We start from the raw sequence: 1,153,433 nt of genomic DNA, 5'->3' as shown, positions 1-1,153,433 counted from the left end.
ACAAAGGCATTTAGTGAAATGGGAAATCAAGGTTAGTAGCAATAAAAAATTTTCCTTATTTACCTGGGGCATAGTTTCCTACAAATACACCTGGTAATAATGAGGAGGATGGAACCATATAGAGAGGCACAAAAAACAGGGAACACAAGTGGCCAGGATGCTCCTGGAGAGGGCTGTTCTTGAAGGAAATATATATGGACAGGTATTTATTACAAGGAAGGGCAACTTGTGCCTTTGATGCTGCTGAGATGTAAATGCCTTCATCCATTTCCCAGTGAGTGGTCTTGGTTTCAGGCTCCACCAGATGCTTTTCTCATCTTCCATTCCTCCAGAGCCATTTCTACTTCATCTCTAACTTTATCTGGGACTACAGTTTTAGAGTCTGAATGTAATGGCTCCACTCTCCTAGAAGGGGAAGGAGTTTGTAGTGAAATATTTACAGGTCTTCTTCATTTTTTATCTGTTTGTGGTCATCCTATTTTCATCCTTAAACATCATTGGAAAACACTTTAACTTGCTAGGTCTCTAAACAGGCTTTCTTTGGACTTTTTCCCCTCCATCTCTCTCTCTCTCTCTCTCTCTCTCTCTCTCTCTCTAATGAGGTGATTATGATCACAATCTTCTACCATACTTCTCCAAAAGCTTTTACAAATGAGTTTCTATGCTAAGCCAGTGTTTCCCTTGGCATCCATGTCTCTCCATCCTTCATGAAACAATGCCAAACCATCACCCTGCCTAGTAGTTAAAAAGAGATCAGTCTTTCTGTACCTATCTGTGAGTGTTCACTCTCTCTCTCCTATACCACCACAGAAAATGTTAGATTTTAATCTCAAAGAAAGGAGGCAGGTGGAATAAACAGGCAGAAATCCGTACCTGTCCACCTGTAGAATCAAATCATCCCCAAACAATAATAACTGACATTTATAGAAGCACTTTGCATATATTATCTCACATGTACGTCATAATAAATAATTTTGTGAGTTGGGTATTATTATTATTAAATTGTCTCTTTCCTGTGTTGGCAGTTCTCTCACTTGCCTGGCCACTGAGGGCAGCTTAGGTTTGGTGCACAGGATCAAGAGCCAACCTATGCCCAGGTGTAGGTACTGAGAGAAATAAGAGAAAGGTAGAGTGATGAACACCCTGACCTAACCTAGGGGGCCATGCTTTCTCTGAATTAGGGCATTCCTAAACATAGGAACTGTAAGTAAGACCTTGACTAGCTAAAGAAAAAGGTTACCAGAGCAGCACAAACCTGGCCAGCAACCTTAAGCAAATTAGTATTGGTGGTCTTATACTTAACTCAATTATCTACACCAATGAGGAGTGTTGATGGAGGACAAGCACAGATTGATTAGATCTGTAACTATATTCATCTGGTCAACCTTTTGTCAGAGGCCTGATAGCACCTCTTGTGGTCAACAGATGATTTGGGCATAATTGGAAGTTGACTTATTTATTTATATAATTCATTATATATTCATTATAAAAATACTTGTTATGGTGAATAGCTTCTTTTTAAAAATGTAAATTTAACATTTGGAACAAATTTTGGCTGAAGCGGTGTTTGTTAAAATGTGATCTTGGGACCACAGATTATGCACAGGTTTCCAGATGCTATAATAAATCATATGATTCTTTCTTACAGATGAGAAGATGGAGGCTTAGAGAGATGTTAAGTGCTTTGTCCATGGTCACAGAGCCGGTCAGTGATAGAGGTGGTATTTGCACACATCAGCCTACCTGAATCTTCGTTCGATGTCACTTCTGGTTATCAGCTTCCCTTTCAAGATTCAAGTGCTACCCCCTAAACGGAGCCTTTGTCAATTTCCCCAGTTAGTCTCCCTTCACCCCAAATATTTGTATGAACAGCAACAACAATCTAGCTTTTATTCTTGTATACCCAGCATCTCATAGAGTGCCTGGTATACAGTAAGCACCTAACAAGTGCTTGTTGATTGGGATTTAAATGAATTGAACCCAGAGTGTGGGCTTCTTGGTTTTTCAAACACCAGAGCCCAAATCTTTTGTCACCTCGGTTGAGCTTTCCTATAGAAAATGACATTATCTGTGGGACCTTCTTGTTTATTTCCAAGCCCTGAACTTATGGCTCATCATGCACAGACTGACTCTATCTTCCCTGCAGCGATTACAGATAAAATGAAAAGCAGAACTGAAAAACCAGGGACTCCCATAAAGGTCTGAATGTGATCTGGATGCAGTACGTAAGAAAATAAGGGGGAGGGGAATGGTGGTAGGCTGGATGCGCTTTCCAACTCCTTGGCAGCAACCCATCCATTCTGTATCAGGTTTAATTAATAATGACGCTGTTCAATTGAATTTGGATGCCTTACCTATATTAAAAAAAAAAAAACAGAAACAAAAACAAAAACCAACCCAATCTTGTATAAAGAATACAGGATGGTTCCCTGTTCTGGGGATGTTTTTTTTTTTTTTAAGACTCCAGTTACTGTATTTGTTGTGCAGCTTCTCTCTGGGATTGGATATGACTTTGGCCTGAATGACATTAGTAAACTATTTCCTGGAATGTCAAGGGCCTCAATTGCCCTGTCAAGAGAGGCTCTTCTTTCAGGGGCTGTGGAGAGAGAACGAGAGCGAACATTGCATTCCTTCTCTGTCATTATAAGTTGTGCATTGGCAGAAGCTCAGTGCATCTGAGATAATTTGCATATGTCCAATGAGAGTGATCTACAACTCTAGGGAGGTTTTCAAGATTGCATGATGGCACTGTGTAAGAATCTCCTTTGGGCTGGGGGGAGAGGAAAGAGGTTTTGTTTCTTCTTTTATTTTCCTCCTTCCCCAGCTTCATTTCAAAGCAGTTCACCCCCTAGGCTAACGTCTCTGCATGCTGAGAGCACAGAGCTGACCATCTTGCCTCCGTGGCTGCTGATCTCATTAGTCAAGAGTGTCAGCAGTCTGCTTGGGTGGAAACAGGTTATTTCAAAGCAAGGTAGGCCTCAAACCTTTCTGTCAGAAAAAAGAACACTCCTTTTCTTCTCTCTTGGCTTTACTGAAGGAACAGCCGGAGGGAGTCAGCTATTTGGCTTTTGCTTGTGGTCAGAGAGAGGGCTAAATTTCTGCTTTCTAGTTTGTGAATGCCAGGGGTGAGAGCCTTCATTTCCATCTATCTCTCTGGATGCCTGACTACAGATTTAGCTGTCCGCATCAGACACTCAGTGTTAACCCAATCTGTGCACTAATGGTTTGTGCCCACTGTAGTGTGTCATACTGGGAAAAATAGCAGGCTTAAGGCCAAGACTGGAGCTTGAGTGCAAATCCTTACTCTTCTCTTTAGTAGCTACATGATCTTGATCAAGCCATCTTATTTTTGGAGAATGAGAATAATGGTATTTATTCTCATTTTCTCGTAGTGTTATCAGGAGGAAGGTACAGCCTAAATCTCAGTGCACTATAGAAGTGTGAGCTATTAATGATAATAATAATTTTACTATAAAAATTTACTTACAAAAGTAATTTTACTATAAAATTTACTACTAGGAGTAATTTTACTAACAATAGTAATTTTACTATAAAAATTTACTACTATCAATAGTAATTTTACCATTAAAATTTACTACTAACAGTAGTAAACTTACTATAAAAATTTACTACTAATGGTAATTTTACTATTAAATTTTATTACTAATAATAGTAATTTTACTATTTAATTTTACTGTAAACATTTACTATGACTAATAGTAATATTACTATTACTAACATTAATATAGCACTTATTGTGTGCTGGCACTGTATTAGGAACTTTACTTATAATAATTTATTGTTGTTTTCATATATTTACTATTATTTTATACTTACTATTATAATTACTACTTATAATAAATGATTCTTATCTCATTTGATCTTTGTAACAATCCTGGGAAGTAGGTGCCATTATTATTCCCCTTTTACAGATAAGGTAAGTTAAGTGACTCACCCCAGGGTCGCACAGCTAGGAAGTATCTAAGTTTAGATTTGGACTCAGGTCCTCCTGACTTCAGGTCCAGCACTCTATGTACTGTGCCTTATTGTCCTACATGTCACTGATTTGAAAAAAAGAAAAGAAAAGAAAAGTTTAGAACTAGTTGAGATCTAGTAATATCTCCTTATTTTACACATTAGGAAATCATAGAGATGATGACCAGTTATAACGTCTGTAGGCTGACAGTGGACTGGGGACTGACAGCTTAAGAGAATCCCGGAAGATCCCATAGACGTGAAGTAGCAAAGCTTAGCTTTGGTCCCAGAGCTTTCCATTACTGAGTAAAGATTTACATGGACATTTCCAATGCCCTGCTTGGGTTAAGGACTCCCATATCGACCCTTCTTCTCTTGGCTGCTTGGGTTACCTCTCTTCTTTTTCTTATCCTCTTTCTCCAGGTGCAAATGTAGGAGTTTTAGGCTCATCAATCCAGTGCTGGTAGGGACCTTGGAGGCCCAATGCCCTCTTCTTTCCCTATAGCCTTCCTTAGCAATCCTACCCATCACTAGATTGGGAAACAGCCAGTCATCCTGACAGGTTAGAACCTGGAGTCCATGATAAGGTTGGGTGGAAGCAGGTTGGGGAAGGCCAAGGGAACTGAAATTTTTGTACTGTAGGCAAAGAGGAGTTGGTAAAGGCTTTTCAGCAGAGGAAGAGAAGGGAAGAGAAATTGAGTAAGTGTTATATAGAGTCTACCATGTCCTGGGCAGCTAGGTGGCTCAGTGGATAGAGTGCGGGCCTGGAATCATGAAGATCCATCTTCCTGAGTTCAGCCTCAGACACTTACTAGCTATGTGACCCTGGGCAAGTCACTTAACTCTGTTTCCTCATCTGTAAAATGAGCTGGAGAAGGATATGGAAAACCCCTCCAGTATCCTTGCCAAGATAACTCCAAATGGGGTCACAAAGAGTTGGACCCGACTGAACAATATGTGCTGGGCATTTTGCTAAACACTTTCAAATAATTGTCCCATTTAAGTGGAGAGTGACAAGGTCAGATGTGTACATTAGGAAGGTTATTCTGGTAGCTAAGCAAAGGATGCAGGAGAGAGGTACAGAGAGAAGTAGGCAGAGGGAATTTACAGAATGACTCCAATAAGGAAAAGAAAACAAGGAAGAAAGACATCAGATCTCTGATAAATGTGATGACCAGTTATAATGTCCATAGGCCCTCCTTCTCCTTGGCAGAGAGGTCAGTCAGTCAGTCAATAAGCAATGATTAAGTACCTACTACATGCAGTGATGGGAGATGGGGAATCATAGCCTCAGACTCAAGTCTAAGTTGTCAGATGTGGCCAATGTTTGTTTATTTCATCATATCCCACCTTTAGACCTGGAAAAGACCTCCAAGGCTTCTAGTCCAAGACTACCATTTTATAAATAAGAAAATGAGCCTCAGGAAGGCGCAAAGGTATGTTCAAGGTCACACAGGTGGAAAACATCAGAGATGGGTTTTGAACCCAACACCTCTGACTCTGGTGTTAACACCCTGTTTACTGCCCCACAAGAGTCTGCTTGGATTCTGGGCATATTATGGTTGCAAGATTCCTCCCCTGTGTCCAGGCTACATATTCTAGCCTTAGATTCTAAGGTCCACTTCCTTGGGAAGTGACAATAATGTCCCACAAAGCATTCTTAAAACCATTTCAACATTTACATTTTAACATTGATTCTAACATAAATGATTTCATACTTTTTTAAAATATGAAAAGAATACATCAGGAGAAGGGAGAAGATACAGATGTGAAAATCAGGTAGGAGATTATTGCAATAGTCTAGGCAAGGAGTAAGAGTCCTTGAACCAGGGGTAGTGGCTAAAGCAGTGGAGAGGAGACAGATGCCAGAGATGTAGAGAAGAGAAAATGATCCTGTCTTGGTAACTGATTGGATGTAAGCAAGAGGAAAGAGTCAAAGATGAAATGTATCAAACTTGTAAATACACCTAGTGGGTTTCTTCTGGCTCTTTGTGGTCTATGGTTCTGTGATGAAACCATGCTTGAACCCTTTAATATCATTCTAAAAGCAGAAGCCACAAGATGGGTGGGAGTAGTGATAGTGGGCCAGCTGCAGAGTGGAATTCGCCCCTGGGGATGTACTCTCCAAGTCAATAGGGCAGAATTAACAAAATCCCAGGTCACTACTCTTGTTTGCCTTTTGAGACATAGTAATGAAAGGAGATTGAGGAAACGTTGCTTTAATTCTATTGCAAGAGGGGCATAGGGAAGCTGGACTGGTGGTGTGGTCATAGGGATAGCTCCCCAGCCAATACAATTTGCAGTCAGAGAGGGAGAGAAAATCATTTCATCTGGGGCAGTTTAGATCTACAAATTCCTGCCGGCAAACAAACTATGACAGAATTTCAGCTGTGACATCACGCTGACGTAGGCCACCAAGGAAGATTTTTCCAGGCTTGGGAAAAAAAAATAGCTGGGTTCAAAATACACAAATCACAAATGTTTTCAGATGTCAGAGAATAAGCGGGATTTTCACCTAGTGCCATCCCCAGTTCGCCATCCATTCCTTTGACCCTAGAAATAAAAGGGAAAAAAAGCTGTTTACATCGAAGCTTTCCACAATCTGTTAAAGGAAACCCCTGTGTCACTCCTGATGTGAAATTCAGCCTTTGTTTATGTCAGTGGGGAATCAGTGAAGGAGGGAGGATGACTCAGTGCAATGGTATTTTGGTGCCCCTGAAGAATTTAGAAAGCTGGAGAAAAAGGAAAAATGGAAAGAGAATTCACATTTGAAATGAAGCCAGCTACTGCCCTGGCAGCCCCTGTTCTTGTGGGGGCAGGATGGGGTTGGGTGGAAGGAGGGGGTTGAGTCCAGGAGAGAGGGGAGTGCACTCCTCTCTGCCAGAGAATCTTTTGTAATGAACAAGAAGGAACTGCCCCCTTCCCCTCTGAAATCCTTCCTTGGGGAAATCAGAGCTTTAGTTTGTGGGGGTAACATCTGCCTTGTTGCCTGAACTAACAGCGCTTTAAAAAGTTATCTCCTGGCAGGAAAAAACGCTCCCTTCGCACACCGGTTTTTCTGAGTATTTTATTTCCCCAATTTTTTAAAATTTTTTTTTCTGAGCATTTTAGGGTCTTACTTTAAGGAGGCAAGAGGTCTGCTTGTGTTCCTGGGACTTTGTGGCTGCAGGTCTCTGGTCCTACTCCCCACCCTCACAAACCCTTTATCCCCAGGGCACTTGTTACAGGGCTGGGTTCAAAGCATCAGTCAGATGGGCTTTCTGGCCATTCCTCACACATCCTCTGTCTCCCATTCTTACTACAGACTCTTCATCTCTACGTTTTAGAATTCTTAGTCTCCTTCAAATATTTCCTTCTACATAAGGCCTTTCCCTATCTTCCCAGCTGCTGGTGCTGTCTCCTAATTGGGTATTTATTTGCTATTTATTTACTCTATATATGAACACATAGTCACCCACCTTTCCCACTGTGTAGAACATAAGCTGTTTGAGGTCAGGAATTGGTTTTTGTCTTTTTAGCCCTATAAAGCCTAGCACAGTGCTTGACTTGTAGTAGGTGCTTAATAAATGCTTGTTGGTTGATCAACTGAGGGAAAGGGAAGAAAATAAGCATTTATTAAGTGCCTGCTATGTGCAAGACACTGTGCCAAGTGCTTTACAGTAATTATCTCATTTGGTCCTCACTACAACCCTGGGAGGTGGGTATTATTATTATCCCCATTTTACAGATGAGGGAACTGAGGCAGACAGAAATTAAATGACTTGCCCAGTGTCATAATAAGTGTTTGAGGTTGGATTTGAACCCAGGTCTTCCTAACTCCAGGGGTAGCTAGGTGGTGCAGTAGATAGAGTCCCTGGTGCTGGAGTCAGGAAGACTCATCCTCCTGAGTTCAAATCCGGCCTCAGATACTTAGTAACTGTGTGATCCTGGGCAAGTCACTTAACCTCTGTTTGCCTGTGACACTGGTTAAGTGACTTGCCCAGGTTCATATAGCTAGTAAGGGTCTTGAGACAGGATTTGAACACAGGTCTTGATTCCCAGCCCAGTGCTCTATCCACTGTGCCAAGTAAGCAAGGACTAGAAACCAGGTCCCTTGTGACCCTGTCCAGAACTTTTCCCAACTCGCTATACCAGGATGTCCCTTATGCTTTTTCACAGGGAAGGCTTTCCCTTCCTAACTCAGCTTTCCTACAGTGACTCCCGTTTTCTTCCCTAGATTCTCTTATCATCTCTTAGAGGTGAAGCTGATTATTAACCTGAAATGACAAGATGATTAAACTCGACCTAATCACTACCTTCTCTGCTCTCTGATTTGGTGTACAGCACGAGATCGCTTCATTATTCCTGACAGGTGACTTTGGGAAAGCCTCTGGTTAAAGACAAATGTATTTGACAGGGGGCTCATGCTTTGTTACTCTGGATTATGTTAACTAATGGCTTCTCCCCACCTCTTGTTCTTGGATTCTACGACAATTTTTATGTCACATAAAGCAGGAAAAAAATTTCATTAAATCAACCCTTTAAAAACTAGGTAATTTGAAGAATCATTTACCTAACTGAGACTCAAGTAAAGGAGGTTAGTTTTTTTTAAAGGAAGATAATTTGTTTTTTAAGAAGACATTCCTAAAATTCAATAATCCCCAGAGGAAATTGAAGTCTGGACCTGCAATGGGATTGCTTTATGTGTGGAAGGGAACCCTAGAGACATTTAAGAGCAGCAACGATATTCCTAAAACACAGATCTGACTATGTCTTCAGTGGTTCTCTATTAAGTCTAGGATAAAATGTGAAATCATCAGCCTAGCATCTAAAGTCCTTCACAATCTGACTCCCACCTACCTTTCCAGTCTTATTTTGACATGGCTCCCCCTCAGGCCACCTCCATTCTAGTCAAGTTGGTGAGCTAGCTTTTCTTGACGCCTGAATGTTCATCTCTCATTTCTGTACCTTTATAACAGTGATTTCACTATGTTTGGAATCCGTTCTTTCTTCACTCTCACCTCCACAGACTCCCTAGGGTCTTCAAAGCATTGTTCAGGGACCATTTCTTACTTGAAGCTTTTATTAATACCATCCAATTATTAATGATCTCTCCCTTTTGAAATTACTTTGAGCTTACTTATCCGTCTACATGCTACATTCTTCCACACCCCCTTCCCTAATTGAAGGTAAGCTTCTTGAGGGGAGACACACAATGCTTTGAAAATATTAGATGCTTTATAAATATTTGTCCAATGGGATTGAATTGACAGGATAATTATAGTTGGCCGATATAGCTGGTTAACTATTTTATTATCCTCGTAAACAGTGTAAGTAGAAATCCTCCCAAAGTCACCTCTCTTCTAAGTAATACAGCTGACATATTTTTATTTTGTTTTGTTGTACAAGTTCTGATATGGACCCCATTAAGTGAGGCTCCAATGAGACCGTGTATGTGTGGTAGCAGGTGGCCCTGGGCTGAGCTGTCTCACACACACTGAGCCAGAGGATCTATCTAAGCATACCCTAATAATTCTCCTCTCCCATCTGTCCCACACCTTTCATATGGACAGAACTTCTGTAGCAACCAAATCCTATTCAGGGCCTTAGCTTTCCCTTTCCAAACAACTTACTCCCCCCTTCATTCATGGGGGCTTCGCTTTCATGTAAGCAATATGTGATGGCTGCCTTTATTTTGTTCCCTTCAGAGCCTAGGGTACTCATTAGATCACAATTTTTTCCTAGGGGTGTATGATTCTCAATTATTTTGCAAGTTTTAAAAGTTCAATATGATCTCACCACTTTGCCCTAGCACCTTTCAAGAGTGAAAAGCCTATAATATAACTGAGTTAGCAAGGTATCTTTGATGTCACCAACGGAGAAATCACTCTCTCTCTCCCCTACTCTGTAGCATAAACATTAACTGGGATACAATACACAACTTTGGATTTCTGTTTATTGCTTTCCAAACTGGGAGAAAAGCAGTGGATTTGAAGTGACTAATATTGGCATATGAAAGCCACCTTTAGGAGATTCAGAAAAGCATACAGAAATGGAGCAAGAGGAGGTAGAAGCTGTCTGCACATGGATGGCCTTTTTTCCTAGTATTATTATCTCTTCTACATCATGATTTTTCCCATTGTGGTTTCAATATATCTTGAATCAGCATAAGAAATTAAATAGGAATTTGGGGGGAGTTTTGTGGAAGCCACAGATGACACAGAAAAAAGTTTAAAAACTCAGCAATTCACAAAATATATGTATAGTGTTGTATAATGTAAACATATTTTATCTTTTAATACTGTAGTAATTTAGACTTCTTTGGTACAAAGGAAGGGCCGAAACATTTTACGTGGATTTTTCAGATCTTGGGGCTTAACTGTATACTCTCTAAGCTCTGGAAGGGATTTTAAACTTTATCTGAAGGCTGACTGCCCAGAATGTCACAGACTCTGACCTTAGGGAAACTTTCAGGTTCCCCAGGGAACCTTTAAGGGTTTCCTTAAGTTAAGGTATCCCGTATCTTACCCTCTCCATAGAGAGAGAAGGGGAAAGGGGAAAGAAAGACCACTGATCCTTCTCCAGACTCAGTCGAGGTAGCAATATGGGATTCATTCACCTAGGACATAGTTTGTGCTCGAAGCATCCTCAACTCCCTGTTTCAGGACTCCTCTCAGCTATTCGTGACCTCTGAGCAATCTCCATGGGGCCATCCCTCCGTCTCCTGCTGGTAATGCTGCCCCTTTCTCTGTCCTCTTCTTTGCTTTGCATTCTGATTTGTTGAATTTCTTCTCTCTTGCTCATAAGCCCCATTCCCTAAAGTTAAAGTCTGTGGCACTCTGGGCAGCCAGCCTTCAGACAAAGTCCTAAATCCCCACAGAGCTTAGGGAATACTAGGAAAAAAACAGGTCCACATTCAGACAGCCCTCACCTCCCCTTGCTCCAGAGATATATGTGTTGTGCCGAAGTTCCTAAAAGTGGGTTCCATATGTAAATGGATTTGAAAACCTTAACATGCTGTATTATGATGATGATGATGATGATGATCATTGAGCTATCAAGTATGGCCCAAAGGAAGACGCAATAGATCTGAAGTCCCATGACCTCAGTTCAAATCCTGTCTCTCCTGTATGACCATATGTAAATCCATTCCCATCTTTAGGCTTCACTTTCCTCATGAGTAAAATGGGAGGGTCGGACCAGATGATCTCCAATGTTCCTTCCAGTTCTGATTCTGTGATCTTAAATCCCTTGACAAATGTGCAGTTATCAATGTAATTTTAAAAGCCAACCAATAATTTAATAGGACAGTAACATATACTTCTTAACCCATCGTGTACTTGGACCTTCCAATGTTTCTTGAGTTAATCAATGTGGGTAATTCCTCTGATGATACTTATCACCATCCCCCCACATATATGCTCAGTTACTCAAATTGCTGTCTTCCTATGTGTCCTCCAATGGAGGTCCTCTCAATCTGTGGTGGTGGGGGGGTTCCTGGAGTCCTTGTGACATTGCTAAGATACCAGTGCAGCTCACAAGCTCTGCCTCAGTTATTCCTCATCCTTATCCCACTAGCTGTCGGCCTTCTTTCCATTCCCTTGCATAATTCTTGGTGGCTAATATGTTGAAATCTACTCACACCACCATGTCCTTTTCTAGTGCCCCTGGAGTGGGCTGATGCTTTAATTCTCTTCTTTATTCAGCAACTGATGACACCTAGAGCTAAGCCAAGAAACCAACTTTGTCCTTTGGACAATAACTTGAATGAATAATCTAAATATACATTATTTAATTTTGATTACATTAGGAAAAAATAATTCTTTCTCTCCTCCTCTTTCTAATTCTACCTCTTGAATGCTCCTGATTAGACATTTTTTCTTAAATATGAATTTTAAATTCATCTCTTCTCACATGACTATCGTGGGAAGTCTCAGGAGGAAGTGACTCCCATTTTTCTACTTAGTTCCCTTACTTCTCTGTTCATTCTCACTGTGTTTCTAAGGAGATAACTTTGAGAGGCAATATGGGCAGAACCCTGGAAATAGTCAAGAACGGGATTCCAATCCTGCCTCCAGACTAGCTGTGGGAACATCGGGAAGTTGCTTTATCTTCTTAGGCTTCAGTTCTCTTATCTGTTAAACGGAAGTGGTACGAAGACTGATTTTACCTAGGTGACAAGTTTTTGTGCTTCTGGGGAAAGGGCAATGGATTTGAAATCAGAATAGCTGAATATGAAAGGGGGAGCATTTATGGAATTCCTACTAGGTGCCAGGCACTATGCTAAGAGCTTTATAGATATTATCTCAACAACTCGGGGTGGCAAGTGCTATTATGATCCTCCTTTAAAGTTGAGGAGGCTGATGCAGATGGAGGTTGAGTGACTTGCTCAGGTTCATGCAGCTAGTGTCTGAGATGCTGGATTTGAACTCAGGTCTTCCTGACTCCAGGCCCAGCCCTCTATCCACTGTGCCGCCTGGCTGGCTCTAAGAATCTTGGATTTGACATTTTACAATCTCCACCTATAAAAGAAGAAGGTTGGATCAGTTTATCTCTAAAGTGAGATCATAGAGCTCAAACGCTATGATTTTATAACTATAGCACTTTATAAACTCCATAGAGATCAGTTGTTATTTCAGAAATGCCTACATATTTCCAATGGTGCTATTTCAATCATTTTTCCATTTTTCAAAATAGCTATAGCAAAAATTATTTAACCGACATTGTGTCATTAAAGGACATTTGGAATATCATTTACTAAGACAAATTCAGTTCCTTGCATAGGTTAATGATGATAACAGAGGAACCCGGCTTCTGGATTTTATCCAAGTCTCTACCCTCTGAAATAACTACATTTTAGCTGTAGGATAAAAGTTTTGCTTTCTTTTCAAAACCATTTTAATGTTAACATTTTAGACCAAGATGGGAGTTTTGCCTAATTTGTTGCCAGTGGGGATGGGTGTGACTGGAGAGTGAGAAGAATAAACCTCTTTCAAAAGAAAACTAGGCTTTCTTGGATAGAAAATTCGTTGTTTTTTTTTTAAAAATATTTTCTACCACTAATGATGTTTAGAAAAAAGTTCAATTTTTGTGAAAATGTACAAAGTGAACATTGAGAAACAGAGCAGCTGGGGAGCTGTAAATATTGTCCGTTCAGCAAAACACCCAACTTGCTTCAACACACTGAAACCAATACTTCAATCTCATTTCCTCCCTCGGCAAGTGGCTGCCATCCTTAGTATGTTTCCACTGGATACATGAAATGCAAATATCCTTGGAAAATAGCTGTCCCATTCTAACCTAGAAATGTAATTTCATTTGGGGAAAGAAGAGAGAAGATTGTCAGTAAGATTCTAAGGTCACCTCAAGGTGGGCATGACTCATTCTTCAGGGGGCACCTGAACACCGAACACTCCCTTTGAATTTCAGAGAGTAAACTCACCCAACAGGAATGGGGAAAGCCCTGAACTCTGATACTTGTGGTTTCTAGCTCTAGCAAGCTTAAAAAAGACATGGTAGAATGGATAAAAGTATGGGCTGTGTAGTCGGAGGAAGTGGGTTCAAATCCTGCTTCTAATGGTTATTGCTTTTGTGAGCCTAGTCATTTAACCTCCATGGGTCTCAGTTTCCCCATCTGTAAAATTCGGAAGTTAGACTACATGGCTCCTGAGTTCTTTTCCATCTGTGTTGCTAAATCAAACCAGATACAGTGTCTGAGGAGGAAGGGATTTCAGTGACTGACAAAAATTCCTAGCCTGTGCTTATAGATTCTCTCTGGAGGTAGACCACCTTACTTTTGGACCACACTAATTATTTGGAGGTTTCTCCTACATCAAGTATATCTTTGCCTTTGTGCACTTTCCTTCCACTGCTCCACATTCTGCTGAATGGGACCAACTAGGCAGCTGGATGGTCCAGGGGACAGGGAGCTGGATTTAGAGTTAGAAAGATCTGAGTTCTAATCCTGTACCAGACACTGACTAGCTATGTGACCCCAGGCAAGTCACTTAAATCTCTGCCTCAGTTTCCTTATCAATAAAACATAGATAAAAATTGTACTTATCTCCCAGGGTTTTTGTGAGGATAAAATGAGATAGTGTTGGCTTACTTTTTTTCATTCTGAGAAATCCTAAAATGCTAAAAATGATTGTGATTATTATTAAGGGGGAAGGGAATTAGCATTTATAGAGAGCCTCCCATTGTCAGGCACTCCACTAACCATGGGAGGCAGATGCTATTATTACCTCCATTTTACGGTTGAGGAAATTGGGGCAAATAGAGATTAAGTGAACTGGCCAGGGACATAGAGAAAGACTGAGGCCAAATTTGAACTCAGATCTCCTTCAAGCACTCTTAATAAGCACCTACTTATTATTAAGTAGGATAAATCTCTTCCCTTTTTCACATGGCAGTCCTTCAAATACTTTAAAACAATCTTCTTCTTTCCTCCTAAGCCTTCTCTTCACCAGACTAAAAATCCCTACTTCCTTCAAGTGATCCTCATACTTCATTAACAAGACCTTCCACCATCTTGGTCCATGATCCCTACTGGAAAATCAAGTCCTAACGGAAGATTAGATGATTACTTGTGTAATATGATGAGCACTTTTTACCCATAATCATCCTCCTAGTCATCCCTCCTCCTCCTCCTCCTCCTCTTCCACCTCCTCCTCTTCCTCCTCCTCCTCCTCTTCCTTCTCTCTCTGTCTCTCTTTCCCTCTGTCTCCTTCCCTCTCTCTGTCTCTGTCTCTGTCTCTTCCCCTCCCCTACTCATATGTAATCAACTGACAAGTTTTCTATCCCCTTCTTTGAACCCAAATGGCCATGACCATTGTTGAGCCTTCATCATCTCTAACCTGGACTATTACAATATTCTCCTAACTAGTTTTCTTGCTTCACATCTCGCCCTGCTCCAAGTCATCTTCCCCATGGCTGTCAAATTAATATTCCTAAAGCCTGGCTCTGACCATGTCACCTCCCTGCTCAACCATCCCCAGTGCCTCTAAAATAAAACAGGATCATAGATTTAGAGATGGAAAACATCTTGAAGAACATTGAGTCCAGCTGCCTTATTTTACAGGTGGATCAATAGACTCTCAAAGAGGTTAAGTGGTAGCCCAGGACCTTACAGCTAGTGAGTTTCTTGAGATAGAATTTGGGCTCAGGTGTTCATGACTCCAAATTTGATGCCCTGTCCACCATGCCATACTGACTCTCTAGTGTGGCATTTTTATAGCTCTCCACAGCCTGTCTCCTGTCTACCTTCCCAGTGGTCTTTTTCATTATTCCCTTTCCAATACTCTTTATTCAATCTCCCACCTCTAAGCCTTTGCACAGTGAGTCCTCCCATCTAAAATGTATTTCCTCTTCTCTTTAGAATCAATGCCTGACTTCCTTTGAAGACCAGTTTGGATGCCTTGTCCTATATAGAAATGTTCTCTGCAGCACCTCCTCCTAAGTGTTAGCACTCTCTCCTCTTTGGGATAACTTTTTGCATATTTTATATTTATTAAATATGTTACTGGTTTCTACCCAGTAGAAATTCAGCTCCTTGAGGGTAGGAACTCCTATTGTAGTTGTTATGTCTTTGTATTCCTGTCTAGGTGGCACCATAGGGCACAAAGCACCAGGCCTAGAATGAGGAAGACTCATCTTCCTGAGTTCAAATCTGTCAGCAGACACTTATTGGCTGTGTGACCTTGGGCAAATCATTGAACCCTGTTTGCCTCAGTTTCCTCAACTGTAAAACAAGTTGGAGAAAGAAACGGCAAACCCTCAGGAATCTTTGCCAAGAAAACCCCAAATGGGGTCACCAAGAGTTGGACACAACTGAACAATCACAATTCCAGTACCTAGCACTATAGTGTCATTCATACAGTAAGTGCTCATTGAATGTTTTGAATTGACTTCTTTGCATCCCTCAGCTAACAGGGATGGCATCATGCTTTTCTGGAAGGTTTTTGTAGGAAGAAACATCAGAGTCTATTATGTTTGTTCTCCTTTTTGTCTCAATCTATGGTTTCATTGTGTAGGGAACTCCTAGTAAGGAATCTCCTTCCATCAAAGCAGATCAGAATTTATTCTGAAAATTATAGGCTCAGAAAGTGGCTTGAGGCACTGAAAGGTTAGTCAATTTGCTGAGGGTTGCACAGCCAGGATGAGTCAGAGGTAGGTCTGGAACCCAGGTCCTTCAGACTCTGAAATTAGTTCTTTCTGCCTGCTACCATGCTGACTCTCTTTCTACAATATAGCCTTGATGTGGTTTGAGCAGGTTAGGACCCCTCAAGGATTGGAGAGCAGGAAAGGGTTGTCTGGAATGAATTCACGGACTCAAACATTAAGTCAAGTTGGCAAAGGTTTATTGTAATGCCAATATGGTGGGCAGAGCTCCTTAAGGAGCTTGCCACTTAACAGGAATGATTCTAAAGCTTATATAGGAAAAGTAGTGGATTATCTGGCAGATATGCTAATCAGGTGATAACATATGACCTTAGTCACAGGTGTCATTCACTACTGGAAACCAGGGAAGGAGTTTCTCAGGGGTGTATTTTTGGTCTGTTATGTCTGTAGCAAGATGGCTTTGAGAGTTGGCGTCTATAGCTTGACCTCTGTTTTCACAAGGGAATTTCTACAGAGGTCAGCTTGTTCTTGTAATGGGGAAAGATAGCCTCTCTTATTGGGGCCCACTTATGAGTTATTGCTAGGCATAGTGTCTTTGGACTAAAGAGAAAACTGTCTAGGAGTAGTGTTTTGAGGCTAGGGAGAAATGTGATCTTGGAATTGGGGTCCAAGCACAAGGACCCAAGCACTCCATTAGCCCTATAGACTATACACAGTGTCTGGCATGCAATAGGCACTTAGTAAATGTTTATCGATTGAGTACAACAACACAGATCCATCATGAAATCCAACTCAGAACTTGCTTTCTGAAGCACCAGAAAGATCTCACTGTACTATGAGAAGCAGCCTGGGTGACAGAAAAAGCAATAATTTAGTAGCCTGAAGATTTGGGTTCGAATCTTGGCTCTGCCATTTATTTAGGTGATTTTAGGAAGACAGTTAATCTCTCAGGACCTAAGCCTCTTCATCGGCAAAAAAGGTGGTTGGATGAGATAACCTTCTAGGTCCTTTCTAATGACCCCTTATCTACTTATAAAGAAGCCTTATATGCCTTAGGCTAATAGAATGACACTTTAAAATAATACTTGTTATGCAGCCATGTCTGACTCTTCATGACTCCATTTGGAGTTTTCTTGGCAAAGATACTGGAGTGGTTTGCCATTTCCTTCTCCAGATCATTTTACAGAAGAGGAAACTGAGTGAAACAGGGTGAAGTGACTTTCCCAGCGTCACACAGCCAGTAAATGTTTGAGGCCAGATTTGAACTCAGACAGACGAATCTTCCTGATTCAGAGCCTTGCACTATAACTAACCACTACACCACCTAGCTGTCCATAATGATAGCAGTTTTAAAGGTATTAATAATAATGCCAATGATAACTTTTATGTGTCCCCAGGCAACTCTAGAAAGATTTAAGTTATGGAGAAGTCGCACCACGTCAGTAGAAGGAGTTTTCACACTGTCTTTCCTTCTACCAATAAAATCACAAGACAGGAAAAAATCATTTCTGGATGGAATTCAAAGGTACTACCAGTATCTTTTATAGAAAGGAAACAGATTTCTCAGCTCATTTAAAAAAAACAAACCCATATGACATACTAAGAAAAAAATATTTTCTTTCTCCCCTTTCATTAAAAAAAATAACAGTTGATAATGAAATGAAAATAAATGAAACCATTCCACCTCATGGAGGAGGAGGAGGAGGTGTCAGGGAGCTGTCCAGGACAGCTGTAATTTCTCTAGCACCCTGATCCTTTCCCCTCTGGGCCAGTTGTTACTGACTGGTCCAACAATGAGGACATCCTGGCTTTTTTATTGCATTGCATTCCTCTACTTAAGTTTTGTGCTTGTTGAATGATGGTCCCTCGATATAATATCCTTGTTCTTCTTGTGATAGATAGAATGCTGGACCTGAATTCAGGAAGACCTGAGTTCAAATCTAGCTTCAGACCCTTACTAGCTATGTAACCCCTGGGAAATTTCCTTCATTTCCTGAAATGGACATGAAAATATTTGCCATATCTATCTTTAAAGTAGGCATCATGACACTTTGTAAGCCCAGTCACTGTGTCAACAAGCAAATTTGAACACTCTTCTTATGCCAAACTGCCTCTCTAAGGCAGGAGGTAGTCAACCTGAGCTTCCAACTCTGTTGCTCTGGCCCTAAATCCTTGCCTTCTGAACCTTGCATGCTGAGAAGTCATTTGTTACTTTTTCATTTTCCATGAAATTTTTACAAGCAGGTGACCCTCTTGTTTCTTTTGACAGCATTTCCTATCTTCCCAAGTCCCAAACAGGGTGGCCCATTCCCTAACATTTTCCATGACTTTCACTCATACCCCTCCACAGCCCTACCCTGAAACCTCATCAACCCCAAAGCACCCTCTCCCTGAATAAAAACTTTCAAGTCTTTGGATCCTCATTGGAGATTTTCTCAACCTTTTGAACTTTTCAAAATCCAATTTTGTTTTGGTCCAAACATGTCTTCATCTTTTGGCTTTTGAAGGGAAACTTCCATTATGGTGCACCATGAGGACATGAGTGCCCAGAGGACAGGACCATTAGGAGATAGGGGAGTGTGAACTGCTCCAGAGGAAACCCGTTGGCAATAACTCCATCCTTAGCATCTGGAGGAGTTCACATTTTCTTCAGAACAACACTGCTGTCTTAGGACTTGGGAGAGAGAAATGCACCAATAGCCCTCTCCCTCCCTCCCACTTTTCCAAAACCTTGCCTGTCATCTCCTTTTCAATCTGCCTACCTGTGTGTGTGTGTGTGTGTGTGTGTGTGTGTGTGTGTGTGTGCTCGTGTTGTGTATGCGCAGGCAGTCAGCTTTCCAGAAATGTGCAGTAAATTAGAGAGGGGAACTTGATGTTCCAGACGTGGAGGGGAAGGGATGTGGTCGAGCTTGATCAGCATTTTGCTTATGCATAGAAGGAGGAAGTGTGAAGCAACAGAATGTGGATTACTTTCAAACATTACTATTTTTAATGCTGTACTCATTTAAGCTATCCCTGTCAGTGGGCTGGGAATAGAACATAACTGGTTTGTGTGTGTGTGTGTGTGTGTATGTGTGTGTGTGTGTGTGTGTGTGTGTGTGTGTGTGTGTTTGGGGGAGTGTTGTTGAATGCATTCAGATTTAGGACAGGTTCTGAACTTTTAAAAGTAACCCAGCCTGCCTTTTGAGGAAATGCCATATTTTCCAAAGTTTGAGCAAGATAGAAAAAGCAAAATGAACACATGCGCCTTTATTTTCCTCTGCCAAGAGAAAAAGCTATGGGAATAATGGTGATCAAGAATGTAAGTTCAGAGCTTTACATGCAGTAGGTACCAAATAAATGCTCTGTGAGTGAATGAAAGAGCTCAAGTTGAATTATTTCTAGGATCAAGAATCACAGAATCTCAGAACTGCAAAGGCTCTCAAAGGATGTCTAGTTCAACCTGGGGCTAATTAAGACGCCCTTCCCCACCATGTGTATCATAACCTAATGTGTCCACTCAGTTTTTGCTTGCTTTACAAAGCAGCGGGTTGGAATGGATGACCTCTGTGGTCACATTTAGCTCTCTATACAGGTCTTAGAATCCTAAAACTTCCATCTTTTTCCCCTAGTTCTACCCTCTGGGGTCCAGCAGAGTAAGTCCAATCCTCCAAGACGGTTACAGTGTCTCTGGGCTAAAAGTCTCCATTTCCTTCAACTAAATCTCCCAATCTCATGAAGTCAAGCTGTTTCACCATACTGTCAGCCATTTTGGGATGCTTTTCAGCTAATCAATCAAAGTTGGGCCCCATCATTTCACATATAGTTGGACGACTACCTCCATATCACTGGACATTATTCCTTTTTTTTAATGTTTTCATTCTTTTTCTTGTCTGACAGATGACATTTTTCGTTCATTTTGAACTCGCAGCCCATGACAGATCCCCATCCTTTGGCAGGTGTATTGCTGTCCAGTCATACTCCTCCTCCCGACTCTCCATTGCCCCCATCCCCACTTCTGTCTCGTACTTATTTACTCTGGAGGCAGCTGGTGGCTCGGTGGATAGAACACTAAGCCTGGGGTCAGGAAGATCTGAGTTCAAATATAGCCTCAGACACTTACTAGCTGTGTGACCTTTGGGCAAATCACTTAACTTCTGTTTGCTTCAGTTTTTTCAATTGTGAAATAGAGATATAAACAATACCTATGTCCCAGGGTTGTTGTGAAGATCAAATAAGATATTTAAAAAACAATTAGCATAGTGCCTGGCATAGAGTAGGAGTGTAACGAATTCTTATTCTCTCCCTTCCTGGCCGACTTGTAAAGCTGATTTTTTGAACCCAAGTGTAAGACTTTGCATTCATCCCTTTAAAATCTCATCTTCTTCAGTCTAGTCCAGTGTTCTAGCCTGTCAAAATCTTTTGGGATCCTGGCTCTGAACACACTCAGATTCTTCACACTTCCCCTGGGCTCCAGACTTTGCCATCTTTATTAGCACAGAATGTCATAATTCATTTCCATCAGCAGCCCATCCTTGCTAATGTAACATGATGCGCTGCCATTATGGATTATTCTGGGCTGTCTCACCCTAAAAATGCATGTGCACTGAGGGCATGCTACTTGCTAAGAGACACTGGGATTTGTCACCCAAACCAGGGCTGTTCGTCCTTCAGTTGTTTTTAGTGGAACCTGGGCTAGGAGAAAGCATAATTCCTTTCAAAGCAGGGGCACTATCCCAGCATTTCCCCTGGCAGGATCAGCATAGACACCTGCCTGAGAATCATGCTGAACCCGGTTCTCACTCTCTCCTACAGTGACAGGAAACCTTCAAGTTGTCCCTGGGGAAAAACTGTGAATTTGCTCAATTTTGGCTTTATTCTTCTCTTTCCTCTTCCCTTTTATTTTTTTAAAAATATTTTTTGTTGGTATATTTTTTTGCCATCATCTCAATTTCCCCCTGTATCCCTTCCCCTCCCACATCCTGGAGGTAGGTAGGAGCTCCCAGAGCCATTATAACACAGGACTTTTTTTTTCCTAATGAAGAAAAAGATATGAAAACAAATTCGGCAAAACCAATCAACCCATTGAAAGTACCTGGCATTATGTGCAATACTCCTTGCTGGTAGACCCCTGGATCCATGAAGAATTGTCCTCCCTTTTCAACCTATCTCTTTTTTTCTAGTTCTCCTCATCTCTCACCCCAGGTACCTGACTGCCCAAGGACAGACTGTGAAAAGAGCATCAGCTCTGGGTTTCATCTATAAAATTATTTGGACCTAATGACCCTCCTCACGGGTTCCTCCCAGCTTTAGATCGAAGATCCAGCTCTAACATCAGCATTATGAGCAGCCTTTGGCTGCAATAGCCACAACTAGGACTGGCCAATTGGAGCCTTGCCAAGGGTGCAATGCAGCAGTTTAAGAAACAACAGATGTCAGCACCTGGTTAGCCAAAATAATTCATTAAAATAGGAAGTTACCAGCAAGTTCACTTCTTTATTCTGGCCCCTGCACCCCAGGTGGACTTTCCTCTCCCTAGGAGTGTCTCCTGGTGGGTTTTTGCCCACTGGGCCCATTGAGCCTAGTTTGAAGGACCTGGAGATACTCAACTTGGAGGAGAGAGAGAAAGCTTTGGTAGGTGGGTGGATGGGGTGTGAATGGTTGTCAAGTCTCAGATCCATTAGCCTTGCTCTGCTTGGGTAGAATCCAGAACAATGAATTGAATTTACAGACTGCAGGATTAGGCTCAAAGTTACATGACAAAAAACTTCCTAATTAAGAACTCTATGGGCTAGGTAAGGAGGCCATGGGTTCTTTCTCTTCAAGGACAAGCTGGACTTGTCTCAGATGTTATAGAGGGGAGCCTTTGTTAAGAATGGGTTGGCTGCCAAGGCCCCTTCTCAGTATTGGATTCTGGGATTCCATGAGCAAGCAATCCCTACAGATTTGAGCAAGAAAATTTCTCTAGCAGAGCCTCACCTCTCCTCCAAATCCTCTTCCTCCCACACCCCCAATTTCATGGTATTCCCATAAATGAAATGCCAGAGTGAGTCTATGCTCTCCAATCTGTTCCCAACTTTGCTCTGTGCAATTGCCCATGTGCTCGAAAAGGCTATTGGGAGAATTAAAGGAGTTCATGTATTACCTAGGGGTATGGGGGTGGGCAGGGAGGGCTGAGCAGAAAGATAGAGAAGAGAGCTGCAACTTCCCAAAAGGAATAATTTAGCATGGGGAAGGAAGGGACAAGCCAAGATGGATTAGTTCCATCAATCTTCTTAAGGAGCATAACTTTGGATTTCCTTAAAGTCAGGACTCAAAGAAGGGTGGAACAATCACCCAGTGATATTAAGCACCTACTATGTGTCATGCTGTGTGATCAGTGCTGGGCATACAAGTATAAAAGTGAGATAGTTCCTATCTTCAGGGAGCTTATAGTTTAAAGCAAAGGGGAAATAAGATTCTAGTTCTTCTTGGGGGAGCTTAAATTTTCTTATACTTAAATTTCATCATCACATCTGAAACTTCCTTTTTAGTACACAAATTTCACCATCACTTCTGAAATTCTTTTCTTTTAGCCTACTGTTACCCCTTCTTTCCATTAGCCAGGGGAGTGAGAAGCCATCAGGGAAGGGATATGAGTCACAGGATGAGGAAGGAGGTAGTGGGAAAGAAAAGGGGGCAGGGAGTCACTCTTCCTGTTTCTTTCATACCTCCTTCCATCTCAAAACTTTTTTGAAGTGGGAATACACAAACTCCCCTACTGTGACCACCTCCCCTCCACCCCAAAATGTGTCACATATTGTAGGAGGTCATGGAAGGTTGGGTGAATTAACTTGATGGTTTGTGGGGTATGTTGGTGGCTGAGCGCTTTTCGTCATCTTCATCATCTACAGAGAGAAAAGTCTGGGAGGGTTTCTTTTACTCTCCAGCCAAAAAGCATATGCTGTTTACACTCTCCTGAGCTCCAAGGGGGAGGATCTGAATGAAGATGTCTGCATTTGACTAATGTTAGCGATATTTCCATTAGGAAAGCCAAACTTCTGGAGTAATCCAGTGGCAGCCAGCCCACCCACCCTTCTAGCTTTGACAGAGCTTTGGATTTCCCTTCATTGGTTGGTTTCTGAGACCAAAGAGTTTGGACATAATCAGGAATTGAGTCATGATAGTTATGACTGAACCTTTAACCATCATGTCAACATATGCCACTGGATGTGTGGCCTCCTCATAGTGGGCCATTAATTAATTTCATTCATTAAGAATGAAACAGGAGAGAAACACAGGATTGTAGAACTGGAAGGAACCTCAGGGTCTAAGTTATCCAAATCATTCTCCCCAAAGCATCCCCACTACAATATGGCTTACCAGAGGTTATCCTGACTTTGGGGGACCAGTGAAGGGTTTTGGACAGGGGAGTCGTGTGATCAGATCAATGCGTTAGGGACATTAATTTATTAGACAGTAGTGTGCTATAGGGAGGACCTTGAATGAGGGGGTACTCATTCCCAAAGTAGCTCATTTTACTTTTAGATACCTCTAATTTTGAGGAAATTTCCTTTTTCTACATCAAATCTATATTTGTCTCTTTGTGATTTCCATCCTTTCCATTTAGTTCTGCCTCTAGGACCAAGCAGAATAAATCTAATCTCTCTTTCTCTCTAATCCTTAAAGAGGGGCTTTAGTGTCCCCCCGAGTCTTCTCTTCTCCAGGCAGAACATTTCCAGTTCCTCCAACATATCTTAATGCCTTCCCCTCTCTGTAAATTACTGATATTTATTTATTTTGTATATTTATATATACTTGTATATGTCCATTCTGTCTTCCCCAAAACAGCAGAAGCTCCTTAAAGGCAGGATTTGTTTGCTTGTTTTTGTCTCTGTATTCCTAACACCTGGCACAGAATAGGTACTTAATAAATTCTTGATTCATTGGTTGATATAGTATAAACTTGAGGTCCTTCACCATTGTGGATGCCCTCCTCCGGGCATTGTCTAACTCATCAATGTCCTCCCTAAACCGTGGTGCCTGGAAATGAATATGGTTATCCAACTGGGATCTGACTAGGCAGAGGATAGTATGTTTATCTTCTCCTTATTCCTGAATAGGGTCATTGTTTCTGAGAACTTACATTTAAGTCTCCAAACCGTAAGAGCCTCAAGGAAAGCTTGACCAGCACAGTAAGAGATGTGCAGAGCATGGCCAAACCGGAAGCCAGGTCGAGGGTTTGTAGAATCAGGTGGTACTCTTCATAGTGGGGCGGATCCACACATATTGATGGGTATCTCATATACGGAAAAGGAAACATCACTGCATAACCGAGATAATTGGTTCCAGCAATTCCTGAGAATGAGTAGTAGCAATATGGCCCCAGAAGAGCAGATTGTATGGCAATTACCATTTGAAGTGGGCATCCAATGACACTCAAGATGGCAAAGGTGAAACCAGCTTCCCACTGAAAAGGAGACAAAGGAATTGTTATTTCTCATGGGATTGTTTCCACATCTTCCTAGTAGCATAAAATAAATGTCCTGGCCTCGCCTCCTTCTTCTGAGTCAGGAGAAGGCAAAAGGTTTATTCTCTCCTTCCCAGACCTTTATATTCTTCTCTCCAGTTAGGCCTCCACAATCACTTGGCAGCCAGCAAAGACAAGAGAGAAAGGCTACCTTCAGCCAAAGATCAGGATAGATAGTTTTTTCATTCTGTGGGTCTTTCACCCTAACATCTGGATGATGGCATCTCTGTTCTTTAGGGGCAAGGAGACAATGGAGGGGGTCATTCCACTGAACAACAGAGCCTTGAAGACCTAATAAAATTAATATGGGCATGACAGGGGCAGGGACTAGACCTTCATTAATAATGGAATAGGGATCTCCCAGATGAGGAAAGTCCCTCTACTAGTATCGTTCAGCATCTCCTCTTCAATTTACAGTGTTAAAGAGTTTCCTAGCACACCTAGAGGTGAGCTGACTTACTCACCCAGGGTCACATAGACAGTATGGGTCAGAGGCAGTTCATGAATTCAGGTCTTCCTGGTTCCAAGACCAGCTATCTCTAATAGACATGGAATCAAAAAAAAGTGTCCTACACTTCCCACCTTGTGCCCTTACAGAGAAGAAGTAGTGTGACTTGGTGGGAAAAGCACTGGCCTTGGAGTCAGGAAGACCTGGGTCCCAATCCTACTTCTTTAAGCTTCCATTAACTCCCTAAGACTAATCTAGTAAGTTATAAATGGGTAGCAACCTTGAATTGGCATTGGTGGAGAAAGTTCCTGTATCTATGAAGTCAACAGCTCCCTGACATATTGACTCGATGACAGTGAATAAAGTCCCTTGACCTCTGTGGACCTCAGTTTCCTCATCTGTAAAAATAAGGGATTAGACTAGATGATTTCTAATGTTCTTTCCAGTTGAAAATCTATAATCATATGATAGGAAATGGTGAGCAATAGATAAGAATTTTGAAACAAAAACACTCATTTGAAAGAGTGAGATTCTTGTATCCATCCTACACACCATTACATAATTAATTAATCTTCTGTACATGTGGATGTAATCATCCGACTCCCCTCTTCAACATCCTCCAGTGGCTCCTTGGTGCCTACTGAATGAAGGGCAATCTTCTTAACCTTTAGCATTTGACTTCTCCCTCTCAAGCTGCACTTAAAGCTACTTACTTTTCATGTGGCATACCCTCTCCTCCAGCTCAGATGGACTGTTCACTGTTCCCAGGGCAAACCTTGTATTTTACCACTTCCAGGTCTTTGCATACCTGGTCCTTAAAATGCCCTCCACCTATGGACATCCTGCTCATCCTTAGAGCTCAACTCAGATACAATTTATACCATGAAACCTTACTTGCAACACCCAGGTAGGAGTATCTGTACTTTCTTTGAACTCCTCTAGGTTTTTGAATATACCCCTTAGAACTTTTCATTTAGAACATTCTCTGATATTTGTCTCTAGTTATTTACAGGATCATAGTTGGAAGGGACTTGATGATCACCTAATGTGGTCTCTTCACTCCACCATACTGTATCTAATTTCTTATCTCCCTTACTACATTAAGACTCTTTAAAGACAAGGAGTGTGTCTTATTTACATTGGATTTTCTTTAGTGCTTAAAACAGTAGGCATTTAATGTGTTTTTAACTGAATTTAATTAAGTTCTGACTATCACTTTTACTCTGTGGCCTTGGGGGAAGGAAAAAGGAAAAGAAATACGCTTTTATATAGTGCCTATTATGTGCCAGGCACTCTTGTAAACAAATATTATTAGATTCTCACAATAACTCTAGCAAGTAGGTACTGTTATTCCAAATTTACAGTTGAGGAAACTGAGGCAAACAGAGGTTTAGTGACTTGCCCAGAGTCACCCAGTTAGCAAGTGTCTGGAGCTGGGTTTTGAAGGAATTGAGGGGATTAGAACAGCAAGTGGTAGTGGGAATTGGGTGAACCACGTGACTCCATGTTGTGGAGCTAGCTTGGGGCCCTTTCTACTCAGTTGTGAGTCTAGTCTAATTTCTGTCTTGTGAGAAAACTATTCAATTGGGGGAATTGTGAGAAAACCTTATTGCATTGTTTGAACCTGGCCCTGTGTGGCTGAGACCCTTGACTAAGGACCTGTGTTATGATGACCAGAAACCCAGTTTGATCTGAAGATTGTTGCAAAGAGTTTTCTTACCACTGTACATCTGAAGCAGACCCATATGTTTTATCTGAAAACCAGCCCAATATTGGTTAATCCATTATTGTTTCTGTGTTCCTTTGATTGAATACTGACACTTGGGGGAGTGGGACACCTCTTTTTTTGATTTCAGGGAATTGCATCTGTTCACTTTCTCCCTCCCAACTTGGAAAGTCCTAATCTTCCCTCCAATTAGAAATCAGATTACCTAATTTTGTGTGCTGGTGGATTTTTCTTTTAATTTAATTGGTTTTATTCGATTAATTGCTTTTGATGCATAAGTCTGTCTCCCCCTGTATTTGAGGTCCATTCTTAAGTTGCTTAATAAATCGATATGCTCAGAAGCTTGAACCTTTGTTTGCCCAGTCATTTCATCTTTCACCTGCCACAATTTGAACTTGGCTCTTCTTGACTTGAGGTCCAGTGTTCTAGCTGCTGTGCCACCTAGCTCACCTTGGGCAAGTTGTTTCATTTCTCTGATTTTCTCATCTGTAAAATGAGGGGGTTACAATAGATGAACTCTGAGGTTCCTTCTAGTTCTAAATCTATGATTCCATGAACCTACATTCATTGAGCTTAAAATGTCAATCTCGGGAATAGTCATTCCCCTCTGGGACATAAATCAAGTACAAAGGAGAAATTCATCATGGGCTTTTTATCCACATTTCCAATTTGGAGGTTTCTATACCCAATCTTTGTAATGCCAACTCATATGGTCCTATGATTTTTTCTTTAACATTCTGCTTTTATTTGAAAGAGGCAGCAAACTAGATTGACTTGTTCAAGATTTTCAGAATCAATGGTTGAAATAAAGTTTTCTTGTTTAACTCTCAGTTTAGCAAAAGATTCAATGAATAGAATTCTTCTTCCCTTGAAGATTGGAGATTTGTCTTTAGGAGGATGATTAAAAAAATGAACCACCTTAGGACATTAGAGGGAATCCCAAAGGTGTAGTGCCTTTCCTACTTACTCCCTGGGTGGTCATGGGAAAGTCATTCATTTTGCTGGACCTTGGTTTCCACATCTTTAAAAGGGATGGAGGTGGGGGAGTGGGAGGTTGTTTGGACCAGATGAGTTCCAAGGTATCTTATAGCTCTATAGTTTTGATATCCCCAACCACTCCACCTCCATAGTAAATGCCTGTAAATTTACCAGAGATCTTTGTGTCTGCTTTTTGTGAGCCCAGAGGACAAGAATACCAACAGTAACTACCTATAAGAAGAAAAATAGAGAAAAATACCAATGAATGAGTTCATGACTAGAAAGGGCTACAAATGGCAAAGTTAGTTATTGAACCCACATCCCTCAGCCAAACAAGAGATTAGGATTTAAGAACCCAGCGGTGGGAAGGAGTGAAATAAACCATCATTGGGGTAAAGACATAGTTCCCACAGGGACAGAGGGCCCTTTCCGGGTTCACCAGGATCCTAGGGTCATAAACACAGAGGCAGTTGGGGACACCATAAATAGGGTGCCAGACTTGGAGTCAGGAAGACCTGAGTTCACATCCTGCCTCAGACATATACTAGGCTGTGTGACCATGGATAAGTCTCCTAACCTTGCTCAGCTTCAATTTTCTCATCTATGAAATGGAGACAGCAATATTTCCTACCTCCCAGAGTCATCTGTGAGGCTCAAATATAATGAGATTATATTCATATATATGTATATACATATACACGTGGAACCTTGCATATCTTAAAGCACCATGTAAATGTTAACTGTTATTATTAGATATGAAAGTGAACTCAGAGGCCATTGAGTATAACCCTCTCATTTGTACAGAATATGGAACTGAGAATAAGTGGCCCATGTAGATTGGTTACCACCTCTATGCCAATGTGAAGTGCGATATCATATTTTTTACTTTATAACCTTTAAATTAATAGGTTAATATTATTTTATTAACCTATTAATTTAATTTTATTATATTAATCTAATATAATAATCATGGATATTCATAGGATCCTTTTTTTTGGAGGAGGTCCTTATATATTCCTTTACCATTATAGGGAACTCCCAGTGTGAACAAATCTTCCATTGGTGCATAGCAGACACTCATCTGTAACAGAATTCTTTGTATCTCCAGGACCTAGCCCAGTGCCTGGCACATGGTAGGAATTTAATAAATGTTTATGGATTGAATGATTGAGTTGCCTGAGGCCCCCAGGTGTTCAATGATTTGCCTAGGGTCACACAGTCAGTCTGGGTCAGAGGTAGGACTTAAAGGCTCCTATCCATTATATCAAATTGCCTTTCTTTTTAGCTTTGCAAAATACTTTGTACACATAATTTCATCTGATCTGCAGACTCTAGGCCCCAGTTTCTCATCTGTAAAATAAAGGGATTAGAAGTCCCCTAAAATCTCCTCCTACCTTGAAGTCTATGATCCTGTAGCCCTCACAACAACCCAGTGAGGTAGGTATTTGCTGTTGTTGTTAATGCTAATGATGATGATTTATTTTTCAGTGGTGTCCAACTCTTTGTGACCCCTTTGGGGGTTTTCTTGGCAAAAACACCGGAGGGATTTGCCATCTCCTTCTCCAGATCATTTTACAGTTGAGGAAACTGAGGCAAACAGGGTTAAGTAACTTGCCCAGGGTCACACAACTAGTAAGTGTCTGAGGCCAGATTTGAACTCATGAAGATGAACCTCTATCTACTGTGCCATCTAGCTGCCCAAGGTAGGTGTTATGGGTACTATTAGCCCTATTTTACAAATTAAAAAAACCCCAACTTCATAGAGACCAATTGATGACAGGACAAGGGACTTGTTCTCAGAAACCCAGGTCTTCCCTAACTTTAAAGTCCCACATTCTTTCCCCTGTATTCCATTATTGTTTTATACCAATCAGTATCATTCTGAGGGAAGAGAAGGTAAGTTTGTCAGAGAACACAGAACCAAGATCCAACGGTAGGATGGTTTTTTCTGTTTTTGTTCTCTAAGAAACTTGGCAGCCTCTGTAGGTTAGAGTAATATAACAGACTCATGTAATCAAGATCTGCCATGAGAATCAATTCAAGATGGAGGCTTTGTTGTTTTAGCTTTGGTAATGCCATTGCTTTAGAAAGGGAATCCACGTATTCTGTGTCAGTGGGAAGAAGAACTGGTGTGCAGGATAGAGATCTTTGAACAAGAAAGTGAAAGGTTGCATCAGAACTCAGCAAGGGAGAGTCATTCAGAAATCCTGCCAGGTCCTTGCTTAGGTTGAGTACCAGGTATGAAAAGTGGGAACTCTGTGGTCAGTCAGGCTTGAGACCATTTCTTCCCAACTTACAAATCATGTGTCGTGGAATGTTCTGTGGTTGAAAGAGGACCCCAGGAAGAGTTGTGCCTGGAATAAGATTTAGAATGTGAGCAGGTCTAAAAATGGCACCACTTAGGCCTCCATTGGACAGATCTGACGTGGCGCTATGCATTGTATCAACAATTTTAAGGAAAAAGGAAATCCAGGACGTTGACCAAGCTGGTTTTGTGGCTTGCTGCTTTTGTAGACTGACTCTTTCCAGGTCTGGCAGATTTATTGTTTTGAGGCCTAGATTTTAATTTTCCTGGCACGTTTCATTTTGAATTTTGGATTTGAAGAATTTGCAGAATTTTTTTTAAGCCTCTTCATGTAGCTGAGCCTGAAAATTCAATCTTGGCATGACCATCCTATAAAGATCCCATGGATAAAAGCTGAACCATCTGTAGTCATGAGTGGTTACTGGCCTCTCTCATTCTGCAATGGAAAAGGTTCCAAGGGTCCCTATAAGATCTGGCCAGCATAAACAAAACAACCCCCAAACCCAAGTGTGATCAAGAGCCATTGTTATACTGCTCTTGGGCTGATTAAACTCTTTTACAAGCAATATTTTCAAAGGAGGAAGACCTTAATTCACACTTGATGCACATGTGGTTAAGTGAATAAAGAAAATCTGAAGCAGGATAGCAGCTAAGGAGGTTTGGTCCCCCCCTCTGCTGGCTTCCTTCAGAGGAGAGAGCTGAAACTCTTGGACGATCAGTTTCCAGTTTCCTTTAACTATTTTGGCATGAGTACTGCCTTCTCAAGCTGGAGAACGCTGTCTGCTCACTGTGGCCTGGTATTTTTGTGAGGGTTGCCTCCAGCCTGAATTTTACTTTGTTTATACAGAACTCTGAAAAAGACCTTTCAGGAAGGAGGGTGCAACAGGAATGCAGCTATGAGAGTGTAAAGTCTGCCTTGTGGATGGGGCGGGAGGACTTCGCGCAGCATGCCCACTGTCTTTAGTATAGGAGACTGGGAGGTGAGAGCGTGGACTGGTCCCCCCACTTCACCTTGCACTTGAAATTTCCCCATTTTCCACCTATGTTTCTTTCTTAGGGGTGGAGGGAGAAGGAATATTAGGCTGCAGAGAGATGGAAAAAATCAGAGGAACTATATGTCAGAAAGGTATCAGTAAGGAGAAATGAAAACATAAGCTATTGAGTGCAGGGGGGACCTCAGATACCATCCAGTCCAGCCTTCTCATTTTGTAGCTGAGGAAACTGAGGCACAGAGAAGTTACATAATTTGCTCATGCTTTGGGGAGTAAGCATCTCCGGCAGGATTTGAACCTTGCTCTATTGATTTCAGAGCCAGTGATCTTCCCATTGTTCCTCCCCCACCCCCACTGCCTCCTAAGGAATAAACATGAATGAGAAATAGACTGTCTCTCTCTCTCTCTCTCTCTCTCTCTCTCTCTCTCTCTCTCTCTCCCCCTCCTCTCTCCTCTCTGTCTCTCTCTCTCATCTCTACTTCTCATTCATGTATGTATATATATATATATATATATATAAATATGTAACAATAAATACCACTATAATCAATTTTTGATTACTGGAGATTGTAGTTTCCCATGATTCAAAGTAACAAGCTTTTATTTTCTCACCCTCCACTCTCTCCTCCCCAATCAGAAGAAGAAAAAGAAAAAGCTAAAGCTTTGTAACAAGTATGCACAGTTGAACAAAATAAATTCCCTCATGGCTATGGCCGTGTCCCAAAATGTGCTGCATGTGTCCTTGTGCACCTTGCATCTGTCACCTCTCTGTCAGGCAGTGAGCAGCATCACTGGTCCTCTGGAATGGTGGCTGGTGGGGCAGTGATCTGACATCTTAAGTCTTTCAAAGTTGTTTTTCATTACAGTGTTGGCTATTGTCCTGGTTCTGTTCACTTCACTCAAATCGGTTTATACAAGTCTTCCCAGGTTTCTCTTTCATCATTTCTTATGGCACAAAAGTATTCTATTACTTTCACAGACCATAACTTGTTTAGCCAGTGTATCTTTCTAGACATATCTCCTTACTCCCCTTCACTCACTCGACATTCCAAACAAATGATCTGCCTACTGTTCACCCATAGATCACATTTTAACTCCTGCCTTATTCACCTGGATAAAAGGCAAGCTGGTCCTAGGATCAGACAAAGCAGGTGAATACTTATGCACGGTGACTTGAGAGGCTATCAAAGATTCTCTCTCCTCCATTGGCCTGCCAGAAATTTTTTTGCCACTTTTGGGATTTCAACATTATTTTTCAGCATTAGGCAGCTCCCACTAAATGGTTAAAAGACAAATGTGTTGTGTGCAAGAAGTAATGTATTAATCCATTGGCAACCATTAACCTGTTTTTGGATCAGTTGTCAGCTCGCTAGAGGATAACTTGGGACATGGGATAGTTCTGAGACAGGTGCTTGGGCTGGCCTCTACTTTCAAGTGTTACTTGGAAAGCATTATCGCTTTGTGCAGCCCTCACCTACTGGCCTTTTGTCTCTCACCCATTTCATGCTTACATTGTCTCCTTTCTGCCTCCACAGTGTTGTGAGCACAGGTTCTGTTGCTTTAATATACCCCCAAGCCTGGGGAGGGAAAGGCAGCAGTGAGCTAGGTTTAGAGCAGCTGCCTAAATCCTATTTCCTTGGGTCAAAGGCGGTTAAGCTTCGAGCTTGAAACTTGGAAGGAATGGAAAGCCAAAAAAAAATGTAAAACAAACACCAACTTGTAATCAGCTGTAAATCATCCCCATTCCCTTCTTTCTTTCTGTCTCTCCCAGACACGAAAAGGCTCACTGAAGGCAATTTTCACATGGAACTAAGAGGAATTGCTGAAATGAAGGAAGGAATGTTAGGCATTGTTGAGTCCGATTCAGTTCAACACTCATTGCTGTGGAATTCTGAGGGAATCATTGTAGTGAAAAAGGGATAAGAATCCCAAAGATTCACTTAATGAAGGTCACTGAGGGTGGCCAGAGAACAAGACCCAAATGTTGGTTTAATCCCTTTCTCCCACCCTCTACTCCATCATGGTGTTAGCTAGTAGGGCAAAGAGTACTGCTGGTGATGGGGAATTATCAGAGTAAATATGGTAACTTGGGGTTTGCATGGCCGCGATACCCCCCCAAAACTCAAAGCCTTTTCCCAGAGCAGTGTAATCAGTTTCCCAGGGTCTAAACTACAATTTGTAGAGGAGGAGCTTTTTATAAAGCAGATTAACTCTTTCTAAAAGCAGCATGGCATCTAGGATGGAGGGCCAACTTTGGAGTTAGGAAGACTCTGGGTTCAAACTCATTGACACATAAGGGCTGTGTGACCCTGGGCAAGTCACTTAATCTTTTCAATGCCCCCCAAAGACTCTCTAAGACTACAAATTGCACAAAAAGTTTCTGATCTGCATTGATACAAGGAATTCCCACAATAAAGATTCCTTATGCTAATGAAATCAGTGGTCTAGACTCCTCATCTCTATCTATTTCTCTTTTCCCATCCCCTCAAATAAGTAACTCATTCAGACCACTTGGTTACTAAGTTACAGCTTAAGCATCCTCAATAGCAATGCAATAAAAATTAATGTAGCTTCCAAGTACAATTTGACACTGGCAGAACCTGACCCACTGCCTCATTAATTCTTACAATATCTTGGTTCAATTGGGTAGCTAGCATATTCAACATTTGGCACCTCAGTTTCTCTGTGAAGAAAAAAAAGAGAGAGAGAGAAGTCCCACAGTGAGCTTGGAGTCACTTAGGTTTCCTCTGTTCAGCCTAAAGCTCAGGTTTCAGGATTTTATTCTCTCCCTGCTGCCTGTTCCTTAGTCACTGATATTTCCTATAACCTAGCTCAAGGAGTCTGGGAAAGGACCCTGATTGTGTAAGGGGGCAGAATGAAGATATGAGAATCCAGTATGTGTGAAGCTTTCAGAGAACTTTGACCCTAACTAGCTGTTTGATGAAGAGTAAGGCATCTAACCTCTCTGAACCTCACTTTCCTCCACTGTAAAATGGGTGTAATGATATCTGTAGTGGAGATAAGAAAATCTACTTCATACGGTTGCTCTGAGATAATATATGGCATAGGAAAAAGACCACCAGGTTCCAAGTCAACAGACATGAGTTCAGACTCAGTGCTGCCATTACTTCCTGTGTGACCTTGACCAAGGTCACTTAGCCCCAGCAGACCTCAGTTTCCTCATCTGTAAAATAAAGGATGGGACTAGATCTCAAAGACCCCTTCCAGCTCTAAATCTGATTCTATGACCTTAGAGTCCTATATAAATATCAGTTACTCTTCCCTGTCTGATGGGGCTGGGGAAACATAAGGACCAATATTTGTGACATGGGCCTGGAGACTCTTGAGTAAGAGATTACAAAGTATTGAAATACTAAGTCTGCCTATTCTGGTCCCTGAAAAAGCTGGTGATCCATTGGCAAAAATCAACATAATTGAAATGTATATTTAATGTCAATAAGCATGTTTTTGAAAGCAAGATCAGTAGGTGCCAATGGGAAAGGAAAGCTGTCAAAATGGTGGGGTGTCTTTTAAAAGGGAATTCCATAGAGAATCCATTAGGGAAAAGGTCAGATTGTTAAAAATGAGACATCATTGAAGGAGGGAGCCTCTAACTGCTTTTTTTAGGGGGTTGAGACCCACTCTCTACCCCCTCCCCAACCTTGTCTTGTTAGAAACCTAGGCTGGGCGGTAGCTTTTAGGCTTTATTTGTACTAAGGATAGGGGAATCCTATCTGCTTGAGTGAAGAGGAGAAAGTTTGTGTTGTGTTTGTGTGGGGGGAGGGGTAGTGTTGGGGGATTGACATAGATGCCCAGAAACAAAAGGGGGTAAAGTTCCATAAGCAATAAGGGATTTGGGCAAAGGTTTCTAAATGGAGGCAGGTTAGAGCAGGAGAGATAAAGATGGAGATCATACTGTATATAGAAGTAATATGGCACTGTGTAAAGAGTGAAGAATAGAGAATCTAGTCCATGCTCTGGATCCAAGCTAGCTGTATGACCTTGGGCAAGTCATTATTGCTTTTCCTCAATAGTAAAAGGAGGGGACTAGATGTGATGACCTAGAAGGTCATGATTATGATTTTGTGAATCAATACGTATTTATGTCTACTGTATACAGGGCACTATGATAGACATCATGAGGGATATGTAAAGCCTATATATAATATGTGTTTATATATGGTTTTATATGTTTATATGTATATATTTATATGTGTATATGTGTGTGTATGCATATATGTGTATATCTATATCTTTATTTATATCTATATGTATGTGCATGTGTGCATGTGTGTGTGTGTGTGTGTGTGTGTATGTGTGTGTATGATTAGGCAGATGGTGAAGGACGGAACCCAAGTGGTCAGAAGGGACTGCCATGTTTTCTTATTGGCAGGGCTAGTCCTAGAGAAAATTGCTAGGTAGAGATTGTTTTTCTATCTCCTATTTCAGGGACATTCCTGTCACCCCAAGTGCTGGTCTGGGGTATTGAGGTGGTGAAGGGGAAAGAGTGCTGGGCCTGGAGTAAGAAAGATCAACCCCAGCCTTGGACATGAACATTCCCTTAGCTATATGACCCTGGGCAAGTCATTTACCCACTCGATGCCTCAGTTTCCTTAACTATAAAATGGGGATAATAATAGCAACTACCTCCCAGGACTGTTGTGAGATACTTATATTAAATGAGATAATATTTGTGAAGCACTTGACACAGTACCTGGCATACAGTAAGCACTTAATAAATGTTTGTTCCCTTCCCTTTCCCCCCCACCCCTGCCCACTCATAAACCTATCCTCTGAATAGCAGCTAAAGGGAGACTTCTTCAGGGTCTTCAGTGACATCTGCTCAATTGCACAGTTATTTGTTAAGTGCCTACCTGTGCTGACTGGCATTGGGCTCAAGGTACCGAGTATAATAAGGACTGGACTGTGGATGGTGTTTTGACGTTTGCAAAGTCCTTTGCATTTCTTACCTCATTTGATCCTCACAACAACCCTAAGAGGTGGGGGCTATTATTTCCTCCATTTTACAGATGAATTGAGAAAACAGAGACAAAAAGTAACTTGTCTGGGGGTCACACGCAGCTAGTAAGTATCTGAGGCTGGATTTGAACTCAGGGCTTCTTGACTCCAAGCCAAGTGCTCTATCCACTGTACCACCTGTTCTTGGTTATTTTTCCTTCACTCTCAAAGAGGACCAGTGACATCAGGAAGGTGATGTCATGATTTCAACCGAATTGGATTTAAGTGAGGCAAGGCTGTGCAAAGTCATCAGCCTCACTCTCTCCTCCGGAGCCATCTGGGTCCAGTGGCAAGACATAGATCAGGAAGACCAGAGATGGCTCTGGATGCAGTGGGAGACCTTGGACTTTTTAAGCTAAGGTCTTTCCCAGGTCTCAGTTTGTCTGAGGCAGTGCCCATTCAGTGATCAAGGCTAAGTGAGAAATGAGGCAAAGAATGGCCTCTTTCACTTAGTCAAAAAAAAAAAAAATTAAAATCAATCTGAGAGGGGAAGACCCTCAGGATTTCTGGCCAAAACAGAAACAATTGCTATTTATTGTCACTCTGAGCCATCAGAACCCACACAGTGATGAAGAGAGGCTTGGGATGAGACCTATTGTTGACCAATCAATGAGAGCCAGAGTGAGTTGGGTCCTTTTAAGGCATGGTCCTTAAAAAAGAAATCTAGGCCGTAAATCCCAAGATATCTTGGGAGCTTTCAGCAACCAAAATATATATATTTCTTTGGGCAAAGCACCCACAGGTAATGATTCCCTATGTGGATGGAAGGAGAGGAGGGAGGAAGAGAAGGAAGGAAGGAGGGAAGGAAGGAAGGAGGAGACAGGAAGGAAGGAAGGAAGGGGGGAAGGAAGGAGGGAAGAATGGAAGGAAGGAAGGAAAGAAAGAAAGAAGGAGGGAAGAAAGGAGGGAAGGAGGGAAGGAAGGAGGGAAGGAGGGAAGGAAGGAGGGAAGGAGGGAAGGAAGGAAGCAGGGAATGAAGGAGGGAAGGAAGGAAGGAGCGAGCAGAATTGCTTAGCTAGAAGTGGCCAGTTGGGTCCCTAGTAGGGCAACTACTATGACTCACAGATTATTGTTTGTCCTTTGTTTTTGAAGAGGACCAATGACATCAGGAAGGTGATGTCATGACTTATAAGTGAATTGGATCTAAGTGAACTGATTAGAGACCATGCAATCCAACCCCTTCATTTTAAAGATGAGGAAACTGAGGCAAACAGGGCAAAGCCACACAGCTAGTGAGTATTTGAGGCTGCATTTGAATTCAGGGCTTCCCAACTCCAGGCCAAGTGCTCTTTCCACTGCACCTGCTATGTGCCAGAAAGGCTGTTAGAGACCATGAAATCAGAGACCATTTTACAGATGAAGGAACTAAAGCCCAGAGAAGGAAAGGGGCTAGCTCAAAATGACAAAGCTAGTTAGTAGCAGAGCAGGGACTGTGACCCAGGCTTCCTTCCTCCTGGCTGAGTTTTTATGCCACTATGACTCAGAAGTACAATGAAACATCTGTCATACAAGAATAATGGCATTTCGGAGCTGGGAACCAAACCAGCTTGGAAAGCAATCCCCTCTTCAACATTCCACAAATGGGATACCAAACCAAAATTTGCCTCTTTTTAACTTTTCCTCATTGTTCTCCATTCTCCTCTCTGAGGTACGGTTAAACCATCTTCCATACGAAAGCTATCCAGATACTAGAGGACAGTAGTTATGATCCTCCTAAATCTTCTCTCCTCCAGGTTAACCATCCCCAATACTTTCAACTGTCCTTCACCCCTCAGAGCATGGCAAAATCCGGAAATGCCTACAAAGTCAAGTCAAGTCATCCAGTCAAGATGAAGTTATGCTCAGTGAGACAGTAGCACTGTGCATTCTTTTCTCTTATTTTTGTTACCTTTTCACATGGTTCATGCTTACATTTTCAAAATTAAAATATCAGGAAATAAATTCCAAGAATATCTCAGAGCACCTGTTAAGGGGGAAAAAAGAGATGGAATAAATCAAAGAGCTTTTCAGACTTACTGGAATAATCAGTCATTGTTTGCTGCGTAAAATAAAATGGAAGTATCCAATTAGACCAGTAATTACAAGAATGATGTATTTCTATTTTAGCCAGTTTCAGTCAATGATCTCCAGTTGTGGCACTCACTACAATTTTACCCTATGAACATTATAGAGAATTTCAGGAGGTGGGTGTCTTTCTGTCTTATTACATTTAATAAAACATGAGTCCTACCAAAGCTCCATTCCAGATGGGACAAGCGATCCAGGCACTCCATCCAGTGAACCAAATCTTGTAGGAAAATACTGGAAAGAAAGCAAAGATCCCAGAGAATATGCTTAGTATTCCAAAGATGATAAGAACCAAGCCAGCATATTGGAATGGGCTCCTCATTTTCCCCTGGGTCTAGGAGCTCAAAAATGTTGTGTCACAAAAGCTTGGCTTGAGGTGTGTCTTAAACAAATGTCTCTTAGATTCTGTAGCCATGGCACTCAGGCTGTAAACTTCTTGGGAAAGGAGAGATTCTCTTTGTACCATCTAAAAGGTCATGTTGGGCAATAAACAGCCCATTCTTTATAAAGGTAACAGGGCTTGGACTGATTCTAGTGTGTTTGCAGCTAGAGAGAGGGAGAGGAAGGCTGAGAGATGGGAGGAAGACAGGTAGAGGGACAAGGGGGGGAGAGAGATGGGAGGGAGGAAGAGAAATAGAAGACCTGGGAGAAGAAGGGGCTAGGCAGAGGAAGACAAGAGAAGGAGGCAAGAAAGGTGGAAAGATGACAAGAGAAATAGAAGGGGAGAGAGAGAAGCAAAGAAGTGATGAAGAAGAGGGGAGAATAGAGGGAGAGAAAAAGAGGTGAGGAAGAGGAGGAGAAACTAGAAGGAGAGAGAGAAGGAAAATGAGAAGGAAGAGGAGAAGAAAGGGGAGAGAGGAAGGCAGAAGAAAGTGAGAGAAAAGGGAGAGGTGGAAAGAGGAGAGAAGAAGGAGAGAAAGGAGGAGAAGGTGAGAAGAGGTTCCAGGGAAAGAGAAAGAGAAAACAGAGGGGAGAAACAAAGAGAGCAAAGGAGGGAGGGGGAGAAAGAAAGAGAAGAAAGTGGAAGAGAGGAAGGTAGTAAAGATGAAAAGCAAAAGAGAAAAGATGAAAGGAGAAGAGAGAAGGAGCAAAGAAGAGAGGGCAGAGAGAAAAAGAAGGAGAGAGGAGAAAAGGGAAAGAGGAGGAGAAAAAAAAAGAAAGGAAATAAGAGAGGAGAGAAAGAAGGAAAAGAGATAGAAGGATTACTGGGTATTTTTAGAGATTCTCCCATTATTTTGTCCTGTCCTGGTCTGGGCAGTGACCGCTTCCTGGCTCAATCAGATGAGAAGATTTGCTGACTCCACTCACTGTTTTTTTCCTTCACAAAGCCCTATGTCCTTTGTGCTCCATAAATCAACATTTACAGTCCAGTTTCCCACAAAACTGAATAAAACAAGCAGCTTAGACCATTTTTCTGCTCATTCATGTTTTGTGAACTCCAATCACTTGGAGCCAGGGTGGTCTTCCTCCACCTTATTGGCTGTCACCATATTTGCATCTCTGGAATCCTTTTAAAGGTGATTTATTAGAAGTGGATTCGGCCTAAAAATGAATTTATCCTATGGAAAAAAAACCCCTACATGAAAGCCTCATTATTGAGCTCTCCCCACTAAATGTTATCAATTCCCTTAGTTTAACCAACTATGGTGATTTCATTTAATGGACCTCTCTTTAAGCTAATTTTATTCCATGCCCATTTATCAAATGAAGGGTTTACAGACATAGGAGAAATGACAACTCTAAGCCAAGATTTCATTAGTGAAGAAAACACTTCTGTTTTCACCTATTATTGGATCAAAACTCAAGTTTGAATATTTAAACCATTATATGTTAGCTTTTCAGGTAAAGTTATGCCTGTGTGGAGACGAAGACACAGATTTGGTCCGAAATCATTCACTAGGGCTGGGTGGCTGGGGCTTTGTCCCAGAGTGGTGGACTTAAAGGCACTCACAGGACATGAAGTCAAACAATGGAGCCTAACACCTGGTTTGGAAGAAGACTTAGTTAAAATAGGAAGCTTGTTTTTGTTTAATCATTTTGGTTGTATCCATCTCTTTGTGACCTCATTTGCGGTTTTCTTGGCAAAGATACTGAAATGGTTTGCCATTTCCTTCTCCAGCTCATTTTAAAAATGAGGAAACAGAGGCAAACGAGGTTAAGCGACTCACCAAGGGTCATGCAGCTAGTAAGTATCTCAAGCCAGACTGGAACTCAGGAAGATGAGTCTCTCCCCTTCTATGGCACTCTGTGCATTGTACCACTTAGCTGCCCCCAAAATAAGAAGCTGCCATAGGGCAAACTGGGCTAAGGGAAGAGGGAGATCTTTCATCACCTGCTTCCTCCCAGCCTTCCTGAAAACCTAACACTCCCTCTTCTTCTCATTCCCCTTATGAAAATAAAGATGTGCTTCATGCTTACTATTTCAGGTACAATTTGTGGTCATGCATTGCTTCATGCATATTCAGGTGTGCCTTTATGCAAGGCCTTTCCTAAGTAACTGGTGCCCTTTCTTGAAATGATTTTGTATTAATATGCGTACATACACACATACATATATATCCACACAGGCATATATACACACACATACATATATACACAAGCGTGTGTACATATGCATGCATGTGCACATATCTCTCTCTCTCTATAGTGCATGTTTGTATTGACTTCTTTGTGTTCTCAATGAATCCCTTTGCTTCTGTTAGAATGTAAGCTGCTTGAGGGCAAGAACTGAACAATTATTGTTATTGTTTTTCCTGATACCCCCAGAGCCCAGAACAGTACCATATGTTTTTCTTAACTAGACCTATGATTTCCCAAGTTCAGCAAAATCCAAGTTAAGAGTTTAATGTTCACAGAATCACAGAAGGTCAGAAAAACCTTTCAAAGGCTATTGAGTCTGATCTGTTTCCATAAGGAATCCTCAATCCAACATAACTAATGTGTAGTCACGTAGCCTCAGCTTGAAGACCTCTAAGGAGGGGAACCCCACCAAATTCCCTAAACATCCCACACCAATTTTTGGAAGCTCCAACTGTGACGAAGTTTGCCTCGGTGCCTTTTTGCCACCGTTTCTGCCCTCTAGGGCTAACAAGGACAAACCTGATTCCTCTTCCAGATAATAACCCTTCAAATTCTTGACCACAGGTATCATGTCTACCCAAGTCTTCTTTTATTTAAGCTGAACATCCTTAGTGTCTTGCTCCTTGAATGAGTGAAAACCTTCCCTGTTATTGATAGTGTGCAATATCCCTGCTGATAGTGTAAAACATTCTTGTTATTGATAGTGTACAATATTCCTGTTATTGATAGTGTACAACATCTCTGTTATTGATAGTGTACGATATTCCTGTTATTGGTAGTGTACAACATTCCTGTTATTGGTAGTGTACAATATTCCTGTTATTGATAGTGTACGATATCCCTGTTATTGATAGCATACAATATCTCTGTTATTGGTAGTGTACAACATCCATCTTGAGAATGAATTCCACTTTCTAAAGAGATTCTGGATGGAATATTCTTCCTCTACTATGTTAATGTTCTTTTCACAAATAACTGCCATGATGAGCATCCCATCTTTGGCATTCTCTGGGGGAAAGAGAAGGTGACAAACATTTATTAAGTGCCTTCTATGTGCCAGGCACTGTGCTAAGTTATTTACAAATATTTATCTTGTTTGATCTGTTGGTTCTCCGTACGTGAAAAGATTATGTATTTATCAACGTACTTAGTTATTCAAGATGAGGAGGAGGACTTTCACCTGATCTTGGAAAAATAATTTAAGAAGCCAAAAAGAAAATTCCAAGGGAATTTTTTTAAACCTAGGATCAAACTGATATTATCAAATATGAAAAAGAACAATCAGTTTTAATATTCCATAAACTGTTTGCAAAAAATATGAAAATTAGGGAGATGAAGAAGACTAACAAACTTCTTCTATGAGGCAAGCATGGAAACTGAATTCCCTGAACCAGGGAGGGATAAAGTATAAAAAGAAAACTGTGGGCCAATATTTCTGATAAGAATTAATTCCAAAACAATGAATAATATATTAGCAAAGAGGTTACAACAGCATACTGAAAAGCTTTAATGATATGATGTAATAGTAATTAAGGTGGGACTTTTTGTTCTTGACCTTTAATGATTCTGGCCTTTGTTTGAATGGGGCAGATAAAGTGGGATTCACATTTCTCAGCACTGAGACAATTGGGAGCCATTGATTTGTATATGATGTGATATTGGGGGTGGGGAACTTTTCCAGGCCCAACCTATGTGAGGTCAGGGCCCTTAGGGCCCTGAATAGGGTATATAAATGCAGAGGTTAACATTCTCTCTTGGAGTTCTTAGCCACAGCAACAGTGGCGTGTGACTCTGGGCCAGCTGTTGTAATGAGCTCTCTGGCTGAAGACTCAGATGTTGATAACTACAAATTGTATTTGGTCTGTAATTCAGGGTGCTGGCTTGTTCCCTTGAACTAGGTGGATGTTATTCGTATGCTGGATTAAAATAAGACTGTTAACCCTTAACATTGCTTTCCTTAGTAAAGCAGATGAAAAGGACCTGGGCTTGTAGCATTCTGTGAGCTGGTTGTTGTTGACTTTACACCCTCACAGCAGCTGCTAGCCAGATTGTTGAAACATATGACCAGGTTAGATAATACAAGGGTTGTTTCTGATAGCAAAAAAGTTTAAATACAACAGACCATAAATAATAACAAAACTAATAGTATGACATGATTATATCCATAGATGTAGAAAAACTTTTTGACAAAATACAATATACATTTATCTTTTTAAAAATTAAAAAAAAGTTTAGGAATCAATGGACTGTTCCTTATGAGGCTGAATAACAGCTATGTAAAGCCAGGAGTTAGGATTATCTGTAATGAAGAAATGCTAGGGGGCCTTTCTAATAAAATGAGAGAACAAAGCAAAGATATCATCTCTTGCCACTATTATTTCATACAGTTCTAGAAATGAAAAATTATAGAAATAAGGCAAAAAAAGAAGGGAATAGACATAGGCAATGAAGAAGCAAAACTGGTACTTTTTGCAGATGACATATTTACCTAACCTTAGAGATTATATTTAAAATTAGCAACTTCAGTAAAATAACAGGATATACAATAAGCTCACCCAAACCATCACCTTTTCTGTATATTAGCCAAAAAATCCCTAAAAGAAATCTAAACAACAAGAAGAATAGACACATCCCATTCAAAATAACTGTAGGATTGTCTGAAATATCTTGGAATCTACTTACTCAGACCATCAATCAATCATTAAGTGCCAGAAGCTGTGCTAAGTGTTGGGAATACTAAAGAGAGTCCCTGCCCTCAAGGAGCTTGTTTACAAGCTAAAGGGGGAGACAACATACAAATAAATAAATACAAAGCAAGCTGGTGTTTGTCCTTGTTCTTGAAGAGGGCCATGATATCAGGGAAATGACATGACTTGCAGTTGACTTTGATTTGAGTGAGGGAGGGCTGTGCAAGGTAACTAGCCTCACTTTCTCCTCCAGAGCCATCTGGGTCCAGTGGTCTGATATTCACCAGGATGACTGGAGATGGCCCTGGATGCAGTGGGAGACCCTGGCCCTTTCAGGCTAAGGTAGCTACTTACAAGATCAATAAGAGACAATTGACAGTGGGAAGTAACTAGAATTAAGAAGGGTTAGGGAAGGCTTCCTGTAGAAGGTGGGATTTTAGTTGAGACTTAAAGGATGCTAGAGAGATCAGTAATTTAAGTGGAGGAGAGAGAACATTCCAGGCATGGGAGGGCAGAGAAAAAAACCCAGAGCTGAGAACTGAAGTATGATGTTTTTGGAACAGCCAGGAGGCCAGTGTCCCTGGATCAAAGAGTAGGTGCTGGAAAGTGAGGTGTAAAAAGACTATAATTGTAGGAGGGGGAGAGGTTATGAAGACCTTTGAATGCCAAGCAGAGCATTTTCTATTTGCTCCTGGAGACAAGAGGGAGCCACTAGAGTTTATTGAGTAGGGGGATGACATGGTCAGGCTGCATCTAGTGACTCAATGGGGATTGAACGGAGTGGGGAGAGACTGGAAGCAGGTAGACCCACCCAGGTATTACAATAGTCCAGGTGTGAGGTGATAAGGGCTAGCACCAAGATGGCACCAGTGTCAGAGATGAGATGGTGGTGTATTCAAAAGAATTACAAAGGTGAAATCGACAAGCCTTGGCAATAGCTTGGATATGAGGGTGAGAGATAGCGAGGAGTCCAGGATGACTCCTGGGCTGTGAGCCTGGGGGACCGGGAGGATGGTAGTGCCCTTTACAGTAATAGAGAAGGCAGGAACAGGGGGACACACACAACCATCAGGAGACTACAACTACAAACTATTCTTACAAAAATGAAGGAAAAATTAAATAAATGGAGAGATATTAATTGTTCTTATAGGACCATGCCAGTATTAAGCTATTAGAGTTTAAAATTGCATTGAGACTCTTGGGACAATCTGTATAATAAAACTTATGATCTAATCTAAATTAATTTAAAGATTCATTCTCATACCAATCAAACCACAAATAAGTTACTTTACAGAATTTGATGAAATAAAAACAAAATTCAACTGAAAGAACAAAGTATCAAGAATCTCAAGGGAAAATAATGAAAAAGGGTGGGTAGTGGGAAGGAAGGGGACTTAGCAGTACCAGATCTTAAAATATGTTACAAAGCAATAATTCTTGACACCTTTTGGTTTAGATTATGAAAGAGGAAGGTGAATCGGTTGGATAGATTAGGTTCACAGGATCCAGAAACAATTGAACATGAAAGTATAGTGTTTCGTAAACCCAAGGACATCTAATATATCTACTACCAGGAGTAAGGGTGATAGATATAAAAGGTTATTATACACACACACACACACACACACACACACACACGCGCGCGTGTGCGCACATGTTTATGAAAAGAGTACCTTTCATAATTATGGAGTTTGGGGAGAGTACTTGACCAAACAACAGAGGAAGATGTTCATAGAAGATAAAATGGACAATTTCAATTACATAAAATTGAAAATTTTTTGCATAATCAAAATCAATGGAGTTTAAAATGAGAAAGAAAACAGGTAACTGGAAAAATCTTAGTGGCAAATTTTTCTAATAAAGGTCTTATATCCAACATATATAGAAAATTTATGCAAATGCAAAAGAAAAAAGCCAATTTCCAATTAATAGTTAAATGATATAAACAGAAAAAGACAGATCAGCTATCAAAAACCATATGAAAATTGCAAATCATTAATAAGAGAAATGCAAACTATAACAACCCTGAGTCTACACCTCACACTTGTCAGATTGGCAAATATGAAAAAAAAGGAAAAGAATTGTTGGAAGATAAGCGTAATAATGCCCTGTTAGAGGTGTAAATTGGTGCAGTTACTGTGGAAAGCAATTTGGAACCGTACCCCCAAAAGCCACTTAACATAGTCTTTGACCCAACAATACCACTACCAGACACATACTCCAAAAAAGCCAAAGAGGGAAAGGAACCATATGGAAGAAAATATTTGTAGCAGCACTTTTTTGTTATATCAAACAACTGGAAACTAATTGGATGCCCATCAACTAGACAATGGCAAAAAAATTATATGAGTGATATTGTATGGCATAAGATATTTCTGCATGATAAAAACAGCAAAAGAGATGGATCCAGAGAAGCTTGGGAAGACTTGAATTTATTGATAAAGAGTGAAGTAAGCAGAACCAGAAGTGTTTATGCAATGACTACAGTAATGCAAATAAAAGCAACTTTGAAAGATGTTAGAACTATGATCAATCAAGGACTAATAGATTCCTTCAAAAGACAGATGATGAATTGCTTCTCATCCTTTGGGAGAGGGGTGATGGATTAGAGATGCAGCTTGAGAGACACATCTTCAGACCATACCCCACGTGGAAATTAGCTTTGCCTGAATATTCTTATTTGTTAAGAAGGAGGACTTTTGTTTTTGGAGGAGGTAGGGGGTGTAAGGAAGATAAGCGATTGGGTAGTGATAGTAATATCTTCGCAAACAAAGAGGAAAGAATGAAATAAGCATCAATGCTTATTTTTTTTAAAAGAAAAGATAGAAGAAAGAAGTTCAGAAGACTACTGGGGAAGTATTGATACTCTCATTCTAAATTTATTTTAGAATATTTTATCAATATTTTATTTTATTATTTTAGAATAAATGAGTTTATACATAAGAAAGATTTATGGTTTCATATAAAAGCTCCCTTTATATTTTTGTTTATGGAAACTTGTGTTTTTGATGTTAGTTAATTTAATACTTTTTTTAAAAAAGAAAATATCATAAAATATCCTTCTTTGTCAGTGCAGCATCAGAGGAATGCTCTTGATATAAGTTATATAGATATAAACAAAACATTTAACAAATTCTCTCATGCTATTTTTTGTGGTTCTAATGGAGATATGTGGACAACAGTACAATTACCAAGATGTATCCAAGATTGGTTCAATGGCCAAATGCAAAGATCAGACATTAGTAGTTCAAGTCAACTTAGCTGGGTTCACTAGTGAAGTGCCCTATGGATCTGTGCTTGTCCCTGTATGGGTTGTTATTTTTTGTCAATGATTAATATAAGAGTATAGATAATAAGGTCAGATTTATAGACTACACCAATCTAGGAGGGAGCACTGATACTTTATATGACAGGCAAGTCTCCTCAAAATCCGAAAAAGCTGGAATATTGGACTGAGTCTAATATGAAATTTAATAGGGTCAAATTCAGTCTCATACTTGTGGTTTTTTTAAATCAACTTAGCAAATACAAGATGGAGTAGATGGGATCAGCCAGCAATTTGTCTAAAAATGATCTGGAGGTTTGGGGTAGACTATAGCTCAACATGTGACATGGAAGCCAGAAAAGCCCATTAGGTATAAGAGCAAGGTTATAGAGGTAGCAAGGCTTAGTTGATAGAATTCTAGGCTTCAAGTCAGGAAGACCTAGGTTCAAATCCTGCCTCTGACACTTGCTAGCTTTGGGACCTTGGACACGTCACTTGACTTTGGTGGGTCTTGGACACCTGTATAGGTGGAAGGAGTTCCCATGGGGGGATTTTCACACACTGAGGAAATTACAGACCCTTTGCAGGTCTGCTTTGCATAATGTCCAGGACAAGGAAGGTGATTCTTCTTGTTGGGGGAAACACATCTACACACAGCTAGTGTTGGGACAACCTTCAGAAGTCATGTAGTCTAACCTTCATTGGAACAGGAGCTTTTGCCGCAACAAACACTCCTTACAAATGATCACTTCAGTCTTTGCTTGAAGCCGTATAGTCAGTAAATATGCTGATAAATGTTTAACAACCGGCTCTCAAAAAAAAAAGTTTGCAGGACGATTTTTAAGTTTAATCTGCATTATTAACATTTTCTCCATCACTTTCCTAAGTCTAGATAATCAACAAAACAATAAACCAAGCCCTGATTTATAGCATTCACCAATTTCCAGGGTATAAAATGCTCCCACTGAACGTTTAATAGTTGGAGATTAAGCTGGCTCCAGCATCCCCCTGCCTCTCTAGGATGCTGTCTCTCCAGGATGACCATTTTACTTTGGATGACTTTCTTTGTTAGGAAGTTTTTCTTTACATTGACCCTAAGTCTGCCTCGTTGCAATGTCCAACCGTTATTCTTTGGATTAAGCCAAGCCGAATAAGCCTAATTCTTCTGTCACATGACACACACTTCCTAAATTTGAACTCAGCTGTTATGGTCCGCTGACTTATCTCTTCTCCAAGCCACACACCTCCAGCTCCTTCAACTGATCCTCATCTAGCATGATCTTAAGGCCTTTAACCATCCTGGCTGCGTTCCTCTGGACATTCGTGAACTTGTCAATGTCCTTCCTAAGATGTGGCACCCTAAGCTGAAGATGATATTCTAGATATTATCTGACCAGGGCAGAGGACATAGGGGTGATCATTTCCCTTGTGTACACTGTGATTTTATTAATGGGGCATAATCGTATTAGCCTTTTGGGTTTCCATAAGCTTCCACCAATAGGAATAACTATAAAATACTGGTTATTGGGGGACAATATTGTTATGTCTTTTTTACTATAATTTTCTTTTCAAATTGTATTGATTCAATTTTATTTATATATCAATCAGTACAGTGACAACGCATAGTAGAGTGACAAGATCTTAGGCCTTGCATTTTCTAAAAGACAGCAGGGTAACTTTGAAATTTTATATGTCAAATCTAAAAGATCTAGAGAGATATAGACCAACCCTTTCATTTTACAGACCAGAAAACCAAGGCCCGGAGAAGTGACTTGTCTAAGGTCACAGAGCTAGTGGCACAGATATGATGAGAAGCTACAAGTCTTTCCTCCCCACCAACAGAATGGAAGCTCCTTGAGGTCAGGAACTACTTTGCTTTGTCACTAATCAAGATGCCTGACACATAATGGGCATTCAATAAATTTTTGTGGAATTGAATTGGGTACTTTCTTTCCTGTACTCCTTATACCACTCTTCTCCATTGTGTTTGGTTTTTTTTTTTTGCTTTCTCACCTTGATTGTGCTCCAGAGAATTGTGGTCCCAAGATTTGCAGCATGACTATTTTCACAGATGACAGTGCTGGGGAAAAGCTAGGGATTTGCCCAGGACTTGGAGAATTAAATCTATGAGCCAACAGACCAGTGAAAGTGACTAAGTCCAGAGTAGGCATGGTGGATCCCATCTATGACCACGCCTAACATTCAGTCCTGGACACGGGTAGGGAATATAAGCAGTCACAGTAAAAAAGACAGAAATTTTGGAGAATTAGCCAGAATCAGACAAATGGTCAGTTTCTTGCATTTTGGCTTCCTGATCCTTCCCAGTCCTGATAAACAGAGCCAGTCACAGAGCATACATTTCTTTGAGTCTCTTGGATATAATAATGATAATAATAATAACAAATATAGCACCTACTATGTGCCAGGCACTGTGCTAAACATTTTACACACAATATCTCATTTGATCCTTACAGCACCCAGGGGTGGGTAGATTCTATTTTTAGAATTTTAGAATTGAAGCAGACTACGTTAAGTAACTTGCCCAAGACCACAGCTAATCAGTGCCAGGGGCAGGACTGATCTCAGGTCCTCCTAATTCCAGGCTCAGCACCCTAACCATTGAGCCACCTAGCTGCTGCAATTTAATCTAGTAGATATTTATTAAACACTCCCTATGTGCAAAGCCCTTTGCTTGGTAAAGTGAAATATCCCCTGATGTAGGATACGTAGAATCCTCCTGGGCATAGAAATTGTGTGGACTGGATAAATATGATATAACAAATATAATCTGGCTCAATCTCTTTTTCTCATCATGTTCATTTCATAATAAAGAAAGATTTGCTTCTAGATTGATTCTTTGGCTTTTAATTCAAAGTCTGCTCTGGTGGAGTTGTCCAGCTTAATCTCTCCGCGGAACATTGAGTGTATTGATGCCTTGGAAAAAGTTGGATATGTGCTGATTATGTTTCAAGCTGATGAATACAGTCTTTCTAAGTGGCTCTCGATGTTAGCTCTCTGGAGGGCCATAGGCACAGTCCTATGGGAGGCAGGGGATAGATGAAAATATGCCTCTCAGTCTTGTCTTAACAGAACTCCACTGTTTCTCCTGATAAAACTGTTACTAACACGTGCTGTGTGCTGGACAAACTGTGGCCCATCAATATTGTTGAAAATCAACTTCAAATTGGGGGAGTGTTCAGTTTGGATGAAAAGGAGCTGATCTTTACACAATTGCTTTACACACGTTTCATTTGATCCTTGTGACAGCATTTTGAGGTAGGTATTACTAGGGTTATTATTTTCATTTTACATATAAGGAAACAGGCTCAAGGAGATAAAACATCTCGTCCATGATCACGTAGCTGCCAAGTGTCTGAGATGGGATTAGAACTCAGGTCTTCTTCATTGCATTGTCTCTTCCAGTGTGACCTTTGATCTCATTGACATAGGCAATCCATCTCAAGGGGTACACTGCAAACCATCCATGCCTTCTCATCCTGTGTAGTTCTTCCACAAATCTTCCACAGAGAATGTACTTAAATGAGCTGGAAGCCAATCTCTAGGTCTGTGGCTATTCTATGGATACCAGTGCAGTCCTGGGGCAACCCATTTGTTCTATGTGCTCTCCACAAGACCAATCCACCTCCTTTTCTAGTCCACAATGTCCTTACTCATATCTTTTATACCACTTCTCAAAGTAGGCAAATGCTCACTGGCCAAGCTGCAGCCTGCTCAGACCTACCACCTGTTTTTTTTTTTTTAATTTGTGCCTTAGGTTCCTTGCAATTCTGATTCTTCCTTAAGGATGTTGGAAGAGGTAATGAAGATAAAATTCTTTGCAAATCTTCAAGTACTATATAGTTATGAGCTATTATTATCATAATTATGACTGCAGTGTTCCGTGACTTCCAACTGAATAACATCAGCAGGAGCATTTTGGTATTTAAGAAGGTGGGCTTTTGCCATAGGGAGCAGTTTGACGTCAGTGAAAATACTAGATGCTCTCAAATGTGATTCAGCCTCTTAAGAAAGGAAAAAGATAGAAAGATGTTAAGTACAACTGCCCCCACCTGACTTATTTAAATAAGCAAGTGACTGAAAAATGGGTAGTTGGTCTATCACTGAAGCTCTAGGCTGACACAGACCACGTGCAATATTGGAAATTTCTTGACAGTGATAAACTGTGGCTCATGCCCCCATGTTAGGTGTCTTCTGGCAATAGCAGCATTTGGTTCATGTTCCTCCAAGGACCCCCTTCACTCCCACACAAGGATTCGAGCTAATGAAATATATATTGGATACATTCTTTTAACCTGACAAAAACCACAAGTGACTCAGACCTGAGCCCGTAAGTGAGCAAGACATTTCCTCTTCTGCCTCTGCTGAACTTCTGACTTCCTCAGTGAACTATGTGGGCTTCCAGACTTATAATGTCCACCCTGAGTGGGGCCCTGGAGAATTTAGGTAGTTACAGAATCAAATATCCCTCCCCTCTGGTCAATACCACCTTCCCCAGTGACACATATATTCCTACTGACTACTATCCAGAGTTGACTCCCTGACCAGGGGAAAGATCTCAAGTGACCTTCTGGTCCCCATGACTCACAGTATCATTAAAGGAATAGGTCTAGGCTGCCCTTCCGAGTCATGGTTCCTTGCTGGGCCAAGCCTAGCTCTCTCTTGTGTTTCTGTCTGCTAACATCTCCTTTTCTCCTTTCACATTTGTCTGTTGCTTCATCTGATTCCAGTTTCTCTTCTTCTGGGAAGCTCAATGTTTCTCCCATTTACAGTATGGATTTCTGTATAATTTTACCATGCAGTTGTCTATCCAATATCTTCACTTCAGTTCCTCTGGGGCAGCTAGGTGGCACAGTGGACAGAGCACTGAGTCTGGAGTCAGGAAGATCTGAATTCAAATTCAGCCTAAGACATCTACTAGCTGTTAACTTCTGTTTGTCTCAGTTTCCTCAACTGTAAAGTGGGAATAAGTATAGCACCTGCTCCCCAGGGTTATTGTGAGAATCAAATGAGATAATATTTATAAAGCACCTCGAACATAGTAGGTGCTTAATACATGCTTATTTCCTTTTTTGCTTCCTTCTAATGTAAAGGGTCAATGTGGGCAACTCACTTAAACTTGAGTAATTATCAAACAAAGGTATTATCAGTGACGTTGATACATCTTGCTGCTACATCAATAAAAGTAAAGGCATTGCCTCACAATTTGGATCATAGTGATCACAACTGCTTTTTGCTTTTAGTTACATATGAACATTTATTTTTAGGTATATATGTGAGTAATTATTCACTCCTTGCACATAGTAAATGCCTAATACATAATTGTGGTTTTACTGTATTATGTTCCCTATTATTACATTCATGTTATCTATAGATGTAGATAGATTATTAGGTGGAACATCTGACCAATTGGAGGAGAGGACCAAAGGGGCAGAGGCATCTTCCAGGGTGAGGAGGCTCCTGGGACATGGTAAAAAAATGTCCTGAGAATCAGGAGTGGAGCTAGGAGAAGAGGAAAAGAGGGATTTGAGCTTTTGACTCACTTTCATCTTTCTATTTTTTCTTGTCCCACAAACAGTGAAAATTATGACCCTCTCATCATACCATAGGAGGATGTTATCCAATGTAGCCTTACCAATCATAGATCTAGAGATGGAAGGGACCTAAGAGGCAACATAGTCCAACCCACTGGTTTTATAGATGAAGAATCTGGGGCTCAGGGAAGTTAAGTGACTTATCCAAGGCCACACAGGTAGCAAGTCAAAACTTGGATTTGAACTTGTTTCCTCTGATTCCAGAAATGATATCTTTTTTCTTAGACTGCTTTAAATAAGCCTGTTTTTTATGATCCCTAGGTGGGTTTTCAAGGGCTAAATTAAATTGTCCACAGCCTACCCAGAAGGGCTCAGATTTCCAGCCCTCTGATAGGTGAAATATTTGGCCCATGAGAGAACATCATGAATGACCTAGTTCTTCCTCAATTCAGAGTTTATCTGTTTTTGTATCTCCCACCCTGAGATGCGTCTAGGAGTCATCTGGAATATATCACTGCTCTTCTAAGTTTTCGCAAAGGAAAACAACTTAAGGGTGACATCAGCAAACTCCGGCGGCACTGAATCCCAGACCTTGCAGCTGCAAGCTGATGTTCTCCCTGCCAGGAGGGCCTGAGCCAGATGCCCCTCCCCCGTGGGCTACTGTTCAGAGCATCTTGTCTTTCTCCTCTGGTCATTCCAATCTGGTTTGATCACAGACATGGAGGTGCCCCAACGAGAACTGTGCATGTGGGTGTGTCAGGAGTTGTGATTAACTGATGCCTTGGCTGGAGATGAGGGAGAAGAACCTTCAGAAAGCAAGAAGGGATTTGGGGCATGTGGGTGAGGGGAGCAAAGAGGTCAGAGAATGGTGGGGGAGAAAGGAAAAGCAGAGATGGATCAGAACAGAGAGGGAAACATTGATGAAGCCAGGAAGGGCTTCTTGGGTAGGTCACAGAGCTTGAGCAATGCTCTGGCCAGGAACAGAAGGGTAAGAGAAGCCACAGGACAGACATATGCTTCTCACAGAAGATGCAGAGCTTGGGAAAAGTTGCTAGAGAGAAACAAAGTAAAAGCAAAATCAAAACAAAAAGGAGAAGGGAAGAAAAGCTATCGGAATCCTGCCATGACATAGATGTTGAGCTGGAAAGAGGACTAGGAGTGAGGAAGTAGGACCCCTTCATTTTACAGAGGCAGAAGCTGAGTCTCAGGGAGGTTCAGTAACTTGGCCAAGGTTTCATGGATGGTAGAATCACACCTACGGGTTGGAATGGTTCTCAGAAGCCATCTAACCTCCCCCAGCCTCTCCATTTTTAACAGATAAGGCAACTGGGGATCATGGAAATGAAATATCTTGTCCAAGGTTACATAAGCAGTAAGTGGAATTCAAAGCTGTCTCCTATGACTAGGTTTCCTAGTGTATCAAGTTGTTCCAGGAACAAACCGTTGAAAACTGCACTTCTATATCTTAGATTCTTGGGACTGAGAGCTATAAGTGCTTTTTATAGATCATCTATTCCAGTACGTAATAGCTTACTCTATTAATATATTATTTTTGTTATCTTTTTTTGATGCAGTTCAGTTAGGAATGGGTCCTGTAATGATTCCTTAATCTTCAGTGTTCTATGGACAGTTGCAGAGGTGCTGAATATAATTGCATTTTGTAGTTGGGGAACAATATTAGCATGGAAACTCATAGCCTGTCTAAGCTCACTAAAAGATGTTCAGTGCAACTCCTGAAACAGGGAGAGGGATGAGGATGTCCAGAATTACTTCATGTTCCCTCATGACTTTGATCTCATCCAGGTCCCTGCATTTGGAAAACTTTTGGTTCCATGTAGCTGGAGATAATGAGCATTGGAGGTGATGACACTGATTGCAAAGGTTGTTCCTCGGTTTTTATACCTCCATGTAGTGTCCAAGAGATTATGGGCTGTGGTTCAGTCTGTGGTAATGGTGTGCTTCCAGAAGACTCTAGCAGATGAGTTCTCCTGGATATTAGTAGGTCAGTATTTTGAGTACAGAGACTTGTCATCTGTTGGTTGGTGAAAGATAGCAAGCTCCTAAAGTTTAATTCTGATCACCAGATTATGTCCTGCTGAGTGAGTATTCAGCAGGTGCTAAATATTTACTACCTGCAATGAAGCTTAGTGCTGTCTCCATCATTTCCTTGTGTAATCTGAACTAAGTCAAGGGTCCTTATGGATAAGCTTTGTGTAGTTTCTAGTGGCAGGAACCTAGTTTTTAATTGCCATCATAAAACCCCCTGTTTCCACAAAAAATTGAATAAATCAGTCCTTGGATTGATTTTTTTTTGTTGTTGTTGGCAAATTATTGGCTGAATTCATGTGGATGTCTCTCAGGGATGGTCTTTAAATGCCATTCTTGGGTCTTACACATTTTAGAGGCTCCATGTAGAGGTAAGCCACTTGGGGTTACATTAGACAAATCCAAAGATGAGTATCCTTTATCAGTCTTAATTACTCCTTAGTGAAATGGTGTCTACTTGTCTCAAAAGTATTTCTATAGGTTTTTTAGCTGCTCAAATATGCCCTTAGAATGTCTATCAATTCCATTCTTCTTTTCAGGAGTGTAAACATTCATTTTTCTATAGCTGCCTAAGGATAATGGACTCTATGTTTTTGCTAATATTGGATATGTTTTTGTTAGGGCACTTTCAGAATTTGTTATGGTTCATTCTATACTTCTGAAAGTATACATTAAGACTGGTCACAGCCTTTTCTTTGATATCTTTATGCTCAATTTATCTGCTTTAAATTGATGGCAATTCATTCCAGATCCCTGACACCAGAAACAACGTAAAGGTTACCCTTCAGGAGCCTGGAATTAGTGATCAAAGGCAGAACTATCCTTCCAGTTTCCCAGGTTCATAACCTTAGAATTATCCTGGACTTTTCTCTTCCTTGCTCTCCCTCTCCCTTAACTGATTGCCATTTCTCCTTTCACAATATTTCTCCCATCAGAAGACAAAAGCAGGAACAATCATAAATTTTACTCAGTTGAGGCAGAAGCAGAAATAATCATTCATGGTCCATCAATAAACCTGGCTCACACTCTACCACCAACACAAGGACTTCCAGGAGGAGAATGAGCATGCACTTGAAAAAAAAACCCTAACAGTGGGGAGACTTGTGTGCCTTGGGAAACTTGAACTCTGTGGGGCAGGCTGCTGTGTCCTGGGTACTTTCAGGAACTGTCTTCACATGAAGCCACGCTTCTGCTGTGTGCTTCGTTTCTGGTCTTCAGCAGATGGGTGAAGGGAAAAGCTGCTTTCGAGCCAATGAAACAGTAACAAACTCTTTTAGCTCAGCCAATGACAAGAAAGCGTCATGTCCTTTAGGCTGAGCTATCTATCTATCTATCTATCTATCTATCTATCTATACATCTGTCTGTCTAAAAGTATTATATACATTTATGTATATGTATATACATGTATGCATGTGTATATATACATCACAAACATATGTATATACGTGCATGTAAACGATGTGCATGATCTTTGATTATTGCCAAATAAACTAGACAGCAGATGGATAACTTAAATATTGTACTGAGAAGCTTCTGGGACACAAGAGTGGGCAGATCACTTTTGAAGTTTGTATAGAAGGATATGGGCAAGAATTGCTGAAGATGTGAAAACACAGACAAGTTGTGATAGGCACTGGTGGATGAAATGCCCACATAGATTAGGTCATAGATCTATCCGTCCAAATGGCCAAATCCAACAGTCTTTTCTGTCTTCATGCCCTAGACCTTACCGCAGCATTTGACACTGTTAACCTCCTTCCACTCATAGGTACTCTTTCTACCTTGGGTTTTAGTGATGCTCCTCTTTTAATTCTCCTCTTACTTATCTGACCACTCCTTCGCAGTCTCTTTTGCTGAGTCATCATCCTATCCTCCACCCTGACTGTGAGTGTGCTCCACACCTCTACATTGGGCCCTCTTCTCATTATACATCATAGCATGTGGCCTCATAATCTCCCAAAGATTCAATCATTATTTCTATGTAGATGACTCCAAGATTTATAGATCTAGTCCTAGTTTCTCTTCTGGGTTGCATTCACAAATCTCCAACTGCATATTGGGCATTTACATCTTAAGGTCCTATTGATATCTTACTCTTAATGTGCTCCAGATGGGACTTAACTATGTTTCCACGAAAATCATCCCTTTTCCTTCTCTTTTCTATTTTTGTCAGGACATCCCTCCTTCCTTTCAGTCTAGATTTGCACTCTCAGGTTCACTCCTCTCTCATATTGTTTTAGTTGCTTCATCTTATATATTCCACCTCTATTTTCTCTCTTACATTCATTTCCTTCTTTCGCTCATATGGCTAACAATCAAGTTCAGGTCCTCATTACCTGTTGAAATAGCATCCTAATCTGTCTTCCTGCCTCCAGTCTTTCCCATCTCCCAATTCTTCCTCCATACCACACTCAGAATGATTTATCACTCTCTTGCTTAAAAAGCCCAAATTGGCATCTTGTTGTTCATCCTTCATTTCTGAAGAGGACCAGTATCATCACAGGTGAAGTCTTGACTTGTGAGTGAATTGGATTTAAGTGAGGCAGAGTTGCACAAAATCATCAGTCTCACTCTCTCTTCCTGAGTCACTGAAGTCCAGTGGTCGGACAAAAGTCAAGACAACTGGTGATGGCCCAGGGTGCAGTGGATGACCTTCAAGGTCTGACTAAGCTCTAAGCGTTCCGCAGTGCCTACTTCAGGTACCCTCATAGGCACTGGAACAAATTGTTTTCATCTGCCCATTGCATCAGGGAGAGTTTTCACATGCTTGGGGTTGACATAGCCCTAACTCACCAATAGTTACCCTCACTTTGGTTTAGCCCATCTGTCAAGAAGGTTTGCCAGGGTGTGGCCACTGCACCTGCTACAGCTTCTTGATGACATGGGTGAGAGGTGAGAGATGAGTAAATCAAGTAGGCACCAAAGTGGATGAGCAGACCTCAAAAGGGCTCAGCGAGCCCTCGCACAGTTTTCCTGAACACCAAACCCTACTGTTTGGTTTTTAAAACTTTTCATACCTGGCTTTAGCCTACTTCTCTATTTTATTGTACCCCATTTCCCAACATGCATACTTGGACCAGCCAAATGGGTCTACTTGCTGTTAGCTGCATCCCACCTCATTTCCCTAGACCCAGAATATACTCCCTTCTTATTGATTTTTCTTAGGATCCCTAGTGTTCTTCAAAGCTGAGATCAAGCACAGTCTTCTACAAGAAACTTATTCTATTGCTGGTGTCCCCATATCTTCTCCCCTCCCCTACAAATTATGTTCATATATTTTGTATGCATTTCATGCTACTTGCCTTTGGGGAGAGATTGACCTTGACCCCCAAGCTCACCTCACTTTTTGTTTAAGAAAAGATCTTATGGATAGAAGACCCTAGGACCATGTAAGCAAGAAAAAGAGACTCATGACCATTCATTTATAATTTTTTAGAAAAGGAAATATTACAGAACCATGGACAGAACAGTGACTATGGAATCAGGGGTCTTGGGTTCAAACTCCACCTCCAGGGCTTACCTGTGTGACCCTGGTTGAGTCATTTCACTTGTCTCCATTTCTTCATCTGAAAATGAGGTGCAATTGGATTTGATGGCCTCCAGGGCCCTCTCGTAAGATCTGTGATCTTATTGTTCTAACTTCCCCATAAAATGTTACAATTGATGTCATGTTTCTCAGAATCCACTAAAGTTGTTAGGTTGGGGGAAGTCAGAAACAGTAAAATAAGGTTTAGTTTGGGAATAGAGATAGAGAAGAGATCTAGCCTATCCAACACTCTGCATATCTTAAGATAAATGGAGCAAAACAAAAGCATGAACTAGGAAACAAGATAAGGAAAAAATCTCAAGAAGAGGGAGGGGGCAATTGATAGAGCTGCCAAATTTCTGGTTCCTGAGAAATTTCCAATGTACATTAGATTAACTCCTTGAAGGCTGGGTCCTTATCTATCATTTCTTATGTATCTACTCACAGGGAAACCATATGGTGTTGGGGCTAATGACCTGGCCTTGGACCAAGAAGAGCTGTGTTTAAGTCCAACCCTTAATCTATACTGGACATGTAGTCCTGGGCAAGTCTCTTTCCCTTTTAAAGCCCCAGAAAACTCTAGGGCTATGAGTAACAAAGCAAGTGCTGAACTGAATTATAGAGGGGCTTATTTCCTGTTTTGGTCTTTACTTTAAAAATTTTTTTTAGAAAGATGGCTTACATAATTTACATAGTCATTTTGATACTTTGATGGGCCTTGTAACTCAGCACTGTGGCTATTCCCAGAGGTAGCTATGCAGTGCAGTGGTTAGAGCAGTGGGCTTGGAGATATGAAGACTTGAATTCCAGTCCTGCCTCTGGCACTTACTAGCCCTGCGACCCTAGGCAAGTCACTTAACCTCCGTTTGCCTCAGTTTTCTCAACTGTAAAATGGGGATAAATTCCTGTTTCACTCTTCTATCAGTACAAAGTGTAACCTGCCCATGCTTTCTTATCCTTTGTTTTTTTTTTTAAAATCTTAATTAATTAATTAATTAACTTTTAGTTTTCGACATTCACTTTTATAAGATTTTGAGTTTTAAATTTCCCTCTCCCCCCTCCCCAGGATGGCATGCAATCTGATATAGACTATACATGTACAATCATATTAAATGTATTCCCACATTAGTCAGGTTGTGAAAGAAGAAGCGGAACAAAAGAGAAAAACCACAAGAAAGAAAAAAGAGAGATAGAAAATATTATGCTTAGATCTGCATTCAGACCCCATAGTTCTTTCTCTGGATGTGGATAGCATTTTCCATTGTGAGTCTTTTGGAACTGTCTTAGATCATTACATTACTGAAAAGAGCTAAGTTTATCACAGTTTATCATCGCACAATGTTTCTGTTACTGTGTACAGTGTTCTCCTGGTTCTGCTCACTTCACTCAGCATCAGTTTGTGTAAGTCTTTCCAGGTTTTTCTGAAATCCACCTGCTCATCGTTTCTCATGGAACAATGGTATTCCATTACATTCATGTACCACAACTTGTTCAGCCATTCCCAGTTTGATGGGCATCTCCTCAATTTCCAATTCTTTGCCACTGCAAAAAGAGCTGCTCTAAATATTTTTGTACATGTAGGTGCTTTTCCCATTATTATAATCCTTGCTTATCCTTTGTGCCTGTTGCTCATATCCTCCCACAAATCCTCTAGAGGATCCCCTCAAAATGCTAGACACCTTCCTCAAGAGCTCTTGACCATTGGGTGGATACCAATGGAGCCTAGGCATCGTCTGTAAGTTATTTCTCACTCCCATGATGCAACTGATCCCTTTTGGATCACACATTTCTCTGATGGCATCCTGAATGCTACTTCTCCCATGCAGTTCCTCATTGGTATTCTGGTGAAGCCCGCTTCTGCTCACCAGGTGCTGTTACATTAGAAGGAAGGAAAGGAGGAAATAAGCATTTATTAAGCGCCTACCATATGCCAGGAACTGTGCTGAGCACTTTACAAATACTATTTCATTTTATCCTCACAACAAGCTTAAAAGGTAGGTGCTGTTAGTATCCCCATTTCACGACTGGGGAAACTGAGGCAGACAGTGCTAAAGTGATTTATCCAGGATCACACAGCTAATGTCAGAGGCAGGATTTAATCTCAGGACTTCCTGACTTCAGACCCAGCACTCTATCCACTAAACCACCCAACTGCCTCTAGGTAGTTGACCCTCTGACTCATTTTTAAAATTCTGAACTTAGCAAACACCAAATAAATATTTCCATATTTATAAAAGGACAGGAAAAAGATTGTCCATGAAACAGTGGATTAGTAGAGGGAGTTTTTTCATCGAGTTTTCCCCTAGACCAGTGAAATTAAAGGTCCAAGGTTTAAAAACTTTTTTTTAAAGGATAACTTCTTCTGTCACTAAAGCATACGGTTACCCCATGGTGGATGATGCTGACTGATTAACTGTTGCCTAACCAATTGGCTCTTGAGAAAGTTTGACCCAATTTTTCCTGTGAGAATGCATTTTGGTCCTAGGTTTGCCCTATTGTTTGTTGTTCACTAATGTTCTACTGAGGCAAACAGGGTTAAAGGACTTTCCCAGAATCACAAAGCTAGTAAATATCAGAGGCCAGATTTGAACTCATAAAGATGAGTCAGCCTGACTCCAGGCAGAGCATTCTATGCACTATAGTGCCACCTAGCTGCTCCTTAATGTATTGGCAGTAGCTAAATATGATCTATGGTCAAGTGACTCAAACTCTGAAGCCTCATTTTCCTCATCTATAAAATAAGGAGGGAGAACAATTTATGTGATAACAAGAGCATTGTGAAGATAAACAACTTTGAAAGACTTAAGAACTCTGATCAGCACAGTGATCAACCATCTTCCCCTCCCACCCCCCATTAAAAATAACTGATGAGGAAGCATGATACTTACTTCCTGACAGAGACATGGTGGATAAGGGTTGAATAATTCAGACATTCTTTGAAATGATGGAGTAAGAACTTGCTTTATGTGACTATGCATATTTGTTACAAACATTTTCTTTTCTTTTTTTCCCCAATGGGAAGAGGTAAGAAAAAGAGAAACCCAATCTGATAGCTGAAAAAAGAATTAAAAATAATTAAAAATGAAGAGTTGGAGCTTGGTAGCCTTCAAAGTCCCTCCTACCATGAAATCTATGATCCAAGGTTTAAGTTGTAGTCACCACCTGAGTAAGAGTTATCTCTGACAAACAGGTGATTTTGGAGCATTAAAGAAGAAAGGAATACTGTTGAGGAAGCTAAGAATCAGTCCAACAATTTTGAAAATTTATTTGGAATCATGAGAAAAATGTTGCTAATCTGCCCATACCTACTGACCTGGATAGCTCTGAACATATTATTCCCTTGCTCAGGAGTCTCAACTGGCTTATTGTTGGAATGAGAAGTTGGAAAGGAACCAAAAATATTACTAGCATAGTAATGGACTTGATGGCATAGTTGGAAGGAAAAGATAATTGGAGTCCATAGACATAGAAACTGTCATGATTGATTAAAAAATCCTGGACATATATCCCAGGGAAAATAAAGGCAAGAACCAAGAAAACAATATACACAATGTATACAGTAATGAAAGGTAACCCTGAGTATCTCTCAAACATTACTACTCAGAGAATATTCCATCAAAGTTCTACTAGTAAATGGAATTCTTTGGTGCATCAGGACTCATGGATTGAAGAGTTGTGTCTAAAAGGGACATAAGTTATTCCCCAACATGGAAGAGACATAAATGCTCTGTTTCAAGAAGGATAAATGTCTAGGGACATTAGCAGAAGGTTGATGTTTAGTGCAGGATTCATTTGAGAATTAGAAGAGCTCCAGCAGATAAAATCATGGTGGCTAGATTGACCTGGATGGAAAGAATTGTAAAAGATTGGATTGGATTGAATGCTGATAGAATCCTGGAGCTCCCTTTACTCTCTGCAGTAAGATAGATCATGCATAGGGCTGAGGTGAGAGGCAGGTCTGATTGCTACTGAACTTTTCTTTGTAAGAAAGTTGGCTTGCTAGAAAATGCATTCAGACGTATTTAGAGTATACGTCTCTTCTTCCATTTTCACACACCAGAAAATTATTATCTATTCATTTCAAAGCCTTCTTGTGTTTTAAAATTCCACTTAAATTTCTTTCTAATTAGTTTTGAATTTGCTGGCTATATAAAATGACCAATCATAACTTCTGATGATCTGTATGTTTCCTTATTTGTGAATGGAGAGTTGAAAAAAGAGGGAGAAACAGAAACCGGCACATGATAAAGAGTGAAAGGGACAAACGTCAGCCTCTCTGTTTAAGTAGGTTTTTTTTTGTTTGGTTTTGTTCTATTCCCTCTCCTCATTCCTGATGGGGGGCTCAGGAGATATAAGAAAGAGAGTCTCATTCATACATTTAAAAATATTTTGAATAAACATTCCAAAGTAGGATATAAGTTGCATCTCCCCTTCCCTCTGTTTTAGGTTGATTCAGTTGTCGTTGCTGTCTGGTGGGGGGCTTTGTACTTTTGAGTCATGCTACATTCAACATTACTTTCCTCCCCCCTATCATGCTCAGTGAAATCTCTCTGGAGATTGAGCGCAAGTGACTACAGAGTAGGTCCTGCCTGGTCGAAAAAAAGAGGATGGTTCAAAATAACTTCAATGCCCACATTCCAAGGGTAGGGGCCACCTAGGGGACAGTAGCTAGCATTTCTCTTCACCTTATACAGCCAACCCTCATAATAACATAATACATCAAAAAAAGGAAAAAAAATAAAACCAAAGTCAAACAATGTGTAGCATTGAAGACAAGAGAAAATGCAACTTTCCTTAGAGAGGTAAGGGACTATAGGTGTAGAATTTTACAAGTACTGTCAGATATGATTTCTGTGTTTTTCTTGTTACGTGGGAAAACATGCTAAGTAGAGTAAGGATGGGGGAAGGGGGTGGACAGTGTATATCAGGAGGTGGTATATTTGGAAATGACTGATGTAAAAACAAATCAACATTTTTATTTTAAAAAAGAAAAGAAATAGGTGATTTCCGTACACTTTCTGGTAGATGTGTCATGAAATAATTTAAGGTTGTCAACAGTTATAGCAGAGGCCAGTGACTGAACAGCCATGACAAGTAAATCACTCCCTTTCTCTGCTCTCCCCCCGACATCCTGTTATTGGAAGGGGGATAAGAAGCTGGAAGAGAACCAAAGATATTACTAGTATAGTAATGGATTTGATGACATAGTTGGAAGGGAAAGATAATTGGAGTCCATTGTTAAGTAATAGACATAGAAAATGTCATGGCCAATTAAAAATCTTAGGATGACCTTTTCTGTAACTCTTCTTTGTTGCCCCAAACCTGCCAATGTACACACCTGAGACAAAGGTATGAAATGATGAGTTATGAGCAGGGATGGACCTGAGAGGATTCAGCGGTGGGGAGGTCTATCCAGCCCTCCCAGCCCAGTTATCAACTCAGCTGGACACAAAGTCTGTTGGAAAGCAGACTATTTAATTTTAATGGTCTGTATTCTCCAGCCAAGATTAAAAGACTCTGGAGACCAAATCAGCCACATTTCAACCTGAATATAGCAAGTTATGAATGACAAACGTAGAGGCATCTGTGAGAAAGATAGGAGTAGCAAAAACATTTTTGCTATTCCTACAAAAATGAGCATTTTATATTTACAAATGGAAGTATAGATAAAGCCAGAACATCAAAGACCTGGGATTATGTCAGAATGGAAACTTCCTTGCCCTGAGCAGGTCATAACTTGCTTAAAATTTAGAATCTCAAAGAGCTGTGTAAGAATCAAAAAAAGAAACTGAGGCAGATAGAGGTTAAGTGATTTGCCCATGGTCATGTGACTAATAAAGTTCAGAGATGAGATTTCAATGAGCCCTTTCTTGCCTCAAATGTGAGCCCTATGGACTATATTATGTTGCCTCTCAAACATCTATGTGGCAAGTCATCAATCAGTCACTGTGTGCTTGGCACTGCGCTATGAGATAAAAATCCAAGGGAAAAACAAAAGGCAGCTCCTGCCCTTAAGGAGATTACCATCTAATGGAGGAAGAAAACACATAAAAGGAAGCTGAAAAGCCCAAGGGGGTGGGAGAGGTACCCAGCAAGGGGGCAAGATGTAGAAATTCAAAGAGGCCCCAAATCAGTGTTATTAAGGGGAAATGGGAAGAAGACTGTGTTAAGCCCCCTCCCAAAACGGAGGCCTTGGAGCCCACAGTCTTGCTCGCCAGTCAAAGGGGCAGAGGGGACTGATAAGACTGGATTACCAGGCAGATTCGGTCTTGTAGCACAATGAGGTTTTCCAAAGATGGATTTCCTGGGGAAGAAGGGCATGATTAGGAGACCTAAAGAAGGTCCAAGCAGGGTCAATGTTGGGGATTGCTAACAATCATTAAGTCGCATTTCAGTTATTTCAGACTCTCCACGACCCCATTGGGGGTTTTCTTGGCAGAGATACTGGAGGGGTTTGCCATTTCCTTCTCCAGCTCATTTTACAGATGAGGAAACTGAGGCAAACAGGGCCAAGTGACTTGCCCAGAGTCCTACTATAGCTGGTAAGTGTCTGAAGCCATATTTGAACTCAAGAAGATGAGTCTCTGACTCCAGGCCCATCACTGTGTGTCATGGCGCCACCTCATTGCCCCATGGCGCCACCTAGCTGCGAAGTGCTTTAGGTATGATAACTTACTTGATTCTCACAAGCACCCTTTGAGGCAGAAGTTATTATTATTGCCATTATCTCCATTTTGCAGATGAGGAAACTGAGGCACACAGAGGCTCCTCATCACCCCTCCTAATCTCCGCCCGCTGATTTCCCCGAAGTCTTGGCTAAAATCCCATCTTCTACAAGAAGTCTTTCTTAACACCTTTTAATTCTAGTGCCTTCCCTATTTTAATTATTTCCTATTTATCCTGTATATAGCTTGATTATATGGATCCATTTGTTTGTCTCCCATCGGATTGTGAGCTCCTTGAGGGCAGTAACTGTTTTTTGTCTCTTTTTTTTTAATCCCTAGGATTTAGCACAATTGTGGGCCCATAGGAGGAGCTTAATAAATGTTTACTGTTTATTGTATGATGTAAGTGGGGTCACATAGCTAGGACTTGTCTGATGTAGGATTCCAACTCAGATCTTCCGGACTCCAAATCCTGTGCTCCATGCATTGTGTTTCCCAGCTGCCTCTTATTAATTGATATCATCTATACCAATATAGATAGCCTATCTGGATCAATATCTATGCACACATATCAGAAACTCATGTTTGGACCCCTGATTATGGGCCTCTAGTTTACCAGAGGGGTAGCTAGGTGGCACAGTGGATAGAATGTCAGGCCTGGAGTTAGGAAGACTCATCTTTCTGAGTTCAAATCTGGCCTCAGACACTAACTGTGTAACTCTGGGCAAGTCACATAACCCTGTTTGCCTCAGTTTCTTCATCTGTAAAATGAGCTGGGTAAGGAAATGGAAAACTACTCCAGAGTCTCTGCCAAGAAAACCCTAAATGGAATCACTAAGAGTTGGACACAACTGAAAAACTACTGAACAACAAAAATAATTAAAATATGCCAGATAAAAACATTTTTTGTGTAAATAAATCATACAAACTTGGCCTGGAAACTCTCATGCTTCCTTTTGTGTATGATTTGAACTAAATGGTTTCTGGGGTCCCTTCAGACTCTCAAATTCTATGATTTGAATGAAATGTATAATTATTAATGATGATAGCAATTGTGACATATATTGCTGTATTATCCCAGGAAGATAATTTTTTAAAATGTATTTTATTCTGAACTTAAGAAATTAAACAAGCATTTCTATAACATATTAGAATAGAAAAAAAGATGATTGCACATTAAATGGCAAATCTATTATGTACAACTTGCTACTACTCCTTTTAAATATGTAATAAAGTACCACATAATTTTTTTCCTTTTTTTCTTTCCTTCCTCACTCTTACTCTAGAGATGGCTACCATTAGACATGAATATGTATTTATGTAAAATCATTCTATACATACTTCTCTTTCTCAGTTCTTTCTCTGGATGGGATGCAGATGGTGTCTTCCTTCATAGGTTCTTTGTAGTTAATTTGGGAGTGACCTAGTCACTCAAAATTGTTCTTAAAACGATATTGCTGTTACTGTATACAGTGTTCTCTTGGTTCTGCTCATTTTGCTCTTCATTATTTCATGCAAGTCTTTCTACTTTTTCTAAAATCATTGAGTTCACCATTTTTTATAGCAGAGTAGTATTCCATCAGTCACCAGACTTACTATGTTGCAAGAATTGTATTAGGTGCTGGGAATACAAAGACAAAAACAAAACAAAACAGTTCTTGCCTTCCAAGAGCCTATATTACATGTCAATTAATTAATAAGCATTTATCTTCCCTGTCACCAAGGCATTTCCCTATGGTCATTGGTTTTTCTTTTGTTCTTCTTGCTTATGTTGTTTGCCTTTTTTTCTGACTTTTCCAGACTTTTTGTGCTGGAGGCTAGGGGCCTGGTTACTGGTTTTCTGTGCTGGGGCATCAGGTGTTGGCCACTGGATGTTGTAGTGATCTGGTAGTTTACCTAGCACTGAGCTGGAGCTGCTGGTGGCTGATGTGTGTCTGGCGTTGGCACTTTCCTGCTCCACCACCCTTGGGCTCAGGATCTCCACCTGGTTTGCTGAGGTGGGGCTTGCCCTTGGCTTGCTAGGATGCCTCTTGTCCTGTGCTGGTCCCCTTCAGCCACAGCAAGAGAGACCTTTCTTGTTAATCCTCCTAGCCTCCTGAGCTAAAAGACTGCTACACCCCATCTTTCTGCTGGGTCCACTCTTCCAGGACTTTTCTTGGGGCAATATTCTCTGGGTTTTTCAAAGTGTAAAAGGGAGGGTGAGAGCAACTTACTGCTTACTCTGCCATCTTGCCTCTTAGAATCAATAAGCATTTATTACGCATCACTATGTTCCAGACACTGTACCCATTAGGGATGCAACAATAAAAATGAAGTTGTCCCTTCCCTCAAGGATTTGTCTGCTCACCATCCAGGCAGTATAGTTAAGAAGGGGAGAAGTGATATAGGACCATAGCTATCAGAGATGATAGGATCTAAGGACAGTTAGGTCTTTAATTGAGAGGGCTTGGGTGTGTTTGTAGTTAACAGGGAAGGAACCGGTAGTTGAGGAAAGACTGAAGATAAGAGACTGAGACCTAAAGAGACACAGAGAGAAATTCTAATGAGAGAGGCAACAGACAGATAAATAGATATTGACAAGATACATAGATAAAACATTTATTAAGGACCTACTGGGTACCAGACACTGCCCTAAGACTGAGGATACAACTACAAATCAGACAGTCCCTGCCCTCCAGGAGTTTATGTTTTAAGGAGGGTAGACCATACATAAAGGAAAAGGGTACCTGGGAGGAGCCTGTGGGGCAATTATATGGAGACCTTGGGCCCCCAGCAAAGATGAGACAAAAAGGTAATTTATCAGATACAGGGAATCCAGGGGTAGAAGCTAAGTTTCTGGTGAGTAGAAGAATGATGACATGCCAAATATGGAGGGAAGGCTAGCCTCTGGGGAAGACTGAGAAAAATTTCCATTTGAGTTGAGTTTGGAAGGAAGCTCAGGCTTCTCGGAGGTGAAGGGGAGGGAGCAGGGCATTGTAGTCATGGGGGTCAGCCAAGGCAAAGTTCCCGAGCCAGGAAATGGAAAGTCACATGTGAGAAATGGCAGAGAAGCTAATCTTGTGGGATCCTAGAGTATAGGGAGGGGGACACTTTCTTTAAGACTAGAAGGGCTTTAAATGCAAAATAGAGCAGTTCATATTTGATCCTTGAGTTAATAAGGAGCTATTGAGTTATTGAATAGGGGAGTAACATAGCCACACCTGTGGTCTAGGAAGATCCCTTTGGCAACTGGTTGAAGGATGGACTGGAGTGGAAATACACTTGGGCACTGTTGTTGTAACGGTCTAGTGGAAGGTGGTGAGAGTCTGAGCTAGTGTGGTGACTGTGTAAATGGGGAGAAGCCGACATATATGAAAAATCTTGTAGAGATAGAAACGACAGGATTTGGATCTGCAGGAGTATGTGAGAGTGAGAAGTCAAGGGTGACACCCAGGTTAGAAGGTTCAGTAACTGGAAGAAAGGGAGATTCAGAAGAATGGGGGGAAGAGAATGAATCCTGTTTAGAACATAGATGAATCAATAGAGCATTTATTAGGCACTTATTGTGTGCCAGACACTGCGTGCATGTTGAGTTTGAGACTCTAATGGGACACTCAATTTTTGAAATACAATAAGCAGTTCATGATGGAACTTAGGAGAGAGACAAGGACATGAGAGGACATGTATATGCCTATATCTATATCCATATGTGTGTATCCACCCATAGACACATTGTATACATATATATGTATACGGATGAATATTTATATGACATGTGTATATATTTACATAAGATCATATGTACATATATTTATAAAATATATGTGTACATAAATAATATTATAGGTTTTGTGTTTATATATACATATATATATATAATCCGGGAGTCATCTACATAGTGATCATAATTGTAATTGAACCCATGGGAACTGATGAACTCCCTTACCAAGAATATAGAGAGAAATGAAAAGAGGACCCAGAAGAGTCCTTTTGTTTTTTGGCTAGGCAATCAGGGTTAAGTGACTTGCCCAAGGTCACACAGCTAGTAAATATCAAGTGTCTGAGGGTGGATTTGAACTCAGGCCCTCTTGACTCCAGGGCCAGTGCTTTATCCACTCTACCACCTAGCTGCCCCAGAACAGAATCTTGAGGGATATACACATTTGGTGGATGTGGCACAGATGAGCATCCAGCCAAGCAGACTGAGCAAGATGTGGGAGAGCTGAAAGAGAGCTGAGTCATGAAAGTCCAGAGAACAGAGAGTGCTCCAGAGGAGCAGGTAGCCAAGAGGCTACTATAGAGAGGTCAGGAGGGATAAGGATTGAGAAGAGCCCATTAGATCTGGGAAAGAAGAGATCATTGGTCATTTTGGAGAGAGCAATTTCAGTTGGGAAGGGAAGACAGTTGGGAAGTTCAGAAGGGAAGACAGACTGGGGAAGAGATGAAAAGAGAGTAAGAGGAAAGGATGTGGAGGCAGAGTGCTTATATTCTCTCATGCCCCTTCCCCCCACCCTCCAGGGAGTTTAGTTAAGAAGGAGGGAAGGAATATAGGACTATAACTATCAGGGATGATAGGATCAAAGGAGGGCTAGGTTTCTGTGTGTTTATAGTTAACAGGGAAGGAACCAGTAGTTGAGAAAGACTGAAGATGAGAGACAGAGATGAGAGAGAGAGAGGGAGAGAGGGAGAGAGAGAGGGAGAGAGGGAGAGAGAGAGAGAGAGAGAGAGAGGAAGAAGGAGGAGGAGGAGGAAGAAGAGGAAGAAGAAGAGAGACAGAGAGACAGCAAGTGAGACAGAGACAGAGAGGAGAGAAACAGAGAGGGGACAGAGAAAGAGATTGAGGGAGAAACAGAGTCGGAAACAGACAAAGAGGAAGACAGAGACAGACACACAGAGAAAAAAAAGAGACAGAGAGAAAGAGAGAAAACATTAAATAGGCTAAACCTTCCCAATTTGCACATATGACCTGAACTCAAGGCCCTTCACTATCCTCATTGCCTTCCTCTGGACAGTCCCCAGCTTATCAATATCCTTCCTAAACCCTGGTGCTCAGAACTGCACACAATACTCCAGATGTTTTCTGACCAGGGCAGAGGACAGAAGGATCACCACCTCCTTGTTCGGGGAAACCGGGTCTTTCTATTATTATCCCCATGTTGTGGATGATGAGGAATCTGAAGCTCAGAGAGTTTAAGCCGCTTGCTCAGGGTCACACAGCTAGGAAGCCTCAGAGATGGGATTCAAACCTGGGTCTTCTTGATTTCAAGTCCAGTCCTACTTCCACTTTACCCACGGGCCCAGAGAGTAAATCCTCACAGCAAACAAAGCCACAGACTCAGAACGTAAGAGTCCGAAGAGATCCCCACCCCTGGCCCCCCTCACCTTACAGTTAACACCCTCCAAGAACTAGCTTGGGAGAGGTCTCAGGTCAAGTCTCATGGACCAGCTGGGGCATCGCATTTCTCTGCTATCTCATGATCTGGCGCTAGGTGTTGCTATGCAGCTGTTGCTAGGAGCTCTTTCTGCATCGCTTCCCTCTGACAGGCAGCGAGTGTTCACCCAGATCTGGGCGTCGGTCCTCAATTCTTCTTACTACAATTTCATGACATCGTCCTACTAGGATGCGGATGGCACATTAGCCTCTAGTCTACTGTGTTTGTTTGGGTGCTGCATTTCTCTTGAATCCTAGGAGAAAGGGGCTCCCCAGTGAAAGTGGCCCAATTGTCCTAATTCAAATATTTACTTGAACTCTGCTTTTCGATTATTTGTAATAGAAGGGGAATGACATTGTCTACGGGCTGTTTCCGGGAACCGAGTCTCTGCTACAAGGTCAGAGATAAAAATTGTTTATAGAAAAACAAAATAGGAAGGAAAGTTTAGCCCCACGCTATTTGGGGTTTTTTCCTCCCACACATGGCAATCAGGAACAAGGACGAGGCTCCCAGACCTCGCTATCCCCATGGCAACAGGAGACGGCAACGCTTTAACCCCGTTGAATGATATGAGTCATTGCTCAGCTTCCTTAAATTTTCCAAATTCTAACTGGTATTTTGAAGGGTAGGGATAGTTGGGGAGAAACAAGCAGCATTTCTGGCAGCTGGTATTTGGGGAGCAAGGCAAATCTGTGGTTGAACTCTGTTTTGGGGAGGTCAAGTTGAAAGGTTGTCTCAAATAAATATCAAGTAAGATAACATGTAAAATGCTTGGAAAACTTTCAAGTACTTTACAGGGCATTCCTAAAGTCTGGACGCATAGGCAAAAATGCATATTTTCAAGAAATGAAATGAATGAAATTTTCAACAACATTTTATTTAATTGGAATATTAACAAATAACGTCTTCAATATGATTTCCATCATCTGTGATGCAAAGATTGATGTACTTTGCAAGATTCACCTGAACTCAATGCAATAACTCCACATTGCCGTCAATTTTCCTGTGTCCAGACTTTAGGGACACCCTGTATAAGTAGTTATTATTATCATAAAAGTGCTTCAGTTATTTTATTCTCTAAATTCCGATGCATTTTGTATATCACCTCATTAGAAAGTGCCAAGATCATGTGCCAAATACACTTCATAATCCATTTGCTGGGACGGCCCGATCCTGGAAATACACTACGTACTTAAGTATCAGTGCTAGGTGTGATGGATTTCAATTCATTAAGACATTCGATTAGTCAGCTCTGATGTTGTAACCTTGGGCAGATCGTTTAGCCTATGGGAGGTTAACCCATCAGAATCTTAATCCGCAAAATGGAAGGGCAACACAAGTTAGCCTCAGAGTCAGGGAGGACTGGGTACAAGTCTACCACTGATATATACTGGTTGTATTACCCAGGACAAGTCTCTTAATCTAGAGTAGGCAAGATGGTGCTGTGGATAGAATGCTGGGCATAAACTCAGGAAGAACTGACATGTTGAATTTAGGATGTCTGCAGGACATCTAGTTTGAAATGTCCAACAGGAAGCTGGAGATGCTAAAATGGAAATCATGAGAGAGGTTGGAGCTAGATAAATAGATATGAGAATTATCTGCATAGAGATGATAATTGGGACAGGTAAATAGTTCAGTGTGGACACAACACTGGCCCAAAGTCAAGAAGAGCCAAGTCCAAACCCAGCCTCACACAATTTGGGCAAGCCACTTAACCTCGGGTCTTTCCTCATCTGTGAAATGGAGATAAATGGAGATAATAAAAGCCCCTGAGTTGTTGTGAGGATCAAACAAGATACCAATTGCAAAGTGCTTAGCACAGTGCCTGGCACACAGTGAATGCTATGTACATGTTAGCTTTTATCATAATTGTTAGTTATTATTGATTGAATCCATGTGAGCAAATGCGATCACCAAGTGAAATAATATAGAGGCAGAAGAGAAAAGGACCAAGGTCCTGGGTCTTGTGAAAGGAGCAATTTATTGAGACAATGGCAATAGTTGGTTGGCAACAGGGGAGAGGATGGTCTTCTACAACAGGATTCCCCCATCCCAGCTGTTTTTACCATCAGCTGTTCCAAGAGTTGTCTGGACAGCGCTAAACTGAGGTGAAATGTAAAATGCCCAAATGAGGAGCTCTGAACATTTCTTTCTATTCTGATGTGATTAAGTATCATTTCCCCCAGAAGATTACAATAATAGTTATAAGTTAAGTTATAGAATCTTGTTTTTCAGTTGTTCTGTTAATGTCTACTTGTTCTGAATTTACCATTCTGTTTTGTGTATAGGAATAAATTATCTGTTCTACACCTGATTCATATTTGTACATGGAGTACATTTTTAAAACTTTTTTTCTTTCTGGACAACCCCTAGATGTGAGCCATAATCTAAGTTATAAGTAATACTGCTCCTAGGGTGCCATACCTGGGGACTTTGAGAGTCCTTCAAAGAATGTGTGAAAAAGGAGCTTAACCCTTTCTTGTTGGAGGATAGGCTCTTCAGGATTAAATCCAGTCCCAGCAACGTGCCTGGATATAGAATAGAAACAGTACAGTATGCCAGCCCCCGTACGTCCAGAAGTGGTTCCTCAAAGTTGGAAATGTAGACCAGGGAGTCCCATCATCATCATCATCTTCATCTTCACCACCATCACTGTCACTATCATCATCATCACCATCACCATCACCATCACCATCACCATCACCATCACCATCATCATCTTCATCGTTATCACCACCACCACCATAACTGATATTTCATTTATTCATTAGGCAGGTGTTTATTAAATGCATGATAGATACCAGGTGCTGTACTAGGCACTTAAAAATTTGTATAGCATTTAACATATGTTATTTACTTTGAGTCTCAAAATTATCCTGTGTGGTAGGTATTAAGGTATTATTATCTGCATTTTATAGATGACAAAACTGAGGGTCAGAAACATTAAATAGACTGCCCACGGCTGCATAACAATAAATGTCAGAGGTGAGATTTGAACTCAGGTTTTCTTGACTTCAACTCCAACCTGCAGATACTAACACCAATGCATTTGGACAAATAATAAGGATGAGATGCTCTCTCAGTGCTAGTGGAAAAAAGTAAAAATTGCTAAACATAAATCCACACTTATGGAAATATTTGCTACAGACCAAATGAAACTAAACAATGGACCATATTGTACCCATGGGTCAGAGGTTCCTCATCCAAGATTCAAATCCACCCTATATGCAATTATATTGCCATTTATTTATCAGGTATAATCTGGAAATACCAATGATTAACAGTATGTATTTGCTTTTTGTTTGTTCATGCCAGGAAATAGGCTACAGTAGTCAAATGGCCCTATTCAAATCACACACACACGCACGCACGCACACATATTTTTGTCTAGCAAAAGCTTCCTTGAAAAAATAGAGAGAGCAGAACACCCTTCTGCAATTGCATTTGAGCAAAACTGAACTCCCAAAGTCTGGGAGGATGTGAAGGCACAACATACTTTAGTTCATTAAACGAATGATCAGCATCTTTTGTGTTTTACATCACCCACTCAGAGAGTCATAGCTTAAAGAAAAAATCAAACAGAGTTCAGTAAAGGGAACTAACACATCAACCAAGTCCCAGCCATTAGGAATTAGAGAGTGGTCTCCTGTCATGTTAATTCAACACATTATTAACTTATAAGACTTCTTGTTGTCTTGACCTACTGAGACAACTGGAATTATTTTTCGTCTTGCATGTAGTTCTTCACTTGAGAGGTTTTGAGAGTTCATAAAGACTGGAGAAAATATCTAGTCCTCCATCTTATTGGCCCTCCTCACCTTCTGCTTTGTCTATTGCAATAACTTCTTGATTGGTCTCCCTACCTTTATTCTCTTCTTTTTCCAATCCATCTATCCCCACAGCTACCAAAATGATGATCTTAAATTATAGGTCTGACCATGCCCTGCCCCACTTCTTCCCTTCGTCCCCCCCAACCACTTTCTGTGATTATTTCCTGCTTTTAAGATAAAGTATAAACCCCTCTCTTTGCCATTAAAAGCCCTTCAAGATATGGCTCCAACTTTCCCTTTTAACCTCATTTCACAAAATTCCCCATCACGAACTCTCTGTCCTAGCTGAACTAGCCAAGTTACTATTCCCTGAACTCCACATTCTCACTCCAAATTCTGTGTGAGCACACACTCCATCCATGATTATCTGGATTAATTTCCCCACTAACCCTGGACTTTCTGAATCTTTTTTCTTCCTTCAAGGCTCAGCTCAAGCCCCATTTTCTCTAGGAGACATGCCTGGATTCATCTAAACATTACTTCTCTTTTCCTCTTCAACCTTTCTTGGAATTCTTTGCTTGATTTCTCCACTGTCCTCACCACATGCTGTCCTGGCATATGCTGTCTCTGAATTTGTTATATCTCCTTCAGTGGAATAGAATCTTTTTGAGGGCAGGAGCTTTCTCACTTTTGTGTGTGGATTCTCAGCACTCAACATAATGTCTGGCATATAATAGTCCTTAATAAAGACTTTTTCACTAATTAACTCATCCATCCATCCATCGATCCATTCATTCATCGAAGGATTTGTTTTTCTCTTTGGATCCCAGGGCCCAGCACAGTGTCTTGTAAATAGTAAGTATTTAATAAGCGTGTGGTAAATTCAATGAATTATTCATCAGTGCCTGAACAGCTCTAGCAACTGAACTCTTTTTTTTTCCTGAACCTGGTCTTCATGTCACCAGAAACTCATCTGGTAAAAATATAGCACTGCCTCCCTCATGGGAGCAATCAGAGAATTGCTACAGCAATTTCCTATTTAGAATTTTCACTGATTTCGGTTCTTCAGTAGTTACACGATCTCATTGCTGTGGGTGCTTCCTCCAAGAATACAGATTGTAATTCCTTATTGCTGTCATTATGCATGAATCTAGACCATGTCTTCCTATAAATCCTTTACAGAGAATCCATTTAATACATGTGATGTCATTTTCTGTTGATTTATAAGTTGTGGGTACCAGTGAAATACTGGAGCTAGGCATCTATTTCCCCTCATTCTCACTCCCAGAGTCTATGCCTGGAGTATATTTGCTTCTTACCTCTGCCCCTTAGTTTCCTTCCAAATTCAATTCAAGCCCCACTTTTTACATGGTGGCTTTCCTATTTCCAAGTGCATGATGCCCTACTCCCCCTAAAATACCTGATATTTATGTTGTGTCATCTTAATTGAATACACAAATGAACAAAAAAGCATTTATTAAGTGCTTATTGTGTAAGAAGCATTGTGCTATGTGATGGGAATACCAACAAAAAAGTTTGTGGATGGTCCCTGCTCGCAGGGAGTTCACAATCTAATGGCGGAAAATAGAAGGATTTAGCTTCAAGTCAGGTGGATAGGTCCCATGGTCCTTAAGGTGCATCAGCAAAGCAAATGGTAATGTGTCTTTTTTGGTGTCATTTCCATGCATAACATCATCAATCCCTCTCCTCGCCCCCCCCCCCCACCAATCTTTCTAATGTTAAGCCATTTTCCCCTAATGTTTCTGTTGCTGAACCATTCAACTGCACCAAAGACTGGTGATGAGAATGTTGTTTTGGGGTCTTCGGTTAGCTGTAGCTATTGAGAAGGTGGGCGCTGACCCCACTTGCAAAGACAGATTTCAATGCATCAATCCACAACGTATACAATTGCCTCCCTATAGATCATCTCCACTGACAGAATGTGAGGCTCTAGAAGACAAGGGATAAATTAATGAATGAATGAATGAACAGCATTTATCAAGCACTTACTATATGCTAAGCACTAGGAATACAAAAATAACACTGAGACAGTCCCTACCGTTGAAGAGTTCACATGGGGAAGATAGCACATAAAGAGGAGTGGGGACCAAGTCTGGTAAATCACAAGGTTGGCAAGTGGAGACATGGGGCAGTCAATTGACATGGCCTTACCAGGGACAACAGTAGTGTTGATTTAGCTGATTACAGTTCGCAGAGCAAGAGGTTAAAAGAAGAGGGGAAATGGTCAGGGTGGAGTAGAGGAAGCATGGTCCTAGGGAGTGCAGAGTCAAATGGCTTAGGAAGCATGGTCTCTGGTTGTCTGTTTGAAAAATGTAGTATCCCCAGCAGATGTTTCCCTCTGAGTCCTGAGCACCTACCATAGTGCCTGGCACAAGTTGGCATTTAATAAATGCTGGTTGATTGGTTAGCTCACCCATTTCTTTTTTTTTGGCCATAGATGTTCTTGGTTATGGTGTTTGCCTACTTATCTCACCTAAGTCATCATTGCCAACCTGTGGTAGCTTACTGATACCCACCATGCATCTCTCCACCGTTTTTTGAGTCACTTGTGAAAGCATCCTGCTGTCATGAAAAGCCTGCTGGCTTTAGAGGCTCAAATCCTGTATCTGTTATTTAGTATTTAATATTAAGCAAAACCTTCTGTAGTAATCAGTTTATCCATCTATAAAGGAGAGGGTTGGAGTTGATGATCTCTGAGATCTCTTTCAGCTCTAAATATAATTCTAAATCATTTCATCGTTCTTTGCCTCAGTTTCTTCATCTTCGTGTGGAAGGGATTGGACTAGATGATTTCTGATGTTTCCACCAGCTCTAAATCTATGATCTTGTTTATGAACCTATGATTCTTTGGAGGTTATGGTGTTCCATGATTCAGAGCCACATGGCATCAGTGAGAGAACATTCATGTTTAAAGATGGGTGTTGGTGTCAAGGAGTGGCCTTGGCTCCCTCAAAGAAAAATACAGTTTCTGAAATGTGATCCAGTACAGTCTCTTCTTCCTATCCACTTCTGGGTCCTGCTAATTGTCCATCTGCAGTAAATGTCTGAGGTAGATGCATTGATGGGCTAACTCACTGGTCTGCCCATCCAACAACATGTCATAAACTGGGCAAGATGCCTTCTGCCTAATTTCACTAAGTGGATTTTCATGAAGTGGTCCAAAAGAATTGAGTGACTGCCATGGACATGCCACTGGGCTAGGTATTGTGTAGGATCTTTTAGGAAGAATGAGATATTCTCTACCTCTGAGGAGCAAGTATGCTATTTAGCTGCCATTGAAAGCTATCTGGAGGTCACATTTCTCATGTGTGAACCCATCTCGTAGGCTATGCAGGGTGGAATTGCTGCCAGAAATGAACGTCTTCTCAGAGATCAAATCCAAATGCTCATTTAGCACCAGAATACAAAAGAAATTTTAAAATGTTCTTTCCATGAGGAAAAATGTAGAGTCTTCTGGATTTTAGTCATATGCTTAACATTGACTTCTTTAAGAAATGTTACAGATTTTGCAGGTGTGGATATTTCTTCCCACCTATGCAAATCATAACTATCAGAGCTATAACAAGGGTGGAGTGACAGGGGCTTTTGTTCAGGGTCCTGTAAATGTTTTTCATCCTTTAGCAGGTGAAGCAGCAGAATTTACCAGCTAGTAAGAGGCATGAGATCAAAGAGGACACTATTGTAGGTTCCCCACAGCTGCCCTCTGCCACCTCTTCCATTGGTAACCAAATGAGCACTTCCGTAGCCTGGCCCTCCCAGTGACTTCACAGTGCCACGAGCCCCTAGTCATGGTGGTCAGTGACCATGCTTGAGAATATGTTTTTGTCACTCACTTTGGGTCAGGTTTGTGCAAATATTTCTCAGTATAGCTGTACCTTTCACGTCTCACTAGATCATGAGCTCATAGACTGATTGCCGGGAGGGCTTCAGAGGCGAACTCATCCAACTCCCTCATTTTACAGATGTGGAAACAGAAGTTTGGAGAGGTGACCTTGCCCAAGGTCACAAAGCTACATAGGATCATAGGCTGAGAGCTGGAAGGAACCTCCGAGGCTGTCTTGTCCAGACTCATCATTTTACAAATGAGAAACTAAGGCCTAGGGAGGAAAGGTGATTTGTCCAACATCACAAAGTGGCAGAACCAGGATAGTGCTCTTCAGTTGTTGTGGCCAGAAAAAATGGATTATTTGGTGGCAGAACTCCAAACTTAGCTCAGCTGATCATCTGATAAGACACCACACACATACACACACACACACACACACACTCACACACCAACACACATGCAGAGTGCATCATCGGGCTCATATTTGAAGGTATCTGAGCAAGGTGGCACCTACCATAGCTTGTGCGCAGCTGACAGAGTTGCCAAGTTCTTAGCATTCCATCTGTACCCAGATGAGGCAGAGGACAGCTTCCGTGAAGGTCTGTACCAACTCTGTTAGGAAATGCAGCTGCTTTGTGGAAACTCTCTCGGAGAAGGAAGTTGCAAAGAGAGTAGAGAATATGACAAAAGGTAACTGATTTTATGCTGCTGTGATCTCCTGGGTCACTAGGCCCTCTCCATCAGCTCTGGCGTTGTCTCAGTTGTCTCATCCACTTTTAACAAACTGTAAGAAAAAGGGAAATGGACAGACTTTGGAGATGTGATGATTGCACATGTGTCTGCACAATCAAGAAAGAACATGGCATTTCTTTGGAAGATTCCAAACCAAACATAACGAAAGGTGGGTGACTAGCACTTTGCCCTAAGGTACTGAAATTTCAAGGCTGTTGACTGTACTTATAATTCTTCAGAGCTAGAAATAATTATGCTTTATATCAGAATACTTAGATGAAAAAGGTCATCAGTTCCATGGTATGGTTCCTTCCTCTGGATTCTGCCACCCCTAGACCTGTTCTGCTTCCTCTCTTGTGTCTTCCTCAGCAGGGGAGTCACAGTGCCTGAAGGAGTTCAATCTTCTCCTCATAGTACATTACCCCAGGGTCTCTACCATTCTGTGCCCCAACACTTCCCTCCCATGCCAGATTGGTTTTAAAAACATCGATTTGGGGGCATGATTTTGGACTGTTTCTTCCTCAAGCCAGTATTGCTATTTCTAACTGATATAAAATGTCCCTCTGACTATAGCGTTAAGATGGTGTAGTAGACTTGGGTCAGGAAGACGTAGATTCAAATCCTGCCTCAGGATTTTAGTAGCTGTGAGATCCTGCTTAAGTTCAAGCTTCAGCTTCCTTTGTCAACTGAGAGGGAAGAACTCAGTGGCCTCACTCCCAGCCCTTATCCAATAGCAACTTTGGTGGCTACATTCACAGAATCACATATCAATAGGATCTTGCTCAAAAATCATGGCAGAAATATTACATGTAACTCATGATACTTATCGTCTTTTACTATATGAGCTATAACTACCTTCTGACCACTTTATGCTTAAAAGAAATTTACCTTGTTGGCCAGAGTCTCATTTTAAACACAAGGTAACTGTGCTGTCTACCAGCCTTGATTTTCATGTGAATTGTTAGAAGGCAGCAAGGTATTCATGGCAACCAATGACATATGGAAAATAAAAACATTTTTCCTTTAATTTAATTAAATAAGCATTTACTAAGTGCAACCCTTTGGGCAGCTGAGTGAGTGGTACAGTGGATAGTTCACCAGGCCTGAAGTCAGGAAGACTCATCTTCTTGAGTTCAAATCTGGCCTCAGATACTTACTAGCTGTGTGACCTTGGGCAAGTCACTTAACTGTTTGCCTCAGTTTCCTCATCTGTAAAATGAGCTGCAGAAGGAAATGGCAAACCACTTCAGTGGTTTCTTTGTCAAGAAACCCCAAATGGGGTCGCAAATAAAGCTGAAATAATTAAACAACAAGAACGAATGTCCTAGGCTTTGTGCTAAGTAATGGTCATATAAAGAAAACAATGGAAGAGTCCCCTGTCCACAATAAGCTTGCATTCTATTGGGAGGAGATATGTACGCAGCCTAATATATATAAAAGAATCAATTGATGGGTATTTATTTAGCACGTATCATCAAGAAGTTTCTATTCCATTTGGGTGGGGGATGGGGAATAACATGTAAGCAGAAAAGGAATACAAAAATGTATACTAAGTAAATGCAATTCAGTGAGGAGAATTATCCCCTGGAAGATAGAGAAAAGGCCTCATGCAGAAGGTAGTACTTCAGCTTAGCTCTGAAGGAAGCTACTGATTTCTCAGGGGTGGAGGTGAGGAGGGAGGGCATTCCATTTGGGGAAGATCTTTCTGCAGAAGTAGGAAGGTGGGAGATGCGTTCTAGAGGGTAAGGATCAGCAAATAGTCTGGTTGGGTTGTAGAGTATGTAAAGGGGAGTGATGTGAAATAAGGCTGGAAAAATTGTCAGGAACTCAGATTGTGAAGGGCTTTCAATGCCTAAGAGGAGTTTGCATTTGATCCTAGGGGTCTAGGGAGCCACTGAAAGTTCTTAAGTAGTGCTTTAAGAATACCACTTTGTCAGCTGTGTGGAGGATCAGTTGGAGAGCAGAGAGATGGATAATCAGGGGGGTTGCAATTAGGAAATGGCCACTGCAAAAGCCAAAGCAAGAAGAATGAGCTAGAATTAGGAGGTGGTCATGTGGGTGAAGGGAAGGTGGGCATGGCTTGGTGATTCGATGAATATGGAAAGCAGGTGGGGATATAAAGTAAGGAGTGAGAGTGGTTCTGAGTTTGTGAATCTGAATTATTGGAAGGTTGGACCAATTAAGAGGCTATTAAAGCAACCCAAGTATGAGGCTGCATGGGCCTGAACTATGGTGGGAGCTGTGGGAATGTCAAGAGATCTTTAGAAAAATATTACTCCAATAAAAGTAGGTTACCAAATAGTAATCAATAACTAAAAATGAAAATCAGAGATTTGATTAAATGTTTGGTTCACTTACCATTTGGGGAATATTTAAATGGTCTAGCTCACCATTTTTATAAAACATAAGGCTTGAGTTCCTGTACAAATTGGCTCAGTGAGTGATTTTTAAAAAAATGTACAAGTCCCCAAGAACAGAAAAACAAACCAACGAATCCACAAAAACAATATGAACTTTGGTTGAGTTCATGGCTGTTCAAAAAAATCATACACACATACACAAAAGTAACACTTTGGTTCATTATTAACATTGAATTCAATTCATTGAGAATGTATTAAGCACCAACTGTATGCCAGTTGCTATGCTAGGCTCGGAGCCTACAATGACAAATCAAACAATCCTGCCCTTGGAGAACTACCATTTTATTGGTATACAAATGTGGGTATGTATAAGAGCATGTAATCCAAAACTGAAGTCATCTTGAAGAGTAATGTCAATGACAGCTTATGGGATGGATGAACCATTGAGGATGAAATGGGTGTTGTCAAGATATTAGGAGACAGATTTTTTTTCCCTAGTTCGGGCCCAGCAATCAGGCTGTACACTCACCCTCTGGCAAAATCAAATAATACTGTATTGCTTTGACCAGCACCATGTATTCTCTGAGCTTGGACAAGCACCAGACAAACTCGGACAAGGACCCATGTTCTAGTCATGAAGTCCTGTTATGAATCAAACAAATGAAGCCCTTAATTGTCACGGCCACAGCTCACTGCACAACTATTGGTATAAGTATTGAGATCTCCCCACATTACCTTGGGTCCCCCAACTAGGGGCAAGGCCCTGATGTAAGTGTCTAGATCCCTCCTTGCTTGCAACCTGTTTTCCCTCACTTTGAAATTAAACTTCTGTTTGATTCTTGCCTCTCCTGTCTCTAGCCTTCTGTTTGTGTTGGGCCACCAATAAGTTAAAGGCTGGTTTGATCTAGTTGACATTAATTGGTGTCAGAAGTGGGTTTGGACATGGAACTGGTCCATTGGACTCTTCGGTACTAGTGGGTACAGACTACGTGCCACCAAGGATTTATTTCTCTGGTGTTCAACTGCCCCCTCCCTGCTTGTCCGGTGAGTCCTCTGCCCTTGTTCTCACTTCAGTATACAAGTTCCTGCTTTGGTCAAGTTCACCATTATTTGTAAGGAAAACACCAGGGCCTTCTGGTGACCTAATTCTTCTTGGGTCTCTCTGGTAAGGATATCTTTTCTGCATGCTCTTTTTCCCTAATCAACTTTTCTTGTCTGCTCTGTTTGGCTCCAGCCTCCTCAGACCAGGAGGTTCTTACCTGCTCTGTTCCAGCTTCAGCCCTGCCCTGCCCCCCTCCCCACCACAATCCAACTTCCACAGGCTAAGAGAGTGTTTGGTTCGCTCCATGCCTCTGGTAAACTGGTACTGCACATTTTGTTCCATTTCTGTCTTTCTTGTCATTTTGTCTGTATTTGTGTCTTTGTAAAATGTAAAATGTCTGTTTCCCATTTGCGTTGTGAGCTAGATTCTATTACCTTGAAAAATTTAAAATGCAACACGCCAGAAAACTTCTATGAGCAGTAGCCAGAAACTTTAGAACACTGGGAAAGATTAATCAACTTTCATAGTTGAAACAATTGTCCCCGTAAGCAGGGCTAACTCCCACTTTAGGCTTTCTCCAGGAGATTAGGTTATAATAAAGAGAAAAAGAAAAAATCTGTAAGACACTCTTTCTGTCATTTCAGCTTTTGCTGTGTTGGAATTACAGAAATACAGTCAGATAATCAAAGTTTGTAGAACTGCTAAAAACATCTTGGTAGATTAAGGAGTTTGGAGAGTAATCATTTTAGAATTGCAGGGGAGAACTACTGAGACTTTGGGGCTAATTCCAAGAACTCACTCCCTTCTGAAATAACTTAGTAAGTTATTTCACTCTATAGAATTTGTTTTAAGGAAAAATGAGGATTAGATTTTATGAAGGTTTTAAAAATAAATGGCAAGATTTGTTCTAGGGCAATGAAGGAAGGCAACTAGTTTGGAAGTAGTTGCTGAGTGTAGAAAGAAAAAAAAGGTAAATGGTTTGTACTTTAAAGCAACCTCTTGTCAATCCTTCCTTGAATGATTGTTTAAACCAGAGATTTCTTGTGACTCACCCAGGTCAGTGACCCTCTCCCTGTTAACTACTCTCATCCCAAATCAGATTCCCAAATACAGGTGTTGAAAAAAAATGCTGGAAAAAAGTAAGGAAACTTGAATTATGTTCTGGTTGCAGAAATTAGCTGTGTAATCTTAGACAAGTTATCTTATTTCTGTTTGCCCCAGTTTCCTGATCTGTAAAGAGAAAAATAATAGTAGTACCTACCTCCCAGGGCTGTTGTGAGGATCAAAATGGTATAATGATTGTAAAATGCTTAACACAGTGACTGGCATATGCTAAGCATGATATTATTATTATTTCTTTATTTGAATGTAATTTTTCCATACCTGATAACTCTAAAGTGGTTTTAAAATGCCACAGATAAGAGCAGTGATTTTTATATGTGATAATTTGGAAATGCAATTGATGTCACCTGAAGTTTTGTTTCAGGTTTTAAATACATAATTTTTTTACGTTATTGTTGTATTTCTAAATTATCTTATACTGTGAAATTTGAGAAATAACAGAAATGCTGTTAAACAAAACAACTTTTTAATCTGGATGGTGTTACACGTGAATTGGGCTTTTAAAAGGATGTAATTTTAAAAATGGTATTTGAAAATTGCTAAATATTTAGTGAGATATTTTTGGTTATAAAGCAGATAATGAAAAATTTATCATAATAGCAAGTTTTCATTTGAAAATTCTTGGCTATTATAAAAGTGTATAGGGTGGTTTACAGATGTAGCCTCAATATATTAATGATAAGTTTACTATCAAGTATTTGCTGAATGTCTGAAATCCCAGAATATGGGTAGTTTTAATATATAAATAAAGGATAAATGAGATGTTAATGGTTAGGGAAACATCAGGAAGGATATTCAAGCCCTAAGTTGTGGTTAGTGAAATTTTGCTATTTAAGGTTGTTTCAACAATCTGGCTAGCAGCTTCTGTGGGGGTGTAAGATCTACCCACAGCCAGTACCCAGAAAGCTGCCAAAAGCACAGGTTCTTTTGATCTGCTTAACTAAGGAAAGCAAGGTGAAGGGATTGGCAAACTTACTTTAATTCAGCACACAAATATCATTCACTTAGTTCAGGGGAAGAAGCCAGTACACTGAACTTCAGAGCAAAACACAAATTACAAACATCAACAGACAGACCTTGTCTGATTCAAATCCCAATACATAGTTACCAGAGTTTAACAAAGTCCCAGCATCCCTAAACAAATTACAAACACACAGACCCAATACAATTCATAGTTACCAACATCTAGGTTCAGCTCGGGAACTCTGAAGAAGGGCTGGCCCAAAGTCATGCTCACCACCACTGCTGTGGCAAAGAGCTCCAAGGAAGAGGAGGCCAACCCCTAGTTTTATATCTTTTTCAGCGTCAGGGGTGAGTCACACATGCGACTCATCCATGTGACCTAGAATCATCACAAAGAGGAGGACTTAAACCCACGTGGTCTAAAAGCCTCTGCTGTCCCAGACAGTAAACTAGGCCCTCCCTGGAGTTAGCCCCACCTTGGGCCCCACCTTAGTGGCCAATCCACACCCACTAAGGTTTTACACCTAATAGGGGTTTGGGCCTGGAGCTTAGCACTTAGTAAGACTCAACGAAATACACTGAATTACTCAAAGCAAACAAAAGCCAAACTCTTCAAGGGCACTTGTTGAACTAAGTGTTAAGGAGCCCATTTTGCTTACCAACACAAAGGTAAACATTCTTGGGACTACAATTTATTATTGTTTTGAGCTTTGATTATAGGGATAGTTGTCTGAACTGTCATGATGTCAATAGTAGAGAATGGCATATGTTGCAGTCTGGGAACTGCTAAAGATGGATGTCTACCAGGGAAAAGTTTTGAGGGCGACCTTAGAATGGCTTAGGCAGGATCCTACTGGCTCCACTTCCTCATTGTGCTATTTCCTTACTGTAAAGGAAAATTACCACCTGGTTAATCCTGAGCCCTCCTTTTAATACCCTGTGACTACATGACTGGTTGTCAGATATCACGCATGCCTGGAATCAAACAGAGCTAAAGAAGTTTTTCCCTCTGTTACGATAGATGACATTGTTATAATTATGTCCCTCTTTTTACTTTTTATTGCAAATTTCTTTAACCAAAAAGTTTTGTAAGTACAATACTAAATCTATTAAATGATAGATTGATGCTGAAACATCTCTGAGTTATTATAACAGGATGCAAGTACGAATGTCTTATAATTTTATTTGTAGTCATGTTGTAATATAGGGATGATATTCTTCTAAAGGAGAAATGATTAGATAAAACAATAAAACAAAGATGTGTTGTGAAAATTTTCTAAATAAATGGAATAGTAAAATTTGAGAAATCAGCAGGATTATACTTTTCTCTCAGAACTATATATGGATGTATATGATTGGCTTCCAAAATTTCTTTATCATGGAAATTCAGGTTTTGAGCATATTTTGATAATAAGTTCTCAAAATTGGATTTTACACATAAATTGTATTGATAATAGTAAAGAAAGCAAAATCATTTTTTCTTCATTTTTAAGATATGTGTCCGATCATCTTAAAGAGAAGAAGAGTTCATTTTGTATTTGGACCCTCATCAATTTTTAAGATTCTTATATCAGGTATAGGATTCAGGTAAGGATAGAAATAGCAAATGATATATAAGCTGAAATTCTCTGAAGTTTCAAAATTGGAGAACCAAATTTAAGTGACTGTTCTAAATGATTTTACTAGCAGAATTATCTAGGAACTTCTAGATTTGGAACCAGAGAAGCAGAGCCTCTTTTAGAGCTGTTCTGAGAATAAAGCCTATTGTCCAATAGGGATCAGATAACTCCATGAAACATCTTGGACTCAAAATATGCTGGTTAAATGGACATTGAGAATAGGTTACTAGGATTCAAAGAAACTTCATGTTAGTTAATATTGCTGATACTTACTGTATTGCTTTGGTCTGTTGTTTCAAGATGTTTATTTTAAGTTTTCTTGGTCACCTTGGTGACATGTAAATCTCCATTCTCAGAACTAGTCCCTTTGTGAGACCTCTAAGTAGCTTGATCTGTACCTGACTTAATGTAATTATGCAATTATGGGAATTATGAGGAAACTTTATTCTATTTTTTGAACTTAGTCTTGTGTGGCTGAGAAACTTGATTACCTCTTTGTGTTGTTTAGAGATTGTTAACTAAAGATCTATGTTATGCTGAACAGAAACTCAGATTCAGAGATTGATGTAAGGAGTTTGCTCTAAGGGCTCCTACAAGGTCCTTCTGACTACTCCAACAATTGCCAGACTTGTGGGTGTGGACTCCTGGATCATCTGAACAAAGCCCCTGTTCCTGAACCCTCCAGGGACCTCAAGGTTGGTCTAGTATGGATCCAGAAGCAGCCAGCATCCAGAGGAGACAGCTGTCCCAAGATTCTGCATGAGGGCTGAGGATAGTGTCCTCTTCCCTTTTGTTATGAGCCCAACCACCAAAGCCCTGATATAAGTGTGTGTTGGCATTTTCTCCCTCTACATTCTTGGCCCTTCTCTCTTTTCTGCTTGCAAGCAAACAATGGCTAGCAACGATACCTGGGATATACTTCCCCAATAGGTCCCCTCAAAGAACTAGCCCCGTGGGCAACATCTCATCCTGGACTGACTGGCCTCTCATGGCATCTTGGCTTACACTTGCTTCTCTTTTACTGGCCAGAAGGGTAGAGGTTCTTTCAGACCCCCTCCCTTTGGCCAAAAGGAAGAAATGTCAGGATATTAGGAGAACCTGGGAGAGCAGTATCAAAGAAACCAAGGAAGAAGATGTACTTTCCAAGGCCTAGCAGAGTGTGCCTACTACACATTTGTTGAATGAATGCACAGGTTCCTTCAACACAGAGCCTTCTGTTCCAACTCCCTCACCAAGTGGACAATTACAGCATTTTTTGACAGAGGTTCACAAGGTACTTTGTCCAATGTCTTGTTGGAATAAGATATAATTATGACAGCCACACAATCAAAGAATCGGAGATTCAGAACTGGAAAGGACTTCTGAGGGCATTTGGTCCAACCTCATTTTACAGATAGGGAAACTGAGACCCAGGGAGGTGAAATGATTTCCTTAAGTTTATGCAGTTAGCAAGCTTTGAACACAAGAGCCAGGGTTCTTTCCTTTGTACCAAGCTACCTTCTGCTGGCATAATTCCCCCGATCTCTCAGCCTAGTAAGTCATCCAAAAAGGAGGAAAAAGGGACAGTTGTTTTTTACATATTTGTACGTATTTTTACTTGTATTTGTTTTTTTTTAAATAATTATTGTTTAGTGTTTTTTAAAAGAAGGAAGTGAGGTTCATTTGATATAAATTTCTTCTTGGTGAGCCTGCTCTCAGTCTCAGTGACCACTTCATTTTTCCAAGGCAAATGAACCATGTATTTGATAATCCAATCTAGAAATTTATCAGGGCTCCTCTTCAAGCTTATAAATATCTGGACCCCACCTTCTTTTTATTTGCTGAAAATTACCTAAAACGTGATTGTTTTCTTCAGTCTGCTGGTGTGTCTTCCATTCTCCATGACTCCTCCAAGATGACCAATGGTGGTTCTGAAAGCAGACATCCATCTAAGTGCTTTGAATATGCTAGGAGACCTGGGCTTACTTAAAGTGGGAAGGTGATGACCCCATTTATTATGGCTCCAATCCCATTGGATTTCGTATGTCTTTCCACCATGTCAGTGCTGCCCTTTGTCTTCTGGAAATTATTGCTCTTGATAGAGAAGAATGGAACCAATGTGAATGACTAGCTTTGCTTTGTCTGTGTCCTATATTAACCTCATACTGTGGTAGGCTAATCAGCGGGGTAGCACAGGGGACAGAGCTCAGGATTTGAAGTCACACTGACTTGGGTTCAAATCCCATCTTGGATGCTTACTCTCTGTGTGACCCAGTAAAATGGAAATAAGAACAGCAGCCACCTGTAGGGTTATTGTGAGGACCAAATGAGATAATGTTTGTGAAGGGCTTAGCATAGTGTCTGGCACATAGTAGGTATTATATAAATGCTTATTCTTTTCCCTTTGCTGCCTTCCCTGCCCCAAAGTGCATGGTAAACACTAAGTGCTATATAAATGCTAGCTCCTTCTCTTCTTCCTCTTCCTCCTTCTGCTCTTCTTCCTCCACCTCCCTATCCCTAAACTTTGTTGCTGTTGGTGTTCAGTTGTTTCAGTCCTGTCCATGATTCTTGACCCCATTTAGGGTTTTCTTGGCAAGGAAACTGCAGTGGTTTGCCATTTCTGCCTCCAGCTCATTTTACAGATGAGGAAACTGAGGCAAACTGCATTAAGTGACTTGCCCAGGAGTCACACAGATAGTAAGTATCTGAGGCTGGATTTGAACTCAGATCATCCTGAATCCAGGCCCAGCACTCTATTCAATGTGCCACCTAGCTGCCAACCCCTAAGGTAAAAGGACTCTATTCTTTGTTCATCTTGGTGAGTTCTTGCTCTGCATTCATCCTAAAAGCTCCTTTTTTATTGTCCTTTTAAAAAAAATTTTGAACAAGCCTTTGCTCATTTTAGGTTTTAGACTTTCAAATGCTCTGCCTACAAATATATGCAATTCTTTGGTAGTCTTCCTTGGACCTTTCTTCCAACTTTTCTACAAGTCCTCACAAATTGATAACTCCTTAGCAAGCTCCTTATGCTTACATAAGACCCCTCCCCTCCTTTCTTGCCTCCTTTTGTGTGATGTCTTCCCCCATTAGATTGAAAACTCCTTGAGGACTTTTTTTCTTTTTAGTAATTGTATTGTCAGTGCTTAGCACAGTGCTTGCCACATAGTAGGCACTTAATAAATGTTTCTTGGATTGGATTCTTAGTTGAAAGATCACTTGTAACTGTATCATCAGAATTTTGTTTTTTAGACATTCTTATGGCTCTTGAATTTTCTTCTTTCTCAAACTATGGGATCACACCTACCTTTTCTCTCTTTACTGTTTTTGAAATCAGTTTTCAAGCCTAATATCTAATTATGCCTATAATTCCATTCCTTTGTTGTGAAAATCTCCAAGATGACGATGGTCAAAAACATTGGGATTTTTTGTTTGTTTTTAAATCATAGATCCCATCACTTCATCTTCATCAATCAGTTTTCTTTCTTAGACATATCAGCATTTTTCTTTGTGATTTCCTTACCTTTTCGAGATATAGAACTGTCAGAAAGGCAAGTCAAGAGTTATCAAATGCTATGCCTTAGCAGAATGAAATTTCTGAGGAATGTCCATTTAGTTGATGCAGTCTCTCATCACAAGTATATATTATTTCTCTGCTTACAATATAAACTGTATTCCTTGATGGTTAATCACTCAAGGGAAGGACCAAAGGTAACACTCAAGATGGTGGGGGAGAGGGGCACTAGCATACTGACCCATGGTGTGTGCATGCCTAATCTTCTTGACTTACTTTAGAATTTGTATCAAGAAATCTATATCCTCCATCTGGCAGGAAAGCCTGATGGTATACTGTAGTATACTCCCACAGGAATGTCAATTCTGTTTTTTTCTTTTATCTTTGTCCAAAATGGTCTCTGTAGTCTTCTACTTCTATCTTTAGTTCGTTAGCATTCATATAGATCTAAACATTTTTTAATATAGAATTTTACTCGCATATTTTTTCTATTAATTTTTTTTCTTTTTAACAATGCTATATTGAAGCCATGAATATCCTGTCTCACTAAAGCTCCAAGTAATGAAAAATCTATGAATCAAAAGTAGAAGTATGTTGAAGGACAGATGGATGAGAATCAGAGTCAGAAAACTTTTTCGAGCATTGTCTTCTATAGGACTTTGTATTAGGTCTTCTGGGGATTCGTGGGAGAAGTAGAAAATATATTCTTCCCATAAGATTTCCTGCCCCACCCCCTCACAAGAAGAAGACAGTGTTAAGTAAATGCTCAGTAGTTCCCAGTCCCTATAGAAAAAAAAATTGGTTCCATTTTGGTAAATTATAAATTAAATGCACCTTGGTGACCTCCATATCTACAATTTTAAATTGATATTGCATTGGAACAGGATGTAAGAATTAACATGATAATTGTGCACAATTATCCTACAAAATCAGGCGAAGCTTTTCGCCACTAGAGTTGTCACTATACAGCACTAGTAGGACTTCCTATGTTTAAATGACATCAGTGAGTAAAATAACGTTCCTGCCCTCAAGAAACTTGCAATCCTTTCTTAAAAATAGTATTTTATTTTTCCCAATTACATGTAAAGACCATTTTTAATATTCATTTTTATAAGATTTTGAGTTCCAAATTTTTCTCCCTCTCTCTTCCCCCTCCCTCCTCTCTAAGGTGGTAAACCATTTGATATGGTTAGTTGTGTTGTGAAAGAAGAAACAGAACAAAAGGAAAAAAAAACGGTGACAAAAAATAAAGAAAGTGCCAATAGTATGGTCTATCTGCATTCAGACTCATTCAGTTCTTTCTCTTGATGTGGACAGCATTTTCCATCATGAGTCTTTTGGAATTGTCTTAGGTCATTGTATTGCTGGGAAGACCTAAGTCAATCATAGGTGATCATTGAACAATGTTGCTGTTACTGTGTACAATGTTCTCCTGGTTCTGCTCACTTCACTCAGCATCAGTTCATGTAGGTCTTTCCAGGTTTTTCTGAAATCTGCCTGCTCATCATTTTTTATTGCACAATAATATTGCATTACATTCATATACCACAACTTGTTCAGCCATTCCCCACCTGATGGATATCCCTTCAATTTCAATTCTTTGCTACCATAAAAAGAGCAGCTATAAGTATTTTTGCTCATGTGGGTCCTTTCTCCTTTTTTATGATCTCTTTGGGGATACAGACCTAGTAGTGCTATTGCTGGGTCAAAGGGTATGCACAGTTTTATAGCCCTTTAGGCTTGGAAACTTGCAATCTAATAGAATTGGATGACATTGAATATTGAGATAATTCTAGCAACAGTTTAGTGTGGGTGAAGCTACAAAACAGTGCAGGAAAACAAAAATGCTTCCAAAAACCATTAGCAAAAGTCCACCAAGCATGGGGGGGCGGAGCCAAGATGGCGGCTGGTAAGCACGGACTAGAGTGAGCTCCGTACCCGAGTCCCTCCAAAAACCTATAAAAATGGCTCTGAACCAATTCTAGAACAGCAGAACCCACAGAACAGCAGAGGGAAGCAGGGCTCCAGCCCAGGACAGCCCGGATGGTCTCTGGGTGAGCTCTATTCCACACGGAGCTGGGAGCTGGGAGCTGGGAACGGAGTGGAGCAGAGCCCAGCCTGAGCGGCGTGGACGATCCGGGCCAGAGGCCGGGCGGAGGGGGCCCTAGTGCCCTGAATACGTGAGCAGTTACCAGACCCCTCGACCCACAAACACCAAAGACTGCGGAGAAGGTTAGTGGGAAAAGCTGCGGGAGTGGAAGGAGTTCGCGGTTCGGCTTCCAGCCCCGGGGGCAGCGGAGGTGGGGCAGCTACAGCTGTTGTTACTTCCGGCTCCAGGCCCACCTGGTGGGGGGAATTAAGTGGCGGATCACAGCAGGGGTGCACAGCCTGCTGAAGATCTGAGCCCAGTCTGGACTGGGGGTCCTTGGGGAAGGAGGAGTGCGGCTCTGACAGAGCTGGCACCTCCCCCCCAAACGTAGAACATAGAACTCTGTAATCTACAAGCAGTCATACCCCACTGAAAAACTCAAGGGTCAGTTAGTTGGTTGGGAATATGGCCAGGACGCGAAAACGCGCCCAGATTCAGTCTCAGACTTTGGATTCTTTCTTTGGTGACAAAGAAGACCAAAACATACAGCCTAAAGAAGACAGCAAAGTCATAGAGCCTACAACCAAAGCCTCCAAGAAAAACATGAACTGGCCCCAGACCATAGAAGAACTCAAAAAGGATTTGGAAAAGCAAGTTAGAGAAGTAGAGGAAAAATTGGGAAGAGAAATAAGAAGGATGCGAGAAAACCATGAAAAACAAGTCAATGACTTGCTAAAGGAGACCCAAAAAAATACTGAAAAATACACTGAAGAAAACAACACCTTACAAAATAGACTAACTCAAATGGCAAAAGAGCTCCAAAAAGCCAATGAGGAGAAGAATTCCTTGAAAGGCAGAATTAGCCAAATGGAAAAGGAGGTCCAAAAGACCACTGAAGAAAATACTACTTTAAAAATTAGATTGGAGCAAGTGGAAGCTAGTGACTTTATGAGAAATCAGGATATTATAAAACAGAACCAGAGGAATGAAAAAATGGAAGACAATGTGAAATATCTCCTTGGAAAAACCACTGACCTGGAAAATAGATCCAGGAGAGATAATTTAAAAATTATTGGACTACCTGAAAGCCATGATCAAAAAAAGAGCCTAGATACCATCTTTCAGGAAATTATCAAGGAGAACTGCCCTGATATTCTAGAGCCACAGGGCAAAATAGAAATTGAAAGAATCCATCGATCGCCTCCGCAAATAGATCCCAAAAAGAAATCTCCTAGGAATATTGTTGCCAAATTCCAGAGCTCCCAGATCAAGGAGAAAATACTGCAAGCAGCCAGAAAGAAACAATTTGAATATTGTGGAAACCCAATCAGAATAACCCAAGACCTGGCAGCTTCTACATTAAGAGATCGAAGGGCTTGGAATGCGATATTCCGGAGGTCAATGGAGCTAGGATTAAAACCTAGAATCACCTACCCAGCAAAACTGAGTATCATGCTCCAAGGCAAAATATGGACTTTCAATAAAATGGAGGACTTTCAAGCTTTCTCAGTGAAAAGACCAGAACTGAATAGAAAATTTGACTTTCAAACACAAGAATCAAGAGAAGCATGAAAAGGTAATCAAGAAACGGAAATTGCAAGGGACTTACTAAAGTTGAACTGTTTTGTTTACATTCCTACATGGAAAGATGATGAGTATGATTCATGAGACCTCAGTATTAGGGTAGTTGAAGGGAATATGCATATATATATGCATATATATATGTTTATGAATATATATAAGTGAATGTGTATGTATGCATGTATCTATGTGTATATGTATGTATGTGTATGTATGTGTATATATATATATATGTAAAAGAAAGAGAGCAGACACAGGGTGAGTTGAGGATGAAGGGAAGATAGCTAAAAGAAATAAAATGAAATTAAGGGATGAGAGAGTAACTTACTGAGAGAGGGAGATAGGGAGAGATAGAATGGGGTGGATTATCTCCCATAAAGGTGGCAAGAGGAAGCAGTTCTAGGAGAGGAGGGGAGTGGGCAGGTGAGGGGGGAATGAGTGAACCTTGCTCTCATCAGATTTGGCCTGAGGGGGAATACCATACATACTCAGTTGGGTATCTTACCCCACAGGAAAGAAGAGGGAGGAAGATAAAAAAAAATAAAAGGCAGGGGGATGATGGAGTGGAGGGCAGATGGGGGTGGAGGTAATCAAAACAAACACTTTGGAAAGGGGACAGGGTCAAGGAAGAAAATTCAATAAAGCGGGATGGGTTGGGAAGGAGCAAAATGTAGTTAGCCTTTCACAACATGAATATTGTGGAAGGGTTATACATAATAATACATGTGTGGCCTAGGTTGAATTGCTCAACTTCTTAGGGAGGGTGGGTGGGAAGGGAAGAGGGAAGGGAATTTGGAACTCAAAGTTTTAAAATCAGATGTTCAAAAACAAAAAAACTTTTTGTATGCAACTAAAAAATAAGATACACAGGCAATGGGGCGTAGAAATTTATCTTGCCCTACAAGAAAGGAAGGGAAAAGGGGATGAGAGGGGAGGGGGGTGATAGAGGGGAGGGCTGACTGGGGAACAGGGCAACCAGAATATACGCCATCTTGGAGTGGGGGGGGAGGGCAGAAATGGGGAGAAAATTTGTAATTCAAACTGTTGTGGAAATCAATGCTGAAAACCAAATATGTTAAATAAATAAATTGCATTTAAAAAAAAAAAAGTCCACCAAGCAAATATTTTCATAAATACTTAAACCACTATTATAGGAGCAGAGATATGAGGAGCAGTTATTCCAAGAAAATTATTCAAAAAAAATCTGACTGTCCTGTATTGAAGTAAACACTTACAACAAGTGCAACTATTCTAAAACATTTTCGGACAAAACAAACATGGCCTTATGAAATCTAAACTTTAGCCAAAAGCATGTAATACTAAATGAATGCTTGTATAAACACCTTGTGGCTGGGGATGGGGGGCAGAATTGCCTGGATAGATATCAATGAGCATGTGCTGTGGATAATGTTTGAAACTGGATAATGTCAATGTTAACAAGCAAATACCCAGCATGCAGATTGGAAGCAAAATGATATAGTGGAGATGATGGTGTGTGTGTGTGTGTGTGTGTGTGTGTGTGTATGAAAAACTAGGTAAAGACTAAGATATAACTAGGAGGACTGCATAACACAAATCTGACTCTGAAGTATTAAATACCCATAGTAAGTGGACTAGAACTTAGGAAACCTGCTACTAGCCCAGGCTTCTCACTAAGTAGATGTAAGTATGACCTTGGGCAAGATGACTCTCTGGGGTTCAGTTGCCACATCTCACCCAAGGCAAGGCTGATGTGCCAGGGATTCCCAGGGTCCGGGTGGTTGATTTCCATCTGGGAGTGAGACATATCACAGAATTTACTTATGTAAGAAAACTTGGAAATCATACCATCCAATCTCCTTATTTTATAGAAGAGGAAACTTCCAAGAGAGATGAGCGAAGACACGAAGTGACTTGCCCAGAATGATGTAGGTAGTAGGTGGCCAAGCCCAGGTCCATGCTGAACAGAATAAACCAAAGAAACAAGCAAAAACCCCCAAATCCGGACTGGGTTGTTGCGAAAGAACATCTACAGAGTAATGAGATTCCAGGGCTGAGCTAGAAATCTGCATGAGATTAGCAAGCCATACTTCAGAGAGGACTAGGGAGTTGATCTAATCATCCCCTCTAAATTGGTGATCCTATTATTCTCAGATCTTTGATATTTTAATTTTTTTTATTTTTTATTTTTTGAGGCAATCAGGATTAAGTGACTTGTCCAGGGTCATACAGCTATTGGTCTTTTTAAGTGTGTCATCTTGTACTACCCTCCCCAGCATGGTTGTGGGTCTGGCTTCCTGTCCCCACTGGGTTTTGGGCATGCACATCAGTCATTTAGTTATCAAACAGTAATTGGCTCACATTGTCTCCAAGGTTCCCTTCCTCCTCTAAAATTCTATGGCCTCAAATAGAATGATGAAATGAAGCATATATGTATATGTATATATATAATATGTATGTATGTATGTATGTGTATCTATATCTATATCTATATGGAGAGACGAGAAAGAGAGAGAGAGAGAAAGGGAGAGGGAGGGAGAGAGAGAGAGAGAGAGAGAGAGAGAGAGAGAGAGAGAGGAGAGGGAGAGGGAGAGGGAGAGGGAGAGGGAGAGGGAGAGAGAGAGAGAGAGAGAGAGAGAGAGAGAGAGAGAGAGAGAGAGAGAGAGAGAGAGAAAGGGACTACTATTTTTGTTATGTTCTAATTGATCAGACTTAGGTTTCAAGAGGAATTGTATCTTTTTTCCGCTCTCTGTAGCCAACACTTTAGAATGTACCATTGGAGGACCCAATGGCTAATGTTTTTGACTCATTAATGCACCAGGGAATGACTAATTCTCTTGGCAGGATTTATTTGGCTCATCTTGGGTATTTGTTACACTTAACATTGCTACATTTATAACATCTTCATTAAAGACTAAAGGTCATTATGTATAAACGAGCTTGGAAAATGTGCTTTTGGTTGCAAAGATTATTTTTAAAAATGGCTGGATTTAGAGCCAGCAGTCAAATCCCAGAGATCTTTGTTGCTTTATATGTAATTTATGAGCAACATTTTATATAGGCATCTAGGTGGCATAGTAGATAGAACAGCAGATCTGGAGTCAGGAACACCTGAGTTCAAATGCTACCTCAGGTACTAGTTGTGAGGCCCTGGGCAAGTCACGGTTTCTTCATCTATAACATGATCATTGGGAAGATTCAGTGAGATCACATGTATATAGTGTTAAAAACCTCTAAGTTATTATTGTTATTTGCTATACGATGGTGATATAGTCACACCTACTTTAATTAAGCTATGATGTAATGAATAACAATTAAAATGGAAATGATTTTGTGTGTGCTAGCGTTAATACCACCCACCCCTTCAAGATGCTTTTTAAACATAATTATTTGTCTAATATAGCTGGATTTTCTTTGGGGGTGTGGTGCTCTGGACCTGTGACATCACTAATGGAGGGAACTTCAGAAATAGAAATTCTCACTGATACAGATTGGTAACTGTCACTTACAACTTTAGAGAATTTCCTGAGGCATTGAGATGTAAAATGCCTTGACCGTGGTCATATAGCTATTATGTGTGAAAATAGATCTAGAACTCAGTCTTTCTCACTCCAAGGCTGCCCCTCTATTCACTACCCCACACTGTTTCTTCTGCTCTATGGACTTTATCCATAACATGCAGCTCTAATGTCTGTCATTTATATGGACTTTTTAGGTTTGCAAAGCTTTTTATACGCACGATCTCATTTGAATCCCAAAATCCCCAGTGAGGTAGAGTTTATTAATAGATGAAGAAATTGAAGTCCAGAAAAGTTAAGTGAGTTTCCCAGGATTACACAGCTAATATATTGCATATATTTACATGTGTGTGTGTGTGTGTATCACTTTCCCCAATATAAGAGCCCATTTCATTTTGGTCTCTGTATCTCTAGCATCTAGAATAATACAAGACACACATTTAATAATAATAATTTAATACAAGGTAGACATTTAATAAATGAATGTGATTCATTGATTGGGGCAGAATTCAAAACCAAGCTCTTGATTCAGTTTGATATTCTTTCTACTTCTTATTTCTGCTGTGTAAATGAATGTAAATTTTATAAACACACCGAGAAAACAAAAGCATATTGAAACATTAAAAATATTTGGGAAAAAGATCACTAGAGTAGTGGGGGAGGGATTGGGCTTACTGGAACCTATTGCACTGTATTTATGAACCTACTTAGGGTAAGGTCTTAATTGAAGAAATGGGGGAATTGAGCAGAATTGTAGCTAGGAAGGAGTGAGAACCAGACCGTGTGAACCAGACCGGACACAGATCATAGAAGCTCTGAAGTGAATGCAGGGGCCACTGAGTCCATGCTGTTCATTTTATAGACGAGGAAGCCACAGCCCAGAGCAGTAAAATGATTTGCCCAATGTGACAAAGAACAAGGAGCAGAGCTGAGATTTGAAACCAAGATTTCTGTCTCCAAATCCAGTGTTTCTTCCACTCTGTCATATTGCATGATTGGAGAGCGTTCCTGGGATGTATCTTACCCAAGGGAGGATAAAGAAAGAAAATATCTGCATAGTGCTTTGCATACCTCGAAGTACTATGTAATAATTATTTTTAATATTATTTCATTATTTAAAACAATAAAATAAGTGCTACATAATGCTATTTATAATTAATGTAATTAATTAATATAATTAATTAAATATTATTAATAGTGTATTATCAATATTAATTGATGTTAATATTTAATCATATTAATTGCTACAATTAATTTAATTTCTTTGTTAACAGAAATAATTAATAGAATATTATTGAATATCATTGAATTAACTAATATCCGTAATATTAATTTTCTAATAATTAATACAAATGATGAATATTAATAGCAAATAAATTATATTTATATCCTTGAATAATTATTACTATTATTGAATAGTAATAATAAAATACTGCGCTTCCTGCCTCTACTCACAATGCCACTCCCCTGCAATCTGACATAAGAGGTTTTTTAACTGAGTGCTATGTTTGGAGTCAGGAAGACCAGGGATTGAATCCTGCCGGTGACACTTGCTAGCTTGATAACCACGGGCAAGTTATTTAACTCTCTCATCTCTTTATCTGGAAAATGAACCTAATAATGCCCTTGACACTATATCTACTTCACAGGGATGCTGTGAGTTTCAAATGAAATCAGGCAGGTAAAGTACCTTGCAAATGTTGATGCAATATACAAATGCCAGTGATAGCCATCCTCCTCCTCCTCCTCCTTCTCCTCCTCCTCCTCCTCCTCCTCCTCAATGTTATTATTATGTTGCTGTATGCACTGTGTGTTTGGATAGTACAAAGGAAGGAATATGCGTTTGTTAAATGTCCACTGTGTTCCAAGCACTCTTACAAATATTATCTCACTTGGTCTTCACAACAACTCTGGGAGGTAGGTGCTATCATAATCCCCATTTTGTTGTTGTTGTTGGGTTGTGTTGAGTTGTGTGTGACTCTTTGTGTCCCCATTAGGGGTTTTCTTGGCAAAGATACTGGAGTGGGTTGCCATTTTCTTCTCCAGCTCATTTTACAGATGAGGACATTGAGGCAAACGACCTTCCCAGGGGCAGACAGCTAGTAAGTGTCTGAAGCTGGATTTGAATTGTCCTTCTGACTTCAGGCTCAGAGCTCTATCCACTGCACCACCTAGCTGCCATGATAGAAAATACATATGTGATGATTGCTGCTCTGGGGAATGGGTTAGAGATGGGGTAGGCAGAGTTGTACTGTATAGTGGTTAGAGACCATGCCACAGTCAGAAAGATACAGGTTCAAGTCCATCTCTGACATATACCAGCTTTGTGTACTTAACTTCTCAGTAATCCACATATCTCTCTAAGTCTATAAATTGTAAAGAATGAATGAATATACAAATAAGGGAATGAATTTTTTAAAAAGCCATTTATTAAGCTCTTACTGAAAAATAACATGGCGTAATGGATATGGCCCTAGACTTGGAGTCAAAAAGTCCTGGATTTGAATTCTGCCTCTCACCTTGGGCTGTCATTTAATCTCTCTTTGCTTCACTTTCCTCTTCTATTAAAATCATGGGATTGGATTTGGTAGCCTCTGAGATGCCTTCCAACTCTAAATATATGATCCTAATGTGTCCCAAGCCCTGCTGGTCTGCATCAGAAAGGGGAGTTCCTCAATGGAAATTCTCTATATAAATGGAATCACACTTCCAGTCAAAAGAAACAACAGAACAGAATCCTAAACTAAAACCTAATCCCTTTATACTGTGGGTTTTGCCTTTGTTGTTGTTATTCATTGGATCTGGATTCTTTGTGACCCCATTTAGGGTTTTCTTGGCAAAGATACTGGAGTGGTTTGTCATTACCTTCTCCAGCTCAGGAAACTGAAACAAGCAGGGTCAAGTGACTTGCCCAGGGTCACACAGCTAATAAGTGTCTGAGGCCAAATTGAACTCAGGGAAAGGGGTCTTTGTGACTCTAGGCCCAGTGCTCTATCCACTGTACCACTTTGATGCCCCATACCCATGGGTTACCCAGGGGCCACAATCAGAATATGGGATGCTTCATCCAATATCTAGCACTAGAGGATAATGGCTAAGTCTGTAGGTCTTAGAGATCATCCAAGCCTTTCCTTTTACAGATGAGCAAACTAAAGCTTTTCAAGGGACGTGCCTTGCCTTGAGACATAAATAGTAAGGGCAAAGGTGCCCTATCGGTGCCATTCTTGCCTCTTCAGGCTATTTGTCCACCTTTTCTCCACATCTTGAGAAATACGGAAGAATCACCTACCCAACCCTCCCCAGAAAAGCTAAATGTTCACTATGGAATGCTGATGCTTTACATTCCATGGATTATCAGGTTGGCCTCTCAGCCTGCTAGCACAAGGCAGGGGCCCCTCTGCTCCATCCAGCCCAGGAAAGCAGAAGCTAAATTACCTCTGGGAACAACTCACTGATTGGTATTGCTAATTACTGCTAGTAATGAAGATGTATGGTTGCAGGTATTGGAGCCAACTGTTTAACCGACAATGCTTTGGTCACGTTGAGTAATTTTATATCCTGCTGCATTTACTGAAGCCTGTAATCTCCCCAGACAGCTGTAAGATTCCAGTTATTAGCACACACAACACTTATCAAGTCATCTGTGACTAATAAAAACTTGAGAAAGAGGGGAAGAAAGAACGGGCAGTCGGTTGTTCGGCAACGTTTTCTCCAACTTGCCAAACTTTTCTTAGGCAATGCTTAGTCCCCAGAGAGCACCCCACATGTCTAATTGTAAAAATCTGTCAGCATCGAAGGATTCCAGAGAGCTCACTGATTTCCACCGAGGATAGAGATGGGAGGATGAGTCTTCCATTGTAAGGAAAAGAGGGGCTCCAGGGGCAGTAGTGAAGACAAGGGGTGGGGTGGGGGAGGGTGTAGACTGGGTAAATGTAAGTTGCTGGGGTCTGGTCTGAAGGGTTGGAAGTTCCCACTTCCCTTCACTTTGGCCATGACTTCTATCTCTTCCAATCCCCAGACTCTTTGTGTGCAGAACTCCTGCTTGCTCTAGGCTGTTGTTGGGTAAGTCTTGGCCGGGCTAGCAACTGGGGTCTGCTTTCAAGTGGTCATCATTACTTGGTGTGCATATGGCCAGTTACTGCCTTTACTCTGAACAGGATGTACTATTGTAATAAGGATGGATTTGGACTGTATTCAAAACAGAGTCCCAGAGAGCTAGCTCCCAGCAGGGCCCCGTCCAGATACTCAGGGCCTCCTGGTCACCTTTTCCCAAGCCCTTTTTCTAAGGGAATCTATTGAGATAGCCAAGGTTGTTGTGGACTCTGGCCTTTAAAAGTCCCTCCTTCAATTTAATTCAACACATATTTACTGAATTTATCAAGCAGTGAAAATAGTGATGTATTTGGAGGCAGAGGACTCAAGTGAGAATCCTGTCTATCACATCCTACATAACTTTGGGTCTCCTTTCAGGAGCTCAGTCTCCCCACATTTGAAAAAGGAGGGAGCTGGTCTATTTCAGCTCTGTTATAGTAGATAGAATGCTGCAGATAAAATGCTAACCTTGGGGTCAGGGAGATGTGGGTCCAGAACTCGCCTCTCTGACACTTAATAGACACCTGTCCTGGGCAAGTGCAATAACGGTTCTGTCTCCTTTTGTCATATTTTAAATGGAAATAATACCTAAAGAATTTAGTTTATAGCAGGGGTTTTTAACCTGACAAACTTGAAAATCATTGAACTTAAAAATATTTTGATAGCTGCACTTCGATATAATGGGTTTCCTTCTTAATTCCATGTTTTGTTTTCTATAAAATTTATATATATTTTATTGCAAATATCGCGTCCATAGGCTTCATTTCACAGCCAAAGGTGTCCCCGACACAAAAGTTAAGTGCCCTGATCTAGACCCTTGCTTATGCCACGCTAAGTCCAGGCAGCTTGCCCATTTTCCAGGGCGGGTGCAGGAAGGGAAGCTTGAGAACAGAAGAGGAGGTAGATACCCAGGAGTGCCTCTGTTGGCAGAGGAGAGTGTGAGGCAACAGGGCACCAGCGCCCCGGACAGCCGTCGGTCCTGGAGCTCTCTGCTGCGCTCCTCAGGGATCGACCGGTCTGGCCCCCTCAGCCCTGCGCGTGGACCCAGCCGGGCACAGGCACTTCCTCGCCTCGCCCCACCCCTGCCCGCTGAGCTCCTCGCCAGCTCGGCCGCCAGTTCCGGTCTGCCTAGCGCCTCTGTGCTTCCCGGCTCCTCCTCCTCCTTCTCCATCCCCTCCTGCCCTGGGCTCCGGCGGCACTTGATGCCCGGCTGTCCCAAGAAGTTGGCAGCCCCAGGCGCTGGCCAGTGTGCCCGCCGCGCACTGACAGGTAAGGACTGCGGGGACCCAGCGGGGCTGAACGCTGCGCAGGACTGACGGACTGGACCGACCCGCTGCTAGGGGTGGGGGGAGGGCGGGGAGTCGCCTTGGCTTTCCTCCTCCCCCTTCCCTTCCTAAACCGCCCCCCCCGCCCCAGCCAGCTGGCCTCTCCCCGCCCCCCTTGGCTGGGACAGCTAAGCGGGGACTGCCCCCCAGGCTGCCCTCCCGGCCCCGCACAGCTCCTCCAACTTCGCTACGAAGTTGGCGCCGGCGTCTGCGCAGCGCTGCTGGGGCCAACTGGTGGCAGGCTGAGCGCTGGGCTGGGCGGGGGACCTAGGCGGGGCGAGTCAGGGGCTGCCAGGGGAGGCAGCGCACCTCCCCAGCCTCTCTTTTTACTCCTCTCCTTCCTGCCTACTTCCCTTCCTTTTCCCCTCCTTTCCTCCCTGTTTCCTTCTCTCCTTCCTTTCCCTCTTTCCTTCCCCCATGGACTCGGGCAAGATAAGAGACCCTGTTGCCAGAGCTAGGAGCCTCCCCTTCGGAGTTTTCTCGGAGGCAGGCAGACTTCATGATTTGGTTTAGTGAGGGATGGGAGGCCGAGCATCTCCGATAAACTAGGAAGTGCTGAGTCTCAATTTGGAAAGCAGAATCTGCAGGGAAAGCAGAATCTGCAGGTGCGTGTGTGTGTGTGTGTGTAATAATAATGCATAATGAGAAGCAGAATAATGTAGTTATTCTCAAATCTCAACTCTGGCTAGATGCTTAACCCTGGTCAGGGTCCCAGAGAATTCTCTAATAAACTTCTAAGCAGCCAACAAACTCAGCCTCAGTTTTTTCATCCATGAAGTGGGGATAATGATAGCACCTACTTCACAAGGTTGTGAGAATCAAGTGCCATAATATGTAAAGTGCTATATAAATGCTATTATTTATTATTGTTATTATTCGATCAGCATATACCAATGAAATCTCAGGTACAGACCCCTCCCCCCCAAACCCCATAGTTAACATTTATATGTATGTGTATGTGTGTGTGTGTGTATAATATCTATCTATCTATCTATCTATCTATCTATCTATCTATCTATATCTATATATATATATATATATATATCTATATATTTCCGAAGAGTTTTATATACATTTTGCTAAATGAGAGGTGACTTGATTTTGGATGTCCTGCCAAAGTGAAAAACCAATTAGCCCAGGATCTTTGCCCTAGACATGTAAGTATATACAAAAAACATGCCAAGTAAATAGCAGGCAGTCAGGAGAATTGGGAAGAGGGGATTGGAGCAAACTTAGGGATCAGCAAAGGGTGCTTGAGCTGAGCTTTGAAGTAAAGATCTAATTCGAGAGAGAGTCCTCAGCCAACCAGGACACAAGGGAGAGGCTGGTTCAGTCCATAAGTCAACAAGCAAAGAGGTCAAAGAAGATTAGGAAGGGAAGCAGTTCATTGGGCTCTGTAGGAATGAGTTCTTTAGTGACCTTGGGAAGAAAGAGTGACCTTGAGTAATCTGGGATGGGCAGAAACCAGACTGCCCAGGCTTGGGGGAGGGTGTGGCAGGGAATTGCTGGAGCCAGTTTGTGTAGGCTCAGGAGACCTGATTGTTAAATTTACATCCAGAAATCCACAAACTACCAATCGAGGCTGGATTTGTTCTTTTACTTTTTTAGATCTAAGAAATGGATGGAAGAAATATCAGTAATGGAAATTAAACTAAAAAGGGTCTCTTGGGTACAATTTTTTTTGGAGAGCCAGTTGTTAAACATGTACCAGAGGACTGCTGGATAAATTGCTGCTGTGGAAATTGAAGCAGAAGGGATCCATGACTCCATCTGGAAATTTGGCTGTGCAGGGGAGGAGAGGGGACAAAAACTTGAAGGGGGGGTAATATTCAAGGGGGCAGCTAGGTGGCAAAGTGAATAGAATGCCAGGCCTGGAGTCAGGAAGACTCTTCTTCCCAAGTTCAAATCTTGCCTCAGACACTATCTGTGTGACCCTGGGTAAGTCACTTAAACCCTGTTTGCCTCAGTTTCCTCATCTGTAAAATGAGCTGGAGAAGGAAATGGCAAACCGCTCCAGTATCTTTGCCAAGAAAACCCCAAACGGGGTCACAAGGAGCCCAACACAACTGAACAACAAAAAATATGAACTGGTTAGTTCACAGAATGATAAGATCATAGGTTTAGAACTGGAAAATACCTTGCAGATGTCAGCTGGATGGAAATGGCCTCTAACTTATGGATGGCTGGAGCCAAACGGAGCAGGCTAGAGACAGCTGAGTCAGGAATCAAACAGAAGTTTAATTTCAAAATAAGAGAAATAGTTTGCAAGAAAGGATGGATGTGCCAGAGCCCTGCCCCAGTGTGTGGGGAGAACCCGCTTTAGTGTAGACAGATCTCAATACTTATTCCTGTGGCTAGATAGTGAGCTGTAGCCCTGACGATGAGGGATAACAGCAACAATGTGACAAATTTGATTCGTGGAAGGACTTCCTGACCAGAGCAAGGATACAGAAGGTGCTTATCCGAGCTCAGAGAACACCTGGTGCTGGGCAAAGCAATATAATAATTACATGAACGAATTCTGGGACTTTGCTGTGTCTGAGACCATGCAGAGGGTGAGAGCAAAAGATGCTGTTATGCCAAGCTCAGAGCACAGCTGCTTACTGGGAAACGGAATGTCTCCTAATATCTAGACACAGATTATCTAGTCTAACCCCTTTCATTTTACAGATGATAAAAGGCTAACTTATCCAGGGTTATGCTAGTAGAAAATAGGAAAGCCAGAATTTTAAAACAGATCTCTGACTTCAAATCCAGAACCGTTCCCATTAAATTATACTGTCTCCCCTAGGATAGGCATCACACGAAGGCACATTTTCAATAATATACTTGCCTTGGTTTCCCTGGCCTAGGTCTTCCCTCCATTACTGGAGATGACTGTGATTCTTCTACAACTTACTATTGGCAATCTGTAAGGGCTCCTAGCATTGGCCAAGTGATGCACTGTATGTCTGTCATGTGAGCTCCAAGCTGGCTAAGTTGGGAGAGGCCCCAATAACTCTTTTTTTTTTGAAGCAATCAGGATTAAGTGACTTGCCCAGGATCACACAGCTAGTAAGGACCTGAGGTCACATTTGAACTCATATTCTCCTGACTTGAGGGCTGGTGCTCTATCCACTGTGCCACCTAGCTTTCCCTACGACTCTTGAAGACCATCTGTGAAGGTTTAGTGGGTTTGTGAGCCAACTCACCTCAGTGGAGCCAGAAGTCGCATTAGGAAATCACAGATCTTTGGCAGAGAGATATTGTCTGTTTTACAGGATTATACTGTAGAGCTAGGGGACAATAAATATCACTCCCCACCACATTGCCACCTCCTCCGCCTCCAGTTTTAAAAATGAAAGAACTAAAGCCCAGAGAGGGTGACTTGCTCTTGATTATACAGATGCTAAGTATCTGAAAACTGCTTTCTTAACATCTCACAGAATACGTGGCTGGCAGGTGGGAAGGGCGGAAGACCCTCCTTTCCTCAGAATCTCTTCTCTCTAGACAAGACCCATAACTATACCCCCCCCCCCCCCGGGAAGAACAGGAAGATTAGGAGATGCCTGAGTCACTTCCCTAGAAAAGAATTCCTGCTCTCCTCCTCTCCAGGCACTGCCTCACCCATTTGGGGCTAGGTATGGTGTCAAGTCCAAGTGTACTCCTTTTCTGCTTTGGGCAAGCTATGAAAATATAAAATAATAATATCTCTTTTGTACAGTTCAAGTCCATAACTGGGAAGGTAGTAGCAGTTAGATGATCTAGCTCTACTTCTCTGTCTCTGTCTCTGTCTCTGTCTCCCTTCCTCTCTCTTTGTCTCTGTCTCTGTCTCCCTTCCTCTCTCTCTGTCTCTCTCTCTCTTTCTCTCTGTCACACACGCGCGCGCGCACACACACACACACACACACACACACACACACACACACACTCACTCACTGCAGTTTAAAATCTACATCTTTCCCCACTGCACTTTATTATCTCTGGTCTCTCTTGTGGCCACATTCACTCCAGATCACACATCAATCAGTAATGCAATGGAGGACCATGCTATCTTAGCGAAACACATTCTTTTAAAACAAATGATGAAACAAAAGGCAAAACAATTCTTGAGAAGCAGAGGTTGCAGATAGGGCTCAGCACTCCCCTGAAAGAGCTCCATAGTGAGCCTGAACAAAAGCACAGGAAAGTGAGGCTCCCTGGACTCTGTTCTCAGCAGTGCACAAGGCCCGGACCTCTGTGCATCTGTGCCATGTGGCTTTTCCCTGGTGATCTGCAATTTTTACCCTGGGCTCTTGGCATTCTCTACATGCCAGGTCACTTGGAGCTGCTTCGGCAGTGGTGGCCTGGTCCCTGCTTCCTTATGGCCTGTTTCCCATTTTTTCTCTCACTGTTACCTTTCTAGGGACTTTTCCTCCTTCTTCCTTCCCCCTCCTTTGGAATGAGAGGGGTTTGGTTCTATCGGACCTTGAGTCCAAAGCAGACATAGTGTCGATTTCAATCAATGTCAGGTTACACCCAAAAGATGAGTGAGTAATTATATCTTACAGTAAAATACTCCTTTTGCCTTGGTGATCATTTGTAAAACACTTCACAAGCCTTAAAGCACTAGATAAATGCTCCCTCTAATCCCTAGCATCACCTGTATTGCTCCTCCCTAGATGAACTTCTACTAGGATTTACTTCTAAGTGACTTTGGGAAGTTAAGATCTTCATTGACTTAGGAGGAGCTGTTGACAGTTATGTGATGCTTTACATTTGTTGTCTTACTGGATTTTCACAAAAGATTTGGCAGGTCAGTGCTACTGTTATCCCAGCTTTATAGCTGAGGAAACGGACACCCAGACCTTAAATGACTTGCTTGGATCCCATAGCAGGTAAATGCCTGAAGGAATTGTCTTGCTCACATCTTCCAGATTCCGCACAGAGGTTCTTAGTCTTTGGGGTGGGGGGGAGGTGTGTGTGAACTTGTTTGATTTTTTAAGAATATATTTTGATAATTGTATTTCAATAGAGTTTGTTTCCTGGGTAATCCTGTGTATTTTATTTTCTACATTTGAAGCGTTATTCTAAGCAGACATCTGTAGGCTTTACTAGACTGACAAAGGGGACTTTGACACAAAAGGTTAAGAATTCTTTCACTATTCTATGATTATTTTTATTTTTAGAGACCAGGTTCTCTTGCTAATCCACATGGAAGCTTTGACTTGCTCCATTTCTGACCTAGACTGTTTTGCCCCTCCTTAGGCAACCTGGTGGCCCTCTGCTCCCAGAGGCTCATTATATTAGTCTTGACATCATCAGTCAGTCAGTTAGTGAATAAACATTTGCTAAGTATTTACTAAGTGTGCCAGACACTATGCTAAGTGCTGGGCATATGAATACAAAAAAGAAAGTCTGTGGCCTCGAGGAGCTTACTATCTAATGGGAGAAGACAAAACACAGAAGAAAGGTGAAAAGGGAGGGCAGAGAAGGTACCTGCTTCCAAGGGCGTGATGAAGATGGACAACCATTTGGCTTTAGCTGTACTGCAGATCATCACTCCTGAGTTCGAGAAATCCTCCAGCCTCGGCCTTCCCAACAGCAGGGGCTATGGGTATGTGCCATTATGCCTGGCAATTTATTTTTAAATAACAGGAACCCTGGCAAATCTGGCCTTCATTTCAACCCAAGAAGCATTTATTAAGCACCTACCATGTACTGCATACTGTAATAGGCAATGCAGATAGAAAGGAAAAGACTTTGGGACTTTGGTAACAATTCTGTGTATATATTGATGATCATGTTCAATTCTGTATGTACTTCAAAAGATCGTTGGATTTTGATCTGGAAGAAATTTTAGCAGTCACTTAGTCCAGATTTTGAATTTTACAGATAAGGAGACTGAGGCCAAGAGAAATTAAGTGTTTTGCTCAAGGTAGTAACTAAGAGAGACAAGATTTGAACACAGGTATTTAAAGCACCAGGGATACAAAGAGAAATGAAAATTGTCCCTGTCCTCAAGAAACTTAGGTTCTATTGTGGTAGAGAGGTTTACAACATTTAAGTGGATAAATAATTACCGCCTAATTTGAAGAGGAAGAGAGTCCTAATGACCAAGGAGAGGAGGGAAGGCTTCTCCTAGGAGATGACACCTGAACTGAGTGTTGAGAGAAGGGGATACATTCCTGGAACGGGAGCCAACTTACTCAAAGACATGGGAGAAGGAGATGGAATGCCAAGGTTAGGAAAGCAGCTAGGACAGTTTGGTCACAAGATGGAGTGGTTGAAGGAAAAATGTGTGAAATCATTGTGGACCTGTGGGCTGGAACCAGATCGTGGAGGGCTTTAAGTGTCAGATAGACACGGGTCAAATAGAAATGGGTTTGCTGCTAGAGTCAAGGGCACTCAGCTTGGTCAGGGGGAATGATGTAATCAACCCTGTGCTTTAAGAGGATCACTTTGGCAGCTATAGTTGGGTAGACTGGAAAGTGAAGACACCAGAAGTGGGGAGTTCTGTTAGGAGGCCTGGATGATGAGGATCTGAACCAGGGTGGGGGCTATGTGAGTAGCAAGAAGCTCCTTTTGAGAAGTAAAATACAAACTTAAAAAGACACAAAGGTTAAGGATCTTAGAAAAAGAGCCAACATTTTCTTGATGGATTTTCACCTTTGTCAGAAAGGTCCATTAAACCCTGCCCATTCTTATTATCCCCACTTTACAGATAGGGAAACTGAGGTTGAGAGGTTAGTGACTTGCCCAGGGACACACAGCTTGAAGTGTTTGAGGAATGAATTGAAGCTAGATCTTTCTGACTCAAAGTGCAGGGCCCTATTTAGTCTCCCTTGCTGCTTCTATTATCCTGGAAGAGAGCTTAGAGAGGGTAACTGAAAAATTGGTATGAGAGCATGCATTGAAAATAGTCAATTGATTACTTAGCAAATGGTTACTTAGCAATTTGGTTGTACTAATGTTCTGACTTCTGTCTCCTCCCTCTAATACCTAATAGTTATGTGGCCCTGGGCAAGTCACTTAACCACTCTCTGCCTCAGTTTCTTCATCTGCCAAATGACGTGTGCACATATACTTGGGTAGATATTTTCTTCTCTCTTAAAAGCAGTGTGCATAAATACTTGGATATGTAGACTTGGGAGGCAGCTAGGTGGCTCAGTGGATAGAGCATTGAACCTGGAGTCAGGAAGACCTGAGTTCAAATCTAGCTTCAGACATTCATTAGCCATGTTATATTGGGTAAACCACTTAACCTCTGTTTGTCTTAATCCACTGGAGAAAAAAATGGCAAACCACTCCAGTATCTTTGCTAAGAAAACCCCAAATGGGGTCATGAAGAGTCAGACACAACTGAGCAAAAACAACAAATGCAGACTTGGGTATTTTAGTTATCTAAAAGAAGAAACAGGTTATATCATGGTCAGTGAAGAGATAGTAAAGGAAATAGGGAAGAAGGGAAGAGACACAGACGTCTAAGGGAGAGAGATTGCCCATCCCCTGGGCTGTCCCATAGAATGACAGGTTTCTTTGCAGCAAAAGCTTCAAACAAAAGGCTTATCTTTGTTCTGTCTCTTCTTCTTTTCTGGAATGCAGACACCTGTCTCATTTAAGTCTTTGGACCGTGAAAGCAAATTTTGCCCCACCTGTTTTATCAACTTTTCTAAAAAGCTATCCAGTCATTGTTCCAATGACTTTTCTATGTGTGGCGGCTGGCTCCCCTCCCCTGTGGCCCTATGTTCTAGGGTGGCCCATTGAGCCTGCTGTTCCAGACAGATGTGAAGTGATGGGAGCTGGAAATTAAGTTAGCTGTAATTATTATGTTTTTGTGATAGCATTTTCTTTGTGGTGCCGGAAGGTTAACAGGCCTGTGAATATATAGCCCTTTATCTTTCAGCTTTCCTGAAATGGCTTACTAGAAATCCTACTGAACATCAATATAAGCAACTCACTTAGTAATAGTTACAAGCCAGTTTATTAATTTTGAAGCCACAGTCAAGTTAGCAAGTTTTTATTAAGTCCTTATCAGTGTTAGAGAGGGCAATGGCAGGGTAGATAGAGCATAAGACTGGGAGTCAGGACATGGATTCAAATTTTACCTCAGATCCTTAATAATTACTTCCACAGACACTGTACTAGCTGTATGTCCCTGGGAGAGCATCTTAACCTCTTTGAGCCTTGGTTCCCTCATCTGTAAAATGTGGATGTTAATAACATCTACCTTACAGGGCCAGTGAGAATCAGATGAGATAGCCTTTGGCAAGCTCTTTGCAAACTTTAAAGGCCTATATAATCACTATCAGGTATTCTTCTCATCCATTCCTTCTCTTTTTCTCTTATATAATTATAATTAGTGTGTATTTTATTCTTTTGGTTTCGCTTTGGGTTTTTTTGGGGGGACTTTACATGATTTCATAAAAATTTTTCCAGATTTCTCTGCTTCTCTTATGAATGTCTCCATTGTTGGATGTCTTGGTCACTGTGGTTTTCTTCAATTACTTGTAATGTGACTATGAAAATATTTGTACAGATCACTCTTTTTTTTTTTTAGCACATTTAGAATATATGCACACTAATGGGGTACTAAGTCTTTCAACATCTTGCAGGACTATAAGGAATGATCCTGATGGCAAATCAAAGGAATCATTGCTCATAACCTAAAAGATAAAATATATCTTCAAACACAGTGCATCTAGGATGGATGTGCTCTGATACCGTCACAGGTAAAATGAGAAACTTATGGATGAAACTCCCTGTGAGCCTGTGAAATAAACCTTTCTGTTTGGACGGGTTCTTGGAATTCCTCATCGCTAGTGCAGCCACAAACCACAGATCTTCCTCTTTGATGGCCTTCAGAGTAGAGAAGCGATGAGTATCTGGGGTTGGGACGCCCTCACAATGCTTTCTTCCTCTTTGACCATGGCAAAATTACCTAACCTCTCTAAGCTTCAGTTCCCTTATATGTTATGTAATAATATATATAATTATATAAGCATAATAATTATTATTATATAATAATTCTCATGGTGTTTTCCTCACAGGGTTTCTGCAAGGCTCTTTGTAGATGTAACTCTTTAAGGCTATGAACGCTTCAGCTGATACTGCCTTTGCACAAGCTCTGTCGCAAGCCTGGACTGCAAGCCTCCTCGCCCCCACCTCTAATCTCTAATCACCTTCAAAGTCCAGCCCACTTGCAATATCCTAATCCTCTACTTTCCTCAGTCTCCCAATGACTAATGTCCTGCTCCCCCACTACTACTTTGTATTTATTTTCTCAATGTTAATTTGTGTACATTGTATCTCCTCCCAAAATGTAAACTCTCTGAGGGCAAAGTAGGTTTCATTTTTTGTCTCTATATCCCCTGCATATAGTAAATGCTTAATAAGCAGTTGTAGATTGAGTGCATTTGGGGGAAGCTAGCACCCTCAAAGACAATAGCTCTTTAAGGAAAATTAACATCATTGCAATATTGTTGTTGTTAAGCCATTTTTTAGTCATGTCCAGCTCTTTCCTATTTGGGATTTTCTTTGCAAAGATGCTGGAGTGCTTTGCCATTTCTTTCTCCAGCTCATTTTACAGGTGAGGAAACTGAGGCAAACAGGCTTAAGTGACTTGCCCAGGGTCACACAGCTAATAAGTGTCTGAGGCGAGATTTGAACTTAAGAAGGTGAGTTCTCTTGACTCCAGGCCTGGCATTCTATCCACTGCACCACCCAGCTGCCCCCATTGCAATGGTTTCGGCTGATTACTACAACCTATAAGAGTTTCACAGAATTGTACAATGTTAGGACTAGCAAGGGCTTCAGGGAACATCCATGCTTCCCCATCCTACTCATTTTCTCAGAGCCCAGACTGAGTCCCAGAGAAGTGGCTTGTCACACAGTGAGCTCATAACAAAGCCCAGGCAAGAGGTTGGGTCTCCTGACTCCGACATCACTTCTCTTTCCACTGTTCTCTATAGCCCCCATGTCCACCCACTTCCTTCTGGACAGCAAGAATGTTGCATACATCTCTGTGTAACCCCTGAGCAATTTAGTGTGGGGATGGGGAACTTTGTTTTACTCAGAGAAAAAGAAAAGCAATCAAGGTCCAGACAGGGGTAAAAAGTAAATTAATTTAGACTGATTTTATTTTGTTTTATTGTGGAAGGGTATGAATAGAAAAGGACTTCAGAGAGAGACACATATCCAAGAGGTTCATCTGGCCAGATGATAAAACTATAAATAGGGTGCATGCATGTTTAAATTATTGACATATGTTGTTTATTGCCTTCATTTTCCAACACGTCCCTGCCCCCATCCATTCTAACAAAGAATAATAAAGAGAAAACCTAAATGACATATCAATCCATCAAGTCAAACAGTGTATGCTGTGTTCTGCCTCCAGAGCTGGAGAAGGAAATGGCCAACCACTCCAGCATCTCTGCCAAGAAAAACCCCCAATGGGGTCACGAAGAGTTGGACAAAACTGAACAACCACAAAAACCTCCACAGTCTCCCACCTCTGCAAAGAAGGAAGTTCATTTTCCTAGCTCTACTTAGAATAATGACCCAGCATTCAGTTTTCATTCTGAACACGAAATTTTAACATGTAACAGCAAACAATTTAATTACACCTAGATTCGATCTTGTGACTAAATAAATGATGGAGAAGAAGGGATAAAAGAGAGAGAGAAGAGAGGGGCAAGGAGGGAAAGAGACAGGCAGGGAGGAAGGGGGAGGGGCAGATGGAGGAGCAATGATTGGGAAAGATGGACATGCTGGAGAGAGGCGCTGGGGAAACTGCTCAGTGGGTTTTGCAGTGTTGGTAACTGGTTCTTGTCACATCTATCTTTTTAGGTTATGAGTTTCAGAGTGTCCATTCATCATTACCAGCTGAAACATGAATTAACTGATGAATATTATTCACAGCTCTTACAATGGTTGGTTATCTCTATGCCTTGAGGAGAGATTACTACAGATCAGAGTCAATGGCTCATTGCCCGTCCCGCCCCCCGCCCCCCCCAACTCCTTAGCCAGGTAGTTTGACAGTTTAATGGCTGAATCTGGCTCCTTATTATAATAAATAATATCCTATAGCACATTATCATTTATTTTTTAGTTAGTGTTTTGTAAAACCTGTTGCTCACAACAGCCCCGGTAGGTGAGTATTAGAGCTATCATAACTCAAGGACATTAACTTCTTGGGAAGGACTTCCTATAGTAGAGGTACTTGGAAGTGTGGGAAGCCATGTGTCCCAAACCAGATTAGTAAAAGTCAGATGTGTCATTGAGACACTGAAAATGTATACAGAGGTAGCAGAAGGAAACTCAGGAGGGAAGAGAATCAAGCAGAACAGTGGGAGTATCAGCATAGTAAATCTATATGTGCTTTAGAGAGACAATCTTCATGGAAGAGAGATTAAGGCTTTCATTATAAAATCTTTTTGTGTTATTTGGATGTGGAAATGTTCATGTTTCTTGATGCTTGTCAAGTTCAGAGAGACGGAGAAAGACAGACACAGATACAGACACAGACACAGACATAGACAGAGAGAGATAGGTTGCCTTGGTGAAGGCCACCACTTAGTGTCAGAGGTGGGTTTTGAACTATGTCTCCAGACAAGTCTGTTGCTCTTCCTATAAGTCCATTGGGAGGCAGACTACATAGTGAATTGAGTTCTGGACTTTGAATCAGGAGAGTCTGAGTTCAGATCTTGTCCTTGGCACTTTCTGGCCATGTGACCCTGGCCTAGGTGCTTAATCTCTCTGAACTTGAGCCACCTCTCTAAGACTTAAAGTTAGCTTAGGGAATTCCAATTCAAATGAAATTATTGCTCTTAAATATATACATGACATGTGACAAAGTGCTTTCTTGATATAACTTGTAAGCTAGGTACTGTGGGAAATATAGCCTCCATTTTATAGATGAAGAAACTGAGACTCAAGTCATGTGTCTTGCCCAAGGATGCACAGCTATAATCTCTTGAGGGTGGGATTTGAACGCAGGCCTTCAAGACTCCAAGTCCAAGTATATTCTATGCCTTACTATCTCTATCCATCCATAAACTCCCCTTAAACAACAGGAGGCAGAAAATGGTAGCAATGATTTGGGTGATTCTGTTGAAAGCAGAGTTTTTACCTGGATTTTTTTTTTTTGAGATTTGAACAACATCTCCACCTCCTATTGCCCTTGTATGCAAAGGTCTCAATCTTCTTTGAGTGTGTGCTGTGAAAACTTCTGGTTGTGGGTGTGCCAAGGCACAGACATGGCAAAGCAACAATTTGTTTATGCCTGCTAGCTGAAGGAGAGACACAAACTACTTGACAAAGTATTTGTGCTTGCAAACAGCTGGTTGGGGGATATAGGGCTGTGAGCAACCGGCGACGATGAAGAACCAGGAGAGCTCCCTGTAGGGAAGCTGAGACTTTGTGCCTCAGCCCTCATGTTACCCAATTACACAATGGCCAGTGGGTTATTCAGCTAAAGAAGCTCCCAGTTGGCTGTTTATTTCAAAGCCCCATTTGGGGTTTTCTTGGCAAAGATACTGGAGTGGTTTGCCATTTCCTTCTCCAGCTCATTTTACGGGTGAGGAAAACTGAGGCAAACAGAGTTAAGTGACTTGCCCAGGGTCACACAGCTAAGTAAGTGTCTGAGGCCAGATTTGAACTCATGAAGATGAGCCTTGCATTCTATCCACTGAACCACCTAGCTACCCCTCAATAGTGTCATAGTTTCATAGATTTAGAGCTGGAAGAGACCCCAGAGGTCATTTAGTTCATCCCTCTCCTTTTTATAGATTGGGAAGCTGAGGCCACTGAGGTTAATGACTTGCCCGAGGGCACATAGGTACTAAGTGTCAGAGCAGTGACTTGAATCTAGGCCTTTGATAATTGAAGGTGCTATGATTTTGTAGGTGTGGGTGCTCTGTCCTTCGATGCAGATCAGCGCCTCTAGAACTAGTAGATGCTTTTTGCCAGTTGGTCGAAAATAAAAATAACAATGATGTTTAATAACTGACATTTGTGTTGTGCTTCAAAATTTGTTAAAATCCTTTCTAGTTATTGTCTTCTTTGAGCCTCACAATAGCCCCATAAAGTTATTTCTACAGATATCTCCATTTGACAGACAAGGAAATTGGATCTTAGAAGTGAAGTGGTTTGTTCAAGAACGTAGGTATCAAAGGCAATGTTTGAACATGAGTCTTCCTGACTTTTCCTACTATATCCTGCAGCCAACCCTTTGGTGAGCATCTTCTGAAATTAGCTAGGGTGGTCTTTGGGCAACAAGACATTCAGTCCTTTATGAGATCTCTCTGTCCATCATAGTAGAGCCAGGCAGACCTTGTCCTTGATGTAACTTTTGAGAGCTGAGGGTTGTCTCTGGTTACAGTGATGCATCAGAGTATGACTTCAGAGGAGACTTAGAGCTTATCATTTGTTTTCTTTCATATTTGCTCATTGCAACCTTATTTGCAATGTTTCAGGTGCTCTTTGTAATAGACATACAACACACTATGGGCTTGCATTTGAAGTCTGTATTCAATTCAGTGCAATCTGTTAAGGAATGTTAAGGGGTCCCCTGAACTTGGATTGTGAATGCTTTGCATTACACATGCATATTCATTTCTCTTGTACTAAACCCAGTTTTCATGTAAGTTTCACGAAGTTGTGATTCCCTGTTGACAAACCCAACAAGCTCTTATTCATTAAACATGTGCCAAGTATGGATTGTTTCATTTTGTCTTTGAGTTCTTGGTATCTAGCAGTGCTGGACACATAGTATGTGCCCAATACTGAATCAAACTGAATTAACCATGTCACCCTCTCTCCCCAACTCAAGAGTCTCCTATGGTACATGGTTCATTATGGGAAGAGTATTCCAAGGGTTGGATAGGTGATCAAGGCTCTTTTCCCAATGTTTAGTATCAAGTGCTCTCTGAACGGTTTTGTGATAATCACTACCTCAGTGCCACTAAATGGTGAATGACAAATGTATAACTCATGTTTGTTCCAGTTGGTTTTGTTGAAGGATATGCCTTACTTTAAGGAATGAATCATAGTTGGCAGGATCTCAGATGACTATCACGTGTAGGGGCTGAAAAAAACTGGCCAAGACCTCTTGAGTGTGCATCCAGATTGAAGGACATGGCCTCAGACCTGCTGAGTTCCTTTACTCTCCCAGCTATGTCTGTACTAATAGCATATCTCTAGCTGCATGAAGGTCAAAAGATGAATCTTTGGCAACTGTGCAATTTGAGTCTGGATTACTCTGGCTTATATGGAGAAAAAGTTCTATTTCTGACATCGGTTGTTATCACTTAAACCTCTGCTCTCCACGTGTTCTTGAAGATTTACAAGCATTGATTGGCCAGGGCCACACTAGCACTCATGCCTGAGCACATGGACAGTTTCTGAGGCAACCTGACCTTGGTATATATTAGAGATCTTCAGCATCCTCAGAGGCAGGGACTGTTGTCTGGGGACAGAACTATGATAGACTTGTTCCCATAACTAACTAACTGATGGTAGATAGTTGATGACATTGGGAGGTGGTGGTTTTCATAGGATGATCAGTCTGTTCAGCTTGGACACTAATACAAATTCTGAGAATGACCTTGACAGAAGCTACTGTTATCTTAAAGTGTTGGGGCAAAGGTAGTGGAGTGGGAAGGGAGAGGAAGCCTTTTACTGAAGTAGAAAAGAGTGAAAAGCTATAGGACTTTTGACAAGTAGATTCGTGAGTATACATATGCTTCAAAGAAAACTATTAACTCAATACACAAGCAAAAAGGGATCACATGAAAACATATGAGACGTACAAATGTAGTTTCCTCTTAAGAAAAGAGTCCCCTGAAGTCAGTACGACTGCCTGGTGCCCAAGACAATTTAAGAAGTTTTTAGTTGCTTCTGGAAATTCTTCGTTTGCATCTAATAATACTTTTTTGCCTTAGTTCAGCAACTACTTGGATGACTTTTGAACTCCACCACTACTGAGATAATTCATTTAGTTCATTCATAGGGATAAATATATAAAGGAGATGCCAGTGTGCGCTTCCTTTCCTCCAATAGATATCATTGGAAAAAAGTCCATAATATAAGTGGAGCAGACAGTAACCACTTCAGAAAAGGACCTTGTCTCCCAGAGTGTCTCTCTTTTGGAAGAAATTCCAGAGTTGATGAACAGGGAAAGGAGATAAATATTAGATCTGTCGATGAGGAAATTCCTTCTTCCAACACAGGTCAGCACCTTGTTGTTTTTGTTGTTGTGTTTGTCCTTCCTTCTTGAAGAGGATCGTGACATCAGGGAAATGATGACATGACTTGCAGTTGACTTTGATTTGAGTGAGGGAGGGCTGTGCAAGGTCACCAGCCTCACTTTCTCCTCCAGAGCCATCTGGATCCAGTGACTAGATATTCATCCGGATGACTGGAGATGGCCCAGGATGCAATGGGAGACCCTGGCCCTTTTAGGCTAAGGTCTTTTCAGGCAGCACCTTCTAAATTAGAGTCAAAGAATTGACTAGAGTACTGATCATTAAGCTATTCGCTTCAGGCGTCATGGATAGTATATTCATTTGGGAGGACTTGAACCCAAGTCTTTTTTTCGTGGTTCTGAAGCCAGTTTTCTATATACAGGGGCCATGCAAGACAAAATAAATAAATAAATAAATAATATTTTTTAAAAGGGGAAAAAAAGAAAAAAGAGTCCCAAATTGGGGGTCACACTTGTGGTGTCAATATATAATAAGTACTGCCAATAACTGGGCATTTGGATGGTACAGTGGATAGAGTGCTGAGCCTGGACTCAGGAAGACTCATCTTCATGAGTCCAAATCTGGCTTCAGGCACTTATGAGCTGTGAGTGTGACCCTGGACAAGTAAGTTAACCTTGTTTGCCTCAGTTTAATGTGAAATAAGCCTAAAAATATAGGTTGTAGGCAGGTTATGAGAAACTTTAAACACTAAGGTGAGAAGTTTATATTTTATCTTAAAGGCAAGAGGGCATCACTGAGGACTTGTTCTGGGTGGTTCCTTTTCTTCAGCCAATGTCTTACTTTGACTCCTGTGAGCTGTCTCACAGCTTAAGACACTATTGATGTATGGGTTTCTGCCTGTAGGAGTGAGACCAAGAAATCATTCAAGCCAGTATTAGTATCCTGGTTATTCTTGGTGAGTTGTTGTTCAGTCATTTCAGTCATGTCCGTCTCTTCATGACCATCTTGGCAAAGTTACTGTTTCCTTCTCCAGTTCATTTTACAGATAAGGAAACTGAAGCAAAAGGTTAAATGACTAGACCAGGGTCACACACACAGCTAGTAAGTATCTGAGGCATTTACACCTTGGAAATTGGCAAAGGCTACAGATTGGGGCTTAATTTATTAAGAAATGTTCACGGAACTAAAGTTAAGGGTGTGTCATGCAAACATTCCCCCTCCAGAGGGCCAGTTGTTGCACATTAACCAGCACACTCACTGTTTACATGACATAATTCCCAGTAGAAGGTAGTCTTCTTGCAGGCTTGAGGGTACTGTCAGGGAATGTTTTTGTTTGTTTTGTCCTTATATCCCTAGCATCAAGCATAGTGCTTTGCAAATGGTAGACACAGGAATAAATGCACGCATTGTATTTGATTATTTAAATACTTTTTAAAATAAAAAAGTTAAAGATTAATTTGTGCTTCTATTTCTCTGTCTTTCTTTCCCATTTAAAACTCTCCATAAAACTCTAGACTTGGTGGGATGTCCTGGGCTAAGTGCGTGGAAAGATTTGCATGAAATAATGAAGAGCAGAGTGAGCAGAGCCATCTAATTAGCTTTTTCTGCTTCCCTTCCAATGCTGAACTTATGATCCTTGCTTTCCTTCTGCTCTGTATGGATCTCGTATGTGCCTAGTTATTTATGCATGTTGTGCCTTTCTTCCCACTAGACTCTGAGCTCCTTGAAGGCAGGGAATATCTTTTGCCTTTCCTCATATCCCTAGCACAGTCTGGCATGTAGTAAGCGTTTAATGAATGCTTATTGATTGACTAACCAATTTTATGATCCCTATGTTGGCTTATTTATGTATTCTATATTTTCATAATAAATTGGGAAGTACATATTCTTTTCCTGGGAAGATCCTCAGTGGGAACCATGGCAGAATTCCGACAATCAGTATAGGCTATTCTGGCCTGTAATTTCACAGCAATAGATCTATAACCAAATCTCACCCTTGGAAATGTGTCAACATTGGGCACTAATGGTGTTGGACAGGCTGCCCCTTTAGTCCAAGGCTCCAGTTGGATGAATGGCCCCTCCCACCTCCCAGTGCACTTACATCTAGGATCATGCAGATACTAAATGGCAGAGCTGGGATTTGAAAACCTCCTCCAGTGTCCTTTCCACAGTATCACCCTCCCTCTATCATGTCGGCCATTTCCCCCACTTTGGTCCCAACCCGTGGTTCCATCATTGTACAGATGTCACCAAGGTAGGTCAGTGATGCATCTGTAGCTTAGAGTCTTAGAGACTTGTCTCCTGGGAAGCTCTGAGAAGTAAGAGACTTGCTTGGAAGTCACCCAGCCAGGATGTGTCAGAGGCCAGGCTTGAACCTAGGTCCTTCCAGCTTTGAGGTTCCACTATTCCACACTTTCTCTTCATGTTAGAGATATTAGAGTAAGGAAAAAGCCAGAACTATGCCCCTCTTATTGGAAGGAAAAGGGTTTGGATTTTATTTAGTAAATAATAGGGAACCATTGAAAGTTTTTGAGTGAGGCAGGAATGGTGGTAGTGATGCTGGTGGTGGGAGTAGCAGTAGCTAGTGGTGGTAGTAGTATGTATGTCTGTGATGTGATAATAATAACTATAACTGACATTTTAGTGCTTGAAAAGTATTTTGCGTACATTAATTTGTTTGAGCCTTCCAACCAACCTGTGAGGCAAGGAATACAGTTATCCATTTTAGAGGAGGAAATAAATGGCAGTTGAGAGAAAGAAATGACTTGTCCAAGGTCATGCACTAAAAGTTTCAGAATCCAAATTCTTGCTCAGGTCTCCCTGACCCCAAGTCCAGCACTCTGTCTCCTATGCCACATTCCCTCTCCCAGGTCAGTGAGAGCCAGCTTTAGTGTTGTGTTGGTTCAGGCAATACCTCCACTTACAAGAATGATTTTCATTGTTCCTGTCTTGTTCTGAGAGCACCAATAAGCTAGGGCCATGATATTAAGGGAGTTAACTAACACCTTTATTTTAATTCATCTTCACCAAGATAGTAAGAGATTTCTAGACCATGCCTTGCTCCAAGAGCATTGGAGGAAAAAGGGCAGAGGGTGAGGAGGCTCAGAATGTCTGAAGAGCTGTGATGTATGGCAGAGGGACTGGACTCACTCTGCTCTGCTCTAGGGGGAAGGACCAGGGGTAATGGCGGAAGTTGTGGAGAGGCAGATTGGAGTTTGATGTTAGGAAGACCTTGTTAACAATAGGAACTGTCCCAAAGGGGCAGGAACCAGCTCTGGAGAGAGTGGGCTCCTTCTCACTAGAGGACTTCAGACTGGGTGATCCCAGTAGGGGAGGTAGAAGAGGGAATTCTTGGTCAGAAATGGAGTGGACAAATTTAGGTGCTGGGATCCCTTCTAATTCTCAGATTGTGTGATTCTAGACACTCATAAGATCCTAAATTTAAGAGTTTGTAAAGGTCTTGGAATTCACTTAATCCAGTTCCTTCATTTTCCAAATAAAGAAACCAAGGCCAAAAGAGACAGAATGTCTTACTCAAGGTAACACGGGTAGCTCGACAGGATTTGTGCCAAATATTGGGCACCAGAAGGAACAAACCAAACATGAAAGCCTGGTGAAAACTCAGAGGCAACATACTTAGAGTTTATATTTACACTTGTTGTCAGTCTCTTAACAGAAAGTTCGTTTACTCATTCATTTGTTATTTTTTCAAACTTGCTATTGATGCCAATTATTTAGACCAAAATCATTTCCCCAAACACCCCTACCCCACCATAAAGCCATTTTCTGTAACAAATAGTTAAGCTAAAGTCGCATCAATTCATGGGAACCGATGTGATGGCTTATTCTACCTTCCACAATGTCAGCCACCAACTTTCTTTCCTTGGGGAAGGAAGTTTGTTGCATCATCAGATCTCTGGGGTCCATGTTGGTCACTGTCTTTAACTTGAGTTCAGCTCAGTTTTAGTGAATGGGTGGATGTGGGATTTCATGGATGTTACTGTAGCTAATGTGCATATCATTCTCCAGGTCTGTTTTCCTTGACCATACTTCAGCGAGTCTTCCCATGATTCTCTGAGTTCATCATCTTCACCATTTGTCAAATCGCAATAGAATTCTCTTGCTTGTATGTAGCACAATTGGGTGATGAATTCCCTAGTTAACAAGGGGTAAAATGAAGTCTGTTCCATGCCTAACTGGCATTTGAGGCTTGAGCATATGGGAACTGAGGCCCTGCTTGTCTACATTAGCAGAGATTTTCCTGAGGCAGTTTCAGGTAGGGACAATGAACAAAAAAAATATTGACCTTCTTGGTGTCAGCCCCCAGGATGGAAACCATCCGTGTCGGTTCCTTAGGTAACAAGCATTTATTAAGCACTTCGTCTGTGGAATCTAGGGCCATCAATTCCAATTGCAATGCCTGCATCACAAGGCTTTTTGAGGAAAGTATTTTGTAAACCTGAAGCCTCTATATAAATATGAGTTATTGTTTTGTGGGTGGTCTTTTATTTCTAATATGACTATGAGGCAACAGGGATGATGCCATTTTACGGGACCTTTTTGTTGTTTGGTCTTTTCAGTTGTGTCCAATTCATGGTGACCCCATTTGGGGTTTTCTTGACAGAGATACTGGAGAGGTTTGCCATTTCCTTTTCTAGCTCATTGTACAGATGAGCAACTGAGGCAAGCAGGGTTAAGTGACTTGTTCAGGGTCACACATCTAGCAAGTGTCCGAAGCCAGATTTGAACTCAGGAGGAGGAGTCTTCTTGACCCCAGGCCAGGTGCTCTGGCCTAATTCAGTATGTACTGAATTAATAAATGCCTATTGAATTGAATTTTTATCATTTTAGTTTTTAACTGAGTAAAAGACTGTAGCTGTTCCTGGATAAATATGTCGCAGTACTGTTTTTGTTAGGTTAGAATTCTCCCCATGGTGATATACTTTGGCAGCAGCCAAGGCTCCTCCACCCCATACTTCTCTTTCCATGTAGGTGTGCTTGTAGAGCCCCACCTGTGTGTACAGGCCCTCCCATGCCCTAGGCAGGGAAGCTCAGCATTGTTAGTCTTCCCTTTATCTGCTGTCCCCTTCTGGAAAGTGAGACAGCCCTCAAGACAGGAGGCCCCCAGGTCAGACAGCACCTCCAGGTGGCCCCCAGATTAGACAGTACCCCTGGATGGCCCCTAAGTAAGATGGCCTCCAGGTCAAACAGCCTCTGGGTCAGAGAGCCCCCCTCAGATGGCCCCCACCTCCTCTAAACTCTTTGACTTTGAACTTGGCCTTTCCCACTGGAGCCCTTTTCCCTTCAGAATTTTTCTTCCTACTACAGAGCTTGAAGGAAGTCTGTTTACCTATAAACAGAAACCTAGTTACACCCCTCTGGCCTGTCCACTACTTACTTGCTCTCTTTCCTATAGCATTAACCCCTTTCTGACCTTCCCTCTCTATCCATCTAGAACCCTGGGCTTTACTGACCCCTACTGGCCTACCCTGTCTTGTCGACTAAGTCTTCTTGTAAGACCTGACCCTCATGACATGTGTCTAGAATAATACTTTTGAGAGGTCATGTTAATACAGTGCTTGTTGACGCAGTTAGTACAGTTTGCAAAGTACTTCACATACATCTTCTCATTTAATCAATCAACAAACAAGCACGTATTAAGTGCCCTGGGATCTTTCCCTCTTATTAAAGAGCAGAGGGCTCCTGCCAGAACCTCCACTTAAGAAACCTCCCCCCCCCCGCACCCCAGCTCCTCTCCCCAATCCAATCCAGTTCTTCATTTCCTATCAGGTCTTTCCCATCAAGCGTTCCTGTTGAGCACCCCTCCAGCCCTCCCCCCCTTTCTAGTTTCTTTTTGTGCTTCATCTTCCCCTGTTAGATTTTAAGCAGCTTGAGGGCAAAGACTACATTTTTCTTTTGTATTTGGCTTCTCAGTGCTTAGCACAGTACCTTGGCATAGTAGGCAATTAATAAATAGTTATTGACTGATTGACTGCCTACTATGTGCCAGGCATTGTACTAGGCTCTGATGATACAAAGACAAAAATGAAACTGTTCATGCTCTCATGGAGGTTACATTTTATCATGAAAGGCCACATGTAGACATACAAATATTTATATAGTATATAATAAATAAATATAAGTTAATTTGTTGAGCCTTACCATAAGCCTGTGAGGTAGGCACAATTATTATCCACATTAGATTCTCTACAAGAGTTTCCAGGGTCACTAAGCTAGTAAATTTCTAAGGCAGGACTTGAACCCAGGTCTTTGGGCAGCTAGGTGGAACACTGGTCCCGAAGTTAGGAAGTCTCATCTTTGTGAGTTCAAATCTGGCCTCAGACATTTTAGAGCTATATGACTCTGGTCAAGTCACTTAACTCACTTCCCTCATCTGTAAAATGGGCTGGAGAAGAAATGGCAAACCACTCCAGTATCTCTGACAAGAAAACCCCAAATGGAGTCACGAAGAGTCAGATACAACTGAAAACACGACTGAACAACAACTGATAATATACAAAGAGACAAAATGGTTGCATTCAAGGAATTTACATTCTCCTGATTAAGCCATACTTCTGAAAGATGGCCAGCCTTGCCAACAAGTGACAGTGCCTGTCACTTTTAAACAATTTATTTCATTTCATTGTGGTGACATGTGATACCTCAAAGTTGATTTGGTTTTCATTTCTCTGATTAGAAAGCAAAAGGCTTTTAAAAATATTCATTTATAGTTTTGTTTCCTTTTGCATTTTTTTTTATTCATTTCCTTTGGTCATTTATCCAGGGGGTATTGTGCTTTACTCATCAATTTTGATTCTGGGAATTAGAATTTATCTTATTAATTTTATTAATTAATTAGATTAATTAATATAATTAATTTTACCTATTAGTTACTTTAAAAAATTTGATATTCACTCATATTAATTTTGAATATTCACTATGTGTTACCATAGGCTTCCTTATCACTGATACCACTCATCATCAGCCCTGTGCTGCTATTGCTTGGAGCATAGGGCACAACCTTCTTGTTAAAACACTGATTAGTGGATGTTAAAGACATTTGAATTTTTCCCCATAGTAAATAAGTGGCCAGTTCGAACAAATATCACCCACTATAAATTCACAGGGAGGCAGTGTGCTGCCAGAGGGCCTGGGTTTAAGACCCAATGGTCACCTTGTCTCTCGTATCTGAGATATGCACTATGTCTTTTCTTCCATTCCTTAATAAACATTCTGAAAAAGCTTCCTCATTACTCACTTTCTCCTTGACCGTTTGCAATCTTGCTTCAGTCCCCACCAATACTGAATCCAGTCTCTCAAAAGTCCCCACTGATGTTGTCATCAAACCTAACGTCCTTTTTTCAGTTCTTATTTCCTTTGACTTTTTTGTAGCTTTTCTGGGGGGAAGCAGAGGAGACAGCTAGGTGACCCAGTGGATAGAGCGTTGTACTTGAACTCAAGAAATCCTGAGTTCAAATCTGGATTCGGACACTTAATATCTGTGTGACCCTAGTCAATTCATGACTTCTCTGTATATCAGTTTCTTCATCTCTAAAATGGGTATTATCCTAATAGCACCTATCTCCTAGAGTTGTTGTAAGGATCAACAAATGCAATACTAACTGCCAAGTGCTTTGCAGACTTAAAAGCATAATGTAAATGCTGGTTATTATTAGCTTTTGAAACTGTCATTCCTCACCTCCCAGTAGAAACACTTCCCGCCTTGGTTTCAGAGTCCCCATGCTCCTCCAATGCCTTCTACCTTTAATTGCTTCCTCATTTCCTTAGTGGGCTCCACATCCTCTTCCTGATTCCTTAATGTTGGTGTTCTGCAAGAATCTCCCCCTAGCCCTCTTCTCTCTCTCTCTCATTGTATCTCATCTTTCTATTTGATTGAAAGGTGCACGAAAACAAGGATTATATCTCACCTAAATTTAGCATTTCCTCTAGTCCTAGCACCATCCTCTGTGTACAGTAGGTGCTTAATAGGTGCTTTTTGTTGTTCCAGTTCTAGTCTTATACGGTGTGTCCCAAAAGTCTTAGTGTGGTTTAAATCAAAACTGCATTAAGACTTTTGGGACATGCTGCATACTATTCTTGGCTCTAGTTGGACTGAGTTACTCTCTTCCCCTAAATACAACCTGTGTTCTTCTGCCTCTGGGTCTTCCCTTGCACTGTTTCCTATGCTCCAGCTGTCTCCCCTTCTTGTTTTACTTCTTAAATTCCTAACTGTTATTTAAAACCCACCTCAGGTGCTCCTTTCCCCTATGAAGTCTTCTCTGTTCACCCCCAATCAGTAACAATGCCCTTTCTTCCACCTCACATAATACTTTTCTTGGGAGAAGCATCTCTATGTATTTACCAGGTAACATAGGGTATTACAGTTGCCTTAGCCTCCTACTATATTATAACCTCCACAAAGATAGGGATAATGTTTTATCTAAGATCGGTATCTCCTCCAGTGTATGTAGAAGACACCAAGGACATATTTGTTTAATGAATGAATATCTAATATATCTAATCCTATTCTATCTAAAATATCTATTGAAGTTATTTACTAATATAATTGAAATAATTGAAAAAGTGGCACTTTGGAAAGGAAGTGGGTAGTAAAATAGAATAGAAAAGATTAATTGGATAGGATAGGACTGGACAGGACTGGACAGGACAGGAAAGGACTGGAAGGGACCGGATGGGACCGGATAGGACGGGACAGGATGGGACAGGACAGGACAGGACAGGATAGGATAGGATAGGATAGGATAGGATAGGATAGGATAGGATAGGATAGGATAGGATAGGAGAGGCCAACTTTGGATTTAAGAAGACCTAGGTTCAACTCATACATTTGACACTTCAGAGCTCTATGGCCATTCCCAAGTCATGTAAGTTCTTTCAGGTCCAGTTTCTTCTATAAAATGAATCTATTAAGTCCTGTAAACCAGATGTATTTCATAGGGTTGTTGAAAAGATCAAATGAGATACTGTCTGAAAAGTACTCTGCAAAACTTAAAATGCCATAGATATGTCCGTTATAAGGTTTATTATCTAAAATATTTTGTTTCATTACTAGATCCTCTTACATTTCCCTGTTTCTGGGTGTAGGCGCATGTAGGGAAGTAACCCATTGATTGGCCAGACCTCTGATGTCGTTATCACCACTAGAACTTGTCATGTAGCCTATTATCTCCACAGATAAGACAGACTGATAGTATGTTCTCCTTATGAACTTGATCTTTCTTTTTTTTTCACTTTTTGTTATTCTGAATTTTATAAGCACCAACAAACTGAACTTTTCAATATACAAAGGACAGAAAAAAGTTGTATGTGTAGCTACAGATCTCATTACATATGGCTTTATGTACATATTTTTATTCATTTAATTAAATTTCCAAGTTATGTGTAAAAATATTTTAGCATACACTTTTTAAAATTTTGGGTTCCAAATTCTCTCCCTTCCTCTCATCCCTCCTCCATCCGTTGAGAAGGCAAGCAATATGATATTAATTATATGTGTGAAGTAATACAAAACACATGTCCATATTAGACCCATTGCAAAAGAAAACACACACGCTCATGCACAAAGAAAAAAAAGAAAGTTAAAAAAGTAGGCTTTGATTTGCATTCAGAGTTCTTCAGTTCTCTCTCTGGAGGTGGAGAGCATTTTTCATCATGAGTCCTTTGGAACTGTCTTGGATCATTGTCTTCATCAGAGTAACTAAATATTCACACTTGATCATCCTTACAATACTGCTATTACTGTATACAATGTTCTTCTGGTTCTGTTTTCACTTCACTCTGTATCAGTTCATGTAAGTCTTACCAAGTTTTTTCTGAAACTATCCTGATCATCCCTTCTATTCTATCTACATCCCCTCAATTTCCAATTCTTTGTCACCACAAAAAGAGCTGCTATAAATAATTTTCTACAAATGGGTCCTTTTTTATCTCTTTGTGACATTTGTTGTTGTTTAGTTGATTAGTCAGCTTGGACTCTTTGTGACATCATTTGGTGTTTTCTTGGCAAAAAATACTGAAGTAATTTGTCATTTAATTCTCCAGTTCATTTTACAGATGAGGAAACTGAGGCGAAAGGGTTAAGTGACTTGCCTAAGGTCACACAGCTACTAAGAGTCTGAGGCTTTATTTGAATTCAAGTTCTCCTGACTCCAGGCCAGACACTCTATCCAGTGTGTTACCTAGCTGCCACTTGAAACATATACCTTTTATACACACACACGCACACTTCTATGTATACACACACTATATATACACATAAATGTACATACATACATACATATATGTGTGTGTCATTCAGAAGTCCACCAACAGTGCATCAGTGTTTCTGTTTTCCTACAGCCCTTCCAACATTTGTCATTTTCCTTTTTTTATCATCTTTTCTGTATTATTACTTTTTCCTTAATTGTGTTACCTTGTTGTGAGAGATCTCTCATGAAGTGGGAATGATCTATAAAAGTATGTAACATAAAGCACATCAGTAAAATTAAAATATTTCTATGTCTTCAATTCAGCATATTAGTTCCAATGCTGTCTGGCTTATCTGTGCTGCCCTCTGAAGCACCTTCCCATCTCTTCTATCCCTTTAAATGTTTCACTGATGCTCTAGTGTTTCTTCCTTTTTTGAGGGAACCATTATCACAAATTCCCCCCCTCCACCCCCTCCTTTTTCACAAATTAGCATAGTCAAGAAAAACAAACCCATGTATGACTGCATTAAAAAATATGAGTCTCATTTTGCTTCTTGAGTCCATCATCTCTCTGTCAAGAGGTGGTAGCATGCTTCATCAAAGGTCCTCAGGAGTTGTGATCATTGCATCAAGCAGAATTCTTAAATCTGCTTCAAAGTTGTTTTTCTTGAAAATATTGTAGCGATTGTACAAATTATTGCTCAGGCTTTGCCCATCTCATTCTGTGTAAATCTTCCTAAAGTTCTCAGAATCCTTCCCTTCTTCCCTTTCATCATTACTTGTTCAGTCATGTCTAACTCTGTGATTCAGTGGACCATAGCATGTCAGTGCTGTCCATGTTTTTTTTTTTTTTTGGCAAAAAAATATCAGAGTAATTTGCCATTTCTTTCTCCTCTGTATCTTTTTGTCAGGCAGTCAGAGGTTAAGTCATTTGCCCAGGGTTCGCACAGCAAGAAAAAATGTCTGAGGCTGGACTTGAATTCAGGTCTTCCTGACTGGCCATGGCCAGTGCTCTAGCCACTGAACTACTAGATGCCTCACATCATTACTTACAAAACAATAATAGTCCTTTATATCTCTATGTTATAATTTGTCCACCCATTTCCCAATTGATAGTGATTCTTTAATTTTAGCTCTTCATCTACAAAAAAGTATTGCAATGAGGATTCAAAGACATTTGCTGCGAAGATATTTTCCCAATTAACCATTTCCCTTCTAATTTTAGCTGCATTGATTTTGCTTATGGAAAAACTTCAAATTTTACATAATCAAATTGTCCATTTTATCTCTTTCGGTCCTCTCTATCCCTCGTTTGATCACAGTTGTGAAAGTCATCTCCTTTCCTCTTAGTCTAAGTGATATCTTTTGTGATATGACCTTTTATATTTAGGTCACATGTGGATTTGGAGCTTGTTATAGGGTGTGACATTTGTCTAAATATAACTTCTAACAGACGGCTTTCTATTTTTTTCTACAATTTTTGTTGAATTGCGATCCCTTGCCCTGATAGCTGAGGTCTTTGTGGTATTAAACACGATGCCTTTTTGTTTTTAATCTTATGTTCTGAGCAATTTTTCTTTCTTTTTTTTTTTTGCCAATATCAAATACTATTGATTATTGCTTTGTCATATGGTTTGAGATGTAGTACTGGTAGTCTTCCCACATTTTCCCCTATTATCTCCCTTAAGACCTTGATCTTATACCTCCAGATGAATTTTGTTATTATTTTTTCTTGCTCTATGTAAAGCACTCTTTTTTGGTAGTTTGGCATGGCACTAAGTAAAGTAATTTAGGTATTATTATTTTTTAATATATTGGCATGATCCATTCATAAGCAAATCATATCCCTCCAGTTATTTAGGGCTGTCTTCATTTCTATAAAAAGTATTTTGTAATTTCATTCATACAATTCCTGTGTCTCTCCTAGGCAGACTCCCAAATATTTTACACATTCTCTAGTTATTTTTCTATCTCTTCCTGCTTGATTTTGTTGGAAATAGAAAGGCTAATGATTTGTGAGTCGATTTTTTTATTTTGCTTTTTTTGCTGAAGTTGCTGTTTTAGTTAATTTTTAGTTAAACCTCTAGGGTTCTCTAAGGAGACCATCAAATCAGGGATGAAAGAGATTGTTTATTTCCTCTTTGGCTTCAGTTTATTACCTCAATTTCTTTGTCTTGTGTAATTATTATGGCTAGTATTTCTAGAATTTTGTGAAATAATAGTGGTGATAGTGGAATTTTTTGCTTTATTCTGACTTTATTAGAAAGCCTCTAGCATTTATCCCTTAAGGATAATGCTAGCTCTTCAGTTTTAGAGAGATAACAATTTAACATATAAGAAAAGTTCTATTTGTTCCTATGCTTTTTAGTGTTTTTTTTTTAACAGAAATGGATGGTGATTTTTTTCTCCATCCACTGATATAATAATGCTTTTTATTGTTTGTATTATTAATATGGTCTATTGTGTTTATGCTTTTATTAATATTGGACCATCTTTGCATGCCCAGTATAAATCTAACATGATCATCATATGTAATCTTTTTTTTTTGAGATTTTTTATTTTTAGTTTACAACACTCGGTTCTATGTAATTTTGAGTTCCAGATTTTCTTTCCCCTGCCCCTCCCCAAGATGGCATGGAATCCAATATATCTTCTACATATAACTTCTCATTGAACTTATTTACACAATAGTCAAGTTGTAAAGAATTATAACCAATGGAATGAATCATGAGAAAGAAGAAACAAAACAAAAAAAACCCCCAAAAACAAAAACAAAAGAGAAAAAAAAAGGGAAAAAAAGGCGAGCTTAAGGCGTGCCTCAATCTGCATTCAGACTCCATAGTTCTTTCTCTGGATGTAGATAGCATTCTCCATCGTGAGTCCTTTGGAGTTGTGCTTGCACTTATATTGCATATATAATCTTTTTAATATAGTTTGATAGCCTCTTTGCTAATATTTTATTCTATATCAGCATGAATATTCATTAGAAATATTGGACCATAGTTTTCCTTTTTTTGCTTTGTCTGTTTTAGGTATAAAGATCATATTTGCATCATAGAAGGAATTTGTTAAGTTCTATTCTTTAACTATTTTTGTAAAACTTTTATGTAGTGTCAGAATTAATTATTATTCAAATACTTGGTACAATTCATTTGTAAATCCAACTGGTCCTACAGTTTTCTTTTTTCCTTTGGAAGTTCATTTATGACTTATTCAAATTCTTTTTTAAAGAGATTAAATATTTAGATTCTTTATTTCTTATTCTAGTAATCTGGATACTTAACACTTTAATAAATATTTATCCACTTAATGTGAATGATCAATTTTGTTGCCATATAATTGGGCAACATAGTTTCTAATAATTTCCTTTTTTCTCTTTATTCATTATGAATCCTCCTTTTCATTTTTTATGTCGTTAACTTGATTTTCTGCTTTCTTTTAGTTGGATTAGTTAATAATTTATCTATTTTATTAGCTTAAAAATAATTTATAATTTTATCAGTTCAGTGGTGGCTTAGTTTGAATTTTGAATCTTTTTCTTATTTCCAAGATATCTACTTGGGTGTTTAATTGAGATTTTTGATTTGTTACTTTTCTAGTTGTTTTTAGTTGCATTCCTAGTTCATCGATCTGTTGTTTCTTTTGTCAATAAAAGTATTTAGTAATTTAAATGTTCTCCTAAAAACTACTTTGGCTACATCCCAAAAGTTTTGTTATGTTATTTTATTGTTGTCACTTTCTTTGATGAAATTATCTATTTTTCTGATTTATTCTTTTACCCTACCAATTGTTTAGAATAAAGTTATTTAGGCTCTACTTAAACAGTAATCCTTTGATCAAAGGGCCTTTATTAATAGTAAATTTATTGTATTGTAGTCAGTAAAGAATATATTTAAAATTTCTGCTTTTCTGCATTTTTATTAGGTTCTTCTACCCTGGGGCACTTAAAGACCTAGAAAGCCATGTGTGGCCTTAAGGCCACAGGTTCCCCACCCTTGTTCTACCCTAACCCATGGTCAACTTTTGTAAAGTTACCATGCACAACTGAGAAAATGTATTTTTCTACTTCCATTAAATAATCTTCACAGAACTATTATATCTAATCTTCCAAGTTCCATTTGGGTCATAAACTTCTTTCTCAATTACTTTTTTGTCATATTTGTCTGTGTCTTGGATAGGTACACTGAGCTCCCTATTATAGTTTTGCTATCTATTTGTTCTTATCAGTGACTGACTTTTCCTTTAAGTACTCAGTTGCTATGGCATTCAGTGTCTGTGTGGGTATATGTATACACACACATATATACATCTACATTATATATTCACACACACAGAGTATTGATATTGTTCTGTTGTCTGTAATACCTTTGAGCATAATGTAATTTACTTGTTTATCCTTTTTAACTTTGCCTATTTTTATTCTTAACTTGTCTGAGGTCAAGATTGCTATCCTAGATATTTTGGTTTTACCAGAAACATATTAGATTTTACTTCCTGCCCTTATTTAAACTCTATGTGAATCTTTATGTTTTTCTTGAGAGAGAGGGAGAGAGAGAGAGAGAGAGAGAGAGAGAGAGGAGAGAGAGAGAGAGTTAGATTCTACTTCCTAATCCATCCAGCTGTTCTCTTCCATTTAATGGGTAAGTTTTTCTTATTAACATTCATGATTATGATTGTGATTGGATATTTCCCTCTAGCTTGTCCTCTTGTACTCTTTACTTCCTTTGTACCCTGCCACCCTTTTTACAAAGAAGAAGATGAATAAGAAGGAATGTAATTAATACTAGTGCCCTATAATTGAAGTCATTTGTCTCCTCTTCACTGGCTCTCCTCTCTTCCACTTACCCAGATTCTAATCATTGGTTCTTATACCATTTTTCTCTTTTAATCTCTCTTTTATGTAAGTCACCTCTACCCCAAAGTTGAATTTTGTTTCTCTCATAATATTCCTTCCCTGACTATCTTTCCTCTTAAACTCCTGTCTCCTTTTCTCTAAATCCCTGCCTATTTCCCTGTTAATGTTAGTACACCAAACTCTTGTATGTGAGTGGATGTATGTTCAGCCCTCCTTTGTCCACTTTAGATAAGAGTGAAGTTCACATGATGCTGACTTCCTTTATGTTTGTATCCTCTTTTTTCTTTTACACAATTGAATTATGAGACATAGTCATTTCTTCCCCTTTCTTCCCTAGCATGCTCCTTTTTTCCTCCTTTCTCTTTCCTCTCTTAAGACCATCAAAACAGAACAAAGCCATTCCCAATCCTTCTAATTGTCTCATGTAATTGCCTCTGTGACCTTGAAGACTTTTCTTCTGTAATATAAGTACCACATCATTGTAGAATGTAATTACTACATCACTGTTTAGCCTCTTCTAATTATTCAAATGTATTCACCTTTCTAGGTTTCACTTGACTCCTGTGTTTGCAGTTAGAAGTTTCTACTCAGCTATGGTCTTTTTATCAGGAAGGCTTTAAAAGTCTTTTATTTCATTAAAGATCCATTTCCCCCCAACACTCTCAGCCTTGCAAGGTAAGTACTTTTTGATCAGAAGCCTTTATCTTTTGCATTTTGAAATATCACATTCCAAGACTTTCTGTTCTTCATAATAATTGATGAAAAGTATTGTATTATTCTGACTGTTTCTCTGATAATTCATTTCTTTCTGGCTGCTTGTGTATTTTTTTTCTTTGACTTGGAAGCTCTGAGTTTTGGTTATGACATGCCTGTGAGTTTTTATTTGGAGATTTCTTTCAGGAGGTGACTCATGAGTTCTCTCTATTTTCATTTTGTGTTATAGTTCTAGAAAATCTGGGCAGTTTTGATTTATGATTCCTTGTAATCTAGTGTATAGGTTATTTCTTTTTGGACATAGTTACTAAGTAGTCTGATGATTCTTAAATGATATCTTGTTTTCTAGGTTGGTTTGTTTTTTTGACAGCAGATGTTTTACATTTTCTTAACTTTTACAAAATCTTTTAATTTTGTATTAATATATCTTGTTGACTTATGATATCATTGTGTTCTGTTTGGTTTATTCTGATTATCAGAAAGTCTGTTACTTGGGTAGTGTTTTCTACTTTCTGCTATAGGCTATTTTTTCCTTCTTCCAGTTCTTTCCCTCAGAGCTCTTATTTTACTTATAATCTTATTTTTAATATCTTGATTAATTTCTTCCAGGTGTTCTTATTGTAGTCTTTAGGCTAAATCATTTTTTTCCCCTCTGAGACTGTTTATGGTTGTTGTGGAACTGCTCTCTTTTTCTTGGTTTATCCTCTTGGGCATTGAAATATAATATTTCATTATATTCTCTGGGTTTTTTTGGTAGTTATTGTTACTCAGATATCCAACCTCAGTTCCTGATTTGGGTTTTTGTGCCAGGGTGAGACTCTACCCATTCTCACACTCTTGAATGAAATGGATGGTTAGGCCGTGCTTGTTCCTTGCCTCAGTTTCTTGAGCTCTGCCACTGGGTTTCTCTTCCCCTGATGTGTCTGCACTTAGAGTACTGGAAGGTTCTGTGTACGATTAGAGCTTTGTGATAGACTGTTCCCCAGTCAGGACAATTCTGAAGGTGCTATCCGCCAGTGGCCTCCCCAGTTGGTGTGCTGATCTAAGTTTGGAGCCTATTCTGAGCTTGTTCGAGCTTCCCCAGGAAGATAGCTCTTCTAGTGGTCATGGCTGCCATCTTGGTTTTTGCATTTTTATAGGCTGAATGGTGAAATCTATTGATATTTCATTTTGGATTTCTTAGTCATTATTTGAAGTGGTACCTTTTTTTTTGATCATTGTTGGAGCACATGTGGGGAGCTAAGCTATTTTAAGACCTATCATGATACCAACTTAATCACTAACTTAATTTTCAGGGATCATTTTAGAGTTTGGTTCAGAGAGAAGTTAAATAATACCCCTAGATTTATACATATGCACAAACACATAAAATATTTTTATTGATAATTTTTGTTTTTATCCTTTTCAAGTATGTCACACGCACCTTCCTATCCTGCACATCATTCTTTGTAACAAAGATTACAAAAGAAAGAGAGAAAAGCAGTTCAACAAAACCCCCAAGACCTGAAAGTATAAGCAACATTCCATAGCTGGAGTTTTTCATCTCTGCAAACTTGGTTATTATAATTATTCAGCATTTGGGTTCATTTTATTCTGTTCTTTCTATTTACATTGTTCAGTCATTGTGAATGCCATCTTCTTGGTTCTGTTGTTGTTGTCCCACTCTCTGTGACCCCACTTGGGGTTTTCTTGGCAAAGATGCTGGAGTGTTTTGTCATTTCCTTCTCCAGCTCATTTTACAGATTAGGAAACTGAGGCAAACAGGGTGAAGTGACTTGCCCAGGGTCATACAGCTAGTTCTACTTACTTCATTCTGCAACCACTATTTCTGGGCTTCTCTGTATTGTTCAGATTCATTATTCTATATTTCACAGTAATTCTCCTTTACATTCATGCACCCCAATTTGTTTAGCCATTCCACATTTGGTTGGCATCTACTTTGTTTCTAATTCTTTGCTTCCACAAAAAAGCATTTCAACAATAATAAAATCTAGCATTTATATAGCACTTTAAAGTTTGCAAAGTACTTCACATATATAATCTTATTTGGTTCACAACTCTGGAAGATAGTTGCTATTATTATCCCTGTTTTACAAATGGGGAAACTGAGGCTGAAAAAAAGATTAAGTGATTTTCCCAGAATCACACAGCTGGTAGGTTTCTGAGACAGGATTTTAACTCAGATTTTACTTATTCCAAGTCCAATATTCTATCCACTCTTGTAGGGGAACTTTCTGTCTTTGATCTCCTTGGAATATATGACTAAGGGTAGGTTCTCTGGGCCAAAGGTTATGGGCATTTTCAGTTACTTGGGGGGACATTATTCCAAATTATTTTCCAGAATAGTTGGGCCAATTCATAGCTCCACCAAGAAGTAGTCTATTAGTGATAAACAAATACCATTGACAGGTTCTTTCATCTAAAAAAGTTTAAAAACAACATACAGTAAGCATTATAAATGACAGGGGGACAGTGTTGTGGGAAATTTCTACTTTTTTCCTTTTTTTGTGCTTTCTGTGAGAATCAAGATGTAGCAACACCTCTTTTGCTATCTCTGTAAGCCTCTGTAATCCTTGAAACCGATATTGGAGGGAATCCAGCTGAAGGTGTGTCCTTCCCATATGGTTTCACCCAAGAATGTGGGGCATGGTTGATTAAGGGTGAAATCATTTTTCCAGAACATGTCCTAAAGAGGGTGATAAGGTTAAGAATTCGAGCCCAGACTTAGAGATTGCCATGGTTTGTTCCCATGAATGAATCTTCAATGATTAATCTAATAGGCAAAAGTGTTAACTCAGTGTCTACCCTGTGCCTATGGGGAAATGCAAAATCCAACTGAATTCAACAAACTTTTATTATGTTCAGAGAGCAATGCTACAACCTGCTCATACAAATACATAAAACAAAATAATGCTGCCCTCAAAGAACTTATTTTCTTACAATGACTATGTACAGAGTGATTGTGGGGGGAGGGTAGAGAGTCAGAGAATGCTAACAACCACTATTAAAAGGGATTAAGAAATGTCTCAGAGAGGAGGAAGCATCTGATCCATGCTTGAAAAGAAGTGGGGATGCTAGGAGACAAGAAGGGAGGAAGGGAGTTCATTTCAGACATGGAAGACCACGCACTTGCCTACAAGATTTGCACTATCTACTTAAGTCAACTGCAGGCAGGAGAAAACTCATCATTCTAATGATAACTGACTTTTGTAGCATTTTACACACATTATCTCATTTGAACCTGCCAAAGCCCTATGAGATAGGAGTCATGAGGGTTCTTACACCATATTGTAGATGAAGAAACTGAAGCCCAGAAAGGTCAAACTACTCACAATGGTCATCAAATATGGAATGGTGAATCCAATCGTGATGCATAAACGTCAAATGGGCATTACTGCAAAGCAAGAAATAATGAAAACGTTTATGCTTCTAAATCTGGCCTCAGGCACTGGCCATATGACCCTGGAAAGGTCATTTAATCTGCCTTAGTTTCCTCATTTTTAAAATTAGGATAAAAATATCACTCACCTTCCAGGACTATTGTGAGGATAAAAGTGAATTAATATTTATAAGGCATTTTGCAAATCTTACAGCTCTCTACACATTATTGTCATCATGATTGTTGTCCTAATACCTTACACAGTTTAATAACAAACAGGAGTGTAGCATGTGAAGTCAGAAGACCCAGATCTGAATTTAACCTGCTCAGATAACTCTCTTGATTCATGCTCTCTCTATTGTTCTTGGTTTTCTTCTCTTGAAAATGGGGGGTTGCACTAGACACTGTCTCTGGTTTCTCCCTGGACTACTTATTATGACAAGAAGTCCTATGATTAGGAATTATCTTGCTGCTTCTCTTCCTTTTGAAGAGAACATAATCTTTGACAGCTCCCCTTCCCGCCATTCAACCCTCCTTGGCAGAATCATGGCACCAGGTGGGTGAGAATGTGGAAGGATGGAAGGGCTTGGTCTATGCCTGCTTCAGTTCAGCCCGTGTATGATTGATTTTAAAAGAGGGAAATCCACGAAACTAAGTTTCCTGTGAGCTCTTGCTTTGTTTCTTCCTGTTCCTAAGATAACATCACACAGTTATTCTGACATACATCTTGACCAAAGTTAAGAAAGAGAAGTAGATTGAAAAAAATATCCCATTCCTTTGGCATTTCTTAGTGTTCCTTGGCATTTGGCCCTCAAGGCCAGTGGCATTGGAGCTTTTGTTTCGCTATTTATATACTAAATGGACTTAAAGAGAAGGCTTGGACCTGTCATTTCATTGCTATAGGAAACTCCCAGTTAGGAAATGTCTTCAACCTTCTCTGCAACATCTTAGTCTTAGACAATTGACAGAAGTGCACGCAACCCCCATGGTGGCCCACAGCACTCCAGAGTGCCTGGACCAGACTGAAACATAATCTGAAAATAGTTAACCAAATAAATAAATAAAATAATATAATATTACATTTAAAAACTAAGTCAATATGTAGGCAGGGATCCTTATGTATGGATTAGTGACCTTGTCTTTATGAGTTTGATACCACTGGCCTACAGTACTGAGAAGTTAAGTGACTTTCCCAGAGTCACACAGCTAGTGTATGTTATCAAAGGCAAGACTTGAACCCAGGTTTCTAAGCTTTGAACTAGTTCTCTAGCCACTACACCATACCTAAACATTGCATAGGAAACTTTAGTCTCTCTCTCTCTCTCTCCTTCCTTCTAGATACATACATATGTATGTATGTATTTATTCCTATATATGTATGTACATACACATATATGTACATACAGGGGTATATATGCATACATGTATATATAATACATACACACATGTGTGTATGTGTGTATATTTGAAACTCCTGAGTAAGAAAATTCCCTCTCTCTTTTTCTCTCTTCCCCAATACATTTGCATGTGTATATGTACACACACACACACACACACACACACACACACACACAACTCCCAGGTAAGTAAATGCCATCTCTCTCTCTCTCCATATATACATACACATATACATTTTGTATATATGAAGACTATTTCTCTCTATATATGTTATTTGTCTATCTATCTATCTATCTATCTATCTATCTATCTATCTATCTATCTGTCTGTCTGTCTGTTGCTTATGAGCAGCAGAAAGCCATGTCATGTGAATAACAAATGGAGAAGGCTGTACATATAGACAACAGACTTTGGGAGCTGTAATCATACTCATGACATGTTAAACACAGTATATTTGTTTTGGTTCTTCTTGGTAACTAGGCACAAATGTGAGCTGTTCATGTAAATGATAAGAGTATTATTTTTAAGAAAGCAAACCAAAATTTTGTGGTTTCCCCTCCTATTTTGAGTACTTCTCCAATATCTATAAATATTTACTTCCTGATACCATATGCCATTTAATCATCATCATCTTCCCCCACCTCTTCCCTCCCACCCAACATAATACACATACATGGCTCAGATCTTATGCCAGACAGCTTGGGATACCTTGCACTCAATAGTCCCCTACTAATGCCAGCATTGAGGTCCCCCTTGTTCTGCCTCATGCTTTGATGGAATCCATTTTCTCCATTTTCTCAATGTGTCCCTAAACACCACATCACACTATTCTCTGGTCCTTTGGTGGACAAGAGTTTGAGGTAGCAGAAATTGAGTGACAAAGCTGCAAGGGGAGCTATCATCCCCTGGGTGTCCCTTCAAAGTCTCCCACACAAAACATCCAAGACAAAACTCACCATCTTTCTCCTTAACCTGCCTCTCCTCCAAATTCTCTACTTTTGTTGAGGGCACTGACATCTTTCTGGTTATTCAGGTCACCTTGGAGCCAGCCTTGACTCTTCCCTTTCCAACCTCTCCATACACTTAGTTGCTAAGCCTCTGATTCTGACCTTGTAACATTAATCTCTACCCCATTCACTGTAATTCAAGCCCTTACCTCTCTCTAGACTGTATATAGAATTGCTCTCTCTGGTTGCAGTTTTTCCTCTCTCCAAGCCATTCTCCACACAGCTGCCAAGTCTGACCATGGCGCTTCTCCACTTGAGAAGCTTCAATAGCTCACTATTGTTTCGAAGATTAAAATACAAACACTCTGATTCTTGATGGACCTTTCTAGACTTACTTCATTTTACCCCCTTTCACACCCTCTACTTTCCAGCCAAATTGTGAAGCTAACCGTACCCTGAACTTGGAATTCCTGGGACTCTTGCCTTGGTGATGTTGTAGAAGTTGTCTCTCAGGCTAGGTCTTATCTCTGTTAGTCTCTGCCTCTCACTGCCTGTGTTAGATGATTTTGCATATGCTGATCTTGTGTACATGCTATATCATACCCCTCCCCCCATTCCCAGAGGAATGCAAGCTCTTTTAGGTTAGAAACTTTCTATTTTGTCTTTGTATCTGGAAGAAATCATGCATGCCAAGATTTTTGTGTTCCATGAGCGGTGTACCGAGACCTACTGAGACCCAGAGACCTCTGGACACTTAAGCTAGTGAAGATTTTTCTTAGATTTTGTAGCATTTAAAACAGCCACAAAAATTTATAGTGTCATGTAGAAAAATAAATTTTAAAATGGTACCACACTTCGAGAGGCAGTGGGTTCTCCTTCTACCTCCACATCAGCTTCCTGGAGGCAATTCTGCTATGAGGTTGACCCAGTGATTAGTGAACACTTGTCTGGTACCTCTATATCATGAGGAGGCCCAGCCATGTTCTCCTTTATATTTTGGCTTCCCCTATTTGAATATAAGCTACTGAAGAGTGGACACTGTCTTATTTTTTCTTTTTGTGTTCCCGGTGTTTGGTGCAGTGCCTGGCACATAGTAAGGGCTTAATAAATTATCTATCTATAATCTAGATGTCCGTCATCCATCCATCCATCCATCCATCCATCTTTCTATCTATCCATCTATTTAAAATTTATCTGTCCATCCATCATTTATCTGTCAATACATTACCTCTCTCTCTCTCTCTCTCTCTCTCTCTCTCTCTCTCTCTCTCTCTCTCTCTCTCTCTCTATCCATTTGTCTCTCTGTCTGTCTATCCATCCTTGGAGATAGTTCTTCAAGAAGAGGCCAGATGTCTTGTTGGTTATCTAATAGTGAAAATTCCTTTCAGATACGTGTTGCACTTGGGGGCCTCTGAGGTCTCATTCACTTCTTAAAATTCTGCAGTTCTGTGATACCTCAGTATTATATTGCAACCCAAAAGGCTAATGTGGCCTTGGGCTACCCTCAAAGAGGCATAATAACTTCCAGAATAGTGAGGTTCTAGTCCTGCTGCACTCTCTCCTCGTTAGACCATAGCATGAATATTGAGGTTACTTCTGGACACCATAGTTTAAGAACAATATTGACAGGCTGTAGTAAATCCCAAGGAGGGCCACCATGATTGTGAGCAGCCTCAAGCTCATGCCCTACTAAGACTGAATGAAGAAGCCAGTGATAACTAGCCTGGAGGAGAGAAGGTTTTGGGAGGACGTTATCACTGGCTTGAAGTACTTGTGGAAGAGAGATTAAGCTTTTTCTGTTTGACCCCATAGGACAGAACCAGGAGCAATGAGTGGAGGTTGGGAAAAGGCAAATTTAAGCTTAATGTTAGAAAAAAAACTTCTTAATGATGAGAGTTGTCTTAAAGGAGAATGGGCTGCTACAGGGTGATGGCAGTGTCGTTCTCCCCCCGCCCTGCCACTGCAGGCCTTTTGGGCAGAATGACCACTTGCAGAGGATATTGGGGGGGGGGATGCCTTTCAGGTAAGATTGAACAAGATGGAGCCTGAGCTCCCTTCCAACTTTCAGAGTCTGTGATTCTCTGAAATTCTTTGATATTAAAAAAGGTTCTCCATTCCTGAAAGGGTTGAGAACCACTGATTTAGGGCTGGAGATAGCCTTTGAGATCATCTGAACCAACTCCTTCATTTGACATATGAGGAAATCAATATTAAAAAAATTATAATAGCTAGCATTAATAAAATATTTCAGGGTTTGCGAAGTGCTTTATAAATAATATTTTATTTTATTTTCCCAATAATACTGTGAAATAAGTGCTATTATTACCCCCTTTTTATGGACAAGGAAACTGAGGTTAAGGGACTTGCCCAGAGTCACACAACTACTAAGTGTCTGAGTCCAAATTTGAACTCAAGTCTTCCCAATTCCAAGTCCTGTGCTGTATGCCCTAGATTAGAGCCCAGAAAGGTTAAATTATTTGCCCAAAGTTACACATCTGAGTGTCAGTAAGAACCCACATCAGAACCCAGGACTCCTGATTCTCAGTACAGTGCCTTTTTTATTTTTATCATGCTGTTAAATTTATTTGTCAACAAGATAATTTTAAGTATATGTCCAGTCTACTTTGTGCAAGGGATTGTGCTCAGCTTGGGACAGTACCGAAAAGCTGAGGATTTTGTCCCTGCCCTTGAAGAGTTTATAAGTGAATAATTTATCATGATTTATATTCTATATTTTCTTCACAAAAGACCATTAATTTAATAATAAAAATTCATAGTTAATTATAGTTGCAGTAACTCCTTAGAGTCACAAAGTATTTCGCATACATTTGTTTTATCTTTTTTCCCACCTTATCAGGTAGCACGAATATTTTTTCCTTTATTTTACAGGCTAGGACATTGAAATTCAGAGGTTCAAGTTCATTCCCAGGGATATATAGCTAGTAAATTATAGCAAATCAAACCCAGATCCTCTGGCTCCAAGTGCAATGCTTTGTACCTGGGGTTTTTTCCCTCCATAATACCATATTGCTTCCCAATATAGCTTACACATAGTATTTTACAAAGAAACTCAAAGGGTTTCAATTTGTCTATAGTTCCGTGGTTCTCTCCTGGGAAATCTCTCTACACAGTGCAGATTGCTAACAATCATGATATCTTACCTTAGGGTGAGTGAGTGGTAGGTTCTTGAGATCACAGGTTATTTAGTCAACAAGCATTTATTAAATGCCTTCTATGTGCCAGGCTTTCCTTTTTTCAGGGGCAGGGTGGGGACCAGAGTTAGGATGCCTGATGAGGAAGCTCGCTCTGTTAACATAGAGCAGCACCTGTTTGGTGTTACACAGCCTTAGAGAATTTCCTGAGGCATTGAAAGGGTTCAGTGACACTCCCAGGGTCACATAGCCATTATGTGTCTGAGGTAGGTTTTGAACCTGGATTTCCCAACTCTGTGGCCATTGCTTTACTCACCAACCCGTGATGACTTGCCATATAACAGATATCAAATGAACTAAATAGAAAAGACAAGACTGGGCTAATGGAAGAAAAAATATTTTCTGCACTCATAAAAAAAGAACTCCCAAGAATTTCTCAGACTTTAGTTGAAGTTTTCTGTTTTTGTTTTTATTTTTAAATGAGAGGCCCACAATAAATGAGAAATTTAAAAAATCTTATCAGACACACCAGTGAGCGCTAGCTCTTTCACACTTCAAAGACATTTGAAATTGTTGTGCTTTATAGCAGATATCTTTTCAAAAATATATTTTACAAGAGAGTAACCTGCAAGTGCAGATGGAGAATAGATTAGTTTTGTTTTTAAACAGCCCTTGGAGTTTGCATATTGCACCACATTGCTGATTATATTGAGCTCAATGAAATCAGGAATCTGGGTTCCCAAGAGCTCTATGGTCTCATCCATTCCCTGTAGGGCCAGGTGGTGCCAAGGAATCATGGAATGCTCCTTGTCTTGCCTAGTTCTGGAGAGCTAATCTCTTCTCAAGTGATCTTTGCTGGAATAAACTTTGGAAACTGACCTAATTTGTTCAATGACCAACCTGTTATTAATTAATATATATTTACATATACGTATGTACACACATCTATTTCTCTTCCACATCAGTCATAGAATAATGAATTGAGAGAGCCGGAAGGAATCTCAGAATTCATATGATCCAACACCTTCATTTTACAGATGTGTAAACTAAGGCACCGAGGTTTGCTCTCTACCCAGAAATCCAGCAAGCTCATTCTGAGTAGATTGTTTCATCTCTTGTACTTGTATCTCTAGCTCCTAGAACTGTGACAAGTTAATTGAACCTACAGAGCTATTTTCACAGGCACCATTTTTTTGTGAGGGGGGATGGTAATAAAGTCTATCATTTTCTCAAGGATTTAGCATCCTGCCCTTTTCAGAACCAGTCCCTAAATGGACTCAGAATTGTGTTGCCTCCAGCAAGGCAACTCTGGGCAGCCATTTGGTCTAAACAGCCGTTCTTTCCAATTTTTATCACCATTTCTCCATTTTCATGTAGCAGCACCTCTGAGGCTTTGCTTAGAGTACAAATGTGGCAAATCCATTTTCATTTATAGAGTAGAGAATTTGCCTTAGAATCTTTACAGATCGTCTCTATTTTTCATCAGTTCTTTGTCCTTCAAGTTTCATCTTTAAGTGCCCTAGGGATGATTATGTTTATTTGGGTCATTTGCCAAATGTTCAATAAACTTATTTTTTTTCTGTGCTGCTTCTTGCTTGTTTATAAGGTTTTTATTCAGTGCTTAGCACCGTGCCTGACACAATAAATCCTTCTTCACTTGACTTGATTATACTCAACTTTCCTTTCTTTCTTGGTCATAAACTCTCAGAGGGCAGTAGTCACTTCCCCTCCAAGGTTCTTATCGCTTCTATTTTAGCAACCAATCTCTCTTTGTCATTTAATATTTGCTTCAGACTAAATAGTTCCTTTTGTTACTTCCTCCACTTTAAAAAAATGAAATTATTATTAAAGTCAGTCAAGAATTTATCCACTAGAAGATGGGGGAAAATTGGAACACTAATGCATTGTTGGTGGAGTTGTGACCTGATCCAACCATTCTGGAGAGCAATTTGGATATATGCTCAAAGGGCTATAAAATGGTGCATGCCCTTTGACCCAGCAATACCACTTCTAGGACTGTATCCCAAAGAGATCACAAAAATGGGAAAAAGACCCACATGTACAAAAATATTTATAGCAGCTCTTTTTGTGGTGGCAAAGAATTGGAAATTGAAGGGATGTCCATCAATTGGGGAATGGCTGAATAAGTTGTGGTATGTGAATGTAATGGAATACTATTGTGCTATAAGAAATGATGAGCAGGCAGACTTCAGAAAAACCTGGAAAGATTTATATGAACCGATGCTGAGTGAGGGGAGCAGAACCAGGAGAACATTGTACACACTTAGTAACAGCCACATTGTGTGAGGACTGACTTTGATAGACTTAGATCTTCTTAGCAACTCCAAAAGACTCATGATGGAAAATGCCAACTACATCTAGAGAAAGAAATTTGGAATCTGAATGCAGATAGAAGCATACTATTTGCTCTCCTTTTCCTTTGTTGTTTTGTTTTGTTTCTTCTTTCTTGTGGTTCCTCCCATTAGTTCTAATTCTTCTTTACATCATGAATAATGTGAAAATATGTTTAATATGAATGTATAAATAGAGCCTACATCAGATTGCGTACCATTGTAGGGAAGGGGTGGGAGAAAATTTAAAACTTAAAATCTTATGGAAGTGAATGTTGAAAACAAAAAATAAATAATTAAAACAAACAAACAATTTATCCACTGCTCTGCAGTGGAAAAGAAAGAGCTTCAACAGATATGTAAATCATGGAGGTTCCATATCACTACTGTTTCTCTTGTCCATGTCAGTTTTGTGATTTTTTTCTTGAGCTCCTTGTTTATAGCTTGCTTCTCTTCAGGTAGTCTGTCTATTGACAATTTCTCTTCAATTTCTTTTACTGTTGATCTATACCCAAATATGGAATTTGCCTACTTTCATAAGAATTTTATTCCTCATATTTTCAGATTTTAAAAAAAATTGATGAAGCCATCCTAGCTCTTAGTCATCACTGCTTCCCTTTCTAAATCCCCACAAACCTACCTTTTAATAATATGTTCTTCAGCAACATTGTGCGACAACCAACTTTGATGGACTTAACTCTTCTCAGCAATACTAGGGTCTAAGATAATTACAAAAGACTCATGATGGAAAATGCTATCCACATCCAGAGAAAGAAATATGGAGTCTGAATGTACAGTGAAGCATACTATTCTCTCTCTCTCTCTCTCTCTCTCTCTTCTCTCTCTCTGTCTCTCTCTCTGTCTCTGTCTCTCTCTCTCTCTCTCTCGTTTCTTCTTTCTCATGGTTTTTCCCTTTGGTTCTCATTCTTTTTTACAACATGATTAATGTAGAAATATGTTTAATATGATTGTACATACATAGCCTATATCAGATTACATGCTATTTTGGGGAATGGAGGGAGGGGAGAAAATTTAGAACTCAAAATCTTATGGAAGCGAATGTTGAAAACTAAATGCAAATAAATAAATAAATTTTTTAAAAATAATAATAATATGTTCTAAAACTTTGACAGAAACTGAAAGCAAGATCATTGGTATATCGTTTGTGTACTTCTTTTTACCTCTCCTTTTTTGAAAGTTGGAACACTTGGTCTTTTCTGGTCTTGTGATACTTTTCCTGTATTTTTTTTCAAATATTACCCACTGACAGAGGTTTAATAATCACATACAACAATATGTTGTACAACTTCTTGATGTTACATATATGAAAGTGGCGGCACAGTGGTGTTAAATTACTTACCTGACATCACACTTGGACCAAGAACAGAATTTGAACCTGGCTTTTCTCACTCTAGTCCTAAAATCTTTACACTCCATCACATTTCTGGAGGATTTAGCTGGACTTGGACCAGGACCAAGTAGAAGCCAATTGCAATTAGAAGGAGAATACCTGTTGGGAAACCTGGTAGAGGTAGAGTGTGTAGAACAAAGCCATCTCCTAACTTGGCAGAAAGCTAAACTTTGATTCTATTCTGTGTTCCTGTAATTTTGTATATGGGTAAAGAAATGAGTACGTTAATATATACATATATGTACTAGTGTAGAGAAGGGAAGTGAGAGAGCAGAGGGGAGTCACTCATCCTATCAAATCCTCACCAATGGGTAAGCTGTTGGGGGAAGAGGCAAGAAGTACACACAGGAGGCCTCAGTGCTTACAGTGGTAAAGTTTCCCCAAAAGGACCCATAAAGAGTCAATGGAATGCTGGCTTACTCTGGTCCACAGGGTTTTATTTTCAACTGTTCTAGGGAAGTTTTATTCACTTCAGGTTGTTAGCTTCCCAGTCAGTCAATAAACACTTGTGAGGCACCTACTATGTGCCAGGCACTGTGCTAAGTACTGGAAATACAAAAGCAGCAAAAAGTCAGTCTCTGCCTTCAGAGAGCTCACAATTTAATGGGGGAGATAATAACCAAACAATTATGAGCAAATAAGCTACATAAAGGATAAAAAGAAATAATTAAAAGGAGGGTACTAGAATCAAGAGGGGTTGGGCAAGGCTTCCTTGCTGAGATGTAAATATTTTAGCTGAGACTTAAAGGAAGCCAGAAAACAGAGGAGAGGAAGAAAAGCATTCCAAGCATGCAGGAAAGCCAGAGAATGTCCTGAACTGAAAGATGGAACAGCCAGGAGGCCAGTGTCACTGGATCCAAGATCCAGTGCTGGGGAGTAAGGTTTTGGAAGACTGGAAGGTAGGATGGGGCTAGGTTATGAAAGGTCCTGAATGCCAAACAGAGGATGGAGATGCCAGAGTTATTTGAGTAGGAAAGTGACATGGTTCAACCTGAACTTTAGGAAAAATCACTTTAGTGGCTGAATGAAGGATGGATTAGAGAGGGGAGAAAGTTGAGGCAAGCAGACCCACCAGCAGCTATTGAGGATCTTCACTGGAGTGGTAGCAGTGTCAAAGGAGAGAAGGGAACATGTTTGAGAGACATGCCAGAGGTGAAATCTACGTGGGAGAGGGGGGTGTGGTTAAGAGTCAAAGATGACGCCTAGGTTGTGAGTCTGAGGGACTGGGTGGATGATGTTGCCCTCTATAGTAATAGGGATGTTAGAAGGGGGAAGGCTTTAGGTAGAAAGATGATGAGTTCCATCTTGGCCATGGTAAGTTGCAGATGTCTACTCAATATCCAGTTTGAAATGTCTGAAAAGTAGTTGAAGATGGGAGGTTGGAGGTCAGCAGAGAGATTGGGGATGGATAGGTAAAACTGAGAATCATTAACACGGAGATGGCAATTAAATCTATGAGAGCTGGTGAGATCACCAGGTGAAATAGTTGATTACTCTATTTACACTTGGTCTTCAACTTCGATCTGCTATTTCCTTGTGCCTTGCCCTAGAAGCATAATGTGTCTCCTGTATTTCCCACACTGCCCATCCCCCCAAAGCTCAATAGGAACAGCTAATATTAAGCCCAAGACAAAGTTTAGATGCTACTATTTTTCTTTATTAAAAAGAGGACTAGACTATACAACAAAGAGGTGGACAATAACAAGCCAGAAGCGGTTCAGCTGCCTGGATGTAATATGGGCTACTTTAAGGTTTGTAAAGAGCTTTGTGTGTATCATCTCATGTGATACAATAACCTTGTAAGGTAGATGGTATTTTTATTCCCATTTTATGGATAAGAAAAATCAAGAATGCTTGCCCAAGGTCACACAGTTAGTAAGCATTTAAGGCAGAATTGGAATTCAGGTCTTCCTGACTCCAAGACTAGTGCCAGCCACTTCCTACCATAGGAACAGGAAATGTTTTTTTGTGTTTAGTCTCCTTCCTTTCTGAGGGAAGGAGAGAGAGGTAGTCCTCCTAGGAGTCAGTTGCCTGTTTAGGGGGTGGTTTCTTTGTTTGAATCGGAGGAATGGGAGAAGGATGATCTCTGAGGTGGTCTTGAGCTAGCTCTCCATTTTCCCCATCAATGCACTAAAACAGCCTCATCAACCTTAGCAGCAGAATATTACAATACATTTGGGAAGAGCTGGGGGTTGTGAAATGCCCAAGGTCCCAAGAAGAAAGATGTACCACCATCTCCAGACCCTCCAATTCTCTACCAGGCCAGCCTCATAATGTGGGTGCTGCTGGATCATATGAAACCATCTCTCATCTTTGTATCGATATGGATGAAGGCTCCTATAAGATTTCCCTCCTAAAAGCTGTTGACAACTCAATTTTTTTCAGTGCAACAAAACAACTATACTAGAGGAAATTGCCCTGAGAGAAATTGAAATTCAATTCAAGGACTAAACTAAATAAGCCATTTATTGCCTGAGCAAGAAGAGTGGAAAAAAAAAACAAACCAAAAAAAAAAACCAAAAAACCTATAGAGTTGTTAGTTTCCGTAACTGGTAAAAATGATAGTTGGATGGGTTTAGAGATGGATTCGTTTCTTGTTTGTTTTTTTTTTGTTTCATTTTGTTTTTAAGTTTTTTTTAACTTACTGGTCTCCAAGCCCCCCTGTTCTAAGTTAGGATTGTTAATTTCCAAAAGGAGTAAGCCTGTGGCTACACCATCAGCATCCTAAGTGATGCTGAACCTGGGACGTGGGAGACTTCTGTGCAGGGCTGTGACTTTGAGCACGCCCCTCTTGGCTTTCCTAGGCAAAATGAGAAGAAAACACATTTACTTGAAACTGAAGGTGTGGACAAGTGTCAGCGTTTCTTGTTTGATGCCTGTTGCTGTCTGTTCTACGTTAATCATTCCATTTTCCCCTTGGTCTGGTGCCATTACTCATCCTGCCTGACAGTTTTTCCTCTTGGCAGCTGTCATCTGACTTACATATCAACTCTTAGCTTTGTAATAGTGTGGCCCAGAGCACAAATTCAATGCAATGCTACCAACACTGGGTTTACTATGTGCAAGGCATGATGCTGCATGATAAGGATGCAAATATGAAATGAAAAAACAACCCTGCCTTCAAGGAACTTACATTCTACTGATAGATGGACTCAGGTATTCAAAGGAATCTGTGATCTCATTGCTTTGGAAGTTCCCTTCAGTGACCCAGATCACAGCCCCATCTTGTCTATGTCTTCCCATAAGGTTGCCATGGAGGGTTTACCCAACATGTTGGAGGCCATCTTCACTTTCTCCCAACACCAAGAGGGCACCAGTTGGGTCCACCTCTCATACATTTCCCCATCTTCTCTTCCTATCATCAAATTCCTTAATAATATTGTGATATGTAAAAAGTTTGAGAGACATAGTTTTTGGGTAATCAATTATTTTATTAATTATGCTAGCAGGTAATTAATAAAAGGATAGTAATTTCCCTGGCTCTCCTAAACCAAAGACAGATGATCCTAGCTTCTTGACACTTACATGCTCTTGGAAGAGTGGGTGTTTCCAACAGGCAGTAATCAACTCTGGTTAATGATTAATGAGAAGAATGAATATTATAATGAGAGGTGGGCCTATTCTAATGAGGGGGGAAGGGGAGGAAAATGACATGATTTTGATTATATCTCATGGACAAAGAAAGACTATCTCAAGCCAGATCTCTGGATAATCTAGACAAAGGATCTATATCCACTCCACCCCACCCCATCCCCACCCAAGCCTGAGTTGAAAACAATTGGCCAGAATTCACCTTAGATTACATTTTTTGTAAGGTTCTCTAGTTGGGTGGGTTCTCTGGATCAAAAAGCATGTACCAGGGGATTTGGGCAATCTCAATCCTGAAGTAAGAGGTAATGAAATAAGAAGACTTCAGTTGGACATGATACTTTTGAAGGACAGACATGAGGATGAGGGGTTAGACTTTCCCTGCGTGGGCCCAAAGGACCCAGAACCTGGAGCAGTGGGTAGAATTTGAAAGAGGATAAATTTAAGCTTGATGTAAAGAAAACATTCCTATCAGTGACAGCTGCCTGGAAGTGACCTTGGCTGCCTTGGCAGGTGCTAGATTCCCCTTCTCTCCAGGTCTTCAAACAAAGGATGGGTGGCCACTTGTCACATATGTTGTAATGGGGTACTCTTGTTCAAGTATGAACTGGACTCCATGGTGTCTCAGGTCTCTTACTTCCCTGAAAATCTCATCCATCTTTTGGCTGTAGCCCATCTTGAAGATCATCAGTCAAGTGCAGAGATATTATCATAATCAGCTGTGGCTGGTGAGGACATATATGTGCATGTGTGCATATGTGCGTGTGCATGTGCGGGTGCGGGTGCAGGTGTGGGTGTGTGGGTGTACGGGGGCCGCATCACCAACAGAAAGAGCTGCCAGGTTACTTCTGTGGACAATTGCTGGGGTGGGGGAGTAGACTAGAAAAAGGGCCAGTGGTCGGGAGGATGCTGTTATTCCTGGGGCTCAGCCTGACCTAGATGTGAAAGCCACACCATTGTCTCGCTTACAACATTTTCACCACATCGCCTTTTAAGGGACATAGCTGCCTGTTTTTATATATTTGTGGAAAGATTTCCAAACTTGTCGTTAAAGCTAAGTGCTTTCTTATTTCTTTATCAGCTGGAGGTCAGCAGTGGACTATACGTAAGAGCAAAACTAGGATAGGGTGGCAGTTTTAATCAGTGGTCTGAGTGAGTGAAGATTTGGAAGTGTTAAGGAAGCATTCTCTCTACTATATGGTGAAGTTTGTGTTTGGGGTGGAGAGTGGGGGGCACCAGGAAAGTCATCTTGCCAGCCTAGCTGGGATCTTAGAAATTTTGTAAACTAAAAACAAACTGATAACTGTGTTTGTCATTCATTCAGCCACATTAGTAGGTTCCTGCGCCCACAGGTCTCATTCTCCCTCAGCAGTTGCACAAAGGTTTGCTTTATTCTCAAAACTGAGCATTACAGTACTTAGGTGTTCTGTTTTGTTTTAAACTAGGTCAATTCTAACTTTATCCCATTTTTTGCAAATTACCATGAAAAATAACCCCTTCGCCCCCAAAACAGGTCAATTCTAATTTTAGCTCAATTTTATTAGATTATTACCAAAGATGCCTTTTCTCCCAAAGTGGGTAGATTCTAATTTAACCTAATTTTACAAATTGTCAATTTAATACAGAGGCATTTTAAAAAATACTGAAGCATGGATTCACTCAAGTAATCTTGGGTTTCCAGAGGGATGGCCCATTGTGTTGTATTATATTGTAGCAATTGGGGAGTGGGGGATAATAGAAAGAACTCTGGCTCTGGAATGAGAGAGAAAAACCCACATCCTCCCCTTGCTGTTTACTACCAGTTTGTCCTTGGGGAATTTACCCAATCTCCTTGGATCTCAGTTTCCTCAGCTATAAAATGAGGGGTTTGTATTACATGGCCTCTGAGTGCCTTTCTACCTCTAGATAGACAATCCTATGATTTTAATTTAGACATTCAAGATTTAATTAAAGCTAATTTAGCATAACAAACTGCAGATGTTCCCTAATTTATTTATTCCCATTTGCCTATCCATTTCAGAGGTATGGCCAATAACTGTAGCAGCAGGCATTGCGGGGAGGATTCTCCTTTTCCACCTCCTCAACATCTCATACTTCCTGTCTGTCCCCCAAGACCCAGAAAATAAAGTAAAATAAAAACCTTAATCAGTTCATCAAATCCAGTTCTACTTGTAAGTGGGTCTGCAATAGCCACAAATGTATTATCATATGGATGCATATTACCCATATCAGACATTTCTTATATTTCCTCAAAAGTTCAGAGTTTTTTACAAGGTCAAAATATCATTGGTGAGATCTGCTTATTCCCAAGAATTTGGGGTTCTTAGGTTCTCACCATATTTCCTTCTGAGAGCATGTTCTTGGCATGTGAAGAAAGAAACAGCCACTTGGGGGCATCCAGGTATTTATTTAGTGAATAATCTAGAGTCAAAGACAAGCATCCAAACAAACAATCTATTCCCCTTTCCTCTGAAGTAGAAAATTTATCCTATAGTGTTGATGGCAGATGACCAGGCTTTTCATCAGCAAGCTTATGTTGCTAGATGGCTTTAAGATCTATAAAGCTTTCTATCGTTATTATTTCATTTGCCATTGGAGCAGCAAAACTGCAGTTTTTATTTGGAACATTTTAGCTGTAGGGGGCATTCCACTATAGATACATATCTCGTTTGTAGACATGGTCAAAGATCGAAGGTAGTATTGGAGTAGCCAGCCTGTGATCCTGCTATCTGGTGGGCAGGATGAGATTTTATTCATTTATTCAGTCCTTGGTTGACTCATCAAACATTTATGAGTTCAGTAGTCTTTTTTCCTACCTTTAAAAAAACAATTCTGCTCCAGTTAACAGTATTAGCACTAAAAATCAATCAACAAGCATTTATTAACTACCTACTGTATGGCACAAGCTGTGCTAGGTCCTAGGGATACAAATTTTTTTTTAAAAAAAAAGTCCCTATTGAGGAAGAACTTAAATTCTTCTATTTCTAAAACATTAGTTGATATCATGTGTTTTTGCATGATTTTTATTTTCACATATATCTCTTTCCCATCACTTGTGACACTACCTGTCTTACTCTGGGCAATTACTTTTACTTCATTTGCCTCAGTGCCCTCATACATAAAATGCGAGGGTTGGACTCCACACCCTCGGAACACATCCTTCAGCTGATGGCATGAATAGAATAAATTGTCTTAAATTCTTTAAATAGAATCACAGAATCTTAGAATTGAAGATATATCAGCAACCATCTAGTCCAGCTCATTCCTTAAAAGGAATTACCATTATATCACACCCAAGACACGTCATCAGCAAAGGGAGGCTCACCTCCCGAGGCTTCTCATTCCACTTCAGAACAGTTCTAAGAGCTAGTACTCAGAGAGCCCTTTAAGGTTTGCAAGGTGCTTTATAGATATTGTCTTACAATCCTCAAAACAAGCCGGAGAGGTAAGTACTGTTATTTCCCCAGTTATAGATGGAGAAACTGAGGAAAACAGAGGAGATGTGGCTTGTAAGTGTCTGAGGCTTGATATGACCTTAGCGCTTCCTGAATTTAGGTCGAGTGTTCCATCCACTGCGCTGTTCTAGCAGCACTGCTAGAACTTAAAGCACGTAAGTCCTAAGCCACATGCAGTAAAATGTAGTAGGAGAGCTTTGGCTCCGCTAAACAATTGTTCAGTTGCATTGATAGTCAGTGGTTCAGGTGAAAAAGAGCTCAAGACTGTGAAGGGGTCTAAGATCAATAAACAAAGTGACCAGGAGCCCAAGAGACCGAATGTGATTTTCCACACCACAGTGAGAGCTGCGCAGTGTCCTTGCCATGGCACTGATAGGCTCACCATATCTGCTGGTACGGAGAGTCCTGTTCCTGGGAGTTTACCACATCGATGCCAGATGTTGTGCAGATATCTAATCAACCCAGAGCACGATGGCTCAGAATTGCTGTGTGCAAGCGATCTACCAGCCTCAGCCTCTCTCTTAGCCGGGATTCCTGGCAGCATTCCCAAGTCAAATAGATTTTTCTAAATAATCTGAAAGCACAGTAGGAATTAGAAAGCCTCTGAGATCGTGGTCTAATAAATAGCATACCTGACTGTCAGAAAGCCTTGAGGTCAAATCCTGCCTCAGATACTTACTAGCTATGTGACCTCACACAAGTCACTTACTCTACTCTGCCTCAGTTTCTTCATCTGTAAAATAAGAGGGTTGAACTTGATAACCTCTAAGGTTGCTTCCAGCTCTAAATCTATTATTTTGTCCCTGTGTTGTTCTAGGTCTATGAAGCTGGGCCTGCTATATTTCTTTCAACTCTGAAAATTTCTTTTCTGCCTCCCACTCTAGTCTGTCAATGAGCATAGTGTAATAGATAAATGGTTTGAAGAGATGGTCTGGTATGGAGAGAGAGTATAATGTAACGGAAAGTGGTAGACTCAGAGGCAAGAGGGATCTGGGTTAGAAACTCACCTCAGACACTTGCTAACTGTGGGACCTTGGACAAGTCATATTTCTCTAGATCTCAATTTCCTCATCTGTTGGATGGGATGAATTCTAAAGTCCCTACGATCCTTTGATCTTTTGAATTTCATCTCTGACACTATCTCTGTGACCACGGGAAAGTCTTTTAGCCTCTCTGTGCCTCAGTCTCCTTGACTGTAAATTGAGAACAATGATGCCTGGCACACTTATCTGGGAGGGTGGCTGTCTGATCTGATTTCTCTAGTGAACCCAGGATCAGTTTCAGTCCAGTAGGGAGTGTAAGAGTAGAGGAGGACTGAAGTGGGTAACAATAACCAATTTGAATAGCAACTCAAGACATGAATAACATAGCTAATCACCCAGTGAATTGTACTTTGCTGGATTGTGTGTGTACTCAGTCTTGACCTTGCAGACCACAGTCCTGCCCCACCTTTCATCTTGGGTGATTCACATCCATGTTTTCCCAGAGATTCTCTAAGGAAGATCTGCAATTCCTGACATGAATAGCACAGACTAGCATTCCTGGGGAAGCTAATAGGTGAAAGAAGCCAGGTCACCGAATCATAAATTTAGAGCTCGAAATGACCTTAGAGGTAATCAAATCCAACCCCCTCCTTTTATAGATGAGGAAGCTGAAACTCAGAGGCTCAGTTAAGGGTCTGGGAAGTCTTCGGGTAAGAGAGGCAGCTTCTGAGATGGATTTTGAAGAATGGATAACATCCAGATGAGAAGAAAGTAGTAAGGATTTGTAGGGAAGGGTGGGGGGAGAGAACAAAGAGTATTTTTAGGAGACAGTGAGTAAGCTGATTTCTCTGGAGCAGAAAATTCACATAGGGTGGAGTAAGAAACAAGGGAAGGATGAAGCTTAGGGGAACTCTGAAAGTTTAAATTGTAAAGATGGAATATATTAAAGACAAAGAGACAAAATTAGCCACAATTTTTTCAAAGAATAAAAAAGATAAAAAAGTGATAGCAAAAATTCTTTCCTTCTGTTAGGTCAATATGGAGAGAGACAGTTAGAAAGCTGGCCTTGGAGCCAGGATTCTGGTCCCATCTGACGCATACTGGTTATGTGACACTTGGCAAATCACTTAATTTCTCAGTGCTCCAAACAGCTCTCTTCTGAAGACTAAAAGCTACATAGAGCTGCCTGTTGTATCTGCATTGGTGGAGGGTGCTTCCTTACTGGGAGTTCCCTCTATCAAAAAAGCCTAGGTGTGTCCAAAAAAATCAAGGAAATGTGTCTGGTTGATTAAAGAGATGGTGTGGCTGAACTGCAAAAGTTATGGATTTGATTCCTTTCTTTCCTACTTACTAGCTGTGTGACCTCAAGCCAATCCCTTTGCTTCTCAGGGACTCAGTTTCCTCATCTGTAAGATGAAGGGATCAGACTAAGGTCCCCTCCACCTCAAAAATCTATGATACTATGTCAATATTCATGCTGCACTTAAGAAAACAATCAGTGATTTCCATCCCTGGGCAGAATGATGGTAATCTATGGTTCACAAATAGTTGACAGGTAAGCTATGTAGCAACTGAAAGACAGCAGGAAGGACCTGTTTTTCTTTCTTTGGTCCTGCCAGAGCCAGTCCTGACCTTTCTCATAATCTGTGACTTCCTCCTCTGCTTCTTACCCTTGGACAACTGTCCCTCCCTCCCAGCCCCCATTTGAGCACACTTTTTAGGATTTTGTGGCTGGGGGTAAAGTAGATATTGTCACGATGGGTCCATCATAGGGGGTGAAGAGGAAAAGAAACCACATATATGAACTTGTCATCATACATAATAGTCCACATGAGTGTCTGAAGTGCCTGGGTTACTTTGTGAGGGCTTCTTTTCCTCCTATGAAACTCTGAAGAGCTTTTATATAAAGGAAACAATATAGATGATCCCCTGTACAGCTTCATTTATGGTCCAAGAGATAATGGCAAGGCATATTGGGACAGTAAGTAGACTGGGGCATAATGCCAATGCTGAATTCTGGAGAAGCCCTGTAAGCAAGCCCCTCATACAGCAAGAGGGAGGGATGACAAATGAACAGCCTGGGTATCACTACACAATGCAGGCAGGGTGGAGGAGTGTGTATAATGCTGCTGGACTTGGAGTCAGGAAAAGGGGACTTGTATTAAAATTTCCTCTTTTTTGCTTACTACCTTTGTGACCATAGTCAAATCGTTTAACCTTGATTGGCCTCTTTCCTCATCTGTAAAATAGGATGATAATAACCCTTACTTCCAGACTTTAAAGTGCTGTACAAATAGGACCATACATGGTGGGTGCTTAATAAATGTTTATTGAATGATTGATTTAGAGACCCTCTAAGGGATTTCAGAGGGGACCTAGATGGCACAATGGAAAGAGCACTAGGCCTGGACTCAGGAAGACCTGAATTCAAATCTGGCCTCAGACAGATAATGGCTCTGTGATCTTGGGCAAGTCACTTACCCTGTCTGCCTCAGTTTCTTCATCTGTCAAATGAACTGGAGAAGGAAATGGCAAACCACTCCAGTATCTTTGCCAGGAAAGCCCCAGATGGGGTCATGAAGAATTGGCCATGACTAAACAAGAACAACAAGGGGTCTTAGAATTCATCTATTCCAACCCCTCATTTTATTCATGATGAAACCAAAATTGAGAGTCTTAACTTGCCCAAGGGTTGAAACCCAGGTTCTCTGATGCCAAATTCAATCTGCTTTCCAGTGTCTCCTGGGTCAGCAATTATTCGTGTTGTTATGTCCAATGGCATCCAGACAATGTTCCTGGAAGAGAGTTCCTTGAATTTTGGGTGGGCTCCCCTCCCCCAGGAGGCTTTACAGAAAGACATAAATGAGAGAAGTGCGTGATGGGAGGACTTATTTGGTTTGTAATCTGCAGTATTGGAGGGTGTGCCCATATTGAAGAACTCATAGACCTGCTAAAGCAGTTAAGAGACTTTGCACTATTCTGAATGAATTATTGTGTTTACTTAACAAGGTCTAAGGAGACTCTTTATTTACCTTTATTGTGGACAGCATGATTTGAAAAGTTGCTAACCACTTGGAAGGTAAGAATAGAATTCAAAACAAATTTTAACAATTAAGGAAATTGTCCAGGAAAAAAGGAAACCACATAGGAAATCTCTTAAAATTTGTGCATTTAAGAAGAGAAAAATAAGGCATAGGAGTGCCTGATCATGTAGCAAAACTCATCATAACAGATATGGAGAAAAAATTGAATATACATTTCTGAAAAGCTCTAATTAACTAGTTCTAGGAGTACATAAGTCACAGATTAAATACTGACTAACCACTGTAAGAGAAGACTAATTACAAAATTAACCAATTATACTTCTGTTCATTCATCTAATGTCAAAGCTAATTGTGTAAGTAAAGGTTTTGACTTGATTATAGCCCTTAGTAAATTAAGCTATTTGAATTTAACAAGTCCGTCATTTCAGGCTAGGAAGCAAAATGAAGCAAATATTTCTGTGTGCTGGTTGTTCTGATCAAAGCTGAGGGAGTGCAAGAGGATTTTTTAATTATATATACAATTAGCTTTGCCAATATAAAGCTGAATGGACCCACAATTGAATAACTTGTTACTTGTTATTACAACTCTGTGGGTCTTTAGCAATCATATACAGATCAATTAATAAGTACCTCCTATGTGCCAGACACTGTACTAGGCACTGGAGATATAAATATGAACAACAACAGTAATAGCTAGATGGCACAGTGGATATCGCTTTCTGCTGGAAATGTACCTGCAGTCCAGAAGACCTGAGTTCAACTCCAAACTCAGAGACTACCCTAGGCAAGTCACTTCACCTGTGCATCAGTTTCCTCAATTGTAAATTGGGAATAAAAATAGCACATACTCACAGAATAAGACAACATATGCACAATGCATCAAAAATCTTAAAGTGCTATATAAATGCACACTATTACAGCATTTTACTATTTGCAAAGTACTTTATATGTAATATTTCATTTGATCCTCATAAACTCCTCACAAAATAGGTGATATTTTTATCTTCATTTTACAGATGAGGAGGCTGAGGCAGAGGCTGTGACTTCCCTAAGATCACTCAGGGTGTCTTTGATAAGCTGTGAACTCAGGTCTTCCTGATTCCAAGGCCAGCACTTTATCCAGTATCTCAAATGAGATAGTATTTGTAAGATGCTTAGCACAGTGCCTGGCACATAGCAGGACCTTCCCCTTCCCCATTATGCCATTGAGCTGCCTACAGATATACAGACAAAAATAAAGCAGTCCTTACCCTCAAGGAACTTATCTTCTATCATTCTGTTTATTAGGTACCTAATTTTCTTCCAAGACTCAAGGCAAATAATCTTAATTTTCTACTTTTTTCTATATCTTTCCTTCATACATCTTTTTCTACCCATTTACTAGTAGCACAGGGAAATAAAAAGTAGAAGACATCTGCATCATCCCTCTGCTTTTCACCTCCCAGAGATGGACATTCACAAGAAGTGCTGCTAGGAATGTAGTAGGGTACATATGGGACTTTCCCTTCTGACTTGGTTCTCTTTGGGGTGTGTGCCCAGCAGTGAGATCCCTTAGTCAAAGAGTGTGAACAGTGTAGAGATTTTTATCACGTAATTCCAAATTGCTTTCCAAAATAGATGAACTGATTTCACAACAGTGATCAATGTGCCCAGCTTTCCACAGACTCTCCAGCATTGGCTCATTGATCATTTTTGCCATTTTAAAAAAACATACAGAATTCACTTTCTCTCTGTTTCCACAGCCACCACCCTACTCTGGGCCTTCATGGAATGGGGAAATATCAAGGAGTTTGTAATCAGAGGACCTGGATTTAAATCCTACATTACCACTTACTTATGAGACTTTAAGCAAGTCATGAGTTCTTTGCATTTCCCTTTCCTCATTTGTAGATGAGAATATTCAACTAAATGGACACCAAGATCTTATCTAGCTCTAAATCTATGATCCTAGGGTCCCCTTGTATAATTCCAATTGCCTCTTCACAGGTACACCTGGCTCTACACTCTCCCTTCTCCAGTTGATTTTTTTTTTTACTGTTGTCAGAATATTTGTAGATGTGGTCATGTTGCTCAACTGCTCAAAAATCTTTAGTTGCTCCTAATACCCGCTAAGGAAAGTTCAAACCATTCTGCATGGCATTCAAGGCCCTTTCCAACTTGATGCCACTCAATCTTTTCAGCCTCAGCTCATACTAGGTCCTCCCACACACTGTGTTCTAGACATACCAGACTACTCTCCATCCATCAATGTAGACATGTCCTTCACTCTCTCCCCTTCAAGTCTTTATTCACACTCTTCTTTATGCTTGGAATAGCTCTCCTTTTACTTGTTGAATTTCTCTTCTTCTTTATAATCCCAATTTAATTAATACCTTTTCCAGGAAACCTTCCCTGTTCCTCTATTATTAATGATATTTCCCTCTTTGAGTTCACAAAGCCCTTGGTTTTCACTTCGTTCATGCACATATGATTTTATTTTGTCATGTGATTGTGTGTGTGCATGCATCTGCATCATAAGATTATGAATTTAAAGCTACATGGGGACCTTAGAAGTCATTGAGTTCAGCCCCCTCATTTTACAGATGAAGAAGTTGAGGATGGAAGAGGTAAAATGATTTGCCCAAGGTCACACAGCCAGTTCTTCTATGAGGCAGGATTTGAACTCAGGTATCCTTGATTCCAAGCACAATTGTCTATCCATTGGGCTACCTAGCTCAATGTCGCTTTGTTAGTTTATAAGGCCTTATTTAAACTTACATATTTCTCCTAACACCAACATAGCGCTCTGCACACAATAGATGCTTAATAAAAATTGGTTGAATGAATCAGTGAATGAATATATTCCTATTCCATAAAGGTATAATTGCATATGAGCATAATATAGGCAATGATTAAAACTAGAATTATTTTCAAATTAATAACTATCAGACTTAAAACAGGGGATAGGGAGAGGCATTGCAACTGTAATTTCACCTCAGAGGTTCCTCATCTGCAAAATGAGGGGGTTGTTCATGATGGCCTCTAAGGTCCTTTCTAGTTCAGATCTATAACCTTGTGATGACCATACACATAACCACATTACAAAATAAAATGTGATTAAGAGCATAAGAGATATGCAAGGTTGGAGAGCTCTCAGATGAGAAAAATCAATCAGCAATGCAAATCTGTTCCTTCTCTACACCTTCTAGTATTTGAGACTTGTCTAGAGCATTTAGAGGTCAAGTGACCTGTCTAGAGTCACACAGCTAGGACTTTTCAGAGACAGGACTTGAACCGAGGTCTTAATGTTGTATCAAACCAACATGGCATGGATCAGTAGTAGGACATGGTTGGATTTACCATTTTTCACTATACTTTCTATTAGAGGTTTTTATTACACTCATTCAGTCTTTATGTTTTATGAGAGGATTAAGGAGAAAAGGTCTGTTTGCCTGTTGAACTTAGTTTCAGAGGAAATAAAATTTCATTTCAATACTATTTAATTCAATACACATTTACTAAGCATCCACTCTAGTCTGGGTACTATGCTAGGGCTTGAGACTACAGAGATAAAAAATGACACACTTCTTGTCCCCACATTGGAGGAAAAGGATCAGTATTTTGCACTAATAACTACTGTGAGGGTACTTAAGCAGAGGCTAGATGACCATCTGTGACTGGATGCGGAGGAGGGATTATTTGGTTCCATCTATCTATCTATCCATCTATCTATCTATCTATCTGTCTGTCTGTCTGTCTGCCTACCTATCATCTATCTATTTCTATCTCTCTACCCATCTCTGTCCATCTCTATCTACCCCCCCACCCCTCTCCCTCTCCCTCTCTCTCCCTCTCTCTCTCTCTCTGTCTCTCTCTTTCCCCTCCCCCATCCCTTTTGTTTTTACATCACTATTGTTTCTAGATACACCCTCCTGACCAGAAACTGAACTCTTCCTGCTAAAAAGTTAACAAGATAAGCAAAAACCACTGATACTTTTATCTGGCTTGACTGCGGTCTGCAACAGTCTTTCCTTGTAAATCCCCACTTCTTCAAAGACCAGAGAGAAGGAGGCTTCTTATCTCTTGTCTGAAACAATTACTCAAAATGCAATTTCTTTTTCACGTTCTCTTCATGTATAACATTTTAGTACTTGTGTATTATGTTCTGGTGCTGCTCACTTCACCATGCATCAGTTCATATCAATCTCGTGTTTTTTTCTGAATTTCTCATCTTTGTCACTTCATATTACTTATTAATATTTCAGCACATTCATATACCACAGTCTGTTTAGCCATTCCCCCATCTTTGCTTCCGGGAGTTTGCTACTACAAAAAGTGGTGCTGTGAGTATTTTGGCATTTTAGGGGCCTCTCCCTCTGTCTTTGACCTCCTTGGAATGTGTCCAAGGACTGAAATTGCTAGGTCAAAGAGTATGGAAAATATCATCACTTTTCTCACACAATTCCAATCCCAACCCCACCCCACTCCACCTCCCCACTCTCACCTCCAGTAGAGTTGGACCACTTCTCAGCTTTATCAACAACGTAATAGTGTGTTTGTCTTCTCACAGCTTCTCCACCACTGACTATTTCAAGATTGGTTAGTTTGTTTTTGGTCATCTTTGCCAATTTGCAGATTGGCTTGTAAAGTTCCTTTAAAGTCTGAAATTCGGTGATTCCACAAAATGTATAAGAGAGATCGGAAGAGAAAAGGAAAAAGCTTAATTGAAGGTGCCGGTCATGAACAGATTTGCCTTTGTTTATTGTTTGAGTACACTGCAAGAGTTTTGTAGACTCGTGGATAGAGAGCTAGCCTCAAAGTCAGAAAGACCAAGATTTGAGTCTTGCCCCTGATGCACATTGGCTGGGTGACCCTGGACAAGCTGATCAAACTCTCAGTGAATGAAATCACAGATCTGAAGATCTGATTTTTAAACTGTGGTGGAAAGAGCTCTTAAAGTAGACATCAGGAGACCTGGGTCAAGATCTGGCCTTATCATTTTTTAATAAGCTCTCTGACCAAAGTCTTTCTGGGACCCAGTTTTTTCATATATGCAAAATGTGAAGGTTGGGCCTCTCAGGTTCTTTCATGTTGGCGATGTGGTCCTGCAACTGAGGCATGCACATACTGTCGGGAGTTCAACAAAGGACAGCCCTGGGCTTTGGGCAGCCGAGTTCTTTAATGAAGGGAGATCTAGGAGGTGGGAGAGTATATACTTTACAGTCAAAAGCCTGGTGACAGCATTGACTGCCTTCCATTCAGACCCCAAGGAGGCTGAATCCAGGGAAAGTCTTAGATGAATTGCTTAGAGCAGAACATAGAAGCAAGGTAATGTAGGGGAAAGAGAACAGACCTTGGAGTTAGGAGAGACCTGAGTTCAGATTCTGCCACTGATGGTTACTAAGAAGTAATGTGGGCAAGTCCCAGAATAATGGAATCTTCCAGGTGGGGAGGACCTCAGCACGTAGTGTGGCACCTTAGAAAGAGCCCTGGTTCTGGATTCAGAGTTAAAATTCCAGCTCTGCTCCTTTTTACTTGTATGCCCTTGGACAAGACCCCTAAGCAATTTGGACTGGTTTCCTCATCTGTAAAACAACAGAGATGGAGCCTCTGGGGTCCCTTTCTCCTCTCAGCTATGATCCTGTGTGATTGTGACGGGTCACTCAACTGCTCTGTGCCTCAGTTTCTCCATATGTAAAATGAGTGAGTTGGACTAAATCATCTCTGAGTTCCCTCCTGGCACTAAATCTATGGTCCTATCATCCACATCACATAAACTATCCCCCAATAAATTCCTGAAGTTAGACAGAACCAAATACTTCTTCAGGGAGCCCATTAACTTTTGAATAGCTCTGCTAGCAAGTTTTCCCCTTATATCAAGCCTAAATTTGTCTCTTTGCAACCGCATCCATTGTTCTTGGTCCTTTATAGCCAAAGATATCATGTCTGATCCTGCCTTTTCTGATTCTCCCCTTTTCCACACTAACCTCTCTTTGCCTCAGTTAAGCTCACTGAGCTTCCTTTTCCTCACCTGCAAAATAATATTTGAAGTACCTGGGTTTTGTCCAAAGAATATAAATTCATCGAGAGCGAGGACTATTCTTTTTTTTCTTCCTTTGTATCTCCTGGACCTAGCACAGTGCTTGGCACAGGGTAGGTGCTTAATAAGTACTTATCAATTGATTGTGAAGGTCAGATGAGAAGATACATGTCAAAATACTCTGCAGACCTTAAAGTGATGTGGAAAAACCACCTGCTATTTTTACAAGCCTTGGCAAGGCAGCCAGGGGAGCTGGCTGGGCCGGTGTCCTCATCTCCATCTTGAATACTGTGGTTATGCTTAGTATTCCCCCCTTCTCCCCAAAAAGGCAGGGGGTGGGGCAGTTTTATGGTACTGGGGCAGTTTCTCATCATATGGCCTTGTCTGTATGCATGAACAGTCTGAAATTCTACCCCATCGACCTGGAGGGGGTGGGGTACAGTTAGAGCGCCCCAGACATAACAACACCCCCAGTGCTAAGAGCCTAGAGTTCTTTGTTTCCCTTCCCTGCTCTTGGCAGAGGGAGGGGAAATATCTGGCTAGCCAGTGATTTCCTGGGGATGTGGGTGGAGCCCCGAATGCCAGCCAGAAATGCAGGGGCCTCACACTTGTCTCAGAGAGTGCTGAGGATTGTGGGAGAAAGGTTGATCCAGAGTATTCTGGTGGTCGAATCCCTAAGAAACGATAAATCTACAGATCAGAGGATGCCATTCCTAGGAAGGTGCCTTAGGGAGTCCTATGTAGCTGGTAGAAAGAATTACAAAAGCTGTGCTTGGCTAAAAATCAGGAAAGGCACATCAGCATTACTCAGTTTGGCATCAAATCATTTTCTAAGCATCTCTAGCATGGAAAGAAAGCTCAGTTTGGAGTCAGAGGACCTGGGTTCAAATGCAGGCCCTGTCACTCACTACTCATGACCTCCCTCAGTTTTGAATCTGTCAAATGAAATGGGTGACCTAGTTGGCCCCTGAAGTCAGTACCAGATGTAAATCTATGATCCCATAAACAAAAAGGATGAAAAACTTCTGCAATAGACAGTTTTGGCATGAGCAAAGAAGGGAGGAGATGGAATTTGCTTCTCTGGAGAGCTGAGATAACCATCTCCCTTTGAAGACTCGGGCAGGAGGACCAGACCACCTCCTCACATCTCTTCCATTTCAAGGACTCTCTTGACCCTAAAGGAATTTTTCTGGGAACTTCCTGGGGAAACAGAAGAGAGCATTATAATTTGGCAGTGGGTCAATTTGAGTTTGCAAATCCCCCATATTTGTCTAAGCAGGCGGATCAGAGTCCACATGAAAGAGGTGGCTGTGGATATAATTAACTTCTTTGCCAAGGCCTTTTCATATCCTAGAGGAATGTTCCACCCTCAGGCAGCATGTTGTAAAGTGCCCCAAATTCACATACTGAGCCACACATAATTGTTCTCTTTTACCTTATTCTTTACTCTTCCCCCAACAAAAACACATTTTCTTCTGTTTCTTTCCACCCCTCCCCCCATCCAGCCACAGCACTCAGTCTTTCCAAACCTCAGGTCTCACATCTGTAAAGTGAGAGGGAGTGGGGTTGAATTACATGGGCTTCTTCCACTATGCCATTCTGATCAAGACAAATGAAAGGAGATATTGCTTTTTCTCCCTAAAAGATCCAGGCACGATGGTGAGAAAATGCCTTCCAGTTGCCTTCCTGAGGGAGGAAAGTATTTGCCTTCTAGCTCTAAATCTCAGATCCTCTGTGTAACCTTGAGCAAGTGTACCTTAGGCTCTCTGAACCTCAATTTCCTCATCAATAAAAAGAAGGTGCTGGACTAGCTGCCTTCTGAGGTCCCTATGATCCTTGGACAAGCATCGCTTAGGCTAAGCCTCAGTTTCCTAGTCTATAAAATGGGAGAAAGGGGTGACTTAATTAGATGGCCCCTGAGGTTTCTTCCCTCTCAGCTCTAATACTATGATCCTGTGGGTGACCTTGGACAAGCATCTGCAAAATGCGAGGAGGGAGTGGATTAGATGGCTCCCAGCTCTTAATCTGAGTCTGTACTTCCTTGCCAAGGTCCCCGTCTTCCCTGGCTTTGGCCACCAGGTGGCAGTGCTGGCTCCTTTTCAAGCCAGCATCTGAAATTCTGGAACTTGTTTCCTTTTCCCACCTTCTTGAAGACAATTTCCTCCTTCCTTGAAGGAGAGAACCATTTCGCCTTTGCTTCCTGGGGCCAGGTAAAGGCAGGTTCTGATCCCAGACTCTCCTCCCTGATAGACACAGGTAGAAAGCATTTGCGTAACTTCCATTTGACAAGAAATACAAGAAAATCCACTTGCAACTTACTCATGCATTCCTTGTGACAATTCGGCCCGGGGAGAATGATCTCAAGATAATTAACATTAGTAAGTAAGAACTAAATTGGGGATGAAATGGGGCTGCCAAAAATAAGAGAGCCCGGGAGCCTGCGCTGGGCTGAGTAGGAGCCCAATAAATACTTGGTGGATGAATGAAGTTCGCCTGCCTTAGATCATCTGCGTGTAGAAAGGAGGAGAAAGCATGTCTTCCATGGAACCTTCATTTCTATTCAGTTCTAGAGAAGCCGTCTGGTAGGGTGGAAAGAATTCTTGATTTTTAGTCCAAGGACTTGGGCTCAAATCAGCCTCCATACTTAAGTGATATGAGGGAATTACTTAACCACTCTGGACTGAAGTTTCCTGATATGTAAAATGAAGGAGTTGGACTAGATAACTTCCAGGGGCCTTTCCAGCTTTAAATATATTTTAAATATCATCTGTTAATCCAATAAGACAGCTAAATAGTGCAAGGTTGAAATACTGGACTGGAAGTCAGACAGATCCAAGTTCCTACCTCAGACAGTCACTAGCTATGTGACCTTGGGCAAGTGTCAGCCTCAATTTCCTCATCTGTAAAATGGGGACAAGCAAAGCACCTACCTCCCAGGGCTGCAATAAGGATGAAATGAAATAGCATAGATAAAGCTCTTTGCAAACCTTCAACCGATATAAATGCAAAGCTATTATTATTATAGGCATATTATATTATAAATATGACACACCTTCTATGACACAGTGTGTTAGGAATTGGTCTTGGCACGGGAAATAGAAAGACAAATATCAGAATGATCCCTGGTCTCAAGAAGTTCACATTCCACTTGGTGAGGGGAGGGTAGATTGTGAGAGAGGAATATAACACGCATAGATAGAGATCATTTGTATATAATTATTATTATACTATGCTATGGAAATGCTTGTTTTATTCCATAAATCAAAAATAAAATAATTTTTTAAGATCATAAGCTCATGGCACGACACCTGGAAGGCACCTCAGAGACCATCTAGTCCACCTCCTCCCTCATTTTACAGATGAGGAAACTGAGGCCTAGAGAGGCTAAAATGACTTGCTCAGGGTCAGACAGGCTGTAAATATCACAGGTACCCAGATTCTATAACTGCAGAGCTTTTGAATTGAGCTGCTCTTCCTCCTTTGGGCAGTTAAGTAAAAAGCCTATCCAAGGTCGTTAGAGCAGGTGGGAGGGGGTGGGACAGGAAGCCCTATAAACTAGAGGTCTCAAGAAGGGCCTCAGGTAGAGCTGTGGTACCTGAGCAGAGCCTCTTGTGGAGCTGTGGATTCCAAAAGGCTGAGATGAGGAAGGGAGTGCTTTCTGGACACTGGGGACATATTGAAATAAGGCAAATACTTTCCTCTCTCAGGGAGGGAGCTGGAAGGCATCATCGTGCCTGGATCTTTTAGGGAGAAAAAAACAATTTATCCTATCATTTGTCTCCATCAAAATGCCCAGTGGAAGGAGTATTGTACTTCGGAGTCAAGCAACTAGGGTTCAAATCCTCTCTCTGCCATTACTGGTGACCCAGGGGTAAATGAATTCTCTTTTCTGGGCCAGTTTCCTTATCTCCAAAATAAAGGGATTGGACTAGGTAATCTTTTAGTAGCCTTCCATCTCTCAACCTATGATTTTCTGTTCTGACAAACTCACTTAGCCAACGAAGATTTTTAAATCAAATTGTAAAAGCCCAGGCAGGCATTGCCTTGACCTTGGACCTCATCCTTGGGAGAAAATGGAATTAACTTTCGTTTTAAAAAGCATCTTATCCTCCAAGGGTTTTGGACATAAGAACATGTGCCATGGGGTTCCATTTAGTAGATGAGGAAACTGATGTACAAAGACTGTCGAAATCTCCTTCCCCAGTTGATCTGATCTCTAGCAAGTTCTGAGGAGAGTTCATAGGATTTCAGGCTGAAGGGACCAGAGAATCCATCTGATGCTAGTCCAGCCCCATCATTTTACAAATGAGGAAACTGAAACCCAGGAACTAGGGACCAGAGCTGAGTCTAATCCAGGGCCTTTGAGTCCAAATTTAATTCAACTGAATAAATATATTCCTTAAGCAAATTGCACAGTGGAAGGCAATTTGCTGGAGATACAAAGACAAAACCCAAATGATCCCTGTCCTCAAGGAGTGTCCATTCTATTGGGAGAATACAACCTGGAAGTGATTAAATAAATACAAAGCATAAGCAAAGTGATTTTTGAGGGGTAGAGAGTGCCACTCATGGAGGGGGGGAGGGGCAGAGAATAGAAAATGCTCTAGTGGGAGGTGGTACCTTTGAAGGAAGCCAGGAAGCAGAGATGAGAAGGAAGTGACTTCCTAGATCATAAGATATTAGAGCTTGAGGCAACCGTAGCTTCATCTAATCCAATTCCCTAAGATTATAAAAGAGGAAACAGTGCCACAGAGGTGAAAAGACATATAGGATCATGGAAGCGACATCGTCACCTAGTCTAACCGCCTCATTTTACAGTGAAAGACTCTGAAGCCCAGAGAGCTTGTGACCTTCCTAAGGTCACACAGGTAAAACGTGATAGCGCCGGGATTTAAATTAAGGGTCTTCCAAATCCAGTACCCTTTCCGCGACACCTGCTGACTCAGTCCAGAAGCTGGGAACAATGTATGCAAAGCAGGAGTGTGCTGGAGCCGGCTAGTACAGGCTTGCGGGAGGTGATTGTTAAATTTTCAGTGTGAGCATTTACTGGCAAATACTACGAGTCAGGGCTTGATTTTTTTGTTTCGGTGATTTCTAGACTTTCTTAAAAGTGATGAAGAAAATGTTAATAATTCAGATTAAATTTTAAAATGTGATCTGCTAACACCGCCGCCCCCCATTCCAATCGATGGTTAAACACGTACAGCCATTGCAAAGGGAATTAAGTCCACATTGTTAATAAATTGCTTTCCTCCTCCATTTTAGAGATTAGCAAAATCACAAGTTGGAGACAAGCATTTGGACCTTGTCCAAGTAAAGAAAAGGGGAAGCTCCCAACGATTCTAACATTCGTTTGCGGCCCTCTTTCACTGGGCAGCCCTTAGATCAGGCTAGAATTAGGCATCTTCCCTGGCCCCAGAACCCGGCTTCTCTAACTTCAGGAATTTCTTGGCAACAATGGAGGGGAGACTGTGCGGCCCTTGTTAAAATGAATTGGTGGTTCTCATACAGGGCTGGAGGACAGGCTCTGGGCCCATAAGAGCCCCCTTTGTTCCACGGTTTGCTTCGGACTTCTTCCTGGCACCAGCCAGAGCTCTGTGGGCCACAGAAAAACAAAGCCCCAGGAATCCTGCGCTCGCTCGTTCTGCATGGGGCTTTTTAAATCCCTTACCGCTCTGCTGCCCCCTCCCCCCGCCCCCCCACTCAACTCACACGTGGGGGAGGAGTTTCAAGTTCAAGGCTGCCGCCGATAGGCGAGAGTGTTCCTATGGGCGTGCCCATGGCTCCCCGGGGCCGAGGGAGTCAGCCCGAGTGCTGGAACCCGGGCTCCGCACAGGAGAGACAGAGCTTTCCCGGTCTCCGGCAGGCTGTCAGGGGCAGCTTCTTAGGAGGGCAAAGCTTGGGGGAAAAGATTTTCTTAAAAAGCCAATATGACGCGACTACTTCCCCAGGGGCACCAGGTTAGTGAAAACCAAGTTTGGGACTTTGGGAGAGTTTCTGGCTGGAGTTTTCTTTCTGGGCTAACGGACGCGGCCAGCATGAGAGCTAGCAGACAGGGGAAGAAAACTGTTGCTCCATTTCTTTCTGCTAGCTGCTAGCCAAAGTGAATTGGGTCAGTTAGTAGTAGTGAGTTAGGCCCGACTGTCGAGAGATTCTGTTCCCATTTCTTTGCCCCCAAGATGGGCGCACTCGCTAAACTTTCCAGGCAGGTTGGAAGCAGAGACCACGGGTGTGTGGCCGCGGGTTGTGGCGCTTGACAGCAAGTGCCCTGGGGGCCTTCTTCTTGGTTACTTTTCTTTGGTACCTCCCAGGAGGGCTTACAGGTCTTTCTGCGTCTCAGACACAGGCTGTATGGTCTGAGAATTAAGTAATGGTCAGTACTGGGCATGCCAGCTGCTTGTGTTCTCACCCGCCCAGACTCAGGGCGGGCTTGACAGATGTGTGTCAGTGTATGAGTGTGAGACTCGCTTGGGCCTAGTGTATGGCCCTGGGAACCACGGGCATTGGCTTTGGGGCTCTGGCAGTTCAGGTGTCTTGGGACATGAGCAACTTGGAAAAAGAGGTGAGGAAATGTAACTCCTCCTTTAGTCGGAGGAGGTGGGGGACTATCTGCATGTGGAATGTCGAATATGCCATCAGATACAGTTGCTGATTGTTTTTGTTTTGCTTAATTGCTTTAAGCAAAGGTGGAAGAGACCTTGTTGGTTGGTTATCTAGTTTATTTTACAAATGAGAAATTGAGGCTCAGAAAGGTTGTTACTTGTCCAGTGTCATACAAATTGCCAGAAAAAAATAAAAAAAAATGTCGGAGTGGCAACAAGTTTGATGTGAGTCTTAGGTTGATTCTGTTGACCCAAAAGTTCTCTTCCCTTGTGTCTCAGATTATCAGATTGAACGTTCAGTCATTTCAGTTGTATCTGACCCTTTGTGATCCCATTTGGGGTTTTCTTAGCAAAGATACTGGTGTGGTTTGCCATTTCCTTCTCCATCTCATTTTACAGGTGAGGAAACTGAGGCAACCAGGGTGAAGTGACTTGCCCAGGGTCACATAGCTAGTAAGTGTATGAGGCCAGATTTGAACTCAGGCAGATGAGTCTCTCTATTCATTATGCCACCTAACTACCCTTATAAAATTTAGATACTATTAAAAATATAAATCATAGCATCCAAAGTGCAGAAAGAAATGTACCAGTCTCTGGGACTTCTTAATATATGTTTTTAGAAATAAATGTTTCCTCTGTAAACCGATCTTAGACGAACCAGTGTGGTACAATGCACTGCACTAAAAGATTCAACGGACCTGGGTTCAAACTCTACTCCTGCCCCTTCCCCCTTGCTTACTGTCTGTGTGATCTTGGCCATGTTCCTTTTCCTCATTTACAAAATTCAAGCGTTAGACCAGATCGTTTAAAAAAGATTTGCCAGTGGGGAAGAGTGGAGGGGGGGGGGGGAGAGGGAGGGAAGAAAATCTGGAACTCGAAATCATGTGGAACTGAGTGTTGTAAACTAAAAATAAAAAATCTTAATTAAAGAAAAAAAAATATTTGCCAGGCATTACAAAGAAGTAGCAGGTCAATTAGATGACGGCTTAAACTCTGCCATACTTTTAAAAAAATGTAATTTCTTTTGCTCTTGCACTGTGAGGTTACCTTCCATCTACTCTATTCATCTTTTACATGCCTGATAAATGACTTGTTATTTCTCCCGTGGAAATGAAAGCTTCTTGGGCACAGAGACTCTTTTTGCCTTTCTTTGTATGCCCAGCTCCCAGCCCAGAGCCTGCCAGGGCTTCATAAATGCTTGTTGATTGATTAAATGATGTTATGTCAGGTAGGCTTTAAATGTAGCCATAACCCACTGGGACGTAAGCAAAAGCTGATGACTGAGGTTTTATTTTTTCTAATTGCTTCTTCCAGTGTTATTGGAAAGAATTCCCCATTATTTATTTAGGTTCTCCTTTCCTCTAAATGCCTTTGCTGGGTTGGTATCTGCTTCTTCCAAAGAAACCTTGGGAATGAATCTGCTAAACTTCATGAAACCAGTTCTCATCCAGGCCTGAGGCTTCAGAACTGTCCATTTTATCAGGCACCTGACAATTAAGGACTCAGGAACAGAATGAATCACACTTCCCCTCCCTCAAATATAATTTTGCAGCGGTTAAGGCAGCTCCCATCTCAGGAGGTATTTTCCAAAGACAGACTCTGTTAGGCTTTCAGGAAGCATCAAGGTATGTGCCATCACTTATGGTACCTCTAGTGTTATTAATAGTGGAGTCAGTGACCCATAAATCAGATAAAAGACTTCCAGGAAGTCTTTTAGAGGAAGAAATTAGAGGAAGACTTTCCTGGACATAGCTACCAGATACTATTAAGGAAGAGGCCCATCAACTTGGAGCTGGAACAGACACACTTCAGGCAGGCTAGTCCAACCACCCCATTTTACGGATGAGGAAACTGAGATTCAGAAAGAGCAGGTGACTTGGTTTAGGTCACACAAGTAAGTGGCAGGGGTAGAATTTGAACAGGTTCTCTGACTCCAAAATTTTCCCCTTTTATGTTGTACCAAGATGTTTCCTGTTTTCTTCATCAGTGAACTGGTTATTATCTTCTGGAGACTGACACAACCTTGCAAAGCTCATGGTTTTTACTCACATTAGAACTCCTTTTCATGAAGATAGCTCCATAATGCTTGATGGATGTTAACAGTTTTCTTGTGGATGGTAGTAAATCCAATTCAAACGGTTAGTGATGGTGGCAATGGGGAAGTGATATGGGGAAAATACCAAATGACCACATTTTGGGGTTTTTCCTTAGGTACTTTTTCTTTCAAATCATATTTCCTTTAAAAATGAAATGATAGTACAGCGATCAATATAACATAGCCAACAGAGTGCCAAATGTGGAATCAGGAAGATCTGGATTTGAATCCCTCATACAAGATACTTATCTGCTATGTTCTCACAGGCAATTTAACCTTTCTGAGCCTCACTGTCGTAATCTATAAAACAGAGATGATAATAACAATAGCTCATGTTTACATTGCACCTTATGGATTTCAAAGTGCTTTATACAGTGTATATCACTTGATCCTCATAACAACCTTGTGATAGAGGTGCTATTATTATTCTCCCCCCCCCCATTTTTTTACAGATGTGGAAAATTAAGCTCATTGAGAGTAAGTGGTTTGCCCAGGGATTTGAACCCAGGACTTCCTGACTCCAAATGCTCTAAATGCATGAACTTCATTGGCTGCTGTGTGGATCAAATAGATAATGTGTTTAAAGTGTTATATAAAACTTAATGTGCTATCATACATGCCAGCCATTATTATTACCATTCTTACTATTATTAGGGCAAAATATTAAAAATCCAAACTCTTGTCATCGGGAGCTTGGTAAGTTTAGAATTCTAGAGATTGGAGTAACATAAACATAAGATCTTTACTGTCTGACTTGGCTTTTTCCTGGCTTTGTCCCTTATGCATCCACCTTTCTTTGTCTTCTCTAAACCCTGAAATATCTCTTCTTCCTGAGGGCATCTCTGTTACTACTTGCCTAGATTTATTCTTACACAGTCTCAACTTGTTACAACTAGAGGGTCAAGTTCATTCATTCTTGCCCAATGTGACTTCCTGTTGGCATTCAGACAGTCCTACATAGCCCATAAATCTCAGAGAGGTTTTACAGCCACTCAGTAATCAAGCATGTGATTGTCATTTCATTTAAAAATAAAGCTGAATCTCAAAGTGAGAAGATAGTTGTTTAAGCAAAACATCCATAATAGGTCTGAATCAGAGTGATTCAGTGGAAATAGTTTGGGCTTGTAGTTAGAGAACCTGAATTCAAATCCTGCCCCATCCTTGTGTGACCTTGGGCAAATCACTTAACTTCTCTGGGCCTCAGTTTCTTCATCTGTAAAATTAGACTAGATTCCAGTTCACAACTTAGGATCTCTGATCTTACTAAGATTGGCAGAACTTGAAACATGAGGAGAATGAATTTTCCTTTTCTAATAAAAGCTAGAAATGGCGAAGTTCTTTAAGGGTGAGAAGATGTTTTACTCTAATCTTCACTATAACCCTGTGAGATGCATACTAACAGGTATTATCTGAATTTATCAGTTGTAGAACTGGAAAGGCAGGGGAGGAGAAATAACTTACCTGCATTTACTAAGTATCCAACGTGGGAACGATGTAACAGAATTTGGGACATGAACTTTTGATATATTGCACTCTGGTCTCTCCTTAGATTTCCACCCCTGCTAGTGGCAGCGAAAAGCTGGGAAAAGCTAATGCCTTAAGTGAGAGTAGCAATACTGTTTTCACTGAGCAATAGATGAGTCTGAGGAAAGAATTCGAGAAGCAGGACTTTTGTTCCCTGTAACTCCTCGCTGATTTGCTGTCCTTCCTTTATGAGGCTAATACTTGACATTTATTTCGTGCTTGAAAGTATATAAAGTGCTCTTCTCAACACACAAAGTTGTGGAAGAAATGGAAGAAAAATGTTGTCCCCATTTTTCAAATGAGAGAACTAAGGGTCAGAGAGGCTAAAAAAACTTTCCCAGGGTCACACAGCTAATAAGCATCAAACCCAATACTTTTGGTTCCAAGGTCAGAGCCTCTTCCACAATACCATCTTGCTAAGTGCTATCGGTGCTTCTGAGTATATGATTTGAGTGGTCTTTCCATAGATGTGTACCTGTTGTTACCCTCAGTAGAACATAAACTTTTTTTTTACTAGCTAGAATTATGTAGCTCACTGCCAGTGGTATTAGTACAAGGTGGGTTTGTTGGCATGCTCTGAAGATAACTGAGTCATTTTAGGATGATGACCATATGCCATATGTATAATTTTCCTCCATTTTTCCCTAGAACCCATGTGAACGGGAATAAACAAGGTGATAGAGAGGAAGGGGGAAGAAAATACATGTTTATCAGATGCCTACTATATGCCAGGCACTGTGCTAAGCACTTTACAAATATTGTTTCTTTTGATGCTTAGAGCCATCCTGAGAGGTAGGTACTATTATGATTCCCTTTTACAGTTGAAACAGACAGAAGTTAAGTGACTCACCCAGGGTCGTGCAGATAGTAAGTATCCGAGGTCAGATTTGAACTCTAAATTTGAGGGTTTTTTTTGGGGGGGAAACTGGTGGTTTGTTAATCTGTCCTTCATCCATTCCATTCCTTAAACACAAGAGCCTACTAAAGATGTCTTTTGTTATATGTGATGAAAAGTAGAAGTTATAGGAGATGACACCTTCAGATACCACCCACTGTGTGTCTGCAGATATTAACTATACTCCGTGGTGGTTGAGGAGATGCTGCAAAGAGAATGCCTGTAAGTTATCCAAATTTTAATATATGCAAAGAGCACTGGATTCAGAGTAAGGGTTCCAATCTTGCCTCTGATATTTAAATAGATTGATAGATAAAGCATTTATCAAGTACTTTTTATTATATATTTATTAATATATTGCATATTTATATATGTTTTTGTATTTATTAAATACACTTGTTAAGCACTGCATATATTATATGCCAGGAACTGTGCTAAGGTCTGGGAACACAAATACAAGCAAAATGAAAGACAAGGGGAAGACAATAGACTATAAGCTCTTTGAGGGCAGGCAACCCATAAAAGGGAGCTGTAAAGTGGGGATAGAGGTCTCCATGCAAGGGAAAGGTGGAAAAGTGAGAAATACAGGAGTGTGCTAGAGCCAGCTGGAATTGGATTACTGGAATTGATTATTAAATTTTCAGTGTGAGCATTTACACCTTGGAAATTGGGAACCACTACAAATCAGGGCTTGATTTATGTTTTGTTGATTGTCTGAATTTAAGAAAGTGGTGGAGAAATATGTGAATAATGCAGTTAAATTTAAATGTGTATGCTGCATACATTTCTTTCCGGAGGAGAGCTCGTGAAAGATCTGTTTGTGAAACATTCAACTAGGCTACCAGCAGACCCCTAGGTAGAGTTGAGAGAGGTGTGAACATGTCTGGCTTAGACATTTCCTCAAATAGAGGGTTTGAGGGGGAATTCACCAATGGGAGGAGGTGATAGAGGTCTCTTCCAGGGTGAGATGGCTGTTGGGATATAGGTAGAATGTATGGAAAATCAAGAGCAGAGCCAAGAGTGGGCTGAGCATAGCTGGCTTGGACACTTCCTCAAATGAAGGTTCTGAGGAGGAACCAAACAATTGGAGGAGAAAGTAGATGGAGGCTTTACTCCTTACTAACTACATAACCGTGGGCAGACACTTCATCTCTAGGATGAGGGAATGCAGATGATCTCTAAGATCCCATCCAGCTAAAAGTCTAGGATCCTGGGCTCTTTGTACTTATCACTGGGATTCATCTTAGAGTAACTAAAACTGAAGCTGTTAGAGATTAATTCAGACACCTAAGAGCTTGACCTTTTGTACTGTTGAATTTAATTAGAAAAACATTTGTGTTCAGTTCACTCCTCCTTGTAAAATGGGACCTCCTGTTGAGAATGAGCCCAGCATGGCATAGTGGAAAGCATTTTAGTTTTGGAGTTACGAAGATGCAGATGCAAATCCTGGGTCAGACATTTACTGATCATGCACTTGTGGAGAAATCACCTAATCTTTGCGAGCATCAAGTGCCTCATCTGGAAAATGGAGGCAATAGTTCCTGTAATACCTACCTCATAAGGTTAAAATGAGGTGATGAATGGAGGACACTTTCAGAGTATTGAAATGCCATGTAAACATTAGGAAGTGACAAAAAGAAGGAAGTGTGGTATGGTGGGTAGAGAGCTGTCCTTGGTGTTAGGAAAACACTTGCTAGCTCTGTTAGACTAGGCAAGTAGCTTAACCTCTCAGTGCTCATGGCAATTCTCTTAGAGAAGGAGCAGATCTGAATTGATAGAGAGACTTCCTTCACCTGGGATTTCTCTACACCAGTGAAATTACAGAGCCAATCCGTATCTCTAAATGGCCATTATTATTATTATTTGAATTCTATTATCACCCAATTTATTCATTCGTGATCATTGAAAACTTAACGGTATTTGGAAATCTCAGAGGACTCTTTGAGCCTTGGCGATAAGTCAGAGACACCAGTTTCTCTTTTATAATTGTGGGGGAAACATGGGTTTGAAAATCAGTAATACATATTGGTGGGACAGCTGGGTGGTGCAGTGGATAGAGTGCCAAGCCTGGAGTCAGGAAGACTCATCTTCCTGACACTTACCAGCTGCATAACCCAGGGCAAGTCACTTAACCCTGTTTGCCTCAGTTTCCTTATCTGTAAAATGATCTGGAGAAGGAAGTGGCAAACCACTCTACTGTCTTTACCAAGAAAACCGTAAATGAAACCCTCTATTCGAGGAAATGTCATGAAGAATCAGGACATGACCAAACAACATCGACAACAACAACCACAACCCATACTTTTACTGGTCAAACCTTATGAAGGCATTACTTTGCCCCCACCCTTTCCCTCAAGCATCAGTCTTGCCTCAGTCTCTAACAAATCACATTTTCTCATTTTAAGCATGTTTATTGATTCCTTCTGTTTTTATATCACTTTCATTCCAAATATACCCTTCGTCCACACACATATAATGAGCCATCCCTTGAAACAAACTAGGTTGTGAGTTCCTTGAGAGCAGGGTCTTTTTCTTGGCTATCTTTGTATCCCCAGTGCTTAGCACAATCCCTGGTATAGTAAATAGTTGGTGCTTAATAAATGCTTGTTCACTTGACGTGACAAGGAATTAAAAATAGAGGGGAAACACTTTGGCAAAATTAACCTTTGGGTTGATAGTAGTGGGTTGATTCTGTAGCATCTACCAGTATTTGAAGAAGGTGACCCTTTGTGGTGTGTCTTCACTTTAATTTTTTAATTATAGAATCATAAATTTAGAGCTGAAAGGACCCAGCAAGTCCAAATTCCTCATTTTACAGATTAGAAACTGAAGCCCAGAGAATTAAATCATTTGCCCAAGGTCACACAGCCAGTGAGTGTCTGAGGCAGGATTTGAAATCAGATTGGCCAGCCACCTTACACTATGCCACCTAGTTGCCTCTCCACACCTAGCTGCCCTATACATAATTACTAGTAGTAATGACATAGAAGGGGTAGTTTTTATAACCATGGAACACTATACTGGGGCCTCATTGCCTTCTTGTTTTTAAAACTCACCCTAGGAGATTCATGTTCCATTTTCCTTCTCTTGGTCTGATTTCTTGATAATATTTTCTTGCTCTATGGGAATGTTGGTTTGTTCATGCATTCATAAATACTTATGGAGCACCTACCCAAACCAAATTTAGGGGTATGCCATGTGTTCATTTGCCTAGGGTACAGCATACAATGGGGCAGAATGAAGAACAGTATTTAATGTTCCTTTTCGTAAATGCACAAAATTTTGTTTATAGAAGTCAGATTTTGGTTTTATTGGTATAGGGAAACCCCAAGTGAGGAAACACCTTCACCAATGCACGTCTGCACCTCTTCTGTAATTTAGAATCTTAGAGAGCTGCCCAGATCACTGAGAGGCTTTGGTGTCTTGTCCAGGGTCACAGAGCCAGTGTGTGTCAGAGACCCAACCAGCTCTCTGTGGGCTTTGTCACACATACTAACCCAGGACGAAATATAAATTTCCCTGTTTGATACTTAAAGCCCTTCCCTCACCAGCTTCAAACTACCTTTTTTGCTTTATCAGACATTGCATTTCTCTCCTTGAATTCCACGGTCCAGTCAAACTGGCTTTCTAGTTGTTGTTCACCTCTGACTTACATCTCCACCTTCTGAACCTTTGCACAGTCTAGAGGACTCTCCCTGTTCACCTCCACCTCTTGGGATCGCTGGCGTCTCAAGACTCAGCTCAAGCATTGTCTTGTTCAGGAGGCCCTTTCTGGTCCCTGGTTGCTAGTGCCTTGCTCTCTAAAGCTGTTTTTTATTTGTCTTAGCTATAGTTGCATTATCTGAATATTGTCTCCCCAGTAGAACTGATCAATGGATGGATTGGTGATTTTCCCCACTTCTGTACAATCTCTCTACCAGCAGAGAGCAAAATCTCTTTGTCGCAATTCAGTATCTTTCTTGGCAAAACCACCCCTCTTCCCAAGTTGCTTATTTTTTTCAAGGTACCACCATCCTTCCAGTCACCTTGTTTGTGACCTCAGTCATCCCCAACCCTTCATTCTCCCTCAGCCCACATCTTCAGTCAATTGCCAAATCTTTTTGAGTTAACCTTCACAACATCTCTCCCATCCGTCCTCTTTTCTCCATTTACATGACCACCAGCACAACTCATACTCTCATCCTTTCTCTCCTGGGCTATAGTTACAGCCTCTTAATTGGTCTTCCTGTGTCCTGTCTTCCCCCAGTCTAGTGTATCTTGCACTCAGCTAACAAACTGACCTTCCTAAAGCACAGGTCTAACCACGTCATTTTCCTACTCAATAAACTCCAATGACTCCCTGTTGCTTCCATGATCAAATACAGACTCCTGTACATGAGCAACCTGGCCTCAACCTAGCCTTTCAGCTTTACTATGCATTACTCTCCTACACACATTTTATGGTACAGTCAAACCATGCTTGCTTTTATTTACCCAAAAGCCTCCCTCTACAGGCTCAGAACCATTGTCCTGGCCCATCCTCTACACCTATAATGCTATGCCTCCTCAGCTCTGCTTCTCAGGATCTTTCATTTCCTTCAGTGCTCAGTTCAATCATTACTTCTTCCATCGAACCCTTCCTCATCCTCCTAGGTACTGGTGCCTCCCCAGTAAATTACTTTGTATTTATCTTGCATATATTTTATGCATTTGTATCATAATAGCTAGCTAGCATGTACATGGCTCTTTAAGGTTTGCAAAACACTATGTGAATATTATCACATTCTATTCTCACAACAGCTCTGGGAGGTAGGTGCTGCTATAATCCCATTTTACAGATGGGGGAACTGAGGCAGACAGAGGTTAAGCAACTTGCCTGGGGTCACACAGCTAGGAAGCGTCTAAGTTCAGATTTGAACTCAAGTCTTCTTGTGTCCAGGCTCAGCATTCTGTCTCCTATATCACAAAGCTGCCATGTATTTCTATGTGTACACATATTACATGTTACCTCCCTCTATAGAATGTAAGCACCTTGAGGGTAGGGATTTTTTCATATTTGTCTACATAGCCCCAGTGGCTTGCTGAGTGCCTAGCACATAACAGGCACATAAATTCTCAATGATTGATTCTTCCAAGAAAGGCAGTGCGGCCAAGTGGATAGAAAGCTGATTCCAAATCCGAGAAGACTGGATTCAAGTCCTGCTTTTGATACACATTGACACTGTGACTCTGAGCAAGTCACTTGACTCCTTTGTGCTCCAGGTGACTCTTTAAGAATAGAAATTGTAGAGAAAGTGCTAACCTGCACTGGAGAAGGGGTTAACTCATCCAGGAAGTTCCGATATAAATGAAATCGTAATACTTATCCATACATACTATGTGCCAGGCACCATGTTAGGTTCTAGAAATTCGAAGACAAAACCCAAAACTTCCTGCCCTGAGATAGCTTACCTTCTATTGGGGAGAAACAGCATGTATGCAAAAGTAAAAACAACTGAATTACAATGTAATCTGTGGGTAGAGGGAAACAGTTACAACTAAATGAATCAGGAAAGCTAAGGTCTACAAGTCAATTCCATTTTTGGTGACATTGTCTATTGTCTCCAACTCTTTTCTTATAAGCACTCAGAATATATCACAAGGATACAACTACAACAATAAGGGTGAGACTTTTTTAAGCCTATGGTCTCTCTCTGCCTCAAACACAATTTCCCACAGTTATCCCCCATTCCCAACTTTGTATTAATTGAGTGTCAAAGTGTGTGTTTGGAGGATCTTGTTAGGTTCACCATTGAATGTGTCCATTATGTCATCTGTTGACACATAAGCTTTGATTATCTTCATAGAGTTCTGTTTCCTTATGCTAATACTGAGCATAGGAAAGCAAAATTACTCATAAATCAGGTGTCTTATTGCCTAAGGATACACAATGAAACCTTCTTACTTTTCCTCCCCAAGAAGATCCCATAAGCCATACCTTCATTTACCTACAATGTATGTCTTCTGATGTGATTTATGGTGAAAGTCATGAACCACAGTTTGTTCAGCCATTTCCCTGTTGATGGACTTCCATCTTGTCTCCAATTTTTTGCTTCTATAAAAGTGCTATGGTGTATAATTCAATATATGTATGTATGTAAATATATCCACATATATGTATGTATGTGTATACATACATATATAGATAATATGTTTGTTGTTGTTTAGTTGTTTTCAGTAGTATCTGATTCTTTATGACCTCATTTGGGATTTTCTTGGCAAAGATACTGGAATGATTTACCATTTTCTTCTCCAGCTCATTTTACAAATGAGGAAATGGAAAGAAACAGGGTTAAGTGACTTGACTAGGGTCATATAGTTAGTAAGTATCTGAGGTCAGATTTGAACTCAGGTCATCCCAACTCCAGGCCTGGCACTGTATCCACTGAGTCACCTAGTTGCCCAGGTAGAAGAAAGAAAGAAAGAAAGAAAGAAGGAAAGAGGAGGAAGGAAGGAAGGTAGATATACACACATACATGTATATATTGTATATATATGTATACATACACACATGCACACGCTTTTCCGTCTTTGATGTTCTTAAAGTAGATGCCGGGTTGTGGTAATGATAAACCAAAGTGTATGCCATCTTAATCACTTTTCTTGCATGATACCAAATTGTTTTTCAGAAGGACTGGGCCAGTGTACAGCCAGTATTGAGTTTGTGTGCCTGTCTTCCCACATTCCCTTCAGGATTGACCATTTCTATATTTTAGAATATTTACCAAATTTGATGGACATGATATGAAACCTCAGTCGTGTTTTCATTTGTAATTTTTTATATCATTCATGATTCGGAATATTTTTATATGGTTGTTGATATTTTTAATCTCTTTTGAAAATTGTTCATTTCCTTTGACTGCTTCAAGGGCAAGTCTGTGTTTTGAGGTAAAGTTCTTGGTAGTTCAGAGAGTTATCAATAATGAATTACAATGAAGCTGTGCATTATCAACTAATCAACAAGTATTTATTAAGCTCTTATTATGTCCCAGGATTTTTTTTTTTTTTGCTAAACACTGTGGCTAAAAAGTAAAAGGGGCAACATTCCTATCCTCAAGAATTTTACATTTTAATTGTGGTGATAAAACATATGAATACAGACCAGGAAAACTGAATTTTTAATCAGAAGTCATAGGTTCAGTCTCTTTATATCTATGTAGCCTTGGGAAAGTCCCTTAATCTCTCTCTGCCTCAGTTTCCTTGTCTATAAAAAGGGGGAGGGGGGAGGTTGGAATAGATGACCACTGACATCTCTTCCTGCTCTAAATCTGTGATTCCATCAATGGAATGGAATCGCAGTTTCCTGGTCAGAATCTAGCAGTGCCTTTTCATCTTGTGATCAAATGACCTTTGGGAGACATGCTGAAGATGTAGTCTTGTTTCCAACGTGAACGGATCACCCCTTCCCTAGAATGATCATTGTTATGGGAACATTCTGATCCTGTGTGCAGCCTCCTTTCAGTAACATCTGTTTTTGATGAGTGCCCTTGGAGGCAGCTGTCCCTGTGCTGTGAAAGTGAATGCTACACAGACCCCTCTGGCTAGCATGAAGCCATTGCTATATAGATTGTCTGAATTTTTTTCCCCAGCAACTTCCTGAACATGAGATTAGGGCCAACTGTATGTAGTCAGAGGTATCACCTGTTTCATCAGGCACGTGGTCTTTCTTCTAGTTCCTTAGAGATATACTGTCAACAATAAGATGTCATGGATGCAACATGCATTTAAAATATGTTCCAAATATGTGGAGAGACTTGTACTAGTCACCAGGACTGATAAACTGGCTTTTAAAAATTTTGCATTCTAACAAGAGGCAGGAAAATCATGTGCATTAATAACCACGCTATACAAATGGTGCGGTTAGTACAAGGGACGGTTCCAAAGTGCCATGAAATATTTGAGCAGGGAGAGATGGCATTTCAGATGGAAGGCTTCCATTTAAGGAAGGCTTGAGGGAAAAGTTAGCACCAGAGTTGAGCTCAAAGGATGGGAGGGATTTAAACAGACAGAAATGGGTTTAGGGAATAAAGATAGTCCATTTGATGCATTGAATATCCTATGTACAAAGGTACATGATGAATGAATGAAAAAAGCTAAAGAGATTACTTCTTGCTAGGCACTATACTAAGTACGGCAGATATAAATACCCAAGGAATTTATACTCTAATAGCAGGGATGCGTAATCTGAGATTCTCTATGTATTCCTTCATTTTCTTCTCTTCCTATGGACAAATCTATGAATTTTTAAAATATATTTTAAAATATTTTATTTATATATATATTCTATTTAAATATATTTTAAATATATTCAATATAATTGCTTTCCTTTGCAATCCAATGCATTTTATTTTGTCCATTGAAAAATATTATTCTGGGAAGGGATCTGTAAACTTCACCAGACTTCCAGAGGGGTCCATTGCACAAAACACATTAAGAACCCCTATGATGGGGTGATGATAGCCAAGGAGGGGTATTTTGGTTTGAAAAATTATGGGGATATTGAGTAGAGCTAGAGTGGATGAAATTGACATAACCTTTCAAGGAGAAATGGCACAGTTGATTTGAGTATGATTCCAGGCCTGGGAAGGGTGCAGAGCTGGAGGGTAATCCTGCTTGATCAGGTCATGGTAAAATGTGACAGAGAAGTATTGTCCGATAAAGTTAGAAAGGAAGGTTGGATCCAGATTATGAGGGACCTTAAATGCCAGGATCAGAAATTTCTACTTTATTTAGCAGGTAATGTCAACTAGCATTTTAAAAATATTTACTATGTGCTATGCACAATGGTAAGGATCGTGAATACAAATGCAAGCTGAAGGAAAGTCACTGCCCTCTAGGAGCTTACCTCAAGAAGGCAATACACAAAAGGAAGCTTTTGGTAGGCGTGGTAGAGAGAGCCTGGGCTACTGCCTGGGGAGGAAAGAGACCTAGCTGGCCTGGGGGGCCTTCCTCACTTAGAGGTTTTGGGAGAAGCCATTCAATCAGAGGGAGCGGCTGCTGGGGGAAAGGATTCTCTCTCTCTCTCTCTCTCTCTCTCTCTCTCTCTCTCTCTCTCTCTCTCTCTCTCTCTCTCTTTCTCTCTCTCTCTCTCTCCCTCTCTCTCTCTCTCTCTCGATGTGTGTGTATATGTATATATATGCATATATATGTATATATATATATCTTGAGTACTCTCCCTCTCTCGATATATATATATCGAGTACTCTCTCTCAATATGTAGATATATATCGAGTACTCTCTTGAAATATATATATCGAGATATATATATCAATATATGTATGTGTATGTGTGTATATATATATATATATATATATATATATATATATATATATATGGAGAGAGAGAGAGAGAGAGAGAGAGAGAGAGAGAGAAAAGCATTTGCTTGTCTTTCTGCATGCTGTTGTTGGGTGCAGAGACTTTCATTTTTATCTTTCTATCCCTTGTACTTAACACTGTGCCTGGCACATAGTAGTCATTTAATAGAAGCTTAATGAATTGAACAAACTGGGGCTGGGTCTGCCCCAGTGCTTCTTCCCACTTTCCCTTTGAGATTGGTAGGGAATGTCTCTCTGCCCACAACTGATTGTTTAGCTAACTGAGAGTTGGGTCAGCCTTAGTATTACCTGCAAGTCACCCTCAATAAAAACAAAGAGACCACATGGTAGAGCACAGAGAGTCTCAGGGTTTGGAATCAGAGCATCTGGGCCCAAATCTTACCCATTCTCTGTACTTCCTCTCTGACCTTGGATGAATCAGTTGGATCTCAGTTTACTAATTTGTGTAGCGAGAGGGTGGGCATAGGTGACCTCTAAGGTTCCTTCAAACTGGTCTCTTTCAGCTTTCAATTCCAGGATCACTAGGATTTAAACACTGAAATAGCAGAAGAAACAAAGAAGACATTATCGTGATAGGCGATTACCTGCTGGCTACCTTTGCTCGGGGAGATAGAGGGTTCCTGGTGAAGTCAGATTACAAAGTTCACAGTAAATCCAACAATGCTGATAAAGACATACAGCCCACGGATTTTTTTCTCTCTTTTTCTGAAGACACATTGCAGTTTTTCACTCTGAATAAGAATGACAGTTTCATTTCATAACAGTGGTTGCCTAAGGAAACAAAATGATGGAAAGGAATGGAAAGGAACCTAGGTGTTCCTAGGGGGTTGACAGACTGTGAATGAGATTTACAGGGTACACTTTGTCAGAATTCATGCTGATGGACTTAGTTGGGCATCTAGCCAGGGCAGATCCTATGGCATAAGGGGATCCTGGTGCCCCCATACTAAGAAGTTGGATGCAACATCTGGATGCTCTGATGTAGGACTTCTAGAATTGCCTTGAGGTCAAACTCATGAGGCTGCACCATTGTAGCTGTGCTCTTCATCAAAAGCACCTTCTTGTTATCTGAATGTCCTTGGTTTCTGTCAAAGCTCAGCTCAATGTTCCCTTCTACATGTGACTTTTCCTGTTCCCATCTAATAGTGCTCCTATTACCCCCAAATAATATTTTTTTCCTTGTATTTATTTTGCATATACTTATATGTGTGTGTTATTTCCTCAATGGAATGGAAGGGACTGAGGGCAGGGATTGTTTCATTTTTTTTCCTGGACCCTCAGTGCTTAGTCTAGAGTCTGGCACATAGTAAGTAATTAATAAATGGATTCTATTTCCCAGATTTTGCTCTCTCCACATAGGGGAATTGTAGAGTTTTAAGTTAGTGCTTGATTTCTTCTTCCCCCTTATGCCTAAATGGGAATTGGCAAAATTATCATATATACCCATTGATTCCACTTCAGTCTGGTGCATTTGTAGCCTAGCCTTAATGAGATTTCTCCATCAGATTGGGATGGGCCAATTACTTTCATCCAAACATTCAACAAGCATTTATTTTTAAAATTCAGTTTTACTTTATTTTAATTTCTGAATTCTCCCCCTCTTGGAACAACAAAAGCCATTGCAAATAATATAGTGAAATAAACCAAATTCTCACATTAGCCATGTCCCAATATGCTTGAGTGCGCCCTCTAGGTCCGTCAGCTCTCTATCTGGAAGCAGAGAGGATATTTCATGATGATTCCTATAGGACTGCGCTTGATCCCAGTGTTCCACAAGGGTCTATGATATCCTTGACATTGAGCATACAAGATAAAAACATGACAATTCTTACCCTCATTGAAATTACATTTTCCCAGAGGGGGAGAGTAGGAATATAGCATGTACACTGAGAAGCAGGCAAAAGATCAATACCAAATAAATATACAGCAATGGGGGAGTAGGGTTAAAAACTAGAGGGATTCAGACAATCATGTGAAAATTGGAACCTGAGCTGAGCCTTGAAGTGACTTTAGGGGAAGTGGAGGTGGGGTGAGAAGGTTGAATAGTTCATGAATGGGGATTGGGAGCAGAGGGTTGTTGGGGCCTGAGATGGAGATGGAAGGGTGGGGACAAGGGGGCAAGAAGTCCAGTTTGTCTGGAACCCTAAGCATGAGACAGAGACAGAGAGAGCAAGAGTGAGAGCAAGACTGAGAGTGAGAGAGAGACAGAGAGAGAGAGAGAGAGAGAGAGAGAGAGACAGAGAGACAGAGAGAGAGAGAGACAGAGAGAGAGAGAGAGAGACAGAGAGACAGAGAGAGAGAGACAGAGAGAGAGAGACAGAGAGAGAGAGAGAGAGAGAGAGAGAGAGAGGAGAGAGAGAGAGAGAGAGAGACAGAGAGAGAGAGAGACAGAGAGAGAGAGACAGAGAGAGAGAGAGAGAGAGAGAGAGACAGAGAGAGAGAGACAGAGAGAGAGAGAGAGACAGAGAGAGAGAGACAGAGAGAGAGAACAACGTGTTGACTGAAGCCAGATTGTGAAACATTTTGGATGCCAAAGTTTCTATTCAGTACTATAGGCAATAGGGAACTATACAAGTTTCTTGATGAGGGGAATGATATGGACAGATCTAAACTTTAGGAATATCATTATGGCAGCTGTATGCAGGTTGAATTCAAGAGGAGGAGAGACGGGATACAACAAAACAAGTTCAGGCTTAAAATTTTCCCAGGAAGTCTTTTTTTGGATACAGAGTTTTCCTGGCCTTGAGGACCCCCAGTAAGCTATAGAATAATAGAATTTTATAGTTGGAAGGTACTCTGTGAGATCATCTAATTCAACTTCCTTTTCAGAGAAGGGATGTATTCCATAGAATTCCTGGAAGATGGTCATCTAGTCCTTGCTTGAATGCTTCCTGGGGCAGGAAGCTTACTGACAAACTTTTTGGAGTGTTGGAAAGCAATAGATAGAAAGCTTTTCCTTCTCCTGAGCTAACACTTGCCACACTAGAATTTAGAATCTATAGGGTCATATTATGTCATAGTAATAGCTAGAGGGGCACCATGTCATAGTGGCTAGAGAGCTGGTATCAAAACTAAAAAACTTGAGTGCAAGTTCCACCGATGACTCATCCTGGCTGTATGATGCTGGGTGAGTTCCCTAATGTCTTAGTGCTCTGAGCGAGTCTCTAGACCATAAGGGGAAAAGAGTATGCCCACTTGCATGGGGAGAGCAATGTTCGTCACCCTAGAATTCTCTGGAATAATATCATCATAGATCTGGTCCCTTTCCTTGTACTAGGGATAGCTAACATGTAACACTTGGAGATTTTTAAAGTGTTAGACATATATGTATAAATGCATGTATATATACACACATATATGCATGTATACATACCTGTGTGTATGCATACACATGTATATATTAGGATTTGAGTTAGGGTTAGCAATTTAGGTGCTTCATTATTGGATTCCCAAAGGAAGGATGGCACCGGGAGACCTGTACTTTGGGAAGACCCCTTTGGCAGCTAGTTGGAGGATGAATTGAAGGGAGGAGGGACTTGAGGCAGAGAGCCATTTAGGAATGGGTCCCACAAGGACAGATTGGAGTTGATAAGGGACTGAACTATGGAGACATCTCTGTGGGAGGAGAAAAAAAATAAATGTGAGAGACATTGGGGAGGTAGGATTGATGAGACTGCAACTGATCCATTATGGAGGTGAGTGAGGGAGAAGAAGGAATTCGAGAATGATTCTAAGGTTGTCAACTTCAGTGACTGGAATGATAGTGGTGCCCTGGAAGAAAGAGGGAAGTTTCAAAGAAGGCTAAGTGGGAAGGTGGGGCAGACCAAGGGCTGAACGATGGACAATAAGTTCTGTTTTGGACCTATTCAATTTGTGATGCCCACAGGACATCCAATTCAAAAGTTGGTGCTGTGGGATTGGAGTCCAGGAGAGAGCCCTACCTCAAACAATTGTATGCCCTGCCCGATGAGTGGGCATCTTAGGCTGGGCTTGAAGAACCCTTGGTCCATTCTGCCTTTTGGACAGCTCTGAGAAGTAGCAATTGACTTCAAGCCTAAATCTGCCTCTCTGCCATTTGTAGGCACTAATCCCAGCTCTTCCCTCTGGGGCCAAGGAGAATTAGTCTCAAACCTCTTCCACAGACTTGCCCAGACTTCCCCAGACTTCCCCAACTTCCTGAGCTATAAAACCCAATTGGATGTAACTTATGGTAAATCTCACAGATCAAGTGATTATTTTTCTGCTCTAGACAGGGTGTGAGTCAATGGTACACAAGTAAGTGTTTTCTTTGTGGCTTCTGTTTTGCTTAAATGAATGGCCAGGTGCCCTACCTGGGAGCATTTAGACAATCTATGAGAAACAAATTTCTTCCACTTTTAATTACTCTTTGGAAAAGGCAAAGAATGGAAGGAGGAAGTATGGATGAAATACACAAAAGCAGGGGACTTTTGGGCCTTAGGGAGAAGAACCCCACCTGGTGGATTTTGAAAGAAAAATAGACAGACCTTGAGCTAACCCAGAAAAGGAATTTCTGCCTTATGTGCTTATAGCATCCACAATAGACCCAAGACATGACTGGATGACTGGAAACAAAGATGTGAAATCTTTTTGATTCAACACCGATGATTAAGAGCAAACAGGATGTTTCTACTGCCTGATATTAAAGCGCTTTTTGGCGACCCATTGCCAGTTTGTGTAACAACAGGGTTCCACTACTGTTTAGAGACCATGAATGTAAAAAATGGAATCTTCGTGAAGTAATATTTAGATTTTGATTCTTATATCCGGCATATATTCTGCAAAGGAAAGGTTCTTTTCACATCCTCACCTCTAAACTTAGACCATTGTTTTCCAGTTAAGCAGTTATACTTTAAATGTATTTTCTTAATGAAGTAGCTCAGGCTACTTCAGTCGATACTCCATTGATTTTTAACATTGCCCATGTTCTCTAAAATGGGTTAATATTCCACTAAGACCCAATGACTTTTGATAAGGGGTTGACTCCTGCATAGTAAAAAAGATTGCATTAATCCAGCCCTGTGAATCCTAAATTTATGAAGGCTGATTGATTCCTAAGTCAACACTAAAGACATTGTACCAGAAGAATGACCTAGTGTACCTGCCCGCCATGCTACTGTGGATCTCCTACAGTGGTAATGTTCTTAAACTAATATAGTTTATTTGTGTAAGAGACACACTGGAAGATACAGCATGGTACGATAGAAATGACGCTGGCTTTGGAGCCAGTGGTTTTACCCATCTCTGTCACTTTCTGTGTGACCTTACAGAAATCCCTCCACTTCTCTGGGCCTCAATTTCATCATCTATGAAATAAAGGAATTGAACTAGATGTGTCTCCAAAGTCCCTCCTGACGTGTAATCAATGATCCCAAGACATATTTGACCATTCCCAATGGAAGGAAGATTACAGATCCCAAGTCATATTTGGCCACTCCCAACGGAAGGAGGATTATAGGAGACATTTCCTATACGATTCCATCAAAGTCTAGGAAGTAAGATTTATTTGACAGCATCTCTTATCAAGTTTGTGATTTTTAAACAACTCCTATCTTTTGAATCAACTTCCCTTAATGTCATGTAGTTATGGTGCTCAAGCTTGAGCCCTAAGAAGAGAAAACAACTTTCACTTCCCTCCCCTTCTTTGCAAAAGTCATCCTGAGATCAGAGGAGCCAAGCTCTGGAGCTGGGAGGGATTCCCCAAGGCACTTAGCCCAACTTGCTCATTTTACAGGTGAAGAACTGAGGTTCAGAGGCATGAAGTGATTGCTAAAGATCACTAAGTCAATCTATAAACATTTATTAAACACCTGCTGTGTGCCAGCATTATGTGAAGTGCTGGAGATACAAAGAAAGGTAAAAATAGTCCCTGCTTTCAAGGAGCTCCCTGAACTCAGAACCTCTAATTCTAGAGCCCGTGTTCATGATTCTGTACTGCTTCCTCATAGGAGTGGAGTGCTGCTATACTGTCAGACTGGGTTAGTTTTGTAGAACAGAATTTTTTTTCTTCCTTCTTTGTTCCAAGGGTTGGCTTTCTGCATACAAGGGGGAGGGCTATGTTTAGAACTAAAGGTGATATAAACACCAAAGTCAGCAATCAAAATTAAAAATTTGAAAGGAAAAAGAATCCACTTCACTTCTACCAAGTAGCATCCTAAATTTAGAAAATTTCTCACTCGTGTTTACACAGTGCAACAGATGGTTCGACTACAAAAAGAACAACTATGGTCTTTTCAAAGTAACATTTATTACAGTAGAGACTGAATCCATAATTTCATTGGCAGAAGGAACTCCCAGGTGGGAAAATTCCTTCTGCCAATATAGCCTGGTACTTTTGCAATTTATATCCCTAGAAAGTTGCTTAGATCACTGTGAGGTTAAATCATTTGCCTGGGGTCATATGCCTGAGGTGGCACTTCAACCCAGGTCTTTGAGTCTTCAAAACTAGCTCTCTATCTACTACATCAATAATTCTCTAACTTTGTGGATCCCTTTATACTTTCAAAAATTATTGAGGACCTCCCCAAATGTGCTTTTGCTTATGTGGGTTATAGCTATTAATAATGACTACATTTGAAATTAAAATATGTTAGTATTATTTTAAAAATAGTTTTGACTTCACAGATCCCCTGAAAGGGTCTCAGGAAAGACTATAGGGCTCATGAGATTGGACTTTGAGAGACACTGCCCTGTGCCATGTTGCTTCTCATAGACTCAGGGTGAGGAGAATATTTCTAACAATTAGGGCTTTTGAAAAGGAGAGCAGACCAAGGCAGGGGGTTTTCAAGCAAAGTCTGAGTGACTTGTTGGGGATGATAAAGAGGGGTTCTTGTTCATGTATGGGTTGGACTTGGAAGCCATATCTAACTCTGATTCTGCGAGTAACATGAGGAGATCTGTGTATAAAGATGGATAGGGTAGCCAAATGAAGGGTAGTTACAAGAGAGGGGAGAGGCTTGATAGGAGACTATTACAAAAGACCAGAAGGGAGGGAATGGCCGCCCATGCTGGGTTGTGAGTAGTGGGAACAGAGAAGAGGGTTGGGTGGCAGTGATATTGGGTTGGGGATAGAGGTCGAATTCACAGCACTTGGCAACTGGCTGAATGTGGAAGATAAGGGACATATAAGTGAGCTTTTAAGCACATACTCCATACCTTGATATTAGGAAATCTACCTTGGGACTTATTTTTTGCAAATATTTACATATACACACATGTATGAAAATTTGCATGTGTGTGAATATACACACGTTTAAACGATGCCCTAAAGGTAGGATTTATGATGCATGAACCTAGAATTGATTGTAGATCCCCTGCTTTTATGTATCTGACTCTCTAGAGTGGCACAGTAATTAAATCAAAATGCCATGGATGTTCAGACCTCCATGCCCACCTGGCATTGTAGCTCAATTGTATCCCATTAAAACATGCCTGACATCTGGCCTTTTCTTGGAGACTTCCAAGGAGGGCAAACCCACCTCCCCCTGAAGTTTTTCCTGATAACAAACCTAGATTTACCTCTGCAACTTCCATCCACTGCTCTCGGGTCTACCCTTTGGGGCCAAGTGGAATTAGTCTAGTAAGCACTTAGCTTTGTGCTAGGATATGATGGGTGCTATGATGCTTACTTCCTCCCCACCCCCCAATTGGGAAAACTGTTTTCTTTTTGAGAGACTGGGCAAATGAGAAACTCTTTAAGATCTAGACCGTAACTAAACAAAAGCAAGATTTGTCTTTCATTTGCCATTGTCTCCATCTTGTTTGTGCCATGGGCTGATTGTCTGGCCTCCGCAGCCAGGCTCATTGAATGGGAGCAGTATTCAAATGTTATTCATTCTATCCACATGCGGATTCTGAGACGTCACTATTTGTTTGGCTTGGCGACAACCCCGGCATTATGAGGCAGCCATTTTCCCCTTTGGATGACAAGAAATTTCAACATATTTTCTGCTGACACATTTCCCACAGCTTTAAGATACAGTCAGGGGCTACATTGGGTCTTTAAGGGGCCTTGGGGAGATGGCAAGATAGACCAGTCAGTGCAGGGAGCAATTGGCTCTTTTATTGGGTGTTTAAAGGGAAAAAAGGCTTGTAGTTAAACTGGAGAAACCCAAGGGAAGTAAAGGCCCCACAGGCCTTGTGCTAGACTTCCCACTGACTCTATAATACTGGGGGTAAGATGAGAGTCCTCTGTAGAGGCAGCTAGAACTCATAGTGGATAGAGCCCTGGGCTTGGAGTCAGGGAGGCCCAAGTTCAGACACTCACCTACCATGTGACATTGGGCAAGTTTCTGTTTGCCTCAGTTTCCTCATCCGTAAGATGGGGATAATAAAAGCACCAGCTCCCAGGGTTGTTGTGAGTTAAATGAGAATTTAATTAAATGAAATTAAATTCATAAAGTGCTTGGCACACCTTTGATGCACTGCCTCATTATTTGTATCATATATGAATATGTCATGTCATTGTATAGTATTATTAATCCTACTTAGTGAGATACCTGTTTCGTTACCTTGAACACTTTTAATAATGTAGACCTCACTACTTAATTCCTTCTATGGCGTCATCATTGTTATTAGTCATCAGTGTGGAAGCTCTATTGGTACCAATTAACAACTTGTGAGTCAGTAACCTAGAGCCTGAGGTGCCTGGGTGACTTTCTTATGGTCACAATTCATCTATGTCAGAGGCAGGATTTGAATGCATGTCTTCCTGGTCACAAATTGTATGTTTCCGAGGCAGCCGATGGCACAGTGGATACAGGGCTGGACCTGGATTCAGGAAGACTTCAATTCAGATCCAGCCTCAGACACTGACTAGCTGTGTGGTCCTGGGCAAGTCACTTCACCTCTGCTTGCCTGTTCCTCAAATGAGGATAATACTAGCACCTACCTCGCTGGGTTGTAGTGAGGATCAAGTGGGATAGTATTTGTAGAGCACATGGCGCAGTGCCTGGCACATAGTAGGTGCCACATAAATGTTTATTCTCTCTTTCCTCTCTCAGTTTCCTCATCTATGGAATGAAGAGATTGGACTCAGTGTCCATCAAATTCTCTCCTAGCTTTCAGTCCATTATCAGTGATCCCAAAGGCAAAGCCCCGAACTCATCCTCTCCCAGGCAATCTCCACCACTCTAGACGTGAGGGAGGAGGAAGAGTCCCAAACACACTGTTATGATTTTAAATTGTTTGAGATGTAAGTAGCAGGGTTATCCCCTGGGGGGTCCAGGTGCTAGGCAAATCACAGGGTGTTGGCTCTACCACCCAACAGATGAGTCGGGATGACGCCAAGAACAGACTTTGGAAGGGAAAAGGAAAATCGTTATCACCAAAGGGCACTAAGGGTTTCCTGTTACCAGGTAGAGATCTCTGAGCAGCCACACCAGGTGGAGTTTTGTGTGTGTTTCTATAGGATCATAGATTCCGAGCTGAAGGGCATTTAGAAGTCATCAATTTCAAACTCTGCATCCTACAGACGAGGAAAGGTTAGGCTAAGGTTACACAGGCAGTAAGTACCAGAGCCAGGATTCAAACCCAGATTTCTCCTGAACACGCTTTCCATATGTACCATGTGTCTTTATTTTTAGCACATCAGGAAAGGGGGCTCCATCTCCTTTTCTGCTTCTGACTTTAGCCAGTCCTTAAAACATTGAGGCTACAGCACCACCCCCATCCTGTAAGTTCAGACCTCAGAGCAATATTAACAGTGTGACTTTGGACAAGTTATATAACCCCTCCAAGACTCAGTTTCTCCATCTGTAAAATGGGAATAAGATCCATACTATATACATTATATGGTTATGAAAGTCAAATGAAAAAACCATGAGTAGTAACCTTGAATTTTCAATGGCTATGCCAAGCAGAAGAAAAGCTCACTAACTGTCCTTTTCAACATGGCAAGGCCAGTAATGGACTGTGTTTTTCATTCAAGGATCAACCTAGCTATGTTTGGATAATCTAGCCCGGGGGTGGGGAACCTGTGGCCTCGAGGCCACATGTGGCCCTCTAGGTCCTCCCGTGCGGCCCCTTTGTTCTGTGAAGTTTGGATTCAGTCAAAGGACTAAATTGAAGGACCTAGAGGGCCATATGTAGCCTCAAGGCCAAAGAGTCCGCATCCCTGGCTTAGCCATAGAGTGATGAATTTTTTAGCCACCACAACTCTTGAAGACCACTGACTAATTCAAAGGGTTGAATTTGGTTTTCTTGGGATCCCTTGGCAATATTTATCCATGACTTCTTTGGGAGTAAAAGAAGGAAAGAACAACTTGCCACAATGGCCAAAATAAGTCCACACTTTAGCCTATACCACAAGGTGGGTGTCAACCATCACCACAGATGCACTACAGCTGTGGGTCAGCATTGTTATACCTAGCATTCCATTGTCTCACTCCAGCTGCTAGTGCCTTTCCCCAAATTATCTTGTATCTCTTTTGTACGTGCCTCCATCTGTCTATCTATCTATCTATCTATCTATCTATCTATCTATCTATCTATCTATCTATCTATCTATCTGTCTGTCTGTCTGTCTACCTTTCTACCTGTCCGTCTGTCCATCTGTCCATCCATCCATCCATCCGTCCATCTGTCTGTCTGTCTATCTATAGAATCTATACATATACATACATACATGAGTATATATACATACACATGTGTGTGTGTGTATGTTGTAGCATATATGACCCTGAGCAAATTACTTAATCTCTCCTAATTGCAGTTTCCTCATTGGTAAAAATTGGGGATAAAAATAGTGCCTATCTAGGGTTGTTGTGAGGCTCAATGAGACAGTAGAGAAAGCATTTTGCAAACCTCAAAGCATGATAAAATTCTGGTTGATATGAGTATTATTAGTCTATTTTCCCTTCTTAGCCTTAGTTCCTCATTTGTAAAATGCAGAGTTTGGACAAAGGCCCCGTAGCTTCAAATTAATGCTTCCATATACATACCTAGAAAACTCAACCTGGCCAGGCTGGCATGGAGGAGCTGGTGAGATGGTGAGCTTCTCTAGGGCAGGGACAGTGTCCTTTTCCTCTCTGTTTCTTCAAGACCTAACCCAGTGCTTGGCACCTACAAGGCACTTAAAAGTATAAAAGATAGGATTGTGCCCAGATTGCTCCCCATTCTAAGGCCAGTGATCTTTCCATCCAAGTGTAATGTTCTCAGTCCTTATCTTATCTGCAAGATGAGACATAGGAGAATGCTTTATAACTGTGGTTAAGTCTGTCTACCTATCTTGTGGCTGCTGTGCCACAGGGATGACCTGCCCTGCCTGGGATGGCAATGCAAACATTCCCCACCCACTGGCTATAATCTAATAAACCTACCTTATACTCTTCAGACATACAGATAAAATTCTAGTATTGAAAAGGATGGCAAAATTCAGGTATTACTTTTTATTTCATAGAAATCAGTCCCAGGCTTGAACCCTGGAGCCTGGCTCCCTGCCTTTCCCAACTTGGTGTTTTGAATTCTACCCCCTCCCTGAAATAAACTTCTGTGTAAGATACTTTTCCCATACTCTAGCTCAGGGCCAGCTGAAAGGTGGGATGTGGTAGAGAGAGCTTGCAGACTGGAAAATCTGGGTTCCAACATGGCCTCTGACTCATCCTGGTTGTGTGATCTTGGATGGTTTCTTCATTTGTAAAATTGGGGTAGTAACAGCTGGGGTACCAGAAACACATGTGGCCCAATGGAAAATATTAAATTTGGAATGACAGGATCTTGGTTAGGACCCCAACTCTACCACTTACCAACTGTAGGACGTTAGACAAGTTACTTTATTTCCCTGGGCTTCAAGTTATCTCAGTGTAAAATGAGAGAATTGGACCACATGGCCTCTAGCTCCCTTCAAGCTCTAGCTTTAGGATTTACTTCATAGGGTTGTTGTGAGCATGAATCAATCAGTCACCAGGTATTTGTTAAGCTACGTGTCAGGAACTGGGGGTACAAGTACAAAAACTGATATGATTCCTGCCCAAAGGGAGCTCAAATGAGACAGGGTTTGTAAAGCAATTTACAAATTCTAAGGTGATAGATTGATGTCAGCTAGTATTATGGAGAGGTCCCCTGAGACCATCATTTGTCCTAAGTGTACCTGGCTTCTGGGAATCATGGTTGATGCTTGGATCCTTGGGTTGCTTGTACAACCAGCCAGCTTATTCCAAACAGTCCATCAACAGATACTATGAGCCAGGCTTTGTACTAAGTGCTGGGGATGCAAATAGCAAGAATGGAACAATCTCAGCTTGCAATGAGTTATTCCTGATGAAGGAGACAACAAGTCATATGCAGCATAAGTGCTAAGGGAAGACATACACCTTCTTACAGAGTAGTTTGGGAGAGAGGACATTCATAGCTGGGGGCATCAAAAAAGACTTGAATCAGAAGGTGGTGCCCAAGCTGGCTCATCAAGGAAGAGCAAGACTGTGAGAGGGTGTAATGAAGGAGTGGAATCATGGCATGATGAATGGCCTCTGCAGAGACACAGAGGTGGGAGGCTTTGGATGGATCCCTGAGTGTGGGAAAGGAGGCTGAAAAGAGAGGTTGGGTTCAGGTTGGACAGGGTTTTAAAAGCTAAGCAGAGCTGTTCATATTTTATTCTAGAGACAATAGGAAGCCAGTAGAGTTTATGTGAACAGGGGAGTCACGTGGGCAGATTTGCATTTAAGGGAAATTAACGAGACAGTAGCATAGAGGATGGACTGGAGTGAGGAGACATTTGAGGCAGGGAGACAATTTGGAGGCTGTTTCAGTCATTTGGGCTGGAGAGAAGGAGTTGGATGGGAGCAGAAGCAGTAAGAGATGACACCTGATTGGACTGGTGGGGTGAGGGAGAGTGAGGAATCCAGGATGACGCCACCTATCCTGCAGCTGTTCCATACCTAGCTGGGAGGGATGACCAGTGCCATCCTCCCAAAAGAGAATGCGAGCTACTGTCAAGCTGGATTCTTACCATTGTTTCTAAATGGGCCAACAGATGATGGCCCGAGCAATAGATGGTAGGAGTATTATTCTTATCGGAATACCTCATATGTGATTCTTCATCTTCCCTCTGGGTGCCTTTGCACTGGCTTTCCCCATGCCTCTAACTTCTACTTTGTAGTTTCCCTGGCTCAAATTCCACCTTCTATAATAGGACTTTCCCAGGATCCCTCAATGGCAAGGCCTTTTTTCTGAGATCACCTTCCATCTACTCTTTGTCTCCATCTGTCTCTGTTTCTCTCTCTCTCTCTCTCTCTCTCTCTCTCTCTCTCTCTCTCTTTCTACACACACACACACACACACACACACACACATCTGGTATGTACATTATTTGCATGCTGTGTCTCTCTCATTAGAATGAGAACTCCTCGGGAGCAGGAACCATGTTTTAACCTGAGACATAGTAAGTGCTTATGAAATGCTTGTTGATTGGCTGAAAATTATGAGATGAATGATGCATTTATTAAATATTTGCTGTGTGCAAGGTACTATGCTGAGCACATGAGATACAAAAAAAAGTGCAGAGGAGCAAGGTTGCTCCTGGCAAGAAGCCAAGATTCCAATATAAAGACAAAACGTAAAGGGGAACTGGAAAGAGGGACATACTGGAAAATGTTAAGAAAGGAGAGGTGAGAAGACAAGGCAGCCGATGTGGTAGAAAAATAGACCAGAGTGAGCTGGAAGTCGACAGAATGACTGGAACCTTTCGAAATATGATGGCCCTAGACAGAGATCCACAAATCAGAGGTGGTTTTGGGGTAGAGTCATGCTTGGGTGGGCGGGGCATTGCTTGACTCCTCCCCAGGCACCCACATTTTCTCTTTGGTGCTCTCTTCTCTCTAGGTTTTCCCTCCAGTCCTCCTCCTCTCTGTCTGACAGCTCCTTCTCAGTCTCCTTTGCTGCATCTTCATGCCTATTAACCATGGGTATCTCCCAAGGCTCTGTCCTGGGACCTCTTCTCACCTCTATACTATTTCACTTGATGATCTCATCAACTCTCATGAATATAGTTATTCTTTATCTGGAAATGATTCTCAGATCTATTTGTCCAGCCCTACTTTCTCTCCCAATCTTCTCACAACTCTAACGGCTTGTTAGACATGCAGAACTGGATGTCCTTAGACATCTTTAACTCACAGTGTACCAAACTGAACTCATTATCTTTCTCCAAACACTCCTGTCTTCCTAACTTCTGTATTAAAGTCAAGGCCACCCCCTTCCTCCCAGTTGCCCAGGCTCACAACCTAGGTGTCATCCTCAGCTTTTCCTCTCTTTCACGCCATCTTCTATATCCAATCACATGTCAAGTCCGTTAGTTTCTACTTTCATAACATCTCTATTATGTGCTCCTTCTCTCCTCTGACACTGCCACCATCCTAGGACAGACCCTTATCGCCTCACACCTGGACTATTACCATAGCATACTGGGGGTCTGCCTACCACTAGTCTCTTCCTCCACTCCAGTCCACCCTTCACTCAACTGCTAAAGTGATCTTCCAAAAGATAAAGACCAGGTTCTGACCATGCCACTGATCTATTCAGTCAACTCTAGTGGCTCTGCATTACCTCCAGAATCAAATATAATGTCATCTCTTTGGCTCCTAAAGCTCTTAATAACCTGTCCCTGTCCTCCCTTTCCAGTCTTATTATACTTTAATGTCTTCCATATTCTCTGCATATGGCCATATTCTCTGGCCATCTTGCTGTTCCTCACACATGCCATTCCATCTTGTGAATGGCTATTTTCATTGACCCATTGCTAGAACTCTGTCCCTCATCACTTCCACTTCCTGACTTCCCCTGACTTTTTTCAAGTGTCCGCTAAAGTCTCAGCTTTTGCAAGAAGCCTTCTGAAGTCTTTCATCAATCTAGCACCTTCTCCTTGAGATTGTCTCTAACTTATCCTGTATGCATCTTGTTTGCACATAATTGTTTGCACATTGTTTCTACCATTAGGCTGTGATCTCCTTGAGGACAGGGACTGACCTACGCCTTTCTTTGTATCACTGGATTGAGAGAGAGCCACGGAGGATGAAGATGCTATCCCTACTTCATTATGTTTCCCTGATTTTAGCAGTCCCTCTGTCTTATTCAGGTCATAGCCAGTTTACTTTCAACTAAGTAATTATCCTTATCATACATGAGGAAAGAAGGCAGCTGGTAGAATTTGGGTCTGATGTGAAGATGTCTTAGGGAGTCATTCTCTTCCTATAGAAACAACTGTGACCCTAGGATGCTTTCCAATTTTCCTTCCAAAGAACCAGAAGGATAGAGCTGACATAGTGATTTTTAGAGTTAGTGTACTTAGGAAAATCCTGAGTACTGATGGCTAATCTCCTGATATTCTTCCCATGTCTTTGACCTTCTTGTAACGTCTTGACTCTTTGGACCCATTGGAACCTCACCCTCTGTGACAGGAAGATGAGTCACCTGCCAGTGGCCGACATGACCTTTCACCAGCCTCATAAAATTTGGCACACCAGACCTTCATTTTCCATTACTCAGTAATATCAATACGATCCCTTCATCTCTAATTATCTAAAGCAGCAGAGGAATGAGATGGAAGTCAGGTCCGCCTGGCACAGCTCCACGTTTTTGACTCACACTCATTGGAGGGCATGGTTGCTTGCTTAACAGGGGCCAGGCCACTGCTTTCTTGGATCTTGCCTTCTCTGAGGGAAGGAGGATAACTTGTTTTCCCAGGTGCTTCCCTGCCTATCTTCGCCCACCACACCTAAGGCATTGACGCTCTCCAGAGAAAATGTATGTGTTATCTTGCTCTTCCCTTACATACCTTCTTCGTCTCCCCCAATTGGAATGTGAGCCCTATGAGAACAGGGGCTGGCGTATGCAGCCTTGCTCAATCTGGCCTCTTCCTGTCTTTCCGCTCTCCATGTTCTGTCCTAGTTGACCTGCTTATGGTCCCACCTCCCATCTCCATTCTTTGCACTAATCTCCAAGTTTCCCTGGCTTCCTTAAGCCTCAGCTGAAATCCCATCTTTTGCAGGAAGATTTTCCCCGTCCTGGTCGGCTTGTGATGCCTCCCCTTTGAGATGATCTTCATCCCTTCTGTGTACATCTTACATATTCCTACTTATCTCTATGTTGTCTCCACCATTAGAATGTAGGTTTCCTGAGGGCAGGGGCTGATTTTGCCTTTCTTTGTATCCCTAGTACCTGGCAAATAGCAAGCATTTAGAAATGCTTATTGATTGAATGGCTGTATGCCTAGCATTTAGCACAGTGCTTGGCCACAGCAAGGGCTTAATAAATGCTTTTCCATTCTACTCACAAAACAGTCAATGCTTCCTTGAACAGAATTTTACAGTTGCATCACACAAGAAATGTAACCCAAGACAGACTTGAAGCCAGTTCAGGGAGGATGGGGAAAGGAAGCATTTATACGGTGCCTACTTTGTGCCAAGCATGTTACAAATGTTGGCTCATTTGAGACTCATAACAACCTGAAAGGGAAGTGTTATTATTATCCTAATTTTACAGTTGATCTCCGTAGGGCCCAGTACTGCACAGTCATTAAGTATTGAGGAGGGCAGATTTGAACCCGTTGTCTGACTTTAGGCCCAGTGATCCTTCCTCAAATTTTGTGCTTCCTAAAATTCTTCTAATTAGTTTCTTCTGGCAGGAGATTGGTTCAGCCTTCATTAAAGAAATTATTGATGATGGAACTTAATTTCATGATAATATAATGCTTGTTGGTCAATTGCTAAGTGCTGGGGATGCAAAGAGAAGCAGCGACAGATAGTTGTCATTCCCAGGAGCTCCAAGTCTGACCAGGGAGACAATATGCAAACATAACCACGTATAAACAAAATGTATATGGTAAAATTGGCGATAGAAACAGCTAACATTTGTATAGTGTTTTAAGGTTTACAAAATATTTTACAAATGTTATCTCATTTTACCCTTACAACAACCCTGGAAGTTAGGTGTTATTATCATCCTGTTTTACAGATGATGAACATGAGGCAGGCACAGGGTAAGTGACTCGCCCAGGGTCACAAGGCAGGATTTGAACACCAGACTTCTTGATGCCAGGTACAGTGCCATATCCACAGAGTACATAAGGGGACTAAGAAAAGCCTTTTAGAAGGCAGGATTTTAGCGGAGACTTATAGGAAGCCAATGGAAATGGGAGTTGGAAATGAGGAGGGGGAGAATTCCAAGGGTGGGGGACAGCCAGGGAAGATGCCTAGTGTCCAGATGGAGTGTCTTGAGAGAGGAACAGCGAGGAAGCCAGTGTCTCAGGATTGTATCATGTTTACGGACAGGTGACTCAGGTGTAAGAAGGCCAGAAATGTAGGAGGGAGCCAGGGTCACAAATGGGTTTTTTAAATCAGACAAAGGATTTCATATTGGATCTTGGAGACATTAATAGGGAGCCACTGGAGTTTATTGAAAGAGGAGGAAGGAAGTTATATTGATCATTTTGAAAGCCAAACAGGAAATCCAAATAGCACAAAGAAAACAAATATTGCTGTTAACAAATACAGATGCGATATCAGAGAGAGGATGGTGGGATTGGATTTATAGGCCAAAATATTACCTTGTTTTATGTTCTTCAGCATGCGTCCTTCTGTCCTCCCATTGAACAAATATTTAATGATATTTTAAAATCTGTTCCTAGGCTCTCATTGGGGCACGAACCTCTGGCCCCAGGACAATTCCACAACCATTTTGTCTTAGAGAATTATCTGGAGCTTAGAGAGGCTCAGGCACTTACCCAGTGTCACACAGCTATCATGTAACTGAGGCAGGTCTCGAACCAAGGTCATCTTGACTCCTAGATGAGCACACTAACCACTAAGCCTGGCTGCCTCCTTTGCTAGCCATTGTACAGGAGAATGGAATCAGCTTCTGCCCTCAAGGAGCTTATAGCCTAGGTTTGGGGGGGGAGACTATACAAAAATATATACAAAGATCTATAATATATTAGTCATATATACCTATTGCAATATCTTACAATTAATTACTTTAGGAGACTTATGTGCAGATTCAGAAGAGGGAGAAATCGCTTCCATCTGGGAAGAATGTTGACATATTGTTGGGTCTTTAAAATTTTTAAATTCAGTTCCACTAATATTATTGTTAATAATAATAGCTAACATATGCATAACCTATGTCAAATTGCTTGCCATCTCAGGGAGGGGAAAGGGCAGGAAGGAGAGAGAGAATTTGGAACTTAAAATTTTAAAAAGTGAATGTTAAAAATTGTTTTTACATGTAATTGAGACTTCTGTTCTAAATGAACCTTCAGATCCATCCGCATTATTCTCCTTCCCAAACTTCCTAGGGCTAAAATTGTCCTCTCCCTACATTAAGAAGTTAGTAAGGGGGCAGCTAGGTGGTGCAGTGAGTAGAGCGCTGGTCCTGGAGTCGGGAGGACCTGAGTTCAAATCCGACCTCAGACACTTGATGCACTTACTAGCTGTGTGACCTTGGGCAAGTCATTTAACCCCAATTGCCCTGCCAAAAAACAAAACAAAACAAATCCTTTCCCCTACACTTACTTGCTCACTTGCTCTGTGACTCTGGGAAGGTCATTTAATCCCTTTCATCTTCAGTATCTTTATCTGTGGAACAATGGGATATACTTCACTGGCATGTTGTGTGTGAGGCTCCCAAGAGATGGCCAATGTAGAGCATTTTTACAAATTTTAAATCACTATGTAAATGTCTTATTATTACTTTCTGGAGAAGGCATTGAAGGGTAGGTGAGATTCGGACCAGAAGGCGAAAGGTGTAGGAAGGTCTGCACAGCATAAGCGAAGGCCTGGTAGCAGTCAAACACAGGGTAGTTTGGTAGTAATTTAGCTGTTGTTCAGTTGTGGCCAACTTTGTGATGTCATTTGGGGTTTTCTTGGCAAAGATACTGGATGGTTTGCCATTTCCTTCTCCAGCTAATTTTACAGATGAGGAAACTGAGGTAAGCAGGGTTAAGTGACTTCCCCAGAGTCACACATAGCTCTGTTCTAGTATTTGAAAAAAGGTATTTAGATATGTTGGGTTTGATTTCATCAGGTAAAACCAGGAAGTTGCAGGAAGGTGAATTTAGGCAGATTTAGCCCCCATCTCTGCTACCTGTGTGTGCTTGGGCACATCCCATAACTTCTCTGAGGCTCCTCATTTGTAAGATGGTGACTTCTGAGGACCTTTTTGTTCTAAATCTGTGATCTTATGACCTTAAGGAAAAGCTTCTTGACCATTTGAGATATCTAGAAGAATGGGTCTCCTGGGGAGGTAGCAGGTTCCCTGCAATTGCCCATCTTCAAGCAAAAGTTATTGGCCACTTGTTAGGTATGTTTAGATGGGCTTCTCATTCAAGAATGGGTTGGGCAGAATGGCCACTAAGGCTCTTTCCAACTCTGAGGTTCTGGGAATGAAAAAATCCAATGTGTTTTGCACAGAGCTAGTGTAGTGATGGAAGACTTTATGTCTGAAGGTTGTATGTTGATGATACCACATGATATGGCATGGAAATTTACAACATAAATAATTTTGTTTTGGGAATCAGTCAGTCAGCAAACATTTATTTAAACACCTACAATGTTCCAGGCACTGTGCTTAAGCTCTGGGGATTCAAAAGGAAGCAAAAGGCAATCCTACACTCAAGGACCTGCTCAGAATATAACGGTGCGAACAACAAACAAACAGCATATAGAATAAGAGTAGTAGTATATGAATTTTTATGGATGTTATAGGGACGTGGAATGGACCTGGGATTTCATTGGGTTACAGAGCTCCCAAGTGAGCAAACTCTTAGAGAATACGAATCAGTATCTTCTCTCCCATTTTTGGTGCTACGCCTCTAGGGTCCTAGCATCTAGCTGTGAGATGCTATGATTCTGTGAAAGAGTCTGTGAAAACCTCAATCACCTGATTTTAAAACTGTTTTCTGGAGAGCAATGATTGAACAAAGATTTAAAATACCAATTTGCCAAACACTATAGGATTTAAGAGTGTGAGAAGACATTTTGAAAATGGAACGTTCAATCAACCATCCTTTTAACATTGGACACTTTATTAAGTATCTGCTGTGAGCCACTCTGACAATCCTATTTCTGAAGACGCCTGTTTAGGAATCTAAAGGAGAATTTCATGGGTGCCCAAGTAATCTGTCCCCTCTCAAATGATAAAATATTTGGAAAGCACTTAGCACAGCATCTGGCACTTATGCAAAGCATGTTCTCTTTCCCCCACTCAGGAAAAACAAAGCAAAACAAGCTGAACACACTCAACCCCACCCCCTACCCCAAACTTGGCCTCTTTAGCATCATCTTGTTTGAAGTAATAGAATTCATCCAGTTGGGCTCTCTTCCTAGGCTTTGAAAATTCCCTATCTGTATTCTTCGATTCCAACTGGAGCAATACTGTATAGTAGCTTTCATCTTGGGGGTTTGGAGAAATGAGCTGTTTGGTATTGGAAGTGTTTAATCTCTTTGTACTTTTTGGAATCTTAGAACTCTGGGTTCTAGGGTGGAGGTCCCATCCTGGAGCCAGGATGATGACATTTGGTCATTTTCAAGCCATTTTTAATAAATAGCTCTCCCTAAGGGAGGAGTGTGTCTGACTTTATAAAATTCTTCTCTCTTGCTTGAAGTGATGGTCAGTACAGATGAAGCTGGTAGGCAGGACTCTGTAAACAAGAACCATGGAGAAGGTTATCAACAACCAGGAAAAATCAGCCATCTCTTCAAATATTTCCTTGGCAGTATTTGTTGCTATTGCAAAAATAAAAATAGAACTGGAAGAAACCTAACTGTCCAGTCATGGAGGAATGGTTAAACAAATTGTGATATATTAATAATGAAATTCTGTCATGCAACTAAGATAGGCCATGTAAGGAATATGAAGAAATCTGGAAGTGCACCAAGGAGTAACCTCATCCTAGAGAGAGTCCTAGAGTAGAAAAAGACTTGAGAGGCCACCTATTCCAAGTGTGGAAGGCAAGTGATTTGCCCAAGGTTACAAAGTAGCAAAACTGGGATTTGAACCCAGATTCTCTTTTTTTCTAAATCCAGCGCTTTTTTTGCTGAACCATACTGATTCTCTTATCTTTATCCCTAAACCAATCCCTCCTCTTAATTTTCCTGTTTTTGTCAAGGACTTCACCAATCCTTCTAGGTCTAAACTGAAGTCCTCTCCTCACTTCTTCACTCATCACCTTCCGTATCTGTTCCCGGTCTACCTCCCGAGCTGGTTATGTGTTGTTCCATTTTCTACAGTCTTAAGTTCTAGACAAAATAGTTGACTTGCTATTTCTGAATATGTGGTATTCCATCAGCCTTCATGCCTTTAGTAAGGATAGTCCTTGTGCCTTCATCTTCCCTTCCATTTCTTGGAATATCTGGCTTCTTTCAAGGAGAGGCTGAACTTTTGCCACAGATGCAGACCAGCCACTCATTTGTAACTTCTTAGAGAGTAGCCTGGGTCCCTGAGAGGTGACAGAACTTGTCCAGGATCATATAACCCATATGTATCCGAGAGGGGACTCGCACTACCTACAAGGCTGGCCCTCCATCCACTACATCCCGTGTTTCTTATAGGAGAAATGAGCAAATCCATAAACAACTTTCAGATGGGTAAGGCATGAGCGAAATGCTGTCTGGGTTGTTTCCTGCCCTCCTACTCTCCTCCTATTTTTGGTGACTTCCTTGGGTAGATGCATTTTCTATAGAGGGCTGTTCTAGAGACACCCTTAGATTAGGCAGGGAGGCCTCTGTCCCCAGCTCCTACCAAACATTTTTAGATGCCTGAAATTCTGGCACTGATCCAGATTACTTTTAGAGCTGGCAGGCTCCTAGACCTATTAGCAGTCACGGGGCCAGGGAAGTGGCTACTTCAGCTATTGCTGCTGAAGTCTGAACTGCTGGGTACATTCCTCAGAAAAGTCTCTGCTTGCCTTTTGAATTTTCATGAGCTATCTCTCACTTCCCAAAGACTGGGGAAAATATTAGGTAGATGGTTTCCAACAACATCATTTAAAAATAGTTTATTGATGAAAAATAATGATACCATTTCTCAACACCGGCCCACCCAGTAGAACCCTGCCTTGTAACAAGCTAGGGAATACAATTAATGCATTGAGTGTATTTTACAGTATGGCTATGCCTCGACCCATCGCAGTAGTCCATCACCTCCCTACGGAGAGGAAGGAGGCATTTTTCAAAGCGGGATTTCTGGGTTCAGCTTAACTTACATTCTAGATGTGAGTTGTGAAAGCTTTTGATGTTTTCCTTTCAATCCTTTTGGTCACCATGCATATTATTCCCTTGGCTCTACAGCCTGTTGTGATAGAAAGAAAAAAGAGACTTAGTCAGAGGACCTGGGTTCAAATCCTTGCTATGCCCCTTTCACCCTACGTGATATAGGGCAAGTCACTTAACTGTGCTGGGTCTCAGTCTCCTTATCTGCAAAAATATTAACAGTGGACTAGATGATCTCTAAGGTTCTTTCTAGATAATTACTTAGGTCCAGAGGCAGAATTTTAAAATGATTCACGTCTCCTGACCACCCCTTTTTGCGATGCTCTTACTGTCTTGATGGAGATGGACCGGCAGTGTTTTTTTGCCTAGGATGGGCACTCTTGTCCGTGGGTGCCTCAGTTTCCTTTAATTGGAAGTCTGACTTTTTGCATGATGACTGTACCCTGTTCTGCCTTGAATTTACCATGTTGACCTCACCATGCATTCTTTTTGTGCCTACCTATTCTTTTCTAAAATTCACATAAGGAATTGCTAAAGCTGAATGGAGTCAAGGGTTAACTAGTTTTTAGTTATATATTTTTAAAAAGAATTTTTATTTGCAAGAATTTCATTTGGGCCTCAAAGGAAAATCCATTTGGGGAGTACAGGGTGGCAGAAGGCGATGAAAACAAGGCTGGATTTGGAATCTGAGGACCTGGATTCAAATCCTGGCTTTCCTATTTAGTACCTGTGTGACCTTGGGCAAATCACCTAATCTACAGGCTTCTGTTGGCAGCGGAGTGGTATAATAGTGTGCTAGACCCCTAGTCAGTATGACCCAAGTTCAAATTCAGCCTCAGACACTTAATATTGGTGTGATCCTAGGCAAATCACTTAAACTGTGCTTCATTGGTAAAGTGGGGATAATAAGAACTACGTTCCAGGGATGCTGTGAGGATCAAATGTGATGACATTTGTAACTTAAATTAAAGTACTATATAAATGTTAACTATTAGGAAGCCTTTATTGGTGCAGCTAAGTGGCGAAGTGAGTAGAGCACTGGTCCTGGAGTCAGGAGGACCTGAGTTCAAATGTGACCTCAGAAACTTGACACACTTACTAGCAGTGTGACCTTGGGCAAGTCACTTAACCCCAACTGCCCTGACTTCCCCCCTCAGAAAAAAAGAAGCATTTATTAACCACCAACTATACACCAGGCACTATGCTGGGGATATGAAGAGGGATGGACCTGTGATTTCATTAGTATTAAGAACTCCCAGGTGAGGAAACTCCCTTCACTAATGCCAGGAAGTACCTTCTCTGTCTGCAATTTATGGTCCTACAGAGGTTGTGAGTTGGGGTCAGGATCACACAGCCTATATGCTTCAGAGACAGGGCTTGAACCCTGGTTTTCCAGGCTCTGATGGTAGCTTTCTAAGCTCTTACTTTCCAAGAGCTTGCATCCGGAATATACTGTATTTAAGTATCTATTGAAAAGGTTTATCCCCCCCAACAAGGATTGGGGTGGATTAGCCGATCATTACTAAGGTGCCAGCCAGCTCTAAATCTGTCACTCGAGGATTACCGTCCCCTGCCCTCATGACTATCAGAGAACACTTCTTTGAGTGCTGGCTAACGTATGTGGTCCTGCCCCCAAGAACGGAATGAAGGAATTTGTAAGTGTGTTTCCCAATCCGAGAACACTCCAGGGCTTGTGTTTTATCAGTCACATGGGCTCAGGGAGGAGGAAGACAGAAATTACAGGCAGGAACACCTTGTATCCACTGTCTTTTCCCATCTCTTCATCTTGTGATTCTTTCTGGAGTGCAGTGTTGGAACCCCAATGAAATAAAAATTGGGACCATTGCCTTCCTTTTGGAAACAAATACCTCTGATCAGTCTTTGTGGGTATGGAGCGTTGGTCCTGTGGTGGACATCAGGAGGGACCTGGATTCTGATTCTACTTCTGATCCTAGACAAGTCACTTCAATTCAATTTCAATTGAATAAGCATCTATTAAGCTCCTACTGTGTGCAGTCATGGTGCCAAGTGCTGGAGATTTATTTTACAGTTTAGTTCAACAAACACTCATTAAATACCTAAAACAAAAGCATTGAAACGAGGCAGTTGAAAGAATGCTGAATTTGGATTGAGAGAACTTGGTTCAAATTCCAGCTCCAACAGTTTCTTTACCTACAAAATAAGGGTGTTGGAGCAGATGACCTCATAGGTCCCTTCCAGCTCTACCCCTCTGATTCTATGTTCCACCTAGATTTTCTCTTCTCACTGAGGAACAAAGACAAAAAACGAGACCAGACTCTGCCCCCAAGAAACCTAGAGTTTCCTGGAAGACAACATGTATGTAGACAAGTGTATACAAAATGCACCCTCTGTAAATACAAAGGAATTTTGTGCTGAGAGGTCAAGAGAGGTGGGAGGTCAGTCAGTCAATAAGCATTTTACTAAGTGTTTACAACTGCCTGGTACTAGAACTAGGGATAGAACAAGGAGAACCTGAAATGTTTGTTTGTTTTTTGATGAAATTTAGGGATCCTAGAGGCAAAGGTGAAGAGGCTAAGCATTTTCAACATTACCTCTTGACAACACATGGAGGTGGAAGATGGACCATCCCGTTAACTGCTCTGAAAATCAATTTTCATCCACATAAAATGAGGATATTAATGAATAAATGGAATGGAAAAGCATTTATTCAGTTTTTCGTATGGGCCAAGCACTGTTTCATACACTGGGGGTACATACATATAGAAAAGGGAAGTGGTTCCTGCTCTTAAGGAACTGACGGAAACAACACAATAAAAAAAAAACAAACAACAAACCAATGTAAGAGGGGTCATCCTCAGGGAGGGTCAAAAGCCCAGAAATCCAAGAGTGTAGATGAGGGTCCAATGGTCTTCAGTACATTAGCAAGTCAGATGGCAGTGCCCAGGGGTCTGGTGTAATAGCTTCAGGGCAGATAAAACCTGGAGGTTCCCCATTTTACTGGAAAGTTGATGACTCCCTTCTTATCTAAATCATGAGCATCCGCATCAGCTTAGCCAGGCATGTGTCTGGAGGGGCCTGTTGAAAAAGAGGAGTGGGCTTGAGGGTCTAAATAGACCAAGGATGGGTTCTGGGTAATCTAGGGAGGAGAAGAAGGGAAGAAACACCTTCACCCCTTTCTCAACCACCTAGCTTTCTTGGATGGGCCTGGGGTGGATGTTAAGCAGAAAGGTGCCACCTATGGTATTAACCTCAGAGGGTCACTGGGAAGTCTCTGTAAGATCATATATGTAAACCATTCGGCAAACCTTTAAGTGCTTAGAGAAATGTCACCTACTACTACTCCTACTACCAGTATTATTATTACAGTGGAAAAAGCATGGAAGTTGGAGTCAGAGGGTCAGGGTTCAAATGTCCCCTCTCTCATGCTTATTGTGCAGCTTCAGGTAAGCCACTTTGCCTCAGCTTCTTCACCTGTAAACTAAGGGTATTGGCGTGATTGGTCTCAAAAGTCCCTCTCAGTCATGGAACCATGATTCCACGATCCTGTATGTTCAGGAGGAGGAAGCAGTGAAATGGTTGACGAACGTTTTGAGGTCTTTCTGCAACATCTCAATCTACCCAAGTATTTGTCAAAAATCTACAGGAAAAAAATGACTTTCTTCCTGAAGTTTAAATACTCTCTCCTAACATTCCAAACCAAATGCCAGAGGAAAAACAAATGCATCATTTCCCTTTGAATGGATAAGTTTATTGGATCAATACAGTGGAATCCTTTCTGGGAAAGAAACTTCATTCAGATCACAGGCAGGTGGTCTTTGACTGATTGTACCCAGAACAGCTTGGAGGAGGGAGAGAAAACTCGGGTTTGTGAAAAAGGAGAGTTTGACATCTTTTTATAGAAATTCTCTTCTTTGTCTCTTAAAAAGATGCACTGTTCTTTTAAGATTTAAGAGCTCTATTTTTAGAGGCCAACCATAATTTTTAACAATACCAATTAGCCCTGTGGGGCTGGGAGAACAGACTACAAGGGGGAAGGAAAGCTTTCTTGACTAACCCCTAATTGTTTTAGCTGATCTATCTTCAGACACAAGCAGGGATTTTTTTTTTCACGTGAGTCTCAAACACTTTACAGGGTGTATGAGTGAGGAGCATTATTAGAGGGAAGAAAAGTGACTTATGAAGGTGGGGTGGCCTATTTCTTTTCCTACAGCCTATGATCTCACTCTCCCCCAATCCCACCTTTCCTGAGGGCAGGTAGGCTACAAACCACAGAGTAAGCACATGGTTTTTAAACCAGTACACTCCCCGCGCCCCAACTCCCTCTCCTACAGGATGCCCACTCCCTTCCCATGTGGACTCCTGGGACTATGCCTTAGCCCTTCCCCTCCCTGGCTTGGTTTATACTTCCCTCTTGAATATATTTTCTTTTTATACTTGAATCTTGTCTGATATCCTCATTCATTTAAATCTATTCAAATGTTAATTTACCAACAAACAATTTCGTGACATATTGGTAATCCTGAGGGAAATTGTTAATTGATAAGTTAACACTGGCAACAAACTCTTTCATCCATGTGTGTTATTGACATAGTTTTCAAATCTGTAAAGATGGCCCTCTCCTAGTTTTATCTCAAAGTACAAATGGGAAGCATTTTTCTTTGTTAATAGCAAATCCTAGCTTTCTAAAGGAAAGTTTATAAAGCTAATCCACCTCTGCCCTCAGGCATATTAACTTCTCTTATAGGTCACAAATTGTGCATGTTTTTTTCTCTAGCATTTAATGACAGATATTTCTTACTGGACTAAACAATTCTTTCTAATTGTTTTCATGGGATTTATGATCCTTAGGTAGTAATTAAAGCTTTAAAGTTCCTTTTGTTCTTACTGTCTTCAGTTTGCAGATGAGCAAACGGAGTCATAGCTGGAGTAATTTAGCCCAGGTTTCTAGTGGCCTAGGCTGTTGTTGACTCCCATCAATCAATGCCAAACTGCCTTCAAACTGCTAAAACCCCTACTGTGACCCATGGCTACTGAGCAGTATCCTGGGAAATGCTCCTGCCACTGTTGGCCTAAGCCCAGTATATGTTCCAGAGCTGGTAGGTGATCTGAGTTGACCTCAGAGATTATTTCCTTTTTGGTATTTCCTTTTACCAAAGAAACCACAGATTCAGTCCCCCAAAACAGAAGCACAAGTCACAAGACTAGAGTTTTGACCTTAGTTCCAAAACTGACTAGCTGCAGGAATTTGAACAAGCCCTCTTTCTTCTCTGGGCCTTAATTTTTCCATTTGTAAAATGATGATGTTTGTCTATCAGAGGTATCAAACTTGAAGGCAAACTATCAGATTAAAATGTAATTGGGAAATGTGTAACAAAATAAATAAAAACACAATACAGCACAGATAATGTTAATCTGTGGTTTTCTAATCCTGGGATCCTCTCTATTTTGAGTTTGACAGTACTGGAGATGACTGTGAAGGCTCCTTCCAGGTCTGAAATTCAAGACCTCAATTTAATAAACTTTTATTAAGTTCCTGTTACTGTAGGGCACTGGGTTGGGGTCTGACATTGTGAGAGAGTGAAATGAGAAATAGGTGGAAACTAAATTAACACAAGGCGGAATGTGATAATGGCCCAAGAAGAGTTGAGACAAAGACATTTGAGGGGAGCAGGAGAAAGTTTTATGGATAAGTGGCTTCCGGTTTGGGCCTTAATCTGCAGACAGCATAAACTCAACATCTACAGAACTGTTGACTCCCTCCACCCTCCCCCTGCCGAACTTGCCAATTACCATGGAAGGCACCAACATCCATCAAGTCCCAAGGCTCAAACTTTTCTCTAGAAGGGAAAGTCGGACATGATTCCACATTTGAGACTGGGATCTCAGAGGACAGTGTTAGCATCAACAGAAATATCAAAGTTGGCAGGGAGAGTTTTTTGGATGGGTTACGTTGGAGATGTCAGTGGAACACAAAGCTAGAGATTTCCAACAGGGAGTTGGATGAAGCAGGTTTAAGGAGGTAGCTGTGGTCTGCTGTTGTTTGACAACTGATTCTCAAAAATGTATATAGGACATACTTTTATGTTTCACCTGCATTTAACATTTCTCCATGACTTTCTAAAGTCTAGATGGTCCTTCAAACAATAAATCAATCCCTGATTTGTACCGTTTGCCAATTTCTGAGATGGAAATGCTTATACTGAAAATGTAACAGTCAAGATATCTCCAGCTATACCCTTGGCTATAGGGGAAAAGTCTTAATTTTTCAGGGCAGTCCATAAAGAGAATGGTCTGCATCAAGATGCAGGGGATGAGCCTCACTCCAGATCTCAAGCAAAGCTTGGAAGGCCACTTGTGATATAGGCTGTAGAGGATATTCTCATTCAGGAATAAATTGAACTGGATGGCTTCCTTCCAGCCCTGAGATTCTGAGATTTTGGCTTTGAACTTGGGTGTAAGACCAGGTCTGGCTTTATTGATCTGATTCACTTAAGCACAAAAAGAAACAGATACTTTTGCTGGGGATCACTGAGATGATAAGTGACTTGCCCAGGGTCACACAGCCAATTCAGGAGAGGGGAGGACTTGAACCTACATCTTTCTGGCTCCAAGGTCAACTCTCTATACATTACTACACAAGTAGTGAGTATGCAGTCTTTCAGATGTAGGCTGAATTGAATTTTTGAAAACCAGATTTTATTTTGGAATGTCAAGACTTGGATAGGTCATCTTAGCTCCAAATATTTACAACTAATATACAGAATCATATAACAAAGGAGCTAGTTTTTTGATGGGGTGACTTGGTAGAACAGATGTGAGAACTGAAGTTATGGACCAGGAAGTCCTAGGCCATTTCAAGAGGTTAGAGTCATGAGAGTATTTGGAGAGTTCCAAGATGGTGAGGTACTTTTTTTGGGATCTCTAGAAAAGATTCCTGAACTGGGGTTGGGTTGAATGGCTACTTGGATGAGTGAGAAGGCAAGAAAGAGGAGAACTTAGGGTTTTCAAGCTGGATGAATGGAAGAATACCATTGGCTTTTTCTTCCCTGAAGCTGTCTTTAAATAGCTCCATAGCGCTTTCTTGTTGGCATGATCACCCCTTGGGTCTCACTGTTCCCCAAGACATTTAAATGGGCATCATTTGGAAAGCAGATTAAATCATCTCTGGAATTATAGCATATATATATGTATAAAGAAAAATTAACGCTAGTGGAGAGGAGGTTTTCGTGTTACAATGACAAGACTGCTCTCTTAACCACTCACAGGCAGTACGGCGTAGCTCAGCTGCTCACAAACTGTTTCCATTAGAAACTGCCATCTCTAGTAGCATCAGTGTGTACTGTACATGATGAAGTTGTCCTGTTCTCCTTGGGTTAGTATTAAAAATAGCCGAGAAGCATCATTATCAAAAAGCATCTTAATAACACACTAGACTTGCTTGGAGCAGCTCATTTGGCAGAGGGTTATGGAAAATTGTAAGAGCTGTGGTAAACAGGCTTGAAGCAGTTGTTCACTTGCTTTTATTTTTTAGCCAAGGAAAAAAGAAAGAAAACAATAGTTTCTGTCCACTGAGCTATGGAGACTGTGAATCTGACTTAAGTTTTTGGCAGCATCACCCCTGATTTCTACCCCCAAGGTGGGAAGATGCCAGCATCAACACTGGGCCTAAAAGAAATGTCTATCTCCAGGCAGAACACAAAAGACTGAGTGTGGGGTGAGATTGGGTAGTGGGAGCCAAGGTCAGCATATAAGCAGAGGGATGGAAGCTGTGGGCCTCCTGGGAACCATACTACTTCTTTTCAAAAACTATACACACACATTTATTTCAAGCTCTTCCTTTCCTTTATTTGTTTTTTCTTCCACTTAATACTATTTTATTTTTTCCATTACATGTAAAGATAGTTTTCGATGTTCACTTTTATAGGATTTTGAGTCCAAATTTTTTTCTCCCTCCCTACCCTCCCCGCTCACCAAGACAGCAAACAATCTGATATAGGCTATACATGTTCAATTATATTGAACATATTCCCACATTAGTCATGTTGTGAAAGAAGAATCAGCACAGAAGGGAAAAACCATGAGACATAAAAAGAGAGAGAGAGAAAATGGTGTGCTTTGATGTGCATTCAGACTCTATAGTTCTTTCTCCCGCTATGGATAGCATTTTCCGTCATGAGTCTTTTGGAATTGTCTTAGATCATTGTATTGCTGAGAAGAGCTAAGTCTATCAAAGTTTGTCATCACACAACGTTGCTGTTGCTGCACAGATATTTAGAAACATGAAACAATGAGTCATAGAAAAGATAATTTGAGAAGAAAGCTGAATTTCCAGACAGTGTCCTTTTCATGAGATTTTGCAAATATATCTTTTGGGTCAGGCCATAGGAATGGGATTTTTAGTTCAGGAAATATGGGATGATAGTTAAAGACATCGTAGCTATTTTGCTATGGAAGTGTAGAGATCACTTTATCTCACCCTTATCCCCGTGTACCTGTTTTGTGCTGGGTGATGTCTATAAGTGAAGCCTTAAATGCTAGTCAAATATGAACATTCTTAGCATGGAGGTGGCAGGACCAGAAAGACCCAGTGAGGATGCCAGGAAATCCTAGTAACATCTAGCTCTGGAATGGCACCTTTTCTTAGGTTGATTCAAGAAGAGATAAAGGGAGAAATTATAAGATCATAGTTTTAGAGCTGGAAAGAGGTACTTTGGAGGCCCAAACCCCTCATTTGATTGGGCTTTCATTGGTGCCCCCTTACATTGAATACATAATTGTCCAGGTAGGAAGAGGCAAAGTCAAGACATGAAGCCAGTTCCTCCGACTGTACTTAAAATACTTTTTCCATTATTCCATAATATTTGGCCCTTAGAGGGACTAGTCATCAAGCCAATTGATAGACATACTAAGCCCAGAAAAATAGTAATTCGGAAGAAACAGCACAATGGCTGGCACATGGGAGGTACTTAATAAATTCATGTTAACTCTTCCAAAGTTACAAAATTAGTTAAGTGGCAGAGACAGGATCTGAACCCAGGCCTTGGGACTCCAAATTCATCACTTGTTCCCCTGTATCACATATCTCCCAAGATGATGTTCACAGGTCTTTTAAAAATTGGCTTAGTTGGTCCAATGAATAGGCTAATGGCAGGACTTTTATTTTAATAAAGTACTTGGCAGGTGCTCAGGAAATTCTGGTTGAGTTAAATTGAGTAGGCACTCTATCAAATGTGGGCTGAATTGAATTTTTGAATAGAGTAAATTGTTTGTTTTTTGAAAAAAACAACAACAGACATTTTATTAAACAGCAAGACTTGCAGAGTGCCATTAGCTTCTAACATTTATCTTACAGCGAACTTACAGAATTATCTTTGTACAGTAGAAATTCAATGCTGATCAATAGGCGTGTATTAAGGACCTACTTGATGACAAAGAATTGGATTTATTACTTTGATATGTGTATGTATGTATATATGTATATTTACCCTAGGAAAAGAATCAAGACAGTTTCTAACATTCATTTACTATTTAATGTGTGTGGGTGCTGATGTTCATCCAGCAGAAATTCTAACTAATCTCATTTTAATGAAATACGAGAAAACCAGGACTCTCCATCAGATAGATGGGCAGTGTTTGGATTTAATGAGTTTTGAGAGGAAAGCTGTGTTCTTTGGGAGGCAACTGAGAAATCTGGGGCATTTATTTCTCTTGGTACATGTAAATACAATTTGTGAAATGTACTCATGAATGCAGAAGGAACATCCTTTGTCTAACCAAATGGCAATGATTTTTGGTTCAAGGAATATGGTACACTGGTTAATGAACTCAAAACTGTTTTGCTTAGGAAACATACAGATCCCTTTTTATTCCCTTATCCCCTGCTCCCCTCCAAGTCTCCCACTCCCCCCCCCACACACACACACCATGTTGTGAAGTAAATAAATGTAACCTCAGCCTGGTTGACTGAGAAAATTCTGATTATGAAAGTGAGAATTAAATTTGAAGATGGATTAAATTAGACAAGAATATCTTAAACCCTGTTATATACCAGGCATTGTATTAAGCATCAGAGATAAAAACATCAAGGAGCCTACATTAATCAATAAACATTTATTAAACACCTCCTATGTGCTTAATAAGTGGAGCTCCATTCTAGGTGTTAGAGATACAAAGACAAACATAAAACAATCCCTGCCCTTGAGGAACTTACAAGACTACATGTATAGGTATATACAAAATATATAGAAGGTAATTTATAAGGAAGAGGATGAAGTGGTACTAGGGGAGTATAGCTACTAAGGGAGAAGAAATAAAATCAAAATATATACAGTCATTTTGGAAGGGCAATGGAAGTTCTAACTACTGGGGAGTCAGAAAAGGTCTGCCGTGGGAGCTGGCACTTGAAACTGAACCCCAGGTGTTGGGGCTTCAATAGGTGGAAGTGTGGGAGGAAAGCATCCCAGGCAGTACAAGGAAGGAAATTAGGAAGAAAGGGTGGGTTTAGGGGGAAAGAAACAATACTAGGTATGAATACCAAGAAGTAACAGCTAGAACTTTCAGTCTCTTAGTCCAATGAGAGGATATTTCCCAATATAGCCCTTAGAGAGCTACACTGTTTCAGTTGATAAGAGAAACAAAATGTCAGACTACCTGCCACCTTATAGGAAGTAAGAAGTAAATCATCTATCCTCCCCATAGTATGTGGTGTAATTGATACACTGTTCGCCAGTTTCACTACTGAGCAAGGAGGGTCCTGGATTTCTTGGAGCTCTCTGTCCAGCCCGGAAGCATTCATTGAGCATTGTGCTAAGTGCCGGAGGTACAGAGAGGCAAAAACCATGGTCCTTCCTTAACCCTCATAGTGAGATGATCATACACTTTTGAGGTCAACTAATATCAGAAAATTATCGCATCATGGATTTAAAGCTGGAAAACGCCTCGCTGAAATCATCTAATCCAACACTCTCATTTTGCAGATGGGGAAGCCAAGACCTAGAAGGGCTCCACTGAATTGCCCAAGACCACGTAGGTAGCATATAGAGCTGTATATTGTGTACTGTGCTCGACTGTCCCTAAAGAGAGCTCTGGCTTTCTCTACTTGAAGCATTGACTTGCTGGAGATCTTTGACATGTTCTCTGTCTAAGATTGTCTGAGAAAAGAGTGCCACTGTTCATAATGAAAGAAGAACCTATTTCTTCCTCTAATGCAAATGCAAACAGAATCAACCAGAGCTGCTGTGAGCTCTTCATGGATACTTTCTCCTCATGGTACTGAGGGTGATAATGATCTCTGAGCATAATTTCATAGCAAGGTAATGAAACCAATTACATTATTTGAATTGTAAACACTAAAGGCATTCTCTTTCCCTGGCTGAGCAAAAAAAAAAAAAAAAAAAAAAAAAAAAAAAAAAAAAAAAAAAAGAAGAAGCACTGTCCCTGGCAGCTGCTCACCCACCACTATATATTATTGTGGGTGAAAGAACACGTTGGTTATTAAATGAAGGTTTGGAAACTTAAGAGCTTCAGAGGGCATAGGGGCTGAGAGCTTAGAGATCAGGGACTCAAGTACTACTATTTAACTATGAGAGATACTCAGGAAAGAAATCTTGATTTGGTGTCGGACAGCCAGACTTCAGATCCTGGTTCTGTGATTTCATCTTTGACAAGGCACTCCCCATCTCTGTTTCCTTATCTGTAAAATGGGGGGGGGGGGGAGAGTTGGACTAGATGGTTTCTAAAGCCCTTTTTAACCCTAAAGCCTGAGAGCTTAGGGTCCTAACTAATATTTATATGACCTTTAGCAAATCCCCTCATCTTTTTAGGCATCAGTTTCTTCATCTATAAAACAGTTTGACTAGATGACCTCTGACGTCCTTGCCAGTCCCAATCCATGAGCTTGTATTTGTCAGCTCTCTGTGGGCAGGGCTGAACCTTAAGCTTTTTCTGTGCTCCAGAGTACCCAATATCATGCTGGGCATATAGTAGACAAGATGAAATATAGAACACATCTTGACCTCTTCTTTACACTTCTCCTTGTCTTTGCTTAGGCTTTTTTATACCTTAGGGTTTCCCCCTTTTTGTCCAGGCCCCTCGGATTTACCTGTGAAAAGACCTTAGCAATCTTCTTAGCCCAGTGCTTGTCACATAGTAGGTGCTTAATAAATATTGATCCGTTGCTTAATTGAGCTACACCGATGCTCCCATTCTACAGATTAAGAAACTAAGGCTAAGAAGTTTGCCCAAGGTTACCCAGGGAGTATGTGGTAGAGTTAGAATTTCTCTAGGGCAAAGTTACTGTAGGCACTATAAAATATTTGGGAGTCTATTTGCCAAGACAAACCCAGGGCCTATATGAGCATAACTATGACACACTTTTCACGCAAATAAAATCAGATCTAAATAAATGGAAAAATATCCGTTGCTCATGGTTAGGCCGAGTTAATATAATAAAAATGACAATTTTACCTAAATTAATCTATCTATTCAGTGCCATACCAATTGAACTACCAAAAAATTGTTTTACTGAGCTGGACAAAATAATAACAAAATTCATCTGGAAAAACAAGAGATCTAGAATATCTAGGGTATTAATGAAAAGAAATGCTAGAGAAGGTGGCCTAGCCATAACAGATATTAAACTGTACTACAGAGCAGCAGTCATCAAAACTGCCTGGTACTGGTTAAGAAACAGGGATGTGGATCAGTGGAATAGAATAGGTACATAAGTAGGAGAAATCAACAAGTTTAGCAATCTACTCTTTGATAAACCCAAAGAGGCCAGCTTCTGGGCTAATAATTCACTATTTCACAAAAACTGTTGGGAAAATTGGAAAATGGTAGTGCAGAAACTGGGCATAGACCAATATCTTACACCGTATACCAAAATAAAGTCAAAATTGGTTCATGATTTAGGAGTAAAAGCTGATACTATAAGTAATTTGGGAAAGCAAGGAATAGTTTATTTATCAGATTTATGGAAAAGTAAAGAATTCATGACCCAACAAGAGATAGAGAGCATTATAAAATGCAAAATGGATAATTTTGATTATGTCAAATTGAAATGTTTTTGTACAAAAAAAGCCAATGCAACAAAAATTAGGAGGGAAGCAGAAAATTGGGAGAAAATCTTCGCAACTAGTATCTCTGATAAAGGCCTCATTTCTAAAATATACAGGGAATTGCGCCAAATATATAGGAATACAAGCCATTCCCCAATTGAGAAATGGTCAAAGGATATGAACAGGCAGTTTTAAGAGGAAGAAATTAAAGCTATCTATAGGCATATGAAAAAATGCTCTAAATCACTACTGATTAGAGAAATGCAAATCAAAACAACTCTTAGATACCACATCTCTCCTGTCAGATTGGCTAAAATAACAAAACAGGAAAATGATAAATGCTGGAAAGGATGTGGGAAAATTGGAACATTGTTACATTGCTGGTGGAGTTGTGAGCTGATCCAGCCATTTTGGAGAGCAATTTGGAACTATGCCCAAAGGGCTATAAAAATGTTCATACCCTTTGACCCAGCAATACCACTTCTAGGGTTGTATCCCAAAGAAATCACACAAGCGGGAAAAGGACCCATATGTACAAGGATATTTATAGCGGCTCTTTTTGTGGTAGCCAAGAATTGGAAATCAAAGGGATGCCCAACAATTGGGGAACGGCTGAACAAGCTGTGGTATATGAAGGTAATGGAATACTATTGTGCCATAAGAAATGGGGATGATACGGACTTCGTAACAACCTGGAAAATCCTACACGACATAATGCTGAATGAGCGGAGCAGAGCCAGGAGAACATTGTACACAACCACAGATATATGGATTCTGTGAGGACCAACCCTGACATACTTTGCTCTTCTCAGCAACATAAGGTGCAAGGACAACTCCAGGGGACTCACGATGGAGAACGCTATCTTCATCCAGAGAAAGAACTGTGAAGTTTGAATACAGATTGAGGCATACTACATGCTCGCCTTTTTTGCTTCTCTTTTGTTTTTGTTTTTGGGTTTTTTTTTTTAGTTCTGTTTCTTCTTTCTCATGATTCATTCCATTGGTCATAATTCTTCTCCACAACTTGACTAGTGTATAAATTAATTCAATGTGAAGTTATACATGGTAGATATATGAGATTCCATGCCGTCTTGGGGAGGGAGGGGGGAGGGAGGGGAGAAAATCTGGAACTCAAAATTCTGCAGAACCATGTGTGGCAACCGAAAAATAAATAAATAAATAAACAAAATAATTAATTAATTAGAAAAAAGAAAAAAAAGAATTTCTCTAAGGAATCCACGGGCATTGATTCCTTCTCCTTTATCTTGCTATATTTTTTAAAGAGATATTTGGGCTGGTTTATATACCTTGGAGGACATCTTTCCCTTCTCTTATAGCTTCCCTGTTATTTTATCTGCTCATACTCAAGTTTTTTTGAACAGACTATTCTTCCTCTTGAGACCTTTGGCAAACTTCCTCTTTAGATTGATTGTAAACTCTTTGAGGGCAGGGACTGTCTTTTGCCTTTTTCTTTATATCCAGCACTTAACATAGTACCTGGCACATAGTAGGTGCTTAATAAATGTTTATTGATTGATTGATTTCCATTCCACCCCCCCTCCTTATATTTACTTAGTTCTCACTTTCTGACTCCTTCCTCTTTAATGGTGAATTCCTGAGGAGTGGACCTTAAAACTTTCTCAACCTTCTCCCACACTGCTGAATTCACTTTTCACCAGCTTCAGTCCCTTCCCTGTGTGACTTCTGATGGGAGAGATGGACTGCAGCTGAATGCCAGCTCCCTTTCCTTCAGGCCTAGTACAACCCCATACATAAAATAGGCCCCAGTTATCCCTCTTCTTTAGTTCTTGTGCTCTTGGCCTAGGCGAAGCATACTGCTACTTCTCTATATCTCCAACTCTTCCTCAGGGAAGCAGGGCAGAGTTGGGTTCCATCGCCTATTGCCATAGAATGGTGGAGAAAGGACAGGGACAAAGAGGTGTATCGGCAGAGACTACAACAGCAGTCAGGGGAATTGCTGAGCACAAGTCTATGGCTGGGTTGTGCTGCCCAGCCAGAGTGTAGGGGCTGGCTGGGGAAGGGATGCTTAATGAGCACCTTAAACATTAGGGCTTAGCCTTCTCAGCTTCATTCATCAAGTTGTTTCCTCTGAGGGTTCTTGGTGTCTTCGTCTGTGGAGGTACCTGCAGCTGCATTACTTATTGTTTCTAATTCTTGTTTTGGGGAGTATTGAGAAATCATGAGGATCAGAGAAAAATGTCCACTTCTCTTTCTTACTGGTCACATCAGTAGGTACTATAAACCCATTTTACAGGTAAGGAAACTGAGCTCAGAAAAGTTGAATGACTTTCCCAAGGTCACATATCTAGTAAGTGAGGCAAGATTAAAATTCAGATCTTCCTGACTTCAGGTGCAGCACTGTATTCTCTGTACCACCTAGTTGCCCCTCTTAATAAATGTTTTTTTCTTTCATTCAATTCCATTTAACTCATTCTTTCTGGTATGCATTTTATTCCCAAGTCTTTTAAAGAGTTTATCTTCACTTAATCTTCTGTGTCTGACAACTGAACCTCTTTCATTGATCATGTCTCCTTTTATTTTAACTATTAACTTCCTGACTAGAGGGCAGAGTATCAACTCTGATAGATAGTCAAAGGTTCTACTTTTGCTGTACAAGTACAATTGTCCAAGTGAATCATAATTCTGTTTAGTCAATAGGATCCAAAGTCCTTATAAATTGACGAGCAAAGGTGGAATGACATATCTTCTTTGGTTTGACTTGTTTCATTCACTCCAAAATTTCCAAAACTTAAGCTATAAATATTGTGAGAAGAAAGGTAGTAAAACCCATGTTGGGCACTGACTTTCCTGGCAAGAATTTATGTATATACCCAGGAAAAATTAGTTTTACACGTGAATTGAGTCCAATTAATAGCCCTTGATTTCTTTGATATAATTTTTCACTTTTCCCCTTGGCTACTATTCCCCAATGTCAGCATCAACTCCATTTTGTAGGGCTTATTTCTCATTACTTTCTTTGGTCATTTTTTCATTTTATTAATATTTTTTCCATATTTCCCAGAGGCAGCTAGGTGGTACAGTGAATAGCGTGCTGCATCTGAAGTCAGGAAGATCTGAATTTTAAGCCTGCCTCAAACACTTACTGGTTATGTGACCTTGCCCCCCCCCGGAAAACTTAGAATGTCAGAAGAATTTAAGGAAAGTCAACATATTGGCTAGACTCCCTATGGCCAACTTTGCATGGTATAGAATCGACAAGAGTGGAATGAGATGGTCAGTTATGGAAGAACTTCAGTCTGCATTGTTGCAGGGTATGCCCATATTGATGGGATCATAGGTCCACTGGCATACTGGAATATTGTTATTATTTTGATGGATTTATAATTCTATTGATAAACATCTCTCTTCCAACAATGCAGAATGAAGCCCTGCCCATCCTGTGTGATTGTTGTCCATGACCTCCTGTAAATTCTCTGTTGTTCTTATTAATATTCTTAGAGATTTAAGACCTAGGTTCTAGTCCCACCTCTGACACGTACTCGCTGTGTGACCCTGGGCAAGACATTTACCTGCTTGGTGTTCTAGACAACTCTCTAATAATATAAATTGCAAAGGAAATGCTAGCCTGAATTGGCAGAAGGGTTTTCTTCATCAGTGCATTCCCACCACCAACAAAATCATAGATTTAATCCTTAGCACTATTAATATTTTGGTAAATTCATCTTCAGTTTGAAGGGTTCATGACTGCATCTATGTTGATGCTCTGTTCATCAGTGCTGGTGATGAGTCCTCATTTATTTAGCAGCCCTGAGTAGAGAGCACTGTGCTAAGAGCTAAGGGAGTTTCTAGATCTGAGATATCACTGTCCATAAGGAGCAGTGTGGCACAGAATGGAAGAGTGAGAGAATAAGGAGAAATTTGCCATCGCTTACTTAATCATTAGGTGTCTTTCAGAGATGCTGCTGCCAAAAAACCTTATCACCGCATGACCAGCCTGATGATGAGCCTCCCCTGACTTACTCTGAGTAAGCTTTGGAGGGCAGGCATACAGTCCACTCCTGGGCTCTTCTTTGGAGCCTTTCCAGCTTTGTAATTGGTCAGTTAACCAACGAGCATTTATTGCTATAAGCTATATTGTTTACCATATGCCCAGCATTGTGCTAATCTCTGATAGTACAAAGAGAGAGCTTGTGATCCACTTGCATAGCCTAGTAGGACCTCAGTGCAGGAATAAACTTCTACTCTTAACAGGTTTGTCCTTCGGTCATTTTTCGGTCATGTCGAACTCTTTGTGACCACATTTGGGGTTTTCTTGGCAAAGATACGGCAGTGGTTTGCCATTTCCTTTTCCAGCTCATTTATAGATGGGAAAACTGAGGCAAACAGGGTTAAGTGACTTGCCCAGAGTCACACAGCTAATAACTGTCTGAGGCCAGATATGAACTTGGGAAGATGAGTCTTTGTTCAAGCCTATCCCCTGCACCACCTAGCTGCCCCTTGACAAATAAGAATAAAAAATTCAACAAAATATAGGATGTATCTATTTTTATCTAAATCTGGACCTCTTACTGTACTGGCATGGGGAGTCTCTGTGTGGAAATTCCTTTGATTCAGAGCAGTAGCTCTTTTGGAATGTATAATCTGGAAGAGCTGCCAGAAGCACTGGGAAGATACAACTTTCCCAGGGGTCACAGAGTCAATATGTGTCACAGGCAAGATTTGAATTCAGGTCTTCCTTACTACAAAGCTAGTTGTCTATACACTATCTCATCCTGCCTCTCAAAACTCCAAATAAAATTGTAAAATTCAAACTCAATTTGTAAAGTTCATCTGTTCAACAAATATTTACTTAGTTGCCCTGGGTGGAGATTACTCAGGTGCCAAGAGCTGAGGAAATGACAGTCTTGATAAGATACTATCCCGAAGAGGCAGGGTAGGGTAGTGGAAAGAACACTGGGCTTGGAGTCAAGGGACACCTGGATTTGAATCTACTTCTGACCTTTGCTAGAAAGGGGCAGTGGGCAGGTCACTTAGGGAAGGCAGCACGGCACAATAGAAGAAGTCCTCTGTGTCTAGAGTCAAACAGCTGAGGTCCAAATCCCACTGCTTAGACTCAGTACTTGTGTAACCCTGAGCCTCACTTGTGTAACAAGTCCTTGTGTCACCACCTTGGGACTCAGTTTCCTCAACTGTACAATGACGGGATTAGACTAAATGGACTCTCCGGTGCTTTGCAGCTCCAGATTAATGGACTTCTCTGAATGTCAGGCTTCTCCATCTGGAAAATGGGGATAATAATAATGATTATGGCGACATCTAGTTCATAGGACCATTGTGAAACATGCGAGGATCATATAAATGATTTCTTCTTCTCCTCCTCCTCCTCCTTCTCCTTCTTCTCCTTCTTCTTCTTCCTCCTCCTCCTCCTCCTCCTCCTCCTCCTCCTCCTCCTCCTCCTCCTCCTCCTCCTCCTCCTCCTTCTTCTTCTTCTTCTTCTTCTTCTTCTTCTTCTTCTTCTTCTTCTTCTTCCTCCTCCTCCTCCTCCTCCTCCTCCTCTTCTTCCTCCTCTTCCTCCTCCTCCTCCTCCTCTTCTTCCTCCTCTTCCTCCTCCTTCTCTTCTTCCTCCTCTTCCTTCTCTTCCTCCTCCTCCTCCTCCTCTTCATCTCCTTCTCCTTCTCCATTTCCTCCTTCTCCTTCTTCTTCTTCTTCCTTTGCCCTCATGGAGGCAGTCTAGTAGTTGTTGAATGACTTAAAATGTTTCTGAACGACTGACTTTAGTCTCTGTAGGGAGCGCCTACTTCCTTTTTGGCCATGTATAGGAGAGCCTTGACACCTGTTTGCCCTTGGCAGTGGTACTTACATGGTTTCAGGTGATGGTCTGTGAGTGTAGTGTTTGCCTGTTTCTAAAATCATATCCATACCAGTCCCATATTTGCAAATACTGAAGGCCTTCCTTAGGCTTATTGGGACACAGGTTGAAGCTGTCACAATTTGCATATTGTTTTCCCCCCATCCCACCCTCACCCCAACTCCCAGCTCTCTTTATCAGCTGGATTTGGCAAGGAGAGATCCAGTCTCTTGGGTAACCCCAGCTGGAGGATGGGGGACTGAAATGGCAGCAGGGAGTCCTCAAGCTGTCAGGCCAGTATTCTAGTGCCAGACTATAAGAACCTAAGACAGGGAGTATGGCAGAAGCAGAGGGGATATCCCATGGGGAAAAATGTGGAGGAAATTAGGAAAAGGAATAAAGGGGAAGGTAGTGGCAGAGAGGAGCAAGGCCATTGTTCAAGAGAAAGCGGGGAGATGGGAAATGGGAAGCATTGTCTGATGAGCAGCACAATGTGGATTCCAATCCCATGTCTACCCTATGCTGACTGTGTGACCTTGGGCAGGTCACTTAGGCACCCTCTCAGGGCTCTCGGCAACTCTCCCAGGCCATAAATTGCAGAGAAGTTTCGGGTCTGAACTGGACAAGGGTATTTTCTCAGCTATACTAATGAAATTGCAAGGCCCATCTGAGCCCTATTTTTATATGAGGAGTTGACACATTGTTTCAACAATCCAGCTAGCAGCCTCTGTGGGGGTGTAAGATCCATCCACAGCCATCACCTGGAAAGCTGCCAACAGCACAGGTTCTTTTGATCTGCTTAACTAAGGAAAGCAAGGTGAAGGGGTTGACAAGTTTACTTTAATCCAGCATGCAGACAGCATTCACTTAGTTCAGGGGAAAAATCCAGCACCCTGAACTTCAGAATAAAATACAAACAAATCACAAACATCAACAGACAGACCTTGTCTGATTCAAATCCCAATACATAGTTACCAGAGTTCAACAAAGTCTCAGCATCCAGGTTTACAAGCTGGAGGACTCCTTAGCTACAGCTTCCTGGAGTCTCCTCATCAACACCATCTCGAGAACCCTGCACAAATGGCTCTGTCCTCCCTTCTTATAGGGATTCAGACATCATCAAACATCATCTGAATGATGGTTCTTGAGTTGGCCCCTCCCCTAAGGACCCTGGGAGGTTCACATCCACATAGATTAGGTTAATACCTAATAGGGCATGGCTCTGGAGTTAGCACCTCCCCTTAGCCAGCCCCACCTTGGGCCCCACCCCAGTCACCAATCCACACCCACATAGGTTCCACACCTAATAGGGGTTTGGGCCTGGGGCTTAGCACCTAGTAAGGATCAATGAAATATACTGAATTACTCAAAGGAGACAAAGGCCAACTATTCAAGGGCACTTGGTTGAACTAAGTGCTAAGGAGCCCATTTTGCTTACCAACACACACACACATTTCTATAGTGCTTTAAAATTTGCAAAGCTGTTTCCTCCCAATAATCCTTTCAAGTATCATTGTTCACAGTTTTTTGGATGAGGAAATCAAGGCTCAGACAAGTGAAGGACTTGACCAAGGTCACATAGACAAGAAAGAGCTGAGCTTTGACTTGAATCCTGGTTGTCTGAGTCTAAATCTTTTATTTGGTCCCCTGCCTCTCATTCAGAAAATGATTTTTTCATTAGATTGAAAGATTTCATTAACTCTTTCCCCCTCCCCCAACTCCCACCTACTTATATGGCCTCAGGTTATAAGATAAGACTTGATTTCAACCTAAAGTAATATATATATATAACCACTAGCTGGATCCAATCCAATAGGCATTTGTGAACAATTTACTTTGTGAACACAGAGGCAAGAAGAAAAACCTTGCTTGGCCCCCAAGGAGCTTTGCTGGGGCTATGACAGATACCCAGATAAGTGAATTGGAAGAGGGAGAGAACCTTAATGGTTAGGGACAAGCAACCAACCATGGCAGTGATTATACCCACTGGACTTACTAGAATTTTGTGGAAGCAAATTAATAAAAATAATTGGCATTTATCTAGTGCTTTAAGCAAAATTATTTGTATGTTTCATCTCATTTGACCCTTCCCACAAGCAACCACATGAGGGAAGTATCCTAGATGGTATTTTTCCTATTTTATGGAGAAGGAAATCTGAGTCACAGAGATGTGTTCCCTTGGAATGGTAGAGTAGACAGAGCACTGGACTTGCATTCCACCAAGATTGGATTCAAGATCAGCCTCTGACACTTATTAGATGTGTGTCAATGGATGAGTCACTCAGTTTCCTCATCTACAGAGTTGATGTGAGAATTAAATAAATAAACAAATGAATGAATGAATAAATAAATGAACATGTGTACACACAGGTCACTGCAAACCTTTAGTGTTATATAAATGTGAACTATTATAAAAAGGCACTTCCAAGCCTCTCCTGATTCTCCCAGTCATTAGCCTTCCTTGAATCACTTTGTATTTTTTTTGTATATTGTTTGTATTTATTTAACTATGTTCTACATTCTTCCTGACAACTCCAGTAGAATGTAAGTTTCTTGAGGTCAGGGACTTGCTTCAGTTTGCTTTTGTATCCCCAGAATCTAACACATGATAGATACATGATGAATCTTTTTTTAAATTAGTTAATTGTATTAAATTGAGTTGAACCCCAAGGATTCACAGTTAATAAGTAACAAAGCTGAGATTCAAACCTGGGTCTTCTAACCCCGAATCCATTGCTCTTGGCACTCATCTATACAATGTCCCTGTGATTATTTAGAGCTGGCAAGTCATAGAAAATAGTATTATTGGTGACAGTTAAGCCTGGAAAAGGAGGTTGTCCAATCATATAAAAAGAGGGAGGAGTAGCAGATGGATGGCCCAAATCTTCTCTTGGTACTCCTGCCCCAAGATACTAGAAGAGCCATATGAAGGGGGATCCCCACTGGGGATGGATACTTGGGGAAACAAAGATGAGAATTGTTCAGTCTGGGAGGGGAGTGAAATTGTGAACTGCTTTGGCAGAAAGATAGTCTATACTGATGAAATCAAGGGGAGCAGGTGTAATGGGTAGAGTGCCTGGAGGCAGAGAGACTTGTTCTCTTGAGTTCAAATCCGGCCTCAGATACTCACTAGCTATGTGACACTGGACAAGTCACTTACCCCTGTTTGCCTCTATTTCCTCATCTGCAAAATGAGTTGGAGAAGGAAATGGCAAACTACCCCAGTATCTTTGCCAAGAAAACCTCAACTGGGGTCATGGAGAATCAGAAATGACTGAACAGCAACAAGAACTGATGAAATCACAGACCCATCAAAATAAAAATCAGAGTAAACTTTTTGATGTCAGTGCCTAAGGAGAGTGAAACTCTGGGATCCATGCTTGTTAATGTTTGCTATTTGGAGGCAAGGAAGGTATTATGTTGTCATTCAAGCTTATGGATTATTTTTGTCTCCCAATTTCATTTCATGTTTCTCGGATAACTTCCTATGAGGCAAGCGAGACTGAGATATCATTTTCTAGGAACAAGCTAAGGATTCATAAAGTTACAGGATTACCAAATCTTTGAGGCAGGGGATGAAATACGTGCCACTGTACAGTGAACTGTTGTTTCTGAGTACTTAAATGACCTTGAAGAGCTTGGTTAGCGATCTACTCACTGGGGCCCTGAAAGGACTCAGTTTACAGATGTGGAAACTGTTCTGGAAGAATGTTGTCTAGGGCCATTTACAGGTTCAGTTCTTTAGTCAGGAACATACACATTCATGCCCTTTACTAAACTTACAACCTGGGCTTTTATTGGGTAAGAGAAATGGTTATGGACCTCGATATACCAAACGTCTTTGTGCCAGCCGCATTTCCCAGATGTCTCAGCATCCTTCCTCACAGAATCATAGACTCAGACTTGGAAAGGATGTCAAAAACCATCTCCCCCAGTCCATACCAAATTAAGCATCTCCTTTATAGCACACCTATGACATCCAGTCTTTGCTTGATATATATTATAACATAACATTATAAATAGGATATTTATAAATACATATAACATGATAATTATATATAGAATATAATAAATATTTGATTAATGATTCATGTTCCATATATTTTCCTCCTCCTCCTCAAAGTTGCTAAGTTTTAGACTCCATTTTCATGTATATAACTGAGAAACTCTCTGTACTCAACATACAAAATTTTTATTTAACACTCTTGACAGTACTGTAGGCTCAAAATTCAGTATTTGAAATGAAAAATGAAATCTATATAAACCCCACTACCTTGGCTACTGATGTGCAGCGACTTGTGGGATTAGATGTCTGAGTGAAATAGAACCCTTTTTCTTAAAGAAGCCCGAGTCTCATTCTTGTACCTTGAGTACATATCAGCTAGAATAATTTTCATCCAAAATGTATTTTTCAATCAAACTAATGTTCAGTCAAAATCTCTGATAAGAAATGTATTCTGTGTTTCCCATACCCTATAACATATGGCATACTATATTGCTATGGATACTGTAGAATGGTTTTATACCTGGAGAATATTATTTTAATATCTCCATGTTGAAATACCCATAAAATAGCATAATTTTCTTTTAGAAATTGTTCTTCCTAGGTGAGCCCATCAAGAAGAAGTATGTTGCTAGCTGAGTGTGGAATTTGCTATTGTGGATGACATTCCAAGAATAGTTAATTTCTCACTAGAGTCTGTCTCCTTTCCAGGACACTTGAGTGGAATCATGGTGTCATTGATGTGTGTGCTATCCTTCTCCTAGAGCAGATTGCAACCCATCCATGCCTTCTTGTTCTGTTTTGCTTTCCCTCCCATTCCCTTTCCCATAAATCCTCTGCAGAGGAAGAGGCTGCTATGTGGTGCGGTGGATAGAGCATTGGACCTGGAGTCAGGAAGACCTGAGTTCAACTCTAGACTCAGACTCTTACTAGCTATGTGACCCTGGGCAAGTCACTTTGTCTCCTTCAGTTTCCTTAATTGTAAAAGGAAGAAAATCATAGCACCTATCTCTCAAGTTTGTTCTGAGGATAAAATGAGATATTTGCAAAGTTCTTAGCACAGTGGCACATAATAGGTGCTTTAAAAATGCTTGTTTCTTTCCCTTTCCCTTTCTTTTCCCCTCAGCACCATGTCCTGGTGCCCTTGATAGAAATCAGAACATTTGTCCATTAAAACAATTGTATGCATTCAACAAACATTTGCTAAACGCTTACTGTGTACCAGGTACCAAGCTAAGTTCGGGGGATACAGAAAGAAAAGATGACAAAATTAATCAAAATAACTCATAGTAGCTAACATATAATCCCTGCTCTCAAGGAGTTTACATTCTACTGGAGTGGTAAATAAATGCAAAATGTATGCAAAAGGATACAATATTATTGCAAGAGGTAGGAGACAATGTCTTGTAGAGGCCACAGATGGCCAGCCAGTGTGAATGGAACTAAGAATGTATGAAGAGGAGTAATATGAAAGAAGGAAGAAGGAAGAACCAAGGATGACTTGGGAGTTGAGAACCTGGGGGAGTGGGGGAGGTGATAGATGCCTTCCACAGAAATGGAGGAGTTGAAGAAAAGAGAAAAGTGGTGGTGAAAAACAGGCATTCTGGCTTGGCCATGTTGAGCATGAAATGCCCAGACAATGTCCAGCAGGAGCTGTCCAGGAGGCCGATGAGGTTCTGTCTTTCTGTAGTCTAGCTTTATGGCAGGTCAAATCAGCTTAGAAACCTTACATCTTTTGCAACATTGTTTAAGGGAAAACGTGATCCCAGTTCCAACCATGGACTTTTAAATGCTGAATACCATCCATTTGTAAGTTGAGGCTTGTAAATCAGTAGGTCAGTCAATAAACATTTATTGAACAGGGACAGCTAGGTGGCTCAGTGAATAGAGTGTCAGTAAGGAAGATCTGAGTTCAAATGTGGCCTCAGACATTTACAAACCATTTGACCTTGGGCAAATCATTTAATCTGTTTGCCTCAGTTTCTTCATCTATAAAATCAAGATAGTAATAGCACTTCCTTGCAGGGTTGTTATGAGGACCCAATGAGATAATGCTTGTGAAGTAATTAGCACTGCGCCTGGCACATAGTAAGTATCATACAACATACTTTTAGTATCTACTATGCGCTAGGCATTGTGCTAAGTTCTGGGTGTTAAATTGTTCTTTAGTTGTTTTTCAGTCGTGTCTGACTCTTTGTGACTTTATTTTGGATTTTCTTGGCAGAGATACTAGTTTGCCATTTCCTTCTCTAGCTCATTATACAGATGAGGAAACTGAGGCAAACAGGCTTATGTGACTTGCCCGGGATCAAAAAGGCTGGATTTGAACTCAGGAAGATTAACCTTCCCGATTCCAGGCCTTGGCACTCTATCCCCTGCACTACCTAGCTGCTCCAAATTGGATCTAGGTACAAACTAATTTTCTTGTTGTTGCTCAGAGCTGTGCTTTCATCAGTGCAAGGAACTTCCAGAATGGACATTCTTTTCACCAATGTTGATTAGCATCTCATCTATAACTTGTAGTTTTCAAGAGTTGTGTGGGAGCACTTGGAGGTTGTATGACATGCTCGTGATTACACAGCTTGTATATGCCAGAGCAGGAAAGGAAACTTGACATTTCCGACTCAAAGGTCAACCCTCTTATCTCTCAATTGATACACTAGATAATATTGTCCATGTACACATATAATGTTCCACCAACCCGACACATGATATAACATCCTAGGGTCACAAATTTGTAACTAGAAAGGATATTTGAGGTCATTTAATTCATTCCTCCTCATCTTATTGATAAAGAAACTGAGGACCAGAGACATAAAGAAACTCACGGATGTTCACACAGTAAATAGCAGAGCTGAGATTCCATCTTCGACCTTCTAGAAGCTTCCAGATCCAGCTTTTTCTCTCCTCTTCTTCTTCCAAGAATCAACATTTGGTTATTGCAATAGGGGACCTAAAGAACATTCTCCCAAGACAAAGAAATCTTAGTTTTATCAGAAAGAAGAATTTCCAAACAGAAAATTTTAATTTTATGAAAACCTGCCTCTCCGTGGCAAAAATGACCACATTGATACATCTCAGTGTCACTATAATGGTTCCCTTTAAATTAGTTGATGTGTAGCCAGGCTCCTTCCAGATATGCATCAACCACCCCTCTGTCTTGCAGCCTGGCCAGCCCAGCTCCTCTTGTGAGTGTACATTTCTTGGATGAAAGATTTTCCATTACTTTCTGCCTGACTTTCATCATTGGTAATATACCATGGCCCACTTGCACAGATGAAAGACTCGTTAGTATTTCATTGTAGATCTACTACCTTGTTCCTTTTAAGGCTAAGCACCTGACTTCAATTTAAGCCCCTTCTCCCCAGGTTTACTTTGAAAAGATCCAGAGCCTGTAATTACACACATATACACATCATGCATATAAATATATTTAATAACTATGCATATATGTATGTACAATACATTTGATAGCCAGCAAAGAAGATGATCAGATAAACATGCACAAGGAATAAAATCTTAAATGAAATGCAAGGCATTTTACAAGGGAATTGACAGACCAAAAAATGTTTGTTCTAGCTTCCTTTCCCAGTTCATCTGAAATTTTATTATATATCTATATGTGTACACACACACACACACACACACACACACACACACACACATGTGAGCAGCTAGGTGGTGAATATGTGAGTAGAATGCCAGGCCTGAAGTCAGGAAGACTTATCTTCATGTGTTCAAACTTGTCTTCAGACACTAGCTGTGTGACCCTGGGCAAGTCACTTAACCTTGTTTGCTTCTGTTTCCTCATCTGTAAAATGAGCTGGAGAAGGAACTGGCAAACCAGTCTAGTATCTTTGCCAAGAAAACCCTAAATGGGATCATAGAGTTGGACATGACTGGAAAACAACTGAATAGCAACATGTATATGTGCACATATAATACATATTTGTATAGACATATATACTGCATATACATATATACATTGTATATACATATATTACATAATGTGTATATATGTGTGCATACATGTATATTTATTTGTATTTGTACTAGAAAAAGAATGGATGCCCATCAACTAGGAAAAGACTGAACAATCTGGGGAGTATGAAGGAAATGGAATACTGTTGTGCAGTAAAAACTTATGACTATGGGGAATCTCGAGTTTCCTTCATAGTTAATGCCACTAACATTCCACCTTTCCTGAGTTCACTCCCCCAAGCTGTTAGCACCCTCCTCTTCAAAGTTACTCAATATTTGCTTTGTACATATTACTTTATGTATGTATTGTCTTCCAGAATAGACTGTAAGATCCTTGAGGGCAGGGATTTTACACCTTGTTCTTTGTACTCCCAATACCAACCACAACGGCAGGCTCACTGTGAATGTAAGTGGCATCTGCTCTAAGAATCTCTAGCTTTCTTCAAACCTACCTTCTCTGGGAAGTCCTCTCTCATCTTCCTGGTCGTTAATATTCTTTCCTTCCTCCAAATAGCCTCCATTTAGGTATCTATTTATAGATCACATTACCCAGTCTAGGGTGCTGGGTAGCTCTGGTGCATAGATCGCTGAATCTGGAGTCAGGAAGACTCATCTTCTTGAGTTCAAATCTGGCCTCAAACACTTACCCGCTGTGTGACCCTGAGCCTGTCAACCCTCAGGTGCCTCAGTTCCTCTTCTGCAGAATGAACTAGAGAGGGAAATGGTAAACCACTCTGATATCTTTGCCAAGAAAGCCCCAAATGGGGTTGTGAAGAGTTGTATATAACTGAAAAACGGCCGAACAACAATAATGAGATTACCCAGTGGTCATAATGGCACATATTGGAGCTATTATGGTTTACACAGTGCTCACATATATCATCTCATTCTGAATGTTGGTTCTTCAGAGATAGAGATTGATTTGTTGGCTTTTTTGTACACAGTAGGTACTTAATAAATGCCTTTTGGATTAAATTACTTAGGATGGCTGGGGATTGTGTACAGCTGGTTGGTTGCTGGTTTTTGTGATTGTGGTTTTAAAATTTTAAGTATAGTGCATTTTATCTTTGATTTAAGCCATGAGTAAAGTTTTATTCTGTCAACATAGGGAAGCATGCTTAAAATGAAAACTACTTCCTCTTTCCCAGCTCCTGGGCCTCATCAATATCAGAACTTGATATGTCTCTGAAGAACGAGCCCCGAGTAAACACCTCTGCACTGCAGAAGATCGCTGCCGACATGAGCAACATCATAGAAAACCTGGACACTAGGGACCTCCATTTTGATGGGGAGGAAGTAGATTTTGATTTGTCCCCGGAGGATTCCAAGCCTGGTAAGATGGAGATCCCTGTCCCTTCAGCGCCCATGGGTTGCTAAGCTGGGGAAAGAAGTGCGCTGCCTGTGTGGGTGCATGGATTAGTTAGGTGGGTTTGTAAGTTATGAGTGAAGTTGTAGTTCTATGAAAGCAGCAGATTAAAGGCCAGAATCCATACCCTTGGAGTATGCCTTTGAGCATGGGATTGGGAGACAGAGGACTTGGGCCTGAATGACAAGATCACAGATTTAGAGCTAGAAGGGTCTCCTGAGGTCATCATCACCCCAATGGTCCCAGCTTGACCCCCACCTGCCTGTATTCTCACATTCAGGGACTGCAGGGCTGGCTCAGAATCCTTCCACCTACCATCCCAGCCTCTGCAGATTCCACTAGGATTTCCTTTTCCCAGTGATTGTGTCCTGGCCCCTTTGGACTCCTGGCTACAGGGTGGACATGGCTACTCAAACACATCAACATCTACCCTGCTGTACCACACTAAGGACTCCTTAGCCTTTCCATCAGCCATGCCCCTGTAGCCTAAAGAATGCCAGACTCTTCCAGTCTCCCAGCAGCTGATTTCTCCTATATGTGTTATCTCCTCAAATAGAAATTGAGCTCATTAAAAGCAAGGACTATCTGGTTTTTCTATTTTTATTCTAGTACTTAGAATGGTATTTGGGAATTAGTGGCTGAGTAGATAGATCACTGGGCAGGAAGATTCATCCTCCCGAGTTCAAATCTGGCCTCAGACACTTACTAGCTGTGTGACCCTGGGCAAGTTAGTTAATCTTGTTTGCCTCAATTTCCTCATCTGTAAAATGAGCTGGAGAAGAAAATGGCAAACCACTCCAGCATCTTTGCCAAGACCACCCCAAATGGGGTCATGAAGAGTCAGACATGACTGAAAAGACAGAACAACCACGAAACAATAGTTGTGTTTCCATTCCTTTTCTTTCAACTATTTCAAACCTCTCCTTTTACAAAAGAGGAAACTGAGACCCAATCAAGTGACTTGTCCAAGGCAACAGCAGGATCAGGATTAAAGTCCAGCTCCTCTGACTCCAGATCCAAAATCCTATTTCTGCTGCTTATTACCTGTGGAGTTTTTCCATTTCATTTTGATTCTGATCCTGTGATTTCATTAGGATAGAGGACTACTGAGGAAGTTTCCTCTGATAATGAGCATCAGCACCTTCCCTATAACTTAGAGTCTTAGAGAGTTGCCTGGTGCCCTGAAAAATTATGTGATTTGCCCAAGGTCACAAAGATAGTATATGCCAGAAGTGGGATTTGAACCCAGGACTTCTTGATTTAGCTTTCTAACCACTTCACAAACCGCAAAATACTGTCTCTACAGTTACCTGTATGACAGTAGCCAAATCATTTCACCTTTCTCAACTGTTTTGTCATGTTTCAATTGCTAAATTTTGAAGATTCCAAAAATCCTCCCAGGTCAAACTCTATGATCTTAAGAAAGTATTGTTGCCAAATCAAGCATTTTGTAGTCAGCTTATTCTTGTAGAGGCACCATGACCTAATGGCTAGAGTGCTGGCCTTGGAGTCAAGTCTACAAGCATTTATTAAGCACCTACTATGTGCTGGGCACTATGCGGTGTGCTAGGGCTGCAATGAAAGGCAAAAACCAGATCCTGCTTTCAAGGAGATCACATCCTAATGGAGGAGACAACATGTAAACAAGATACGTGAAAGATAAATTGAAAGTCATCCCAGAGGGAAGGCATGAAGACGAAGCAGGACTGGGAAAGGTTTCTTGCAAAAGGTGGGATTTTAGCAGAGACTTGAAGGAAGCCAGGGAAATTTGGCAGCAGAAATGAGGAGGAAGAGAGCTCTAGGCATGGAGGACTGCCAAGGAAAGTGCCCACAGTCCAGAGATGGAGTGTGGTTATTAAAGGAATGGCCAGGAGGCCAGAGTACATGGAGGGAAGAAAGATGTAAGACAGGAAAGGTAGGAATGGGTCAGAGCCAGACAATTTTATATCTGATCTCCTGGAATTTACTGAAGAAGAGGGTGATCCAGTTAGACTTGCATTTCAGGACGATCAATGACAACTGAGCGGACTGCGTGGAGTAGAGTGAGACCTGAGGCAGGGAGACCAACCAGCAGTGTGTCTCAGTAGTTCAGGTGTGAGGTGATATAGGGCCAGCACCAGGGTCAGAGGAGGAAAGAGGGAGTAGAAAGTTTAAAAAAAGAGAAAGAATTGAGTTTGAATTCCACCTAAGATGCTTTCTAGCCATGTGACCCCAAGTAAGTAACCTGGTTGGTGACCTCTAAGTAAGTTAACCTCTCTCATCCTCCATGTCTTCATCTGTAAAGTGGAGCCAAGAATAGTAGCAAAATTAGAGGGCAGCTCCATGAAGATCGAAGGATATAAGTGATGCAAAGCACTTTTTAGAACATAAAATGCTCTTGTGATTGTTGATTGTTATCACATTTATTTTAATTAATTGATTGTTTTTAGTGCGCATCCCCTTCTCTATCGTCTACCACACTCAAGGATTTAAGGAGCCCAACATAACAACCTATCTCACTGGGTGTCCCATCAAAGTACAGGTGCTGGAAGTGGAGCGATTCACCTCGACAACAAGGGTCAGTACACACATGGAACCACACTCTTGTTTGTATGTAGCTAATTCACTTACTTGCTTTTATGTATCCAAGAAGATTGTTCACAGTGGGGTGAGTATGTGCCACTAGCTCAGAGAGCAACCCTTCTGCCACACTAGTTGAGCAGAGAGCCTTCATAAGTTGCTGGCCACCAAAATTCACTTGGCAGCCAGTGCCTTGATGAGGAACATCTTGGGACTTAGCCAGGCTGGTCCATTGGCCAAGAAGCATATACCCTGTCATCTGGTCTGCATTCAACTTTTTGCCAGCTTGGTAGGATCTGCCAGAGCTTGCCCTTTGCTTAAGACCCCAGGATCACTCCATATAATTACATAGCACAAGGTAGGACTTGTGTTTTTCCTGGGTTCCTCAAGATTTCAAAGAAAAGCCCACAAAGTATCATTAAAGTCTTTTTGTTTTTTTTCCTCTATGACATGATTTTTTCTGTTGGTCACTCCCAAATTAGGTTCTACTTTGTTTCTGTAAATTCTCTTGTCTCTCTGGGTCTGCCATTCTTTTCTCCATGCCCATATCCTTGTTCCTCAGCTAGGATCAATGGGTCAATTTCTCCTTCCTTGCTTTGTCCCCTTGCTGTCACCACACAGTGCTAAGATCCCAGAGCATGGAGCTGCAGAACCTGAATTTGAATTTACATAAAACCTTATTTTCCCTCTTTGCAAATTCCACCCGTTTATCATAGTGCTAACCACTGGAACCAGGTAGACCAAGGCTGATCCCTCTATCACTCAACAACCCTACAAATTCTTGAAGGAAGTCATCATGTCCCCATGGGTGTTCTATCTTTCATGACAAAAATCCTAGTTCCTCCCACCAACCCACCCGTATGTATTATATTACCTGGAGTATAATCTCACGATCCTTTACCATGCTGAGAGCCCTTCTTTGGATGCTGTATAACTTATCAGTATCTTCCTTAAAATGTGGTGTCCTCAGCGGAACATGACATTCCATTTGTGGTATAACTGAGGCAGATTAAAGAGGAACTCTCAACTTCATATTCCTGGGAGCTCTGTCTCTTTTCATACAGACTATATTTTAATTATCCTTGTATGACTCCTAGCAAAGTGCTGTGCCAACAATAAGTACTTAATGAATGGGTTTTGAATATGTACATGACAATCTCCATGTGGTTCTCTGCTGCATGTTTCCAGAGAACCTTAGTCATTAGCAACCTGTCAAAGATGGAACCAAGGTGATTTTTCAGCAACTCACAGGGCATCATTGCCACTACATCCTTAGGTAAAATTTCAGAAGAGGCAAGGTTTGCTTTGCCTTCTTTTCTGCCTTTTTTCTTTCTCCCTGTCCCTTCTCCATTCTACCTTCCAGGTTCCCAGTACCCTGTGACTGCTCAAGGCCTTCCAGTGATGGCATTCTACATAGGCTGATCCTGTACCTAAGATCCCTATGATCCAGATTTACACTTTCCCATCTCCCAAAGTAAAAGCTCTGATTTTACATAGCTTCATTTTAGTCAATCTGATTATCTAATTATAGTCATACAGGGTACAATCTTCTAGGGTAACTTACTTTTTGAAAGAATTTTTAAACTTGAATCTTTCATTTGTGGGCTGAGGGAGGTGGGAGGAATTGGGGAGGTATTTTTGAACAGAAGGATATCAGTGATACCCCTCATCGACTCTAAAACTCTACCACCTGATTCTACCCTTCCAGGCTCCTCAAGGCAGCACAGTGGGAGAAGAAAAGGCCATGGAAGTTTCCAATTTCCATGCTTTCTGTATGATTTCTGGAGGATGAGAAAGAGAGCAGAGCAGTCCCACTTTCTTGTCTGCATCTGGTTCCAGCCTCCTGGCTTTATCTCTGCTTTCCCTCATTCACCATTCCTCCCAAGTGTCTATATGCTTGGTGGGCCAAAGACAAATGACTCAATCTCTTGTCATTTGGTTTTAGGCGACTGTGCATCACCTAAGGAACTTAAAACCTGAGGGTCTATTAATGATGTACTTGAGGTGATTAGCATGCAAATAACTCATGCTATTTTTAGGAAAATCACCTAACTACTTCTGTAAAATGGGGGGATTGGGCTCATTTGACAAGAATCATTGAGCGACTTTCTGAGAAATAAGGTTACTCCCAACGTGTACGTGCTTCAAGTCTGTGATGTGCCTCAGTTCCTCAATTTTTAAATGTTGCATTTAAATGTTTTACAGCTATCAGTTGCCATTCAGATGCCAGTAACTTTCATCTGTCACTGCAGGTACCAAGTCTTAATCTTTACACTATTGAATTAACCCATGGTGAATTTACATGGCAAGTCAAAAGGAAATTCAAGCATTTTCAAGAGTTTCATCGAGAACTACTGAAGTACAAAGCTTTTATTCGAATCCCAATTCCCACCAAAAGGTAAATGTTTCACTTTTCAGAATTAATTTAAGAAACTTTCCAAGTGCTACTCAAGTCACTTGACCTCAATGACGCAACTGGGTCCTCGTCTGTCAAATGAACATGCTGAACACAATGGCTTCCAAAATCCTTCTATACTTTAGATCTATAATCTTTTATTAAGCATTTCCAAATGCTGCTTACTAGCTATGTGACGTTGGGCAAATCCCTTCACTTCTCTGTGCCTCAGTTTCCTTATTCATAAAATAAGGGGGTTTCTATCTAATTAGTTCTTTTAAGATATTTTTCCCCAGTGGACCAAGGCCCCAAACCCTTTTACCCTTAAATTCGGCAGTTCCATTTGGATTATACATTGGTCCACTGGGGGAAAACACCTTAAAAGAACTAATTAAATAGAACTTCCTAAAGATGAGTCATGTTACAAAAGTATTTTACTGTTGTTTAGTTGTTCAATTGTGTCTTTCCCATGGACCATAGCATGCCAATGTTTTCTTGGCAAAGATACTGGAATGGTTTGTCATTTCCTTCTCCAGTAGATAAAGGCAAACAGAGGTTAAGTGATTTACCCAGGGTCACATGGCTAATAAGTGTCTGAGGCCAGATTTGAACAGTGTTTTACTATATGAACTGATAAATGTGTGTTTTTTGTGTATATAGTGTATATGTTTGTGTTGAGACTTATTGATGCTTTTTGTTTTTACCTTATAGTAACTAATTTCCTAATAGACCTTAGAAATAAAAAGATAGAGATAAATAGATATAGATATATTTCTGGGAATATGTACATTTCTCTTTTTCATTTCATTGTTGCAAATGTATATATTGTTTTCCTGGTTCTACTGACTTGTTTCAGAACCAGCTCATATATATTCCCATGTTCCCCTCATATTCCTTGCTTGTTCTAGCCCAATGATATTCCTTTTATGTATGTGTTTTAAGGCACACATTTCGAAGACAAAATGTCAAAGGAGAAGAACCAAGAGCAATGCCAAGCTTACCTCGGACATCAGAAAATATGATCAGAGAGGAGCAGTTCTCCAGTAGAAGGGTAAGTCCTTCACCTTCCAACAAATCAAACTCTTTCTGAGCTGAGTATTGAAACCTTCAATGAGTGCTCCAAAATCTATGTGTCATATATTCTTCTATATATTAGTCAATATTTAGGCAGAGGGAGGTGGAATGGCATATTGGATGGGGAGCTGGCCTCAGAGTCGTGAAGACTTGGGTTCCAGTCCAGGTTCTAGGGCAGGTCACTCTATGACTGACTGTCCCAATTAACTGTCTGAGACTAAACTGTGGAGTAGTTGCAGATCTGTGTTAGTAGAGGGAGTTTCCCTACTTGGATTTCCCTGGGCCGATAAAATCACAGGTCCATTCAAAAAAAATTATGTAGTGGCAAAATAGCTTGGTAGATAGAGCTTGGATTCAGGAATAACTGGATTCAAATACTGCCTTTGACACTACCTGTGTAAAAAAAAATCACTTACTAACTTCTCTGAAATTCAGGCAACTTTCTAGGATATACCTACCAAATTATAGATAAGATTTAAGGAAGTTGAGGATGTATAAACTCCATTGTCAAAGGGCAGTAGAGTATCAAACATCAAAATAGTGGAACAGAAATCTCTGAAAGCCTCACTTTCCCATACTCTAACAAAGGTCCTCTGCTTGAGTTAGAACTTCAACACTAGAGGATTCACAAGTTAATGTCAGTCATCAAAAACCAATAAAAATTCCAACTTTTATCATGACAATTCAAAAATACATAAATATATGGAAAAAGTCAGAAGCAACACTTTTTTTGTGTCCAAGAAGGGAAGAGTTGGTTTGACCAATGTTGGGTTTCGAGAAACCAGCTGTTCTTTAGTAGAACGTTAAACTCACTGAGATCAGGGATTGTTTGTTTGATCTCTGTGTTCTCAGCACCTAATCCAGTGCCTGACACATAGTAGGTACTTAATAAAAAAGGTTTAACGAGTAGAATAGACTCTCTAAACTCTCTTTCAACCCTGGTTCCATTTTGTCATGTGTGAGTATGATTGGAAACACTGGTTCTGTGATCAGTATTTTCCCCAATGGCACAAGTGAATAGTGCTAGATTTGGGAGCAGGTTTAATTTTGTAGGCAGATTTGTTCTTCAGTTCTTCCTGGCCCTGAGGCCAATTCTCTGTCCACATGCCACACTGCCTCTGACACATACAGTGTGACCCTGGCCAACTCACTTAAGTTCTTGTTCTCTGGTCAGCTCTCTAAGTCTATCAGTAGCAAAGAAAGTACCAATCTGTTTTGCTCATCTGAAAGTTCCCTATAGGAGAATTCATGTCAACAAGCATTTCTTAAGCACTTACTATGTGCCAGGCACTAAACCAAGTGCTAAGGATACAAATATAACAAAAAGAAAGATTATCCCTGCCCTCAAGCAGCTTACATTGTAATGGGGGAAGACATATTCCTATAGAAGGAAATGACAGGTCCAATCCTTATTCCTGTTTGTTCTCTAAGATGACCATCTATGGTTGAATCAAATCAAAATCTCCAAGTATTTATGGAACACTTACTATGTGCCAGCCCTTGCTATAGATGTTGAGATGGAGGGAGGAGGAGAGAGGGATGATGGTTACCCAAAAAATGATGAAAAAGTCTTTACCCTCAAGGATATGATGGTCTAGTTGGGGCCGAGAAAATAGGATAGTGGAGAGAATTGAGTAATAATTAAAAATTTAAGTAACTCCCCAAGAGAACAATAGAAAATGTTGCCAAATGAAATGCACAAGACAGCAGCTGGCCCCTGAGTTTAGAATCACTTTTTTATGGCTTTCCATTTTCCTTATATTTGCATATTATAACTGAAGCCTTAATATTTGCATTTTAGAAACAACTGGAAGATTACTTGACAAAGCTATTAAAAATGCCCATGTATAGAAACTATCATGCCACGGTGAGTATCATGCAGTGATTTGACTTTGGGAATAATACCTTTCACTGGAACATAGAGAATTTGATTTGTGACAGTCTTGGGTCCTTGAAAATGAAATCACCCGTATTGCATTGTTTATTAACTTGCATGTTTTTATCCACTTGTGGATTGTGCCTTTAGTTCAAAATAGATGAAAACGGAATTGAAAATTGATCTGACATGAGAAACATCGAAACGCCGGAGATAGAATGCTATTGCAATGGATACAAGTTCTCATGGATGGTTGTATTCCTTAAAACAATACACACTGTGATTCCTCCATGCCTTCCCACCCCTCTGTGACTTTTGGCCAAATCTCCCCAAAGTTCTTCATAGGAGCATGGGCCCAATGTGCTGGGGGCTCTTCCCCAGGTCTTTGGAGGTGACACGATTGCTAGTGCCACCTGTTATCCCTTGCTTCTGCCAACATGACCTGCCCACTTGCATTTCCAGGCATGGATCTCATCAATAACTTATTCAAGGAGTTATGCTTCCTGAACCTCCCCAGATCCCACATGACTAGTTGGCTTCTTTTGGATACTGAAGCAAAAAAAATAGCTTTTGTTTTGTTTTTCTGTAAATTTCTGCATGACTTCTGGGGTGAATCGATTTGTTTTCAAGTATTAATTGTCTTTTATTTTGACATCATAGCAATTTCCATACATTCTTGCTATCCTCACACACCCCTCTCCAACTTCCCCAACAATGAGCCTCCTTTTTTCTCTATTTTTAAATTTTTTAAATAATATTTTATTTTTCCCCAGTTTCACATAAAAAGTTAATATTCATTTAAATTTTTTTGAGTTCCAAATTTTATCTCTTTTTTTTGCCTCCCACCTCCTTGAGATAGTAAGCAATTTGATATAGGTTATACATCTTCTGTCATGCAACATATATTACCATGTTAGTCATGTTGGGAAAGAAGACACAGACCCAAAGGGGAAAAACACATAGAAAATTCACAAAATGAAAAATGGTGTGCTTCATTATACATTCAGACTACATCAGTTCTTTCTCTGGGGGTGGAAAGCATTTTTTATCATGAGTCCTTTAGAATTGTCTTGAATCATTGTATTGCTGAGAAGAGTCAATCATAGTTATCAATGTGCTCCTGGTTCTGCTCACTTCACTTTGCATCAGTTCATATAAGTCTTCCCAGATTTTTCTGAAATCTGCCTACTCATCATTTCTTATAGCACATTATATTCCATTACAATCATATACCACAATTTGATGGGCATCCCCTAAATTCCCAATTCTTTGCCACCACAAAAAGAGCTGCTATAAATATTTTTGTACAAATAAGTCCTCTTCCCCCACTTTTTTCTTTTTAATCTCTTTGGGACAAAGACCTGGTATTGGTATTGCTGTATCAAAGGGTATACACAGTTCTATAGTCCTTTGGACAAGCCTTCCTTTTTAACAAAGGTTGGGGGAGGGGAGAACATTTAGGTAAAAACCAAACCACACATTGACTGTGTCTGCATCGTACCATATTCCTGAATCCCCCACTTATACAGCAAAATCAGGGAGGTTCAGACATGGATTTTTTTCCATTGACTTTCAAAGCTGCCTAGAAAACTCAGTTGCCTGGCTGCAATGGCAGCATTGTCTTTAGACAACATAACTTTAAGTTCAGTTCAGCAATGCAACTTAACATTTATTCAATTAACCAACCAAAAGGCATTTATTAAGCACATCTGGTATACCAGGCAGTGTACTAAGTGCTTAAATATTATTACATTTGATCCTAAGGTGCTGTTATCACTACCATTTTACAGTTGAAGAAACTGAGGCAAATGGACTTGTCCAGGGTCATATAGAAAGGGTCAGAGTCTGGATTTGAATTCAGGACTTCCTGACTCCAGGCACCACACTATGTACACTATGGCACCACTTGGTGGCAGAGTGTGGTGTTGTATCTGTAAGGACCCTGAGAGCTGAATCAGACTTGTAAAATTCCTTTACAACCCACATTGAAAGCCCAAAAAGGTTTTGTTTGACTAGAGTTTCCTTACAAGGGATTCTTTCTACAATCCAAGAATTGTTCTTGCCTCAGTTTACTGAAAGCCTTTCAATGTTAATTGATGGAATTCTATTAAACTGAAGAGGCATTTATTTATTAAGTGCTTTCTACATCCCAGGCCACATGCCAGGCTCAGTATGGAGAAAAAAAAATGAACCAGACCCTGCCCTGAAGGGGTTTACCATCTACCATCCACACTTCCTCAGATCCTTCTCCCCTTGGCCACTGATGTCCTGGGAGATTAGAGAGTCTCTGTTCTTTCCTAGGCAATACAACAAACTAACCAAGGCCAATGACCAACTGACTGGTTATGAACACAGTATAACTGTGTTTTCTTGGTTCTCTGAGTACCTCTGGGAAGTGGTTCATATTCACAAACTTAGAGTGAGAGACTTACCTTCTCTGTGAGATAACTGAGCCATCTACCTGCTCTGGTTGGTAAATGTGCACAAAATCCAGCCTTTTACTGACTCATTCTCCCTAGATTGTAAGCATTGGGTTTTCCTTCCGCGACAATAGCTTGCTTCTCTTGTTTTCACTTCTCTGGAAGTAAGCTTTCAAAATGCCATCCTTTTCCCTTTTCCTTTCTTATTGGTTTTTATTTCTTACACAAGTTGTATGTTAAAATAATAATTCATGTTTCTAGAACCCTTTTAGTAAATTCCCTATATTAGAAAGCAGCTGGGAGATACAGTGCATAGAGACCAAGAATCAGAAAGATCTGAGTTCAAATCCAGTATCACCCTGGGCAGGTTACTTCACCTCTGTCTGTCTGTAAAATGAGAGTAATAAAAGCATCTGGCTTCCAGGTTTGTTTTGAGGATCAAACAAGATAATATTTGTAAAGTGCTTTGCAAATCCTAAAATGCTATAGAAATGCTAGCTATCACTATTAATAATAATAACTGTAAGGCAGGGAGGTTCAAATATTATTATGCCACTCTACTCCTGTGCTACATCCTATCTTCCTGGCCCCTCCCCAGCTGCTAATACTTCCTCCCCCACCCCAGAATTCTTTTGCATTCATTTTGCATACATTTTGTACTTGTCTGCGTCCCTGTTGTTTTCTCCCAATAGAATGTAAGCCCCTTGAGGGTACATGCTCTCATTTTTGTCTTTGCACTTCCAGCACCTAGCAAAATGACTAGCACATAGTATGTCTGCAGAATGAATGTTTATTGAAGGAATGATGAGGAAAATGATGCTCTGAGAGGTCAAATGGAAATTGGGATAAAAGCGTCAGAGGTGGGATTTGAATCCAGGTCTTAGGACTCTGTCTGGCTTTTTTAAAAATCAAGTTCTCACTGTAAGATCCTAGGATCACATGATCTTTTAGTCTAGGCTTCCTCTCATGTACCTACTCCAGCGGGGAAGACAACAGGAAGACTACACACTCAGTGGCTATTGGTAATCCACCGGATTTATTTCTTGATCTCTATAATCAAGAACTAATGCTTTTCAGTTGATTTAAAAAATGACAATAGTGATTCACTCTCCATTCTTTCATTTTTTGAAGCTGAATCAGAGCTGGACATAAGGAAGGGCATTCCTTTCCATCCCCTGCCATTGGAACCCAGAAGGACATGTCAACCTGATAGGTTAGGGGGAGAAGGAAGAGCAGCAATTGGACATTTTTCACGTATATATGTGCATATACACATGTGGATGTATGTATACCGGCATGTATGTGCGTATGTATGTGTGTATATATCTGTACCTATAGACATAAAAAAATCTCAAAGCGGGGTCAAAACTTTCCCATTGCAAGGCACGCACTTGTCTGGGAGTTGTGAGAAATATCCTCCAATTAATCATTTAAGCTTTTGGCCTCAAATTTCTTATCTCCAGCAAGGGCAATGATCTTGAGACTTTTAGATCAAAGAAACCACCTGGTGAATGAACAGAACTCAGTTTTCTCCTGTTTCAAAGGGTTTATCATTTTAACTGTGTGGGGGTAAACACGGTGTTAACACATCAGTGCACCCTGCTGGAAAACAAAAACTACATAGATTACTGGACTTGGAATAAAAAGATCTGAGTTCAAATCCTGCCTCAGACACTTATTAGTTGTGTGGGGCACACAGTTTCTTCTTCATATTGAACTGCTCTTTGAAGCTCAGTTATAGATTTAAAGCCAGAAGGGACTTAAGAGGTTATCAACTCCAGCCCCCTCATTTTGCAGATGAGGAAACTGAGGCAGAGAATGATTAAATAACTTGCCCAGGGTCATATTCCAAGTCCAGTGCTCTATCCACTACAACAGCAGAAAAGTGGGGATTTGAACCCAAGTCTGTGAGTCTAAATCTTGCACTTTCTCCACTGCACCTCGTTTTGCCTTCAGCTAGAGTCAGTGAGTCAGTCCAGATATATTTATTAAATGTTAGGCACTGTCCAGAGTGCTGGGGATACAAAGAAAGGCAAAGACGTGGAGCTCATGGAGTTCCCAATCTAATGAAGGAGACAACATATACAAAGAAGCTAAAAGGGTGGGAGGACAGGGTCCCTGGCATGAAAGCATAATGGAATCCTGCAGTTGGGAGCTCTCCAATGTCCACCCTCTGCAATCAGAGGACCCAGGGAGTACTGGGGAAGTGTGATGTTATCTTGCAGAATGATGAGTTCCTGGAGACCATGATGCAGTCTAGGAGAGCAATGGGAATTTCTGGCGGGAAGTAAAGTTGTTAGTTTTACCTCCAGAGTTAAGGTGACTCATCACTATGGGTAATTGAGCTTCTTCCTACCTCAGCCCATCATCTAATGTTTATTCTTGTGTCTTCAAATTCTTATTTCTTTTGAATCGTCCCCCTTTGACTTTTCTCTGAATTTTTGTCGCTGGTCAGAGGAGAGGAATAATAATATTCTCAGTATCCCTCTCTTTCAATATCAAAGAGGACTGGTGTGTATATCAGTGTTCTTGTGTGCCTGGTCCTCACGCACGGCATGACAGAAGGAGCCCTAGACTTAGGACAGGAAAGAGGTAGGTTCAAATCCAAGCTCTGATGGTTATTAGCCATGGGACTGTGGGCAAATAACCTAAATCCTCTGTTTCCCCATCTCAAAAAATGGCTATCATGATAGGTGTTGCAAGGAAGGTGCTTTGTAAACCTGAGAGTGTAATAGAAATTGTTGTGTTGTGTCATTTTTCAGTCGTGTCTAACTCTTCATGACCCCCTTTGGTGTTTTCTTGGCAAAGATACTGAAGTGATTTGCCATTTCCTTCTCCAGCTCATTTTACAGATGAGGAAACTCAGGCAAGCAGGGTGAAGTGACTTGCCCAGGGTCACACAGCTAGTAAGTGTCTGAAGCTGGATTCGAACTCAGGAGGATGTGTCTTCCTGACTTGGGGGTCTTGGGACTCGGCTTTGCAGTCTCTTCCTCCAGAGCAGTCTTTTGCTTTACACATTGGCTATCTAGACGCTGAGTCTTGGTAAACACCTTTGAATTCTTGACCCTCAAATGCTGTTTGCATTTGAAGTATTTTTGAAGGAGTATTTTTATTGGTTGGAAAGTCCCACCTCTGACACTGGCTATGGGGTAGAATCTTGAGCAAAATTCCTAACTTCTGTATGCTGTCTAAAATGTTAAATGAAGGCACTAGTACTAGTATTAGATACCAGTCTGCCTTGTTGGGTTGTTGGAAATCTCAAATGAAATCATGGATGTGTATAAAGCCCTTACAGCATCATCGATTTAAAGCCAGAAATGACTTTCCTTAGTCATCATTTTGTGCCATCCTCTTTTTGCAGATGAGGAAACTGAGGCCCAAAGAGGTCACATGACTTGCCCAAGGTCATGCAGATATTAAGTGACAAAGGAGGATTTAAAGCCAACGCTTTTCCCACTGCACTATGTGTTAAACACTTTTAAGGGGTAGAAAGATATCAGTCATCACTCAAACAAGGGCTATTTGCCTCTTTCCTTCCCAGGCAGTTCATTGTTTCTGGGGATAACTCATATTGTTAACAAGTTGTTTTTCCTGATCTCAAGCCTAAACCTGCTTTTCCGCAGCTTTGCCCCTTGCTTCTAGTTCTGCAGAATAATTTCAATTCCTCTTCCTCAAACAGCTCTTTAAATACTCCAGGAAGCCTGTTGGGTCCCTCATGGGTCTTCTCTTCTCCAGGCTCATCACCCCAACTCTCTTCATTGGCATTGCCTACAAATGTCCTGCCTCACCTGTGGTGCCCAGAACTGAGCACAGCCTTCCAGACTGCTCTGATCTTCCCTCTGAGGCTCCCTCCAATTTATCCTGTCTCTATCTTGTTTGTGCATAGTTGTTTTCATGTTGACTCCCCATTACACTGTAAGCTCCTTGAGGACAGGGACTTTCTTTTGCCTTCCTTTGAAACCCCAGCACTTAGCACAATGCCTAACACACAGTATGTGCTTAAAAATGCTAGTTAACCGAGTACAGAGGACTCATTTCTTTATTCATCAAAGTTAGATATATTGACACATAAATTCCTACTTCTGGCTGTTTGGCTAGTCAGAGGAGACAGTTACCATTGGCAATTATATGTTTATTTTCCAAAATGACAGAGACAGCATGATATCATGAATGGGGTGCGTACCTCAGAGTCTGGAAGACTAGGCTTCATTGAACTCTCAAGTTACTGTCTAAGACTCTAAATTGCAGAGTAGGTGTTGATCTTCATGGACAGAGGGATTTTTCTCCTCGAGACATCCCTACCCTAAAGAAATCAAAGCTATAAATACAGCATCTAAAACCCCAGTTTCCCAAAATAATACTTTGTGAAATTTTTCAGGGAATATGTTCTTTTGACACTTTTTAAAAAAGACATCTCCAAATGGGAAGAATGTACATGGTTCGAACTGAATTACCCTTTGTTGTTGTTTTAGTTGCTCCTTAGTCATGTCCGACTCTCCGTGACCCCTTTTGGGGTTTTCTTGGCAAAGATATTGGAGCAGTTTGCCATTTCCTTCTCCATCGGCTTGACCTAGATTTTAATATTTGCTTCCTTTTTTCCCCATTCACACACCCAATTTCCAGGCATAAGTTAGCTGATACTCCCATGTTTCCTTTGTATTCTGCTGGGTGTGGCTTTTCTCATTTTTTCCTAGGAGACAGTGAGGGCAGGTTTCTAATTTGAAAACTCGTGGCTGTGGACCATGAGTGTGAAGGCTCCTCACTGCTAACCACTTGCAGAAGATGCTTTAAAATCAAAGGGGATTCTCAGCAATAGGATCGAAAATGGACGCTGACACATTAGTAACAATGATGATTCTGTTTTTTCCATAATAATTGTGTCTGCTTGTGTGATAACGTTAAACATGAAATAACATTAGGAGAGCAACTTGTCATAAACTCATTTCAATTTAACCCCACCCAACAAAGGCAAAGAACAAAGAGATGACAGCAATAATAATACCTCACCTCTACATAGTTCTTCTTTAAATTTAATTTCTAATCTACGGAATGAAACAAGCATTTCCATAGGATAATACAAAAAAAAAGATGACTGCACAGGAAACTACAAATCTACTACTCTACATAATTCTTCAAGACCTGTCACTCAACTCTGCAGGAAGAAAAGTAGCTCAAGTAGATTGTCCCCATCTTACAAATAGGGAAACTGAGGTTCAGGTTACATTACTTTCTCAAAGCCTCACAGCTACTAAGTGTTGGGACATTGGGATTCAAACTCAGGTCTTTTTATTCTAATCCATGTGCTGCATCCACCACATGGCTTTTTACTATCAGTACACATTCATTACTTGCTCTGCAGACAAAGTCTCTTTTGAGAAAACTGACTGAGAGGAAAATGAGTGTGACAAAAATTATATTTTCCTTACACAAGTGTGTGTCATGCATGTACTACAGAGGAATTTGTCCACAGAGCTGGGAAATGGTCCCTAGAGTGGAAAATAAGTATAATTTAGTATTGGGTGCTAAAGAAAAAAATCAATAAAAGGGGGTGGCCACTTAAGAAGAGATGGACATATTACCTACAGCAAATACTGAAACACCTGGGATGTGACTCACTGCATGTTTTTCCTATAAGTTCTGGCTGTGATTATTTTACAGCCATATTGTTAGAGCTGTTCTCATTTTAAGTCAGTATTGTGGAGCCTTGTGTAAGCAACTCCAGGGCTGCTTACTAAAGAACCCCCATTGTTGGCTGAGTCCTAAAATGTGGCTTCTTGGTCCCTTTGCAGACTGAGTTCCTTGATGTGAGTCAGCTGTCCTTCATCCATGATTTGGGACCAAAAGGCATGTAAGTTCAAGTTGGTGATAGTTTAAATGAATCATGGGACATTGGTCAGCGTCACAGTTGGACTTCTCTGGCATGGGAACTACACTGGAGTATGGTGTCCTCATGTGGCCAGATGTTGGCCAGATGTTTCTCTTCTTCTCCCCCTCACCCCCCACAGATTATAGAAACTGTGGGAAATTATCTGACAGGAACCCGCCCATCACGATGCTGTGAACAGCTGTATCAGGCCCTCCGCCCTCCCCTCCAAAGTGTGCTTGGTGCTGAGATTTCCTTTTTTTAATTCCAAAGTACATTGCAAGCTGTTGGTTGCAGCTGGACAGTGTGGGTGGGTGCGGGGAGTGGAGGCAGGGTAAGGGTTGGATTGAAATGCAACAAATGAGAGTCCTTTCCTTTTGGGGATCCTGCAAGAGTGAGCAGTAATCCTCTCGGTGGGCTAGGTATTTAAAAGTCATTTTGTAGTATAGACTAGAAAAAGGGTGATCCATCTCTCCAACTTTTATTCTCTTGTATTGGGAGAATATCTTGTTATAAAGAGTTTGGCTTTGCTGGGGGGGGGGGGAGAGAGAGAGAGAGCGAGAGAGAGAGAGAGAGAGAGAGAGAGAGAGAGAGAGAGAGAGAGTGAGAGAGAGAGAGAGAGAGAGATTGTGAGTGTGTTTTACGTGTGTGTGTGTGTGTGTGTGTGTGTGTGTGTCCCGAGGCCAGTCTTATGCATCTTTTTGCTACTGCCCTTTCTGTTTGACCCATGTCCAGGAGTCAGAGGGTTTAGAATAGGGGGGACTCTTAGGGATCATCTACTCCCCAGTAGGGCTACACGCCAGCTTGCAATGCCACAGTGCCTAGAGAACAGGGTTTGGAATCAGGAAGAGCTGAGTTCCAGTCCAGCCTCAGGCACTACTAGCTGTGTGACTATGAGCACATCACCTAACCATTGCCCGCTTCAATTTTCTTATCTGTAAAACAAGGATGATAATAGCACCACCCTCCCGAAGTTATTGTCAGCATTGAACAAGATATTTGCAAAGTGCTTTGCAAACCTCAAAGCTCTATTTAAAGCTATTAATAATAACAAACAATAAGTAATACGGTTGGTGTTAATAATACATAACCCAGCATCCAGGTGTGTACAGGAAAACAGCATCAAGGAAAGAAACCGAGCCTTTGCAAGTTTAAATTGTCAGGCCAGATTTACCTTAGTGACAAATTAAAGTCCACTGATCCATCAAACATTTCTTTTGCCAGAGTGGATAGAATGGCGGACTTCCAAGTGGTGTTGATGGTGGTGATAATAATAAATAATAATAATGTCGGTAGCGTTTATATAGCACTTTAAGGTTTGCAAAACACTTTCCAAATATTATGTCATTTAATGCTCACGACAACCCCAGGAAGTAACTGAGGTAGGCGCCAGTTAGGTGACTTGCCTGGGGTCACATAGCTAGCAAGCATCTGAGGCAATATTTGAATCAGGACTTCTAATGCCATGCCCAGTGCTCTATCCATTTTACCACCTTGTTGTATATCAGGTTCAGGAAGACCTAAGTTCTCACCTCAGACGTTGCTCAGATGGATTACCTTGTCACTTGTCACTTCTCTTCCTCTGAAACTCACTTTAAAGGGGGGATAAGAACCCCTGTAGAATCTCCCTCCCAAGGTTGTTACAAGGAGGGTGCTGGATAAGCATAACTCTTTGCCAACTTCAGATTCATGATCTAATTTAAAGTTTATAAATGTAAATTATTGCAATTATTTCAGAGAGGGCATGATAATGAAGAGATCTGGCGGACATCGAATACCAGGTCTGAATTGCTGTGGCCACGGAAGAGCCTGCTATCGATGGTCCAAGAGGTAAGCTCTCTGAGCTCTTCTATGCTTTGATAAATGGTGACCCTTCCATCCTTACCGAGGCAGAGCCTGTCTGCGTCCTGCTGTAAAACCTCCATAGAACTATATCATACGCTACAGGCCTTCCTTTAGGCCTTGTCATCTTTTTCATATTGGCATTTAATTAATTTAATAAAGTCTTTTCAGATATGTCCGACAATAAAATTGATTTGGAGGCAGAAATTTGAGAATGTAAATAATGTATTTACAAAAACCCCAAATCATACAGACACTTAGATGTACTCAAGTTAATACCCATTTCATATCTGGTTTCCTTTTATTGTCAAAAAGACTATTGTATACCAACAGTATTTTCGAAAGATCTTTCCTTGGTTGTTGAGTTTTTGAAAGACAAAGTCAGCGTTGGCTTTGGAGTCAGGGGCTTCAGTTCCTGGATCTTCCCCTTACTTTTTTGGACCTCAGCTTCTACATCTGTGAAATGAGGGATTGAACTAGATGGCTTCTGAGGTCTCTTCTGCCTCTTAGTCAGTCAGCAAGCCTTTATGCAGCTGTTATTATGTGCCAGGCATGGTGTTTAATGCTGGGCATCTAGTTGTTTTGTTGTTTATTCATTCAGTCGTGTCTGACTCAGTTATACACGGAAAGAAAAATTGTACCTGTGCTCAAAGAACTGACATTCTAATGGGGGAAGATAACACATAAAAGGGAACTGAAAGGAGGAGAAGGAGGTGGTGGGTGTGCTAGAGAGAGTCGGGAGAGGAGCCTGGAGGGGTGTGAGACACGGCTGGCCTGAGCCCCCTCCATGGAGGGTCTTGGAAGAGCCCTCCAATCAGATGTTCCTATGCAAATGAAAGCTATGATCCCATGAAACAGGTTTCCTCATGGAAATTCCCTCTTTGCCACCTTGAAATTTATATCTGAAATCTCTATCAACCTGCTCATGGTTTTTCATTGCACAATTCCAAGCTAAAGGGCCATTTGGACAATCATCATGTCACAATCATCTCTTTTCTCCAACAAATTGTGGGGTCTTTTGATTGCTTTCCACCCTAGCCATAGGAAGTCAGATTAGAGAGATGTGCTTTTACGTGTTGAACGAAGCTCCTTGAGGGCAGGAATGGGTCTCATTTTTTTTTGTCTTCGTTTCCCTAGCACCAGCACATAGGAAAAGCTTAGATAGATAACCACAACAATAACAGTGGTGGTGATGATGATGGTAGTGAATTGGTATATTTACCTAATTGACTTGAAATGAATTTTTGAGGGAAATATTACCCTGCAAAATTTAAACCTAGCTTCACATGAACTAATTTATGGGGAAAATGAAATTACTTTAAAAATGTTCTCGCCGTTCCCATGTATAGATGACAGCTGGCCTCAGTGACATTGCCGGAGCCCCTGCTGATTTAATTATCCAAGGGATGGAACGTGCCTTCACTTTAACATTTTAAAAAACCATTTCCGAGTTGATTGGAGCCATGGTTCCATATTATTAAGCATTTCCTGAGTGTGCTTTATAAATTAAGAATAACAACAAGATCAAATGGGGAGAATGATCGTGTCTTCTGGGCAGATTCAGGGAGAACATTTCCTGTATAACAGATGGTTTAGTTGGTAAAGGCGACAGTCACTTTGAAAATTATCTGACACCTGGCTGTGACCATCCCTTCATTGTGTTGCTCATAATAATAATAAGCCTCCTGGGCCCTTGGTCTTTACTCCTAGAATGGCCATAAACCAAGAAGAAGGAAACACAAATCAGTTAGTAAATTTTCAATAGAATTTTAGTGTAGCCAAGGGAAATCAGGGGCCCCCTAAGGTTTCTCACTCCCCCTGCCAATCACCCTGGAACTATTTTATGAGTACTTTGTTTGCTTATAACGTATATGGTATTATTATATGTTACATTTTATATACATATTATGATATATTACATTATATATCTATATATCTAATATGGATAATCTTGTATATATTTTGGCTTATATACACATGACTATATATAACACATTATTATATATACTATGTATATGCACATGTCATCATGTTATAGAGAGAATTTGGAATATCCAATGGACTCTTGGGCCTTTCTTGCTTTGTACTATGGAGGAGTTTGGTATGATGGAAAAGGCAGATGTTTAATACCAAATGTAAACTCTTTGAGGGCAGGAACAGTTTCATTTTCGTCCATTTTTGTCTTCAGTACCTAGTAAGGTGCCTGGCATGTAGTTGGTTGGTTGGTTGTTGTCCTTTGTTCTTGAAGGGGACCAAAATAACCTCACTATGCTAGAATCAAATTATAGTGTGTCCAACCAATACAAGCTTGGAATTCTCTGCCACAGGTCTGGCACAAATGGTACGTATGAATATTTGGGGTGGATTTTCTAAATTTGCACATCTTGGATTTCTTTTGAGCTACTTCAGTTCTGCTTTGTGCCTAGCACACAGTAGGTGCATAATAAATGCAGTTGGTTGATTGACTTAATCTATCCCATCCCTGAATGCTTAGTTTCCTTCAACGGACAGTTCAAGTGCCATACTTTACTTAAGTCCTTGCTAAGAGAGCACACTGTCTTAAAATCATTATTTTGAAATTATTTTATATATACTTGAGAGCCAGTGTGCATTATAGATAAAGAGTACCAGCCTCAGAGACAGAAAACTCTGGGTTCCAATCCCACCTCTGATATCTATTGGCTTCATGACCCTGAGCAAGTGACTTAACCCCGGATGGTTCCTTAAGACCGAAAATTACAGAGAAAATGTCAGGCTGCATTGATAGAGGGCATTTCCTCATCTGGGAGTTCCCTGTACCAATAATGGCTGTTCAACGAATAAATGAGAATCTCTTGTACAACTCACAGGCTGCTAGTCATCTTCCAGACTTTGTTGGAAGACTTGTCCACACCAGGAATCACCTAGTTCCCCAAGTATCCCATTCCACAGATAGTCTAACCATGATGGTAGCTCAGAGACGAGTTACCAAAAACTTTTACCTTGTAACCACCTATTCTTTTGTGACCTCCCTCACCCTTCATTCAATCATGAACCTGGCTTCCACATGTAAGGAGACAGGAAACAAGCATTTATTAAGCTCTTACTGTATGCCATGCTTTGTGCTAAGCTTTGGGGTTACATAAATAACAAGCAAAAAGAAAGATTCCTGACCTCAAATAACTTAAGCACTGATAGGGGTAGAGATAACCTAAGAGGAGTGGAAAAACAAAGGGTGGGGCATGGTGGTTAAGAGCACAGCATGTTCACAATCCCATCACCCTGTTTTACCTCCTCTCTCCTTTCTCTCAAAAACCAACAAGCCAAAGGAGATATATTCTCCACGTCCTAATCTCAGAGAAGGAAAACACCCCAGAAGCCACCTTGTCTAAACTATAACTGATCTAAAATCCCCACCTGACCTAGCATACCTGACCAGTGGACATCAAGCCTTAGCTCAAACACTTCCAGTGAGGAAGAATCAACCACTTCTCGAGACAACTCATTCCATTTTTGAATAGCATCCATCTATAGTATTTTTTGTTGTCATTGACATCCAGTCTAACTACCTCTTTGTACCTTCCACCCCTTATTTCTAGTTCTAGGGTCAACAGAACAAGTCTGTCCTTTCTTATACATAAAGGGCCTTCATGCTCCTTGGTCTAGTCTAGTAACTGTCAAATATGAGATGTGTTGGCGTGGCATGACTTCTTATGGAAGAAGACATGATGGCTCATTTTAAGTATTGCCTTACATTTGGAATTTTCACCAGCCATCTCTTTAATAAAATCTTCTTGGATTTTGGCAGGAATCAATGCCAGGCCCACTGGCCTATTTTTTGGAGACTCCCAGGCTCCCTGGTGTACTGTTTGGAGACTCCCAGGCCCACTGGCCTATTGTTTGGAAACTTCCAGGCTCCCTGGTCTACTATTTGGAGACTCCCAGGCCCACTGGCCTATTGTTTGGAGATTCCCAGACTCCCTGGTCCACTATTTGGAGACTCCCAGGCCCAATGACCTGCTGACTTGAAGATGTCTTTTGCTAGAAAACCAGGACATTTGCCCTTCTCCAATACTGGGCTCCTCTTCCATTCTCCATAGTCTTTCAGAGACTCTTCACAGGGATTCAGCCATCACATCTGCCAGTTCTGTTAGTATGCAGGCACGCCATTCATCTGGGCCTGGTGCCTGGAATGCGCCAAGGCCAGCAAAGTGAGAAATTTATGAACTCTGTGTTCATGTTAGATACCAATTCCTTCCTAGCTGTTTTGTTATCTCCAGTCCAAAGATCCTTCTCCATGATGGAGAAAAGAGAAGGAAATGGAGAACTGTGAAGCTCTGCCCTGCCTTACTGTTGTTTCATCTGTCTCAAACAGTGGCTCTATCTGTTCCTTCTTTTTTTTTTCCAATAAAGCTAAAAATTGTTTTCCTTAGCCTTCCTCACCAAAGTTAGTTTATTCTTTACAGTGCCCTCCTGCTTTTACATGCATCCTCCATTATCTGGATTTACTTCCCTCTTCTGCACATGTTCCCCCCTCCAAAAAAAAATCTGAGTTGTCAACCATTTTAAGTGCCTACTCTGTGCCAAGTACTGGGGAACAGAAGGGCAAAAACAGCCTTTGCCTTCAGGGAGCTCATAATCTAATGGGGATGGGGGATAAGTAAGCAGGTAGGTGGCTCCGTGGATAGAGTGCTGGGCCTGGAGTCAGGAAGACTTGAACTCAAATGAGACCTCAGACATTTACTAGCTCTATGACCCCGGGCAAGTCACTTAACCTTGTTTGCCTCAGTGTCCTCATCTGTAAAATGAGCTGGATTAGGAAATGGCAAACTACTTCAGTATCTTTGCCAAGAAAATCCCGTAGACAGTATTGGCATGCATGGGGTCGTGAAGAGTCAGCGTGCCTATGACTACCTATAAACCAGGCATTGGCAGGATACATGGGAGATCATCACTAAGGGAAGGCACTAAGATTAAGGGGTACAAGGAAAGGCTTCTTTTAGAAGGTTGAATTTTAGCTGAGATTAGAAAGAAGTCAGAGAAGCCGAGAGGTGAAGGGGAGAAGGGAAAAGAAACCTAGACATGGCATGGGGAGAGACAGCGAAAATGCAAGAAATTGAGAGATGGAGTGTCTTGTATGAGGAACAGCGAGGCGACCAGAGTCACTGCAGCATAGAGTATGTGGTGGGGACTAAGCTTTAAGAAAGAGGACAGGAAAGGTCAAATGAGCCAGGTTATCAGAGCATTCCCAGGGCATTCATCAGTCAACAGGAATTCATTAAGCACTTATTCTGTGGCACTGTGCTAGGCTCTGGGGATACACATGCCAAGAATGAAATAGTCCTTGCTTACGTTCAACATTTAGCAAGTGTTTCTTTTGATAAATACAAAGAGAATAAATACAAATCCATTTAAATACAAGGTAGTTTGGGAGGGAGGATGGGCACTAGCAGTCGGTATCTGAGTTGCATCTTGAAGGAAGAAAGGGGCTCTCTGAGCCATGAGGGTAAGGACGAGTACCTTCCACTCAAGGGGATGGCCAGAGGAAAAGCAGTCTCCAGACATGGAGGAGCAGAGAGAAGGCCAGTGTGGCTGAATCACAGCATTCAGGAGGGGGAGTAAGTGTCCAATGAAACTGGAACAATGGGTTGGGCTCAGGTTGTGGGCAACTTTAAAAGCTAAACAGGAGAGTGGATAGTTGACCCCAGAGGGGAGTCACATGATCAGAACTATGCCTAGGGAAAATTGCCTAGGCAGCATTGTACAGGGTGTTCCTAAAGTCTGGAAACATAGGCAAAAATGCATATTTTCAAGAAATGAATGAAATTTTCAACATTTTATTTAATTGGAATATTAACAAATAACATCTTCAATATGATTTCCGTCATTTGTGATGCAAAGGTTGATGCGCTTTGCAAGATTCACATGAACTTGATGCGATAACTCCTCATTGCCGTCAATTTTAGCACATTCACTGTTTATGCATTCAATCAAGTGTGTTGCATCTGTGATTTTCATTGAGTATGCCTTCTCCTTTAGCATACTCCAGAAAAAGAAGTCAAGGGGGCTAAGGTCTGTTAATATTCAGATATTTCAAAATATGCATTTTTGCCTGTGTGTCCAGACTTTAGGGACACCCTGAATAGTTGGATTGGACTGAGGAGAACCTCATGGCAAGGAGACTAGTTAGGGCACTATTGTAATAATCTTGGCAAAATAGGATGATGAGGGTTTAAATTAAAGTGGGAGCTGTTTGAGAGAAGTGAAGAAAAAGAACATGAGAGATATTCTGAGTGAAAAAAGAAAGTCAGATGTGGCAACTGATTGGATCTGGGGGGTGAGAGAGATAGAGGCGTTGGGGATGATGTCCAAGTTACAAAGCTGGAGGACTGGGAAGGTGGAGATGCCTTTGAGAGAAGGAAAGTTTGGAGGAGAGGGGATATTTTGAGAGAATGATAAAGAAGTCAGTTTAGGACATGTTTTAGACATCCAAATAAGTGCTTTTAGATAAATCCTCCATTTCCTCCCCCATTAGAATGGTTTCTCTTTGCTTCTTTAGAATTTCCTTCTTGAGAACTTCTCATTCCTTCTGGACTGACTTCTCCACAGAATTTTAGTCCATGGGATCCTATGAACCCTTTAAAATATGCTATCCCCAAATCTGGGATATATGTCTGACTACCTCTAGTTTTCCCTCTTCTCTCAAAAATTCAAAGATGGAGTGGTCACTTCCTTCAAAGCTCCTATCATTTATGCCCTAGAAAAGTTCTCCTCCTACCTTTTTTTTTTGAGGCAATCAGGGTTAAGTGACTTGCCCAGAGTCACACAACTTCTAAGTGTCTGAGGCTAGATTTGAACTCAGGTCCTCCTGACTCCAGGGCTGGTTCTCTATCTACTCCATGACCTACCTGCCCCATTTCTTCTACCTTTTGAAGGATGAAATTATCATTAGATCAAGGCAAGAAATTATTAACTGCTCTGTCTTTGGCAGGGAGAGCTGACCATAGCACAGCTCCTGGATCATGCTCATGGGCCAGACTTTCATCTATTTCTCCTTTCTGTCCAGGTGATCTGTAGTACACTCCATTGACAATATCACTTTGGTCTCTGCCACAGCTGATCTTCACTCCAATGCTGACAACCATGCTCCTCCCTCTTTCTTCCAGGATTTCTTCACTTCAGTAAATCCTTTTACTACGTGGTGTTATTTCAACCCCTGAGCGCTTTTTACTGTCCTGTTTCTCGGAAATAAAGTATACCCCTCCAGAGCCATGAGTCTCATTACACTAATTCTGAGAAATATCTATGAGGTCCTTTTTGGTTCATTGAGATAATGATTGAAGCTCATGGTATGAGTATTTAGGCATAGACATAATCCTGTCATGTCTCCTATTTTTGACTCTTTTCCTGAATTTTGCTTTCTCTGACCTTCTGGATATCTATGCCTACTTTGGCATACTATTTTCTACTTAGGCTACTATTTGTACATTATAACCATATTTTGTAATGTTCAGCTTGTGGAATTGTCTCAGTCTTTTTTCCTTTTCAGATTAGATTTATAAGACTCTAGGTAAATAGATGGCACAGTGGGTAGAGTGGCTGGACCCAGAGTGGGGAGGACTTGAGTTCAAATTCAGCCTCAATTGCTTAGTAGCTGTGTGGCCCTGGACAAATCACTTAACTTCTTCCTTAGTTTCCTCATCTGTAAAAAGCAGATAATAAAATAGCACTTTCCACCCAGGGCTGTCATGAGAATACCATGGGATAATATTTGTAAAGTGTTTTGTAAATCTAGTTATTATCATATAGATTATATACATGCATGTATACACACACATATGTATGTATACACACACACGCATATATATTTATATATATATATATATACACACACATATATACACACTATATATAAACCCTTGTTAGGTACACCCCACCCCTAGTTAGGAAGCCATTAGTTTGTCATTTAAGTTGTGATCCTCCAAATCCAAGTCTTACTATCACTCAGAATCTTTTTAAATGTCACAATCACTTCCCCAATCTACTGTCTCTTCTGATGTGCTGGCCTTTGATTAATAGCAGTCATGGAAACCCGCTCTCTGCCCTGAAGGGCTTTGTTCAGTTTCTTGACCAAGACTTCTTGTTCCACATTCCTCTTGCTACCTCACCCCCACCTCCCACATGAATCACTAGAAGTGGGGAGCAGTCATCTGGTTGAACAGGTCTTTGGAAATTCTTTGTCACCTCCTGGGCATATTCCCTGGGAAGGTCTCTCTATTAGTATCAGGTCAACAAATAGCTGCCTCTGCTGACCTGTGCTGGATGAGCTCTCGTCACCTGATGGTACTTGTTTGTCATCATCACCGTGGAAGGCCGAGCAGCTGCTTCCCCTCAAGGTCTAGCTCCATCTTTCCTTCTTCCCTCATTGAGCCTCCTGAGGGTCAGGTGGTCATTGGTCAAGAATGGCACACTTGTAGTTTTACCTACAAACAGGGGGATGGATTAAATTCATGGAATTGCAATGTTCCAGGGGATCCGCATCAGTCATTTCATCCAGCCTTTCCCATTGCATTAATCTTAGCGGCATCATCCCTGACAAATGGCCACCTGGCTAGAAATTATAGACCTCCAGGGACAGAGATATACTACTTTCTCTGCTCCTTGAGGTAGCACATCCCTTTAGTCCTATTCCTTTTATATATGTGGATAATGCATATGTGTCTATACATGCACATATATGTATATATACATGTATACATAATACACATTATATACTTACACTGACTTGGAATTAGGAAGACCTGAGTTCAAATTCAGCCTCAGACACTTATATGGCTATGCCATCCTGGGCAAGTCTCTTAACTTATGTTTGCCTCAGTTTCCTCAACTGTAAAATGGGAGTAATAATAGTACCTACCTCCCAGGGTTATTGTTTGAGTTTCTAATAAGAAGATATTTGTAAAGCACAGTGCCTAGCACATCGATACTGTATAAGTATTATCTATCACCACCACCACCATCATCATTATCGTTTTTATTTATCCCCAACATTTGCTCCTCCTCCTGTGTGTGACATTCTTCTACCCTCCGACCTCCTGGCACGTCAATATTACCCTTTGCCTCATCATACCCTTTTTCTTTCATCTTTATTTTTAATATGAAATCCTTCTCCCTTTTAAAAAAAGAATGCTATATTCTCCCTGATAACCCTGAGAATAGAAAGACTTTCTTCAAGCACCCAGATCTTCTCTTCTAGGAGGGAGACCATATTAGGCTTTAAGCAGAGACAAGACCCACTTGGCTGTGACAGAAATACAAATAGAGCATCTTCCATGTGGACCACAGGAAAAAAGTCCTTGCTATCCCTATTTCCTGAAAATGAAAGCTTATTTTCTTTGTCCCCTGGAGAAATTCTCCTGTGAATTGCTAGTGGGTATCTCCAACTCCAGATGTGTCACTTGTTAGCACCTTGACCCTCACACCCACCTTCTTTTCCCTTGTCTTAGTAACTTCTGACTCTGTCTTACCCATCTGTCCTGCTCAGTCTTTTTTTAAAAAATTTTTTTGAGGCAGTTGGGGTTAAGTGACTTGCCTAGGGTCACACAGCTAGGAAGTGTTGGAGGTCGCATTTGAACTCAGGTCCTCCTGACTCCAGAGGCTGTGCTCTCTCTACGGTACCACCTGGCTGCCCCTCTACTTAATCTTTATTACATCCTCCCCTCTACTTCCTCTTCCTCTGACTTCAGCTTTAGTCCCTGTTCTGCTCCTTCTACAACTTCCCGAGCTGCTCCAAATTTTCCCTCCCCAAACGAATCTTGTGCATTATTCCCAACTCTGCATCTCTTTTACAGTTCCTTTCCCTTCTTCTGCATGAGTCATTGTTTGACTCCTTCTTCCACTCAGACTTTTCCCAGGGAAGCTAGAAGAAGAATGATCACTTTGGGTCCCAATTCCACTGGAACTTTTGGGTTTTAAAGCCAGTGTTCCATTGAAACTAGGAGTGTCTTAGAGCTTGAGTGTTGGCCCAGAAGAGAAGGCGGGGTGGTTGTTGCTATGTAATTGCAGACATTTACTTTACTGAACTGTGAGTTCATCCAGTGATTGAGTATTATGGGATGTGTCAGTAGATCAATGAATATTATCCTCAGGCTGGCTGATACTCATTTACTCATTAACAAGAATGCCTCTGTCACACACAATTCATTGCAAAGTGATCCGTTCTTGTCAGGAGAGTGTTCTTTGAGTATCGCAATCACTATGAGTAACGCCATCATTGTTAGGACTTGTGTTAATAATAATGTCGTCATCAGAGATCTAAGGGCAAAGCAAGACTGAGGGAGGTATCATGGTACAGAGAAAGGGCACCAAATTCAGGGGCAAACCCTTGGCATTTGAGCCTTAGCTTCCCCATTTATTTTGACCACTTAGTAGTCACTTTCATCTATAAAACAGATAAAATACTTATACTACAGAGAAGGGCAGCATGGTGTAGTATTTCTTGATGTCAGAAATGTAGAGGCAACTAGGGGACACGGTGGATAGAACACTGGACTTGGAGTCGGGATGATCCGAGTTCACATTCTGCCTTAGACACGTATTAGCTGTGTGACCCTGATCAAGTCACACAATCTGCCTCGGTTTCCTTATCTGTCAGAGGGAGATAATAGTAGCATCTCCCTCCTAGGGTTGTTGTAATGATAAAATGAGATACTCTTTGGAAAGTGCTTTGCAGACCTTAAAGTGCTATAGAAATGCCAGTTATTGTTATCATCAATGGCTATGTTGACCAAGTCACTTAACCCCCCAGTATCCTAGGCAAGTCCCTAAGTCTGTACACTGCAGAGAGAATGGGTGGAGGGAGTTTTCTCACAAGGTACTTCCTCGTCAGTGAAATCACAGATCTTGCCCTAACAACCTCACAAATTGTCGTGAAACGCCATTAAGGTCAAATACATGAAATTGCCTCACCATCGTAAAACCTTATGGAGGCAGGTAGTGTAGTAATTCAGCCCAACAATTCAGTAAGCATTTATTAACCACCTGCCGTGTGCAAGGCACTGGGGATATTGAAGCCAAAGGTGAAATGATACTCCCCCCTCAAGAAATTTAGATTTTACTGAGGTAAAGGAATATCTCCACAGGTAAGAAAATGGTAAGTTGGTATAAATAGGGACAAAGTCATGATGACCACTGAAAGAATCACGAAAGGCTTCCAGCAGGCACTGAGATTGATCTGAGCCTTGAAGAAAGGGAGGGTCCCAAGAAGCAGAGGTGAGGAGGCAGAGCATCCTAGGCATGGAGGTCACAGTGTGCTCAAGGATGGAGATGGAGATGAGAGACAGAATGTCATGTGTGGGGAACAGGACCAGGGTGGCCAGTTTGGCTGGAACATCCAATGCATGATGAGAAATGAGGTGTAATCAGCCTGGAAAGGTAAGCAGGTGAGCAATAGTCCAGGTGAGAGGTGATGAGAGCTGGGAAGATTGTGGCCTAAGTGGAAGGGAAACATGTCAGAAATATTGCTGGGAAGAATCAATCAGACTTAGTAACTGGTCGTCTGTGGGTGTGGGAGAGGGAAGGAGCAGAGATCAATTGGTTCATGAAGCATTTGTTAAGTGCTTGCTATATACCAGTCGCTGTGCTAGGTGTTCCTAACCATAGAGGCAAAATTGAAGACCTGGGAGGGACCTTGGGCAACATCTAGTTTGACTCCATTTTACAGGAGAGAAAACTGAGGCCCAGGGAAGTTAGGTAATTTGATCAAGGTCGTATGGGATTTGAACCCAGCCCCCTGACTCTGGAGCCAAGGCTCTTTGTTAAAGTGCATAATATTAATAATAAATGAACTCATTTTCATACTGGGATGGCTCTGGGAGCTTGCTGACATGTGTACGCCCTCTAGTGGCTAAAATTGTAATCCATCTCCACCTTTTCATCCTGTCCACCGTTTCTCCATGTTCTCCTATAAATTCCGCCCCCCCCCCACCCCAACACATTATAGTCCACCGTGCAGTCGTACTTTTTAAAAACGTTGCTTGTTGATTGAATGAGGGAAATCCATTTGCAGGCTAATATAGCATCACCTTCACTTGAAAGCAAAAACAATAAAATGCCAGATGTACAAAAAAATCCAAATGGAAGAGAAGTTTAGGAAGAAAGAATTATTTTTTACAAAGATCCCCATTTTCCCTTAAATAGTCAGGCCCTTCAATCGATTTAAAACATTCCTTTAATATAAGTGTGACTTTCATTTTCTGTCATCTCATCCATTATATAAAGTGAGAGACACTCACAAGAGATAGCTCCTCAGAGTTAAAGTCGGCTGGACTTAGGTTCAGGAGACACCCAGATTCCAATACTGCCTCTGATGCTTCCCAGCAATGCCAACATTGGCAAATCACTTGATCTGGGCTTCAATTTCCTCGTCTGCAAAATAGGGATGGGAAGAAACTCAGTTCAGTGCTTGGAGAGCTGGAGTTGCCTTCAAGGAAGATCTGAATTCAAATCCCACCTGTGAAGTGTACTTGTTCTGTTACCCTGACCAAGTCACTTAACCTCGTAGTGCTCCAAGGTAATTCTCTAAGATTTGATTTGCAGAGTAGATGCCAGTTTAAAAATGCACCGGCCCCGAAGTCAGGAGGACCAAGGTTCAAATCTGACCTCAGACACTTACCAGCTGTGTGACCCTGGGCTAGTCACTTAACCCAAATTGCCTCCAAAAAAAATAGGTCACATGTATATTGGTAAAGGGAGTTTCATCACTAGTGAAATCACTGATTAGGTCTCTGGGAAAGTCACTTAACCTCTGTCTGCCTCAATTTCCTTAACTGTAAAATTGAAATAATAATAATAACATCTACTTCCCAGGGTTGTTGAGAGCATCAAGTGATGTATTTGTAAAGCACTCAGAACAGTGATTGGTGCATAGTAGGCACTTAAGAAATTCTCATTCCTTCCCTTTGTTTGCCTCTTAGTAGTGCTTACTGGGTTATGTCACGACAAAGGTGTATACTGTTTCCTTTGAGTGCTTATTTTTTAATTAATTAATTTATTTTTAGTTTACAACATTCAGTCCCACAAGCTTTTGAGTTCCAGATTTTTTCCCCTTCCCTCTCCTTCCCCCTCTTCCCCCCATCCCAAGATGGCACGCAATCGCATATGGGCTCTACATTTACGTTAAACGTATTTTCACATTAGTCATATTGCAAAGAAGAATTATAACCAATGGAATGAATCACAAGAAAGAAGAAACAAAACCAAAAAAAGAGAGATCAAATCATCTGCTGCAATCTGCATTCAGACTCCACAGTTCTTTGGATGTTGATGGTATTTTCCATCCTGAGTCTTTTGGGGTTGTCTTAGAACCTTGCGTTGCTGAAAAGAGCCAAGTCTGTCAGTTAGTCATCGCACAATGTGTGTGTAACTGTGTACAATGTTCTCCTTTGAGGGATTCTATGGAACTTATGTATGTTCTTACAGGTGGTTAATAGTAAAAGATTCCTTCTTGCTCTACATGAAGCCAGACAGTGGAGCCATTGCTTTTGTCCTTTTGGTAGACAAAGAATTCAGTATTAAGATGGGGAAGAAGGAAACTGAAACAAAATATGGGCTCCGGATTGATAATCTTTCAAGGTGAGAATTTTTAGCTACTTTCAACATTTTCAAAAATTGGTCTCTCACTTGTCCTATGCATTTTGAAAAGTTTTGGTCCTGATTAGGAATTAACAGCATTTACATGGATTGATGTCATTAAAATAATGCATGTTTGAAATAGTGGATGGTCTAGTTAGAGACAGGGATGACCAAGTATGGGAGACCTATTATGTTAAACTTATGGAAGAGACAGACAAGCATTGCACAGGACAGGCTGTTATACATGGGTAAGGATTTGTTTCACTGGAAGGAATATCGACATTTACAAGATCGGTATTGGAGTATTTTAGTGACATGTGTATCCATTTTTGAGTGATAGCAGTCAGCAGAGAGGGGGAGGGAGGGAGGGAGGGAGAGAGAGAGAGAGAGAAATGGAGATGGACACAAACCAACCTCAAAGCCAGGAAGACCCATTTTCATCCCATTTTCATGTCCCACTTCTGATGTATCCTGGCTGTGTGACCCTAGAAAATTTACTTAACCTAGGAAAATCACTTAACCTCTTGGTGCCCCCCCCACCAATATTCTAGGACCCTAAGTTACAGAGAAGGTGCTGATCTGCATTAGTAGAGAGAATTTCCTCACAGGTGGTGGGGTGAAATAATTTACAGGTTCAATCCTGTCTCACTAAAATGTAGGTACTATGAGAATTTTGCACGATACATTTTATCCTCAGTCTGCATCCTCAGAATAGAAATTTCACTGTAGAAATGGAACACAGGACATCATTTACACCTCCTAAACCCCCTTCCTTCTTCTCTTTGCAGGACACTGATTTTGAAATGTAACAGCTACAGGCATGCACGGTGGTGGGGCGGGGCCATTGAAGAATTTATCCAGAAACATGGTGCCAACTTCCTCAAAGAGCACAGGTTTGGATCTTATGCTGCAATCCAGGAGAATACCTTGGCCAAATGGTAAGGAATTCTCCTTCTAGGTACAGCAGAGATCCTCAACTTAATGTTCATGGTTTCAGAGGGTCTATGCATTTGGATGGGGAAAAATTATAGGTTTATTTTTAATAATCTCTCATTGTAATTAGCATTTCTTTCCATTTTGAATGTAGGCAACAAACCATACCAGTATTAGTGGAACTTTTGATTTTATTACTAATAGAAATCACAGATGTTTTCATATCACATTATAGTTGTTGCAAGTCATTACTTTGAAAAGCCTATAGTCACTAGACCCACCATTAAATGACAGGTGATTGTAGTCTTCCTGTCTATAAACTGTATTTGAATATAATTGGTTTCATCTGTAAACCTATGTATTTTATTTAATGCAATTAAAAATGGCCTTCTACGAAGGGGTCCCTAAGTTTTCCCATACTGCCAAAGGAGTCTATGACACACAAAAAGGTGAGGAACTCCTGATCTAAGGCTTTCTTTCTTTAGTATTCCACAATATAATTACAATAATAAAATAATCAGATAACTTGAATTAACATGATCTTTTAAAATTTGGTTGGTGTTTCCTTTCTTTTTTTTGAAATGAATTTGTCATCATATGGAAGAATGGGCAGAAATGAATTTTCCTACTTAGATATCTTAAGAATTTTTTTTTCCAGTGGATGAGTTTATGATGGGTTTTCAATCTTGCAGGCTGAGCTCTCGACCTTCAGCTATATAGAAAGTACACAGGACTTTTTCTTCTTGGTATGTTAGAGAATCAGAGTGGTATCAGTGGAGAAGACCATTATAGAATTTAGAGTTAAGGGGCTTAGGTCCAAAACCTGTATCACTTAGCTCCGTGGCCTTGGACAAATCACCCAAACTCGTTGAGACTCAGTTTCTTCATCTGTAAAATGAGAGAGTTAGAAAAGATGGCCTCTTCCTGGTCCAGGTCTATGATCCTATAAATATTCAAAGGATTTACTTGCCAGTTAATTTTCTTCTAATAACAGAGCACATTCAGATTGAATTTGTTTTCCTTACCCATTCATTAGTGGCTAATAGTCATTGTAAAGTATTAGAGGAGAAGCTTTGTGTGGTTTCGTGCTGAGAGCCAGGACACTCCCATTAGTGTAAATGACCTCTGGCTCCAGGGCTCTTGGGCTATCAGTTCTGCTCAGAAAGTCACCCTCTGAGTCCCCCAGAAGCATCATTAGTAAACACCCTTATGAACTAAAACCATCACCTGTAATAACCAAAAGAATCAAGGCAGTACTTCCTAACCCAAGAGGCAGAAATAAAACAGTGGCACGAAGAACTAGGTTCAAATGTTGCCTCGGACACTTAACTAGCTAAATGATTGTGGGGAAAGTCATTGAACTTCTTTCATCTTTAACATGAATATGAGAAAGCCCGTAGCTTTTCTCCCACAGGGTTGTTATGAGGATCAAACAAGATAGGGATAAATAAAGGACTTTTCCAACCTTCACTTGCAACATGGAAATGTTATTTTTGTGTGTTGTTTGTCAGGTTCGTCCTTGAACTATTTAGGGACAACTGATTACACTACTGTCTTTACCTTTAAGACAGAGAGAGAAGAATGACATTTTCCATCCATGTTTGCTGATTGTGTCAAACCATTTATTATTTTTATTAACCCTATAGTATGGCTTGAGAGAACAACATGACATATATGGTGGCTACAAGGTTGGATTTCAGAGTCAGGAAAACCTGAATTCAAAGTCTTCCTCTGACTTATACTAATTGTGTGCCTGAGCAAGTCACTTAACCTCTCAGTGTTCTAGACAATTCTCAGACTGTACGGTGCAGACTTGTAATCGTCAATATCTATATCTATATCTATGTCTATATCTATATCTGTATCTATCTATATATCTATACACATACATATATGCATATGTATATACATACACACACATCTGTTGATGTAAAGTTATCAAGACCATGAGTTGTCCATTTACATCTGTATAGGGAGTCTCTATAATGGGAATTTTTTACACTGATAAAATCACAAATCTGAAATGAAAACAAACAAACTCTGACGCTTTGCCATGAGAGATCTATTTTTCTTTTGGCTGAAAATTTTTAAAAATACCTGTTTGTTTTCTTACAGGTATGTTAATGCAAAAGGGTATTTTGAAGACATAGCAAATGCTATGGAAGAAGCTAAAGAAGAGATTTTCATCACAGATTGGTGGTTAGTATTCACAAGTGGGGATCTGGTCCAAAGGTCTCCCCTTTCCATGTTTCCTACAATGTGGGGCCCTGTGTAAAAGACTTACATTATGGAAACTAACATCACAACCAGATGGTTTGGCAGTGGTCTGAACCAACGCATGGCTCAAGTCTTCAGTGAAAGGCCTTTTCAGAAAACTTGGCACCCAGGCAGACCTTAATATCTTCAGCTTGGAGATTTCTTTTTCAGTGGTTTAGAAGAGAGACGCCCAACTGTTTACTTCAGTGAGGAGCGCAGAGCCAAGTGGGTGTGACGACTGTTCAATGACAAAACCTTCATTTGGCCCTTCCTCTGATTTTTTGCGACTTTGATGCTAGGTGCAGCCCACATGTCCCTCTGAGTCTTGTTTCTTAGAAGATGCAATAGTTACATTTCTGGGTCATCATTAAAAATATCAGATAGAATGATTGGGATTATTGGCTATGCAGGATGGGTTCTTCTTCCTTAGCTCTGAATCAAGCTTGGACTTTCTGACCTCTCCATTTAAAGTCTATGACAGGTCCCAATAAAAATTAGTGGTGGAAGTCTTGAATAGAAAACCCACTCAGATAGTAGGAAGGTGTATTCCTAGAGTCTTTGTATTTTGACTTGGGCTCCTGCCTAGCTGTCCTTCCAGCCAAAATCCATAGGATGAAACAAAAAACATCTTGGAAGTGTTCAGCCATAACAAATGTTGTTATTTTCCTTCTAAGAATTTGGTTTCCTGGCAATCTCTCTCTCTCCCCACCCCCAAGACTGTTTCTTTTAAAAGCATATTAAAACAGCGGGAGACCACATGCATGAAGTCGGAAAATACTACCTGAATGTAGGCGGTATAATAAGATACGATATAGAATAATACAATACCATACAAAGAAAACAATTAATTAATTAATAGAATACCATACAAAGAAAACAATACAAAGCAATACAATACAATGCAATATGGTGACAACTAGCTTAATGGTTCTAGAGTTTTTAAGAATAATCAGTCATCAAATCTACCAGCATTATTAAATGCCTGTTATGTGCCTGTTGTCAAGGAGTTCATTCTCTGTTAGGGGAGACATAACCAAGTATTTGAATAAATGTTTATAAAATAATTACCAGGTGAGGATGTGTGGTGCATACAGTACTGGAGTCAGAAAGACTCGAGTTCAAATTCTGCCAGTCTGGCTGAATTTTAGAATTTATGTAGCCGTTTAAGATATGCAAAGTACTTTCCATGTATTGTATCCTCTAGGCCTCAAAGCAACACCGTGAGGTACAGGTTTAGCTAAGTCCTAAGTCAGAACATTCCCGGCAGAGGTCATTTGTATTCAAATTTGCACCATTCAAAGTTATAATTATGCAAATTTTATGTAAAATGCAAAATTATGCAAAACATGGTCATTGGTTTTATGCTAATGGAAATATGCAGTGCACATTTGAATAATGCTTCCTTCCCCCCACCCCCACCACCAGGGATTCTTTATTCTCACTAATTGAGGCCTAGCTGTACTACTGGTGATGATGCTATCCCATTTTAAAGATGAAAAGACCCGAAGTTCAGAGACGTATTGTATGTGATCATATGCATGGTCTCTCCTGACCCCAGATCTAACACTCTGTGCAGTAGGAGCATCCTTCTTCTCAACTGTTTTTCCTTTTGTGCCTCACCCATATAATGTCCAAGAGGTTAGCCCTGGTTTTTATTTGATTGTCAGAATAAAACTTTAAAGTTGGAAGCCTGTATGAAGTAGAATTCCATGTTTAGGAGCCAATTCCTTTTATTTTTTAAAATACTTCATATAAAGCAAGGCCCAGACATGAATGAGACTCTAGTTATAATTGCTGCCATTAAAAACTCATTCCTTGGTTTTGAAAAAGAAGAATGTCCTTCTTGACCCTTCAGAAAAATAAAGCTCAAATTCCCAGCCTCTTAGGTATCCGAAGAGACAGGGTGCTGAATGTTTTCTCTCCTCCTGTCTACCTTCAAATGAGTAATGACTCAGAGACTAATATCTGGTGAAAACACACTCTGAAATCAAAGCTGCCTCCCTCATTCTTGAGGGGAAAATCACTTAGCTTATCCAAGCTCCAGTTTCCTCATCTATAAAATGGGGGTGAGAAAATGGGAATAAGTAATTATTTCCCAGAGTTGCTACGTATTCAAGATCTTCAGCATGTGCTCTGGCATGAGCATGAGTGTGGCCCTGGCCAATTACTGCTTGTAAATATTCAAGAACATGTAGAGAGCAGAGGTTTAACTGATAACAACCCATGTCAGAAGTAGAGATTTTTCTCCATATAAGCCAGAGTAATTCAGACTCAAATTGCATAGTTGCCAAAGGTTTATCTTTTGGCCTTCGTGTGGCTAGAGATACTGCTATCAGCACAGAGACAGCTAGCAGAGTAAAGGAACTCAATAGGATTGAGGCCACTCCCTTCAATCTGGAAGCACCCTCAAGAGGTCTTGGCAGCTTTCACTTGCCCTACACTCGATAGTCATCTGAGATCCTGCCAACTGTGATTCATTTCTTGAAGCTAATGCATATCCTTCCACAAACCCCACTGGAACAAACATGAGTTATACATTGGGTCTTTCACCATTTAGTGGCACTGGGGTAGTGATTATCACAGAACAATTCATTTAGAGAGAACCTGATGCTAATCACTGGGAAATGAGGTGATCACCTATCCAACCTTGGAATACTCTCCCCATCATGGAACCATGTACTGTAGAAGGCTCTTGAGTGGGAGAGAGAGTGGCATGATTAATTCAGTTCAGTTCAACATTAGGCATATCCTAGGTGTCAGGCACTGCTAGATACCAAGAATTCAGACAAAATAAAACAATCCCTAGCTTGCATTTGTTTAATGAATAAGAGCTTGTTGGATTTGTCAATAGGGAATCACAACTTCCTGAAACTTAGATGAAAACTAGATTTATTGAAAGAGAAATGACCATGCATTATCCATGATGGCTGTTACCTCCCCAGGTTAGCCTGGGAAAGCCTGTTTAGTCATTAAAATATCTGAGTAGCAATTATGCTAGGTACTATAGACCCATCTGTATTATACTAAGACCTACCATGGGGTCTAATATGGGGTCTAACAATGAAGTAACAATGTTGTTGCATTATTGTTGTTGTTCAGTCGTGTCCAACTTTCCATGAGCCCATTTGGGGTTTTCTTGGCAAAGATACTGGAGTGGCTTACTGTTTCCTTCTCCAGTTCATTTTACAGATGAAGAAACTGAGGCTAACAGGGTTAAGGGGCTTGTCCAGGGTCACATAGCTAGTAAGTGTCTGAGGCAAGTCTTCCTGACTCTAGGCCTGGAACTCTATTCACTGTGCTACCTAGCTGCCACCCCACACTTGCTGTTAAGTAAAAGAAATTCTCTTTGGACGCTGGTTGCCAGAGACTAACATTTCCCCAAGGATAAAATCAGATATTGATAACATGTGTATTTAAACAAAAGAAAAACTACACTACCTTCACTTTGTTGGTAATTACCCAAAGAATCACTGAGAAATAAATTGAGCCCCTAGTTTAGGGAGTAGACACTCAGCAGTGGTTGTCCCAATGTCTACAATGGTCCCTTTCCTTCTATCTCTTAGATCCTCCAGCTTCCTTCAAGGGAAGGTGGCACTATCCTCTACATAACTCCTACAAATTACTTTACACTTCTTAACATTCTTGCCCTCTTGAAATAACTCTGAAGTCTGGGGCAAAGACTGGACCAGTAAGACAGGGGAGAAAGACAGAGATGGGAGAGTTACTAGGTCAGGACCACCTTAACAGGGCCAGACACCTTCTACCTCTGGCAATGAACCAGCCCTGGGACAAAGTAAGAAATGTAGGCTGTTTGGGAATAATGACGAACCTGGGCAGAAGTCAATTGTGGAAGAAATAGAAAGGAAGAGAAAGAAGGGAATTGAGTTGCTGTAACCAAAGGGCCACCTACCCAACATTAATCCAATAAAAAACAACCAGTGCATATGCTTCCCCCGTAGTCACTCACCTTTCTGCTGAGAAGAAGCAAGTCAATTTCATTCCCTTCTTAAGGACTGAGTTTGGTCATCACAGTTACTCACTTATGTTTCCTTCTTTTTTAAGCTTTTACTGAGTGTCAAGTACTGTTCTAAGCACTGGAGATACAAAGAAATGTGAAATGTGAGTTCACATTGTAATGGAAGACATGATATTTGAATACCTCTATATAGAGAAAATATGTACAGGGCTAATAAGTGTCCCAGAGGCAAGATCTGAAACCAAGACTTCCTAACTCCAAATCTTATGCTCTTTCCCTGATGCCATGAGAAAATGAGCGATTTGGATTAGATCACATGGAAGGTCCCTTCCAACCCTAAAAGCCCATGATCCTAGATTCTATACTAGAGAGAAGTAAGTACCCGAGCTATTTTATTAATTTGGACATCTCGAGTACCTGGCAAGGCAAGACATGGATAATACATACCTTGGCCTGTTTCCACATAGGTTTGATATCTTTCACTAAAGCTCTATGTCCTAAAAGCTTTTAATTCCAGATAGTTTGGAAATTGAACATTCAGCATGATTATGTCTATTGAAAATGTTATCCTTAAATTTTTATAGCTCAATCAAAAGATCTATCTATCTATCTATCTGTCTGTCTGTCTGTCTGTCTGTCTATCTATCATGAGCCAGGCACTGTGCTAGACACTAAGGATATAAGTACAATAAATGAAAAATCCCTACACTCAAGGAGGTATGTTCAGATGATTGTGGGCAGCACTTTTGTCTTTGAGAATTTCTCAGTTCTAATAAAGTTTATTTGTTGAATTCTCAAGGATATTTTGGGTTTTGTATTTGTATAATTTGTTGGCTGTTTGTGAAAGGAAAAGAGCTTTGGGCATATAATTCTGGTTCTGGGTAATTTCCTTCTAAGCATTTAATAGCTGCTAAATGTTTTGCAACCTACTAGGACATGTGGTACAACTTCTACCATGTTCTTGCATCATCTGTGTTTTTTGGTGAATTTGATGTCTTTATGACTCTCATGACCCTGATAACCCTTCTGTAATTTCTTTTGGCCAAGACTTGGTCCAGAGCTCCCATAATAAACACCTCTACTTTTCCCAAACAAATACAAATGACAACCATTTGTTTAATGCTTGTTTGGCACCATATTGTTAGGTGAATTCATTTGGATGTCACTCATGGTGTGTCTTTTGGTTATGGTATTGTTTATTATTATTATCGCCACCATATACGGACCAGACTATTTACCAGCAAGGATAGGGATGAGTTTTCTCTTGAATTTCTCTCTTATTATGGAGGCACAAGCAGAAGTCAACTGACTTTACAGATCATTTGAATAACTTTGGGACCATAATTTATGATTTTAGGTTAAGTCCAGAGATCTTCCTGAAACGCCCAGTGGTAGAAGGAAATCGTTGGAGACTAGACTATATTCTCAAACGGAAAGCAGTAAGTACTTGACAGACATGTTCCTCTCACCCAAAAATAAAATTCCTGTTGATTTTTAAACATAATCCTACTTTAGTACTTTGTGGCTCTATGATGTTCTCTGCATATGAACCTCTTCCTGGAAAATCAAGTGACCCTTCTTCCTAAGGTCTCCATCTTTGTTAGTTTCTTTGCACAGACGAAAAATCCTTTCCTGGTGGCCAGCCTGGTAGGGGCAGGCTTCTCTGAATTTAGCAAAGCTGGTCTTCAGATACCTGTTGCATCCTCCATCTCTGGGGCCTTTCCTGAAATCTTCTTCAGCTTCCTAAAACCTGTGACAATCTGTGTTCCCCTGGCACAGCCTCCAAGAAGCCAGGGTCATCATCAAGCCATGAGGCAGCATTGGGATAGGACATTAGTAGAGAAATATAATCATCCCCCTATTTTTCTCATAATTTGTCAAAAAGCAATATACTGCTTGTTCACAGTCTCGTTCTCGTAGTGCTATTTTTCTCCATTAATGTTTGACTCTATGGAATGAATCTTTTATAATGCATTCCATTAACAACTCTTATCCTGTCAACTGTTGTTACGGTCCCAAGTCCTGAAGAACAGTGGAAATTCCTCGTACAACTGAAAAAAATAAAACTTTGCAACAAACCTTGGAGAACATCTAGTTCAACCGTTTCTACTTTAGAGATAAGGAATCCAAGGCCCTTGGGAGCTGCCTGGTGCACGTCAAGATTAAGTGACTTGCTCTGGGTTCTTCAGCTTATCAGTGTCAGACATGAGATTTGAACCCATTCCTCTATAGACATACAATAACAGGGATCGAGATTGGACCTATGATTTCACTGGTGTGAGGAATCAACACCACGGAACTTCTTCTACCAGGGCAGATAGACATTTTCTCCATAACTCACAGTCTTAGAGAGTTGCCTAAAACCCTGAAAAGTTAAGTGACTTGCCCAAGGTCACACTGATAATATGTATGTGTCAGAGGCAGGACTTGAACCTGTGCCTTCCTAGATCCTAAGGCCAATTCTCTATTCACTACACTTGTTGGTGTTATTGTTCAGTCATGTCCGACTACCCATGACCCCATTTGAGGTTTTCTTGGCAAAGATACTGGAGTGGTTTGCCATTTCCTTCTCCAGCTCATTGTACAGATGAAGCAAGATCACATAACTGGTAAGTGTCGATGGCCAGATTTGAACTCATGAAGATGAGCCTTTCTGATTCCAAGCCCAGTGCTCTATGCGCTATGGTGCCACCTAGCTTCCAATTCAGTATACTCTTCCTCATACAGTAATATATCACTTCCTCATATAGTAATACCTGAGCCAGTCTACATGGAATGAGAATGTATCTGTTGGTCAATCAATAAACATTATTATAAGCCAGTCACTGTGGAAAGAAAGACAATTAATTACCATGAATTTTATCATCATCTCTAACCTGATCCAAAAAGTTAAGTATATAACCTTTCCACTGTGATTTGGAAGGATTTTTGTTTTCTAGAACTTTTCATAAAAGTTCCTAGATCAGGGCTGACAACCCATGACGACACTTTGCTATATGCCATATCCTTCTTTGGCTTGTGCTCTGCCTTTTTTCTTCTTCCATTCCCTAGACTCAATATTGCCAAACTCTCCTCCTCTCCTTATTTTCTTTCTTCTCTTCTGATGTTTTAACCTGCCCCTGGGAACATCCAGTATTAAAGAAGGGCAAGCAAAGAAGGGGTGTAGTCAAAGGGATATTTTAGAAATAGTGATCCAATGGTGGCATGTGGCCTAGGAGCATAGATTTAGAGCTAGGAGTGGCTTAAGATATAATCTAATCTAACCCCCTTTTTAACATCTGAGGAAACTGAGGCCAGAAATGTAGACTGACATGGCTGGGGCACCAAGGTCATAAATGGCAGAATTTGGGATTTGAACTCAGATCTTCTAACTCTAAAATGGGTACCCTGTCCATTACACTACTGAACCTCCCATGTAGTAGAATGTGGAGAGGCAGGAACAGATTAGAAAAGAGCAAAATCAGAAGTAATGAGCTAGTTTTGGATGTGGATAATTGGAAATGAAGATTGGAGTTTGAGACACAGATCAGAGAGTTTTCCATTTCCATTATATCCATCACTCAACAGCTCTGCCCTAGTCTTGGGTTTGTGTGTTTCGTCGTCATTGAGTTCATGGGCCCTCGAATCCGTCTTCTGGTATATTAACACCATGGCTTCTTTATGCTCTTCATGGCCCAGATGTTCAGGTGGTGATGGTGACCAATGCTGATCATCCTTTATTATTCTTTTCATGTAAATCCATACTCTCTGAAATTCGTCATTAAATTGCTGATAACTGCATAAATCTCTGGATGAAATGGTGATTTCATTAGATTAATTTCCCTTGTGATGCATTGGTTTCTTTGTCCTTTTTCTTCATCTATCTTGGCCCCAGCAACATCTGGATCATCAATTTTTAAAACTGAATTGACATTTTCATACTCTCATAAACACCCATCATTTAAATAATTTAGCGCCTGAAAGTCACACACTAAATCCATGAACTTTTGCAGTCATGGGAGGATATTTATTCTTGTGTTAATGGGCCCTGGGGTCTCTGAAATTGGGAGAGACAGGCCACCTTTGATATCTGAATGGGCCTGTTCTTTGATGGGATGAGTTCAAGAGGCTTTGTACAGACTTGCAGTGTTCTGTGTTTGTTCATCCCAGGCCTATTCTTCTCCCTCATGCAGAATCTATTTAGAACTCCAGTTACCATAGTTTGTTTGTTCAACAAACATTTTTAAGTAGCTACCTATGTGCCAGGTACTGGGGATGCAAAGACAAAATGGAAGATGGGCTTACATTCTATGGGAGTTAAAGGGGCAGGGAGGGATACAGATCGATAAATAAATATAAGGCACATACAAAGTAGATACAAAATAACACAGGGCCCAGGAGGAGCACTGACAGCTGGGGCATCAGGAAGGCCCAGTGGAAGAGGTGGCCCTTGAGCTGACCCTTGAAGAGACTTAGAATCCCAAGAGCTAGATGTGAAAAGTAATAGCCTTCCAAGTGTGGGGGACAGGGCTTGGGCAAAGAGATGGAGATGAGAGATGGAGGGCTGTGTATGAGAAATGGGTCACTGCTAATATACCAGTTTGGCTGAAATTGCTACTGCTTTTCAAGGGAAAAAAATCAACCAAAATATAGGGGAAATGTTGGACTGGGGAAAGAACACTGGAATCCAAAGACCTGGGTTCAAATCCCACCTCCGACAATTACTGCCTATGTGACTTTGAGGTGAATCAATTTATTTCCCCGGGTCTGAATTTGCTGACTTGTAAATGAAAACTTTAGATTGACTCTTTTTTTTGATGTTCCCTTGGATTGTACTTATTTTTAAGCTTTATAAGCAAAAAAAACCAGGCTGTAAATGATCTGGAGAGGGAGACTTTCCACTGAGAACATCTAGCCTCCAGGTATTTATCTCTTCTCTTTTTTAACAGCAACAAGGGGTGAGGATATTTGTGATGCTCTACAAAGAGGTCGAACTGGCCCTTGGCATCAACAGCGAATACAGCAAGAGGACTTTAATGCGCCTGCACCCCAACATAAAGGTCTGTGACATGGGCTGAGGGTCTCTTTGCGTTTCTGTGGGGCTCAAAAGCATTTTCCCAGATGTTTTGTATTAGGAGTAGCAATCCTCTATTAGGAGCACTATGTGCATATTTTAAAAAAAATCCTGAAAGCTATTCTTTGGAAAGAGAGAGGAAAGTGGCATGATGCAGTACAGCACTCGGCCATGCGATCCTGAGTGGGTCACTGAATCCCTCAGGGTCCCCAGGAAGGTCTCCAAGACTGGAAGTTGCAGAAAAGGTGCTTACTTGCATTAGTAGAGGGAGTTTCCCCACTTGGGAGCTCTGTGGACTAATGAAACCACAGATTCATGAGAGAGAGAGAGAGAGAGAGAGAGAGAGAGAGAGAGAGAGAGAGAGAGAGAGAGAGAGAGAAAGAGAGAGAGAGAGAGAGACAGAGACAGAGAGAGAGACAGAGACAGAGAGAGAGAGACAGAGGGAGAGAGAGACAGAGGGAGAGGGAGAGAGAGAAAGAGAGACAGAGAGACAGAGGGAGAGAGACAGAGAGACAGAGAGAGAGAGAGAGAGAGAGAGAGAGAGAGAGAGAGAGAGAGAGAGAGACAGAGAGAGACAGAGAGAGGGAGAGAGGGAGAGGGAGGGAGAGGGAGGGAGCGGTTCCCATGCTCCTATGCTGATGGAGCTAATTCCTACTTTAGAATCTCAGAGTTGGAAGGATAGGGCATTATGGGCCACTTAGTCCAAACCACACCCTGGAAAGGGTTGCCTCCATTTCATACTCAGCAAGTGATCATCTAGCCTTTACTTGGAGACCTGCACTGAGAAATGTATAAATGGATGGATGAACAAATGGATGAAAGAATGGATAGACGGATGGATGAATGAATAAAAGCATGCATGAATGAATGGCTGGATGGATGAAAAAACATTTATTTAGCACTTACTATGTACAAAACACTGTGTTAAGATCTGGGAATACAAACAGAAAAGTGAAATCATCCCTGCTATCAAGAATCTCACATTCTAATTGGAGAGATAACACATATAAGGAGGTTTCAGCTGCAAATTAGGTGGAAGGAACCCATGACCCTTAGGGTGAAGTGGCTAAGCTGATGGTAGGAGCCTACAACCTCCCAAGGCAGTCCATTACATCCTGTAAAGGAAAAAAATGTTAGGCAATTTATCCTGACATTAAACCTCAATGCATCTCTTTGCAATTGCACCTGTCTTAAGGGGCTACTTGAGTGACCTGGGAACTGCAAACATGTTCCTAGCATTAGCAGTCATTGTTGATTTATTTTCTAGTGGGTGGACCTTAAATAGCAGTGCCAGGCCTCCCTGTGCCGTTGGAGTGATCAGAACTTACATCCTGGCTGATATTCTTGTGACAAACAGGTCATCAATTAGGGAAGGCTCTCTACAACAAAGGTCAAAGAGGCCTTTTAGAATGAGGAACTCTGTGGGGAAAATTACTTGACATATATTCCTGCCCTTCCTATCAATAACACATCATCTGTTCTCTCCTTGGTAAAAAACAAAACAAAACACCAGTGTGATAAGAGATTATAAATGATCATTGGCTCTGTACCAAAAGCTATTAGGGAACATGACCCTGTCATTGAGACACCCCTTGACTCATGGAATTATTTGGAGTTTCTCCTACTTGTTAGCATAGACAGGATCAAAAAAATGTTTCATTAAGTAGGAGGGGGGAAGACAATAGAAGGACTTAATTTCTTTCAAATATTGGTTTAAAACATTTGTGAATATTCATTTTGCTACAATCTAGTTTAAAAAGCATCTACTATGTTCCAAGCACTGGGCATACAAAGACAAGAAAGAAACACCTCCTGCCCCCAAGGAGCTTATGTTCTACTGGACAATTACAATGTCAGTTACATTTTCAGTGATTTTTGTGGCCTGACACTATAACTATAAGGCCAGCCAAAACAAATGGTTAATTCAATTAACCTGATGCTTCAGAGCTTAAAAAAATAACCCTCTTGGAGAATCATCAGAATATTTCATACAGAAGTAATTTGGCAGGCAGGGGTTGGGACTGAATTGTCTAGCCTCAGACATTCACTTTTCCTTTACTAGGGTAAGACTGCCTTTATTGTTCCATAAAATAATGAACCTAGTGATATTTTGGTACATTAGTCTCCAGGCAGCTAGGTGGAACAGTGGAGAGAGTGCCAACCCTGGAGTCAGGAGGATCCGAATTCAAATTTAGCCTTAGACATTTACTAGCTGTGTGACTCTAGGCAAGTCATGTAACCCTGTTTGCCTCAGTTTCCTTATCTGTAAAATGAACTGAAGGAGGAAATGGCAAATCACTCTAGTATCTTTGCCAAGAAAACCCCAAATGGGGTCACGAAGAGTTGGACACGACAAAACAACTCGACAACAAAATGTTAGTCTACAGTAGCATACGATCAATAGCTGGCCCAGGCTTTAGTCATCAGATCCAACTCTGTCATTTTACAGATGAAAATACTGTAAGTTTAAGTCACTTTCCCAAGGTCCAACAGCAGCAAGAACAATTGGTATTATATATTATCTCACTGGAACCTCTGAGTACTCCCTGGGAGAGAGTGGCTTATTTTATACCAATTTTACAGATGAAGAAACTACAGCTCAGACGAGTTCAAGTGACTTGTCCATGGCTACATATTTCCCTTCCCTCTGAGATGATTTCCAATTTTTCTTTTATATATCATGTGGACAGAGTTATTTGCATGTTTTTACCCCATGTGAGTATGGGCTCATCGAGGGCAGGGATTGTTTTTGCCTTTTTTGCATCACCAACGCTTAGCCTGATGCCGCACATAGTAGGTACTTAAGAAATGATTCTTGACTTCGTTGAAGCTAGGAGTTGAACCTACATATACATGATTCCCAGTCAAGAACACTAAGCACTAAGAAAGTGGCTTCTCGAAAATGTTTTCAACTAAATAATTCTGTAATTAATATAGTTGTAAGCATTCTCCTTGTTAGATAGGTTTAATAGACATTCAAGCTGTGGTTAAAATATGTATAATATAATATGACTTCCTTTGATAAAAGGGAAAATAAGGAGCTGAGTCAAATTTATAAGAATACAAGTCATTCTCCAATTGATAAATGGTCAAAGGATATGAACAGGCAGTTTTCAGGGGAAGAAATTAAAGGTATCTATAGTCATATGAAAAAAATTTCTAAATCACTATTGATTAGAGAAATGCAGTCAAAATAACTCTGAGGTACCATATCACACCTATCTGACTGGCTAACATGACAAAACAGTATGGTATAGAAGATGTGGGAAAATTGGAACACTAATGCATTGTTGGTGAAGTTGTGAATGGATCCAACTATTCTGGAGAGCAATTTGGAACTATGCCTAAAGAGATATAAAACTGTGCATATCCTTTGACCACTTCTAGGTCTGTATCCCAAAGAGATCATGCAAATGGGAAAAGGACCTATATGTACAAAAATATTTATAGCAGCTCTTTTTGTGGCAAAGAATTGGAGTTGAGGGGATGCCCATTAGTTGGGGAATGGCTGAACAAGTTGCGAAATGTGAATGTAATGGAATACTATTGTGCTACGAGAAATGATGAGCCGGCGGACTTCAGAAAAACCTAGAAAGACTTATATGAACTGATGCTGAGTGAAGTGAGTAAAACCAGGAGAAAACTTTACACAGTAACAGCCACATAGTGAGATGACTAACTTTGATAGACTTATCTCTTCTTAGCAATGCAAGGATCTAAGACAACTCCAAAAGACTCATGATGGAGAATGCTGTCTACATCCAGAAAAAGAACTATGGAGTCCGAATGCAGATCGAAGCATATTATTTGCTCTCTCTCTCTTGGTTTTTCCCATCAGTTCTAATTCTTCCTTAAAACCTAACTAATGTGAAAATAGGTTTAATATGAATATATATGTAGAGCCTATATAAAATTACACACTGTCTTGGGGTGGGGAGAAGGGAGAGATGGGAGAAAATTTGGAACTCAAAATCTTATGGAAGTGAATGTTCAAAACTAAAAACAAATAAATAAATATATAAATTTATTTTTTAAAAAAGGAAAATAGGGTAGCTATGAAATGAGGCCGAATTTTTCTGAAACATATACGCATAGGCAAAGATTCAATAGGAATAGCCATTCCTCAATTTTTTAGATGTTCCAGGGAGCATGTGAAAAGGGTAGATGGCAATAATCTCCCTCCATTGATGAGAAAACACATGAATTGATTTGTAAGCCATAAAAATACTATATAAATATCAATCATTACTATTAAGCATTAATAATGAAAGTTATTTTCTTTGATAAATTTCCATAGTATATTCCAGTACTTGAGTCTGTTAACTGTACATCTTTTTTTACAGCTGTAACATGTTAGGAGATGCATCAATGTGTTTTGAGAAAGCCTTTTCCAGTTGTGGACTTATTTTTCCCCCAGGTGATGAGACACCCAGATCATGTTTCTTCCACTGTGTATTTGTGGGCTCACCATGAGAAGCTTGTTATCATAGACCAGTCAGTTGCATTTATTGGTGGAATAGACTTGGCCTATGGAAGATGGGACGACAATGAACACAGGTTGACCGATGTGGGCAGTGTCAAACGAATCACTGTGGGACAGTCAACATTTTCCCTCACAGTAAGATATGGAGAGATGTTTGGCTAGATTTCTTTAGGTTACAAGTGAAAGCAAGTTATATTGGAAGGAATGAAGGAAGGGAAGGCAAGAGGGAGGGAGGAGAAGGAAGGAAGGAAGGAGGGAGGGAGGAAAGAAAAAGGGAGGGAGGGAGGACAGACACAGATAGATTTATTAAGTGCTTATGATGTGCCAGGTACTGTGCTAAGTACTACAGATACACATACAATCAAAGGGAAGAACAATTATTAGTAGCTATTAATTATGAACATTACTAGGTTTATATATATTTTCTACAATAATTTACATTTTATATAATTGATATAAATAATTTATATGTATATGTATATATATATGAAATATAACATTCCAATCTGTCCGTGGACAGAGATATGTGGTCAGTAACTGCTCTCCACACTTCTTTGGGGCAGCTGTTTGGGAGCCTAAGTAAGTTATAAATGCTACATATTAGCTAGCTTTGACTTAGTGTGTATGTGTGTGGGGGGGCTTTTCATAACATCCCATTTTTAGTGTCTTTTAAAAAGCTTTGCCCATATGTTTTTTTGTCTGCAGGGGGAGATGGGAGACTCCAATGAAGCCTTGAACCTTAAAGGGAAAAAAGAATTTAAAATCAATCTCCCATTCCCAAAAAGCACTGATGACTCTGACCCTAGAATGAAAGGTGTGGGTAAAGGAAACAAATTCTCCAAATTCAGCCTTTACCGGCAGCTATATCGGAACAACCTGGAAAATGCCGATAGCATCAGCAGCCTTGATAGTGCCTCAAGTAAGTCCTAGTCTTTGTCTTCTGTGAACTTTCCTTTAAAAAAACACAAAACCAAAAACAAACCCAAAAGTCCAGTTTTATTAATGATTTTTTTATACCATATTCACTTGCCATCTGCAGCATTGAAATCACAGATCCCTTTGTGCATTCATTTTCCAACAATTCCTGGTCCTCTTGGTACCTTCCTTGTAATAGATGACATAGAAAAGGCATTTAAGTACAGTCATCCACTACAGCTACCATGACTGAGAGAATACACATTATTCTCTACCTATAGTCCACCACCTCACTACTAAGAGGAAGGTTGTATGTTCTGACAGTGGTCATCCTTTCTGTGGTCTCTCTGACTATTCATATTTCTATAGCAACAGGCTATGTTTCTGTTTGCCCAACTCCCTGTAGAGTAACATACCAAACTGCTGACAGCCCATCATATACTTCCCTTCCTGGTACCATTACATTTCCCAGGACTGATGCTTCATTTTGAAACACATGGGTTGATGTTTTTTTCAAGCCCAAATGGTCAAAACCAAAAGGTGTGTATACACACACACACACACACACACACACACACACACACACTCGCCTTAATGGTAGCAGAATCACTGAAGATTCTCAGAGTAGCCCACCCGAAACATGAAGTTACAAAAGAGTCAGAGGGTATATCAAGAGAACTTCCCAGGCTTGGCCCAAGAACATTGGCACTTTTTTCATCAGCTAGCAATGGTGCATTAGGTTTACATAAGTCCATTTGAGATTCTCTACAACTCATCAATTTATTATCTGTTCTGGAGCTCAGTTGTTTATACCCCAGGGAAGAGGGTTTCTCTTCCCTGAAATCATGGATCAATAACATAATTTCTAGCAAAGTCTTAAAGCTAACCAACCAACAAAAAGCCCAGGACTATTTTGTATTGATCTTTAGTGCCTAATTTGCAAATCTGATGCTATCCGTGTGTTTGTAAAAAAGAGCGTCTCAACTTTTCCCAGGTTACTTTAATCACTGTAGAAGTCGCCAGCATTTAATCCGAGGGTTAAAGCCCCATTTGAAATTCTTGCATCATTCCAGCGAGTCGGAACAAAGACTCGCGGGCTCTGGAGGTGGTAAGTGAAGGGGCACGAAGGCAAGGTTCTCCGTAAGCTTTGGCTTTTTGTTCTTGCCTGTCGTCTGATCACCATGAGTGTGCAGTGTTTCTGGATCAGTATGCTATCCATGCAATGTTCATTCACTCATTCACCAAGTATTTGTTGAGTGGCTGCTACATACCAAATGCTTTGCTGGTTACTGTTTAAAAAACCCACATATATGTGATGTGGTTTGTGCCCCCTGAGAGTTTGTAACATAATAAAAATTTCAAGGATCTCTGATTTCCTCAGTATCCTCTATAGATCTGTAATGCAATAGATAAGTCTTTGAGTTGCTTGGGGCTCAGTCAGAGAAAGTAACTGACTTATTTAGGCTCAGATGAGCAGTACTTATTAGCAGAAGATTTGAATATGCATTTTAAAAGGATATTTCAATTGCATCTTTCCTGAATTGAGGGACTTCACTTATCCAGGTTCAAACAGCAGTATTTTTCCTACTGTCTTTTTTATGACGTTTGTGAGGACAACATTCAAATTGCAGACCATGGCAAGCTAAATGAATGTGGGAAATCATTGGAGTCAGAAGGAAATGTATGATCTGGGTGCCTATGAAGTGAGCCAGTTACCTGAGCTTTGGATGAGGTCCCAACACCATGAATTAGTGGAAAGAGGACGAGTGGCTTGGGCTTGGAAAAGGACCAGGAGCAATCAAGATCTCAGAGGCAGATTGGATTGATGTGGTGATGGCCTGATCCTTACACTCAACTGATGTCAGCAAAGATAACTGTCTAAGAAGACAGGAAGGTTAAAGAAGAATGTTTGAGGGGTTATCGAAACTGAAGATGGGACTGGATGCTAAGGAGAGAGGGAAAAAATGAGTGAGGTGCTGGTTGAACTTAGAGATTTGAGCATGAGTCCAAGAGGATGGGAGTCAGTAGCAATGTTCACTTAAAGAGTGTTCTTTAGATAGATATGTGGGCTTCAACTGATGGGAGGTAAAAGCAATGAAGCTGGAGTCAGAGGAGCTGGGTTCAAATCCTAGCTCTGTACCTGTGGGACCTCGGGCAACTCATTTAACCCCTTAGCTCCCCATTTGTAAACTGAGGAGCTTGGACTCTAATGGCCTCTTTGGTCTTTTCAAGCTCTAAATCTGATTCTGTAGCAGAGATAGCACTGAGGAACACTGCCCTCCCAGCGCTGAAAATCATTAACCAGATGAGTTCCAAGTCTAGAAGTAGAAAATATTCCTTAAGATTTAAAATTGGTGATTTTCTAGAGTTAATCAAAAGATCAGAGCTTGGTACCTGGAAGGGACCTTAAATGCTGTCTAGTTCAACTTCCTTATTTTATAGGTGAGGAAACTGAGTCTCACTGAGGGAATGAGGCTTGTTCAAGGTCACAGAATTAGGATTAAAAATCAAGTCTTCTCATTCTGAATCAGGAGAATCAAGTTCCATTCATGTGGATATGAACAGGCTTGGCTGCTCTACAGCGTTGGTTTCCATTGGATGCACAGTAGCCTGATAAATTATTTGCATAGTATATTTTAAGGGTTTGTTTTCATTGATGATGAGTAATAATCAGATGGAATGTGGCTGTGAAATCTCCTGCTGACTCAGCATTCAGAAAACTAGACTGTAATTAATCCTAATAGGTGATTGGTGACCATGCCAGATTTCTATTTAAAAAAATACTGTGGTATCTTAAATCATTCTTTCTCCTGTTTTTTTCCATGTGTTATTTTCCCATGGAATTATGTAATTTCAAGAGAATCTCAGTTTCCTTGATGTTATTCTGTGTAAAGAATTGATTCATTAGCGTTACTCTGTTCAAAAACAAGTTGCTAAAGTTTTTAATTTCAGCAAGAGTAGATGCATGTGGTTTGACTAAGGGAAAAAAATACAAAAAAGCCTTTTTTAGCTGAAAGGTTTAATTTCTCAGTTAAAAACTTCTTACAACAAGGTTGTGATCTACCTAAAAGTATTACTAGGGGGGACTAGAGAAATTTTTTCATTCATTCAGCAAGCATGTGCTAATCTCTGTGCAGTTTTTGTTGTTCTTGTTGTCGAGTAATTTCATTTGTGTCTGACTCTCTGTGACCCCATTTAGGGTTTTCTTGGCAAAGATACTGGAGTGGTTCATCATTTCCTTCTCCAGCTCATTTTACAGATGGGGAAATTGAGGCAGAGTCAAGTGAATTACCCAGGGTCACACAGCTAGAATGTGTCTGTGATCAGATTTGAACTCAGTCTTCCTGACTCCAGGCCTGGTGCAAGGCATGGCTACATTAAAGTCTTCTTAAAATATTCTTCTATGCTTTTGATTTCATTCCTCTGGCTGACTAAAGAAAAAGTCAACTCACAGATGGGGGCTTATGAGCTATTGTTTTTAGTGGACATTTACTGACAGAGTATCTAGAGCAGGGGGTAGGTATTCTGAGGGCTGTATGCATGAAGAGGATAATTATCAGAGTATAGTCATTAGATTGTAAGGTCCTCGAGGGTGGAAAGTAGGAAAAACATGATATAAAGTAGTAAATTATAGGACCCTTAAGAATAGTAATAGTTTAATTATAATGGGAGTTTAGAGTTTACTCTCTACTTCTGGCTCATTCTCTAGCCTATTCTATGTACACACTGGCTGCTTGACCTCTGGGGATGACTCCAACCTGAGCCAACTCAGTGACTTCTTGGAAGTGCTATATTCTGAGATGACCCATTCATACTGCTCCCTTTCTACTTCTGGCTCACTCTCTGGCCTGCTCCTCTTCCATACTGGCTTCCTGGTCCCATGGTGATGACTCTATCCTGAGGCCATCTCAGTCACTGGTGGGGTAGAGATAGAAACTGGATGATGGAATGAGTGAGAATGAAGAGTCAAGGAATTCACCAAGCTTGTAAACCTGTGTGACTAGAAGGATATGGGTGCCCTTGACAGAAATAGAGAAACTCACAGGAGGTGTGGGTTGCAGAGGAAAAACAATGTTATACTTCGGACATGTTGAGTTTGAGTATGTACAGGACATCCAGTTCAAAATTTAAGGCTTAGAATTCAAGAGAGAAGTTGGACTGGGTATATAGTTAGGGAGACATACTGACAGAGTTGATCACTGAGACAAAGTGAGTGGATAAAGTCACTGAAGGAAGAAAAGACCATCAAAGATGGACTTTTTAGAGCTATCCCCATTTAGGCATTGGAAGAAGGAACAAGAGCCACTGATGAAAACACACAACTATAGGAGCAGAGGATAAAAGAAAAATTGGGAGAGTTACCTCCCAGAAGCCAAGGGAAGTATCATACTTTAAGATCTTTATTACTGGGGGATCTTTATCAGTGTGTGTGTGTGTGTGTGTGTGTGTGTTTTGAGTGGGCAAAGGGCAGTCTTGATCATAGGCTATGGTCAGATGAGATCATACATAAATTTAAAGCTATATTGCTCATATTAATTGGAATGTAAAGTATTAAGAAACAGGGATATGAGTTGATGCTTTTCCATGACAGACAGAGTTATGCTAGGAGATGTCCTACTCTAATCTGGGAAAGTTGTTCTTAAGAGATATTTGTGCTTTGAAATTTTTACCCTTTTAATCTCCTTCAGTCTATGCAGCAGCCAGGAAAAGTTCCTGCAGAGATAAAGATGATTTAGAGTAACACCAACCACTAATTTATTGCATCCCTGTTGGGTAAGGCTCCACTAGACTTTGGATGGAGTCCTTCCTTTTTTTTTTTTTTTTGCAAATCATTGCCCTGATGGAGTCACTGCCGAAAGATACAATTGTTCCATAATAAAAGTCTGTGTGTGTGTGTGTGTGTGTGTGTGGTTTTGTGAATGAGAAGAAGGAAAGAGCAAGAGGGAAGAGAAGAAGAAGAAAAGGAAAAGAAGGAAGGAAAAGGAAGAAGGGAAGAAGTAGAGGAAGGAAAAAGGAAAAAGAGGAGGAGAAATGGAGAGGTAGTGAATAACAGAAAATGAGAATTTTTTTTCTTTCTCAGTGCTTATGTTCAGAAGAAAATGTTATTCCAGCTTATCATGCTCTCTTATATGTATATATATAGATAAAATTATAGCTATATCTTTGTACCTATACCTCTCTTTACCTTTTGACATTGGCATCTTCCTCTACTTCACCATTTCTTAACAAATAGATCTTAACACGAAGACATAAAATTTTCTGCCTAAATATGAACATAAAATCATTGAAGTGAAAGGGGCCTTAGAGATCATCTATCTAGTACAAGCTTGTCACTTGGTAGATGTGAAAATAATGGCCAAGAGAGGTTAAATGTCTTGCCCAAGGTTATCTCAAAGCCAGTTAGTCTCAGTACTGGAACTAGAGCCCAGGTTTCCTGACTGTCCATTCGGGATCCATTCTACTACACCTTCACTCTCGTTGTGTCGGAATCAAAGCCCAGGTGTGGACTCACTGTCCACAATGGACATCATCATGCCGCAGGACCCAGAAGAACTCCAAGAGACTGGTCACCTGAAAGGAGCAGGAGGGAATGTGGTAAGGCAGTAAGATGCAACTGATTAATGGGGCTGCAGAATGATGAACAAGGATATCATGGGTGTAGCCTCTCCTCCCATAATCATATGAAATAATAAAGAAGTTGGGAAATAAGAAGAAAGAGGAACCTTCCCATGAAGTTCTCCCTACCACTAGCTACTCATGTGGTGCCATGTTGCACCAGGCTCTAAGCATGAAATCGTGGAGCGGTTGATTATTTGGTTCTGAATGTTGAATTTGAGGTCTGCTTTGTGATAAGTCAGATGTGTTTTGGTGGTGTACAGGCCATGACTTTTGGCTGGAGTCAGGTAGAGTCTGCTTGTTTAATTGAAAAGAAGTGTTAGATGTATATGCTTCCCTGCAGACAACTAGTTGACTGAATTTAACCTTCTAAAATTAGTGTTTGTGGGTGTGTCTGCTTGTGTTTCTAAATTCACAGCTTCAGAGTGGTTTTCTCTGTTGGATTAAAATTAAATAGTGAGATGCAACTAATCAACACACATTTATTAAGTGTCCATTACATGCCAAGCCTTGTGCCTGGTGATAGGGATACAGATGCAAAAATGAGGTGATCCTTACCCTCTGGTAAGTTTATGGTCTACCAGGAGAAATCCTTTTAAGCTTAACCCATCATTAGTCTTTTTTATCTTCTTTCAAACCAAATTTCTAGTTTTCCATACAGGTTGGTAAAAAAAAATGTGTTCATTAGCATTTTAACATTTGTACTTATGGAAATGAAACAATTCAGTTCAAACATTTGTTGAGTGCCAGTTGTGGTAGAGGATACTTGAAGTAATTTTTAAGAACTTATTTAAATGTCCATTTTGATTTTTTTTAAATGTAGACTTGTATTAGTAGAGGGAATTCCCAGTACAGAAACTTCCTCCCTCAACACAGATTGAGATCTTACTTTTAATTTATAGTTTACCTTGTAGTTAGTTAAATAGTTAGAGCATTGCCTGGGACACTAACTATGATTTGCCTATAATCAGACGGCGTAATTTGAATGCAGGTCTTCCCTAACTCCAAGATCAAAGTTTATCCACTAGATTACTCTGCTTCTGAGTTTTGTCTTGGGTTTCCACTAACCTGTGCTTGTCCATAGATATCCTAAAGGATGTGGGTTGTCAACCTAAAAGAGATTACTAATAATAGGTATAATGATTGCTTTAATCTGTGCCCTCATTGGCTAATTCAGGTTACGCTGGCTATTATGTATAGTTCTGCCCTACTCCCTGGCATATTGCTTTTCTGTTGTACATGTGCTATAAACTTCCAATGGTCATTTATTGCAATCCATTGAATCTGGTATAGTCCTGGCAACCTTTGCAATAGAATGTTGCAAAAAAAAATCTTTGCCCCATGTTGCCATGTGCTGCTGCTGCCACCATATGCTTTTGTCTGTTGCTGCCATAAATTTTCATGGGTTACTGGCAGGCAGGAGATCTAGTGTTCTGGTGTCTGAGACCCTCACACTTTGACATGTATGAAAATACAAACCCCATCCATCAGTCTCATGAACTTTTTCTGTGTTGAGAAAGCTTTAAGTCCTTCATTGCCTCTGCATTTTCCCCCCTCTTAATCCATTTCCTTTTATTTTTATCTAATACTCTCTAGTTAGTCCTATGTTTCCAAATACCATATAGTGGATTCTTAGCAACTGAATAGGTACTGGGAAAGTGTTGGCTTCTATAAGGCAATAGAAGCCTCATTGACAATTCAATAGAATGGATTCAGTCAATAATCCACTAATCACTGAATGTCACACTCAAGTCCCATGGTTTGAGTAAAGGACTGTGTTAGGAAGGAAGAATCCATTTTTTCTTACAGAGGCAACTACTCTGCTTTCATGAGCTTGTAAAAGTTTTAAAGCTCCTTTTTTATTCACCACCATTTTTATTCACAGCCCTTTTTTAACTGAAAGAAAATGGGGTCATAGATAGAAAAGCCAGAAGAACCTTAGAGGTCATCTTGTAAGCTCACCCTACTCATTTTATGGGTGTAGCAATTTCATCCCAGCGAGATAAGTGACCAATCCAAAGTCACACAGGTAGTAATTAGCAGAACCAGAAACTGGAACCAGATCCAGCATTGTTTTGACTACAGCATACTGTATACTTAGAGCTATGTAAACATCACATATTATCACTGGAATTACCCCTTCCTGCTAAAATCTTCTCCTGCCCCTTCTTGGGGTGCCTCTCTGAAATTTCTTTTCACCAGTTCTGGGAGTCTTGGTATTCTAAATAAATCCCTTAATTTCACTAAAATTTCCCATCTCCAATTTTACCAGCCCTTGAATTCCAAGGCTCTTCTCTCCCTTCATTGGCATCATTTATGTGAATCTTATCTTGCGGTCCACAGGCACCCCCATGGAGTCCATTGATAGATTTCAGGGCTTCCATGTTGTTGGATGGGAAAAATTATATTTTTATTTTCACTAACCTCTAACTGAGATTTAGTATTTCCTTTAATTATTAATTTAGAAAAATTTTCAGAGAAGTGGCCCATAGGCTTTATCAGATTGCCAAAAGGGGAAGGGGAGTCCATGACATAAAAAGGCTGAGAAACCTTGATAGTAAGGGACAGGACACCTGTCTTAATGAGCTTCTGAAAGCACGTTTTCTGCTGCATCTTGCAGACATGGGATCCATCCGTAGTTTGCAGACAGGTGTTGGAGAGCTCCATGGGGAAACTCGATTCTGGCATGGAAAGGACTATTGTAATTTTGTCTTCAAAGACTGGGTTCAGCTGGATAAACCCTTTGCTGGTGAGTGTTCCTGCAGTCTGGTATAAGCTGGGGTGGGAGTCAGGGTATGCATCTTGGCTTGAACCTATGACTTTCTTTATTCTTCTTTATAGGTGTAGTAAAGAGAACATTTACAAATATAACACTTGATATTGTGGTTATGTTGCTTTTAACATTTTGATTTTATACACCCAAAAGTCCAAGAACCCTTTAGAGCTTGTGGGAGTAGACAAGCCCTACCTCTGGCTACAAGACCCTGAATTGAGAACGCAACATCTTTTTATAAGCATAGAATAAAGAACAGAACAGAAATTATCTAATTGGCTAGCATCACAGAGATGAAAGATTATTATTGGTTGCATCAAAGAAAGTAGGAATAACCCCAATATGTTATGAGGACAACCTCTCTCCATCTCTAAGGAATGCCTTTGTAAACTTACAGATTCTAGCTGTATCCTGAGGTCACTGATAAGGGCAGACTTATAGGTAACTAGGGAATTAGATAAGACCACCTTAATTGTTCAAAATGGGGAAAGGTCAGGTTGTCCTGGCTCTCAAGCACATGCTGAGTTAATGTTGAGATAATATTTTGTGAGAACATTGAGAAGAGAGTTTTTCTTTAGCAGCAATTGTGGGAAAGCTTAACTTTTTAATATCTAGCTAGAGAGAGGGAGAGACTGAATTTTAGCACACCTAAGTGTCTTCTCTCAGAAGAATATAGTTACAGAATAAGATAAAATACTAAATACAGAATCAAGAATTAATTCTCTCAGAGCCTGTATGTAGAATAGATTATGTGTATAATATATTACACATAAAATATGCTACATATAAAATATTATATGTAATATTCTGTAATATGTAAAATTCTACGTATAATATAAGATTTATAATGTATTGCACCAAGGAAAGTATAACGCACTGACTCTTCAAAAGACATTAGGACAGTGGTAGGATATACATATACAAGGGGAATAAGGGAAGAGAATAAGCACTTATTAAGTGCCTACTATGCACCAGGAACTGCACTGAGCCCTTTACCAATATGATCTCATTTGATACTCACAACAACCCTGGACAATAGGTGTTATTATCTCTATTTTACAGTTGAGGAAACTGAGGCAGACAGGTTAAGTGACTTGGCTACAGGTCTGAAGCTGGATTTGAACTCAGTTCTTCCTGACTGCAGGCACAGTGCTTTATCTACTGTGCCATTTAGCTGCTAATATAAATATGTATAAAGTGAATACATTTGAGGGGTAGAGGAAAGGTGGGGAGGTCGAGATCCTGAAGATATTGTCACATTTAGCAACTCAAAATTATTCAGTTCAACAAATGTTTTTTAACCTCCTGTGTGAGGGCATTATGCTAAAGGGGAGAGAAATAATTCTGTATCCCAGTCCCTGCCCTGCGCTTTACAGTTTGCAAAATGCCTTTTAATGGTAACCGTGATTTAGGAAGTGCAAATATTATCATTCCCATTTTAGAGATGAGAAAAATGAGGATCATGGAAGCCAAGTGATTTGCTCATAATCATATAGCTAGCAAAGTGAGATTCTAACTCAGAACCGAAATGAAGCTCCTAGATCCACAAGAGCCAATTGTTACATTTTCATTGTGAGCATTTATACCTTAGAAATCAGAGATACCACAGATCAGGGCTTGGTTTATTGTTCTGTTCATTGTCTGGGCTTAAGAAAATGTTCATGATGCACATTAAATTTCAAAGTGTGCCATGTGTATGTTTTCTCCGAAGAGCTGGTTGTTAAATATTTAGCAGCATACTCCCGCTTCACAGGCTCTTGTTTCCACTATGACAGAATCAAGTCTTTCCATAGTAGTTCTACATTGACAGTAAGAAATTGTGGTGTTTGGTTGTTTTTTGGTCATGTTCAACTCGTTGTGACACCATATGAGGTTTCCTTGGCAAAGATAACTGAAGTGGTTTGCCATCTCTTTCTCCAGCCCATTTGACAGATGAGGAAACTGAGGCCAGTGGGGTGAGGTTACTTGCCCGGGGTCACACAATTAGTAAGTGTCTGAGACCAGATTTGAACTCAGGAAAATGAGTCTTCCTGGCTCCAAGCCCGGTGCTCTATGCACTCTGGCACCACCTAGCCACCCAGTAAGAAATTACATGGTTCATATAGTTGAAATTTCCACTAAATTCCCCCTTGATGTCTTTATGTTACAATATATCTTGATATAATAGAAAGAACCCTGGCAATGGAGTCAGAGAACCTGGGTTCAAATGTCACCTCTGATGTTTACAACTTGTGTTACCTTGGGTAACAAGGTAACCTTGTAAAATGTAGGGAGTTGGAGCAGATAGCTTCTGAGGTCCCTTGCCAGTTCTGCCTTTGTGATCTTAGAAGCTGTATTCCCCAAAGATGGAATTCTTCAAATGTTCATCCCTTATTTAATTCAGACTTTAAAAGCTTCATTTTCTTTTTGTTGGAATGAGTCGTCTTTGTTGCTCATCTTAGCCTTATCTGTCTAATTGGAAAAATGGATGGCACTTTCCAAATGACCTGCCATTACTTCAACATGATAAAAGAAGAAAAAAATATATCAAGCACAGAGTCCTAAGATAATTAGTATGTGCTCAATTTTGTATCGTGGCTGGTGATTATCTGCTATTATCTAAGAGAGAAAAGTGGAAATATAAAATACTTAAAGGAATAGCATTAAAGGGCCATTTACTCAATCTGGTGGAAGCTAAGCATTGGTACATCTGAGCCAGAGAAATTCAATTCAAAAAATGTTACTCATGGGCCTGCTATATAGGCAGTTAGGTGGTGCAGTGGATAGAGCACCAGAGCCTGGAGTCAAGAAGATCTGAGTTCAAATGTGTCCTCAGACTCTCACTAGCTGTGTGACCCTGGGCAAGTCATTTAACCCCTATTTGCTTCAGTTCTTCTTCTGTAAAATAGGGACAAACTGGAGAAGGAAATTGTCTTTGCCAAGAAGACCTCCATGGACATAAAGACATATGAAGAGTGAATTTAGTAGAAATATCTTCTCAACTATATGAACTGGGTGTGTGTGTGTGTGTGTGTGTGTGTGTGTGAGAGAGAGAGAGAGAGAGAGAGAGAGAGAGAGACAGAGAGAGAGAGAGAGACAGAGAGAGAGAGAGAGAGAGAGAGAGAGAGAGAGACAGAGAGAGAGAGAGACAGAGAGAGAGAGACAGAGAGAGAGAGAGAGAGAGACAGAGACAGAGAGACAGAGAGAGAGACAGAGAGAGAGAGAGAGACAGAGAGAGAGAGAGAGACAGAGAGAGAGACAGAGAGAGAGAGAGAGAGACAGAGAGAGAGAGACAGAGAGAGAGAGACAGAGAGAGAGAGAGAGAGAGAGAGAGAGAGACAGAGAGAGACAGAGAGAGAGAGACAGAGAGAGAGAGACAGAGAGAGAGAGACAGAGAGAGAGACAGAGAGACAGAGAGACAGAGACAGAGACAGAGACAGAGAGAGACAGAGAGAGAGAGCTGGACGACTCAACAACAGTAACACATGCTTCAGCACAGGGAATACACACACATACACACACACACACACACACACACACACACACACACACACTCCCCAAAACAAAATAGACTCTGCCTTCCAGGAGATCACATTTTACTGGGGGGAAAGAACAACTGTGCAGATAAGTAAATAACAAAGAGTAACAAAATAACAAATTCCTGAAGGTGAGAGTATCCACAGTGGAGAAGGGAGTGTCTCAGCTGTGCAGATAAGTAAATAACAAAGAGTGACAAAGTAACACACATTCATGAAGGTGAGAGTATCCACAGTTGAGGAGGGTAGAGACCCTGAGAGTCCAAGGTGAGGAGGAAGGGCATTCTAAATGGAGGAGACCACCCGTGTAAAGCCCTAGACCTGGGAGAAGGAGCAGGGAGACGACGGGCAGAAATGCAGTGGTTAAGAGCATAGGTCCAGGGCTTCTGACATTAGCACTGTTCTTTGTCATTTTACTGTCTGATGTGTCTGGGTAGATTTCATTGACAGGTATGCCATGCCACGAATGCCATGGCATGACATCGCCTCTGTCATCCACGGGAAGGCTGCTCGGGATGTTGCCCGTCATTTCATCCAGCGATGGAACTTTACAAAGGTAGGTTATCCCTTTGAGCACACGAGAGCTCCGTGATCTGATACAGGTTTCTCCAAAATGGAAGCAGAGAAGGACAGGGACAAAGGAATGGGGTATGGGAGATTAGGCATCTGGGACCAAGGACTCGAATGAGCATAAAAACAAATATTTACATGGAATCATATATAATACATAACTATATATGAAACCTATGTATAACATATTCATATATGTGGATATTTATACATAATATATTTTAACTATATAGCATATATTTATATATATAAATTGTGAGGATCAAATGAGATATTTCATATATATGAATATTTGTATATAAGTACAAGTATAGATATATTTATATATAATGTATTTGTATTTTATTTGTATATTATTTTAATGTATAAATATTCATGTGTGTATATTTGTACGTATGATACACACACATGTACACATGTACCCATACAAACCTGTATATATATATGCATGTATATACACACTATATATGTGTGTGCATATGTACGTATATACATACATACACATACATACATACATAAACACACATATATAGATATGGATATGAAGCATCTCATTTGATTCTCATAACAACCTTCTGATGCAATTGCTATTATTAGACTCATCTTACAGATGAAGAAACTGAGGCTGAAGGCGGTTACATGACTCACCCAGGTTCACACAGCTAGTAAATCTCTGGGCTTGGGTTTGAAAAGGAGTCTTCCTACATGTCCAGAACCATATTCACTCTACCACCCAGCTGCATGTAGTTCATCATTTTCCAGATGAAGACAGTCCCAGAGGAGAGAAGGGGTTTACCCAAGGTTGTACACAGTCCTTTCTAGAGGTGGGATTTGACTTCCTGGTCCTTTGGCTCCAAATCCATTTGTGTTTTCTGTAGTACGCCTATAGTCTTTTCCCTCTGACTGCTATCAGTGGGCCCAAAACTTAAATTATGAGCTCCTCTGTTAGACCATGGGTTCCTCCATTCAACTGTAATCTACTATGAGAGACTGTCTTTTGCCACTTTTTGTATCCCAGGTGTTTAACACAGTGCTTGGCACATTATTGACTGAACCTGGAAATAGGGGGCAATGCTTTCTCCTTGCTGTGCTCCTCCAAGCTTCAGAGATTAGACAGAGAGAAACAGAGAGTGGGTCCATCGCCCCTTCCCCAGCTCAGCATTCCCAGAGTACATGTGTTTGTGGAGGCAGATATTTATAGAGTGATCTTTTTGCACATGTGCCATGTCCCGATCCCTATTCATCTGTGTAAACTGTGTAAACGGTTTTACTGAAATATGTGACTGCAGCAGAAAAACATTGTGCATAGCCTCATGGTATCAGGGAAGCCAATTGTTCAGCCAATGATGAAGGAAAGCTTCTTTCAAAGTGAGTCACCTTCTTGGCTCATCACAGAGCTTATATGGCTAACTGGAAATATGGATGGCACTGGAAAAATGGATGGCCTTGCAATATTTCAGTATGCATATTTATATAAGGAAAGATAGGCACCAAGCAGCCTTTGTCTTTCAGGGTAGCCTTTATCTGTATGGAGACACTTACTTGGCAGCTAACAAGAGAGGTAGTGTTTGAATTTCTGCTGGCCTGAGTAGAGTATTTTATTTTACTGGTCCATTTTCATGTAATTGTCATTCATCATAAGGAGTCCAGTTCAATTGGACTCACATTTCACTGAAAAACTTCAAGTATCTTCACCTTGCAGTTACCAGCCTTTGCATTCTTCACATACACCCTCAGCTTTCTCTGCTGGACTGGAGTCACAAGGCCTGGAACCATTTGAGGCTCTCCCCTACCCCAGGGCTGGAAGCTACCTGTCCTTTTCCTCCCTAAGGGACAGTTGATTTTGTCTTTAGAGGCAAGACAGTGGCCTAGAATTTAAAATAGGGCGAAGGCACCCTTTCCACCAAGGATGTTATTGTTTAGTCATTTTCAGTCATTTCTGACTCTTGTTGACCCCATTTGCATTTTTCTTGGTAAAGATACTGGAGTGATTTGCCATTCCCTTTTCCAGCTCATTTTACAGATGGGGAAACTGAGGCAAACAGGGTTAAATGAATTGCCCAGGGTCACACAGCTAGTAAGTGTCTGAGACCAGATTTGAACTCAGGAAGATGAGTCTGTGATTCCAGGCCCAGCGCTCTGTGCGCTGTGGCGTCACCTAGCTGCCCTCCTCAATTTTACAAATGAGGAAACTAAAGCCCATACACAGTAAACAGCAGAACTAGGATTGGTGGAGTGTTGGATGGCTTTCCTTTTCTTCTCAAGTTTATTTTTATTTGCATGACAATGCAGAAAGTTAGACAGACCCACGTTCTTACAGTAATCCCCAAATTCATTCCAAAACCAAATACAAATGACTGGGTCTACTGACACTAAGGTCCACTTCCATTGATGGGGATAATGTTTGTTGGGAAAGAGTAAATACTAAAAAAAAGGTTGGGACCCTAATTTTTATAAATCTTATCCCCATCCTCTGCCCAGGGGAGGAAAAAGCCTCTCCTTGTTTGCTTCAATAAAGAGATGAAATATTTAGTTGGATGTCTGTTATTTAAAGATTAGAGAAGTGATAGATTTGCAAATTGTACAACTCTACCTGAATTAGGGCCCACAAGTTACAAATTAAAAATGTAGATGAGTTCCCAGTGAAAGAGGAATCCAAGGTAGCATGCATATAAGCTTAAATACATATTATCAAGATGCCATTGCAATTTGAGGAATAGCAACTCTCTTCGCAAGTGAACAGTAATTATTTTCCTTGGTAATTTGCAGAATTTCTCAGTCTGATTTATAGTGTGGTGCTAGTATCAGCCACTCTCCCCAGCACTGGAAAGCTGAGTGATAAACACATTTTTTTAAGTAAATAAGAATTCTTGGAAATAATGAAAACATTGCACACATAAATCTGGAGGAGAAAATTAAGAAAAAAAATGCACAACCCCCTTCTCCAGTCCATCACAGTCACCTTCTAGTTTTTTTTTAAATTTATGGAATAAAACAAGCATTTCCATAACATAGTATAATAAAAAAATGATGATTGTACGTCAAACTGCAAATTTACTAGGTGCAACTTGCTATTCCTTTTAAATGCACAACAAAGTTAGCGTGTAAATTCCTTTTTCCTCTTTTTTCTTCCTTCCTTCTCCTCCCCCACTCCCCACCCTAGAGATAGCTACCATTAGACACAAATAGTACATATATGTAAAATTATTTTATACATACTTCTATTTATCATTTCTTTCTCTTTAGTTTTTATTTTACTTTTACAGATTATGAAATCCAAATATCGATCCCTTTCTTATCCATTCCTGCTGCCCAAATCTCAAGCTACCGCCCACGAACTGCGATATCAGGTGCCTGAGTCTGTGCATGCTACAGTGCAGGTAAATAAAGAAAGTAGCATTTTCTTTTCTTTTCTCTTTAAATATCTTATTGGTGCTTTGTTGGGTTTTTTTTTTTGGTACTACATTTGCAACTTAATCTTCTCTGTGCTGTATGTGCACACACACACACACACACACACACACACACACACACAGGCACACACGAAACCTCCGTCACAATAAAGAAAAACTGTAAGTTGAAAGTCTTCAATGGAGCTCCTGGGTCTGCCATGATTTGTAGTATTCCCTACCTGTAAACATCCATGATCTCTCTCTCAAAAGGAGGCAGGTGGAAAACAGTCATTGTCATCAGTAAAACATTAGTGGGCAAAGCCATTCTTGTTTGTTTCTATACCTAGTATTACTGTCTGACACTTTAAAAATTTACTCAAAATGAATCATTTCCCATCTCATTTTAATGGCTATAATAAGTTAGCACTTCCTTAGTCAGTGATAATAAAGGTGTCTTATTTTAATGTCCTGTCCTTTGCTCTTTTTAGAAATTTTATTAGGTGTGATGAATCGATTAGACTTGCAGTCGGCAGTCATCCAGAAAATGAAATCATAAGACCTTCAGTTTGGAAGGGACCTTAGAGGTCATCTGGCTGCAACCCCTTGTTTTATGGGAAAGGGAGCTGAGGCCTGGGCTGCTGCTGTGACTTGCTGTGGTCTGCTCACTTCTAGCAGAAAGGGCACTGGGATGCTCATCTGCTTTTTTTTACTACCCTGCCTCTCTAAGACTAGCTTACAGAAAATCTTAACCTTTAATCAAAATGCCAAATAAAGATTTCAAAGGTAATAAATAGGTGAGGGTGAGAACTAAGACAACAGATAGTGGCTCTGCCTTGTCATTCACAGAAGGCTGGATAGAATAAGACCTCATTTTGGAGGCAGCCACAAGGAAGAACAGAGTTTAAATCCAGCCTCAGACCAATACTTCATGCCACTGGGAAAATCACTTAATCTCTTTGTACCTCAGTTTCTTCTTCTATAAAATTAAAGGGTTGGGTACTCTATGGTTCCTTCCAGCTCTAAATTTATGATCATATTATGCTCAATAAATTTGGTTAATGTCTCTGTTACTATAAATTCATTTTAGAGGGTTTTTTAAAGGAAGAAAGGGAGTTTGCTTAGTTCATCATTTTTGTTTACTGTTTTTTGTTGCTTGTTTATTCTTATTTTTATTATCATTAAATATATTGATTACTGCTTACTTGATGCGATGGGTAGTGGACAAAGCAAGGTAACGAGATTCCCTTAACATCTGAGGAGGTAGTAGTCTTAGCAACAATCTGGATGGAGGTATTGAAGATAAAGACAGTAAAAAAATGCATAAATCAAGCATCTGAAATTAAGTATTTTATACTGCATGTCAGCAAAGAGGCATGTGTGGTTATCAGATTGGGGGATATTGTAGATTTGAGCATGAGTAGTTAACCAATGCAAGGAAGGTACTTGTCTCCATGAGATAAAGTTCCAGTTGATTTCAGCTTATGGTCATTGACATAGATCCATCCATTTATTAAATTCATTTTGGTAGTTTCTGTCTTAGTCTTATTGTCCTATTTGTTGCCTAATGAAGAAAATGGTACACCATCTGAGATAGAATTAGAACCTCTTTTGGAGGAAACCAAAACAGAATGAGAAGAAGTGGCCAGAAGAAATCTGAGTTCACATTAATGTTTGACCTGTTGAAGTATTCGAGAGCATCTCTTGTGTTGATTAAGTTATAACTTAAGCCTATTGCTGACTGCCTTGTAAGGATCCTACCCTTTTGTGCAGCCCCACTCAATGAAACAATCCTATTTGTTTCATGTGGAAGGAAGAAGAATGGAGAGTATGCAGCTGGGAGATTTGAGCTCTGGTTCTGTCTAGGCCACTGGCACTTCACATGGCCTGCAGGGCAGACAGGGTTTTCATTTTATTATATTCTCTCCCCCATGCTTTTGCGTACTGTCTAGGGTTATGAGATCAAATAAACATTCTTAATACGAAAAGCATTTGGCACACTGGGTTAGTTTATACTCTTGCAACTTTTCACTATCTTGAATCCCAGTGAAGTTTCCAAAGGTTCATACATTCATCCCTCCAATTTGTTTAGATTCAATTCCACAATCACTTTTTAAGCCCCTTGCTGTAAGCCAGATATCACAACAGGCTCTGGGAAGGCAAAGTTAAAAATTTAAAAACAACTCCCGCCCTCAAGGAGTTTATATTATGTTGGGGGTTAGAACATCTTCATAGATAAGTGTGACAACCTTGATTCGAGGAGAGAGAGCCCAAGCAACTGGGAGAGTCCTGAGAAGCTTCAGAAATGAGACTGAATCTGAATGGAACTTGTGGGTGTTGAACACCTAATATAGGGCATCCCTTAGCATAGAACTGCCTTAAGATTTTTGGGACACTGTTCATCGGAAGGACAAACATCGAAGCTTAAATAGTTTGGTTGGCCACATAATGAGAAGGCAAGACTCATTGGAAAAGACCCTGATATTGGGAAAGATTGAAGGCAAAAGGAAAATGGGACAGCAGAGGATGAGATGGATAGAGAGTGTCATGGAAACAACAAACATATGTTCGAATATACTTTGGGAGATAGTGGAGGACAGAAGAGTCCTTGGGGTCATGAAGAGTTAGATACGGCTGAATGACTGAACAACAACAACAAACATATGTGACACGGCAATAGGTTATTGAGTAGGAACATGAAAGAAGTTTCTATCCTTTCTACCAGAAGATAAGAAAATAGCTATGGAAAGAACATCCAAGGATCACAGATTTAGAGCTGGAAGGGACCCTAGCAGTCACCAAGTCCAACCACCTCATTTTACTGATGAGACAACTGAGGCCCAAGGTTACAAATGTAGTAAGTATCAGAGGTGGGATTCGAACCCAGGTCCCTTGATCTCAGAGCCAGTGCTCCCTCTACCATGCCACACTGCCTGGTTTATGACAATTTATTGACAATTTATTTTTCTAACTTTATAGTCAAGATGTAAGTCTTTCTGAGTTGTAGTTCCTTACCTAGGATTGGGTCATTGCCTACGTATAGCTTGACTGTTTTATCTGAAAAAAGCCAAGGCTCAGAAAAGGTTTGACAGCTTAGCCTTCTGCAAGCTTCATTGCCCTGGACCCTTTAGGACAAGGAGAGACAAAGCACCCAGAAGTAGCACCCACCTGGCTGTTCTTAGGGACTGATTATTAATAGCAATAGCTGACATTTATATATATATATATATATATTATCTCATGTGACCCTCCCAACAACTTTGTAAAATGAAGGTTATTATCATCATTCCCATTCTCCAGATGAAGAAACTAAGGCTCAGAGAGAGAGAGAGAGAGAGAGAGAGAGAGAGAGAGAGAGAGTGAGTTTAAGTGATTTGCCTGGGGGGACACAATTAGGAAATGTCAGAGGTGAGATTTGAACCCAAGTCTCCTGATGCCCAGAAGAGCAATCTTTTCTTCTACCCCCCACTATAATCCCATATTTAGAACCTAAAATGTTATCAACATAGGATTGTCTGCAATAAATTTGGTGAATTCTATAAGAGTAATTGCAGGGGGCTATAGTCAGAGATAATGAAATTTGATCATCTCTGATTCATGTACAGAAGCCAAGAATTTTTGATGAAAAAATGCTGGAGGCAACACAGGAATCGTCAGTTATAAGTGAATTATAAATCATGTCACAATAAAAGGTATAGCCAAAAGCCTAATAGGATCTGCTTGTTCAAATTAGTTTCTTCCATGTGGATGTAGTAAAAAGGAGACTCATTTTTCAAACCCAATGAGATAATGTGTATGAGGCACTTCATAAACCTTAAAGCGCTATAAAATGTGAGCTATTATTATCATTTTAAAAAGGAAAAGTAGCTCTTGGGGAAATGTACTTGGAACAGTTGGGAGAGTGTGGTATTTAGAGCCAGAGACCCTGGGTTCAAATACTCCCTTTTCCATATACTAAATGGGGGACCTCCACATTCTCATTCAGACTTTAAATCTGTTCTCCTTTGACTAAGTGATCGCTGCTCAGTCAACCAGAATTTATCACTAGGTTCCAGGTGCTGTACTAGAAAGATGATAATGAAACAGTACCTGAAAGACAGAGTTTTTATATCCTCCTCTTCCTCTTGCCCCTTCCTACACACACAGACACACACAACACACACAGACACACACACACACACACACATTTTCTTCACCTGTCCAAACATCTCTGGTTCTTTCAACTAGACCTTTGGTTGAGATAGCATGATCCCCAGTAGCTTCACTATCCTGATTGTGTTTTTCTGGGCATACCTCCATTTATCGATGTCCTTCCTAAAATATGAAATCTCAGACTAAGCACAATATTCCGGATACGGTCTGAATTGAGAACTGTCCAGAGGAACCATCACCTCCCTCACTTCCTCAGTGTGGACATTCATTATGTCTCTATTAGTGTGCTCTAACATGACTTTTTTTTGACTGCCATATCATACTGTTGGTGCATATGAAGCTTGTAGGCCACTGAAACCCTGATATTTTTTTTACATGCACCGTTGTCTAACCATGCCTCCTTAATCCTGCACTTGTATGATTGACTTCTTAATCGAAAATCTAGGATTTCACATTTATCTCTATTAAATTCCACCTTAATTAGATTTCATCCTACACCATCAAGATTGCTTTGGATCCTAATATTGTCATTTGGTAATGTATTTACTATGTATTTATTTTGGTAATACATTTGGTAATGTATTTACTCTGTACCATCTGCACATTTTGTAAGCATGCCAGATACTCCCTCATTACCCTGAGTACATTGATAGTAGTACTAAACACCACTGGGCCAGATCAGATCCTTGGAGCATCAACCAGATACTTCCCTTCAAGTTAACATCATATCATTAATTACAATTTATTGGTTCAGATCATTCAACTGCTTTGGAATCCACCAAACTGTGCTGCTATCTAGTTCATCTCTCCATTTTGTCCTTGAGGGTAGCATGGGAGACTTGGTCCAATGCTTTGCCCAAAGTCTAGACTCTCAAGGTCTGCATCATTTGAGTGACTAATGGTCTAGTAACTTTTTGACTTATTACTACTATTATTCACACACAACACTTTCTTATTAGAAATTCTCTTAGCAGTGACAGAAATCACAGAGGAGGCATAGGGATGCATTCCAAGGAATACATTCCCAACCTGCAGTGCTCCACAGGGTGTTCCTTTGGTTCCTCTTCTCTAGCCAAGGTAGCTGTCTGCCACGTAGAAAATATTCCTTCTTCCCTTTGGCTACTTTCCTACCAAGTAGTACCTCTGAGATAGATAGATAGATAGATAGATAGATAGATAGATAGATAGATAGATTAGATAGATAGGGGCAGATAGAGAAATAGATTAGATAGATAGAGGGAGAGAGGCGGGTAGGTAGGTAGATAGATGGTTGGATAGATGATAGAGGTAGATATGTATATGTGTAAGTATACATACATGCACATGTATATGTATTTATATGTGTATATATGGCCTCTTTGTATGCATGTATGTACCAAAATATACCAATATATATTTGTAGATATTAAATGTAAATATATTATTGTATAATATGCATATTGCATAATATACAATCTTATATACATTACATAATAGAGGTATATATTAAATGTGTATATACATGCGTGTACATATATACACATATACATCTGTATCTTGCATGTACACAGTTGTTTGCATGTTGTCTCTCCCTTTTGGTATGAGATCCCTGAGGGAAGGGATGGTGCTTTTGCCCTTCTTTCTACTCCTGGCACTTAGCACAATGTCTGACATACAGTAAACACTTAATAAATATTTGATAACTGAGTGACAGACTCAGAAGTTCTCTATGGTTGGCACCTCCCCTATCTCAGGATATACTAACCCCAGGATTTCTAGCCTACACTCAGCTGTACCCAAGCCCCCAGCCCAGAGATCTGTTCCTGGGACAGTGAGTGGTTTCTGTCCCAAATCCTCAGTCCTACCAATGCTGAGGTCACACAAATTCTCCCCTAGCTCCATCCATGCCCAATCTACCTTAGTTCTCCTCTCTGTCCTACCCTGTCCAACGTGTTCGGGAGTGCACGTGCACGCGCGCACACACACACACACACACACACACACACACACCCCAGATTTTTTTCCTTAGAGAATTGTTCTCAAGAAGAATCACTGTAATTAAGTGTTAGCATTTATTCCTCATTTGCATTCTGCAGCCCTGATATAACCATAGTGTCCTCTGGCATCGTTAGAGAAATGACTCTAGAGAGACTGGGGGGAGGGGAGAGAGGCAGAGAGAAAGAGAGAGAGAGAGAGAGAGAGAGAGAGAGAGAGAGAGAGAGACAGACAGACAGACACAGAGAGACAGAGACACAGAGAGAGACAAAGAGAAACAGAGATAGAGAGAGAGAAAGAGAGACAGACAGACAGACAGACACACACAGAGAGAGAGACAGAGAGAGACACAGAGAGAGAAAGAGACAGCTTCCTCCCAGTCCCAAATTGATTTCAGCTTCTCGAAAATGGTTTTATAGACTTGGCACATTGCTCTGGCAGCTTCAGCGGACACTTCACAAATAAGGTTGGGTGCTTTCCTTTAGTCCTGGGCACATGAACCAAAGTCTGCCGCAAGAATCCAGAGGGAATGCAGCCAGAAAGAGACAGAGGGGAGTGCTCTGAAATTGCTGAGATGCAGAGAATCTAAAAATGCAAGGTGTGGGTTTTTTTTTAGAGGAATAAACTATCTCAGCCAACAGTATAACTACTGCTTCGATATGGTACCAGATAACGAAAGTTAAGATTCCTCCAAGTTTTTAAATTTTAAGTCAGCCAAGCTTGGTGAAGAGAGCATTGGATTTTTAGTCTAAGGATCTGAATTTGAATGCTGACTCTGTTACCTAATCATTATTATCATCATGCTAGCGTTCTTATGGCACTTAAAAGTCTAAAATTCAAATCTCTTTTGACCCTCACAAAAACCCTATAAGGCAGGTGCTATGATTATTCTCCCTTACTTGCCATTTGGAATCCCCTATATGTAATTGTCCCTTGACCTCTTTGAACCTCAGTTTCCATATGTGTCAAATGAGGCTATTAGGCTAGGTGAAATGACCTCTACAATTCCTCACAGCCAGCGGTGTGCTGGAGCTAGCTGAAACTTCACTAGAGCCAATTGTTAAATTTTCCGTGTGAGCATTTATACCTTGGAAATTGGCAACCACTTCAAACCAAGGCTTGATTTATTATTTTGTCAATTGTCTAGACTTAAGTAATAGAGAAAATATTAATAATGTAACTTAAATTTAAAAGTATATCTTGCATACATTTCTTTTTCAGAGTTCTAATTGTTAAGTATTTGCCATTGCGACACTTCCAGAAATCTAAATCCCATAGTTCTTTGGAGACAGTGTTAAGCAAAGTAGTGACAAAATGCTTATTTGTTCATTTATTGGTTCATTCAACCAGCAATACCATCAGCAGGTACTGTGTAGCACAGTTCAGCACTTCTTAAACTGTGGGTTGCAGTCCCATATGGTAACAGTAAAAGGTTTCTGAACCAATGACCAAAAATTAATTAAAAATCAAACATTTGAATCCAAGGTATTTCTGGCAGCACTACTCCATGTTACATGGAGCCACTTCACTGCAGCCTTGGTTCTGAACTCAAAGCACTCTCACTTTACACTGTGCATACCCTCTGGCCAGGCAACACCAACCTCTACTGAAAGGCAAAAACAGGTCACAGTGGAAAAGGTTCAAGAAGCCCTGGTGTAGATGACTATATTCAGCATATAGAAGACAGAAAAGTTTATATTAGACATGTTTTCTGCCCTCGTGGAGCTTCCAATCTAGTTGGCAGGGAAGAAACAAATTCAGTTATTGTGTCATGTTATATATTATAATTAAGTGCATCAGAGAGCTGAAAAACAAAGGCAGATTTGAGGGGCAATCTTGTTATGAAGAAAGCTTCATGGAACCTCTGGAATCTGGTGTGGCTAGGAATTTGCAGACAAAAATAGAGAGGGAGGACATTCCAGGAATAGGCAAAGACAAGGAGGTGGGAGAATGGAGAATATTGTCAGGGACAGTGAGTCCTTGGCCAATTTGATGGGAATACAGACTGTGTAGAGGGAAATACTATTATGCAGAGCTGAAAAGGAAGTGTGTTGCATTGGAAAGTGTGCTGAATTTGGAATCTAAGAATTTGGGTTCAGACCCCAGCTCTGCCATTAACCACCTCTTTGACCTTGGTCAAATCCCATTCCCTCCAGGGGCTTCCATTTCCATCTGTGAAATGAGAGATTTGGATTGTAACCTTCAAGCTTATGGTCAGCCACAAATCCTATGATCCTTTGAGTTGTGATGTGGAGTAACTGAGTAACTGTCTGAGTAACAAGTCTCATTTCTTCAGGCCTTAAAGTTTGTTGAAGTACTTTCTTCCCAGCTCTTACAGATGGGGAGTTTGAGCACTATTGTGCTCATTTTATGTCAATACATCAAGGACCAGTGATTTTACCAGGCAGGGGTCTTCCCATGCATCCAAATAGCCTGTAACTTTCTTCTCTCTCCCCCTGTCCCTGGTGAACCTTGGGGTGGCAATCTCCATAGAGTGGTGGGAAAAAACCAGGGTTCAAAAAGTTGTGGAAATAGATGGTAGAAAACAGTTAAAAGCGTGGGTGGAGGTAATTTTTTCAAGAAGCTCGACAGAGACAGCGAAGAGGAAATGTAATATCCATCCATTGGATAGAGCAAATGGGTCAGGGACTCATCACTTTTTTTAGGACTTGGGGAACTTGAGTTATTTTGTCAACCATTGAAAAGGAGCCAAAAGATTGAAAATGCTTAGAAGAGAAGGGTTGACTGCTAGAGCAATTTCCTGTAACAAGCGGAAGGGAATGTCATCCAGTGGTCAGATAGAGAGAGTAGCCTTGGTTCCTTCTCTGTTAGTGATGTGGAAATAAGGAAAAGGAAAGGAGGAGAAGGAAGAGGGAGAAGATAAAAATACCAGGAAGTTTTGTGGTATAGAAGAGGGAATGACATCGTTTATCATCCATCGGGGTGTGTATGTGGAGCCCGGAGGTCAGCTGGGGCTTGAGCAGAGAGGGAAAGCTTTGGAACAATTACTGTTACAACTTGTATTGAGCACTGATAAGGGGAGAGATAGAAGCATTGCCTAGTAGCATGGCAGCCCCTCCACACTCATGGATGATAAATTTGTAGCAAAATCAGCTCCCCTAACACTGCTGACAGCCTCAGGGCAGGATAGTCAGATGGGGTGGGTGTGAGTGGTGATAGAGATGGCCAGAGATACCACTTCAGCCTCAGTGTAGGAATTCTTCCACTATAATGACCTCTTTTCCACTTCTGAGAAACCAAAGCTATACAGAACTCAATTCTGAGTCATTATTTGGTGTTGGTGTCTATGCAGACAGGAGTCATTCATGAGCAAGCAGAAACTAGAGCTAAAGAACACCACCAGATTGAGTTTGCCTTGTCTCACAATGAATGAGTTATTCATTAGCATTTATGACAAGTGTCCAGGTAATGCCACTGCAAGATAAAGTGCCACTTTAGATTATTGAAAGGTCAAAAAATTGGGGGACATGTGACAGGGATTGGAGTGAGGAAACATGGTGGTAAAGGGGAAACATATAAATCATTTCCAGGGACTTTGATGGATGTTGATAGTACTCAAATGTACTCAAAATAGTACAGTTAAGATGGCATCTAAGTGGCACAGAGGACAGAATGTGAGACTTGGAGTCAGGAAGACCTGAGTTCAAATCCTTTCTCAAATGCTTATTAGCTGTGTGACCTAAGCCAAGTCACTTGACTACCATATGCCCCATATGCCTCTTTTTCCACATCTGTAAAATGGGGATAATGGCACCTATCTTAAGGTGGCCATGAGGAGAAAATGAGATTGCTATTTGTAAAGTGCTTGGCAAAGCTGAACATGCCATGTAAGTGCCAGATCTAACAATAATATTTATTATTAAATAATAACAATAACATTCATTATTAGTATAGTTATATAATAATATTAGTGATAACAATATTTATCGTTAGTGTTAGCATACCTTTAACACATAATACCCAAGATAATAATGCTATTTTACTGATGAGAGAGCCAAGACTTGAATCTAGGTCTTCTAGCTCCAAAGCTCGTCCTTCTTCCAGTACATACACTGTAACCACCTTCAAGTTTTTTCAAGAGCTTTAAGTCAAATTAACCTTTCACCCACAGAATATATTAGAGAGAGATTTTTTAGAGCAAGGATGATAATGCTGTGAATAATAGCTGGCATTTGCATATCATGAGTCTCACAAAAACCCTGTGAGATAGCATTATTATCCCCATTCTACAGATGGGGAAATCAAGGATCTGAGGTGATTATGAGATTACCTAAAGTTTCACTAAGTTACTAAGTTCCTGAGGTTAATTTGAACCCTGGTCTTCCTGACCCTCAAGTTGGGTGGATGTCATTGGGGTGCTCCTTGCCTACTCTGCATTGCAATGAACTCAATATTAAAGCAGATTAAAGAGAACCATCTACTTGCCATCTTACTTCAGAAAAGTCACCCACTCTATTGGCATCTGATGGTTGTTAATTGAGTAACTGAGGAAGGGAGAAGGATGAGGGAAATAGGATTCAATTAATGATAAAGACTAAAACTGGAAAGGGTCAATGAAGGCATCAGGTCAAAACAAGAAATGCACTTTGGGAGAGATTCTAGGAAAATTAGAAATGTCCTCCTCCAGGAACAGACTCCTATTATGTAACCTATGAGTTCTACTTGGAAACAATATACTGAGGAGGTTGGGAGTTGTGCTTGGCTGGAGGTATTCTTTGTGCTTAAGAGGGGGCCCCAGCAGAAGGAATAATGATGGGTTCCAGTTGTAATTTTGAGAGGAAACATATTTTTAAAGAATTGCCCCTGCATTTTTCATATATATTCTGTAATTTTGTAATGCTGAGGTTTGAAAAGTGGAGGTTAGACTTGACTCCAGCTATATTTGGGACAGTATGATCTATGCACATTTTTGCATGAGTTATGATCAGTTTCAGTCTTGGCACCATTATTTAGGTTTAATCCAGAAATGAAATCTGTGCAGAGAAAAAAAAAGTGGAACAACTGGAAAAAATAGGCATTCAGGGGTGATGAAAATATTTCACTGAAGCAATACACACATTTGTCGGAGCCATCTAATTTTTATTTTGATGCAATAAATTGGATTGCCGGCTTTTCATTTGAGATTCCTAGAAGCTCACCTAACATTGATTAATGACCATAGACTACCACAGTGTACGTGCTTGTGTTGACCCAGAACATACAGAACAGATGGCCATAACTTTCCTTTTTGGGGGGGAGAGGGGAAAAGACAATAGGGATTAAGTGACTTGCCCAGGGTCAAACAGCTGGTGGCCATAACTTTCACTGGCAGTATTATTTAAGCACACTGCAGCTCTGTTATTTCTAATTTGAGTACATATAACAAGAGCTTATTTGATTGTTTAGTTTGCTTCTTTTTTTGGTGGGTTAGTGAGACAGCTAGTTGGCACAGTAGGTAGAACACTAAGCCTGGGGTAAGGAAGACCTGAGTTCAAATCTATCCTCAGACACTTATTAGCTGGGTGACCTGGGGATGTCATTGAACCGCTATTTGCCTCAGTTTCCCCAAATGTAAATTGGGGATAAGACTTGTTCTGAGGATCAAGTAAGATAATAATTGGAAAGCACTTAACACAATGCCTGGCACATGGAAAGCACCATATGAATGTTAGTTGGTATCATCATTATTATTATGAGAATCTATTGTTTCTTCAGGGTGGAAAATTCCCTGTGTGGAACCTCCTTCTACTCAATGCTTTTCAGCAACTGTTCTGTGCCTTACAGTCTAGAGAGGTGCCAGGGGCAGTAAGAGGTCAAATAATATGTCTAGGGTTCAGAATCTGCCAGAAGTGGGACTTGGACCCAGTTCTTCCTGGTCTGAGACTGATCTTCTGTACACCAGGCTGCCCACCAAGTTACTCTTTTTGGGGGGAGGTAATTGGGGTTAAGTGACTTGCCCAGGGTCACACAGTTAGGAAGTATCTGAGATCAGATTTTAACTCAGTTCTTCCTGACTTCAGGCCCAGTGCTCTATCCACTGCACCACCTAGTGGCCCCGCCACATTACTCTCTATGGTAGGAAGACCCTTGTTCTTTTACTGAGACGATGTAAAATAGAATCTCCATTTGAACGTACTTTTTAAGATAGCTTCTATGAAAAACCACCAACCCAAAGTTATTGTCCATTTATGATGGACCGTTCATTGTAAAGAGAGTTAGCGTCACAGTCCTTGTGTCCTGCTGGTCTGAAATGAATGTTTGTCACACTGGGCCCCATGAATGGCCAAGTCATTCCTAAAAGGAATCTGCTTTCTCCTACACCGCTGTCTTTACTCATCCCTTTGATGACTTTCCTGATGTCTATTATTTAAGGGATAATGCGAACATGAAAGGAGGTGGGATGGTCATGTAGTGACAGGGAGGGATGAAAGTTGCTTAGTCATATCCCCTGTTGAATCCTGGCCTAGGTTTAAATCTTCACTCTACTACTTATTAGCTGTATGTCATTATTAAGTTATTTTTCAGTTGTGTCTGACTCATCATGACCCCATTTTGGGTTTTCTTGGTTACAGATGAGGAAACTGAGGCAATCAGGCTAAAGTGACTTGCCCAGGGTCACATAGCTAGTAAGTGTCTGAGGCCAGATTTGAACTGCCTCTAGACCCAGCGCCCTATCCACTGCGCCGTCTAGTGGCTCTGTTACCTGGATAGCCTTGGGCAAATCTTGAAAAGTCTCTGGGCCTCAGTTCTGACCCAATGACGTCTCTCCACATGCCTATGCAGTGTCAAATGATCTAGGCACAGGTTCCTAGCATGCTGACTAGACCTCTTCAGTGAGGGACTGTTGGGGAAATGAATGAGTCACACAGGATAGGCAGGCAGGGATAAGTTGTGACCTCTAAAGCTGGGAAAGGAAAAGGGAATAAGCATTTATTAAGTGCCTGCTGTGTGCCAAGCATCATGCTAAGCCCTTTTAAAAATATGATCTCATTTGATCCATTGGACAGAATACCCTCTTCAAAGAGATCACCACTCCATTGAAGCAAGTAGATGAGATCTGTCCATGCAGAGTGGTATTTTCTATTTAGGGTACAACATTTTCAGCCCCCATGCTCTATAAGGAGGGCATATGATCCCCCAGCCCCATGGGGGGAGCCTGAAGAGTCCATCCCAGGAATTCTGGAGTCTGGAGGGTTAATGGGCCTCCAGAGAGTGACTGGAGAAGGTCAGGGTTGAGTGGGCATCAGGAAGCAAGAGAGGTGATAACCGAAGGCCCTCATGGGGGCAAGTTTTGTCTGGTCTTCAGACCTGGGAAAAAGGCCATTAGTAACTGAACTCCAGGGAGAGCCTCCTTTTCCTGGTAGGAAAGGGAGAGATAGAGCTGACCAAGGCCAGAAATGTAACTGAGGATGGGAAGTGCATGAAACAGGCCTGAGGTGAGCATAGAGAAGGCTAGGAAGAAGGTTCAAGGTGCAGCCTTGTCAGAGCCCCTTGGTCCTTTCCCTGGTACTTGTATTGGCTTAGCTTGACTGGTCCCTAACACCTGGCCAGGTTTTGATGGAGTCCACCCTAAATCAGTCAGCGATTAGGACAATTCCATGTCAAAGAGGTGGCTGGGAAAGGGGAGGTGGGGAGAATGCAGAGCTGGAAATAAAATTGAATTAAAAATAAAGGCATTACTGAATTTAAACTCTACAGATAAGCAAACAAACAAATAAATAAAACTAAACATTAAGTGTAGAAAAGGTTCAGAATTTCAAACTGTTGACATTCCTCTTAGGTCTAGAGAGACGTGGTAGACTACAGATAGGGAATTAGGCATATATACTCGCAGACATAGCCAATGTGTTATCATTTTCTCGAATTATATTTGTTTGTTACAAGGGAGGGTATGAGTGAGTCATTGGGGAAGTCACATTGATTTTCTTTTGATATAAGGACCTGTGATCTCATCAAACTGGGGACTGTCATTGCAGATTGGCACCTGCTGTATATCTTGTAATCTGAAGGAATTGCTCGGGGCACTCACAGTTAAGTGACTTGCCTAGGGTCACACAAACAGAATATCACGGGTAGGGCTTGAACTAAAGGCTTCCCAACTTTGAAGATAGGTCTCTTCACACCGCACCATGTTGAATCTTAAGAGAAGTTTTTACAGATTACAAATAAAGCATTTACCAAAATTTCTGTTCAGAAGGTAGATAAGTGTGAGGCCACAGACTGTCCATTTTTGTCCTTGTGTCCACAGTCCTGTGCCTAGAACACAGGTGGTACTTAATGTTTGTTGAGTTGGATTGAGTTATGTGCCACAAGTGTCCAGGAAATCCCCTTGGAGGAGTTGGGACTGTTGCTGGACTTTTTAAGAGTGGGCAGGATTTGGAGAGTGGGAGAGGAGGGGGTCAGAGATGAGGCCACCTCTTCCTGATGGTCCACTGGGAGAGAATGTCCCAGGGAATAGGTATGGGCATCCACCAGAGAGGTTTGGTTCTGTGGCATGCCATGAGAGACAGAGTAGTATGGAGGAGAGGATATCTCCCCTGAACTTCCTAGCATCTCGGTGAAACAAGGATTATTATCCCAGTTTTGCAGATGAGGAAGGTGAGGTTCAGAGAGGTAAATGATTTGCCCAGCACCACACATCTAATAGGTAACAGAGTCTGGGTTCCAATCCAGGTGGACTTGGAGCTACCATTTCCACTATGGCTAAGCTCAGAGGATGATAATTTTTTTATGGGGATATGGGGATAATTTTAATTATACAAATTTCTGCTATAAGAAATTTACAGAAAAAGTACCCATGGTTAAGAGAAACTTAAGTCTGCCCCAGGTGTGTCTGTTAATGTGAAATAAAAGAGCTTTTTGGAGGGGGAAGAAGCCATATTTTGAAATCATATTGCTTAAAAGAAACCCTTTTGGTAGAAACCACATCTTTGTGTTTTCGATTTAAAATGGAAACATTCTTGACGAGAGAATAGCCCGCTTTTGCATGACTTCACATGAAACAATGTCTTAAACATACAAAACATTCTTAACAAATTTATTGTTTTTCCATTGTGTCCAAATCTTCATGACCCCGTTTGAGGTTTTCCTGGCAGAGATACTCGAGTAGTTTGCCATTTCTTTCTCCAGCTCATTTGATAGATAAGGAAACTGAGGCAAGAGGGGTTAAGTGACTTGCCCAGAGTCACACAGCTACTAAGTGTCTGAGGCTAGATCTGAACTCAGGAAGGTGAGTCTTCCCCACTCCTTGGGGCCTGAAGCTCTACGCACTATGGCTCCCCCAGCTGCCCTTCTTAACAAATGCTTGTACTGAATTGCCTCCTATTCCCAGTAACCGTTGAAGGAGTGAGGTCAGAGCATCTGGGGTATACCACTGGTCGATGTGACCTCGGGCAAATTATGGCATCTTTCTGGGCCTCAGTTTCCTCATCTGTGAAATGAGAATAGTGACAGCACCTACCCCCCAGGATTGTCGTGAGAATCCAGTGAAATGATAATTGTAAAGTGCTTAGCACAGTTATTATAATAATAATTATTCTTAGAGTCACGCCCGTTAGAGGGCAATTCAAGTTTTAATCTTTCTTGATTTGATTCATTATTAATTCATTATTTTAATTAATCTTTCTTAATTTTCTCTTGTAGCTACTCCGTTCTGCTGCAGATTGGTCAGCCGGCATAAAATACCACGAAGACTCCATCCATGCTGCATATGTACATGTGATAGAGAACAGCAAACATTACATATACATAGAAGTAAGTCCCAGGCATGGGAAATAGTGGAGATCTGCTTTCCTTGGAAGAATACTTACTCATGACAGTGGCCCCTGAATTCAGGGCCAACCTTCTCTGTAGTTAGCCAACCCCCTGTATCATCTGATCCTGAGAGAGCTGGTTGGGGAAGATCTCCACCATGGCTTCTGAAGTCCTACCATTGGAATAGCATTGCTTTGGGTCAAGGCCCAGTTTGTCCAAGGGCTCCTTAAAAAGACATAGTGCTCTAGGAGCTAGATGCATGGCTTAGGATTTAGCTTGCTTCCTAATACTAACAGGGGCCACTGACACTGGACAGGCAACATTTATTAGATAGTAGGGTTAAGTCGGAAACATGGGGGACTTGGCGGGGCAAAAGAGGTGGAGGGCCAAACACAGGTTGTCAAAATGGAAGAGTTAGAAGCTTCTATTTGCTCGTGTAACTGCTCACACTGGACAATTAACAACCGGCTCTCAGGAGCCCCAGTTTGAGCTGGTTCCAGCACATTTCCCCCTCAAGGTGGCTTCCAGTGAGGATCTCCATTCACCAATGAAAACCTAGAACCATTCTGCTCCTTAAAGTCATAGTGAGTTGCTTGGAGTCAATAGAGCTGAAGTGCTTTCCCAGAATCTCACACTTGATATGTGTCAGACTTTGGACATGAATCCATGGGTTCCTGATTCTCCAATGCCTGCCCTCTCCTCTCTCCCGCCCCAGGCTATCTCTCTACAATGTTTTATGTAGCAAAAAAATTTATTTTGCCCAAATGTGTTTGTATTGTGAACACTGGTTTATGAAAAAAATTAAAATATTTTAAACTAATGAGTCCCAGGGAAAAAAAGATAGAGGTAATAAAAGTTTGTCCATTTAAATAAGTGAACCCTGTGAACCTAGAATAGAATAGAATATTCCATATCATGGTATTTTTACTTCTTTAATCTGGTCAAATATAATTAACCCAGTATATGGATCTGATCAAATGTAATTTAATTAAAATTACCTTCTAGAGAATTGTCAGTATGGAATAATATTTCCATCATTCACTTGAAGAAAGTGTCTCAAATTCTTTTTGCTAAGAACTGCAGAAGTTTCCAACAATAATAGAGTCAGCGTGGCACAGATATGGAGCTGGCCTAAGGGCCAAGAAGAATCGAATTCGGGCCCTGACCCTAACACACACTGACCATGTGATATTAGGCAAGGCACCGCAGAGCTCCAGGCAATTCTGATGTCTTACATCTGTCTGTTTACTTTGAAGAGATCTTGTCCTCTTCTTTAGAATGTTTGCTTCTTGAAGAAAGGGGACTATTTTGGCCTTTCTTTCTATCCCAGGTGCTTAGCACAGTTCCTGGTTGGATGGCTGACTAAGGCTATAAATTGTAGAGAAAGTGCTGACCTGCATTAATAAGGGAGTGTCCTCATCTGAGAGTTCTCGATGCTAATGAAAACTACCGAGATAATCCCTTGTCATAGCCAATAATAATAATTATAATAATAGACATTTTATGGCACTGCAATTTTGCAAAGAACTTTACATTCTTTGTTTCATTTGGCTCTGATGATAGCCAACTATTATCTCTATTTTACATTTAAGGAAACTGAGGCTCTGAGAGGTTAAGTGACTTGCCCAGGGTTACACAGCTAGTGACTGTTCAGTGTAGGATCTGAACCCAGGTCTTCCTGATCCCAAGTGCAAGTGCTGCATTTTACAAAGTGATGTAGGTTCTGTTCATCCAAAGTGCGTTTCATCCACAAATTCACAAAATATTAGAGCTAAAAAGGACTTTAGAGATTCCCTAGTCTGACCCCCTCATATGACAGGTTAGGAAACTGAGAGGCAGAGAAAGGAGACAGAGTTGGCTGAACTTGGGGCTTGGATCCAGGTCTTCTAATTCCAAGTCTGGTGTTCCAAACCCTAGGGGGATTGCTGGGTGAAAGAATTGTCCTTTCTAAAGACATATTGGCTTTGCTCTTTATCATGCCCCACCCTCTTCTCCTCCTCCCCTCCCATCTCTCCCCTTTCCTCTCCTTCCTTCTCTCTGTCTGTCTGTCTGTCTGTCTGTCTCTGTCTCTCTCTCTGTCTCTCTCTCTCTCTCTCTCTCCCTTTCTCTCCCTCCCCTCCCCCTCCTTTCCTTCCCTCTCCCCCCTCCCTTGTATTAATAAGGAACTGAGTGACTTCAATCACTGTCACATTTGTTTTCTCTAGAACCAGTTCTTTATCAGCTGTGCTGATGACAAAGTTGTCTTCAACAAGATTGGTGACACCATCGCACAGCGGATACTCAAAGCTCACAGGTACATTTTCAGCACTGCCTTGGGCACTGGGGTTTGGGAAGACCTGGGTTCCGTGCCTGCTGCTAAGACAATTGGGACAATACTGCTTCAAATCCTAACACTGATGGTTAGCAATGCTTTGTGCTCAATATTCGCTGTTTGGCTTCTTTGACCCACGTCATTATTAAGACTTTTTTTAACCCTGTCTTTGGAGGAGAATCAAATTCCAGCTGGCCATGGTAATTTTCACTGCTTGTCTAGCATCTCCAACCTTTGACATATTTTCCAGGCATGTGTTGATGCTACTGGAGAAAAAAAAACAAAACAAAACAGCCCAATCCCTGTCATGTTTTCCATTAAGATGCTTCTTCATCCTTAGTCTAATTTTCTGCAGTCTGTGGGTGGGTGTTTCTTCAAGTGGCTGGTTTCAACTCTGTGTGAAGGCATTAAAAAAACTTTACTTTGATAACATCAGGTCATTTGATAAAGGCATAAGCACACACACACACATATCTGGGTGAAAATCACTCTTGACTGGAGAAGGTCAAAGTGACAACATACTGGGGGTTCTAGATTTGATAGGAAGTTTTGTACCAAACCAACTGGCATCATCAGTCTTCCTTCAAAGCATTCTGGGAAACATTTACTGGTCTAAGACTTTGGAGTATTTCCTATACATTTGTGATGATCAATAGAAGATGTATTTTCTTAACTCATGTTGAATGTGGGGCCCCAGATGACAAAACTACCAACAGAATCACTCAGATCCTATACAAATTTTGTCTTTTAATGTCAGAGACTTGTGATTACTGCAGTGTGGGAACTCACTCCACTGAAGCAGATTGCGCCTTATCTATAACTGATAATCTTAGAAAGTTGACCAGAAGTCAGAGAAGTGAATTGGTCACAACTAGTAAGTATTAAAATCAGGATTTGAACCCAAATCTTCCTTAATCCAGGTTCTGCACATTTTTCATCATACCATGCTGCTAGCTTCTGGGAAGACAATTTTGGCTCACCTGACTTTTCTCATCTCCAGCACAGCATGTAAACCTTGTGAGTGTTCAGTAAATGGCTACTGATCATTCAATCATAGTAGTTACTAGAGATATAAAAGCAGTGAGACTGTCCTTCTCCCCAGAAGCTTACATTCTATTAGAAAGATCCAGATATGTCCATATGGGATAAGCTATATAGACTAAACAGCAAGTAATTTCCTGGGGGTCAGTGATTATTTTGTCTTTGCATTCGTATGCCCAGGAGTTTGCATGGAGTCTTGTTTATTTTCTGGACTAGATCTGTGATTTTATTGCTTCAGGGAACTCCATGTTGAAAAACATTCTCACCAATGCAGATCAGCATCTTCCCTGAAATGTATCGATTTTTTAGATTTTTATTAAGTTATTCTTCACTTCTTTTTTTAAAATTTTGTGTTCCAAATTCTCTCCCTCCTGCTCATTCCCAACCCACCCATTGAAAAGGCAAGCAATATGAGATTGATTATACATGTGAAGTCATGCAAAACTTGTTTCCACATTAGCCACAATGAATGTGTAATCTTAGAGTTGCCTGAAACACTGGTGACTTGCCCAGGGGCACCCTGCTTAAGTAGGACTTGAATCCGGCTCTTCCTACACCCAAGCCCAGTATGCTATGAACCGTATACGCCCTCTCTCCTTCGCTGTACATAGTAGAGGCTTAATAAATGTTTGTTAAATTGGATGGATGTTGATCTCTACTTCTGTATGTGATCTTTATATACATCAGCATAATTAATCATCATAACAGCTAGCACTTATATAGTACCTACTATGTGCCAAGCGCTTTATGAATATTATCTCATTTGATCCTCATAACAACTCTAGGAGGTAGGTGCTGTTATTATCCCCATTTCACAGTTGAGAAAACTAAAGCAAACAGAGGGTAAGTGACTTGCCCAGAATCACAAAGTTAGTAAGTGTCTGAGGCTGGATTTGAACTCAGGCCTTCCTGATTCCAGGTATGATGCAACACCTTTTTGCTTCATAGAAAAAAATATATATGCATATATATACATACATAGACATAGGTAATAGAATCTTTTCTCTGGAGGTTTTAAGTAAAGTCAACACGGAATTTTCCTGTGATTACTATAGTTCTGCTTAGAGACCTTTCAAGTCCCATGATTCCTTAGGGTATTCCCATCTCCATTCATCTTGATCTATATCTTGCCACTGGACCCAGATAGCTCCAGAGGATTTAAGTGAGGCTGATGAATTTTCACAGCCCTGCCTCACTTAAATCCAATTCACTTGCAAGTCATGGCATCATCTTCTTCTCTTCAAGAAGGAAGGATAAACAATAACAGTTTAGTCCCTTTCTTCCAGCACTGTGTTTCAGAAATGCTGAAGTGGCCTTTATTACATTTGTGGAGCACATTTGGTAAAGGAAGAACACTGAGGTTTTTCTTGGAGTTGAAGCAAAAATCACAGGAATTACATAAATTGCAAAATATGTGCATTGGGGCTGAGACACAGCAAATGTTTTGGGTCTGAGAACAGCTCATATCACATGGGATGATTCCTTGCCCATCATAAATAAGTCAGTGACTTTGCATCCTGTAAGATGTGTGCCAATAAGCATGTGAAAGATTTATTTTTGGCCACAGAGATTGTTTGCTTTGTATAATAATTCTTCTAAAATAATAATCATACTAGCCAATTTTATATAGCATTATAGCCCATATAAGCTCTGAGGATATGTAGCCTAATTCTGACTCTCTCCAATGAATCTTGGGTTCTGGACTCCTTGGGAGTAGAGGAACAGAGGGTTATTCTCTCATGTCATAGACTTGAGCCGCCATCAGTGTGCTTTCCCCTGGTATTATTAGTTGAGAATCAGTTTAGTCACTCATCCTTAAGTCACTTTTAGAAAAGGGTGCTATACTAATATGAATTGATACAAGATATCCCCCAGTAAAGACTCTGACAGACCCTCCAGGGAGAGTTGGCTCAGTCTTAGAGTGAACATACAGTAATGGGGTAACTCATAGATCCTGATTACTAGAAGTCCTTTTCTCCCATTTGTGGGATTCTTAAAAAGTTTCTCTTAAACACAATGACTCTACAGCCATTTCTCCCTTGGCTGCTGATGCAGCACATACCATGGTGCCTGACACATAGTAGGTGCTTAATGTATGCTAGCTGACTGGCTTGATCGCTCTAAGCCCTAGTTACCTCATCCATAAAAAGAGAGGGTCGAACTTCATGACTTCTAAAGTCTCTCCCATCCCTAAATCAATGATGCTAGTTGGGGCTGGAGGGATTATTTCCTTTGTATGTTACTTTCTCTAAAATATTTAGATCTTCAGTGGAAAACATGATGGTTCATAGCCAGGAAGTATTTTCTCCTTTTCATTTTTCCTGTTTTGTGGTTCATTGTAGGTACAGGACATCCCCAGTGTCCACAGACTGCCCAAATCAGCTGTAAATTAAAAAATCATTCATGTTTAACTTTGAAGCAATGAAAATTAGTACTTTGATTAGGAGAAAAGTTTAATTAAAATAGGCAACCTGCTGGGGAGTGCCCTCTTCCAAGAGAAGCAACAGTGGGCTCTATCCCTAGCTCCTGGAAAATAGGAAGTTCCTTCTTCCCTTTTCCTGCTTTCCCTTCTTCCTTGGCTCTGATCTCTACAGTCATTTCTCTGGGCAGGTCTAGCTCTCTTGCTGGAGTCAGGAGGTCAGTGCTGCCTCTGATTATGGCTATTAGAAAAAAAGAATGAAAATCATGGGGAGAAGAGAGAGTTAGCCCACAGCCAAGCCCACCAGAGGAGGTCAGGCCATCTTTCTGGATCTGATTCTTGCAAGAACAGAAGTGTGAGCTTCCCCGAAGACTTTCCTCTCAGTCCTCTTCTTTTTCCTGTCTTCTTTGATGACCTATGTTACCTCCATGGCTTCCAGAATCACCTTGGGACACATGATTTCCAAATGTAGATCTCCGCTCTCTTCCCCACATCCTCTTGCTGTGTCTCTCACCTTGGATGGCCACCAGCACCTCAGACTCTCCACATCCAAAACTGAGCTGGGCATATTCTTGTTAAAACCCACCCCTCACTCTTCACTTCCTGCTTCCTCCTAGCTCCTAGCCATTCTGGTCCATATTATCTTGTATTTTTGCATCTGTTTTAGGTATTTTTTGTTTATGAGAGCTGGCAGAGTAGAGAGAGGGCTGTCCTTAGTATCATTAAGAACTGAGTTCAAATCCAACCTCTGACATGTTGACTGGGGAATCCCAGGCAGTCATTGAACCTCTTAGTTCCCTAGACTATGTTGTAAGACCTTGAGTTATGGAAGAGGTGCCTATCTGCACTGGTGGAGAGAATTTCCTCACTAGAAGTTCTCTTTTGCAATGAAGTCACAGGTACAATCCATACATACACACATGTGTTTGTATATAGCTATATGTATATATGTGTGCATATGTATGTGTGTGTATATATGTCTCTATCTATCCATCTATCTATCTACAAGTTAGGTGGTACAGGGGATAGCTCACTGAGTTCTAATTCTAACTGACACCTATTAACTCTATATTTGTGGGCAAATTCTTCCTTCCTTCCTTCCTTTGCTTCCTGAAGAGTGTGCCTTGCCTCACTTGAGTGTGCAGTGAGGTTATGTTTGTAAAGTGCTTTCCTAGGTTTAAGGTACATCTGAATGCCAAGTTTTATTGTTATTACTGCCAATAAATACCAGCTCAGCCTGGCATTCAAGGTCCTTTACCATCTGGCTACAAGCTATCTTTCCAACCTGTTTCAGGGTTCTCCCATTTGAACTCTATGTTGTAGATGAATTGAGATACTTTAGAGTCCCCCAGATCTTGTTCTGTCCTCTCTTGCCTCTGAATACTCAAATATAGCTTCCCCAATGCCTTCCTCCTCCCTAAGTCTGCTTATTAAAATCCTCTTTTAATCAGTCAACGAGCATTTCTTAAGTGCCTCCTATGTGCTAGACCTGGTGGTAACTGCAGGGGATACAAAGGCAAGAATGAAACAATCCCTGCCCTCAAGGAGCTTCTGGCGCCTCCTCCTCCAGGAAGCCTTCCCGGCCATCTTAGCTGGGGTGATCCTTTTCTTCTTGGGTTGCTCAAGCATCTCCTATGTGTTTTTATCATTTTCTAACTGTTATTCCTGGAACTGTCCCCTCTAAACACACATTAGGTTACCAATTTATTAAGAGCATGGACTACATCATCTGGTTTTTGTATCTCTAGCACCTAAGCCAAGTGCTTTGCACATAATAGGCATTTATTTCTTGTGTGACTATAGGCAAGCCACTTAAACTCCTTGGGCCTCAGTTTCCTCATATGTAAAATTACGGGGTTGGACTAAATAACCTCTGCACTCTGAACTATGATACTAGGAGGGAGCTGGGTGGCACAGTGGCTAGAGCATCAACCTTGAGTCAGGAAGACCTAAGTTCAAACCATACTTGAGACACTTACTAGTTGCATGACCCTGGGCAAGTCACCTGACATGTGTTTGCCTCAGTTTCCTCATCTATAAAATAGAAATAATAATGGCATCACCTACCTCCCAGGGTTTTAATAGAAATCAATTGAAATAATATTTATAAAGTACTAGCTATTATATTTTCACATTATTTTTATTTTTAACATTCTTCCCCCCTGAATCAAATTTCAATTTATTATTTATTTTTAACATTCTCCCCCCACCTCCTAAATTTTAAGTTTCAAAGTCCCTCCTTCCCTGCAGCCCCCCCACCAACCACTGAGAAGGCAATCAGTAGATGTCAACTATACATATGAAGTCATGCATAACATATTTCCATATTAGCCATGTTACAAAAAAGCAAGAAAAATAAAATTGAGAAAAGTATACTTCAATCTCAGGGTTCATCAGTTTTTTCTCTGGAAGTGTATAATATTTTTCATCATGGGTCCTTAGGAATTGTCTTGGATCATTGTCTTAATCAAAGTAGCTAAGGTTTTCACAGGTGATCACTGTACAAAATTGTTCTCCTGGTTCTGCTCACTTCACTCTGCATCAGTTCATAGAAGTCTTCCCAGGTTTTTCTGAAACTACTCTCCTCATAATTTCTTATAGTAAATTCTAGCTGTTATAACTTATTATTTTATTATGATGATTTCTATGATTCTAAGTCTTGCTTAACTTGAATTAAACTGAGTAGAGTTGCCATGATTTTAAAAGGCTATCTTCCCTTCCTACTGCATAGTTTATTTCTCTAACCATGATACAAGGCTGCCCCTTGGGTTTTCCCTAGCTCCCCCACTTCCAGCTGATCTCCTTTCATCTTCTCCCTTCCTACCAGTCATATTCACTCTCTTCATTGGTCTTGACACTCAGTAGGTTGGAGGATGAACTAGGGTTGGATCCTTCCTTCAATTCCATCCTCCAAGAAGAGGTTCTTAGAGGCCAGGCAGAAATTTAAAATTTTAAAACAAAGCACATGGTTCTCATAAAGTCTGAGTTGTGGGAACTGAGGATATTTACCCCAGCCCCCTTCTGGATCCCCTTATCAGGCAGCAATGAGGCATCACAACCTCTAGTGTGAGAAGTACTGGGTTGGGGAACAAGGATATGTATATGTGTGTATGTACACACAGGTGTGTGAGTACAGTGTATGTGTGTATCTGAGTAAGAAGAAACAGACTCTACAAGTCAGTGACTTTTTGTAAACAGTTATTGTGTAGTTGGCCTTTGGAAGTTTCTGAGCATCACCCCAGGACTGCTATTTGGGGAAAATAGAGATGCATGCACCTGTTTCTTAGGTGATAAGCCAGTGAACAGTAGGAAGCCATTCTTTGGGGCATTTATCATCAGGGTATTGGCACACACAAACAAAATGCAAAAAGGTAAGATTTTTTTAAAAGAAATTCACTTGTTACTTATTATAGTTGCTACTATAATAGGTGATGTCTTTGTGACACTGTTTATAATGTGCTTGGTTTATATTATCTCATTTGATCCTTCAATTCAACAAACATTCATTAGGCACCTATGTGGCACCATTGCAACAATTTGGTAAGCTGTCATTAGCCTTATTTTGCATGTGAAGAATCTGAAGATCAGAGCTGGGGAAGGGATGTGCCCAATATCATGCAGCCAATGAGAATCCGGATCACGATGATTTTATTGATTACATAGATTCATTATCACATGGTCATAGATCAGGAAATGGCAGTGACCTTAGAGACTGAGTCCAACTCTGTCTCTCATTTTACCAATGAGGTAACTGATGTTTATAAAAGGGGAATGCTTTGGTACTCATAGGCCATAGATCTAGATTTGGGTAGGACCTCAAGAGATTATCTAGTCTGGCCTTCCCATTTCCAAGAGGGAGAGATTTGCAAACAGTCTTAGGTCCAGGGAATCATCAATTTGGACCTAGTCCAAAATCCTTCATTTACAGATGAAAAAACTGAGGTTCAGGAAGGAAAATGTGTGCCCCAAGATTTCATAGGTAGGTAGCAGAGGCAGGATTTGAACCCTGGTCTTCTGACTTTGAATGATAATTTTTCTGCAGTCCAATGACCTCCCTGACTAAATTAGAAAAGATACCCCAAGCCACTACCACTCAAGGAATGGTTTTAAAAAAACCAACCCAACAAATTAATAGTTGAGAATTAAATTTTAACTTGGGAAACAGAACTATTGAAAAATCTGTGAAGAAGTAGCCTCTTTCAGGTGTGTTAGTACGTACTTAAATGGCGATGCTTGTAGAAGTCTTCTGACATTTACTTTCAGTTGATCCTTTCCCTAGCAAGGAAAATTGTTGCCATCTGGAAATATCCTGACAGCAATGGCACTGAAAGTCCCTTTAGAGGCAACTCCCTGGATGTGGATTCAGATTTGCCGTTGCTGGTCTGATTAAAGAAGCCAGGAGGCCTGAATCCCCCATGTTAGTTCAGTCAGTAGAGTGGGGCAACCAGCCATTTTTACCTTGGAATCCCAGAATCTCTGAGTTGGAAGAGACCTTGGGGGCATCCAGTCTGACCCTTGTCTGGACAAGAATCCCCTCTGGTCATCCAAGCTCTGCTTGAAGACCTCAGGTGAGCTCTCCCCCACCCCCACCCCCCAGCTTCTGTTGTACAATAATAGAATAGTCACTAGAAAGTCATTCCTTATTCGTTTGGCTTGAGTATTTGCTGCAAGGCTTTTGGTTTTCTTTTTCTCCTCCAATGGGTGGGAGACAAAATAGATTTTTCTTAATTGAATCAATGCTGATCTTATGACATTCCCTGAATATTTTTTTACTAGTACAGCAGCTAGAGCATTGGGCCTGTCAAGAAGACCTGAGTTCATATCTGGCCTCAGACACTTCCTAGCTGTGTGACTCTGGGCAAGTCACTTAACCTCTGTCTGTCTCAGTTTCCTTATCTATAAAATGGGGATAAAAATAACACCTACCCCCAGGGTTGTTTCAAGGATCAAATGGGATAATAATTGGAAAGTACTTAGCACAGTGTGTGGCATGTAGTCATCGCCATTTAAATGTTAGCTAGGATTGCTGTTATTGTGATCAAGGAAGGAAGGAAAGGAGGGAGAGAGGCAGAGGAGAGAAAGAGAGGAAAAAGGAAGGAGAGAGAGGGAGGGAGGGAGAGAGAGGGAAAGAAAGAGGAGGGATGGGGGAGGGAGAGGGGTGGGAAGGAGTAGAGAGAGGGATGGAAAGGAAGGGAGGTAGGGAAGGGAGAAAGAGAGGAAGGAAGAGAGAGAGGGAGAGAGAGAGGAGGAATGGGAGGGGGATAGAGAGAGAGGGGTGAGAAGGTATAGAGAGAGGGAAGGAAGGAAGAAAGGAAGAAGGGAAGGAGGGAAGGAAGGGAGGAAGGAGGAGGGAAAGAAGGAGGGAGGGAGAGGAGGAAGGAAGAGGGAGGGAAGGGAGGGGGAATGGGAAGGAGTAGAGAGAGGGAGGGAAGGAGAGAGGAAAGGAGAGAGGGAGGGAGGAAAGGAAGAGAGAATTTGTATTCCTTACAGATAGCTATTATCTCCTTCTCCCTGCCCCACTCCCCTCCAATCTTCTCTTCAGGCCAGATATCTAAACGCATTCATTAGACATCACATAAATTCAGAGGAAGGACATGAGATGTTTCCCAATAAATGGTCCCCCAGAAGCCTGTAAGAGAGAGGCAAGTTTGTATTTTAAAAGCAAACATGAAATGAATGTATTGTGGTTGCCTGATAGATGATGACTTCTTGTTTCTTGTCTGCATACTATAATTACTGTAGCCTGTTATTTGCATCAGTGTGTGGGTACCCAGTGGAGAGGACATGTCAAGTGTGTTTTAGAATTTTAAACTGCAGTTGTAATAAGATGACTAGAAAGTTTGTTTTAATTCCATACATCACCCGCTGGGGAAGCAGTCATTTCTAGTTACTGAGGTCCGGGTCTCAGCTTTTTCCAAGACTCTGTCTCTGCTTATGCATCTGGAAAGGTGATGGGCAAGAGGCTCCTATCATTAGTCAACAAGCATTTGTTAGGCGCATACTATATGCCAGACATCATGCCAAGGGCTCGGATACAAAACAAGACAAAAACACAGTCCCAGCCATTACAAGCTCACTTTCCAGTAGGGGAGACAACGTGTAAACAACCCATATAAACAGAATACAGAGTAATCATAGGTTCTCATAAAAGAGTAATTGAGGGTAATCACAAAAATCTCCGCAATAACATTCAGGCTTATTTGCATTGAAAGCACAGGAAAAAATAGAATGATTCAATTCAACGAGCATTTATTGAGTGCTTACTGGGGGTATAAAGACAAAAACCAAAATAATCCCTGACCTCAAGGAGTTTACAATCTACTGAGAGAAAACATACCAGATAAATATATACTAAATATAGAGAGGAAGTGCAAAAAAGATTTGGGGTGGGAGGGAGCAGGAACATCAAAGCAATATCTTCCTGGCCTCTGACACTTAGGACTCTGTAACCTTGGGCAAGGAAGGAAAGGGAAGGGAACAAACATTTATTAAGCTCCTACTATGTGTAGGCACTGTGTCAAGTGCTTTACAGATATCTCGGTTAACCATTGCAATTCACTTAACTGGACCTTGTTCAGTCTTAGTTCCTCATTCGTAAAATGAAGAGGTTGTACTAGTTGACTTCTCAAGTACCTTCTAGCTCTAGATGAACTGGGAGGAGGAGCAAGAAAGGCGTCCTCTGAGAGGTCATTCCTGAGCTGTTCTTTGAGGGAAGCCAGGCATTCTGTGAGGTCCAGGTGAAGAAGGAAGAGGCACCATCTCCAAATTTTAAAAGTCACGTTTCAAGCTCAGCTCAGTTGAACAGTGGGTGGCTTGGATATAGGAAGTTGTTTTTGACACAACGCCCTGCAGAACTTCCTGCACCCAGTCGAAAGGCCTGTCAAAATATAGGCTTCTTGGTGACTGTTATCTAATGAAACTTGCTCCCTTCCTTTCCCTCTGTTGAAATACTCCCACGCCAAGTTCCACCTTTCACCAAGCCTTCTTGAACTTGCACCTGTTGGACAGTTGTATCATTGGACAAACCCAGGGATAGGTTGCATGAACAATAAATGGCAAAGTCCCAATCTAATCCTTGACACAATCATCAAATTCAAGTTGCTACTAAAATTCTGGATCTTAGGAAACAGAAAACAAGAGGAAATATCTAGTGCCAAAGAATGATTTAAAGTCAAATATCACAGTTGTTAGTGCTCCCTCCCTCTCCCAATGACCTGTTTATTTATCCACATACTTGTTGCCTAGCTCGGTAGAATGTAATCTCCTTGAGGGCAGAAACTGCTTCATTTTGGGCTTTGGATCTTGGGGCCAATACAGCTCTCAGTACAGAGCAGCTGCTTCATAAATGTCTATTGAATCATTGAGTAGCATATTTCTCACTGTGATATTTATCTGTGTTTCAGTGTTTGCTTTCTCAAAGTACAGGTATCAAAGAGAGCTCTCCCAAAGGCCTGCTGATGTTTCAAATTCAATTTCTCTTTTTTCTGCTTTCAGAAGGTGGAATTTTCTTCTTTTTCTTTTTTCCACTTAATAGTATTTTATTTTTTCCAATTACATGTAAAGATAGTTTTCAACATTCACTTTTATAAGTTTTGAGTTCCAAATTTTTTCTCCCTCCCTTCCACCCTCCCCAAGATGGCAAGCAACTTGATATAGGCTATACATGTACAATCATATGAAACATATTTTCACATCGAATTCAATTTCAGGGCAGTACAATTCTGCAAGCATCCACTAACCACCTACTAGATCCCAGGCACTGGGGTAGGTGCTGAGAGATCAAAAGATAGACATGAAACAATTCCTGCCCTTAGGGAACTTCCATTTTCCCTGTAGGATGAGACATCTATAAAGTACAAAGTAGTTTCAAGAGGGATAGAATGAGATACCATGTATGATGCTTGGTAAACTTTAAAGAGACATATGACTGCTAGTTATTAATATTATTATTAAGAAGTAAAACACTAACATTTGGTGTGATCTGGGAAGGCCTTTTGGAGGCTGTGGTGTCTAAGGAAAGCTAGAGATTCTCCAAGGTGAAGGTGATGAGGGAAAAGGCATCTGCAAATGCACCAAGATGGTAGATGGAAAGCAGTGTATTATGAACAGCTTATAGACCAGTTGAATGAAAAAGAAGAGTCCATGAATAGTACAGAAGAATGATGCTAAGGCCTATAGGGACTAAAGTATAAAGGGTTTTACAGGCCAATTTGAGCCTGGCAGAGGATTCGCTAATTAATCTAATGGAACCACTGGGAGCTTTTGGAGCAGGAAAATGGTGTGGTCAGATTTGGGTTGGAAGCTGAAGGAAGGATGGATCTGAGAGGGAAGAATCCAGAAGCTTTCTTTGCAGAGGCTAGGAATTTATGTCCTCTCCTTGGAGGCCCTTACATACAGTGTCCTTAGGTTTTGTGGAACTCAGCTTAACTGCTGGAAGGATGAAGGAACTTCTCTAGATGGCTGGCCTCAGATATGGGCCTTAGAGAGGGAGCTGAGCATGTGGGAGAATGTAAGCTTCTTGAAGACAGAGCCTTTTTCATTTTCTGGCTTTGCATCTTCAGTGCTTATCATGATGCTTGAAGCAGTGGTGTTTTTTTCTGAACCTATCATTTTTTAAAAATTTAGTTATTTTTTCAAATTAAGACATTTATTTTTCTCTCCCTCCTACCTCTTGTCTTTGAACAAAAAGAAAAAAGAATACCCTTATAACTTATATGTATAGCAAGCCAATTCCCACATTAGTCATGTCTCATTCTGCATCTTTAAGGAACTGTGATTTCATTGTGGAATTCCCAAGTAGGAAAATGTACTCCATTGATATAGATGGTAATTCATCTCTCAGAGAGTTGCCTGAACCATTGAAGTTACATGAGTCATCTAGGCTCACACCACTAATGTCAGAATCTCTACTTGAACCCAGGTTTCTCCATTTCAAGGCCAGCAGCCCACTCTATCCACTATACCATGGTAGGCACTTTCATTCAAATCTGGTGGAGATCTTCATTCCTCTTAATATTTGATCATGTCAGAAAATCTGGCTCTTCTTCACACTTACTAGCTGTGTGACGTTGGGCAAGTCACTTAACCCCAATTGCCCCGCCTTCCCCCCTCCCAGAAAAAAAAACCAACAAAGAAACCAACAACAACATAAAAAAGAAAATCTGGCTCTTCTTGAGATTAACCTTGAAATGGTGATTATTGAGTTAAAATTTTATCTGTACTTCTAACTGGTAGACTCATTTGAAAATATATTAAGCAATCCTTCTGCTCTCCTCCTCCACCCTCCTTCCCCAGTCTCCTGTTTATCATTTAGGGACATGAGTCATTTTTTTCTGTAGTTCCTAGGCAGAAAATTTTGTAAATTCTTGGAATGATGCTTTTCAGCCCAAACTGTGCTTGCCATCTAGTGGTTAGTCCTGGGCATTACAAGACCCTCTTACATAAAGCTGCCTTGCCTTGGAGAAAAATCCAATCTGCCTGTGGCTCCACCTGGGAGCAATGACCTTGACTGTACTATGGAAAAACAAGCTTAAACAGCAACTTGAAAGGAGTTGACTTGCCCAGAAAGTGTCACGTGGTCCAGCTTCTGATGCAAAGGGCACCCCCAGTGAGATCTGCCTTGTGGCAAAGGAACCATTGAAATTTGTTGTTCAGGCTTTTTCCGTCATGTCTGATGCCATTTGGGGTTTTCTTGGAAGACATACTGGAGTGGTTTGCCATTTCCTTCTCCAGCTCATTTTACAGATGAGGAAACTGAGGCAAACAGGGTTAAGTGGCTTGCCCAAAGTTGCACAGTTAAGAAATATCTGAGGCAGATTTGAACCGAGGTCTCCTAATCCCAAGTCAGTTGCCCTAACCATTAGACCACACTGCCTCCTTGATATATGCATATATTAGGGTGTGCCATGTTGGCAAATCCTAAATCATTGGTTTCTGCTAATATGAGGATGCAAAATAAATTCAATCCAAATTCAATAGTTATTAAAGGGTTTATTATGTGCAGAGAACCCTGCTGGAATTAGAGAGAAAAAGAAAAATAGCCCCTGCCTTGAACTGTCTGTCTGCCTGTCTGTCTATCTATCTATCTATCTATCTATCTATCTATCTATCTACCTGTCTATCAGTCTGTCTGTCTGTCTATCTGTCTGTCTGTCCGTCTATCTATCTATCTATCTATCTATCTATCTATCTATCTATCCATCTATCTATCTATCTATCTGTCTGTCTGTCTGTCTGTCTGTCTGTCTATCTATCTATCGATCTATCTATCTATATCTATCTGTCTGGCTGGCTTTCTACCTATCTGTTTGTCTGTCTTTCTACCTATCTGTCTTCCTGTCTGTCTGTCTATCTATCTATCTATCTATCTATCTATCTATATCTATCTGTCTGTCTGTCTTTCTACCTATCTGTCTTCCTGTCTGTCTGTCTGTCTGTCCGTCTATCTATCTATCTATCTATCTATCTACGTGTCTGTATATATGTATGTGTGTATGTATGTATATATCCATACATACTTTAGAGGCAGGTAGATAAGGAAACATAAACTTGAGGATGGAAAGACCAGAATAGGCTCCCAGTAAAAGGTGATCCCTCAGATGAGACTTGAAGGAAGCTAAAGATTCTAGAAGGCAGAAATGAAGAGGGAATGCATTATATACGTATAGAAGGGTCTGGACAAAAGCTTGGCAGTAGGAAAAAGAAGAAAATTGCACTGCATCTAAATGGTCATAAGGTACACATCTGCTCTCGGCGACAACTGGGTGGCATGATGATGAGAGCCCTAGACCTGGCCCGAGTCATGAAGCTCTGAGTTCAGATCCAATCTCAGACACTAGCTATGTGACCTGGGCAAGTCACTTAAGTGCCTCAGTTTCCCCATTTGTAAAATGGAGATACTAGCACCAAACTCCCAGATTTGTTATGAAGATGATATGAGAAAAATAAAGCTCCTAAAACAGTGCCTGGCACATGGTAGGCACTTAATAAATGTATATTTCCTTCTTTCCTTCTGGACTTTTGATCTTTCTGCCCCAATCTGGAAGGGCAAAGATAAGTTATGCTAAAACATACCCACTGTGGAAAATGATAGTTTTAACCAAGGTGTGGTTTCAAATGGTCATTTTTTAGCAATGATGATTTAGGATTTTTCTGAAAGTCTCAGATGTTCTGAATAGCAATGATGAACCTCGTTCAGCTGTCATGACTGATGTTCCCTCTAAGGCTATAAATGGGGTTAAAGATTGTGAGACCTCTCCCGACTGGGCTGACTTGGAAGGTAGTGAGTTCCCTGTCACTGGAGATCTTCAAGCAGAGATTCGATAACTCCTTTTCAGGATTGCTGTCAGACAGAGGTCAGGCTGAATATTAGCAAAGTGCTCTCCAATGCTGGAAGAGGCCTCAGAGGCCACTGGGACCAATTTGCTCATTTTCCAGATGAGGTAACTGAAGCACAAAAAGCAAATAACTCACTCAGAATCCTAGGGTTAGTAATGGCTGAGGCAGTATCTGAACATGGGTCTGCTTGATTTCAAGTCCTGTGCCCTAACCACTGCACCAAGATGGTATCTAAGGTCTTTTTGAACTCTGAGATTTCTGTGATTCTCTGACCATGTTACAGGGGAACAGCATTTAAAATGACGGCTCTCTAGAACTTTCTATAATAAGTAAGACTTGGGTGGTCCTCTAGTGGAATTTTCTTTGGATCAAATCTTGCCCTTTATAAAGTTTCAGATTATAGCATTCGTATATAAAGATCCCTATTTCATCGCCAAATTCATTTATGTTTTTGCTTCCTTTTTGCCTTAATAAATGCTTATTAATTGATATTATATGTGTGATTATCTTTGAATGTAAATTTGGCTAGACTCGTTTGTGGCATGGATAGATACCTAGGATCTGTCCCATTGCGATTTCTGTCTTGAGGGATGTAGGAGGAGGGCTGTGGCTAGGTATTTGTGCCTTTGCTCACTTATTTGAAGGAAGGTGTTGGGTTAGAATTCTATCCATCAGCTGCACATCAAATATTATTGGCTTGGGAGGGTTAATATTTTGGAGGCTCAAGATCAATGTCACTTTTCCCAATTGCTCTCAAGGGGAGGGAAATGTTTAATTTATTATGTTCTATTTAGTTCCCTCCTACCAAATGCTGGTCACAGAAAAAAAAATCATGAATACCTCTTCAGCCTTTTTAAGCAAAGTAAGTGGTGAGGAGAAGTTGGAGAAGCTTTACAGATCAGGGTAGAGGATAGAATGTATTTAGCTTGGAAGTAAAATAAAAATCTCGTCAGCTCAACCATGGAGAGAGCTCACTACAGTAGAATCACTCTTGGCCTGTAAGGTTTTAAGCACTGGAAGTCACAGGATGTGTTGAGGGGATAGAGACAGCTTCCTCTACATGTCTTCGGCTCCAATTAGCCTTCCAAAAATTTGCAGCTGCCTTTCAAGGACATCTCTCTCAAAGTTCTCTGAAGATGCCCAATGTCCTTCAACCAGCAGGAGTTATATCGCCCTTCAGGAGGATGAAAGATAACCTTCAGCATACTGCCTTACCTGAGTGAACAGATGTGATCTTATGTATGTGTGTGTGTGTGTGTATATATATATATATATATATATATATATGTATTTATGTAATACATAACAAACATATATATGTGAATTATATATATAAAGGGATATTTTATGTCAAGAGAGAGAGAGGAGAGAGAGAAAGAGGGAGCAAGGCAGAGAGATAGAGAGGAGGGAGGGAGGGAGGAAAGGAGAGAGATAGAGACAGGAGAGAGGAAGGGAGGGAGGGAGGGAGAGAGAAAGGAAGAAGGAGAGAGAGAGAAAGGGTGAGAGAGAGAGAGAGAGAGAGAGAGAGAGAGAGAGAGACAGAGAGAGAGAGAGAGAGAGAGAGAGAAAGAGAGAGAGAGAGAGAGAGAGAGAGAGACTTTTTAACTTGTATCTTGCTTCCAGCTCTAAATGCTCTGGTATCCTAATATCCTGAAATACGATAAAATTGCTTTGATGGGCTCTTCTATGTACTCTCTGAAAACCATCTGACTTGCCTGAATGTTATTTCAAATGAATGCTTATCGTTGGGTCTCTTTTTGCATTTGACTTTTGCAGAGAGGGCCAGAGGTATCGAGTGTACGTGGTGATCCCGCTCCTGCCTGGATTCGAAGGAGACATTTCAACGGGCGGTGGGAATGCACTCCAGGCCATCATGCATTTCAACTACAGGTAGTCAAGTTCAAAAGAATATTTGGCATTTTGATTTCATGTACCGATAGAATAGAAATAATTGTCTCTGCACAGGAATTCAGCCAGATTTTATTTAAAAAAAAATAAATGAAGAACATTTATCCAGTGTAAAACACTTTGTGAACATCCTATTTGGTCCTCACAACAGCCCTGGGAAGTGGGTGTTATTCTTATTCCATTTTACAGCTGAGGAAACTGAGGCAAACAGAAGTTAAGTGACTGGTCCAAGATTGTTCAGCTAGTCTGAGGCCAGATCTGAGTTCAGATCTTCCTGATTCCAGGCCCTGACCTCTATCTACTCTACCACTTAACTGCCTCTGTCCTGAATATTTTCTCTTTGTTGGTATTTTTCTATCATTTTCTTGGATATGTTACCATTGTGGACAAGATCCCAATTGGGCCAATCACTGGAGCTGTCTCTGGCTTCTCAAAGGCCGTGTCATGGACTAGGCAACTTCAGATCTGTGTTTGTATCTGCCAGTGTTCTCATAGGTCCCACCAAAATGGAAAATTTTAAAATACAAGCCTAGGGATGATCTATATATCTTTTAGACCCAGTTCAGACAGTCTAATCTCCAGGCTGACTGCACATCTTTCCATCATGGCAAGTTAAAAACCATCTCCTAGCCATAGATATATTACAATCTGCGTGGTAAAAGGACCCACTTGGACTAAATCACAGAAACTCTAATCACTAGAGCCTGTGACAAGAACCATAGAAAGCTGACCCTGATTGACCCTGAATGGGTGTGCTTAGTTCTTGGCATAGCAGGGATGGAAGAGCCCAAAAGATGCTCCCACTGGATTTAACTCCTTTGATGCCTTTTAATGGGCAAGTCAGTGCTCCAAAGGTGCTGGAGAGTTAGTGAGTTTTCTGTCATCTTATGCTGAGAATAGAAGTTTTGAGTGTAGCCTTTTAACATTGAGGATAGCAATGTTTTCTTTAAAGATCTATATGTGTGTGTATACACACACACACACACACACACACACACACATATCATCAGTTAATATGTGAGCATGGTTATAGAGACCAGTGAAGGTCCTAGTCCACTGGAGAACCATGGCATGACCCCAAGGAGTGTATGATCAACCACACAGAATGTGGGAATATAGATCTCAGTCCACCTCCCCTCAATCACAGAGCTTGTCTCCAGCACATCCATGCCACCCCCTTTGCCCTTTATCTGCCCAACACTCCCTTATTCTGGTCCCTCCCAGGCTTTGCAAGCTCCCAAACTCTACCTTTATGCTTAGGTGTGGGGTCCTCAGGGTGGTTACAACCTAACTTCATCTCAGATACTCACATGGGCATCATTGAAAATATTTCCCACTCTCCTGATATATGCTGTGACCCAGACTTCATGGCCAAAACAGGGACTTTGGCTGGCTCTGGGCTCAGGCCCATGACCAATGAGTAAGAACTCCCCACCCCCCCCCATATCTTTAGGTTTTTAATAGGACAATCAGGACAAACAGGTAGAGAAAGATTACAAGTCTGAATTACCGTGTTCGTTACATTATCGTTACCCCCAAATCCACGCCCCCCCCAGTTTTAAACTTTCTTAATAACTCCCATGGGTACCATCATCCTGGTCACTCCCATTCCCAATCTCACTTTTATCCTCTACTCTTTGCTCTCACTCACCCCTCACATTCAATTGGTTGCCAAACCTTGCTGTTTCTACCTCAAGAACATCTCTCATAGATGTTCCCTTTTTTCTCCTCATATTACTATTTTAGGCCCTTATCACACATTGCAATAATTTTCTCTGCCTCAGATTTTTCCTCACTCCAGTCCACTCAACTGTATGGTTTTTTTTAAAATTCAAGACATCATATTATTCCATTACTCAATAATTCTAGTGGCTCACTGCTAATGCCAAACTCAGATATTACTACATCTTAATCTGATCTTTTTAAATATCTATTTTCTGTGTTATAATGTAGATAAGTCAATATACACACATTGGGAATATGTGCTCAAAAGTTTTTTGCTGATGGGGTACATGATCAAAAAAGTTTGGTGGCCTCTGTTGTAGATCCCAAGGACAAATCTACCATGGTGGCTGATGACTCCCTCTGCTGGAAATAGTTGTTCATCCAGGGAGTCAGCTGTGTATTGAAATTTCATCAAATCCTCTACCACCTCACCTCCTTTAATGGAAGAGAGAAAAGTTGAGAAAATTCACCTCCCTCCCCTCTTTGTAGAGGTGAGGAACTAGGGGTATGAATAATTTCACATATTATTAGATGCAATTGTTATATTGATAGGATTTGCTGAACTGCTTTCCCACTTTAAAAATCTGTTACAAAGGGTTTAAGGGGTGTTCAGGAGGACTAGCACCTTTGGTGTGAGGGCTTGCCAAGCCCTTTTCAGGGCTGCTTTCCACATTTGGTGTCCATCTATCACCCAACTCTCACCTGTGGCTCTGAGAAGCTGTAGGATGGTAAAATCTGATAAAATTGGTCTTAGCAGATGAGCCAAACCAGGATGAGGGTAACCAACAGCCCTCAAACCTGTCAATGAGTTAGGGGGATGTTTACCCCAAGCATGTTAAGATTTCCCTTGGCAGAATGGGTGGATGAAAACAATTTGTTCCAATGTCTATGAAGGTGGCTGAAGCAGATGCTGTGAAGCACTTAAAGCTTGGTCAGACATTGAAGACGCCAAGGTCATCCATTGCATCCCGAGCCATTGCTGGTCATCCTGACTTTTGAACTGCTACTAGACTTTGGTGACTCTGGAAGAGATAGTGAGGCTCGTGACTTTGTGCAACTCTGCCTCATTTAAATCCAGTTCATGTGATGCCATTGGTCCTCTCCAAAAATGAAAGACAAGCTAGGGAATACTCGCAAATAAAATTGTATAAAAACCAAACGATAGAAAAAAATTTTTTAAGAATATTTAAAATGTTAAGGAGGATGAACAGTCATAGAAAATTAAATTCTGGAAGCCATAAACAGTGGCTTTTCCATTTCTTCTCCAAAAGTACCTCTAAGATCAAGGAGGGGGAAAGATTTGATACTTACAGAATACTCCGAAGGGAAAAAAGTGGACACACTAGTTGTGACCACAGACAAATTACTTAACCTCTTAGTGCCCTAGACAACTCTCTGAGAACCTAAGTTCTGGGAGTGGGCTACTCCTACTTTTTCTGTCTTCTTAATACCTTGTTCCCCAATGCATATTCTTGGATCCTCCTCCTGGCTGTTCCACATTGACCTCCTGGCTGTTCCACAAACAAGACATTATTTCTTTCAGCTCCAGGCATATTCTCTGGTTGTCTTCCATACCTTGAATACTTTGCCTCCTCTGGTCAAACTACTGACCTTCCTGATTTCCTTCAAGTCTTATACAGGAAGCTTTTCCCAACATCTCTGAACTCTAGCACCTTCCCTCTTTTAATTGTTTCCACTGTATCTTGTATATAGCTTGCTTTTTATATATTCATTTGCATGTGTCTCCCCCATTAGATTGAGAGCAAGGGCTGGTTTTTCCCTCCTTTGGTATTTCCAGCATTTAGTACAGTACCTGAAGCATAATAGGCACTTCAAAAATGTTTACCAATTGATTGATTGACTATGGATTGGTGGAGAAACTTTCAGTACCAGGAATCCTCCATACTAACAAAATCACAAGTTTGGGCCAAAAAGAAATAAAAAATAAGGAATGTTTTTGGGGCAGTAGAAAAGTACTTATTAGTGGAAATCAGGTTTCCAGATTCAATGATGGAATTATAAATCTGAAGCTCCTAACTCACTTTGCTAGAACCTAGCCTGAGGCAGGGACTGAACATTGGGAAAAGCAGGTGAATATTTTCTGGTCATTTCCCAAGAATTTCTGAAATTTTCTTATTTCTAAACTTTGATCTCAGGAGGAAATTATTCAGCCTTCAGGCTTAACCTGTCATCTAAATGACCTGGTGGCAATTTCCCATTTCTATGCTTCTCTCAGCCCACTCAGAGACTGATCACTTGCACAGGTATCTTAGGATTGCTTCCTTGTCAGAACTCGTTTCAGCTTCTTCCACTACAGACCAAGTGACATTTTTGAGGTTGATGTCATTCCTTGCACATTCTTGATGCTTTCCACTTTGTACCTGCTAGAGTTTTGGGGAAGATGTCATGTTTTCCTTCAGGATGGATTCTGCTTAGCCACAGTTAATAAGAGACTTCCGAAATTTTTGTCTTCATTATTAGTTTGTAGGTTACCATATAGCAGTGTCAAAAATGCCCATTTCAGGTGTTTTTTGTTATGACAAAAGCATTACCATCACATAAAATTGGATCATACTTACTTGATTTGCCATTCTCAGATGTTTTGGGGAAGATCATAATCTCAATTCTTTTCTACAAATTTTTTAAAAATTGGGTTTCAACCCAATTGAAGTTGACACAATTAATGTTTAGTAAAGAACTCAAACCAAATGCTTTTATCTGCTAAAATGTCTTTATGTATACTTCAACATCCAAAATGATATCAACGTAGTCTAGGCATGATTGTGTTTTTTGAGTGTTTTAATTGTATTTGTAGAGTAAAAAGATGGAGCATGGGATCCTCATTTTGGCTGATGCAGTTAATTCACGTTTTTTTTTCCAGTGGAATAATTAAAGTTGAACATTGGAGTTAGAACTAACTTAGTACTCTCCTGATCTAAATAAAAATTGAGCATGGTCTGATATCTCTGTACCCTCTAAGGTTCTCTATGTGCTCTCTTGCCTATGGGTGCCTAAGATCTCTTCTTCAGTCTCTGTCCCTGTTCAGCTCTCTTTCTCTCCACTCCACTCTTTCCATAATATGGAATGAAGATCAATGTATGTAGATACTTCTTGTCTTTGGAAAGTGCTACCACTGTCTTCTGTGATTCAGGAGAGTAGATGATATATTCAATGGGGATTGATCCTAGGCAACCCAATTAATTGTGCAAAGTCTTGGAAAATAAAACAACCAGTTAATGGGCAGAATGTTTTTAAACCTTCCAACCAGTTTTGTTTGCAATACATAGGCTTAGCCTAAACCACTCTAAATTGTTGACTCTTTATGTTTGTCTGGAGAACTAGTTTCTCTCAATGGAGGAAGTTTGAATACATTTTGGTTATTGCATTTCACCTAAATTACCAGAAGGAAAAGGTCCATTTGTAACCATCTTTAAATTTCTAAATTCAAACACCAGCTTCATAGCTTTCTCATGTACTTGTTCCACGGAAGCAACGTTTACCATGGGTAGTGTCATTCAAGTGTTTGAACATTTTAATTTAATGCTTCACAAATGAAACTTGTTATCTTTAAAGCACCAAAATGTTTTTAACAGGCTCATTTTAAGCTTTCATGTGATAGAGAATTGGTTTTACCATCACCATCAAAATGACATTGGGTGACTTCAAAATGTTAATAATTGTTCTTCTGCCTTAAATATTTCCAGAACCATGTGCAGGGGAGAAAATTCCATCATTGGACAATTAAAATCAGAGAGTAAGTGATTTGTTTCTCATTTACCTTTGATTATTTTTGGTTACCAGGGAAGGAAAGCAGTGATAGGTTCATAGCAAATGGTATCCTAGACCGGGAAGTGGAAAAGCGTTTGGCCCAATCTCCTTGTTTCTCTAGTTGAAGAAGCTGAAACCCAGAGAGATAAATTTACATGGCAAACCATTGCCATGGGAGCAAATGTCAGATCCAGCATGTCCTCTGATTCTAAATGAATCCAGTGCATTGCCCACTCCATCCTGCTGATAGGAAACTCATAGTCACCAATATGGAGGAAGGAGGAATGGTGGAAATGGGGAGAACCAACAGCAATTTTATTAGGAGCATTCACATTGTCACTGTTATCTATTTATAGATAATTGCTCTTGAATCAGTTAAGCCGAATCCCATTAGTGCAAATTACAAATCTCCTGAAGTGGTGGACTATATTTTAATCCTCACCATTCAGAGTTGTAATCATGTAAAATATGGCCATTGGTTATATTTATAATCACAGTGCAAATTTAAATGATGTGACCACTGGAAGGAATTCATTGTTCACACTAATTGGAATAATACTTAACATTTGTTGACTGCCTACTGTGTGCCAAGCACTGTGTTAAGCATTTTGCAAACATTATCTCATTTGATCCTCATAACAACCTTGCAAGGTAGGTGCTGTTATTATCCCTATTTTACAGTTGAGCAAACTGAGGCCAGCAGAGTCAGAGATCTAAAATGGGGTTGGATTGTAATCTGTTATCAATGTTATGAGATGGGTTCCATTAGTGAGGGTTGTGCCTATGCATTACTTTTGAACAAATTAAACTGATACACCTGTCAAAGCAATAAGCATTTTCCCAATGTCATCTTTAATCTATAGTTGGCAATCAGTGGATAAATTACATATCATTCTGTGGACTTCGAACACACGCAGAACTGGAAGGAAACCTGGTCACAGAGCTCATTTATGTCCACAGCAAGCTGCTGATAGCAGATGATAACACCGTCATTATTGGTGAGTCAAATGATCTCTTGGTTATTCATCTTGGTGATTTCTGAAATAATTGTGATTATTTCACAGGGAGGCGCCCTATTTGTGTGGGAACTCCCTCCACCCATGCAGATCGCAACCCAAGGCCACCTTAGTCAATAATTCCTGAGGATGATTGCACTGTGTTTGAGCTTGGAAACATCCCTTTATCTTCCTAAACCTGAGTATTCTCATTTTACCACATGAGAGGGTTAGAGTAGATTAGGAGAGCTAAGGTCCTTCCCACCTCTAAATCTCCGGATGATTTGATCTCTTTACTTATGTATGTTAAAAGTGGGGATTCCTTTCATGTTGGTTAGACTAGACAGCCTCTGAGGTCTTGTCCAAATCTCAAGCCCAGTGACTGTCTGAAAATACCAAGTACATGGAGTTGGCTAGGTCCTAGGAAGTGTTGGGGAAGTGTGTGGTATAATAAGCAAGAAAGTAACAATGATTGACACATATCAGTGCAATCCCAGCAACAGTTGCATACTATCCAAAACAGAGAAGTATTTGTTTGCCACTTTGCCCCAGGTTCTATCTTCTGGACATAATCAAAAAATAGCCATAGTGTTGTGAAGAAGCCTGTCTAATTGGTAGTATAGGATGACTTCAGGGATCATGTCTGAATGACTTTTGTATGACCTCAGACCCAAGGTTTTCAAATTTTCCCTGATAAGGAGAGTTGTAATGATGGGCTCGTCCAGTGAAGGAAATGATGCAATCCCAAGAGTGTCTATCATTGGCCAGCGTTGGGATCTACCATTTGTTTACCCCATCTTAGATGATACCCACTTGACTTGATATAAGCTATCCATGCTCTATCTGAAGGGAAATCTACATTTTCCTAACTCTGAAATTTTGTTATTTTGCTATATTCCACTAATATAGAATTTTCTATGAAAATACAGAAAAGAATGAACTGTTACTAATTTTTTATTTTTTTCTGTTTGTGTTGATCCTCTTTGTGGTCACAGTATGTCCTATCACTGAATTCTACCCATTTCTTTTAAGTTAAACTCAGGCTTCTTAGCTAGATGTGAGAGACATAAAGAAACTAAATCTTCTAAGAAATATGGAGTTCCCCTTGGGTTTGTGGAACTTTTCTGGTGGAGCTCTACGTAGAGCCTTGAATGGCTTTTCCTCATTGCATCCAATCTGTCGTTGGCCCCTGATACAGACACTTCGTCCAAGAAACCAAGGAAGCAGTCCAAATCTTCTGTACCCTATGAAGTTCATGAGGCCCTTCCAGCCTAGGTGGGGTGGGGTGGGAAGAGGAGATAAATAACAAGGCTTCTTCTCCAATCAGTTTTTTCTCAGGGGGTTAGCTATAAAGTCCTTTCCACTTCTAGACACTCAAGTCCTTGGTTCCAACCATCTCAACGGTTCTATACAAGTGCCAAAAGGCATGGCCAAGTCCCTCAACCAATCCAAACAGGCTTCCCAGGGAGGTGCCAGGCTCATAGCCACTAAACAACCAAGATATGTTCTCATCTAATGGAATGTAATGGGTGGTTCCAGGAATTGTCTCACTTTCGTCTCTGCATCCTCAATGCCTAGCACTGTGCCTGGCCCATAGTAGGTGCTTAATAAATGCTTGGTGTTTGCTTCCTAGTGGAATGTAACAGGTGGTTCCAGGGATTTTCTCACTTTTTTCTCTGTATCCTCAATGCCTAGCACTGCACCTAACCCATAGCAGGGATTTATCAGATGCTTTTCAAGTGCAGTAAGGAAGCTCCAAGAGTTTCACGTAACCTGCTCTCTGGCCATACAAGAAACTTCTTTCTCACTTCTCTCAAGGACACTGTTTGCTAACTAGTCAAAAGCCTGAGTCCCCGGTTTATTTTTAGATTAAACTTGGCAGTGATAGCGGGCAGGGCAAAACAGTTACTGATGGCAAAACTGAAAACGAAAAGAAAATTGGCCAAGAGAAAAGTCTCTAATTCTGCTCTGCTCTACCTCGGTCCTAAAATGACAGTTCTGGATGTTTGTCATTTAAAGGTCATTTTGTCTCTGTTTGCTTCGTTTTATGTAATATCCAAATGTAAAATAGATTTCAACTGCAGAACCAAAATTAAAAGAGATTAGAGGAGGAACATTTGAAAAGCTTGGTCTCTGAACCCCCAAAGGCCAAATTGCATTTGCATTAGTCAGAATTGATAAGTTTTACAAAACAACTCTTCATTCATGACAAGGAAAATCTGGTTCTTAGAGTCTCAACAGGCCATTATTTACAGCTACTTAAAGGTTTGGCTTCTTTTTTTTTTGCTTTCCTCCTAAGAACAGCATGACTCATAGAAATGATTTCCTTTCTCAGAAAAAAACTGGAGGTGTTTTGTTCTTTTTCATCTTAATAGAAAGGCCTGGCTCTGAGTAAGTGGACACACTGCTGGGGAGCTACGTTAGTCTGTTGGTCTCCTTTGGAAGGAAGGAATACAAAGCAACATTTTCAGGTGCCCTCTTTCACATAGCTACAGATAAGTCAGATTTTGACAGGGAATGAAGAGGCGTCTTCAAAAGTTTTCCAGACTGTAGGGAAGTATTGAAGGACCTTATCTGAAAGAGGTCAAAGACACCTGTAGCTAAATTCTCCAGCATGGCGGCAGGAGTCAAGATAGATTTGGAGCAGCTCCCAAATTAAGTCACAAGATTTGAAGGGGCCCCCAAATCTTTCTTTGTCCCTTCACATGAGGAGGGTGCCTAGGAGCGCAGCACAGAGCCTAGAGCTAGAATGGACCTTAGGGATTGTCAAGTTCAAAGCTCCCTTTTCTTCCATTTCATGCTATGTTTTGTTTTGACTCAACATGTATTCTCCAACAAACTCCATCAATACATTCTCTGAAAAAAGGCAGTTTACCGCTTCCTAAGAGAAAGGAGGAAGGAGGTTTTCTTTCATTTTCTTGTACAGTTTTAACGTTGAACGTTTTTTATTGTTGAGTCATTTTCAGTCGTTTCTGAGTCTTTGAGACCCTGCTTGGGATTTTCTTGGCAAAGATACTGGAGTGTTCTGCCATGTTCTTGTTAGCTTTCATTTCAATGTTGCATCATTGTTACCATTTTTTAAAGTTCTAATTCTTTACTCTTTGTGACTTAGGTCTTCCCATGTTTCTATGACTTCTTCATACTTGTCATTCCTCAACTGTAAAATTTAAATAATAATAATAATATCACCCATCTCTCAGGGTGCTTGTGACAATCAAATGATACCATTATATGTACAGAGTTTTGCAAATCCAATGTTTGTATTTTTAAATCATGTCCAATTCTTTGTGGTCCCTTTTTGGGGATTTTCTTGGCAAAGACACTGGAGTAGTTTGCCATTTCCTTCTCCAGCTCATTTAACATATGGGGAAACTGAGGCAAACAGAGTTAAGTGACTCGCATTTTGCAAACATTATCTCATTTGATCCTCATAACAATTATTACTTGCCCAGGGTCACATAGCCAGTAAATGCCTATAGTCAGATTTGAACTCACAAAGATGAATCCGTCTGACTCCAGGCCTGGCACGCTCTCCACTGTACCACCTATTTGCCCCTTGCCAACTTAACAAGCTATGTTAATGCTAGCTGTTATTCTATTCAGCACAATGATATTTGTTTACATTCATGCACCGTGGGTTGTACAGGCAGCAGCTCTTGGGCAGAGTTTATTTACTATTACAAATAATATCATTGTGGACATTTTGGTACCACTGGGTTGTTTCTTGCTTTCATTAGCCCCTTTGGGATAAAGCATCAGAAAGGATCTCTGGACCAAAGAAGATGAACAATTTAGTAAAAATTTTCTTGCTTAATTCCAAATTAAAGTTGAAAAATTATATTAAATAATAGCTGATATTTCTATGGCACTTTTAGATTTTGCTAAGCACTCCCATCTGAGCCTCCCCCCAGGAGCGGGATACTACTGTCATCTCTGTTTTACAGAGGAGGAAACTGAAGAGCAGAGGCTTAGCAGATAACCCTTGGTGACCCGGCTAGTCAGTGACTGGATCACAACGCAAACCTAAGCCTTCCTGAGTCTATGGTTGGTACTCTAACCACTGTGAGACACAGTCATTGAATCTCTCCGAACCTCAGTTTCTCTATGTGTAAAATGAGAATAGCAGCATCTACCTCACAGGATGATCATGAAGATCAAAAGGGATTTTATATATATATATAATAGATATACATATATATGTCACTTTGCAAATCTCAAAGTGCTACAGACGCATCAATTATTAGAGAAAATCAATGACTGTCTAAGGTCACACAGATTGCCATTCACCATGCCGGGATTCAAATCCAGATCTTCTGACTCCAAGTCCAGCATTATTTTTGCTTCACCACATTCACTCTCAAAAACAAAGAATTTGCTTTCTCACTCCAGTGATCTCTTTTGATTACCCATTATTCTAGGCAGCTCTGCTGATCATGTGCATCTCACCTTGGAGACTGCACCATTAATCATGCTATGTGCACCCAGTAAACTATTGCCTTCTTAGGTGGAAGTTGCAAAGAGGCAAAGTTTGGTTTGATATTAGGAAAATCTTCCAAACAAAAACAGCTTTCCAAGAGCAGAATGGGTAACCTTAGGAGGTAGTGATCCTCCTCCACAGTGGAGGTCTTAAGGCAGAGACCAGATGATCACTTGTTAGCTGCATGTGTATGTATATGTATATATGAGAGAGAAAGAGAAAGAGGGAGGGAGGGAGAGAGGGAGGGAGAGAGAGAAAGAGAGAGAGAGAGAAAACCTGCAAATTTACCAGGTACTTTGCGTATATATTATCTCACTTGATTATAATTCAGATAGGGGTTGGACTACATAAGGTCCCTCTGATATTCCATGATTTTCCTATAAAATAGATGAGGCCTTGAGAATCTAATATACCCCATTAACAAAGAAACCCAGTTAACATTTGGATGGCATTTCTACAAGTCAATATCTTATTTTAATTTTGAGCAGACCTAATCCAACTCAGCACCTCCTAATGGTTTGGCATTTGTCAACTTCGCTGAAAATTTGTGGCACCACATTTCTTCACATTCCATGTAACTCAATGAATATGTATTAAATGCCTCCTACCCTATGGGTAAGGCACATTTCTCCTGTAGTGTAATGCTTCCATTGACTTGCATAGACCAGGAGTGAGTGATGCTGTGCCATAGAAATGATCTAAAGAGGAAAGGACGTGACCATAGAGTTGTATCTATAGAGCTGGAAGGAAAGTTAGAGGTCATCCGATTCAAAACCTTCATTTTATAGATGAGGATCTGGGGCCCCAAGAGGTTAATCCACTTGCCAAAGATCATAATGTGGTAAATGTGAGAGCCAGGATTTAAACCCAAATTTTCTGAATCCAAATCCTCTTGCTACCCTGTCACCTACTACCCAATCCTAGTTAGTCCTGTCTTGGGATATATTATGGATTCCATTGGCTTTCATGGGCTGGCCATCAAAGCTAACCAGGTGTGTCATGGTAAAGAATATCTGCAGTCCCAAACAATGGATTTACCAATGGACTTTTGCAACCCAACCCATTAGGAAATTGTGAGTAATTTAGTATACCGAGGTGGCATTTATTCCATAACCAAACTGCAGATCTTGAGCCACATGTGGTCATTCTTAGTTTCAAGCAACCAGGCCCAGCATTCATTCATTTGTTTCCTCACCTAGTGAAGCTGCTAGGTGCCACAGTAGATAGAACATTGGACCCAGAGTTGGGAAGTTGTTATGTAGTTGTTTTGGTCATGACTGACTCTTCATGATTCCATTTGAGGTTTTCTTGGCAGATACTGGAATGGTTTCCATTTCTTTCTCCATTTTACAGATGAGGAAACTGAGGCAAACAAAGTTAAGTGACTTGCCCAGGGTCACACAGCTAGTTAGTCTCTGAGGCCGGATTTGAACTCAGAAAGATGAGTTTTCCTGACTCTAGGTTTAGGCTTTATCCACTGTACCACCTGGCTGCCCCTGAATCCGGAAGCCCTGACTTCAAATTCAGCCTCAGACATTTACTAGCTGTGTGACCCTGGGTAAGTCATTTAGCTAACCTCCATCTGCTTCATTTTCTTTATCTATAAAACAGGGATACTAATAGCACCTACCTATCAGGTTCATTGTGATAAGATGAGATAATATTTGTAAAAAGCTTTACCAACCTTAAAGTACTATATAAATGCCATTTATTATTATTCATTCATTCACCAAGCATTTATTAAGCATGATTGTTGGTAGGCACTGTGTTATGTTCTGGGAATACAGAAAAAAAAGGAGACATTCCCAGCCCTCACTTACCTTACGTTCTATTGGAAGGGATGCCTCTGAGTATAGCATCCCGGATCATAAGTTGAGACAGGGCAAGGTACTTGAAGGTCATCTGGCCCAACCTCATTGTGTCATACCTCTTGCCAATGGAGGTTAAGGGCTTTGTTCAAGGTCACATGGTGAGCAAATGGCAGGGTCAGGGATTGGGCCCAGAGTCTGCTTTCAGAGCCATCACCCCCTTCACTCTACGAAACTGCCTCAGAGGACCACGGTTCCCATGTTAGGAAGGACATAGAAGGGTGGAGAAGCTCCAGAGTGAAACCTCTATTTCATGCATTGTAAGGATGAGTTGAAAGAACTTGGGGTATTCATTCTAGAACAGAGAAAACTTTGAGGCAGCATCACCATTTCCCTCATATATATATATGTATACATGTATATGTATATGTATACATATATGTGTGTGTGTGTATATATGTATACATATATATGTATATATATGTGGTATATATATGTGTATATATATGTATACATATATATGTGTGTGTATGTGTATATATATATATGTATATATAAAGGCTTGTCATGTGGAAGAGCATTGGACATGCTCTATTCGGTCCCAGTGGGTGGAGTTATAGGGCCAAAGATTTAGAGTTGGAAATGACCTAACAGAGCATCTAAACCCTCATTTTACAGATGGGGAAACTAAGTCCCTGAGGCTTAAGTGTCTTGTCCAGTGTCATACAGCTAGTATGTGTCTTAAAACCAAGTCCAGTACCCTAGTATCCACTAAACCATGCAAAGAGGAAAACATTAGCTTGATTTAAAGTTTTTAAAAAATAGCTTCCTAACAATTTGAGTGGTGTAAATGTGACCTGGTCCTCCTTGGGAGGTGATATGTTCCCCCTCTCTCTAAGTCTTCAAGAAGAGGCTAGATGACCATTTGTTGAATATACTGTAGTGGGGATTCTTTTTCCAGGGTGGGCTGGATGAGATGTCCACTGGGGCTCCCTTCCATCTCTGAAATCCTGCCCTTCAATATGTCTCCATGATCTCTATTTTGTCCTCTTATAGAGCCTTCCTCTCTTCCTGAAAGTCTGTGTGAGAATATTATGTCATCCTGTGCTTCAGTGGTCATAACCAATGATCACGTAGTTCGGAATTCCATATTGCCTTTTGTTCTCATAATAAGCATGTCACATGGGTGAAATGGAAGCACAGGGAGGCTGTGATGTGTTCAAAATCACAGTCACTGGGAGAATCAGGACTGACTGTCAGCTGCCTGCAGCATTGCCTTCTGACATGGATGGAGAGGCGTGCCTTAGTTTGCCAGGAGCATAGCTGAGAAAAAATAAACATTGTGTTCTTCCTTCTCCCAGGAAAAAAAAGAATTGGATTTTCTTGGAATCACTGTATGAAATCTGAAAACTGAACTAACTTAGTTATGTTTTGGAAAGCTAACAGAACACCTTCACATTAATTCCAATTTCAAAATTTTTACTAATCCTGATAAGTCAAGGGGTAAAAAGGTTGGCCCAAGGCTATGGGCCTAGCAAACTTTCATCACATTTGAGAAAATGTACTCGGATAAATTAGTGACAATAGATAGGATTTAGACTGAGCTTAAAAAATACCTTCGAGGTCACTGAGTCAAGGGTATCTTACCTTGGGGTCCAATGATGCCCAATAGATTTCAGACTGTCTGTCAACTTAGATGGAAAAAGATACATATTTATTTTCACTGAAACCTTTAACTGAAACCTGCCATTTGTTTCAATAATTTAAAAAATATGATTTTGAGGAACCCATAGTTTTCACCATACTCTTAAAGGGGTCTGTGACACAGAAGGTTAAGAAGCCCCAATCTAGTCCAATCCTCTCAACTGAAGCCCAGAGGAAAGGAGATTACTTCCCCAAGGTCACATAGGCAGTAAGAGGCAGAGTTGAAATTTGAAACCAGGTCATTTGGTTTCAAATCTAATGCTATTTCCAATACCCCTCTTACTGACTCTAGGTTGTACTTTCTGTAGATACCAAACCATAGAAAATAGATTCTGTTCCTAGAACTTAGAATTTAGTTGCTGAGTATATTACTTACTATAAGCTATTATTTAATACATAAGAAGAAAAGTGTTTAAGTGACTAAAGCTGTGAGAATCTAATCACAGATTTGGTGCTGGAAGGAACCTCAGAGGCCATTGATTGAGTCCAAACACTCCTTCCATTTTGAAGGTGAGGAAACTGAAGCACAGACAAATTAAGTCACTTGCCCAGAACCACTCAACCGGTAAGTTTCTGAGGCAAGATTGGACCCTGGGTCCTTCTGACTTTCAAGTCTGGGACTTCCCATGCTCTCCACCTAATATGTGGCAGACCAAAGTGAACACCTAGAATTAAGCTCAGAAACAAATGTTGGAACAGAGATAGAAAGAGAATAGGGAACTGCAGCAGATCTATAAGAATAAGTGCCATTTCCCAATTGATAATTGACCAAGGGATATGAAGTCAGTTTTCAGAGGAAGTAATCAAAGCTATCAATAGTGATATGAAAAACGCTCTAAATAAGAGGTAGAGAGAACATGCCCTCTAGAACATAAGGGCAAAGTTACTGGGAAAAAACACTTAGGAGTCTGGAGGATAATGATTGGGCTTAGCCATTAGCCATTGTCACATAATCTTGCCTTGAGATTGTTTTTTGGTTTTTGCTTGAGTTTGTGTTTACCAGAAATTAACTTCTCTGGGCTCCTGCAACCTTCCACCCAGAAATAAAATATCATGTCCCTTATGCCCCAGGTTCTCCCTGATCCCCTGCCTCCATTGGAGGCATTCACAGGATGTAGTAGACGCTTAGTAAATGCTTGCTGCTTGATCATACAATATTGTCCAAGGAGCTATCAAGAGGGATCATGGGGTCATAGGTTTAGAACAGGAATGTACCTCAGAGGCCATTAAGTCCAACCCTCTCATTGAACAGTTGAAATCACTGGGGCCCAGAGACCTACCCAAACTCACATCATTGGTAAGATTTGATCCCAGGTGCTCTCACTTCAAAGTCAGTGGCCATCTTGACTACCATTATTTTTCCAACCAGCTTTCCTTTGGGGTAGGAGGACTCCTCTTCCCCAGAGGTCCTTCAGCCCCACAATGGCTGTCACCATGTTTTCCTTGTTGCTTTATTTGTGGAGTCTGCCACATCCCTGGTAATAAGAAATCTGGGTTCTAGGGTGACGCGTGACTGACAGCCTGCTAACTCACAGCCTGCTGTGGCTGGATTCATTAAATTCCAAGGGGCTGTTGAAGACATCTATTTCTGAATTCATTTCCAATGGTCCCTGCTTTACTTCGTAACTATAAGTCTCTTCTGTAGTAATTTTTTACACCTTTTAAATGGACCCAAAACTCAGATTGGTTCATGCATCTGGGTAACCCAGGAGTCAGACTGAGAGGTGGCAGGAAACAATGGCAGGCTGTGTCTCCCTTGGAGGCTCCTTGGGTAATCCAAGGTACCCTTGGAGCAACAGAATTATTTCTGCCTCCTATATCCTGGACAATCTTTGCTTAAAAACCCATCTGGAGCTATGGGCCTGTAGCATCTCTCCCATACATGAGGCGCACTGTAAACACAGGTATGCTGCTGTTGCAAGGATGAATTTTGGAATGCAAGAGGTTTCATTTGCCCCAAACCCTTCCAAGTATTTGTTGGTGATAAATGACATTATTACCTGATGATCACTTGATCTGGGAGAGAATGCTTTGGATTAGGCAGGTGTGCCTATGAGGAGGAAGCCCAGTGGATAAAGAAAATTACTTCCCCTTTCTCAGGCATCCATTCTCAAGAGCTCTTCAAACAGAAAAGTCTTCAGCTACTGCAGTGGTCAAAAATAACAGCATAAAGGGGATTGTGTGGATGATGCAGGATGCTTGGAAAAGCAGCCTGTATTGCCTTCTCCCCAAAGCAAACCTTTTTCAGGTTCTTTCAGTTCTGATTGCTTCAGAAAAAGCTGCGGTTAGGTGATGGTCTCACTAACCTTTTTTTATTACTTCTGAGATTCTGATTGTCTCTAGTCCAGGGGCTCAGATAGTTTAGTTTCTATTTTTGCTTAAAACACACAAACTCTCAATCTCTCTCTCCCTTCTCCCTCTTTCCTTCCCCCTTCTCTCCCCCTCTCTCTCTTCTCTCCTCCTCCTCTTTTTCCTCCTCCTCCTCCTCCTTCTTCTCTCTGTCTGTCTCTGTGTCTCTGTCTGTCTCTGTCTCTCCCTCTCTCTTTCATCTCCTTTTCCTTCCCTTTCTCCACCTCCACAAAGACAGGCAGCATAGAGTGGTATATGAAGAGCCAGTCTAAAAGCCAGGAGGACCCAGGTTCAAATCCTACCTCTGATAGCCTCTAACTGCGTGACTCTCAGCAAGTTATTTAATGCCTTGGTGCTCTCTGAGCTCTCTGAGACACTTAGTTTCAGAGAATTTCTTGATATGCATTGGCAGAGGGACTTTCCTCACCTGGGAGTTCTCTCTTCCAGTGAAATGAAAGATCCAATCCCTAACCCTTTAACAAGAGGATATCACACTTTAAAAGAATCATTACAGATTATCGGCTAGAAAGAACCTTAAATCATGCTGCTCAGTGCCTTCATTGAACAGATAAGGAGACTGAGGCCCCAAGAATGACAACATCTCCCCAATCACAAAGCTGGTATGTGGCAGACCAGTGTTAGAATCCAGGTTTTCTGCCTGTTGAATGCTTGTGGTGTAGAAAAAGAACACTGTCCCAGGAGTCTGGAGACCTGACCGTTCACATCCTTTCTCTGCCACCTGCTACCCGTGGGGGTTTGGGCAGGTCACCTAACTCCCTTCATTCTCTGCCTCCTTATCTGTAAGATTCTGAGGGTATTGATCTCGATGACCTTGAAGTTCTATTCAACCCCTAACCTATGATTCTATGACCCTAGCACCATGCTTGCTTGAGAAACTAAAAGCTTAGGTAGAAAATAATGATGAAGAAAGAAAATGAATCACTTTTCCCTGGTGATTCAGGTGAAGGGTAGCATCTAATTTGGTCTTTGGGAGGAGCCTTTTATATAATATATGGAAACTTTTTGGTAGAAGTGTCTATTTCTAAAATAAGTAGTTTCTAAAATATAAAAAGGAAAGATGAAATAATCATTCATTCATTTAATAAACATTTACTATATTTAGTAAACGCCAAGCATTCAAACTCTGCTTCAGAGAGAGCAATTCCAATGGGCTGGCCATGTTGTTCAAATGCAAAATGTAAGCTTGCCAAAAAGACTAGCAGGGCAAGCATTCACATGGTGGTCAGAAGAAGTGATACAAGGACACTCTCAAGGTCTCTCAACTTTGGAATTGATTGCATGACATAGGAGACACTGGCACAGAACTGCTCAGCCTGGCATGCCCACATCAGAGAAGGTGCTGTGCTCTATGAGCAAAGCAGAATTGAAACAGATCAAAGGAGCTCAAAGGAAATGCAGGATGTGCAAATTTAGAGAATCCACCCAAATGTTCACATGGACTATTTGTGCCCAACCTGTGGTAGAACATTGTGAGCTCATATTGGTCTCATTAGCCGCAGTCAGACACATTGAAACTTGACTCTAGCATAGTGATGTCATTTTAGTCTTCTTTGAGAATAAAGGATAACAACCAACCAACTGTATTAAGTGTCTACTATATGCTGACAAAAATGTAAAAATCCCTGCCTTCAAGGAACACTCTATGGGTGGGGGGAAAAGAAAGGAGTAGAGATACAAGTAAATATAACTCAGTTTCAAGAGGATGGGTACTGATAACTTGAGGAATCAGGAGAAGCATCTTTTGGGGTGGGTACTTGAGTTGAACCTTGAAGGGAGCTAAGCAGAGACTGTTTGCATGCCACATTAACCAAACAAAGCTCTAAAAAGAATCTAACTTAAGGGTTGGGAGAGAAAGGGACATTATAGTTGCCTTCAAGTGGTTTGAAGGGCTGAAATGAGAAGAGTAATTACATTTATTCTGCTTGGCCTCAGAAGGCAGAACCAGAGTGGTGAGTAGAAGGTACAAAGAGGCTACCTTGGGCTTGATATTGGGAAGAATTCCCTCAGTGTTAGAATTGTCTCAAAATGGAGTAGATCAGGTCAACAAGTAGTGAGTCACTGGATGTCTTTAAGCAAAGCCCAAATGTCCTCTTGTTGGGGAGGCTGGAGATGGGACTTCTGGTCAGCCTGAGTTGAGCCATGTGGTCTATGAGGTCTCTTGCAGCTCAGATTCAGTGACACATTCTATGACAACTAGTAGTTTGTATGAGTTAGTCATGGGATTAGGCAGTGGGGTGCAACGGGCAGTGGAAGGACCTTGGAGTAAAGAACATTTAGGTTCAACTCATGCCTTTGACAGATACACAGGTAAGTCACTTAACCTCTCACCTCTCCAGGAATCTAAGACTGACTTCTCTTTATAGAGAAGGCATAGGGGGTGGGGGGAGGGATTTTCCACCACCAGAAATTCCTCACTCTGAAAGCACAGATCCAGTCTACAAAATCCCAAGGCCCTGCATTTAGTGCTAAGCATTCAAAGACAAAAACAAAGTCATCCTTGACCTCAAGGAACTTATAGTATACTTAGTATAACAGATTATCCTGTATTTGTTCATCTGTAAACAGGTAGTATATTTTTGTTGTTCATTTGTTTCAGTTGTGTCTCACTCTTTGTGACCCCATTTGGGGGTTTTCTTGGCAAAGATATTATAGTGGTTTGCCATTTCCTTCTCCAGCTTATTTGACAGATGAGACATGGAGGCAAATGGGGTTAAGTGACTTACCCAGGGTCACATAGCTAGTAACAACAGGACCATCTCACTTGGTATTTGTATCTTTAGCACCTATATATGACCTCATTCCCCCACTCCTCCAAAAAGTTTTGTATCATATATAACACCGAATGTCAATTAATTTGATTCCATTAACATTTATTAAGTGCTCACTGTGTGCCAGGCACTTACTGTATGCTAGGAATATAAAGACAGAAGCAGTAAGTCCTTATGGTGGATCCGTTCTACTAGAATGGAGGGTACCAGTAAGATAGCAATTCACAGATGAGACAAGGAGCAGAAAAGTCACTTGGAGATCATCCCATCCAATGCCATCATTTCACAGAGGAGGAAGCTAGGGTGCAGAGAAAGGAAGTTGATATTGGGAGGTGATCTTTTCAATAGTACCTAAGCAATAAAAAGCTAGGATTCATACCAAGGTCCTCTACTCCAAATCCAGCATTCTCTTTACTGCATGATGTGTATTTGGGACTGAACAGGATTATGGCTTTCATCAGCATATCTGGATCCAACCATGCCTTAAGAAAAATATATAAAAGTTTCCTAATTTTCCATGGCTTAAAAAATGAGATAATTGCTGTGTAATAGGATGGTGTTTTAAGTGGTGAAAGTTGTGGGGTCTTAATGTTGAGAGGAAACATTTTCATTTCTGGTTTTCCCCAGGATCTGCAAATATAAATGACAGGAGCATGCTGGGAAAGCGTGATAGCGAAATGGCGGTCATCGTGCAGGACACTGAGACTGTCCCCTCTTTGATGAATGGAGAAGAGTACCAGGCAGGGAGATTTGCCCAGGGACTGCGTCTGCAATGCTTCAGGTAACATCACCCGGAGGAATAGCTTGAGGATATCTATAGCTCAGGGCTGCCCATGTTCCTCAAATGATTGCCTGTGAATTGAGTCTTACGATTCCAGGAACAGATGTTTTCCAGAGGGGCTCTGCTCTAGTTTCTCAAAACATGGCTAAGATAGCTTCAGCTATCTGGTTATCAGGGTTGAGCCATTAGGTGATTCTGAGCAGACAACATTCCTACATCCATGAAAAGGAAACAGCGTTGGATTTAAGTGGATTTGATTTTGTTTTCTGGGCGCATGAATCCATCTACATGAGGAGGCCAATTCATCAGATTTCTGCCAACAAGTATTTATTAGATGCCTTCTATGTGTACATACCATAATAGACACTGGGAAAGATAGAAAGTTGAAATGAGGAAGTAACAGCCTCCAGGGAGCTTATAGCCTAGTAGAGGGTTATATAACACATAAGTATGTCACTATAATACATGAGGAATGCATTAGAATGAAAGAATGAAACGAAAGCTGAAAAAAGCATTTATCAGTGTGCTTATTATGACTCGGGCACTGGGCTCAGCATTGAAATAGAAATGCAAGAGGGACATATTACCTGTCCTTCAGGTAGCTTACATTCTAACAGTGAGAGAGAGCACAGACTGTATAGGGAAGTGGAAGCCAGGGAGAGGATTGTCTACGGTACACAGGGGGGAGTTGGAGAACTGCAAAACAAAGCGGTACATGGAGTCCAAGGGAGAAAGGTCATTGCTGATTGTTGAGAGCTGAGGAGGAGGCAATCAGAGAAGGCCTCCAAGTGACATTTGGACCTGACCTGATGGATAGGATTTCAACAGGAGGATGGGGATAAATGTTAACTTTTATCCCCTGACTATATGAGTTTAATTTTTTAACCTATCTGTGCTTCAGTTTCCACATTTCTAACAGAGGATTTCTAAAGGAAGATTTGTGGAGGAAGATAGAAAAGACTCTTTTAACTCAGCTATGTGATTCTAGATCCATACTGTCCCCATTTGGGTCATATGGTGATTGTGGGCCCTGTGGGTAGAATAATGTTATGTTCAAATGCAGAAAACGGAGGTTGAAAAGACCATGGCAAGTGGAAAAGCTGCTTATAATCCAAGATGTGCAGTCCTAGTCTCGTTGTACTAAATCTAAGTAGAAGTAATATGGGGGAAAGTCACTGCACAGACTTGGCTGGGGAAGTTAATACTATGCTCCAACCCTTGTCAAGGTCCGTATTTGGAAACTGGTCCACCTGTAGATAGGCAAGCAAAGGTACCCATCAGCCTTGTGCAAACAGAAATAGCCAATTACAGCCCACAAGACTGTTGTTTTTGCCCCATTTGTGGAGGAAGGATTTCTATTGTTTCTTGTGGCCATCCAATTAATCAAATCTAGTTGAAACTTCTCTTTGGTATCTTCCAAAGTGCTCCAGCATCTTATTTGCTGACATTATGACTGGTGATTTCACCTTTTTGCCACCCCTACAAAGTAGGCAGAGCTCCCAGGTTTTTTAAATATTTTTTCCAATTTGGGCCATCTGGCATGTGGTCCACCCACAGAAAAATACACACAGGCCAGTTTCCTCATAAATAACCATACACATGCACACACACACACACACACACACACACATATCCATGAACACACAGACATATCCTATCTTGAACTATGGATACTACACATTCTCTTCCACGCATTTGAAGAGGAGTCATTCCAGGACTAGCTTTTCACTTTGCTTTGTTGCAAAACATAGATAATATATTGGAGAACAAGGCTGCTGCTGCATTGTGTCAACTTCAATTTCTAATTTTTAATGAGAACTGTTCCCAAAGATAAGCCGTGTGGCCCCAAACAGAGCTATTTCTCACTTACAAGCACAACCTCAAACCCCCTTCCATCTGGGCCATTTTTGAACAGGCAGGAAGACCCATTTCCATCAGAAAGTGACTCTAAATAGATTCCATGACAATAGATCATTCTGATGAATAATCAGCATGCATGTGAAACATTCATTAAGGGCTGAAAATTACTTAAACAAAATTCTTCTCTTACAATATGTATTGATTTTAAAATGTAACATTTAATATGATGAAAAGCAAGAGCAGCATCCTTTTTAATGAAAGAAATGAGAAACGGACAATATAAAAATTAGCCTTGGGATTCCAATTTTTCCATGGTCCTAGTTTTTCTGGTAAGTGATTATTCTTGTAACACATGGTGCAGAATCCAATGTATTTCCAAAATAGTACCTTCTCAACAAGGAGGGCATTGACAAAAATTGATTACAATGATAGCAGCAACCAACAGACATAATAATGTTTACCTTCATAGAATGCTTTGCCTATACCAAGTATGTGGGCAGTTAGGTGGCACGGTGGATAGAGCACTGGGCCTGGAGTCAGGAAGACTCATCTTCCTGAATTCAAATCTGTCCTCAGACACTGACTAGCTGTGTCATCCTAGACATCACTTAACCACTCAGTTTGTCATCTGTAAAATGAGCTGGAAAAGGAAATGGCGAACCACTCCAGGATTTGTCAAGAAGAGAGTCAGACACGACTGAAACAATTGAACAATAAATACCAGATCTAAACTACACTAAGGCGTTTGAGGTCCATTTGTCCTGTCGCACATTTATTTGGAAGAGTGCCTAGGACGGCTGGTGCTGCCATCAGAGGGGCCCCGTTCAGGTGGGCATTGATGTGTTCTGCTCTCTGTTTCTTTCAAAGAGCTCAGCTGAGGTGATACGGGGTGCTTCAGGGCAAACGGACCCCAGGAAGATAGAAGGAAGTACAAAAACCTTGATAAGGTGAAAGAGTCACAAACCTATAAGGAGTTCGAGTTTAGTGTTGTATTCTTGGTTCAGGGGCATTAAGCAGGGTGACTGGCTGTGTTTAAGTAGATTTGGAAATGACCTAGAGGACTCTGGGTAATAATAAAAACATGCATCAAAAATACAGTGCTGTTGTTTTCAAAATTAGCATAATATTGGAATTTATAAGAGGTATTTAGGTGGCACCATGCCTTGCTAGCCTTCAAAAGCCTACTTTGTCTTATAAATAACAGACACATAATACTAAGGTCTAATTCCCAGGAAAAAAGAAAAACCAAGGGTATTTCAGTGACTTCCCAAGGTCACTTGTCTCCTATGTGGGAGAGCCAGGACCTAAAATGAAGTCTTCTTACTCCAATGCCAGCACAAGGCCACATCTTTCTCCATCGGCCTTACTGTCCATCTCTGATCTTATGGCCTCTCCAGTTAACCTGGAGTTGTTACACATTTTTTCCAGTAGTCCAGACTCCTTCCTTGTAGCTGGGATGCTTCTGTCTGTTCTTCCTTGCTTCACTCATTCTTTCGGCATGGCTTTGGAGCCAGTGGTGCTGACTCTTGGCTCTGTCCATCTGCAATTTTGGGGATCTCGGACAAGTCCCTGCCCAACTTTAATTACTCTCTTTATAACATGAGGGGATTACATTAGGAGAATTCTCAAGTCTCTTCAAGCTCTAGACCTGTGATTTCTCATATCTCTTTTCCAAAAAGAACCTGTGTCTATTACATATTCTTTAATCATTTTGACTAGATCGCTACTCTTTGCTGTTCCCACTTCAGCAGACTGTGGGAGTTTTTTCTTTAATAAATGTTATCGATGCCTTTTCTTTTATACCATAGTCATTTCAGGAATTATGCCCCCATCCACCTCCAAACTGGACTTTCTTTTATAACAAAGAAAAACAATTCAGTGAAAATACTTGCAACATTGATACCATCTGACAGTGTATACAACATTCAGCCCTAGTAATCCTCCACTTCTCAGCCAAGAAGAGAGAGGTATGTTTCCTCACGCAATCTTGGTTTTCACTTACTCAGAGCTTCCTTAGTGATCTTTTCATTGGCATCATTGTGATTTAGCAGTCTATTTACTGATCCAGATTGGTGACAGAACCTGCCCAAATCTGAAGAATTAACACATGGTTGAGTTCATTAACAGCAAAGTGCATTCTTGAAGACCCACTCTTGAGTGAGCCAAATAGTCCTGCTTCTTTCTGATTTGAGGAGCAGAGTTTTCTATGCACCATACATACCAACCAGATACCGCTTATAAGTCCCACTATTGTACTAATTTCTAAAAAAAACAACACTGTATTGTCAATGCATGTTTTCATTATTACCCAGAGACCTCTAGGTCATTTACAACCCTACTTAAATCTGGCCAGTCACCCTGCTAACTTCCCCTGAACTAAGAATATGAAAAATAGAATAGAATGTGAAAATAGGAAAATAGAAAAAGAATATGAACTAGAAACTGAACTAGAACTTCCTCATGTGTTTGTGACTCTTTCATCTTATCAAGGTTGTTATAATTTCTGATCTTGTTCCCCAAAGTAGTATCCCCAAATACTGAGCTTTCTTCCCAGTATGGTGTCATCTGCCACCTTGCCAGCGAGCTCCCATTCACCCATACTGGGAAATAATTAGATCTCATTACAAATCATTAAAAATGTTAACAGCGTTAAAAATGTTATCAATTCCTTTTTTGATACCAGTTACACTGATACACACACACACACACACACACACACACACACACACACACACTTTGAACTCTCCCTTGTGACAAAGGAAAAACAGTTAAAACTGACTGATTTAACAACTGAATCTGCACACATACCACCATTCCACACCCATAAGTCCACCATCTCTCTGCTGATAGGAGGGAAACATGTTTCATCATTTTTTCCATCACTGGTGCATTAACTGCATTAACAATGGTGTGGTCTTGGTCTATCTTATTCTCCTGGTTCTGCTTACTTTAGACCCCTTGTTCTTAAAGGTTACTTTTGTTTTCCTCAAAAGAAATAAATGAGGATTTTTTTCTTTTTCTGTTTTTGTTATTTGATTTTCTTTCTTTCTTTTTTTTTCTTTTTTTTGCCACCTCTTGGTTACTGTGTTTTGCTTGTCTGGCAGGGTCGTCCTCGGCTATCTTTCAGAGCCAGCTTCAGAGATTCTAGATCCTGTGAGTGACAAATTCTTCAAGGAAGTCTGGATCTCAACGGCAGCTCGGAATGCTACAATATACGACAAGGTGAAATTTTCCCGTTTTAAGTCACATATCTCAAAAGGCAGAAAAAGTTTGGTTTTATGTTGGCTTCAGACTTGCTCGATTCGTTTTGTTAGAGTAAACTTTTTTTTAAACAAGCAGCCATCAAACCAAAACACCCATATGCCTCCATTTAGCTACCTAAAATTAATGACTCTGAAAGAATCATGCCTTCTCATTGATCCAAGGAATCTTGGAGTTTCTGTAGTCCAATTTCCTATCATATACAGGCAACTCCTTCACAGTATCCTGGATCAATGGGAATTCAGACCCTATTTGAACACTCCTAGAGATGAGGAGCTCATCACTTGATGCTACAACCTCTTGTGTTTTATAATAATTACTACTGTTTTTATTAATACTATTGAATAGGAATTAATTAATACTATTGGATAGGAATTAATACTATTGGATAGGAATCAGACCTGTGATTTCATTGGCACAAGGAATTCTTAGATGTGGAAGTTGTCTCAACCAATACAGGATGGCACTTTGTTTTTTAAACTTTCTTTGCCACTTATGGTCCTAGAGGGTTCCTTAGAGCACTAAGTGGTTCAGTGACTGGTTCAGGGTCAAACAGCCAGCATAGGTCAGAGGCAAAACCTGAACCCAAGTCTTCCTGCCTTCAAAGCCGGCAGGCTTTGTGACAACATGCTGTCTCATATTTTTATCGTGTATAAATATAGATATTGTAGTTATTTATTTATTTATTTATTTATTTATTCATTCATTCATTTATCTATCTATCTATCTATTATTTGTTTGTTTATTTGTTTGTTATGATGGTGATAGTGATAATGGTGATTATGATGATGATGATGGTGAGTCCTACTGGCAGGAACCCAGGCTCAAATCCATCCTCAGACACTTACCAGCTGTGTGGCTCTGGGCAAGTCACTTAACCCCGATTGCCTCAGTTTCTTCAATTGTCAAATGAGGAAAATAATTCTGCGATTCTTTGTGAATCATAGAATTATTTTACATGGAAAAAGACATTTAACTGTGAGTCTTATTCGCCCAGAACTAAGGTGACCACCTACATTCAGCTTTTGTTTGCATTCTGTTGTTTACTTTTACTATCAAGCTAGATGTCTTCATCTTAATTACTGATCTGAGCATTAGTTAGTAGGAGGGAATAACAGTAATTACTGGCATTTACATAGAACTTTAAGTTTACAAAGAACATGTATATTATCTCATTTGATCTTCTTGACAGCTTTTTGAGGTAGCACCATTTTATATAGGAGGAAACTGAGGCTTGCCCAGGGCCACACAGCTAGAAAATGCCTGAGGCAGGATTTGAACTCAGGTCTTGCTTGCTGCAAATTCAAAGTGTCACAAGAACATTGAAAGGGAAGGAAGGAGAGAGGGAGGGAGGGAGGGGGAGGGGAGGAGAGGAGAAAGGAGAGGAGGGGAGGGGAGAGGAGGGGAAAAGAGGGGAGAGGAGGGGAGGGGAGGGGAGAGGAGGGGAGGAGAGGAGAGAGGAGGGGAGAGGAGGGGAGGAGAGGAAGGGAGGGGAGGGGAGGGAGGGGGGAGGAGGGGAGGGGAGGAGAGAGCGAGAGAGAGAGAGAGAGAGAGAGAGAGAGAGAGAGAGAGAGAGAGAGAGAGAGAGAGCTGGTTGTTATGCATTTGCTAGTGTACCCCTCCCTGAGGGCCTCTGTTTCCTCCACTGTAAAATGAGAGAGTTGCACTAGATAACCCAGCTCTGGCATCCTCTCCTGCCATGAATCACGGAGAGTACTTACCATCCCTAGCCTTAGAATTCACCTGATGTTTTGTATTGAGCAAGCAGACCCAGCCTTATGAGTCATATAGATCAAGCAGGGCTCTCCAGCTGCCACTTTAAAAGCCATAACCCACTGTGGCATGGAAGATGAACAGTGTCACTCATCTCATAATGTTCTTTGGAATGTTCTTTGTTTTGATAAATCTGTGTACCCCACAAAACTAATAGGCTCTGCATAAAAGCTGACTGTCCCGACTGAATATTTGCCATAAAATGTGTCTGCTGACATTTCCTTGGAAACACCACGTGATGATTCATTTGTCTGGTTTTCCCAGGTATTCCGATGCCTTCCCAACGATGAGGTGCACAATCTCATACAGCTCCGGGAGTTCATCACCAAGCCGATATTGGCAAAGGAGGAGCCTGGACGAGCAGAGGAAGAATTAAGAAAGATTCGTGGGTTCCTTGTACAATTCCCTTTTTATTTCTTGTCTGAAGAAAACTTGCTGCCTTCTGTGGGAACAAAAGAATCTATGGTGCCCATGGAGGTCTGGACTTAATAGGATGGAGGATGTCTTCCCTGGTCCCCAGTTTTGCACACAGGGCCAGGCTCTCCCCACTGAAGAGATCTCTGCCAGCCTACCCAGTGCTTTTAAATAATGCACCAGGCATTTAAATGGTCCAGACAGAAAGAAGCACAACTAGAATGTTATGAAGACACTAAAAGTCAGAATCAGACAATGACTTAGACAACGTGCAGGTTCAACACGGAACACTGACTTGAATGGTGATGTGACATTTGATCACGTGAATCCCACAAGAGGAAGTAAATAATCCCAAGTGGGAACATGGAAGTTGTGCCTACAAATGTGCAGGGTGGCCAGAGGGGCCTTGAACCTGCTTCCCCTTCTGTGACTGCTTGAGCTGCTCAGGTCCCACAGGCCATCAAAGTGCAGCTTTAGATAGATCTGCACTCCAAGACGAGATTGCTTGATGCTGCTGTCAGCCCATAAGCGGTCCTTGGCCATCCATTCCCAAAGTAACGTTGTTCACCCATCTAGAGGATTAGCAATCATCCCACTTGGTTAAGTCTTGTTGGCCCTTTCTCCTTTTTGGGGAATGAGAGGGCAGAGCTGACTTTATCTCTTATTGCAATCCCGTGTTAGGTGCTACCTTTCCCCCAAGCCTCAAACCTTGTTGTTGATTGTCTGGCCTTACCCCGATAAGAGAGGAATGGAAGCTGTAAAGAGAAAAATTTAGGTTTCACATCAGGAAGAATGTTCTAACAATGAGAGCTGTGTAGCTGTGGAATAAATGGGCCATCTAGAGAAATGGTAGGTCCCCCACTGGGGGACCACTTGTTGAGTATGTTAGAGTGGGGATTCCTTTGGTGTATGGGCTGTCTAGATGGCCCAAGAGGACTCTAGCCATCTCTGAAATTCTGAGAATACATTGCTACAGGCTTGTCAACCCAGAAAGTATTAAAGTGGGCCACTGCGACAGAGGCAGGCTGACCAATTGAATTTGAAAACATGAATCTATCTCCATTCATTCTTAAAACTTGACTTTGAACCTCAGTGGATGTTGCATGCACAGATTAAGGAGGAGAGGAAGCCTCTTAAAATACTGTAAAACCTCTTTGTCTGTCACCATTGCTGGCCTTTGAAATTTCACAGTTTGCCATCAAAATAGCAAAAGCAATTTTTTTTTCAGGAAAATCGGTTCTTGCACAATCTGTGCTTTGTTAACAAGTCAGAACCACAGTTGTGGCTCACACCTTCCTTCCTGTCTTCTTCATGAACATTCAGAGAACTACATGCCATGTACATCCATTGAAGTAATGAATAAACATGAACATTCCATCAGGGCTAGTCAGGGGGTTCTATCACTTACCCTTCTGGCTGTCCTTCATCCATTTACTTCCCCACGGGTGTGAAGAGTATCTGAAAGCTTTCTATGAGGACACCATGTACTTCATCTCTGGGTGCACTGATTTCCCAATGGGCATCCCCATTGCCTAAAAAAGAGTAGTCAACATGGATTCTCAAAGTCCCCAATTTATCCATTGTTAACGTTAGTTGTATCATATGTGGTGCTATGAAAGGGGCACAAAAAAGAGTAGACATTGCCCTTGACTCAATGAGCATAGGACTTAGGATGTGTACGCAAAGAAATAATTAGCAACACATTGAAGGCGGCATCATAAGATTTAGATTGGAAAGAGTCCTCAGACATCAACCAACTGCCTCATTTTACAGATGAAGAAACATGCTCAAAGAGGCTGCCCACACAAGAGTAATAAGTAGAAGAGCCACGTCCTCTGACTCCAAATTTATCATTTGGTTTGGTTCTGTACCGCAGGGAGGGGGAAGAGGGCCTGGCAAAGCCAAGTGTTAAATGGCAGCATAGAAATACACAGGTTAAGATCACAGAATCATAAGATCATGGATTTAGAGCTGCAAAGGATCCTCTAGGCAATCAGGTCCAACCCCCTAATTTTCAGATGAAGGAATCGAGTCACAGAGAGGTTAAATGATTTGCTCAGGATAACACAGTCATGAATTGGCATGATCAGAGGAAAGATTTAAGGACTATGTAACTGTAAGAATAAAATATGGCTATAAATACATAATCATCCACATGACAAAGTTCTTTGAATGTTTGGCATTGGGTGGCACCTTAAAAATTATCCATTCCCTTTTTCTCATTTCACAAATGAGGAAACTGAGACCCGGGGAAATTAAGCAAACCACCTAGCATCATGCAGGTGGGAAGTAGCAGAACAAGATTCTGAGCTCAGATCATATAGCTCCAAAGCTAGGGCTCATTTTACTATAACACACTGGCACCCCAAGGCCTGAAGGAACTGGCAGAGCCAGGATTCGAACCCAGGCTTTCTGATGCCAAGTCCAGTACTCGTTCCATGACAATACACTACATGCATATATCCTGATGCTCGTTTTACAAGATGAGGCAATGGAAACCCAGAGGCGTTAAAGCTGACTCACCCAGAGTGACCCAGATTTGGACTCAAACTCAACTCTTCTGACTCCTAGTCCCTGTGCCAAGACACAGAGGAAAGAGAGTTAACAAAAGGGGGGACGTTGTTTGAACCTTAGACTAGTTTTCTTCCTGCCGGCTTCCATTTAGAGTTTCTTTCCTTTGCCTTGTTTACAACACTGAAAAATGAAGAATGGTTGTTGCCACTTATCCCAGAAGGTGAGAAGTGTGTGTGTGTGTGTGTGTGTGTGTGTGTGTGCGCGCGCGCGTGTGTGTGTGTAGCTTCGAACTGCATCCCAGCAATAGCAGATTTCATACATTATCCTGAAGTAATTTACTTTTGAACCATGCAGCCCTGAGCACCTGCCCCACTAATCACGTGCAAGGGTTGGGTGAGGAAATCAGTCTAAGTCATTGTCTGACAATATTGTCCTTCCCAAACAGAAACAATTAAGTTTCCCTAAAGCCCAATCTTTACAAAATACACACCCAGGAAATGTCTGGTTTAATCTTCAGCATGCAGGTGATTCAGAGCACTGAAAAGCTGCTATTAACCTTTTTGACATCTCAGATGGGCTATAAACTTAATAGATGTGTGCAGGCAAGATACCTGCAACCCTGATGTTCTGCGTAAAAATACATCTACTGTCAGGGAGGAAGGGGCCTGTTGTAAAAGAAATAGATGAGTCGAATATAAGGGAGTGTGGTTATGGCCATGCCGTGGCCCTGAGCAAACCAATTCCAGTTGGTGAACCTTAGTGGATTCAACATCCTTTAATGCACTGTGGTCAAGCGGAAGATTTGTAGTTGCCCCGTTCGATACTGCAGATTGCAGTGCAACAGGCCTTTCATCAGGTCATCTTAAGACTTAACATCACAGCACTGCCTTAGAGGGTACCATATTTTGTTTGCACATTCTAGAACCACTATAAGGGGTTTGTTTAAAAAAAAAGCACCATAACCTGAGGGATTAGGCCCCATATTAAGTCAGGTCTCAGTCTCCAGACATTTCAATTCTTTCAGAATTTCTAAATCATTTCTTCAATTAACTAGTTTTCCAAAAGTCTCAAGGATCATTCTTGCAACTACAGACATGTCAGTCAGATAGACATTATAAACAACAGTTAGACAATTTACACATATAAACAATAGTTTCTACTTGCAAGCTCCATAATTTCATCAATGTTGGGCACACCCGCATTTGATGCAGATTGCAATCCTTTCCACACCTTGGTAAATGGTTTCATGAGTTTCTGTCCTTCCTCCCTGCTAAAAAAATGTTTCATCTAGTGACCAAATTTCTGATAGTGAGCCTCTCTGAATAGCAGTAGTCTTTGGTTGACTGAAACAGTTGGTAACTAGGCTCATGCTCAGACTTTGACTTAATGGAAGGATGAATTTATACTACTAGTTATAAGCCCAGGGATATAGTGCTGGAAAGGACTTTAGAGGTCACTTGTCCAACCATTCTATAAATATATAAATTAGTCATTTTCATGGTATATATGTGTGTGTGTGTGTAGATATATATATATATGTGTGTGTGTGTGTGTGTATACATAAACACATGCGCACGTGTGCACACACACACACACACACACACACACACACATACACACCTCTCCCCAGGCAGCTACTTATGTTTTCGTAGGCCAGGAAGAATTCCACCATGCCAACCGAAAAAGGCACCTCCAATGGAATTCCTCTGACTGAACACACACTCCTTCTTAAGGACTATATTATTGGTATATTTTTATGTTGGCTCTTTTGCATGTATTTGAATCACAGATATTCAATGATTTTCAACTGTTAAAAAAGAAGGGTGAAATCCCAATGAATTGTGTAATGAATAAAATAACTCTTTTAAAAAATTCATTATATCATGTGGCATTTTGATAAATGGGCATCGCTTTCCCTGGCCCCCATTCTCTTGCTTCATTAAAAAGATGCTTAAGGGCATTTTAGATGGACCAGATGAGACATAGTAACATGGATTTAGGATTTGCTTTTTACTTTTACACAATATCTCCTGAAGTCCATTCCCAAGAAACTATTTGCAGAGTATAAGTAGGTATGATCTAGTCCCATGCCTGGAAAATGAAGGTCAGAGATCTGGAATTCACCCAAGAAGAGAACTCAGCAGCCTCTTTCAAAAGGGTCTAGTATAAATCAGTTTCTGCTTTTTTGTGCCATAACTTGTTTCTAATGATGGCTACCCCAAAAAAGGTTAGAAAGTTTAACTTTATGAATAATAGATTTTTAGGTTAATTTTTTTTAAAGCTCTTTAAACTTTTCTCTAATACCATTTGAAATTTGTTTTTAACTTAAAATGAAAAACCTATTTCTTGGAGTAATGAAAAGACCAGGCTGGGAGGATCATTTTGAACTCTGCTGACCAAATGCCTTCACTGTACCAGTTCAGAGTTTGTATGTTTGTGTGTGTCTATGCATATGCTCTTGTGTGTGTGTGATAGCACCCTTCTCAGAATAATGTTTTACTTTAAAATTTGTAATTAAAGAAAATGCTAAATTTCAGTTAGAGGTTAGTGAAAATAAAGGTATAATCATTTTTTCCATTTAATTTTGTGGAACTCCAGAAATCTATGTATAGGAATCTAACTTAAGAATTCTTAATTTAGTTAGATCAAAGAAAAAGGTAGCGGGAAAGTTTTCCTTGATCAAAACCCAGGCTAAATGCACCACTTTATTCTTTTTCCCCCCAGTATCTAAGCAGCTTTGATGACTCACCCTCTACTAGTATGTGTTCTGAAGTTCCATTGTTTGGCTTTGGGACCTGTAAGGGCAGGCACTTGGGAGCTACATAGAGAAAAGACCCTTTTCTCTGCCCTCTAGATTCTCTGCTCAAGAGAGGCTTAGATATGACCACTGGCACCAGCACACTCCTGTAGAATTTTTAAAAACCAATTTTCATTGATATCTTTTTCTTTAACATCTCCCCTAGAGAGCCAGACCTTATAGCAGAGGAAAACAAAAAGTTAAATTAGCCTAGATATCTTTAAAAAGTCTAACATTATTTTCCACATCTATAGCCTCCCACTTCTATGAAAAGGTGGACTGTTGTACCTTCTCCCATTTCTTCTTTGGGGTCAGCCTGTTCCTTTTAATTGTTGTCATTGAGGCAAAGCTCTGCCAACTGCCATACCATTGGAAAACCCAATCCATCATGTGCTCAGGTCTTCCCACTTCAGCCCCAAGCCTCAACTCTAGTTAGGGCAAAGTGATCTAGGAAATATTGGAGCAAAAAACATCCCTGGGGCCCTGTACTACCCTCCTTCCAATCTGGTGGAGAGTCTTTCTAATAGCCATCATGGAGCCATCTGAGGAATTCAGGAACAAAATGGGACTTACAGTTATATTTCAATCACTTGCTTGATATATCAACTAGTTAAATGGATTCACAGGCACACTTTTTTTGTTTGTTTTAAAATCATTAGCGATTTGGGATGGCTCTCTGAGAAATGCGAAAAAGAGAGAAACAAAAGGAAATTTAAATGTTATAAAAATAAAATCAACAAAAATGTATTTTTAAAAATGAACACTGCTTTCAGCCCTAGATCAGGCCTACATCTAAAACTGGATACACACACGTGTCTCTATGTACACACACACGTATGTTATATGTGTGTGTATGTACATGTATGTATATGTACATGCATTCACATGTATGTGAGTGTATACATACGCACACATATATATCTAGGGATGTTAGGAATGTTTGTTCTTAAGATGTTATCTAAATATAGATCTGTGTGTGTATACGCATAACTTTACTTGGGATGGGAATCATGAAGTCAAAGAAACAGGAATCCCTGAATTTTCCTTCTGTGAAGGGTCTGGAAAGGATACAGGTTTTTCTCCTCTGCTGTATGGTCAGCACTCTTGGTCTTTTCTCTGGACTGACTGTTGGAGACCTTGTTTTTGTTGTTGCTTTTTAAGTATAAATGTTCATCAACGAATGATACTATTAAGATGGCAGACTATGAAGTGACTCTTTATTTAGAAATAGAAATCACTCATCATTCTAGCCTGGGAGGTGCAGCCCCAGCCTGCAGTGGGTCTGATATTAGCATCCAGATGCCTTTCTTTGGGATCCTAACTCTGTCCCCATGTGATGAGTCAAAGTAACAGTGAATGGCATTATCTCTCTTTCCTTCCACTGTGTCTCTCCCCACATCTCTTTTCCCATATGCAAGGTAGAAAGATAAAGTCATATGATCTTTTTTTTGAATAAACACCAGCATCGTCCCTTCAACTCAGTTCAATAACTTGGCAAACATTTATGAAGTTTTTGGGGGGAGCCAGGCACCAAGTTAGGTACTGAGAATACAAAGACAAAAAAAAGCTAGTCCTTGATCTCACACATTTTATGGGCTAATGCAACACGTTAATAGATTGATAAGTGAAAGATAATTTGGGAAATACCCCAGAAGTCTGCAGACTTTCCTCAGTTGAACCTGCTGAAACATTCTCGTAACTGGTCTTCTGAAATTGCTTCCAGGGCCTGTAGTTCACCTTTGTGAATATCTTCAATTGTGACATGTCTTCATTCTTTTGATGGTGGATTTGGTTCTTTGAAATAGGCAAAGGTGAAATGCAGGGCCAATCTGATAAGAAGGTAGGTAATTTAGCTGGAAGAAGTGCTCTTTGGGGGATCTAGCTGAGGTGTGACTTTAAGGGAATAAGACTGGATTTCATGAGGTCAAGGACCATATCATGTTCTGAAACACTTATAGATATGTTTTCTTCTGCTGCTCCCCTAAAAATCTAAACTCCTCCATGGCAGGAATTATTTCACTGTAGTCTGTATGTCTCTGGATGCTAAGCACATAGTAAGTGCTCAGTAAATATTTGCTGATTGGTTAATTTAGTCTTCACTGAAACTTAGATTTCTACTGGTCACCAATATATCTTGGTACTTCTTCCAATGCCAATTGATCCTTTTGTCAAGGCTTATTGATTTATTGATGTGCCCTGAACATGAATGCAAAGGTGCCACTAATAAGTTAAGGACAAATGCTACCCCACCAGCATGAGTGTGCCTGCCTCACAGGAAGACTAATTTAAAAAGCAGAGAGTTCATTTGGGATATGTAATATCGATTGTTTTTTTTAATAAATCTATTTTGTTATTTTGATCACAACTCATATTCTGGTATGTGATCCTTCAATCTCCAATTGTCTCACTTTCCTGCCTCCATCTCCTCCGGAGGAGAGGAGATTCCATCCAGGAGGACATGACATATTTGAAGAGCTGTTGTGTGGAAGAATTATTAGATGCATTCAATTTGGCCCCAAAGGGCAGAACCAGGGGTGATGGATGGAAGTTGTACAAAGGCTTATCAAGGTTTGGTGTGTCGTGAGGAACTTCCTTAGTATTTGAGTTGTCTGAAAAGGGAATGGGCTGCTTTGGGAGGTCATGGATGCTCCCTCTTTGGAGGCCTTCCCAAAGAGACTGATGACCACTGTTTGAAAATGTCAAGGAAGGCATTCTGGGTCAGAAATGAGATGGACTCTCAGGTGACCACTGAGGTCCCTTCCAACTCTCTGATTCCGTATTCTCTACCACTGATGCTTAATGAAATATTGCTTAGATCCCAACATCAACCTCATTCTATCTCTTTGAGTCTTATCTTTGTGATAATGAAACTGGGATCAATGATCACCAAATACTCTTGCTGTCCTTTTCGATCTTTTGTCCTTCATCTCTATTTCCATATAGTTGAAGTGGAGTTTTACCTTCCCCAAGTGATCTTTTCTCAATGACCATGGTTGAAGGCCTAAGAACTCTACACTTTCAATAGAATCCATCTTTGCCTGAGAAAATATAGGAGCTAACATCTATTCTTTCTGTTTTCCATGCAATAGGGCTATTTATACGACTTCCCCTCCCTATTTCTCAAAGGATGATAAATTTAAAGCTAGAAGAGAAATTAGAGGCACTCTAGTTCAGCTCTCCCATTTTATAGACAAAGAAACTGAGGCCCAGAGAATTAACGATTTATCCAACATGGTGCCAGTAGTAATCAACCTTTTAGCTCACAGAGACCTACAAAGACTAGCCTTGAAGTCAGTTCTCTGGATCTATATTGTTTTATTATAAAGGCTAGCTGTCAAAAACCATTTATGTGAAGGAAAACTTCATAGATTTCCAGCAGCTGAAAAATGGCCTCTCGTCTTCTGTAGCCTGCATTTTGATTAAGCCATGGTTATTTTTCTTTCATTTATGCCAAATTCAACTAAATGCTTTCTGTTCCTATTGAGTAATAGGATTTGATTTATAGTGTGCCTTCTCTCAAGATTTCAATAAAGATATATTTTTAGAAACAATCCACATGTCCATCGGGGATATTAAAAAGAAGCCAAAAGAAGGAAGCATGAAAGGATATATTTTAAAGCCACGGTGCAGATAGTCATATGAACAACTGACTCCAGTATTTGTGGTAATGGGATCCAGAGGTATATGGGAGAGAAATGCTTTATGGCAAAGGATACTCCAGTAAGGCTATGGGTATTTTCCCCAGTGATGCAGATCATCAGTCATTGATGCTGGGTGTGTGTGTGTGTGTGTGTGTGTGTGTGTTTGTGTGAGTGTGTGTGTGTGTGTGTATGTGCATCTTGTTCATGTCTTCCCATAAGTTTGCCACAGTGGAATCCAATATGCTAGAGGCCTTTGTTGATTTTTCTTGACATTGCTAGCATACCAATGGAGTACATAGGCTGGCCATTGAATATCCTTCTGTGTTGTTCTAAGACTAGTCCATCTTTTCCCCTGATACACTTCTTCAATGAAATCCAAAGTGTCTCCCATCCATGTGTCAAACTTATAGGATTCCCTGAAAAATATAACAACAGAGATCACCTTGTTCAGTGACACTACGATCATCATTACCAGCAGAGAGATAAATCAGAGAGACGTATGCTCCTCAACGGTGCTGGCTACTGTCATGGAGGAGATCCATTATGGAATCCAGGTAAAAGAAGACCCTATAGAAGGTTAGGAATTTTTTGTGGCTCCTCTTTGAAGGTGGTTTTAAGTTGATCGCATTAAACACTGTCACATTTCATAGTCCATCGGCTGAAATCCATAACCAGTCAAAGAGTTTGGCCTTTCCCCCGTGGAAAAAAATAAATACATGAATAATATCTATTGGGCCCCCTAAGATAACCAGTTGAACAGGCAGCCTAGAGAACTTAGCCATCAGCAAATGCATCTCATACAAACACTAAAATTAGAGTGAGCTGAGATAAGAATTGACTAGGAAAAGACTGAATTGTTTTTGTAGAAAATACAAATTATAATTTATATTTATGACAGAGGACATGGAATAGTAGATAGTCATTCTCTAAACCAGAAAGACCTGGGCTCTAGTCCTGCCTCTGACATACACTGGGAAAGCAACTTTATCTCTCAATGTCCTTTGTCATTGTTGTTCAGTTGTTTCAATTGCATCCAACTCCTCATGACTCCATTTGGGGTTTTCTTGGCAAAAATATTGGAGTGGTTAGCTATTTCTTGATCCGGCTCATTTTACAGATGAGGAAACTGAGGCAAACAGGGTGAAGTGGCTTGCCCAGGGTCATACCGCTAGTAAGTATCTGAAGCCAGATTTGAACCCAGGAAGAAGGATCTTCCTGACTTCCAGCCTGGTGCTCTGTGTACTACGGCACCACTCAGCTGCCTCCATGATGCCACCTCGCTGCTCAATGTTCTAAAAATCTCTAAAACACTCTAAGCTGCAGAAAAGGTGCCACCTTCAAATGGTAGAGAGCATTTCCTTGTCCATTCTCTATCCCTATAGATTATAATTATTTACATTGCATCAATTTATTTGTACTAATTTGTTACAATGGAAGATTTTATTGGTGGGGCAAGTCCCCAGGAAATAAAAATAATACTTTTAGAGAATATCAATAATATGCCTTGTAAAAAATGTATATATAATGCACATTGACATGGTGATTTAAGATTTACACTAATCTCTTCTTCACTACAATACTGTGAGGAAGGTAGAGGAGATATTGTGATCTCCATTTTACAGATGAGAAAACTAAGGCTCTGAGGTAAATTTGACATACCCATGATTATATAACTAGTCAGCATCTGAGGTGAGATTTGAACTCGTGTCTCCTCAGTCCATGTCCAATACTCTGTCCACTATTCCATGCTGCCTTTTCAATTATAAAGGGGTCCAACTATGTGCCACATGAAAAAGACTGGATGAGAAAAACGATTTTTTGTTTCTGCTGCCAGGCTTTGAAAGACCGAATTCATTGGTGCACATAACATAAAAGTTAAGGGAGCTTGGAGCATTCCCCATCAGTAGGTGGAGGGATCGTTTTTCATTACAGAAATCAAAAGTGATGGATGTAAAATCATCCCTGCTGTTTTGATTTACTGAAGAGAAAACGCCATTCAGCACAACTGCAGCTATGAAAGCCAGGAATGGGATTGGAAAGGCACTTTCAAAATCCAGGGGGAAAGAAGGGCTGCTCTGATGTCGGATACCTCTCATCGCAACAGCCAGAGAGATAAATCAGGTCCTACCCACCTACATTTGCATAATTAAACTTCGTACAACTGGTAGCTGAGAAGTGAAACCCTGGAAAGATAATATTATCCTGTGTTCACTGGTTTCTTTTATTTTGTGATTCCCCAGTGTGGTGGAGAGCCTGAGAGAAATGTCAGTTCTCAGGCTGAATAGACTACTTGGGCACGCCATTAACAGACCTTCATCATTGCCAACCAGAAGCAGGACTTCCCATTAAAAGCATTATGCACCAAATTGGTGTCAGGTTGTTAGTGGGGAGGTGTGGGTAGTCAGTAGTCCTTCAGTCTATCCCTCATTATCTGGCCCTGGAAAATAGAGCAATCTATAAAACCTCACCCAGATGTCTCCATTGCTTCTCTCTCCCCACTGACATCGCTGCCAGAAAGGTACAACAAAATGGACCATGGCCTCATTGGCTCTCAAGAGGGGTTGGTCATATTTCTCCTTAGAGCTCTCAAGGCTGGGGTGAGGAAAACCCTGTGTGAACATGAATTGTTGCTGGTCCTTTTTGGCCTGAATCTGTAATTACATTGGCATGGTGAGATCTTGTTGCAGGAACTTCTGGGAAAAGTGGGCAGGGTCCAAATCACAATCACCAGAGGCTGGGCCAAGTCAGGAGTAAGGAAGGGCTTCTTTTGGGGGGAAGGGAGAGGGGGAATGACCAAATTCAAGGGAGTAGGATGGAGGTGGGGAATCGGGGGGTCAGAGCAACCACGTCAAGCTGGGAGAGTCCATGTGGAGGAGGCATGCTCTCAGGTCTGTTGGCAAAATGATTGTGTGATGCCATTTGCCAGGCCAAGGATCTAGTCTTTAATCAAGTTGGCTTAATGACTAGCATTTATATAGTATTTTAACTTTGTTAAGTACTTTACAAATGATCTCATTTCATCCTCATGACAGTCCTGAGAGGTAGGTGCCATTATTATCCCCATTTTACAGATGGAGGTAACTGGGTCTGAGAGAGGTCAAGTGAATTGCCACAGCTAGAAGTGTATGAGGCAGGATTTGACTTCAGATCTCCCTGACTCCAACATTATCTCCTCTGCGTGCCCCTATTGTACCTCCTTCTGACTCACTCCGAGGAAGTCATGGGTCCAGACAGCTGTATTCTAGAAAGCCTTTTGTGGGCTGGTAAAATTGGAGGGTGTAAGGGGGAAACATAATAAAAGCTTCCTCTCCCTTTAACCAAGGCTGTCTTTCTTGGATTCCTCGCATCGCTCAGTACTTGACTATGAATTTGTCTTTAGTCTCCAAGAAGCTCAATGTTGGAAGGGACTTCAGAGGTCTTTTAGTCCAAACTGGGCTTGAACAACAATTTCCTCAATGTCATCTCTGGAAAGGGGTCATCCATCCTTTGCTTGAAGACCTTCAGTGAGCATGAACCCTCCATGTTTCCAGGCAGCCCATCCTACTTTTGAATGGCTGGAATTTTGTATTTGTTGATTTGTACTGGATGGATGTTGGCTTCTCTCTCAATTAGGCACTCACACTACAGTCAATCAACTAACAAGGTTGATTGCTAATTAATCAACCACCTTGCAAGAATTTATGAAAGACTATTTTGTGCCAGGCCCTATGCTGGGTGCAGGGGAGAAATGTGCCAAGATGAGCCAGTCTCTGCCTTCAAGGAACTTTCCACCCGCTAAATTTATAATCAATTCATTAACTTAGAAAAAATTCCTATAGGATATGCTCCCCAAATAAGCCCTCACCTATTGTGCTAAGGAAGAAAAATGATGACAAGAATGGGCAAAAGGAACAGATCATTGAAAATTATTGCTATTTACTCTTCAAAGTGTAATGATTCTGATGAACCTTTGTGAATATGCTTCACTTAGTCTAATCCCACTGAGAGGGTGCTTGTGCGCCTCTCATGAAAAGCCCAGAAGGATGGCAGGAGGAGGTGAACATTTGATTTAAAATGGGTTGTGGCTAAACCACACAATATTATTAATAATTAACAATAATGAATGGAATGAATGAATAAAAACATTCATTAATCCCTTACTATGTGCTAAGCACTAAGGATACACATTCCTGTGTATAAAAAGTCTGTACTGTCAGTGAGCTCACATTCTAATGGAGGAAACAATATAAGTGCAAGGCTTCAGCCACTGGTGAGATGGAAGGTCCTTGTGCAACAAAGCAGATGGTGACGCACCATCTTTAGTCTTGTTGATAAAACTCTATCCACTTCTGATATTGAACCATTGCATTGTGCCAAGGACTTTAGTGCTGAGGACTTAGTTTTCTGGGACTTTTTCCCCAAATTTTTAAACATTTTTATTTAAAGTTTTGAGTTTCAAATCCTATCCCTCCTTCCCTACCTCCCCTCTTCCCTCCTCGAGATGATAAGCAATCAGATATAGGTTATCCATGTGCAATGTATATGTATTGCGTAAAACATTTCCATATTAATCATTTTGTACAATAAGACTGGAATAAAAGAAGAAAATGAAAGAAAATAAAAATTATTCAAAATTCAAAAATTATTTCAATCAATTATAATCAATATCACTTCTTTCTCTGGAGGCATATAGTATGCTCAATCATTAGTCCTTTGGGATTGTCTTGTATCATTGTGTTGCTGAGAATAAGTCATTCCCAGTTCTCCATTGAACAATATCGCTGTCGTTATACAATGTTCTCAGATTTCTGTTCACTTCACTGTACATCAGTTCATGTAGGTCTTTCCAGGTTTTTCTTAGATCATCCTGTTTGTCATTTCTTATAGCACAATAATATTCCATTACAATCATACACCACAGCTTGTTTAGCCATTCCCCGATTGACGGGCATCCCTTTGATTTCCAATTCTTAGCCACCACAAAAAGAACTGCTATAAATATTTTTGTACAAATAGGTCCTTTTCCCCCTTTTTTGGATATCTTTGGGATATAGACCTAGCAGTGGTATTGCTAAATCAAATTTCTGGATCACAGTTTTATAGCCCTTTGGGCATAGTTCCAAATTGCTCTCCAGAGTGGTTGGATCAGTTCACAACTCCACCAGCAATGCATTAGTGTTTGGGACTTTTAAATATTTATGGCTGTAAAGGCTACAACACCTGTAGAGGCAATTTCCAGGTTTCTTTTCATGATGGCCCCCATTCAGCTGAGCATGTAGACAATGTGTGAGGGATAGGTTCCAAACTAATTCCACACAAACACAACTAACCTAAGACTGGCAAAATTGTGATGCTGCTTGAATTCAAAGGGCTCCAAATATTTCTTCAACATTCTTTCCCAACAACCTATGGAAAGAAGTCCTAGGTTCATATCAGCCACTTACAAACTATGTGACCTTGAGTAAAGTGCTTGGCCTCTGGTTGTCAGCTTCTTCACCTGCAAAATCCAGGGACTGGACTAAATTATCTCTAATGTCCCTTCCAATTTTAATCTAGAATCAAAATCCATGAAGCAGATAGAGCTGGTTCTCCTCTCCCCACCCCCGAGCCCCAATCACACATATTTTATAAATCTGAAAACTGTACAACTTTAAAAAAAGTTACGATAAAAATCTGAGAATGGGTAAGAGTCTAACTCAGCACTCTGTCCTCTCTATCTTATTTCCTAATTGGGGGAGCTCTGTGGTTGGTAGTAAATGGACTGTCTTTGCAATGTCAGGTGAAAATGACTTTTCTGAAACATGTCCCCATGGAAGGTTTCTGGCTAGAATGTGACTCATTTGGATGTATTTTAAAACTGGTGCTGTTTCTTGTTCCATTACATCACTAGGCGACTCACAGTTTTAACACAAGCCCAGGTTAAGAAGTTTTGGACTTCTTTGACTATCCCAGAATCTCAGAGTTGGAAGGGACCTCTAATCTAGTCTAATACATCTATGAACAAGAATTCTTTCTACAACATATCCAACAAATGGTCATAGCTGGTGGAAAGCCAAATGGCGGTTAGAAGACCTCCAGTGGATGGAAACCTTCTATTTCCAGAAACTGATCATTACAATTTGAGGTAACTCAAACTGTCTTTCCTGGCCATTCCAAGCCATACGGCCCCTCACCAGAACCTTGGACTCTGCCCTGTGTCACTGAACTCTGGTAAATAAACCTGTACTTTCTCTTGCCCAGAATCAGGATACCATGTGACTTCCCAGCTATTGTCAAACCCTACCCGTACTTTCCTGCTCTTCCTTACTTATTGATTTCCTCCATTGGACGAAAGCTCCTTGAGGGCAAGGATTATCTTGCTTAGTTATATTTCTATCCTCAGCATTTAACTCAGTTTCTGGGTGACAGTGAGCACTTAACACATGCTTTTCTATTCACCCATTCTTTGGATTTTTTTGGTCATTGTTCAATCTGATGCCCTTTTTTGATCATCGATGGAGTCTGAATGGCAGAGCTGGGCTTCTCTGCACCTTTTACAGGGCCATCTTTACCTGAAAGCTACTATTGCTCATAGGACCAGGCAGAACAAGTTCAATTTTTTTTTCTCTCTTAACAATCCTTCAAATACATATAGGTAGATATTTTGCATTCCTCTCCGTCTAATATTGCCTTCTTCTGTGTGCAAGGCACTGTGCTAGAAGTTGGAGATATGACAACAAAAAGGAAAGATAACTCCCCCCCCCATTAGGTTCCTCATCCCCAGAGTCTTCTCTTCTCCAAGTTAAATACCCCTAGTTCCTTCAACTGCTTCTCATAGGACATAGATTTAAAGCCCTTCACCATCATGGATGACTTCCTTTGGAAAGTCTCCTTCTAATCAATATCCTTCTTAGACCATGTGCCCAGAACTGGCAATAGTCCTCCAGATGTTGTCTGACCAGGGTAGAATACAAAGAGATTATCGATTCATTTCTAGGTCTTATTTATTTCATATACAAAAGGTGTGTTTATTTCTTAAAAGCAGACACCGCAAATGCTATAGACATTTTTGGGTTTTGTCTAAATGTGCTAAATTTCTGAAAGAACAAAATTTTCCCAGATCAAGAATAGAATTTGCAACCTTAGGCTTTCAGAACTAAGAACATGAGCACATTGTCTGGATGGTCCCTCATCACTGGCACTGTAGAGATTGATATGAGTGAAACTAGCTAGCCTCCGAGTTCCCTCCTAACTCTTAAATTCTGTATAAACCTCTGACCAGGAGCCAGTGGAAATTAATTTCCATCTGGGCAGGGCTTTTTTGGTCTGTTTTGATTCAATAATCATTTATCAAAGGCACCCACTCCATGAAAGGCACTGGGAACAGAAAAATGAAATAAGAATCACTACACTTATGCAGCTGACAGTCTTCTAAGAGAGGACAGGAGATATACACAAATATCCATAATTCAATACAGAACTGGATGAGGGGGAAAGAGAAGCAAGATTAAATGGTATAAAAAAATCAGGCATCTATCCAGAAACTTACAGGGAGTGCCTGATTTGCCTGTTCTAAAAGGTTTCTTATTAAGTCATTTGGAATTCAGGATCACTTTTCCATGGAAACAATGCTATAAATGCTTATTATGTTTCCAGGCCAAGGTCCACTCCTATGGCTCTCCCTGGGTAGAGGTGACCCTGGGCTTTCCAAGGCTAGGCCAACAGATTGTAAGCCCTGGCAAGTTCTGCCAAGCCTCAAGTAAAAGCCTGTGTCTGCTCTCTGAGAATAAACCTACTAAGTGCAGAGAGGCTCATCACTGGATAGACAACTACTCAGTGCTAGGGGTGTGTTAGTTATGGCAACCCAGGAAACATAAAATTAGAACCTGGCCCTCAGGCCTCCATGGCCCCCTTGTCCTTCCACAATGGCAGTGGCAGAGTAATGGAAAGGATTGGGGGGAGAGAGGAGGTCAACAAAGGGTACTCAGAATAGTTCTTAGAACCTCTAAAAGCAGAAATTTAACTATCAGCAATCTTAAAAAAATCTTCATCTAATGGCCAATGATCTGGAAAAACTTAATCACCTTCACATTGGCTTTCTTGCTATGAACGAAACCAGAAGACAAAAGGAAGTTGTAACTAAACTGGGGGTTTACAAAATCCAGTGACTTTTACGAGTCCATGACCTTGTTTTGTTTTTTTTAATATATTTTGATGTTGTCGTTTTTCAGTCATTTTTCGGTCATGTCCAACCTTTTTTTTACCCCATTTGGGGTTTTCTTGGAAAAGATACTGGAGGAGTTTGCCATTTCCTTCCTCAGCTCATTTTATACATGAGGAAGCAGAGACAAACAGGATTAAGTGACTTGCCCAGGTCACACAGCCTCATGTCTGAGGCTGGATTTGAACTCACATTCTCCTGACTCCAGGGCCGACATTCTCTCCACTGCACCACTAAGCTATCCATATTTTGTATTTCAATGAATTGGTCTCCTTGGTAATCCTATGTGTTTCATTTTGTGCATCTAAAAGCTCTATTCTGAGAAGAGGTCCATAGGCTTCACCAGACTGTCAAATGGTGTCCATGACACAAAGAATCATGTTTCTTGATGCCTTTGGATAGACAATGAGACTAACTCTTTGAACTAATGAATGAATCATTCTTCCATTTAGCTTGGGGGATCTGCCATGTCTCAGGCACTGTACCAACAGACCCTAAGTGAAGTTTTAGATTTGCCATTCCTACAAAGGCTTTGAAACTTCCCAGAGACATGAATCATCACAAAATAAATGCATACCATGGAGAGCAGAATTTTCTAGCCATAAAATTACAAACCTTTATGAAGAGAAGTATTCAAATGTCCCTCCCATAGTTGGCTGCCAACTTCGCTTCCTGCTGGTAGCTCTTCTTACCATGTTCACAGCCTTATGACCCTCTTTTCTAAGAAAGCATTTATACTCTACAGTTATAATGTTTTTAGCTTGTTGGAGAATTCCAAAAGAAGCTCCCTATGCCCTATTACAAGGGAAGAGGGAGCTATAGAGTGATAGCAGATGACATGTGGTTGTTGGAGATGGCACTTGGCAATCATTTGGACGATATGACTTATGGTTATAAGGAACTCCCTAGCATCATGTCCAGTGAAGATGAGGAATTTAAAGGCTAATTTCATTAGCCCATAATTGGCTCCTCCAGAAATAACCATCTGCACTAATGGCACCTATAAGAGATGTCTTACCTGTCTCTAGTGCTTCTTTGGCATCCCTATTGCAAGTGAGAGTGTCTCATTATTTCTGTTCTGAGTCACTTTTAAAACACTGTATTTTCATGACTTTTTTAAGCTTCAGGGATTCTGGGGCTGGTATTTGAATGACATTTAGAGTAGTATTTACAAAGAGCTTCAGTGTTGGAATGGAGATCTATATCTAAGAAGGAATTTGATTTTTGCATTTGGTCCCACTTTGCAATTTTATTGGTATAGATAACTCCCTGTGAGAAAACTCCCTCAAACAATGCAGTTAAATACCCGTTCTGCAGTCTACAGAGGTGCAGGGATACATAGATGAAATAAGACACATCCACCCCAAACCCTAAAGATTTTCTGCACATGTAAGAAAGATAAATCAAGGACAGTAATAACTACAAGACAAGTTATAGCATGATATGTGCTTGGGCAAAGTCCAAACCAAGGGGCAAGAGAGACTCATGAAGACAGAGATGTCTTCTAGATTATGGGGAGGAATCGGGGAAAGGTTCACAGAGAAAGTCGCAGCTGAGACATAAGACAAGGAATGGACTTCCACAGAACATGTGGAGAGAATCCAGGCCAGACTTGGGGAAGGCATAGACCAAGGAAAGGGACAGCACCAGACCAATTTGATTGCAGTGCAGGGTCCACAAAGAAGAACAGGAGATGAAGCTAAAAAAAATAGATTAGAACTAGACTGGGGAAGGCCTTGGAGGATAATCTACTAGATGAGGAAACTATATTTCATTTGTTATACAATAGAAGTTTTTGAGAAGAAAAATGGCATGCTCAGACCTGTGGGGGTGGGGTTTGTTTTTATTTATTTTTTTGTCTTGTTTGTTTCTTTTTAATTTTTGGCGGGGAGGCAGTTGAGGTTAAGTGCCTTGCCCAGGGTCACCCAACTAGTAAGTATTTGAGGCTGGATTTTAACTCAGGTCCTCCTGCGTCCCTGGCCAGTGCTTTCTCTACCCAGTGAGTCACCTAACTGCCCCCAGACCTGTGTTTTAAGATTACCCTGGTGGCTACATGGATGATGAAGTTACACAGCACAATTGGAGTCAGGAAGACCAATTAAACAGCTATTACTATGGCCCAAGAAACAAGTAATGAGGGCTAGTGACAGTGAGCAAGGGAAGGAACAGAGCATTCGTTAAGCGTCTATTGTGAATCAGGCACTGAGATGAGTGCTTTATAAATACTGTTTCATTTCATGCTCACAACAGCTCTGGAAGATAGAAGTTATTTCCATTTTGGGTAACTGAGGCAGACAGACTGGCCCAAGCTATTAAGTATATGAGGCCAGATTTGATCTCAGGGCTTCCTCACTCCAAGCCCAGCACTCAATCCACTGTGCCACCTAAATGCCTCCTGGATTTGAGATATATTTCAGATACAAAAATTGAAAAGATTTGGCAACATATTAGCTTTTGAAGAGAGTGGAGAGAGCCAAGGATGAATTGTGGTTTGAGCCTAGAAGACAGGGAGGGAGGTTGTGTGGCACCTCTGACAAGACTAGAGAATGAGGAGGAAGGAAGAAAATTACTGAGAATGTTTTTGGCTCTGTTGAGTTTAAGGGGTTGGCAGGCTGGGCAGCTGGCAATGTCTGGCTCTCAATCCTAAAGGCCCAGGCTTGGCAGGCTGGAGAGGCCTGGTCTGGGAATTGCAGCGGTGTTCTGATGCAGGACCAATTCAGGAGGAGTCAGAATTACAGGAGGGCTATGTGAGCCAGATCCCATAGACACATCTGCTCAGAAATGGGGGCACCTGTGATACTACCATAGCAAGGTATTGTAAGAATAAGATGAGACAAGGTATATAAAGGGCCTTGTCTAAGTGTGATATTCTTGTTATCATTATGGGAGGCAACATGGCACAGCAGATAAAGCTTTGAGAAAAAATACTTTGACTTGGAGCCAAATTCCATTTCATTTATCCTGAGGAAGTCAGTTAACCTCCCTTGGTTATCTCATCTGTAAAATGGGTGGTTAGACCAGATGGCCTCTTAAAGTCCTTTCTAGCTTTAAATGAACGAACTATGAAGTTAACCTCCTGAAACTCAGTTTCCTCTTTTGTAAAATACTATACAGCCTTTAAGGCCCATCCTGGCTCTAAGCCTATGATCCTATGATTTTTGTTCTTGCCCTGACATCATTTCAAGAGTAATACTGTTACCCTCTGTTTGCTCCGCAATGTCAAAAGTCACAAGGCTAGGAAAATCAGAAATATCAGTCCCTGAGGCATCAGGCAATCCCCACACACACATCTCTAAAGCTGGAGGAGGCCTTGGAGCCATCTGGTCTATCCCCCACCAGGGAAATGAAATGATTTGTCTAGGGTGACACAGATAGGTAGAGCCAGGGGGCTAGTCTCAGCTTGAGACCAAGAGGTAACCAATGGCTATAACTTGTATTTGCTCCATGGACTCAGTCTCAAGAGACATCAAGACTTGGCCCCTCGTGCTTCAAATGGATGCCCTGTAGGGAAATTCCAGGAGGAAAGTAGTCCCACAGGGAGGATGGGTGTGGGTGGGCCTTCATCACTGGAGGAAATAGTCACATCGCGTAGCACAGTGCTCAACACATAGTAGGTGTTTAATGTAAGATCATTGTACTGTTTCTCTGCCTGATCACAGATCCACTGAAGTATGTGGATTATGAAAAGCTGACTAGACACAAGAAGATGGACCTGGAGTTAGGGGGTAAAATATATATATATATGTGTGTATGTATGTATGTATGTATGTATGTATATGTATATGTATGTATATGTATATACGTATAATATTACATCTATATACATATATACAATACATAGATACATATGTGTATCCATATGTATATGTGCACATGTGTGCATGTGCCTATATAGAAAATGTGTATATATACAGGCAATATGTATGTGTGTATATATATATATATATATATATATATATATATATGTCACCACACATACATATACTTGTTAATATTGATAATGTATCACCTTCCACCCACATACAATCCCTTTACTAAAGCCCTTTTGCCAGTAGGGGAGAGAGGAAGGTTGTTCAGGTAGGGTTATGAATTGGGAGATCAGACTAAGAACATCTTAAGTAAAGAAAAAAAAACCAAGCCAAAACACCAGCTAGTTTCCTCCTTCCTGGGTAAAGAGGAAAGCTGTGGAAGGAGATTCCTAAGATAGGGATTCTGATGAAGCATCCTTCTCTTCTGTCAGCTCAGGAAATTCAGGGAGACCCTGGGGGAGCTGTAACCTAGCTGTCTTCTGAGATCTCCATGTTCCCGCCACCTTTAATGGGATGCCCTCAAAGCCTTCTTTTTTCTTTTTAACCAAGCCCACATGCTTCTAAAAGAGAGACAGGAACGTTCTCTCATGCCAGTTCTGCCAAACTCAATCTCATGCCTGCACGATCTTTCCATTCTCACTGGAGCCCTTTCAATAAAATTTCTGAGTCAAGGGCCACTGTTGGAAACGTCATGGAACACCTCTGTCTCAGCAATAACACTACCTTCGCCATGACTGGTCACTAGCATTTGTTCAGAAAGCTCCCATAGCTTCTCTCCAGCTCAGGCTAAGAAGAAACAAAATGATTAGTAAAGGGGAAATCGTGTTCTTTTCCAAATAAAAATGAAACCGAATCAAATCAGGCACTGTGCTGGGTGCTAGGGATTCAAAGGCAAAAATGAATTCTTCCATGGCCTCAAATGACTTCTATTCTATTAAAAGAAACTACATGAATACACATAAGTTTATGCCATATATATGTGTGTGTATAAATACATATATAAGTTTATGCCAAATATATATTTTATGCCAAATGTATTATGCCAAAGATACATGTATTTATAATATATATGAATAATACATAATGTTTTATATATAAATTATATTATATAGCTTTACTGTGCATAAATAATAATAAACAATATTGAGTATAAATTGCCTTTCCTTTATATGTATATATAAATTATGTGTATAAATAAATTATAAATAATAAATAAAATATATTTGGCATAAACCATATCTATATATATATATATATATATATATATATATATATATATATATATATATATATATAACAATCAACATCAAACACCTACTATGTGCTGGGCACTATGCTAGACTTTGGGGATACAGACACAAAAGCAAGTCAATCAAATACCTCAGGAAGCTTACATCCTATAGGTGGAAGATAAATAAATGAATGAATGAGCATTTATTAAGTACTTACTATATTCACTTAGGGAGGACAAATAGAAAAATCTAGATGGTCCCTGCTTTCATGAAGTTCATGTTCTAATTAGGAGAAACAACACATCAAAGTTAGTTCTGTTCCAGGGCAGACAGAAAAGCCTGGAACTTTTAAGGGTGCAGTTGGCAAAGCCCAAGGGTGTTTAGCTTATCTCAGTAGGTCAGATGAGAATGCCAGGGGCTCTTCAGGGTCAGATGGGCAAGACCTGGAGACCTCAGGAGTTAGTGGCAGGGAATATGGGCCTGATGGTCCTTAGTAGCACCAAAGGAATCGAGTTGGTGATTCCCATCTAAATATACAGTAATTAGAGGGTGGGGCACTAGCAGCTGGGGCGGGGAGGGGGTGCAGATCCTGAAAAGCTTCCTGTCCCAGGTGGGGCATAAGTTGAGCTTTGAAGGAAACTAGGGATTTTTTTTTCAAGTTTCCAATGCTTTTTTATTTTTTTTTAATTTAAATTTATTTATTTAACATATTTGGTTTTCAGCATTGATTTTCACAACAGTTTGAATTACAAATTTTCTCCCCATTTCTACCCTCCCCCCCACTCCAAGATGGCATATATTCTGGTTGCCCTGATCCCCAGTCAGCCCTCCCCTCTATCACCCCCCTCCCCTCTCATCCCCTTTTCCCTTCCTTTCTTGTAGGGCAAGATAAATTTCTACGCCCCATTGCCTGTGTATCTTATTTTGTAGTTGCATGCAAAAACTTTTTTTTTGAACATCTGATTTTAAAACTTTGAGTTCCAAATTCTCTCCCCTCTTCCCTTCCCACCCACCCTCCCTAAGAAGTTGAGCAATTCAACCTAGGCCACACATGTATCATTATGTATAACCCTTCCACAATACTCATGTTGTGAAAGGCTAACTACATTTTGCTCCTTCCCAACCCATCCCGCTTTATTGAATTTTCTCCCTTGACCCTGTCCCCTTTCCAAAGTGTTTGTTTTGATTACCTCCACCCCCATCTGCCCTCCCCTCCATCATCCCCCCCCTTTTATTTTTTTTATCTTCCTCCCTCTTCTTTCCTGTGGGGTAAGATACCCAACTGAGTATGTATGGTATTCCCCCTCAGGCCAAATCTGATGAGAGCAAGGTTCACTCATTCCCCCCTCACCTGCCCTCTCCACTCCTCCCACAGAACTGCTTCCTCTTGCCACCTTTATGCGAGATAATCCACCCCATTCTATCTCTCCCTATCTCCCTCTCTCAGTATGTTGCTCTCTCATCCCTTAATTTCATTTTATTTCTTTTAGATATCTTCCCTTCATCTTCAACTCACCCTGTGTCTGCTCTCTCTCTTTTATACACACACACACACATATATATATACATATATATAAACACATATATATATACATACATACACATACATACATATACACATAGATATATACATACATACACATTCACTTATATATATACATAAACATATATATATGCATATTCCCTTCAACTACCCTAAAACTGAGGTCTCATGAATCATACATATCATCTTTCCATGTAGGAATGTAAACAAAACAGTTCAACTTTAGTAAGTCCCTTGCAATTTCCGTTTCTTGATTACCTTTTCATGCTTCTCTGGATTCTTGTGTTTGAAAGTCAAATTTTCTATTCAGTTCTGGTCTTTTCACTGAGAAAGCTTGAAAGTCCTCTATTTTATTGAAACTCCATATTTTGCCTTGGAACATGATACTCAGTTTTGCTGGGTAGGTGATTCTAGGTTTTAATCCTAGCTCCATTGACCTCCGGAATATCGCATTCCAAGCCCTTCAATCTCTTAATGTAGAAGCTGCCAGATCTTGGGTTATTCTGATTGGGTTTCCACAATACTCAAATTGTTTCTTTCTGGCTGCTTGCAGTATTTTCTCCTTGATCTGGGAGCTCTGGAATTTGGCAACAATATTCCTAGGAGATTTCTTTTTGGGATCTATTTGAGGAGGCGATCGATGGATTCTTTCAATTTCTATTTTGCCCTGTGGCTCTAGAATATCAGGGCAGTTCTTCTTGATAATTTCTTGAAAGATGGTATCTAGGCTCTTTTTTTGATCATGGCTTTCAGGTAGTCCAATAATTTTTAAATTATCTCTCCTGGATCTATTTTCCAGGTCAGTGGTTTTTCCAAGGAGATATTTCACATTGTCTTCCATTTTTTTCATTCCTTTGGTTCTGTTTTATAATATCCTGATTTCTCATAAAGTCACTAGCTTCCACTTACTCCAATCTAATTTTTAAAGTAGTATTTTCTTCAGTGGTCTTTTGGACCTCCTTTTCCATTTGGCTAATTCTGCCTTTCAAGGCATTCTTCTCCTCATTGGCTTTCTGGAGCTCTTTTACCATTTGAGTTAGTCTGTTTTTTAAGGTGTTGTTTTCTTCAGTGTATTTTTCAGTATTTTTTGGGGTCTCCTTTAGCAAGTCATTGACTTGTTTTTCATGGTTTTCTCTCATCCTTCTCATTTCTCTTCCCAGTTTTTCCTCTACTTCTCTAACTTGCTTTTCCAAATCCTTTTTGAGTTCTTCTATGGCCTGGGGCCAGTTCATGTTTTTCTTGGAGGCTTTTGTTGTAGGCCCTATGACTTTGTTGTCTTCTTTAGGCTGTATGTTTTGGTCTTCTTTGTCACCAAAGAAAGAATCCAAAGTCTGAGACTGAATCTGGGCGCGTTTTCGCTGCCTGGCCATATTCCCAACCAACTAACTTGACCCTTGAGTTTTTCAGTGGGGTATGACTGCTTGTAGACTAACGAGTTCTATGTTCCGCGTTTGGGGGGGAGGTGCTAGCTCTGTCAGACCCGCACTACTCCTTCCCCAAGAACCCCCAGCCTGGGCTGGGCTTAGATCTTCAGCAGGCTGTTGCACTCCTGCTCTGATCTGCCACTTAATTCCTCCCACCAGGTGGGCCTGGGGCCAGAAGCAGCAGCAACTGTAGCTGCCCCACCTCCGCTGCCCCTGGGGCTGGAGGCCGAACCGCGAACTCCTTCCACTCTGGCAGCTTTTCCCACTAACCTTCTCCGCAGTCTTTGGTGTTTGTGGGTTGAGGGGTCTGGTAACTGCTGCAGCTCACATATTCAGGGCTCTAGGGGCCCCAACCGCCCGACTCCAAGTTTGGTTGTTCCATGCTGCTCAGGCTGGGCTCTGCTCCATTCCCAGCTCCCAGCTCCCAGCTCCATGTGGAATAGACCTCACCCAGAGACCATCCAGGCTGTCCTGGGCTGGAGCCCTGCTTCCCTCTGCTGTTCTGTGGGTTCTGCCATTCTAGAATTGGTTCAGAGCCATTTTTTATAGGTTTTTGGAGGGACTCGGTACGGAGCTCACTCTAGTCCCTGCTTACCAGCCGCCATCTTGGCTCCGCCCCGGAAACTAGGGATTTTAAGGAACAGGAGAGGAGGAAATGGATTTCAGGCACCAGGTACAGCCTGTGCAAAGTCATCTTCCAATAGAAAAATAATGACACTTTTTAAGACTAGGGGAATGGCAATAGCAAAAAGAAAATGGCAAAGTTATGGCATCAAGGGATGGAGAGTAGGAAGCGAATGGGTTGTTTTGCTTTGGAAGTGATTAAAGAATGAATTCTAATATGATGTTTTAAAAGGTTCAAGAGACACAATTTCTGGGTAATTTAATCATTTTATTCATAATGCCAGACTTTTAATAAAAAGATGGTCATTTGGCTATCTCTCTCTTATACCAAAGACAATCACAGCAGGCGAGCTTATGGCTTATATGGCCACCCCAGGCTGACTATCAACTCTGATTGGTTAACAATTAATGAGAGAATGAATATTAAAATAAGGGACTGGACCTGCCCTTTGATTATGTCATTTACTTCTAAGTTAGCCCCATTCTTGGGCAGTCTATTCACCCTCACCCAAACCTGAGTAGAGCACAATGGCTGCCCCATCTGGATGGAGTCTGGATAGAGGAGAAAGTTAGCTCAACCTTCAGCGACCAGTCTTGAAATGAGGATGAAAGAAAAAGGGGAAAATTGGAATCTCTTCAAATCATTGGTTATTAATAATCATTTCTCTCACTCAAAATTCAGGCTAAAATGTTAAAGATTTGCAAAAAACTCACATAAATAATTTTGGGGGTGGGAGTGGGGTGCTGATTCCCGAGCTTTATGTTAAATTCAATACAACAAATAGTTATATGTGCATTATGGGAGGAGTACTTAGCACACACCCAAATTCAGGGTATTTTTTTCTTTTAATTTTGAATGCATTGGGCAAAAGTCCTAGAACATTTTCCCTTCTGTCAGATGCATCCATTGATAACAGATAATTCCCTTTTCTTTTCCTTGCCCCTGTCTCAGTGTTTCTGACATTTTTTTTCCTGTTTTTCTCACCTAGTGGCAATCCTGGGAGGTTTCTGCAGAATCAGAACAGGCAGTTTTGATACTAAAGATGAGCTTCATATAACATGCCCTCAAATCAACTCTTCAAGACAAATTCAATTGGGCAGGAGAGAGGATACAAGTCACAATCCCATAGTGGAGAGAGAGAAGCCCCAGGATGTGAGGAGGCTCCCGCTAGAGAGGCCACTGCCTTCAGAGTAGAAAGGAAAGGAAAGGAAAGGCCAGGCCAAAAGGAGATCATTGCTGAAGGGTAGGAAAGAAAGAGCCATATGGAAGTTTTCTATTTTGGCTCATTATTCATGCTGAATGCTAAGCTCAGTGCTTTCTATGCTGCTGAAAGGGTGTAAATGCTGTCAACTCTTTCTAAATTTCAATGCTCTGGGACAAAGTTCAGGTTGCCTTACCTTAGTTACAGCCCTGGGCTTCAGAGCCAATCTGATAAACTCTGCTCTACATTATTCTAAAACCTAGATCATACTTCCTTTGCTGTTAAAAAGAGAAACAAATTGTTTTTTTAAACCATTCATAGGAGCAAGGAATGTACGATTCAGGGGAAAGCATCTTGTATTTAGAATCAAAAGACAGGCGTGAGTTCTAGCTCTGTCAAATTTACTACCTGTGTGACCTTGGGCCCATGTCTTAACTTCTCTGGGCTTCAGATTCTCATCTGTAAAATCAGGGGTTTGGATTAAAATAACATCAAAGGTTCCCTCCAGCTCTAAATCTAAGATCCTGTGGATAATAATGTTGTCATTCTGATGAAGCCCCCCAGATTTATCAAGGAATAATTTTATGCAGGTCAGGGACAGGAGGTTCAAGGATAAATAAAATGTTACTAATAATAAACATTTATGATAGATATGTTATATTTACATTTATTATATATTCTTTGTATATATTAAATAACAGTAAAACATATGATATATAGCATATATGTTATATGTAATGTTTATATATTATACACAAATATAAATATTATATAAATCTATTTTAAAAGTAAATAAGTTTGAGGACAAATAAATTTTTAGTAATAAATATGTACATATAATGAATATATTATACTTCTATAAATATATTACATATATTCTATTATATATTATAAACATATTTATTTTGTAATTTATCTATATGATACAAATTAGATAGTTTCTATATTATGAACCACAAACTATAAGTATTATATAAATATATATTTAATAATAATAAATAATCATGTGCTCAAATAATAATAAATATATGCATAGATAATAAATATATATTTACCACCTAGGAATATATTACATGAATTCTATATTTATATACTATAAATATATTTATTATATTATATGCTATAAATATATTTATTACTATATATACTATATATTACATATTATATATATTTATTATCATGAATATATATTTATTATTAGAATATATTTCCATAATATATAAATAGTATATTTATATATAGAATACAATATATGTATAAATACTTACGTTTAATACTAAATTAATGAATTCAAAGACATCTACTATGTGCCAGACACTGTGCCAAATATTGGGGATACAAGAAAGGCAAAAGTTAATTCCTACTCCCAAGAAGCTCACAGTCTAATGGGGGAGACAACATGCAAACAACTATGAGAAAGCAGGATACACACAGGAAAAACTGGAGATCATCTCAGAAGGAAGTTACCGAAAACTAAGCAGGACCGGGAAAGGCTTCCCAAAGAAGGGAGGATTTTAGCTTAAACTTAGAGGAAGCCAGGAAAACCAAAGCAATGATGAAGAGGGAGAGTTCCAGGCATTAGGGGACAGCCAGTGAGAACTCTTGGAGTAGGGGAATGGAAGGTCATATGTGAAGAACAACAAGGAGGTTGGTGTCGCTGGATAGAAGAGTACATGGGGATGAGTAAGGTCTAAGAAGACTGTGAAGGAAGGGCCAGGTGTTCTTGAGACTTTAAAAAATCAGATGATTTTGTGTTTGAGTCTGGAGATGGGGGGAACCACTGGAGTTGATTAAATCGGGGAGCGACATGATTGGACTTGTGGCTTAGGAACATCAATCTGACTGCTGAGTATGGAATGGATTAGAATAGGGGGAGGCTTGAGGCAGGCAGACTATTGTCATCATCCAGGTGAGAGGTGATGAGGGCTTGACACCTGTGTCAGAGGAAAGAGTAGGATGTATATAATAGATATTACAAAAGCAGAAATGCCAAGACTGAGAACTGATTGGATATAAAGGATGAAAGAGAGAGAGAAGGTGAGGTTGACGTATGGGTTATGAACCCAGGTGACTGGGAAGGTGGTGGTAGCCTCAACTGTAGTAGGCAGGCCAGTAAGAGGGCAAGGTTTTAGGAGAGATAATGAGTTCAGTTTTGGAAACATTGGGTTTAAGATGTCTATGGGACATCCAGTGAGAGGGCTCTAATAGGCAATTGGCAAAGCTGGAGCTCAGCAGAGAGGTTAGGGTTGGACAGGTAGATCTGAGAGACATCTGCATACAGATAATTGATAACTGAGACCATGGGAGATGAAGAGAGCACCGAGTGAAATAGGGAGGAGGGAGGAGAGAACAGGGCCCAGGACAGAGCCTTGGGAGACCCTGACAGCATCAGTGGAGCAAACTTTCAGACTGGGCAAAAGAAAATTACTCTTATGGGTTCCCACAAAGCCGTGTGGTTCCTGAGTAAGAACATTAATCTGTGGCCCCTTCTTCCGTACAAATAGCCCTCTCTCTTGTAGGCTCATTGAGGCTTCTTGCTGGAGAGCTACTCTCCTTAAGGCTTCCAATCCTAGAGCCTTAGAGAGGCCTTGCTTGAATTGTGCAGAATCTATCCAGTCTTTAGGATGGGGGTCAGGCAAAGCCAGTCATCCAAAATTCAGCCCTCCCTCACTCAAAGCAAAGTCAACTGCAAGTCAGGTCATCATCTCCCTGATGTTGGGGTCCTCTTTGAGAACGAAGGACAAATGCGACAACATCCAAAATTAATTATCTCCATCAGTTTTACTGGGTTTTCCCCCTCACCACTAGAGGGAGGTGTTACTTCTGTTTATTTCTTCCTTAACACACTTAATTTAGCAGAGAACTGGTGACCCCCGTTTTCTCCCTGTAGGGCACCTAATTCCTGCAACAACAACAACAAAGCAACTCCAGTGTACTAGTAAACCCTGAATTTTGTTCCCATATCCTTTGCAGAAAGAACGATGGTCCCTGATGTTCTCCAAGATTCAAGCATGCCCATGTCAGTCAACAAGCATTTATTAAGTCTTTATGATGTGCCAGACACTATCCCAAGCACTGGGGGTACAAACAAATGCAAAAGCAGGGTCTCTGACCTCAAGAAGATCTAATTCTAATGGGGGAGGCAGACGTGAAATAATTACATAAAGAAGAGTAAATGGAAGGTAACCTCAAAGGGCAGGGCTAAGATTCCAGAAGATGGAGTAAGGCTTGCAGAAGGTAGCATTTTAGCTGAGTCTTGGAAGAAGCCAGGGAAGCTAAGAGGCAGAGAGGAGGAGAGAGAGCATGCCAGGCGTGGGGGACATCCAATGAAGAGTCATGGGTAGGAGATGGAGTGTCACATGAGGGGAACAGCAAGACAGCCAGTGTCACTGGATTAAAGAGTACCCCTAAGGTAAGAAAGTGTAAAAGTACTGGAGAGTTAGGAAGAATCAAGGTTGTGAAGGGCTCTAAATGCCAAACAAAGGAGGTTATATTTGATCCTAGAAGTAACAGAGAGTCGTTGGAGTTTGCTGAGAGGGAGAAAGAATGGCATTTTCAATATGAGTTATCAGAGTAATGTGGCCATCAAAAAAAGTGGAGGTAATCTTGGGCTCCATTAAGAAGTGGCGGGAAGGGGGAGGGAATAATCATTTATAAGGTGCCTACTATGTGCCAGGCACTGTGCTTACCATTTTATAATTATCACTTCATTTGATCTTCACAGCAACCCTATTGTTATCCCTATTTTACAGTTGAGGAGACTGAGGCAGGCAGAGGTTAGAGATTTTCTCAGGGTCACATAGCTAGTAAGTGTCTGAGGCCAGATGTGAGCTCAGGTCTTCCTGACTCCAGGCTCAGCGCCCCATGTAATTGCACCCCCTAATTGCCTCTTCTAAGGGTTAGGCTATGTAGCCCCTGGGGTCCTTTCCTATGTAAGTCCCTATAATTTCCTGGCACTAATTCTGTGGAGTCTTTCAGAGTGAGCTCAGACATCTCAGCTGTTTCTAAATCATTCTCTCCCTCCTCATCTCATATGGTTTCTAAATCTCTTGTTTAATTTCAAGTTTTCATTGGTCAGTTTCATGCTGACCTTTGATCTCAATGGCCCTCTCTTTTCAGATCTCAATACCCATCGATCATCTTCTGCTGATTATTTCCTGGGATCTTCCAGCATCCAGCTGTACTTTGAACAAGTCTAGACATTCCTCAGTTAACTGGATCCATGTTTCCCTTGTCCTGCACTCTTTCTCTCTTGTGTCCCTTAAACCTAGGCTCATAGGATTCAGTTATGGGGACCTTGATATGATCTCCTACAACCCCTCCATTTTGTAGATGAGAAAACCAATACCTGCAAAGATGGAATGACTTGCTTACATCACATATGGCAGAGTTGAGATCTGAACCAAGCTCTTGTGATTATTTCCTTAATTAAATTATTATTAGAAACTTAAAACTAAACTTAAGTACAAATAGCTATCCTTGTTTAATAACTATTCACATTTAAATTAATTAATTTCAAAGCATAAAGTATCATAATGCTTAGCACAGTGCCTGGCAGTATGATACTTTATGCTTTGAAATTAATTAACAATCACAAGAGCTGGGTTCAAACATTTTTTCATTCATTAATTAATAATACCTGTTCAGGTCTTTCCTAATTTTTATCTCATTAATAGCTTTCCCCCCTCCCCAGCTGCCTCTTTCCACTCCAATCCATGCTTCACAAGTTGCCAAAGAGCTTTTTCTAAACTTTGAGTTTTTTGCCTCATGGACTCCTTTGGCAGTCTGGTAAATACCATGGACCCATTCTCAAAACAATGTTTTTTAAAGCATGGAATAAAGCACATAAGATTGCAAAGGAAACTAATTCTATTGAAACATAGTTAAAGCAAGTCCATAAACCCCGGGTTAAGAATTCCTGTCCTAGAGTCTTACCATGTAACCCCTTCTCAGCAGACTCCAGTGGGTCTCTTACCTCTTACCTCTAGGATCAAATAAAAGTTCACTGTTGGGCATCTAAAACTCCTTAGAGCCTGGCCGTATCCTGTTTTCCCAGTCTCATACTTCTTATGTTATTCCCTTCTTCATGCTCTATGGTCCAACTGCTCCTCATACATGTTGCTCCCTCTCCCACCTCTTTTCCCTTCCAATGGCTGTTCCCCATGCCTCGGATGCTTTTCCTCCTATCAGCTTCCCACGTCTTTCTTGGTCCCACTAGCTGCTGGTGAATTCCTCTCTAAGGTGACATTGTATCTTCGTCGTATATAACTTGTATACACTCATATGTATATAAAGACAATTTTACATACATATGTAATAGCTAATATTTATAGAATTTTACAATTGCTCTCTCATTTGATGCTCAGAACAACCTTGGGAAGTAGTTTCTATTATTATCATCCCCATTTTAGAGATGAGGAAACTGAGTCAAACAGAGGTCACAGGATCACACAGCTAGTACGTCAGATTTGAGGTCAAATTTGAACTCAGATCTTCCTGATTCTTTGGGCACTATAGCACCACCTAGCTGCCCCATATACATATAGACGTGTTCCCTCCATCTTTGGAATATAAGCTTCTTGAAGGCAAGGATTTTTTCCCTTTTGTCTCTGTATTGCTACTGATGTGCCTGCAGCGCCTGAAAACACTTAATAAATAGCATGCTGCAGTTTACGCAAACATTCCCTCTATTATTGGACGTTTAGGCTGCTTCCAGTGTTTTGCCGTTGCCTAGAGTAAATCTAGAAATATCTTTGAACAGTCTCATCTATGCTCTTAAAACAAAATATAATTGGCCTAAACAGGCACAACACTTTCTGTTCTGAGTTGGGCTTTTCCAAATATTTGCTTGTTTAGCTTTCTCCCACCTACTGCTTCATTTCTTACGTTGTGGGCCCATCTGCTCTTGCACATAATGAGCTATATTTAGATCACAGGTGCTCCTTACCTCTTCAGTACTGCTATTCTCACTCCAATCACCAAATGTCCTCGATTGCCTGCAAGAGTCTCCTGTTCTCTCTTTCTATGAAGAATTCCAAAACTGTGTACATTTGGTCTAATCCAACTACTTTCCCCATTTTGTTCTCTCCAGTACCACTTCTACCTTCTCTGTAGGCATATCGAGGGCTGTGATATTAAGTCCAAATGTTCTGGCTCCATTGTCCTCAGTGGTGAGAAGAATTTGTTACCCCACCCCAAAAAAATCCTTGCAGATCTTTTCCATCTTTTGATTAATGTCTTCTCTCTCCTCTGAATGACTTCGAACTGCCCTTTTAGAAGGATGAGCAGACCATTGACTGAGGAATGGATAAACAAACCATGATATATGAATGTAATGGCATGTAAAGGCACCCAGGTGGTACAATTGGATAGAGTGCCATACTTGAAACTTGGAAGACCTGAATTCAAATCTACTTTAAACACTAGCTGTGTGACCCTAAGCAATTCACTAAACTGATTGTCTCAGTTTCCTTAAATGTAAAATGAGGATAATAAAACCCCTTATTTCACAGGGTTATTATAAGGATCACTTTGTAACCCTTAGAGCACTATATTAATACTATCATCATCATGTCACTGATAAGAAATGGAAAATATGAAGAAGTCAGAGAAATATGAAAAAACATATAAATTATAGAGGGAAGTAAACAAAACTCAGAAAATAATACATCCATTGACTACAACAGCATAAACGGTAAGGATAATAAAATGAAGCTCAGATCTGTACAGTTGTAATGACCAATCTTGATTCTGGCAATGAGTTGAGAATATGCAATTCTCTCCCTTCATTTCAGAGGCAGGGGACTAAAGGTATGGAATATTTTATATGCTGTCGGATGGGGTCAACGTGTTAGCTGCCTTTGTTGAAATTTCTTTTTTTGTTTTCTTTTTTAATTACTCCACAATAGATAGAGCAGGGAGAGATATATATATTAGTGAATGAAAGTGATAGAAAAACCAAAAGAGTCAAAAATTAAGGGCATGAAAAAGGATGAACATGACCTTGTTGTTGCTTAGGATTGTATGGACTCTAAAAGCCCTTATAATTCTAAGATTTAGTGATTCTGTGTTTGTATTCTTTCTCATTTTAAAACCATTAAATGAAGCAAAACATGGATTAAACAAAATTACCCAAAATAATTCAATATATCTAGAATCTCATTGCTATGGGCTTTTCATATAGTGGCAGAGAACATAGTCCATCCATATCTTCCCATCTCCTACAACTTTCAGTCATGTCCTCCAATAAGTTTGCTATCTCCTCTGTGTACATTTGGTCTAACCCAACTATTTTCCCCATTTTATTCTCTTCAGTATCATTTCTACCTTCTTTGTAGACATACCCCAGATATGTGATGTTAAAATACAAATATACTGGCTCCACTGTTCTTAGTGGTGGAAAGAATTTGTTCTACCCCTCCCTCCTCCAGTATTTTCAGATCTTTCCCATCTTTTTTGTCATCCTTCTAGTTTCATCCTTAAATTCGTTCAAAATAATTTTCTTTAGTTTCTCACCAGACTTTCTTTAAACTCAATTCTCTTTATTGATCCTCACCGTTTTTATGAAGTGATTCTGTGTAAAGTTTTATAAAATTAGTTTTATAATCTAAACAAGTATTGATCTTCATCCCATGTCCCCACTTGGACAGTATAATGAGTGACTACTGACTAGAGGAATCTAGAAACTAAAATTTTTAGATTTTTTTAGTCCTTTCTTTGTGGAAAAGGATTTGAATTGGATAAACTTCTGCCTGAATTTTGTTCATTGTTGTAATATGTGTTGATGTCCTTTCCACCATCCACTTTCTGTTTTCTCACATTGAAAACTTGTTCAAATAGGTCAGAAGGTCAGATATATGTCACTTGAAAGTAATTTTTTCATTTTTATTCTTTTTTCTAGTTTTATATTAATTTTATCTTTCCTCTAACAACTAACTCCATTGTACACAGAGAACTACCTTAGGAATGACTCTCACATACAAATGTAACCTTTTGGTATATCTCCTCTTGATATCAAGAGAAAACAAAGAAGATCCCTAGCTCATTGGTGGGACTCCGTATGACACACTTACAGAAAGACATAGGTAGGAGTCAATGGAATGAGCAGGCACAGGCCAATAAGTCTTTTCCTATTACAAATAGAATCAATTTTATTTTTGAGTCAGCACTCACCATATACAAAGTCTTCTTATTCTTGCCTCAATGACAGTATTCATGATATATAGGTCTGAGGATTCTATTTGGTCTTCAACAATTTGGTCTCTTTCATTCTTTACTCCTGAGCCAAATTTTCCAACATATTTTTCATAATCTTATCTATCCCCTCCTTTGCATTGTAGTCTTCAAGTATCAAAGCAAATATTAATTGATTTGTAAACTCATAGATTTCTTTGTGAAATTTCTCTTTTTCTTCATCCTCTGCTATAGATTTTGGTACATGAGCTGCAATTATTTTCATGGTGTATATGTGTTGTTGCTTTTTTTAACAAATATTCTTCATGAGTACTGACATACAAGATGACCAAATGTCCCATGAAATTATGTTTCTTGTTGCCTTTGGACACACACACACACACACACACACACACACACACACACACACACAAAATCAGTTCCTTCATTTGCTTGCCCAAGGGGGGCCTGTGAGTCATCTTCCCATTTAGGTGCATGTTCCTTCTGTTATCTAGTTTTGTTTATACCAAGAGCATCAAGTTTGACATGATTCAGTTTCTCCAGTAATATGTCCACTCATTTATCATTGTAAATGGATCTTCACAGCTAGACTATGAATGGCTAAGTGAAGTTTAGAATCTGAGATTCTGAGTACCCTATGTCCTATTTCCTACCACTCTACCACCATCACAGAAGCAGAGGGGGGGCATGCAGGACTGAGGACCATTTGTTATCTTGTCTTGACTATTAAATGAGTTAGCAGGAATTGGCCAGCCTTTGGTACTTCCCTTTTATCATGGCAAAACTGCCCTCTCTTTTACTCTGCTGGTTTAGATGTTGAAAAGCTTGTAGGAAGCACAGATGTTCACCCCACAAGGAGATATCAGAAGGCTTTTTGGAAGAAATGGCTTTTTCCCATGTGCCCACTTGGAAAGGGCCCTAATTGACCACTTGATGTCTAGATCCCTGAAATTCCTGTCCAACTTCTTTGTAGCCTTCCTTTATGGCCCTTGCTTCTTTCTCTAGGCTCAGTCTAGCTAGGAAATGATCCATATCCAAATGGGCATGGCAGGGCTGTTTTCCCTGTAGTACTTAAGTGACCAGTCCCTAGGAGGCATGGGCAATGGATCCACTCATACACACATACACACACACACACACATCTATATCGACCTATATCTGTAGATAGATTTATATCTATCTGTAGGTAGATATCGATATGTGTGAATATATATATAGATATAGATAGGTGTGTTTGTGTGTGTGTGTCGCTATACTTTTTCTGTTCTGGGAAATGAGAGGTTTCACCATTTCACTCAGGTTAAAGATGTCCAAAGACTAGATTCTACTAAGAGATAAAACTCATTGTCTGGGTTCCTGCCAAGATGGCTGCCTGAACAGCAGGAAGGCCACTCAGCTCCCACATACCTACCCAAGCAAAACACTGAAGTTATCACCAGACCGAATAAAGATCAAGACATCCAATGAGAAAGTAATGAGTGATTTCTTCTGCCTCCCAGAACTTCACAAAAAATCCAGCCAAAAGCTCAAGGAAAAAAGAATCCCTCCAGCAAAGCCAATGCCTGTAACTCCTGGGCAGGCCAGAGATGGGGTACGCAAAGCCTAGAAGGACCTGCATCCAGAGGGAGCAAGAGTAGAGTGATCCCCTGGGAAAACCCCAGGGTCAGAAATCTCAGGGCAGTTAGAAAATTCCAGGGGAGGGAAGCCTGGAGGAATAACAGTGGCAGCAGGGTGCAAGGGTGCAAAGACAGGAACAGACCAAGCCCATCGTCTCCCAAGTCCCTCATGCTCTTTCCTGAGGTACCAGAGAAGGTCCTAGAGATCTAGCACTGGAAACCCCAAAGATCCAGAGGGTCCTGACTCTGGGAGACGAGGACAGTGCAAGAACCTAGGGGATATGAGTCAAGATCAAGCAGGGCTCACCTAAAGTCCCAATTCAGGAACTAAAGCTGGAGAGAAGAGTAAATGAATTACACTCATCGTTTGTTACCCCTCTTCCAAAACAAAATAAAGCAAAACACTGAACCTGGAGTCAGAAGACCTGGGTTTCAGTTCTGACTCTGCTTCTTATGACCTTCACCTCTTCTGAGGCCCAGCATCTTTAAAATGAGGAAAATTGGGCTTGATCTTCAAAGTGCCTTCCAGCTCTGATGATCTATGAGTTGAATCCTTTGCTCTGAGTAATAAAAATTGAAATGAAAATCTCCCTTCTTTTTTTTCTTGTCTTACCCTCAAAAGGTCACTTTCTTAGTCTTGGCAATGGGAAGGAGACCATTGGAACAGGGATGGGAAGGAGAAAGAAGACTGGAGAGAGTCCAGCCCACAATGAAAAGACATCCAAATGTAGTATAATATATTTTGATCTATGCTATTTAAAGATTAAAAGCTTCAGTTGTAAAAAATGAGGCTAGGTTACTGCATACTAATACTGGCATGGATGGGATGAAAATTACCATTCAGCAAGGAGGCAGTAAGGCATCATGAAAAAATGTTGCATTTGGAATATAAAGAATCAGGTTCAAAATACAGCTCTTTCTTACAATCTTTATGAGTTAGTTACCTTCTCCAAGTTTCATCTGTTGAAGGAGAAGCCTGGGATAGTGTTTTCTATTCAAATCACCAATTCCATTATCACACCTGGCAATAGTGTGTTAATGGGCTGCTCCATTGTTCCACTTACCATGTTTGTGATCTCCCAGACCCTAACTCAAGGGGCAGCTAGGTGGCACAGTGGATAGAGTGCTGGCCCCGGAGTCAGGGGGGACCTGAGTTCAAATCTGGCCTCGGGCACTTACTAGTGGCGTGACCCTGGTCACTTAACCCAGTTTGCCTCAGTTTTTCCATCTGTAAAATGAGCTGGAGAAGGAAATGGCAAACCATCTCAGTATCTCTGCCAAGAAAAACCCAAATGGGGTCATAAAGAGTCAGACACTACTGAAAATGATTGAAAAATAACAAGAAGATCCCTAACTCTATTCTGGCTACCACTTCCCTATTTGTGTTATTTCCCTCATGTGAATGTGGGGGAGCTAGGTGGCACAGGGGTTACAGGATTTAGAGTCAGGAAGACCTGAGTTTAAATTCAGCTTGTGACTTGTCCAAGGTCTAACCCAACCCCAGAGCCTTTCTCTACCTCAATTTCATCAACTGGAAAATGGTTGTAACAACAATAATTAACAATAACGGTAATAATACCTCTCTCCAACATGACAACATCTGTAAAGCACTTCACAAACCTCAAAGGGCTGTATGAATGCCTGCTATTGCTATTCTTATTACAATGTAAGGTCCTTGAAATCAAAGACTAATGAATTTGTGTCCCTAGCACTTAGCATGACCCATAATAAGCTTAATAGATTCTTTTTTATTCATTCATTCACAAAGGTCCTTTCCAATTTTAATTCCATTGATAGCCTATAACCAGGATGGGCTCTTTTGACTGGGAAGTGAACATGCATTATCAATATTCATTATTTTAGCTCTGTCCTCTAGATGGTGATAGGAACTAAAAAGGGTACTGTCCTCCTGCAAGATTCATCTTAATGATGTGGAAGGCTTCAGTCTAGGATCTCCACCCACTCCTACCACTACTACTGATTATTGATCAATTTCCTAGCTGACCTTCACATGATTTTAACCAATCAACCAAACAAACAAACCAAAAAGAGCATTTAGATCAATGGGGAGAGCCTATGCTATCCAGAGTGTTCACACTGCATGGGTGTGAACCAGGAAAACTGTGTGCTTCTCCCATAGTCCAGAGTATAGAGAACCAATGCTCTAACTAGAAAGCAGTTCTGACTCACACAAACATGATGTTATACTGGATTGGGATCTCTCTGAATCTTTTCCACTCAAGGAGAGGGACTGGAAAAATTATCCTTTCCTCTTCCCATGCCTCCCTGAAGAAAGACAACATCATCTTTTAAAACATAACACCACTAAAACCCTAAAAATGTGGCAATGAAATTGCATTAAAATAGTCTACGGAAATTAATGCCGAATCGATTCAGCCTGGCCATTTCCAGCTCTGATGGCCTCCAAAATGCTTCTTTCCTCTCTTGTAACTGGAAATCTATGAACCTCACTCTGTGGTGACTGGAAGGAGCTCAGTGTCTTCTGGGATATGACTCTGCAGTATGTCCTTGGGACTGAAGGAAAGTAACCCTTTGGGGGCAGCTGGAGAAGAGGTGCTATAGTTCAAAGGAAAATATAGCCTTCCAATGGATACTCCAGAGAAGCAGGTGGTGTTAGTCAATCAATAAATAAACATGTATTAAGTGCCTACTGTGTGCCAGGCACTATGCCAAACTAGTCAGTAGAGTGGATCATTGGCCAAAGATAGGCTCCTTGGGTCAGAATAGAAACATTTATGAGTTGTAGAATCTTGAGCAAGTCACTTAGCATTGTTGGGTCTCGGTTTCATCATCTGTAAAATGAGTACTTGGTGACCTTCTAAGCTCTAAATTAGAACTTCTAGCTCTAAATCTAAGGCTGGAGCATAGCTTCATTGCTGAAAGAGACTTTAAGGATTATCTAGTGCAAACCTCTCAATTTACAGACTCAGGAATGTTAAAGGACTTCTCCCCACCCCCAACCACAGACATGTTATCTTTCCCAAGGCTACACAGCTTGTAAGTGGCTTTGTAGCACATACTCCTAGGACTTTTTTTTTCTTTTTAGCAGGGCAGTTGGGGTTAAATGATTTGCCCAAGGTCACACAGCTAGTATATGTGCCAAGTGTCTGAGGCCAGATTCGAACTTAGGTCGTCCTGACTCCAGGGCTGGTGCTCTACTCACTGCACCACCTAGCTACCCCTCTCCTAGGACTTTCATACTTTGTTTTTTCTAAGTACAATTTTGGGAGAAGTAGAATCTATTTTTGCCGTTGAAGCCTAGAGTGTGCATGCTGTATGGTTGGGGGTTGATGGGGAGATGAGTGAGGCTAATGAGTGAGTTGGCTAACATCTATAAAGCACTTTAAAGCTTACCAAATATCTGATATCCATTATTCTGTCTGCAGGAGGCAATGTGTTACAGCAGAAAACATGCTCAGTTTGGAATCCTAAGTACTGAGTTCAAATCCCAGCTCTGCCATTTACTATTCCTCTGGCTTTGGGGTGTCACTTCAATTATCTTAGCTTCAGTTTCTTTATCTATCCAGTGAGGGGGATGGCAGAGGTGACCCCCTAAGGTCCCTTCCTATTCTAGATTTCTGATCTCAATGTGAGTTATCAGTCCAGCCAGCTTTCTTGTGACTCACAGGGGGAATTCACGGCAAGTTGCCATCTTTCTGCCTCACTCTGCTTTTTCCTAAATTAGAATTAATATTGATTGACCTACTACCGAAAAATATTAATTATTGGAACACTAGGGAAGAAGGAGAAGAAGAAGAAGAAGAGGAAGGGGAAGGGGAAGGGGAAGGGGAAGGGGGGAAGGGGAAGGAAAAGCGGGGAAGGGGAAGGAGGAGGAGGAGGAGAAAGAGGAGATGATGATCATGATAGAACTTCAATTGTCCACAAAGGTCCAAAGCATGAGTCTTTTCTCCAGAAATTCCACTGTAGTCAAAAGAAGAGGAAAAAACCAGGACTTACAGAAGCGTTGTAAGATACCATATCTAGAAGGAAGCAAAGAGATCAACTAGATCAAACCCTTCACTTTATAGATGAGGAAACTGAATTGCAGGTGGAGACAGTGAGTGACAAGCTCCAGGTCACAGCAGTATTGAGTAGCAGACCTAGGTCTCATATCTATTCTTCATTACAGTGGAATGACTCCTGACTTTGCAGTCAGAAGACTTGAGTTTAAATCCCACCCTTTATGCTTTGCTTCCTGGGAAAGTCACTCAACATACCAGGTCTAGTTTCCTCATCTGCAAAATAAGGTGGTTGGACTAGATGGCCTCTGGGGTCCCTTTCAGCTCGGCTACAGAAGACAGAACTCAAAGTAATGGGGGAAGTTGCAAAGAGGCAAAGGTCAGCACAGTCTAAAGATTCTACAAGCAGAGTGACCCAGGGGATAGAGGGCTGACCTCAGAGCCAGGAACACCTGAGTTCAGGTCTTAGCTTGGATACATACTGTGACACCCTGGGCAGGTCACTAAACCATCAATGCTCTTGGAGTCGGAAAGGAATGGGATCATATCCTGCCACTGACACTGTCTACCCACATTGGCCAGCCACCTCTCACCCTTAGTGTCCACATCTATAAAATAGCATTCCTCAGAGGACCATTATGAGGCTTGATTGTAATAGAATATAACAAAGAATTTAGCAAATTTGAAAATGTTATACAACTATCATGTATTATTATTATTTGTTCATTTTTAAGTCTTTTTTGAGGGAGTGGATTTGGTCCCATTGCAGAGAGCATCCTTGTGCAGATGAGATAGGGGTTGACTCCGTTACCCTGACCCTTCAAATTCTGAGGTTCTATGATTCTGACTCCTAGTGGACCTCTAGAACTCCCTAAGCGTTCAAAAGATAAAGGAAAGCAAAAGCATGATCCTTTATTATCTCTTGTCTTGACACTCTCTGCCTGTCTCCTTTCGTCTTCCCCTTATTTGCTTCCCTAAAGATGGTAACAAAAGCAAACCGTGTGTTTTATAGGGGGGATGCTGAGTAAATCCAAAGGCATATAATTGACAGACTGACCCTTAGGGAATGTACTGTACAGGTGGTCCCCGGTATAGGCAGATATTTTTGTACATAACATATAAAGAGCTCCCCTCCCTCCACTTTGTTTCAAAGGTTTCTATTAATTTAACACCATCCTCTCTACATCATCAAAGTTAGCTACTTTTAAAATTAGCCACACAAAGGAAAGCACAGATTGTAACAAATTAAGTTACTGAGAATCTCAAATCGGCCTCCCCAAATTGTTCCCAGAGTGTGGCTGATTATATTAGCACATCAGGATAGAATTCGGCTTCTCATTGGCCCCCATGGGTTCAATTATCGTCTCTATGTTAGAAGATGGAAGATGACTTTCAAATGTACAAATGCAGCCTTCATCACTCTCCTGAAATCCAGTTCTGTTTCCTAATGTGTAAAATGGGGATAATAATAGCCCCTACTTCCCAGAGTTGGACGAAGGGCAGGGAATCCAGTGAAAAAGCATTTGTAAAGTGCTTTGCTGGCTGCTATCATCATCATCATCATCATCATCATCATCATCATCTTCTTCCTCCTAATCATTATCACTACCAGTCATATTCTTTGTATTTCCATCTGAATATCCCATAAATACCTCAAACTCAACATGTCCAAAAGAGACCCATACCTTCTCCAAACATCCCATTTTTCATTGGTAAAATCACTTGGGTTTCCAAACTTAAAGTCATTCTCTCTCTCTCTCTCTCTCTCTCTCTCTCTCTCTCTCTCTCTCTCTCTCTCTCTCTCTCCCTCTCCCTCTCCCTCTCTCTCCCTCATCCCCTGCACCTAATCAGTTTCCAGGTCTTGCCAATTCTACCTCCACAACATGTGCTCAGCCTTCTCCATCATTTTACTCATACAACCTCTACCTCAGTCCAATTCCTTATCACATCTCACCCAGACCTCATTGGCTTCCCTGATTCCTGTTTCACACCTCTTACCAATCTACCCTCCACATAGCTGCCAAATTGATAGACCTAAAACACAGCTCTTACCAGCTCACTTATTCAAGAATCTTCAATGACTATCTCTTATAGGATAAAATACAAAATCCCAAGCCTGGCATTTAGAGAGCCCTGCAATCTGGGTGACACAATTTTTTTTTTGTCTAGTTTCACATTTCTCTCGTCACCGACTCTCTGTTCTAGTTAAACTTGCCTCCTGTTTCCTATACAAAATATTCCATTTCCTGGCTTCATGCCTTATACACATCTTCCTCCAAGTCTAAAATACATTCTCTTTCTTACCTCTGCCTCATAGAATCCCTGGCTTTGATCGGGTGCCCCCTCCTACGCAAGACCTTGTATGACTCCCCTAGTCATCGAAGATACTCTCTCCCTCTTGGGCTTGTATAGGTTTGGTATCTGATTATTAGTGTGCAGACTGTACTCCACCTCCAGCACATTCACCGGTAGAATGGAATCTTCTTGAGGACAGGGACAGCTTTCTTTTTGGTCTTTGTATGCCCCGGGCTATCACAGAGCTAGGCACAGAGTTAGTCAATGTTCTCTAAGCGTTTATTGAACTGAATTTTCCGTAGGTTTCCTCAGACACAAAAAAGGTATTCACACATATATACACGTGTATACGCACAAGCACATACATGTACATACCGATGTCAAATAATACATATTACCTATGGGATAGCTAGATGGCATAGAATAAAGAGCACCAATCCTGGAGCAAGGAAGACCTGAGCTTAAATCTGGCCCCAGACACTTACTAGCTGCGTGACTCCAGGCAAGTCACCTAACCCTGTTTGCCTCAGTTTCCTCATCCATAAAATGATCTGGAGAAGGAAATCCAGGATCTCTGCCAAGAAAACCCCAGTGAGGTCATAAAGAGTCAAACATGACTGAAACAGTAGACTAATAACCAAGAAATTATGTGTGTATAACTTTGCCCTTGAAGTTTCTTACGTTGAACAACTTAAGAAGAAAAAAGTGCCAACTCAGAATGAAATCCTTCCTTAACTATTGGTTAAAAGATGTCTTCAAAGTCATGCCTCTAGTAGGATAACAGTGAAAAAACATGAGATTTAGAGTCAAAGAACCTGGGCGTAAATCCATGCTCAGTCAATCACTAGCTACATAACTATGGCCAAGATACTAGATCTGTCCAGTTCTCAGTTGCCTCATCTGTAAAATGGGGTAGGAGGTGTGGATTGGGGGAGTTGGAAGGACCCTTCCAGCTCTAAAATACATGGTTCTTTAACTTAGCTGAATCTCACAGCTCAAGGAGAGAGAGACCAATTCAATCAATCCATCAATCCGTCAATAAACATCGTTCAGACAAACTCTTGGCAAGGTGATGACCAGGTTCCTCTCTGTTCCCTCCAGTGTCCATTGAAAGCCTTATTCCATCTGAGTTTTTTTTTAACCAGATAATGAAAATGACTTCTATGTCACAATTATGCACTCAACAACTCAGAAAAAGAAAAACTTTTTAATTAAAAAAACAAACCATACGCACATAACTCAGGGAGAAAAAGAGCTAATATCCTTTTACAAGGCTTACCATCCTGCAGGAGACAGATTACTGTGGAGAAGTAGAAAGACTTGAATACATTCTAAAAGCAATTCCACTTCTGATCAGCTTAAATTTTTCCAGAAAATGTGAGCATCTAGATGTAATCTATCAGCCCCTTTGCGGTCAGGGCCATGGTCATCTGTGTCATGCCCAGGTACGTCAAACATGCTACATAGAAAGTAGCCTGCACAAGATCAGAAGTTCAGAATTGAAAGGGACCTAATCGAAGGGGAGCAATCTAATGCAATCCATACTCAAACAAGAACCCAGTGGGCCAATCCACTTTGGGACAGCTCTGATGCTTAGGAAGTTTCCCTTGACATCATGCATAGATTTGCTGCTTGGAAATGTCCACCTGTTCCCATGGCACTGTCCTCTGGAACCAAGAAGTACAATCGAGCTCTTTGCACAGGAAAGTCCTTCAAATATTTGAAAGTTCAAGGCTTCCAACCACTCACAAATCTGAAAAGGCCCAGACCCGAAGCTTGCCCAAGGTTGGAGCCCAGAAAAGTTGTTTAAGTCCAATCACTCACAGGAGGCCAAATTCAATATTGGCACCCAGGTTTGCAAATTTTGAGTGATCCTTGAATTGCCCCTTTAACCACAACCATCATATACAATTAGTTGCCAGGTCTTACCAATTCTACCTCTGTGTCTTCTGTGTCCCTCTTTTTTCCATTTTCACATGCTCAGTATTAATCCAGACCCTTATTACTTCTTGCCTGGTCTGTTATAATAGCCTCCTAATTAGCTATCTCTCTGCCTCCCCAATCCATGCTTCACATGTACCTGTCAAGTTGATATTTCTAAAGCACAGATCTGACCATGTCATTGCCTTACTCAAAAATCTTCAATGGCTCCATCTTGCCTCCAAAGATAAAATACAAAATGCTTATCCCAGCATTTTAAATGTTCTACAATCTGACTCCTAATTACCATTTCAGTCTTATTTAATCTCAAGATACTCCCATTTGTGCACTATTTCTTTTATGTATGTGATATTCTTATTTCTACCTCCAGAACTTTGCATTTATAAATGGTCGTGCCTATCTGGAATGTATCATCTCTTTACCTCTTCCTCCTAGAATACTTTCTTCAAAGCATAACTCAGGTGTCATTAATCTCTCTCTGTCTCTGTCTCTGTCTTTCTCTCTCTCAATTTCTTTGTAAATACCATGTCTTTACAACTCCCTGTGTACATACTACAACTCCCAGTACAAATAGAGCATAAGCTCCTAGAAGGCAATGACAATTTTCACTTGTGTCTTTGTATCAAAGGGACCTATCACTGTATCTGGCACATTTCTGTCATTCATCCATTTCAGTCTTGTGTAACTTACTGTGACCCCATTTGGGGTTTCCTTTGTAAAGATACTGGAATGGTTTGCCATTTCCTTCTCCAGCTCATTTTAAAGATGAAGAAACTGAAACCAACAGGGTGAAGTGACCTGCCCAGGGTCACACAGCTAGTGTCTGAGGTCAGATTTGATCTCAGGAAGGTGAATCTTCCTGACTTCAGGACCCATGCTCTATCCACTGTACCGCTTAGCTGCCCATCAATTAGCAAGTATTTCATGAATATTTGTTAAAATGAAATTGAACTAATGAAGGGCAGTAGTAGTGCCCTTGGCCACTTATCTCTCCACATAAACACTCAGAGTATGGAACCAAAATACTGTATTAAAGACAATGCAAAGAGGTAAGTTGCATCTCATTGATAACTTCCAGCTCAAGAGCATTCCAGAGACTGAAAGGGATGTTACTTATGACTGGAGAATAGAAATGTAAGCTCCAAAACTCCATGTTGCCTCAACAAATGAATGTAGTTCCTTTAGAACAGGCTCCAAAATCCACCACTGCACCAGAGAGGGCAGGCATAATCAGGTAGCCTATAGGATCAGGAAGATGGAAAGTCATTAGATCTACAGGTGAGATAGCTTTTGCTTTGAAGCGGACAGCTTGAAGCAGCTCAGAGACAGATTAACCTAGAAGAGTAGGGCATGTCCAGGAACCTAGGGAGAAGTGGATCAATAATCCTTGTAGTGCTTGTCCAGTGGAAAAGTTGTGTTTGTTATGAAGGAGATGGGAGGAGATTCAACTCAAGATTGGGGTCCATCAGACCACACAAATTTTTCATAACCAAGTTGACCCTTCCCACGCACATCATTCACATACAATAAAACTCTGGCTAAAGTTCACAGCAGTGGAGGTGTTCTGATTGCATGAAAGCTAATCGATTAATAACTATTGAGTTTCTTCCCGTGATCAGGCACTCTAGTTGACCAGAAAGCCCTTTTGTTTCAACTCTAATGGATTATCTTTCTAAAAAGTTTCAGTCTCTTCTCCTGTCATGCTACACACCATCTAATAAACATAAATTAATATTCTTTTGATGAATCAGGATGGAATGTCAGAGCTAGGAGAGACCTTCGGAGCCATCTAGTCCAATTTGTTTATTCATAAAATGAAGAAACCGAGGGCCAGGAGTGATGTGTCCATGATGTCGCAGCTGTTCTGGCCACCCTTTTAGTCTTTCTCTCTTAAAGGCCTGGTAACGATATCCACTTTCTCTGTGAGAAGGACTATTGAAGTTGGTGTAATAATTATCTTTGTTGGGGCAAGCGATAGTGCAGTGGATAGGGCACCAACCCCAGAGTCAGGAGGACCTAAATTCAAGTCTGGCTTCAGATACTTTGCACTTACTAGTTTTGTGACCCTGGACAAGTCATGTAACCCTGACTGCCTCATCCAAAAAAAAATTATCTCTGTAGAGAGATTCATTCTGAATTCTCACTCCAGAGACAGGAAACACAACTCTGACCCACTGTGTGGCCCTAGATGTGGGATCACCCTACTTTCCTTTACCCAGGAGCCATCCATAAAACAATTAATATTTTTTAAAGTCACTTACTGTTGTTTGTGCTTTGTTCTCAAAGAGAATCGATGACTGGTATTATTTTGAAAGAGTATGGAAAACCATGGCTCAGAAGAGACCTGAGAGCCCACTCCCAGCCGCATCCTTTGTAGAGGGGGGAGGTCCTCCAATGTTGCACATTGCAATTATTTTCAGACTTTTTCCACTGATTTTTCCTCTTTTTTCATTTTTTGTGCTTAAAAATATTGTTTTACAGATAACTTTCTAAGAGGGGGAAGGGGAAGGATATTGGGGAAAACTGTATTGATATGAAAAAGCCATCAATAAGAACTTATTTTCTTAAAAAAAGGAAATGTATGTAAAAATTACTCTTCTCCAAATTTTAATCATACCCCTTAGAAGCTAAGATCGCTCCTACCTATCCCTCCCCCAACATGATATTTCCTTCTAGTAAATGGCCTGTTTCAGGAAAGCAACTGGTTGTGCAAGACCTGCTAAGATTGTGGAAAGATGTCATTTATCTGAGCTTACCACCTAGGCAAATTTGCATAATTGCACATGTTTGTACTGTACTGATAATACAGCTTTGCATTTTATTTTCTTTGCATATTTTTTTTCCCTGTCAGGATAGCCAAGAACATCAGTGATGCTCATCTCTCTCCACTGTTTGAGGGAAGGTCAGTGAACAATGTTACTGTGATCTGTCCTAGAGTTCCATCCTGCATAAGGAGTTCCCAGCTGGTTTTGCAAGTCAATGAACCAGAATTACTGTGGCCTCTCAATCTGCTGATTCTTAAGCCAGCAGAGAGATGATGGAGTCTTGTTTCATCAATAGCTTAAAATTTTTTCCAACTTAGTGTCTGTTCTGTTGAATAATCTCTTCCAATGTGAATTCAAGTATGTCTTGCCAAACTTCTTGTGACCCATCCATGATGTTCCAAATTCCCACCTCTGCACCTTTGCACAGGCCTTGAATGCTCTTCCTTATTACCTGTTCCTCTTGGAATTCAAGGTCCAGCTTGAGTGCCCTCTCCTACATGAATTCTGATCCACCGGTTGTAAATGTGCCTCATCAGATTATTTCTAGTTATTTTGTATTTATTTATCTGTGTACAGGTTATCCACATTCACCCACCTCCAGAGTGGAGACTCTTTTTTAGTTTTTGATTTTATATTGCCAGCATACAGTAGGCACTTAATAAATGCTTGTCAAATATTGTTTAATTAGTGAATTAGTGAACTTTTTTTTAATCTTTGTCACACCTGTAAGAGATGAATATGTACAAAAGAGCTTACATGACAAATATCTACATACACAAGACTCTCAATCTCTGCAGTGTTGCACCCCGGGGTCCTGATGAATGTGGTGCTGTGGGAAGCACCCTGGCTCTGGAGTCAGAGACCCTGGGTTCAGATCATGCCTCTGACACTTACTAGCTGTGTGAGCTTGGGCAGATCACTTAACCCTCAACTTCCTCATCTGTAAAATGAGGGGATTGGACCAAAGGGCTTCTGAGGCCCTTTCGAGCTCCAGAAGATCAAGCCAGTCGCTTAAATGAAGTGCGCTAGACTCAGAAGGCATTGCCTTGAAAGGATGGAGCTGGCAGGGCACAATTCCAAATATTCTCAGCTTCTGCAAAAGAGGATCCTGAAAATACCAATCCTCCTTTTAAGTTTTCTTGCTAGACTTTGAAAAAAGCCCTGCAGGATTCATCTTCCATTTTTCCACCTTTTCTGCTTCTTTCTCAGAGCCCAGTCTCATTCTTGTTACGAACTCCTTGCCCTCAGGGTGAAGCCTGGGTGGTGAGACTTCTTTAAGAACCAAGGGGGAAACATCAAAGGAGAATCTGAAAAGAAATCACCATTGGCCATGACCAGGTTGATTCTGTAAATGACGGAGAGAAAAGAAAGCAGAATCGTGGGGCTGTGACTCATGGAGGCACATTTGCGACAATCTAGGGAGAGGTCAGACCTGGCACAAGACACTGATATCTAAGGGCATGTGCCCAAGGGGCTAGGGGAGGGTGGTAGTTAGAGGATATGGGTTGAAATTCCAGTCTAGCCAAATCCCAGCTGTAGGACCAGGTGCAAGACTGTTACCTTCTCCGAGCCCTGGCTTCTTGGGGGCAGGTAAGTGACACAGTGGACAGAACACGTGGCCTGGAGTGAGGAAAACCTGAGTTCAAATCTAACCTCAGATACTTACTGGCTGTGTGACTCTAGGTAAGTCATTTCTCCCTGTTTGCTTCCATTTCCTCATCTGTAAAATGAGCTAGAGAAGGAAATGGCAAACCACTGCAGTATCTTTGCCAAGAAAACCCCAAATGGGGTCACGAAGAGTCAGACATGACTGAACAAGAAAGGTGGTGCAGTGACTAGAATATTACATTTGAAGTCAGAGAGACTTGGGTTCAAATCCTGCGTCAAACACCTCCTTGCTGAGTAACCCCGGGCAAGTCCCTCAACCTGCCTCAGTTTACTTATCTGTAAAATTAGGACTAGAATAACACTTCCTTTCTAGGGTTGTTGTGTTGATCAAAGGAGATAACATGCAAAAATCTTTATAAATCCTAAAATGCTGTGGAAACACTGGCTGCTATTGCTATTAAATTGAGGGGGTTAGGCTGAGTAGGCTCTGAGATCCCTTCAAGCTCTGAATTGGATTTTTTTAATGTTTAAGAAATATTCATTACTTTTAGTCTACTTTTTGGAGCATTTGACTCTTTCCTAGCACTATATGTATACACGCATACTTACACACAATTGATTATTCCTATGTACCAGATCTGTAATTTCTATGTTGTTGTTCAGTCATGTCTGACTCTTTGTGACTCCATTTGTTGTTTCCTTGGTGAAAAAACTGTAGTGGTTTGCCATTTTCTCTCACTCGTTTTACAGATGAGGAAACTGAGGCAAAGAGGGTTAAGTGACTTGCCCAAGGTCACACAGCAAGTGCCTGGGGATGGATTTGAACTCGTCTTTCTGACTCCAGTTGTGGTCCTTTATCCACTGCACCACCTAATTACCCTGTAATTTCTATAGGCTCTGATAAAGATAAAACAAATACATTTTTTTGGCAGTGATTTTTTCCCCCTAATTAAAGGGAATGAAGTTAGACTTTTTCACCACACACACACACACACACACACACACACAGAGTGATCAGTTATCCCTATGTACCAGATCTGTAATATCTATAGTCGCTTTGATAAAGATAGAACAAATACATTTTTGGCAGTGATTTATTTCATCTAATTAAAAGGAGCAAAGTTAAATTTTTTTGCCATTCAGAATTCATAGAATGAAGCTGTCTCTGGAGCCAGTACAGGATGGTTTCCTATTATTTGTGTTTCTGCACAGGATGTCCCGCCTCCCAACCCATCTTGGCACAATCCATTTCTACCTATGATGCTCCCCCCACTCACCTCTCTGCCTTGGAGCCTCTAGCTCCCTTGAGGCAAGGCTCAGGCCCTACCCTTAAGTGCCTCCTCCTATAACAGGCCTTTACTGAATCCTCCCAGTTGCCCCGACTCCTTCTTTGGTGCCCCACCCCCATAAATTACTCTGCATTTATCCTATTCATTTATTTTTTATTTATCTTGTGTTTACTTATCTATATTCATGTTATTTTCCCTCCTTGGAATGAAAGCTCCTTGAGGGCAAGGACAGATTCATTTTTGTGTTTGTATTCCCAGGGCTCAGGACAGTCTCTAGTATGTAGTTGGTGCTTAATACATGCTTCTTGAATTGAATTGACCAGTGGCTTTTGTTTTCCTCCTATTTTGAAATCTTCCTCCTTGGCTTTCTTCCGGGGGCTTTTATTCCATATTGACACTTTCTATTGTCCAAGAGTGCCTGAAAATCATTTGGAAGATAGGCCCCTGAAAATCATTTGGAAGATAGGCCCCTGAAAACCAGAGTCTGCCCCTCTTTTTAAAGTTAATATCAGACAAAGTAATAAGCCCTAACTTACTTTCCTCTGTAACAAAGCCTGGATTCCAAGTCACTATTCTGGTACTTGCAGTTGTGATTTCTCCCACAATTTTGCCATTGGATTCTTTGGTCTTTCTCACACTCAGGAAGTGGGGAATGAACCTCTCTAGGTGGAGTTCATGAATGAGTGGCTTCCCCTCACTGAGACATCTTAGGGCCCAAAGCCTAAATCTTATATTGCTAAACATTAAATTCTGAGATTCAGTATGAGAGGACATCAAAAGTAACCCCCATGTTTGGAATATTTTAAGAAATCATTAGGATTTGAAAAAATACTTTGAAACCTGGGATGAAAAGATCCTTGGCTATGTAATGTTATTGCAATTAATGTATACCTATCAATAAACTGGCTAAAGTAATGGGCACTTTCCTGGTTATCAATCCTAGACATCTTTCACGTGGGCATTTCTAAGATCCCCTGCTTAGGCAGAAATCTCATCTCAGTAATTCCCTCCTCGGAAGGTAGAAGGGCACCTTTTAAAAATTTTTATGAATGCCTTTTGATTTTACACTGTAGTCATTTCCAGAAATGCCTTCCCCTCAGCCCTTAGGAGGTTTCCCTTGTAACAAAGCAGCAACAGATCCATATAACCCCACCCACTATAGAGATCCTGGAGATGAATCACCAACAGAGACTGGCAGAACAATTTCTGATGATGGAAGAAGATGGAAATTGGACCTCTCCCTCATATGAAGTCAAGATGATCCCCTTGTTTTGTTTTGCTTCGTTTGTGACAGAGAGGAAAGCCCCTTGATAGGATAAGAACATTCTATCTCTACTTTGAGCCCTCTCTCTCTCTCTCTCTCTCTCTCTCTCTCTCTCTCTCTCTCTCTCTCTCTCTCTTTCTTTCTTCCTTCTGCCATTCAGATTTCCAGGAGAGCTAGGAGAGGCTATGTTGACCAAGGGCCATTTGGAAAGGCATGGATACCACAACCAATCCAGTCTAGAAGCAAGCAAATTTTATTAGCCAACATGAGCAGCAATCATGACCCTCTTCTGCATGTCATCAACACTCAGACATAGAGATGGCAACCAGGAACCAAGAGGCAAAAAGGCATCCTGAGTTACTGAGGATTTGAATTCTAGCCTGAGAAGGCATGGAAAGTTTCCTCTTCTCTGCTTCTCTTTAGATCTCTACCTTCTCCCTTCAAGAACTGAGAGTATGACTGGTTCAGGTTTTCCCTTCCTCACCTGAAGATCCAGGAGAGAGACAAGGCTAAACAAGGGATGTGATTGATATCAACTCTCTCCTTACAGGAGTATTTGGTCTAGTTTTTTGCATCTTATTCAATGTATAATAAACTACGTTATCAAAAGCAGTCAATCCATAAACATGTTTATTAAGTGCTTACTATGGATCAGGGCCTTTGCTAAGCACATAGATACAAAGAAAAAGCAAAAACAGCCCCAGCTCTCAAAGAGCTTACAATCTAATAGGGAGATAACATTTATGTAAATAATTACTACATAGAAGATACAGTAGGAAGGTACCTAGAGGGAAAGCACTGGCATCTAGGGGTATTGGGAATGGCTGCCACATGATACCAGCCCTGCAGGGCCATTGATGATCATTCAGCTTCCATAGATTGGGGCACTGGAAAAAATAATTTGTTTATAAATAGGGAGCCTGAGTCTCTGATTTCTGTTAACCTTTATGAAGACAGACTATAAGCTGACAAAAGGGAGTTCTTCAAGGGAGTTAGGGAAAGAACAAGAGGGAGCAGACAAATAGACACTCCAATACTCTAATGGACCTAAGATCTCATCTCTGTGATGATCTAAGATCTCCATTTAATGCCAAGAGTGTATATGACTGTGTAACAATGTGGATAGGTTTATTCATGCCTGCCTGTTGTTTATGGCTTTCCATAAGACTTTCATGGAAGTCCACCCAACATGAGTTGTTGGGGGCCTTCTTCTAGATCTCTTAACATTGTATTAATTTTTTTAATTCATTGTATGTAACTGGACCATCCTTTATCCCTGTTACCATGGCTCTGATGATGTCCCTTTATATGACTTCTCAGTAGCTCCTCTTTTTCAATATTCTGAGGCCTGTACTTGGCCACTATCTACCCTTATTTTGTTATTCCAATGAACCTTGGAGACTGTCAAACTTGGAGACTTACTCACAAACATACAACATCTCTGAAAGAACACAGGTACGGAGTGGGTAGGTATTTCCAGTAATGAAGAAATTTACCCACCTCCTGGTGTAGAGGTGATGGACTCGAGATGTAGAAGGAGATACACATGTTTGGCCATGGCCAATACAGACCTTCATTTTATTTGACTATGCACATTTGTTTAAAAAGTTTTATTTTTCCTATCAGTTGCTCATGGGCAGGCTGAGCTAACAAGAAAATGACAACTTTACCTAAATTAATTTATTTATTTAGTGCCGTACCAATCAAACTACCAAAAATATTTTATAGAGCTAGAAAAAATAATAACAAAATTCATCTGGAAGAACAAAAGGTCCAGAATATCAAGGGAAATAATTGAAAAGAAAATCAAGGGAAGGTGGCCTAGGTGTACCAGATCTAAAACTGTATTATAAAGCAGCAATTATCAAAACTTGGAACTGGCTAAGAAAAAGGGTGGTGGATCAGTGGAATAGGTTAGGTACACAAGACATAGTAGTCAATGACTATAGTAATCTACTATTTGATAAACCCAAAGACTCCATCTTCTGGGATAAGAGCTCATTACTTAATGAAAACTAAGGGGAAAACTGGAAAATAGTAGGGCAGAAACTAGGCATAGACCAACATCTTACACCCCATACCAAGACAAAGTCAAAATGGGTACATGATATAGATATAAAGGCTGATACTATAAGCAAACTAGGAGACGAAAGAATAGTTTACTTGTCAGATCTATGGAGGAGGGAAGAATTCCTGACCAAACAAGAGATAGAAAACAACATGAAATGCAAAATGGGTAATTCTGGTTTACATTAAATTGAAAAGTTTTTGCACAAACAAAGCCAATGTAACCAAGATTAGAAAGGAAAGCTGAGAAACATTTTTTACTGCCACTGTCTCTGATAAAGGCTTAATTTCTAAAATATATAGAAAACTGAGTCAAAGTTATAAGAGTACAAGTCATTCCCCAATTGATAAATGGTCAAAGGATATGAATAGGCAGTTTTCAGAGGAAGAAATTAAAAATATTTATACTCATATGAAAAAATGGTCTAAATCATTATTGACTAGAGAAATGTAAGTAAAATGACATTACATCTGATTGGTTAACATGAAAAAACAGGAAAATGATAAATGTTGGAGATGTGGGAAAATTAGAACACTAATGCACTGTTGGTGGAGTTGTGAACTGATCCAACCATTCTGGAGAGCAATTTGGAACTATGCCCAAAGGGCTATAAAACTGTGCATACCCTTTGACCCAGCAATACCACTTCTAGGACTGTATCCCAAAGAGATCATAAAAATGAGAAAAGGACCCACATGTACAAAAATATTTATAGCAGCTCTTTTTGTGGTAGCAAAGAATCAGAATTTGGGGGTGCCCATCAATTGTGGAATGGCTGAACAAGTTGTGGTGTATGAATGTAGTGAAATACTATTGTGCTATAAGAAATGATGAGCAGGCAAAGTTCACAAAAACCTGGAAAGACTTACACAAACTAATGCTGAGTGAAATGAGAAGAACCAGGAGAACATTGTACACAGTTACAGCCACAGTGTGTGAGGACTGACTTTGATAGACTTTGCTCTTCTCAGCAATGCAAGGATGTAAGACAACTCCAAGGGACTCATGAAGGAGAATGCTATCCACATCCAGAGAAAGAACTTTGGAGTATGAATGCAGATCGAAGCATACTGTTTGCTCTCCTTTTCTTTCGTTGTTTTGTTTTGTTTTCTTCTTTCTTGTGGCTTCTCCCATTGGTTTTAATTCTTCTTTACAATGTGATTAATGTGAAAATATATTTGATATGAATGTATTAGTAGAGCCTACATCAGATTGCATGATGTATTGAGTAGGGGGGGAGTGGAATGAGGGGAGAAAATTTAGAACTCAAAATCTTACAGAAGTGAATGTTGAAAACTAAAAACAAATAAATAATTTTTTTTGAAGTTTCAGTTTTGTTTTTTCCCCAAATGGGAGAAATAAAAGAGAGAGAAAATTAATGCTTGTTTGTTTTTGTAAATTTAATTTAGAGGGAAAAAAAGGTGATTCCTTCTTTCAGGGAGCAGCTAGGAGTCCTTAAACAAACTGAGCAGTTTTTCACAGGTCTCCCCACCTGCTTTCTTCCTTCCATTCAATCCCACTTATTGTCCATTCAATGCATCTATCCACAATACATACATTGTAATTATAATATAATTATAATTATATGTATACTGAGAGATTAGCTCTTTTAATTTCCATCCATCTCTATGTAATAGATAAAGAAGGCCTCAAACAATCAAGTTGGATTCTCATTCATTCATTTCAGGAAGATTTGTTAAGCACCAGGACTGTAGACAACAGTGAACCAGGTACTAGTAGAGATAAAGTTTCATTTCTCATAACCACTAAGAATAAAAAATAAATGGGAGAGACAAGCAACAGAATCAGGGCCACAAAAAGCCTGGAGCCTGGAGGCTTCCCATTTTATCAGAGGTTTCCATCTTCTCTCTGCCCAAACAGCCCAGCGTCCGCTGAGTCATCCAGAAAGGGGATCCATTCCCGATTCCTCTGGAGATATCATCAGACCATTCCAGTTAAAAGGAGAGTAGTGCCCTACGGGCACTTGGCTTGCCCTGCGTACCACTCACTTAAACTCAGCAGCACTTTCTTACCCACCACAGTGAAAGGAGCTACCTTTGACACCTCATTAATATTCAGGTGATGAGGTCATGTCTGAATGGAAGCCAATAAACCTCACGGTCTGTCTCTAGCTTCATAGGGGAACCCTGAATGCACACATTGAAAACAAAAGGATCTGATTCTGAAAATAGCCTATCTCTTTTCTTTGGTTATTTCTTCCTCTGCAGCGAACCTAGAGGCCAGACAGAAAGCTCAGACTCTAATGGAAGTGGGAGCCAGCATTAGAGTTGTAATTGTCATTAATATTAATGAATGGATTCCATTTCCATCAGCCATCTTGATGACCTTTTAATGGGTTCAGGGTCTTCGGAATAGCCTATGGCTTCCAGGACAAAATTGCTTCATCAATTTTGGCCTTTCTTGATGAGATGCCTAAGGCTTCCTTGTGTGTGATAAGTACCCGTAGGGCTAAAGCAGACAACCCAGTCATTCCACTCCAAGGGGCTTGCCCCCTCAGAGTTCTGACAGCAGGAGGATTGGTCTGCTGGATTTTGGCATGTATGATGCATCCCAGGCTGTCCTCCAAATCTGGACATCCAGTTTGCTTTGAAAGCCTATGAGCTATTAGGAAGCCAAGTGAGAGAATGTGGGGGGAATCAATATAAACCCACCAGCATCTCCAAACCATGCTGTCTCCACTCCAGCCAGCATCCTCACCTCCTCCCCATTAAAACTCAGACTCCACTCTTGGAGTCATCTTGGGGTCTAATGGGTGAGATTTCATCTGATTTCACTTGGAACTGAGTTTCCATCTCACTCCCTAGACACAACACCAAACTATACTTTTTAGATCCCACCTCCTTTTTTTCTGATTCCATTTATGTGTTGGTTTTTCCCATTAGAAAATAAATTGCTTGAGGGAAGGGATTGTCTTGTTGGGTTATATTTACATCCCCAGTGTTTAGCACAGGGACTGGCATATAGTAAGTGCTTAATAAATGCTCTATTCATTTAACTAAGCCCTTTCTTGTTGTTCAGTCGTGTCTGACTCTCCATGACTCCATCTGGGGTTTTGTTGGCAAGGATAGTAAAGCGGTTTGCCATTTCCTTCTCCAACTCATTTTACAGATGAGGAACTAAGGCAAATAGAGTTAAACGACTTGCCCAGGGTTATACAGCTAGTAAGTGTTTGAGGCTGGATTTGAACTCCAATCTTCCTGATTACAGACCTGTGCTCTATCCACTGTACCGCCTAGCTACCCAACTAAACCCTACTTCCTTTATAATAATAACAGCTTATAAATGTATTTTATATATATATATATATCACCTTGGTGTTTGTAAAATATTTTTCAATACATTATTAACTCATCTTTTACTCACAACAACGCTGAGAGATAGCTGCTATCATTATTCCTATGTTACGGATGAGGAAACTGGGGTTAAGAGAAGGGAAGGGTTTGCCCAGGGTCATAGAGTTAGAAGAGATTTAGGTTGCTTTGAGTCCAACCCTCATTTTACAGATGAGGAAACAGAGGCACAGGGGGATTAAGTGATTTGCTCAAGGTCAAAATGCCAGTAAGTGTCTGGGGTAGAATTTGAACTTGGGGCTCCCTGACACAATCCCATCCACTCCAAGTATCCGAGGTGACATTTGAACCCAGGTTCTCCTCCTGACCCCAGTTTCTGTGTTCTTTCCATACCCCTACACTGCCTAAGAATGAAACATAGAAGAAAGTTCTGCCTTTGAAAGGGTCTCATCCAGGAAATAGCACTTTGAGCTGCCTACACCTTGGCACACTAGAGAATGTTTGAGAAAAATAATTATCATGAGAAAATGCTGCTGAGCAAGCTTTTCCATCTGATACACTGTCCCTGAAGACAAGCTGATGTAGCAATAAGAAGCAGGGATGAACCAGGGGATGGGGGGAGAGACTTGTATTTGAATCCGGATTTGGATGCTTACTGGGCATATGACCATGGGCACATCACTTAATTTCTTTGACCTCAGTTTCCTCACCTGTAAAATAGAGTTCACAATGTCTCAGTACCTGCCGTTTGGAGTTTTAGAAGCTCAAATGATCCCGTGTAAAGCCTTTGGCAAACTCTAAATGACTATAGAAATGTAAACTGTGTAAGGAGAGCTCTTTAGAGCAAACTTTAAAGTTCTATATAAATGTCAAATTAGGCAAGAATTTATTCAGTGCCTACCATAGGTCCAGCACTCTTCCAGGTGCCAGGGAGAAAAATCAATCAACTAGCATGTATTAAGCACCTACTGTATGCCAGCTGCTGTTCTTCAGTTCTGGGGATATGAAAAGAGTCAAAAGATAGTCCCTGCCCTAAAGGAGCTTACTATCCTAAGGGGGAGACGACATGCAAACAGTTGTGTATAAATGGGATAAACACGGGGTAAATAGGAGATAATCGCAAAAAGAAGTCTGTACAATTGATTGTCAGCATTTGGTGACAGATCACATTTGGGAGAGGAGTCCAGGATGGCACCTAGCTTGTGAGCCCAGGTGACTGGGAGGATGATGATACCTCAACAGTAATAGGGATGTTAGGAAGAGGGGAGGGTTTAGAAGGAAAGATAAATTGGGATGAGTTCAGTTTCGGACAAGTTAAGTTTAAGAGATCCAGTTCAAGATATCCAATAAGCAGTTTAATTTGGAAAATGGGAGGTCAGCAGAAAGGTTAGGGCTGGACAAATAAATCTGATAATCCTCTATAGAGAGCCGGTACTTGGGAGCTTATGAGATCACCAAGCAGAATCCTATGATGGTAGAACAGAAAGAGGCTCAGGACTGAGCCTTGGCAGATATCCATGGTTAACAGGAATAACTTGGATAAAGATACAGCAATAGAGATTGAGAAGGATTGGTCAGATATGTAAGAAGAAAAAGACCAATGAAAATTGAGCCCTATCCTCAAGAAGCTTACTTTCTACTGTCTGTCATTAGTTCATTATTTCCTACTTTCTAGTCCCTTTTGGAAGGGAGAATCCAAGACCATTTTAATGGCCACAACTTTCTTGGCTGTGGGAAAGCCATATTGTCTAGGATCTGTGTAAGTATTCCTAATGCCAGCGTAGACCATAATTCCTTTATGCTTTAGTAGATGGTCTTAGAGAGTGACTTTCTCTGAAAGGTCTATTACTTCGAGGGCTAACTCTCCCCAGTTTAGCTGGGTTGGTCCTGTGCAATGTATACTTGGTCCACCTCTGGGCTCATGCATAAAGTTAATCCAGCTTGGTAGTCTGTGTCTTGGCTTGGTCTCTGCCAGAAATAACCTGTAAGAATCCAGGGCTAACTCCATTCCATGATGAAACATCTTAGCAGAACATTAATAAATAAATAATAAGTAATAAATAAGCAAGTATTTTGTACAAAATTTATGCTGATGGAAAGACTTCAGGTTCTGCTAATTCAACTTGACTCAACTACAATTCTATTTTCCACAAATTCAACAAAAAGTTTGCACTTCCTGTGTGCTAGGCACTAGGCTTGGTCCTAGTGAGATTAGACCCTATGCTGGAGGAAATGATATGAAGCTAGAAGACTGCCTAACCCACTGAAGAAGATCAAGATCCAAAGAGATCTTGATGGGCTAGAACATTGGACTAAATCCAATAAGATGAAAGCCAGTGACATAAATGTAAAGTTTTATACTGAAGTACAAAAAATCAATGTGACAAATACGAGATGTTCTGAAAAAAAAATTTGAGTATCTTTAGCTTGGAGAAGAACCTAGTCAGGTGTAGAGTGGGACATCATGACTATCTTTAAATATTTGGAAGGCTTTCAGGTAGAAAGGCTTGATCTGGCTGATGCCAGGGGATGGAGTCAGGAGTAAAGGGTAAAAGTGGCACCTTGATGTCAGGGGAAAAAAACTACCAATTATTATGGCCATCAAAAGTGGAAGGAACTGCCTAAAAGGGGGGGGGTGCTCTTCAAGCAGAAGCTGGATAAACATTTGTCAGGTATGGTAGAGGGAAGAGTACTTTTGAGTACAGGTTGGAGGAGATAGCTGTAGAGGTCCCTTCCAGCCCTCAGATTCTGCCTAATAGGTCAAGTTGGAGTTGCCTCACTCATTCATGGTGCCATGAATAGATCTCTGGACTAGGAGTCAGGAAGAACTGAGTTCAAATTGAGGCTTTGGCACTTACTAGCTAAATAGTTCCCTTTACTTCTTGGATTTGTGGTTTTCTCATTTGTAAAATGGTGATAATAAGACTTGTATTGCTACATCATGGGGTTGTTGTGACTCAGATGATATTATGTATAGAAAAGCAGTATAGTCAGGGGTACACTGGTTAATGTTTAACAACCAGATCTATGGGGTGGGGGGGACTTTTAAGTTTAATCTGCATTATTTAACATTTTCCATCACTTTCTTAAGCCTGGAAAATCAAAAAAGCAACAAATTAAGTTCTGATTTGTAGCATTTGTGATTTCCAAGATGTAAATGCTTTCACTGAAAATCAGCTCTTGTGAGCCTGTTAGGGCTCCAATCCCAGCTCCGCTACTTTTTACCTATGTGACCTTGTGCAAAATCTTTAACCTCTCTCTAAGTCATTTTCCTTATATATAGATTGAAAAATTTGAACTAGGTAACCCTAAGATTGTTTCCTCTCTAATCTATCTAGACCTTCTTTCCTATCTCCTTCCCCATCACCATCCAGTGCCTTTTCTGAGACTAATCACCTTCCATTTACTTTTATGAATATGGTTATTTGCATGTTGTCTCTCCCATCAGAACATGAACGTCTTCAAAGACCACGTGTTTTTGCCTTTTAAGGCATACTTCAATGCTTAGCACAATGCCTAGTCCACAGTAAGTGCTTAATAAATGCTTGTTGACTGAATGACGGATTGATTCTATACAAAGTGCTTTGCCAACTTTAAAGAACTGTATAATTGTCCATCACTATTATCTCATTTTTTTCCCATTCATCTAAGTTGCTTTTAATTGTGATCTTTGCTCTTACAAGTCAATGGTCTGACTAGAAAGCTGATTTGGAAATGACTCCCACATCAATAGCCAATCATTACTGTCTGTTAAAATAGAATCAATTAGCTGAGTGACCCCAAGGAAATCAGTTAACCTCTTATTGTCTCAGGTTCTCCTGTATATAAGAACTGAACTTCTATTTTCAGCAAAGGGAAATCACAGAAGAGCCATACTTTTTAATCAACAGAAGATACACATAAGAAAAGAAAGAGTATGGTTCTGGTACTTCAACTGGTTTTTTTTTCTTTTTTTTTCACTCTGCTAATCATTTAATTTGTAATCCAATGTGTAGACCCAGGTGCTCCAGCTAGAATGGAGGTGCTAATTTTCACATTTTTTGCTTTTCTGCATTCTATAAGGAACTATAAGTACTATGTAAAAAGCCCATGGAGAGGAGAAGGGAATAAACATTTATTAAGTGCCTACTATGTGTGAGGCACTGTGCCAAGTGCTTCACAGCTGTTATCTTGTTTGATGGCCCAGGTGCTCTTGTTTTAAGGGACTCTTCCTCTAGGCTCATCCAGAACAAGTTTAGTCCTAGGAGAGTGTCCTCAAAGAGGGGAGTCAGCCTCTTCTTGAACTCTCTAGCTCATTATACTCTCAAGCCAAAGTAAGAATCAGAAGCAAACTCTTAAGCAAAGTTTTGGAATGGCTCACGTCTAGGGTGTCCCCAAAATGGATTGGAATGTGCACATTCTGGCTTACCCTCAAGGTCAGACAGGCTACTTATCTACTCCAGCAGGATTCCAGGATACCCTGAAGGCCTTAGGGAAGCTTTTTCTCTACCACCATCTGCTTGCGTTCCCATTGACTCAGTTCCCTTCATTTGTTAGGGACCTATGACTAATGCCTATTTAGTCATTTAACTAAAAGTTCCATTTAGTCATTTAACAACAGCTGGTTTATATAAAAAGATATTTATTTTAAAGAGATAACAAGAATGAAGTATAAACATCTCCCTCCCCTTCCTCAATACTTTAAGGACACTATACCACCTTGGTGTCTAGAAGGACTAGGCTCAACCCAGCCTTCTTCCTACACAGTATAGGTCCCAACAAGTTTACACCAAGAGACAGCATCAACGTCAGGTGAGTCTTTGTCTCCTCTGGGGTCACAAAGGTCACTCCTTGCCCCTTGAGGTACTGATGCTAGGCTGACTGCATCATTCATCCTGGGCGCTGTCTCCCAGATTCCTGTGGTATGTTCCTGAACTTTTGGAGCCGCCAGGATCAAAGACTCCACTTTCTTCCCCGGACATTCCAAACAAAGGAGTCACTGAGATCTCCCAGAAGTGAATAAAGCAAAGAGACTCTGACAAGGCTTTTTGAATGTCTCCATGACCGAAGAACCTCTCCTTGATCCAGCTATACAGTGTCTATTCATGCTTTAGAGTTCCAATTCCAAGGTACTTCCCTTACATCACAATTCTCCAAGAGGCAGGCTTCCTAGGTTCTTCCTGTGGAGAAATGGGGTCCCAGACCCTCTGGGCATGAGCCAGAGCTCCATGAAAAGATCAATGGTCATCTAGGGGGCACAGTGAATTGGGCACTGGGTCTGGCCTCAAACACTTTCTAGCTGTATGACCCTGGGCAAGTCACTTCACCCTGTTTGCCTCAGTTTCCCCGTCCATAAAATAAGCTGGAGAAGGAAATGACAAACCACTCCACATCTTTGCCAAGAAAACCCCAAATGGGGTCACAAAGAGTCAGACACAACTGAAAAAAAGACTAAACAGTGACAACTTCTGGAAAAATGCTCATTTCACAAATTAGGTCAGGTAGAGGACAGCTATTTATTGCCTCTACCAAAAAAAATGATGAAAACACAAAAGACTCATGAGCACACATTGACAAATACTTAAGGTATTATACAGTAACCCACAGCTTTACTTATATTCTCCCAGGAGGCTCATACTTAAAACATTAAAACATGAAATATTTTATTGGACTGAACAGGCATTTCACTTTCACCTCAGCTGTGCACTGTCCAAGTAAATCACCAAAGGTCCATATCTTCTGACAAGCTCAAGGATGGTTTCAGTTCAGCCTTCTGGTTGGGGTGGGGTAGCGGGGGAGGTCATCTTTTTCTATGGGAAATTGTTTCAGAAATCCTTGTCAGCTGAGCAGGTAGCCCCCAGATCCAGAAACTCCAGACTTTTTGAAAACATAAGGCTGATTCCACTGCTAGAGGCAAACATCTCTGGGGTGTCTCTTTGGTCATCTGTATTTCAAGGAAAGAAAATCAAAACAGAAGAAGCCTTTAGAGCATCGAGATCCAAGGTGATAAATCCCATGCCCTCCATCACAGGAAATCCAAAGAATTGTTGGAGTATCAACCCATACGTTGAAGAAGAAAGAAGGAAGAAGGAGAAGGTTGTTCCTATTCTATCACACGTCTTCCCTGACACAGATCCTACTCCACCTCCTAGCTTGTGGATACACTACATCCTTTATCCTGAGGGCCTTTGGGAAGTACTAGAGTGCAGGCTTATCCATACACATGCTCCATGGAATGAGCGCTGTTATGCTACACATACACACACTAAAAATTGTTTTCATTTTGATCAAAATTTGTTTCAATCAGTTAGTCAGTCGATAAATACTTATAAAAATACTGCTATGTGTCAGGTCCTTTTCTAAGCCCTGGGCATATCAAAAATAAGCAAGCAAACAAGCAAGCAAAAAAAAGTTTCTACTTTCAAAGAGTAGTCTAATGGAGCAACAAATGTAAACAGCTCTAGACTAACAAACTATATCCTGGATAAATTGGAAATAATCAAGAGAGGGAAAGCATTAGCATTAGGGGTCATAGGCAAAGGCTTTCTGTAGAAGGTGAGATTTTAGTTGGTATTTGAAGGAAGCCAAGATAGCCAGGAGGCAGATGAGGAGGGCAGGAGTTCCAGGCACGGAGGACAGCCAGAGAAAATGTACTGGGTTGAATGATGTCTTGTTTTGTGTGGGAAACAACAAAGAGGCGAGTGTCACTGGGTTGTTGGGTACTTGAGGGTAGTAAGGTATAAGAAGTCTGGAAATGTGGAGGAGGTAAGGGTAGGTACAGGTTATGGAGGGCTTTAAACTCTAAACAGAGGAACTAAATAGTGGGGTGATGTGGCCAGACTTGAACTTGGGGACCACTAATTTGACAGCTGAATGGAGCATGTAGACCTCAGACAGGAAGATGAATCAGCAGGCTATTACAGTAGTCCAGGTGTGAGGTGATGTGAGCCTACAGCAAGATAGGGGCAATGTTAAAGGAGAGAATGAGGTAAAGACAAGAGATTTATAAAGGTAAAATTGACAGGACTTGGTAACAGATTCGATGTGGAGATGAGAGAGAGAGGGGGGAGGTGGTCTAGGATGATACCTAGGTGTTAGGTCTATGGGGCTGGGAGGATGGTGGTACCTCCAACAGTAACTATAGGGAAGTCTGGGAGAGGGAAATTTCAGTTTGGGCCATGTCGGGCTTAAGATGGCTTCAGGTCCATTCAGCATATTTGTTCATGTGCTCAACTCTCAGAAATTCTCTGTGGACCTAGAAAAACGCAGGTTCTGTCCTTTTAGGGGCAATGCCTTGCACTAAAGAATGTCAACAAAATCCACATGTCACCATTCTCAGTGATTTTCTGGATGCCCAGAAGTTTATCCAGCACACTTCTTAGACAATCCAACAGCTAAGTCTCAGGGCATCCCCGACCTAGCATAGCTGGTAGGACTAGAGATCACAATCACTCCCAAATATGAAACTATTCAAATTTGAAAAGCAAACAACATTTTACAATGTTCTCATAAGTTAACCAACTGTCTTGTACTTACAAAGACCTGTCCTAATCCAAACAGTTACCAAAAAAAATTGAAATTGAAACCAGTAACAAAAGTGAAAAAAAACACATAGAGAAGAAAAGAAAAACACAATTTCATGTCTTGGAAGGAAAATCTGGTTCCAACAATTTACAGAAAGGATGAGGGGGCCTGGGTTAACTAAAAATTGCTCCATTGCCTTCAGATGAGAAACAAATGTATCCTGGTTGAAAATTTCTCTTAGTCCCTGTAACATGGAAGAAGGGAACTCACTAAGTCTCCAATGGACTCCAATGGGCATTCTAAATGGAGGTCCAAACTCATTCATCACTAGGACTGACAGGCTAGCTTAAAAAGAACTCCAACAAATTCAGAGAAACACTCAAAAATATGAGGGGCTTCTCAAAAGGAATTAACCACTTCATTACCAGGGATTTCTAGTCTATCAGCTACACCTTATCCTCTGGGTCTGTAGTCCATAAAGATTTCAGACAGGCTCTCTGACCTTAAACCATACTAAGGCAAGCAGCTTAGATCTGCTCAAAACCATAAAATAGAAGAAAAATTAATATGGATGAAGTTCTACAGTGTGCTCTAAGCAAATTGCTAAGCACCAGTATTCTGGGGAGACAACATATAAGCTTTCATACTTGTTGTAGGAACAGAAACATAGCGGGCATTAGAACACGAACATTCAACCATACAGAAGTGATCTCAAAGCAACTGACATGGTTTACAAAGGAAGCACATCAGAAAAACTGTCTAGTGTAGAAAAACACCTAGTTTTTCTCTGTGAATGAATAAAGCACCATAAATAGAGCTCAGATGAGCCCCTACAGTGTAGCCCACCCTCCCCCAACTTACACTCAAGATGAGTTACCAAAGGGTCTATTATCCCCAGGTTTCAGGTATTCCAGGTTCAAGGAGTGGATACACTCTCTCACAAATCTACTTGATGTCAGTTGGAAGAATGCACAAACAGAAAGTACGAGAAAGGCACAGGTGAAGAATACACCTGACCCAGGCATCTCACACTTCTGGCACAATAGGATGGTGATATCCTCTTCCTTCTTATGGCATCCTCATGCTATTCCCTCATGAGGTCAGCATCTCTGCTGTGCAGGTGGCCCAGATAGACTCCTTACACTTGTTCATTTCCACAGCTCAACTGCTGATCATCGGACCTAACTCTCGACTCACAGAGCTCCTTCAGCATTGTGCCTTAAAACTCACTAGACCTGCTCAGTGATGAGCATAGTATCTCTTACTGGGTGAGTAGTTTCACTGCAAAACACCTTGGCCAAGAGGGATGGGTCAGGGAAAGGGAAATCTATGGCTCCCCCTCCACCAAGAAGCAAGACAATTCCCCCACCATGGCCAATAGAGATGCCACCCCCTCTTTAACAAGAAGCAAGGACAATTCCCTCACCATGGCCAAGAGGGATGGGCCAGGTAGGGGGAAATCCATGGTTCCCCCTACAACAAGAAGCAAGGGCAATGCCCTCTCAAGAACTGGATTCTTCCAAAGCTGTCTCTCTTCTCAATTGCCACAGATCATACACTTGACTCAAGTCCCTCTTTAGAGACTGTGTTTTTCTTTCTAAAGGCCAACATGGGTATGTTCAGTCTTTTGTCCAGCCAATAGCTATGAAACTTCTATTTCTATCAAGCTTGACTAAATAATGTCTTCATACCTCCTGTAGGTAACAAATGTAGACAGTTTTCTTCACACTTATTTTAAAATCTCAACACTTTGTTGTCTCTGTTAACTATCCTTTATCGTCTATAATTTCATCTGCTGGTGGTCTTGCGGGGGGGGTGGGGTGGGGTGGGGAATCACTCATTCAGGAATTCCCTGACTAACTACCCCCAGGTACAGTTCTATAAATATGAACTTGACTTATCAATATACATATTGGTGTATATCAAGCCAAAAACATTTATTACGCACATACCTGGTGCCAGGTACTGCACTGAGTATTGGGAATATAAATATAAGCATAAAGAGATGGTTCCTATCCTCAAGAACCAGAGATGAATGAAGTGGCAAACATGGCTGGTCCAGACCTTCTCTTAAAATGTAGGTTCCACATGAGGAACTGACCACTCAGAGAGACAGGCCACTGTGATCTTCCAAGATGAGAAGGATCCTGAGGCATAGCAGCAAAGGCATCTTCCAGAGAGAGAAGAAGAAACAAATCTGGAGAGTTAAGAGCAGAGCTCAGAGAGAAATGAAAGTATGCATTCAAATGTGCAGTCCCAGGTGTGCTAGGGGTGAATAATCCTTAAACCTTCCACTTTTGTGTATTTTACTGTTTACAGAGCACTTTTCACAACTCTTATGGTACCTCGATGATCACAAGATGATCTTGGGCAATTCAAGTAACCACTATGCCTCAGTTTCCCCATATGTAAGATGAAGGAGTTGAACAAGATCACCTCTAAGGTTTCTTCCAGCTCTAGATCTACGAACTCATGACCCTATTGCCTTGATCTTACAGATAAGGCAAATGAAGCCCAGCGTAGCCTAAGTCTTGGTGGCCTAAGCTAATATAATAAATACTCTGTTACAAAAATTCGTTCCTTTTTTAAGCCTAGGAGCAATAAAATGGCTCCTCAAGTCCACATGATTCCTTTCTCTACTTCATTACAGAGTTTATGAAAAGTTAAGAGTATAATTCTAATTGTTCTCAGTCCCTAGTTAGGAAATTTCCCAACATTAGGGCAGAGGTTTGGCTCTCTGCCTTAATTTACATTTATATTTATCTCTAGCTAACCTTTGGCCTCTTTGCGGTTGAAGCAAAGATCAGGTTACCAGAAGGGGTTGGGTGAAGAAGCAGCAGAGTATATTACACTGTCTGTTAACAGACAGGCACTGGGAGGGGATTTGGGGGAAAGAATAGACCTTTTCTTGGAACCTCCTTCAGTCCTTGAGGAATTGGACATGAACATTTCACCAGTCCAAGTCTCCACTCTGAAATGCCATGGGGCCATGGCCCTCCTCAACCACTCCTTCTTATGCTACAGCTCAGTCCTACTTTCTACTTCTTTTTGTCAATTACCCCTTTACTGCCAAATTTGTCCAGCTCAGCTCTTGCTATACACACACCTTTCTCCCACCTAAAAGATCCTCAATATTTCTCTTTAGCTCTGACCTAGCTCTTGTTTTCAAGAGGCATCACCAAGTCCCTTGTCCAGTGGGAAGAACCTTCCAGGTGTAACTAACTGAAGTATTTTGGATGGATTCAAGGAGGTGTCCTGGCCTTGTTCCTGCCTGGTTCTGACTGATCAATTCTATCAACAACTGTTCCCACCTAACAAAGGTACAGTCATCCCTTCCACATCATGGGGGTTAGGGGTGTGGTGTTCCCATGATCTAGAAAATCTGCACAAAATTTTTGAATCCTCCCTTAGTACCAGAAAAGATGTCTGATTTTTTTCCTTTTTCTTTTATGGGGTGTTTATGGTATTAAAAGATAAAATATGTTGATGATGTACAATACTATTCCTATATTTTATACGTTTCTGAGTTTCCAAACTTTTTCTGCATCATCTGCTGGCCTGTGCATATCATCTGTGGCTTCTGCAGAACTCCTCAAAAATTCCCATTTAATTTTTTAGGCTGACACGCAGTATGAAACTGTGGCAGGGAAAATGGAGATGTGGAAGGGATAAGTATAAGTACTTTGAAGTGGGGTAGAGTAATCAATGACCTTCCACCTTTCAATGAATAAGTAGCAGAGCCCCAACGCCATGTGCTTCCAGGTCTCCTCCTCAAGCCCAGGGCTCTTCCCATTCCATCCCACTGTGGTTTACTGACTCCCCCAACGTCCACCCTCTTCTGTTCTACTGATGTGTTCAAAAAACAAATCCATTTCCCAAGATTGGAAGGAGGCCATGATTGAAACAAAAGCAGCGGGGGCAGTAATTCTCCACGATGATTGTCTATGATAATTAAGTTTAAGTCGAGGAAAAAAAATTGGTAGAGAAAAAAAAATCATGAAACAAAGCAGAGGCCAGAGGTCCCAGGTTGAAACTTGAGAGGGCAGAAATTGCTTCAAATACAGGTTCCAACGAGCTAGAAGGGTAGGCTTATGGCAAAACAAAACAGAGAGGGAATGCTGACTGATGAAGACTTGCTTTTCCAGATAAAGATCTCTTTTCATTTTAATCCTGTTGAGAAACATTTTTCCAAAGGATAAAAGAAAGGATGAGGTATCCATTCTGAGGAAAGCCTTCATCCACCCCGAGAAAGTGAGCACCACCCTCACCCTTTCCCGAAAACTGACTTTGACTACACATTTCTATGACTTCCAACAATCACATTGGAAAGGAATACTCATGGCTATGTGGGAAGTCAGTCATGTCTTAATATGAGAGCTAGTTCTGTGTTTTGTCTTAACTTTATCCCACCTTTGTTTCAAAACGTTTAATGGGAACTAACCAGCTTACTTCATTATAGGACCAGAGTTCAAGAGCTGGCTATGCCCTTAAAGGCTATCTAATCCAACCCTATGACTTTACACATGACAAAAGGTTGCCTAGAGAGTTTGAATAATTTGTCTGTTGGAGGAGAGGCCAGGATTGGAGCTCAGTCCCTTCCTACCTTGCTTTCAATGCTGTGTTTTAAGAGTTTTGACTTGGCAGTCAAGAGACCTAGGTTCGAATTCTATTTCTGACACTTGCTAGCTTTGTGAACATTAACTTTGAGTTTAAGGAAGTTAGTTTTGAGCTCAATTTCTCATTGGTAAATAGGAGTTAGAATACCTTCAGCTCTCACCTCCCTGAAGTGTTGAGAGCTTCAAATGAGATAATATATGAAAAGCACTTGGCAAATCGTAAAACACATATAAATGTCAGCTATGATTATTTCACTCTAAGGGGGAAAATAAAAATTTTGGGTCAAGTAATATAGCCGAGTTTGAAAAGACTAATCTAATGTAGACCAATTCTATGTAGAGAGTGAGAACATTTCCCATACGTAGGGATTTTTTTACAGGATCATAGAACTTTGGGCAGTTAGATGGTTCAGTGGATAGAGTGCCAGCCCTGGAGTCAGAAGGATCTGAGTTCAAATATGGCCTCAGACACTTACTAGCTGTGTGACCCTGGGCAAGTCACTTAATCCTGTTTGCCTCAGTTTCCTGATCTATAAAATGAGCTGGAGAAGAAAATGGCAGACCACTCACTCCAGTGTCTGTGCTGAGGAAACTCCAAATAAGGTCACAAAGAGTTGGACATGACTGAAACAACCGAATAACAACCTATGATCTAATAAATATCATTTATTACCGTATAGTTTGACCCTTTAATTTGACAATTGAGGAAGATGAAACCCAAGAAGAGAAAGGACTTCCCCAAAGTCACTTGGCAATTGGAATATTATAGGGATTTCTCCCCTTACTTTCCCAGTCCTCAGCTTACCAGAGACAGTCAGACACTCCCAAATAAAGATAGAGAACAATCCAATACAATTATTGTAACAAACACCAGTATAGGGCTAACTCCTGCCAACAGATGGAGTTCTGAGCTTGGAGTCAGGAAGACCTGGATTTTAATTCTGCCTCAGTCATTTATTAGGTATATGACCCTGAAAAAGTCATTTAACCTTTCTGAACATCAGTTTCCCCATCTGTAATACGGGAATAATAGTATCACTATCTTACAGAATCATTGAAAGATCAAAAGAGATAATGTAGGTAAAAGGCTTTCTAAACCTTAAGTATTAGGAAATACGAGCAATTATGGTTATCCTCAAGTGATTTCTGCTTTTTTCTCATCATCCCCTAGCAACTCATTCACTAGTGTTAACCGCAATGTTTGGGGTTTTTTGTTTGATTGTTTTTGTCTCTCTTTGTACCCCTAGCACTCAGCACAGTTGTTACTGACACATTGTTAGCATTTAATAAATGCTTGTTGACCGATTTATATTTTAATAAGTTGCCAAAAACTTTAGCTAAAGGAATGAAGCTCTAACTGTGGAGTTCTAGTGTTTTTTTGGGGGGGGAGGGTTGGTGGAGAGGAAGAAGAGGCAAAAGAGGAGCCTGAAACAATCTGTATAGGCACTCACTAATTCTTCCTACGGATAAAACCAGTCTTCCCTGATCCCAACACTACTCTACTCTTCCCACCTCCAACCACCCCCGCCCCCCCGAACCCCCTTGCTCAATGATCATTAGTGTGGCAACAATATGCATTCCAAATGCCCAAACTAGGTGCCAGATAATGAGGTCACCTACTTACTCCAGAGATAATGAGGTAAGTAATTATTTACTGGATAAGTACCACAAATTTGCCAGCCCAAGCTAATTTGTTACCAGTCTCATCTCCCCTTAGAATAGCCTCCATACTAAAATGAACACAATTAACATTTTCTACTTGTGGGGCAAAAAGGATTAGTATACTTAGGGAAGAAGGAAAGCAACTATTTCCAAATGAAATTATGTTCACTAGTCCATCCCAGTCCTCAGCTCCTTCTCATCTCACATGCCAAAGGAATGAACTGTTACAGAGTAGTTAGATTAAATAAAACATTTATCAAGGGCTTACTACTGTACCAGTGCTAGGGATAATGTCAAGGTGCGTACATTTTAATGGAAGAAGATGGTACATTAAAGGTAACTGGAAAAGAGAGTGGAATGGTAGGAAGGAAGGCAAGATGCCCAAGGCTGGAGAGCCTGGAGGGAAGCCTGGTTAGAAGGGAGCCCTTCTGACCTGGCCACTTCCTCCAATGGAGAGTCACCAGTTGGAGGCAGGGGCCTGAGGGATGGAGGGGTGTTCAAGGTGAGAAGGCACTTCCTTGCCCCATCCCTATCAGGATGAGCAAATGTAGCACACTCGTGGCACATTTTAGAAAGGATATTAAGAAGCTGGATCATGACCATAGTAGTGAGGGGACCAGGAACCATGCCATGCAGAGGCCAGTTGAAGAAACTGAATAGGTTTAACCTGGAAAATAGAAGATTTGGGGACACGATTGTCATTGTGAGAGCTGTCAGTGGAGGGACAATTAGATATGTTCTGTTTGGCTCCAGATGGATGAACTTGGGCTGATGAGTTAAAATGACGGGGTGGACTTGGACTCCATAGAAACGACCTTTCTAAGTGGAAGGGACACATCAAGAAGTAGTGATGTTTGGAGACTGCCAGAGTATACACCTAATGATCGCTTGTCCAGGATCTATTTCAGATGGTTCATTCTTCAGATGAGAAGCGTTGGACCAGATGACTGCTCTACTCCATCTTCTCCAGTCCTAAGATTCTGTGTCAATGAAAGAATCATTAAACCTCTTTGAAACTCAGTGTTTCTCCATCTGCAAATGAGAGGTTGGGCTAAATTGTCTCTAAAGTCCTTTCCAGCTCTAACATGGATTCTAGAAATGGGAGGTATTGGGAAAGGAGAATTAAGATGTGTCCGCTTAAGTAAGAGACTCCAAACTTTCTGCTCTCCAGGAACTGCCTTGGGATCATAGACTCAGAGCTGGAGGAGGCCTTGGAGGTAATTGAGTCCAATTCTCTCCTTTACAGAGGAAGAAATGGAAGACAAGAGAGAGTAAGGTCATGGAGCCTGTTGTCACTGTTGTTGTTCGTCCTTCATTTTTGAAGAGAATCAATAACGTAGCCAGGTCCTCTGACTCCAGAGGCAGCACTTTTCCCACTGGACTGACTTGCCCAGGGGCACACAGCTGGAAAATGTCCTATGTGGGATTTTAAAAGGCTTGAGAAAGGGTGCGTATGAAGTAATAATACTAGCTAGCGTTTATCTAGCGCTTCAAGGTTTACAAAATGCTTTGTGAATATTGTCTCATTTGATCCTCACAACAACCCCGAGAGGGAGGTGCTATTTTTTTTATCCACATTTCACAGTGAAGGACATTGAAGCAAATAACTTTCCCGGTATCACACAGGTAGTGGGTGTCTATGGTAGAATTTGAACTCAGGTCTTCCTGACTCCAGGCTCATCATTCTGCCCACTCTACCACCTAACTGGAGACTAGCTCTTCATCCTGATGACTCCATTTATACAATACACCTGCTGTCTCATTTGCAGTTCACTGACAACCCTGTGAGGTAGGCATTCTCATTCCCACTTCATAGACAAGGAAACTATAGAGGTTAAATGACTTGTCCATAGTCACACAGCCAGTAAATGTCAGAGGCAGGATTTGAACTCAGGTCTTCTTGATTCCAGGTTCAACATCCCATCCACTGTGACTCAACATCTCTCAGTGTTCTTAGTGGGCTTTCCAAGGACAGCATACTTTAAAGTTATGTTATATTATGATGACGCAGACATCATCTAATCATGAAAGAGAACTAACAAGTAAGGGTAGAATGCTTTATTTATTTGTTGGATTTCCACTCAGATTTTCCACTGAATACTTCTAGATTCTGGGAAGGAGCCTTCAAGTATTGAGCATTTTAAAAATAGTAACAGGAGTCAGAGTAGAGGGAAAGGGGAAGAAGAAAGCCAGAAGGCTGCAAGTTGGCAAGGTCAATCCATTTATCATCCCAGGGCCAGTTCTAGCTGGCCTCCAGCTGGTCTAGGACAGGTTGAGTAGATATCAACAATTACAAAGGGGCCAGGCTGTATGAAGCCTGCCTCCATTGGGCCAATTTGCCAAGTGTTATTCAGCTATTTTCTATAAGCACCTAGTGTTCAAGTATAGAAGAAGAGATGACAATTCCCACCTCACCCCCAAAAAGTACCGAACTTTATTTGGCACTTGTCCAAAAACTCTTTTTATAAAAGGACTGTTTTAATAGGTTCAGAATTCTTCCTGAATCAGATTAAAAAAAAGATATTCCTCACATATCTGTCTGTAATCATGTCTCTATTACCTGCTGGTAATTTCATTTGTACATTATTCAATGGCATCTCTATGCAGATAATTTCACAACCTTTATGGCCAGGCTGGACCTCCAGATCCATGTCTCCCCCTGCCCATAGGACACCTCGACAGGGATGTCCCACCAGAAATGGGAAGTTGCAAAGCTCTCGGAGTGACCCAAAGCTTCTCATTTAAGCAAAGGTGGATCTTTAACAAAATTCCCAAAGTGTCACTGTATGACAGTGAAATACAGGAGACTGCAGTCTGTGGAGAATTAAAAATGGACATCCTACAGAGGGCAGCGATGGGTCAGCGTGGGGAAGGCTGCAACAGAGAATCCATCAGAGAATTCAGAAAAAGAACAGCAAAGACATCATCAAGGAAATGTGCAATAGGAAGACAGGTGGACAGGTGGACAGCTAAAGGGCTCCAATGGATTCCAAGAGAAATTTAAGAAGGTCTGAGTCACATTGGGTGGACTCCCTTTGGGCAAGCTCATGAAAGAATGTGAAGAAGAGCTGTAAAGAGGCAGATACGGCTGGACAGCCATCTGCATTGATGGTGGCAATGAGGTCACAGAGCCATTTCAATGCCCAAGAGTATGTGAGGTACTCTATCACAACTGCCTGGCCCATAGTAGGCACTTAATAAGTGCTTGTTGAGTGAATGATGGTTGATTGAATGTATACTTGGACAGAGCACACATTGTTGTGAACCACAGATCTACCGAGGTATTGAATATTCTCTCTGGGGGGAAGGGCGATACATAGCTGTCTTGGCACTGTCTTGGTGCTTAATAGGACAGCTAAGTGACACAGTGGATAAAGTGCCAGGTTGGGAGTCAGGAAGACCTGAGTATGAATTCAGCCTCAGAGATACTTACTAGCTGTGTGGCCCTAGGCAAGTCATTTGACCCTGTTTGCCTTAGTTTCCTCATCTGTAAAATGAGCCAGAGAAGGAAATAGCTAACCATTTCAGTGTCCTTGCCAAGAAAATCCTAAATGGGGTCACAAAGAGCCAGATATGACTGAAAAAATGACTGAATGTCAATAAGAAGATGCTTAATAAATGCTTGTTGATTGAATGTACACTTGAAGGGAAGCAGGGGAAGGCCTGCAGCATGTTGGGAGCATCTCCATGAAGGATTTACAAGAAAACATGGACAAAAATGGCACAGAATAAGGAGGTGTGGATGGGATATAATCTGCACCAGCGGGGATAATGCCCAAACTGATGAGATGAAAAAAAGCCATCTGCTATGGATCAAAGTAAATTTAATTCTTATTTTAGTAAAAGTAAATTTTTTAAAAAGTTGTGTGTGTGTGCATGAGTGCAGGGAATTAACAGGATAGTCCAAAAGTCTTGGTTTCCAGCTATTAAAGCTAAGTGTTGGGAGATACACAATGAACATGCATGTTCACGTGCACATATATGTGTGTGTACATGTGTACATATATGCACATACACATATGGTTATGCCTGTACACATATACATACACATATACAGGTGTAGTTAGGAATTGAACCCATGATTTCACTGACAAAGAGAACTTCTTCATAAGTAATCTTTCTCTACCAATACAGACTGACATTTTCTCAGCAACTTATAGTCTTAAAAGGTTGCCTAGATCATGCATCAGTTAAGTGACACCCAGGGTTATCCAGCTAGGAAGTATCTGAGGCTGGATTTGAACCCAGGTCTTCCTGATGACCAGGATTAGTGCTCAATCCACTACACCACCTAGTTGCCCTATTATAATGCATATGTATATCTTTTTACATGAAATATATCTGCCTGAGGCTCCTAATTCACCAAGCACTTTCAAAGACATCATAATAACTCACTTTATATAGTGATTTAAACTTCACAAGGCATTTTCTTTGAAAGGATCCTGTGGAAAAGGTAGTTCAAGAATTATTAATGCCCATTTTATACATGAGGAAACTAAGGCTCTAAGAAGTAAAGTGATGGGACCAGGATCACACATCTAGCAAGGCTCTGATTTGGGAGCTCATAGGAACATCTACTAAGTCATCTTGTCCAGTCCCTTCATTTTGTATATAATGAAATGGAGACCCAGGAAGGTTAAATGATTTCCCCCTCCCTTAGGTCCTGTAAATGGTAAAGAACAGAGTCAGGATATGAACTCAGGTCCTCTAACACCAAGGCCAGCACTCTCTCCACTGTACCATGATACCTCAGGTCTACACTCTTGTCACTGGACCACAATCTCTCACAGCCTTCAACTGTGTGCAGAGCAGTTATTGGCATTCCTATTTTACAGTTGAGAAGATGGAGATTCCAATAAGATGAACCAAGGGTCATAGAATTCATAATTAACGTTCATAGTTGGGACAAGAACCCTGGTTCTTTGCCTTCTAATCCAGTGAATTTTCCCCCATGCCATCCTTGCTGCTTCTCGATGTATCTTGAATAGAAAGTCTTGTGTTGGGAGGGTGCCCACATTCCCGCCTGTATTCTCTCATAGTAAAGACACTTCTTTCTCCAGGTGTTTCCCAAACTGGAGGATCTAAATAGTCGATAGGTAGCTGCCAGTGCTTTTTGGGAAGAGCACCGAACACCCTTTGCCAAGATATTAAGAGCCTATTATACACCCAGCCTACACTTTTTCTGCCTAAAAATATAAGAAATAAATAATGGACTCTGCCACAGCATGGTATTTCTACTTGATGTAGAAGACAAATTTGGCCAATCTGATTCCAGCCACACTCACACATCCCACTTCTACCACCCCTCTCCCAGTCCTGTGTCTTTCTCGGAATAATCCTTCCAGTTGTTTTGCTCAAGAATTTGCTTCACCCAACGTGCTCACACTTGTCCACCAGTCAGGAGCATGCTGTAGCTCTGATCTCTAGTGATGGGGAGAGTTCAAAGGTGTGAAGGTCTTGCGACATGTGGGGCTACCATATTCCAATTACACTGTCACACAAACGACACCCATGAATTCTGCCTGGAAACGAATCACCAAAGAGCTGTCCATCTTTGTGGTGGCAGTGAGCCTAGAGCAGGAAAACCTGAGTTTAAATTGAGCTCAGATACTTACTAGCTGTGGGATTCTAGGCAGGTCACTTAACCCTGTTTGCCTCAGTTTCCTCATCCCTAAAAAATAAGCTAGACCAGGAAATGGCAAACCCACTCTAGTATCTCTGCCAAGAAAACCCCAAATGGGGTCATGAAGAGTCATTCATGACTTAAGAACAACTGAATAACAGCGTGGGATCCTGAGCAAATCACTTAACCCCAGATTCCTCAGCTGTAAAACAGGGATAATAACAGCCCCTGTCTCCCAGGGTCATTTTGAAGATCAGTTGAGGTAACATCTATAAAGTGCTTAGCATCTATGTGCTTAATAAATACCTGTTCCCTTTCCTTTTACCCTCCCCACCTCTCAAATAGAACCTTAGACAAGCCAGTCCCCTTTTTTGACTTCAATTTCTTCATCTGTAAAATGAAGTGGTGGACCAGCTGTTCTCCAAGGGTTTGAGTTGGCAGGTCAAACATTCTGTGTTTCCATGCTGTTCCCACTGGCTGCTAAGTGGCAGAGGCATCTATGTTAATTGACTTCCAAATAGCCTCCATAAAGTGAAATACCAGTGATGATCGGTAAGGCAGCTCAAGAAAAAGCAAGAGACTAGAAGAAGAGTAAGGATACCCAAGGAGGTAAGCGAGGAGAGAACTGGACCCCCTAATAATGCACACTGAGGCAATTTCAGCTAGCGAGGATGAGACTCAAGAAGCCCAGGACTTCAGATTGCATCTTGTTCTGAGTAATAAAGTGGTGGATCGGGGACAATGAGACAATTGTCAGATTCTGAAGAGCAGAGAATGAAACCACTTCTCTTTTTGAGTTAAAAATAACCCCAGTTGATCTATTAGGCAGAGCCATCAAGTGTAAATGGAATAGAGAATGAAGGGGACGAAGCGACCAAGACCCAATTTATGATGGAATAAGCTGAAAGACCAGTGAAGGAGGAGGGAGGTGAGGGGATTGGACAGTGGACAAATCAGTCCTCTGCTCTCTGGGACTTGTAAAATAAAAGGCAGGGATCATTCATGTTTGGATAAGCCCTTAGCTTTCTGGAATACTTTGTGGATCCTGTGTTTTATGTGCCTTATAAAAAGTTCTGCAAAAATAAATAAACAAACAAACAAACAAAAAAAGAAAACCACCCTATAAACTGAATGCCAAATTTGGCCCCAGAAAAGAGATGAGAAAATCTACCTCCCTTCCATCTCTGCAGTGTATGTGTGTGTGTCGGGGGGAGAGTTGTGGGGGGGGGGCAGTTTGGGCGTAGAACATCACATATGCTGTCAGACTTAGCTGATGCACTGGTTAGGGTAACTGAACTGGGTTTTCCCCCTTTTTTCATTCTTTGTTACAAAGGATAGCCCACTAGATAGGTGAGGTGGGGGAAGGAGTTATAGAAAAATAAAAGATATTAATAAAAATGTACTTTTAAATAAAGTTTCTGAAGAGGGGATTTCAGGCTGCTGAAAGTGGGACATCATGGAAATAGCCATTTATGGGGCCTAAGATGAATGGGAGGATAAGTGAAACCAAATGCGGGCTGGCAGACTACAGGAATAGGGAGCCCCAATGGTCTGAGTGTCTTAATGAGGACAAAGCAGGCTCATTAGGAGGAAGGTAGTGCAAAAGGAGAAAAGTAATGAAGTTATGTGCAGGGGTATGGAAGGGAAGGAAGGTTGAGTTTGAGACCTGTGGTAGATGCCTTGGAAGGAGCTGTGGCTGTGGAGTCAGAGGAGCTGTGTTCAAATCCCACCTTGGAGGCTTACTACTTGTGTGATCTTTAGCAAATTATGTCATCTCTCCAAGCCTCGGTTTCTAGGGTTCTCTTAATAACAGTCTATGAAGTTCACGGTGTAGCCTCTGGGTCTCTGCCTCATAGGGGATATGAAGTTCATTATTTCCTGGGATAGCATGGAGAAATCAATGAATTTCAGAGGCTCAACTGAATAGGATTTCAAGGCTTACTGAATTTGGATCTTATAACTAATTGTTCTTGGTTTTTTCTTATTTTGAGGTTATTTAGGGCCATGTTCTGACATGAAAGAGAAGCAACATGGCATTCCAGTAATCCACAGAAGAACAGAGTAGTTTAAATTGATAAGTATTTATTAATCACCTACTGTATGCCAGGCACTGTGCTCAGTGCTGGGGTTATGAATTCAGAAATGAAACCATCCCTGTCCTCGAGGAGTCTACATTCTAGCCATTCTCATCCCTCTAACACTATTTATTCTTTCTGGGGAAATAATATGGACATTTGTCAGGAATAAAGAGAACCTGATATCTGTCTTTCTCCCTTTCTTCAAGCCAAGTTGTTCCCATAAAGAAACAGTGACTTTGCTTAAGTGCATCATGTTTCCTGCAATCAATCCAGGAATATGGCACTGTAGCTATCTTCTGGGTGAGTACAACTGGAAGGACCCAAGTGCCCAAAGTAGTCTCAATCTATCTTTCCATTCAGGCAAATACTCATTGGTCTTTGGTGGTTCATTTCTCCAGAAAGGAGACCAAACAGAAAAGAAGGCTAATGTAGCGGGTTGCAAGCTCAGTGTGAATCAACAGTGGGGTGCGGCAATAAAAAAAATCAAATGTGAGCTTGAACTGCCTTAAAAGAGGCTAGCTTCTGGGAATAAGGAGCTGATACTCAGCACCTGGAATAGTGCCTGGCACATAGTGGGTGCTTAATACATACTCGCAGATTCTTTGATCGATAGTCTCATTGGACTTGGCCATACCTGAAGGACTATGTTCAGTCGGGGGCATGGTGTAGCAACCAGGAAAGTGAAGGGCTGTTAGTTCATTCTACAGGAGGACCAGGTGATGAAAATGGATTCCTTTAGCCTGGAGAAGAGAAGACTCGGTAGGGAGGGCTAGTATTTGATGGACTGTCACAGAGAAGAAGGAATATACTTATTCTATTAATCCCCAGCTGTCAGAACCAGGAGTAATAGGTGCAAGAAACAAAGAGGCTTGAAGTAAAGAAAATACTTCCCAATAATTAGAATGTGCTGCCTTAGGAGGCAATGGATTCCTCCTCCTCCTCATCTTCCCCACTGGATGTCTTTAAGCAAAGACTGGATGACAACTTATTAGGTAGGTTGTACTTAGAATTCTTTGTCAGGTACATGTTGCCCTAGATGGACACTAAGGTTCCTTCTACCTTGGAAATTCTGTGATTCTGTGGCTCTGAGACTAAGTAGGGCCTGTACCACCAACACAACATGGTCTATATGAAAGCATCAATCAAGGTAATTCCAATAAAGAATATGATAGCCTCTGAATCATAGACTAATAAATAAAAATCAAAACCTGGCTCTCTATCTCCCAGAGAGCCTGCATTAGTGAGTCACCCATGTATAGATAATTTCAAAAATAGATTTCAAACAGCAGGCTCTTCTACTTAAATCTTCTTGTGTTCTGCTCAAGGAATGAAAAGCAATATGGTGCCATCACCTTAATGTCTCTTAGAACTTTGTGTCCCCGGAATTGTTAGTTGGTATCTTACAGGCTAGATATATGGCTGAGTCCACCATTGCTTTGATATGGAATGGAAAATGATGGAGGAAACGACCAAATGATGCTTATTTTAGATTGGCTGTTTTGGCCACAGAGTATAGCATACTCTGTTCCCTCTGGTATTCATCCACATGAGGTGGCATAGCAGGGTGGATAGAATGCCGGACTTTGAATCTTGAAGTTCTGAGTTCAGATCCTACCTCAGATTCTTACCAAGTGCATGATCCTAAAGAAGCCATTATAACTCTCCAAATTTCAGTTTCCTCCCTCACTAGATGACAATAATATTACCCACCTCACATGATAGGAGAATCAAATGTGATTGTGTATGTGTGTGTGTGTGTGTGTGTGGTCTAATGTATTATAAATTCTATATAAATATTATTATTATCCATAAATGTTCAAGGCATATAACTGCATGAGCAGATGTCCAGAGGGAGCCACTCTGGAGATGTCTACAAATCCCCTAGGAGATAGTGGCAACTCCCATTTTCCTCTAGAGACCACTTCTTGTTTCATTTCAGATTTTCTTAGAAGGAACAGGAAGAGATAACATCATCTGTGAGATGAGAAGACCCAGGGAGGGAGGCAACCATTTATCACAGACTCAGAGCTGGAAGGGAGGATTGTAGAATCATTTAATCCAACCTCCCTTATTTGACAGGTAAGGAAACTGAGACTCTAGGAAGTAGACAGACTTGTCCAAGATCATACAACTAGGATGTAACAGACCTGGAGCTTCATATAAATATATATTTTATATAAATAAATATATATCTATATATTTGTAAATAAATATATTTAAATGAAGACTCCTGTAAGAGGGATTAGACTTATATTTAGGCTGAGAAAGCAGAGCTCACAGTAATGAGATTAGAGAGAGGCAGATTTGGGCAAAATAAAAGGAAAAAAAATTCCTGACCATCAGAGCTCTCCAATGATTATCTAAATTGTACAGAATTAAAGTTATCCAAAAGTGGAAAGTGATGCCTTAAAAAGCGGTGAGTTCCCCATCACAAGAAATCTTCAAGCAGAGCCTAGATAGCCACTCTTCTGGGCTGCTGTAATGTAGTGCACTTCTGGACTATGCCAGTGTAGGTTAGAATAAATGGTCCTTGAGAGCACTTCCTCCTCTCAGATTCTGTGATTCCATTTGAAGAGGCATCATCCATAGGGAGAATGAGCTGTTCCATTGGTCCTCAACTCCCAGGACCAATAAAGGCTCCAAACTCTATCCTACTGTGCCTCCTGACAGAGGTATCAGAGGGGTTTTTGCCACTCAAGTTCCTCAGAAACCTGAAAGTATGTCTAGTCATAGATAACTCATAGGTCATTGAATTAGAGCTAGACACAACCTTAGAGCCCATCAAGTCCAACTCCCTCATTTACAGATGAGGAAACTGAGGCCAAGAGATGGCAAGGAACTTGCTTAGATTCAAACAGTTAGTAAGCAGCTGAAGCAGGATTTGAACTCAGCTTTTCCTAACTCCAAGTTCAGTGCTCTATCCACTGTGACACTTAACTACTTCAAGAGATGAAAGGAACCTTGGAGTTCTTCTAACCCAAAGCATGGCAGAAGCATGGCTTTTTATCCCCAACAACATCCCTGGCCAGTTGGTCATCCAGCCTAGGACATTCTCTGGAGGCCCCCGTTCAGCAGCTAGGGAATTGGACAGAATCTGGGAACCCGTCTTTGAAGCTTGTCTCTGCTCTTTCTCTGGGTTGAAATTTCTCCTTCCATAAAATAGGGCTAAATCATATCCCTCCCACTCTAAAACACTCCGATGCTAAATCAGGGTCAGATGAGCAGAAATCAGAGTGGGCTGGAGGGAGGAAGGGTCAGGAAATCTTCCCAAGAAGTTGATACGACAGTGTCTCTTTCAGTCCAGCCACATTTTGAAGGGCCCTTGGTGACCCTTGAAACTCTTCTTCTCCTGGTACTTAGAGTCCCACTGCTGCTGGAGGGCAGAGGGTGTTTCATTTTTGGTTTTATATTCCTAGCTGATTGATTTATTGAACCCTGACACAGACTTTCACTCAAAGTAGAAATAAGGTCGGGTAAAGAATGAAACTGCACCAGCTTCTGTTGCCAAGTAGGAAGTCATGGCCGCAGTCCTAAATGGGACCTAATACCATCCACCTCCCTCAAGTATATTGTTCAGTAATCCTGTTGTTCTTCCTCACTTCCCCGTCTGAAACATTGTACCTGCCTGATGGGGTTATATTGTTGCCCTTCTTTTATACCATGGTGATTCCTCATATACATTATTAACATTCTCTTCACCACTTTCCTAAAACTAGACAATCAAAAAATTAAATAAAGCCCTGATACATAGCTTACAATTTAGAAAGCATTGAAAATTTACCAGTTGGCTCCAGAAAGCATGGCTCCAACACATCCCTGCCTGTAGTCCTTCACCTCACTACTGAGAGGAGAGGTCTCATCATCAGTTTTCCTGGGAGAACATTGATAATTCCAGTTAATCAGAGTTCAGCTAACTTTTGTGTTGTGGTTATAGAATAGTTAGTTATGGAGATAGCTGTAGTTATGGAGACAGGATAGGGATAGGAAAAGGGACTAGTCTTGTGATTGTACTGATATAGGGGACTCCTGGATGACGAAAATTTTCCTATTAAGGCAGCTTGGAATCTTCTCTGCCACTTAGAGCAGAGGGGTTAAACCTGATTAAAATCTAATTGAGAAATATTTAATAAAATCGTTGTATATTTCCCTCCATCCTATTTTCCTCATTATTTATCTTTCTCGCCCTATTTACCCTATCCCTCATTATTTATCTAATTTATTTCTATCCCCTACTTTGCCCTCCAATTCCTTAATCTACCCACCCCCTAAGAGTTCCTCCTTTATCCTCTTGCTCACCCTCCTAATTCTTAATCTACACACCCTACTAAAAGTCCCTCTTATCCTATCCCCTTGCCCTCTTATTTCTTTATAAATTTAGAAGTCTTTTATAGCCTTCTAGACCCATATGTTGTTCCCTCTTTAATCCAGTTCTGATGGGAGTCAGGTTCCAACACCACTAGCCCTCTATCCCCACTCAATTCTTCTATATCAGTTCTTCCTTTCACACCTCATTTGTATGAAATAATTGCTCCTTTTTACTTCTCTTTACCCAGTTTAATTTTTTAGAATCAACCCACTATACCGAAATGAATAAAAAGCCTGAGGGACAGAGTTTCTGGGTAATTAATAATCAATTTATTAATGAGGCTAGCAAAAAAAATCAATAAATTGATGGTTAGTGGTCTCTGGTAATCAAAGACAATGACCATGGAGATCATTGAATGCTTAAATATCTTTTGAAAAGTGGGTGCCCCTGACAGGCAGAGATCAACCCTGACTGGTGAACAATCAATGAGGGGTGGACATATTAATGGGGTGGTGGGTCAAAAGTGATTTGATTATGAGACAAATAGGCTAACCTCTACCAAGACCACTCAAGTTGAACTGTGGTGGTGGGGGGTGGGGAAGGAGAGGATCAAGGGCATGAGCCTAATGCTTTTGGGGCTAGAATTGACCTAGATTACATTCTCCATACACTTTAATCAGAAATAAGCTTTCAGTTGGATGGGGTCCTGCCTAAGATAGAGGAAAATGTTACTGGAGGATTAGGCCATTCTCATCATCTGCCCTGTCCTTCAGGCTCTGACTGACGTACAAGGACTGGTCCCTGAATGAGGAAATATAAAGGAAAAAACATCGATCCCAATTTAATAATTAGTTATTAATAGAAAAATAATAATTTCTGTCACTACTTAACTCAGCCCAAGTCTTTCTTTCAAACTGTCCAACTAGTGAAGATGGTCTTGAGTATTGATAATATTTTCACTTTGACCTTATTATGTTCCTTATAATTGGTCTTTAATGCTTGCCTTATGTTTCTCTTGAGTCTTACATGTTGTATTTTCCATTGAGTTCTGGTCTTTTTGTCCCAAATACCTGAAAGTCTTTCAGTTCATTGAATGTCCCATTTTTTTCTTTCATTCAGGATTATACTTAACTTTGTTGGGTAAGTTATTTTTGGTGGAAACCCTTAGCTCTTTTGTTCTTTGAAATATTATGTTCTATGGTATTTTAATGTCAAAACTGCTAGGTCTTGTGTGATCTTGATCGTAGCACCATGGTATTTAATTTTTTTTTCTTGTCACTTGTAGTATTTTCTACTTAACCTGGGAGCTTTGAAACTTGGCTATGATATTCCTATAAGTTTTCATCTTGGGATCTCTTTTAGGTGGTGATAAAGGATTTTTTTCTATTTCTACTTTACCTTCTCATTCTAAAATTTCTGGGCAATTTTTCTTAACAATTTGTTATAATATTGTATCAAGACTCTTTTTTGTTGTAACTTTCAGGCAGTCCAACAATTCTTAAATCATCTCTTCTCTATCTGTTCACAAGATCAGTTGTTTTTCCAATAAGATGTTTGACATTCTCCTCTATTTTTTTCATTCTTTTGATTTTGTTTTAGTATTTCTTGGTGTCTTATAATATCATTAGCTTCCCTTTGCCCAGTTCTGGTTTTCAAGGAGTTATTTCCTTCTTTTGGGGATCTCTTTTTCCAATTAGTTGGCTTTCTTTTCATATTTTTCTTGATTTTCTTGGATTGCTTTTATTTTTCCCCCAACTTTTCCTCAATCTCTCTTATTTGATTTTTGAAGTCCTTTTCAAGTTCTTCCAAGAGCTCTTTTGGGGCTTTGACCATTTGACCTTTCTCTTTGAATTAGGATTTTTTTTAAGCTTCATTATCTTCCTCTGAATATGAACCCAGATCTTCTCTTTTGCTTACTCATTTTTATTTTTATTTTTATTTTCATAGCTTATTATTGTAATTGGCTCTAGTCCCAGGTGGGGAATGGTGCCCCAGGTCTCAGGTACTTCTTACTTCTCTCCACTCCCAAGCTAGGGCCCCAGCCACACACTCTTGCTCCCTGTGGTCCCTCCCCAGGCTGCAAACTTCAGCTCTCCCTTCTGCCCTGGGATGGAAACCTGGGACTCAGCTCTCTTGCAAAGTGTCCACAACCAGCTGGGTCCCTGGTCCTTTGCTATGGCACTCACCAGGCATGTGCTAGCTCCTTCTCACTAGCAGCTGCAGCCAGAGACCATGTCTTGTCAGTACAGCTGGGCTTGGAATCCTGAGACAACTCAGTGTCCTTCAGTCTTTTGCTACTCAGCTGACCAACCCCAACACTGTCCATAAGGTAAAAGTTTCTGCTCCCGAAGCTGCATCTCACCCAGCAGCCCCTAGGGCTTGTTGTTTGTTGATTCAGCAGAGTCAACCTGGAGGTATTTGCACTTCAACCGGGACAAACCTCTGCCACTGGAGTTTGGGTCTTTTCTGAGGTCCTCTCAAGTTGTCTTGAAAAGGCTACTGCTTTACCCCAACTTTTACTTATTTCTGCTACTCTAAGTTCACTCTGAGAGGATATTCTGTCTTTTTTGTGGGGAAAATTTGGAGAGCCTGGAATTGTCCGTCCTACTCCCCATCTTCCCAGATAGTCTATATTTAACAAAATAAATAAAAACACAATTAAAAATCAGTCAATGAATATTTATTAAACATTCGCTATGTGCCAGACACTGCGCTAACCACTGGGGATACAAAAATAGGTTAAAGACAGTCTTTGCCTTCAAGGAGCTCACATTCCAATGGATTCATAGAGATAATGTTAACATGTGCTTTTCTAAGTCAATATACACCTCTGCTGGGATCCTTATGTATACTGTTTAGTACCTTCCTCATTTGAGTTGGATCCCATTGGCTTAGAGCACTGAGAGATTTTTGTGACTACAATATTAAGTCTTTGATATAATGTGTGCAGAAAGCTTTGAAAACTTTGAATTGCTATATAAATATTAGTTCTTATCACCATCATCAATCATCCTTCTCATTCTCATGCTCTTTGTTTTCTTAGTTCTGGTTTTTCTTCCCCCACTTGGCCCCAGTTAACACAAGTCAGATTTAGAATATAAGCTTCCTGAGGACAGGGGCTGTTTGGTTTTTATGCCTCCATTTCCTAGCTTACTTCCTGGCACAGATGAGCTGTTCATAAATCTTTATTAAATTGAACAGCTTTCCATGTTTCTTTTTCTTTCTGAAATTTGCACATTCATAGAGACATCTTAGCATAATGCTTCAAGACCCACTCTCTGATACATACCTAGAGCTGTGTGACCTGGGCAAGTCACTTAACTTCTCAGTGTTCTAGATAACTTTCTGAGATTTTAATTGCAGAGAATGTGCTCTGCTACACTGGATTCCTCAGGTTCCAATAGCATGTTTGTTCTGCCACTCCCCAATCAATAGGCAACTGCTTTGTAACCAACTTTTTGATACCACAAAAAGTGTTGCTATGAATATTTTGGTATATGCTGGCCTTTTCATCCTGTTTTTGCTGCGGGAACAAAGGGTATGGATTGTTAATGAATGTCCTTGCATGATTCAAAATTTATCACCTGCATGTTGAGAGTGAGTAAAGTGTGCTTCTCTTGGTATAGTCTGACAGTACAAAGTCCTATCTAGGAAGCACTATTTTATCGGCTGAGTAAATGTCCTATCTCCTACTCCATCTCTTACTTCTGCCAGAAGTCAAGAAAGAGAACACATTAAGGCCATCTTCTTCTGAAAACAGGTTTTGGTTAAGGAAACAGACGGTGGTGGCTATGTCTGGGATCTGCCTTAGGCTTTACATGGCCTTGGATAAGGCTTGGTCTCCTAGGAAGGTCACTAGGTCAGGATGAGAGAAGTAGCATTCAATCAGTGAATGCGGGAGTATCACAAGGTCCCCCTTACCACTGGTCTTCAAGTGAAGACACGCCAGCTTTTGGGAGTATGCTGTAGATTGAATTCTTGTTCAAGTTCTGGTTGGGCTGGATGGTGTCTGGATGTCTGTAGTAAAAAATATCTAGCATTTATTCAGTTACTAAATTTATTATTAAACTTAGAAGTGTGTCCTGAATATATTCTTTTTGTTTGTTTTTTTAGAGCCAGTTGTCAAGCACACCCTTCACCACAGTAAAAAATGGTAAGGTTTGCAATGCTCACAACATCTCGGAGAGGTAGGTCCTCATTCTGCAGAGGAGGAGACTGAGGAAGATAGAGTTTAAGTGACTGGAGCAAGGTCACAAAACTCATATGTATTTGAGGCTAGATTTGAGCTTAGGTCTTCTTGACATTGGGTCCAGCATTCTATCTGCTTTGTCACTCAGCTGCCTCTGTCTTGAGCTCTGAACATCTATAATTCTACAATTTTAAAGTCAGACAACTCTTGATTTTTTGTGCATAAATGGAAATGATAATCCATGTATATTGCACACAACAGGGGAGAAGCCATTCATGCCAATCTCCTATTCCTAACTATATTCATTTGTTCAGCTAATTTTCTTTGGCCACAACCCCACAGTCTTCCCTTGGATCCCTGACCCTCTGTTTATCACTTCTTAGACTGACTTTTCTATTCTTCCTCTGAATTCCCAGGATCAGTTCCATGAGGCTATCCACCAGAGTGCCAGGCACAGAATAAATGTTTGATACATGTGAAGGAATGAATGCTCTAGATAAGGGAAAGAAGGAAGGTCAGGACTCAAAACCAACATGGCCATGAATTTAGGGATGACTCCCACTTCCCACACATTCCAAAATGCCAGTCCACATTCAGATACTTTTGTTAACTCTATAAGGAGCATGGACACTTTGCGTGATCCCCAGAGCATGACAATTATTTTCACACACACTTATAGATTAAGTTATAGGACTTTCGAGCCTTATATTCCTTGAGATATGAAAAAGCAAATGTTTCATTGATGGTGGAGGAGGAAGAAAGGGGTTCCAGTTGGAAGGAACCTTAGGGGCCATTTGGTCCAATCCCCTCATCTTACAGATGAGGAAACTGAGGCTCAGGTGGGACCTCGAAGTAAAAAATATAGGTCAAAAATTGTTTTACATGTAATTGGGGAAAAATTAAATATTAAAATTTAAATAAAGAAGGGACCTCGAAGCATTCAAATTCAGGCCTCCTCAATTTTACAGATGGGGACGTTGAAGCCCAGGGAAGTTAAATGACTTTCTTGCCCTGGTTACACAGGTAGGTAAGCAGTAGGTATATGAACTAAAATTCTCCAGTTCCAAAGCCAGATCTCTCTCTACCTTTGGTAAGAACAAAAGACCAACGAACAGTCCTGTACTCCAAAGATCTGAGTTTGAGTTCTGACATTGCTTCATGACTCTCAGCAAATTACTTAACTTTTCTTAACCTCATTTCCCCCATTTATAAAGAGGGAGTCTCCCCATTGGACTGTGAGAAAAGCACCCTATGCATCTTAAAGTAATTCATGTTATATTTAGTAATATTCAGTTATTCAGATAGTTCATGTCATTAACTAGTAAATTACTAACAGCAATAGTACGTTATCAATAGTAAGAAGTTTCAGTTTCAGCTTTAGCGTGATAAAAGCCCCAAACCAGCTGCTCACTATTTCCTTTTTTGGGTAATAGAGATTCAGTTTGACTGCCAGAGTAAGATGGAGCCCAGGAGAGTTTGTAGTCACTAGGGTAGCTACAGAAAGTTAAACCGAGGAACCTCTGGAGGGGGCTAGAGGAAGGTGAGATTCTGTCCCTGAAGTTTACTTCGTTTCCCTAGAGAAGGTGTCAGTGGGTCCATTAACACCTTCTTGCTAGAGTGGAAGAAATCTCTGGCCTGGAGCAGCTGTAACTAATTCACACCTAGTGGAGTGGAGGGGTGGGGGTGGGGGTGGGGGGTCGGGGAAGATTAAGTGATTAAGTCTTATTTCAGGGATTACTTGATTGGTTCAAGCTATTATGGATCAGAGACACTCCTTTGAGCTGGGTCTATAAAAGGGAGTAAGGCTTCTTCGTTGGAAAGAGAGCTGAGGCAAAGCAGAGCTAAGAGGAGACCTGGAGGATGGGGGGATAAGGGATGGGGGATAGGAAATGGGTGGAGAGGTAAGGAAAGCAGTTGTAGGCCTGCACTTTCCCCCTACCCCTCACCTGCTGATGGCAACCCTGGAGAGGCAGGGGTCTCAAGCCTGAAGACCCTTGTGCACATCTCTCCCTCTCTCCCACGCATCCTGAAACAAGAGTCCTTCTCAAATTCTGTACTGGGGACCATGGTGAGATTTCTTGAAAAATACTTAGTCCCTGGAGATTTCTTAGAACCTGGCTTTTGAAGTAGAGGGGAATATTTTGGAGAGAAAATCATTGAGTGTGTGACCCAGGGCTGAGCCATAATAGGAAAGAGCAAAAACCTGAATTTTGTCCTGTTTACTAACCATGAGTTATTCTGATGGCCCATAGCTAATAATTTTAAAAGGCTGCCTCTTTAGCACCCCCAAGTTAGGGTCCTTTCCTGTAGGAATCCTTATCCTTGAAGCATTAAGCTGGAGACTTGAGTAGTACCTGGTACTCATCAGAATAGCTGGGTTTAACTGAGGATCAATTGTATTGCCTTTTGATACCTTACTTCATGCGTTTGTTTCATTTTCTCTATGCTCTGTGTAAGGTTAAATTAAGGCTGCATCCACTATGCATTATAACTTTGAGTGCGTGTGCAGGAATGTTCTGTCACATCTAAGAAGGTTTCCAGAGGAAACTCCAGGTAGGGACAAAACTAAAGAGGATTTCTGCAGAAGCCTCCGAGCTTGAACCTAATTAGTAAGGGCAAGTAAGCTTGGATCTTGTGGTTCCAGGCCACAGGTTCCATAATGAACTTGAGGGTGTCTTCAGAGCATAGGAGAAAAATGCTCATTTTCTCTTGACTAGAAATCTAACTAATTCTTGACATTGTAATCAGAAGTAGATTTCCTTCCTTAGAACTCTTTCTCAAATCAGATTTTGTCCGTATAAGGGCCTACCAAAAGAGCAAACCACATTTGAGCTGGTTCACTTAGAACATCTCTGAGGAAGTTGTTTGTGGTTCCTGTGTCTCTTCACTGAGATAGACCAACTGTTTTCAAGCTCTAAGGAGGAGTTTATGGGGAAAGAGAAGGAAGAAGGGGAGCTTTGATGCTGCTGAGAGGAATATTTCCAAAACATCTACTTTTTCTTTGACCTGGGATCCTCACCCCTCCTCAACAAATGTGGTTCTCCCTGGACTTTGCTGAGCCAGGTTCCCTGATGCCAGAGTCAAACCTCTTTCCCCTGAACCATGGAAAGAGTAAACGACACAGCTGGGATTTTATTTTTGTTTCTCCGGCTCCTAAAACTATACTAACTATACTGAGTGGCCACATTTGTGGCCACACAGAAGTGTATAGCTGCTGGGGGAGGAAGAGGAGAGAGAAATCTCCTCTTGTCCTGGTCAGGAAATCCAAGGGGGAATTGGCAGAGTTCTAAACAATATGAGAGACAGAGACAGGGAGAAAGATAGGAGAGATAGAGGGAGGGGGGAAAGGAGAAAGGTGAAAGAGAGAGGAGACACAAAGACAAAGCCACAGACAAACAGAAGGAAGGGGAAAGGGGAGAAAGGGAGGGAGAAGGGGAGACAGAAAGACAGGAGAGAGGGAGACAGAAGGACAAAGACAGAAGGAAGGAGAGAGACAGAGGGAGAAAGACAGATACAAATAGCAACACACAGAGACAGAGAATGAGAGGAACAGAGGGAGGGACAGATGGGGGAGAGGGAAGAAGGGAGGCAGAAAGACAGACAGAGACACAGGGAAAGACAGAAGGAGGGGGGAGGATTTAGAGAGACAGATGGAGAGATAGAGGGAGAGAGACAGAGGGAGGGGGAGAGGGAAGGAGGGAGAAACACAGAGACAGAAAAAAGAAACAAACAGTAAGACTTAGGCCTCTGCTTTTTAAAACCACTGAAGGGGAAGGTCTTAGTTGCCAACTGTTTTGGACACACCCCTCTGCTCCCTCTCTTGATCATAGGAACCAAAGGATGAATCAAGAGCTACTTTTTAGGCACATCATTTATCAAGGAGCCGGTCAGCATCTAGGACCAGGCCCATCCTTGCTGATGTCCCATGGGAAATTCCCTACTCCATTTTTTCTTTATATGTAAAACATAGTTCCATGAACCTATGTCTTGGGCAGAGCCAAGTGCACTGAGTCATTCTGAGCCATTCTTTTGTCTTCTGTCCAGACTCAGGCAGCAACCCAGTTCTGGGGAATCAGCTCCTTCTGTGCGTCTCATTCTAAATGGGCTTTGATAGTCCTTAATTCACCAGATGAGCTCTTGGCTTAGCAAGGCTGGCTAGTTCCTTACACTGAGCCAGCCTTCACAAAATCATCTCAGATAATCTTGGAAAGGAAATAACTTGATAACTATTAAACATACTCAGTGAATGCCAGAGTCTATTCAGAAGTATAAGAAATACCTAGCCTACTGAGATGAGAAACACTCCCTTTTCACCTCCCTCTGTAGTCCCTTTCTTATCAGGATAAATGTACCAAGTTAGGGCCTCTGACAGTTGCTGGGTTTAAACTCTGGCCTGTGGGAGGCCATGTGAGATTTCTCAAAGAAGACCTCGTGTGGTTTTTGTTTATTAAACCTTTACTCTGATGGCCTTGGTGGGCAAGGGGGTAGTTGGACAAGGTTTCTCTTTATGTTTCAGAATTCTGTCTGCCCTCTTGGAAAATGAACCTAGTAAAATGCATTATTTGTGAGAAATCTTTTTCCCAGTCTCCAAAGACCTGAGCTTTGGGCAATGTTTTTAATAGAAAAGAAAGTTTGAGATATATGAAAGATCCATCTGCCCTAGGCCTCAAATGTCCTTTTTTAAAGGGCAGGGATTTTACCGCTAACCCCACACTCCAGATTCTTGCTTTTCTCTGATGCACTGAGAGCACGCTTCCCTTTTTTAAAGACCTAATCTTGTACTATATCTGGATCATGAGGTCCAACAAGAAATATATAAACATTAGGCAGGGTCACCAGACATGTCATTTTGAGAAAATGGGGAAACTCATCAAAGAATAAATGAAACCACTTTAAAAATATCTTAGAATGTGAGACATTATCATTTATGAAGAAGCAATATTTCAGTTTGGCTTCATAAAGGTCATCTGAGGTGATTCTTTATTGGCCTTTTGGGGCCAGGCCTTGCTCCTCTTGGTCACAACTCCCTCATTCAAGGTGAGTGATAGAGATGCCAGATTGCCTCCTAAATTTTAGAAGAGGTCAGAAGGCCATATTTCACCCCCCTCTCTTTGTTCAATTACTGCCTCCCCTCCTCCACTAGCATTTAATTTCTGTGTCTTAGTTTCCTCATCTGCAAAAGGAGTTTCATGTTAATAACTTCTTATAGGGTTGCTGGAAGCAGAGAGGTGGCACAGTAGAGAATGTTAGAGACAGGAAAGTCAGAATTCAAATCCTGCCTCAAATACTTCCTAGATAATTCTGTAGCAGCTAAACTTTTTTTTTTCTTTTTGAATTTGGTTTGATTTTCAGTTTCATTTTATTTTCTTCCTCCCCCCCCCCCCACTCAGTAAGAAGACAACCTATTACAAATATGTAGAGTCATGCAAAACAAATTCCCATAATAGCCCGCCCCCCCCCCCAAAAAAAGGAAGAAAAGAAAAAAAGAAAAAAAAATATGTTTTTCTCTGAACTCTGACTCTATCAGCTCTCTATCTGGAAATAGATAGCATGTTTCATCATGAATCCTTTGGAAGCATTGTTAGTCATTGTGTTGACCAGTAAGTAAGTCTTTTAAAGTTGATTACCTCTATAATATTGCTGTTATGGTATAAATAGTTCCCCAGGTTTGGCTCACTTCACTTTGCATCAGATCACGCGTATCTTCCCAGATTTTTCTGAAACCATCCCGTTCATTATTTCTTATGTCACCATTAATAGTATTTCGGTCATTCCCCAACTGATGGGCATCCCTTCAATTTCCTATTCTTTCCCATCATAAAAAGAGCTGCTATAAATATTTTTGTACATATGGGTCCTTTTCCTCTTTTGTTGACTCCTTTGGGATACAGAGTTAGTAGAAGTATCACCAGATCAAAAGGAATATGCCGTTTAATAACTTTTTGGGTATATGTGCAAATTGCTTTCCAGAATGGTTTGACTAGCTCATAGCGCCCCCAATAGCCCATTAGTGTACCTAGTGTCCCACATTCCCTCCAGTACGTTATCTTCCCTTTTTGTCATCTTGGCCAAGCCCATGTGGATGAAGCACATCATCCTGTCTGCCACCAGAGATGTCTCAGAAATGCTTTCAGTGAGGCTACAGAAGATGTGCGGCATCCTAATACCTTTATTCCATGACACAGAGCAGTCATCCTATCTATCTTTACAATAATTCTCAGCACAGTAGATCTAAAAGAATAATAGTGGGATAGCAGCTTGTCCGGGGTCCATTTCTTTCTGAACTTCATTAAACAAAATTACAGCAAGATAATAATAGAAGTAGTAGCAATGATGAGGAGGATAATGATGATGCTAATAGGAGATTTTCTTAAAGAGCCCAATAGTAACCACCGCAAATGAAGAAAGGAAGGAAGGAAAGAAGGGCATGCAGTGATGCCATGGAGTTGTTCTAATTTTAATTTTTTCTGCTTATTGATTTAGAGCATTTTTTACAAGTTATATATACATTTCTTCTGAAAACCGCCTGTTCATATCCCTTGATCATTTATCAATTGAGGAATGACTCTTATTCGGATAAATTTGACTCAGTTACCTCTGTATCTTAGAAAAGAGAACTCTAAAAGAGAAATTGGCTGTAAAGATTTTCCCTAGTTTCCTGCTTTTTCCCCCAGTTATAACTCCATTGGTTTTATTTATGCAAAACCTTTTTAATTTTATGGAAACAAAATCAAAATTATCCATTTTACTTCCAGTGAACCTATCTCTTCTTTGATCATGTGCTCTTCACCTATCCATAGATCTGACAGGTAATTTCTTTCATTTTCCACTAATTTGTTTTTTATGTCTAAATCATGTACTCATTTTAGATGCTAAAGTTTTACAGCCTATAATCATGTGTTACTCTGACTCTATAGTCTCCTTGCATAATCCAGCCAGCTATGGGGCTCAGTGGATGGACTACTGGACCTTAAGTCAGAAAGACTTGAGTTCAAATTCAGTCTCAGACACATATTAGCTGTGTGACCCTGAGCAAGTCACTTAACCTGTTAGCCTCAGTTTCCTTATCTGTAAAATGGATATAACAGTATTTACCTTCCAGGGTTGTTATGAGGATCAAATTTGATAATATTTGTAAGGTGCTTAGCACAAAGCTTGGCATATAATAGGCACTTAAAAATACTTGCTTCCTTCCTTCATCCCCATTGGTCACTAAGTTTGGAATTTTTAAGAAAACCTTTAAATAACATTGTTAGTATTGTTATTTCATTTTGTTCAATGGAGTTCAGAAAGAAATGGATCCCAGACAAATTACCATCCCACTATTATTATTTTATGTCATATTGTTTTCTCATTAGCTTATGTACTATTCTTTTAGATCTAATATTCTAAGAATTATGGTAGAGGCAGATAGAATGACTGCTTTATGTCATGGAATAAATGTAACAAGATGTTAGTCCATCATTTTTAGGATAACTAAAGGCATTTCTGGGACATCTCTGGTGGCAGATAGGATGATAGGGATTATATGTGTCTCATCATGTTCCCACATATCTTCAGTTCCTTCTGCTGGGTCTCTATAATTTAAAAGCTTTTCATTCTATGTACTTTGGAGATTATGACTACTCAGTGTGGTGACTTCTGTCAAAAATGTTGTTCTGTTATGGATCAGGGTTATATCCTAGGGATTATGGGCCACAGTTTTGTTCATGGTGGTGATAAGGATTTCCTATTGTTTTCCCCAGCTATTCCTACCCATCTTCTGGTTAAATATCCTTGGCTTTAGATGCCCTGAACCCTGTTGGAACTTGGCCTTTCTATGTTCCATCCTACCCAGTACTTTCTAAGTGACTGCCTAGTCTAACAAAGTAATTCATGTTAAGACATTGAAGGGTATTCATGGCTGAATGAGTGAGGGAGGCAGATAGAGAGTCCTGGACTGGGATTCAGGAAACCTTTGCACAAGACTTAGTCTTGTCACTTGAAACATGTGGGGCAGTGAGTTCCACCCTACTAGTCCTCAGTCTCACCATTTGTAAAATGAGGCCATTGTTCTTTTCCAGCTCTAGCATCCTCTAATAATATTGTAGAGAGCCTGAGATTTCCTGCCCCTTCACGCCCATACATTTAGACAAAAAACTAAAATTGCTGGACTTCTCTTTTTTTCTACTCCTTTTACCAACTGAATCAACTTCAGGTCTGGGGTGACTCTCTCTCTTCCCACCAACAAAGCCAGAAATACTTTTAGGGAAGGAACATGTTCTAGTGGTTGTTGACAGAGTTCATAATGTGTAAGTTTGACCTCAGCTTTGCCTCAAATCCTCGCATGAGCAGGGAAAGATACTTAAACTCCTGGTGACTCACTTTCTTAGACAGGAGGCTGGCACAAGCAACTTCCTGAACTGCTCTGTAGGCCTCAAGACCTTTGACTAAGAGGCAGTCCAAGAGAATTCTGATGAGTGATGAAACTCCCCTTCTGAACTACGGCAAAGGGGGCTGTATAGAGAGAGTTTGGAACAGAAGTGGAGATATTTATCTAGTTTCCTGATCCTGGGTCTTCTATGATCCTTCTGAATACCCTGAGAAAGTTATTAACTTCTCTGTGACTCAGTTTGCCCTTTTGTAAGATGGGGATGATATCTACCCTATTTACCTTCACAAGATTGTTGTGAGGAGCAAATGGTCATTCAATGAACCTCTTTTACAAATTATAAAAGTGCCATGTATACCAGAAGGAGCGCTAGATTAAGAGTCAGAGGACCTAGTTCAAAATCTGAACCTAGAATCCTCTTGGTGACACAGGGGATAGGGAGCTCAGCCTGGTGTCATGGGTCTCCTTCAGAATCTGTTCCATCTTGGAATAGTACTTTTAAATACATAGAATAAAATACACAAGATTATAAAGGAAACCAATTCTATAGAAATAGGCACAAAAGTATTTTTTAAAAACAAGTTCACAGACCCTAGGTTAAGAATTCTAGGACCAGATGCTCCCTAAAGTCCCTCCTTGACATAAATTTATGATCCTATGATCCAGGTCCAAGGTGAAGGGACTATTGTTACCAATTAGAGAAGTAGTGTGGTCTCCATGGTATTGAGAAGAGAACTGACCTTTGGGTTCAAGTTCATGTGCTCCTGACACATATTGGCCACGGGACCATGATGAAGTCACTTTTGCCACGGCTAAGAGTCTAAAACTAGAAGTTAGTGAGAGCCACCCTGGTAGCCAGAGCTTCCCTGCACAGATGTAGTCGCTGATCTGGATTGCCTTCCAAAGTAATTTTTTTAAAAAGTAGAAAAAGGAAAAAAAAATACAAAAAGCAAGAACGGTTTTGTTTTTTTTTACCACTCTTTGTGTGCTCAGTGCTGAGCACAGTGCCTGGCTCATACTAATGGCTTAATTAAAGCTTGTTGGTTGATTGATAAATTGTGGGTGTTAATAAGAGGCTAATAATAATGATAGGTGACATTTACATACCTTTTCTCACCTGATCTCACAAAACTCTGTGAGGTGAGTACCAAAGGTATGTTTAGCCACTTTTACAAGTGAAGAAACCTAGCATCAGAAGGGTTAATTGACTTGCTAGGGTCACAAAGCATCAGATGCTAGATTTGAACCCAGATTTTCCCTAAATCAAGGACTGGCCCTTATTCCTCTACACTATATACTGGAGAATGGATGTTCTTGAAGAGATTTAAATCTGATATTAACCTCATGTTTTTTAACTAGCTTATAAGAAGGTCAGTTTTCCTTGATCTCCTTACTTCTTTCCCCCACCCTCCACCCAAAATTACTGATTTACTGATTAACTGAAGATCTACAAACTGTTTTATTTACATTATCTCATCCACCCTTGCAGCAATCCTGTGTGATTTGTCCCACAGGTATACTTTTTACAGTCAGAAAAATAGAGGCTCAGAAAGGTTCATTGACTTTTTCAAGGTTGTGCAGCTAGTGACAGTCAGAAGCAGGATCTGAACCCAGGTCTTCCTGGCTTTGCAACTGGCTAGTGCACCATGACACTTTAAAAATGACAAAATTGGTCTTGCCATGGAATATGATCTATGTCATCAATGACCTGCATCAGGCTCAACAGGCTTGTGCCTTTGGGACTTCTGACTGTTCTTGTGGTGATTTTCATGATGAAACATGAAGTATCATCATCTTTCCTCATAAGTTTAGGCTTTAGAGTCGAGGAATGTCCTCTCGGAGAGGACACAGGCCTCAAAGACTGAACAGCTTATCTTGAATCCCACGTCTGTCACCTATTGACTGAGTGATCTTGGACAAATGACCTCTTCTCCCGGCTTCGGAGATCGTTGGATGGAATCTCTAATATGCCTTCTGGCTCTAACATTCTGATATTCTGTTTGAAGCATTTGAAGAATAGATGTTTTCCTTCTGGGGGGGGGGAGGAAAGGCAATTGGGGTTAAGTGCTTTGCCCAGCGTCACACAGCTAGCATCTGAGGCTGAATTTGAACTTGGGTCTTCCTGACTGCAGGGCCAGTGTTCTTTCCACTGTGCCACCTAGCTACCCCTGAAAGAGTAGATTTTCAATACACACATAAAGGTGCAGAACAGGTTGGTGGATTTCAGAGACCCTTCCTAAATTGAGGGACTGAAGACTTTCCTCCTCCTTGTTATAAATTAGGTTGACCCCTTCATGGTGGTAGGACCTCTATAGATTTCAGTAGCATCAGTTAGGTTTTATTTTTATTTTACTTTTTAGATAGTGAAAAGTTTATATACTTGACTTTTAAAGGTGCTCCTTAGGCACCTAAGCCTAACCCAAAGTCAATTTACTTTTATTTAGAGAGTGAAGTGGATACTTGGAGTCTTGGGGAGCTTGGTTTGAATCTTACCCCAATCACTTGTGAGAGGTAGTATGGGGCAGAAAATAGAAAACAAGCCTGGGAGCCAGGAAGACCTGGGTACAAGACCTACTTTTGATGGCATAATAATTGTGTGACCCTGGAAAATTACTGAGCCTCTCAGAGCCCTATGTAACTCTCTATAAATTCAAAAGAAGGGGCTGACCTCAACTGGTAGGTGGTGTTTCCTTGTCCACAATTTCCTCATAAATTGTAAGTATAGACCTGTGCCTATTTCATACATTTACTAGCTGTGTGATACCGAGCAAGTCACTTAATCATTCTCTGCCTCCGTTTCCTCATATGTAAATAGAAGGATAATAAAGCATCTCACAGATTTGTAGGGAAGGACAAATGAGATACTTTGTGTGAAATGTTTTGCAAGTCTTAAAGCACCACACAAATGTTATTTATTATTATTATTTTAAGTTGTATTAGTGTCTTTTGAGTTTTATAATAGTGATTTTAAAATATATTCTCATTCCTACTTTCCTTTCCAACAAAGAAAAATAATTAAGCTAAACTGATCCACAGAAAGATATTGGACATTCCACTCCCATGGGTTCCCCACCTCTTTAATGAGAGGAAGGAAATATGTTTGATCAACTGTTTTCCTGGATCAAAACCAGTCATTGAAACTAATGTCCGGGCATCTTACTTAAGGTGCTATTTTCATTTGCCTTATTGTGGTCCTTGCATCTATCATTCATTGGCTTTGGCTTACCGTGCTCTGCTTCAATTCATAAAAATCTTTCCATTTTTCTTTGAAATCCTCATACCTGTTCATCAACAATAACCCAATTATACCAATAATATTGGGTTACATTTCTATCCCACTGGTGGTTGAACCATTACCCAGTGTACCAGCATTCACTTTATTTCCAATATTTTGCTATCACAAAAGGTGAGCAACCATATTTTATCAAATGGCAGATCGGGTTTCCAGTAATTAGATCCTGGACAGAAACAGTCATTGCTGGCAAATGTTCAGAGGTGGAGGGACAAATTGCTGAGACCTTCTTTTCCGGCATGAGGAAGGGGTAGAAAGGGGCCCCAGGAAACACTCCCTAAATTTTCCCTATACTTTACCATCAAAATGAGTGAATGAATATTCATTATTGTGAATAAATATTCATATCCTCATGAGAATTATTTTTTATCAGATAATTCCAGAAATTTGGCATGTTAGATTTATAGTGACCTTTCAGGTTATCTTGTCTAATTTTCTTATTTTACAAATAAGGAGATTGAGGCCAAGAGAACAGGTAGGTGAGTGATTTGCCCAAGGTCACACAGAGTAGCAAGTAGCAGAGACAGGATTTGAACCCAGGTCCTTTGATGTCAAATCCATCTCCCTTCCCACCGTCCCACCCTACCAAACATCAGACTCTTTGTGACTGTATATGTTGGGGAATAATTGAATAGTCCTATGAAGACTCTTCCCTTTTTGTATCCATGGAAAGTGCCTTGATCCGCTTAAGTTCATACAGGGAATGACTCAGTGGTAGTTCAGGAATGCCCTCACTCCAAAGTGTAGTCTCCATATCAAGGATTCCTCACCCTTCTTTGTATCATGGACCCTTTGGCAATCAGAAGAAGCCTTTGGACCCCTTCTCAGAATCATGTAGAATGAATACATAGGATTACAAAGGAAACCAATTATATTGAAATAATAAACATATATAATATATATACATATATACATATACATGCATACATATATATATATATATATATAACAAGTTTAGGGACCCCAGGTTGTGAACTCTCACTCTCTATGAACCTTATGCAATCTTATCCCAAATGAATACCTCTCTTAACTTTGCAAATAAGTAAACAAATGAATCTCCAATGTCAGCCAAATCAATTAAAATGCATTTAAGGACACACACTCCTGGCAGCTTACAATCCAATTATGCATTTCATAAAGCATTAATATTTAAAGAACTAAAATTTGTTGGGGTCCCAACCCATAAATAGAACTTTTGGTTTGAAATCACCACCATTTGCAAATTGACCATGTTAGTTCAATTGATTGGTGAGGCCAAGGTCACATTGTTTGTACATAGGGATCTTTTGGGAGGAGATGTAGTGGATAGAGGGCTGTCCTGGAAGTCAGAAAGAGCTAAGTTCAAAACCTAGTGGTATATGATTGTGATGGAATACAACTGTGCTATAAGAAATGAGCTTGATGATCTTAGAAAAACATGGATAAACTTTCATGAAATAATGAAGAGCGAAATGAGTGGAACCAAGAGAATGCTGTATAGAGTAAGAGCAATATTGTTTTAAGAACATCTTTAAGTGACTAAGTCATTTTGACTATCATAAATACCCAGATTAACTTCAAAGGCTCTATGAAGGAAGATGCTATCTGCATCCAGAGAAAGAACTGATAAATAGTATGCATAGAATGGTTTTACATATATATGTATGTGTGTATGGGTATATTGTATATGTATGTATATACATAAATATATATTTATGTCTAATGGTAATCATCTCTGGGGCTAGGGTTGGGGGGAAAGAAAGAAAAAAAGGAATGAAAAAGAAATTTACATGAAAACTTTATTATATATATCTAAAAAATAGCGAGTTCTACATAATAGATTTGCAGTTTCATGTGCATTTATCTTTTTTATTATGCTATGTTATGGAAATGCTCATTTATTCCATAAATTAAAAACAAAATAAATAAAAAATTAAAAACCCTACCTGAGTCAGTCACTCAACCTCTTTTGGCCTCAGTTTGCTCATTGGAAAAATGAGGATAACAATAACACCTATCTCATAGGGTCGTTGTGCAAATCAAAAGAGTTAACATAAAGTGATTTGCAAATCATAAAGTGCTGGGGAAACGTTAGTTTTTCACCTCTTCAACATCGTCTTTGCCTCCCAAACCAGACTGTAAGGTCCTGTATCCCTAACCATCATGGCTAGCACACTGCTTTGCACCTAGCAGGTTTATAAATATTTATTGAACTAAATCACTAAATTCAATCAATTTCAGCTAACATTTATCAAAAGTGTAGTATGGACAAAACCCAATTCTAGGCGCTGGAGATAGAGGTAAGATCACGTGGTCCCAAGGAACTCTCATTCTACTGAGGAAGACAAATAAGTATAATGCAAAGTCTAAACTGATATGTGTCAATATGAGGCAACAGTATAACATGATGGCGAAAATGCTATATGTGGTCTTAGGCTGTCTTAAAGGAGGCATTCCAGAACCTTGACAATGATTGTCCTGTCATATTCTACCCTGGTGAGATGCCACATTTGTGTATGGCAGCTAGGTGGCGCAGTAGATAGAGTGGTGAGCCTAGGCTTAAGACCTGAATTCAAATGAAGTCTCAGACACTAGCCATGTGATCTTGGGCAAGTCACTTAATCTCCTTTGTCTCAGTTTCCTCACCTGTAAAATGACCTGAAGAAGGACATGGCAAACCACTCCAGTATCTTTGCCAAGAAAACTCAAATGGTGTCACAGAGTAAGTGTCTGAGGCTGGATATGAACCCAGGAAGGTGAGTCTTCCTGACTCCAGGTTTGGCGCTCTGTGCACTATGGTACCACCTGGCTACCCATTAGACATGTGCAAATAGATGCACATATATTTATACATGTACATGCATATGCATATTCGTATATGCATATATGTATATTTACTTGTATGTTTGTATCTATTTAGAGAGGCAGCTGTTGTCAAGGTCGAAAAGGCCTGAATTCAATTTCTGCCTCTGACATACACTCGGCAAGTCAGGAAACGTCTCAAGACACAGGGAAAGAGACTTGGGGCAAGGGTGGATCTGAATTGGAAGAGAAAGTTTCCTCCTGGGAGTTCCCTCTACCAAAGCAATCACCTATCAAGTCCAAATAAAAATACAAAGGTCCTCATGTTTACGGGTATCCTCCTAGCAGTCAATCAGCTATTAGGTACTTACTCTGTGCTAAGTATAAGGCCACAAATACAAGCTAAAAAAAAATTGGTGCCTGCCCTCAAGGAGCTTATGTTCCAAGGTGGGGGGGAACCCACAACCAGGTGCTAAAAAGGGAGGAAGGGGAATCAAGGTATGGTTTTGAAGTCTTTCTAAGTCCTAAGGCACTGTGCTAAACTCTGGAGATATAAATAATGGCAAAAATGTGGTCCCTGCCCTCAAGGAGATCCCCCTCTAATTGCTAAGGGCAGGGAGACAACATTGCAGTAGAGTATAAGGTCCTTAGAAGCAGGATGTGTGGTTTCTTTGGTTTTTAATTTTTGTCTTTTTATCCCCTGCACCTTGCTCAGTTCTTTTCGTGGGTCCTTAATAAATAAATACTTGTCGGATTGGACTGGATTATGAAGGCAGAAAGGACAAGGTTTGGCAAATACTTGCTTTGGGGTAGGATGAGAGAGAATGACCTCCCTGAGGCTGCAGACCTCAGAGACTAGGTATAAGATAATACATAGCAGTGGACCCTGAAGGGACTGGATGAAATGGCATTCTTTTCTCCCAGGGTTCTGAAATGTAAATACAAGTCTATCGAACTTAGTCCTTCTATTTAGAGGGCCCCCAAATTGCTGCCATTAATAAAGATATGATGTAGTGCCTTCCAGAGCCATAATTTATAATATGCTTACCTGAGTGCCTAAAGGGGTTATTTCAATTCTAAATGAAGTGATTTGTTCTCTCCTTATTGGTGAGGGCTATTGCATTTTGTTATGTTCCAAATAAAATTAGGAATGGAAAAATATGCTATTGATTCAAGCAATCGTGTTCCTCCTTTTAATACAAATGACAAATACCATATAAAATAATTCTGTTTGAACCCCTGCCCCCTTCAATTTATGATGTTATTTTCTCCAGAATAGACACTGGTACTTTAACCTTAAGTTAGATCTAGATAGGAAATTGATATGGGAAAGAATAAGGAAGGAAGGACAATTTCCCACCTCTTTCTGACATCACTGAGTGCTGTTATATGTAACAAAAATATGTGGGGAAATAGATTAGAAAAAATTTATTACAGATGTAGAGGGCAAAGAAACCTTAGAGATCAGCTAGTCTCCCAGATTTTACAAACTAGAAACTGAGGGATCCTCCTCCCAAAAAACTTAACTGTAATCATTGCTCCCACCAAGTGTCTTTGGAATTCCTTCTGAAGTCCCCTGATTCCAAATTTGAATATCTTTCTCCTAGCAGAAACTACTTTGGACTTGGAGTCTCATACCCTGGGTTCTAGAACAGAGCTGCTAGCTATGTGGCCTTTGGCAAGTGATTACATCTCTTACCTCACCTAATCCTCTATCATTCTTCCCCTAGTGGATTCTAAATCCCTTCAGGGCAGGAAGTGCTTTCATTTTTGCCTTTGAGCCTATCAGACAATCTGATGCAGAAGGTGTGCAATACATATTTGTTGAACTAAATCTTCTTTAGAAAGAAAATGGGGAGAAGGATAGATTTGTCATCAGAAGCCCTGAGTTTGAATCCCAATTCTGCCACTTCCTAGCTTTGTGACCTTGGGCAAATAGCTCAGCCTTCCTATACTTTGGATTCCTCACCTGTAAAATGAGGGATTTGACCTCAGTGGCCTCTGAGGTCCTTTTTAGCCCTACAGTATGATCTTACTGTACTTGCCTAACTCCCAGGGCTCTCGGAAGGGTAACTAGAGACAATATACGTGGAAGCTCTTTGGCAGAATGTCATCTAACTATAAACTACTATTAGTATTAATAACAGGTACCAGGCTTAAAGGCAAAACTTAGTCATGTGAATTTTGGTGGCAAGGCGAGCTGTTGGATCAATCTTTCAAAATTCATGGTGCATTATCATTTCCATTAGTCTTTATAAATACCAACATTAATGAAAACACAGTACAGTGGGTGCCGAATATCATTTTAAAATGCCATGAATAAATTGCAAACATTTAAGCTAACTGCCCAGACTTTTTTTCCCCCATTCACTCACTTATATTCACTTGCTCATTCAAAAGCTTTATTCTGAAGCTGGTATTCTTCCTTATATACAAGCAAAGCCATTCAGAGCATTTGGCTCGAGTGAGATTGTTTCTAACAAAGCAGAATGGAACACTTTGAAAGCTCACAATTCTATTTGTAACCAACATTCCATTTTCGTGTGCCCAGGGCCGTAGGGGAAGCAGTGCTGGGGGCTGAGGGTGAGGGGGAAGTGGCTTCACAAACCGCCTCATAGTATGGCAGAGCAGCGCTGTAAATATTTTGGATGCAGATGAGAAATTGGCTAAAAAACACACTCAGTCTCCCTCCTACACTTTGTATGTTACATGCTTCCTGGCAGCCAAACTTTCGTTATCAATTTGTGTAGGTCAGCAATGAAACCCGGACAGAAATTTAAATCCAGGCTAGGAGCACTAGTCAACCTTTGCTGTCACAGGTACCTGCCTCCTGGTCGTCAGTCGGAGAGTTCTCTCCCTTACAGGGCATTTCCCCTGGGGAACTGCGGGCACTAGCGGGCCACAGGGTGGGGAGAGTGCGGAGGTGGGTGTCGATTTCCATTCCAGGGCTTAGCACCGACCCCCCCCCACCACCCCGACATCCTTTCTCAGCTTTTGCAAGCTGCACGAGTGACCGTGAACAAGGGGGCTAGGGGCAGGGAGCTGACCCCGATCCTGTTGCTTATGCAAATTTCAGCTTCGCCTTGGTGAGTGGCCTGGGAGCCGCTGTTGCCTACCCTATTGCTCTTTTTTTTTTTTCTTTTTTCCTGTGCGGGATGTGTGCGGCCCACTGCTGGAGGCCGATCCCATCCCCGTGCCCTCCCCACTGCTACATGAGTCCTTATATGCACCGGCTGCTGCAGCGGGCCAAGCCACTCCAGCCCGGCAAACAATCGTGGGGTTGGAGGATGATGGCCTTTATTTATGATCATTATTTCTTAAGATCATCGGGATGTGGACCCTGATGTAAAAGGCGAAGGCACAGTCCGATCCCTGGAGAAGAATCTGTCTTTTTTTTTTTTTTTTTTTTTTGCTGCAATGTTCCTCCCTCCCCCCGCCCCCCAGCTCCGCAGCGATAGAATTTCTTCCCTTTTCTCTGACAGCCCCCACCCCCGCGGGCTCGCTGTATGCTCAAGCACGTTCCATCAGCTCCAGCCCAAAAACAGGCGAACGTGCCGGGGGCGTGGAGTGGTGGTGGTGGTGGGAGGGGGGGGAAATGATTTCCCCTCCACCTCTCCCGTCCCCCAGAAGGGTTGGTGCAAGAGATTGGGTCAGGAAAAGCTGGCTCTCTTGAGCTGGTAGAGGCCACGCCTCTCTCTCTCTCTCTCTCTCTCTCTCTCTCTCTCTCTCTCTCTCTCTCTCTCTCTCTCTCTCTCTCTCTCTCTCTCTCTCCCCCCCCTTCCCCCTTTCTCTCCCTTCCTCCCACCCCCTCCACTCTCCTTTTTTTTTTTTTTTTTTTTTTTTTTTTTTTTTTTTTTTACTCCTCCCAGGAAGCTGTGATAGACACTTCGGTGCGGCGCTCTTCCCCCCATCTGAGTGGAGGAGTTGAAGTGTCTCATTATAACAGCCAATGCAGCCGCCATCCACGCACCAGCAGAAAAGCATGTCCCATTTAAATACACCCACGCAGCCTCGGCTCCCTTAGCAGCGCTGCGCTGCCGCCCGGGCCGCTCGCAGCAGCAGCAGCCCACTCGTGCCTCCTCCTCCGCCTCCTCCTCCTCCTACTCCTCCTCCTCCTCCTCCTCCTCCTCCTCCTCCTGCTGCTGCTGCTGCTGCTGGGGCAGGGCGCCGAGCCGAGGCGGACTGCCTGGTTGCCGGACCTCGCTCACTAGCTCTCCGCGGCTGCAGCTGCTCGGACTGCTGCGGAAGGGCGCTGGGGGGCGCGACCCCCGGCCGCATGAGGGCGGCCAGCCCCTAGAGCTAGGGGGCAATTCAGGGGACTGCCGGGGCACCCGGGGCTCCGTTTGCCCTGAGAAGGAGCCAACATGGCGAGCGACTCCCCAGCTCGCAGCCTGGACGAGATCGATCTCTCGGCTCTGAGGGTGAGCTCCGGCGCGCTCGGCGCCTCCCTTCTTTCTCTTCCCCGGGGCGCCTGGATCCCGCGATCTGGAGGCATTCATCCTTCGTGGACCGTGGCTGGGGGTGGGGACGGGAGCGGCGCAGGGAGGAGGAGAAGGCTAGGGGCTAGGGGCTTTGGAGGGACCTGCTGGGGCTGTTTGCATTGGGGGCTGCTCTAGAGCCCCTTGGCTCCAGGCTGGCGATGAATGTGTGCTGCGATGGACTGACGGACAGACAGATGGGTGGACTGGGGTGCCTGGAAAGGGAGATGCCCGGGGGTGTGGTGTGTGTGTGTGTGTGTGTGTGTGTGTGTGTGTGTAGGAGCAGCTCACGCCGCCGTTTACCTTTCGCACGGGGCTGTGTGTACAACACCCAGCTCGCCATTCCGTTTCCCTGCGTGAGGGCCACTGGAAGCCACCTGCTCCCGATGCCCATTCCTGGCGGGCATCGGGCAAACGATGGAAGGCTCAGAGCAATTCCCCTTGGGCAAGAATACAATAGTAATCAGTGTTCAAAAAGGCTTCAACCTCTCGGAGCAGTCTGCCAGGGGGCTGCTGACCCTTCTGAATTTGGCATGCAGTGTCAGGACCAGGGTCCCAATCAATCCACCCCAGCTCCCAGCTTTCCTAGGGTGTTTTTCTACCTGCAGCCTGACATTAGAGCCGAGACCTCCGTGAGCTCCGGCTGTCACCGGGAAGGGAAGCTGGCCCCGAAGCTAGGACAGCTATGCCAGACTTGTCCCCACAAACGTTTTCCCTCGCCTCGCCCTCCCAACCGTACTCCCTGTCTGGCTTCCTCTAGGGCTCTCTTCCGGGCTTGCTCACCCCGCTACCCCAGTCACCTTTATTTATGCCTTTAACTCCGCCTTAGCTAAGGCTGCTGGTCTGAGTCCATTGATATTTCAGTTTTGTGACAAGCAAAAGGGAAGATCTCAATCTTCGAGTGTGTGTGTGTGTGTGTGTGTGTGTGTGTGTGTGTGTCCTGCCATCAGGCCAATTCACCTTCTTGGGAAACGAACTCAGATGCCGATTCTCTGTCTTGACCAAGACATCCCTAAGATAGAATCCATTTTGCTGCCAATGGTGGTTTCTAACAGCCAAATATCAGAAACCCCGATGTTGGCAGGATGTTTCTTTTCTCCCTCCCTCCCCACCCCCCAATACTTGAAGCTAAGGGGATTTATTTTCTTGCCATTTTAATGAAACGCTGCCTACTGGAAAACTGGATGGGGGTGGAGGACTTTAAAGGAAAAGGAGGAGAAGATTGGGGGCCAATTTAAGAAATGCTCATTAGCTTTGCATACTACAAAAAAAAAAAAAAAGCATTTCCCTGTGTTTGATGTGTCCAGGGTCAGTGAAACTGAATGGGCAGGTGTAGGATCCCAAATGCCTGTATGTTCTCCTTGGCGGGGGACAAAGCCCGTTGTCCAAGGGATGCCAAATCTTTTGGGGTGGAGGGGAGTTATTTCTTTATCGCTTTCAAAGCCCAAATTAAATCTTCCTTCTCTTTTCATATATTTTAGAGAGCTTTTACTGTGATGGAGAAAAAATCTTGGAATAACCACTCACTTGAATCATCTCTCCCTCTCTCTCTCTCTCTCTCTCTCTCTCTCTCTCTCTCTCTCTCTCTCTCTCTCTCTCTCTCTCTCTCTCTCTCTCTCTCCCTCTCTCCCCTCTCTCCCTTTTCCTCTCTCCCTCTCCCCTCTGCCCCCAACTTTCCCTTCTAAGTCTTTGGTCCAAGCGAGGGGAGAGGAGGGGGTGGGCAATGACTGACAGCTAGTAGTCTGAAGGAATAGGCATAGCATTTGCAGAGATGTGACCATTCAGACTTGACTGGGGGTGTGGGGGAGTGGGTGAAGCTCATTCACCTTTTAACACAAGAAGGTTTTGGGAGCCCTTGCCTTGGAACTGATTGCCACATTCAAAAGGGACAGTCCCTAGGGACCATCTTGGCAAAGCTAAGGGGCTCTGAGGTTGTGAGAGAGTAGCTTTTATCCTTAGGGTTTTTTTTTCCCTTTATAAAATGCAGCTATTTCTATGTCCTACTTTCTGCACCCTTGAGTAGTGTGGCTGTAGGATAGTGAGTGGTGGCAGCTTAGCAGTTCAAGGTGCAGAGAAAATAGGAATCGGGTATCAGGGACTGGAACAATGGAAACCACATGTGCCATTTCCCGTAGGATAGTGAACCCCAGCAGTTCCCTCTGGAGAGAGAGCTTTGATGATTCTCAATTTGAGGGGGATGCATGCCTTTCTATTGGTTCCTGTGGAAGGTTTTGTACAGTCAAATTTGAAGGAATACAGAGCTACCTCGCCAGCAGTCATGACCAGTGGGTAGGGCTGGCCTGATGCTATCTGTAGTCACATTCTTGTTGCCTGCCTTTCTTGCCTGTGTGTTTCAGAATACCTGGTTTGGATCCTATACTGAAACTGACCAGCCAGCCTGGGACTGGCTGCTCTGTGTTCTTCCTCTGGCATACTGCCGGGCAAGGGTGGGAGAAAGATGGCAATGGCAAAGCATCAAGGAGGAGAGCTGGAAGGAAGGAGGACTGGCTAGGGAGAAGTCCATGGGAGACACAGCTTAAGCTGAGGCAGGATGCCAAGTTGCACCCAAGCTAGAATTATTCCGATGGGGTTAATAGGGAAAGCTCTTGGTGAGGAAGAGAGACAGAAAGGCTGAATGCCATCCTTACAGATGAAAATCATCCTTGCCTTCCCAAATGAGGAGAAATCTGATTTGTTATTAGGCTGTCAGAAAAGCAGGACTGTATTAGAGTTCCCTAAAAGGCTGCCAAGGTCAGGGGCTTTCAGGATGGTTTGCCTGAGATGCTGCAAGTCCCCAGATGCTTCAGGGCCCCTAGGATTTGGATCATAGATGGTTTGTAGAGACCTGTACCCAGCTCTGGGAGGGGACCAGATGCACAGTGCCCAGTCCTTTCTGCGAGAGCCCTTCATCCTTCTCCTCTTGGCTCCATATTGTCCTCAGCTGGCGTTCCCAGACTGGAACTGTTTCTGAATTCTCCCAAAATAGTAACAATGCATAATTTAAATGAGAAACCTCTTACAGCTACTATCATTTACATTATGCAGCATTTTGATGGTTTCTAAGTGAGAGAAGAAGAGGATTCCTATTGAGTTAGAAGATGAATCTGCTTTGCCCAACGTATCTGTCATTGATTGGTGGAGGTCACGAGGGTCACAAATAGAATGAGAAATTACAGTGGTTTCTTGGAACATTAGACCCAAAAGGGATCTTGGAGATCATCTGAGCCAGCCATCTCTCTCCTTTTATTTAAACAGGGGAGGAAACTGAGCTTCAGAGGGGTCAACAAAGGTCACAGATACTTAGGGGGAAGAGTCTGGATGATCCTTTAGGTCTTCCAACACCAAGTACTGTGCACTTTCCATTACCCACAGTGACTGAGTTTGAATTAGTCTGAGCCCTAAACATGACAGAAGAGTAATTTGACAAGGTTAATGAAATTTCAGTCATTGGAAAAGAAGAAAAATACCTGATTTTAGGCAGATCATATGTGTACCAGATGCCTCAGGTCTGCTACTGACCCTACCTAAAAGGCTATTCTGACTCATTCTCTTCCTGTAAGCAGGTGAATGATTAAACTATGGAGAATGGTTGTTCTCTTCTTAGAGCTCCCCGGGGAATGATGGTTTTATAGCCCATTATCCTAGGAATCAATGTGTGTTTTGGGGGAGTGTGTGGGTATGGGTATGGGTGTGTGTATCACATACACATCTGTATCTTTCACCTTTCTATAGGTAAGACAGTGGATAATATATACTGGTCCACACATATAGTATTATGTTTAAATCCTGTATGTACATATCTATGTATAGATTGACAAGATCTAAAAAAAACAATTTACATATTCAAACCTAGGTTTGGAATAAGCCTTGATTATATCACATTAGAGGAAATTTGTGGCCAGCCTTACAGGCCCCAAGGTTTTAATGTGGGTCTACTGTCATCAAGGGGATAATCAGTTGAATAAACGAATATTGGTACAGCAGAGGATCTGGATTTAAATCCTGCCTTGGCTATTTTTTTACCCATATCTTGGGCAAATTGCTTCACCTCTCAGGGCCTCAGTTTCCTCATCTGAAAAATGAGGTTAGACTAGATAGGCTCAAGGGATTTTTCTAGCTTTAAATCTGTGATCCTAGGAACTTGAGACAAGATGGCTCAGTAGTTCCACTTCTTACTGTGTTGCCTCTGGGCAAGTATCTCTGTGTCTCATATTCCTTATCTGTAAATCTGTCTTGTCTACTTCACACCAGGCTTCTGAGGAGATTACCACATAATGAAAATGATTTGAAAGCTCTGATGATTAATGTAGATGGAAGGTATCCTTGTCATTATTCTTGTTATTTAAAGTGGGAAGGAGGCAGCGTGGTGTAGTGGTTGGATACTATTAGAATTCCTGGAATCAAGCCTTACATTTGATATATCTTGGCTGTGTGACCTTGGGAAACTCATTGAACCTTCCATTGCCTCCAGACAACTGTTTGACACTATCCTTTGTAGAACATGTGCCCATTGGCTTTGGTGCAGAGTTCCGCATTGAGAGTTCCCTATGCCAGTGGAAATCACAAGTCCATTTTCTGCACTTTCCCCTCCCCTAAGTCTCTTTCTGAGATTCATTATTCAATTATATGTTTCTTTTAGAATTGGAGGGATGGGGTTAGTCAAAATAATGAGGTCGGAATGGTATAATGGATAGAACTCCTAACTTGGAGTCAGAAGGATTCGAGTTTGAATCTTGCCTCCAATACTTACTAGGTGAGTGACCCTGGCCAGGTTATTTCCCTTTAGCCTCTGTTTTTGCTCATATTCCAAATGGGAATAATGATATCCCTAATACTTTTCTCACAGGGTGGTGATGACGTTCAAATGAAATAATGTTTGTAAAATAAGTTGCAAACCTGAAAGTACTATTTGAAAGTCAGCTATGACTTATAAAATGAGGCAGAAACAATGCAATGGTAAACATCCTTTCTTTGGCACTTTGGGGAGGGGGATGCCAAGGTAATTAGAGAAAAGGGATAGAATCATAGATTTTAGACCTGGAAAGGTTCTTAGAGGTCATCTAATCCCCTTCATTTTCCTAGGAAGAGATCTTAGAGGTCATTTGGACCAAGCCTATCATTTTACAGAAAGGAACTGAGTCCTAGAGAGTTAAAACAACTTGCCCAAGGTCACATAGAGGCAGCTAGGTGGCTCAGTGGCTAGAATGCTAAACCTGGAATCAGAAAGACCTGAGTGCAAATCTGGCCTCAGAGAGTGTGACCCTGGGAAAATCACTTTACCCTCTTTGCTGCAATTTCCTCATCTGTAATATGGCCTGGAGAAGGAAATAGAAAACTACTCTAGTATCTTTGCCAGGAAAATCCCATATGGTGTCATGAATAGTTGGACATCTCTAAACAACAACCCAAGGTCACATAGACAATAAATGGGGTAGGTAGGATTTGAAATCAGGTCCTCTGATCCTAAATCCAGTACTCTGTCCCCTATACCATGGTGCCTCCCACTTTATAGGGGATTAAAATCCAGTGAGTCTACTGAATAGAAGTCAGTCTTCTAGATGTTAGACTTTTTTTTCACTTGTTAATAACCAAGACAATTTTCAGAGGTCATAGGATCTAGAAGGGATGAAAGTTTAGAGAGCATTGACTCCAACCTTCCCCCATTTTATAGATGAGGAAACTGAGTTGAAGTGACCTGCTTGTGATCACACAAGCAGTAAGAATCATACCCTCTGGTTTCAACACAAGTCCCCAGCCTCCCAGTCTGATGCTCTTTCTTCAGCCAATCAACTAACTAATTCAATATTGTTCAATGAGTCTAGACACTTTGAACGTGGCCTTGATTCAGACAGTTTTTGGAGGTGGGCAGCAATGGCATTATCAAGGTGGCCAATTATATATTAACAGAATAATCTTCTATCAAGTTTTCATCCTAAAAAAATGACTCTGTCCCCTCCTGAACATGGTGGTGAAAAGCCTTTTCTTGAGATTCTTTGGTGCTGCCTAATGACATAGGGGGTTATTCTAGTCATTATCAGAATATCGAAGTAACAACATACACGTCCTGTGCATGACCCTGTTAAGGATTCCTTTTTAACCAGTGGAGTCTTCAGCACAAAAGGGAAGGTGGGTTGCCTTGAGCCATGATGCATAATTACTCACTTAGGAGGCCACAGGGCATTTTTTAAGGAGAAATCCCCAACTTGGCCTTTCCATAAAAATCTTCCATTTGCTTTCTTTCTCATCTGTTATTGTCAGTGGTTTTCAGTTCTTCCCTGCCTCTGTCCTGAAATCAGAAATCTCTAGATTCTTTGTCTGGTCAGCCTTCCCTCTTTAGTGAGAGAGGGAGGAGTACTCAGTGCTTAAAGCAGCAGCTGAATCCTGCCGATTGAGCGTGTAATGGGTCTACTCGGGGCAAAGGCACTGTGCAACCAGTAGTTAATGCAGTGTTCCGAAGGCAATTGGTGAGGACTTGAGTGTGAAAGATGGCCCACCACTGAATTGTGGCCTTCTGTCTTGCTGATGAAGCTGATAATCTCACAGGAGGACCGGATGAGGCTCAAAGAGTGTGAAACACAGAATTCCAGTGATGCTTTTAGAATGAAGTTTTATTTGGAGCATAGAAATACAAACTTCCTTGAAGACTGTAGTGGTAGTGGGGTGAAATTTAGACAATGTTGCATAAATTCTTGCTCTAATCTCTTCCTTCCTTTATCAGCTGAAGATTGCTTTCCTAGAAGATTCCCAGCCCTGAAATTTTGTATCCAAAGTTGTCACAAGTTATCTTAAAGGAGTGTCTTGAACTTTTTCAATATGTATGTTTAAGTTAATTAAGATTTGCTGAATATTGAGAACAGGGGATCTAAGAGTATTTGATTTGAAGTTAGAAGACTTTGTGGGTGAAGACTAATTGTTACTGATTATAAAAATGAAATCTTTAAAAAAATTTACATGTGGGATGCTCTTAGAATGATCACAGATGACCCGTGAAACTAGGGACATATAAGGAAAACTCTTCAAGGACAACCCCTGGTTTTGCTATTTATCACCTGGATGATCTTGGGCAGATTGCTCCACTTTCTGAGGCTGAATTCTTTCAACCCTAAAAGAGGAAGTTGGACCAGAAGACCCAAAGCTTCCTCTAAACCTTATCTCTCTCTCTCTCTCTCTCTCTCTCTCTCTCTCTCACACACACACACACACACACACACATGTTAGCACCTTTCTAGCCAGAGTATTCACATAAGCATATATCTCATACAGACCCAATGAATCCATGGGATATGTGTATGTTTTTATACATGCGTGCATTCATGTCTAGAAATATTGAGACTCTGGCACAGAATGTCAGTGGGGTAGAGAAGGCCTGGATTCCAGTATGGCCTCTGATACATACTGATTTAGGGCTAGATTTCTCTTTTTTTTTTAACCCAAATCACTCTGCTGTCATTGTTTGGCCAACAATGGGTCCCAGCCCAAGCCTCCTTTGGTCATAGTTGGGGCTCTCATAGCTCTGAGTGATTGTAAATAGTAATGGTTTCTGTTTTGGCCAGAAACCCTTCCCCTCCCAGTTTGATTTTGTTGTTGTTGCTATTGTCTTTCCAACTAGGTAAAAGAGGCCATTCTTTGCCTCGTTTCTTCTTTTTTTTTTTCTAATTTTATCTTACATTTATTCTCTCTGAATAAATGGGTACGTCCCCTGTACAGAGAATAGGAGAGTACCCTTTGCCTCATTTCTTACCTAGCCTTAATGGGTGTTTCCTCAGTCATACTGAGACCTGGGAAAGGCCTTAGCTTAAAAAGGTCAAGGTTTCTCCCTGCATCCAAGGCCATTTCCAGTCAACCTGATCTATACCCTGCCACTGGACCCAGATGGCTCCGGAGGAGAAGGTGAGGCCAGTAATTTTGCACAGCCCTGCCTCACTTAAATCCAATTCACTTGCAAGTCATGACATCACCTTCCTGATGTCATGGTCCTCTTCAAGAAGCAAGGACAAATAACTATAACCTAGGGTGCTAGGGACAGCCTCCCAGTACAGTATTTCTCCCACTAAAACTGTCCATAAGGGAGTGGCAGATCTGTGTCTGTGGAGGAAATTTCCATATTAGGAGCTCCCTGCCCTGATAGCCTCACATATCCAGGCCAAAATAAACGCACACACACACATACACACACACACACACACACACACACACACACACACATACACACTGTAGTTCCACTTTTAGGAAGGCTACAGTTAAAAAGTTAAAAATTACCTGTATAGCATATAGAAAATTCCCAAAATTAGAAATGGGAGCAAATTTTGTTGTTCAGTTGTGTCTGACTCTGTGATCACTTTTTGGGGTTTTCTTGGCAAAGATACTGGAGTGGTTTGCCATTTCCCTCTCCAGCTCATTTTACAGATGAGGAAACTGAGGTAAATAGGATTAAGTGACTTGCTCAGGGTCATACCACTAGTAAGTGTTTGAGGCCGGATTTGAGTTTAGGAAGATGAATGAGTAAAATGCCCACCTTGTGTTTCTCTGATCCTGAATTCAGCATTCTTTCCATCTTACATATATTTTACGAAATAATGTAAAATCCTTGAGGGCAGAGATTTTATTTTATTTTATTTTTCCTTTGCATTCCTATTCTGCTTCTGTGTCTTAAGCTGACTAGGGGCTTAGACTTGTTGAAGGCAGCTAGAATTGCCAGATGGCACAGTGGATGGAGTGCCCAGCCTTGTAGACACACCAGGCCTAGAATCAGGAAGACTCAGCTTCCTAAGTTTAAATCTGGCCTCAGACACTTATTGGCTGTGTGACCCTGGCCAAGTCACTTCACCCTGCATGCCTCAGTTTTCTCATCTGTAAAATGAACTAGAGAAGGAAATAGCAAACCACTGCAGTGTCTTTGTCAAGAAAACCTCAAATGGAGTCAAGGAAAAGAAGGCATGACTCAACAACAACGAAACACTTGTTGAATGGCTGCATGGAACCTCTGGGTAAAAACTTCTTTGTTTCGTGACTGATTAGACCCTGGTTGTCTTTTTTTCTAGGAGCAGGAAGTCACAGCAAAATGCAACCTCCAGGGCCTTTAATGTCTAGCCTGGGGTGGTTGTGAGGGTTTGATGGCTAGAATTTCAGAGCAAAGTCTTTAAAGCCTTAAGTACTGTTAAAACTCTTGGAGACCATTAAAAAAAAAGGGAGAGATGTTAAAATGACTCATCCTGGGGGTATAAGGTAGTGGGAAGTAAAAGGTAGTACATTTGCATAAGAACTGAGCCTTATCTTCACTGACAAAGGTTACAGTAGACTTTGAGAGTTCCAATCTTTAGCTTGGTAGGATTCTAGAATTAGAGACCCAGGCCACCTCATCTAGTCCAGCCACCTCATTATTTCAAATGAGGAAACTGAGGCCTGGACTAGTGACTTGCCCAAGGTCACACAGGTAAGGACTAAAGGGTGGATTTGAACCCAGATCTTTTGATGTCAGAGTCAGGTGTTTTTTACTATCCCATCCTATCTCCAGAGCTTAGTAAAACTGAAAGACCTAATGGTTTAATGGAAAAAGCACAGGTCTGGAGACCGAGGACCTGGGTTCAAACGTTACTTTCGATGCTGACTGCATCTGTGACCTCTTGAAGGTCACTTAATCTCTCAGGGGCTCAGTTTCCTCAACCATAAAATGGGGAGGGGGTGGAGCAGGTGGACTAGATTGGCTCTAAAGGCCCTTCTAAGAAGTCCTAGAATCCTCATCTCTCCTATAGGAAGGCACGATTCCCTGGCCTATTATTAAGTCCTTCAGAAGTGTGTTTTTGAATAGAGATGGGAAGGGAATGCACATTTATTAAGCACCCACGTGTTGGGCCCTGTGCTAAGTGCTTTACAATTGTTACCTCCATTGAATAGGACTGAAAATTCCCAATATATTTCCCTAATATTGTAGATGGCTTATTTTTAATATTTCTAGTTTGGAGTACATTATTGGTTTTAAATGAGACGTTTGAACTTATTTGACCCAATCCAACAAGCATTCACTAACTTCCTACTTTGTTGTATAGTATTGTTCTAAGCCACAGGGGTATACAGATAGTGCAGTCCCTGCCCACTAGAAGCTTATATTCTGTTGGGTGGATAGAACATGTAAACTTATAGGCATTTACATAATAATTTGGGGAAAAGGGAGCTCAGGTTAGGGTTCCCAAAGTATAGCACAGGAGCTGAAGGAATTAGGGCTTCTAAAGGAGTAGAGGGAGGAATTCTTGTTGTGTATTACAAGCATAGGGGTGGGGGGAGATAGTCCACACACATACACAGAGGTTAGAGATGGGAGGCGGAGTTCAGAAAGGGAAAGTAGGATGGAAGCTTGGGTACAAGCAGGGGATTAATGAGGCCAGGCTCAGATTGTGAAAGACATTAAATGCAAAGATGAGGAATTTGGATGTTATCCCAGTCAATAGGGAGCCACTGCTCTTTCTTGAGAAAGGGAGTGACATGGTCGGACTTGTTTTAGGAAAGTAATTTTGGCTAATGTGCAGAGGATAGATTGGAAAAGAGATGGTAAACCAGGAATAAAATGAAAGGGCTGTTGTAACTGTCTAATCAGGAGGTGTTGAAGGGCGGCTATGGGAGTAGAGAGAAAGCAAGGATTTGAGAGATGCCCTGGAGGCAGAATTGGCAAGACTTAGCACCTAATTAGGCATCAACTTTTTTTTCTTTTTTTTTTTTTTTTAAGGACTGAGACAGTCAGCATCTATCTGGCACCTCATTTAAAAGGTGAGCTTTGGTTCCATAAGATGGCGAACTCTGGAGATAAATGCTGACATGGGCTTGTCTTTGGACGGGGCCAAGAGAAGCCCTGCTAATTTCCATGGTACTGATTGTGGGAAAGAATGAATTTTCAATAGCTCTTTATTTATAATGACTGTTTTTTAATCAATGAGATTGGAAGTTTGGCAGTATTGAGCAGACTGATGTAGTTGATGGCTCCAGCGATATCTTTTATTTTACACTCATTTAATTCATCAGTGTAGTGGAAAGAGGTCTGGATTTAGAGCCAGGAGACCTAGGTTTAAATCCCAGCCCTTACCACGAGCTTTCTTTGAATGAATCTCTCCATTTCTCTGGGTCTCAGCTTCTTCTGTAAAAAGGGAGGGGGTTGAATGTATATATAGAGCCTATATCAGATCGCATGCCGTCTTGGGGAGAGGGAAGAAAATTTAGAACTCAAAATCTTGTGGAAGTGAATGCTGAAAACTAAAAAGTAATAAAAAAGAAACTTTAAAAATTAAAAATATTTCAAAATGGAAGGAATTGGTCTTGATGGTCTCAGAGATCTTTGCTGCCAAGTAACTGTGTGACTTTAGGTATTCCTGTATCTCAGTTTTCTCCATTGCAAAAAAAGAAGGCATTGGACCGGATCAGTGGTGTCAAACTCTGCTAGAAACACGAGTCACTAATCTATTTATAAGGATCCCTACGGGCCATAGATTGAACTTAGTTTTAAAATATAATGCTATACATGGTTTTTTTGGATTTTCATGTATTTCATTAAATATTTTTTGCTATTATTTTTGTTAAATTTTTTTATTTGTTAAATTATTTTTGTTAAATATTTCCTGCGGCAGCTAGGTGGTGCAGTGGATAGGGTGCCAGGCCCAGACTCATTGTTGTGATTTCAAATCTGGCCTCAGACACTTACTAGCTGTGTCACCCTGTTTGCCTCAGTTTCCTCAGCTGTAAAATGATCTGGAGAAGAAAATGGTAAACTATTCCAATATCTTTACCAAGAAAACTCTAAATGGAATTATAAAGAATCAGACATAATTGAACAACAAAAATAAAAACAAAATGTTTCCCAATTATATTAAAATCTGGTTTGGCTGCAGTGGGGAGTGTTGCAGAGATCTCTTTTCTCCACCCCGCTGCCAAATTGGTATATCTAAAGCCCTGGTCTTCCTAGGTCATTCCCTTTTCACAAAGCTCCAGTAGTTCCCTTTTGCTTTAAGATAAAAATACAAACTGCTCTGTCTGGCCTTTGGCAGTCTGGCTCCAGCTTGCTTTTCCAGGTGGATGACACATGACTCCCTTTCACACAGTCTACATTCCAACCACAGCCAGCCTTCCCTGCACACAACATTCCATCTCCTGTCCCTTTTCTTTTGCATGGGCTGTCCTCCCATGCCAGGAGTGTATACTCCTCCCTCACCTGCCTTTTCAAATCTGGAGTTCTGTCCAGAGATCATTTCAAGCCTGTGAGGCCTTTCACGATGACTTCACAACAACAAGCATTAATTACCCACTAAGTTCCAGGCCAGTGTTAGGTACTAAGGGATACAGACCTGCACTTTAGCAATATCAGTTTGGCATCCAGGAGAAGGATGGATTGGAGAGGAGGGGGCATGCTGGGTGCCGGGATACCAACTAGGAAGGGAAAGGCAATGTGGCCATGAACTATGAGGCTTGTAGATCTAATAGAAAGGAGAGACAGATGGGAGATGTGGAGTCAGCATCAACAAAGATTTGCAGGTGTGTTTAAGAGTCAGAATAGTATTAATAATAATAGCTTTCATTTTAGATAAGTTGCCTGCTTAGTGTCATATTAGTAGTAAGTGATAAATCTGAGATTTGAACCCAAGCCTTCTGACATCAAATCTAGGACACTTTCCATTGCTGTGGAAATTAACCTCTTTATCATATACTGACTAGTGAATTCCCCTCAGCCCCTTCTTTCATGTACATCAGTTGTTTTTCAGTTGTGTTCGGCTTTCCAGGACCCCATTTGGGGTTTTCTTGGCAAAGATCCTGGAGTGCTTTGCCATTTCCTTCTCCAGCTCATTTAACAGATTGAGGAACCTGAGGTAAACAGGCTGAAGTGACTTGGCCAGGGTCACATAGCTAGTAAATGCCTGAGGCCAGATTTGAACTCCCAAAGATGAGTCTTCTTGACTCCAGGCCCAGCACTCTATCCACCATGACACCTAGCCTAGCTTCATGCACAGGTAAAATGCTATCCCTAACACCCTGTCCCCCTACCCCCATGCATTTCTCTCTTTGTCCTCTGGGTTAGACCAAATTTGAGAGGGTTTCTCTTTATTTTTCATTGAACAAAACACACTTGCAAAACAGGCAATGGTTCCCAGTTTATCATCAAAATCTATTATTGCAGTTAGGTTTTACTTTGTAGAAAATTAATTGAACCAGAATGTGGAGTGTGTGTGTGTGTGTGTGTGTGTGTGTGTGTGTGTGTGTGTCTATGATTGAATGTGGAATACGTTGTTTGTCCTTTGTTCTCCAAGAGGACGATGAGAATATTGTGGAATATATATTATGTATATGACATATATATATGTATATATATGTGTATATATATGTATATATATATATATAGATATATGTATATATATCTATATCTATATATGTATGTGTATATATATGTATGTATATATATGTGTGTGTATATATATATATATATATATATATATATATATATATATGTATGTAAGGTCTTTATATACAGAACCCCAGAATCCAAGGCAGGAGAGCCCTGGTAGAGAGAGAAGGGACCACAGTCCAAGCAGCAGAGGGTGGCTGCCTTTGAATTGTGGGATCAACAATCATATATCATATTAAACTATTCTGATATGTTTATACCTAGGGAGTAAATAGTCTCGAAGAAGTCACATGACGGTGTGCCTTGTGTCAGGAGCAATAACCACCTAGCCCATCAGGCTTTCCCTCTGGAAAGTCTGCCAAGCAGGTTCGGGGTGGGGCGGGAGAAGACCAAGAGTTCTTTCTTCCTCCCAGAAGCCCCAGAGGTCTATCCTTGAGTAACCCTGCTGTATCATCCAAAGGAGTCAGTTTAAGGTAAAATCATTGCAGGAACTTTCTGGGATCTAGCTTTGGGCCCCCAAATGCCAGATTTCTTTTCCAGTGATTCACACATTACCCAGAAGGCCTGGACTTCTAGGAATTATTCAAAAATAACTCTAAATCTCTTGGGAACGACTTTCAAACACCACAACCTTCCCTATTTCTTCCTTGTGATTTTTAAAAAAGCTTAATTAGCCAATTAGCTTAAGGCCTTTGGTAGCTCAGAGATACAAACTTTTTTTTTTTCCACGAGCAGCCTCAGAAATCTCTATATTTAAGCAGTTTTAAGATGAGCAGTGATTTTTTAAATCTTTTATTGATAACTGGTTTTCCCCCAACACCTTTATTTCTGAATATATCCTTTCCCTTCCCCCTACCCAGTGAATCATCTGCTATAACAAAGACTTTAAAGGGGAGAAAAAAACCAGTTCTGCAAACCAAGCCACACAGAAGCTATATCTAACAGTACATACAATATTTGTCAGTCCCCAAGCAATTATTAAATGCCTACAATGTGCTAAGCACTGAGAATCCAAAGAAAAGCAAAAGACAGTCCTTGCCCTCAAGGAGCTTACAGCCTAACAAGCAAACGACTATGCACAAACAAAAAATATGCCAGTTAAATTGCAGAGACGGGAGGAAATACATTTCCTCAACTTTTCTCAAGACCAAGTTCTAGATCATTATAATTGTACATCATTCAGTTTTTCTTTCTGTTTACTTTGTTGTAGTCACTGGCATATTTTCTGCTTCTGCTTTTTTCTGTATCAGTTCACACAAGTCTTCTCATGCCTTTCTAGATGACTCGTTTTTGTCATTTCATACAGGATAGGACCCTTCCACTCTAGCTGAATACCATAATTTGCTTTGCTATTCTCCAGTCAATAGTATCCACTTTTATTTTTTCCAACTTTTTCTTTGCTGCTGGGAAAACTGTTGCTATGAATATTTTATACATGGGGGTCTTTCTTCCTTTAACCCCTTGAAGGATGTAGAATTTATGACTTTTTAATTGTGATTTTTCTTCAAGGACCTAAACAGGAAAAATTTTAATTTTCTTTTTCCTTTTCTTAGTGTGGAAGGCTTATGTATTGAGATTATTTATTCCTACTTTACAACAAAACAACAAAGGTAATTATAGCTGACATTTACATAGCACTGGGTTTTCAGAATACTTTACAAATAACTCATTTATTCATTTATTAAATGAAATATCCCTAGAAAAGGAGAATGGAGTGGTGGTTTTCATCCATATCTCCTTCAGAGGCCCTATGAAGCCAAAGTTCTTCAGTGAGACTACCATAACATTAATCTGATTGTCCAATAGGAAGGAGCTACTCAAAGGTAATGATTCTTCTGAGCTAACGTCATTTCTGTCTAGCTTGAATCTGTATGTACCTCTTTACGTATTCGTTGTCCTGTTGGAATGTAAGGTCACTGAGGGCAGGGACTATTTTTTTTTCTCTTCCTTTAGCTCTCCTGTGTAGTGCCTAGAATAAATCTTGAGTCAAGTAGGTGGTACAGTGGATAGACTGCTAGGCTTAGAATCTGGAAGACCTGAAGTCAAAACTAGCCTCAGACATTTACTAGCTGTGTGACCTCGAGCAAGTCACTTAACCTCTAAATGCCTCCATTTCCTCAACTGTAAAAAGGGAATGATAACAGCAGGATAAAATGAGATAATATTTTAAAAGCACCTGGCACATAGTTTGGTGCTATATAAATGCTTATTCCCTCCCTTTCCCATCCACTTCCTTAATAAATGTTTATTGGTTGATTCATTCAACAAGCATCTATTAAGTGCCTACTACATGCCAAGTGCTGAGCTTAAAAGGTAAACATTCATCCACAATGCCTGCCCTAGATCTTTGGTTTGTACTTTTGAGCTACTTGGGCAGATGAGGTCCACTGCTGAGACAGTAGGAGCCTGTAAGCCTGGTGGTTCTTAGATGTGGATGATAATAGCTGACATTTATTTTGCACTACTAAGTTTGCACAAGGCTTTATTGAGGATCATGGGATCTTAGAATCAGAACCACAAGGAGACTTTGCACCTTGACCGAAAAAACCCGAAGAGGAAAGCAAAATCTATCTATCTCAATGGCGTTTTGCCTCGAGGTATCCAGGTTCCCTGGCTGACTCGATTTTATAACCCAAACCCACATTTAGCATGCATATAAATTATACCTGTAGAGGGTAATGGTTCATAGCTACATAGGGAAATAGTTTGATCATTTCTACCCTAAGGTGGTTTTCAGCTGCCAATTATTAAATATTACAGTAAACCCCATGGGTGGGGTCGGCTGTAAATGTTAATTGTAAACTATAGTTTAAATAAACATATTCATAATATCGGGCCTTTATAGAGCACTTTTTCATCTTCAAAGTATTTGCAACCATTAACTAATTAAATACCCTTTTGCATGTGACCTAGATGCAAATGCAGCTCAAATAATTCAGATCAGGATGAGGAGAGGAAAAAAAAAAGGGCTACATTAAGGTTTCCCTTTGGGCTCAAGGTCAATGATCTTAGGATTTTATGAAAAACGGATGCGAATTGTGCGACTGCAGAGTGTAGGTTAGGCATCCTTCCCTTTACCTTCCCAAGGAATGGTGGGAAAATCATTCTACAAGATTCTCTAATTATTTGGATGCACCAAATTCATCCTCTTGTAGGGATTAGATTAGATCCTACAATTGGCAGTTGTGGGACTTGAATTCTAACTATGAGAATCCTATATTGGTCATTGTACATGAAGTATCATAACAAATCCTAAATATACAAACAATTAACTTTTGAAGGAGATTTAACTCATTCCATTCACCAAATATTTGTAAGGACAAAGAAGATCTACTGTGTAAGTAATCTGAAGTTGAAGGAAGAAATTGTGCCTGTTACGTTAGATTCTACACAGTGCCTGGCAAATAGTAGGTGCTTAACGAAAGCTTATTGATTTCTATCAATTCAGGGCAGTCTATTAAGTGCCTGCTATGTATCATGCACTTTTGGGAGAATGGAGAGGGCTGGAGAGGGCACACTGAGTAAGGAAACTCCTTCCATTCATGTAGATCTGGTAACTGTTCTGCATCCAAAGAGTTTTAAAGAGTTACCGGAGGGGATCAGTAACTAGGTGGTTTAATGGCTAGTGCTGAATGGACCTGGAATCAGGAAAACCTGAGTTCAAATACGGCCTTAGACACTTACTAATTGTATGACCCTGGATAAGTCATAAGACCCCCATCTGCCTCAGTTGCATCATCCATAAAATGAGACTAAAAATAGTCCCTCCCTCCCAGGGTTGTTGTGAGGATGAAATGAGGTAGTGTTTGTAAAGTAATGTGCAAACTTTAAAGTGCTACGTAAATGCTAGCTGTTAGCTATGACTATTGCCCAGGTGTGTGTTACAGATGCATCTGGATAACTCTGAGGCCAACTCTCTATCCATTACCCCACACTGCCTTTCTCACTGAGTGGATGTAGCCTGTACACAGATAGCTCTACACTTGATAATTTGAGGGGGAGGAGATCAGCTGTTTCTATTAAAGAATACATTAGCTCTTCCAGTATGAGACACTATATGGCAGAACTCTGGGGAAATGGACTGCTTTTAGGCTGGATGGTCACGAATCATTCTCACGTTTGTAGACAGGCTTCTTGGTATTGTTTTTAGGGCATCTTTTAAGACCCCCCCCCATTTCTCCCTCCTCCAATGAGTGGGCATGCTGTGTTCCTGACTCCCAGCCCTTGCTAGCTATTCAGTAAAGCCTTGGGAAAGGAATGTGGAAGGCCACGTTCATGTTTTCCTGACAGTTGTTCGTTTGGATGTGTGATTGCCCAAATCATGAAAGAGGAATCAGCCATGGAGAGAGGCCTGGATCTCGTTTTGCCTCTGACACTTACTAGTTTTGTGACCTTGGCTAAGTAATGGACCTTCTCTCCTCTTCATGTTTCCTTCCTCATCACCAAGTTCACACCCAGCCTGTGGTGCTTTTCTCAAAGGGCTGTTCTGAGATCAGAGGAGGTGATACATGAAAAAAGGCTTTGAAAACCTTGAGGCGCCATGTGCACCCACTGTTGTAACTGCTAAGAATGATATGCCAATACTCAAAGGGATTCATGAGCTCATGATGGTGATCACAACCCTATCCATCCAAGCCTATCTGTCCTTCAAGACTCTTTCCCAGAGCTCACCAGGGGAAGGGCAGTGATTCACCCAGTGTGCTGGGAGAGACTTCTCAATTTTCTTTTGACATCACAAGGACACCAGTGGTGCACATGGGTTTTCCACCGGGTATCCCTCAGTCTCTCCCTGCGACCAGCCCATTTATTTTTTTCTACCCGTACATTTTTCATGACATCCTTCCCTCTCTTTCAGCTGCATGATTTATTATTTGTAATATGCTTTTACTTGGTTCATAATCTTCAACTTTATGTCTTCGGGGACTGTAATGTTCCATGTATTGCAGCCACTTGATACTTTTGGAAGACTATTGATGTTAAAAATATGGGTTGGCTATTAAAATTTTTTATTGCAATAAAATGATAGGCAGAATTGTGGATCTGGACATGAAGCCATAAGGACCTGGGCTTAAGTCCCATCTCTGACTCATCCTGACCATGTGACCTTGAGCATCTCTTCACTTCTCAGGACTCCAGGCAACTCTCTGAGACTATAAATGGCAAAGAAGGTGTGCTACTAAATTAGTGAGGGGACTTTCCTCACTTGGGAGTTTCCTGCATCATTGAAATCATGAGTTCAGTTGCTATCCTGACAATAAACAAGAGACTTAGCTGAAGAGCAGGCTTTTTAAACAGCAGTTAGGGTTTCCCCCCCTTATTCCTTTCTCCTTTACTCTAGTTTGTTATTTAGAGAAGAAGGACATATCATACACTGAAGCTCAGGGCCTGCCCTGAAATTAGCACCCAGAAACAAAGGACATGATTTGTCCAAGTGAGCTCTGACCTCCCTTTCTTGTTTTCTCTAAATGAAAGTGTTCGATCTAAATGATGATATCGTAGGGATCTGGTATTTTCAGGGAATCGTGGGATCTTCCAATTGGAAAGAGACCTTGGAGGCTTTGTTGTTTTTTGATGATCCCATGGCATTTTTAAAATACCAAAGTAACCTTTTCATTTTGACAATAATCACATTTGGTGGGTTTCTTTTTTTCTGTCTCTGTCTCTGTCTCTGTCTCTGTCTCTGTCTCTCTCTCTCTCTGTCTCTCTGTCTCTCTCTCTCTCTCTCTCTCTCTGTGTGTGTGTGTGTGTAGGGTGCATAGGAAGGAAGCATTTTCTCTAGGCTAGAAAATCTTGACTGTAATTCAGTGACATCTCTGCATAGCCTGGCTTTTTCCCCCACCAGTGGTCAATTTATTCCAAGGACATCAACCCCGTACTACTCCCTGGTTCATGATCTTCCCTCCTGATGTGAATTTCCTGCCTTTCCTTGATGCCTGCTCACTGTGTCGATGGAGTCCAGGACCTAGCTTTTTACCTCTGCCTAAGAGAGAGGCCAGCCTTTTTTCTTTTAACCTTCCAAAAGTTTGCACTGCTGTTCCTGTTTGCTTGTTCCATTAGTGAAGGGCAGTAAATCTTGGGAGGGTGTTTGCCTGTGCTTCTGGGAATCAGAAAGAGGAAGGGGCCATTTGAAACCCACAGGCCAGGCTGAGGGGGTTTGCTTACTTAGCATACTGGCACCTGGCTTTCCTGGTTTCAAAGACTTGGCTATTTCAACCCAAATGCTTTAGATTCCCCTTGGAAATCGACTAGTTAACAAGTTCCATTCTTTTCTGAGGCTCAAGTAGATTCCTCCAAAGTCAGGAACTGTGGCTTTGTCTTCGGAAGGAGTCGATTTAATAATTGACTCTTGGAACATTCTATTCTAGGAATTCTAGGAACAGTGTCCTGTGGTTGGGCCAGGGGGTGGGGGAGGGGAGGAGTAGATTGGGGTAGCATACAAGGCCTTATGGATCATAGATTTAGGGCTAGAAGGGCCCTTTGAGGTGAACCAGTGTACCCCACCCCCATGCTGCATATTACAGATGAGAAAACTGAGTTCCATAGAACTCCAGTAACTTGCCTCATTCAAGATCATAAGCCCGCAGATTTAAAGACGGAAGAGATCTCAGAAAATGTCTAGTCTAGGACGTTAACTTTTCCAAGTGTCATGGACCCACTAGGCAGTCTAGTGAAGTCTGTAGGCCCCTTCTCAGAATAATGTTTGTAAATACACAAAATAAAGCACACAGGATTGCACAAGAAACTGATTATGTTGAAATACAATTACTAAAATGTTAAAAAAAAAAACTACAAGTTTATGGATACTTGGTTAAGAACCCCTGATCTAGTTCAAGCATCTGCTTTTACAAATGAGGGAACTGAGGCCCAGGCAGGTTAAGACCCTTGAAAAAAAGTTAATAAATATCTAAGGCAGAATTTTAACCCACAGCCTTGTGATTCTGAGTGCAGGCCACTCTCTTATCCCATGTTACTTCGGGATTTGAGTCAGGAGAGCTTGGTCTCGACTCTGGCTTTAACATTTACCGGCTGTGCTATTACGGGCAAGTAATTCTCTCTCCCCAGACCTCAGCTCCTTCATCTTCGAAATGATGATAATGATACTTGTAATAGCTGCTTCGTAGGGCTATTGTGAAGAGAGTATTCCATAAAAGAATAAAGTTCTGTAGAAATTTAGAATCATGCATGCATTTAGAGCTGGAAGGGACCTTGAACACCACTGAATCAAACTCCTTCATTTTCCAGGGAAGACAAGTGACTTGGCCAAGCTCATACAGCTAGTCAGCTCTGAGGTAGGATTTGAACCTAGGTCTTTTTGACTTCCAAGTTCAGTGTCCCCTCCATTATACGCTATGTTATTATTTGTGTGCAAGTATCCATGATTTAAACTGGGTGGATAGCCCCTGAACTCCTGCCAATCCTGACCCATCTGTGTCTTAATGGGCTGCATGTGGCTAAAAGGCTTATTCCCCTGCAGCCAGTCCGGAGGTGAGCCAGGCAGGGGGATCTCAGTTAACAGAAATCAGCTTTATTTAATTTGGGAGATCCCAGCCATCAGGAATACAGAGTCACATGCACACATTAGTGGGGTTGGAGCAGTGGAAAGAGTCCTGAAGACCTGAGTTCAAATCTTGCCTTAGACATTTACAAGCTGCATATAGCACTTAATCTCTCTCTGCCTTCATTTCCTCATCTGTAAAATGGAGGGATTGTTGCAAGGACCAAATGAGACAGCAAAGAAGAAAACAAGCCATTATTATTATGGACAATAATTCTCCCCTGCCAGCATGGCAGCCAGGCACAGCACACAGATGCTTCTTTGTCTGACTAATGATGTTCAGTGTATCCTCTGGGGAGGGAGCCTTTGAAGGAGGGCACTCAGGTTATCACCCCTCCACGCAATTACTTGTCAGATATAAATAGCATGTATATCAAAAGCTGAATGGACATTGAATGTTGAGGTGGGGAAGGGGGGGAACTAAGAATTTGGGGTGCCTTGTAAAAGAATCTTCATCCCCCTGTTTACCCCGATTGACAGAAAGTGAGGCAAGGGAAATCTGCAGGGAGGACCAGCTGTGTGTGTGTGTGTGTGTGTGTGTGTGTGTGTAAGTGTCCTCGCTTGCCTACCCCTCCCTTTAAGTGTCTGTGTTCCCCCTTCCCGCCCCCCCAACAGCTCCCTGATAATGATCTCAAGTTCTCCCAGATAGAATTATCAGGGCTCCCCCCACTAAAGAGAAAGAACAGCCCAACATCGAAATAGGAAATTGTGCAAATTCACCTTAAAATACTTAGAGTAAAATATTAGAGGCACAAATTCAAAGGACAAAGCTCTTTCCCTCACCTCCTCAGACTAGGAAAGGACCAGAAAGCTCTATGTCCCTTGATGTTACTGTAACCAGAGCTGTTACAAACTCCCTCTGCCCTCCCCCACTTTTTAATTTGCGTATTCTCAAGACAAAGGTGCCCAGGGCTTTGTCAGCAGCAGCCAGGGCGCTGCTGGGGCTGGGATGCTCGGGGATACTTCCTCCTCCTGAGACCACTGGTCTATTGCTTTTCATCTCTGTGGCACACAGGGTCTCCTGTTGTATCTCCTTACAAAATGGGCGTTGCATCAGCTTTGAGAAAACAGCTCTGTTTTCCCCATTAAAGTAGCAACCCTAGTTGGGTTTACTGTGTGTTAGAGGGAATCTGCCATTGGGTTTCCCATCAAAGGAAAGGTGTCTGTGTCAGTCCCACACCAGGTATTTCTGGTTTGGTTGGCCATCTGGTTCCATGGCAACCATCAATCATTGGAGTGGTGGAAAGGGCACTGAGCCACAAGTCACATGACTGGGTTCACATCCTAAAGCTGCCATTTTTTTTAAACTGTGACTTGCAAGCCGTTTTACTTTTCTAGCTAGGCCTCAGTTTCCTCATTTTGTGTGTAATGGTGTTGTATGAGATGTGCTCTAAGGTTCCTTTGGATTCGAAAACGCTGCCATCTTCAAGGAGTTCCCACTGGCTGGAATGTTCTCCCTCTTTACCTCTGCTATATGGAATCCCTTCCTTCCTCTGGGCACAGGTCAGGTGCCTTCCCTGGAGCCTCCCAATTATTCATCTTCTCAGTTTCTTACAACCACTTTACATGTAAACTTGGCATTTACTCATCTGCATCATAGAATCGAGGCCCCTTTGAGGGCAAAGACTGTTGTTTCTTCTTTGCTTCTTGAGCTTGCCCAAAGAAGGAACTCAATCAGTGTTTATTGAAAAGGATTGAAGGAGTTGACTGAACTTGTCTTTTGGGATGCAAGCTGGATGCTGTTACTCAAATTCCATGGTTGGCGCAGGCTACCATATTGAAACAAAAGCTTTGAGAAGGTCTAGCTCCTATAATTCTAAATGAATTTCAAGGCAATTTGGTGTGCAGGCAGAGATTATAGATTATATTCCCATAACTAATATAACCGGCTCATATGGTTTATGTTCTAATGTAAAAATGGATCAAAATGGGCTGATGAGAGGCATTGCTTTGTTGATGGTTAGAGTATGTAGGGTTTGGCTAACTGTAGTCCAATATGCCGATGGATTTAGATCTTGTTGATTTGGACATTGTCTCCATGTTGTTCATTTGTTTCAGTGTCCGATTCTTTGTGATGACCCCATTTCGGGTTTTCTTGGCAGAGATACTGGAGTGGTTTGTCATTTCCTGCTCCACCTCATTTTACAGATGAGGAAACTGAGGCAAACAGGGTTAAGTGACTTGTCCAGGGTCACACAGCAAGTACATGTCTGAGGCTAGATTTGAACTATGAGTCTTCCTGGCTTCAGACCCAGCATTCTATCCACCATGCCACCAAGCTGCCTCATTGTCTCCATGGATGCAGCTAAAAACCCATCCGTGAATGCTTCTCCTGTGCAGTCATGTCTATGACTTCTGATAAATTTACCAACAAGGAGTCTAACCAATATTCTTGAAGCATTTCTTAAATTCTTTGGATGCTGTGAGAATATCATTAGACTGTGTGGCCTGCCCATTGGTTCTTCCTTGGTCTTGCTCTGTGACCAGTCTGCCTTCTGTTTTCAGTCATATGTTTCTTTCATGTTATCCTTTATACCATTTCTCTAAAATTTTTGGTTCATCAGAAGCAGAATAGACCAATCCCCATGCCAAGTCCTTCCAATCAAACTTCCAGCAATTCTGGGCCATACTGTTATCTTAGTCTTTAAATAGAAGAAAGGAAAAATCTACTTTATAGGGTCCTGGGCAGATGTCCACTAAGCAGCCATTTACCTTGCTATATTCACTTTGTTCTAAATTCTGAAATACTTAATACATTCTCTAGCCATTGACTAACTCCCTAAAGGAAACAGTGCTGAACAGAAAGTTCAAGGACTGGGTTCCAGTCCCGGCTCTGCCAGTTACTACCCATGTATGGAGCAAGCTATCACACCCCTCTGGGCCTCAGTTTCCTCATCTGCCAAATGAGGGACTAGGAATTGCTGACTTCTCAGGTCTCTTTCAGACCTAGCTTGGTATTGCAAGACTTCAGGCTCATCTCTTCAAGAATCCTCAAGAAGGTACATTATCTCATTTGATCCACCCTCACAACAGCCCTCAGAGAGAAATGATTATTTCTTTCAAAAATTAATAATTATTGACTATTATGTAAGTAAGTTCAATGTGAAGGTAAATGTAGAACCTACATTGGATTACATGCCATCTTGGGGGAGGGAGAGGGAGAGAGAGAAAATTTGGAACCCAAAACCTGTGGAACTGAATGTTGTAAGCTAAAATTAAAAAAAAATAAATTATAAAAAGAATTAAATTTAAAAAAATTAATGATTATTGAATTAGGAGTAAGGTTTTTCACCCTTTCTACTTCCTCATTCCGAAATCAGCCCCTTGTAGGTTATTCAGCCAGCGTCTGAAAGACTTTACTGATAATGAGATTGGATTAACTGTTGTTTAGACCCCACTCAAGTGGGAAGCCCACTGTGTTCTACTTAGGCTTGGGGGAGGGGGGTTAGATCCTTTGTCTAGATTGCTGACTAGAGGTGGTCTGGGAGTAAAAGTGACATAATCAAAGTCAAGTCCCCAAGCCCCTCATTAGAATAGGCCCACCTCTCATTATGGTATTCATTTTCTCATTAATTATTAACCAATCAGAGTTGATTGTTGTCTGTTGAGAACACACACTCTTCCAAGGGCACATAAGCATCAATAGGCCACCATTATCAGTCTTTGGTTCAGGAGAGATGGCCAAAGGACCAATCCTTTTATTAATTATTTGCTAGTCATAATTAATAAAATGCTTAATTATCCAGAAATTGTCTCTCAAACTTTTTATAGATCATATCTGTAAGGTAGTTGCTATATATATAAAATATAAATATATATATGTATATATAATATTTTATATATTATACACAGATAAGGAAACTGAAGCTCAGAGAGGTTAATTGACTTACTAGCCCACATAGCTAGTAGGTTATTGAAGTGGAATTTGACTGCGTGATTTCTGACTTCCAGTCCACTTTGCCAAGGCTGCCTCTGAGGCCCAGAGAAGAAACGAAGGAACCTGCCCAAGGCCACCCAGGTATTAAGTGGTGGCTGAGCTAGGCTGCTTCGAATGCCCTCCCTTTGGGCTTACCTTTTGTCTGATCCTGTTTGTGTCTTGTACAGATAAGAGTTGTTTGCATATTGTCTCCCACACTAGAATGAGAGGGCAGAACTGTGTTTTTGCTTTTCTTCTGTAGACCTAGTACTTAGTACATCCTGGCCCATAGTAAGCACTTAATAAATGCTTATTGACTGACTGAATGAGTAATAATAATAGCTGACACTCATAGCTCTTTAATTTTGCAAAGTGCTTTATGTGTATTACCTCATTTGAGCCTCAAGACGGCCCTGCAAGGTAGCTGCTACTATTATCCCGATTTTACAGGTGAGAAAGTTGAAGCTGGAGGAGGTTAACACAGGGTCAACAGACTGTAGATGTCTGCATCTGGATTCACACCTAGGTCTTCCCAGCTTCAAGCCTGTCACTTGATCCACTGCACCAATAAGATATCTCAAGGTGTTCCTTCCAGAACTCTACCCAATATACAGAACTGTCTTCTTTAAGAGATGATGCCTAACTTTTATTAAATCTAAATAAAACCTTTATAGTGGGAAGAAAATGGTGGCCATATTACAACTAATATATATATATATACACACACACACACATACATATACATACATATACATACACACATACACATGTACACACGTACATATATCCTGTATATTCAGTAGTGTGCTAAGCATTGTTGAATCTAACAAAGCTCTCTGTTTCTTGGGGGAGAAAGAGCTCACACATGTGCACCAATTAAAGGATATTTAAGCGTAAAACTGGATGGTGCTGACTAAGTGAGATAGGAACGGGAGAGCAGAACAGTAGGTCCCCAGACCGCACTTGGAGAATCACTGGCTTAGGGGATTTTGGCAAAGCCCCAGTTGCTGAAATTGTACAACTGTTTGTAAGCTGGGGGAAGAGGATGAGGCAGCTTCTGTCTCCTTGTGGGTCTCCACAGACCCTTCAAGGACTGGTGGGATGCCAGGTAGGAAAACAGCTGTCCTCTGTGGGCCAGGACACCTGTAAGCTGGACTCTGGGATTTGGGGGAAAAGGCCAGTCAGCAGGGGCATCTCTGGGGATCCTAGAACAGGAAGCCTGAGAACACAAAGCTGCATTGCTGCCTCTCCACACAGCCCAAGCTCATCCATGACGCTTCTGCCTCTCCTCATAGTCCAGGTCATCCCATTCTTGGCCCAACAAGAGTATCAGGAATCCCGGGGGAAGTCGCAAAATTGTATAAACAAACACAAATATGTTTAAAAACAAGGAAAAAGACCAAATACACACTGTCTGACTTGGAAGGATAGAGAATTGGAAACTGACCTTGGATCTCAAAAGAATTTAAGTTCCTTGTGAGTAGGGATTGTTCCATTTTTTGGTATTTGTGACCCCAGCACCTGGTCACTTAGTACATGGTTGGAACATAGTAGGTACATAATAAATGCTTGCTGATTCAACCCAAGGCCCTGGGTTCAAATGCTGATTCTGATGCTTAATAACTTTGTTATGCTGAGTCCCTTAACCACCCTGTCTCAGTTTCCTCTTTTGTAAAACTGAGCTGTGTACGACAGACAAGTGGTTGACTTTGGAGCTAGAGGACCTGGTTTCAAATCCTGATTATTCTTTACTATCTGTGTGACTTTGGACGTTACTTGACCTCAATAGGTCTCAGTTTCCTCATCAGTAAAATGAGGGGATTGGCCCAGATGACCCAGAGGTGACCTTTAGCTCCAGATCTGAGGCAGAGCGGAAGGCCCTGCTTCTAAAGATGCTGGGAATTGCTTTCTGGCAGGCGGAGGGACCAGCTGTAAAACTGAAGGTTGTGCAAATACTTCTTCCTACCCGCAGAGGCTTGAGTGGACTCATAAGAGGATGGAAAGAGTGAGCCTTTTGTATTATCTCCATTTGGTGCTGTTTGGGGGGGCATCTCTCTTGGTCTTTAAAATTGCTCTGTGACACCGTAGGCAATAAATTAGCACTAATTTTACAAGTGAAATGGAGAGAAATACTCCTGGGCTTGAGGGATAAATGAGGAGAATGATACAGGTAAATCAGAGGCTCACAGATTCAGAGCAGGAAGGAACCTTGACCAACCAACCCCCTCATTTTACAGATGAGGAGACAGGCCCAGAAAGGGCATTCAAAGTCACATCATGAGGAATCCCTAGAATCAAAATTCGAACACAGGTCCTCTGGCTCCAGAGCCAATAGTTTCTCTGTTGTACCATGGCTTAGGTGACCAAGCTAGTCACAAACTGGCAGAACTGCAAGAGACTTGAGATCATCTGTTCCCCCATCCCTTATTTTACAAATCAGGCAACTGAGACCCAGAGAGGGAAAGTGGTTTTGGTAGAATTATAGTTTAGTGGCAAAATTCAGGCCTGAATTAGGTCTCCTGACCTCTGTTCTTGTACTTTGTTCTTCATGGCCTCTCTTGGTGAAGAAAATGATCCTAGCCACTGATAGCCCTTTACAACTTTAAGATTTTCAAAGCACTCAATACATATTATCTCACTGGAACTCCTCACTCACCCTGTGCAAAGTCAGAATCACAGGTATTATAATTCCAATTTTATAGGTAAGAAAACAGAGGCACAAAGAGCTTAAATGATTTGGCCCTGGTCCATGAGCTAGGAAGTACCCAAGGCTGAAGGCAAACCCAGCTCTTCCTAACTCCAGATCCAGTAATCTATCCACTATTCCCATGTGCCTTGGAAGATAGAGAAGCTTCTTTGTGCTTCACAGAATTCACCACTGAGGGGTTCGTACTTGTGGGAGGCAGTGTCTCCCTGACTGGGTAAAGCTGGTTCTTACTGAGTAGATATAAATAGTCCATTACTGGAGGCCATATTGCCCACCTATCCAATTTGGTGGGACCTGCTGGGGCTTGCTCCCTGCGGGTTGTGGGAGAAGAAACAGTGTAGCTTGGTGGATGGCCCAGGTTGGAATCCTGCCTCAGGCACTTACGGAGCTAGCCGTGGGATCCTCTCTCTGCCCCAGTGTCCTTATCTTACTGTGAGGCTCCCTTGAAGGAAAAGGGGATGTTTGCTCTGGAGAAGAGAGGAGTTGGAGAGGGGGCAGAATAGCTCTTTTCAGGTATTTGAAGGGTTGTCATGTGAAAGAGGGATTGGGTTTCTTCTATTTGGCTCCAGAGGGAAACACCAGAAGCTAATGAGTAGAAGTTGTCAAGAGGGAACTTTAGGTCTGATTGTCAGAAGAAACCTCCTAACGGGCTGCTCTGGGAGGAACTGGGCTCCCCTTCCCTGGAGGTCTTCAACCAGAGTCTGGATGACCATTTGTTTGGCAGATCACAGGGCAGGGGATTCTTTTTTTGTATGATCTGGACCAGATGTCTGCTCAGGTGAGTTAGAGTTCTTAGATTCTGTGATTCATCTGGGAAATGGTTACGATAATATCTCATACACAGATCACAAGGTTGTGGTGAAGACTGAGCACAATGATGGGCGTCAAGCTGTTTTGAAATATTTGAAGGCTGTATCAGCATCAGCCCCTCTTGGAGGGGGAGGAGGGGCAGGAAAGAGATGAGGCAGGAAGAGGAAAGCTGGCCTTCTTATAAACAGATAGAGGGTGAGTGTCACTGAAAACTTCCCAAAAGGAAATTATTCTCCAGTTTCTATTGGTAGCTGTTGCATATACTGTAACAGTTGCTAGGTTTGGAGTCAGAAAGAACCGAGTTCAAATCTCCCCTCTGACACCAACTGGCTGTGTGACCATAGACAAGTCATAACCTCTGGTATCTCAGTTTCCTTATTTGTAATATGCCCATAATATTTATTTTTCAGGATTCTAATGATAATAATAATTATACATATTGATGATAATGGTGAACATTTATTTAGTGCTTACTGTATGCCACGTACTGTGCTAAGTGCTATAGCATTATTATGTCTTTTGATCCTCAGAACAGCCCTGGAAGGTATATTATATCCATTTTACAGATGGGGAGACTGAAGCAGACAGAAGTTAAGTGACCTGCCCAGGGTCACACATCTAGTAATTGTCTGAAGCAGGATCTGAACTCACGTTTACATCTCCAGGCCCAGGACTCTATCCACTATGCTGCCTAGCTTCCTCAAATGAGATCATTCGTGTAAATCGTTACACAGATGTCACTTATTAGTACTATGAAAATCTAGAGCTCAGAGCCAAGAAGGTCTGTGTTCAAGTCCTGCTCCTGTGACATACGGGGTGATTCTTCATCTCTTAGTGCTCTGGACAATTCTCTTAAACTATGTTCCAGGGAAGGGGCTGGATTACTTGGGGAGAGGGAGTCTTTATTCCATCATGAAAACACAGATTTGAGCCTTGGCCCCCACATTATTATCATTGCCTTATAGAACCAAAGGTCACCTTCCTCCTTGGATGAGACATTGAAGTAACTCTCTGCGGGGAGGGAGCATCTTAAATAACCTGATGATGATGATAGAAAAGTCCAGATGCTGTTTCTCTTCCGCAGCTTCTGAAAAGAGCCATGCTTCCTAGGCGTCCACGACTCTGAGATTCCTTCCATTTCTAAAACTGTCACCCTCTGATTCTATGATTAGCAGAAAGAGAGGCTTGTTTGTTTTTTTAAAGGGCTCTTATAAACTAAAATTCAGTCCAAAGTTCTTGTGTTTTAGGGGGCCTTAAGGAAGGAACCCAAAGTCTTTTCCCACATACAGGGGGCACAAATTGAAGGAGTCATTCAAGGGATAGTACTTGTATGCCTACTATGTGCAAAGCTGTGGGCCAGGTTGCAGAGAGAGATGCAGAGATCATAGGATCATAGACTTGGAGCTGGACTAGACCATAAGGCCATATGTCTAATCCTCCCCATCCTCATGTTTCAGAAAAGGAAACCAAGGGAGGACTTGTAAATGATGGAAGAAAAATTTGACCCCAGGTCTTCAAACCAAAGACCCAGTTGTTGCCACTGGAGCTTTTCCTGTGGTAATACTGATATTAGGGCAGAAAGAAAAGAGAGTGTCCTTTGTTAGCTTCAAAGGGCATTGAGTATTTGGAGGATGCTGAGTCATCCCCATGGTAAAAACCAGGAGTACCAGGTCTTAGAATAAGAATAGTCTTCTGGGGTCAAAAGGAAAGGCTTCCTGCCCCAGCCCTTTCTGACAGGTGTCCACTGGGAAACATTTTTAGCCTCTAATGTATTGATTGGTGTTAGTGGGTACTGGAAAGGTTCTTGTGGTCTCCCTCTTTCTTAGACTGCTCAACAAGCATGCAGTCTCTAAATGGGATTCCAGTAACAGGGTGGGGTGGAGGCTGGGTCCTGAAAATGAAATTCTGCAGCTCTCCTCCGTCATCATTGGTCCAATTTCCTCTCTCCAGTATCTCCTGCCAAGCTTGAATTCATTTTTCTATTATAGATGCAATGTGCTGCACTGTATGATAATTAGCAGACATGATGGTAATGGACTGTACATGCTAGACAGTTTCTGAAGTCAAGTGCATTAAATTGAGTTCTCCCTTTTTCTGGTATTAATGGGCCGAGATTCCGGCCGTAAACATGGAACTAATACTTTTGGTGCTTTTATTGACTTCTGGGCTGCGGCAGAGAAGAGCTGGCAAGGGCGTGGGTGGAGGAACCTGTCCTTGGCTCCATGTGCTTAATTCTTGGTCACGTGCAAGGGTTTTTGGGGAGATTGGATGAAGCCATTCATTTTGAGCCATCGGCCCAGCCTCAGGAAGTGAGGATCAAAAAGAGGAAAAAACTAAGGAATGAGACAACCTGAAGGAAAAGGAGGCAGAGATAGAGAAATGGAGGGGTGAGAGGACAAAAAGACAGAGAAAAGTAGAAAATGGGCGCAGCCATTGGAGCAGGAGGCAAGTTCATGGAAGGGCAGGAGAACAGTTGTTCTGACATTGGTTTGCTTAGGTAGCTTCAAAGCACCAGTTAAGGCAGAGAATTTAGGTTGAAACTGTCCATGCCCTTCTCCATGACCAGAAGTTGAAGGGGCAGCCCATCAAGCCCATCCACCAGGTTGGCATGGTAGGTCGATGATGAGCTGGGCTCGAGATTGGAGAGGAAGATGAGATGGGGTTCTTATTTGGGAAGTATTCAGCACTTTCAATGATCTCATATTGGTCTCTTTGATGGATATGGCCACAAGTCATCACAGTCTGCCAAGAATCAAAATGTAACATTACAATATATGGAAGGCGTAAAAGGCTATAACATTACTAATGATGCCTTTGTACATGCCTGGTAGAGGGCCATAGCATTAAATATGGAAGGGATTCAGTTCTACCTTCTCATTTTATAAGTGACGACACTGAGACACATTTTTAGGTCCTCCCTTTTGGGGAAAGGCCCCAGACCAGCCATCTCTGATTCTTTAGACTTAGCCACCATGCTCCAGCTGCCTCTTGACTCCATACCTGCAGCCCCTTTCTCCTATTGGTGAGTTATTTCCAGAACCTCCATTTTGGAAAAGCTTGGCACGGTACCTGGCACATAAGCACTTATTTAACAAATGCTTATAGTCTGATTGCATCAGGCAAGGTAAGTGACTTGCCCAGGGTCATCTAAGAAGTGGCCAAGCTAGGATTGGAATCCAACTCATCTGAGTCCAGATCCAGCCCACTTTCCCACTGCACCACATCCCTGTTTTGCACCCTAATTGTGAATGGTTTTAAATGTCAAATAGGGGAACTCACATTTTATATTAGAGGAGGTGGTTGGCGTCAAGGAAATTTATGCTAGGCAAAGGAGGGGGGCAGGCTACGTGGTAAAAGTGAAGGACAAAAGGAGGACAGACTGAGGGCTGAACTGGTGCCCATGGAATGATAAAAGACCTAGAGGAAGCTCTGTGGCCTCCATTCTCAGTGGAGAATTTATGGGAGGGCATGGATGAGTATCACACAGGATGAGAAAATATGCATGAGGGGCCATCGATCAATGTGGAGGGAGAATCCTCATGTCAGACTGAGTTCTTGGAGAGAGAGGATGGAGCCACAACCTCAGCCTTTACAGGTGAAAACAAAAGGAAAAGGCAAAGCAAAGGAATGGGACGACACAAAGTGTATGGAGCTGAAGGGGCAAGAGGGAAAAGAAAGAGGGGAGAGTCCTCAAAGTCAGCATTTTCTGTCCTCAGGTCACACTGTGAAAAGGAAAGATCATGTTGTAACTGCCAGTGACCTTGGGCAAGTCAAGGGGTCTCTCTGGGTCTCAGGCTATAAAGGGAGCATCTCAGACTCAATGATCTATAAGGTTCCTTACCACTCTTATGCTTAAGTACCATGGGTCCTTGCCTCAAGTGTCTTTGGGTGGGCCTACAGCCACTGTCCTAGCTGCCTTTTCCTGAGGATAATGCCTTGACATACACTGGATAAAGAGGCTTCCTGACTGTTGAGGCACTGCTGGACCCTCCTGGTTCTCACTGCCTGGGCCTCTGCCTACTGTCTGTTGCCAGAATAGAATGATAACATAATAAAATGTTAGAGCTCTGACAGGTGCGGGAATGGGAGAGAAAAAAAGACAGAAAAAGCCCCTCCTTCAAGAAGCTTCTATTCATCTAACGTTTCATAGGAAGCTCTTGGTTCTGACTCCTCGTCTTGGACTTACTGTGGGCAAGTCCCTTAACCTGTGGGTCTCAGTTTCCTTATCTGTAAAATGGTGATAATGATACCTTATAGCATTGTTGTAGGTTGTTGTGAGGATGATGAGATAATGTCTGTAAAACCCTTTGCAAACTTTTCCAACAAGCTATAAATATTAATCGATATTCTTTTTACCCGGACCTGGAAGGAAACCACAGGGCAATGAAAGAAGTTTAGAGATAATTTAGTCATGCCTAAATCCTCCTGGATCTTTGCCTATTAACTATGACCATTCTCCGCCGATTCTCCATCTTCCTGGCTCAATTTCCTCCTATTTCCTACTCGAGGATCTTTCTGAGGCACCTTACTCTGCCCCTGTGTGGTGTCTACTCTTCAGTTTTCAGCTGCCCCACCTCCGTTTTGTCTCAGGCGGTGTATGGATAGAGTACTGGACCCAGAGTCCGGAAGACCCGAGTTCAAATCCATCCTGGACACGCAGCTAATAACTCTTTAACTTAACCTGTTTGCCTTAGTTTCCTCAACTGTAAAATGAGGTTAATAATGGCGCCTCTCTCAAAGGGTTATTGTGAGGACCAAATGCGATAATATTTGCAAAGTGCCTAGCACATTGCTTGGCACACAGTAGGTGCTCTATTCTCTTCCCTTGCTGAATCAGTTCTTAGGCATATGAGGGGCCCCCTTCTCATCTGAGAGCAGGTAGTCAGGTGGAAAGGGTGCAGAGTTGACTGTCAGATTTGGGAATGTTTAGTTAGAGTTCTCTTGCAGACCATCTATAAGATCTTGAAAAGTCATTTATCCTCTAAGACTAGGGCTGTCCAAAATACAGCGGGCTGCATGTGGCCCAGAGTGCGATTTCATGTAGTCAGCCTGTGGCAAAAAAATAAAATAATAATTTGCATGGAGTGCATATTAGATTTTTTAATTCCATCACTAATAAATAATCTCATTGATGTTAATTTTCTTTGGTGTTTTTAAGCAGTATTACGGATGGAACATATCGCACAGAATTTTAAATCCATCTGTGGGATGCGTTCTGTTGGTACCATGCAGACTAGTCAGTATGCACCTACCTTTATACTGTTGTGTTGTCGCTTTGTTGTTTTGTGTTTGCTTTTGCACTTTGCGCCTTCACAAATTGATGCACATATTGATGATGTGCGTTCCCCCACTTTCTATTAGTGTACTGTATTTTTTTATTCTGGGTGCGGCTCTCGAATAATTATTTTATTTTAATGTGGCCCTAAGATAACCTAAGGTTGGATAGCCCTGCTCTAGGTGACTGTCTTTTTTCCCCCTAGTCTATAAAATCAGTAGGCTATGCATCCTCCGAACATAGATTTAAAGCTAAAAGAGACCTTGGAGTCCATCTGTCCAAGAGGACCATTTTACAGGTAAGTGAACTAAGACTCAGAAGGGTTAAGATTCTTGGCATCTTCTAATCACTACTCACCCATTAACACCTCTCCTGGACTATCACAAGATCCTCATAATTGGTCTCTTTGTTTTCAGACTTTCCCTGCTCTCATTCATCCTTCAAACTGATGCCAAATGGATATTCCTAAAACTTGTGATCCTGCCATTCCCCTGCTTAACAAGATTCAGTGACTCCCTATTGCCTCTACAATGAAATACAGACTCCTTTTTGTTGACTAGAGCCCATCTGAATCTGGCCCTCCCTTATCTTTCCAGGCTGACTTTGCATTCCCATCCTCCTCTCCTCTCCTTCCCTCTCCCTCTCCGCACCTCCTATCACCAGTAAAATGTCAGCTCCCTGAAAGCAGCTCCCTCTTTCATTTTTGTCTATGTATCCCTAGTATTTGTTGAATTGAGTTGAATTAAATGACTCACCAAAAGCTGTATAGACAAAAAGTAACAGAAGTGGATTCAAACCCAGGTCCTTGGACTCTTAATTCAGCGTTTAAAGAATGTATCAGTTTGCTATGCCAGCTACATTTTGGGGAGAAAAATATTGTAAGAGGATAAATGTGTGGAAATTTTGGAGCTCCGTGGAAGACAGGTGTTGATTCTATTAAAAAAGCCTTATTATTCATTTTTGTTAACAATTACAATTTACCTTCTCAGACAAACAATTGAAGTTCTCATTGATAGCCCCATTATTTTTAATCATTCAGAAATATAGTTGATTGAACATTGAAAGCTTAAAGGATGGACTCAGTTCTAAGCTCATTTCTAGATTCTTTTAAACTACAATTTCAGATTTGGCCAAGTTCTTCCTTTTTATCCTTTTTTTTGTGGGAGGGAGGAAAAGAGTCATAGCAAAGCTAGAAAGAGAGCTTTCAAATGTTCTTATCACCTGGTCGCTCTTTCCTTTCTTGTGTCCCTTCTTAAGCTGTGGCTGCAGAATGACAGCAATATCTTCCCCACACTACAGCATAAAGAAGGGACATGTAGGAGAAGCTCTGCTTTTTCTTGTTCCCTTATTAATTTCAGTGAACATTCTTGGGTTTAAACCATGCTTGTGTCTTTGTTTTACGAATATATGGTGTGATCACTGCATGTTTTCATTTATTTTTGCAATAGGGAGACCAGAGTACATATCAGAAACTTCCATGTGATATTAGCAGCCTGTCTTCTTCCTTAAAATTCTGCAACTAGAGAATTTTGACTTGAGAAATACTGATGATCTTACATAGTTTGTGGTGTGGAGGAAAATGACTAAAGCTCTTTCTTTGCTTGTCATCATTTAGTAAATTTTTTTTTTTGCACATTGACTATGCAAGGCACTGAGCAGGGCATTGTCGGGGAGACAGAGGCAAACACATCATAGTTCTTGGCCTATAGGAATTTACTCTCTAGTAGAGGTGCCATCCAGAGGACCACAAGGCTGTGTATGTTTCCCCAGGAGAGGTGATGTTGTGTATTGGATGCATGGAGGTATATTCTGTACCCATGTACTGGCTACATGACCTTGAGCAAATCACTTCACTTAGTGCCCTGGGGAGCTCTCTAAGACTTGTGAATTGTAGAAAAGGTGCCAACCTGCATGGGTAAAGGAGTTCATCACTAGGGGCACTCCTCCACCAAGGAAATCACAGATCTAGTCTTTATCCCTAGCCTATGGATGGTATTGACAGTAAGAACAGCACACATTATGGACAGTAAGAACAATACACATTAAGAGAGAAGAAGAGATTACCATGGATGGAGGTGATGTGAAAGCCATCTTGGAGGATGTGGGACTAGAGCTATGCCTTGAAAGCATTTCAATAGACAATAGGGAAGAGTCTTTCAAACTGGGGAAAACAGAATTAACAAAGGCACATAGGTGGGAAAACTATCCAGCATTTTAGAAGGGATGGTAAACAGACTAGTTTAATTGGAGTGTAAGGAAAATAAAAGAGGAATAGTATGGAATAGGCTAGTCAGATTACAGGGTGAAGAGGGAACACAGAGGTTTTTTTTTTTAAATCAGAAATATAGTTTTGTCAAAGCAATGATTTGGGAAAGTTAACCTGATAATTAGAGTCAATGTATATAGTGAATAGAGTCAGGTCTTGTAGTCAGGAAGAGTTGGGTTTAATTCACCCTTCCTGCAGTATGAATCACATGACCTCTCAGTATGTCAGGCAGCCCTTTGAGACTATCAGTTACCAAGGAGTTGCTGATCAGTGTCAGTGGAGGTAATTTCAACACTGGAAGTTCTTCACTTGTATTAAATCACATGTCCAGATCCACTGAAATCTGGTAAAATATGGTAATAACTGGCAGTTGTTCAAGCTTACTAGTAGGGTATTAAGCCCTACAAAGTGGAAGTGGGAGTTTACAGATGTGGAAACAGAGGTTTAAGTGCCTTGCCTGACACAATTAGTAAACTGTTAGAGCTACATGTTGGGAAAATGGGAAGGCAAAGAAAACGGAGTCAGAGAGAAGACTGAAAAAGTCCAAATGTTACATGATAAGGGACCAGACTTGAGTGGTGTCAAGGTCCTATGACCTCTGACTGTCAGGACTGACATGCTGTCAGGAAGTGTTCGGTATATCTTGTAAAGAAATGTGGCTTTCACTAACCCAGTGATAGATAGTGTATGGTGGAACAACACTATGTGTCTAGATCCTGGAAGATCCTGGTTTAAATCTTGCCTCTATCTCTTATATGTAGCCTGTGTGGCAAGTCAGTGAACCACTCTGTACCTCAGTGTCCATATCTGTAAAAATGAGGGGAGCTGGACTAGATGTGATCTAAGACCTCTTACAACTCAGAAAGCAGTCACACCTGCCAATGTCTTTGTTGTTCTGTGTACCTCAGGCCTCAGGCACCTTTTTATCCTTGTTTGGCACAAAGGACTCCCCTGGGGGACACACAGAAGAGAGGAATAGACCCACAAACACATAGGGAAAGATACTTGGGAGCACTCAAACCCCATAAAGCCCAATGCTCAGCTGCACTGAAGTCCTATGTCTTCCCTCTATTCCTCATCTCTTTCTAAATGTTCTCTACAAGACTTTGGTAGAATATAATCTCCTTTGGGGCCAGTGGCAGCTTTGCTTTTTTTTCTTTGTATCACTGATCCCTAGTACCTCCTAGGCACTGCAACCTCCTGGAGGCTACTACAGTGAATAGATGAATGAATGAATGAATGAATGAATGAATGAATGAACGAGGCAATGCAAGGCAATGAACATTTATCAAGGACCTATGCTAAGCACTGGAGATGCAAATACGAACAAAAATAAAGACTGCCCTTGCCCCCAAGGAGTTGCCATTTTGAAGGAAAAAGACACATAAGGGGGACCTGAAAGGGGGGCTAATAGGGGACAGAGGGTGGGGTGGAGGGGGCCAGGCATGGTGTAGTGAAGGCCAAAGAGTCAGAAGCCAAGCCATGAGGGGAATGAAGCATGACTGGCCTGGGTCCATCCCCTGAATGGAGGTCCTGAAAGGAACTCAGCAGATGATAGCAGAAGGGAGTTCCCTGGTGAAAAGGCAACTGAGTCATGGTGGATAAGTAGAGAAAATCAGAAGCACAACTGGGAGAGAAATGAATGAATACGTGTAATATCATGAGAGCCAGTCTCATGGTTAAAATACTCATGCCCCACTCAGGGCCATTGCTCATAGGTGCCCTCTTGCTGTCCCCACAGTGCAAATTCCCTGCCATCCTCATTGTTCTATTAAGTGGTGAGAGTAGGAGTAGAAAGGAGGGGGTGCATACAAGAGATGCTGAGGAAGCAGAATCAGAGTGGCAGCCAATGGTAGGATTTTGGAGGATCCAAAGATGAGTGAGGTTATGAACCAGCACGACTGGAAAAATGATGGTACCATGAACAGCAATGGAGAAATTTTGGAGGAGGGACAGGGTGGGAAATAAAGAGTTCAGTTTCAGACATGTTGAGTTAGAGTTGATGGTATGACATCTGAGAAGAAATATCTGCCAGTCAACTGTATGTCAGTGTGTGTGCACATGTGATGGGGGAAAGGGGTGTTGGAGATTAGAGGAGAAGCCAGGACTGAATATATAGATTAAAGAGCTGTGAAATTATAAGGTTTAGTATTATGGAGCAAACATACATCGAGAGAAGAGCAAGGGGATGAGGACAGATGGGGCAGCTCAATGGCACCATGAAGTATAGAGTGCCAGACTCATCTCCCTGAGTTCAAATCTGGCTGCAGATACTTACTAGCTGTGTGACCCTGTGCAAGTCACTTCACCATATTTGTCTCACTTTCCTCATCTGTAAAATGATCTGGAGCAGGAAACAGCAAACCACTTCAGTATCTTTGCCAAGAAAATCTCAATTGGGGGTCATGAAAAGTCAGACATGATTGAAAATGACAGAACAACAAAAAAGTCAGTGTGATTCCATGGATTTACCCTGATTTAACCCCCTGTTAGGGCTATGGAGCCCAGGGACCAGAATGGAGAAATTGGACATCAGTATCTGGAGTTGGGCCAACTGGATGACTAACATTTCAAGGGGGTTGGTGAAGGCAATATTGAAACAGCTGACCTTGGCATCTGACCTAGAATGGAAGGAACAATGGTTATTGGCATGGGGGAATGAACAAAGTTGAAAGAGCGTGGGTCTGGGTGTGAATGAAAACCTATCCTTAGTGGATAGGTGAGGAGTAGAGGTGAAAGGTAAGGAAGCAAATAGTTAATGTAGTGGGCAGAAGGAGAGTGGATGAAAGTCTTCCTCTTTCTTTTGGTGGCTATGTTCAAAGGCTATTGTAAATGTCAACGATGAGGCAGTTTAGACTCTTTTTTGGAGGGGGGGTTTCATCTGGAAACATTGTTTATAGGACTTGCTCGAAGCCATGTGCTGTACTTGGGGATAATGGGAGTTGGGAAAGATCTGTCTCTCTGGATGGGAACGAAGTAGAACTTTTATCAAATCAGAACTGGGAGATATTCAAATATGTATTCTGCTCATTAAGCCTTAGGGATTTATTTTAAGATGCCCCAAGTTTTATGGGTTTTTTCCCCATATGGTAAGTAATGAATGTTTTAAGAGGTAACTTAAAACATCTTGCAATTATTTGTCTATTTGGGGTGAGTGCTGACAATTTGATGACTGACTTCAGGCTTTGGAAAATTGAATTACCCGGCACGGCAGATGTCATTTGATTTTTTTGCTTTTTAACTAGTAGCTTTAGTGGTTAGCATTTTAAGTAGTAGATATCAATATTGATGACATATGTGTGTGTGTGTGTTGTGTGTGTGTCACACACACAACACACACACACACCTCTACCCAGGTTTATGTGTTGATAACTTTGCTTACTTCAGTTCAGCAGGCATTTAAGTAAGAGGCAGTATGCTGTAGTGGGTAGAACAGCTGGGTTTGGAGTCAGGAAAACCTGGGTTTGAATCCAGCAGTAGCACTTGCTAGCTCTGTGAGCCTGGGCAAGTAAATTAACTTCTCTGGGCTTCCATTTCTTTATCTAAATATGACGATATCTTCTTCATAAAGGTTGGTGTAAGGATGAGTGCTTTCCAGCCTATTTCAAACTGACTGTTAGCAGTATAAGGGAAAGAAAGCTGACTCTGGAGAGTGACCCTGGTCTCAAACCCTGCCTTCTGACCCCGTAGTACCGGTGTGAGCCTGGACAAGTCAGCCTCTCTGGGCCTTGTTTCTTCATCTGTAAAATGCAGAGGTTGAGATGATCTGTGATCCTACTGTGTGCAAGGCATTGTGCTGCATTGGATACAGAGATAAAAAAGAGTCTGGGTCCTCGAGGAGCTTACATCTTATATAGGGAAACAATACACAAAGAAACAAACATAAAATGAGTAAAACAAAGTACTTTTTTGGGGAAAGGGGTGGTTGGGGAGATGAAAAACTTGAATAATGAAAAACTAAATACCCACTTATTGGGTGAATGGAGAGTTACTCAGTGCCAGGCAAGCATTGTGGGCAGGGATACAGAGAAAGGCAAAAACAGTACTTGCCGGCAAAGAGCTCACATTCAATAGAGGAGACCACATGAAAATGCTTATATGTGTATAAAATACAGTTATATACAAATTTTCTTCTCTTTTTCCAAATATACTTTATTTTGTTAAATATTTCCCAATTACATGTAAAAAATCGTAACATTCATTTCTTAAAAATGGAGTTCAATGCACTGTTGGTGGAGTTGTGAACTGATCCATTTTGGAGAGTACTTTGGAACTATGCCCAAAAATGTACACACCCTTTGACCCAGCAATATTATCTCTAGGGCTGTATCCCAAAGAGATCATAAAAAAGGGAAAAGGACCCACATGAACAAAATATCGATAACAACTCTTTTTGTGGTGGCAAAGAATTGGAGATTGAGAGGATGCCCATCAATTGGGGAATGGCTGAACAAGTTATTGTATATGAATATAATGGAATACTATTGTGCTATAAGAAATGATGAGCAGGCAGGCTTCAGAAAAACCTGGAAAGACGTATATGAACTGATGCTGAGTGAGGGAAGCAGAACGAGGTGAACATTGTACACAGTTACAGCCACATTGTATGTTGACTAACTTTGATAGACTTGGCTCTTCTCAGCAATGCAAGGTTCTAAGACTCTTCCGAAAGGGTCATGATGGAAAATGCTATCCACATCCAGAGGAAAAATGACAGAGTCTGAAAGCAGATCGAAGCATATTATTTGCTCTGTATTTTTTGTTTTTTGTTTTGTTTCTTCTTTCTTGTGGCTCATTCCATTGGTTGTAATTCTTCTTTACAACATGAGTAATGTGAAAATATGTTTAATATGAATGTATAAGGAAAGCCTATATCAGGTTGCATGCCATCTTGGGGAGGGGAGAGGAGAAAGGGGGAGAAAATTTAAAACTCAAAGGCTTATGGAACTGAATGTTGTAAACTAAGCGTAAAAAAATAAATGTTTAAAAAAATTTAAGTTCCAAATTCTTTCCCTCCCTCTCAGCCCTCCCCCACTCCTTGAGAAGGCAAGCAATATGATATCGATTATATATGTGAAGTCATGCAAAACATATTTCCACATTAGCCATGCTGTATACAAACTTTTTCTTTTTCTGACAACTGGGGAGATAAGAAAACAAAAAAACAAAAATCCATTTATTGGGTTAATAGGGCAGCCAGGTGGTGCAGTGGGGCAGAGCCCAAGGCCTGGAATCTGGAAGACTCTCCATGAGTTTAAATCTGGCCTCAGACACTTCCTAGTTATATGACCTAGGCAAGTCACTTAACCCTGTTTGCCTTAGTTCCTCACCTGTAAAATGAGCTGCAGAAGAAAATGGCAAATCACTCCAGTATCTTTGCCAAGAAAACCCCAAATGGGGTCATGAAGAATCAGACACAACAATGACTGAAAATATTGAGTTAATAGAGAGTTTAGAAGATGGAAGAGGAGAGGGCTGTTTTCTTTGGGAGGTAGTGCCTTCTCATCCCCGAGGGTCATTAGGCAGAGGCAGGTCATTACCTGGGGGGAACTGCAGAGGCCTGTTCTGGCATAGGCATCACTAGATGGTCTCCAAAGGTCGTTTCCAGGTTTGTCTTTCTCAGATTCTTTGGGTACATATCTAGCCAGTTTTGTGTAATATATAATGGTTTCTTTGAGTCCTTCACTGCTATATTAATAAGGTCAAATCATTGTTCCCCCTTTTGATTTTTTCTTTAATTGTTCAGAGTGTGTGTGTGTGTGTGTGTGTGTGTGTGCACGTGCGTGCGTGCTGCTCCATGAACTACAAATTGTTTTATTGCTATTAATCTCTTATCGTGATTTCAGTGTTACTGTGAAACAGACAGATGGATTTCTCTTTTCTTTTCTCTTGTGTATCACAATTTTCTTTTTAAAAGAAGGAATGCATTTCCAAAAAAGGTTAATCACTATGCCAAGGTTGTCAATGAATTGTTGGGAGTAACATAATTTAAAAAGTGAAGCTCAGAACCAGAGATGACCTTAGTAATCATTTCATCCAAGCCTTTCATTTTTGTGTATGAGATCCAGAGAAAGGAAGTGGTTTGTGTGAGGAGATAGGACTAGATTCTGCATGACATCGGAGAAAGAATGTTGGATCTGGATTCCAGAAGACTTGGACTCTGAAGGATACTAGGGATTCTTAGAGGTAGAGGAGAGAAGAAAGCGGATTCTAGGTGTGGAAAACAGCTTGTGCTGAGACCCAGAGATGGCAGATGAAGTGCTGTGTGAGGGGAATAGCAAAAAGGCCAGGATGACTGCATTGTAGAGAGTGTGCTGGGGAGTATTATATAATAAGGCTAGGAAGGTAGATGGGAAAAGCTTGGGAAGGGCTTTAAATGCCAAACCGAGAAGTCGGTTTTAATTCCTAGAGATATTAAGCACCTGTTTTATGTACGGCTCTATGCTGGGTGCTAGGGATACAGAAGCAATGGAAATCATTCTTGCCCTCAGGGAACTTACATGCTACTAGGAAAGGACACAAACCATGCACAGACAGATACAAATACTAAGTAATTTTTATTTCTATCCATGTGTCTGTCTGTCTATCTATCTATTGTGAGGAAAGGGTGCATTAAAAACCGGGAAAATAAGGGATTTCAGATGTTAGTGGTTTGAAAGGAACTAAGGGTTACCATGAGACTCTGAATCTTTCCCCCACTCCCCCACTTCCTCCTAGGTCTGACTCGGATGCAACTTCTTGCATGAAATCCCATTCCTAGCCGACACTCCACTCCAACCCTTTTTTCCAAGATCATCGTTCTAGACTCCCATTTCTCTTAGAACTTTGGGTCTCTTTTGTTCCTGTCCCAATCTGCTTTAAGTTATTTGTATACATATTGCATTCCATTCACATCAGTTAGATTGTAAGCTCTTTGAAGGCAAGGTATGGTGCCATTTTTTTCATGTTATTCATTCCTAAGCACAATGCTTTTGTTTCCTTAGTTGAATTGAATTAAATTAAATTCACTGACTTGCCCAAAGTCTCACAATATGGAGTAGAATTACATTAGAACTCAGGTCCTTTACCGCTTTGACTTTCTCCTAACCCTTTTAAAAACCATTTTTAGAAGAGATTCTTGGTCAGGTACTGGTTGGATTACACAGACTTCAGTGTCTCTTCTAGACTTATAATTGACTCTGCGACTTCAGATCCAACTTCAGTGGGTGGTAAGAATCCTGTAGTTCAAGTCTCTCATTGTGAAGATGAGGAAGCAGGGGGAAGGTCCATCATCTTCCTGGGTTACAGAACTGGTTAGTTTATAAAGCCTCAAGTAGATTTCAGGTCTCTTGACTTCCTGACCAGGGCTCTTTCCATTTCATGGTGCTTGTTTCTAGTTTTCTGCAATTCCTAGGTTGAGTCTCATCATGGATGTACTCTGCATTTGGACACTTGCTTTTATTTTCAGACTAAATAGGATGCTCCTTTTATATTTAAGGGCAAGAGTTGTTCATTTTGTCATTGAGTTCCAAGTGCTAAATGTTTCTTGAACTTGAATTTATTACAAAATAATTCCTCCACACCACAGGAAGTATGATTGGTTTTCATAGACTTGGTAGAGCTAGGTTATGAAGTAAGAGTTCACGCTGCTGCCTCTAAAGAACTACTTTAGCAAGTTCTTTTGTAAGAACCATTACTGATGGAGTTGCCTTTCATTAACTCCTCTCTATCTCTCTAATTTGACTGACTCATTGACACCCCAACACTTAGTTTAAAATATGGATGGCAGCTGAGTAGATCATTGGTCCAGATTTAGCAAAACTCTTTAAACAGACATCCAATGGACATCTTTCTGCTGTTAATTTCTCCTGCACCGCAAAGACTCCACCATTCTTTGCTTTTCAGTGGGTCAGCTGTATGGAGAACTTGGGTTATGAGGAAATCAGCATGGAGGGCTTAGGGATTTCAGGACTATTTACGAACGATTTGGATCACCATATTCTTGAAAACTTGCAGTTATCTATAGTCTAAGCATCCTGGGCAGATAATTAATGAACTGTTGCTCAGCTTCCTATTTCCTTTGGGGTTGGGGGAGGTGGGGCAGAGGAAGGATATGATGATTTCTCTTTTTTTTTAGGGGATGTGGTGCTGCAACTCTTTTTTAAATTTTTTTAATTTTTTTAAATTTTTTAAAATTTATTTATTTAACATATTTAGTTTTCAGCATTGATTTTCACAAGAGTTTGAATTACAAATTTTCTCCCCATTTCTACTCTCCCCCCCCACTCCAAGATGACGTATATTCTGGTTGCCCTGGTCCCCATTCAGCCCTCCCTTCTGTCACCCCACTGCCCTCCCATTCCCTTTTCCTTTCCTTTCTTGTAGGGCAAGATAAATTTCTACGTCCCATTGCCTGTGTATCTTATTTTCTAGTTACATGCAAAACTTTTTTTTTGTTGTTTTTGAACAACTGTTTTTAAAACTTTGTGTTCCAAATTCTCTCCCCTCTTCCCTTCCCACCCACCCTCCCTAAGAAGTCAAGCAATTCAACATAGGCCACATGTGTATCATTATGTGTAACCCTTCCACAATACTCATGTTGTGAAAGACTAACTATATTTTGCTCCTTTCCAACCCATCCCCCTTTATTGAATTTTTTCCCTTGACCCTGTCCCCTTTTGAAAGTGTTTGTTTTTGATTACCTCCACCCCCATCTGCCCTCCCCTCCATCATCCCCCCCTTTTTTCTCTTCTTCCCTCTTCTTTCCTGTGGGGTAAGATACCCAACTGAGTATGTATGGTATTCCCTCCTCAGGCCACATTTCTCCCCTCCGCTCCTCTCCCCTCCTCCCACAGAACTTCTTCCTCTTGCCACCTTTATGTGAGATAATCCACCCCATTCTATCTCTCCCTATCTCCCTCTCTCAATATATTCCTCTCTCATCCCTTAATTTGATTTTATTTCTTTTAGATATCTTCCCTTCGTCTTCAACTCACCCTGTGTCTGCTCTCTCTCTCTCTCTCTCTCTCTCTCTCTCTCTCTATATATATATATGTATATATACACACACATACATATATACATACATGCACATTCACTTATATATATATACATAAACATATATATATATATATACATAAACATATAAACATATATATGCATATTCCTTTCAGCTACTATGATATTGAGGTCTCATGAATCATACACATCATCTTTCTATGTAGGAATGTAAACAAAACAGTTCAACTTTAGTAAGTCCCTTATGATTTCTCTTTCTTGTTTACCTTTTCATGCTTCTCTTGATTCTTGTGTTTGAAAGTCAAATTTTCTATTCAGCTCTGGTCTTTTCACTGAGAAAGCTTGAAAGTCCTCTATTTTATTGAAAGTCCATATTTTGCCTTGGAACATGATACTCAGTTTTGCTGGGTAGGTGATTCTAGGTTTTAATCCTAGCTCCATTGACCTCCGGAATATTGTATTCCAAGCCCTTCGATCTCTTAATGTAGAAGCTGCCAGATCTTGGATTATTCTGATTGTGTTTCCATAATACTCAAATTGTTTCTTTCTGGCTGCTTGCAGTATTTTCTCCTTGATCTGGGAGCTCTGGAATTTGGCGACAATATTCTTAGGAGATTTCTTTTGGGGATCTATTTGAGGAGGCGATTGGTGGATTATTTCAATTTCTATTTTGCCCTGTGGCTCTAGAATATCAGGGCAGTTCTCCTTGATAATTTCTTGAAAGATGATATCTAGGCTCTTTTTTTGATCATGGCTTTCAGGTAGTCCAATAATTTTTAAATTATCTCTCCTGGATCTATTTTCCAGGTCAGTGGTTTTCCCAAGGAGATATTTGACATTGTCTTCCATTTTTTTATTCCTTTGGTTCTGTTTTATAATGTCTTGATTTCTCATAAAGTCACTAGCTTCCCCTTGCTCCAATCTAATTTTTAAGGTAGTGTTTTCTTCAGTGGTCTATTGGACCTCCTTTTCCATTTGGCTAATTCTGCCTTTCAAGGCATTCTTCTCCTCATTGGCTTTTTGGAGCTCTTTTGCCATTTGAGTTAGTCTGTTTTTTAAGGTGTTGTTTTCTTCAGTGTATTTTTCAGTATTTTTTTGGGTCTCCCATTGTCTTGTTTTTCATGGTTTTCTCGCATCCTTCTCATTTCTCTTCCCAATTTTTCCTCTATTTCTCTAACTTGCTTTTCCAAATCCTTTTTGAGCTCTTCCGTGGCCTGGGACCAGTTCATGTTTTTCTTGGAGGCTTTTGGTGTAGGCTCTTGCACTTTGTTGACTTCTTTAGGCTGTATGTTTTGGTCTTCTTTGTCACCAAAGAAAGAATCCAAAGTCTGAGACTGAATCTGGGTGTGCTTTCGCTGCCTGGCCATATTCCCAACCAACTAACTTGACCCTTGAGTTTTTCAGTGGGGTGTGACTGCTTGTAGACTAAAGAGTTCTATGTTCCACGTTTAGGGGGGATGCACCAGCTCTGCCACACCAGCACTCGTCCTTCCCCAAGAACCCCCAACCCGGACTGGGCTTAGATCTTCAGCAGGCTGTGCATTCCTGCTCTGATCCGCCACTTAATTCCTCCCACCAGGTGGGCCACCTCCATTGCCTGGGGGCAGTGGCCGAACTCGAACTCCTTCCACTCCCGCAGCTTTTCCCACTAACCTTCTCCGCAGTCTTTGGTGTTTGTGGGTTGAAAAGTCTGGTAACTGCCGCAGCTCACTGATTCAGGGTGCTAGGGCCCGCTCCGCCCGGCTCCTGGTCTGGTTGGTCTAAGCAGCTCACTCTGGGCTCTGCTCTGCTCCACTCCCAGCTCCCAGCTCCCAGCTCCGTGTGGGATAGACCTCACCCAGAGACCATCCGGGCTGTCCTGGGCTGGAGCCCTGCTTCCCTCTGCTGTTTTGTGGGTTCTGCAGTTCTAGAATTGGTTCAGAGCCATTTTTATAGGTTTTTGGAGGGACTCGGCAGGGAGCTCACGGCTTTCCAGCTGCCATCTTGGCTCCGCCCCCAGAAGTTTCGATGATTTCTTTTTTTAACAGATCCTCTCTTAGCAAAGTAGCAAAGTTCATGAGATCATAGATTTTGAGCTAAAAAAGATCTCAGAGATCATCTAGTCCAATATTTTTATTTTGAGGATAAGAAACCTAGACCCAGAAAGCTTAACTTGCCTTGCCTAAGATCACACCCCAGCTTTCATCCCACTATATCATATTGATTATTTGATCAGTCCATACAGTCCAGCAATTTTATTTTTGTAGATGAAGTAACTGAGCCTCCTGGTTAAGTGACTGATTCACCTAAAGTCATGCTGATACTTAGTATCCAAGGCAGTCAATTTAACATAAATAGCAAGTTTCCCTGCAAAGACCTGGCATGGCATTAGGGGATTTGGGTAGCCTTCGGTTGACAGAGACACTGGAAATCTTCAGTAAACTGAATCTCCCTTCCCTCTCTCCTCTTAACTGAAGCATAGTGTTCTAAGTATAGTACTTTAAATAGGGAACAAATAAAAATTGAATTGGAGGGCTTGTTTGTTTTGAGCATTGAGTGGTCAATGATTTACTTCCCTGCCTTGTGTGATTGAAATGTATGTATTCTGATAGTTTAGACTTCAGTTCTCCTTTCCTCTTGGTGCACCACTAAGACACGGAAGGGACCAGTCCACCTGTCCAAGAACTTTGTGTTGAGTGGGGGTGGGTGTGAGAGGACTGGAGAAGAAGAAATGTTAGGAATCTGATTGGACAATGTGGGATATGAATTTCTCACAGCCCAGGAGGATCCAGGAAATTCACAAATGTCAACATTCTCAGTTGGAAGTGTTGCTAAAGAAACAAGGTGTGAGATGGAAAGCAGGAAGTTGGATGAAACAGAAATAACAAGATTCAGTGAAATAAATGCAGAAGTTATAAAAAGCAGTAAAATCCCTGAGAGAAGGCCAAGAATTATGGCATTGGAGTGGGGGTGGAGAAGGGAAAGAAAGAGATAGTAACAAATAATGGCATCAATGTTAGACTCTTTTGCTGAATGACCTTCGAAGGTTTTTTCAGAGATAACTTGGTGAAATAACCAGATACTATATTAAGAAGACCTGAAAATGGAACCATGACCTTCTCCCCTTTGTCTCAGTTAAAAAAAAAAAGTATGATCTTAACCTTGTGAATTTCTTTGTATTTTAATATTTTCAATACTCTTTTTCTTCTCCCATTTATTCTTGTTCTCCCCATATCCAAATTACTTTGGATTTTTACTTGCTTTTGTGCATGTTGTATCCATCTCCCCCCAAGAATGTAAACTCCTTAAAGGCAGGAAATATTTTGTTTCTAGGGTTTCTGTTTCTAGTGCCAGGAATAGGCACTATTTAAATTTAATTAATGTTTATTGAATTGATTTTCTTTTAATCATAGAGACAGAGTAACATAGTACATAGAATTCTGGGCTTAGAGTTGGAAGAATCTGAGTTCTCCTGTTCCCTGGGTGGCACTTCCAAACTGTGAGAACCTGAGCTGGGCCAGTCCTTTAATTTCATTTTGTGACCAGCAGTTACTTAAGACTTACCTACTAAATCGTAGAAGGGTTGATCTGCTTGGTGGTGGTTGTTCTTACAATGATGAAATTGTAGATCCTTTGTGTATTTCTTCATCAAATAATTTTGGGGGATAGAGGAAATGGTGGTTGTCCCCACTCATGACAGAATGGTAGATCATTTGTGTATTCTTCATCAAATAACTTTTTGGGGGTAGAGGAAATGGTGGTTGTCCCTACCAGTGATGAAATGGTAGCTCCTTTGTGTGTCTTTTCATCAAATAATTTTTTGGGGTAGAGGAGTTGACAATGAAGTTTCATTTTCAGATCACCCACTTTATGTAACATATGGATATTATTGATTTAATGAAATTTTGTATCATAATGTTCATCTGCATTATTTGGATGTATTTTCATTCGTTAGGGGAGGAAAATAGGGAGTTAAGTGATATTAATTATTTAAATTAAGATTCAAAATTCTATTTTTGGGGGGCTGATGATAAATGTGTTATACTCATTTATGTGTGTTTGTATGTAACTAGGTTGTAAACTCTTTGTAGGTAGGGAAAGGGTCTAGACAAGCATGCAGTGGGCACTTACTACAAGACTGTAGTCTTGTTGATTAGCTTTAGTATAGGGGGAGAAGCTCTGAATTTGGAACCAGAAGATCTGAGTGAAAATTTGAGCTCAGCTGCTGACTTTTAGGCAAGTAAATCTTTTAACCTATCTGGGCCTTGGATTCCTAGTCTAAAAGACTAGATGGACTAGATCACCTTTTCGAAACTCTAATTCCTCTGGCCTTCTGTAATTTTTTTGTTGTTTGTTGTTGTTGCTGTTGAGTCTTATCTGACTCTTTGTGACTCTGTTGGGTGTTTTCTTGGCAGAGATACTGGAGTAGTTTGCCATTTCCTTCTCCACCTTATTTTACAGATGAGGAAACTGAGGCAAACAGGGTGAAGTGACTTGCCCAAGATCATATAACTAATAAGCATCTGAGGCTGGATTTGAATTCATGAAGATGAGTCTCACTGACTCCAGGTCTAGCACTCTATGCAGTGTACCACCTAGCTGCCCCCTTCTGTAATTTTGCATCATATAATGTGTTTATTTTCACCTGCAAATAGCATTGAATTTTCTGATTAATGGTTGCCACATACACATTGCAGGCTTTTAAACAAAATTACTTTTAAACAGGGGTCTCAGGCTTCTTTGCATAGAAATGGTGGGCCCTATAAGAAGTTTATAGAAGTAGAGGAAAAATCTAAGAAATAATGGGGGTTCTCTCTCTATTGTTTGTCTTGTAGTTTCTTAAGAGTCTAGCTGGAGATGGTGAAGTAGGACAGGCCAACACTGGGCCTGGAAGTGAAACAACTACCAGTCTGGACCTCTTGTGCCTTAGTTCCAAAAGGGTCAAAGAGTAAATTTCTCTAGACTAGAGTGTGGTTTTTGGTCTAGACGGCCAAGTTGCTGACCAGAAGATGGTCTGGGAGGATTATAGGATTATAGATTTAATCTGGAAAAGATATTAAAGGCCATTTAGTTCAGCCTTTCATTTTATAGATGAAGAAACAGAAGCTGAGAGAGATCCAGTATCTTGCCCCAAATCTCACAAATAAGTAAAAGGTGTGGCATATGAACCCAGGTGCTCTGAGGGACTCCAAATTCAGCACACAGTCCACTGTGCCCTCCTTATAGTATTATTTCAGTCCACCTCTGTGAAGGAAAGTATATTCAGGCTGTCCCTGACTTACCAAATCTTACTGAACACTCCCACCTACACCTAAGTGTCCTTTGCTGGAGTCAGGAGGAGTTGCCCCGGGAGCCCTCCAGAGGGGCTTCCCCCTCCTGACCCCATACTGAATGACTTCTATAGCAGGGGACCATGTGTTCCTGATGCTCCCACCTTCTCTCCTGGCTATGCACAGTGGAAAGCAGTTTTCTATAGCGATAATGAGTAACATGGTGTTTGTGTTCTCAGCCAACTTAAGAAAGCTTGTGTAAGCCATAATGATGCTGACACATGATGGGGGAAAGAGAAGAACCAAGAGGAAGGTGGAGGCCCTCACAGGGCATTATTTGTACGTGGGTCAACTGAAAGGGAAAGTATAAATTAAGGTAATTTGTGCCTTATTATGGGTTTTTGTGGCCTAGCTGGGAACCAAACTGCCATTTATGACATTAGAATCAACACAGAATTGGAAGGGGTGTAGAGATCATTTAGTGAAGTACCCTCATTTTTCCAGATGAAGAAAGTCAAATTCAGGGAGTTTTCTATGATTTACTGAAGGTCTGGTTCTGCTACTGACTTTCACTGTCTCTGTGACCTTGGGTAGAATACTTAACCTCTCTGCTCAACTCTATAATGAAGGTGTTTGGAATAATCTCTTCTTATTCATTTGGTTGTTAGTATTCCTGCTATTTGTTCAGTTGTGTCAGACTCTTCATGACCCCTTTTGGGGCTTTCTTGGCAGTGATATTGGAGTGGTTTGCCACTTTCTTCTCCAGCTCATCTTACAGATGAGAAAACTGAAGCAAAGAGGGTTAAGTGACTTGCACAAGATCACACAGCTAATAAGTGTCTGAGGTTGGATTTAAATTCAGATCTTCCTGACTCCAGGCCTGGCACTCTATCCACTGCACCACTTAGCTTGGTATTAATATAGCTTATAAATGCTATTTTTCATTCAGTAGAATGTAATCTCCTTGAGGGCAAGTACTGTTCTGTTTGTTTCATGTATTACAGTACTTAGTAGTCAACTAGCATTTATTAAGTGCCTACTATGTGCCAGGCATTGTGCTAAGCACTGTTTATAGGACTAGATTGCAAAATCCTTCTATTACTAAGTGGTGACATCCTATGTAGATTTATTTATGAAATTTAGTTCATTTTCCCACATAGTTTTTTTTTAACCCTGCCAGTTGGAAAGTTTGTTGGAAAAGGCAAAGGACCATTCAAGTTGGAATTCTCAGCAAAGGGCAAAAGGTGGGGAATTTTGAAGACCGCATCACCAGAACTTTGTGGTAATTTAAGATGTAAACTAGTGTCATCCTCTGAAGTCTCTTTTCACCCATAGAACATCTGAGGTACTGGATAAAGTTGTTATTGATAATTAATTTAAATGGAATTCAGGTGACCTTACCTGGAACCAATTCTTCTTGGCCAGGCTCTGATGAGAAAGTTTATATTTGGGCATGTTCTCCAACACTTAAGAGTTTTGATTTCTCTTTCTTGTCCCTTTTTATAAAGTGTGTATTAACTTCAATTTTAAAAATACATATAATCATACATTTTGTTTTGATAAAATAAACATTCTTTAATATATGCCCAAGCCCCCTTGCAAAGTCCATTTCCGAAAGAAACAAGTAATGTGTCCTTTAATGTTGCTACTGTGGCGATACCATTGACCGTCATAATCATCTAGAGTTTTGTTGCCTCTGCCTTCTCCTCATGAGATATATTGTTCTTCAAAAGCTCAGCTTTGTGTTACTCTGCATCATTTCATGTAAGTCTCCCTGTATTTCTGCGAATTCTTCCTATTTGACATTATTATGGCACAGAAATAACCAATTACATTCTTATGCCGCAGTTTATTCAGCTGTTCCCCAATTGTTGGGTACACATTTTGTTTCCAGCTTTTTGTTATCACAAAGAATGGTACTGTTGGAGCCTTGATTTCTTGGTCTAATTAAAAATCCCCCACTGCTTTCTTATTTAGCTAAATGAGTGAGCACAATGGGACTTCCAAGTAAATTTGAATGGCCAATGTTATGAAAATCCATATAGGTCCAGTTCTGAATCCTTCCTTATTTTTCATTGATTTCTACTTGGAAAATCAGTACAAGATAAGTCAGAGAATTCTTTCAAGGGTCACAATTTGAAGTTAGGCATTTACTTTAAAGTGGAGTAACTAGTACCTTGTTCTTTTGTCTGGATATTATTACTATTTTTTTTTGGTCAGAGAATTGTCATTAAAGATGTAAATGTGTTGACAACCACTGAACAAAGCCAAATCTTTCCCTTCCTGCAGTTCTAAAGTAGGTGATTCCCAACAGCCTAAGTATTGTCCCAATATGGCCCATCTTCTTTTCCTTCTGAACCATGGGGCTGGATTGCTTGGGGAGTGTAGGGAATATGACCTTTCCTGCTTCCACTCAAATGATGGCAGCTATAGCTCAACTCATATGGGGCAAATGTAGCCTTCCCTGATCATCCCAAGGTCATTCTACAAGCATTTATTAAGCACCTCTCCTGTACCAGGCACTGTGTTAGGGGATGAGTGTGCAAAGATAAAAACAATTGTCTTTCCTCAAGGAGCTTCCCTTCTATTGCAGGGAGACAACATGTATAAATATAAGTAAATTCAAATATATACAAATATATTTATAAATACAAAGTAAATACAAATATATTTGTGAATACAAAGTAAATATACATATATACAAGGTAAATGCCAAGTAATGTTTGGATTAGAGGAGGGCACTCATAACTGGAAAGAAGAGGCGCTCAACAGTAGAACCTTGAAAGAAGACCAGGCTTCTAAGGGGGAAAAGGTCTGGCATGGCAGATGACCTGTACAAAGATGGCAGATGGAATACCACACGTGGAGAATTGCAAGTGTGGTCTGCCACATCAAGTACAGGAGAAGGAGCAATGGCAGTGAGTGTGGAGCCAAATTGTGGAACATCAGAGACCTAAGAGAGGAATCTGTAGTTTGTCTCGGAGGCGATAGACACTGGAACTTTCCTGAGCAGGGAGGGACATGGTCAGGCCTATATTTAGGAGTCTCAATTTTGGCAGCTGTGGAATGGAGAGGAGAGGCTGGAGAAAAAGAGGCCACCTGGGAAACTCTGGGGGAGTCTAGGTAGGTGATCATGAGGGCCTGAAGGAGAGAGGTGGGGATGGAGGGGCGGGGACAGGTTGTGGCAACGGCTCAGATATGGTGGCGACCTTCCCCACTTTGCCCTTTGGGTAACACCCTAATGAAACCATGTGATAAGGAGACAGTATTTATCTTAGTTTGTGTCTTCCTTCTTCCCTGGCAACTCCGAGGAAAGAGACTATTTTAGGGAACCCATACATCTGTACTTTGACAGTCTTCCTTTGGGCAGCTGGGTGGTGCAGTGGATAGAAAGCACTGAGCCTGGAATTAGGGAGACCTGAGTTCAAATGCAGCCTCAGACATTTACTAGCTATGTGACCTTGGATGAGTCAATAACTCTGTTGGCCTCAGTTTCCTCATATGTAAAATGAGCTGGAGAAGGAAATGACAAAGAACTCCAGTAGCTTTGCCAAGAAAACCTCAAATGGGGTCATAGAGAGTTGGACACAACTAAATAACAATGACAAAACAATTCTTCCTTCTTCTTTAGCTTCTTTTTATGTGTTGTCTTCCCCAATTAGAATGTGAGTTCCCAGAGGACAGGTCAAGCTCTTTACTTATTATATATATGAAAATGTTATCAGTATTCTTAAATGCTCATCACTACTAAGACAGTTTGAAAGAAAGGTTGGGACAGGGACTATTCTTTTGGTTGGATTTGTATTTCCAGAGCTTATTACCTGCCCACCAAATAGTAAGCACTTAATAAATGCTTCTTGATTGACTTACTGACTTCACACTAACATAGTCATTCTCTTTCAGGGAGTGTGTGAACTTTAGTAGGGAAAAATTAATTTAGCATTTCCTTCAATTATTTAAAAACATTATGCTGAGAAAGGGCCTATAGGCTTTACCAAGTCACCCAAGGGACACATGACTCAAAAATGTAAGAACCTGTCCTGCAGCATAATGGTTTTGAAAAGCCGATGAGGTAGAATACAGGATTCAGAGCATTTCAGATTGGAGGATGAATATTGATCAGATTGGCAGGATCAACATATCAAGAAAATAAGACGCTGGACTCCCATGGTCTTCTCCAGTACAAAGGCCAGGAGCAATGTCTTGGTTGACCTAAGGTGGCTCTAAGGCAAGCAGCTCATATCGGCTAAAGGAAAGACACAGGACGTTCACTCATCGTGGCCTTTCAAAATATGTCTGGTTTATGTCTGCAATACAACACAGGCATTGACAGTCACAGGAGCCTTCTTTCCTCCCAGTTCAGCTCAATTAAGAGTGAAGGTCACATACCTTTAGCCTCCTCTAAATGGACATCCAGGGATCTGCTGTGAAGAACTTCCTGTGGTTCACAGGTCTAGGTTTTAGCAGGAACTTTATGTGGTTTGTTTTGGTGAAAGGATTTTCTATCTTTTTATGGGATCCTGTAGTTTTTCTACATAGGTAGAGATGGGGCTTTATCTTATCAATCATTTTAGATCACCAACCATTTCCCCCCATTTCCAAATATTTAATAACTAAGAGTCAATTCAGTAAGCATTTAAGTATATAGAACTGGATGTGGAGTCAGAGGAAGTGGTTTCAGATCTTGCCCCTGCCTCTCACTGAGTCATCTTAAGCAAGTCACAGCTCTGGGCCTGAGTTTCTTTGGTAAAATGAGGGGATTGTATTAGATCACCTGGAAGGCTGCTCTCAATTTTAAATCTGATTCTGCAATTTTGATTATTGCTTACACGTGTATTAGAAAAGGAGCCTACAAAGACAAAAAAGAAAGCATTCTTGCCCCCAAGGAGTTTATAGTCTATGGGGGATTACATTGTCACAGACAAATATGCAAGTTAAGAGGGTTCTGGGGGGCTCTTAAAGCCATAACCAAGATGAACTTCTCAAAGGAGGCTTGCAACAGCAGCTGAGCCTGGAAGGAAGCCAAGGATTCTTAAGAGGCAGAGATGAGGAAGGATCCCATCAGCCTTGGTACTCCCTTATCCCCACCCTCTGTCTCTCTGATCCGAGAGTGGAGCCAAGAACTCCAGAACCTCCATTTAAGGAGGAAGCTCAGCTCAGAACTCTCCTCTTTTCTTACTTGGCTACACTATTTTGGGACCTGTCTGACTTTCCCACCATGCCCTTGAAACTGGTACTTTCCCCCCTCCCCATGCCTCCTTCTATTTTCTTTTTGTGTGTTGTCTTCTTTCTTTAGATTATAAACTTCTTGAGGGCAGGAAGTGTCTTTTTTCATATTTGTATCCCCAGCGCTTAGGACAGTGTCTGTCTTATAACAGGAGCTTAATAAATGTTTATCGTCTGACTTAGAACATTCTGGGCATGAGGGGACAGCCTGTGAAAACACTACATAGGCCAGTTTTCTGTTATAGATTTAGAGCTAGACAGGCACTCAGAAATTCTCTAATCTAATCCCTTCATTCTGAAGATGAGGAAACCGAATCCCAGGGAGGTGTGACTTGCCCAAGGTCACATAGGCAGTAAGGTTCAAAGCCAGGTTGTGAACCCAGGTTCCCTTATTCCAAATGAGATGTTCTTACTATCACACCATACTCCGTAAGAGTAGCTAGTATCAGGGTTAGTAACTTCCAGGCACAAAGACAAAAATGAAAGTCTCCACCCTCAAAGAACTTCCAGTTAACCTTTTTTTTTTGTTCACCTTATGCAATGATAATATTATCATGCAGATTATCTGGGCCCAGATCCTGTGTTCCCTTTTAGACTATGAGGTTCTTGAAGGCAGGGGCTGTATTTGGTTGATCTGTGTAACTACCTCAGCAGCCAGCCTAGTATGTGCGCGTAGCAAGCCCTTACTGCATATTTGTTGAGTGGGTAGAAGTGTCCTGGTTGGAAGGCATAAGGGGAGGGAGGTGAGATTGCTTTTTGCCCTGGCTTTTTTCAGTGTGATTTAGTGGAGAGAACACCAGATTTGAAGTCAAGACCTTGCATTTTGTCCTTCGTCGCCTACTATCGGTGTGTTCATGGACAAGTCGCTTAGTATGCCTTGGCCTCGGCTTCCTCATCTGAAGAATAGGAAAACTGGACTAGTCGTACAGTACAGAAAGCAGTAGCCTTGGAGTCAGAAGTCCTGTGTCTAATACTACCTGCATAGCTTTGTGTAATCAGTCAATTTATTAAGAGCATCTGAGTCCCTTAATTCAAATCTGACCTCAGGCACTTACTAACTGTGACCCTGGGTAAATCACTTCATCCTGCTTGCCTCAGTTTCCTCATCCATAACATGAGCTGGAGAAGGAAATGGCAAATCACTCCAGTATCTTTGTCAAGAAAACCCCAAATGGGGTCAAGAAGAGCTGGATATGACTGAAAACAACTCAACAACAACAGCAACAAAGCACCTACTATGTGCTGGATGCTGGGAATACAAAGCCAAGAATACTAGTCCTCAAGGGGCTTACATTAAATTGACAACACTTGATTTCCTGGGCTCAAGTGTCCTCAAATGCAAAGGAGAAAGTCAGAAGAGGTGATGATTTTAGGATGCTCTGGTTTGGCTTGAGAGGTCATAAGAACATTTTCCGTTTCCTTTTCATTCTAACACATCCAGTAGGAAATGACTTGCCTGAATCGGGAAGGAACACACGCAATTGATGGAAGACAGACAATACGTTGTTCTGTTTATTTTCTTCCCCATGTTGGATGAGAGTGCCATGAAAATTGTTTTTATGGGGATTATATCTTGTTAGGAGGGCCATTATCAGGCATCGTGGTCATTTTTTTTCCCTTCAGTCTTGGCCATGTGGAAAATTGGGAATGTTATAATGTCAGGAAGGTACAGACTTTGAATTAACTTGGGTGTCTACTGAGTGTAGCATACCCTGATCCAGGCAATTACCAGAGGAAGGAAAGATTAAACAAACAATTTAGGGTCATGTCATACAACCCACTTCTGTCGGATGGTCTTGTAGATGGACTTCTGAGTGAGTCAAACCAGCCCCATCACCCAAGAGGGAGGGTACCTGCTCTGTGCAAAGGAAGGGGACCTACTCTGTGCAAAGCACCAGGGTTACAAAAGCAACAACAAAAAGGAAATTCTCTGCTCATGGACACCTTATATTATACTGGATAGAGAAAAAGTCTACCTGGGTAAGAAAATCTTGGTTATCTCAAAGGAAAAGAGATCAGTCACAACTAAGGGGATCAGGAAAGTATCCTACAGGAGGCAGTACCTGAACTAAGCCTTGGAGGATGCTAAAGATTCCCTGAGGCCAAGGTGAGGAAGGGGAGCAATCTGGGGATGGAGACAGACTAGGAGAAGATACAGGGATTATGGATTTTGTTTTTTTAGTGGTTGTTCAAATCCTTATTTGTCTTTAATGCCTGACTTCTGTGCTTAGCTTCATATCTTTCAGGCCCTTGGGGTTCAGGCCTGTTTGGAAGCTGTTTTTGTATTCTCCTCAACTTACAGCCCCTCAAAGATAAATATTTGAACAATCTATAGTTTTTTTCTTTTAATTCTACTTCCTTCAAGGTGATGTACCAGGCTTTTGGAAGCTTGACTATAGGCAAAAACCTAGGGACTCTCTCTCTTTCCTTCTCTCTCTCTCTCTCTCTCTCTCTCTCTCTCTCTCTCTCTCTCTCTCTCTGTCTCCTGGGTTTTAGAGAAGAATCTCATTTGTTCTCCTTCCTCTAATTAGTCTCCTTGTCCTAAAATGGCCATTTGTCCATAGTTATATTATTAATATAGTATAATTCCAGTAGTATTAATAGTTATAGTATTAATTAAATTATTAATAATAGTAATATTATTAATTAAATTATTAATAATAGTAATATTATTGATTAAATTATTAATAATAGTATTGATTCCAAATGAATGGAAAAGAAGCTAAAATCACTACTTATTGCTATTCAGAAGCCCTGCATAGTAGATGGAGTACAGACCTACTTCATTTTATTGTGCTTTGCTTTATTGTGCTTTGCAGATATTAGTTCATTTTTTTTAAACAAATTGAAGCAACCCTGTTCCAAGCCAAATCTATTGGCGCCATTTTTCCAACAGCACATGCTCACATCATGTCTGTGTGTCACATTTTGGTAATTCTTGCAATATTTCAAACTTTTTCATTATTATTATATCTGCTAGGGCGATCTACGATCAGTGATCTTTGATATTACTATTTAATTGTTTTGGGGAGCCATGAACCATGTCCATATAAGATGGCAAACTTAATTGATAAATGTTGTGTGTGTGGTTTTTTTTGTTTTTTTTTTAGCATTTTTTTTAGCAATAAAGTCTTTTTAAATTAAGGTACTTAGGTTGTTTTTTTAGACATAATGCTACTGCACACTTCCTAGATTACAGTATAGTGTAAACAGAACTTTTACATACACCAGAAAACCAGAAGATTGATGTGACTTACTTTATTGCAATATTCACTTTATTGTAGAGATCTGGAACTGAACTTGCAGTATCTCCGAGATATGCCCATACTAGAGCTAGAGTCAAGAAGATGACAGTTCAAATCCCACATCAGACACTATCCAGCTCTATGACCCTAGGCAAATTATTTAACCTCACTTGCCCTCAGTTGCCCCATTTGTTAAATGAGGTGTTTGGGCTAGTTGGCCACTGAGATCTCTTCTGTCTCTCAATATATGATCTTATGATCCAGGTTCTATGGGGAAGATGCCTGATGAAAGTTGTCCTTTTTCCTCTAGAAAATGGTGGTTTATTCACACCTCTCTTCTCTGCCCTAAACTAATTTTTGTTAAGCTGCTGTGTATTTTTTTATACTCATTCTATTGATATTTATTCTGTCTGTACTTATTATACGTACCTGATTTTCCCCCTTAGAGGACAGAAACTTTCAATTTAGTCTTTGTATCCCAGCATCTAGCACGTGCCTGACACACAGTGATCCTTAATAAATGTTTCTTGATTTGGTCCCATACATTGCTATATTTATGTGATACTCGTTTCAATCCTTCAGCAAGTGCCGAGTTTCAGGGGTTCTTCATTTATTTCCCTTTGGGGAGAGGGGGTTGATGATTCCCTCTGAAAGGCAAGGCATGATGAATGAACACTGGGTTAGATGTCCTTTCTGGCATTCATTGCACTATACTCTTGATGAAGATATTAAAGGATTTTGGCCCCAGTTTCTACATTGAGAAGATGAAGGCTTTGGATCAGATGACCCCCCCCCCTCCCCACCCAAGGCCCTTTCTTGCTCTAATATGGCACAGAGGAAAGAATATTGGATTTGGAATCAGGAGATCCTGTTTCAAATCCTGGAACCCTCAATACTTTGTTGGGCAAGTCATTGAAAAATAGTGAGATGTAGTTGGTCTAAGTGATTGCTGATCATTTGATCATAAATACTATGTGAATCTATGTATCTTATGGATCTTCTAAAAATCTCCTAACAACAGAGATAACAATTAGACCTGTAATTTCATTGGCCTACAGAACTACCAGGTGAGGAATCAATGCAGGTTGGCACCTTCTCTCCCACTTACAACCTTAGTTGCCTCCAGCCCTGAAAAGTTGAGTGGTTTTCTGAGAATCGTACTGTCAACTGTGTATCAGAGTGGAAACTTGACCGGTGGGTTCCAGGTCTAAGTCTAGTTCTTTCTACCCTACTAAGAATAGCCTATCTTGACCTTCCATGGTGTCCAAAGTGTCTTCCCAGAGCTTTCATGTGATCGCTTTGAGAAATTTTGAAATAGAAGCCAATTTCTAAGAAAAAAAAAGCACTTATCACGTGTTGGTGCTGATTCGGATATGTTATTCACAAAGCTAATGATAGCACCTGTTAACTATTTCATGAGAGTTTCTGTTGTGCCATTTCATTTAGCCTTTAATTCGATCTGACCAGCAACCTTCATATTTTATGTGCTTTACTATGATCCCAAATTAAACTTGGACAATTGTTGGCTTAGTGCAGTGGGGAGAAAAATCAGTCTGTTAGAACTTTTGGCAGGGAAATTTGGGATTCCAAGTTTGAACCAAACTGCTATCTTATCGGATCACATTGAAGCAGTGCTTTCTGAGTAGTAGGTTAGCATGGGTAACTGGCCAGCATCCTAGATTCTTCAGTGGGTTTTTTTTTTCCATTTATGCAAACGGTTTCAAACTGCCACCTACAGATGCATAAAGAAATGAGATGAGATTTCCTCTTCTGGGTGCTGGGAAAGAATTTGGCAAATTCAGAAACTGTGGTAATTGGATTCAAATACAAATACCTGCAGTGATGGGAGAAAAAATAAAAAGTCACAGATCTTGGGGTAGCAGGGGCCCGAGAGGTCAGCCAGTTCAATTCTCACATTTTCTTTTGTCTTTTAATAATATTTTCCCTCAAATACATATAAAAAGCATTTTTTAACATTCGTTGTTTTTATGTACCTACCCTTTGACCCAGCAATACCACTTTTAGGGCTGTATCCCAAAGAGATCACACAAGTGGGAAGTGGACCCATATGTACAAAAAAAATTTTTAGCAGCTCTTTTTGTGGTGGCAAAGAATTGGAAATCAAGGAGATGCCCATCAATTGGGGAATGGCTAAACAAGTTGTGGTATATGAATGTGGTGGAATACTATTGTGCTATAAGAAATGAGGAGCAGACAGACTTCATAATAACCTGAAAAGACATATGTGATCTGATGCTGAGTGAGGGGAGCAGAATCAGGAGAACATTATACACGATTATAGATACACCATATCTCTGATGACTAACTTTCATAGACTTGGCTCTTATCAGCAATACAAGGTTCAAAGACAGCTCCAAAAGACTCATGATGGAAAAAGCGATCCACATCCAGAGAAAGAATTACGGAGTCTGAATGTAGATTGAAGCAAACTATTTGCTCTCCTTTTTTTTCCTTCTTTTTTTTTGGTTTTGTTTCTTCTTTCTCATGATCCATTCCATTTGTTATAATGTGAAAGTATATGTAGAACCTATATCAGATTACATGCCCACCTTGGGGGGAAGGAGAGGGAGAGATAGAAAATTTGAAACTCAAAAACTTTTGGAACTGAGTGTTGTATACTAAAAATAAAAAATAGATGAAAACATAAAAAAAACCACATTCATTGTTTTTTTTTCAAGTTTGAGTTCCAAATTCTAAACTTCCTTTCCTTCCCTCCCCTCTCCCTGAGATGGTAAGCAATCTGATGTAGGTTATGCAAGAATTCTCACATTTTCTTAATGAGGAAACTGGCCCTAGGAGGAAGATTAAGTGACTTGCCAAGGTCTCGCAGTTGGCGAATGTGATTTGAACTCAAGTTTTCTGACTCCAGAGCTTAGGTTCCTTCCATTATACCAGTCCCTTTTTGTCATCATTCCCTCATTCTTTATACTCTTTTTATTCGTCCTATGGCCACCTCCTATTTCTCATCTTTTTTACCTAGGTTGTAGTGTTCTTTCCCTCCTTAAATTATCTGGTATTTACTTAACTAAGGACCTGCTATCTCCCACCAGTAGAATATAAGCCCTTTGAGGGCTAGAAGGGTTCTTTGGTTTTGTATACATTTGATGTACATTGCCAGTTTCTAGCACTGTGCTGTGTTTGTTACCTAGTAGGTGAGTTTCATTGAATTGTGTGTAATTTACTTATACTCGTGCTGTGTGTAGTTAGGACACAAAAATTTGGAAAGCCGTGGTCATATTCCAAGTATGTGCTGCATATGTTCCCTTAGCTCACTGAGTGTACTTGGGACAGAAACCAATCCACAAATACTTATTAAATGAGATGATGTTTGTAAAGACTCAGCACAGTGCTTGGCACATAGTAGGTGCTTTTCCCTTTTTCTATTAAGCATATAACAGACACTGTCCTTGGCACTGTGGATACAAAGACAAACTTTAGATGGTCCCTGCCATCCTGGAACTTACATTCTATCACATACTAATAATATATTTTTATTTTTTTTCTCCATCTTTTTGGTAAGGGTTGTGCGCCCTACTTTGGAGAAACCTGACTTACAAAGCTGTTGTTTTGTGGAAAGATTGTAAAGAAATAATAGCTTGTTTGAGCTGGGAGGGATTATAGGGACCGCAGAGTACGTGCTTAATAAATGCCTTGGATTGGTTAATCTAGTTCAGTCCCCTTGGATTTATACTTCCAGGATCAAAAAATGCTTTACGTGCATTATCTCATTTGAGCCTCATGACTGTGGGGCAGGTACTGTAGCATTTTTTGTCTTCATTTTACAGGTAAAGACACTGAGGCTAAGTGAATTGTCCTATGGTCACATAGCTATCATTTCAGGGATGGGATCTGAATTCAGGTCTTCCTGATTCTGGGGCAGCTAGGTGGTGCCATAGTACACAGAGTGCTGGGCCTAGACTCAAGAAGATCTGAGTTCAAATTCGACCTCAGACACTTCCTACCTATGTGACCCTGGGCAAGTCACTTAACCCTGTTTGCCTCAGTTTCCTCATCTGTAAAACGAGCTGGAGAAGGAAACAGCAAACCACTCTAGCATCTGTGCCAAGAAAACCCCAAATGGGGTCACAAGCAGTTGGACGTGACTGAAAAATGACTCAACAACAACAAAAACCTTTCTGATTCTAGAACTAACACTTTCTCTACCATGCTGGATTGGCCTCTTTTGGCGAAGAAACTGAAACCCAGAGAGGTTCAGTTACTTGTCCCAGGTCACACAAGGAGCATGATGGAGCCAGGATTCAAACTCATGGAGCTGCTTGGCACCTCCTCCTCCCAACATTTGTCTCATTTGTTTCCAGTAGGCTGAGACAAAATGTGACGATCATCTTCATAGTAATAAGTGCTAATTAAAAAGTTAAAAAAACACCCATTATCTATAACACTTAAAAACTATATGATCATGGACAAGTCATTACCTTTCTCTGAGATACAGGGCTCAGTGGAGTCAGGAAGCCCTGAGTTAAAATCCAGTCTGAGACACTTACTAGCTATGTGACCTTGGACAAGTTACTTATATTTTCCTTAGTTTCCTCAACTGTAAAAAAAGACGTAATAACAGCACCTAACTCTCAAGGTTGTCCAGATCACTTGACATTATATCTGTAAAATGCTTAGCATAGTGCCTGCAGTATGGTAGGTGGGATAGAAACAGTATTATTATTATTATTATCAATTATTATTATACTAAACCTTATGTAACTCTAACATTGTCCATCACAGTCAGGTTTTGATCTCTGGAAATGGAGCAAGCCCTGATGATAAAAGTTCCCACATGGTCAAAATCATAGATTCCTTGATGTTGACATTTCAAAACCATTCTTTTTTCTTTCCTTCTATATTAATTTGTTTTAAATTCTTAAAGGCTTGTAGAAAAATCAGGCTTATTTTTCCATGAAGAAAACACAGGATACTTTAATTTAGGAGTTCTTAACCTAGGGTCTGTGAATATTATGTATCTCCTTCTCTGCCTCCATCTCTATCCCCATTCCTATCCCAATCTCCCTCTCCATCCAGATTTCCATCTCTATGCCAGTCTCCAACTCTCTATGTCTTTATATCATGCATCTATATTTATCTATCTCTTTATTTCTATCTCCCTACATCTTTATCTATCTATCTATCTATCTATCTATCTATCTATCTATCTATATATATATATATACATGTATATATATCATCTATATCTTCCTATATAGATCATATCTGTATCTCTATATTCCTGTATGTCTATCTTCTATCTATATATCCTTCTATTTCAATATATAATCTACATCTATTTTCTCTCTGTCTTCCTATATCTCTATATATCTTTTATCTGTATCCATCTCCCTAGAGCTATATATCTATCTATATCTAGATCAGTATTGAGGCAAATATTGGTATTGCTATATGATAGTACGTCAATATAGTTGGTTTTATTTTTAATCTTATGCATTTGAGCACATTCTTCTGAGAAAGGGTCCATCCAGAGGTTTCCCCAGCCAACCAAAAGGGTCCCTGACACAAAGAAAAGTAGAGGACCCTGTCTTTAGGCCATGGTCAAAGACCCTGTTAGAGTGAATCTCTCAGCTCTATCTTATTCCAAAACAGTATTACAAGCAAATTCTCCAAGGGCAACAAGATGATTTTCAAGTGTCATGAAACAGCTTAAAAAGTCACAATTACAGTAAACAAACAAATACACCCAAAGCGGTTCTAGCAATCCTGGGTGAATGCTCCCCTTTCCTCCCTTCAGAGGCAATGAATGGAAACCTAGAGCCATACTCAGCATTAACATCTAGCACCTCCTTTAAAGTTTTAGAACCCTGCCTGGCTCCTGAGTTTCCCTCTGGTTATAGTGTAGCAAATGCTGACTTGTGGTTTCTGTGCTAAGAGAGACACATTGGGGGAACTAGGTCTGACCATAAGACACAATTGAGGCTAACCAGAAGGGGAGCTTCTTAGCCCCATCCTTCCACTTCCCTTGGACTTCCATGCTGTTTTAAGCTTTTCCAGCCGCTTTTCTTTGGAGTCAGCTTTACACAGCACTTTTTAGAAACACTCTTTGCCATCTGTTCTGAGCTGCTGTGGTAATGATAGGGCTTCCTGTCTAGTGCACCATTGTGTGCTCACTATGCCCGGAGACTTTCTCCTCTTGGGCTGAAAAAATATACTTCTTGTGAATTTAATGCTATTATTGTCGAATATTTTGATGCCCAGTGACCTCTTTCACACCTCTTTGGGGGAAGCATGTTGGCACTTAGGCAACAACCTGGTCTTAGGAAGCCCATCAACCATTGGTAATTTAAGCAGTGCTGATAGTAGAACCTCACTTATTTAGCCATCTCCAGAAGTTCCTTAATATTTCTTGCAGCTTGTGTGAAAGAAAAAGCCAAAAAGGGGCAAAATAAAAGTGAATTCCATTTCCACTGATCCCTTTTCCCCCTGCATAGCACGCCCTTTTATGGACTTCCTAGTCTTTAATAGGTTGGATTACTGAGTAGGAAGCAACCTTAGTGACCTTTCTATGCTTGAAAAGTAGCATATTCATTAGTTCATTGGGTTCTTCAAGTATGGTCTGGGGAATCCTAGGGGTACTGGAGACTCTCAGGGCAGTCCATGATGTCAAAACTATTTCCATAATAGTGCTAACATATTTTAATTTCTAATATGGTAGATATTGATAGATATAATCCACTTAAACAAAAGCTCTTTGGGATCTTCAGTAGCTTTTAAGAGCCTAAGAGTTCTGAGAACAAAACGTTTGAGAACTGTTGGTATAGTGGAAAGAATGATGGACTTAGAGTCAGGTAGACCTGGATTTTGTTTGGCTTCCAACACTTCCTAGCCATGTGACTCTGGACACTCCCTGAACCTTGGTTTCCTCATCTTCAAATTGGGAATAGTAATACCTGCCCCCACAGGGTGGAGTTATGAGGCTCAAAAAAGGTAATGTTTGGAAAGCATTTTGTAAGCCTTAAAATAGCATGTAAGTGGTACAATGGATAAAGCACCAGGCCTGGGGTCAGGAACACTCATTTTCTGAGTTCAGATTTGGCCTTAGATACTCCTTAGCTGTATGACCCCGGGCAAGTCACTTAACTCTGTTGGCCTCAGTTTCCTCATCTGTAAAATGAGCTGGAGAAGGAAATGGCAAACCAGTCCAGTATCTTTGCCAAGAAAACCCCAAACGGGGTCGTGAAGAGTCGGACATGACTGAAATGACTCAACAACAATAACCCGTGTGTTTGATTATTGTTGTCATCTTCTAGTCTAATCCTCTCATTTTACAGATGACTGTTCTTAGAGAAATTGCCATATATGGACATATATGGAATAAAAATAAAGTAAATGGTAGTTAAATAAAAGGTAGTTGGAGGGAAGGAGTTAATAAAAAAAATGAGAGTGAGAGAAAAAAAGAGACCAAACTCAAAGCTTGGACAATAAACTCGTCAAGTTGTCAAGACCTTATGAAGCATCTACTGAGTACCTGGTACTGTGCTAAGACCCAGACTGATCCTTCGGTGGTGGAACCTGCCTCCTTGGGTCAAGGGCCAGTTGGAATGGAAGGAAAGCTGTCACTTGAGACATCCACTTGGTATATGTCTGTGTCTGAGGGATAAATGTGAGATGGCTGTTCTTGTGTATTTCAGGAATAAAAGCAGCTCCCAAGTATCTAGTCGCTCTTGGAAAATGCAGGCTTTCATTCTTTGAGTCTCTGTGCCCTTTCACAGTTGAAAATTGTTCCCCAATCTTTGAAACGTACACCATCTTGATGTTCACCTGGTAGAATCCCTAGCTTTCTCTTTGGTACATTTCAAATGCCCCCTCTACAGGAGGCCATCCCTCCACTCTTCTTTTAAAGTGTCTTTGTGTCACTCTGTCTGGTTTATACAGGGTGTCCCGAAAGTCTTAGTTCACACTTAAAACTGACCTGACACATTTAGGACACCCTGTTTTTACTTAATGTCTGTACGGTATACTCAAGGAGTAGTGTGGTATCATGGATAGAATGTTGACTAAGAAGCCTGAAATACATCGGTTCCAATCCAATCCCACCTATGACACATATTGCTTGTGTGACCCTGAGCCAGTCCCTCACCTTCCAGTGTTCTAAGGCTATAAATTACAGAAAAGATGCCAACTTGCCAAGATAGAAGGAATTTTCTCATCCAGACATTCCCTATGCCAAGAAAGTCTCAAGTCCAATCTCTATCTCTGTTCCTATCTGTGCATACATCGTATCTCTCCAGTAAAATGTAAACTCCTTGAGGGCAGTTAGTGGTTCATCTTTGTTTCCCCAAGGATTAGCCCAGCGCCTTTCACACAGTAGGGGCCTGATGAATCTTTGTTAGAATTTTTTTTGTTGCTGCTTTCTGTATGGCATTGCCAACCTCTGTCCATAGTTCTATAGGCACTTTATCTATCAGATCTAATCCCTTAAATCTATTCATCACCTCCACTGCATATTCATAAGGGATGTTATTTAGGTCATACCTATACAGTCTGATGGGTTTCCTTACTTTCTTCAAATTAGTCTCAATTTTATAATTAGAAGCTCGTGATCTGAGCCACAGTCAGCTCCAAGTCTTGTTTTACAAGTGACTGTATAGAGCTTCTCCACCTTTGGCTGCAAAATATATGATCAGTCTTATTTCTATGTTGACCATCTGGTGATGTCCATGTGTAGAGTGTTCTTTTAGGTTGTTGAAAAAGAGTGTTTGTTATAACCAATGAGTTATCTTGACAAAACTCTATCATTCTTGGCCCTGCTTAATTTTGTTCTCCAAGGTCAAACTTGCCTGTTACTCCAATTATCTTTTGAATTCCTACTTTAGCATTCCAATCTCCTATGATGAGTGTGACATCTTTTTTTGGTGTTATTTCTAGAAGATGTTGTAGGTCTTCATAGAACTTATAAGCTTTGGCATTTGGCATCAGTGGTGGGAGCACAGACTTGTATAACTGTAATATTGAATGGTTTGCCTTGGATTCCACCAAATATGCAGCCATTTTTGAGATTATACCCCACTACTGCTTTTATTACCTTTTTGTTGACTATGAGGACTACTCCATTTCTTCTTCTTCCCAGAGAATGAAGTCAAGTGGGCCTTAGGAAGCATTGCTAATGATAGAGCTAGTGCAGGTGATGGAATTTCAGATGAGCTATTGAAAATTGTAAAAGATGGTGCGTTAAAGTATTATGCTCAGTGTGCCAGCAAATTTGGAAAATTCAACAGTGGTCTCTGGATTGGAAAAGATCAGTTTATTTCCCAGTCCTAAAGGGGGGCAACGCCAAAGAACTCTCAAATTACCAAAGAATTGTGTGCTTATTTCACATGCCAGCAAGGTTATGCTTTAGATTCTACAAGCTAGCCTTCAGTAATATGTGAACTGAGGATTGCTAGAAGTGCAGGCTTTTTGAAGAGGTAGAAGAATTAGAGACCAAATTGCCAGCATTTGCTGGATTATGGAGAAAGCAAGGGAGTTCCAGAAAAGCATCTACTTCTGCTTGTTGACTACACTAAAGCCTTTGACTGTGTGCATCACAACAAAATGTATCAAGTTCTCAAACAGATGGGAGTGCCAGGTCATCTTACTTGTCTCCCAAGGAACCTGTATGAGGGTTGAGAAGCAACAGTAAGAACCAAACATGGAACATGGTTTAATATTGGGAAAGGAGTATGAAAAGGCAGTATATTTGAACCTTATTTATTTAAATTATATGCAGAGTACATCATGCAAAATGCCAGACTGGTGAAATTAAACTTGCTGGGAGAAATACCAGCAATCTCAGATATGCAGACAATACTACTCTGATAGCAGACAGTGAGGAGGAATTAAGAAGCCTCTTGATGAGGGTGAAAGAGGAACGTGTAAAAGCTGGTTTGAAGCTTAACATAAAAAACCAAGATCTCAGCAACTGGTCTCATCACTTCCTGGCAAATAGAGGGGGAAAAATGGAAGCAGTGTCAGATTTTATATTCTTAGGCTTAAAGATCATTGCAGATTGTGATTACAGCCATGAAATTAGAAGATGCTTGCGTCTTGAAAGGAAAGCTCTGGACAGCATACTAAAAAGCAGGGATACCACCTTCCTGTCCAAGGTCCATCTAGTCAAAGCTATGGTTTTTCCAGTAGTAACATATGGCTTGAGAGTTGGACTATAAGGAAAGCTAAGCACTACAGAATTTCAAATTATGGTGCTGGGCAAGGTTTTTGAGAGTCCTTTGGACAGCAAGGAGATCAAATAAGTCAATACTTAGACATTAATTCAGGCTATTCACTGGAAGGTCAAACACTGAAGCTGAAACTTAAATACTTTGGCCACATAATGAGAAGACAGAACTAATTGGAAAAGACCCTGATATTGGGAAAGATAGAAGGCAAAAGGAGAAGGGGATGGCAGAGGATGAGATCGATAGTGTGTTAGAAGCAACAAACATGAGCTTGGATAGACTTTGAGAGACAGTGGAAGATAGAAGAGCCTGGCATGCTATGGTCCATAGGGTCACAAACAGTCAGATGTGACTGAACAACAAGATAATCTTTGTTGAATTACCTTGGAGTCATAATTATGAAAATTCAGTTTTGTACTATCAATTATACTATCAATTCCCTCTGATTTAACCAGTAGAATTTTAAGATAAGGAGGAATGTTGTTTCCATAATGGAAGCAGAGCAGTTAGGCTATTCACATGGTATATTTAGTATGCTCACTTCCTGAGACCCACAGCAACTAGTTTTGAGCAACAGTAGTTTTGAGCATGGATCAAAGACTCCAAAGAAATCTTATTTTCAAATCTTGAGGGATTTCATATCCCAAATACCTAGTCCTTGAAACATCAGATTTAAAGGTAAGACATTTCTTCCTTTGTCTGTCACCTAATAGTCTGTCCATCAATCTGTACATAAGTAACAAAAGGGAGGGGTGCAACAGACTGTGAAAAGACAAGGAAGGAATTCAGCAGGAAAATTGGAGACAGCTGCCCTTCATACTCTTGGACCAAAGGTGTTGGAAACTGACACATCAAGCCCACGGTGATTTGTAAAGGTACAAGCAGGAGTTCAAGCTGCCTTGTTGACAGGGCTCCAAGGGAAGGTTTGGGCTTGCCCTTAGCCTCAGCATCCTTTCTGCACCCTGCTGGCTGCCACATCAGCATCTTCGGAATGGTGTGGGCTCTTAGACGAAAGCTGATTTTTCTCATTTTCTTAGACATACCTGTGGGAAACCATCAGTCTGGAAGCCATAAATTGAGTGACTTGGTTGGCTTTTCCATCATTGATGGTCCCCTTCTGTGGCCTGCCAATAGGGCTTTGGTGCCTTTGTAGCTCCTCAAAAATGTCATCCTTAAATGTAGTGTGTGTGTGTGTGTGTGTGTGTGTGTGTGTGTGTGAGAGAGAGAGAGAGAGAGAGAGAGAGAGAGAGAGAGAGAGAAGAATGAAGAACCAGATTAGGAATTAGTCGACAACATTTGATGGGGAAGTGGGAAAATATTGATTATACTAAAGAGCATATTCATCTTGGTTACAGCTTTCCCTGACAGCCAGAAAATTCTCATTTCATTACAATCTGGAGTCTATCAGAACAGGAATACCTATGTGAAACACCAGGAAGGGCCCAGCTAGTGGATAGGGGCAGATGGTATTAACTCATACAGCATAGGGCCTCTCTCACTTCAGGTGCATTTTCTTAGTTGCTGTAAACTGGCAATGCTTCCTTTTGCCACCCTGGCCTCCCTAATATTTTTATTAAATCTGGTGAGATTTTCTCAACTTAGTCACTACTCCTGGAGTCTGATATCTCATTGGAAGACTTGAGAAAACACATCTCTTTCTTTACCTTGCAAATTATGTGTGGGGAACTTTGAATGTTGAATATTTCACTTCTACTCAGAAGACTCAGTTGATGTGTAGGTTGGTTTTGGTGAACTGTTTTTTTCCCTTGTTGTTTTAAGGGACAGCTTACTGGGTGTGGGAGTGGGGAGGTTATATTAAGAAAAAAAGATAATGTAAAAATAAAAGATAGTAATAAAATATTTTCGAAGAGATTGTCTCCTTCAAACTCTCAAAATAAATTTTGATAAAATGCCTTCCTGAAATATGCTATTTTTCCATTGTTGTTATCAATCACAGTGGTGCCTATGCATAGGGACTTGGTGCTGGACATTGGAGATACAAAGGTCAGAGTCGTGGTCCCCACTCGTTTCATCAATTTATAGGCTCTCTGGGGATATGCCCCTAACTGAACCTGCCTTTTGTTTTTTTTAATCTTTTTATTCAACATTTTCAATATATGTTTATTAAGCACCTACTTTAGATAAGATACTGCCAAGGGATTCAAAGACAAGAGAAATCACTGCTGCCCTCAAGAGCTTACATTCTTTTGAGGGGAGTGAAATGATACAAGTAATGAAATACAAAGTATTTACACAGGAAATACAGAAATTTCAGAAGAGTGAGAACACTTTACGCTGGGATTAGAGGGTCATCAAACTCCTCCCAGAGGTGGTGGCACCTGAGTTCTGCTTGGAAGGAAGCTAGGGATTTGACGAGGCAATAGAGGGGAGGGGATGGATTTCCATATAGGGGATACTGCCTTCACAAAGACAATGGAGGCAGGAGAGGGTACATTGTATATGGGAAAGACTAGAGGCAAATATGGGAAGGGGAGAAATATGAAAGAAGACTGGAAAGGTAGGTAAGACCCAGATTATGGAAGGTTTTCTGAGGCTACAGACAAATTACAAAATTCACCTCAAATTGGGCCAAAGTCTTTCCTTCCATAAAGTTGAGAGCTCACCTTGCTCCCTTCCCACCCTCCCAAAGCTCAATGTTTTACAAAGAGAACAGTAAATAATCCTGACATCCACCTACCATTTTTGCAAAAAGGAATTCTTGTCTAAGAAGTCCATGAAATGAAAGTATCAGGGAACTATTTCTCCATTTCTGAGCTCATCTGTAGTGGCAAGCAAAGTTGGACTTTTTGCTGTTTTTTCTTTTAGAGTTCTTCTCAGCACTAAGGCAATCAAGTGCCTTTGATTAAGTCTTGCCTTTGTTTGAATCAAGAGTCTCTGATTGAATTGAGAGTCTTTGGTGACCTGCTTAAGTCACAAGAAAGCTAAAGTCACATGAGTTTGAGTAACATTGTTGTGATTCCCTCTGACTCTGAAGAAGGTAGCTGTTAAGGAGCTGCCTGGCTTTGAAAACCTAGATATCGGTGCTTCTCTCTCTGGTAACTATGTCTGTATTTCTATAGACAGCCAGAAGCCCTGTCTGCTGATTTGTGTTATTTGCTCTGTTTATATAATTTCTGCTTATAATTTCTGTTTGTGTTTTCTCTGAAGTTCAGGGTGCTGACCTTTTCCCCGGAACTAAGTGAATGATATATGTATGTTTAATTAAAGTGAGATTGTAAACCCCTTAAAGCTGCTTTCCTTAGAAAATCATATCAAAGAACCTGTGCTAGCAGCCCTCCTGTGTGCTGGTGTGGTCGGTCTTGTTGTTGTTCTTATACCTCCACAGCAGCTGCTAGTAACATTGCTGTTATATCATCAAATGGTCGTATGACTATAAGTGCTAGCTGGGTCCCTGGGTTTTTGTGTTTTTGATTTTGGAGGTTTTTTTTGGTGAGTGTATGTTATTTTTTCTCATTGTCAATAGAAGCAAAAACCGTTTTTGGTTCTATCATTGATGAATAGTGGTACATATAAGAGGTAGCTTTAAATATTTTTATAGTATTTTCTTTCTCAGTATTTTCATAGGGAGGTTCAAATCTTTCATTTTAAACAAGGGTTTTGACAATTTCCTCATCCATGCTATCACGTTGGCTTGGGTGCTCCTAATTGGATACTCCCGGTGGGCAAGCACCTTTCCTGAGTTGCTATTAAGCCCTCCAGAAGACCCAATAAATGACCGTTTGAGGCTTACAGCCTACTTTAAATAGATGAGATATGAATCCAGAGAAAGTAGATGGTCAAAGGAAAGATTCTTGTTTCAGTAGGGAGATATAGACATGATAAATCAATCACTCAATCAATAAACATTTATTAAGCATCTGATACTGTGTATTAGAGGACAGCTAGGTGGTGCAGTGGATAGAGTGCTGGACCTGAAGTCCAGAAAACTCATCTTCCTGAGTTCAAATCCAGCCTCAAGCACTTACTAGCTGTATGACCCTGGGCAAGTCACTTAACTCTGCCTCAGTTTCCTCATCTATAAATAGAGCTAGAGAAGGAAATGGCAAACCACTCCAGTATCTTTGTCAGGAAAACTGCATATGGGGTCACTAAGAATTGGATATGACTGAAAATGACTGAACAACAACTATGTACTAGGCACTGTACTAAGCACTGGGGACACAAAAAGAGGCAAAAGATAGCCCCTCCCCTCAAGGAGCTCACAACGTAATGGGGAAAGAGAAGCAAACAAATATATACAAACAAGGCACAATATGGAATAAATAGGAGATAATCAATAGAGGAAAGGCATGGGAATTAAGAGGGGTTGGGAAGGCTTCCTGTAAGAGGTAAGATTTTAGTTAGGACTTAAAGGAAGCCAGGGAGATCAGTAATCATAGGGGAATCATAGGGGAGGAGGGAGAGCATTCCAGGCATGGGCACAGCCAGAGAAAGTGCCTGGAGGTGAGAGATGGACGGTCATCATTTGTCACCCTGAGGGTGGAAAGAATATTATAGGACTCGGCAGCACCTTAAGATGTTGTCTTGCCTTCAGGCTGATGAAAGTCTAAACTACCCAGGCAAGATACCTGCCCTTTCCAGGCATGGAAACTCCTCTTTTTTCCAGAAGACCTCCAGGCATGGAAACTCCCCTACATCCTATGATAGCATGTCTTTTGTCTCAAAGACTAGCCATTTGTTCATTGGAATGCTTCTTAGAGAATGTCATTTTCAAAGCTAGGTTTCCTTGGATGAGTTAGGGCCAATCTGCAATGAATATTCACTATGAGAGGAGAATCCTAGAGTATTCCATTTTAAAAACTATGTAACATACTTCCAATATGGTCTAATCAAAAGTACCCATCAACTAACACTTCCTTATTCTTAGAAATGTGTAATATTTCAAGACCTAGCCCATTTCCTATACTGTTGACTCAACTGTCAATAATAATTATTGAGTGCTTCCTTGGGCAAGTCACTTAACCCTGATTGCCTTGCCTCTTCTCCCCTCTCCAAAATAATAATAATAATAATAGTAATAATTGTTGAATGGATGGATAAATAAGGGAATGATGAGGGATGCATTGGACCTCTGTGCTGGCCAGTGGCTCCCAGCCTATGGAGCCAGTAATTTGGGGAGATACTACTGTCACATGGAGGTCCTTGAAAGCTTTTAACATTAAAAAGAAGTCTTTGCACTCTGGGCCTTACTTATCCTTTGGACAAACTCTAGTATATTTTTATTTTTTTGTTCTAAGGGATGGCCTCCTTTGTTTCAAAGCTGAGGTGTGAGACAGCACGCGTTGCCCTCCTGAGCAGTAGTTGTTCTGTACATGTAGTGATCTCCTTGTTTAGAAAGGTATGATAGGAGATTGGGAAATGGCCCAATGCAGATTCTTGATATGTGGATGCAAGTTCCTGGTGTTCTATCCTTTAACAGTCTGGCTGCAGTCTAACTCTCCTGGATGCTGCTCTCCTTCACAAACTTTTCTCTGTGGCCACCCGGGTCGCTTTATTGTTCCATTCCATCATCCTCAATTTGAAGAGATTCTCCTGCCCACCTGAGTTGCACATTTCCCCCTCAGAAGAGTCTGCTCAGACTCTGCCTCCTACAGAATGCCTTTCCTGACCCCATAATTCAGGGATTGTTCACTTGGTGTTTGTGACCCTGCTTTAAACCATTTTTTTAATTAAAAATTTTTTTAAATTAAATTTTATTTTCAGCTCTGAATTCTTTCTCTTCCACTTCCCCCTTTCCTACCCATTGAGAAGGCAAGAAAAATGAAACCCATTACAATAATGTTTAGTCAAGCAAACCAAATTCCCACATTTGTCATGTTCCTTCCCCCCACAAAAGGAAAGAAAAGAAAAGAAAAATATGCTTCATTTTCCTCCCTGAGTCCATCTTCTTTCCATCTGGAGGAGGATAGCATATTACATCATGAAGGTGACCTTGCTTTTAAAAAATACTTTGATAACTGTTTTTCAGTATAAGTGGTTTCTTGTGTAATCTTATGTGGTTTTTTTATGCCTTTAAACCATCATCCTGGGAAGGGGTCCATAAGCTACATTTAGCTGCCTGAGGGGACCAGGATACACATAAAGGCCAATTATAATGTTCACTCCCTTCTCAAATTATCTTGCATATTCTTTTCCTTCAATACTGAGCTCTTCAGTATAATCTGAATTTCTGGAGGGCAAAAACTTTTTTTAATATCAATTCTCTTTGATGAAGTTCAAATCGTCCAGCATTTATTAAGCATTGGCCAAAGTGGAGCAGCCCCCGCCCTCAAGGGGCATATATTCTACTGGGGAAAAAACAAGTATATAAATAAAGACAAAATGTATGCAAAGTAAATATAATGTTATTTGTGTTGGGAGAAGGTTAATAACTGCTGAGGATAGGAACCCTTTCCCATCTCCTTCCTGAATTGAATGCTTCATTTTATCTCTGCATCTTCAGTGCCTAGGATGGTGCTTTACACATAGTAGTTGCTCTATAAATGTTGACTGAATGGAATTAATTCTGCTGGAATTTGAAGTCGACTAGTGGAAGCCTTGGGCTCTTGGGACCTTGGGTAGCTTCTTCAAGGGGTTGTTACATGATACATGCAAGTGATTGGTTCCTCCATCTCTGTGACTAGGCACTGGTTAAGAGAGGTGCTGGGAGTGGTAGGTGAGACCTTGGAGGGCAGCTGTTCTCTTTTGCTCTGGCCAGTGATGCTTGTTATGATCGCCGCTGGGCATTCCCCAAACCCTTTTGTCCTGTCCAGAACCTTTCCTTCAGTGGCTCAGTTGGATTCTAGCCAAGAATGCCCAGGAATGCCTCTTGGAGACAGTGGCAGCTGGCCAGGAATTGACCAAGATATTTTGTGTATGTTTTGTTGTTGCTGACTTTTGCCTAGAGCCATGCACTGTTTCAAGTGCTATTCTGCAGGCCTTGTCTAACTCTGCCAGATCTGGATGCTTTTGTAACCTGCAAAAAGTCCTTTGGGGCTAGGGAAAACAAGCCCTAGGTATGATGAGGAAAGCACTGGCTGCCTCTAAAGGCAAGGTTAAAGTGGATTCCTTTGGATGACGTGGTTCCTAGAAATAGGACTGCTTTGGACATCCTGGCAGGGAATAAGGCCAATGGTTTTTTATAGGAAGAGATTACAAAAGGAGGTTGTGAAATCTCTTTCCTTGAGAGAGTCTTAAAATAGGATTCTTACTCATGGGTCTCTTACGATGGTTTCTTACCTCAACTAGGAGATAAGGAAACAGATGAGATGACTGTTGGGACAGCTTTGATGAGGTCGGGAATATTGCCATTATGTTTTCCCACGTTCCCATTCTATGCCTCAAAATGATACGAAAAACCAAAATGGGATTTTGTCCTAAATGTTTTACATACATGCATGCATACATACACACATACATAAATATATGTAGGTGTATGTGTATATATATGTAGGTATTATTTATTTTTTACTGGTGTTTTTGCTATTTAAGGCAATATGTTAGTAGTCATTGGCGGTGCTGACATCAATCAGGGAATACACCATCTTGAGATCTTGTATTTGGAACAGAACTCTCTGGTCTTAACAAAGTCTTTTATTTTTATCCAGTGTGGTGACAAGCTTCTATGGTCTACCATATCATTTTAATCTTGGTGATATTTGCTAGAGCTTCTGTCAAAGTCCTACCGTGATGATGCCTCATCTTTGTGACCTTGAGTTTTCCAAGGTTATGCATGTGGAATACAGGCTCTGCCAGGTTCTTCTTCACTGGAAAGATTGGGCCTATTGGAGGACCATCAACTTTTATCTGGGGAAACTGCCTTTTGTTGAATGGATTCTGGGCTTAGATGTTTATTTTGATTCTCTCTATATTTTGCATAGCTGAATTTTATCAGTGATATCTGTTGCAAATCTATTTTCCCTATTCTCCCTTTTCTCTAGATTGTTCTTATTGATTTTATTTGTACAAAAGCATTTACATTTTATCTAGTCAATTTAATTTAATTTTATGTAATTTAATTTATATAATTTTTATTTCTTAGCGCTTCTCATCATGATCACTTACTTTCCCCCCCCACCCCATCCCACTGGTCAGAGGAGGATAAGTATCTCTCTTCCTTAAGTAAGGCTGGTCCTATTAGTGCCATTCCTTCCTTCCTTTGTTTCTTCTTTCCCTCCTTCCTTCATTCCCTCCTTCCTTCTTTCCTTCCTTCCTGCCTTCCTTCCTTCCTTCTTTGTCTCTCCTCTCTCTCTCTTTCTCTCCCCCCTCTCCCCCTTCTTCTTTCTCTCTCTTTCCCTGTCTCTTTTCTCTCTCCTCTCTCTCTGTGTTCTCTCTTCTCTCCCATGCATCTCATTCATTAACAAGGCTAAAACCATCTGCTCTGTACTGATCTTTCTTACATGGGCAGCTCCTGATCTCTCTTATGAGCTTAGGTTGATATCTGGACCTGAGATCAAATCTTGTTACTTACTCCCTGTGGTGTGTGACCTTGGGTGAGTCATTTAACTTTTCTGAGCCTCAGTTTCCTTATCTGTAACATAAGGGAGTTGAACTCAACTTTCTTGGCAGTGTGTTAGGGCTCCTTTGCCTGTCTCTCATTCTGCTTGTCCAGTGCAGCATCTCCGGCTCAGTGTGCCCCATTGTGAGTTGGGGACATTGCCTTCTTCATTTCCGCCTGTGGCACCGCCCTCCCCTCTTCCTTTTCACTTGTCTCTTATCTCTCTTAGATTATCAGTACCCAAGGTTTGTCATCACTTCCTTTGCGACGTTTCTCCTCCATCTGCAGCCAGAAGGCAAGCCTAGACTATCCCTACCAGCTAATTGCATCAGCCACCTAACAGTTTCCACATGCTGACTCTAGGACCTTCTCCCCTAGTAACTGGTAATAATTAATAGTGATGATAATCATGAAAACCACAATAATATCATTTATATGGCCCTTTGACGTTTGCAAAGCATTTTTACAAATTTGTTGTTATGCAGCCATTTCAGGCACGTCTGTCTCTTTGTGAACTCATTTGGGGCTTTCTTGGCAAAGATACTAGAGTGGTTTGCCATTCCCTTCTCCAGCTCATTTTACAGATGAGGAAACTCAGGCAAACAAGGTTATATGACTTGCCCAGCATCACAAAGCTAATAAATGCCTGAGGCTGGATTTGAACTCATGTCCTCCTCAGGTCCAGCACTCTGTCCACTATGCCACCTAGCTGCTCCATTTTACAAATATCTCAATTTATCTTCACAAGAACTCTGGGAGGAGGAGGTGCTATTACTCTTTTACAGATGAAGAAACTGAGGCAGACAGAGGTTAAATGACTTCCATGAGATTACCCAGCTGGGAGGTGTCTGAGTCAGGATTTGAATTTAGGTCTTCCTGATTCCTGGGCCAGTGCTCTATCCACTGTGCCACCCATGACTAGATCAAAGACTAATCCTAGGATCATGGGAGCACAGATTTAGAGATGGAAGGGGGGTTGTTTATAAGACAATCTCGTCCAACATCCCCATTCCCACCCTCCACCCCTACCCCCACCCCCATTTTACAGATAAGAAAACCAAAGCCTGGAGAGATTAAGTGATTTGTCCAAAGGCACATGTAGTGTCAGAGGTAAGATTTTGAAGTGAGGACTGCTAACTTTAGGACTAGGATTCTTCCCACTGCACCCCACTGATTCTCTCCTCAGACTCCAATTCCAGAGCTTCGCTCATTCCACCATACTGCCTTTGGGTTTTGATATAGCATTCCAAAGCTTTGCTACATTCTCAAATGCAGCTTTTCCTCCTTCCTAGGATACACAACTCTTTCCGTGGAGGTACAATTCATGGTGCCGATCAGTACAAAATAGACCCAATCTCCAGAAATCTTTTTAAAAGCCTCTGCTTCCAAAGGGCACCTCTTTTCTAAAGTAGGGTGCACTTCCTTTCCCATTACTCTGGGGCACAAAGTTGGGATGAGCAGGAGGCTCACCCTTGGCCCTGGTTGGCTGTTTTATTGGCACTGCTGTGGATTGCCATTGAAATGGCACCGGGAGCTGAAGGCAGGGAAGTATTCCTTCCCTTCCTTGGGTTTTGCTGCTCTGGTCCACATTGCTGTCCACCAAAGGGCACTGCTCCAGACTATATCAGCACTCTTTTATATATGGAAACCATCAGAGTTCACACAGGACATTTTATTCTGTTGATTAGTCCTTGAACAGCTCACTATAAAACAAAAACACCTAACTGTTGGGCAATGGGAATCTTTTCTATTCCATGGTAAGGGTTTTTTTCTTCAATGAGTTCTGAACGTACAGTAGTAGGTACCCTAATTCCACTGGGATCCTTGAACATTGCTAGCCATTTTCATTCTGTACTTCTCCTGCTGGGAGCTTCAGGATGCTTCACTTTTCCCTAAAAATTGCCCCAAAGAAGAGAAAACTGATGTGTCACTTGTCATTGCCAATGACCAAGTTTATGTGCCTTGCTACCAGCCATGCAGACACTCACCCACATACAGGTGGCTTCTGCGTTCAAATTGAGCAGATGCAATTAAATTAGAGAGCAGCTTTCTCTGGGCAATTCCTCTTTTTACTCCAGTAGTTTGGCTGGCAATCAGAAGCACAATCTCTCTAGAGGCTTTCCCATTGGGCTTTTCCCTCAGAGTCTACTGATTGGTGAGTTCCATGGACAAGGATTCTTGGAGAAACCATTGATCTGTTGCCACAGAAGTTAATTCTGATAGCATGGCGATGAGATCTTTCCATCTGGAGGGCAGGGCCAGATCTCTGACAAATGGACTGAATGCTCCCATGTATCTGTAAGGTGGGGACAGCTAGGTGGCACATTGAATAGAGCATTGGGCCTACAGTGAGGAGAACCTGAGTTCACATCCAGACTCAGACACTAGTTGTATGACCCTGGGCAAGTCACTTAACCTTGTTTGCTTCAGTTCCCTCATCTGTAACATGAGCCTGAGAAGGAAATGGCAAACCACTCCAGGATCTTTAGAAAGAATACCCCAAGTGGGGTCATGAAGAGTTGGACATAACTAATCAATTAAACAGCAACAGCAACCTGGTAGACAGAAGGGAAAGACTGAAGTGATGCTTTTGCCTTGCTCAGATGCTTCCTTCTTGCCACAAACTGATCCTTCAGTCTCAACTCCAGGCTTTGCTGCTCGTAAGCACCATATTGCATTTTGTTATGATTTCTGATTTTGAAACAGATACTGTCTGTCTCTAACCACTGGCCCTCCAGTTTCCTGACTTGTCTGCCAGTTCTGGGGATTGTTTTGTTTCTGTCTTGGTACCCTTTAGACTCTAGTACAGTGCCTGACACACAATAAGTACTTAATAAGAGCTTGTTGGAATAGAGTAGAATTGAATTGAATTCCTTTACCCAACCCTGGGTTCTAGACTTGTTGCCTCTTGTCAAATCAATGTCTGTGACATTTAAAGGGCTCCTTTGAAAAGGCAGGCAAGTTTGAAAATGAACAATCTTACCGGGGAGGGAGGAAGCCTGGGCTGAGAAAGGCGAGTGGCCCTGCTTCCCTCAAGGACAGAGTCCCCAATTAGCAAATGCCAATCAGGAAACCATTGTTTAGATGAATAATTCATCATAGACAATCCATAAATCAGATTGATTATACATCACCATCCCACAAAGTCCTCCTACCTATGCACCATTGAGTGGCTGCATAGCTTAGGTCTGATGGAAGATATCTCATCTTTAACTTAAGAATTTATTGACAGAAAATATGGTACTGTTAGAATCAGGGATTAAGGGGAGGAGGACTTAGTTCAAACTATGTCACTTAATTAGCCATGTTACCTTGGGCAAGTCATTTAACTTCCACATGTCACTTTAAAATGAAGATGATAATATCTCATGTACTTTGAGACCAGGAAAGTGAACCAGATGATCTTCTTAAAGCCCTTTCCAGCTCTCAGATCTCTGCTTTTATGAAAAAAAATATCCAGCAAGCATTATTTATTTAATTGACATATTATTCTTTTGAAGTTGGTCATTATTTTGCCTATGGAGTATTGAGGACACTATGAATAGATCATTTACTGAAAGTTACCTAAAAAAGGTTAGATGCATTCAAAATGTTGCACCTTTGTTTTTTCCTTTTTAAATATTTTATTGATTTTTAAAAAGTCCTCATCTCTTTTAGAATCTCTCCCAATAGAATCCTTCTCTGATTGCCCCCAACCCCCCTTTTTCTCCCTTTGTTAAAAAAAAACAATAAATTGTCCCTGTCTAAGAAGGCATACTCCATCCCACATCCAGGGGCCACCACCTCATGCTGAGATACTCCACACACTCATGGTTCTCTGAAGCCATGATTGAATACCGTGTTGATCAGAGTTTGGAAGTTCAAAGGATTCCTTCTAATACATTCTAGGAGACTATTTTAAAATATTTTTGTTTAAAAACAATAAGCTGTCTCTCTCTTTTTTAATTACCATAATTTCCTTCATATCCTTCCCCTTCCCAGAGAGCCTCCATATTACAAATATTATTTTTAGACAAAAAATGAAAAAGAAAGAAGAGGAAATTGGCATAATTGATCAATACACCAAATAGTCTCAGAATACGTTCAATACAACCCTTTGGACCTCCCACCTTTGCAAAGAGATGGAATAGGAGTATCTTCTCCTGTGTCTTCCTTCAAGTCATGATTGTTCTTTAAAATTCTGAAACATTGACTTTTCCTTTTTTCTGGGTTGTTCTTTCCATTCACATTGTTGTAGTTACTGTGTATGTTGTTTTCTCAGTTCTGCTTACTTCACTTTGCATCGGTTCAGGTAGATCTTTGCATGCCTCTCTGTATTCATCACATTCATCATTTCTTCCCACCCAGGAACATTCCATTTCATTTCCGTCCCATAATTTATTTAGCCCTTTCCAAGTTGATGGGCATCAACTTTGTTAGCAATTCTTTGCTGTCATAAAAGGTGGGGCTGTAAATATTTTAGAGTCCATGAGGACCTTCTTATCAGTGAACTAAGACACCATTTTAAATTATTATCTTTTGATTAAACTGGAGGTTTGATTTCCCTAACAAAATTCCTTTGACCAATGCAGATTGGCAACCTTATAGTTGTTTAGGGTTCTGCAGGTTAAGTACTTACCCAGCCAGTGACATTACTTTTAGCCATCTCTCAAATCAGTAAATGATGATAGTTAAAGATAATAAATGTGAAAGTTAGGGGAAGGCCCCTTGCATCCTATTTATTAAACTCTTTGATTATTAGCAATGTTAGTAACCATCTACTAAATACTAAGAATCCTTTAAAGTCCTGACAGCTCATTTTAGCAAGAAAAGGGCCCTGCTTTCTTAAAGTCTTCACCAATAGCACATAAATTCTGCTGGGTCTAGCTTAGAGGCCAAAGTTCTCAGTATAGGCCTTAGGTGGGGGTTGAGGGGAGGGTAGACCATTTGCCCTTTGAAGACCAGTCCAGCTGAATCCAGAAAGGCAATCTATTTTTTTTGGGGGGGCAGCAGGAACAAAGCAACTCTGAAGGGCCATCTACTCAGTCACAAAAGAATTGAAACTGTGGATCACTCCTTGCATTGGCAGAGGTATTATTCCTACCGTGGAAATCCTGGCTCCATGAAGGGTTAAGTGAGGATAATAATAATAAAGGTGTCAAAAATGTGACTGGCCAAATCATAAAAATTGGTTTGAGATGCCCATTTCTCTGGATGAGTTTTTACAATTTTTAAAAATTTTGATGGGACAAAAACCCAGGGCACGGGGTCATGGAGAGAGGTTGTTTCATGAGTTCCAAAGCCACCCACCCTTGGGCTTTTATGCTGCTTTTCCTAGCCTGGATGCTGATCAAGTTGCTTGGATCTGAAGGTGATAGTGAATGGACTTGGATGGATTCAAGTCCTTTCACTGGGATATTGAATCTATTCTTAATGTAAGTCTCTCTCTCTCTTTTCATGTAATCAAATATTTTAAAATAGAACAATGACTTCTTTGAGTAACCTCTAATAGTGTGGATCTCAACCCCTCCCTCCCTATGAGTTCTGTATTACTGTGGTCCTTATCCTTCCTTAGTTCTTCCTGTAATATGCTGAGGGACTTCCTGCTTTTCTCCGGACAGTGTGAAGGTACCTGGCAGTGAAGCACATGGGCCACTCATCTGCTATCCATCACTCTCACCGTGTGACCAGCCGATCTTGAAAAAAATTATTTTTAAATTATTTTACTAAATGCTTCCCATATTCTTGTATCATGGAATTTATTGGGTTAAAATATTGCCAGTTTCCACATTCCTAGCAGAGAAGGAGGGGGCAGGTCTGGGTTAGAGACAGGAGAAGTCTGGGTCACCTAATTCAATATCTGGGTTATCAATCTTTACCCATTTTGTTGGGTCAGAATGTCATGATGTCCAAAGGCATTTGTAGCCCTGGAGGAGGGACAATAGCATTCTCAATTAAGCTGTTATTTTCAGTTAAAATCTTTTTTTTGGTATTATTATCTTAAGGAAATCCATAAATGGTTTTTTATCCAGTGCCCTATTCTGTTTCAGCATTTGGGCAGCCAGGTGATACAGTGGATAGAGCACTGGGCTTGGAATCAGAAAGACTAATCTTCATGAGTTCAAATCTAGCCTCAGACACTTACTAGCTGTGTGACCCTGGGCAAGTCACTTAATTCTGTTTGCCTCAGTTTCCTCATATGTCAAATGAGCTGGAGAAGGAAATGGCAAACCACTCCATTATCTTTGCCAAGAAAACCCAAATGGAGTCATGAAGAGTCTGACATGACTAAAAACAACTGAACAACAAGTTTTAAAATGGCTTTCTCTCTTGTCAGTGAGTTTCTAGTTATTCTGTCTCTTTATTGAAAATGAGAAACCTGAAAAAAAACAGGCTTACATCATAGCAGAACCTTTAGAGTGAGGATTAGGAGTGTGAGCTAAGCTATGTAGCATCTGCTGATCAGAACTGGATCCAGCACACCCCTGCCCTTAGGTATGATGAAGCTTGGCTTCTTGAAGGGTCCTGAAGCTGCCTTTTTTCAGTGCATCAGTTTATCCTTACTGCTTGATGCAGATTCTAGGGACACCACGAGGACACTTTTGGGGATTCCCAAGCCTTATGATCTGATGAAATTCACAAGGTCCTTCTGCAGTCAAGTGGGAAGGAAATAGAAGCATTTCTCCTCCCCTTTCCCAATTGATTCCCTCTCTGGGGCTTGTCAGACATCTCTCCTCTAGACTTGGCCAACACTCAAATGCCAAGGTTAAGAACTCGCTGGATAGTCTTTTATCCTTGACCCATAGAACGTGACTCAGTCCTTCAGCCTGTCCCAATACAGTTTCTATGTAGCATTACTCAATTTCCTCCGAAGACTTTGACTCCTTCCCAATGGCTTAAGGACTTTTCATACCTAGTTTAATGCTTTGGCTTGAATGATTGATTCAGTAGAGGTGTTCTCATCTGATTAAGGTGGTTACTTTAGGGAAGGTGGGACATTGGGTGATTGATTCATTGCACCTCATTCTAGCTCTTAGTCCTAATTCTTAATGACTCTAAATGTCCAATAATAGTTCTGGTTTCTTCGGATCTTAAAGTTTCTGCTATGGTGTAAGCCTGTTTTTTCAGGTTTCTGATTCTCAATAAAGAGAGTGAATAACTAGAAACTCACCTTGTTCTCCTCCCTTTATATACTCCAAATTACCTAGGCTAATGGAAATCTGCTGATATTAAAAACAATATATTGTAAAATAAAGGCTTTCTTCCTCCTCCTCTTTCTCCTTTTCTCTTCTTCCTCTTCCTCTATCTGTTTTTCCTTCTTCTTCTCACCTGTGCCATTTTCTACCGGATTGTGGCAATAGCTTGGTTGTATACTATGGAAACCCACTTGCCTTTTTCAGTGGTTTACAGAATTGTAGTGTTAAAATGGGTGTAGCTAGGTGGCTCAGTGGATAGAGTGCCAGACCTGGAGTCAAGAAGACTCATCTTCCTGAAATCAAATCTAGTCTCAGACACTGACTAGCTGCGTGACCCTGGGTAAGTCATTCAACCCTGCTTGCCTCAGTTTCCTCATCTGTAAAATGAGCTGGAGAAGGAAATGACAAACCACGCCTTTGCCAAGAAAAGTGGGATCGCAAAGAGTCTGACATGACTAAAAATGACTGAGCAGCAACAAGTTTTAAACTTGGGCTGTCTCTCTTGTCTTTCAGTAGTCCTTGAAGAGGGCACAAGTACAGTTTCTAGCCCACATTCTAGAAACCCAGTTACTTCTGGGAGAAAGCGCATAGTTGTGCTAGTGTGCATTTTCAAAAAAGTTCTCATTTTTAAGGCATTGGTTCTTTTTGACCCAAGTGTCCCCCCGCATCGCCTCTCTTATCTCAATTGTTCTCATCTTTGAAGATCAAGGTTCACCTCCCCCATGGAGCTCTATGTCATTAGTCCCACTGTCAACGAAGTCTCTTCTGATGTTTAAAAGCCTTTTGAGTCTGCCCACCAGTGTTAACCAAGCATGATGTAATGAAGAGACCCTTGAACTGGGAGCCAGGACAGTTGGAGGCAGGATAATAATTTGAAAGAATTCTGGCTGTGGAGTTCAGGACCTGAGTTCTAATCCCACCTACTTCTGCCACTTCTCTTTGTAAAGTGTTTTGCAGTGACCTTGGGAAATGTCATTGTCCCTCCCTGGGCCTCCATTGTCTTATCTGTCAAGAGCTGGGCTGGGTGGTCATTAGGGGCTTTTTCATCTCTTGATCTGTGACTTGTGCTAGAGACCCCTCTGACTCTGCCGCTAAATGGCCTTGTGACCTCAACCAATCTCTCTGGGCTTCAATTTCCTTAGCTATAAAATGGGAAGTTGGACTGGATGAGCCCTCAGGCCCCTTCAAATAATTAAAAAAATTTAAGGATACCTTTCATTTTTATGTCACTTGTTTCTCAGTGTGTCCTCCCCTAACCTTCCCAGAGAGCCTACTCTTAGAATGAAGACTAAAGGGGGGAAAAGTCAGTATGTAGTGCTCCATACCCATAGATCCCACCTCTACAAAGAAGGGGAGAGGCTTCCTCTTTATTTCTCTTTTTTGGAGGCCCTTTTGCATTCCAATCAATATTCTATGATTCAGTGGCCATCATGGACTCGAGTCATAGAATTTTAGAGCTAAGAGAGCACCTAGTGTCTAGTCCAAATGAAGAAGCCCAGGCCTGGAGAGATTAATTGGCCTTTGCCAAAGGCACAATTTATTGATGGCAAAGCTGGGGTTTGGAGTCCTGGAACCCAGGCCAGAGGTCATTCTGTAGTACTTTCTGTGTGTTTGTCTTCTCAACTAGACTGTGATTTTGAGGGCAAGGATCCTATCCAAGACTTCTCAGGTTTCTCCTTCTTCCCTCTTCTCTTCTCCTCCCAGTGCTGAGCATATAATGGACATGTCATCCACAAAGGGCTAGTTAGTAATGAGAAGGCGATGTGGTAGAGCAAGGGTTCAAATCCTGCCACTGACATTTAATAGGTATGCAGTAATAATGATATTATTAGCTAACATTTATATAGTGCCTACTATGTGCCCGGCACTGTGCTCAGAGCTTTACAATTTTTACTTCACTTGATCCTTACAACAACCCTGGGAGGTAGGTGCTATTATTATCTTCATTTTACAGATAAGGAAACTGAGGCAAACAGAGCTCAAGTGATTTGTCCAGGGTCCCACAGCTAGGAGGTGTCTGAGGCAGGATTTGAACTCAGGTCTTTCTGACTTCAGGCCTCACTAATCCATGTGCAAATCACCCTCTCTGGACTTCACTTTCCTCATCCGTACAATGGAGGTAAGAATACCTGCAGTGTGTATTTCATGGGTTTGTTTTGAAGCTCAAATGAGATAATCTATGTAAAGTGTTTGGCAAACTCTGAAACATGAGATAAATGTCAGTTGTAACAATAATAAACTACCACCACCACCTCCTCCATTACTGCTACTGCTGTGTTGTTTGTCCTTCGTTTTCAAAGAGGACCAATGATGTCACAGGTGATGTCTTGACTCCTGTGTGAATTGGGTTTAAGTGAGGCAGAGTTGCAGAGTCGTCAGCCTCACTCATCCAGAGTCATCAAAGTCCAGAGGCAGGACAAAAGTCAAGATGACTGGCAAGGGCCTGGGATGCATTGAATGACCTTGGCTTCTTTGATGTCTGACCAAGCTCTAAGCGCTCTACAGCACCTGCTTCTGCCACCTTTATAGCTGTTGGTACAATTTATTCCCATCTGCCCATTCTGCCTTGAGAGGGACCCTTCACATGCATGGGGTAGACGTTGCCCTAACTCATTTACCCTCAGCCTGGTTTATCCAATTTGCCAAGATGGTTTACTGGGATGTGACTGTAGCACATGCTACAGCTTCTTGAAGCCACAGATGAGAGTTGAGTGCCAGGTAGACCCCAAAGGTGGATGAGCAGCTCTGACAAGGGCTTGGCAAGCCCTCTTGCCATAGATGTTAGTCCTCCTGGAACACCCCATACATCACTACGGCTGCTGCTGCTTCTACTACCATATGGTTATATGATTATTATTATTTTTAGTCCTTTGGGGTAGCAAGCTTTTTCAGCAATTATTCATGTCAGTTTCCACAGTCCAGCTATTGTGTTGAGCACACTGGCTTTCCAGATAACAGATAACAGAGACGTTTGTTGTAATAAAGTCTCCATAAAGCATGAAGGTGACAAGGGAAATGATTTCCCTTTCCCTGTTATCTAGGCAGCGGAAATACTGATTCTCTGCATACATGTACTGAAAATCCTCTTGAAAAGTATGCCTTATTTCTTCAACTTCTACTCTAAGTGGGAAAGGTAGAGTTGGGGAAAAGGCATCGGGCTCCATCTTGGTGCCCAGTTCCAGACCTGTTGCCGTGGCGCTGCTGACCACTCTTGCCTGTCAGTTGGAGAATGCTGCCCAATTAGTTATTCTGAACAGTCAGGTTACCTTGACAATGGTGGGGAAAGTAGATATTAAGTTCAAAGGCAATGGTTCTAAACTAAGGACCTAAAGATAAAAAGTGTTCCTCTGAAAATGAGCACTCAGCCCATTGAGCTCTCCTTAATAGCCTCGAGTGACTTTGGTTCCAGGGAACAGGGATGGCTTGGGTTTGGGTCTTCTCTTTGGGCTGTGTGGCCTCACTGAAGGAGAGATTGTTTCTTCCTCCTGGGATTCTGGGTCACTAGTCCATAACTAGCATTCTTTGTGCGTGAGTGAGTGAGTGAGTGAGTGTGTGTGTGTGTGTGTGTGTGTATGTATGTGTTTACGTACAGCACAAAATGACTCTTAAATAAAAATTGTAAGACCACTTCAAATGAGCAGAGATCAAATTCCCATGATACAGCAAAAAGCCCCAAGTTGATGGGTAGAAAAAAACCTGCTAGCTTCCTATTTTAACTGATAGTCTTGCCAGACGGGTACCAAACCATTGTTTGTCTATATCAGAAGAAGTAGATGTGATTTCAGCATCTTACAAATGTTATCATCCTGGGGCAGAGCCCCATTTACCAGCTCTTCTGTGGGGTTTAGACCCTGCCCACTTGTTGGAAGGATTGAGAAAGATTTAGAGAGAGAAGAGTCTGGAAAAACCGATAGCTTAAGTCTCCTCTGCCTTGAACTTAGACTCTCACACCTGTCAGCCTGTCCTCTGATGACTAAATGTTCATTTCATCTTGTCCTGGTCTCCTACGACTTTGCTGGTTGAAGGTTTTGCTTAAGACCAGTGATGATTGGGGATCTATGAAGCATCCCATAGCTATTACATATGTAAGGCAAGATTTGAATACAGGTCTTTTCTGACTCCAAGCCAAGTCTTTTACCTTTTGTGGGTCCAACTCTGTGATTTAGTTGGTACGAAGAACTCTTGTAGATGCAGTCAATTCCTTCTACCCATGTAGGTTGTTCCCTCTTCTAAGTAATCTTAGACACCTGCCTGGAGGAACAAGGGGGAGTGAGGACTCAGGTTAGGTGACTTGGCTAGGGTCACCCAGTCAGTATATGTCAGAGAGAGTCCCAATTTGAATCCAGGTCTTGACTCTGAAGCCAATATAATAGTAACAATGATGATGATAATAATGAGGACTTATATTAATAGAACACCTACTATGTGCCAGGCACTGTGCTAAATGCTTTACAATTATTATCTCATTTGATCTTTAAACAGCCCTGGGAAGAAGGTGCTATTATTATATTTTATAGATGAGAAAACTGAGGCAAATAGTGGTTAAATGACTTGCTTAGGGTCACAGAACTAGTAAATATATGAGGCCAGATTTGCACTTACATCTTCCTGACTTTAGATTTGTCACTCTATCCAATGGGCCACCTAGCTTTCTCTCTTTGCCACCACAATGCCTCTCTCTAGTGCATTTACCATCACTCCACACTCTGGAGAGATTCAGGGTGTGAATGTGGGTGTAAATTTAAGAAAAAGGATATATCCAGATTGGGTTTGGAGAACATTCAAGGTAAATTATGTTGTAAGAGGAATAATTTTCTGCCTTGGACTTATGGCAATTTATCAAAGTGACTTGGGTTCATCGTAGATAGTATAAATCATCCCAGCTTAAGAAATATCTGCTTTGTAAATAAATAAACCAGGTAACCTCCTGCATGTTAATTTTGGCTGGAGGATTTTCTTAAAGCCTCTGATTCCTCTATAAAGTGCTGAGTTAGCTGGAATGGGCAGGAATTCCAGAAATTGGAAGGTGGGTCTTTCCTGCATACTTCTGAGAAGCAAAGATGTAGGATTGAATTGTAACAGAAAGGAGGACCACCAGCTCTATAATGATTAATAATAATAATAATAGTAATTTCAGTTATCATTTACAATACTTTAAAATTTGTAAAGCATTTTATGAATATTATCTCATTTTGTCTAAACAACCCTAGGAGATAGAGGCTAAGATGCTCCAGGCTTCTTGGAGCAGAAATCACAGGCTGGTTGAAGTCCTGAGAAAATCCCATCTCTTTTCCCAACATTCCCTCCTAGTGTTTGTCTATCCATACCAACTATAATATGGCCTGTTATTTCGTTACCCAAATATAAGCTGAATTTTGCTTCAACCACAAAAGAGGCTAGGGGATGAATCAGAGTTAGGCAGGGAGCTCATCTCCTCCCTAAAAGTCAGGCATTGTCTTAACTGGGGACTTGGATCAGTCATATCTGAACTTATACATTTTTGCTTAAAATAAATTCCCTAAGGCTGAAGAGAAAGGAGCCATGTGAACCTCAGAAGCCATTATATTGCCCCCGAACTTTAAACAAGTCAATCATTATGACAGGTTTTTTTTAGAATTAAGAAGAGCCATGGCTGTAATTTGTTACCATTGTCCAGGAATATAAACTTTCTCCTACCTCTTCGTACCTGGATTGTTAGGTGTACCTCTTGATTGGCTACCACTCTCATTGAGGGGGCCCTGTAGCAGCCTGGGGCTTGGATGGTCACCAGAATGTCATCCATGGATTCTGTGGAACCTCACCATCTCTAGGAATGCCTCTTCCATTTGGACCCTGAACAGGACATTCTCCATGAAAACATGACAAAGACCAACCTTTTTTTGGGTGACCTTACACACATCCCTCACCTCAACTCTGTCCTTCCTCTGCCCCACTTTATATCTCTATTGAAATGGATGATAAGAGGATTATTGAACAAATTTATCTTTCTGGTTATAACTTTCAAGATTCTTACTGTGTACATGAGATAACCCTTGGCATTTTCCTCTATAGAGAAAAATGTGCCTTTTTTGTTTTTATCAATATGCCCAGCAGGATCTCAGCTTCCGTGTGTCATTTTCTCCCACAACTAAATATACATATTCTTCTGATTGAAGGAGAGTGATTATGTTTTGTGTAGCTTAATTTTTCTTTCTTGGTGCATAGTAGCCTGGCTCTTAGCCCATTTCTAATTAATGTGCAAAGATTTTTCAGCATAAAGAGGAATTTAATATTTTAAAGGCTCTGGATTTATCTCCTCTCTTGGCACAGAATTTCTTTTCCATCTAAACCACCAATGTGATTGCCTCTGCCAAGATCCGGTGTAGAGGAAGGTGATGGGATTCAAGGCATTTATTGCCACAAATCAGAAAATGAAATCCTGAAGCTGTACAACTGAGGGTAAAGCTCAGCTGTTCATGAGGACAGCCAGGCTTCATTTTCAACTCAACCTAAGGTTGCTTCTGGAACCAGATGTGAAGATGCCAGAAGTAGTGGTAGAGGTGGCACTAGATGGCCCAATCAATTATGTTTTAGGCACTGATCTGGGTGCTAAGTCCACAGACTTGTGACTTCATTGCCATAGGGAACTCCTTGTGTGGAAAGGCTTACCACCAATGCAAGGTAGCAACTCATCTGTTACACATTATCAGAGTGAGTTAATTGGGGACCTTAATCTAATCCTAATTTCTAGGAGTTAGGTGACTTGGTCATGTGTTACTAGTTGTGTGACTCACAGGTAAATTACTTCAATCCCCCTTAATGCCCCCCAGTCAACTCTCCCCGAGATACATAATAGATGAGAGGCTCACTTGCATTGGTAGTAAGAGTAAAAACAGTACTTGACCTCAGTTTTTCCTGTTTCCAAGGCCAGTTCTCTATTGACTCTGTCATGCTATAATATGATTTGTTTAATAGTTACTTAATTGTGATAGCATCATATCTCTTTGTCTGCGCATAGACTATAGTTGTGGTTTGACCTTTCTTCTCAAAGATGACCATCACATCAGGAAGATGATGCCATGACTTGGATTTAAGTGAGGCAGGGCTGTGCAAAATCACTGGACTCACTTTTTTCCTCCAGAGCCGTCTGGGTCTAGTGGCCAGATATAGATCAAGGCAACTGGAGATGGCCCAGCCCATAGACTATAAGCTGGACTGTGTCTTATCTAAATTTTTCATCTCTCTTTGTGTTTAGAATAGAGATGTCTCTGTGCTGTTATACTCTGGAAGACTATAGAAATGATGGTGGTTTTTGTTTCATACATCAGAGATTTCATTGGTGTATTGGGGTCAGTGGTCTCTTTCTCGCCTCTCTCCTCTCCATTTTTCCACCTTTATTCTTCCTGTCTTTCTTTTTTTTTTCCCTCCATTTCCTTCATCTGCACTCTAGGCATCAGCTACACAAAGCATTTTAGCCAGTACATTCAGAGAATCAAGTTTTTGAAATTACCCACCAATAAATTTGGTTCATTGATGCTCACATTGGATTCATATGTCCACTGATTTCCCATCCAATAAACATTTTTAGGACCTCCTATATATTCAAGGCATCATGCCTTGAGAAATAGAGCCATAAGAGATAGAGACAGAACAAAGTTCCTGCCCTGCATGAGCTTTAATTCTACTGAAAGGCTACAATGTGTAAATTGATAATTAGACACATAATCATATGAGGAGGGAGAGATAACTAATAATTGTGATGACTAGGAAAAACTTCTCTTTTCACAACCTATGCAAGAGCAGTGAAATGGGATTTAAGGGCATTGCTCCCTTTAATTGGATTTAATTTCTGCAAGTGCTGGGGAAGTTCAGAGCCAGAAGAAATTGCTTCCAATGGGAAGGATTCGAGTGGGCATTTGTATCGTTTCTTAAAGGGAAGGAATGACAGGAGCAACAACTAGGGGGCTTAGTAAAGGGGGCTGGGGGGGAGTAGTGAACAAGATGGCGAGTAGGTATACTTGACTGGCACATCAGGAAAGTGAGGAGGGCATACTTCTTGTCATAATCTTTGTAATCTTTGACTGCAGCCTGACCAAGCACAGTAAGAGAAGGCTGAAGGACATTCATTACCCAAAGACAGGATGATGTGAGAGAACACAGGCTTCAGGTATATAAAGGATGTAGTTCTTAACGAGGAAGGATGCATCTTAAGGAAGAATGACCAACCAACAGGATGTTACAACATCCCAAGCATGAGATGAGGAGGATGTTGGTGGCTGTGTCAGAGGAGAGAAAGGGTATATACGAGAGTTAGTGGAAATGAAGATGAATTTTTTTCCCCATCCAAGTGCATAGATCCTCTGAAATCTATCTATGGACCATTTGGGCATCTCTTGACCCCAGGATAAGAACCTCAGTTTTAGGAGAGACCTTTGGTATTCCCCTTCAAAGCCAGTCAGCCAGTCAACAAGCATTTAGAAGATACAAGGAAAAGCAAAGTCTTTGCTTTTAAGAAGCTTACATTCTAATGAGGGAGACAGTGTATAAATCATTAGGTACATACAAGATGTATACAGAGTCATGGAAGGTAATCTGAAAGGGAAAAGGATTAGCAGGGTAGAAGGAGAGGGGAAACCCAACCTGCCAAAAGTAGGATTTGAATTTAGTCTTTTTTTAAAAAAAATTTATTTTTAGTTTTCAACATTCATTTCCACAAGACTTTGAGTTCCAGATTTTCTCCCCATCTCTCCTTTTCCCTCATCCCAAGTCGGCATGCATTCTGATTACCCCTTCCTCCAGTCTGCCCTCCCTTCTATCACCTCACACCCCTCTTATCCCCTTCTCCCTTACTTTCTTGTAGGGCAAGATAGATTTCTACACCCTATTGCTTGTATATCTTATTTCTAAGTTGCATGTAAAAACAATTTTTAACATTTGTTTTTAAAACTTTGAGTTCCACATTCTCTATCTTCTTCCCTCCCCATCTGCCCTCATTGAGAAGGCAAGCAATTCAATATAGGTTATAAATGTGTAGTTATGCAAAACAGTTTCATAATAGTCATGTTGTGAAAGACTAATCATATTTCCCTCCATCCTATCCCACCCCACTTTTATTCTATTTTCTCCTTTGACCCTTCTGACCACCCCTCCCCCAATCTCCCCTCCCTTCTATCATCCCCACCCTTTCCCTCTTCTTTCTGGTAGGGTAAGATACTTTATTGAGTGTGTATGTTATTCACTCATTAAGCCAAATTTGATGAGAGTAAGGGTCACTCATTCCCTTTCACCTCCCCCCTCTTCCCTTCCATTGTAACAGCTTTTTCTTGCCTCTTTTATGTGAGATGATTTACCCCATTCTATCTCTCCCTTTCTCCTTTTCCCAATATATTCCTCCCTTACCCCTGTCCTCCTTCCAGGTTGTCTTGGGCTGGGGTTTTGTTTTCCTCTGCCTTTTGTGGATTCTGTAGCTCTAGAATTTGTTTAGAGTCATTTTTACAGGTATCTGAAGGGCTTTGGGGAAGAGCTCAAGCAAGTCCCTTTTTTTACTCTGCCATCTTGGCTTTGGCCCCAGAGTTGAGTCTTGAAGGAAGCTTTTGGTTGGATTGTGCATCATGCCAATTAGTACGCTTATGTAGGTTACCTCATTGGATCCTCTTTAAAAGCCCCCAAAAGTAGACAGGGCAAATATTATTACTGGGAGTTTACAAATTGGGAAACCCCAAATTTTGAGAAGTGAGATGACTTACTTATAGGTACATGGTTATCAGAGGAAGACAGGGTAAAGACTTAAAAGTTAGGACTTGAGATGCTAAGTGTATCCCTCCTCCCATTATTAATCATTCGGGTCTTTCTTCAACCAATGCATTATCAATACAGTTGAGCCACCAGAGTAAATTTTCCTGGCCAGCGTCTCTCAGAGACGTGTAGACCGGGTGAAATGTGAGAGCAAAGAACACCCTCTCTGTTTTGTTCTGGAGCAGGGAGTGCAGAACACTATCCAGGCACAGAACAAAGCCTGTTTGCCTGCGGCAGAAGATTTGGCATTCCTAGACCTCAGATCCACCACACGAAGGGGAAGGCAAGGAAATTTGTAGTAACTTTAAAATATTTCTGGAGACTTTAAATATTTAGAGCTGTTTTCTACCTTGCAAAAGCTGGGAATGCAGCATGGACCCGCGCCCAGGAGGTGCTGAGTCAGCATCCCTGCTTAGCCATGTGAGGGCTCCTGGACACTGACAGTGCTGAAGAGGCAGGGAGACTCAAGATAAATACGGAGAGTTCTCCTTGTGTTACTGTTGTCTTTGTCCTATTTTGCTTTAGTAAGCATATGCTTGTCAGTTTTGTTTAAAATCTAACAAAATAGCTGCTAAATATGGTTCCGAGGAGGAATAACGGTTTCATTCTTTCGGTACCCCTTCCTTTCCTCAGCTTGACCATTTTGCCAGCCCAAACAATGATGCTGGGAGGGAGATCACTTACCGTGTTCGTCTCTTTCAGCCTTTTAAGGGGATCACTTATCAAAAGTGGAGACTTCTCGGTGGGAGAGTGTCTTGCTATTTAGAGTCATTGGGTTAGGGTTTAAGGTCTGATTTGACATACTTTCCACCATCCTCTTGGCCTTTATATTTTCATCTGCTTTTTAATAATGAGAGCAGAACTGTGATACAATGGAAAGGGTCCATCAAGAGAGATCTAGGTCCTCCCTCTAACACTCACTTCCTCACATCTTGATCCTCTTTGAGAACAAAGGACAAACAACAACTACCACCTGTGTGACATGGAACTTCTTCATCTGTTAAATGGGTATGTCGTAGTGGATAGGCAGCACAGTGGATAGAGTCAGCAAGACGTGAGTTCGAATTCAGCCTCAGACACTAGCTGTCTGACCCTGGACAAGTCACTTCACCCTGTTTGCCTCAGTTTCCTCATCTGTAAAATGAGCTAGAGAAGGCAATGGCAAACCCCTCCAGTATCTTTGGCAAGAAAATCCTAAATGGGGTCACAGAGAGTTTGGCATGACTGAGAAGACTGAATGAACAGTAACTGTAATACCTACTTCATAAGATTACTTTGAGACTTGAGATGATGCACGTAAAAGTGCTTTGAAAACCTTAAAGTGCAGAATAAATGTTGGCTAGGAGGAGTCTTTTAATTCATTTCAGTTCAATGAATTCTTTGTATGTCAGAAGAAAAATGGGGAACAAAATCAAAAACTCAGCATGTTATCACCAAAATAAACCAAATGCTGATCTGTGAATGGTAGAGTCTTAGAAAAGATATGAATGCTTAACTGTGCTGAGGTACCGGTACTTAGAGATTGTTTAGTATGGAATCAGATCTCATCAATGCTACTTATTATGTCTATAATCTTGGATGACATACATTATTTCTTTGAGCTTCATCTAGAAAAGGAAGGTGGTGGCTAAGATCAGTGAGGTCAGACTCATATAGAGATGGGCCATTAGTCCATATAGAAAGATCCCGGCAGGCTGCATAGTGACTTAGTTTGAAACTGTAATATTTTCTATATTTGTATTTATTTTGTTAAATAGTTCCTATTTTAATCTGGCTTTGGCCCACTCATACATGTTGTGGTCCATGTGTGGCATGTATGTTAAATACCTGCTGAAGCTCATCCCTGCTCTAAATCTGAGAGAAAGACAGAGACAGAGAGAGATAGAGATAGAGACAGAGACAGAGGAAGAGAGAGAGAAAGAAGGAGAGGAGAGAGATGAAGAAGGGGGGGAAGAGAGAAGGAGAGAAGGAAGGAGGGGGAGACAGAGAGAGATAGACAGAGGAAAAGATCATGAAACAATGCAAATGAACTCTAGCTTGCCACTGGACATTTTTTCCTGACTACCACTAAAGGTTAAGATCTGAATAAAGCAATGTGGAGCCAGGGGGGATTTCTGGACTTGGTAAATGTCATAGATTTACTAATTCCTTTTTGGTGCCTGTAACCCTCCCAGCCTTCCATCTTGGTTTTATGAGCAGCTCTGCAAACAGCAGAAATCCCGAATTAAGTCAGTGCTTGTCACTCAGTTTTCACATTCTCTGTGACTTAATTATTATGTGACTACATGAAGGATCTGCCATCTTTCCAGTGTGTGTCATTCAATTCCATTGAGTTCACTGAGAATTTATTAAGTGCCTACTGTGTGTCAGGCACTGTGCTAGGTACTGGAAATACAGTGACAGGAATGTAATAGTTCCTGCCCTCAAGGAGCTTATATTCTCTCAGGAGGAAGTAACAAGTACATAGATTGTTGCCGCTGAGTTGTTTCAGTCACGTCTGATTTTCTTCGCAAAAATACTGGAGTGGTTTGTCATTTCTCCAGCTCATTTTACAGATGAAGAAACTGAGGCAAACAGAGTGGAATGACTTGCCCGGGGTCACACAGCTAGTGAGTATCTGAGGCTGGATTTGCACTCAGGAAGATGAGTCTTCCTGACTTCATTCCCTGCACGCATATACATAGATGAGAAAAGGCCAATTGTATAAAAAATAAAGTAATTTGAGGGGTGACAGAGTACTAACCATGGTAGCAATCAGGAGAGGCCTTTTGTGGGATTCTAAGGATCAGATGAAGGTCAAAGGAGACAGCTTAGGCGAAAGCATGCAAGTAACAGGTAGAATGTAATTTGGGGTAATATTGAGTTTACGTCTTAGCAGATAAATCTTAGGGAGTCTCCTGAGGCACAAGAAGAGTCAAAAGCTATTCCAGAACTAGTGAGAGTTTGAGGAAGCCAGCTCTTCCTGGCTCCAGCCCAGTGCTGTGTCCACTATGGCAAAAATGACACACAGGGAACTTAATTAGGAAATTCAACATTTCCCTCTGTTGCATCGCTTTATATCAGCCTCTCACTGCCTATCATGTGATGCACAGACTCCCCAAGATATTTCATGAAATTTTGTATATGGAAGCACCCAGAAGGCAGTTGTATGTTCTGCGGCCCTCACTTTGCAATGACTTTTCTAGGAAGCAGGATGTCTATCAGACTGATATGGATAAAAATATCACTAAGACCATGCCCATATAGTTTCATTTCTTTCTGGAGAACTTCATCCTCTAGGGATCCGGGAGAGGGAGATCTCCTTGTCCGGGTTTCCCACCTCCATACCTTTGCTCAGGCTGTCCTTTGTGCCTGGAATTCTTTTTCTCTCACTACTAAAATATTTCTTGCAATGGTTAACTTCTTTCCAGAATCAGCTTGTATGATGTCTCCTACACGAGGCTTATCTTGAGACCCCCAAGTCCTAAAGCCCTCCTGACCACTCCCACCACCTTCCAAAAATACCTCTGTACTCTGTTTCTATTTTTTATTTATTTCTCTGTAGGGTTTAATGTCCTCCCCTCATTTCCCCTATGCACCTTATATTTCCATTGACTTATTCGTGTTTATGTTGGTTTCTCCTGGTCCTTCTCACTCTGCTCCACTTGAGTTCGTACACATTTTCCAAGTTTTTCCTCAGTGCCCCCGTTCTGTCATTTTTTGTCATGGTGTGATCTATTCCATCACATTCATATACTATAATTCATTCAGTTCTTTCCCACTTGACAGACACACTCTTACTTTCCTCTTTTTGCTGCCACAAAAAGAGCTACTCTCAATGTTTCTCTACCTGTGGCTCCATTCGCTCTTCCTTTTACCTCTTTGGGATGCAAACCTAGTAGAGGGTACTGCAGTGTCAAAAGGCAGAGGCAGTATAGTGCCTTAGGGGGAGTTCCGGATCGCTCTCCAAAATGGCTGTAACAATTCAGAGCTCTACCAATAGGGTCTGACTGGTGCAGCTTCTTGAACACTGGCCATTTTCCTTTTTTTGCCATCTTTGCCAATCTGAAAAGTGTGAAGTAGGGCCTCACACCAATCTCTTATTTTCCAGAGGGAAACCCTTAGGTCTTGAGTGATTTTTTTTCCCCAGGGTCCTACAGATAGAAAATGGTATACGTGGGATATGAACACAGATTTTGTTTTGTTTTGTTTTCTCCTTATTTATTCCACTTTTAAATTTGGATTTTTCTGCAGATTTAGGGTCCTCCTCTGCTTGGTTGGTAAGAGAGAGGGCATCCACTCGCTTCTCCCAAGCTCTGACTCCAAATTTGATTTATTTTCCATTAAACCACTGTAAGAGAGGTTTTAGAAAGGTCTTATCAGCATTCCAAAAAGGCAGGTAGAGGAGAAGCAGGAACAGCTGTGGTCTCTTGTTAAGCCCCTCCTCTTCCTGACTTACTAAACCAACTTAAAGGGCTGGAGGTGTTGCCTGTCCTCTGGAAACTCTCGCCCCAGGAAGGGGGAGCTGGCCAGGCCTGCTGTTCTGGACATGGATGTCCCAACCTTGAGTTGAAGGTAGACAAATGAGGCCTTTTCAGAGCTGCCTTCTGTTCTTTACTCTTTTCCCCTTCTTATGCTTTTCAGAAACCTTGAGCAAATGTAATTCACAGTCAAACTTCTCCTTGCTCTTCGTTTCTGAGTCAAAATGTTGAATGTAAAATTGGGATATTTCAGGCAAATGGAGAGCCTCGCTCCAAATTTGTTGCTGAAGTATCACTGAGCAAACAAACTCCTAGGAAGCTCAACTTAGAAAAAAAAGCAGCTGACACCATACCTTGTTGTCTTCCCCTTGTTTTTATTTATTTTATTTTAAAAGTTGGATTCTTCTGCTTGAAGTAAAACCTGCAGATTTAGGGGCTATCTTTGCTTCGCCAAGAGGGCATCTATCCATTGTTTCTAGGGCCGAGCTTACCCAGGGCTACGCTTGCCTGACACCGCATTCCAAAGGGTATCCCTAACCCTGGGAAGCCCTCACTTGGCTTGCTGCTGCTACTTCTGAAAGCTCGGTTCTGTCAATTACTACTTACAAATGTAATGAGACTTTGGGCAAAGCAATCTTCCTATACCTCAGTTTCTTTTTTTTGTTGTTGTTGATTTTATATATTTATTTTTAAAGGCCAACACATATTTAGACAACTTCAATATAGTTCCAACAGAAATACTCCGACAAAAGCAGCAACGGTCTCAAAATGTGGTCTCACATTCAGACACTCACTGGGATCATCTGAGTTCTTTGGGTTTAAAAAAAAAAGACTTTAATGGTACACATCTTTCTTATCTGCAATGTAATCTACAATCTCTTGTGGACACATTAACTTTTCAGCATCTATGTCAGGAATTTCAAACCCAAATTCACCTTCCATGGCCATTATAATTTCTACTTGGTCCAAACTATCCAAGCCTAGGTCTTTCATGAAGTGGGAAGATACTGAAAGCTTTTCTGGATCGATCTTATCATATAGTTTCAAGACATAGAGGACACGGTCCGTAATGCTCTCCAATGTCAGAGGGGGCAAGTCACTATATTGGCGGCTCAACTGTAGAAATATCCCGGAAACCTGCATGTGCGCAGAGGCCAGGGCCGCGCTGCCGTCCTCCTCCTCCGCCCCGCCGCCGCGCACGGGACCGAGCCGAGCGCGCGCAGCGGGGCGAGCGCGGGGCCCCTGGGCCCGGACGGCGGCGCCAAGGCCGCGGGCAGGCGGCGGACACAGGCGGAGAGCATACCTCAGTTTCTTTATCTGTAAAATGAGAGGATTGGACCAGGTTGACTTTTGGAGTTTGTTCTAGGTTCAAATCTCTGATTCTATCAACTTACGAACACTCTGGGCTTCAGCTTCTCCAACTGTAATGTGAGTGCGTTGGACTAGATGGCCTTAGAGATCCCTCCCTACTCTCAATCCGTTATTTTAATCTGACTAGATCCCCTCTAAGGTGATTTAGTAGTTGTAGCTCTAAATCTTTGCATAGAAATGTCCTTTCCTCTGCTTTTCCTTCACGAGTAAAAAGATTGTGAACAATTCTAGCTGGCCTTTTTTTGAGTCCACATGGGATCGTGGAGAGAAGTGGAGTTGGTTTCAGGAGAGACCTGAGTTCAAATCCTTTTGATGCTAACTGTGCTAAATAAGGCAGGCAAGCCTATGAGGTAAGGTCATGGAAAGATGACTAAGGCTTCTTTGTGATTTTCCCATGAATATTGAGAGAATAAGGATGCTGTCAGATTTACGACAACCTATAGTTCTTGGAAATCTGATTAAAGATGGTGTGTCCTAGCCTTAGGTGGTTGGAGAAAGAGAAGAGACCTGAGGATGGAAACTTGGGGAAGATCAACAATAAGGAGTCAGGGAGAAAGGAGAGAGGCTCTCCACAAAAGGAGACAGAGTGGGGCAGCTAGGTGGTGCAGTGAGTAGAGCACTGGCCCTGGAGTCAGGAGGCCCTGAGTTCAAAACTGACCTCAGACCGTTGATACATGTACTAGCTGTGTGACCTTGGGCAAGTCACTTAATCCCAATTGCCCTGCCCCCCAAAATAAAAGGAAACAGAGAAAGGGTGAGAAGAATAGGTGGAATCTCTGAAGTCAGAGACTAGAGAGAAAGTCTCCTGTAGGAGAGGGTGACACTCGAGGTCTAGAGCTGCAAAGAGAGAAAGGAGGAGGAGGCCTGAGAAAAAGTCATTGGATTTTTGTGATAAGAAGGTGTATGGTGACCTTTTAAGAGTGCAGATGCAGTTGAGTGGTAGGGATGGAAGCCAGATTGCAGAATTGGGATGGGTGTAGCTGCCAAGGTCGGAGAATTGCTAAATATACACAATCATTTATAGGAGTTTGGCAGTAACAGAAAGGAGAGAAATGGGAGGGGGTGGTACATGGATGGTGTAGAGAGGGACAAGAGAACCCTAACCCTAACCCGTCCATTTCTCCTTCCTCTTTCTCCCCAAGGATTAAAGGGGAGCTGAACATCTTTGGAAACATTCAAAGGAGCCACCAGAGTGGGAAAGATTGAGGATATGAGAGGGGGGAGGGAAGGTGTGTGTGGGGAGAGAGAGAGAGAGAGAGTGAGAGAGGGTGAGAGAGAGAGAGAGAGAGAGAGAGAGAGGGAGTGAGGGAGAGGGAGAGAGGGAGAGAGGGAGAGAGGGAGAGGGGGAGAGAGAGAGGGAGAGAGAGAGAGGGAGAGAGGGAGAGAGGGAGAGAGGGAGAGAGGGAGAGAGGGAGAGAGGGAGAGAGGGAGAGGAAGAGGGGAAGAGGAGGGGAAGGGAGGGGAGGGGAGATGATTGCTGGAGCAGGGTCCTGAAGGAAGGGGAAGGAAAAAGATCAGATCAAGGAGGTAAGGAGTAGGAATGTCTCTTGCCTAATGTGTTCAATTCAGAGATGTTTTTCTTTGTAATGAAATATGAATAGTATAAGGAACAGAACCTTTAAATAAAGGTAAATCTATTTATAGAATCACGGAATACAAGAGCTAGAATGGATCTTAAAGACCATCTAGTGGATAGTGTGCTGGCTTTGGAGTCAGGAAAACCTGAATTCAAATCCAGCATCAGACCCTTACTAGCTGTGTGATTCTGGGCAAGTCATTTAATCATGTTTGCCTCAGTTTCCTCATCTGTAAAATGAGCTGGAGAAGGAAATGGCAAACCACTCCAGTCTCTCTGCCAAGAAAACCCTAAAAAGGGTCACGCAGAGTTGGACACAACTGAAAATGACTGAACAACAGTCCAAATACAACTTGACAATGAATCCCTTCTGTGACCTCCCCAACAAGGGTCCTTTATACATAGCGCTCCTTTCCCTATTTCCATTGGCATTGGCGTTGGCATAGGTGGTCTCCAATGCCTGGAATATATTCTTCCTTTCTTCTGCTTTGTAGAATCTTGAGTTTCCTTCAAAGCAAAACTTCTTCTTGCATGAGGATCCTGATTTCCTGATCTCCCCTCACCAAGATGTCAGTGCTCTCTCCTTGACATTGCTCTGTATAACAGGTCCACACCAAACTTCCTAATTGCTTTCTACCTATGATTGTACATACATGGTGTAGCCCTCAGTAGAATGTAAGCTCCTTGAGGGCAAAGCCTGTTTTGTTTTTGTCTTTCCCAGTGCCTGGTGCACTAATAAATGCTCGTTGAATTGTCACCCAGCCTTTGCTGAATGTTGTTTTCCATTTTTATTGGAAACTGCTAATAGACCACAGAATTGATTCTCCTGCAAGTATAACTCAGCAGTAACCAGAATAAATAGTTCAGGGATTCACAAGAAGCAATCTCTAAATAATCAATGCCAACTTCGAGATGCCTTATTTTTCCCACCCACCCCACCCCAGTTCTAATAGTGTTGCAGAATGTGAGGCCCAATTTTGAGAAACACCTTAATCCTTGTTCAGTAGCTAGAAAGTTGAACTTGGACTTAGGAAGACCTAGGTTCAAATCCTGCCTCAGCAACTAGTTGTGTGACCCTGTGCCTCTCTCAGCCTCAGTTTCTTCATTTGTAAAATTGGAATGATAGTAGCACCTATCAGGGTTGTTTGGAGGGTCAAAAAGATAATATATGTATTTTCCAAACCTTAAAGTGCTTTATAAATATTAGTTATTATTATTTTCACCATCATTCTGAATTTCACTTAAAGGTACATCTTATTGCCCAGGATTTGAATTGATATAATTGGAATATAAAATAGAAATAATAAAGTAACTCAACGAATTTAATACCTGTCTCAGTTGATTGAATACTGACTTTTGATTTAATACCAACATTCATGGGTTCTGCAAGTTTCACTTGTTGAGATGCTGACCCCCCCCGCCGCCTTGCTTAAAATAGAATGTTTCTTGGATTAAAGCAATTCATGAATAACAGATTCCATTTTTTTGTTGCTTATTTTTTTCAGGACCCTGCAGGGATCTTTGAATTGGTGGAACTTGTTGGGAATGGAACCTATGGCCAAGTCTATAAGGTAAGTTTACAGCTCTATGACTGAGGCTTGTTTCATATTTCCCTATAGGTGGATATTGACTATTTGTTGGCATTTATATGAGCCAGCTTCTAGTTCCAACAGAATTGATTAAAGTTGATGTGCTCTTGCCTCTATAGAGGAGGTGATAGTTATTTCTGGAAAAAATCTATAAAGTTTGAAGTAAAATGGATCCTTGTGCTCCAACAAAAGGAGATTAAAAATGCAACTCAATGAATTGTTTTTCTATATGAGCTTGATTGAAGGAACTGGTGATATTTGCTTGGAAAGAAGAACAAGGGGCCACATAATTGTCTTGAAGTCATTTAAAAGGCTGGAACATAGAAGAAGGATCGGACTTGTTTTACTAGGTGTCACAGGGCAGGACAAAGAGCAATGGATGAAGATGTGTGAGATGTGAAGATGTGTCAGGAAATGTAGCCCAAGAGTTAGAGTTGTCCCACAGGGCAGCCAGGATTCATTGGGGAGTGGTAGATTCCCTCTTGTTAGGGATGTTCCAGTGAAGGCTGGATAACAAAGGCAGATGCTGTGGAAGGCATCTCTATTCAAGTTATGGTTGAACCAGATGGATTCTGATGTCCCTTCTAGCTTTGCGATTCTGGAAGTGGGACCATGACTTCTTATGTAATTAGGACACTTGGATGATCCAACTGGAAATCACTTCAGTAGATTCCCAAATCTTGTAGAATCCTTTAATGCCAGGATTGAAGTGCCCCACTTAGAACAGAGGAAGATAGGTTCAGCACCCACTGCAGTTGAACAGAGTCTTCTCACTGGACATGACTAGGTACCAATACATCCCTCGTGCCCCATCCTCCAAAAGGACAATGGAGTCAGATGTCAAGATGCCTCTGAGCTCTAGTCTTTGGAGAATCCCTTATTTTCTCATTGTCTAACTTGGATTCTATAATTTGACTATTTCTGTTGTTTGTAAATTACTTATTGTGGTATTTCTTTGTGACAAATGAAATCTGATTTTAGATTTTGAAAGCCCTTTGAGATTTGCTCAGCTCTCGTTGACTCTAATTACTGCCAAAGCAGGTTTTCAAGGAGAATGAAGGCTGCCATCTACTACAGCGTTTTAAGCTGTTAAATAATCAAGGCTGAAAAAATGGATTTGGTGATGGCCTGCAGCAAAAGCTAAATGCATTTTGTGAGCAGTCTCAGCAGAAAAATATCCACACCATGGCCTTCTGTTCAGAGCAAGTTGCATCACTTAGAAATATAATTTAAACTTGAGAAACTGACAGAGCTCCCATTGCTTGATTCTTTTTAAGAACTTGAATTTAGAATTTATCCACATTCTGATGAATCTGTGAGTTCCCTGATGTGGTCATCCACTCCAATGAGGCTAATTGCACCCATGGATGCCTGCATCGCCATCTTATGTGACTCTTGTCTGTATCTCCTTTTAAGTTTGCAGTTCTCGGCTTTCATTATTTTCCCTTGAAAAGTGAAAGTCCAACGCATCTAACAGAAAATGGAGGAAAATATATATCTTCAGGGAAAAGAAATTGGAAGTGATTATGATCGTTGCTCCAATTTACACCTGGTGATTTTCACCTGTGCTGCTAAAAGAAAATGGACTGACATTACAATAGAAACTTCTGGAAACCACTTTTCTATGGTGATTTTGAGGAATTGCTGTCCTTTTCCTGAGTGAGGAAATGAAGCAGCATTTCCTATGTGGGTTCTGACATGGCATTCCATTTAAAAAAATCTTGAATGGCCAGGATTCCATTCGATGCCCCAAATCCTTCCTCTTGTTGATTGAAATGACTGCCTATGGAACCTGGCCTAATTTTAGCATGTGTACTTCAAATGTTCTTCAAAATACATGAATCTGACACTCTTAAGAACCTAATTTTTTGGAAAACGCTGGAAATGAACCAGCATAAATAGTTGTTTTTCTTATGGGTACAACCAGATGGTGCTGATTTCAAGAAAAATATGTCACCCTTTCTTTAAAAGAAAAAGGCAGCCTAATTCAAGGGCTGTTCAAAGTTAGCCCAATTTGAATTAAGAAGCCCAAGGCTTTGAATGAGCATTGTTGTATGAAAGAAAGAGGGCTGACTTTAGAACCAGAGAGCTTGGGTTGAAATAAAGGCTCAACTCTGTGTGTTGTTGGGTAAGTCATTACACATCTCCGGGCTTCAGTTTCCTCATCTTTCAAAATGAGTACTACATGACCTCCATGCTCCCTGCCAGATCTTAATCTTTTCCTGGGAGATTTTCACAATGTCTGCTGCAAATTCCTTTTTCCCTCTTGAGTTAACCTCTGTCACCCATCAAAATGTGTGCTCCTTGAGGTTGGAGGCTGTGTTTCTGCATTTCTTTGTGTCCTCAGAATTTAGTGTAGTGGCTGGCACATGCTGAGCACTTACCAAATGATTGTTAATTGATATCTTGTGCTACGGCTGTGGAAACCTCTACTATTGCTGAATGGCAACTCATCTGTAAACTGTAGTCATTGGAAATAGCTTAGAGTGCTCAGACGTTAGGTGACTTTTCCAGAGTCACAATTATTGCAAGTCAGGACTTCCTGATCTAAGGCTGGCCCTCTAGCTACTATTTCTACTATTTATGTTTGTATGGCATCCTCAGAGTTGTGCCATTTTTGATCAGTGACTAGAAGCTAGCTTTGTAGGTAATGGAGTCTGAGTTGGAAGACATCTCTCAGTCCATTTCATCCCTGCTCAAAGGAGAATCTACTGTATGCCATGCTGAAGAAGTGATCATCCAGTCTTTGCTTGAAATTCTGTATGGAGGGGCAGCTGAGTAGCTTCCAAGACATCCCATTCCACTCTAGAACATCCCAGTTATAAAGCTGTTGTGTCTTTCTATCAAGTCTAAATCTAATCCATCGTGACTTTGACCTACTGCTTACAGTTCTATTCTCAGCAGCCAAATGAATTCAGCCTCTCAAAAGCTGAGCACAGTGCCCTGAACTCACTAGGCACTGAAGGATATTGATTGATTGATTCCTGAAGTAGTCCAGCCCTAGAGGGAGTGTTTGGCCCTAACTCTGGAAACTTGGGCTCATGGTCCACCTCTCCTATTTGGCTTTTGTCTTGAAAAGATGGAAATATTTGGGATATTTGACTGGGTTGATCACGGGGATGTTATAGGCACTTGAGCTGCGTTCCATCAAGACCTGGAGCTCTTTATCTTATGGAGCTGTGAGAGGTTTTGGTTGGCTAAGTGGTGGTGATCTTGTATAATTGGTACCCATTTCATGCAATGTGCAGTTGCTAGGCAACCAGTTGTGGCTGGATGCATACTACTCAAGCATGGAGACTCCTTCCTGAGTCATCAGAAGCTGTTGGGCATGGGGTGGCTGGTGGGCTGTGCTGACAATATAGTTCCTGCTGGCCATTTGAATGATAAAGCAGATTAAAGTTTAATTGAAGGGAAGCCAGTTACCTGTAATATATGGTTAGCAACTTGGTTTTGGTCAAATAAGAAAGGCTGGTGCACAGAGATCTGAACTACAGAACAGATAAATTAGGAGGTAGTTATTTGCACAGCAGGGTATACTTACTGCAAAGAGCAAAATATCTTTCTGGGAAAAATGATGTGCATATAGGCATTTTGTCATTTGTATTATTTGAAATGTAACAGATGGGTAGGCTATCTCAATGAATCCTCTGTTGAGTCTTCTCCTAAAGCAAGTAATAACCCCCAGAGTTATCTGTAGAAATCCATATTTTCATATGTCAAGTTATCTGAAAATGAAGCGTAAGTACCCTGGAGGATTATTGGTTTTTACAGAAGAATTCCTTGTTAGAAGCTGTTCTAGGATATTTATGGTAGAATTCTGCATGTGCATAGGACTGCTGCATTTTTGTTTCAATGTCCTCTACAACTAGAGTACTTGTTGGCACGTAGTAGGCACTTTAAAAAGTTCTTCCTACTTCTCAGCCATTTTCTTGAGAGTTTTGCCAAGTTTTACTGTCTGGAGCAGTAACCATGCCCCAGAGGTTCTAAGCCCTTTATCTCTAGAAATTCCATCATGGCATCTGTCGTCCTGATTGGTCACCTGGTCTTCTCTTTCTGCCCTAGTCCTCCATCTTCAGTTCAGGAACCATGGTCAAATCAATTCTATCAAATCAGGAATAATGATTCTTGTAGACAATATAAAATATTTGGGAGTCTACCTCCCAAGACAAACCCAGGAACTATACGAACATAATTACAAAACACTTTTCACACAAATAAAATCAGATCTAAACAACTGGGAAAATATCAATTGCTCCTGGGTAGGCTGAGCTAATACAAAAAATGAAAATTCTACCTAAATTAATTTACTTGTTCAGTGCTATACCAAATTACCAAAATATTATTTTATAGTGCTAGAAAAAATAATAACAAAATTCATCTGGAAGAAAAAGGTCAGGAATATCAAGGGAATCAGTGAAAAAATGCAAAGGAAGGTGGCCTAGCCATAACAGATCTAAAGCTATATTGTAAAGGGGCAATCATCAAAACTATTTGGTACTGCCTAAGAAATAGAGTGGTGGATCAGGGGAGTAGGTTAGGTACATTAGACACAGTAGTAAATGACTATAGTAATCTATGGTTTGATAAACCTAAAGACTTCTGCTCAACTCACTATTTGACAAAAAATATTGAGAAAACTGGAAAATAGTATGTCAGAAACTAAGCAGAGACCAACATCTCACCCTATACCAAGATAAGGTCAAAATGGGCACATGATTTAGACATTAAGAAGTGATACCATAAGCAAATTAGGAGAGCAAGGTATAGTTTACCTGTTAGATCTATGGAGAAGGGAAGAATTTATGACCAAACAAGAGATAGAGAACATTATGAAAAGCAAAATGGATCATTTTGATTACATTAAATTAAAAAGTTTTTGCACAAACAAACCAATGCAACCAAGATTAGAAGGACAGCAGAAAGCTGGGAAACAAGTTTTTATAGCAAGTGTTTCTGATAAAGGCCTCATTTCTAAAATATATAGAGAACTGAACCAAATTTATAAAAGTACAAGTCATTCTCCAAATGATAAATGGTCAAAGGATATGAAAGGATATAAGAATTTAAGTTATCTATAGTTGTATGAAAAAATGCTCTAAATAACTATTGATTGAAGAAATGCAAATTAAAACAACTCTAAGGTACTACCTCATTCCTATCAGATTGGCTAAAATGACAGAAAAGGAAAATGATAAATGTTGGAGAAGATGTGGGAAAGTTGGAACACTAAGGCATTGTTGGTGGAGTTGTGAACTGATCCAGCCATTCTGCAGAGCAATTTGGAACTATGACCAAAAGGTGATAAAACGGTCTCTGACCCAGAAATACCAATATTAGGTCTGTGTCCCAAAGAGATCATAAAAAAGGGAAAAGGACCCACATGGACAAAAATATTTATAGCAGCTCTCTTTGTGGTGGCCAAGAATTGGATATTGAGAGGATTCCCATCAATTGGGGAATGGCTGAACAAGTTGCGGTATGTGAATGTAATGGAATACTATCGTGCTATAAGAAATGATGAGCAGGCAGATTTCTGAAAAGTGTGGACTTACATGAACTGATGCAGAGTGAAGTGAGAAGAACCAGGAGAGCATTGTACAGAGTAACAGCAACATTGTGCGATGACCAACTTTGATAGACTTAGCTCTTCTCAAGCAATATAATGATCCAAGACAATTCCCACATCCAGAGAAAGAACCATGGAGTCTGAATGAAGATTGAAGCCTACTGTTTTCACTTTTCTTTTGTTTTTTTTTCTTTCTTGTGGTTTTTTCCCTTTTGTTCTGATTCTTCTTTCACAACATGACTAATGTGGAAATGTGTTTAATATGATGATACATGCATAACCTATATCAGATTGCTTGCTTTCTTTGGTGGGGCAAGGGAGAGAGGGAGGGAGAAAAATTTTAGAACTCAAAGTCTTACCAAAGTGAATGTTGAAAACTATATATGTCATCGGAAAAATAAAATACTATTAAGTGGGGATACTTTTTTTAAAAAAAAAGGAATAATGATTCTTGGACCATAGAGCCTGATATATAGTAAGAGCCTAATAAGTGCTTTTTGACTAATTGCTTTTACTTGTTGAGTGGTACCAGTATGTCAGCCTACTTTGCTATGGCCCCATTTACCACTTCAGTATTGGCTACCATTTTCTTTTCCTAATACAATGTCAGTGGCTAGCACAGTGCTTGGTGCTTTGGACAGCTATTCTAGGCCTGAGTCAGAAAGACCTGATTTCAAATCTGTCCTCAGATACGTGACACTGGTCAAGTCACTTAAATCTTTCTTTGCCTCAGTTTCCTCATCTGTAAAATAAAGATGATAATAGCATCTACCTTCCAGGGTTGTTGTGAGGATCAAGGGAAATAATATTTGTAAAGCGCTTAGCAACAACACTACCAATAATAATAGGTGACATTTATATTGGGCTTCCTATGTGCCAGGCACTGTGCTAAGTGCTTTATAATTATTATCAATGCCATGCCTGACACATAGTAAGCCCTATATAAATGTTAGCTATTGGTAATTATTGTTGCTTTTTCCTTCATTCATAGATGAATGCGTGAATGTACAAATGAATGAATGAATAATTTCCAGATAGGATAGGGATCAGGACTGCATCTGTGATTCATTGGGGTTCATAGGGAACTGCCAGGAGATGGAAGAAGCCCTTTTTCTATTCAGATCGTTACTTGCTCTTAGTTGCCTAGGGCACTGTAAGACCAAGTGACCTGCCCAGAGTTATACAGCCAGTATGTGTTAGAGAAAAGACTTGAACCCAGGTCTTCTGATCATGAGGGCAGGTCTTCATCTGCCACCCTCTCCCCAAGTTGGTCCAGGATTTTGCAAAGTCCCAATCATGAAGTTATTTCCTAACCCTGCTCCTCATCTGGATTTGCTGCCCATGAGAAAGGTCATGCCTTCTGCAGGCTTCGTTTTCTCCAATTACTGGAAAGCAAGGGTTTTTTTCAGCTGCTGTGAACTGGCCCCATATGGTGGCCATGTCTCTGCTCCAATCCTCCAACTGCTTTTGATTTTATTTGATGGACAGATTTGGGGAACGAAAAATGAAAGAAAATTGAATGGTTGCATCCAGGGCGGGGGTGCTGCTGAATGCTCTTTTTTCCCCTTTGCTTCTCATCTGTCAGTGAATTTCCAAGAAAGTTACAGATATCAGTGAGCTAAGGCCCACCACCTTAACATCTTTTATTTTTTTTATTTTTGGCCAGATTATCTAAGATTGGAATGGAAGAGAAATCCAGCAGGTTTTTTCTTACATGAATTCCAATGAGTGTCTCATTTATCATTCCATAAATTCAGAGCTGGAATGAACTAGAATTATAGAACTTAGAATTGTAGAATGTAAACACCACAAGGGCAGGCACTGTATTGCTTTTGTCTTTGTATGCCTAACATAATGCCAAGCAAATTGTAGTTGCTTGAGGGATATTTATTGAATAGAATTGAATTAGAAATTATTCAGTCTAACTCCTCTTATTTTATAGGTGGGTAAACTGAGGCAGAGTAAGGTAAAGGGTTTGGTTCTAAAGGTTATAAACAAGGGCTCAGGATTACCGTGGCTCCAGACCGAATACTCTCAGTGACGGGACCAGCAGAAGCGAGAAACAAGGGATGAAACTTTCTGCGCTTATTCTCAGCGCTGTTTCCACTGGCTTTCTCAAGTTCTGTTATTTATAGAGTACTCTAACTCCAAGGTCTGATTGCAGAAGACCTGATTCTTGCCCTTCAGTGGGCTCCAGTCTACGGGAAATGGTGCTACACGGTTCTCGTTTTATGTGATGCTTGTGATCTAAGAGAAAGGATAATTCAATTTATAGTACACAAGGATAGACTCACAGAAGGGGAGAGCGGAAAGGGATTTGGGAGATGTCCCCCCTTCTCTTTATTTGACTGACATGACAAATAAAGTTTTCTTCACTTCCTGACTCAGATTAGCTAATTTCTCCTTTCCATGAACTGCTGATTTTACATATCTACAACCTCTTTGAATCTGGGTGGAATGCTTTCTTCTACTGCCTACTGGGTAAATGGGGGTTGTTCTTTTGTTAAGGCACAGGCAAATTACTGTGGAGGCTTGGAGTTGAAAATGATTTCTCCTCCGATTATAAAGACAAAGCTGGATGATAAATAGAAAGGAGCTGAGTAGCTTCAGGGCTAAGGCCGATCGAATTGAACACATTTTTATTAAGTACCTACCATGTGCAGGGGCTGCTAGGTGGCACAGGGGATAGAAAGCCAACTCTGGAGTCAGGGAGACTCATGTTCATGAGTTCAAATCTGGCCTCAGACACTTACTAGCTGTGTGACCCTGGGTAAGTCACTTAATTTTGCCTGCCTCAGTTTCGTCATCTGTAAAATGAGCTCTAGTATCTTTGCCAAGAAAACCTCAAATGGGATTAGAAAGAGCCAGACACACCCGACAAAACTGAACAATTGCGTGAGCTGAGTCTGTGCTGAGCCCTAGGGATACACAGACAAAAGTAAAGCCATTCCTGCCCTCAAGGAGCTCACATTTTATGGGCAAACAGCATGAACATACAGAAGGAAGCATAAGTTTTTCCTTGATCCATTCTGGTTTTCAGGGAGCATGTTACTTGGCTAAGGTTTGGTATCTCAACTACTAAGCCCTAGTACTTCTCCTTCCCAGTCTTCTCCCCAGAGTTTGTATTTTTTAGTATTCTTTCCTCTAGTGTTCTCTTTTATTTATAAACACCTCTTGCTTCATTTCTTCTAAGAATTGTGTTTGGTCTTGTGATCAAGCAGCATTTTCTTTAAGGTTTTGCTTGTTGGTAGTTGGGAGTCATTCTCTTCTTCTGAGTTTGGGACTTGAGCTTCTTGCAAAGAGCAAGTAAGTAAGTATGGCTAGAACTTAAGAGTGCATGAGGGGTTGTGATGTGGTCAGTCTATTAATCAGTCAGTAGGCATTTATTAAACACCTACTGTGTGCCAGGTACTTGTGCTTAGCCCAATGGGGAAGAGAATACACATTTATTAAGCACATACCATGTGCCAGGTACTGTGTGCTTAGCCCAAGGGGAGAGGGAATACACATTTATTAAGCACCTACTGTGTGTCAGGTACATGTGCTTAGCTCAAGGGGGAAGGGGACACACATTTATTAAGTACCTACTCTGTGCCAGATACTGTGTTCTTAGCCCTTGGGTGAAGGGGAAGGAGTACCTACTCTGTGCCAGGTATTGGGCTAAATGCTTTACAGATATTATCTCAACCATGCTATGAGGTAGCTGCTATTATGATCTTCATTTTGTGAAGCATGTTGAATGACCCATGCAGGGTCACATAGCTAGTAAGTGTCTGAGGTCAGATTTGAACTTGGGTCTTCTAGGCCAAGTGGTCTATCCCCTGTGCCACCAAGCTGCCTCTAGGGCTAAAAACACAAAGAACCAGATGATCTCCAAGAGATGGACCAATCTGGAGGCTAGGAGTTCCATTACTATGGCAGTCATCCCACAGAAAGGGATAAAGGAGAAGATGGGACTGGTAGTTTTAGAGGTAGTTTAGCACAGATGTGAGGGGAGTGTGATACAAAATGGACAGAGGAAGAGTCCAAGGGGTTCTGAGCTATGGTGAAGACCTAGATGAGATGCAATAACAAAGTTATAGTGAACCCAGTGGTATCCTGAAAGCAGAGAGGGTAGATAATGAAGATTCCAGGGTTGGGATTTGGACAAGGATGAGAGGTGATAGGATATGAGGGCTAGGTATTCAGGGGTAGGAGGTAAAGAATAGTGGTGCTGGTTAGCTACTGCATCAAGATTTCAAAGGTAGAAAATTGAAGCCAAAAGAGGAGTAATGGACTGGGAAGGCCGGGAGGGGTAGAGGAGCTACAGCTTGTGTTGATGACAGGCCAGGGGAGCTTAGGCATGGGGAGAAAAGGAGAGAGTGGTCAAATAAATGTCAGGGTGCCAGACTAGTGGGATCAAAAACAAACAGCAGGGGATCTCTGTTGACTGCTTTGTATATAATACTTTGTATATAATACAATATTGTTGTATATAATACAACAATAAATAACATTTCTACAGTGCTTACTGTGTTCCAGGCACTTTAATTTTTACCTCATTTGATCCTCACAACAACTCTGGGAGGGAGGTGTTATGTTATTCCCATTTTGTAGATAAGAAAAAAGAAGCAAATGGGGGTTGTGACTCAACTTAGAATCTCTGTTCTAGATCGTGGAAGTGAAGAGGAATGGGTGATGATAAGATCAAGGATGTGAATGTCCCCGGGTCTAGCCGAGCTGCAGTGGAGCCATTGATTCTGGGAGTGGAATTTGTTTGACTAGTTTGAATGGATAAGAGGGAATGAGTGATCCTGCAGTTGTGGGTGTTTTATTGCAAATGACCAGGGTTTGTCTGTATGATTTTGTGTTGTTAAAACTGAAGACCTTTGATGGATGTAATCTGTAATCAGGGGGCTACAGAGAAAAGGTCCTGGGCCAAGTCCTCTAGCCTGAAGATGCTGGGTGAGTCATTTAATTTCTCTGAGTTGTAGCTTTTGGTGAAGTAGAAAGAGCACGGGATTTGAAATGAGAGAACCTGAGCATTCTCACTTTGCTGATAAGTAGTAGCCTGTTTGACCTGGGCAAGAAAGCTCCTTTTTCTCTCTGGGTCTTGGCTTCCTAATTTGTAAAATGAATCCCATAGATGACACATTCTTTCCAGCTCCAAATACCATCAACTTACAAAGTATCTGCTCTGCTGACTTCACAGAGTTCTTGTGGGAAGCAAAGGAAAGGGCTGACTCAAGCATTCTGGGTAAACTGCAGAGGGCTGTGGTAAGATGGTGAGCTTCCTCACCATCCTTATCATTTTCAGAGTCTTTGACAAAGTGGGTGACTTCTTCCTGAAGGAATCTCCTTAGTGGAGTACAAGCTCCATGAGGGCAGGGGTTGCCTTTCTTTTTTTAGTTTGTATTTGTATCCCCAGTGGTGAGTATACAGAAAACCTTTCATAAACGCTTGTTGCCTGCCTGCCCTGGCTTTAGGGAAGTAGTTGTGATACAATGGAAAGAACTTTGGTTTGGAATCGGAGGACCTGGATTCATACCTCAGCTCTCCATGATCTTAAGTAAGTAATTTTACTTTTTAGGCTTTTATTCCTCATCTATTAAAAATGCGGAAACTGGAATAGATGATCTCTAAGCCCCCCATTCCTGCTCTTCCAGATCTCATTCCATGATCCTACAAGAAAACCCAAATCTACTCCTAACCAATTGCCCATTTTCTTGTTAACTTCTTCCAGAGAGCCAGCCCTTATAACCTTCCAAATACCTTCTACTGTCTTTGGTCCATTTCATTCAATAGATAAGGTCTCAGGACTATTTGAATGTAGAAAGTGTCTTCATTACAACTGGTAAAAATGGTAGGAATCCATTTTACTTCTGTTCCTGGGAAAAGAGAAGTGACTTTATCTTGGAAAACATTTGCTTGGTGGGCTCTTCATTGTAACATTCCTCAGTGAGGTATGCCTCTAATTGTGGCCTGTGCCTATGCTGCCCCATGCTGTTATCCTGTCAGCTCTAATAAATTAAAGCTGAGTTAAGCCATGCACTTACGGAGGGGAGACCTGACAGGGAGAGCACCTGTGTGTATGGAAGAAGCCACCTTTTCTCTGGCAGGTACTGGTACTTCTAGAGCTGCTGGCAAAACAAACCCTGGGGTGGGATGGATGATTCCATGCTGTTAAAGGTACTGCCAACCCTAACTGTTTCTTCTCAGGTTGGCAACAATCCAGGTCTTTGAGGGTCACAGTCACTTTCAGAACTATGAGTATTATGTAGGTTACTCATTTCTGATATTCTGAATTCAACCTGGAAGAATTTTATAAGGGTATTTGCTTGCTCTCTCTCTCTCTCTCTCTCTCTCTCTCTCTCTCTCTCTCTCTCTTTTTCTCTCTCCCCGCCTCCCTCTCCATCTTCCCCTTGTACCTTCTCCTCCTCTCTCCCATTCCTTTCTTCTTCTTCTTCTTCTTCTTCTTCTTCTTCTTCTTCTTCTTCTTCTTCTTCTTCTTCTTCTTCTTCTTCTTCTTCCTCTTCTTCTCCTCCTTCTCATTCTTCTTCTTCTTCCTCCTCCTCCTCCTCTTCCTCTCCTCCTCCTCATCCTTTTCCTCCTCCTCTTCCTTATCTCTCTCTCTTTTTCACTCTCCATATCTGTATACAAGTACATGAAAGCTAACTAGCCCATGATAGGAATGAATGAAAGAAGGAAAGGAAAAACTTTATTAAGTGATTACTGTGTGCCAAGTACTGTGCTAAGTTTTTAGTGGAGATATACATATAGAAGTGAGATAGTGTCTGCCCTTAAGGAGCTTACATTCTATTAGGAGACAACATTGACAGGGGAGCGATGGCCAGCAAGGGGTGTTTTGGTCTTGGAAGTCACAGTTATGGTAGGTGGAGTCATGGGTGATTTATTGACTTGTCGTTTCCAGGAATTACATTGTTGATTTGATTCCTCTTCCCAAATCCAGGTAGAAAGATGACTATGGTTGGGGTGGGGGCAGAGGGGTGCCATCTGGAGCTGGCTAGATATGAACTCTCACCAGTTGGGGGAATATGGCCCTAGGGTGGGTGCAGAAAATCTCATCAGGTAATTTTTCAAAGGGCCCTTCATGTCATCATTTGATTTCTTTCTTACCTTTCACTCCTATGACTCTACCAGTTGCTTCTCATAGAATCCCTAAGTTTCTTGTAAGGCCAGCAGGACCAGGGTTTAAATGTGGGTTTTGATGATGCTCACTTCCTGTGCAACCTTGTGCATATCACATAGGTCCTTTGGACCCTGGTTTTCTAGTTTCCAAAATAAGGCAAGGGTTGGAGAGGGGAGGTTGGATAAGACACTTTCTGATGGCCCTTATCGCTCCACAGCTAGGATCGCACAGCTATTCAACATCTCAAGTACTTCTTTCTGGAGGTCTTTCCTGGACCCTCCTCCCCTTTGTTGCTATTGCTCCATCCCCATTACATAGTGTTTACTCTATAGATTTCTCTCTCCCTCTCCCCCTCTCTCCCTCTCTTCCCCCCTCTCTCCCTTCCCCCCTTTCTCTCCTTCTCCCTTCCCCCTCTCCTTCTTCCTCCCCCTCTCCCTCTACTTCTCCCTCTCCTCCTTCTCCCTCCATCTCCCCCTCTCCTCTCTCCCTCTCTCCCTCTCCCTCTCTCTCTTTCTCTCTCTCTCTCTCTCTCTTCCTTTCCCTATTTCTCGCCCTCTATGTCTTCCTCTTCCTCTCTCTCTCCTTCTCCCTCTCCCCCCCTCTCCCCATATGTGCATGTGTGTATATGTATATATATATATATGCACACACATACACATATATGTGTATATACATACACCAGTATGTTGGTATATACACAGATATTTTCCATCAGTAGAATCTAAGCTTCCTGAGGGTAAGGACTGTTTCATTTTCATTTTGATGCCTCCAGTGCTGATCACAGTCTCTGCTACATCATGGTATGTGCTAAATAAAGGCTTTACTGAATTGAAAAGCATTAACAATGTAATTTTCACAAAGGCCTTGGTGAAGCCTGGTCCTGCAGTTTGGGGACTTTGAGGGGGTTTCACAGATAGGGTTTTACTGATGTAGAGAGGACACTGTGAGAAGTCCATTCACCTAAACTGAGAACTGAGGAGGCATCATTTTCCATGTCCATGAAACATCTGGCTGGAAACTTAAAACCCCTTTCTACTCCCTCATGCCATGGTTCTTTTCTTCTGTTACAGATTCAAAATCTCTTTAATTAAAATTCTTCTCAGATGGCAAATGGGACCTAGAAAGAGGGACCATGGAAAGAGATTTATCTTGGACTTTCAACTCCATGAGGGCAGGGATTATGTCTTAGTCACCAACACACTGCCTAGCTTGGTGCCTAACACAGAGAAGGAGCTCCATCAAGGTTTGGGAGTCAAATCAATGAATGAATGAATTCTAGCCCTTTCCTTGTCCTTCCTTTAAAACTTCTATGGAAAAGGCTATTTTAGAGGGAGCATCCCACCCTTGAAGAAGCTTCAGTTGCATTTCCACTGACTCAAAACCTTCACACATTTCAGCTTTGTCTCTTAAGTCTTCCTTGTAAACTTAACTTAAAATAGGCACATTTCCTGGATATTTTTCTGACAACAGCGAAATTACATACCGGCCGCATACTCTGCACATCTGCCTCTCCATATGTTGGAAATCTCCTAAGATTACTCATTCCAGACCTGCCTCTGTATATATCAGGTGACTGTCCCAGAGCTAGGATTCTGTAACTCAGCCAAGATCAGGGTAAGCTTCCACAGTCTTCAATTTTTCTGTCTTGGATGACTTTTCCTCCCTCCTCCATGACCAAAATGGCAACCAATAGCAATGCAGTTTGAGACCTAAAGGGCCATCTTATGACACATATGAAGTATATGAGGAAATAGTGGTAAGACCACTAGCTCTGGAGTTGGAAGACCTTCAAATACACATCTGACACCTTATTACCTACATGAGTTTAGGCAAATCCTTTGACCTCCCTAGGCTTTGTTGCTTCAGTTTCCTCATCTATAAAATGAAAGAGGTGGTGCACTAGGTGGCTTCTGAGGTCTCTTCTAGCTCTAGCACCTTATGAGTAGGGAAACACTTGTATGAAATGATGGGAAAAGGGAGCAAGACCAAAGGAATAAGAAATGTGTGGAACTACAAATGTTTTTTTGATAAAAGATCCAAGCCCCCTGCTCCAGTGTCTTCTCCTCTAAAATTGCTTTCTCAGGTGTGTGTGTGTGTGTATTCATATATGTATACATATATTTATATATACATACATACCACATATATGTATGTATGTGTGAATATATATACAATATACATATATACATACATATACCTATATACATATGTGTGTATATATCTTTATCTATATATCTACATCTATCTATCTATTTTTCTATCTATCTATCTACTCAGTCGTTTTGACTCTTTGTGATCCCATTTGGGTTTTTCTTAGGCAAAGAAACTGGAGTGGTTTGTCATTTCCTTCTCAAGCTCATTTTACAAATGAGGAAACTGAGGCAAACAGGGTAAAGTGCCTTGCCCAGTGTCATACAAGTCTTAGAAACAATAATAACAAAACAAAAGAAAAAAAAGCCCAAGAGAATACTGAGAATCTTGAATTCTGGTCCCCATCTCTGTGGAGAGATGTATTAAGATCAAAGCTAGAGAGGTGTGAAAGCTGATTAAAGATGCTAAAAAACATCTATCATGTGTGTACTACCTATCCTGGGCAGGCTGTGCCTTTGGGATACAGGAAGTATAATTTTAATCCTTGCCTTGGGGGCAAAATTAGGAAAATCTGCTGCCAGCTTTGTCCCTGACTGGATGGGAGACTTTGGGCAAATTATCATGTTGTCTCTCAGGCCTCACTTTCTTCCTCCTCTGTCCAGTGAGCACCTTAGATGAGATGATCAAAGCTCCCTTCTAGCTCTAACTTTCTGGGACTCAGTAATTTTAGATCTCATTGTTAGGAGGCCCATGGGAGCCTAAACTGGTAATAATGCAAAACGCTCATGACACTAATTGTTTTTACTAAATGGTTCTTTTTAGTTGTAATCTACAAAAGATAGAACTAGGGTTGACAGTTCAGTAATTAGTCACTGATTTCTTAGCCAAGTGGAGAAAAGTTATTATGCAACACACCAAGTCATCATTTCCCTGGAGGATCATTCCCACCAATAACAGGCCTACCAAATGTGGAAATCTTTGCTTTCTAAAAATGAACAGCAAGAGAAGAAGGAGAAGCATAGGCCAGAGAGTTGGCCTTTAGAATCCTATCACCACATCCTCCTGGGCCTCAGTTTCTCCCAATACAGACTACTGACTTCCCTGACCGTCCTTAAATCCCAACTAAAATCCCACGTTCTACAGGAAGCCTTCCCCAGTCCCTTTTAATTCCAGTACTTTCCCCTGCTATTATTTCCTGTTTATCCTGGATAGCTTGCTATGTACATATGTATTTGCATGTTGTCTCCCACACTCGACTGTGAGCTCCTTGAGGGCAGGGACTGTCTTTTGCCTCTTTTTGTAACCCCAGTCCTTAGCACAGTGCCCGACACATAGAAGGTGTTTGTTGTTGTTCAATCATTTCAGTTATGTCTGACTCTTTTTGACCCCATCTGGGGTTTTCTTGGCCAGCATGCTGGAGTGGCTTCTCATTCATTCTCCAGCTCATTTTACAATAAGAAAACTGAGGCAAACAGGATGAGGTGCCCAGAGTCACACAACTAGTAAGTGTCTGAAGGCGGATTTGAACTCAGATCTTCCTGATTCCAGACTCGGTGCTCTATCTACTGTGCCACCTAGCTGGCCGTAGAAGACACTTAAATGTTTATTGATTATTTCCTTAAATACGGTTACTGTATACCCTGAAATGTCATCACCACTGCTATTAATTTGCTTTGCAAACCTTTCTTTGCCTCTTTTTCCACATTTAAATTAGACCCCAGCCCAGACCAGATGACTACAAATTCAGGGGGAGAATAGTCTTCAAATGAGGGCACAAGACCAAGGGATCCGTCTTTAAGGTCCCCTCTGGCTCCCCTGGATTCTAAATCTCATTCTAACCTAGTCACATATCCCACAGGCTGATGTGGGTGGTAGCTGAGTGGAGAGACTCTCTTTCTTTTTATGTCATGGTTTTTGAAAGGAAAAAAAAATCAAAAACTGTGTCATAAATCTCCTTCAAAAGTCAGTCCCATCCAGCTATGCTCTGCTCAGTCAGCCCACTATTTCTTTGGTGAGAGAGTGCCTTCAGCACAAGAGCTTAGTGGAGAGTTGCCACGTAAGGGGAAGCCCTGTGGTCTCAATCAGCAGAGCGCTGCCTCTCGGATTTGCAGCCTGACTCTGACAGTTGTGACCTTGGGCAAATCGCTGACCCTCAGTTTCCTCATCTGTAAAATGGAGACAAAAAAATACCTGTAATTCCTACCCCACAGGGTTGTAACGAGGACCAACTGAGATGATGTCGTAAGCACCTTAGATAGGATCCAGCACTATTCAGACTCTCCTCCCTATAACTGAAGACATTTGTACTGCAGGTAAGGTAGGTAGAGTTGTACCTGGTGCAAAGGGAGAAGTTAAGGATGTGAAATCAGAGGACCCGGGTTTGAATCTTGGCTCTGTACCTATCTGTTTGACCTTGTCTCAGTTGTTTTGCCTCTCTAGGACTCAGGATCCTTATCTGTACAATGAGTGCTTAATGCTGTCCCTGGCACATAGGAGGTGTTTAATAAAGGCTTGTTGGTGGACTGACTAGATGACCTCCCAGGTCCCTTCCAGCTCAAGATCTATAGTCTTATTATCTAGAGAGAACCCAGAACTGACTAGCCGGATGAATGTATTGCTTTTGTCTCGTGAGACTGGAGGAACCTACTGGCTCCCAATGGAAGCTTACTTGCAGCATCACTCTCACAGGGTTGTTGTGAAATCGAGTGATGCCATGTATGAAACAATATTTGCCAACTGCTGTTAATGTTATCAAAAAGAGCAATTCTTAATGCCATTAGTGCTGGAGTTCTTAAGCTAGGACCTACAAGTCTCCTTGCCTTCAGTCTGTGGATTGAACTTGGGTGGGAAAAATGAATCTTTATTTCAAGCTAATTGGTTTCTTTTATAAAGGGTCTGTAGGCTTCACCAGACTGCCAGAGGGGTCCATGCCAGAGAAAAGGTGAGGAATCCCTGGATTAGAGGGTAGATAGAAAGGGTTGGGCTCCAGTCTTGCATCTAAGCTACCTTGGATATGTAAACAAAGTCCTTTTTCAGTGCCCCAGACAACCTTCTATGACTATAAGCTTCAGGACAATGGCTGATCTGCATGAATGGAGAATTTCCTTTTGGTGAGTTCCCTACACAAACAAGAAAGTAGGTTGGGACAAAAAGAAATATTAGCATGACTCTTAGTATTATCTGTTGTTTCTATTTGGCCGCAGTTCATAGGAATTTTCCTGAACTGGTTGATGAGGGTCATCAGCCTCTGTCACAAAGGAGAGTGATAATAGGAGATGCCAGTTCTAGATCACTAGACCTCCCCATACTCAAAGGATGTAATGGACCATGGACCATTAATGACAGTGAGAGTTACCTGCATCCATCATTTCCATCGCCAGCAGGTCCCAGGAGAGGAAACTTGTCTTTTCTATAGAGTATAGATGCATAGCATTGTGAATTCAAGGTATCAATGTAGGTAAATGGAACAGGATCTTTGTCAGCTGAGAAAGGTAATGACAAGTTTTACTCAGGTTTTTTTTTTTAATGTCATTATCCAAGGTAAGCGATGCAGTAGATAGAGCAGAAACACTTGAGTTCAAATCTAGCCTCAGGCACTTATTGTTGTGTGACCCTGGGCAAATCACTTAACTTCTGTCTGCCTTGGTTTCCCCAACTGTAAAATGGAGATAATAAAAATCCTATTTCCCAGGATGGCTGTGAGGATCAAATGAAATACTATTTGTAAAAATACAGTGCCTGGCACATAAAAGGTACTATAGCAATGCTTATTCCCTTCCCTTCCCTCCACTTCGGTATCCCTATGATTTCCTAGACCAAAACATCCTTCTCTGGCCACCACTTTTATGTATGTATTTTCAACCTCATTAGAATATTTATAAATGCCTTCAGGTCAGGGACTGCTTCATTTTTGTATTTCTAGGGATTAGCCCAGTACTTGGCAGGTAATAAGGGCCCAATAAATGCTTTTCATTCATTCATTCATTCTTCTGTACCTTGTCCATGCCCACAGACACTGGAAGCAGCACAGACTGGATTTGAACCCTTGTTCAAATCCTTGACTTCCATCCCCAAGGCTTTGACTCGTCCACTATTATTACTCTCCTGAAGGGCTTTCTGAACCTTGGAAGACTCTGCTACCTTAGAAAAGAGTGTTATGTTACTCAAGCAGCTGGTACATCTAATTCTACTTAATCTCTTTTGAAAAATACACAGAGGCAGCCAGCCCACCACCCAAGGGGAGCAGCCCACACTCCTCTCTCTCTGCCTCCATGGCAATCATGGGGGAGTAGAGTCTCAGGAAGGCTTAGCAGCTGGAGTTCCTAAAGGGGCAGGTGTGGTCCAGCTTTCTGTAACCTTAAACTGATGCTGTGTAGTAGAACAGGGAGAAGAGATGAGGAAAAGAGGAGCCCAAAGCAGAGCCAACCTGCTTAAGCAATGATTGATGAGGGAGAAGGAAAGGCTTTTTCACCATGGCCCTTCATTTTATCTTTTGCTTAGGACACAAAAGCCAGATGAATGCCTGCCGTTAATCATCTAAGTGCGTGTGACATGAATTCAAGGTGGGATCCAGTGGCCAGTGTTGATTGAGGTGGTAGAAAAAATATCCTCTGCTTGCAAATTGTTTTTTTAGTCCAGAAACACAATAGGCTTATGAGTGCCCAGTCATGTTGATGACTAATTCCCTAGTCCTTCCTTGTGTTTTCTGACATGCTGATTGAACAGTGTGAAAGGAGAGCCAAATTTCTGTTCAAAGCCATTGCCTTTTGAAGACTTAAAAGAATGATGGTGAGCTGGATGAAAGAGAGGGGCAGACAGGAGTGTTCTCCTGTCCCCCTACTTATTTTAAAGTAAGCTCCATCTAGTAGCTGTGTGACCTTGAGAAAGTCACTTAACTGATGTCTGCCCAAGTTGCCTCATCTATAAAAATGGGGACAATGATAGCACCTTCGTCACCAGACTCTTGCGTGGATCCAAGGAGATAATATTTGACATAAAGAACTTGGCAAACCTTAAAGCTCTTCTATGAACATTTGCCATTATTTGTAGGGGTCCCCATTCCTCACCACTGCAAATAAGGAGGGACAGCATGTATCCTATATCTCTCCTTTGGGACAGGACTTGGTTATTTTCAATATGGTTGTGGTCAGTCACTTATTTGTATGTTGTTTTCCTGCTTCTGAGTCAATTCATGAGTCTTCAGGTGATTATATTCCTCATTATCATTCCTTACAGTACAGCAATATTCCATTACATTTATGCACCCCAAATAGTTTGGCCATTCCCACACTGATGAGCATCAACTTCATTTAGCTTTCTTTGCTGCCATCAGAAGAGTAAGACATAATGAGAACCTGATCAATTCTTGTTGATGGAGCAGTTAATTGTGGTCTCAATGGCATTTTTCTTTTTCTCATTGACCTTTCAGAGTATGGCAGGCAATAGGCTCTCTGTGTCAGAGTGCATCCTTCCATTCTTTTTTATTTTAAAAGTTATTTTTTTCCAATGAACAAAAATCTATTTTCTCCTGTACTCACCCCCCTTCATTTGAAACAAAACCAAGCCCTTGTAATAAATATGCATATTAAAGTAAAACAAATTCCTGTACTGCCCATGTCCAAAATTAAATAGGTCCTTCTGGACTTTGAGTCCTTGCCTCTCTCTCAAGAAATGGATGACATGCTTCATCCTCAGTTATTTGGAATTGTGGGTTGGTCATTTCCTTGATCAGAGTTCTGAAGTCTTTAAAAGTTGTGTTTATGATGTTGGTATTATTGTATAAATTGTTTTCCAGGTTCTATTCTTTCCCCTCTACTCTTAAAGGAATTTTATTTTCTCTGAAGTCTAATGTCATGATATAATTCTAAACTTAAAATAATTAGCTAAATTGGCATTTCATTCATTCATTTCAGGAAACTTAGAATTTTGAAATAAAATTGTAGAAGCTTAAAATAAGTATTTTTGCTGTCAGAGCCAATCCACCTTCAGGGTGCAATTACAGTCTCTGGGTAGCCATCTGACATTTTCTTTGTCTCTTTTTGTATATATTCTTTTAAAGATTTGCCATTTCTTTTTAACATCGATTTTTTAAAAAATGTTTGAGTTCAGAGTTCTCTCCCTTCTTCCATCCCTCCTCCACCCATTGAGAAGGCAAGAGATGTGATAGCAGTGTGCATGTGAAATCATGTGAAACATATTTCCATAATTACCATGTTGAAAAAAAAGTGAAAAAATTATGCTTGAATCTGCATTCGGACTCCATCAGTTCTTTCTCTGAAAGTAGATAGCATTTATCATCATGAGTCCTTTAGAATTGTTTTGGATCAGAATAGTTATATTGTATTGATCAGAATAGTTAACATCTTTCACAGGTGATAATTGTACAAAATTGCTGTTACTGTGTACAGTGTTCTCCTGGTTCTGCTCACTTCACTTTGCATCAGTTCATACAAGTCTTCCCAGGCAACCTGATCTTTCAAGTCTACAGATATTACAAGCTAAGTTGAAATTACTGTGATCATTTTACTGATTGGCAGACTGAATCATAGAGAGATTTTATTTTCTGTAAAGCAGCTTTTGTATAATGGAAAAAGCCCTGACTTGGGTTCAGATCTTGCCTCTGTTATTAATTACCTGTGTAACCCAGACATTGCCCTTCTCATTGAGGACTCATATCAGTAAGGCAAGATTCATGACCTCGAGGATGACCATGAACATGCCTGAATGATTCAGAATCTCAAAATATAAGAAATTCTCTAGGTAGAAGGCAGAGGAAGTATAACATTTATTTAGACAGGAGAGAATACAATCCCAGGACCAGTAATTCCAATTCCATATGGTAGCAATAATATTCCAAAGCCAGTAAGCCCACCTCAATGTAGCAACAAGGAAATTGCGGCACAATATTATAGTATGGAGCCAAGTCATCCTGTAACCTTCCCTCTGCTAGGGCCTTCCTATAAACAATCACTCAGGAATCCTAACTTGGCTCAGCACTCTCTTCTGCAGCTTGGTAGACGCACAATTCCTGTACCTTTTCCTTGGGCTGAATTCCAATTCCTGTAGCTCTCCCTGCCTCAATGTCCTCTTGATGTCTGCTTCTGAATCCTGCTGTTCTCAGTTCTGCTGCTCTCAGCTCTGCTGTTCTCAGTTCTGGGCTCTCTTTTTATACAGTCCTAGCTGGCATCTGATTGACTAGAACTCAGTGCACATACCATTGGCTCTGCTCTTAGCAACTTCCCTTAGGGCCCTAAGGGCTTCATGCCCACATGACTTAACTAGCAAAAGGGTGTGGGCCTGGGGCCTCACACCTAGTTAGTGAAAGGGTGTGGGCCTGCCTTTGTTGGCCCCACCTGAGGCTTATTCAATGGGTGGGAAAGATCTTTCACTTAATGATTGGCCTTACAACTGTATGAAAGTCAGATCTTTGAACATTTATTAGGCATTATGTACCAGGCACTGAGGATACAAAAAAATGCAAAAACATGGTCCATGCCCTCAAGGACCTTACAATTTAATGAGGGAGGCAACATATAAACACTTATGAGCATATACGATCTCTGTCTCTCTTCTACCTACACATATATACATATGTATGCATACATATGTATGTGTGTGTGTATATATATATGTATGTACATACAGATGTATACACATATAATAGACCAGAAGAAATTCCCAAGGGGAACCACTAGATTTAAGAAGGATGGGAATTGCTGACAGTGGGATTTTAGCTGACATTTGATGGAAGCTAGGGTGTCTGAGTTCTAGGCCATTAGCAAATACTACTCATGAATCATCACATTACATCCAGACTGGGTGTCTGAATTTAATTCTGGATTTAATAGTAGAATGGTTATTTAATTGGTTCATCAATACAGGAATTTGTTGATTTCCAAATCTATCTGTTTCCATGAGCCTTGACCTGAAAGAATTTTATAAAAATGATGATGATGATGATGTCAGATGCATTATCAATATAACATTAAGGTTTCTAAATCAATTTGCAACTATTATTTCATTTGACTTTCACAAAAATCATGTGTGGTAGGTGCTAATATTATCCCCTTTTTACAGATGAGTAAAGTGAGACTGAGAAAGGTTAAGAAACTTGCCAGAGCCTCATAGCTAATTGCTGTCTTCCTGACTCCAAGTCCTCTGTGCCACATAAGTAGCTGTTAATGGTGGAATAATGATAATGATGAAAACCACTGAATTCAAGGACCTGTGATTTTGTCAATATGGCTGCTCTCCATCAACTTAGATTATAGCTCCCACTATGACACAAATGTTAGCAAGTCGCTAGGGTCACAAATTATTCATAATTTGTGTCTAACCTTCTGATGAAGAGCCTCTCTCAGTAGCTGGGCCAGTTCTTGGGTGCTAGGTTTGCATTTCATCACTGACTCTATCCAGCAAGCCCTTGGAGCTAGAAGAGACCAGCCAGGACTTAGACTCTGTTTAGTTACTTTCAGGAAGCCAGGGGTTGTCTCCACAACATGGTCTGGGATTGGGAGTTTGAACCCAGCCTAGGAGACTTTGATTCAACCAATCAAAAAGCATTTAGAATTGATTTGGCACAGTCAACAAACAGATCCAATGCTAGTCACTGGGGATAGATACCCAGGTAGACATGGAACTGGGCTTCTCTCAAAGAGCCTACATTCTGTCAAGGGAGCTAACATGGACCCATTAAAGTATTTTGAAAATTGATAGAAGGTGATTTGTGGGAATTGGGGATTATCAGCTAGGGTACGGGGAGTAATGCAAAAGCTTCACTTAGGATATGGCAGATGAGTAATTCTAGAAGGAATGAGACATTCTAAGAGGTGGTGGTGTGGAGGGAAGTGCTTTCCAGAAATCAGCCAGGATGGAGGCTGTGTCCCCTGTGTGACCTGGGGGAAACCCCCTTCCTCTCTCTGGGTCTCAATTTCCCTTTAAGGAATGTTAAGGGGTACCTTAAACTTGTCTTTTGAGTCGCCATATTTTCCACATTCCTTACCTGTAAAATGAAAAGCTTGGATTAGATGGTCTCTAAGGTAAGAACCCCTTTAATTCTGCATCCTGTGGATGGTCATAATAATATACTTGTATAGCAGTTTCAAGTTTACTAAATGCTTTCTCTTTAACAGCACATTGAGCTAGTATTCAGAAAGGGAGCATGGTAGGTTAATTTTGCCTGCTCTTAAATGAATGTCACCATGCTGTTTAAAAATGAGATAAAGAAAATGGAATATCTGCTCCAGATTTCTCAGAAAATAACCCTGAATTGAGGGGCCATCTTTTATAACTGCCCACAATTGTTCCCATTTCATATAACAACTCCGTTCTATCACTAATGGAATTTTTACCTCTCCTTTTTCAAATTTTTCAATGTACTTCTGTCCTTAGTGGATGCTTCTAACAAATGACTCATCTTTTGGTCCATGGCTGCTTCTCAAACAGACTAGGGGGAGAAAGTTCTCCTATTTATAGCCATTTCTCTTTCCATCTGTTCAGTTCTTCTCAGGCCTCCTACCCTTTCAAACTCAGAGAATTTGAGATTTGGAAGGGACTCTGGTGGCCATTTGGTCCATTCCATACAGAAAAGGAATTCCCACAATAACAGCCAACAAGCGATTGTCCAGCATCTGCTTGAAGACCTTCGAGGAAGGGGAAACTACCATCAATTCAGTTCAATTCATTTCAGCCCAATTGAATACTTATTGATCATGTGTTAATTGCAAGGCACTATACCAAGCATTGAGATTCAAAGACAAAAACCAACACAGAGTTAGCTTGGTTTCAAGAAGCTGACACTCTTCTAAGGGGAAACAATATGTCAACAGATGAGTAAATATGAAGGATAAACAGTAAGTAGAAATTATTTTCAAGAGAGGGGAAAAAACCACTCTCACAGTACACCCTTGGAAATAATAAAACCCCATTTTCCACTTGAATTCAGACTTTTCACTAATTCCCACTGGTGTTTTCCCAAGTTAGACTACAATGATGAGTTTGCTGTGTTTTAAAGACTCATGTGCCAAAGATGGGGCATCCTGGAGATGATGAGATCACTCGCCTTTTGTCCTTCTGATAAATAAAAAAGGCCACATGTAGTTTCTAAAGAGACTTTCTATCTTTTCAGGTGGCTTCTGTGAAGAAGGTGCAAAGAAGGTTTTAATTGTAGGCCTGGGACAATTTCCCCCTGGCTCTTGGCTGGTGCAAAACAAATGTGTGATGACCCACATTGGAGAAGGGAGTTTACTATTCTAGGTGTTTCCTCTACAAAGGAAGCTACAGATCCATTCATATATACAGGGTGTCCCAGAAGTCCTTTTGGGATTCTCTGTGTGTGTGTATTCATACATATCCATATACATGAACATACATATACATACACATGTGTGTATACATGTACATATGTGTATTTGGATTTCTTTTAGTTATCACTCTTTTCCTGAGATGGATCACTGGCTCAAAAGGAAAGAAAGTATGGTATCCTTTGAAACAGTATGTTAGAACTACTTAACTCCTGAGCAATTGCTTAATTATCAAACTATGTACTTGATTGGAAAGCTGGAGAGTAATTCAAAAAGTTGTTTCTTAGGGATCAGGAAGCCATGCATTAGAGGTGTCAGGGGGTGTTCAGGCTGGGAAAGTTGCCCAAAACATGCTGTTGGATGCTCCTGAGCTTTGCTAGTTTCCTAGGGAAGATGCCAGGTACAAAGTTACAGCTGATTTGCACGCTGTGTTTCCAAGGCAATAAATTCAAGAGGCAATCATAAAACACCTACTGTGTGCAGAGTTTTGTGCTAGGCTCTGGGGAGCACAAAAGTGAGAAGCAACAGAATCTCTGCTTCTCACAGCATTTTCAATTGAGTGGGACCAAAGCTGTACTCACAGGAGAGGGACAGAAGGATGCATGTGATAAGTGCAAATAGACTAGTAGAGTTTGTGGGGTCTAACAGGCTGTGTGCTGGGATAAGAAGGCAAGGAGGAGGCAGATTTCTTCTTTGGCATCAGCCTTGACACCTGGTATAGATTCTGAAGGTTGGCTTGAGGGGAGATTGGATTCGAAACTTCGTTGACATGGCCCCTTCTCTTTTCCATGTCATGATTTGGATCCTCTTCCCCTGCCCTTGCTCTCCTTTTGAATTATGGAGATGCGGAAGGTTTATTATTATTTTTCTAAACTGTTTTCCTTTAAAATCTTGAATCTTAAAAAAAACAACCTTTTTTCTTTGAAGAGCAGAACTCAGGTAGATAGATGAATTATGTCTGTTTCCAGGCCAGAGGTACAATCAAAATAGTTAATGGAACTCTGGGAAGAATAATTTACCCAGTGATATACAACCTGGACTCATGTTTTTGATCTTCCAGATGTGCATGGAACCTTTCTAAAACTCATTCATCATTCACAGTGCCCCGAATGCATAGTGTAGAAGAGTGATGGCTCTGGAGCCAATGGAAATGGGTTCAATTCCTACACTAGAACTTGAGTGACCTCAGACCAGTCACTCTTTCTGAACCTCAGTTTCCTCATCTGTCAAACTAGGTCATTTCTCATGATCCTGTGAGTTCTGAATGTGGGGCCGTTTTCACAATGGGGATGATTCCTGCCTGTGTCTTTTGGAGGAAATGGAACCATTTTGTTCACATTCATCAAGAGCAGATTATTCATACAATATATATATGCTTAGGTGTATACATGTCTAAAGGCACATGGAGCTACAGTAGAACCTCAGCCAGTAAATCCTTGGGAAGCAAGTTGCTCAGGAGAGCCTGTAGCAAGTTTGCACATGGCCTAGACCTGACTCCCTTAAGTACCATACTTTTATTTATTTTAGATGAGAATTAATTTTAGATTTTTCAGATGTTGTTGTTCAGTCATTTCCAGTCATGTCTAAACTGCCCATGACCCCATTTGGGGTTTTCTTGGCAAAGATACTGGAGTGGTTTGCCATTTCCTTCTCCAGCTCATTTTACAGATGAGGAAATTGAGGCAAACAGGGTTAAGTGACTTGCCCAGGATCACACAGGTAGTAAGTGTCTGAGGTCGGATTTGGACTCAGGAAGATGAGTCATCCTGATTCCAAGCCCAGTGCTCTAACCATTGTGCCACCTAGCTACCCTGTTTCACACATTAGACTTCTTCTAAAATAGATTACACAAAATGCTACTATTTAACCTCTCTGGGCCTCAGTCTTCTCCTCTGTGACAGCATTAGAGTCTGTTTCCTCTAAGCTCTACATCTTTAACCCAGTGATTTTTTGGTCTCCACCTGAACGTCCCATCGGTACCTCAAACTCAATAGGTGCTCAGTGGAATTCATCCTCTCCTCTTAACAAGGTGTCATTATCTCCCCAGTCACCCAGGTTGGCAACTACAGAGTCACCTGCAACTCTTTTACCTGCCCATCCTCTGCTATGTCTAATGAATTGACAAATTTTTGTTGATTCTACCACACTTCTTGCATCTCTTCCCTTCTCTCCACTCACATGACTGGCCCTAATTCAGGCTCTCATCGTCTCTTGCCTGGATGATTGCAATAGTCTGGTTGAACTCCCTGTTTACATATCTCCCTTCTCTGATTGATCCTTTGAATGACTGCCAGACTCATCTTCCTGAAGCATAGGTCTGACCATGCCATTCTCTTGCTCAGGTATCCTTAATTTCTCCCTACTGACTTTAGAATAAAAAATAAACTCCTTGTCTGGCATTTAGAGCCCTTTACAGTTGGGATCCAGCAGACCTTTCCCTTAGCTCCTTCCACGTGAGAATGGAGTCACATCCTACAAACTTTTAATTTACATTCATTAATTACACTGTACCTTGACCCCAACATGGCGGTCATTTTGGTCCTCTTGGAGAATGAAAGATAATGACCAGCTAGAGAGGAGACTGAGATGTCAATAGTGTAAGCAGCCATCCGGATTAATGAGCACATGGCCCTGAGTGAGAGCAAGATGAGAGAAATGAGCCTGCTCTTCCCTCATCTGGTCTCATGCTTCTTGTAGTGTGACCCTAACTCTGGCTGGGGGTCCTTCCATTGTCCTCTTCATCAAAACCCACAGAAATTCTATTCACCTTCCTTAGACTGGTGGGATTAATGAGAACAGCCTTTGTTGGTTCCCCCCCATCATTCCTGCCAAGCTTAGAAGGGCCCTGCTCTTCCCTCTGACTTCTGCGGGTCCTCTCCGTAAAACAAAAAGAAGAAAATGCCTGTGTGGTGATGTGATCGCCCTCCAATCCAGTCACACTGTGGGAAGCTCCTCCGAGAGGGTTTACCCCCTAAAAAGTCTTGACCTGGTTTGATTTTCTTGTGGAAGTCCTGATTTTACCTCTTTTGAACTATAACTTAGCTGGATGTTATGGGAAATCACGTTCAATCATTCCCTTGTATTCAGCTCAGGTGCATGTACTTTCTGATACAGATTGACTTATTTTAAATAATAATGCTAACAGCCTTTACCTACTAGCACCTTGAGGTTTGCGAAGTGTCCTATTTAATCCTCACAACCACTCTGTGAGGCAGGTGCTAGAATTTTCCTCTTTTATATATGAGGAAACTGAGGCTGAGAGAATGACTTGTTTAGGATCACACGGCAAGTGAGTTTTGAAGCAGAATTTGAACCCAGGTCTTTCTGAGTCTAAGCCTAGCTCTCTATATGCTGAACCACCTAGATACTGATATTTCAAAGGAGCCCTAGCCTAATTCCAGCTACATCTAAACACAGTCGCTGACAAAAAGCACTAATGAAGCATTTACTGTATGCCAGGCACTATTCTCACTTCTGGGAATGCAAATAAAAAGCAGAAAGGTAGCTTGCAGTCTAGTGGGGGGAAACAACCACATAAAGGAAGCTGAAAAGAGGGAGGAGGAAGAGGACAGATGGAAAAAGTTCAGGAGAGTCAGGAGGGGCAGCCTGGAGAGTAATGAAGGCATCGTTGACCTGGGTTCCCTCCTTAAAAATGGAGAGGATAGGTTGTGTGAACCAGCCAATGAGAGAAGAGGCTGAAGGGGCAGAGGGTTCTTCCAGTATATGAAGTCCAGGGGTGGAGTGAGCTTGGAGAGGTTTCTATGACTCAGTGGTGATCTGGAGAGTCAGGACAGCAGCCTGAAAAGGAAGGTCAAAAGACCCCATAATTGATGGACAATTGACGGGCTCCCCTAGGTAGTTTTGATCACTCTTGATTGTTTCTTTATGCCCTGACTTGAGCACCTAACCCCCTGGAAAATGCGATTTTACTGCACATTCCAGCCAGGTGGACTTATTGGCTGTTTCCCAAATGTACAGGCTATCTCTCATGACTATGCCTTTGTAGGGGCTGTCCCTGTCCCCTAAAAGGGCACAGGCTCCATCCTCCCCTTAGACTCTAAGAATCTTCAAGGCTTAGTTCAGGCCTTACCTCTTGCAGTCAGCCTGTCCTAAATCTTTGTGGTTCTTGGTTCTGTCTCTCTCTGGAAATTCCTTTGTACATTTTTGTACATGTGTTATGTCATGTACATATTTAAATCATCTTTTTAAAAAATTTCTAGCAGCCAATCTTGTATTTAGTAGGTGCTTAATAAATGCACATTGAATAAATTGGGACAATTTCCAAGCATGAAGACATAATTAATTTTGGAGCAATCTTGCTAGTTGAGCCTTCCCTTTGAAGTGTATTTATAAAGAAAGCACCAGTTCTCCTGCCTGCCTGGTGGAAGTGGGCTCATTCCATTCTTTCACAGTCCCACCTCAAGCTGGGTGACAGACACAACACAGACATATCTGTCACATTAGTCTGTGTGAGCCAGTGATTTTTTTCCTCTTTGTGGTTCTGAGCCTCAAGAATAGAAAGAAAACCAAAACAACTAAACAAAAATGTTCCACTACTTCCTCCTCTTTCAAATTTGGAATTCTTCCAAGAGGTAAAATGCAATAAATACAGATTTTTTCAGGTGCCCTCTCCAGAAGTTCCCAGAAGCCTGGGTATCTATATTGTCTACTGTCTAGAAATTAATTAGATTTTGTAGTGAACCTCCACCCCCTACCCTGCTACAGCCCAGATCAAACCATAGCACAGAGCTTCTCATGGGGCTAGGCCATATCCTTGCTGGAGCCCAGAATTGACCCTGAGACCAACAACGATTAGATGAGCTAATTTCCTTGATATGGGTTGACCTGAGAGAAGATAATAATTGAAATGATATGATACTTTAAAGTTTGCAAAACATTTTACAGACATAAGATAGAGTACATAGTGGATAGAGACCCTGGCCTGGAGTCAAAAAGATCTGAGTTCAAATCCAGCCTCTGACCCTAGCTATGTGACCTCTGCTTGCCTCAGTTTCTTCAATTGTAGAGTGGGGATTACCATAGTACCTACCTCCCAGGGTTGTTATGGGAACCAAATGAGATGTTGTAAAGTACTTAACATAGTGCCTGGCACATATTGAGCACTATACTGTATAAATGTTCTATGTTATTATAAAGAGCTGTCCATGAAGCCCAGTATTCAAAGTCCTTCCTCTGGTCCATTCTCTCACTATAACAACTTTTGCAGAAAGTATCAACCTGCCTTGATCGTGACAGTTTCCTGTGCCAGTGAAATTACAGTCTCTTTCCCTTATTTGTCCCTCATAACAACATCGGGAGAGGTAGCTATTGCAGACATGATTAACATGATTTTACAGACAAAGACACAGAGGTTAATTAACACAAGGAGTGAGAGGCAGAGGTGAGGTTCTCTCATTGCTACACCAACACTAGCCCTTAGCACAGGGCCTGGCATACAGTAAGAGCTCAATAAATAGTTGTTGCCTGACTTACCAGGAGCCAAGGGCTGTGGTAGGTGCTGGGAATACCAAGACAAAATAACAGCAATAACAAACCAGCAACAGCAACAAAAAAAAACCCAGTCCTTCAAAGTGGACCCTGAAAGAAAGGCAAACATATGTTGACTTGTGCTGGATATTATGTTGTAGCTGTTAACAGTTATTCAAAGGTATTAAGGAGCATGGAGTACCTTGGGACTATCTGGTCCTTTTTTAAAAAGTCTTCTAAAATAGCTTTCCTTCTCATGAATTGTTTAAGAGTCTTGAGTTTCCATTGGTTGGAAGATGTATTCTGGGCAAGCTTTCAACAAATATGGGATGTTAGGCAGAACTTTCATTCAAAATCCACTGCCAAGGCTCAGTAGAGCCTGGAGAATGTGCCCATAGAGGCCCTTCCTGAGCACCATTTTTCTATGGTTTCCAGCACAAATGTGAAGTGAGCCCTGGGGCAATGAGATAAAATAATGGTTCCAGGCATGTTCACTGTACTTTGCAAATGGTGCTGCCATTGGGTCCCTTTCTTTGATTGAGCTGTGAAGGCATTAGGGAAGAGCAGAAATATCAAAGGATAGGAAAAAACTCTTCCACCTCTTGAAATAATATCTTTCCTTTACTTATTTCTTAAAGCAGTGGCCAAAGAAGGATTTTTAAAAATTCTCTTCTCTTAACCAATTCATTCTTCATCCTTTGATATTTCTGCTCTTCCCTACTTTAAGGAAAGCTATTTTAGTCTTGAGTTTCCATTGGTTGGAAGATGTATTCTGGGCAAGCTTTCAACAAATATGGGATGTTAGGCAGAACTTTCATTCAAAATCCACTGCCAAGGCTCAGTAGAGTTCTAGTGCTGCTCTTTCCTTCCTCCTTTTGTGTGTTGTCTCTCCCCGTTAGACTGTAAACTTCTTGAGGGCAGGGACTGTCTTTCTTTTTATTAATTGTATCCTCAGCGCTTAGCACAGTGCCTGGAACACAGTAGGTGCTTAATAACTGTTTATTGGAGTGGATTAATTAATTAAGGGATCAGAATAGCCATCTATTCTAATCTCTACCTGAACAACAATCCCTAGTCCATCATGATGTACAAGTGTTCATCTGATCTTTCCTTGGAGATCTCCTGTGAGGAGGAACTGTCTACCTCCCAAGCTGTCCTCTTTGGGACAGCTCTAATAGTTTGGAAGTGTTTTTTTTTTTCCTTAGTTGAACATAAAGTGTTTACGAAGTCTCTAAGGCCATTTCCAGCTTTACAAACCTGACTATGAATAAATTTGTACCATATTCAATAGACAATCGTGAGCCATTGAAGGTTGTAAAGCATTTTAGTGACTGGATTATTCCTAGCAAGATCAATCTGGCAATGGTTTGTGGCTGGGATTGGTAGGGCTCAGACTGGTGGCATTGATACCAGTTTGAAGATTGTTCTATTAGTCTACGTAAATTGAGGAGACCCTGTGTTGGGGAAGCAGAAATGGGAATAAAATTGGGATCTCAGAGCTGAAAGGGCTTCAATAGCCAGCCAGTTCAACTTGGAATTGAGTAATTATATTATGTAGAATTAGACAGTATTAGTAGGTGGACTTATATAAGCTATCTGACTTTCTAACACCACAGGGTCAATTCATGTATTCTAATATAATCCCTTATTCCAGTTCTGAGTCCTAACCCTAAGTACACATGCTACAGTATACCAGCCATCCAGTCTCCGTTTGAAGGTGTCTGATGAAGCAATAAAAAGTATGAGGCACAATGGGACTGTGACCTCATTATAGCGGCTAGACATAAGACTATATGCTACTAAACACTGACTCATCAGCATTGAGAGATAGAGTTTCTTCCAGGGAAGTTTTCTTCTCCAACATAATCACAGGTCTGGGTTAAAAAAATCTGTTAATTCAGTTGAAGTACAGCCTTACCATATCTAGGCAATAAGCTCAATATGCTTGTGTCAGTATGGAGTAGTCCTGACCTTTGGTCATCTTGTTCTGGAAATCCCTGAGATAGGCAGGTGGCAAACGTTAGATTCAGCTTGTCCAAAAAACTCATCTGATTGTGTCAGTCTTAAGAGGCTGCTGTTTGTGGTCCCAGGTGGTGACCCTTGTAACATATGTCCTGTAGTGGAGCAGTGTTACCCCTTTCATTTCTTTCCCAGCTGGCTCTGATCTCATAGATTCCCTTTGTGGGGAAATTTTATCAATTATCTGCCTTCCTTGCAGTCCACACCAGGAAATTGTTACCTAGGTTAACTTCAACTTGAATAAAAGAAAGGGAGTGGGGAGGAAGCTTCTGCTCCAGCTGGTAAATGATTTACCCTCCTCAGGGGTAGGAAGCCATTAGTTGTAAATGAAATATTACAGCATGCTTATGTAAATAAATTGACTAACATGTCCATACCCACTGGCCCAGAGATTCCACTAAGAGTTTCATATCCCAAGGAGGTCATTGATTAGAAGAAAGTTCCCCAAAATATTTAAGTAACATTTTATAGTAGCAAAGACCTAGAAGCAAAGTAGATGTGCTCTAATGGAAGAAAGGCTAAACAAATTGTGGCACGTGAGTGTAATGGACTGTTACTGTGCTGTAACAAGTGGAAACTAGTGTGAGTCCAGAGAAGCTTGGAAAGACTTACATGAACTGATGCAGAGTGAAGTTGGCAGAGCCAGCAAAAAAAAATGTGCTCACTGAATGTAAGAGTGTAAATGGAAAAAAAAAACTACAAAATGATCATAAGGGAACATTTCAAAATTAAAAAGAAAGAGCTTGTGACCCTAAAGAAGACATATGATAAGACAGTTCCACCTACTCTTTTACAGAGGAAAAAGGTCTGCAGGGTTGGAACTTTGCATATATTATCATATTTTTAAAATGTTAATTGCTTTTGCTGATTATTTTCTCTTTTTTGTCTTTAAAAATATACTATTATGTGGGATGTCTTTATGAGAATGGGTAGGGAGAGAAGATGAAATTTAAGTGACACAAAAACAAGATATCAGTAAAGGTTATTTTAAAAAAATTAAAATATTATGGTATGGCCTGATATAAAATGGGAAGAAAAAGATCAGATTACCATCTAAAATAGTTGCATATTTCCACCAAGGCAGTGGAAAAAATAAGAGCACCCTTTGATTGATCAGCTTAAAAGATGGGAACCCTGAGGAGGATGTCTCTCTATGTCCTACCTTAAACCCTAAAACAAGATGATTAGGGATGGGCAGTGGTGCAGGAGAAAAAGCATGTTCTCTGGAGTCAGCGGACCTGTGTTCCAGTCCTACTTCTTGACCTTTCTTACCTGTGTGACCTTGGACAAGTCACTTATCTCTCCCAGGTTTTAGTTCTCATCTATAAAATTAGGGGAGTGGACTTTAGAGCCTCAGAGAGCCCTTCTTACTCTGTTATCTATTAATCTTGTGACTTGAGGCACAGTAGATAGAAGTCTGGGCCCGGAGTCAGGAAGACTTGAGTTCAAATCTGGCTTCAGACACTTACTAGCTGTGTGACCCTGGGCAAGTCATTTAACCTCTGCTTGCCTCAGTTTCCTCATCTATAAAATGGGAATAATTTGAGATAATATTTGTAAAAATAACTTAGTGTAGTGCCTGGTACATAGTAGGTGCTATATAAGTGCTAATTCTTTTCCCCCTTCCCCTGTGACTATTTGTGGGACCTTAGGATAAATCACTTTTCCTTCCTGGGTCTCACTTTCCTCTCCTGTACAGAGGGAGCCAGACTTTGTGATGTCTGACTTTTAGTTCTGGGTCTATGATCCCATAAGTCTCTTTTTTACAAGAATTCCACGGTAGATCCTTCTGGCAGAATATTCAGGACATTCAAGGGTCAAGGTCAAGAGAAGAAGTTGAGTAATAATTATGGCAGCTTACAATTATTTCAAGGACATACCGAGTGCTCACAGGGCTGTTTGAGATTGTAGGGACTTTGTAGCTAGAGGAGATCCCCTGAGTAGGGATCGTCCTGTCTAGCCCTCTCATTTTACAGATGAGATAATGGAAGCCCTGAAAGATTACAGCATCAGCCCAATGGCTCCCAGTGAGTAATTCTCAGAACCAGAATTATCCAGTCATGAGGATCATAGGGTCTACAGATGGAAGGAAGCTTACAGGTGATTCCATCCCACATCCTCATCTGACAGATGAAGAAATAGAGAAATGATTTAGAATTATAGATTCATAGTTAAAATAAGTTTAAGGTCATTCAGCCCAAACTCCCTATATTATAGAGGAGAAAACTCAGGCCCAGGGTTTTTAAGAGGCTTACTTACCCAGAGTCACATAATTAGTAAGTGGTTGTCAAGTCCTCAGACTTTCAAGCCAGACCTCTTTCCTCTGCTCTTTCATTTTGCAGATCTGGAAATTCTAAAATTCAGAGCCCATGAAATACCAATGCTTAGCACAGCACCTAGTATACAGTAAGTGCTTAATAAATACTCCTTCCCTTCATTGACTTGATTTCACTTGCTCAAGGTCACAAAGTTTGTAACTTATCAGAGCCAAGACTTGAAGTGGATTCGAGTTGATTTTCTTTTGACCTAGCTATTCCAGATGAGCTGCTGGGATACAGGAGCATCGGTGTCAGCGAGTTTGCCGAAAGAGGGTATTTGGGGACAGAGAAGAGGGAAATGTGGATGATAACATAGCTGTGGTGACTGGTGTCTAATCTCACTCATGGTGGCTTATGCTTTCTCCAAGGACTTTGAGATTTAGTGCTGCCTTAGCTCTTCCAGCCATGGTAGGCCCATTATTTTGGTTTCAAATGACAACTAGCAAATTCTTGGAATCCTTCTGATCCCATTTAAGCCACCATCTACCTCATCATACCCCTTCTCCAGCCTTTCTTTGTCTTGGCAGTCAGTGACAGCCCAGCTATTGTCTCTACCCAACCCAGGGCCTGATTTGTCCATGCTATATTGTTATAAAAAGCTTTGAGTGTGTGAGATCAGCCAGCTGATTTTTAGCTCACCCCCCCTGACGTCTGAAATGTCTCATTTTAGGTTTGAACAAATTGTCTGGTTGCCCCTGCTCAGATGACTCCTAACGATTGTACCATCCAATGTGAGGGTCTTTATTTAGACTTTTTTCCCCCTTCTTTAGGATTTTTTTACATGAGTCACCAGCTTGCAGCTTCCTTGGTAGGTGTGACATCTTAAATGCTCCTAATAGTGAAGCTGAAACAAAAGGAACCCTTTGTACCAGCAGCAAATTTGCTCAGACTAAAGAGACTGCTTCTTCCTTTTCTTTTCATCAGTGCTAGCTGACTACAAGCTGGGCAAGGCTTCTGTATCCGGTAGGCATGACTGCACCCTGGAAGAGAGCTCTGGCTGGGAAGAATTGTCTATGCTTGCAGGAAGATAAGAGCCCTGCTTACATTCTTTGAGGCCCTGTCAAGTTACAGGCATCTCTCTGTTTTTTCTCTTATTTCCCCATCCCAGTTGAAGAATGAGAGAACATTACTTCTATGGCCAAGAGTTTCATTAGGATCATGGGGCCATAGATAGAGAGCTAGGAAAAGATGTTAGAGGTCATATCCAGCTTTCTCATTTTATAGCTGAAGAAACTGAAGTGCAGAGAAGTTTCATGACTTGCCCAAGGGTCACAACAGGTCTGGGGCTGGCTTGAACCCAGGCCTTCTGGATGCCAAGTCCCTACTACACCATTGCTACTTTACCATCTCCTGGTCTAACCCTCTATTTACATGTGCACTCACAGAGCCTGTGATCCCTGCTGGCTTTTTCCTAGTTCAACAGAAGTCTGTGAGTTAAGTGCATTCTTCAAATAGCTCACCAAATTAGGAATAGAGTTATAAACTCTAGCATGTGAACTTGGCCAAGATATGAAAACTTCTTGGGCTTTTGTTCCCTCTCTCCTAAAGGGAGGGGATTTGATTTTAGGGTCTCAGGTCCAGAGCTTTGAACGTGCCTTGGAGGCCCTCAAGTCCAACCCCCATAATTCCTTACAGATGAGGAAGCTGAGGCTCAAGAGATTAAGTATCTTGCCAAGGACCACACAGGCAGCAAACAACAGAGCTGCTGATTCGAACCCGGGTCCTTGGACTCCAAATATATGTTCTTTCCATCATCTGAAGCATTCCAGCTTGAAAAAGCTGCCTCTTGAAACTTTGACCTATAAAATGATGGGGTTGGTCTTTTCTAGCTCTAAATCTATGATCCCATATTGCTCAGAAACATGAAAGATCATTCTTTATACACTTCAGGATTTGAAATTCTAAATAAAACATAATTAACAAGCTGAACTGAAACTGGGAGTTAACCCATCCAAGACTTGTTTTGGGAGAGGATCAGGTCAGCTCCAATGAATAATGTTGTCTGTAACTTAGGAGGGTAATTCAAGATTTTAGGTCTTGGTTGAAGTCATCTGACAATGGGTTTTAGTTTCTTTGGATCTCCATCTTTGGATCCTCAAAATGAGTGGGGTTTAATTAAGGTGCAGTTAGTTATCAGCTCAAAGGTAAGGCTTGAGAGAAGAGACGGGAAAGTGATTCCCCACAGACAGAGAATCAATCCCCAGAGAAATAAATCCCACCAATAATTGGTTGAGCCAAGGAATGCTCTTGGTGCTGTCTGGAAGGTTCACTTTGCAGACATCTTCACTTGACCAATAGGCACTTACATGTTGAAGTGTGGAAGACTGGCCACATTTACTCCCAGCTGTTAAGTGTGTACTTTTTCTATCATATACCAATATGATAGAAGACTGGTTTCTGAAGAAAATAATTCCAGTTGTATTTTAGTAAGTTTTCTATAAAAAGACTCAGGGAATTATGCTCAAACAGAATGTAAACTCCTTGAGACCAGGGGTTGCGCCCAGTTTTTTTTTTTGTCCTTTTATTCCTAGTTCTTAGCACATAGGAGATGGCTAGAAATGATTATTGATTGATTAATATATAATCACAGGATCATAGTTTTATCTGGAATGGACCTTCTAGGTCCTTGAGTCATCTTACAATGAAAGACCTCAGAAGGCTGGGGGTAGAGAGGGTGTGACTTGCTAAAGCTCTCATGGTGGGAAGTGGCACAGCAGAGATTCACACCCAGGTGCTCTCACTGCAAATCCATGCATTCTATTTTACAAATGAGGAAACCAAGGCAGACAGATTAAATGACTTGTCCAGGCACATACACATAGTTAGTAAGTGTCTGAGGCCAGATCTGAACTCAGGAAGATGAGTGTTCCTGACTCCAGTCCTGGTACTCTATACACTTCACCATCTACCTGTCCTATTGTGGGGAGTCCTAGCAATACTCAAATCCCAAAAGGTCTGTAGGAGGTGATGAGCCTTGAAGGAAAGTAGGGATTCTGGAGATGAGGAAAGTGTGTTCTCAGCTTGAGGGGTACAGGTAAGGAGAACAGAAATTGAATGTCATTGAATGGGAAGTAGTCAAGAGGCCAGATGTATTGGAATATAGAGTGTACCAAGGGGAAAGATGTGCAATAAAAGTTATAATTTTTTCCTTCCTTCCCACCCTTCACCCTCGACCCCAATGTTTGTGTCTATGTTTCTTATAAACATCTGATCTCCTTAGGATGATTTAACGTTTTTCCCCTCTTGCCTTAGGTCTAGAACAGTGAGTCTTAAAGGCAAACTGAGGTTTCCTGGGATTATTCTCTAAAAAGCTGGAAAATTCTGCCCTCTGAGTTCTTGGGTTATCCGATGACATTTGAACAAATTTTCACACCCATGGGCCTTATTAATTTGACCTAAGGAATTAATATAGCAAGACTGGGGTAGAGGAACAGGCATCACATAGGTCATTAGGAAGAGAGCTGATATTAGAACCCCAGTATCTTGATTCTTCAGCTGATTGCTTACTGCTTCAGCTATATACTCTGCCCTTTCTGGCATATGGCCTATTCCCATGACATAAGCTCTTTGAGGCCAGAGGCTAAATTTTGGTTTTGTATCAGTGTCCCTAATACTTAGCATATAGTTGTTGTTTGTTGGATTTCATTGTTGAGATTACTGTGGCCTAGCAAAAATAAAGCCACTTTATCAGGTTTTGTCTAGAAATAAGTCCTTCATTAGACCAGAAGTGGAAGTCCTCATCCCGACATTCTAGACTAATCTGGGTGGGACATGTGATGACAATGAGGTCGCAAGACAAGATATTGTCTTGGAAGGTGAGTGGGCTGCAGCCAGACTTCCAGACCAAGGCAGGTCATGTGCTATATGATGACCAAGGTGAGTATAAATAAAATTCATTTGACAAATCAACTGGGGGGAAATTAAATGTAAGTCTGGAATTTTGTGAGAAGGTGAACATGTGGTTAGAACCCATACCCCAACTCTTTTTAGTTCCCATGAATGCATAAATCATCCTCTTTCTCTTCCAAGCAGATGAGATGAGTTAATTAGCTCTAATAAAAGGGTTGAGAGTACCAATTTGAGGCAACTGTTCATATAGCTGGAGCTGGGGCCAAGGAACATGATGTGTATAGTAAATGAGATATTAATCTTAACATCTCTTAAGAGCCCTGGTTACTTGGAGAGGTGCTTGTGATAGTTTTATAAGCATTGGGTTCAGCTAGGTTCTCCACTCCAGCATAATGGAGAATCTAAAAATCACATTGTGGATGATATAATCAGTAAAGTCTTGTCAATCACTAAGCATTTATTAAGCGCCTATCCTATGCCAGGTCCTGGGTTTCATCATGGAATCCAAAGACAAAAATGAAGCTGTTCTTACCTTCAAGGAATGAAAAAATGTTACTTTCAAGGTTGAAAAGATACATATTTCTTACTGATGACATGAAGAGAAATTATTTAGGAGAAGTACACCCAGTAACGTGTGTATGAACATTTGACTACACCCAAAGCTTACTTGTGATTTACTTGGACAGGATTTTCCTTGAATAGAGAGGACAGCTTTCAGCCCCCACACTGATCAGAATGCCACAAGGCATAGAAGAGCTTGATAAGAGGAGGCCATTTACTTCTCCTTTTGCCAAGTGTGATTTACAGTTTTCAGCATCCAAAAAAAACGGCCTTAACGTGTTTTTGCCTTGAAAACTGCTGCATTTGGGGGAAAGTTTTTTTTTTTTTTTTAAGAAAGGGGATGAATTAATGGATGCCCAGAAACCCTGACTCCTTAAATAGTGACTTCATTTCATATCCTGGGTAAGAGGAACTGATCACTTGTGGTTTCTTCCAGTGGATGCTGAAGGCCTAGGAGACCTTTTTCAGGGTAAGGCAAAGTCCTATGATGGGTGATGCTGGTATCTAATACTGCTCCCTATGGATCAGACATCTGATAAGTGTCTCTATAAACCAAATGCAAGGATAAAGGCAGAATAAGACACTTTTCCCCTTCCACCAACCCACACGTACACACTCATTTTCTGTGATTGCTAAACTGTAGCTGTTTCTAGGATGGACCTTTGGAAAAGGAGGAGACAGATGAAGAAAACCAATTCAATCTGAATTTTCTTCCTCCCTTACTCAACTATTGTTGAAGGCAGAGCTTTTAAATTGGTTGAGCCATATGTATCAGTAAGGCAAGTGTCACAAAATCGATGGTGACCATGAATATGCCTGTATAGTCTGTATTGCAGAATATAAGAGACTCTCCATATAGAAGACAAAAGAAGTAAAAAATTTATTCAGACACAAGAGGATCAAATCCCAAAACCAATAACTCCAATTCAACATAGAAGCAATTCTATCCCAAAACCAGTAAGTCCACCTCATTATAACAACAAAGAACTTAAAACACAATATCACAGCAAGGAGCCAAGCCATCCCATATCCTTCCCCTCTGCTGGGGCCTTCCTGTAAACACTCACTGACAAATCCTAGCTGTCTGTTTGCCTGTCTCCTCCTACAGTTCTGAGAGAGATCTTAACAGCTACCCTCAGAGTATATATATATATATATATATATATATATATATATATATATATATATATATATATATGTATACACACACACACACACACACACCATTTTTAGAGCCCTCAGGCTTCACAACTCTCATGACTTAATTAGCAAAAGGGTGTGGGCCTTCCTACAAATAAACCTCCCCTAATCAAGCTTCCCTTATCTAGCTCTATCTGAGACCTATTAATGGGATTAATGGGAGGGGGAAGATCTTTAATCACATTAACACCACACTAGACCATGTGAAAAGACCTATGCCCCTTTCATTGTGCTGTGGCAAGGGGGTTTGAGTTTTTAATTGTCTGTGCCCCTCTTCACATCACCCATAACTCTTCAGCATTCTCCTTGGCTGGGATGATACAGTGTGCGTCGGATCTGATCTTAAGAGGCAATTGGGGGAAGAAATAGAAAAATCACCTTGTTGTCTGTAGTCAAACCCCAATTACTATTATGTGTTGGAGACAGATAACTTAGGAAGCCACCTACACAGGCCTTGAGAAGATTAGAACCATTATAAATAATCACTCTATGGAAAACTAAGCAGGCGAGCCTAGCCTTGGCACACACCAGTAGGCTGTCTGAGCAGGTGGAATCCTGGGGACTGGCTTTAGTCAACGAAGGTTCAGTTCTGAGAGGATAGATTGCCAGTGGCCATGAGGGCAGAGACACCATCTGATGTGGGGTCTGTGTATTTTTCTCAGGTTAACATAGTACATCATTTCAAACTCATAAGCCTCACAGGAGAGTGAATGGGATAATATAGAACTGAGGTAAAATGCTCACTTTAGAATGGAAAAGTCATGAGTGATGAAAATATTGATGTGGAAAAAATTTGTTTTTCAATGACAAAGTAGTTTTGTATTGGCTGGGCCGACACGCTGGGCTGTGTGGCATGGATGTGGTTGCTTTCTTCTCTCTTACTGCCTGCTTGTATTTTTCAATCTCTATGGTTTTGTAGCAGGATTGAGGTTTTCTGCCATCTGTTTTTCAGGCATCTGAAATGGTGAATTAAAATGTAAATCCTTTGGAGGGGGAGGGGTTGCTGCAGAATGGAACTGGACTGCCATTCACTGGATGGTCATTAGCCTTGGTAAAGGCCATGCTTCTGACGATATTTTATTTAAGAAAATTTGCTGTGTGGAAATAATATGAGAGGGAAGAAGACACAATGGAAAAATGGCTGGACTCGGTCAGGTGGACCTGCATTTGGATCTGATCTTTGATACAACCTGTGTGATTCTGGGGAGGTTGATTTAACCTCTCTGGCCTCAATTTCCCAAACAGTAAAATGATGGGGAATTGATGAAGTGATCAGCAATGTTCCTTCTAGCTCTAAATTTTCCAGGCATGGAATTAACAGCCAGAGGGAATGTCTGGAACTGAGGGATGGAGGGTCTCATTAGAGGAACAGCCAGGTCAGTCACTAGATTGCACTATCCACAGTGGGGTCGGGGGCTTGGGAGAAATAAGTGTCAGAAGACTGGAAAGGTAAGAGGGGGCCAAGTAGTGAAGGACTTCAGATGGCAAACAGAAGTTTGATCCAGGAGGCTATAAGAAGACACTAAGTTTGTCGAATAAGAGGATAGTGTGGTCAGACCCAACTTTTAGGAAGATCATTGGTTTCTTTGCTGTTCTCACACAAGACATTTCATCTCCAGATTCCTGGCATTTTCTCTGGCTCTTCCCCATGCCTGGAATGCTCTCCCTTTTCGTCTCTACCTCCTGGCTTCCCTGGCTTCCTTCAAGTCCCAGCTAAAATCTCACTTTCTATAATGAGCTTTCCCTTATTCTCATTAATGCTAGTGCCTTTCATCTATTGAGGGCAACTAGGTGATGTGATGGATGGAGTGCTGGGATGGGAGTTAGGAAGTCTCTTTTTTATGATTTAAAATTTGGCTTCAGACAATTACTAACTGTGGGACCCTGGGCAAGTCACTTAACCTTGTTTGCCTCAGTTTCCTCACCTGTAAAATGAGCTGAAGAAGGAAATGGCAAACTGCTCCAGTACTTTGCCAAGAAAATCCCAGATGGGCTCACAGAGAGTTGGACACAACTGAAAGCGACTGAACAACAATTCCATCTATTGATTATCTCCAATTTACCCTTTGCATATCTTTGTACAGTTACTTCTTTATTGTCTCCCCCATTAGACTGTGAGCTTTTTGAAGGCAGGGACTGTCTTTTATCTTTCTCTGTATCCCTGGTGTTTAGCACAGTACTTGCTGCATTAATAGGCACTTGATAAATGTCTCTTGACTGAATGGTAGTTCCATATTTCTCCTAAGGAATATTTGTGACTTTATGACAAAAGCAATACTCACTCAACAGACCAATTTGTTTTCTGGTTTTCAGTGATAAACTCCTGGAGCAGGAGAGAATGAGTTGGCCTTTACCAATGGATTGGACAACAAATGTTTCTGTTTGTGTCTTTGTTCCCAGCCCCTCGCACATAATAGGTGCTTAATCAATGTTTGTTAGGTGGGACTTTTGGTTGTTAACCCTGTTAGACCCACTCATGGCAGGTAAGTGTATAATCACTGCCAGTTGATGCTTCCAAACATATTTTGAATGAATGACTAATGTGTAACTGACATAGGAATTAGGGTTTTAGGTTTGGTTCAAGCTGTGTAGCTCATCAAGTCTCCAGGCATTTCCTTTCAGGAAGGCGGAAAGTGTTAAGCCCAGACATTTACCATAGACCCTAGAAACAGTTGCTGATTCCAGACTTGAGTGAGTAAACACAAACACCTGCTCAAAACTTCTGGAGCCTGTTTTTAACTCTTTTTTCTTTGGCCCAGCCTTGGGGGGGTAGTTAATTTTTTTTCATAGATAGATTAGAGAGATAGATAGATAGATAGATAGATAGATAGATAGATAGATAGATAGATAGATAGATAGATAGATAAATGGAAAAGTGGAAAGAGTTGCTCCACCGTAGATTCCCTGGGGCTTGTTCTGGCCAGCGGCACAAGTGCTATCAAGTAACTTGGATGTTCTGTGTTTTCCTTTTGGGGTCACAGCAGGACATGGTCTGTCATGAGATGATGAAACCCCAGGGACTCCGGCAGCCCCTCGTTAATCCTATCGAGCGCTCCCATGCCTGATGTCACAGTAACAGAGCACCAGTGATTGCTGGTGACCCAGGCCAGATCCATGGATGACTGTTTTCTCATCCAGTCTACATGAATTTACATGGTGCGGTTCATGGAGGTCCTACCAGCTCTTTGGTACTTCTCCACTTAAAGCAGGAAATTGTAGGACTGAGCTGTATCCTGAAATGACCTTTCTCCTGGAAGCCTGGGCCTGTTGCAAAGAGTATCTTGTCATAGTATCCCAGTAGTCAATAAGGAGGAAATCAGAGCCTTCAAGTCAGAAAGGACCTTTGACATCAGCTGGTCTAAGGCCTTAATTTTAAAGGGAAGACTAGAGCCAGAAAGGGGAAGTGATGCCCAAGGTCACAGAGCTTGGAAAAAGCAGAGCAGATTTGAACTCGGGTCCAAATTCCATGTGCTTCCCTATGGCCACACATTACCACCTTTTGGAAGGGGATGGATCTGTGCCACACTTCCTCCTCTGATGCACCAAGGTTTTCTTCCCCAGGAGTATCTAAGGGAAAAAGGCAACAATTTCCAGCCACTTGGAAAATGCAATTTCCTTTCCTTCTGTTCTTCACCACACCCCTCTCATCCCTTGTCCCAGTTTCATTCATGGGAACATTCCTCATCCTTAAAGAAGGTGCATTTCTTCCTCTCTGTCCTTTCGTTGATGGCGGAGGTGGTTGCTAGGCTGGCGGCAGAGCACCTGGACAGACCTGGGCAGCTTACATGTTTCTTTGGAAAGCCAGTCTGGGACCCAATGCAGATATGTGTGTGTGTGTGCGCGCACACACATACACACGCATATATATGTTGTATGTGTCTGTATATGTGTATATATATATGTGTGTGTGTGTGCGTGTGCGTGTGGATACTGCATATTTATTAAAAGTGTTGTGCTTCTTTGAGAATTCAAGCTCTTTCAATACATTGACCCCAAACAAAATCATTCAGAAATGATTGCACGAACTATTCTCTCTCTTTCTCTCTCTCACTCTCCCTCTCTTTCTCCTCTCCTCTCCTCTCTCTCTCTCTCTCTCTCTCTCTCTCTCTCTCTCTCTCTCTCTCTCTCTCCCTCTCCTTTCTTTCTCCATCTAATTCTCCCTTCTCTCCTCCTCTCTCTCTCCCTATTTCTCTCCCTTCTCTGTCTCTGTCTCTTGCTCTCTCTTCCTTTATCCCCCATCTCCCTGCCCTTTCATTTTGTGAGAATCATTAGCTATCACTAGCATATTATTGCCTTTTCTTTAGAATAGTTTATACGAAGCCTTCATGCTCTTTGCTTCTTAGGGATTCACAGGATCATAGATATGGAGCTGGGTGGGCCCTTAGACTTCTAGACCAACCCTCTCATTTTCCAGATGAGGAAGCTGCGGCCCAGAGAAGCGTGTGTATATGGTAGTGTGTATCAGAGGCAAGATTTGAACCCAGGTCCTCTGACTCCCATCCAGCTATCTTTCTACCCTTGAATTAAATTCTACATTTATTAAATAACTATTTTATGCTAGGTTCTCTGGTAGGCCCTAGAGAGAACAGAGACCAAAGCAAGCAAAACTGCCCTGTCCTCTAGATGCTTACATTCTGCTAGAAAAAAGGGGAAGGAACATTCACATAGAGACATTCAGAATATTAAGAAAGTAAATTAAAATGGATTATGGAGAGTTAGGGTGGGGAGGGCTCTAGCAATGGGGAGGGTCAGGAAGTATGTGGGAAAGCTGGCATTCTAAGGAATAGGAGGGCGCTCCAGGAGTATGCAAATGCACGGTGACTAAATGTTATGTAGTGGGAAGAGCAAAGAAACTGATTTGGCTGGAAAGGGGATGGATTTTTAATTAGCCTTGGAAGGTAGGCAGAAGCTAGAATGCGAAGGGGAAGGGTGTGTGTGTGTGTGTGTGTGTGTGTGCATGCAAAAACACACAAATACACCCATGTAATATACACACATTTGGATACAGAAACATTTATGCATTTATATATAATATTTGGCTCTTGAGTCCAGCTGTATGTATATATTTGTATGTGCATGTGTTTATAGTCTATAGATAGATTCCAGACTTATGATCCCAGTAAAGACCTTCTTCTACCAAGGCAAGGTCTCCCTGACTCCCAAGGCCAGCTCTTTGTCTGCTCTCCCATAGTGCAGTCAACGCCTGGGCTCAGATCCCACCTCTGACACTTGTGGCTCTGTGTCTCCAGGCAAATCATTTCACCTTTTGGTGCTCTGGGCAACTCTCTTGTAAGTGGCAGAGAAGATGCCAACCTGCACTGGGGCAGGGCATTTCCTCCCCAGAGTATTCTCGATACTAGTGAAATCACTAGTCTAGTTCCTATCTTCCGATCTATCCAATCTACCCTGTCTGCCTTCTATCTTTCTATCTTCTTCCTTCCTTCCTTCCTTCCTTCCTTCCTTCCTTCCTTCCTTCCTTCCTTCCTTCCTTCCTTCCTTCCTTCCTTTCTCCCTCTTTCCCTCCCTCCCTCTCTCCCTCTTTCCCTCCCTCCCTCCCTCCTTCCCTCCCTTCCTTCCTGTATCTATTATCTCTGCCTGCTATCTACTGTAATGCATTTCTGTCTCTACTATATCTATCTGTCTATCCATCTATCCATCTATCTGTCTGTCTGTGTCTATCTATCCATCTATCCATCCATCCATCCACGCATCTGTCCATCCATCCATCCCTCATCTCTCTCTCTCTCTCTCTCTCTCTCTCTCTCTCATAGTATAGTATAGTATAGAATAGTATAGTATAGTATAGTATAGTATAGTATAGTATAGTATAGTATAGTATAGTATAGACCTTGCCTACAATCAGGAAGACCTGGGTGCAAGTCCTGTCTCTGAAATCTATTGGCTGTGTAACCCTGGATAATTTACTTAACTTCTCAGTTATTATACATACCCCCACATATCTACCAACATACACATTCACACACATGCATACGCAAGCCAATAATGTATGTGCAGTATATACACACAATATATAAGTATATATAAACAAATATACTCACATGCACATACATATATACATATGTGTGTGTCTCTGTATACATATATGCATGTATATATCAAATAATGGAACACATCAACCAGTATTTTATGCATCTACTGTGAGAGTTCAGATCCTTTGGCCACATCATGGAACATTCACATAGAGACATTCAGAATATTAAGAAAATAAATTAAAATGGATTATGGATAGAACTTCCGACTTCAGCTCTTCCACTTACTACTTGTGTGACTTAGTGTACATCATCTAGGCTTTCTATTCCTAAGTTTTCTCATCTGTAAAATGAGGTCTTGGAAAAGAAGATGACTGAGGCCCCTTTCAGACTAAAGCAAAAGAAAAGTGGCACATTTTAAAGGCCTCCATTCCTCCATTTCAGGAAAGGCAGTGTTCCCATTAAAATGAGTACTGGATTTGAAATCAGAAGCCCCAGGTTTGAAAAATAATAATATTGATAATTCCCTAACTATGAATACAAGATATCCTTGTGAACTCAGCCAATAAATTACACTGGAATCAGCCCAAACCATTGCCCACAGTCACCCAAGCCTAAAATTGTTCCCTAAAAACTTAACAAGGAAATTCTTAGTAGATCGCACCGTTAAGGATTTCCTAGACAAAAAGAGCAGAAATCTTCCAAAATGAGAAGCCCTAGTGGGGAAGATCAAAATTGTCTGGGGGCAGAATGAGGTCCCTTATCCTGCCTGCTGTTGGAGTTGTATAAATATCATTTCAATGGGTACCTGTAGATGATAAGCTTACACTCTAACAGTGTCCTTGAACTACCAAGAGCTGTGATTTAATTCACTTGTATTATTGCACGAGAACAGGATAGCAACATGTCCCAGGGCGAATTTTCTCTGAACGCCATTGAATTAGACGAGAAAAAGAAGAGAACGATGATTCTACAATGTGCCCCAAAGTCTTAGTTCAACTTTTAAGTTATTAACCTCAAAACCGCACCAAGACTTTTGGGACACCCTATCAATAGTGAACGGCTCACACACATATGGTGCTTTCAGGTTTACAGAGTGGTAGACAGACATTGTCTCCTTTGATTCTCACAACAACCCTGTAAGGCAGATATTGTTATTATTGCCATTTTATAGATAAGGAAGCTGAGACTCAGAATGTTGAAGCGACTTTCCCAGGGTTATATATCAATTAATTGTTGAGCCAGGATTCAAATTTAGGTGTTTTTGAGTCCATATCCCACCCTATTATCTAAATCTTGCTATGTTACCCAACAGATATAATTTGCTGTTTTCTATACTGTTGAAGAATTGCAGATACTTTTGGAGATGCCTTCTAAATTTTGGCACCCTGAGCCAAAACTCCAGTTATCTAGTCCTAGTTACTTGTCTGTCACTTACTATCTTTGGGACAGTTTCCTCATCTGCAATACAGCAGGGGTTTTTAACCTGAGAACTTTTAATTTTTAAGAGTATTTTGATAACTTTTCGATAGAATTGGCTTCCTTTATAATCTTATGCATTTTAATTAATTCATTAAAAGCATTATTCTGAGGAGTCCATAGACTTCATCAGATTGCTGTAGAGGTCTATTAGCCCCCAAAAGGTTGAGAAGCCCTGGACTAGATGGAGTCTAAGGGTTCTACTTCCCAGAGTTGTTGTATGAGCCCCCACTGGGCTGTTCAATATCTCTTACACTACACACAGTGCATGTTTGTATTTAATACTGTTAGTCAGGGCCATCATTGCTCCTCTATCCCTACACCCTGAATGGAGCTCAATCTTGTACTGTTCATTCAAATGTCCTTTCCTCCACTTCCATGAGAAATCCATCAGGGTACTCACTTAACCATGGACACGGTTTGGATGGGTTATAAGGTGGAGTAGACAGCCTTCGTGGGTTCATGTGACTTCATTTTATTTCATGTTGGTAACTGGGCACAAGACTGGGGAAGCCATTTTTGTTGGCTTTTGGTGCAAACAAATAGAATTCCTATGATGTAGAACTATATGCCACAAACTTTTGTAGCTACCTGGCTTCTCAGAATGCATCTGCCCTCTGCATATATATTGTTTGCTAAAAGAAAATCTATATGCCCTATCTAGAGAAGTCTAGCCAGATAAGAGGAAGAAAGAGAAAATTAAGAAGCATTGTATCTGGCTTTCATTAAGTTGGCTCTGTCATGTGGGAAAAGTGGCCCTCTTTCTTCTCTGTCAGGTAAATTACATGAACAAAGGAACTCTCTAATCTCTAAAAGAATTAGGGAGACCACTTTACCTTGATTCTCCCTTCCTCCCCGCAAAAAGTGCATCTAAGAATGTTTTCCTTCTGTTGTTTTACAGTCTAAGATCCAGTAACCCTTAACTAATTCAGGGTTGATAGATATCTGGAGTGTCTGAAAGCTAAATGGAACCAGTTGTTAAATATTCCTTTGTGTCTGCGAAGGTCTGGAAGCATACCCAGGCTTTACACAGTGCTGTGTCTAGACAAAACCACCAGGGCACCTTAGGGCAGTGAGACTGATAGCAGGGGATCTTAGGAAGAGGAGATATATTTTAATATCTTAACTTTATAGATGCTTAACAAGTACCAGTCAATTAGTTATTGAGTACCTACTATGTGCTTGGGGATGATGATGATGATGATGATGATGACAAATTATAGACCTATACATTGCTCTTTAAAGTCTGCAAAACTTTTTACATAGATTAGAGCCTCCACCCATCCTGTGAGGCAGCTAACTATAAAACCACAGGTTTTATCACCTCTATTTTATAAATGAGAAAACTGCAGCTCAGAGGTTAGGTGATTTTCCCACAGTCATACAGTTAGAAAGGGCCAGAGCTGGGGTTAGAACCCATGTGTTTCTGACCTCACATCCAACACTCTACTATTAACCCATAGAATTTTGTCTCACAGAAATTTTTCTGGGTCTGGAAGGGACTTTGGAGGTAATTTAGTTCAATCCCTTCATTTTACAAATGAGGAAACTGAGGTCTTGAGAGGTTAGATGATGGGTACAGCACCAGATAAGAAATAAATGGAAAAGCTGGTATTTGAAACCAGGACTTTGAACTCTAGAAACATCCTAGGTGCCTATTTAGGGCAGAGTAAGGACCCTTTACCAGAAAAGTCATGTTAGGAAGTGGAATGATGGTAGTCTTCGTTCAGTCTTTTTCCATCTGCCACAACCTTTGACTTTTGCGTAGATTTTATTTGTTTTTAGTCACCAGGTGAGATTAATTCTGGGGGCCTTTCACAGGATGCCCACAGTGGGAAATCTGTTTTCTTATCCTTCGGTGCTGAAAGTTGTAAAGCAAAGAGAGTGATTTTAATGAACCTTGCCAAATAAAGCTTCTTAAAGTTTCAGTTGTCTATATGAATCCCAGCCAGCAGAAAGTAGGTCATATTTTAAAAATGAATTAGGCTTCACCTTGCATGTTACTGCCTTTGCTGGCTGTTTCCTCCCCCCTACTCCTAGTGACTCATCCTTTGCAAAGTCCACTATCTTTTCATTGATGGGTTTAATAAAAGGGCCGCTGGAACATGTGCCATTCATTGCCTTATATTCATTTATTTGGCAAGGTCCACTGTGCAGTAAGATTTGTGTTTTCACAGTTTCTTCTTGGAGTAGAGTGACACAGCAGAAAGACGGCCTTGAACTTGATGTTATGGATCCCGAGTTCAAATCCCCACTGTGCTATTTAGTATATTTGAATCACTTAAACTCTATGAGACTCAGTTTCTTCATTAGTAAAATGAGATTAGATGACGTCTGAGCTACCTTTTAGGTCTATGGAACTGAATTGGTGTTGACTCCTACATAGCCTATGAGATAATACTGATGATGAATCTTATAAAACTGTATAAGTAATGAATGCCATAAGCATAAATCCATTATCAGTTTGCCAGGAAATAGAACAACAAACCAATGGAATTCAGTTTTGTTGACAGAAACTTGAACCCCTACAACTCACAAATGGCTTTGAGTTCAGTGAAATTAGAGTTGAATCTTTATAAATTGTGCTCTTCCACTTAGAACCAGTGTAACATTGAGCCTCTGTTCCCTCATCTGAAAAAAGAGGGATATGTTGGATGTCCTCTGAGGTCACTTCCATCTCTAATTCTATGATCTGATGAATCCATAAAGAGGAAGTTTGATGGAGCTAAAAGAGGGTTAGATTTGAAAAATGGGGCTCAAGTCCCATATACAATTTAGGCAAGTTACTTGTCACTTGCCCAAGTCAACTTCTCTCTGCCTCATTTTCTTAATCTGGAAAATCAAAGAGGTGAACTAGATGATATTTGAGGTTCCTTTAGGCTCTAAAAATATGACATCAAATCTAAATGTTCCTCTTGTAATGTCATCTTATTGTTCTTAGTTTTTCTTTGGCCAGTAGAACAAGTATAAAACCCTCTGCCATATGACAGCCATTGAGGGGTACATGAAGACAACTTGTCTTTGAGTTGAGTGACATTCCTACAAAACCAAAGGCTAATTTTAAAGAATTCAAAACCCATTCAGCTAAAGTGTTTCAATCTAGTTCATAAAAAATATCATCAAACCCACTCATGTATATCTTCATACACATGGCCACCATCATTGTCTCTAAGAACACAATGATCTGTCTGAGGAGTCAACAAGCCTTTATTAAGTGCTTACTGTATTCCAGGCACTGTACTAAGCAGGCACTGTTTCATTTTTTTTTATTGTAATGCCAGCACCAAGGACAGCCCCTCCATGCCTTTGTATAATGTATCTCATATATTACATGTTATAAATGCTTGTTGAATTTGGTGTACACCACAATACAGACTGTGGAGAATTCTCAAGTACAATAAATAAGGCCTCACTGTCTGCCTTGCATCAAGCCCACACTGATTTTCATTAGGCCCTGGGAATACGGACCATTTCTGATATAATGGAAAGACCACTGAATTCAGGAGATGTAACACCAGGTTTTGACTTTACTGTTATGTACATATATGACCTTAAATAAGAAATTTCATGACTGAGCCTCAGTTTCCTTATCTGTAAAATAAGGGAGGTAGGACAAAATCAGGGTTTTTTTTACCTGAGATCTATTGACCCTCATGGGGCTTATAGACATATTTCAAGAGGCTGTGAACTTGGAGGGGGAAGATAATAATTGCATCTATATTTTCACTAACCTCTAATTGAAATTCAGCATTTCTTTTCTTTCAGTTATTTAATTCCATTGTTATTATTCTGACAAAGCTTTGCCATGGTCTTCTCAAACTGTCACAGGATTCTTTGACACACAAAAAAAATGATAAATGAAGCCCCAGACTAAAGGGTCTCTAAGGTCCCTTTTATCTCTAACATTCCATGGCTCTGATTTCAATAGCTGCTTAGTGAAAAACTATAAGGGGTCCTACTCCAATACCTGATTGGGGAGGGGCGGTGGAAGAGACCCAGGGTTCTCTTGGTACCCACTGAAATTGGTTGAAGGGAAAGAACTTTACTGACCACCATGATCATTCTCTGCTGAGGCATGAAGTGGACTGTGATCAGTCATAGCTTCTGTATTATTCGTAAAGCTGTTCTACACTGGCCCAGAGACAATATGACAACAGGTGGATTTCACATACAAACACTTGACTTGCATTTGACCTCTTTGAGGTGCCCCAACTACCCTTCTCCAATGCCATGAAGGTGGTAAGGGGTTGGAGGTGGAAGTGAGGGAGAGTGTTAATTGCTTTCAGAGAATCAGCGATTCTGAATCAGAGGAAGAAAAGCCTAAGGAAAATGACCTTAAAGATTGTCTCCTTATGATGATAAATGTTTGTTGAATTGAATTGGAATGGCATTGAACCTGCTTGAGTGTTCCCCACCCTTTCAAAATGTTATATTACATACTTGTACACTATCTCATTTTATTTCATAGCCTGAAATTCTACCAATTTATTTATTTGGGTTCATAACCATTCATACCACCAGTCTCACCTTTGTTGAGTGGCAAGGAAACTGATCAAAATGAATTCATACTAATGTATGAATGATTGATAGACCTTTTATTCTATTATCAGTTTTAGATAGATTTAGATCAGTTTTAAATAAAATGAGCTAGGTTTTATCCAATTATCAGGTTTTTCATTTTTTAAAAATGACACTTATTAACCCAAATGGTAGAATTTCAGATGTGATGACAAGCCTTCAGGGAATGTAAGAGAAGATATTTTTGTGTTGAAGGGTAAGCCCAGGTCATTAGCCTGCCCTCATCTGGGAGTGTGGTTCTGGGCTCAACTGTTCCTGCTCCCCATGGCTTCTTCCCTTCCTCCACTTCTGAAGTCAAAGATCCTCTAAACCAAGAGTGTTTTCCTGGGGTCCAGGAACTTACTTAAAAGATACTTTGATAACTGTATTTCAATATACTTGGTTTCCTTGTAATCCTATATATTTTATTTTTATCAATTTTAAAAGACTATTCTGAGCAAAAAGACACTGGCTTCATTAGACTGCCAAAGACATCTAGAATCCAACAGGTTTAAATAGTAGCAAAGGCAGGGAGGGGAGAGGAGACATTTCTGGGAGAGTAGACAGAGGTTTAAGGAGGGTATATATAAATGCTTTCAAAATTCTTATTGAAACTTAAAACTGCACTAAGACTTTGGGATACCCTGTATATGATTTGTTTGTCAGTTGGGTGTTTGTAAGGCAAATATTTCTTTCGAAGGTTTTGCTAAGATATGCTTTTTTTCTCTTATTGTATTTTATATTTTTCCAGTTACATGGGAAGACAAATTTTAACATTCATTTTTAAGAAAATTTTGAGTTCCAAATTTTTTTCCCTCCTTCCCTTACCTCACCCCTCCCTAAGATGGTATATAATCTGATATAGTTATATATGTTCAATAAGATATGCTTTCAAAGAAGAGAAAGGTAGCAGGTATAGATCTTACCTGGCTAACAGCTTGCTTATCCTCCTTAGCTTGAGGTGTAGGTATTAGCCTGCATAGATCCAAAATAATTTCTGAGAGCTTTTAGACACTTTGAGCAGGGCTCATATTGCCATTGGCACACAGGTGGGCTCAAGATACGTGGGTGGCCATCTTGTAAGGAAAGAGAGAGGGGAATTTTTCAATGTCTCTCCAGATTTGGGGTTCTGTGCACCCCCCTCCCAAACTCTTTCCTTCTGATTAGATTTTTTTGTTTAGGTGGCAGAGTGAGTAGAGCGCTGGGCTTGGAGAGGTAGACAGGAAGACTTGAATTCATATCCTTCTTCAGACACATACTAGATGTGTGATTCCCAGCAAGTCAAGTACCTGCCCCCAGCCTCAGTTTTGTTCTCTGTAAAATGAAGGGGTTGGGTACAGTGGCTCTTAAGGTCCCTTCCAGCTCTTGATCTCTGATCCTGGTTAGCCTGCTCACTTCCATGCTGTTGAAAACCATGTTATTACTCCCCAGCAGTTCATTGCTGTATGGCATTCTATGGCATTCTTCCCCTAACTGTTATAATGTATGCAGTTTTATTTCTTTTCCCCTGCTTACTTTGTTGGAGGAAAGCCTTTAAGGCAGCATTTTGTTCTCCCAAAGCAAATGCTTTTTTAGAGTCATCAAACAGTGAGCACAGTGGGATATTGTATTCTGTACACCTTTCAGTCAATTGTTTGACTGAAGAGATGTGGTTGCTGTAGGAAATCATTTGTTAAAGCCTGCTTGTTTCCTTCTCATACCCTCATCAAAGATGCCCTCGATGCACTTGTAGATTATTCCCATAAAGATTTTGTAGGCATGGGAGAGTAGACTTATGAGTTGGTACTTATTGTCTCTTGTTGTTGTTGTTATAATAATGATATCTGCTACCTTTTTGAAGCATCTGGTACCCTTCCCCCATTGAGATATTTTTTAAAACTGATCTCTTAAAATTGTCTTGCCTCCAGCACAGAATTTCTTTGTGTATATACCTGGGCTAGTCCAGTTACTCTTGTCACCCTTTCTACTTGTGATGCAATGCATCGGGAACTGTGATTTTAGAGTCTGAATGTGACAGATGATTCCATTGTCATGGAAGGAAAAAAGAACTATAGAAATCTTGACAAACCTTTTCTATTTTTCAACTGTTTGTTTTCCTTCTTAAGGTCTTATCCTTGAATGCCCTTGGGATGTTTTCACTTGGTTGGGTTTATTGTCAAGATTTCTTTAAAGGTGTTTTCCCCCTACTTCTCATGGTTTTACAGGGTGATATGGCTTGTGATATTCTGGTATAAGATATTATGAACAAGTTTATATTCTCAACTAGCATTGCACTTTATAAAGAGAACAGGGAAAGGGCAGTTTCTATGTTATTTTGGTCTTGACATGGTGATTAAATTGGTTCAATTTCTTGAGAAAATGGTTATAGTTTATGTCAATATCTGTCCTTTTATTCATTTCCCTTTTCTGCTACCATCTTATTTAAATAGGTCAGGTTAGAGTTGCAACAATTGTATACCAAATATTCTCATTTTTATTTGTTCCTACAATTTGCTATATTTATCTTTGTCATAAAATGCTACTTTGCTTGTTCTGAAATTACCCCCACATTGATGACCAGCTATTTCCTAATGTCACCAAGTCAACACACTTTTATTAAGTGCTTAATATGTTCTAGGCACTCTACTAAGCTCTAGGAATAAAAACATAGGTAGAAAGACCAACAGTCCCTGAACTCAAGGAACTTACCTCATAATGGGGAAAGACCCCATATAAAAGGGAGCTAAAAAAGGAGTGGGGAGAAGGTAATTGTTGACAGAGCATGGGAGAGAAAGTCCTATGGAGATGAGTCAGCAGTGCAGCCTGGAGAAGAATGAAGACATTTTTGGTTTGGACTTCCTCCTTAAATTGGAGGTTCTAAGAACTAACCAATCAGATGAGGCCTTAGGGGTAGAGAGTATTTCATTTGTGAGTCCAGGGGTGGGATAATCTTCCAGAGTGAAAGGGGTTCTATGGAATGTTAGACAAATTCTTGTGGAAATGAATCAACAGTGCAGTCTGTTAAGGCCGAAGAGGAGGGGAATGAAGATAATTGGTTAAGATATAGTAAGTTTCATTTTTTTAATGAGTTTAATATGCCACCATGTGTAGCATCTTCTGACTCTTACATTTAAATGCCTACACTGTTCCAGTCACTGTGCTGGGTTTTGCTGACATGAAGATAAAAACAGAAATAATCCCTGCCCTCAAGAAGCTTACACTCTATCAAGGGAGGCAGCTAGTTTCTATATAATAAGCATATGTGAGATACATATATATATATATATATATATATATACATATGTATATATATATATATGTATACATATGTATATATACGTGTTACAATAAATAAAAATTTAAAGATAAGGTTGATAAGTACAAGGTAGTTAATGAGGGCAAACTCCAGCAGCCAGAGTGGGGGGCAATCAGGAAAGGCAGACAGAAGGTAGGGTTTCAATTATGTGTTAAATGAAGAGGTGAAACTGAGAATATTCATCGTTTACATTTCCACACGCATGTTTATCTATCATAGCTAATTGTGGTCATATAAACCAGTTTCCTTCCATTCACTGATTAGGTTATAAACTTGCATTAGAACATCCAGAGCAGATGAAGACTTCTGAGTCAGCTGGTGGCCCATTACAAATTCCAGCAGTGGAACTTCATTTGGGTCATCCTCACTGCCCTGAAATCCTTTTATTCACCTCTTTTACATGGAAGCAACATAGTGAAGTGCGAAGGGCACTTTGAAAGATTGGCAGTCAGAGGATCAAGGTTCAAATTTGAATTCTGACCCTTATCTATGTAATCTTGGATAAGGGAGCTAAATCTTCACTGTGACTCAGTATCTTCCTCTGTCAAATGAGAAGGTTGAACAAGATGGCCTCTGAGGTCCCTTTCAATGCTAGGTCTCTGATCCTATGGTTCTGTGGGTCATAGCTCAAGTATTGCCTGGTCTTTTCTGGTTCAGCAGAACCCTTTATCCCCCTGCAGTGATAAGACCCCCAAGGCAATGTGACATGGCCATCTTTCTGCAAAATTAATTAGTGGATCAAAAACCATAATACCCCTTTCCTGGGTGATTTTTTTGAATTTCCTGAAATCGGTTCTTTCAGATTGTAATTTGGACTGAAAAAAAATTGTTTTGGCTCTACCTACATTTCTTAGTACCACTCTCCTTCCCTTTCTAGTCTTTTCCCTTTCTATTTTGTCCCTCTCCCTTTCCTGTCCCTTCCTTTTTCTTTTCCCCATCTTTTTTCTTTTTCCTTTTCCTTCTTTAGGGAGCAGCTAGTGAATAGAGTGCTGGATTAGAGTTAGTTAGGTGTGAGTTCAAATCCAGTTTTAGACAATACCTGAGTAACCTTGGGCAAGTCAAGTAACCTGTCTGCATCAGTTCCCTCATCTGTAAAATGGGGATAAAAACAGCCTCTCCTTCCTAGCACTTTGTAAACCTTAAAGCATGATATAAATTATTGTTATTATTATTCGCTCTCCCATTCCTTTTTTCCATCTCTTCCCTTTCCCCTTTTTTATCTCTTCTTCCATTTCACCTCTTCCATTTCTCATCTCTTCTTTCTTTCATATTTCTCATCTCTTCCCTTTCTCATCTCTTTCCTTTTGCCTTTCTCTATCTTTTCCTCTTCCTTCCTCCTCTTTCTCCTTCCTTTCCCATCTTATCCCTGTTTTTGTTCCTTCTTTATAGGACTATATTCCAATGCCAGCATTGGAAAAAGACCTTAGGATCATCTTGTCTAACCCTTACATTGTACCAATGAGAAATCTGAGGCCCAAGAAAGGGGAAGTGATTTGTCTAAAGTCACATTGGTAGTAAGTCTCCAAACTAAGATTCAAACACAGTTCTTCTAACTCCACATATAGCAGTATTGCCACTAATTTGGGCACTGAAAAATGATCCAGTCCCTGCTCTCTAGAACCTGACAGTCTAGAAGCAAGGTTAAGGCTTCTACCTCTCTGCAGCCCTATGAGGTAGGTGCTAAAGGGATTATGATCCCCATTATACAGATGTAGAAACTAGAGGTCACAGAGGGGATATGAATACTGGTGCCCTGGTCCTAATGACCAGTCTTACTGACTCCTTAGAGTCAACTCTCCACCCCCTAGAGCAGACTGTTGTTTCTAAAGTAGAATTTATCTTAATATTTCTGTATATCTACCACCAACTGCAAAATCTGCCTAACTACCCAGTTTTTTGTGCCTTTAACATGGATAATTCAGTAGACTGTCTAGTTAGCATCAATTAGAAGAATAAAATTGGATCCCCTACATTTGGTAATGGGAAAAGAGGCTCCAACAGTGGCCATATTCAAACCAACCAAACAACATTAACCTCAACTTCTGCGTAGCTCTAACAGAGCCATTATTCCAGGAGGAGAAAAATCTTTTTGTCCTTTTGCTGCCCCAGATTTCACTTGTTGTCCTCTCCCTGGAGGTCTTTTCTGTTTGCTTAGTTTTCTTTGAAGTCAATGGGAACATAGTACACCAAGGAAGCCTGTTGGAGGGAGAGAATTCTGTCCTAATTGAATATATCTGTGCTGGAACTAGTTAAATGAACCCAGGACTTCAAGAGGCAGAGGGTTTTTCAGCGCCAGTACTAGGACTTCCTAAATTTCTCACTTTTGTGTAAATTTCACTGCTAGAAGGTTCTTTTTTATCCCTAACCATTGCCAGAGTGAGATGTATATGAGCAAGTTATTCTAGGGGAGTTTGCTGTCATAAATGAAGTCTCATATCTGAATGAAGCTATGATTGACCCAGAAATGATTGCCATTCAATGATAGCTGGCTGGCCACCAGGCTTAGTGGAAAGACTGATGCGCTGTCTTTAGGATTTACTAGCAAAGTCACCATGAGCTGGTCACCTTCTCTGAGACTCAGTATCCTCATATGTAAAATGTGGATAACAGCACTTACTCTACAGGGTTGCTGTGATGCCCAAATGAGAAAATGTATATGCAGCATTTTGTACACCTTAAAGTGCTCTACAAATATCAGTTATAACTATTATTGACATTAGCATTAGTAAAATGAGAATATTTTTTATTGTGAGAGGCAACATAGTAAAATGAATAAAGAGCCAGCTTCAGCATCAGGAAGACCTGAATTCAAGTCCCAACTAAAACATTTACTGGTTTGTGACTCCAGGTAAATCATTTCATCTTTCAGTGTTGCAGGTGACTATGCCAATCTCTTAAGTTTCAGAACAGATGCTGATGTGTCTTAGTAAAGGGAATTTTCTCCAGCAATTTAATCTCAGAACTAGTTATCTGGTTGCATTGTGCACATATACACATTCTCATATGTATATGTAGATGTATACTTGTGTACATATGAAATATGTAGATATGCAGATGCAAATATGTATATTATATATACACATAAATATTTGTGGTACCTCACACATGTATGATACCTTAACACCTATGTGTCCTTGGACCTAATTGCCCTTCCCTGACTCTCTATTTCCTCACATGAGGTTCAAATTTGGGGGAAATTTGTGCCAAGCCTAATGGGAAGTTGCCATTCTGGCTTCTCATTCAGAACCTTTTTCACTGAATCTTGTGACATACTTAAAATGGTACCAGACATTTAGAACTGGACAGCATCTGAATGGTTGTCTGTCCAGCCCCCCACTTTATACATGAAGAATTGAGACCCAGTGACTTGGGCAGTGTCACACAGGCCAAAGGAGGATGTGAACCGAAGTTCTATGATAACACCCCTCCCAATTTAGCACCCTTTCTACTGTGTAACTGGTAATGGAGAGTAAAATACAACAGCTTTCTAACATGGATTGTTAATCACACATCGCACCACATTTCCCTTGTCTGTATCTTCCAGTATCCTATTGAAAGCCTACCAAGCAGGTGTTATCCTTTTCCCTAGGCACTGGCCTAATAATGAGATTCCACTGTATTTTTGTAACCTTTGAGGTTAAATTGGAAATAGAACTCATGCTCATCAGATAGGAAAAAGAGAACAAAGGAGCCATCTAATTACAAGGGGTCTTAAATTGTGTTTTCCTCCAAAACTGTGGCTCTGAAAAAATGATATTTTGGTGAATTTACAATTCCTTCAGATGCCAGCTTTAATTCATTGTTCTTCTCTAGACACACCCCTCCCTCCCGTCCTCCCTCCCCATCCTCCCCCCAATCTGGTAATCTGAAATCCATTTGTCTCCTTGTAACTTGATAGATGATTCTCCTGCCATCCATCTGTCTTTACCAGTAGGTGAAAGTACTTTTTCTCAAATGACTTGGGATGATATTATTAGTGCTCACACCCAGAGAACTTTGAATAATTTAATAGCCAAGTGACAGGAGGGAAACTTGGTATGAACACGAGTTTCCCTGTAAATGATGACAGTCAGTACTCAGGAATGACTTTCATCCATGTGGTGTCAGTAAGTAGGACAAGAGATGTTTATACTCTTTTTATGAAGGTTTCCTAAATTTTGTGCCACCTCAGGAGGTGAGGAAATGTTCAGTAAATTGGTGGAATTTTTTGGATATAAAAAACCCCAACAGAAATAAACAAGCTAAAATAAAAATGACAAAACAAAAATCTAGCAACACTCTTGTTCTGTGAAGCCACAAACTGAGTCTATTGTTTGACCTTGGGACTTGTGAATGAATCTTCCTTGCTGTCTGCATCATAAGGGGTTGGGATTTACTGGGGTGAAGGCAGCAGTGGGAAACCAGTGTCTCTGAATATGCATGAGTAATCTAAAGAAAATCAATCGGAATAAAACCGTTTGAGAAACCTTTGCTCTCTCTATTCTTTCCCCACTCTAGTCATCACAGGGGTGTGCATGTGTATGATTGTGTGTATGTGTGTGTACATGTGCACAATGCATATATGTTTATTTTTCCACTTTTAATTGGAATTAGCCTGGTTACAGATGTCACAGTCTCTGGGTGTCTGGCCTCCCATCTGACTCCTGGCTTCCTTGTTCAGGCGTACAGTGGGATTATGACGCAGTGGACTTGTGATGTCCCATTGTTCGCTTAACACTGTGATGGGGAGATACAACCAGTTCTGTGGCTGGCAGCCGGGCAAGAGAGTGAGCCAGCTGGAATGGGAATATTAATAAGCAAATCCTCTTTCTCCTTTCCCAGCTTTCATGGTCTTGCTGCCTCTTTGCCCTTGCCTATGGAAGGCAGCTCTAAATACAGAAAGAAAAAAAGAACTTTCTAAGAATGAAATCCCTCCAATAAATCCTGCCTCCATTGAATTATTTTTTTTTGTAAGCAAACTCCATCCTTATAAAATTGGGAGGGGGGTGTCTATGTCTATGAGACCGGGAGGTAAAAATCAACCGACTGGTTTTGTTTTATTTCTCCTAAATATTGTAACTGTAGAGTAGACCTTAAACTTTTACATTATAGAAACAAAGGGAGGGAAAGAGGAATTTTCTTCCCTGGGGTTCTGGTGGAGACAGAAATGCCTTTTTTCTTTAAATGTAAATTGTACATGTGTCTTGTAAGGCCAAGGTCCCCCTAACAGAAAGACTTTGGACAGGCAGGGGCCAGATCAGCCATTGTGGCTGCTTCCTTTCCCCTTCTTCCTTTCACAAGTGACATCCTTCTGCTTGGTTTTATGATGATGGCCACTTCCAGATCAGCTTGTGGCACCTGCTGAAGTTGCTTTTGTCAGCCAAGTTAACCGAGGTATAAGAAAAGGATTGTTGACTGCTCACTTGGCTGAGTTTTGTGGATTTTAAAAAGAAATTTTAAATTGAGCTCAGAATATCCTTGCTGGTGTTCATTAAATTTCCCAAGGCTTTGTGGGTTCATAGAGTCAGAGCCTGAGAGCTGGAAAGGACCTGAAATGTAATCAAGTCATAGATTTAGAGCTAGAAGAAAATGTAGAAGTCTAGTTCAACCGCCTCCACTTTACAAATGGGGAAACCAAGGACCAGAGACTTGAAGTGAATTGCTGAAGGTCATACAGATGGTGCTCCTTCATATTATAGGTGAGACTATGAAAGTCTGGAGAGATGTAATGACCTGCCTAATTGGTGTCACACAGAATGATATATATATATAGGAGTTTGGATCCTAAGTTGATAAGGAACTTGAGTTTTTAAATAAGAGAAATAAGTTCATTTTACAAACAGAAAAATTGCTTTACCTGCCTCCCTGACTTAGCTACATACTAGATTCTCCCCAGTCTTAGGTGGATAACATCATAGGATCTTATAAAATTACTACCCTACAGAATCCTATAGATCCTTTGGAATTGGAAGGGACCTTGGTTTTCATCTCATTTATTTCCCCCTCATCTTGCAGATGAAGAAGCTGACTTGGCCAAGGTGGTAAGTGGTAACACCGAGAGTCCAGCTTAGTTTCTGTGACTACAAATCCAACACTCTTTCCCTTGTACCACATTGGTCCTCAAGTAACCCAATGGTAACATTTTCTTCAAAACAATAAAAATTGATTGTCCTTGAAAATTCTATTAAAGGGGATGAAACATATATAGCATACAGGTAGAATTCAAAGAAATGCTTGCCAATTTGAAGGGAGGAAAATCTAGACTAGATATAAGGATATAGGAAGTTAAAAACTTCCTGAACCCCCAAATTGGATGGATTGCATTTTTCAGTAGTGGGCTCATCCTTATGAAAGTCTTCAGGCAAAGAATGGATTACCACTTGTCAGGAATATCGTGGTTTACATTTATGGTTTTTTCAAATTTTAAAACAAACATTATTTTATTCATATCATATTTATGCAGATCTAAATTTTCTATGCTTTATTTTAACAAGTGATCATGTAAATGCATCTCAGTAAAGGAGGACCAGACAAAAATCTGGGGGAAAACTAGTTTCAATTTTAACAAGGAATCTTGTTTAGGGTATTCTTTGAGTATATGTCCTCTGAGGTCTCTTCCAACTATGATAGTCTGAGTTTAAAGCAAAAGAATCACTTTGTTGTTTGGTTTTGTCATCAGAATGTATTCACTATCTGACATTTTCATGACAGCTGAAAAAAAATGTGTTTATGTACCTGTTTTAGAGATAGTTAAGTGGTCTAGTATTTTTCAAATGACCTCAGGGTGCTTGATACTTTTTAATGTTCTTTTTTCCTGAAGGGCTGAATTCCATTTTGCAGAAACCTCATTCCTAACCTTGTCAGCATCCTTCTAACCTGGGTGGATACAGATATTTCAAATTACAGTTTTAATAATGGGAATATGGAGGCAGAAAAATAGTTCAAGAATGGCCCTCCTTCAAGGGAGTCAGTTAAGTCAGTCTGACTTCCCATTGGAATGGAAAGTGCTGATTGACTGTTTCATTGGAGGGTTTTATTCTATTATGATCTTCTTAGATGAGAAATTATTATCCAAGGGCATTTTAAACTATTGGGCCACTAAGTCTTGTTTCCTTTAATTTATCTTGCCTTTGAATTCTTCCCAGAAGCTTGAGTCATAAAGAGTGTGTGTCTGTGTGTGTGTGTGTGTGTGTGTGTGATTTTTTTTTCAATTACTGTCCTATTCAATACTCTTTCAGGAGAAATGTCTTCACACATTTTCTTTGATTCAGGAACCAAATGTAGACTCAAATATTTGAATTTTTTTAATTCATTCAACTTGACAAATGTCTATTATGTGTAAAGCATTGTGTTAGTCACTGGAGATACAAAAAAATTGAAAAAGTTGTTGCTGTGAAGTAATTTATGTTCTATATTACCATAGGGATTAAGATGTAGAGAGATTAGTAAATACAAAATAGATAGTAATACAAAGTAATTTTAAAATAGTACAAAGTCATTTCAAGAGGACAAGAATGTAATGAGTGTAAAGTAAGTTGGAGGAATTATATAGGAGATAGTACCACCTTCCCTTGAAAGAAGTTGGAGAATCTAAGAGATAGAGCTTATGAAAGAGACCTTGTAGATGTGGGGACAACCACTACTGAGTATCTACTCCCTAAACTAAGGGCTGAATTTATTTCTCAGTATTTCACGATGTGAAGGGGGTGTAGGCTTCATTTTGCCTAAGTACACACATTGTTAACATCTGATTTTATCCTTGGGGAAATGTTACTCTCTGGCAACTAGCATCCCAAAAGAATTTCTTTTACTTCATAGAAGTGTGGAGAAAAGCAGGGAAGCCTTAACTTGTGGGTATACTTTAAAGAGGGGCAGGTAGGTGGTACATTGAATAGAGTGTCAGACCTGGAGTCAGGAAGGCTTCTCTTCCTGAGTTCAAATCTGGTCTCAGATACTTACTCGCTGTGTTACTTTGGGTAAGTCACTTAACCCTGTTTGCCTCAGTTTCCTCATCTTTAAAATGAGCTGGAGAAGGAAATGGCAAACCACTCCAGTATTTCTGCCAAAGAAACCCCAAATGGGGTCATAAAGAGTCAAACGTAACTGAAATGACTGAACGACAAAAATATTTTAATGAAAGAAGGGTTCCTCGCACTTGAGTTCAAATCTGGCTTCAGACGCTCATTAGCTGCATGACTTTGGGCAAGTCACCTAATCTCTGTCTCTTCAGTTTCTTCAGCTGTGAAATTGGAATAATAATAATAAGATTGGTGCCTACTTCCCAGGGTTCTCATGAGGATCAGTCGAGATAACATTTGTTAGCACTTAGCACATAGTAGCTGCTCAGTAAATGCTTGCTCCCTTTCCTATCCCCTTCCTTCCCCTTACGTACACAATGCCTCTATGCCGTCACCCTTAAGAAATGGTGAGGAGTTACACTGCAGAAAGAACTATCTCCCCCAAAGTCCATTCTTTCCTACCTTCATCTTCAAGGTAGATTCTTTATTGGTAGTGCAGGAGAATGAACTTTGACCAAAAATGTACAGTGCTTCTTGGGGGGTTGGGGCTAGTTCATCCATAACAAAGGAATGGGCCTAATCACAGGATTTTCCTTCTGTCCCTAATTGCACGTTAGAACATTCCCAACTCTATTCACAACCATTATAACTTACTAATGCAAGTTGGCTTGAAATTTGGTTATATATAATATACCAATTAATCTACATTTACAGAGAGCATCAAAGAGACTGAGATGACAAATAGTCATGATAGCTCAGTGTCCTACGCAACTTTTCCTGCACTATGACCAAAAATGTAGGCATTGTAATATTTAGACACATAAATAAATATAGTTATTATGTTCTTAGAAGATAATCTATTGTTCATGGGCAAGCCCACCCTCAGTTTATATATGCATGTTTAAATATTATGATGACTGAGTTGCGGTTGTGTTGTAGCAAATGATTGGGTAGGTTATCTCTTGCCCAGCTCAGGAAGCTTAACAAGACTTAGGAAGACTCCAAAGATGGAGGCTCTGTAAACAATATGGACCTGAGGGGTCATGAGGGCATTTCAGAACCTGGCCATCACCCACTATGCTAGGCCTTTTGTTTAGAGTGATTAATACACTTCTATCTGCTTCTTCTGTCCCCAACTTTGGGAGTGTTTCAACAATCCGGCTAGCAGCTGTTGTGGGGTTGTAAAACCAACAACAACCAGCTCACAGAACGCTGCAAGCCCAGGTTCTTTTGATCTGCTTTATTAAGGAAAGCAACGTTAAAGGGTTAACAATCTTACTTTAATCCAGCATGCAATTATCATTTACTTAGTTCAGGGGAAAAAACCAGCACCCTGAATTACAGACCAAATACAATTCATAGTTATCAACATCTGAGTGTTCAGCTGGGGAGCTCATTACAATGGCTGGGCCAGAGTCACACTCCACTCCTGCTGTGGCACAGAGCTCCAAGAGAGAACGCTAACCTCTGCGCTTATGTATCCTGTTCAGGGCCCCTGACCTCACTCAGGCTGGGTGTGGAACAGTTCCCCACCCCCAATATCACATCAGATACAAATCAATCAATGACTCCCAATTGTCTCAGTGCTGAGAAATACAAAAACATCCCACTTTATCTGCCCCATTCAAACAAAGGCCAGGATCGTTAAAGGTCAACAGCAGAAAATCCCACCTTAATTACTATTACAGGGAGTGGGGCAGGGAGAAGCTTATGGAATAACTCCAGGTAATTGTGTTCAATTTTAGGTGCCTGAGTTATAGAAGGCATATTAAAAATGTATCCGATATAATCTTGTGCTAATTATAAAATGGAATCACTTGTCTTCATGATTTCATTACCTAACTTTATCCTGTTTCCCAGGGGGCTGTTTAAGAAGAAATTAGTAGATACAATATCAGTAACATGGGAGTCTTAGGAATTTATATCAGATATATTTGAAGTGTGGCTATTTGGTAATTCTTTATCTGCCCTACCCAAATGTGAAATCCTTGAGGGCAGGAACCACCCAGTTGTATCCATCTTTTTATTCATATGTACTAGATACCATGTAGAGCAATTAGATGGCTCAGTGAATAGAGCTGTAGGAATGAAGTTAGGAAGATTTGGGTTCAAATACTACTCACTAGCTGTGACCCTGGGTAAGTCACTAAACCTCTATTTGCCTTAATCCCCTGGAGAAGGGAGTTTCTGATGCTGATGAAATCAGAGCCATTCAAGGTACTTTTGACTTTAAAGAGAGCAGTGAGATTGCTTCCCAGCCCACCCTCCCCCCCAAAAAAAACCTCAATAAAATATGTTAAATTGCAACATACAGGTAAATTCCTCTGAATCTCTTTCCATTTTCAATCCATTCCCACAAGTAGACATAGGGCTTTTCATTATATAATTCATTATATAATTCGATTTCTGATATTTTTTCATTTTGTATATTTTGTCTGACTTACCGAAGGGTGTTGGCAAGATGAGCGAAGGATGAGAGGGTGTGGATGAGTCATTATCTGCACATTAATAAAGTCGTAGATCCAAGTTTCTTTATATTTCTCACTCATCATTCTAAAGGTGAAATAGTATCATCCCCTTCACCCACCTTTTTTTTGGCCTTTCTGTTGGTGAAGCCATTGAGTAAAGGTCTAGTACTTGCCTACACCTCTCCTTCACTTTGAGGCACATTTCAAGCCCTGAATCTAGGATAACTTATTCAATGCAGCTGCTCCTTTCATCCCACTTCAACAAGGGAAAATTAATCACACTGCTATCTTGAAGGTCAGAGCCACTTCTAATGCCGCTGAGTCTAATCCTTCAGCCTTTAAACATAAGCAATGACCGCTGATCCCAAGGGAGAGGACCCCACCCCCACCCAACACAAACTTGGGAGCTTCAGGATTAGGTCTCTCCACCAGAGTATATGAATGGGCATCTTTCGAAAGCATCAGTAGTTAGCCAGGCATCTCCATTCAGGTGATGGGGTTGGTCTCATGAATTGGTCATTGAGCAGCTCAGGCTGAGACCGTGGAGACACTTACCAGGTCAACTGCAGATTAAAGAATAAGTGTTCCTGAAGATATTGATAGTCAGTCTATGCTTAAAGACCTATTACAAAAGAGAACCAGATGTAGCAGTTGGTGCCTAGACCCTAATTAAAACATGAGACAATAGCTGTGTCAATGTGATATGATAGGTTGGAAAGTAGAAATGGTTATTTGGCCCTTGAAGGTAGGGGAGGGAGACCAACTGCACCTGAAGTTAGTCCTTTGTATGAACAGTTACATTCCTTTCTTTCTGTTTGATCAGCTGATCACAATGCATCAGAGATAATCTTCCATTATTGGCCCCTGGTGTCATTTGGTGCTTAGGGATTTGCTTGTCCACCAAAGAGGACTCTCTTTTTAAACTCTGGTTCTCCTGGGGTCTGGAGCCATTTTGAAAGACTACAGTTCAGAGACCCAGGATTCTTCTGCCATATACACAAAAGAAAAGTCAAGGATCATGTTGTTTCTGTTTTCCACATTTTGTCCTTCAGTTTCCTTTTCTTCTTCTTTTTTTTTTTGGTAAGGAAAGCACATGGCTTAGTATTGCTTTTGGTTTATCATAGAGAAAGTATAATATTTCAGTACTACTAGGATCTGTAATTTCCCCTTCCTCTGACATAGAGGGAGAGTCCATCTATCTCTTGGTAGATTGTCTTCAAGAATTGTTACAGTTGAAAGATCCCTATGGCCAGCCTGCTAATGAGGCTCTCTGAACTCATCCAGGAAGGTCCTTCAATGACAAGTGTATAGTTCATTATCAGTCATTTCTTGACATCTTTCCAGCTGCGTAACAATTTCCATAGCTTGCATTATTTTAGAAGAGCCTTGGAGAACTCAGTGTTGCCGTTATGTAATTATGAGGCACTGGAGGAGGAATTTAGTGGAGACCTGATACTTAGAAAAATATGTGCTGCAACTTCTTAATAATTGGAGAAAATATTTTAGGACTAAGTAGGCAGAGTTCAATGTGACCTCAGGAGCTCTATGGCTGATATTTAAAAGTTCTGGGACAAGTTCATTATCCAATATATAGGTACTGACAGACCTGCTCCATGGCATGTTCATCTACTCTGGACATACTCTGGACAACAGGTAATTTTCATCCATTTTGTTTTTCCTGTGTAGTTAAGCCAGATTCTAAATCTCCCTTAGAAGATTCCACGGTGTTATAGGGATTGATGCAACCCATACATTGGCAACCATAAATAGGAGCATCAGGTGGACCTCACTATCTTACCAGACATTCCTTTGTCATTTGGACCTTGTGCTGGTCATGAAGGGAGAGCAAAAGATAACCTTTGGATGACCCACATGCTCCACTGGTATTCAAAAAACATGGAGATCTAAAAACAGAAATTCAGTGTCTCAAAGATTTGTGAGAGTACATGGATGTGAATCACACAAAATAAGGCATAAATGAGTTCACTCAAGCAACAGATATTTATTAAGTACCTATTGTATACCAAGGCCTATGTTCAGTTTTGGAAACCACATCCCAGGGTCATGATTTTCCCGTTTTGTTTACTGGATAGAGTGCCCCCATTGCTAGATCATGGATCCCTGGAATGATCAAAGTATCCAGAAGTTGCTTGATAACGTGACCTTTCTTAAAATATTCCAGGGAATCCTAAGCAGCATTTCAAAGGACAATGAGATTTAGCTGTGAGTCATGATATTGCTATGCTAATGTTTACCCCTAAAAACATCTTGCATGAAACTTTGTCTCGTATTGAATCATCAGGAAAGTCTCTCATTACAAGCTATCATTGGCTCATGTGTCTTTAGCCTTTTTGGAAGCTCTAGAAGAGAGAACCACTTAATAGCAACCTTTTTGGTTAATTTTCTCATCTGCTACTTTTATCTCTGGTTTATTCATGGAGATACATTTTAAAATCACATCTTCTTCTACCCATTAATCCCCTTCCTTCTTCCTGCTTCCTTCCCTAAGGAATACTAATGGGTCGGAGTGCTGGGTGGTAATGGGACTTCTGGGGTTCCTGAGTGGCCTCCATTGTTTCTAAGCATTCAGAAGGTAGCATCTCCCACATATGAGACTCTTGACAAGAAGAACATGGGGAGAGTAAGCAAGTGAATTTTAAGTGTATCCCAATATTCATGGAAGGAAGGACAAAGTAAATATTTCATGTGGATCCCACCCAGTGGCAGCTTTTGCAAGAGGAGGGAGGTAATTTCTTTCCTCCAGGGTTAGCTTGGACTATTGAGAGAGGGAGAGCAGGGGTCCTTGCCTCACTCCACTCTAAAAACTAGAATGAGGAAAAATTGTATATTGATTTTTGCTAACCTCTCACTAAAACTTAGGTTTTCTTTCAATGATTTAACACCATTCTGAGAAGGGGTCCAGAGGTTTCCTCAGACTTCTAAAGGGGTCCTTAAGAACCCCTGACCTACAAGGTTTCTGTGCTCACAACTTCTCATACTAGGTTGAGTTCCCCAAATATATGCATGTTAGTAACTCAAATGTTTTATTTGCATCTGAAATTAGATTCCACCTTGTTTGAAAACTTGCTTAACAAAAAGAATATGACCTCATAATTATACTAACCTTTATATAGTCCTTCAGGAATGCAAAGAAATTCCTTATTTATGTCATTACAATATACAATTCCTGTCCCTTCTTCCCACCTCTACATCCCCTCCCTCCCTTTATACCTTTGTTTCCTGAATCCCTAAAGTTCTGGTTAGGATACTAAGTTCCTTTAATTTACATGTTCATTGCATTCCTACAGTGGTCATGGGCCTAGTCCTAAAAAAGGAGATAGAAATTCATTTGCAATAAATCAATCAATAAACATTTATTTAACACCCTGTGTGTGTCAGGGATTATACTAGGAACTGGGGGTACAAAGATAAAAAACCCCAAAATGGAGCCGTCCCTGTCTTCGGGGAGCTTCTATTCTGTTGGGCTCTCTGCAGAGCCCTAGAAGTCAGGGATTGGCTGGTCCTGGAAGGTGCTTTCCAGAGCTAAGCCCAGTCCTGGGCATCAGAGCATTGTTTCTTCCCTTTCTTCCCCTCCTTACCCCCATCCACATGTGGTGAGGAAGTTAGAGATGCAATGAACCTGGAGATCACCCGGTCTAGACTCCTGGTTATGAGACGATGCGATGTCGCAGAAAGGGTGCTCAACTTGGAAGATGGGAGAGGCCTGCGCTCAAATGCCATTGATGGACTTGCTTGTCTGGGATCAAGAAATAGAGCTGGAATGTCTTTATTGATTACCTACCAGTCAATTCAAGATAATAATTAATAATAATAATAATATTACTAGGCACAGTTATTATCTCGTTGGAGTCTTACAACAACCTTGGGAGGTAGATGCTGTTATCATTCTCATTTTATAGATGAAGAAACAGGTAAATATTAAATGACTTGTCCAGGGTCACACAACTACTAAAAGGCTGAGGTCAGGTTTGAACTGATGTCTTCCTGACTCTAAATCCAGCGCTCTATCCATTGTGCCACCTAGTTCCCTTTTAGGAAGCTTTTACTATATGATAAGCAAGAAGCTAGGTGGTACAGTAGGTAGACCTCTAGACCTGGAGTCAGGAAGACCTGAGTTCAAATCTAGCCTCAGGCACTTACTAGCTGTGTGACCCTGGGTAAGTCACTATCACCACCACCACCACCACTACCACCATCACTACCATCACCACCACCACCACTACCACCATCACTACCATCACCACCACCACCACTACCACCATCACCACCATCACTACCATCACCACCATCACTACCACCACCACTACCACCACCACTACCACCACCACCACCACTACCACCATCACTACCATCACCACCACCACTACCACCATCACCACCATCACTACCATCACCACCATCACTACCACCACCACTACCACCATCACTACCACCACCACCACTACCACCACTACCATCACCACCACCACCACTACCACCATCACTACCATCACCACCACCACCACTACCACCATCACCACCATCACTACCATCACCACCATCACTACCACCACCACTACCACCACCACTACCACCACCACCACCACTACCACCATCACTACCATCACCACCACCACTACCACCATCACTACCATCACCACCATCACTACCATCACCACCACCACCACTACGACCATCACTACCACCACCACCACCACCACCACTACTACTATAGCTGCTGCTGCTGATACTACTACTATTCCTACTAAGTGGGGTAGCTGACATTTGAACTCAGCTCTTCTCTCTCCAGAAGAGCTTTCCTTTTGACCACTTTGGTTTAGGTTTTCCTGACTCCAGATCCAGCTTTCTGTCCACTGAGCTGAACTGATCTTCCTCAGAGGGTTGGGAAATATATGCTTTGCAAACTCCCAAAGTGCAGGAGAATCATGATTCACTATCATAGCAATGTCACTGAGCCGCAGAGGCTACATTCTCTTATCAGGCTTTTTCCCTATCAAAACTCCAGTTTTTAGAGCTAAGGGTCAAGAGTGAAGGTGAGAGTCAGGGGATGGAAGGGCATGCAAAGGAAAAGAAGGCAATGGGGAGCAAGACACAGACAGACAGACAGAGAGACAGAGAGAGACAGAGAGAGAGAGAGAGACAGAGAGAGAGAGACAGAGACAGAGAGAGAGACAGAGAGACTGAGACACAGAGACAGAGAGACAGAGACAGAGAGACAGAGAGGTGTGAAGGGAACGAGGGAGGGAGACAATGTCAATGAAGATGTTTTCATAAAAATCTATGATAAAGAACCTGGGGGATGGAAAGAGCCTGGTATTGGGAATCCTGGTACCTATGTGACCTTGGGAAGTTATTTAAGCACTCTCTGCTTCATTTCCCTCCTATGTAAATTGCTGATGGTGGAGTAGATAGCCTCAGAGTGAAATCTGTAATCCTGTCCCTCCAGCCCCATTTACTCAGAGGTCAGGAAAGACATCTGTTCAGCAGCCACAAATCCACTGGTTTCAATCTTGCTTCTGAAGAAGCATAAACCTGCCTCATCCCTGAAGCCGCCCATCTAGTTCAGCCCCTAGGCCTGGGCCTCCGCCAGCTCTGACTCAGGCCATCCTTGTCTCTGGGCTGCCTGGGATTTTTTACATCCTCATGACAGCCAAGACCACACCTCTTCTTTTGGGGGATTTGTTTTCTAGAGACAAATTGAAGAAGGAAGGACCTCGAAGCGTCATTCATTTCTGACCAGCAGAGAAGCATCTTTCCCAGGGGCTCAGTTGACTCTTCCCTCGGGTAGTCGCTTAATAATTTTTCCATCTACATGCAGCCTCCAGGTTGTTATGTTATAAAAACTTGTCTAGAGGAACTCGAGTAGAAATACTGTAGCTTTTTATTTAAAAATGAACCCAGACTCTCTAGTCGCATCACTGGGCATATCTAAGACTGAATATTTTTTTTCTAACATCTTATCTGCTACTCCTTTTTCTCTGATTCCATAGCTGTTATGTGAAACTGCCTTGTTCTACGTGGCTTTCAAGCAAAACAGGATGAACTGAACTTCCTGTTTTATGTAACTTTTCACTTTCTCCTCTCTACTGCCAAAGTTGGGCTGCAAAAGCACAGAGCTGTTTTTTTTTTTTTAAAGCACCTGGGGGAAAGTCGCCTTTACATGAGGAAATGTCCTGGTTTGGGGTATCTTGTATTTGTGTCATCGTTACTGTGTGCCAGGCGCTGTTCTAAACCATTTACAAATATCTCATTTTATCCTTACAACAACCCTGGGAAGTGGGTGCTATTATTACACCCATTTTACAAATGAGGAAACTGAGACAGACAGTGGTTAAGTGACTTGTCCAGGGTCACACAGCAAGTAAGTGTCGGAGGCCAGGTTTGAGCTCAGGCCATCTTGACTGCAGAGCTCTATGTATTGTACCACCTAGCTGCCCAATAATCTTGTCAGTGACTCAAAGAATTGTTTCCGGTTTAGTGGCTTCATTAAGATCAGGTCTACACTGCCAAAGCACCTGGGTAATGATCCACATTCTTTAGTTCAGATACCTGTGAATGACCTAAATGATTGATATCTACAACTTCTTGGTCTCCCTTCCTGTTTAAAGTCCACAATATCTTGAGTTGTAAAGGACCTAACGTGTCAATCATTCCAATGCTTTCATACCACAGAGGAGGAAACATGGGGCCCAGGCAGGTGAAGGGTCTTATTAAAGGTCACAAAGATAATAAGGGCCAGAGCCTGGATTTGAATTCAGGTCCCTGTGATGCCAAGTTCAATGCTCTTTCCGCTGGCCCAACACTGTCAGGTTAATCTTAAAACACTACTTTAAAAAAGGCTATCTTTTTTGTTTTCATATCACTTAGGTCTACCACCATTCTTGCCAGAAAAATAACATTTTTGTCATGTGTTTCTCTGTCTTATATGGTTCATTGGCTCTCTGTTTCTTAGGAGTAAGTCTAGCTTCTCTGACACGCACCCAAGTCTTTCCGTAGCACAGCCTTACCCTTTCAACCCAGCCATGTTTCCCAGGCCAGTTGTGCGCAATGTAACAGGAACCCGTTGTCCGTTTCCTGCTTTCCTTGTTCTTTACATATACTGTCTCTACCACTCCATCCCACTCCTATTCTTGAATTGCTACAGAGCTCAATATCTCCTTCTCGAATTGTGCTCGTTTTCTTCCTAAACTGTGCCTGCTAAACATGGTATACCTTCTCATTTCTGCATTCCCATCTTTAGCTATTTCTTGCCAACTCTCAGGAATCCCTTTAAGTTCATATTAACCAAGCTATGTAAAAATCCATAGTTATACCACATGCATTGGTATTTTAGATATCCGCTCTGTTCAGTGTCTTTTCTGTCCCTCCTCTCTCTTATTGCTTCCTATGAATTCCATGGGATTCAAAGGCAGGTAGGTGGTGTACTGGATAGAGTACAGGGTCTGGAGTCAGGAAGACTTATCTTCCTGAGTTCAAATCTGACCTCAGACACTTACTAGCTTGCATGACTCTGGACAAGTCTCTTAACCCTGTTTGCCTCAGTTTCTCATCTGTAAAATGAGCTGGAGAAGGAAATGGTAAACCACTCTGGTATCTCTGCCAAGAAAATGACAAACAGGGTCATGAAGAGTCAGACATGATTGATAAACGACCAAATGGATTCATGCGTACCTCAGTGCTTCTGCCCACTATGGCATCTGGTTTAGCATCTGTATTTTGATGTGTCTCTTATTTCTCTTCTCTCTTTATTTGTGATGGAGGACTCCTACCATCCAGACATCTGCTAACAGCTTGTTCTCCGCTAACATCAGAGATAAATTCTTAACTTGTCTTATTGATAATTTAACTTTTTAAAAGTTGGAGACAGCAACAAAAGGGAACCAATGCATTATTATCTGGATTATGAATAATAGAAATGAATTAGTTCCTTGAACTCAAGTGTAGAACTTTACATAAATCTGTATTACATTTAATGTTATTAGAGTTGGCCCAATGTTTTAGATTATTGTAATTTTTTTATTCTGACTTAACCTGTTAGCTATCCCTCTCTGTTTCTTGTCATTCACAAGTTTGATAAGTATGTCTTCTGTGGATACTTCCAAATTGCTGATAAGACTATTAAATATAGTTTCAGAAGAACAGGCTTGTAGTTGTTTTACGCAATGTCATTGCTTCAACAAAGTATTTTATAAAGATTTAATCCTATCTGGAATGTTCTGAGCACCTGCATCAATCAGTGTCTAGAGTTTTCCTAATGGTAAGAAAGGCTTGGACAAATATAAAAGGGTTAACCACATAAAAAGCCAATGATCTGTTTCCATCTTAAGGGAGTGCTCAATAAATTTTATCCTAATGGGTTTGTTTTTATATTAAATGATTGTTCTATTGATACTTTTTAAAAAATCCCTATTATTTTGAAATTATTCACACACATGTGATACATCCTTCATAACTAATAAATATAGCTAAGCAAAACAAACATACTGACCATGTTTGCCCAATGAATGCCTCCTTTTACACCTCCAGACCACCCCTTTTTGCTGAGAGGAGACAGGACTGTTTCAGTACCCAAGCACTGAAGTAGAGATTGGTCAGGGTTCTGATGGCTTTCCTTCTTGCAGTCCATTATTGTATCGTGAGCTCTTGGTTCTGCTTATTTCTCTCTGGGTGAGTTTGGATAAGCCTTCTTATATTTCTCCAAGTTCCTTATATTTGCCATTTTTTAGAATATAGTAATATTCCATTCCATTTATGTATCACAATTCATTCAGCCATTCCCTAATCAATGGGCAGTCACTTTGTTTCCAAGTGTTTTGTGTTGGTATTTTTGCCACCATGAAAATTGCTGCTTTAAAGAATTGTCTTTGTTTCCAACTCCCCTATCTCCTCCATTTTAACTCATTGGCGTATAGAATCACTGGGTCAAAGAAAGAACTCTTTCAGAAAGTAGATGTTTCCCCTCCCTGGAGGTCTTCCAGCAAAAGGTGGAGAACCACTTGTGCTGTGCGCAACAAAAAGAAAGAGTCAGGAATATTGGAGAGAGAATTCTCAGGGTTCATCCAGTTGACCTTCTAGTTCAGAGATCATCTGAGTTTCCTAACCTTTACACTAAAGTTTAATGATATTTCTTATACAGTCCTAAATTATTTGCTATGATTGTCAGACCAGTTAAAGCTCCTCCTACTGTGATTCAGTGTGTTTCTCCAAACATTTATGTCTTTTGCTGTTCTTTTAGGTGTGAGATGAAACCGCAGAGTTGTTTTAATTAGCATTTCTCTTATTATTAGTGCTAATGTATTTGTTAAGAGAGGGAGTGGATACAGTTGATAGAGATCTGGTCTTAAATCTAGAAAGATCTGGGTTCCAGTCCTACCTTTTATACATCCTACCTGTCCCAAAAACTTAACCCTTTAGTGCTCTAGGCAACTCCCTAAGACAAAGAGTTACCAAGAATGTGCCAACCTGCATCAGAGGAGGGATTTGGCTCACCAGGGACTTCCCAATATCATTGACTCATAGGTCCAGCTCTGTCATCATATATTTCAATGCTTTCATGTCAGTGGGCATGAATTAATAATATGATCTTGTCTTTGGATGGAAGTCCTGCCAGATCATTAGAGAGGCCCATTTGATAAAGTGCTTCAGACAGACAATTTCAAGATGACCATGTCTCTTTCTGTTTTGATTCTGTATTTCTGGGAACAGGGACATGAGCAAGTTTTACATCTGTACACAGCATCATGGGTGGGAGGAGCATGTTTTACTTAGCAGGAAGGAAGGGGCACAGATAGGAGTCTTTCCTTCTTGGATAAGGGGAGTGGGGTGGGTAGATAGTTCTCAGGAAGGGCTGAAAGAGGGAAAAGACCACAAAGCAAACCAAAAAAGGTAAATAAAAAAAGGAAAGATGTTTTTAGATAATTCCACTGACTTCATGGTTTTCCATAGTATCAACTATGTTTACCGTCATCTATCCATGGACAAAAACTGCCTAAGGAAGTATTTTGGTCCTTAATAGCTGCAAACATAGTTGGGGTATAAGGAAGGGAAAGAAGAGGGATGCCTGCCCCACTGAGCTATGCAATAGTCACTATCCCTGACTACTTCCCATGAATTATGAATGAACACAGTCAAGTTCAATATAGGATAGCTTCATTCCCAGAGGATTTGTCAATTGAGTTGTTACTGTAGGAATTTGTTTTTGACTCTCTTTACACAGCTAATTCAAGGATCTCTTATCAATGTTGCAGGGACCCATTCCATTGATGCATATCAATCGGTGAGCATTTATTAAGCATATTAAGCACCTACTATGTGCCATATCGTATTTTAGCTTCCATTTATGCTGTATATGTGCAATTGTGTGTGCATAATTGTTTTCATATTGTTTTCTACATAACATCGTAAGCTGTGTTTTTGTATTTCTATCTTTAGTATTTAACACAGTGCCTAGAATATAGTAAGTGCTCGATAAATGTTTGTTTACTGACTGTTAGCGTTTGTGGTCTTGTTGTTACAGCTGATAAAATTGGCTACCTAGCCAGCCACCAAGTTTCTGTTGATGGATCCCTCCCAATGTAGGGTAACAAAGAGGGTGGTCTTCCTTGGACAGACACTCAGCCATTTGCAAGAGTTGTCCTCAAAACCTACTCAGGGTGGCAGGACCCAATGGAGATCACACTTTTTGGACAAAGACTTCAAGAACCTAGGGGTGCCTCCTTTTCTCATCATAGAGTCAGAGCAGAAAGTGATTTAAAAGTCATTGCGTCCAACCCTCTTATTTTATAGAGAAGAAAACTGAGGCAGAAAGAGATTAAGTGAGACTTTAAGAAAGGCTAATGTGTGAGGCAGCATCTGAACCTACACCTTCACCATGCCAGCTTACAATGAAGCATCAGAATGGAAAAGACAAACAAAGCTCTCAATCAATGGCATGTTCAGCCAATATAAGAAGTAAGAAGGGAGAATTGGCTACGTATGGATCACATAGACTGGATAGGGCTGCAGGTGCATGAGCATAATACATTCCTTGCCCTCTGCTTCTAAAAAGAACAGTTTTTTCTTTAAAAGGACCCAAATAATGTGGTTCTCTTAAGTGGGCTCTTTGGCCTTAAGTATTTCTTCTTTATGCCTTTGCAAAATCTTATGGTTTTCCCTTCACTTCCTGAAAGAATATTTTATGAAGAACACAAACCTTTCTTTCAACCATACCACTCACTCATTCATATAGGATTCTGCCAAAGATGTTTTTTTGTTTTTGTTTTTTAAATTAAATTTATTTATTTAATATATTTAGCTTTCAGCATTGGTTTTCACAAGAGTTTGAATTACAAATTTTTCTCCCCATTTCTACCCTCCCCCCCCACTCCAAGATGGTGTATATTCTGGTTGCCCTGTTCCCCAGTCAGCCCTCCCTTCTGTCAGCCCACTCCTCTCCCATCCCCCTTTCCCTTCCTTTTTTGTAGGGCAAGCTAAATTTCTACTCCCCATTGCCTGTGTATCTTATTTTCTAGTTGCATGCAAAAACTTTTTTTTTCTTTTTGAACGTCTGTTTTCAAAAACAAACACTTTCAAAAGGGGACAGGGTCAAGGGAGAAAATTCAATAAAGGGGGATGGGTTGAAAGGAGTAAAATTATAGTTAATCTTTCACAACATGAGTATTGTGGAAGGGTTATACATAATGATACACATGTGGCCTATGTTGAATTGCTTGACTTCTTGGGGAGGGTGGGTTGGAAGGGAGGAGCGGGGAGAATTTGGAACTTAAAGATTTTTTAATACATTTATTTAAATGCTTTTGACTTTACAAGAACAAATTCCTAATTCAAAAGCAATGGGATCCTTGTATCCTCACTTACATCAGAGAACCAAGGGCTACAACTTAGCTTTAAAAGGTCTGTTCTTGTTTCTTCCATTGTGCATACATCCGCACTTAGGACACTGCTGTTTGGATGGGTCAAGTTGGCAAATGATAAAAATGGTCCTTTGCGATGTTAAAAGTCTTAAGGTACCTCCTTTGGCCCATAGCAGTATTTGCCTTAGCCCCAGATCATGGTTGGTGATTATTGCCTAATTTGGTTGCTAGACATCGTTCTTTTGTCTTTTTCTGACCCAGATATCAGGGGAAATTGGCTGAATTGAGAAAAGGAAAACTGGGGAGATGAAGACTCTGGAATCATTATAATGTCATCTTTATCAGAATAGGGTACTCCTGGTGTGAAAATTCCCTTTACTGATGTAGTCTGACAATCCTTCTGGAATTAATTATTTAGGAAAATTACCTGGGGCACTAGTCTTTACCTACAATGCCTTGAAGCCTCTCAAAATACTCTTTTAAGATGTTTTTGTTTTTATAACGAACAATAGAACAATGTCCGGTTAATTTTTTAGCCCCATTTTTCGTACAGGAAAATGGAGGTTCATTTATTTGGAGATGGCAGGAACTCAGAAGCCATCTGACCCAATCCTCCCATTTTATAGATGAGGAAACTGAGGCCCCAGATGGTAAAGTGACTTGCTCAAGACCATGTGGGTGGTAATAAAAATTTTGACACTGTATGCTGTGATTCTAGAATCCATGCTCTTTCTACTGCGCCGTACGAAACTCGGGTAGATGAAGTGACTTGTCTCTACCCATTCAACTCTATGTGACAGAGATAGGATGTCAACCTATATGTTCTGCTGCAAAATCCAGGGTTCTTCCCACTATGCCACCCAGCCTCCTTTGGGGGGGCCTCACTTCCTACGCCTAAAATCTCAAGATCCAGCCCAGTTTGTCTCTCTTTTTGGATGCTTGCCTCTAATCCTTTTGGTTATTAGAATGTGGTATTTGCAGGTTAAAGTCATGGGCCCAATTCTTCTATGGCCTCTTAACTTTGTTGTGTTCCAAACCAGAGATAGGCAATTTCCTTGTCTCAATTAATATATGATTATTTATTACATAATTATATTGTATGGTATATAATTAATAATGTATATATAATGTAGAATTATAAGTAGTATACTAGGCAATTACTCATATCTAATATAATACACTATATTATTAAGCATGTGATTTAATTATATATTATCTTTGTATATATATAATACTATACATATCCGTTGTGGAACATATAATATCTATCACATTTATATAATATGTTAATGTACTTATAATAGCATATAATATAATCATATAAAATATATATCTACATATACATACATAGGGGCAGCTAGGGTGTGCAATGAATAGAGTACACAGCCTGGAGTGAGGAAAACTCATCTGCTTGAATTCAAATGTAGCCTCAGATACTTACTAGCTGTGTCATTCTGGGCAAGTCACTTCACCTTATTTGCCTCAGCTTCCTCATCTGTAAAATGAGCTGAGAAGGAAACGATGAACCATTCCAGTATCTTTGCCAAGAAAATCCCAAGTGGGGTCATGAAGATTCAGACATGACTGAAATGACTCAACAACAACAAAGCCAACATATGCATATGTGTAGGTAGATATTTCTCTTTCTCTCTCTTTCTCTCTCCGTCTCTCTGTCTCTCTCTATCTCTGTCTCTCTCTCTCTCTTTGTCTCTCTCTGTCTCCCTCTCTTTCTCTCTCTGTCTCTCTCTGTCTCTCTCTGTCTCTCTCTCTCTCTCTCACACACACACACACACACACACACACACACACACACGCCATTAACTACAAGGGAAATAGGGGGGCGGAGCCAAGATGGCGGTGGGTAAGCAGGGACTAGAGTGAGCTCCGTACCCGAGTCCCTTCAAAAACTTATAAAAAATGGCTCTGAACCAATTCTAGAACGGCAGAACCCACAGAACAGCAGAGGGAAGCAGGGCTCCAGCCCAGGACAGCCTGGATGGTCTCTGGGCAAGGTCTATTCCACACGGAGCTGGGAGCTGGGAGCTGGGAGCTGGGAGCTGGGAACGGAGTGGAGCAGAGCCCAGCCTGAGTGGCGTGGACCATCCAGACCAGAAGCCGGGCGGAGGGGGCCCTAGCGCCCTGAATACGTGAGCTGCGGCAGTTACCAGACCCCTCAACCCACAAACACCAAAGACTGTGGAGAAGGTTAGTGGGAAAAGCTGCGGGAGTGGAAGGAGTTCGCGGTTCGGCTTCCAGCCCCGGGGGGCAGCGGAGGTGGGGCAGCTACAGCTGTTGTTACTTCCGGCTCCAGGCCCACCTGGTGGGAGGAATTAAGTGGCGGATCAGAGCAGGAGTGCAACAGCCTGCTGAAGATCTAAGCCCAGTCTGGACTAGGGGTTCTTGGGGAAGGAGTAGTGTGGGTCTGACAGAGCTGGCACCTCCCCCCCAAATGTGGAACATAGAACTCGTTAGTCTACAAGCAGTCATACCCCAATGAAAAACTCAAGGGTCAAGTTAGTTGGTAGGGAATATGGCTAGGACGCGAAAACGCGCCCAGATTCAGTCTCAGACTTTGGATTCTTTCTTTGGTGACAAAGAAGACCAAAACATACAGCCTAAAGAAGACAACAAAGTCATAGAGCCTACAACAAAAGCCTCCAAGAAAAACATGAACTGGCCCCAGGCCATAGAAGAACTCATAAAGGATTTGGAAAAGCAAGTTAGAGGAGTAGGGGAAAAATTGGGAAGAGAAATGAGAAGGATGCGAGAAAACCATGAAAAACAAGTCAATGACTTGCTAAAGGAGACCCAAAAAAATACTGAAAAATACACTGAAGAAAACAACACCTTAAAAAACAGACTAACTCAAATGGCAAAAGAGCTCCAGAAAGCCAATGAGGAGAAGAATGCCTTGAAAGGCAGAATTAGCCAAATGGAAAAGGAGGTCCAAAAGACCACTGAAGAAAATACTACTTTAAAAATTAGATTGGAGCAAGTGGAAGCTAGTGACTTTATGAGAAATCAGGATATTATAAAACAGAACCAAAGGAATGAAAAAATGGAAGACAATGTGAAATATCTCCTTGGAAAAACCACTGACCTGGAAAATAGATCCAGGAGAGAGAATTTAAAAATTATTGGACTACCTGAAAGCCATGATCAAAAAAAGAGCCTAGATACCATCTTTCAGGAAATTATCAAGGAAAACTGCCCCGATATTCTAGAGCCACAGGGCAAAATAGAAATTGAAAGAATCCATCGATCGCCTCCTCAAATAGATCCCAAAAAGAAATCTCCAAGGAATATTGTCGCCAAATTCCAGAGCTCCCAGATCAAGGAGAAAATACTGCAAGCAGCCAGAAAGAAACAATTTGAGTATTGTGGAAACCCAATCAGAATAACCCAAGATCTGGCAGCCTCTACATTAAGAGATCGAAGGGCTTGGAATACGATATTCCGGAGGTCAATGGAGCTAGGATTAAAACCTAGAATCACCTACCCAGCAAAATTGAGTATCATGTTCCAAGGTAAAATATGGATTTTCAGTAAAATAGAGGACTTTTCAGGCTTTCTCAGTGAAAAGACCAGAGCTGAATAGAAAATTTGACTTTCAAACACAAGAATCAAGAGAAGCATGAAAAGGTAATCAAGAAATGGAAATTGCAAGGGACTTAATAAAGTTGAACTGTTTTGTTTACATTCCTACATGGAAAGATGATATGTATGATTCATGAGACCTCAGTATTAGGGTAGTTGAAGGGAATATGCATATATATATATATATATATTATATATATATATATATGTTTATGTATATATATAAGTGAATGTGTATGTATGTATATATCTATGTGTATATGTATGTATGTGTATGTATGTGTATATATATATATGTGTTTTTATATATATATGTGTATATATATATATATATATATATATATATACGTAAAAGAGAGAGAGCAGACACAGGGTGAGTTGAAGATGAAGGGAAGATATCTAAAAGAAATAAAATGAAATTAAGGGATGAGAGAGCAACATAGTGAGAGAGGGAGATAGGGAGAGATAGAATGGGGTGGATTATCTCGCATAAAGGTGGCAAGAGGAAGCAGTTTTGTGGGAGGAGGGGAGAGGGCTGGTGAGGGGGGAATGAGTGAACCTTGCTCTCATCAGATTTGGCCTGAGGGGGAATACTATACATACTCAGTTGGGTATCTTACCCCACAGGAAAGAAGAGGGAGGAAGATAAAAAAAAATAAAAGGGGGGTATGATGGAGGGGAGGGCAGATGGGGGTGGAGGTAATCGAAACAAACACTTTGGAAAGGGGACAGGGTCAAGGGAGAAAATTCAATAAAGTGGGATGGGTTGGGAAGGAGCAAAATGTAGTTAGCCTTTCACAACATGAGTATTGTGGAAGGGTTATACATAATGATACATGTGTGGCCTAGGTTGAATTGCTCGACTTCTTAGGGAGGTTGGGTGGGAAGGGAAGAGGGGAGAGAATTTGGTACTCAAAGTTTTAAAATCAGATGTTCAAAAACAAAAAAAGTTTTTGCATGCAACTAAAAAATAAGATACACAGGCAATGGGGCCTAGAAATTTATCTTGCCCTACAAGAAAGGAAGGGAAAAGGGGATGAGAGGGGAGGGGGGTGATAGAGGGGAGGGCTGACCGGGGAACAGGGCAACCAGAATATCAGCCATCTTGAAGTGGGGGGGAGGGTAGAAATGGGGAGAAAATTTGTAATTCAAACTGTTGTGAAAATCAATGCTGAAAACCAAATATGTTAAACAAATTTAAATTAAAAAAAAAACTACAAGGGAAGTAGAAAGAGACCAGTTTTGTGTTAAGCTCTGCACGCCGCCACAACTTCTGCCAAAATTCTTCCAAACTTGACCCCTACTGTCAGAGATGTCATTATCCACCAAAGGTAGCCCTACTCAGTTAACTCCCTTCCCTAACCCTCAATATTAGAGCTTGAAGGGGTCTTGGGAATCATCAAGTCCAACCTTCTCACCTTGCAGGTGAGGGCACTGAGGTTCAGACTTGTCCCAAGGTCATGTAGGTGATGAATGATCCACCCGGGATTCCAGTCCAGTCTTTCTGACTACAAATCTTCCACTTAGGGCAGGTTGGTAGGAACTTAGGATTTGTTAAATACTAAGAATAGATATACTAATTTTGTAAATAAAGAAGTTTCTTTCCATGTTGCCCTGACTTGTCTACATGCTAGATTCCTGTCAGATCTGCTACCATGTTTTTCCCAGCAGAGCAGTTTCAGATACTTTCAGATAATTAAAAGTTGCCCACCTCGGGAAACTCCACACTAAAACATATGAAGCCGGTGTAATGTTGAGGCAGGGAGTAGCAGAAACAGTGGCCACTTTGGAGAGACAAATTTAGACTTGCTATAAACACCAGCTTCATTATGATGAGCGCTATCCCGCCATGTGGTATGATAGTAGTATGCCTCACGGTTCTGGAGGTTTTCCAGAGGGGGCTGGATGGCCACTTTGGGGATATATGGTGGAAGGGATTCTTGGTCAGGTTCCCATTTAGAAGTTAATTGAGAGCAGGGATTGTTTAATTCTTTGTATCAGTTATTCTCAGACCCTAGCATAGTACCTGGCACATAGTAGGTGCTTAATAAATACTTGCCAGTTAATTGATTAACTCCAGTATGGATTGGACTAGATTGCCTCTGAGGTCCCTCCCAGCTCTGAAATTCTGTGATTCTGTGACAAGATGGCCTCAAATCCTTCCTGCCTCTTACTCTTAGATCCTCAGAGCCTTCAATTTCTTTTTCTTTGATGCTTCTGCTCCAAAGCTTCTGTTTCAGAATGATGAGGACATATGCAAGTGTCATCAAGATAGACTTCGATAATCTCCCAGCATCTCAAGCTCTCTCAATAACTGTCACTTATTTTTCGTAAGAACAGATTTCTAAAGTTGCCCAACCTCTCAGAATTACATTTAAGACAACATTTTTTGAGTCTTGTAAGGAGATGTTGCTTCTTCCTTCCAAAAATAATGTCACGTGGAATTTTTTTTTCACTCAGAAAAATCTCATTCCTGCAACTGTCACTTTAATACCCCCCAGAGCCCCCCATGAGATATTTTTAAACTAACTTGAGAGAAATAACACTCTGCTAACATTTCTTTCATCACTATAGGGCATTGCTGCTCTGTGGGTGTATTGGTAGAGCTAAATTTCAGTTGCTGTTCCATTTTGATGGAGAAGATGAATTCACCTGGCAGAGGGTGGCCAAGGTAATACCCTCACATCAAAGCCACATTCTACCTCAAAGCTGAGGTACTCTGGTGGAAAAGCCCTGGTGATGGCCAGACCCTGCTCTAAAACTTTCTAGCTGTGTGGTGGTGGCAAAGCACCCAGGGTCCTTATCTGGAAGGGGCTGGAATCAATGAGCTTTCCAAATCTGTGATTTTAAACCTTGTAGCTTTAAACCTTATAGAGTCTTGTCTCTGTCACTATGATGAAACTTAAAGGGAAAGTTAGCCCAACCCCCTCATTCTGCAAATCAGGAAACCGAGACCCTAAGAAGCTTAAGTGACATATTCAGCATCACAGAGGTATAAATAGCTTTCCAGCATCCCTTCCACAATCCAAAATCTACCACCGAGTCCCATGATCTTTCCCTTAAATCTTGCTGCCATTTTAGGGGTCGATCCCTTAAAAACTAAGAATATAACTCAAGTTCTGTCACAACCAGTGATTAAAAAATGATTAGTTTCATTTCTAGGTGATAATTCAGTCAGGCTGGAAGCAGAGGAGTGTTGATAAATATTTAATGATTAGTTCTCCGGACAGGGCATAGTTTTATGTTTAATTTGCATTATCAACATTTTCTCTATCACTTTCTTAAGTCTAGAAATCAACAAATCAATAAACGAAGCCCTGATTTGTAGCCTTTGCCGGTTTTTGAGGTGCAGATGTTCACACGGAAAATGGAACAGTGGGCACTCTGAAGCAGGTTTGAGCTGGCTCTGGCACCCCTCTGGCTGTAAGCCCATTCTCACTCAACACTAGATTTGTGTCAACTCCTTAACATGGAGAAGTGTTTCAAAGGGCCATAGATTTAGAATGGGAAATTGGAAGGGGCTTTTAAGGGCATTGGATTCAAACCAATCTCTCATTTTACAGGCAACTGAACTGAGATCCAGAAACATAATATAATTAGTGTAAGTTCACACAGGTAAAAAGTGGCAAAGAAGTGATTAACAATGAGCTTCTCTGTCTCTATTACCATGATGGGAATTTTTGTCTTAGTCTCACTTTTTAAAAAATCTAATATCCTTAATTTATTGTATAAACTATGCGATCTTCAGTTAGAGTGGTTTGTGTTCTCTTAGCGGCCAATTCCTCTTGTTATCTCGAATTTCCTATGCTATGGAACACAAACTCACAAGTCTTTCAATGGATGGGAAGGTGTGTGTGTGTGTGTGTGTGTGTGTGTGTGTTGTGGGGAAGGAGCTAGAAAAGGTATTTGATTTTGTTTTTTTACCATAACTGGAGAAAAGGTGACACTGGGTACTTGGCTCATTTAAGCCAATATTCTGCCTTCCTGTGGAGCCAGTGGGTCTTTAACTCAAGACTGGCTACTGGAGGAAATGAACCCTCCAGGCATTTGAGGAGATGAATCGGTGTTAGGATAGCAGGTGCAGAACGTTTTATTTTACTTTGCACATGAGTCTAAGTAGAGAGATTTAATTGCTGCTCTTCAGAAGTGGAAAACAAGAGAATGTAATAATTAGAGCTGTCATTAAATAGTCTTTCTTACTCGGGTGCTGACATGAGCTGGTTTTTGGTCTATTTTTAAGTTTCTGCAGTGGTAACCACTCATGAGTTTTCCAACATAAAATTCAAACTAGTTTTATTAGTTGGAATTAACATATATGTAATTTAAATTAACCTAAATTGAAGCTAATCAAACTGATAAATGGGGGAATTTAAGTAAGGTCCAATAAACGGTTTGAATTTTTTAAGATAGAAAAAGTCTGTAATGAGAGGGTCACAAATAGTCCTTGCTGATTGGTGGAGATATTTTGGTTTAAATAGTTAAGAAAATTCAGAATGATGGTTATATCTCCTGACAGGTTCGGTCTTTTTTTTTGCAGAGATTTTAAGTGGCCTTTTCCCCCTTCTACCTAAAAAAATCTGGCATTATCTAATTTCAGCCCTGGAGGGAATGGCCAGTGAGTCAGCGATACTAATTATGAAAAGAAAACTGGCACCTACAGATAGGTCGATCTCATAGAAGTTTTCTGTGTGTGTATCTGGGTGCATATGGAGCCAACTTGCAGAAGTAAAATTGACAGAACTTGGTAAATGATTGGTTATGATGGGTTGTAGTGTATCTATAGCTAGAAGTGATTCTAGAGATCACCTTATCCAAACCTTTCATTTTAGAGATGGGGAAACTGATGCCTGAGGAGGGGAAATGATGAGGAGGGGAAATGGGTAGTAAGAGGCAGCTTCAGGAATGGACCCCAGGTTTTCTGACATCAAGCCTATCACTACATCACCTGGTGTGATAGAGGAAGAGACAAAGCAAGGTTTTAAACGTGGGAGACAGAGTGAGAGGTGGCATTACAGTTTAAGAGAGTGGGCTCAGAAGGAGAAGAAAGTTTGGTAGTAAGTGACTGAATATGAAAAGTAAGAGAGAGAATGAGGAGTCAAGAGAAAATCGCTCCTTCTTCCTAATGAATCAGGAGGCTAAGTCAACTGCTCTAAGTTTATAGGGCTTGGAGATACAATTGAGGACCTGAGGAAAAAGAAAAATGGTGGGAATGGTTCTTATGGGGAATGAGATAGAGAATTAATAAGAGGACTCACTGTCCAGAGAGAAAGCCATGGAGCCTTAGAAACATATTTCTGTGCCATCCCATGTTCCCTCTGATCCTTCCCACTGCTCCTGTCTCTGTTGCTCGTACCAGTTCCATAGTCAGATGAGCTTCTCACACTCATCTTGGCTTTAGCCAACCTTCTCACAAACACTCTGGTAATCAACTTTTGAACACTGTCCAAATTCTTCCATATTCTTCGTGTTCTAATGAAATAAGACAACTCTAAGAACTGAATTGTGTAAAAGACACTGATCAGGGAAATGGCAACATTTTAAACATGCCCCAAGTGTAAGAATAAGATTAAAGAGTCACTAGGTTTAGGTTTTCCTGATTTTCTGTGTCTGAAAAGAGAATATTTTTTTTTCAAAATTGTCAGGTAGAATGGAAAGTGGGGGAAAATCCCGGCATTGTTTTCTGTGTGAGGCCAGGTGGTGTTGATTGGCTCAGTGGACCTCTGAGCTGGGAGAAACATCCCTTACTTTTCAGGACCAGGTATTCCTGGAAACTTTATTTAAGGGGTGGGAACAAAGTACAATGGGAAAATCAATAGATCTGGAGTCAGAAGACCTGGGTTCAAACCCTACTTCTGCCACTTACTGTGTGACATTGGATAGATCACTTAACTCCTCCAGGACTTAGTTTTCCCATTTTTTAAAGTTGAAGGGTTGGACTAGATGGCCTCAGAAGTCACCTTCTAGTTCTAAATGCATGATTCTATGATCCTAGCTCAGTGCCTAGAATGTAGCACGTGCTATATAAGTGCTAACTATAACAATATTTTTATTTTAATAATATTATGTGTAATATAAAATATTTTAATAATATTTTATACTACTTTTGGATATTGTATATTATAATTATCACAATAATATAATTATATTAATATAATAATTAGTAATAATAATAATTAAGCAGATATCCTCCTCTTCTAGGAACTGAGAACTTTATGCTTTAAGAAGAACTTGAAATCAAATAGCTCATTATCAGCAATGTGTAAGAAAAATGAGGCTGCTAGGGTAGAGGCAATGTCTGCCAGCTCACTGGTTGGTTAAAGAATATTGAAAGCATCTTTGATACTTAATTGGCTCAGGAGACTAAGATTTGGGCAATTCATAGAGCTTCTCAGTGACCTTGGTGCATCCAAAATTCAGCCCATGGGGAAGCAAGAGTAGCTCTTCCCTCAGTCTTCTACCCAATGGACCATCATGGCCAACACAGCAGCAGGGAGGCTATGCCCAAAGAAATCAATGTATTATCCTTACTGAATATTCTTTCTGTGCTCTGGCTCCATAATCTTCCTTTGGCTAAGTGGTAGGTGACATATATATATATATATATATATATATATATATATATATATATATATATATATATATATATATATATATATATATATATATATATATATATATAAATATATAAATATATAAAATCAGACCAGCCTGAATCACTTCTTGAACTTTAACTGAAGAAATAAATGTAAATAAACATCTCATCCTGATACTTCAATGGAATTCCAATCTTCTTATACTTGGTGTTCCATTTACCTGTGCCATTTGCAATTTGTACACTCCCTCAAATTTTATGAAATTTCTGTCCTTTACCTCCCTTAAATTCTGTGTATTGGTCCTCCTTTCAATATACTATTAGTCATCTGCTAGGTCTTTTAATGTTTTATGGGGACCATTGCAATATTTGGTCTATGTGTTCACTGTCCATCTTAATGATGGCACCCAGGAAGTGCTTAATAAATGCTTGTAGACTTAACTTGATTAGCCCATCTATTTTTGATATTACACATTTTTAGCATCATTTTTATTCTACTTCTTTCAGAATTCCAATTAATGCATTTAGCACAATGCTTGACTCATAGTAACCTCTCTCTCTCTCTGTCTCTCTCTATCTGTCTCTCTGTCTCCCTCTCTCTCTCTCTCTCTCTCTCTCTCTCTCTCTCTCACACACACACACACACACACACACACACACACACACACACACACACCATGTGCCTCCCCTTCCCCCCATTGGCAATATGTTCTTAGCAAATGGCTTTAGCTCACCGTGTATCTCTCTGTGCCCCTTTGTTTCTGCCAAATTTCAATTCCTCAAAGACAGGGATCTTTGATAAATTACCTAAATATTTATTGATGTGACTTGAATTGAATTCGTAGCTATATAGCATCCCCAGGACAATCTTGATGCTTAGACGATGGGTCAGCGTGGGATTAATGAAAGTTCTGCACAGTTTTCCAGATATGATCTATTCCCAATCTTTTTCTCATATTCAGTTCTACTCATTGTCCAGCCATAAGACCTGTCTTCATATATGCCCTGATGGCTGACTTAGTATACCATCCATTCAGCTGTGTGCCACATTCTGTACTTATTCTTCATCCTCCCTATGACCATCAGTGCCTTCGTCTTTCACGGCTCTCCCAGGATATTACCCTTCTCCGATTTTTCTTTCTTTCCTTCCTAATTTCAACTATATAATTAAACAATTTGATATCATACTGCTGTCTCTTTTCATCTTCCTTGCCTCTCATCCTCTTAATGCCCACACTTTGCCAATTCCCAAACCTCTGTTCTTTCGACCATCCTTCTCCCTGGATTCTACTCGGATGCTTTTGAATGGAGGTATAAGGGATCATACAACTAGGCCCTCCCTATAGCAAGGCAGTTCCCTTGCTTCTCCCTAATTGATTCTCTCTTGTACTCCCCACACAGGCTATTCTGAACCTTCTTTTTTCTCCTCAAACATACCAGACACCTCACCATCCTCCTGGCTGAGGACTTCACCTGAGGACCTCATAGATAAGTGGCACAGTAAACTGTTAGAATCAGGAAGACTCTGACTTTAAATCCTGCTTCACACTAACTGTGTGACCCTGGTCAAGTCATTAACTTTTTTCTCCCTCATTTTTCTTATCTGTAAAGAGGGCATAGAAATAGCAGAAATAGTAACCTACCTCCTTTTTATAAGGATAAAATGGGATAACATCTATAAAACATTTTGCAAAGCTAAAGATGTCATATAAATATTAGCAATTATTATCATTATTACTTCATTAAGAAAGTAGAGAGCATTCATCCTGATCTTCCTCTTGTCTAGATAGAGCTTGTCAACATCTAAAAACATCATTATATTATCCTTCAGTCTTTCCTCCTCTACTCAGCCCTGAAGTGATGATCTGTATACTTTCTATTTCCCTTTGTTCTTGTTATCTCCCTTCTTCTCTGGCACATTTCTCCCCTATTCATCACCCCTTTCTAATCTTCATCACCTCCCAATGTTTCTTGATGACTTTATTATCTTCCATGGATTTACTTATGTCTACACAGAAGACTCATACATCTATTTCTCTAGCCCTGGTCTCCCAAGCTCCGGGTGCACATCACCAGCTGCCTTGTGGACATCTTGAACAGGATGTCCTGTCGGACCTTCAAACTCAACATGTCCAGGAGAGGACTCATTGCCTTCCTGCCTGCCCCCACCACATCTGTTCTTCTACCCAACTTCCCTATTTCTTTCAAAGGCTCTTCCATTTTCCCAATCACTTAGGTTCGTAACATTGATATCATCCTCGGTTCCTCAGTCTCCCACCTCATATATCTAATCTGTCTCTACAATATGACATGTTTCCATTGTCCTCCTTGAACTCACATGATTACCCCTATATATGACTTCACTCCTCACTAGAAGAAGCACCCTAATCTCTTCACTCCAATTCAACCTCCATATTCCAGCCAAAATGATTTTCCTAAAGCATGAGTCAACCATGTCATCTCCCCACGTGCTTAGTAAACTTCCAATATCTCCATTTTGCTTTTAAGAACAAATATAAATAATTTAAATATTTAACAAAAGAATTTAAATATTTAATAAATTTATATATGATATATAATCAATTTAACAAATACTACATAAAGTAAATATTTAATAAATGCAAAACCAAATAATCTTCTGTTTAACTTTTAAAGCCCTTCAGAATCTCACCCCAACCTACCTTTCCAGCTTCCTACACTCTGCAGCACAGCCAGACTGGCCTTATTGATGTCCCCATACATGGTTCCCATCTCTCAGCTTTGTGCTAGAACACCCTCCCTCTTCACCTTTGCCTCTTAGTATTTCTTGGTTCCTTTAAAATTCAAATTAAGGGCTACCTTCAACCACAGGAAACATTTCCTGTCTCCCTCTAGCTGCTTGCCTGCCTTCCTTCCTGGAAATCTGTATTTGTTTACTTTTTTCATTTGTTTTTAACATATTTTGGGTGTTGAACGTGTTCTTTCCCTCAGTAGAATGTAAACTCCTTGTGGACAAGGACTAAGTTTCTCTTTTGTCTTTACATATTTAATACTTAGCAGACTATCAGTAGATCTTAAATTCTTGCTCATTTAATTAATTAAACAGTACAAATCTCTTTAAATAGTAAAATTATTCTCCAAAGTATGCTGTTAGCGGTTCTTAGACTATATAACATTATAACATATATTTACTATCCTGGTAATCATAAGCATTAGGAAATTAATTAAAAATAAATTTGTTTACTTTCTTAGAATTAGGAATGTTTGAGAGGGTGTGATTTCGATGTCCCAGGTCTGTTTTCCTCACCCCTTCTCCTGCTGTAATTGTACCTGACTGAGGCAGATGGTACTCTATACCTACTCCCCCTGCAACCCCCAACCTAAATGAATCCAAGTACCAGAATAACTGGTTATAGTTTTGTGTTGGTTTTCTTTTCTCCATTGGCCATTGAGATTCTGGATTACCAGAAAACTGTGGTTTATTTGAGGAATGTTTGAGAGTTTTACGAATAAAAACCCTGGTAACCTGAGCACCCAGGGACACTAGTGAGCTGGCTCTCAAGACCTTCTCCTTAATAGATCAGATGAAGCTTAGTGTATTCAGTGGGTCTGGGTTTTCTGAATGCTGTCCAGTCATGGAACATTTACCTCATAAAGCATTTACCTCATAAAGGTTATTATGAGCTGAGTTTCTAAAGGAAGGAAGGCTGGCTAAATCATCATTTTTCTCTCTGATTCCTCTCTTATGCCATACATTTATGGCAATGCCTGGGTAGCTCTTCCAGATACCCTTTCTGCCTTTCAACAGATGTAGTCAGTTCCCATTTTTATCTGCATGGGTCATTTTCCTTCCTGGGGTCTAATCTACAGGAAGCCAGACTCCATTCGTCTGTTCTCCTGCCTCCTAGAATTACTTATTACCCGGTTATTCTCTCTCAGCTAATGTTTATGAAGCATCTGTTTCAAGCTGGGTAAAGGCAAGAATATGTAAAAGACAGGTTCTGTCATGTGAAATTTGGTGAGAGGCAGCAAAGGCAGGCAAGCAAATTTTTAGATTCCTTCCTTGAAGAAGGACTCATTGGTAGTGGTTTGGGGCCATTTCAGCAAGAATGGAAGAGTATTGAAAATACTTATAAAACAATCAGTCAGTCTTTTAAACAAAATCATTGGAGGGTTCAGTAGGGGAGAAAAATTCTGGAGGACCCATGGTGGCATCTATTTCTGCCCTTGTTCTAAGTAGAAGATGCTTTCCAATGATAATGATGATGATGATGATGAAAAAATATTTTTTTCATAATTGTTATTAGATAGGATGATAGGGACTAGACCTATGTTTTTATGGGTATAGGAATTCTTGGTTGAGGAAATCCCTCTACTAAGTGATTGTTATTATATTATAATTGTCAAAGTAGGTAAAGTGGTAGACTTGGAGTCAGGAAGACATGAATTCAAATTCTGTCTCAGACATTTATTAGCTGTATGATCCTAGCCTCCATATCCCTGTCTATAAAATGAGAGGATTGGGCTCAACACAAGGTCCCTTCTAGCTGTAAATCTATGATCTATGGATATTATACAAAATAATACCTGAATCAGCGAACCACTTCCATTGGCATGATTTTTCGCAGACTTGGCTTAGTACGTTTTAAGACTTTGGATGCCTGAAAAATACATGAATGCCAACATCCCCTTTGTCTTCAGATTTTATTGCTTCAAGTGAGAGAGATGAGCTCTAAGGGTCAGAAAACTAGAGACCCTGGCTAGGTGGGGATAAGACCAGGTCTGATCTAAATTCAGTTCAACAGACACATATGATATACCTTCTTTGTGGACAAAAGAATCCTGCCCTCCAGGGACTTATATACTTTAGAGATAGAAAGTGAACACAGATAAGTATATACCAAGTTATTTCAGAAGGGAAAAAAGATGTCCTCCTGAGATTACATGTAAACTTCACCAAGTAGTCTAAAATTGTCATTTTCATAGTAGCTTTTTTCCTAATTTAAATCCCCACTTAAGGCAAACTGAAAAACTACTCTAAAGATTCATAATTTAGACAGAGAGCCAGGAGGGATTTTAGACATCATACATCCCAACTCCCTCAATTAATAGATAAGGAAAATGAAGTTTCAAGTAGTTAAGTGACTTGACTCTTGTCACATAGCCAGTAAGGAAGCCAGTAAGAAGCCTTCTTTTGAGACATTTATGCAGGTTTTCAGCTGCTGCTCCTTGTGTTGTAAATAAAAGTCCAGCCACCCCACCTGCAACTAACTCACAGTCTGGGTTAGGGACCATAGATTGGAACCGACCCTCCCCTCCCCCGGCCCGATCTGCATCTGCATATTCATGGACAGTGCCTAGCTGGGTTCCACCAATTTAGAGAAGTACTCCACTACTCCATCCCATTCAAAGCACTGTTGACCATTAGCCCTGATGTCAGTGCTAAGGCATGGTGAGGTGCTGTGGTACCAAGGGAAAATGGTGGCTATTGCCAGATCAGTTAGTCAACGAGGAATTACGAGCTCCTTAAGAGCACAGGGATTGTCTTTTTTCTCTTTTTGTATCCCCAGAGCTTAGCACATTACCTGACGCATATCAGGTGCCTAATATATATTTATTGACTGACTGAATTAAGTGCCTACAGTGTCTATATGGACAAAAGCTCTTGAGGAGTCATTTTAATAGATACAGAGGCAGAAACAAACACTAAGGGAGTGGACAAACCAGGGGGCTTCATTTTGCAGATGAAGAAACTGATCCCTTCAAGGTGAATTAACTTACCTAAGATCACACAGGGAGGGTCTGAGATAGGATTTGAACCATCTCTTCTATCTCTAGAGTCAGTATCCTTTGCACTGTAAAACACTTCTCACATTATGTTCGCCCTCATCTCCCTGGCTTTGGCATTCTACTACCAACCTCTTCCTGAATGGTCCTTAGCTCTTTGAGTTTGCAAATCATGTTAACTCAGCCTGGGTCCAGTACAGTGTCCAGTTTACCCTCTGGCCTCAGATGCATTGAGGCATCTAGTTAGTATAGTGGTTAGAGTGCTGGACCTGGAGTCAGAAAGACCTAAGCTCAAATCCAGCGTCAGACAATGACTAGTGGTAGGTGTGATCCTGGGCAAGTCACTTCACTACTGTTTGCCTTAGTTTCCCCATCTGTAAAATGAAGATAATAATAGCACCCACCTCCCAGCATTGTTGGGAGGATTAAATGAAATAATAACTAGAAAATGTTTGCACAGTGCCCAACACAGAGTAACTGTCATACAAATGTTAATTACTATTAATGTTGTTATTATAGCGTTTTGCAAATACTATCTAAGTACTAGTGATTATTATTAATTCCCTGAGTCTTATTCATTATCCCCAGCACATATTAGGTGGGTAGGGTGGAAGCTTTATTGCATGGGGGTAGAAATGTAATAGAGCCTTTGTTCTGAATGAGCCATGCATGGACAGACATACCTATAAAGGTGAGGATTCCCACACATAAACCATACTGCCACTATTTATCTCAAAACTAGAATTTATTCATTACTCTAGGAAAATTGGACGCAAAGGTCAGAGGAGAAAAGAGTGATCCTCATATCTCTACCATTTGTCCTTTTGAAGGTTAAGTAGGTGTGATTGTAAATGGCTTTCAAAATCCTGGAATGTGGATAGTAATCACTGAATTTCCATGCCAGAGAGAAGCAAGTCCAGATGTAGATAGCTGGCCCTTGTCATTTAGGAGGAAAATGACTTATTTTTTATTTCTTAACAAAATATTAACTCCTTTCCATTTTCCTCCTCATTAAATGATAGCTTTACCTTTGGATAACTTTCAAATGTTGGCAGGACTGAGACCAGCCATAAAGGTCACTGTGCTTGTGGTATCTTATTTTTACAGGGATTTCTTCTCTGTTTGCTAATGGCCAGTTGGTAAGTTCTGTGTGATTTGTAATGGAGTTTTAGGAATTGAGGACCAATATCCAAAGAGTAAGCAACTAGGAATTAATTTTTATTTGACTGAGTTCAACTGGCTTTCTTCCAACAGGTAATATATACTGTGGGCGGCAATGAATATCCAAGTTCTCTGGATTCTTGCCGTCATCTGAAAGGTCAAGAGAATTACAACGTGCTGATAGAATCATTCCATCACTCTAGAATGGAAATAGGATGACACACACTGCCTGTTGCCAGCCCCAAAGGAGCAAGTGTTAGCCGTTGAATCATGTGATATGTCCATTCCCACCAGCTCAGTTACTTTCATAAGAAGACAGGATCCCTTACCTACAAATAGGTTGCCTTCCAAGACTGCTTCAATAAACCCACTATTCTCAACTAGAAATGTATTTTCTCATCAAAAGAATTTTTCTGTATATATAGTGTATATATAAATATATACACTATAAATCTATATCAAGCCCAGTATTTGGCACATAGTAAATGTACTTATTATTTATTATTATTGCTTAAAAGCTTATTATTTCATTCATTTTTTTCATTTGTTCGTTCCAAGGGAGGTGTACCTCTCTGGCAAAATAATAGTATTAGGCAGTAAAAAACTACTACTATACTACTACTACTACTACTACTACTACTAATAATAATAATAATAATAATAATAATAATAATGACTAACATAGTGATATCATTTTGATCCTCTTTGAGAACTAAGGACAACAACCAATAACAATAGCCACAACTAGTATTACATACTGTTACATAGTATTTTAAGTCATATAATGTTTTCTAAGTTGTATACTGTTTTAAGGCTTGCAGAATATTTTATATATTCTATCTCAATTTGACCCTCGCATCAACTGTGGAAGGTAGGTCGTCGTCTTCTTCTTCTTCTTCTTCTTCTTCTTCTTCTTCTTCTTCTTCTTCTTCTTCTTCTACTTCTTCTTCTTCTTCTTCTTCTTCTTCTTCTTCTTCTTCTTCTTCTTCTTCTTCTTCTTCTTCTACTTCTTCTTCTTCTTCTTCTTCTTCTTCTTCTTCTTCTTCTTCTTCTTCTTCTTCTACTTCTTCTTCTTCTTCTTCTTCTTCTTCTTCTTCTTCTTCTTCTTCTACCACTACTACTACTACTACTACTACTACTACCACTACCACTACTACTACTACCACTACCACTACCACTACTCCTACTCCTACTCCTACTACTACTACTACTACTACTACTTCTACTTCTACTTCTTCCTCCTCCTCTTCTTCTTTTTCTTCTTATTGTTATTATTTTACAGATGTGGAAAATGAGGCAAACAGGGATTAAGTAACTTTCTCGAGGTCACCCAGCTAGTAAATGTCTGATGTAGGATATGAACTTGGCTCTTCCTGACTCCAAGTACAATAATCTAGTAATCAAAAGATCTGGTTCGATCCTCACCTCTGATAAAGATACAGAGTGATGTAGGTATGGACCGCTAGCTAGATGATGAAGTAGGAAAATGTCGTTATGCTTGGGAGCCAGGAAACCTGAGTTTGACTCTTACTTCATGACCTGGCTAGCTCTGTCACCTGAAGCAAATCGCTAGATCTCACTCAACTTCATTTTGGGGATAATAATAGCACCCTTTTCACAGAGAACTCATCAGAATCAAATAGTGCAATATATGCAAAGAAATATTAAAGGGTACCAGAAAAGTTGGCTATTATTCTTCTGATGGAATCAAGGAGGGAAGACCTGAAAGCCAGCCAGAGGCACTAGGATGTTTCTCCTGCTGCAAGCTGTCTCTGTCATTCCTAGAATCTTTTACGCTGGGAAGCCACACTTTTGGAAGGCAAGTATCCCCTGTAAGGTCTAGGCCATTGGTAATTCGCATCCTGGTGTCTTTAGCTAACCCTCATAGAGCTAACACAGAGCTGATATCCTCTGAAGAAATGGGAGTTAGGGAGGGATTATTTTGTAGGTAGGGCGAGGGCAGACTTGGGTGGAGGGTAGTAAAGGATATCTATGCAGAAAGGGCATCAAAACTCACTGCTCCCAGTTAAAGCAATGAATGGCCAAGGTTTACTGGTGCTATCTTGTTGCTGAAAGCATGTGAGACTATTCAAGGCTCCTTTAAATAACTTATAAGGAAAAGGCCTGGAAGATGGAGAGATTGGTGTATTTTGGCAGTGAGAAGGTGTATGTAGGGAGGAAAGCATCCAGCTATATTTTTTCCTATCAATCAAACAACAGTGTAATTCCAGTAATAATAGCTGTAATTTATTGAAACCACAGGGTACTGATATAATGCAGATACATATATTAAACCTCCTTTTATCTCATTTCATCTAAAAGTAAATAAATAAATAGATAGACCAATCCAGATGCTTTTGTTTAAAGAAAACCAGGGAGATGCCTCTGCTGGCTGTGCAAGCTTGCATTGGCATTGTAACAGATAAAATTGACAAAGAACCCAATTAATCAAGTGGCTACAAATAGCCCTATGAATTATTTATGCCAATAATATTTGTGACCATGCAAATTACATATTGATGTTCTGTTGGAAGATCACACACTTCAGTCTGCAGACATCACACAGCCCTTTTCCTGTACTGAATTTTCCTGGATTGCTTTAACTCAAGGGAAATAGAGAGGGGGGAGAACCACACACCGATGAGTGTGTACACACACACACACACACACACACACACACACACACACACACACAGGCAGAAAACTTAAAGGAAAAGACCCATCCATTATTGTCCTCTGTTCATAGGCTCGTTGATGAAGCTGTAACCAGAAATCTGGGCTCCTGGGGTAAGCATGAAACGCAACAGGACAAACTACATGCATTACATTGAGGGAAGGGCAAAAAGAATCCCTCCCTTGACTCTCCTTTCTAATTCATGTTATGAAAAAATGCAGGAAAGAATTTAGGAATTCACTTGTGAGACAAGGCAAGTCAATTACAACAGTGGCTTCTAGTATGGATTAATTTTGTCCCCATGAAATTTCAGTGCCCTGGCACAAGGCTGAATTTAGGATTGGAGGACCTGGGTTCAAATATCAGCTCTGTCACTTACCACTGTTAGGATAATCATTTCATCTCTGAGGGCCTCAGTTTCCTCATCTGTAAAAATGAGAATGTTGGGCTAGGTGTCCCCTGATGTCTCTATGATTCAGTGGTCCCACAATCAGGAAGATTAGACCAAAAGACTTCCTTTCCTCTGCCTGGGACATGGTATTCGAAGGCTAAAGTTCCTTGTAAGGAGAATCTGAAACTAGGTGACGGAGCCTGATGAATGCCCAGCCAGTATTGCCCAGCCCTTTATGTGCAGAAACAAAATCAGATCTTCATGCTTCTAATCCCCCATTTTAGTCCCTGCTCAGCTGCCCAGTGCTGCCTTTCTACATTAAGTGCCTGACCCTACTCTAGTACGGCTTGGGTCTTCCTGTGTTCTGTTAATGCTGCTGAGCTGTAAATCAGATGTCAGCTACAGTACTGGGGAGCCAGGTATGGAAGACAGCACCTCCAGGCTCAACAGCTGTACCTCCTTTCCCTGGACCTCAGAGGCTCACAAATCTAGAGCTAAAAGGAACCTGAGACACCATTTAGTCTAGCCCACTCATTCTCCACATGAGGAAACTAATGCCCAGAGAGGTTACATAATTTTCTCAAGGTCACAGAGACAGGATTTGAATCCAGGTCCTTAGCATAGTGCCTGGCATATAGTAGGTGCTTAATAACTGTTCATTAATTGATTGGCTCCAAAGCCACTTTTCAATGGGTCTGTGCCTCTGACTTTTCTCCCGCAAATTTCATCTCTATTTGGCCAGGCTCAGTTATTAAACACCACATTAGAATATTATTAACGTTATTGCTGTTATTATTAGCAATAGTATCTTTCATTTATGTGGTGCTTTAAAGTTTATAAAGTACATGTATTTGTACTTTACATATATTTGATCATCGTATGTTCGTATGTATGCACCATACTTATATTTTATCCTTATAATTCTGTGAGAAGATATTATTGTCTCCGTCTCACAGCTGGAAAAAGTAAGGCAGAGAGCTACGAAATATCTTGACCAGGATCACGCAACTAGCCTGAGATAGAATTTGAAACCAGAGGTTCTTGAATCTATATCCCATGTTCTCTCTATAATAACACATTGCCTGTAAGAAGTACCATCATAGAAAATGAACATGCCTTTCATTCGATCCCAAACTACTTTCATTGACATCCATTGCTGTCTTTTGTTGTCCCCCCTTTTTGTCTCCTGGCATTTAAAAGTGGGGTGGAGGAGGGCAGAAAGAATGTGCATTCATCCGTGCCAGCTTTGGGCAAAGAATCTTAGGAGAGCAAAAAGTATGATGTGCCTTGGCTTGGATGAGCATTTCCTGTGACAAATGATGTGTTGTTGATTGCAAACTGAGAGTGGATTTTCTGGGGATTTTAATCGGGTCAGGCTGTTCTGAGCAGGCTTGGAGTTCAAGGGGTCCCAAGTGATCATCGATTGGCCTTTTGGCAAAAACTTGCCCACTCCCCCAACCTGGTTTGCATCAGATGAGGTTCAAGTTAAAAGAATGGGCAAGAGAAAAGAAATACTCTGAATGGGAGCCTGTCGCTGCTTTTCCAAATTTTCTTCCCTGTCCCCCACCCCACTCCCAACCTTTCAAACAATATTGTCTTCTTAGCAGTAAACTACAGATTTTTCCAGGTAAGCATCCACGTTTCCTGCCCAATTGGAGCAGGCATTTGGCAGCCTCACAGAGACGAGGAGAGAGTAGGGCAGCATCTTCAGACATCAGGGCAGCAGATCAATGAGAAAGAAGAGACTTCTCTAGAGAGAGACTGCAAATAGCCCACACCCTCCTACCCTGTGTACAGAAGTGAGAGAAGGGCTAGGGCATTGCCCTCAGAGGCTCAGATTTCCTTGTTCTGGAATTGACCTGGAGAAGGGAGAAGAGGCTTCAGAAATGGCTTTGGAAATTATATGGGAGCATGGATAAAAGGACTGCTTTTTATAATTGAATAAGAGAATCATAACTGAACAAAATATTATGGGAGAAAGTTTTCAGTATATGAAGTAGTAATTTAATGCATTTTTTTCAGTTGAGCCATGCACCTCCATGTCATTCACGTGCATTGGTTTAATAGAGTTTTGTTGCCAACTCCTCCTCCTACCTGAATGCCTATTCAGGAAGGAAGATAATTTAAGGCCAGGCAGAAACGTAGCTGGCCAAAGCTGCCTCCTTGAAAGATGCCATGATTTATAGTGATTGTTTCTGGCCTTAGTGTGTTGGTGGCATGTTTTAAATATAGAACACTTTCCATGTGGCCATCAAATACTCCAGCATTCAGACTCTGCTTGGATTTCACTTACATCTTTGTAGTTATGGAACTAAACCATGAGTATGGAACTGAGTCAAAGGATTTGTAGTATAATAAAGTTCATCTAAATGTCATGGGACCTTGAGTGGCTTGTTTTGGAATCATCAAATTGATGATGAGTGGTTCTTTATGCTTCCTGGGACTTTTTGGCCCGACATTTTTGCTCCTTGGCATATATATATATATGCATATACATATATATATATGTGTGTGTGTATGTGTGTGTGTGTGTATGTATATACACACACACACAGATATAGATACACATATGAATGTATGTGTGTATTACATATATATTTTCAAATGTGTCTAGATAGTAAAAAGCAATATAAATTGTTAATTGCTTTCAGCAATAAATTTGGGGCATCTTTTATTAAGAAAGAAATCACCCTGTTATTATTGCTGCTATTATCTTATTCTCATAATATTTTTGATGGGGTTCAGATAGAAATGGTCCTGGAACAAGTTGATATTATACTATTCGGTTACATTTAATGTTCTGTGGACCAATAAATAAAATAACTGATTTTGTAGTAATTTAAGAGTATATAGATTTAATTGAATCTTTTTGTAATTACAAAAATCTGTAAATTTGTAAAGTTGATATACTGGTATTATTCTGTTACATAATATTCTGTGGCCCAATGGATAAAGTAACTGATTTTCTAATTACATAAGAATATAACAATATAAGCTCCTCTAGACTCACCTAAAGCATGTTTAGGATAACGATGGTGGTAGTTCGGATTGTAAGGATGATGTGCACTTATCCTTTTCCCATTAGGTGTTTATTTCTTCTACTAGGTCTTGGTAATTTGAAAGCCTCTCAGTCCGCATGACCTTGAGATTGAGTCTTTGGCAAAATGAAATGTATTAAAAGCATTGTTTGTAAGTTTTTGTAGCTCAGGTTTCTGCCTGAGTAATTGTGAACAGTTTAGTTTGGTCTGTGACAACACTCTAGTTCCATTTCAGCTTACTGATGATATTATTTCAAATATATTCTATGATCTGTCTTTGTAGTATGGGGATTTGTTCTCTGCCAGTCCATGAAAAATGGGGTTTCTGATGAATAATTCTAGATGGCTGGCGATGTCTTGCGATGTCCTCAGTAAGTGCTAAATTTTTGCAGCGTGTTCTGATGTGTCTCACAATTTTTCCTTCCATAATCTTCATTGATCATTTTGTTATGAAATTCAATAGGAATGAATTAAGTCGCTGTGCTAGAAACTGCAGATAAAAATGAAAACAGTTCCTGACCTCAGAAAGTTTACATTCTATTGGGAGAAAGTCAGAGATTCTAGGGTACTCAAATAGATCTGAGTTCATCAGTTGTGTAGATCAGAGCTGATCTTTCTCTGGCCGCTCCAAGCAATTTTGTCAATATCTGATCCACAAGAGCTAGTATTTACATAGTGCTTTAAGGTTTGCAAAGCTCTTTACAAATATCATCTCATTTGATCTTGACAACAGCCCTGGGAGGGAGGTACTATTAATTATTCTCATTTTACAGATGAGGAAACTGAGATAGATAGAGGTTCAGTGACTTTCCAAAGGTCGCGTGCTAGTAAGTATCTGAGTCTGGATTGGAACTCAGCTTAACCTTGCCACAGTGGGGTGAGTAGGCACCCAGTGATTTCTTTTCAGATTGTGAGAATACCAGTAGAGCACTCAGGCTGTGTATTGGTTGTTCTGAGCTCATCCTTTTTTTTTTCATTTTTGGTTCTTTGTAATTCCATCTCTTTTCCACTGGACAGCCTGATCATCCATTATTCCTCTCTGAGTGATAGCCATTTTTAATTCTTTGAATGGCCAGTGTGCCATGATGTTTGCCCATACTGCCACACTAGCTGAATGTTGGGATTAAAAAGGTCATCCCCTGGATGATTTTAATCACCATTTCTCATACACTTTAACCATTCTTGCATATGTGCCGTTTGGGAGCATCCGTGTGAAATGCAAATGACCAAAATTTAGCATTACAGAATGGACTGAATTTGGAAAGAGTGGTTTAGAAAACTGAACTAACCCCAGTTCAGGTCGGCAGATTATTCTATCCTCTGAAGCTCCTGCTATCTTAGTTGTCGGAGCTACTTGCTGATGACTTTCCTAAAAGAAAAGCTCAGTGTGGGTTGTAAAAATGAACATTGAGAAGTCTTTTATAAGCTGAACAATTCTCTGCTCAGAAATTCCACCCAAATTGGTTCTAAGTCACAATTTCCTCCAGATTTTCTTTCATTGTTTGAAGTATTTTCAGGATTTGATGCTTGAAATGGCAAACAGCCGCTCTAGTGTTCTTTAATCTCATCATTTGCCAATTTCCACGGATGAAAATACACCATATTAACCACAGTCTTTGTGCCTATATTTGGAAAGTTCTATTGGGAAAAGAAGGGATTTGGGAGATCACACTTCCCTTTCCTGGAAATGTGTAAGGAACAGCGACAGAATTCTGCCTTGGGACCTAGACAGATATTGTTGCCCTTCTCCAGAGGAGGAATTCGCCTGGGTATGATTAGCATGGCTTAGTGCATAGAGTGCCGGATTTGAAAGCAGCAGGATCTTGCCCTTGATACTTAATAGCTGGGTGACCTTGGGCAAGTCACTTAACCTCAGAGAGCCTCAGTTTCCTCAAGTGTCAAATGGAGATAATAATATTGGTAGCATCTACTTCATAGGGGTTGCTTTGATACTCAAGTGAGATAATGCATGAAAAGAGCCTTGTTAGATTAATCAGTCATTTTTTTCTCTATTATTATTGTTACTAAAGGACAGCAGGAGGATTTCCAGCTGAAAGCAATTGTGCAGTTGCTAATATCTGAAATTCTAACATTTTGTCTGGGTCCCAGACCTACTACTTACTCTCTGTGTGACTTTGGGAAAGTCGTTTCCTCTCTCTAAAAGTTAGGTTTTTCCCCTGTAAATCAGCAGGGGAGATTTGATGTCCTCTATGGCTCCCTCCAGCTCTGAATTTATAATCTTAATATTCAAAAGTGTACAACCATTGTTCCCTAGTACTAAAATACAAATAACCATGAGAGGAAGAGTACATTCAAGCTTTATAATTCATGTATGTTAAAATGTGAACTCTTGCATTGAATCCAAAAGAGTCTGAGGAGCCAGATTAAAATTCTAACATGTGTGACCTTGGGCAAATAGGTTAATGTTTCTGGGCCTCAGTTTCCTTGTCTGAAAACTGAGTGTCTTAAAGTAGATGACCACTAAATGTCCCCTTCAGCTCCAAATGTGTGATCTTCAGATGGATAGCTGAGAGTTGGATTTGATGGAGGAGAATGAAAGAGCAAGGCACATTGGACCTGTAGAAAAGGGGTGGATATAGCACCAATGGCCTACTTTCCAACATACTCCATACTTTTCTTCCACCTACAATTGTCCTCTTCCCCTAACCCCTCATGGATTTACCCTATCAATCATTTATTCACTGATTTATTGTCAGGACCTGGCCAACCACATACAACAAGGTGATGACCTAGTATATTACAAAGAAAAGGAAAAATAGAAATGCACCAAGTAATGGAAGCAGATGGGGTGGAGCTTTATAATTTGGCACTCACAAATGCAATAAAATATCTAAAAAATTGGAATCTGCACAAATAATCGGAATCTCTGCACAAACAAAAAGTGGTAAAGCTTGTTTTTTATTTCTTTAGCTATCTCATTCCCAGTGCTTGGAGACATTGATTTAGCTATTCAGGTTGTTTTCATAATCAATCTATCAATAATCATTAAACATCTACTATGTGTCAGGTTATCACTATATGCTAAGGTCATTAACCCTAATGGTCTTATCAGGGCACAGGAACCTCAAGTAGGGTCTTTGGAATGCCCAAATGGTTTCATTTTCATGGTATTGACCTGCCTCCAGCTCAGATCAGCTTGGCTTCCATTTCTGCTTGTCCTTGGATATTATTTTCCTCATTAATTAATATTCAGGATGCACTCATCTAGGATATGGACCTGTCATTGAGTCAGCATGCTTTCTAACTGAACAGAGCCCTCAATATAGAGTAAAAGACCAGAGATCTGATTCCTAGCTCTGCATCTTGGTAATTGTATAACCGTGGGCAAGTCAGTTACTGTCCAAGGGCTTCAGTCTCCCCATCTGTAAAATGGGGAGAGGGTAGACATGAGGATCTCTGTGGTTCTTATTGAGCCTTCGAATTTGAAAAAAGTACATCTCTTCAGATTAAATCCTATGCTTAAAAAATTAGACATTGGGACATAATTGAATATGTTGTCCTTTTTCGTTAGCTGTCAAGAAATTCAGAATTAAATTCAGTACCCAACTCCTGGGATGATCTTATTCCCTATGCTTAGAGACATTTATTTTTCCATTTGAGTTCTTTCCTAATCAATCAATCAATAATCGTTTATTAAGCATTTACTATATGTCAGGCACAATGCTAAGTGAGGGGAGATAAAATACAATAATGGACCAGTCTCTGTCCTCATGGACCACTAATAGTCTACTCAGAGCAATAACATATATCCATTAATACCATATATACATATTAGAGATAATTTTTTATTTTATAATGTGGTTGTATTTATATACTACCTCAGATGTTGTTTGAAGTTAATCTTCAAGTATTTATTAAGCACCTACTGTTTGCCAACAGCGTACTAGGCGTCAAGAAAAAAATGAGACCATTCCTACCCTCATGGACCTTATAGTCTATTGTGGGAGGATATATAAATATAGATGTATAAATACAGCCTATCTATGCATAGATGATTTCAGCATGAAGGGAACATTAGCAGCAGAAGGGACCAGAAAAGGCTTCATATAGAAAGAGGTGCCTGAGCTCAGACTTAAAAAGGAAGTAAGAGATTTAGTAAAGTGGAGACTTGGAATAAAGGAATTCCAGGGATTGGGATCAACCAATGAAAAGGTATAGAGATGAAGTGTATGAGGAGGTGAGAAGGACCATATTGTCCAGATGATAATGTTTGGGAACGGAAGTAATGTTTGATGAGATTGGACAGGTAGTTGGAGCCAAGTTGTAGGTGTTAGAATGCCAGTTCCTCGAGGGAATTTTGGTTTTTTTTTTCATTTTGGTCCATGTATTTCTTGTACCAGGCACAATATCTGGCACTGAGTAGGCACTAAATAAATGCTTGTTGAGTTACAGTAGGCAGAATGTAAATCCCAAATAAATGAAATAACAACCTTCACTGCCATTCGGTGGTGAAGGCTTCTTGGGAGCTTTGCCCTCACCTCTGAAACTACTATATTTTGAAGAGTAGAGGGAATGTAGTGTTTCATGTATGGCAACTCCCCCCGCCCCAGGAGAATTGTTTGGAAGCAGCTAAGATTTAAAAAAAAAAGTTCTGTTCTCCTGTTCAGGACCTCATAAAAGGCTCAGCAGCTACAGCAGCAGGCTCGGTTAGTGATCTTTGGTTTCATGAGGCTTAGGGTTAAACTTCGGCTACAGCCACATGTTTGTCCATATATCACAGTGAGTTGGAAGAAATTGACAAGCACCCAAGCAATTCTGGGAAGCCAGTCCACCAGGAGATTCCAAAACTCTGAGTCACTGAAAAGTTCTAAGTAGAACCTTGAAAAATTCTAAATAGGATTCAGGTTTCTGCTTAATTCCTTAAATTTTCCTAATAGTGTTCTCTGTTTACCTGTTACAGTGTTTTTCAAAATATTTTTCTCATTTCATTTCAGAGAATAAACTCAGAGGTCATTTAGTTGGTAGAAAGGGAGCTCTCTCTCTCTCTCTCTCTCTCTCTCTCTCTCTCTCTGTGTATGTGTATGTGTGTGTGGGGACAGTGATGGCTGTAATTTGAGTGTGGTTTAGCTGTCCTAGGCAACAAAAAATCTGCTGTATTCTTCTGGTGACTTAGTTACTTCAAAATATTTATTAAACATCACCTCCATTCAATCTATTCAGAGCAGCTGGATGTAGCTGACTTTCTTTACATTTAATGGAAACATAGGATAACAGTATTGTCAGCCCTAGAATGTAATCTTAAGGCCAGCAGAACTCTGACCCCATTCTATTTCATATAATCTCAGCACTCCTGCATCAGCGACATAGACGCCTACCATCTGAGCAGAAGTTAGGCTGGGCTCTCTTGACCCACAGGTACTGAATCTGACTCTCCCCATTATCATCAGTGATGATGATGGTGATGACCATGGGCCTACAAATAGCGAGCTTGCATCCCAGCACTGTTATTCAATTATAAAAGCTATTATTTTTCATCTATAATCTGAAAATATTAAATATAAAAATAAAATATCAAGATTCCGAAATGTCACAGTGCTATTTCTAACCCTATAGAAAATGATGATAATAAATAGTTTTAAAAAGTTTCAGTTCATAGGGGAAGTTTAAGATTCACAAAGCATTTCATATGGATGGTCTCATTTGATTAAAACTCTTCACCCCAACCCCGCCCAGAGATTTAGAGAACATTTGACTTCACAAACATGTCAGAGTTGACATAGTGATTAGAATTTGCCTTGAAGACAAGAAGACCTGGTTTCAAGTTCTGTCTCTGCTTCAACAGTGCTTGAATGGAACCTGCTGCTCAATTTCTGGCCACAACTGTCCTTTGCCACCTCTCCACCTTCACCTCCACTAACCAACACTTCTGTCCTACAGTTTAAGCAAAAGCCACCTTCCTCAGTTGCTCCAGTCTCAGCCACACAACAGCCTCCTCCCTTCTCTTTCTCTTATTCTACCTTTATCTCTGATGGCCTCCATTGGCCTCCATTATCTCTGCCACCATGATGACCTTGTCCCTCTCACAGAGTATCTCACCACCACAGAGGCCACCATCAACGGGCAGACCAGGCTGGAGCTCTACACCTCCTATGGCTGCTACCTGTCCATGGCTTACTCCTTCAGGCAGGATGATGTGGCATTGAAAAACTTCACCAGGCATTTCCTATGCCAATCCCCAGAGAGGGAACATGCTGAGAAGCTAATTAAACTTCAAGACCAATCCCCTTTTCCTCTTTCTCCTTCTCCCTCTTGCTCCTCTCAGTCTTTCAATCTTTATCTTCTTCCATCCTCCTCCCTACCTCTCTTTCCTCCCTTCCCCCATCTCTTCTTGCCCTGTTTTCTTTCCCTCGTGCCCTTTTCCTTCTTCCATCTTTCCTGCCTCCTCCCTTCTCTTCCTCTCCCTTCATTTCCCTGTCCTCTGTCTCTCTCTGTCTCTCTCTGTCTCTCTCTGTCTCTCTCTCTCTCTGTCTCTCTCTCTCTCTCTCTCTGTCTCTCTCTCTCTCTCCCTCTCTCTCTCTTTCTCCCCTTTTCTCTCTCCTCTCTCTTCTCTCCTTTCTCCTCTCTCCTATCTCCTCCTCCCTCTCATTTCATCAGGATAATGAACTCCTCCTGGTGAGGAGTTTTTGCTCCTGATGCCCCTCAATGCCTGATTTAGAGATTTGCCTAAGACACTGAGAGATGAAGTAAATGTCCCACTTTGAAATGATGCTGTCATGGAGGTTGTCCAGTTTTACCCCAAGGGACCCTCCCATAGAGCTGGCTCATCCTTGTACTTTTGCACACATCCTTATTGGAGCTAGGATAGCTCTTAGAAACCATCAAGTGCAAGTCCCTCATTTCACAGATGAAGAAACTGAGGCACAGAGAAACCAAGTGACTTGCTCGAGGTCAGATGGCTAGAAAGAGGCTGAAGCAGAATTGAACATAGGTCATGCTGACTCCTAATCTAGTGCTCCAACCACTCTACCTCATTCTTTGTCAGTGGGATGTTAGCCAGAACTATTTCTATCCCTCCGTCTGTCTCTCAAACTGACAGGAAGTTACTGGAAATAAGAGAATAGAGTAAGGGTTATAATGCTGCTAGAGAGAGCTTAATCACCCATCCCCAGGGTCTTTATTACTCACCCATATTTTCTCTTATACTATTGCTTCAAATCTAAAAGAAACTCCTTGCAGAGGGAGGGGAATGGGAAGAGAGGGCAGGGAATGGCTTTGAGATTTTGTCTTTCTTGATGTTGGGGAAGTCCATTTATAGAGTATCCATTTACAGCGACCTGCCCTTCCATAATGGTAAGAGTTGTAGATAAATTATTAATCTCTGAGCCTTTTTGATCATGGCAACTTTCACAGTGGTATTAAGAGTTAGAGCCCCAAAGCCTTGATGCTGCTATATTTTTAATGTTGATGTGTCTTCCCAGAGATGATATAGATGCTTTTCATTTTGTTGCCAGGATTCTTTGTAAGTGCTTTGGGCATCAATCACTGATCTAATGGAGTGACAGAGACAAAGAAGTCGGGTCTCATAAAAGTTAGGCAATGGGTCTGTCTGCAGAATGGTGGCAACCTGGGCTATGCCAGGTCAAACAGGGCTTGGTGTCAATCCCCCCTCCAAAGGGAGATTCATTGGCAAGGAAAGCAGGACCCCATAGTAGGCTGATGGCATTACAGAGGTGTTGCAAGAATCTGTGCTTCTGTTAGCATGTTTAGAATCTAGTCCCCAAAGACAGTGTGTGTAAGTCAGGGGTTGGTAAGGCAGACATTGTGTCTGGGCCAGCATTAGATGCCTGGTGTCTTGAATTTCCAATTGGTACAGCATATTTTATGGAAAAGATAAATGGGATACTAAGCACCCTAAGAAATAGTGATGTGATGCTTTAGCACAAAGAACAGGGCTTGAAGTCAGAAGAGGAGTGATTTCTAATCCTTTCTTTCGCTGTTTGTGACCTTGGGTGAGTTAATTTGACTTCCCTATGTTTCAGATCAGTTCTACAAGCCTTTATTAAGTACATGGTTGACCCTGGGAATACAAGGGACAAAAATGAAGATAGTTTCTTGCCCACAAGACACTTACATTCTCCTGGGAGAATGTGAATTGTGTTAAGTGCGAAATATACCCCAAAGAAATATAAAATATTGTATGGCCATAGACAAATCACTTAAACCCTTTGGGCCATATCCATAAGGATTCTATAAAGAGACCCAAGGATCATTTAGTGAAACTTCCCTCATTTTCCTAGAGGACAAAATTAAGGGCCAGAGAAGTGAAGAGACCTGGTTAGGTAGGATCATCCAGAATGATTCTGATACACTCAACCTAGTACACAACTATCCCTTTTCTTCTTTCTTCTCCTCTTTTTCCTTCTCATTCTCTGTGTCCCTTCCTCCTCTTTCTCTTCCTCCATCTTCTCTTCCCTGCTTAAAGCTCTCACTATCCCCGTTTCCCCATTTCCAGTGCCAGGAGAGGCATCTTACATATCATGGAGCATAGCCAGAGTATCCATCACTTTAGATAGTGTAGCTCTAGCAGGTGGGGTGTAGACTCTAGAGAATAATCCTGGTTTCTTCAATAAGATTCTGTTAGTTTCTTTTTTGCCTTCTTTCTTCCTTCTCTTCTCACCTCTTCCACAGTGGCCTAGCCCCTCAGGAATAGTTTTAGGATTGCACAATCATAAAACCACAGACTTCAAGATAGAAGGGAGCTTTAGATGCCTTCAAGTGGAGACCTCCTCTCCGTTTTTAAAAAAAAAAATTGACAGATGAAGAAACTGAGGCTGACCTGCCCATTGTTACAGTTAGTAAGCCTCAAATTTTAAGGTAGGATTTGAACTTTCTGACTCCAGGCCCAGCACCCTATCTACTATGCCATGCTGTCTCTCCAGCTCTCAGAATATTGAAATGCCTGACAGTTCTGATGGTGCTGAGAAAATCTATTCTGTTAGTATCAAGGAACTCATCAATATAATCATAAGAAGATATCCCACAGAAATTTGTCTTTTTAAGCTAGTCATTGTGGCTTTGGAGGCTTTGGTTAGCTTCTGCATAAAGGGGTCATTGATTTTTAAAACTGGGTAGAAGAGAGACTAAAGGAGTCAGAATCACAAGTTCTAATCTTGCTCTTTGGAAAGGTCAGAAGTGCCCTCTTCTGGAAATACAGTAGTGAGGTTATGTGTGTTACCATAGATATTAAGTGATTTCTGTGTACCAAGCACTCACACTGCCTTCCTTTCCATGCCCCAAACAGGTTAGAAACAAACCCTAGTCAATGGGTCTCATCCTGAGACTCACCAGTCATAATAATAGTATTGTAATTTGTATTGCATTACATCATTATTTCATTTGAGCCTCATAACTGCCCTTTTGAGGTATGTGCTACCTTAAATTTTTTTTTATATTTTCTGTTTCTTACATCACTATAATTATACCAAGTCGCTCCCCCTCCTCCTCAGAGAAAGCCATCCCATATGATAACTAGTACTTTTTTAAAGGGGGAAAAAGTCAGAACAACTAATGGACACATTGAAAAAGTCTGAAAATACTTGCAATGTGTAGCACTTGTGGACTTCCCACCTCCACCAAGAAATAGATCTCCATTCTCATCTCCATTCAAATCTGGTTGACTCTTTATACTTCTGTTACATTTACTTTGGATTTTTTGATATATAGTTGTTCTTTCCATTTATATCGTTGTAGTTGCTGTGTATAGTTTCCTTGGCTCTGCTTACTTCATTCTGCATCAGTTCGTGTAAACCTTTCCATGCTTTTTGTATTCACCACATATATCATTTCTTACAGCACAGTAATACTGCATTATATTCATGTGCCACAACTTGTTTAGCCTTTCTCCACTTGATGGTCATCGACTTTGTTTCCAACTCTTAGCTATCACAAAAAGTGTTTCTATGAATGGGTGCTGCCTTTATCATTATCTCATCTCTCTTTTACAGATGAGGAGACTGAGGCTTAGAAAAATTTTTGCTTATTGTCTCGGAACTAGTGTTAGAGGTAGGGTTTGAACTTAGGATTTCCTAATTTCAAGTCCAGCAATTATATTAAGTTGCCTCTCCAAGTTAGGCAGACCCAATGTCCAACCCTCTTACCCGTTATTGGAAAAGAAAGATAATTTTTTATATCTTCCCAATAAACAGACATCTCTTAAAATCAAGGTAGCAGTAACAACCACCCCATACTCTATAAGATCCTCTGGAATTCAAATTAAAAGATTCTCATGCTATAAATGTAGGCTACTTTGCATCCTCAGTAATCCAATGCATCTTGTTTATAAAAGCTCCCACTTATTTACAAAATTCTCATTGTATGTTCCTATGTTCTTAAGCAATTTGACCATTTCGAGGTGACTTGGAGTACTTTTTCTTTTAAAAAAATTGAAATTTTCTAGGTTTGCCCTATTAAACTACGACTTAGGGCTGCATTGTAAAATTCTGAGAACAGATTCTATTCAATGATGCAAAAAACAGTCCTCACTGAATTCTCTTTAACAGTCTGTGTGTGGGCTCCTGTGTTTTATAGCCCTACTGTGCGGCTCTGTCCCATGTTTGTCAGCACAATTAGATTTTTATGGCAATGGGACTTAACTTGGATTTTCAGAAGATAGTTTAATAAGGTGATAAAATCCTAATTTATGGTAGTTTCCTTCACAAAATGTCTGCTTTTTCAGTAGCTTCCTTTAAAATCCTTTTCCTTTCTTAATGACCACATATCTATGAAACAAATGGATTAGTTCTACATCAGTCACCTAAATCCATTTAGTTCCTTCTTTATCTCCTGGCAGGCTGTGATGTAAAGTCTAGATTAACAGTCAACAAATTATTTTTCAAGGGCATTAATAATAATAATTTATGTTTTACAGAACACCTTAACACTTACAAAGCTCTTTCCATTAATTGTTGCATTTGAACCTTATAACAAACCTGTGAGGTCGACTAAAGAGGTGTTTTTATCTATATTTTTATAATTGAAAAAAAACTTGAAGCACAGAAAGGTTCAGCGATGCATTTATCCATGGTCAGTTGCACCTTGAAGCCAGCTCTTTCAGACAACAAATTTATGATTCTTCCCATTACATGATCTTGCTTCAGTCTAATCAGGCTGCTGACAAATTAATTCTTCAGCCACTAATCTTTACCAGCGCTTTAGAAATAATGCTTCTACAGAAATACTCAAATGTGAATTGGGAGCATTGGTACCATATTGGTGCAATCATAGGCCATAGGATCTCCCCCAGATTTTGATCATACAAAACCTATATGCAGCTATGATTACATTCTTGGTTTGACAAAAGGTGCAGAAGGGTGGCAGAGTGGATAGAGCCCCAGGGCTAGAGATAGGAAGAACTGAGTTCAAATCTAGCTGCAGATACATACTAGCCATGTGACCCTGGCAAGTCACTTAACCTGCTTTTCCTTAGTTTCCTCATCTATAAAATGAGATGGAGAAGGAAATGGCAAAATGCTCTAGCATTTTTGCCAAGAAAGCCCCAAATGGGGTCATGAAGAGTTGGACATGACTGAAAACAACAACAATGACAACAGAAGTGATAACAGAGAGCAGATATGATAGGAAAGGATAAAATATGAGATAGTGTGGTCCAGTGGAAAGTGTTGCGGATATGCAATCAAAGGACCTTAGTTCCAGGCCTGGCTCTGACTTTTGCTACCTGTGTGACCTTGGACAAGTACCTTAACTTGTCTAGGGCTCAGTTTCCTCATCTGTAAAATGAGGGGGATAAATTAGAGATGACATCCCTTCTGGATTCAAGTCAAAAACCTGGTGTTATATGACAGCAAGATTGGGAGCCCCAGTGCCTCCCCAGAACTCAAGACGAGCATCCCATAGAGGGCAATGGAGGGGTTCAGAACAGGGGTGAGGTGGCTGCCAGATGTAGGCAATAGAGTACTCCAAAGAACATCTTGGATTGGATATCCTGTAGCCACCTTAGACTCAACAGGACCTAATTCAAACTCAAGATCTGTCCCCCAACTCTCTCATGTTGATAGCAAGACTGAGAGGTGACATATGATTAGCCAGAGTGATCCATTGGTGATGTTGGGACATAGCAAAGAAGACCTCCAGCACATTTGGTGGACCTTTGTTGAGAACTTTTGGGAAAACATGGGCAAGAGGCACATAGGATGAGCTGTCTGGGCTTTAATTTCTGTTATGGGAAGGGGTTCTTTTATCAATGATAGAGCACAGATCTGTTTGAGTATTTCAGCTGTGGAAATGTGGTCACTATCACTTCCTTGGTCAAGAAGTGACCATGGTTCCCAGTTGTACTTACGACAAAATACAAACCCCTGTGTTGTCCATTTAAAATCTTTCATGATGGGGCTCCTCCCCATCTTATCATGGTCGCACACTCTATTCTAGTCAAAGGGGCTTACTTGCTGATCCTGTTCTTTCTCCACAATATTCATTCTCCAAGCTCAAGACCATTTTCTGTAGCTGGAATATTCTCCTTCTGCACATCTGTCTCCATTCAAGGCTCAACTTAAGCAATATTCCCTTCAATAAACCTTTCCCCAAGTTCTTAGTACCACCCCGAACTATCACTGCATAATTATTTTGTACATAATCTGTATGTAGTTGTGCTAACCTCACTCAGCCTCTGTAGAACATAAGCTTCTTGAAAGCAGAGATTGTCTTATTTTTGTCTGCATTTCCAGTTTCTGCAAGAGTACTTGACACATAGTAGGTGCTTAATAAATGCTGTCACGTACTCTAGCATCAGGCTTCTCCTTAGGATTTTTCTAGTAAGTTCTAGAGGGAGAGTGTGTGTGATATGTGAGCTGGTGGAGCACAGATCACAGGTGCTTGATGTTTTGACATATTGGGAATGTTCAATGAGATGTCCCCACGATCTGCTGGGGTTTCTTGAGTGTTACTGCAATTACTTACTACCTGAGCTTTCTCAGTGGTGCCTAACAGAGCAGATGTTTGTACCTGGTAAATATGTTATACAGGGCCCTCTGCTATAAAGAGGTTTGGAAATGTTGAAAATTTCCTTCTGTTTCTTTGGGCCACCGTTGGTTCATTTCCCTCCCATAGGACGTAATTTCATAGAATGTTTTCACCTGCCTGTTTATTGGGAAAAAAACCCAACTCTCCACATTTGCATAGACTGGAAGTTTTCATGGATATTGCCATACCTTTCTTAATTTAATGGCAGCTGGATGGCTTTAATTGTAATTAGGGTCACATGTTCATGCCTAATTAAAGAAAATGATGATGAATTTATTCACATTTGAATGAATTAGAAAGTCATGTTGGGGTTTATGCCTAAATGCACATTGATGGAAAACATTATTTTTACTCAATGTTGTTTTGGGTTTTGAAATACAATATGGCTGTAGATAGCTAATAGTAATTGTTTAAATAATAATAATAGGCCCGTCGTGACAAGTTACCATTAGTGTTTTAAAATTTTTGATTAGTTTGATTTTCATTGTTACCTGCTTTCTTTGTCTGATTTCATGCTATAACCCCAAAACAACAGTAGAGACATCAGAGATACAATATTTTTTAAATAAAACATTATTACTTTAGTCGATAGAAAAAAACTCTAAAAATAAAAATGCCAGCTATACACTTTTATTTAAAAAATAAATTTAATTTATTTTCTTAATTCTGTTTTCATTTCTGGAACACCAGAATGTCATTTAACAAAAAAGTCCATCTTTGTTGTTGTTGTCATACATTCAACAAGGATTTCCACCTTTAAACCTTATAACAAACCTTGTAACAAAGAAAAACAGTTACGTAAAAGCCAGTGATCAAGCCTGACACTTTATGCAACCTTCTGTCCCACCTGTCTACTAAGAGGAAGCAGGTATGCCTCATCGTTTTAAGTAAGCATCATTTGATGCTTGTGTTCCAGGATTCACTACATTTGATGGAGAAGCGAAATGATTATTTTATTATTTTTTGTTCAAAGAAATAATTTTTGTATTTCCCTCCATCACTTCTCATATTTTAATGAAGCAATATTCTTCATCATTTTCTCTTGTCCTATTCTGTAAGATTTTACACTTATATATTATACCCCAGGGTTCCCCATGTCCAATATAGATCTCTCCTTGGTAGTGATGGCAAGTGTTTGTTAGTTGAGGTAGATTTTAGGATTGCTTCCTCTCTTTGTTTTGGTGTTTGGCTTCAGTTAAACTTCTGTAGGAAATGATCATAGTCTGTTAAAAAGTTTGTTCCTGTATCCATTTCCAATTTTGGGTACAATTATCTTATTTTAATATGTCAGATTTTTAACTATTTTGATTACATGCTGTATTTACCCATGTTTATTCTTCAAATTTGATTCCGATCTTTCCTCTAATAAGCAAAAGTCGACAGCCTGACTGCACATAAGATAGCTGATTAGAAAATGATTCCTATCTGTTTAATTAGAATCAATTTTAATTTTTGTGACATTAGTTGGACCATGTCCAAAGCTTCTTGAATCTCTTTCTGAAAAAAGCATATAGGTGTGAGACTTCTGTGTAATCTATAAGGCTTTGTATTATTTTGTTGGAGTCATATTTTCTATCATATATTTGACATCCTACCTTTCCATTGAAGTCAGGAAATGTCAAATCTAGGTAGATCTAATTTGGAGGGTCTTACTGAGTCCAATTTCTCTCCTTTTTCATTCTCAGCACATGGCCCATAATCTGTCATTTCCTCTTCGTAGTGGTCTTTTTTCAGGGTTCTGCTTGCCTCCAGTCCTGAGATATGAGGCGACCAAGGCTTTCATGAAATGTTTCTTGTTTCTTTTGGACACAGGATTAAACCAACTCTGCTGATTCCTTTTATGCCTCCCCAAGGAGAAGCCAAGTGAATCATCCTTCCATTTGGCTGCTCCATCTTTATGTCTTTTGGATTTATTTGTATAGAGAATGTCAATATTGATATGATAGAGTTCTTCCAGTTCTATGTCAACTCATTGGTCTTTGGACAAAGATCTGCCATTTTGTGTGACAGCAGTTGAGTTGATGTTTATAGATGATCTCAAAACTGATTCTCAGCACCTGCTGCTCCTGCATCAACCGTTTGTTTGCCATCCCTCACTTTGGGAGTGAGAGAGATGACACCTAGGACCTAGACCCATTTTGTATTTGTTATTGTTGTTTCATGACCATAGAAGACTTTACCTATTGGCCAGTCTATTGATGGTAAGCTTATTTGCCCTTAGCTAGCCTAGTCTTCTGATATCTCCAGCCTTTGCCAGACACTGGGAGCTTACCCTCATTGCTGGTGGAAGAACCAGGCCACATTTCAATGTTGCTTCCAGTGATTAGTCTTAATGTGTCTCTCTCCTCTCCAACCACTCTTTGTTCTAGTCAAATTGCCCTTCTGACTGTTGCATGTATACATTGTTCTGTCTCCTTCATTTATGTTTTTGCACAGGCATCCTCCTCTTTCCCCAGAATTCTAAAATGTACCCATTTCTCACTTCCATCTCATAGAATTTTGAGCTTTCTTCAAAGCAGAGTTCAAGTGCCATATTCTACATATAACCATTTCTAATTCCTTCCCCCTCCCCAACTACCATGTGTCAATGATCTTTTAAGATCTCTGACTGTTCATTTCTATCACCTGAAACAGTCAATAAAGCTGTCATCATCAATCATCATCAATATGATAATTACAAAAATATGTGAGAGGGAGTTCTCTCTCTTATACTCAAATCTGGAAAGATTTATCCAGTTCCAACTATGTGCTAGTTGATGGATGACAGAGATGTATAAAGACAAAAAGAAAGAGTACCTGGGCTCAACAAGCTTACATTCTTCTGTAGCATAGACCATATACTGACAAGTCAAATCAAGTACATATAAAGTAATTTCACGAATAGAAGAGCACTGAGTCCAGCCATAAAGATGTCTTTCATGTGGAGATCAGCTGAAGAAATTGGGGATAATTAGCATGGAGAAGAGAAGACTTAGGAAGTCATGATCATTGACTTATGGTAAAGGGATGTATAAAATGAGGGAAGTGGATTGGAGGGCCTCTGAAGCCCCTTTCGGCTCTTTGTTGGAGTGATTATTCAGTTTGGCCCCTGATGTAAGAACTAGGAAGAACGGGTGAAATTCACAATTCACAAGGAAATTTCAGCTTAGTATAAGGAATAGCTGTCTAATGGTTAGAGCTCTCTAAAAGTGGAAAGGGCCACTATGGGAGGTGGTGGGTTGCCCCTTCTGTAAAGGGCTTGTTGTTATTGCTTTTGTTGTTTTACTTCATTCTCAGAGAAGACCAGTGACATCATGGAGGTGACGTCTTGACTTGCTTCATGTAAGGGCTAGGTGACTACTTGTTGGACGTGTTGGAGAAGTAGCTGGGGGATATATTGGGTAAGAGTGTTGGAATTGGAGTCAAGCAGGCTTGAATTCAAATTCTATCTCAGATGCTTAGTAGTTCTATCATTCAACCTCTCTGAACCTCAATTTCCCCTCTGTAAAGTGGGAATAATGATAACAGTTCCTGAGTTACAGGGTTCTTGTGAGAGGATCCAATTCAATAACATCTGCACAGTATTTTTAAAAATGAAGTTCGCAGTCCTCAAATTAAGAGACTGTTCATGCCATGTCATCTCTCTCTTCTTGGATTTTGCATCTTAATATTAGGAAAATACAAGTATTGTCTTTTTAAAGTTTTGCTCAGGACTCATGGCCTAATGCTGATTGAGATTTTCTATTTTAGATAGGCAATATGACCATTTCCTGAGTTAAAAGTTGTAATTAGATTGCATTTTGGAGAGAGAAACAACCAACAAAACAAAACCCTGAAACCCAATTAGAAATGTCTGGAAGGGCTAAAAAATATTACTCCAAAATGGACTATGTGCTCTCTCTCTCTCCTAAATTAGGGTCATTAGTTAGAACAGTCCAGGAATCCTAACCGAACTTCTTTTAGCCACCATACCAGTTTAGTGATTTTTTTAATTAAAAAGAAAGGTTCTTATTAAAAGGAAAGAGTGGGGATAGGGCCTATTGGTTGTTCCACAGACATAGAAACATGCCAGATGGAAAGTGGCTTTCTGGTCTAGTGGGCATCAGTCTTGCTAGTGTGACAAATGACCATTGGTGCTTGGGGCTTCAGAAGTATGTCCCTCCTCAAAAAAATGTAATTTCAAATTCCATTAGCAATGAAATGCAGGAGTGGTATTCTTCTAAGTGGCAGGACTCAGGCACTCCCAGGGAATAGCTCTGAAGTGAAGTTCTAGGCCTTCTTGGGAAGAAAGTCTAGGCATATGAAGAGACACATATGCATATCCTTTCCTCTCTCTTTCCCCCTCTCCCCTCACCTCTCCCGCTTTCTGATTGGAAGCCTTCTTTATAGTCTGCTCTCATGAAAACTACTGTGATGCCTGTGAATCACCCCCAATCCCATCAATCTCTTTCCTTCTTGCTCAGCTAAAACCAAACTATTGAAAATTATTTTGGTGTTAAGATCCAAACAGGAATCCTGTGAGAGCAGACAGGTTTTCCTTTCCTTGCCTGCCTTTTGAGCACATATTACTTAAGATTTGGTGGGGCTTAATTATACTCTAGTTTCTTCTCTGCCAGCATTTTTTGGTTCTAATTAAATCTTCAGGAGGTTGGAAGACATTGCAGAAGAGAGAGAATCAAGAGACTCAGAAGTTTGTCCACCATCTAGATGCTCCAAACCCAACATACTGGGTGGTGTTTTGGAGAGGTAGTCCTAACAAAGAATCTAGCTGATCTTGTTGGTTCTCCCACTGCCCCCAGATTGATATCCCAACCAATGTATGGTGCATTGATTTTGTTGTTGTTGGTGGTAGTAGTGGTGGTGGTGGTGGTGGTGGTGGTGGGTATGTTTCTTTCCACTGGAGATATTTTATCTTCCTACAGAGCATCTCCAACCTAGAGAGTGTCCTCTTAAAGTATTATGCATGTTTTCTCAATAAATGACTCAATCAGTTCATTAATATTCATTTATTAAGTTCTTACTGTATGTCAGGTGCTCTGTTGGGTGATAAGGCCCAGTGGCTAGATTGTCTTCCTATTGAAATAAGAAATTTTTTGGAATGAACAGTACCACCATCTTGGAGGGGAATGTCAGTTTTTCATTACTCAATCTGCTTCAAAAGGTTTTCTTAAGTATCTACTATGTGCCATGCACTGTGCTAGGTATTGAAGATGGAAAGAAAAAGGAAAGATGTTGTCTAAAGGGAGGTGACCTTCACCTGGGGGGATCAATCAGTCCATTAAAAAGCATTTATTAAGTGCCTACTCTGTACCAGGCTCTGCTCTAGGTGCTGAGAATACAAAGATAAAAGATGAAACAATCCTGCCCTCAAAGAGCCTTTATTCCATTGGGAGAAAATTAACAGGATCATAGAGTTGTAAAGAGACTTGCCTAAGTCACAGAGCTCATGAGTGGCAAAGCTGGGATTTGAAGCCAATTCCTACAAGGTAATATGGGTGAGAAGAACTGAAAGACTAGGGTGGGGGCAGGGTCTGGGCAGGCATTTGAGCTCAACCTTCAGGGACCTGAGTCATTCTAAGAGGGGTAGGTAAGTGTCAAGTGCATTCTAGGAATGGGGCATCTTGTGCTAAGGTCAAAGATGACGTGTAATGCATAGGGAACAGCAAATAGGCCAGGTGGGCAGGACTGTGGCATGCTTGTAAGGGAGGATTGTGTCACAGCCAGGCTGTGCAGGGTTTCCAGTACCAACCACAGGATCTTAAACATGGTAAGGAACCATTAGGGTTGCAAAGGGCCCATTGCTGTATTTGGGTATGAATCCCATGTCTACCAAAAACTATAGAGGGAGAGGTAAGGACTGAAGCTGTGATGGGTATGGGGAAGTCCCAAGTGAGGCCAGAAACTTCTGAGTGTGACTTAGACTCTTAAAAACTTGCCTGTGACATTGAGAGGGCAGCTAGGTGGAAGAGTGGCTAGATTTGGGAAGACCTGAGTTCAAATTTGAACTCTGAAACTTACCAGCTGTGTGACCCAGGGCAAATCAACCTCTGTTTGCCTCCGTGTCCTCATCTGCAAAATGGACCTAATGATGCAGCCTACCTCCCAAAGTTGTTATGGGGATCAAATGAGATAATACAAAGTACGTGGCACAGTGCTTGGCACATTTGTTGTTCAGTCATTTCAGTCCTGTCCAACTCTCTGTGACCCTATTAGAGGTTTTCTTGGCAGAGTGATGGAGAAGTTTGCCATTTCCCTCTCCAGCTCATTTTACAGATGAGGAAAATGAGGCAAATAGGGTTAAAGTGATTTGCCCAGAATCATATGGCAAGTATGCGTCTGAGGCCAGATTTGAACTCAGGAAGATGAGTCTTCCTGATTCCAGGCCTGGGGCTTTATCTACTCTGCCACCCACCTCACTGTCCCACATTGCTTGACACATAGTAGCTACTGTATAACATGTAAATGTTAGCTACTGTAATAATCACAATCATGATGATTTTTCCCAGGGTCACACATGCTGTGTGTGTGTGTGTGTGTGTGTGTGTGTGTGTGTGTGTGCGCGTATGAAGCAAGACTCAAACCCAGGTCTTTTTACCTCCAGAAGGAGCTGGCTTTCTCTCTCCCCACCGCCATGCCGTCTCTCATGTCAAGAGCATGTGCTGCTTAATCCCTAACAAAAACTCAGCGTCTGGCTTAGTGTCTGGTCATATTAGTCACACCTGCACTGGGCTGAGGGTGGGGGGAAGGATATAAAATATCTCTTTAATCTGCTATTGGGAGGTGGGAGATAGTTGGCAGAGAGCTTGCTTGCCAGGGACCCAAGGGGGAAGACACAATTTTTGTGTAAAACACCCCACGATTTTAAAGAATTATCGATTTGAGATCTAAAAAAATGAACGCTTGTCTCCTGCCTCTTCTGAGCACAGCCAGCTCGTGGTTAGTATTCCATCAGGAAAAGGGGAGACAGAGATGGAGAGGCTTTCATTTAGCAGGGCACAGCTGAACCATTCTTTTCACTCCAGTAATTCTGTCTTCCCTCTGCTTGCCCAGGTTAGCAGATAACAGCTACATAGGAGATGCAGAATCCAAATGCCCCTTGTTTGCTCTCTCTTCCCCTCGGGGCCAGAGACAGTGCTCCAGTGACCGAGTTTGGTTCTTATCACTTGTAAAAGCTGTTTGGGGAGCAAATAGTGCTAGTGATTCCATATGGCTGTGCGGATTTCATTTCCTTTTTTTTCCAGTTGAAGTAAAGTGAGTGAGTCCAAATAACCTGGTTTACTGAGTCATTAAAGAATGGCTCTTAGCAGTAAAAAGTATATCAGAAGGGAGTCTGACAGTCTGTCATGTCACAGAATTTCTGAGTTGGAAGGGACTTTGATAATCATGTTGTCCAAGCCATTCTTGTTGTTTGGTAGTTTTCAGTCATGTCTGGCTCTTCATGACCCCAGCTGGGATTTTCTTGACAAAGATACAGAAGTGGTTTGCCATTTCCTCCTCCAGATCACTTTACAGAAGAAGAAACTGAGGCCAACAGGGTTAAGTGACTTGCCCAGGGTCACACAGCTCTTAAGTGTCAGAGGCCAGATTTGAACTCAGGAAGATGAGTCTTCCTGACTCCAGGACCAGTACTCTATCCATTGTACCACCTCATTGCCCTATCCAACCTTTACCCCATAGCAGAACATGCAGATGGTCATCCTGCCCATGCTTAAAGACCTCTGGTTTCATTTGACCAACCTCTGAAACTGATTTTATTTCATAGTGGAGTCATGGTGGAAAAGGGGTCAGGTGGAAATGTTAATAGACCTGAAAACCACATGTTCTCCCATTCTGCATCGCAATAGCCATATATATATATATATATATATATATATATATATATATATATATATATATATATATATATATATATATATATATATATATATATGAAAGCCATCCAGAAGACAGTGATCAAGATGGGAGAAGACCCTAGAGTTTGACGGTACATCAAAAGAAGTGGGAATATTTGCCTAGAAAAAAAGAAGATTGGAGTTAGGGTATCTGGTAGAAGGAGTGGTTCTATCTGGTGAGCCGTCTTTATCTATCCAGACTCAGACCCCAGCATACAGCAATGTGGACGTCTTTATGTCTTGCCAGTTTGAGCCTCTGGAGGGTAAGGACTATATTGCTTTTGATATTTGGATTCGCAGCACTTTATACAGTGCCTGGAACACACATTATTTTCAGTCATAATAGCCATCCTTCATATTTGAATGCCATCCTTTGTAAGAAAAATTGGACTCCTTCTGCTTGGCCCCAAAAGGCAGAACTAGTAATCATAAGTGCAAGTTAGAGATGGAAGTCAGATTTCAGCTCAATGTAAGGGAAATCTTTCTAGCACTTAGAGCTATTTAAAAGCAGACCATGCTGTCCCAAGAGGTAGTGAGTTCACCCTCCACAGCAATCTCCAAGTTTGGACTTGTTGGATGTGTTGTACAGGATATTCTTGTCCAGGTGTGGGCCCATGGCCTCTGTTGCTTATTTGTGAAATGAATGCATAGGAGAAGGTGTTCTCTAAGGTCCCTCCCAGCTCCAAGGCTATGATGCCATTTCAGGGTGTGCTCCCACAAGAGCTTATTGTTAAGCTCCCAGTGTGAGCATTTCCCCCCTTGAAAATCAGCAAGTGCTATAAATCAGGGCTTGGTTTTTTTATTGTCTAGATTTTTAAAAGTGATGAAGAAAATATTAATGGTGTCAAAGTTAAAATTGTGTCATGCACACGTATTTTTTTTTGAGAGAGCTGGTTGTTGAACATTTACCACTAGCATACCCTTGTCTGTGCTGTAAATCCTTCTATTTATCATTGCTTCCAGGCAGGTTTCACTGGCACATGTAATATCTTTATAATTCTCCAGGCTTTTGGAAATTAGTCTGAAGTATCAGTCACAGATGAGATTTCATGGCCTTCTTAAGTAAGCTTCCAAATACAATGGAAGTCTGCTTTTCTTTTTTCTTTTTCTTTTGCTAATATTTCTCTTATCATTCATTATTAACTTTTAAGTTTTTTGAGGGTCAGGACGTATCCAGAGGATCATCAGTCAATCAGTAAGCATTTATTAAACACCTACTAAGTGCCTGACACTAGTAGGCACTGTGACATTCTAAATTCATAGGAAGGCACCTTGGATATCACCTAGTCTCACCTCATTAGTTTATACATAGAGAAATAGAGGCCCTTAGAGGCAAAATAACTTGCTTAATATCAAGCAGCAATGGAATTTGAGCCCAAATCCTCTGCTGCTTTCACCACTACAGGACAAGACAATCATCGCCATCCCAAGTTCTCCCTTCCCCCCATTCTTGTGTGTCTCATGGGTCCTGGTGTAGTGTCTCACACACAGTACATAGTTAATAAATGTGCATTGAGTGATTGCATGAATATGTGTAGACATTCCTAGAAGTGCACTGTGCACTGAACAACTCCATCACTTTTCAGCTGTTTCTTCTTTGAAGCCAAATCATCTTAATTCCTATTGACAATCTCCATGGGCACTTTAGGGTTAGTTCTGATATCTGAGAATTGGGGTAATTCGAAGGGAAGTCCCCCTTAGACACGTGGATGCGGGTGATGGAGAACACTGGTATTATCACAGATGGCCCCAGGACTAGGGTCTCCATGTGCTTATCAGACCCTGGACTCGAACTGTATGTGTTTCTCTGCCTTATATGGTCATGGTTTGATTATGAAAGCATGAATAGAGCAGCAGGGACAGATTCAGATGTGTGACCTAGAAATAAACATATTCCTTATCCCATCACAAGCCTTCAGAGCAAAACTCATGCCTCAGGCTATCTGCTGAAAAGCTCTCTTGACAATTCTAAGGCAGGGTAGGGGGAGGAGAGGAGAAGCAGTATATAGTTCATAAATAGCTGAAGCCTACATAGCTTCTCCCCTCCCACCTACCCTACCCCCATCCCAAAAAAAGAACCAACATCTAGGGTCCTTTTTTTTGTTTCGCCTTCATCTGCAGAGAAGGGTATGTGTTGGGGGTGGGAAGGAGGAGGGAGTGGAATCTAAACTGCCACCTCATCTGATGAGAGCAGACTTGATACCGTTTTGATAGAAGATTTTTAAATTTTTTAAAATTATTTTTTCTTTTATTTTTAACGTATGAAATAAAACAAGCATTTCCATAGCATAGTACAATAAAAATATGATTGCACATGAAATTATAAATCTACTATGCACAACTTGCTATTCCTTTCAAATATGTAACAAAATTGTCATATAAATTTCTTTTCTTTTTCTTTCCTCCCCCCCACCCCCAACTAAAGATGGCTACCATTAGACACAACTAGGTATACATGTGTAAAATTATTCTTAACATACTTCTATTTATCTGGTTTTTTTTTCTGGATGCTGATAGCATATTTCTTCATAGGTCCTTGTATAGTTAATTTGGGTATTTTGTTAGATATTTTTTATTTACATATAATTTTTTAACAATAATTTTTTTTTGAGTTTCAATTGTTTCCCTCCCTTCTCCCTCTACTCTCCTTGAGAAGGCAAGAAACTTTATTTCGATTTTGCATATGAGGTCCTACAAAACATATTTCCATTTTGGCCATGTTGCAAAATAAAACAATGAAAATAAAGAAAGTTTAAAAAGTATGCTTCAGTCTAGCAGGAGGTTTTTTAAGAGAAGAATAGCACCCCTCTTTTGTTACTGACCAGAAATATGACAAACAGCATCTTCATTGTGGGGCAGGAAGTGAGTGACTGGCCAAATGGGAGTTCTTGGAGTGATGGTTAGTGACCAAGAAGTCATACCACACTGAGTAAGCAAAAACCTTCCATTTCCATTTTCCCAATCCCTAATGTGGGTGTGCTTCTTTCCATTTTGTTTTTGGGACCCAGTGACATTATCTTCTGACACACTTGGGCTGCCAGTGGCTTTTTGAGTCCTGCCTGATAGCAGTTTTTTGCCCCTCTTGAGATCACCACCACCATGTGGCTTTGTCAGTGGGAAACTATTTTAGCCCACAGAGCTTGCCTACATAGTAGGCTTATGATAAATACTTGTTTTCTTCCCTTACCTCCTGCCACTGTCACTTGGGCCGTAGAGCTCTCCCATGTAACAAAGAAAAACAGTTAAGCAAGACAAAGAAAGTGATTACATCTGACGGTGTATGCAGTTATCCATAACTGCGGTTCACCACTTGCCTCCTGAGAAGAAAGAAGTGTGTATCCTCTGAAACCAAGATTAGTCATTGCATTCCATCTGAATTCTGATGTTTGTAGCTTAATTTTCATTTGCATTATTGTGGTCACTGGGCATGTCCACTGCTTTTCCAGAACACCCCAAACCTTCCCTTAAATACACTTGAAAAAGTACTGTACCTGAAACCCAAATTTAGTTTACGTATATGTTCTTTAAGCTTAATTATCTGTGTTTGTGTTATATTCCCCACTAGAGGGTATGTGTTATTTTCCATTTTGACCTTTATATATTTCTCCAGTGTTTAGTATGGGGCCCAACATGCTCTACATATTTCAGAAATGCTTCTTTGATTAAAATATAAATAAGGGATAATTTTTTAACTTTCATTTGAACATTTAAATATTAGGACACAAGATGAAGTTGCTTAGTTTAGAACGTGGAATGCGACTGACCAATTCAGTTTTACTCACCTCCCTGAGTGACATATGAAAAGGATGTTTTATTGGAAAACCATCTTTATTTTTGCTCATCAAAAGCAGTGACACAGGAAATTAAGTGATTTAATATGGGAACTGGGTGATGGGAAGAAGGTAGTGTCTTTATTCGTTAAGTTGACCAGTCCTCCTGTCTATGGTTTCTTATTCATCTCTGCATCCTATAAATCCTTAACATTCCCCCCTGAAGGGTTTGCCAATAATCTCTATCCTAATATGGCATGATGTCCCCTCAATGTAGGAGGCAACCCACTCTCAGCCCTGCTTCCCTATTCTCTTCTCGACATCAAAGTCTGACAGCTCAACTCAGGTCAGCTTGGATTTCCGTGGGGGAGTTTGGAGATACCTCACTAGGGACTAAGTTCCGCCTGCTAATTGCCCCACTTCTAAGAGCTCATTGAGGCTCCAGTAGAGATTCCTAGGTAGCTAATTCAGTCATTTGGCCAGACCTAAAGTGAACTTTGGTTGTATGGAAATAAAGTGAAAATTGCAAGGGACAAATCTTAAATCCCTGGGGACTTCATGCACTTTATTTCTATGTTATTTCTACTAGCATTAGCAGTTCAAAACCAAAAACGTGGCACACATTATTTACTTCTCAATATACATCTTGTAACCTTCTTCCTCCCCTCTCCCCCTAAGGAGAACACTGGTTTCTTTAATTGGGGGGTGGCATTGGTCTTTATTTATATCCCCAGTATCTATCATAAAGCCTTGCAAAGAGTAGGGACTTAATAAATGCTTGAATTGAATTGAATAAAGCTTAATTCATTCAGCACGAAGATCTAGGTCAAGTTATAGGTGAAGCTATCTGTCCTTTAAATTAAGAGTTTGAAATATAGTGGCTTTTATTTAAAAACCAAACATGGTTCCCCTTGAGATTCAGATCCACTATGGCCCCTGGCTCCAAGCCCAGCACTAGTGTTCTGGCTGAGCTCTCTTGCTGGGGGCAAGATCATTCCCTTCTCTGGGCTTTGTGTTCCTTGACTTGTACAAAGACTTTTTGAGCTCTTAGATCTTTCTCTGTCTGCAATTCCTATTTCTATCCATATTACTGTCTGACAACTGTAAATAATGTATGTTTTCTTTTTTAAAAAATATTTTATTTTCCCCCAACTACATGTAAAAACAATCTTTAAGATCCATTGTGTTCTTTTTTAAGTTTTGAGTTCCAAATTCTCTCATTTCCCTCCCTCCCTTTTCCCCTCCTTGTATGGTAAGCATTCTGATTTAGGTTGACAATTTATAAATGCTTTAATGAAATTAGTGGGGGGTGGGAGGGGAAAGGGGAAGGAGAAAGAAGGAGAGAGAGACAGAGAGAGAGAGAGACAGAGAGAGAGACAGAGAGACAGAGAGAGAAAGAGAGAGAGAGAGAGAGAGAGAGAGAGAGAGAGAGAGAGAGAGAGAGAGAGAGAGAGAGAGGGAGAGAGAAGGAAAGTAGAACTGCTTGACTCCCAGGCAGACACTGGGCTATCTCCCATCACTAGTCTCATTTTGCCCTAGACAATGGCTCTGTTCTCTTTTAGCTCTAACTTCTATGATTTTTCTGGCATTCCATTTGATGAAAGGTGCTCAGGACTAGGGAAAATCGCTAATTGTAGGTTTCCTTTTATGCAGTTTTATCTCTATGAGGTCACATACATTAAAGTCTTCACTGGTATGTTCTTTACACACAAGATAGATACAGAACACACATAGGTCATTTGAGAGCAGATGTTTGGGAGACCATGAAGGTCCTCTTACAGAAGGTGCTGATTGAGCGGAGTCTTAAAGGAATCCAGAGAAAGAAGAAGCAGAAGGGAGGGGCTAGAGAGTTCTAGGTATCAGGAACAGTCAGGCCAAAGGCATTGAGATACCTGTGATAAGATAAGAGATGGAGTGTTGTGTACAAGGAACATCCAGTGGTTCAGGGTCATGGGATCCTAGCTTTTGTAGGGAGAACTAAGGTTGTAAGAAGACTGGAAAATTAGGAAGGGCCCAAGTTAGGAAGAACTTTAAATGCCCAGCAGGAGAATTTGTTTGATCCCATAGATAATAGTGAGCCAAGTAGTTTAGTGAATAAGAGGGATGGAACAGAGGACAAAGACCCAGAAGGGAGTGTTCAGTAATGGGCTTGTGTGGGAGGTGGCATCTAAGCTGGGATTTGAAATACTTTTACTTGAACCAGATAAGAAGAAAGAGATAGCCAGGAGCAACCAAGAGAGTCCAGGTTCTGGATCCTTCCAATGTTGTCTGATGGTGGTTTACATTTCTAGTATCTGTGTCTCACCCTAGCCTCAAAATATTTAGTTGGCAGGCCATTATTAAGCACATACTATGTGTCAGGCACGGTGTTAGGCTTGGTGGGCCATCAATGTGCTCACTTAATGGGGAGACATTGGTGTAATGGATAGGGCACAGTCATTGGAGCCAAGGAGATCTAGGTTCTAATCTTGCCTTAGACACTAGATGTAGAACTTCAGGCAAGTGGCTTCAGAATGTTCCCAAATCCCAGATTCCCTATGGAGGTTGGACTCAGTGGAAATCTCATCTCTAAGTGTACAGTGCTGTGATCCTCTGCTTTCATCTTAGCTGCAGGGAGAAGGTTAGCAAATTGTAGGAAGGCACCAGACTGTTCCTGATTTAGCTTGGTGCCCTCGGTGGATCTGTGCTCTAGGGCTTGGTCATGGAATTAATAATTGATTCATAATATGAATTTAAAATCAGAGCATGCCACACATTTAAAATTTCTGTGAATCTTCAGATGGCTATTTTACTTCCTCCCAAACTAATGCTCTCCATTTCTTTCTTTTCAGGGTCGTCATGTTAAAACTGGACAGCTTGCTGCCATTAAAGTCATGGATGTCACTGGGGTAATGTACCTGCCTCTTGTCCTTTTTAAAAAAAATCTATTTACTAGCTCCCCAGAACTTGAGGATGAGAGATGTGCTCACTTAGCAGCTTTCAAAAGTCTTCTGTTATAGAATAATATGTTTCTTACCCACTTGACGCACCCCATTCTTTGGGTTTATATGCATATGTACATAATTCCCAGATTACAGTGGGAGAGATAGCCTAAGTAGCTAACCCATAGATGTCTCAAGTCAGTTAAGTACCACAGGGGGTTATGATGAATGGTGTGTGCCAGTCATTTACATTTAACATAGTTATCAGTAATTGAATATGAAGAAAGAATTAGAAATTTCAAGGAATTAAAATAATAATATTAAAATCAAAGAAGATACAGATACACACACATGCACATATATATATACAGACACACAGATACATATATTTATGTGTATATATGTGTGTATGTATAGAAGATATAGATATACTTATATATACATATATGCATGTATACATGTATCTTCTGTTGACATATACATACATATACATATGTAGGTAGGTTTGTATATGTGAGTGCATATAGATATGCATATTTCCACACATTTATGTGTATGTGCATGAGTGTGTATATATATACATATACATATGCATATATAATATATTTATATATGTGTGTGTATATATATACATACATATATACATGGATATACATACACACTTGCACTCTGTTTGGGAGATGGAGTCACCTAGACCAGAAGTAGATTGAGGATGGAAGAACTCTGAGGGTGAATTATAATGGCTATCTTGTATGGGGATCTTTGCAACAGAAAGTCTTAGTTTTTGTTTGTTTTTTCAACATGCCAACTAACCTCAAATATTTATAATAATTAAAGTCCATTGCTCTTTTCTATGCTCCCTTGCTTGGATGAACAAAGGCAAGCTGAAGAATGAAGTTCATTCTGTGTCAGAAATGCAATTACAGTGCTCACTCCTATTTCTTTTGTTGACTTTATTTAAAATATTTTAATGCATTTTCCAAGAGAACAGAGAACTCCATAGGAGACCTCAGTGGACATCAAAGGCATGCTAATATGTTTTATATTGTCTTGGGGACTGTTCAGAGACATCTTTTAGCTACACCCAGATAAACACATGAAAGTGAAGAGAGAAAAGATTTAAATTGAGCCTGAAAGCAGATTATCCAAGGCAAATAGACTTTGAATGGTTCCCACAAAGGTATCAAGAATTATTCTTGTGCAAAAAGAGGCCAGACCAGTGGGCTCTCTAGCCTATTTTCAGCTGCTTCCAGTGGCTGTTTTGTAGAAAACACTGGGAAGTAGATGCTAAGGTATTCATCCCTGCCTGACCTCCCCTTAATTACTTAATTAAATACATTCCATTCATTGGGATGTATATGTTATATTACACTTATATTGTGTCTTATTCCAATGCCCCATGTTAGTTAATGAGCTGCTCTTAGTTCCCTATGAAAACATCAGATGAGCCTGAAGGTGAAGTCCTTGGGACCCATTGATGTTAGATTCATACAATTCCAGAGCTGGAAGATATCTCAGAGGGCATGTAATAGAACCTCATCACTTGATAGATGAAGAAATAGATGCCCAGAAAAGAGAAGTGACTTGGCCAAGGTCATTTTCTAGTAGGTAATAAAAGCTGTATAATTCTAGTATGAAAATAATAATTGCAGCTCACATTTAGAGAGCGTTTAAACTCTAAAGAACACTTTACATACATTTTCTTACTTGAGCCTTAAAATAACCTATCAGATGGGTGCTATTAGCATCCCCACTTAATAGATGAGAAAACTGAGCCTTAGACAAATTAAGTGACTTGCATATGTTTACATACCTATTAAGTGTCTGAGGCAGGATTTGAACCCAGGTCTTCTTGATTCACTAGTTCAATACTAAATGATATGTTCATATCTATTTTCATAGGATAATAGATTCATAGCTGGGAGGGACCTTAAAGATCATCCAGTCCACCATTCTCATTTGTCAAAGAAACCCAACTCCTGGCTTTGTCAACTATAGAGAGGCAAGCGTGTGCTAGACACAGGTCCAGCTGATTCTTAAATCTTCAGGGTGAACATCTACACCTCAAAAATCGGCAAATGCTATAAATCATGGCTTGATTCATTGTTTTATTGATTTTCTGGACTCAAGAAAGTGGTAGAGAAAATGTTAATAATTTTGCAGATTCAACTTAGTGTGTTATGGGTACAGTTACTTTTTGTTTGTTTACTTGGAGGGGGATGGAGAGCCAGTTGTTAAGCATCTACCGGCACAACAGTGCCTAGAGGCTACTTAATAAACACTTATTGAATTGGAACGCATGTAAATTAGAAAATAAGGGACATCAAAATTGGATCCTGCTCCTTTTTCAATAGAAATCCATTTATAAAGGTGTTACCTGCAACAAAATTCTAGCCCCAAAGCTAATGTCGTAAATTAATTGGGAAGTTATCTTGAGACACAGCTATAGTGCATTCCTTGAGTAAGGTGGGTATATTATAGAGCGAAAAAATACATACTATATATAATATAATATTATATACACACACACATATGTGTAAGTGTGTGTGTGTGTGTGTGTATGTGAGAGAGAGAGAGAGAGAGAGAGAGAGAGTGTGTGTCAAATAGATACACACATTTTGTACTCACTACTTAGCTCTTCTCACATAGATTCTAAGACCAATGAGCCCTCAATGCACTTCTGTTCCATTGCTCTTATAGTTCAATTCCACAGGACCTATTCATTCTCATGCCAGTCGGAACTGGCCCTGAGATCAAGAATAATTCTGATCCCATTTTCTGATGCCATTTGTGGCATATTTAAGTACTTGCAGGGCTGTGACGTTGTCGCTCTATCAGCTTCATGGAAATTTAGCGAAGGGTCTAATGGTCTGTCCCAAAGTAAATATTTTTAGTTTACGATGATGTTACAAATAGAACTTGGTCTTCCTGTTGTCCCATGGCAGCCAGAGCCATGCATATAATGGGCCATTCCAAGAAAAGCCCGGATAGAAGCTGGGAATTTCTCCATCTTTGACCTGACATTATGGAAAATCCCAGCCTGACATCCTGGCTCATATCTCTTGCTTCACCCTCTTGGTGAGTGTAGCCAAAGTATATTTCCAGTGGAAAACTCTCATATAATATAACCCTTTTTTACAAATACTGTTTTCTCATCGAGTGGGATGAAACATTGCAAGACTTTCCCCCACAGACTGTTTTAGTTCAGTGTTCTAAGGAACCCCAGAATCTCAAAGAAGGGGCTACTGAAGCCTGTACTTGGAAACTCCCCTAAAACACTGAAAGAAGGAGCCGTCCAGTCTCAGCTTGAAGGCTGTAAGAATGGGGAAGGTGCCACCCCCTTGCTGATAGTAACAACCACAACAATAACTTTTAAGGGCAGCTAGGTGGCACAGTGGATAGAGAGCTGTGCCTGAAGTCAGTTCAAATCTGGGCTCAGACTCTACTAGACTTCACTTCAGGTGAAGCAAATCACTTCACCCTGTTTGCCTCAGTTTCCTCATCTGTCAAATGAGCTGGAGAAGGAAATGGCAATCCACTCCAGTATCTCTGCCAACCAAACCCCAGATGGGGCCATGAAGGGTCAGACAGGAGTGAAATGACTGAAGAGCAAATAGTGCTTGAAAGTGTGTGAAGTGCTCAACATATATTGAATTGATCCTCACAACCTTGGGAAGTAGGTGCTGTTATTATTCTCATTTTCCAAATGGAGAAGCTGGCTGAGAGAGTTGCCCAGAGTCATATAGCTAGTAAGTGGGCTGGAGGCCAACTTTGACCTTAGATCTTCCTGCCTCCAAGACTTGTGCTTTGTCTACTGGGCCATCTAGCTGCCGAAATTAACTCATTCCACCTTTGGTAGCTCTAACTATATTAAAAAGTTTTCCCTCATATCAAGAGGAAATCTATTGCCTTGTGACCTTCACGTTTTTGCCCTCTCGAGTCATACCAAACAAATCAAATCTTCATGTATATTTTTGAATATTTCAACACAACTATCCATCCCTCCCTGCCCCCAACTCTGCATTCTCTTCTCTAGGTTAAGCATGACCAGTCCCTTCCACTGATCCTTCTATGGCACGATCTTGAAGCACTGGATCATTCTCGTCACTTTCCTCTGCACTCTAGCCTATCAATCCCCTCTTCAATTGTGGTACCCAGAGAACTACTCTTGGTGATGCAGGTGTGGACTACCTTGCAGAGTACACCAGGGCTGTCCCCTCCCTCATTCTGGATGCTGTGACTGTCTTCATGCAGTCTAAAAGTGTTCACTTTGGGGGCTTTCAGATCCTCTGTTAACAGTCAGAATTTTGAAAAGATTTTTTTTCTTTTTTTTATCAAGTACTCTATGACCTCTTTTAGGATATGAAACGATGATTGAAACCAGTGGAACTGCAAGCTCAAATAATTTCTTAAATATTATTTTCATCATAGGCTGCCTCTCCTTTAGAACAGTGTGGTCACAGTGTGATCAGTTTCTGTAATTCTTTCCTCTTGCAAATGAAAGCCTCTGAAGGGTTGACAGCCATCTTACTGCTCCAGTTCCCCCCAGAGTTTTCACTTCTACTCATCCTCTGGTCTCCAAGCTTTTTTTAGTTGTTAAAAATCCCTGGTTATAAACTTAGTCAGTAATTCAAGGATTTTGTAGTTCATCAGTGTGATGCTCTTCTACTGGTGCAGATAGCACCTTTTTATAGCTTAGCAAAAGCTCTTTGGGGGTCATTTTGGCTGGAAAATTCATCATATGCCTCTCTAAATGTGACTAAGTCAGTCCTTGGATGACTGCTACATTCAGTTCACCAAACATTATTTAAGCACCTGCTATGTGCAAAGCATTGTGATGGGCACTGAAGGTGCTAAGATAAAATAGTCCTTGCCCTTGGGAAGCTTACTGGAAAGCTAGCTATATCAAGTCCCCAAATAAACCCCCTTAGTTGGATATGCATATTGTAGTAGAAATTCCTAAGGCAGCTAGGTGGCATAGTAACTAGAATTCTGGGCCTGCAGTCAAAAAAAGACCTGAGTTCAAATTTGGTCTCAGACACTTAGGAGCTGTGCGACCCTGGGCAAGTTACTTAATCCTGTTTCCCTCAGTTTCCTCATCTGTAAAATGAGCTGGAGAAGGAAATAACAAACCACTCCAGTATCTTGGCTAAAAAACCCCAAATCTAGTCATGAAGAGTCAGAAATGACTGGAAAACAACTGAACTATTTAAATCAAAAGGGGGATTCACCAACAAGAAGAGGGAGTGACAGGACTGAGAGATGTCCTGGGGTGAGAAGGCTGCTGACATATGGTGGCAAGGTCCAGTGAGTCAGGCAGAAGGATCCTGATTACAAAGACTGTGTCACTTTGTACCTTGGTACCTCCCCCTCCTCCCCTTCATGATGATGCCATATGGGCTGCCATCATCTTGAAATAATCAAACTTGTGGGTTTCCAGAGGACAATGGAGAGACCTATGCTGAAACCGAGTTGATTGCTGCTTGCCACCAATAACATATCAGGTGCAAGGGTGTTATGAGAGAACTCATTGAAGAGAAGTGTGACCCAAAAAGGAGATAGCCACTCGTGTCATGGCACCTCTCCCCCGGCATTGTAGAGAAGATCACATGAGATTATGTACAATCCTTAAAGCTCCCTACAAATGCTGGGTCTTAGCTCTTAGAACAGATCTCAGACTCTCATAACGTTGGCTCAGCATTTGGCTGCTGTCTGCAGTTCCACAAGGAGACTCTCTGAAAGCATACTGTGTCAGTCCCAGATTCTTGACCTTAGGATGGGATGGGGGATTCCTATGAAAAAAGAAATCCCATTAAAACTTCCTACATTAGCTCTGCCCTTTTCACCTTTGAACCTGAGTCACCCCCAGGACTTCAGAGCCTGACATTTGCTCTCCCTCCCTGGGCTCTGAGCTGGAGATTAACAAGGCTATCTTGAGCTCTGATCCCAGCCACCTCTTCACTAGGGATAGAAATAGGTGAGTGATGCCATGTCTCCCAGAAGGTGATGACGTGTATCATGTAACAGGAGGCAAAATCTTACAAGGTGTTCATGAATATGACCAGGCTATGACTCAGGGTTACAGGAGGGAACAAAGAATATTGTCAGAGAATCCTGCCTTTAGGGATCATTTCGTTCAGTTGCCTCATCTTGCAAGTGAGGAAACTGAGGTCACAACGAGAAAAGGTCATACAAGTGATAAGTAGCAGAGCTGTTATTTAAACTAAGTTTCCTGGCTCTAAACCCAATGCTCTTTGCAATACCCTCTGCTCCCTCCAATAGTGTGCTGATCCCCAGCCCACCTCTAACACTTTATTCAGTTCAGTTGGGTTTAATTCAGCAAGCGTTAATTAAGTGAGGATACAAAAACAAAAATGACAGTCACTGCTCCCAGGGAGCTTACTTTCTACTGGGTGGATGAAGTAGTGCAGCAGCAGCAGCAGTAGTAGTAGCAGTAGTAGTAATAATGATGGTGGTAGAGTAGTTATAGTAGTAGTAGTGGTGGTGGTGGTGGTGGTGGTAGAGTAGTTATAGTAGTAGTAGTGGTGGTGGTGATGGTGGTGGTGACAATGATGATGATAACAAAGCAATATAATTAATAATAATAATAATAACAATGACAACTAATATTTCTGTAGCACTGAACCACCACTACTACTATTACCACCACTATCACCACCACTACCACCACCACCACCATCACCAGCATTACCACTGCCACTACTACCACCACCAACACCACCACAATTACCATTTGTCAAGGGAAATACCCAGCTAGTAACTGTGTGAGATAGAATTTGTCTTTATGTCTTTCTTGCACAAATGTGTGTATTGTGTCCCTTTGTTTCCTTATCTTGATGGAACACATAGGTAATGTAGTGAAATGGAAAGAGCCTCGTCTCAGGAGTTACAGGATCTGGTTTCAAATCCCATCTCTAACTGAGAGTGAGCATTTCCACCTCAGAAGTAAGCCCAAAGTTCCAGATCAGAGCTTGACTTGGTTTTGTTGATTTCCTACATTTAATAAATGGATAGAGAAAATGTTAAAATGCAGATTATACTAATAACTATGTTGCGTTCACAGTTTTTAGAGCATTGGCTGTTAAACATTTCCTAGCCCACCCTGCTTTTTGCCTGTGTTAGCTTGGGTACCTCTAACCTCCTAGAGCCTTCTCACCTGCAAATAAGGAGGTTGGACCTAGGTCTCTTTAGCCCTAGAACTATGATGTGTGTATATAGATAAATAAATAGCATACATTTTGGGAGGGGCAGGGGAGAGCTTATTGGGTATAGCTTGAAAGGCATCCCACAGGAGGCATCTCCCGAGCTTGTGATCAGACTACTTCCCAGCCCCTTGTCCCCAGCCCCTGCTCTCCTCTCTGACTCATCCCTTCTTTTCTCCTCCAGCTCTTAGTCTCACCAATCACCACGTATGTCTTCTGATGGGAACCAGTTATTCCCCCAGTTTTTCAAAGAGGAGCACATGAAAGGAGCTAAAGAGGCAGGAGGCAGGAGGGAGACAGAGTATTCTAGACATGGGCCCCAGCCTGCGAATGCAAGTGAAATCAGGTTTCAAATGAACATCTAGGTCAGCCCTGAATACAAGTCACTATACACTTGTATCACAATACAGTGATACAAGTCACTAAAATGCTTTGAGGGAAGCAGGAGCAGTAGAGGAGGAGAAGGTCTTCATGTGTGTGAGAGTCTGTGTTAACACACATATGCATATTTGTATAGAGGCAGACCTAGATCTTTCTTGGTACCAGATGGCAGTGCCTTCCCTCCTTTTCCCCTATCACTCCATCTTCTCTCTCTCTTCGCCCTCCACCTTACCCCCACACCCACCCCTCCCAGCACAAGCTAGGACTGAATCAGCTGTAGTGTGTTGAGGCTGGCCTGTAGAGATCATCTGGTCCATCCCAACTCTCTCTTCTTCCCTATTTTAGTTGGTTTGTTAGGCCCTGGGGTTCTTAACCTTTTTATGCCATGGATCCCTTGGGTAGTCTGATGAACCTTCAGGACCACCTTCTCAGAATCATGTTTTTAGATATTTAAAAAGAACATCATAGGATTAAAAAGGAGCATCTGGGTGGCACAGTAGATAGAGCACTATAGAGTTATATAAAATAGAGTTAAAATTTGTTTAAAAATAGGTTCATGAGACTGGGGAAGGCTTGGGATCCATGTGATCATTGTATTTATTATTCTCTGAAGGTAGATCTGAATATGCTATGTGTCTCCCACTGGGTCCAGTGATTGATGTACCCGGGAAAGCCCAGAAAGACTCTAAGCAGTCTAGACTTAATTAGGTTGTAAAGTCAATCCCTACTCAGGATTTTAAGGGACCTTTGGAAAGTAGTATTGATTGTACATGCAACCCTTGTGTTGCCTTGCAAGAAAGGCCTAGGGACATTTGAGGGCATTATCTTACCTTCTTGGCTCATGGTCCCTACCTAGGAATGATGGAGGAATTGGATGCCTGGCAGTCCCAGTATGTTGTGATAGCTCATCCACTCACCAACGTGTGATTTACATAAAGGGCAAAATTTCCGGAGTCGTGCTGTCCTCTTGACCCTTCCCCCCAATTCAGTTACCTCTACTTCCTTCTATCTGGCTTTTCCTCTCCCTTTTTATCCTCTAGTCTCCACCTGCTACTAGCCCCTCCCATCACCATGCACATCTGACTGAGCTTTTATTCTTTCCACCTATTCAAAAAAGAAAGGGAAGAAGAAAAGGAAAATGTCTCAGTACCTGCCACATAGGTATATAGATTTAGAGTTTAACCATCTCCCCCCACCCCCATCTCAGCCTCTTTCCCATCAGCCACCTCCCAAGGATATACTTGAATATGTGATAACTACCAATGGGTAGCACTGGACTATGGTAGTTGAACTTTGGTAGATAAAAAGGAAATGCAAAGAGTCTGACTGAGTCTAATGAACAAAAAGAACAAAGAAAAGTCAGATGTCAGCACTGGAGTGAACAAAGAAGAGAATTAGAAGAGGGGGTGATCCAGATGAATACTGAGTGAAAGAGCAATTTCTCAGGATGCCAGAGTTGAAAAGCACCTTGGAGATTGTTCAGTCTCATATAGTCACTACCTAAGAGGAATCCTTTTCAACACACTTGACAAGAGGATGTATAGCCTTTTCATATAGGTCTCTTCCCAAGATGGTTTGTTTCGCTGTTGAGTAGTTCTATAATTGCACCCTGTTGGCCCTACCTCTGCCTTCTGAGGACAAGGAGAACCCATCTAGCCCTTTTTTCACATGACAATCCTTCAAGGCCACTATGAGGTCCTCCCTGAGTCTTTTCTTCATCAGACTAATCATTCCTTCTGTCCAACCAAGCCTTCAGAATTCTGTGTACCATGTTCTTTACAAACTAAAAAAGCCTTATAGAATTGCCCATAATTATTGTCATTATTCCTTGCTGCCTGGGAGCCTAGCAGAGATAGAGCAGGCAAAGCAAGTAGGGCGGACATATCCACACCAAGGGAAATCAGTATGAATTGCTTTCAATGCCAAAGAGTAGCTGTCCTAGGTACCTATGTCTCCTAGTAGTTTGTGGTCATTTCCTTCTTCATGGCCATTAATAAAAGAAGCTTGGTTGAACATGCCTAGGAGCCTGGGGCTGGTGACTGCCAGAGGGATTCAGAAGTGTACACACATGATGCTTTAGCCTTGAAAAGAGGCTTAATCCAGGCTTGAGGTGAGGGTAGAAGCCTTTGATAGGTGGGATGATGCCACCTGAAGACTTCCCACGATGTCCTAAACTTGGAACAGGTCCTTTCCATCCCTGGGCCTCAGCTTTCATGGGATTAATGTGAGGGAGCTCACCTAGAAGGCCTCTGAAGTCCCTTCTTAAGCTCTGAATCTATGATCATTATGTTGGGATAGTTCTTGGAGCCTGGGAACCTAACAAAGATAGACCAGACCAAGCAAGCTGTAAAGAAGGAGTATCTGTGTTTTGGAGTTGCACTGACCTACATTCCCCATCACTGGTACTTGTTGCTCATCCTCTGGGTACCATGAATTTCTGGATCATTAAAAGAAAGGAAAGCTGTGGGCTTGAAATTAGCAATTTGAAATAAACATCCATTGCATCTGACCTGAGTTTTGCTGCCTTTGAGTAAAAATCTACCTTTCTATTCTTACTTTGTACTAAATCAATGGTCCGACTCGTGGCTTATTTTTAAAATTAAAATTCTGTTTTTTTAATTAACAGAAATCTACTTTCCATCCCACCCTAACTATTTAAAAAAAGAAAAATAAATCCCTTGTTAAAAATGTATACATTTTATATGTACATGGATACATACACTTGTGTGTGTATTTAAGCAAAACAAATTCACACATCGTCTATTTCAAAAAATCATATATATTTTATTCTTATTTTCATCACTTATTTTCAATTTTTCCCTGTATACTGGCTCATTTCCTACTACTTACAAAACATGTCCATGTCTCCATTATCCAAGAAAAAACCCCAAAACCAAAACTCTTCACTTGATCCTTCTGTCTCCACTATCATCCTATAGCTCTCCTCCTGCCCTTTTGTGGCTAAGCTGCTTGTAAAGGCCATCTGTAGTAGGTGCCTCTAATTTCTCTCTTCTCATTCTCTTCTTAACCCTTAACTTTCTTACAATCTGACTTCTGGCCTTATTATTCCACTGAAACTGCTGTCTCCAAAATTATCAATGATCTCTTAGTTACCAAATCCAATAGTCTTTTCTCAATTATTCTCCTTGACCTCTCTGTAGCCTTTGAAACAGTTGATCATCCTGTCCTCCTTGGCAGTCTCTTTTTTCTAGGTTTGACATCACTCTCCTGCCTCTCCTCCTGCCTATCTGACCACTCCTTCTCCTTTGCTGGATCCTTTTCCAGATCATGCCTTTTATAACTGTAGATGTCCCTCAGGCTTCTGTCCTGGGTGTTCTCCATCTATACTACTTCACTTGGTGATATAGTATATCATCAGCTCCCATGGATTTAATTACCATCTATATGCAAACTATTTTCAAATTTACCTTTCCTGCCTCCACATTTCTGCCCTTCTCCCATCTTCCATTTCCAACTGCCTTTCAGACATCTTGAACTGGATATCCAGGAGACATCTTAAACTCAACATGTCTGAAATGGAACTTATTACCCTTCCCACTAAATCTTTCCTCCCTTCCTTCCTTATTACTATAGAGGGCATCACTATCCACCAAGTCCCATAGGCTCACAACCTACTTTCTTATCTTATTACACCTTATCATGTACTCTTTGATTCAGTGACACCCACCTCCTCGTTGTTCCTCAGACAAGACCCTTCTCTTGGCTCTGGGCATTTTCTTTGGCCAGCCTCTATCCCTGGAATGCTGTCCCTCCCCATCTCTACTTGCTGACCTTCATGGCTTCCTTTAATCCCCAACTAAAATCCCACCTTCTACAGGAAACCTTTCCCAACCCCTCTTAAGTCCTTCCTTCTCTTAATTGTTTCCTATTTATCCCATGTATAGCTTCTTTGTATATATTTGTTTGCTTGTCTCCTCCATTAAATGGTGAGCTCCTTGAGGACAGGGATTATCTTCTGCCTTTTTTTGTATTCCCAAGGCTTAGCATATTGCCTGGCATATGTTTGTTGTTGTTAGTTGTTTTTCAGTCATGTCCAACTCTTCATGACTCCATCAGGGGAAAATTTATTTGAGTACACATTTTTATCCTACCATTTTAGGGGTACGTTCATTACTAGAAAAATTCCTAGATTTAGAAAAACATTCTTGGCATCACTGTAAACATTAACATACAAAAGAGCCTACTCTGAGTATCCATATTTAGAATGCTTGCAAGATTGGGGCTGCGTGTGTTTGTGTGTGTGCCTATTTGTGTTTGTGGACGTGTTTGTGTTTCTGTGTGTGTGATAGGTGTACTAACATGCTGATGCACATGTTTACCATAAAACTAGAACAGGTAAGTGTCTGCTTATTTTCACCAGCCTTGGCCTAATGTTATTTATAATAACTTGGTGTTCTGCAGTGCCTTTCATCTTTGTAACTCAAAGTACATTCCCAAACTCAAATTCTCCCAACAGCACAGTACTATAATAATATATTATTATGGTAATAATGTAGTAAACATATAAGTATATATGTTTACTACATATAAAATTACATATAAATATATAAAATGTGGTAAAAAAATAATAAAGTATCACAATTACTATATTATAGCAATAATATAGTAAATATAAAGATGAGAAAATTGCCATTGAGTTTGTGTTGCTCCAAGTCTTAAAGCATACTGAAACAATCTTGGATTAGAACGGAGTTCCTTAGTTCCTTGACCCCTGGGCTTTGGGGCCTCTTTTGGTTGGTCTATTCTTCCTTCATCACTCCAAACACATCTTCTCTTTCATACTGTATTCACTCCCTATTTTGATTTCTTTAATTTTTCTCATTTTCCCCTCCATTGCTCCTACCTCTTCTTTTGTTTTTCTTAAATCTAATTCTCTTATGGATATTTTAGTCTCCCTCCAGCAGGTTTGTAACTTTATTTCTTTTTTTAAACCCTTCTTTTCCCATTTAAAATGAAAAAGACTTTAAATAGTTTGGAGAATATTTCCTTCTGTTTATAGTTTTGATTCAAATGATAGAGTCTTACATTTGGAAGGCGCCTCAGCAGGCATCTAGTTAAAGTCATACCTGAAAAAGAATCTTGTTCACACCACTTCAGAGAATTGGTCATCCAGCCTTTGTTGGAAGATGGCCAGAGAGAGGAAGCCTATTCCCCTCCCCAGGCAATCCATTCTACTTTTCATTCCACATTCATCCCTTTCTTCTCCTCCAATGATATCTTGTTTTTCTTTCTTCCATGCTTAGAATTTTAAGCATGACGATAAATTCCACTTTACATATTCAAAATCTGATCTTCCCAACCAGATTTTAATCCCCTTGAGGGCAAAAACTGTACTTCAAAACCAAATTTTTTTCCAGTATTCCACATGGTGCTTGTCTCATTAGAGGCTCATTGAATACAAGGATGATTGGCAGATTCACCATCTGTTGGTACGCTTGATCCAATCCAACAAATATGCAGTCAATCATCAAGCATTTATTAATCAACTGCTATGATCCAGATACTTGGGAAAGACAAAAAATGGCCCTGTCCTCAAGTTGCTGACCTTGTGTTGGAGGAGGCAACATGTACTTCTTTAGTTATGTGCAAAGTTCTCTTTTAGATATTAAGAATACAAAGACAAAATTTTTAAAAGTCCCTCATGGAGCTTACATGTTTTTTTTGGGGGGGGGGGCAATATTTTATTTTACTTTTTTTTCAATTAACAAGCCTCTATTCTCATTCTCTGTCCTTTCTTTCTTCCCTCTCTTCCTGCCTTTCTTTCTCTCTCCTCCTTCCTCCTTTCCCTTCTTCCTTCCTTCTTCCCCACATTAAAAAAGAGAAAAATATCCATAATCAAAGCAAATTCCAACATTGCCCATTAGGAAACAAGAAACATTATGCTTATTTTCATTGCTATCTTAATATTCTTACATGTTTATTTCAAAGCATTTATTAAATCCCTGCTACATCATTCACACTAAGATATATTACAAGTAATGATTCTAGCTCTCTAGAAACTTAGTTAAGGTTCCCCTAATTGTGATTAATATTTTAGAAGCCGACTAGCAAGAAGACCAAGGGAAATTATATAACAACTGAACTAGTTGTCTTGAAACTTGGGAATAGATATTTCTTTGTGGGGAAATATTATATGCCATATCTGGGGAAATTAACTGCCCTTCTCTGAGCAGCTTGAACAGGCTCATAGGGTCTTTTTTTCCTAAGTAAGGTAAAAAAAGATGTGTGTTTTAGCAGATAAGAAGTGGCATTGGAGTTAGGAAGGCCTGGGTTCAGGACCAGTGTCGGGTTACCCCTGGCCAGCTCTCTAAGATAATAAATTGCAGAGCACTGGATCTGCTTTGGTAGAGGGAATGTCCCTACCAGGAGTCTCCTGTGCTAGTGAAGTCACTCAAACTCCCCAAAAGGTTGAATAAATGAAGCCTGATTGATCCCAGTGTCTCTAGGACACGAGACCTACTGCTTATGCTAGTGTGACCATTGTCTAGGGCAGGACAGACATGCCAGCTAGTGGGAAAAGGCTAAGGTAGGAAAGTCTGTTCCCCACCACATCCTTGATTGGAAAAGGCAGGTTTTGAGATGGGTGAAAGTTATTACAAATATAATACTATGAAGAACGACAACAGTACTTTGAAGTTTGCAGAATAGCTAGGTCCCAATTAATGCAAATAATGAATCCCCTGAAATGGTCACAGAATTTGAATTCACATTGCATGTTTGCATTGTGCTAGAACCAATTCCCATTTTGTTGTTGCGGTTGTTCAGTCATTTTTCAGTTGTGACTCTTTGTCATGACTCTGTGACCCCTTTTGGGGTTTTCTTGGCAAGGATATGGGAGTGGTTTGCCATTTCCTTCTCCATCCCATTTTTTTACATAATTTTAACTTCGGTTAGCAAGGATGATCTCATTTCAAAACAAGTATGAATCAAAGAACCAAAGTAAGGCTTGATTGGTACTGAAGTGTCTACCCGGAGTACCAAGGGAAAAGTCCTCACAGCTGGAGGAATCAGAAAAGGGCACCTGCAGAAAGTCTTTGTAGGAGAGTTGGCATCTACCCATCTATCTAATTTTCTGTCTATCTCTGTGTCTATCTTTCTATCTGTCTCTAGGACCTCAGTTTCTCCTCAAGAAAAGTGAATGTTTGGACTAGATGCTGTTTGAAGTCTGGTCCAGCTGTAACATATACAGAAATAGCTTGTGTCCAATTCAATTACTATGTTTGGTCTACATCAAAAGAACCCTGAGAAATGGAGGATTCACCATGTTATTTACTAGCATTTCAAAAGACTAACTGCAATGACAAACAAGAGAAAAAAAGGAGAAAACAAGTACTTTTAGGAGACACTGGCATCTTCCATAGAAAGTGGCCTTTGTCAGCTTAGCCTGAGATCATTGGACCATCAAAAGAATAGGACCTTCCAATCATATTTCAAATTCCAAAGAGGTAGTGTGCTTTTGAGAAAAGACAGGTATGACGTGATGCCATTGTCTGGATTTGTATAGGGAAAGTCAGCACAGAGGGCCCCCGAAACCCTGCCATATGAAAATCAGTTGAAAGGATGTTTAGACTTGGGGGAGGTAAAGGCAGGGAAGGTATTAGAACTCTCTTCAAGTATTTGAAAGGCTGTTATGTTGAAGGGGGTTGAGTTGTTTTGCTTGGCCCCAGAAGCCATAACCAGGAGTGATGAGTGGTAGTTGCAAGGTCTATTTCATCTAGTCAATACAATAAAACATCTTATTAATTAAAGCTCTTATTCAATTAATCACCAAGCATTTATTAGATGCCCATTCTGTGCCAGGCACTGTTAGGCAAGAGTACTACAAAAACAAAGGGAAAGGAATAATTGCTTCCAGGGAGTTCATAGTCTATAGGGGATAATAACATGTCCGTGGAACCAAGGCATGTCAAGGGGCCCAGAATGACCCTCAAACTCTGTTATCGGGATGGTTAAGTAAACTCTGAAGTCTGATTCAAGTCTTTTCAAGAGGGTAATTTGGGGGAGGGAGGCAGCCCAAGCAGTAGGGACTCATGAAGAAGGTTACTCTTGTTTTGAGGTTTGAAAGAAGGCATAGATTCTGAGAGGCAGAGATAGGAAAGGTAGCGGGGGGTGGGGGCGGGGAGGGAATTCCAGGCCTGCCAGACAGTCTGTGCAAAGACTCTCAGATAGTACATGGAGTATGGGAGACATGAGAGGGACTGCAGGAAGACCTCTTTGGCTGCAACCTCAAGTGTGTGAAGGAAAATAGGGTGGAACAAGCCAGGAAAGGTGGACTGGAGCCCGATTGTGAAGGACTTTGAATGCCAAACAAAAGAATTCATGTTTTATCCTGGAAGTGACAGGCAGCAACCAACATATCTTGAGCAGGAGAGTGATGTAATCGGACCCATCCTACCAATCTCATGGGATGAAATGAAATACAATATGTATGTAGAGTGTTTTGTAAGGCACTCTACATCAACATGACATTGTTATCAAATGTTATCAATTTCCTCGAATAACTGTCAATGATTAGACAGTCTGTCAGTAAAGGTGCTTTATTAAGTGCCTACTATATGCCAGACATTGTGCTCAGTACTGAGGGTAGAAAAAGGGACAAAAGATAGTCCCTGCCCTCAAGGAGCACACAGTCTAATGAGGGAGACAACAATCAAACAAATACATAGGAACAAGCTGCATGCAGAATAAATAGGACGGAAGAGAGGAATGCATTAGAATTAAAGAGGGATTGAGAAAGGCTTCCTATAAAAGGTGGGATTTTAGCTAGGACTTGAAGAAGATAGGAAAGTCATGAGGGAAAGATGAGGAAGGAGAGCATTCTGGGCAGGAGGACAGTCAGAGAAAATGCCCAGAGCTGAGACATGGAACAGTAAGAAAGGCAGCATCACTGGGTCAAAGTATGTGGGGGAGGCAGTAAGGTGTTAGAAGACTGGGAATGTGTGTGTATGGGGGGGGGGTTCTAGGTTATGAGAGATTTTTAATACTAAACAGAATTTTTTGTTTATTATAAAATTCATACATTTAAAATATATTGTTATTTTTTCAATTATTAAACATGTGTTTTTTTCCTTCCTCTCACCCAGCCCCACCCACTGCGGAAAAAGGAAATCTGTTGTTTTTATATCACATGAACAAGAATAGTCAGCTTTCTACACATACTAAATATGTCATTTACTCAGTTTTAAAATACTACCATCTTAAAAGTACTGATAGCATGTCTTCATATATGAAATAGGACTTGAAAAATTCCTTTTATATTCCTTCATTTTCTGGCACAGACTTTTGAAATTAATGATACGCCAATATTTAAGGCAATGTGGAGTAGTGGGGACAATACTGGCCTTGGAGTCAAATCCTAGCTCTGAGATTTAGTTTGGCCAAATCACATGACGTCTCTTAGCTTTGGTTTCCTTACCTGAAACACCTGCCTGGTAACTACTAATTATGAAATCATAGAAATTCTCCCTCTGCTAATGTCTGGCTCACACCACTTCTCAGCTGCTGCCCCATTCCTCCCATTTTCCTGTTCAACTCCTGGAGCGAGGCGCTTCCACTTGGTTCATGCACTTCCTAATAGCCCACTGGCTCCTGGATTCTCTCTGATCTAGCTTTCATCCTCAGCACTGAAGTCTCTTCAGTAAAACTTCCTTCTTCAAAAGTGGCATGACCAACATACCCAATGTTCATCTCCTCTGTTGTCTTTCTCTGTTCTGTTCTCGTCCTCTTGTGCACCATGTTTGGTCAGCAGATGCCCAATGATGTGAATAAATTAACCCTAACCCTAACCCTCCGACTCTAAATCCCAGTGACCTAAAGTGAATATTACATAAGAGTTTCTTCCCTGTTTCTTTCTAAGTGAGGATATAAAGTGGGGTGGAAGCACATTCTTTCATTTCCTAGAGCATTAAATAGGGCACAGTGATCAGGCCCAGGATGATAAGATTTAGAGAGGGCTGAGAGCAGTACTACTTCAGCAGGGAGGACAAGCTGAGTTTAGCACTTGTATGAGTATCTGTCTCTATCTGTCTATTCTATCTGACTTTATCAGTTATCTTCTCTCTGTGACCTATATCTTCTCTATAATATTTCTCTCTATCATCTATATTCTCTATCATTTATGTATTCCTATCTTCTCTATCATTTTCTATCTTCTCTGCTATCTACATCTTCTCCATCATCTCTCTCTTTTTTATCATTTATCTCTATCTTTTCTCTATCATCTCTAAGTTCTCTATAACCTATCTTCTCTCTCATCTCTACCATCTGTCAGTCTACCTTCTCTCTATCACCCATCAATCTATTTTATCTGTCATCTATTTTTCTGTCATTCATCTCTCTTATCTCTATCAGCTGTCTCTATTCCTGTCATCTATCTTCTCTACCATCTCTCTCTCTACTTCCTCTATCATTTCTCTATCATCTTTCCTCTAACCTTGCCCTAACCCCAGAAGCTCATGGGATGCTTGGGTGCTTGTGCTTAAACACTAATTCTAATAGCCTCTGCTTGGGTGCCTGTGCTTGAACCCTAATTCCAAAACCACATCCAGTTCTAAAATCACATCTCTCCCTAGACTCAAAATACTGTCTCTCTAGCTCAAGGGCAGCATGCCCCAGCAACACACTTATCTCTACTCCTTTCACAGTAGGCAGCTGTGCCTATCTATAGAATGACTCCCTGTGTACTGATAATTGGCTGTGCACTGGGTCATGACAATATTTACTACTTACTGACCTTACTGATATGTATCCTAGATATAGTCAAATGTATACTCTTAAATTTATTTTGTCTAACAAGACATTTGATGAGAGCCACCCAGATATTCCCAGTCAGCCTTGACTGTTAGTTAACTTAGTGATGTTTCACTGTCAAAACCACTCCTCCCAGTAGCCCCTCCTTGGGCTATTTCCCAGTGAACTCTGGGTAATATGCCTCTGCAGTATATACAAAAAAGTGCATGTTCCTTTAAGAATTGACCACTCCTTAACCACTCCCTAATCCCACTCCAAAACACCTAATTGACATGTTTCACCCCTAAATCTCTTATAAAAACTTTTCCTACATCCCTGTAAGGTTACAGGTTCCCTAAGAACTCTTGCCTGCTGTAAAGTGTAATAAATCTTTGCCACTTTGACTTAAAGAATGCTTGAGATGATGAGTTCATTCTGGATGGCCCCGACCCTCTCCACCACTCGGTTCCTTGAGGGGTACTCCCCCTCAATGACCCTGTCTGGAAACTCCAGTCCTGGGAACTTTAGTTTTGGGATTCCTGAATCCATGGGTTTTTCTCCCTCAACAAAGCCACATCCCAAGTGAGTTCCTTCTTGCCCGGGCCCTGGCCTACTTCTTCACCTAAGGCAGCTTTCCAGTGGCCTCAGGCTGTCTCCCTGCCACCTTCCATCTATCATCTATATAACTTGTATTGCCTAGTTATTTACATGTTGGCTCCCATGTGAACTATTTGAGGGCAAGGACTATTTTTGCCTTTCTTTGCACCCAACAGAGAGGGTCGGGCGCACACAGGAAGCACTTAATAAATGCTTGTTGATTGCTGAATTGCTTGCCATTCTTTGCTCATCCAATAGTCTTGTATCCTCAGGTTCCCCTCACAAAGTGACTTTTAAAAGGTTAACTTCAGGCTGCTTGCACCAGGTACCAGACCTGCTCATTACAGATCTAAGGGGACCAGTTCTCCATGTGGGCAGAAATACCCCCTCCCTCAACATTCACACTCCCAATCAAGATTCATTCAAAAGTTTTCCTTCTAATGGAACATAATCATTATACTTGCTTATCTACTCACCAGGAAGTAAAAAAGCATGGAGACCTATTGACTATTCTACTAAGATGATGATGTAATGCTGAAATCTACTGGGTGGATCCAATGTGTTTTAATGGCACATTTTCTTTGCCCTATATAGGATGAGGAGGAGGAAATCAAACAAGAAATTAACATGTTGAAGAAATACTCTCATCACAGAAATATTGCTACTTACTATGGTGCTTTTATCAAAAAGAATCCCCCAGGAATGGATGACCAGCTCTGGGTAAGTGTCCTTTTCACATTTTGTTTTGCTTCTGTCTCTTTTGTCTTTCATCTAGACTTTGACCAATGGACAGCATTTATCCTTGTTCCCATCCTCTCACTAACCTTTGAATTTCTCTCTTCCCTTGAGAACTATAACCTAGCACCCTCCTAAGATAGGTTCTACCTTCTTCTCAGTCTACTTTTCTGGGTCATCTTCATTCAGGTCGTGCTGGCTAACCATTATCTCCTAGTGCTCTGTTTTGGGCCCTCTTCTTTTCTCCCTCTATACTGTTTTGCTTGGTGATCTCATCAGTTCCCATGGATTCACTTCTCATCTCTGTACAGATGATTCTCAGATAGATTTATCCAGCCTCATCCTGTATACATTTTCGTTTACTTATGTATGGATATATTGTTTTGGCCCCTGACAATGTAAGCCTCTTGAAGCAATTTCATCATTTATGACATTGTATCCCTGGTGCCTAGAAAAGTGCCTGGCACATTATTACTATATAATAAATTCTTGTTGAATTTAACTTTGGCTTTTACATTCAGAACTCTTCAGTAGCTGCTTTGTCAATGAGATGAATAGACAAATTGTATTAAAATAATTTCATGGTGATGAGTCTCCCTATCCCAACTCTACCATCCCAGCTTGTTTCTATTGGTACTTGATGGTAAACAACAAACCTACGATCCTATGTGCTCTGGGGTGTCAATGTCCTTTCTAACATATTGAGAACTAAATTGAACATGGATGTAAATCTAGAAGGCACCCACATTAGAGACCACATCTAGCCCAACCCCCTCATCTTATATACTAATGAATATCCTCAGAGAGGATATGTTACTTGCCCAAGGTCACACTGAAATTAAATGGTGGAATTGGGTTTGAACTTGGGTCCTCCTAAAATCCAACCCTCTTTCTATTGTACCACTCTGGAGTACATAATGTAACCATTTTTTGCATCCACCCAGAACATCCAGAAATCTGAGGAGTTTGTCCCCTGCCTTCAAACTAAATCAAATATCCCCAAGATGATTTTTTGGGGGTGAAACTAGAGTGTTTCCCATGTCACGGCAACTAAGCGATGTTTCCAGTGTCTGATTGAATTATAACCTCAGAGAATTCTATCAGGCTTGCTGCTGAGATAAACACTTGTTTAGCACCAGCTCCTGATAATGGCCAAGTGACTGTCTTTTATCAACTGCTCAGGTCGCAATACGGAAATCAAAAATGGGAGTTCTTTCAATAAAGATTAAGATCTCTCAGAAAGGCGGCAAGCTTCTGACACATAGCATTGCCCTCATGCTTCCCCTGCCTTTCAGTGATGAAGAGGCTCACTCAGGCTATCCTCCATTGAATCACTCTGTCATTGAGAAGTCAAGGATTGTGAAGTGGACTAATTACCCTAAAATTAGAAAGCCACGCAATGTGTTAGTGCCTAAGACTATTGTGTTTTTAAGAGGAATTACAAGTCCAAATCGCTTCTGAAGACCCAGGAGACCAAGCAATGTACCTTATTGGTCACACCCTAGACTGAGCAAAACAGATTTAAGTGTTAATTGTAGCTTCTCTCTCTGTATCATAGCTAGAGAAGCCATGATCTAAACTGAGACATTGGGAACCACGCCGTTGTTTTATTTAAAGGGTGGCCTATCCTTCTCAATATGTAAGAAAGAGGAAGGAAGGAAGATTGAATGGAAGGAAGGAAGGAAGAAAGAAAGGAAGGAAGGAAGTAAGGAAGAAAGGAAGGAAGGAAGGAAGGAAGGAAGGAATGAAAGAAGGAAGGAAGGAAGGAAGGAAGGAGGGAGGGAGGGAGGAAAGGAAGGAAGAAAGAAAAGGAAAGAAGGAAGGAAAGAAGCCTACGAGCCCTCTATGTCACTAGTAGGTGACTGAGTGTGGGGTGTAGGGCAAGAGACATTTATTGAATACTTTATTATAATAATTTATTGCATGAGTGCAGAACAGGAGACATTTATTGATTACCTATTTTACTCTAGTGTCTGGACAAGCTATAATCTCTCTATCAAAAGAAAAAAGAAAAAAATAAATGGGGAAAGATCGTCTATGAAGTCATTTTAAAAGATTATATTTTGTGGTACTATATTAATAAATGTTTGTCGATTGGCTGATCCATTCCTTATGAGACATTTCCTTTGTTGACTTAACTCAGTTGCATTTGGCAGCTTGATTGTATTTGCTCATGGAATCAGGTACCTGTAGTGAGAGAAGCTCCCCACAGTGTGGGTTGCATGATAATTATCAGGACTGCTGTGTGACCAGGGTCACCAATCACCTGCAAACAAGGTGTTTTGGATTGTTGGGGTTTTATGGCTATTACATAATTTAATGATCATTTTGTTCCATAGGAAGATGAAAAGAATGCAGCCAGTTTTAGCCAGAGCTGAGTGTGGGGGTAGGAAATGTCAGAAATCAGTGGCATTAGAGCCTGGCCAGAGGGCAATTGTTTCCTACAGTCTATTGGGGAGTATTTTGTCCAATATTATTTTAAAAGACGCAGAGGCCTGGGGTTTCCACTGCTTCCCTTGGGAAACCGTAATTCTGCAGTCTAATAGGGCTCAGAGGGGGCAAATTTTCCCCGACTTGGTAGCAGAGTAATGACTGGATTTGCAGGAGGTCTTGGAACATTTAGATATTTTTGTAAATAGGATTTGGAGGAAGACAAAAGAAAAAATTATATGCCAAACAAAAAATTAAACTAATGAGATTTCTCTTGGGCTTCCTTGTATTTACTTTTGTTCAAGTTTAAGCATATCATCTGTATCAAGCTTTTCCGCATTCTTCCCCTGATGCTCCCAGTCTTCAGTAATTCCTTTAGCCAAATTGGGCCACAGTTTCCTTATCTATTAAATGAAGGGGTGGCACTAGTTGACTACCCAGGTTCTTGGCCACTCTAGAACTGTGATCCAATACCCATGTGACCTTAACCTCCCTGGGCCTCAGTTTCCAAATCTGTAAAATGAATAGGTTAGACTAGATGGCCTCTTAGTTCTGTTCCAGCTTCAGATCTTTGATCTTCCGATCACAATGATGCTCATAATGCCCCCAGCAGTTATATTATGTTTATTTTTACATACTTTATATGTAGCCTTGTTATCTCCCCCTTAGAATTTTGCTACCCTTGAGAACAGTCATTTTTTTGGTTTTAGATTCCCAAAATTTATCTTCAGTCCCTGGCACCGTAGTTGTCTAAAGGTCAAACAACAGAAAATGGCACTAAGCACGAGGAATGCCAAGATTGGCGAAAACTAGGCATTTAAGAAATTCTTGTAGATAGATTGATGGTGCCAAAGATCCAAAGCTCTTCCCTGGTCACAGGCCAACAGATTCCATCTCTGTGTATTGCCAACAGTCAGAAGCCTATAATTTAATGGGGTCAACATGAATCAACAGAGATCATTTTGGCCGGACTGTTTTCAGTCTGTCCCCAGTAGGTGGTCAGGGATTAGTTTCTGGTTATATTGGGCTAAATTTTACTCGACACTTTCACTTATTTGGGAAGGATATTGTATAAAGTTGTTTTTTTTTTTTTTTTACCATGGAATTGGTTCAAAAGGATAGAGGGAGGATTAGGGAAAGGGAGGTCATTCTATATGTGGGCAATGAATAGAATAGTTCAGACTTGGCAATTTTCATCTTGTCCTTCTCCTTTTTGCCCTCTTTAAAGTAAGGAGCGTGCCTCATGCCTATTCTGCAAAGTTGTTGGACAGTGTAATGAGTTGATATTTATAGACCTTGGAGCTTTGGGGATGAAAGGTGCTAAATAAGGGTTTATTGTTTATTGAATTTATTTGATATATCCAACCTCCTGGGAACTTTTACTGAAGTTAATTAAAAACAGATAGTCCCTGCCCAGAAAGCTCACAATGTCACTTGAAAACCACCTAAGGTAAATGCCTTGTTGTATTTTTGTTACTTGGGATGGCACCAGGATCCATGGCCTCATGCCAACTAGTGATCTCCCCCATCCAATGGTACAAAACCCAGCTTAAGGTTTTCAGAAAGAAAATTGCTGCAAGCAATGGAACCATGTCCTTGAAGTCTGCCTGCCTCTTTTCCTATTTGGGCAATGAATATTATCTTCCATTTCTGATGATAATTTTGAGATAATTTTAAAAATTTCCTTCCTCACTTTATTTTTAGCCAGTAACTCCTTCCACCTTAGAAGCTAGAATTTCCCCTGGTCCACATTGTCTAATGATCACTTTCCCTCTCAAGAATGGCACCCCAAGGTGGAAGGATGAAGGACCTTCCATTGTGCTCAACCAAGCCCGCAGATGCTTCATACCCTAATTATACTAATCGTGCCTTTCTTTGCCAGCTGGTGATGGAATTCTGCGGTGCGGGCTCTGTCACGGATCTGATCAAGAATACAAAAGGCAACACGTTGAAAGAGGAGTGGATTGCATACATCTGCCGAGAGATCTTACGGGTACGAGTCACACGGGGGGCCTACTCCTACTTCCTGATGCTGTCAGTAAATGAGAACCTGGGGAGAGGGGCACAGATGGCAGATGTTCCCAGCCTTTGGGTCTGCTACCTCTGATGGTGATGATGGCATCTGGGAAGTTTCACTCCAATGGGAGTGAGTAGGATTCTAGACAGGACAAAGATAATATGAAAGCTGGGTCTTAATTTATGATTATACCTGGCATTCATTGATAGAGTGTTGTACAGTTAGCAAAGCACTGCTCATATGTTGTCTCATTCAGACCTTGCCACAGCCCCAGGAAGCAGTCATTGTAAGTGAATCTTATCGCTTATTTCCAGAAAGCCAGCCAGCATGGTATAGTGTCCCACCTCTGCCACTCACTGATTGGGTCATCCTGAGCAAATCACTTAATCCCTCAGGGAACTCTTTAAGGCTATAAATTATAGAGAAGGTGCCAACCTGGACTGGTAGAAAGTAGTTTCCTCATGCGGGAGTTCCCTATACCAACTAAATCACTAGTCCTCTATTTTCCTACACATTCTCTGATCTACTGTCCCAGGTACAGCCAGAACCTGAAAAGATAATCTACTGATGTTCATGATTGGGCAGATATTTTGTCTGAAAAATAATTGCAAGAGGTAGCTACATGGTTAGTGGAAATAGGTCTGGGCCTGGAATTGAACACCTGAGTTCGAATCTGGCCTCAGACACTTACTGGCTGTGTGACCTTGGATAAGTCACTTAACCTCCATCTCCCTCAGTTTCTTCAAATGTGAAATGGAGACAACATTAGCATTTTTCCATAGTTGTTGTGGGGATTAAATGCAAAGTGCAAAGCACTTAGCACAGGTCTGGTATATCCTAAGTGCTTAATAAATGCTTATTTCTTTCCTTCCTACTACTAGAAAGTTTTGAACAAGGTAATTTTTGAGGGAATTAGCCTTAATTGTTGTATTGGGGGAGGGGTTAAAAACATCTAATTTTACAACTTTGTTCCCTTGAACAGTTTTCAATCATCACTTTTAAAAAAATCTCCAACCCTTCCCATATGTATCAAAATATTCATAAATGAGCTGCTAGTTTATCAGTGAAGGAAATTTCCATGCTGGGAGCTTCCCATAGTGATTAATGATGTGTCTAGAAGAGCAAAATTCTAAACACGCTTAGATGAGGTGAAGCTGTCCCTCCCACTTTAAAAGTTCCATTTTGTGCATTGGCAAGTTTGGTAGTAATCATGGAGTGCTTGAGTTATTGGTCATTTAATTAATGAGCCCAAACAAAGTGCATCTTCCATTGTGAGGTATAACTGTGCCAGGCAGCCGTGTGAATTCTAAATTGGCTCATACTGATCTCTTGTCAAAAGGCTGGCATGTTGCGGACTGGTGATGATTCCAAACTAAAGTTAATATATGACGTTATGTATCTTTATGTGCTGCTGGGTTGCCAGAAAAAAAAATCAATGAGAGACATGTGGTTATCAGAAAGGAAATCCATATCCCTACGAGCCTCTAGCCTCTAAGAACTAAAAATCAGAGTAATTCAATGGAGAAATGGAACACCTCTGAGTTTAATTGTCACTGAATAATTGTCTTCTGTAGATAATGAACACAGGGTCATATATGAAAGGAAGCATTAAAAAGACAGTAATACATGCCAATGGAAATAGAATTGCCCTGCCCTGCCCTGCCCTGTCCTCGCTCCCCTCCCTTCCCAATGCTCCCCTCCTTTCTCTTTCCTTTTCTGTCTCCTCTCTCCATCCCTACTTTCCTCCCCTTTCTTCACCTCATGTTGCCTTGCCCTTCCCAAATCCTCTTAATTCTAGTGCCTTCTCTATTTTAATTATTTCCCATTCATCCTGTATCCCTGTGACATAGCCTGTATTTATCCTGTATCCTGTATTTCCTATTTATCCATTTGTACATTATTGTTTGCTTAGATTGTAAACTCCTTGAGGGCAGGGACTGTCTTTTGCCTCTTTTTGTATTCCCAGACTGTAGTACAATGTCTGGCACACAGCAGGCCCTTAACCTTTATTGATTGACCATTATGAGGGGCAGAGCATGAGAAAGGACAATGGCCTTGGCTTGCTAGCTTTGTGACCTTGAACATGTCACCTCACCTTGAAGCCTTTGTTTATTTTACTTGATGTGTGTTATCATCATTATTTAATTTGAATCAGAAACTACAAAAAAAAATAACCAGACAAAAATTTTTCCTTGATTTCTTAAGGGTTGCATGGTACCCAATTAAACATCCCAAAATAAGAGCATAGATTTAGAACTAGACTTTTGAGCTTGTCTCCTCCAAATGCTACATTTTATTATTGAGGAAGCTCAGTGCTAAGGAGATGGTGACCTCCCCAACATCATATGAGTAGTAGTAGTAGGAGGAGGCTAAGCCTGGATTTGCTAGAATCAGGCGTTCTCTCCCATGTACTATAAACTGCCTCAGAGGATAAAGGGCAAAACGCAAGTCAAATAGGTAAGAGTGAATTAACTGAAACAGGAAGTCAGTCGGCTAGAATGTTTCATCTTAACTTGACCTATATTCCCCACAGGCAGAGAGAGAAAGGTTATATTACTAAGCAGTAAATCCTGTTCACTTTTATGATTGTCCCATAACTTAAAACATCATCCTGAGCATATGAAAGATTTGTGTATAATGAGCCCTCCGGGCACATCTGGGCCTGCCTGTTTTTTTTTTTTTGAAAAAAAAATTATTTTTGCTCATAGCATGCTTATTGGAAAGGGGGGAGGGGGAAATGATTTGTTTGTAATCAGGGGCACCCCACTCTCATTAACCCTCCTGACTCTCCATCTCTCCAGGGCCTGAGTCACCTGCATCAACACAAAGTGATTCACCGTGACATTAAAGGGCAGAATGTCTTGCTGACAGAGAATGCCGAAGTAAAACTAGGTAAGAGTTGTTGCACTCAAACTCTTGGAACAGGCAAGGAAAAGCAGAGTCAGCCAAGCCCAGGAACTAGAAGGAATTTGATAGACGTCATGTCAGGCCAACAGCTGAGTTTCTTTCTGCAACAATTGTGAATTTGAGGCTCACGGCTTAGAGTTCGCAGTTCTAAGAATAGAAGTGGGATTGACAATTTTTCTTTGTTTATTTGATCAAGGCTGTTATTTGTACACTTAAAATGCCTAAAATTGCCTCCAAATTGGGGAGGAGCTGCCAACCATTCTGTAACGACATCCACTTTGAGGAGGTTGAGGGAGCGATGGGGAGATGGGTTTGTGTAAAAGTTGGCTGCGTTGTGTTCAGGGGGCCTGAATTGGAGACCACTGCACACTTCCTGCACCTGGTGGGAGTAGGAGCCTTCTGTAATGAAATCCAGTTCTACTGAAAGCAATCCCAGTTGGGCATTTTCAGAGTCATGGATGCTGCAGATTCATCTTTTTTATCTCCTTGTCTTCACATGAATGTTGATTTCGTTATGCCTTGTACACCACCTGCCAGAGGAATGCTCGGTTCCAGACATGAGCAGATCTCCTGTTTCTCTGACAGTTGATGGAGGCAGATTTTTTATATTACTTTTAGGAAGAGATAATTAGACTTTCAAAGAATAGAGTGAGAAAGCATTTCAATCACTTCATCCTGCGTTTTGGAGAATATCTTATTTTTTTATCCCCGTCTCCAGCCCTGTCCTTATCTCTCTCCCTATCTTTATCCCACTCTCTGTCCCTATCTCTTTCCTTTCTTTACCTGCTCCCCAACTTCAGAGTCTTAGAGCATCACCTGGGGGCATTAAATAGTTGAATACCATGCCCAGGGTCACACAGCTAGCCAGTACATCTTGGAGCTGTTAGCTTCATGAGCAGTCATTTACCTATTGTCCATTAGAGCAGCTTTTTCAAGGCTGTTCTGTGGATTAAATCTTATATCCCAGAAACCATCTGTTTTCCATTCCTTTCAATTCAACTCAATCAATATTCTTTAATCATCTAATGGGCAAAACACTGTGCTAGGCATTGGGATCTCCACTCCCCTGTTCCCCATCCACACCCCTCCACATACACACCAAGAGTGGAGGGATACAATAAACACACAGTTACGAAGCACTGGTCTATGGCACAGCATGGCCATAGATGAGTCAATGCAGCATCACCACACCTCACAGTGGCTGTCCCACAACTCCATCCCTAAAATGCACTCTCTCCTCATTTTCACATTTGAAAATCTGTAGCTTCCTTCAGGGCTCAGGTGCCACCTCCTACAGGAAGATTTTCCTGAACCCCTTAATCGTTAATGTTCTTTACCTTCTCCAATTATATTATAGGTAGTTCTGTGTACCTACTTCATCCCACTCCTCTCTAGTCTCTTCCCTTTCCTCTCTTCCTCCTCCATGAAATATAAGGGTCTTGAAAAAATGAGTCATATCCATTTTTCCTTTGTGTCTCCAGGACCTAGGACAGTACCCTAGACCCAGTAGATGGTTAAAAATGTTTATGAATTTGCTAAATTGACTTTCACAGCACACACACAAAAGCTCTGGGCCCAGGCTATTGCATATGCCCAGAGGCATATCATGGTACCATAGAAAGAGCCCTAGCCTTGCAGGCAGAAAGTCCAGATGAGCAGTTCTGCTCTGAGTAAGTCTGTGAGCTTAGTGATTTCTCCTTTCTGTGCCTCATTTTCTTGATCATAGAATGAAAGGGTCAAATTAGAAACCATCTCCAATTTTCGATGATTCTAGTAGAGATGTCCCCAAAAGTGTCTTTGTTCTCCATCAATTTCCACTAACTTAGTATGATATGTTCAATTGAAGAGTTTATTTTAATTTCCAATTCATTTCAACCAACATTTAGTGAGCTGTTTTGATTTGTGAAGCATTGTATGGGGCATTGGATATATGAAGATAAAAATAACACAGTCTCATTAGGACATAAACTTCTGCAATAGAGTGTAAGCTACATGAGGGCAGGAAGTGGTTTTAACTTTTTCTTTGTATCTGCAGCATGTAGTACAGCACTTGGCTCATGGTAAGCTACTAAGAAATATTTATTGGCTGTTGACTAACTGTCCTACACTCAAGGAGTCCTACTGGGGTGCAAAATGCTACATATAGAATGTATTGAATAATTGAGATATTCTTGTATATTTAAAATATGTTTAAAAATTGAGATACAAAAGAAATATTGTACTGTAATTTTCCCCTAAAGCATCCCTAAGAATATTCAGAAGTTATGAAAATAAGCACAGAATTATTTTCTAGAAGATTCTACTTTTTATACAATACCTATGTTCCTGTTGCTGAACCAGTTACTCCCACCATCACCCTTTTTAGGAAGCAATCCTGCATTGCCTGGGTGGAATTTCAGTTTCATCTCTGTGTTTGTGTTTAATCTGGATCCCAGAAAGTTTCTGTTAACAAAAAATACATTCATATTTTTATTTTTTTCTCTGAGTCTGTGATTTCATCAGTGGGAGGAACTCCCAATATGGAAACTCTCTCCACTGATGCTGATCTGCAACTCAGATTATAGCCTTAGAGTTTGTACTCTTAACAAGTGAGGGGACTTAGCATCACACACACAGTATGTGTCAAAGGTAGGACCAGGATTTGAATACATATCGTAAATTCAGGATTGAGGTTCTAGTCATTAGAAGGGATGTCAAGACTGGTCTGCTCATTATGCCACACTGACTCTTCAGAAATGGCATTATTAAATGTAGAGTATTTCCTCTGCTATCTTTTGATGTAAGCACCCAGGATTGCTCCCCGCTATTGTTGGCAAGAAACTTCTAGGACAAAGCAAAGAATAAGAATATCCTTGACTTTCAGTCTATATGCTTAAGCAAATGTTCAGCTAGTAAGAACATGACATGATGCTATTTTGCTATGAAGTATTCAACTTGAGACTGCCATGTTATTTTTGTTCCCAAATGGATTGTAAGGCTTCATGCTTAATATGTATGTGTCTGTGTTTCCTTACCCAGTGGATTTTGGTGTCAGTGCCCAGTTAGACCGTACAGTAGGTCGAAGAAATACATTCATTGGCACACCCTACTGGATGGCCCCAGAAGTTATTGCCTGTGATGAAAATCCTGATGCCACCTATGATTTCAAGGTATGAGTTCTTCACTGTATTGTTTTCAGGGTCAAAGCAAACCTCCCATTCTGGGACTTTTGGTGGGAAGATCCTCTTGTATCTTTGAGTGTATAGGATATTTATTCAGTTCACATTTATTAAATACCTGTATACTGTATATAGGGTACTTCCATGAGCAAGAGGGAGAAATACAAAAATAATCATAGGATACTTAATTGGACTGAATGCATCAGGACTTCGATGAATCCATGGATGTTATCAATGTAGCTATGTCCTGCCATAGAACAGAGTACAGTATGACCTTGTCATTCTTTGTGACTCTTGGCTATGTCCTCCTGTATATCCTTCAAAGAAAATCTGCCCAAAATTCTAGAGACCTTCTAGATTAGTGTTTTTCCTTCCTTCCTTATTCCTTCCTTCCTTCCTTCCTTCCTTCCTTCCTTCCTTCTTCCTTCTTTCCTTCCTTCCTCTCTACCACCCTTTCTCTTTCTTTTGTTCTTTCTTTCCTCCTTTATTTCTTTTCTCCTTTCTTTCTTTCCTTCCTTCCTTCCTTCCTCTCTACCATGCTTTCTCTTTCTTTTGTTCTTTTGTTCTTTCTTTCCTCCTTTCTTTCTTTCCTTCCTTCCTTCTTTCCCTCTTTCCTTCCTTCTTTCTTTCTTTCTTTCTTTCTTTCTTTCTTTCTTTCTTTCTTTCGTTCCTAGCCTCCTTTCTTCTTTCCCTTCTTTCTTCCTCATTTTATGGATAGCAGAGAATAGAACACTGAACCTGGAATCAAGAAGACCTGAGCTCACATCTGGCCTTAAACACTTAGACCCTGGGCAGGTCACTTGACATCCATCTACCTCAGTTTCCTCATCTGTAAATTGAGGGTCATAATAATAGCTACTTCTCAGAGTTGTTGTGAGGATCAAATGAGATATTTGTCAAGCACTTTGCAAACTTTAAAGTGTTATATGAAGATACTACTACTACTACTACTACTACTACCACTACTACTACTACTACTACTACTACCACTACTACTACTACTACTACTACTTGCTACTAGTACTACTACTACCACCACCACCCAGGCTATCCATCTGTTATTTCTCATTCTTGGCTCCATTCATACAGATATCTGTCATGTGCTTTTTGCTCATGTCTTCATTTGGAAGGCACTGTAGTTCATTGATTTATGCCAAGTATATGTCTCTCCATGGACCTCCTCTTTGGGTTCTTCAGAAATTGGTGGGTGCCATGATTAGCATTGACCTCACACTTGGTTGTTGTGGGGCTCAAATGAAACAATGTATGCAAATGTAGTTTACTAACATTTGAATGTTATATACACGCTGTTGTAGTTGTCATTCCCAGTGTTGTGGTCAAACTAGGGTACCATATTTTTAAGATGTCCATGCGTATTTTTAAAATCACCCATAATATTTGATTGCTTATTTAGAAAAATTCTTTAAACATTTCTGGCTTGTCTTTTCTGTCCACTAAATCTAGCTTTTGTTCTGTCCTCATGACATTGAAAAACATGTTTCCATTTCATTTATCATTCATATTTACGGCAAACAATCTTGGCAGTTTTTTCTTTTCTTTTCATATTCAGTTTACACTAAATTCTGAATTCATTGTCTTCTGTCATCGTCTAACTTAAAATAGTCAGAGTCAAGCATCCTTCGTATTATATAGTCTCATTGCCAAGGGCCTTGTTATTGAGTTCCTTTTCGTAGAGTAGAGATAGGGTGTGAGCAGCTTCCATATGGTGCCAAAAGTGTATTGTATATTGTCAGTTGTCAGTTGAAATTTAGTGGGCCTCTCTTGGCTTCATGCTGCAAACTGAGAAGCTGCTAATAATAACACTCCCAGCAACCAAGTAGAAGAATGAGATCCATCATCTTTGTCCAAAGTATGCAAAAGAGTAGAGGTTTTTGCATATACTTCTTCTGTCTCTTGAGCCTGATTGCCTAGGCACTAAATAAGGAATCTTGGACATCTCCAGCATTGTTTACCACTATGAATAGCAACATGGTCTGGTGACATTGTGTTTAGATATGGGTCGAAGGTCATCCAGCAAATCTGGGGCCAATGGAATCCAGCAGACCAGCTTCTGCCCAACAGTTCTCTTCTAGCACTAGAAATTGTTGAGGAGGCAGGCCATACAGTCTTTGTACTGCTCTCTAAATAACCTTGGGCAAAACATTCAACTTTCTTTGTAGGCTACATGTTGTTGTTTAATCATTTTTTCAGTCATGTCTGATTCTTTGTGACCCTTTTGGGGTTTTCTTGGCAAAGATACTGGAGTGGTTTGCCATAACCTTTTCTAGCTTGTTTTACGAATGAGGAAACTGAGACAAAAAGGGTTTAGGGACTTGCCCAGGGTCACACAGCTAGTGTCTGAGGCCATATTTGAATTCAGGAAGAGGAGTCTTCCTGACTCCAATCCCAGTGTTCTATAGAATGGTAGAATTCAGTTTAATTAAACAATAATTTATTAAATACCCACTGTTCTAGGCACTGTGGATACAAAACCCTGAATCAGCTGACAGTCTGGTCAGAGAATACCACAGGTACACAGATAAATAACTGCCAAGTTACACAAAATAATTTTGGGACAGACACTGAAGAGCAATAACAACAGGGATCATTAGGAGTGACCTGATGTAGGAGAGGGCACCTGAAGTGATCTAGACACAAGCTAAGGATTCAGAGAATTGGAGGTGAGGTTGACTTGGAAAGGACCTTAGGGCTCACCCAGTGAATCCCCTTCACTTTACACTTAATCTTGACAAATAGTGTCACTCTCTCCCTATTTTACAGGTGAAGAAACTGAGACCTAGAACTTGTGATCTCTTTTGTTTACTGGGAACAACTAAAAGCTGATAGGGACCTTGGAAGTCATTGTCATTAAATCATGGGCCTTAGAGTTCATTGTCCTCAAGGAGCCCCAGAGATGTTATTTGACTTTCTTAGGGTTGTACAACCATTATGTATTAGAGACAAAACTACAGCCTTTATCTTCCACACATCCTAAAATGCTACCACTTGCCTGCCTTAAAAGCTGGTCCTGCAAACACACATTTAACTCTCCCAATGACAAGTATCAAATCATAATGAGGCATCATCGTAATTGAAATTGGGTCAGGAAAACACAAACTTTTCAGTCTTCATGATGAATCTCTCAGGGCAATAATAAATCTGAGTCTCTTTGGAGGAAAATGAGCTGGAAGGGCCACCATATTCTGTATTTTAAATGTCCTCCTTCCTTCAAACTTTGTCTATAGGAGAATTTTATGAGGGCCTATTAGAAAACAGTGGGATGATGTACAAATTCATCTCCTGTTAAAACAAACGTGGTTTCTTTAAACTACTAAGGAGAAGCACTGGCTCACTTATTTAAACCATAAATCCCTGTTATGCTATCCTGATTCACACCCAGGATCCAGGTTCTAAGCCGTTCCTTCTTTAGGGGTACATTACCATTCTTCTAGCAGTAACATGTTCAGCAGTGACTGGGGGCTGTTGGTCTATGTTGCATTGTGTAAAATAGCTCATAAAATCCCCTGGCAGGCTGTAGCTCAGCTGAACAGAGCCTTCCACCATTCTCAGAGTGCAGCTGGCTGTGGCCTCTGGAGGGGGCAATTCGCGACTTCTCAGTCCAGTAGAGAATCGTCCCCCCCCCAATAAACAACTTCCTTTTGGACATGTTCAGTAGAGGAGATAAAGTAGGTGAGATCATGAAGGGCAGGAGAACAGCAGAGTGGGAAAGGATGGGCTTGGCCCCTGTCACTTACAGAAGACTTTGAAACTATCTTAGCTCTTGAGAATTCTTTGTTACATCATTACTTAACTGCTGCCTGCCTCAGTTTCCTCATCTGTAAGATGGAGAGAATATGTTGTGAGGATCAAAGTAGATAAAGTACATAGAGAGCTTGGGAAAATTTAAAGCTTCATCTATATATTAGATATAATAGTGATGATCATTATAATTGCATTAATATTTCCATTCAGCTCTTGGCAGGAGCATTCTTTTTTGCTCTCAGAGGCCAGAGGGTTGGCTCTCTATGGGCTAGAACAGGGTCCTCAGTGGGGATGGGGACTTCTTCAATGACCCCTTATTTTGACCCCCCAAAGTCACTTGCTACACTTTCTTGCCTTATTTGCTAGAAGGGGTTTTCTGAGCCATATATAACTGGAAACCTGTTGGCCATTTCTTGGAGCCGCTATAACCAAAGGCCTTTTCGTTGAAGTCATGATAGGTGTAATTTACAATCTGAGGTCTCATAGTGGGGATGGGGTGTGACGAGGCTCTTGAAGGATTTGAACAAAGTGTCTCTCAAGATCACAATAAATGCCAAGATTCAACAAGGCAATGAAGCGTCTGGAGGCTTCATCCTTCGAGGATAAGGAAAGCCATTGGCCAAGCTCATGGTTATTGCTTGGAAGCAGGCAGCTCCTTCTATAGAGGGGGGACCACAAGCAGCCCGCCCCAAATCTACCCTATTATCAGGCAATAACATGAAAAATCTCATTTGTCTGGTGTGCTCATTTTCCCCTAGAGGTCCTTCTCTTTCTCATTTCCTGACAGCCTGTCAAAACACTTCAAATCAACGGAAAGGTTTCATTTCCCTGATAAGTATGTGGGACAAAAATGAAAGCTTTCCCTTTTGATGATAAATGTTCAAAAGAATCTAAATTAATAATAAAAAACAGTTCACAATTCAATTTCAAGGCTGCTTTATTTCACTGTGTGCTTATGTATTTTTAAATTCTGTATTTTATTTTATTAAGATCCTAGATTCTGAGGTAGTAGGGACCTCAGAGGCAATCTAGGCCAACCCCATCCTTTTACAAATGAAGAAACTGAGACTCAGGGCAGAAAGAGATTTTTTTCCAAGGTGTAAGCATCAGACAAGAGTTGAATGCAAATCCTCTGACCCCAGAACCAATGTTCCTCCTGGTGTACCATCAACTTAGAACCAAAAGGGCTCATTGTTTATCTAGGAAATGCATCATGGGGTGGTGGATAGAATGCTGGGCTCAAAGTCAAATCCCTCCTCAAGCTAATTGTGGGACTGTCAAGTCTCTTAATTTCTCTTTCCCCCATCTGTAAAATGAATTTAATAAAAGCATCAGCCTTTCAGAGACATTGGGATGACCAAATGAGATCATGAATGTAAAGCCCTTTAAAGATGCTTTAGTAGAGAATTTTCTCATCTTTGAGTTCCCTGGGACCATGAGATCTCATCAATAGTTCCATCTGCTCAAATGAGAAAATATGAAGAAATTTACAAAATATAAGTGTTATATAAATTTATCATCTTGTTCATCGCCATCATTCTCCCACTCCATTTGTTTGTGGCACCGCAATAATAATAGTAACAATAACTAGCATTTATATAGCAATTTGAAGTCTAGAAATTGCCCTCTATGTATTATTTTGTTGGATCCCCACAATGAGCCTGGGAATTACGTCCTATAATTAATTATCTCATTTCACTTATGTAGAAACTGAAGCCAACAAGAATGACTTGCCCAGGTATTAAGCATCTTTGATATGATTGGAATTTGGGTCATTCTGATGCCAACTTTGTCCTTTAATTATAACTGATTGTGTGTGTGTGTATATATATATATATATATATATATATATATATATATATATACATACATACATACGTATATATATTTATTCACTCATATATGTATGTATTTGTGTGTATATATTTTTAGATATAAAAATTCGTATTATACATATATGCATGCATCTATTTATGTATGTATGTATATACGTGTATGGACAGCTAGGTGGTGCAGTGGATAAAGCACCAGTCCCGGAATCAGAAAGACCCAAGTTCAGATCTGATCTCAGACACTTACTAGGTGTGTGACCCTGGACAAGTCACTTAACCCTGTTTGTTTCAGTTCCCTTATCGGTAAAATGAGCCGAAGAAGAAAATGACAAAGCACTCCAGTATCTTTGCCAAGAAAACCCCAAAAAGGGTCATGGAGACTGGCATGACTGAAAATCACTGAGCAGCAACAATATATGTGTGTATGTGTATATGCACGTACCTTAAAGCATTTATTTATAGATACATCTGAAAATATGCATAGATATGTGTGTAAGGTTTACATTTGATAACTTAAATGACCCTGTAAGGTGATGGGCATCACAGGAGTTATTACTCTCATTTGGCAGATAAAGAAATTAGGGCTCAGTGACCAGGGTTCTGTCATACATCAAGTGAGTGTCAGAAGCAGGATTCGAACACAGGCGTTCTTTCTGGAATCCAGATGAAAATCCCTTTCCCATGGACCATGCCCCATCTTGTTTAATGTCTTTAAACCTCAGTTTCTATAACGTAAATTCTGGATAATAATCCCTGTCCTGCCTATATCATAGGTCTGTTAGAAGGATCAAACAGCCTCCCGGGGTAGAGAGCTAGAAGGGCCCCTAGTGACCACATCTGGTATTGTATCTATCCGTGCACTGTTGCCTCAGGAGGCAAAGTCACTCAGTGCCCCAAATCACTCAGTGAGAACAGCAGGATTGGAATCCAGGTCCTCCTCCTCCAGAGGGAGACGCCCTTCTGCTGCACCATGCAGCCCTTCCAGTGTGTATATGAAAGTGCTTTGGAAAGAATAAACCCTGATAGATGGGGTTGTGAGGTGTTAGGACTTAGGACCTCCATAAGCAATATAATGTATCCACAACTACATTCTCCAAGTCTTAAATGCCTCCTTTAATCGCATGCCTCACCCTTTCCACTCTCCCTGGAACCTGACATGCAAGCAAGCTTCAGACTTTGGTAAAAATTCACAAATAAATCATGTCAGGTTACAAAAATGAGTTTGTTGGAGGTCAATTAGAGAGGCAGTATGGTATAACAGATTCATACTGGACTTGAGGTCAGGAAGTACTGAGTTCAAATCCTTTCTGAGACACTGTGTAACACTGGGCAAGTCACTGACTATCTCCGAACCTCGGTTTCGCCATCTATAAAATGGACTAATAGTAGCACCTAACTCCAAAGGTTTTTGTGGGGATAAAATTATTATAATCTTTGTAAAGATCTTTGCAAAATTTCATAGCATTCTATAAATGCTATTATTATGTGACCCTGGGAAGGCGACTTAACATTTCTTTGCTTCAATTTCCTCAATTGTAAAACAGAAGAGTTGGACTTGATGGTTCCTAGGGTCCCTTCCAGCACAAAATCTGTAATCCCAGGATGATATGACTCATTAGTCTGCATGGTATGTGATCGCTTAAAGAACACTGGGCTTCATGCCTAGAGATCTGGGTTCAAGTGTTAGATCTGAAACTTACAAGCTGAGTCACAATGAACAAGTCTTTCTCTCTTTGGGGGACATAGTTTCAATAAACATAAAAATAATTTATGCTTCACTTTAGAAGAGCTATTCTTAGAATAATACTATACAAAGATAAGTTTTTGTTGTTATGTAGATTGTCATTGTTCAGTCGTTTTCAGCCATGACTCCCATTTGGGGTTTTCTTGCTGGAGTAGTTTGCCATTTCCTTCTCCAGCTCATTTTTACAGATGAGGAAACTGAGGCAAACAAGGTTAAGTGACTTGCCCAAGGTCACCCAGCTAGTCAGTATCTGAGACCAGATTTGAACTCAGGTCTTCCTGACTTCAAGCCCAGCACACTATCCACTGCGACAATCAATTTATAACCCAAGGATACATCCTTACTTCTCACCATCTTTCATTACTTCCCATCATGAGTAGAGGTGCCAACTTTTGTGAAGGAATACAAGTTCTCATTAGGATTAGCTTAAGTAAAGCTTGAGCTAATGAAAACTCCAGGGAATTCTCCTAGCATGTCAAGAGGAGAGTAAAGTGGATTGCCTCAGGAGACGGTGGATTCCCCACATCTGAGGTCAACATTCCGAGCTGCATGACCCCTTATCTGGAATACTGGAGAGGGCATTCCTGAACTAGTCTGCTGTATCCATTCAAGCTCAAAAGTTCTGTGAATCTTCTGACTTTGGATTATCTTGGCTGCAGGGTCTATTTATCCTATCCCCCCCTTCCCTTAGCACAGATGATCAAGACGAGTATGTTCTCGAGAAGTATCATGTTACAGGATTTTATTCTGAGTTACAGTTTTAGCACAAGTCAAGACAGGTGAACAAGTCAACATGCATTTTTAGACTCTTGTGCCAGGCACTGTGCTAAGCACTGAGGACATGAAAGCAAGCAAAAAAGAAAGCTGCTGCTTGACATCCAAGAGCTTACATTCTAATGGAAGGAGACAACACATAGAAAGGGAGTAGAAAAGCAGAAGTAGGGGAAGAGAAGAGGTACCCACCCCAGATGTAGTGAATGAAGCATGGCTGGACTGAGCCATTCCTCAAAATGGAACTTCCAAGAGGAACTCACTATTGAAAGAAGGGAGCTACTGGGTCAGAGGGAGAGGGCAGCTAGGCATGGTGGCAAAGTCCCCTGGATGGTAGTGACCAAAAGAGTCAAGACATTATCGCGCAAGGCATTTGGCAACAGGATGAAAATTAAGGACTCTGATTTTTGTCTTGCCTTGATGAGTGACCAGAATGCATTATTGAACGCCATGTGCCTCTATTTTTGGTAAAGTATAGTTATCTCTATTTCCATGACTTCATCACCTATACAGTCTTCAGATTTCCAGCTGGAAGGATCTCGCCCCCTCATTATATAGATAGGGAAACTAAGGAAATAAGATTATTACTAGCCTAGGAAAGTAAAGTGTGTATCATATATAGAACTTATCCATCCCTCCCCAGTCCACCAACAACAACTCTGAAAATCCTCTTTCTTCATTTCTAATGGCAAAATCATATTTCATTACATTTACGTATCAGAACTTGTTTAGCTCTTCACTAAATAATGGTTCAGAACTAGGTTTGAGGTCAATTATATGGCAGCCTCTGGTTGGATCCCCCATCCAATCTCTTACACGCCAAATCATTTTGATGTGTGAAATTGCCAGCAAAGGCATGTAAAAGAAGGTGGTGAGGCATATCAAGGACAGTGAATTAAACAGTGGGGAATGAAGATTCCCCACTTGTCTCCCGCAGAGTACTGCTCTCAACTCCCTATTAACAACTTTGTCTCTGCAAAACACCTGGAGCTCTGTATATCAAGTCACTTACGGCAGAGTGTTGGCATGGGAACAAAGGGTGTTGGAAGAGGGTATTGTGGCTTCCCCTTGGTTTCCCTCTGCTCTCTGTAGAGAGCACTTTGGTTTCCACTTAGAATGGGAACTAGTTGGTAACCAGAGCTGAGAACCCAGCTGCCCTTTTGTCTTCTTTTTTCTCCTTGGCTAGCCTACCCCATTCTTCTCCAATCCTGTGCCTCGTTCTTCATGAGACTTTCCCCAATGCCTTTCAAAACACATAGCCTTTTGAGGGATGTAGCTCTCAAAGGGAAGATGAGATTCATGTCTCTGGTCACACCTCTTTAAATACTTTGGCTACTCACTTGATATTGATGAGATGTAGGGAGCTAGATGAACTTTCTCAGGCTAATGAGTTTAGCAGATGGTATGTGAAACATCTCATGCTACCATTTATGTTGGAATTTTTCAACAAACGACCTGTGGAAAAGCATAACAGTAACAGCAACATTGTGCAATGCCCAACTTTTACAGACTTAGCTCTTGTCAGCAAGGCAATGATCTAAGACAATTCCAAAAGACTCATGATGGAAAATGCTGTCCACATCCAGAGAAGGAACTGTGGAGTCTGAATGCAGATCAAAGCAGACTATTTTCTCTTTTTAGTTTTTGTTTGTTTTTTTCTTTCTCATGGTTTCTTCCTTTTGTTCTGATTCTTCTTTCACAATTAAATGTCAAGCACTAGCTTTCTTTTTGTTATTTCTGATTTCTTTCTTTCATTTCATAGAAATATGTTTAATATGATTGCACATGTATAGCCTATATTAGATTGTATGCTGTCTTTGGGAGGGGAGTGGGAAGGGAGGGGGAAAAACTGGAACTCAAAAGCTTATAAAAGTGAATGTTGAAAACCACAAATAAATAAATAAATTTTTAAAAATATAGCAATTGAATGTTTAATTTTTTAAAAAAAAGAAAGTTTTTATGCTGAGTTGATCAACAAGCATTTTACTATCCCCAGATACTATGATAGGTGCTAGGGAAACAACCAAATAATTCTGCCAGATCCCACCCATCAAAGAGATTACATTCTATTAATGACAAAAACTCAATACCACGCGCCTCATGAAAACTTACTATGCGCTAGTGACTCCTATAGAGTGTGTGTGACTCCTATAGAGACAAAACTCCAGGACCCCAGACATTAGACTGACATTAAATGAATTTGTTAAATTAAATAAAGATTACAGGAGTTGCATTAGGAAAGTGTCCACAATTCATTCATTGGTGTCTCTCCTTTTGGCGTTGGTGTTCCCAGTAGAGTAGGCAGCTTTTCTTCCTCATACCATCATCATCCCAACCCAACAGGAACAATCCTTTTAGCTTTGTTCTCATCTTGCTGCCAGCTGGCCACCCACCAAGCGAGAAGATGCATATTGGGCTATGCCTCCACTGAGGCACTGGAATTTGTCTGTGTTGTGTTTGTAATGCACACACTGCTAAGCTATTAATCATACCACAGACTAACCTGCACAGTGCTGCTGGAATAATGAATTACCTGTCTTCTGCCCAAAATGAGTCACACCATGGCCACTAAGGAAACTTATCTCTCCCTGACTCATTCTCCATCTTGTTCTTCCTTCATGCCTCTCTCTTCTCCCAGGAGCCATCTTGCCACTCTTAATTGGAGTGTTTTCTCCCATATTTAAGTTCCAAAGTATCTCTGGGATTCGCTAATGGATCCAAAGGCTTAAACAAGACACATCAAGGGCATTTCTTGCTTCCTAGTGCAGGCAGATGAGCATAGCTTGCAAATGACTTTGGGTGTGCAGCCAGGAATATCAATGCTGCTTTTGAAAAATGAGATAATCTCAGGGAAAATGATCCTAACTATGATAGAAAATGGAGTTCTCAAAGAAACCACAGCATCCACACACATCCACGTGGTTGTACAAATGCCATGCAGCCAGTTAGAAGATTTCCTCTTTGGTTTGAAGAGGAGAGAAGTGTGTTGTGTGCCTGGCATTGTGCTGGGTAATGAAATAGTCACTGCCCCCAAGGGGCATTCTTACATTCTACTGGAAGCAGACAACATACACACACACATACACATATACATATACACACATATACATATACAAGTAAATACAGAATCACAATGGATCCTATACTACAAAAAGATTAAAGGAGGGCCTAACTGTAAAAAAAAAATTATATTTAAAATCACTATTTTTGGGGGGATGGCAAAAACTGGAAACTAAGGCATTGCCCATCCTTTGGTGAACAGCTAAACAAATTCTGATATGTAAAAGTAATGAATATAATTTTGCCATTAAATGAAGAAAGCAATAGTTTCAGAAAAAACTGGGAATACTTGTAGGAGCTGATGCAGATTGAAGTTAACAGAGTGAGATCTCTTTCTACAGTGACAGTAAGATTTTAAAGGCAAACACCTGTGAAAGATTTGAGAACTCTTGTCAATGCAAAGACCAACCACAGGTCCAGAGAACCAGTGACAAAGAAGCTACTTACCTACCTCTCATCAGAAGGGGATAGACTCTCTGGTGGAAGAGAAGCTATCCATTTGGGGGTACACCTGATGTGAGAATTTACTTTGCTGGACCATGAATATTTGTGATTAGGAGCAGGCAGCAGTGAGAAGGAGAGAAAATAAATGCTCATTAATTGAAAACTATTTTTAACTTTCTAAAAGTTAATACAAAGTAATTTCTAGAAGGAAGACTCTAACAAAAAGGGGGATGGTCAGGAAAGGCCTCATGTAAGAGGTAACTCTTGAGCTGAGCTTGGGATTCTAAGGTATGGAGGGAGTATATTCTAGGCGTGGGCAAAGACACTGAGATGGGAGATGGAATCTTGTGTGTGAGGAACAGGGAAAAGTCTATACAGTGGACTATACAGTGAGTGTGAAGGGAAGTAATGTATAATGTATTTGGAAAAGCAAGCTTTCAAGGCAAGCTTTAAATGCCAGATTATGGGAGGGCATTGGAGGGGGGCTGGGCTTCTGGAGGCAATAGGAAATCTTTGGAACTTTTTGAGTATCAGAAAGTCATGGAGCATCCTGTGTTTTAGGAATATCACTTCAACAGCTGTTATGTAGGCAGGATTAGAGCAGGGAGAATTATGGGACCCCTAAACGGGAGAGAAAATTCAAAATACTCTATTATTTCTTCCCTCTTTGGTCCTTCTCCTTCATATATTCACCTTCCCAAATATCCCAGAACCTGGCCAGGGGCAGTTACTGCTTTGTACTTAAATCAGTTACTTATAAAGGCTTAAGATTCTGCATGGTATCTTATGCTTAAAACTGGAAAGTCCCTCTGGGAAATTGGCAGCAACTGCATGGTGCCTCTCGGTGGCATAGAACTAGTCAACAACTTTGATAACAAGTTCCTCTTTCATAGAACACAAACTCTTGGTTTCTGGTGACAGTGGAAGCCTGCTTTTGGAGAAGCAAAGATAATGAGGAGCAGCTAGTAGGATCCAGAACCTTTGAGCTCTTAATCACCAATATCCAGAACCATTCCAGCTAAATAGCTAATGGGATTTGACGGCTGTTAAATGGTGATGGGTAGTGTCCCTATACTGTCTCAACTTCCTGATCAGTCAGGTTTTTATCAACACTGGCTATATGCCAGCTTGGGCTGGGCTTTGTGCTGGAGATATACACGCCACCTCTCCAACCAAACCAAATAATGCCTTCCCTCCAGGAGCTTCCATTCTATCAGGGGAGCTAGACATACGTAAAGTATATACAGAATAAATACATAGGTACAAGATAATTCATGGAAGGATCAGAAAAGTCATTACATGGAAGGTACCAGTGAGTTGAGCTTTGAAAAAAATTAAGGATGCTCATTGCTTCTTACTTACCACCACCACCACCCCACCCCACCAATAAAACCCCAACAACTCGCAAGGATGCTCTGCGTGTGTATGGATACATCTATACCTTGATATTTCAGGTTTAGGTCAGCAGCCATTAAGCTCATCCAGGTACATGTTGGAATTAGAAGATACATTTCTACGTGTTTGAAATACAAAGATAAAAATGAGGTACACAGAGAATAAAAGAAAAGTATGTACAAAAGAAAGAGTAGCTTCAGGGAAAGGAGAATCCAGAAAAGGCTCCTGCAGGAGGTGGTGGTTCCTGGGCTGAGCTTGGAAGGGAACAATAGATTCTCCAAGGCAGAGGTAAGGAGGGAGAGCATTCCAGGAATGCAGGACAGAGGCAGAAATATTTGAGGAATGACAGGAAGGCCAATTTGTCTTGAACAGGGAGCATGTGGAAAGGAGTAATGGGCATCTAGCCTAGAAATGTATCCTGGAGTCAGATTTTGAAAGGCTGTTTAAATGTCAGAATGAGGGGTTTGGATAGGGTATCTCAAAAGTCTTAGTGTGATTTTAAGTTATTGTAGTTTAAAACTTCATTGAGACTTTTACATGACCCTATATTAGTTCCTAGAGACAATAGGGAGCCACTGGCCTTCCTTGGAAAAATGGATAATAACAAAATGCTGCTATTAATTTAGCAAAACTTTTATATAAAGGTGTTTTGTTTGTCACCGTAGAATATATATACTTTGGAAGCCAGAAATCCGTCTATTGCAAGGCGTATTTCTTATTCAGTGTACAGAGTTCTTGGAACCCTTGGCATCTTTTTTAGCCTCATGCCTGGCATGGATTTGTTCTAACAACAGGCAACCAAGGACTAGAAGAGTGGACACCCCACAAGGGTGGAGGCTATTTCTTTTTTATCTTTGCATCTTCAGCTCAGTAGGCTTGCCCTAAAAGTTTGTGGAATCGAGTTGCCTATTTATTGGACTAGATTTAGTTCTGGCAGGGACCTCTAAGACAATCTAGTTTAACTCCCTCATTTTATAGATTAGGAACTGGGCCCAAGTCTTGGCCAGGGTCATATAGGTAATAAGGAGCAGAATCGAAATTTGAACCCAGACTGTCTCTCTTCTTGCTCTACTGTGTTGTCAGATCTGCATGTGGATTTGGAGAATCCTTGATGTAACTCCCTGTCCCCTTCCAGGATCCTTACCCTGGGCTTCCCCAAGTTGGAAGAATCGTTAGTTGAAGAAAAAAGGGAAATTGGTTTTGATAAGAAAACTGAAAACCCTTAAATGGCCCTAGATGCCAAGCTCTGAAACAGTGACCAGGGTTAACAAAACTCCTGATTGGATTAATTTATGCCCATGTTTGTTTCTTCCCTCTCTTACAGAGTGACTTATGGTCTTTGGGAATCACAGCCATCGAAATGGCAGAAGGTGCCCCCCGTAAGTAAGGAGTTTTAGCTGGGCAGGGTGGGGGACAGAACGGGAAGGGGGAGCATCTGTGACTAAGCTAATGGTGGAGGACTGCCAAGAGTGGCAATGGGCATTTCTTCTGGTACAGTGAACTGTGTATGGCATCAAGCTGGCATGTTGGGATTGCAAAATTAAGGTTACATACAGCAAAAGCTTGTTCATTGCTGGCTGATATGCAGATTTATTTCTTCAGCAGAGAGAAGAAGAGACAGAGACTGATAGAGACAGTGATGGAAACACCAACAGATACAGAGGGGCTGATGGTGATAGAGAATCAGGCAAAAATTCAGTGGAGGCAAAAAAGAGAGACATAGGGATTTATGGAGGCAGTGTTAGAATCACAGACAGACACAGGACAGAGTAATGGAGACAGTGATAAGAGTCACAGACAAGACAAGCCATGGAGACACAGAGACTGATGGAGACAGTGATGGAAACACCCAAGAGGCTGGTGGTGACCGAGAAGCAGACAGAAGTCCATGGAGGCAAAAAGAGAGAAAGAGAGAGACATAGGGACAGAGAAAGGTGGTGAGAGGGTGACAGATAGGAACAGTGATGCAGATACAGGCAGGTGAAGTATTGGAGACACAGGTACAGACAGATTGGTGGAGAGAGACAGAAAGATGGAAGCACAAGGAAGGAGAGACAGAGAGATGGAAGTACAGGCAAAGGAGAGAGAGAGAGAGAGAGAGAGAGAGAGAGAGAGAGGGAGAGGGAGAGGGAAAGGGAGAGGGGCAGGGAGAGGGAGAGGGAGAGAGAGAGAGAGAGAGAGAGAGAGAGAGAGAGAGAGATGGAAGTACAGGCAGAGAGGAGGGAAAGAGAGAGAGAGAAAGAGACAGAGATAAATAGAAACAGAGACAGGAGATAGAGATAGAAAGAGACTGAAGGAGACATAAAGAGATGGAGACACAAGCAGAAACCAGTGGAGAGAGATACAGAGGAAGACTGAAAGAGACAATGATGGAGAGTGATAGAGACATAGACTAATGGAGACACAAAGAGAAGGAGATAGAACTTGATGGAGAAAAAGAAAGAGAGACCTAAGATGAGGAGAGTGATTGAGACACGTGTGGAGTGATGAAGACACAGGAAGAAGATAGAAATTGATGGCAACAAAGTGCAGGACCAACTGATGGAGACAGAAATGGAGACATAGACAAGGCCTTTGGGATGCAAAAAGATGGAGACAAAAGTATACAGACTGGTTAAGGCAAAGAGAGACAGAGACTGACAGAAAAACAGAGACCAATAGAATCCCCAAAATGGCGACAGAGATTTATAGAGCCAGAGAGATGGTGGCAGAGAGAGAGACAGAAAAATAGGGGAAAAGAGAAAGAATGAAAAAAAAAATTCCAGGATACCAGTTGTTCTCTGTAGAAATTTAACTTGCAGGTGATTCTTGAGTCACCTTCTGCCCAACAGAAGTATCTTTAAACACACAAAATAGATCAAATAACAAAGATTCTAACTTACAACTCAAGCCAATGTAAAAGGTGGACTTGAAGACTGGTCGTTGACACACTCAAGCCTCATTGTTTCCGTCTATATTTGATATTGATTTTGAGATTTCCCACTTGTATTAGAGTCAAGATGGACAGTTCCATGGCTGGTGTGAGACACTCTTCCTTCATCAGGACCTCTGGTGTTTGTACTACAAACTGTAGCTAATTCTTTTCCCTGCCCCCAGCCTCAAATGGGGAGAATTGGCTGTCTCTCACATCAGATTGTTTATTAAGTCATTCTGGTTTTGGTTTTTCCTCCAAAGCTGTTAGTCTCCTTATTACTTCATCTAGAGTTGATAGACCCACTTAGTTGTACAGTTGACTCTGCCAGTCACACTGCCCATTACTTAGAAATGCCTGGTCCACATATTATTGGCCTAGCTATAGTTAATATGGGTACTTCACAATTGATATATTTATAGGGCTTATAATGCCAATCATTTTTGTTCAATCATTTCAGTCATATCTGACTCTTTGTAATCTGGTATTTTCTTGGCAAAGATATTGGTTTGCCATTTCCTTCCCCAGCTCATTTTACAGATGAGTAAACTGAGGCAAACAGGGTTAAGTGACTTGCCCAGGGTTGCACAGCTAGTATCAGAGTCCATATTTGAACTCAGAAATATGAATCTTCCTGACTCCAGGCCCAGTGCTTTTATCCACTGTGCCACCCAGCTGCCCTACAATGCCAAAGGCATCCATAAACTACAAAATCATACACCATGTAGCTAGCGCCCAATCCTTAGCATCATTTTTGATAAGAAGTTATATTGAACTAAAGGAAAACTTTTGCCCATGGAATCTTGTCACTTTTAGGAAAAATGTTCACACTTTTACAGTATAAAAAAAATGTGAAGAATCATGGATTTCTAGGTCTGGAAGGAAATTCAGTGGTCATTCCAGTGTAGTTCAAAACAAGTCCTGGTGCCTAACAGGGGATCATCCAGTCTCTGCTTTATTACTAGATGATCGTTTAGGACCACAGACATGGAAAAAGCAGTGACCTTAGGACCATGTGACCACCAGAAGGCAGAGGACCTGGGTTCAAATGTCACTACTGTCATTTTCTACCTGTTTAGCAGACATCCCTGTTTGGACCTATTTCCTCTTATTTAAATGAATTAAATGTTTTCTAATATCCTTTCCATCTCAGAACTACTATGATCCTATGATACTAAATGAGTTTGGGAGGATGAAGTAACCAACTTGAGTAAAAATAAATTTTGCTGGAAACTGTAGTTTCGTATTTCAGAATTAAGCTATTTCTCCAGCTTGGCTCTTCAGCTATCATCCTTAATTTGCCATGCTTTGGGGGGCTTCCTGGTTCCCAGTTGGACCTTAAGCTTCAAGTCATGAAGTTTTTAGAATGACCATTTAGACCTTGCCTGGCATGGCCCTGATTGCAATAATGCCCCCCAAAGCAGCATTCTACCATATTCATTCTAACACTTTGCCCCCCACACATACCCCACCAAAGGCCGTGTGGATGACAGCAGATTTGGATGGGACTCGGAATCCCAAAATTGCAGCCTACATCCCACTGATCTTCCCATCTTCATGGAGATGCTTCCAATGTGAAACCATCCAGCGATTTAATCCAATAAGCCAAGCATGCATCGATCAACTACTACATGGAAGGTCCATAAGTCCAGATATTCTCTATGAATTGTAATTTTTCTTGAGATTGGATTACTAAATGGAAATATGGATTACATAATTAAGATTGGATTAGCAATTGGAAATATGGCCTTGAATTTAAGCAAGGACATCATGATGATAATATTAATAGGGGATATTTTTATGGCGCTTTAAAATTTGTAGAGCACTTTATGGAAATGATCTCATTTGAGGAACTATAAGAGGTAGCATTGTATAGTAGATAGATAGCCAGGCTTGACATCAGGAAGACCTGGATTCAAGTCCTGCCTTGGCTTTGTGACTCTGGGTAAGTCACTTCATCTCCATTTTCCCAAGCAACTTCCTAAGACTATAAACTGCAGAGTAGGTTCCTGTCTTCCACTGGTAGAGAACATTTTTCCCATATGAACAAAATCAGAGATCTGGTCTAAAAAAACACCAGTACCTACAGGTATTTTATTTTCCATTTTTGTTGATTGGTTGTTTTTATTCTTGAAGAGGATCAAAATGACATCACAAGTGAGAAAACAGAGGCTTAGTGAGATTTATTAGAGGTCATAGCGCTACACTTAGAAGTTGGAATTTAAATCACAGTTGGCCTGGATTAATTTAGCTCAACAAATGCTAAGCATTTCCTATGTGCCAGATTTTAGGGAAGCAAAGAGAAAATGAAAAATAGATTCTACCCTCGGGAAGCTTATCTTCTATCGAGGGGCCAAAACACAGGCACAGATAAGTAAATCCAATATGTCGCATGGCCCTGTTATTGTGGGAGGCGGGATTTGGGGGTCACTTGGACCCTACTGATATTCCACAACAATGAAACAGTGCCACCACACAAATGCTGACAGTCAGATGCATTTGCTAACAATATTCAAGCTTTTATTCGGTGACCAGTTGAGCCCCCGTTTCTGCTGTATCTCTCAGCTTGGCTGCAGCTAAGACTGCGGGCTTAGTGGCTGTTCATAACAGACGGCAGCCAGGCAGAACCCAGCTTATTTAAACGGGAGTTTTAATGAAAATGACAAAGAGTAAATATCCATATGTGATGGTAATTTTTAAATGTTACCTATTCAAAACCTCCTTGCATTTAATGCATACTCTTATTTTCAACTGTTACCATGTCACAGATTGGATATCAGGATTGTACTTGCAGTCAGAAACTCCCAGGGCTCAACTGCCATCCTCTACATTTCCTACTTACATGACCCCAGGCAAGTCAACCTCTATGAAACTCAGTTTCTTTCTTTCATAAAGGACAGCTAATAATGCCAATATTACCTACTTCATATGGGTTTTTTGAGGCTCAGATGAAATGTCACATAAAAGGCTTTGAAAATTTAAAAGATTTATATAAATGTTGGTTATTATTTTTAATTCTCCCTGAACGGGGGCTCATTTATGCTTTCCACCTTGAGTCATCTGGTTGTCTTTGGCCAATAGCATCATTTGGGCAGAAAGGAAGAAAGGAAAGACAAATTCATTATGTGTCTACTATGTGCCAGACACTGTGCAAAGGGCTTTATAAATATTATCAACAACTCTGGACAGTAGGTGCAATTATCATCCTCATTTAATAGTTGAGGAAACTAAGGCAGACAGGTCAAGCAATTTGCCCAGGGTCACACGGCTACTCAGTGCCAGAGAAAGAGGCTTATCCCAATGGTAGCCACAGAGGAAATGTATTTGTTATCTGTCACCAGTCCCGAGGGTCTCTTCTTGCATGTCTAACCATGGAATACTCCAGCCAACCTCCTGCCTCCCAGTGTGACTAATGCTGTTCATTGTCTCTTTTAGCTCTTTGTGACATGCATCCCATGAGAGCTCTGTTCCTAATTCCCCGGAACCCCGCCCCTCGACTGAAGTCTAAGAAATGGTGAGTCTGGTTCTCCCATGTTCATTGAGACACCTGAAGGGCTTGTCCCTATGTGAGCCTTATGAACTAACTCAAAACCACATGTCTCCTGGACTGACTTTTCCCAGCTAACTTCCCCTGGTCATTCGCTTGTTATAAAACATTTGTTCAGCCAATATGTTTTCAATGCCTAATATACCAACAAAAATAATGATAGCTAGTGTTGATGTGGTTCTTCAAAGTTTGCAAAGTGCTCGATGTGTGTAGATGTAGATGTGTGGATGTATGTGTGTAAATAACCGTAGAAGGTGGGTGCTATTATTATCCTTAATCTATGCATTAAATAAGCATTTTAAGCTCTTACTGTGATATTTATAAAATGCTTAGCCCAGTGCCTGGCGGGTTCTATATGCATATGGGCTAGATACTTTATCCAGTGCTGGAGATACAAATATAGACAAAAAGAAAGCTAGGCTCTGGTCTCCAGGAGCTTATAGTATAATAATTAAGAATCCCTGTGACTTAGAGACAATAGTAACTGTTCACCTTTCCAAAGCCCTTCAAGGTTTGCAAAGCACTTTACACGCTTTCTGATTTGAGCCTCACAACAAGCCTGTGAGGTCGAGGCTATCGCCATTTCCACTTTACAGTTGCTATTCTGCATTTACAAAGGAGGAAACTGAGGCTGAGAATGGGCAAGTGACTTGCCCAGGGTCACACAGCTAGGAAGCGTCTCTTGAACCTGGCTCTTCCTGATGCCGAGTTCAACGTTCTTATACCAACCACACTGCCTCAAATTTGCCAGCCTATATCTGTTGAGGGAGTTTTCTCACCAGGGGATTCACCCTGTGAATCCACGAATCTAGATGAAAAACAAGCAAAACAAAATAATGTCAATAACCAAAGCCCCAGCCTCTCACTCTGCAGCTTCTCTTCGGTCATTAACTGTCTCTGGACTTACATTCATCATTTATAAGATGGTGGGGGTGGAGGGAGGAAAAGGACTAGATTATGTCTAAGGTCTGAACATTCTGTGCAAACATCTCCACACACTGGGGTTCTGTCTAAGCTGCTTAACTGTGCTCAACCTATCCAGTTTGGAAGGGCATTAAGACTGATTTCCAAACTTCATAGGATCACCACTGGTATTATTTATTAATGTAAATCTAGCCTTAGAATCACTCAAAAGGTGCATCAGCTATATCAAATTGCTTGCCTTCTCATTGAGGAGAAGGGGAGAATTTGGAACTCAGAAATACTTTTTAAATGCTAAAAATGGTTTTTACATGTAATTGGAAAAAATAAAACATTGAGAAAAAAGAATCACTCTAAAGGATGGTTTTTAGTAAGTAGAAAGAATATTCAGATCCAAAGACTTGAGTTAGAAATCTGCTTTTGTCACTACCTGTGTGACCTTGGGCAAGTCAGCTTCCCTCGGTCTCATCTGGAAGATGAGGAGGTTGTACAAGATGGCTTCCAAGATTCCAGACCTACCTGTCCACCATGGTGACAAGAAACATTTATTAAGTGCCTACTGTGTGCCAGGAATTGTGCTAGCTTTAGGGATACAAAGACAAATGAACCCCAGCCTTCAAGAAACATATGTGTGTATGTATGTGTGTGTGTATATATATAATATACTTATGTGTGTGTATAGTTGTTGAGTTGCTTCAGTTGTGTCCCCATTGGGGGTTTTCTTGGCAAAGATAGTGGAATGGTTTGCTATTTCCTTCTCCACCTTATTTTATAGATGGAGAAACTGAGGCAGACAAGGGCTAAGTGATTTGCTTAGGTCCACACAGCTAGTAAGTTTCTGAAGCCGGATTTGAACTGAGAAAGATGAGTTTTCCTGATGTCAAGCCCAGTGCCCTTATCTACTACACCACCTAGATGCCCCTATGCTTAGTAGGCACTTAATAAATACCTATTGGTTGATTGTTTGGTGGTTCTGATGGGAGTATACGAAATGTATACAGAGACCAGTAAATACCAAGTATGTACAAATTAATTTCAAGGGAGATACAGTGCTAATGACTGGAAGATAGGGAAGGGTCCTCATGCTCTGAAGGAAGACTGGGATTTTCTAAGGCGGAAGTGAGGAAGGAATGCAATCCAGCCGCAGTGCACACCCCTGGCTAAGGCATAGAGAAGGGATGTCATGTACAGGGAACCATTAGCAAGCCGTTGTAACTGGACTAATAGCGAGTACACTAAGGGAGGTGATGTGATGTGATCATAGACGCTGAGCTGGAAGGGCCCCCCAAGCCTCCTAGTCCAACCCTCTAATTTTACAATTGAAGAGACTTTACCGAAGCCCAGAAACATTAAGTGACTCATCCTACATCCCACAGGTAAGTGAATTCTCAGAGGCAGGATAGAAACCCAGGTTCTCTGAATATAGAATTGGTAAAATATGACTGGAAAAAATGAAGAGGTAGGTAGGCAGAGTATGGAAGGTTTTAAAGGACAGACTGAGGGTTTTTTATTTCATCCTAGGAGCAGTAGGGAGCCTTTGAAAAATTTTGAGTAGTAAAGGATCGGATTTTCCAGAGTTCTGCAAGGTCTAGAGAGGTACATTTCTGCTAGGTACCATAGTAGATCTTGAGAGCACAGAGGAAGAGTTGAGATGGAGGACCCAGAAGGCACAGGAGGTCTGCCCAGTTTTCCATTCCTGACAATATCACTGACATTGCCAGTAGATAGTTCTTTGGTAACAGCATGACTTCAGTCTTTGCTGTAAGTAATCATTCCATCCCCACAGAAGTTTGTGATGTCCAGCTTGAGAAACTAAATTCCAAGAAATCAGGCTGACTTTTCATCTTCAAAATTTTGAAGGAAAAAATATAACAAGGTTCACAGCGGTTAGGGCAGATGAAGTTCAGAGGTTGGCTTCCGGCTAGGGGTAGTACTGGATCTCCCCAAGCCAACTTCTGCCCACACCCTTCCCTTCTCATTAGAGGGAGATCATTTGAGATCTGTCTCCCCCACTGGTGTGAGAAGAGGGATGAGAATGTCATGGCTTTGTGAAAGGCCAAGTGGACTAAAAAAAATAGCCTAATAATTTGCTATTTCACATAAAAGATTTGGCATCAATGAATATGTTTATTGTTATTATTGGCTTTGACCACATGACACTTGACTTGGCTCTCTCTTCTTTGCAATGAAAGTCCAGCTTTTAAATGGAAACAGTCATTCAAGAGAAGAGTAATTTATCTGGAAGAATAAGAATTGTAGTGAGTTGAATGGAGTGGGGAGTTTTCTTTCAAAAAATTGAAAAAGAAAAATAGTGTGGTAGTGTTTTGAAGGAAACTAGGACACTGAGGAAGGAAGAAAGAAAGGAAATACAATCCCAAAGCCCCATAGATGTTGTTTTGTTACTAAATGTTCTGTTCTTGTGTTTGTTAATGAGGTCAAAGGCACCTGAATCCTCGGAGTGTGCACAAGCTTCAGTTGTGGGTGGGCCAGAGAAGGGCATAGAATCGCTGGTCCTGCATTAACTGTCCATCTGGGAAAGGGGTAGGGGTGGGGGGATCAGGACTGCACCCCCAGTGTCTAAGGCTTGGGTAGAGTTTGCTGCCTACTAAAACCCCCAGATCTTTTCAAATAAACTTCTGTCTAGTCCCACTTCCTCAATCTCATTCTTAGGAAGTTGATTTGCTGAGCCCTGGTATAAGACTTGACAGTTCTCCTTATTAAATTTCATGTTGTCATTCACTTTAGCACCCAAGATCCTTCTGAATTCTGACTCTGTCTTCCAGCGGGTTTACATTCCCTCTCAGCTTTGTGGCTTCAGCACATTTGATAAACACGTTGACAGTATTTTCCAACTAAAAAGTCGGCTAAAAGTCTATTGGAGGGCTGGGCTGGCAGATTCACCCTGAACCTCGGGGTCTAACCATACTCGGTCATCCTATTTAAGACAAATAGAGACATTTTGACGCTAGTTGGAACTTTCTCCCACCTTAAGGTTACTAATCAAAACGTGTCCTCCAAGCCAAAAGGAAACTCGACATGCTTCTTTTCACCTTTGGAGAAGCAGTGAAAGTTCCCATTTGTGCTCCCAAAGCCCATAACATCCTGGCCTGCTAACGCCCTCAGATCCAAAGGTACAGTTATGTTCCAATGAGTGTAATGCACCCACTGAGGCAGAGCCATGCAGACCTCATCCTTGTCTTATTATCACTTTCCTTAGGATTATCACGACCATTGAAAGCTTGCTCCCTCTCTGAAATAATCAGATTGACGTGACAGACTTGTGATTAAGCCTTTCTTCTTTAGGCCGGCCCAAGCTTCAGTCTCCTGGAAAGGAAAGAGTTAGCAGTCTGAGCACCTGGGTTCCAATTCTCACTCTGCCATTTTCTATGTGACTTTAGGCAAGTCCTCTTAATTCCTTAGGCCTCCATTTCTTCATTTAACAAAATGAGGGGATAACGCTAGATGAATTCTAAGTTTGCTTCTGGTCCTAAGTAGGTGGTGCAGTGGTTAGAGCACCGGGCCTATAGTCAGAAAGACCTGAGTTCAAATCCACCTTCAGACACCTACTAGCTGTGAGACCCTGGCATTTCACTTAATGCCTGTTTGCCTCAGTTTCCTCATCTGTAAAGGGGGGTTAATAATAGCACCTATCTCCCAGGGTTGCTGTGAGGATAAAATAAGATAATGATAAAGTGCTTAGCATAGTGTCTGTCACACAGTAGGCATTTAATAAATATTAGCTATAATATCATCACACAGTAGGTGCTATATAAATGTTTATTTCATTCCCTGCCTCCTCTCCAACTATAAAATACTGAGCAGATAATTTTTTTTAACTGCGAGCCTCAGTTCTTCAATTGGCAAAATGAGGATGATAACAGCAACCCACTCACAGAGTTGTTGTGGGGATGAAATGACATAATGTATGTAAAATGCTCCATAAGCCTTACAGTATTATGTAAATGGCAGCGGGGGGAAGCTGTCCTTGAGTTTTACCGGGTTGTCAGATATATTTCCTATGAAAGCTGGCAAGTCTCTTTTGGGGAAGCAAATAAAATGGTAACATTTCATTTATTGCAATTTAAATATATCAAGTTTGGCAGCACTGATTTGGCTTTGGGCTTTGTCAAAAACCTTGAGGCTTTTTTTTTTGCCATAAAGGGATTTTAAGAATGATCTAGGCAGCAATGGAGAGAGTCAGACTTGGAATTTGGAAGACCTGAGTTCAAGTCCCATCGCAGACACTTATTGACTGTTATTTTGGGCAAGTCATGTAGGTAACCTCTCAGTTTCCTCATCTGTGAAATTGGGATAATACTCATAATATCTACCTCATAGAGTTGTTTTAAAAGTCAACTGAGGGAACATAGGTGTGTATGTATGTACATACACACACATGCAAACTTTCACAAACTTTAAAGGGTAATATATTATTAGGTATCATCATCATCATCATTCCAATGTAATGGCCCATTAGAGGAAAATTTCATTTGCTATCTAATAGAACATAGGTTGCACAAGGGAGTGTTTCCTTTTTGTCTTTCTCTAGTATCTAGCACAGTGCTAGGCATGTTGCTTTTTAGGCATTTTGTCTAGGTCTGTGATTTCATTATTATAGTATATTCTCGATGAGGAAAATTCTTTTGTTCATGCAGATGGATGAGTCAGTCACTCGGTAAGCATTTATGAAGTATAGACTACGTGCCAGACACTGAATTAAACCCTTGGGATACAAATGCAAAGAATGAAATAATCCCTCCTCTCAAGGAGCTTACATTCAATAGATTAGCAGTGTTTCTGCAATCTATAATCTTCCAGATTTATCTGGGACTGAGAGTAAGTATCAGAGAAGGACTTGAACCCAGATCTTCCAAATTCAAAGTCCACTTTTCTATTCACTATTCCACTCTATCACTCATGTTCTTGATGTATATAGCAAGTGCTCAATGAAGTGAATCTCTCTGTCTCCCGGTGTAAGCCAAGATATACTTAAATCTTCTTTTAAAAACACTGTCCGTGGTAAGTTCATTAAACATGGGAAAGTCAACTTTGAATCCAGCTAGGAGAGACTTCAGGACTCATCCTATCTCACTTGTATCTGTACAAGAATCTCCAAAGCATGGTCACTGAGCCTTCCTTTGTAGGACTCTGGTGAGAGATGCGCTGCTTTGCCCGGTTGTGAATGCCTCCCTGCCCGGAGGGGTTTAAGCACCTGACACTTGTCAGTACGCCAGAGGTGGGATCCTTGTTTATGTATATATTGGACAGGAGCAGTCCTTTCTGCCATTGAATCCTTTAGTCCTTAACAGCAGGAATAAGGCCTCGGAATGGGAGTAAAAGAAAGGAGAGATGGAGGGATGTTCTGAGAAATCAAGTAGAGTCCAAAGCCAGTCACTCTGGCCAGACTGCTTTTAAGAAGACCTCATTTTTCCTGAAAACTGTTCATGTACCTCCTTAGGAGGATTAACCCAGCAGTCTATCAGGCAGCTGGAGGTCCTTAGAAGGATGTTAATCTATAAACCAGAAAAAGCCAGAGACAAGTATTTTCATTTGACCCTGGTTGACTTAGAATTTGGGCTTCAGACTTGCAGCACCACTCACTACCACTTATTTTTTATCTAAAACCAGCCCTTAGAAGATTAGCAATGCTCATGGTAATAGGCTTATTTAAAAAATTAGTTTGAAATTACTTTGAACAAAGACAGAAGCAGTCAGTGTGCTTCTGAGAGGGATAGCGTGGTATAGTGGACAGAGAGGAGGCCTTGGGGTAAAGAAGACCTGGATTCAAGGCCAGCCTATTATACAGTCAACTCATGACCAAGGCCCTTACTTGGGCCCAAGGCAACTTGCTTAAGATTTTAAATGAAAAAAGCATTGTCAGTATGCCCTGGAAAAGGAAGTTTCCAGGCTAGAAGTTCTCCATGACAATCAGATCATAAGTCTGGACCAAAACAAAAAAAAAACTTTAATGCTAGGAGACATCTCCACAATTAGTCGAATAGTAACTGCTCAGATTTTAACGTAGAAGAAATATCTTCACTTGAAATTTAAAGGAGAAATGAGGGCTTGACTTGAAGTCAGGATGATGCCTCATGCTCTTACTAGCTGTATGATCCAGGAGTAAGTAACTTTTTTCGGCTAGCTATCATCATCATCATCATCATTATAACATGCTGATTTCTTTCCAGCTAAATTTCAGTCAGGGACAACAGCTCACTCTTAGGAGGTCTTTTTGGGGTAGGCATTGTTTGACTCTTCATATTGTGCTCCTTCTAGGAAAGAGTCAGGTGGCTCAGTATTTCTATTTCTCTAGCTAGCTATTATTTGACTAAGAAGCTGTATTCTTAGAGACTGTCAGGATGCAGTGCTTGGAGTAGAGTCCTTTTCAAGAGCTGGTTCAATTATATGGTTTTTGAGTGTATAGCCTTGCAAATTCCTCAGCACTCTGGGTGTCAGGGTGATGTACCAGAAGCCACGTTCTAATGAGTCTACATGGCTTCTCTTAATTGGATAGTATGCCTTTTATTCAGCATCTTAAAATGAGGGAACAGATTCCCACTTAAAGGGATGCCCATCCTTGAAGCTGTGAGTAATGAAAATAGAATGGCCATTTGTCCGTATGTTAGCATTGAGTGGTTTTCCAGTATTAATTTTTATTTGACATTAATTTTCTTCTTTGCAAAAAGCCTGTGTGGGAACAGCTTATGGGAGTGGCTTACCTGAAATCTGTTCTCTAATCTGTTCTCTGGGATTTCTACCTTGGTAAAGTCCATTATAGTCTGGAATTTGCCTTGATAGGGCTTCCTCCTGGGATCCACTTAAGAGTGTCTTAAGGGTCCTTTGGGATAGATTGGTTTGAGAACGTATATGAGAAAATACAGACTTCTCCATCTAGGATTTAAGCCCTTCTTTCCACTAGCTCCCACCTGTCTCTTCATCCCCATTTCACATAGTTTCCTTCCATCAATTTGAAATTCCAGGCAAACTGACATAATGCCTGACCCTATAGCTCAAGCTGCAGCCTGCCATCTTTGGCTGTTGGCACACTCCATTCCCCCAGGCCTGTGATGCATTCTCTTCCCTCCTCTGACTTCCTATCTGTCCTTTAGGACTCAGATTAGGTGCCATCTCATTGGTGAAAACTTCCTCAATCTTCCCTCTGCTTCCTTCATCCCCAATTGAAAATATTCTCTATCTCTTCTATTTCCCAAGGGCACTTGGAAACATACTCACCTTTGTATATGTCATGATCTCTTAAGCTAATGTAAGCTTCATAAGAGTAAAATAAAGACTGCAGCAGGGTGCCCATCTCTAGTAATGATGATGATAATAATACTAGTAACAAAATACAATAATAATAGCTAGCATTTACACAGCACCTTACAGAAGGAGAAAGGAAGTAAATAAATATTTATTCATTGCCCACTATGTGCCAGGCACTATATGCTATGTGCTTTTACAAATATTAACTCATTAACTCCTTTACTCATTAACTCATCCTCACAACAACCCTGAAAGGTAAGGGCTATCTATTATTGTCGCCACTTTACAAATGAGAAAACCAAGGCTGAGGGCTTAGGGAACTTGTTCAAGGTCACACAATGCCTGGCACTCAATCAGTGCTTGTTGACCTGACTCACAGACTTCATAAGTTACTGAGGCAGATTTTGAACTCAGGACTTCCTGGCTTTTAGTCCAGTACTCTATCCAGTACGCCACCGAACTACCTTACTGATAATACTTTTCTATCAGATCAGTCAATCAACCAACAAGCATTTGTTACATAATTACTATGTGCCAACCAGGATGTTGGGCTTGGAGTCAGGAAGAGCTGAGTTCAGATCTTGCCTGCCTCAGGCACATCCTAGCTATATGACTCAAGCAAGTGATTTAACCTCCCTCAGCCTCACTATTCCTCATTTATGAAATGGGAATAAAAATAGGACCCACTTCCCAGAATTAGTGTGAGGGTCAAATGAAATAACATATGCAAAGATTACTTAGTTCTGAGGATAAAAAGGGAAAAAAAGTAGTCCCTCCCCTCAAGGAGCTTCCATTCTGAAGAGGAAGATAATATATGCGTTAATCAGTGCAACAAAGGTTCACACCTCAGTAGCAAGGAAAAAATGGTAAAATAGGTTGGAGTCAATTGCATCTATGCCCATATACCAAAAGAAATATAGTTTAGAAGCAATGTAGCAGTTATGGGGAAAACATTAGCAGCTGTAGGGCCTGGAAATTTTGTCAAATGAATGGTTTTATTAGGTATTTTTTATGGGTAAGGCACTGTACTAGAGGCCAGGGATTTTAATCTAGCATATGCCCTGCCCTCAAGGGGTTTACATTCTATTGTGGAATGGAGATTGGGATAGAAAATGTACAGAGATAATTATTAAAAAAAAAAGGTCTAATCCTGGAAACTAGTGCCATTTCCCTGAAATAACTGTGTACGTATTTTTTATAGATTTGGTGTATTTGTGTACATCTTTATAGATTTGATATATATGTGTGCATGTTTCTTTCTCCAATAGAACATAAACTCCTTGAGGGTAGGGACTGTTTAGTTTTAACTCTGGTGCTATGCCTGGTGTCCAGTGCCTAACACTTAGTAGAAGTTTGATAAGTATTTGTTAATTGAAACAAGAGGCCTAGACAAAGTGCTTTATGAAAATTTGAGAAGAAAGAGAGAACACTTTCAGAATTGAAATACAATCATCCAGAGAGCCCAGTGGTCAAGAGAACAGGGGAGTTTTGAATATGTTCAAAACTCCCCTGTTATCTTCCTTGGAAGCAAAGTTGGTACCAGGTGTTTATAGCAACTCCTTGTCCAGAGTTTTTCTTAAGCCTGTAGGTTTGCTGGTATCTCTGGAGGTCCCTCCAGTAGCTTCTAAAGCAGCCTAAGGGAAGATGAATTTACCTGTGTCTTGAAAGGTCACTCTAATAGAATTATGTTCAACATTTGCTGATTCATCCCAGTGGTACAGGAACACCCGTGGGTTTTTGTTTTGTTTCCTTCCTAAGTAACACAAATATCAATCTGAAAATATCTTAGAAATTTAAGTGGAAATGTCCAAGATACATGGGAATCCTGGAGAAAGGGAAATAACTAGGATGTAGGAAGAGACACTTTGGCCTGAGTAAAAGGGGAGTAAGGTCTCTTAAGTGTCACCTAACATTTGAATCAAGAATTTTTTAAGTCAGTCTTACAAAACCCTATCTAGGGCATAGCTGTGCCCCTGGGCACAGCTCATGGTGAGGACCCTGACAAGATTTGAAAGCTTTTGGCAGCACAGAAGCAACAAAGGTTCACACCTCGTTAGCAAGGAAAAAATGGTAAAATAGGTTGGAGTCAATTGCATCTATGCCCATATACCAACCTTCTCAAAGATGCTTACTCCCCCACCTTGGGGTTTCTCCAGTCCCCCACCCCTGCAATGAGGGAATGATTTATGCTGCTTATCCAAGGCATAGGTGGTAGTAGGCAAACTTAATGTTCCTTGTCATAACCTTGTTCTATTATGCTCATTCACATCTCCTATGCTACGAAGGAAAAGCTTTCCTAACTACTTGAGACGGGAAACTTCCAGATTCCCCACCAGATGGCACTAGAGGTCACCTTATGGATTTCCACTTTGAGGTGCCCAGGACTGGGTCATGATGGGTTGCTAAGAGAGTCCTTATAAGAATGAGAGGCTTAATTAATAACATCATCCCTAATCACATGGAACTCTCAGTAAGAACATGTGTGCCCACTTCTTGCATCCTGGGCAAAGTCCACCGGGAGTTTCTCACACCTTGTTGAGTCGTTAATCATTAGGAAAATGGTTCTCTCTGCTTCTTTGGCTCCCAGTTCTCATGAGTTTCTTTATAGCCCAGATTTTATCTTTGAGGAAACAGTGGATAAATATTACCCGCTATAAACTCTAAGCCCTGCTAAGTCCTTGGAGTGAAGTCATTTTCATTGATTAACAAATTTTCATATAAGAACTTTGCCCCTAAAATTTGCAAACTTCATTGGGATAGCAGCAACACAGATCTGTTCATTCTTTCATTCACTCATTCATCCAAAGGAATGCAAAGTCCTCAAGAACAGTGGCTTTTATTTTGTCCTTGTGTAATGCATGCTTCTGGTACATAATTGACATAAATAATGCTTATTGAATTAGAGAATGAATGACTGAATAAAGTGTTTTATTCATTCAGGAAACATTTATTAAGCCTTTATATATATACTATATATATATATATATATATACATATATGTGTGTGTGTGTGTATGTATGTATGTAAGGTACTACATTATGCAGTGAAGATACAAAGAGAGACATGACATGGTTCCCACCTTCAAAGAGTTTACAATCTAATGAAGAAGGGAGGTATATGCAAATATAAGTAGGTTATGAGGTAGAATGTGAAAAATCCAGCAGAAAAATTCTAGAAGGAATTTTCAGGAAGTAAAGACCTATTTAAGTTAGGAAAAGTGGAGAGAAAATCATGGAAGACTTCATAGAAGAGGTGGCCTCTGACCTGGGTCTTGACGGGCAAAAAAGGATCAGCAGAGACTGTGCATGAAGGACATATTAAGAAAAAATATGGCTTTATAGTTGAGTTAATTATGTAGATTCCCAGCTACCCCATATAAATCTAGCAAATATCTGAAAAGATCCACAGAAAGATCAGTGACAAAGAAGTCCAAAAACATATGATACTAAGTTTCTTGAAGATAGCCAGAAAAAATCAGTGACAGATTGAGAATCTTAACTAAGGAAGGCAACATGAGCACAGGTGAATGCAGAAGTGGTCAAGGTGAGGAGAAGGGATGTTCCAGTAACCTATCCAGAAGCTAACAGAGGCAGAGAAATGAAGGGAACCAGAATGGCCTTCTGATAATCAACCTGAAGCCAGCTAAGTGCAAAAAATTATCTGAAAAACAAAGAAGAAATCAATCAATCAATCAACCAATAAGTAAAGCTTGAAAAACTCAAAATGACAAATAAAATGGTTTTAAAATAATTATTATAAAATAAAGAAACTATTGAGCTAACCTGATCAAAAAAGAAAGAGGAAAAACAAACCATCAACATCAAAAAAAATTTTTTAAAAAGAGCTCACAATAAATGCAGGGGAAACAAAGGAAATTAGAAATGATTTTGCCCGATTGTATACCAGCACAAAATGAATAACTTCAATTAAATGGATGAATAATTACAATAATAGAAACATTCAGATTATCAGAAAAAAGAGAACTTAGATAACCCAACTCAGGAAGAAAAACTGAACAATTCATAAATGAACTGCCAAAGAAAAAATCCCAAAGCCAGATGAACTTATAAGAGAATTCTACCAATATCGAAGACATCACTAATTTTATATAAATTATATTAAAACTAGAGAAACATGTTATCCTGCTAAATTCTTTCTGTGAGACAAAAATAGTCCTGATTACTTCAACCAAGACAGAAAATAAAGCTATAGAGCACTCTCTCTAATGAATATCAATGCAAAAAAATTGAATGGAAGCTTAAGAAAGAATCTATAGCAACATATTAGAGAGATTATACACTGTAACCAGGTTGGATTTATACCAGAAATGCAGGGTTGTTTCAATATTTGGAAAACCATAAAGATTACATACTAGTACCCGAAAGAATAAAAATTGCATGTTTAATCGGTCAGCAAATATTTATTAAGCAGCTACTGTATGCTAGGCCCTGGGCTAAGTGCTGGGAATACAAAAAGAGGCTATAGATAGTCCTTATCTTCAAGGGGCTCACAATCTTGTGGGGGAGATAACAAGAAAACAAATATGTCCAGATAATCTATATACAGGATAAATAGAGGGTGTTGGGAAAGACTTCCTGTGGAAGATGAGATTTTAGTTGGGACTTATATGAAGCCAGGAAAGCTTATTATTATATCAGTAGACAATAAGATTTGACCCTCTTATGTTTAAAAAAGCTAGCAACCATAGTAATAAAATTATTTCCTAAATATATGTCTTTCTGAAACCCAAGACAAATATTGTCTGAAATGGAGAAATATCAGAATCCTTTCCAACACAATCATATGCTGATTCTTGAAGGGAAATGGGGGAGCCTAAGAGGCAAAGGTGAGTCGGGAGGGCACTGGAGACAAATGGATTCCTTTGTATATGGAACAACAGTAGAGCAAGTTAAACTGGACCATAGGGTGCATGGAGGGGAGCAAAGCATCATTAAGTGGAAAGGGAGACTGGGGCCATGTTGTGGGCAACCCTCAGTACCAAACAAAGGAGTTTGTATTTGCACCTAGAGGTAGCAGGGGGCCAGTGGAGTTTTTAAGGAATGAGGGAGAGGGCACAGTCAGATCTTCACTCTAGGGAAATTATTTTAGCATTTGTCCAAGGCTGATTACAATAGTCCAGCCACACACCAGGCATATTTTAAACTCTGTATCTTTGTCATTCTTTCCTCCCCAATTCCCAGCATCACCTCCTTCCTTATTACTACTTTCCTTTTATACAAATATTAACCATCCTTTTAGGTCCAGTTCAGGTCTCAATTTACCCACAAATCTTCTTTCTCTGATGATGACAATCCATATAGATCTCTCTCTGCTTTAGCTTCCTCTGGATTTATTATCTATGTTGTGTAGAAAATGAAATAAGAAATAAAACTGAAAAGGTAGATGGTAGCCAGATTACAAAGAATTTTAAATGCCAGAGTAAGGAAGTAGTAGAATGTCTTGGAAGACTTTTTTAATAGGTATATTGGGGGAAAGAGGCATGATTTGGAATACCAATTGGGCAGCTAGGTGGATGGATTGGAATGGAGAAAAACTGAAAACCAGGAAACCAGTTAAGAGGTTCTTCTAATAGTCTAGATGAGAGATATTAAGAACCAGAACCATAATAGAAGGCAAAAGATTGGTGAGAAGGGGATGAATGAGAGAAATGATATGGAGGTAAAATCACCAAAAGTTGGCAAATGAATAGAAGATGGATTGGAGAGAAAGAGGAGAGTCAAGAATGACTCTGAGGTTGCAAATCTGGGTGAATTGAAGGAATGTGGGTGTCTTTGATATAAGAATGTTTAGAGTCTATATCAGAATATATGCTGTTTTACATAAATCTGTGCCATCCATAAGTATATCATAGCAGCCAGCACAGTAATGATTAACACAGTTTGTCTGACTAATCATTCTGTATTTTGGCTTCATTAATTTCAGTAAATCCCAGTGTAATCTTTGAGTTTGTGGTTTGCTTAGTCTAGAGAAGAAACAGGTGGGAGAGGGGAAGAGGGAAGGAACATATTGCTCTTTTGACTTGATTTAAAGGACTGTCTTGTAAAAGAGGGTTAGATTTGTTCTGTTTGGCACCAGGAAGAATAGCCAAGATTCCAGGGACCGAGTGGCAAAGAAGCCAATTTTGGCTTGATGTCTGGATTAAGTCCTATCCATTAGAGCTACTCCAAATAACAAGCTCCAAAAGAGGAGCATGCCATCTTGGGAGGTGGTGGGTTCCCTCTCCTTGAAGGTCTGCAAGCAAATATTAGGTGACCACATGTCAGGTATGGAATCTCAAGGTTGCCTACTGAGCATGGATTGGACTAGAGGGTTGCCAAGGTCCCTTCCACCTCCTAAATTCTGTGTTACAGTGAATCGGTGACTTGTAGTGTGGCTAATTCATGTCCTCCCTTTGGTAGGTCTAAAAAATTCCAGTCTTTCATCGAGAGCTGCTTAGTAAAGAACCATAGTCAAAGACCCACCACAGAACAGCTCATGAAGCATCCGTTTATAAGAGACCAGCCTAATGAACGACAGGTCCGAATTCAGCTCAAGGATCACATCGACAGGACAAAGAAGAAGCGAGGAGAGAAAGGTTAGTGCTGGTTTTTATCTTGCATGGGAGCCCAGAGTTTGGAGAAGTCACATAGCCCTGCTGTGTGGCAGTTGTGGAGACCAGGTGAGCTTTCAGTTGGCCCAGTAAGGCCTTGTCTTGGTTTCTGTTCAGGCAGGGCTCAGGCCAACTGCCCTCTGAGGTCACTTCCACCTCAGAGATTCATGGTTATTCAGCTGGATGAGTGACTTATCTGTAGATTCGAGTTTCAAAGGCATACTGCTGTGGAGAACATGGAAATGGGATCTGTTTTTAAAAGAGGAGACCTGTGTACAAAAAAAAAAAGAAAAGAAAAGCATCCTGTTCAGTCACCAGAAAAAGCCATGCTGACATGGACTGTGAAATGTCTTTTAATGACAAGTGAAGAATTGGGTTTAAAGACATTCGCTTCCCAAATATATTTTCCTGTTTGGAAAATCTGAAGAAAAACAAAAAAGCATCTAGGAAAAGAACCCTCGGTTAAAATGTTTTTGTGTAAATAACACCTAGCATAAATATTACCTGGTTCCAGTTCTCACCTCTGATACTCCTGAGCTGTGGCACCCTGAGCCAGTCATCTGCCCTCTCAGAGGAAGAGGAGAAACAAGCAGTAACTACACAGCCCTTTAAAGCTTGCAAGGCCCTTTAGATATGTTGATCCTCGAAACAACCCTGGGAGATAGGTACTCTTGTTGTACACATTCAGGAAACTAAGGCAGAGTGGTTGAGTGACTTGTCCGGAGTCACAGAGATAGTAAGTATCTGAGGCTGGATTAGAATTCAGTTTTTCCTGACTCCAAGTTCAAAATTTTCCACTACACCATCTAGACAATTCCCTAAGACTATAATTTTCAGAGATGATGCCAGTTTTCGTTAATAGGGGATGGCTTCTCATCAGGAGTTCCTTATACCAATAAAATCACAGGTCTAGTTTTAAAAAGAACAATACCCAGGATCTTCTTTTTGTAAACTCTAGTCTGAGGAGAAAGCATATTCCTTTTTCCTGCCAAAGAGGAAAATGTTTCATAAGCTTTTAGGCACAGTGGTTTCCTTGGCCAATTTTTGCTTAACCCTTTCCTTTATTGAAAGAGAAGTTTCACTGGGAGGGAGGCATGTGGCTATTAAGAAATTACTTTTACAGATGAGAAAACTTGAGTCTGACAGAGGTTTTTTGTTTTTTTTTTTAAAAAGGCATCTATAAAACTAAAAAACAAATCCTCTCTTAGGCAGAGCATATAAAAACAGACCTCCCATAGAGAAAATTTATTGCAGCATTGACTTTTCTTTACATATCTGAGTAATTTCTGAAAACATTCTCTGTGCTCTCATGCCCCAGTTGGCACCCCCCCCCCCAAAGCTCCAACAGAGAAGAGAAAAGGTAATGTCATTTATTGTTTTCACTATGTTTCCAGCGAGTTGAAAGTGGTCATGTATTCTAGACCCACCAACAGCCACCCTAGGTCCTGTTATTACTGTGTATGATATGGAGTGGGGAAATGCCACAGTGAATGAAACCTAGGCACTGAGCACTATATGAGAACTGGAAATGGAGTCATTAGGATACTGCAGAATAGGTTTCGGAAGAGTTTCATGATGACTTGAAGAGGCATCTGATCCTTTTTTATGACTAGGACCTCCCAGAGGCCCATAGCTAATCTCCAAGTACTGACCAAAACAAGGTATAATGTCTGATACCTAAATCCCATCCGCCTGAAGCACTTTATGTGAAAATGACTCAGTTTGTTTCCTTTAATCTTTGCGTATCCTACTTCCAGCCTCCTCAATGACAAATGCTTGGGAGGGTCTTTGTAATTCTAGCTTTCATTATGTTTCTTTATTTTTAAATGAAATTGTATTTTCTATGAGAAATAATGACATCAGCTCATTTTTCTCAGTAATACAAAAGAAATCAAGGCAGATTCTGGCAAAGTATTAAAATTAGGTAGTCCAATAAATGAAGGTTTTCCCCTAGAGGTGGGAAGTAATTAGATTAACATGATTCTTTCCTTTGCCATAATCTTCTTCATCAAATAAGTATTCCACATTCCTCTCTGAATTCTGTACTTGTTCATTTCAGTTGAAGTTTCAATATGGAACCATGAAATTGTACATTTAGTCAGATGCCTTTATAGGTAGGGAGACAAGAGTGTATATCTTTTCCTTACACACACACACACACACACACACACACACACACACACACACACATCTCCCATTGATCTTCCTGTAGCACATTATTTGAGAATCCTCTGATGCACTTGTATGCTATTATAAAGCATTGCTGTTTGTGCTAGAGTCTTATCCTTCTTTAATATTGTATGCTCCACAATAAAGAGGATTAAGCTGTGAGTCAGGAAAACCTGGGCCCAAATCCCATGTTTTACAAACTATGAGACCTTAGCCAAGTCACTTGACTTTTTAGACCCAGTTTTATCATCCATGAAATGGGAATAACCAATCTTGTAATACATACACTTACATGAGTGCTAAACTGATTTTCAGATGAGATTTTGTGTGTGTGTGTGTGTGTGTGTGTGTGTGTGTAGGGAGAGAGAGAAAGAACACTGTAAAGGCTGGCTTAGTCTACTATGCCATGCTGCCTCTCATCATGTCTTTCCTTTTTATTTTTTAATTTTTATTTATTATTATTATTATTGAAAGAGGAAGTGATCTATCTGTAAAATGATCTTATCTAAACTTTACATCTCCTCCAGTTGCCAGCATGGTGTTCTGTGCACAGTATCAATAAACATACACAAATTGCCTACTATGTGCCAAGTACCATACTAGAAATTGAGGAAACAATGACCAGAAGGAAATGTTCTCAGGCTTATTAAGGAGTTTCCATTTTATTAGCAGAAACAATGTGTACACATATAAATGTGTAGTACCTATTTATAAAGAAAATCCTAGCTCATTTTGATGGGAGAAGGGACAGGGACCTCATTCTAGCATGTCCTCGGGAGGTAGTGTTTGACTTTAGCTTTTAAGGCAGCTCAGGTTTCTAGGGGAGGGTGAATTCTGGGTCACAGAAAGAGCTAATGCAAAGGCTCAGACATGGTCAGTGGAATGCCCTGTATGATGGCCAATAGTAGGCATTTAATAAATGTGTGTTAATGAATAAATAAATGAATGAATAAGTGATTGACTGACTCAACATAAGAGAACTATGAGAAAAAAGCAAATAGCCAAAAGCAGCTTCCGCATCACACTTTACAAAAAATGATTAATGTGGAGTTGGAGGACTTGGGTTCAAATCCCAGTCTCTGTCACTTGTAATGGATGTGACCTTGAGCAAGCTCCATGGGCCTCAGTTTCCTCATTTGTAAAATGAGGGGGTTAGATTAAGTGAATTCTAAGGTGACTTCTTGCTTTAAATTTGTGGGTTTATAATCTACGACCCTATGAATTTAATGGTTTATTCACTGAGAATAAATACTCCTAAACTTTTTCAGCTTCTATTTTTTTTTGGTTTTGCCTCTCTGATAGCTCTTTGGGGTATTAATCAGTTAACTTGTCCTGTGATTTAATCCAAGCAAATTTTTAAAATATTCCATAAATGTCAGGTCTTCCCATGCAGCCTCTGCACTACTCCCATCCTGGTGACAGTTTGACCTTGGTCTCATGAAAAGTCTACTGTAGTTCTTTTGAAATTGCAATTTCTAACCTTGAGCAGCTGTACAGCAGTAACAGCAGTGTCGGAGGTGGGGTCAGATAATATAAAATAGGAGGCATTTTAAAACACACTTTGTATCACAAACACTCTTGTTTATCGAGTTATTGTCCATCGGCAGCTTGTAGGTCCACAGAAATCACAGTCAAAATTCTTGTCTCAAAGTGATTGTTCCACCTCTGACGCTCACATAAAAACTCAGAACCAATGAATGTTATGCCCTCTTATGGAAGAAAGACTCCTCAAGATCGGGAGTCAGAGACTCAGTGTGGTGCAATGGCAAAAATGCTGTACCTGGATGCAGATACCATCAAAAAGAAAAGAAAAGAAAAGAAGTCTACATGATTATGGCATTATATGTTTAAAAGAATAGCAAGTTGCACATGAGAAATTTACAGTTTTATGCACAATCTTCGTATTATATTTTGTTATGGAAATGTTTGTTTTATTCCACAAATTAAAAATAAAATTTTTTAAAAGATGCTGTACCTGGAGTCAGGAAATTCAGACACTTAGAAAATATGTGACCATGGGCAAATCACAAAACATCTTTGAGCCTCAATTTCCTCATCTGTATAATTGAGATAAAAATAACAGCCACTTCAAAGGGTTGTTCTGAGGTTTAAATGAAATAATCCATTTGAAGCAGTTTGTGAAATTTGAAGTGCTACTTAAATATCCATTTTTCAGTGTTTTTTTTTTGAAGGGTGAGGGACCTGGACCTAAGCTTTCATTGGTAGTGGGAACTCCCAGTGAGGAGACTTCCCTCCTTCCCTCAATTCAGGGAAGTGAACACTGCCTTTTGTAAATAACATCCAATGGATAATCTTAGACACTTACTGGAGGCTTGGAGAAGTTCTGTTACTTGCCAAGGATCACATAGTCCAAGGTAGAAGTTGAATCTGGTTATCCTGACTCTAAGATCAACTTTCTTTAGGTCAGATATTAATAATTTAGATATTTTTCTAGAGTGATTTTCCGGTTTCACAAACACTGGCTGTCTTCCTTTACCTGTTTCCATCTTTTCTCGTCTTTGACAATTTGATGATATGAGTTGAAATCTTAGAAATATTTTGATTTTCATTCTTCTTATTAGTGATTTGGGACATTTTTTTCCATGCATTTGAGGTCACCATGCCTCAGTCGTGGACATCAGTGCTTGGAACATCTTGGTATTTAATAACTGTTGAATTCGATTGAATCATCCCTATATAAAGTTACTACAAAATGAAAGTAATTTCTGACATTTTTAATCCCTTTGGTATAAACAGTAGCTATAAGAGGAAAAACCTGGAGATATTTAAGAAAATGTCGCAGGACATTGGTCTTTGCATCCTGAGCCCTTGAATCAATAAGTAGCCTGGTGGTTCAGGTAAGAGTCCCAAAGAGTATCTCTCTGAAGATAATGGCCTGGGAAGCCAGAACTCTTGGGATCGTGACCTGCTGTATCACAAACTAGCTCTGTGCTGCTAGAGAAGTCATATCCCCTCTCTGGATCTCAATTTTATCCTTTGTGAAATGGGAGGAGGGAGGTGGACATTAAGCAGTCTCTCTGGTCCCTTCTAGCTCTCACGGTCTGTGAATTTACTTTTAGATGAGACTGAGTATGAATACAGCGGCAGTGAAGAAGAAGAGGAGGAAAATGATTCTGGAGAGCCCAGGTAAGAAAGATAGAACAGAGAAATCCAAACCAACCCTTTCATTTTTCTCACACTACTTTGGCCTTTTGGTGCTCCTTCCCTTTCTCTTCATCTACTTCCTTCAAGGCTCCTTGAGAATGACCTTGTTTAGCTCATTGTCCATTAGCATAATTAAGGATTCCAGAAAATGTCTCTAGAGAAAGCCATACAAAAGACTTCAAGTATCTGCTTCTCCATCCCCCTAGGTATATAAGGCTTAGTAGATGCTTCTTTCACTTACACAAAGGACAGTGGAGAACAAAAGTATTTATTAAGATAATGAGGGTCAAAAATCACTTCTGAAAACAGTATCCAGGGAGCCCAGGAAAATGTGGGATTCTGGGACTTCCATTTAACTATTTCAGCTTCTCCTGACCCTCTGTTTCCTCGTCTGTTAAAAAAGGAGGGGGGAGGGGAAGATTAGACTATGTAGCCTCTTAGGACCCTCTCTGCTCTAAATCTCTGATCGTATGATCCTTGCCTTCCAGTATTTGTACACAACTTAAATCTACTAAAACAAATACTAGAGAAACCAGTCTACCATTGGCCACCCCATGATAATATTCATAGAAACTGGTCAGTTTGATATTGAAGACCTTTCGGACCTGGTTCCAGCCAATCTTCCCAAGTTCGTGGCATGGCACCCGCCCTCGCCAACTCGGTTCTAGCCAGGGTTGTTGTGAAAGTCAAATGAGATAAGATTGTAAAATGCTTAATACAGCACTTGGCGTAGAGTAAGCAAGTGCTACGGCAATCTTAGCTATTATTATGAGCAAATGCACTGGCTTGCTATGCTCCAAAGAAGACATTCTTGTGTCCCGCCCCTGTTCCTTTGCATAGGTTGTCCCCAGTGACTAGAAACCTCTCCCTCTTCACTCCTGCCTCTTATAAATCCCCCACTTTGTTCAAGAATGAGCTCCCATGCCACCCCTTATCTGAAGTCTTTCCTGATACCTGATTGGTTAGTTGAGTTAGTTATATCATCATCATCATCATCATCATCATCATCATCCCTATCACTTATATAATGCTTTTAGGTTTACAAAGCTCTTTAGCTCTTTACAAATGTCTTGTTTTATCCTCACAACAACCTTGGAATTAGGTGCTGTTTTTATCCTTATTTTATAGATGAAGAAACTGAGGGCAGACAGAGGCTAAGTGACTCGCTTAGGGTCACACAGCTAGTAAGTATCTAAGGCTGGATTTGAAAGGTCTTCCTGACTCTAGGGTCAGTGCCCTATCCATTGTACCCCCTTACTCTATCTAAGTCTGTACTTCTCTTTATAGATAGATAGATAGATAGATAGATAGATGTCTATAGATATCTATATCTATAGATATACATCACCTCAATCTATACCTATCTATATCTATCTATCTAATATGTGTATATATGTATATGTGTGTGTATTTTTCCTCCATAGAAGGTGAGCTCTGTGAGAGACTATATTTCATTTTTTTCTTTGTATTCCCAGCACTAACATAGTGCCTGGTATATTGGAAGTCCTAAACAGAATCTTTTCCGCATAGTCACCCCTCAGCACCTCAACTAGGTGTCTTCTCTAACAAGGAGATCATAACTTGAGAGCTGAAAGGTGACCTAAGAGGTCATAAGATGACAAGGTCATAGCTTTAGAGCTGGAAAGGATCGATATAGTCATCCAGTCCGGCCCTGGCCCAATGAGGTTAAGCATCTTACCCATTGTAAGAGCTGGGATTTGAACTCAGAGATTTCAACTCATTTCTCTCATTCCTTCATTTTGTGTTTTCTGCTGCCATGAATTTGATTCTGAGTTTTCTTCAATTCTTAACTTTCAAGCCAATAAGCCTGAGGTGACCACCTCATTGTGATTTCTCTTACCTATGAGAGGTAAACCAGCAATCATATAAACTCTTTGCTAGCCAAGAGATGGCCAGCTCAGCCATATCATCTTCCAAGGGCAAAGACCAAAGAATTCCTTCTTTCACCTGAGGCTTAAAATGTTGGCCACGACTCATTTGGCAGTATAAAGATAATGGCTCCCAGGAAACCATGTGGAAAATGAAGTTGGCCTTGAAGGTAGAATACCAAATGCTATCTCTCCAGTTGTAGCCTGTCCATTCCCATTGGCACATGCTATTTTCCAATAGAGTATCCAGCCAGAGAAGTGTCATGGACTTCACGGCCTTCCTGATGACTGACTACCTATGCAAATTAGGCAGTCTCAATGACTCAAAATGTCCTAAAAGTCTTTGTGCCATTTTAAGTTATTAAAGCTTGAACTACATTAAGACTTTAGAGAAACCCTGTATATTTTTCAAACTGAGCTTTGCATGTGCTGATCTGGTCCCTTCCCTGGCCTCTCCCCAGCTCATAAACTGGTCCCTTCACATTCTATAACTGTGGCATGCCATCCTATCATAATTAAGAATTATGTTCATGTTCCTATTTTTACAGACTTTAATCTCATTGAATTCCTGAAGAGTAGTGAGAGACATTTTAGAAGTTAGATAGCAGCTTCAGAGCCATGACCAGGTCACCCTGAGTAGGTGATTTTGACTGAAATCCACCTCTGAGTTCATGATCAATTGATATTTCTTAAGCATCCTTAATTTTTTAATTGCATCATTAGTCTAGTGCCCTGTTTGCTGCTAAAAGTCTCAAGAACCTGGGGTGACCAACATTCACAATGAGCTACAGGAGGCCAAGGTGACCAGCATTCACAATGGGCCACAAGAACCCAGAGTGATCAACATTTACAATAAGCCAGCCATCAAAGGAGAACTTTTATTTAAAAATTATTTGTTGAGTGCCGAAAGATTTCAAAGCACTGGCAGGTAGGGAATGGGGTATGGAAAAAGTACATTGAAGAGGCCTTGCCCTCAGAGAGTTTCCAATCTAGTAGGGGCAATGAGACCTATAGTATGCCTTCTCAAAAGAAGTGTGGTCCAGAGGAAATAATGTTCCATTTTGTCAGCAGGCCTGGGTTCCAATCCTGTCTCTGATTCTTATTACCTCTCCGACCATGGCCAATTCACATTGCTATTCTCAGTTTCCATTTTCTTATCTATACAATGAGGAGGCTGGCCTAAATGGTGCTTCAGGGGATTTAAAATTTTGAACCTATGATCTGGGTGGCATCCACTCTTGCATGTGGTCTTAGAGAGAACAAGATATATCTCTGCTTATTTTCAAGCTTTGAGGGAAGTCCTGAGGTTCTTGAGGGGGACAGGCTGGCAATTCCAGGCCAAGGGAACCTCATTGTGAAGGCACCATTATCTGAGTCCCATCAGGATATTCCTTCAATCAACAAGCATTTCTTGAATACCTATTATGTGGTAGGCATTTTACTAGGTACGAGGAGCATGAAGACAAAATTGAAGCAACTCCTGGCCTCAAAGGGTTTACATTTGATCAGTGCTAACTCTCTCTCTATATATGTATGTGTGTGTGCATATTTATACATATACATATGTGTATGTATATATACACACGTGTATGCATGCACGTGTTGTGTAATGTACATGATATAATGTACAGTAGCAATGCATATTAATATATTCAAAATAAATGTGGGGTAATTTGGGGGGTAGCTAGGTGGTGCAGTCAATAGCACACCAGGCCTGGAATCAGAAAGAGCTGAGTTCAAATCTAGCCTCAGACACTTACTAGCTGTGTGACCCTGGGCAAGTCACTTCACCCTAATGGCCTCTATGTCCTCATCTGTAAAATGAGCTGGAGAAAGAAATGACAAACCACTCCAGTATCTTTGCCAAGAAAAGCCCAAATGGGACATGAAGAGTTGGACATGACTGAAACAACTGAACGACAGTTTTGGGGGAGAAGACAGCAGCAGCAGGGAGGATTGGGAAAGGCTTCTAGTAGGAAGTGGCCTTCAGCTGAACTTTGAATGAAACCAGGAACTCCCCATGGAGTGAGTACATTTCTGTTATCCAGAACAATCTTCACAAAGAGGTGAAGGAGAAAGATGTAAGGAATGTTAAGAAAAGGCAAGCTGGGTTAGACCATGGAGTTATGGAGGGCATTAATATCTAACAAGGATGGTACGTTAGAGCCAGGTTTAAACATCAAAAAGGTCTGCATTTGTTCCCAGAAGTAAGAAGCAGTTGCTGAGGTTTATTGAGCAAGGAAGAGACATGGTCAAAGCTGTACTTTTGGGGACAATCACTCGGAGCCTGATGGTTCATTCCATCAGAAGCTACCAAAAAGAAACGAACAGAATCAAACTTAGAGTCCTGCTGTAACTACATTCAATCTGACCTCTACCTAAGCTGGCCAACCTCTGGGCATGTAAATAAGGTAAACTGAGTCTCCTTTCCAAGTCCCTCACCCCACAAATTCTTGTCTAGGAGTAAGAGATAAAAGTTCTACTCACGAACCTCCTTCGGGGCCCTGGTGGAAAGGTCAGTCTATAGTTATCACCCCATGGACCTTTCCACGCTGTTTACAGGTGGGATCTTGGAGCTGGGAGGGACCTTAGAGATAATCTAATCCAAATCCCCATTTGATAGATGCTGTCACTGAGGCACAGAGAGGGAGAAGTGATTTGCCATGATCATACAGCTAGCTGGCTTCAGAAGTGGGGTTTAAACGCAAATTTGCAAAGCAAGTGTTCTTTTTATGGTACCAGTTTGGGACACACAAAGATGGATGGACCAGTCTCTACCTACAGTCTAGGAGGGGTGATCACACACACACACATACACACACACACACACACACACACACACACACACACACACAAATAAGTCTAATACAAACTAGAGTATGACTACGCCGTGAGAGAGACCCAGAGAACTTTGTTAGTTGAGAGAGCCGAGAGATCAGGGAAAGCTTCTAGGAGGAGACAATCCTTGATTAGACTGTGGAGGATAGATGGAAATCGCCAAGGCAGTTCTAGAGGGAATGAAGATTTTTGCAAGAGAGAACAGCACGAAACAGAGGCAAGAAACTGAGCAAAGGGTGAGAGGAACAGCAAACAGCCCAGCTTGGAGCACAGAGTCTCTGAGAAGTCACCCATATGGGAAGCCAAGTGGAATAAAAGTTTGAAAGTTTACAGTTGAAAGTAAACAACCTCGCAGAGGGCAAAAATTGGAAAAGAGGGAAATGTGGGTGCTTCTCCCTTGTGCCTTCGTGGCCCTTCCTCCCTCACTACCAGCCCCTCTTCACTTTTTGCGGAAGGGTCTGATTCACATCAAGTTACTGCAGGTGGGGAGAAAAGAATCGCAGAGAAGGCCTGTTCTCAGAATAGAAGCCACTCCAGTGCCTTGCATAGATTCCAGTGTTTCAAAGATCCCTGATTTCCCTAGTATGGGTTTGCCCTCCACCAATGTAAATTGCATCTCCCTCCATCGCTAAGTATGTGGTGATGCCAGGGCCAGAAAAAAAAATCAGAACCCTGTGGCTAATCTACTGATGTACTTCTCCCAATTTAGCTAGGGCTAGTCTGAAGAATATAGGATACAAAGGGTTGTACTCAGTCATTTGGTCAACAAGCATTCATTAAGCACCTACTAGACACTGTGGATACAGAGACATAAAGCAAAACAGCAATAGCTTACATTTAGAAGGAAATTGTTCAGTCATTTTCAGTTATGTCCAACTCTCCATGACTCCACTTGGGGTTTTCTTGTCAGAGATAGTAGAGTGATTTGGCATTTCCTTCTCCAGCACCTTTTACAGATGGGGAGACTGAGGCACATAAGGTGAAGTGACTTGCCCAGGGTCACACAGTTAATAAGTGTCTCAGGCCAGATTGGAACTCAGGAAGGTGATTCTTTCTGACTCCAGGTCTGGAGCTCTATACTCTACACTGCCTAGCTGCCCCTCTAGAGGGAAAGACATGTACATATATTATAATTTCAGTGATAATTTCTGTATGCATATATGGACAAATTAAATTTACATACTAGTAGCAGTACCTCCTACTGGAAGCCTTCCCTGATTCCCCTTAGTGGCCAGAGCCGTCCCTGCAGACTACCTTGTATTCGTTATGTACCAATCCTGAATCCTCCTTTAGGATCTAAGCTCCCTGAGGGCAGGGACTGTGTCTTGTCTTGTAACCCCAGGTTAGCACAGTGCCTGACACATAGTAATATGTAATAAATGTTTGTTGATTGATTCATTGACTGAAGTATTTATAGCTTGCCAGGACTTAGGCTCCACACTAGGGATACAAAGAGAGGCAAAAAACAGTCTCTGCTCTCAGGATCTCACAGGATGATGAACTAGAAAGCAGGCGAACAACAATGTATAAACAAGATATATCCAAGAGAAATTGGAAAAGAATCCTAGAGGGAAGGTTCTAGCATGAAGGGGATTGGGACAGGATTTTAACTGGAACTTGAAGGAAGCCCGGGAGGCCAGGATATGGAGCTGAGGATGGAGATACTTCCAGGCATGAGGGATAATGCCAGGAAAAATGCCCGGAGTCAGAGTACGGAGAGGTCTCATTTTTTCCTATCCATTTCTATCCAGCTCCCTTCCCTGGACTTTAGAAAACTGGGCAACATAGGGCATGCCCAACCATTGGATGCCTGAGAGAATGCTAAATTGGAGAGATAGTGGTTTAGGATCCTGCAGCCCACACTGGGAAAGTTAATGAAGTGCATTTAGCTCTGAAAAGGCTGGAGAAAACATCACCATAAGCACTATTTAGTTTTCACTTGTATTCTGCAGCCCCTGCCTGGGGCGATGAACAAAACATCAGGATAACCCAAATAGCATGCCACAGGGCACAGGGAAAGTCAGTCAACAGTACTCTGCTACTATCTGTCAAATAAACAAACAAGCAAACAAATAAAGTTTCTTTGAGCCCCAGCCCTGACTTCAATTTAGGAATCCTCAACCCCTTAGGGGTTACCCATGTGAGGGTAAGGGGTTACACAGAGAGCCCTGGCAGTTGAGAGATCAGTCTTTCAGTGAGAGAGAGTGTGTGTGTGTGTGTGTGTGTGTGTGTGAGTGATTCTGTGCCTATGGGACAGACAGCCAAGAAAGACAGACAGACAAGACAGATAAGACAGACAAGATAAAGAGCTGAGGGGGAAGCATTAAAATGCATAGAGAAACTGTCATTGTTGATGCTGCTTATGGATACTGGAAAATTAACAAAAAAAGGGAAAACTGAAATCTAAATTTGACTATATAAAAATTATGCTAATTACAGTCATTTATAAGAACTAATTACCATATGAACAATAACCATTATGCAGCTCATTAATATCTGCCAGATTAATTTTGTTGTAAGTTTTATTTGATGGCAACACTAATCTGTTTGTGGTTGCTCAGTTTTCTGATGCTCATTTGGCACGATCATTTGCTCGCTCCATTTTTTTTTAAATCAGAAGGAATATTAGATAAGGTTAATTTGTAATTAGCATAGACATTGCACCTGCATTCTAGTGCTTAAAATTATTTATTCTCAAGTAGTTTAAATATGTCTCTTGAAATATTATTTATAGTATTAATTTATTGGGGGAAGGTGAGTTTTCCACCTATTCCCTGGCTTTGTTCTGAATTCTATTCACTTCAACAAATACGTATGTGTGTACACACACACACACACACACACACACACACACACACACACACACATTTCCTGTAATGTACAAGGCACTGGGGATACAATGGTAAAAAATGGCATAGCCCTGACTTGGAGAAGCTTGCCACCTTCTACTAAGAAGCTTATAAAGTACGTTAAGCATGTTGTCTCAGCTGATCTTCGCAAAAACCCCATGAAGCCACTACGACAGACCATTGCTATTACTCGCTTTGTAGAGATGCAGAAACTGACTCAGAGCAGTGTCCATAATTAAAGATTATTAAATGATAAAGTAGGATTTCACCCTAAATCTTACTGACCGAAGGTCTGGCACCGTATCTGCCCTAAGACTCTGTGAAGGGGAAGAGTATGAGATGAGACTGATCAGATAAGGTGGAGTCAAATTATAGAGGACCTAGGGTTAGAAGGTTAAACTGTATTCTGCAGGCAAGGGGAAGCTACTGAAAATGTAGTCTTAAATATCATCAGATTTTCTTATAAATTAAACTTTATCACAAGTAGAATGTGACCAGTAGCTGTCATCTTGATACTCCCAATGATATAACCACATTCACAAATGATGGCCTTTGGTCCCTAAAAGTTTCCATTCTACATTTTGTAAATCTTGTAGGAAAATATCGCCCTTTCTGTTACTGCTGTGGGGGTGGGGGGTAGGAATGCGGCATGGTATTATATGACAATGTGTCATTCGCACTTGGTCCCGAGTCACATAACTATAATCCACAATTACAATATTTTAAATGGTGCTTGTTTGGCAGGTTGGTGGGAAGGGGAGAGTTGGAAATTATCTTTGTTTAATTTTGTTTTTAAAATTTGTTTTTAAAAATGCACCACATTATTTTGTTTGGATGTACTATGCACTTCTCACCAGACCCCAAAGTAAACTCCCCTACAATACAGACTCTTCCTAAAAGGTAAACGTATCCATTGCTAACAGACAGAAGAGATGTGTCTTTTAACTTTAATGTCATTCTAATAACATTGGCTGTTGTTTATGACAAGAGTTTTGTTGCCGCTCCACATTTCCCTTTGCAGCACTCCCTCTGGGCTTTCCAGAAGCTCAGACTCAGAGGATCAGTCCCCAGGGAGGCCCAAACTCCTAAAATTATAGCTTTTCAACCTCCCTGTGTATTTATCTTAGTGGCTCAATCAGCTCAAAAATGTATTTACTGATGTGCATCATAAGTATGGTAACTTCAAACTGCTGTCCCTCAACTATGCACATCATCAATAGAAGAGCAAGCACACCCACTGAGTTCTATAGTAGAGAGCCACACACGTAGGTGGCCAAGACCATGGTTGCCCTCAGTGCCTGGAGTCCCAATTCTCTATTCTTTTCTCCATCTTCACACTGACTCACTGTGCTTTCTCCCTGATAGTCTGGTAGCTTCTATTGAGCGAGTAGCCCACTATGTCTTATGGAGGCATTGGCAGAGGAGAGGGAAGAGAGAGAAATCTCACTTCCCTGAGAACTAAGGCATGATTCCCTCTCAAGACCTAGACTCTACTTCCAAATCTGGTTCTCTTCTATGATGCCAGAAAGAAGACTGCTTAGATAATATCCAGGCACTGCTGATTGTCTAGAGAGTAAATGCATCCTACTTGTCTAAGGACACCAGGGGCATGGCCAGTATTTTTGCTAGTCAATGGCTAGCTGCTCTCTAATTCCATCCACAGCAATGGAAGAACATCTTTACACCGCATAAAATGGTAACAAAGGAGAAAACCTCCTCTAGTTCTAGTTTAAGACCATGGCACCATGTTGTCTTTTACCAACCTGCCCATTATTTTCTATGTTTGCCTCACCTGGCCTCAGGGGGAAATCATTTGATCAGTGGCATCCTGATCAACTCCCTTACCCTGACACCTTTATTTACATTGCCATAATCATCAAATAGTTTGTTCTTTTGGCTCAACTTTCCTTTTTCTACATCACTTAATCCAAATCTTCTGATATTTCAGTAAACCAGTGAATAGGCATTTATTAAGCACTAGAAATACAAAGAAAATAACATGAAAAACGTTTCTTTCAAAAGTCTAACATTCTGTCAGGAAGAAAATGTATGCATATATATGTATATACAGAATAAGTACAAAAATAAATACATGATAGTTAAATACAATGTAGTTAGGGAGGGAGATTAATAGCAACTGGGTGCATCATGTAGATCAAGGGTGGGGAACCTGTGTCCTCGAGGTCACATATGGTCCTCTAGGTCCTTGGGAGCAGCCTTTTGACTGAGTCCAAGTTTTACAGAACAAATCCTTTTATTAAGGAAATTTGTTATGTGCCATTTAGATTCAGTCAAAGGGCCACACTTGAGGACCTAGAGGGCCACATGTGGTCTCCAGGCTGCAGGTTCCCCATTCCTGATGTAGATGCTTAAGCCATTACAGGCATGTACTATTATTACAATTCAGTAAAAAAAAATGGTCAACCATTTGTTGGATATGGACATCTCCAGTAGTCCTGATCCATATCTGGCCACTGGACCCAGATGGCTCCAGAGGAGAAAGTGAAGCTGGTGACTTTGCACAGCCCTCCCTCACTTAAATCCATATCACTTGCACATCATGACATCATTTCCCTGATGTCATGGTCCTCTTCAAGAACAAAGGACAAAGAACAACATGTAGTACAGATTGGACTAGATGGCTCCTGAGCTTCCTAACAAATCTGAAGTTCTATGAGTCTATTAAATTGGGTTCTCTTTTAAAGTAACCATATGTGTAATCCCTATAAAAGTTCTGAAGAACCTAAGACAAGTCAGTAAACCTCCATCTTTTAAGTATCCATTGTGATTCAGAGTACCATTTCAAGGACTGTAGGACATACTGGGCAAGTGTTAAATGATGGTAATATCACTGCCAGAACAGAAGGAAAATTGGATTTGGCTCCTAAGAGAGGAGCCAGATGTCCCTTTTATACAGACCACCAGGCACATTCCCCATGTGGAGTAGTGTGCATGTGTGTGTGTTAGGGGAAGAGGGGGTTGTGCAGGGTGATGGTGGTTATTTTATAACTTGCATTTTGTAACGTTATTTCTAGTCCTTTGAAAGTCTCTTGATTTTCCTGGACTCAACTAAAGTTTCAACGCAGTCTGCCTTTCTTGAGCCTCCGACATAGTTAAAAATGAATGAATAAGTGAATGGCGTTCTTGAGTCTCAGACATAGTTAAAAATGAATGAAAAAAAGAATGGGAGGGAGGGAGAGAGACAGAGGGCGCAAAAAATTATTAAGGACTTACTCTGTCTTGGGCTAAGTGCTGGGGGTACATATACAAGAAAGCAAGATAGTTGCTGCAATCAAGGATTATATTTGAATGAGAGAAGACGTAAAGGGGATATCTGGGAAGTACAACATCGAGGGGGCGAAGGCTCACATATCAAAGACCCAGGAACTGGGGAAGGAGGAGAAAATGGAGTGATGACTGGAATATAGTCAACAACTAGTCAACAAACATTAAAAAAAAATTAGCAGGCTGTATAACAGAAGTTTGTGGTTTCATATATAACACCCTTCTTTGTCTATTGGGATGCATTTAGAGCAGTGCCTGGCACATAGTAGGCGTTTGATAAATGCTTGTAATCTTAACTTAATTGACTTCATTGTGTATATAATGATTATAACTAAATAGAAAAGATTAAGGTCTGTTCTAGCTCTTAGATCTGTGGCTGTCATCCCAGATACTATGTGTTGTATTTACCAAGTGTATCTTAAACGTAATTGTTAGTGTTTTTACCCAAATGAGCAGTTGGATTCCATTAACTATTTACATGGTGCTAATCGTCACCTTAATAAGTTATATACGGCGTATCATAGTGTACTCTAATAGGTGGGAAGCTGACAGTGTCTTACGTTGCTAATGTCTAAGACCCACCTTCACCAGGTAGATGGCGGAAAGATACGCTAAACATTGGACTCCTCCTGACAGTAAATGAACTTGTTTGCAACGGGGAGCCCATCCCTTGCCTCTGTGCTCCTCCTCTCTCAGAGTCCCTGTCTCTAATCTCCTTTTCTATGCCCATGTAGTTCCATCCTGAACCTGCCTGGCGAATCCACCCTGAGACGGGACTTTTTGCGTCTTCAGTTGGCCAACAAGGAGCGCTCGGAGGCCCTCCGGCGGCAGCAGCTGGAACAGCAACAACGGGAGAATGAGGAGCACAAACGCCAATTGCTCGCAGAGCGTCAGAAGCGCATCGAGGAGCAGAAAGAGCAGCGCCGCAGGCTGGAGGAGGTAGGACGGGGATCAGGGATGCTCAGCTCCACCAACTGGCACGGTCAACTCCGGCCACAGAGTGCTGGGAGCTGTAGAGACTGGGGCGGGGGCAACAAGAAATGAGGAGTCCCCAGTTTCTCCTCTTAGGGGTTTGCTTCTTGCTGGAAATGCAGGCATGCGTGGAAACCGGTCTTAGGAATGAACAGACCTCCAAGGGCATCACTTTGATTGTTAATGTGTTTGGGGAATGGGGATTGTTGGCTAGAAGCTGCAAAGAGGCATATCACAGAAGAAAAACCATCCCAACAATTCTGGCTATCAAACGTGGGACGTTGGTTCAAGAGGTAATGGACTTCCACGTCGTTCAATCCAGTGTCTTAATTAAGTACCCACTATGTGTCAAACTGGGGTAGCTGGTTGATTCAGCGAATAGAGTGCCAAGCCTGGAGTCAGGAAGGCTTATTTTCCTGAGTTCAAATACAGCCTCAGACACTTACTAGCTATGTGACCCTGGGCAAATAACTTACCTCTGCCTCAGTTTCCTCATCTGTAAAATGAGCTGGAGAAAGAAATGGCAAATCACTCCATTATCTCTGCCAAGAATCCCCCAAATTAGGTCACTGAAGACTCAGACGCAACTGAAAAATGACTGAACAGGACAAGACATGTCAGTCTATGCCAGGTGGAGAGGGGAAGACAATCTATGAACAAGCATTCATTTAGTATCTACTGCATCACATACAATGCTAGGCAATGGGGATACAATAGGTAAACTGAAAAGCATTTTAATTGCCTACTATGTGCTGGGCATGGTTCTAGGTACTGGGGATACAATCAGTCCATAAATCATCATTTATTAAGTTCCTCTATGTGTTGGGCTTCAGGATACAAAACCAAAAAGTAGAGCAACTTAGATTTAATTATTAGGAAGTTCTATGTACACAGAGAAGTCAAACATACAGGCATATTATGTGTATGTGCATATATATATATATGTATATATATATATATTTTATACATATGCATGTATACACACAAATATGGGAGATGAAAGTCATCTCTAGGGGACCTGAAGTAGATTAGTTGTGCTGAAACCCGTGTGTGCTAAAGAGCAATATGTAATCAGCCTGGAAAGATAGATTGAAGCTAGACTATGAGATCAAAAGCCAAACAGAAGAGGCTGGGTTTTATTTTAGATGTAATAGGGAGCCATTGATGCTCCTAGAACAGGGGAGTGCCACAGTCAGACAAGCTGTTGGGGTTATTCTTGGTTGGTTGGGATTCGGACCAATGCGCACTGAGGTGATTTTGCTCTGTGATTCTGAGGGTGCTGGCTCTGGTGCCTGAACTAACCTCTTAACATTGTAGAGCAGAGCCCTTCAATAAGGAATGCTCGGCCTCACCTTCTATAGTACTTAATGTCATGTACTTTTATGGGCCAGTGTCCCATTAGTCCGCCAGAATTTTATGAAGCTGAATTTAACAGCATTCCCTCAGCCCACTGAGTTCAAAGCCTTTTCTATTTTCTTCTCCAAAGTTCCAAGTAACTGATGAGGAGCTGAAATCAGTTAAACTAAAAAGCATGTATCATATGTGTGTATATACATATATATTTGTTTAACTGAGATTTATATATATAATCTCAGTTTTAAAAGTGTGTGTGTGTGTGTTTGTGTGTGTGTGTATGTGAGTGTGTGTGTGTAGCACTATGTTACAGGCTGGGGAGGTAGTGTCAAAGTGGGGCCAGTGAGGGGATGGGTGCTAGAAAAGACCCTTTGCAGAAAGTGTTGTTGGAGCCGAGTCTTGAAGGAAGCCAGGGAATGAGGTAGAGATGAGAAAGGAGAATGTTCCATGTGTGCGAGAAACCCAGTGATAAGACAGATAGGCATAAATTGGAGTGCCACATGCAAAGAGCAGCAAGATGGCCAGTGTGGCTGTGTCATAAAGTATGTGGAGTCAAGTTCAGTCAAATCAGCATTTATTAGGCACCTACTATATACCAGGTACTGTGCTAAGTGATGAAGGTACAAAGAAAGGCCAAAAAAATCTCTGACCTCAAGGAGGTCATGGCCAGACGTGGGGGACAACAAGCAAGCAAGTATGTACAGTAAGCTCTATGCAGAATAATTTGAGGAGAAGCACAGAGGGGAGCCACCAGCACTAAGGAAGATTGGAAGAGACTTCTTATAGAAGAGAGGATTTCAGTTAGAATTTTAGGGAAGCCAGGAGAGGTAGAAGAGAAATCCTGGCTTAGGGGGCAGCCAGTATGGAAAGTACGATGTCGCTGTATCATAGAATGTGTGGAGGGGGGTCAGTTGTAAGAAGACTGAGAAGGTGGGAGGGGGCCGAGTTCTGAAGAGCTTTGGAAGCAAGACAAAGGTTTTGATGTTTGATCCTGAAGGTGATGAGGGCCAGGGAGAGAACACAGGCAGACCTGAGCTTTAGCAAAATCACTTTGGCAGCTGAGTAGAGGATGGACTGGGTCAGGGAGAGACAGGGATATCAGCCAGAAGGCTACAGCAATATCCCCAGTGAAAGGCGATAAAGACCCGCATCTGGACAGCACTACTATATAGATATATACAAAAGAGAGACAAGGTGATGGTGGGAGCAAGGCCCTAGCGCAACTGGTGGGATGTTTGTTGGCATTGTAGTGGGAAGCGTACTGGACTCAGAGTCAGGAGAAACTTGGGTTTTAGGCCTGTCTCTATCTGTATTGTCCTGGGCAGATGATTTTCTCAAGTCTCAGTTTTATTGTCTGTAAAATGGGTATGTAGCATCAGCAGGGCAATTAGGTGTCACCCAGCCTGGAGGCAGGAAGACCCAAGTTCAAATGTGGCCTGAGACACTTACTAGCTGTGTGACCTTGGGCAAGTCGCTTACCTCTGCCTCAGCTTCCTAATCCGTAAAATCAGCTGGAGAAGGAAATGGCAAACACTCCAGTATCCTGGCCGAGAAAACCTCCAAAGAGGTCATGAAGAGTCAGATACGACTGAAAATGACTAAACAAAGTATCTGCAGTGCCTGCTTTTAGTGAGCATCTGATGGGATCATAGACATAAAGTGCTTTTTGCCAATTTTAAAGCGCTATTTCTATTTCCAGTATTGGGGGTGCTGGCCAGTGGGGGAATGGAAAGGTGATAATGAAGGTGCTGAATTCGCCATCAGCAGCCCAGGGTTAGTTTCACATTTTCTGAAGATTCATCTAGCCTCTCCTTAAAGTGTTTTGCAGCCTGTATCATTAACTTACTTTGTCGAGAAGTCAGTGCCAAGTTGGAGGGCGGAGGGCTGGAGATACTGGAAGCAGATTCCTTGCTAAATAGTTCATTGAGGTCCAGCCCCACTGGTTTGAGTCAATGAGAAAGAGAATATCCTTTCCACTTTACATTAATCAGTCTCTTTGTCTTTCATTGCTTCAGGGCTAGAAGCAGAGACCTAGAGGAAGTATGTGAGGCCAGATTTGAACTCATGAAGATGAATCTTCCCGGTTCCAAGCCCAGCAATACATACATATACATATACATATACATATACACATATATATAATGTATATATATATATATATACACATGATGTGTGTGTTTATACACACACACACATACATATACACATTCTATATCCATCTATCTCTACTTTGTAAACTTTAAAGCTGTCTAAATGCTCTCATTACCATCCAATATCCTTTGGTTGTTGAATAAGTGAAGTGGGTCAGATCGAAATATCTAAGTAGTCCACAGTTATCTCTGGGTAGCAGATGCCAGTGTAGTTAAAAGGCAAATAAATATTTAGTGCAGAATATTGCAGATGTGAGTGGAAGACAGACTCTGTATGCTGCCGGGAGAGGCATGTTATTAATAGCAATGTAAACAGGTTGTGGCTATAGGTAAAGGCCTCTGTGAAGACCAGGTTCGAGGTTTTCTAATCAGTGATAATCTAACATCCGTAAGTATTTACTGGAAACATTCATTCATTCATCAAACATTTATTAAGCATCTTAGTTGTGCTGAGCTCTGGGGACATAAAGATGAAAAATATGGTCTTTGCTTCCAAAGAACCTTGGAATCTTCCAAGGAGATACAACTTGTACCCAAATGAGTACAAGGGGGCCATGAGAAGATTCTAAGGTTTCAAAGAACTCTAGGAAAATTTAAAGAGGAAGATATCACTTTCACCTGGGAAAGGGGGAAGGCGAGGAGGAACCTAAGAAAAGTTTTCATGGACTAGATTGACCTGAACTTTTCAGGAAGAGAAATTTGGACAGGTAGACATGGGAAGCTGGGAGTGTGTGCCAGGCAAGGGGGAAAAAGCCTTGAGCAAAGGCAGAAGACAGACAGCAGGATGAAATCGAGGAACAGCTGGTAGGATGGTTTGGCTGGAACATGGTGTGTGAAAAGGAGTAGTGTGAAGTAAGGCTGGAAAGATTGGAGCCAGACTGTGGATGGTCTTAAGCAGATCAAGGGAAAAAATACATAAGAATTATTTTGCAAGCCTCATATCATTATATATGGGTAAGAGATTAGGAACAAGGCTAGGAAGTTTGTATTTTAAACCAAACTCACTGGGAAGAAACAGGAGGCTTTGCCGGGAAGGGGCATGACTAGATCCATCCTTTGGGATATTATTTTGGCAGCCATATGGAGGGTAGATGGGGATGGGGATGCTGGGAGGGAGACTGGACACAGGGAGACCGATTGAGGTGACATGGTAGCAGTGCAGGAGAAAATGATGAGAAGCTGAAATTGTGTCCTGGCCGTAGGATGAGAGGACAGATGGGAGATATTGTGAAGATAGAAGTGGGAAAGACTTGGCAGCAATTAATTGAATGGGGAGTGGAGAAGGGAAAGGGAAGAAGAGTCAAGGCCGACTAAGGTTTTGAGTGGGTGGCTTAACCAAGATTAATGAATGAAAGAGCAGGAATCAGCAGAAATTCAAAACAATTGTCGCTGAGGAAGGGAAAAGTACATTTTTTCCTTTGATTGTAGCATGTAGATCTTTTGTCCTAGTTTCAGATTCAGGTAGCAATTCTTGACACCCCCTATACTGCCACCCACTCCATTTTATGATGATGTTGTCAGTGCTCCCTTCTTATATTGCAAAGTATTTTAATAATTTGTCTATTTTACTGAGGTCTTACTGCCCAGGAATCAGATTAGTCACTCAATCAGTAAATGTTTATAGGAACACACAGTGCCAGGCACAGTGCTAGCCGCTGCAGATACAAAGACAGACGTGAAATAAGTCCCTGCTCCCAAGCAGTTTACATTCCAATAGAGTAAAAATCACATATTGGTTGTTCAGTCCTTTCCCTCCTATCTGACTCTTTTTGATCCCATTTGGGGTTTTCTTGGCAGAGATACTGCAGTGATTTGCCATTTCCATCTCCAGCTCGTTTTACACATGAGGAAAATGAGGCAAACGGGGTGAAATGACTTGCCCAGGGTCACATAGCTAGCAACTATCTGACGCCATATTTGAACTCCTTAAGATGAGTGTTCCGGACTTGTGTGCTTTGTGCGCTGTGACACCACCTAGCCCACCTGTACATGTATATAGATATATAGAAAATACAGGCAGCATGGATGCAAGATAACCTTGGATGGAAAGATATCAGCAGCTATGGGGGAAAGGGACAAGTTGATGGAAGGACCCCAGTTCTCCCCAGTATCCAGGCTTCCTGGAAAGGTGGGAGATGTTTACCATTGGTTCGTCCTCTTTCATGTCCATCTGTAGTCTGTGGATTCTCCTGGGTCCTAGTATTCTCTGTGAATCTGTTGTGGGAATCACTTTCTATTTTCTTATCTGAGCCCCTCCCCCCAGTTAAATGTAAGCTTCTTGAGGGCAGTCACTGTCAATAGGTTTTTTCTTTGTATCCCAAGTAGCCAGAGTACCTTTTTTTTTTTTTTTTTTTTTTTTTGCTTCTGGGTCCAGACATACAATTTCTTCAGGATAAGGGATTCCCTCCTAGAAACAACGTCCATAGATAAGATTGGCCCTTCATCTGTAATTTTGAGTTTGCTGTAGTTGCCTGAACCACTGAAAGATCAAGTCAAAAGGTTGACATTTGTTTGGAGTCATGCAGCTCCTACGCGTTAGAGCAGAATTTCAACTCAGATCTTCTGACTGCAAGATTCAACCTCTTGCTACCGCACAACCCTGCCTTCGACTTTGCTCATGCTTAATACAGATTTTTTTTTACATGGAATTGAACCAAGCAGGAAAGTGAACTTTGTTAGGGCGCTGAAGTATTAGTTAGAGCTCTGTGCTGCTGGCAGAGAGCCTGTAGGGTGCCAAAGCAGCATGGTGCCCAGCACCATGCATATAATAGACACTTAACCCTTTCAGGAGGAAATTGAAGCCTTGAGAAGTCTAGGGATTTTCTCCAGATCACGTCGTAGCATATGATGGAGCCCAGCTTCCAAACCAAGCGCTCCCACTTCATCTGCGGCGCTGCCACTTCAGCTGCAGCGCTCCTATCGCCTGGGTGGCTCTTACTTACCGCCACTCTAAATGGACTCTTTTGCTTCTGTTGGCTTGTTTCCACCGTCATCAACTCCCACACGAGTCCCATGAGATGGCCCCATTTTAGAGAAGAAGGATTCCAACCACAGAGGGTTGAGCAGCGAGGCCAGGAGCTCACTGGCAGCCGAAAAGGAGCTCAGAGATCTATCCTGTCTTTTCCTTGAGTCCTTAACCAGCATCCTTGGACCAGAGAGATAAGAACTTGTAAGAGGCTGTGGCCAATTGTGATTCTGCTGCGGAAGGAAAGTTTCATAAATTGATTAGAATTAGCAAACTGTCCTGCATTGATGATGGAAGCCAGTGAAGGAGCAATCGCTTAGCATGCAAACTACTAGCTGAAACTTAGATTTGCTGTGACAAACTGATGCCAAAAAGAACTATTAAATAATGAATAATCAGAAGAAGAAATTATTCAACATTTCATTGAGCTTGTAAAAATTTAGCCTCTGCCAGGTACCTAGAAAGACACAATCAGGTGGCTAGAATTATAGATCAGAAACTCATTATTTTTTACATACTTCATTGTTGCTGATGTGGTTGAGTCATTTTTCAGTCCTATCCAACTCTTTTTTTTACCTTATTTGGATTTTTCTTCGCAGACACTGGAGTGGTTTGCCACTTCCTTCTCCAGTTCGCTTTACAGATGAGGAAGCTGAGGCAAACAGGGTTAAGTGACTTGCCCAGGGTCACACAGCTAGTAAATGTCTGAGGACAGATTGGAACTTGGGTCTTCCTGACTCCAGGTCCAGGGCTCTATCCGCTGTGACACCTGGTTGCCCTCTTTACATCCTAACAGTGGTAAAATCCCTGTACAACTGAATAAAATCCTACCATATCCTTGGGAACTCAGAACATGAACTGGACACAAACCAGAGGATTATAACACAAAAAACATTGTCCACAGCCACCCAGATACATAACAACAGAGACAATGGCTAACATTTTTATAGCTCTTATATGTGCCAGACACCATGCTAATCATTTAACAATCATTATCTCACCTGAGCCTCACAACAACCCTGGGAGGTAGGCACTATTATTATCCCTTTTTTACAGATGAGGAAACTGAGGCAAACAGAAGTTAAGTGACTTACACACAGTCACAAAGCTAGTCAGTGTCTCAGACTGGATTCGAACTGGGGTCTTCCTGACTCCAGGCTCTGCACTCTATCTACTACAAAAATATTTTGAAAGAAGTTGCTGTCTCCAATATTCACATTCTTCAAACTATATGGAGTGAAACGGTTTCCAAATATTTCAAAATATTCCCATTTCATAGATGAAGAATTGAGACTTAGGAACTTCAATTGATTTTCACAATGAAATGACAAATAAGTATTTGAGGCAGAATTTGAACCTAAGTCTTCCTGATTCACCGTGGTGTAGTGGAAAGGCTCTGGCATCAGAGAACCTGTGTTCAAATCCCATTTCTGACACATTTTGCCTGTGTGACCTTTGATAATCACTTAACCTTATGGGGTCTCATTTTCCTTAACTGCAACATGATGGGGCTGGACTAGGCATCTCTGAGGTCCTTCCAGCTCCAGGTTTAGAATCTATAGTCCTAAAATCTAGAAAGGCAGCAAGGTAAAATTGGCAGAGGACCAGCCTTGGAGTCTGGGACACCTGGGTTCAAGTAATGCCCCTGGCACATACTGGTTGTATAACTCTGCTAATGTCCACTGACCTCTCCTCACCTAGTCATCTCTCTAAGACAATAAGGTGGTGCAGTGGATAGAGCACCATGCCTGGGGTCAGGAAGACTCATTTTCCTGAGTTCAAATCTAGCCTCAGATACTTACTAACTGTGTGACCCTGAGCAAGTCATTTAGCCACGTTTGCTTCAGTTTCCTCACCTGTAAAATGGGCCAAAGAAGGAAATGGCAAACCACTCCAATATCTTTGTCAGGAAAATCCCAAGAGTCAGACACAACTGAACAACATCAATAATGGTGAAAGGAGTTTCCACACCAAGAGATTCTCGTCGCAATGAAATCACAAGTTTAGATAAAAATTAATGGCCAGTAATACCTTCAAAATATTGCCACTGTTCAGACATCCTCTCTCTTTGTTGAATTATATTCTGCACTATCTCACTTTCCCCAGTGCCCAGCCTTCTTAATATCCAGTCTCTTTTTCTTTTGACTGCTGGGCTTGGATTTTTCCACCTTCTTTCAAGCGTTAGTTTGTTTCCTTCTTTCTTTCTTTCCTTCTTCCTTCCTTCCTTCCTTTCTTTCTTTCTTTCTTTCTTTCTTTCTTTCTTTCTTTCTTTCTTTCTTTCTTTCTTTCTTTCTTTCTTCCTTCCTTCCTTCCTTCCTTCCTTCCTTCCTTTCTTTCTCTTCCTTCCTTCCTTCCTTCCTTCTTTTCTTCCTTTCTTTCTTTCTTTCTCCCTTCCTTCCTTCCTTCCTTCCTTCCTTCCTTCCTTTCTTCCTTCCTTCCTTTCTTCCTTCCTTCCTGCCTTCCTTCCTTCCTTTCTTTCTTTCTCTCTGAGACATTCAGTTTTCCCCACCTTGGTAGCTCATAGAGCTGCCTGTCATTGTTTTAATCATCTTCCCCGCCACCCCCCACCCATCCAGCTCTGCCGTGCATCCCATTTTTCCTTGTTCCCCATGGACCTGGCTTTGCTAAGTGAACTGAGGGCCTTTTAAGTCTTCCTTTTCAAACTGGGCTTTAGAGGACCTTGCCAGGGAGTGGCTTTGCCTTGGGAAGGCTCCCCTTATCAGCATGTGAAGCCTATCATTCCCCCTGCTGGATAATTAAGGTCCCCTCAATGGCTGCACACAGCCTTGCCCACTCTGGTGCCTAAACCTTCCCATCAATAGTCATAGAGCTCCTCAGGCCTGACAGCCCCTTGACAGCGTGTGGATGAATTCAACCGCCAGAGCTGGCCCTTTGCGCCCAAAAGAATCACAAGTGAGTGGCTGAGAGGAGGAGGAGGTGGGTGCGGGAAGGAAGGTTTGCCATTGGCTGCCCTGCTGTTGCTACCCTGAGTCATCTCTTTTCAGGGATGGGGCTTTCAGTGTCTCAGCCGTTCCAGGAGGGATGAAAATGTCATGTGCAAACTGAAAAAGCAGGAGCTAAGGCAGAAATAAGGGGGAAGGGGGAAAGGGATGAGAAGACTTACAGGCAGAAACTGAGATAGATGGACAGATAGACACTTAGGTAGGGAAACAAACAGATGGATCAATAGACACATAGGTAGACAGACCAACAGATGGACAGACAGACAGACACACAGGTAGACAGACAGACAGATAGACAGACAGATAGATGTATGGACAGACAGACAGGAAGGGAGACAGGCAGATGGACAAACAGACAGATGAATAGTTGGACAGATACACAGACAGACAGACAGACAAATGGAGGCAGATGGAAGCAGATAAATACAGAGATAGCCAGAAAGACACAGATAGAAAGACACCTACACAGAAACACAGACATAGACATTCCAAGAAACAGGCGCGCGCGCACACACACACACACACACACACATACACACACACACACACAGAGAGACAGAGACAGAGACAGAGAGACAGAGACAGAGACAGAGAGACAGAGAGAGGCAGCAACAGACAGTGTGACCTGGGGCATTGCTGGAGTCACATTGTTCTGCCCACCTTCCCTTGCTGCCATTGGAGAACTGGCCAGAGCTGAAAGAAAGCACCAGGCACAAGAGCAGTCCCCACACACCCATGGCTCAAGCCTGGCATTGATTCAGTGGTGCTGGGGGAAAATGGCCTTTAATTCACTTCATCATTAACAGCAGTCAGTCGTAATAGGTCCTGGCGCGTCAGCAGCAGGAGAGTGGGAGGGCAGAGCTGCTCTCTTCCTGGCTGGGTACAGAGGCACATTTCAGCCCCGTCATTAGCATTCCCCAGGAGGAGCTGAGCATTTTATTATATCTTGAGCTGGCGCTCTGTTATTTAAATCACCTCCCCTCCGCACCAAGTTAGGCTGGCCAGGAGCTCATTGTTCAGGGCTCTGCCTCCCAGGAGTGCTTAGGTGACGATGTGGTGAGAAGCGCACACTCTCTTGTGTATAATGAGAGGCAGCATGCTGTGCTGGTTAGAAGTCCAGCTTTGCTCTCAGAAACAGTTGGATCTGAGTCCTGCCTCTGGCATATACTGGCTTATGTGACCCTGAACCAGTTGTTTGACCTCTTGGTGCCACAGGCAGGTCTCTAAGACTATTAATTACAGATGAGTTGCTGCTCTGCATGACTGGAGGGACTTTCCACATTGATGAAATCACCAGATTGGCGGGGCGGGGGTGGGGGGAGGCAGGGTATTCCCTACCCCATCATTCCCCCTCCAAAAAAAATTCAGTAAAGCTGCCTTGCTTCCCTCCTGTTAAGTACTTCCTGTTCAGATTTACCCATTACTCTACAAGTTTATTTCTCGATAATGAAGAAGAGCCAGCAGACCTCTGTGCTCACTCCCAGTGTGACCTTGGCCACATCACTTCAGTTGTCTGGCTTCAGTTTTCTCACGTGTACCCTTTCTGTTTTTACAGGGGCTGTATTAGTAGGAAAGGGATTTATTATATCTTCCTTTATGAAGGATATCAAGCTTCTGGTGCATAGTTCTGGTCTTTAGGCTATGTTATTCTGGGTTCTCAACAGGTGCTAAATTTTTGCCACCTGCAGTGTCAATTTGCACAATTTTTTACCAGGTCTTTATGTAATCCGCATTAATCAATAAGTCTGGACTCTCTAAAGGGAAAATACTCAAATGCATATCCAGTGAAATATAGATCAAAGGAGATAATATACACATATGTATACATATGAAGTACTTTAGAAATTTTATAAGTGTTAATTATTATTATATTATCATCATCATCATCATTGTTATTATACCAAAGTACATTTGGGAAGCCAACTCATTGGAAGTTACAAACCATATTGTAACTGAGGCATCATCATAATAAAAATTATAGCCAACAGTCACCCAGACATACCATTGACCTAGAAACATTTAAGAACAGTGTTTTTATCAACAATTATAATAGCTAGCATTTACATAGTATGTTAAGGCATACAAAGTGCATAGCATATGTTAACTCAAAATTTGATCCTCACAACAACCCAGGGAGGCAGGTACTGTTATTCCCACTTTACAGATGAAAAAAAAACAAAACCAGTTTTTTCTCGATCTTGTCTCAGCAGTGGGAGTGAAGTTTCCATGTTTTTTTTTTCTTGCTCTGAGTGCAGGGAAGTATCCCAGTCAAAAGCTTGTAAAACCACTACGAGGAAAAACAAACTGGCTCTCTTTGTCCAGTAACATCGGCAGTACCCTAAGGGACCCAGCAAGTGTGAAAGATACCAGGAGACCCAGATGCCTAGGAGACAGGTTAAACAGCTATTAAGTGTCTGAGGTTACATTTGAACTCAGACCTTCCTGACTCCATATCCCATACTTAACCCACTGTGTGACTTCACTGCCTCATTAATAGCTGCTGCCATGCAGAATCATCAGAATCTCCAGACTATACATGGAATGAGACAATACAAAGACCCAGCAGGAGAACCACATCCCTCGTGGGAGCCAGAATGAAGAACAGGGCATTCTAATCATACTGTCTACAACAGCAATTGTCCTCAAGAGCTTTCAGTGAATCCTATAGAAGATGAGTTGACAGCCTTTTATTCAATTATGAGAGAGGCCATTTTATCCATCTGTATAATAGTTGTAGCACAATAACCCAAAGAATTGTAGCAAGATAGGGACTCATCCCAGGATCATCTATGGCAGAACTCCTTTCTGCAATTTCTGGTGGCAGTGACTTAGTCTGGTTCCACAATTAGAAACACCCCCTATTTCTGAAAACAAATTCCTGTGACGGCCATTTGGGCAACACTCTGTGGTTGACATAGTGTTGGCTGAATTCAGAGGGAATATGGAGGATGACTTTGACATTATTATCACCACTACCATTAAGTTCCCATCATTGGGGCACACAACTTTGCTCTGTCTTGAATGGCCCCAGGGCACACTTTGGAAATTTCTGGCCCAGTAGATATGTGAAATCCTGTAAAATAAGGCTTCTTAACCTGTGGTCCATTAACATGGATGAGGAACAAATTCTATCTTTATTTTCCTCCACTTGAAATTTAAGATTTCCTTAAATTATTTTAACACTTATTCTGAGAAAGAATGCATTGACTTCAACAGAGTGCCTAAAGGGCCCAGGATACAAAAAAGATTCAGACCCCTTGCTCTAATTATGTCTCTGCCGTGTCCTATGTTTAGCACAAGGGTCCTACTTAAGTATAGAAATTCTTTTCTGCGTATAAAGTCTAAACAGCACCGCTTGGTGATGCAGTGATGCCTGGAATCACGAAGACCTGAGTTCAAATATGACCTCAGACACTTACTAGCTGTGTGACCCTGGGCAAGTCACTTCACCCTGTTTGCCTCAGTTTCCTCATTTGTAAAATGAACTGGAGAAGGAAATGGCAAATCACTTCAGTATCTCTGCCAAGAAAACCCCAAATGGGGTCATGAAGAGTTGGACGTGACTGAAAGAAAGGAGCAACAACAACAAAGTCTAAACCATCTTCTACCCTAAAAATAAAACAAAAATAAGTTGTCATTTGCACAAACAAGGAAGAGGGGTGGAGCCAGACCACCAACCTACCCCCAGCCCCTGGAATCACTCTGGGAGGGACAGAATTAGAAATGATTTTACTTGCATATTTTCTTCATTTTGCATTCAGGGCTCTTCCACTGTACACTCTCTATTTTTCTATAATTTCCCCTCTAACTCCTTCTTCTGGCTTCCTTCTTTTCTGTGTCTCATCTTGCTTTTCCAGCCCAACTGTTTCCTCCTACTTTTAGCTTGCACTTTCTCCTAAATTCCACGAGCAATATTAATCAAAAATAAAAAGAGACCCTAAAAAAGAGTTCCTCATCGCCACCGTTTGCCCAAAGATCCTTGCTCTTAGTCTCTCTCATTGGTATTTGAGATATTTAAATTCTCCTCTTTTAACCCACCAAACACACACATGCAGAACTTGAAGGAAGAAGGTTTGTCTTTGCTTGACTAATTCGAGTCTGCCTTCTCAGGTAGTGTCCCTCCCCAAGGGACAAAGATCGATGTTGCTTTGGAAAGACATTAGCAGCAAGCCTGAGCACTTGTTAACTTGCCAGGGAGCCTTCACCAGTCTGGGGAAGTGATTTATTTCTCCACCTCCCTGCGGGAATTGGAGTCCTGCAAGATGCCTCTGTGTTTTAGAGGTATCTGACCCCAAGTGAGCTCGTTAGGAAGGATTACTCACTTTGTAGTATCTGTATCAAAACTCACAAATCACTGAGTGAGCCCATAGTCTCAGGATCTGTGATCAACATGGTATCCACATGGTGTGGTGGAGCTAGAGGGAGGCTGGATGCTAAATAATCATGCAACTATTGATTTCTTTCAAATTCTCCATCTAAAAATCAGCCACATTTTTAAATTACTTTGATTCCCTCATCACCATACCCAGCATCCAAGAAACAGACAACAGAGTAAACGATCTAAAATGTTAACTGTATGGAAATTACAACATTCAGACCCATTCACTGTTCAATTTTTAAAAAAAATATTGTTAAGCATCTAATTTATGATAATAAAATTAATAGTTCATATTAATATAGTACTGTAATGTTTACAAAGTTTTTTTTTACATTAGCTCTTTTGATTCTCACAAGCACCCTATGAGGTAGGTGCTATTTTTATCATCCCCATTTTTTGTTGTTCATTCGTTTTTAGTCGTGTCTGACCCTCTCTGACCCCACTTGGAGTTTTCTTGGCAGAGATACTGGAGTGGTTCACCATTTCCTTCTCCAGCGCATTTTACAGATGAGGAAACTAAGGCAGACAGGGTTAAGTGACTTGCCCACGGTCACCCAGCTAGTAAGTGTCTGAGGCTGGATTTGAACTAGGGAAAATTAATCTTCCATGTGCAAGACAATGGGAATGAAAAGATAAAATGCCATCCTTTCTATCCTCAAGGACTTTCATTCTGCCACGGTGAGGGGGAAAGGGGAGGAATACCACACTAAGCAGATAAAGATAATAAAAATTAGAGAGTCCTGAGGGACAAAGGAAAAGAAGACAAAACATTCCAGTGAGGTTTGAGGAGGGAAAAAATCCTTTCACTTGGAGTTCATGGAGAAGATGACTCCTAACCCAAGCCTCGAAGGGTGGATAAAGGTGAAAAGAAGAGGAGAGGAAGTGCATTCATGGGAGAGAGCCTGAGGAAAAGCAGCAGATCACGGGTTACTCCGTCTTCCTAGCATATAGATTCCTTGAAGGAGGAGCAATGGGAAATAAATCTGAAGAAAGAATTGTGAGCTGTGGAGTGGAGAGCCTCCAAAGCCAGGCTAAGGAATTAAAATTTTTTCCTAGAGGCCATTGGGAGCCACAGAAAGGTTTCTGAGCATGAGTGTGACGTGGGCCGAGCTGGGCCTTGGGAAGGTCAGTTTGGAGGCTGTTATACTGGTGTTGTGTTAGTTACATTCTTCTCCCCACAGGCATGGAATGTCTTCAGTTCAATCACAGTCACTGGTTGTTGTCTGCCTCCAATAACAAACCAAAGGTTTTTGTGACTGTAGAATATCTTTTCAGTTATTCTTTACTGGAAAAGCAATAACCTTTCTTCTGTTATTGTTGACTGACAAATAAACAAAAGAAAAAACATTCTTTCAAATCTCACCAACTTTATTAGATGGTTTGCAGGACTCCAGCAGCAGTGTTGAGGGACCATACCGGCAGGTGCATTAAGATATCCTAATGGGCCATTCAGCCTCTGCCTTTTGCCTTTTGTGTTTTATAGGCATCCCCATTAACAGCTGAGGAACTAGCATCTATGTGCCCCTGGTTCTGTCTGATTTGCTCCTTAGGTGCTCAGTGTGACAGAGCCATCATCTGAACTTGGTGTTGTGTTCCCAACCGGGCATCGACAGTCATGTGAAATGAAGCATCCAAGAGAATTATAAAGCAGAATGTCGATCTCACCTGTTTTCATGCTCTGCATTCTCTGAACTTCTAACCAGAAACCAAAATCAATTTCCAGCTCTGACTCAGGGCTTTGACTTCACAGGTCTGCCGTGACAGAACCAAGTCAAGAAACATTTATATTAAGTCTCTTCTGTGTATGAGTTACGGTGCTGGGTGTGCGGCAACTTGGGCTTCCTTTGGCCTAGCTATCACCTAGTGATGGGTTCTTCTTCTTCTTTTCTTCAAGATTTTCCCCACTTCATTCCCTCCTCCCCACTGCTGCCAGAGAAATTTTCCTTAAGTGCAGATCTGAATGTGTCATTCTCTTCCTCAATTTAACTCCAGTGCCTAGCTATGGCCTCCAGAATCAAATAAAAACTCCTTCCTGTTTAGTTTATAAAGCCCTTCATGGCTTTGCCCCAACCTATCTCTCTAGACTCATTGGACATCACTCTCCTCTCAGGCTTTGTGACCCAGCCAAACTGGCCTTCTCTTGTTCTTCATATGTGACATCCAGTCTTCCAACTCCATCACTTTGCATTGGCCATCTCCTATGGCTGGAGTTCACTCACTCTTCACCTCTGCCTCTTAGGATCAAGACTTTACCCAATTACCACCTTCTAGAGGAAGCCTTACCTTCCTCCCCACCCCAGCTACTAGTGCCTTCCCTTCTTAAGGCTTACATTTAACCACGTTATTTGTATTTATTCTCTTTACATTGTTCCTTATATATTTATTACAGAAGTTCACCTATGTAACGTTGGGCGAGTCATACATCTCTGGGTCCCAGTTTCTTCATCTGTAGATAGTCTCTCTATATATCCTTCCAGCTCTAAATCTAATGACCTATAAAATCCTACAAAATCTGATTCTTTGCCTCTTTGACCTTCAACCACTAACGACTTTGTATTTATTCTCCTCATATTTATTCTGTAAAAATTTCTATTATGGAATCGTACCTCCCATTAAGTTATCAGCTCTTTGCAAATGGGGATTGCTTTTTTCTCATCTTTGTCTCTCCATCACTTAGCATGGTGCCCAGTTGATTGAACATTTTAGTATTTCCTTTAGGGCTGAGGGCATCAGGCCAAGCCCTGGGAGTCCACAGGACTGTCCATAACGTTCAGTCCTAGTCAGGAAGCATTTATTAACTTCCTACTGTGTTCCAGGCACTGGGCTAACACTGTGGATACAAGCAAAACAGTTTGTGCTTTTGAGAAGCTTCTGTTGTACTGAGAAACAACACATATAAAAGGAGATACATAGAAAACCATAGATATTAATTTCAGGATGGAAAAAGCAAAATGCTAAGCACTGGAAGATCAGGGGAGGACTTGCAGAAGAGGTGATTCCTGGGCTGAGCTTTGAAAGAAGCAAAGGAGTTGGATTCTCCTTGAGATTACCTCTGTCAGTAAAAAAACTGCCCCTTCCCCCTCAATGAGTATCAACTTCATTTGATGTGTTTATCCCCCCATAGCAGCAAAGGAGAGAGAAAGAACTGAGGAAACAGCAGGAGAGAGAGCAGCGGAGACACTATGAGGAACAGATCCGCCGCGAGGAAGAAAGGAGGCGGGCAGAGCATGAGCAGGTAAGCCATTGCCAGGAGATCCCTCAAGTGGGGCGCTTGGACGTCTATGGTTCACTTGGTTGTGATTTCAGTCAGGATTGCTACATTGGGGGGGGGCGGGGAATGTGGTTGTGTTTTTCCTCCTTTGTGACCAGCTGTAATTATCGCTGGCTCAAGAAGTCTAATGTCCAACCTCATATGTCTCCCCCTCAATGTACCTCCCTCAATGGCCAATGGTAAGATCCTGAAGCAGTTTGAGCTTTTGGTTCCCCCAGTACCTTTGTTAATGCTTTGTGAGTGGGACTGTTTGGCTATGAAGACCTAATGAGTTTTCCACTTTCAAGGAAACTGTTCTACTTACCCAAGCGTTCTTCCCCATGACACTTAACTCACTCATTGGCCTTCTCTCCCCACCCCCATTTAAAGCCTATCTCTGCCATGTAAGATGCCTACAAGGACAGTCAGGTAGAACCCCCAGGGGGAGGGTGACAGCACTCAGCAAGGTTTGTCCCCATTGGCTCTCATGCAGCCCAGAAATTTCATTGTACGGTTTATGCTAGGAAGCTCATAAAAAACTGAGATCTTATTAGAACAAGTTCCAAAATGTAGTTGGGTTTATTTAACACCAGGCATTTGCTATAAAACCCATCTCAATTGGTAATTTTTGAACAAAAGTTTTGTGCTTTTGAGCTAAATGTCTTTGCTTGGGAAATGTCTTTTTCTTGCTGGGTGAAGAGGTCTTTGGGTGTTTTCCTTTTTTCTACCACTTCCCTCCTTCTGGACTTCACTCACCACCTTCTGTTGCTTTGTGAAATTACTAGTTCTTTCTCTCTCCTCTGTTTCTTTCTCTCTCTCTCTTGGTCTCTGTTCCTCTGAATTCCCTGCTGGCCGCCTCACCAGGAGTACATCAGGAGACAGTTAGAGGAGGAGCAGAGGCAGTTAGAGATCCTGCAGCAGCAGCTCCTGCAGGAGCAAGCCCTCCTTCTGGTAATGGGATCCCCAAGCACCAGCTCCCCCACTCTCTGTCCTTCCTTGGGGTGTGCATTTGCATGGGGGTGCTTGTGTCCTCCTTCACACATGCATGCATTCCAAGAGGGAAACCTAATGGGCAGGACATAGGAGAGGAAAGTCCTCAAAGCTCCGCTCTTTCACTGACTTCATAGAAATGGAAAATATCACTGGAGGACCTGGGTTCACATCCTGCCTCTGTATTTAATGCATGTGTGGTCTTGGTCAAGTCATTTCACAAATTCCTAATTTTACATATATGTGTGTATGTGTGCATGTATATATGTATGTAAGTGTGTGTGTTTGGGTCTATGTCTATACCTGTTTTTAGGAATTTCCTTATCAACTTAGATGAGATCGATCAATGAGATGGTCAGGAGGTGAGTCTTTGTTGGGAAACTCTCAATCATCCATTAACTTGCTTCTCAGTATCTATACACCCTTAGATATATTGAGAGTGAAAGTTTTTCTAAGAAGTAAGTTTGATAAAGGTGAATGGTGACTTATGTATCATGGGAACTCTCATCACCAATGCAGATACATAACACCAGAAGAAATGGAAGCCTGTTCCCTTAGACACATAGAGGTTAAGTGACTTGCCTAAGGCTATACATTTTTGTGTCCCAGGAGGGATTTGAACATAGGTCTTCTTGGTGTTGGTCCCCAAAACTCTATCCATTGTTTCACCACTTCCTCTTTTTGAACCAAGTTATTTTTAATTTATGAAAACCCAGATTGAATACTGTTTTGTGTTCTTTATTAAATCCTATTGTTTGTTAAAATTTTGTGAAAATTCAGCTTCATTATAAGTTCAGAGTTTTCAGGACCATGGCATTCATTGCTTTGGGACTCTCAAAGCCATTTGTGAGCATGCTGGAACAAATTCAAAGTAAAACATACCACCTCGATGCAAACCCACTCAGATTTACGAGATCCAAAGGCCATATTTCATTTATAGACTATTAGTTTTGCTTTTATGCTAGGAACATTTTGTGTTCCTGGCTCACACTGCTCTCATTTGAAATACTTTTAAAAACATTTTATTGTGACAACAATATGCCCTGAATAGTCCTGGATTTGATTTTGTTTATTTTCTTTTAAAAATCTAAAATCTAGATTTAAAAATCTATTCAGTGACATTCTTCTTTTCCCTTTTGACTCTATAACTAGGACTAGATGCCTTCTGAGATTCCCTCTAGCTCAAAATACGTTTTCCTATGCTTTCTTCTATGTAGGAACTCCCAGTGTGGAAATATCCATATGACGTTTCCTATCATATTTAGAAACATTCCACAATGGGAATTCCAAGCATGGAAACATCCATGTGATGCAGACCATCGTACTGATGGTCTTTTTTATAAGTCATAGTGAGTTGCCTGTAGCTCTGAAAATTAAGTGACCTTGCCTTTGAACAGATATTTATACGTATCAGAGATGGGACTTGATCTCATTTCTTCCTGACTCCAAAGACTAACCTTCTATGTCCACCATAACGCATTGCCTCTCTACTTTTTTTTTCCTCGAAGTTTATATTCAATTGTATATCTTTCATTAGGTTAAATGACAAAATTGGGAAATGGAGGTGAGCCATTCCAGGTACTCTGCAACTCCAGGACCGCGTCGCTGCATTGCTACCATTTTGTCAGCTTATGTTGGATTTGGAGTTAAAGGTCCTCAGCTTGAGTCCTAGCTTTGCTCTAACTTCATACATGACCTCTCAAGGGCTCTGTTTCTCCATCTGTAATTCAAGAGGATCAGCTTAGATGAGTTTTAAGGTCCCTTCAAACTCCACCTTGTGACCTTGGTCAAGTTTCTAAATTTTTCTGGGACTGTTTCCTCTTATAAAATCAGGTGTTGGACTAGAAGATCCTTTGCTTTTTTAAATCTATGACACTCCCTATTTGATCTTAGGGCAACTTGCTAAATTTCTCCAGGCCCCATATTCCCCAAAATGACAAGATTAATCTAGGTGACCTCTAAGGTCCTTCCTAAATCTAAATCTATAACATTAGCCATGGGACACTGAGCACCTTCTCTGGGTCTCAGTTTCCTCATCTGTAAAATGTGTAGGCTGGTGAGATGACCTCTAAGGTTCCTTCTGCCTCCAAATCTGAGAGTTAAACTGGTTCCAAACCAGGAATGAGCCTTTGCTAAGTGAGAGGAAGGATAGCACCAGGAGGGAGGGGTCCTGTTTTTTTTTTTAAAGTCATGCTTCTGACAAGCTGTCCCCATGCTAACCCTCTATTCAGATGCTCATCAGTGTTGCTTGTGTCCGTGTCCGATCTCCTTCCTTTGTCGATTTACAAGAGCCATTGTGATCTCCTCCAGTGCCCACAGACACGCCTGACATCTTGTCCTTTGTTGTTCTTCTTCCCACTTGTTCTGGGCAGGAGTATAAACGCAAACAGCTTGAAGAACAGAGACAGGCTGAACGCCTGCAGAGGCAGCTACAGCAGGAAAGGGACTATTTGGTGTCTCTTCAACAGCAGCAACAGCAACAGCGCCAAGACCAGAGGCCAGGAGAAAAGAAGCCACTGTACCATTATAAAGAAGGGATGAATCCCAGTGAGAAGCCAGCCTGGGCCAAGGAGGTAAGAAAGGAAAGTGAATGAGGTCCAAAGTTTTGAAAACTTGGTGAGTTTGGTCTACCCCATACAGGTGGAGAATGGAGTTGGGTGCAACCAAGTTGTGAGTCAATTCCTTAAAAGAATCCCACCAGAGACAGAGAGAAGTTAACTAAACACCTCTTTTTGTTCATGGTCATTTTTATTGGTAATATGTTGAAAATATTCCTTTCTATTATCGAATTCCAAGTTAACATTTTGTTTGTAGGCTGGGCAGTTTACAAGGCCTTGTCAACATGTCAAACATGTCAACAGGATGCCATGTTTTATCTCTCCTAGGATTCCAGCTATGGGCACCTACTACTCATGCATGGGATAGATTACCCATAATTGGTCTAAAGCTAGCAAGGGATTAATTTGTTCTTGAATATTCCTCACTAATAAACTTCTGTCCCCAAACTGGTAGACTATGGAATTAATAAACATAATGCTTGGCAGTTAGATTTGCAGATTAAATAATTTTATTTTTTAAATGCTAAATAATTTTATTTTTTTAAATGTCCAGGAGCAAGGGGGGAAAAGAATGACAAACATACATAACATTGAGTCCCTTAATGTCCCTACTGCCCATTCTCTTATTGACATGTATTAGGAGAAAATCACATCAAATAGGTCCCTTTCCCCTACTGTCTGGTAATGTGGCCTGTGTTCTCTTGTGTCCACATGATCCCCTCTCTTCATAACTATTGCTTCTTTTTTTGTTTGTGTTTGTGCTTTAATCGTTCAATTTTGTGATCTACTCCCAGGTACAGAAATGGCCCCTTAATAACTCGCCCATTCTTCCAGCTAAGTGGACCCACGGTGCTGTCGGCCAGCAGCTGGCATGCCTTGTGACCAGCAGAGATATGCCACTGTCACCCACTATGGAGATAGACTTAGTTAAGCCTGAATCACAGTCTAGTTCTAAGGCTGGTGCTCAGAAAGCTAAGAGGTTTTCTTCCACTGCCATGATGTCAGTGGGTTCTGTGGTCATGAAGAATTCCAGATCAAGACACCTGATAGAGCACCCAGCACAGAAGAAAGCCATAACCACTGGTCAGGTTAAGTTTGGCCTTCAGGAGCAAGAGCTGAAGACTCGAGAAGCCACAAGGACTACAGTGGTAACATGCCCCAAAAGATCTCACTCACAAGAACATGGCCCATTTAGGGACATAGGCATTGAGCTCATCAGTGCTTCCTCTCCAAGTATTTCCAAAATAATGGGCCCTGGTTTGGCCAGTAGGAGAATTTGGAAGGACTTTCGAGAACCCACTGGGATCTGGGAAAGAAAGTCTATGAACTCATACATATTTACAAGTGCCTTTTCTCCTCTTAGGAATGTAAGATCTCTAGGGGACATCTCCTTGGGGCCTGAGCACTTTAATCTAAGTGTTTCTAGCCCCAGGTATGACTTCAGAAGAATGAAGAAGAAAGCTCCCCTTGAAAATCACCTCATTCACTTGAGAAGCAGCCCAGAATTTCTCTTCTCTCCAACACAGCTTTTCCATGCACGAACACAAAGGAAGATAGGGGAAAGCCTGGAGCAATTTCTTCTTCCTTCTTTAGGTTTCTACCAAGCACAATCTCACCTGAATTTATCCACATTGGCCCCTTTATTTTCAGGTTTCCATTTGTCCTCCTCACAGAACTCCTTGGCCTATGCTCATCATGCAGATCTGGCTCCTCTTACAGCAGCCTTCAGGAGTAACCATGTAGCTGATGGGAAATCCTTATGGATTCCAGTGATGCCATTTTCTAGCCCTTCTTGCTGTTCATCCCTACTTCCTTTGCAAGCTCCTTGCAGTAAGAAAGCTGTCACTGTTGGGCCCATGAATGGCAAGAGAATCATGTCATTGAGCACTCCCGATGTGAGGTTTACCAGGCACCATGACTCCAACCCCACACTGGTGGGTGCCATCTCCCAGGGATTCCATCAATCGTTAGGAATTTCAGTTCTTTCTGGACATGTGTGGTCTTATTATCTCTGGTCATCTAATGCAAATAGCTCCTTTGGGGATATGTTTCACATGCCTCTAGTACTATAACTAACCATAATTCTGTTCAGAGAGATTTTCCAAAGTCTTAAAATGGACATGTAGTTGTCTAAAATCAGATTGAAACATGAGGATGAAATAGAAACCATGCTGAATTGGACATAACAGTGAATTGATAATTTCTTTGGCTTAATTCAGCATTTGTTTTTAGGATCTGTTCCTTTTCCAAGCTGAGAAAAGGAAAAAATAATTATATACACATATATGTTTCTTGGTTTGGAGCTGCTTGAAAATCTAAATCTCTCAACAAATTGCATATATAGGCTTTCTTTTCAAATCCTATTGCCACAACCCTCATCTTCTAAACTGGAGATCAGTTGTTTAGAATAGTTACTATATGCTGTATGTTTTAAGGCTTCCACTGTGAACAGAATTTTCCAGCCACTTGTGTGGTCAAGTTGCTACCCCTACAGCTGGCATGGCCATCTGATGAAATGATTTGGGTCTCTCTGTGGATATAGGAATGAAAATGGAAAGTTGCCTTTCCTAAATGAGACTTCTGCCAGAATGCAAATTTGTGAATACGCTGTGAAGGCATGAGTAATTGAAGGGTGTACAGCACAGTACAGTGGAAGGAACGTCAGATTTCAAGTCACAGGACCTGAGTTCCCACTTATTCCTTGTATGATCTTGGACTTCACCTCTCTAGGTCTCATTTTCCTCTTCTATAAAATGAAGGAATTAGACTAGATGGCCTTTCAGACCTCTTCTAGTTTTAAATCTATATGCCCATATTCCTAGATGGAAGTCAACAGTCATGGCTGGATCGCTTTTGCTTCTCATAGTGAATGGCCAATTTGGCTCCATGTTTGCAGAGTCAATCCACTTTTCCTCCCACTCTTTCTCTAGTCTCCATAGCCATATTTGTTTTCCAGTTTTATCTTACATCCTTCTTTCCAATATAATTTTATTTCCTTTAATTGCTTCATTTGACCAACTCATCTCTTTCCTCATGAGCCAAGCACCATGATGGATGCCCTTAGGTCTCTTCATTTTGCGAAATCAGAAATTGTAGTGCCACTTGTTTGCTTCCCCCAACTATGGGTTGGGAAGAGTCATTGGTGTTTGGGTAAAAGAAGAAAAAACCTAAAAATTCCCAACTTTTCACAAATGTTCATGAATTCCTCAACTCATGGTACTGCCGTGTCATAGGATCATAGGTCTAGAGCTAGAAGGGACCAAAGTTGCCCTCATGTCCACCTCCCAACAGCTCCTGGATTATTTCAAAATTTACTTCAAAAGTATGTTCCTAAATTAAAAGTTATTTCCTATAGAAACAACTTTAGTCATAGGAGTTAGATTCCCAGGTTTTCCCTCAAAGCCTTTTGAAATGGTCATCCAAAGGACAATGGAGAGACACCATGACCAACCTACACACATTATAGAAATGAAGTTATAAAGGAATAGTATAAAAGGTATACTCAAAGACATTTGAGGGGAAAAATGACAAGTTGTTAATTGAGCACACAGTGGGAAAAGTGCTTGCTTTGGAGTTAGGGACCTGGGTTGAAATCTTGGCCTGCGGGGCAAGAGGACACAGCTGCTCATTTCTCTGTATTCTTTGCTTTGCCTCTGAACTTCCTAATATGTGGTTGCCTAGATTGAACTGCCTCCTTTTTCCTACCCATATGGCCTTAGGAAAGCTTTTTTTTTTTACTTCTGTGGGCCTCAATTTCCTCATGTAAAGTCAGATGGTGAGACCAGATAACCTTGAAGGTCTTTTACAGCTCTAGATCTGTGAACCTTTGTGAAGAGAACAAGGAATAACCATTGGGCAGCCCATGGCATCCATTGGTATCCTCATAAGAGAAAATAAGGAAGGACTTTAGCACCTTGATAATACAACAAAGTGGCAAAAATACACAGTCTAAAATAAACATGTCATTCTTTTGAGTCTTTCTAGGGATTTTTCATTTGTTTTGCCACAAGAAACAGTAAAAGTGAGGGAATTTTTTAAAAAAGCTTTACTTTCCCCCTAATACCTACAATCCTTCTCTCTCTTTTCTCTCTTCTTTCTCTTCTCTTCTTTCCTGTCTTCTCTCTCTTCTTTCTCTCTCCTCTTCGTTTCTTTTCTTTCTTCTCTCTCTTTTTCTTCTTTTCTCTCCTTTCTCTTCTCTTCTTTTCTCTCACCTCCTCCTCCCCCTCCCTCTCCTCCTCCTCCCCCTCCCTCTCCTCCTCCTCCCCCTCCTCCTCCCTCTTCTCCTCCTCCTCTTCCCTCTTCTCCTCCTCCTCTTCCCTCTTCTCCTCCTGCTCCTCCTCCCTCTTCTCCTCCTGCTCCTCCTCCCTCTTCTCCTCCTGCTCCTCCTCCCTCTTCTCCTCCTGCTCCTCCTCCCTCTTCTCCTCCTCCTCCTCCTCCCTCTTCTCCTCCTCCTCCTCCTCCTCCTCCTCCTTCTCCTCCTTCTTCTTCTCCTCCTCCGCCTCCTCCTCCTCCTCCTCCTCCTCCTCCTCCTCCTCCTCCTCCTCCTCCTCCTCCTCCTCCTCCTCCTCCTCCTCCTCCTCCTCCTTCTTCTTCTTCTTCTTCTCTTCTTCTTCTTTCTTCTTCTTCTTCTTCTTCTTCTTCTTCTTCTTCTTCTTCTTCTTCTTCTTCTTCTTCTTCTTCTTCTTCTTCTTCTTCTTCTTCTTCTTCTTCTTCTTCTTCTTCTTCTTCTTCTTCCTCTTCTCTCTCTCTGTCTCTCTCTCTCTCTCTCTCTCCCTCTGTCTCTCTCCCCGCCCCCATCTTCTCTCTCTCCGCTTCTATGGGAAATAGGATCATAGGTCTAGAGCCAGGAACCTCAGTGACTACGTAATCCAACTCTGTTAGTTTACACACAAAAAAACTGAGAGCCCTGGAGGTTCTATGCTTTGCCCCAGATCCCCCAGGTAATAAAGAAGCCTCAGAAGTGAAATCTAAATTCAGATTCTCTAATTTCAGCTCACATTCTTCCCAGCTTCCTACACTCCCCCACAGTAGCCATAATGGTTTAGTTTCTTTTCTTCCTTTCTCTCACCTGCATCCACTATCATGCCTGCCCTGGATTGGAATGAAGAGAGAGGCAGGAACTAGGTATCCCAGGTGCTAATGGTGTCCATAACTACAAGAGAGAAAAGAAGAAAAATCCCAACTTAATCAATCAACAACCACTTTTCAAGCATATTCTATGTGTCAGGCACTTTGGTGGCAGTTGGAAGGGAAAGGACATTTCTGTGGTCCCTTGGCTGAGAGTGTGATTCCTAAATGGCCATTGATTCCTAAAGAACTTTTTAAGTTGTGGCTTACCTGTATGCTATTTTCTTGACTCAGTTTACTTAGTGAAATTTCTGATCCAGGAGCCACTTTGACTTTGCTGGTCCAATTTGATAAGGCACAAAGAGAAGTACATCTCTACATAAAAGGTAGTTAAGGGAAAAATAAAAGTCTGGTCCTTTTTCAATTTCATTGTCCCTGGTCATGCCAACCAGCTGGAGGTACCACTGTTTCTGGACCATGACAGAACTCATAGGATCTTAGGTCTGAAGGTGGAAGGGACCTCAGAGACTCTCTAGTACAACTCCCTCCTTTGACAGATGAGGAAGCTGAGGCCCAGTGAGGTCAAGAGACTTGACTAAAGTCACACGGGTTTCTTGTTCATTATTTCAAGCTCTTTGTGACCCCATTTGGAATTTTCTTGGCAGAGATAATGAAGTGATTTACCATTTCCTTCTCCAGCTCATTTTACAGATGTGGAAACTGAGGCAAACAAGGTTAAGTGACTTGCCCAGGGTCACACAGCTAGTAAGTGTCTGGGGTTGAATTTAAACTCTTCCTGACTCCTGGCCCAACACTCTATCCACTATGGCATCACCTGGGTGCTCTATCTACTGCAACACCTCTCTGCCCCAGACTTCCAAAGCAGGTTTTGAACGCAGCTCCTCTAATTCAAGAGCTAGCGCTCTTTCTACTGTGGCACACTTTCATATTTGTTGAGTTCAGGTGCCGGTATTGCCCACTGAAAGGGAATCACAGCTGGAGGGGTAATTCTGCCTTCTCAGTTGTCACCTTAAGCAATGACTTAAGGCTCTCTCCTGCTCCATCGAGGCCTATTTCATGTCCCCATCTTGGCAGCACATCCTACTTCTCTAGGGAGCAGCAGAATGCTTGGCATACACAAGTGTTGAGTGAGATTATATTTTATGTATTTTTTTACACTCCATCATGTTCTTTCTTTGTGATTTGTGCCTGTCATCTGGCACATCTATTTGGTTTGGCAAGCAGTCACCAGATCTGCTCCAAGATGTCTCTGTATTTCCCACCAGGCCTTTGGAGTTTAATGTTAAGCCCTTATAGTTCCTTTTCCAGTCTTCTGTCTCTCCATTGCTATCTGTTCCTTCCCACCCACCTCCTTCCCCTTTATCTCACTATAGAGGTGGAAGGGGCCATGGTAGTCATCTAGTATAACCCTTTCCTTGTATCTCTTCAGTCCATTTCTAGAATCACTGTATTAGGAGGGCAGAGTTTATAATCTCAAAGAGGATCATAAACATGTCTGAAACGTTCGGAACCGCCGGATATAAGAAACTCTCAAAGTAGAAGGCAAAAGAATCAAAACATATATTTAGGCTCCACAGTAACCAACCCATGAACCAGCAACCCCATTTTGATATATTGATCAAAAGCTTCCAGGCCCAATAAGTACGCCTTGAAAGAGTAACCAGGAGGCTACAGAGAAGCATGATTGCGTAAAGCAAAATCATGCTTCCCCCTCTATGGTAAAAAGATTACCCACTGGCCTGAAGTCTTTGTTCAGCTTCCTCCCGTAGGTCAGCTCTGCTACTGGCAGCTCCTGCTTCGGCTGTGGCTATAGCAATAGCAGCCTCTGGCTCCAACGGGAGCTGCTTTTAACCATCCAGCTTCTGCAGGGGTGTAAGGTACGCCGGGGAAAGCACAGGTTCTTTCAATCTGCTTAAGCAAGGTGAAGGGGTTGACCGGGAAAGCACAGGTTCTTTCCATCAGCTTAAGCAAGGGAAGCAAGGTGAAGGGGCCGACAAGCTTACTTCAGTCCAACATACAAACAGCATTCAGTTCAGGGGAAAAAGCCAAACTAGTCAAGGGCACTTGTTGACTAAGTGCTAAGGAGCCCATTTTTGGTTGCCAATACACTTCTCCACCCCTTGTTATAGGATACATAATCTAATCAGCCATGTATCCTAGAACATACATTGTGATCCAATTACAAAGGAAACTAAAACATATCATTCATAATAAAGCAAAACATATCATTTGGTGACATTCCTAAATATTGGTTTATGATTCAAATGTGATCCACCCCTAGGTGGATAATCTCTTCAATCAATCATCCCAAAAATAATTAATAATTCAAATGTCCACCCCTAGATCCTTGTATCCATTACATAGGATCAATAATATCATAATAAAACAACACAGCAAGGATAACACAAAATAAGTAAACAGAACACTCTCATCATTCCCACCCCCCTTGAACGATTGGGGCTCAAAATCTTGGGGTAAGGGGTGAAGGTCTCATTTTCCATAGCTTCTTCTTGCTGAAATTGGATGTAGAGATGGCCCTGTCCCCAAAAAGTCCCATTCCAGAGGTCAGTTCTTTAACAAGCTGGCAGGAATTCCAAGAATGCTATGTGCTTAGGCAGTCACCAGAAAGTGCAGGGTGCTTAAGCCTAAAGGAAACAAAACTAGCAACAACGTTAGCCAAAACAAAGGACAAAAAGAGTAGACAAGTATGGACTATTATTCTTCAAATAAAATCATCTCAAGTTTGGTTGAGATTTCAGTTATGCAAAGATCCAACATCAGAGCCAAACTCAGGTGGGAAATGTTTCTTTTCAAGAGGAACATAATGAGGAAGCCAAGAGGATCCCACCCTAGATAGAGACTAAGATTGTCCTCTCAGCCTTTCCCCAGATGTACAAGGAAACACAATGGGAAAATTAAACTAAGAGGATCCCATCCTAGATAGAGACTAGGATTGTCCTCCCAGCCTTTCCCCAGATGTACAAGTTTTCATCCGTTAATCACACAAGGTCACCTTCAGTCTGAGTGGCTTGTGGGCTTGCAGGAGCAGTTCTTATTTCCCTATTTCTCGTGTTATCAAGTCCTCTATACATTCTGTATAATTGATTGGTTGGAATTCCATCTATCATTTCAAAACCTACCCCTGCTCTCAATAGAGCAGTAAACATTTCTTTCCTTGTTACTCTCCTTTGGCGCCAAGTTTGCTGGTTATTCACCCTTCTCTCTCGAGGAGATCTATCCCTTCCCCAGTCACCTAAGTCATGTAACTGTAAAATCTTATTTATCACTGTTGTAAGACGGCTCCCTACTTCTCCAAGTAATAAATTCAAAATTAGTTGTTTATAAGCAGGGGGAGCTGTCCTAATTATTAAATTCCTATGAGGCAGTCCCATTGGATCATTGTAATATTTGTCTGCAGTTCCTATCATAATGGCAGTCTTCATTACCTCCTCCTTTAGTCTCATGATACAATCTCTAAGTGAATACCAGGGTCTGTGCTCAGTGGGCCACATAGAATCAGTAGCATATCTCTTATTGCATCCCACAGCGGCTAATGCCAACAGAGTAGTCCTGCTATCACCATCTCCTTGCTGATGATGTTCCCTAAAAGCTTGTTGAACTAGAGGATCATGGCTGATACCTATGAATCTCATACAGTCTGTCCTATCTACTGATATTCCACTGGCACCTTGATCACTGAGTCTTACCATCCAAGATATCAATGGTTCTCCTATTCTTTGGCTGAATCTACTCAAAATATCTGTGACCTCTTGCGGTGAGAAATCTTCCTGAATTTCCCTTGTAAATGAATCTTCACCTCGGGTTTCTGTCTTCCTCCTTTGTATGGGTCGAGCCCTTGTCTGATCATTTAACCATCTCCTATTCTCTGTGTGAGGCACATCCTGAACCCCAGTAGTGTTTTGTGCCTCAGCCCCTAACATTGTCTCATTTTCCCCCCACTCACTTCCTCTGCCACCATGGCTAGGACGAAGCAGGCAGTCAGGCTCTTTCTGGGCTGGGTTGAAATGCACTCTGGGCTTTTTTGGTCTCCTGTTGCTCTTAGCCACATTAATAGAAAAGTTCTCATTTGAGTCAGTTTGGTCTCCTGCTATCTGAGATTCCCCTTCTTGCTGTGGGGTAGGAGTGCCCCCATGTCTTTCACTTAATCTCAATCTTTCGTATACTAGCCGGTAGGCTGATAACACTATCCAGCTTTGCCTAGATAGTGATGCCCCTGACTGAATCCCAACTTCTTGTAAACACTTTTCTAAATCCCTAGGATCTCCTCTCCGTAGCCTTGGTTCCCAGTTTTCACATGGTCCAGATTTTTAGCCAATTCTTTTGCTAGGGAGGAATAAAATGGATCCTCCCATCCTGGGATATTCATCTCTTCCTCTGGAATTGTTCTGCTTCTAAATAGAGATCTTATACCTAGCGATCCCATCCTCGTCGCCAAATGTATTAGGAGGGCAGAGTTTATAATCTCAAAGAGGATCATAAACATGTCTGAAACGTTCGGAACCGCCGGATATAAGAAACTCTCAAAGTAGAAGGCAAAGAATCAAAACATATATTTAGGCTCCACAGTAACCAACCCATGAACCAGCAACCCCATTTTGATATATTGATCAAAAGCTTCCAGGCCCAATAAGTACGCCTTGAAAGAGTAACCAGGAGGCTACAGAGAAGCATGATTGCGTAAAGCAAAATCATGCTTCCCCCTCTATGGTAAAAAGATTACCCACTGGCCTGAAGTCTTTGTTCAGCTTCCTCCCGTAGGTCAGCTCTGCTACTGGCAGCTCCTGCTTCGGCTGTGGCTATAGCAATAGCAGCCTCTGGCTCCAACGGGAGCTGCTTTTAACCATCCAGCTTCTGCGGGGGTGTAAGGTACGCCGGGGAAAGCACAGGTTCTTTCAATCTGCTTAAGCAAGGTGAAGGGGTTGACCGGGAAAGCACAGGTTCTTTCCATCAGCTTAAGCAAGGGAAGCAAGGTGAAGGGGCCGACAAGCTTACTTCAGTCCAACATACAAACAGCATTCAGTTCAGGGGAAAAAGCCAAACTAGTCAAGGGCACTTGTTGACTAAGTGCTAAGGAGCCCATTTTTGGTTGCCAATACAATCACTTATGTGGTACAGTGGCTGGACAGCAAGACTGTAAAGCCCTGGCTAAGTCACTGAATCTCTGTCTGCTTCAATTTCCTTCACTGTAATATGTGGATAATAACAACATCTATCCTACTTGGGTTACTGTGAGAATCAGATGAGATATGTGTAACGCACTTAGCTCAATGCCTGACACATAGTAGGTAATCAATAAATGCTTGTTTTCTTCTCCTCTTCTGTCTTCTAGCTCAGTCCCATTTCTTTCTCCTTTTAGGTTCTAAAAGTCTCTGTTGGGGTTTTATGTGGCATTTGGAGCGCCATCCATGTGGCACAGGTTTCACACTCATTCACAAAGATCAGCAAAGTATTGGGGCGGGGAGAACACTGGCTTTGGAGCCCAAGATCTGAGGTCAGACCCCAGTTCTGCCCTTTAATCTCTGGGTGAGCTTAGGTAAGGCACTCTGAGCCTCAGTGTTACTCATCTGTAGTATGGGGACATTGGGTTAGGTGACTTAAAGTCATCGATGACCCTCTCTATATTCAAAGGGAAGAGACCCCTAGTGGCCATTCTTCCTAGGCCAGGGCATCTTAACTTTTTTGGTATCATAGACCTCTTTGGCAGTCAGTCTGGTGAAGCCTGTGGACCCCTCCTCAGGATGATGTTTATAAATACATAAAATAAAATGCTTAGGATTTCAAAGGAAACCAATTCTTCTGAAATATAGTTTTTATTTTTATATTTTTAAAACAAAGTTCATGGACCCCAGACTAAGAGCCTCTGATATTCCAGCTTCCTCTTTTTCCACTTGAGGAAACTGATGCCTATGGAAATTGAGTGACTGGTCTATGATGATAGAAGTATCGGGCATGATTCAAACCCAGGACTCTGACTCTAGGCTCAATAGACTTTCTACTGAACCACCTAGGGCTACTTAGCCCTCAGTTTACTAATGGTTGGTCCAAGCTGCCTTTGCTCCTACAGCCTTTGTTTGACCTCTGTGCTTCTCAATAATCAGTCACCTAGCTTTAAGCTGTATGTTTCATTCCTGGTCCATACTTATAGAACCATTGGTTTGGACCAGGCCTCAGGAAATCTTTTGGTTTAAACCCTGATTCTCAAGTAAACTTACGTTTGAATTGTCCCAAACTGATAAAGAGTCTATTGTTTTTGAAGACCTTTCCAGGGGAATAGAGTACACAGCCTTCCTCTGTAATCATCTGCTGAGTTGGTTTTGCCAAAAGACAGGATGTGACTCATGTCATTATGTGGCAAGTGAGCCCTGGGTCAGAGCATCTTGAGAAGGCTCAGAGCTATTCTCAGCCTCTTATTTCTTTCTCCTATATTGCCTTCAAGCCCCAGAGCTGAACAGCTGTTTTGAAAGAAGTGTGTTAGAAGAAGAAAGAATTAAGCAACAATTTGTCTTTAGTTGGATTCTGGCAGTTTTGCTATCAGCATTGGAGTTACTGCTCATACCCCACCATGTTCCATGCTTTTGCCTTTTCATGGGCGTAGACCTCACCCCTTCAGAGCTGATCAAAAGCTCCCCAAAAGGGTTTTGTTTAGATTTCATGTTAGAAATCATGTGGTGCAAAGAAAAGCTGGCTTTCAAATGGAAATAAATCAATTCTTCTTAATCTCTTCTTCACTTTTCCATTCATCTAAAGGAGCTTTCTCCCCTTCACTGATACCATCCCATATAATGGAGAGAACATTGTGGCTGGCCCTTGGTCAGCTTGCTTCTAACACTAGCTGAAAGAGTCTTTTTTATTTTTTCTGTTTTTCCCTATCCTTTTGCAGCAAATAGTTGGTAGTGAGGCTTGGATCATAGGCAGACTTTTTTCAAACTCCTTGGAGGCAGATAGAAATAAGCCTGGATGATATCCCAGTTTCTATTCATACATCTCCCCATTTTGAAGAAAACTTTCTACCTTCTATCTTTCCATATTCATCTTCCTTTTCTCCTCTGAGATGAATGGAGTGATCTTTGGTGATGTGAGAGGATAGGCCTCTGCCCAGTGATGATAGCAACAGTTGAGCCAGAGGACCTGATTGTCTCATTAATCAACCTGGGAGATTTTGTTATTAGAAAAAGCACCACCAGGGTGGCTCTTGATTTCTTTACTCTAGGCCTGAACAAAATTGCATTAGTCAAGTAACACTTGAGGTGGTATTATTTTCCCTTAATTCATCAGGATCAGGTTTTCAATGACACTTCTTCCACATTCCCCAGCTACTTTTTACCATCTCTGTCCAGCGGTCAAATTTTATGCTTGTTGCTACTCCAGGTCATTGGCTGGAAGAAATGCCCAGCATGCTCATAGATTTAGAGCTAGAAGAAAATTTAGGGACTGTGTAGCTTAACACCTTTATTTTATAGATGGGGAAACTGAAGTGACTTGTTCAAAGTCACACAGAGGTAGTAAGTGACCAAGATGAAATTTGAACTCAGATCCTCTAAACACTAAATCTAGTCCTCTTTCCACTTCCCCCAGAAAATGTCCAACCAAGAAATCTTCAGAACTCAGTGTCTAGGGACTGGACATTGTGAAGCACAATGCCCAGGTTGAAGAGCTGATGGAATCTTTATGTGAATTTCAGGATGGTACAAATGGAAATGTACCAGGAGGTCTAGGCTGCTAAATTATCTGGTGGAAGACAAAAGAGGATTTCATTCACGTATCTGAATCTTTTTTAATTCCAAACCAGGACTCTATTTTTTAACAGTTGTAATTAACTTTCCACCCAAGTCAACATCAGTGCCACATCCTCCCTCTTTGCTTTGTTCCTTTCTAACAAAAGCTTTAGTATGTTGTGGTTCTGTCAGAGGTAAGGACAGTTCCCTTGCTGGGATAACATTGAGTAGTTTTGCAAGTGGTATTTTCTGTAACTCTTTCTGCTTTTCATAAAGTGGACTCTTTTGGGGCAAGCTTTTCTTCCACTGGCTTTTCTTTCTCTTAGAGTGCTTTCTAAACTGCCATATGTGTATTTTCAAGTACAAGACAATTATGTGACTAAGCTAAAGGTTTATCTGGATTTAAGAAAATCGCTAGGATCTCAGTGGTTCAAGCATTCCATATACTAAAACTGTAACTATAGTGGATCTGGGTACAAGCTTCATTTCCCCTGAAATCCTCCAAGCTCCACCCTGTGTCACCTTCCCCCAATATGCACTGCATAATTGCCTCTCCAACCTCCCCTGGCAGTGGCCTCCTCAGCACCAGCTTGGGGTGTCCCAGAAATCTGCCTTCTCCTACCCAGGAAGTAGTATCCCAAGATTGCTTCCTTCACAGTGAATTGTTTCTCAGGAACTCTCTCCCCCGCAAATTTCCAGTTACCCCAGGTGTCAGAATTGTAAGTTACAGCTTAGTTGGACACATTGGTCTTATAAAAATACAGGTATACATGTGGTATTTGGAGAAGTAATATTGGGCATGGTTGGGTCTTGCTTTATTTGCTGCTGCCTTTGCAAGATGTTCTCACTTTTACTTCTTATCCTGCAGCTAGCATTGTCTTGGTGATCCATGTAATAGCCAATGGTTCTTTGCTTTGTAACCTGCTGCAAGAAAAGGGGAGAGGGGAACATTCTGGTTTAAAATTGTAACCTGTTTCCATTAGCTGTGTTTGGATATGTGGTACAATTCTAGGAGAAATGGACTATTGTGACAAATGGCCTCAATGTTCTGCATGTACCTTGTACATATATGTATGTACTGTATATACCTTGCACAGCCATGGGAGTCTGGAGAGAGGGCAGTTTAAATTACTACCCTTCTCCCCAGGTTAAACTTCAAGGAACAGTTTCCTGTTCTGTAGCGTATCTTACAATGGGGTTTTCAAAAAATCTGCCACAACACCAAGGGGTTCATCTAGGTGTGCCACAGTACATGCTCTTGCAACCCCAATACACTTTTGTGAGTCTCATAGTAGCCTGCACTTCCTGACAACAAAGAATTCCGTGAGCAAAAAAAGGGGGGGCAGCTAGGTGGCAAAGTGGATAGAGCTTTGGGCTTGGAACCAGAAAGATTCATTTTCATGAGTTCAAATCCAGCCTCAGACACTTACTAGCTGTGTGATGCTGGGCAAGTCACCCTATTTGCCTCAGTTCCCTCATCTGTAAAAATGAGCTAGGAAGTAAATGTCAAACCATTCCAGTATCTTTGCCAAAAAACCCAAATGGGTCACAAAGAGTTGGACATGACTGAATTCAATAACAACATCAGCAAAAAAAAATTGAGAGCTATTGTTGTGACTTGTTAACATGCTTCAAAGTAATAATGACAATTCACACGTGTATATCAAATATCAGTGTCTAGGTGATGATTTCTTCAGAGAAACAGCTTGTCTCCAGAGTGACTCATATGAAACAAATAGACTATCTGATTGGTTAATTCACATCTGCCAAGAGGACAAATTGGAAATCCAAGCAACCAGCATTTATTAAGTGCCTACTGTGTGCCAGACACTGTGAAAACAAAGACAGAAATGATTAAACTCTGCCCCCACGAAGCCTATGGTCTACTAGAAGTGAAAACATGTCCACATAAAGTTTTGAGCTTATGTTGCCTTAAAAATAATTAGAAGAACACAAAAATTGATGTTATCTCAATGTGCATTAAATGGTAGGCAATCTTTTTTCTAATGCACACAAAAATATTGACTTAGCCATGTGGGGTGAAGACTAATATTGAAAGATTTAGAAAATGGACAGCGACTGCTAGGTGTACTTGGAAGAGAGAGAAGTAGACCTGCAAATACGCTGAATGACCAGAGTTGGAGTCAAAGTCCCAGGCTTTTCTTTCTTGGAAAAGAATGTCATTCAAGCTGCCTCTAATCTTGCCTCATGTTGTGCATTCTGGCTGTCCCTTTACATTTCCCTTAAGAACTGATCTTCATGGGATTGGTGAGTGAAGGGCAGGTGCTAACGGCCAAGTTTCACTAAGACAAAGGTCAGTCATTGGTGCCATAGTGCTTCCATGTCAATCAATAAGCATTCATTAAGCACCTACTATTTGCAAGCCACTGTGCCAGGCACTGGGTATACAAAGACAAAAATGAAAGCATCCCTGACCCCAGGGAGCTCCCCTGTATGCCTGGTCCTCTCTAATGATTCCAGTCCCTTCTGGTTGGGAAGGAGTAGACTGGTGGTAATACAGAGAGTATATGTGATTGGCAATCATAGATAGATGTAAAATAGGCCAAGAAAAGAATGGGAGGAAGAGAATACTAACACCTAGGGAGTTCAGGAAAGGCTTCCAAATAAGAAGTGAGTGAAGGAAGCCAGGGATTCTAGGAGGTAGACATAATGAGGCCATATGTTCTGGGTGCTGAATACAGTCACTTCACAAACTTCTGATGAAAAAACAGCTGAGACTAACTGGACCTCCATAATCAATCATTCTTTATGTAAAATCATATCCGGGATTCATATGGGAGCTGGAAAGGAACTTTGGAATTGTTGAGTTCAATCAGCTCATTTTTCTGATTAGGAAACTGAGTCCCAAAGACCTGAAGTGACTCAAGATTATGCAAGTAGTAAGGTGTAGAGCTGAAATTTGAACTCAGGTCCCCTGATTCCTAATTTAGCCCTCTTTCCACTGTACCATGAAGATCAGGGAGACCCAGGTAAGGTGATGGCATTTATTCTGTTGACATTTGCCCCAATTCAAAAGACTATTTTGGTGTTAATTGGGTGTAGAAATCTGGAGCCTTCTAAATGGGCTTGATCCCAAAGACCCCCAAATGGCTGTGCAAGTGATTACAGTATACATGAAATACCGATGGGTATTCACGGTGTCTCTTTTGATTGCTCATAGGTGGAAGAACGTTCTAGACTCAACCGGCAGAGCTCCCCCGCCATGCCACACAAGGTTGCTAACCGGATATCTGACCCCAATCTGCCCCCTCGATCTGAGTCTTTTAGTATTAGTGGGGTGCAGCCTGCTCGGACACCACCCATGCTTAGACCAGTGGATGCCCAGGTATGGAAGCTCCTGAATCTGACCCTGGAGATCACCTAGACTCACACCCATTCTACAGATGGAGAAAGTGAGGCCCAGAGAGATTACAGAATTTGTTCTTAGCAAAGCTGTAATTTGAACCCAAGTCTTCTACTACAAATCCACCATTCTTTCTCTTCCAACATTCATCTAGCCCCTGGACCCCTAACAGATCTCAGGACAAAAAGATCATCAGAACCCGATTACTTGTGTGTGTGTGTGTATGTGTGTGTGTGTATATGTGTTTGTATTGTATATCCATTCATGGTCTTAACCTGTAATTTCACTGGCACAGAGAACTTCCATTGTGGAAACTCCCTCCACCAATGCAGAGTTGCAACCTATACTCTTAGAGAGTTTCTTGAGGGGTATGGAGACATTAAGTAGCTTGCCTGGAGTTACACAGTCAATAGCTGCAGAGACCATGCTTGAACTCAGCTCCTCCTTACTCTGATGCTGATTCTCCGATTACCACCATTCAAATCATGACTGGTCACATAATCCACACCCCAAAAATGTCTTGAGGAAACCATAAGAAAGATAGTGTTTGTGGCTGGCTTCCAGTGCTAGGGTTAAGCAACACCATGGCACTTGAAGATGGAAGAAGAGTTGGGGTGGATGCCCTACCTAGATGTGTTCATTTTAAATAAGGAAGGAGAGAGGTCCCCTCTGGTGCCCGATAGCAATTTCATTCCTCTTGGGGCCAGCATTTACTTTGCACCTTATCAGAAGTTAAAGACATCTGACTTTGCATATGGCAACATATATTGTCTTTAAATGTGGAATCCAAAGAGCCCTAGCTGCTACTCACTACCTCAATGGCATTGGGTAAGCCCCTTGAACCTCGCTTATGCCTGATTTCTCTCATCTGTAAAATAAGGGCTCTGCCCTCAATATTTTCTCAAATCCCTTCTTGCTCTCACCATCTGTATTCTGGAGCACTGGAGCACTGGGAAGGGAACATAACCAGGAAGACAAAATTAGGATGGTTGGGTCTTCTGTATTCTTCACTCTTTCTTAGTCATGGTATAAGAAGTGCGAAGAGACACTTTCCAGAGAGAGTTTAGGACTTTTAACCATGAACTTTTTAAAATAAAACTTTCAAGAAAAAATAAAGGAAATAGCACTACTCACCCAAAATATGTGAGATTTCTTCCAGATAGCCTCAAATAAGTAAAAATTTCTACCAAATACTTTGCAGAAGAGTTGCCAGCCAATGAACGTCTGACTGATTTGGCTAGTGCTTTCTTGTGGAAATTGGGTGCTGTTCATTAATATGTCAGGCTTTTGGAGTTTGAGTTTCATTAACTCTTTCTTTAAGAGGTGTTACAGTGTCATGAACAGAGTTGGCCTCAGAGTCAAGAAGACCTGAGTTCAAATCCTTGCCCTGTGATCCAGGGCAAGACATCATCTCTCAGGGCCCCAGGAAATTCTCTAAGGCTACAAGTTACAGAGTAGATACTAGTAGAAACTTCTCACCAGAGTGAATGAAATCACAAGTCCACTAAAAGCAAATAGCCCTGCTCCCTTGAGGTCATCTCTGGAGTAGGTTCTCATATTTGGATGGGAGCTTGGAAGGACAGGAGAGAAATCAATTGCTTTGGGAATACATTCTCTTGTAATTAATAGGGACCAGGCTTTTTCAAGACCAGTGCATAAGATCACTTTCTCGTGATTCCTTTCAATTGTCTCCCATCACCTACTTCTAGTAAGATTGTGCTGTATTGGGAGCTCAGGCCAGAGCTTCTCTTTCTTACCCCTAGCTTTACCTCCATAATATCATGGTTCCACTTAAGAGAAGCAAACTCCTTGGCAATTGCTCTGCTAATGATAGAAATAGGCAGGGAACACATCAATAAAACATTTAAACACATGGAGAAGAAAACTAAGACATTTAATAAAAACAGGGACAAATAAGGCAACTCTGCTACTATCTTGTTAAATTTAATAGACATTTTAAAAAAATAAACCGAGTAAAAGAAGTTTGCAGCTTTATAAACAATAAACTTTTTCTTCTTTGTATATTGAAAAGCTTTATTATTAAGTCCACATTAAAAAGAATTTTTAAAAATACATTCCCAAATATGACAACTTTAAGAGAATCAGCATTTTAAAAAGATGTCAGAGATTTTCTCTTTTCTAAAATTGGAGTGGGCAGAGAAGCTTTCTCCCTTTGTTTAAAGATGAGTTGGTATGTTGGGGTCTGCTTGGCAGGAGGAACAGTTTGTTTTGTTACTTGAGATGTCTTTTGGAATTATTCATTGAACGATTAATACACTGATTGAGACTTCACTCTGTCCAGTGGTACTCTTTGAAATTTATTTTCTGACTTGGGATGAATGCCATCTCAAACTGTTCAGCAAATGAACTTAGGTCTCAGAATTCCAGACTGGAGGTCAGATTCAGCCTGCTGGTGCCAAAAGTTTTCTTCATCCTTAGTGGCTATCCTGAGATGGCCCTATGGCCTCTCTAAGTTTCCAGGCCTCTGAAAAACAGCATCCAACCAGAATTTGCAATTGTCCATACGGAAGGATGCAGGTCAGTTGCTAGGAGACACATAGCATTATAGGTGTCAGCTGTGTACTGAAACACTAGTTTATTTTTTCAGATTTTCTTTTATTTTTTTCTTTAATGACTTCTTAGCATTAATGGACAACCTATTTAACCTTCCTGTGCCTTACTTTACCTATCAGTGGTTCAAGGATGAAGACAGCTACATGATTGAACATATATATGTGTATGTGTGCATGCGTGCACACACACACACAGAGTATGTCTGTGCATCAAACACATTTGCCCCATTGAGCACCTACACATACTTCTAGATCTTGGCTTGAGAACTTTTTAAGAATGAAAAGCCATAAATAGAAGGGATACATATAATTCAATCCATACATCAGGATTTTTCCCCCTTTAGTTTAGTTTCAACATCTAGCTGATTATTTTTTCCCCTCCTAATACTGATGCTCTCATTTTGGCTTAATGCTTAGATTCCACATCTGGTAACGGTGAAATCCCAAGGACCCTCCCTCTCTGCCTCTCAGTCAGTGCATGAACAGCCCACAAAGGGGATAGCAGGGTTCCAGGAGGCTCTGACGGTGACGTCTCACCGTGCTGAGATGCCACGGCAGAACTCGGATCCCACCTCTGAAAACCCTCCTCTCCCCCCTCGCATTGAAAAGTTTGACCGAAGCTCTTGGTTACGGCAGGAGGAAGACATTCCACCAAAGGTAACACCACTCAGGTGTTTGGGTTTTGGGCTTTTTTTGTTTTGCTTATTTTATGGGGTTTTTTTAGACTACTTCTACTAACATCCAAAATTTAAAAGAGCTAGTCTTGGAGTTATATTGACAAGGAATTTAACTATTACAAAATGTCCTTCATCATTCATATTCCTCATTGTTCCTCTAAACAAGCCTATAAGGTAGGCTGTTTCCTGTCTTTTTTTCACAAAGCAAAAAACTGAGGCACAGAGAGTTTGAATGACTTATCAGCACCTGCTCAGGGTTAGGAGCCCGAGCCTCTGGTTCTCCAAACCATTGCATACATTTTCATAAGAAGACATTAAGTAGTCGACCTCTTGATTGTCAACTAAGTCTGTGTTTTACATGACATAAGAGCACCCAAAGGAAAAGTGTCACATTCACTCAGTCGTCTACATCTTTTGTCAGTGGAAAGGCAAACATCCAGATGTTTCTGAGGATACAGTCATCCTGCTTTGGCCAGCCTTCTTAGACACAGGGTGTAAGCCAAATTTGTTTGATTCTCTTTTGTATGTCTTGGGAGCCAGTTTGAGGTCAAGTTTGGTCAACACTGGAGCTTATGGTTCTGATACAATAACCAGATATGATGAATGCCTAGAACAGTTCACAGTGTGGGTCATCTTTACCGTTGGTTAGGAAACATCCCAGGGAGAGAAAATGAGAAGGAGTCTGAAAAAAAGACAAACTGTGAAAGGCTACAAAATACTTTGTAAATGACCGTATCTAATACCTCTTAATGTGACACAGTGTTTTATAGTGGCTAAGGCATCAGCCTCAGAGTCAAAAACCCTGCCTCTGATACAAATGAGCTGTGCGACTACAGGCAAGTAAGTTAATTAATCTGGCAACTAAAAGTTACACACCAATTACTATGGCCAGTATATATGATGGAGGGAGTTTCCACAGTGGGCATTCCATTACACCAATGAAATCACAGATCCAGACACCTCACCCGAGCCCTCCCAACCCCCGCCCTCTGTCTCTGTCTCTCTGTCTCTATCTCTCTGTCTGTCTTTGTCTGTCTGTCTTTGTCTGTCTGTCTGTCTCTCTCTGTCTCTGTCTCTGCCTCTCTTTCTCTCTATCTCTCTCTCTGTCTCTCTCTGTCTCTCTGTCTCTCTGTCTCTGTCTCTCTCTCTCTCTCTCTCTCTCTCTCTCTCTCTCTCTCTCGCACACACACACCCTTCTTCCCCCCCAAAAGAGATATTAGGAGAACCAAGAATAGTTCAAGCTTTCATCTGAACATTTGGTTTAGACAATCACAGATTACAGACTAGAAGCGACCTTTGAGGCCATCAATTTTTCTGAGGAAACAGATACAGAGAGGTTAAGGGACTTTCCCAGAGTCATATGAGGTGAGATATAAACCCATGCGTTTCTGAGTCCAAGTCCAGAAGTGTATACAATTTGTGATTTTGTGTGGTACTTAAACCATGAATTTCTCCCAGAGACCAAAGCTGACTGTACTCCATTGTAAACTTGTCTTACTTTCTCAATCCTCCCAATGCCTCATATCAGTTCTCCACTAAAGCAGCTAGCAAGTCCAGGTTTCTAAGTTGGTAAGAGTAGAGATGGGCAGGAATGTGTTTCTTTTGGTTTAGTTAGAGAACAGAGAAGCTGACCAGGAAGGACAGGTATGGCATAAAGTGAAAATGGCATAATGGTGGCAGCAAGCCAGTGGTAGTGTAAATGAGAAACAGCATGGCAAAGTAGATTAAAAGCTAGCATTAAAGTCCAGAAAACCCAGGTTCAAGTCCCAACTCTGACACATACTGGCTACGTACCCCTGGGCAACTTACTTCCCCTTAAGTCATGCTCACAAGCACTTATCAAGAGCCTACTCTGCACCAGCTGCTGTACTAGGGATACAAAGGAATACTAGGGATACAGAGAAAGGCAAAAACAGCTCCTGCCCTCAAGGGGCTCACAGTCTAATGAGGAAGACAATGTGCCAACCATGTGCAAACAACATATATAGAGGCTAACTTGAAAGTACTGTCAGAGAGAAGGCACTAACATCAAGGTGACTCAGGGAAGGCTTCTTGTAGAAGATGGGATTTTAGCTGAGGCTTGAACAAAGCCAAATAGAGGGAAGGGAGAGAGAGAGGTGCAGGCATGGGGAGCAGTTAGTATACATTCATGGAGTTGGGCGATGCAGTGTTTTGTTCAAGGAAGAATGAGGAGGCCGATGTCACTATGTTCATAGACTATGAACGCAGCATAAGGTATAAGAAGATGGAAATGTTAGCACAGGGTAACCTGATGCAGGGCTTTAAAAGCCAAACAGAGGCAACTGAGACTATGCAAAGAAGGGGCTAATCTGCATGAATAAAGGAAATTCCTTACCAGGACTCTCCACACCAAGAAAGATACAGACAGGTCTGGGAGAAGGAAGGAAGAAACAGAAGGAAAGGAAAAGGAAGGAAGGGACAGAAGGAGGGAAGAAGGAAGGAAAGGAAGTAAAAAAAGAAAGGAAAGGAAGGAAAGGAAGAAAAGAAGGAAGCAAAAGAAGGAAGGAAAAGGAGAAAGAGAGAGAGGGAGCATGACATTAGAGACACTGGTTCACATCTCTGATACTTACTTTTAAGACGGGTGTGCCTCACTTTAAGAAAAGGAGCTGTAGGCAAATCTGAACATAAACAACAAACACAGATTATGATTCATTCAATAAATCCTCTTTACAAAAGTATATCCTAAGCTTTCCTCAAATGGCAAATTTCCTTAACGCATTTAAAATAGCTTTTTCCCCCCAGAGTGTTTAGAAACACATCTATTCTATAAATTGAGGTGTATCCACATCTACCTTCTGACCCTTCCCAGGTGAAAAGATAATTTTTCTACCAGCATCATCATGGTGATACCCTGAAGGCTCTTAATTAAAGATATTCCCCTTTATTCATCTATATGAATGCTCTTTTTAATTACATTTCATATTCCAATACCAATTGGCCTCTTAAAACTAAAGCAGGTTTAAAAAAAATTGTGCCTTCAAACTCAATCAGATGTGGAAAATGCCCAAAATGCGCAATTGATGTCAGGAAGCTGGTTTTGCAGTTGGCTCGGTGATTCCGCTGGCTACAGGGCTCCCAGACATGTGGAGTACGACCGGGATTCTGCCCTGATATCCAAGTTTTTTCCTTCATTGTCATTAGTCTCTTATTTGCCCATAGACTGTGGGGAGAGATAGAAATGGGATTCACTTTAATCTGCATAACTTCCTTTTGCTGCTTCCTTGGCTCTCTGCTGAGGCAGTGCTTCTCCTTGTCCCTTTGTGCCACCCCACCCCAACCAAACTATCACAGCAAGATCAGCAAAATTGAGCACCCATTCTGTCAGCATGTTTACCCATTCTTGCCAGTACTAGGATTAAATTGAATTTACACATTCTCAGTCTAGTGCACAATGATTCAGACCATTTTCATTTCTCTGTCTGTCTCTGTCTGTCTCTGTCTTTCTGTCTCCCAAATTTAGATCTATTCCCCTAAAAGGTGGAGTAGTTTTAGATTTCACTCAAGGAATTGGATGTTGGACAATGGGAAGAAGGGTAATTCTGCCCTGTAATAGATATTCCTTATAACTTTAAGGGGGAAATTTATATTTATATCTACAGATATTTATCATTTATCTATATCTCCATCTCTATAGATAGATAGATGTCTACATATCTATACCTACATCTATATAGATATGGATATGTAAGTATTTCTATAGATATTTATATATCTATATATAGCTTTACATAGCTCTGTCTATATAAATATATATCTATATCTATAGATATCTATATATCTATATCCGCATCAATATAGATTTGCATATATTGATGGATGGATGTGGATATAGAGATAGATAGATAGATAGATAGATAGATAGATAGATAGATAGATAGATGTGGATATAGATAGATATATCTTAGAAAGGAGTGGAATGTGGACTAGGGAGATTTGTTTGTAATTACCCCTCCTCAACATCTGGAGACATTCTGATTTTCTTCCAGGTGCCTCAACGAACAACTTCCATATCACCAGCGTTAGCCAGGAAGAACTCCCCTGGCAATGGAAATGCACTGGGACCCAGACTTGGATCGCAGCCTATCCGAGCAAGGTAAGGCAATCAGATTAGAAGACTACAGAAAATGCTACCTCCAGCCTAGTCCTTGTTTCTTTCCCCAATACCTTCGTCACTATCTTTATGAATTCCTCTGTATTCTGGGGCCCCATCTGTACTGCAAGCTCTCTACAAGTGAAAAGGTGCCTTCTCTTTCTTTCACAGACTTCAGTAGTGCTTTGTATACAGGAGGTACCCAATTACCTTAGTTTTGACTGAACTATCCATGATAGAATAATAGAAGTCAAACCCAAAGTGAAATGATTAGAGCTATGTTAGGATGCTCTCAAACCTGACTTCAATGACCAATTAGGCAATGAGGAAGAAGTAGTTATACTGATCAGTGGCTTGCTCCACTTATGCTTGGGAGTCATTGAAATGCTTAAGATTAGGAAATTGAAAATAACTTAAAGATCATCTAGCCAATGAGTTCTTAACCTGAGATCTGAAAACTTTTAAAATATATAATTTTGATGACTATATTTCCATATAATTGGTTTATTTTCTCATCCCATGCATTTCATTCATTTAAAAATATTCTGAGGAGGGATCCATGGGTTTTATCATACTGCCAAAGGGGTCCTTGAAATAAAAGAGGTTATCCAATCCAACCCCCTCATTTTTACAGATGGGAAACTGAGCCCTAGAGAGGTGAAATGATTTGTCCAGTCACAAAGTCCATAGCAGAGTCAGCGTTAAAACCCAAATCTTCCAAATCCAGATCCTATATGCGTCCCACTTCACAATATGCCTCTCCAATTAAAGTAAATGCAGAAGAAATAATTAAATATTAATCAGCTTTAATCACACCTTGAGGACAGGAACTTTTTTTTTCTGGAGTTCACATTCTGATTGGGGAAGACAAGACGCAGATAATTATGTTCATACAAAACAGATATGGGATAAATGGAAGGTAATCTCAGAGAGAAGATACTAGCAGTGAGGGAGGACACAGAAAGGCCTCTTCTAGAAGGTGGGATTTGAGCTGAATCTTGAATGAGGCATGGTCTAGAATCAGGGTTCATAACCCTTTTTTGTCACTCACCTTTGACCGTTAAATACATGAAATGAAATACATAGGATTACAAAGGATATCAATTATATAGAAATACAGTTATCAGAATACTAAAAAAACAAAACAGATACCAAGTTAAGAACCCTTGATCTAGAAAGATGAGTGTAAATGGGCAGTTTCATTCTCCCCAATTGACTGTAGTAGTGGAAGGAAACTGACTCTTAAGAGAAAATCCTAGGGATAAATGTTACCATTATTTGTGTATCTCCTTAAAATATGGAATACTTCTGATCATAAAGGCTGAGGTTTCCTCTCTGCATGAGCAGCCTTAGGAGGTGGTCGGTTCATAAATAAGATGGAGCTGTACACAGAGGCGTTAATCTCGGAAGCTCAGAACACTAGCACATTCTGAACAGTGTTAGCCACTGCAGTCGACTTTCAATGAGTCATTTTCTGCTAGCTCCTGGTGAAATTCATTGCAGTTCTGATGTTGCTGAGCAGCACCATGTAGGACAATGCAGGGGAGGGCTGGAGCTGAACTTGACCATGAAGCCAAAGGAATGTTGATATTGCAAACAGGAACTTTATCACTCTCTCTGTTTAGGCACTGATAAGTCAGTAATTATCCCTATGTCTTGCTCTTTTGAACCTTGTCCCCAGGGCACTCTTGCTTAGCCAGTTAACTTAGAATATTAGAAACATGGTCCAAGGATGTTGTAATCTCAGGGGTTTTTTTCTTTAATAACATAAAAGGATACAGACATTTAGGCAATCATATGAACAGTAGTTTTTTTTTAAAAAAATCATCGATTTAGTGCTTGCTTGTGTATAGAATACCTTGCTGACTCTTGGAGAGACAAAAGGGAAAAATGACACAGTTCCTGCTCTCCATATTCTTACAATCTAATACAACCTTCAGTTCCAATTCAGTGACATCCTGAGAACTAAGGAAGGGCTTAAATCATCTTTCTATTCTGGGTCCAACAACCCTGGACTAAGATTCAGAAAATGTGAACTTGACACAAGCTGTCTGACGCTGGGCAAGTCACTTGACCCCTTTGTGCCTCAGTTTCCTCATCTGTAAAACAAGGATAACAACACTTGTATTACCTGCCTCACCTGTTCTTTGCATTTCTCTCCCCCAGTTTTATACATGTAGTTTAATTACTGTTACAATTGGTAAACTTTAGAAAACTATATACAAATGAGTAATTTTTTCCTAATTTACTTCTAGCAGAGTTCTTTTTTTTCAGTCAGATTTTTCAGTGTCTGTTGGGACATTCCAGGGTTTTGGAGAATGCTGTGGGTCCTGGTTAGGGGAAAAGTTGGTTGTATCCTCCCTCCATGATCAGCTGCCTCCCTCAGGAGTGGCAGGCAGGGATGCTAAGGGAACGGCATAGTAAGTGGATTGGGACCGAAAGAGCTTGGGTTCCAATCCCAGACCTCCTCACCTCTTCCTTGTGTGCCCATGGATGAGTCCTTTCCCTTCTCTGGACTTGAGTGTCCTCCTCAGCAAAATGAAAGGGTTAGACTAACTGATCTTGGAATCTTGGGAATCTTCATACACCGTGGATGGGACTTCCTAAGTTTCAAAGCAGGACTTTTTAGAGTAAGCAGAAGTCCAGCAGGTCACCCCTACATCATGATCCTTGCTGCCAACGATCTTCTGGTGGCCAGCATTTGAGGAGCGTATTAAACTTATGCAGCCATTACTAAATCAAATTGGACTGGAGTCAAATAAGCATTAGGTAATTATAATCGAACTGAATTTATAAAACTGAGAGGAAAAAATGTCAAGGGCAGATACCTATAAGAACCCTTTAGCTCACAGATTTAGAGTTGGAAGGGGTTCTATAGTCACCAAGTTCAACAGAGATGAGGACACTGAGGCTCAGAAAGGAGCATCCAAGTACTGAGTGACAAAAGCTGAGATTTGAACTCAGATATTTTGACTCCAAAGACAGTGCTCTTCTCTATACCAACCACACTGCCCCTCCTTGTGATTCAATCGAGATTGCATATAATTATAGTATACAAGATTACATGATCAAAGCATGCAAGAGGTATAAGATAAAGTTTGCTATGAGGTCCAAGGGGAAAGTTTATTACTTTCAGGGGGGATAAGGGAAGGCTTCAAGGGTAGAAAGGGCAAAGTAATAGTATGTTCAGAAGATAATGTGATGCCAGTGTTGACATTGGGACTGGGAAACACTTTAAAATAAAATAGTTGGTGGTTTCTGGAAGCTTGTGATAAGACCTAAAGAAAGTCAAAGGGCTTCCTGATGCCATAGGAATGTATAAGGATCAAGGGGAAAGGAGATCATAACATAGCGCCTAAGAGGACCATGAAAAATCCATCACTCGATGCTATCAGGTGATTGAAGAAGTAGTAAAGTGCCTCTCCAGGGCAGCTTGGTGGCACAGTGGATAGATTGCCAAGCATGGAGTCAGGAAGACCTGTGTTCAAATCCACCTCCAGATACTCACTAGCTGTGTGAACCTGGACAAGTCACTTAACCTTGTTTGCCTCAATATCCTCATCTGTAAATGAGCTGGAGAAGGAAATGGAAAACCAGTCTTTTCTTTGCCAAGAAAACCCCAAATGGGGTCATGAAGAGTTGGACACAACTTAACAACAAAGGAGCCTCTCCAAGGTGTTTGTAGTTCCTTGGGAAATCAAGAAAACTTTAGTGGGTGAGGCCAACTTGGCACTCTTCCCCTCACTGCTCCTACTCTTAAACACATACACACATGTTCATGTGTGCACATACACATATATGTGGTTACACATTCTATTTTACATATGGAATTAATGAATTTAAAGAGCTTCAAAATGGTGGCTTTGATATATGGATGAAATCATTGTGTGTATAGCTACAAACATATAGAGTAATAGATTGATTAGAATGAGGTCTTCTCTTTGGCATTAGAATCCTTTTCAAGGTGACTACACTTACCTTTCAAGCCTGCTTACACATCACTTCCCTTCCCACACTCTACAGTCCAACCAGACTGGCCTTCTTGATGGACCCCACATCTGTCCTCCTCCCATCCCTGGACCTTTATGTTGCCCACTCACGTCCAGAGTTTACTCTCTGCTCACCCTTTCTTCTTAAAGTCCCTTGTTTCCTTCAAAGCCCAGCTGAAGAACCACCTTTTACACAATGCTTTTCATTATCCTTTCATCTACTAGAGCCTCCCCCTCCCATGACCTTGTATTCTCTGTAGAAAGATAAATATAGATGCATGTGCGTAGACACACATAATACATAATATGTACACGTGTATCCATGCATGTAGACATGTCATATTAGTTACAGATTACATTTATATATTATATTTTACACATGCATATATTCGAAAAAACAGCACTCTATATATGTATGTATGTTGCACAATGTCTGGCACATAGTAAGCACTGAATAATGCCTTTTCATTCAATCATAATAAATTCTGAAATTCACATACATGTACGTGAGTATCTGCCCCATGTGCTAAGCTTTGTGCTGGGATGCAGTGACAAAGATGAACCTGACCCTTCTCTCAAGTTATCTAAATTGTATAGGAGAGATATACCCTAGAACAGATCTGTGTACGCACATATTTGTACACACGGCTATATGGGTTGTGTCAGATAGCTTGGCAGGGAGAGACAGTCAGATGGATAGGCAGGTAGGTAGGTAAATGTTAGATAGACAAATGGACAGATAGGTAGAGAGACGTGCCTGCTCTTTATGAGTCTATTAAAAATATAGTCAATTTCATTCTTTATTTGTTATTTGGTGCTTATCATGTTCAGCCCATTCCAGTTCTTTTCTCAAAGAATTTATAGACAATAGTAATGCCTGTGCATAAGCGTAACAGCTAGCATTTATAGGCCGTTTAAGGTTTGTAGAATGCCTTACATACGCTATCTCATTTGATCTTTACAATGACCCAGTGAGACAGATGCCAGCTTATCCTTCTTTTTAGAAAAGCAAACTGAGACTGAGTGACTTGCCCAACGTCACATCGTGAGGAAGCGTCAGAGGCCGAATCCAAACTTGGGTCTGTGAGATTCTTAATGCGGTCAGCCCCCGGCCCGCATACCCCCGGCTTCCACAGATACAGAGGCATGAGGGGCCTGTTCAGTCTTTGCATCTTTAGCCTCTCACACTCCTTCTTCTGGAGCCCTATTTTCCCATATTTTCCTTTCTGTCCTCCCTGTTTTCCCCCTTTGCCTTGAAGTCCCTAAGGATCAGAGCTCTTGTGGACTTGACCTGGATGGATTCATTAAGTTCTTCAAGAAATTTTCCTCCCACTTCATCCTTAGCAAGTGACATTGTTAAATCATTTATCCATGTCTTCACAGCGGTCTTTTTGGCGAATGCCAAAAGAGAGAAGGCAGGACAACGTTGATACTGTAATACATGATTGTTATGGTGGCCAGGTGATGTAGGATATAGGGTTCTGCGCCTCGAGTCAGGAAGACTTGAGTTCAAATCTGGCCTCAGATTTGCTGTGTGACCTTGGGAAAATAACATAATCTCTTTGTCTCAGTTTCCTTAACAGTAAGTTGGGGGTAGTAACAGCATCTACCTGGCAGGGTTGCTATGAGGGTCAAAGGAGATAATATCTGTAAAGCACTTAGCATACTGCCTGGCACATAGTAGGTGTTGTATAAATACTGGCTATAGTGATCTGTGATGACTAAATATCCCATGAAATAACGTTTCTTGTTACCTTTGGGCACCTGATAAAACCCACTCTGCCAACCCTCCAAGGACGCCTGGAAGCCCTCCTTCCATTTAGCTACAATTTCCTTTTGGCTTCTTGGGTTTGTTTTTAATTACAAGAACACCTCTCACTTGGATTATTGCACCGGCTCCCTAATTTGTCCCCAGCTCCATCTCTCTCCTGACCCCAAGCCATTCTCCACTCACTGCCAAGGCCATTTTCTTCAGGCATGGCTCTGTCCACGTCACTGCCTCACTCATGAGACTCCAGGGGCTCCCCACCTTTAGAATCAAATATAAAGCCCTCTGTTTGGCATTTCGGAGCATTCATCATCTTGCCCCTTCCTGCCTTTCCAGAATTTACATGCGCTATTTCCCTCTAGGAACTCTGTGGTCCAGAGATACTGGCCTAGTTCCTGTTCCTCACAATGAAATTCTCTTGCATGTCCACTAGCTGTCTGTCACCCATTCTCACAATGCTCTCTTTCTTCCTTCTTGCCTTCTTTTAAGACCCAGCTCAAACGCTACCTCTTTCGTACGAAGTCTTCCCAAGTCTCTGTTCCTCCTTTTCTTCTGTATGTGTCTTGTACAGACGTATTTTTTTTTTAGATTTTGTCTCCCTCATTAGAATGGAAGGTTCTTGAGGGCAGGGACTGCTTTTGCTTTTCTTTTGTATCTCTTTGCTCAGCACACTTTTTGGCACATTAGAAGCACAGCTAGTAAGGGTCTAAGGCTGGAAATGAGCCAAGCTCTCTCTGACTCCAAGCCTAGCACTCTACAGTCTACACAAAACTTTCATTCTCACTCCCTTTCCAGCAGAGTAGAATGGGAGGAGAGTGAGCTAGATTTCCTTTGGGACATTGCAAAGATCCTTTGTTTATCCCCAAGTTTCCCATGTAAGCAACGACTCAATACTGTTATTATGTGGCAGTTAGACATAGAGCACAGTAATTTGGAAGAATTGAAAATGAATCATATACACTTGCAATTGAAGAGGCAGATGGTGGGTGTGAGTAGGGTGAAACATGTAACCAGTGAGGAGCTCTGAACAGGAGTATAAGATGTCATCGAGGAACTGTATTAGAGAAAGAAAGGATAGACAGGTCACATACACGTCAAGAACAAGTGATTTCAGGTGGACAGCCAGGGTCCTTCATTGGAAACTAGAAGAAATTAAGGAAAGCCTTCAACACATTTCCTTTAGTGAAATTTTGGGAGTACTTAGGCAGATGTTTCATGGGTTGGGCAAGCATGGTTGCATTGTCATCTACACAATTGGAAGGACATTCCAAATAATGTCATAGATCCATTGGAGTATTTTAATGTTTTTATACTCTTGTGTGTATATGTGCATGTGTACACACAAGCACACTTCTATGTACATAAATGTGTGAATATATATAAATATATACATTTTGGGGGTTGTGTTGTTTTGGTTATATCCAACTCTTTGTGACCCCATTTGGGGTTTTCTTGGCACAGGTACTGGAGTGGTTCAGCATTTCCTTCTCCAGCTCAATTTACAGATGAGGAAACTGAGGCAAATGGGGTTAAGTGATGTGCCCAAGATCTGCATCTGAATCCAGATTTGAACTCAGAAAGATAAGTCTTTCTGACTTAAGACCCAGTGCTCTATCCGCTGTGCCACCTAGTACCCAAATATATGCATACGTGTGTATATGCACATACAGGTATAATACATATATGTGCATATAAATGTGTGTGATAATCATGCATGTATACATATGTGTTTATGTGCAATACACATAATATGTATAATACAGTTTTTGTTTTTAACCGGAACTATGCTTTCATCACCATGGAAGGCTTCCATTGAGGACTTCCTTGTCCTTTCTCAATGCAAATCTGCCCCTGCTCTCCAGCCTAGAGAGATGCCTTGAGACTGAGAGACAAAAAGACTTGTCCACAGTCCAACAGTGTCATAGACAGGACTTGAAACCAGATCTTCATGACTTGGTGGCCAGCTCCGTGTGAAGTACGTGGTGCAGTGGTTATCTAAGATCAGTGAAATCTTCCTTCTTATTTAAGATGCTTCCTCTGCTGCCCGAGAAGGGACCCTGCCACTTGCTGGACAGCCTAATACCCCTGGGCATATGACTTTCTCTCCATACCTGTAAGGAGCATGTTATGGTCTCCTTTCATCTTGATGCTTACAAATTCTCCTTGAAGTAGACATTTTAAAAAGTCATTTCTTGTTCCTGGAACTCAGTTTTCCAGATTTTGTCAAAGTCCAGTTGATAACACAGGCTTTATCGTCCCCTGCCCTGACTGCTCCTCTGCCCTCCATGCCCAAAGCGCATGGTGCCCTTTATTATTTATTGACCTTAAAAATCAATAAGCAACATTGCCCAGCCCACCTCCTCCTGAACAGCCCACAACTTTGAAATAGATCAGAGGAGTTGAAATCAAGATCTGACCTGTGAGCTTTCTTTCATGTGTAAGAAATCCCAGACTGGCTTTACTATTGACTTCTGCTTCCTACTACGGTCATCCAAATGTGCCGTTTTGCACTTTATTGGCATCTTTTTTTACTAAGTTAGAATTGGAATCCCCAAGGTGTGGATTTCACCTATGATTTCATTGGTATAGGTAACTCCCTAAGGAAGAAGTTACATCCTATTGATGCAAGTCAGTCCCTTCTCTGCCTTAGAGTTGCTTGGAACACTGAGAGATTAAGTTATTTTCCAGGGTCATACAACCAGTATGTCTCCAAGGTGGGATTTCAACCCAAGTCTTGATGAGTCAGCCAGGTGACAAAGATGAAATGCATCCAAAAGACCAAAGGTCAAATCCTAAGGTAGTTACTTACTAGCTATAGTGCCCCAAGCAAGTCACTTAACTAGGGGACTTGGTGGTCCAGACAGTGTTCTAGAGAACCAAATAAACTCCAAATCAAAAATGGATGGAGCTTGAAACACAACATTTATCCTTATTCTGAGCTCCAGTCTCATGCCTCAGTGTCTCAACATGCATGTCCCACTGAATTCAACACAGCTCAAGCATGTTACTATCAACCAAGCTTAGGATCTTTCTCCCCCTAAGTCTGCCTCCACCCTCTGCATTTATTATTTCTGATAAACATTTTATCCATCCTGAGCCTCGGTTTCCTCATCCATACAATGAGAAGGTTGGATTAGGTGAACTCTGAAGTGCGTTTGAGTTCTATGTCTTTGATCCTCAGACTGTGTCTCCCGTGCTCATAATTTTACAGTTAACTTCAAAACAGCTAGATGGTACAATGGATTGAGTTCTGGGTCTGAAGTTAGGAAGAACTGAGTTCAGATCTGGTCCCAGACACTTCACAGCTGGAAAACCTGAGCAAGTCACTTAACTTCTGTCCACCCCAGTTTCCTCAGCTGTAAAATGGGGGTGATAACAATAGCCCCTACCTTGCAGGGTTGTTAAGGGGAATGAGCTAATATTTATAAAGCACGGTGCCTGGCACACAGTAGGTGCTGAATAAATGCTTGTTTTCTTCCTTCTAAATCATCTTTCTTCTTTCTAACCTCTCATAGCCAATCAGTTACCATGTCTTCTCCATTCTACCTCCACAGCATCCTCATTACCCCACCTATCTTTATTTCTACTGCCATCACCCTAGTGCAGACTCTCATTATTGGCTCCCACACCAGAATATTGTAGTAGGCTTCCAATATGTATTCTGCCCTTCTCACACCAATCCATCTTTCATATCTCTGTCAGACTAATCTTTCTTGGGCATCAACCTTGTCATATCTCTCTGCTGATTTTAAGCAAGAAAATCTTCCATTGTTTTCTCTTATTACCATTTAAAGTTGAAAGGCCTTTGCTCAGAACCCAGATCTAGTATAGAATTTTTTTTTAAAACATCGAGGGAGTTATCCCTCCAGAATCAGCTGCCACCCTATCTTTCTGACTTCCTATCCTATTATTTCTTTTTTTTTTTGCATTCTGTGCTAGCCACCGTGGACTCCTCTGCTCCTTAGAGCATTCCCTGAACTTACCATCTCTATCCCTTTGTTCACACTGATCCCGATACCTAGTATATCCCTTGATTAATACTTCAGTGATTGCCTGTAGGATCAAAAAGAAACTCCTTTTGTTGGCATGAAAGCCCTTCATATCTTTCCAGTCTTTTTACACCTTTCTCCTCTCCACATACTACATTGTCCAGACACATTGCCGTTATTCTGCACATCTCCCAAATCCATTACTTTGCGTTAATTCCCTATACCTGGAATACCCACCGTCCTCACCTCTTCCTCTTCAAATCCTTGCCTTCTTTCAGTACTTCTGTAGGATACCTTTGCCAGTCCCAGGCCTCTCCCCCTCTACCTCCCCACACCACACACACACACCCTTACTGGAGCCTACCCTTCTAAACTTCCCTTTCTTTTGCTCTTGTTTGTATTTCTATACATCTTGTCTCTCTCATTAGAATATAAGCTCCTGGAGAGTAGGGCAGATTTAAGTGACTTGCTTGGGTCACTATAGCTAGTAAATAACTACCTTAGGATTTGCACTTCACAAGGTACCAGACACATGCACATGTAAAGTGTTTAATGCTTGTTGACTAAATGATTGATTCATCTATTAATTTCTACCCATCCTTTGAAGCCTATCTCAAGTGGCACCTCTTTTTTGATGCCATCCTTTATCACACCAGCAGTAATAATCTTCCCCTTCAGACCTCAAAGAGCATTTTAATTTGCTCATATCACATGATATTGCATATTATACTTATCTGTGTTTGCATCTTATTCCTTTCATAACCTCTTAAAACCCTATGAGGACAAAGGCCTTATGTGCCATCTAAGCTTTGTCATTTGTCTGGGGTCTACATACAGTAGGTGCTTAATGAATGCTTGTTTAATTTTTTGATTGAATTGAAGTGGTTAAAATGTGTACAGATCCATTCCTGGCTTCACACTCCAAGTTTCTCTTCAACTCCCATTTTGAAAGCATGGCCATGCCATCTTAGCACAAAGTAGAGTAGTCTTCTGGCTCTGCCGCAGCCCATCAGTCCCCAGAAACAGTCAAATTCAGCCATTCGGGCCCAGAAATCAACGTTGGGGACTTCAGCTTCCTTTTTGACTCTCTGTGTGCTTCTGAAGAATTGAATAATTCCCACTTCACCTTAGGTGTCAACTTAGTGCAATCACGTTCCTGATGCCAAAGATCAGGATGAGAAATGAGAAGTTTAGCTGGGCATTAATATGTTTTCAGATCTCCAGGTGTTCGGACTCAGCTGGATGTGCTGAGTACATTGGTCATTAGGCATTTCTCAGAATCTTCCGGAAGGTGCTCACAGGTGGGCCATCCACCTCAGGGACACTTTGCAAAGGGCAAAAAGGAAATTATCCCATACAATATTACACAAGAAGATGGGTACAAATACTCTCTTCTTAAAAGGATCATAAAAGGTTGCTTTTACTTGAATTTTTTTTAAAAAACCCTAGATGAAGATCCATATTTGCTAAATGCTTTCCACTTTCAGAAACTAAAATAACCATCTATTAATGGAAGTCTCTCCACCCGCTAGCTCTGGTGGTGAGAACACGGTGCTAATGAGGCCAAGGTCAGGGAAACAGCTCTCCTGGGGACCAATTAGCATCGCACATAAACCATTTGTGTTCCTGATCACAACTTCCCCGCCTTTGCTAGACAGACTTCTTGCTAATAACATGTGCCTCTCCATTCCCACTGCTGCCACCTTTGTCCAGGTCCTCATTATCTCACTCTTGGATTACTGCAAAAGCCTCCTAACTAGTCCCCTTGACTTCAGCCTCTTTCACCTTCTGCACACCCCAGCACCTGTTCCACTCCACGGACATTAAGTATGAACATACCATGGACAAGGCACTCTGTTAGGCACTGGGGGTATTCTAATCCTCCAAAGGATCTTTCATTTCATAAACAGTGTCTGGCACACAAATGGTAATTAATTAATGCTTGTTAATTAGTTGGTTAATTGACATGAGTCCTTCTAATGACAGAGCTCATAATCCATCCATATTTGCCTATATTGCTACACTCTCTTACATGTCGCCCCCATAAGTCCACCATGGGTGGGGCCACCCAATGTCCTGAGTACCATCCTCTCATTTTCTTGGCATTGTATGGGTAGCAGCAAAGCACATGAGTTCATCATCAGTTCTCCCTCCCTCTGAGTATATCATTGGCTCATTCTTTGTCCCAGTCACATGTTTATCCAGTGGCCTCCTTGATTCCCTTTCTTCATAATTCCATATTTGTAATTTATCTCACTGGGGATCCTGAAATGAAAAGTGACATAAACTCTGCCCTCAAGGAGCTACAGTCTAATGGGAGAAATACAACAGTCAGGAATCTATAATGATTTTTTTCCCAGAAGAAAAGGAATATACCCACATTCTTCCAGATATGTGTGTCCTCCAACACTGATAGCCTTCCAGTAGAGACCAAATAACCACTTACTGGAATCTTTTCCAGCTTCAAGATTTTAACCATTTTGAACAAGGAAGTGACCTGGTTAGACCTGTGTATTAGGAAGATTATTTGGCAAGTTTTATAAGGAACAGTAAGACCCTGCTGGTATTCAAATTCAGGTTCTCTGGAAATGCAATGTCTGGAGTCCAGAGTGCTAACTCTGACACACACCACAGTGAAAGTATCATGGCATAAGCGGTAGAGTACTGACCTTGGTGTCAGGAATACCTAGATTCACAGCTATCCACTGGTCTAACCATGTGACTCCGGGACAAATCACCTAACCTTTTTGTGCCTCAGTCTACCCCCTAGGACCTATCTATTAAGTCACAGGTAGGTTGTGATCTGCTTTGGTGGAGGGACTGGAAATTCCTTACACTAATAACATCACAGCTTTCATATATTTACATGAAAGATGTAGGTGGAACAGCATAGACTGGAATGAGGGACACCCAATAGGATACTCTTGACTGGAGCAAGAGATGTTTTGAAGGTAGAATTGATAAAGCTTGCCAATTTACATCCAAATAGATGTAGTTAGGGAAAGTTAGGGAAAGTAAAAATAGGATTCTAAGATTGGGGGGAGGGGCAGGGTCAAGGGGACTAGTTAGGAGGCTTTTGCAGTAATCCAAGAGTGAGATAATGAGGACCTGGACAAAGGTGGCAGCAGTGGGGATGGAGAGGCACATGTTATTAGCAAGAAGTCTGTCTAGCAAAGAGGGGGCAAATTGTGATCAGAAATACAAATGTTTTGTGTGTGATGCTAAGGTTGGTGGACAGCCAGAGAGGATGCCCGGAGATAAGAGTTGGAGTGTCTTCTTCAAGGAACAGACAAGAGGCCATTGTCCCTAGATCAAAGGATATGTGTCAGGTGTAGAGTAAGAGAAGACTAGAATGGTGGGAGGGGGCTAGATTATGAAGGTATTTGAATGACAGAGAGTTTAGTATTTGTTCCTGTAGGCAATAGAGAACCTCTGGAACCACTGGAGTTTATTGACTGAGGATGGGGAGGAGATGACATGATCAGACCTGCACTTTAAGACAATCACTTGGAGTGAGAATAGGGCAGACCCACCACCTGGTTATTGCAATAGTCAAAGTATGAGATCATGAGAATCTGTACCAGAATTGGGCAGTGTCAGAGTAGAAAAGGGGGCATATTTGAGAAATGTTACAGAGGTGAAATCCACAGGCTTTGGCAACAGCTTGGATATGGGGGATGGGAGATAGTAAGGAATCCAAAATGACTCCTAAGTTGGTAGCCAGAGGAATGAGAGGATGGCAATGGCCTGAATAGGAAAGATAGGAGGAGGGGAGGGTTTAGGGGAAAACATAACGAGTTTAGATTTTGGACATATTGAGTGCCAACTGGTCATGCAGTTTGAGATGTCTGAAAGGCAGCTGGAGATGGAAGGTTAGAGGTAAGCAGAGAGACTGAGGCAGGAAAGGTAGATTTGAGAATCATCAGCATAGTGGTGGTGGTTAAATCCATGGAGCTGATGAGATCACTAAATGAAGTAGTATAGACATAGAAAAGAAGAGGACCCGGGACAGAACTTTGTGGGGACACTTGTGGTGGTGGGCATGACCTGGATAAGGATCCAGGAAAAAAGACAGAGGACAAGCAGTCTGTTAGGTAGGAGACAAACCAGGAGACAGTGGTCCTAAAAACTCAGAAAGAAGAGAATATCAAGGAGAAGAGGGTGATCAGTAGTGTCAAAGGCTGCAGAGAGGTTGAGCAGAATGGGGATTGAGAAAAGGCCATTGGTTTTGGCAGCTGAGAAATTGTTGTTAACTTTAGAAAGAGCGCTTTTGTTAGGATGATAAGGTTGGAAGACGCATTGTAAGAGGTTAAGAAGGGAGTAAAAGGAGAAAAAGTGGAGGCACCTAGTGTAGGTGTGTAGATGGAGTCTAGCCACAAATGCAGAAGAGATATAGGATGATAGTGGAGATGGAAGGTTGAGTGAAGGTTTTTTTTCAGGCTGAGGGAGACAGGGCCGTGTTTGTAGGCTGTAGGGAATGAACCAGTCATCAGAGAGATAGAAATAGGTGACACTGGGGATGAAAGAGGGGGCGATCTATTAGAGGGAAGGAATAGGATCACTTGTATAGTGTTAGCCTTGGGAAGAATTAAGTCTGCCTCATCACATGAGATAGGTAAAGGAGGAGAGAGGGGCAGAAGGCACTTGAGTGATAGGAGATGAGAAAGAGGAGAAAAGAGGGGACTCATGGTGAATGACCTCACTATTATGTATAAAATATTAAGCAAGGTTCTCAGCTGAGAAAGTGGGAGGAGAGGAGGGAAGGAATTGAGGAGGAGAGGAGGATTTGAGGAGGGAAGAAAGGATTTGAAAAACCCATTGTGGAGAGTGGGATAGTGAGGGAAGGCATAGAAAAATTACAAAATAGAAGCGTCTCTGTCTGCCATTTAAGAACATTCAAAACCCTTCAAAAACTTGGTAGGCTCCAGCCTACCTTTTAACCCTGATTTCATGCCTCCCTTTCACGGACCCTATGTTTCAGCCAAACAAGAATGTCACCTCTTCTCTGAACTAGGCATTCCTTCTCTTGCCTTTGTGTGTGCCCTGCCCTCAAATACACTCCTTCCTCTTGTTACCTTTCATTATTTTTGCCCTCCTTCAAGGTTCCACCTCTTCTACAAAGGCCTTTCTCTTCCTCTTAGCTGTCAGTACTCTCCAAGATTTCCATCATGCTGTGTACACATTGGTTTTCATGTACCTCCCCAGTACAATATTAGCACCTTGAGGGCTGGGAATGTTTTGTTCTTGTATGTGTATCCTATGTGTCTAGCACATAACTGACACTTAAAAATGTTCACTGAGCCAGAGAAATGACTTGGTCCTTTTGATAGAACTAAATAATATTTTAGTAGGGAGACTTTTCAGCTATGACTCATTCACATAGATGTATTTCAACTTAATATCTCGTTCTCTTGACTTTTCAGTATCCTTCTCATAATAGAACAAGTATAGGAAATTCTACTGCAAGAATAGAAATTTTTTGAAAACATCGAGGGAGTTATGTTGGCTTGACTGACCTTCTGCAGAAGTACTGTTACAGGGCATTCCTAGGACTGGCCTCTTCCTGCCCACCCACTAATTTGATTACTCTCCTACAAATTCCTGATGAGCTCTGTATTAGAGAAAAATGACAACATGAGACCAAGAGAAAGATAAGGACTGGGTAGTTATACCAGAAAAGTGTGTGGGGGGTGGTTCTTGAAAGGAAGAGATTTATTGGACAATCGGGTTTCTTTGAAAAGGATGTTTCTTAGACTAATGGTATAAATAGTGAGTATTAGAAGGATTTGCCTTGGAATTCTGTAGATCGGGAGTTTCTTTAGGAGAATGAGATAGTAAGGTTTGGTACCAATAAAAGATCCAGAGAGTGCCCTCAGGAAACAACTGTGGCTTGTTCTCTGATGACTGAGAATATTAATGCTAAGTTGCTTCCCCTTGAAGAGAAGTGGGATTAAATTGCATATTCTCACAAGAGGGCAGCTTCCCTAGCAAAAGTGAAGGAGTGAATGGGTATTAGAGCTTGGAGGGATGAGGCAGTGCGAAATAATCAAAAAGCCACTGGATTTCAAGTCAGAAGACCTGGATTCTAATGCCACCTTTGCCACTTCCTACCTGTGTGACCTTGGGAAAGTCATTTTAATTCTAAGCCTCATTTTCCTCATCTTCAAAAAGAGAGGGTTGGGATAGATTGTCTCTAAGGTCCCTTAGAGCCCCATATCTGTGACCCTGGGACCTTTCTGGGACTCTAGTCTCTCATATGCAAAATGGGAGAGTTATACTGAATCACTTCTGAGGTTCTTTCAAGCTTTAGACTTGTGACATCATTAGAATTTGAAGCAAGCCAGCCCCTTGGCAATCATAGGATCGATGAAATAAGGATCAGAAAAAAATACATTTGTTATCTCAGTAGCGTGTTTTTAATCTATTGATTTCATGCAATAAATGTATTCTAAGCTAATTTTTAAATGAGGCTGAAGGGTATAAAGTGCTAAACTTAGAGGGAGGAAGATGTGGGTTCTAATTTTACCTCTGACACTGGCCGAGTGACCCTGAACAGGTAACTTAACCATTCTGAACCTTGAATAATTGCTTAAGACTATAAATTTAAAAGGGGCAGGTAGGTGGTGCAGGGGATAGAGCACTGGGCCTGGTGTCAAGAAGACTCATCTTCCTAATTTCAAATCTGGCCTCAGACACTTACTAGTTATGTGACCCTAGGCAAGTCACTTAAGTCACTCTGGCTTCTTCAGTTTCCTCATCTGTAAAAATGAGCTGGAGGAGAAAGGGTCAAACCACTCCAGTATCTTTGCCAAAAAAAAAATTTCCAAATTGGGTAATGAAGAGTCAGACATGATCGGAATGACTGAACAAGAAAAAAGTTTAAAAAGGGATGCAGTCTGCATTTGGGAAAAGTTGATTAGATAAAACCAAAGGTATATTGACCATTATGGCTGATCTACAGCCATCACAGGTCAGAGCCATGGTCTGTCAGGATGGGATAGCCAGGTTCATTTAGTAGACATGCCTATTTTCCTTCCTTTTGCCACCTCAATACTACGAGTCAGAGAATGTGGCTTTTCCTTTCTCCCGGTACCAACTTCAGAGTCCTGTAATACCATGTTGGCAGGAGAAGGGTTTCGTTTGTCTCAACCAAGCCAATTGTAACCTAGATCATCTCTCGATCTGATGTTTGTGCAGCAATCCTGACCTGCGGAGAACTGAGCCCATCCTGGAGAGTCCCTTGCAGAGGACCAGCAGTGGCAGCTCCTCCAGCTCCAGCACCCCAAGTTCCCAGCCTAGCTCCCAGGGAGGTTCCCAGCCAGGATCTCAAGCTGGTTCTAGTGAACGGAACAGAGTTCGAGGTAAAAATTGGCTTTCTAACTGGTGGCATTATGTGGTTTAGTAGGAAGAATATTAAAGAGGGAGTGTATGAATGGATGGATGAATGAATGAAATGGGAGCACATTTATTAAGTACCTACATTGTGCCGGGACTGGGATATGTAGCAAAACAGTGATAAATTTAGTGTCAAAAGACACGGGTTCAAAGCGGGACTCTGCCTCATATTACCTCTGCGACCTTCAGCAGTTCACTTCATCTCTCTTGGCTTCGTTTTTCTTCTGTGACCTATAGTGATTTCCCTTCCAGCTCTAGTCCTGTGGTTTCACTTTCCTGACCTATAAAATGGATCAGATCCTCATGGTCTCTGAGGTTCCTTTGAGCTATGAAATTCTAGATTCTGGTAGTGTGTGTTTGTATGTGTGAGTGTGTGAGTCTGTGTGAGTAAATGTGTGTCTACATGTGTATGTGTGTCCATCTGTATGGGTGTGGGTAAATGTGTGCGTCTATGTATGAATGTGTCTGTGGGAATGTTTCTCTGGGTGTATGAGTGTGGATATATGTGCGAGTGTGTATATTTGTATGTGAGTATATACATGAATGTGTGTACGTATGTATGTGTGTTTTGTATGTGTATTTGTGAGTGTGTATATATTAGTGTGAGCATTTGTGAGTGTATATATATATGAGTGTGTGTGTATATGTATGTATGTGTGTTGTGAATATGTTATTTGTGAGTGCATATATATGAGTATGGGTGTGAATGTGTGATGTATTTGTATATAAGTGTATATATGAGTTTGCATTTATGAGCGTGTATATGTGTGTATTTGTATGTGAGTGTGTATATTTGTATGTGAGTGTATATATATATGAATATATGTAGGTATGTGGGTGTTGTATGTGTATTTGTATGTGAGTGTATTTGTGAGTGTGTGTATATATGTATGAGTATTGTATGTTATTTGTAGGTGAGTGCGTATATATGAGTGTGTATGCGTGTGAATGTGAGTGTATTTGTATGCAAGTGTATATATGAGTGTGTATATTTGTGTGTATATGTGTATTTGTATGTGTGTGTATAAAAGTGTGTGTGCATGCAAGTGTGTAAAGAAAGCTCAACATTCTTAAGGGAAGGGAGTGCTTTAGTTTTAGAAATGTTGAGCTGAATTGTTTCTTCTGGCAAACCATGATATGACATCATTTGCCGATGACAACAAGCCCTCTGAGTCACCAAGTTAGCAGGGTCACCAGTGGCCAGCCGTCTAGCGCAATCCCTACCTGGAAAAGAGTCTCCCACCATAAGAGACTCCTAACAGTCATCCAGCTTTTGTCTCTTTTGGAAATAGAATAACTCTGACTTCAAATCCCCAGCCGCTGTTACTCCCACTTTAGCTTCTCAATGCTGATGCAAAAGCAATCCCTTTCCCCCTTTAGTCCCTACCCTGGCTAGAATGACTGGTAACAACCAGCTGCTGACACAGACTCTTGGATCCTGCAAAGGATACAATCAGTTCAGCTTTTAGAAGTATAGTTGACAATATGTTGTGTTTATCTAGAAACAGAGTTTGATCAGGGATTTAAAAATTCATAGAATTAGACCCAGTCTTTTTTTTAATTAATTATTCGAACGTTCCCGTAAATTCTGTTGGGGAGAACTAAATCACATCTCTGGACATTTAATTTAAGTCATTCATCACTGTTTGGTTTCCATTAATGAAGTAGCCTGAGAAAAACTTTAATATCGTCCGACTAATTATATGTGACAATCCATTGCTTCCAGTTAATCAAACTTCCCTTTCTTGGAATTACCTTCTTCAGAAGGTAATTTTTCAAAGAGATAAAGGACAGTCCTTTCTTCAGTGCCATTTGATGCATTTAGATTTACTTATAAATCAATCTGCCACCCAAAATGCACCAGCATTTCATCCTTCCTTGGCATCTTCATTTGGAACAATCACAACTTAACTAAGACCATCCCATTGAGGTGGGTCAATAGCAAGAGTCTTCAGGTTCATTTTGAAGAGTAAAACAGGTGCTCTTATTTGGTTCAAGGCTAGTTCCATGGAGGTGAATTGAAGAGGAGAGGAGGGCAGGATAGAGAAGAGAGGGGAGGATGGAGAGGGGAGGAATAGGGGAGGATGGAGAAGAGAGGAGGGCAGTATAGAGGAGAGGATGGAGAAGAAGGGAGAGGAAAACAGAGAGGAGGGGAGGGGAGTTGAGTTCCACTGCCAACTCTAGCTTCACTTAGGTATTATTACCCATTGCACAAACACAGGTGACATAGAGTAGGATCAGTGATTCTGCTTCTATCCAACATGGATAACAGAATAATCATTGGTAACATAGCCTCTTCTCACTTGAAGTCAATGTGATGGAGAAAAGAGATAACTGATTCTTAAGTCTGGAGACCTGGATTCATATCCTCTCTTTGACCTTTAGTAACTGATTTTGGGCAAGTCCCTTGACCCACCTGGGACTTCAGTTTCCTTATCTACCAATGGGAGGATTGGATTCAATCTAGTCTTCTGAGGGCCCTAATAACTCTGGATCTATGATTCTATGATTTTATTTAATAAAATAGATTCTCTATTTAGAAAAAGAGCACATTCATGTTTATGTCTTCTGTTTCTTAGATATAGATAGATAGAGCACCAAGCCTAGAGTCAGGAGGATCTGTGTTCAAATCCAGCCTCAGACATTTACTAGATGTGTGACCCTGAGCAAGTCACTTAATCTTGTTTGCCTCAGTTTTCTCATCTGTAAAATGAAGTGAAGAAAGAATGGCAGTATCCAAAGATACTCCAGTATCTTTGCCAAGAAAACCCCAAGTGGGATCATGAAGTTGGACATGACCAAAATGACTGAATAACAGCAAACAGTAAATATAAAGCAGCTAGAGGTGACTAAGCACTCCCAACTAAGAGGACAAGAAAAGGCTTCACAGAGAAGGAGTTTCTCTATCTGAGCCTGGAAGAAAGCTAAGGACTCCAAGAGATGAAAAGAGTGCATTCTAGGTGTGGGAAAAGCATGTGAAAAGACAGAGCCCAGGAACAGCTGGGCACTGGGATTAGCTGTAATATAGAGTACAAAAAAGGGAGTACTCTGTATTGTTGGGAAAGTAGGTGAGAGCCAGATTGTGGATGATTTTTAGAACCAGGATGAGGAATTTGTGTGCATATCTGTGTCTGTGTCTGTGTCTGTGTTTCCTAGAGGTGCTATGGAGTCACTGAAAATTTGGCATGATTAGGCTCATGTTTTAGGAGACAGGCTCATAACTTGTTTTTTTAAAAAATATTTTGATAACTGGATTCCAGTGTCATTGCTTTTTCCCTTTCTAATCCTATGTATTTTATTTTGTGCCTTTAAAAACCTTATGAGAAGGAGGGCATAGGCTGCCAGAAGAGTCCCCAACTCACACATAAAAAGGTTAAGATTCCGTGGTTTAGAAACATAATTTTTCATCTAGAAAGAACCAGTTTAGTCCAACCTCTTTATTTCGCACATGAGGAAACTGAGGTCAGGATAAATTGGCTTGCCACCAACAGTACTAATTCCCATCACAATGTCAAGAGTTTAGAGTTCTAAAGGAAGGACCTGAGTTGAGGAAAGTAACGAACCAGATTCGCCCACCAAGCTTGCTCCCTGTGACTCACTGTGGCTCAAATACCAGAGGTCCCCTCAGACTTCCTCCCTTTCCTCATCCTCTACCTGACAAACAAGGGCTTTTCCTGAGTCCTAGTATTTCAATTTCATGCGACTAAAATGACTTTAAACATAGACTATTTGCAGTTGATAATTCCCATGACTAATAACAGAAGGGTTATCTCCCCACACGCCCCCAAAGAGTAAGTCAGCTTTCTCAGTGGGTGGATGTTTGAGTCAGAAGTATTGCAGAGAATCTTGACTTGCTTCATTGCCTTGATGCCATCAATGGATTATCTGATTTTCCCCTCTACAGATTTGGCTTTTCCCCCCACTTTCTACCAAATGGACCGAGTGCCTGAGACCATGGACATAGTCCTAGTGATGGGAGAAGGGCCATGATTGGAGCCTGGTCATTTGGCCAGAAGGCAGCAGCTAGGTGGTGTGGTGTTGTTCTAGGAGTCAAGAAGACTTGAGTTTGAATCTTGTCCCAGTGACTTACTAGTTGTGTGGTCCTGAGCAAGTCACTTGACCTCTCTCAGACTCAGTTTCCTTATCTGTACAATAATGATAGAAATAATACCTCCTTCACAGGGTTGTTGAGAGAATCAAAAGAGATTACATAAGTGAAGGCTTTATAAATGTTAGCACTTAGTAACAGTAATAATAGCTAGCTTTTATACAGCATTCCATACAAAATATTTGTAATTTGCAAACTTTAAAATAACATACAACTATTATTATTATTAATAGCATTATTTTAATAGTATTATAGCATTTCAAGGTTTGCAAAGTGCTTTCCAAATATTAACTCATTTTATACTCACCATAACCAACCTTGTGAGGTAAATGCCATTATAACCCCCATTTTGCCAAGGAGAAAATTAGGCAATAGTGGCTCAGTTACTTGCCCAGGGTCACACAGCTAATAAATTTCTTAGGCAGGATTTGAATTCAGGTCCCTGACTCCAGATGCAGCATTCTATCCACTGAGCCACCTGGCTGTCTATTATTGAAAAAAATATTATCAGTATTCAAGAAAATATTCAATGACAAAAAAGAAGAGAAAGAAGAATCATCTAAGCAATTGTCTTTACTGAACCTATGAGCCACCCAGCATTTCATGACCACCTTCCCTGTTCTCTGTCTTTTTTTTCTCTCTCAGCTAACACGAAATCTGAAGGATCACCTGTGCTTCCTCATGAGCCTCCCAAGGTGAAGCCAGAAGAATCAAGGGACATCACTCGGCCTGGTCGACCAGCTGTGAGTTTTTCTCTTCCTCTTCTTTTCTCTCTTCCCTTTATTTTTCTCTCCTATCTCTTCCTTCCCTCATGCAAAAGTGTAGTTGAGGATATTCTCTCTCTCTCTCTCTCTCTCTCTCTCTCTCTCTCTCTCTCTCTCTCTCTCTCTCGCTCTCTCTCGCTCTCGCTCTCGCTCTGTCTCTCTCGCTCTTTCTGATAAGCTAAAATCTTCACTAATGACTCATCAAAAGTGTGGGGGCAGGAGAGTCAAAAACATCAACCCCATCTCGATAAGTCAAGAAACTAATTTTGTTGTTGATTACTTCTTCAGCTTTGTTGTCTTTGAATTTTTGTTGCCTATTAGCATGTCTATCAGAGATTGGAAATGAAAAGGGGAAAAAAACCTCATCATTATCTTTCTGGTAAAAAGGTTTGATTGGGGGGGGATGTTGAAACTCTTGGCCAAAATGTAATGTAGGAATAATCTATGGACTCCATTTGTCCATGTGATCTCTGGCCCCTACGATCTTCAAAATGAATAGAAGGAGGAAAAGCTGCATGATCTGCTTATTTCTAATTATAAATCACAGAACAATTTCTTCCTCTTTTTCTCCTGTTACTGCCCATTTGGCAAGTCACTTCACAGAAAGCAGAGTACAAAGATAATAAGTAAACAGTTGGATTTGATTTAGGAGTAGTTTCCATGTACCTTTTTCATTTTCTTGAAATTTTCTCAGGCAAAATCTCTGTAATGGAATCCAAGCCTTTTTTGTTTGGTTTATATTTTTGAGGTTCAAGGTGTGCTAAGATTGGTGCTAAAATCAGTTTGCTGTTCTGTTTTTAACATGCATTGCTATTTTCTTGTGTCCTTTTCTTTGTAATTCAACAGCATTACTCTAACTGTTCTGATTCTGTTTCCTGTGTTCCTCTGATTTTTTTCCTGTTCTGATCTATTTCCTCTGCTGCTGATGAATCTTCACTTATCGCAGAGCTATAAGAAAGCTATAGATGAGGTTAGTGATGTATTTATTTCACTTGGTCATGGTCAAAGGTGGTGGTTTATAACTATTTGAATTTGTGATTTTGCTAATGTTGATACTCAGAAGAGGCAAATGAGTGAAAGCTCATTCACTCAGGTAGCAAAGTCTGCCCAAGGAAAAAGTATCATTTTAAGGTCAAATAGCTGACTTGCAGAAATTGCCATGCAGACCCACCATGCAGAGGCCAACACGAGAACCTCACAACTTTGTCAGGTATAGGTAGGGAGCTGGTGGAAATGAATGTAACTGGATTCATAAAACTGGTGGTTTTTGTTAGTTTCAGTCTGCATGCTCTCAGCAGAGATGGCGGGCCTTGGGAAGATGCCTGAGATGCATGGAGTTAGAGGTGCTACAGGCGCATGAGGCTTCGACCCTGCCGAGCACCATGTGGTCAAATGAGGCAGTGATTTCCTATAATCTCTGCCCTTAGTGATTCTGGCATGTTGGAGAGGCATGTTTGTATGCATCTGACCTTTACAGATGAGCATTCCTACTTCTGAAAATATGACATGTGACCTACCACACCTTCCATTGGGTAATTAACAGAAATAAAGCTATATAGATCATAAAGATTATAAAACCATCAAGTGTCCATCCATGTCTCAGCAGAGTATACTGTAGAATTTAGATAACACTCATTAAGAAATTGTCCCTATATATACTATATGCCAAGAATTTAATAGGCACTCAATAAATGCTCGTTGATTAATAGCACTAATCAATTTTCTTGGATTTAAGAACAAAAAACCTACTCCAACACTCAACATGCATGCTAGCTAAATTCCTAAAACACATTTGGCACATGACAAATGCTCATTAGTTGATTGATTGATAGTGCTAACCAGTTTTCTTCAGCAAAAAAAAAAAAGCAAAAACACACTTCGACATTCCAGCTACTAATAATGCTCTATGTGTGTGCTTCAAGGAAAATTTAGTGACTCCAGGGGGCTGGCTCAGGTGATTACCACCTTGAGGAAGGCAACCCTCTGCACACCATTTTCCCAAATCCCAAAGATTAGAAGCGTAGGATTACTGGGTTTCCTTTGGAAGCATTTGCCTTCATAATTGTTGGTGTTGGTTTATTAAGAGCTTAGCCACCTGTAGGCAGTTAGATGGCTTGGCGGATAGAGTGCTGGACCTGGAATCAGGAAGACCTGAATTCAAATCTGGCCTCAGACACTAGCTTTATGACCTTGGGCAAGTCTTTTGACTCGGTTTGCCTCAATTTTCTCATCTGTAAAATAAGCTGGAAAAGGAAATGGCAGCTGTAGTATCTCTGCCAAGAAGTGGATGGTATTGGCGTGCTATGGTCTATGAGGTCATGAGTCAGATGTGCCTGAATGACTGAAACAACAAAAGGCCACCTTCTCCAGGAACTATTAGTTATATCAATCCATCAACAAGTATTTATTAAGCACTCTCACATACCAAGCATTGTGCCTATTATATGCCTGTCATATGCCTGTCAGTATGCTAAGGATGCAGAGACATAAACATTCCCCATCCTTGAGGATCTAACTGGGAAAATAGCCTGTGCACATGAACATAGATAAAAAATAGCTTCAAAGGAAACACAACGTAATTACTTATTATCAAGGTCTCAAAATGGACAAAATATAATCATCTTGAATAGGAATGCAAAAATTGTAATTGATTCATTTTTCAGAAATAATAGCAATTATTTTTTTAATGGTCTTTCTGCTCAATTAGTTCAGGGACATTCATTTTAGTGGGATACTAATCTATAATTCAATAAACTAATTTCTATGTAGTTTATAATGTTGAATTGACGCAAAATGGTTCAGAGCATTAATTCTATGGTGTGGGGTTCCCTGGGACACATCAGCTTCTATTGTCCTCATTCTAGAGCCTCAGTGGTGAAGAATCAGGATGGTAACAAAATTGAAGAACTGGAGTTTAGTTTTCAATTTAACCCCTACTTGTTAAAGGTGTGGAAACTGAGGCCCAGAGAGAGAAAGTGTCTTGGCCAAGATCTTCAAATTTCCTGTATAAGTAATATGATAAACACACCGTGTGTGTGTGTGTGTGTGTGTGTGTGTGTGTGTGTGTGTGTATTCCAGTCACCTAAGGACATAAAGGAAAGATAGCTCATCTTGTTTGGACAAATTGACATAATACTTTACAGATGGAAAGGCATTAAAACAGCACCTGTTTAGGTGTAATGTTCACATGTGTTAGGCTATATATGAAGTCTGGGAAGTAACGCTGAATTGATCCTATAAAGGATAAATCAAGACAACTTTACAATTAAAAACTACGAAATGGCCTTGATTGGGTTATCTAAGACCTTTTAATCGCCATTTTCCCCTGAGTCAGTAATAAAATCACAAATACTTTTCCTATTAAATAGCACTTTCATTTCTCTTTCAAATCCTTTTTTCCCTGCCCTAAGCCTGGGGCGGTCAAGCAATAAAACCTACAAAAGCTCATTATCTGGAGAAAATGTAAGTGTCAAAGTATTAGACCTCTAAGGCCAGAATGTTAATTCCACATCGCATTGTTATTATAACTGGCCTGAAGACATTAGGAAAAGTGATTTGGATACACAAACTTTTGGTTTAATAGCTAGATCGATGGCATTGAGTGGTCAGTTCTATTTGGGGGGTCAAAAGGAGGGAGGACAGGGAACTTGGTACTGGAGTCTGAGAACTTCCCAGGAAAACTGTGAAATAATTTCTATGGTGATTTTTGGTATTTTACCAAAGACAATTTCTAATTACCCCAGAAGCCAAATTATCAGGTACAGTGAGGAAAGGGAAAGCTTAAGTTGTAAGAAGGATACCAATGTGGTATCATGGAAGGAACACTAGACTGAGAGTCATTGGATCTAGGTTCAAATCCCAACTTTGTTATCTTTATAAGTTTGGGTGAGTAAATTAACCTCTCTGGACCACAGTTCCCTGAACTATAAAATGATTACTTTGGATTAGATGATGACCAAGACCCATGGCCCCTTCTCGCTCCTGGCATGTGCTCTTATGAACTACAAACCCAACCTCAACTACAATTTTAAAAGAATTAGAATTTTAAGAAAAGGCATGAGTTCTTTAAAAGCTGCGTGCTGAATCAGTAGACTTTGGGTGACTAAAAAGAATATTTTTAAACAATAGAGGTCCTTCTTTTTTAAATTCTGTTAGTTTTTGAATTTCCAACTTTAAGGAATGCCAAACATTGGAAAATTTTTAGAATGGATTTAAATAATTGATTGTCATGGCAATTGATGTTATTCCAGTTTGACTAATATGGTTATTGGCGTTATAGGTAAACTTTTTAAAACCATATTCTCTCTTTGTTCTAATAAAAAATATCATCCTAGGTACATACTCTGTAACTTAGCACAGGATTAACCTGCTTGTCAAAGAGCAAAAACAACTATTTTCAATCTTGTTTTATCATATAGTGTTGACTTGGAGGATCTTCTCCCCCATCATACTTCCTTTGTACATTCTACTGCTTCGATACATTTTTCTGATTCACTTAAAGATTCTTCAGTTTCTTCTCCTTTGGAGAAAGATGAGCAAGTGGGAGTTATCAAGAGTACAGACTAGTATATGAAAATTGCAGAAAGGGACATTAGACTTCATAAGGAGAGACATTTCTTAATAATCAGAGCTATCCCAAAATGGAACCAACTGCCCTGGGAGACACTAAGCTCCCTCTCAAAGGAGATCACCAGGCTAAGGCTGGATGACCACTTCTAAGATAAATTGTATAGGGCATCGTTGTTCAGCTATAGTTTTGGCTAAAGACCTCTGAGGCTCCTTCTAATTTTGAGTTACTATTTAAAAAAATATCTCCTCAGTTCTCAGTGGGAATATTTTCTGTTTCTGTTTTCTTTTCTATATTCTATATTGTTGCTATAGCTCTTTCCTAAAATAGAAGCCATTACATTTAAATATAACTGAACACTTTAAAGGACTGTTTTGATGATACCCCTGTATCTGGCAGTTCCTCCGGGCTTCCCTTTTAGAATCTTCACTTTGTAGAGTATCTCAATTTGAGTGTGTCTCCAAAGCAAACTGAAGAATCTCTAAAGCTTTCTATAACATTGATATGAAATTAGAAAGAGATGACCATTGCACTTAAGGACATGGTTGAATCATTTTTAAACCTGGCCATCCTAAGATTCCCAACCAAACGATACCACCCAAGTGCTCTATTTTCTCAATCTTAAGAAATATAACAACACTTGTCATATAAATATTTCCACTGATCTTTTTTTAAAAGAAATTCTATGTCCAGTGATAATGGATGCCATTGCCAAATGCCATCTCCTCTAATGCCAAAGGGATGGATTTTAAGATGTCTCAGATGGACTTCATTACTGTAATCCTACACGTGTTTAGATCAGCCAATTGGACATGTATGGATTGCAATGAAGAGAGAATATGGCCCTAGGGGAATTGTAAAATTGAGGATTTTTCAATGAGTTTCTTTCTCCCTAATCCCTGATCTCTGACCGAATACAATGGTGCCTACATCGGTCACTAATATAGGGAGGAATGGTAAGACTGACAATCAACATGCTTCTTCCATTATTTGCATGCCTTGTTCCATAGGCGGTCTAACCCATGCAAGTCAGAATGGTCATGCTTTTTGCTGATTTGCTTCCCTTTTTTTGCATTGCTATAAAAGCATGTTAGATAATAGATTCTTTTTCTCCCAACCTCTACACACTGCCTGCAATGCCCCTCCTATTTAAATGCTACACTTTCACAGCAGGCTACATGGTTTCATCAGAGTCATGGTAAACTGAATAATTTTCCATCTTTTGAAAAACTTGTGTTTACCCTTCTCACTTACGTATTGTCAGCCAGGCTTTTCTAGAGGACTTGTTGGAAAAAAAAAAGGAATCTTTATTCCATTTCTTTGAAGGCATGCTCTGCTTTGCCTCCTGACGAAATCAAAGCAGTGTCTATAAATTTAAAGAACTTAGGTTTGGTGGGGACCAAGTAGCTTCATGGTCTGTTCTGGCTCTTCCACTCTATATTGGTCATCATCATGGATGGAACATTGTGTGTAGTTCCATCTCATTGCTTTCTGTACCATAGCATTCACGTTTGGGAAAAAGCCATCCTTAAGAGAGGCTCTGAGTGATAGCCCTAAAGTGTTGGGAAGGGAAGTGTCTCTTATCCCATAGTATATTCCAGTTTACCCTGATGGTAACTAAACTTCATTTTTCCCAGATAAAAGAATACAAATACATAATATGTAAATATAAAAGAATATTTGATGCCCACCTAGAACATGGATATTTAGAGCTAAGCAGTCATAATCAAGCTATTGATTTGGGGTAAATATAAAATTTGTTTCATCTCTCCCTCCTTTGTTTTCACACTCTACAAACATGGTTTCTATTTGTTCTAGCCCAGTCACTATGTTTGTTAACAATTCTCCAGAGCTCTTTCCTCGTTGCTCATGCTATAACATTGGCTTTCAGTGAGACACAAACAGCTCAAGTCGTTTCCTGGGCCCCGACATGTTTCACATGGAGGTCAAACTCTTTCTTTGTAGGACCTGACTGCACTAGCCAAAGAATTAAGGGAACTCCGAATTGAGGAAACTAACCGGCCCCTGAAGAAGGTGACTGATTATTCTTCTTCCAGTGAGGAGTCAGAAAGCAGTGAAGAAGAGGAAGAAGATGGAGAGAGTGAGACGCATGATGGGACAGTACCCGTCAGCGACATCCCCAGGCTCATGTAAGATGACTTGTACTTTGTTTGTTTATTTTTTTAATTAATTAATTTTTTATTATTTTATTTACTTTTGCTTTTCATTTAGGTGAAGAGAGGGTTATGCCTCTGAAGTGAAGGGGGAAAAAGCAAGGAATTGGAAGTTGACTGCCTATATTTGCTTCTTCTAAGAAATTCACAGTTTTACAAATTTGCCATCTCTTTAGATGTTTGTATTTCAGTAGACAGGAGCTCTGGGATGACATATCATTTATGCAAGTGAAGGTATGAAACCGAGACTTTGGACTGCTGAGACATTATGACGTCTAACAAAGACACACCTGAAAGAATGGGGAGGGATTCAAATACCATCAGGGAGGAAGCTGTTCCTGTCCTGTTGTGGTAGTAATAATTAATAATAATAACGATAGGGGCACCTAGGTGGCACAGTGAGTAGAGCACCAGCCCTGGAGTCAGGAGGACCTGAGTTCAAATGCGGCCTCAGACACTTGACACACTTACCAGCTGTGTGACCTTGGGCAAGTCACTTAATCCCAAATGCCCTGCCTTCCCCCCTCAACAACAACAATAACAATAATAATAATAATGATAGTTATCATTTATATAGCTCTTATTACATCAGGCATTGTGCTAAGTGACTTACGATGGTTGTCTCATTTGAGCCTCACAACAACCCCAGGAGGTCGGTGCTATTATTAGCCCCACTTTATAGTTGAGGAAACTGAAGCAGATAGAGATTAAGTGATTTGACCAACATCACACAACTAATGCATATCTGAGGTAGGATTTGAACTCAGATCTTCTTGACTCCAGGCCAAGCACTGTGACACCTGGCTGCCCCAACATAGAGTCTAGATCTTCACCTAGATCTAGATCTAGATCTTCACCTAGATCTAGATCTAGATCTTCACCTAGATCTAGATCTTCACCTAGATCTTCATCTAGATCTTCACCTAGATCTAGATCTTCACCTAGATCTTCAGTGTGTTGTCATTAAGACCTCAGGAAGCCCAGCATATATGTCTTGAGCTTACACTTGGGTGGCACTGAGTCAGTGGACCTGAGTTCAAGTCTTGCCTCCGAAGCTTATGACATATGTGACTTTGGGCAAGTTGCTTAACCTCCTTGGCCTCCATTTTCTAATCTGAAGTTTTTAGTGGACTCAGAATAAGTCAAGAACTTTCTATGGCACCCACAGATACTAATGGGATTTTAAGATGTATTAGGGGAGGGATAGTGCCTAGAGTAAGGCAGATGGTCACTGAAACTCTCCTCCACATGGTTCAGACTACATCTAAAGTACTGTGTTCAGTTCTGAAGGCCACAATTTAGGAAGGGCATTAACAAGATGAAAGGCAACCAGGATGGTGAAGGGCCATGTGAATCAGTTGAAAGAATTGAAGGTATTTAACTTGGGAAGAGAGAAAGGTAGAATATGAGAGCTGTGTTTATGTATATGGAGGGCTGCCACGTGACAGAGGGGTTAGTTTTGTTCAGCCCTAAAGGAAAGAAGTAGGAGTAATGGCTAGAAATTATGGAGGTCAATTTAGGGCTGATGTAAGGCCCCTGCAATTAGGAAAAGACACACCTCTTCCTCTGTCTTCAAGTAGAATATGAATGAGCATGTACCAGGTAAGCTGTGGAAAGGACTTTGGTTTTCAGTTCTGAGTTTTTCTACATGGACTCTTTCACCCGTTCCGACCAAGACGCAGTCAATCTATAAAAAGCATGTAGGTGCAACATCTAAATAATTAATTGATTTCTTACTAAACAAGCTGCTATTTGTGTCTTTTATTTTTTTTGTTCAGTCATTTTTCAGTCATGTCTAACTTTCATGACCCCATTTGAGGTTTTCTTGGCAAAGATACTGCAGTAGTTTGCCACTCCCTTCTGTAGCTCATTTTACAGGTGAGGAAACTGACTCAAACAGGGTTACATGACTTGCCCAGGGGTCACACAACTAGTGAGTGTCTGAGGCCAGATTTGAACTCAGGAAGACGAGTGAATCTTCTTGACTCCAGGCCTGGCACTGGATCCACCACACTCTTTCGGGTCTTTTATTGTCATTATCTAATTGAAACAACAGTATTTTGGCATACCTGATCAAGGTTTTTTTTCCCTTGGACAAGGCTAACGTGGGAATTTTTTGCTTGATTTTCCATGTCAATAACAAGTTTTGTTTTTCTTGCCTTCTCAATAGAAGGTGGGTGGATGTAGGAGGGAGAGAATTGGGATCTGAAAATAAACTAAAAATTGAATTAGAAATAATTTTGGAATTCCATTTTTACTGAAGTAACTAAAAACCAGCAGAGTTCACTTAAAGAATCGCATAAAATGGCTGATCCTCATATGATAGAAACAATGTGATCCCAGTGCAAGTTGGAATAATTTCATGATTTGGATAGCGCTCCTCTTCAAATCTTAGAGTACCTCAATTTGGTGAGACAACTGAGTAACAAATTCTGGTTAACTGCAGACGGTAGAAGAGGAGAAGGATTCATCTTCCTGAATTTAAATCTAGCCTCAGACCATCACTAGCTGTGTGGCCTTGGGCAAGTCACTTAACCCTGTTTCCCTCAGTTTCCTCATCTGTAAAATGAGCTGGAGAAGAAAATGGCAAACCACGCCAGTATCTCTGCCAAGGAAACCCCAAATGGGGTCATGAAGAGTTGAACACTGCAATGACTAAACAAATGTATACGTACAAAGCAGATTAATCCTATACTGATAAAATCAGTCTTCAGTATTACCTAGTAGGTAGAGATGATCTTGAGAGAAAGATAAGAGGCCTTATAATTGTAGATTTATCCAGTGGCCTAATAAATATTATGGAAATATATAAATAAATAAAAATTCTTTCTAGTAAATACAAGTTAGTCCTCAAAAAGGTATTTTATGAGTCAACACTCCCATCTACTGCATCTAATCAAATCTCGTATGGAAATGAATACTACTACTTAGAATAGATCCCAAAAAATGGCATTTGTGGCACCATCAAATGAACTCTTGATGAAGGCAAATTCTCTGTGATCTAGGGAAACGTCCCTGTGCACTTGATACACACACATTCATACATATAATTGGAAATCAACATAAACCTATTTGTACAGCGCATGACTCATGTACTATTGTTTATTCAACAAACACTGAAGCCTTACTAAGGTCTGATGTTGCTGCAAGTACTATGGGGTAATAGAAGACACAAAAGAGCCAAAGTCCCTGCCTTCTCAGAGCCCTCAGGTGAATTGAACAGACAAGACATGCACAAGGATCTTTCCATTAGCAATAAAAGATAGTATGTGATTAGCTGCCTGAACAATTGCTGTTGACACTAAGTGCTGAGGCTGTTTGAAGGCAAGGGAGCTCAGTATGAACTAGAGTGGGTGGCAAAGGCATTTTTTGTGCGTCATGTCCAAAGACTAGGCTTTTGTCTTGGTCAAGAACAGAGCTAATAGACATTCCAGGCCAAGGAAAATCACTTGCCTCAATGGCAGTCCCTTTGTGATGCATCTATACCATCAAAATCCAAGTGGAAATTTAATAATACTTGGGATGGTCGAACCCCCACTGTTCAGCCACTCAGCGTGATGTGCCCGGGGCTGCCCCTGAATCAGATGGACATAGCCACAGCCATCCTGAGAAAACAGGTCATTCTTCTCTCTCTAGGGAGATGCATATTCAATGTGGGAACAGTCAGCCAATGTTCCTAAAATATGGGGTGCCTCCCAATGGCCCATCCATCTATGCCTGCCATTGTGGCTTCATAGGGAAAGGTGACACTATAAAGAGAAGTGCTGTGGCTAGTGGATGGAGCTGGCCTCGGAGATAGGAAGACCTAGGTTCAGGCCATGCCTCTGTTACTTCCGGGCTGTGGTCAAGAACAAGTTACCATCCCCCAGGCAATTCTATCAAATAGGAAGGCACTTACTGCTGTGCATCAGGGAAAAGATTTTCCACACCAGGAGTTCCCCCATGTGGATAAAATGATATATAAGACATCAAAGGGGAGGTCGGGTAGGAAGAAAGAGGCAGGGACAGCCCATCTGACATCGTGAAAACTTGCTCAGCAGGCAGGTCTTTAGATATTAGTTGTAAATGGAAGGCTATAAGCAATTAGACACACTTAGGAACTTATTTTCCAAATTCACATAATTGCCTGTGCTCTGTCTGGACTATCTGCATTCTCTTTTCTCACTGGTAACGATAATGATGACAACAAGGAGTCTTAAATATTCACAAAACACCTTACAAACATCATCTGGTTGGTCCTCACAACAACCCTGGGAGGTACATACTATTACTATCTCTGTTTTACAGATGAGGAAACTGAAGCTGACAAAGGTGAAGTGACTTGCCTAGAGTCCTATAGCGATTAGCTACCCAAGGCTGGATTTGAACTCAGGTCCAGAGCTCTATCCACTGCCTTATTTAGCTGCCTCTGATAACAAACTCCTTCCAGTCTTGGGTTTGATATCCCTGAAATGTTTCTTCTTTGTGCTCAAAGGAGTCATGAAAAAGACTTGTTCTTTGCAGTATTTCTATGATTCTGATTTTTTAAAAAGCATTTCTATGACCTTGGATCCAAGGGACTAGACAAGAGGTTAAAATGGCACCTGATAGACATTTCATGTTTGTTAAATGAATACTTGAACAAAAGATATCTAGCTGTAATAAAGACCCAGACTAATGTGGCCATGAGGAGATCCAATGGAGTAACCCATCCCCTAAACACTCATCTCCTTTTGCTGTTACAGAAGAGAGATTGGTACTAATGTGGTATAGACTCAGGTTGAAATTTGGCAGGAGGCCTAGTCCTGATCGTCCATAGTCAGCCAAGCTGCTTCCTCTGCCTGATTCCCAGCTTACCCACCTATAAAATGGGTCCTTTGGTCATAAACATGTCATGGTATAATAGGAAGAGAAGAATGGGCTAGAGATGCAGTATCCTTGGATGTTGTGTCAGCCAGGGCAAGGGCATAGCTGCTCTCTGCCTCACTTCCTCATGCATACAGCACAGTGGTTGGTTTAGAATGTACCTCATGGCTTTAAAATCTATGATCCTGGGACCCAGGTTCAAACCCTGACTGCCAGTTACTAGCCATGTGACCACGGGCTAGAGTAGAAAGAAATTGGATTTGAAGTCACAGTCCAAATGGGTTCAAATCCTGACTCGACCATTCACTATCTATGTGACTTTGAGCAACTTTGCCTTCTCCGGTCCTCAGTTTTCTCAATAATAAAATGAGGGCCTTGGACTAAATGGCCTCCAAGGTGCTTTCAGCTCTAAATTTATGGGCTAGTCACCGTAAAATGGGGATTGTCACTGTGTGATTCTAAGTCCAAATAAGTCATCCCGCATCCTTTAGTTCTTCAGACTATACTATGGCTAGTCAGTCACCATTTTCAAGGACCTACTGTGTGAAGGCCAAAGCATATGATACGACCGTTAGTCGCCATTTTTAAAGTACCTACTATGTGAAGAGCACAGCATATGCTATGGCCAGTTAGCCATCATTTTGGGAGCACCTACTGTGTAAAGGGCACTGTGTTTTGTTCTCCAGGGCACACAAAGGAAACAGTTCCAGTCTCTGCTCAACTTTACACATCATCTCCCCCATTGAAATGTTAGTTTCTTGAGGGCAGAGACTGGTTTTCCCCCTTTCTTTGTATCCCCAATACTTAGCATAGTGCTTGGAACATGGTAAGTGCTTAATAAATGTTTATTGACTGTTAACTGATGGACTTTTTTCAAGAAGACCTTATGCTCTCTCTCCACACTGTATTATAAAGCTGGCACTAGCATTAAGTCTCACAAAAGCCAACCACAGCTGTGCTTAACTAGCTATAGCTAAGAGGGCTGGTTGAAAAAAGCCTAACTGGCATCCCACTTAACAGAAACCCCACTTAATTGGGTTTTCTGCCATCCTCATTGCCATAACAGTCAACTCTAGGACTAGAAGAAGTTATTTACTGCATGTGAGTTAGAAGAAAATGTAATCATAAATATTGCTCCCTCCCCTCTGGCAGACCCACAGGAGCTCCAGCAAGTAATGAACAGTACAGTATGGCGATGGTTGGAACCCATGGCCTGGAGACCTCTCACGCAGACACATTTAGCAGTATTTCAAGAGAAGGAACCTTAATGATAAGAGAGGTAAGTTGGGATGAGAAATATATATGGAAAATGTATGCGGTTTTATCTCAGAGTTGTCACAGACTGTGAAAGCACAAAAGGGAAAGAGAAAAGGCCACTCGGAAATGGATGAGCAGTTTTAATTGTCCTCCTCCCTCTCTGCCGTATCCCTCTATGCTTTGACAGCATGATTTAATTACCATGCACCCCATTCTTCTGCAGGAGATATGCATATGTGAATGCAGAATTGGAGCCTGGGGATATGAAGCAAGCATTCACAGCAATGAAGCAAGTCCCTAAAAAGGGACAGCTGGGCCTTTCTTGACCCCATTCCGTCTTTTTTCAAAGTCTTTCTTATCTGTTTACTGAAGACAGCCAGTAGTTTGAAGGAAGAGTTATCCAGTTAGTTGAACAGGAAAATTGTACCCTTTCAGTGGCTTCTGCTGAAAAGACCAACTGCAGAGAGCTATTGAAGGTGTCTGATGGAACTGACCTTAGCGCAGATGTGGTTTTGTTGGGGTTTTTAAGACTCCAATCACATCATTTAGTTTACCAGGCTACATACTTGCCCTCACCTCCTCAGCAAAAAAAAAAAAAGTCTACCGCAGTTTTCATGTTCTCCAAGCTGGCCATCTTCTCAGGCTGTGAATGAACAAATAGGGTCACTCCTTGCCGACCCCCAAACCCACCCACCAGTGGTCAGTCCACCCTACCTCAGTCACCACTACCAGGCATCCCAGGTACTCCAGGCAGAGTGTAAAACCTCAGGTATATAAAATTCTATGTGCAGAGGATTCATTTTCATTTTTTAAACTAATAGTTTAAGAAAGAGGGATATTTTCTCACGCTTGTCTATAAATTCCCTTTCCTTTCACCAGTATTCAAAGAAGCCATATCAATTAGTCAGCAGCACTTATTAAGCACCTGGTCTGGGTCAGGCACTCTGCTAGGCACTGGAAATAGAGACAAAAATAAAACAATACCTGCATTCAGAGAGCTAACATTGTACTGAAGGGGGAAGTGATGGAGACACATAAGTATGTATAAATATATTAAAAGAGATACAAAGTAATTGGGGGAGGGGAAAGAGAAAGGGACTGTTAGCAAAGGACACCAGGAAGGGTCTCATGTAGAAAACCCAGGATTGAGTACACCCAGGATTCTAACAGATGGAAATAAAGGAGAGAATGCATTTCAGAGATGGAGACAATGCACAGACTAGCTTTGGAGTCAGGAAAACTTGGGTTCAAGTCCTGACAGACATGTGCTGGCTATTTGACCCCGGGCAGCTAGCGATAGATAGGAATACCTGGAAAGAGCCAGACAACATCTCTGGGGAAAGCAGATGTACGGTTGTAGGGAGGTTGATTCAAGGGTGGCTTTCTCTAGAGTTCTGCATTGCTTGCTGATGTATTTTTCTATAGAGAGAGTTTCATTCAATGGAATATACTTTAAATGCCAGTGGTCTTTTAGCACCATACCTAGAGCAGGCAGGCATTATTTATTGAATTGAATAGTATCATGTATCAGCATAAACTGAGGGGCTGGGCATTGCTAATGTCTCAAAACCAATGACAGCTGCATTTAGGACAATATCTTTAAAGGCCTCCCCTAACATTTTGGGCATACTTATGCCAGGTGTCATAGACCATGACAATGAGTATCTATTAATCTCTTAGAATCCAAAATCATACCTATTTCCAAAGTCCACGTTTTTGATAATAAATACTAAAGTAAATACCTATTGAATAACCATAGTTCTTTACCACAGATTCAGATAGAAGAAAGGTCAAATGATGTCATTGTCAACTTCAACAGCAAATATTTATTAAGTGCTTACTGTATGCCAGGCACTGTGCTAAGTACCAGGATATGAAGAAAGGCAAAAACACATTGTATGCCCTCAAGGAGATCATTCTAACAGGGGAGACAACATGCAAACAACTATGTATGACAGTGAAGATATATAACACTCAGGGTAAATGGGAGGTAATCTCAAAGGGAAGGTGCTAGCATTGAGGCGAAAGATCTCTTTCAGGAAGTGAGATTTGAGATTGAAAGAAGCCAAGAGTCAGAGGGGATGAGGCAGAGGATCCCAGCCGTGAGGGGCTATGCAAAATAACAACTTGATGCAACAGACCTAGAATACAAGGTGCCATTCATTTTATTCTTTAACAACAGCATAATGCTGGATGGCATCTGGGTAGACATTCCTTTGATATTATATCTTTGATGGGGCTTGTTCTGGGTAATTCTTCATTAGTAATATGCTACAGTGTCCTCAGCGCAGTGTGTCTTTGGGTTACCCACAACTTAAATTCTTCAGATTGTAGTCTTCCATTAGAAAACAGAGCATTGAATCGGAAATCAGGAAGACCAGAGTTCAAATCCTACTGTAGACACTTACCTCTGTAACCATAGGGAAGTCACTTAGCCTCTGTCTGCCTTAGTTTTGACATTTATAAAACAGAGATAATAATGGCACCTACCTCCCAGGGTTGTTGTGGAGAGCAAATGAAAAAATACTTGTAAAGCATTTGCAAAGTTTAACACACTATATAAGTGCCAGCTATTGTTATCATCGTTATTCCCAGGAAAATGTTGGTGTTAAAAAAGATTGCCCTTTGTTTCAGGGAGAAATTACAGGTCATTAAAAGCTTTCTTCAATTTCCCAAGTGCAACACTGCCTGGCCTCCTTCTTCTTTTGAATTTTGAACTCCAAATTCATTGGCCTTCTACAGAGCCTTTCCAAGATACATGGATGGGTGGTACAGCCCCATGAGCTATTCATCCAGCTGTATATCATAGTCTTGACAATCGACCTGAACCAGCCACGTGTTTTTTTTCTCTTGGTTTGGAGGTACAAACAATAAATAAAAGACCAGCTAACAGAATACATCAATATAGTTAAATTATTCATAGTGACAATAGGATTTATACTGGGCAGCCAAGGCTGGCTCAGTATTATTTAAAAAGTAATATGACCATGTCAAAAGGTACAGCGATGTCTTTAATGAAATCTAACATTCATTTATGGTTTTAAATGAAAATTCCAAAAAATAACGGGAACAGAAGCATTCTTCCTCAACAAAATCAAAAGAACCTACTTAAAACCAAGAGCCAGTAATATATGCGATAGAAAATCAAATGTTCTCCACTTCCATTTGACAGCACTGAAAATGCCAGCAATCACATTTAAGACAGGAAAGAGATTATGAGGATCAACGCTGGAAATGAAGAAGTCAAGGCATCATTCTTGACAGATGACGTGATAATATACCTAGAAAATCTAAACAACTAAACAGAAAAATTGAGACATTAGCTGAGTTCAGAAAAGTCACAGGATACAAGATCATATGCATTTTTGCATGATGACAATAAAGACCAAGATGACATCACTTTGTTTTTAAAGAAAACACAGTTTACAACAAAAGACATTAAATAGTTTGGAATTAATTAACTTTCACACACACACACACACACACACACACACACACACACACACACATATATATGCACATAGAGAGAGAAAGAGATTACATATGTATAACTTCTATGAAAAAACCATAAAACTATATTTTCAGAAATAAAGATCTAATATTTGGAAGAAATTCAATGTTTATGGATGGGTTAAATCAACAAACAAAACTAATGATACTCTCCAAATTAATTAAGCCATTCAACGGAGGATCTTTATATAACTTATTTTTTAAAAGAAATTTGCACAAACAAATGGGCAAGTATAAGAGACATTGTGAAGAAGAAAAAACTAGTGAAGGTACACTTTTGTTCACAATTCATCCTAATACAGAGGTGGCCCAGGAGATGGAGCATTGGATCTGATGTGAAGAAGACCTGAGTTCAGATTTGTCCTCCGTCAATTTTTAGCTGTGTGACCCTGGGCAAGTCACTTATCCTCTGTTTGCCTCAGTTTCCTCAGCTGTAAAATAAGAATGATAATGATAGCACCCTCCCAGGGTTGTTGTGAAGATTACATAAGATAGTAATTGAAAAGCATTTAACACAGTGCCTGGCTCATAGTTAGCGACTATGTAAATGTTAGTTATTACCATCACCATCATCATCACAGTCATCACTCTCCTCACTTCACAGCAGCCACAGCTGACCCTGGGGTACCAGACTTAGAATATTATCTGGCAGTCTTCCTCTCCCCTGTATCTCCTGCCATCATCTGCAGATATCCTCACAATGTTGCACCTTTTAATAGCCTACCCTCTCAGTTACTCTTCAGCATGCCCTTCAACTCTGATGACCCCCATGTCCAGTCTATTCTAGCCACTGGCTCTGAGACCCTCAGACCTCACCATTCAATTTGATTCAACAAACATATATGAAGCACCAGGATGTGCCAGGCACTATGCTAATCACTCAGGATTTATAGATTAAACATGAAAAATAATCTGTGCTCTCCTTCCATTCTACTGGAGTCGGAGTCAGAGGAGCTAGGTTCAAATCCTGACTCTGCTACATATTGTCTGTGTGACCTTAAGTAAAGTATTTCATTTCTCTGAGCCTTTCTGTAAAATGAGAGGATGAAACTAGATAATTGGAGGAGCACAAGAATTCTTTCCAATTCAGTAGACCAGGAAAAGCTTCAGAACGGGAGATAAATTCTGAGCTGAGCCTTGAAAGAAGCTAAAAATTCCAAGAAGCAGAAGAGAAGAGGTATTTCAGGCAGGGGAGGATAGAACGCCAACTTCCAGGGACAGCAGGCAGGCCTCGTAGGCTGGCACTAAGAGGGCGCAAAGGGGGAAGACTGTGAAAGAAATCTGGCCAGGTATGGCAGAGCCAGATGGCAAAGGGCTCTGAATACCACACTAAGTAAAGTGTTTGTATTTTGGCCTAGAGGCAACAAGAAACACTGAAATTTGTCAGACCTGTGCTTTAGAAAGATTATTTTGGTCATTATTTGGAAGGCGGATGGAGAAGGGAGAGATGGGAAGATCAATTGGGAGGGTGTTTCACTAGTCCGTGTGAGAGGTGATGAAGGCCTGAAATAGGGTGCCCGGTGGCTGTGTGCATGGAGGAAGGGGAGAGACATGAGAGATGTTGAGGAGGTACAGGAGACGTCACCTACAAATGACATTGTAGGTAATCCATAGGGTGATGAAGGGACATGGAGGAGGAAGAGAAATGACAAAATTTGAGAGGCAATGAGATGCAATGGATAGAGTGCCAAACTTGGAGTAGGGAAGATCTGGATTCAAATCCTGCCTCTCCTACTTAGCAACTATGTTGTTGTTGTTGTTCGTCCTTCATTCTTGAAGAGGACCGATAACATCATGAGGGTGATGTGGTGACTTGTGCATAAGTTGGATTCGAGTGAGGCAGAGCTACACAAAGTCGTCAATCTCACTCTCTCCTCCAGAGTCATAGGAGTCCATTGGCAAGACAGAGGTCAAGATGACCGGTGATGGCTATACAACCCCGGCCAAGTCATATAACCTTAGAAGAAGCTAAGATGCATAGAGGAAGAAGGAAAGAGTTCAAGGCATGGGAGACAGCCAGGAAAATGCCCAGGAGGTGGGAAATGGGGTGTCATATGAGAGGAACAGCAATGAAACCAGTGTCATTGGCTCACAGAGTATGTGGAAGGGAGTAAGGTACAAGAAAACTGGGAAGATCAAAGGGGGCCGGATTGTGATGGGTGTTAAAAGCCAAACAGAGGATTTAATATGGGATCCTGGAGATCTTAGAGAGCCACTGGAATTGATTAAATAAGGAGATAATATGATCAGACCTATGATTTAGGTAGATCAATTTGACAACTAAGTGGAGGATAGTTTGGAGTGGCAGGAGACTTGAGGCAAAGAGACCACCCAGCTGGCTATTGTGATGGTCCAGACAATGAGAGCCTACAGGAGGCTGGTAGCAATGTCAGACCAGAAAGAGGTGTATATAATATGTAGGTAGAAATGACAAGACTTGGTATGAAAGACAGAGTTGGTGGTGGTGGTTATTCATCCTTCATTCTTGAAGAGGACCAATGGCATCACAAGAATGAGAAGTGAGGAGTGGAATATGACAGCTAGGTGGTGAGCCTTAGTGACAAGACAATGGTGGTTCCTTCAACAGTCTCAGAGAAGTTAGGAAGAAAGGAGAATTGGGGGAGAAAATGATGGGTTCAGTTGTACAATATGGAGACCTCTCTGGTCCCATTCCTATGCTTAAGGTCCAGTTTATTTCCTCAATTGTAGTACCAAGAACTTAACAGAATACTCCAGACCAATCAATCAATAAACATTTACTAAGCACTTACTCAATTCTTCGCCCTGTACGTTGAGGTTGCAAAGACAATGAAACAGTCCCTATCTTCAGCAACTTTCTGTATCTTGAGAGTCTTAGTATTTGTTAGGGTGCCACATAAGTGACTTACCCATGGTCACATAGTTATTATGTATCAAAGACAAGATTTGAACCCCAACTCTGTTACTAGTCCTCTATAAATTATGCATCCATGCCTTTGTAATCTTATGTATTTATTTTATGCCTTTAAAAAAATTACTCTGAGAAGGTGTCCATAAGCTTCAGTAGACTGCCAAAGGGGCCCAGGTGGAGAATGGTGGATAACTCCTGGTGTAGAGAGAGAGAAGATACCCAATACACACAGAAAGATGATAAAATGAATTAGGATTGTGGTTCTTACACTTAATTGGAAGGTGATAGTTTCAGCTCTAAACAGTTAGCCATTAATGGAAATTAGACATGTACCTTGTGAAAAAAATAAGCAGAGAAATGCTAATCTTTGGTGCTGTTTTTATTTCATAAAAGTGCTCCAAATGATGCATATAAAATATTGGCAATTCTAAGAAAGTCATCAACCATTTTTAATGTTTCCCAGAAACAAATGATTCTGTTGCATAGATGCTAGCCTAAAGAGCTAGTCATTAGCCAGGCTTATACTTTGTCCAGTGACTTTGATAGGACATGGGCAGCAGTGGGGGGAGTGTCAGAGTTGACATTGAATTTCTTCTGATGGAGTCTGCCTTTCTTCTTGGTGTTTGCTGTGCCTGGTGACTTTTTAAATCCACGTGATGGAGACAGTGAGGAAAGGCTCTGTGGCATTGGCTTTGGCATTGGGGTAATTTCACTTTCCCTTCTGTTCTTCCACAGTCATCTGGAGAGAAAAAACGTTCCGGGCATACTGACAGCAATGGTTTTGCCGGTCACATCAACCTCCCTGATCTCGTGCAGCAAAGTCATTCTCCTGCGGGGACGCCTACCGAGGCCCTTGGGCGCGTCTCAACCCATCAGCAAGACATGGATTCTGTGACTGAAGTAGGTTCTGGAGCATCTAGGGTTGAGCACTTGCCTCTTCTCGTGAGTGCACTAACAACCCCTTGACCTCTGCTGGAGGTGAAGCTTGCCACATTCTCTGTAATTATTTCCAGCTTCTTTTCTCATGGTTTCTACTGGTTTCATTGCTGAGAAGAGATGAAAGAACAGTGTGAGATAGAATAACCAGCGTCTAATAGCTTAGGTTTGCAAAACAATTAACATCTAATATCTCATTTGATCTTCACAGCACCCTGGGAGGTAGGTGTTATTATTATCCCCATGTTCAAGAGAAGGAAACTGAAGCTTAAAGAGATTAAGCACCATGCCCAGGACTATTTAACTAGTAATTGTCTGAGGCAGAATTTGAACTCAGGTCTTCCTGATTCCAAGTCCCCCACTCGTATCCTCTGCACTATCTAGCTACCTCTAAGCTTCTGGAAAGCTACTGATCTGCACTAGTGGAGGGAGTTTTCACACTGGAAAGTCTTGATAAGGATAAAAATCATAACTCTACCATAGTTTGCCGATCCCTGCTCTAAATCATAGTCTTAGAGCTAGAAAGGCCCTTTGAAATCATCTAGTTTTTCCCTTATGATTCTATAGGTGAGGAAACCAAAACCCAGGAAGATTCCCCAGGTCTTCAGTAAGAGCCAGGTCATAACACTCAGGCCTTAAGATTTCTGGTCAGTCCAATGTCAACCTGTGATGGTTAAGATCACTACAGTTTAAAGGTTTTAGGACCAATATGTGAGCTGCATATTTAGATGAACATAGCCAAACAGGATTCCATAAAATGTGGTTGAGAGCGTGTTTAGGAAGAGAATCACAATCACCAAGTGTGCACATCCTCAGAAAGATCATTATCAAAACTCCAACTTGTGGGAGAAAGAAGGGAATTTAATATCATCTTTCCGGTATATAAACCTTCCAAGGAAAAGACAGAATAATATCTCCCATTATGCAATGCTTATGGACCAAGCATTCTGGCTCTCCAATGGGACTGCTAAATGAGTTTATTGCACTAAGTTTATTTTTATATGTAAACCTAAGAATCATAAAACAAAGCCCCAAACAAAGTGTTTTCTCTCTTGCTTTTGATCTTGTCCACCAACACTCTCATAGGACATGTCTCAACACATGCTTTGGAACCTAGTATTATGAAGCAGTTGAGACCAGTTCTCTTAGGGTCAGGGATGAGGTGGGGAGAAGAAGCTTCATGCCAGAGGAGCAGATGTTGAGTACACATTAAGGACTATGTAGCTTCTGGATGCTGTTCAGTTCTGGCCTCTGACACTTACCACCTATGTGACCCAGGGCAAGTAATTTCACCTCTATTTGCTTAGGAGACAGCTAGGTGGCTCTGTGGATAGAGAGCTGGACTTGGAGTCAGGAAGATCTCAGTCAAATCCAGCCTCAGATAATTCCTAGCTGTGTGATCCTGGGCAAGTCACTTAACCTCTGTTTGCCTTAATCCACTGGAGAAGGAAATGACAAACCACTCCAGTATCTTTGCCAAGAAAATCCCATGGATAGTATGGTCCACGGGGTCATGAAAAGTCAGACAGAACTTAATGATGAAACAACAACAAGCTTCTAGGATCATGGCTGGATGGAAGAAATGTCATTGCTGTTGGTTATCATTCCCTCCTTTCTAAATGTTTGCCTAATCCCCATCCTCTACTCCAAAAATGGAAAATCCAATCCATTCTTTGCCCTGCTTCTCACAAGAGTCAGGGGGAGTAGCTCGGCGATGCCTTCTATAGAGTGCTGGGCTTGGACTCAGCTCTTACCTCATATACACTGGGTAATCCTGGGCAAATCAATAACTCCTCTAGCCTCAGTTTCCTTATCTGTCAAATGAGGATTTTGATGTCCAAGTTCCCTTCCGGCTTTAAGTCTATGATCCTCTGATCTATCGAAATACAGCTAAATCCCCCAGGTCCACAATTAGAAACTTATATTTCTCAACAATTATCTCCCTTTTAATATTTTATATTTCTTATGTTGCTGATGTACTGAGTCCCTCCAAATTAGAGGTGTTTTGCCTGGAGAAGAGAAAATGTAGGGGGACCATGATAGTTCTTTTTAATCATTCAAAAGACTACCAGCCAGAGGAAGAATTAGATTTGTTCAGCACAAGCCCCCGAAAACCTGACAAAGGACATTGGTAAGAATTTTCAAAGAGGCAGATTTAGTCTCGGAGTTAGGGAAAAGTTGCTAACAATTGCTGCCGTCTCACTAGGAGGATGGGCTTCCTCCCAAGGTAGGGAGCTCACCTCCCTCAAGGGATTAGGGTCAAGGATTAATGATCCCTTAGACTAGAGGAGATTCTGATTCAGATGTAGGTTGACCTGAAACTAGATGACTCTTCCAATCCAGAGATCCTCTGATTCTCAGTTTGTCTTATGCTTCCCATGATTAGATCTTGTTTCGCAGAAGACGTTGGAGAGCAACTCAATCAATTATGGCACAACTAGCACCAGAGGACACGGACTCCTATATAAACCATGAGGACATGCTTAGCGCCTTCATTAAAGATAGACCATTTGGATGGGGCATCTGTACAAGAAGTCAATTGTACTTTAGGACAGAACTGGGTAATACCAGGTGCCAGGGCTCCATGATTCCCAACAATTTCATCATGGTGTTCCCCGATGTTCTTGGTGCAGTCTTCTACAGACTGCTGGCATACACTTAATTCTTCTGAGTGGTCAAATTTTACTATCACCATCAACTAAAAAGAAAAAATTCAAAGCACATGTGGCTACTGCTGAGAACAGGGAGCAGTAAGCACTCACGTGAGGGCTCTTTGGGCTTTTCAACTTACGCTGTACCCCCAACAACTTGAATTTCCCTCTCCTCATACAAGCAGGGTACAAGGAAAGGAAGGAAGGAGGGATGATTGAAGAATCTAAGACAGACAGTGGTTGAGTGACTTGTCTAGGGTCATATACCTAGCAAGTGTCTGAGGCTGTATTTGAACTCAGGTCTTCCAGACTCCAGGCCCAGTACTCTATCTATTATACCACCCAGTTGCCTTAGAAAAGATGGATATAAATGATAAAGGAAGAACAACTCAATTTCCATCTTCCCTGGATATGACCTAGTAATTACTCTGATCACATATGTTCACCATCCTTTTGGAGCCCTTCAAAAAATCCTTAGATTCAAATCCCACCTCATGTAACCCTGGCAAATCGTTTTACCAATATGTGCCTCATTTTCCTCATCTATAAAATGAGAAGGTTAGATCAGATTGTCCTCCATAGCCCCTTACAGCTAAGCCTGTGATCCTATAATCTAGCTCTCCCTGAGGCTGAAAATGAATATACCCATGGGAAACACACTGGAGAATTTTTTTGCTTTTTCCTTGAGTACTATGGGGGAAAAGTAATTTAATCTGGCTCCTAAAATTGGGGGCAGCCTCCTACATCCAAAGAAAAGTTGTTGAGCCGTGCTTTAGACCTGCCTCCTAGGGGAACACTGAGAAGACAGGAAGTGTCCTAGTTGGATGGAATGGAGAAAGTTCTGAGCAATTCCTCCATTTGTGCATGGCAAAGCACATGTTTAGCATCCGTGATACTATTCTGAAGACCCTCAATCTTGAGGATTTCTTGCAATATTTCCTCTCATTTCCCAAGGAAATTTTTAAAAGTAGGACTTTGAGGCAAGTGTGTTCTGTGAGATTCCCTTAAATGTTGGAAACAATGCGAAGGTCCCCCAAAACAAGGACTCAACAGTGTGTGCACAGCCTAGGAGAGGAGAGAGTATTCGTGAAGCTGATATGTGAATGTGAGCTGGGCACCTTCCCCAGGTACTCTGCAGAATGAATCATGGTTCCCCCTAACAAAGTGGCCCCGACATGGTGGACTGTAACTCAGATAACTCAGATACCAGGCTCTATGGCAAGGATGTGGGAAAGAGAAGCGCTCCGAAGCCAAGAGTCTTCTGGGCTTCCTTAGAAATAGACTGCCCTCTTCCATGTATTTGCTAATTGCCTTTTGGGGAATCTTGTGGCATCCAGTACCAACTGTACTGATCCTGTGTGCTTGCAGTCAGTCTGGAAGGAGGGAGCCTCCAGACGCCATAGCTATCATTCCATTAACTTTGTCCAAAGATCTGCCTGAAATTCAATTTTTAGGTTCCTTCACATCAAGGTTCTTTACTTGGGGTTCATGGACCACCTCTCACTGAAGAAGGGTCCAGATAGATTTCATGGAGTCCATGAACTTGGATGGGTAAAAGATCACATCCTTATTTACACCAAACTTTGGGGGTTTTTTGTTCATCTTTATTTTATGCATTTAAAAACTATTTTGAGAATGGATGGGTCTACAGCCTTCACCAGACTTCCAGAGGGGTCCAAGACACTCAAAAATGTTAAGAATCCCTCAAAGTTAAGATTTAATAGGTTCGAACCAATGGAACTGAGAGGTCATTTGTTGGTCCAGTGCAGCTAGACTAAAAGAAACCAGCTGTTCTATCTGGAGTGAAAGGAGCCCACTGGTCATTCTTTCTAGCCACAGCTTGCTAAGAAGACTTTTGTATAAAGGATGAACAGAACCTGCCAAAAAATATGATCTGCATATTTAAATGATGTTAAAAAAATTCTAGATTTTTTCTAAAACTTAAATATTCCAGGTTTTATGAATAATGTTTAAAAGATAAATTTGATGTGCATGCAGTGATTTCAAGAACATGGATACTTTGGGATGGGAGAGAGATGTATACACATACAATACACATGCACACGCACATGCACACACATATATAAATATATGCAATATGTATAGTATACAGTATATGTAACTATATATAATATATGCATATATTATATATTCTTATCCATATTGTTCTATCTCCTCAATACGATGTGTAAGCCCTTTGAAGGGCTGTTCAGTTTTTGTCCCCATCACCTTGCACAGAGCCTGGCACATAGTCGTGCTTAATCCATACTTGAATGATTGATTTAGCTTGAAGAGAATGCTAGCCATTATTATGGCTCCCTTTAAAGTGCTAAATTTGGCCTTTATAAGTATAAGGAGGCATTTAGAATTAAGATTATTTCCTATGTTTTCCTTTCTTTGATTCATGGGTTTATTTTTTTAATTCCTTTGTTGGTAGTCTCAGATCATATATGATTTATCAAAAGAAAGAGATGTTTGAGGCATAACATGACGTATATCTCTATATTTAGTACCATTGATTTCAAAGGTGGGGGCAGGGTACTCTACTTCCTTCACTGTTGCAAATCAGAATCCTTCCTTGCCTTAGTAGGTTGGAGAGACAACATCTAATGGGGAAAGAATACTTGATGTAGATGTAAGGGTACCCCAATTCAGGTGCTCGGTCCATGAGTTTGAATCCTTGCTCCACAGCTTTTTACCTCTGTCACTCAGTCAAAAACATTTATTTATTAAGCACCTATGTCCAGCATGGGGAAGCTAGATGGTGCTACGGATAGAGTGACAGGACTGGAGTCAGGGACATCCTTCTTCCAAAGTTCAAACCTGCCTCAAACATTTACAACCTGTGTGATCCTGGCCAAGTCCCTTAACCCTGTTTGCCTCAGTTTCCTCTTCTCTCAAATGAGCTGCAGAAGGAAAGGGCAAAACACTCCAGCATCTTTGCCAAGAAAACCTCAAATGGGGTCACAAAGAGTCAGACATTCTTGAAAAAGGACTGAACAGCAACAAAAAAAATGAGACAAGCACTGTGCTAAGCAGTGGGGGTTCAAAGAAAGGTACAAACCAGTCCCTTCTCTCAAGGAGTTCACAGTCTTTTGTAACCTAGGCCTCAGTTTCCCAATCTGCCAAATGAGGGAGTTAGTCTAGATGAGAATAACCCTGCCAGCTCACATCCCATGATCTTATACATTTATGAGTTGCTGTGGGAGGAAGGAAGGAAGGAAGGAAGGAAGGAAGGAAGGAAGGAAGGAAGGAAAAGAAAGAGAAAAAGGAAAAAAGGAAGGAAGGAAAGAAGGAAGGAAGGAAGGAAGGAAGGAAGGAAGGAAGGAAGGAAGGAAGGAAGGAAGGAAGGAAGGAAGGAAGGAAAGAAAATCACCTACCTGGTGGCCAAACTTTGGACTGTGAACCTTTCCAAATTTAGCTAGACTGTTACTTCCCACAATCCGTCTATCAGCAAGTGTCTCTGACACTCTCCTTTAGTGAAAAGTTCCCACTAAGGTCATGCTGAAGCCTCTCCAAGTGCGTACGCATGCTGGAGCTTGTCCTCTGCCAGCATTGCCTGCAGGAGCCCTGGGTCGCGTCCTTGACCCAATAAGGCAACACAAGGTGATAGGATCATATCGATAGAGCTGCAGGAAGCCTCAGAAGCTGTCTGCTTCAATTGCCTCATTTCGTATGAGGAAACTGAAGCCCAGAGAAAGTAAGTGACCTGCCTTGGCTCACACAGGTAGTAAGCATAAGAGGCAAGATTGGAACTCAGATCTTCTGACTCTTCTACCTTATCACACTGCATCTAGAGTAGACGTGTGTGTCCCAAGTACCTGAAGAGTGCATCTTGGCATTTCTGGTAGTATAGATTGGGAAGTTCTAGGGGAGATGAAAAGGAGGAACTTCAGTCTCCTTCAATAGATTCAATGAGCCCCTCTCACTCTGATACCTCAGTTGCTCTTTCTGTCTCTTTCCTGAGCTTCATGCCCCCTTTGCAGCTAACCAGTCACCATAATGGGAGAGCTCTAAAGTTAGACACTCCCTCAGCTCAGCCCCAAAATGAAATATTCCCAGCGATCCCTTGAAGCGGTCAGTTATAGGACCAAAAATATGGCCTTTTCTGAGAAAACAAATATAAACAATGAATTAAGGCAATGTCATCAAATGCTGGGTGAAATAATTATGATACAGTGGAATGTGGCTCAGGGGAATGATTTAGAGTCAGGGAACCTGTGTTCGAATCCCACCCCTGATATTACCCAGTGTGACCATGGATAAGTCACTTTATCTCTCCATAACTCAGTTTCTTCATCTTTTAAATGAAGAAGGCTGGACTTATCCTGTATATATCTTGTTTGAACAGGAGCTCCTTGAGAGCCGGGACTGTCTTTTGTCTATTTTGCATTTCCAGTGCTTGGCACAGAGCCTTGCACACAGTGGGCACTTAATAAATGCTCCTTGATTTGACTAAATGCTTTCCAAGTTACTTTCTGAATCTAAAGCTGTAGGAACCTATGATCTCAGAGTCAACTTGACCTTCAGGCTTCTCTTAAACCGATTCAGGGCATCCCCTAGAACTTACTGAAGGCAAAATGCCCAAGCCCTGAAACCAATGGGAAGGATCTGTTTGGCTAAAAAGATTACAACTGCATTTCTCACTTCAGAAGCTTTTCCTCCCTCCACACTAAAGTTTGCCATCTTTTCTTGAAGCCTCCATGACAGTGTGAGATTTGCATTAGACCTAAAGGGAAAAGCATACATGCTCCCATGCTATTCGATTTAGTTCAACTTTTATTAAGTGCCTACTACACACAGAACATCGCGCTAGGTAGGAAAAAAATACTAAGTGTAGGTAAGACGCTGTCTCTGCCCTCATGGAGCCTGTAGTATAACACAGAGAAATGATTTCTGTTGTTGTTCGGTCTTTTCAGATGTGTCCAACTCTTTGTGACCCCATTTGGGGTTTTCTTATCTAGGTTACAGGGGGTGGTTTGCTATTTCCTTCTCCAGCTCATTTTACAGATGAGGAAACTGAGGCAAACAGGGTAAAGTGACTTGCCCAGGGTCACACAGCTAGCATGTGTTTGAAGCCAGATTTGAACTCGGGAAGAAGAGTCTTCCTGACTCTAGGCCCAGCACTGTATTCACTGCACCATCTAGCTGCCCCAGAGATACGATGCATACACAAAATCAAACATTGTCATACATCCATTCAGTCAATAGTTATATATGAGCACCTACTCTGTTCCCAGTACTGTGCCAGGCACTGGGGATACTGGTACAAAGAATTAGACAATCGCTATTTACAATGAGCTTACATTCTAATGGGGAAGTGGGGGAAATGGGGGAATAAACTGACAGATAGATAGATAGATAGACATGTGTAAAATAAACATAAAGGTAACCAATACAAATACACACAAGGTAGTTTGGGAGGGACCTAGCCCTGAATCCCAGCTCTGCTTGTACCATGTTGTGTGACAATGGGCAAGATATTATACCTGCTTGTCCCTCAGCTTCCTTAAAAGAGAGGAACTAAATGAGTTCAAAGTTTCCTTCTTGCTCTAAACCTGTGGTTCAAAATAACATATATTAAGTGGATTATTAGAGAAACACAAACAAAGCACTGAGTGGGGGAAGGGGTCGTTGCTGACTCAGGGCATCTGGGAAAGTGTCCTGGAGGACAAAGTATTTGGGGCAGAATTCGCCAGGCAGCAGTGGGGAGGAGAGAGCATTCCAGGCCCGGAGAACACCTTGAACCAATACTAGGGTACCATGCGCGGTCCTGGCTTAGTCATTTACTAACTAGAACTTGAGATGGCAATTCTGTCAATGCCCAACTCAACTGTGAGTAACTCGATTCTGGAAAGCACCTACAGAAAGAGAAAGGCACGGACAGCCGGGTCGGTGGGATTGCGCCTTCGTTCTTTTTTCCAATCTTACTCTTTTCTACTCTTGCTCTTGCTTTGTTGATGGTTAAATGAGAGCTCTAAGCTTTGCTTTCATTGGCTGTTTAATAGTACGCCATGGGGAGCGGCACCAAAGCCTCCTTCACCCCGTTTGTTGACCCCAGAGTGTACCAGACGTCCCCCACCGATGACGATGAGGATGACGATGAGGAATCTTCCGCCACAGGTAAGCCACGGCAGCGCCGTGTCATTGGGCCTGGGTTTGTTTTCCACATCTGGTCTGTATGTGATATAAAGAACGAAGGAATCGATTAATTAACGTAAGACGTTTTACTCGAACTAATACTTCAAAGGGAAGTTGTTTGGATTTTGTTCTGTTTTTAGGTTTACTAAAATAAATTCCTTATTTTCCCTTTTATCCTCATCTCTTTTATTCTGTTTCTGTTTGGAGCCCAAGGGTATCCGGGGACACTAGAAAAGGCTGGTCCTCAGGGATTTCTGGACTTAAAGGAAGTGCCATACATTTCCCAAGAGCGATTTCTAGGTACAGTGCTATGCACGCAGTAGGCGCTCTATAAATGCTTGTCGAGTGGAATTGAATTGAATTGAACTGAGTTGAATTGAATTGAATTCTTAGGTGTATGTTGCCCACTGCAAGGGTCTGGCTAGTTTAGATAATCTTTCTTCCTATCTGGAAACTTAACCAAAACTCCAAAATTCATCGGAGCTTCACTAATCGTCAAATTCAGCCTACCAGGACAGATTGACCCACTGATTTTTGTGGGGGTCCTTTAAAGTCAATCTCTTCTTTACTGATGGGGATGGGGGATGTGAGAGTTAAAACCAAATACCTAACTTTGCGATGTTAACACATAACTAAACTTTGCGATGTTAACACATAACTAAACTTTGCAATATTAACATGTAACTAAACTTCCCAGACGGTCCATGTTGGCACGGTACACTGACCTCATAGTTTACTGCTTCCATGATGGCTTATGACTGAGCTGCTGCTAAGACAAAAGAACAAACAATCTAAAGTGTGTTGGACTCAGAGATTCTTTGGTGTTTTCTCTTCCATGATGCACTCCAAGCCCATTTCAGAAAATAGTCTTGGTCATTTGTCATCTTCACATCCAATTAACTTTACATTTAAGTTTCTCATCCTTTTTTTTCTTTTTCCTTGTCTGTTAAGCTCTATTTACCAGTGAGCTACTAAGGCAAGAACAGGCCAAACTCAACGAAGCCAGGAAGATTTCAGTGGTCAACGTGAACCCAACAAACATTCGGCCACACAGCGACACACCTGAGATTCGGAAATACAAGAAACGCTTCAACTCCGAAATCCTTTGTGCTGCTCTGTGGGGTGAGTTATTTCTTTATTCTCCCTGCCTGGTGGCAGAAATTCAGCTCATCAAGCGGGGCAAAGATGGTTCACAATGGCTGTGGCTGCGTGTGTAAAGCAAGGACAGATTGAACCACTGAGATCTGGGGTGGTGCGGAACTCAGGTGATTTGAGGAGCATTTGGGAAGGTGCTCTCTACTCAGAAACATCTCCCTGTCCAGCCTGCCTGGGCACCTAAAATTCTCATAAATTACAATGTCCATGTCACCTGAAAGGGTGTGATGTATGAAAGCTAGGCACCCAAAAGGTACAGAGGATAGAAGGTTGGACCTGGAGTTAGGAAAATCTGAATTCAAATCTTGCCTCCAACATTGAATGGCTGTATGACCCTGAGCAGGTCTCTTCACTGAACTCTGCTACCTCAATTTTCCCGTCTGTAAAATGGGAAATAATATTACCAAACCCGTAGGGGTTTTTTGAGGATAAAATGAAATAATATTTGTAAAGTGCTTTGCAGATTTTAAGTACTATGTAAATATTAACTAGTGTGATAAGAATGATACAAACATAGGATCATAAACCAGAGACCATGAGCTGCATGTATGCTCCCCAAGTATATGCTTATCTTCTACGTGTGGCTCAAAGCCCATCAAAGACTTGTAGATCTTAAGCCGGGAAGAACCTCAGAGGCCACTGAGTCCATCGCGTTTATTTTATAGATGAGATAGCTGAGGCCTGAGGAATTTAAATGAAACTTGTCCAAAGTCACACAGTAAGTATCAGAGGTAGAATATGAACTAAGGTCCTCTGACTCCAGTGCGAGTATTCTTTTCATTGTCGTTGTTTTTGTTGAGTCGTTTTGGTCATGTCCAACTCTTCGCGAACCCATTTCAGGTTTTCTTGACAAAAATACTAGAATGGTCTGTCATTTCCTTCCCTAGCTCATTTTACAGATGAGGAAACTGAGGCAAACAGGGTTAAATGACTTGGCCAGGGTCACACAGCTAGTAAGTGTCTGAGGCCAGATTTGAACTCTTGAAGAGGTGTCTTTCTGACTCCAGGTCTGGTGCTGTGTGCACACGGGCAACATTTAGCTGCTCCTTTTTTCATTATACTATGCTATAAAAGGTCCTGGGAAGGGAAAGAACTCTTTTCAGTCCTATTTGTTAGGGAGAATGGAGAGTTTCTAGATAGGATAGAAAAGAGATGATCTAAAAAGGAAAGGCTAGGACTAAAAAGTGAAAGAGGAGTACAGGAAAACAGGACTCCCTCTAGAGGATGCAGGGAAGGAGGTGGACCTTTGCCCCCCAGAGTTCTGAAACAAGTATAAGGCTTATAGGTCTAGATCTTCCAAGGAACACCTCAGGAAGTGCCAGTACCCTGAACAGATCACTGAGGCCAATCACCAAGGGGCTGGCAATAGGTAGAGATCCACTTGTCTCACCCACAGGGAAGAGGCACAAGGTGGTAGTTATTGAGGTATGGAGGCTACCATATGTAGACCTGCCACGACAGTTGGAAGGTGGGCTGTCATCTAGATGTGACAGAAAATCTGCCAACAATCCGCAAACCTGCCATCTCCTGCCCACTTGATTCACATGGAGGCAAACAATATAGCCAGCAGAATCTTGAAATATATCCTTCTAATGACTTAGAAGGCCAGGGTAGAATAGTATAATAATGATGATGATATTAATAACAATAACTAGCATTTATGGGTTAAGGCTTGCAAAGCACTTCATATATGTGAACTCATTTGATGTTCCCAACAACCCCATAAGGTAAAGGCTGTGATTATCTCTTTTTACAGATGAGGAAATTGAGGCCCCAGGAGATAAAGTGACCTACTCAGGGTTACACACCTAGTAAATGTCTAAGGCAGTATTTTAACTCAGTTCCTCCTGACTCCCAGTCCTACCCTCCATCCACTAATCTATTTAATAGAAAACTAAGGATTTGAAGGCACAGAGAGTATTTTCAGCTCTTCAGCCTGAAGATTGAAACTTTGGAAGAAGAAGGAAGCCATGAAAAACAAATATTGCACCTCAAAGAACAGGATTTGGGGTTGGGAATTATGGCTTACATGTCCAGAATGATGATAGGCTAACAAAAAATGGGGGACAGTGCAATGTAGTGCACATGGTAGGCACTTAAAATGTTTTGAGTGAATCAATTGGTCAATTTAATATGAAATTCAGAAACAGTATGTTTGGCAGAAAATTGCCTTAATCACAGGGGGTTTAACCTGAAATTTGGAGGGGGAGAGGCAACAATTCCTCCCTAAAAAATTTAACCCAGATACTATTGAAGAGAACAAGCCAGATGTGGAAAGAAGAGCCTTAGTGGAGGAGACACCCTATAAGTATCATGTAGAAATGGGTCAGAAATAATAATAAAATTGTATGGATGTCAGTAATAATCAAAATGAAATTGAAATCTCAACAATCATTATCACAAGGAATATAGCCTGTTATATTCCTGCTGTAGCCAAGGTGCTGGCTTCGGAATCAGGGAAACCTAAGTCAAATCCTACCCTCAACACTTAATGGTTGTGTAATGCTGGGTAAGCATTTGTTTTTCATTTTAAATCAAATTCTCATCTTTCCTGTCTGCAAAAAAGTCACTTATCCTTTCAAGGATGTTATAAGGAAACTGTTTTGTGAAGCTCAAGTACATGAAACCTATAATAATAATTATTATATATTATTATTTATATATCATTATATTATTATACCCTTATGCAGGGTTTACACCCTAGCTCTTATGGATCTATAATTGAATGGTTGATGTATAGAATAGGGATTTTGTTGTTCAGTTATTTCCAACTCTTCATGAACCCATTCAGGGTTTTCTTGGCAGAGATACTGGAGTGGTTTGCCATTTCTTTCTCCACCTCATTTTGTAAATGAGGAAACTGAAATATATAGGGTTAAGTGACTTGCCCAAGGTCACACAGCTAGTAAGTGTCTCAGGTTAGATTTGAACTCATGAAGATGAGTCTTCCAAACTCCATGCCAGCATTCTATCCACTGCACCACCAAGTGCCCAGAAGAGGGATTAGACTTAATTCAGCTTAGCCCCAAAGGGCAAAACCAAGTGCATAAGGAGAAGATAGGAGAAGAAGAAGAAGAAGAAGAAGAAGAAGAAGAAGAAGAAGAAGAAGAAGAAGAAGAAGAAGAAGAAGAAGAAGAAGAAGAAGAAGAAGGTGATGATGATGATGATGATGATGATGATGATGATGATATAAGAAAAAATTTACTCATAAGTTCTTCAAAAATAGGATGGGCAGCCTTGGGAGAGATTGTGGGCTCTACCTCACAAGAGGGCTTCAAAGAATAAGCCCTTATCTGGATAAGTTCTTATTAGGCATATTATAGAGGAGAAGACTTTGAAGAAGCAATAAGATTTATTTCTGATTTGCAGAGAAGAATCAGCTGGTGCTGTGGAAGCTGTGGGAACTTCAGGAAAAAGACCATGTCATCTTGGAATTCGAAAATTGTGAGCTAAAAGTGAGCTGGGCATAGACAGAGCTGTACCTTAGACTTTAGAAAAGCACATTTTTAAAAGTTCAGAGAAAAGATATGCTTGATCCCATTGAAAAAGACTCTAAAAGGAAATGCCTCAAAAAGACTAAAAGACTTTAAGATATTAAACTCTTAGTATGCAATAATCTCTAGGAGACAGTTAAGAAGGGAAAGTCTGAAAAGGAAAATGTTGCTATATAATGAGCTCTCTTAAATTAAGGAATACCTCACAAAGGACAAATACATGTGCCTATAAAAATGTCAGGATGAATACCCAAGTAAATAAAACTAGCACAAAATGCTGAAGACCTCAAAAGGGGAGGGGGCGGCTTAAGCTATGTTAAGAGCAAAAAGATCCAAGACAGAAAATGTCCGCAGATAAGGGAAAATGGCACCAAGATATCAGATGACAAAGAAGGAAGAACTACTCAATTCCAACTTTAATTCTACCTCCTCCATGAAAGAGAATTATCTTCATATTGGAAAAGGCTGTAAGATGAGACATGATAGTCAGAGAGCACCTGACTGCCTTAAATGCAAATACGAATCCAGACAAAGTATACTCTAGAATACTGAAACAACTTGTCTGACTGCAAACTAGTAGCAGTAGTCTTTGAGAAATGAACAAAAAGGGTAGGAGGAGACCAGAGATAGGCAAGTGTTATGTTGGGAATTTTTTTTCTCACCCTTTTCCCAGTCTCAGGTCTTTCTCCTCTCTATTTCATCCTTCACTCAGTTGCCAAGATGATATTTCTAAAGTGTAGAACTCTATACTTAAGAAGGAGTAGATTTTAGAAAATATAAACAAGAATGCCTAATGTCATTCACTGGCAAAATTCTAGAATGGGTTGTAAGAGATGGTGATTATGAACCAGCAAGATGGAGGGAGTTATTAGAATAATAAAACGAGATAGATTTTTATTTCAACAAAGCAATGGAAATAACATGGGATTTGGAGTCAAAGGGCCTGAAACTTACTGTGTGACCTTGAGCAATAAACTCACCCTCCTTGGCCTCAGTTTCCTTACCTGTAAAAATGAATGGTTTTGACTACATGACCTCTGAGGTCCCTTCCAGCTTTAACTCTTTAATCCTTATGAGCAAAGTGAAAAAAATGCAGATTAGGTAATAAATTAAATCTAGTTATATTTAATCAAGCAGCTATACCCAAATAAGTTTGTTCAATGAAATGATATCATCTTGGATAGCGGTTTCTAGTAATGGGTCACAGAGGTTAGTCTTCACCTCTGTCCTGTTCACCAATTTTATCAACTCCTCAGAAAAAAATAAAAGAGAGACAGCATAACATAGAGGACAGAAAACTTATCTCCAAGCCATGAAGATCTGAGTTCAAATCCCACCTGTGACACATTCTGGCTATGTGACCTTGGACAAGTCCCTTAATGTCAATGGTCTAGGCATCTCTCTAAGACTGTGAAATGTAGAAAAGCATCTGGACTGCATTAGTAGAGAGAGTTTCCTCACCCACAAGTCCCCTAAGCCACTGAATCCACAGATCTTTTCCCTATGCCAGATAGTTTTATCAATTGTCTTTGTGAATGTTATAGAGCTGGGAGATAGCTAATACATATGCTGACAATGAGGATTCAAAAAATAAATCAATAGTCTAGAATGTTGGGCCAAGATCAGAAAAGGCCTTCCATAAGAAGTGGAATTTTAGCCAAGTCTTAAAGGAAACTAGAGAGGGTAAGAGACAGAGATGGAAGAACAGGCATTCCAAGTTGGGGCATGGGGGAGCAGCCATTGCAAAGGTAGAGAAATGGGAGATGAAAGCTCCAAGAAGGCCAGCAGAATTGGATAAGAGAGTACATAAAGGAGAGTAATGTGTGTTGGAAGCCTGGAATAGTAGGAAGGGACAAAATAATAAAGTTTTTACATGTCAGAAAGTTGTGTATTTTGATTGTAAAGGTAATAGGGAGTCAATGATGCTCTTTGACTGCATGGGGGAAGGGGTGTGTTTGATATGGACAGTCCTATGCTTTAGAAAAATCACCTTGGCAACTGAGGAAAGGATTATTAGAGAGGGGCGAGACCTGAGGTTGGGAAACAGAAAGCTCTTACAGTAAATCAGGTGAGAGGGGATGAGCATTTGTACAAGGGTGAGGCTATGTGAGGGAAGAAAAGGGGAACATATGTAATACAGGGTGTCCCTAAAGTCTGGACACATAGGCAAAATGCATATTTTGAAATATTTGGAATATTAACAGACCTTAGCCCCCTTGACTTCTTTTTCTGTGGTATGCTAAAGGAGAAGGTGTACTCAATGAAAATCACAGATGTAACACCCTTGATTGAACGCATAAAGAGTGAATGTGCTAAAATTGACAGCAAGGTGGAGTTATTGCATTGAGTGCATGTGAATCTTGCAGAGAGCATCAACCTTTGCATCACGAATGATGGAAATCATATTGAAGATGTTATTTGTTAATATTCCAATTAAATAAAATGTTGAAAATTTCATTCATTTTATTTCTTGACAATATGCATTTTTGCCTATGTATCCAGACTTTAGGAACACCCTGTAGATGTTGTGAATGTAGAAATTGCAAGATTTAGCAACAGATTCTGTTGGTGTAGTGAGTACTGGTGAGGAGTTGAGGATGTTAGTCAATATTTATTAAGTACCCACTATGTGTCAGTCACTGGGAAACAAAGGCACAAGACAGTCCCTGGTCTCAAAGAGTTCATGGTGTAATAAGGGAGACAACATGCAAAAACCTGAGCCCTGGATCCTTTTTTAAATCCACAGGTGTAAACCTCCTGGTGGGAACAGAAAATGGGCTGATGCTCTTGGACCGAAGTGGACAAGGGAAGGTCTACAGCTTGATCAACAGGAGGCGATTTCAGCAGATGGATGTGTTGGAGGGCCTTAATGTCCTCGTGACAATATCAGGTATGATTGTGATGGCTGAGCACACAGAGCTCACAAAGCCCAGTTATGTAATTTTGTTTCTGAAGAAGTCAGATAATGCTATCCCCAGCTAACATGTGACTCAGAACCTGATAGCAGCATGGGCTCAGATAGATCACCCAGGTTGTAATGCTGGCACATCATGGCCTACAAAGGGAAATCTTCCTTCCTACTTGAGCCCCATCCTTGTGGGGTATGTTTGTCTCCCTTCTCTGCAGTGCATCTGGATCAAACATGAACTCAGCAACAATGGCAATATGTCTGTGGCTCTCCCGCCTCTGCCAAGATGTACTGAGCATCTCATTAAGGTCTCTGAGCTGCAGGCCAGGGTAAATTACTGTCTAACACATGACATAGAAAATGAAAATATTGAGCTGAGGTGGGGAGGAAGCAGGGGAGGAGGGAGAAATGGCCAAATGTCTGCAGCCTTTTTCTCAGGAGCCGTGCTGTGTTTGCACTGGTGCCATTTTGGCAGAGGCATTCAGCTCATTCCAGAAGCATTGTGTCTCCACCTCTAGCACCTCTGGGTTAGAGTTGTTTACTCCGTTGCCTTGGGTCCCCCCAAAAAGAAGCTAGGAAATATGGACCATTGGGAAAGACCCCAGTATTGGCAAACTGAAAAGGTCATCCAAAATCCAGTGCTACCATAAATGTAAGATTCTCCTTCTTCTATTTGCCTCATGTCCCATCACCCCCATCTTTACCTCTTTTTAGCTCAAGGTGAATTGGTTTTTATGAAGGATCTGTCCGTCCTTAGGCTTCCCTTGTTGCTGCTGAAAACATTGTTTATTTCAGAGATGCCGCTTCCAATGATCTTTTGTGTGCATTCAGGCTTCTTTGTCATCAGTAGGTATTTCACACTTGGACACACATAGGCTTGTGGATTGTGCATGGAGGCATGCTTAGCTACTCAGAAATTTCTTCTGATTTGAGAAAAATATTTGTAGTTAGCCAACGAAATCTTTTGCTCTTTCCTCCTTTCTATTGGACTACACATTGTTTTTAAAGGGAGCAGAAATTACTTTAGGAATTAAATCCGTCTAATTAAGGGTCTCAAACTGGAGTCTGACCTTGGTTTGTAAACATTTTGATGATTGTATTTCAATATAATTGGTTTCTGTTGTAATCCTCTATATTTAGTGGTATACATTTAAAAATATAATTCTGGAAAGAAGTCCCTAGGTATCACCAGACTGTGAGAGGGATTCAGTGATGCACAAGGATGATGAAGAATCCCTGAGCTAAACATTTTGGCCAGAGTTTTCAGTTCTTTAGTTACTAATGGAGGCACCCATGAAATGGTGGAGAAAAAGCTAGATTTGGAGCCAGGAAGACCTAGGTTTGAGTCCCGCCTCCAATAAATGCAGGCTACCTGACCTTTGGCAAGATACTCAGCCTCCCTGTGCTCTAGGCCAGTGGTGTCCAACTCAGTAGAAATGGAGGCCACCAAACCCTACATGAATAAGGATCCCTGCAGGTGCATATTTACCATATATTGACATCATCTATGTTCTCAGAAAACCACATTAACATTATCTATGTTCTTAGAAAACCACATATTAACAGTATCTATGTTCCTAGAAAACTACATATGTGTGTTCTATTGTATTTTTATTTTATATTTATTTATACATTTTGTTTTATTTTACATTTTGTATTTATTTGTATATTTCCCAATTACATTTTAATTTGGTTCAGGCTGAACTCAGAAGTGTTGCCTTTGTGTGTGGCATGTTTGACCCCTCTGCTCTTGGAAATTCCTTAAGTTATAGAAACAATGGCAACGTACAATAAGGATTTTCCTTATCCAAGAGTTTACAATATACAGGAAATCAAAGGTCTAGTTCCTCCCCTTAGCTTTGGTTACTCAAATTAATTCATGGATTGGTGCCAAATCTAAACTTTTGTCAACCACAAAGATATGGTCCGCATCTATGTGTGAAAGAGAACCCTGCTGGCATTGTGCATCCATGGTCAGTCTCCCCTTTGCTTGGATGCCATGTCTCCATTCAGGGGAGGGGGGGAAGGGGGAACGATCATATCTTCTCTGTTATAAAGCTCAAAAAAGGAAAGAATTAAATGAAAACAGGAGCTCAGAATTCTTTGATTGTGCTCATTCCAACACTGCCACACAAAGACTATGTGGAAGCTCCTCATGGATTGGTCCTTGCTGTTAAGTTCACTGCGTTTTCTCACTTTCTGGTCTCTGAAATAAGTAATAGTCCCTTAAAGAGGCTCTTAGGGTTTAATGTCCATTAGCTGCAGTTACAATGTGCAGAGATTTCATGAACTCTGGTCTTTAGGCATATATTTCATCCACTAGACACAAAGCACTTTTGAAGTCTATAATCATAAAAAAGGGTGGTAGGATTTGGAGTTGGGAGGCACCTTGGAGATCTAAAATCTGATCCAACCACCTCATTTGACAAATGAGGAAACCGATATTAAGAGGGAATATCACATAGGGAGTAGCCAACTGAGCCAGCATTGTGAAAAGGTATAGAATTGGGAGTCAGAAGATCTGGTTTTGAGGTTCCTCCAGGTTCTAGATGTAAAATCCTCACATCCTAGGATTTGAGTTCTGGCTCTGACCCTTAGAAGCAATATGATCCGTTAACTTCTCTGGGCCTTGGTTTTCTTACCTGAAAAAATGGGGATAATAATAGGAAAGAATTGTATAAACATAAAAGCATCATACAGTGTACAGATAAATGGAAGTTACCATTAGTAGTCCAGAAACAAGATCTCTTAACTTAGATTTCTGAAGCTATGGACAGAGTAGAGTAAAAGACTCTAGATTTTACCAGTCATAGACTCAATAATAGTACATGCCCGTTACTGCTGAGTGTGCATCTACTGGAACTGCACTGTAGGGGAGGGAGATGAAATTCCTTGTTTCACGTACTGCTCAGCATTTCTAAGATGTTTATCTTTTAGCCTGATAACATGCTGAGCCTAGTTATACTTCCAAGAACATATTGCCTCAAAGTACACTCTGTCTTCTGTCCTTTCTGTTCCTTTTCCTTTTTTTACTTTAGAGTTCAAGTATCCCCAGGTTAGATCTCTCTTGGTACCATTAAACAGCGGGTTGTTTTATTTTCCTGAATTAGTTCTTTCCTGTTGTAGAAGTGAATCATTCCCATTTTTCACCATTGTCATTTCTATTATTTGTTAGTCACATAGAATCTTGGTAAAGGATACAAGAAACCAAAGATGACACTCATCAAGTCTGTATTTGAAGTCTAATCTGTGGTGGATCTAAAGGATTGAAGAGCTGGGATTTTCTCCAAAACTCCCCCCTCAACACACACACACACACACACACACACACACACACACACACACACACACGATTGAGTTTATAGTAAAGGGGTTCTAGCAAGGGGTCTCTGGATAGATTCAGGAGGTCTATGAACATGGATGGGGGGGATTACATCCTTATTTTGGTGTAATTGGCTTCTTTTGTAAACATGTGTTTTGCATGGTGCTTTTAAAAATGTGATTCTGAGAAGGGGTCCGAAGCCTTCACCAGACTAACTGCCAAATGGGTCCATGATACAGAAAAGGCTCAGAATCCCTGTTCTTGCATGTCCCGGTACCAAGTCTCATTGATTTCAATATAGGCTTCCTTGTGCGCTGAGGATAGACAGTTTAGAGGGCTTATGTCCAAGGAAACAGTACAAATGAGTCAATTGAAAAGCTCATCATCCTGGAAAGTTGTTTAGTTTTAACCATGAGTGCTCTGAATGAAAACACTCTGATGATGAAATGCCATAGTCTGGTAATTGCTGTGCCCCAGTGGAGGACAGGAAGAGTCCTCCTGGGGATGCATGAAATTAAAGGTATTTTATTTCAATAGGAAAGAAGAATAAACTACGAGTTTACTATCTATCTTGGTTAAGAAATCGAATCCTGCACAACGATCCCGAAGTTGAAAAGAAGCAAGGCTGGATCACCGTTGGGGACCTGGAAGGCTGTATACATTACAAAGTCGGTAAGTCACAGCGTTGTGTTTATGAAGTATGGCAGAATAGATAGGGCATTGAACTTGGAGTCAGGAAAACCTGGGTTCAAATCCTGCATGAGACACTTACTAGCTGTGTGACACGGAGCAAATCACTTAACTATTTGGTGCCTCAGTTTCCTCATTTGTAAAATGAGAGATTTAATGCCCTCCAAAGGACCTTCCCACTTTTCATTATGATCCTATAAATTTGATCATGTAACCCATGTTTTCTTGGTCTCAAACATACATTTAGATTGTGTTAGAGTTTTCCCATCTAATAAACTTTGAGACCTTCACAGGAGTCTACTGTGATATCCCATCTGAGTGTGGTGCTAACCCCGGGAAAAGACTTCAAGTACTGACCCAGGAATAGGCTGCATGTCCACACTGACTAAGTTCAGAGGAGTTCATTACCAGAAAGTTAGTCAACAGGTAATAAAATGCTTTTGACCATAGGTACCCACAAAACCATCCACTAATCAATCAACGAGCATTTATTAAGTGCCCACTATATATGCCTGTGCTAGTCGCTGGGGTACAAAGACAAAAAAAAATGAAACATCTTACAAGAGAAACTTGTACAGATCCAAGAAGGTAGAAAATAAATGTACTTGTATACTTTTAAAAAGGTAGAAAATAAATGCATAGTATTAAGTTGGATTCTGCTTTGGGCCAGTGCAGGGTACAACAGCATTGAGGAAATCATGATTCTCCTACAACAGGCCTTCTTGACTGGGGTCCACAGATACCCAAAGACTCCACTGATGGATTTCAGGGAGTGTGTGAACTTGAATGGACAAAAAAATTGATCCTTATGTTCACTAACCTCTAACTGAAATTTAGCATTTCCCTCCATTATTTAAAAGCATTCTTCTAAGAAGGTCCCTAGGCTTCCCCTGCTATGGGCATCCCTGACACAATCAAGGTAAAGAACCCTGTCCTAGCATTACAGTCGACTCTTGTCTATCTGCCCAGGTCTGCACACACTGAGGACTTTTTACTACGTATTGCCAGCATAGAGCTCTTTCTGATGTTTCCCTTATTGCACTTGTATCAGCACAGTGCTTGGCACATAGTAGGCCCTTATAACTCCTTGATGACTGACCAAGTGATGCTGCCCTCATTTCCAAGCAAGTCAATTCCAAAATTTTTAATTTTTTTGTCTTTTTTTAAATTTATTTTGCTTTCGATTCACAGAACAAAACAAGATAACACAGTACAACACAAAAGATGGTTGCACATGAAACTGCAAATCTACCATGCACAACTTGCTATTCCTTCCAAATATATAACAAAGTTATCATATAAATTTCTTTTTTTCCTCTTTTTTCTTCCTTCCTGCCCCCCGGCCCCGGCCTAGAGATGGCTACCATTAGACACAAATAGGTATACATATATGTAAAATTATTCTATACATACTTCTATTTATCAGCTTTTCTCTGGATGTAGATAGCATCTTTCTTCATATATCCTTTATTTTTAATTTGTGTATTTATAATAATCCAAATGCCCTGGTCACTCAGCCTTTCTTAAACAATTGCTATTACTATATACAATGTTCTCTTGGTTCTGTTCACTTTGGTCTTCACCAGTTCATGCAAATCTTTCCATGCCTTTCTCAGATCATTGAGCTCATGATTTCTTATAGCGCAGTAGTATTCCATCATAGGCATCAGTTGGGGAGTGGCTACACAAGTTCCATGATTTTTAAATGTGCATGTGGTACAAATACAGCCCCAGCTCCCAAGCAGCTCCCATTACTAGAGAAACAAGGAGATGCATGAATCTCAGGGTCATCATTATGACCATCAGTGTAAAGGTAGAGGATACTTTCCCCGAAAATCACTACAGAGGGAATTATCCTAGGAAAAACACAAGAGCGCTGCTTCACAGAAACCCAGGCCACACCCAGGCTTGTTTAAAATGGCTTAGGGGGAAGAATGACAACTGTCAGATTTCTTCACACATTCCCTAGTGGCAGATTTTATTCCCTTGGTTTTGTATCCTGAGAAGGAACACATTTTTGACACAACAGACTTTAAGAAGAGTTAACATTTCTGGCACATTTATATAGTGCTTTGAGGTTTGCACAGTACTTAAAATTTGGTCCTCACAATAACCCTGTGAGGTGGATGCTATTGGTAGCCCCATTTTACAGCTGAAGAAACTGAAGCAGACCAAGGTTAAGGACTTCCTTTGTGCCCCGAGGATAGACAGTTTAGAGTGCTTATGTCCAAGAAAAACATCAAAAATGAGTCTTTCCTCTCCTTTCCCCTTACCTTCTCTCTCTCTGTTTCTCTTTCTGTCTCTGTCTCTCTGTCTCTCTCTCTCTCTCTGTCTCTCTCTCTCTCTCTGTCTCTCTCTCTCTCTGTCTTTCTGTCTCTCTCTCTCTCTCTCATTCATTCATTCATGGTTAGCCACATGTAGACAATTCATGTCCATAGGTACAGAGAGAAGTACCAAAAACACTTCCCTGCAAAGAGTCCTTTTGCAGAAATGTTCAATCCAATGAAAATCCCATTCAGGGGACCAGATTTTAGGAAGCTGCCTTTAAGTGGCTCTAGTCTAAGTAAAGGTGGCCTTCATTTAGCACAGGTCCTAAAGTCAGATAGATAATTTTCATCATTATTTGATTTTCACTGCGGCTTCTAGCAACCAAACTTTACACCCATAAGGGAATGTCATTGTTCTTAGAGAATCAGAGAAAGCATGGAGAGCAACCAATCAACAAGGAATTATTAATCATCTCAAATATACCGGACACTGTGCTAGGTAATAAGGATATAAATACTTTTGATTCATTCCCTACCCTCAAGGAACTTACATTCTACTGAGGAATGCAAATCAAAACTCTGAATAGCATTACCTTTTATGTCGGTCTTACAACTAATTTTCAAAAACCTTAGAATGTAAAGAGCCTGTGCAGGCCAGCCCCATACATGCTTACCATCTCTTGTGGTAATCCTTGTCTCTTTCTATTTCTTCTATATTAATCATTAGTCTGGATAGTCTCTTTCTACACTTGTAGAGGGAAGTAGAGACATCGAACATTCTGTGATTTTATGATGCTTCTTTGGAATATGTTCTCATCAGCTGCTAATGTAGTTTAAGCAAATGGATTTCCAAGTCTTATTTTTACCCACCTTATCTGTATTCTCCATTCCACTTTGCATGTATGATACAATAAAAGACAATACAAAGTACCTCCCTCCTGACAGAAAATTCTGATAGAGAATTCATTGAGGCAAAGAAAATCAAATATCTAAATAATTACTTTTGTCCAAACAATTCATTTTAGAGAGCAGAGCATCAAGACCCATGGAAATGAAGGTGACTTGGCCAAGTTAAGCATAAAAGGCAGGGCATGAATACAAATAACTTTAAACTAGACTTCTTTAAAACTAGAGTTCTTCCCATATTACTATTAGATCTGACCTCATTTCACTTTACCCTGAGTATTTAGACCATTTTTATATTCCAAAGAGGCAGGAAGGGAGAGGGAGAGGGAGAGGGAAGGGGGGGGAGAGAGAGAGAGAGAGAGGGAGAGGGAGAAAGAGAGGGAGAGGGAGAGGGAGAGGGAGAGAGCATGAGAGAGAGAGAGAGAGAGAGAGAGAGAGAGAGAGAGAGAGAGAGAGATGGATAGCATTGCTATCAACAAACCATCCAAAGAACCAGAGGAAGGTTTCTAGTGTGCTCTATAGAAATTCTGTTGGGGATTTATTGAATTGCACAAAATTAGAGGGGCCATTTTCTGTCTTAGTAGAGGGACCAGTGAGATCAATCATGGAGCAAAATGGAACCACTGAGTCCAAATACAGTGAGGTGACCATGGTTTGGAGTATTCAAGTTAAATAGTCCACCACAATGAGACTGACTGTTTAATTATAAAGACAGCTAGTTAGATAGACAGATATGAGAAACAGATTGATAGTCTGCCTTAATGAAACATACTATTTCCATAAACAGATACACGAGATAGATACATATATATGTATATTCATGCATATGTATACACATAATACATACACCCACATATACATGCATATATACATATACATATATATATATATATATAATACATAGACTACTGAAGTTCCAAAAGCTAAGAATATAGTAAAATCCACCAGTAACCCAAGTTATATTGACCACAAGTTAGTTTTTCCTTGTTAATTCAAAAGGTTTTGGGGGTGATACAGTTGTCTCAGAGTCATTATTATGACTCTCAGCATAATGAGCAGAGGAATTCCTTGTATAGGAATTACCATAAGGAATGAATAAATGACAAGGCATACACATATGTCTGTATGTGTGTATATATGTTTGTATTTTATGTGTGCAAACAGGTATGCACACTTGTGTATATATATATGTATATGTGTGCATGGTATATGTGTATATATGTAGAGAGGGAGAAGAGGAAGGGAGAGAAAGAAGAGAGGGAGGAGGGAAAGAGAGAGGAGAAGAGAAGAACCACTGCAGTTCATAAAAATGCCAGAATTCAGTTGCTATACAAAATTCCTATATAGAAAGCATAGGGCAGTTAATAAGCAATCATTATTTGCAACATTCCTAGAAAGTAAAATTCTTTACTCAATATTTCTACAGTGGGAGGGGGGGAAGGTCACCATAGGATCCAGGATTTCTAATACACTAAGATTTAAGCCAGCTATTTTGTGATTAATAATCAAATTTCAAAAAATGAAGAAAGAATAATTGGAAAGTTTTATTTCTCTTTCTATTCATTTATTTTTTCTGTTGTCTCATCAAACCTGGTCCCTACAACAATATATTGTGTGAGATTTCCTCTTGAGGACTTCACTTTTTCAATGAAATCACAGGCAGGTCTGATCCCCCCCCCCAAAAAAATCATCCCTGAAGCCTACCACCTGCCAGCCTTCTTTATCTTACAGTACATGTCACTGGCCCATCGAAAGGCAAGCAAGAGAATGTAGATATGAGTTCCAAACCACCTTATTATTAGTGATTCATAGCTAAAATCTGATGACAGAAAAGGAAGTTCTTAATCTTTTTTGGGGTGGGAGAGAGGAGGGAGTGGTGTAGGGGACATTGCCCTAGTTAGGTCAACATGCCTGTGGGGATGGTGTAGCAGAAAGAGTACCAACTCTAGAGTCAGAGGACCTGGCTTTAATGACTAACTCTTTTGCTTACTACTCATGTGACCTGGGGCAGGTACCTTAACCTCTGTGGGCCTCAGTTTGCTCATCTGTAAAATGACAGAGGTAGACTGGATGCCATCTCAGGTCCCCCTTCCAGCTCCAAATCAGTCATCTTATGATAGGACCTCAAACGAGGAGGGACCTCAGAGATCCAATTGGCTCAACACCTTCATTTTGCAGGTAAAGAAACAGGTTCAAGGAGTTGAAGGGCCTTATCCAGGGGTCCGTAGGTAGTAAGCAGCAGAGTATGGATCCTAACTTAGATTCTTTCACTCCACAGCTAGTATCCTTGCGATATTACCAAGCTGTCTTCCACATAGAAAGTTGCACTCGTGTTATGTTGTGTCATATAGGGAAATTAGACAACTTGATAAGAACTAATGCATTTCTTTTACTCATGGTAGCTTTTTTTCAATTTTAGTGAAATATGAACGGATCAAATTCTTGGTGATTGCCTTGAAGAATGCTGTGGAAATATATGCGTGGGCTCCTAAGCCATACCACAAGTTCATGGCATTTAAGGTAAGTGGTAACATCATTACCAATTAGACTGATCTTTTGTCTCACGTGTCTAACAGTAACCTCCTCTTTGTATAAGATGCAGAGGCTGCCTTCCATGCCGGGTGCCATTGTTTCCATATCTACTATATGGATTTAGCAAGTGTAGGGTTACTTTTTAGGACAGATTTGTTACTTTTAAAAGCCCTTTGACATACTGAAAATTTTACCAAGATGATATCTCCTTAATACCCTTCTCTTCTAAGTAACCCTATGATCCCCAAACAAAATTTATAATGTGTGTCCATGTCTGTGAGCAAGAAAAATGCCTGTCCTTCAACTTCTCCAGAAATGTATAAATAAAGTCATTGAAGTTGGTACTGGAAAGGCTTGAGAAATATTCTGATCCAACCTTCTCCTTTGATAGATGAAGAATCTGGGGTGCAGAGGGGTGAGGCAAACCTGTCCCAAGTTGCGCAGCTATATGGAAGAGAGTTGGGATTTGAACTCAGATTCTCAGACTGCAAATTCAGTGGTGACTTTACCAAGCATCACTTTTCACTGAATGCGAAAAGTTGTTATTCATGGCCGAGTGTGCCAAATGGAACACTGCTCCCCTAAGAGCAGCGTGGTGTGGTTCAAAGGAGGCTGACAGAGAATCAGGAGACCACATTCCTAGCTCTACATCTAATTAGCTGGGTGACCTTGAGCGAGTGGCTTGTTTTCTCTTTCCTTTGATTTCCACATCTAAATCATAAAGTGTCTAGGATCCCGTCATCTTCTAACATTCTGCAGTTCTGGGATTATTAAGGAAAAAAGGTACTTCAGCTGAAGTAAATCGAAGGCTTCAGATGAGTTTTGAAAGCATCTTCATGAAGCCTTTCTCTGTTCAGTAAAGATTCTCTTAATTCAACTAATTCATTTTATAAAGGATCACAGGTTCAAAGCTAGAAGGGGCCTTCTAAGTCATCTAGTCTACCCCTGTCATTTTGCAGATGAGGAAATTGAAGGACAAAGAGGTGAGATGCTTTACTGAAGGGTCTTACAGTAAGTGGAGGAGCCAAGAGTCAACCCGTGGTTGTAGGTCTCTTACCTTACACCAGTAGACCTCATATATATCCATATTGCTTTTTTAATAAAATGCCGAACTTCTTTCAAAAAATTCTAATTATGTTTGCTGGTGGAAATGAGTTTGTTCTTTGGAAACTTATTTTCATCCTTTTTTCCCTTGCAGTTTTAATTTGCTTTCATTTTCAACATTGGTTGGGTCTACACTAACTGTGGTTGAACTGGTTGGACTGAACAATTTATAGGGTTCACGTTCAAGCAGACTTTTAAAGGCTAAATGTGCTAGTAGAAAGGAGACTGGTCCTTTCAGGTGCCTTGTTGTTTGGGGAGCTCTGGCATTGGATAATGGCAGATGTTCATTCATTCTCTCATATCCCCTCCCCAACATTTTTCCCACTCTGAGCTGTCTATTCTTTTTTTTTTCTTCTTTTGCTCATGTAGGCGCTAGGGCTTCTTGTGCTGATGTGGGGGAACTCCTCTGTGCTGAGTCACCCCATTTTTCACATGTCCCCCTGACACAGATGGCTCATTAGCAATGTAATCAAAAGGTACATTTGTCAGCAGAAATGGGCTTTCCTTTCCCTCTCTTCCCATCCCCTTGCCACCATATTACTGCTTTTAGAGAAGAAAGTTCTGGAACGTGTTTGCTAGAACAATCAAACAGTACTTAAAGGATGGGCACCTGAAGGGAGTATGTTCGTGCTATCTGGCAAAATCCTGGTACACAAAACTTTGTCACTCAAGGTCCCCTAACTCTCTCCTAAACTTCAGTCTCACATCATCAACTGCCTACAGGATATTTGCATATGGATTTCCCTTAGATATCTTAAATTCAACATGTTGAACATCCCTATCTTTTCCCCAAAACCCAGTCCCTTCTTCTAAACTTCCATATTTCTGACAAGGGTACCACCATCCTTCCAGTCTCCCACATTCTCATCCTCAGTATTATCCTCCCTTCCTCAGTCACCCTCATCTCACCTATATAATCAATGAACAAATCACTGCTTTCCTCACATCCTTCCCCTTTGCACTGCTCACACAGTCTCCACCCCAGTTCAGGCCCCCATTGCTTCTTACCTGGACTATTGTAATATCCTCCTAACTGGTTGCCCTTCCTCAAGTCTTTTCCCACTCCAATATCTCCTCCACTCAGCTCCAAAAGTGATTTTCCTGAAGCTCATGTCTGCCCATGTCCATTCCCTCCTCAACAAATTCAAGAATCTCTGAGACAAAACAAAATACTTCTACTTGGCTTTTAAAAACCTTCACAACCTGATCCCGCAGCCTGCTTTTCTAGCCTTTATTCTACTTTCTCCTCTCTACAATCTAGCCATGCTGACCATAGTCTTCATCCATGACTCTCCCATCTCCCATGTCCATCCCTCTATGTTGGCCATCCCCCATGCCTAGGATATACTCCTTTCTGCCTCCTGGCTTATAACATATCTTTCTTCCTTCAAGTCTCGGCTCATCTTTATTTTCTACATGAAGCCTTTATTGATCCCTGTCCCCCATAATGCCAGGCCTATGTATTACGTATGTACTTATACATGTGCATGCTGTCTGTCCTGATATAATGGAAATTCCTTGAGGACAGAAATTGTTACATTTTCGTTTTCATAAATGCAGCATATATTACATACAATAGATAATAAATGCTTGTTGATTGATTAAAGGTCTCCAATCCACTCCAGTTTGACAGTCAGGTTGATAGGCATCTATCTCTCTTTTAAGAAAAGCCTTCTTGTCTCCATCATTTCTGGTTCCCCTCTTTTATTGGTTCCATTGTTTGATGAGTTTATTCTAGAGATAACTTGCATGTGATTGATTACAGGTCGGTAATGAAAGTCGTGTCTTTTTCTGCAGTCCAATAGCAAGAGCAAAGAACATACAAAATTCTTACTGTTCTTCAGAGTTACTATATCCCGAGCTCCACTACTAAATTACAAGGCCCTTGAGGATACAGATCTTGTATTCATCCTTACCTTTCACACAGTAGATACTTAGTAACAGTTTGAACAATGGATGGATGAATAGATGGATAACCTGTGAGTTAAATGGCTTAAGATTAGCATCAACTTCACCCTAGTTCCTTAATTTCTGAAAAATTAATATCCACTAGACCATCAGAAAACAGTAGAAATAACACTGTTAGTGTGGTATGGAGACTAACAAAAGTATTGTCTAAAGTCTTTTGCAGATCTCCAGCACAAACCCCTACTTGTCGACCTTACAGTAGAAGAAGGTCAAAGGTTAAAGGTCATTTTTGGATCACACACTGGTTTCCACGTGATTGATGTAGATTCGGGAAACTCTTATGATATCTACATCCCGTCCCACGTAAGTCCACAGAATGTCTGTGAGCATGGCAGAGATTGACCATATGACAGCTTGGCAGGATACTTAAAGAGATGGGTTTTTTTATCAATTACTGCTCAGAATCTTGCCTGCTTCTACTTTCCAAGTATCAAATGCTTCTTTCTGATACTTTATCTAATGCATATTAACAAGTCACTGAGATACAATAGCCTTTACTTAACTAAATCCCATGTATAAATCAAATCAGTAACATATAAGCTCCTTAGGACAGAAACTGTATTTCATATTGTTTTGTTTTGTTTTTGTCCCCAGTATCAGCAGAATACCTTGCAGATAACTTAATAGATGCTTGTTGGATTGAATTTTTGGAAGCCCATCTTTATAGCTGCTGGAAGATGGTGTTTCCATCTGAGGAATTGTTCTATTATAGAAAGTATGACAGCCTCAGTGTGGCATCTTTGGAACCATAGATAGAAATAGGCATAGGAAATTCCCTTCAAGAGGACAGGTGTCATTGATGTCATTGGACGCAGAGGATTTCTCTTTTTTTAAGAAAAACCTTCTTGTCTCAGTTATTTCTGGTTCCCTTCTTTCTTTGGTTCCATTGCATGACTGATTCCAAGTTGGTAATGGGAATTGTGTCTTTTCTGCAGTCCAATAGCAAATATCTTGTGATAATATCCCTGCTCTACTCTGGTTTGCCCCGTAGTTTTCACAGTATCTTTACATAGAGGATAAGGACTGTACTTGTGATTTCATTTGAATAGAGAACTCCTGAAGAAGTCACTCTCACTACTAATGCAGGTCAGGACCTTTTCGATGACTCAGTAGCCTTAGAGAGTTGTCTAGAGCAATGAGCAATTTAAGTGCCTTGCCATGGGTAATTTGGGTATTATGTGTCAGAAGCAAGACTTAAAACTCTATCTACTCTCCCAAGGGGCCTTGGATATTGTAGAAAGGGAGATATCTGAGCATACATGTTCTGGTCCAGGGTTTCTTCAGTCAGCCTCTGCTATCCCATCCTACTATTAGATTCCGCCTGTCATCTTGAGCAGTAAAAACTATGTCTTCTTTTCAATAGAGAAGGCTCTTCTTTCCTAAAAGAGTTGACAACTTGATGGTTGGGTTGGGGTAAATATAAGAAATTTCTGTCTTCAGTTCTAAAACTAAAAACAATGAAAATGATAGCTACTATTTCCTTGGGATCTTTGTTTGGGATTGTTTCTTCTTTGAAGCCTTTAGCTCCCTCCACGTAATTATAATGTTTTCTTTCAATTCTAGATTCAGGGTAATATCACTCCTCACGCTATTGTCATCCTACCTAAAACGGATGGAATGGAAATGCTCGTCTGCTATGAGGACGAGGGGGTGTACGTGAATACCTACGGCCGGATCACTAAAGATGTGGTGCTCCAGTGGGGAGAAATGCCCACCTCTGTGGGTAGGTTAACCCTTCCTTTTCTCCTTCAACAGTTACACCCCCAAATTGACACGCAAGTCAAGAAAAGTGAGACAACCATTTGAGTCCACAAAAGTCTGTGAAATTATACTTGTAAGACCCGCTCTGTATGTATATGGCAAATTGTATGTCATGTTTGTGGTTTAAATGTGAACAGATACTGTAAGCTATTGCCCATCTAATGTTTTTAATGCAGTTTTGGAAATTCCTTTTGACAGCCTACATTCATTCCAATCAAATAATGGGCTGGGGAGAGAAAGCTATTGAGATCCGTTCAGTGGAAACAGGACATTTGGATGGAGTATTTATGCATAAGCGAGCTCAAAGGTTAAAGTTTCTATGTGAAAGAAATGATAAGGTAAATCCGTTTCAACGTTTGCATTAGTGTTTGCATTTTAAGAGACCACCAGGTACCTGTGAAACCTTCCTTTTCCTTTACAAACTCAATTTAGTCAGATTATGGTTAAGCAATGTGATTTAATCCATGTGAATAATTAAATGTATAATACACACATACACACATCCCTGTGACATACAAGCAACATAAAATAGTTTTGGAATGCTTTGTAGGCCAAGTGATCATTGAGCAATAAAATAAATCACACGTGGCACAAAATAGATCTGGATTGTTACTCAAGACCAATTAGAACAGTTAGCCTAGCACTGACAAACTCGTGGTGGCCAGTTTTGTATTTCCATGTGTAGATGTTAAAAAACACTATCAGGATTTGACCTATCACATGGCTTTTTTGACAATTAAATGTAAAAACTTTCCAGTACAGAATATACACTTTAAATGAGACCAATTCTATTTCACCCATATCCCAGAAATGTATTCACATTCACAAATGACTAGAAATTTGACTAGTGACATTGCCAGTATCATTCCATCAAGGCTTCTCTGAAGTAACAAAGGAGAAAAGTCTGTCCTACTGAAAATAGCCTAATCATTCATGGTCAGTAGCTACCAAGGACTTTTCTGGAGCAGGGCCAACTTTATCTTACCCTCTCCCCTTAGGGTAAGCCAAGGTTTACTATCAGCTGAGCTGTTAACACTTTTGAATTAGTTCTTACTGGCTATGACCTACCCAAAAACCATTTCTGAAGTTCTTTCCCAGATAACAGCTGATGGAGGAAAGAAATCAGTGAGGTGGACAGAGAGTCATCTTGGTCATGCACCCACCCAAAATCCAGTGTGGTCTCAGACTAAGCTTTGGGGTACACCTCTGGACCAGACCAGACCGTGAATATGTCCGTTGTGGTTTGGAATGGTTCAGAAGGGTCTTTCCAGGGTTGCTTGCCAAGGCACTCTCAAGGTTCAAACCTGCTCTAGAAGTGACCCAAACACCTAGCGAAGACTCAGAACCAATTCAAGCTCTCTTGAAACCAGGGATGAGCTTGATTTGAGCCAGACTTCTAGTGAGTTCTGACAATCTGACCAAGACAGATCCCAGAAACTTGTCCAAGATAGGCCCACCTTTTAGGATTTGATTGACACCATACCAGCCACTGGGCCTTGGGGTATGGAAGCCAGGCATCTACCATGAGACACATAGAACTTAGAATTCCAGAATTATGGTATATGATATTCTACAAAAAGTTGCCTTCCTTAGGTAATAGAAATTTCCTATTAGGGGAGAAGTTAGTATGACCATGGACAGTACCCTCCTTAACTTTCCAGTGCTTTGGAGAAGCCAGCTGTTGCTGTCTTTGATATGAGAGGAACCTTACAAAAAGTCCCTGTGTAGGCTAAGGATACTTGTTTGCTGGTACAAGTTATTCATTGAAATGAATGGTAGCAACCAAAACTTTTACTACCTTTCCCCCAGCAAAATGGGTTGGCAGCCTCCTGCCTGCATGTCCTATATTCCAGATGGCACCTAGTATGCCAGTATCCACTGAAAGGCCAGAAGCTGACCCTTAGCTACCCTGATATTTAATTTTCTTGATGTGCAGCACAATTATTGAACTCTGAAGTTGAATGTCTTTAATAACTATTAAATTTAGAGTTTCCTGTTCGGTCAGAGCGCTCATCCCAGGTAGCCTATGGCCCTCATTAAAGGAATACATCATTTGAGGGTCTGAAGCTAGAATTCCCACACATCATATAAGCACTCCACATAACTTTTTGAAAGTCTAAACCCTCCTACAAAAGGGGATTTTACAAGGTCCATTCTCTAAAAAGAGAGTCCCTTCAACGCCAATCACTTGGCCTAAAAATGATACTGATAATAAAAATGATGATGATGATAAACTTATGAAAGCAAAAGCATTTCTATCCTGCACTGTATCACATGGCACTTTATAAACATTGATCGTTGAGTCTTAAAAACTGATACATAATAACAAGGATAAAACATGTAAGAGGAAAATGGATGGACGGTTGAAAAAGAGAAAATTAAAAAGGCCATGTGATTGAACTAATTCTTTTTTAATTTCAAACAGGTATTTTTTGCATCCGTGCGATCTGGAGGAAGTAGCCAAGTGTTTTTCATGACCCTCAACAGAAATTCCATGATGAACTGGTAGCAGATGAACACTTGGCTCTCGTCATCATGGCGTTGTTTCTCTATTAAAAGAACATGACACGTGTGGACTTATGCCAGTCTAGAGGCAGATACAGAAGGCTTGGTTGAACACACTGCTTCCCCCTTCCTCCACTCCCAACTCTCCCTTCCCTTCTCGCACCCTGTTTTCCCACCCAATACAGTCCATCCTTCATTGTTGCAACCTGTTTGAGAAAGAGAGAGAGAGACAAGAGGCAGGAATTTCTCGGAGAGCCCCAAGAATGCCGCGCTGTCTCTGACCAGAGATGGACCATGAGCGCTTCAGCGCTAGGGATGTAAACATTGTGTGGTCTTTTATTCTGCTGTGTTACAATGGGTTATGACACTTTGCTTTTAAAAAAATTCTCGGTCCCTTACTTTATACGAATGGGGAAGAAAATGGTGTTGAGAAAAATGAATCTTCTTTGGATTCTGTCTGCCTGCTAGCATTAAGTATGCAGAATGTTGTAAAATTACCAATTTTGCGTGGTGAGAGACAGCACAATCAATGTACCTTATCTCTCTCCTCTGAAGGCCATAACTGTATAGCTGGGTAATTTTAGCAATCTTTTGCCTTCACCAACCTAAAGGTTGCTTTTTGACAGCAACTAGTTAATGAATTTTTAAAAAGAGAAGAAAAATACTAGTTTTCCCCTCTTTTGGGAAATAGATTTTAAATGGCTAAGCTACTAGCCTTAGACTAATAAATCAACTACCATTTTTGTCAGTCTGTCAGTCCATATTTGCATATGGACCTTACATAATGGTGCGTGTTGATGGGGTAGTAGTGCCACATGGTTGAGTTGGCTCTGGAGATGGAGGGAATCTTTAGCACATCTTTTTCCCACAGCTTGATTATGCAACAGGTTAGGGCAAAAGACCAGGAGGGCAAATGGGTTTCAGAGAAAGAAAGAAGAGCTTTTGGAAAAAATATGCTATGATATTTACAAGAATGCACAAATCCTCTTGGGCTAAGAGCTCACCTGGCTTAGGCATCATTTTGCCTGGACTTTGGTTGGTGTATCCCAATCCTGCCGGGGAAATTGAGGTGTGGGTGACAGCTTGGTTTTGGTCTACCCCATCTCTTTCTTCTGTGGGTGCCACTTTCTAGAGATGAAAACTGTGACTTTAAATGAACAAACAAACAAAAATCAAGTAAAAGCTTCTGAGCTGCCTATAGTCTCTCTGGGTTGGTGAGAAAAAAAAAAGACAACCTGAGAAAAAGCAGGCATCATGAGGCCCAGAAGTGACAGAACTTGGAAGCAGGGTTTTGGCCAAAATTCTGAGACCCTAAATCATTTTACCTTCCTCTAAATTACCCAACATACAGTGAACAACATCTGTGCAGAAATATGTATGTATTTAGTTCAGGTTGAATTGTGTCCTTATAAACTTACTCCAATGATTTCCATTTTTACGTGAGTGTCTCGGATTTTTTGGTTTGTTTGTTTACTAGCTACAAGCATGGCTGCCTGTGGTCTCAAGGTGTTGCATAACGATACCTGTGTTGCGCTTCCTGTTTTAACCTACCTCGTTTTGTTTGTTTTTGTTTTGCTGTTCATCACAGCAGTGTTATCTCCAGGAGACATATAGAGAGCTCATTTGGCAATCTCAGGTGTATTTAATAATTTCAGAAAACAAAACAGTAGTTGATCAAATTTGAATCCTTGAATAATGAAAAAAAATTAATGGCATTTATTCCCAAGAGATCATAACAGTTACAGTAATGGATTGCTGAACCTATCATTCTAAAGATTTTGCCTAAAATAAATGAGCAGCTGGATGAGCTGTGAATGAGAACAAAATACAAATCAGAGACCCAGTGGTGCTGTAGTTTGACAATTGGGGGGTAGGAGGAATGAGGGGAGGGAGAACATTGATATTCCATTGTAAAGTAATTCTGAAGGGCCAAGGTGCCCAATTCATTTACCTTTGGTTTGGAAAGAAATTGAATGAAGGACTCTCTCTGATTGATCACGGAGGTGTCCTCATTTGGGATTTCCAAAATCAGCGCAATTCTCCAATGCTCATTTGGACTACTCACACCAGTCCAGTGCAACAAATTCAGCAATAACTTTTCTGATTGAACTTAGCAAGTATTCTGACTGTTAGACACTGTTGTGAAGAAGGAACAGTGAGCTTGGTCTCAACACTGGCTAGGATTGCCACCAGCTCTTTATATTGCTGCTGTGTATTTTAAATCAGAGGCTTCTTGAATTATGTTGCAAATGGATATATATTTTTTTTCCTAAGCGACAAGTTCGGAACTCACAGCTTTAAATGATTTTTTTATTGTGGGTCTTTGGGTACAGTTAAGAAATAAAAGGGAATCATTGTGTTTAAACATAAGGTAGTTTGTGAATGTATTTTTTCAAACCTAGATTCATTGAAACAGAACCATGAGAAAATTATTCATGCAGTCGTGTTTACAAGTATGTACATGAACATAAAATAGGACCTGAGCTTTTCTGGTGCCAACAACAATAAAACACACGAGTTCAACATCGAGCCATGCCTATTATATTTTTGTACCGAGACTTTTCCATTCAGCAACCTCGATGAGGCACTTAGGATGCACAAGGCACTGTGTTATAAGTGCTGGACTTTCCACTGGGTGCTAACTATAGACAAGTCCCATGACTCTCAGATCCCCCGACCAGTATGTCCTCTCCCCTACCCTTAGGTCATTTAAAGAATTTTCATAGAGCCCATGCTCGTTTAGACAATTAAAATTTTATCTTCTTCCATTGGAACTGAGTTCCTGACTCAGAGACCCTGGGGCCTGGCTCATTGAAGAACATTCTCTCTCTCTTTTTCTTTCTTTCTTTTTTTCTTTTTATGTTTTTGAGATTAGGTCTCTCTATTGTACCCAGACTGGGTGAGATACTAACAGGCCTGACCCCATTGCAGACCTACATGGAAGCTTTGGCTTGTTCTCCTTCCAACCTGGGCTGTATTACCCCTTCTTAGGCAGCATGGTGGCTCCCTTGAAGAATGACTCAAGATTTTCCCCATGTGACTTTTTTTAAGACTAGTTCTCCCTATCTTGACCAGGCTAGACAATTCAGTGGCTGATGCAGGGATTGATCCTGGTCGTCACCTCCAGGCAGCCTGGCGGCCCCTTGATTTCAGTGGCTCATCATATTGCTTCCAGACTCAGTGTGGACACTTCAGCCAGTTTTGGGCAGCTCAAACAACTCACTAGTTTTGTCCTTTCCAGTACCAGGGATTACAGGCATATTCCACCATACCCTATACCCTGATATTTCTTGATTCGTTTGGTTTTTAAAGATTCTCTTAAATTAAAACCTCAAATATATATATGTATGTATACATAATATATATTTAGTTTTTTCCACTACTTTGATGGTTAGTTTATGGAATTAATTTTCTTTTGATATAAAAAAGAATAGTAGGATTCTTTTTTGTAAATACCAGTAGGATTCCAAAAGCTTGCTATATTTCTTACTGCCCGGTTGTCCATTAAAAAGCCACTCAGGTGTCCTGTGATCCCCGTCAGGATGTGGTAGAAGGCATTCTTGCACTGACGGACAAGATGACCTTTAAGGTCCTGTCCAATCCATAGATTTTAGGCTCTGAGACTTAATGGTCACATTCTAAATGCCAATGTCATTCACTTCATTGCAGCTGCCTGTACACAGTCCACTGGACTTGAGGATATAATCGAAGAGTTGGAACATAAGTAGCACTAAGGTGGCTGATGTGGCTGCATTACTTATGCAAGGACCAGCTTTTTCTGAGGACTGACACCATTTTTTTAAAAAGTGTTTTATTGATGCCTTAGTTTATACATCAAAGCCACATCCCTATATACCCCACTTTGTAACAATGAAAAAAAGAGTAAAATAAAACCTACCAGGAAAGTGGCTTCATCTGACGGAGTAGATACTCCCTGTCACATTCACATTTGTAATCAGAGGACCTGAGTTTAAAATCTGGCTCTGACACTTGTCGATGAGCCTGGGTGAGTCACTTAACTTTCCTAGGCCTCAGTTCCTCATCTGTGGAATGAGGAGGTTGGACTAAATGAGCTTTCAGGTCCCTTCCAACTCTAAAGCTAGGATCTTCTGAGCTTATGAAGCTTAAAGTACATTTTGATGGCTCCATTTGGGGTAGATTGTCTCGGAGAATTATTTTCTTGGAGAATTTGTTCTTTGTAGACTTAGGAGATTCTCAAAGAGGGCTCAAATCTGTTTGTTACACAAGATTCCCATGATGAATAACATTGAATACCTCAAGGGGCTTTTTTTTCTTGCACTCAAGCCACCCATAAGCTCATTTTCCAAGATCACTCCCTAACATATTTTATATTAACAATACATTATAAAAGAAAATTCGAAACTCCAGGTTCCCAAGATCATACCAAGATCACTAGTCGTTTTCCATCTGCTCCTGTGACTTGTCCATGCCTCACTCCTTTCCATCAATGATTTGGTGTCTCTTGGTTCTTCATGTGCACTAGATGGGAGTAAGAGACAGAAGTTTCACATTAGGCAATCACCATTTTGTTTTTATTTGTTTGCCCCCACAAAGAAATGTGGCTATGGTCTGACTTCCCATTCTGTGAAGTTCTTGAGAGATTTATTATGGCTGCTTTTCCCATCCTGTATACCAGTTACTGTCGTTCCATTTCCAGTGTGTGGGAGAACTTCTTGTGCTAACAGTGTTCTGCCCTTGAGAGTCTGTTTTTAAAGGCTTCCCTTGCATATGTGCTAATTGCTTTCAAATTTATGTGAGATGTGTCGTGTTGCTTTAAAAAAGAGAGAGAGCAAGCTACAATTACCAATTGATCATGAGAGTGTAATCGAGTTTTTGCTACTAGAAGCATATGTGATAAATTCACAGCAAGCTTGTGATGTTTCAAAATGAACTCTCCTGTTCTCTTCCAAAAGCCTTTAGTTCTATTATATAGTGTGCAGGTCTGGTCAATAATTCTGAATTATTAGCTATTTTATAGCTTTTTCTTGAAAAGATTATGTTCTGACCAAACCAAAAAAAATCCTTCCCTGAGGCTGGATCTGTGCTAGGAAATAATGTTTACTTCAAACTCTTGACATTCTCAATTGATTTCACTCACATTGAGACTTTGAGGTATCTCTTGGAAATGCTGATACACTTTGGCCACATAGACAATGGGTCGACATCAAAAATGAGTCAGTCTTTTTCAGACCTTATGCATAAAATCAAACAAATTAACACATACACACACATGCATGCTCGCACACATACATGCACTAGCAAGAGTAAAACATGCTGAAAGTTTGATGCTCAAAAGTGAACATTTAAAAAGATCAAATATAATTTTCTAATCTGTTGCATTCTAATTTTATTTTTCAGAAGTGACCATATTATCAAGATATCCATGTTTGTGCGAGCTGCATTTGGTGTTTTGGTCCAGATCTGTAATTTCATTATTTTGAGGGCATGCCCAATGAGGAGATTCTCTTTACCCATGCACAATAGCAACAATTCTGCAGCTTCTAATCCTAGAATTGCCTGGGGACCCCAAGGGGTTGTGTGATTTGCCCAGAGTAACCCAGCTAGTGTATTTCAGAGGAAAAACTTATTCCCAGGCCTTACTGATTCTGGGGTACAGTGAATAAAGAGCCAGCCTCAGAATCATAAAACCTGGGAAATTTTGGCAGTTATTAATTGATCCAAGCCTGCTACCATGACTCCTGGCAGCAATCAATGGTACAATGCTAGCTACAAAAAGGTTTTCAAGTCTTAATTACAATAACTGACCTTTAGATAGCACTTTTATAGTTTGCAAAGAATTTTATATACATTTTCTAATTTAAACCTCAAAACTCTGTGAGAAAAATACATGTTATCATCTTCATTTTACAAATAAGGAAACTGACTTGTCCAAAGTCATCCAACTAGTAAAAGTCAGAGGCAGGATTTTCCCAGTTCTCCTGATTCCATATCCAGCATCTATCCACTGTGCTCCTGGCTGGGTGCTCTAATTAGTTAGGTAGAATGTGTTTTTAATGAAGACCTCAGCCAGCCCACACCCCAGGGTCAGAAAGATTAAATTTGGCCCATGACTATATCTTGGATGCCTTGGTTTTAATCACTGCTAAATTTGAATGGAATGACAAAATTCAGGGGAATTTGTCCATAGATTCAAGTAGAACTTTATAATGCTGTCATAGCATTAAACAGGATTAGACTATGATTTTATATTAGAACTTTATTTTTGGTCTGCCAAATACCAAAAATAGTCAAGATGCACATCATCATCATAATAATTCCTTTAAAATGTTTAACCCCTGGATACAGTTTGAGCCTGTTTAAATTCCAACCAGAATCTTAGGCTGTGTCTACAAGATGTGAAACATTTTGACTTCACCTAAAATTTTAACCAAGAGTAGAAATTTCCCAAAAAATCCAGATGTTCAACATGATATCAAAAGCCTAAGTTGAACAAAGTGCCTGGAACATAGTAGGCACTTAATATATGCTTATTATTGATTGATAAATTGATCAGTTGACCTATTGAATGAAAGAGCTGGGGGTATTTTTCAAATTGGGGATATGATTGTAATAGTTTTCTGAAGGTTAGACAACTATACAGTGAAGGTGAGCTTGAATTCATGGTAATAAATCAGACTTTGTACATAGCATTTCCACAAACTGAATTAATTCTCTACCTTTCCCGCCCCAAATCCTGGTGTTGGTGAGACTAATAATAGTACTATATTTTTGTCTCTTTTTTGTCCAGGAAATCTCAAATGTAGCAACAAAATAAAATTTTAGCGGCCAGGTATAAGCATTTCCCCCTGACAGCAGGGGGAAAAGTAACAGAGATGAAAGATTAGTTAAAGCAAATCCTACAACTGAAAGCAGTGAATTGTGATTATTGCACATTTGACTCATCTCTTGTTTACAATGTTAACACAGATGTTGTTACCAGATGTAAAATATTATAAAGAAACTGCCTTTCTGCTGTGCCTACAATTCTCAAATGTATGTGGGTCATTTTATAGGTCTCAAATTTTCCTCACGAATTTCAATCTGTCATCAGTAGGTGATGGATTTGGAAATATTCTCAGAAGTATGAAGAGCTTTCTTTTCAGATATAATCCTATATTTTAGGCTGTCATTGAAAACTTTCTTCATGGAGGCTCTAATGCCATTTGAAGTCGTAATAAGCAGTATTTCAAAAAGTCTTGGTCTGTTGTGAGGCTGAGGCTTTCTGGCATCTCAAGTCATTTATCATTTGTAATGACCACCTGGACCAGGCGTGTATTGGTTTTCATTTATTTCAAAGATGGGACTAAAACACATCAAAAGATGCCTTTAGGGAGGAAAAAAAGAAAGGACTTTCTGAACAGCCACATGTACTTTTTTTTCAAACATCACCAAATCTTTCCATCAGCAAGTACCTACCTGGTGTGTCCAGGGCATACTGTACCAGGATCTCTGAGATTGTGGGGTGTTTTAGATTGCTTTTCTCAATTACAAAAACTGTGTAGATTTTTCAATGGGAAAGTGTCAGTAATACCGTTTTGGAAACCACTGTTTCCTGGATCCTTGACCTTGTTGTCATGGCTTAGAGGAAAATAAGGTCTTCAGAGACTTAGTATTCCCAATTATCTCTTTAGGGCTTTTATAAAGAATGATTCATTTTTTTAAGTTGTCAGAGAGACCCTATAACTGTAGAGTTATTAAGAAGAGGGGTATTTTTATTTTGTTTATTTTCACTGTCTGATCTGTGCACTTGGATTAAAATACAAGCATTTCTGAAACAAGGAAGAAACAAAAGCAAAAATTTTCTCCTGTGAAAGAAGCTCCAAATAAGCTACTACTGAGAAAGCCCACAATGTTTTGGGCTAATATATGTCTTTAATCCAGTTCTGAGGACTCCGTGGGCCACAGAAGCCTGTATATATTCAGTTATACTGAATGTGTGTTGCATGAAATGACAATGTAGGAAATTTTCACATGAAGTCATTGTTCTCTTGATTCCTATAAGGGAAACACTCTGTAGTTTAATTTTGTTTGGTCTTGTATTTTCCTTGTCAAGTCAATAAAAGAAATATCTCTTAAAAAAATAAATAAACCAGAAGACAAACGAATGGAACATTAAGCAACCTGGCAGAGAACGGTCCTCCTTTGCCCTATTGACACTCTTTGTCTCATGATGCATGCACTGCATTGTAGGGTGATACATACCCACTGCCAGAGCTAGGTCTTGCAGGCAGCAGTCATGGTTAGGATCCTCTTTGGCCAAGTCATTTTTTCCCAAGGAGAAAAAGGGGACACCTAAGAGGAACTGGGAAATTTTACATAAGTACGTTAAAGCTTGCAAAGCACTTCATATATATTATCTCATAGGGCCTGTGAGGCAAGTGCTATATAATCTGTTTTACACATAAGTGCAACTGAGGCTTATAGCAGTTGTGTGATTATGTGAGAGGTAGAAAACCCAGATGTCTACTGACTGCAAACGCAGGGCTTTTTCCCCTGCTACCCTCCCTTTCTGGACTCACTTGTATTTCCATGCATGAAACCTCGCTTCAAATTCTTAAGGGAAAAAAACTTAAATGGTAAGTAGTACCAGAGGAAAGAATTGAAACAAAAAGGTTGAAAGAGATTCTGAGGTGGCCATTTAACAGACCTGGATGCATAACAACATGGATCCCCAGAGTTCTAATCTTCATGTGCACAAAGACTTGTTCTTGGACATACTTTGACCATTAGCTTCCTTTGAAGTTGGTCCCTTTCACCCTGTTGGCCAAAGTGTTTTGGTTTGACTTATTGGGCTTTTCTGAAAGTTAACTTCCAAGGAAATTCCCATTATGGGGCATCATCAAAGTTTCTAAACATGATATTTAATTCATAGTTTTGTTTTTGACCGCAAAGGATCCTGGCATGCTTTCCTGATAAGTAACTAAACCCATAGTTGGATTAAACCAGCACCAAAAGATGAGACATTGTGCTTCTGGGTACCTCAGCTAGAAGAGCAGGGCCATAGAACTGGAACTCAATTGTTCTGGTGTCATTTTGACAAATGTGATCAGGATGAGCAGCAACAAAAACCATGGCCTTCCTTCTCAGCCTTGTGGCCAGGTCATAGTGGGCACACACAACCAGGGCAATCTTATACCCACTCTGTGACCAAGGAAACATTTACAGATTCATTCAGTAAGCTAATGTAGAAACTGATTAATTGAGCTTGGAATCCATGGCAACCCATTACTCTGCCCCTAACCTACAGTCCCTCCTCCCAGGAATGGAAGGTTCTTATTTTTGATCTGAAAATGAACAAAACACCAGATGAGTAAGGCGAAAATTCACATACACTCCCAAGATGTCCTTGGGAGTCAATCAAGCAAAATGGCCCTCAAGGCTGCAGAAGAGAGATTTGTTGCCAATTTCTCAAAGTTAAACAGTGATGAAGTTATTGTGAAATTGAAAATAGTCCTTACATTTAGCAGTGTCATGGTAAATCAGTGGCAATGCTAGAAGGCTGGTTGGTGTCCAATTTCATCCCATAGCAACAGAAGAAATAAGAAAGTCTTCCTTGCACATCTGAACTCTATCATAAGGGACTTGGTCAATTACAAGGCTTTTTTCCATCATTAGACTTCTTAATACAGAATGTCTTTGAAGTTGAAAATGTCAAAGCTCCAATTCAAATTCACTACAAATCCCTTTCTGGGTGCATTCCCCTGCAAGTGCAGACTGTGCCAAACCACAGCAACCTATTTCAGTCTTAATCAGGTGCTGTGCCCGGCACATAAAATCATAGGTTCTTACAATCTGGAAAAAAAAATATTTGAGATTTAATCCATCTGCTACCTAAAATAAAGACTCCTGCAGTATCTGCCCACTAACAAAGTGGATCCACCTAATGTTGAAATTCTGACATATTTTGTAAAATGAGTAGAATGTTTATCATATGTACCTAATAAATGTGTGCTGAGCAAATGAGGATGTCTCAGCTCTTCAGGAAAAGGAAATCTCTGGCTGTCTTGAACTTTGCAATGAACTTCGCCAGTTTCTGAAATAGAGTTTAAACTTCTGTTCAGTCATTTCAGTCGTGTCCAACTCTTCATAATCCCATTTAGGGTTTTCTTGGCCAAGATGCTGGAATGGTTTGCCACTTCCTTCTCCAGCTCATTTTGCAGATAAGGAAACTGAGGCAAACACGTTTAAGTGACTTGCCCAGTTTGAGTCCATATTTGAACTTAGGAAGATGAGTCTTCCTGACCCAGGCCTGGCACTCTATCCACTGTACCACCTAGCTACCCCAGAGCATTAATTAGAGCTGGTCAACTGGAGCTTTGCTCCAAAGGCATTGATGTTTAATGGGTCCCAACAGCAGTTTCTAGGGGAGTACTTCCTCCCCCCGGTGATTGTATCTAGTCTCACCAAAGGGTGAGCTCTCACAGCTTTGCCCCAGGTCCAAAAATTCTTCTTTAACAGCTCTGCTCTCAAGCTACTGTGAAGGAAGGAAAACAAATGAGATGAGCCCTATATCAGTAGAATGGGGAGGCACATCCTTCTGGTCTTGAACCTTAATTCTGATCCTGGTCATTGGAGTCCACAGGGCCTGAAAATCTCAAGAGTTTGGTTTGGAAGTTGGACATCAATATTGGGAACAGAGATCCTATCACATGGTGGCAGTGGCAGACAACCCTGATAGTACACGTGGGGTCTCAGCCTAAGGGTGGAGCATTCAGATCAGTGTGTCCTGTTGAGTGGATAAAGATGCATTTATTAAGTGCTTACCGTATACCAAGGACTGTTTTCTTTCATCCCAAATGCACAACTTTGGTTTTGCCTGTGTTCAATTTACTTGAACGAAACCTGCACATGAACACCTAATGTACCTGAGGCATTGTAGGATATGCTGAGGATACAAACTCAAAAAAGAAAAGAAATAGTCCCTTCCCTGAAGGGCCTTACACTATCGGGAATACAGCTTGCATACAGAAAAGTGATGGCTCCATGGACAGAGCACCAGGCCTGGAGTCAGAAAGACATGAGTTTAAATCGAGTCTCAGATGCTAGTTGTGTGACCCTGGGCAAGACATTTAACTCTATTTTCCTCAGTTCCTCATCTGTAATATGAGCTGGAGAAGAAAATGGCAAACCACTCCAGTATCTTTGCCAAGAAAACCTCAAATGATGTTACAAATAGTTGGACACAACTGTTTGCATTGGAGAGGGAAATAACAAACTACTCTAGTATCTTTGCCAAGAATATCTCATGGACAGCATTGGCATGTTAGGGTCCACAGGGTTACAAAGAGTCAGACACAACTCAAAAACAATATACCTGTAATGGTGGAGAGGGGGCAGTACTAACAGCTTGGTAGGGGGAGGATATTAAAAATGAACTTTTCCAACCAATTCATTCAGACTATTACTAGAAGTCATACATTTCTACACATTGATCCATCTTAATATAGAAAACACAAAATATTTCTGTATATTTCATAAAGTATTAAACCTCTGCAATTCAATAATTAAAGAGAAGAGAATGGGGAGAAGAGTCTTCCACTGAAGATCTCAATCACACCCGGAAAAAACGTTCAGGAATTTTCCATATATGGATGAAATCTGCAACCTCTAAGTTCTATTACTAACTTGGAAATGCTTTTCATCAACACAGCCTATGCTTAACTAAATGCGATATAAAAACTAAGCTGAAAAAATTGGATAGCTCTCATTAAAGGTTCAGGGTTTAACATCAAAATAAGAAATCACATCTGGCACAAATCATAAGAGATGCAAAGAGTATGGGAAGAAAAAAAAAATTCTCAGCTCAATGAGGAATCCTATTTCATCCCCAAAGCAAGAAAATGGTAGAGGTCAACCTCAGAAACATTGAACCTGGAGGGAAAGCCAAAGACAATTTAATTGTTGGACATTAAGATCACTGGCCTGAGAGTCACGCAAGGTGATTCTAACTTGATGATGCTAAACCACAGGAGTCCATGCATGACATGGAACTGTGACTGCATGACTCTTTTCTCCAGTTCTTTCTTACTCAAATGTTTCAGGACTCTAAATAAGATGGTCATAAGACCAAATACTGGCTACATCCTTCTAGGATCCATTTGCATGTTGGTTCCTTGCTAGTGTGAAATGTGAAAAAGCAACTTAAGATGTATTATTATATTCTTTCCTAAAACAATATGGCCGAAAGGGCCCAGGAAGGTCAGAGGTCCAATGACGACAACCTCGGAGTTTGAGGGCACCTCAGTGGTCCAGCTTACACCTGGAAAAGACCCTATGTACAATGTACAAGTACTCAAAGACCTCCAGTGGAGGGGGTGGGAGGGGGAGAGACCCACTACCCCCTCTCCATCCTTCACTTACAAAGGTGAAACATTATCCAAAAGAGTAAGCTTCCAGGGCAAGACACCTTCCCAGAGTTACTCTGCCTACCAGGAAGCTTCCTCTGGAGCACAAAGTTAGTTAATAGATTAAAACTGCAAAGCGAAATCTCCCTTGGAGAGAATCTGGGAGCAGTCAGTGCAGCAAATGAGTCAGGCGGGATGCTTTTGGCGGATACAAAAGGATCAGCTCTAACATTAGTTTGAGTTTCTCTGCTGCGGCAATAATTAGGATACAGAAGCTGAAACATTGTTCATCATCCAGGGTACTTAGGTGGGAGAAAACACAGAGTATATCTTTGTCTCTGTTTCTTCTCCAGCTCTCTAGCTGAGGTAGGGAACTGCTTGGAACCAGTTCAATCCTAGGATGACTCACTAGAGAAATAGTCTAGTGAGAAGAGACTCATGTTCTCTCGCTAGTGATTGGTCTAAGCATCAAGTCCCCCTTTTCAGGCTTCCACATCTCCATTCGTGAAACAGCAGTTCCTACTTCCAGTGCTCCTAGAGACAGGTTAGCACAGTAAAGAGACATCTGGATTTCTACAGAAGGAATCCGATAGGTAAATATCAGGGGCTAATCTTCCTGGGGACGGTAAGAGGAAAAGGAAGGCTGATAGGATCATTGGTTTACCCATATCTGCTTGTCGGTACATTCCTGGAACATGTTAGTGTTTAGTAAGCAGCTGACACTTGAACCTACATTTGACCTGAGTTCTTTTTTATTGGTTACCTATTAGTAAAAAACACACTAAACTTAAAAACAACCAAAAAAACTATGATGGTAGCATGGGACATTGGAGGAACATTGAGTTGGAGTCAGACAACCTCAGCTTGAATGCCTATATGACCTTGAGTTAAAAACTTTCCTTCTGGGTGCCTCAGTTTCCTCATCTGTAAAGTGAAGAGCTGACTAGAAGAGTTACGAAATTCATTCCAGCTCTCACCCTATGGATATTTGGTCACATCTTTTACAACAACCATTTACCCTGGCAGGGCACATGGTGGAAGAAATATGTATCAAAGGGGGTGATAGGAAACTGCAAACAGCTAGCAAATGATTAACCCACAGACATGAAAGACAAACTTGCCAAAGAAAAAGACCCTGTGATGTGTTGGGATTGTTTTGCATCCTGACTGAATGGTTCAGGAATTTGAATAGGCAATTTAACCTGAGATAATTCAGAAGTCTCAAACAAAAATCTTCCAAATGTAGCAGAGTGTTTCCATTTTGGGTGAATTGCGCCATGATTAATTCATTTGGGATGGTCCCCCTGGAGAAATTGCCTTACATGCACAGCTGTCAATAGAATTTGCCATGAGTGATCAGCCCTCCATCCTATGAATGGTGAAGACCTAGTGTGACTTATTCCATGTTGTAGGAAGGATGCCTTCCAGTTCAGTGGAGTGGAGAAGGGGGAACCCTCTCTTCCCAAGGAGAACTGAGCCCATTGCCCACGACTCAATGGAGTAAGCAGGAAAGATCATCTGAGTCAGCCAGTGAAATTCAAAATGCCTTTATTTAGTGTTTACTCTGTTTAAGACATGGTGATAAATGTTAAATTGCAATGGTGAGAAGACACATAGAATGTCAGAACTGACAGGACTTTGTTAATGTTAAGAAAGGAGAAAACTGAGACCCATAGATGATGAGGTTTCTTGAAAGCTATCTAGATGCCCTCAGACCATGTTTCTCCACCCATCCAGCCACCACCAGAAAACCAAGAATCAGAGGCAACCCAGCAAGGGAATCTTGCCATCAGCCCTGCCAGGGATTTCCTTCTGCCCCACTGGACAGCTCTTCCTCTTGCCCTGGAAACCACGGTCAGATCAATTTTACTGATCTTTGATTTTTCAAAGGGGGTAACAATGGACTGCACTAAGCTCCCACTCACCATCTCTGTAACTCCCCAGACCAAAACTCCCTTCCCTGGCCACCACTCCCCTATACATATTATATTCCCTATTAGAAGAATGCAAGCTCCTTGAGGGCAGGGAATATGTCACTTTTTGTTTCTGTATCCCCAGTACCTAACACAGTGCCTGGCATGCAGTAGGTTTCTTAACGGACACTTGATAATTCATTCATCGATTCATCCTTTGGCCAAAGTCACACGTGACTGTTCTGAGCCAGGACTAAATGCATTATCTCCCAAATCTTATCCGTCCTCATTCTTACTTGCTTTATTAGTCTTTCATGCCCTTGGCATCTTTTCTTCAAGATACTTGTGTGATTGTTTTATTGGAGGAGAGGGCAGAGTTATTGATCAGATCTAATTCTAGAGAGCTGTGCCTTTTGGAGTTAAAACATCTAGCGTTAGTGTAACAAAACATCTAAGGCACACATGGTGTATAACTTCTAATCTCCAAAGAATTCTGGGGAAAGGCCCTTCCTCTTCATTTCCACAGTCCCTTACTACAGCTAATGGGAGAGGTTGGAAAAGAGTCTCCAAATCTACAAGGAAAATAAATACTTTGTCTTGGATTTAGGGTCAGCCTTAGCAAAGGTGACACAGCCAAAGCAAGTTGTCAGAGTTACCAGCTTCCTTGCCCTGGGCTCTCCCCACCTCCACCCACCTTGCTCCAGTACCCTGACTTTCTTTTAACAGTGCAAGATTAAGGCAGCAGGCAGCACATGGAGAGGTTTGAAACAGAGGGAGGGGAGGATTATCCCTCCTTGGTGACCCACGAATCATGCAACAAAGGCAGCCTACATACAATAGAGACTTCCTATGCAGACTATGAACAGGGATTGACCCAGGCTTGGCTGCTTCTACCCCAAAATTAATACTATGGGAACCAAAAAAGATGATAATAGCTGCACAATTCCTCTGAGTTCTTGCGCTCAGTTGTCACCCCTATGCAGATCTTTCCCAGATTTATATGTTCTTTTCTAGCCTCTCTCCTGAACTTCAGTCTCACATTAACAATTGCCTGATAATCAAAGTTATCTTGAACTGGAGGCCCCATTGGTACCTCAGACTCAACAAGTCCAAAACAGAACTCATCCCCTTTCCCCCAAATCCTCCCTTCTCCCCAACTTCCCTAGTTCTATAGAGGGCACCAGCATCCTCCCAGTCACCCAGCCTCACCACCTTGATATCATCCTCAACTCCTCACTCTCACTCCACCCATACATAGAATCTGCTGCCAAATCTTGTCTCCTCTGCCTTCACATCTCTCATTATGTCTCCTTCTCTCTACACATCCTAATACAATTCTTATATTGCAACAGTCTTCTAGTTGGGTGCATGGGTATTCAAAAAGAACTAGCATCTCTGGTGTGAGGGCTTACTGAGGGGCTGCTCATCCACTTTTGGTGTCTACCTGGCACTCAATTCTCATCTATGGCTCCACGAAGCTAAAGCATGTGCAATGGCCGGCTACACCCCAGTAAAACCTTCTCGGCAGATGAGCTTAACCAAGCTGAGAGTAACTGACAGGTCTCAGACCCATAAGTGAGTTAGGGGGATGTCTACCCTAAGCATGTGAAGACTCCCCCGGTGGAATGGGCTGATGAGAACAATTTGTTCTGAAGGCCATGAAGGCAGCTGAAGCAGGTACCGTGGAGTGCTTAAGGTTGGTCAAACATGAAAGATCATCTACTGCATCCTGATCCATCTCCAGTCATTCTGTCTTGCCAGTGGACTTTGATTACTCTGGAAGAAAGAGTGAAGCTAATGACTTTGTGCAACTCTGCCTCACTTAAATCCGATTCATCCACTAGTCAAGACATCACCTTGTGGTGTCACGGATCCCCTACAAAAACGAAGGACAAACAGCAGCCTACTGGTTAGTCCCTCTGCCTCAAGTCTCTTCCAACTCCTATCTGCCTTCCATTCATCTATGAAGGTTATTTTCCTAAAATGCAGATCTGACCATATCATCCCCCAGTTTAATAACCTCCAGGGGCTCCCTGTTATCCGTAAGATTCTCTATTTAACATTTAAACATCATAGCAATGTCAGGCTAATGTTCTATTGGCTCTCGATTCACTTAATTGTTCAATTGTGTTTCACCTATAAGTTGTCTCCTAGTAATTAATTAAATACCCTCAATATAGCAATTCCTTTGCTCTGTGCTTTTCAGTGATGTTTCCAGACTGTTTCCTTGCACTAATTCAAGATATTCTTGATCTAAGAAATAGCAAACAGGCCATCACCCAGTTTTGCTATATTTTGATTAAGCTATGATTTCCCAAAGGATCATTTCTTAAAACCCACCTATAAAGCCCTTAATTAAAAGAACAATGCAGGTGTCCATCAACAAAATATGGCCCATTCATAGATAAGAAACTATTTTGGGTGGCAAACATTCAGTTCTATCCCCCAATAAATAAGGTAGAAAAAAAGTCTATGGCATAATTCAGAACTAACCAACAAATGAGAGTGCAAGCACCAAGAGAAGAAACAGAAAGGAACACTTAATTAGGGCTTTCTAGTATGTGGTGAGCTAACTGAAGTTGAGTTAGAACTACAAAAATGTGATAAGAAAAAATAGGTCCAATCTAGAGTTAGAGACAATTAGGCTGACACATGAAGAATTTTTCTGGGAAATAAAGGGTAATTTTGCTGCAGTGGATAGAGCACTGGATTTGGAATAAGGAAGGCTCCACTTCCTAAGTTCAAATCCAGCCTCAGACACATTCTAGCTGTGAGACCCTGGGCAAGTCACTTCACCCTGTTTGCCTCAGTTTCCTCATCTATAACATGAGCTGGAGAAGGAAATGGCAAACCACTCCAGTATCTTTGCCAAGAAAACCTCAAATCAGGCCTGGGAAAGTCAGACACGACTGAAACGACTGAAACAACTGAACAACATCAACAAATGAAGCTGATAAACCTGGATGAAGGTTTTAGTGGAATATTCTAATAATCTATGCTTGGCTCTGTGCTATTAACATGTTTATCAGTGACTTGAAGAAAAATAGGATGATATGCTTATAAAATTTGTGCTGGAAGGCATAACTAACATACTGGATAATTAAAGCCCATAGAATTTGTTTATGGCATTCAATCCAATTCAATAAACGTCCTTTGTCTGAACCCCTTGAAATTTGATTTCCAAAAATCTAGGGTACTTACCAGATTCTTCTATTTCCCTTTGTTCCCTTTCACAATTCTAAGTTCCCCTTTATTGTTTGCTCTGCCTTTTGAGGGTGGCAACTACTCTTAAGGTAAAGTTAAGAATATATTAGATGCCCTGCTTCTGGCAGATGTCCAAATAATTAAAGTCTTCTGTCACTACTGTATTTTGATGCTGTGCCAGGTTTATGATTTTATTTCTTGAACTCTTTGTCTGTTTTTTCGTTCTGTCTAGGTGGTCTGTAGTATACCCCAACATCAATATCACTTCTGCTTCTGCTTCTATTGATCTCCACACAAATTCTCTCCACCATGCTTCCCCATTGTGATCCCAGACTTTCTCAGATGAATATGTGTTTTTACTCTACAGTGCTACCCCAACCCAAGCATGTTTACGTATCCTGGTTCTTTCATATAAGGTACACCCTTCCAGATCCATATTCCAGCTATAGATCGCATTCTCAGTGAGTCCAAATTTGCCTCCTTGCAGTAGAATCTCTACTTCATCCTATTTGTTATCAATACGATAGCTGTAATACTTTAAAATGTATAAAGAATCATTGTGGAAAGGTAACATTTGAGAGATTTGGTTTTTCCCTTCATCTCCCTGTAAAACGTCATTTGCATAATCAATGCAAATAGGGAGCATAGTAGATAGCATGTTGGACTTGGAGTCAAGAGGACCTCAGTTTGAATCCTGGTTCTGACATTTACCACCTGTGTAAACTTCAGCAAGTCATCTAACCTAGCTCTGCCTCAGTTTCCCAATATGTTAAATAAAGATAACAATAGACCCAAATGAAGTAATATATGTAAAGCTCCTTGCAAATCTTAAAGTGCCATATAAATGTTAGTTATTATTATTATTGTAGTCTCAGAGCTTTGAAAAAAGAATATTATACATGTACATATAGGACTTAAATGTTCTAGTCACATTGCAATTGTCATATTTTATTCCACTGCAATTGTTTTCAAAATGTCTCTAATCTCCACCCCTGGCAACCCAAAGTTAGCACATAAAGTTTGATACTTCTTCAGAAGATTCTGAGATAAATTTGAGAGAGGAGCTTTAGAATCTATTTTCAAGGTAGTCACTCTAAAGTTTGGTTCAGTCATAGGATATCTGTCCCTCCTTTTCACGTTTTTCTTTACTTACATGTAACAAAAATCTCCCTGAAGTGGATCCACTTTGCAGAGGTAATGGGACCAGAAACAGGAGAACATGGTAGAAAAGGCAAAATCCAAAATTTCTCCATCTACCAATCCCCCCCCTGCCATATTCTCGAATGCATCCCCCTCTGTGTGGCTATTGGCAGGGGATGAAGATGTTCCCACTTGCTTTCAGGTTAATTTTCCCTCCTGAGAACCAGGTTTGTAAACAGTGTGGAAGATATTGACCAAAATCAATTATTACACAAGCCATGCTCTAGTTCCTTAATTTATAACTAAGAAATTCACTCTTAGCATCTTTCTTAATCGTTGCAGGTAAAACAAGGGTATTTAAATAGAAGGCAGGAAGACAAAGAGTGTTGTTAATTGATTAGAGTCTCCTTAATTCTAAGTACTATTAAGCTTCAGGACTTCGCTCCAGACATGCCTCCTTTCCTGGACTGGCTCCTCCTCTCCCAATGTATAACTAGATTTCTCTCTGTAGCTGAGACATGTACTTGGTGAGCAGCTGTGCACTCTGGATCTCGTCAAGACCCAGAATTAGGGGAAAGCACCCTGAACAATACAATGACAGAAGACAAGGTAACCTACCTTAAATTGTTTTTATTTAATAATCAGACTCTGGGAAATCGATGGAGTACCTGCAGAAAGCCAGCATCCACAGAAATGGAATTTGAGTGGTGGGCATAGGTACCACAGAGAGCAACAGCTCCTTTGTTTTGTCATTCTCCAATTCAACTCCAATATTAGTTTTCTGAAAAAGAAATCTGATACAGGACTTTAAGAAACAACTTCCCCATTTAAAACGACACTGTACATAATCTCTCCTTTGTCTGTCCTGATCCTTCCTGTGTTGAGAAGGGAAGAGAAAAAGATGCATAAAAAGAGGAATCAGCCTCCACAGAGATAGAGAGGCTCTTGAAAGATTTCTGAAAGGAGATTCTCTAGGAGCAACCAGGTTAAATCAAGGAAGACTGTCAAAGATGGATGATGTGGATGTAAATCCTCGGTCTCTTGGAAGACCTTGAGGAAGGGAAAAACAAACAAATAAACAAACAAATCTTATTGAAGGCAAAGTCCAGATTCCTATCTCAGCTGGAGATTCTGAGGTTTGGATAGTCAGTTATATAGCAGAGGTGTTAAGCCTTCAGATAAAACCCTGAGTGAGTTCTAAAACCTAGAGAGACCTGCGATGTTTATTGTCAGACTGAAAGTCCTGAAGAAAAGACCTGGGTGGGAGATAAGATGGCAGTCATATGAAGGGCTATGATAGAGAAGAGGGAAAAGCTTTGTTTCACTTGATCCCAAAGAAACTAGAAGCAATGAGTGAAAGTTGCAGCAGGGCAGATCTGGGCTCAGTATGAAGCAGAACTTTCTAACCATTAGAACTGTCCAAAAATAGAATGAACTGCTTCAGGAAGTAGTAAAATTCCCCACCACCAGAACTCTTCACTAGAACAATTGTGTCCGGGGTGTTATACAAGCAGATTGTGCTTGGCTACACATTAGATAGAGACCATGGTCCTTTAAATTCCTTCAATCCTGAGATTCTGAGACTTTTCCTCTTAAAGAATATACAGAGGGGAGTTTGGAAATTGTAACTGATCTTTAAAGTGTCTTATCAGTGGGAAGAGGATAGAGGTGATTTTGGAGCCCTGTTTAGACCATCAATTCATTTATAGTCACAAGTTACTGAGTACTGTACCAAAAAATTATCTGCAATCTGCCATTATTGGAAAATGAGGTACTCAAGTTAGAAACAAGGGCCCTGATCCATACATAGGGATCCCTGGTGAGCCACATACTGACTTAGTTTTAAAATGTAGTCATTTATGTTTTGGTGTATTTTTATTTATTTTGTTAAATATTTCCTAACTTTATTTTGATCCATTTCCAGCAGCACTCAAGAGGTCATGTGTGTGTTTGATACTTCTGTTCTAAGTAATCTATAGATTCCTAATTATTATGAGGCATCATATTATAATGGATAGAGAGCTAGCTAAAAAGCCAGGAAGATCTGAATTCAAATATTACCTCTGGTTGTCATGAGTCAGGAAAAAATATATATTATGCATCATTTCTGTGGTTAAAGAAAGTGTCCATAATTCAAAAAGTCACTTTACTTCTCAGCATCCCAAACATCTAGATAAAATATTAGGGGATAGAGTAATTGATTCTCCACTAATAGAATTATAAGTAATAATAATGATGATAACAATGGCGATCATATATATCATGATCATCATCATAAAGGCAGCATGGTCTAGTTGCTAGATATGGAACCAGGAAGAGCGGGGTTCAAATCCTACCTTCGACTAGCTGGTTGACCCTGGGGAAGACATTTCACCTCTCAGAGCCTCAATCAATACCTTAGAACTCATCTACTAAGGTATAGACAGGTTATTTTGGAGAGCATTTTCACTTCACAGACCCAGAAAAAAAATAGTATATATATATGATGGATGAATCTCCAATTTTTAAAATAATTTGAATATAACAGCCCACATAAAATATAGATATAATCTTTCCATAGCCATTCAGAAGGCACTTCAGGACCTTGCAGGCATCACAATAAATATATGAACATCACATATCAACAAACAACTAATATCCTGAGGTGTTATTAAGTGCTTCTGGAACAATGATGGATAAATCTATGTGACTAGGAAAGAACACATCTAATTGTCACTGATTGTGATAGCTTCTGTTTATATCTGTACTGTTCTATTTCACTTATAAACTCTATAATTTTGTTATTATTCTATCTACTCAAGGATTCAACCTGAGGGGGATGTCTCCAAACGTTTTTTAAAATTTTTAATAACTAAATTTCAAAATACATGTTTTCCTTTACCATTCTCTGTTTTATTGAATGCATTTAAAAACATTATTCTGAACAAGGGTCCATAGGCTTTACCAAGGACACCAAAAATATTGTATTAAAGCCCTTGCTCTACAGGGATGGTGATGATCTGTAAACTCTGGTTGCTGTCCTCCAGATCTGAAGTCATTTTCTATAAATCACTTGACACTCACCAGATTTAATTTCCCCTTTCTAGTTATTAGGTCATTGATCAGTGATTTGTTTCCCTACTGCTATCCACTGTATCCCTGAGTTGGTGCTGGCGATAAGAACTATCAATCTCTGCAAGCTTCATCCTCATAGATATAATTCTGATGTCGAAGCCCCAACTGAAAAAGGTTTAAAATATATATAAGAAAAAGAAGAATGTCTAGTACTAACCACCTGGGACCAGCCATCTGCAAGTTTAGTTCTAAATTAATAATGCACCAGCAGTGGAAAAGAAATGATTAATTGTCCTAACATTCCCATATCAAAAACATCTGTCAGATGCATAGGACATACTGCACAGAATCAGGGAAGGAGAACAGATCCAGCCTGGTCTAAAGGTCTTTAAGAATTATGTGTACAAGTTTACAGGAATTGACTCTGGTCTTTTATTCTGCCTTGTGCTCCATTCCCAGAAGTTTACTGGAACTTTGCTCTTGGCTGTCTTCACTGCGGTGTTGGGCTCCTTCCAGTATGGATACAACATTGGAGTGATCAATGCCCCCCAGCAGGCAAGTGAAATATTTCTAAAGACCAGATTAGTCTATCTTTCTTTTCACAAGCCCTTTGTCAATGGCATAGCTTTTATCTGTCACCTGTTCTGCCCGACATATTTGTTCTCAAGATATAAAATGTCCCATGTGTAGGGACATGGAGCAATCTTTGGCCTTCAGTCAGGTATTTCAAGCATGTTTCCAAGAAAACAACTTGACTTTGACACTCACTAGACAATCTTCACTGTAAAAGAGAGGGATAATCATTAGTGATCTCTGACTCTACCTGATTCCAAACCTCACCTGGCAGGATTCCACATGCCCAGTGATGATGTTTTATTATTTTTTTAAAGGTAAGGGACAGGGTGGTAGGGGAAGCCTGAATTCACTCATTTTTTGGGTGATCAAGAATGAGAAACTCCCAGGTGCAAAAGAAAACCTGGAGAGAAATATCTCTCCATGTCACCCTCAGGTGTAATAAAAACTCTATGGAATAAAAACTTCCAAGTAAAAATAGGATTGAGTCACTAAGGAGGGCAAAGGTAGAGTGAATGGTGACACATCATGGATTGTGTGTATGACTTGAGTGGCACAGGTGTATGGGAGAGAGAGATGGAAGAGACTGAAGAAATGGTGTAGCCCAATGTGCTTCCTTGAGCACCTTAGAAAGGCACATTTAGAGAAAAGAGACATGGTTTTTAATGGAGCAAGGAATTCACAGTGTCCACAACATAAATGCTAAAGAATAAAAACAAAGCAGACTCTGGTCATGCTTTAGCAACAACATTTTCTCATGGAGAGCCTCAATGTTAGTCTGCAGCTGCAGCTAATGTACTTGGGGAAGGGGGTCTGTCTACTCCCTCGCCCCAGTTTCTTTCATTAAATTAAGATATTAACTACCTTTCATTACCTAACATACACAATTACTACTAAGATTAATGATGCTGTCAAGCTCTTGGAGGTTCTGTATAAAATTACGTATTTTTTTAAGTTACCCAATACAGGATTTTCATTGTATGATTCCATGCCTTGCAGAAGTTAAGAGGGCTTTATGGAGAGGATGACATTCATTCCTTACTCTTTGATCCAGAAGAAAATGGATTTCTTCTGAGGAAGCTTTGAGAGAATACTCTTCTTCCCTCACTAGAACCTGATCATTTTCCTCTGTAGTCCCAGACATGTGAGACCCCACGGAAACTGAGGCATGGATTTGTCACTCCCTTGGAGTGGAAGCTGCTATTGTCTGACAGCCTAACACTAGTCATCTTCTCCCCACCCAATCCCCATATCTCCTAAGCAATCAGATGCCTTCATACATCCAAAGTGTTAGTCCTAAGACTAGTCCAGTCTCTACCTGGTACCTCCAAATCCCTTCATACAACAGAGCCACACACAGAAAGGGTGTGGTGGGGGTGAAGAGACATGTGGACTAAGCATAGCACAATAGACCTGAAATGAGTCATTCTTCCTGGCCTATTGGCTACATAGGGGACAGTAGCCATGTGCCCACATGATGGGAGGGATGGAATGGAATAAGGGCACATGTTGGAGACTCTTGTGGACTTACATTAATGAGGGCTGAGGGTATGGCATGCGGATATGAGTGAAAGAGAGATCATCTCTGTGACCATGCATGGGACTGACTGAGTGTTTGGCATATGTGGAAGCTTAGCAAGCAGCCTGGCACTTAGGATCTACATTCTGAGCCAGAAGGGACCTCAGAAGTCTAACTCCCTTTTTTTATAGATAAAAAACTGAGGTCTAGGGAAGTCAATGGCTTGAACGAGGTCACACAGGCAGTAAGCATCAGAAGCAAGGACTCAGATCCTCTGTCTCATGTCGCATTTGGTGTAAAGCATGTTGTTAAACTGGAAAAGTTTGCTTTTCTACTGTGTTCTCCCTAGTCACCACCTCAGTACTCTGAGGAAGATGGTCAGTATAGCTGCTGTTCCCATGCTGGAGAAATGAAAAGGTCCAACGATGGGCAAACACAGCCAAAGTTCCAAAGGCCAGGGCCAGAAAGAGAGGCCAAAGCTCCTGACCCCCATATCGATGCCCCTTTCCATTCCCCCCTTTCCCAGTTGATGTTTAAACAGAATTGTGCAAGAATAGTGTCATTACGACTTCAAAAGTCTTTACCAAAAATAAACAACAAAATTCTATGTCAACACTTCCATGGATCTCGTTGGTGCCTGTGCTCCCTCCTCTAGTAGTAGCAACAGCACTGATAACAATGATGATGGCGGTGATGATGATGAAGATGATGAAGAAGAAGAAATAGTATTTATACAGCCCTGTATGGCTTGCAGAGCACTTTATGTATTATTTCATTTGATCCCTTTAACAACCCTTAGAGGTAGGTGGTATCATTATTCCCATTTTACAGGTGAGGAAACTGAGAATGAGAGAGATTAAGTGACTTGTCTGGGTCCACAAGTATCTGAGTCAGGATTTGAACTCAGGTCTTCCTGACACTCAGTTGAGTGCTCTAAAACTACAGTAGAGGCAGCTAGGTGGTGCAGTGAATTGAGCACTGAGCTGAGAGTCAGGAAGAACTAAGTTTAAATCCTGTCTCAAATACTTATTATTGTGTAACCCTGGGCAAGTCACTTAACCTCCATCTGTAAGGCAGCTAGGTGGCTAAATGGTTAGAGTACCAGGCCTGGAGTGAAGATAACTCTGATTCCTGAGTTCAAATCTGGCCTCAGATTCATTAACTGTGTGACCCTGGGCAAGTCACTTCACCCTGTTTGCCTCAGTTTCCTCATCTATAACATGACCTGGAGAAGGAAACAGCAAATTACTTCAGTGTCTTTACCAAGAAAACCCCAAATGGGATAACGAAGAGTAAGACACAGTTGAAAACAGCTGAACAACAACAAAACCTCCCAGGGTTGTTGGGTGGATCAAGTGAGATGATATTTGTAAAACCCTTACAACCTGACACGTGGTAAATGCTTCTTTCCTTTCTTCTTCCCTCCCTCCTTTCCTTCCTTTCTTCCTTCTTTCCTCCCTCCCTCCTTCTCTCTCTTTTCTTTCTTCCTTCCTTCTTCCTTCCCTCCCTCCTCCCTCCCTCTCTCTCCCTCTTTTCTTCCTTCCTTCCTTCCTTCCTTCCTTCACCACCAGTCTGGATGAGAGCACATACATACATGGCATCCCACACTTCCTCTACAGACTATCTACCCTATGTATGGAGGCCTCCCTCTACTTCTTTTAATATTTTCTGAATACCAATGCAGCCCTTAGTCTCATGATTCATTGTCCCTTACTCTACAAAAACCAACCCATCTTTTCAGGACGTACAAGTCTTTGTTTATGTAACACCAAAAATTAATAACAACCCACTAAGTCATCAGAGTGTTTACCATATGATAAATTCAATAAATATTTATTGCCAGCCTACTAAATGCAAACCACTGTGCTCACTCAACAACAGAGATACAAAGACAAAAACAAGACAGCCCTTGCCTTCAAAGGATTTCCAATCTACTAGGACATAAAACATGCACACTGAATAAACACCAGGTAATGGGGGAAGGAGAAAGCATTCGCTATTGAGAACCACTGAGAAGGCAGGACCTGAATCAGTCCTGAATATCTCATACTCCGTGTTTTAATTTGCTTTCCTTTACTTCTTTAGGTAATTGTAGCCCATTACAGGAGTTTACTGTCTGTCTCCCTGGATGAAAAGGAGCCTTACAACTCTACAGATGTGTACACACCCACTCTGCAGCCAACAGTTGTTTATGGAGAAAAAAAAATTGACCCAGACCCATCCACTCCCATAGTCACCATGTATTGGTCCCTGTCTGTGTCCATCTTTGCAGTTGGCGGAATGATCTCTTCGTTCTTTGGTGGATGGCTAGGAGACAAACTAGGAAGGTATGATGACTCCATGAATGCCAAGCACAAGGAGATATTTAGCATTTTGTTTTTGGAGGAGTCATTTGTATTTTGATTTACAAATTATTTTAAAGTGTTTTTATAAAATTGGCTTTAGGTTTTTGTTTAAGGCATGTTGGGGTTAGCCCAGGCTCATACCACACCAAATAAAGCCCCAATTCTCATGTTTACAACAGAATTCAGCACATTGGTCATACAAATACTTGAACAATTATCATTAAAATAAAATCAATTCCCCTGAGTCCTCAATCACAAAATATGTCCTACATAATTATTCCATACATTTAGACAGAGATTTATGGTTTCTAAAGCAATGTACTAGAACACAGCCTCATCAAGTAGTTACAAGTGTTTTCACCCCCAATGAGCAGGTGAAGAAACTGAAGATTGGGGAGGGTAAGTAATTTGCACAGGGCCACACAGATGGTAGAAATCAGACAAGCCCTTCTGCAATAAAGTCAAGTGCCTTCTCTCCTACACCACACTGCACATGTTTGCTGGTTTATGTTGCCATAGAAGAGTAGAACCATTTTTTCCATTTCTAAAATCATTTCTCCAAGGTACTGTGGAGCCTCGACTGTAAAATGAGGGGGTTTGACCAGGTAATCCAGCTCTAAATCCTACATTTCTGATGGTGTTTATTGGCAGAGAGAATATACCCCTGGGTCCATTTTGTCCTGTAAGTTTTAACCTATTTAACTCATTTAGATGCATGTGGCATCTAAAGCTGTTTTCTTTTCCCTTGCTTCATGAGAAAGCAAACTCTGGACTATTCAAGGAAATATATTTTTTTAATTGTCTTACCTCTATATAGAATTCTTTATTTTTAAATCAAAAGAATAGGTCCAATGATGACAGGATGTTTAGCTATTTCAATTCTTTTTTCAGAACCTGTTATAAATTATAAGCCTTCTCTGACTGGTATCTTAAAACACTGACAGTTTCCTCCTTTTGTGCCTGAGCTTGTCATTTGGCACAATAAAGCTCTTAACGGTTGTAAGAAAATAATCGCCTTCAGTATGATAATTCTTCTTCTTAATTAAAGGATAACAGCTCAAATTATAATTATTCATTTTGTAGGAGGGGCTGTCATATAACCTAAAAAGGTAAAATAGTCATTTTTATCATGGATATTTGGCCCAGTTTGGAATCTTGAAAACAAAGATTTTTACTTGGTCTTCAACATTTGTACAAAGTAAACCTAATTATTCTAAGATTAGATGAAGTATTTGGTTAAATTAATTCATCTGGAAGATCTTGATGATTTTGTAACATCTTAACTCCCCCAAGGGCAGAGACAACTTTTTAACTTCAACTTTTCATCCTTTATTAAGACTTACCACCGCAGCCCAAAGACTAGATTGTCTAATGGCAGCTTCCAACAACTGGAGTCTCCAAAATTATTCATTGGGTTATGGAATGTGAGAGGGCAAAAAGACACTAGAGGTTCTCTGGTCTAATTCCCTCAATGAATTTAAAAGTTAAGTAGACCTCTGCAAAGATACAGGAATAAAATATCTCCCCCCAAATTAACTTCTTCAGTGGTTCATTGAAAGGAACCCTCAATAGTCCACTTAAAGAGATAGATGGTTGCATTACGTTTAGACCTCAGAGGTCCCTTCCCAATCCAAATCCAGTTTCCAGATTCTCTGTTTCTTACATAGTTGCCAAGGCTATTTGGTACATAAAGTATTCTTTGCCTGGTTGTCTTCCTTCTTTGGAGTTGTACAGTAGACATTGGTGCTGTTTAATGGTACTTTATAAGTTCCCTTGGCAAGGCTGTTTATTTCCTAATTATCATGCTTTTATTTTGAACAAATGGCCGTTAGGTGACCAATGGTACATAGATTATGTCTATGTGTTCCCAAAAGCTCAGCTTTCCTACAGATACAGCAAACTGAGTCACAGAAGATATAACATGATTTTGAATTCAAGTTAAACAAACATTAATTAGGCACATACTATGTACAAGGTACCATGTTAGCTCAAGCAAAGAAAAATATGAAAAACAGCCTAGGCCCTGCCCTGAAGGAGCATAGAACCGCCCCCCCCCCAATTATGCTGTTTCTATGAAAATTCTGATTTATTTGAACAATAAAATATAGCATTTGCTCATGTTAAAGGATGGCCTCATTTAGAGGAAGGTTTCTCAACCTTTTTGGTATCATGAAGAAATTTGGTTACGCCTGTAGACTTCTCAGAATAATGTTTTTACATGCGTAAAATAAAATATAGAATTACAGAGGAAAACAATTATATTGAAATAAAATTCATAGGTACCTTGAAATCCTTGTGTTTCCCAGCTTAAGAACCCTGGATTTAGAGGGAGGATGTTAGTTAAACAAATATAAACACATAAGAATAATAAGGTCTCTTCCTCAAGATTCATCTATGTTCAATTACTCCTAATCAAATCATGACCATCTTTCAGAGAAAAGAAAACATTCTTCTAACTTGCCTGGAACCTTTTATTAAGAGTCAAAAGCCCTTTGGGGTATAGAAAGTGCCCAGCTTCCATGCTCCAGGATTTGAAGGGAATCTACCATCAAAAGCCCTCGTAACAAATTTCTACTAGATAGCTTTTATTTTTCTCCAGCAGGACAGAACTATCTGATTCTAATTTCTTGGGAGAAGGGATCCAGTTGTCCTTTCAATCCCTCTGCTTCCTCTTTCCCTTGAACCTAAGTAAGAACGACTACATGGTCTCACACCTTGGCCTGAATGAAAGGCCTATTACTGTCATTTTCTTCATCTGTAGACTCTCTGTTGGCCAATTTTTAAATCATTCCTCACCTAGTCTGCTCAGATCAGAGGTAGAATCTGAAAGAACTTAATTAATTTGCCTCAAATGTTTGCCTAGCAACCATCACTAAAACAAAACTGGGTACCTCTCCTCTCTGTAGAAGAATGTTTTCTGTTAGAAACACAGAGTCAGAAGGAAACCAGAGCCTATCCCAGGGCTCCACTCAGCATTTTAAGAAGTTGTTTGTTTGTTTGTTTAAGAACTATACAACAAATTCTTCACAATATCATTTTCCCCAGTTAAGCACCCCACATCCATAATCTTCTTTTTGGGCTCCCACCATGTCTTTCTGAAAAAGGTTGGCCCTCTATTAATATTTCCATTTCTCTTTCCATAGAGATATTACCTTTATCTGTGCAGATTAAAATTTCAACAAATATATTCTACTTTTGTTTTTGGCAAGGCAATCAGGGTTAAGTGACTTCCCCAGGATAACACAGCTGGTAAGTATCAAGTGTTAGATTTGAACTCAGGTCCTCCCAATTCCAGGGCTGGTGCTCTATCCACTGTGCTACCCAGCTGCCCCAACAAATGTATTTTTAATGTCCCAATGTTTTTGACTACTGATCATTCAAATATAGCAGAAACCTAATCTAGGAAGTCATAATCTGGCACTTGGAGTCCAATTCAAATAAGGAACCTGAGGTCTAGGTGAGAAAGTAGAAATTATAGAAAGTTATTTTTAAAAATGTTTTTTTTGAAAACAGTGTGTTTGTTTTAGTTCTGAATTTATAGCCTCTGAATGTATTTGTTTTAATTCATTTCAGAATTAAAGGAATGTTGGCTGCAAACAGTCTCTCATTGATTGGATCTCTCTTGATGGCAATAGCTAAATTTGGACCATCTCACATTCTTATCATCTCAGGTAGATTCATCTCAGGACTATATTGTGGTAAGTTGCTTCTCGTGTCTTTGTCATAATAGCTTTTTAAGGCCAGTTCTTGTTAGTGAACAAAAGCTCTGAAAGCCACAAGCAGCCTTGAACTAGAAGAGGGCAGGAAGGAGATATAGGTAAAATACCGGGTGTTTGGGAGGTTCAGCACCCAGGAGAAAGGATAGTGATATGTGCTTATGGTCATATCATGATATAAAGATATATATGCCTGAAGGGTCATCGTTTTTTCCTCTCAGTGGGCTCTGCCCAAAACTATTACTCCTCACCCCCTGGGTCCCATCTACTCATGTCCTTGTCAACAAAGCCTTGACAAGCTATGAACCTGAGACCCCTCCCCCAGTCCCCACTATCATGGATGTGATGCTCCCAAGGTAGAGTCAAGCAAAGGCAGCTGGGAGCCTGTAGCAGTGGGGGGGCAGGATGGATAGCCAAACCTATATGTACCATTTATGCCTTAGACAGTAAATGTGTGACATCCAAAGAGGCTGCCTTGGAAGTTTACATATTCTGTAAAGCTGTTGTCAAGAACATTACACTTTTTTGTAATGAAAAGATGCTAGTGAAATATAGGTACCTATTATCTGAGCATGAGATATCAGTGCTAGACTGGCAGCTTCTTAGGAACAATTTTTCGAAATTTCTGAGTCAACAAATCAGCAAAGACCAAAGCAAAGGTCACATTTGCTCAATTTGTGAAAAAAATAAATGAGCCCCATCTTTCTGTTCTGAACAGCCAGGAAGCCCTGGTCCTGCCAACCTGCTAGTGAAGGTTTTTTTTTAATTGGTTTAATGTGTTCCATTACCTCAAACCACAGCTTCCTTTTGAGACACTAATGTCTATAAAACCCCCTCCCCATCTGTTTTTGGTCATAATTCCTATTTAGGGAGAAAGTGAGTACATATTCTTGTTAAAGAGGTACCAGGATGAAAAATTGAATCAAATGTTGACAATGTTCTAACCTCCAGAACAGAGAAAGCTCTTTGGGATTTCCTGTGATCAGGTTAATTTAGCCAAAGCCTGAAATGTCCATAAGCTGGCTACTAAATTAAAGATCTCTCCCTCACCTCACCCTGGATAAACATGATGGCATTGGAACCAGCAGTTTATCAAAAAAAGGCATCTACAAAGAAATAGCAAAATACATATAGTTGACCCCAGAGGTTTCTAGTTTATATTATGGGTCTTTAGACCTTTAAATCTCAAAATAGGTAGTATAGTATAGCTAGGTCCCAATAAATGGGAAGAATGAATATCCCAAAGTTGTCCCATGGGTTTGAATCCACCCTATTCAAAGTTATAATTATATAAATATGGTTCATGGTTCCAGACCAATGGAAATGTGCAGTGTGAATCGAAATGAAGTGACCACTTCAAGAAATTTATTATTTGCATTGATCATAAGTTCCCATCAGATAGTCTAACTTCATAATTATGGATTCACCTGTAAAATTTTTTCATCTCTCAGCTTTTGCCTCGGTGTGTACTTACTCTTTTTGTTGTTGGTTAGTCATTTCAGTCATGTCCAACCCTTCATGACCCCATTTGGGGTTTTCTTGGCAAAAATATTAGAGTAGCTTGCCATTTCCTTCTCCGGTTAATTTTACATATGAGGAAACTGAGGCGAACAAGGTTAAATGATGTGCTCAGGGTCACACAGCTAGCAAGCATCTAAGGGCAGATTTGAATTCAGGAAGAGGAGTCTTCCTGACCCTAGATCTGGCACTCTATCCACTGCACCACGTACTTGCCCAAATCAAGAACTATCCTAATTAAAAATTCTACAATTCCATGTGCATTTATATTATATCATATCACATTGTTATGCCATGTCATCTCATATTATGTTGTGTTATGGTGTGCTGTATCATATCATACGATATCATAACATTATATCATTTTAAGTTATGTTACATTATATTACATTGTGTTATGTTTTATTTTGTTATATTTTGTTATATATGGTTGTTTTATGTCGTGATATTCGATTTCAATTAATTACATTAGCTCGCCATCACATTATGTTATAAGACAGTAGTATTTTGTGAAAAGCATTTATTATGTGCCTGAGCTACTGAGGATACTAAGACAAATAAACCTATGCCTACCCTCAAGGAGATTACATTCTATCAATGAAGATAATATGTAAATAAATAAGCAAAACATATACTAACAATGTAATTGGGGGAAACTACTAGTAGCTGTAGGGGTAAGGCAAGGGCGCATGTACAAGGTGGAGCTTGTGTGGATCACTGAAGGAAATTTGTCATTGTGAGAAGCAGACTGAGGAGGGGGTGCATTCCAGGCACAGAGATAGACCCTACAAAGAATGGAGATGGAGAGTTGCGTGTGTAGAACAGCAAAATGGCTATTTTGACTGGGCCATAGAGCATATGAAGAAGAATTTATAATGTGTCTTGAAAGATAAGTGGGAGCCAGGCTGTGAAAGGCCTTAAATGCCAAAGAAAGAAACTTGTATTTGATCCTGGAGATAGTGACGAGTCACAAGAGACTGTTGAGCATGAGAGTGACATGGCCAGACCTTAGGACTATCATTCTGACAGTCATGTGGAGGATGGGTGTGAGAGGTGAGAAACTTGAAAGTGCTGAAGCTAATCAAGCTGTTATTGCTGCTTGCTTTGTGGGTAAGATAATGAGTTCAATGGTGAAAGGTAATAAGCGTTTGAGCTGAAGGGGTGGCCATGTGAGTTGGGAAGAGTCATATTGAGAGGCAATGTAGACATAGAATCAACAAAAAGAATGAGGATTGATAAAAGGCCATTGATAACCTTGGAAAGGGCAACTTCAGTCAAGTGGTTACAGTGGTTTGAGGGGAGTGGGAAGGGAGGAAATGGAGGCAACAAACGTAAACATCTTTTTCTAGGAGGTTAACTGTGAAAGGAAGGCTAAATATAAAACTTGAGGGAATGGAACAGGCAAGTGAAGGTTTTATGTTTTTAAAGATGAACAAGATCTGGGCATGTTTGTAAGCAGCAGAGAAGAGTCAATAGATAAAGAATGACCACACATTTTCATATCAGAGGTTACTGTGTTGACATATGAAATTCATTAACTATTCGGTCTGTACCGTCGACAGTTAATATTGCTTTAGAAGAGGAAGAAAAAAGAATCTTCCTTTCAAATGATGATCTTTCAGAAAGCCTAATGATCAGAAACAGCAAGAGAGAAATAAATGTTTTCAGTCACCAATCAAATCAAAACTTATGCTCTCCAAAATATTCATGCTGCAGCTAAAGGGTTTTATATATCTTAATATTTATTAAGATAGACAAGGTATTTAGAACTCATTTAGTTTCTTCCCTACCTTCCCTGCTGGATGGATACTCAGGAAAATGGCTTCCAACTATAGTCAGAAAGTGATTTCTGATAAGGTAATGAAAAAAATGATACGGTCTTAAATCTAGAAACTTTGCTCCCTCCTGGCTCTTTATCTAATAACTTTTTTCTTATATAAATTGGAGAACTAGAATGAAAAAAAGAGAATAAAGCAATGTCTTCATAGTCCCTGAAGTGACTAGAACTATGGCTATATATACATATGTATATAATGACCAAAAAGAGCAATTTAGGAAGTGGAGAGAGCTTGCATTTATGAATATAGCATACATAGTTATATGTCATACAACACGGGGAACAGGAGAGTGGATTTGTCTTTACAAGAAATACAAGAAAAGATCACATATACATTGCTTCCACTTCCTCATCACACACACTTTTTACCCCTTTCAATCTGGCTCCCAACTCCATTGAAACTGCTCTCTGTAACAATGCCAACAATCACTCTGCTGCAAAATTCAACGGTCTTTTTTCTCAGTTCTCTCTCCCTCTCTCTCCATCTCTCTCTCTCTCTCTCTCTCTCTCTCTCTCTCTCTCTCCCCCTCTCTCTCTCTCTCTCTCTCTCTCTCTCTCTCTCTCTCTCCCCCACCTTCTCTCTGTCTCTCTCTCTCCCCTCTCTCCATCTCTCTCTCTCTCTCCTCTCTCTCTCTCTCTCTCTCTCTCTCTCTCTCTCTCTCTCCCTCTCTCTCTCTCTCTCTCTCTCTCTCTCTCTCTCTCTCTCCTCTCTCTCTCTCTCTCTCTCTCTCTCTCTCTCTCTCTCTCTCTCTCTCTCTCTCTCTCTTTCTCTCTCTCCCTCTCATCCATGTAGCTTTTGACACTGCTGACCACTCCCTCCTCCAGGGCAGGGTACTTGCTGCTCCCCCAGATTTGTGACATTGTTACCTTTTGATATTCCTCTTGTCTGACCACTCCATCTCAGTGTCCAGATACTTTATGGCCCTTTAGGGTGAATGTTCCCCAAGGCTTGATCCTTGGCTCTGTTCTTTTCTCTTGATGGTCTTATCTATTCCAGGTCAAATCTCATCTCTACACAGATGATACACTAAGCTTTCATCCTTATCCTGACCTCTGGTCCCACATCTCCAAGTGACTCCTGGACAGTTCCACTTAGATGTCCTTCCAATACCTCCAATTAAACATGTTGAAAATTGAACTCATCATCTTCCCCACTCAACCTACCCCTCATCCACTCTTCCTTATCTGTACTGGGAGCACTGCCATCTTCATAGTAGCCTATTATCAAAGCGCCGTTCATCTTTGATTCTTTCCTCTTCCTTGTGGCCCATATTTAATCAGTTGCCAAATTCTATCAGTTCTACATCCCCAGGAAGGAAGGAAATAAGCATTTATTAAGTGCCCACTATGTGCCAGGCACTTGCAGGCACAAAATTCTAGGAGGGAGGTGCTAGCATTATCCCTATTTTTCAGTTGATAAAACTGAGGCATTCAGAGGTTAAGTGACTTGTCCAGGGTCACCCAGATAACAAATATCTGAGGTGAGGATCTGAATTCAGGGGAGGATTTCAACTTAACTACCAGCCTGGCACTCTACCTATAGCACCATCTAGCTGCCTTCCATCTAACATCATGCTTTTATCCATTCCCCTCTTTCCATCTCTATCACCTTTCATAGATCACAGATGCTAGGTTAAGGGACCTTAGAGGACACTTAATCAAAACCCCCTCATTTTACAGAAGAGGAACCATAGTCCCGGGGGAGGGGGGGATTGAGTGACTTGTCCAACCAAGGTCACACAGCTTATTCAGGCCATCAGCACTACTCTCTTGGGTTACTGGTTTCCCTGTTTCAAGTCTATCCCTTCTCCAATCTATTCTAGTAAAATAATCTTTGTAAGGAAAAGATCCCACTCTATATCTCTCCTGTATAAAAAATGTTAGTGGCTCTTTATTGCCTCTGGAATAAAATACCATCTTTCTGAGCCTTGGGACTTAAGGTCTTACACAGTCTGACTTGAAGCTATATTTTTAGCCTTATTTCATATTTCTCTTTTCCAAACACTCCATATTCTAGTCAAACTAGCCCCTGAATGTGACCTGCCATCTGCCCCCTCTAGAACCTTGTACAAGCTGTCCCATGTGTAGCATGCCCTCCCCTCTCCTCTCCTTTCCTTGCATTGCTTCGAGGAACTGTTCCCAGGTGCCACTTCCTTGATGGATTCTTCCCAATCCTCTCCCCCAAAGTGGTTAGTGTTCCTTCCCTCCTCAAAATCTGTTTATCTGACCTCTACCTCCTTCATTTTCCACCTCATATTATGCTGATTTTGTACATGCAAAGGGGCAGAGACTGTCTCATTTTTGTCATTATATTTAAAACACCTAGCACATCTGGCCAAGGTGTAGGACAGTGGTGGGGAGCCTGCAGCCTCGAGGCCACATGTGGCACTCTAGGTGCTCAAGTGTGGCCCTTTGACTGAATCCAAACTCTACAGAATAAATCCCTTTAATAAAAGAATTTGTTCTGTAAAACTTGGACTCAGTCAAAAGGCCACACCCAAAGACCTAGAAGGCCACGTGTGGCCTCGAGGCTGCAGGTTCCCCACCCCTGGTAGGGGAATAAGATAATCTATGATATCATTAGCTTGGGGAATTCCCAGAATGGGCAGTCCCTCCAGTGATGCAAATTGGTAACTGGTTCATAGCTTAGAGACTTCAAGTTTCCTGGGGGCACTCATCAATAAGTCAATAAACATTTATTAAGTAAGTGTCTATTATGTTCCAGCTGCTGTGCTAGGTTCCATACAAAGGCAAAATGGACTCATTCCTGCTCTCAAGTATCTAGAGGTTAAGTTATTCGAGATTATGTAGGTAGTATATGTCAGCAAACTTAAGCTAAGGTCTTCCTGATTCCAAAGCCTGGCTCTGCACTACCTTTCACCCGGTATATACAAGATGCTGTCTACATGTTTCTTGACTTAGGCATCAACATTTTCAAAAAGTAATGAGGTGGAGGCAGCTAGGTGGCACACTGGATACAGTACCAGTCCTGAAGTCAGGAGGACCTGAGTTCAAATCCATCCTCAGACACTCACTTGGCTGTGTGACCCTGGGCAAGTCACTTAACCCTGTTTGTCTTTCCCCCTCAAAATTTTTTTTTTAAATAAAGTAGTAAGATGTCAAGATTCTGTGCTTTAGAATAAGGAATGGCATATCGATGAACTTTATTCTGCTTAGATGATACATACATATGTCAAAAAGAGAGAAGGCACCATTTCTTCCTTACCAACAGAGCCAAAGGCAAAACAATCAAATCACATTTAAACTCGGGAAAAATGCAGGTTTAATGTTGACAGCATGATCATTAGCAGAATGCAAAGCAGTCTTCAGGGAAGCTCCTGAGGAGACTCCATAAACCAATCATCTGAATATGTGAAATTGATTCATTTTGATAGCAGAGATTTATAGGCAGTCACTCAGAGAAGAATTCTTCCATGGGATTTTTTTGAAAATTCTTTTTCACTAAAATGACATCATTGAACATAGCATGTGGTAGGGTGGTGGAGAGCACCTGGAGTGTGCTCTCGAAACATCAGTTTGAATCCTGACTTTGTTACATACTGCCTGATGGAATTGGGGCAAGTCACCTGAACTCCCTGGGCCTTGGTGCCCTCAAATGTCAAAGGAAGAGGTTGGACTAGGATAGTTTCTAAGATCTCTTTCAGGTCTCAATCTATTATTATTAAAAGTAACAACAATAGCTAACTTTTATAGAGCCGTCTAAGGTTCATAAAACATTTACATGTGTTATCTCCTTTGTTCCTCACAATAGCCAGTGCTATTATCATCTCCATTTTACAGATGAGGAAACTGAGGCTGAGAGGATAAATGACTTACCCACAGTCATACTGCTAGTAAGTGCCTAAGTCAGGATTTTAACTCAGGTCTTTTCTGACTCCAAATCCAGTTCTCTCTCTATTATACCACTAAACTACCTCCATGACACTTTGAATGGTAGATAACTTACTTGTTTCCCCATTTCTAATATTAGAGATAACATTTGCATTCAAGGACCTCAAGAAATTTATCAGAGTTTTCTTAGTCTCTTTTATGAAGACAATTTAAGTTCTGTGATAGTCACTAAGTATGTTAACTTACTGAATACAATTTTGAATATAAATCAATGAGCATTTATTAGGTGCCTTCTATGTGCTAGGCACAGTGCTAAGTGGTAGAACATAAAACAATAATGCTTGGAACTTTGAAACACAAAAACAAACACGTATTAGTTTATCACCAACAGATATTTCTTAACTACCTTAAGTTCATGGCAGAGAACTGAAGACTATCTCTTACTAAGGGCTATATCTCCTAATATAGTTAGATATTAGTCAGATGTCTAGGCATCGGACAATATGTTACACTAAACCTATGTTCATCATTCACGTTGTTTGGCCAAACTGTGTTAAGTGCACAATGTCTTCTCGTTTTATAAAGGTCTGGCTTCAGGATTGGTTCCAATGTATGTTGGTGAAATCTCTCCTACACCTCTCCGAGGTGCTCTGGGTACCTTGCACCAGCTGGCCATTGTCACAGGGATTCTCATCAGTCAGGTAAAAAATGATAGCATATGACTAAATTAATCATGATTATTTGGTGAAAACATAAGAAATTATGGTCACGACTAGTGACCTGACATTAGATCTGAGAGTTTTATCAGCTCTCTTGATTTTTCTCTAGAAAAGGTAGCTTACATTCCATGGTGCTTTTCCATCTTTTAAAAGTCCTTTCACATTTTTTGTTTCATTTGGTACTCTAAGGTAGGTAGTACATTTAGTAGTATCCCCAATCAGCCAATGGGAAAAACAGAGAGATAGATAGATAGATAGATAGATAGATAGATAGATAGATAGATAGATGGATGGATAGATGGATAGATAGATTGAAACAGAAAGGCAACTCAGTTAATTGATACCACATTCATTCAGAACTAGAGTCCTGATCTCTTCACTCCTCGCCCATTTTCTATACACTGTGAGATGCCTGAAGAGTTAGTGGGAAGAGCGGACTCAGACTTCGAGGACGCCTGTTTGAATACTGGCTCTGCCACTGACCTCTTGTGAGATATTGGACAAATGATTTCCCCTCTCTGGACATCACTTTGTTCGTTAGTAAATGAATGGGAGGGACAAGATGGCTTCCAAATCTGTGATCCTACCACTTCCTAAATAATAGAAGGCTCAAAGCAGGAAGCCAAATATCTAGCTCCTTCTAGCACCAAAAAGGATTGATTCCGAGAGATGAAAGGCACCATTTTTGTCTGTGTCCACAGGCATCTGTTAGAACCTGTCCATCCACCTTATACCAAGTTATTGGTTCTGATTTTGTTACTGATTTTCTCTGTTGTCCATTGGGTAGAATAGGGTTAGTCTAAAGAAATCCTTAAGAAAAAGGAAATAGAGGGTCCGTATCTCAGTCGGAAGGGCTGCTAAGTCCCCAACAAAGCCAAAGAGCAACACCCTCACCTAAGAATATTATTATGATGAGATTGTTGGAACTCAGATCCCGGGGGAGACCTCCACGAGTAGTGTCAGTGATGGATTAGGGATGGGAGGAGGGGTACATAAGTAGGAAAGTCAGGCAGGAGGTCTCAGAAGGCCAGCAGAATTTGACTTTTAGTGTCACCCTTTGGCAGTGTGGTAAATCCTATGGTAAGATTTCCCTCTCAGAATAATGGTTTTGAAAGAATAAAATAAAATACACAAGATTACAAGAAAAATCAATTGTACTGATATATAGTTATTGAAATGTATTTTTTAAAAACTCATGGACCCCAGGTTTAGAAGCCCTGCTGTTAAGGGGGCCAGTGACAGCTCAAAGTCCATGTAGGCAATAAATCAACAGAAAGAATTAAGGGAGTAAGGTAAAACCCTAGTTCTAGAGGAATTGGCACGTCTAAGACATTAAGCAGGGATCTATGCCTGGGGAAACAAGACAGGGTCCAGCTATAAGAGCTGAACTTCATGATGGAGGCCTGGTTACAGAGTGGAAGAACTCAATTCCAACTGCTCAGCATCAAGGTCACAGTAGGCCCAGAAGCGAGGGTGTTTACTAAAAACAAGTTTGGTCCCCTATTCTGGCACCATACCTATTGGCAGGTTGGGACTTGGGTTGGGATATAAGTGGCCCCAAATTAAAGGAACAAGTTAGCAACTTTCTGCCTTAGCAATTAAGTTTTCATGATGTTTGCATAAACATTACAGCTATGCCTTGCTTTGCACAATCAACATGTTGCCAAAAAGTCGTGTTTAAATCAAAAACTTTGTCACTTGAAAAGTTGTGTTTAAATCAAAAATTTTGTCACTTGAAAAATATTTTAAATGTTCCTACATTTAAACATTTTAAATATTTTAATTTTTAAAAAATCTATTCTAAAGCTTTTTATGATAGAAATAATTGGTCTCTAACTTACCTACATCATAGCCGAGAGTGGGAGTTGCAAAGAAGTCAATTTGAAATTGATTAAAAAAAAAGAAAGATTTCTTAACAGAGCTATCCAAAGACGAATGGGATGCTCTTGAGAGACAGTGGGTTCACTCACCCAACACATCCCAAATAAAGGCTGGTTGACCACCTGTGCAGGGGATTCTGACTCAAGAGTATGGGTAGGAGTAGATGGAAGGGCCTCCCTTCCAACACAGCTTTATTTAAAGTAGAGAACACTAGTAAAATGATTCCACTTTATGTGGGCTTACATATTGCAGGTAGACGACCTGCTAATGCAGCAAGCAGTTACTAGTCAATGGCCTCTGTCTGTTGCATAATTAACACAGTATGGGTCTATCTTTTTCAGGTCATTGGACTTGACTTTATCCTAGGCAATGATAACATGTGGCCTGTACTTCTTGGCTTATCTGCGGCACCCGCTGTCCTTCAATGTTTGTTACTCTTCTTCTGTCCAGAGAGCCCCAGCTACCTTTACATTAAGCTGGGAGAGGAGCGCAAAGCCAAAATGAGTAAGACACTCAACTACCCGGTTTTTCTCCCACTCTAGTTTTTCTGTGTTTATTTGTGGAAAATCACCTGTAGGCACAACACTACATACATGATCATGTCTGGTCAACGGTTTGCTCCAAATAAAAGCAAATGGTTAATTGTGCTCCCAGGAGAAGATGGCACCAAACAATGAAAATTGTATTGGGGCATGTGGTTCTTCGTCCGCAAATATTCACATGAACCACAATTGAACCCAAAGATAATCCCAGATGTGTGTCTGTCATTAAGTACATAAGCCAAGCTTTTCTTTTCTGATATTTCTTTTCTTATTTTATTTTTATTATTATTTATTTAATATTTTAGTTTTCAGCATTGATTTCCACAAGATTTTGAATTACAAATTTTCTCCCCATTTCTACCCTCCCCCCCCCCACTCCAAGATGGTATATATTCTGACTGCCCCATTCCCCAGTCAGCCCTCCCTTCTATCACCCCACTGCCCCCATGCTCTTTTCCCTTACTTTCTTGTAGGGCAAGATAGATTTCTATACCCCATTGCCTGTATATCTTATTTCCCAGTTGCATGCAAAAACACCTTTTTTTTGAACATCTGCTTTTAAAACTTTGAGCTCCAAATTCTCTCCCCTCTTCCATCCCCACCCACCCTAAGAAGGCAAGCAATTCAACATAGGCCACATGTGTATCATTATGTAAAACCCTTCCACAATACTCATATTGTGGAAGACTAACTATATTTTGCTCCCTCCCGTCCTGTTCCCCTATATTCAATTTTCTCCCTTGACCCTGTCCCTCTTTGAAAGTATTTGCTTTTGATTACCTCCTCCCCCATCTGCCCCCCCTTCTAGTATCCCCCCTTTTTCGTCCCCTTCCTCCTTCTTTCCTGTGGGGTAAGATACCCAACTGAGTGTGTGTTATTCCCTCCTCAAGTCAAATCCGATGAGAGCAAGATTCACTCATTCCCCCTCACCTGCCCCCTGTCCCTCCCAACAGAACTGCTTTTTCTTGCCACTTTTATGTGAAATAGTTTACCCTATTCTATTTCTCCCTTTCTCCCTCTCTCAATATATTCCTCTCTCATCCCTTAATTTGATTTTTTTTAGATATAATCCCTTCATGTTCAACTCACCCTGTGCCCTCTGTCTATATACATATATATGTACGTATATACATATGTATGTATATATGTGTATCTATATATGTATATATATATATGTATGTATATGTATATTCCCTTTAGCTACCCTAGTACTGAGGTCTCATGAATTACACACATCATCTTTTCATGTAGGAATATAAACAAAACAGTTCAACTTCAGTAAGTCCCTTATGATTTCTCTTTCTTGTTTACCTTTTCATGCTTCTCTTGATTCTTATGTTTGAAAGTCAAATTTTCTATTCAGCTCTGGTCTTTTCACTGAGAAAGCTTGAAAGTCCTCTATTTTATTGAAAATCCATATTTTGCCTTGGAGCATGATACTCAGTTTTGCTGGATAGGTGATTCTTGGTTTTAATCCTAGCTCCATTGACCTCCGGAATCTCATATTCCAAGCTCTTTGATCCCTTAAGGTAGAAGCTGCTAGATCTTGTGTTATCCTCATGGTGTTTCCACAATACTCAAATTGTTTCTTTCTGACTACTTGCAGTATTTTCTCCTTGATCCAGGAGCTCTGGAATTTGGCAACAATATTCCTAAGAGTTTTCTTTTTGGGATCTATTTGAGGAGGCCATCTGTGGATTCTTTCAATTTGTATTTTACCCTCTGGCTCTAAAATATCAGGGCAGTTCTCCTTGATAATTTCTTGAAAGATGATATCTAAGCTCTTTTTTTATCATGGCTTTAAAGCAGTCCAATAATTTTAAAATTATCTCTCCTGGATCTATTTTCCAGGTCAGTGGTTTTTCCAATGAGATATTTCACATTGTTTTCCATTTTTTTCATTCCTGTGGTTCTGTTTTATAATATCTTGATGTCTCATAAAGTCACTAGCTTCCCCTTGCTCCAATCTCATTTTTATGCTCTTCAGTGGTCTTTTGAACCTCCTTTTCCATTTGGTTAATTCTGCCTTTCAAGGCATTCTTCTCCTCATTGGCATTTTGGAGCTCTTTTGCCATTTGAGTTAGTCAATTTTCAAGGTGTTATTTTCTTCAGTATTTTACGGGTCTCCTTTAGCAAGTCATTGACTTGTTTTTCACGGTTTTCTTGCATCACTCTTATTTCTCTTCCCAATTTTTCCTCAACTTCTCTTACTTGATTTTCCAAATCCTTCTTTGAGCTCTTCCATGGCCTGAGACCAATTCATATTTTTCTTGGAGGCTTTTGATGTAGGCTCTTTGGCTTTGTTGACTTCTTCTGGCTGTATATTTTGGTCTTCTTTGTCACCAAAGAGATTCCAAAGTCTAAGTCTGAATCTGAGACCATTTTCGCTGCCTGTCCATGTTCCCAGCCAACCACTTGAGCCTTGAGCTTTTTGGTGGGGTACACCTGCTTGTAGAGTAGAGAGTACTTTGTCCCAAGCTTGAGGGGCTGTACTGCTATTTTCAGAGCTACTTCTACACAGCAAGCTCTGCCACATCATCACTCCTTCTCCCCCGAGAACTACCAACCGATATTGCAGTCCAGATCCAGGCAGGGCAAAGCAGGCTTTGCACTCCCGCTCTAATCCACTGCTTAATTCCTCCTACCAGGAGGGCCAGGGACTGGAAGCAACTGCAGCTATAGCTATGGAAGCAGCCTCAGAGCTGCACCACCTCCACTGCCTCCGGGTCGGTGGCCAACCATAAACTCCTTTTACTCTGTCCCAGCAGCTTTTCCCACTAACCTTCTCTGTTGTCTTTGGTGTTTGTGGGTTGAGAAGTCTGGCAACTGCCACAGCTCACTGATTCAGGGTGCTACGCCTGTTCCACCTGGCTACAGATCTGGTTGGTCTTGGCACGGCCCAGGCTGGACTCTGCTCTGCTCTGCTTCCAGCTCCATGTGATAGACCCTTACCAGAGACCATCCAGGCTGTCCTGGGCTGGAGCCCTGCTTCCCTCTGCTATTTCATGGGTTCTGCAGCTCTAGAATTTGTTCAGAGCCATTTTTATAGGTGTTTGGGGGGACCTGGGGGAGCTTAAGCAAGTTCCTGCTTTCCAGCTGCCATCTTGGCTCCAACCCCTATTTTCTGAGATTTCTTCTCATATCAGAGGATTACAGGTTTAGAACTGGAAAGGATCTTAGAGGCCTTCTGGTCCAAGCCCCCAATTTTGCTGATGAGGAAACTCAAAAAGAGAGTAACTTGTTAAGGATATGAAAGTATAGTTTGCTACTATAATCATTTCTATGTTCAGGTTCTAATTCTGGAACCATGAAATGCCAGGTAATATATCCCTCCAAAAAACTGATAGAAAGGCAAACTAAACTGTTGTTTAGTGTTGATTATAAGATCTCTAGGCCTGTTAGCTCGCTGGGTTTGGGCATAGAACTGATGGCATCAAATTTGCCCTTTATTCAATCCCTGGATGAACCAGTTTTACATAGAGGAAAAACTGTTCTGTGACCACAGACTGTATCCCATAACGCAAGTCAATCATTTTCTAAGTGGGAGCCTTAGTAAAGGTAGAATTTATAGACTGCTTTAAGGTTTACCAAGTGCTTTATTTCTATTTGGCCATCAGGTCTTCTCAGCAAAGCTGGGAAGTAGGTACTAGTATGATGCTCATTTTACAGATGAAGAAACTGAGACTGAGAGGCTGTGCTTTGCCTACAGTCACATGGCCTGAGGCAGTAATTGAACTTGGGGCTTCCTGACTCCAGATTTGTTCCCCTGCCCACTGTACCACCCAGCTGCCCCGAGGTCACAAGGTGAGACCAGATGGAGCACAGGTGGTTCTCCTGCCAAACCACAGCCAGTCTGCAAAGTCTATATTCTGCTTTGTCCCTTCAGAAATTACAAACGCCTTAAGGTGGGGACCATATCTTATTCCTCCTTTTATTTCCCTCAGCCCAATGATTCAGAACGATGATAATCCATTGTATTTATAATTCTATGTTAATATGTGAGTAAGTCAAACATAGAGAGGCAGCATTTCACAGAGGTTAGGGAGTCATCCTGGGAATCAGGAACACCTTGGTTCAAGTCTGGCTTCTCATGCATACTGGCTGTGTGGTACTGAGCAAGTCGCTTCATGGCTCTCAGCCTCAGTTTCTTCATCTGTAAAATGGGGGTGATAATAATAGCCTCTATTCGCTGAGTTGTTTTGAGGATATATGTGTATATATTATATATACACATGTGTGTTTGTGTGTTTATATGTGTTTGCATGTGTGTATTGCATGTATGGATCGAAACAGATATATATATGTATATGTGTAGTGCTTTACCAATTTTAAAGGGCTACATAAATACTAGCTATTATTTTCATTAGTCAGTAAGCTAAGCATAGAGAGGCATGGCATCCATGGCATACTATAATAGATAGAGTCAGTCTAGGAGTAAGGTACACTTGGGTTCATCTGGCCTCTGAAACATACTGGCTATGTGGCCCTGGGTAAGTCATTTAACCTCAATTCCACCAGAAAAATAACAGTCTAAGACTATAAATTGCTGAGTAGGTACAGATCTACATTTACAGGGGGAATTTCCTGGTTGTGAGTTCTGTATACCAATGAAATCAAAGGGTCCAGGCACAAACTGTCAGCATTAGGCTTACGAAGGTAAGCTAAATTTGTTCTGCGGTAAAGAGGTCAGACTAAATAATCTCTAAGGCCACTCAGAGCCTTAAGATTCTATGGCAAAGACCAGGGAGTTTTTCTCCTTGATATTAAATGCAGCCAAATGTTCTACTTTTTCTGAAGTTCTAGGCATAGTTTAGCAAATAAAATAAAATTCCCTTTAGGCAATCTCAGTAAGGTCATAGAGCATTGTGATTTTTCCATAAACATAATTAAAATACTGTGCAAGTGATGACTGATAAAAGATCACCTTTGAAACAGATTTGAAAAGGCTCAGAGGCGTCTCTGACCCCACTAAGGACATCATGGAGATGAAAAAAGAAAAAGAAGAAGCTGCCAGTGAGAAGAAAGTCTCCATAATTCAGCTTTTCACCATGGCCAGCTACCGGCAGCCCATCTTGGTAGCTCTGATGCTGCACATGGCTCAGCAGTTTTCTGGAATCAATGGAGTGAGTTTCCTAAAGTTATTCCCACATTGCACAGTTCTTAAAGTAATCAGATAAAATGGCACTCACCTAAAGGGGAATCAAAGTAAATGGAGAAAAAGAAAATAATTTCTTAAGGAAGAAAAGCTATAGAAGAAAGCACAGCTGTCATGGAGAGAACGGTGAAATGATTGGTGAATGTCGGCTCCATTTGCCTCCCAAAGAAGAATGCAAAACCATTTCTGAATAACCCCATCCTCAGGGTATATCAAATTTGAAAAACTCTGAATCTGTGCTTTGGGGGTTCTTTAGTTGCTTCAGTGACTAAAGGATACATCTGAGAGTTCGTGGGAAAAAGAGAAAGGGAAAAGAGAAAGCTGCTGATCAAATAGACCAAAGACATATACACACACATATCTGGGTGCGTATATAAATGTGTGTATACATATACGTATGTATGTAGGTATAGATACAGATACAATATATGTATGTGTATATGTATATACACATCTATGTAGATATACATTGTGTATACACACAGTATATACCTGTATATACACTTATATATTATACACACACAGCATATACATGATATACACGTATATGAGTGTATGTATATGTGTGTATATACAGTATATACCTATGTGTATATACATTAAATACACAGTATAAATGTGTATGTGTATGTGTATATGCACATTGTATACCTATATATACACACAATATGTATATGTATATAGTATATAGCTATATATACAGTGTATACATTATATACATAGTGTATACACAGCATGTACATGTGTATGTGTGTATATACACAGTATATACCTCTATATGTATGTATAGCATATACCTACATATTTATATATACACAATATGTACATGTATCAATATATACATGTTTATACAAAGTATATATGTCTACATATTTATATGTGGACTGTTTTGAAAATAATATGTAGAATATATTCTGTAGCAAGTGGTATGAAATGAAGATTTATTGATTCATGCAGAATCCTCTCTTTTGTGTTCTACTGTGTGTATGGAAAAGGTCTTTTGGGGGAGGTATTTAAGATTAAAATTAATTTTCTGTCAAAACATAGTTTTATATATTGTTATAATTAAACACAAGGCTAGATCTATAAAATCAAGTAATAAACATTGCACTCATCCAATTTCCAATTTACCTACATGCTTCATTCTTTAGCTGCATTATCATTTGAAACTGATTTCACCTGTATAGAAATGTTTAAATACTATTAAGTGGGGTGATTTGCCCCAGGCTCCTTACCCTGAGGGGTCATACACTATTCTGAGAATTGTTCTGCCTGCAGGGAATGATGGAAAAAAATAGGACAGGTGAACTAGGAAATGAAAAGGCAAAATTGTGATATAACTCTTCTTAAGCCTCTTAGAAGAAGGTTTCTTTAATTGCAATGAGAATAGAACAGGAATCATTAGATTGGATTCTAGCTGAGAAGGTTCACATTAAACACGATGATGGAATTTTACAATAAGATTAGTTAAATGTTAAGGGAATTGTGGAATCTACTTTATGGAAGATTATTTTATGACATCTGCCTAGAAACAGGAGGCTAGAATATAATTATTAGCTCCCTTCTAGAAGTCCTTGATGGCTCCAAGATTCTACAAAGTATTTTGTAGATAGATCCATGATCTCCTTTTGGTGTGTAATTTTTACATTATTCAGATTATAGCCCATCCTTGCCTTCTCATCCTGCATGTTTTCTGTCTATGTCATCCCATAAGCTGGATCAGCGTGCTCAATATCTTCCTCTACCTCTTTAAACATTTTGTGGGGACCACAGCAGCCTGGAATGTCCAGATCCATAGCCTTTGGCCTTTTTTTTAACATTCTCTGAGGGCCAGAGCAGAACTCAGCATGTCCATTTATTATGCCCCATTCTCAATCCATGACATGCCCATCTCCTTTTACAATACTATATTTTCTCATATATTTTTAATTTAAAAAATTAAATTTTTATTTATTTTTATTTTATTTGTTTATTCTGCATAATATTTTAATGCCACTTCTTTTGTGGAAATCATCATTGGTAATATACTTCAACCACTAATATATGGTCTCTCAGTTGCCCTTTGAATCACCCACAATTTCAATTCTTTGGAGATTGGATATTCCAAGTCTTACAAGAATACAGCATCATTGGAAAAATATTGGCATCAGAAAAACTAGTGGCAACATACGAAACAATTCCATAGATTTTAAAAGATCTATCTTAAATTTAAAATTTTTAAGCTTTCAAAATATTAATTACTATAAGGCTTGTAGTCAAGTCAATATCATTCTCCCCACTCTTCATGAGCTAGGGGACCCACCAAGCATTTTCTTAGAGTTAATAAAATTGGTCATTTTCTTGTCTCCCCCTCCCAGATCTTTTATTATTCCACCAGTATTTTCTACACCGCTGGCGTAGGACAACCTGTTTATGCAACAATTGGAGTTGGAGTGGTGAACACGGTCTTCACAGTTGTCTCTGTAAGTAAACACCACTAAATAAATAGTACGGTTTTTCTTTTTCCAGGAAAAAAAAAGTCAGTGACTTTGTTCAGGTGCAAAGGGGTTTTGTGGAAGTAAAAGGATCAAAAAAAACATATCCTTGTCTATGGGTAAAGTCACCTCCCCCCCTTAATCAAATGTAGGCACTGTTGAGCAAGTTTATCATTAATTCTCATTGTGCTTGAAAACTTTTTACTCAATCAAGGACTTGGAATGTCATGAGCTTCTATGGTGTGATAAGGATGTACTAATTGTACCCTAGAGGTCCCTCCCAGCTCTGATGTTCTTTAAGTGAGTCTGTAAATCAGATAATGCTTTTCCTGAGGTTTGGTTTAAATTAAAATGCAAGCAATTCCACTATAGCTCTATTCAGTAACTAAGAGTCAAAGAAAACACCCAGAAGATCCATCTAACCAGGTTCACTGCAGTCTAAGTAGAATAAGTTTCTAGGAATGGGAAAGATATTGGAATTTTCATAGGGACCTCACCACAGAGAAGTACATGGAGAAATGAAGAATGGGCAGGTAATGAAGGAACAACATTCCTCCCCTCAGTTCCAACCCCATAAGCATGAAAACCATTGACCAACCTGCAAATGGCTTTAATGTAATACTACTATGAATCTTATTATATATTGCATTTTATAACATGACAGGATAGGGAAAAGAAAGGAGAAAATCATCAAGGCACTAAGAAATGTATCTCTAACCATAATACAACTTAACTCTTGGGAAAATTTGATTCAGTTCAATAGAAAGAATATGCGCAAGAGTGGTGTAATAACATAATGGAGACAAGGCCAGCCTATGCATCAGGAAGATGTGGGTTCAAGTCTTGCCTCTGATCCATACTGAATATGTGACCTTTGACAAATCACATCAACTCTCAGGGCCCTAGATAACTAACTCTCTAAGAGTGAACAGTTATCCATCTTCATCGATTGAGAGAAATTTCTTACCAGGAAAGGAACTCTATATACCAATGAAATCACAGGTCTGGACAAAAAATAAAAGAATAAAATGTACTAGGTGCAAGATGTTTATCGGTGGTGGGGATATTATATGTATAGAAATAGGAAAATATGAAGTAATATAAGGATAGAGGGAGAGAGAGAGAGAGAGAGGGAGAGAGAGAGAGAGAGAGAGAGAGAGAGAGAGAGAGAGAGAGAGAGAGAGCACCTGAGCTGAGGATTGAAAAATGGAAAGGATTCTAAGAGACAAAGGTGAGGAAGGAGTATATGCATTCTAGGCAAAGGGTACCACCTATAGAAATACAAGGAGACAGGAATGTTGAGTCTAGGGTAATAATCCAGTTTGGTTGGAAAATAAGAATGTGTAAAGGGGAGTAATGTAAAGTGTTTGGAAAAGTAGGTAGGAACTAGATTGTGGAGGGATGCCAAGTTGGGAAGCTAGTATTTTATCCTAAAAGTAATGGGGAACTACATAATGTTTTTGAACAGGAGAGTAGTATTGTCAAAACTTTGCCATAGCAAGTTTATTTTGGCAATTCTTAGAAGGATGACTTGGTGGGAAGAGAGAGAGAAAGAGAGGGAGAGAGGGAGAGAGAGAGAGAGAAAGAGAGAGGGGGGAAGGGAGGAAGGGAGGAGGAGGAAGAAGAAGAAGAGGAGGAGGAAAAGGAGGAGGATGAAGACGAGGATGAGGATGAGGATGGGAGATCAATTAGAAGGTTATTGCAATAGTCCAAAACGAAAGCCTGAGGTAAGATGGCAGCTATTCGAGTGAAGAGAAGATGGATATAAGAGATGTTGAGGGCATAGAACTTACAAGACTTGGCAATTGATTGGATGTGAGGTAAAGGAGAGTGGGGCATTGGAGATGATTCTGATGTTGAAAACCACAGGTGATAAGGAGGATGGGGCACCCTCAGTAGAAATAGGGAAGAAATAGGGGTCAAATCTAGTGGGAAAGATAGTCTGTGCCATTTTGGATAAACGGAATTAGAAAAAATGATAGACTATCCAGGTGGAGCTGTCCATAACTATCACACAGATGCAGGACTGGAGTTCGAGAAAGATATTAGGATATTAAGTGACAACTGAAAAGAGTAATGTGCCTTCCTGGAAACACTTAGCCATTCACTAAGTAAACAAGTTAAAACTTGCAAAGTGCAGAAGATAATAGCTAGCATTTCTGTAGCAATTTAAAGGCTTAGAAAGCACTTTATTAACTCATTTGTTCCTCACAACAATCCTGTGAGGTAGGTGCCATTATAACTGCCGTATTACAAATAAGGAAACTGGAACACAGAGAAATTAAGTGACTTGTCCAGGGTTACAAACCAGTTTGTGTCGGAGGCAGAATTCAAATTCGGGTCTTCCTTATTCTAAGCCCCATGCAAGCCTACTGGGCCCCTTAATGGCCAGTAAGTGTTACTGCAGTTTAACAAAGGAAGTCTGGGTCAAGGAAAGTTGCTGGAGAAGATAGGACTTGCGCTGGTTCCTGAAGGGTAGATACACTTTTTAGTAAAAAAAGTTGGGGGGGGGCATATAGAATTCCAAGATAGGCAGATTATATGAGCAATGATTTAGCGTCAATTCCTGTGTTCTGTTTAGAAGATGGCCAGATTGGCTAGAACAGAGGGTTATTTTGGACAGTAGTTGGAGATGAGGTTAGAATGGTAGGTTGGTGCCAAATTGTAGGAAGTTGTGAATGCCTCTGGACTTTTTCTTTAGTAATGGAGAACCACTAACACTTCGGAGACAGGTTTTTGACCCCGATAAAAGCATTCTTTTAGGAAGCTGGATGGTAGGGGAAAGAGATTGGAATCAGAGAGACCAGCTAATGTAGTTTTCCAGACATAAGGCAATGAGATTCTGCACAAGTGGGAATGGAAAAGAGGGACAGCCTGGAAGAGACATTATGAAGAAAGAATTGACAGAACTTGATGAATAATTGGTTATGGTGAACAAGAGGAAGGGATCAAATGATTTGTAACATATTCAAAATAGTTAGCTTACTCATAGGCTGTGATTAATGGTCCATTTGAAAGAATACTTAGATAGCAGACTCTGCAAATGAAGACTGAGCTGATTCACTTGAGGCTCTTATTTCATGGTGTTCTGTATTTCGCTAATTAAGCCTGTTCACATCAGAAAAATGTAATTCTTGAATCAATTCTATCAGGACAGGGAGGAAGATAAGGCATTAAAGGACATAGGCTGACTCTGTTCAGAGAAAACTCATTTGAACCAATTCATCTAAAGAAAAACAACTGTTGAAGTCAGTGATCTGAAATTTTTATCTATATGAAGCCACACAAGTGGTTTGCCTAAATTTTTCACTTTTCAACTGGTCATTTTAAAGTCATGCTCTTAAATAAGGTCCAATTCAATCAAGCAAAACATTTGTGATATGCCTACTATTTGCTAGACACTGGGAGTGTGAGTACAAAACTGTTTTGAGATGCCCTTCTTGACCTCAAGGACACTAATTCAATCAGAGTGAAAGGAATATTAATAACAGCATACATTGGCTAAGCACTTTAAACTTTGCAGAACACTTTGCCTCCTTGACTTCACTGGATTTTCCCAACAGGTCTGTGAGGTAGACATTAACAGATATTATCCCTGCTTTACTGGTGATGAAACTGAGGGTCAGAGAGGTTACATGAGTTTCATAATCACATGAAGAGTTAAGAGAAAATTCAGGTGAATTCAGTGAGAAAAAAATCAGTAGCACAGATGCTAAGTACCTAAGGACCAGAGGAATAAGACACCGTGAAGGCCTCTAAAAGCCCAAGGAACTTCCATAAAAGAAGAAGAGCCCAAGCCTGAGCATTTCATGCCTGTGAGTGTCCTTATGGTATTCTATTATGATTACTACCTAATGAAATCCTCCAAAGTGTCATTGGCAAGAAGCAAAGTCAAAAGAAGCTGTTCATAATTCAACATTTTCATTTTAAAGAGAAGCACAAAATGGCATTTGATATGGCTATTACCTTGTAACTACAGGAGTCAATCAACAATTTTTTATTGCATGCCTACTGAATGCAAGGTCCTGCACAAAGTGCTTCAGGGAACTGCAGAGAAATACGGAATAGCCAATTGGGGAAAGAAGATATGCACACAAGAAGATAACTCACACTACAGGAGGATGGCATAATTCAATTTAATAAACTTTTATTAAGAGCTAAGTATTGCAAGATGTTTTCAAGGCACTGGGAATATAGAGATGAAAAATGGTTCAGTCTCAACCCCTAATAAAATCGCATACTACTGTAATGGGATATCTACATGGATACACATGATACAAAGTAGGGTGTAACTGAAAGCAAAGATCTAGACAAAAAGGAAAGAGGGAAGGAAGGAAGGAACAAAAGAAGGAAGGAAGGAGGGGAGGAAGGTAGGGAGGGAGGAAGGAAGGAAGGGAGGGAGGAAGGAAGAAAGGAAGGAAGGAAAGAAGGAAGGAAGGAAGGAAGGAAGGAAGGAAGGAAGGAAGGAAGGAAGGAAGGAAGGAAGGAAGGAAAGGAGAGAAAGAAGGAAGGAAGGAAAGAATAAAAAGAAATAAAGAAAAGAGCATCAATAAAGCATTCTTTAAAAAAGTCAAGGATAATTAAGAGACTGTAAACAAGACTCTGTAACTTGAAAGCACTGTGGAGTCCTCAACAGTAACAGGAGTTTTGAAAAGTGGGTATGGGTGGCTCTCAATGATTTGTCTTTTGGACTTACTGAGTTCGTGATGCCAATAGGATATGCAGAGGAGCTAACCAGCAGGTAAGTCATGTGGAATTGGAGTTTGGAAAAAGGATGAGGGCTAGAGAAATAGGATAAGAATGGGGGAAAGGCCATCAGACTTAACAACTAAGAGATCATTGGTAAACTAATAGAGAGTGATTACAGTCAAATAGTGGTGATGTTAGAAGACAAATTGCAGAAGGTTAAGATATGAATTAAGGGTGAGGAATTAGAGGCAGCCAATGTAGACAACTCTTTTGAGTAGTTTAAAAATAGTTGATAAAAGGAAAGAGAAATATAGCATAAAATAAGATCAAGTAAACTGTTAGGTTTTAAGGAAGTTAAAGACTAAGACATATTTGTGTGTGGATAGGAAGGAGTTAGTAGATAAGGAGAGAGTGAAGATTAGAGACAGGGGATCATCACAGAGAAAGGCTCCCAGAAGAGACAGGAGGGGATGGAAATTGAGGGCACAAATATTGGGAGATTGACTTATTGAGATGAAAGGTCAGGTCTTGCTAAGGTACTAGTGTAAGAGGAGGAAATGAAGGATGATGTACATGGTAGGTGTGTGTGGTAGGGAGAAGAGGGAGATAATGATGGATAGACTCAGTTTTTCCTGTTAAGTAGGAGATGAAATCCACTGCTGAGGAGGAGACAGTGAATTAGGAGAATTTAAGAGAGAATGTAATGGCTGGAGTAGAGAGTGTGATAAAGTTTTAATCAGGGAAGAATGAATAGATTGCTTTGCAATAATGAGGGTCCATTTGAGATTCAAATTTGTAGTAGACATAGTTAACACAATGGTGAGACTTCCTCCAACAGCCTTCAGCAGTACATGAGTAGAAAAAGAGAAGGTGGGTGGATGGATGGGTGCTGGTAGCAACACAAAGTCAAGTTTTGGCAAGGTTTGATCGGAGAGTGTACAAGAGGGCAATGTATTCAAAGATGGAGGCCATCACATAGTTGAACTGGTTAACTATAGGGTCAAGAATGCAAACAGTGGAAAGTAAGACCAGAGCAAGGGTGACAAACTAGGGAAATTGGGAGATATGGAGGGATTCGAGACTATGGTGAGGATGAAGAATAGATTTAGGAGTGAGAAAGAGGATAAGATGGAAGGAAAAGAGGTTATGATTAAAGAGAGGAATTTCTGTTCAGAAATATAAGGATGGTATATAGGAAATGGTAAGATTTATGATGTCTCCATGATAGTGTGTGGTTTAATCATATATCTAGAGTTAGAAAGAAACCAAGAATAAATCTAATCTAACACCTTCATCTTACAGAAGAGGAAATTAAGGTTGGGAGAAGGCTGCTCAAGGCAGGCAGGAGATATTAGAAGTAGGAATTGAGGTCAGGTCCATGACTTCAAAGCCATTGATACAGCCTCTGAGAATTCATGGCAAAATGAGGCATGAGAGTAAGTCTTTAGTGGAGATAGTAAGTAGAGGTGGCAGTTGGCATTAAAAAAAAAGTTGACTTAAGAACTCAGATCAATGAAATGGCCAACCACGGTTCTAGAGCATTGGTGATTAAGTATGCTGCCCACCTCCTGATGGAGAGGTGAAAAATCGCATATTCTTTGGATATGCATAATGCAGGAATTTGTGCTTCTTGATTATGTATATTTATTATATCAACTTTGGTTTTTCTTTTTTTCCCAGGATAGAAGAGATGGGAGGGAGAGAAAGTACATGTTTGTTCATTGGGAAAAAATAAAATGAAATGAAACAAAGAAAAAGAAAACAGAATTCACTATACCCCCAAAATATTTACTGGGCTTTGGAGGCAGTCCCTATAACTGCCTAAGGGTCTGAGCCTAAAGTGATGAGAACTTTGAGCTTGCTCTTTGAAGACAAAGTAGACTTTTCCATGTCTCATCCCTTACATGCTCTGCATCTGGGTGGTGCCTGCCCTAGTCTAGTTCAAGGAAAAATTTTGCCTTCACTTGACATGGATTTTAGAGTTTATTTTGAAAATAAAGATCACTCTTGGGTTACAATAATTGTTATTTTCAGACCTAGAAGAAATTGGCGCTAAGTAAGCATGGTGAGAAAACGGTTTCATCTTATCTTTTTGCCATAGTGTAACAACAATACCAACAAACATCGAAAGTTATGAAAACAATCACAATGTCAGGACAATGTTAGAATACCAGCAAGATTCGATCAAGATTTTTATTCTTTTCTACAAAATAATCCCCCTTGGTGATTATAGGAAGACTATTATTACATGTATCTGAAGAGTCTGTCTAAGCCGGCACTTAGCCTAGAGTCTGTGAATTTGCCTTTTTTAACATGTTGGTAATTGTATTTCAATATTCAAACTGGTTTCCTTCTCAATCTTTTGGGGTTTAAAAAATTATGCATTTTAAAATATTATTCTTCGAAGGGAGTCATTGGCTTCACCAGTCTACCAAAATGATCCATAATATAAAAAAGGTTAAGAACATCTGCTCTAAACTCAGATATGATAGTTCTGTGATATAAAACAGAAGGGCCTTTACGTAGTTTATTTGGCATCTCTCAAATCCAACAACTCTCACAAGTACATATTGAGAGCTTCTGACTCTGTAACATGGATTTGTAGCCTGGAGTCTATGGACTCACAGGGGCCCATGGATAGATTTTGGGGGTTGATGAACTTTTTAAAAATATTTTCAGTAAGTTTAATTTTCTATAATCCTATGTGTTTTATTTTATGCATTTTAAAACATCATTCAGAGAAGGAGTCCATAGGCTTTCCCAGGCTGATTTCCAGAGGACAATCAATGTACCCATTTGCATATCCATACAATTTTGTGTACCCATGATGCACCAAAAAGTTAACAATCCCTACCCTCTAGGTATTTATTTCAGTATGGCTGACTTACCAAGATATTAATGAGGCCACTCAATGTGCTAAGTTTTGGAAAAATCATACAAGGGATTTCCCTTCTGTGACTCACTGACCCTCACAATGGGGGGCCCCCAACACCTGGCAGGAAACTATTCCATTCAACAAACACTAGGTTTGGCCAATTATACCTTCTAAAGTTTATCTTTAAAGGAAAAGCCTCAATTACACACTTAACCAGAAGAGTAGTTGACAGAGTTGTCAATTAGCATTCCCCAAATTCCATCCTTTCAAAGGAAGAGTTCATCAGAAGGAGCAGCAGGTACACTAGGCTGCACTAGTTAAGTTCAAAACTCTATGCTTCTGATACATGGATCAGGTTAAGAATGCTGATGTGCCAGTGATCATAATATGACATTTTAACTCAACAGCCGGAGAAGTGAGTTGGAAAAGCTGGTACATGTTTAATGCCAGGATTTAAGGTCTGTGCTCTAGACAAAGTCCTGGGGATTTCTCTCATTGAGCTTATGTATAAATCAGAGTAAATGGGAACTTCACTATTTTTTAACACAAGCTTAGAACTTGTAGGAAATCAACCAGGAAAAGCAAAATTTACAGTATTTGATCTTTGTTTATCAATTTAACTGAATAAAATGTTGGAGGCAGTTGGCATAGAGGAGAAAGGTGTTGACTGTGCAAATCAATTTAATTCAGTTAATGATCCATTTAACTCAGGCTTTCAACAAATATTTGAAGTGCCTACTGTATGCAGGGCATTGTTGGAGCTACAATGGATAGATCCTGCTCTCAAAGAGCGTAAAACCCAATAGGAGAAATGATATATACAAAAATAACTAAAACACACAGTAGTGTGTGAATATATGATAAGAACAAAGTACTTATTGAGAAGGAAAGACTTCCACTGGCAGTGGTGACCAAGGCTTTAGGGGGGAGATAGTATTTGAGCTAGACTTTGAAAGAAAGTTAGAAATTCTACAGATAGACCTGGATGGTGAGGGTAGGGAAAGGTGTTCCAGGAAGAGGGAACAGAAGAAGCAAAGGCACAAGAGCAGCAAAATGGATGGCATATTGGGGCAATGTAGTCCAGATTGGCTGAAGCATGGGTACATGGTTCGGAGGGGAGAATCTTAAGATCAATGTAGGGAAGGTAGATCGGGGGACCTTGAATTGGAGGACTAAGACATCTGGAATTTATTCAGTAAACATTTGGGGGCCATTCAAAGTTTTTGAATAGGGAAATGATCAAACTTTTACTCTAGGAAAATTAATTTGGCAACTATATGTTTTTGTTTCAACAATTTGGCTAGCAGCTACTGTGGCTGTGTAAAGCCAACAACAACCAGCACATAGAATACTGCAAGCCCAGGTTCTTTTGATCTGCTTTACTAAGGAAAGCAAAGTTAAGGGGTTAACAATCTTACTTTAATCCAACATACAAATATCATTCACTCAGCTCAGGGGGAAAAGCCAGCACCCTGAACTTCAGATCAAATACAAATTACAAACATACATTTATGAACAGACCAAATACAATTCATAGTTACCAAGGAACCATCAACATCTGAGTTCAGCTGGGAGTTCAATAATGGCTGGCTCAGAGTCACGCGCCACTCCTGCTGTGGCTCAGAGCTCTGAAAGAGAAAGCCAAACTCTGCGCTTATGTATCCTGTTCAGGGCCAAAAGTGAGTCACACATGCAACTCACCCACGTGACCTAAAATCGTCACAAAAATGTGACTTAAACCCATGTCCGAAAGCCTCTGATGTCACAAACATGTCACTCAAATCTATGTAAACTAGGCTTTCCCTTGAGGCAAGGAGGTCATCAAGGACTCCTAATTTAATCAAGGAAACAAAGGCCAAACTCTTCAAGGACACTTGAATAAGTGCTAAGAGCCCATCTTGATTCCCAATACAGGGATCAATTAGAAAAAAGAAAAATGTAAGCAGGGAGAACAGGTAGGAAACTACTACAAGAGGTGAGAAAGAAAACAGTGACAGCCTAAAGTAAACTCATGGAAATGGGTATGGAGATGAAGAATTGCATGTGAGAGATTTTGCCAAGGTAAAATTGATAGAACTTGGCTATGGGAGGAGCACAAAAGGAAGGAGTCATTGGAAACACCAAGATTTTGAGCCATGGAGAGTAATGGTACTATTAAAAAAGAAAAGAGAAGTCAGAAAAATTAACAGGATTGGGGCAAAATGATCTTTTGGGATCTATTGCGGGTACTAGTAGTTGTCTTAGTGGAGATGACCAGGAAACAATTGTATGTGAAAGTCAGAAACAAAAGAGAAAGGTAAGACTTCTAAAGCTTTTCTTCTCTTTTTTGCCTCCCAACAACACCTCCAACCTCCTACTTTTTAGAAGATGACCTTCAACCACCAGTGATTGCCTCTCTTAAGCATCTTTCAACTTCCTGCCACTGTCTCCTTTTCATTTGCTCATTACCATGCAAAATTTTTTAAAAGCCTCTCTTTGAACATTCTTGTCTATCTATTCCCATCTCTCTCCAGTCAGACATCCTGAAAGCTATATATATTAAATGTCTCTATTTCTCCTTAATTCCTTGCTATATGTTTTCTTCCACACTCCTTTAATTGCTGAAACTGCTGGAACTTCTCTCTCATAGGTCACCAATGACCTATTAATCAGGAAATTCATTTCTTACTTTCAGTTTTCATCATCCTTGACAGCTCAGCATTTGAGAGTGTTGGCCATCACTCCCTCCTTCTGGGTCCTGTCTTTCCCCTCAGGTTCAAAAATATACTATCCTGTTTCTCCTCCTGACCCTCTATCCACTCCTTCCATGTTTCCTTTGCTAGTTCCTTCCTCTTCTCCCAGTCTCTTCATGGAAGTATTTACAAGGATGTGTTTTGATTATCTTCTCTCTATATCTTTTACCTTGACAATCATTTTTATTCCCATACATTCCACCAATCTATCTATGCAAATAACTCCCAAATATTAGTTCAGGGAGAAACCTGAGAAGTCACCCAGTCTAACCCCCTAATATTATACATAAGAAAATTAAAGCCCAGAGAGAACAGGTGAATCCAAGAATTTGGACCTGAAAATCTTCTTATGTTTCTGCTACCCCATGGCATCTCTTTTCTCAACTCCAGGCCCACATCTCCAAAATTTGTCATCACCTAGAGGGTCCACCACAACTTCAAACTTTACCTGTCCAAAATATTTTCTTGTTCTCATCTTTCCTCCTAAAGCTGCCTCTCATTCTCATTCAACATCTTTGGCTATGGTGCCATCATTCTTTGCCATGTTTCAATCCTTGATGTTAACCTTTGGTGTTTCCTACTCCCTCACCTCTCACCTTTGATATTCAGTCACCAAGTCCTTTTGATTTCTCCTCCCCCAAGCCTCTTAGATCTCTTGACTTCCCCTCTACTCCCACTACTACCACCCTAGTAAAACTTCTCATTATGACTTTCTGGGTCTGTCACAATAAAGTTTCCTAATAGACCTTGATGCTTTGCTCTCAGCCCCTTCCTCCATCTTTGAAACCACTACTAAAATCATATTTCTTATGCATAGGTCTGGTCATGTCACCCTTTTGCTTAAAATCAGAGGTTCCCTAAAGCCTACTAAAGTTCATATTCCTTTCCCTGACATTTAAGACTTTTTATATTCTGCCACAACTTTACACTTTTTTTAAAATTTTATTTTAAGTATTTTATTTTCCCAATTTACATATGAAAACAATTTTCAACATTTGTTTTTAAAACTTTGAGTTCCAAATTCTCTCCCTCCCTCTCTCCCCACTCCTCATTGAGAAGGCAAGCAGTTCCATACAGCTTATACATGTTGTCATGCAAGACATATCCATGATAGTCATGTTGTGAAAGAAAATGTAGACAAAAAAACTAAAGAAAAAATAAAGGAAGTAAAAAAAGTCTGCTTCAATCTGTCTTCAGACACTATCAGTTCTTTCTTCTGGGGATGGATAGCATTTTTCATCCTAAGTCCCTCAGAGTTGTCTTGAATCATTGCTGAGAATAGTTAAGTCATTCACAGCTGGTCATCTTACAATATTGCTGTACCTTTGTACACAACAATTTTCCATTCTTATCACATATTACTCATCTCCAGAGACTTTAGACTCTATGGACTATTCCCTTTTCTCCACCCCTCCCAACCCAGAAACACTGGTTCTCTCTGGTTTTCCCTCAAATTCTGCTCAAATTCTGCCTTCCCTTTTCCCTCTTCTGCTGTTGAATTCCTGCTCATCCTCTAAAGTCCAACTCCAATGCCATTAAGCCTTGCCTGATGACCCTCTCTTGACCCTTCCCTCATTAGTAATCTTACTCTCCTTGAAAAAGAACTCTAGATTCTGAGTCAGAGGACTTATGTTCAATCCTTGAGTCTGCTACTTGGCCAATCACTTCACCTTCCTAGGCTTCTCCTCTGTTAAGTGAGAAGGCTGGACTAGATGACCTTTAATGACTCTTCCAGCTCTGAATTAGATGACCCTATGACTCATATGTCACTTAATTTAACAACTCTCTAATGTACTTATCATATAATAATGTGTGTTATAATTTACTTGTGCTTGTGTCTTATCTATCTACTAGATCATAAATTCCATGAAACTAGGAACTAGGTCTTATATATATTTTGTATCTTCCTAAAGGCCTTGGAAACAAAATAGGCACTGATTAAATGTTTGTAGAAGGAATGAGTGAATAATATATACATCTTGAAGCTTTGTAGATGGAGGTGATCACTGAAGCTATTGGAGTAAATGAGGTCATCATGGGAAAGAGCATAGAGCAGAAAGGAGAAGAATATGGAGACAAGATCTCCAGGGAATGCCTTCATTTAGAGGGAGAGAGGAAGAAGAGAATTCAGTGAAGGAGACAGAAAAATTCCAGCCATTCAGAGAAATAGGTATTGAGCACTTACTGGGCAAATCATGTTACTGTCCCAGTAAAATGTATTCTATCTTAGATTCCCCAGTTATGAAATGAAATATTATCTTCTTCCTATCCACCTTAAAGGATTAAATAAATCATGGATACTAAAGCTTCTTGGAAGCAAAAACACTATAAATGCAAGGTAGCCCCAGATGGTAGTATTTCTAGCTAAAAACAAAAATTTCTCATTTAATTTTTTGAACTTTCCCAGGTATTCCTTGTGGAGAAAGCAGGGAGGCGTTCCTTATTCCTGGTGGGCATGGCAGGGATGTTCGTATGTTCCATTGCTATGACAGTGGGGCTCGTATTGTTGGTGAGTTTGGTGTTGGTTAAGGTTTTCTCTTTAGTCACCCAGAGGGGTACATATACGCTATAAAAAGGTATACTATTTATTTTTTAAATATTATGTTATTTTTGAGAATAGAACAGGAGGCAATATTAAAGGCAACTATATAAAAGAAGTAAAAGGGAGTCATTGACTTCAAAGAGAGCTGAATTACTTCGTTAAGTTAGGAGAGTAAATATTTTATATGTCTGTAAATTATTTGGGAATGACTAAGAGGGGGTCATGGAAATGGTAATACTTTCAAGATGTCATGGAAGTCAGCTTACTTCACAGTCCAGGAACCCCTAGCTGCTTATCCCACCAGGCTAGGCCTTCTAATCAGCTGTATTGCTCAGAACATGTCTGGGTCGATGACCCTCATCACAGGAAGGACCATGGAAGAGTTCTTGTGATGAAACTCAAAACATTGGACCACAGTTCTGAAGAGAAAACCTTTCATTTGATTGAATGTAAAACAATTTTTCAGAAAGATGGGCAAGAGATCTCTGTGGTATGGATTTTAGCATATGACTACTTTCTGATTAAAAAAAGACATTAACCGGTGAAATTTCCATCTACCTTCTTTCAGGACCGATTGAGCTGGATGAGTTATGTGAGCATGGCAGCAATCTTTCTCTTTGTGAGTTTCTTTGAAATTGGGCCAGGACCAATCCCCTGGTTCATGGTGGCTGAATTTTTCAGCCAGGGACCACGGCCTGCAGCTGTTGCTATTGCTGCCTTCTGCAATTGGACCTGCAATTTCCTTGTGGCCTTGAGTTTCCAGTATATTGCGGTAAGAGATCTGATGCTGTACAAGTTTGCTGACTGCATCAGCACCAGGGGAAGCAGTCCTCCATGGTGACTCATTATGTTTCTCTCTCTTCTTCTCTCACCATAGGATTTTTGTGGACCTTACGTATTTACCCTCTTTTCTGTGGTGCTCCTCGGCTTTACTCTGTTTATATTTTTTAAAGTTCCAGAAACCAAAGGAAAGTCTTTTGAAGAGATTGCTGCAGAATTCCGTAAGAAGAAGGGGCGCTCTCCTAAAGGACCCAAAGCTACAGTTGAACTTGAATACCTTGGAGCCAAGGAGAATGCATAAAAGAACCCCCAGGCAGCAAGACATGGACACAAAACTTATTTTGTGTAGGACTCTTCTAAAGAGCTAGATGTCAAAATCCTGAAGAATGATTTTATTTTTTTAGGAAATATGAAAAATCCCAAGAGGGATTTTGAGTGTTTCTATTTACAGGACTCTGGTGATGCATATTAGGGTGGCAGGCTATTAGGTTCTAATATTCCTATCTTCCCATCTAATATTCTCTTCCCTGTTGTCTTCAAGACTCAGGTCGAAAAGACCAAGAAAATAGCAGGAAAAAGATACACAAGATCTACTTCTGCTTACCAAACTATTAGTTACTTAGGAATATTACCACAGTGTCACTACATATCTAAACCCACCACTAATATGTATGCATTTGGACATGTATAAATTGGAACTTTCCCATCCACAGCTCTTGTGCAAAACAGGATCAAGCAAGTGGTAACAAGATCCATGTCACAACAGAGAAATGGGACCTATGTCTCACTTCTTTGATTTCCCCCCTCCAAAGCTTTTCTTGCCATTTTCAATCTTCTTATTGGTCTAATATTACTTTTTGTATTTTCATGTACATTTTTCCAGTGTTTATTATATATTTTAACATGCTTTTTTGGAGGATAAAAGTCTATTTTCTTATCTGTTGGTTTAGAAAGGTGAATCTATCTTTAGGTGTTTAGCTCGGATTTTGGACTTCCTTATTTAAGGAAAAAGTTTTTGTTAGGCAGGTATCGAAAATGTTTTTCTTGACCAAGGTCAAAAGCAATGAATCATGCTATCTGCTCACAAACTACACCAAGTAAAACCAGGAGAACTTCCTAAAAAAACATAACCTTTTAAAAATAGGTTTTAATTTGTCAATATACATTGGACCTGTGGGCAGTGGTATTGAACCACACTAAAGGGCCTATTCATTCTCCCAGTCTAAACAGTAAGAGAAATAGTCAAGGGTCAAGGAGGAACCAATTAAAAGAAACTGAGTCAGCTTAGCAGTATTCATGAATAAAGGTATATTTCTATATACTGGTTATTTTGTGACTGTGGCTATGTCTGCCAAACAACAAAAGAACTGCTCTTTTTAATCAGTTCAATGGAGGAAAGGGGGGTTATAAATTTGACAAATTTGGTGTCACAGAGACTAGAGTGAAGGGAGTGGCCACACTGACAATATCCTGGATTCTTGAAGTATTTAATCAATCTATAAGCATCATTACATGCCAGGTACTGTGCCAAGCTCTAGGGATACAAAAAAGGAAAAAAAAACAGTCCTTCAAACACCATATATTCTAATGGGGGAGGCACATGGAAAATGTTTAGGGCCATGCAAGATAAGTAGAGAGTAGATGGAAGATAATCTGAGAAGGGAAGGCATTAGGAGCTAGAGGAACCAGGAAAGCCTTCCTTTGGAAATTTGGTTTTGAGCAGGGTCTTGAAGGAGAAACACAAGTGATTTAATTTTTTGCTTTTCAGAAAATTGTTTTTGCATCTTATAAAAACAGCACACAAATATGCAACCCATCCCCTTTAACCCATGGTATTTTAATTAAAATATTTTTGTGAAAACATAGGGAATGTCTTCTGATTGAAGCTGAATCTCCCTAAGTCACAAAACATGTTGAATAGGGGTGGAGTAGGGCCATAGGGATTTAGCGTTTGACTAGATGTCAAAAATGTTCAATTTCAGCCTTGACAAAATTGGTCAATTTCACCAAACATGACTAATCTATCAAAAATATTAACTCATAAGGCTATTGTCTATTTAATTATAGTACCAAATTCAATTCAACCATTCATCAAACATGTACTGGATACTTCCTATGTCCAAGGCACTATGCTAGGCAGTGAGGGTTATTTAAAGGTGAAGAAGATACAGACCTTGTCCTCTGAGAACTTACAAATCTAGTGAACAATTCGGTTAAGCCATTTTTTTCTGTGACTTAGAAATCTAAGTAGAGGTAATTTATAGGAATTGTAGTTGAAATACAAATGTCACACAAAAAACCCACTGGCAGTTATTTATACTCTGACTTTACAACCTCCTGAATAGTGATACTAAGTACAAAGTAAACATAAAGTTTAAATACTCTCAGAGGTTGCTTTCAACGGGAAGGAGACATTGAAGTCGGTATGTTGAAATGACAAGTCTTCCTTTACCACTAAAAATGGTCCCTAAAAAAGCATCAGACTTGGTTGTCAAATAATAGAAAACAATATGATGCTATTTCTTTTCTCTTAAATTGATTTTTCTGTGCTCCTTTTTCTGAAGAAACTAATTGGCTTCACTACAGTCACAGAATCAGGGCAAATATAAACATAAAACACTTTGTGCACAGAGAGCAAAAACAAGATAATTGTTTTTATAATCACAATCAATCAATCAATCAACATGCATAGAGTTTCCTATGTGCTAAGCACTGTGCTAATTGTTGGGGATACCGAGTCAAAAAAATGAAATAACCCCTGCCCTCAAGGGGTCCTACCTTCCATTTGTCCTGTGTTATCACTGAGCAGAGGAAGAAGAAAAGTGGCCAGGGTAAATTCCATCTCTCCTTGTGCAACAGGACCTCCACATTCTTGCTGTGCCCTTCTGATTCTAATCTCCTGTCTTATTTTAGTATAAGAAGGAATGATATTCTGTCTGATGTTCTGCCTTCCATCTCCTGCTACATGGTTCAACTTCCATCTCCTGCTATACTGTCTCCTGCCTGATCTCCAGGCTTTGGAGGGACAGGGACAGGAGAAAGGGTGGCTTTCCATCTAACTACATGCCTTTCATCTTGTGCTGTAGTGTTTCCTGCCTGATCTCCAGCCTCCTCTGAGAAGAGGAGAGGTACCTTCCACTGAATGATTAACATACTCATAACTGGTAACATACTCTTCACATCCCAGTAATTCTGAGCCCCTACAGGTCATCATCCAAATCCCATTCCCCATTCCCTACTATCTGATTCCTTATTCCCATCCCCCTCAACCCTCTCACCCAAAATTCCAAGAAACCCACCCCTTCCACTGTGTGCTCTGAAATATCTGTTCCATAGGCAATAAATTTGCCTTCATCATCTTAAGTCTTTTCCTTTCCCATCTCATCCATATTCTGGCAATAACTGAGACCTGGTTCCCTTCTGATAACAGTCTCCCTAGTCACCCTTTCCAGTACTTTTACTCATTCTCTTCAGCTCACAGATTGAGGTAGGTAAGCTGGAATACTTGCTTCCGTTGCTACTTCCAGGTTATCCCCTTGCCTTCATCATTCAGTAACTTCTTCTCCTATGAGGTCCATGCAATCCACATCTTCTGCCCAATCAAAATTCTGGTAGCTTTTGTCTACAGACCACTAAGACATTCTCCTTCCTCAGTGATTTCAGTACCTGGCTCACAATCTTTCTCTCTGCCCCAATTCCTGCCTTTTACTAGGGAACTTTGATGAACATATTGACATTTCCTTAAACACCCTAACTGTTCCGTTCTTCAACCTACACACTTCCCATATAAAGATGACCATACCCTTGTTTTTGATGTGGCCCACAAATGCACCACCTCCATGTTCAAGAACTCAGAAATCTCCTTATCTGACCATAATCTTTTGGCTTTCCACCTCTCCCTCTTCCTTCCTTTACCAAACCCTACTCTTTATGCACACTGTGACCTACTATCTCTTGTCCCTTTTACCTCCTAACCCTTGTCTCCTCCAAATCATCTACCTCAATTGTCACTTTTTCCTTTTTCCTATCTTGACTAGTTTAGCTCAAACCAATACAACCCTGCATTGTCCTCTTCTCTTGAGTCCCTGTCCCCCTTGTCATATTTCCAATTGTACCCTACCAAGTCTCAGTCTTACAACACTCTCACCATCTGCTGCCTTTGCTGCTACCCACGTGCTACTGAATGAAGGTGAAGAAAATAATGCAACTGTTCTGACTGGATCAACTACAGATTTATGTTACACAACTCCTTCTACACTTCCATTATCAACTCCCTATCCCATTCTCCATGATGGCTCTTCCAAACATTTTCATCCCTTCTCAAACCTCCTATAATTCCCCCTTTCCCTACCCTCTCAGCTGAGAACCTTGCCTCAGAATTTACATTAAAAAATTGAAGTCATTTGCTGTGAGCTCCCTCTTCTCCCCTCTTCCTCATCTAATATCACTCAGATGCCTTCTGCCACTGTCTCCTTTTCCACTTCTGTCTCATACAAAGAGGTGAACCCAATCCTTGCCAAGGCAAAATGTTCTACCTGCCTATGTGATCCCATTCTACCCTGTCTCCTCCCTTCTGTCATCCCCTCACTTATCATCAGTTTCTTTCTGTCTACTGGCTCATACCCTACTGACTACAAATATGATTGTATCTCCCCCAACCTCAAAAAGAAAAAAAAAACTGACTTGATCCTTCCATCCCCACTATCATCCTTTATTTCTTTCGCCCACTGTGGCAAAACTCTTTGAGAAGGCCATCTTCCTCTCCTTTTACTCTTTTCTTAACCCCTACAATATGGTTTCCAATCCCACCATCACTTCAAAACTACTCTCTCCAAAGTTACCAATGATCTCCTAATTGTCAAATGCAATGGCGTTTTCTCAGTCCTCACCTTTCTTGACCTCTCTGCAATCTCTGACATGGTCAATCACCTTCTTCTCCTTGATGCTCTTATTTCTAGGTTTTCAGGCTAGCACTCATCCTTCCCACATATCCAGCCTATCTTTCTCAGTCTCCTTTGCTGGATACTCATATGAGTCACATCCACTAACCGTAGGTATACCACAAGGTTCTGTCCAGGGCTCTCTTCAATTCAACAACAAAAATCCAAAGCAATATTCTCTGATAAAGGTCTAGCATCCAAGATACATAAAAAATTGTTATAAATATATAAGATATATTGATGCAAATATATGATATATACACAATATAAAAATAATTGCTATATAATATCTATATAAGAAAAAGAACCCCAACAGATAAAAGGTGCCCAGTTACAAACAGTTTTCATATGAAAACATGAAAGCTATTCAAAACCATGTAAAAATGCTTCAAATCAACTAAACTCAACAAATGTTTATTAACTATGTGCAAAGATGGTAATTCTACAATTCTACTCAAAATCAAAGTCAAGCTCACCAGCTTGGAGTAAAAACTCCACTACTTTCACTTTTTGCAAAGCATAACATTTGCCATTCTCCATTTCTATGATACGTCTCCTATTCTCTACAATCTCCCAGAGATCACAATGATGATAGCTCAATAATCCCATGTAGCAATTCTTGGGCGCAGCTAGATGGCACAGTGGATGGAGTGCTGGGTTTTAGAGGCAGGAACACTCATCCTGAATTCAAATCTGGCCTCAGACACTTAATAGCTATGTGACCTCGGGCAAGCTACCTAATCCTTTTTGCTTCGGTATCCTCATCTGTCAAGTGAGCTGGAGAAACAAATGGCAAATCACTCCAGAATCTTTGCCATGAGGTCACAAAGAGTTGGCCATGACTCAACAACAACAACAAGCAATTCTTTCAGTTACATAGGATGCAGTTAATCAGGATTTGGTAACTTTTGCCAGACCTGACTATGAAGATTAAGCAGCAGTGTATTTGATGACTAGAAAGCTGCCTTGAAGTCAGAAAAATCTAGGTCCAAGTCTTGCCTCTGAAGCCTACTGGCTACGTGACCTTGGATAAGTCAATTAATCTCTCAAGGCCTCAGAGAAAGTGTTGATTTACACTGGTGAAGGAAATTCTTCATCAGGACTTTCAGATACCAATGAAATCACAAGTTCATATAAAAAACAAAACAAAACAAAAAACTCAAAACTAGGAAGATAAGATGATAAAATGAATGTTGAAAAATTGTGAGAATCCATGGAGACAATTTCCAAGACAATTTTTTTCATACATTTCTAAGCAGACCTAGAACTAGCACAGAGCCAATGGTGCTTTGTCCCAAGGCATGAAAATTAGTGGGTGAAAAAATGAACGTATACATACCTTCAGCAGAGTAGAAAGAGTTCAGAGGTCATGACTAAGAAGAAGGAAGAGGAGACTTGGAATCTGGAAAATGGAGAGGGGCAGAGGACTGTAGCCTGTTCAATTCTTCCTCCTCTCTGTCTAAATCACAAAGAAATCTCTAACCTCCTCCCTGCCAACACATTCTCTCCCTCATTCCCTTCCTCTTTTCTAGGCAGACCAGCTTCACACTCACAAGCAGTGAAACATCCCTCAGTGAAAGTGTACTCACCCTGATGCTATTTTCTCATCCAGGATCTGCATAGGAGGGAGTCTTTTGGTGGAATAAAATCAAAGTGGGAAGCCAACTTTCAGGCTTTGGAGTAGACGACCTCTGAGGTCCCTTTCAATTCTGAGGATCTTTCCCCTAAACCACTATAATCTCCAATTCTTCTTGCTTCCGGGGGGTTTTCATACTAAGCCCTCTTACCTTATAGTATAACAATGTCATGTTTTGATACATTTTCCAAGAAAATTTATTTTGAAATCTATATAAATAAATATTGTTTCAAGGACCTGCAATCAAAATAGCCACACGCAAATGTGTCAAGGAATGGGAGCATTCAACTCTGAAGCATCACTCTGGGCAGAGAGACAGCTAGACCCAAGTGTGATGTTTCAGTTTTTTGGAGATGACCCATCTTCATTTTTTGCAACTCTTACTGAATTGTAAATTCCAGAGAAGCACATTTAGCTTTTTATCATGCTAGCTAAGTACTTTTATGGGTTCTCTGGCAGCCACTTTCCTACTGAAGCCTCATCCAATCAATCCCACAAGCCTTAGGACTCATATAAATTTTATACCTTATTTTATTTTCTTTATCCACTGGAATTACATATCGTCTGGAATAACAGATACAGGGAGGAAAGGTCTAGTCTCTAAAGGAAGCACATTTTCCATTAGTTTAATTTTATTTTTTATACACCCACATTCTTTTCTGGTTTTATAGGCAGCTTTTCTAGGCCACTGTGGTCAAGAAGAAAGAGTGCTGACTAGGTCCTAAGGAAGTCTAGGTTTGTCCAGTCCTAATTCTGTCACTGACTCCTTGTGGGACCTTGCAAATCTGTCTCAGTTTCTGTGTCAATAACATAGTAATGATAATAGTCCTTCCTACTTCACAGAATCTGGTTAGAATAAAAGGATGACATATCTTCAGAAGAAAGAAACTATATAAATTTGAAGTCCTATCATTATTATATTATACTCTTTGAGGAACAATCCCACAGTGAGTGGGATAGAGCCAGGTAAAACTGGGGAAAGAGTTAAGGAGATGTGGCCAAATAATACGGAGAAAATTAGGTGGCAGAGTGGCTAGAGTGCTGGACTTGGAGTCAAAAAGACCTAGCTATATGGCCCCAGGGAAGTTACTTGGATAACTCAGTTTCCTTACCTGTGAAATGAGGAAGTTGGACACTGTAGTGTTAAAAAGGCTCAAGGGACATAATTTCTGGTAGTTTAATTATTTTATTAGTAATGCCAGCATTTTAATAAAAGGTTGGTCATTTGACCATCTCTCTCTTAGACCAAAGACAATCATGACAACAGACTCATGGCTTATGTGGCCATTGGAAATGGGGTATTTCCAATGATGGCAATCAACTCTGATTGGCTAACAATTAATGAGAGAATGAATATTAGAATGAGGGGCTGAACTTGAACTTCGATTATGTCATTTACTTGTAAGTTACCCCCAGCCTTCAGCAATCTATTAAAAGAATTTATCCCCACCTAGACCTGGGTAGAGCACAATGGCTTCCCCACCTGAATGGGATCTGAATAGGGGCAAAGGTTACCTCAACCTTCAGAGACTAAGGTCTTGAAATGAGGATAAATAAGGGGGAAATCTGAATCTCCCCAAATCATTGGTTATTAATAATCATTTCTCTCAACATAATGGCTTTTAGGTCCCTTCCATTGCCAAATCTATAATATATGATCCTAACTTCTTATAGTCTCTATATTTCTAGATTGATTATGAGGTTTTTTAAAATTTTCCATATGGTTTAATATAATGTATTAATATACAAATGTTTATAAGGAACACTATGTGGTAGTATGTCTTTGGGTATTATTAAATGTGAATAGATCAGTAAACCAGCATTATATGGCAAAGGTTTTAATGAGTGTTATAAACATTGTATAAGCTCCCCTCCAAAAAAATCTTGATATTAAAATGAGAATTGCTTTCAGATAGATAGCCATTAGAATCACGTAATTATCATGGAAATTTTAAGCAGCATATTTGCATAGACTGTTAATCCTTATTGCCAACATATCTACTACATATCACTGACAACTATTTTGTGCTTTCAACTTCTAAAGTACGAGTGCTGATAAAAGTATGGGTGCTGATAAAAATAACATTGCATCTTGTATAATTTTTCATGACAACATGTGAGTAACTTGGGAGTAAGAGGTCTATTACCAAATGCCCTGAGCCATCTGCTGCTGTTTTTACTACTCTCAGATTTCATGTACATTAAGAAGAGTTATCACCAAGAAAGCCTGATTTCACTTAAAATTTCCCTTCTCTGTCCTAACATTTTGTGCTGATAAATGTATTGTTGGATGGTTCATGTTGCTTCGTTTATATGGGGAGTCGCTACGTCCAAGCAAGTTACCCAATTCATTTTCCCTCTTTACATACCCCTCCCAAATATTTGAGGAGAAAACATGAGATTATTGTTCCTCCACATTATTCTACTCATGCACAAAATAGATTGCTTTGGTAGTCATGATAAGTCATTGTGAAGCTTTGATCAGAAGGGTTGAAGAGGTATGAATAACACACAGGAATGGTAAAAGTAAGAGCACAGTATGAACCACTCAAAGTTTTCAGAGGCTCTATGAGCACCTAGCAGCAAGGTTCAGGGCAAGGCCTTTGTTTTACTGTTACTACAACTGCCCATTGATATGGGAAGTATCTACTATGGGAATTCCCTTGGGTGGAAAGTTCTCCACCAGAACTGTGGAGCAGCTAGGTCGTGTCATATTGCACAGAGCACCAGGTCTGGAGGCAGAAAGACTTGAGTTCAAATGTAAACTCAGACACTCACTAGCTGTGTAAACTGGGCAAGTCACTTAACCCTGTTTGCCTCAGTTTCCTCATCTGCAAAATGAGAATCATAATAGCCCCTATCTCTCAGGGTTGTGAGGATCAGATGTGATAATATCTTAAATGGCTTAGCACAGTGTCTGACACTATATAAAAGTTATTTATTACCAGAGTAGATTACAAGTATCTATGTCTTAATTAGCTAGCATTAGAAAGTTGTCTAAGGCATAGAACAATTGAATTGCTTGTCCAATGTCTCTAGTAAGTGTCAGAAGCAGAATTTGAACCCTGGTTCAAGCTTAGCACTCTTTCCATTCCCCCACAGTGCCTTTAAAACCCATACCAATGGGCCCAAATAATTCCTTTCATCCATTTAATTAGTAAAATGTGACTAAAAGAAAGAGAAAATTATTCAAGTAAACACAGCCGTTGGCCTTGTTTTTTTTTTCTCTCTAACTGGTCTTGGTGTGTGGCATCTTATAAGTTGTCCATTTGTAGTTTTCAACAGACCCTTAGATACCATTTAGTCCAGGCTATATCTGAACATGACTGTAACCCCACTCACATGAGCCTTACATCTAACCTGTGCTTTAAGAAGCTCTATTGAGAAGAAGCTCACTACCTCCTCTAGCAGCCCATTCCATTTCAGAACTGTTCTTCCTGACCTCAGCCCTAAATTTGCCTTTCTTCAACTTCTACCCCATTGTTCCTGGTTCCATTCCCCAGGGCAAATCAAACATATTTCTATTTTGGTTAAGAGCCCTTGAAATACTTGAAGATAGCTATCATGATCCCCTGAGTCATCTGTAATCCAGGCTGAATGATCCCCATTTCTCTCAATCAACTCTCACATGATCTAGAGTCCTCTTACCAGGATGGGCAATCTTCTCTGGATGCTCTCCATCTTGTTCTTGTTGTTCAAGTCATTTCAATAGTGTCCTTCTCTTTGTCACCCTCTTTGGGGTTTTCTTGGCAAAAATACTGAAGTGGTTTGACATCTCCTTCTCCAGCTCATTTTACAGATGAGGAAACTAAGACAATCAGGGTTAAGTGATTTGCCCAGGGTCACACAGATAATAAATGCATGAGGCTAGATTTGAACTCAGGTTTTCCTGACCCCAGCCCTGGCACTCTATCCACTGTGGCACTTAGTTACGGCTTAGCAATGTCCTAAAATGTGGAGACTAGAATAGAACATAGTTCTTCATATATGGTTTGTTCAGCAAATCTTAAAGGTATCTCCAGGCTTCCCCATCTTCAGCAGTTCCATGGAGTCTAAATGTCCACCAATGAAGACCCATTTCTTTGGATTCGAGATTTTGCTCTCTTTCCAAGTACCCTGCTTTATAGAACACTCTCCCTGAGAAGGAATATGCTTAACAGGAAAGTTAAGCATTTATTAAGTATTTACAAAATGCCAGGCATGGTGCTAAATGCTGGTGATACAAATACAAACAAAAAGACATTCACTGCACTGAAGGAGCTTACATTCTAATGGGGAGAATGGAACATAAAAGAGAGCTGAAAAGGAAGGGGCCAGGAGGGAAGGTAACCACACAAGGTCATGGTGGAAAAGTCTACAGGATCAAGAGTGGGGCTAGGAAAAGAATAAAAGAAAGCTGAGCTGGGCACTTCTTAAAATGGAGGAAGAAGGAGGCTAAATGGGCAGAGGGGTCCTCCAAGGAGGGAAGGCAGCTGAAGCATGGTGACGAATGCTTACCTAATCTTAGATACTGTGCCTCTCTTAAACTAACCTTTTCCTGTACAAAAGTAGGTGTAAAACAGAATTAACCATCAGCAAAATGATAAGGTTTGCCTTTGGTAACTCCCCCACCCCGATTCACCGTCCATAGTCCCATATGCATTCTGACCTTACTCTCAAGCAGGTGCCCAGGGCTCTCATGCCTGTAGCCTACTAAGAAAGAAATCAATCTAATCAACTAAATCTACACTAAGACTGAATGTATTTCCCTTGGGGAAGAATAATTTGGGGTCAAGATACTGAAGAAAGAAAAAAATCATTAACCTAGAGAAGTTCATTTTTATTTGAACTATAGGCTCTAAGGAAATGCTGAGGGGCAGAGGGGTGGACATGGTTTTGACAATGAGAAAAAAGATTTCCCAAAATTTTTCTCATCGCACCAAGAAAGTGATTGGCTTCTCTTCATATTCATAAAACCAGTCATCATATGTGGGAACTGGTAGTAGGTAGCAACTGTGATTTAAAATAATATGCTCAAATAAGATTTATATTTTCAGACCCAAACAACATGAGAATTTGTTTCCCTAGACTATACATATTGTTACAAGGGCTTTGTAGACTCAGAAAAGAAAGTTCTTGCCAGCAAGTCCTTGGCTCTGTCAAATGTTTCAACATAAAAACTAATCAATTTTATCAGTGGAAATGACATTAAGAAGCTGATTACCATCTGCTTTGTCACTACATCCTAAGGACCATGGGACCTTTCCATCTGATTTGCACCTGAAATTTTCCATCTCTACTGTTTTCCCTCTATTGAGCTCCTTGAGAGCAGGGGCTGTCTTCCTTGTCTATTTGTATCCACAGTGATTAATAGTAAACACTTAATAAATGTTTTTGTTCATTCATTTATTTTGCTACCATTACCCTATCCCCTCCTCTCCTCACCCACCCCCACTGAGGGGAAAAGAATAATAATAACTAATATCTAACAGTGCTTTAAAATTTGCAAAATACTTTATAATCATTATTTCATTTATCCTCACAACAACCCTGGGAGGTAAGTGTTTTCATTATTCATTCTCATTTTACAATTGAAGATACTGAGATTTGGAAGTTAAGAGACTTGCCCAGGATCATAGAGCTAGTAATTGTCTGAGGCAGGATTTGAATTTGGGTCTTCTTTATTTTTGATTTCTTGACTCAGATCTTCTTGACTCCAAGTCTAAAGTGCTATCCACTGTATCATGTTGCTGCCAAAATATAAAGCACATTTAAAAGAGAATGCAGAGAAGAGAACAGAAAAAAATCCAGGGGAGAAAAGCACAGACAGGTAGACCAGCTTGAAAGTGGCAGATAAAATTTATAACATAAAGAATAAAGCAAGATTACATAATATAGATCCATAGTTTTCAGGTATAATCCTCTTTTTCTGTTCTACTCTGTATGTGGAAATGCCCATTTTATTTGGAGTTTGTTAAGTTCAGAATAAAAAGCAATCATTATTTTTAAAAAGAATATGCTGAAAAGAGTTAGGCCAAGACATTTGTGTATCCTAGGCAAGACTGAAATTAAGCCATCTGTTTGTTATTGTCCATTGGAGGCTTTGAACCTTCATGGTAACATATGGAACATAACAAAAAATAAATGCTTAAGTGCCATAAGGAGTGGAAGTTTCTGTCATTAAAAATGTCTCTATAAAAAGTAATATTCAAAAGTGTCCCTTATTGCACATCCATATATGTTGTAGCCTAAGGGGCTACTGACCTTCCCACCACTTGTTTTCACCTTGATATTGACTTCCTATGATCTTTTTCCACTGCTTCTGACTCCATACCCCTCATTATCCACAATGAATGGTTTCAGGACCAAGGACAGAAGACGAGAATCAAAGAGACAGGTGAGGGTGCCATAGAATGGTAGTGTGGGTATCACACCTCATAACACGGTGTCCCCACCATCTCAGCTGAGGACCTAGCCTCATACTTTACTGAGGAAGAAGACACCATTAAGCTACAGTTTCTTTTCTCCTTCTCTACATCTGAAAACCACTTGATATCATTCCCTATTCTCTCCTCCTTTACTCCAGTCCCTGATGAGATTTGCCTTGTCCTTGCCAAGGTCAACACCTCAACATGTATTTTTTAACCCATGTCCCCCTATAAATTGTCCCCAAAATTATCTTCTCTTTTTCTGTCTCTATCTACAACATTGTCTCACTTTCTCTGAGTTTCACTGTGTGTGTGTGTCTCTCTCTAATATCCAGTCTCTCCTTATGTATCTGTTCCTTCTGTGCTATCTATAAACAAACACAATCACCCTCATTTAACCTTATCATCCCCCCTCCTGAAGTTATTGTCTTATCTCTCTTTTTCTTTATCAAACTCCTTTAAAAGAAAAAAGTTGTCTATATCCATTGCCTTCACTTTTTTCACTCACTGCTTTTTTGCTTTAATTTTTTAAATTATGAACTTAACAAACATCAGAAATAAACATTTCAACATACAAAGATGGAATAGAAACAAATGACTGCATATGAAACTATGATTTTCCCTTGAGTCATTTGTATTTTCTTGAGAGTTATCTAGCTAATCATGAGGATTTTCCCCTTTCTTCTTCAATGAGTTCAGTGCCTTGTTAACAGTCTATCTCTCATCCCCAACTCCTGCCCTCATACTAGGAGACTTGTCTCTTTAAAAGAGCTAATTTCCCAGTTCCTCAATCTACTCAATTTTCATGACTCATTTCACCACTCTCCTTTGCTACATACAGAGATAGTTAGATACAGCTTAATTACATTAAATTTAACACAATACTACCATAACTATTCTGCTTGCTGTGTACCTTTTTAAACTCCCTTCTGCTCTCTTCTTACAGACGTGTTCCACTTCCACATTCAAAACTTACTGAATTCATTTATCTGATCATAAACTTTTATCATTCCATCTTTACCTATGCTTTACAGCCCCAACCCTGTTTTTTGTCTTCACTGTGATCTCCAATCCCCCAACCCCTTAATTCATTACCAGACCACAAGCCTTTCATTGGCTACACTATCCTCCATTCTCTATTTCACTTCATGAAACTGTTCAACTCTACACTATCCTCTCTTCTCAAATTCCTTGCTCCTTTGTCCTATTGCCAATCATGCCTTCTCAAACCCTAACCCTTTAGTCCCACAATCTGCTTCCTTTCCTATTCACATACTACTAAACAGAGCTGTAGAAAACTGTGCTGATTAGGTCCACCACAAATTTATTACATTGTCTAATCTCAACTAGATCCTCACTGCAATAAAGCAATCATTCTACTCCCGCCTAATCAATTCACTATCCCACTCCCTACTTTCTCATATCTTCTCAAGGCTAACATGGTGTTCTTTCTCTTAACTCTATTGGTTGAGGACTTTGCCTTCTTTACACCAATCTCAGATGAAGAGATTGCTCTTCTTGACAAAACCAACTTTTTCCTCATGCTCCCTAGATCCTGGCACCATCCAACTTCTCTATCAGATTTCCACTATCATCCCCATTGTCTTAGCTTCAATATATTTCAATCTACTGGCTCCTTCCTGGATACCTGTAAATATGCCCAAGTTTCCCCATGTTTAAAAAGTCTCACCTGACTGTACCTCCCACATTATTGTCTTATATTTTGTCTCCCTTTGGGGGCTAAAATTCAATTTTTAAAATTTAATAGTATTTTTTCCAATTACATGTAAAACAACTTTCAGTATTCATTTTTTGAAAGAGTTTGAGTTCCCAATTTTCTTCCCTCCTTCCCTCCCCCACTCCCTCCAGAAGACAGCAAACAATCTGATATAGGTTATATATATGCAATCATGTGCAATATAGTTCCACATTAGTCACGTTGTGAGAAAAGAATCAGAACAAAAGGAAAAAACTACCAAATGAAACCCCAAAAGTGAAAATAGTATGCTATTCATTCAGACTCTATCAGTTCTTTCTCTAGATAGCATTTTCCATCATGAGTCTTTTGGAAGATAGACTAATGATAAGCTGATCATTGTGTAATGTTACTGTTACTGTGTACACTGCTCCCCTGATTCTGCTCACTTTACTCAGAATCAGTTCATGTAAATCTTTCTGGGTTTTTCTGAAATCTACCTGCTCAGAGCTAACATTCTCAAGAACAGTTACCTCACTTTCTCTCCTTTCATTCTCTTCTAGACTCTCTATAATTTGATTTCTGACCCAATCATTCAACTGAAACTGCTCTCTCCCAAGTTACCAATTATCTATTAATTTCCAAATTTAATGGCTTTTTCTCAGTTCTCATCCTTCTTGATTTGTCTGTCACATATGCATTATTGATCAGCTTCTCCTCTCTATTCTTTTCTGGGGTTTTCATAGAGCTCCTTTCTCCAGTTTCTAACTGGCAGACCACTTCATAATCTCCTTCACTGATTTTTCATCCATGTCACACTCACTAACCATGAGTACCCCCCAAAGCTCTGGCTTAGTGCCCCTCCTTTTTTTGCTTCAGATCATCTCATGTAGTGATCTTATCTGTTCTTATGAGTTCATTTATTATCTTTATGCAGATGATTCCCAGACTTAATCTTTCTGCTGAAGTCCAGTCACAGCTGCCTCTTAGACATCTCAAAGTAGATATCCCATAAGCATCTCAAATTTAAAATGTCAAAAACAAAACCTCCACAGATTAGCACAGTGCTTGGCTCATAGTAGGTATTTAATAAGTGCTCTCTGTTCTTCCCTAATACTGTGAAAGTCACCACCATCTTCCCAGTCAAACAGGTTTAAGATCTGTATGTTATCCTTCACTCCTCTCCTCACCTCTCACATCCAGTAAGTTGCCAAGTCCTATCAAATCTGCCTTCATAAGATCCCTTGTTTACATGTCCTTTTCTCTAGAAATACAAAGTATGCCCAAGTAGCTGGGTGAAGTGAGTATGGGATAAGAAGACCAAAAAATTAGGAAGAAAGCAGATTAGAACATTGGGCCGAACAGAAGAGTTTATATTTGATCTTGGATGTAATAGTGAGTTTTTTTAGTTGGGGAGGGTTGATGACCTGGTCAGACCTACACTTTAGAAAAATCATTTTGGGAGATTCCTTGGTGGAGTCATGGAGTCCCAGGGGGTTTGCTAAATGCCAAAGATATGGGAGCCAAGATGGCGGCTGGTAAGCAGGGACTACTGTGAGCTCCGTACCGAGTCCCTCCAAAAACCTATAAAAAATGGCTCTGAACCAATTCTAGAACGGCAGAACCCACAGAACAGCAGAGGGAAGCAGGGCTCCAGCCCAGGATAGCCTGGATGGTCTCTGGGTGAGGTCTATCCCACACAGAGCTGGGAGCAGGGAGCTGGGAACGGAGTGGAACAGAACACAGCCTGAGCAACGCGGAACAACCAAACTTGGAGTCGGGCGGATGGGGCCCCTAGTGCCCTGATTATGTGAGCTGCGGCAGTTACCAGACTCCTCAACCCAGAAACACCAAAGACTGCGGAGAAGGTTAGTGGGAAAAGCTGCGGCAGTGGAAGGAGTTCGCGGTTTGGCTTCCAGCCCCGGAGGGCAGCGGAGGTGGGGCAGCTACAGTTGCTGCTGCTTCCGGCCCCAGCCCCACCTGGTGGGAGGAATTAAGTGGTGGATCAGAGCAGGAGTGCACAGCCTGCTAAAGGTCTAAGCCCAGCCCGGGCTGGGGGTTCTTGGGGAAGGAGGAGTGCTGGTGTGGCAGAGCTGGCACCTCCAACGTGGAACATAGAACTCGTTAGTCTACAAGCAGTCACACCCCACTGAAAAACTCAAGGGTCAAGTAACTTGGTTGGGAATATGGCCAGGCAGTGAAAGCACACCCAGATTCAGTCTCAGACTTTGGATTCTTTCTTTGGTGACAAAGAAGACCAAAACATACAGCCTAAAGAAGACAACAAAGTCATAGAGCCTACAACAAAAGCCTCCAAGAAAAACATGAACTGGTCCCAGGCCATGGAAGAGCTCAAAAAGGATTTGGAAAAGCAAGTTAGAGAAGTAGAGGAAAAATTGGGAAGAGAAATGAGAAGGATGCGAGAAAACCATGAAAAACAAGTCAATGACTTGCTAAAGGAGACCCAAAAAAATACTGAAAAATACACTGAAGAAAACAACACCTTAAAAAACAGACTAACTCAAATGGCAAAAGAGCTCCAAAAAGCCAATGAGGAGAAGAATGCCTTGAAAGGCAGAATTAGCCAAACGGAAAAGGAGGTCCAAAAGACCACTGAAGAAAATACCACTTTAAAAATGAGATTGGAGCAAGTGAAAGCTAGTGATTTTATGAGAAATCAAGATATTATAAAACAGAACCAAAGGAATGAAAAAATGGAAGATAATGTGAAATATCTCATTGGAAAAACCACTGACCTGGAAAATAGATCCAGGAGAGATAATTTAAAAATTATTGGACTACCTGAAAGCCATGATCAAAAAAAGAGCCTAGATATCATCTTTCAAGAAATTATCAAGGAGAACTGCCCTGATATTCTAGAGCCACAGGGCAAAATAGAAATTGAAAGAATCCATCGATCGCCTCCTCAAATAGATCCCAAAAAGAAATCTCCTAGGAATATTGTTGCCAAATTCCAGAGCTCCCAGATCAAGGAGAAAATACTGCAAGCAGCCAGAAAGAAACAATTTGAGTATTGTGGAAACCCAATCAGAATAACCCAAGATCTGGCAGCTTCTACATTAAGAGATTGAAGGGCTTGGAATGCGATATTCCGGAGGTCAATGGAGCTAGGATTAAAACCTAGAATCACCTACCCAGCAAAACTGAGTATCATGCTCCAAGGTAAAATATGGACTTTCAATAAAATAGAGGACTTTCAAGCTTTCTCAGTGAAAAGACCAGAACTGAATAGAAAATTTGACTTCCAAACACAAGAATCAAGAGAAGCATGAAAAGGTAATCAAGAAACAGAAATTGCAAGGGACTTACTAAAGTTGAACTGTTTTGTTTACATTCCTACATGGAAAGATGACATGTATGATTCATGAGACCTCAGTATTAGGGTAGCTGAAGGGAATATGCATATATATATGTTTATGTGTATATATATATATATATGTATATATATATAGGTGAATGTGTATGTATGTATATATCTATGTGTATATGTATGTATGTGTATATATATATGTGTATATGTGTGTGTGTGTGTATATATATATATATATATATATATATATATATATATATATATATGTAAAAGAGAGAGAGCAGACACAGGGTGAGTTGAAGATGAAGGGAAGATATCTAAAAGAAATAAAATGAAATTAAGGGATGAGAGAGCAACATACTGAGAGAGGGAGATAGAGAGAGATAGAATGGGATGGATTATCTCACATAAAGGTGGCAAGAGGAAGCAGTTCTGTGGGAGGAGGGGAGAGGGCAGGTGAGGGGGGAATGAATGAAACTTGCTCTCATCAGATTTGGCCTGAGGAGGGAATACCATACATACTCTGTTGGGTATCTTACCCCACAGGAAAGAAGAGGGAGGAAGATAAAAAAAATAAAATAAAAGTGGGGGGATGATGGAGGGGAGGGCAGATGGGGGTGGAGATAATCAAAACAAACACTTTGGAAAGGGGATAGGGTCAAGGGAGAAAATTCAGTAAAGCGGGATGGGTTGGGAAGGAGCAAAATGAAGTTAGTCTTTCACAACATGAGTAGTGTGGAAGGGTTATACATAATGATACACATGTGGCCTAGGTTGAATTGCTCGACTTCTTAGGGAGGGTGGGTGGGAAGGGAAGAGGGGAGAGAATTTGGAACTCAAAGTTTTAAAAACAGATGTTCAAAAACAAAAAAAAAGTTTTTGCATGCAACTAAAAAATAAGATACACAGGCAATGGGGCATAGAAATTTATCTTGCCCTACAAGAAAGGTAGGGAAAAGGGGATGAGAGGGGCGGGGGGTGATAGAGGGGAGGGCTGACTGGGGAACAGGGCAACCAGAATATATGCCATCTTGGAGTGGGGGGGAGGGTAGAAATGGGGAGAAAATTTGTAATTCAAACTGTTGTGAAAATCAATGCTGAAAACTAAATTTGTTAAATAAATAAATTTAAATTTAAAAAAAAATCATTTTGACAGCTGAGTGGAAGTTGAATTGGAGAAGAGAAAGAGGCAAAGAAACCATTTGGAAGGCTATTGCAATAATCTAGGCAGGAGGCAATGAGAGCCTAAATTAGGCTAGTTACTGTTTGGTGGACAGAAGGGAATGTATATAGGAGATGTGAAGGCAAAAACTATAAGATTTGGGGAATATGTAGAGCAAGTGAGACTTTGTGATCCTGGGTGACTGGGAAGATGATGGTGCTCTCAATAGTAATAGGAAAGCTGAAAACAGGGGAGAATTTGAGGGAGAAAGACTATTTAGTATCTCAAAGTGCTTTAGTACATAATCCTCATAAAAACCTTGAAAGTAGGTACTAAGAGATAAAATTATCACCATTTTAGGGGTGGAGAACTGAGCAGAGCCACAGACCTATTGAGTTTCAAAATTTGAAAGACCTAGGTTCTTCTTAATACCAAGACTTAGTGCTGTCTCCATACAGCCAAGTCTTCATCCTCTGAGTCAATGGAAGACAAGTTAGATATTGAGGACTGAAAGCTATATTTATCTCTGAGACTCTATTTGTGTTGCTACCTCCAACCACTTTGTCCAAAAACCTTCTTTTCAGAACTGACCATATGAAGGCACCATGATTTATTTGGGCATCTTTTCCTGCTCTTGTCCTTATGCAGCTACTAATTATCAGTGAAATAGAAAAAAGTAAGCAGTGGAAGAATCCAAGGGGTTTGTTTGGACAAGGAGTTCTTCACTTTTTTGGTGTTATAAACCCTTTTGGCAGAGTCTAGTGAAGACTATGGACTCCTCAGAAGAATATTTTTAAATAATTGAAGACAATTCTAATTTTCAGTTAGAAGTTGGTGAAAATTAAGTTTTTTCCCATCCAGATTCATGAGTGTCCTAAAATCTATCCATGGGCCAGAACCTGTTGTCTGGACAATTTTAACAAGCCTTTGAATAGATTGCAAAGCTCGTAAGCCTTCAATAAGATGCCTTAAGGACTCCACTGTGAAACTAAATGTAGGCTCTTTTTAAAATTTTTAATTTAATTTTTTTGGTTACGTTTTAAGTTCCAAACTGTCTCTCTCCCTCCCTCCTCATCCTGTCCAGACAAGACCACCATCTGATGCAGATTCATAAATATATGTAAAACCATGCTATGTGTACTTCTATTTATCAGTTCTTTCTCTGGAGGTGGATAGCATCTTCCTTCACAGGTCCTTTATAGTTTATTTGAGCATTTATAGTACTTAGAATAACTAATTTATTCACAATTATTCTTCAAATAATATGGCTGTTACTGTATACAATGTTCTCTTGGTTCTGCTCACTTCACTTTTCATTATTTCATGCAAGTTTTCCACGTTTTTCTAAAACCAACCAGCTCATCTTTTCTTACATCACAGTAGTATTCCATCACAATCATATACCATGCCTTGCTCAGCCATTCCCTAATTGATGGGTATCCCCTCAATTTTGAGTTCTGTGCCACCACAAATAGTCTTGCTATAAGTATTTTAGAACATATAGGTTCCTTTCCCTTTTCCTTGATTTCCTTGGGAAATGACCTAATAAATAGTATTGTTGGGTCAAAGGATATACACAGTCTTATAACTCTTGGGCCTAATTCCAGATTGCTCTCCAAAGTGGGTGGATCATTTCACAGTTCCACCAACAGTGTATTAATGTCCCAATTTTTCCAATTCCCTCCAATATTTGCCATTTTCTCCTTCTACCATTTTAGTCAATCTGATATGTGTAAGATGATATCTCAAAGTTCTTTCAATTTGCATTTTTCTAATCAATAATGATTTCGAGCATTTTTTCATATGACTATGTATAGTTTTGATTTCTTCATCAAAAAACTGCCTGCTCACATCCTTTGACCATTTATCAAGTGAGGAATTACTCAGATTCTCATAAATTTAACAAAGTTCTCCATGTTTGAGATATGAGGCCTTTATCAGAGAAAGTGTCTATAAAATTTTCCCCAATATTCTACTGTCCTTCTAAATTTGGCTACATTGGTTTTATTTGTACAAAACCTTTTTAATTTAATGTAATCAAAATTATCCATTTCACATGTCACAATGCTCTCTATCTCTTGTCTATTCACAAATTCTTCTCCTGTCCATAAATCTAAGTAACATGTTCCATGTTCTTTAGTTTTCTTATATCTTCCTTTACATCTATGTCATGTATCTATTTTAACCTTATGGTGTAAGATATTGATCTACACCCAATTTCTGCCAGATTGCTTTCCAGTTTTCCCAACAATTTTTACCAGATAGTGTATTCTAATACCGAAAGCTTAAATCTTTACATTTGTCAAACATAATGTTACCATAATCATCCACTAGGTATTTTATGTCCACTCTGTTCCACTGATCCACCTATTTCTTAGCTAGTGCCAGAAAGCTTTGATAACCACTGCTCTACAATATAGTTTAAGATCTGATACTGCTAAACCTCCTCCCTTTACATTTTTTCATTAATTCCTTTCTTCACCTTTTGTTCTTCCAAATGAATTTTACTATTTTTTCTAGCTTAATAAAATAAAATTTTGGTAGGTTAATTGAGATGACATTGAATAAGTAGTTACATAGAATTGTCACTTGATTGTATTGGTTCTGCCCACCCATGAACAATTAATATTTCTCCAATTACTTAAATCTGACTTTATTTGTATAAAAATGTCTTATAATTATGTCCATGTAGTTTCTGAGTTTGTCTTGGCAGGTGTACTCCTGGGTATTTTATAGAGTCTACAGTTATTTTAAGTGGAATATCACTTACTGTCTCTTCTTGCATGGTTTTGCTGGTGATCTACAGAAATGTTAATGATTTAGGGGGGTTATTTAATATTCTACTACTTTGATAAAATTGCTAATTGTTTCAACTAACTTTTCAGTTGAATCTCTAGGATTTCCCAAGTACATCATCATATCATCTGCAAAGAGAGATAGTTTTATTATCTCATTGCCCATTCTGTTTCCTTCAATTTCTTTTTCTAACTGTAGGTTCTTAAGGTAAGATTCAGAACCAAAGCCTAATCTCACATTTGGCAGTTCTGTGCTAGTGAAATGGCCATGAAGGGGCTGGCTAAATCTGCTATGTATTTACAGGATTATCTCCCATCAGTCTTAGCTAGTAGAACCTCTGGACTCTGGACTTCTAAGGGTGTGTTCCAGTTGGAGCTTGCTCCTAGGTGCTATTGATCATTAGATATATTTACTGATGTTACAGTTTAACTAACTCACTAATGATTAAGACAAATCTACAGAGTAAGCAGTCCATACTAGCTAAGTGGTTGTTGAATTTTAGTTAATGTGCACTGGATGAGCTTTACTGCCTGACTGTGGTGAGCTAATCACATGTCATAATTAATAGGCCTTAGAAATATGTCCTATCAGCAGGACACCTGAAGTTGTTGTATTATTAATGCCACTGAGCTGAAAACCATTCAGCCTGTCCTGTTGCATCTGAGAAGTGCCTGAAAGTGTTCAAGCCCTGCCTGCTCACATACAGACTTAGGAGCAAGATATTTTCAAATTTCCCTCAAGTCACACTTGTTGGCAACTTGTCAGAGTGGAGTTTAAATTCTGACTCAGTTGCTTCCTGAGCTGCGTAACCTTTAGCAAGTCACTTCAATTGTCAGAACCTCAGTCTCATTTATAAAACAGAAATTATAATGTTTCCACTGCCTACCTCACAGAGCTGTTGCAAGGAAAGTATTTTGCAAACTTTAATAACAAGAATGATAAATTATTATAATTATAATACATTGTAGTATTATAATATAATTATATCATAACATTTTAATTATATTATAACCACATATAATAATGTTAATAATAATTACTGGCATTTACTCTAAGGTTTGCAAGCATATTATATATATGTGTGTGTATATATATATATATATATGTACATATATATATATGTACATATATATATTAATTAATCTGAACCTCCTAAAGGTGCTATTATCCTCAAGAGAAACTGAGGCTGAGTGAGGTCAAGTGATGTGCTGAGGTCTTCCTTAGTTGAAATCTGGTATTCTATCTCTTGTGGCATCTACAAAAACACTCTAGAAGTCAGAGTTATTGGTGCACCAGTTAATGAATTTTGGTAAGCCAGTAATAAACAAACAAACAAATGAATAAACAAACAAACAAACAAATAAAGAAATAAATATGGCTTTCCTTATTTGCTCACTTACAGTTTTCAATAAACCAAAGCATATCTCTATCAGTGGGGAGTCCTCGGCAGATGTACAGACCAAAGGAGAAAAAGACAGAGATTCATCAGTCCTAACATAGATTGCTTAATTTATCTGACATTTCAGCTGATTATGTTTTTATTTTCTTATGTAGAATCTTTTTTAGTGTTAGCCTTCTTAATTAATGCTGAAAGGGCTAGACTGCAAAGAGGAGGTGGGAAAGCTGTCCATGCTACCTACTAACAAATAGCTGTATCCCCAAACTCTGCAGCTGCTAGAATTAAGAGGATGGAGATCTGTCAGAACACAGAGAAGGTTTTCTGATGAGTAACTCAGATTAGCCATATGAGCTCCCATTTAATTCCCAGGACCTGAAAAGAGTGCATGGACTTTCAAATGAGGAAAAGTGATGACATCAAGTTGTTCACGTTGTACTCCACCAGCATTCAAAGGACATAGGATCCAAAGCACAAGTGGAGGAGGCTTGGCCTTTACCCAGTAGAAGGGCCACCACTTCTTCATTTAGTGGACAGAATAGGGTATGATATAGAGGGTGTAGTAGGATAGAAGAGGGAACTCAGAACATAAGGTAGTAAAGAAGGAGGTGAAGGACTCTGTTCAGAGAGGAGAAAAGAATGATGTAGAGGCCCTAAAGAAAGAGATCTGGAATAGCTGCAAAAATGAGTGAATATAGGGGTCAGTTGAGGTGAGTGTAAAGCCAATCAGTAAGTGAAAGATCTTTCCCACCCATTGAAGAGGCTTCAGGTGGGGCCAACAAAGAGAGGCCTGATTACAGAAAGGCTCACCCCCTTTCACTAACTAGGTGTGAGGCCCCAGGCTAGTTAGCAAACTAGTTTGCTAGTTTGCTAGAGGTGTGATGCCCTCTGGGCCCTAAGGGGAGTTGCTAAGACCAGAGCCAATGGTATGTGCACTGAGTTCTAGTCAATCAGATGACAGCTAGGACCATATAAAAAGAAAGCCCAGAACTGGGAGCAGCAGAACTGGAAGCAGTGGAGGGGAGAGCAGCAGGATTCAGAAGCAGAGAGCCAGCATCAAGAGAGAGTGCAGAGTGGAGAGTGCTGAACAAGACAGGATTGCAGAGATCAAGGAACTCAGAGTCAGCAGAGCTGCAGGAGAGAGTGCTAAGTGGAGACTTAGGATTCATGAGTGATCTTTTACATGAAGGCCCTAGCAGTGAGGGGAAGTTACAAGTTTGGCTTGGTTCCTTGCTATAATATTTTGTTATAATTGCCTTGTTACTACAGTGAGGTGGGCCTACTGGTTTTGGAATATTATTGCTACTATATCAAATTGGGGGCATTGGTCCTTGGATTTGATCCTCTGGAGTCTCAATAAATGTTATACTTCCTCTTCCTTCTACCTAGAGAATTCCTCATACTTCACGACTCCAAAACACTCAGGCATGTCCCTTGCCCTCTCCAAGGTCATGAATTTTGCCTTACTGCTATAGTGAGACAACATACATTTGTAGTGAACACAGCCACAGTTGTGGGGCCTCTTCTGGTGATTCTCAGCAGTTGAAATAAAAAAAGGAAATGTTAGACTTTTAGGCAAAAGGAGGTCAAAGACAGACAGAAAGGACTCATAGGTACAAAAATAGGCTTTGTTAGTATCAAAGAACTGGAAATGAAATGAATGCTCATCAATTGGGAAATAGATGAAGAAATTGGGATATATTAATAGAATAGAATATTATTGCCACATAGGAACGAGTGAAGCAGAAGCACTGAATTGGGAAGACTTGTATGAACCAATGCAGAGGGAAATGAGCAGAAATAGGATAACAATGTACATGATAACCACCATAATGTAGAAGGAAACATTTCAGAAGCTGTGACCAATGCAGTGCCTCATCATCATCATGATCATCAAGCATTTGTTAAGCACCTACTGTGTGCTGAGCACTGAGGAAACAAATAAAGGCAAAAACACTGCCCTTAAGTTGCTTACCTTCTGAGCTATTTCTATACAGCCAGCTCTGCCACCCCAGCACTCCTCCTTCCTCAAGAACCACCAACCCAGAACTGATGCAAATCTTCAGCAGGCTCTGCACTCCTGCTCTGACCCACCACTTAATTCCTCCCACCACGTGGGCCTGGGGCCGGAAGTAACTGCAGCTGTAGTTCTGTAGCTGCACCTCCCCCGCTGCCCTTGGGGCGGTGGCCCACTGTGAACTCTGTCCCCCGCAGCTTTTCCCACTAACCTTCTCTGGTGTCTTTGGTGTTTGTGGGTTGAGAAGTCTGGTAACTGCCACAGCTCATTGATTCAGGGTGCTAGGGCCTGTTCTGCCCGGCTCCTGGTCTGGCTGGTCCTGCTGCCACCCACGCTGAGCTCTGTTCCCCTCCACTCCATGAGCGATAGACCTCATCCAGCAACCATCCAGGCTGTCCTGGGCTGGATCCCTGCTTCCCTCTGCTATTTTGTGGGTTCTGCAGTTCTAGAATTTGTTCAGAGCCAATTTTTATAGGTTTTTGGAGGGACGTGGTGGGGAGCTCACGCAAGTCCCTGCTTTCCCGCCACCATCTTGGCTCCACCCCCGGAAGTCAACCTGCTTACCTTCTAATAGGGGAGATGACATGCAAACAACCACATATGTACAAGATACATGTGATGTCAATGTGAAGTAATCTCAGAGGAACAGATATCATGACTTCAAAGACTCACAATTAAGCATGACTCCCACCTCGCTACAGAGAGGAAATGCATTCAAAGGGAGGAATGTCACATGTATGTTCAGACATAACCAGGATGTTAATTTTTAACAAGGGAGAGCTTCTATTGGGGGCAAGATTATAAGACACAATTCCTTAATATATAAAATGTAATTATACCAATGATTCTCTTCCAATCAAGATGCAACATAGACCTCTATCCCTACCTCTATAATATATGCTAATAAGCTTAATTTTATCAGGGGGTGGGGTGGGGATGGTTTATATTAAGCTTAACTTCTTGAAATCCACAAAGGACTTTTCATGAATTGTAAACTCCTTTTAGCTTGATCAGTCTGTATCAAATCCTATTCAAGCCCCTGCCTAAAGCCTACATTCTCCTACTTAGTAGTCTGAACCAAACCTGAAACACTAGGACACCCAGCACATACTCAATACTTCATAGCAAACACATTAATTTTACCCAATGCTGGCAAAATGTAGTGTGATGCTTTTTGTCTAGTTTAACATGTCTTATTGCAAACACTCTTTAGAGGATCCCAGAGGGGAAAACTGTTTTTGAGTGTCAGGCTCACTCTTTAAAGCAACAAATAATTTAAATGAATCAATACCAGTAAAATGGAGAAGAATGTTTCTCAAATCTGTCATGAAGCCAATTTTAATCTGAGAGTTGTGGGAATATTAGTTCATCTTTTGAAAGTCAGTGCAAGACAGGAAGCTCATTCACTTATCTGGAGCTATAACTCAAGGTGAATGCTGCCAACATTTCCCCCAGAATCTAAAATCAAATCAGAGTTTAAGGTGTTTTTGTCCATGTGTTCTTAAAATGCAATCCAGAGTCCACCTATTAGTAACATAAACACATAAGTAGTCAATTTGGGGTTTTATCTAGATGCCTACATCACAGAAGATGTGGAAATTTTTTACTGCTTGTTTTCATCCATCCATTGGAAAGAATTCTAAATGACAGAGTGAAATCAATGGGACAGAAAAATCCTTCAGAGGTCCAGGCATTTCCAATTTTCCCTGTCCCATACAAGGAAAGGAGAAAATTCTGGAAGACCTAGGGTCCATCGAAATGTCAAGGAAATAAACCTGCCAGAACTTTCCTCCCAACTTCAAAAAAAACTACTTATCCTTATTGCTGGCTGTGAACAACTCTGCTCTGAGCCAATCCAAGACCATGCACAAGGCAGAGCTTATGCAATACAGAGTTTTAAAGGTGTTCATTTGTCTTACATGTTAAATTTTGCACCAGGTTTATAATCAGGCTAGGTTATAGTGAGAAGTCTGGAAGACAAAGAAAAGAAATTGAGCACATAAATAAATCACATACATTTAACAAATACAAATTATTTGTATAATTCTTCATTAAAGTCCTGCTTTAATTCCTTATCATCCTGAAATGGAGCTCTCCCATGGCTCTAAAAGGCAAAAACAGGCAGAGTACAGTCTTGCCTCTCTAGAAGTGCTTTCAGAACCTTGGCATTGTGCCTCCCTTGTGAAATTCCCTAGTACTGATTGATTGATTTATATGTGTACATGCTGTCTACCAACGTCTACAAAGGAGTTTGGGGAGGTGACTTCTGTTGTCTCTTCTTTGGAGCCATGCTTGTTTTTTATCACTTCACAACATTCAGTTTCTTTTGTTCAATGATGGTTGCTCTTTCTGCTAACACTGCTGTAGTTATTGTGTATTTTTCCCCCTGGCTATGCTTACTTCACTTTGCATCAATTCATGTAAGTCATTCCACACTTCTCTGTATTTGTCATGCTCGTTATTTCTTGCCACACAATAGTGTTTCATGACATCCATGTAACACAATTTGTTAAGCCATTCCTTATTTGGTGAGCATCTACTTTGTTTCAAGTTCTTTAATGCTGCAAAAAGTGCTGGTAAAAATATTCTGTTGAATATAAGGACTTTCTTTTTGTCATTGGGTGTTTGCCTAGCTAGCAGAGGAATCTCAGTGTTAATGAGTACGAACATTTAACTTACTTTATTTGCATAATTTCAAATTGCTTTCCAGAATGCTTCTACTGATTCATAGGTCCACTAACAGTGTATTAGTATGCCAGTTTTTTCACAACATCCCCATCATAGACTATTCCCATTTTGTCATGCTTTCAATTTTTTTGGCCATAAGGTAAAATTTGAGTTATTTTGATTTGCATTTCTCTTATTATTTGTGACAGACCATTGTTAAATATGTTTGTTGATAATCTGCAATTCTTTTTTTGAAAAGTGTTTGTTCAATGGCTAATGCAGAAATACATTTTGCATGATTTCATATATGCAAAGGGTATCATATTTCTTGCTTTTCAGTAGGTGGAGGAAGAGTGAAAAAAGAGAAAATTTGGAACTGAAAATAAAAAATAAGTTAGGTTTTTAAATTTTTCCCATGAAATGCAGATTAATTTATTCAATATTCACCAAGCATTTATTGTGTCTACTATATACCAATCAAGGTATTAGGTGCACAACATATAAACAAAAAAGAAATAATTTTATTAAGGGAGCTAATGTTCTGTCGGCTAAAATACAATATACGTTGGATTACCTATGGGAGAGAGATACAATAGTATACTTTGATAGCTTTGTGACTAGTTTAAACCCTGTCTAAATTTCAACTTGGAATTTTTTAAGCAAAATAACCAATCTTTGAATCAATAATCCTATTACTGCACACATTCTTTTTTGTATTTATTTAGTATTTTATTTTTCCCCAGTTACACGTAAAAGCAATTTTTAACATTTGTTTTTAAAACTTTGAGTTCCAAATTCTCTCCCTTCCTCCCTCCCTACCAATCCCCCATTGAGAAGGCAAGCAATTCCATATAGGTTGTATATGTGTAATCATGCAAAACATATCCATAATAGTCATGTTGTGAAAGAAAACATAGACCCCAAAAAAACTCAAGAAAAATAAAGAAAGTGAAAAAAAAGCTGCTTCACTCTGTGTTCAGATACCATCAGTTCTTTCTCTGAGCATGGATAGCATTTTTCATCCTAAGTCCTTCAGAGTTGTCATGAATCGTTGTATTGCTGAGAATAGCTAAGTCATTCACAGCTGATCATTTTACAATATTGCTGTTAGTTTATACCCACTACATTTCACTTTGCATCATAAATTTGTTTTTAAAGAATTATTTGTTGTTATTCTTGATCACTTCTCTATTGGGGAATGACTTTAGGTTTTATATTTCTGTTAGTTGTCAAAATATCTTGGATATTAAACCCTCATCAGAGATGCTTGATGCAGATTTTTTTCTCAGTCAACCAGGTTCCTTCTCATGTGTTTATTTTGTTTGTGGAAAGGCTTTTCAATTAGATTTGGAGGAAAATTTTAACAACGAGAGCAATCGAAAAGTAGAATGGGCTGCCCCTGGAGAGCTTCATGCAGAGGTTCTAGGATTTCTTATCAGGTAAAATGCAGAGAAAATTCTTCAGGTACAAGTAAGACAAGATGGCCTCTAAGGACTCTTCCAACTCCGAGATTCTGGGATGCTATGATTATTTGGTAAAACTTATCTCTTTCCTTCTCAAACCTTAATCAGGCATGCCCTTGATGAATGGACAAAGAATTCATCACCAGCCATCTGATATTGAGTCTACTATACTTAGCTCACAACAGTGAGAAAGCATAGTCTGTCCATGACCAGAACTCTACCAGGAGCCTTTCCAACATAACAGAACCAAAACTTTTCAAGATTCCATGGTGTCTACCTCACTACTCTAAAGCAACAGAGTCAGACTTGGTAAATATTAAAATAATAATTTAAAATAAAATTCAAAGGTGTCATCTGGCACTCCTTTTTGAATTGCTAAGGGAACTGAATATGATATTATTATTGATACAAGAATTGATATGAGAGACACCGAGTTCATTTCAACTTGAGTTGGTCAGAGATGATGTTCCTGGAGAGGTGAACTTTAGCTGGAAAGAATGTGGATAGGCAGAGAAAAGTAAGAAGGCCAGGGCAAAGGGCATTCTAAGTGGGTGGACAGGATGATCAAAGAAAGCTGAGACTTATCTGACTAAAATAAACATTGACAGTATTTTCCTAGAGTTTATCTTCATTATTACTGAGAGGCAGAAAATTTCACAACTTCCCTTCCTTCCTTGTGAGTGATAACCCACTTGAAATCAATCCCCAAACCAAAGAAAATTGATTATTCAATTTACCCTTTTGTTGGCTACTCTAGTGGCTAGCATCTCATGTCCTGGCCATGGGTTGACCTCCATAAAACCAGCCTAGTTCAAGTATTTATATTCATGGTAGCCAAGCTTTGAGCTTATCATATGATTCTACCAAGGTTTAAAATCAGCCTGTAACTTATGTAAATTTCCACCATTTATCAAACTGGGGAAGGTACTAAAATCTCTTCATAATCACTGAAGTTTTAGATACTCAAAAGATTATTTCAACAGTATTTTTCTGGATTATAAATGTTAGGAGTTTTTTTTTTCTTTTTTGATGTGACTGGCAGCTCCTGCCAATGTGATTGAAAGTTCCATCTTTAGATAGTATATAAAGCTATTGCTGCTGCCCACGACACCTCTTGCTGTTTTCCTCCTGGCATAATGATTTTGTTCAAAGTGACTCACGTTATCTCCAATTGCTACATGACAAGTGTTCTCTGTTGCTCACATTTTTTCCAGTTTCGAAAGTCAGTAATACTAGAAGTAGTTTAATAATTCACCTATTTTGGTAATGATCAACATATTAAGCCATGATGGTTGTTTGCTAGTTGCTGTAGCTGTACACAATGGCATGTGATGATGTTTATTTTGTAAAAATAGTCCATCGTAGAGAAAGTCTGGCACCCATTTTATATGTCATGACACAAAGGCATACAATATTTAGGTGATCCTGCGTAGAAGGGAATCAACTAAATTCACATTAGTACAAAGAATAAATCCCTGTAGTGGTTGCTTGTATTCCAATTCATGCTATTTGAAAATTTAATTATGTAAAATATCATCATTGGTTCCAGCCCAATGGAAATATGCAGTGCAAACTTGAGTAATGCACCCATTTCAGGGGATTGATTATTTATACTAATCAAGACTTAGCTGTAATATCATGCCATTGTACTTGGGCCCATCCCCATAGAGACTGATGAGGTGGTAACCTATCAGAGCTCTATTAAGGCTGCCTGCCCTATATTCTAAGGGGCTCAGAGCTTGCCTTCACATACTCCTTTTTCATCTTCCACCCCCAAATAAGTGCAGCCTCTTCTCTGCTTGTACCTAAGAGCTCAGGTCTGCTCAAACCGAGACCTCTTAAGACCATTTCCTACTAAGGCAAATACATAAGAGTCTTCTATCTCAGAAAGATAGTGCCTCAATCTAAAGCTCACCTCTAAGTGTGCTAATTTCCAAGGCTCTGAACCTTTTCTGGGTGATGAATCCCTGTCAGTATGGTGAATTGTATGGACTCCTGTGGGGCAGCCCCAGGTCCTGAAGTCAAGAAGATTCACCTTCCTGAGTTCTAATACATCTTCAGATACTTATTAGCTGTGTGACCCTGGGCAAGTCACTTACCCCTCTTTGCCTCAGTTTCCTGACCTGTAAAATGACTCGGAAAAGGAAATGGTAAACCACTCCAGTATTTTTGTCAAGAAAATTCCAAATAGGGTCACAAAGAGTCAGACATGACTGAAAAACAACTGAACAACAAAAACAGACTCAATGTTTGTAAATGCATAAAATAAAATTCGTGGGATTACAAATGAAAACGATTGTTGAAATATTATAAAATTTCTCATCCAAACCCCTGAAATCTATCCACAGATGCCCCCTCCCCAGTTTAAGAACCCTTACTTTAAACTGACCCCTTTGTCTTGATTCTCCACCCTTCGTTCTGATTTCTAACTCCTGCCTACCTGAACTCTGATTGGTACATACATCCATAATATTGTTGGACCTCCTCAGTCTTGTAATACTGTTTCCAGGGGGGAGGGGAGAATAGGGTTATGCTCTCTCAAATTCTACCATTAAAGATTCATGTCTTTCAGTCTTGAAGCTTTCTTTCTTTAAGAGACCCCTACAAAATGCAAATACCCCTAGAAGGAATAGATCTGAAGCCATATTAGTGGAATACATATTGAAATTAGTTCATATATTCATTTTCCAGGCCTGGCAACTAACTGCAAAAGAGTACTCAATAAAGGACCTTTTTAGAGGCAGCAAACTAAAAGATAAACTGCGATTGCTTCAGCCTTGCCAAGGGTCAACCAACCATAACCATATATGGCAAATCCCATATGACACTTGCTTCCACTAATATTGCAAATATAGATCTGGAGCCAAGATGGCGGCTGGTAAGCAGGAACTAGTGTGAGCTCCGTAACGAGTCCCTCCAAAAACCTATAAAAAATTGCTCTGAACCAATTCTAGAATGGCAGAACCCACAAAACAGGGCTCCACCCCAGGACAGCCTGGATGGTCTCTGGGTGAGGTCTATCCCACACGGAGCTCGGAGCTGGGAGCTGGAAGCTGGGAACGGAGTGGAACAGAACACAGCCTGAACGGCGTGGACCATCCAGACCAGAAGCCGGGCGGAGGGGCCCCTAGCGCCCTGAATCAGTGAGCTGCGGCAGTTACCAGACTCCTTAACCCACAAACACCAAAGACTGCGGAGAAGGTTAGTGGGAAAAGGTGAGGGAGTAGAAGGAGTTCATGGTTCAGCTTCCAGCCCCGGGGGCAGCGGAGGTGGGGCAGCTACAGCTGTTGTTACTTCCGGCTCCAGGCCCACCTGGTGGGAGGAATTAAGTGGCGGATCAGAGCAGGAGTGCAACAGCCTGCTGAAGATCTAAGCCCAGTCTGGGTTGGGGGTTGGGGAAGGAGCAGTGCTGGTGTGGCAGAGCTGGCACCTCCCCCCCAAACGTGGAACATAGAACTCTCTAGTCTACAAGCAGTCATATCCCACTGAAAAACTCAAAGGTCAAGTTAGTTGGCTGGGAATATGGCCAGGCAGCGAAAATGCACCGAGATTCAGTCTCAGACTTTGTATTCTTTCTTTGCTGACAAAGAAGACCAAAACATACAGCCTAAAGAAATCAATAAAGTGCAAGAGCCTACACCAAAAGCCTCCAAGAAAAACATGAACTGGTCCCAGGCCATGGAAAAGCTCAAAAAGGATTTGGAAAAGCAAGTTAGAGAAGTAGAGGAAAAATTGGGAAGAGAAATGAGAAGGATGCGAGAAAACCATGAAAAACAAGTCAATGACTTGCTAAAGGAGACCCAAAAAAATACTGAAAAATACACTGAAGAAAACGACACCTTAAAAAACAGACTAACTCAAATGGCAAAAGAGCTCCAAAAAGCCAATGAGGAGAAGAATGCCTTGAAAGGCAGAATTAGCCAAATGGAAAAGGAGGTCCAAAAGATCACTGAAGAAAATACTAATTTAAAAATGAGATTGGAGCAAGTGAAAGCTAGTGATTTTATGAGAAATCAAGATATTATAAAACAGAACCAAAGGAATGAAAAAATGGAAGATAATGTGAAATATCTCATTGGAAAAACCACTGACCTGGAAAATAGATCCAGGAGAGAGAATTTAAAGATTATTGGACTACCTGAAAGCCATGATCAAAAAAAGAGCCTAGATATCATCTTTCAAGAAATTATCAAGGAGAACTGCCCTGATATTCTAGAGCCACAGGGCAAAATAGAAATTGAAAGAATCCATCGATCGCCTCCTCAAATAGATCCCAAAAAGAAATCTCCTAGGAATATTGTTGCCAAATTCCAGAGCTCCCAGATCAAGGAGAAAATACTGCAAGCAGCCAGAAAGAAACAATTTGAGTATTGTGGAAACCCAATCAGAATAACCCAAGATCTGGCAGCTTCTACATTAAGAGATCGAAGGGCTTGGAATACGATATTCCGGAGGTCAATGGAGCTAGGATTAAAACCTAGAATCACCTACCCAGCAAAACTGAGTATCATGCTCCAAGGCAAAATATGGACTTTCAATAAAATAGAGGACTTCCAAGCTTTCTCAGTGAAAAGACCAGAACTGAATAGAAAATTTGACTTTCAAACACAAGAATCAAGAGAGGCATGAAAAGGTAATCAAGAAAAAGAACAAGAAAAAGAAATTGCGAGGGACTTACTAAAGGTGAACTGTTTTGTTGACATTCCTACATGGAAAGATGATGTGTATGATTCATGAGACCTCAGTATTAGGGTAGCTGAAGGGAATATGCATACATATATGTTTATGTATATATATGGATGAATATGTATGTATGTATATATCTATGTGTGTATGTGTATATATATATATATATATATATATAGAGAGAGAGAGAGAGAGAGAGAGAGAGAGAGAGAGAGAAAGAGAGAGAGAGAGAGGGAGAGAGCGGACACAGGGTGAGTTGAAGATGAAGGGAAGATATCTAAAAGGAAAAATGAAATTAAGGGATGAGAGAGCAACATACTGAGAGAGGGAGATAAGGAGAGATAGAATGGGATGGATTATCTCGCATAAAGGTGGCAAGAGGAAGCAGTTCTGTGGGAGGAAGGGAGAGGGCGGATGAGGGGGGAATGAGTGAACATTGCTCTCATCAGATTTGGCCTAAGGAGGGAATACCATACATACTCTGTTGGGTATCTTACCCCACAGGAAAGAAGAGGGAGGAAGATAAAAAAAATGGGGGGGATGATGGAGGGGAGGGCAGATGGGGGTGGAGGTAGTCAAAAACAAACACTTTCGAAAGGGGACAGGGTCAAGGGAGAAAATTCAATAAAGGGGGATGGGTTGGGAAGGAGCAAAATATAGTTAGTCTTTCACAACATGAGTATTGTGGAAGGGTTATACATAATGATACACATGTGGCCTATGTTGAATTGCTTGACTTCTTAGGGAGGGTGGGTGGGAAGGGAAGAGGGGAGAGAATTTGGAACTCAAAGTTTTAAAAACAGATGTTCAAAAACAAAAAAAAATGTTTTTGCATGCAACAAGAAAATAAGATACACAGGCAATGGGGCGTAAAAATTTATCTTGCCCTACAAGAAAGGAAGGAAAAAGGGGATGGGAGGGGAGTGGCATGACAGAGGGGAGCGCTGACTGGGGAACAGGGCAACCAGAATATACGCCATCTTGGAGTGGGGGGAGGGTAGAAATGGGGAGAAAATTTGTAATCCAAACTCTTGTGAAAATCAATGCTGAAAACTAAATATGTTAAATAAATTTTAAAAAAAAAGAAAAAAAATATTGCAAATATATCATAAGCAAGACACACCCTAAGGTCATGAAACTGTGCTATGACATCTGTAAAAAGAAAAACTAGGAATCAGGAGCTAGAGATTGAACCGAAAAATGACAGTCCCAGACAGCACTATCTACCCCAGCTGCTCAGCTCTGATCAGTGCCAATGACCAGCTTCCCCTGTGCCTCAAGTCTCCCTACCCAGCCTAGCCTTTCATGCCTTCTGTAACTCAGGTCCTCCTACCTAGCCCAGCCCGTCTCTTCCCATTATTTGGTTGAGCTCTGGAAACTCATTAAAGTCTCAAATCTCCATAAATCCCTATTTTACACTTTTATATCCTAAATTTTGGCCTCCCAGGAGACTACCTTCCATTCATAACATCATTCCTTAAAACTTATTTTCCCTTTCAAAGTTGTTTCACCTAGCATGAGGAAGGACATAGCCGTTCAATATTTCATGACTTCATGACAAACTCCCTTGTTTGGCATTTAAAGTCCTTTATGGCCTGGCTCAAACCTCACTTTGCAGCTTCTCTTCGTTCATTCTGTAGTCTAGTAAAATGAGTACTCCTGCTATTCCTTGTACGTTGCTTTCCATATTCTGTTTCCATGCTTTATGGCAGACTGTGCACCATAACTGGAATGTGCTCCCTTCTTACATAGGCCTCCTAGTTTTCTTCGAGGTCTAGCTTAATCATTACTTTCTATGGGAATCTTTTTTCTGGTCCCCCCAACTCCTAGTGCCTACATTTCAAAATCACCTTTTATCTATCTTGCATAAACCCACAAAGAGGCATGTTCTCTGTTCCAGAAAGATTGTAAGCACTTCCAGAGCAAGAATGGTTGTGCTTTTGTATTGGTAGTCCAAGGGCCCAGAATGGTGTTTGTCTATGATTGGTGATTAGTAAATGCTTGTTGGTTGATTGCTTGACATAGACTTGCCACCTTCAGGATAGAATTGTCTGTGGTAGAAAAATCCTGGAGTAAAAGTCTTGTCTGAAAAAATTGATTCTTTATAACCATAGACTCAGCAGGCTATAAGATGAATGGATAATAACTAATTGCTTTTATAAGATGAATATGCTGTCCTTGGTATACAAATGGGATCTTGAATCTATGTTCTCAAATAGAATATGTTCTTCTAGGAATAGCAGTTTCTTTATTTCAGCCATTCTCCCTTTTGTTATTAACTAGAAAATCATCAATAAACACAAACACATCCATATCCAAAGTTAGAAAAAGGGGTGTACTGAATCTATTATTTACAGCTTGTTTTTGATATATGTGAAATTCAAATGTGTATTAAATTTAGCAGTATCAGCATCCCCCTGCTTATCTGTATCTCCTTCTGCTCTTTTGTGTTTTGTAAATGTGCTGTAAACCTTAGCTTGAAAGGCCATTTGAATGGGGCTCTGTCCACACTGGTGGAGCTTTAAGAGAGAAAGAGAGAAGAGAGATCTGTTCTCTCTCAGTGTTGAGAGAGATACTCCATTCCAACCTCTCTCTAGGTCACCGAAGGGTGAAAAAGACTCTTGAAAGAAGCTGACATGTAGAACTTCAATCATGTCCCTATTCTCAGATTTCTTTATTTCTTTTTGGCTATCAAATTGGATAGATGGGTTTCTTTGCTATATGCTAAGTAATTTCATTGTGGAACTGGTATATTTGGTGAGAAGGAGATCAAATTTCAGGTACATAGCTTGGGGCCCACCTTACCCTGTAAAAAGAAAAACTAGGAATCAGGAGCTAGAGATTGAACCTAAAAATTATATCCCCTAGACTAAAAATATTTAAAGAAGCACATAGATATAATTCTAGCCCTGAACACACACAGCCCTCCCCTAAGGACAGCACAGTGGCCAACCTCTGGTGCCAATCTCTTATTTCCCTCCTAGCAGGAATCAGTCTCCCTTGGAGAAGAGTGGGAGGCAGGACATGCTAGAGATGTCTATTCTTGCTTCCCTATGAGCAACATCTAAACAGACCCATATAGAAATGCACAGCAGCCCCTTGCTACAGTGCCATTCATTCTTTTTAATTTCTGTGCCTATCAGCAAGCCAGCCAATCTGAAGTCCAGGGGACAAATTCCCTCTGCACAAAGCTAATTAGATAATATGAGGATTAAACCTATTATTTTAGCCTCTTTAGCAACAAGTCCTAAATGCCTAAATGTGACTTGGTGAACAGAACATGACACATTCCAAAGACTGGTTAAAACGAAATCCAGAGCATTATGGTCTGTTGGGAAGAGCACCAGACTTAGGGTCAGAGGCTCTGGGTTAGAATTGGGGCTCTGCTTCTTACTGTTTATTGTACTTATGCAAATCACATGACCTCTCTGAACCTCACTTTCCTCATTTGCAAAAAGGAGGAAATTTGGCTAAACATTTCTAAAGTTCTTTCCAACTTTAAATCTAGGATCCTAAGGAGTAGGAAAAGGAGGAGAAAAAAGAGGAAAAGGAGATGACAGTGATGATGGTGATGATGGTGATGATGATGAAGACTGGAAGAAGAATGTGACCCAAAATAGAAAGAAAATAACTGCTGAATAACTGGGCCTGTTCAGGAAACAAATCACAGAGGCAAGATGTAGTAGTGATAGGGGAATTTCAATTATCTAGACATCTGCTGGAACATTCTCTCTGCCAAAAACTGAGTAGCTAATAAATTATTTGGCTTGTTTTAATAACTTTATTATTTAGAAAGGGAGAGAAGAAATGAGGGGAACTTCTATATCTATTCTGACCAGCAAGGAGGGAACTGAAACCTTGGTAGGGGTTAGGGTGGGGGGAAGTGATCAATTTCTCCTAGAATTTGGGAAAGTAAAAGAAAGGCCACACATAGTAAATCTGGGAGAAGCTTTATTTAGAGTTTGCAGGAAAGGATAGGCAGGTCAGCCCAGGAGGAATGGGAAGTTCTCATTAATGAAATTCTGAATTAAAAGAGATAGACAGAGAAACAGAGACAGAGACAGAGAGAAGGAGGGACAGAGACAGAAAGAGAGACACAGACACAGACAGAGAGTGAAAAACAATTACAATAAAGAAGAAAAGAAGTTTTATTTTAAGAAAAACTAGGTTAACTGTCCTCAGAACCCATCTAATAACAGAAATGTTTCAAGGATATGATGATGGCATAGAAGTTGGAAGCAAGGATAGATAACAATGAACACAAGACCATGACAAACTCCTTCAAGAATAATTTTGGGAATTCTAAAGCTGACAATATACTGAAGTTAATATGAAAAGCTAAGGAAAACACAAAAGGATGGCATGATTAGCTATATGGGAGGGGGACAATAAAGAAGAGGTAGATGGGATGATGACAACAGATGAAAAAAAGACAGAATTATTTCCTTTCCTTCTCTTTTCTCTGTCAAGGAGACTGATTCTTTGATGGGAAGCAACAGAAACAAAATGGTTCTGAGGGAATTGAAACACAAAGGAAGTAAAGAGCTAGGAAGGGAAGACCTAGCTGCCATGGAGGAGCTCAAGTCATGCAACTCAAATGAACTACATTCCATGGTACCAAGATGGCATGATGCTGAGCCACTCTCTGGGATATTTTAAAGATCCAAGCGAATGCGAGTAGTAGCATCAGAGGAAGATGTTTGCTTTGATTTTCAAAAAAGGGAAGTGACTACCTTACAAACTCTAGGGCAGTATACTTAAGCTCTTTTCCTGGTGAATCTTGAGAACATTATTAAAGCAAAAGCAGCTCCTGCTGTTCAATTGTTTCAGTTGTGTCCAACTGTTTGGGACCCTATTTGGGGTTTTCTCAGCAAAGATACTGGAGGGGTTTGCCATTTCCTTCTCTAGATCAATTTACAGAGGAGGAAATTGAGGCAAACAGGGTTAAGTGACTCACCCGGGGTCACATAGCTACTTGGCTGAATTTGAACATAGCCCTTCTTGACTCTAGGGTCAGTACTCTAACCACTGCAAACAGAGCAATGATCAATCACCGAAAAAAGCCATGATGACTTTATTAAGAACAGAATCTGCAAGACTAACTTCATTTCCTTTTTAACAAAAGTATTAGATTGGTAGGTCAAGACAATTCTGGAGCTTTAGTTTGCCTACATTTCAGCAGTTGACAAAGTCCATGTTATTCTTCTAGACAAGACAAAGAGGCAGAGGCTTGAAACAAACGGAATGGCCTGACCCTCTCCCTCCTTTCCCCACCCCTCACCAAAGCAGCCATTAATGGGAAGATGTCAATGGAAAGGTTGCTCTCTAGTGGAGCGCCTCAGGGAGCTGTGCTTGACCTTGTGCCATATAACATTTTTATCGATGATTTGAATTTGAATTTTATAAAATTTGCAAATGGTCCAAGCCTGGAAGAGAGAGCTAACATGGCATTTGACAGTCAGGATCCAAAAAGATCTTCGCAGGCTTGCACATGGAGTAGAGTCTAAGACGATGAGATTTATGTCTCAGAGTCTGTGATTTTCATTTTACCTTCTGTATCATTATATGACTGTAATATCCAGAGTAGAGGAAGATGGTAATGATCTAAAATCAGCAGGAAATGAGTTTCATTTCATTATCACTCTTTCCAGAAGTGATGATGGGCTGCCAGGCCATCCCCCACCATTCTTTCAGAACCCTTTGGTAACTTACAACACATTTGTGAGATGATTCTTCAGGGTTAGGGGTCAGTCTTGGAATTGTAGTGATTGTCCAACCTTTGTTCCACAATGTCCTAACCTAAAAAAGCATCAAATAATGCCCTAATCCTTTAACTTAAGATGCATGTTTTAATATACAATGTGGCATACGGGCATGAATCAGACTTATTAATTCACTGTAAGACTGGTCTGTATTCTGTGTTCCTGCGTACTTGTTTTCTAACCCACACTGACGCTGAATTCTCGTTATGTGCAGCCCATGTGCTTATTTAGCTTTACAGTTGACACTTGATATTCGAAAGCCACCAGCACCACCTGCTGCTGAACATACAGATCGCAAATAAAATTCCTGATTAAGCAATCTGCAACAAAGGAACTAGCCCTAGTTCTGAAGTGGGAGAATCTGGGTTCACATCCTACCTCTGACGTTTATTACCTGTGTGACAAGTTATCAAACTCCCTGGGACTCAGTTTCATCAGATGTAACATAAGGAGGTTGTACTAGATGACCTCTGAAGTCCCTTTCAGTTCTAGAATCCTTTACTTCCTCAAGAGTGATCTCCAAATAAGATCTGCCTGAAATCTGGTTAGCTTCATGATTTGAACAAATTCTTTAAACTTTTTTGCCAAACATTCAAGACCCTCAGCAATGCAATACCTACCACCTTGCCTTTGTAGACATCATTATCATCATCATCATCATCATCTAGTTTGCACCTTAAGGTTTATAAAGTATTTTACATATGTTAATTCATTTGATCCTTTACTTATCTCATGTGATTTCCCTGTATGTTTTAATCAATCAAGAAGTACTTATTAAGTCCCTTGTGACAGAGGGGAGAAAAGAGGACTCTGACTCCCTTACTTTAACCAGTGAGTTTGTAGGGATGAGAGAAAATGCAGCCAGCATTGGAAAATGTGACTAGGTAGGTAGGCAGTGGCATCTGAAAAGTGATGTCTCAGTGAGATACAGAAGATTAAAGAAACAAGAAAGGAAATGTCATAAAATAAAAAGTGGTTTGTTCATTAGTAAGCAGGAATTCCAGAATGCATAATGGAAGGGAAGGTCAGATCTGCAATAGAACATTGGGTAGGTAACATTGATGGGGGTGGGAAGGAGGAGATGGACAAGTGAAGTTGGGAAGCTTGTTTCCATCTCACCCCTAGTTGGGAAGGATAGGTTATTCTTGGCAATCATGGGTTCTGTGTTCCTGCAATAAAGGGAGTAAGAGAGAGTAGGAATATGTTGGTTATTAGAAAATTAAGTCAGGAAGAGAATCAGTGAAATCTATTGATAAAATAAGACGTTTCAAGGTTGGACTTGAGGTTTCAGTGCAGCCTTTAATGGCCTTGTCTGCCATGTTGATGGATTCTACTGGATATCAGGAATCCCACCTCATAGTAGGCATGCTTAGAAGGTGATGTGTTCTTGGCCAGAAGGTAAGAGCTACTGTGTCCTACATAGCACTACCTGGTGTCACCAAATGGCTGCTGAAAATTTTGAAAGGTATGTGCCATAGGTATCTGTAACAACATGTCCAAAACAGAACTCAGTATTTTTACCCCAAAATCCACCCCCTTCTGAACTTCTAGATTTCTGCCCAGGTCACCAATATCCTTCCAGTCCTACCCAGGTTCAGAACTTTATAGTATTCCTGGACTCCTCACTCTTCTCACTCCAAATATTCAATCGATCGCCAAGTCTTGTCAATTCTATGTCTGAATGCCTCATGTCTGTTCCATTCTCTCCACTCACACAAACACCACCCTAGTTCAGGTCCTCATCACCTCTAGACTTGACTACTGAGTCTACTAATTGTTCTCTGCTCTCCAATCCATCCTCCACAGAGCCCAAACTGATATTCCTAAAGCACAGGTATGATTATGTTACTTCCCCAGTCAATAACTGAAGTGGCTACCTATTGCTTTATTTGGAATTTAAAGCCCTTTCACAGCCTCATGCACTCCATGGTATAGCCAAGTTGGCTTTCTTGCTATTCCTCACAAAGGGATATATTATGTCTTTTCACAGACTGTCAACCATGCCTAGAAAGCTCTCCTTCCTCATCTCCACTTCTTAGAATTCCTAGTTTCATTCAAAGATCAATTTAAGCATCAACCTCTACATGTATAAAGGCCATTCTTCACCCCTCAAGATACTAGTGCCTTCTTGCCAAAAGTACATTGCATTTATTTTGTATGTATATTTTATATATTTCCATGTGTACACATAATCTTCTCCATTAGAATGCAAATTTCTTAAGGAAAGAAACTGATTCATATTTGTGCCTATATGCCCAGCACCAGCACAGTGCCTGGTATGTGATAATTGCTTAATAAATGCTTTTTGATGAATAGATGGATAGATTAGTAAACAATAAACTTATAATCCTCATCACTATGTCTGCAGGGACCTCCAGGGTCTAGAGGAGTGAACAGTTTGTAGTCACTTAGTAAATGTTTGTTATTTATAATTGTGTATTGTGTCCTTGTTATTAGGAAATATTTAATCATTGTTTATTGCTAGTATTAAAAACACTATATGCGGCATCTCGGTATCCATTTTAATGAGAACCAACTTCAGTATGCTATGGCCACAATGGCTATTATTCACTGAAATACAGAGTTACCAAAGGAAATGTTTACTCAGTGAGTGGGGGCTCATAACTAAAATTAAATTGACAGATACACAAATCCACACACTCCTAGAAAAACAGTGCCACCCACATAGAAACGAAGAACTAAGGGCTAGAGGTTTCAGACTTTCTAGTAACCATAGAAAGCAGGGTACTTATTGAATACCTCTACTGTATTAAGACACATAAAAACTGCCAGAATAGTGTAGGAGTCCCCCAATGAGCAACAGTCAGCAGTGCCTAGTGCTTATAAATAAAATAATAAAATATACCTCAATAAAGGAAATTTGATCAAGATATGTCAACTTGAATGAAAAATTAAAAAAAATCTTTCCCAAAGAATGCTTAGGTCAAGACCCAAATTACAGAAATATATGAAATTTTATATTAGGCAGAATGAAAATAGTAATTCCGCCATTCAAAATGAATGAGTTGTAGCTAAAGCAGTTGTCAGGAGTAAATTTATACTTCTGAAGAATTGTATTACCAAAAAGAAAGAGTAGTAAATTTAAAAATTTTTTAAGTCAACAAAAGAAAACCCAAAGAAGAAATTACTAAACCAAAGGTGAAATTAACATAATTGAAAGCAAAAAAAAGAATCATAATAAATGCAGGAAAATTTTGACAAAACTTGTCAAGCATGCCAACTACGCTTTCATATCTACCTGTTCCTTCTACCTGTCTGACTATTCCTTCTTGGTGTTCTCTACTAATTCATTGCTCCCTTCCCACTCACTATGTTGTATTCCCCAAAGCTCTGTCCTACACATTCTCTTCAGTGATTCCTTCCTCGGAAATTTCATCTGTTCTCTCTTATTATCTCCATGAAGATGACTCTCAAATCTATGATATATCCAGTCTGAATTTCTTCTGTGCATATTAGTTCCTTATCTCTAATAACCTGGATATCTCCACCCAGATGACTCCCTGATATTTCACATTCAACATGCCCTAAAATGAGTTCTTCATCTTACCCCCATAACCTGTCCTTCTTTCCAACTTCCCTGTTCCCATCAATAATAACATCATCTTCTTAGTCACCCAATTTCACAATTTTGGCAATATTTTTTACTCTTTCCACTCTCTCACTCTCATGTCTAATCCATAGTAAAGTCCTATTGATTCTCCCTTCACATTTTAGGCACCTTCCTCTTCTCTCCACTCACAGTACCCAGCACCCTAGTTCAGGCCCTCACCTCTTCTCATATGGATCATTGCAATAATCTCTTACCTGGCTATTATGCCTCTAGTCTTTCTCTCCTCCAATCTATCCATCACACTGCTACAATACAGTCCTTCTAAAATGCGCAGAACAGAATATATCATTGCCCTGAACAAAAATCATCAAGGACTTCCTGTTGCTTCTGAGATAAAATAAAGATTCCTTACCCTGACATTTGAGACCCTCCACAGTCTGGCTCCAACCTCCTTTTCTGATTTTTTTCATACTTTATCTCTTGTACATTATGTTCCTGCCAAACTACATTGCTGACTATTCCCTAAATTTAACATACTGTCTCTTATCTCTGTGTATTTGTATGAGACTCCATGCCTGGAATGCATCCCCTGCTCTCTGACTTTGAGAATCCTTCTCTTCCTTCAATGCTGTAGAGGCCACCTCTTCTGTGAAGTCTCTCTGGTTCCCACTCCCACTCCTCATCCCTACTGAACATGTTTTCTCCCTCTTCAAATTTTTTGAAGTCCTTTGTCTGGATCACTCTTGGCCCCAGCATACAGCACTTTTTAATCATACTTAACTATTTACATGTAGCATCATCCCTAGTAGAATGTACTACATGACTGTGCCATGTTTCATCTTTGTATTCCCAGCACACAAAATCCAAGGAGGCAGGGAGCTGCCACAGCACACTGTTTGAGAGCCAGTATGGAGGAGTGAGCAGCAAGGTGGTTCCCGAGTCAGAAAGATTTGAGTTCAAATTCTGACCCACATAGGCTGCAGAGAACCCTGAGCATGCCCTATAACCTCTCAGTGCTGGGGGAAAAGAAGGTGCCAACTTTCATTGATAGAGGGAGTTTCCTTACTAGGATTTCCCCATACCAGGGAAATCACACATCTAGCAAAAAAAAAAATCATATTGTTGACTCCTAATGAGCTTTGGATGGAACCTGTGATTTCAACAGTATAAGGAACTCCAGTGAGAAAATTCCATGTACCAATGCAAATCCACACCTACCCTGACGAAAATTCTAATCTTATAGAGTTTGCTAAATATACTTAACATGTATACATATATAACATATATAAATATATATGCCATATATTATATATAATATACATGTATATTATATTATGCACATTATAATACTATATATATATGTTACCTGTATATGTGTATTGTGTATATTGTATTTAAGCAGAAAAAAGAGAGTTGGCTAGAACACTGGAAAGTTAAGTAGCTTGTCCAGGATCACACATCCAGTATGTTCATACGCAGGACTTGAACCCAGCTTTCCCCAATTCCTGAGGCCAGTATAGAATATCATCAGACCCATCTCCCCTAGAAGCCAGGGGTTTAAACAATGTGGCCCTCCTGCCCAACTATATAAAGCAATTCTTGAATACATCTTAATAATGAAAGAAAATCAACAGAGTCCAAAGTAGAAAATAAACCTAAGGAGGGGCTTTTTCAAGGTTTTCCCTTAAAACACACCCCAGGTCAGTTCCCCTCCAGTATTTGAGTACTTCCTGTCTTCCCATGTTTTTTGATACACTCCGGTGAGTCCTTCTTACATTGTGAATTCTCTATAAGATAAAATAAAGGGTACCCCATATCTGGTTTTCATATTCTACTCTGGGTGCTATCAAAGCTAGGGACCCCTTTTACCCATATTTGGGGAAACCTATACAACTCCCGATAAAACCAAAAAGAACGAAAATCTCCCTCATAGGATCAAAGATTTAGGGCTGGAAGGGGCCTTAGAAGTCATCTGATTCACCCTCATCATTACTGAAATGGGAAAACTGAGGCCCAGAGTGGTTACAATTTGTTCAAGGTCTCTTAGGAATGAAGCAGCAGAGCTGAGATCTCACCAGAGATCCTCTGACTTCAAATCATTCTTCATTCTCTGCATCATGGGGCCATTGATGGGTTAGCCCTCAGGATTGGAACCAAGAGCCTGGGCCATGGGAAACAATGATTTTGTATTTAGTTTGCACATATTTTGCATTTCCTTATCTGTGTAAATGCTGATCCTCCTCCCCATCTTCTCCTTCCCTACAGAATATAAGCTCTCTGAGAACAATGACTATCCTTATTTTTGTCTTTGTATCCCTCGTGCCTAACCCAGTGTCTGGCACAGAGTACAAATGTAATAAATGGTTGTTAAAATGAGTTTAATTAAAATTGTGCTTTGTAAACCTTAAAGTCCTATGTAAGCCATTGTTTCATATTTTATTAATGACCATGACTTAGATGAAGACAGAGATGGCATATTCATCAAGTACAAAACTGGACAAGATAACTAATGGTTGGATGACTGAATACACATACAAGATGAACTCAATAGACTGGAATATTGGAGTTGAAACCAAGAAGATGGAATTCAATTGGGATAAAATCCTTCATTCTAGGTTTTAAAAAAATCAACTATACAAATGCAGTCTGGGGAAGTTCTTTGTAATTGGTCACTTGAAATTTTGCTTGATTCCAAACTCAGTGGGAGCTAATAATGGTGCTTTTTTTTCCTTGCATTGATAAGTTAAAGGGAAGTAATAGTTTCATCCTACTGTGCATTTGTCAGACCACTTCTGGAGCACTGTGATCAGTCTTGGCTTCTACATTGTAAAAGATAAATTGACAAATAGTGCTCTCATTGCTTTATTCTCGCTCACTGTCACACTTATGTGTGCATTCAATGCCTTCCCTTCCACTCAGCTCTCAATTATTTTCAATCTGGCTTCTATGGACACAGAACCAAATCCCAAGGCTTAATTAATCTTCATTTTCTTTGATTTTTCAAACAGCTGCTGACACTGAGGTAGTGGTATGTGAAGGAGTAAGTAGGGTTTGGCAAGAGCATAAAGTATGAAAAAAAATGTGTAATGAGGCTGAAAAGGTAAGTTAGAGCCAAGTTGTAAACGGCTTAACATTCCAAATAGTTTTTATTTGATTCTGGAGTCAACAAGTAGCTACTGGAGTTTGTTCAGTAAGGAGCTGACATGGTCTAATCTGCACTTAAGGAAATCCACTTTGGTGATTATGTGGAAGTTGGATCGAGTTGGGAGAGGCTTGAGGCAGAGTCCAATGAGGACATTGCAATAATTCTAGAAAGTGGTGATGAGAGGCTGAGTGAGGTGGTCGCTGTGTGACCAGAGAGAAAAAGTAAGATTCGAGAGATGCTGTGAAGGTAGAAACAGCAAGATCTGACTACTGAACAAATACGAGATGAAAGGAAGTAAAGACTGGAAAATAAGGCTGCGGTTATGAACTGGGAAGAATGGCAGTGCCAAATATGGAAGAGGGCTGGGGTTTGGGGAGAAAGATGATGCTCTGTTTTGGACATTTTGAGTTTTGAATTCCTCAAGGATGCCCCATTTGAAATGTCTGATAGGCAACTGGTAAAGCTCAGAGGGTAGAGTCAGACTGGATATCTGGGAGTGATCTGCACAGAGATATAATTAAACCCATGGGATCTGATGAAGTTACCAAGAGAAAGTAATGATGGAGAAGACTTAAGACAGGACCTTAGAGGAACAGGGGAAGAATAGGGGACACAATATGGGTGATGAGCTAGCAAAAGAGACTAAGAAGGAGTGCTCACAGGTAGGTGAGCCAGGAGTAGTACTATTAAAAACCGAAAGAGGTTAGAGTATCTAGATGAAGATCAGGTTCAACAGTGTCAAATATGGCTGATGGGTCAAGAGCAATTAGGCCTGAGAAAAGACCATGGGATTCGGCAATTTGGTAACTTCAAAAGTAGGTAGTGAAGTGGATAGAGCACCAGGCCTAGAATCAGGAACACTTGAGTTCAAATCTAGAAAGCAGATCAAAAAAACCTGTGCATGCAGCATTCTTGTTGTTGGGCGATCCTATGTTGCAACAATTCGGCTAGCAGCTGCTGCAGGGGTGAAAAAGCAACACAAGCCCAACAACAAGAATGCTGCATGCACAGGTTTTTTTGATCTGCTTTACTAAGGAAAGTAGCATTAAGGGGTTAACAATCTTATTTCAATCCAACATACAAATATCATTCACTTAGTTCAGGGGAAAAAGCCAGCACCCTGAACTTCAGAGCAAATACAAACAAATTACAAACATACATTATAAACAGACCAATTACAATTCATCATTACCAAGAAACCATCAACATCCAGGTGGGCTGGGAGACTCTTAGAGCAGCTGCCTAGAGTCCCGAGCCTCCAGGAATGAAAGCCTCAAGCAAATAGCTCTGTTCTCTCTTTTTATACACTCTTTAGCCATCATCAAAGTCATCTGAGCGACCAGAACTCAAGCTCCTACTATTGGCTCTGGTCTTAGCAACTCCCCTTAGGACCCTGAGGGCTTCATGCCCACATAGGCTTAGCACCTAGTAGACAGGGGTTTAGGCCTGGGGCTTTGCACCTAGTAAGGCTCAATCAAAGACAATTAATTTATCATTCTCAAACAGTAAAAAGTCCCAACTTAATTCATATTACACCCTAGGCAAGTCACTTAACCCCATTTGCCTCAGTTTCCTCATCTGTAAAATGAGCTGGAGGAGGAAATGGCAAACCACTCCAGTATTTTTGCCAAGAAAACCCCAAATAGGGTCACAAAGAGTTGAACATGACTGGAAAACAACCTATTTCAAAGAGAGCAATTTTAGTTAAATGATGAGATGAGAAGACAGAGTACAAAGGATTAAGGAGAGGATAGAGAGGATAGGAAATGGAAGCAATGGGTAGACAGTTTTTAAAGAGTATAGCTGAGTCAGACAATAAGCATTTATTAAGTGCCTACTGTATGCCAAGCACTATGCTAAGCACTGGGAGTACAAAGAAATGCAAAATATTGTCCCTAACCTCAAGGATCTCACAATGAAAGGAAGGAGAGATTAGATTCAGTCCCAGGGGACCCTGTTTCCAAAGAGAGAATTCATGCTTTTTTCTCATTGTTTTTGGCTTATTATGCCCTCATCCCACCACAAAATTCTGGGGACAATCTCAGGTTTGCTCATGTCTAGATTTTCCCCTTGCTATTATTTGTCCTTCATTTTCAAAGAGGACCAATGGCATCATGTGAGTGAAGTCTTGATCTGCAAGTGAGTTGGATTTAAGGGAGGCAGAGCTGCACAAAGTCATCAGCCTCACTCTCTCTCCCAGAGTCATCAAAGTCTAGAGGCAGGACAAAAGTCAGGACATCTGGTGATGACTTGGGATGCAGTAGATGACTTTGGAAACTTCAATAGCTGACCAAGCTCTAAGTGCTCCACAATGCCTTCTTCAGCCACCTTCCTGGCAGTTGGAACAGGTTGTTTTCATCTGCCCATTCCACCTGTGGGGAAGTCTTTCCATGCTTGGGGTAGACGCACCCCAACTCACTGATGTTTGAGATCCTCAATCTGGTTTAGCCCATCAACCAAGGCAGTTTTACCGAGCTGTGGCCACATGGATGAGCAGTCCTGAAAAGAGCTCAGCAAGCCCTCCCACCAGAGGTTCTAATTCTCCTTAACACCCCATACACCCCCGTACACTGCAGAGTATGGGTGGGAAGGAAGGGAGGGGACTGTTTCAACAAAGTATAGCTAGTGCTAGAAAGGACAGCTAGAGATGCAGTGTAATTTGAGGGCAAGAGAGGAAAGAGAAAGAAATAAGCATTTACATAGCACCAATTATGTGCCAGGCACCATGTATTTTTTACAAATATCTCATTGGATCCTCTATATAATAATGTATGATCCATGATATAGTTGTGTGATTATTATAGTGCAATAAAATTAATCTTCTTTTTGCATAGATCCAATCATTTACTCCCTTGCTCAAAACCCTTCCATGGTTCCCTGTGGCCTTTAGACTCCCTTGCTGCAGGTATTCAAAGTCCCCCACAATCTGGCACCAGCCCCATCTTTGCAAACGATCCCACTTCACCATAACTTCAGCTGAATTGGACTATTTATCTCCTAAATGCAACCTATGTTGTCTCAACACCATACCTTACTTTGGCTAATTCCTGTGCCTGTATTGCCTTCTCCCACATCTCTGCCCAAGGAAATCCCATCCACGCTTTAAAGGTCATTTCAAATTCCATCTCCTCTATTATGCCTTCCTCTATCTCCTCCCCCAACTCAGACTTCACAAAACCCTTATCTATTGATCATGTATTATTTCATATTATGGTTACCATAGTGGTCTGACTACAGGCTGCATTTCCCCCCCAAAAAAAAAATCTGAACTGAACAAAACCTGGGTGTGGCCTATATAATCAACATTATTTTTCTGACTATAACCTGAAAGTTATCCTTTCTGAGAGCTCTTAAATTAGTGGTGTGCCCTATATTCAGGAGCAGCCAGCATCTGGACCAATGTGGTATATGTATATCATATTTTCCTACCAGACTGTGAGCTTCATAATAGTAAGAATAACTCACATGGGGTGTGTGGGGTGTTCAGGGAGGACTAGCAGCTCTGGTAGGAGGGCTGCCAAGCCCTGTCCAGGGCTGCTCACCCACCTTTGGTGTCCACCTTCATCTAGCTCTCACCTGTTGCTCCAAAAAGCTGTAGCCCAGTAAAGTTGTCCCCATAGACAGGTTAAACCAGGTTGAGGATAACCAACATGTCTCAAGCCTGTGAGTTGGGGCATGTCTACTCTAAACTTGTGAAGACTTCCCCTGGCAGAATGAGTAGACGAGAACGATTTGTTCCAACAGCCATGAAGGTGGCTAAAGTTGGTGCGGCGGAGAACTTAGAAGAGTTTGGTCAGACATCGAAGACACCAAGGTCATCCACTGCATCCCGAGTCATCACCAATCATCCTGGCTTTTGTCCTGCTGCCAGACTTTGATGACTCTGGAAGAGTGAGGCTGATGACTGTGCAATTCTGCCTCACAAATCCAAGTTACTGCAAGTCAAGTCGTCATATCATGATATCATCCATCCTCTTCAAAAGAAAGGACAAAGAACAGTAACTGTGCTTTAAGGTTTGCAAAGCACTCTACATCCATGATCTCATTTTAGTCTCACAATCACCTAGGAGTCAGACACTGTAGGCAATGATTACCACGCTTTTACAGATGAGATAATAAAACACAAAGAGGCTGAGACTTTGCCTTGGAACACTTAATTAGGACAGTGAAAGAAGTAAAAATAATTGAGGGAAGTGGTGAAGTTTAGCCTGGAGAAGAAAAGGTAAACTAAGACAGAGGCATGATTGATTTTTTATAATATTTGAAGGACTATGGTGCAGAAGATAACTTTTCCTTGATGTTCCAGAAGACAGAATTTTTAGCACCAATTGATGAAAGTTATATGGCAACAAATATTGAGTCAATATAAAGAAGAATGAGTAGTCAGAGCTCTCCAACAACAGAACAGAATTCCTCCAGAAGTAGTGACTTCTCCACCCCTACCGGGGGCTGAATGGCCCAAAAAAGTAGGTATATTGTAGAAAGGGATTCCTGCATTGAGGTCTTACTAGAAAGGTCACTTCCAGTTCTAAGAGAAGGTGCTCCCAATGTAGAGAAAAGCCTGCTATCATTCTCCTCCAGGCGCTTCCATGCACTCTGCACAGAGCTTTTACCATTCACTTATATTCATGTTGTCTCACTTATCAGTTCCTTGAGAGCCTTTGTCTTTCTTTGTATCCTCAGTGCTCAGTACAGTGCACGGTACGTGGCAAGCCCCTACTAAATGCTCGGCAACTGAGTGCACATAGTAAATTATTATTAATAGCAAATAATTACTATCACTTTTTTGGCTTCAGTCCATCAATCAAATCCTGCCCTTGTACAATAGAGATGTACTATATTTGGGTCACGATGTACTACTTTCCTAACATTATATGAAATTAAGTTGATTTTTAAGTATTTTAAGTATTTAAGTATCATACTTCGTGCCAGGGACTGGAAAAGACAAAAACCAGTTAGATAGTCCTTGCCTTCGTGGAGATCACAGTCTGGGGTATGGTGGGGGGGGGGGGGGGGAGAGGAACACGTCCCCAGATAATTAAGTGCAAAATAAGCCTAAAGTAATTGGAGGGAAGGTGGAGAAGGATGCTTAAAACTGGGGAACAGGAGCTGAGGGACAAGAAAGACCTCTCGTGGGAGGCAGCATTGAGCCTTGAACGGAGCTAGGGTACCAAAAGAAAAATGTGAGGAGGAAGAGCATTTCAACCTGGGCAAAGGCAAGGAGTAAAGGTCAGAGATGAAATGTCAGGTGGGGGAGTTACAGCAAGAACATAGATATTTAAGTATTAACTATGTACCAAGCATTGCGCTAAACGCCGGGTATAATACAGGAAAACAAGGCAGTCGGGTCCCCTTATGTGAGGCGCCTTCTTTATGAGATTCCCTCCGAGTTTCTTGCATGGATCTTGTACACACAGCTATTTGCATGTCTCCCCCACCCACCCCACCCCCATTATACTCTGGCCTTTCTTTGTAGCCTCAGCCCTTCTGTGCCTGGCACATAATAAGAGCTAGATAAATGCTTGCTGACCCATGGAGCTTATGTCCTCATGGGGAATGACAATGTCTGGCCGGGAAGGTGAGAGGGAGGCAGGGGAAGGAAGGGGACGGCTGGGGGCAATGCCACAGGTAAGGTGGAGGGGGTGAATTAAACATTGGTTAAAGATCTACACGCCAAGACGTTAAGCTTCAGACAACGGACGAACTGCAAAATTTTACAGTTCCTGACCTCAAGGAGCTCCCAATCTAGCAAGGAAGACAGCATGCCAACAAGTAAGTGTAGGATAAACTGGAGGTAATCTACAGAAGGAACGAGCTAGCCTTGAGGGGGACTGGAAAGGGTGGGATTTTAGTTGAGATTAGAAACGTCGAGGAGGAAGGAAGAGAAAGGGAGGAGGAGGAGGAGGAAGAAAAGGAGAAGGGGGGAGGGGAGGAGGAGGGGAGAAGGGAGAAAAGAGGGGGAGAAGGAGGGAGAGGGGAAGAGAAAGGGAAGAGCGGCGGGGGGAGAAGGGTGTAGGAGGGCCAGCAAGCGTAACGTCTTGTGCAAACAGCCAGTATAGGGGGTCTTCAGGAACCGGGGTAAGGTGTAAGAAGACTGGGGAACAGACCAGGTTCTGGCAGGCTTTATATTTGAGCCCTTGGAAGTTACTGTGTCGGGGGCGCCAGGTGCGCTTTAGGACGATAGCTCCAATGACTAGCGGAGAGAGCCTAGAAGCAGGGAAGCCGAGCCGGCCTTAGCCCCCTGCGGGTGAGTCACAGGGCGGGGGTTTCTTCAGGTGGGAGAAGAAGATGCTTCTGGAGCGAGGTAATCTCCCAGGCCTCGGAGCCGACCCTAGGCAGCAAAGGGGCACCCAGCCCTAGCGCACGCCGCTCCCATGGCAACAGCTCGCCCCAGCGTCGTCACGTGCCGCAAACCCTACCCCCCCCCCGGGGGGGCGTGGCTTTCTCGAGGAACAGCTGACAGACCGGGATGGCGGCGGAAACCTAGAGCAGAGGGTATGGCTCGGGACCTCGAAGGAGTTGGGTGGGACACGGCCTAGAAAGTCACCTGGGCCTGCGGGGGCCGTCGGACTACGTTCCCCAGGCTGGAAACGGGCAGTTTGGAGGCACGTGGGGTTGCCAAGCTTTCTTGGTGTGATTGGGCGGGGCTGGGGGTCCCCGTAGCCAATGGTAATCCGAGGGGGCAGTGCCTATGGTGCGCCGAAGACCTATCAAGGAAAGGGGGAGTGGCATGCGGGCGGAGAAGGAGAAGAGAGGACTGACCGGGGGAGGGGGGAGGGGGGTGTGGAAAGTGCTTGCCGGCCCCGCCCCGTCTTCCGAAACCGCCTAGCATCCTCGGCCGCCGCCGCTGCCGCCGCCGCAGTGGGCGATCGGGCGCGTTGAGCGCGGGGTGACGCTCCGCCACTGGCTGGAAGGTGAGTGCCGGGAGCCCGGCGGAGACTCGGGTTGGGGCGCTGACGGAGCATCTCGGGGCAGGGGAGGGTCCGACTAGCGGAGTACGGCTGCGGGCTCCTTGCGGCGCGCGCGCCCCCCGGGGCAGGGACCTGGACGGGAGCGCGCCCCCCCCCAACAGCCTCGCGCCAGGTAGTGGCGGGGGGAGGGGGAGCGGCGCGCGCTCCAGGGCCGGCGTATCGGAGCATGCGCGCCTCCGCGGGGTGGGGGGTGGGGGGAGCAGTGCGCGCCCCAGGCAGGGGGTGGGGGGCGGAGCAGCGTGCGCCCGGTGCCGGGGGGTGGGGGGAGGGCAGGTGGGCAGGCCGAGGCCCCAGCAGGTGGAGCGCGGGCCGGTGGGCGGCCCGACAGGATGCTCAGGATGGGAAAGTTTGTGCGGGTCCCCGGGGCGGGGCCGAACGGTGCCCCCCCACAGCGCCCCTCCCCCCTGCCCAGTTCCCGCAGCAGAAGGACCACCGCCCCGACCCACCATGGCCGATGAGATCGACTTCACTACAGGAGACGCCGGGGCTTCCAGCACATACCCGATGCAGTGCTCGGCCCTGCGCAAGAACGGCTTCGTGGTGCTCAAGGGCCGGCCCTGCAAGATCGTGGAAATGTCAACTTCGAAGACTGGCAAGCATGGCCACGCCAAGGTGACCGCGCCCGCCGGGGCCCCCCCGCAGCCCCGGGCCGCCCCTTCCTCCCCGGCCGGAGCCCCGGAGAAGCCGCCCCGGCCGGCCGGGCTGCTGACCAGCCGCGGGGAGGGTCCGTGCGTTTGGGAACCCGCGTCCCCCAATGCCATTCCTCTAGACAGGGCTCCCTTTGTCCGGCCGTGCGGCGCGCCGGCGTTCCGGTGGTAGTTTGGCGGAGTTAGGAACCTCGCGCTCGCACCGCTGGCTTTGGACCCTTGCGATGCTCTTGTCAGGTGGAGTCAGACGACCACTATTGATTAAGCGGCTACTCTATTTCAGGCTGTGCTAAGCACTGGTGGGGATACAAAGAAAGGAAAAAACAGCCCCTGCCCTCCAGGAGCAATGTGCAAACAACTGTGCAAACGAGAATCCTATCTGTATGAGCTCAGGCAAGCCGCTTTTACTTCCCTGGGCCTCTGTGCTTCGTCTCTAAAATGAGGGGGTTTGGATTAAAGGGTCTCCCAGTGCCCTTTTAGCTCTAAATCTGTGACCCCCATTGGTCTCCCTGCCTCACGCCTCTCCCCCCATCTTATCTGATCTGCTCCCCAGAAAGTGTCTGAGTAAGCTTCCTAAATCATAAGTGACCCCCTTACTTCCTACCTAGGAAGCACCAAGGCTGTCCATTGCCTTCTGAGGTCCTGATGCCCACCGACCCTTTGAGCTTCCTCATGCCTGACTCTCTTTCCAGCATTCCTGAAGTCCACCCTAGCCAGCTTTCCTGCTGCTCCTCCCACGATAGTCCAGGTTCCTGCCCTTTGCAGGGTCTGCTCCCCTGCCTCCTTGCTCACTTTACCACCTCCTTCAACATCTTTGAAGCTTCAGAGTTCAACTCAGAAGCCATCCCCAACATGAGGCCTTATCCTATCCCACCCCACCCCCACCCCTTCTGCCAGTGTCTGTCCTCCAAGATTAACTTGTGTTTCTTTTGTACTTACTGTATCCTCTGATGGAACTTAAAACTCCTTAAGTACCAGAACATTTGCATTTTTGTCGTAGTATGTAATGTGCCAAAGGAGGGTGGGAGGAACTCTCATTTTTTCTTAAAGATAAAAACATATTTCCTATGAGAGAGGGGAATTTAAAACAGTAAAATTGATATTTTGCTCTCAAAGTAAATTAAATTAAATATTGAATGGGGCAAAAATTTAACATGCTCCCTTTATGTGTTAGGTTCACCTGGTTGGAATTGATATCTTTACGGGCAAAAAATACGAAGATATTTGCCCTTCTACTCACAACATGGATGTTCCAAATATCAAGAGAAATGATTACCAAGTAAGTAATTGTCTCTCAAAAGATTTTTTTCCTTAAAGATACACATGGTTTGTTAGAAGTTATATATGCCAGGGTACTTTCATTTATCCCTTGCTTCTAAACAAGAAGGAAATATAAGGAAAATATCCATCATATACACTGGAAGGGGAGAAAGGGTGATTTTCATATTTCAGCAGTAGAGTTAATGTTAACTCTTTTTAAAAAATTACTTTCACTTTGTGTAAAGTTGAATTATAATTTTAAAACATTATTTAGTGATCTACAGAACAAGTGATGATTGCACATGAAATCGTTTCTTGAAGTGAGTGGGTCCAAAGTTTCATAAAGTTAAATGAAACTGCTACTTTACACTTGCTACAAAAAGTCCAAATTTCATAAAACAAGATACCTTCCTTCCACTTGGGATGCTTTATTTTTGATCTGGTTGGCTAATCACGAGTGCAAAATCTTCAAGTAGAAGTTGGCCTCACATTGGGGTAAGTTTCATGCCAGCCAGGGTTACATATTAACACAAAAGGATGTCTCATACTTAGCTAGATGAAAAAACTTTAGAACCTTGTAAAACATAAGTCATCAAAGACCCATAGGCACAAAAATACTTATACTGCTCTTTTTGTGGTGGCACAGAGTTGGAATCTAAGGGGAATGGCTGAGCCAGTAACAGCATATTAATGTGAATGGAATACTATGATGCTGTTAGAAATGACAAAAAGGGGAGTTTCAGAAAAACCTGGGAAGACTTATTTGAACTGATGCAAAATGAAGTGAGCAGAACTAGAACAGTGACACCAGTATTGTAATGAGAACCAACTTTCAATGACTTAGCTACTGTGACCAATACAAAGATCCACAACAATCCCAAAGGACTTATAATGAAATATGCTATCCAACCTCCAGGGAGAGAACTGATGAACTCAGAGCGGATGGAAGCATACTTTTTTTTCCTTTTCTTTAGTATTTTTTTTTCTTTTGGAATATGACTAATGCAAAAATATGTTGTGTGTGGCTTCATATGTATAATGAGTATTATAATTCTTGACTAAGGAGGGAGGGAGGAAAGAATTTGAAACTAAAAATAAAAAAAAATTTGAATTTTTAAAAAGGAAGAGTTTAGACAACAAATTTTTCTAAAAGATGATAAAGACTAGATCATTGTGTTTTATTCGTGTTGCCTTTTTATATAAAAAGATTATTTTTAAAAAACAAATTCTCACTGAGTGGAAGGGAATGAAGACAGTTATAGTTTGAGTCTTCTCCTTATACTATTCATTGACTGTATTGTGACTGGCAGCATGAATAATTGTGCTCTTGGGTTTCAATTCCAATTACACATTTAATTCTAACACTTAGTCATAGTATTTGCTCCTTGGGAAATAGTAAGAGCCAAACATAACTAAACTCAAAGGATGCACACTTGGTCAACACTTTACATATAGTCTTTTTTAACCTGTGCCATCCTATAGAGTTTAAATGCCACCCATGGCCATATGTATGTTATTTCACTTTCAAATTTGTGATATATTGTGCATATCAAGGAGGGAGAAATAAAAATGCTGATTATATTTCACAGAAGGAAATGTAAATTCGGATTGTTACATTCACTATCTTCCACTTCGAATGCAATTGCTTGTTATGTCTTTGCATGGTATCATTATACACACATGCACGTTTAATGTGACAAGGATGTGATCTAGAAAAGAACACTAAAAGTGGAAGAAAGTTTATTTTCTTTAACAAAACTTAGTCATTCATCCCTCTGGTTCACCCCTAAATAGTGGTGATGATTGTGTGTACATTTTGCTTTTATTTCAAATCAGGTCAACTGAACAGATTTATGTGCTCCCACTGTATGAAGAGAGAGGTTGGTGCTTGTGCTTGGTTTAGAGAGACAGAAAGTGAGACTACACGTGGTCCTTACCTACCCTTTCAAAGCTTATACAGTCCATCAGGGTGGGAGAGGCAACATGAAAGGGGAGGAGGGAAGAGAAGGAGGTAAGGCATGGCCACAGATAGAGATGATGTCAATACCTAATAATAAAATGTTACATGGTGGTATATTAGAAACAAAGCAAAGCGTTCTGGGAAGACCAAGGCACGATCTGGTTGAAGAATAAGGGAATGGGGAAGAAACATGTCGTCAAGGAGGTGACATGTAACATGGGCTTTGAATGATGGGTGGACTTTATGAGGGAAAAATTATTTGCTTATTTATTTATTACAAGAGTTGGTTGGGAAGAGAATGAATAGCCTTAGTCCAGGCTACTAGTAATATGCGGAATCCTCAAATCACTGAGGAGAAAGACCGAAGGTTAACATAGTTTAGTACTGGTTGTATTGATGTTTGTTGTTAAGGCACTGTAGGATCCTCCTTTCTGTTACTTTATATCCATTCTGGAGCTAAATGAAAGACTGATCTTGTTTAACGGGTTCAGCCACACTCCTTCCTTCACTTTTACGTAGGAAGCCCTTGTAACACACTCAACTAAAAATCTCAACCCTGGAGTTGTACTTTGGTAGGAAATGAGGAATCTTGTTCTTTCTGTACTCTCCTATTGAATGAAGCCTACAAAATTCTAAACTTGCTTATTAGAGGATTGCATTTGGTATCTATCTTGGTATTGCCCTCAGCGGTTAGTGCAGGCCTTTGTATGTGGCTATTTCATCTGTATTTGTTGAGTTAACTCTTATTTTTATACTCTCTCCACAGAGTGAGAAATACTTGTCCATTTCAGTAATTGAAAAGCAGATTTAAGCTTCAGGTTTATTATAATTTCCTTTGTCTATTCTTCCTTCTGTTTGGTTCAAAGCTACCATGGGAAAGGATTGCTAGTTGCTATGAATTCTGTTTCTTAAAAAAATAGATTTTTATTCATATATTTCGTTTTTACATAGTTCTCAGTATCTTCCCTACCCCTCCCAGGGAGCCATTACTTATAACAAATAATTTTTTTTGAAAAGGAAGAAGAGATTAACAAAAACTGCAGATACAGTCTGTTAGAGGCATGTCTCACACTTATGGATCCCCGACTCTGCAGAGAACTTCTTCTCTCATAGCTCTTTGGGGAGCCATTTAGTCATTATAATTTCACAAAAGTTGGTTTTGGGGGGGCAGCTAGGTGGAGCAGCGAGTAGAGCACCGGCCCTGGAGTCAGGAGGACCCAAGTTCAAATGCGGCCTCAGACACTTGACACACTTACTAGCTGTGTGACCTTGGGCAAATCACTTAACCCCAATTGCCCTGCCTTCCCCCCTCCAAAAAAAAATTGGTTTCAGTGACTTTTCTCTTGTTCTTTCTACTTATGTTATAGTGTTAGTCATTGTATATTGTTTTCTGATCCTGCTTAATTCACTCTGCCTCAGTTTGTATAAGTCTTTCCATGGTCCTCTCTATTCATCACATTCATTGTTTCTTATAGCACAGTAATATTCTCTTACATTCAGAAACTGCAATTTATTTATCCAATACATAAATGATGAACAACTAGATTCTTTCCCGTTTTTTACTATCCCCAAAAGTGATGTAATTAATATTTTAGTATAGATGGAGACTTCTTTTTTGTCAGTGACCTCCTCGTTGTGCTCTGGGATCTCTGGGTCAACAGATATGAACATTTTGGTCATTTTATTTGCATAATTCTAAACTTCTTTCTAGAGTGGTTGTACCAGTTCACAACCCCATCAACAGTGCATTAGAGTGTCTGTCTTTCCTCAACTCCTCAAACATTTGATCTTTTTGCTACCTATCAATTTGTTGGAGGTGAGGTAAAACCTCAGGGTTGTTTTGATTTGCATTTATCTTTTTAGTAATGTTTTAGTAATGTTTAGTGATGTTGAAACATCCTTTGATATACATATGTTGTTTATAGTTTGTTATTTTTCTTGTGATACTTGTTTGTTCATACTTCTTTATTGGTAAATGGTGTTTGATCTTTCTCTTAGGTGTAAAAGCATATATATTTCTGCTATATAGCTTGGATACCAAACCTGTTCATTTTATATATTTGATGCAAAGATTTCTTCCCAGTCACCCATTTTTTCCTTATCCTAGATATGTTAATATTATTTGTGCAAAAGCTTTTAAATTTCACATAATCAAATTATCTGTTTTATGGTTTTTAATTGCCCTTATCCCTTATTTGGTTAAAAATCCACCCCATAAATATGAAACGTATATGATCTTTTCTAATCATTTAATCGTATGATGGATCTATTTTGAATTGCTGCTGTAACATGTTGGCCTAAGGGTAATTTCTACCAGATTGCTGTCTTAATTTTCAGGTTTATCAAATGGGTGATCGAGTTCAATTACTTATGATTCTTCCTTGTCTAATTTGTTCCAGTGGTCTGCTTTCCCATTTTGGAGGGCTGTCAAATGGTTTTGATGATTTCTGCTCTATGATATTGTTTGAGGTCTGAAAGTGCTTATTCTCCCTTCCTTCCTGTCTTCCCCCCCCATATGTTCCATGATTCTAGAGCTTCTGTTCCCCCAAATGAATTGTGTTATTATTTTGTCTAGTTCTGTGAAGTCTCCCTTTGGTAGTGCGTGTAATTAATCAATTAATGGAAGGTAGCTCTTCTACCTTCCATTAGGGGTCAGAGCTAGCTTGGAAGAGAATTGCTAATTGCCATAGATTTTCTAGAATGTAGAAATGATATGAAATGTAGCACTATGTTCAAGTCTGAGAACTGTCCCTGTGGCCTTGGACAAGTTATTTAATCTCTCTGAGTCTCAGTTCTTGCATGAGGATGAGCATAGTGAGCTCTAGTCATCTCCAAGCCAGCAATTATGCTCTTACCATTATTTGCCTGTGGTCTCTTCTCATCGGTTATGGTGTCCTGATTTTAAACAGATTTAAGAGTCAGCTGTGTCATTTTTATATTGTGCTATTATGTGTGCAGTGTTTTTGAGTGTTAACAAACCTCATTGTTAGAGCTTAATCATTGTTAATCACTGTGACCCATTGAATTATACTACAGGTTAGTCTTGTTTAGGCCTTGAAACTTTACCTGGTGACTTCTTGTGAGCTAGTCATCTAGGTTTAAGGATGTGCTTGCGGAAGGGGAGCAGAGCGGAAGTGGAGAAAAAGTGATTCTCTTTCAATGACGCATAGTGGTTTTTTGTTATGGAAAGCTCTTAATGGCTTAATGGTGAAGAAAGGCATCGAAGTCACTGTCACCTTTCTATGCTACATAGTTTGGTCCTGTAGCTCTGTATTCTTTAGTTCAGTGTTACTTTTGATTGGGCTCCAGGAAAACTGGCTCAAACCCATGAGACTAATTTGTATCTGAAAGTTCATTTAATAGCTCAGACAGCCAATGTAATGGTTCACAATGGAAAATAGTACTTTCTAATAAAGAAGTGTACTTAAGCAAACGGACAAAGATGGCCGGGCTGCCTGAAATCAGAGCAAAGGCAAGGCATGTAGGGATGGTCTTGATGCCCACAGCCAGCACTGCAAACTTTCAGGCCCTTCCTACCAGAGAGATGCTGCCCCCAGTTTGATCCCCACAATTCTCCCTTCTTTCCTGCTTTGCATTGCATCAAGAAGAGGCTCTTGAAGAAGAAGGTGTTTTCTTTTACTTTTTTTAACAAGATACTTTTTATGTCACTGAGCAGTCAGCCAAGGTAGGAAGATATGTTGCCGCCTCGCAAATGTGATTTCCTTTTTCTTCCAATCTCAGGCAGTACTTTCACAGCTTATTGTGCCACCTGGCCGTGAGAGGCCCGAAATTCTTGAATGGAGTAAAGCAGCCAGAAGGCCTGCAAACAGCACAGGTTTCTCTCCCGGAGCAGCCAGACCGTGATGTTTGGCTTTGCTTTTTGTGTCCCTCCAGGAGCTGTACAGGCTGTATCAAGCACTAGGTTGTAGTTCTCTTCGGAAGGCTGGCATGATAGAAAGCCCCACTCCTGGCCTCACACCGTTATCTCCTTTGGAAAACATGTTAGTTTTTGTTGCAAAAGGATAAGAGCAGGCAGCTTCGATCCCACCATTATTGGTGGGCATTACCTGATACTGTACCATGCACACTGCTCATTGGGGTAGATTGTTCTCTCTGTCCCTGCGGGAGGAGCTGGGCTTCTTACCAGCATCTGCCTACCTCCATCAGGTCAGTCTGCTGGCTCAGCTGTTTTTTGTGGAAACTAATCTCTAGGCTGAAATTTATAGTTGCTGGAGGTAATATGGAGACTATAAATGATGACTTGGGTCATGTTTGTGGTTTTCACCTCTTTTTCTTATCGATTTAAGAACTGGAAAGTGGGGAGGGAGATGATCTTTTCCTTAGAAGTAATGAAAGTGCTGCCTTCTTTATTACAGCTGATTTGCATTCAGGATGGGTACCTATCCCTGCTGACTGAAACTGGTGAAGTTCGTGAGGATCTTAAGGTTCCAGAAGGTGAATTGGGCAAGGAAATTGAAGGAAAATACAATGCGGGTGAAGACGTGCAGGTAAAGATATAATGGAGTATTATTTTTGTGAGGTTTTTGAAATTAGGGGCTTTTTTTAAACAGTTTTTTACAAACTGACACTGTAAGAGTTGGTGTATTCTTGATTTACCTGTATTAAAAAAAGACTTTTAATCCTCAGTAACCTGAAGCTCACCACTGACATCCTCCTCAGCTGTCTAATTGTGGCGTGGAGGTTATCCTAGTTCTTCCAGTGTTCTGCCAATGGGGGCGCACTCATTCTGTCCCTACACAGAAATGGCCTCTGGCCTAGGCCTATTGGTGACCTTGAGGGTCTGAATCAGACCATTTTGGCTAAGATAGGGAGGTTCTTCATTAGAAGGAAAATTAGCCACCAGGGGATAAAATTTTTGGCCCCAATACCTTAGGAAGACTGTATCCTGGGGTGCTGGGATGAAAAAGTGTTGAAGTATAACTTGATATGATGTGATTACAAAGCTTAATTTTTTTCTCAACATTTTAATTTTTCTTGAAAATTAAATGGGTCTCTGGAAAACAACTTGCTCTTTCAGTCCCTTTATAAACAAGTTGGCTGTCCGTTGCTGTGCCTTATTTCAGGTCCATCTTTATCAAAAAACTTTTTAAAAAACTGGATAGTTACTGCCAAATACAAAACACAATTTGAACTTTGTATATCTAATAGGTTTTTAGGAGTTGGAAGAAAATATGCTTTAAGCATGAAGATGACTGTTTCTCTGCCAAATTTAGTCTCAGGTATCAGGATTTAGAGTTGGAAGGGACCACCCCTCATGTTACAGCTGAGGAAGCTGCCCCCTCAGAAATAAGAATGACTTGTTCCAACTTAGCCCCTGAAGTAGCTGATGGATCCTGCTGCTCGTCCCTGCCTTGAAGCAGCACTTACACTCGGAAGCTTGGGACTACCTTGAAAACTCTCCTATGCGGAAAACACCATTTCTGCAGTTTACTTCTCAGAAGTCAGTACTCGGCTGTTGAAAACAGTTGATTCCCAAATATGCTACATGCCAAATATTTTCATCAGTGACAGTTGACAGAGGTTCACTGTTATTTTACAAACCACCAGCAGCTCTAACCTGCCTGTGTTTTTGTCTTTCCAGGTCTCTGTCATGTGTGCAATGAGTGAAGAATATGCTGTAGCCATAAAGCCTTGCAAATAAACAAACCCTCAGGCTCGAGCAAACTGCTTAGGTCTGGCTAAACCCAGGTCTTCACTTTGGTTCTTACTGTCACCAAAGCTCTAGCCTTCCCAAGCAACCTCAACGCCCTTTTTTGGTTTTGGTTTTTTTGTTTGTTTTTTTTTTTCCAGAATAGTGCTGAATTCTAAATTAGTTTTGAAGACAACTGGCAATTTAAAAAAAAATTACTTAGATTTATAATTCTCCATGTATTCTGTAGATTAGTTTCCTTCAACATTCCTAATAGCTGTTAGTTTATGGGTCCAAGAAACTGGATTCTTTTCAGCAGTCATATTGTAATTTGCTTGAGCAAATAATTTAAGCTTTAGTTCGATAGAAGATAAACCAAGGTTATAAATTAAATAATATAGTATCAAAATATCAGAAGTTGGTGAAATTAATGCAGCCTAATTCCAGATTTATTAACTTAAAATAAGGAAGTCTTACAGAATAATTACAGTTTAGAACCGTGTGTGCCAAGCACAATTCTTAAGAGACAAAAAATTACAGTGATTCCAAATTGCCAGTTGCCTTTCAAAAGTTCAAATGGCTATGTGCAACTAACTGTATTACCTCTTATACTATTCTTTGCCACCTTTTGGGCATACTTATTATAATCTTACTCTGTTGTGTCAAAGCCCTGCTTATGGTCAAGGAGGGACATTCAGAATGTTGGGTAAATGTTACAAAGCTGGGTTATCTAATGGGGGCGGAGGGAGTAATTAAAGCTGGAGATTTTCACACGAGGCCTTTGTCTTCAGACTGAAAAGTAGAAAAACGCCATTATAGTTGGCTTTTTCTTTTAGCTCTTTTTTTTGGAAATACTATTAAAAGGAGCAACCAGCTCCTTAAGATAATGTTTGCAGAACTCATGCATTAAGTAAATGCTTGGCTTCTAACGGAATTTTGGCCACTTTAAAACAGAATATTTGGCATGGAAACTTTTGTCAAACGAAATGCCAGAATTTGTTTTAAACTTAACATGAGAAAATTGATTGTCTTCTGCTACTGATGTTTTACACATTTCTCCAAACAAAATCAGATTCATGGTTCAAATGCAGATTTGTGTATGTTTATTTTTTTAAGCGATCATATGTTCTCGTTTGCGAGCAGCTGCCATTTCTGTAGCCACCTTTTTTTAACTGACTATTGTGTGATTTAATTCAGAAACCTAACTAGGAAGGAGCTGTAGGACTAGGAGAAAGGTTTAGCTTAAGGTAAGATTGATTACCTTGTGCCACATTTCCTTAGTGTCCTTTGGTTTAGGCTTAGACTTGCTGCCAGAATTTGGGACTTTTTTTAGAGATGGGGGGAGACAGGGAGGCCAGGGTAATTAAATTCACAAACAATTTGCAAATCAGAGTTCATCTTAAAGTTTGATTCTGTGCCATCCCTCCTCTCCTGTGCCCTTGTTCTGTCCTCACCCTCTTCCCTCCCCCCAGAAACCTTGTCTTTGTCCTTTAGCGTCTGCACAGGCTCTGCTGCTGCTTCATCTGACCCAAGAAACTGGGAAATAGCAATAAGATCGGTCAGCGCTAAGAGATTCTATTTCAGATGCAGCTCTTTTCCAAATTGTTTGAAGCGAGTAATTTCCACTTATACTTGCTTCATTTTGCATACTTATAAAAAATCGTCATTGTGAATTCTGCCCATCCGTTTCAAGACACAGCAAGCAGAAAGTTAGCAGACATGCAGAGGAGGAACCTGGAAGGCCACAAGGAATCTTGAGCCTTGTGGCCAAAACCGAACGGGAACTTGTTTTGTTTCCCTGGCCGAGGCACCCTTAAGTGTTGCTGCTTCATTCTTCCTGGTGTTCTGTTTTCAACACCTACTTCGTGCTTCTGTCTACAACATTATTGGTTTGCTGATAGTTTGCATGGTTGTTCACTGTAGAGAAAACTGATAAGTGATCAAACATGCACAGTCAGCGTTACCAGTTACTCAAATGACAAGTCAGACTCCAAGTAGAAAATCAACTAGTCTAGCACAGATTCTAAGCTGGCATGCCCTAGTTTTTTCTGACACGTTAAGCTTCACACAAGTGTATTTCTGATTGCAATGTAAGGGTGAAAAAGTCACACCCCTCTGTATTCCTAACTTAGTATCTTGAATGGCAAAAGCTATGTTTATGCAGCTAATATTTAGTTTTTAATATAACATACTTCCTTGAAGTGTTCTCTTTAAACTATAAATACTTTTTACTGTTTTATGTATAATCTGTGTGACTATTTTGAAGGCTTTAGGACCATCTATTTCCATGTATCCTTTGACAGAGAAGAGACTCTAAAAAGCAAGTATTGCATTATTTGATAAAGTTGCCTCTGTTTGAAAGAGGGCAAGGACCATGCGTTTTAACCTGAAGAGCAGAAATGACTCTGTCTCTTTGAAATGAGGAAGATTGATGATAGGTGTTCTTAATTCTTCTTAGTTTTGTTGCCCCATCGGCAGCATGTGGTTAAAAATCCCGGTTTTCCCATGTGCAGAATATCGAATGCCGTGTTTACACAGCGTGTGGTATAGCCCATGTGTCTCCAGGTATTTTATCAGTTTGTTTTGCAGTATTAACCAACGAGCTCAGTAAATTGAAGGTGAATGTTTCCTCATATAGCAAACTGGGTGATAACTTCTTTTAATCATACTTTATTGTTTTGCTTAAAATTTTTATGAGATTACCTGCAGAGTTGACATTGTTGCAATCCAGTGTAGCATTTGCATCACAAACATAATTGTGATGCCTCTTTCTCCCACTCCCAAGAGCATCAGTCAAATCCAAGATTGTTACTAACACAGCGTTTAATTTTTTTTTTTCATTTGTAGCACTGATTTTTAAATGAACACTCTACACTCCCAGCCAACTGTTGTTGTCAGGACACAGTGTCGATAAAACTTTAAGTAAATGCTGCAATAAAGCAAAATTGTGTAGGCTGTTAAATTATGGATATATTGTCATTCTGAAAGTTGCCATTTTTATGGCACAATATATGTATGTGAATATACATTCACATACATAGCCTTGTGTATTTTTGTGCTTTTTGAAGTCTTTCCAACTCTCTAAAGTACTGTGGTCTGTTAGTGCCTCAAATGTTGGCAAATTTTACTTTATAGCCTTTACAATCCTTGTGTGTGCTTTGGGTCTTGATGGTTTCTCAACTGGAATATTTCTAGTTGGAGCTTATTTGGAGTGCATTGTTCTCAGGGCTCTTTTTGCTAAGTTGAAATTAGCTGATGTTTAGTTATTTTATAATAACTGCAAGTACATTGCAGAATTTCCCTAAATCAAAATCCCTTTTGTTTGCTCATGGTGCGCTGATAAGTGTTGACGTTTGCAGGCTGTAAACTTCATTCCAAAATAGAAAGGAATCACATTGGAGATGGTGGCAGTCACTGTGTTGGAACCTCATCTCTAGTAGTGTTTACTCTAGAATGGAATTTGATATAAGAGAATTCTGCCTTGTTCCCTCTCCAAGGGAGTTAACTTATTAAAGTGTTTAGAGCACTTAATTATGAGGGAAATCCATCCATAGTGTAGATTCCAAAGCTCTTGTGTTGAGTGACTGAGATTAGAGCTGCTGAATTGAGGAATGATTTAGAAAGTGGCCTCTAAATTTAACTTGTTCTTCTGAGGATAAATAAGACAATAACATTATCCTTCAGTACTTTTAGGAGATACCTATAACCTATCAAGGCAAATTTAAGTGCCTCAAAAAAATGTTGTGCTTTCTAATGAACACATTTCCCATAGTGTGGAGGACACACGGAGCTCTAAGCTGGGTATGTGTCCACTGTAATCATCTGGAAAGATGCACTAGTTTCCAGACTGTGTATTTTTCCCCCTTGGTGAGAAAAGTACATTCCATGTACTAGAAATGAAGGTTTTCTCATTCACACAAAGTTCCCAAAGCTTTGCTTTCATATTGGGGAGCTTAGATCTCAAGCAGGTTTTTGAGGACATCACTGGGAAGATCCTGTGTGGTGACTGCCTTGCCTAATAAAGCTGTTAAATTCATTCATGAATTCTCTTGTTGACAACTGTGTTTGGGGCTGCTAAGGGTGGTTCTTTGGGTTTTGGTTAATATCCACGATAAATAAGATGCACTCAGGTTAAGACAGAATGCTTGCTGTAAATCTGTAGTAATAAGATAGCTTCGTGTTTAAAATTATTAATTCTGTTTCATCATGTATTCATAAATATAATTTACAGAGAGGCAGAGAGAGATACTAGTTAAAATGACTGAATAAATACAGTAACATTTTGCTAGTAACGATTGTTTGTCTTAGAAGAAATGAATCTTGGCTTTGAAATGGATACATCAGTGTGTTTTAGATATACCTTAAGATGCTTTCACTATCATAAGGTCATCAGGATGAAGATCGTAATTGTGAATTTGATGTTTCACCAATAATTGCAAATGTTAGTGTTTTTGTTAAACTCACAAAAATTGTTGAAATCCTTTGAAATATATAGGTGGTGATCTCATTAATTCTCATTTTATATCTATGCTGTTGTTCCATTTTTATTTTTTTAAGTTACGACAAGTAACAATAAAGCAAAACTGAAGGTTTGTTTTCTTGGTGTATACTTTTTTCCTTCTTGATTAGTACGTACCTCCCAAATTTAAAACTGTTCAAACCAACGGCTGGTTATACAAGTTGAAGTGAAATAATGCTTACATTAAGTTGTTGTCAAGTTTGAGTAAAACCCAGACTCAGAACAAATATTTTATACTGACTGTCAGATGCTGTTTTTTCTTTATAGCCATACTTGGAGGGATCCTAGCAATGGATCCTAGAAATGACCTCCTGAAATGCACTTCTTCCTTTTAGCATCCTTGAGCTCCTCCGGGGCCCAGCCAGCTCCGGTGCCCCCTTGAGCATGAGACCTCTCCTGATGTACCTCGTCCCTCCACAGATTATCACACACACGCTTGACCTGTTTGCACAGTCCCCCTTTGCTTTGTGCAGAGTGGGCTTATCGGGCCAGATCTCTATATGACATCGCTAACACTGAGAAAATAGGAATGTTTTCTCTGAACAGTTCTTCCTGCAGCTATAATGGTGGCTATGTTCACTTTTTTAATGCTCTACAAAGCATACGTATATTGAAGAGGGATGTGATGCTGCAATTGTAAGCTTCAGGCATAGTCTTTAGCTTGAATTTTGTTTCCCATCCAACATGGGTTTCCTGGTAACTTTAGCCAAAAAGCATGTTGATCGGTTACTTAGATAAATCATATACACTCTAAACAAAAACATTTGTCTACATACTCTTTGCCAATTTCCAAGCTTTAATGAAAATGTTATTTGTCAAAAATGATCTTATAGGGAAAGTTAAAAATAGTTACAAAATACTGTGCTTCACAATGGTAGATGAAAAATCCGAGCCTAGTCACGGAGTGTATTTTTGGATAAAACCCTTCCTTGCAAAAGGAAGAGCAAGAAGAGTGGAATCTTCAAAAATGCCAGTTTCTAAGAAAACTGAAAAAGGATTTAGTTCTAATATGAACATCAGCATTATAAGTGTTCTAAATCTACTGATCCTGGAGTTTTTATAAGCCCAGAAAGGCCTTCAGAAACGAGCATTCAAGTTTTGCAGCATTTTGTTTGTGATCTAAATGTGGTCTGTGGAGAGGGGAGTGTATTTCATTCCAGGGCTCTCCATGTCACCGCATTGTGACCTGTTTGACAATGAGATAATCTTAGGGTAAATTCATGTTTGTGGGGAAAAAAATGTAGCCTAGTGCAGTTACACCTAATTCAGTTTTATGCAAGATTGGACTACTAACAGATTTCTACCTCTTTCTTGCATATTTTGGATTATTTAAATTTATTTCACATTTTGAAACTAAGACAATGGATTATGCAATTTATAAACTCAGAAAATCCTATGTCTTTTGCAATATTGACAATTCAAAAAGTCATTTTTCATTAAAAGGTAAGAAATATACTTCCATTAGTTGAACAAAGCTTAGAAGGAATTTAGTCTTTTATTTGTGAAGTAGGAACTATTAATACAGTTAATGACTCCTCAGTAAAGTTAGAAAGCTAAAACCATTTGCTTCTCTAGTCATCACTGCTTTTAGAGCATAGTTTCAGCTTTTCATTTTTTTCATTTAGAAAATAAAATGAATATTTAAACATATAGAATTCCATGGTGATTTATTTACTTTCATTTTGGATATATTGCGCCCCATTTAAAACTTTTTAAAATTTATTAACATTTGGATTTTTCCATTTACTAACTGTTAATTCTTAACACATCATAATTACAGAAAGTAACTGGTTCTCATTTTTACATGTTTTATACTGAAGATAACTCATGAGAAAGTTCACATATTGAATTTTAATGCTTCTTGAAATTTCCTGATGTGATCATCTTAAGGCTAAGTGAGATCTCTGGAGTCGTCTGGCAAAAGTCTAAAGTCAAAAGCAAGGGTTCTGACTGTTCTTTAGCACAATTGAGAAATCTAAGGCCCCAAAAAGTAAAAGTTGATGTGGTCAGAGCATCAGTGATTGAAAGCAAAAATAAACTTTGACGGTGTCTTTGGGCATCAAATGGGCAGCATGCTGCCAGCAGAGAAACTGCAGAGTTGGTTAGATTCTTTCAGGTAAAAGAAGCCACTCAAGACCTGAATGACATCTGGAATATTAAGAGTGGAGAGGAGACAGGCAGGTTTGAAAGATATTGTGAAGAACAGAGGCTAATGACATACAAAGAGAGACTAGCAAAGTCAGCTTGGCAGCACTGAACACAAATTGGCTTTGGGAATTAAGGCTAGGAACGAGTGGAAAATCAAGTGAGTCTATGAAGATGGCTTTTCCAGGGAGCTCATTTATATAGTGGTTTTCCACTGTCATAGATGCCTAGGTCCAGGAACAGATGTAGAAGGAAGATAATACAGTTCTGCGCCATATTTAATTTTCTGCTGGTGTCATTTGTAAATTGCTTCTTCTAGGGCACTAAGTATTTCACTGGTGCTCTGAAAGAGCTAAATTCAATAGGTTACCTAAATCTAGGACCAAGCATCTTTTAACAAGATGGAATCAAATTCACTCATTTCCAATAAGGGGAAGTCTGTTCTGTCAGAAAACTTCCTGTGCTTTAGAAAACATTAAATGTGGGTTCATACAAAAGTAATATCTAATAGGGAAGTTGGCAGTAAATGAGGAAGAAAAGAAAAAACTGCTTAAAATCAAAATAAGTTTACAAAGTTTATTAAGAACAGGCAATGACAGAACAGAACTTGATTATTTGGAAATGTAGTATGCACCCTCCTTGTCTATACTGAGGTATAGTTATAAATTTTTTGTAATTCAGTCCTTTGGCATGTAGTACATGGTAGCTGGCCCAAAGACACTTACTTTGGCCTATTTAGTAGGGAAAAAAATAGAATACTCTTATCTAAGCCCAAATTCTTACTGCTAACTCTTAAAACATTTTAATTTCCTAAATGGGTACTCACACGTAACTAATTCCTTACTGGCTAAAAAAGAGGGTATAGCTACTTAGCTACCAAAACATGGTGGGTGTTCTCAAGTAAACAGTTGCTGCTGCATCTTGAACTGTGCCTCAAGGGAAACTGAAGTATAACTGTAACCAAGCCGTGGCTCTTTTTCTGCCTAAACCCAGGGTGGCCTGGTATTAGTTTACAAACTGTGGCAGATCCTTATCCTTAGAATAGAATATCAGACTGGAAACTCATTTGTTCTTTGTCTCAGTACTGAGGCTTTTGTATGACTTCTGAAATGTCCTTATGAGTCCCTCGTTCCATGCCAACATGTTAAGGCCCTTCTTAAAAGAGAAGTGTGGTGGCATTTGGGGCAGGTGCACGCATGCATGCTTGCAGCTATGGTAGCAAGAGTCTAGAAGAGCCCTTAATAATGAAAACTTATTCTTGACCCACCTTATATGATTTGAAAGATATGTTATATTTTGTTTCCTTCAGGGCACTGGATGTATATCGTTCTAAAAGCATTAAGAAGCAAAAGAATATGTGAAATTGAGTTATCTTCAACATATATTTATGGAGACCTACTGTGTGCAGGACACTGTACTAGACACCAGAGTAGATGTGATCTTTTTCCTTTCAGCTTTATGTTATGTACAGTAAACTCTGTGACCTCTGCATGCTGAGTCTCTGGAGCTGTGAACACAAGAACATGAACTGAGAGAAGGTAGGGTCTAGATGGGTTAGGGATTCACAAGCTATGTATAAGCCAAAGATACTAAATATTTTGAGTAATATTCCATTTCTCCACACACACTCTCCCCTCCCCCCCCCCCACAATGAGTTTAGTGGGTAGGACGGAGGTGGGATAGAATGAGAATAGTAGGTGTGTGCAGCCTGAGCAGTCTGTAAGGTGGCCAGTATTGATGCTGCAGCCTCTTAGAAAGACCCTGTTACATGGTGGCCAACTCAGATATTGCACTTCCTAGCTGTATAATTAATACAGTGACATCCTGTTAGTACCCTATAGGATTAAATAGAGCAGCACTTGAGCTATATGACTTAAGAGTGGAACTTAAAGGTCCCAGGTTGGGGGTTATGGGAGGTGAGACAACAAAGGGCTAAAACTCCCAATGAGAATGGGAATATTGAGTGGGAGTGGTGATATATATGGTAGAAAATAAATTCAAATTGATCATGTTTCAGTGTTACAGAAACAGCTAGAAATGCAGATCTGAAAAAAAGGAAGACAATGAAATATTTGGACATTACCTCAGATCCTGGTTGATGAAGATCTCAAACGCAGAAAGTGGGAATGCTTCCTGAGTACATGGTTAACCAAGAGTGTGCAATGGCTGTGGAACTTGCATGTTTACTTAAAAGCTCCCATTCTACTCAGATGAGATCTCAGGTGAAGTCCTGTATTCTCAGGACACATTTTAGGAAAAGGCAAGAGAAGAGTGTGGGAGAAGGTAGCAAGGATGACGAAGGGCCAGTTTGATGCTTTGTGAGAGTCAGTTGAAGGAACTGAGGATGTCGAATCTGGAGAAGGGAATGCCAGTCATATTCAAGTATTTTCAGGACTGCTGAATGAAAGGGATTCAACTTGTTCTGTTTGGCCCCAGAGGATAGAACTAGGAGCAGGAAAGGTTGCAAAAGGACATCGATTTGCTGAAAGGAAAAAGCTTTCTAGTAATTAGATGGTAAAGATCAAGGGCAAGCTGGAACAGGGAGGCAGAGGTCACTTTTCCCAGACACATGAACAACAAGTCTAGAAATTCATGTTTTCCAAAAGCATGAAGGACATCTATGCCATCTATCTAAAAGAACATCATGGCCCAGGTTCCTCATTGGAAAAAGTGAGATTTCCACAGAAGAATAACAGCATAAACTAGAATTAAAACATGGCAAAAGGTGCTGTATCTAGAGAATGGGGATTATAAATGTTTTTAGGAGTAGCATCAGAAAAACTTGTTCATGAATTTTCATATGGGGCTGATTTGTAGTTCAGTCATTTTCAGTTCTGCCCAACTCTTCGTGACCCCATTTGGAGTTTTCTTGGCAAAGATACTGGAATGGTTTGTCAGTTACTTTTCCAGCTCATTTTACAGATGAGGAAAGTGAAGCAAACAGAATTAGATGACTTGCTGGGGGGTCACATAGCTAATAAGCATCTGAGGCCAGACTTGAACTCATGAAGACATCTTCGTGGCACTATGCACTGTGCCACCTAGCTGAAGCCATGTATCCCTCCCTTAAGCCATGTATAGCATCATAAGCTCAGAGATAGCTCAATAAATCAGGAATTGTGTCTCCCTGCTCTTAGGCAGTGTCACAGGGCTATCCTTCAGGAAACTCACCAGCCTTCCAAGGGGTGATATGCCATAGAAATACATTTTCCACAAGTCTTTAAGATCTTTTCAGAGAAATTTTTTTCATGAAATTCATTTTTTGGATAGGCGAAGCATTTGAGACTGAATAGCAGTTATTATATGCAGCATTCTGACACTAAAAACTTTTTATTTTAAAGTTGGAGTTTCCCCAAGGGAGAAATTCTTTAGCCAAGCCCCAAAGTATAGTGAGGTGATATGAAGAAAGAACACTCAAAAACTTTAACATATAGAAATCTTATTACAGTACCCAGGGTCTGGCAGGGTACACAAGACCACGTTGGTTAAGCTCCCTAGCAAAGTCAGTTTGCAGGTTATTATCCTAAATCACTAGTAGGAGGGGATCATTCCTAGTCTCTTTCTTCATGCATCTAATTTGGGGTGTATTAAAGCCATTCTTCTTTAGTGCCCTCCTTATGTCAGGTCCTCCCTGCCATTTGGAGTCCATCCATCCCAAGCTCCCATGTGCTTGCTTGGCTGAGCATGTCCCCCTCCCAAGGAGTTATATTTATCTATATTTTAAGTCCTAATATAAATTCTCAAGTTTATTTCTTAAGAGATTTCTGAAGATTCTCATAGTTTACAAACTATCACTATACTTTAAATTGATGAAGAGTTTTGTTCAGTTCCTTTCAATTTTATGACACTAAATTATCCTATTCAAGTTTTATTGGTTTTTTCCAACTATGAAATGCTGTGCTTATAGCCCAGCTCCCATCACCTCATACTAAAGTATGGAAGTCTCACTCTACCCCCTCAAGATTCTAGGGATATCCCTCAGAGGTTGCAAGTATCTTTATTAGAGCCAAGATGGTGGATTAGAGGTAGCTGGGTAGACCCAGCTGAAGTCTCTCAACATTCCCCTCCAAACAACTTTAAAATAATGCCTCAAATCAAATGTTGGAACAGCAGAGCCAACAAACTGTCAAGATGAGACATCCTTCCAGCCTAACACAACTTAGGAGGTCAGCAGAAGAGGTCTGTGATGCCAGGCTAAGCACCAGCCTGGAGTATATGTAGCAAGAGCAGCAGCTACAGAAGATTTGAGCCCAGAGCTGGTCAGTGGGTCAGATAACTAACTAATCAGAAAGAGATTACAGGGGACCCTTTGATGGCATTGGGTGAATCTGGCACTGATTGGCAATTCTATCACCCATAAACAGTTCTAGGTCATAGTTCCAGGGTGGAGAAGAGCACTTGTGGTTAGTCACAAGGGAGGAGGGGCCCTGGTTGCAGTTCCAAAAGAAGTACTAATGCTTGTGGCTGCAAGAGAGCAGGGAATCTGGTCACAGTTCCAGGGTCTAGGGGAGCTTGGGACACTGCCTCCCCACCCCCAGATGAGCAGAGCCCAATTTAAAGTTCAAAGTCAAGAAATAGACTGAGAAAATGAGCAAACAATAAAAAAAAGAACTTGTCTGTAAATATTTCCTATGTTGACAAGGAAGACTAAGACATGAACTCAGATGAAGACAACAATGTGAAAACAACTACAAGCAAAATCTCAAAGAAAAACACTAATTGGACCCAATCTCAACAAGAATTCCTGGAAGAGTTATAGAAAAGGATAAAAGTGATAGAGAAAAAAATGGGAAGAGAAATGAGAGTGATGCAAAAGGAAATTATGAAAAGAGAATTAATGGTTTGCTAAAAAAGACACAAAAATAATACTGAAGAAAATAACTCATTTAAAAAAGAATTGGTCTTATGGTAAAAGAGGCACAAAAATTCAAGAAAGGAATACCTTAAAAAGCAGAATATGACTAATGGAAAAGGAAGTACAAAAGCTCACTGATGAAAATAATTCCAGAAACAATAAAACAAAGTCAAAAGAATGAAAAAAAATAGAAGAAAATGTGAAATATTTCACTGGAAAAACAACTGAACTAGAAAATAGATTAAGAAGTGAAGTTTAAGAATTGTTGGACTACCTGAAAGCCCTGATTTTAAAAAAAGCATAGACATCGTATTTCAAGAAATTATTAAGGAAAACTGCCCTTATCTCTTAGATCCAGAAGGTAAAATAGAAATTGAAATAATCCACTGATCACCTCCCGAAAGAGATCCCAAAATGAAAATTCCCAAGAATATTATAGCCAAATTTGAAGAGTTTCCAGGTTAAGAAGAAAATATTGTGAGTAGCCAGAAAGAAGCCATTCAAATATGGTGGAGCCACAGTCAGGATTAGCAGCTAGATGACAGAGTGGATAGTGCCCAGGGCCTTGAGTCTGGAAGACCTGAGTTTAAATCTGTCTGTACTTACTAGCTGTGTGACCCTGGGCAAGCCACTTAACCCCTATTTGCCTCAGTTTCTCATCTGTAAAATGGGGACACACTAGAGAAGGAAATGACAAACCATTATAGTATCTTTGCCAAGAAAACCCCAGTGACATGTCTATGGAGTAACAAAGAGTTGGACACAACTGAACAACAAGAGAGTCAAGATTACACAAGATATAGCAGCTTCTGTGTTAAAGTAACAGAGGGCTTGGAATATGATATTCTGGAAGGCAAAGGAGATAGGATTACAATCAAGAATAACCTACCCAGCAAAACAGTATAATTCTTCAGGGAGGAAAAAATGAACATTTAATAAAATAGAGGACTTTGAAACATTCCTGATGAAAAGACCAGAGCTGAACAGAAAATCTGACATTCAAACACAAGACACAAAAGGAGTATAAAAAGATAAACATGAAAAAATAATCATGAGAGGCTCCATAAAGCTAAACTGTCTACATTCCTATATGGGAAAGTGTTACATGGAACTCCTAAGAACTTTATCACTATCAGGACAGTTGGAAGGAGTCTACATAGAGAGCATAAGTATGAATTGATTATGTTGGGATTATCTAAAAAAAAATGAAGGGGTGAGAAAAATGTACAAGGAGGAGGGGAAAGGGAGAGGTAAAATGGAATTTTTCTCAAAAGAGGCCCACAAAGAAGAGCTTTTATGGTGAAGGGGAAATGGGGGAGAGGGTAGCAGGTAATACTTCAATCTTACTTTTATCAGAATTGGTTCAAAGAAGGAAGAATATATATAAACAGCTGGTTATATAAATCTATCTTATCCAGTAGGGAAATAGGGGAGGAAGGGGATAAGAAGTAGAGGGGTGGGATGGGGGAACGATAATAAGAAGGCAGTGGTCAGAATCAAAACAGACTTTACAGGAGGGATGGGATAAAAAGTGAGAGAAGGATAAATAGAGGAAAGTAAAATGGAGAGAAATATACAGAAATCATAACCGTGAATGAATGGGATGAGCTCACCACCAAATGGCAGCAGATAGATTAGAAACTAGAATCCAATGATATGTTGTTTACAAGCAACACACTTGAAACAGAAGGACACACAGTAATTAAAATAAAGGGCTGGAGCAGAATCTATTATGCTTTAGCTGAAGTAAAAAAAAAAAAAGGCAGGGGTGGTAATCATGATCCCAGACAAAGCAAAAGCAAAAATAGACCTAATTAAAAGAGATAATCAAGGAAACCACATTTTTCCTAAAAGATACCATAGACAATGAAGCAATAGCAAAAATAATTACACTAAGTTTCTCTGCTAAAAGCCTCATTTCTCAAATATATATGGAACTGAATCAAATTGATAAATATAAGAGCCATTTCCCAATTGATAACAGGTCAAAGGATATGAACAGGCAGTTTTCAGAAGAAGATATCAAGGCTATCTATAGTCATATTTAAAAAATGCTCTGAAACACTATTGATTAGAGAAAGACAAATTAAAATAACTCTGAGATACCACCTCAGACCTATCAGAAATGACAAATTTTGGAGATGAAAGAAAATAAGTAGACTAATAAACTGCTGGTGGAGGAGTGAACTAGCCCAACCATTAAGGAAAACAATTTGGAACTGCTGTGGTTTTAGAGGTGCAGGGACCCCACAATACTGAGGTTCTGGGCAGAGTTGTCTAGAAAGAATTCTTGGACTCTAGCAAGTGTTCCAGTCAAATGGCAAAAAGTTTGTTGTGACACTAATAAAGGCAAACAGAGCTCCTCTAGGGAACTCACAACCTAACAGGAGTGATACTAAAGCTTACATAAGAAAGATTCAGTGAGTGGTGTGCCAACTATGCTAATTAGGTGGTGAACATACAGTTTCTGTACCTTGGACACAGGCATCATTCACTACTGGCATGGCCTGGGGTGATGAGCTGGGGAATTTCCCAAGGGGTCTGTACTTCTATATCTGTGACAAGATAGCCTTTGGAGTTGATATTTATGGCTTGACCTCTGGATTGTATGTGGTAACTGTGGGAATCAGTACATGATAGTTCTGCTGGTACAAGATAGTCCTCTTCATACAATTTTACAGAGGTCAGCTTGTTCCTGTAGCAGGGAGAAACAGTTTGCCTCACTGGGCCCACTCATGAGCTATTGCCAGAGATAGGGTCTTTGGTCTGGGGAGAGGTATGGTCCCAGGGCTAGGGTCTAAGGACAGGCATCCCCTCCAAATCATGACCCCCTTGTTTTCGCTGGGTAGTAGCTTCCAAAGGCACTCTAGCTCTTGCTGTGAAGCCAATGAGTCAACCATGATGTGATTAGCAGCCTGGAACCTACCACAAAATGTATGTACATACTCCAAAACAGAGCAAAAGACACTTGCATTACTATCGCCATGTCTTTCTGGAAGCAAGGACCCCCCTTCCCACCCTGCCCATCACACCCAGATCATTGTAGTAACCTCCCTTCGGCTCTCTCAGCCTCCAATATTTCCTTCCTCTAATCTTATACTCCTCTTCAAGAATCTTCCCAAAGTATCACTTCATTCACCTTGTTTCAAGCTCTTCTCTAATTCCCTCTTACTACAGAATCATCTCCAGACTCCTTAGCTGGGAGTTTAAGTCCTTCTACAGTCCTTCCTTCCTTTCCAACCTCCCAAATGGAACTCTATTCCAGCTGGAACAGTCCATTAAATTGCTACTACAAATATTTGCATTCCCCCTCTGGTGCCTTTTTTCCCCTCATGACTCAGGGCCTGCATATAGCCCTTATTCTTACAAATTTGAATCAGTTGCCTATATATCTTGGAAATTGGTCGTTGCAAAGATTTTTCCCCATTTACCCATTTTTCTTCTTTTAGCTATAAAAATTTAAATTTTATGCAAATTATCCACTTTACCTTCTCTATATCTTGTTTCAACACAATTTTTTCTCTCTCTCTAGATCCAACAAGTAATTTCTTTCTTCTCTATTTTGTGCATGATGTCACCTTTTATGTCTAAGTCATGGAGCTTCTCTTAGTATATGATGATAGTATATGATACAATTGATCTATACTTAATTGCTGCTGGACTGCCTTCCAGCTCTCCCAACAGCTTTTGTTCAAAAGAGGGCTTGTACCCCTTTGGGCTTATCACACACTAGGCTTCTGTGTTCATTTGATTCCATAAACTATGTACCTTATCTGTTATCCTGATCAATCTCTCTATTTCTTCCCCAATACCAAACTGTTTTGATGATTATGGCTTTTAGAATGTAGATTGAGATATGAAACTCAATCAAGTAAGAGCTAGAGATTCTTCCTTCCCACTTTCCCCCCTTAACTTCCTTTGAGAATCTTGGCCTTCTGTTCCTCTAGAAGATGAATTGTTATTTTTTCTAGTTTTATAAAGTAATTCTTTGGTAGTTTGATTAGTATGACTGAATAAGTCAAAGAATTTAGGTAGTATTTTTATTTTTCTTATGTTCACTTGGCCTACCCATGAGTATTTAGTATTTCTCCAATTATTAGATCTGTTTTTAATTTGGAAATTAATTAATTTAAATTAATTTAATTTAAATTAATTTAATTTAGAACTGTTTTATATTTATTTTTTTTTTTTGCTTTTTTTGGCAGGGGAATTGGGGTTAAGTGACTTGCCCAAGGTCACACAGCTAGTAGATGTGTCAAGTGTCTGAGGCCGGATTTGAACTCAGGTCCTCCTGACTCCAGGGCCGGTGCTCTACTCACTGCGCCACCTAGCTCCCCCCTACTGTTTTATATTTATAATAATCTCTGTATACTTTAGCATTCTATGTTATTCTATTTCCTATATGTTATTTTCATCTCCCTGAGTAGATCATAAGCTCCTTGAAGAAAGAGACCACATCTTATTCTCCTGATGTATTCTTCAGAGCTGCTAATAGAGTGCTAAGCCATATGACTGGTTTTCAGTAAATATGTTTGGATTGGTAAAGGGGAAGTGATTTCTTGCCTCTCTAGTCATTTGTGCAAAAACATGCCACTTCTTTCCCTTTGTTTGAACACTGGTACACACAGTACTCAGAACTACCTTTTGTCCCCCAAAACTTGGAATTCCTCCATGGTAATTCTTTTCCCATTTTTTCCTCTCTGTGTTACATCTGACATCATAACATGTGGCCTCATGAGGATCACAACTGAATGCAATAAATATTTGTTAAGCCATTGAATGTTTTGTGAATAAGAAAAAAATTTAAGTCAAACAGATCCATTTTTAATTTTAAAAAGAAAAAGAAAAAATAGGGAAGAAATATGTTAGTGCGATTCAATCAAAAGCCAACATTTATTAACCACTTAGCATCTGTCAGACACTACTAAATGCTGAGAATTCAGACAAAAATGAGAAAGTTCTTGTCCTCAAGTAGCTTACATTCTGGAATACAACATGTAAAAAGATAAGGCATAGTAATAAGTAATATAGAACTTTAGAGTTTGCATAGTACATGGCACTTGTTATCTGAGCTGCATAACTCTCTGAAATAGGTGCTATTATTATCCCCATTTTTGGATGAGGAAAATGAGGCTCAGTGACTTGCCCAAGGTCATAGCTAGTTGGTGTTATGGGTGAGATTTTGAACCCAGACTCTCCTGACTCCAAGTCAACTCTCTCCACTATGCACTATGCCTAACTACTATGGGGATCAAAAAAGGTTTCTCCAAAGAGAAGATGCATAAACCAAGCCTTGAATAGAGGCAGGAATTCTAGGGAGTGGAGCCAAGGAAGGAGTGCATTCCAGGCAAAAAAAAAAGATGGAGGGCCTAGTGGTAATTAGGTCAGTCTGAGATAAAAAGAATTACAGAACCAAGTAAAACATGTTTTTATACAATAGGACAAACGTCATGGTCAGTATTAAGGTCTTGTCTCTTTAGTAAGAAGCAGAAAAAGAGTGGTCTGTTGAATACAACTAGTCCAAAGAGGATGTTTGTTCATTTCATAATTGCGTCAAATTTAGCACATGCTGAGTTCACACGGGAAATGAAGGGACAAGTAAAGGCAGGTGTCCGGTGCAGGCCTGGGATGTCTCTGAAGAACACTGTGTGTTCATTCAGTGCCTCCTGAAGCTCACAGTGATTAGATAGACTGCTTCAGACTAATGAAATTAGTGCCTGAAGAAGGTGCTCTAATTAATATTTGCTGACAGCAAAATCCTTGAAGCATTCTACAAGCTTGTAAGCAGTGCCCGGTAATGGAACTGTTGTCCACAAAGAGCCTGGATTTTAAGTCAGAAGATCTGGGGTAAAACCCAACCCAGGAAGCTCCCAGCTATGTGACCTTGAACTAAGTCACTTTCCTTGTCTGGGCTTCACTTTCTTCATCTGCAAAATGGAGGAGAGGGAGTGGTAAGAGGTTCAAACATTTAGAGCTGGAAGAAAATTTCTTGGTCATCCTTTCCAATCTCCTTACATTGCAAATGGAGAACTGGGGCTCAGAGAGTTAATTGACTTTCCTAAAGTCATATGTGTAGTGAAGCCAGGGTTCCAACCCAGGTCCTCTGACTATAAATCCAGCCCTCTTTTTAGAATTTGACTTAATTATTTCGAGGGTGCTTTCTAGATCTAACCATAAGATTAGGGATCCAGTAAAGTATCTTGGGGGAGGACAACAATTTGAGGGATATCAAGTGTGCCCTTTACTTTGGATCTGTTAACTTTCACTCTATAGAAGCCAGAACATGGGAATTTAAAGCTCCAGCCTGAGGAATTTAATGTTCAAGACACCAAAGGAAATGAATAAATTTCTTTTTTTTTCTTTTTTTCTTTTTTTTCTTTTTTTTTTGCTTTTTGGCAGGGGAATTGGGGTTAAGTGACTTGCCCAAGGTCACACAGCTAGTACATGTGTCAAGTGTCTGAGGCCAGATTTGAACTCAGGTCCTCCTGACCCCAGGGCCGGTACTCTACTCACTGCACCATCTAGCTGCCCTTAACATTTTTTTTTTGGCTTTTTTGGCAGGGCAATTGGGATTAAGTGACTTGCCCAAGGTCACACAGCTAGTACATGTGTCAAGTGTCTGAGGCCGGATTTGAACTCAGGTCCTCCTGACTCCAGGGCTGGTGCTGTACTCACTGCGCCACCTAGAGATTTGCTATTGAGAGAGCATTCCCTAAACAAACCTCGGGGTCTGATTCAAGCTAAAATTTAACTGGAATTGTCAGAGGAAAATATATCTCCTCTTCAGATAAGATCCTCAATCGGCTAGCTTTATGTACAGCCCTACCAATGGCCTTCCTAGAATTTAACTTGTGTTCCACACAATCAACTATCTGATAGAGAAGAAAAGAAGAGGAAGAACAAGGATGCATTTTCTCATATAGATTTTTCTGGTTGTGTTTGTCTTTTGTTCTCCAAGAGGACCATGACATCAGGGAAATGATGACATGACTTGCAGTTGACTTTGATTTGAGTGAGGAAGGGCTGTGCAAGGTCACCAGCCTCACTTTTTTCTCCAGAGCCATCTGGGTCCAGTGGCCTGATATCCACCAGGATGACTAGAGATGGCCCAGGATCTATTGGGAGACCCTGGCGCTTTCAGACTAAGGTGTTTTCAGGTTCTCACTTTGAGTGAGGTAACGCCCATTCAGTAAATAGGCCTCTTTAAGAAGTTAGTCAATGGATGTCCCCTTTAATAAAAAAAACTCCAAAAAAAAAATCAAGCTGGGAGAGGAAGACCTTCAGGGTTCCTGTCCAAAAGAGAAACAGTTACTATTTAGTACAGGGGTGTCCAAAATGCCTTCCTACAAGCATAGAAATTTACATAAATGCTTTAGTAAAGGAAGCCAAGCTATTGCAGAACTCTCACTAAAATGGCAAATCAAAATATATTGTCTATTGTTTCAATAAAAACCTAAGGTTGGACAGCCCTGATTTAGTATTTACATCACCTCCCCTCCCCTCCCGTCCCCTCTCCTCTCCGTGCTCTACCTAAAGGAAGGTACATTTCAATGGCTGAAGGCTGCCTCCTTAACTTTGGGTTTACTGGCTAGATTTCTTTCTCAAAAACCAAATTTTAAACCCAACTCATTCTAGAGCTCATAAATTGGACAACAGGTCCCTGCCCTCCTAGCACAGAGATTTTTCTTACTGAGTCATTGGAAACTAGAGTGAGGAATTGGTGAACAAGATAGAGGTAGATAGCTAATGGCGAAGGTTGGAGTGGTATTGGAAAGAGTAAGAGAGTCTCCAAAAACATGCTAACTGATTGTTTTATTTCAAATTATTTCCGTATATATCCATATTAAAATGTAGTAACACCAATCCAATGTAAATGTGGGGACTGAATTAATAGCCCAACTACCCTAGCCTAAAGTAACAAGATACCATGCCCTGATACCTCAACCAGGTGAAAGCACCTATATTGAATCAATAAATGAATTTAGATTAGGTGCAACAAGTCCTTGATTAATTTAGAAGTATTTGAAAGCTATTGAACAGAATGAAGTGATGTTGCACATGGAGTACATTTGGTTTGGTTGAAGAGAGTTTTTATGCGAATCAAATGAGATCTTTGTAAAGCACCCTTAGAACAGTGCTTGGAACATGGTAGGCACTATGTAAATGATAGCTATTACGACAATGATGATTGATGATGATGACGATGATGATGATGTTCTACAAGGCTTGTATAAAACCAGTAACCTATTTTAGAATCAGGAATTTGAGTTTCTAATAGCAGAGAGGGCTGTCTCAGCTAAATCCCTGAAGGGGAAGGAAATTAGTCTCTTCTTCCCTTCAGTTGGCTGGAAGATGGCCTTGTGAACCTGGAAGTATCAAAGGATTTATAATTTTTGATTTCTAATTTTTATCAGATTTCTAGCAACATCTACAGGACAATCCCAGGTATACTGAGGAAAGTCAGCTTCACAATTCTACAAAAAGCCCAGTAAAAATGCTATACTATTACTTTGAGCAAAACAAAAGAAAATGCTACACTATGCCTAAGGAGTATTTCATTAGTACCACTATGAGGGGAAGAAAGATTTCTGGCAACCAGGAGCTGTGATTTTACCCCTGGGTCACATGTGCTCTCTGCCCTTCAGCCCACTTACCCCTGGACTCTGTACATACTGGTGGTGAGAGACTGTCACAGACTTTTGGAGGCATGCTTTGTACCAACTTTGTACCAACTGTTCTTACCATACTCTCTTAGTAAATAACCCTTTCTAAAAGTTTTTTTAAGTCTAGCTATGATCAAGGCATAATCAGAAGGAGCACACCAGTGGGGGCTCATAAGCTATAGTACTAGAAAGTCAATTAGTCCTGTGGATCATAGATATTATTATCCTCATTTTACAACGAGGAGCCTGAGGTGCAGAGAAGTAAGTTGTCCAATTGCACGTAGATGGAATGTATCAAAGATGATTTCTAACACTTCAGTTCTTCATTTACATCAGAGGGATGTTGTGAAGATCAAATGAGCTAATATATTTAATTGCAAACAAATAGATATACAAATGTTGTTATTATTATCAACTCCCAACTTTCTCTCCAATGAAAGTGATAATAAACCATACTATAAAATTTGGCCAACACACTTATTGATCATCCCAAATTAACTGCAGATGAATCTGTGATGCTGCAAGTATACCCTCTCTTCCATGAACAATACATTTTAGTTTTGAAAAAGAATCTTAAGACGAGTTGGGCTTGATTTGAGCATCTTTGAAAGTTCCTACCTTGTAGGGTGTCCTGGTTATTTGGAAATCTTTCTTACATTGCTTTCAGGTCTCCCTTGTTTAAACAGCTTCATCAGGTACTAACTTGTCATGGCATGGGGAGTCCATCAAGAGCAAAGATCTTAAGATTCAGTGCTAGAAGGAACCTTAAGGGTCATTTAGTCTAATATCCACATTTGCAACTGAGGAAACTGAAGCCCAAAGAAGAGAGTGAGGCACTTGCTCAAAGTCACACAAAAGTAAAAGTAACTGAGCACAGATTCTAACCCAAATTCTCTGACTTCGAGACCTAACAAGCATTGTAATCTTGCTGCCTCAGGCGGTATGTACTATTTTGCTAGTCTCCATCGTCCCTAGAGACATCAAAAGGAAATACCCACTCATCACTTTCTCCAAAGACAAGCCCTAGATTTTGGAAAAAGTCAATAGTTTTAGGAGGCACAAAAACCTTCCCATTTTATGCAAACTTTGAGAAGTCTCTGTCCCTTTTTAGATTCCTGCCCTTCAATTCACCTTAGTTGAAATTAGCCTAAATTAGTGGGTTAGACAGAACAAAAGGTCTTCCATAGGAAACTAGGTTCTGTGTTGTGTCCCAGGTCAGTGATTTCTTGGCCTTCTGGTTGGAAGTCAGGTGACTCAGCTGACACCCAGTTAGTTCAATGTGAAACACAGAGGAAGGAGTCATGACTAAATTGTATAATTATTAGAAAGTGATACAGACTGAGAACAGGAGTGCCTGGCTTTTTTTTACCCATTATTATGCTGCTGCTGCTAGTAGCACTTATGTAACATTGTTAAGGTTTGCAAACTTGTTACTTCAATTGAACTTCACAACAAGCATGTGATTGTAGGTGCATTCTTTAAAAGATGAGACTTAGTGGGAACTTGAGATGGGGAGGGAGAGCATTCTCCCTCATGAACTCAGTTCTTCCTGACTCCAGGTCCAACATTGTCCACTACAGCTCTAGTATAGGGGAGTTCAGAAGCCGTTCAGGCCAGTCTTTACTGCTTTCCCCAACTAAATGACTTGCCCAAAGCTGAACAGTTGATAATTTGGTTATTCAGTCAAAGTGCATTTATTAAGTACCTCCTAGGTTCCAGGAACTGTGCCAAGTGCTGTAGATACAGAGAGGCAAAAGACTTCTCTTGCCCTCGAGGAGGTTACAATCTAATGGCAGAGGCAACATATAGAGACTAAATAGGAAACAATTAAGGCCCGAGAATTAAAGATTGGGAAAGGCTTCCTGGAGAAGGTGAGATTTGGGCGTTATTTGGTGACCCCAAGTCCTCTGACTCCAGAGAACCAATGTGGTCTACGTTGTACTATGCTTCCTCCTTATTTGACCGGGGAGGAAGCCGAGTCCCTGAATACTGAAGCTCAGGACAAGTGCCTGCACAAACACCTGTTTGTCTTTGTCACACGAACGAGTTGACGGCAGAAGGTGGGAGATAAGTATTTTTCATGACGGTGATCATCCACCTACAAAGCGCTAGTACGTATGCTGGAGGTGTGGGGAGAGGAGGGAGAAGGGGCAGAGAATGAGAATTTTGCTCTTGTCTTCCATAAGCGCAACATCTCCGATACTCTTTCCCATTCTGTCTGTATCACTTTTGACCCTAAATTACAGAGAAAAATACATTTTATCTCACGCCAAAATTGAGGGATTTCTATGGCAGCCAGGGTGCACACCAGATTTAAGCATGGGACTTGGAATCCTGACCCAAAAACCTGGACAAAAAAATCACTTAACTTCTTCCAGTCTCGAGTGCCTCATCGTTAAAAAGGGGATCATCATCACCCCTAACTTTAGCTCCAAGACCTAGGACTTGCCAGAGGTGGAAAACAAACAGCGCAGCCGATTTCACAGAGAAGGATGCTGCTGCCGACTCCTCCCACTTCAGGCCCCGCCCCTCGTCTCCTTGGTTACCAAGTTACGCCTCCTCGGTCCTCGTTGCCGGTGGCGGCGGCGTCTTGCGTCACTCGGTGCGTGCCTGGGCGTAAGCCGTGCTATAAATAGAGAGCGCGCAGGCGCGGCTTCCCTTTTTCCGCGACGTGTGAATCCAACATGGCGCCGGTAAGTAAGCCGGGGCGCCGGGAGCCCCGGGGGTGTCCGTGTTTGGCGCGCGCGTGTGTGTGTGCGTGTGCGTGCGTGTGTGTGTGTGTGTGTGTGTGTGTGTGTGTGTGTGTGTGGACGTGTGTCTGGCGCCGAGCGTCGGGGCCTGCCCCGGCCCCTCCGGTCCCCTCCCCCCCCCCGCCCCGCGAGGGCCTGGAGGCGCCGGGCTCGACCCGGCGCTGAGCCGGAAGGGGCCTAGTCCCCTGCCCCCAGCCTCCGGGGGCTCCCGTTAGGGTCTTTACAGAGCCATGTTTATACGCGTTATGATTTAGGTGTCCACGAAATTTATGTACATAAAAAGATGCATTTTTATAAAATTGTAATGGTGTAGCCAACACTTAGACTGCACCTGCTGTGTACCAGTTAACTTATGATGTTCCCAACATGGGGTCGGTGCTATTATCCCCATTTTACCGAGGGGAAAGGGAATAAGCATGTATGTAGCACCGGCTGTGTACAGGCACTCTGCTAGGCTCGTTTTACAAATACCTCATTGGATCCTCACAGCATTCCAGTCCGTTCTTTTATCCCCGTTTTGCAGGTGAGGGAGGGAATAAGCATTTATGTATCACCTACTGTGTACCAGTCTTTGTTCTAAGTTTTTACAGTGATCTCATTTGATGCACTAAGAACTCAGGGAGAGGTAGGTGCTCTTAGGGTCTCCATTTTACAGTTGAGGAAACTGAGGCAGGCAAGTTAAGTGACTTGCCCAGGACGTGTCTGAGGCTGAATTTGAACTCAGGTCCAGTGCTCTGTTTACTGTGCCCACTGTATGAAGTAGCTTTGGAGCTGGAAATGACCTTAGAAGTCAGGTAGTCCAGTTCCCTTCTTTGGTGGATGAAGAGCCGAGGCCCAAGGAGATGGTCAGCTGGCCTTGGGCAGTCGTCTTCCACAGAGATAGGATTTGATGGGTCCTCGGGTCTGACTGAAATTTTTTGGAGAGCTAAGGTCATGTAACGCCTGGGATCTCCACCACAGAGTGCCTCCAAACCAGGTGCTGGGCGGGCCTCCCACGAAATCAATAAACATTTGTTAAACTCCTACTATTGCTAAGCTCTGGGGTGGGAATACAAAAAAGAGGAAAAAGACAGTCCCTGGCCCCTTAGGAACTTATAATCTAATGGGCAATGCAGCATGCCAACAAATAAATGCAAACCATACACAGGATCAATAGGAGATAATTAAGAGGGAGAGCACTAGAGTTAAGAGGGATTGTGAAAGGCATTCTTTAAAAGATGATACTTAGTGGGAACTTGAGATGGGGAGGGAGAGCATTCTCTTTGTCATGTGAATAACAAAGTTTTTGACTTAAGTTCATATTTCTGTAACATGGAAGTTGGTACTACTAGTGTTTCTTGTTTTGTATCTTAAGAGATGCATTTGAACGGTGGAAAAAAGGTTCCACAGTCTCCGTCCCTGGATAACTGCACTTGACCTCTAATGTAAAACATTGAGGTTGAATCCTAAATGCCACAAGCTGTGTTGTAGACCTTGGAATCATCCAGGATGTAAAAGCATGGCCACACCTGCTGTGTGCTAACAACTCAATTTGATTTTGATCCATGTAGTAAGAATTTTTCAGGCGAGATGATCTTGTATAACTAATTTCAGTGACTTGTCCAATCTAAGGGCTGAGCAGGTAATGGCAGTCTTAAGTAATATCACTGAAACCTTTCTGATTAACCATTTTTCTTTTTCCAGGTACTCTAGCATCATGGGACCTTAAAGCCCACCCCTATTTTGTGGCTAACTCTTCAGCTATGATGTTATATACCTCTTAATGTGTGCCAGGCACCAAATCTTGCTAACTGTTGAGAGGCCCTTTAAAGACAAACCCTTTTTTCTTTATTAATGGAATAATAGATGAACCTGCAGTAACTATGGCTTAGTGGGCATGCAGACACTTTTTTTTATTCGGTCAATTTTAAAAAAACCCTTTTCTTGCTAAGTAACTTAACATTTGGGGGAAAACAGCAAGGCTTAGAGAAACCAAGGAGCTGAACACTCCATTTTTGCAGCTGTAGGTGAACTTAGTTTTAGAATTAACCACTTCCTACAAAAATGATAGATAGAGATTTTTTTTTTTAAAGGAATTCTCTAAACTTTTGATGTTTCCCTCAACTTGTTAAGGGGAGACTTTTGCTCTTTTCTCTATGTGTTTAGGGGGGAAAAAAAGGAGAGCATAACTTAATGGAATTCAAAATATTTTTTGGTTCTGGTTACTTGCTAAATCTATGCAAGTAATGTGGAAATATATACTTAAAACAAATCAGGTTTTGTTTTATGAAAGTATGCACAATGGGATATTCTCTGTAATATATTTGGAATTGTTTTTTGGCAAACTTCTGCATATCCTGTGGTTTAAGAATAGTGTATAAGCTAAGGCACATTCCCAGACTAGTATTTTCCTCCATTTTCTTCTACTAGATCATACTGCATTTTGTAGGATAGACTAATTTATTAGAATAACTAATGAAAAATCTGTTCTTTTCTTTTTTTAAGCCAAAAGATAAGAAAGCTAAGAGATCAACTTGGAAGTTTAACCTTGACCTTACTCATCCAGTTGAAGATGGAATCTTTGATTCTGGAAATTTTGTAAGTAACAGTTTATTTACATACATCCTTGGAGGTTTTAAATTTTTAGTGCTAGAATTTAGCTAACCTGTAAATGAGAATATGATTTTAACCTAAGCTGTATTCCTAGGGTTCCTTCCCTAGTGAATATCTAGGGTTACCTTCCCTAGTATTGTATTCTTTCTGTATTTTTCAAAATAGGAGCAATTCTTGAAGGAGAAAGTTAAAGTCAATGGGAAAACTGGGAACCTAGGGAATGTTGTTCATATTGAACGCTTCAAGAATAAGATCACCGTTGTGTCTGAGAAGCAGTTCTCTAAACGGTAAGAACATAACTTTGCTTTTCTTAATTTATCTAACTGACACTGGGGAAAGGTCCTTTAAGCCAACCTGTTGTACTTTGTGCACATTTGGAAGTACCATGGGTGTCATTCCCACCCTTAAAATGGCTTCATAATGGGCAGGGGACAGGAAAAAGCCCTATGCCAACGTTAAGGTTATGGTTTCAAGTATTGACTGACTTTGCCTGGCCCTTTCTAGAGGGAGTAATTTGTCTTTTGATTAATGAATATGTATATATATTTGAATGTTCCAAGTGGGAGTGTAGTGATTCATTCTGCGTTTCTCCAAAGTCACTAGTAATTACAAATCTGGAGATGTTCTCAGGGGCATGCATTATAATGGACCACATCATTATTTTATTTAATTCCATCTGATTTTTAAGATATAAACGGGTTTTTTTTCCTCCCCAAAGATACTTAAAATATCTTACCAAGAAGTATCTTAAGAAGAACAATCTTCGTGATTGGCTTCGTGTGGTTGCATCTGACAAGGAGACTTACGAACTTCGTTATTTCCAGATTAGTCAAGATGAGGAAGGTTCTGAATCTGAAGATTAAATGGGAAGCTGAGCCCCTTCTTAGGGGCTTTGAATTTTAAAAGTATCCAAAAGAATAAAACATTATATACTTTAATTTATTGGCAAATAAAACTTACAACATTAAAAACCTCTTTTGTTGTGCTTAAAGGTCTTAAGATTAAGACCAACACTAATTCCATTTGATTTTTATTTCAGCTCATTGTTATTTACTAAAATTTCTTAGGTAGAACTTTTAGAAGGAGCTTCTTGGGTTGAGGGAAGGAGGGTGCTGAGAAGGTACCTTGTTTTCTCTTTACTTTCTTGAGCAGTAAAACCTGTACAGTTCTTTATGGCAGTTTACATACGTGGTAGGATGGATGTCCTGGAGAAATCAGATGTGGCACTTGAGCTTGGTCCTGAAGAGAGAGCTTTTAAGAGATGGAAGGACTGCATTCCATGGGTGGAGGGGAAGGGAAGCCTGGGTAAAGCTCAGGAGGGAAGAGGAGGGTGTATGTGCGGGATGACCCTCGGGAGGTAGGCAGCTTTACTGAAGTTTTGTGAAGAGTTGTAAAAGAGGTTGGGACCAAACCTATAGCTTGGAATAAACAGGGCAGCTAGCTGGTGAAGTGGATAGAGCACTGGACCTAGAGTCACAAAGACTCATCTTCCCGAGTTCAAATCTGGCCTCAGACATGCTAGCTGTGTGACCCTGAGCAAGTCACTTAACCCTGTTTGCCTCACTTTGCCCATCTGTAAAATGAGCTGGAGAAGGAAATGGCAAACCACTCTAGTATCTTTGCCAAGAAAACCCCAAATGAGGTCGTGAAGAGTCAGGTGCGACTAAAAAAGAACTGAACTGAAAAGATTCTTAGCTGGGAGCTTATGACTTCATTAGGTCTTCATTCCAGTTAATTTGGAAAAAAAAGGACCCCCATTGAATTTTTGAGGCAGAGTCATGTTTTTAAGTACTGTGCAAAAAGGCACCATGAATGCTTGTGTGATTGCAAGTTGACTGTTAAAAGACCGTCATTCTATAAAACTATAGCTGAAATTTTACAGTGTATTTTTTGACATTTAAATTTGTCCAGCACATTATCCTTCCCCCCACCTTTCCCTATTATTTTAGAAGGAATGCCATCCTTGAAGATAAAGGCTAGCAGGAGACCAGAGGCTCTCTGATAAGTAACTCCTACAAGTTGGTCCTGTGTCTATAAGGATAGGTTTGGGGTTTTCTTGGCAGATACTGGAGTGATTTGCCATTTCCTTCTCCAGTTCGTTTTACAGATGAGAAAACTGACACCAACAGTTAGGTTTTGACATGAACAATTAGGTTAAGTAACTTGCCCAGGGTCACACAGCTAGTAGGTATCTGAAGACAGATTGAAACTTGGGGAGATGAGTCTTCTTGACTCCAAGCTGGGCATTTTATCCACTGCACCACGTAGCTGCTCTTAAATTGCATATAGACTCATGCAACTTGTCCACTTTTAATTCTCATCTTTTCATTCATGTGTTTATAAAGTAGAACATGGATGTTTGTTACAAATGGTCATATTTGCTAGTCTCTAAATTAATATGAATTCTATACAGTGAGATAACTAGGAAAGAAAACTACCTTTTGAGTATATCCTTTGAATGAACACGAACACACACACACACAAAACAAGGCAAGCCAACAAAAAAAAATTCAACAATCACTTTCCTAGAGTAAAGAGATTTTTTTTTTCTAAAGTATTTAGAAAACTTTGGGGTTAGGGAGATGAAAATGACACGATCTTAGAAAATGAAATAGAATTAACATTGCCATGTTAGGCTTTTAGGAACTAAAGTCTCAATGGATTCGTTGCCAAGAGGATGTAATTTCAAATTCTGGCGCTCTTACTAGTAACTCATAGTGAACTTCTGAATGTAGAATACTGATGCACACCAGCAGCCTGACCATTTCTTACCCTTATTCTCTTAAGTATACTGTTTATACATTTAATACCTAAAGATGAAGACAGTTGTACATACCAGATGTAAACAGTATTTGGCACTTGAGAAACTTCCAAAGGGAAACAAACATTTTCTAGTTGCATTTGATGTTTAGAAAGTGGCAAAACTTTCAAGTCAAACAATAGGTATTAATCATCGTCATCCAGGCCCTGCTAATGGCTAAGGATAAAGAAAGATGAAAAACAAGATGATGTCTCTGACATCAGAACTCACATTCTAATGGAGGATTCACCATGTAAATTACTATGCATACAAGATATGTTTATTGTTCAGTCGTGACTGGCTCTCATGACCCCATTTGGGGTTTTCTTGGCAGAGATACTGGAGTGGTTTTCCATTTCCTTCTCCAGCTCAATTTGCAGATGAGGAAACTGAGGCAAACAGTGTGTGTCTGAGACTGGATTTCAATTCAGGTTTTCTTGACTCCAGCTTCTATCCTAGGCTACTTCTTTTCTCTCTTCCAGGAAAGCCTTTTCCTTAAGCATTCTCTCTCAAGTTTTCAATCCTTCCCTTCAGTTCACCCTGCCTAAAGATAGGTTCAATCTCCACCCTAAATAAGCTAGACTGTTACTTCAAGCTATCCTTATATCTTTCTTTTCTCTTTCATTAACAAACTTTAAGAAAGAATGTGTTCTCTCAGATGCACATTCCTTGCCTTTTCTGCCTTTGACCTTTGCTATCTGCCTTTTGTCCCTGGAATGTTACTAAAATAACTTTCTTCAAGGTCACTTGTAACTTTTTTTTTAATAACCCAATCCTGTGTCTTTCTCCATCTTCATCCTTCTTCAGCTCTCTGTATGATGTAACATTGTAGACTATCTCTTCAATTAAATAATTTAAAAAAAAATTTTAGATTGCCTCCATTTCTGAATATATCACCATCCCTACCCCCTTTCCAAAGCAAATGGATCTCCTATAACAGAGAATGGGGTTTGGGGAGGGGAAGCAGTTCAGCAAAACCAACCAACATATCAACAGAGTCTGATAAAGGAGACAGTGTTTCACACGTGTACTCCACCACCTCTGCAGAGAAGATAGATTGAACCTCAGTTCTTTCAACTTCCTCAGTCTGTCGCTCTGCTAGCATGCCATTGAGAACCCTATTGTCACTTCTGTGTCTCCATTAGGCCTTGATTTGTATTCAGAACTCCTGGGTCCAAATCCCAGCTCAGCTATTCACTCCCTATGTCATCTCCTTAAATCATTTATTCTCACTGGCCCTCAATTTTCTCTTCTTCAAAATGAGGTTGACCTCATTTTGTTGTTCATCAAATTAATCAATATTCATTACTCAAAAGGTGACCTCCTAGGTCATTGCCAGCTCTAAATGACTATGATTCATATCACTGGTTAATCAAATGTTATTTTTAAAACTTAACCTATTTCAAAGATATTAGTTCTTAAAATTGGTTAACTGAAAGTAAACAATATGATTGAAGGTTACGTAATCTGTAATCAGTTAAAAAAACCATATCCCAATGCAATATGTTTCTTTTTAACTTTTCTGCAAGCTATTTAATACAAGTGTACCGACTATCTTCAGAAATTAATCTGTACTCATAGGGCCTAATTCCATAGATGTTGCCTGGCAAAATCTGCCAAAACATTTTGGTTTGATATTTCCCACCTGATACTTTGAAAAATATTTTGACTCCTTCTTTAACTACTTTGAATGCAGGCAACCTTTTGCTCCTCAAATGAGATTCTGACATTAGATTTTATAGCTTCAATAGATGAAATGCCACAGATTGCATTTGATTTCTTGACAAATAAAATGGTCTTATCGACCCAGCATGGAATCCAAATTGCATTGAGAGAAGGATCCTGGCATGTTGGTATACCTTGTTTTCAGTAAGGCTCATGATCTAGCTGTCTTGGTTTCTCTATCCACAAAATGGAAACACAGATGTATTGTGGAATAAATTCATTGGCCAATCCTAGCTCTTGGCAGCAGAATTTGAGAAGTGCAATTCTTGGGAAGCATTGGAGAGAATTCTCTTTTAAATGTTAGCGCTCTGCCCCATAAGCGCCAAGCAAAGGGTGATTTTGTGTTAGCAATTCAATCTAATAAGCATTGACTAAGCACATGTTAGGTTCTGGTAATACAAAAATAAGTACCACAATGGACTCTGCTCAAGGAGCTTATGTTCTATTACTGATTATGAGATGCAAAAATAAATTAAATAAAAAATTTATGCAAAGCAATTGGGGATGGGGGATGGGGGATGGGGGAAAAGCATTAACCACTAGTGTGGGACGAAGGCAAAAGTCACTCGCTCCCCCAAGTCTCCCTGTATGCCAGTGGAAGCCTGTAGGAAGCTCAGGGAAGGCCTTTTGAAACAGGTAGCCCTTGAGTTTGGGCTTTTTTAGGGAGTCTGGGAGTTAAAAGTAGACATATCTGCCTGGTGACTTAAGGGCACTTTAAGGGTGCTTTTGTAGCGGTCTTTGGCCAGAATTCACTATCCATTTTGGCTATGTCCGTAGGCCAAGGAAAGGAGGGATGGGGTTAATAGTGGTTCTGGAGCTGGGACTTGTGGTAAACCCATTACTACAACCAATGCTATGCATGTGTTTAAAAGATATTGGCAAAATTAGTCACCTAAATAATAATAACAACAGCTGGCATTTTTTTTGAGCACTCTGAGGTTTGTGAAGCACTTCCTGTACATGATATGTGAGATTTACACACATTTACTTCATGCTCCACCATACCCAGATCCTTTGTAATTTTCAACATGTGAAATTTAACTTCAGGATCTGTAAATAAAAGCAAATTTGGTACCATGTTGTTTTGTGTCTTTCAGTCCATAACTTATTTCCTTGTACCTGAAGGGTACAAGGCTGAGCTAGGGGAGGGGCTGTCTGAGTGGAGGAAAGACAATAGGGCTCAGGAATATTGTGGAGGAAGAATTGGCAAGAATTGGCCACCAGTTGGCTATGGGTGTCCAGGCAGTGGAAGAAAGTGAGCAGTCAATCACAACCTTAGCTACCCTGGTGAACCCATGTGCCCTCAGCTTTTCCTTCCATCCTACTTCACTCTAGTGAAATAGCTGTATGATTCTAGATTTCCAAGAGATGAAGGAGCTAAAAAGACCTAAGTTAAATGTTCTAATCACACCCTTAACCTCTCTCCTTTTTCAACACAGTATATTGTCCCTGGACTACATTTTATTTAATCATGATGGGTAGATTTTTTTTTTCCTACATGAATTCTGTGTTTATCAAACTGGGCACTTTTTTTCTTCCTAATTCTTTTGCTAATTCAACAAACACTTATGTCATTCCTGATGATGGGGATCAGTGCTTAAGTGTTCCAAATCATATGTTTTGACAGCATTTCCTCCTCTCCAGGCTCCTTCCTCTGTTTTATACACCCAGTGTTTGTTTTGGAATTTTCCTTTCATTAAAAGTTTCATGGGTTCCAAATAATACAAATTATACTGGATAAAAACTTGAGTCAGTTTCTCATGGCTTAGTTAGAACTTCATTCAGTCTGTCAAGGTTGGTGTGATGCTGGATTCACCTTGACTTTACCAGCTAAAATAATAATACTGATTGCATTGAGCTGACTTTAAAAAGTCAAGTTAGTCACAACCCACCACCAACAAAAAGTCAGATTCAGCCTTTCATTTAATTTTTTAATGCATTATTTATTTATTTTAAACATTCTTTTCCGTTTAAATTGAGTTCCAAGTTCTCTCCCTCCCTCCCTCCAATGCCTTATCTACCCACTGAGAAGGCAAGCAAAATGACACTAATTTTACATGCAAAATCATGCAAAACATTCCCATATTAGCCATTTCACAAAAAATAAAGCAAAAAAAAGTGAGGAAATTATCCTTCAATTTGTGCTCAGAATTCATCCGTTCTGTCTCAAGAGTTAGAGTTTTTTCATCATGACACTTTGGGAATTGTCTTGGATCGTTGTAGTGATCAGAGTAGCGGTCTTTCGCAGTTGATCATCAGTACAACATTGCTGTTACTGTGCTCAGTGACCTCCTGTCTCTTCTCACTTTCCATCAGTTCATATAGGTCTTGGCCATGTATTTTTTCCTGAGGTTTTCAGGAACCACCCCTTGTCATTTCTTATAGCACAATAGTATTCCATCACAATCATATACCACAGCTTGTTTAAGCATTCCTCCAATTGCACATCCCCTCAATTTCCAATTCTTTGCCACTGCAGAAAAAGAGCTGTTATAAATATTTTTATACATATAGGTCCTTTTCCTTTTTCTTTGATCTCTTTGGGATACAGATCCAGTAGTGGCATTGCTTGGGGCAAAGGATATGCACAGTTTGATAGCCCTTTGGATCTGGTTCCAAACTGTTCTCCAGAATATTTGGACCAGTTCACTACTCCACTACCATTAAGTCAATTCTGTTTTTTAAGGTATTATTTTCTTCAGTATTTTTGTGCCTCTTTTACCAAGCTGTTAATTCTCTTTTCATAATTTTCTTGCATCACTCTCATTTCTCTTCCCAATTTTCCTTCTACCACTCTTATAGTTTTCTTTAACTATTCCAAGAACTTTGCTTGGCTTGGGTCCAATTAGTATTTCTCTTTGAGACTTTGCTTATAGCTATTTCCACATTGTTATTTTCTTTTGAGTTCATGTCATGGTCTTCCCTGCCACTGTAGTTGGTTTTTATGGTGAAGTTCCTTTTTTTGTTATTTGCTCATTTTCCTAGCCTACTTCTTGACTTTGAACTTTATGTTAAAGTTAGAATCTGCTTACCCAGGGGTGAGGAGGCACTGTGCCAAGCTTCAGGCTTTTTTACATTGTTGTTTTCAGAACTAGTTCTGGGGTTCTGTAAGTTTTGGCTCCTTCCAAGGTGGTGTGACCTGGGAGAGCTGGGGTCGCTGCTCTCTTGGTCTGTGCTCTGGTCTTTATTCAGGAAGAGCTCCTGCTGTCTTGTAGTCACAAGCAGTAATGCTCCTCCTGGCCCTGGAACTGTGACCAGATTCCCTGCTCCCCCACAGCACAAGCACCAGTTCTCCTCTCTGCCTTCTAACTGTGACCAGGGCCCGTAGTCCTTTGTGACTGACCACAAGTGTTCCTTTCCTCCCTAGGACTGTGACCCAAAATTGCATATGGACAATAGAGTTGCCAGTCAGTGCCAGTTGCCCCCAGTGCCAACAAAGGTCCCCTGTAATTACTTTCTGACGTTGTCTCAACCCCTTACCGTCTCTGAGCTGAGAGTTCCTACACACTGTTGTGGCTGCCTCCAAGTCCCACAACAGGGACTGTGCTTGTGCTGTTGATGGCTGGCTCCTACCACAGACCTCTCCTGCAGATCTTCTGAGTTGTCTCAGGCAGGAAAAATGTCTCACTCTGACCTTTTGTTGGCTCTGCCGCTCCAAAATCTGATTTGAGGAGTGAGAGAAATGATTCTTTCTCTCTTGTATTAATAACTAATTGTTGAATAAAGATCAATGTTTTTCTCCTTTTCTACTCCTCATCCAGAGGTCTACCAGCATGGGGAATCTTTCTCAAAGGCTTATCCAGTAAAAGAAATTCAAAATTTGGGCTAATGGGTGGATTCCCGCTCATTGTATTTACTCAGACAGGTCTGGGGAAATGTGGATTGTCCTTTTGTCAGACAGGTGATATGGAAATTAATAAGTCTCTTTGACTAAGACTTGGGTGATTCAAGTACTCCCAACACCCTCCTTAGAATGAGCCCACATCTTTTTGTAATATTCATTGTCTCATTAATTGTTAACCAATTAGAGTTGATTGCCACTCTCAGGAATGCCTTCTCTTCCAAGCGAGTATAAACTATGAACCCAATGCCATGAAGGGTCTTTGACTTTTGAGAAGGCAACTGACCTCTTTTTATTAATAACCTTATTAATAAAATGATTAAATTACCCAGAACCTATGTTTCTTGAACTTTTTAAGTGCTGCAGGAGTTATTTTCAAATTGTTAGAGGAGAATGTTGGGAGAGTTTAGCTGGGTGACTGCTTGTACTCTGCCATCTTGATTCTCCCCTCCCTTTCATTTAATTTTAAAAAACAGTTATTGGGGGGCGGAGCCAAGATGGCGGCTGGTAAGCACGGACTAGAGTGAGCTCCGTACCCAAGTCCCTCCAAAAACCTATAAAAATGGCTCTGAACCAATTCTAGAACGGCAGAACCCACAGAACAGCAGAGGGAAGCAGGGCTCCAGCCCAGGACAGCCCGGATGGTCTCTGGGTGAGCTCTATTCCACACGGAGCTGGGAGCTGGGAGCTGGGAGCTGGGAACGGAGTGGAGCAGAGCCCAGCCTGAGCGGCGTGGACGATCCAGACCAGAAGCCTGGCGGAGGGGGCCCTAGCGCCCTGAATATGTGAGCTGCGGCAGTTACCAGACCCCTCGACCCACAAACACCAAAGACTGCGGAGAAGGTTAGTGGGAAAAGCTGCGGGAGTGGAAGGAGTTCGCGGTTCGGCTTCCAGCCCCAGGGGCAGCGGAGGTGGGGCAGTTACAGCTGTTGTTACTTCCAGCTCCAGGCCCACCTGGTGGGAGGAATTAAGTGGCGGATCACAGCAGGGGTGCACAGCCTGCCGAAGATCTGAGCCCAGTCTGGACTGGGGGTCCTTGGGGAAGGAGGAGTGCGGCTCTGATAGAGCTGGCACCTCCCCCCCAAACGTAGAACATAGAACTCTGTAATCTACAAGCAGTCATACCCCACTGAAAAACTCAAGGGTCAAGTTAGTTGGTTGGGAACATGGCCAGGACGCGAAAACGCGCCCAGATTCAGTCTCAGACTTTGGATTCTTTCTTTGGTGACAAAGAAGACCAAAACATACAGCCTAAAGAAGACAACAAAGTCATAGAGCCTACAACCAAAGCCTCCAAGAAAAACATGAACTGGCCCCAGACCATAGAAGAACTCAAAAAGGATTTGGAAAAGCAAGTTAGAGAAGTAGAGGAAAAATTGGGAAGAGAAATAAGAAGGATGCGAGAAAACCATGAAAAACAAGTCAATGACTTGCTAAAGGAGACCCAAAAAAATACTGAAAAATACACTGAAGAAAACAACACCTTAAAAAATAGACTAACTCAAATGGCAAAAGAGCTCCAAAAAGCCAATGAGGAGAAGAATTCCTTGAAAGGCAGAATTAGCCAAATGGAAAAGGAGGTCCAAAAGACCACTGAAGAAAATACTACTTTAAAAATGAGATTGGAGCAAGTGGAAGCTAGTGACTTTATGAGAAATCAGGATATTATAAAACAGAACCAGAGGAATGAAAAAATGGAAGACAATGTGAAATATCTCCTTGGAAAAACCACTGACCTGGAAAATAGATCCAGGAGAAATAATTTAAAAATTATTGGACTACCTGAAAGCCATGATCAAAAAAAGAGCCTAGATACCATCTTTCAGGAAATTATCAAGGAGAACTGCCCTGATATTCTAGAGCCACAGGGCAAAATAGAAATTGAAAGAATCCATCGATCGCCTCCGCAAATAGACCCCAAAAAGAAATCTCCTAGGAATATTGTTGCCAAATTCCAGAGCTCCCAGATCAAGGAGAAAATACTGCAAGCAGCCAGAAAGAAACAATTTGAGTATTGTGGAAACCCAATCAGAATAACCCAAGATCTGGCAGCTTCTACATTAAGAGATCGAAGGGCTTGGAATGCGATATTCCGGAGGTCAATGGAGCTAGAATTAAAACCTAGAATCACCTACCCAGCAAAACTGAGTATCATGTTCCAAGGCAAAATATGGACTTTCAATAAAATAGAGGACTTTCAAGCTTTCTCAGTGAAAAGACCAGAACTGAATAGAAAATTTGACTTTCAAACACAAGAATCAAGAGAAGCATGAAAAGGTAATCAAGAAACGGAAATTGCAAGGGACTTACTAAAGTTGAACTGTTTTGTTTACATTCCTACATGGAAAGATGATGAGTATGATTCATGAGACCTCAGTATTAGGGTAGTTGAAGGGAATATGCATGTATATATATATATGCATATATATATATATATATATGTTTAAGTATATATATAAATGAATGTGAATGTATGTATGTATCTATGTGTATATGTATGTATGTGTATATATATATATGTAAAAGAGAGAGAGCAGACACAGGGTGAGTTGAGGATGAAGAGAAGATATCTAAAAGAAATAAAATGAAATTAAGGGATGAGAGAGTAACATACTGAGAGAGGGAGATAGGGAGAGATAGAATGGGGTGGATTATCTCCCATAAAGGTGGCAAGAGGAAGCAGTTCTATGGGAGGAGGGGAGAGGACAGGTGAGGGGGGAATGAGTGAACCTTGCTCTCATCAGATTTGGCCTGAGGGGGAATACCATACATACTCAGCTGGGTATCTTACCCCGCAGGAAAGAAGAGGGAGGAAGATAAAAAAAAAATAAAAGGCGGGGGGATGATGGAGTGGAGGGCAGATGGGGGTGGAGGTAATCAAAGCAAACACTTTGGAAAGGGGACAGGGTCAAGGGAGAAAATTCAATAAAGCGGGATGGGTTGGGAAGGAGCAAAATGTAGTTAGCCTTTCACAACATGAGTATTGTGGAAGGGTTATACATAATAATACATGTGTGGCCTAGGTTGAATTGCTCAACTTCTTAGGGAGGGTGGGTGGGAAGGGAAGAGGGAAGGGAATTTGGAACTCAAAGTTTTAAAATCAGATGTTCAAAAACAAAAAAACTTTTTGTATGCAACTAAAAAATAAGATACACAGGCAATGGGGCGTAGAAATTTATCTTGCCCTACAAGAAAGGAAAGGAAAAGGGGATGAGAGGGGAGGGGGGTGATAGAGGGGAGGGCTGACTGGGGAACAGGGCAACCAGAATATACGCCATCTTGGAGTGGGGGGGGAGGGCAGAAATGGGGAGAAAATTTGTAATTCAAACTGTTGTGAAAATCAATGCTGAAAACCAAATATGTTAAATAAATAAATTGCATTTAAAAAAAAAACAGTTATTAAATACCAGTGAAATAAAAGATCCATAATAGGGGCTGAGTATACAAAGATAAAAACGCATCACTCCCTGCCCTCAAGGACTTTACATTTTACCATGAATATACTACATGTACAATATCATTTCTTGCTCAGTAAATGAATCCACTTAATCTTGGCATTTTAGAACTGGATGAAATCAGCTAAGGCAGACTCCTCATTCTGAAGATGAGGTAACTGAGGTATGAAGGCAAGATGGAACAGTGGTGAGTGGTAGCTGGTTGCCATGAAGCAGAGCTATGAGAACTATTTCATCAACTACACAATTCTAGGAGCATCAGTTGAATGAGTCTAATTCTTCCTCTGTATATGATGGACTCAAGTTCCTAGCATCCTCTCTGGATGCTCTCCATTTTATCAAAACCGTTCTTAAACATATGGTTTTTGCCTGGTCTGTAGGTAGAGAAGATACTATATGAGAATTTAACCAGTGGGATCCAGAACTCAGCTCATCATTTATGGGGCTAATGAAAACGAACAACTGAATATACCCTTGTGTTTGTTCTTTGGGCAGGATGGAAGGCAATTTTTTAAGCCTCATAAGGTCACTGTATAGTCTAAACCTTCACCTTCTCTACGTGTAAGCTGGAAGATGAACTCTTCCAGGGTAGTAACTGTGTCTTAGCTAAACCTTGTATCTTCCTAGTTCTCTGCATATCCTGTCAAGAATCAGTGATTTCCTTGGCTTGGAAAGCCTCCCCTACGCAGAGACATAGATAGAGCTATCTGAAGGTCAAAGATATGAGAAGGCTTGCCCATGGTCATGTAGCAAAAACCAGCGTAGCAATTGTAACAGAGCGACAGGGGAATGGATCCACAAGATGTTTCAAAGGAAGGAATGATAGGACTTGGTAACTAAACTAGACTAAAGAGAGAAAATGAAGGCAAGAGAAGCTTTAGGAATGACCACATCCTGGTTTTAAAGCTGGGGAATTGGCAGAAATGGGGAAGTTAGGAAAGGAGGTGATTTGGGGTGGGGAATATTAGGGTTTATGAAGCACCTCACAAACATCTCATTTGTGCTTCACAACAACTCTGTGACATAGGTTTTTACTTCAATGATCTATAATTTCATCTGCATATTCCATTCACCACACATTGTGACCCCTTTACAAATGAAGAGCGAGCTTTTGAGAGTTGCTGTGCTTGAAAAATTCACCCCCTTGCAATGAGCTGGCAATGAGCCTCTCTCTCTTTCAACTGGACCAGGCTGGCACTCAGAATAATAGCAGGTCTATAACTGGACCTGTCAGAATTCATGCTTCACTGGCATAACCCTCCAATCCAATCCAACAAGCATTTTTAAAGCACCTACTAGGTACAAAGCAAGAGGCATGGCATGGCAGAATAAAGAGGAGACCTTCTTCTGTCTTGGATACAAACAAGATGTGTGACTCTGGACAAGTCACTAATTTTTCAGTGCCTCCCTCACTTCCCCCTCAGCAACTCTCCAAAGATATAAATTACCAGGAAGGTACTAACCTGCATTGGGAGAGGGAGTGTCCTTATCTGGGAGTTTTCTCAACTCATGATGTCAGAGGTACAGTTTCTATTCCTATTCTTCTGTGTGTGTGTGTGTGTGTGTGTGTGTGCATGTATATATGTATGTATGTATGTATACACATAAGGTGCTTAGGATAAAAAAACAAAATTAAAATAGCCCTGGTTCTCATGAAGAAACATTCTAACTGGAAGTTGGGGGCAGGGTGGGAGGATGCAGGATACTGTGTGTAACCTGCTAAGTGTATATGTTATTATTGGGGAAGAAAAGAATATTAACTAGGGGGATCAGGAAAGGCTTCCTATAGAAGGCTGAGCTTTGAAGGCAGTTAGGTATTCTAAGAGGTGAGGAAGTTTGAGAACTGAGGTCATAATGAAGACCAGAGGGGACTTTAGCAGAGTATGACACTAACGTGTCATTATCCTTTTTTATCCACTTTACAAATGATGGAACTGAGATTGAGAAAGATTAGGTGACCTGCCAATGGTCAACAATCAATAAACATTTCTTCGGTAGTATCTATGTGCTACGTACTGTGTTAGATACTGGGGGGTCCAATGATTTGAAAATGAAGCCATCTCTACTCATGATGAACTAGTAACTGTTAGAAGCAGGGTCTGAAGCCAGGGGCCTTTCTGCTATCCCACACTGTGCACAGAAAGCTATTGATCCGAGTTTTAGACATGCTTGAATCAGAAGAGCCCTCCTTATCTGGCATATCTTTCTACAGTAAAGCACCATCGTTTTCAACAGAGAATTAAAATACAGATGGGCTTACCCATTGTAAGAGGTGTGTTTAATGAAAATCAGGAGACTTTTAATGCTGATTTCCAGCTGGGATGGGGACAAAGTTTTTAGTGAAACCCTAATTGGTACCTTCATTCACCCAAGTCTGTGAAACTCTTAGTCACTGGACAATGAACACACACATACAAACATACACATACACACATACAATATGCATGCACACATATGCATACACAGACATATACACATCTATCCTGCCATGTTTTTTCCCATCGTGGCATTGTCTGTCATTTGACTGACTTTCCAGTAGGTGGCACCAGACTCTTTAGATTGCTAATGGCTTTGAAGAGCCTGGCATTGAAGTCCTGAGGACCTAGTTCTAGTAACCGCCCAGAGAAGCTCCCCGAGGCTGCATCTATAGACAGGTTTACATGCAACTCCATTGTCACCAGTGTCTGTTAAGTGCCTTGACTTAAGTCAATCTGGTCCCACCAGTGTGAGGAGGACTAGCCGGCTATACTTTTCTAGTAACAAAGTGTCGCTTCAATGAATTTTGGTGTTGTATCTTTATGCCAGAACCATAGCTGTGGATACAATTTCCATTGAGATTCCTCCGGTTGCCCATTAATTAGGAAACTGAACAAATTGTAGTCTATGAGAGTAATGGCCCGCGGTTGTGCCCTACGAAATGATGAAGACAACGGTTTCAGAGAAACTGAGGCAGACTTGTAGGAAATGACACAGAGGGAAGTGAGCAGAACCAGGAGAACAATTTCTATAATAACAATAGTATTGTGAAGACAAACCGCCTTTGAAAGATTTAAGAAGTCTGATGTACTTAATGACCAACTAGGGATTCTAGAGTATTCTTGATGAAACATGCCTCTCACCTCCTGAAAGAAAGGAGAGGGGTCAAGGTACAGAATGTGACACATTTTTTGGACACGGCCAGTGAGGGAATGTTTTGCTTTACTTTGTATATTTATTACAAGATTTTTTTCCCTCCAATTTTTTTGTTGTTTGGAGTGGTGAGAGGGTAAGGAGAGAAAATTGATTTTTTTTAAATCAAAATTAAAAATTTTAATATTAAAAATTTAAAAATTATGTTAATGCAAAAATATTCTTCTAGAATAGGTAATTCAATTCAATCCAATATGACAAAGATTTATTCAGTGCCTGCTATATGTCAGGGATTGTGCTGGGACAGAAAACCAAAACCAAATAGACCCTATCCTCAGTGAGTTTACATTCTCTTATGGTGGAACAATTTGTACACAAATAAGTAATTCATAGGTTATTTACAGATCAGTAAATACCACATATACACACATTATAAGATATGGGCGGCCAGGCAGCACAGTGGGTGAGAGAGCTGAACCTGGGGTTGAGAAAATCTGTGTTCCAGACAACCCTAGGCAAGTCACTTAACCTCTGTTTGTCTCAGGTTCCTCATCTATAAAAAGGGGGTAATAATAGCACCTACTTTACAGGGATATTTTGAGGATCAAATTAGATAACATATGTATAGAACTTTGTAAACCATAAAGCAGTATGCATTAGCTATTATGTGTTTGTGTTTATAGCTATGTGTATGAAGCAACAATCCCATAGAAACAAATAAATACCACGTTATATTAAATGTATACTGAGAGAAATAAATATTGTGAGTAAACATCTATGGCCCTAAGAGCTGGGGCACTCCCTCACACTAAGGGGCCCTAATGGTGGCACTTTATGTGCTCTATGGAATCACTCCTGAAGACCCATTCTCCAAACGTACTCCACAAGATATAACTGGGGGAACCAGAAAAGGCCTCTGGTAGGGAGGAGGTAGCCCTTGAGAGGTAGATCCTTGAGAGGTACTAGAGATTCCAAGATGAGGGAGGAGGGGGAACATTCCAGATACAAGAAATAGGCTATACAAAGACATGGAGGTGGGATATACAATGAAAGAGCAATGACGGAGATGAAAGACAGGAGGAGCTACATAAATTAACTTTATGTAACACTGTGAGGAAACTGACTCAGCTCCGCTGATAATTGAATACAAGATGGCTTGTCTTGTTTATGTTAGGAAAGAATCCCATCACTTTTTGCAGACAAAATAGATGTTAAAGAAAGAAGCAACAGGGTGCATGAACTATAGGGTTATTCTGCCTCTAAGCAGAACTGCATTTGGATTTAAACCAGAAAGATCATTATCTATTCATTTCCATTTTTAAAGAAACAAACAAAAGATCACCAATCCACCCTTGGCAACGTATTTATTCCAGGGTCTCATAACCCTCATGAACAAGGAAATTCTTTCTAATTTGTTTTAAATATCTTTTATTTTAGTTGGTTCACTCATTTTTACTGCAGCTACGAGACATTTTTTCCACTTGGAGCAAAATGTTGAGGGGTGTGGGGGGGGCGGGGTACAGAGGACAAGCTGATCATGGTGCAGTAAAAGTGGGACAAGGGGTGGGGTCTGGCCTTTCCTAAGCGAGAGGGGGAAGAGGACTAAGGAGAGGGGTGCTACCTTAAGCGGCCTTGGGCATGATGGCTATGCTTCATGGCACCATGGACCTGTTGGGACCGCAAGGAGGAGCACAGGCTCAGGATTGTTAGTGATTGCTGTAAGAAGGGAGTACATGTTCCGTTGAGGTAGGAAGTGTGTGCCCACTGCCCAGCTTTCCAGTACCCGGGGGACAAGTCCTGTTTGCTCTACGGTGCTGGCTCTGATTCTTACCCTACTTTTCAATGAAAAATATAAGGCAGCTCTGCTGCCATCGAACCTTTTCATTTTTAAATCTGCTATTGAATTCCTCTTCTTTCTATTTTTCCAAGCTAAAGCACCCCCATTGCCATGCTCTGGGTCTTTCTAGGGCACAAAGTAATCGTAAGTCTTCTTCTTAACAGGTATTGTAACATTTGCCAAATGCATTTATCATAAGCTCCTCCTACATAGTGTCATCTTTTCCTAGGCCTTAGGTATGACTTTGATCTTCTCGAGGCAGACAAGAAACTTTGGGGGCAGGATGAAGAATGCCAAAGAGCCCAAACACCAGCAGAGCACATTGAAGCCTGTAGAAAGTGGAGCATCAGGGACCAAGAGACCACTTCAGGTGAGGCGCCTTGCTTGAATCTCAAGGAGCCTAATTTTTCATGTACTGTATAGATGTAACATGTGTCTAAATACATAAACGTAAAAGAGTTTAAGGAAAAAGGCAGCACAAAGAACTGGGAGGATCAGCAAAGGCTTCACAAAGGAAGTGGCCCCGGAGTAGAGTTTTGAGACAGTAAGGATTCTGAGAGGTGGAACTGAGGAGAGAGAGTATTCCAGGCATGGTGGACAATCTATGCAAGGATTAGAGGTGGGAGATGGGAAGGGGAAAGAGGCTGCTTCAGGGAGTTTGTGTAATGAATCTGGAAAGGGAGGCTGGATGGAGCAAGATTGGAAAGGCTGTTGAAAGCCTACTTTATCCCAAGGGCAATAGGGAGCCACTTTAAACTCTTAGACAAAGGAACGACAGGATTAGACATTTAAGTGTTTTAGGGAGAGTATTTTGGTAACTATGAGGATAGGAAATGGGTTGTAGAGAAAATAAACCAGAAACTGGAAGACCAAAGAGGAGGCTATTACTTCAGTCCAGGTGAGAGTCCACGAGGACTTGAACTAGGACCTGGTGTTTATGAAGTAAAGAGAATAGAATATAGCTTAAAAAAAGTTGTAGGGGCAGCTAGGTGGCACAGTGAGTAGAGCACCGGCCCCAGAGTCAGGAGGACCTAAGTTCAAATTCGGCCTCAGACACTTGTTACACTTACTAGCTGTGTGACCTTGGCCAAGTCACTTGACCCCAATTGCCCTGCCTTCCTCCCTCCAAAAAAAAAAAAAAAGAAGTTGTAGAGGTAGAGTCAATAGGATTTGGTAACTGATTGAACGGGGAAGTGGGGTGAAGGAGAGCATAGAGTCAGGGACTATTCCAAAAGGACCTTAGGTGGCTGGAAGGATGGTGGTGCTCTCAACAGCAATAGAGGAACTTGGAGGAGAGGCAGATTTGGAAGTGGGAGGAGGTATTGAGTTGGAATTTGAGATACAGGATTGGATAATCAAGTGGGACTGTCTAACAAAGAATCTGGACTAGAGTTCAGGAAGGAACTTGGTATTGGTGATACATCTCAATTATGTGCTTGGAGATGATAATGTCAGTCAGTCAGTCAGTCAACAAACATTCAGTAAGTGCTTACTACGTGCCAGGTACTGTGCTGAGCAATGGGACCACAAGTACAAGCAGAAGGAAAGGTAGCCCCTTCCTTTAAGATAACACATGAAAGTAACTAGGGCTGGGTTGAGGAAGAAGGTAGAGAAAGTCTGTGGAGATGAGTCAGCAGTACAGCTTAGAGAGGGATAAACATGTGTGCATACATACATACATGTATGTGTACATATGCATACACACATAGACACACACATGCACACATGCACAGGGTCCCAAAAGTCTTAGTGCAATCAAAAGCTTTCATGGTTTAAAATTTCACTAAGACCTTCAGAACACTCTATACTCTATTCAGAACACTGTACATATACATACACACAAGCAGGTATATATTGTGTGTATATATATATATATACATATATATATACACATATGTGGAATCCTAGGTCTGGTAAATACATATTAAATATCAAATAATATACATGATTATATATTTACCATTATATACTTGGAATATATGTATACATATACTATACCAATAAAATCCTAGATCTGGTAAATATATTTTTATAATATACTTGTATGCGGTTATCCCTTCCACATCTTGGGGGCAGGAGGTAGGGGTGCAGCACCCCCATGATTTGGAAAATCCGCATAAAATGTAGCCTCTGTGTATTATGCTGGCTTTCATGTTCTTTTCTCAAACTTTAACTTTTTGCTTAGTTTGACTTTAAAAAAGAAATTGTGTATATTTATGGCATTAAAAGATAAAATATGTTGATATTATACAATACTATATATATTTTTATGCATTTCTGAGTTTCTAAATTTTTTCTCTGTCATCTGCAGGCCTCCATGTGTCATCTGCAGCTTCCACAAAACTCCCCCAAAATTCCCATTTAATTTCTTATGCCAACAAGTGATATATCAAAACCACAATGGGGAAAGTCACAATGTGGAAGGGATAACTGTACACTATATCTATATATTGACTAGATCTAGGATTTCATTGGTATGGGAAAATCCCTGTGAGGAACTGACCTTAACCAAAGCAGAACTGGCCCCTGCTCTACACTCTCAGATTTTTATACTATTTTAAAACTCATAATCTGTGGTGGTGGAGGGAAGTATCCACACCAGGGATAGTTTTTGAGTCCCAGACCCCTTTGGTAAAGCCTGGGGGCCCTGAGAGATTAAGTGATTCACCCAGGGTCATAGAACTAAGATGAGGGAAGACTTGAACCTGCATCTTCTTGATTCTTGAGACTAGCTTCCTATCTACCATACCTCACCATTTTCCTTCAATACTCTATGTATTTACTGGACATTATTTAATGAGGCAGTGAGTACTGTCTTTCCTGTCCTTCATGAGTTCCTGAAAATCATGAAGTGTTCTTTGATATCTTCATGTAATTTTGACAATACCCTAGGATTGAGGTGTTTGCGCCTGTAGATTGGAACAACTGACTTATGTTTAGCTTCCTCGTCCTAAGTCTCACCTTGGCATGGAGAAAGCCTTGAGCTCTCTTAAGGGCTCCATCAGTTGGAAAGACTTCAAAGACAAACCAAGTAACAGATTGTACATCTGGTTCCCAAGATCCAGCGCAGCTAAATACAAGGTTCATTACCAATTGGCTGTAGGGTCATATGTTTTTGGCCACAAAAAGTTTCCAAAGACCATCTACAGGAGTTATTCACCTTTTTGTGTGTCCTGGACAGCTTCATCAGACTGGCAGAGGCTATGGACCCCTTCTCAAAATTACATTTTTGAATGCATTAAATACGAAACATAGGGTTTCAAAGGCAACAAATTATATTGAACTATGGTCATCAGAATACTTTAAAAAACCAAGCCCATGGCCCTCAGCTTAAGGACCCCTAATAGTATCACTTCTAAAACTATAGAAAGCTTGTTCTCTGCATGGGTAGAGGGACTGTGCGCACTGAATTAATCAATCCTATTTCTTTGAAGCCTTGAAGTGAGTTAGTTATTACTTAGCTCATCTTTCCTTATTTACAATGTTTACTGCTGTACTGTTCCTAGATTTCCAATTCCATTTTGTCAGTTTGCTTGTTTATTCATTTATGTTTTATATCCCAAATACTCCACCTACTTTCATAAAAGATTTGAAGCAGCTTCTGTTCCAGCTTGGATATGCCAAGTGATGCTTTTTATGGAGACAGAAAGAAAGGGATTACATCTTTGCATTTCTATTGTCTCAAAAGAGGGAAAATGGTTCTCTTTATCTTTCCATAATGTACATTCTCTTTGAAGCATGTTGGTTTTCATGATCTTCCTGAATCTCTTTTGAAATTTGCATTTCTGATCCTGTGCAGCCTGTCTTCCTTTTACCCTGAGAAGTAAGAGGGAACTGATTATCTTGTAACTCTCATTTCTCACCTGAAGTATGTGAATCCCTCATTGGTGTGAGTTTATCAAGGGAAACAGAGGGACTATTTGGTAAATAATCATAAGGCCCTGCTGGGCCATCGCCGGTCATCATGATCTGTCTTGTCACTGGACTCAGATGACTCTGGAGGAGAGAGTGAGGCTGATGACTTTGCACAGCTCAGCTTCACTCAAATGCAGTTCTCTTGCCAGTCATGCCATCGCTTTCCTGATGTCATTGGTCCTCTTTGAGAATGAAGGGCGAACAACAACAATCATCAAGTCCTATTGAAATTAATTGATTCCTTCATTTTATTTCTTATGTGCACGTGCATAGTAAACTCTAGAATTTATTCTCTTTCACATGGGAGAGTCTGAGAAGGTTTACAAGTTAGCAATGGTGGTACCCGTCTCCCCACCAAAAAGAGGGGCATTGAAACGTTTTTAATTGCACAACAAAAAATAGAAGGATACACAAATAGAATAATTTAAAAAGTAACGTATTTATTTATTTTTTAAAAGGATGTTTTATTTATTTAAAAAATAGTAAGCTGCATTAGAGGCAGACTTTTTTTTTTTACAGAATTTTCTTTTTATGTTCTACTGGATGTAAAGAAATGTTCTTTTATTTTAAATGTTTGACTTAAGGATTTTTAAATAGGATACAAAAAGGAAAGCCAAGGGTTAAGCCAAGGTTCCCCAGAATGGGAATCCTTAATCCATGCTGTCCTTTATGAAATTAGGTTTCAGATATTGATGTAGGTATTATCCTAGGATCACTTAAACTTTGTGGAATTATAGTAGGAAAAGTTGTGAAACACTTAACCCTAGATTCTGTTGTTTGACCTAAAACCTTTAGAAATGGAGAGAATGAATAAAATATGTAAAAGCTATGGCTTCTCTGAGAGTAAATAAAGAGACCTTAGACTCATGGTTAGATGCCTTCATTCACTAGACCCCGCCCCCAACCCTTTTCAAACCCTTTTTGTGAGTTCTCTTCCCCATAAGCTCCCTGAAGGCAGGAATTGACTTTCTTTTTGCTTGTATTTATATTCCCAGCACTTAGTACAGTGTCTGGTACACAATAAGTGCTTAATAAATGCTTGCTGCCTCGAAATGGTTATCCATATACATCCAGAGTAGTAGGTGGACAAATAATCCTTAAACAGTTTTGATTTGACTTTGCCACACATTCAACTGAATATTGTTTTTCAAGGCAGATTTGCCCTCCTCATTAGGATTCATTAAGGTAAAGATGATTTCCATTTCCCGACTTGGAAGCAGCTTCTCTGAAGCGGGAGGTAAGCCTGGGGTGTGCTAGGTGGCCAAAGGCAGCTGGTCTAGACCAACTGGAGAGCACCCAGAAGAGGGTTATGATGATGAGAGGGGGAATGGCCTGAAGAGGATGCCGTATGAAGATCAGCTAAAGGGCCTGGGGATGCTTAGCCCAGGCAATAGTCCACTTAGGTGAGGTGTGCTGGCTGCCTTCAAATCTCTTGAAGAGCTGTCATGGCAAGAGGAATTAGACTCACCTGGCTTGGCCCCAGAGAACCAAGAGTAATGGGAGAAAGACACAGAAGAGAAAGATTTAGGCTTGATGTGAGGAAAGACTTTCTGCCAATGAGAGATAGCCACGACTAGAATGGGCTGTTGAAGAAGCGCTGGTCTGGCTCCACATCCCTGGAGGGTTTCCCTTTGAAGTTACATGTCCACTTGTTGGGTATTCTGTAGAAGGGATTTTTGTTTAGGCACAGGCTGGACTAGATGACCTCTGACATCCCTTTCTACTCAGATTTTCATGGCAATGCTATTCATTTAATTTTGAAACTGCCCCAATATCCTCAGAGGGGATAACCTTGGAGTGGATGATGGAGATTTGACTTGGTCATGAACAGTTTTAATTGCCACACAAGGGATGCAAGGACACTACAACATCACTTTGCTCTGCATCATGGATGCTATATGCAATCTCAGATCCTTCTTTGAATCTTCCCTTCTTAGGAGCCTATTTTTCCACTGGTGGCAGCTGGGGTAAAGGAGGCAAGCTCTTTACCCACTATGACAGGGCATTCCTTGTTTAATGATGCATTTATGAAGAAAAATATGCCTAATTTAAAACTTGGCACTCTCCTTGCTTGACATCTGGGAGGACTGGGCATTAAGGCAGTTCCAAATGCATTCACTTTCTCAACATTCTTTAGGGGCTGGCTCTCTCCAGAGTCACTCAGTGCCAAGGATAACATCTGGATCAGCAATTTCTCATAAATCATTGGAACATGGAACATGAAACAAGAAGAAGAAGAAACCAGGAATTCAATAATAAATATGACAAGGTGCACAAACAAGAGAATTGAAACCAGATGAAAAGGAGCCTGTATTTCAGTACAGAAGGTCAAAGAATGCTTTCTCCACTTGGAAAACAACTTCCCCACTAAGCCTTTGGATAATCCTTCTGATTGTACTCTTTCCTGAGCCAACAATATGCACTCCTAAGTTAGTGGGGGCATATTTACATGATAGATTTAAGACTTTCACCTACAATTGAAAATTAGAGCAGTTTATTTGAGTTCATTTGATGCTGGGGGTCATGGTGCAGTGAAGGAGAAAATTGGATTGATTGCATATTGCAGAATACTAGACACATGTGATTTGTAACAACTCGACTGAGCTACGTGTGCTTGGGTGTACCCCATTTTATGTAATATGTACTCCCAAAAGATGTCTAATTGTACAAGGGGTGACCATAAGTGTAATGTGACTGACCTTTTTTTAAAAAAATAAAAACAAATCAGAACTTGGATATCCAAGTGAGTACTGAACTTTTAAAGAATTACTTTGGGAGATAAGGCACTTGGTTCAGAAGTTCTCCAGTCCTCTCATTTCAGGATATATTCTGGGCTCTCTTTGTGGGACTGCCTTCAAAGTAATGGAAAGAGTGCTGGGCTTGGATATAGGGGGCACTTGAGGTCCAAACCCATCTCTGATATTTACCAACTGGGTCAAGTCAATAAGCATTTACTAAGTGGTGTTTGTGTTCTAGGCACTGTGCTAGCAGGAGGGATGTGAAGAAGGACAAAAACAGTCCCTGTCCAGAATGAGCTCACAATCCAATCAGTATGACCATGGGCAAGTCATGTATCCTCTCCAGGATCAGCTTCATTGTAAAATGAGGTAATAACATGTGCCAATCAGCATACATTTATTAAACACCCACTACATGAGTAGCTAGGGGGAGCCATAGTGGATAGAGCTTCAAGCCTGGAATCAGGAAAACTTGAGTTCAAATCCAGCCTCCGACACTTACTAGCTATATGACTTTGGGCAAGTCACTTAACCCTGTTTGCCTCAGTTTCCTAATCTGTAAAATGAACAGAAGAAGGAAACAGCAAACCATTCCAGTGTATTTGCTAAGGAAACCTCAAATGGGGTCAGAGATTTGAACAATAACAATGTGCCACATGCTATACTGAGTACTGAGGATACATAGATAAGCCACACAACCAACAATAGCAACAAGTCCCTGCCCTCAAGGAGTTTATGGTCTAGTGGGAGAAACAACAGGCAAACATTTATATGCAAACAAGATAAAGATGGAATGAATTAGGGATAAGCTCAGAGGGAAGCTCTCAAGATTAGAGGACAGATATGGCTTCTTGAAGAAGATGGAACTCTAGCTGAGATGCAAAGGAAGCCAGGAGGTAGCTGGGAAGAGGGAGAGACTTCCAGGCCTGGGGGACAGCAAGTGAAAACATATATATATATGTATGTATACTCTGAGGGTGTCTGTTAAGCTCTCTCTCTCTCTCTCTCTCTCTCTCTCTCAGAACTGCTGAAGGAGAGGACATAGGCAAGCAGACAGCTAGGATTTGCGAGTGAGTTTTTATGGGAAGGCCGAAGCAGAGGTGAAGGTTATGGGATGGCTTGGCTCCCTGCTGTCATATTGTGTTTTACATTCCTTGCTGTTATGATAAAGTAGGCTTACTGGTTTTGAGATATAATTGCTGCTATGTTGAATTGGAGTTATTGGTTTGGGGATTTGGTCCTCTGGTGTCTGAATAAATGTTTTACTTCTTCTGCCTTCTATATGGAGAGTCTCTTACAGAACTATACAGGTATATTCATGGCCACCATCGATTTTGTGACACTTGCCTTACTGTTACAGGGTGTTGTGAGTATCAAATGAGAAACTCTTTGCAAACTGGAAAGGCTATAGACCTGTCAACCATTCCTATTTAGAGTCTGTTGCACCATCTTTTGAACATTCTTTATGGTGGCAAATCCTCCTTCATTGCCAGTGAATCATATTCTTGGAAATGGACAAGGCCAGGATCAGAGGCTCCTAGAGTCATTGAATTAGAGCTGGGAGAGCTTCTCTTGGGCTCTCTGACCCAACCTCTTCATTTAGCAAACAGTCATTAAGCACTTTCTGTATCTATTAGAGGCCTAGTGATAGGCACTGGAGAGTCAAAGACAAAAAGTAGACATTCCCCATCCCCAAAGATCTCACTTTGTACTTGGGTGAAGGATGGTGGAGACAAGTGCACAGATAAGTCTAATGAAAGGTAGGAAGAGATGGGGCAAAAGAGAGATTTAGACAGAGTGTCATAGGAATATCTGAGGAGGAAGGAGAAAGTACTTTGATTTGGGCCGGAAGGAAGGCTTCATGGAGGAGGTGGCTTCAGAGCTGAACTTTGTATAGCATAGTATGGTGCAAAGATGTCAAATATGGTCTGGCTTTCAACACTCCCCAGAGCATCCTGAACCAGATTAAATACAAGTGGGAAATATAAAACAAAATAAATAAAACTATAACAGAGCACAAATAATGTTAATATGTAGTTTTCTCAGTCAATATGGGGCCACCAGGGATCCTTATGTATGGTTTAGTGCAATCTCATTCCTGCCCCCCCTTCTATGTGAGTTCGATACTAGTAATATATTGGGAAAAGTGCTGGACTTAAAAGTCATGAGTCAAGAGTCATGAGACTTTTTGAGATTTTCTTTTTGAGAATCTCTTTGGGATTCTGTTTGTGTAACAATGATCAAGTCATTTCACCCAAGTCTCAGTTTTGTCATTTATGAAATGGGCATAATGACATTTACCCACACTACCTACCCTCACAGTTTTGTGAGGAAAACACTAGAAACCTTTAATCTGTAATGTGCTTTATGAAATTAGATTTTGATATATTGACATAAGTATTGTCTTAGAATCACTTAAACTTTGTAGAATCAAAACACTTTGATAACCTTCAATTACCTACCTATACAACTCTGAGTTATTATCATAGAACTCAGCCACGGGATCAGACATCTAGGCCAGGAGGGGATCTTAGAAATGATTTAGGCCCAATGATCACAGGTTGAGAGCTGAGAGGCACCTGAGACCATCTAGTCCGATTCTTTCATTTTATAGAGGAGAAAATGAAAGATTAGCTTGTCCAAAGTCACAAAATTAATGAGTGACTCCAAAGATTAGCTTGTCCAAAGTCACCAAATTAATGAGTGACTCCAAAGCCAGGGGCTGGTCAATGGGCAGACCCCCTTATCTTACATGTGACACCACTGCATCACAGGCTGCGTCTGCAAGAGAACCAAAGTAAATGGCACTAGTTCTGTCATCATATGTGAAAGCCTTACACAAATCTGGCATGTAATTAGGATCAAGGGAGATCATGTGTGTGAAGCAAACAGTCCACTTAGCCCACTGCCAGGCACATAGTAGGCACTTTAAGAAATCCATCCTTCCTTCCATCCTATCTTCCTTCTTCCACCCTTTCTTCCCTTCCTCCATCCCTTATTCTCCTCCTTCCCTTCCTCCCTCCTTCCTTCCTTCCTTCCTTCCTTCCTTCCTTCCTTCCTTCCTTCCTTCCTTCCTTCCTTCCTTCCTTCCTTCCTTCCTTCCTTCCTTCTTTTCTCCATCCCTTTGTTCCTTCCTTCCTTACCCACCCCCCCCACTAACTCAGCCAGTGTATTTCTGGCTTGAAAGAGGACCACCTGAAGGTCATGATCTCCCTAACACAGTTGATCTCGTTCATAAAGCTTTGAAAGGTAGAGATTCCCACAAATCTTGGGCAACATGAAGAGCCAAGGAATAGACGAAAGTCTTCCCTTGTATCTTTGCAAATGAAATCATATTAAACTGTTCTAGTTGACCTCCATCTTTATTGGATCCCTATAAGGAATCTACCAGTAAAAAAAAATATTTTGTCCTGTAAATGATGACCTTCTAATTTATCTCTTTTCTAAGTTAGATTTGTAGGCATGCATGTACAGGCATTGGTTTGGTTTGGTTTGGTTTTAACATGAGACATGTCTGTGTACATTCGTGCTCCCTCCAGCTCCATACCCCCAAGCCCAGTGAATGCTTTGAGAACTTAGCTTCTGAGCACACAAAGGCCGTGAAATCTGAAATCTGGGCTTCAGCTTTGGGTTTTGAAAAAGATAATGAGTCTGGTTCCCTTCTCCATCTCTCCTTCTCTTTATTCCCTTCATATCTTTAGATCCATCAACTCCCTGACATTTTCCACTCCCTGGGGAAACTATAAGAACAGGAAGTCTTTTAGTCCAGGAAAAAACAACCTTTGGAGTTACAGTGTTCAGCTAATGGGTCTTTCTTATAGTCTTTTTCTTTCATATTTTCTCCCGGTTGACTCCAGATGGAATGGAGTAAAGGGAAACAATAGGCTCTCAGGGCCAGCCTAACTTGAAGAGCTTAAGGATTGTCATCATAATCCCTAAAAAAAACCTCTGAGAGATGAATGGGGAGTGTTCCTAGGCTAGCAACACTGTGCAAGTATTTCAGAAACAACAGGATGGGACTGTAGGAGGGAAAAGCCCTTGAAATGAAGATAAAAGCAGGAAGGGAATAGAAATGAAATGTAGGAAAGAGACAAAGAATTTTACAATGAGGCAAAAACACTGAGAGTGATGAGACAGTCACCAAAAATCTGATGAAAACCTCAAAGGAAGCTGCCCCTTCTTAGCTAGAACTGGAAAAAGAAGATTTGACTACAGGGGAATTTTGTTCTTAAATAAATATACATTTTGCAGTTGGATAAATCATAGACTCCTCTAATCGTCTTGATTGCATTTCTCTTTCAGAATACTCTCTTTTTTAATTAAAAAAATATTTTTTTGATGTCCTTGGTTTTATATTCCATTCATTTCCAATTGTTTCCTTTCTCCCTCCCCTAGTCATTGAGCCATCTCTTTAAAAAAGAGAGATAGAGAAAACCCAATCATTTAGCAGAACTAAGCAACACACCAAATGTATCTTGCAGTATATGCAATATTCTGCACACATAATCCTCCACCTCTGCAAAGAAAGGTGGAATGCAGAGGCTCACTTTCTCCCTTTTCTACAGGTCCTCAGTAGGTGTGCTTCTAAACAAAGAATGACCTCTAGGTTCTGTTGCTAGAACTTAGAACTTCAAGGAAGAATCAGATGAGTCCATCAATAGACATGTTTAAGGAAGGCCATGTGGGAGGCAGTGTGGCATGGTGGGTAAGAGTCACTTGGTTCCTGGTTCTGGCTGTCTCTTTCATGTGCTTTTAGGCAAAACACCTCACTTCTCTGTCCTCAAGTTAAAATAAAGGAAATGGACGCAGTGACTTCTGATGCTCCATCTGGCCAAAGGTGCACTTGAGCCAGTCCTAACAGCCCGTTCTTGAATTTCAGTCCCCACATTTATACCTCAGAAATCTACTACAAATCAGGGCTTGATTTATTTTTTGTTGACTGTCTGGACTTAAGAATTTTAATTCTTCTTAAAGGTATGTACATACACCCCCCCCAAGAGCCAGATTATTAAATGTTTGCCAGCATACTTCTGCTTTTAGCTCAACATTTATACTCCTGAGATTTCCAGAATAAGGACAGTTTGATGAATATGCACACTATGGCCAGGACTGACACCTCCATAACACAACTATTTTTTTTTCTGTGTCGAGGACATTTAAGAGATAGCAAAGATGAGGAAAGCTGTGATATCGGACCAAGTGTGTAGGAAGGAAATCCGTACTGGAAGTGATACAATTTTGCCTTGAGAGACAAATGTTCACTATATCTGAAGGAGAGAAAGATGCCAAAGGTATAAAAAATAGGAACTTATTAATTCTGAAAAAGGCAACCAAGAGAGCATCAGTAAATGCTGACCTATGAGACTCCCCCTGCCCATTCATACAAAATCTTTATGATGGTCATCTATAAATGAAGTGATGGCATCCTCAAGGAGGTTATTAGTAAGTAGCAGGTAGGCTTTTGTAAGCAATATTCAATAATAGAAAGCATCTTTGCCATTTTATAATTAGCCAAAAGATACAGAAAGTATAAGATTCCACCATGTTTATTGTTTGTTGATTACAAAAGAGAACTCAATTTAGTAGAACCAAATACAACCAACATATAGTAGAACCATATGCTACCATCTTACAACAAGGTGTCTGCCATCCATACATCAAGGTCATTCAAGATTCCTTGGATGAAAGAACAATAGAAATGATCTGTTCAATGAATGTCTGATAAGGACCATCAGATGAGGCAAAGAATAGAAGTATGTTCAATGAAGGTGTTCACCACCATAATGGAAAAGATCTAGAATAAAAGCAGGTTGGAGAGTGGTTTCTTGAGGTTGGTGAAGTCTTCTGAAAGCTCCTATCTGTAGGTAACATTATGATGATTGTGTCAACCTCTAAACACTGCAGAAACGCTGGGAAGAGATATGTGGTCACTCAGAGGAGTTTGGCCTGTTCAGTCACACAAGAAAGCCCAAGATTTCATCCAAGACTGCATGAAGACTATCTTTTGTCCAGGTTTCAACATATATTTGGATGGATACCCTATAAAACTTGTCCAGTAGTATGTATATCTGGGATAGAATACAGATGAACAATCAGCTGGGACACTTAGTCAATCAACAAGCGTTTATTAAGAGACTACTATTTTCCACACACTGTGCTAAATGCTAGGCATACAAAGAAAGGAAACAGCTCCTGTCTCAAGGAGTTCACAGTTTAATAGGGAAGATAGCATGCAAACTACTAAGTACAAACAACATATGCAGAATGTCCCCAAAGTCTTAGTGCCGTCCTAAGTTTTCATAAACTTAAAATATATGCAGGAAAAATGGGACATAATGAACAGAAGGAAGGCACTAACATTAAAGGTTCAGAGTTGAATAAAATGAGAGTGGGCTAACGTGCCTTTAGGAAATTGTAAAGCTCTCTTACTGACCCTAAGCTTTCATTAAAGCAATGGGTCATCTTTTCATTGTTAACATTATTATTGGTTTTATTTGACAGCAAAATGTGAAATGCCACTGACTGTGAAGAACTAAAAGTGAGTATCACAGAGAGAGCAATGGAAAGGCCCATGGTGGTTGTGAGCAAGTTTTAGCAGGTAGCCAATAATGCAAGGATATCATCAAGGAATTTTATCATGGAAAGTGAAGACAAGTTGACAGTGTGGGAAGGGCAAGAGATGTACAGACAGGGTAATCCATTGGTGTTCTTGTGATGCTGAGAGGACACTTTGTGGTGACATTGGTAGGACATGGACAAGAGTCACAAAGGGTGGGCAGAAATGGATGGGTTGCATTGGAAGCAATTCTCAAGTAGATGAGATCACAAATGGATTTGAGTATTTTAATGGAAATTTGTAATAATGGATAAAGAGTTGGACTTGGAGACAGGATGATGTGGGTTCAAGTCCCTTTACTAACTCTTAGTAGATGTGTAATATTGGATAAGTTATTTCAACTTTCTAAGACTGTAAGTTTTAGATGGATTGTGATCTGAATTGTTGAAGAGAATTTCCTCTCATACTGATAAATTCATGGATCCTTGATTCAAACCTAAAGGCCTCCTTGGGAGTTCAATAGATCACAAACACACACAGAAAGAGAAAAAGAGAGATGAGTTAGAAAGTAGTTCATGTAACAAAAACAGAGGGGGTTTAATGTGCCATATTTGGGCCTCTCTCAGACCTGTTTCTGGAGGCTGGGAAGACTCACAGACCATTTAGATATGCACACTGCAGCTGAACCTGAATTATGTTATTTTCTTGGATTTAACCTTGTTTTTAACTTTGACTCAATGATAAATTCCAACCAAAGTCACAGTACAACAAATGCCCGGGGGAGGGGAGAACATGGACATATAATAGTCTTTCCACTGGCTGCCTTCCCATCATGTTAGCCAACTAATAGAGTGAATAGAGCACAAAATGGAAAGAAAAGTCCTGAATTAGCAGGATCATCATAGTGAGTGTTTTCCCTATGCAGGTCCACCATATTCCACTCTCACTCCCACTGAAAATTCCCCAAAATAATCTGGTTTTATAGTCAAGATACTACATAGTAGTAAGTACTCACTGCTTTAAACCCCTCAGCTAAATGCTGTCTCTGTATTTTGGCAATAGTGGTAAATCACTTTCAATTAAGTCCATGTCAACAGATGATTATTAAGAGGTGAAGGGGCTATAATGACAAAACAATATTATATGCCCTCAAGAGGATTATAATCTACTGTGGAGATAATTAAATACAAGGTAATCTGCAAAGGGACAGAGCAGCAACACATAGTGTAATTAAAAAAAAAACTTAGGGTAGGAGATGGTATCTGAGAGGAATCTGAGAGGAAGCTAAGGCATCTAAGAGGCAGTGTTGGGGGCGGGGTTGGGGGGGGTGGAAGAGTGGGGAGTGAATTCTAGGCATGGAGAACAACAGCCTGTACAAAGACACCAAGACTGGAGATATAATACTAAATTCAGGAAATTGGCTGGTGGGCCAATTTGGCTGGAATATCAGATTGTATGAAGGGGAGTAAGGAATGTCAACTGAGTCTAGAAATTGATTTGGAACCAGATTATGGAGGACTTTAAATAGCAAGTAAAGGGTGTGTATTTTATATAGGCAATAAGGAACCACTGAGGACTTTTGATCAGAGGAGGGACCTGGAGAGACCTGTCATGTAGGAAGATTGTTTTGACATTTGTGTGGAGGATGGATTGGAAAGAAGACCAGTTAAGAGTCTCTTGTAATAGTCCAGGTGAGAAGTGATGAGAGCTTGGACTAGCAGGGGGGCCTTGTAACTGGAGGACATGGTAGATGTGGAGGGAGAACGATGAGACTTGGCAAATAATTGAATATGGGGTATGAGGGAGAGGGAAGACTTGAGATAACTCCTAGGTTGTGAATCTGCATGATTAGAAAGATGGTGAAATATGGAAGCTTGCCCAAAATATGGAAGCTTGGGAGAGGATAAGGCCTAGGAGGAAATATAATGGTTTCTATTTTGAATGCTTTGAGATTAATATGCCAACAGGATATATAGGTGGAGCTGTCCGGCAGATCTCAGGTGATTAATGCCAGATATAAATCTGAGCGTCATCTGTATAGAGATGCTAACTGAACTCAGGGGGACTGATTGGGCAAACAAGAACAAGTGAGAGAGAAAGGAAAAAGGGGACCAGCTTTGCTGAATGCTCACATTTATTGGTCTTAATGGCATTCAAATATTCCATTACATTAATGTAGAGATAGGGACTAAACTTGTGATTTCATCAGCAGCTCCAAGATTGGGAAACTCCATTGCCAAAATATAGAGATGGTGTTGAGCTAAGGTATTTAAAGGGGAGATGGGGTGATCATCCTTACTAGTACATAGTAGTTTGACTATAAAGAGCTGTCCTCTTCTCTCTAGCATACAGTTGTAGAGCCTTATCCAATCTTCCTTAATGCTAGTGTTATTATGCTAATAATTAATGCTTAATAATCCCTTAACGCTTCCCTCTGTTGATTTTCTCCAATTTATCCTGTCTATAACTTGTTTGTATATAACTATTTGCATATTGTCTCTCTCCATTATACTGTGAGCTCCTTGAGAGCACCAGCTTTTGCCTTTCTTTGAATCCCTGGTGCTTAGCATAGTGTCTGATACATAGTAGATGCTTGTTGACTGACTGACCAGAGAATTGTCCAGCATTGAGAGGTTGTGACTTGTTAAGGCCAGAGGCAAGACTTGAATCTAGGTCTTCCCATCTTCAAGGCCAGTTCTTTGTCCACTATTGCATGCTGCCTCTTAGTATTGCTTTAACCAGTATATTATTCAGTCATTCCCCTGTTATTGGACATTTAGGTTGTTTCCAATTTTCTTTTTCTTTCTTTCTTTCTTTTGTGTTTTTGCACTTATGTGCTGTTAGCAGGGCTGTGATGAAAATCTTTTGAAAAGATTGGGGTGTTTTTTTGGGGGGGACCCTAATGCTTTCATAATATCTAATTAGGTATGTTCCTAATATTATTATGGATAGAATGAGATAATATTTATAAAGCACTTAACATAAAGCCTGGTACATAGCAGGTGTTAATAAATGCTTGTTTCCTTCTTCTCATCCTTACAGATTCTTGCCCAATACTTCTTGGTTACTTCCTTCAGGAAAGTAGGTGCCTTTGGCAGGTTAGGCCAAGTAACCTGGAAAGTGCTATGTTCCCTTTTCCTTTTTTTCAATATCAGAATCTGTTCCAGGACAATAGACATAACTTCTGACTGTGCTTTCCAGAGGACAATTCCCAGATGTTCCTCATGTAGTGGGGACAAGAGAATTCTGAAATTGCAATGCAATTTCTCCATAAAAGGGATCTTTTGTGGACAGATAAGACAGATTGATTAGTTTGCGAAAGGCAGGAATTCTTCTGGCAGTTTCACTGTTGCCCATCATCACCTAGTTGAAGCCACGCAATTCTGGGATGTCAGGCATTTATGTGGTTTGATGGTGGATGAGGGACCTCTTTTGACACCAGAAATGTCACACGGTAAGTTTCTGTCATTTTCTTCCAGGCTAAGAGGCAAGCATATGGTCGTTAGAATATCAACCAATCAATCAAACAATAAATACATATTTATTAACTGCCTCCTATTTATCATCTCTTTGGCTTTTGAAGTCCCCATAACCTGGCCCCTTCCTACTTCTCAGTCTCATTATTCCTTACTCCCCTCCACACACTCTGCAATACAGCAACAGTGAGCTTTTTGCTATTCCTCACATATGGCACTCCATCTTCCAACTCGAAACATTTTCACGGGCTCTCCTCCATGTGTGAAATAATCTCTTTCTTCATCTCTACCATTTAGCCTCCTTTAAATCTCAGCGCAGGCTCCACCTTCTGAATGAAGATTTTCCTGGTCCCCTTTAATTCTAGGGCATTCCCCAAGATTACAATGAATGACAATAATAATAAATATAATAAATAACATTTACAGAGCACTTTAAAATGATCCTCACAACAACCCTGGGAGGTAGGTGCTCTTATTATCTCCATTTTACAGAAGAGGAAACTGAGGCAAACATAGGTTAAGTAACTTACCCAGGGTCTCACACACCTTATCATATCTGAGGCCAAATTTGGACTCAGATCTTCCTGACTTCAAGCCCAGCACTCTATGCACCAAAGCACCAAATTGTCTCTAGTTTATCATATCTATCTATTTACCTCTATTTATTTATATCTCTATTTATCTAATTTATTTCTATCTCTATCTCTCTACTTCTATCTCTATCTCTATCAATCTTTCTACATCTCTATTGATTTCTATCTATATATATAAAATCTATCTCTATCTCTCTATATCTATCTCTCTGTAAAAATAGCTCTCTCTCTCCCTCCCTTCCTTCCTCTCTTTCTTCCTCCCTCCCTCCCTTTCCCTCTTCCTTTCTCTCTTCCTCTCCCTCTCCTTCTCCTCTGTCTCTCTATCTCTCTCTCTCTCTGTCTCTCTGTCTCTCTCTCTTATTTGAGCATAGCTGTTTGCATGCTGTCTTCCCCATTAAACTGCAGCCTCCTTGAAGCCGGTTAGTATCTTTTGCTTTTGAATCCCCAGTGCTTAGCACAGTGCCTGGCACATAGTAAAGCACTTTATAAATACTCATTGATGGCTAATGTTCCAAGCACTGTGCAGGGTACTGAAGATACAAAGAAAAAAGAGGTGCCTTCAAAGAGCTTATATTCCATTGGGGAAAATAACAATGTACATTGTTTGCATAAAAAATAAAGATCAGGTAATTTGGGGAGAAACGGGTGCACTAGCAGTCAGAGGGCATCTAGAAAGGCTTGAGCTGAATTTGGAAGGAGCCTAGAGACTCCAAGAGGAAGAACTGAGAAGGAAGTTTCAGGAACCAAGGACAACCCAAGCAAAGGCCCAGAGATGGGGGATGGAACTTCGGATGTGAGGAAGAGGAGGGAGGCCAGCTCTTCCAGACTCTGTGGTCCTCCCTGTGGTATGATGACTAACCAGACTGAAAAGATAGGAGGGGCTTTAAATGCCAAACAGGAAATGATATTGTACCCTAAACAAAGCCAATTAAATCATCCCATGAGCAAGAGGCAGGGCAGAGTTTGGGGCGGAGGCAGGGCAGAGTTAGACGGAACTGAGCATTCCCTTTCTCTCCTCTTGTCTCTGCCTCAGCAGCCCCTCATGCCATGAAGGTGCCTCCCCCTCACCTCAGCCTCCTAGGTCCCCAGGGATCTTCAAGTCTCAGCTTATGAGTCACCTTCTATGGGTGATCCTCCTAGGACAGAAATCCTGAGTATTTAGGAAGACTCAGGTTCAAATCCTGTCCCTGTGTGACCACAATAATAAAAGCTAGCATTTATATAGCATTTTATACATGCCATCCCATTTAAATCACACAACCCTGTACCACAGGTGCTGTTATTATTCACATCATACAAATAAGGAAAGTGTGGCTGACACTGGTGGTGACTTGCCCAGGATCACGGGATTTGAACTCAGGTCTTTCTGAGTTCAAATGTAGCTGTCATGGGTTGGTGACTGTGGCTAAGTTGTTTCAGCTCTCAGTGCCTGGGGGAAGTTCTCCAAGACTCTGTTATAGATGAGTTACCATTCACATTCTCACAACAATGAAATCATAGGTCTAGATGCCCTGCACTCCCCTAACCCTCCCATGCCCTTAAAAATTCATGTCCACAAAGCCTAACTGAGCATCTCTGTATTTTAAAAATTCCTAAAGATTATCCTTATTCTGATTTCCCATAGACAGAAGCAGAGGCAGGGCAGAGTATTGCTGCGCCCTGTGATATTCATTGAATCACTGACAAAGCTTAGGTGAAAATTAAGGCTGTGGGGGTGAGAAATGTCACCTTTTCATTTCTGTTTTTCAAAGTGGAAACTCACTACTGTCTAGGCATCCCACAGTTGTAAATCCTTCTAAGACTACTTTAGCTTTTTTGCTGTTGTTTTGAGATGATATTATTTTTTTAGGAAAACAAAATAATTCATTTGGGCAAGGAGACCTATAGAGATGAAAACAAAATTTTTATGAAAATAACAGTTATAAAGAGAAGCCTCCCTGCTTTCATCCTAATTATTGTCTCAGAGGCTAGCACTGAATAGTAAGACCCCATTCTCTGCAGGAGGCACTGGGAGCAGAAAGCCATCCAAACATCACAAAGTCTTTTCCAAATTTTTGATAACTTTCATTCCAGAACTATGGTGCATAATGCCTGCCTTGCAGGGCAGATACCTTGGGGTGCAGCCCAACTCAGATATAACCAGTATGTTCCCAAGGTAGGATTTTATTTCTGCCCTCCCAAGCAAGACACACACGTCTGCTAACAAGCCTTTCTCTCATCTGAAGAAATAAATGGACATCACTTTGTGTCCATTCTGATCAAAGGCCATCTCTATTCTTCTCTTACAAAAAAGTGTAGTAAGGTCTGTGGTCTTTTGAAACTTTATTCTACAATCTTTATTAATTCCTTTACTTTCAGTTTAGTTTGTAAGATTGTTTCATTTGTTTATTGTTTTGTGGGTCATTTTGAGGTTGGGAGAGTCACATTTTTTAAATATACTTTGCATTTTTATTATGAACTTAAGCATAAACAAATATGAACATTTTGATAAAAAATAAAGAATAAACAGATGGATGGATGAAAATTCACTTATTTGGTGCTATGTATATGCCATGCATTATGCCCAGTGCTGAGGATATAAATCCAAAAGCAAATTGAAATCCCCAAATCCCTGGTCTCAGGGAGTTTATATTCTTTCTTTAAAAATAAATTTTTGATATTTTTTTTGTTTTCACATTAATTAAATTTCCCCCTCTATTTCTCCCCTTCCTGGGGAGCTGCCCTATCTAACCAGGAATATTTTTTGAAAGTAAAAAAATTAAAAAGAAGAGAAGAAAATAAACAAAACTGGTCAGGACATGAGGGGAAATATCTGAAAATGTATGCAATGCTCCATACTCATGGACCTCCTACCTTTTTTTAAAATTTAATTTATTTAATATTTTAATTTTCAGCATTGATTTTTCACCAGACTTTGAATTACAGATTTTCTTCCCATTTCTACCCTCCCCTCCCACTCCAAGATGGCATATATTCTGGTTGCCCTGTTCCCCAGTCAGGCCTCCTTTCTGTCACCCTACTCCCCTCCCCCATCCCCTGTTCACTTACTTTCTCGTAGGGCAAGATAAATTTCTATGCCCCATTGCCTGTATATCTTATTTCCTAATTGCATGCAAAAACTTTTTTTGAACATCTGTTTTTAAAACTTTGAGTTCCAAATTTCTCTCCCTTCTTCGCTCCCCACCCACCCTCCCTAAGAAGGAAAGCAATTCAACATAGGCCACATGCGTATCATTATGGAACACCCTTCCACAATATTCATGTTATGAAAGACTAACTATATTTTGCTCCTTCCTATCCTATCACCCTTTATTCAATTTTCTCCCTTGACCCTGTCCTTTTTCAAAAGTGTTTGTTTTTGATTACCTCCTCCCCCATCTGCCCTCCCTTCTATCGTCCCCCCCCTTTTTAAAATCTCTTTCCTCCTTCTTTCCTGTGGGGTAAGATACCCAATTGAGTGTGTAACTTATTCCCTCCTCAGGTCGAATCTGATGAGAGCAAGATTCATTCATTCCCCCTCACCTGCCCGCTCTTCCCTTCCTACAGAACTGCTTTTTCTTGCCACTTTTATGAGAGATAATTTACCCCATTTTATCTCTCCTTTTCTCCCTCTCTCAATATATTCCTCTCTCATCCCTTAATTTGATTTTTTTTAGATATCATCCCTTCATATTCAACTCACCCTGTGCCCTCTGTATATTCCCTTCAGCTACCCTAATACTGAGGTCTCATGAATTATACACATCATCTTTCCACGTAGGAATGCAAACAAAACACTTCAACTTTAGTAAGTCCCTTATGATTTCTCTTTCTTGTTTACCTTTTCATGCTTCTCTTGATTCTTGTGTTTGAAAGTCAAATTTTCTATTTGGCTCTGGTCTTTTCACTGTGAAACCTTGAAAGTCCTCTATTTTATTGAAAATCCATATTTTGCCTTGGAGCATGAGACTCAGTTTTGCCAGGTAGATGATTCTTGGTTTTAATCCTAGCTCCATTGACCTCCGGAATCTCATATTCCAAGCCTTTGGTCCCTTAATGTAGAAGCTGCTAGATCTTGTATTATCCTGATTGTGTTTCCACAATACTCAAATTGTTTTTTTTCTGGCTGCTTGCAGTATTTTCTCCTTGATCTGCGAGCTCTGGAATTTGGCAACAATATTCCTAGGACTTTTCTTTTTGGGATCTTTTTCAGGAGGTGATTGGTGGATTCTTTCAATTTCTATTTTACCCTCTGGTTCTAGCATATCAGGGCAGTTCTCCTTGACAATTTCTTGAAAGATGATATCTAGGGTCTTTTTTTGATCATGGCCTTCAGGTAGTCCAATAATTTTAAAATTATCTCTCCTGGATCTATTTTCCAGGTCAGTGGTTTTTCCAATGAGATATTTCACATTGTCTTCCATTTTTTCATTCCTTTGTTTCTGTTTTATAATATCTTGATTTTTCATCAAGTCACTAGCTTCCACTTGTTCCAATCTCATTTTTAAGGTAGTATTTTCTTCAGTGGTCTTTTGGACCTCCTTTTCCATTTGGCTAATTCTGTCTTTCAAGGCATTCTTCTCCTCATTGGGTTTTTGTAGCTCTTTTGCCATTTGAGTTAGTCTATTTTTTAAGGTGTTATTTTCTTCGGTATTTTTGGGGGTCTCCTTTAGCAAGTCATTGACTTGTTTTTCATGATTTTCTTGCATCACTCTTATTTCTCTTCCCAATTTTTCCTCTACTTCTCTAACTTGCTTTTCCAAATCCTTTTTGAGCTCTTCCATGACCTGAGACCAGTTCATGTTTTTCTTGGAGGCTTTTGATGTAGACTCTTTGACTTTGTTGACTTCTTCTGGCAGTATGTTTTGGTCTTCTTTGTCACCTAAGAAAGATTGCAAAGTCTGAGTCCATTTTCACTGCCTGGCCATGTTCCTAGCCAACTTACTTGACCCTTGAGTTTTTCATGGGGGTATGACTGCTTGTAGAGTATAGAGTCCTTTGTCCCAAGCTTGAGGGGCTACACTGTTCTTTTCAGAGTTATTTCTACACAGCAAGCTCTGCCGCACCGGTGCTACTCCTCCCCCAAGAACCACCAACCTGGACCGTGACTCAGATGTAAGCTGATTCTGCACTCCCACTCAGATCCGCCACTTAATTCCTCCCACCAGGTGGGCCTGGGGCTGAAAGCAATTGCAGCTGTAGCTCTTGTAAGCAGCCTCAGAGCTGCATCACCTCTGCTGCCCCCTGGGCTGTGGCTGACTGTGAACTCCTTCCTCTCTGTCCCAGAAGCTTTTCCCACTAACCTTCTCTGTTGTCTTTGGTGTTTGTGGGTTGAGAAGTCTGGTAACTGCCACAGCTCGCTGATTCAGGGTGCTAGGGCCTATTCCACCCAGCTTCTGGTCTTGTGGTCCGGGCACAGCTCACGCTGGGCTCTGCTCCACTCAGCTTCCAGTTCTGTGCAATAGACCTTACCCCACGACCATGCAGGCTGTCCTGGGCTGGATCCCTGCTTCCCTCTGCTGTTTCGTGGGTTCTGCAGTTCTAGAATTTGTTCAGAGCCATTTTTTATAGGTGTTTGGAGGGACCTGGTGGGGAACTCACGCAAGTCCCTGCTTTCCATCTGCCATCTTGGCTCTGTCCCCCAGACCTCCTACCTTTGCAAATGACTGGGATGGGTATGGGTCTGGGAGAAGTAGTGGTATCTTCTAATATTTCTTCTTTGGGGTCACATAGTTTTTCAACATTCATGATTGTTTTGAAATGGTTATTCTTTATTATGGTAATCATTGTGAAAAAGCTTACATGCTAAAGAGGGAGACATCACACATTTGGGGGGGGGTATCAAAGAGGGGCACTTTGGTCCAGAAAGTTAGAAGACATTTACTGTACTTTCTGGGTTTTGGGGACCATTATCTCCTGATTTGTCTCCTATCTATCAGACCTTTCCTTCTCTTTCTCCTTCGCTAGATCCTTGTCCAGGTCACTTCCTCTAATTATAGGTATCCCCCCAGAGTTCTGCCATGGGCCCTCTTTTCTCCCCCTGTACTGCTTCACTTGATGATCTCATCAGCTCCCATCTACCATCTCTATGCTGATGATTCTCAGATTGACCCTAATCTCTCTGCTGATCTCCAATCTTGCATCTTCAGCTGCCTTTCAGATGCCTCAAACTGGATATCCACTAGACACCTTAATTCAGTAAGTCCAAAATGGAACTCATTATACTCCGCCCCACCTCCCCCATCCAAGCTGTTGTAAAGGCCTGAGATTTCACCTCTACAACATCTCTCAAATATTCCCCCTTCCCTCCCCTGACACTGCCACTACTCTACTGCAGACCTCATGCCTGGACTATTGCAATAGCCTAGGGGTGGTTCTGCCTGTCTCAAGTCTCTCCCCACTCCAATGCACATTCATTGGTGGAAGTTGTTTTCTTGAATGGCAGTTCCAATCCTGTCACCTTGCCCTCTACTCAAACTTCAATGATTCCCTATCACCTCCAGGAACAAGTACAAAATGCTGTTTGGCATTCAAAGCCCTTCCTAACCTGACTCCTCCTACTTTCCAGTCTTCTCACACCTTGCTCCTCTACCTTCACTCTTCAATCCAGTGACACTTGGCCTCCTGGCTATTCCACAATCACAGCACTCTATCTTTGGCTCCTGGCTATTCCAAGGCTATCTTTGGCCCTTTGCTATTCCACAAACAAGGTGCTGTATCTTTGGCCCCTAGCATTTTCTCAATTCTATGCCTGGAATACCCTCCTCTCCTCTGATCTGTCTATTGACCTGGGCTTCCCTTAAATTCCAATTAAATCCAGTCTTCTACAAGAAGCCTTTCCTAACCCCTCTTAATTCCAGTGCCTTCCCCCTGTTAATGATCTCCTATTTATCCTGCATATATCTTGCTTTTTATATATTTGTTTGTATGTTGTCTCCCCCATTAGATTGTAAATTCCTTGAGGGCAAAAACTGTCTTTTGACTCTTTTTACAGCCCCAGTGCTTAGCACAATGCCTGGCATATAGTAGGTGCTAAATAAATATTTATTGATTGCTTGTTTGACTATTATTCACCCTGACCCCAGGGAAGATTCTAGGGTACCTGAAGCTCCCCATTGCCTTTACTGACCCTCTTCTGACACATTTACTTTATACCTACCACTTAAGGACCTAATGATGCACCTCTTTTTGAGCTAATCTCAGTTCACATTTCCTTCACACCTCCCATCACTTACTTCCCACTTGCTTTGGTGAGCCCCGACTGAATTAATTCGTCTTGTTTGAAAGGTAGCTGATCTTTGGAACCCAAACAAACCAGCAGAACTTTTGCCTGTCTCAAACCCTAGTGCTGAAGTCTCCAAGACTGTCTCTATTATCTGCCCTTTCTTGGTTCTGGAACAGTGGCTAATAGATGACCGTTTATTCTCTTCATTATTAAGTATATCTAACATGTGACCACCTAATCCACAAATGTAAGAGAGGCAGGGTCTGCTTCTCTGCTTATGATGGAGATGTCCATTAGGATTTTGTGCCCTCCATTTCTTTGGATCTTTACTATGCCAAGAAACCCGGTTTTGTCTATTATTCTCTTTCTCATCAGCTCCTCTTTGGGTGTCTGTCTTTGGTTCTGTATCTGACACATCCATTATTTTCCCTCATTGGCCCCCACTCAAAAAACACATTCCTGGGCCAGTAGAGGTTGAGCCTTTCCTTGCAGGGATAAAGTGGTGTTTCTTCTCTAGTGTTAATTGCCTCACCTCAGTTAACTAGTGGGGTGGCAGTCTTGTCTCTAGATTAGTCAAAGGAAGGTACAGCTGGGGTGGGGGGTGGGGAATCAGATTTTTGCAAATCCACTTTCTCTGATTCTACCACAACTCTAGACTGGTCTCTGCAAATGAGAAACCCTAATAACAAAGTGAGAAGACATTTCTTCCAGTATGCACCACAATAGAAGTGTTTATCTCTTGTAGTATCTCATCAAGAACAACCACTTTGTGTCTTTAGATTTTGCAAACAAGCCTTCAGGATAATTCCAAACTTGACCTTAAGAGCCCTGCCCATGGTGGAGCAGAGCCCAGCATGGGCTGCCCCCAGACCAACCAGACTGGGAGCCAGGCAGAATAAGCCCTAGCGCCCTGAATCAGTGAGCTGTGGCTGTTACCAGACTTCTCAACCCACAAACACCAAAAACAACATAGAAGGTTAGTGGGGAAAAAACTATGGGGGACAGAGTGAAAGGAGTTCGCAGTCCGGCCATGTCCCTGGGGGCAGCAGAGGTGGTGCAGCTACAGAACTACAGCTGCAGTAGCTTTCAGCCCCGGGCCGACCTGGTGGGAGGAATTAAGTGGTGGATCTGAGCAGGAGTGCAAAGCCTGCTTAGATCTGAGTCACAGTCTGGGTTGGCAGTTCTTGGGGGAGGAGTAGTGCTGGTGTGGCAGAGCTTGCTGTGTAGAAATAGCTCTGAAAACAACAGTGCAGCCCCTCAAGCTTGGGACAAAGGACTCTATACTCTACAAGCAGTCATACCCCAACAAAAAATTCAAGGGACAAGTAGTTGGCTAGGAACATGGCCAGGCAGCAAAAACGGACTCAGATTCAGACTCAGACTTTGCAGTCTTTCTTTGGTGATGAAGAAGACCAAAACATACTGCCAGAAGAAGTCAACAAAGTCAAAGGGCCTACATCAAAAGCCTCCAAGAAAAACATGAACTGGTCTCAGGTCATGGAAGAGCTCAAAAAGGATTTGGAAAAGCAAGTTAGAGAAGTAGAGGAAAAATTGGGAAGAGAAATAAGAGTGATGCAAGAAAATCATGAAAAACAAGTCAATGACTTGCGAAAGGAGACCCAAGAAAACACTGAAGAAAATAACACCTTAAAAAATAGACTAGGTCAAATGGCAAAAGAGCTCCAAAAAGCCAATGAGGAGAAGAAAGGCAGAATTAGCCAAATGGAAAAGGAGGTCCAAAAGACCACTGAAGAAAATACTACCTTAAAAATGAGATTGGAACAAGTGGAAGCTAGTTACTTGATGAAAAATCAAGATACTATAAAACAGAACCGAAGGAATGAAAAAATGGAAGACAATGTGAAACATCTCATTAGAAAAACCACTGACCTGGAAAATAGGTCCAGGGGAGATAATTTTAAAATTATTGGACTACCTGAAAGCCATGATCAAAAAAAGACCCTAGATATCATCTTTCAAGAAATTGTCAAGGAGAACTGCCCTGATATGCTAGAACCAGAGGGTAAAATAGAAATTGAAAGAATCCACCAATCACCTCCTGAAAAAGATCCCAAAAAGAAAAGTCCTAGGAATATTGTTGCCAAATTCCAGAGCTCCCAGATCAAGGAGAAAATATTGCAAGCAGCCAGAAAAAAGCAATTTGAGTATTGTGGAAACATAATCAGGATAACACAAGATCTAGCAGCTTCTACATTAAGGGATCAAAGGGCTTGGAATATGAGATTCCGGAGGTCAATGGAGCTAGGATTAAAACCAAGAATCATCTACCTGGCAAAACTGAGTCTCATGCTCCAAGGCAAAATATGGATTTTCAATAAAATAGAGGACTTTCAAGGTTTCTCAGTGAAAAGACCAGAGCCAAATAGAAAATTTGACTTTCAAACACAAGAATCAAGAGAAGCATGAAAAGGTAAACAAGAAAGAGAAATCATAAGGGACTTACTAAAGTTGAAGTGTTTTGTTTACATTCCTACATGGAAAGATGATGTGTATAATTCATGAGACCTCAGTATTAGGGTAGCTGAAGGGAATATACAGAGGGCACAGGGTAAATTGAATATGAAGGGATGATATCTAAAAATATCAAATTAAGGGATGAAAGAGGAATATATTGAGAAAAGAAGAAAGGGAGAGATAGAATGGGGTAAATTATCTCACATAAAAGTGGCAAGAAAAAGCAGTTCTGTAGGAAGGGAAGAGGGGGCAGATGAGGGGGAATGAGTGAATCTTGCTCTCATTGGATTTGACCTGAGGAGTGAATAAGTTACACACTCAATTGGGTATCTTACCCCACAGGAAAGAAGGAGGAAGGAGATAAAAAAAGGGGGGATGACAGAAGGGAGGGCAAATAGGGGAAGGAGGTAATCAAAAGCAAACACTTTCAAGGGAGAAAAATGAATAAAGGGAGATAGGAGCAAAACATAGTTAGTCTTTCACAACATGAATATTGTGGAAGGGTTTTACATAATGAAACACATGTGGCCTATGTTGAATTGCTTTCCTTCTTAGGGAGGGTGGGTGGGGAGTGAAGAAGGGAGAGAATTTGGAACTCAAAATTTTAAAAGCAGATGTTCAAAAAAAAGTTTTTGCATGCACCTAGAAAATAAGATATACGGGCAATGAGGCATGGAAATCTATCTTGCCCTATGAGAAATTAAGGGAAAAGGGGATGGGGGGGAGTAGGGTGACAGGAGGGAGGGCTGACTGGGGAATGGGGCAACCAGAATATACGCCATCTTGGAGTGGGGGGAGGGTAGAAATGGGGAGAAAATCTGTAATTCAAAGTCTTGTGGAAATCAATGCTGAAAACTAAAAATATTAAATAGATTAATTAATTTTTTAAAAAAGAGCCCTGTCCAAATCCCAGAACCATCCAGTTGAGATTCTCCACCAATCTATCTTTTTTGACTGTTTCCTTCTAATGCTTTAGCCTACCTGAAGCCTGTCGATCCAAGGCTACCAACACTGTTCTCCTGGGGGCATGATTGCTCTCCTGAAAAGATCTTAAATTTGGACCAGTAGTATTTCTCTGATACAGAACATCTGCCCTCATCCACACCTACAGGGAAAATGTCACTTTCATGCTGGAATACGACTGGCAGTTTTTCTGTAAAAAAGTACTCCTTGCTCAGGAAGGCTCCCACTTTTGTAAGCATCTCTTCCTCTTTAGAAGGTGACCAGATCGCAGGAAGTACCCCTAATTCTAGGTCATTGGGAATATTTGAATGAACAAATGATTCAGGTAATTCACAGAGCACATCTGGAGTGACCACATCTCATCCGACTTTATGCTCCAACCTTCCAAGCCTTGCACATTCTTCTGTGACATTTTTATATTTCTAGTCTTACCTGATTCTACTCTTAATATTAGGAGGCCTCTATGGTTTTTAAAACATGCAGCAAGATACTACATTCCAACCTCTTTGGCACCAATCATTCCAAGAGGTTGTTTCATGTTTAATAAATTTAATGAAACCAAAACTTATGAGGTTATGCCACGATATTACAATGAGAAAAACTGCTATGTAATTAACATATGCAATGCAAGCAAGAAGCAAGGATGAAAATCAGCACCAATGTAAATAGTTAATAATAGTAATAACTAGCAATGATAGAGTGCTTCAAGATTCACAAAGCACTAAAAAATTATCTTATTTTATCCTTTAACATCCCTGACACCAACATCATGATGCCATTGGCCCTCTTAGAAAATAAAGGATGAACAACAGCAGCAATAATACAAAAACAACATTCCTGAGAAGTAAGTGCTATTATTATCATTCCCATCTTACAGATAAAGAAACCGAGGCTTGTAAAGGGACTTGCCCAAGGTCACTGTGAAGCTGGTTGTAACTTCAGGTCTTCCTAATTCTAGGTTCACTGTTCTATCCATTGCACCACCCAGCTGCCAGTTATAAAGTCAGAATCATGAAAACCAGTACCAATAACTTTTTTTAACATGCTAACATATAGCAACAATCAGGCAAACAGCATGAAGTCAAAACCTATTTATTACCATGTAGCATGTCCATAAGAATCATTTTTCATGTTAGGAGCAGGTAGATTATGATAGAAAAGGTCATCTGATAGAGAGTCGTGGATGGCATCTAAATAGTATGAGAAGAATAAAATTGAGAATAAGTAGCATTTTTCTGGAATAAACATAGTAAAGAAAATTATGGTAGATAATCATAAATTATAATAAAATATGTCTGTGCATCCCCAAATTAGAAAAATCAAGAAAAACTGATAGATGCATCCAAAAGGTACAGAAAATCAATCTGTTCATAAAGCAGGGAACAAAGGCAGGATAAAAACCAACAACAATTTTCCAGAGTGGGGAGGAGATAAAAATAACTTTCGTAGGCGAAATAAAGCAGTAAAAATGTAAAACAAATAAAACCTAAATATGAATTACCAAGATGTCCCACTGAAAAGAAATGATATCAATGTTAAGCACCAAGAAATTAAACAAAATTAAAGAACTGAGATATAAAAACACAACTCTAAGCCAGCATCAACAGCAAAAACCTGATCCAGGGATCAGTCAAATGAGGGAGCGTCACTAATAATCCCATGCACAGCAAGGACTAACATGACCTTCAAAAAATAAATCAAGCCAATTCCAATAATGGGAGAGAGCAACAGGAAAAGAAACAAACTTTAAAAAATTAATTTCTAGGGACATATTCTCTACATGTAATACGCACACACATACACACAAACACAGTGCATATACTATATATACTATACTATGTATAGTATATATATATAATATACTATGTATAGTATATATATATAATATACTATGTATAGTATATATATAATATACTATGTATAGTATATATATAATATACTATGTATAGTATATATAATATACTATGTATAGTATATATATAATATACTATGTATAGTATATATAATATACTATGTATAGTGTGTGTGTATATATATATATATATATTGGAGGGGGGAAGGCAGGGCAATTGGGGTTAAGTGACTTGCCCAAGGTCACACAACTAATATATGTATCAAGTGTCTGAAGCCGGATTTGAACTCAGGTCCTCCCGACTCCAGGGCTGGTGCTCTTCTCACTGTGCCACCTAGCTGTCCCATGTATAGTATATATTATACATAATATTGCTATATGTAATATACTATTATATATACTATAGACAATATATACAGTTCTTTCATAATACATTAGCTCATAATAGCTAACATTTATATACTACTTTAAGGTTTGCAAAGTGGTTTATGAATATCATTTCATTTAATCCTCACAATAACCATATAAGGTAGGTACTATTATTATCCTTACTTTTACACATTAGGAAACTGAGGTTTTGAGGTGAAATGTCTTGCCCAGAGCCATACACCTAGTCTATGAGTCAAGGTTTGAACTCAGGTCTCGCTGACTCCAATTTCGTCGTGCCACTTTTGGTGGTGCTGGTTGTGTGTGTGTGTGTGTGTACATTGGGAGTGGGTGAGGGTTATTGTAGAGTATATTAGACTGGGGAAAACCAGGTGTAAACCTGCTAATGCACACCCTCCCCCCCCCACCAGTTCCTTGATGACTAGCACAATTTATTGGCCTCTACTTCTGCATCTGAGGGTTTCTCTGATTCACTTTAGGTTATTAATCTCTCTTCTTACCCCTTTTCCTGCTTACCAATTTGAGCTGGCTAAGATGGCACCAACGTGTTTATGATTGGGGAGGAGGGGATAGGACCCGTAAGGGCCACCTCATCTGGCTGCACTAGGGGTAGAAATATTTCCCTTTTTTCCAGATTTGCCCATTCCCTCAAATCTCTATTAATACTGCTTATGTAAGCTACATTAACAAGGATCAGAAATCACTCATTTTCCTTTATACTATAACAAGAGGAAAACGTGTGCTAAGGAAAGAACAGAGAGTCAAGGGGTGCAGCCTGTGGATATATGCATTCAGAGCTGCCCCACCCCTCACCCCTCAAGAGAAAGAGCTGTTTTAGGTTCTTTTTGCTGGAGTTGAGGCAAAAACTCTGGAGTAGTGAGACACTTAATTGGCAGTGGCTCTCATTCCTACTGTATGGGATGAAAGGATAGCTGTCATCAGCCATCAATCTTACTTCCCAACAATCTCTTCTTGGGGAGGTACCCCCTTAGTTCCATCAGCTCAGTAACATCCCCATCACCATGAGCAGCAGCATCTCATTGCGGCCTCTCAGGTAGGGCTAGTGGTTCACTTGATGGTGCCTGCCTACAGCATCCCAAGATAAAAGTTGGACTCCAGACTCTGCACTCTCACAGGGGCTTTATTCCATCTTATATCTGTCTCCCGGAAATCTCCACAAAGCCCTTCCCAGTAAGGCCAATTCCAAAATGTTAGTATCTGATGGATCCTGGAGTGCGCCTATGGACCTTCTCATCTCCATGGCAACACAACACTTGAAGATTCCCCTACCACAGTCCTGTGCAGTGTATAGAGCAAATATTATTAATTACATTTTAGGGATGAGGAAACAGATGTGAAGTGATTTGCTCAGGGCCATTTAGTGTTGAAGCTAGGATTTGATCCAAGTCAGGCTTTCCTGACTCTGGGAATACTATGCTTTTCACTCCATCATGCTACCTACTTCTCTAGAGCACCCTTGGCAAAGTTTGGTAGTTCATAATGTGTACTTTTATTTATCTCTATCAATTTGGACAAACTATTGACATTTCAATCAATAATTTGTCAAATAGATGAATTTATAATTGTCTTTAAATGTCAAAGGCCATTGCTGGACAAAAACTGCCTTCCAGTAGATCAAGTACGTGGGATTTCGTTGGTATGGGAATCCCTTCTGCCAGCACAGATTGCAATCCTGTCACTTAGAAGGTAAACCTTAAAGAATTGCTTGAGATACATGGAGGGAAGTTTAGTGGCTTGTCTGCAACTATATGTCAGGGGTAGGATTTGAGCCCAGGTTTTCCTGATTCTAGGTATAACACTCTATATGCTACACCAGGGCTGTCGAACCTTGGGTTTTTATTTAAACAATAGAGAATATATTTTGATTTGCCATTTTAGTGAGAGCTCTGCAGTAGCTCAACTTCATTTCCTAAAGCATTTATATAAATTTCTATGCTTGTAGGCGGGCAACATTTTGGACAGCCCTGTGCTACACCATGCTTCCTTTCAGCAGGAGAATTAATAATGTCCAAATGAATAATAAATCACTAATTTTCTTTAAGGCATAGAATGCTTTACAAATTGAGCAGAGGGTCCGTGTTTCTTTGTATCATTCCAGTTTTAGTATATGTACTGCCAAAGTGAGCATCAAATAATTTAATTTCAATTATGTGCTATGTATGGGGAAAACCTAAGTTTCAATACCTGGGCTGGACATTTTGAAACTTTTTCAAAGTGATTGGTCAAATTCCTTTTTATTATGTTCCATTCTGGGTGCCACAATGGAGGAAGAGCATGGAAAAACTGGAGAGGGTCAAGAGAGGTCAGTCAGGATGAGGAGGAGGCTCAAGGCGGTGCTGGATCATTAGTAGAAATTAGGGATGGTTAGGGATTAGTGTAGAGAAGAAGGCTGTCTGAAGGGCTGATGTGTGCAAGAAGATTAGGCTTTATTTGTTTGGCCCCAAAGGTCAAAATTAGTAACATAAGGTAGAAGCTGTAAAGAGGCAAACTTGGGTTTGATTTTGGGGGGAAACTTCCTAACAACTAGAAGTGCCCAATAATGGCGGGGCTGCCATTCGTTGTTGTCTTTTTGTTGGAGCTGTTTCATCAGATGACCACTTTGGGGGAAGTCATAGTGAGAATTCTTTGGGGGTGGGATTTACCCACTAACGTACCCAAAGGTCACAGCAATGAGAAAACAGTTCTACAATGCATATTAACCTCTGATTTCCCTTTCAGTGTTGATGTTTTGTGAATCTGTGAAACACACAAAAGAAATAGGTTGTAGAAGCAACTAGTTTTGTAACTATAATCCCATTTCCATAGTTTTCTGCACCATAACTCCAGGATGGAAGTGGTACAAATACTGCTATTCCCATTTTACAGATCAGGAAATGGGCTCAGAAAGGATGAATGACTTGTGTAGAGTGGCCAAAAGGGTCACTGTCGGGATTCAAACACCAGGTTGTTGAGGTTTCTTTTTTCCTTTTTTAAAAATCATCTTTGCTTAGCACAGTTCCTGGAACATGGTAGGTACTTAATAAATGCTTCTTGGCATTACCCAGATCTCTCCTGGCTTTGAGCCCAGTCTTCTTTTCAATATGCCACACTGTCCCAAAACATAGCAGGGGCTTTCTACCAGAGAAACCAGCATTCTCTGAACATGTTTTCTCATTTCTCTTAATCCTCTGTTTTTGTACCCAGGGCCCATGTCTGTTTCTAGGATGAGTCTAATAGTTCAAATTAGGCCCTGATACAGAGAAGCATATTTAAAAATGGAGCTTGATCTAACACCATGTCCTTCCTTTCCTCACCCCCCCTCCCATTATTTTGTTTTTGTTTTGGGATTGCAGTAACAGTCCAACCCAACCCAACCCAACATTTCTTTCATCTGTATTCTTTGTCCCGTGTTCAAGGTTTTTGTTGTGTCAAGAGACCAGCAGGAATTGACCGTGCTGTTTTTCTTTAAGTATCTTATTTCATCTAGATAGGAAGAGAAAGAAAGGAAAAGAAGCACCCTCCAGGGTTTTTCACCAACCTGAGCTGATAAGTGCATCCAAAACATAAGAAGACCATCTCCTTGATTCCTAATGTGAGTTAAAAAAAAAAGAAGGTTGGAAACTCTATGACCTATTTGGTGCCAATAAATATTTTCTACATCTCAGGGTTTCAAAAATATTTTATCAAGGTAAATATTTTTAACTAAAATGGGCAGGCAAGTGGCTAAAGTACAAAATGGAGAGCCAGCTCCTTGACCTTGCCTTAGAAGTTGGAGTTATCACTGCTAAAACCTAAAGGGGTTGTTGAGATCAAAAGGCAGGTTTTACTTTCTTGATGTCAGGGAGATATATTTCTACCATTGGGGAAATGGGTGGGGAGTGAGCAAAGAAAGGGATGGGAAGAGAAGAATGGATTTGCCATTTGTTCCTTAGGCGATAGAACAAAGCCAGAAGGACCTTCCAGACAGCACTTGATTAAAAGATACTGGAAGTGAGCCACACTTTCCTAAGCCAGAGGTGTTTATTGAAGGATACACAGTTCCAGCTGGAAATCAACAGCCACCTCTGGGGTCTGGGCCATTCTGCCTAAAGTGGTCACCCCATTCAACAGTCAGCCCTGCATTCCAGCATCCTGCAATCTGGAGTGTGCTGTCCATCCCACTAATCAAAGAAGCCTGGCAGCAAGCAGGACGTCGCCCTCTCTCTGTGTGCCAGCAGATGCCTCTCGGCTTTAGGAAGTTGGTTTTTTACCCCAAAGGAGAGTGATATGGAAACACGCCACTGGCACCCCTGTTATTTCTGTTTTATGGGGGTTGTCATGCTTAAGCCTAAGGAAGAGGGGAGAGGGGGAATTGAATCTGTAAGGACTCCTCATTTATTCTTGGGTAATAGAAGCTAATTGTGTGCGATATAGAAACTTAGTGGACTCGGAAAAAGGAAAACTCCGGGTCACTCATGTACACAGGCCAATGAAGTCTTTATAGGAGCTGAGCTTTGGGGGCCAATTATAACTGTTGCCTTCCGCTTTGACAGAGGCACAAAGTCTGAAGCCGTCACATGGTGGGATTAGAGATCTAGACCGAAGCTTAGAGGTAATCTAGGCCAAGCCCCTCATTGAACATAAGGAAAAATGAGGCAGCAAGAGGTTGCCCAAGATCATCCAGTTAGCAAACGTTTGAGGCAGGATTTGAACTCAGCTCTTCTTGACAGCATTCTTTCCACTACCTGTTAATTAGATGTATCATTCTGACTAGTCAGTTTAATCAACAGGTCATTTGAGGGGGTGGGGTATTTTTTTTTACCCTTTTAAAAATCAGCAAAACCTCTTTTTAATTTTTCATTGCATCTTTCTTCTGTATCTTACTTTCCTTACCATTTTTGGTCTGTGCAGTGTCACGGAAGGAATACTGGTTAAAAGTCTAAAGATTTGGCCAGATTCCTCATTCAACTTCCAACAATCGTATAATAAGGTGCAAGGCATTGGTCTGGGTGCTAGAGATAGAAGGATGAAAAATAACACAATTCCTGCTTTCAAAGAGCTTATATTCTATTTGGGGTGTGTGTGTGTGTGTGTCTGTCTGTCTGTGCTCTTGGGTGTGATATAATATACATGCAGATAAATATAGCATAAGATAGTGTATAGTGCATAGCAAAGGAAAGATGAAAAGTCCTTGGAGATAATTTGAGGTGGGAGAGAAAATACTTTCAGCTGTGGAAGAACAGAGATGGTTTCACAAAGCCAGTGCCAGCTGAGTGGATCCTTAAAGGAAGGAAGGAAGCCTTCTGAAAGGCAGAGACAAGCAGGGAACGCATTCTAGGAAGGCAGAATGGGAAGGAGAAGGGAGGACAGCCAGCCTGAATATCTGGAGGAGGAGGAGGGAGACAGCCTGTGAAACTCAGAGCTCAGCCAGCTTTCTAGTTTTTCTGGAACCTACTGTATAGGAGAGCGATGGGAATATGGAAAAGGACACACCAGGTTACTGAGCTTGAGTTTTATTAGAGAGAAAAGAGGGACTCATGGGAGGTTTTGGAGCAGGGAAGTGATAGGCTCAGACTTGTGGAAAGATTATTGTAAAACTGTGTGAAGGATGGATTGCAGAGGGGTGAGAGCAAAGGCAAGGGAATCAATTGGGGGGGGGGAGGGACATTTCTCTTGCCTTGAGAAACAAGTCTCTATAGAGGGTGAGACCTTGGAACATGCCCTGGTGGAGGTGGTAGGGAGACAAACCTCCAGACACACTGGGGCCTCTAAAGAGGAAGAGGACAGATTGGGGAGGAGCGCACAGATGCCAGGATGAGGAAATCTAGGAGACAAAACCATTCCAAACTATCCTGGAAGAGACAGTGAGGTACAGAGCCCTAGATGTGGAATCAGCGGAACTGAGTGTGAATCCTGATTTTGGTTACTGACTTACTGTAACCTGGGGTTCTAGCCAAGCCTGGAGTATTTTGCATTTCTCATCAGAATGATGACTTGACCTCTGTGTCTTCACATATAAAGTAAAGGAGTTGGCTGACTGATCTCTAAGACCTCTTATAAGTATATGGTCTTCTCAACACACATGCCAGTTGGAAGGTCATCAGTAATTTTTTTTGTCTATACACCAGTAAAGGAGCAGTTTGACAATTTTTTCTTTTCCTCATGTAGTAAGTATTCTCTGGGCTCACTCACCCAGAGCCAGGTCTGTTCTATTACCCCTCTGAGTCCTAGGGGGATCCCATGGGTCAGGAGAGCTTCTCTGATGCTATTGGCTTGAGCCCCAAATGGTTATGCTCCTCCCCTCCATTAGGGGTCATTGACTAGCCCCCAGATCTATTTAACCATAGAACATCAATTAAGTTTATGAAGGGATATTTACTTTGAAAATGAAATAAAAACAAACACAAACATCTCTTCCCCATACACTCCCCTGGACCACTTCAGTGCTTGGAGAAGGTGTTCCCTAGTAATAGATTCCCTAGAACGTTGGTCCCACCAAGATCTTGCTCAGATGCAGCATAACAGCTGGGTGAGTCCTTCTCCCAGTTCCTGGATCCCCAAGGTCATTCTGCCAAGGTCACTCCTTGCCCCAAAGAGTATTGATGATGAGAGCTGGCTGCAAAATCCAGACTCTGGGATGTAGGGACACCTGGAGGTTCCTTATCCTGAACTTTTAAAGCCTGCAAGGTCATTCTGATTAATACAATGAACAATTATGATGACTCCAAAGGGTCAATCATGGAGAATGCCACTCACTTCCTGATAGGGAGTTAATGGACTGATAGGCAGAAAGAGACACATTTTGGGGGCATGGCCAATGTGGGAATTTGTGTTGCTTGACTTGCAAGGTTTTTTTTCCTTCTCTTTCTTTTCTTGGGAGGGTGGGGGAATGACATGAAGGAGAAAAAAAATAGTGCTTGATAATTTAAGATAAAATTTATTTTATAAAAAAAGGAACAGACAAAATTGGATCCTACAATTCCTTCCCTTAAAATAAATTTTTAAAATGCAATCAAAGGATTGAAGTTTATTCCATGGGACCACGTCAGCCTCAGAGGAGAGAAGATGCAAGGACCCTCCCCTTATAGCACTGTCTCTTATGAGAGAACATCAGTGAAGGAGTCAAACCACAAGAGAACAGCTGAAGAGGATGGTGAGGTTTGGATCACTGGGGATGATGATGATAATAATAATATCTAATACTTAAATAACACTCACTATGTGCCAGGCACTGTGCTAAGTCCTTTACAATTACTGTCTTACTTGATCCTCACAACAACCCCTGGGAGGTAGACACTGTTATTTTCTCCATTTTACAGATGAGGAAACTGAGGCCAACAAGGTTAAGTGACTGGACCAGGGTCACACAGCTAGTAAGTGTTTACAGTTAGATTTCAGTTCAGGTCTTCCTGCACCTTTTGAAGGCACCTCCAAGTTCTGACTATGCAACCAATCAAAATGTCTTCTCTTCCTCATGAGGTTGGCAGAGCAGATCAGTTGCAGAATGTCTTTGCATCCTCAAGCCTCTCCAGGGTACTTCCATTATGTGTCATCTTCCAGGCAGCAGGCACCCCTTCTATGTGGGGAGATGCCAAGCATGGCACCATGCCCATCTGCTAGTCTCTATTACAATTATATTGACCAAGTGTCCTGGTATTCTATATAGACCCAACCATGAAGTGACTGGCTTGGCACAAAACCTTTTACTCTCCCCAGAGACTATCACTTTCTTCCAGAGAGTGTAACAACCATCCAACAATGACCAACAGAAGCTTATTCTCCATTGTACTTCCTCTCAGTATCATGGCACTCTAACCAACTTACATAGGTTTGTGTAACTTAGCAAAGGGACATCAGGACTGGAGAGAGATGCTCTCTGAGAACAGTTTCCCTTCATGCTGAGCCTTTGCTTCCAGCGAATCTTTCTACAATCTAAGTTGGTTAATGAGCTCACATTCATCTAGGTCATAGAGTGATGGACTTGAAATCAAGAAGGTCTGAGTTCAAATCCTAATTCTGATACTAGCTGTGTAACCCTGGACAGGTCACTTAATCTCTCTGAGTCTCAGTTTCCTCAGCTGTAAAAATGAGGAGGTTGGACTAGGTGGTCTCTAAGTTCTAAATCTAGGATTGGACTCATTTTGATATTCTTTGTCTTGGAGTATTTTCATATTATCTTTCCTAATAGCTTCTCATCTTGTCCAGGATGACTTTCCCATAGGATCTTGGTCCATGGAATACATATGCTTTGCAAACCTTAAAGTTTCTTATAAATGTAGTTATTATTGTCATTATATGCCCAGGTAATTGAAGTGCCTCCATGACTCACAACATTATGCTACTATTTAATAAACGCTTCATTCTTTCTCCCGCCATTGATCTTCACGCAACCTCTTAAAGGCGGTCATTTAGCCACTACTTAAGCATGTCCAGTGATGGGAAAATTACAACCTCCTATAGTAGATAATCACTAGAGTATCATGTCAGCTTGTTAATACTTCAGTAGGGACTTGTGTAACTGATTAAAGTCCATTACCACCTCTTATCCTCTGGCAGAGAGTTGGGACGTTGTTGTCATCATGATCATCACTCATTTCCACAGTATTTTAAAATTTATAAGGAACTTTCTTTATGACACTCCTACAAGGTAGGTAAGTAGTGCTAATATTAGCTCCCAAAGGATAAAGGACTTTCTCAAGGTCACACAGCTATTAAAGCTAGAATTTGAAGTCAAGTCTTATTACTTCAAATTTTCATTTGGGCAGCTATATGGAGCAGCGGATGGAGGGCCAGATCTGGAGTCAGGGAGACTCATTTTCCCAAGTCCAAATCTGGCCTCAGACACTTGGTAGCTGTGTGACCTTGGACAAGTCACTTAACCTTCTTGGCCTCAACTATAAAAGGAGCCAGAGAAGTAAATGGCAAACCATTCCAGTATCTTTGTCAAGAAAACCCCAAAGAAGGTCATGAAGAGTCGGACACAACTGAAAACACTGAACAAAATTGCTGTTCTGAAATGGGATGGGCTACTTCATGGAATTGGATTGGGGCCAAAGGTAGATGGATGTTCACTAGGTCACTAGTCTAGCGCATGGCAGAGGGTGAGCTTGATGAGATACTGGTTGGACTAAATGGCTCTGAAGTTCCCTCCTAATCTGAAGTTCTGTGATTCTGTAGGGTGCTACTGTAGCGTGATTTGATGGGCTAGTGAATAATGTAACAGTCGCTAGCACCCGACTAGAGCTCTGCCAATAACTAGCTGTGTGACCTACTATCAGTCACCTGCCCTCTCTGGGCCCCCCTTTCCTCATCTATCAATTGGGGTTGGGTCAGACAATCTGTTTGTCATGTTTTTGTTTTTGCCTTTCTTTATACTCCCAGTGTTTAGCCCAGTGTCTGGAGCAGAGAAAATACTTAACAAATGCTTGGTGATTGAGTCATGACAATTCCAACTCTAAAGCAATTCTCTGAGTCTAAATTCTGGTTCTAGAGCAGGAAAAAGACAGTGACTAAGTGGTACTAATAAGAGAAATGGTCAAACATTCACAGACTTAGAGGGAAAGGGGACGAAGCATTTATTAAATGCTTACTATGTGCCAGGCATGGTGCTAAGTGCTTTATAAATATAATCTCATTTGGTCCTCACAAAAACTTTGAGGGGTTGGTGGTATTATTATCTCTGTTTTACAGATAAGGAAACTGAGGCAAAGATTAAATGACTCATCCAGAGTCACGCAGTTAGTAAGTGTCTGCAGCCAGATTTGAGCTCAGGTCTTCTCATACTTCAAGCCCAGCACTGCAGCCAGTATGTCCCCTAGCTGGCTCTAAGGGAGAGGGTTGGGGAGGAGAAAGGAGAAGAGGAAGGGAGGAGCTGAAACCCTGCTGAAGCCCTCTCCTGGCTCTGAGACAACCTGGGAGAGAATGAACAAGAAGCTTCATGCAGACTTTGCTATGTGAGGAGCAATCTGATGACTAGATTTCCATTTGGAAGTTTGGGTCCTCTCTTAGCATGGGGACATTTGATTCTGTTTGCTTCCTCCCTCCCAGATTTTCTGTGGCTTTTTGTTTCTCCCTCTCTGCTGCTTTTCTCTTCTTTCTCGGCTCCTCTTCTTTTCACACCCGCTGAGAAACCCGATTCCAGTAGTTACTAAAACTTGTGAAACAAATATTTTGGTTGTATTACAAATGAGTTCCCATTTGTTTTCCTGTTTCCCTGACTGTTTATATAATGCCTCTGCATCATGTTTTATTGGGGGGAACAGACACCAAAGGCCTTGGAGATATGGCTCTGCCAGGGATGATTTTAAGATTCTCTGTTATTGATTAAAAGGATGGATGCTTTGTGATTATTTTCATTTTAGCTGGATTTTTCCCACACTAAAGATAAGTTTAAGTCTTTTGAAGCAGGTTCTTTGAGGGAGGTGGGGTGGGGTTTAAAACTTTGTGCTAAGGTGACCCTTGTGTTAGTGGTTCTGAGGGGCAGCTGGACAGAGCACTAGACCTGGGGTCAAGAAGACCTGAGTTCAAATTTCACCTAAGATACTTTCAACTATGTGACGTGGGGCAAGTCACTTAAACTGATGTCTGCCTCAGTTTTCTCATCTATAAAACAGGGAATAGCACCTATCTCCCAGGTTTGTTAAAAGAATCAAATTATATATTTACAAAGTGCTTTGCAAACCTCAAAGCACCACACAAATGTTAGCTATTATCATTTTCATCATCAAGAGATGTGAAGGGCTGGAGTAAACCTTTGGTGACACTTTGGGGGGCTTCTCAGTTTCATGGCTCATCATCCTACTCAGATACATCAGAAACTTCCTGTTCAACACTACCTGGTCAGTATGTCGGTGTTGTTATTTTCCTTTGTTTTTGAAGAAAACAGATGGCATTATGGGTGAGATCTTGACTGGTGTGTGAGTTGGATTTAAGTGAGGCCGAGTTATGTCAAGTTGTCAGCCTCACTCTCTCTTCCAGGGACATCAAAGTCCAGTGACAAGATAAAAGTCAGGACAACTGGCAGTGGCCCAGGACACAGTGGATGATCTTGCATTTTTGGTGTCTGACCAATTTCTAAGCACTTCACAGTGTCTGCTTCAGCCACTTTCAGAGCTGTTGGAACAAATTGTTTTCATCCACTCATTCCACATGGGGGGACATCTTCACATGCTTGGGGTAGACATCCCATTAACTCACCAATGGGTTTGAGGCTTATCAGTTTCTCTCTACCTGGGTTAGCCCATCTGCTGGTTTTACCTGGGTATGGCTGCTCGGCATGCTACAGCTTCTCGGAGCCACAGGTGAGAGTTCGGTAAAGATGGACGCCAAAGATGGATAAGCTGACCTGAAAAGGGCTTGGCAAGGCCACTACTGGAGGTGCTGGTCCTCCGTGAACATTCCATATACCCTATTGTACATTGCTACCATAATATAAAAAGAATAAAAGAATTCATTTACAGGTCAAAAGACAAAAGTAGGACCCATATCAGAATCAGTGGGTAACAATAGACTAACAGAATCAGAGACGCCATCTAGTCTCAAGTATTCTTGGACAAGAATACCATCTGTCAAATCCTCAAGTAGTCAACCAACCTCTGCTTGAAGACCCCCAAGAAGAGGGAGTACATTCCCTCTAGGGTTATCCCATTCCATCTTGGAATAGGTCTGAGTACTTAAAAAGGCTTCTCTGATATCATCTAAATCTTCCTCTTTCCACCCTCCACTCATTACTTCTTATTCTGCCCATCTAGAGCCCAGGTGAACAAGTGTAATCTTCCATAGGACAGCTACTATATCTCTTCCCCTCCTTCTTCTCTTCCCTAGTTTAATCACTTCAAATTCCTTCAATCAATTCTCAGAAAAGTTCTAATCTTGAAGTTCATTATCATCTTGGTTACCTTCCTATGGATGTTCTTCAGGTTATCAAGGTCCTTCCTAAAATGAGGTCCCCAGGACTGAACCTAACCCTCCAACTATGGTATGCTGAGATCAGAGTATGGTGGCACTGCCCTGCCTCTCAATGTGTCTTGTCTGGGCCCCTTGTTTAGCCCACAGACTGCATGGCACATCTCTTGTTTTATTTTTATACTATATAACTTGTATATATTTTGAGTCTACATTGAATACTTCTAGAAGGCAGTAGTATTTTAATCTTCCAGGGATCCATCTGTCCTAGTCAATTGCTCCCTGGGTGATATCCAAATTCATTTTGGTTCCTTTGTCCATTAACATTCATTGAGCCCTTACCATTCACTGGGATCACATATTCCTTTCCCAACATGCCTCTGATGCCTCATCACAGCTTGGAGAAGACCCTTTGTCGTTGACCAGTTCAGACATCATCACAACTCCCTATGTGATAATTATGTTATACAGGCTCATAGGATTTAGAATTCAGAGAGAATTTGGAGATCATTTAGTTCAGACCTCTCATTTTATAGAAGAGAAAAGTGGGGCTCAGAGAGGTCACGACTCATCAAAGGTCATATAGCTAGGAAGGAGGAAAGTGGGGTGTGAACCCAGGACTTGGAATTTCAAATCCAGGGTACTTTCACTGACAGTACTTTATGCTTTGTATAATAATAGCTAACAGAGGGTTTTATATACATCATCTTGTTTGATCTTCAATGTAATCACAAGTGTTGTTATTATAATTTCCCTCATTTTACAGCTGAGGAAACTGAGGGAAGCTGAGGAGACAGAGGTTAAGTGAATTGCTCAGGGTAACACAGCCAGTAAGTGTTTGAGGCCAGATTTGAACTTAAATCTTCCTTATTCCAAGTCCAACACTCTAAGCTCTCTGTGATTTGCCTTCACTCCATTCTTACAATAGCTCTATAAGGTAAGGAAACCAAGTATCACTTATTTCCCCTTAAGAGAAAAAGCTGAGGTTCAGAGAGGCTCAGTGACTTCTCCAAAGTCACACAGTTGCTAAATGTTTCTCCCTTTGAGTCGTGGTTCATTCCAGTAGGACACGTTGCCTTCTCCCTATGCATTTGTGTAAGAGAACCCTTGTTCCTCTTGAATAAGCACTGAATCTCCTGCAAACATAAATTCCCATGGAAATCAATCCAAAACATAGTAGAAAAGAAAGTCAATTCCATTTCCTTTAGGTGCTACTTCTTTATTTCTCAGTAGCAACAGCATGTATTTATGTAGCATTTTAAGGTGCACAAAGCATTTTCTTCACAGCTGTGAGGCAGGTAGTATAAGTAATAATGTACACATTCCACAGATGAAGAAACTGAGGCTCAGAAGGTGCAGAGATTTGTCTGGAGTCACACAGTGATTTTTAGAGAAATATTAGAATTCAGGTGTTTAGACTCCAAACCCAGCACTCTTTGAGACAGATAGTTTAACTCTAGACTCAACACTCTTTGGAGCCCTTCATGAGGACCATGAGGAGGATTAAGAAAGGCCTCCCATAGGACTTAGTGTCAGAGAGAATTAGGAATTCAAGAGACAGAGAGAGGTGATGAAGGTGAGTATTATAAGCTTGGCCAGCTCATGCAAGTGCAGGGAGGTAGGAGACATAATGTGGTGTACAATATGGGGAACAAGTGGGTACATCTGTCTACAATGTAAAATGCCCAAGAAGGAGGCTTGGAATTAGTCTGGGAAGATAGTTTGGAAGGCTGGGAAGGGCTTATTTATCACAGAGATAAGAGGGAGCAACAGAAGCTTCTAGACCTGGAGTAAGTCACTTCAATTGATGGCACTGGCTTCAGTTCTCTTAAAATTAGGAGTTAAAGAAGATCAGGGGTTCTCAATCTTTTTTGTGTATGAATTCCCTTGGTAAGGACTCAGGACTCCTCAGAATAATGTTTTTAAATACTGAAAAGAAAATACATAGGATTATAAAGGAAACCGATTTTTATTGAAATACAGTTTTCTAAGTACTAAAAACAAACAAAAGCCAAGCTTACAAGCTCTAGGGTAAAAAAAAAAAAAAAACACCTCCCCCTCCTCAAGACTAGACTGTCTCTAAGCCCCCTCCCAGCTCTCCATCTCTGACCCTCTGATAAGATGACATGTTATTGGCTGTTCATCCTAACTCTCCTTAAACAAGCTCCCTCTTGGCAAGACTGATGGTCCCAGATCATGTTTGTTGATACAAATGGTGTTTATCTGTAGGTCTTCATGTATCTGCTTTGGGCTTCATTTGGAGCATTTGTCAGCTGGATCCAGTCCAACTTTTAAAAGAAAGGCACTGACATCCAGTGAGGCCCCTCATGTGTAGGCATTAATGTGCCCTGACCATAATCAGCAATGGCCTCAGAACTTTGTGTTAATGGAAAGCTCCAGACTTCCCCTGAGGAATGAAGAAGGATCTGGCTATCACTTTATAAATATGGATGGGGAACTGTACCGAGTTTAAAAAGAAACCTAATCCTGAAGAGTCTCTTGGAATTTCACTGTTTCTTTAATGCCTTTCAGACCTCATGATCCTCTCCTGCCCCACCATGCACTGAAATCCTCCAAATAGAAAGCCTGACAAATCTCAAGCTTCTTTTTCCCAAGCAGAGAAATAGAACCTTTTACCTTTGGCATCTCTTAGATCTGCCACAGAGGCACAACAACTCTCAGCACAGCACAGTGGAGAGAGCCTTGGACTTGAAAGGAGAAGGCCTGACTGACTCCCAGCTCTTCCACTTGGTAGCCACACAATCACAATCAAAGGAGTCGCCATGATGGATTGGGAACTGGACCTGCAGTCAGAGAGACCAGGGCCCAAGACCTGCTTTGGACCCTTCCCAGCTGTGTGGTCCTGGGCCAGTCCTTAATCTCTCTGTGCCTGTTTCTTCATGCGTAAAATGAAGCAATTTGCCTTTTCCAACTCTAAATCTAGGATCTTAGGTGGAGTCATCTGATTTCTCTGTTTTAGATTCCTCTTTAGTAAATGGGGAATAATAAGACTCAAAAGTTAATTGATAAAAATTTTTGAATAAGCATAAAGCACTATGCAAATTCCTTGTTGTTATTGTCATTACTTTTGTACCTAGGTCCTCCTTAGTGTGAGTAATGGATCTGCTGAAGTAGTCATCTGTATTCAACTTTATGCTATTCTAAGTTATAATTAAATAAAAATGGTAATTGGGTCCAGCCAAAAGGAAATATGCAATGCAAATTCAATCATGCAACCATGTATGGAGATTCATTATTCAATTTGGCTGAATTATGAACACCACCATAGTGTGGTATAATAGAGTGTGGTTAGGTGGGGCAGTGGTTAGAGCACTGGGCTTGGAATCAGGAATACTCATCTTCATGAGTTCAAATCCAGCCTCAGACACTTACTAGCTATATGACCCTGGGCAAGTCACTCAACCCTGTCTGCCTCAGTTTCCTCCTCTGTAAAGTGAGTTGAAGAAGAAACTGGCAAACCTCTTCAGCATCTTTGCCAAGACAAACCCATATTGGGTGATGAACATGACTGAAATGACTCAGCAACAGTAAGAGTGCTAGATTTGGGAGTCAAGGAAGAGATCTATGGGCATATCATTTAACCAGTCTGGGGTTCAGTTTCCTTAGATAGAAATGGTGACAAAGATAATAAGATTATAGGTTTAAAGTTGGAAAGGATCTTAGAGTCCATCTAATCCAAACCCCTCGTTTTATAGATGAGGAAAACAAGCCTCAGAGAGGCAAAGTAATTTGCCAGGAGCCGCACAGCTAATACGTGTCAGAAGTGGGATGTGAGAGTCCAGGCCTTCCAACACTCTGTCCAGGATCTATAGGGTTGGTTTTTTTTTTGTTTTGTTTTTTTAATTAATTAATTAAATTTATTTGATATTTTTAGTTTTCAGCATTGATTTTCACAAGAGTTTTAATTACAAATTTTCTCCCCATTTCTACCCTCCCCCCACTCCAAGATGGCATATAGTCCACCTGCCCCGTTCCCAGTCAGCCCTCCCTTCTGTCACTCCACTCCGCCCCCCCATCCCCTTTTTCCTTACTTTCTCATAGGGCAAGATAAATTTCTATACCTCATTGCCTGTGTATCTTATTTCCTAATTGCACGCAAAAACTTTTTTTTGAGCATCCGTTTTTAAAACTTTGAGTTCCAAATTCTCTCCCCTCTTCCCTCTCCACCCACCCTCCCTAAGAAGGCAAGCAATTCAACATAGGCCACATGTGTATCATTATGTAAAACCCTTCCACAATACTCATGTTGTGAAAGACTAACTATATTTTGCTCCTTCCTATCCTATCCCCCTTTATTCAGTTTTCTCCCTTGACCCTGTCCCTTTTCAAAGGTGTTTGTTTTTGATTACCTCCTCCTCCTATCGGCCCTCCCTTCTATCGTCCTCTTTTTTATCTCCTTCCTCCTTCTTTCCTGTGGGGTAAGATACCCAGTTGAGTGTGTATGTTATTCCCTCCTCAGTTCAAATCTGATGAGAGCAAGATTCGTTCATTCCCCCTCACCTGCCCCCTCTTCCCTTCCTGCAGAACTGCTTTTTTCTTGCCACTTTTATGTGAGATAATTTACTCCATTCTATCTCTCCCTTTCTCTCTTTCTCATCCCTTCATATTCAACTCACCCTCTGTCTGTGTCTCTGTCTCTCTCTGTCTCTCTCTGTCTCTCTCTGTCTCTCTCTCTCTCTCCCTCTCTCTCTCTCTCTCTCTCTCTCTCTCTCTCTCTCTCCATATATATATATATATATAAAATATATGTATGTGTATGTTTATATATAATATATGTATGTATATGTATATATATATATATATGTGTGTGTGTGTGTGTGTGTGTGTGTATTCCCTTCAGCTACCCTAATACTGAGGTCTCATGAATTATACATATCATCTTCCCATGTAGGAATGTAAACAAAACAGTTGAATTTTAGTAAGTCCCTTATGATTTCTCTTTCTTGTTTACCTTTTCATGCTTCTCTTGATTCTTGTGTTTGAAAGTCAAATTTTCTATTTGGCTCTGGTCTTTTCACTGAGAAACCTTGAAAGTCCTCTATTTTATTGAAAATCCACATTTTGCCTTGGAGCATGATACTCAGTTTTGCTGGGTAGATGATTCTTGGTTTTAATCCTAGCTCCATTGACCTCCGGAATCTCATATTCCAAGCCCTTTGATCCCTTAATGTAGAAGCTGCTTAATCTTGTGTTATCCTGATAGTGTTTTCACAATACTCAAATTGTTTCTTTCTGCCTGCTTGCAATATTTTCTCCTTGATCTGGGTGCTCTGGAATTTGGCAACAATATTCCTAGGAGTTTTCTTTTTGGGATCTTTTTCGGGAGGTGATCAGTGGATTCTTTCAATTTCTATTTTACCCTCTGGCTCTAGAATATCAGGGCAGTTCTCCTTGATAATTTCTTGAAAGATGATATCTAGGCTCTTTTTTTGATCATGGCTTTCAGGAAGTCCAATAATTTTTAAATTATCTCTGCTGGATCTATTTTCCAGGTCAGTGGTTTTTCCAATGAGATTTTGACATTGTCTTCCACTTTTTCATTCCTTTGGTTCTGTTTTATAATATCTTGATTTCTCATCAAGTCACTAGCTTCCACTTGCTCCAATCTCATTTTTAAAGTAGTATTTTCTTCAGTGGTCTTTTGGACCTCCTTTTCCATTTGGTTAATTCTGCCTTTCAAGGCATTCTTCTCCTCATTGGCTTTTTGTAGTTCTTTTGCCATTTGAGTTAGTCTACTTTTTAAGGCGTTATTTTCTTCAGTGTTTTTTTTGGTCTCCTTTAGCACGTCATTGACTTGTTTTTCATGATTTTCTTGCATCACTCTCATTTCTCTTCCCAATTTTTCCTCTACTTGTCTAACTTGCTTTTCCAAATCCTTTTTGAGCTCCTCCATGGCCTGAGACCAGTTCATGTTTTTCTTGGAAACTTTTGATGTAGGCTCTTTGACTTTGTTGACTTCTTCTGGCTGTATATTTTGGTCTTCTTTGTCATCAAAGAAAGATTGCAAAGTCTGAGTCTGAATCTGAGTCTGTTTTCACTGCCTGGCCATGTTCCCAGCCAACTTATTTGACCCTTGAGTTTTTCATCAGGATATGACTGCTTGTAGAGTATGGAATACTTTGTCCCAAGCTTGAGGGGTTGCGCTGTTGTTTTTAGAGTTATTTCTACACAGCAAGCTCTGCCACACTGGTGCTACTCCTACCCCAAGAACCGCCAACCCAGACAACGACTCAGATCTGCCACTTAATTCCTAGCACCAGGTGGGCCTGGGGCGGGAAGCAACTGCAGCTGTAGCTCTGCAAGGAGCCTTAGAGCTGCACCACCTCTGCTGCCCCCTGGGCGGTGGATCACTGCAAACTCCTTTCACTCTGTCCCAGCAGCTTTTCCCACTAACTTTCTCTGTTGTCTTTGGTGTTTGTGGGTTGAGAAGTCTGGTAACTGCCACAGTTCACTGAATCAGGGCACTATGTCCTGTTCCGCCTAGCTCCTGGTCTGGTTGGTCCGGGTGTGGCTCACGCTGGGCTCTGCTCTGCTCCACTCCAGTTCTGTGCAATAGACCTTACCCCTGGACCATCCAGGCTGTCCTGGGCTGGAGCCCTGCTTCTCTCTGCTATTTCGTGGGTTCTGCAGTTCTAGAATTTGTTCAGAGCCATTTTTATAGGTGTTTGGAGGGACCTGGTTGAGGAGCTCACACAAGTCCCTGCTTTCCAGCTGCCATCTTGGCTCTGCCCCCAATTTATGGGGTTGTTATGAGGCTCAGATGAGATAGTGTATTCAAGTTGCCTGGAAAATCTCACAAAATGGTACAAAAACATCAGCTACTCTTGATAAGCCTGTACTCCAACAGGAGAGCCTGGTTTGAGTCCCAGATCCCATTTGGGGTTTGTGATACAAGTGAAGGGAAATCTCATTTCATAGCTAGGGAAGATGTTATGGCAATCAGACTTCCCAGGTCTTCCCTTTTGGGATGCTAAGACTATCAAGTCTCCCCTTTGTTTGAATGGGGCAGATAAAGTGGGATTTTGCCTTGGAGTGTTTCTCAGCATTAAGACAATGGAGAGTCATTGAATTGTATATGATGCGATGCTAGGGATGGGGAACTTTTACCCACCCAGCCTGCGTGAGGTCAGAGCCCTCAGGGCTTCAAACTACTTTCTAAGAATATGTTACAGAGTTTACTTCCTCACTGGAAGATCTCTATACTGTTGAAATTACAACTCCAGGTGTCTCCAACCTCTCCCCCAAAGTGCTGAGTCACCCAAAGGGCAATGGACAGGCAAAAGGTAAGGCTGAGTAGGCTACAACACATTACCCATCAATAATGGTGGGAGAGAAGTAATACAAATATAATGTATGACATGTAGCTAGTCAGAGGGGTAGACCAGGTACCTTGGGCAGCCCAGATACTCCAGTGATATCCAAGCAGTGTCAAGACATCTCAAGGATGGCCTCCAGCATGTTGGTTGGACCCAAAGAAGGATTCATGGGAGAACATGGACAAGATTGGCATTGGATATAAGAAGGCATGGATGGGTCACAATCTGTACCATTGGAAGGTCTATGTCATTGTTGAGACCACAGATCTATTTAAGTATTAAAGTCATGGTTCATTTTAAAATTCTATGAGAATTTTCCTAATAATTTTGGGAATAGAAGCTTACCTTTCCTATAAACAGAACCTTTCCATGTTTCCTTCCAAATCCTGCCTTCCATGGAAAGCCTATCAGCTTGCAGGTAAGTTGGTACTAACAAATACATATTCAAAGGTTTCCCAATATGGCACTTTTTGATTCAGAGGCAGTTGTCTCTCCTTTCTGGCAAACCCCTAGAGAGTTCATTAGCACAAAAAAGTTTGAGCCTCTGAGTCTGGTATTTGTGTAGGCGATCTGATGTCAGCCAGAGTCACAATAAATGAGGTTTGTGAGGGAAAGCTAATCTCATTTTTGGTCATCTCTGGCAGGGAGCCTTTTTCCTCATTTGGGTCTGCTGATTGAAATATAATGAGGGCCATGAAATCTGAAATAGAACATGAAACATTGGATTCCTAACAGAGCTTTTGCCATTCATTCTTGAAGACTTTTTAGTAGTGTTGCTTGTAGAGAATGGTGAAAGGCTTCAGAAATAGTTATTGTGGTCATTTCCAGGGATGGATGAATTTGTGGCTTCTGTAGGCAAGCTATGTAATGTGCCAGTCTGAGAAGGAAAAGTTGTTGTCCATGGCCCATTCATAGCATTTTACAGCAATGCATGTAATTGTTTTTACAGGCATGCCTCAGAGATATTGCTGGTTAGGTTCCAGACACTGATAAAGCGAGTTACACAAATTTTTTATTTCCCACTGCTCATAAAAGTTATGTTTACACTATACTGTAGTCTATTAACTGTGAAATAAAATTATATCATGTATATTTATATATACCTTAGTTAAAAATACTTCATTATTTTAAAAAAGCTATCATCTGAGGCTTCAGTGAGTTGTAGTCTTTTTGCTGGTGGAGAGTCTTGCTTCGATGCTGATGGCTGCTGACTGATCAGGGAGGTGTGGTTCCTGAAGGTTGGGGTGGCTATGGTAATTTCCTAAAATGAGACAGCTGCATGAAGTTAGCTGCATGGATTGACTCCTCCTTTCACTTGAACACTTAGAGGTCATTGTAGGGTAATTAATTGGCCTAGTTTCAATATTGTTGTATCTCAGGGAATAGGATGGCCCAAGGAGAGGGAGAGAAATGGAGGATAAGTGGAGTGGTTAGAACACACACAATATTTATCAATTAAGTTTGCAGTCTTGTGTGGGTGTGGTTCATGGTGTCCCAAAACAATTACAGTAGTAGCATCAAAAATCACTGATCACAGATCACCACAACAGATATAATAATAATGAAAAAGTCTGAAATATCAAATTACCAAAATGTGACACAAAGACATGATGTAAGCACATGCTATTGGAAAAATTGTGCCAATAGATTTGCTTGATGCAGAGTTACCACAAACTTTCCATTTAAAAAAAATGCAGCATCTGTGAAGTGTAATAAAGCAAAGCATAATAAAATGAGGTAGGCCTGCATCTATCTGTGTGCAAGTTATATTCCATATACCAGCATCTTGCTCATATTAGGTACTAATTGTGTTTATTGAATTGAATATAAAGAGAACAAACCCCCTCTCCCAGGGTACTATTCTAGGTTAAAAAAAGGATGTAATATGTGGATTTCATTTATTTGAATTCATGTTTCAGTCCTTAAAGTTGGAATATTAGAGACTCACTTTAGGAAGCCTCTAGAGCAGCCCAGTAGACACAGGCTAATATTGTTAAAGAGGAATTTATGTGTGTACATTGTTTGTTAGGGCCGTATCTTGAGAAGGTATATTATACAGATACATTTTAGGGTCCTATTTTGTTGATGGGAAAGCAAAGGTGTTCATATATATAAGTATATGATATATAAAATATATTCAAAAAAATTTTAATGGCGTTATCTCCAGCAGAAACCTCTTCTGATCAGATCCAGTTGCTTTCTCCTTCTTTATTTTCTTTGGTGCCATTTCTATTTCCTCATGTAGGACATCTGGACTATAATGTTAGGATCTATATAGTAACTCCAGTGCAACTAAAAAAGAGTTTATTACAAGAATATTTGCAGATCTTTTCTAATTTTCATCCATTTGTTGTCTTCCTTTCAGTTTTATATTTAAATGTCTTTGGGATGGTTTTATTTACTAAAGCTTTTTTAAAACATTTTTGCATTTTTGTTTCTTATTGTTTTATGAGGTGATATTGTTCATAATCCTGTACCATTTTTCATCAGAAGATTTTATATAAGTTTATATTCTAAAGTGACAATGATATAGTAACATGATTTTCATTGAATTTATTATAAATATGATTATGTTTATAGTTTTCCTGATATTAAACCAACCCTGCTTTCCTGATAAGAATTCAACCTGGTCATGTGGTATAATCCTTTTCCAAAAAAAAATGTGTTGCTGTAGCCTCTTTGCTAAAACTTTATTCAGCATTTTGCTTCAATATCCATAAGGGACATTGGTTTATAGTTTTTTTTTCCTCTGATTAGCTAGAAATTAATTAGTTAAGTGATACGGAAGATAGAGTACTGGGCCTGGAGTCAGGAAGACCTGAGTTCAGATCTGACTTGAAACACTGGCTGGGTACCTGGGCAAATCACATAATCTCTATTGTCCTCAGTTTCCTTATCTATGAAATAGGGATCATAATAGCACCTACTTCACAGGATTTTTGTGAATATCTATGAAATAATATTTGTAAACTGCTTAACACAGTGGCCAGCACATAGTAGGTGCTTGATGGATGTTTATTCCCTCCCTTTCCTGATCAATATAGGTATTAAAACCATACTTCTGTCATACTAGAATGAATTTGATAGAATGTCTTTCCTCTTATTTTTGCAAACATTTTATGTAAAATTGGAATTAGCTGTTCTTTCACAGAATTAACTTGTAAATCCATCTGGTCCTGGGTTTTTTCTTTGGCAGTTCACTGATACATGATAAAAACTTTTTTTTTTGCTGAAATTGGATTATTTAAATTTTCTGTTGCTTGTTCAGTTACTCTAGATATTTCATATTTTTTAAATATTCACACATTTTATTTAATTTTCAGTTTTGTTGGCACATAATTGGGGAAACAATTTCCTTTATTTCCTCTTCATTTGCTGTGAATTCTCTTTTCTATTTCTTATGCTGACAATTTGAATTTTACTTTCTTTTAATCAGATTAGCTAATATTTTGTTAATTTAAAAAAGTTTTCATTTTTATTCATTTGTTTCTTCTCTCTTGTGGATAATGGCATTTAAAGATAAATTTTCCCTTAAAGATTACTTGGCTCCATAACAAAAGTTTTAATATGTCATTTTATTGTCATCATTTTGGGGGATGAAATGATCTATATTTTCTATTATTTGATTTTCACCCAACAATTCTTTAGGATTGAATTAGTCTTCATTTAAGTTCACTTCCTTACTTCAAAGGCCCTTTATTAATTATGATTTATGGTTCCAGTGTCAGGAAATAATTCATTTATTGCTTTTCTGCATTTGTTCATGAGGTTTTCATTCCCTAGCACCTTGTCAATTTTTGTAAACATGTCATAAACAGTTGAACTATATGTATATTCCTTTTTATTCCCATTCAGTAATCTCCTGAGATCAATCATATCTAATTTTTCTAAAATTCTATCCATATCCTTAACTTCTTTCTTGTTTGTCTTTTCATCAGATTTATCTAGGGTCTCCTTTGTTGTTCTTTAGTCATTTTCAGCTGTGTCCAGCTCTTTGTGACCCCTCTTGATTTGAGTTTGTTTTTTGGCAAAGATACTAGAATGGTTTGGCCTTTTCTTCTCCAGTTCATTTTACAGATGTGGAAACTGTGGCAAAGTGGGGCAGCTAAATGGCTAGGTAGTTAGGTAGATGGAACACTGGGTTTGGAATCAGGAGGACTCATCTTCATGATCTCAAATCTGACCTCAGATACTTAGTAGTTATGTGACCCTGGTCAAGTCACATAACCCCATTTGCCTCACTTTCCTCACCTATAAAATGAGCTGAAGAAGTAAATGGCAAACCACTCCAGTATATTTGCCAAGAAAATCCCAAATGGGGTCATGGAGAGTTGGATATGACTGAAATGACTCAACAACAGCAGCAACAACTACAAACTGTGGCAAACAAACAGTGGCTTCCCCAGGGTCACATAGCTAGTAAGTGTCTGAGGCCAGATTTGAACCCAGGTATTCCTGACTCTAAGCCTGTTAAAGACCTTAGCTTGGAAAGGTCAAGGTCTGCCACTACATCCTGGGCCATCTCCAGTTGTCCCGATCTATATCTAGCCACTGGACCCAAATGGCTCTGGAGGAGAAAGTGAGGCTGGCAACTTTGCACAGCCCTCTCTTACTTACGTCCAATTCACTTGCACGTCACGGAATCACCTTCCTGATATCACGGTCCTCTTTGAGAACAAAAGACAAACAGCAAGCAGCAAGTGAGCATCCCTTGCACCACCTAGCTTCCTCTTAGGATTTCCTACGATCATATTAATTTGATTAGCTTTTAAGTACTTAGATGCTATGCCATCTATTACATAGTAATAATAGACGAATCATATTGTTTCATTGCCTGTATTGCCTTTAAACTTAATGCCAATTCTCCATTAATCTCTTTTAACCAAACATATTCTTACTGTTGCTTTTTTGAGTTTTTAAAATAAGCATGTATTAAGTACCTACTATGTGCTAGGCCCTGTGCTAAATACTGAAGTTTGCCTGAAACAGTCAATTCTGCTCTAGCCCCTCGTTTAACCCTTTGTGAATCTGTTTTAAGTGTATTTCTTGTAAGTAATATATTGTTGGATTGTGCTTTCGAATACATTCTACTCTGCTCTTATGCTTTATGGGTTAATTTATCCCCTTGGTATTATTCATTTATATTTGCATCCAGCACATCCTCTGTCCTCTCCTCTCTTTAGATGAAAAAATTACCGCAGATGAAAGTTTGTGTGGATTTATTTTGGAGGGTCTCCTGAAGTTCTTCACAGATGCTCTCTACTTCTTCATTTTCTCCAGTTGATGTTGGCACATAAGCTACAATCACTTTCACGGCTATCTTTTTGCAAACACTTATCATGAGCACTGAAATATGAGGTGACCAAATGTTCCATTAAATAAGATTTCTTTCCACCCCTGGATGCAGGATCAAAACAACTTTGACAATTCCCTTATTTCTCCAAGAACAATCCATGATCCATCCTTCCTTCCCTGTTTTCTGCTTTAATTTATAATAAAAAAAAGTCAAGATTGATACGATTCAGTTTTTCCAGTAGGATGTCCATTCATTTGTCATACGATAAAGACTGCACATTTAGAGAACCAACTGAGAGCTAATGTTTATAGACAGTTGAAAAATATTGTGCTTCCTGACCCCCTCTGTTCTCTTTGCCACACTACCACATTCAACTCAGATGAAAAGGGGGCCTCCACAAAACTGAAATCCATTTTATATTTTTCTATGCAATTGTTATCCTTCTGACTACAAGCCTCTTTGACTTAGCTGAGTTGGTCCTCAGACACACCATCTATTGTCATGTTTTATGTGAAGCTTTTCCATTGTGATAGCCTCTGAGACCCCAGAACCATCTTCACTTCACCATAAGGGATAGGAGTGAGATTTTGTGGAGGAAGGCTACTACCTGTATATGTGGGTTATTTTTATGCCAATAATTGGTTTTATGGCCTTGGCCATTTTAATTCAATAGATCCATTAAGCATCAACTATATGTGAGGCATGGTGCTAGGCATAAACTCTGGTCTCATTGAGTTTAGAATCTAATTTGTGATGAGAGGACCCATATATACCAATAAGCATAATGCAAGAGAGAGTTAGATGCAGGGGAGATGTGAGCAAAGTGCTTTGAGAAACTTCAAGAGAGGAGATGACTTTGCTTTAATGAGTTGGGAGGAGAACTAAGGATGGCCCAGTGTGGGTGGTGATGCATGAGGAAGTAAGGAGTGACTCCGAGCAGCGCACTGAACCTCTCTAAGCCTCAGGTTCCTCACCTGTAAAATGGGAAGTTTGGGCTAGATGGCCCCTGAGGCCCCACAGCGCTCTAGGTGCATGATCCTATGAGAATCCTCTATCCAGATCTAAGTATGTATGAAATCAATACGAAGTTACTGGAGAGGGAGGTGGGAGTAAGATCACAACAGGTGTCACTGAGTATATCAGGATGAAAGCAGTTCACAAGGGAGTTTTGGCACCGGAGAGAGGCAAATGGGAGAAATTATGACTTCTTCTCCCCTAGCTATTCCCTTCATGTAACTCCCTTGATGGCTATGGTGTGCTGTCCATAGCAAGACACTTGACCTTGCCTCTGGCATCCTGGTCACTAAGGACCCTCTACTTCCCACTTTGGGGAAGGTCCCAGATGTGATCCAAGAAGTCAGATTGCTGGGATGGGGGACACAAGCTGAAGAGTGTGATAACAGGGAGCCCAACTCTTCTCATTAAGACTGTTTCTCTTTAAATCATATCCAGTCTAACTACATGAATATGTCCAAACTGGGGAGGGCAAGCACTCTAGCCTTTGGGGCCCCGTGATGGTGCATCAAGGTTAGAAAGATGAAAAACAGGAAGTTTTCTAAGCTTTTCTGCTTGTTTTTATCAGCTAAGATTATTTTTCTTTTAAGCTTTGAATTGGCTCTAGCAAGGCTGGTATTCCACTGGGAATGGAGGTTGACCTTCACCCTTGTTGTTTTTCAGGAGTTTCTTTTATCATTTGTGTAATGAGTTCGTTGACGTCTTCCTTGGGACCCAGCTGATAGATGCCTCTAGTTAAGTGACTGCTTTTAGCTAGGTAACGTGCGGAATAATAATTGGTCTTCTAATTTGAAACTGCTAGCATCTGGGTTGTAAAAATACCAACTTATAATGAGAGGAAAGGAGAGTGAGGGAAATGTGACTATGACCTTGAACCAGTGGTCAATAAGTCAATCAACAAACAATTCTTTATCCTCTGCCATATACTACACACCCTGGCAGGTACTGGATCTGTGATTTTGATTAACATAAGGAATTCATAGACAAAGAAACACCTTCCCCCAGTGCAAGTCAGAAGCTTCTTCATAAAAGAGTTGCATTGTTCAGGGTCAAACAGTGTGTATGAGAGGAGGGGACTTGAACCCAGGTTTTCCTTGATTTGCAACTATTGTGTCATGCTGCCTCTTAGCACTTGGGGTACAAAGATGAAAAAGTCTTCCAAGCAACTTATGTAGATTCCAACTGAGGGGCATCACCACCTACACTGGGCCAACCTTAGTTCTCCTCCCAACTCATTAAAGCAAAGTTATCTTCTCCCCTGAAGTTTCTCAAATGGTCTTCTATATCTATATTGCAAATGAAATTTCAATGTACTTAAAATGGATTGTCTGAGGGGTCTGCCCTTAGCTCTTTGCAACACGTCATCAATAACTAGAATCCAGACATAGATCAGGATGGGAAACCTGCAGCCTTGAGGCCTCTAGGTCCTCAGCTGTGGCTCTTTGACTGAATCTAAACTTCACAGAACAAATCATTTTACTAAGGGGAGGCCACAAGTTCCCCACCCCTGTCATAGAGCAATCAATTCACAAGCATTTATTAAGTGCCAACTATGCGTCAGGTGCTATGCTGAGCATGGGGATACAAAGAAAGGCAAAACCAGGAATCTCAGATTCTAACTGGGGAGAAATGAAGATAAATAGGCACTGGAGAGAGTACTTCATAGAAGCACATAGAAGAGAGATGCAGAGTAGCTAGAAAGTAACCTTAGGGGAGAAGGGTGGGTGGATGCAGGACCAGGAAAGACCTCCAGGAGGAGGTAGTCTTTGATCTGAGTCTTAAAGGAAGCCAGAAATTCTAAAAGTTCAAGGTTGGGAGGGAGAGCATTTCAGGTATTGGGGAACAGCGACTCAAGGTAAACTTCAACTGATGTCCAGGTAGGTGAAGTCTCCTATCACTATGATATTGTTCCTTAATACTTAACATCTGAAGCCTTCAACTATTTCCATCTTCTGGTTTTGTGATTGGTAGTATACTACCATGACAACATGGCTTCTATTTGCATTCCATTGATCCTCAACTATCCATTCTCTACCATTTTTTCCTCCTCCAGCTCTAGACTTACTCGCATGACTATCTCTTCTTAATAGGTAACATAATTCTACTTCCCCATTTATCTCTTCTATTGCTCTTTTAAAAGGATTCAGGAAAGGCAAGCTTAAAATGATCTGAAGGTGATGAATTTTAATTAAGGATGACAGGAAGGACAGGAGGAAGATCAAAGAAGACTTAGGGCCACTCCTTGTGGTGGATAGAGGCTTCTAGTCCCATCTCTGGCACAGGCTGGCTATAGGACCTTGGACACATCCCTTCCCTTAGCTGGTCCTTGGTTTACTTCCGTGTAAGATGAAGAGACTTGGCTGTTCTCTTAGGTCCACTCTGGCTCGGATATTCCATCCTAAAATCCAAATTTGGAGCTGGAGGGGATCTCAGAGGTCATCTAGTCCAATTCTCTCATTTTACAGATGAGAAAACCAAAGTTCAGTGAGATTGTTACTTGCCTAAGGTCATAAAGGTAGTGTCAGAGGCATTATTTAAATCCAGACCTCTGGCTGCAGAGACATACCATGCTGCCTCCATATTTAAAGGCATCACTGACACTTTTATCTCTGTCTCTATGACAAAAGAAATACATTGTGTTTTAGGCAGGGGAGAAAGCTGAGATTTAGTAACTATCATTTAAAAAAACCCAAATGTTCTACTGTCAGTCATCTCATGTATTCATCATTGGTGATAGAGCATATTGCTTGGAGTTGTTTTCTCTTTCCCAGTGGCAATGATGAATTCTTGCTAACTCATTCACATTCCCTTTGTGGATGAGAAAAATTAAATTCCTTTCAATATTAGTAGATGTGGCATTTAGAGCCCCATCACTGAAGTGGAACTAACTGGGCCACAAAGGGATGATGGAAACAAGCTACAGAGACCTGATATCAGTATCATTGCATTCCACATTTTATAATGTGCTTGCCTCACAACAGCTCTTTGTGGCAAGTGGTACTAGTATTCTCCCCATTTTAGAGATGTAAGTCTTCCACCCTTCTTGGTATTCATCACATTCGTCATTTCTCATAGCACAGTAACACTCTGTCTAACATACATAGACCACAATTTGTTTGGCCATTTCCCAGTTGCTGGCATCTACTTTGTTTTTGGTTCTTTACTACCACAAGGAGATACTGCAGCTTGAATTATTTTGGTATCTATGGGGACGTTTTTATGAATGACCTTTTTGGGGTGTATACCTAGTAATGCAATCTCTGGGTTCAAGGGTGTGGACATTTTAGTCATTTAACTCGCATACTTCCAAGTTACTTTCCAAAAAAAATTTTTTTACTGATTTTCAGCTCCTCCAACAATGCAGGATTGTTACATTCTATGTTGATGGTCCCCCAACTTCCCACAGTCCCTCTAACATTGATGGTTCCCATCTTTTTTCACCTTTGCCAATTTGCAAAGTGTGAGGTACAACCTTAGAGTTGTTTTGATTTTCTTTTTTTGGTTTACAATTTTTAAAAAATAATCCACTTTGCTGGAATGCATCTATTGGTAACCTAGGTGATAGTAATAATGTCAGTAAGTTTGCTACTTTCTTTTTTAAAAAAAAAATTTATTCATTTTTAGTTTTCAACATTCACTGCCATAAGACTTTGAGATTTAAATTTTCTCCCCCTCCCTCTTCTCTCCCCTCCTTAAGATGGCATGCAATCTGATATAAGCTCTACTTACACATTCATATTAAACATGTTTTCACATTAGTCATGATGTAAAGAAGAATTAGAACTAATGGGAGGAACCATGAGAAAGAAGAAACAAAACAAAACAACAAAAGAAAAGGAGAGCAAATAGTATACTTCGATCTACATTCAGACTCCACAGTTCTTTCTCTGGATGTGAATCGCATTTTCCATCATGAATCTTTTGGAGCTGTCTTAGATCCCTTCATTGCTGAGAAGAGTTAAGTCTATCAAAGTCAATCATCACACAATGTAGCTGTTACTGTGTACAATGTTCTCCTGGTTCTGTTCATTTCATTCAGCATCAGTTCATATATGTCTTTCCAGGTTTTTCTGAAGTTTGCCTGCTCATCATTTCTTATAGCACAATAGTATTCCATTCCATTCATATACCACAACTTGTTCTCTAATTGACGGCCATGCCTTCAATTTCCAATTCTCTGCCACCACAAAAAAGAGCTGCTATAAATACAGACTTAGAAGTGGTATTGTTGGGTGAAAGGGTATACACAATTTTATAGCCCTTTGGGCATAGTTCCAAATTGCTTTCCAGAATGGTTGGATCAGTCTGCAACTCCACCAGCAATGCATTAGTGTTCCAATTTTCCCGCATCTTCTCTAACATTTATCATTTTCCTGTTTTGTCATGTTAGCCAATCTGATAGGTGTGATGTGATACCTGGGAGTTGTTTTGATTTGCATCTCTCTAATCAATAGTGATGTAGAGCAATTTATCATGTGACTATAGATAGCTTTAATTTCTTCATCTGAAAACTGCCTGTTCATATCCTTTGACCATTTATCAATTGGGGAAAGTTGTTTTGATTTTCATTTTCCTTATACTTAGTGATTTTGAACATTCTTTCATATGGATAATAATTTGCACCTTTTCTTTTGAGAACTTTTCTTTTGTATCTTTTGAGATACATATCCTTTGATCACTTATATATTGGGCAATGGCTTTTGTTCCTATATATGAATATGTATGTGTGTATATATATACATATATATACACATATATATGCGTATATATATTTGTGTGTGTGTGTGTGTGTGTGTGTATTACTTGTCTATAGATCTTGGGTACCAAAACCTTAGCTGAAAAACTTGATACAAAGATTTTTTTCCCAACTAGAGTACCTTCTTAACGTCATCAGTTATTTTTTTTCCTTGTCAAATCCAGTACTTGTTAAGTTTATACCTTTGATTTTAGTCCTTCCTGTCTCCTTCAGTTCTCAGTTCCAGTTTTCAGTCCTTCTCCCTCATGTGCTCTCAGTTTCTCCATTGTCCTCTGGCTCCTTCTCTTCAGCCTACAAACATCTCTAGGCCTCATCACCACTTACCCAGTATGCCATCTTTGAAACGTTGGCATTCTCTTTGAGTCCTCCCTCATCCCACACTTCTCTTATGCAACTGGTTACTAAGTCACACACTACTAGTTCAGACCTTCATTGCCACCAAACTGGACTACCACAGTAGTCTCCTGGCAGGCTGACAGCATGTTCTCCCCTCTCCAGTTTGTCCACAGTCATCACCATTATCATCAATGACTGAAAAGTCAAAGATTGGAGGCAAGGAATCTAGGGAGAAGGTTACAATGGTCCCAAGCAGCAGTTGCTCATGGCTTGGATTGGGGACTTTGTCATAGGGGATGGAGATGAAGAAATGGCACATATAAGGTATTGCGTAGAAAGAAGCATCAGGAATGCCACCTGAGGAAGCAGCAATGGCTTCAAGGTTCTGCCTGTCCATATTGGGAGGAATGATGATGCTTTTGTCATGGAAATAATCCATTTATCAAAAGTGGTTGCACCAGCTTGAGATTTGATAAAAGAATCCTATCTGCCCTGTAATACTTCCAGGTTAATTGGGATAACTGCATAACTGGATGTCCTCATCCTACCTGATATTTCTAGTCTTTGATAGGCCTGTGACCTCATCTATGCAAGCTCCCTCCAACCGTGGCCATGTCTGCCCATCCTGTGTGACTCTTACTGAGATCCATTCTTTTTTATCTCAGGAGAATGTATGGATGTCAGTAAGGTGTAAAGAGGGCAGCTGGGTGGTACAGTGGATAGAGCAGCTAACTAGAGTCAAGAAGACCACCCTTAGATACTTACCAACTGTGTGATCCTGGGCAAGTTATTTAGTCTTGTTTGCCTCAGTTTCTTCATCTGTAAAATGAGCTGGAGAAGGAAATGGCAAACCACTCTAGCATCTTTGCCAAGAAACCCCAAATGGAGTCACAAAACATTGGACATGACTGAAAACAACTAAACAACAACAAAAAAGGTATAAATAGAGTCATCCTAGCATAGTGGGTATGTAGGAGGCCTCAAAACCAGGAATAACTGGAATCCAACCCCACCTCTGGCACATGCCACCCTCTCTCTAAGATTCTAAGCTGTAGAGAAGGTGCCAATCTGTGTTGGTGGAGTTTTTCATGTTAGAGTTTCCCATATCAATGAAAACATAGGCCTAGTCTATATCACCATGAAATAATAATGCTTGAAGTCTTTCCTTGTGAAACAGCAAATGACAAGAAGGATGAGCTTTACTCTTCCAGGGGTGGAAGTCACACAGAATGGGGAAGTAGCTAATCTGGTCACAAAGCATATCGCCAGTCCACTTAAGGCAATAGCTTAGCATTCCAGACAAGTTTTCTCTCCTCCCCTTCCTGTCTTCTTACCTACCATTAAATCTATGTGTTTATGTGGTGTCTGTCTAGGGCTAAGATGCTCATGAAATATGGCTTTTGCTTATTTTGTTCAGGATTTGTGCATCTCAGAGGTACTCAAAATGCAACCTCAGAGCCAACCTGGCCTCTGGCCATCGACTATCTTGTTCCCAGGGGAGAGAACAAAGTCGAGCAGCTGGAGGGTTTTATTCCTGTTGAATTTAAATAGCAAACAATCCCTATTCATCAGGGAAGAAATAAACAGGCTAATGCCCTGAAAGTATTAGTTTATTGCTTATACAACAGGGCATGGTACATACTACCTAGCTGGGATCTCCATATGCTGAGAGTCAAGCTTCATGGTTCTTAGCTAGCCAGCAAAGCTGCTCTTGGTGCACTATTGATGAGGTTTGAATAATATTAGGATATAAGACTAAGGATCTGCACCAACTGTTGTGTGCACAGTCCATGGTCTTGCAATGGGGCCATCATAAGGCATCTTCATCCCAAAGCAAGAAAAGGCAGAGTTTCACAGAGTTGAGAGCAAAGGTAGCCTGAGATGAGCCTTTAGGTTCCTCTGCTGCTTGCCATATAGCATAGCCTTTTTACTTGGTTGAGGGATGTCTAGGGTTTTCAGTTCACTCATTTGTGCCACATAAGTAGGCACCCGAAGGTGGAGAACTCCAACTGTCCAAGGTAGAGAGTCTGCAGAAAAAGACCTGAATGAAAGATGACAGGGTTCCCAGAGTATGTCCAGGGATTTTTAGTCTAGTTTTCCCATTGTGGAAGATACTGCTTGACATCACTGTGTCCGTGGGGTTGTGGGTAAAAGCACTGGACTTGGAATCAGGAAACTTGGGTTTGAGTTCTGCATTTAGTAACTGTGTGACTCCTGGTACATCATGTGACATCTTTGAGGCTGTTTCCTTATCCACAAAATGAAAATAATCATTGAAGATCATATATGTAAAGTGCTTTGCAAAACTTAAAAGTGCTGTATTAATGCAAGCTATTCTTACATTTTGGGCCCTTTGCACAGACCTGTGAGGGAGGTGCTATTAGTATCCCCATCTTACAGATAAGGAAACTGAGGCTGAGAGAATTGAGTGTCTTGCTTGCATTCACACAGTATCTGTATAAGTGTTTGAGGCAGGACTCCATGTCCAGGCTCTACCCGTTGTGTCACCAGCTGCTTCAAACAGACATGAATTCAATACAATCCAACAAGTATTTATTGATCACTGATCACAGTCAATCATTATATGCTGTATTAGTCAAAATTGGATGCATCTTATAGCCCTGACGTGGGGTCAGGCACTTGTTTTCTCAACTCTGGGCTCTTCCCATACTCTTCTCCTTCCCAAGCATTGCTTCCAATAAAGCCTTCGTCTACCACTGAGTACCAGTCTTGGGTTGGGATCCTCTCATTTTCCATGAAAATAAATATACTAGCTTATCTTCAAGCTATGGCTAGATGGATAGAGAGTAGGCCTGGAAGCTAGGAAGATTTGAGAAAAGAAGGAAAAAAATTACATGAAAACTTAATTATTTATTTAAAAGGAACAGCAAGTTATACACAGTAGATTTGCCGTTTCATGTACAATCATCTTTTTCCCTATTCTACTATGTTATGGAAATGTTTGTTTTATGTCTTAAGTTCAGAATAAAATAAATAAAATTTGAAAAAAAATGTCCGACACATACTGATGATGTGACCCAGGGCAAGTCACTTAACTCTTAGGGTACTAAGTGTCTAAGTTTCTGAGAAGGTGCCAACTTGCGTTGGTGAACAGATTTCCCCCGTCTGGGAATTCTCTATACCAAAGAATCACAGACCCAATCCCAAACTCGATCCTGCATTACTTTTCTTTTCTCTTTCTGTTTTCTGACATCCTGCCCTGTTGCCTATTAGTCTCTATATCTAATCACCCCATCCTGATCTCCAGCTTTTTTCAAAGATGAGCTGGGGACTCTCTTCTCCCATACACCAATCAGACCATCCTTGTTCCATTTTTTCAGGTAGTTCCTGAACTGTCTCCATGAAGCTCGTTTAGATGAACTAGACTAAAGGGGGTGATGTCTCTAGCACCATGCTGTCTAAACACAATACCTACAAAGCCTCTCTCCTCTCAGTGCTCATAAGTGCTTTCATCTTTGGCTTGTGCACAGTAGAAATATTTATTCTGATCTCATTATGTTTTTGTTCAATATTTGCATCTTAACTGTCTGCAGTTTCTCTTTGTGAGTCTTGTCTGTTCTAGCTTGTGAACCCCAAAGGGTAGGGACAATAGCTGTGTGATTTGTTCCATACCCTACTTAGCATGGTGCCCTGAGCAAATAATGTCCACTTTGGAGGAAGGATGATATTCATCCAAGAACTCTATTTTTGTTGTAGTGGGTGCAGCAGGGTACAGGTGAAGAATTAGTGGAGAAAAAGTCTAAACCTTTAGGCCCAAGTGGAAATTAAGGTGGAAAGTTGGTTTTCTTCCTTTCTTTCAATTAAGTTGTTTGTGATTTACTGTTTTTAAAAAATGTGGTGAATCTGTTGTGTTGTTGTTAGTCAGTCATTTCAGCCATGTTCCACTCTTCATGACCCCATTTAATGTTTTCTTGGCAGAGATAATGAAGTGGTTTGCCATTTCCTTCTCCAGCTCTTTTACAGATGAGGAAACTGAGGCAAACAGGATTAGATGAGTGTGAATGTGCATGTATAAGAGTAGACTTGGCAGTAGGAATGCTGGCTGAACACAGGCTGCTGATCCTGTCCCTCCCCTTCAGTGTTCTTAGATCTAGACCCAGAATTAACATGTAGGAAGAGGTCAGGTTAAGGGAATGGACTGACTTTCAATGGCTTTCAACGATTCTGAGCTTCTCCTTGAAAACAAACAAACAAAACTGATTTTAAACACCAGTATTCTTCTGGTGAGTGGAAGTAGGATATAGTGGTTAAATCACTGAACTTATCAGGAAGATTTGAGTTCAAAACTTACCTCAGACATTTTCTAGCTATAAGATATTGGGAAGCCCCTTAACCTGTCTGTGCCTTAGTATCTTCATTTGCGAAATAAGGAGGTTGAGCTAAATGGTTTCTAATGTCCCTTCTAGCTCCAAATTCAGGTTCCTGTGACCTTGAGGTGATGTCATATGTCTATGAATTATGCAACGCCAAAATCTCCGGAGTCATCATTGTGGGTCACCTCAAGGAGAGGCCTATGGTAAGCATAAATAAGCAATAGAGTGTTAATAAAGAAGCATTATACATGAAAAGGGGTAGAATGGAAAACTAAGTCTTCTTGACTCCAAGTCCAGTCTACTCACTACCCCAGGCATCATCATAATTCATATGATGATAATAATGATCATGATGAAAATCATAATAAATAGCTAACACCTACATAACAGCTTAAACATATATAAACAACTTCGCAGTAGGTGAATAATAATGTTTGCTGATATGTGTTGACTCATTCTTAAGGACATTTGATGGATTGGAATGTTATTCCATGATGACAGGCCCAGGGGCTAAGAGGAATCAGGGCAGCTCCAATAGAGACCAGAAAACAGGTCTAAAAGAAATGCCATCTAGTCAATGCTTCTACTTGGGGTTCAGTTTCTATAGAAATGAGAGGCAGCCTGGGATAGTGGATGGAGGACTGGCTTCAGAGTCAAGAAAGCCCAGGGTTCAAGACAAGGGTGCGGTGGAGCCAGCTCAATTGGCTCAAGAGAAACAAATTATTAAACTTCTACTGGGAGCGTATACACCCCAGAAATGGGCAAACACTGTGATCAGGCTTGGATTTATTGTTCTATTGATTGTCTAGACTTAAGAAAGTAATGGAGAAAATATTAATAATTCAGATTAAATTCAAAAGTGTGCTATGTGTCCTTTTTTTTAAATGGAGAGTCTGCTAAACATTTGCCGGCACATCATCGGTTCAAATCTCTCCTCTGACGTATACTGACTGCGTGATGGGCCAATCACTTAACCATTGAGTGTTCTCAGCAATTTTAAGAATAGAAGCTACAGAGAGGGTTCCACCTGCATTGGTAGAAGGAGTTTCCTCATCTGGGAGGTCCTCTATCAATGTATTTGCAGGCCAGTCTCCATCCTCTATCTCTATCTTTCCATAAAAATGTGGCTCTATATGGAGATTCAAGCTCTGATGACATCAGGATTCTTGTGCTCTCCCAACTTAGAGAACTCTGAGATATGGAGAGATCTGGGGAGAAATAAATGAGAGTAAAAGGCAAAGGAGATGATCTGAAGGGGTAACATTAGCAAAGACCCTTGGGAGAGAGGAAGGAATGCCAGTCTTGCAGGTTGGATAGAATTGTGGACCAGTAACACTTGGAGACGATTTTCAATGATTTTCGCTCTTTCCTTTCTGAGGAGGAAAGTAAGACCCAGAAACAATGAGGCAGTTCAAAGTACAACAGGTAGGTGGATCTCTCCAGGCACAGCTTACATTCTTCTTTCAGAAGGTTCAGTAAGTCAGATGCCATTATGGCAGACTCCAAAGGCACTGGGAGGCTGTTGCTTGTCCTTTGTTCTTGAAGAGGACCATGACATCAAAAAGGTGATGCCATGACTTGCAAGTGAATTGGATTTAAGTGAGGCAGGGCTGTGCATAGTCTCCAGCCTCACTTTCTCCTCTGGAGCCATCTGGGTCCAGTGGCACTCAGGCAAAGTGATTTGCCTGGGGTCTCATAAGTGGAACATATCTGATGTAGGATTTGAACCCAGACCTTCCTGACTCCAAGGCCAGTGTCCTCAGCACTATACCTCATCACCTCTTCCTGCTGTGATTTCTTCCTAAGGGTGAATGAGGTTTAGATCTTTTCCCTGAGAACTGATATATTTTTTAAAATGTCATAGCATTTATTTGATGATATAATTGGAAGAGAGAATAGAAAGAGTAGCAGTTTGTTCTATTCCTCCCACTCTTTACATGGGAAAAAAACATTAAATGTTAATGTCCTTTGACTTCCTCTTACCACACTCCTCCTACTTCCCAAATTATTTTAACTTTCCTCTAGAAAATGTTGCTTTTCTAAATCAAATTGCTGCCTTCTCAATGAGGGAGTTGGGGGAGGGAGAGAATTTGGAACTCAATTTTAAAAACAAATGTTGAAAATTATTTTTACATGTAATTGGGGAAAACAAAATACTAAATAAAAATAAAAATACTGTTTTTTACATTGCCTATATTTTAAAATGTAACCCTTCTCCCTATTTAACCCCAGAGAACCATCTCTTATAACAAAGAAGAAAAAAGAAAGGAAAAATGTTCAGTCAAACTAAAAATCTATTTTAAATGTCTTGTATTACACGCCTTGCTCCATATGCATAAGCCCCCAGCTTTTCAAAGAAGTCAGGAGGTGCCTTCTTCTGTGTCTTCTTTGGAGCCAAACTCTAACCGATACTTACATAGGGCTTTCACATATGATCTCCTTTGAGCCTCACCAGCCCATTAAGTAGGCACTACAGTTATTATTAAAAGAGGGATCCATTTTGCAGATGAGAAAATGGAGTCTCAGAGGTGTTAAATGAAGGAAAGAAACAAACATTTGCTCAATGCCTAATTTGTGCCAGGCGCTTTACAATTATTGTCTCACTTGATCCGCACAACAATCCTTCAAGATAGGGGCTATTATTATCCCGATTTTACAAGTGAGGAAACTGAGGAACATGGTGACTTTCCCCGGCTTACACAGCTAGTGTCTGAGGCTAGATTTGAACCCAGATCTTCATAACTACAGGCCAGTACTCTATCCGCTGGGCCACTATAAATTGACGGGAAGGCTATAAAAGAAACAAGGAAACAAGGCTGCTTCTGGAAACTTCTTCCCCAAAGTCTCCATGCAGAAGGCACGGAGTTCACAGGATCATCGGATTTGGAGTGAAAACTGAGGCCCATAGAAGAAAGTGACTTGCGCAAGGTCACACAACTAATTTGTGTCAGAATCAAAGCTAGAACCCAGGTGTCCTGACTCCTAGTCACATGCTCTGTCTTTGAGGCAGGGGCTGTGGGCATTGGATGCCCTTTACTCCGATCATAGCAATGAACAGCCTTCTTATTCCTCAGGAAAGAATCACAATTGCTTTGTAAAGTCTGTTTGGAATCAAGTGGGCGGACGTCATAACCACATGTAGGAAAGAACATGAAAGGAGGCTAGCTGAGTCACTACCTGACAAAGGGCCTCTTTCAGCAGCTTTTAAAAGTGGCGACAATCATCTCCTGAGCGTTAAAGATTCAAGGCTGAAAAAGAAAAATCTATTCAAACTCACTTGGGTTTTTCTGAAGTTTAATTTCTAACCTATTTATGAAAAAAGATTTAGTGTGAAACTACATAACCAAAAAAAAAAAACCCCTCTAGGATCAATCTTGGAAGATAGTGTCATTTCTAGTCCTGAGGAAATCTCTTAAATAAAGGCCCTACCACCATTGTAGCAAAGTGTGGCAGAAAGAGCCCTGGAATAGGAGTCGGAAGAATTGGGTTTGAATCTTGACTTTGCTAATGACCTAAAACAATGTATTTCCCTGCTCTGGCCCCAAGTTTCCTAAAATGTATGTAAGGGGGACTTTGTTGTGATGACAGGAATGGAGAGTAAAGTTTGCCAGCTCTACCCCATGCCTTCCAGTGTTGTTCAATGTTTTCTTTAGGGCTATGGGAGTTTCAGGGCAATTTGCAGGGTCCTGACACTAGTTATCAGAGTCTTTGGTAGGAGTTGGGAAAAATGTAGTCCTTCTAATCTATCAGAATGATCTGAAGAGTTCCTGTAGAAGGGCTGAGTCTGAAAGAGCTTGAAAGACTGAGGGTCTTTGCAGGCGTCTGAGAGGTTTTTTTGTGTTCCAGTTGGACATGATCATAGGCTTGAGGAACAAAAGAGAATGTGTTGATTAACTCCTGGGCATGTTGACCTGAGAAGTCTCACAAAAGAGCAGCAGCATTCCCTTTAGGGAAGATGATGCCGTGGAAGAAGGTACTTACCCTAGAAGGTAGCATCAGAAGGTTGTTGGAGAAGCCCTGAAACACATGGCAACTTCAGAAGCAAATGAACAGCTGGGGCAGCAGTGGGACAGCCTTAAACACAACCATTTGCTAGGAGATGGAACTGTTAAGTCCCTCCCAGCTTGGAGATTCTGTGAACTGTTGTCTTCCTCTGGATGAAAGAGCCTTTATTCTTTCATTCTTATTTTCTGAAATTGGAACAGCAGGGGTGATTGGGTAAAGCTGAACTATGACTTTCCTGGTGATGCTTGAGGGGCCAGGAAAAGAGAAGGCCCTTCAGGGTCCATGGTGAAGCAATGTCTGAAGAGGTTAGGACTTTGGTAGTTTCCATATTTTTCCTTGATAACCTAGACTTTGAACTCTTAATAGACCAAAAACGGGCTTCTGAACATTTTATTAATGTCCCATGATAACTTTTTTTCTTTAAACTGAATGCAGTCTTATTTACTAGGATTTAAGCATGTTGCTATTCATTATTAGAAGGGTAAGTAGGAAATGCAGTGGATAGAGTACCAGGCCTGGAGTCAGGAAGATTCATCTTCCTGAGTTCAAATCTGGCCTCAGACATGACTAGCTGTGTCATCCTGGGTAAGTTACTTAACCCTGTTTGCCTCAGTTTCCTCATCTGTCAAATGAGCTAGAGAAGGAAATGGCAAACTGCGCTGGTATCTTTGCCAAGAAAATCTCAAATGGTGTCATGACTGTCAGACATGAAATGACTGAACAACAAGCATGATTCATAGAAATTCATCCTACAAATATATTCATGGAAGTATCATCTAGAGATGTCAGGTATGTTTGTTTCCAACAGTCTAGTTCTATGCCAACCACCTTTGTACAAAAAGTAGGGCTGAATGTCTCAACTCTTCACTGTCATTGAGGGATCAGAGTGCCATCTTCTTTGCGGTGTCATTATGATCAGAATGATCTTCTATGGCAAATATTTCTTAAAGAATCAGAATCCAAGATTTGGAAGTCACATGAAGGGATGCCTAGCCCAACATGCATCTGAACAAAAATTCCCCTTAAAACACTCCCAACATTGTCATGTAGCCTTTAATAAAAGAAAAACCCCTTATCTTCTAAGCCGGCCCATGTTATTTGGGGATAGTGATAATTGTTACAATTTTCTCTTCCTACTTCTTTTCAACCCATTAATCTTAGATCTGCCCTCTGAGGCCAAGCACTACAGGAGACTGCTCCCTGCAACCTGGCATTGTCCCTTTAGTCACTGCTTCTGGGGTCTGGTTATTCGAGCCACTCCAAATCTACCTAACTATAATCTCGTTTAGATGTCGTCTCATCTTGTGGATAGCATGAGACTTGGTCAAATGTGTGCCTAAAATCTAAGTAAGCAATTTCTTTGTCATTCAACTAGTCTGCAGGCATAGTAATTCTGTCCCAAAAGAAAATGAGGTTTGTCTGATATAACCTGTTCTTGATGAAGTCATTCTTGCTCTTTGTGATCGCTGCTTCCTTTTCTAGATGTTTGTTAAGCACCCCTTTAACAGAATTGAAGTGATCTAAAGGAAGTAGCTAGCAATAGGTTTTGGAGACCCATGGAACATTCTTTTGACGCATTGTTGCAGTTTTGGGCTCTGAATTACTGCTGTGCTTCTTTCACCGCCCCCAAACATCCACCCACCATTTATACATGAATTGTTATTTACATATTTACACAACTCTAAATTTCAATAGCCTGAGGAAAAAAAAAACCCTGACCTGGTAAGAGCTCTGATAGAGAGTTATGTAACCTAGGTTTAACTCCCAGCTCCAAGATTGTGTGAACTAAGGAAAACCCACTGTTTCTACTGTGCCTCATTTCCTCCAATTCTAAAACGATTGTAGAAACAATACATACTGCTCTGTGTTGCCTGATATATCCAGATTTAGAGATGGAAAGGACCTTAGAGAGAGCCAACCCAACACCCTTAGTTTTACAAAGGAGGAATCTAAGACTCATAGGGCTGATAGACTTTCCTAGTGTTGTATAATGAAATGGTAGCAGAGCCCAGATACAAACCCAGGTCTTCTGAATCTGAAACCAAAGCTCCTGCCCAGTATGTTTGAAATAGCCTAAGATACCTTGGCAAAAGAGACAACACAGTTCCCTTAAGTTACTCTGATCAATATCTCCAAGGGGAATTAATTTATGCTCCAATTTGGCTCTTTTGCACAGACCAGGAAGCATTACTTCTGCCAAAAATATATGTCTGCTGGAAGTTCACTAAAATACCCTTGTCTATGGAGGAGAATTAGGTGCCCCATCTTGCACTGAATCCATGAGTTACTGCAGCACCAGGGGGAGCTCTCATAAATGGTGTCACTGGTAGGTAGTCTCACACACGGACTCTGAGAACCGCTTTGTAGTGGGGATCCAGTGACATCATAAACCATTAATTACATCCCAGGATTCACAGCATAGCCTAGAAGCTGGAAAGAAAACCGGCAGCACACCAGGGCATCCCTTTGATTTGCTAGTTACCCTTTGGGGGTAAAATAGAATAAGTGAGAGGGGCTCATTGTCAAAGAGTTAAATGGGATAACATACATAAAGCATTTCAAAAACCTTGAAGGGATTTATAAGTGCTGGCTACTGTTACTATGATTTTTCAGGACTGACCCAGTTGCAAATTTGGGTCCTTGGAGCCATGCCTGTTTCACGACCACAGATCTTATTCAATCCCATTCAATCCCTCCTAACTGTGCTGGTGCTTAAAGGTAATTGATAGAGTTAGAGGGAGAGAACATGTGTGAGGAGAACAGGGCTATGGTCAAGCTGTGATCCCAAATCTAACTAGAATTTCTATAGCACTTTGAGGTTGGTAAAGCACTTTAATTATGACTCTCCCAGTAAGTGAGTGCTATTTATATCCCCGTTTTATAGATGAGGAAACTGAGGCAGAGAACGGATAAGTGACTTGCCCAGAATCACATAGCCAGTGAGTATCTGAAGTGGGATTTGAACTCAGGTCTTCCTAGCTCTAAATCTGATTCTGCTCTATCATTAATTATCTTACAGAGCTCTTTATTGGAAATAAGGTCAGAGGGATAGACAAATGAGAGAAACAAGGGTCAAGTTAACTCTTAGAAGAGTTAGAATTTGGGTCCCAGAGAGGGAGATGCTTCTTTGACTCCTGATGTTACTGTCCATCATCAATCAATGAAAGGTAGAAACTCAAAATAATAATAACTGATATTCATATGGCTCTTCAAAATTTCTTGGTCTTTTAAGACTTGGTGGCTTGTGAAGTGCCTTCCAGTTCTAGATTTGAGATCCTATGAAATGTTTCAGCCCGTGACCCCACACTGCTATGTTGCCTCTCTCAAAAGGGAAATCCTTCTAACGTCCATGCTTGTGTATGCCAATGAATGGCTTCACTGGTGAGATGCTCAAAGTAAAATTTTTCATTTAATGGTTCTCTAGTTGCCAGAGACTGGATACGTTATGGGAATCGTTCATTCCAGGTGGTTCCTGTTTCCATAACAGAATACCTGTAGAAAGATGAAAAAGGAAACCACCGAGTTGGCATGGTGGCTACTCATGGGATGATGGCCCAGACCAGTGATTGGTGTGGGGTGACAATATGTTGGTAGCGATATGTGTCCACACAACTAGTGTTCTCATAAATGTATAAGAGAAGCTAACTTGCAAAGTGGATTTGGATTCAAGGAGACCTAGATTTGCATTTCACCTTTGATACTTTCTAGTCATGAGAACCTGTGCAAATTACCCAACCAAGTGTCGTGTGGACTAATCAACTCCGTCAGAGATAGATCATAAAACATTCTATCTGCTTTCATGGAGGGCATTCTCCGGTGCTCACAGTATGTGTTTACCTAATTATTACATCACAAAATTATTAGAAACCACCGTGGAAGGAAGGATCCAGTGACTATGGACCCTGAGATAGGAAAATAAATGAATCCCCAGATGAGGTCAAGAAAAAGGAGACCCGTGCAATCTCTTCAATTAACCACTAGCTAGGACAGACAGCGTTTGCATCAAGCTTTCAGGTTTGCAAAGCGGTTTACAAATATTATCTCATTTGAGCTTTGCAACTTGTCTTTGCACTCTCATCTTCATTTTACAAATGAGAAAACGAAGACTGAGAGTTAAATGACTTGTCCAGCATCACACAGCTAGTAAGCGTACGAAGCAAGTATTGAGCTCAAGTCTTTCTGATTCAAGGCCAACACTCCATCCACTGTGCCAACTAAGAGCTTCAACCAACTCAACAAATAACAACAAACATTTATTAAGCATAAGCCAAGCTCCAGGTAGTGGGGGTAGAAAGGAGGGGGAAAACCCAGTTCTTTCCTTATTGTACTAAGAGTTCTCTTTGCACATTCACACTCATTCAATGCGATCCAAAAAGTTTTTATTAAGTACCTACTATGTTCCAGGCACTGTGCTAAGCACTGGAGATGTCAAGAAGGAAATGATGTAGTTACTGCCTCAAGGAACTTACTGCTGGCAATTAGGAATGCTTGGATGAGGGGGTGGAAGCAAGAACGCAGGTGCTTCTGATGGCAGCAGAACATTTAGCCCTCCCAGACATGGTGAGAGGGACAAAGAGGCCCAGATTGGGGGGGGGGGCAATGAGAGAGGCACATTTCTTCTCCATGCGATTTTGGAGGGTTCAGAACAGACTTTCCCAGACCTTGACCAATGAGTTGAGGATGAAGTGACCCAAATGGCCAATCTGGGGGAAGGAAGGGAATAGTACATGGGAAAATTCCTACTTAGCTTCATAATTACCCTAGGCCATGTCTAGGGCTACAGGGTGAACAGATTCTGGAGGAGTCTAAGGGAAGCTCTGGTCATCCCTCTAAGACCATAGAACTGGACCTGAGTTAACATCAAGACTTTAGCCAATCAGAAGATTCTAATGGCAAGAAGTTGAGTGGTTCTGAGGAGACCATGATGAACTATAAGGACCTTCATGCACCTGCACATTGGATCATATACATAGAGTGAGGAGGAGCTTTAAAGATTTTCTAGTCCAAGCCTTTCATTTTACACATAAAGAAACTGAGGCCAAGTAAGGTGTTAAACTAGACAACCAGTAAGGCCCCTTCCCACTTGAAATCTATAATGTCATGATATTAAGATGATACTCACTCATCACTGAAGATCAATACTGACTGCTTCCCGCTCCCCATCAAGAGCTGGATCAATAGAACCTATCAGGCAGATTTTTGTTCTAAAGCTGGGAGAGGGAAGGGAAGGGAAGGGGAGGGAAGGGAAGGGAGGGGAGAGAAGGGGAGGGGAGGGAAGGGGAGGGGAGGGGAGGGAAGGGGAGGGGAGGGGAGGGGAGGGGAGGGAAGGGAGACTCCCCAGTTCAAGGCTGGTGGCTCCTTCTGCAGGCTGGCAGCGTCCTCTGTAAGGAACAGGAGCTGGCCTGCTTAGGAAGAGGGCTGGAGCCATCGTTCACATACATGGGGCTCAGACTGTCTAAGGCATTCACAAACAGAAAGCAGGAGCCTGGGATCATTAGGAAAGTGCATCCTACCTGCTCACTCTTCTTTCATGGGTTTTCTGTGAGGGTACATAAGGTGAAGTCTCCATCAAACGCCTTTTTAGCAGTGTTATTTTTTATATCCTAATGATCTGTTCATTCTTGTAGGAGGTAACCTAGCAACAGGAAGTAAGGTGGTGGGGTAAGCCAATTAAAATGGTGGGTAGATAGACCTACAACCTTGGCATAGCACATAATATGTACAACACATAATAGTCAGTATTAAATGTACAATATGATACATCTCACACACTATATGATATGTGTAATATGTGATTTCTATACATGCAGACAGGCCATGTGTAATATGTAATTTATGAACACATATATACTTTATGAATACATGTGTATATATAATTTATGAATACACATATATAACTTAAGAATACACATAATTTATGGACACACACATACAAATATATAATTTATGGACACACTTAGGTATATCTAACTTATGAGCACACATATGATTTATGGACACACATTATGTGCATATATAATTTATGAACACATATGTATATCTAACTTATGAACACATATAACTTATAGACACGCAGATATGTATATAACTTATGAACACATATATGTATATAATCTTTGAATACACATGTGTGTGATGCAGATTGTGTAGATTCACAAATTATATATTACAAATACATGAGAGGCAGTGTGGTACAGTATATAAAGTGTTAGGAAGGCCTGGGTTCAAGTCCTGTCTCCATACCCCAGGGGACTCTATAAACTACAGATATTGGTCAAGGATGCTCCTCTCCAGGACCTCCTTTCCCCATGAAATCATAGGTCCCATTAAAACAAAAGGATCATAGCTCTAGAGCTGGAAGGGTCAATTAAGGTCATCTATGTTACTCAATTGCTTCCTCTTACAGATAGAGAAACTGAGACAGGAGAGGGTAAGTAATTTTCCAAAAGTTTTACACATACTAACTGGCAGAGGTGGGATTTGAAGTCGGGTCTTCTGACTGTACATCTAAGGCTAATGATAGCTGGGCTTGGAGTAAAAAAGATCTGAGTTCAAATGAATAAAGCAAGCATTTATTAAGTATTAACTACATGCAAAGCATTGTGCTAACATCCCATCTCTGACACTAGCCCTGAACATATGTACGGGCTTCAGCTCACTCTCTAGGACATACATGTGCTAAGTGCTAGATGGGGAGACCAGGTGGGTGGAGCTAGTTCCCAGATCAGAGGTTCCCACTCTTTAGAGATCTCATCTTCTCTCTGTGTTTGTGTATCTTTTATTGGAAAGAACTGTGTGACCTTTCAAGTCTCTTGCAAATCTTAGCCTTTATTGTCTACAGTGAACACAGTCCCCTCTGCTCCTAGCGTCTTCTGTCTGGTATTGCCTTCTGATTAAACTACACAATATAACTTCATATGCCTGATTGTTTGCATATTGTCTCCCACAGTAGACTGTGAACTCCTTGAGAGCAGGGACCATGCTTTTTGCCTTTCCTTGAATCATGGCGCTTATCACAGTGCTTGGGGACAATACTAAATAGCATCTTCTTCTCCTGGCTCTTGTGAGGATAAAATAAGATACTAATTGTAAAGTGTCTGGCATACAGTAAGTGCTATAGAAAGATCGGCCATTAGTATTACTGGCATATTTTCTATTCTACGTGCATTATCACTTTGCATCTCTGGGCCTCAGTTTCCCCATCTGGAAAAGCAAGAGGCCAGATAAGACGCCCTCCAAGTCTCCTTCTGGCTCTGTTTCTCTGAGTGCATCGACAGAAACTAGTCAAGTACAAAAATAGGTGTTGATTGGGGCCGGGGTGGGAGGGGCAGAGAGAAGCAAAATCAAGAAGGGTCTCTGTGTATATGTAATAGGATTTATATTGTATTCAAATTAAAAGACTTTAAAATTAGTTCCTCTACCAGATGTTCGTTTAAACTTCCCTCGGTGTTATTTTGGGGGATGAACAAAAGCGTCTCTATTTCAGCCCCTTAAGACCTCACCTAAGGATCTCTTCTTCCTTCCATGAGTACGGCACAGATTTGTAGTATCAAAAACAAATCAAAACTCTCCTCTCAGCGGCTAGGGAATCAAGCTGTTGATTTCTTTTTGTGCACAAATACTGCATAGACTTCACTGCTATATTCCATTTTCTAAACCAGCTGTGTTTTCTTTTTTCCTAGAAACAGAAAGTCAACTCATCACTTTCAACAACCTGTGAGAGAAAAAAGGGAGGTTTATCCAATCATTTTCGCCATCTTTAATCTCACCGTGTGATATGTCAGCCAAGAAAGCAAATGAAAAGGTTGAATTAAGAGAAGCAAAACTCTGAGAAACAAGCTTTGCTTTCTGTTGCCCTGATCAGATGATATCTGGAGTACTGCATTCAGTTCTGTCTAGGAAAGCTTACTAGGTATTCTGGAGAGTATCCAGGGGATGACAACCAAGTGGAGGGACTGGAGTTTATGTTGTATGAGGATGTGTTTAAGAAACTGGAGAAGTTTAATCTGGAAAAGAGGAGGTGTGGGGGAAATATGAGAGCTGTCTTCAAGTAGAGGAGGGCTACTTGTTCTATTGGCCCCTGAGGACAGAACTAGGGGCAAAAGATGGAAGTTGCCAAGAGGTAAATGTAGATTTGCAGTCAGGAAAACTTTCTAACCATTGGAAGTGTCCAATAGCAGCTGCTTGGGTGAGGGAGGGGCTGTCTCTCACTGGAGGTCTTTGTGCAAAGCCTGGATGCCCGTTTATTGACTCTGGGTTAGACAACATAGCCAATGAAGTCTCTTCCCACAACGCAATTCTGTGATTCTGTAAACTTGCTCTTCCCTGGGATCTATAACTCAATACTTCCTAGACTGTCTGATTCATATCATGTTCAAACACAAATGATGGCAGCCTATGGGAGGATTTACACATGTTCAGGGATGAATTTCCCCCTGACAGCAAGGTTTATGAGTGAGCTGTTTATTGACACACTGACTTGCTTTACATCATCTTTGCAAAAAGTGTATGAGGGGAAAATGACTGGAAGGATCTTCCTTGATTTTTTGAGGCCATCAGCATAGCACTTACTGCCTTGGCATGCATGCCTAAATGGATGGGTGGAAAAATGAGGGGCACCCAAAGGTCCTAAAGTGTTAATACTATAATCTGAAGGGCTCGATACATTCCCTTGGAGAAGTTTGTTGTGCTTCAAATCAGAGTTGTGTAATGAAGAGTGCTGGTTAGAAAGGCCTGAGTTCAAGTCCTGACTCATACTTTCTAGCCAAGTGACCATGGATAAGTCACTTAACCTTTCTTGGCTTTAGTTTCCTCACTTCAAATGAGGATAATACCAGTAGTATATACCTCATGGGACTCTTTGGAGGTTTGAGTGAGGTGATGTTATGTAAAAATTGCCTTCTGAACTTTAAAACACTAAATACACCAGGCATTATTATTACCAAGAAAATATGACCATTAATTGGGGTAATCTAAAATAAAAAGAAAGCAAGTAGGTGGTACAGTGGATAGAATGCCAGGCTTGGACTCAGAAAGGCTTATCTTCCTGAGTTCAAATCTGGCCTCAGATGCTTACTAGCTGGATGACCCTGGGCAAGTCACTTCACCCTGTTTGCCTCAGTTTCATCACCTGTAAAATGAACTGGAGAAGGACATTACAAACCACTCCAGTATCTGCCAATAAAACCCCAAATGAGGTCAGGAAGAGTCAGGAATGACTGAAATGACTCAACAACAACAAAAGAATAAAAAGAAGCCAAAAGATAAAAATAAAATAAAAAGGAGCTCGAAAGTTTGTAAGTCATCTCCTTTAGGATGGTTCCCTATTCTGTATTCCTAGTCAGACCATCAGGGAGCCAGTGTAGGGTCTTGGTGAATATCAAGAATACCTAGATTATGCCTAGATTATGAATAGTATTCACTCTAAGGTAAAGCCAATGTATGTATAAATATATGTATATGCATCCCTAAAGAGTTTGTGCAATTATGAGCTTAATGAGAGACAGAGAGCAAGAAAGAGAGGAGGATGGAGGAAGAGGAAGAGAGAAAAAGAGAGAGGAAGAGAAAAGAGGAGAAAGAGAGACAGAGAGAAGAGAGAGACAGAAAAAGAGACATAGAGAGAGGGAAAGAGAGAGAGAGAGAGAGAGAAAGAGAGAGACAGAGAGAAAGAGAGAGAGAGAGCTCAAAGTTTTAAAAATGAATGTTAAAAATTGTTTTACATGTACCTATGAAAAAAATAAAATACAAACAAAAAAAGAAAAAGGAAAAAAGAGAAATCTTTGGATTATGAATTCACTCCTCTTTCCACTACAATACAGTATATTCTAGACCCCTATTGGCAGGACAAAACACCACATGGGCCATCTATCCATTCAATCCCGATCTGATTCAATAAACATTAAATTCTGGGGATAGATATTCAAATGGTCTCATCAATTCAGAAGTCTCTTTTTATGATGCAGATCATAATCTATACATGCCTGGCCATTCTTTATGACACTGATCCATATCCTCACAGAATTTCACCAAAGGAGAGCCTCCCAATGTCCTGGAAGTCTTCCTTGTAGAATATATGGAGGATACCAATGAAGTGCTTGGGCTGTCTGTCACTCCCCAATCCCGCCACAAGCCATCTTCTCTTCTTGGCCTACATTTCTCTGATGAAATCTAAGGTCAAACATACAGAATATCTTTGCAAACTTTATAGAGTAAGAGGTAAATCCCTTGAGGGCAGAGGCTGTTTTTGCCCTTTTTGTATTTCTAATTCTGAAGACTTTTGCCTTGTTTATAGTAAGCACTTAATAAATGCATGTTGATTGATGGATGTTTACAACAGACATTCAGATGCCCCCTTTCTTTCCTTTTTAGGGTAAGAGACAAAGAAAAAAGGAAGAAAATAGGAGTGGAAAAAACATTTTTAAGAGCCAACAGCCCTTTAAAAATCAATAAAATCCCATTCTATCTGCCCATGGGAAGGTGTAGAGGGAGATAGACAGGGAGAATAGGTTCCATCCGTTTAAGGATGCAATGAAAAGGGAGTTAGCAGTTGAGATAACCAGAGTGGCAAAGGTGGAAGAGAAAGAAAATGAAAACCCAAGAGGGAAAAGAGTTGGCTCGCAGTTGCTAAGCAACCTGTTGTGGGTAGGGGTGGGAGAGAGAGATGCGTCAGTTGGAATCAAAGTACCTCTCAACAGGCAAAGGATTTCAAAGAATTTTTATGATGCCCCAGAGATCTCCTCTTCAGGCCATTCCTATCTTGATTAAAGCTCTTAATTACTTAAATTAGAGATGGTTGTCACCATTACTTGGGATTCACCACTGACTATCAGAGTGATATTAATGGATTTCCAGGGAGTTGTAAGAGCCTTCTTTAAGAATTCTCTTTGAGTAACCATTAGCGCCTATGCAGATCCATATGTTCCAAGGCTAGGAAGATGTTTTTTTCCCTTTTGCTTTTAACTCTAAAGAGGCTGCATTCAGTAGGGGGTAAAAGTGCTAGGCTTGGAACCAGAAAAACTAGGTTCAAATCTCTCCTCCAACATTTATTAGCTTAGACCTGGGGCAAGTCACATCATCTCTCAGCATCTTGGGCAATTTTCTGAAACTATCAACTGCAAACCCAGTTGCCAGTCTGCAGTGGTAGAGGGAATTTCGATAAAGGTCTAGACCCAAAATAATAAGCTATGAGGTGAGTTCTACAAGTATCGTTATTCCTGCTTTACAAATGAAGAAACTGAGGTTCAGAGAGGTTAAGTGATTTGTTACATGACCACTAAATGTTAAGAGACAGGATTCAAAGGCAAACCTTTCTTGGCTCCAAGTCCAGAGATCCTTTGGTTAGTGCATGAATAGATTACAGGACTTGGAGTCAGAGAGACCCAAGTTCAATTTCTGTTTCAGGTACTCACTGGCAGTGTGTCCCTGAACAAGTCACTTAATCCGTTAGAGCTGCAGTTTCTCATCTATAAAATGATAATGACAATATTACCCACTTCACAGAGTTGTTAAGATAATCCATGTAATGTCTTTGCAAGCTTTTTGTTTGGGTTTTTTTTGGAGGGGGAAAGGCAGGGCAACTGGGGTTAAGGGACTTGCCCAAGGTCACACAGCTAATAAGTGTGTCAAGGGTCTGAGGCTCGATTTGAACTCAGGTCCTCCTGACTCCAGGGCTGGTGCTCTTCTCACTGTGCCACCTAGCTGCCCCCCTTTGTAAGCTTTAAGTGCTATATAAATGCTAGCTAATATTCTTATCACACTGCTATCTGTCCCACAAATCGTTGTAAAGCCAATCAGAGCTTCTTGGGAGTAGAGTAAAAATGGTCTGTTTCCTCACTTTCCTAATTTGTCATGTTTGCCTGTGTTCCAAAGGCACCTATGAGGGGCCTTCAACCTGTCTCGTAGATTCACAGAATCTTAGAATTGAAAGGGGGCTCAGACATTGTCTTGTCCATCCCAAGCCTCAGTTCGAACCACCTCCTTGACATTCCCAGCAAGTAGTCACCCAGTCATCATTTAAAGACCTCCAGGGATGGAGACCTTGAGATAGTCCACTCTGCTTTGGGATAATTCAATTGTTACAGTTTCTTTTTAAATCAAAGTGAAATCTCTGCAGTTTCCACCCATTGCTCCTTGTTCTATCGTCTTGGACAAAGCAGAACAAATCAAATTCCTCTTCCACAGGATAGTTCTTTAAATATTTGAAGAGAGCTCAGTCTTCTCCAGGATAAACATTTCATAAATAGACCTCTCTTGCAACTTCCACTCATTGCTCTGAATTCTGTCCTCTAGAGCCAAGGGACAAGGCTAATCCCTTTTCTACATTACAATCCTTCAAATCCTTGGAAATCATGGCCAAGTGCTCCCTAGGTCATCTGTTCTCCTGATTAAATAACTCCAGTTCCTTCCAGTGATTCTCATATGGCATCATATTGGATTCTGTCACAATGCTGGTTTATTTCCACTGCGTATTCTCCAGCTTTTCAATGTTCTTTCTAAAATGTAGCACCTAGAAATGAACAAAATAATCCAGATGTGGTCTGACCAGAACAAAGTACACTGAGTACATAATATCCCTAAATCCGGACACTAAGCTTCCAAAAAGGGGAATAGGAGCTTTTCTATATTGGCAAGAATGTAGGATGAACATCATTACCTTTACCCCTCTATCTATATAAGTACTTCCTTAATGTTTGTCAAAGTTCAGTTTGCATGGCTTAGCTGCTTACTATCAGGGACATCACAAGAATTTTTTAAAAATCACTCTATCCTAACTAGGACTGAGGGATAAGGAACTAGAGTCTTGATAGTCACCTGAGTGACCCTTTATTTCTTAGACAAGGGCTGACTAATAAAGGAGCTGAAAATGTATATATTAGCCCTAAGGAATGTTGGCCCAGGCAGGGTCACAAAAGAATGACAATACTTTCACCTTTGTCTGTGAAATAAGAATGAGATGGCAACCGTAGCTGATCAGAGAAGAAGCTGAAACAACCAATGACGGTTGCAGAGACACAATGGAGTGGCTACAGAGCTGGAGTGATGTGGCAGAGGCAAGGGGAGCTTGTGAACTATGCCGAGGGAACTGAAAGAGTAAGACCTTAGAAATAATGAAGCACAGCCAGTTGCTGGGAGATGGAGTCATAAGAGGTCTTCTAGCCATGACACAAACTTACTTTCTGGAGGATTTTTCTCTTCTCTACCAATGCAGAAGCCTATGGCTGATATTACCCTTTTGTATTATTTAGAGATGAGAACTTGAAAGTGATTTTACTCTTTGATTTTCCTTTGTTATTCCGGCATTCAAGAAGGACTAGCACTTCTGGAGTTAGGTTTGCCAAGCCCTCTTCAGGGCTGCTCACCCACTTTTGGTGTCCACCTGTTACCCAGCTCTCACCTGTGGCTCCAAGAAGCTGTAGCATGCACAGTGGCCACACCCTGGTAAAACCATCTCAGCAAATGGCCTAAACCAGGTTGAGGGAAACTGACAGGACGCAAACTAATCAGTGAGTTAGAGGTATGTCTACCTCCAAGAACGTGAAGACGTCCCCCCACGGAATGAGCTGATGAGAACAGTTTGTTCCAACAGCCATGAAAGTAGGTGATGCAGAGCATTTAGAGCTTGGTCAGACATTGAAGACACCAAGGTCATCCTCTGAATCCCAGGCCATTGCCAATAGTCTCGATTTTTGCCTTACCACTGGACTTTGATGACTGTACAAGAGAGAGTGAGGCTGCCGACTTTGCTCAACTCTGCCTCACTTAATTTCCACGCCAGTCACTTAATTTCTGTGCATCACCTCATGAGATCATTGGTCCTCTTCAAAAATGAAGGATAAACAACAGCTATTCTGTCCAAATTAAATGCTTATCTATTTGATCTGTTGGTAGAAAATAGATTGGATGGAGGCTCAAGACAAATTTACATAGTGATGCTTACCCCAAATATCTCTACACTGAACTTCAAATATTCCAAAATTAAGTGGGACTCTTATTTGAGATTCAGATATTTCTATCAATGTAGCCTAGGATCATATTAGGTATTTTAGCTGCCACATTACCCTTGACACATAAACTTGTAAAGCAACTTGATGTCACATTCGGAGAGGGAGGCCTCCCAAACCAAACTGGCATTTAGGAATATGGGTCGCATTGAGTATAAAGTTGGTCTCTATGCCTTTGGCATGCAGACCAGCTGTATATCTCATTGACAAGAATCCAGTGGAAAAGAATGTTCTTGGTCAGTGGTTTCCAAACTTTTTCAAATATTGTGACTTTTTTATGTTAAAATTTAAAAAAATTATCTGCCCCATATGAAGATCATTGTATAGGATGAGTATCCCTTAGAATAAAAAAACACAACAAAAAGCTACTATGAATCCAGTAACACTTTTAAAAATTGTATTTTATTCATTGCAATAATATATGCGTGCTTCAGTGGTACTTTGGAAGGAAAAAAGCACGTAGAAGCACCTAACATTTTTCAGGCCCTGTGCGAAGTGCGTTATAAATAGTATTTCATTTGATCTCCATGATAGTCCTGGAAGGGAGGCAGTATTATTATTTCTCTTTTATGAATGAAGAAACTGAGGCAGACAGAAGTTAAGTGACTTACAAGGGTCACACAGCTAGTAAGCATCAGAACTTGGATTTGAACTGAGTTCTTCCTGACGCCGGGTCCAGCACTCTGTCCACTGTACCACTATGTTCTCATCAATATGAGCATTCCTTGACATGATGTGAATCATGATACATCTCCTACCCCTTCTCAAGACTGGGAGATAGATGTCTTCCTGTACATTCTCCACAAGATTTGCATTTAAGTGCATTTCCCAGAACTCCCAACATTTCTAGATAGCACTGGAGCACAAGGGCTGTTCATCCACCGTTCTTCACTTTTGCTACATAACTGACCCATTCCCTTTATGCTGCTTCATCTATTCAAAGATTCATTGGTAAAATGTTGCAGCCTACTCACATCCATCGTACTCCTCTTCACAGACCTTCAACTTTATTTTTTTTGAGACTGGGTCTCGCTTTCATACCCAGACTGGAAGTGCAGCTGCCACTCACGAGCCTATCCCACTGCTGATTGGCACAGAAGATTTGACCTGGTCCACTTTTCCCTTCTTTAGGCAGCTTGGTGGCTCCTCACTCCCAGGGGCTCACCATCTTGGTGCCAGAATTAGTGGTGGACACCCATTCAGCTTTAGCCCTACTGGAACAGAAAACTCTCAAACTCAAGGGATCCACCAGCCTGTCTCCCCAACAGCAAGGAATACATGTGGATGTGACTAAGCTGGCCCAGCCTTGCTCCTTCAAAGACTGTGGTATTCCCTCCCACCATACAAAATTACCATAAGGACTTGACGGTGAATGGTGGGCCTTTATTTCAGAGAGAAGTTTGAGATCATTCAAAACCCTATGCAGATTTCCAGTGGTCATCCACTTCCCTCTTTCTATTTATTCAATAGCAGGCCCTATAGCCCTTAGATCCATAGCATCTGCATATATTTAGTATATATACATACATATGTATGTATATATATGCAAATAGAAATGTGTATTTGTATGCATGTGTGTTTATATGTGTATATAACATATGTGTATGTTATATACATATGTGTATGTACACACATACACATACATATGTGTGTGTGTATGTGAGAAGCAGGCTGGCATAGTCAAAAAGATGGGATCAAGTCCTGTCTCTGGAACATACTAGATCTGTAGCCCTGGGCAAGTTCATTCACCTCTCAGCACCTTCACCCAACTTGCTAAGAAGAGTTAACCGATCAGTATCTTTGGAGGAAGTCTGGGACCCTGGGATGTGGATGACCCTGGAAGTCATGTACTTCTTTTCATCCAATGAAATCACAAGTATGGACAACACCAACAACAAACCCACATATACATGTGGTATTTATTTATTTAGTCTATACAAGCATGGTGGTTTATTTCTTTGCTTCTTATTTGGTGAAATGGCTGGTTCTCATGTGGATTTACAGAGCCTTATAATGACTCTCTAGGGGTCTATAAGATGTGGGTTAGAAACAGCCATTCCAAACTGAGCAGCTCTCCAGTAGGTGTATAACTTCCATGCTTTGGTTGCATTTGGAGTCATTGTCAGTGGGTCCCTGCCAACCCAATGGAACATGACATGAGGCTGTGTAGGTGGGTGGTGGAGAAGGTGGAGGCGGGCCACATAAGTCAGCCCATTTGAGAATTATCCTATTTCTTCAAACTTAAGGGGTATAGGTATACTTTACATCTGTGTGTTTCCAACTCCTCAATGACAATCTAAGCAAAAAAAAAAAAAAAGAGAATAAGAACAAGGAACTTTAAAAGTGCTTTGAAATCCTTGGAGAAAAGAAAGGTGACACAAAAGAGTGTGACAAATCTGTGGGCAGAAATTAGCCAATGATTCAGCTAAACAATTGAGCTGAACATTTCATCCCTACGATGAATGCTGAACTTTTTTTTGGTTTATGTTTTTTCATCTCATTTCTTACAATTCTTCCATCAAGGTAACATTTTGCCAAAAGTAAACACTCTACCAACTGAAATCTTATCAGACTGTTTACTGCAAGAAAATTCAGTTTTGAGGTATCTCTCCCACTCATCTGTCTTGATAGCACTCACATTTGACTCTCAATAACCCAGTGTGGTAATGAGGGAAAGTGGTAATGAGAGAGGGCTGGATTTGAAATCAGAGAACTTGGGTTTGAATCCTAACTTAGACGCTTACTACCTGGAACCTTGAGAAATCCACACCAACTCTCCTCCTGCCCACCTAACCCCCCCAGCCAGCCTCAGTTTCCCAATCTGTAGAACAATGAACTTAGACAAAGTGATCTTAAAGGTTCCTGTGAACCCTCTGGGACTGTTTTCTCATCTATAGAATGAGGGGTTGGACTAGATGATCCCAGAGGCCCCTTCCAACTTTCTAAGTTAAAGGACAGGTAATAT

The 1,153,433-nt window shown here is 40.7% G+C and overlaps 6 protein-coding genes, 2 long non-coding RNA genes and 1 pseudogene across 12 annotated transcripts; 5 read left to right on the top strand and 4 right to left on the bottom strand.

Annotated features, from left to right (window-relative positions):
- Positions 1-24,157: 24,157 nt before the first annotated feature.
- On the bottom strand, positions 24,158-38,419 carry TMEM212 (transmembrane protein 212). The gene is made up of 3 exons (XM_036755680.1): positions 38,261-38,419; positions 27,886-27,945; positions 24,158-24,502 (listed from the first exon to the last, which is right to left on the bottom strand). The coding sequence occupies exons 1-3, from the start codon at positions 38,417-38,419 to the stop codon at positions 24,158-24,160; spliced, it is 564 nt and encodes a 187-aa protein (XP_036611575.1).
- A 129,459-nt stretch (positions 38,420-167,878) lies between these two features.
- Positions 167,879-361,673, top strand: PLD1 (phospholipase D1). Of its 2 annotated transcripts, XM_036755286.1 has the most exons (27): positions 167,879-167,990; positions 232,719-232,903; positions 235,366-235,493; positions 237,748-237,893; positions 238,833-238,941; positions 240,766-240,831; positions 249,050-249,108; positions 250,861-250,953; positions 264,424-264,576; positions 265,365-265,514; positions 267,625-267,708; positions 273,099-273,180; positions 276,670-276,780; positions 281,212-281,412; positions 281,983-282,196; positions 283,187-283,300; positions 290,429-290,557; positions 294,534-294,652; positions 297,933-298,046; positions 313,824-313,934; positions 316,139-316,227; positions 332,819-332,932; positions 338,380-338,429; positions 339,307-339,441; positions 353,193-353,346; positions 358,311-358,428; positions 360,505-361,673. In XM_036755286.1, the coding sequence occupies exons 2-27, from the start codon at positions 232,750-232,752 to the stop codon at positions 360,727-360,729; spliced, it is 3,222 nt and encodes a 1,073-aa protein (XP_036611181.1). In that variant the 5' UTR covers positions 167,879-167,990; positions 232,719-232,749; the 3' UTR covers positions 360,730-361,673. The 2 variants fall into 2 exon arrangements, with proteins under 2 accessions (XP_036611181.1, XP_036611182.1); XM_036755287.1 differs by lacking the exon at positions 283,187-283,300.
- Positions 361,674-466,344: 104,671 nt separating this feature from the next.
- TNIK (TRAF2 and NCK interacting kinase) lies at positions 466,345-902,978 on the top strand. 4 transcript variants are annotated; one of them, XM_036754964.1, is made up of 34 exons: positions 466,345-466,791; positions 570,030-570,095; positions 698,984-699,040; positions 718,618-718,743; positions 723,071-723,181; positions 726,007-726,097; positions 729,131-729,261; positions 743,603-743,657; positions 748,625-748,703; positions 763,340-763,515; positions 768,780-768,846; positions 780,460-780,664; positions 797,631-797,741; positions 798,621-798,707; positions 801,119-801,319; positions 817,310-817,474; positions 820,483-820,722; positions 824,750-824,856; positions 841,797-841,960; positions 846,748-846,845; positions 847,813-847,836; positions 853,399-853,583; positions 859,605-859,731; positions 866,845-867,009; positions 875,705-875,819; positions 876,045-876,137; positions 876,789-876,959; positions 883,233-883,376; positions 887,254-887,388; positions 892,999-893,099; positions 896,337-896,486; positions 897,747-897,906; positions 898,143-898,282; positions 900,370-902,978. In XM_036754964.1, the coding sequence occupies exons 1-34, from the start codon at positions 466,735-466,737 to the stop codon at positions 900,451-900,453; spliced, it is 4,188 nt and encodes a 1,395-aa protein (XP_036610859.1). In that variant the 5' UTR covers positions 466,345-466,734; the 3' UTR covers positions 900,454-902,978. The 4 variants fall into 4 exon arrangements, with proteins under 4 accessions (XP_036610859.1, XP_036610861.1, XP_036610860.1 ...); XM_036754966.1 differs by lacking the exon at positions 820,483-820,722; XM_036754965.1 differs by lacking the exon at positions 876,045-876,137.
- Positions 566,394-566,878, bottom strand: LOC118846430 (annotated as a pseudogene).
- On the bottom strand, positions 820,718-826,436 carry LOC118846431. Its single transcript, XR_005010192.1, has 3 exons — positions 826,126-826,436; positions 823,334-823,923; positions 820,718-821,424 (listed from the first exon to the last, which is right to left on the bottom strand). It is a non-coding gene; the product is annotated as an uncharacterized LOC118846431 (long non-coding RNA).
- Positions 900,407-904,941, bottom strand: LOC118846432. The gene is made up of 3 exons (XR_005010193.1): positions 904,855-904,941; positions 901,454-901,577; positions 900,407-900,493 (listed from the first exon to the last, which is right to left on the bottom strand). It is a non-coding gene; the product is annotated as an uncharacterized LOC118846432 (long non-coding RNA).
- Positions 904,942-919,474: 14,533 nt separating this feature from the next.
- SLC2A2 (solute carrier family 2 member 2) lies at positions 919,475-963,198 on the top strand. The gene is made up of 11 exons (XM_036754262.1): positions 919,475-919,680; positions 922,585-922,680; positions 926,303-926,544; positions 930,136-930,260; positions 938,071-938,186; positions 940,427-940,589; positions 945,563-945,750; positions 948,140-948,244; positions 960,960-961,061; positions 961,663-961,866; positions 961,972-963,198. The coding sequence occupies exons 1-11, from the start codon at positions 919,666-919,668 to the stop codon at positions 962,173-962,175; spliced, it is 1,560 nt and encodes a 519-aa protein (XP_036610157.1). The 5' UTR covers positions 919,475-919,665; the 3' UTR covers positions 962,176-963,198.
- A 52,216-nt stretch (positions 963,199-1,015,414) lies between these two features.
- EIF5A2 (eukaryotic translation initiation factor 5A2) lies at positions 1,015,415-1,026,019 on the top strand. The gene is made up of 5 exons (XM_036753268.1): positions 1,015,415-1,015,463; positions 1,015,933-1,016,132; positions 1,017,342-1,017,446; positions 1,023,764-1,023,895; positions 1,024,990-1,026,019. The coding sequence occupies exons 2-5, from the start codon at positions 1,015,968-1,015,970 to the stop codon at positions 1,025,047-1,025,049; spliced, it is 462 nt and encodes a 153-aa protein (XP_036609163.1). The 5' UTR covers positions 1,015,415-1,015,463; positions 1,015,933-1,015,967; the 3' UTR covers positions 1,025,050-1,026,019.
- A 21,860-nt stretch (positions 1,026,020-1,047,879) lies between these two features.
- On the top strand, positions 1,047,880-1,051,536 carry RPL22L1 (ribosomal protein L22 like 1). The gene is made up of 4 exons (XM_036753234.1): positions 1,047,880-1,047,912; positions 1,050,454-1,050,546; positions 1,050,727-1,050,848; positions 1,051,280-1,051,536. Exons 1-4 carry the CDS (start codon positions 1,047,904-1,047,906, stop codon positions 1,051,422-1,051,424), a joined length of 369 nt encoding a protein of 122 aa, XP_036609129.1. The 5' UTR covers positions 1,047,880-1,047,903; the 3' UTR covers positions 1,051,425-1,051,536.
- The last annotated feature ends 101,897 nt before the right edge of the window (positions 1,051,537-1,153,433 follow it).

The sequence above is a fragment of the Trichosurus vulpecula genome, chromosome 4 (assembly GCF_011100635.1).
Source record: "Trichosurus vulpecula isolate mTriVul1 chromosome 4, mTriVul1.pri, whole genome shotgun sequence".
Taxonomy (NCBI): Eukaryota; Metazoa; Chordata; class Mammalia; order Diprotodontia; family Phalangeridae; genus Trichosurus; species Trichosurus vulpecula.
This window is presented reverse-complemented; position numbering and strand designations above follow the sequence as displayed.

Coding starts and splice junctions, on each gene's coding strand:
- TMEM212 (XM_036755680.1), bottom strand. CDS start 38,419: ATGAGGAGCCCATTCCAATATGCTGGCTTGGTTCTTATCATCTTTGGA. Junction 27,946..38,260: donor CCATCTGGAATGGAGCTTTG/GTAGGACTCATG, acceptor TTCTTCTTATAG/GTAGTTACTGTTGGTATTCT. Junction 24,503..27,885: donor AGCAGACACAAAGATCTCTG/GTAAATTTACAG, acceptor TCTCCTTTTCAG/TGGGAAGCTGGTTTCACCTT.
- PLD1 (XM_036755286.1), top strand. CDS start 232,750: ATGTCTCTGAAGAACGAGCCCCGAGTAAACACCTCTGCACTGCAGAAG. Junction 237,894..238,832: donor ATCCCAATTCCCACCAAAAG/GTAAATGTTTCA, acceptor ATGTGTTTTAAG/GCACACATTTCGAAGACAAA. Junction 265,515..267,624: donor GAGAATACCTTGGCCAAATG/GTAAGGAATTCT, acceptor GTTTTCTTACAG/GTATGTTAATGCAAAAGGGT.
- TNIK (XM_036754964.1), top strand. CDS start 466,735: ATGGCGAGCGACTCCCCAGCTCGCAGCCTGGACGAGATCGATCTCTCG. Junction 726,098..729,130: donor GAATGCCGAAGTAAAACTAG/GTAAGAGTTGTT, acceptor TTCCTTACCCAG/TGGATTTTGGTGTCAGTGCC. Junction 853,584..859,604: donor AGCGACATCCCCAGGCTCAT/GTAAGATGACTT, acceptor CCCCTCTGGCAG/ACCCACAGGAGCTCCAGCAA.
- SLC2A2 (XM_036754262.1), top strand. Junction 922,681..926,302: donor TGATCAATGCCCCCCAGCAG/GCAAGTGAAATA, acceptor TTACTTCTTTAG/GTAATTGTAGCCCATTACAG. Junction 930,261..938,070: donor CATCTCAGGACTATATTGTG/GTAAGTTGCTTC, acceptor CGTTTTATAAAG/GTCTGGCTTCAGGATTGGTT.
- EIF5A2 (XM_036753268.1), top strand. CDS start 1,015,968: ATGGCCGATGAGATCGACTTCACTACAGGAGACGCCGGGGCTTCCAGC. Junction 1,016,133..1,017,341: donor GCAAGCATGGCCACGCCAAG/GTGACCGCGCCC, acceptor TTTATGTGTTAG/GTTCACCTGGTTGGAATTGA. Junction 1,023,896..1,024,989: donor ATGCGGGTGAAGACGTGCAG/GTAAAGATATAA, acceptor TTGTCTTTCCAG/GTCTCTGTCATGTGTGCAAT.
- RPL22L1 (XM_036753234.1), top strand. Junction 1,050,547..1,050,726: donor TCTTTGATTCTGGAAATTTT/GTAAGTAACAGT, acceptor TTTTCAAAATAG/GAGCAATTCTTGAAGGAGAA. Junction 1,050,849..1,051,279: donor GAGAAGCAGTTCTCTAAACG/GTAAGAACATAA, acceptor TCCTCCCCAAAG/ATACTTAAAATATCTTACCA.